The sequence below is a fragment of the Vulpes vulpes genome, chromosome 14, assembly GCF_048418805.1.
Source record: "Vulpes vulpes isolate BD-2025 chromosome 14, VulVul3, whole genome shotgun sequence".
NCBI classification, from domain to species: domain Eukaryota; kingdom Metazoa; phylum Chordata; class Mammalia; order Carnivora; family Canidae; genus Vulpes; species Vulpes vulpes.
Genome location: NC_132793.1, coordinates 61,718,842 through 62,872,274, shown reverse-complemented (window position 1 = coordinate 62,872,274; position 1,153,433 = coordinate 61,718,842). Strand labels below are relative to the sequence as shown.

General features: G+C 37.7%; 11 protein-coding genes, 2 long non-coding RNA genes, 1 other non-coding gene and 5 pseudogenes across 55 annotated transcripts in view; 9 read left to right on the top strand and 10 right to left on the bottom strand.

Annotated features, from left to right (window-relative positions):
- KIAA0825 (KIAA0825 ortholog) overlaps positions 1–94,999 on the bottom strand; it is a 388,584-nt gene extending 293,585 nt beyond the window's left edge. For 2 of the 10 annotated variants that reach the window (XM_072736775.1, XM_072736778.1), the window contains exons 1-6: positions 94,846–94,999; positions 70,089–70,236; positions 45,662–45,793; positions 34,080–34,242; positions 30,414–31,083; positions 29,348–29,395 (exon numbers count right to left, since the gene is read on the bottom strand). In XM_072736775.1, the coding sequence (XP_072592876.1) occupies positions 29,348–29,395; positions 30,414–31,083; positions 34,080–34,242; positions 45,662–45,792 (1,012 nt within the window). In that variant the 5' untranslated portion in view covers position 45,793; positions 70,089–70,236; positions 94,846–94,999. Of the gene's footprint in view, positions 1–29,347; positions 29,396–30,413; positions 31,084–34,079; positions 34,243–45,661; positions 45,794–70,088; positions 70,237–89,493; positions 89,674–91,014; positions 91,095–94,845 lie in introns of those variants that run through there. The other 8 variants (XM_025992891.2, XM_072736779.1, XM_072736776.1 and 5 more) reach the window with 7 other exon arrangements.
- Positions 79,724–80,540, top strand: LOC140595266 (MARCKS-related protein-like; annotated as a pseudogene).
- SLF1 (SMC5-SMC6 complex localization factor 1) lies at positions 86,776–170,594 on the top strand. Of its 3 annotated transcripts, XM_025992894.2 has the most exons (22): positions 86,776–86,935; positions 92,176–92,232; positions 107,006–107,119; positions 107,274–107,349; positions 108,471–108,711; positions 113,782–113,944; positions 120,405–120,548; positions 122,722–122,868; positions 123,733–123,879; positions 125,596–125,718; positions 127,380–127,433; positions 128,488–128,646; positions 130,182–130,345; positions 138,715–138,846; positions 139,468–139,633; positions 145,196–145,343; positions 161,355–161,500; positions 162,853–163,016; positions 163,794–163,927; positions 165,855–165,947; positions 166,356–166,538; positions 169,598–170,594. In XM_025992894.2, exons 2-22 carry the CDS (start codon positions 92,197–92,199, stop codon positions 170,077–170,079), a joined length of 3,216 nt encoding a protein of 1,071 aa, XP_025848679.2. In that variant the 5' UTR covers positions 86,776–86,935; positions 92,176–92,196; the 3' UTR covers positions 170,080–170,594. The 3 variants fall into 3 exon arrangements, with proteins under 3 accessions (XP_025848679.2, XP_025848680.1, XP_072592884.1); XM_025992895.2 differs by lacking the exons at positions 86,776–86,935; positions 92,176–92,232 and adding an exon at positions 94,984–95,118; XM_072736783.1 differs by lacking the exons at positions 86,776–86,935; positions 92,176–92,232 and adding an exon at positions 106,796–106,814.
- A 10,028-nt stretch (positions 170,595–180,622) lies between these two features.
- Positions 180,623–712,236, bottom strand: MCTP1 (multiple C2 and transmembrane domain containing 1). Of its 21 annotated transcripts, none has more exons than XM_072736754.1 (24): positions 711,066–712,236; positions 474,155–474,269; positions 426,478–426,620; positions 417,114–417,193; positions 413,632–413,743; positions 408,258–408,305; positions 404,177–404,215; positions 395,373–395,432; positions 389,933–390,010; positions 384,822–384,992; positions 381,772–381,902; positions 365,801–365,987; positions 360,975–361,068; positions 342,017–342,119; positions 340,162–340,264; positions 339,729–339,830; positions 339,273–339,347; positions 337,103–337,222; positions 279,027–279,146; positions 257,508–257,561; positions 199,073–199,182; positions 194,915–195,024; positions 183,650–183,747; positions 180,623–182,681 (listed from the first exon to the last, which is right to left on the bottom strand). In XM_072736754.1, the coding sequence occupies exons 1-24, from the start codon at positions 711,672–711,674 to the stop codon at positions 182,610–182,612; spliced, it is 2,934 nt and encodes a 977-aa protein (XP_072592855.1). In that variant the 5' UTR covers positions 711,675–712,236; the 3' UTR covers positions 180,623–182,609. The 21 variants fall into 21 exon arrangements, with proteins under 21 accessions (XP_072592855.1, XP_072592865.1, XP_072592856.1 ...); XM_072736764.1 differs by lacking the exon at positions 711,066–712,236 and adding an exon at positions 530,421–530,643; XM_072736755.1 differs by lacking the exon at positions 408,258–408,305 and having other exon boundaries at positions 711,066–711,806.
- LOC112915486 (U1 small nuclear ribonucleoprotein C-like) lies at positions 372,531–373,009 on the bottom strand. The gene has a single exon (XM_072736774.1). It carries the CDS (start codon positions 373,007–373,009, stop codon positions 372,587–372,589), a length of 423 nt encoding a protein of 140 aa, XP_072592875.1. The 3' UTR covers positions 372,531–372,586.
- LOC112915485 (developmental pluripotency-associated protein 4 pseudogene) lies at positions 497,489–498,407 on the bottom strand (annotated as a pseudogene).
- Positions 692,202–692,489, bottom strand: LOC112915545 (small nuclear ribonucleoprotein E-like; annotated as a pseudogene).
- Positions 712,237–798,332: 86,096 nt separating the features above from the next.
- Positions 798,333–849,074, top strand: FAM81B (family with sequence similarity 81 member B). Of its 2 annotated transcripts, XM_025993024.2 has the most exons (8): positions 798,333–798,391; positions 811,476–811,719; positions 817,552–817,670; positions 825,410–825,539; positions 837,150–837,256; positions 844,968–845,103; positions 846,910–847,105; positions 848,758–849,074. In XM_025993024.2, the coding sequence occupies exons 1-8, from the start codon at positions 798,348–798,350 to the stop codon at positions 848,889–848,891; spliced, it is 1,110 nt and encodes a 369-aa protein (XP_025848809.2). In that variant the 5' UTR covers positions 798,333–798,347; the 3' UTR covers positions 848,892–849,074. The 2 variants fall into 2 exon arrangements, with proteins under 2 accessions (XP_025848809.2, XP_072591311.1); XM_072735210.1 differs by lacking the exon at positions 846,910–847,105 and having other exon boundaries at positions 848,758–848,952.
- Positions 849,075–858,439: 9,365 nt separating this feature from the next.
- On the bottom strand, positions 858,440–938,980 carry SKIC3 (SKI3 subunit of superkiller complex). 2 transcript variants are annotated; one of them, XM_025992885.2, is made up of 44 exons: positions 938,809–938,980; positions 932,262–932,327; positions 931,532–931,575; positions 930,232–930,391; positions 928,517–928,607; positions 924,696–924,839; positions 923,326–923,417; positions 922,818–922,893; positions 922,133–922,273; positions 919,858–919,956; positions 919,647–919,755; positions 912,877–913,017; positions 910,972–911,073; positions 909,051–909,190; positions 907,047–907,133; positions 906,690–906,793; positions 906,109–906,235; positions 904,638–904,817; positions 904,200–904,324; positions 902,089–902,342; positions 900,812–900,914; positions 898,507–898,683; positions 898,236–898,380; positions 897,987–898,065; positions 897,826–897,887; positions 897,659–897,715; positions 896,111–896,179; positions 893,942–894,016; positions 893,188–893,329; positions 890,268–890,361; positions 887,826–887,903; positions 884,694–884,818; positions 883,781–883,904; positions 882,787–883,008; positions 881,721–881,793; positions 880,294–880,347; positions 879,999–880,110; positions 878,494–878,622; positions 875,269–875,390; positions 873,369–873,527; positions 868,321–868,473; positions 866,915–867,045; positions 865,081–865,204; positions 858,440–862,758 (listed from the first exon to the last, which is right to left on the bottom strand). In XM_025992885.2, the coding sequence occupies exons 5-44, from the start codon at positions 928,604–928,606 to the stop codon at positions 862,684–862,686; spliced, it is 4,695 nt and encodes a 1,564-aa protein (XP_025848670.1). In that variant the 5' UTR covers position 928,607; positions 930,232–930,391; positions 931,532–931,575; positions 932,262–932,327; positions 938,809–938,980; the 3' UTR covers positions 858,440–862,683. The 2 variants fall into 2 exon arrangements, with proteins under 2 accessions (XP_025848670.1, XP_072592854.1); XM_072736753.1 differs by lacking the exon at positions 938,809–938,980 and adding an exon at positions 933,453–933,759.
- Positions 909,999–910,834, bottom strand: LOC112915482 (proteasome subunit alpha type-3 pseudogene; annotated as a pseudogene).
- Positions 926,524–927,006, top strand: LOC112915483 (peptidyl-prolyl cis-trans isomerase FKBP1A pseudogene; annotated as a pseudogene).
- LOC140595434 (uncharacterized) lies at positions 927,192–927,674 on the bottom strand. Its single transcript, XR_011997028.1, has 2 exons — positions 927,598–927,674; positions 927,192–927,396 (listed from the first exon to the last, which is right to left on the bottom strand). It is a non-coding gene; the product is annotated as an uncharacterized lncRNA (long non-coding RNA).
- Positions 938,981–938,998: 18 nt separating the features above from the next.
- Positions 938,999–974,978, top strand: ARSK (arylsulfatase family member K). Its single transcript, XM_025992883.2, has 8 exons — positions 938,999–939,281; positions 942,554–942,683; positions 947,483–947,642; positions 955,869–956,151; positions 958,938–959,109; positions 962,062–962,286; positions 970,407–970,631; positions 973,013–974,978. Exons 1-8 carry the CDS (start codon positions 939,144–939,146, stop codon positions 973,285–973,287), a joined length of 1,608 nt encoding a protein of 535 aa, XP_025848668.1. The 5' UTR covers positions 938,999–939,143; the 3' UTR covers positions 973,288–974,978.
- Positions 974,979–983,167: 8,189 nt separating this feature from the next.
- On the top strand, positions 983,168–984,600 carry GPR150 (G protein-coupled receptor 150). The gene has a single exon (XM_072736750.1). The coding sequence runs from the start codon at positions 983,303–983,305 to the stop codon at positions 984,452–984,454; it is 1,152 nt and encodes a 383-aa protein (XP_072592851.1). The 5' UTR covers positions 983,168–983,302; the 3' UTR covers positions 984,455–984,600.
- Positions 984,601–989,002: 4,402 nt separating this feature from the next.
- On the bottom strand, positions 989,003–1,005,225 carry LOC140595433 (uncharacterized). 2 transcript variants are annotated; one of them, XR_011997027.1, is made up of 3 exons: positions 1,005,100–1,005,217; positions 997,605–997,699; positions 989,003–989,085 (listed from the first exon to the last, which is right to left on the bottom strand). It is a non-coding gene; the product is annotated as an uncharacterized lncRNA (long non-coding RNA). The 2 variants fall into 2 exon arrangements; XR_011997026.1 differs by lacking the exons at positions 989,003–989,085; positions 997,605–997,699 and adding an exon at positions 1,004,713–1,004,875 and having other exon boundaries at positions 1,005,100–1,005,225.
- RFESD (Rieske Fe-S domain containing) lies at positions 1,005,226–1,020,353 on the top strand. Of its 3 annotated transcripts, XM_072736752.1 has the most exons (5): positions 1,005,226–1,005,302; positions 1,006,926–1,007,072; positions 1,014,948–1,015,132; positions 1,015,255–1,015,289; positions 1,017,022–1,020,353. In XM_072736752.1, the coding sequence occupies exons 3-5, from the start codon at positions 1,014,958–1,014,960 to the stop codon at positions 1,017,286–1,017,288; spliced, it is 477 nt and encodes a 158-aa protein (XP_072592853.1). In that variant the 5' UTR covers positions 1,005,226–1,005,302; positions 1,006,926–1,007,072; positions 1,014,948–1,014,957; the 3' UTR covers positions 1,017,289–1,020,353. The 3 variants fall into 3 exon arrangements, with proteins under 3 accessions (XP_072592853.1, XP_025848665.1, XP_025848666.1); XM_025992880.2 differs by lacking the exon at positions 1,006,926–1,007,072 and having other exon boundaries at positions 1,005,234–1,005,302; XM_025992881.2 differs by lacking the exon at positions 1,005,226–1,005,302 and having other exon boundaries at positions 1,006,511–1,007,072; positions 1,017,022–1,020,295.
- On the bottom strand, positions 1,006,412–1,069,902 carry SPATA9 (spermatogenesis associated 9). Of its 6 annotated transcripts, XM_072736751.1 has the most exons (6): positions 1,069,654–1,069,902; positions 1,056,707–1,056,796; positions 1,051,664–1,051,747; positions 1,036,349–1,036,576; positions 1,026,234–1,026,329; positions 1,016,442–1,020,268 (listed from the first exon to the last, which is right to left on the bottom strand). In XM_072736751.1, exons 4-6 carry the CDS (start codon positions 1,036,562–1,036,564, stop codon positions 1,019,981–1,019,983), a joined length of 600 nt encoding a protein of 199 aa, XP_072592852.1. In that variant the 5' UTR covers positions 1,036,565–1,036,576; positions 1,051,664–1,051,747; positions 1,056,707–1,056,796; positions 1,069,654–1,069,902; the 3' UTR covers positions 1,016,442–1,019,980. The 6 variants fall into 6 exon arrangements, 2 of the variants coding, with proteins under 2 accessions (XP_072592852.1, XP_025848667.1); XR_011997022.1 differs by lacking the exons at positions 1,016,442–1,020,268; positions 1,036,349–1,036,576 and adding an exon at positions 1,024,427–1,024,558; XM_025992882.2 differs by lacking the exons at positions 1,051,664–1,051,747; positions 1,056,707–1,056,796; positions 1,069,654–1,069,902 and adding an exon at positions 1,044,551–1,044,636 and having other exon boundaries at positions 1,019,981–1,020,268.
- An 18,966-nt stretch (positions 1,069,903–1,088,868) lies between these two features.
- On the top strand, positions 1,088,869–1,143,599 carry RHOBTB3 (Rho related BTB domain containing 3). Its single transcript, XM_072736748.1, has 12 exons — positions 1,088,869–1,089,156; positions 1,089,875–1,090,100; positions 1,094,924–1,095,110; positions 1,104,458–1,104,612; positions 1,108,162–1,108,273; positions 1,110,691–1,111,056; positions 1,119,529–1,119,641; positions 1,122,717–1,122,837; positions 1,127,494–1,127,667; positions 1,130,003–1,130,169; positions 1,135,084–1,135,180; positions 1,140,664–1,143,599. Coding segments are annotated over exons 1-12 (1,836 nt in total). The 5' UTR covers positions 1,088,869–1,089,154; the 3' UTR covers positions 1,140,780–1,143,599.
- LOC112915654 (small nucleolar RNA SNORA62/SNORA6 family) lies at positions 1,131,478–1,131,630 on the top strand. The gene has a single exon (XR_003234135.1). It is a non-coding gene; the product is annotated as a small nucleolar RNA SNORA62/SNORA6 family (small nucleolar RNA).
- Positions 1,143,600–1,153,433: the final 9,834 nt, after the last annotated feature.

Genomic DNA, 1,153,433 nt, shown 5'->3' with positions numbered 1-1,153,433 from the left:
ATCTTGACACTACTTCCTACCAGCAATGTGACTTTGGACAGTTACTTAGTCTATGACTCAATAGTGCATGAGGTTTTACTGAGTTAACATAGTAGAGCAGTAACTGAGAGGGAATAAGTGCTGTAAAAATGTTGGATATTATTACCATCTCCTCTGAGAAGCCTGCCCTTGGATCCTAGGCCAACTTAGCTTCCTCTTCGACATGCTCCTTCCTATTTCACCTCACATATAGCTTCATTTTAGCACTTACTGTGTAATTATAAGTTTAAACTGGGAGATGTGTCTGTGAATCTCCTAAAGGTTGAGAATCTTTCTCCCCATTACTGCATTCCCACTACTCATCAGAGTGTCTATATGAATGAATGATTTCAAAAAGATACATAATGTTGAATGTCAGAGACAAAACCAACTGCTTTTAACTCATTTTATTTGGCTTTATCTCCCTTTCCTAAACATGTTTCTTTAGTAAATTACTAATGTTAAAAGAGTTTAACATTAATTACTATATGCCAATGGGAACAGGAAATATTTTGGGGAGAAAGAACAATAAGCATATCAAGAGATCTTGTTTTACTATAAACCACTTTAAATATTTTTAAATATTTTATTTTAAATATTACTATTTTAAATATTGTTTAATGGACTCAACCATCTCTAAGCTTAAACACTCACAAAGTTGTGTGATAGACCACTCCAAGACCTGCCACTGCTCCTTTGCTCCATGTTCACAGAAACAATGTTTTGAATATAGCTCTGGGAGATTTCCAGATCCTTTGAGGCCTTAGGGTTCTACTGATCAGATTGAGGCCCTCTGCCTTGGTCTGTTTGACTTCATGAGAAGTAGGTCCATAGGTCTCCTTTCCACTATAGAGACCCACAACCCCTAGTAATTCTACTTCCCTTTGCAAGCAGGACAAGTCTAGTCCAGCTTCTACCTTATAATCTCCTCTTCAAACTGGCTATATGATAAAATAAAAGGTCTCCACATTAACACAGATGACTAACTCTCTCGCCTGCTACAACACAGGCTCTGGGTAAGTTGGGGAGATAAGCTGAAGAATAACTACCACCCCATCCTCTCAGGAACTTAAAAAAAACACACAGATCAGTACTAACGGAGCACTGTGTTGACAGTCATATATGACAACCAAAACATTCTGTTATAAAAGACTGAGTCTCATATACTTCATCAGCATTTTTTAAAAGATTTTTATTTATTTACTTTTTTGAGACAGAGAGACACAGAGAGAGACAGAGAGAGAGAGCACAAGCAGGGGACTCAAGGGGCAGAGGGAGAGGGAGTAGCAGACTCCTGGCTGAGCAGGGAGCCCAACCCAGGGCTCAATCCCAGGACTCTGGGATTATGACCTCCACTTAATCGAACGAGCCACAGAGGTGCCCCCTTCTGCATTTTAAAAATCTTTCTTTGATTGTTTTAGGCCAAGATAGTTGTCATACTTAATTTTGCCTCCATTGACAGGATCAGTATTCCTGATCTAAAGGTAAGTAGACAGGGGCGCCCGGGCGGTATAGTGGGTTAAGCATCTGACTCTTGGTTTCAGCTCAGGTTAATGATCTTAGGGTCATGAGATTGAGTGCTGTATTGGGCTCTGAGTTCAGTGTGGAGTCTGCTTGAGATTCTCTCCCTCTCCATCTGCTCCTTCTGCTCTCTCATGCTCTCTCTTAAATAAATAAATAAATAAATAAATAAATAAATAAATAAATAAATAAATAAATAAATAATAAAGGCAGATAGACATATGGACAGAGAGATTTGCTGCATCTGAAATAAATCTTATGACCCAGCAAGAGCCTCCACATGACAGGGAGGCTTGCTGTTCCCTTTGGAGGGGCCCACACAACAAATATCTCCTTGCTTCATGTAGAAAGAAAAACCTAACTGACACAAGAGGATGGAGTCACATTAAACCTATTCTTCTGGGTCAATGAGAAAAACTGAAAAGAAACTGCTTCTATGATTACCCTTTACAATTCCCAGGCCAACACTGGCTCCACTGGATGTTACCGAAACGTACTGCTAAATGATAACAAATTCTCCCACACTCCATTCCATCTTCTCTGGCAAAAGCTGGCAGTATTACATTAACGAGGGATCGGACTTCTTGCTCATTTGCCAAGGGTATAATGCTTGTAGCCCTCTCCGATTTTCTACCTTTCTTATTTTGTTTTTTTGACTGAGAACATGAGAGAGAATATCCAACTCTTGATGTGGCCACTATTAGTTAAAGATGCTAATCAAAGAATGGCTTACATTTGAATCCAGCCAAAATTGAGAACTGTACCCAGTGCAAATTTCTGAATATTTTCTCAGCTGACTTCTGTTTTATGCTGGTTAAACTCCCAGTTATACTTAGATAATGCTGACTCTTTCAGGGAACATCTTAATAAAAAGACATTTCTAGTGTAATGAAATGAGGTTTAAATTCTAAGGACTGTATGCTCAACGGCACATTATTAATGAAGTATCTTCCTAATATCCCTTTCTTAGCCTGAAATTTTGCTGAAGTTCAGTTAATTATATCTCTTATCATATGTGTTACTTTCTATTATCATGGCCAAAAATTAACCAATAGAAAAAACTTAAACTAAATTAATAATTCATTTTTACTATAGTCTAAGGTTGTATCTGAGAATTGATATTTCATTTTTAAAGGAATATACCATGACAGAGATGTTACATTATTGGCTCTTAATATAACATGTTAGAAATTAATTTTAAAAATTTAACACTGGAATAAAAATAATGCCATCATCAAAAAGATGGATTTAAGTTAAGACACCTGCTGAGCATGTGTGCTTCCTAATATATTTTCTAATTAAATCCTAACCTTTCAAAAGAGATTGAACGTTTTCCCTCTTTTATACTAAAAAATAAAGAGTAAGATTTTCTTCACACTTTCTGTCAGGTAGGCAAATTATAATGCCTATGAATGTATGTTAAAATTAATATGAAAAGAGATAGCCATGGTGATAAGAGCAATCTCTCATACCAACCCCAGGAAGTTGTAGTCATGAGCTCATTATTCTCACAGAGTAGGGCAGGCCTTAGACTTTGGGAAGCCATTTCCCAGGCATGACAGCACCTCATACAGCAAATTTTATGGTTAATTTTACCTTTTTAGCTGCCTTCCTCACTGAAGAAATAGTTATTCAGACATAAAGGCAAAGTCCTATTTCTTTCAAACTTCCAATTGGACTTTGGAGAATCTTGGTGGCAGATACCACTTTTTAGTCTTCCCTCAAGACCTATGAACTACAAAAGCCATGTTTAAGTGGGTTTCACTTGCTAATTTGACCAAATATTTGCCTTGTGCCTACAATGCTCAAGGCACTATGTAGGGCAGCCCGGGTGGTGCAGTGATTTAACGCTGCCTTTGGCCCAGGCGTCCTGGAGACCCAGGATGGAGTCCACATCGGGCCCTTTGCATGGAGCCTGCTTCTCCCTCTGCCTGTCTCTGCCTCTCCCTCTCTCTCTCTCTCTCTCTATCTCTCTCTCTCTCCTGTATATTCTCATGAATAAATAAATAAAAATCTTAAAAAAAAAAAAGGCACTATGTAACTCACGACTTGTGGTGACTAATACCACAGGAACAGAGGGAGGTCCAAAAGCAAGATGGGGGTGACTAACATGGGTCATGCCTCACACTGTCACCATCAGCTCCTGTGCCCCCCACCCCTGTCTCTCCAGAGTGAACTCATTTCCCTTTATTTAAATTCAGGCATGAAGAAAAGCATTAGGTTTAATATATAAGAAAAAGAGCTAAGAAAAATCCATGGATAAAAAACTCATTGAAGAAATGATCAGGAGTTGATGATCATCCTGTTTTGATCTAGATGGTTAATACTGGGCTCAGTTGTTCTGTTAGGATTTGTTTCATGGGAATATTTTTTAATTGAAAAAAAAAACATGAAAATTACACAACTAGATTGTTTTCTTGAATATACAAACAGATCTTAAATGTATTTGATTTTGACATTTAAAACATAAAATTGTTCAATAAACACAATATTGTAGAATTAAATTTTGGGTCCAGGTTTACTGGCGGCTGAGTTGTGATGAAGGAAGGCAGACAAGAGTATTTGGAAAGAAAGAAAGGCAGTAAGATACTGGCAGGTGCAGTGCCCTCCAACAGTGGCTGGTGCATTACAGTCTGTAAACTAATTTGGCCCTTAGCCTATCTTGGTATGGTCTGTGAGCTTAGCTGGCTTTTTCTTTTAAAATGGATGAGGGAAAAGTCAAAAGGAGAGTATTTAATGATATGTGAAAATTATATGAAATTCAACTTTCAGTATACACAAAGTTTTGTTGGAACAAGGCCATGCTGATTCATTTATTGTCTATGTCTTCCTGTGCTATAACACCGAGCTGAGTAGTGAAGACACAGACTGTACGGCTTGCAAAGCCTAAAATATTAATTCTTTATCCCTCACAGAAAGGGATGACCTCAGCTCTAAAGAAGTAGAAAGAATGTGAAAGAGTTATGGTCACAGACAAGCTGGCACACAAAGGTAGAAACCATGGTTAGAAAGGAACAGGCAAGATGAAAATGGTCTTCTAGGTGGTTTCTTTATACCCTTCTCCCTATTCAGGTAATCTTAACCTAATACTCAACAAGGTCTATTTCTTCAGCGCTTTCCTCAAGTTACTTTTCTGCTCTAAAACCTTTTTTTAAAAAAAGATTTTATTTATTCATTCATGAGAGACAGGGGGGGGGGGGAGGGAGAGGCAGAGACACAGAGAGAGAAGCAGGCTCCATGCCAGAAGCCCAATGCGGGACTTGATCCCAAGTCTCCAGGATCACGCCTTGGGCGGAAGGCAGGCGCTAACCACTGAGAAACCCAGGGATCCCTCTGCTCTAAAGCCTTTAACAAAAACCATATATAATTTAAATACCAATGACTGTTTTTCAAGACTCTGTAGCCTGTTATCATGCTACATATCTCATCATCCATTCATTCATTCAGTCCACCATTTATTTGGCATCTTAATTTTCATCTGCTCAGCATTCTTTCCCCCCTTTTTAACAAGCTGATGATTCCTTGGCCAATCAGAGGTTTTCCCTGAGACTTTTTGAACTGAAGCACCATGGAAACTTTTAGGATGTAAGCAAGAAGTTCCTAGGGTGCACTTTAATGACTGGAGACACTGGGCTGAAAACAAAGTCACCATGTGGGGGAGAAACCAAGACAATAGATGATGAAATATGCTAGAAAGCTAAATTCCAGCTGCCCCAGTTTCCAGAAATCCTCCAATTCCTATCTTTCCAAAGTTTTACCTCTCTCTTCTCTTGTGTGAACTATCACATTCTTTTCAAATAAATTCTTCTTCTTCTTCTTTTTTTTTTTTTTTTTTTGCATAAGAAACAGAGATGAGGGGGTGCCTGGGCAGCACAGTTGGCTGTCTGACTCTTGGTTTTGGCTCGGGTCACCATCTCAGGATTGAGAGATGGATCCCCTCATTGGGCTCCCTGCTCAGTGGGGAGTCTACTTAAGACTCTCCTCCCTCTGCCCTACCATTCCCCATCTCTCAAATAAATAATTAAATCTTAAAAATAAAAAAGCAGCAGAGATGAGGACTGGAAGCACAAAGCTGTCACCTGCAAGTTCAGAGTCCTGGCTAATGCCTTCATCAATTATATATAGAATATCTCCTATGTGCCAGTTTCAGTTCTCTTCACTGTCTCCAACAGTAACCTGTACTGTACTGTCTTTTTCTCTTTGTCTGCCCTATACAAGGTCTACTCATTCTTCAAGGCCAAATTCAATTCCATATTCTTCATGAAGTTTTTCTAGCTTGCTCTCCCTTACAGTAAAACGTCCCTTTCATGAATTCCTAATGTACTTAAAGACTTCGACAAATTAGTTGGTAATTAATTTAATTTGGTATTACATGCTTTTTTTCTCTCATATGGCTTTGTGGGTTAGTCTTTTTCAGCCCTAGATTTGAAAGTACTTGAAGACACCAAATAAAATTAGACTTTAAATTGATTTCAAACATCAGAAAAATTTGCCTCAAGGAAAGTAGTTATTCTCCAGAGAAATATTATTAGTTGCTTGAGAGTTGAGCTGGGGGTGTGAGTGGGTGGTAGAGAATAAGGCATCTTATCGGAACTCTTGGGATTGAGTGATAAGATGGGAGAAGCCATAAGACCCGAGAAACCAGGTCCAGATTTCCCTACTGTTGTGCATTCCAAAAAGCCCCTCTACTCTATATATAAACCCTAATGTGCATTATAGGAAAGCACCAGAAAATGAACTCTGTTAACTCTTCCTGCTTCTCCAGATCCTGTCAACCTTGCAACCAACACAGTTCCATTTCATCTTCATCACCCTGGACAGCAGAAGGGACCCCTTCCTGCTGGAATCGCTTCCTCAGAACTCGGCAACTGTTTGTCTGCATACTTCTCACAGCAGCTTCTCACATATTCATATTTTATTTCTCAATCTAGATAGGAAGTACGGGTCTTATGCTTTTTGGAATCCCCATTAATCCTAGCACAATATTTAAAAAATATTGTAGGGGCTCAATTAATAAGTTGATAAGTTGGCTACTACATTATACCTCCAAATGCTGATTTATTTCAAGAAAACGATGCAGTAAAAAAATATTCATTGAACTCCTATTGTGTATTAGGCAATAGACTGGGTGTTAGGGAAAATAAATAATACTTGCCCTTGAGGTGCTCAGAGTCCATATGGGGAGACAGACCCCTAATTAGATATTTTAATAGAATATGCTAAGAGCTTTGAGAAAAGCATACGGAGATGCTGTGGGAGCATGGATTAGGGGATCTAGCTCACAGAAAGCATCCCAGAAGAAATGACACATGAGCTGTCATAAAGGATCGATGGGAATTAGGCAAAGAAGGGAGGAAGAGAGTAAGGAGGTGAGAGCCATCACAGCACGAGCAAGGGCTTCAGTCAGTTCCACATTACTAGAGAGTGAAAAATATGTGTGCAGAGGCATGAGACGAGGCTCTTCTTAGGCAGGTCCTAGGTCAGGGAAGGCTTTTCTAATACTGAGTGTAGCTGGGGCTTTATGCAGTAATGAGAAGCCCCTGAATAGCCTTAAACAGGAGAGTGGCATGTGCTTGTTAGGTGTTCTAGAAGAATACATAAGTAAGGGTAAGGAATTCAATAATAATAATAATAATAATAAATAATAAACTATTATACAAATCCAAATGAAAGATGATAAAGACCTATCTTAGGCCTTGATGGCAAGAAGGGAGAGGAAATAGACTTGAAAACATTTAGGTGGTGTGGCAAAATAAACAATCTTGGTGATTCTTTGGATGAAAGGGAGGTAAGCAGAAGGGGAAAATGAGTAACAGTTTCTGATTGAGCAATTATTAGTGACATTAACTTGGGTTGAGGGGAGAGGTTCAGGGATCAGGGCAATGAAGAGGAGTTCTGTTTTATCCATGCTGTGTTTGGAGTGTCTGTGGAATGTCCCAGGGACCAGATGAGCAGGCATTTAGCTCCAGAAATGCACAAGCTCCAGGGTGGGATCAGTGTAGACCCACATCAGGTAGTCATTCAAACAGTGACAGCTGGAGTCAAAAGGATAAACAGTGCAGTGAAACGCCGGGACACCTGCACCCCGATGTTTATAGCAGCAATGTCCACTATAGCCAAACTGTGGGAGGAGCCTCGGTGTCCATCGAAAGATGAATGGATAAAGAAGATGTGGTCTATGTATCCAATGGAATATTCCTCAGCCATTAGAAACGACAAATACCCACCATTTGCTTCAATGTGGATGGAACTGGAGGGTATTATGCTGAGTGAAATAAGTCAATTGAAAAAGGACAAACATTATATGGTCTTATTCATTTGGGGAATATAAAAATTAGTGAAAGGGAATAAAGGGAAAAGAGAGAAAATGAGTGAAAATATCAGTGAGGGTAACAAAACATGAGAGACACCTAACTCTGAGAAATGAACAAGGGGTAGTGGAAAGGGAGGTGGGCGGGGGGTTGCGGTGACTGGGTGATGGGCACTGAGGGGGGCACTTGGCGGGATGAGCACTGGGTGTTACACTAAATGTTGGCAAATTGAACTCCAATAAAAAATTTAAAAAAAAAATAATAAACAAGAGAGAAGCAACATGCACCTATTATTTTGTCTTATTTCATTATTGTTTATTATGAAATTGAAAAAAGTTAATATAGCACTTCCAGAGAATATCATATGAAAGATTCTAAAGATAAAATATTCAATGAGAAATTGACAAAAACAACAAATAAGCAGTTCTTTGTCATACACAGGTATTTAGAAACACCATATTAATGTAGGACAAGTCTTCTCTTCAGTTTAATGCAATGTATGCACATATGTATATGTTTTAAATAATGGTAACAAAGTGCTTAGTTTTGCCAAACACTATGCATGATATCTATATTAATACTTAGATACTATAAGTTTTTTAAATAAGATTTTATTTATTTGAGAGACAGCACAAGCAGGGGGAAGGATAGAGGGAGAGGGAGGAGCAGGCTCCCCACTGAGCAAGGAGCCTGTGGGGGTGGGGGTGGGGCTCCATCCCATGACCGTGGGATCATGACCTGAGCTGAAGATAAATGCTCAACTGACTGAACCACCAAGGCACCCGAGAGGTCTTATTATCATCTTCATCTTAAAGATTAAATGACCGACACTCATAGAAGATAAGCCACATAGCTGCCAGGTGGCAAAGCTGGAATGCAAAGCCAAGTCTATCCAGATGCAAAGCTCCTACAAGACCTCAAGCATTGTGATACCTGGGTAGCTCAGTCAGTTAAGCTTCAAGTCATGATCCCAGGGTCCTGGGATGGAGCCCCACATTGGGCTCCTTGCTCAGTGGGAGTCTGCTTCTCTTTCTCCCTCCACCCCTCCCCTGCTTGTGCCTGCATGGGTTCTCTCCCCCAAATAAATAAGTAAAATCTTAAAAAGAAAAAAAAAAAAAGGACCTTGAGCAGTAAGTGTCCCTCCCTAACCCTCATCCCTTTGTGGAGGATCTTTTTTGGCAGCAGAGGGATAAAACAGCAATAGCCTTGATAATCCAGAAGGAGGCAGGCAAGCACAGGAATTTTAACACTTGAAAAAAAAATTGATAATGAATTGATGTTTAAATGAATTCATGCATCAAACTAGATATTCATGCTTCTAAACAGATTCAGTTAAAACCCAGTAAGTATATTGATTTTGGAGGGCTTTTTGAGTTCACATATCAAAATTTTATTAGCTTATTCTTTGGCCCAGGGATCTATCTCTTCTAGGAATAGAAATTTTTAAAAGGTACTACATGAGCATACAAAGAAACAGAACTTGGAAAATCCTAGTATCTATCAACAGGAGCTAGTTAATTAAATAATTAAATAATGACCTAATCCTACCACATAGTAGGTTGCAGCCCATGTGTAAATATGTAACACATATTTATATAGAAGTAGGCATGTTGCTTCTGGGAAGAAAAAAATTAAGATTTTCTAAACCCAGTGAGTCAACAACCTGATAAGATCAATTTAAATTTAGCCACATGCAAATGAATTACACTACATCTCTATTATGGAGTATCATAGAGCTGCTGAAAAGAATGTCAGACCAGATTGCACTGACGTGGGAGGTCATGAAATATTAATTGAAAAAAGCACATTGCAGAACAATATGTCTAGTTTGATTTCATTTTGAAAAATACAAATTTGTATATTAATTTTTAGTAGTGCATAAGAAAAATTCTACAGTATTCAACAATGTGGGAATAAGAGTGGTAATCTGGAGATTAGGGCTGGAGGGAAGAAAATGCAAGGATATTGACTTTCTTAATTTTATGTTTTAATTTTTATAATGAAAATTCATTACTGATAATTTTTTTAAGTACTAAGAATATTCCTAACAAAATGCAGCTTTAGCATGGATCAGTGGATCGCTTTATTTACACTTTATTTCAGATCTTAAATATTTGATATCACAACATGCACAACTGTACCCTAGAAAAAATTTTGGATCTATGTTTATGAAATATGTAATTTAGTGTAGCTTTTCATGTTTAAGAGTGCACTAAAGACTGAACAAAATGTAAGAATACTTTAATGTATTTTCAAAATCTCAGTTTCTCTTTTCATGCCCATTCTCAATATAAATCTAGGCCAGTAATGTTCCTGGTGTACATTCTGGATGTTGAGCTACCTTCCCTCTGGTCCCATCCTCTTTCTGAAAACATAGAACCAACTGGGAAGACCCTTACTGAGACCCCACTGCCCATAAGTCAGGATGCATGTCCTTTTCTCACCTCTGTTCTACCTTTTCCCGTAGCAATCACACTACTCCATTATCTGACAGTCTCATTCCTGATTCCAAGCTCTTGCTTATGCCTCAAGCATTCTTCTTCTTGGTTGCCTTTAGAGAAGACCAATTCAAGAAACTAATAAAGAGGCAGCTTCTGCTAATTTCTCTTAAAGGTTCAGAAAGAAAGTCCTGCCACCTGAGAAGCAAAAATGTGTATCTTCCTAATGAGGAATCATCTACTCTGCTTTTTCCAACCTTTGATATCTTCCAGGGAGGCAGATATCTCGGAGCCAGACTTCATCACTTTTAGAACAAAGTGGCAGGGTACTGCAAGGGCATGATGTGGAAGCCGCCTAGGATTCCTGTGTACTAGGGATTATGATATGAGCATGTATACCTGAAATTCAAAGGGACTAAGGAATAAAGACCTTTAATCAGATCAGTTTATGAACCTGCTTTTAACAAATAACAAAGAGAATATTATCAGAGTCCTTTAGATATCTTACACAAGGCATCTGTTGATAAGATTGCATTTCTCCAATGTTTTTGGTTACAAGTAACAGAAAAGTAAGTTTGAACAAGAAATGAGAATTCCTTGTAAGCTCAGGGCTGTCCTGTGGTCTTTGTCTCAGATGGATAGAGAGATAATGGACAATCAGCTGGAGGGAAAGTTGTAAAGTCCCTCTCTTAATCTTCAGCTGAGTTTGCTTTCACTCATGCCAAGCAAGAGGATCGGATGGCAGCCATTTACAGTTGTGGGGAGAGCCAAGATTTCCAGTTTGCCAAAGTGAGACTTATATGCTTGGAATTCACTTGGAGGCTACAAGACTCCAAAAGGCTTGTGATAAATTGGGGAAGCAGCTGTGCCCCTTTGTTTTTATCACAAAGTGGCATGAGTGATTCCAAAGTGATATTAGATGAACAATCTTATTTTTGTGAGTGATTCAACATGGAGATCAGATTTTATCTTAGTGTGTGTAAACTCTAACTATTGAAAAAAATACAAATCTGTTCTTTCTGAGAAATCAAAATCTATATTAGCAGAAGCTGCCTCTTTATAATTCACTTATATTTATTACAAATCAAATTAGCATTTAGAATTATGTCTACCTGATATTTAAAACTTAATCTCAGTATTCAGATCATTATTTTGTGTAGACATCAACTTAAAATATCTTAAATGCTAATTTTCAAGATCAAATCTAAATTACAGCATAATAACTAAGAGCATAAAATATGTCAGTTCCATTACATCGCCAATAGATTAGATGCTTCAAATTGTGAAAACATAAATAACTTAGCAATTCTCATTTGATGACTATGAAAGCTAATATCCTTCAAATTGTATGAAAACTAATATAAAGAGGATGACATGTATCTTTTTTCAAAGACTTTCTTTAAATAAATAAGAGGAAATAAAACTATAACTGAATAGAGACTTCAAGATCTTGCAGGAAGAGGCCTAATTAATGATAAACATACTACATGTAGATAAATAATCATGCAGAGGAAAAACCCTAAAGTAACAATAATTTAGTAGAAAATTCAAATTTTGTTACAAGATTTCAATACAGAAACTTTGTTATGGAGTTGAGTAACCTCCTGACATTTAATATTACTTTGTGGGATTTGAGAAATACAATTAGTTATCAGCAATCAATTTGTTGACTTGATTGTCCCCAGATAGCATTTGTTACCAGTGGGAAAATACTGCTTATGCTCTAAGGACCATTGCACACTTCATAACCTACTAATTAGCACTTCATTTTCCCTTTGCTTAGGGAATAATGATTATTGCTTTCACCTAATACAACAAGGGTTACCTTTAACAATCCATTTTTTAAAATTAGCTAATGATCCATAGACAATACCCATCCCCCAATGAGTGCCTTATACATTACATCAGGAGAGAACCACTATAATTTTTCAAGCTCTGCAAAGAGATAGCTAACTTTAATGCTAATATAGATGCAGAATAGTTGCTTTGATTACTTTAGGAGCAATAAACCTTTGAACATCTTGACTTTTGGTATGAAAATTTCAATCATAAGTTTTAAACTTGCATACTAAATGAGTAGGGTGTGATTTAAAATATTTAACATGAGACGGCAAGAGACATTAATGCCTGTCAAATAGAGGTTAAAAAGGCAAAGCACAAATGAAGTGGAAGTCTTTCACTCTTACGCTATATAAATTTGTAGGGATATTTGGGAATGTGACTTTGATAAAGGAAGTAATTATGAAAGGTGAAAACTGACTTCTAAAAGATGTCTATGGTTCTTAATGGCAGATTCTAATATGGAGACAAAATTTTCTACTGAAAGACATTTTTTCTTTATAGATCAAACCATGTAATAGTGTTCAATGTTATTTTATTTTTACTGAATCATATAAATGATTCAGTATAAATGTCATGATTTATATGATTTACTGAATCATATAAATGATTCATATAAATGTCATAATGAAACAGATGAATAAAGTTAAGAAGTTCTCTACCTCTGGACAGAATATATACTTAAAAAAGCCATATACACTTCAAAAACACCTCTCTAGTTTCGAAGCCCCAAAACATGCTGTACTATCAATCAAATAAGTGACTTCGAAGTGCAAATTTATGAAATCCAAATTGTAATTGTGATGTATGAAACTATCAAAATCTAGATATTCCAAGTGATAACAATGAATTTACAATGTACACATAACTTGTGGTTTTATCGGTATTACTATATATTTAATTAATATCACACACAGGGACAGAAAGCAAAATAAATGAATATGCAATCAAGAAAATGAGTTCAAGACACTTTTTGTATCAATAGAACTACGAAAGATATTATAATCCAAATTTCCAAATTCTTAATTCTAACTGTATCTATTTAATAAAAAATATGACATTTAAAAAAATGTTGGCCAAAGTAATTTAGGCAAGTGAAATAGCAACACGATTGCCAAAAAAAATGGAAAAATTCACACCAAAGTCTTAAAACATATGAAATAAAAAAAAGACAAGACAATGTAAATCTTGATTAAGTGACCTGATCAAATATTTCCCAGATTTTATTTGTGGTATATAGTAAACCAGTGAAAGAGTCAAAGAAGTCACACATTTGACAAAAATTAATGGAGAAGCCCAAGATTTAATACTTAGTATATAAATAAAAATAGAAGAAAACAAAATTAGGTTTGGGTTAAGTCAGATATGAAGTAATTTAATAAAGTAAAAACAAGGCAACTTAGCAATTGTGTAGGCGGCAATTTTAAGGAGTAAATTTTTGAAGTAGTGCATGGGGAGATCCATGCATAAATCCCATTAGTAATAATGTGTTCCTCTGATCTTGGTGATATTCACTTTTAAGTGATGCCATAACTATTGTAACAATCCTGCATTTATGACAACATTCATCTACTCAGTCCCTGAAGGCAGTGAACTTAAAGATACTTATTCTTTCTTTTGCATTTACTAACAATATATTTAATTTTATAGGCACTAGTCACAGATCGGCCCTTCTTTATGTCTCACTGTGGTATGTAATTTTTTAATAACTGTATGTTTAAAATAATTAGTACTGCTGGATATAATCACTAATTTCCTAAAACTGCAAAAGGCAACTTAATATTTCTGCATAGCAGCTGTAATACACAATATTGCACAGAACTAAATTATTACAAACAGTGCCAGCAGTTTTCTATACACAGGACTTAAGATAATTATAAAAAATCATCTTCATTACTGCTTGCTAGCATTTTTTTAACAGTTTAATTTGGATAGGTTACAAAATACATTCAAATCACACAGATATAATTACTGTAAACCCAAGAAGCTATAAAATGTTCCCAACCAAATCCCTTTGACCCTGTTAATGTCTGTTCCTTGTTAATCTAAGGCAAACATTGTTTGTAGTGTGCATTTGTTATAGAATATAAAAAAAAGAAGGGGGGGCGCCTAGGAAATCCCTTAACAGTTGTTATTGATTCCAGCATTTACCGACTGAGAGTTAAGTGCTGTTTACAAAACAGAACAGATGCAGATGCTGACAAAAAGGTAAACAATTGTTGCATGGCTTCCTGCCAGATTGTGAACCGATATATTAAACTCCAAGTGAAGCACATTTCCCCTATGGGTTGCACTTATTGCCACTTCATTTCCTTTGTGCTCCATCTCTCTCTGGCCGTGCCTGGCACTAAGCTATTTCCAGTTCTTTGCTGACCCCTGAGGCCTGGTGCTACCACACACAGCCATTAGAGAAGGGAATTGCATGTGTCTGACACGGCCTGAAACCAATTATTTGATATTTTCTTCAGAATGATGCCTAACTCTGTTGGGAATGAGCAATCATGAAATAATTTACCTCCTGATTTAATTTTTTCCTGCACAAATTAGTTGTAGACTGAGCTGGCTATACACAGATGCCTGTGACATGGCTGTCTTATCAAGATGATACTTGAAATGAAGCAGGGGGGTCTGAACTGAATAGGTTGGGGAATCCTGCTTTAAAGAGGCATTGACAAGTTTATCAGATATACTGATCACATGTACTATCTGTTGATTGAAAATGACAGAACCTTAAAGAACTATCAGGATAGCAGAGAAAACCACAAGGATGCAAACCTTATCAGGGTATTTAATGCTTTTAAACAGCTGATTTCTGGTTTCCTTTTTGTGTCCCAGAAACCTTGGCACATGATCAAAATTTCAAAAAACAAAACCAAAAACTCGCTTTGGTTCATGACTGAGTGATCTTAACCAAATCCAGTACTGATTCTTTTTTTAGATAGAGCCATAATGTCAAAAAAGTATGTATTTTTCTGTAACTCAAATCCCTACAAGTGCCTTTCATAAAAATATAAAGGATGTATGCTTTATATTTTGTTGTATGTCACAGAAACAAGGCCAAACATGAGATTACTTATCAATAAACATAGAAAGCTTGTATAAATTAACGAAGGTTTAATCTGAATAATGAGATATTAAGACCAACTGCTCAATCTTAATAAAGACAACACAAGTCTCTTTATAGAGGGACTCATTGAACATAAAGCTTCAAACCAAATCTGTGCAGTAATAGCTTGTCTACACAGTCGGGCAAGGATTTTTCTCATTTTTACATACTGGTTCCACATTAGATTTTGGTCATTAAGTCTTAAAGGGATTGTCATTGCTGCATCTTTCTATTTCTCTTCAGGGTCCGGGCTCTACTAAGTAGATTCACATACCAACAACTGTGAAATTTATGGCTTTTGTAATCCTGACCAAGAAAAATTATAAGAAAAATGTCCATTAAAAGTATACCTTCTTCAGGAGCACCTGGGTGGCTCAGTCAGTTAAGCATCTGCCTTTGGCTTAGGTCATGATGCCAGAGTCCTGGGATCCAGCCCCTCCATCAGGCTCCCTGCTCAGTGGGGGAGTCTGCTTCTCTCTCTGCTCCTCCCTCCCCTCTCCATCCTTTCTTTCCCCTCAACTCATGCTTTCTTTCTCTCTCAAATAAATATAATCTTTTGGGAAAAAGTATACCTTCTTCAAATAGCTGAAGGATCACTGTTTTATTTGCTACAAAAAGAATATTAACAAAGATGATTATAAGAGATTTCAGTACAGTTCAGAAAAAAGATATAGAAAGGCACTACAAAACAATTTTACAATATAACTTTCTCTGACAATGATCATTACAAAATATAGAAGCAATCTCTCTTTTCAGGATAGACTATTTCACAAACCTGGGTATCCAATCCAATAATTACTACAAGAATTAGTATTGTGCCCCTTTTGCCAATGGAAATGCTAATACTGAATTTTAAACTTACTTTCCACCTTGGAGGACAAACAATATAATGCCAGTTACTCTAAAATCAATTCAGTATGATCTTGTTATAGAGATCTAAAATATTTAAACTTCAAGATAGGGCAGCCCAGGTGGCTCAGCGGTTTAGTGCTGCCTTCAGCCCAGGGTATGATCCTGGAGACCCGGGATCGAGTCCCACCGTCAGGCTCCCTGCATGGAGCCTGCTTCTCCCTCTGCCTGTGTCTCTGCCTCTCTCTCTGTGTCTCTCATGAATAAATAAAATTGAAAAAAAAAACCCACTTCATAATATTTAGCCTTTTATATTTCACTGGCATCATAATTTTAAAGGCCAAGAGCATTGGGGCATCTGGCTGGCTCAGTCAGTAGGGCATGCAACACTTGATGGGTTGTTAAGTTCAAGCACCATATTGGGTATAGAGATTACTCCAAAAAATGAAATCTTTTTTGGGGGAAGATTTTATTTATTTATTCATGAGAGACACACAGAGAAGCACAGACATAGGGAGAGGCAGGCTCCCTATAGGGAGCCTGATGCAGGATTCAATCCTGGGACCCGAGGATCATGACCTGAGCCTCTGGACTGAAGGCAGATGCTCACCCACTGAGCCAACCAGGCACCCCAAAAATAAAATCTTTAAAACAAACAAACATCTTATTACCTTTATTTATTTATTTTTTTTTTTAATTTTTATTTATTTATGATAGGCACACAGTGAGAGAGAGAGAGGCAGAGACACAGGCAGAGGGAGAAGCAGGCTCCATGCACCGGGAGCCCGACGTGGGACTCGATCCCGGATCTCCAGGATCGCGCCCTGGGCCAAAGGCAGGCGCCAAACCGCTGCGCCACCCAGGGATCCCACATCTTATTACCTTTAAAAAAAAAAAACCCATATACAGAAAAGCCAAGAGAATCATCTCTCACTAGCATTTATCTGTTAACTTGGTACTTTCTACTGCTCTATTATGGACAAGATTAAACTAGCAATATGATAAAATAGGAAACAAATTTTCTAAATAGACAAGGGTTTTTACTCAAGGTTCAAAAGAAGTTACAAAAACAAACACTGAAAGATTTTGCTTTTGAGGCAAAATATTGTACTTCATTTTAAATAACTTTTCATTTCCTTACACGAACAATTTCAGATCTCCATTTAGATACCCAACCATCAAAGTTCTTATGAATGCTTTGGTAACAGTAGAAGCAATTTAAAAATATATGTATAAACAAAGGAATAGAAATTCAATTTTAAGAATGACGGAGGCAAATGAATTTCTGACTGGAAATTCATTAGGACCTTAAACATTTTACCGAAAGCTAAGGATTGTTTTTTCATTTCCACAATGGGGGATTAATTGGTCTAACTCTCAAAGCTACTAGAAGTTTCTTCTGTATAAATCCCTCAGCAGAGACCAGCCCACACTCAGAAAATGCTACTTCAGACAAAGAATTTTAACAGTCCCAGGTGTAAAAGATTTCTCCTGAGTTTAAATTAAAAAAAAAAAAAAGGTGGAGATGTTAAATAACAACTGCCTGAGGCAGAAGATAGTTTATGTCAAACACCTGACTTCACAGATGTGACACTGTTGGTCAAAGATTTTCATACATACATGTATAAATAATGACAATGAAAATGTTATATCATAATGCACATTTTCCAAGTTGATTTACATAATAAAGAATGTTATGCTAAAATAATCACCATTGAAATTTTCAGTTGTTAAAATGATTACATCTTAAAGGAATCCTATCAATGTTTGTTTGCTTATTAAACACTACTTCTTGAACATTTATGAAAAAAATGTGTTGGGTACTAATGACTATTAATAGTATAATAACCGGAAGTCACCTATTACATTTTAAGAGAACCTGAGAAGGAAAAATGTTAATTAAGCAATATTCAACATTATAATAGTCCACTGGAAAATGATTATCTGTTTAAAATTTAGAGATTTCAGTTTAGTCATAACACCTATAAAATGTAAAATCCCATAAATGCTTTTATATAAAACAACACAACTAAGCACTCACATTTACTATGTTCATAAAACAAAATAGAGAATAACAATTTTAGCAGGGGAAAGTAGAAGTTACAAAAGTTTTCGAAAGGTTGCGAAGTCATTTAGCAACTCACTTTCTATAGAATATGAATTCCTGCCTTGCCACAACTTCATGTATATTACTTTTATATTACTCCAATTTCTTTGCTCAATACAAAATAGTTGCAAAATAAGTTTGTTCATTTTTACAATAATTTTGTTCTAAACTTAGCAGTGATTTTTTTCAATTATTTTCAAATTCTTTTTTTTTTTTAAGATTTTATTTATTTATTCATAGAGACACAGAGAGAGAGAGAGAGGCAGAGACAAAGACAGAGGGAGAAGCAGGCTCCATGCAGGGAGCCAGATGTAGGACTGGATCCTGGGTCTCCAGGATCACGCCCGGGCTGCAGGTGGCGCTAAACCGCTGTGCCACCGGGGCTGCCCTCAACTTCTTATATTTTTAATTAGGTAATTCCTTTTTCCAAGTTAAAAAAATGTGTTAAAAATCTCAGTATTTTAATCTTTGTTTCTTTTTCAGTTTTTAAAAATGTTATTGAATGGTTCATAAGGCATATAAATCTCAAACTAACCTATAACCCTTCATAAGAACTGAGTAAATCATTTCATCTTTCATCCTTAGTATTTGAATGTCATAATTAGAGGGTGTAGCAAGAGAAATATTCTTTCCATCCTTTGAAAAAACACACCAGTGTTCTAAGGAGTAGGGAGTCAATCATTGAGCACAACTTAGCAGTTGCTAATTATTGCTGTATGAAAGCAAAATTACCAAAACTAAATCACACCCATTTCTCTCTTATGGAATATACTTTCCATCTCTGTTACCCTACTCTCTTTAGAACAAACACTCAGAAGTCTTAAAACATTTAATAGTGAATAATGGGGAAAATAGAGTCTATGCAGTAGAAAACATGGTTTAAGGAAAATTAAGATAAGCATGCCCATGCATAATCCCACACATCTAACCCAACCACATAACACATACCCTTCTCTCATACATCTACACATTCGGTCATTTTTCTCATAGCTTTTAATAAAAATCCTTTAGTAGGAAGAACTTGAAATAAAATACCATCAATTCCTCAGAGAAGATACATTCTAGTGTCAGGAGGGCCTGCCTTCCTTCCTCCCTTCTTTCCTTCCTCCCTCCCTTCCTTTCTCTCCTTTTTAAAGACTTTATTTACTTATTCATGAGAGACACAGAGAGAGGCAGAGACATAGGCAGAGGGAGAAGCAGGCTCCCCATGAGGAGCCCAATGCAGGACTCAATCTCAGGACCCTGGGATCACACCTGAGCCAAAGGCAGACAGATGTTCAACCACTGAGCCACCCAGGTGCTCCTAGTGTCAGGCTTTTCATTTATCTTCTTAATGAGGCATTGAGATACAATGGGAAGATTCTTCTAATCTTACTTGTGTCTCAGAATTGATTTGCTAACCAGCCAAAATGATTTACATTTTCACCCAAAACACAAGAACTGAAAATACTGCACTAATTTCAGGGTGGTGAGAAATGGCAAAGATAACTCATAGAAAACAAAACAAAACTGTGGAAGTATCTTGCAAACATAATACTAACAGTATTATTATTAATTAATCAAAAAAGAATCTCAAACCTGGTAATGATTGTTTCGACTATTTCTATAACTTAGTTACTTTTAGCTTAACTTTGGCAAAAAGCTTAAATGTGAGCAGCTTAATTGGATCTCTACAAATGAGTCTCCTTTTATCTAGATACATGTTTAAAAATATGAAGTAAAAAAATCACTATTTTCCTTTTCATGTGTTATTATGTAAAGTCTTGGGTATTTTCTTTTTCTTTCCAAATCTTTCCCAAAGAGAAAATCCAGTTCTGTAGCTTTGTACTCTACTACTTTGTTCCTTCCAAAATTCAAGTTTGTCTAATTTTACACGTAGAGAAAAAAAAACATGTATTGCAATTTCAGAAAGTTTAGAACAGAAATCAGAATTGTTGTTAAAATGAGAAGGAATTACTCTTCAAATTACATGTAAAAGGGTTATTTATCTTACAAGAAAATTCATTTAGCAAAAGACAGAAATTAAAGTAGTTAAAAGAGAATTAGTTTAGTCATGATTCGGAAATGGACTTGAATACCAGATGAAATACTTCCTAGAGCAGGACTTTGGACAAGCTACTTAACTTGTCCAAACTCTGTTTCTCTATCTATAAAATAGAGATAATCAATTTTTCAGAGATGTTGTATAATGGTATACCAGTATATAATGGACTTAGCACAGTACATGATAAACTAAAAGTACTTATAACTGACTTTATGTATTTGCAAACAGGTAACAAGGAAAAATTAAAATGATCAATGGGGAAATACTAATGAAAATTAATGCTGAATTCATGTTCTGAGCAGCATCCTTTGTAAAGTATATACTTTACTGAAGTATTTCCCACAAAATAGATCCTAAGTGATATGTGCCTTATCAAAACTCAAGAATTAGAACAGCTGGGAATGACTTAAATACACAAAACACAATCTTAAATGGCTTGAAGCATTTGTCCTGTTCTGCCTCATACACAAAGGACGAAATAAAAATGAATAGTTCTAGTTTTCACCCTCACCCTCATGGATCATCTTGTATAATTCTACTAGGTAAAGATCAAAGTACAGAAAGAAATTCGATTCAATGGAGAGCAATGGTGCCCTGGCTCAGAAAAAGAGAAGACAAGCCCCCTTTTCTCTGCTGATGGCATGGCTGCTCTAGCATATTCTAGAAGCCTCAAGAAGGCACTGAATATGCCACATAACAGAATTGCCTACAGGAAAGGCTTTAGGATCAATGATGCCAAAACCCAAATAATCACTTCTGACATTCTTTACATGTGAAAAAAAAATACTAACATTACTTCAAAAGTTTAACATGGGTAATTGTTTCATTTTAATATGGTTCGTGAAATTTTTACCCACAGACTTTTAGGACAAGATCATTCTCCTAGGATTTCTCAGCTTAATTCTGAAGCTTTTGTTTTACTTATACAGGAATTTGCATGGAAACAGAGAGGTTTTTATAGGAAAAGTATTGTCCATGCCTACTGTCTATAGCCTTGCAGAAATGAGGTGGTTCTTCCCAGGATAAAACACAAGTCATTATTAAATCCCTGCCTTGTCTGCTTTAAAAACATGCCAGAGAAAAGGCATATTGATTTCTTTTTAATCGACAGTACAGAATAATAATTGCATTTCTAGTTCTTGCCTGTGATCTTAATTTTCAATTATCTGATTATAATTGCTCCTGCAATAAATAAATATAGAAACTAAAAATACAACAAAAAAAACACTTGGTTGTGGGATCAAAGGGGAAACCCAAAAAATAATAAATAAATAGCTTCAGATGTTAGCTGAAAGAAGAGACTCTACTTCGAGTTTTTGCTTATTCACCTACTCCCTTCTTCATCATTCCAGCCAGACCAAAAAAAAAGCAACCACAGGTGGGCAGTTTTTCTATTATTTTCAAGTTTCACTTGGGGAAGAAAAATCATGCAGATAAAGATCTAAAAGAGGTTTCTGCATCTGATTCTGTGGAGAACAAAACCATATCCTTAGCCAGTTATCACATCTGTATTGTCAGCAGAGAATATAAATGTGGCAGATTCCAAATTGTAGGTATAAAATCTGGAATGATTTCCACGACAGTCAGAGAAAGTGTAGAGCTTAGATATCATCTAATATAACCCTCAAATTTTATCTATTACAACAATCTGAGGGGGTTAAATGACTTACCTAAGGTCACAAAACAAGGTGGTGGGAGATGCAGAACCAGCACCCTTGACTCCCAGTAACTGCGCTTTTCACCTTCTGAGAGCCAAGTTCATTGTTAATAAGGAATGCACCAGTATTTCATTAAAAAATGGCAATTATGATAAAGCAGAGGAGAAAAAAAACTGAGCAACACTATCATTTTTTAGAATTTAACAATGCTACAGAACCTGAAGCTACATTATTAAAGGAATTTGTAATAACTGAATAAAGGCATTACTTTCTTTTATGAATTCTTTTCCCCCATTACTATTTAGTATTATTTGAAATTTCAGCTTCTACTAGTGTGGGATTATAAAGCATAATTGTCATCAGAGATTTAACAAAGCTCTTCACTTCTGTCCCTGGAGCACATGACAGGGTGAAAAGATGTGGTGTCCTTTAAAGAGGCTTGGAATCTGTAACAATACTCATACAAATGCTTTTTGTACATATTTTGCATGTTAACTTCAAGATGCTTAATCTTTCCTGAGTGATCTTCATCACTCAAATAGAGCTACTAGAGGAGCAGGAGAGAACCTGGGGTGACTTTAAGACTGGCCTACTTTCCAATTGTTATCTGAGCCTCCCTAGTCAAGAATTCTACCCTTATTTTTGTTTCAAGGTCTTTACTCTGAAGGATCTTTTCAGCCCTTGAAGGATTCTGTTTTCCCCACTCTCTATCTTCCTTAAACAAAATAGAAAGGGACTGTGAATGCGAAGGGGCTTTAGATGCCGGTTTAGTTTCAACTTCATACCCACTGTAGATCTTTAGAAACCATCCAAACATTCAAAGGCATGTATTATTCTCTGAAGTCTTTCTTTTTCAAGCTAACCATAATCCCCCCCAAAATTCGGAGTAAGACGTACAGGAACCAGGAAGTTTATCCTATGAATAAAATCTCCTAATTGCATCATTTCCTAATAGAGGACTGATATACCTGAAATTTACTACATATAAACAAATCCTCTCTTTTTCAGACATTGAGAAAAATGGCAATAACTTTCCTTAAATCCAAAAAAATACAATTTTAAAAAACAAAACAAATTTGATCAATTAACCACTCCAAATGTAGATATAAAAAATGTTTCAATATAAGGAGGGCACTATTTTGAAATGTGGATGACACCTGTGCATGTGTAAATATGGACCTGACTTCCCAGATAATGAGCTGTTAGGTTATAATCAAAATACTAAAGGTAAATTTCTAGCTTTATGAAAGTTGTTTATTTTGACTTCAAATAAAAAATTAAAGCCTTATAAATAAAATGAAAAAACACTGTATTGTAGCATAAACTGTTATAAAATAATTTATAATTTCTCCAAAAATTATGAGAGGAACTATGAGAACACAGAAGAACAAAACCAGAATTATTGAGGAAATCCTGGTTTCTAAATCACTCTTGAAACTTTGTAAAAGTATCTGCATAAATAATATGGTTCTTTTCTAGGACAGATCACCAATCACAAAGATTCTATACTATTTATATTAATATTATTTCATCATTTTCTACAAATTGCAAAACAAACTACAAACAAGCTATGTACTTCTAAATGTATTATAATACTAAAATAACACAAGGTTCAAAGAAATTAAAATTACAAAATCATATGAATATCAAAGAGAAAAAAAGGTTACCATACAATGCCAAGATGTGGAATTCAAATCAACAGATTAATTTACATAAAATAAATTTAGTATCTGCCTGTTACTTTCTCCTTGGGAAGTGGTTAGATTGTCACCACAGTTTAAATACATGCACTGGAGAGCTTGAATCAATCAATAAATACCCAGCTGCATGGTTGCAGGTGGAACTCACTATGGAGTGCTCAGGTGACCACCATACCACCAGAAAGACCAGCTGGCAAAATCAAATAAAATAGCATAAAAATTGCCTCTAGTCACTTTCTGAGTTAATAAGCACAAGCAAATCATGAGTCAGTTATGAATCACTATTAATTAAAAAAGAAAAGCAAAACTTTTGAGCATAGAACACAGGAATGTTAAAATCAAAAAGAAAATATGAAAGTGCCTGGTAAATTATTTTTATGCTAATTATCACAGTGCCTTGCAGTTTTTACCATGGAATTTAGCAGCATATCAAAATAATATACCAAATAACTGCAAACAATGAAATTCCCTTTCTGTGGATTATTAGAAAATAATTATGTGCGCCTTGGAAAATATGCACCTTTACAAGTCTCCGTTTTCTCACATTTACAATATGAATAATAAGGGTTGTTCAAAGATTCACATATGTAAAACCTTATACATAATAAAAAGTTGTAATTATTTTTGATACTCAAGTAATGTTATCTCTCTATATTTTTCTATATTACAAATATAGATATAAATATACACAGGTTTATTTATAGATTAAAAAAAAAATCAATCTACCTAGAAAAATCAAAGGCAATTAAGGATTCAATAGGTCCAAACTGTCTTAGTTTATCAAGATGGGACATCAGTTGATTAATTAGTTTATTAAAAACTAAAGAGGAGGAGTACTCCCAAGCACAACTAACCAAGCTAGGCATTACACAGATAGGAAAGCCAGATAAGGACACTACATAAAAATAAAAGTACAGGCCAGTATTCCTGGTAAATATAAATGCAAAAATTCTAAACAAAATATTAGCAAACCGAATTTAACACCACATTAAAAGGATCCTAGAGAATGATCAAGTGGGATTTATCTGTAGGATGCAAGGGTGGTTTAACATATGCAATCAATGTGATACACCATATTAATAAAAGATTAAAATCATATGATCATCTTTATAGAAAAAGAATTTGGCAAAATATGACATCCTTTCATGATAAAAACTCTCAGTGAATTTGGTATAGAGGGGTCATGGTTCAACATAGAAAAGATCCTATGTGACAAGCCCACAGCTCTCATCATACTTAAAGGTAAAAGGTTGAAAGATTTTCTTCTAAGATCAGCAATAAGACAAGGATGCCCATTCTCACCAATCTTATCAATATAATACTAGAAGTCCTAGTCAGGACAATCAGGCAAAGGAAAAGAAATAAAAGGCATTCAAATCAGGAAAAAAAAAAGAGAGAGAATGAAATTGTCTTTGAAGATGATACAATCTTATACAGAAAATTATAAAGACTCCACTAAAAATTGTTAGACTTCATCAATGAACTCAGTAGCTTCAGGATATAAAATCAACATAGAAAGCACCTACATTTCTATACACTAACAATGAAATATAGGAAGGGGCACCTGGTGGCTCAGTGGTTAAGTGTTTGCCTTCGGCTCAGGTCATGATCCTGGGTCCTGGGATCGAGTCCCATATCGGGGTCCCCACAGGGAACCTGCTTCTCCCTCTGCCTATGTCTGCCTCTCTCTCTCTCTCTGTCTCTCATGAATAAATAAAATTAAAAAATATATATATATAGGAAAAAAGAAAAACCCATTCACAGCAGCACCAAAAACAATAAAATATTGAGCAATATATAAACCAAGAGAGTTAAAGATCTGTATACTGAAAACTATAAGACTTTGAAGAAAGAAATTGAAGAAGATATAAATAAATGGAAAAATACTGGATGTTCATGGATTGAAAGAATTAAAACTTAAAAATCCAAACTACCCAAAGCCATCTGTAGATTCAATGTAATCTCTGTGAGAATTTCAATGCAGGGATATCTAGCTGCTCAACCAATGGAGTGTGCAAACCTTGATCTTGGGGTTATGAGTTTCAGCCCCATAATGGGTGTAGATATTATTTAAAAAAATAAATTTCAATGTGATTATTCATAGAAATAGAAAAAATAATCCTAAAATTTGTATGGAACTACAAAAACTTCAAATAGCCAAAGCAATGCTGAGAAAGAACAACAAAGCTGGACATATCATACTTCCTGATTTCAAGCTATACCATGAGCCTATAAATCAAAACAGTGTGGTACTGGCACAAAAACAGACATTAGACCAAAGAACAGAATACAGAACTCAGAAATAAACCCTCATGTATATGGTCAACTACTATTTGACAAGGGAACCAAAAATACTCAATGGGGAAAGGATTAAATAAATGCTGCTGGGTAAACTAGATAGTCACATGCAGGAGAATGAAACTGGACCTATCTTACTACACTCATAAAAATTAATTCAGTGTGGATTAAAGACTTAAATTTAAGCTCTGAAACTGTAAACTTTCTCCTAGAAGAAAGCATTGACATTGGTCTTGGCAATGATTTTCTGGATGTGATAACAGAAGCACAAGCAACTAAAGCAAAAATTACATGGGACTACAGTCAACTATAAAGCTTCTCCAGAGCACAAGAAATAATCAACAAAGTGAAAGGCAATCTACAGCAGAGAGAAAATATTTGCAAACCATGTATCTAATAGTGAATTAGTATCCAAAATATATAAAGAACTCATACAACTCACTAACAACAACAAAATCTAAAAATGACCAGCATGGGGCAAGTGGGTGGCATAATTGGTTAGGCATCGGACTCTTTGTTTTGGCTCAGGTTGTGATCTCAGGCTTGTGGAATTGAGCCCAAGCTCAGGGCAGAGTCCACTTGTGATTCTCACTCCCTCTGTCCCCCTGTCTCTCTTCCCACCCATGCATGCATGCTCTCCAATAAAAAAAAAATTTTTTTAAATGTCTAGCAGACTTAAATAGCCATTTTTCCAAAGAAGATATACAAATGGCCAATACCTAATTGAAAAGATGGCAAACATTGCTAATCAACAGAAAATTCAGATCAAAAGTGCAATGAGATACCACCTCCCAACTAAGGTCCTGGTTATCATAAAAAAAAAAAAAAGACATAACAATTATTGATGAGAAAAGGAAGAAAAGGGGACCCATGTGCACTGCTGATAGGAATGTAAATTGGTACCACCAAAGTGAAAAATAGTATGGAGGTTCTTAAAAAGCAATATAAAAATATAACTACCATCAGCAATCTCACTTCTGGGAATATATCCAAAGGAAATGAAAACAGGATATTGAATAGATATCTATGCTCCCATGTTTACTGCATAATCACAATAATCAAGATATGGAAACAACCCAAGTGTCCATCTATGGATAATAGATAAAGAGGATGTGATGGAATATTATTCAGCCACAAGAAAGAAGGAAATCCTGCAATTTGCAACAACATGGATGGACCTTGAAGGCATAATGCTAAGTGAAATAAGTCAGAGAGAGAAAAGACAAATACTATACAATGACACTTACGTGAGAAATCTAAAAAAAGAAAAAATAAAAATTCAAAGAAACAAAGTATTATGGTTACCAGGGACAGGGAAAGGGGGAAATGAAAAGATATTGATCAAATGGTACTAATTTCTAGTTAAATTAATCATTTCTAAGGATCCAGTGTACGGTATTGTGAATATACTTAACAATAATGTATTATATACTTGAAAGTTGTTAAGAGTAAATCTTAAATGTTCATCACAGGAAAGTAATGATAATTATGTGACATGATGAAGATATTATTAGCTAATGCTGTGGTGGTAATTTTATAAAAATATATGTATATCCAATCAACACGTTGTATATTTTATTTTTCTATTTATTTTTAAAGATTTTATTTATTTACTCATGAGAGACACAGAGAGAGAGGCAGAGACATAGGCAGAGGGAGAAGCAGACTCCATGCAGGGAGGCCAACATGGGACTCGATCCCGGGACTCCAGGATCAGGCCCTGGGCTGAAGGCAGGCTAAACCGCTGAGCCACCCAGGGATCTCCCATGTTGTATTTTAAATTTACATTGTTATATATCAGTTATAGCTCAATAAACCTGGAAGAAAAAAGACTAGTACACATACACTGCCAAAGATACATCAGCAGGTTACAAAACAAGAATTATAAGCAGAACTCTCAAGTTGGTGTTATATGGTCATCAGATGGGAAGAGGATGGGGTAGTTTTGAAAAAAAGTAAAACAATGGGGGTGCTTGAATGGCTAAGTCGGTTATGGTTACGTGGCTGCCTTGGCTTAGGTCAAGATCTCAGGGTCCTGGGATTAGGCCCCACGTTGAGCTCCCTGCTCAGCAGGGAATCTATTTCCTCTCTCTTCCTCTGCCCCTCCTCCTGTTTGTGCTCTTTCTCTCTCAAATAAATAATAAAACCTTAAAAAAAGAAAAGTAAAACAATGACTACACTAGAGTTAACAATATAGAGGATTCAGAGCAGTGTTTTTAATAGAACGAGCTATTTATATCCTATTCCGTCAGGCAATAGAGCACAGCGATAGAGTAGAGGATCTGCAGTTAGACAAAATTAAGTTTGAATCCTGGCTTCACTCCGTAACCTTGACCAAATTACTATCTCTATGCCTTAGTTTCCTCACTGTATAATAGAGATAACATATAATGGCACCTACCTTGTTGGATGGTTAGAAGGATTAAGTGAGATAATGCACATTAACGTTTAGTGCAATAAATGTGAGCTATTGTTACCTAATGAAAATCTTTTCTATAGTTTCAGGCAAAATATTGAAAACTTGATGAGCATTAAAAAAATACACACACACACACACACACACACACACACACACCATTCAAGTCAATGTAGATTTTATTCTAATAGGAATATAAATTAAAACTCTATTAATACTATTTTATTATTTCGCTAATCTCAAATTGCATTTCCTTAATAAATAAAATTTGGTCACTGAGTCAAATATTAGTGGAAAATACAGTTGATCCATTAAAAGTTAGTTTAGCAGTTCTTAAAAACATTAGCAGCAGCTACTCATTTAGTTTTCTTTCCCTTACTGTGTCTAGCTTCGAACCTTCAATGCAGTAGCTGTTACATGCCTTGCCTACGGTAGGTGCTCAATGGAGCCAAAGTGAATTGATTTTCTGGTAGCTCACCTGAAAAGTGCTGTTTGAAATTTCTTTTGCAAGTGACAAAAGGTCCAAAAGCATGATGGTAAAATTCATTGGTCTTAGAGACATAAAGCTTCTTTCTTTGTTTATGAAATTAGGGCAATAAGGAAAAGAATGTATATGGCACAGTGCCTGGCATATGGAAAGCATTCATTTAACAAGTGATTCATACCAACATTTAGATAAATGAGCTTGAGAAAGATCAGTGCACCTAGACTTGTAGAAAATGTTTCAAATTCTGGTGTTAAAGCCTACACACATAGTTTTCTCTCACAAATGAGAAAACACCTCAATATCAGCCCTAAAGACTCCATAGCAACTTACACATATTTTCAACCATATGGATCTTTTCTTCTGTTATAAACTATATTTAGCATATATAAAACTTTCATGTTGAAACACTTTACAAGTAAGCAGGAATTCTTTTAGAGACTATAAAATTTTTTAGAAAAATAAGTACACTCACAAAATTCATTTAAAAGTTATGTAACAATTAAAATGAAAATCCATTTGCTTTGAGTAAAACTGTAATGTTTCTAAATTATTTACCATTACTTAAACTTGGCTGATGCATGTCTGTTCCGTGATGTGATACAGCTTCCAGAGGAAAACAAAAAATATAAGAGAAAATATTATACTATTTGAAAATTCATATATCACAGTATTTTGGTATTCTGGCATTTTATTAAGGAAGGTATATAAAACTATGGTGAGCTATGGAAGTGTTTATAAAGTGATCATAAATTCAATGACAGGAGTTCACCAAATGACAACTTTCACACTTAAAAAATATAGTTTATGCGTCTATTTAGAAATATACCTCACAGTTTCTACATAAAAGCATGACTAATAATTTTCAAAAATAATATTTTTTATCGTGATTTTTTTCTCCACGAGTAGGAAATTAAAATGGTGACAGGGAAAAGTTTATTATATCACAATAGTTTCTTTCTTTTCTCCTTTATCTTTTAAATAAAATTAGGAATTTTCAAATCACCTTTTCTTTGTGTATATTCTTACAGAAATAATACTAGAGGAAAAGTTCCTCTAAAATCAGCTATAGTTAAAATGCTATGCCTCTGTGACCAATTTTAATATAGAATTTTCTAGTTCATAATAGCTCTTTATTAGAACTGGCTGACTAAAAGAATACAATTCTCAACCTCCAATTTTAGTTCATGAAAATTTCAACACATTTTTAACAATTATTTTCTAATGTTTCAGCTTTGGAAGTTACAACTAATTAAAAATTATATTTTTCTGTTACGTATATGTTAATATTGTGTGTATGTATATTTTATATATGTATTTATATATACACACAATTTCATTCAGTAATTTATGCAATCAAAAAACCAAAACTCTTATTGGCAACGTTTTTGGCTTACATTTTTCAATATCTTTAATAATTCAAATAACAGGAAAAAGGCACTTCTATTACTGTACTTACAGAAAAAGAAATGCATAAGAGAAATGTGCACTACAAAATTTCATAACGTTTATTTTCTGATTTAGTTTCAAATTTGCAATTAAGTTTAACCAAATAAAAAAAGTTAGAGAATTAAAGATATCAAAAGGCTCATATTAAACCAAATGAATTTAAAAACTCACTAACCCAAAGCATGCACTGCTCCTCTATGCCTGCTGGAGCTCTTGCTTGTTTTAATCACACGGACAGCACTTTCTTGGAACTGCAGCTCACAAAAATTTTCAAGAAATTTTGCCGTTTCTTCTGTAACAGTATCCAGGTAAGTTTCTTTAATGAATTTCACTGTTGAGGATGGAGCTAAAATTTCACGTAGTATGTTAAAATCCTCTTTTATCATTGAGTATAACTTATGCATTGTACTTTCATATCCACGAACCATTATGTCTAAATTTGAATCTCTGCTGTAAGAAGGAAAACAGTTCTGCAGAAGTTTAGCCAACAGTTTATTCTGTATGCTTTGGTATTTGACTATAACTTCTGATTCTGGATAAAGAAACAAGAGTTGTTGTATGCACTGATTTTTCAACCAAATCTTGTGCTGTGAATTGCTTATTTCATTATGGCTTTGTAATTTGCTCACTAAGAAGCGTCGAAGATGCAGTCTTATATTATCCCATATGGACTTTACATCCATAGAAGAATAATCTTCAACCGAATGAAGAGAAGTCCTAGAGAGGAAATGGAAAGATGCTCCACTTAGCATTGATGGGAACAAACTGCTGCTGTGGCTGGAGAGGTCCCAAAGTAAATCCAGTATCATTTCTTCTTGATTTAGTTCATTCTTCAACAAATCTTGCTAATAAAAGTAAATTATAACATTAGAAATGAGATTCACTGTAAGAGTAAGGAAAAATGACTTCTACAGTCATACAACTTCAAAATAATTCATTTCAATTTAGAATCAATACTCCAATGCTCTTCAAGTTTTGTTTTGGTTTGTTTTTTTTTTGCATTTGGAATATAATCGATTCAGTTATTTTAGAAGGTTAGTTTTATGATCTGTTAAATTTTGTAAACCCAGGTGATGATCTATATTTTCAGTTAGCTTTCCAAACATAATACAGTTTTCAGGCCTCATTGTTATCCATCTCCAATATAACCTGAGCTGCAGCTTAAAAATTTCTAAATAAAAACGTGTACCAAACATCGATTGAAATGTATTCCTCAGACAAAATAAATTCAAGATCATGCCCTTAAGTAATTCCTGGCAGAAAATTTTCATGCCCGAATGAGTACATCTATTCTTATAAAATCCCAAATAAACATACAAAATAGAGACCTTTAAATATAGTATGTGCCTGGAGGTTACTAATAGCTGCCATCCTAAGAACTAAAATTTAATATATTAAAAGAGTTGAACTTTCATTTAAGTTCCTTTTTGAGAGTCATGTTAAGAAAGATTTTACTTTGGAAATTAATCTGAGAATATTTCAGCTCTCTCCAAAAAGATCACTAACTCAATATGGGAAAAAAATACTCTAAGAATCATTCCCCAAAAGATGATATAAAATTATTCCTTTATTCTTTCCGTGCTGACAGAAAACAATGGTAGGTATAATTACAAATAGTAAAGGTACAAAAAGTTACTTTCTTTTTGGAGTTTGTATTACATGCACACATTCTCCATATATGCTGACTTTCCTAATTATCTCTTTCAGCTAATACTGAAATTAGTTCATATTCTCTGAGTAGCAACAAGCTGATTGTAAGAAAACTGGAAGCAAAATTCAAGTGGCATAAAATCATGATGGCTTTGAAATTTCTTATTGACAAAGATAGCAGAGGTATTATCTGTGTTTCAGAATTATGAACTCCTAGGCAAATTTCAGAAATTTACTCTAAAGCAATTCTAAGCATTGTTGTGTCCAATTTAATGTTCTATCTATAATGAGTATCCAATATCTCTATAGTATTTTATTATACAAAAAGCACTTTCCTATCAAGCCTCTGGCTTATTCATAATAAAAACTCTGTGACATAGATATTTAAAAACCCAATTTACAGATAAGGACACTAACGTGCAATATGTTTAAGTTACCTTCCAAATGTCACGTACAATAAAGCACAAAACAGAATGAATCCCTGGCTTCATTCTTCTCATCCACGTTCTTTCTACTAGACTCCAGAGAGCCGCAAAGTGCACTGATCTTTCTGAAGTTTCTCTTTCCCTCTCTCATCCCACTTTACCCTCTATTTAGCTCTGTTGATACTTCTAGAAAAGAAATGTCCTTGGATAGAGTTCAGAACAACAGCATTATGGTAAAATCTAAGAAACAACCAAGTCATATTAGTGTCTCTATCTTAAGTTTCTTTTAATCAGTCTAAAACTATAAATATTTGATCAAGCAACATTTAGAGAATAATAGTTTATGCGAGGTTTAAGACACATGTTTTGTATGACTACTTAAATTTAAGAATAATTTTGGTATAACTGCAATGAGGACCTCTGTTTCTTATTTAAGTACTTAGATAATTAATAAATAAAAATTTTTCTATTAAAAAAAGAGCTATAAAAAATGGCTGTCAAGATTGACACTTTTAGCATGTAAAAACTTGATAATAAGGTTGTTTTAATCTGAATCTGTTTTAATAATGTGGTTCTTTCCTCAAAATAACACGATCAATTATGTAAGAAAACCTAGGTCTGGAACAACCCTATCAGTCTAATGAATTTGAGCAAAACTAAAACGGCCTTTGCCCTGCAGTGAATAGAGAATGACTTATGTGTGACAGATTAAAAGATAATTAAAAGCCTTTGCTTTTAATTAAGTGAGAAAGCATTATTACATCAATATTAATGAAATTCAATACACATGGCTCTTAATAGAAATTAAAGGAATAACTATATCCATATTTATTCTTCAGGGCTGCACCTTCAAGAGATAATGGGTGAGAGGATTTTCTTAAAAGAATAAGGCTTCAGGGCACACAGTCTTCCTTTCTCTTCCTTTTATTAACTCTGCAAACATTAAAGAGACATCTGCAATAATAACAATAGCCAAGAACTTTCCATCTGATTCTGTCATCCTCAGCCATCTACAACTCAAGATATTTTCCACATCTGCCTTAGTCAATGTTTGATGTTTAGACAAAAATAGTGCCTTTTTTCCCCCTAAATTAAATTAAAACCATAGCTACAGACCTACTGCTTTCTAACAATTGTGCCATTTTTCTGGGAAACTGTTGTTGCAAGCTAGCTACCCCTAGTACCTGCAGGTGTAATAAAGGAAGTGTTTTCACTGAAGGCTACAAATACATTCCTCACATAGAGGGTGGGCAGTATCAAAGAATGACCTATGTAATAATTCTCCATCAATTAAGAGTAGTCTTGTAGAAATTACTGCCTTGATTGAAAGAAAACTGGGTATGCCTGCAGGGAATGATAGACAAGGATACTTAAAAGATACAATCAATGGTGATCTTATTATGCCTAACAATAAGCGCAGAGAAAAAGAGTAGTTGTGAGGGACAGAAAATATAATAAATATGAACTTTTCTGGTAGACAGTGTGTGTGCTACACACCAATCAACACATTCTGGAATTATAAATTTTAATCTCCATTTCTATAAAGCTACATTTTATTGATACAACTCTTTGTAAAAGGTAAAAACAATAGCTTACTGGATTCCACTGGGGATATAGAAACAAAGCAAAAGAACAACCCCTAGATATGGCAGGTTAACATGCTCACTAAAATATATATTTACATATAGAAACTGAATGAACTGTATTCCTGTTCACCACGCCACTTCAGTATAAAACAAAAAATTATTATTATTATTTTTTTTTACCAGTGTTTTGAGGAATTTTATCAAATCTCCATGGGGAATGGATGGTGACTTGGTTGGATTATAATTATCTAGCAGTTCAAAACAGTCAGTTGTTGTTCTCAGCTGCACATCTGGACACTGTTTGTTAACTTCAGACTGTATTTCTTTAATGCAATGTTCTATACTAAAAAAAGAAAAGAAAAAATTATTTTGGTAGGAAATAGGTAATGGTTCCATCTCATAATATTACATGCCCTGAGAAGTTTATATGTGCTAGGTGCACACAATTTACAATATTATAAAACATTCTTATGATATGACAACAGTAACAGACTACATACTTTCATTCATAATTGGAAATGGAATGCTCAGATTTCCCAGCAGTTTCCTTTCAAATACAAAGGAGAAAATATAAGGTATCTAGCTACTCTGAGATCATTTTGTATTAAAACAAAAATCGAGCATGGATACAACGAAATAACGGTCTTTTTGATAGGCAGTAGAAGGAAGGCAGATAAAAAATACTCTTAAAAAATACTCTTGATGACTGATGATCATAAACACAGCCTACTAATAGGTAAATGGCTATATAAATTATGGAAAACTTCAATCAGTGGAGTATAAAATGTCACAGTTACAAAAACATCGTAATTTCAAAAATTGTAAAAGATAGATGCTGTATACACACTGTTATTATAGCCAAGTATCTTTTCTTGCTATAGAACTCCACTTTAAAAAACAAAACCATACTAAACACTGCATTAAAAAAAAAAAAAAAAAAAGACTGCAAAGAAAGAAACAAAAGGTTAATAGAAATTATCTTTGGGAAGTAAATGAAATATGATGTTTCAAATTTTACTTTTCTATAATTTTCCAGGTTTTTAGAGGGCATATAATAATCTTCATTTACAAATAAATAAATAAATAAATAAATAAGTAGACAGGAAAAAACTGCCCAATTGAATCTTCTGATACATATTTGTTTCAAAAATTATACCCAAAGTATCCTTAGTTCTGATAATAAATGGATATAGTGTTATTTTTATTTTCATATAAAACTCTATGGATTCATGATTGTAAATCTTTGTGGGATAAACTGGTGACCTTAAGCAACCTGTCATCTATGGAGCCACATGGATATGACATATTACTACCACCTGATGGCAGCATATCTAAACTGCAAGAAAGCTTATAAACAGGAAAATTCTTTTGAAGCTGAATGCCTTCACCCAAAATTGACAGCTATGTATTTGTCCCTTAATAGTATTAAGAAAGATCTGTTGCTAAAAAGGTTACTACTGTTTTTGAAAATATTAATGCTATTAATATTATATTCCATATGACAGAATTATTTAAGCTTTGGAAACCAAGCTCTGATTATTAAAACTGATGTCAAATGAATGAATGACTCTTTAAAATTTATCAGGTGTAAGTTGCCTATAAAACATACACTGCAAACTTTAAGGAAAGCTTGTCAGGAGATTTCTGAGCATGAGTGAATTTAAACTGAATTACCTTGAAACAAATACATTCTGAGAATCAAAGAGTCTTTTCATGAAAACAAAGAACTTATAAGAAAAATAATACCTCCTTAGGCCACAGGCCACGCAATTTCCTGATGAGACAGTCTTATTCAGGAATACCAGTTCTAATCCTGACTTGAGGTCGGCATATATTTTTTTTAACTTTTGTGAGTACATCTATGGACTGAGAAACACGATAGCTGAAGCATACACCTAGACTCTAGGGACCCCTTATCAAAGGTTTTTATTACAGCATCCTCATGTGGCTCATTCAATGAAACCTAATAGATTACAGCAATGTGAATTGGAAAGGCTCAGTGCTGAATCTACCTAAATCTGTTTCAATCAGGACTCAGCTTTTAGGCTAATCTCTAACATCTGAATCTGGGTGGAGGCCAATAACTACAACTTATAAATACGGTAAAGCCTTCAGAAGGCTAGATATTTTTAGTAATTTGTCCAAACACTGATAAAGAGACTGAGCAGTTGCATTTCAGACGACCTCCCTCATTGACACAAACAAGTTGAGCTGGCTTTTAAAATCACTGATTTTTGTCAAAAAATTTTAAACGTCAGAACTTCTGATTTTGCTTTTAGTTGGCTGAATATCATTCTGCCATTCAACACTGTCTATACATCTTGTTTTAAAAGATCAATATTTTGAAGTTTAAAGATTTATTGCCCTATTACTACACAAAGGTAGTATTTTCAAAATTTAAGATGAAAGTCAGTTTGCTATGTAATCTGACAATTTATCTTTCTTAATTGAGGTCAAAATTAGTTTTCAACTTCCAAAAGGTAACATTATTTTCATGTATGTGTAGTGGTAATATTGCTGATGGGCAATAGTAATCTTGGGTGGAAGAAGGTCTATGTAACTTTAGATGTAGATGTTACAAGATCCTAGGCAAGGTTTTCTGAAATAACATGGTACTTGTCCTTATTCTGGTTTAAGTGTCTTCTGATTAACTGTATGATGCTTCAAATTTTCTTTAGCAAGGTCAGTCATGGAAAATAACCAAGATAATTCAACAAATAGAAATCCAAGTAATACATTTATTGTTAGATCCCAAACATTAGACCAAAAATGTAAACAGCCTAAAAATAGATGTAGAATCTCTTCCTTCAATAGTCTGAATTCCCTAATCCACACCATTAGTTGGCTTTGCAAAAACTTTTCAAAGCATCTTGTTAGCTTTATCCACTGAATATATCTAACATGTCCATCAACATGAAAATTATTAAATAGTTAATTCATTTAGTGGAACAGAGCCATGAAAATGAAGGAGAAATTGAGTTATCAACATGGAAGAATCTAACTGTTGAGGGGAAAAGGTACAAATGATACACACAGTATGATACTATCTCTGTAATACTTTGAAAATATGCAATACAACGGTACATATTGGGATGCCTGAGTGGCTCAGCGGTTGAGCATCTGCCTTTGGCTCAGGGCGTGATCCTGGAATGCCTGGACAGAATCCCACATCAGGTTCCCTGCATGGAGCCTGCTTCTCCCTCTGCCTATGTCTCTGCCTCTCTCTCTTTCTGTGCCTCTCATGAATAAATACACAAAATCTTAAAAGAAAAAAAAAAGGACAACAGTATATATTTGTTCAGGAGTACATACATAGGTAATAAAAGTGTAAGGAAATGCACTGGAATGATATCATCAGACCAAGGGTGGAGATGAAAGAGTTGAGATTGGAAATAGGCACATAGTTAGCCTTAGCAGTACTGGTATTCTTTTATTCCTTCAACTAAATGGTGGGTGCATGAATGTTTATCATAATACTCTTTATACCTTTTCATATGTCTCAACATTTCTTAATAAATTTGAACCCAATGTGCTTAATTATAATGACTCTGAATTATCCAAGTTAATGATGTGTGCAAGTCGATGCATTACTGACAGGCTGTGTGTAAATCAATTTATAAAAACCATTTTTAAAATGCAATATGCAGTATGCTTTTTTAAAGGATATCTGTGGCAATTTTCTCATTCAACATTCACTCCTGGGTACTTCAGTGTAAAAACGACTTACTGAATGAAGACATGTTCGATAAGCATTAACTGAATGCTGAATATGTGGCAGGTACTGTGATATATACTAAGGATCCAAATGTGAAGAAGACATGGTCCTATCCCTAAAGGAATTCTAATGAGAGATAGACTTGTAAATAAACAACTATGTTACATTAAGACTTGGTAAGAGATGTATACAGTGCTAAGGGAGTACATAGGAGGGATCTGCTAAATGTGCCTATGGAAGGTACAGAAAACTTGTAGAATAGGAGATTATAGGCAAGGATATTGATGCTAAGAAAATTAATGGGATCACGTCCTTAAAATTCCCTGACACCTGATCTGTGAGAATTTAGTGATTACCTAATCTTACTGCCACATCACTTTAAAATAGTATTTATTTGGATAATAAAGAATAGTTTATCTTTACAGTCATAAGTATATTTAAGCATGTATGTAGGCCTATTAGAATCAGGCTGGTGTAGCTGAGCATAGAGAGAGGAACTAAGAAAAAAGAGAAGAAAATAAAATCTAAAGACAAGAGAAGACATAAAAATCTAAAAACTTTATTGTAAAAAGTAAAGTCCTTCAAGATTTAAAATATACAATCTTTATTATTCAACCGCAAAATAGTTCAAAGGAAAAAAAGTATGTTCACCACGGGAAATCACAAGAACTTTTTGATGTGAAGACTGTAGAAAACACTTATGTATGTTCTCATGAAAAGTCAGAATTTCTATTTTTATTTTTAAAATCAGGATAGAGGTGTCAAGGTAGAGACTATTTTTATAGTATGGGAAATTGAAATATTAAGAAAAAATTTAATTTTCTATTTTTTGATCCTCCTGTTTATACTGTTTACCCACAACATAAATTCAGTGTAAGGAAAAGGCTTTTGCAATCTACTATCACATTTTTTTTTAAAGATTTTATTTATTTATTCATGAGAGACACAGAAAGACAGAGAGAGAGGCAGAGACACAGGCAGAGGGAGAAGCAGGCTCCATGCAGAAAGCCTGGCGTGGGACTCGATCCCAAGTCTCCAGGATCAGGCCCTGGGCTGAAGGCAGTGCTAAACCGTTGAGCCACCAGGGCTGCCCTACTATCACATGTTTAAAAGCACAAAGAAATAGTTGTGAGATATATAGTTTACCAGTTTTTACCTAAGTCCAGATTATCTAACCAGATTACTAAAATTCCTTGGAATTAACAGGTAATAAACAGAGATGAGAGGGCTACTGTATAAAAATTAGTGTGTAATTAAAGTATAAGTCAGCCAAGAAAGAAAAACTTATTTTCCTGAGACAAACATATTTTTGGATAGTGTTTTTTAAAAGATTGGGAAAAAGATTCATAAAACAAACTACTTTGATGGCTAAAAAGTATAGCAAGAAATTAAACATTTATGCCAAATTGCCTTTTATTTCAAGAGTTTTTAGTCCTTAAGTATACTTTCAAGGAAAAACATCCTCAACACCCAAACCTGTTAACACTATCTCTTTAAATCTTTCCATTCCTATTGTGGAAGACTGGGTTCAGGTTCTTCTTATCTTTCATATGAAATATATTAATAGCCCCCCAAGACTCCTATCTATTGTTAATCTACTTTTTGTTCAGTTTTTCTACAAGGATGATAGTAAGAAAGAAACTTTTGAGTTAGGACCCTCTTATTTGTTGCTTTATATTACCAATCCTGAGAACAACAGTTTTGACAGGATCTTGAGTGGTGCAGACTGCTTCAAGAAAGTTCAGATCCAGTGTAGAGGGTATGCCAACCTACAAGTCTACAGTGCTTTAGAAAAATTTCAGTTGTGAAATACTCCCCCAACTTCCAAGCCAGACAATAGGTTTAACTAAACGTTACAAATTGAGGGTTTTAATAACATCAATGGTCATATTGTGAAGAGGCAGGCCAGATAGAATGCCTTCTCATATCCTGCCTACGGGACAGAAGACAGGTTTAGCATTGCTAGAGAACAATTTTGCAACAGCTAAGTTTATAGCTTCTAAGAAAGTATCTCATAGATAAATTCTCATAAGGAAAAAAAAATTCTCATAAGGAAGGAAAGATACACATATGCCTGTATGTGTCAAATAATGCCAGGAAGGCTGCAAATAATGTAATAATTGTTGCACCCCAAACAAGTGAAATCTAAAAGATGAGATTTAATTTTAGAGAGATTTTAAAGATATATTAAGTAAAAAAATCTAATTGCAGCACATCATTTAGCTGCAACATGCAGCACATGTTCTCATTTGTATAAAAAAGGTAATATATTTTTGGGTGCATGCATACATATCGAGAGACTATTTCTGGATAGTTACGCAATACTTTATGAATATAGGTTACTTCTGAAAATAAAACTAGAAGGGTCAGAGGAGAACTTGTTCCTCATCTCTGCTCTTCTGTACTGAACTTTTCCTCATATATGCATTTCTCTACTGTCAGAAATTTTCCATTAGTATGCATTACTTTTATAAAGAATTTTTTTTTTAATTTTTATTTATTTATGATAGTCACAGAGAGAGAGAGAGAGAGGCAGAGACACAGGCAGAGGGAGAAGCAGGCTCCATGCACCGGGAGCCTGACGTGGGATTCGATCCCGGGTCTCCAGGATCGCGCCCTGGGCCAAAGGCAGGCGCCAAACCGCTGCGCCACCCAGGGATCCCTGCATTACTTTTATAATGTAAAAATACTCAATGGAAAAGAAATTTGGCATTTAATTACAGCCTCATCTATCACATTCTACTCATCTAACTTCTCACTAGCTAAAGATAAGGCAAACACAACAGAAGCCTAACAACCATGCCTAATGTACATTTATTGACTATCTTCTAACCTACTTTGTGCCAGGACTGTTTAGGCAGTGTTGGACAATTGAAGGCTTTAAAGTAGACATGAAGGAAGTAATAATCCCCACTTTAGAATCCCCTCTACCTGCCCCTCAGCTCCCACACCATCTCATAGAAAGATATTCTTAGTCATGACATTCTGGTACTAGGACTGTGATTAGCAAAGGTATCAACTATCTGACAGGAAAGATGAGCCAGCCACTGAATGCACATCTCATTGCTATCAGTCAGTTCTCCTTTAGTATCTCCTTCCCTTCTTGCCCTCAGAGTTGGGCCAGGTCTTCACCAAGTATCCTTGGTTTTTTACCTCAGAAGTGAGGGCTTACTTTCCAGGGGCCAAGTAACTACTATCCTCCTTGGGAAATAGTGGCCTAACTATTGTTGGATCAATCTTATTGGGTGTGGAATTCTAGTATACTATTATTTACATTTTTATTATCATAACAACTTATAAATAGGCAGAGACTTGCTTCCCTTTATTTCCCATGAACAGATAATTATAAATATAATTTATATTCTTTAAAAATATCCTCAAATAAAAATTTGTTTTTGCCTTATAGATAATTTGAGCAAGAACAGGTGAAGCTAACACATATAAAAATAAAAATTGTACTTTGAAAAAATGTCAGACACTTACAATGCAAATATTGCTTGAAAGAATCATTTAATAATCATCTAATGGAGATACTGGTCCCACAATTTACACTACTACTCCTCAGGCTCCTAAAGCGGATATCTAAGGGCAACATTGAGGACAGACAACATAGGAACACCACAGACATTCAAACAGTGGAGCTGATAGCAACAGAAAATGGTGACAAGAAAGTGACTCCATAGGCCACCATGAAATGGAGTGGCTTGTCACCTTCTCCCTTACACCTCCATTCCCACCTGCATGCATCCGTGGACTTCAGGTTGAAAGTTTCACTGGGAGGATTGCATAAGTTTAAAAAGTGGAAAATGTAAATGGGGTCAGGCAAAGTTTAGGCTGCTGAGCTATTGAGGCCCAGGAAGCTATCTGCCCAGAAGCATTATCAATTCTGAGGAAGACAAAAGGAGTGGGGTATGGAAGGAAATACTCAATACCAGGAGGGTTTGGAGAGGGGAAACTGGAAAGCACATACTTAAGTCTTAATCTGGGTTCAAGGACAGATGAGGAAACCTTTCAGGTTTCTTTCCAGGTAGCCTTGTCTTATTCAGTAATTTAGAACAGGTAGGAATTTGGTGAGAGGAAATACACAAGCATAAAGAAACACAAAAGTACAAACACTGAAGTTAAAAAAGAAGTTATTAACTTGCATCCTCTTGTTATTACTAAATAAGTGCCAACACATTGCCAGAAATAATAACACTCAGTACAGTCTCTGAAATCACTAATTTTCATTTTATATAATTTGTTATGGCCGTATAATACATTAATGTGAAGGTGTGTGCCCACTGGCAGATATGTGGTTCTACCATGACAAGCCCTAAATTGATAGCTTATTTGAAGATTTCTTTTGGTTACTTCTTTCAATAGCTTTAGGCCATCATGTGGAATATTCCTCCCCCAAATTTCATATATAAACACACACAAAAAATAAGCATTATGTGAAAAGTAAATGTAATCTATGGAATATCCTCTGTAGATAAGCATGGTTGAATTTATAGAAACCATGTATCCAACATTCTATGACAATTTAAAATTAATGCCTCCCACCCTTGCTCCCATCTCCTGGATTGAGACACATGTAATCCATGGTAACACTTCTTGTTCTTTCTTTAGGTTAAAAAAAAAGTAGTAATCCTGTACCAGTACCAGCAAAACTTAGGTCCTGAGAGACACCCAAAGACTGTCTGTATTTAGAGAACAGAAAGGTAAAATAAACTTTTAATTATACAGTTGTATCCATCCAACTGAACATTAAGAAAATCATTCTATGTCATATTTTGATCCCAATAAAACTTGTACACCTCAGTATCTAGTTCAACTATTAAGTTCCATTTAGCTCAAAAAATATTTCAATGCCCTATGCAGTTTTCAGTTACTGAACTAAGTTGAGTTTGTGGCTACAACATACACAGTATTCCTCTTTGGCAGGTTATTTACCTTCTGGTTACCAATTCTGGTATGTATTAAAAGTAAATGATTTGCCATCACTGAGTTCCACGGTCAGACCTAAGAGTCACCTAGCTCTGACTTGAATGGAAATGACGATGTAAAAGGGAAAATGGTCTGAGAGAAGGACAGCCTCTCTTGAAGGGCAGGAGAAGGTTCACTGACCTCTGGGCACTCTACTCCATTCTGGTGAATCACTGCTGCTTTGGGGAAGCAAAAGACCCTGTGGCTCATAAAACTTGATGATATTAAGAAGAGGGAAGGAATATACACTTAGAATCCAGGGTCACTGCTAGAAACACAACTTTAAAAATTCAAGGGTAAGGAAAAATACCATATTTAAAAATGAATCAGTAATGTTTTTTCCTTTAAAAAGTATCTGGTAAACCCATATCATACAGATGTTCATTACTTATTCAATGTACACCATTGAGAGATAAATAGAACTGTTAGAATACAAAAATGCCAAGGGTAATTCAGCTACTGCAGTGTAAGTGTGGCATAACTGATTCGTCATGACATACAATTTTCTAAAAGCTATTCTGTTAGAAGGCAATAAATGAGTACATAAATGATTTACATTCTTCTGAACCATGGTTATTATTCAGTATTTTATTCTTAAAAATATATACACCCTCTACTATTATGTTTATTCTCTAGAGTATAATAAAAACATAATTGAATTTGATGAAAAATAGACTTTATTCTAAATGTAGCGTACAGCACATACTGCTACTCCCTTATTTTATCCCTCGTGAAGATCAATGGTCACTTGAGGTGGTTCTGTTCTAGCTTTGTTTTAATATATGGGCAATAAAATATTTTTAATTTAAAAATTATATTCTTATATTCCATGTCATATTTTCTTTTTAATAACATCTGAGTTTTGACCTAAATAACAACTTATGAATGCAAAGTACAATATTTTAATCATTGTTTTACTTCTAAGCATGATTTCTTATTGACCAGGTAGGGTAGGATATTAACTACAGATGGTTTAGCAAATAAAAACGAAGTAGTCTATAACAAAAGCATCAGGGTTCAATGATTTGTTTTGTTTTGAAAAAGCCTAAATGTGATTATGAAGACAGGTTACCTCTCAAAAATTATTTAAAATTTGTTTTAATATAACCATCTCTGGAATTTAGATAAATGACTTATAAATATATTTAAGCTGATATTATTTTCATTTATAAGTTTCTTTGGGTTAAAGATTGTGCCATAAAATATATTAATATATAATATATAAATTATGTAAATATGCAGTTATACTAAAGTTTAATATGGTTATTTTATATTATATATAAATTATAACTCATAGTCTTCAGTACGGTTAAATCATATATATATTATCTTTAAAAATACATAAACATACATAACGTATATGTAGGTGCATGTGTGTGTATGTGCATACTATATATATATATATATATATATATATATATATATATATAATGAAAATTAAAAATAAGAGCCTTAATTCTCCCTGTTGAAAATAAGGGGACAAAAAAAAAAAAAAAAGAAGGGAACAGATTTCCCTCTCTTCCTTTTTCTTAACGTATCGTAGAAATTAATAATTTTAAGAATTTTTTCATTTCTATGAAATGTATCCCTTAAAAGACAAGATAGACCTTTTGTCAGCATTTTCACCCAGGACTATCTTTCTCAAGAACCTGAAAGCCATCTTTTCGAAATGCAAACAACCAAGGGAGATGGTTCCCTGGCTTGAAGTTCTGCCCAAGAGTAGGAGGCTAACTTCAGTGCATGCTTTGTTCCAATCTCCAAAATCACATCTTGTCATAAAGATATGAGAAATGTGTTTCTCCTCAAGATAACACAGGTATCCTTTAATACAGGTAAAGTTATGATGAACTATATGTGAAAAATGTGCTACTAAATCCTCTACTTGAGGACTAGCTATCACTTATCTTGAAAAAAGCTTGTAGCAGGTTGTTTCTACTCCGTTATATAAAAGGATGAGATTCCTAGCTCCATCTTTACAATCTCTTAGCAGAATGCCTGTGATATGCATTGCATTCTGGTTTAATGTCTGTTGAATAATAGAATTGGTTTTGTTCTCTTCTGCCTTCGTGGAGAGAATGGGGTGAGAAATTTTGTTTTAATTTTAATTCCCCAACATCATGCTTTCATTTGAATTTAAGTTATTTATTTATTAAAAAAAATGACTGCATTCTTATATAAAACGTGAGGGGGAAAAAAAAACCCATAGGAACACTTCACTTGCTTGGTTTGGTTTCTTTAACAATTCAATATAACTATACCCTAAATTTTAAAAAGGAAATACTACATATACTACATTAGAAGTCTTTACTGTAGTTTGCATATTTAAAATCGACCTGAGGTAAAATATTGGAACCTTTGATTAAATGGATAAAAATAAGTGAAATGATGGACCCTAGGACTGGCAAACACATATAAAGACAAAGTCCTTTCTATCAAAAAACATGTATTAATAAATGGCAAGCTACTTAGCTGTTCTTGCCACTCTTCATGTTTGGTAGCATAGCTTTTGGAGTAGGTAATGAAGACCAACTTTGCATAGCAACTCTCTATGGAGTCTCTAGCCTTACAAGTAAGGAGACTTATAATGACAAACATTACATAAAAAAATATATTTTTCATGATCTCTTTTCGGCAACTCAAGCAATCCGTGGCCTTATACTATACCACTTTATTTTAATACCTTAATTTCAAATTTTTAATTTCTATGCTTATCTGTCAAGAGGATATGTAATGCTAAACATATGAAAATCCAAGCCATCAATGTTGGCAACTCTAAGAAATTAATAGTAATTCAATAAGCTTTATTTTATCTATTTGAAGACAGAGCCTCTATTTTCAAGTGTCATTTAAAGTACTAATCAGATAAAGAAAAACATGTTAAATTCTAAGAGGGAGGATCTGATCAATTTTTTTCAGGAGAATTAATGATACTAAACCTAAAAAAAAAAAAAAGTAAAAAAAAAAAAATGATACTAAGCCTAAAATGATCTAGGAGTAGGAAATACTAAAACTAGACCAGGTAAAGTATGTGTAAATGAAATATGAAACCAACTTGTTTTAAATAATTACCAATATTTACCTTGCAGCATTTTGTTCTATCTGTTCATCAATGTCACTGAAGATCTGCTTAAATTCCAATTCTCCAGGAAATGAATTTAACAGACAATGTAGGTCAAAAGAATTATGGGAATATTCATCTCCACAATCCATTCTGAGGAATAAGAATAAAAAACATGTCAGTTCCTCAAAAATAAAGAAAAAAAAAACCCCTCAAGTTGTGATACTAAACCAAAAATAGTAATTCTCACTTATAGGTAAAAAGAAATACAGCAGTAGGAAAACTAGGGTATTATTAAACTAGACAGAGTGTTTTGTGATTTAATTTTCATGAGGTGTGGCCTAATTTTCACACTTCTCTATGGTTTGAAACCTGAACAAAACAGCACCCCTCAGAGAGTACTTAAACATCCTGCTGCTTCTCACTGTAACCAAGAGCTGAAAAGGAAATCACAAAGCCTCCTAGACCACTGTGAACAAGGGTGGTGGCAGCAACAATTCAACACCTTCCTTTCATTCCTGTCAACATACTCACCTGGAAATCCTAACCTCTTAATTTTAAATGTCATCCCCTAGCCCTATTTATATGTGAAAAAGGCAAAATTTTCCTTGAGTTCCTCTATCACCCGTCAACCTAAGTACCCATAACAGACTAAATATTAGATATGCTACTCTTCCTAGAAAGATACACATTTTCCCACTATCACATCATTCATTCAGTCAGTCCGTATATATTCTTGAATGTCTGATACATAAGTGGCACTGCTGCAGAAGCTGGGGATGTAGTTGCAACAAGCCAAAGTCCCTGCCTTCATGGAGTTCTTATCTGTTTTAAGAACACATGAGCAGGTATACTTTATAAAAGATCACATGGTGAGAAGTGCCATGAGCAAAAAAAGTAAAGCAGGGCAACAGGATAGACTAAAAATGATGGAGATGGGCAGAATGTGAACTGTTTTAATTAAAGGTATGTTATTTTTGGACATAAAATAGTGCTTATAAAATATATAATGACTAACAGTATAAATGAATGAGAACTTTAAATATATTATAAAAAATATACATGGAATAAATATTAATAAGAAAAAGGCTTGTGGGGAATGTGGTTTTAGTCTGGATAAATACAAAGTATTTAAAAAACTGTCTAAAAAGTTTTGTAGAGTAGGAACGCCTAGGTGGCTGAGCGGTTGACCATCTGCCTTTGGCTCAGGGCATATCCTGGGTCTGGGGATTGAGTCCCACATCAAGCTCCCTGCATGGAGCCTGCTTCTCCCTCTGCCTGTGTCTCTGCCACTCTCTTTGTGTCTCCCATGAATAAATAAATAAAATCTTAAAAAAAAAAAAAAGTTCTGTAGAGGCTGAACACTAATGGATTTCCTCATCTTCAATTATTTAATTATAAGAAATTCAGCTTATTGTGCTATAATGAAAGAGCTGAACATTTCTTGTAGGCATTGTCTGGAACTTCAATGAAGTAGTCTTGGGAGAAAGCTTTTATTTTTCTCTCAGAGATTTTATTTTAAAAAGGAACACCCAACTAAACACTTTAACATAAAAGTCTATGGCATCACAAGGTTTGTCATTTATAAAGTAATTAGTTCCCAATACAGAATAATCACAAACATCATTTTAAAATATCACAATCTTCATACTCGTAGATCGTCCTTCAAAATATTTTGCAGTAAAAGGTATAATTTCTCATTTGTGAACAAATAGTGACTTATATCATAATAAATACTAATTTGAAAGTTATACATCCTTAGGGCACCAAAACTTTAAGATTTCCATATAACCAGTGAGTCTGAGATCCTCTTATCTCCCTAGGAGCTCAACTAGTTACAGCTATTATCAGAACAGTCATTTCTAAACCCAAAGGCCAATAATACTAATAATGAATTCAGCTTCTGTATTTCCATGTTTTTAAATAATTTTGCGTAGTTCAACTCTTCAGATCATAAGCCACTCAGAAATTGTTGCAAGAAGATAAAATTTCATTTTTGTAATGAAAAAACTGATTAGTTGAGGATTTTATAGAAAGCTCAAACTTTTTTTAAAAAAGACTTATTTATTTATTTATTTGAGAGAGAGACAGAGACAGCGACAGAGATAGTGTGAGAGAGCAGGAGTGGGGAGCAGAGGGAGAAGCAGGCTCTCCACTGAGCAGGGAAACTGTTGCAGGGCTCTATCCCAAGCCCTGGGATCATGACCTGAGCTGAAGGTAGATGCTTAACCAACTGAGCCACCCAGGCACTCTTAGAAATCCTAACCTCTGAATTACATAAGGATTTATTGGTAAATACTCTGTAGTTAGCCTCTCTAATTACTCTCAAATTACTTGGTAAATACTTTGTAGTTAGCTTCTCTAATAAAAGCAGTTATATATCAATACTCTTGTTCAGACTTCTCTTAATTTGTCAATACTATAAAGCCTCAATGGTTCAGATACTACATATTCAAAACATAATAGGTACAGAACTCAGCTTAAACAACAATATGATTTGTTATGTATCTACTATGTACAAACTACTTTAATATAATCTTCCTTAATCCTCATAACTCTATGAAATAGTTATTATCCTCATTTATAGGGAAAGGAATGTGGGCCCAGAGAGATTAACTAACATCCACATGTTACAGAGCAGTCATCTAGTGTTAGGAGTAGAATTTGAACTGGATCTATTTGGTTCTAAAATTTAAGGGTATCTGGTCTCTTGAGAAATGAATCACTGCATACAAAACATAGTTTTGTGGAAATATTAACCAAAATGTTAAAATGGGTATCCCTAGATATTTAGACTACAGTTAATATTTTCTTCCTAATACTTAGTGTTTTCCTATATTTTGGCAGTTAGTACTTATTTTATACATGTTAAAAAAGCAAAATTCAACCAAATGAATTTGAAGATCTAACTGGCTTTGCCAAACTATTTATGAATCAGCAGCACTTCATCTAGCAAATAGAGAAGCACTGTCAGGAGCTCTACAAAATGGAAGGATATTACTGAACAGCGTGGGGGCACAAGAGTTATTAGTAAGAGAAAAGGAATATTCCAGAGGAGGTTGTTTCCTAGGAGAAATAGCTAGGGGTCTTATGAAAATTACCTCATCTTTCGTTAGGGGATGGAGAGGACCCAGGTGATAGGGCTTCTTGGCATTGAGGAAAAGAAAAATTTCCTGACCAGTTAAGGCCACATTTCTGGTGGAATTTGAAATTGCAATTAGATTGGGTGTTAAACCCAGTTTGGAAACTTGGTCTGAGTGACACCTTTTTGGGCCTGTGGTGCTTTGTTTTGTTTTAACTATGTATTTAGGAAAAATACTTTAAAAAAATTATGCCTGCTCTCAAGGGTTTTTTTTTTTTTTTCTCAAGGGGTTTTTAATCTTTTATTTTACACTATCTGTCTTCATTTGAAACATTTTCCAATCCTAACACTTCTCTTGTCAATTCATGTTTATCACTCCTCTCAAAATCTAACTCAAAACTTATGTTAATTCTTAGAGATCTCTTGACTGTGAACACTTCACCAAAGTTTTTGTATTATTTTGTGGTATTTGTGCTTGCAAATGCTGTTAAAAGAAAATCTGTTGTTCTGTGTTATTTTGGTATAAGATGTGCGTCATATCTTTCACTGAAATGAGTTCTGGAATAAAATAATGGACTGAAACACGTTGAGCATTCAGATGGGGTTCGGTACATGATTTGAAGGGTACTCAATACGTATAGTTGCATGATTTTCTCTATCTAACCTCAGTAGAGAAGTTAATCAATAAATACAAAGAATACATTAAGGCAATGCCATTTGATAACAACAGGGTACGAAAATGGTGATCATTCAGAGCTTTCATGTGACCAGCATAGATCTGTGATGCTTCTGTAAGACATGGTTCCAAGGTGATGAAGGACAATAGAAGCAAAAGTCAGATGTAAGCGAAGGGGTAAACAGGCAGCAAGTTTAAGATGCTGTGTGATAGGATAAAAGAAAACTTCATGGGCACAATAGAATTAATAAAATGAGGAAATTATAAATTAATCTCTCTTCAGAGATTCATAGGACCAACATGAGAAATAAATTAAAAGGAGAGAGTAGATTGTGGTAAGTGATGCTCAAGTCTGAATATAAACTTTTCTCAATAGGATGGCAGTGATCCTGCAGGACTGTGGTGACAAAGCAGCACACACCAAATGGGTATGAGTACAGGCACTAATCCTCTAACTTCCTTCCATGCACTCCATGGGCCTACAGCTGACCCTGTACCTGGACACTGTGGGAGAGGGGGAGGAGACGAAGAAGGTGATTGGACAGTCTCTCCTCTAAAGGAGGAGACACTAAAGGAGACAGTAAAAAAATAAGACGATAAGCGAAGAGCACTGTAATTCTCTAAGTAAAAATAGCTATGACCTTAAGAACAAAAAAGTGAATTATTAAGGTACTAATGTAACTTGCCAAACACCTCAGTGGCATTTCAGAAACCTAGAACAATCTTTAAAAAATTTAGGGGAAAAAAGGAAGTGGCAGTGAAGCTGTGGGTCACGACAGAGCTTCACATTCTGTTTATGTTTCTGTACTTCCAACTAGTAAACTGTTGTTACCAGGGAGGTAATCATCATTTGACATAATGAATGAAGTCTCTTATCCTATTCCATGATCAGCCAAAATTGAGAGTTGAAAATTTTTAAAGGATAGTAACTTTGTTTTTGAAATTGTCATTCCACAGGACTTTTTAAAAAATATTCATTCTCCTGTAATGTTTCTGATCATTTTTGGTATAAGATTAAAAAAAACAGTGCTTAATATTTCAAACAAGTATTAACAGCCAATCTAATATTAATTATTGCCTTTTAAAAATGAGTCATGTTTGAAGAGTTATATCTAAGCCAAACATCTGTAGATCAAGTTTCAGCCACAGGCAAATTTTAACAGTTGAGTTATAAATTCCTAAGAACAGTGACTATAATAAAATATGTACATATTATAAGCATGGCCAGAAAACATTAAAATGAAGCGATAAAAAAAAAAGTCTAAATCTCATGTGATCAAAAGAAAGCCCATAAAAGTAATTTTGGAATTTCACTTGTCTTTTAACATATTTTATTTTTTTATTTTTATTTTATTTTATTTTTTTATTTTTTTTAACATATTTTAAAATGATGCCTTTCTAACTTAAGGCCTCCTTTTCATTATTTAAACACATATAATAAAAATAAATAAATAAATAAAATAAAATAAACACATATAATGATTAGAAACCTCATTTAATCTTTTTTTCCATGTTTTTTCAATAATAAAAATCCAAAGTGCCATTTTTCTTTAAACCAACCAAAGACATGCTTTCTCATAATCAACTATACATTTTTAAAAAGTGAAAAAAAGACAGAAAGACCAACCAATGGGAAGAAATCTACACTGCAAATGAGTTAGTAAAGGGGAAACATTAGGACCATGTGACTTCTCCCCTGTGGAAAAGCCCAGTGAGGAAGGTCAAATGCCTTTTCAGACTTACAAACTGTGGACTTAATGCGTCCCCCAGCTCTAGTTTACCTGTAGTCCTATTGTCTAGCCTAAAATAAATACTTCTAATGAGCATGGTAATGAAATGTTCTGATTAATCAAAAAATTCATGTTCCACATTTAACTAAACAGGTTTCAAAATGTTATACTATACTAAATCGCATTTAACTCTAAATATCGTTGAATGAAGAATCAACAAATCTGAGTTCTGATCCTAGTTCTGTTAATGTGACTTTGAGTATGTCATTTGATCTTTCAAGAGGGACAGAGCTCATATTCCTCATTTATAAAATGAGATAGATGGATTTATTAGGCTCTGAGGTTTCTTCTAGCTATAAATTTGCTGTGTTCTATAAGGAATGGTTGGAGGAGGGCATATCTCGGAAACTCTCCCTCCAAATTAACTCTTTCAATGGACTATTTCACTCATTAATACCATCATTTTTCCTGTATCATGCACTCAGAGCCATTTTAAATTATTTCCTTTTCCCTCCCCCAGGACTGTTACATGAAAAGTTATATGTAATCCATAGCTTAGCAAGAAATAATACGTGACAAGAGGAAATGTGAGGCTGCAAGACATTCTTTTATGGTAATAGGTAGATGCCTAGTACTGATTTTTCACCCCCAACCCCTCAGCTTCCTAAAATATTCTAAGAAGCAGCTAGTGTACATTCCTTGGCTCCTCAGGCTTGGCATACTCAGCACTCAACAAAAGATGTATGAGAACAACTGATTGGGGGCATTATGCCTCCACAAGGAACAGCAGGTGACATTGGAGAACCATACCTTCACAGACATCATGTATCCCTGACCTATCATTCTTTGTATCCTTTATATTCTTTGCATTATTTGTTATATTGCTGGTTTGGTGTGAGTAGCTGGATTGGGGTGGGGGGCGGCGGGGAGCAGAGTGAAAATTTTTTTCCAGCATTTCTTTCCAGTCTGGCACATTTCTACTTTTCTAATCATATCTAGTCACAAAGTAGTTCTCCTGGATCATTCACAAAGTCCTATCAATATCATAAATACCATAACTTTACTAAATATCAATATCATAACTTTCCTGAAATTTTGAAAATTTTATGTAGTTCACTGTATTCCTTTATTAAGACATAGATTCAAGGTATGGTGGCTAAACAGTAATTTTAATGATAATTACAACTAACTTTTATATAGCATTTTTATGGGCTATGGATTGTTCTAACGATTTTATATGTATGAACTCATTTAATTCTTACCATAATCCTATGGGATAGGTACTATTATAGTCTCCATATTAAAGATGTAGAAACTGAGACACAGAGAGGTTTCTTTGAGTTGACCAAGATCACTTATATAGAAGTGGGAAAGCTGGGATTCAGATTGCTTCAAAGGCTGTCCTTAATCCCAATGCTATAAACTGCCTCCCTGTATGGACTTGTACTTAAAAAAAAAAAAAAAATCATTATTTTACATCTTATATGTATTGACTTATTTACTGCCATAAGTATTTGATAGCTTTCCCTAGAACCATTATAAATTTCCTTCATTATGAAACCAATTTACAAAAATACATTTTATTAAGGCTAGATCTTCCCCCTGTGATATTTCAAAGTCACCAAAAATTTATTTCTTTTCATCAAGTACTAGAAGTTAAAATTTTAATGTTTTGGCCTCTCCAAAGACTGAGAAACAACTCAAATGGATCTCAATTTCTTGATAATCATTTAAAATGCCTTTTTCACTAAAGTCCTATGTTAGGAAATAAAGAACCTGATATTCTATTCTTTATCTTCTCAACTCTCATCTAGGTATTAGGACTTCTACCAAAGAATGGTATGCTTTCTATTAATAATTGTGAAAACTCTGATCATTATAGTTATATGAGTGGGAATATTAATATACATCCCGTAAGAATGCACATTACCATGTTATGGCTATTAAAATCCCCTTTGTAACTCCTCTATTAGGAATTTAAATATGTGCATGTGTGAGGGAGAAATTGACAGGATCAGTCAGACTGCACTATGGTAGCTTGACAAGCAAACAGAATTAATTGTCATATGTTTTACCCACCAAACTTGACACTGCTTTCTTTATTTTTCAATGCACTGCTCTTTCTAGAAAATATTTTTATTTTAATGACGCCCTAATCTTCAATATGCAATCCTCGCCATCTCTTGCTTTGATACAACAGTGAAACCAAGATAATGTGAACACAAATTTTAATTTCCACATTCTTTTATAACTTAGCATTCACACATCTCACATGATTTAAAAGTCATAAAATCATTATATATTTTTAGATTAGACCTAAAGATAGTCACAAATCATGGGGTTAAGGATTAACTAATGACTTTTCAAGCACAGTAAAAAAAAGCCTTATTAATCTGGAAAATAGTACATCTGCATTAGTAGAAAGTTTAAGTTACCAAGTACTTTCAAAAAGGCAATTGTATTGTGTATATCAACCAGGAATAATAACAAACACAGCTTATAAGATGTGTCGATTATATTTTTAAGGAATTTTCTTCTAATAACTAGGTAAGAATGATTTAAACTTAGTATGTACTTTGTATCTAAATTGGTGCTTCTAAAAAGTGTAGGTCCTAAAGTATGTTCCAAGGATTTAAGACTTTCTCCTAAAATGCTGTTAATAGCATATTATCACTAACTAGTCCTAGGTCATCAAGATCCCTTTTCAGCTGACTGTAAACATGTTCACTTCTTGCTTTTTAGAAACCAAAAAACTCTTCCTAGAACCTCCTTCTATTCACAGCCCAACATCTTCAAACAGTAGTCCTTATTTCCTCATCTTTTATCTCCTCTCTCATTCACATCTCAACTCAGAGCAGTCTGGTTTCTGCTTCTATCCTTGCATTGAAAGTGACAAAATATTTTTCAATTCCTACTATACTTAATCTCTGCACTATTTGATACTGACAGATACTCCTTCCTTGACGTTTCCTCTCTTGCCAAGCTTCCTAAGTATGATGGCTTCCTAGTTCCTTTCTTGTCCCTTAGACATCTATTTACAGGTTTGTGGTAGGAGTTCCCAATTTAGGTAGCTGTCTGGCTCAAATTTCTTTTTTAATCTGATAAACAATGTAGGGATATACAATGGTGGTCAAGTTCTATGGCAAAGGAACCAGCTTTCCTGTCATAACTAATTACCCAAGATACAGACATCTGACCCAAACCAAACTATCCTAAATTTGGAATAAAGGATAGAACAGGGAACCAGTTGATGGTATATCAAGTTAAATTCAGCCTCCCAAGAGAAGGTGCATGGATTTTTTGCTGAGGCCCTGTAATTGCCCAGTTCCTTTCCTTCTGAGACTCAAAGTTCATATAGTTGTTTTGGGGGTTTGTTTTGGTCTGGTTCTATCAGAAATACACAATAAATCTTCTCTCTGTTCCACTGAGCAAGAGCCATTGTTTTAGTCTTTGCTTAATCGAACTAGTTTTTATTAAATTAATAAACATCCTCTCTCATCTCTGTCATTAAACACTGATATTCACACAGAGTTCTCACTAGACCTGCTTCTCATTTTTATTACTTTCCCTAAACATTCTTCATTCAAAGCTACAGCTTATTTTTATGTAATTTTACCAGAGTAGATTTTTTTCTAAAAGCATTTCAATTTTTAGAAATTCTGTTTTACTTTTTTTCATTTGGATTTCATCCTCCTCAGATCTCAAAAAATCTATTCCTATTAGTTCTCAGGTTGTATCTTCCTAAATATCCTTATTCCCCTTGCCTGACTTGGGAAAGGAAATACAGAAAATTTTCCTTTTTCTTGCAGTCTATTTCATGCTGGAATTCTTGGTCTTATTTTTTTTTCTTGGTCTTCTTCTTATTCTACAGGCTTTTCACTGAGTAACTTCATCCATGTATTATTTCTAAGCTGCAAAATTCAAAGTCTGTATCTTAAACCTAGTTCTTCCTCCAAAACCTTAACACATAATTCCAAACATTTACTATGCATTTCAACATTGCTGGTTCAAAAGTCCCTTGAACTCAACATGTCCAAAATTTAACTCAATTTTTCCTTAAAGTAGATTCCTACATTACAGGGTCACCACCTGGGTACTCTCTCTCCTCTTCCCTATTCTACTAACTTAAATCAGTTGTCAGTCACCATAGCAAAGTCTACTTTTCCTATGGCCAGCAAACCAAGAATGGTCTTTACATTTCTAAAGAGTTGTAAAAATAAAAAGAAACAAAAAGAATATGCTATGGCCATATGTAGTCCATAAATCCTAAAAGATTTACTATTTGGCCCTTAATAGAAAAAGTTTGCTGACCTCTGTCTTAAATTATCACCAAATTCCCTTCCCTAATATAGTAAGTAGTAATCAAATGCTCTCAAATTTGATCTCTCCCTCTCTGTGCTTCCAGTGTCCTAAATCTGACATTATTTCTTGCTGAAAAAAAGGGAAAAACCTCCTATTTGGTCTCCAAGACTCAAACTTTTGGCTTAATAAGAAATACATATTTGGTTATTGCTCCTTGTCTCCCCCTACCTCCCTCCTTACTTTGTCCTTTGCGCCTCTTCCATTTGGCCATTCCTGAGAGGTATCCTTTCCAAAAATACTGTAACCAGAACTACAGCATTTGCCAAAGTTTCTTTGAGTCTTTCTAATAACTTATTCAACCCAGCCTGGGGCTATGGAAATCCTCAAATCTGTAGTCAGCTAGGCAGAAGTAGACATCCCCTGGAGATGCCACTTGAGGCTGTTATCTAATGTGGAGGAATATCTTGTGGGACTGAGCCATGAATTTGTGGGGGTCTGTGTTAACTACAGTACTGTCAGAATTGAACTAAATGGAAATGTAGGACACCAAGTTTGTACCAAACTTGTATACTGGTATTAAACTTCTCGTTTTATAAACCAAATCAGATCATTTGCTACCCTGCTTAAATACCACTGAAGATTTTCCACAATGCATAAAACAACTCCAGGCTTTTTACTTTGTTCTATATATAGTTCTTTATATTTAATTATATTTTTCTACTATAACCATCCTTGATGAATAATTTGAAATAGCATCCTAGCTGTAATTCCCTCTATTAAGGATGTTTTCAGTAGAAAATCATATTTATAGAAGGCATTTACTTCATCAGTGTACACAGTACTCTTTATAGGCCACATACAATTATAATCTGTTTATTATCTTGAAACAAAAAAGTTATCTACAATTGTGACTTAAATAATTTTTAATGCTTTTTAACAACTCAAACCATTTTTTTAAAAGACTGAAGAAAATCTACTTGAGAAAAATCAAAAATTAATATTTAAGCTATCAAATAAATTTAAATGTGATACTTTAAAACTCTTTCCAGTTTCCATTTGCAAAAAAAGGAAATTAGATAAAAATTATCTTTAAGGACCCGTCTAACTTTAAAATTCTATTATTTTAATCACGCGATCCATTTCTCTAATATTTAATCTTCTGTTTTACTGCTTTTGCAATATACCTTTTAATTCCACAGTTTAATAGAAGGATAATTTTTTGCTGGTTAAACCGAATTCATGTGAAATGACCTGAAAATCTACTTAAAAAGCAATCAGCAAAAATAAATCTAGGATTTCCTCATGTTAAATCTGAAAATCTATCCCTATACTTGCTTTTTACTTTATTTGCTGCTTAACGTATCTCAACAGTGAATCTATCATATCAACATAGTCATCATGATCCAAGCTGCAAATAATAGAGAGTGTCAGTGTCAATTTTGCTTCCTCACACTTGCTTCCCTTCACTTCATCTGATTTTAATAATCCCTGTCAAACCACAAACAGTCCAAATTACCTTCATGACACAGAAGCTTTCAAAGAGAAGACAGAGTCTCAACTTTCATTTAGCAACTACAAAAGAAAGCTGTCCAGCTGGACAAATATTATTTCCACACTTGACAATCTCTACAGTTGAGCACGCATTTTAATTTTAACTAAACCTGCCAGGAGTTTGATATGAGTTTCTTGTTTTGTGTAGATTGACTCACAGGATTATCAGACCAATGACTGTAATTGTGATGAAAGAACCCAGCATTTTTCTACTAAAGGATAAATCATATACCAAAGCCGAGGGATCAAAACGAACATGTAAGACATAATGTGAAGGCATACATTATAGGAGGAAAATCACTTAAATTAGGTGGTTTAATTACTAAATAAAGTCTAAACATACAGAATGCATTCTTTTTTTCTTTTTTTTTTTTAAGTAAGCTTCATACCCAGTGTGAGGAGGCTTGAACTCACAACTGTGAAATCAAGCATCATGTGCTCCACTGACTGAGCCAGTCAGGTGCTCCCAGAATAAGTTCTTGATATAATTTTGAAAAGGAAAAGCTAGAACATAAAAATAAAATGTAAGAAAGTTAAAATTTTATCTGTGGATACCAATGAGAAACAGATTCTAAGAATGAAAAAAAAAGGAATTTTTAAATTGTTTTGGGCTGACTCAATGTATAGTCAAATTTCTAGAATAGGGTCTATGTAACAAATTATGTAATAAAACTGACATTCTTGACAAGACATTAAAAAGTGCCACTCTATATTAATCAACATACCCTTGTATAAAGTAAAACTTCAAAAAAAGCCATAGTAAAAAGAAATGATGATCTTAAGTCTGTAGAAAAAGTATTAGAATAAGAGCTACAGTATAAAACTAAAGACTATAATATCTTAGAAGTTTATTAAATTTAAATATAAAAGTTTCAATCTAAACTATTTCTGGGAACACATCCTATCTTAGCAAGGCCTAAATTTCTCTGATAGTTATTAGAACCTCATAATTGCCAAATGTTATATCTTCCTTCTTAATTGTTACACTTGACACTAATCCTGGGCTCTCCCTTCTCCAAAGGTCAGTCCATTGTCTATTAGAGCACTGTTTCTCCCCCAACTCTATCTTGGACACCACAGCTGTTTCCTTTACCAGCTCCTTCTCTTTCTCTTCCTCTAGGTCTTTGCACTGAACAGATTAACCCATATTCAGTATTCTGCTACAACCTGTGTATTGGAGCACCTGTTCTAACTATCCAACTCCATACTGAATAACTCCCAAGGATGTCCCATAGGCACCTCAAACTCAACATGTCCCCAGGTAATCTTATCAGCTTCTCTCCATAACTTCATTCTTCTCTTGAGGTCTCTATTATAGTTAATAATAGCACGGCTACCACCTCAGGTACTCATGTCACTCAATGGGAATCACCTTCCACATTTTAACACTCTTTACTAATCTCATAGCCAAATGATCAGTCCTTTTCTGGTATCTCTCATATCCATCCATTTCCTATTGCTCTTGTGGAAGGTTAAAATTCCATCATCTACTAATTCATTCCCTATCCTAACACCAGAATGATCTTTGTTAAAATGGAGACAGGAATCAGTGTTTATAGCAAGATATTACATCTACATGACTGGGAGAAAAGTCATACTCTTAAGAGAAAGAAAAATCAGATGATTTGTAGATGGAAATTTGGCAGGGAGGGGATCACCCAAACCAGGGCATTTTTTAGAATAAAAAAGGTAGAGAGGGCAGCCTGGGTGGCTCAGTGGTTTAGGGCCGCCTTCAGCCCAGAGTGTGATCCTGAAAACCCAGGATCGAGTCCCACGTCGGGCTTCCTGGAGCCTGCTTCTCCCTCTTCCTATGTCTCTGCCTCTCTCTCTCTCCCTTTCTGTGGCTCTCATGATTAAATAAAATCTTTTTTAAACAATTAAAATTAAAAAGATAGTGAAAGTAACTAAAATTATATCATTTTCAAATTTTATTAATCAATTAAATGGTTTTATCTGTGGACCTACATAGTAATTATATTCAAGAACAGTTTTCAAATATATATATATACATATATATATTCATATTTATACTTTCTGATAAGTATATCTCCTTTTAGATTGGTAGATTTTGTCAATTTTTGTGTATAACAGAATTATCAAGTCATCACAATATATTTCAAGTATAATTCTCTTCATAGGTTCTATTTAAAAATTTTATGATGTTATTATATTCCATCACAACATATTTTTACTATCACCAAGACAAAAAAAACTTCTATCATGTTGCAGTTTGAAATTCAATTTATAATAGTACTCACAATAATGGCAAGTATTTCACCTTTTACAGAATGAACTTCCAAATGCTTTACTTTGGTTCCATGAATTAAACATGAAACTTGAACCATTATTGAACTTAATTCATTTTTTTATTAGAAGTATACAATGATACTCATGTAAAACTAGCATTATGTAGCTGTTGATAAAGTTCTATTAAGGAGCCAATACATTAACAGCTATTGATTCACCTTCATATATGAAAACTCGTAACTGCAATGAGAGAAATTAATTTACAACAGCTGCCTGATCTAAGTGAAAAGGAAAGTTTCACAGGTACACAAATGTACCTTCTGCACTTAAGTATTAAGTGTAGCATTTTGGGACACCTGGGTGGCTCAGCAGTTTAGCGTCTGCCTTCAGCTTAGGGCGTGAACCCGGAGTCCGGAGACCGAGTCCCGCGTTGGGCTCCTTGCAGGGAGCCTGCTTCTACCTCTGCCTGTGTCTCTGCTTCTATGTGTCTCTCATGAATAAATAAATAAAATCTATAAATAAATAAATAAATAAATAAATAAATAAATAAATAAATAAATAAATAAATAAATGTAGCATTTTCAGGTACAATTTTAAAATGACTGTGCAAGAGATGCTGATGATTCTTCAGCAGGTAGATGTCTTCTTATTTTCATGTGATCAGTGAGGTCATTATAGTCCCCATCGTGTGAGTTACACATTGATTCACTTCAGCAAGTCTAAGGAGAGTCAGTGCTCTGTGTGTGTGTGTGTGTATGTGTGTGTTTCCCAACAATAAGCAAATAGCTGTGGATTTACTATACATGATGAAAATCTTGTAGTAATAGAGTTCAGACTGCATTCACTCTGTGGCAAGACTGAACAAAAGGCTAGGAAATATGCAGTCCACAGGCAGGGGCATCCGGGAAATGGGCACAGCACAAGTGGCTGACACATCAAGTGGTGAGCAGAGGTAGCAGCATCAAATACTTCTGCAACCACAATCACCCAAGATCTGAAAAAGTTAGCTGTACCTAACTGCTCATGCCAGAGCGCCTTTACTTTATCAGCAAGTACCCGCACATTGCCCTTGAAAAAGATGTTAGCTATTATTACTTCCGGAAAGGATCTGGAAAAGGGAAATGGGCTACTGCCAACTTAACCATATGCTACAGTGAGAATTCTGTTTACTACACTGGCATCTCACATATGACATTATGTCAGAATGTAGAAGTACAAAATGTAGGTCTTCCTAAACCTAAGCTGGTTTAATGACATGCAACTATTAAGTAGTATGTTCATTCCAAAATGAAAAACCTGAGACAAATGCTAAGTCAGATGAAATACTGGGACAAAAGACACAAAAGGAGATGATGATCTTGGGCAAACTGGATATATGACATAATATCAATATATGTGATATTTTATTTTTTTAAAAGATTTTATTTATTTATTCATAGAAATGCAGAGAGAGAGAGAGAGAGAGAGAGAGAGGCAGAGACACAGGCAGAGGGAGAAGCAGGCTCCATGCAGAGAACCCGACAGGGGATTCGATCCAGGGTCTCCAGGATCACGCCCTGGGCTGCAGGCGGCGCTAAACCGCTGCGCCACGGGGGCTGCCCAATATATGTGATATTTTAAATGAAAAATGTAATATCAATAAAATGGAAGTTAGGTATAAACAAAAATGATAATTTAGCTCTGTATGGCATGACATGAAAAGATTTCCAGAAAGCTGTATTATTTCATTAAAAAAAAATAAGTTTTAGAACTATATATACATCATGATACAGTAAAATACTTTCAAAACAAACCATCCCAAAATATCAGGAAGGAAACTCAACAAATTATTAGTGCTAATTTATGGGCAGTGGAACTAAAATGGGACAGGAAAAAAGGAAATTTTTACTCTTAATAAGCTCCTATATTTATTTGAACTTACTATTATAAGCATGTCTTAATTTTTACACAAAAAGCAAAAACAAATTTAAAAAATACAAAAAATGTTACAAGACATTAGGTAATTTAGTGTCAGCTGAGTGGTACAAGTAACAAATGAACTGGAATCCTGCAGTGGGAGGTTCCTTCAAGGCAGATGGAGACACAGAAGTCAAGTCACCCAGAAAAAGGAAGATAAAGGCATTCCTAAAGGTAGGAGCCCAGTGATCTTCCAAAATCCATAGCCTCACAGGCCCCACATGAAGTGAAGACACTTCATCTCTCACTATATGTAGGTTCAAGCCCTCTCCTATTCTGGGAATAATCCAAAAATTTGTGAAGAAAAGACATGAGAAGCCTCAGCCAGACAGTAACTTGAGAAGAAATAATGAGTTCAACTCCTGCTTATTTCGATCTTCTTCCACAACCTACCCGGGTTCTTACTAACTTGCTTATCACCAGAGTATAATAATTAGGTCCCCATCTTGAGATTTCTTTGTACATCCTGGGATCCCACTCCTAAATCCCAGCCACAGCTACATGCTTCAGGTTCATGAACCACCATGGTAATTAAAATGATGAGAACATCCGGAGAACATAAATGGGCCTGCTAAGGGAGCCAGAACAGAAAACTCATTGATAAAATAGTGAAAGATAAAACTGATGAGGTATGAGGCAATTGGCTAGCTCAGTCAGTAGAGCATGCAACTCTTGATCTCAAGGTTGTGAGTTTAAGCGCAATGTTGGGCCTGGGGCTTACTTCAAACAAACTGAAGAGGTATGTTATGGCCAGATAGGTATACTAAGGCCTCTCTTCCCCTAGAAACAAAATATTTGGATTTTATCTTCTACAAAACAGTGAGTCAGGGCTTTCTGTTTTTGTTTTACTAAGGCAATATCTAACTAATGTTGTATAATTGTTTTTCAAACAGAGTGTTAAGAAGGTTTGGTGTGGGATGAGATAACAGAGGTAGGAAGATCAATCAGGACAGTGAATTAATCCACATGAAGGTAATGAAGACTGGGAAGACGATGAGCCACAAGAAAAGGAAAGATGACTTTTCCAGAGTATGCACAGCTTGGGATTACTGAATGAAGCAAGCAATTATAGCTGAGAAAACCAGGCAGGTGTCACACACCAGGCATAAACAAGCTTAGATTTTAGACTCAAGTCATCAGAGAAAGCAAACAAGACAACAGGAAAATTATAGTCACCATAAGAGATAGGCAACTTGTGGATGTGTCATTAGAAGGTACAAAGAATAGGGATCCCTGGGTGGCGCAGCGGTTTAGCGCCTGCCTTTGGCCCAGGGCGCGATCCTGGAGACTCGGGATCGAATCCCACGTCAGGCTCCCGGTGCATGGAGCCTGCTTCTCCCTCTGCCTGTGTCTCTGCCTCTCTCTCTCTCTCTCACTGTGTGCCTATCATAAATAAATAAAATTAAATTAAATTTAAAAAAAAAAAAAAGAAGGTACAAAGAATAAAAGCCAAAATGTAGGCCTTCCTGGGCAATATAACTCAGTATAGGAAAAGACCAATTATCACAGTGGGTAAGAAAAGAGATGGGCATCATATAAAGCTATGTATGCTTGCTGTCAGAGGCTCCAAGAGTCTTGCTGAATGAAGGCTGTTATAGACATCATCTAGTGCATGTCCATGGTAGCCTTTGAGAAGCTAGCTGAGTGGAATACCTGGGTGCCTCAGTGGTTGAGTGCTTCCCTTCGGCCCAGGGAGCAATCCTGGAGTCCCGGGATCGAGTCCTACATCGGGCTTCCTACATGGAGCCTGCCTCTCTCTCTGCCTGTGTCACTGCCTCTCTCTGTGACTCTCATGAATAAATAAATAAAATCTTAAAAGAGAGAGAGAGAGAGAGAGAGAGAGGCTAGTTGAGGAGTGGGTCACTAGTATGGTCACCCATAAAGTTTTTTGCTGGTTAAGGCCTAAGGACAGATCAGGGTAGTGAGATGAAGCTTAACCAGTTTATGTAGAAAGAGCTAAATTATTAGAAAGGAAATTCTGAACTTTAATTCGGATGATGGTTATGAATAGATTTTTTTAAGATATAGGAAGTAAATGGTGATAAAAAGGCACAGCAAATGCAGTTTTACACGGATGATTTTGAGTGTATTAAACAAATGGAAATGTCAGAATAGAGATGGAGGCAATATATAAGGGAAATGCATGAAAAAATATATTGCTCATAATGTTAGACTGAAGTTTGAAAGACCAAGACTCAGAGAGTGTCTTTCAAAATTTTTGGATTATGATCCACAGGTTAAAAACTGCCTTGTAATCTCATGTGTATGTGTGCGCACATTTATCCTAAACAAAAGTTTCATGAAATATTATTTACCCTTAATACTTTCTTTGATATTTCCTATTCTACTCTATTCCTTTTTTTTTTTAACTTTAATGTACTCACAGCCTCTAAATTGATATAAGCATCTGCATTTTGGCTTAAAGATTTTTAGATTAAAAAGAGATCCCTGTGATCATTACGTAGAACTATCTGTAAAGACATGACTAATTAATCTGGAAGAGACGGTGTTTGCAAAAGTGTAAAAAAAGAAAATTAAGAACCAGCATGAGACCACTAATAGGGGGTAGGGAAAAAGACCAAAGATAAAGAAAAAGGAAAAAAAAATAGCATCAAATTCATCTTTGCCTCTACTGCAGTGTTTCTCAAAGTCTAGTCCAAGACTCATTGGAACAGAATTACCCCACCCACTGTTAAAATTCAAATACCTGGGCCTCATCCCAGACCTACTGAAGTGAACTCTCTATGTGTGGGTCTTGGAATTGGCAATTTAAAAAGTTTCCCAGGGCATTCTTTTCACCAACTAATTTTATCGCAGTGTCTTTCACAAATCAGCTTTCAAAATGGTACTTTCCAGGAACATGCAATCTCACTTCACATATTAGATATATTCTTGAAAAGTTGTTAAGTGAATACTTGTACACCATAGCATTATTCCCCTAAAGATTGTAATGATGAACTCAAAGAGTTATGTTCACCCAGAAGGAAACAAAAGAAGCTTCTGGAGCATTTAGTCTTTTAACAAACGTTCTTTATCCACTTGATTTTTCTGTATTACTTATGTATTTTTCTGTATTACTTTTTCTGTATTACTTATAGCCAAATGGGCTTATAATCCTCTTTATCTTTTTTCAATTTAAAAGCACATATATTAAAAAAATAAATAAAAGCACATATATTTAAAAATTCAATATATTAACACATTTCATTTTGATTTTTTTTAAAAGATTTTATTTATTTATTCATGAGAGACACAGAAAAAGGCAGAGACATAGGCAGAGAGAGAAGCAGGCTCCATGCAGGGAGCCCAAAGTGGGACTCGATCCTGTGACTCCAGGATCACACCCTGGGCAGAAGGCAGAGCCACCCAGGTGTCCCTCATTTTGATTTTGAACTGATTTGATTTTTAACTGGTTAAGTACCACAATCAAGTGCATTTAGCAGAACTCACAGGTAGGAAATGCCTCAGTGAGACATTTTTCAGAAAAATACAAATACTGAAGTTTATGGCTTGGACTCTAATAGCAAAGATATCCCTTTAGGTGGTGAGCTCTGTTAACAAAAATATTTGTCAATTTACTACCAATTGATAAACAACAAGTATGAGATATGAATCTACTCTATTCTAAGATGGAAATCATAGTTAACAACTATAATAAACTAATAAACTATAGAAGCTAACATTTATTCCCTTGCCTCATATCAGGCTCTGTTCTAATCTTTTGCAGGGCTTACTCATTTCATCTTTACATAATCCTGTAAAGCAAGTACCATAGTAGACCTCATTTCACCAATGACAAAGCTGAGGTACAGAGAGCTGTTTAACTTTCCTGAGATTCCACAAAACTAGAAACAGAAGCTGAAATTGGCAGCCAGTCTCTAGAGTTTGTCCTCAGTGTGCTACACTGTGATTACAAGAAAGTCTTGAAAAGCCTTGAAGAAGTTAGCTACTTTGTAGAGAGAAAGACTTCTTTCTGGTTACACTCTGGGATGTTGCCTACCCTGTTCTTTGTTCTTTCTTTCTTCCTTTTTTTTTTTTTTTTTTCAGAGAGAGAGAGAGAGGGAAATGTGGGGGAGGGGCTGTAGAGAAGAAGGTGAGGGAGGGGCACAGAGAGAGGGACTCTTAAGCAGGTTCCACATCCAACAGAGCCCCGACGTGGGTCTAGATGTCATAACCATGAGTTCATGACATGAATCAAAATCAAGTCAGATGCTTAACCGACTGAGCCACCTAGGCACTCCTCCCCCTGTTCTTTACACAATTGATTCCAAGATAACCTGGGTCTACATTGGATCCCTGCTCATGTTTGCTTTTTGGATTTCATTGTAATACACTTTATATATGATAAGAATACCCAAAATAGAATAAAGATGAGAATTCGGTATTATACTGCAAATTTAAAAAAAAAATCAGTTTAAAAAAAGTTATTCTGTATATAAAGGCAGGAGGTCCTAGTGGTTTAGAACTGTGCTAACTACTGCTGGCTCAGGGACCACATTCTGAGTAGTGAGGGTTTGGAATGCAGTCTTTGGAGTTCCACTGCTGGTGTGTGATCTCCTGGTATGTAATCTCCAGCTCCATTGCTTACTGGTTTTGCAACCTTCTTGTGAGCCTCTACCACAGCTGTAAAATAGTGAGATCATGAAAGTGTTGTTATGAGGATTACATGAAATAATCTACAGATACTATGTAGAATAGTTGCTGGCACGTAGAAACCACCCAATAAATATTAACACTTAATATTACAGAAAACTATTAAAAGCATATATTGTAACCCATTAGAAAGTCATTTATAGGATTGACTGATACAGCAGAAACACTAAATAAAATTTCATCATTCTTTCCCTGGCAGTCACTAGAACATCACTGTACATTGAAGGACATTAAATACATAAGTTAGATCCACTACCCAGGTTTATTAAATACATAAATCTGAAATTGCTCTAAATGAATTTGCATGAAGCTGGCCTGGCCCATAATATTTAAATAGCTTGTTTCTCTGCCAGAAAACTTTATGTTGCAGGTATACAGTGAGTTCCGACTCATTTATTTGAATAGCTTCCTCTGTAGTTAGAAACAGCCATTTTTGTTTAGAACTTTTCATTTTTATCAAATAGAAATCAGAACTAATATTCATATGAATAATAATCATTTTAAAATTTTGTTCAGGGACGGATGGCTGGCTCAGTTGGTGGAACACACAACTCTTGATCTTGGGGTTGTGAGACTGAGATCTAGACTGGGTGTAGAGATTATTTAAAAATATAATCTTAATACATTTATGAAGGCAAGGGAAACAAAAGCAAAAATAAACTATTGGGAGTTCATCAAGATAAAAAGCTTCTGCACAGCAAAAGAAACAATCAAAACTAAAAGACAACCTACAGAATGGGAGAAGATATTTGCAAATGACCTATCAGATAAAGGGCTAGTATCCAAGATCTATAAAGAACTTATTAAACTCAACACCCAAGAAACAAACAATCCAATCATGAAATGGGCAAAAGACATGAACAGAAATTTCACCAAAGAAGACATAGACATGGCCAACAAGCACATGAGAAAATGCTCCGCATCATGTGCCATCAGGGAAATACAAATCCAAACCACAATGAGATACCACCTCACACCAGTGAGAATGGGGAAAATTAACAAGACAGGAAACAACAAATGTTGGAGAGGATGTGGATAAAGGGGAACCCTCTTACACTGTTGGTGGGAATGTGAACTGGTGCAGCCACTCTGGAAAACTGTGTGGAGGTTCCTCAAAGAGTTAAAAATAGACCTGCCCTATGACTCTGCAATTGCCCTGCTGGGGATTTACCCCAAAGATACAGATGCAGTGAAATGCCGGGACACCTGCACCCCGATGTTTATAGCAGCAATGTCCACAATAGCCAAACTGTGGAAGGAGCCTCGGTGTCCATCGAAAGATGAATGGATAAAGAAGATGTGGTCTATGTATACAAAGGAATATTCCTCAGCCATTAGAAATGACGAATATCCACCATTTGCTTCGACGTGGATGGAACTGGAGGGTATTATGCTGAGTGAAGTAAGTCAATCGGAGAAAGACAAACGTTATATGGTTTCACTCATGGGGAATATAAAAAACAGTGAAAGGGATTAAAGGGGAAAGGAGAGAAAATGAGTGGGAATTATCAGAGAGGGAGACAGAACATGAGAGTCTCCTAACTGTAGGAAATGAATAAGGGGTAGTGGAAGGGGAGGTGGGCAGGTGGGCGGGGTGACGGGGTGACTGGGTGACGGGCACTAAGGGGGGCACTTGACGGGATGAGCACAGGGTGTTATGCTATATGTTGGCAAATTGAACTCCAATAAAAAATATTTATATATAATCTTTAAAATTTTTAAAAAGGCCATTTGTTATTCTGGAGAAAAAAAAAAAAAGGGTGTCCTAAGGCACTGGTATAGTTTAAATTAGTTTAAAAGGATTTAGCCCAAAACTTCACTGACAAATGTACACATTTTCAAACCACTACACAATGCTGCTTAATTCCCACTTACTGTTGAAGATGGGCTTAAAAAGAATATTACTTGTCAAAATTATGATGATTTAATATGATGTGATATGGGAGGGTCCAATGGGTAGAAAAAGTAAAGTTAGGACTAGAAGTGAAGATAAAATTTCATAGCATCATCCCAAATGAAAACTATTAAAAATTTCTAAAATTCAACACTGCATGAAAAACAACCGATAGAGGGAATGAAGTAGAATACACCAGAAAAGAAACATTAATGTTTGCTTAGTCATTAATAAAAACCAGGAAGGGTAAAACCTGGTGGTTTAATCAAGGAGAAGATGAGAATTACATGGTATTTTAGGTTGGTCAGTATCTTTCCGTCAGCAAGAAAAGATCAATAGGTGACTTGTTTCTCTTTCAATCTTTTGTATCTCTAACATAGGTGATGAAAAAGACAACTATGGGACAGATTCTAATATGTTTATTTTCCTAAGTTAAAACTAGATTCAGCATAGACATTGCAGACCTGAGCTCTGAAATCATGACAGTTAAGAATCCAAGAAAAGAGGAGTGTCCTGGGTGGCTCAGTCAGATAAGCATCTGCCCTCAGCTCAGGTCATGATCCCAGGGGCCTGGGATGAAGCCCCACATCAGGCTCCCTGCTTAGTGGGGGGAGTCTGCTTCTCCCTTTCTTTCTCCCTCTGCCTCTCCCCGTGCTAGTGCTTGCTCTCTGAAAAATAAATAAAACTTAAAAAAAAAAGAATCCAGGAAAAAAGAGGAATGTGGTTGAATAGATTACTCTTTCCCTCCTCTTTCTCCTTTTGCTCCTTCACTGCAGAATGCTCCTGGTTGCTACTTTAATGTCCAGTGGGGTACTAGAAAATTTTTTAATGCACAATACATCAGATTTTACTTTATATTTTACTTTCTGTAACAAGTTTACTTTAAAAAAACAAGATTTTTCCCTCCCTGAAAATCTGCACAGAAGTGTTTTATATAAAACCTGCCACATGAAGGTTTAAGGCAGATTTTACATACACTCAAGTATACTGAATAAGTATTGTTCAAATGAAATAACCATCAGGCTTATCTTGCACTTGTAGTGAAAAAGATACCAAGCATGGGAATTGTGATTTTCAACATCTAGAGAGGTGATAAATAACAAGATCCAATGGTTAGGATGAGAGGTACAAGAAGACTAGATTATGAACAGAATTATATCAACATCTCATGTCTTGTTACTTAGGTCTCTACTGGTCTGAATCAAATTCCTGGAAAAACAGAAATTTACTAAAATGCCTGAGCTAACTTTTCCACCTGTCTTTCGACAGCAGAGAAGCAAGGAATTTCACAACAGTGTGACCTATTTCTGCCTCTTAGATTTATCATATGCATTTTTTAATGACCCCAAACCAAAGGAAATGTAGAAACCTATTTGAAAAGCTGACATTAAGGTTGTGACACCAACCAAAACAACAAGAGAATTTAAAGTTAAATTGACACACAATCCCCAAATGAGTCTGTTTGCACTCCTAATTTAAAAAACAGTTTCTATATGAATATAGTGACGGCATGTCAGTGTCTGCTTTGAAACTCCTGAATTTTGTCATATGGTGTTTGTGTCACAACCTTAATATTATTTAAATATACTTTTTAATATCTATTATTTAAAAAATATCTTTGAATTGAAGATACTCCTAAAGCTTTGAAGAAGCCAACCTCAAAGCACTGCATTCCTAGCATGCCACTTTTATTAGAAGTGGTGCATAAAACATTTGCTGTTGACAAATCTAATTCATTAAAAGGTGAGATGGATGCATTTTAAAATAACTGGCTGGCATCATTATCCGCAGCACCTTTTATAAATTATTCCTCTTCTCCCTTTTGACTGAACTTGTCACAGTTCCCTTTCAGAGTCTGAACATTATGCCTTATAGTCAATGCTTTCAACATGTTTAGACAAGTCATAAGTTAAACAAGCAGTGGTACTTTATTTTCCAGAAATGAGAAAGAGTAGCAGAAATACTTACAGATGATTTCGTTCGATTCATTGATTTTTAACTAAAGACAAGATAAAGTCAGTTAGTGGTGGTTTTATCTCACACAAAGGATTTAACAATGAAACTATGCTGTTTGGGGAGAAAGCTGAATTTCAAAGCAAGGTGCATAAAAAAGAGATGCTGGCAGCCCTGCTGCACTGTTGTGCAGAAGACTTAGTTTAAAATTGAATTGTGCTTCCCCTGACACACAGGATCAGGTCCATCATTCGGCTGACAGCTGGCGGGCACACTAACCTCCTCAAGGAAAATGCTAACTGTATTTCTCTTAGAGGCCAAAGGAAGAGAATTATAGAAGCCTCCAAGGAGGCGCAGCAGGGAGAGAACAAATTATTCAAAATATGAAGAAAAACACTTCTTACCTAATTTTATTTCAGAAGATTCTAAGAATGAGCTGGTCTTCCAATCCCAAGGAAGGGGGAAATTATTTCCTTCCAAGTCGTCAGTAGAAGAGCTGCCGTTCCTTTATTACTTTCGGCGGAGATTTTTCCCAATGTATACAAAATATACCTATAAAATAATTAGATAAAACTTTACCACTCACAGAGGAGGGGGTATAGTCACAATGTCTGTTCTACATTGGTAGTGACAGTACTGTCATTAAGTTCTGACATACAGGCATGAGCTAGGAGTTGCTGGAAATATATAAAGACACACTAAAGTTGGGGTACCTAAGAAAAGCTTATTAGTAAGATGATCCATAGATTATAGGCACATGAATAACCATAGACTAGATTCTGGGTGCCATAGATTAGAGGTAGGAAAATGTACATTTAGAACATTCTTTTCATTTTCATTCCTTTTTCAAATGTTCCTAAATAAATGTAGATTATACAGAGTAAAGGATGGATGCACCACATAAAACAAGCAGTCTTTCAATAAATTCCTTTTTTCCTGTTTAGTTACCAGTTTAGTTTCCAGAACAGTTTTAAAACCATTTTTTTTCTCACTCTTGTGGATTATCTTCTTAAAATAGATTCTGATTCAGTTGATCAGTGTTTGGAGCCTGGCATTCTGTATTTCTAAGAAGCTTTTAGGTAATGCCACCAATGCTGTGGAGCCATGGACCACACTTCACCAGTTCATTTGTCTTTCCCTCCATCAAAGTACATTGTTGCTATTTTTGAATGGCTCTTTGTCTTGCCATATAATTTTAGAATCTATTGCCACATACTCCTCCTTCCCCACCAAAACAAGACAAGAATTGGAGACTGTTTTGACGAAGCTGAGCACCTGTAAAACATTGAGTTTCCCAAGCTATATGTATAGTATACCATTTTACTTACTAAGCTTTTATTGTTAAACAGTAATGCTTTACTATGTTCCCCTTGGGAATTTTGTATAGCTATGGTTGTATGTATTCCTAGGGACTTCGTATTTTCAATATCAGTGTAAATACTATCTCTTTGCGAAAACTTCATCTTCTGTTTAAGTATGTATATGTATAATTTTTGTATACTGATGTTCTTATCCAGTATATTTGCCAAACTCTTATATTCTTTCTTCAGTTTTTCATCATGCACAAATAGGGTTTTACCTTTGTTCCAAAACCTATGCTTTTTACTCTTTATGTTGCTTAAGTAAAAGAAAAAAGTTGAACAATAAATGTATTATTTAATAGAAAAGACTATTTCATTATTGTTAATCAGCAAAACCAACTTCTTGGTTACGCCTTCGTCGACTAGAAAACTGCTATGAAGGAGCTTCCAAATGCTTCCTTTGACATTTATTGATTGTCCTCATACTTCTTTCCTTTCTCTGGTGGCTATATGCAAGCGGCTAATACTAACATCCACTATACCAAACTGACTTCTGGTTGTTATTTCATCAGAAACAAACATCCCAATAGTCAACTTGGCCACTCTGGTAACTGAATTTGAACAAAAGGGAAAAAAAGAATTATAAAGAGAAATGGTTCAGTTCCATCTAAGAACTAAGATGAAGATGCCAAAGCTAGAATACCATTACAGAGAAACAACACATCATCTACACTCAATAGCTGAAATCACAAGACTTCTTAGAAAACCCATAAGTAACTGAAATCGCCTTCTTGATGACAATATCACCCAGCTCCAGAGCAAATCGCCCTTCTTTATAGCTTTCAGCCAATCAGCTTGACCAAAGGGAAAAAAAATTAAGATTTACTGCTTTACAAACTGTCAATGTTGTTACCATTGGTTACTTGAGGAAAGGTAAATGTGCATGATGGTGGGAGGGAGAAAAGGGCAAAGAAAGAGGTGGTAGTAACTAATATATAATAACCACTGTAATAATTAAAATACAACAAACTGCTTCTTTTAAAATGTGTTTAAAAATAAAAACAGATAAATAAAAATATGTTCATATACCACTACAAACAATAATTTAAAAGACCTATAGCAATGTAGAAAATGCTTAAATGGTGAAGTGAAAACAGTATCCAAGAGAGCATGTACACATTCTATTGCAACTGTTTAAAAATATGTGGACAAGGGGATCCCTGGGTGGCTCAGTGGTTCGTCGCCTGCCTTTGGCCTGGGGCGCGATCCTGTAGTCCCCGGATCGAGTCTCACATCGGGCTCCCGGCATGGGGCCTGTTTCTCCCTCTGCCTGTGTCTCTGCCTCTCTATCTGTGTCTATCATAAATAAATAAATCTTTAAAAAAAAATATGTGGACAAGGGGTGCCCAGCTGGCTCCACTGGTGAAGCATGTGACTCTTGATCTTGGGGTCCTGAGTTTGAGCTCCATGTTGGGGTAGAGTTAACTTAAAAATTTTTTTAAAATATGTGGACAATATTTTTGGTTAGGAAGATCAATCCACATGCATTTCCCCTGCCCTTCCCTCAGAGGCCCCCTTAAAAGATAATAAAGGTATGTGTAGCTGGTTGGGGGAGAGAATTTAAACCATAACAATGAAGAGAATGAGAAAGTTATCACTACAAATTTATACAGAGGGAAGAGCATTCATGGTAGAAACAGTAAGAAGTCAAACTCTAGAATCAGTGCAGAGAGTGCTGCAATTAAAACAACAACCTGATATCCCTGACAGAAGTATAGAGTAAGAATTGAAGCTAAAATATACCAAATCTCCCTCCCCTACCTTTTTGTACAAGCAACTATGTATTTTGTCTTTTACTTGTTCATTAAATATCTGACTGTAATAAAAAAACAAGTAGATGGAAGAAGTGTTGTGTTTGAAGAAATGAATCTGGGAAAGACAGTATGGGTATGGATGGCCCCAAAGAAAAGTCAGCATCATTGAGGCCCTTAGCTGACTTTAAGCATACTTAAATTTCTGTTTTCTAGTATGAATGCACAGCCAAGAACCACTGGGCATTTGAAGAAAAAAAAAATTTCATATTTGAGATCCAATATAAAACATAAATTTACTCCAAGAAAAACAGAGACAAAATAATTAATAGAACATGTAAATTTTCCATCACTGTAAGAGAGTAAAGAAAAAAAAGATGTATACATAATACAAAACCAGAAGTCAGACTCTCAGCTATGGCTGAGCGCAATCAGCAAATATTCTTCCAAAAGGAAACTAAAGAGCCGGGATCCCTGGGTGGCGCAGCGGTTTGGCGCCTGCCTTTGGCCCAGGGCGCGATTCTGGAGACCCGGGATCGAATCCCACATCGGGCTCCCGGTGCATGGAGCCTGCTTCTCCCTCTGCCTGTGTCTCTGCCTCTCTCTCTCTCTCTCTCTCTCTCTATCATAAATAAATAAAAATTAAAAAAATATATATTTAAAAAAAATTTAAAAAAAAAGAAACTAAAGAGCCATACAAAATTGACAAATACGATAATTTCAGTGCTCTAGAAATTCACCAAAAGGATGTAACAACTTAAGAAGCATGTTTATTTGAAAGACTGCTAATCTTTAAATAAAAACACTAGGACCCTATGACATTCTGGTCTGGCCTCTTATCATGATCAATAACAACTCAGTCAATAAAGGGGTTCTTCCAGGGTGGGGAAGATCATTAGGACTAGAAATATCTCTATTTTAGTCAAACCGGGGTAACTTGAACTTTGTGGCAGGTTATGCCCACATCCAGCAGTGTTTCAGTGGAAGTGATGATCTTAGAAATAAGCAAGCAGGAAGAGTAAACAATTCCATTAGTCCAAGGTCATGGTCATAACTGGGGCAGACATATTCTTGGCTAAGGTTGGCAGAATGTGCAATGGAGACCAGAGAGGAACATAGGGAGTCACACATTCCTGAGGCCAATCACATATATAGAGCAAATGTGAAAGATCTCCACAGTAAGTGAAAGCTATAACACACCTGAAAACAGTGTAAATTGTAAATGAATTCCTCCATCACTACAGAAATCCATCAGTAGATGACAGAAGACTTACTGACTTCATGTGTTTAAACACAAGCAGTGTCCAACAATTAGCTTATAATTTAAGACACAAAGACACAGGAGCAAGTCCTAGAAAGCCAAATGCAGACCCAAAACAAAAATATTAAGAAACAAAAACAAAAGAAAAACCCAACAGATTTATCAGTGCCACATATTACAAGGGAGTCACTGTACTTAGTTTAGGCAAATTACTAAACCAAGAAACAAGCAAATGAACAAAGCAACAGCAACTATCAGAAAGAAAATCATAATCTAGAGTTGCTACAATAGCTAATCTAAAATATCCAGTTTTCAACAGGAAATTATGAAACATGCAAAGAAATAGGAGAAACCATCTGAATGTCCATAAATATTAGATCTAAAGAAAGACTTCAAAGCAGCTATTACCAATATGTTCAAAGAACCAAAGGAGACCTTAATTTAAAGAATGAAGGAAAATAAGACAACAATGAATAAAAAATAGAGATTTTCAACAATGAAACAAATTTTTTAAAAATGGAATTTTTTTAAGATAGAAAGTATAATAAGAAAATTCACTAGAGATGGAGGACCTTTAATGATTCCAACAATTAAGCATCCAACTCTTGATTTCAGCTCAGATCGTGGTCTCAGGGCGGTGGGATTAAACCCCATGTTCATCAGGCTCCAAGCTCAGTGGGGAGTCTGCTTGAAATTCTTTCCTTCTCCCACTGTCCCTGCCCCAGCTCACCTGCTCTCTCTCAAATAAATAAATCTTTTAAAACAAGAAAATTTATTAGGGGGAATTCGCAGCAGATTCAACATAACCTGATGAAAGAATCAGTGAATTTAAGATAGATGAAGAGAGATTACCTGATACAAAGAAAAACTTAAATTTTTTTTAACAGAGATATTTGGGACAATCAAAACTATATCAAGAAACATGTAATGAGTATCCCAGGAGTGAAGACAGATGAAGGGATAGAAAAACTACATGAAAAAATAACAGACAAAAGCATACCAATTTGATGAAAAACATTAATCTACTTATCAAAGATTTTCAACAGACCCAAAGTAGGACATATATAAAGAATCAATATCTAGACAAAGCATAAACAAACTGAATTACAAAGACAAACAGAAAATCTTAGAAGCAACAAGACAAAACTAACTCATCACATACAAGCATTGATGAAAACAATGGAGGCCAGAAGTCAGTCACTGAAAAATTCAAAGGGCCAAAAAAATTTGCCCAGTATAGATTCTATATCAAGCATAAATATCTTTAAAAAGAAAAAGAAAGAAAGAATAAGTATCTTTTCAATTAAAGGCAAAATACAGCTATTACTTTTAAAACTGAAGATAAAATAGAAACTGAGACCTTGTGGCTAGCAGACCTGTCTTAAAGGAAATACTAAAGGAAATCTTTCAGCTGAAAGAAAATGACACCATGTGTTAATTTAAGTCCAGAGTTGGAAATAGAGTGGTCCAGAAATGGCAAATATATGGTTAATTTTTTTTTAATTTTTTTATTTATTTATGATAGTCACAGAGAGAGAGAGAGGCAGAGACACAGGCAGAGGGAGAAGTAGGCCCCATGCACTGGGAGCCCAACGTGGGATTCGATCCCGGGTCTCCAGGATCGCACCCTGGGCCAAAGGCAGGTGCCAAACCGCTGTGCCACCCAGGGATCCCCGCAAATATATGGTTAATATAAAAGACTACCTAGAAGGCTCAGTTGGTAGAGCACGTGACTCTTGATCTCAGGGTTATAATTTGAGCCCCATGCTGGGCATAGTACTTCCAAAAAAAAAAAAAAAAGACCCTAAATTAAAAATATTATATTTGTTTTCATTGATGGCATAAAGAAATAATTATAACATATTGTTTAGTTTATAACATGTAATATGTTAATACATAGGACAGTAACAGCAGAAAAGAGTAAGACATTATATCAGAACAAAGTTTTTATATTTTACCAAAATTAAGTTGTATGAACTGGCTGGTATTAAGTTGGTTCTGGTAAATTAAGATGTAGATTATATTGTCTAGAGTAAACACGAAGAAATTAACTGTTTAAAATGTAAAGTGACACTAAAAATAAAAATGTGCATACATTAAAAATATTTATTTAATACAAAAGAAGGCAGTCAAGGTGGAAGAAAGAAGTCACTACCAAAAACCTACTAGAAGTAATAAATGAATTTGGTAAAGTTGCAGGTTACAAAATTAATACCCAGAAATCAGCTGCATTTCTATACACTAACAATGAAGTAGCCAGAAAGAAAAATTAAGATGACAATTCCATTTACAATTGCACCAAAAATTCAAAAACAAAACAAAAATCCAAATAAACCAAAATCTAGGAATAAACTTAACCAAGGAGGTGAAAGACCTGTACTCTAAAAATTGTAAAACACTGATGAAAAAAGAAATTGAAGAATGACACAAATAAATAAAACAAATAAAAAGATATACCATGCTCATGGATTGGAAGAACAAAACTGAATTATCTCACAATTTCAGATTTCAAGATATACTACAAAGGCATAATCAAAACAGTACGGTACTAGCACAGAAACAGACACATAGATCAATAGAACAGAATAGAGAGCCCAGAAATATATCCACAATTATATGGTCAATTAATCTATGGCAAAGGAAGCAAGAATATACAATGGAGAAAAGACAGTCTCTTCAACAAATGGTGCTGGAAAACTGGACAGCTACATGCAAAAGAATGAAAGTGGACCACTCTCTGACACCATAGACAAAAATAAACTCCAAATGGATTAAAGATCTAAGTGTGAAATCTGAAATGAACCATAAAGCTTCTTAAAGAAAACAAAGGCAGTAATTTGACACTGGCCATAGCAACATTTTTCTGGATATATCTCCTAAAGCAAGAGAAACAAAAGCAAAATTAAACTCTTGGGACTATATCAAAATAAGAAGCTTTACACAGTGAAGGAAAACATCAAGAAAACAAAAAGGCAACCTACTGGATGAGAGAAGATATTTGCAAATGATATATCTGATGAAGGGTTAATATCCAAAATATGTAAAGAATTCATACAACTCAGCACCAAAAAAACCCAAATAATCCAATTAAAACTAGGCAGAAGTTCTGAAAAGATATTTTTCCAAAGAAGACATGAAGATGGCCAACAGACACATTCAAAGATACTCAATGTTACTCATCATCAAGGACATGCAAATCAAAAACCACAAAATCACAATGAGATATCACTGTACACCTGTCAGAATGGTGAAAATCAAAAAGGCAAGAAATAACAAAGATTGGTAAAGATGTGGAGAAAAAGGAATCTTGCACATTGTCAGTAGGAATGTGAATTAATACAACCACTGTGGAAAACAGTATGGAGGTTCCACAAAAAACTTAAAACAGAAATACCATTTGATCCAATAGTTCTACTCCTGGATATTTACCCAAAGAAAATGAAAACACTAATTTGAAAAGATATGTGCCCCCTGTTTACTGCATCATTATTTCTAATAGCCAAGATATGGAAGCAGCCCAAGTATCCACTGATAGATGAATGGATAGAGGTGGTATGAGTGTATATATAAATGTGTATATATAAATACACATACACACACACGTACACACATGTGCACACACACACATACTGGAATATCACTTAGTCATAAAAAGGATGAGACCTTGCTTTTTGTGACATCAATAGACCTATTATACTAAGTGAAATAAGTCAGAGAAAAACAAATACCATACGATTTCAGTTATACATGCAATCTATAAAACCAAACGAATGAGTAAACAACCAAACAAAAAAAGTGAATACACAATCAGACCTATAAATACAGAGAACAGAATGATGTCTGCCAGAAGTGAGGGGCCTGGAAGGATGGGCAAAATAGGTCCAGGGGAGTGGGACATAAGGCTTCCAGTTATGGGATAAGTCAAGGGAATAAAAGGTACAGCATAGCAATATAGTTAATGGTATTACAACAGCACTGTAGAGTGACAGATGGTAGCTACACTTACAGTGAGCATAACATAATGTATAGACTTGTTGCATCACTATGTTGTACACCTACCACTAGCACTGTGTGTCAATTATACTCAAATTCAAAATAAAATAAAACAAGCTACAAGGTGCCTGTGTGGCACAGTCAATTGAGCACTCGACTCTTGGTTTCAGCTCAGGTCATGATCTCAAGATCCTGAGATTGAGCCCTGGATCCAGTTCTGCTCTCAGCACAGTCTTCTTAGGATTCTCTCTCCTTTTCTCCCTGCCCCTTTCTCCAGCACTAGCACATTTGCTCTCATGCTCTCTCTCTAAAATAAATAAATAAACAATAAAATAAGCATCAAAGAAAAAAAGGTACGAATCATATTAAAGATATGGCAAAATGGAAAATGTAAGCCCAACCATATTAATAAGTACATGAAAAATGAATGATTTAAATACTTCAATCAAAAGGCAGAAATTTTCAAAGTAAGGGATACCTGGCTGGTTCAGTCAGCAGAGCATTCGACTCTTGATCTCAGGGTTGTGAGTTTAAGCCCCACATTGGATGAAGACATTACTTACGAATAAAAATCTTTTAAAAATTTAAAATGAAAAAGAAATTCCCTTAAGTAGATAAAAAAGATCCTATCATGTGTCATCTAAAAGATGTATCTTACATTCAAAGATAAAAAATAAATTAAAAGTAGAAGAATCAAAAAAAATATGCCATCAAATAGTAACCATAATATAGCTGGAGTTACTACACTAATATTAAACAAAATATGCTTTAAGAAATAGTATTTGGGAGCACCTGGCTGGCTCAGTCAGTAGAACATGCAACTCTTGATCTCAGGGACATGAATTTGAGCCCCACATTGGGCCTGGAGCCTACTTAAGAAGAATATATAAATTTTAAAAAAATAGTATTTGAGAAAAAGGGGATATTTCAACATGATCAAAAGGTCAGTACATCAGAAAAAAATAATGCTTATAAATGTATATGCACATAAAACAAAGCACCAAAATCAGCAGAGCAAAAAATGACAGAACTGAAAAAAGAAACAGACCATTTAACAAGTATAGTTGGATACTTGAATACTCTCCTATCAAAAACTAATAGAACATAAAATCAGAAGAGTATTAGAAAATATTGTTCACCTACCAAAGTAACTCTCGTATAAACTAGCGTATAAACTATACTATAAACTAGTATAAACACTCGATGGCATAGTACAGATTTTTTTTTCAAATGCCAAAAAATATTTTCTAAAGTAGCCCATATACCAGGTTATAAAACAAGTCTCAATAAATTTTAAATAAGATCATAAAAAGTATCTTCTATGTAGAACAGAATTAGAAATTGATAAAATATATCTTGGAAAATCCTCAATGTTTGGAAGTTAAAGAATGTACTTTTAAGTAATTCAAAAGAAGAAATCACAAGGGATTTGAAAAAAATTTTTGCTGAATGATAGTGAAAACACAACATGTCGCATTTTATGGGATACATGGAAAGCAGCGTAGAGGGCATTCAGGCGCAGAAAAGAGCAGTTGGGCCTGGGGGCCTGCAGCTCAGTTCACCCCTCCGTCCCGACCAAAACTCGTTTCCCAGCCAGGCCAACCTGGCCAAACTCTCCTGTGGTACAAACCCAAGGTGGCCCCAGGACACCCCCGCAGCTGACTACCCCCATCATGGGCAGCCAGAGCTCCAAGGCTCCCAGGGTGACATGACCACTGAGGAGGCAGCAAGCATTTCCTCCACTAAGGCCAAAGACAGGAGAATGAGCACATGAAAAGCAATGGAGACTTATCTCCCAAGGGTGAAGGGGAGTCACCCCCAGTGAACAGAACAGAGGAGGCAACCACCCCAGCGATACCATCAAGCCAGTGAGGGTACTGAAGTTGAGGGGGATGGCCCAGGCAGGGAGACCCTCAAGAAGAAGAAATTATCTTTCAAGAAGTCTTTCAGGGTGCCTGGATGGTTCAGTTGGTTAAGCATCTGCATTCGACTCAGGTCATGATCCCAGGGTCCTGATACTGAGCCCTGCTCAGCAGGGAGTCTGCTTCTCCCTCTGCTCCTTCCCTCACTTGCTCTTTCTGTCAAATAAATAAATAAAAATCTTATTAAAAAAAAAGAGGGCTTTCAAATTGAGTAGTCTGTCCTTCAAGAGAAATCAGAAGGAGGGTAGGAATGGTTCTTCAGCCTTCTTGTCCACAAAGCAGGAGCAGGGGGAGATCAGAGCCTGGGGCGAAAGCACAGCCCAGGAAGGAAAGGCTGTTGCCACCCCTTGTTGGCCAGGAGCCCCAGACCAAGGAGGTCTAGTGCTGCCACCAAGGGAGGAGACATAGAAGAGGCAGGGCCCTCAAGAGGCAGGGCCCTAGGCTACAGAGACCTCTACTCCATCAGGAGAGTGGTCCTACATCTGCCAGCAAGCAGAATGAGTACCTGGGTGGGGGGAGGTGGGTGATCACTAAGCTGCAAAAGCTAAAAACTGTGCTCTCCTTGTGAGGTTGCTGCCTGGACCTGGTACCCTGGCTGCCTTCCTGTGCCCAGAAAGGAAGGTGCTGTTGCCCCCTCACAGTCACATTCCCTCTCCTTTTTTTCTCCTGTGGATTCTCCTATCATCCAACTAGCCTTCCTCTTCAGGATAGTTGAAGATGGTCCCTTGTAGTTCCCCAGGTTAGATTAGTGACGTGAAATGCTCCTGTCTGTGGCCCTACCTCTCCTGTTCCTACCACTGCAGAAGGCAATTACTTGTTTTCTTCCCCAATTCTTTTCCAAGTAGGTTTTGTTTACTCTAGTCCCCAAATCCGAGCCAGATGTGGGATGTCTATACTCCCAAACCCTGAGTGTTCAGCCTTCCCCCCTCATTGAATTTTTAATCTTTTGTGCTGTGCCGAGTACCACCTGGGCTGGGGAGGACCTTGCCCCTGTCTAGGTTTTTCTTTTTCTTTTTTTTAATTTATTTATTCATGAGAGACACAGACGTGGGGCTCCTTTTGGAGTTTCCAGGATCACACCTGGGCTGAAGGCAGCGCTAAACTGCTGGGCCACCGGGGCTGCCCTTTATATTACTTCTTAAGTCAGTTTTGGTCATTTATGTCTTTCTAAAAATGTGTCTATTTCATCTGTGTGTCTAGTTTGTTAGCATAAAGTTATTCACTGTGTTGTCTTATATTTCTTTTGATTTCTGTGTGGTCAGTAGTGACATCATTTTCATTCATTATTTGGTAATTTGTGTCTCTTTTTTTAAAAAAAAGATTTATTTATTTTAGAGAGAGAGAGCCTACATGAGTGGGGGCAGGGGCAGAGGAAGAGGGAGAGAATCTTCAAGCAGACTCTCCATCACCAAGTGTGGAGCTTGCACTGGGCTTGATCTCACAACTCTGAGATCATGACCTGAGCCCATATTAACAGTTGGATACTTAGCCAACTGAGCCATACAGGCATCCCCGTTTTTTGTTTCTTAATTCTTGATCAGTCTTGTGTGACAACAGTTGGCAGTTTTGTTGATCTTTTCAAAGAACAAACTTTTGACTTTATTTTCTCTATTGCTTTTCTCTCTTCTATTTCATTTATTTGTATTGTTATCTTTGCTGCCTTTTTACTGCTTTATTTTTGTTTTGCTTTTTTTGGAGGTTTGAACTTGAGTAAGACAGTCTTTTGTTGTTGTTTGAGAGTGAGGGGGACATGGGGCTTGATCCCAGGACCCCCAGGATCATGACCCGAGCCAAGGGCAGATGCTTACCCAACTGAGCCACCCAAGTGCCCCCTGAGTAAGACATTTATAAAAACTTAGACTGGCACAGGGTAGCCAGGGTGGTTTGGTGGTTTAGTGCCGCCTTCAGCCCAGGGCCTGATCCTGGAAACCTGGGATCGAGTCCCACATCGGGGTCCCTGCATGGAGCCTGCTTCTCCCTCTGCCTGTGTCTCTGCCTCTCTCTCTCTCTCTCTCTGACATGAATAAATAAATAAAGTCTTAAAAAAAATAATATGAAAACTGAATAGACCTAAAACAAGTAAAGACATTCAGTTAATCACCTAAAATCCCCCCACAAGGAAAAGCAAAGTCCCAAAGGCTTCAATGATAAATTCTATAAAATAAAAAAATGAAATAATACCAACATTTCACAAATTCAGAAAACAAAGGAAAGAAATCTTTCTCATTCTATAATGGTAATATTATCCTAACAGAGACAAACAGATACATAACGAGAAAATAAAACTGCAGACTAAAAACCTCTATTTAAAAAAAAGATCTACCCCGAATAGCCAGAGAAATATTGAAAAAGAAAACCAATGCCAGGGGCATCACAATACTGGATTTCAAGCTGTATTACAAAGTTGTTATCATCCAGACAGTGCAGTACTGGCACAAAGAGATAGATCAATGGAACAGAATAGAGAACCTAGAAATGGGCCCTCAACTCTATAGTCAACTAATATTCAACAAAGCAGGAAAGAATACCCACTGGAAAAATGACAGTCTCTTCAATTAATGGTGTTGGGAAAATTGGAGAGCCACATGCATAAGAATGAAACTGGACCATTCTCTTACACCAGACACAAAGATAAACTCAAAATGGTTGAAAGATCTAAATGTAAGACAAGAATCCATTAAAATCCTAGAGGAGAACACAGACAACAACCTTTTTGAACTTGGCCACAGCAACTTCTTGCAAGATACATTTATGAAGGAAAGGGAAACAAATGCAAAAATGAACTATTGGGACTTGGTCAAGATAAAAAGCTTCTGTACAGCAAGGGAAACAGTCAACAAAACTAAAAGACAACCTACAGAATGGGAGAAGATATTTGCAAATGACCTATCAGATAAAGGGCTAGTATCCAAGGTCTATGAAAAACTTGTCAGGCTCAACACCCAAGAAACAAAGAACCCAATCACTGAAATAGGCAAAAGACATAAACAGAAATTTCTCCAAAGAAGATCTACACATGGCCAAAAAGCACATGAGAAAATACTCCACATCACTTGCCATCAGGGAAATACAAATCCAAACCACAATGAGATACCAGCTCACACCAGTAAGAATGGCTAAAATTAACAAGAAAGGAAACAACAAACGTTGGTGAGGATGTGGAGAAAGGGGAACCCTCTTGCACTATTGGTGGAAATGCAAGCTGGTGAAGCCGCCCTGGAAAACTGTGTGGAGGGTCCTCAAAGAGTTAAAAATAGAGCTACTCTATGAGCCAGCAATGGCACTACTGGGTGTTCGCCCCAAAGATACTGATGTAGTGAAACGCCGGGACACCTGCACCCCACTGTAGCAGCAATGTTCACAATAGCCAAACTGTGGAAGGAGCCTCTGTGCCCATCGAAAGATGAATAGATAAAGAAGATGTGGTCTATACACACAATGGAATATTACTCAGCCATCAGAAAGGACGAATAGCCACCATTTGCTTCAACGTAGATGGAACTGGAAGGTATTATGCTGAGTGAAATAAATCAATTGGAGAAGGACAATCATCACATGGTTTCACTCATACGGGGAATATAAAAAATAGTGAAAGGGATTATACGGGAAAGGAAGGGAACTGAGTGGGAAAAATCAGAAAGGGTGATAAACCATGAGAGACTCCTAATTCTGAGAAACAAACAAAGGGTAGTGAAGGGGAGGCAGGCAGGGGGATTGGGGTAACTGGGTGATGGGCACTGAGGAGGGTGCTTGATGGGATGAGCACTGGGTGTTATATGTTGGCAAATTGAATTTAAATTTAGGGCAGCCCCAGCGGCTCAGCGGTTTAGCACCGCCTACAGCTCAGGGCATGATCCTGGAGCCCCGGGATCGAGTCCTACGTCTGGCTCCCTGCGTGGAGCCTGCTTCTCCCTCTGCCTGTGTCTCTGCCTCTCTCTCTCTCTCTCTCTCCTCTCTGTGTATTCTCATGAATAAATAAATATTTTTTTAAAAATGAAATTAAATCTAAAAAATGTAAAAAACAAAAACAAAATAAAACAAAAAAAGATCTAAAATCGATACCCTAACCCTCAACCTTTGGAAAATAGAAAAAGTAAACTAAATCCAAAGTAGCAGAAGGAAACAATACAGATTAAAATCGAAGTAAACAAAAAGAGAAGAGAAAAACAACAGAGAAAAATCAATGAAACGAAGCTGAGTCTTTGAAAAGGTGAACAAAGTTGACAAACCTATAGCTAACTGATACCCCATTCCAAAAAGAGAGAAGACTCAAATTATTAAAATTATGGATGAAAGTGGGAACATTACTGACCTTAGAGAAATAGATTATAAGAGGATACTATAAATAACTGTATATTATTAAATTATATAATCCAGAACTAACAAACTCCTAGAAAGATACCAAGTAATGAAATGACTGAAAATATATTAAAAATTATATATATGTTATAGACCTATAATGAACAGACTGAAATTAATCATCAGAAACCACAAAAAGAAATCCAGGGCCAGGTGGCTTCATTGGTGAATCCTACCACGTATTTAAAGAAGAATTTATACAAATCCTTCACAAATCCTCCTAAAAAATAGAAGAGAGGACACTTCCCAACTCATTCTCCCCGGCCATTATTTCCCTAATACCAAAACCAGATAAAAATATTACAAGAAAATAAAAGTATAAACCAATAGCCCTTATGAATAGAAAGGCAAAAATACTCAACAAATAGAACTGAATCCAGCAACATGTGAAAAGAATTATACACCATGACTAAGTAGGATTTATCACAGGAATGTAAAGTTGAATCAATGCAAGAAAATGAATCAATGTAATACACTTTATTAATAGATTAAAGAACAAAAACTACATCATGCTCTGAATAGATGCAGAGAAGAATGTGTTGAAATCCGACACCATTTCATGATGAAAAACCCTCAACAAACTAGGAATAGAACCCACAGATGACCTCGTACTTAATGGTAAAAGGCTGAAAGCTTTGCCCTTAACCTCAGGAACAAGACAAGAAGGTCCATTTTTAACTCTTCTATTCAACACTGTACTGAAGTTCTAGTCAAGGCAATTAGGTAAGAAAAATAAATAAAAGACATCTAGATTTGAAGGAAAGGACTAAAACTATCTTCACTTATAGATGACATGATCTCCTATGTTGAAAACTCTAAAGGAATTCTACAACGAAAAATCCAAACTAAGGAGTTAATAAATACCTTCAACAAAGTTTGTAAGATATCAGACCAAAATATAAAAAACAATTTTATTTCTATATGTTAGCACTGAAGTGAAATGAATTTGAAAAAGAAGTTAGGAAAAATTCCATTTACAATAGCATAAAAGAATAAAATACTTAGGAAAAACTTAAAAGAGGTGTAAAGGCATTCACTGCAAATTGCAAAACCTCCTTCCAGAAAACTGACTTAGACCTAAATAAATGAAAAGTCCATGTCTTATGGGCTGAATGATATATTAATGTTAAAAGTGGCAATACCTCCCAAATTAATGCACAGGTTGGATGCAATCCCTATCAAAATCTTAGCTACTTATTTTGCAGAAATTAACAAACTGATCTTAAAATTTATATGGAAATGCAGGGATCCAGAAATTAGTAAAAAAAAAAAAAAAACAATTTTGAAAAAGAAAACTCACATTTCCCATTTTTTCAAGCTTACTACAGAGCTTCAGTAATCAAGACTGTGTGATAGGATTGGCTTAACGATAGACATATAATCAATGGAATAGAATTTATAGTCCAGTAATAAACCCATACATGTCCAACTGATTTTTTATGAGAATTTCAAGAAAATTCAATAGGGAAAGATAAGTCTTTTTAAGAAATGTTGGTCAGACAATGGGATGCCAACATGCAAAGAACTGTCAGACTACTCTATCACAAGATATACAAAAATTAACTCAAAATGGATCAAACACCTAAATATAAGCACTAAAGCATATAAAATTTTTTAAGAAGATAAAAAAAATCCTCTTGATCTTAGGTAGGGCAGTGGTCTCTTTATTTCACCTAAGATACGAGTTAGGGCACCAGTCATTCTGTGCTATCTGTAATTACTGATTTGCTTACAACTCTCAACCCACTAAACTGAATCTTTTTTTTTAAGGTTTTATTTGTTTGAGAGAGACAGAGAATGAGTGTGCACCTGAGCATGTGGGTGAGTGGGGGGAGGGAGACAGAAAATCTTTAAGGAGACTCCCCAAGGAGCAGGGATGAGCAGCTGGATGATCCCATGACCTGACCAGAAGCCCAAGAGTCAGATGCTTCAACAACTGAGCCACCTAGGACCCCTGAAACTGAATCTTCCTAAGATCAGGCTGTGCCTTCTGAATTTTTACATCTTAGTACCTAATTAAGTGGTTGACACAGAGGAAGCACAAAAGTTAAAAGAGAGCACAAAGTGTGATGCACAGATTTTTGACGGAATCCTAGTATACTTTCGTAGGGTTCAAAAGTTCAAAACTATTTTCATGATAATAAGTCATATGCCATTCACTAGGTTGACATTTGTACTAATAGTGCAAAAGCAACGATGCCCAAGCCCAGCCTAAAGTCTCCGAACTGTGTTAGTTATATCAGTTTTCTATCGATGCTCTAATTCCCCTTATGTGCCATAAGATCACAGAAATATATTATCTTACAGTTCTCTAAGTTAGCAGTCTTAAAATGGGTCTCACCAGGCTAAAAGGAAATGGTCAGGAGAGTTGCATTCCTTTCTGGAAGCTCTGAAGAGGATGCATTGTTTCCTTGCATTTTGTAGCTGCTCTCATTCCTTGGCTCATGGCCCACTTCCTTCATTTTCTATTTAGCTCTGTGGGTTGAGTCCTTTTCATATTGGATTACTCTGAATTCCTCTTCAGCCTCCTTCTTCCACTTTTGAGAAACACTGTGATTACACTGGACCAATTTGGATAATCCAGGATAATCTCACTATTTTAAGGTAAACTGATTAGCAACTTTAATTCCTCTTTGCCCTATAACCTAACATATTCACAGGTCCCAGAAAACAGGATGCAGGCTTCTGGGGGAGGGGGGACATTATCCTGTTTACCACTGTAGTCATATTTTTGTAATATAGAATGGAATAAGAAGAAAAACCAGGTTTACTTAACAGTGTCTTCGATGAGGCAGTAAAAATTAGTAATGTTATTAACTCAACCTTTGAGTGCACCACACATTTTTTCAAAATTAACCAAACTGAGCTCTCACTTCAAGGAAAACTTTAGACAGCATTTGTTGCCAATGATAAAATTAGAGTTTTCAAAGCAAAAATAAGAATTTAGGAAAATTCACATATTGTCAAATGGATAGTTTCCCAATATTTTTAAAATTTTCCTGATGAGACTGCTGGTAATGTTAACAAATAATACTTTTTGATACATATAATAAAATGTGTTAATATTTGGAAGATCAGCTTACCTCAATGAATCAGTATTTTCCACATAGCCAACACATTATGCAACAAAATCATGATTGTAAGAGTCATTCAAAGTGCAAGATGGACCAAGGACATTTTAAAGTTACAGATTACAAAAAGTTCACTGACAGGGTTTCAGATATCACATCGCAATTAAACTTAAACACCACTTAGTAAGTTTGGGTATAGGATCAAAGAAAAACATTCACAATTATCTGAAAAGACCACTAAAATACTCCTCTCTTTTCCAACTATATGTCTGTCTGTATGAGGTTGGATTTTGCTCACTTATTTCAACCAAAACATATCACAACAGTCTGAATAGAGAAGCAGATCTGAGAATTCAGTTTTCTTCATTAAGCCAGACATTAAAGACATTGCAAAAACTAGAAATGATGTCACTCTTCCAGTAAAACTTTCTTTGGGAAAACATAACCATTAAAAAAACAAAAAACAAAAAAACAACAAAAAACTCTATATGTTAACATGTAAGCCTTTATTATTGAATTAACTACTTTTTAAACATTTAGTTTTAAATTAAAATATAAAGAATGGAAGAAGGGGTCCATTTATAAAGAGCCCCAGTCCCAAATTCTTTTGCCAGTCAAATCTGTGATTAGCAGACAGAGCTCCTCCTTTAGGAGGTAAATATCCCACAGGCATTTTTGAGGGCAGTTATGAATATATGCTGAAAAAGGAAAGAATTGATGTTTTTTGAAGTTGTAAAGGAATAAATTATTATGTGGATTATATACCAAACTTGCATTTTAAAAACATTTAGTGAGCTGAAGTCTAAAAAAGCAAGGAATATGGATAAAGTACGTCATGACAACAAAGTGCAGAATAATACTGGCTGGTATTAGTAAAAATTAAGACTTCATCAGTAGAATGCTCCTCAAAAAGAGGTCCTATCACTCCTCAGTTTACATTAGGTAAACTCCAGATTTACACTGTTGGATTAGATGTGTTCCTCAAAGGGAAAATGGAAAGTGAATTCAGGTGACGTGGCATGGCTGCTAACTGCTAGAAACAACTTCTTCAGCTGTACCACCTCTCTGACACTGAATGGTCAGGAAAGACCTTTCCAGTCAATCTAAGCAAACACATAATGAAAGTGACAGAAAAGGGCGGCCATGGTAACCAACTAGAAAATAGAGTAATTATGTCCCCTAAACAGAGCAAACAAAAAGTCTTTTCTTGGAAGGATGATAAAAAAAAAAAAAAAGAACCCTAAATTTAGATCCTTAAGACCTAACTTTTGGCTCAAGTCACATGTTTCCTGAGCTATCTAGGCAAGTTAAACTACCTCTTTAGTCTTCATTTCCTTATGTAAGATAAGAAAATTACTCTAAATATCTTGCTTTAAAATTCGACTGTAATTCACAGTAACACGTTTTATATCCAAATCTTAACATCACATACATCTAAATTAAAAAGGCAGGTTAGTACTCACCAAATTGATGGATTATAATCTGCCATTTGAAAAGCATTGAACTGATTGGTGTTTACAATTGCTTACTGAAAACAACAAAAGTGGGAGGGGTGACCTTCAAAAGTATACTATGATTTTTTTAACCACAGAGGTCTCTTAGGGAGGAAGAAAAATGGATATTCATGTTTGGGCTAATATTCAAACTATGGATATTAACATTACTCAGGTCTTTGGAATTGTCGTATTTATTGGCTACCTGAATTTAGAAATTTAAACAGCATATTGCTTACCCAATGTCAAAAAATCAGTTGCTTAGCTAATGTTTATATTTCCAACTGTTATTTGGAACTTTTGATTCCTTAACTGTTCTCTGGCTAACAAAACTGTACTATAAAATATAAGAAGTTGGGATCCCTGGGTGGCGCAGCAGTTTGGCGCCTGCCTTTGGCCCAGGGAGCGATCCTGGAGACCCAGGATCGAATCCCACATCGGGCTCTTGGTGTATGGAGCCTGTTCTCCCTCTGCCTGTGTCTCTGCCTCTCTCTCTCTCTCTCTCTCTCTCTCTCTGTGTGACTATCATAAAAAATAAAAAAAAAATTTAAAATAAATAAAATAAAATAAAAGAAGTTGTTCATCTAAGAACATATACCTTAAATGTTAATAATGTCACTATCTTGGGATCCCTGGGTGGCGCAGCGGTTTGGCGCCTGCCTTTGGCCCGGGGCGCGATCCTGGAGACCCGGGATCGAATCCCACGTTGGGCTCCTGGTGCATGGAGCCTGCTTCTCCCTCTGCCTATGTCTCTGCTTCTCTCTCTCTCACTGTGTGCCTATCATAAATAAATAAAATTAAAAAAAAAAAATAATGTCACTATCTGGCAAGGATTGTACTTTTCTTAGAGGTTGGGGCAGGCTGTCAGTCAAGAGTTGAAATTTAAACACACTTGTAAATTAAAGCATGTGACAACTATCAATTATTTTTACCAATAGCTAACATATTTAACACTGTGGCAACGTAAGATTCCTCTAACAGATGACTTTGGAACACATATCCCCCCCAATGGGCTTTTAAAGCCTTCTTAGAAAGTGCAGCAGTTTGACATTCTTCTCCACTCTTTCTTCCCCTCTCCCTTTCTCCTTTCCTTCTCTCCTTCCCAGGTTGCCTGACTTGCAGTGAGTGAGGCCTGAAGGCACTTCCCTCTTACTCTTGCTCCCTCTCCTTTATCCTTCGCAGGCCTTTTCTCCAATAAACCTCTAGCACATCTACTCTCCTCTTAGCATCTGCTTCTCTGGGAATTTGAACAAAGAAACCGAGTGCTTGCTTATAAGTCCAGCCACCATCTATGCATCACTATTTAATCTTTACACAAGGCTTACGAACACATTACTATTTCCATTTTACAAATAAGGAAACAAACATTAAGAGCAGAAAAGTCACTTTCCCAGAGTCACACAACTAGAGACAGACATGCGATTTGAACTGTTTGACTTCACAAGAGCCCCGGACCATATTTTCTTAAATAGGCTCCACACTGGGTGTGGAGCCCAATTCAGGGCTTACACTCAACGACCCCAAGATCAAGTCCTGAGCTGAGATCAAGAGTCAGATGCTTAATTCACAGAGCCATCCAGGTGCCCCCCATCCCAGTTATTGGAAAGCAATTAGATTACATTAAGCCTCAGCAAAACTAGACAAATCCCTAGTAACATTTTTCCTGATGCCTATGTGCTTTCACACACTATTACACTTCATCCTAACAAATTTATAAAGCTGATATGCCACTTGACAGATGAACAAATTGGGGCTCAAAGAATGTAATTAACTCCTTCCAGATCATATGTAAGCTCATGACTTTGAGCTCAATACCAGGTTTTCTTTGAATTCAGCTGTTTTACATTATACTGCTTTGCCTAATTAATCAAAATGACAATGTCTTTTGTCTGTTTAGTTTTAGCTAATTTTCTTGAGAATACTGAGCAAAGAATCCACCAAATGATTTATTTTTTTCCAAATGATTTAAAGAGCTATATATGTTTCATATACATATACAGTATAGATACTCCACTAGCAAATTATTTCCTGACCACTTATCTCAGCTACTTGTACTTTAACCAAAGTTTACAGGAAACTAGTTGAAGCTCATTTCAAAAACCTATCTCCAATAACATACCAGTGGTTGAGGCTGGGAGGCAGTGTTCTCTTCACAGCTGACTCAACTGCAATCTTTTGAGTGCAGCATTTTCCTGAACCAGAGTCACCTGATGAAGGGAGTCAGAAGTCTGCTGAATCACTTCTAATGATTAACCCCTGGTTGTTTTCCAGCCTCTAAAAGGGCACAGCCTAGCAGTTATGCACAGTAGGTCAGTCAGAGCCCGATGTCAAAGTAACTCAGTAGTGTATTCAAATATTGGAAGGCGGGTGATATGGGAGTATTTTGGTGTTGTTTTTGCTGTTTGTTGTTTTTCTGCAGGTGGAGCATGTGGTAGATTTTTCAGAAAGGGCAATACTAGGGATCTGGGCGCAAGCAGGTCAGGAAGAGAAGACCCAAGAATAACACCACCATCGTGGAGGTCCTGGAGCCAGTTGTGGGAGGAGAGAGCTAAGGGGCCCCTACCTGATCCACGGGGTGACTTTAGATGGGAAAACTGAGGCCCACAGAGGGCCAGGTGCTTGATTAGAGTCACAGGGAGGGGCAAGGGCCATGGAGACAACAAGAGGTAGAAGACTCCACAGCCTGAGAGAATCCCCACCCCCCAAGCCAGAGCCTCCAATGCCATGCCAGCGAGGTGTAGGGACTAACTGGCAGGTGCTGGGCTGTGGCTGGAGTAGAATCATGGGCAATTTTTCATTTCTTTTTCCTCTTAGCTTTGTATAGTCTCATTTTTAACCTATAACACCTGGGAGTTGGATTAACTGATCTATAAGGTCCTTTCCGGCTATAAAATCCGAACTTTAGCTAACTTCTAAGTATTAATCTGAATATTTGAGAAATGATCCTCTGAGAAATCAATTTCCCTGAGTATACACCTAGTTAGTAGATGAACCAGGATTAAAATCCAATTGGAGGCAGTATAGCAAAGTGGCTATGATAATGGGTCTGAAGTGAGCCATCACAACTCTGGCACTTAAGGACTATGGTAACATAGGACAATTTACAAAGCTCATCTTGGCTTCAGTTTTCTCATCTGTAAAACAAGGATAATAATACTTATCCTATAATTCTGTGAGAGTAAATGTAACACTGCATGGCAAAGAGTAAGCCATGGCAAAGACTAAGATAAATACTAGGTATTCTCTTATCTCCTATCTCATTGTCCAGTCTTCTTTGCAGGTGACCACACAGACTTTATGGATGAATGTGGAATGGACATTAAATTTTGCCATTAAAGTGAGTAAAAGTATACATTTATATGGTAAGATGCTTTATAAAAACGCATGTACAAATACTTCTCTACGGATAAATAACGTTTTAAGAAGGAATCAGTCTTTCAATAAATGTTTATTGAGCCTCTACTGTATGCCAGATACAGACACAGTGCTAAATGCAGGGTATGAGATAATGAACAAAAGAGATACAATCTCAATCTTCATAAGCATTGAAATTTGATTGAAAACAAAATATCCCTGTGAGATCTACCTGTGGGATATGCAAAGCAAATTATATTTGACATGATGGTGACAAATGTAAAAAAATGCACATTAGTATGAGACTAGCTGTACATCTATATTTGTTTCTATACAAGATATTTTTTATAATTAAGTTCTATGTTATTTATAATGGTCACTTCAATGAGATTCTTAATTCTCTGACAATTAGGGAAATTAGGCTATTTCTATTTCTCTACATAAAGTAGAACACTGGAATAGATATGTTTAATTAAGGATACTCCCTTAAAATGTGTGATAAGCACCATCTGTCAGAGGGTTACATGAATGAAATATTACTGTTTTGCTAATAACCAGTAAATAACAATTCCTTAGAGGGCATCATGAAGTTCAGCTTTAGTAAGTTTGTGCTCATTCACTCATTTCTTTTTCCTCCATACACATCATACGCATGTGTATGTGTGCTCGCATGCGTGCAAAGCTGACTAAAGAGACGTCGGTATTCTAGACTTAAGAGTCACCTATATACTGATGGTCTTGAGATTATTTATATTTGAGTGAGGATGATAAAATTGGCCAAGAATCAATCTAGAAAAGAAACTGAATTATTCGTATGTCAAAGTTACTCTATGGCGATGCCTTGAATACTTAATAGATTCCTTAATGCTCGATACATTGACCTAAGGAATCCCCTAATCCATTAACACATCCCTAAAAATCTCTTTAAAGTCAGGTTTGCTATCATTTGACTTTGAATATGACCTATTACCTAGCCGAGTTTACTTGAGTAAAAAGAATAATTCATGTTAGGGTTAGTTAGGAGTATAAAGCACAGTAAAAAGGGCGAAAGTTTGGAGTCCAGTCAACTGTGTTCAAATCTCAATTGTGTCATTTAATTAAATGATTTGTGAAGAGGTCTTTCAGTCTCAGTCACAATGTCTTTGAGTCTCAGCATAAAATGTTTACAAACTAGGAGTAATAGGATTTTTCTTGTAGGACAGTAGTAACTTTAATATAAAAGTGCCTGGCAAACTGTATCTATTTGCTATTTGTGGTATGAGTGGTTGGCTGTATTAACATGAGCACAAATCGAGAGCAAGAATACAAAAAAAACAAAAAACAAAAAAACCCACAAAACCCTGCCTCTCTAAAAAGCTAGCTGCAATACTGAAACAGGCAACTTCCCTTAAGTTACTTACGAGTCCTTTCAACTGGAGAAATAACAAAAGATCAAATAAATCTGGCAAAACTGGGACTGAATGAGAAGATCATAAAGTTGGATGAACTATTAACCAGCAAGATTAGAATATCAATGTGCTGTCCTAAATATGGTTGCATTGATCAAAGGGGAACAAGGAAATTTGGCTGGTGCATCAGGGGCTTTCAACTGAACACATTCCATTTCCCTTTATGGTAGAGTAATTCTGAGAACTCTTTTGGGGGGAACTGGATGTTTCGGGGATCAAAATTAGCTGCCTTTTAGGGGGAGGAGTGATTTAAATACAAGGTGGTGAGGGAAACTGCACCTTACTACTTAACCGAGGAAACTGCATTACACAAGAGAGAAGTAGCCATGGTTCCCTACATCAGTGTTCAAATCTTCAGTGGAAGGAACACCTTCTTTTTTCTCACGTCATCCGTCCGGAGGAAGTAATTTATCTCTTTAAAACTATTGTGGTTACCTCTGACCTCCCAAATTCTCCTGAATCCTTCATTATGTAGGAAACCTAGAGCAGAGGATGAGCACCCGTCCTGAAAGCACATCTACTTCTGGGAGCACAGGTTTCCAAAAGCTACTACGTGGATGGCAAGCGCCCCTCAGCCCGTGGTGGTCAGGGAAACAAAGCCCCCTTCTTACCCAATTCAAACAGCGGCGGGAACGTTTAATTTCTAAACCTGAACGACGCCCTCACCCCCACGTCTAAAACGTTAAGAAGTGCAACCTCGGGCAATGGAAACGGTACCCAGGACAAGGATGGGAAAGTAGCTCTCGGGAATCAAGGGGGACTCAGTCCTGCCAATAGGACGGTAACGACACTTCTTGAATGTTGGGGGGGGGGGGCGGGGGGGTTCGGTGCTACAAGCCGCGGTATATATACATCGTCTTCGGCCTCGCTTGCAGACCCGAGGTCGAGCTCCGAGTTGGGGAGCGATCCTGCGGGGGTAGGAGGAGGAGATAAGCCAGGATCCCAGGGCCTTTTGCAGCAGCAGCAGCAGCAGCAGCAGCAGCAGCAGCAGCAGCAGGGGCCAAGCGCCCCAGGGCTCGATGCAGACTCCTCCCGCTCACTTCTGGGTCCCGCCAAGATGCTACACGGCGCCCCGACCGGCCAGAAACATCAAGCCCAGGAGGCAACGTTGAAATAAAAAAATAAAAAATAAATAAAAAATCGCTTACCGGTGTCCCACGTCTGGCGCCGAAGTAGCAGGAACCCGGGCCCTCCCGCCACAGCGCTGCCAGGCACCCGCTCAGACCACCCTGACGACGGCTCGGGAGCGTCACTGACAACCACCCGGAAGTGCTACCTCCGCTTCCGGGGCAGCCAAGCGCGCGGCGGGAAATTATTTCCCAGAGCCCGGATTAGTGAGGCGGCGAGCGCTGCGGCGGCAGTCGTCTCCCCGGTCCCCACGGCCACCCGAGGGAAGCACCCCAGGCTCGCCGGCAGGGAAGGTAAAGGGCCGCAGCTCGGAAGACGCAGTGTCCCCTGGCGCCCTGGGGAGGTCTCTCCCCGCCCCCTCCACCCCGTGCCCCCAAAGTTTCTGCGGCTCCCTGCTGTGAGGTTGGGAGGGGGCCGGGGTTGAGCGCCCGCGGTGCCCGCTTCTCCTGCGTCCTTCCGCGGCCACCGGCCGGGCCCCGCCGAGCCGTGCGGCCGCAGCCCCCGCACCGCTGCGCCCTGGCCGCCGCCGGCACCGCCGCCGAGCGCGGCTGCAGCGCGGGCTGCGGCGGCTGCCCCCGCCTCCCGTTGGCGCAGCTCGGCGGCTCGGTCCCCCGCCAGGAAGGCGCTAGGCCGCCCGCGTCTCCCGTTTCCATAGAACCCGCTGGGACGCCTCTCGCGGGAGTCTCTTGGCTGCTTGACATGATGGAGCGTCGGTGCAGGTGGCCGGGATCCCCCCCCACACCCGCCGCAGGCCCACCTACCAGTGACGGGGGGAAATGGGGTCAGTCTCGTCTCCCCGGCAGCATCTGTTAACAGACCCGAGCGGTCCGGATCCCTGCTCTGCGGCGGCTGCATGCCTTTAAACCTACACACACACACTCTTCCCCTAAAAGAAGGATGGACGCGCCTGGGGGTTGTACTGTCTCAGCTGCCTGAAGGCTGGGAACGAGCCTAGAGGATTATCCTGAGATCTCTCCCACTTCCAAAGTCTCTGGTTAATACTGAAAAACAGAATTGATTTGTCACGGATGCTCCCTATCAGGATTTGACCTCGCAATTAGATGGAGCTTGTTTTTGGAAGCGACAAGCCCCCCCCTCCCCTTTTTTTATGATTCTATCCCCCCACTCCTTTTTTTTTTCTTTTTTCTTTTTTTTTTTTTCCTTCCCCGTTGAGACCTTAGGAATGGATTTAAATTGACGGTGTACGGATGACGGAGTGCCTTGTGAACTTTTCGGTTTCTGTGGTTAAGTTATGCCTCAGTTCCTAGAAGTATGTGACGATGTGCAAGACGTTCCCGTTTCAGGGACGTTTTGCTTGTATCGCAGGTGTTCAGCACGTACATTGAATGCCAGCGGTGGGTTTTTATATACGGGGGTTAATCTGATTATGTCCAACTTAAAAGGGTTATTCTTGATTTAAATGGACTAGGATGTTTTAAATACTTGAATGTGGAAGTTATTGTGAAGACAATTAGCCTTCGATAAATACAAATCCGCCCCTTTTTATATCTGTTTTCTAAATCCAGATCTCTCCCCCAGCACCCCCCCACCTTACTGACTTAGGTTCAATTGGAGGATTGACTGTTTTCCTGCTTCCTTAAAGCAGAAAGCATAAGTCAGGTGAAAGCCTTTGAAACAGTGGTGAAATGTGGTTACCTTTCATAATCGAAATTCAAACGTTTTGTGATTTGAGATGAGTATCCTCAGTTTTCACTAATGTCCAAAAGCAGTTGGGTTCTTTGGAAAACCAATCGTGTGACATTATTAATCAGACAGTGTTTTTCTGATTCATTATTCTAAGATAGGCTTTTCACTGCTTAAACAATTTTCAAAATGAACTGTTGCATGTAGACTGAATAATAAAACCTGAAGAAGGTGAGGAACCTGTTTCTCAGTAATACAACTATAATGGAATATTATGTAACCCTTGTAATCGACTCTCCATAAATATGCTAATGGAAGTGGTATGCTGCCCAATTTCTAACTTTCTAAGGACGTCTTACTGCCTAAAAGTAAAATATTCCTGAAACTTTTAAGTTGACTTAGTTTTTACTTTCTTTATATTAAAATTATGTTTATGTAGGCTGTTTTGTTTATTCTTGGTGAAGCTCATTTGAATTAGTCTGGTGATTAATTCATACACGATCCGTTTGGAGAGGAAAATGATGAAAATTTCCTTTTCCATAAGGAAAACAAAATGGCACTCTTTAGTTCTTAAAAATGTTTTGAAACTTTAGAACTTGGTCTTATTTTTATAATTGTGCTTAAATATTTTCAGTAATACTCATCGTCTAAATATCTCCTCAGCCTCCTAGTAGATTTCCTTTATAGCAGTGTATTTTTTTCTTGCTCAAAGGAGATTACTTTGTAAAATTATAATGTGGTTAAAAGTATTAGACTAAATTCTGAAATTTAAGTCAAAGTGGTATCGTAGAAAAGGCATATAACTTTTGCAGAAACAGGCAGATCTTTGCACTGAACCTTGATTTGGCCATTTTGCCAGCTGTGTATCCACGAGCTAGTTTCTTAAATGCTAAGATTCCCCAGTATCCTCGTCTGTGTAGGAAGGGTAAACAACACTTACACTGTCCATGAGGAAATGAACTAACATGCAGTGGGTGGGCCATAATAGGCCCTCAATAAAAGTGAACTGCTTGTTCACCTTACATACCATGCTCCTACTAAGTAATTAAAGCGGGTTTGACTTTCATCCCCTATGACTAACCAGCATAGACCATTCTTTGTTCCCTGAGCATTGTCTCTCTTGTCCATTTTGTTCCCTTAAGGGCCCCTTTATCCATAAAAGTAGTATCTCCAGTTCAGCCTGTTCCTTGTATGGTACTGGATGGATTGAACATCTCCAGAAGCCCTCTTAATCTGTCATTTCTTCTTCACCGCAGTCACTTGGCTGCAACTTCATTTCCTCCCTCTCTTCAGTCACCCTGAGCATAACTGCTTCTTTCCCAAATCATGCCAATAAAGTAAAAGTGTCCCTCAGGTCTCACTACTGGGGATCTCAGTCACATAACTATACACATATGCACACACACATAAACACACCTACTCCGTATCTGTAAAGGAGGAATCAGGAAATGGACACTACATCTTTAAGAAAAATTCCAAAGGCCAGCTGAATGAAATTAAGCCAAAGGCCTAATTTGGCTCCTAGGCCGAGAGGGTACAGAATTCCTAAACTCCACTTGATGTTCTAGCGTTCAGAGCCAAACGATAGTTTACTCAATATGAATACAGTGATTTGTATCACTGTATGTATGTATTTTGCAATATTGGTTAAAACAGAGATCCAGTGCTTTGACCTTTTTCACTTATTTACTTACCAGTTAAATGCTTTTAGATAAGAGAAACCGTGAAAATCTTAAAATTATTAAAGCAGCAATATTGATTATATTCAAGTGTTGATATATCCTTTTGAGAATAGGGAATTTTCAAAGATTTTCTTTAGATTTAAAATCAGAATAGAAGTAGATTTAAAACCAAAATGTCTCACTAGAACAACATTAGAAGCCATTAGTTTTCAACCTGGTGGCCTTGAAATGCGTATTCACCGGAATGGAAGAATGATCACAATATAATTTTAAATAAAAATTTAGATACAGAACTACATAGTAATCTCAATTTTGTTTTATATATGTATTTTTTTCACACATACATAAAACATTGAAGTCATACCTCTTTCCCTGCCCCCAGATGTTAACAGTGGATTACTGGGAGCAGGGATTAGAGGTGACTTTAATCTTCCTATATGCTTTGTAGTATTTTTTAAATTTTCTATAATCATGGATTAATTAAAGTTAACTAGAAATTTTTTCGGGTAATCTTTAATTCTTAAATGCAAATAAACTGTTTAGTTTAATCCTTTGTCTTAGTTATTAGCATACTAATAGAGTGCATTATATTTTCCAAATTCTGATATCCTATGGCTGATCATAAAATCATTTGTAATGCGGAGTAGCATTTCCTGTCACAAACCTTGTTAAGTATCCTTGCCTCTGTTTTTTGGGGTCACTCTCTTCTTTTAGTGAACTGTTAGACCCTGTTTTTTTATTCTCTGTCCCGAACCAGACCTTTGCATTCATCTATATTCCTGCCTCTACTTTTCCCGGACTTCTCTTTTCAACATACTGTGTGTGTCCTATTCAAATATGTTCTAGCTGCATATTATATTGTAAAGAATTCATAGGACCTAAAAAACTGGTACATAATAAAACGTTCTTAATTATGATGAGTGCTATAGGTTTATTTGCATTTCTAACTAGCACCAACTGCAGAGGAATTTCAGGCATCAGGGATAGGCCCATGTGGGAGATATTTTGGGAAAGTCCACACCACAGAGACAGTTGCTTTCTCTGCATAAATGCCAGCTCTGTTCACAGTCATTATCTCCTTAGTTGTGTGTATTATATGGTTCAAGGTAAGTAACTGGATATTTTTTTAATTACTACAACATTTAAAAAATTACTGCAAAAGCATTTTTTTATAACTGAGAATTTAGTATATAATTTTTCACTTTTTGACAGTAAAGATAAAACCTTTAAATAAATGCTTTTTTGTTGTTGTTGTTGGGTTAGGATAGTATGTTCTGATAAATGCCTGAAGGACCACCCCCTACAAGTTCTAGAAAAAGATATAATTTCCCTAGAAATACCAATGATAGAATTATATTGTAGTGCGTTGATTTACTTTCTTGTGCTAGAAGACGTCTAGCAATTAACCCTTGATCCCTGTACCCCAGAACATATCACCCACACAAAACTTGGCCCTATTTATAAGGACTTTGAATGATTTGAGTCATTGGTAGGTGTTAAGCTGATATTATATAGGCTTTCCTTGGATTCATTGACATATCAGGCTATTGTTTCTTATTTTCTTAATTCTGCAGGGTTATAGGAACAACTATTACACTGCCAATTCTACCCATATATCTCTATGCGGCTATTTCTGTATATACAGCTATCAATTTTTTGTGTATCTGTGGGGGTTCTATCTCTGATCCTGCCTGTAAATTTGTCATAGGATATGGTATTAAAAAGCTTTGCTAAATGTATTGTAAACTGTTCTCTCCAGTAGATCATTTGATTATAGGATGCTCTTCAATTATGTTCTTAGAATTTGTTTTTAAGAAATTGTGCTAGTTACTGTGCTATCACTAGGATTCACAGTTCTATGAAAGATTAGCCAATAGCCCAGGTTTTCTGATAAACTTGTGAGTAAATGCCATGTGTTCTGATTTTTAAAAAAGATTGCTTGGTTGATTTGAGAGTGAGAAAGAGTACAGCAGGGAGAGGAGCAGAAGGAGTGGGAGAGAATCCCAAGCAGACTCCTCCCAGAAGAGCTCCAACATGGGGCTCAATCCCAAGACCCGACATGGTGTCCTGAGCCAAAACAAGGGTCAGCCACTTAACCAAGTGAGCCACCCAGGTACCCCGAATTGTTTTTTTGTTTTTGTTTTTGTTTTTTTTTAAGATTTTATTTATTTATTCCTGAGAATACAAGGAGAGAGAGAGGGGCAGAGACACACACAGGCAGTGGGAGAAGCAGGCTCCATGCAGGGAGCTGGACGTGGGACCAGATCCGGGTGCTCCAAGATCATGCCTGGGGCTGAAGGTGGTGCTAAACTGTTGAGCCACCTGGGCTGCCCCGTGATTGATTTCTTTCTTTTTCTTTCTTTCTTTCTTTCTTTCTTTCTTTCTTTCTTTCTTTCTTTCTTTCTTTCTATTTATTTTGCACGATTTCTTTTTTAATATTTGTATTTGCAGAATGTTTGAATCAGGACATCCTCTTATTTCACCTGTATTTCTTCCTTTTCCTTTTGCTTGTTTAGTTTCAGTTTCATATTTTAATTGTTTCTCAGAGGAAATAAATTGCATTAAAAAAACTTTCCTGAATTCTACCCTTAAGCACAGTTGGTTCGCTTTAATTTTACTGTGGACTCTTGCTTTAACAGAAAATGCTGTTAAATATACAAAGTGGGTGTATTTGTTCCATTAAAAAGACAGTATGAGGGACGCCTGGATGGCTCAGCGGTCGAGCGTCAGCCTTCCGTCAGCCTTCGGCTGAGGTCCTAATTCCAGGATCCGGGATCAGGTCCCACATCGGGCTCCCTGCGTGGAGTCTACTTCTGTCTCTGCCTATGTCTCTGCCTCTCTGTGTCTCTCATGAATAAGTAAATAAAATCTTTAAGAAAAAAATTTAAAAATGAAAAGAATATAATTAAGATAAAAGTTTGCATGATACACATCCAAATCATTTAGTAATTTATGTATCAAAGTGTGTTAAAGTGTCAATTATAATAAACATTCAAATTGTGAAATAGCAGTTAATTAACTTAATCTAAAAGAAGAATATGATAATTTTTTCCCTTATAGTTCTATATAACATACATTTAGTTCTCAGGAAGCAGAAGAATAAAATTTAAAGGCCAATCTTTAAAACTTTCTGGATGATAGTATTACGGTGATCTTTTTTTAATTGCTTTCGGTATGTATATTCCAATTATTTAACAGTAGTTTCTGTATGTTAGTATTTTGGGATAGCCAGACAGGCAGATTTTACCTTTTTTTTTTTTTTTTTTAAGATTTTATTTATTTATTTGAGAGAGAGCACATTTGGAAGAAAGGCAGAGGGAGAGAAGGAGAATCCCAAGCAGGCTCCAAGCTCAGCACAAAGCCAGACTCCGGGCTTGATCTCAGGGCACTGAGATCAAGAGTTGGACACTTAACTGATGGACTCAGGTGCCGCAAGATTTTAGGTTTTTAAAGCTAATCAAACTTTCATTTTTTGGCAACATTTCTTGATATAGCTTATGAAATAGCTTTTTGAAACTTTAAAATGTATACGTAAGTGTAGTAGGTAATACAAATATGGTAAAAACACTTGTGTTCCTCTGATAAAAGTGGCTTTCAAGAAATATAAAACCAATTAGATTGCCTTTCCATTAGAATACCAAAATGATATTAAGATATGTTGAATTTCACTTACCTAGTATTTAACCTGTCATTTTCTTTTTTATTTTTAAATTATTTTTTAATGCTTTTATTTAAATTCCAGTTAACTTACAGTGTAATATTGGCTTCAGGTGTACAGTATAGTGATTCAGTACTTCATACCTCATCTGGTGCTCTTCACAAGTGCACTTCTTAATCCCCAGTATCTATCTAACTCCTCTCCCTCTAGTAACCAGCAGTTCTCTAAGAGTCTTTTTCTTGGTTTGCCTCTGTTTTTCCTCCCCCATTGGTTTGGTTTGTTTCTTAAATTCCGCATGAGTGAAATCATAGAGTATTTGTCTTTATCTGACTGACCTTCTTTCAGATAATACTGTCTAGCTCCATTCAAGTCGTTGCCAACAGCAAGATTTCCTTCTTTTTGATGGTTGAGTCCATTGTATCTAGGTCTATAGGTAAAGATATCTCACATCTTTATCCATTCATCAGTCAGTGGACACTTAAGCTGTTTCCATGATTTTCCTGTTGTAGACAGTGCTGCTAAAAACATCAGGGTGTATATATCCCTTTGAATTAGTATTTTTTTTTTATTCTTTAGGTAAATGCCTAATAATGCAAATCCTGGATCATAGGGTAGTTCTGTTTTTACTTCATGAGGAATCTCTACGGTTTTCCAGAGTGGTTTCTCCCACTTGCATTCCCATCAACAGTGCAGAAGGGTTCCCCTTTCTTTGCTTCCTCACCAACACCTGTTGTTTCTTATGTTGATTTTAGTCATTCTGATGGGGATGACATGATACCTCCTTATAGTTTTGATTTGTATTTTCCTGGTGACCAATGATGTTGAGCATCTTTTCATGTGTCAATTGGCCATCTGGATGTCTTTTTTGGAAAAATAGCTATTTGTGTCTTCTGCCCATTTTTAAATGGATTATTTGGGTTTTGGGTATAGAATTTGGTAAGGTATTTATATATTTTAGATGCTAATATCCAAATCTTTGGATACCCTTTATCAGATAAATATCATTTGCAAATGTCTTCTCCCCTTCCTAGATTGCCTTTTAGTTTTACTGATTTTTTTTTTTTCTAGCTGTGCAGAAGCTTTTTATTTTGATGAAATACCAGTAGTTTCTTTTTGGTTTTGTTTCCCTTGCCTGACGTGACCCATCTAGAAAGAAGTTATTGCCTGTGTCCTCCTCTAGGACTTTTATGGCTTCAGGTCTCACATTACGGTCTTTAATCCATTTTGAATTTATTTTTGTGTATTATATCAAAAAGTGATCCAGTATCATTCTTTCACATGTTGGTATCCAGTTTTCCAACATTATTTGTCAAAGATACCTTCTTTTTCTCATTGGATATTCTTTCCTGCTTTGTCAAAAATGATGTGACTGTATAGTTGTGGGTTCATTTCTGGGTTTTCTATTCTGTTCCACTGATCTACGTGTCTCTCCTTGTGCCAGTACCATACTGTTTTGGTCACTAAACTTTTATAATAGAACTTGAATTCTGAAATTGTGATGCCTCAAGCTTTGCTTTGCTTTTTCAAGGAGGACCTACCATTTTCTTTCTTTCTTTCTTTTTTTAATTATTTGTTCATGAGAGAGACAGAGAGTCAGAGACATAGGCAGAGGTAGAAGCAGGCTTCCCTCAGGAAGCCTGATGGGGGACTATATCTCAGGACCGTAGGGATCATGCCCTGAGCCAAAGGCAAACAAGTGCTCAACCACTGAGCCACCCAGGTGTCCCAGGACCTATCATTTTCTAAAGGAAACTTGCTTAAAGGGTTTATTTACTTCCCTAGAATTAATAGAATTTCTCCCTCGTATGGTCATCTGCCTTATAATCCACTTGCGGCTTTATTGTATATGTGTTAATATATGTTCTGCATCAGACTAAATCATTATTTTGAGCAACAGAGCGTATTCTTTGTAAAGATTTTATATGTTACCAGTCTGTACTAATGGATAGTATCATTCAGGAGCTACGTCCTATTTCCCATAAAATTGGTTTAAAAATTGGTGATTAATACAGGAAGATTTCCTTCTGCAAGACGCCATTTACATTTTATTTACTGATGATGATATGACACATGAATGGTTTTTCATAAGACACCAAGTTCTATTATGTACATCGTATGTATAGTTTTGTATCAGAGCCTTTAAACTTTTATTTTTTATTTTATTTTTATTTTTTTTAAGATTTTATTTGAGAGGGAGAGGTAGAAGCACAATCCCTGGGAGTCTGACATGGGGCTTGATCCCAGGACCCTGGGATCATGACCTGAGCTGGAGTTACACAATTAACTGAGCCACCTACACACCTATATTTTTATTCTAATATTTATTTGATCATTTATTTTAGAGAAAGAGTGCTTTGGGAGCAGAGGTAAGAGCAGAAGGAGAGGGAGAGAGAAAATACTCAAGCAGCTCCCCGATGAGTCGTGGAGCCCAACACAGGGCTCAATCCCAAGACCCTGAGATCATGACCTGAGCTGAAATCAAGAGTTGGCTGATAAGCCAATTGAGCCACCTAAGCACCCCAGAACCTTTTAACTTTAAAAAATGTGTCATTGAAGGGCCTTATCCTTAAGATACTTTATGTTCTCTATCTTTAATTTTAGGATTTTTGAGGATCAGTGCATTTTATCCCTTTGTCTCCTTTGGAGCCAATAGAGAAATAAGAAAGTGATATTTTGGGGTCAAAATAACAGCTTTTTTTTTTACTGAATAAAAGTTGGTCTGGAGGAGGTAGTTTTTTCATGTTTTGTTTTTGAAGATTTTAATTTATTTAGAGTGCCCTAGCACAGAGGGAGGGGAGAGGGAGAAGCAGACCTCCTGCTGAGCAGGGAGCCCTACACAGGACTCAATTCCAGATCCCAGGATCATGACCCAGGCCAAAGGCAGATGCGTAACCAACTGAGTGGCTCAGGTACCCTGGAGGAGGTAGCTTTGTACAACTCTAGTGTGCTGCCTTTTTTTTTTTTTTTCCATTTCCCCTAGTGTGCTACTTAATACATAATCTCTGAGATTCATTTACTCATGAGGCTTTAAGACTACTACTGGCAGCTTCTTAGGACAGGTCAAAAAGCATTAATAGGAACTATCTTTGCAAGTATGCAGGTATGTCTAGCAAAGCATATCCATTTAGTTCTCTCAAGCAACTTTTCCCAAAACAAGGAGTGATGATGAGTAGAGGTGTACTTACTATTAGCTGACATCACTCAAAGGAAAGGAAGGTTCACTCTTAACCCTGAGTAATGCCTTAAATTGTTCATAGTGAGACTTTTTTTGACATTTTACTCAAAAATGAATTTCACCTTTTACATAAACACATATATGTATGTACTTCCTATGTTTTTAGTATCTATATATATTTAGTCTTTTTTTTTTTTTTTTTTTTTTTTAAGATTTTATTTACCCATGAGAGAGAGAGAGAGAGAGGCAGGCAGAGACACAGGCAGAGGGAGAAGCAGGCTCCATGTAGGGAGCCCGACGTGGGACTCGATCCTGGGACTCCAGGATCAGGCCTTGGGCCAAAGGCAGCGCTAAACCGCTGAGCCACCCAGGATGCCCCTATATTTAGTCTTTGACAATAGAATTTCTATAAAGAACTCTGTTCTTTATACACTTGTCTTTTCTATGTAACACTTGTTACCAGTTGTTTCTTACTATTCATGGGCTCAAACAAGTATAATTTTTTAGTTTCCTTTTAATTGTCTGTAAAGAGTTCAACTGTTTTTGCTCTATGGCATTAATTAAACACTAATCTACAGCTATAGTGACAAAATTGTTAGAGAAGTGGAAAATTACCAATTTCTATAGTCCCTGTTTTCCTCATCTATAAAAAGAAACTAAATTTTGTCTAAGATGCTATCAGTTCTGAAGTTCTAATGTCATTAAAACAAAATCCTATATTCTCATTAAAAATACTGTGAGGTATTGTCTTTCTTGCTTAAGAAATGTGCCATTTCAGGGGCAGCCCCGGTGTCTCAGCAGTTTAGCACCACCTTCTGCCCAGGGCCTGATCCTGGAGACCCAGGATCGAGTCCCACGTCGGGCTCCCTGCATGGAGCCTGCTTCTCCATCTGCCTGTGTCTCTGCTTCTCTCTCTCTCTTTCTGTGTCTCTCATGAATAAATAAATAAAAACTTTAAAAAAAAATGTGCCACTTCAAATACAAGTGCTTCATGAACTACAGTTATATGGGTATTAAGGTCTACATAAATTTGAAAACTATGATTTTTTTTCAGTCTACTTTCCAGGTAATGAAATTAACATATAGCAGAGTTACAAAATGTAGATTGGGAATAGAATCCAGGGTCATTGTATGTACTTATTATCCTAACATAGTTGGTGTAAATGCATGAGTTCTATCAACTTCTGTAACAGAAGTTTATGTACTTTGCACTATTTGTCCAGAAATATTTTAAAAATTGTTATAAAATTTGATCAGATTTCATTGTGCACAGGGTACTTGTTTCAGAAGTTCTTAGCAAAAACAGTGCTTTTAAAATGAAGCTAGTATCACTATACTAACATTTATGTAGGTAACTCTTTCTGAAGAATTTTATTCATTCTTCACTGTGTTTTAGTGTCAATGTAGGAATGCAGACTTTTTTTTTTTTTTTTGGAATGCAAACTTCTGACGTTCAGACAGCAAAACATATTTATTTACCGTCACATTTATTTGGATGCCTTAGTGTCTTGGTGGTTGCCTTTGGCCCAGGGCATGGTCCCGGAGTCCCCAGATGGAGTCCCACATCAGGCTTCCCTCAAGGAGCCTGCTTCTCCCTCTTCCTATGTCTCTGCCTCTGTGTGTCTCTTGAATAACTATTTATTTATGTTAGAAAAAGAGAGTATGTGAGTGGGGCAAGGGGCAGAAGGAGAGGGAGAGAGAGAATCCTCAAGTGGACTTTGTGCTTAACACGGAGCTGGACATGGGGCTCAATCCCAGGACCCTGAGATCATGACCTGAGCTAAAATCAAGAGTCGGCCATTTAACTGACAGAACTACCCAGGCACCCTGGTAAGATAAGTTCATAAACCAATTTCTCTTGCACATAAGCAGTCTTAACGTTTGTATTTACAATAAAGCCTTATATGTTTCATTCATTATATGTTTTTTTTATCACTCATTGTTAAGAAAAAATAATTATGTTAATCCTGTGAATAATTATCTTTAACATATGTTATCTTCTTTCTGTGTATATATGTTAGATGGAAGTTGGTGCCCCAAAGCATATCATCCAAATGACAGGATTTAAGATGGAAGAAAAGGAAGCTCTAGGCAAATTGCTTTTAAAACTAGATTGCACTTTTATTAAGAGTGAGGTGAGTACAGAAACTTATAAAATATTTAAGAGAGACTTGAAAAATAATACTGGCCTAAGAATGATAAAGTGCCCTATTGATATTATAAGAATAAAGTGAATGTGCTATAAAAGACCTCTTACTAACATTTTTTCATTTGCATTTTTCCTTCCAGAAATACAAAAATTGTACACATCTTATAGCTGAACGCCTGTGTAAAAGTGAAAAGTTTTTAGCAGCTTGTGCAGCAGGTAAATTAACTACTATTGTCCCTTGAAAAAATCTTCATGTTAAAAAAATGGACCTTATTCTCTGTAAGATAGTATGGTTATATCAAACATAAATCTGGTTTTATCTGAATATTTTTCTGAAATATTTATTAAAATATTTTTTCTTATTTTTCTAAGTAGAACTTTGTAAAACATGAAAATGTAACAGAGGCAAGAATACTTATTTTACCAAAGATTTATTGTGTTTTATGTCAGAAAAAAAAATTTTAACAAAAACATTGGGCACAACAATAACCCTCTTCCCCCCCCCCCCATAAAATCTGCTTTTGTCAGTCTCAGCTGTTTTCAGTCAAGTTTGTCTTCTTTATATGTCATTGGAAAGAATTTTTGTTCTCCTTCTGCCTCCCCTCCCATCCATGCTATCAAGCAATGATCTATTTTTTACTGAGATTTTAAATTCCATAAACTCAGCTTAGGAGTTAGTGTCATCCTCTCTCTGTCACCCTTGATGTTCCTTTATAGTTTCCTATACTGTGATTGAGCTAGCATATTGTTAGTCCACTGATCATCCAAGAAAAAAAAAAAAGTATATTTAACTCACTGAATTTACTATTTTTTAGAGTAATTTACCAGAAAGATATTTGGATTTATTATCTCCACAAGAAAAAAAAAACATATTTTCCCTGCTATTGAGAAAAATTACCAATACCAAGATAAAAGAACTACAGAATATTATTACTTTGAAAAATTCTGTCAATAAATTTGTTTTTTAAAGTGTAATATTGCTGTAAACATGATTAAAGAAGTTTTTAGCATAGGAAGAGTGATGTAAATTTCAGCCAAAACGGTGAATAATACTAACATAGTTTAATACCATGTTTATCTTATTATTAAGTCTTAGGGTTGTATTTAGTAACATTTAGACTTAGAATTATGGGAAAGGCTACATACAATGTTCAGTGATGTAGGACTCTACCAAAAATTTGGGACAACAAACATAATTCAAAGATAATTTTGGCATTGTAGTGTGGCCTTAGTCTCATGATGAACAAGGTCAAATTTTATTTGATATTTGGTCTTTATTCTTGACCATTCATTAGAAACAAAATTCTTGTGTGACTGAGAGTTTATTTGTTTTCTAGGAAAGTGGGTACTAACTAAGGACTACATAATTCATAGTGCCAAAAGTGGCAGATGGCTTGATGAAACAACTTATGAATGGGGCTACAAAATTGAAAAAGACTCCCATTATTCACCTCAAATGCAATCTGCACCTAAAAGATGGCGTGAAGAACTGAAACGCAGTGGTGCTCCAGGAGCCTTCCACAGATGGAAAGTTGTCCTCCTTGTTAGAGCTGATAAACGAAGTGATTCTCTTGTAAGGTAAGATGAGATCTCAAAAGCTAAAGCAGTGGATGAAAAAACAGTTTTGGTTTGCTTGAATACCTTTTTTGTATTTCTTTGAAATTATTGATTTCATCTAAATGGGCTATGGTGATTTGCCCTGTAATCTCCAAGTTAAGCCGTTCTGTACTTAATTAAGTATATGTGTCCAACAGAATAAAATCTATAGTATTGCTTTAAATTTTTCTTGGGTTTCTGTTTAACTTCCCATGTTATTTCTTTTGACTAACTCAAGCAAAATTAGAAAAAAAAAAAACTTGGAAGATTTTTGAAATAATTTTCAATTTTTACAAAAGCTTTTTTCTGGGTTTATATAGTACAGTCTTCATGGTTAATGCTGTTTCCTTCATTATTTCATTTCTTTCTAACTTTTCCATTCTATTTTTTAAATAGTTACTGGATATTCTGAGACTACAATGACTTGTAGGGAGATGCAAAAGTCCTTTTTCCCCTTTACAGAAGTATAATTTATAGGCAAATAAAATGCACACATTTTAAGTATACATTTCGATAAATTTGGACAAATTTATACACCCTTATTATCCCCCCAACTATAGTCAAGATCTGCAATATTTACATAGTCTTAACAATGTTTCTGTCATTACACATTTAATTCTGCTTACAAATAGAGGACAACCATTGATTTCCTTTGTGTCACCATACATTAGATTTGTCTTTTTTTTTAAGTTCATGTAAATGGAATTATTTTGTATATACTCCGTTGATGTAGTTTCATTTACTTAATTCATTGTTTTTGAGATACATCCAGGTTATTGTGTGTACTAGGCATTCATTCCTTTTTGTTGCTGAGTAGTATTCCACTTTGTGGATGTATCACTGTCTGTTTATTCACCCATTGATAGACATTTGTTTTTTGGTTTGGGTTTGGGTTTTTTTTTTTTTTTTCACTTGTACTAATATAAATAAAGCTGTTATGAACATTTGAGTAAAAGCCTTCATGTACATTTTTTTTTTCTCTTGGGTAAATACCAAGAATGAAATTTCTGGCTCAGATGGTAGTTGTGTACTTAACATTATAAGAAAATGCCAAACTGTTTTCTGAAGTAGTTGTTCTATTCTACATTTTCTCCTAGCAATTTGCAAGGTTTCAATTGCTCTGCACTTACTTTGGCACTATTGTCCAAAAACCACTTGACTATATTTGTGTGATCTATTTCTGGGCTTCTTACTCCATTGGTATCTGTGTCTACCTTATACTAAAAGCACACTTTTGGTTACTGTAGCTTTATAATGAGTCTTGAAATCAGGCTGGTGAGCCTCCCAACTTCGTCCTATTAGAAATTTTGATGATTCTGGAGTTTTTATATTTCCATATACATTTTCGAACCACCATGTTAATTTCTACAAAAAAGCAAGCTGGGATTTCAATTTGGATTCTACTGAATCTATGGGTCCAATTGGGAAGAATTGAGATCTTAACAATATTGAGTTGTCCTATTTATAAACTGCATCTCTCTCCAGGTCTTTGGTTTCTGCTTTTAGTGTATTATAGTTTTCACTGTATAGATCTTGCACATATTTTGCTAAGTTTAATCCTAGGTACTTCATGTTTTGGGAACCTATTATAAATGGATTGATTGCTCTGAAAGTTTTTATGTACATCTCTTGAGATAATTGGCTCTCTCCTTTATTCTATTAATATGGTAAATTTTTCTGATGAATTTTAAATGTTAAACCAAACTTGTATTCCTGGGGTAAACTGTATTTTATCATAAAGTATTATCCACTTTTTAATAATTGCAGTTTCTGTCAGGTATTTTGTTAAGAATGTTTTTATTTTCAACCTGAGCAACTGAAAAATGTAAAAATATACAAATTTAATATCATGGATTTTTTCTTCTGTAATTAGGAATTAAATGGTTGTTCACTCTGATCATTTCTTCTTTAAAAAAATATTTATTTATCTGAAAGAGAGAGAGAGCACAAAGGGAGAGAGAGAGGCCAACTCCATGCTGAGCAGAGAGCCTGATGCAAGGCTTGATCCCAGGTCCCTGAGATCATGACCTGAGCCAATAGCAGATAAGTGACCCAGGCTCCCTTTTTTTTTTTTTTTTTTTTTTTTTTTTTTAAAGAAAGACCAAGAGCTCCTGAGATGGGGGAGGGAAATAGGGGGAAAGGATGGGGGGTGAAAGAGGGAGAGGCTTCACGCCCAGTTCAGAGCCTGACAGGAGGCTCAATCTCAAGACGCTGATGAGATCATGACCTGAGCCAAAATCAAGAGTTGGACACTTAACCAACTAAGCCACCCAAGTGCCCAGACTCTGACCTTTTCTATTCAGTATTTTATTAGAGATCTGGACAGTACAATAAGGCAAAGACAAGAGAGTTAGATAGAAAGAAATAAAAATAATTGTCTTTATTTCTAAAAGATATGGACATATACTAAGTAATTTATCCAGAAAAGCTATTAGAAGTAATTCTTGAATTCAAGATGACAGGATAATAAGTCATTAATAAAAATTAATGGTGTTTTTATATACTAGAAATGAACAATTGGAAATTAAAATTTTAAAAGCAACATATTACCTGTGGTTTTTAGCAATTTGATAATGTGTCCAGATGTGTATGTGTGTTGATTTTGTCTATTATTTATTTGTTCATGTTATTTGCATGGAGTTCTTTGAACTGCTTGGACTTGTGGGTTTTTAATTTTTATTAATTATGGAAAATTATCAGCCATTAAGTTTTAAATTCTGTTGTGTTCTTTCCCTTGTGCTCTATTACTTGTATTTTAGACCATTTAATTCTTTTCCACCTTTTTTTATGTTGTTTTGTTTTTAACTTTCCCATTTTTGTGTTTCAATTGGATAATTTCTTTTGACCGATCAAGTTCATTGATTCCATCCACAGTTGCATGCAGTCTGTTCATAAGCCTGTAAAAGACATTATTCTTTAATATAGTAACTTTTATTTCTACCATTTTAATGTACTCAGTGCTCAGTTCCTGATCTCTTAGTGCAGTTTGTTCAATTTTTCCTTTGTATCCTCAAACATTTCAGTAATTGTTAAAGTCCCTTTCTGATAATTTCAACAAATGGATCATCTCTCTGTGCTTTATATTCCTTTTTCTCTTGACAGTGGTTTGATTTTCTTTTTGTGTATGTCTTTTATATTCTTTATTGCATGTATAGATATTGCATATACAGCAGTAGAGGCTGTAATAAGTATTTATAACCAAAAATGGGCTTTTGGGTAGTTGAATTAATCTTGTAAATTTTTGAGCAGGTTTGAGGTTTTGTTAATCCTGTAGTTACCTTCACTGCATCCTTTCTGGTTACTTCTGCAGTGGAGTACAGTTTCTTTACAGTTGACCTGGGTTCTGGGGTGCTGGAGGGTTTCTGATTGATGTTTTTGCTTCGCTCTCAGCTTTCAGTAGTCCTTGCACTGCTAGGTCACAGAAGGACTCTGGTCATTCTTTTCCTCTCTTGCTTGTTATTCCTCTCTAGGTTGGGGGTAAGAATAAGATGTGTTTTTGGTTCTGCTAGATAGATAGACTTCGGTCCTAAGCATTCTTTGTGTTCTTGTTCTCTGGGGTTAGGACTTTCTCAGTATTTGTGTCTCAGTCCCCCATTGCAGCCAAATTCTGCTTTGTATGTATGAGTAGGGTTTTGACAAGAGAGAATTTCTAGCCTCTGCCCCACTATTAGATTTCTGTTTTGTATTAATGAAGGAACCTGTGTATGAGTGGCATTTCTTCTGCCCTTTGTCCAGGGACAGATGGCTTTTGCTTCTATCCCTTGTCCAGAAACAATGGATCCATTTTGAGGCTACACAGCAGGACGTTTTCCTGCCCTTTTCTCGAGGCACGTGGATTTTACTTATATTCTCCCAATAGAAGCAGTGCATCTTTTCCTGGATTCTGAAAGTATAAGACTTTCTTACCTTACCCGAATGACTTGGACATTTGCTTCATATGACAGAAGGATCCAGGGAAGTGGACTTGGTTTTAGGTCTATCTCTTGATGGCCCACTTGTGCTACCTGGTAGGGAATCTGTTATCTGCTATTAATCTTTGTGGCTAAGAGCTTGCAAGTGAGGGTAGACTTTCCTGGAGTCATTGACTCTCAGATACTGTAAATTGTCATAGTACTTGCACTTGGCTCTTAAATTTGTTAGAGTTTTACCTTATTTTAACCTATTTTTATGACCACTACTTCTCTCCTGCATCCTGGCAAAATGATAGAGTTTTGAGTCTCCAGTCTCTTCACAAAGGGGCTTATCTTTATCACTCTTAGGGAAATTAAGTTTCTTGATGGGTTGTTACCTCAGTCCTCTGATGGACTTCTGGAAAGTTAAGTTTTTAGAGATTATTTGTTTTTTCTTACTGTTAGGTGATAACATTGTTCTCTTGTGACTTTAAAAATCCTAAGCACAACTAGAACTTGCATGAAACTCTTGGGATGTTTAAAGTTAATTAATTGAGGGACACCTGGATGGCTCAGCGGTTTAGCACCTGCCTTCAGCTCAGGTCGTGATCTTGGAGTCCTGGGATCGAGTCCCACACTGGGCTCACTGCATGGAGCCTGCTTCTCCCTCTGCCTATGTCTCTGTCTATGTCTCTCTCTCTCTGAGTTTCTCATGAATAAATAAATAAAATCTTAAATAAATAAATAAAGTTAATTAATCGAAGACTAATTTTTTTTAAAGAATGCTGGCAACTGTAGTACTTTTTTGTGGTTTAGAATGATTTCCTTGGAGGTATGTTGCCTTCTGAGGTAGCTGCTTACCTAAACTTCTCTCATTATTCTTTTGGTTTATGGAGGTCACTTTTCCTTAGGAAATAAATTCAGTATTCTTGATTCTTAAAAGTCTTCCCTGTATCAGGAAGTGGACAAGTAGAAAGAAGAGCATGATTTCTTTAACATCTTCTTATAATTTAAGAAATCACTACAGTAGTTATTCTCCATGGCACTCAAATAATTCTTTCAGAAAGTTCTACTCCTACTCCTAGAAAGTAATTGATTTAGATAATTTAACTGACTATACTAAAAAAAAAAAAAATGCTTTCTATACTATTTACATTTTTAGAGTTCTGGAGGCTGGAAAAGCAAATGTTATTTTACCAAAAAGCTCACAGAGTGGAATAACTCATGTGATTGCCAGTAATGCAAGAATCAAGGCTGAGCAAGAAAAAGACCATTTTAAGGCTCCATTTTATCCAATTCAGTATCTAGGGGATTTTCTTTTAGAGGTAAGTAAAATAAACAATAAACATTTTTGAGTGTTTATTTTATAAAAATACTGATATTGTGAAATATGTTAAAAATTAAAATACGTTCTGAAAAAAAGTAAAATATGTTCTGAATTTTAAAAATGCAATGATTAGAAGTACAGTTCCATAGATCCACTTAAAAACAGATTTTTTTTTTTGTAATTCAGTATAGTACTATATATGTGTTTTCTCTTCAGGGTTTTCTTAATAATATTTTTTTCCTAGCTTACCTTATTATAAAAATAGAAAACATAATACATGTAGTATATAGAATATATGTTAATCAGCTGTGGAGGGTGTTGGTGCCCCTAATCCCCACATTGTTCAAGGTCAGCTATAATTAAAGTGACGTATTTTTAAAGGCAGTTGCTCTCAATTATATAAATATTTGAGAATATTTTTGATAAACGTGAAAAAAGTTTGCTTGTTGAATTTAAAATTTGTCTTTGAGTCTCTAGTTGTCTGTCCTTTAGTGATATTTACTACAAACTAATTTTAACGTTTTAATGTCAGTATAAATAAAATAGCAATGGATCATAGTATATAGTATTGTTTAATAATTTGTGGGTAATTTTCCCATAAAAAAAAATAAGCAGCTCTTTTTAAGGATTTAGAAATATTTTTCTGTTCTATTCCTCTACCTCCTTCTTCCTACTTAGCCCAAATACCACTTCTTAAGTTGTTTGAATGAGAACAGCCCTAGAAGAACTTCTCTGGATGTAAGAATTTTTAAGAAGGTAGAAAAACCTCAGTATGTCTAAAAACTTATTCTTCAAGGAAATACAGCCTCCTTAAATGTTTCCATCTCAATAGATGCTCTAATCTTTTATCTAATAATTTATGTTAGAGACCTGGATATCACCCTTGAAACCTTCCTTTCCCGTCCCCCCGCCCCCCGCATCTTGTCAATCAACAAATCCTATTGATTTTATTACCTTAAATAACACTTGAATCACAGTGCTTCTGTCTTCCTATATTAACATCATACTAAGTTTTCCTCTTTCCCCTGCCTTCCTGGAATACACTCTTAATTATTCTCTACCTTTTAACTCTTGGTAATATACTGATTACTGTTACCTTTTTCTTCTCTAGTCCATACTGCTTCATTCAGAAGGAGCAGAAAATGCTCTGTGTAAAACAGTTCTAATCTTGTCACTGTCCTACTTAAACCCTCCAGTGGCTTCCCATTGCCTTTAGGATAAAATCCTAAACTTCTAACGTGGCATAAAAGCTACCCACAGAATTCTTGTCAGTCCTGCTTTTCAGATGTGTCCTGCTCAGTTTTTTTCAGTGCTTGACTATACTATAACAAAATTGCCTTCTCCCATTTTCTTAAATAGGCTAAGCTACTTCCTGCCTCAGTCTTCTTAAAAGCTACATTTTCTGTCTTAAAAGATTCTCCTCGGTCCTCTCACTCTCTGTGCCTGCCAGCCTTCTGTTCATTATTCAAATTCCAGTTATAATGATGTCTTCAAGGAATCAACTGGCTGATTACTTAGTTAATGTCTATTTTCCCCATCTAAACCTAAGGACCATGTCATCAAGATGATATCTGTCTTTTTTTTTTTTTTTTGATATCTGTCTTTTCTATAGTTATATCTGAATCATCTTGCATAAAGCCTGGCACATACATGAGTTCTCATTTTTTGTTAAATGGAGAAATTATGAAGTATATCTTAGTCTTCCAAGAGTAGACATAATATATCATTCTGTAATTACCTTTCCCTACTGAGTAGCAGCAATGTAGATTGGAAATTTGACCTTATTTCAAGAGATGGATCTGCTTGGACCACAGATCTCATTGCCCTTGACAATGTTTGGTCTTGGAATGGGCATATGAAATGGTTCTGATCTGTTAGACATGAAGAGTAATATGTGAGAGCTTCTGGGAAGTTTCTTTTTCCTTCTGAAGAAAGCCACTGGCAGCTTGGCTCCTGCTAGATGTGAACATGGAAGAATATAATCTAAATTATTAGTAGCAGCCAGATTTTGACCATGAAGAGAAGTAGCCTTAAGATGAAACCAACCCTGTAGATAGCAAAGTGTAGAGACAGAATGTGGATCCTTGCAGAGATACTGAAGTTGGTGGATTAGCCAATCCTGAAACCTGTCTCAGCGCTGGACCACATCACCATGTTGTGAGATAATACACATCCATAGTATTTACATTACTTTGAGTTGGTTTTCTATTACTTGCAACCAAAAAGCATCCTCTCTGATCTACCTATCTGAACAGTTTAATTGTTAATAGAGTAAAAGCCATTCTTAACTAGATTAGTAAAAGTACCTGAATTTTCTTTTTTCTATGGAAGGAAATGAATAAAGTGTAAAATATGAAATGCTTTATCCATAGTCTTATTTTACTGCAATAATTGGACAGCATTCAGATTCATTTACTAAAATATTGGAAGGGAGCAATAGTATATCAAGTAAAAGTAGCAGGTACTCCGTAACTTAACATTTGTTTTTAGAATACATTGTTTTAAAAGATCTGGATTAGACAGCTGGGAGTTCGTGACTATTTATTCCATATAAAGAAGGCATTTTGTGATCACTTCTGAGAAGAAAATAGCTTCATCGTATAATGTCTTTCTTTTCTTCTACCACTTTGGCATACAGTATATCAGTCCTCATTAGATGGATTCTGTAGTATCCCGACAGTTGCCATGTAAAATGACAGAGTTAAAATAAGAAGCAATTGTTTAAAAAAAGTTTTCTTTAACCTGCTTTTACTTTTTTGGAAAGCTACTAAGTAAAAGATTTGGTAATCTATTTTAGTTCAGGTTTATAGATCTTTATTGAAAACTTTTGATGTACTAGGTACTATGCTGTGCACTAGGCAAAATAAATAGACCACATGTCAGACTTCAAGGTGCTTAGTATTTAGTGGTGAAAACAGAACACAGAAACTATTACCCTTTAGTGTGTATTGTACATTGGCAAAATCAAGCAAGGTAAAAGAATTAAGAGGAACAAATGACTAATGTATCTCAATTGTTGGTCCACAGAAGGCCTCACAAAAAGATGATACTGGGAACCCTGGGAGGCGCAGTGGTTTGGCGCCTGCCTTTGGCCCAGGGCGCGATCCTGGAGACCCAGGATTGAATCCCACGTCAGGCTCCCGGTGCATGGAGCCTGCTTCTCCCTCTGCCTGTGTCTCTGCCTCTCTCTCTCTCTCTCTCTGTGACTATCATAAATAAATAAATAAATAAATAAATAAATAAATAAATAAATAAATAAATAAAAAAGATGATACTTAGGAATGCTTAAAACTTCTTTTGACTCATCCATAAGAAAGTAAAAGTAAACCACAGAAAAGTCTTACAGAAATACAGTAGGAATAATAGGAAAAAAACATAAATTTTTTTTGTGGCAGATCAACTGATCTATGACCCAGATTTATAATAAATAAGATTATAATAAGATTATAATAAATAATTTATGACTAGTAAGTTTTAAGAGTCCTTTAATGAGACTGAATTTCTTCTTTTGTAACATAGATGCTAATACTATCTTACTGTGGCTGTTTTGAGAACTACTACAACTGTTATTATGGACTAATATTTATTGAGAAATTACTGTGTGTCAAGCCCTCCGCTAAGCATTATATACCCTTAATCAATCTATTTATCTTTCTTTTCCTTTTTCCTTTCCTTTCCTTTCCATCCCTCCATCCTTCCTTTCTTTCTCCACCCAACACGGGGCTTGAACTCATAAACCCAAGATCAAGAGTTGCATACTGTCCTGACAGAGCCAGCCAGGCACTCCTAAATACCCTTAACCTCTGATGGTTCAACCAGGAATCATATCTTTGTATTTAGCTTTTAAAAAATTAAAAGGAACTCTCTAGCACAAGGGGAAAAAAAGTACCCTTAACCTTATTTTAAACATCATGTTCTTATGTCTGTGTATTATAGCCTCATTTTATAGTTGACAAAATGGGGTACAGTCAGGTTAAATAATTTGCCCATGCTCCTACAACTGCCATGTGTCAGACCAAAAATTTAAGGTCAAGCACTCAGTAACATTGACGACTTCACTAATCGAACCCCCTTTCCTGTACTCTCTTTTGTCATTATTAGGTATCTTTTATATTCACCTGGTCTATTTCTGGGTAGTTAAAAATACCTAGTGCTGTAAGCAGTACTGTAACTAGTACTCAGTCATAAGACCTTGAGATACCATTTAAGAATTAGGGTATAGATACTAGTTAGAAACCATGTAAAACACTCTTGACCTCTCTGATTATGCATCCTGTGTCATGAATTAATTCAAGTTGTATGGAAAATGCCTTGGCTGATTCAAGGAATAAGATCTAGAGACTAGAGTCTATCTATACCTAGTACAAAATAGTAAACTCTATCACATAGCTGAATCAGAGGCCACACCAACTATCATTGCCACACTCTGCTGCTCTACTCCTAAACAGTAGAATAATTTACTGTATAAGTAGGCGTTTGATCATATATTTGGAACACAGCATTACACTATATAATGTATTATTAGGAGGCAGACAAGGCCCTTTTTTCATAGGTCGTGTAGGAGACAAACAACCCAATGCCTATACACAGTTGTCACTAAAGAAGTATTTATAAAATAAGGAATAAGAAATGAATATTTACAGATAAATAAAATAATTTCTATATATTTCATTATAATTAGTCAATTACTTGGGTGATTTGGAAAAAATAGACAATGATCATTTAACTATAAAAAGTAGGTTATTTTATAAAGCTTCTAAGTGTCATAGTTTGGGCAGTCCAGGTGGCTCAGCAGTTTAGCGCCGCCTTCAGCCCAGGGCGTGATCCTGGAGACCTGGGATTGAATCCCACGTCAGACTCCTTGCATGGAGCCTGCTTCTCCCTCTGCCTGTGTCTCTGCCTCTGTCTCTGTGGCTCTCATGAAAAAATAAAATCTTTAAAAAAATAAATAAATGTCATAGGTTATAGTTTTTAATTAGTTAATTTATGTAGGGTGTTTGCATAATACATCTCTAAGTCACAGGTCAATATCTACATCTGCAATGTATACGTAAGTTAATATATTCAGGATTAGAAAACAATATGTTCTGGGATCCCTGGGTGGCGCAGCGGTTTGGCGCCTGCCTTTGGCCCAGGGCACAATCCTGGAGACCCGGGATCGAATCCCACGTCGGGCTCCCGATGCATGGAGCCTGCTTCTCCTTCTGCCTATGTCTCTGCCTCTCTCTCTCTCTCTCTCTCTCTCTCTCTCTCTCTCTGTGTGACTATCATAAATAAATAAAAATTTAAAAAAAGAAAAAGAAAACAATATGTTCTTACCCAGTTGTTACTGATAATAGCATGCCCTTTTGTGTATTCTGTGTTACTGGAATCTATATGGGATTAACTCATTCTGTATTTTAGACCTTGATGATCTGGGTTTTTAAGGATTTTATCCTCTCATTGTCAACCAGGTTTAAATTTAAAGCCAGATATTCAATTATATCCCACTTCAAGTTGTCCTTAACAAAAATTGTTTGTACATTCATAGTATTTCTTTGATCCCTGGAATAGGAAGGAAGAAAAGTCTTCATTTTTCTTAGTTTTCAGTTTTACTTTCTTGAGTAGCTGAAGAAAGTCAGGTACTCGCAGGAATTATTCTTTGATTGGAAGATTGCAGCCTGCTCCAAGATCCTCATATCTACATAGGGAACCAAAGATGATACCATAGGCCTTATGTATTTCAGCTTATATCATCATTGTTCCCTTAAAAGAACAGTGGTTCTCTGCTGTCTGTATAAAGGTAGTGAGTCTCTGAATACCCTTCTTTAAGTACATTGTGGGATACATCATGAACTCCTCTTTACTTCCATCTCTTTATCTTACTGAACTTATAGAATTCTTTGTATAGGTACATACGCAAGTGTCTTTAACATCATTAGTAGGTGGTTTATGAATTCAGTTTGGATTTCTTGGCAAGAGAAATTTAAATATTTGAGATAGAGATAGGTGAAAATAATTGTTCATTGCTATTCAAGTAAAATAAGAGCTGTGAATTCATCTCTCAAGCCTCTTTTCCTCTATGTGTGTAGAAGACTTGCAGACAAGAAGTTTTATCAGTAAAAAGCTGAAAAATAACCAGAAGTAATCTATAATCTGAAACCTTTTTTTTAGTCTGTATTGTACCTTTAACTCTGACAGGAACTGGATAAAATAATTCCATTCATGATTATTCACGAAAAGAACTGATTGTTACTAGACCAGTAAAGCATTTTTTTTTTGAGGATACACAGAAATCACTTTATTATTTAGGACCTTTGTTTTGAATTATTTTTCTGAAAGAATTTACTTCTGTCTAAATAGCTTTTGATTTAGAAGAGGGGATTTTTACTTTTGCAGTTAGGTGAAGTTGCATAACAAAAAGTACATGTTGAAATCATGCTTAATTGATTGTCTGAACCATTTATATATATGTACAGAAAGAAATTCAGAATGATGAAGATTCCCAGAGCAATTCTGTTTGGCATAAACATGGCAATCAGGAAAAAAACAAAGATTTCTGGAAAGATACGGGATTTCTTGAAATGAAAGGTGCCTTAAAAGAGACCATGTGTAGAACCCAGGTAAAACTTTTTATGGGCCAAAAAATGTACATTTCTGGTTCTTACATAATTGAGAGGAAATATATGGAAGAAATGAGACGAATTTTGAAATTAGAGCTAGTATTTGAACCCAGTTCTCTGTTTTATCATCTATGATTTGAGCTTATTCAAGATACTGCCCTATGTCTCTATTTTTGAGACTCTTACTGAAATAATGCATATAGAAACACACAGTTCCTAATATGTAGTGTGTTTTCAACACGAGGATTACTTAAAATTCCTCTGAATGTTTAATATAAATCTGTTTCTTATAAAGAATTCTTCTCTGTCAGCAATATGTATGTTCATGATTCCTGATCTAAAGTTTAGTATTTTGCTGCATATAAAACAAAATTTTTTTGAATGACACAAATGAATTCTATTTTGATTTTTTGATTTAATAAGAAAAACAAACAAGAAAGACTGAACTTGGAGCAATGGAAAGTAGAATAAGAAAGCATATATGTGGCTTTCATGTAAAATTTACCAAATAGCAACCAAAAAAAGGCTAGAATAGCTAATGTTTAATTATACTGAATTTCCTACTGTGTTTTATACAATAGACTCTTCGAGTGCGTGAGTGGCTCAGTTGGTTAAGCATCTGCCTTCTGCTGAGGTCATGATCCCGGGGCCCTGGTATCGAGCCCCTCATTGGGCTCCCTGCTCAGCAGAGAGCCTGCTTCTCCTCCCTCTGCTGCTTCCCCTGCTTGTGCACTCTCTCTCTCTGTCAAATAAATAAATAAATCTTAACAAATCAGACTCTTTAGTAAATCAACTATTACCTATTATTATTACGCTAAACTAAATTTTTAAAAATTTATTTATTTATGTGTGAGAGAGGGCGCACTAGGTGGGCAGGGACAGAGGGAAAGGGAAACTAGCAGATTCCCCACTTGAGTGGAGCCCCACGAGGAGCTCAGTCTCCCGACCCTAAGATCACGACCAGAACCAAAACTGAGAGTGGTTGCTCAACTGACTGCACCACCTAGGTGCCCCTAAACTAAAATATTTTCAAATGTGAATAGAAAGAAATTAAAAATTCTGCTTATAGTGTACCTGTCAAAAATTTTACAAAGAGAATTTGAAGAACTGTTTGGAACTTCATAAACTCAACAGTGCTTTAAATTATATATGGAGAAATTAGGTAACACTTTATAATAGATTAAAATATTAATGGAATTTTTTCTGGCCTTTCCAAAGTACAGTTGATATTTATGTGACTTATAAGACTGCTTTCTATGATGAACTACATGTATGTGTATGTGGTCTTTATATGAGGCTTTTTGAGCTAATTTGAGAAAAATGAATCGTAAGCCACATATAAGAATTCAGAAAGGAATGTTAAATGATGGAGTTGCTAAAATAAACTTAGGGTTTTTTAACATGGAAAAAAAAAAGAATCAAATAGAGATTACATTAAAGATGTGGAAATTATGAAAATACATCGATTTATATTGTAGAACAATGAAATTGAGGTAGAAATTTCTGTTTTTTAAAACAAGTTTCATTGTACCAAAAAAGGCTCCAGAACCTAGAGAACTGATGGTCACCAGAGGGGAGGTGGGAGGAGGTAGATGAGATAGGTAAAGGGGATTAAGAGCACACTTACTATGATGAGACTGAGTAATGCATAGAATTATTGAATCACTATACTGTATGCCTGTAACTAATAAAAATGAATATATATAACAATGCATATATAAGTATATAATGAATAAACAATATGGTTTTAATACTCGTTACTCCGTTTTTTATTATACCTATATGTTCTGTAAAATGATATTTTGAGGTGTTTTTATTTGATGTACCTAACACGGCAAGACTCTATTTGATCTACAATCTAAAATTATTTTTAGAAATATTTGGAAAAATAAAATGAAGATAACCAAATTCTGTTAATGAAAGTACCTACATGAAATGTGTATGTGAACGTAATATAAACCTTTCTGAACTAAAAATGTACATTTCTCAGCTTCATTTTAGTGTAACTAAGATGTAATACAACTTAAAGGGCTCTTTGCTATATGGTTAATTTTGTATATATGTTTTAGAAAACCTACCTTCCTGAGTGGGTTTTTCTATTGTGACTTGCACTGGTTGTGTTAAGGCTGTGTTTCATCCACAGTCTAACGTAAGTATTCTTACATGTGTGTAGAAAGAAATCCAAAATCACAATGAAGATGTTAATGTTAGTTCTCTTTTGACTGAACATCACAAAAAAGAAAAACTCAGAGATTCCAGGAGAGGTTTAAAATTTGTTAAAATGAGAGATGCCTTAAGAAGACACACATGTGGAACTCAGGTAAGACCTAAGTGAAAAATAATTTATATTTTAAAACTTTTCTAAATTTATCAATTGGAATGATATTCATAAAATTGTTCCTTCTGAATTACATGTTCAAAAATGTTTATAAGGTGTTCGTGCACAGTGTGAAAGAGAATACAAAAGAGTGCTATGTATGCACCAGCTAGGTTAAGAAACAGCATGACCAGTTTAAGATCCCACTGTGTCATTTCCAAACTATCCTCTTTTCCTCGCTCTTACCCGTGGGTGCCCTCTATCTTGGCATTTGTGTTGTTTTCTTGCTTTTCGTTATAGTTTTGCCAGCTATGGACTTATCTCTAGCAATATATTGTTTAAATTTGTTAACGAACTTTTTCTAGTTTGTGGTGTTGATAGTGTTCTGTGACTTGCTTTCTTTTTTTTTTTTTTTTACCAGTATGTATATAATGTTTAATTGATCCATTGAGTTACAGCTATATCTTAACCATTTTACTTAACTGATATAAGTAAATTTGGGATTCATTTTCTTGGTTTGTGTTTGATTGCTCGGTTTTTGCAGTACGAACATTGTGCCATGAACATTTTCTTCCTTCACTCTTGGTGCACATGTTCAAAAGTTGCTCTAGTGTCTATTCCTTGGGGTGGATTTGCTGGGTCATAATAAGGATTGTGCACGTTTAACTGAAATAGGTGATTGCCCAGCTGTTTTCCAGAATGTTTTATTAATGTATACTTGCTTTAACAATGAATGAAATTTCCTCTTACGTGAAACTATTATTTTTTTAATGTGGTATACTTACGTTGTAAGTCAGACTCTTGTGTTTTATTTGGATTTTGTAACCTGTCATTCATGTTGAGATTTAATTGTCTAAATACTTGTAGAAGGAAATTAAGAAAAAGGATGAAGATATACAAAGGAGCTATACTTTGAGGAAAAAACGCAAAAAAGAAAATGAAAGAGATTCCAGGAAAGACATCGAACATAACAAAATTAGAAGTACCTCAAGAAAGCACATATACAGAGATCAGGTAAAATTTTATAACCTAAGCTAAACAGGTCATTTTCTTTGGCTTCCATATTATAGACATAATCTTATTTTCATAATTTATGCTTAATGTGTCAAATATAACCTATTTTCAATTGATCTGTTATATTCATGACTAATGTTATAACTAACTTTGGCTTATAAGGACAGTATTTTTAACATGCATACATGAGGAAATTTGAATTAATAATCAGGATATTCAAATATCTTATGTTTTGCCTGAATGTCACAAAAAAGAAGAAACAGAGAAGCTAAAATTTCTAAAATAAAAAATACCTTAGGACTACATGTGTATATGATTTGGGTAATGTATTCTAATCTAAATTTTAGTTTTTATCTTGCTCTTTCCTGGTATAATACAGATCATTTTTAATAGCTTGTCTTTTGAATCAAGAGGTCCTTCTTGAGTTAATTATTCTAGAGTATAACTTCATTTTATCTAAACTACAGCATGTTCATATACATATATTCAGAAGGATCTTCAGGAGAAAAAGATAAAGATAAATAATGAATTGTGTTATATGTGACTATGGCAACAAAGGGGTTGGGGAATACTTCCTTCCCACCAAAGATTGGGAACAGGTTAAAAGGAAAACTACCCAGGTAAAACTGCAAATTAAAATGTTTACCTTTTTTTAAAACTTTTTATTTCATTGTGTAATTTTTTTTAATTTTTTTTTATTGGAGTTCAATTTGCCAACATTTAGCATAACACCCAGTGCTCATCCTGCCAAGTGCCCCCTCAGTGCCCATCACCCAGTCACTCCAACCCCCCGCTCACCTCCCCTTCAACCACCTCTTGTTCATTTCCCAGAGTTAGGTGTCTCTCATGTTTTGTCACCCTCACTGATATTTTCACTCATTTTCTCTCCTTTCCCCTTTTTTCCCCCTTTCACTAATTTTTATATACCCCAAATGAATGAGACCATATAATGTTTGTCCTTCTCCGATTGATTTATTTCACTCAGCGTCATACCCTCCAGTTCCATCCACGTCAAAGCAAATGGTATTTCTCGTTTCTAATGGCTGAGTAATATTCCATTGTATACATAAACCACATCTTCTTTATCCATTCATCTTCCGTTGGACACCGAGGCTCCTTCCACAGTTTGGCTATTGTGGACATAGCTGCTATAAACATCAAGGTGCGGGTGTCCCGGCATTTCACTGCATCTGTATCTTTGGGGTAAATCCCCAGCAGGGCAATTGCAGAGTCGTAGGACAGGTCTGTTTTTAACTCTTTGAGGAACCTCCACACAGTTTTCCAGAGTGGCTGTACCAGTTCACATTCCCACCAGCAGTGCAAGAGGGTTCCCCCTTCTCCACATCCTCTCCAACAGTTGTTGTTTTCTGTCTTGTTAATTTTCCCATTCTCACTAGTGTGAGGTGGTTTTGATTTGTATTTCCCTGATGGCAGGCGATGCAGAGCATTTTCTCATGTGCTTGTTGGCCATGTGTATGTCTTCTTTAGTGAAAATTTCTGTTCATATCTTTTGCCCATTTCATGATTGGATTGTTTGTTTCTTTGCTGTTGAGTTTAATACATTGTGTAATTTTTATAAAATATGATTGTAAGGATCTTTGTTGTTGACAATGCTGCATGAATGTGTTCTTCTTGTATTCTCTTGTTTTTTATGGTACTTAACCTTTGTGATGATGTCTTTAATGCACTGTCTAAAGTACTTTCACATGTATGCAGAAAGAAATGAAGAATTCTGTTTTTGCTGATCGTGCCAAAGAATCAAAAACCAAGGATGTCGAGACAGATGTGGATATTGCTGAAATAAAAAATGACTTAAGGAAGCACATATACAGAGCTCAGGTAGAGCGTGGCATACTAAAATTTTCTATAGTTTCCTATCCTTCTCTAATAGAACCAAAATACAATAATAATAGTTATGACTCATTATCTTTAATGTGTCTTAACATTTTCTCAGTTTATTAATTTGTTATGAACAGTAATGTATTTGTACCATTTAATAAATATGCTGAATTCTCTGCCATTTATAGCTCAGCGAAGCTATGGATAAATTAGATGTTTATAGACCGTGATGATCTTTGGGTTCTGAGATCTAGCCCAATGTCCAGCCCCATGTTCAATGGAGCCTGCTTAAGATTTTTCTGTTTACCTTGCCCCCTTTTCTCTCTTTCTCTGTCTTCCTCTCTAAAAAATGAATAAAAAATTAAAAAGTAAAATGCTTGCTAGCCTGATAAGAGAATGAGGCCCTTTTCTGTTTTCCTGGCTCAGCCTTAGTATTAAGCAACCCTTCAGAGTTGGAGGATCTTCTCGGTGATCTTTCCTGCCCCCAGTGGTAGAGAATTGCTAATGATCTGGGACCATGATCTTTTCTTTCTCCAGTGATAAAGATTTTGTTTTCCTGTTCCCTTACTCAGGGGGTTATGGGTGTTCACTTCTACATTCTAGGTGGACGCCAAAGCTTTATCATTGTTCTAATTTGTGTTTCTTTGGCAGTAGCAAGTTTGAGCATATTTTATACCTTTACTTGCCATTTGTGTATATCTGTCTTTGTCACCTGCTTACTTATATTCTTTTTCAGTTTTCGTTAGGTTATTTTATATCATTGTATCTAGAACTCCATATATAATGAGAACAATATCTCTTTTTATGTTGGTTACAAGTATTTCTCCAGTATAATCCTCTAAACAAATATATAATTCCAGGTGTATTAAGATGATACAGGAATGGGCAGCCCTGGTGCCTCAGCGGTTTAGCACCGCCTTCAGCCCAGGGCGTGATCCTGGAGACCCCGGATTGAATCCCACATCAGGCTCCCTGCATGGAGCCTGCTTCTTCCTCTGCCTGTGTCTCTGCCTCTCTCTCTCTCTCTCTGTGTGTGTGTGTGTGTCTCTCATGAATAAATAAATAAAATCTTTTTTTAAAAAATGATACAGGAAGACTACATATGCATATTACTATATAGGAAACATGACTACATTTTTTTTCTTCTGTGGACTTTTATACAAAATATTCTCATTTATATTTCTAATTATTAAAATACTAAGGACAGTGGACCTCTTCAGGTCTTCAAAGTGAATATGACTGCATTTTTTAGAAAGAATAGAGAATGTTCACTCATGAGACTGCTATTTTAAATGATGGAAGAGGGGGATCCCTGGGTGGCTCAGGGGTATGTCTCCTGCCTTCAGCCCAGGGCATGATCCTGGAGTCCCGAGATCGAGTCCCACGTCGGGCTCCTTATAATGGAGCCTGCTTCTCCCTCTGCCTATGTCTCTACCTCTCTTTCTCTCTATCTCATGAATAAATGAATAAAATATTTTTTAAAAAATGATGGAAGATACTAGTCTGAGTAAATGTGTATCAGTATCAGATCAATTACAGCTATTAAAGTGCTCCTGAATCTATTGTGTAAGTTTGCCCACGGTTTTATTTTTTATATACTAAAATGTGTTTTTCTATCTAAAAAGATGCTTAATTTTGGTAATATGGTTGCTGTTTTGTAGGCTATCAGATACAGCTGCATTAGAATAGATAAACAACCTGTGTACAACATCGAGGTAAGAGGCTTGGAGTAGGGTGGTGATGGAGTCAAAAAATAAGCTTTGTGTTTTGACGTTTTTAGTTACTTTGATATAAAGGAATATATAGCTTTGTCTGTATAACAAAAAATAAGCTTTGTGTTTTGATGTTTTTAGTTACTTTGATATAAAGGAATATATAGCTTTGTATAACAAAGTCTTCCTATCAAATTTGAAATGCACTTTCTCTAATCAGAAATGAAAAAGAAAACTATTCTGTCAAAGCTCCAGAAAAATTATATATGGTAGTGCAAACTGATAAGAATTAAAAACTTGTGCTCATCGTGGAGGAGTTACGTACCACTGTTATCACATTCCATGGCTTTCACAATTACTTCTGGATTAAATTTTCAATATAATATTTTAAGAGTATATTATTTCCTTTATATCATTATTCATTTCTTTAGAATTTATTTCATGTAGTCTTCAGAGTATTTTTGATTCTAAACTAATTCAGTTTAGTTATTTTTACTGTTCAAAACATTTTGACCAAGGGGAATGTATTTCATGAGTTATATTAATGTGCATCCTCAGAGTGATTCTGTGACACTATAGCAGTTGTAACCTTTTGCAAATACTGTGCTTGATAATATCTTAATATATTTAGTATAGTATATCTTAATGGATATAGTTTGCTTTTAAGTTTAAAAGAAAAAAAAAAAGACTAAAACATAATTTTGCCCCTAAAGAACTATGTGTAGGTATAGATCTCCCTGAAGTTTCCTCATGATCAGCTATACTTTGCAAATGTCTTTTAAAGTTTTCTTTTAGTGATATTTCCCCTTACTATTTAAGGCAACAGAGAATAATAAATCAACTAATAATGTATATTTTGTAGCACCTTATAGTTACAGAACAGTAATGTAAGATAATCTTTTTGTTAACCACGTAACAATTGTGAAGTTGTGAAGACAGGAATTATCTTCATTTTACAGATAAGAAAATTTTAAGAGTCCTTATTAATTCAAGATTTGCTCCCAGAATTTTTTCTTCTTTGAGCCATAGAATCTTTTATTTATTTATTTTTTTTTAGGTTAAAAATGCTGAATTTCCCAGGGGTGTATTAAATTTAATTGAAAGTCTCATAGAAGGACAGTTTTTTAAAGAAGCAATTGAAGAACTTTCCTCTTTACAAGCACATTATATACCTCCTGTATGCCTTCTTCATGCTCTACTAGAGAACATTCTACAGGTGAGAACAGACTTAAGGGTTTATAATTCTTGAGAGAATGTTAAAATGTGAACATTCTCATTTTTTGTGTATTTACAGCTTATTTTCTCTTTTCAGTATTTTTCCGTCATTTTAATAGAAACACAGTATCCATTTATTACAGTTTATTTCTTTTATTTATTTATTTATGGTATATTTTGTATTTGGAGTTACTATAAAACATTTACTAAAAAATCACACTTTATTAGATACCGGTCATATAGAACTGACCTCATAATGAGAGTCAAAACGGAATCTTAATGGAGTTACAGAAATTTTAAGTTAAACAGCAAGGACTGGTTGTCACAAAAGAAAGCGTTGAGTGCTGTAGGGTCATCTCACAAGGGTTATTTGCCTTGGGTGAGTTCATAGAGATCTAGTCTGATCTTGGTTATGTCCCAGAATTCATCCAAATTGAGGAGGTGAAATTATGCCGATTATATATTATAAGACTTAAAAAAACACAATTATCTGGGACAGGATGTCAGAAAAAGCAGGGCAGTACTGTCGGTGATCTTCCTTATCATCACCAAGTGAACTATTTTATAAATGCACCAAAGAAATTGAGTCATTCTGCAATCCCTCAGACCCTGGATTAGAGTCGAGAAGTATATTCTACTATTCTGGAGGAGGAAGGTACAGCTTCAGGGCAGTTGATGCAGAAGAAGGTGCAGAGGGCAGAAGAGTCTATCTCCATTGGGTGTTCATTCTGAATAACCCCATCATGGACCTAAGAGATTGCACTTTTGTGAAGGCCTGTTTTCCTGTGTGTATCCAGGTAGGACTGTGGATCTCCCCCCATAAGGATTATAGGACTGGACATCAACTCTCTTTGGTGGGTCCCAGTGAGGGCACCTGAGAGGCCCATTCCTATTTTTAAACTATTTTCTAGGTACTACTCTGAGTGATTTAATTTATTTTCTTAGAATCTCCAAGATAATTTTATCTTGGGGAAAAATTTATCTGAATTTTTTCTGTGGCAGTGAAGTATCTAACATAAAAATCTGGTAACAGTGATCTAGAAAGCCATTTATACAGTGATAATAATCATTTTTGTTCACAGTACACAAAGATAATAAACATATTCCTTAAACTGTGAAAACTGAGAACAGCTTTTCAAAGGTAGCTTTCTAATTATGTTCTTCATCACAGTGCCAATTTGAAGAAATAACAGGTGTAAGCTGTGTCAGACTAATGTTGGTGATAACATGAAGAGCTTCATACCTTTAATTCCTTTCAGATCACATCTGGGAACTCTTAATCTCACTATAATCATGGAAAGTAAAATGAACATTTCTTAGTAGTCTCAATAGCTAGGATTACCCAATGTCTTTAGAATGTGCCTTTCTCAGTTGTAGTATTTCACTAGCCAAATATTATAACTTCCAATTGATTTCTTTTGTCCAAACACATATAGTTGGCAAGAAAGGTAGGTCAGAGTTATTATAGTTTTAGTCTGAATTAACTGGTGAAAGTGTACTTTTAGTTATAATTATTTATTTATTTTTAAATAATAGGATAACATAGATACATTTTCTGGCCGATACTTTCATATATTGTCAGCTCTCCTTCACCTACATCCTCCTTGGAAGTCTCCAGCCATGTCGCGATATTACCTAGAGCTGTTTCAGTGTCCAACTTGTATGAAAGGAGCATGGTCTCTAATAGAAGTGCTTATCAGGTAAGGAATTTGACATGTGAGGATACTAAATTTTATCTCATAATTGTGCTGTGTTATGTTTTAGATACAAATGAAATAAGTAAATTTTACTTTTGAAAAAAGTGTTTATGTTTGTGTATTATATTTATTGTAAACCTCTTACAAAAGGGCCAAATCTAGGGTCACCTGGGTGGCTCAGTCAGTTAAGCATCTGACTTTCAATTTCACCTTGGATCATGATCTCAGGGTCATGAGATTGAACCCCATGTTGGGTGCCATGCTGGGCATGGAGCCAGCTTGGGATTCACACTCTCCCTCTCTCTACTTGTGCATTATCTCTCCCCCCCCCCAAAAAAATAGAATATGAAAATAAAAAAATAAAAAATGAAAGGACTAAGTCTAGATTGGTCATGTTTGTCATTTAGTTTATTTTGCAAAAAAAAAAATTTTTTTTTAATTAATGAATACATGAAACAGGAAAGCCAAATCATTGTTTTCATTTCTTATTGTTTTTATTTAACAATATGTGTACATATTATTGTAAAATCTAATTAAAATTTATTGAATATGATTATCAAATTTTGATAATCAAAGTATAAACACTTGTATACATTATCTCTTCTGGTGTTTTTTGTTACATTTTTTTCAGCTAGAAATCTGAATTTTGAAGCTATTTCCTAGTCATCCCTTTCATGTCTCTGCATGTCATCTTCCTAGATTTTTCCTTTGTCTTGAAAATGTTTCTCTGGAAATCCTTTTATTTCTCTTCTACCAAAATCACAAATTGTTTTTCTTCTCCGATAGCTGCATGTATCTGATTCAGCCTGCCTTTGTCTAGAAAGTACTTTGTTTTTATCCAAGTGTTCAGTTTTAGGGCTCCATAGTAGTGAGAGAAAGGATATTTGACTAGGAAAAGGCTTGAACTCTGCTTATCTCTTTGAGATGATAAAGATTCATTTTCTGTCTTGGTTGTGATATATTTGAAGTGAGATAATCATCTGGGTAGCGTGCATTTATTCATTCTTTCAACAAATGTTTATTGAGTACTTATTGGGAGCCAGGCACTATGCTACACTCTGGGGATAAAAAGATAAATAAAAAACATTTCCTTCACTTTTGAAGGTGACTGAGATATAAACACAATTTCTAAAACAACAGTACTAGCCCAGCACTGGTATCAAATGTGAGGATATATGGGGTATGGGGCTGATGTGCTTCCTAATTTCCAAATCTGTTTCTTTTCTTTACTATCATCACCATTATTTAAAAGCCCTCATTGCTTCTTATTAAACTATTGCAATACCTGCTTTATTGATCTTGATTCTACTTTTTTTCCCTTTATCTTCCAAAGTACCTCAGGATACTCTTTCCAAAGTGATGTGTCATTTTCCAGATGACCGTTTTCAGTTAACTTACATATCATGTATAAGTGACCCTTGAAACTCCTTTTAGCAAAACATGTAAGACCTTTCGTGATTTACATGCTGTGTCTCCTTCCCATCTTCATTATTTTCCCAAAAGGCCCCGGTGACTGAACTCTTTTTCATTTCCTATTTCTTTGCTCTTATGTTTTCTCTGCCTAAATATACCTCCATTCTGCACCCCACGAATATTTGGCCAACTCCTAATTAACTTGTAACTTATGCCAGTACAAAAATTTTGCCCTTTCCTTTCAGTTAAGTTTGTCACTCACATCAACTTCTTACTTTCTCAAAAGTGCTCAATTTTTTAAAGTTTTTAAAATTTTGATTAACATACAAGGTTCTGCTAGTTTCAGATATAACAATATAAAGATTCAGCAGTTCTTCATAGTACTCATTGTTCATCATGATGAGTGTACGCATTAATTCCCATTATCAATTATTGCCATCCACCCATCTTCCTCCCCTCTGGCAATGACCAGTTTGTTCTCTATATTTAGGAGTTTGGTTTCTTTTATTTGTATCTTTTTTTCTTTGTTAGTTTATATGTGCTATTTGGCTTTCTCTGACTGATTTATTTCACTTAGCATTATACCCTCTAGGTTCATCCATATTGTTGCAAATGGCAAGATTTTATGTTTTTTTATGGCTGAGTAATATTCCTTTATATCTACCACATCTTTATTCATTCATGTCTAAATGCGTACTTGGGTTGCTTCCATACCATGGCTATTATAAATAATGCTGCAGCAAACACAGTGCATATATCTTTTCCAGTTAGTGTTTTCATTTCCCTTGGGCAAATGCCCAGTAGCAGACTACTGGATCATAATTTTTAATTTTTAAAATTTTTTGAAGAGCCTCCCTACTATTTTCCACAGTGGCTGTACCAGCTTGCATTACCACCAGTTGCACGAGGGTTCCTTTTTCTCTGTGTTCGTGCCAAACTTGATTCATGTGTTTCTGATTTTGACCATTCTGTTAGATGTGAAATGATAATCTCATTGTAGTTTTGATTTGCATTTCTCTGATGATTAGTGATGTTGAGCATCTTTTCATACATCTCTGGCCATCTGCATGTCCTCTTTGGAGAAATGTCTTTTCATATCATCTGCCCTTTTTTTTTTTTTTTCTTGTTCATTTGAGAGAGAGCACATTAGAGAAAGCAAGCATGAGTGGGTAACGAGGGGGTGGGGGGGGAGCTGAGCAGGGAGCCCAATGTGAGGCTCAATCCCAGAACCCGGAGATCATGGCTTGAGCCACCCAGGCACTCCATTTTCTGCCCATTTTTAATTGGATTATTTGGTTTTTGGGTGGTGTTCCATAAATTCTTGATCTACTTGGGCAGCCCTGGTGGCTCAGCGGTTTAGCGCCATCTTCAGCCCAGGGCGTGATCCTGGAGACCTGGGATCGAGTCCCATGTCAGGCTCCCTGCATGGAGCCTGTTTCTTCCTCTGCCTGTGTCTCTGCCTCTCTCTCTGTCTCTCATGAATAAATAAATAAAGTCTTAAAAAAAAATCTTAATATACTTTGGATATTTACCTCTTATTATATACATCATTTTCATGTATCTTCTCCCATTGTTTGTCTTTTCATTTATTTTGATGCAGTTCCCATAGTTTAATTTTGTTTTTTGTTTTGCTTACCTTAGGAGACATACCTAGAAAAATGTTTCTGCAGCTGATGTTAGAGATTACTGCCTGTGTTTTCTTCTAGGAATTTTACGGTTTCAGGTCTTACATTTAGCCCATTTTGGTTTTTTTGTGTGTGTATGGTGTAAGAAAGTGGTCCTGTTTCATTCTTTTGCATATAGCTGTCCACTTTTCCCAGCACGGTTTGTTGAAGAGATTGTCTTCTCATATATTCTTGCCTTCTTTGCAGTGGATTAAGTGACTTTGTAATTATGGGTTTATTTCTGAGCTTTCTACTCTGTTCCATTGACCTATGTGTCTTTGTATCCATACTATTTTGATTACTACAACTTTATAATAAACCTTGAAATCTAGTACTGAGATACCTCCAGGGTTGTTGTTGTTTTTTTTTTTTTTTTTAAAGATTTTACTTATTTAGAGAAAGAGCATGCAAGTGGGGGCGGGGGGGTGGTTAGGGAAGGGGGAGAATCTCAAGCAGCTCTGTGCTGAGTGAGCATGGAGCCCAGTGCAGGGGTTAATCTCGTAACCTGGAGATCATGACCTGATCAAAACCAAGAGCTGGACACTTGACTGATTGGGCCACTAAGGCGTCCCGTGAAACCTCCAGTTTTATTCTTCTTATGCTATGTCTATTTGAGGTCTTCTGTTTCTGTATAAATTTCAGCATTATTTTTTTTCTAGTTTTAGGAAAACTTTATATTCTCCTAGGGATTGTGTTAAATCTGTAGATTGCTTTGAATAGTATGGATATTTTAACAATACTGGTTCTCCCAATGCATGAGCATGGAATATCTTTCCATTTCTTTGTGTCTTCTTCAGTATCTTTCATCAATGTCTTAAAGTTTTTGAAGTACAGGTCTTTCACTTCCTTAGTTAAATGTATTCCTGTAATTTTATTCTTTTTGGTGCATTTTTAAATGGAATTGTTTTCTTAATGTATAGAAATAAAACATCTTTGTATATTGATTTTGTATCCTGGGATTTGACTGAATTCATTCATCAGTTCTAGTAGTTTTTTGGTGTAGCTTTTCTATATATATACAATATCATGTTATCTATAAACAGTGAAAGTTTTACTTTTGCCTTTCAAATTTGGATGCCTTTTAGTTCTTTTTATCTTGAGTACAGTGACTGGGACTTACAGTACTATGTTGTATAAAAGTGGTGAGAGAGGACATCCTTGTTCTTGATCATAGAGGTAAAGCTGTCCGTTTTTTACGATTAAGGACGATGTTAGCTCTGGGTTTTTCATAAATGGCCTTTATTATGTTAAGGTATGCTCCCTCTAAATCTATTTTGTTGAGAGGTTTTTTCATGAATAGATATTGTAATCTGTGAAATGCTTTTTCTGCATCTATTGAAATAATCTGATTTTTATCCTTTCTCTTATTGATGTGATGTATCATGTTGATTGATTTGTGAAAATTGAACCACTCTTGCATCCTGGAAATAAATCCCACTTGATCATGGCGAATTGTTTTTTTAATATTGTTAGATTTGGTTTGCTCATATTTGGAGAATTTTTGCATCTATATTCATCACTTATTGACCTGTAGTTTTCTTTTTTGTGTATGACGTCTTAATCCAGTTTTGGTATCAAGGTGATGCTGGCCTCACAATGAATTTGGTAGCCTTCCTTCCTCTTCTAATTTTTGGAATAGTTTGAGAAGAGGAAGTTTTGAATCCTCTTTAAAAGTTTGGTAGAATTCACTTGGGAAATCATCTGGTCCTGGACTTGTTTGTTGGGAGATTTTTTAATACTGCTTCAACTTCACTGCTAGAAATCATTCTGTTCAGATTTTCTAGTTCTTTCTGATTCAGTTTTTACAAGGTTGTGTGTTTTAGGAATTTATCCATTTCTTTTAGGTTGTCCAATTTGTTGGCATATAATTTTTCATATTTCCTTATAATCTGTTTCTGTACTGTCAATTATTATTTCTTCTCTCTTTCATTTCTGAAATTAAGTCCTCTCAATTTTATTTACTTGTTTGTTTATTTATTTATTTATTTATTTATTTTCTCTCAATTTTAACTGAATCTAGCTAAAGGTTTTTCCAGTTTTGTTCATCTTTTCAAAGAACCATCTCCTGGTTTCATTTAACTGTTCTATTGGATTTTTAGTCTCTATTTCATTTATTTCTGCTCTAATCTTTATTATTTCCTTCCTTCTGCTGGTTTTAGGCTTTGTTTGTTCTTTTTCTAGCTCCTTAGGTGTAAGGTTAAGCTGTTTACTTGAGATCTCTCTTTGAGACTTTATTGCTATAATCTCAGAACAGCTTTTGCTATCTCCCAAAGATTTTGGACCATTGTATTTTCATTTTCATTTGTCTCCATGTATTTTTTTGTTTCCCCTTTAGTTTTTTGGTTGACCTATTCGTTGTTCAGTGGCATGTTATTTAACCTACATGTATTTGTGTTGTTTCCAGATTTCTTTTTGTGGTTAATTTCTAGATTCCTACTGTGTGGTTGGAAAAGATATGTGATAACACTTCAGTCTTTTTGAATTTGTTGAGACTTGTTCTCTAGCCTTATATGTGATCTGTTCTGCAGAATTTCTATGTACATTTGAGAAGAAGGGATATTTCACTGGTTTTGGATGGAGTGTTCTGAATGTATCTGTTAGATCCATCTGAGCCAATGTGTCATTCAGTGACATTCAATGACACTATTTCCTTGCTGATTTTCTGTCTCATCTATCCAGTGCTCTAAGTGAGATGTTAAAGTCCCCTATGATTACTGTATTACTCTGAATTTCTTGCTTTATGTCTGTTTAATAGTTGCTTAATGTATTTGGGGGCTCCCATTTTGGGTGCATAAATAATTCTAATTGTTAAATATTTTTCTTGGATTATCTCCTTTGTGATTATATCTTTTGTCTCTTGTTATATAGTCTTTGTTTTAAAGTCTGTTTTGTCTAAGTTTTACTACCCCAGCTTTCTTTTCACTTCTTTTGTATGATAAATGTTTTTCCATCTCTTCACTTAGATGCTCAGTTTTAAATATCTCTGTCCTTAATGCTTAATATAATATCTGGAATGTAATAAATGCTTAATAAATGTTTGGATGAATTCATTGATGCAACAGGAGGTAGAATTAAAAGTAGACTTTTTAATAAACAGAAATACGCAGATTTCATTTCAAAAAAATTGGTTTCACTGGGAGTCAGGTGTTAAGGGAAGTGGTGGGCATATAGATGAGATGGATAATATTAGTCTACTATTAAACATATACATATATTTTTAAGATTTTTTCTATTTGGGAGACAGAGAGTCTGCACAAGCAGGGAGAAGAGTAGAGGGAGAAGGAAAAGCAGACTCTCAGCTGAGCAGGGAGCCCCACATGGGGCCAGTCTCAGTACCCTGAGGTCATGACCCAAACTGAAGGCAGTTGCTTAACCAACTGAGCTACCCAGGTGAACTGTTACAAAAGTGTTTAAAAAGAAAAAATGAAAGATAATATGGTATCTGTCTCTGGCAGTTTTCAGATAGACTAACTATATAGATGTGGAGAATCTTCTAGGAGAGATTTGAGTATTAAATATTGTTAAATGGGATCCCTGGGTGGCGCAGCGGTTTGGCGCCTGCCTTTGGCCCAGGGTGCGATCCTGGAGACGCGGGATCGAATCCCACATCGGGCTCCCGGTGCATGGAGCCTGCTTCTCCCTCTGCCTGTGTCTCTGCCTCTCTCTCTCTCTCTCTCTCTCTCTCTCTCTCTCTGTGTGTGTGTGTGTGTGTGTGTGTGTGTGTGTGACTATCATAAATAAAAAAAATTTTAAAAATTTAAAAATAAATAAACAAGTAAATAAATAAGTAAATAAATAAATAAATATTGTTAAATATAATAGTCATTAAGAACCTTCCTCACCAAACAATATGGTATTCAAAAAGAAGGTGGGAAAGGTGGAGACAGAGGTAGAAAGTTACAAGTACATTGTTTATATAATTGATAATAAAGTTGGAAGATTACTATAGTAAGTATCGTTACCTAGAATTTCTTTTTTAGTCCGATTTCTGAGTAATTGTATGTTCTCTTTATTTATTTATTTTTTTAAGATTTTATTTATTCATGAGAGACACAGAGAGAGAGGCAGAGACACAGGCAGAGGGAGAAACAGGCTCCATGCAGGAAGCCTGATGTGGGACTCAATCCCGGGTCTCCAGGATCACACCCTGGGCTGAAGGTGGCGCTAAACCATGAGCCACCTGGGCTGCCCTGTATGTTCTCTTTTAAAAAACAAAACAAAACACAGTTTTGCTCTCCAGCCCAGTAGCCAGTAGCCACATGTGACTACGTTTAAATTTAAGATTAAAAAATTAAAAATTCAAATCCTCAGTTGCACAGTCCACATTTCACATGTTCAGTAGAACATATCCATTATCACCAAAAGTTCTTTTGGAGGACTGCTATAATAGATAGAAAATAAATATTTTTAAACTATTAGAAAACAGCCCTAATTGGGGGGGCCTGGGTGGCTCATTCAGTTAAGCATCCAACTCTTGATTTAGGCTCCGGTCAAGGTCTCTGTCATGAGATAGAGCCCCACATCGGGCTCTCTGCTGGGTGTGGAGCCTGTTTGGAATTCTCTCTCCCTTTCCCTCTGTCCCCACCCCACAGTGCTTGCTCTCCCTCCCCCCCCCTCTCTCTCACACACACACACACACACACAGACACACACACACAGCCCTAAATGACTTTCATTTTACTAAATAATAATAACAAAACCTCTTGCATAAGAAGAGGACTGTAAAAAGTATTTATAAAATGAGAGTGTAGGTGGTCATCTGAATTGAAAGCATTTAATGTAATACATAATTTTTTGTTCTTTGTCAGTAAAATAAAGAATGAAGAGAGTAACATTAGGTTATTAATCTTTACAATCAGTGAAGAATAGAGAAATTAGATCTGTTTTTTTTTTTTAATTTTTATTTATTTATGATAGTCACACAGAGAGAGAAAGAGAGAGAGGCAGAGACATAGGCAGAGGGAGAAGCAGGCTCCATGCACTGGGAGCCCGACGTGGGATTCGATCCCGGGTCTCCAGGATCGTGCCCTGGGCCAAAGGCAGGCGCTAAACTGCTGCGCCACCCAGGGATCCCAATTAGATCTGTATTACTAAAGACTAAATGTCCTGAGATATTTGACATGGGTTACTTTTTAAAGGAAGAGAAACATATTGATATTGATAAAATTTTGATTAACTTTATATTTTGTTGAAGGAAATTTCATTTGGATTCTATACAAAAAAAGAACTACTTTGTCCACAGAGTATTCGTTGAATTGCTTGTATGTCACAAATTACTGGGTGTATGTTTTTCAGGTCTTGTCTTTACAATGAAAGTTTTTGCCATCAAATTTCAAAAAATATTATTGGTACGAAGGTGCTCTACCTGACCCTGCTCAAATTTTTCTTTAATTTGGTGGAAAGTGAAGTGCGACATCTGAGCCAAAAGTAAGTTTAATCACAAAGAAAAATTTTTTTATGTTTATATTGTTTTATATACCATTTTTCTAATTCATGTACATACTTTTAAAGAGTCACTTTGTTTTCTAGTTTAGATTGTTTTTAAAACACAGTTGCATGCATAGTTCTTCGGTAGCAGTAATGGTTTTTTTGTTTTTTAGCAGTAAAGTTTTTTATGTTCTTTCTCTTTAGTTCACATATTTGTTTTTCACTAACTTAGACATTTAGATAAGTAGGATTTTGTTCTATTTTTCTGGGTTTATGTTTTTTCTTCATTCTTAAGTAATTGAATCCTCAATTAAAAGTTCCATCAGGTTTGTTGTTTTTTTCTACTAGGTTTTTAAACATTGAATCTGTAATATCCATAAGTTTTGTGTATGCTCTAAAACATAGTTAGATTACTGTTTGTATTTATTGGTCATTATATTGAATTGTGGCCATTGTTTATATTTTCTTTTTTTAACTGTAACTTTTAATCTTTATATATGATGCCTTTTCTATATCTAGAAACCACTGGATCTTTTTGTATTATGGCAAGAGATATTATGCCTAACAACAATAGTGACCAAGTTGGCATTAAAGATATACTTTGATTCATATTTTCATTAGGTTGTATGACTGGTCAGATTCTCAGAGTCTGAAAATAACAGGAAAGGCAATTCTTCTTGAAATCTTTTGGTCAGGAAATGAGGCCTCTGGGCTTTTGACCAAACCAGTAAATATGCTTTTGGAGTGGACTATATATTCTCACAAGGAAAAATGCAAGTCTAATGATGTAAGTAGAATTGATTTGTAAACGAATAATGGCCTGTTCTGCCTCTTTTGTCTTTATTCTTTGAACAATTTGAATAAAACTAAAATCTAACCAAATGTATCGTTGTTTTCTATTTAGTTTATTTAGTTTTATTGTAAAAAATGCTTAGAGGCTGGTTTCTTCATCATCACACATTTCAGTATAGTAGCTGGGGACAGTTATTTGATCATTAGGGCTAAGAAATCTGTATTCACTTATTCTAGATTTTTATTTTAATTTTGTGTGTTTCAATTCTTAAGGAACCTATTTTAAAAGGTTTTTAAAACTGATTTTTAAAACTGAATATATGCAGGATTTTTTGTGTACAAAGTTCTACTTGTTTTTAAAAATATCTTATGGAAATACAAGGCTATAAATGCATGTATTTTTATATCGCTTACTAGGCCTTGGGCTATAACATTTATACTCATTTTCCTCTAGGCTCCAAAAACCATGCTTCTGTATCTCAACTCTTTCTTTGGGGTCAGCAGATGTCCATAGGGCAAAGTCCACTAGTTTTGAGTGCCTGTTTGGCTTTTTACCTTCTTCCTAGATCTTGATTTAGCAATTCTTTATAACTTTCCAGAAGTTGTGTTTTACATAACAAGTTATCTTTGGGAAGATGTTTTACATATTTTATTCAACATTTTCAGTTTTCTTCTATAAGGTCGTTGATTTGAATTACTTAGGCCTCCATTACCAGAAACAGAAGTCCTTAATGGTTTTTAAAAATTCTGTTAGAGGGATGTCTGAGTCTTATAAAAAGAAACTTCTTTTTAGGGCCCTAAGTTTTCTTTAATTGGGCATTAAAAAAGGAGAATTATTTCTGTGTATAGCTACTCTTTGTGATCAAGTAGTTGAATTAGTGGCAGGAACCAAGTGAGTAGCCATTTTCTCATACATGTGTCTTGTTGAAAAAGAAATAAGGTTATACACATAGAAATCGAAAATATTCAACATAAATAGAACTATCTATACTTCCTTGCCAGTTGAGTTTAATACTTGTGTAATACTTCTAAGATAAAACTGATAACATTCTCATTAATTAACATCTGTCTTTGTATATACTTTTTAAAAAATATTTTATTTATTTATTCATGAGAGACAGAGGCAGGCAGATACATAGGCAGAGGAAGAAGCAGGCTTCATGCAGGGAGCCCGATGTGGGACTTGATCCTGGGTCTCCAGGATCACGCCCTGGGCCGAAGGCAGGCGCTCAACTGCTGAGCCACCCAGGCGTCCCTGTATATACTTTATAGACCATAGAATCATTGGGGATAGAAAATATGTTCTCATTATGGGGCATTTGTTTTTTATCCATTTGATTATATAAATTAAATTGCTTATTTGTAGCTGAAAACATTCACAAAACTGGTATCTTCACCGTTGTACTAAATCACCAAAGGACTATCAAAAATAAGAATTTACTCAGGATATACTGATGTTTATAAAAACAGATTTATCCATGTTTAACTCGAAGACTTTTGTTCAAATTTATAAATATATTTGGTGAATCAGTCTGCAATAAATTATAGCATCAGTCGAAATATTAGAACCAGCTTTAAACTTATCAAATCATGTTTTATTTAACATTTGAATTGTGTAAATTCATAAAAATTGTTTTGTGTGTGTTACCTTATCTGCTAGAATTATTCTTGTACCTAATTAAATCTTTTTGGCAGTTTCCAATTTCAAGAATTCCATGCATGTTCACAGACATCATTTTCTGTACTGTAAAGCATTTGTTTCTTGATTTGCTGAGTTGAAGCATTCAATTTAAGTCATTAGCTAAACAGAAGTCCTCAGTTTATGCTAATATTGTTTTGTCATAATGTCAATCAGCAAGCGTTGCAGAGTGACACAAAGGCAGTGAATTTCATTGTCATTAATCTGAGAGAGCTTTGGGCTTTCCTTGGCAAAGAGCAGAGGTGAGCTGTGTCAAGGTTACGAAGGAGGTACAAATTTTGCAAAGCTTGGTGGTTAGTGCTATTTAATGATAACCCTACAATTGTAGGTAGAAATGGAAGCTACTTTGTATTTAAAGACAGGGAAATTGAGGCTAAAGAGTGTAACTAACTTGTTCAAGGTGTCACAGCCTGTTAGGGTAAAGCACTGCCTAGAGGCCATCTCAACTGCAGTTTACTTTTTCTTGTTTCAAACGCCAGTGTTTTAAACTGCTAGAGCACATTATGTGTATTATGTTTGCATCTTTCTGACATTGCATAAAGCCCTAACCTGAGAATCAGAAGGCCAAGATGGTAGTTTGTTCTTGATTATATACTAGTCAATTTTTTGGAAGATCGCCACATTTATTAAATGGAGGTTATTTGTATTGGCAGATAATAGAGAACTCTATGAACAGAATGTCTGATAATAGAATTTAACACAGTAGGAAGGTGTTCTTACGTAAATATGTGTCATGTGCAACTCATGTCTTTCATTTCTTTGTTAATTCTCAAGGTTTTCTGTTCTTTCCACTTGAGCAAACTTCTCAGTATTCCAGAAAGCTTTCCTCTCTTTATGGTTTTTCTGCCATATTCTCACTAATCTAATTCTAAATTGTATATCTCCACTATGCTAGAAATAGTAGCATTATTTATACACTGTTAAAGTTGCAGTAAGTACAGTCCATAGCGCGATGTCTTGGCCCTGTGGTTATAGTGAGTGTCATAGAGAAGAATATATTATAAAAGGATCTAAGAACCTGATTTGAAAGTATCTTTTTTTTTTTAAGATTTTATTTATTAATTTGACAGCACAAGCAGGGCCAGTGGCAGAGGGAGAGGGAGAAACAGGCTCTCTGCCGAGCAGGGAGCCCGATGTGAGTCTTGATCCCAGGACCCTGGGATCATGACCTGAGCTGATGGCAGATTTTTAACTAACTGAGTCACCGAGTTGCCCTTGAAAAGTGTCTTTTTATATAACAATTTACTTTTCTGAATATGTGGTAGTATGGATATTTAGCTAATGTCACACAGATAAGAATAATTTTGACAGTTCCTTTTCATGTTAAAGAAACTATAGTCCCTCCTTGCAAATACTGCAAGGACCACCTATCCTGTTTAATAGCAGTAATAAGGTAAATTGAGTAATAGGCAATATTGATACTAATTTGTAGTATCGCAGGTATGTATACATATATTTGTGTGTAAGGAAAGAGAAAGATGCCAACTGGTTGTTTTGTAGTTTGGTTTTGCTTTTTTAGTTGATGAGTGTTGGACTATGGTTTATATGAGGCTTAGCTCTATGGGCTAAGCTCCTTTTTCCCTATCCAGAGTCTTAGGACCACGGATCTGAAGTGATCCTGATTTACTCTACTCTTGGAATGGGGAATATTTCAAGAAATCAAAATTTACCAGTCTCTTGCTTCCTTCCTGGGTAGGATCATTGCTGATATTCAGATATACATGTTGTTGCAAAGAGCATTCTGTGACATGGATCTTGATAGGATTTATTTTTAGTTTAAATGTAGATTTTCACTCTCCTGTTTTAATTCTCTTGATGAATTTTGAACCATGAGAAATAAAACTTGGTCGAGTGACTATCTCCGTGTTGGCTTTACAAAGTAAGAACTTGGCTCCCTGCAAACCACTTTGATAACTGGCTAAGATTCCATGCATAAGGGAGTGAGTTCTGGTCAGTTTATGGCTTAGACCCTATCTGGGTACTAGGGGGAGGAGTTGGTACCTTCCCAGCCAGCTGATAGAGCCAGTCCTTCTGGCTGCTGGTGCTTCCCAAGTCATACAGCTGCATCTGTAAGACTTAAGCCCACCTATTTAATCAAGGTGGGAGAGAGGGTGGTGCTGACACCCATTTATGAATCCTGACCTGGAAGATTCAGGCTGTGGTCAAGGTTCTGTATCTTGGCTCCTGGTGATATTAGAGGAAAGGCAGTGCTTCCCTAATCATGCAGCTTAAAATCTCCTCAGCCCCATTCTTCATAGTCCCTCTTTCAAAATCTAGTATCCAGCCTGGCTTAATGCAGTGAATTCCACACAGTGTGATAGAGCAGCAGGGAACTTGCACACCTACCTAAGCATCTTGCCTCTGGGTTTTTCCTTGGTAAAAACTACTTCAGCAAGCCTAATCCATGGGCTGCTTAACCATTTACCCTTGTTTGGACAGCAAGCCAGGACTAGAACTTAAGTTTTGAAATCACTTAACTAGGGGATCCCTGGGTGGCTCAGTGGTTTGGCACCTACCTTTGGCCCAGGGCCGTGATCTTGGAATCCTGGGATCAAGTCCCACGTCGGGCTCCCTGCATGGAGCCTGCTTCTGCCTTTCCCTGTGTCTCTGTCTCTCTGTCTCTCTCTCTCTCTCTCTGTCTCTCATGAATAAATAAATAAAATCTTAAAAAAAAAAAAAAAGAAATCACTTAACTAATAACTTCTTATAATGAATCCATGATGCCCTTATGAAATATTGTATAACATAAGAACCTTGTCTGCTGAGGGCAGGAGAAATAAATCCAGTAGTAACTAATGGGTAGAGATTTCTCTGTCCCTAATCCTACATTAGGCATAATATAGTTGCAGACTTAGCACTCAGAATCTATTCAGATGCAATATTTATTAAAACCTTTTCGCATGTTTTCTAACTGTTAATTTGATGATTTTTTTCACACAGAACAAATAACCAAAAATAAAGGAATTTCAACTACTTTTAATGTCTTTGTGAAAAAGTGTTAATATTTAAATCAAAGGTGTCTAAAAATTATTTTTGTACCTCTTCACCTTCATAGTTTATGGATTAGAAAGATATTTTTCCATATTAGGGTAAGGCACACTTACTGTAATTAAAAATTTGTATGCTTCCCATATTTTTTATAGGAATTTAATAATGCTTATTATAGAGTGATGATAGAGAACAGTATTCATTCTTTAAAATACATCTTTATACATTTCTAAGGTAATGACATTTGATACAATTTAATTGGAATTTGATCCAATCTGTTTCTGCCTTTATAACAGAAAGGACAATCATATTTGTGAAAGTTTTTATTCATTGTGTTTTTTAAGTCTTTTTCTGGAAAATGCCATTCGGATAAACATAAAGTCAATTATATATATATATATATATTTATTAATCTATTTTATATATATATATAACCACCAGGAGTGGCTAAGTCTATCTTTTTTTATAATCCTATATTCCTGTTAACAGAAATCCACAGACACCAACAGACGCCAGATACTTCTTCATCGTTCTGTTGGAATTATTGCCATACTAAAGCACTTGACACTATTGAATGTTATTTAGAAGTTTATTGTAAGCTATCTGTATATAAGTCCTGGAGATTTTGTTTTATAAACTGTTTATGTCTTGTGTCTATAAGGATGTAGATATGGATAGGAGGAGGAAGGAGAAGAAAGAGAAGCAGAGAATGAAGAGAGCTTGCCAGGGTTTCAGGAATACTTTTTAGTATGAACATACCCTGTATTTTTAAATAGCTAAGTTTTGCCTCACAAGTATTCAAAATAAACACTGATAAAGAAATACATATTTTAATATGTTTCACTAATATTTTTCCCATCATAATATTAGGTCTTCAAACATGAATTAGCTTATTTACTCACTGGAATTCTTGGAGCAGCAATAGATTATTGGATCTTCCTTGGTCTTAAGAAGGGTAAAAATGTGATGCGACATATGTCTGATGACTTGGGAAGTTATGTTTCCCTTTCGTGTGATGGTAAGTGTATCTGTATTATGTTTCTCTTAGACCTATTGTGTGATTTTCCTTTAAGCAGTCTGTAATATTTAACATATATCCGTATGAAACGTTTGAAAAAAAATTCCATATACACTCAAATGTGTAGGTATATATATACACACAGACACACTTAACTTTTTCATCTTTTTCTTTTAGTAATTTCTAAGTATTTTTACATAGTCGAACTCATGTCATTTGTATTCTTGTTTTCCTCTGTTACATGAGCCTTCACCCCCCCATACACATCATTTATTATTCAAAATATTATTTTGATGATTTCATAAAATTTGAATGTTAAAGTATAGAAAATTGTACCTGGAAATAAATTATTGTATATATACATATAATATTATTGTTTTCCTTAATCATATAACTAAAAATTATAAGTAAACTACCCTGTGCAAGTAAACATATGTCTATTTTGTTTTGTTTTTTTTTCCATTAACTAGACAAATTTAAATCATTTTAATTTTATTCTCTTTTCATTGAAGAAATAGGGATTTTTATGTATGGTGTTTTGGGATTTTACATGGTAACTATTTTTAGTCCCTTTAATATTTCTAATGGTTCAAGTTAAGTAGAAAGCATTATCTTATTATATGTGCTATATGAACAGTTCTCAGGTCTCTTCCTGCATAAATACTTAAAATGAAATTCATTGACTCAGAATACTATGTTATAAAGCCACTTGCATTACTTTGGGTTATATCGCTACTTAAAACACTTGCCCTGTATACCTGTTGCTGTATAATTTTTCTTCTTATAAAAAGCTGCTACTGATTCTTTCCCACTGAGTCTGGTGATCTAGCAAATGAACATGAATGAAGCAAAAAGAAATAACTTACATAAAATTTTCTCACTCTTTCTTTTTCCCCCATCATCTATTCTGATTTTAAATTTTTCTCTAAAATAAGTGGGATGAGGAATATCACTTAAGCGATGTGATAACAGAACTCATTTTCACATGCTCACCTTATATAAAAGGTTCTACTGAACTCTTGGTTTCCAGAGTGAAGGAGGCTTCCAAAAGAACTGAGGTACATTCCTGAACTTTAAAGTCAGTTTAGAGAATTTTGAATCTTTTTCTCTTTCTCTTTTGTACCCTAACTTCCTAAAGTGAACATATTGTTTAAAACAAGTGAGTTTTTTGTGGCCCTCCAATAAAAAAGTTCATTTTTATATTCTTTAAAAATTTTAGACTGCCAAATACTCCTTTTTGTTACACATGTGTTTCAGTGCATTAGGTTTTATGTAAAAGAAAAAGTTCTTGAATATACTGTCAATCACTTTAATACTTTAAAGAGAGATTCTAGAATAGGAATCCAGGATTAAAACTGGGTTCAGGATTTATTCGATGATGCCCTCGGCAAAGAGATCTCTTTTTATACTACTGAAGTTAGAAGATTTTTATCTAAAGCATTTTAACTTTTTTTTTTTTTTCTCATTGAGCTGAGGGGTGATTACTGTTCCTTTTGTGGAGTAGCTGTCCTTTGTTGGATGACTCTTTAACATTTCTTAGCTCAAATTCAATTTTCCTTTAGAATCTTTCATTATTTCTTTCACACCATTCATACTAGGTAGTTCTTTTGTTGTTTTAGAAAAAGCAAATTTCTGTCATCATTTGCTAGCATCAGAATTAAACATTCAGCTGAAAGGATCCCCCTGTTTTTATCCCATAATGAAACTTCTTTGAGTTAGGGGACCCAAGACAGGATTAGCAGTGGCTTTAGAGACTTTAATGACTTTAGAGTCAGTATAGTTATATGTGTTGTTTCTGGTATGTGTTGGTTGCCTTTGGGAAATACAATTTATCTTATTGTTTAGCCAAACGTAGAAAATAAGAGCCTGTACTAATAGGTTTTCACTGTATATGAAACATCAGCTTCAATGGTTGCTTCTCTTGTATTCTGAATTTCCCATTATTAAAGAAAGGTACTGTTATCCACCTTGCAAATGACATATAAGATAAAGGGTTAGTATCCAAGATCTATAAAGAACTTATTAAACTCAACACCCAAAAAACAAACAATCCAATCATGAAATGGGCAAAAGACATGAACAGAAATTTCACCAAAGAAGACATACACATGACCAACAAGCAAATGAGAAAATATTCTTCATCACTTGCCATCAGGGAAATACAAATCAAAACCACAATGAGATACCACCTCTCACCAGTGAGAAGGGTGAAAATTAACAAGATAGGAAACAACAAATGTTGGAGAGAATGTGGAGAAGAGGGAACCCTCTTGCACTATTGGTGGGAATGCAAACTGGTACAGCCACTCTGGAAAACAGTGTGGAGGTTCCTCAAGAAGTTAAAAATAGAGCTACCCTGGGATCGCTGGGTGGCTCAGTCGTTTAGCGCCTGCCTTTGGCCCAGGGCATGATCCTGTAGTCCCAGGATCGAGTCCTGCATCAGGCTCCCTGTATGGAGGCTGCTACTCCCTCTGCATGTATCTCTGCCTCTCTCTCTCTCTCTGTGTCTCTCATGAATATACAAATAAAATCTTAAAAAAAAAAAAGAGCTATCCTATGACCAAGCAATTGAATTACTTGCCCCAAAGATACTGATGTAGTAAAATTCCAGGACATCTGTGCCCCAATGTTTATAGCAGCAGTGTCCACAACAGCCAAACTCTGGAAGGAGCCACGATGTCCTGCAACAGATGAATGGATAAAGAAGATGTAGTCTATATATACAATGGAATATTACTCAACCATAACAAAGGACAATTACCCACCATTTGCTTTGACATGGATAGAACTGGGGGGTATTATGCTGAGTGAAGTGAGTCAGTCGGAGAAGGACAGTCACCTTATGGTTTCACTCATATGTGGAATGTAAAAAATAGTGAAAAGGATTATAAGGGAAAGGAGGGGAAATGAGTGGGAAAAATTAGAGAGGGTGACAAAACATGAGAGACTCCTAACCCTGGGTAATGAACAAAGGGTAGTGGAAGGGGGAGGTGGACAAGGGTTTGGAGTAACTGGGTGATGGGCACTTGAGGGCACTTGATGGGATGAGCACTGGGTGTTACACTGTATGTTGGCAAATTGAACTTCAATTTTAAAAAAAATTTATTTCTAAAGTGGTTCGAGTTCCTATCTTCATAGTTTTTTTGTTAGTATGTCTTGATTTTTTTTACCTTTGTCAAGAAACAAATTAGGTGAAGTTTATATTTAAGGGATCAGTAGCTTTTCTACAGCTATTATGCAGGATTAAAGTGTTTATTATGGACTTTGTAGAATAATACTTTTATTTGTCAAATGGACAAGGTGTTCTAATATTGTCCTTTTTGTCAGTATGTTGATACTTTGATGAAGAACCATTTCTTTTTCTCTGTAGATAACCTCCCCCCCCCATTCCATCTCTCCCCTTTTTTTCTTTCAGTTGTTTTTTTCTTTTAGATTTATTATTTATTTAAGAGAGACAGCGAGAAGAAGGGGAGAGGCAGACAGAGAGGGAAAGAGAGTCTCAAACAGACTCTGCCCCTAGGTGGGTGGCCCAACATGGGGCTCAATCCTACAACCATGAGATGAGGACCTGAGCTGAAATCAAGAGTTGGTAACTTAACGCACTGAGCCATCCAGGCACCCTTCTTTGCACTATTCTTTAGCTCACTTAGTATCTTTTGCTTTTCCTAAGTAACTAGTAAAGATGTTGTAGCTTGGCTGTTATATGACATCCAGTTGAAGGTCCATCTTTCTCGTTTTTGGCCAACAGTACATTTTTGTTTTTTCTTAGTGCAAAAATACAAAATTCATATTGTGATACTACTCAGATCTATTAATTTTAGTTTAGTAAAACTGTTGTTAGTTTTTGTTTTGTAGAAAATTAAAGAAGATATTTCAGTAGGTAAGTAAAATCCTTTCTCCTTTCTGTCAGATCTCCTGTCCATCAACCAACAGAAATGTCATCCTCTTATTTCTGAACACTTTGAACAGAAAGTTTTCTTACCTCTCTTCCTATATTTTAAGATCAAGCAATCTAAAAGGGTTTGAGGTTCTTTTTTTTTTTATGCCTAATTGAAATTCCTGGTAAATTGGCTTGAAGTAGGGGTTGGCAAATTTTTGTGTGTTTGTGGTACCACATAGTAAGTATTGTTGGCTCTACAGGCTCACAGTCTGTCCCAGCAACTCAGCTCTGCATTTGTAGGAAGAGCAGCCATACACAATACATAAATGGACATGGCTGTGTTCCAGTGAAACTTTATTTATAAAGATAGACAGCAAGACAATGTTTCCTAATTTCTAACTTAAATTTCTCCTGTTTTTAGTGGGAAGAAAATATCTCATCACAATCTATTGTTTTTTTGATATCTTCAGAGAACCTTAATAAAACTTCCTTTGCCCTTCTCAGGCTACATCTTTATTTTTTCCTGATAGTTTTTCCAAACCTTTATTCACTTTTGTTTTTTAAATCTTTAATCCCTCTGCATGCTTTAGACCTCTTCCATCAATATATTTTCATAATTTTACTAAGTATCTCATCAAAATGTTTCCATTCTCTTCACATATTCATCAGTTTTTTATTGCCACTCTACCATGCATTGATCTAAATGCCATGTATAGTGGAGGGTGGAAACAAAACATGGTCCTTAATTTTTTGGAGCTTTTGGTGAAAGAAACAGACTACAATTAGATTAATATAAATACATCATTTAAAAATGCTAAGTGCTTCAAATAAGAAAAACTAGCTGTTGAGAGAAGTGAACTTACCCCTCACATCAGATATTCATGGAAAGCAGTACCTAAAGGATAAGTAGGGGTTTTACGGAATCAGGGAATTGTCTCCCATTAGAAAATAAATACAACATTTATACTAAAACCGAGATAGGAAGAAGTGAAGCCTGTTTGAAATTTTTTTTAAAGATTTTATTTATTTATTTATTTATTTATTTATTTATTTATTTATGACACACAGAGAGGCAGAGACACAGGCAGAGGGAGAAGCATGGTAGCTGGCTGCTGACAAGATGCAAGAAGAGTGAATAAAGGCAAAGAAAGTGGAGATCAAAGCCATGTTGAAGAGTCTGAAGCTATTTTATTTAATAAGAGAGTGGCATGACGTGATAAACTTTTTGAAAAAGATGATCTAGGCTTAGTGCTCTAGAGTTACTGCTATCTACCAGTCATTCATTCACACTCATTTATCTTTCAAATACTGTTTGTTCTCTGTAAGTCAGTGTGACCTATAACCTGTGAGGGACACAAAAATGATCTTGCCCTTAAAAGTCTTACGGTCCAGTGGCTTAGTTTCTTGTGTTCTGTTGTTCATGTCTTTATTTATCATTCCCTTTAAATGTGTTACTAATCATGTGAAGATCTCTTCTAGTTAGTGTTTTTTATCTTTTTCAAAGCTATCCAGTGCACTTTCTGGATGAATAAAATTTGGATCATCTCTTTTGAACTGTACAGTGCAGTTATTTCTGCTTTGTTTTTGCCTCTGCTTAGAAGTGATACGTTAAGAGATCAATTGGTTGTAGTAAATCCTGTGATGATAAGCTTTTTTTTAAAATCTGTAACTAGAGATTTAATATTCGAAAGAATTCTTTCAGAATAGAAAAATGTTTTGCAAACCATGTTATCAGATGAGGGGTTAATATTCAAAATATATAAGGAACTAACAAAACCTTTAATGGCAGACAAGCAATCTATTAAAATTTGGGCAGAAGAACTAAAGAGACATTTTTCCAGAAAAGACCTAAAAATGGCCAACAGATGTGTGAAAAGATGCTCGGTATCACTAATCAAGAGATGCAAATCAAATCAAAATTGAGATAGCACCTTACGCCAGTTAGAATGGATATCATCATCATCAAGAAGACAAGTGCTGCCAAGAACGTGTTTAAAAAAAAAAAAAAAAAAGGAAACCTTTATATACTGTTAGTGGGAGTGTAGAGTAATCCCAATATCATGGACAATAATATGGAGGTTCTTCAAATTAAAACTGATCTACTACACAATTCAGCAGCGTCTTTGGGTTCATACCTAAAGAAAATGAAAACAGGATTTCGATGAGGTTACGCATGCCCATGTTTGTCATAGCGTTATTCACAACAGCCAAGATAGGGAAGAACGCAAATACCCATGATTAGATGAATGGATGAAAAAGATGTGGTGTACATATATATACTGTGGAGTATTATTTAGCCATGATAAAGGATACCCTGCCATTCAAAGCAACATGGCTGGACCTTGAGTGCATTACATTAAGCGAGAAGTCACACAGAGAAAGACAAGTACTATATGGTATTACTTGTGGAATCTTAAAAAATCAAATCTGTAAAAACCATAAAACCCAGTAAAATTGATGTGATCTAACATTGGGGTCCTGGACCAAACAATCAAGAAAGAATTCTTGAGACCTCTTTGGTGCAAAAAAAGGTAGTTTTATTAAAGCACAGGGTCAGTACCTGTGGGCAGAAAAAGCTGCCCTGGGATTGTGAGAAGTAACTGATCATATACTTTTAAGTTGGGGGGGCGAGGTGTAAGTCTCTAAGGAATTTGGAAGCAAGGTTGGTAGGATATTGAGGGACTAGCTGGTTTTAAATAAAGGTGATTTACTACAGTCTAGTAAAACCTTAGGAGACCCATCAGATGTTTATCTGTGGGCCATATGTTTAGAGGATCATTGTTACAGTAGTATAATGATGCTATATAGTATTACTTCAGTGGTAATCACGTTACAATATATAAATGTATCAAAGTGACAGGCTGTACACCTTAAATTTATAAAATATAATGTTGATTAAAATCTTATGATCATTCTTCAGTTTACTGCTTGCACAGTTTCAATAATACTTACAGTCTATAGGTTGTGAGTAGTCAGTTGTAACAAAAGGTTGTAAATAACTCCTATATTCTAGTTGTTATAAATTGCATCGCAGTTGAGGCCATTTTGGAAAGGTTTTTAATTCATCAGCCTCCTGTATGTATGGGGCTAGGTGGATCTACTTAACATCTTTGTGTAGCCATTTGCCTATATAGCAAAATGTGCCTCAGGGCAAGAACTTCAGGTCTTTTAGCAAGGCAGAGTTTCTAGCTTAGCCTGGGCACTTTTTATATTTTGGGCTGAATAATTCTTTGTTGTTGGGGACTGTCTCCGTGAACTGTGAACTGTGAATTGTAGGGCGTTAAGTAGTTAGTATCTGTGGCTTTTGACCACTGGATGCCAATAATGCTTCCCACTGTAGTTGTGACAACCAAATATTGCCAAATGTTCCCTGGGGGAAAATTCTCTAACCACTTAGTCATTCTTTATCACTCCCCATCCCCCCTTTACCACCCTCCCCTAACTGAACAAATCAGTTAAGAACTGCAGGAATACCATCGCTTAGCTTTTTGGTAAGACATCTGAGCAAGAAAGGACTTTAATTGGTTGCCTGGAATCTTTTCACCCTAAAGAAATTCAGCCCCTGAGTACAGAGGTCAAGTTTTATACTTTATATTAATACTTAGTTTATCATTCTGTTCAATTTTTAAAATGCATTTAACACGTTATGTTTGTTTTGCTAATTTTGCTGATTTTTTCTAGTTATTTTTCCAGTGTTAGTAGTGAAGGGAAACAAAATGTGCCACCTTAGATTATTGGTGCATGTGGATTGAATCCGTGTGGATTATTTTGAGCTAAAGACAGTTGAGGACCAACAGGCTTTAGGGAAGAGCTTTTTACCTTAACTTCCTATAGAATTTAAGTAACTCCTTCCTGGACCAGGCCTTCTATACAAAGAGTATAGGCTAGGAGTAGTAAACCGGGACTAGCTTGGCAGTGCCTATTTGTTGAGATTTCTCTATGTGTCTCATTGTTTTTGCATAGCATGACAAACATTTGTTTACCAAACATTTGCTTTTCCCATCTTCCTGTGACATGGCTTCTTTATCTTTGAATCTCCACTCACTACTCAGTTTCCTTAGCTCAGGATACCATAAAAGCCTCAGTTGAGCCTCAACCGCTTCAGTGTCTTTGAACCTTTTCTGAGGCTCCTATATGCAAGGAATTTAACTTGTTTTTCTCCTGTTAATCTTTCTCATGTCAATTTAATTAATAGACCAGCCAACAGAATCTAGAAGGGTTAACGGAAAATTTTTCCTCCCCTACAGTTGATCACAGAGAGTAATTTTACTGCTCTCTCTGTGGCTCCTCTGTCTGAGAGATCCTGGGACCATTGACAGAAAGCCAGCAGAAGATCATTCTTACCATGTCAGTGTCCCAGATCTCTGCCTACAGGATCCAGTGGAAGCAAGAATGTTGGAGTTCTCTTTTTCTTTTTCTAAATTTATATTAGCAGGAGAAAATATTTGTGAAACTAGTTCTTCGCATATAGTGACTCTGTTAACGGTCTGTTATGAGTAGTCTTGGTTTTTACTGATCATTTTCCTCCCAGAGATGGTCACTTTTTCTTTGTCTCTCTGTTGTGTTGCTGTAAGTAGGAAAACCATAGGGTATAACACAGGCATAAGCCCTCTAAACCTGCTGTTTTGAGCCGCTGGCTTCACAGACTGGTGAGTTCATGGTTCTCATCAAATAGGTGTCTGTTTTAGACAAACTTTGTTGTGGGTTAACATGCACATAAGGTAAAGGCTTTTGGAAGCCAAACCTGCAGATTTGGTGGGGATGGGTCAAGCATTTAAAGACTATTAGACTACAATTAGACTATTAGGCTACTGCTCACTACCTAATTCAGTGACTCCTATGTTAGGATAAGTTGGTCCCAGAACAGGTTGGATTGACACTAAGTCATGCACCAATCTCAAGACAATTTCTATGCAATGAGATACTTTGTAAAAACAAAACAAAACCTTGCAATCCCCAACTGAGCCGCACATCCCTATTAAGTAATCTCTGGCTCTGAGAGACCCAAGGCTCAGTTAGTGTATAACTGAGAAAAACTAGATGAAGTTTTCCTTTTGTCTTATTCTGTGTCTTGAGAGCTTGGCTTTGTGACCAGTGAGAATATTCTCCCATCGTTTCTGCCAGCTGGTAGGTGTGCATACCAGCATGCATCTTGGTGGCCAGTTGAATAGACTGGGGTTCTGAGACATGAGGTCATAAGCAGCACTCTCTTTGTCTGACTGTGCAAGCTGTGAGGGGAGTTTGTCATGAGAGGTCCAGTCCATAAGGGGCTTTAGTCATCTCAACCTTTGTTGTTTTGTTACTGCTAGAAAAGTCCCATTCCAGTAGTGTCTGCCCATTGTGACAGATTAGCATGTCTGTGACCAGAGACACTATTTTCACTATACCATTTTTACTGTAACAACCTTTGTAGACTCTCTGAGTGATCTTGGATCACAGCAGCTGCATCTTCTGTACCCACTTGTAACAGGGATGTCTCTTGTGTCCATGGTGAAGATGGATTCTAAGTATAGAAAGTTTCCTCTGGGTCTTTCCACAAAAAGACTTACTGGTTTGAGTATAAGATCCCTCTTGTCAATGGCAGGACAATAGATCGTACAGTGCACATCCCATGTAAATAGTGCACATCCCATATAAATTTCCCATCTTAAATTTCAGCCCCATTTCCTCAGCAAATTCCCTTAACTCCCCAAATTCCTGGGTTCCCCCCAAATTCCTTAAACACCCAGCTACCTGTATTAACTTTCCTTTTCCTAAAAATCTTTTCCTAAAGATTGACCTAGAGCTTTCCAGCCTGATCTGTAAGCCTAGAGTGTTTTGGTTACTAGTGTAAATGCTGAAGGCAAGGAAGTAAATTTAAATAGAAGTGCCTGTGATGGGCAGTGGGATTCCCTTGGCTATTTCTTAAAGTTCCTCCTACTTCACAGGGCTCTGTAATCAGGCCCTGCCAGCTTCTAGCCTTCCTATACAGTGTCCCTTGAAGATATGTACTGGACCCCTACTGCAAAGAATTCGTAACCCATGAACACCAGCAAATCTTTTACGTGATAAAGCCCTCTTATGTCTACTTTCAGAAGACTTACAAATTTAGAGAGCAGAAAGATGAGTGGCCATTTACAACCCCACTACAGAGGACCTTGATTAGCTGCAAAAGGGTGTTTTCTCCTTCCATAGTTGTACTGTAGTTAACTGACAAGCCAGGTGGATCTTTGATGAAAAATATACCTCTCTGAGGAGACAGATGACCAGAGTATCTCTTAGACCCTCCTACAAAAGATCAGCAGATGGCCTGAAGGCTGATGTTCAGGGTCTCATAGAAGCAATAATAGAGACTTTTTCTCCTAAGATGAATTGGTGGAAGGTTGAATTGTGCAATCAGAAAGAAGCCCTTTACGTTTTAAAATGCGTTACAGAAGCTTTACAGACGTGTATTGCACTAAACCCTGAATTTGTAGATCTAGAAATCTTTAGGTTTCTATCTTAGTTGGAAATCTTTTCCATCATATAAGTCCTTATCTTACAGGTCTTTGCCAAACCAGAAATGAAGCCCTAGAAACAATTACCATCCCCAGATCTTCTATATAAGTCTTAAAATACTTGTAGGTATTATAAGAGATTGGGACATTGAAAATAGAAAAAGAAAAATTTAAATAGCAACCACCCTACATCTCTGCTAATAGGCAAATATGCCCCAAAAGCTCCATCTTTGGAGAAAACTTGGATACTTGCTTCTCTGATGTAAATTTTCTACACCCATATATTCTAAGACCCAAGAGCCATTCTTTGAAATGCAAACTTTTGGGAGAAGTTTTTTGTTTTTTTGTGTTTTTGTTTTTATCAGAAGTAGTCCACAAAGGAACTGTTTGGAAATAAAGCTAATAAAAAAATCTTAAATGTCATTTCCATAAATACTGAAGAGCTTTAGCCATCTGAGCAGGTGAACTTATTCCACTTGTCAAAACAAAATTTGGATCTAACTGCTCTTTTATAAACTAGCGAGTTTTACATTATACCCATCTCCTGGCTAAAATTTTAAAACATAAACTGTTAAGGGTGTTTGCAGGTGTGTGTGTGTGTGTGTGTGTGTGTGTGTGTGTGTGTGTGTGTATGTGGCAGATGTATAACATTGTTCTATCTCCGGATAGTATTGCTAAAATTTTAAAAGAAGTCTACTTAATTGGCTTAAAAGCACAGTCCATATAAATGGACTTTGTCTAATGTCTTATGACGGTTTTCATAGGTAATCTAAATATAATTGTTGAGATTAAGTGCTTTAGGTAGATGTAAGTAGGATAGAGTTTTTAGGTGAGTTTTTTTCTACATAATTATGTTTTATGGCATATGTACTTAAATAGCTTTCCAAATCTCTTTCTTAACTTCTTAAACCCTACAGAGTTTTTCCTCAATCAAGTTAAATGATGGAAATTCATTAAATACCTAGATCATTTCTAAATTGATAAAGTACATTACTATATAAAGGTTTATCTACTTCTGGTTTCCTTTTACAGAGGAACTAAAGATACTTGGTGTGTTGGTAAACTTGTCTTTTGTCACTTTTGTAAGTTTAGTATGAGGAACAATACACTTTGGAGATTGTAGAATATATTCAAAATTTACTGGTAATAGCACAATTGTCTACTTTTTAATTTTCACTGGAAATTAAATTTTCTAAGGGTTAAGAATTTTAATTAATGTATGTAATTAAGACTACTGGAAATAATAGGAAAAATAACTGCACATGCAAGCCAAAATTTGAGTTTTTGGCTAAGAAAAGGTACAAGGTATGGAGATGTGTTTTTGATAAGGGAGAAATAAATAATTTAGTCTTGATTGTTTGATAATGTGAAAGAGAATTTTACCTTGTGTGGTCAAGTTGGCTAGAATTAAATGAGTTTATTATATTTTTTTAAAGAATAACCTTTGATATCAGTAATGTACTCATGTTTAAGTAAAACAAAAAGTATTTTTTCATCTGCTAAAGTTTTCTTAGAAGATGTGTTTGCTTTTGATAATGTAAAAAAAGGTATTTCTTCACCTTTTAAATAATCAGCCTAGAAAACAAAGATTCTCTGTGTTATCAAAATAATTTCCTTTGTTGTCTTTGTCAAGTCTTTGATTACCTAAGAAAACAGGCTTCTCTATTAAAAGAGCGAAGATTTTGTTTTGTTTTTTTCCCAACTAAATTTCTATATTTGAGTGCAGTCTTTGTCACTTTTGTTAAATTGTTTCACAGTGGCTTATGATCCTGTTTGACCAAGGGTTGTAAAATCTTTTGATATTCTTGACAAACTTCCCAAAATTAAATTCTAAATGAACTCTTTTTTGACTTTTAATTAAATTTGGGATTTTGCAGATGTCTGGAATATTGTAAAAGAATGTTCTCTCTCCTTGTCATATGAGTGATTCTAAACTAATTAGGTTTAAATCATATGGGAAACACTGTCAAATAAGAAGTAATACTTAAGGCTTCTTTATGTTGTATTTGTATAGGTGTAATGAATGAAGTGTTCCAAAAATAATAGAAAATTCCCAGAAATCTGATATGTCCTGGTATAATGTTATCACTTGTAATTCTAGCTATTGTCTTAAGATGTGTGCCATAGAAATGACTGAATTTTCTTGTTAATTACATTGTAATGAACTCTTAGCAGACCCTTAAGCACAGCCATTTTTAAGTCTGTTATTTATAGAGATTTATTCTACTCTGTTGCCTTTATGAATACATTTCATACTTCAAATTCATGGAAAGGACTGTGACAAATACTCTAGAATATGTTTCTGATCATTTTAAGATTTTAACATTTACCTGGATATGGATTTGCAGAGCTCTGATGGAGAAACATGGCTTCATAAAACTGCAAACTTAAGATCAAGAATGAATTTTATGGGACTGAATAAACTAATGAGACCGATTATGATTTTTATGAGTTTTTGTTTGAAACATTGCTGGGTCTTTAATGTTACATTTTTCACTTTCAAGGAAACTTTACAAGTGGGTGAAGTACACCTTTGTAAACAAAGATGAGACTCATACTTTTTCTCCCTACCTGATCTCTCTGGAAGTGAGAAGCTTCTTATTATTCTTATTTTCATGACAGTGTAGTTATTTGCATAAGTTGAATAAGAAACTGTTCTCCTTTAACAGGACACAATTGGAATCATTGGTTGTGTTGCCAAAACTTTGGCTGGAATGTCATATTTGAGAATGTGCATAGAATCAGATATGACCAGACAGCTTTAAGGAACTAAGCCTGATTTCATGGAGCCATTAAATCCCCTTGGAAAAACAGCCTGGTACCTTGCTTTCAGGGTTCCCAGCAGCCTTACCAGGTAAACAAGGTCACTTCCTGGCAGGCTCAGAAACCTGGATGTTTTAGAGACCTCGAGGAAAGAAGAATTTACCCACATCAATAACATGTATAGGTATAAAGCCTGATGGCAGGACCTTGGCTTGGCTTCCTAGTCTTAAAATCTTCTAAAAGTTCAATCTGAGATGTGCCTGTCTGGCTCACTTGGAAGATTATGCAACTCTTGATCTCAGGTCATGAGTTCAGGCCCCACGTTGGGTGTAGAGATTATAAAGAAAGATAAACAAAATGCAAAAAATAATAATAATAATGAAAGTTCAATCAGAGATTCCTTATGAAAAGTTCCAAAAAAGCAAATCTCGAAGAGCCTGTATGGTCATTAACTATTCTGGCTGCACTTACGTAAATAATCAGGCCACATTTACTAAAACAAGACTTGATTTTCGAATGACATAGTCTTATTGTGGTTATAGTTGATTAAATGGAGGTGACTGTAGAGAGAAAAATTGTTTTAGTAATACATGTTTATGGATATCAAATTCTGTTGCAGCTGTTGTCTTTGAGGTCTTGTTTTTTGCCCGTAAACTGGACTAGATCCTAAATTCATCTAGGTCCCTCCAGTATTTGGCTGTAACTGTCCAAACTGACCTTTCTAAATTTTCTCCCACCTCTCTGACTTGGAAACTTTGAGAACTGAAACTGCACTTTTCTTGAAGCTGTGGAGGCAAAAGCTAGACAACTTGATATAAACTTTAGAGAAACGATCACAGCAGCTCATGCATGGACAGTTTTCATGCTTATTGCTGTGTGGCCACTCAGAAAACTCACCAAAGACCCTGAAACTGCAAACCATGAAAATCTTTCAGTTTGCTACTGCCTGCCCTCATTACATCTGAAGATGTTTTGAGTCAGGCATCTAGAAATCTTGACTGACTGCCTTCACAACTTAGTGATTTAGATTATACTCTACCGCAGCTCTTAATATTTGCTATTCTTTTGCTTCCATACAAATAACAGTAAATTCCTGATATTTTGTACAGTGTAGACCTTATTTGGGAGCCCACCATCATCCCTCCCTCCTGAAATGAGTCACAACTTTTCTAATTAAACTGATCACTTCTCAGGGCTAAGATACTGGGTCAGTGGGATGGTGCAGTCTACCAACTCAACTTTTAGAATGTGAGGTAGAACTAAAGGGGAACAGAATATGCTACCCTAGAATCTGCCACTTTGGTATGTGGGTTAGTTTGAGCTGAAGCCAATCAAGAATCAAGAGACTCAGGAAGAACTTTTCATTACTCCCTTAACTGCCTAAAAGAATTTAGATATAGGGACTGGTCCAGAAAGAGCTATCACCAGGGATAACTACAAAGCATATAAGATATAAACTAGGGCAAGTTTGGCAAAGCTTGTTTGTTTAGGTTCCTCTCTGTGTTCCATTGTCTCTTCACTGCATGTCATATTTGTTTACCAAACATTTGCTTTTCCCATCTTTCTAAAAATTGTCTTCCTGGGAATCCCTGGGTGTCTCAGCAGTTTAGCGTCTGCCTTCAGCCCAGGGCATGGTCCTGGAGTTCTGGGATTGAGTCCCACGTCAGGTTCCCTGCATGGAGTCTGCTTCTACCTCTGCCTGTGTCTCTGCCTGCCTCTCTCTCTCTCTCTCTCTGTCATGAATAAATAAGTAAAATATTTAAAATAAATAAATAAATAAATAAATAAATAAATAAATGTCTTTCTTTCCTTTGAAGCCCCAGACCCCACCCCCATTCTCCTTAACTCAGTATGGCTTATAAGCCTCAATTACCTATCTTGAACCTCTCACCTCTATGAAGCTCCCATATGAAAATAATCAAATTTTTCTCCCATTAATCTGTCTTAATTTAATTAGCAGACCAGCCAAAAGAACTTAGAAGGCTAAGTGAAAAATTTTTTCTCCCCTACAGTAGTAAATCTGCTGTATTGTATAATACAACTTTTTTCTCCTGTTTTAATTTTAGCTCCTAAATTGTTCTTATTCTTTATATTCCACATTATCATCCATCCTGTTACTTATGCAGAGTATCAATGGAGAATTCATAACATCAAATAGATTATTTTACATGGGAAATAGTTGTTTTCATTACTTTCAGTTCTTTTGTATATTTTTGCAATTCCATATTGTTGGAAAATGAGGTTTTTGGAAGTAGAGATTGGAGGCTGTTGGTGTTTTTTTTGGTTCCTCATTTAAAATTATAGTTCCCTCCCCCCATATCCTATAATGGAGTGGGTGCAAACTTCTAAGGAAGTCCTTGTATGTTCTCTTGTCTTACATTTTCCTTTTCTTTACATTTATTTCTCTGGAGTGATAGGATTCATGGATGTTGTCAAGGGAAGGGGTCTAATGTCTTTCTTCCTGTCAGCTCAAATTAAATAACATTCATGTCCATTAAAAAAAAAAAACAGGTACTGGTTTGCCAAAGGCACAACCCTCATATAGGAAAAGATCCTTAACATTAATCAGAAAAGATAGTGATAAAACCCCATACCTATCTATTTATATATCATCTCACTATTCATCTGTGTATATACCTAATTTCAAGATCTTTATTTAAAATAATAAAAAGTAATGATAGTTTCAAATATGAGAATATATGCCATAAAAAAAATTTCTTGAAAGGCAAGGAGTAGTATTTGGTTTTTGTGGTTTAAAATTATATGGATAACTCTTACTCTGGTATAGGAATCATCATTAGAATGAATAAAAACCCATGCAGAAAATGTTCTATAGACAGAACTTTTATAGGGTATAGCAATAACTAGACTTACTTCTCTTGTTTTGTACAGACTTTACTTCACAGGAATTAGAGATTTTCATTTGTTCCTTTTCCTCCTCCTGGCTTCAAATGTTTGTTGCAGAGGCCGTCTTTAAAAAGTTGTGTTTACAGAGTTCCATCAGTATTTCTTCTGAGCCACTCTCTCTTCAGAAAATGGTAAGACCACTCTGTCCTAGTTCTTCCTTTTTTTTTTTTTTTTTAATTTTTATTTATTTATGATAGATAGAGGGAGAGAGAGAGAGAGGCAGGCTCCATGCACTGGGAGCCCGACTTGGGATTTGATCCCAGGTCTCCAGGATCGCGCCCTGGGCCAAAGGCAGGCACCAAACTGCTGCGCCACCCAGGGATCCCCTGTCCTAGTTCTTCTAACTGCCAAGAAGTAAGTTCATAAATTCCATTTTATTTTTTTTATAAGTTCCATTTTAAATTGTCTTTTGTTATTTCTAATAGTTGGACGGAACTTGTTAATCTTAAATCTTTCAAATTTACTTAAATCTATGTAAACTTTCAAATCTATTTAAGAGTGGGTATTTTTCAGCCTCAAAAATGAAGTGTGATGAGTGATAGAAATTTTAATTACTTGAGAGTAATTAAAGGTTGATGACAGAAAAATAATACAAAAACCTTTGTTTCTTTATCATTTGTTCCAGCGCATAAGATAATTATTTTGGAAAAACCTCGATCCAAAAGAATTTTGTGTAGTATTTAAAAAAGCAAAATTTGTCAATGATGCCAAAGGTTGTTCCTTTTTATTTTATATATACACCTATATAAGCTGCATTTGATTCAAGGTTTTCCAGTTTTGTCTTGGTTTTTTCTTTCTTTTTTTTTAAGATTTTATTTATTTATTCACGTATGACACAGGGAGAGGCAGACATAAGCAGAGGGAGGAGCAGGCTCCCTGCGGGGGAGTCCTACTGGGGTCACTCCCAGAGCCAAAGGCAGAACCTCAGTCACCCAGTCGACCCTATCTTGGCTATCTTTAGTTAATATCTACTGTCGTCAGTATTTCTTCAACAAATAAGAAATATGCTAGTTTATTGGTCAGATTGGACAAATACTGTTTTGCAGTAATCCTTATCCTTAACGACTTTTGCTCTTCTTATTCCACTTATTCCAGACTTGTTGTCTGTCAAAGGAAGGCATTACCAAAATGGAAATGACAAAATACCGTTTGTACATAAACCATAAATATTTAAAATATGCAAATGAACCATAACAACTTGGGCATTAGACTAATCCAAATGAGAACTTTGTTAAAAGAGTATCAACAGTGAATTTGAAAAAATAATTATTTCAAGAAGATATTTTTCGTTTTGCGTCTGTCATGTTAATGACGTAGAACTAGAAGCTTTCTTTAGCATGTTCAAATGAGAAAGGATAGCAGCCATAGTGATAAAACCAAGATCATATAACTAAACGTAATGGTAAATGAATTTGGTAATTTCTTTTGACTGCTTTCCAGGTCTTTATAGTTGAGAAAGCAATATAATATTATTTTGCAACAGGTATATTCCTATTTGCCAGCTCTGGGGAAGACTGGTGTGCATGGGACTGGAAAGATGCAGATACCAAAGAAAACAGGACAGCGGCCTTGCCTTGAATCTCAGAGAGCCTTATTAATGCTAAATGGTACAAAACAGAAACAAGTTGAAGGGCTGCCAGAGTTACCGTAAGTGATGCTTATATAGCAACTTTTTTTTTTTTTTAATATAGCCCTTTTTCGGACAAATTCCTTAAACTTTATCCTTACCTATAATGTTGTCTGAATATATAATTCAAACTGAAAAGTGAGTTTGAGATGTATAGATACATACATATGATCAACACCATTGCTTTCTTTAATTCAAGGTACATATTTCTTTGGATTAAGATCAAGTGCTTTTCAAAAGAAAATGCAACTTTTTTCAAAATCTTTAATACTATTTTTGCCTGTTTTTAAAATTATTATTTGTATATACTAAAGATTGGATTTCAAAATCCATAGGCACGTAAGATACTCTGAATTGTTACAGTAGCTTCCCCCACATGCGAAACCTTTTCTAAAAGTATGCTCTAAAAAATTCATAAAACCTTAAAATGTTTTTAGGAAGAATTGGATCAGAATATGAAAATAAGAATGGGGAGCAGGAGCCTGCATTTGGATCTTAGCATTTTGCTGTTTTCTCTTTGCCAAATGTAGTTTACTTGGTCTCTTCCTCTACATGACATTCCATATTCATAAACTTTTCAGTGGGCAGTTGGGGGTATGAGGTTAATAAAAATGAATGCATAAAAATTTGTTACTGCACATTCAAAATAAATATAAAAACAAGCAGTAAAGATTTGAATGAATAAGGGGGTTTAAATGAACAGGAGGCTAGATTTTTAAAAGTACTCACTATGTAATGTACACTGCCATGCCTTGGTGAAAAACAAGCTTTCATTTTTTTTTTTACTTTATTTTCAGAGAGCTGAACCTTGCTAAATGTTCCTCATCGTTAAAAAGATTGAAAAAGAAGTCAGAAGGAGAATTATCATGTTCCAAGGAGAATTGCCCCTCTTTAGTTACAAAGATGAATTTTCACAAGACTAATCTAAAAGGTATTCCAAGTATCTAAATTAATTCATGCTAGGAACTTCTCATGATTGTTGTCCGTATTTGCAAATTGTATACACTGGCCCCGATGAATCCTTGAACTTGACTACGTCCAGAAAATACCTTCTTGGATAGCATATTATTTTTTGAATGGTCATGTGTGCAAAGAAAGTGATTGTTTAATACCCAGTATAATAGAATATTCCTCCCCTTCTTTTCTCCCCCTCCTCTTCAGATATTAGTTCATATTGAGCTCATTCCAGACTTGCCCGCCTTACTTTTCTATTCCACCTCAACCTGTGCAGCTTGGGATTAGAGTCTTTTGATTTGAAAGTATAATTCAGTCTTCATCTCTTTCAGTCCTAGACATTTTGTGAACAAAGAATGAGGAGTAGGCTATGTTACATAGCTGTGTTAAGCATATGGACTCTTTTCTCCCAGGCATTGAGCCCAGACTATGAAATGTGTTTGGCTTTTGGTTCTAACTATACTGGAACCTAAGTACCTAAAGGATGGAGTAGCAAGAATAGTGCTGTAATAATTCACTTCTGCACCTCTTTTACTTAGTGACCTCTTAACTCACAAATATAAGTTAACCTTCCAAGAGTCTATACCTGGCTATAAGAAAATTGCTGAGTCTCTTGTTAATGAGCTGTATTGTGCTTTTAATACAAAAATTATCATTAGGACACTAATGTAAGTAGTAAGAGTGAAGCTCTTAAAATCTTTCAACATGATAAAACTTCATAATTGCATTTGATAAATTCAAAATAGCTGCCCATTTTGCTCAAAATGTGAAAAATGTATTAAAGTAGAACTCTGATATTAACCACACAATGTCCTTTTTCTTTGTTTATTGTGTCAGAAAGTAAAATGAATATGAATGACTTTAGTCTGAACAGCAGAGGGAACTGGGAGGGAGGAAGAGAACTGAGAAATAGTAGAGGAAAAAACTTCAAAAGCTTTTCCTTGCATGTAAAAGAAATGTTTTGGTAGAAGTTACAGAGATAATCTATAAAATTGAACGCTGTAAAAATGTGCTACTTAGTATTTTATAGCAAGAAAGTTTGATTCAGTATTTCATTTGTTTTCTAAGCAATTGCTTATTATAAGTTTTTTTTTAAATTCCCTTTACATCAAATTATCACTTACATCTTATTAATCTTGGTTACAACAGAGATAGATATAAACCCTTTTAGCCAGCAGGCACTAATTGCATCCCTCCTAGAAAAACTTTACCATTTCATTTGTCACTCTTATTCAGCTTTAAATGGTACTAGGGTTTTTTTTTTTCCCTGCGTGTGTGTGTGTGTGTGTGTGTGTGTGTGTTTATATTAAGATTCCCCCATTTCTCCTTCTCTGTGCTGCTGTAGCCAAGCCAGACAGCCTATTGAGAAGCAGCAAACCATCTGTTAATGGATTTGAAGTTCTGAATTATACTTGAGTGTGTAGAGGCACTCGTGCTTAGCCAGAAACATTCATTTGAATTAAGCTATAAATGCTGTATAAAAAAGAGCCATACATTTAACGTAGGTTCATGAATAAATTTAAGAGAGGGCAATTGCACTCTAAACTTTTATTGCTGCAAAACCCAGTATTTTTGGTGTTCTCTGATCATTTGGGGCTTTTATAGCAGGGTTGAAGCTTTAAACCTTGAACTAGGGGGAGACAATGCCTGTATTAAACCTTTTGCAGTAGAATTTTCATTGCTGAATTGCTGATAGAACAGAAGCTCTATGGATTGGTGGGTATCCCTCCCCCCCCCCCCCCGCCCTTTTTTTTAAATGCAAGAGGTGTTTAAACCAGTCAAAAGGAAAACTCAATAAATAATTTTCTGGCATGTGGCCAGATCTCCTAGTTCATGCCCTTTGATTATTTTCTTTAGTTGATATCTTGTCTTCTCTGGAATAATCTATTAATTTTTTATGGCAGGAGAAACAGCCCTCCATAGAGCTTGCATAAATAACCAAGTGGAGAAATTGATTCTTCTTCTCTCTTTGCCAGGAATAGACATCAATGTTAAAGGTAAGTTCTACATTTTTGTAGTCTGATCCAGTGTCTTAATATTTGTGGCATTAAATAGTTTTGTGTCAACATTAAGAAAAATCATTTAAGTATATTTATCTAGCATAGCTTTCAAATATTACCAGTCGCAAAACCAAGAAATTCATCATATATTGATTTATAACTAATAGTGCAGAAACACTTTTGTCCATATTTTGATAGATCTCAAAATCAATATTTTTCAGCTGTTTTAATTTATTTTTCTTACAATTAGAAATAAGACTGTGCCTTAGGCATTTTTATCAAGATACGCTATTTCTATATGAAGCACCTAGAAAGTCACACTGTTAAAGGAAGCAGAATATTGATACTTTACTACCAAAAGTCCTACTTTTGCTGTTTTAAAACTTGCCTTGATTTCTAATTTAGACAATGCTGGCTGGACGCCTTTGCATGAAGCCTGTAACTATGGCAACACAGTGTGTGTCCAGGAAATTTTGCAACGTTGTCCAGAGGTAGATCTGCTCACTCAAGTGGACGGGGTGACTCCTTTGCATGATGCACTGTCAAACGGACATGTAGAAATTGGCAAGCTGCTACTACAGCATGGGGGTGAGTGCATTTATGCTAAACGGGATTTGATAAATTATCCAGCTTTTTGATGAATTCCCTCAAAGGTAGATAGCATTTTTTGTTTAAGATCTGTGAGGAAAAATGCCTTTATTTCATATTAGTGAAAAAGATAAAAAGTCTCCTAGAATGAAAGCACCTTTTATTTAATAGGGATACCTTTTCATAATATGTAAATATTTATTTTTATTAATTATAAAGCCTATTTAGGTTTGTGTATGAGAGTGTATTTTGGATTGAGTGTGTTACGGTTTTAAATATTAGTCCTTTTACTTAAAATGTGTAATGTCTTTGTGAACCAGCCATTTCTGAAAGCTTATTAATAAATGAATGTAAGTGTTCCATTGTGGTTATTTGGGTTTTCCATTCTTGTTTCATTTCTTGTGTATAACAGCTATATTGTGTATAACTCAATTAATCTTTTTTTTAATAAATTATTTCTTTACAGACTATGAAAAAAAAAAGATATCCTGGAATACCTTTTCTTCATTCACATTTTATAGTCAATTAAGTTACAGTGGGAAGAATTTTTTCAAATGGTGATAACTATTATGCAGAGATTTTGAGATGGAGATAACTTTAGCTTAATATTCATCTGATGTTTTTTTGATTTTTGATCTCTGCATTTCAGAAAGCACCCCCGCCCCCCTCTTCAGTGACATTTTTCTTATATGTAAACTGAACAATATAAATGTTATGTTAAATTTTTCTGGTAAACTGATTTGTGTTTTTAAAAGAGAAACAAAGGAAAAGTGATGAGTAGCTTATAATGCAGAAATAAAAATTTGTGGAAATTTCCTGTTACTTTTATTTGTGCTGATTTTAACTTGAAATTTAAAATTATTTTTTTCTATAATTAAAGCTGTTTCATTCTGCATAAAAATAAAATGCATATTTTCTTTAGATGTTCCCCCTCCCTCTCCTGTGTGTATGTATATATACATACATATACATATATACATATGTGTGTGTGTGTGTGTGTGTGTCTGTGTATGTGGTTGTATAGCTTGGAAGTTTAAGCAATTTGGTTATTTATAGTCTTCTCCTGCCCCCTAAAGGCCTTAGTGTGTCTGTTTTACTGACATCATTTCATAATCAGTATATTTTTCAGTTCTTCCACTTTTTGAATATTATATGTTTACTAAACCATGATGTTCTGTCTCCTAAGTGTTTTATTTTTCTGCTCAATCATGTATGTGACGTTCGAAGCCCATATTTGGCCTTACTTCAAATGATCTAAGCGATATAAGAGCCATTATTGTATTAAGTCCAACTCTTTAGAAAGAGAATGGGATTATATTGATCAAAGTGAACTTTTCTATGGCTCTTGGTGAAGAATAGTATATGTATGAGTTCATTGCATTAGAGAAGAAACATCTACCTGTAGTTGATTTTATTGAGGTCCCTTGGCAGTTGTGCAGACTTACCTTTGACTTACTCATATTCTGAGTTTGGACCTGTCAAATGGTTTAATACCATCATTATAGTAACTATATCATCCCTTCTTTGTGAATTAGTCTTGAAACAAGTAATTTCAGAAGTTTATTTATGTCTCTAGAACCTTTGCTTACTTTTGGTATCTTGTCCATAATTTTGTTCTTGGTTTTTAAGAAGGGTCACTTGGCGCAATTTTTTGAAATGTAATGAAAAGAGGGCAGCCCAGTGGCTCAGCGGTTGAGCGCCGCCTTTGGCCCAGGGCATGATCCTGGAGACCCAGGATCAAGTCCCATGTTGGGCTCCCTGCATGGAGCCTGCTTCTCCTTCTGCCTGTGTTTCTGCCTCTCTCTCTCTCTGTCTCTCATGAATAAATAAATAAATAAAATCTTTTAAAAAAAATACAATGAAAAGAGAGCATTAATTTTTGTTTAGAATTTTCTTTTTTCCATAAAATTAAATAACATATTATTAGTGGTTGATCATTTATATTAAATACAAATTATAAACTAGGCCATTATGTATATTTCATCAGATATATCATTAGGAATTTTTAACTATGATGTGTTCTCTGACAGTATGCTCTTATGTTGTATGTAGGTTCTTATTACTTCTTTGAGTTGTAAAATCTTACATCTCTGATGTTTTTATGGCAGAGTGCATAAATAATAACAGTACTTGGCAGACAGAGGGACACAAAGTACTCAGTGCTGTGTGACCAAATACTGAGTCATTGTTGTTCCCCTCTCCACCTCCCATATTATCCTTGATTGCCTAGGGGGATAAACTCTTCAGTGTTTGCTAAGTAGATTTATAGGTCTAGGTAGGACAGAAAGATGAAATCTGACTTTTGACTCAAAGTAGTTAACACTTAATTTTTTGTGAATCAGTTACCTATACTAAAAATTGAACATAAGCAAGGATAATTGAATAGTGTGATCTGTGTCTGTGCAAGGTTTTTACGGTCTTTGCTCTGTGCAGTCACCTATTAGCAGTGGAAGGAAGTAGTACTTTTTTCCTCTTGGTGAAATAACAAAATAACTTTAGAATCTTACACAGATTGAAGAAGAACATATTTTGTTAATATCTTCTGTGAACACTGAAATTCTCATTTCAAGATGACAACTTTTGAAGTTTTATATTCTTTTTAAAAATCCGTAATTAGGGGTGCCTGGGTGGCTCAGTGGTTGAGCATCTGCCTTCAGCTCAGGGCGTGCTCCCGAAGTCCTGGGATTGAGTCCCGCATCGGGCTCCCTGCATGGAGCCTGCTTCTCCTTCTGCCTGTGTCTCTGCCTCTCTCTCTCTCTCTGTGTCTCTCATGAATAATAAAATCTTTAATATTAATTAAATTTGTAATTATATGTATTCTTTATTGAACTAAGGCATGTGCTTTAGGCAAACCTAACTAGACATTGACTAGAATTTGGGGGGTTTTTAATGTTTTTATTAGACAGTCAATATGTATGACCAGTTAATTTTGTCAACGTGAATTAGTACAAAACGTGATTGTAAACAGAATCCTGGATGCTTTGGGAAAATGCAGAGAAAACAACTGTAAGCTACCAAAATAAAAATGTTTTTAACATTGTGCATTTTCTTTTTCACAGGCCCAGTGCTTTTACAGCAGAGGAACTCTAAGGGAGAATTGCCCTTGGATTATGTGGTATCATCTCAAATCAAGGAAGAACTATTTGCTATTACAAAAATAGAAGATACAGTGGAGAACTTTCATGCCCAAGCAGAGAAACATTTTTACCACCAGCAACTTGAATTCGGCTCATTTTTACTTAGTAGGATGTTGCTAAATTTTTGTTCAATTTTTGATTTATCTTCAGAGTTCCTCTTAGCTTTCAAAGGGTTAACTCACCTAAATGAGCTGCTTGTGGCTTGTAAGAATTATAAGGAAACTACCAGTGCTCATGCTGACTGGTTATTGGATCTCTATGCTAGAAATATAAAGACATTGCAGACGCTTCCAAATATTCTTAAGGAACTGCCTGAGAATTTAAAAGTGTGCCCTGGAGTGCACACTGAGGCCTTATTGGTGACATTGGAAATGATGTGTCGTTCAGTCACAGAGTTTTCATGATGATTCCAAAAAATAAGAGTCAACTTTCTAAACATACTTCTGGCTTGCTTTGTCATTTCTTATGGACTTCATAGTTTATTGATAAATATTTGATTTATTTATTGACAGAATTTGCAGCTTTGCTAAATTTCAAAAGCACTTAAAGAACTTCTGAAAACCCATAATGTATAGGCATTATCTTTTTCCTTGTTGTAGAATTTGATTCAAAAAGAGTTTCATTTGGTATACACTACTTTCATTAATCTTTATTATTTCTTGATCTGAAAGTGGTATTTATTTATATTGTACATGTAAAACATTTTAATTTAAATGTTTTTTTTTGTTTGTTTTTTTTTTCAAATCAAAATGTTCTCTCCTCTATTCCAGGGATTTTAGGTCTTAGAATCATGGCAAGGATATTCATGCAAATGTGCACCTATAAGCATGTAGCTCCCTGTTTATTCTCTGTAGGCTCTTGGACTAAAATACTCAATTTTAGTTTTGTGTGTTTGTAAAATAAACATTTCTAAAATTTACAATAATACTCTCTTGGTTTTTAAATGAAGTGAATGTGCCAAGTTTGACAGTTTGATCCCTTGATCTACTTTCACAGTTTGTGTACAAAGTTTATTTCTACTCCATGTAACCACTGTTCTGTAAGTGAAAACATACTGGTGCATAGTAAGTCTTGCCAAATATTAAGATTATAAGCGGTAACTAAGTAATAGATTTGAGATTATCTAAAATCTTAATGTGTAGTATGAATTTACGTTTCAATTTGCAGTTTTTTTCCTAACATCAATTTATCGTAAAACTAAAAGAAAGGGTGTGGATAATAACCACTTTTGAAATTGGAGTTGCTTTCCTAGTGGGAATAAGTTACATTGTGGTACAGCTGGAAAAGAAACATTAAAACTTCCATTTAGCTTTTATGTAACTAAAGTGATGATCTCACAGCAATTAATCTGCTAAAGAAGCACACTTTAGTTTTATCTTGGAAATAGATCTTTTAACAAGATACAAATTCTGAGTGTTTTATTACTGGGTTTATAATCTAAACTGAAAACTGTTACATTAGTATATTAGTTCTGAATAAAAATCAAGGGTTTTTTTCCTATATTTTTAAGTCAGTAATTTTTTACACATACTATAAGAAATATTAGTTGTTTCTAGTTAGCCTTCAAATGTGAAATCCTATAAAGTCTCATTAATATTTACTCAATCTAAAAAAATATATATATATATTTACTCAATCTGCCAGACTATAAGAGAAGCCGTGACATAGCAGAGACTAAGGAACATTAAAATGCTCAGATTTAGTAAAGTGTTTCCTAACATGATAAGAACATTTTTATTCCAAATAGCCACTTTATTACTTCACTTGTGAAAGCATCTGGAATAATGTTTACTTGGTAAACTAACACAAACTTAACATAGTTTTGACATTTAGCAGGCATAGTTACAAATGCCTGTCTAATTTATTATCTACATTATAAGGCAGGTTCCTTTTTTCGAGCTTTTGCTTTCTCACCTGTCAAGTGCAAATAACACCAGGTATTATCTGTGTCATGATAGAATTGTTAGCCTATCACCTTATATGCTACTTAATAATTGCTGCTGCTTTTCTAATTCTTACCTCCTCTTTATAGTTACTACAAATTACCTAAGCAAGTTAATAATTGCTCAAGTTGGTAACAGTTCTAAGTTAATAAGGTAACCAACATCATGAATTAGGGTTTTGTAGTGCTAAGAAAAAGTGATTTTCTAAATTAAATGTTCTTAAGAAATATTTATTTAGTTGCAAGTAGAATTAATGTTTCATATCTTCTATCAGCCAACTTCTACAACTCATGATAATATGATGTTTTAAACACTAAAACTTATGCAAAAGGACCACTTGGCAAACAGATTACTATGTTCTATGTCCTAGTTAACAATACCAATATATTTATGTGAATTTAAACAAACGTATATGAATTTAAGCCTTCCATGAGAAACTTCTAATATTATTGCTTAACTTTTATTTTAGAAAATATAATTGCTTCAGCTAGAGGAAAGAGAAATATTAATAAATAAAATCCATAGGCTTTTCGAGTCCTGGCTTTTAGTTGTAAATGGCTCAGAGGTCCAGCAACCTAAGGCAAGGCTGTGAGGTATGCTATTCTTGTACTTTGCTAGATTTCACATAGTCCAATAAATTTGTTTAAAAAATATATATCAAGGCCCTTATTTCAAATGTAAATAAACCCTGGAATAAGATTTCTGAGCTGTTATGATGCAGCTTTCCCTATATGTAATCCCTACAAAATATTTGGAATATGAAAGAGTTTAGAATGTTTACTGGCAGCTCCTTAGAAAGGGTCTTTATGAAGTTAGAATTTTCTACCTTGTTATTAGTTGCCCTATGCAGAATAAAGTGGTCCACTTATATACATTTTTCTGTCATTTCCTTAACTCTAGGATGACTAGGAAAACATTTATCCTCGTATAAATCAAATGTGAAACCAGTGTTTTTGTTTTTGTTTTGTTTTGTTTTTTGTTTTTTTCCAGTCTTTGTTGCTTCTTGAACACCTACTATATTCCACACAATCTGCTTAACAGGGGCTGACTACAATAAAAGAAAAAGCTAAAAAAAAAAAAAAAGAAAAAGCTTACAGTCTAGGAGGTAAATTAGGTTGAAATATTGTTACTTTTATTGCGTTCTATATAGGCTGTTGAAAAAATTTTCAGTTTTGTGTGTTTCTAAAGTTAATAGTAATAATTGGTTTTCTGTTTTAGTTTTTAAATGTGAATTACACAGATCTGATAGTTAAGTCCTTTGATCATTATGATTTTAGCAATTCTCTTAGAGTGAGTAGAATGTGGGGGGGGGGGTGCTTTTGCAATCTTAGCGAACTAATACACATTCCCAGGTAAATACAAATGCATTAATGCTAGGATACTTTATATAAATGCCAGGAAACATTTGCCATTTTTGTCTATGCTGTTACAGAAAGTTAAATGAATACCTTCACATGAAACACCATTGCTGGAATGTGCAATCCATATGCCTTTTACACACCTTTCCAGTTAAGTTATGAACTTGATGAGAACCTGTCACTGTTGCTCCTGAAGCAGTAGGAAAGGGTCATCTTTGAGTGACATGAGGCACTCTTTCCCTCAGGCATTTTTCACGTAGCTTCCACGCCAATCGCACCTCCTGCTGACGTGGAGCTTGCAAAGTTCTGAATGATAATTGTTTTTATAACAAATGTGGATTGAATTAGAAAGGTCAGTTATGGCATTATTGGAATTAGGCTGTGCCTGGTGTTGTCAAAACTGCAGACATCAGTTCCATGGAAACACAGAATAGTTAACTCTTTCTTGTAAATCAAATTATGTTATCAAAAAATTCACTTTGTGGGTTGAAATGAATTGTGGTGGGAGGATATACTCTGACAATTGTTTGCTCTGGTACAGAATTAGAAACTATTAGACCAAATATAGAGAGAAAAGGGTGTGGTATTGTTTTTGCTTGGTTCCAAAACCAAGCATCCATCTTTCAAAGTATTGCAAATTTTACTAAAAGAAGAACTTTTCAGATGAAACCAGCAAAAGATAATTTTAACATTATTGATCGCTAGATTTTTTTTTTCCTCTAGTAAATGCTAGTCTTCAAATTGTGCTTTCCAGTTTATGAAAGCCTCAGGCAACAAAGACTTATAAACATGAATCTATGTGAATTGTTAGGGGGTAAAAATATGTTAAATTACTTGAAAAAGAGGCTTCTTAACATTTTCCAATCACAAATCCAAATGATTAGCTTTTTATCACAGGGGAGTCTGCTATTTGGGAGTACTTTTCATGTTAAAAGCAAAATTATAATTTGAGGTACGAATATTTTCCAATATCTTATATATTTGTAAGATATTACATGTTTGTAAGATATACATAATTATTATAGGCCTTTTTTGTAAGTGTAGATGTAGTTTTGTTACGAATACACTTAAACTATGTTAAAAAAACTAAACTATAACTCTTAGTACTAAGTGCAAATGATTTTTTTATAATGTTTTTGTACTGTTGAATATACATCTACTTTTTTCTTTTTTAAAACAAATATAATAAACTTTTCTGGGTTTTTTAACTACTTGCTAAATTAAGATCCAACAGTATTAAATCAGCAAAGTAACCAGTAATTAGTAGTTACAAAAACAATACTTCTCATAAGTATATATTATTATTTATATATGTAATTTGTAATATGTAACATTACCCTTAACACAGACCAAAAATATAAAAGTTCCTTATTCAAATATAATTAGCTGTCTCTAATAGAATTGAAACAAACATTTCCTTCAATTTCTTTTTATTATGGCCCCCAAATCTTTTTTGAATGGTAAATCCAGATTTGGTAAATCTAATCTCCTTCCTCTCAAAAGCATCTGAATTGGAGTAAATGAACATTTATGCATAATGGGTGTTAAACATTAATAGAGAATGGCTAACTGCTCTTTGGAACATAGGATTTAGTTCTAGAGAAGAAAGGTAGTTTTTTAAAAATTTGCTTAGCAATTCCAGCAAGTAAATTGCACTGAACATAAAATCTGGAATCCAGCTTTGAATTTACACCTATTACACTATCATTTATCTTACTAGTAGATGAACTAAAATTTCCAAGGATTTTCCATTTTTCTGTCCTCGAAATAAATAGTCATGTTGAAAAAATCATTAATCTTAAAGTGGTGACAGATAAAAAGAACTTAGTTTGTTGTCAGGACTTCTCAACTTAAAGGTTAGGTCAGCAATGGTTTATGTCATGACACTGATAAATTTTTCTAATGACCAGAATGGTTTGATTTATAATAGTTTTTTTGTTTTTGTTTTAACAAATATGTATCCTTGGTATCTGACCTCATCCTAAAGATGCATTTCTGTTTTGCATTGTTTCCTTTTTTACTACATAGAGATGAAATTACAGAGCAGTAATACTCGGTAAAATTAAAATAAGGAATTTAAAGAGCTCTTCGTGAAAGCATACAAGCAGAATTGTAAAGATTAAAACTGGGCAAATGATTGAGAGGGGAAATGGTTAGGAGTCATTCTGGTTTAAAGAATCAAGAGGGTAATTAATAGATTGAAAAATTAATAAAGGTATAAAATCAGACAATAGGGATATAGGCAGATTTCCTAATCTTAGGAATAAACTAATCTGTCTTTGAAAATTTTAGGGACGCCTGGGTGGCTCAGCGGTTGAGCATCTACATTTGGCCCAGGACATGATCATGGGGTCCTGGGATCAAGTCTGGCATCAGACTCCCCACATGGAGCCTGCTTCACCCTCTGCCTGTGTCTCTGCCTCTCTCCCTCGTTCTCTCTTTGTCTCTCTCTTTTTCTCGGCGTCTCTCATGAGTAAATAAATGAAATCTTAATTTTATTTTATCTTAATTATATTTTAATTTTCTTAAATGAAGAAAAATTTTAAATAATGTTCAGTAAACCAAAGGGTTGAGATAATTGTTTTAGGGAAGGTTGTTTTAGTTGAAACTCAGTCAAAAATAAAGGAGAAATATGCCAGTTTTACTGGTATTAGCAGAAATATAGACTATGGGACAAGTAATATTCAGCCCTTTCCTCAAGGTTAGGCAAATCTACTTTCTTTCCCTGTGACTTAATTCCCTTCTCCTCTCAAACTACATTTAAGTTCAAAGTCATGTTATTGAAGGAAATGGGCTCAGGGAGAGTTTGAGAGCCATTTAGAAAAGTTGTCAGACTGGTTTTCTCAAAGCCATTTTTCTTGACTAATTCTAGTTCTTTTTAAAAAATAAGATGTCCTTAAAAATTTAGGTAAGATTACATAAGGGGAAAGATTATAAGCAAATATGTTGCTAATAGTGGTTATATTTATGATAGAATTTCGAATATTTTCTGTACTTCAAGTTTCTCTGTAACATGATTTATATTTAAAATGCCAATAACTCATTTATTTTTGAAGATTTTTGAAAGTAATGACCCTAATGTAAATAAGAATGAAGTCTTGAAATTTTTCTAAAGCTCTTATTTTTTAAATGTAAAGTACATTTTTTAAAAAATGCCATTTCTCTTCAAGGAACAATATAATTAAACATAGCACCATCTAACGTGGATCTCAAAAATATATATACCCGCACTATATGCCCATCCTTTGAGAGTGCATCTGGCTCATCATTTTACTGGCAGGCTTCATCAGTCTTTTTTTTAAGTGGCTTCCAGGTAGTGTGTCACCCTGTTTGTTGGCATCATTAATCTAATCTAGGAAGATTCTTAAATTCTTAATTCTTAAATTAAACTTTCTCATGTAATTACCATGTGGAGTCATGAGAGCATAGCGTTACTATTGGCCTTTTCTGATTTTAGAAGTATTCTTTAAGAAAAAAAAAAAAAAAAAACCTTGAAGAATCTGGTGAGTTGTTTGGGGTTTTTTGTTGTTGTGTTTTTTGTTTTGTTTTTTTTTCCAGATTTAACACCAAAAAAGCAGAGAGAATGCTCAAATTGAATGAAAGCAACATTTATCTATTATTTGAAGGGAGGTTATACTGTGTTACTGAGAATTTTTTCTTGTATCATCACAGACCTTGAAAAAATTCACTTTTTACTATCAGTTTTATTATTTACAATAATAATGCAGATACTGGCAGCCAGCCACTGAGAGAATTCTGATTGAAAGTGTCTTGTCACTGTTCTCCATGGCATATTATTTTGCACCTCTTGTGTGAAAGCGAGGAAAATGGTTTCTTGTAAGGTACTGTTTTAAGTAGTAAAATTCAAAATAGACTATTTTAATTATTTTATTATTTTATATCAACTCATTGGATACCTGTAACGTAACCTACCGTGCACTGGGGAATACCACATTAATGTGTTTTGGGTGGGGACCTACTTGTCAGAGTTGTCACAGTCACGGGGGATCATGGGTTCTGTGTATTAACATCATAGAGCAAGCGACAAGAATGGTATGTACCTACTGTCCCACCCCACAAGAGTTAGTGTGCCTGACTTTGGTTATCAAATGCTAGATGTTTTGTGATAACAGCCCCCCAAAAAAAGTTTTTCTGTTTTACCTAAAAATGCATTTTTTAACATTTTTTTAATGTTCAACTTCAAACTAATAAAATGGACCGCCACATTGATCTATTTTAAAGCCACTTCTTCATACATACAAAGTATTTGACTTTTCCCAGTGGGTTCCCTTGTGCTTCAAAGACCCTGTTGTAGTTTGCTGGTTCTCTGTATTAACAGAATTTGCTGTGTAAGAGTTCCAGATCTAAGGTAAGGGGTCAGAATACCATTGTGTAAGATTGGGTCAGATTTTGGGGTAGTTACCTCCCATGTTATACAACAAAGTCAACAAAAACACAAACGTTTATCCCTCTCTGTATAATAGAAAATAGACACTTAAGTCTTGATGAAAATTTTTAAGAGTTTATTAATTCTCGACAGCAATAAACTGTTTTCCATGACTTCAGTATTATAGGTTACACACAGATTTTGGCTTGTAATTGTCATAATCACTGCTGTACAAAGGGAAGAATGTTTTGAGGGAATGATTTAGAGTATAGTTGTATGGTTTCCAGTTCCCTGGATGGCTTTATTAAAAGATTTCTGAACTTGGGACAAATGATGGTTATTTCCTTCCTCTCAGCTCCCTTACGTAGTCCAGCTGTCTCTGTAATTACTCTTGACTGTTGTCTCAGGTGGGTCTCCTGTAATCAAGAGGCACTGAAGAGTGGTTGGGACTGGGTCTGCATCTTTCTGTGTGCAGTGTTTCCCCTAAACTTGTTACTATTTGAATTCTAGCAAAATAAAATGTTGCCTCAAGTTGCCTTATGCCATTGCTAAGATTCTCTTTGACAGGAAGTGGAACTGAGCCTATAGTACCATCTTGCCATGGCAGCAACAAGCCAGATCCCAGGATCTCTGATACATTCTTCCTGAGAAAATAAGAGGTGATTTGCAGATTACTTCTTTGACTCAGGTTGGTCACTCCTTTTCTCGAAGGAACACTGAAAAATCTGCAGCAGGGGAGAATTAGGCTGCATTTTTACTTTTGCTACAAACTGAGAAAACTTTGGCATAGCTACTCACCTATTTCTATTCTTAATACAAATAAAGCTTTCAGCTTAATATAGTAATGCTATTAATTGCAAAGAGCAGAACAGCAGTGCTGTTACTTTTTTTTTTAAATGAAGTTGTATAATTGTTCAGTCACGTGGAGATACAGCCATCATACAAATAAAAAACGTGTCTGCAAAAATACAGCTTGTGCATTTGAGGGACCACTTTGTTATTAATTTAAAATGTGAAGAAAGGACTATCTCATAAAATTGAAACTCATTTGAGACCATTTATGTGTTTAATTGTTGCAATTTTTTTGGTTCTCGGCACAAATGCCCTTGGGAAAGTTCGTATATAATCATTAACTTCCAGCAAACACTGGTGTTAGTTCCTGCAGCATGTGACCACTTTGGACATTTAATGTTTTGAGGGGGGGGGGGGGGGGTTGCACAGTATTCTTACATAATTAGACATTTTCTTTGGTGTTTCTTAAAATCTCAAAGACTCAGCTGATACAGCTTTCACAATGTGACTGCCACTGTACAAATGTAGAAACTGAGGCATTAGAGCTAATATCTTCACTACACAAAAGAAGGTCTTATGTTTTTTCTCTCAATGAGTTACACCAGTCATCCCAGGAAAGAGAAGTATAATTGAAAGGAATGACACTATTCTAAGTATTCATTACATTTTTTTTTTAAGATTTTATTTATTTATCATGGTGGGTGCACAGAGACACAAGCAGGCTCCATGCAGGGAACCCAATATGGGACTCAATCCCGGGTCTCCAGGATCAGGCCCTGGGCCGAAGGTGGCACTAAACCACTGAGCCACCCCAGCTGCCCGTATTCATTACATTTTTTTATGTGGTTTTAATTCATACTTGACTGAACAATTAGAAAAGCCTGATTCTAGATACTGTAATCAAACAAATGAATTGGCATCTATACACATACAGATACTCACACTTGACATTTAAAGCCCCAGAATTTAAATCATTACTTTAATAATACCTGAAACTTCTGTAAGTAGTGTAATGGTGGATCTCTTTACTTGTATTTCTGGAACATCAACTGCCTAATATGCATTTTTTTATTTGTTTTTAATGCTGAGACCCAAACTCAGAAATAAATGTTGGGGTACATTTAACAAGTGTATAAACCAAGGCCTCTGATTATGACTAGTTAAATTTTTTTTTTTTAAAAAAGATTGTATTTGTTCATGAGAGACCCAGAGAAAGGCAGAGACACAAGCAGAGGGAGAAGCAGGCTCCATGCAGGGAGCCCAACATGGGACTCGATCCTGGGTCTCCAGGATTATACCCTGGGCTGAAGGCGGCACTAGACCGCTGAGTCCCCCAAGCTGCCCTGAGTATGACTAGTTAATACAAAATTAGATCATTGACAGCATTATAGACATTTGGATATTAAGATCAAAATGGAAAAATAAGTTGCCTATTCCTTGGATAAGAGACAGATTACAGAATTTTCTTCACTTTTAAATATAGAATAAAATTCTATAAAAGATACTTTCAGAAACCTATCAATTAATTTTGTTTTTGGTCTCCTTTAGCTCCAGATTTGATTTGCATATACTGTCACTGGTTGTTGGATCATTGCCTCTGACAGAGCAAGTCAAAATAGTAATAGGTATTCAATAAATGTATCACAAAGGAAAGTCATTTTTTTTTTAATTGTTCAATTTGGGGTCCTGGCTGGTTCATTTGATGGAGCATGAGACTCGTGATCTCAGGGTTGTGAGTTCAAGCCCCACTTTGGGTGTGGAGATTACTTAAAATCCTGGAAAAAAAATATTCAGATTATCCTAGTATATAGTATGGTTCAAATATAATCTGGAATCCCTATAGCATCTGTCAGTTTGAATCTGTGGAACAGTACCAAAATGAGCAAGTATTCTTGCTCTAAATGAAAAAAAAAAGTTTAACATACATTTCTTAGGAATTACCACAATTAATAGCAATAATAGTACTTTGCCATGTGAATGACCTTTAGTGAATTTACTCACCAAAAAACACTGAGGAATATATTTAATAGTTGACAAGATTCCTGGATTTAGCAGTCTCACCCCTATTGGGAGTGACATTCGAGATACATGGAAACCTCAAAACTAAATCAAGTTAAACAGCTTTCAAAAGGCAAAACTGTACCTATGTGAGAGGGGGAAAGAAATAGTTAAAATTTTATTAGACACAGTTTTTCAGTCTGTGAATGTGGTGGTCTTGAAAGCAATGAAGATGCCTCTGAATATCATTTCATGCCTCAAGATAGTTCTTACTCTTATGTCAACTTCATTGCATGCTCACTCCTTCGAAGGTGGGTAGTGAGTTTCATACAATGGTCAAGGTTTTAGGGAAGGCCTTATTTGCCCAAACCAAACTAAGTTTCATTTATAAGAATATGCAAACAATCCTCCAGCACTCACAACCAACCACCAAAAAGAGAGAGAGAAGCAAAGAAAAAGGAGTACTGAGTATACTTAGAAAAGATTTTTTTTTATTTAATGCAGTGAATGTATAGTCAACATTACCACTGAACTTAACATCTGAAAGTTGGTAGAATGAAACAAAAATTAGGCATCTGTTAATGGTTACTATGCACTAGGTACATCTGAAATTGTACAATATCAGGCTTGTAGACATTTGAGTAGACACTGTCAGCACGAAACATAAATCTCACACAAGGTATAATCAAAAGGTATTTCAAACAAATTATCCCATCAATAAACTTTCTGTGGCAACATCAGCTTTATGGAGTATTATGTCCAAGCAACAAACAGTGATGGTATGCGGATATAAGCATGTCATTATAAACATGGTGAGCTAAATAGAGCATATTGAGGTCAAAGCCTTTCTGTAGAAAGGGAATTTAATTGACATTCTCTTTCAAGCATAGTGTATAAACAGATCAAAATAGTTCTATAATAAGAAATAGTATTTAACAACGTCGCTTTAAAATAAAAATACTTTAAAAATTAGCTTCGATGAGATTAAATTTATCTTTAAAGAATCTTAGAGTGAAATATATATTTCTGGCTTCTGGTTTTTCTGTGTTTTTCCATCATAACCCTCCCCCCCTTCACCCTATCCCACTCTATTAATAAAGTAGTGCAAAACATTGTCTACAGCATTTTCAGCCAAGCTTAATCCCCTACCCAGTCAGGGAAGTAAAACATTCTCACCAAATTATTTCTCTCTCCAGAGGTATACTCCCGTGATTTATCAGGGAGTTAGGTACAAAAACTATCATAAGTCTTGGGAATGCAATTTTTAAGTATAGATTCTATGGTAAGTAGTGAAACAGTTTTTTAAAGGCAAACTCCCCCTTCCCCATAAGCAGTTGTGGTTTGTTTTTTGTTTTATGTTTTTTACAAAATAGGTTTCATGCATTCGTATTATCAAGAATGATTAGTTTTTTTAGAAATGAATGTAATGAAACAACTGGCATATCACTTAGCACACTAGCATTCTTTACATTAAAATTCACACTAATAACAAAAATCATACTCTGCATTAAAGCATTTCAGTAATTTAATGAGAAAGCAGATACTTTCTGTGTGTGTGAGAATACTTTTGAGTATTAAATATTTTTAGATGCACAGAGACACCAAAAGCAATACGGATTTAGTTTGCTACTATTTTTGATAACTGAACTGGGTGACTAGCTTGCTAACTCGGTACAAATTAAAGTAGTGGTAGGTATAAAAATTCAAATAGGCAATCATGTATAAACCTGGCAGTATTTATGTGTAGTCCTGTAGAGATTTTGAGGTTTCAGATGGAATGATAAAAGGTTTGGAAGTTTTCTTTGTAGAGTGTGGAAGAATTATCTTGACGGAGTGACTGTACCTTTGCTCATTAGTGTAAAATAAGCCGAGTCATAGCTCAATAATTTGCACAGGAATGAAAGTCAGGATCTGAAGTCAGAATCTATGTTAAATTGAAATGCATCTGTTCCATAAGTCAGATTTTGGGATTTCCCCCCTTCCCTTTTGAAATGTATAAAACATAGAAAACTGTAATGGATTACTTTTCAGATAAAAAATAGTCACATTAAAAAAAAAAACCTTAAAAATCAAATTGACATTTACATTTTATGTAGATTTAATCAGAGCACAGCTGAGCATTTAATGTAATACTCTGGTTCTTCCACTTGTAATTAGAGAAGTGTATATCTCCCAACGTTACCATTCTTGTATTTGTTGTTTCAGTGTGTTATATTATTATCCACAGCCAACAAGGCTTTCACACAGCAACAGCTAACCCTTTATCAAATGGAGTCTGTACAATGGAAGTATATTTTCAAAGACATATGCCTTTGTACACTATTTACAAATTCTCTCGATCATGATAAAAAGGCAAAATAAATAAAAAGCAGGAAGAAAGGAAATGCTGCTGAGGCTGAAGGCTTTTTCTTTTATCTTCCCAAACAGATGCTGGTCTCCTCAGTGCTGGGAGCTGGCTAGCCAAGATTGTTTTTCTTCCTTTTACACGGGCTATGGGAAGGATCTGGTTTCAGTTCTTGGTATTGCACCTGTTTAAACAGAGTTCAGAGAAAGACTGGTCAGGTGGTCACTTTCTGGCAAAGGCAGGCAAAGCAGAGGAATGAGAGACTGCTTGGAGGCAGGGGTGGGAAGAGTGCTCACCCTGGAAGCTCTAGGAGAGCTGCAGCTGGGATGCAGAAAACAATAGAATGATAGAGCAAGAATCAGGAGGGAAATCCTGCCAGAAATTACGTGAGAGCGGTGATGTGAACTTTGGTAATAGGCGCCTCTTCACTGTCAATAACAGAGGACTTTAAAGCAAAAACCATCTTTCTCTTAATTTTGAAAGGCTGGATAATGGTTCCTTGCAATTTACTGTTTGTTTAATTTAGGCTTAATCTCTCTCCAGGCCACTCTCCTGTCAGATACTAAATCAAAAACTCAACTGAAACAAAGGAAGAAAGGTATTGCCGGAACATAGCTTCCAGATTTTGATAAAAACGTTTTTCATTTATTCTGAAAATAATTGATAATTAATGGGCATTAGCCTCCAAGGATTTTAAAGGATGGAGGTGTGCCCCAGTCTTGAAAAAGCAGTTACTCCCCACCCCACCTCACCCACCAAGGTCTCCAAAATGTACATTTTTAACACTTAATTCCTCCAAATTATGCAAAGAAGTGTTTTTCCAATGTTCTCTGGCAGATTTTGCTTTCATCATCTATATTCCTGTTTCCTCCCTTCAGGTAATGGGGACTTCCCTTCACAAACTCTAAGTGAACCTTCTTTGGAGGAAAATTGCTCCTACAAGCCCTGGTAGGTTCTTGATGCAACCCTCTCTCATTCAACATTACCCATTCTCTATAAAGTTCTTCTTGCATAACACCCCGAGTGGGCTAAACTGCCAAGGGCCTTTTTAACTTTAAGTGGTTCTTCTAAAACCTTTGAAATTAAATGGATGAAAAGCAAAAACCCAGTGCCATCCTACATTAAATAGCAGGCATAGTGAAACATACATACCACTTGTACATCTGAAGGGACTCTGGAAAGGAAGTCAAGTAGTTCATTGTTATCAATTGCATATGGACTCCGAAGCTTTTTTGTGAATTTATTGATGCCTGAAAAAGTGACAGGTTAAACATGAGTGAAATCTCCAAATGTAGGAATCAGAGAAATCACATACTTTTCCATATGCTGCAGTGATTTGAAGATCTAGATTAAGCTGCTCTTCAGTCTTGACTGAACCAATACACCCTGTTTTCTCCTCCGGTCTTCCCTTCCTCCCTCCCTTCTTCCAGTTTTCTTTCTTTCTCTCCTTTCCTTTGTCCCCTTCCTAGCTCCATCCCAACTCAATGGCTGCTCCGGTTTTCTCTTTTATTTTGTGGCTTCTTCCCAGCAGGAAAGGCTTTTTATTTGGGAAACAAAAGGCATCTGGCAAGAATGAGCAGTGCTGTATCTTGCTTTGCCACTCAGGGTCACATTACTTAGAAGCCTTGCTTTAGTGTTCCATCTATGGTGAAACTTTGCAAGGCAAAAGAAGTCTGATTTACTGGTTTTCCCTTTTTTCAAAAGATAAACCTTGACTGGGTTTTGTTTTGTTTTAATGGGAAGAGGTGTTAATGTTATACGAACTAAATGTTTCGAAGACAGTTGTCCTTTTTGCTTTTTCTCAGAATGATCTGAAATGAGAGAGTTTACCACTGGCTTTAAAAAGATAGATAGATAGATAGATAGATAGATAGATAGATAGATAGCTAGCTAGCTTTAAAGATGATGAAGCAAGAGGACCCTAAACTCTCTTCCTACATTTCTGGTGCTGAGAGAAGACTCACTTTGAAGCAGGTAGGAGAGGCCTGGACATAATTTCATGATGAACCTTACCCTCAGTGTGGCAACCTGCTGTCAGGAAGTAACTTAAAAGCTGTAGTAGTTTCTTCTTGAGGAGTGAAAGGTTTGAACCCCACATCAGGCACCCCCCAGCTTTTAACACACGCACCTATGAGATGATGACCCTCCAAAACCTCTACCTTTGAAAACCAATGGGGCTCACTTCTACTACGAGACCAACAAGGCTATAGTGATCTGAGGAAATAGCCCTTAAAGGGCTGGCATGCTTGGAGTCACCTCAGGGCCCCACGTGGAAGCAGGTAATTGAGGGGTGCCTGGACTTTGGGAGAGGCTGGTTTACTTGTGTTGGAGCATCAGTCCAAGGGGTAGGCATCTGAGGAGACACACATTCAAAGGACGGCTGTGGTGCTCTCTGGAGCCAGAGACTGGAGGTCCCATCTTTGCACTTTCCCTCTGCCTTGCTCCAGCTTTTGGATGCTATATCCACACACTCCCTTTGCCTCACTCCACAGAGTGTCAGTATCTCCGCTACGGAAGCTTTTACACATGTATGGTGCCCAGTTTTACGTCTGGTTTTACATCTAGGAGGTGGCTCAATATGGCAATGTAGGAAGATCTTGAACTCCCCTCCTCCTATGAACATACCAAATCTACAGCTACATATGGAACAGTTCCCTCTGAGAAAGACATGAAAACTAGCTGAGCAACTTCTTCACATTGGGTAAAGGAGAAAAACGCCAAATGGAAGTGGGGAGGAGAAGCTGAGACAAAATCTCATTGTAAACCCTAGCCCAGCAAGGCAACCAACAATCATGACATAACTCACAAACATGGAGCTTCTCTCTGAGGAGCAACGGGTTGTACCCTATATCAGGCACCCCAGTTTTTAAGTCCTGTACCTGAGAGATGAGCCCCCAACACATCTGGCTTTGAAAACCATGAGATATAAGGAACTGTAGTGAACTGAGAAATGGCTCAAAAGGCTCCTGTGCAGATTCACTTGCCCCAGGGTGCAGCATAGAGGCAGCCTTTAGAAAAGCACCCAGACTTTAAGCAAATAAATCTCTTTCACATAACTTTAAAACTTCAGCTGGAGGGTCAGGGGCCTGCTGGGATACTTTCTTACTGGTGGGTGACATATTTGTATCCTGTTTGCCTTGTAGAGCTGATGGGTGCCATTTTTACCCACCCACCCCTGACTGGGAGTCATCATCCTCACATTCTCTCTCTGCCATGCTTCAGAGCACCAACATTTCCTGGAGAGGAGTTTTTACATACATCTGGTGCCTTGGTTTATGTGGCTGCCAGTAAGGGGAACACCTCTTGATTGTTGGGCTCAGTAGGCCAGTGTTGCTTCCATTACTGAATTATATGGGATGCTAACAATCAGAAAGACCATTCTTGGCAGACCACCGTCCCCAGTACACTGTATCAGACAGCAGACTGAAAGAGACCCCCAGTCTTTCTGAGAAGAAACCTATTTATTTATAGAGGAGCTTTGGGCTGCTGTGCAACCCTCTGCTGGCCCACTTCTGAGAGTTTATGGAGTTCTCGTGGAACAGAGTCCAATGGATGCACTCTACACTCTCTGCCTCACTATAGCTTATATATTGCATCTCCCAGGAAGGAGCTTCTATTCTTGTTTGACACCCTTGACTTTTGTAGCAGGACACTGTATCACCTGACTGTGATGGCCCATGGGGCTCATGCTCACAGGACTATAAGCAAAGAAAACAGAGTTCTCAAACAGCTACCACCCTGAGGACATAGCTAGAGGCAACAGACTCAGATGTTCAGTCTTGGTCACAGACAAAGCTTATCATCATAGTTGCTGCCTGAGGGGTGGGCTTCTAATTAAACATATAAGGGATGACTGTAAACTCCAGAAACCTTGGAGAGTAGACACTGTGCCATGCTTCAGAGCAGCAGTATCTCTCAGAGGGGAGGTTTTATGTATATCTGGTGCCCTGGTTTTTACAGCTGCCACTGAGGGAATACCCTTTGATCTCCCAGCACTGGTAGGCACGAGGCTTGTATTTCTGGATCCCACAGGACTGTAACCATTAGAGAGGCAGTCTACCACCCCCCAAGGCAGTGCACAGACATCCAGCTAAAATACATCCATAGTCTATCAGTGAAAGAGACCTATTTGATTGTCCTAGAGCTTCAGGCCTGCACAGCATACTTCAAGTTGGAAATATATCTAGAGGCTTAGAAAAGTGCTCTGAGGACATGTACGCTGCAGGAAGCCATCTTTGTGTTATTGCTACAGTACACTGGCATCTCCTTGAAAGGAATTTACTTACATACTCTCATCTGGAGCCCCAATTTTAGCTACTGTCTCCCAGAGTCTAGTGACCAGTGGGGCTTACACTTGTAGTCCTATAGGACTATATATATTTGCATTCTTTAGGAGCTGCTGTCTATGGGTTTGGTTTTATCCAGCCTAAACCTAGGTACTGACTGGTCTTGGCACACCATCAACTATTGGGAGCTATTAAAATAGGTTATTCAGACAATCACACAGGTTAGACAACCAAGAGCTAAGGCAGGGTTGAACAATAATGTTCACCTCCTAAGCAAAGCCAGGTCTTCAAAAATGGGAGAAGGGTTATTTCATCTAATGCATAGAAACCAACACAGACTTGAGGCAAATGAAGAAACAGAGGAATATGTTCCAGAAGGAAGAAAAAGAAAATCTCTGGAAAAAACCTTAATGAAATAGGTAACTAATTTACCTGGTAAAGAGTTCAAAGTGTGGTCATATTGATGCTTACCAAACTCAGAAGAACAGACCACAGTGAGAGCTTCAACAGAGAGATGGAAAATCTAAGGAAGTACCAAATAAAAGTCACAGAGCTGAAGAATCCAGTCATTGAACTGAAAAATATGTTAGAAGGGTTCAACAACAGACTAGATGAAACAGGACTATTGAACTCAAAGATCTGGCAGTGGAATTCAACCAAGCAGAACAGCAGAAAGGAAAAAAAAAAATGAAACTAAAGACTACTTAAGGGACATGGGGCAAAACTAACCATACTAACATTCACATTATAGGGGTCCCAGAAAGAGGTGAAAAAGGGGACTGAAAACCTTCCTAACCTGTGGAAGGAAATACATGCAAAGCCAGGAAGACCAGAAAGTTCCAAAAAAGGAGGTAAAAAGACCCACACCAAGACACATTATAGTTAAAAAATCAAAAGGGGAAAGATGACCCCCCCCCAAAAAATCTTAAAAATAGCAAAACAACTAGGTAAGTACAAGGGAACCCCCATAATGCCATAAGCACATTTTTCAACAAAAACTGCAAGCCAGAAAGAGTGGCACAAAAGTTAAAGGAGTTCATCACCATGAAACTGGCCTTACAAGAAATGTTAAAGAAGGGACTACATTAAGCTGAAAAAGGGAGGATGCTAATTATAATTAGTTAAGAAAACATTATAGATCTCATTGGTAATGGTAAATATATAGCAAAGGTAGTAGATTAATCACCTATAAAGTTAGCATGAAGGTTAAAAGACAAACGTTACAAAAATGTAACTATAATAATTAGTTAAGGAATATACAAGATTAAAAGATGTTAAATGTAACATCAGAAACAGAACATGTGGGTGGAGAGTTAAAATATAGAGCTTAAAAATGCATCCAACCTTCCACTGTTGCCAACAAAATAGACTGTTGTAAGTTGTAATATGTAAGCCTCATGATAACTATAAGGCAAAAACCTAAAACTAGATACACAAAAGATAATAAAGCAATCAAAGCATACTACCAAGGAAAGCCATCAAATCACAAAGGAAGACAGCAAAAGAAAAAAAAGAACAGAGGGACTACAAGACAGAAAACAACACAATGCCAATAGGTACATACCTATGCAGTAATTAACTGCAAATGAGATAAATTCTCCAGTCAAAACATATCAAATGGCTGAATGGATAAAAAGCAAGACCCATTTATATGTATGCTGCCTAGAAGAGATGCACTTCAGATATAAAGACACAGACTGTGAAAGTGAAGGAATGGAAAAAACATATTCCATGCAAATGAAAACCAAAAGAAAGCTGGGGTAGCTATGCTTACATCAGACAAAACATTTTAAAACAATAATAAGAGATTACGAAGGATATTACATAATGAAAAAGGGGTTAACCCAACAAGAGGATATAACATTTTAAAATATTTATACAGTCAATATAGGAGCTCCTGAACTTATAAAGCAAATATTGACAGATATAAAAGAAGAAATAGCAATATAGTATTAGAGTACTTTTTTTTTAATCTTTTTTTTTAAGATTTTATTTATTCATGAGAGACACAGAGAAAAAGAGAGAGAGGCAGAGACACAGGCAGAGGGAGAAGTAGGCTCCATGCAGGGAGCCCGCTGGGGAACTCGATCCCAGGTCTCCAGGATCACACCCTGGGCCGAAGGCAGGTGCTAAACTGCTGAGCCACCCAGGAATCCCCACTAGAGTACTTTACTACCTCACATCAACACCTAGATCATCCAGGCAGAAAACCAATAAGGAAACATCAGCCTTAAATTACATGTTTGACCACATGAACCTAACGGACATCAATAAAACATCCCGTACAAAAGCAGAAGAATACACATTCTTCCCAAGTGCACATGGAACATTCTCTAGGACAGCTCATGTGTTAAGCCACAAAACAGGTCTTAATAAAGAAGACTGAAATCATATCATGCATCTTTTTCAACCACCATGGTATGAATACAGAAATCAATTACATGGGGAGGTGGGCAGGGGGATCGGGTGACTGGGTGCCAGGCACTGAAAGGGGTACTTGACGGGATGAGCATTGGATGTTATACTATATGTTGGCAAATCAAACTCCAATAAAAAAGTATACAAAAATCAATTACAAGAAGAAAATTGGAAAATTCACTAGTATGGGGAGATCAAATAACATGCTACTGAACCAATGAATCAATGAAGAAATAAAAGAATGCCTTGAGGAAAATGAAAACAGAAATACAACATACCAAAATGTATGGGGATACAACCAAAGCAATTCTATGAGGGAAGTTCATAGCAATAAATGCCTACCTCAATAAAAAAAGAAAAATCTCAACCTAACTTTATATCTCACGGACCAACAAACAAAACCCAAAGTTAAAGAAGGAAGCTGGTTCTCTGAAAAAATGAGTAAAATGGCAAGCCTTTAGCTAGACTTGCCAAGAAAAAAAAAGAAGAACCATATAAAATCAGAACTGAAAGAGGCTATGTTAAACCTGAAACCACAGAAGTATAAAAGATCATAAGACTACACACTAGATACATATAATCTTCTAAGACTGAATCATGAAGAAACAAAATTTCTATTCAGACTGATTACTGGGAAGGCAGCTGAATCAGTAATCAAAAACCTTCCCACAAACAGGACCAGTTTCACTGTTGAATTCTACCAAACATTCAAAGAATAGAATATTTCTTACTTAATCTTCCAAAAACTAGAAGAGAACCCCCCCACACACACACAAAAAGAAAATACAGCCCAATATTCCTGATGAACAGAGATGGAAAAAAATCAACAAAATATTAGCAATCTGCATTGAACAATTAAAAGTCTTATTTACCACAATTAATTTGGATTTATTCCAGGGATACAAGGATAGTACAACATCTGAAAACCAATCAGTGTCATACACTATGTTAAGAAAATGAAGGATAAAAACCAGATGATCATCTCAATAGATACAGAACAGCATTTGACAAAATTCAACATCCATTGATGATAAAAACTTTCCACAAAGTGGATACAGAGGAAACGTACATCAATATAACAAAGGGCCATATATGACAATCCATAGCTAACATAGTGATGAAAAACTAAAAGCTTTTTCCCCTAAGTTCAGAAACAAGATAAAGCCCACTTTCATCACTTTTATTCAACAGACTAGTGGGAGTCCTAGCCAGAGTAATCAGCCAAGAAAAAGAAATAAAAATACCCGAATTGCAAAGAAAAACTCAGTATGTGCAAATGACATCATGATATATATAGAAGACTAAAGATTCCACCAAAAAACAAAACAAAAACAAAACCTAATAAGTGAATTCAATGAAGCTGCAGGATTATGGGGAAGATATAATGGAGAGGATATGACTTACGGTTGACTTGGTTGCTGAACTCACAATTAGAGGTTCCTCACCCACTTTGGTTTTTGAAATGTACATTCTACATTTCAATGAAATGTACTCACAGTGGGAACTGCTCCAAAGACGTAGCCTTGATAAAGTAAGGTGTTACTGAGACCATGTGGACTGTATATGAGACTGAGCCCAGCTAATTCCTGTATGTAAAATTTTAAGATTCTAGTGAGCAAGGTGGAGATTTACTTGCCTGTGGCCAATCCAGAGAAGCCTCATAAGTCAGTTCCCTTGTATATAAAATATACCACCTACCACTCCGAGATGGTCTGCCTCTTTCTTCAGTCTATGCATTCTGTGTATGGGAACCAACTTGCAAACCCAGGATACAAAAATCAGTTAAAAATCTGTTGTGTTTCTATACACTAACAAAGAACTACCAGAAAGAGAAATTAAGAATAATCCCATTCACAGTTGTATCAGAAAGAATAAAATACCCATGAATAAATTTAATGAACTGAAAGACTTGTATACTGAAAACTATAAGACATTAATGAAAGAAATTGAAGACAACATACATAAATGGAAAGATAGTCCATGTTCATGGATTGGAAGAACAGTGTTAAAATGTTGAGACTACCCAAAAGTAATGTACAGATTCAATGCAATCCTTATCAAAATTTCAATGGCATTTTTCACAGAAGTAGAACAAACCTAAAATTGGTATGGAACCACAAAAGACCCCAAATAGCCAAAGCAATCTTGAGAAACAACAACAAAGCTGGAGGCATCATGCTCTCTGATTACAAAGCCATAGTAGTCAAAACAGTATGATATTGGCATAAAAACAAATGGATCAATGGAACAGAATAGAAAGTGCAGAAATAAAACCACACATACGTGATCAAGAAATTTATGACAGAGTAGGCAAGAATACACAGTGGAGGAAGGACAGTCTCATAAATGGTGTTAGAAAACTGGACAACCACATGCAAAAGAATGAAACCAGACTACTATCTTATGTGCAAAAATTAACTCAAAATGGGTTAGAGATTTGTATTTAAGACTGGAAGCCATGAAACTCCGAGAAGAAAATAAAAGCAGTAAACTCCTTGACATCAGTCTTGGAAACACTTCAGATTTGACCCCAAGAAGCAAAATCAACAAAAGTAAAAATAAATCAGACTATATCCTACTAAAAAGCTTCTGCACAGCAAAGGAAACTACCAATAAAACGAAAAGGCAACCTATCGCATGGGAGAAGACATTTGTAAATCTTAACTCTGCTATGGAGCTAATAGCTAAAATATATCAAGAACTAATACAACTCAGTAGCAAAAACAAAAACACAATCCAATTAAAAAAATAGGCAAAGGAGAGGATCTAAATTGACATTTTTCCAAGTAAGACCTACAGATAGCCAACTAGTATGTGAAAAGATGCTCAATATCACTATCAGGGAAATGCAATTCAAAAACACCTTGAGATATCACCTCACAACTGTTAGAATGGCTATTACCAAAAAGACAAGGAATAACAAGTGTTGGCAGGCATTTCTCCACAAGTGTGGAGAAACAGAAACCCTCATTCACTGTTGGTGGAAGTGTAAACTGCTGCGCCACGGAATACAGTATGTATAGTCCTGAAAGAAAGAAAAGTGGTACTGCCCTACATTCCTGCAATTCCACTTCTGGACATTTATCCAAAGAAAACAAAAACACTAACTCAAGAAGATAAATACACCCTCCTGGCACATGTTCACTGCAGCCCTGTTTATATAATAGCCAAGACACGGAAACAACCTAAGTGTCCACTGACAGATGAATGGATAAAGGAAATATTGTCTATGTATATACAGTGGACTATTAACCATAAAAATCAAGGAAATTTTGCCATTTGCAACAATGGAGGTGGGCCTTGAAAGCATTATGCTAAGTGAAATGAGTCAAATAAATAAATAAGCCAAGCTCATAGATCCAGACTTCGCACATTTTGTGTATGTTTAGTTACCCGAGGCAGCAAGTGGGAGGATGGGTGAAATGGGTGAAGGGGTACAAATTTTCAGTTACTAAATAAGTGACAGGGATGTAATTTATAGCATGAGGACTACAGTTAACAATACTGTATTGCATATCTGAAAGTTGCTAAGAGAGTAGATCTTAAAAGTTCTCACCATGGGGGAAGAAAATGTTTCCGTTTCTACATCTCTGGCACTGAGATTTTCAGGAAGCAATTTTCCTTTTAAATTACACAAAATTTAAATTTAATGCTTGCAAAAGATGCTGTGATTGACTTACTTGGATCACTTTTGGAATAGAACAGCCAAGAACCATTACAGATGAGCCATATCTACTCATACTAAATTATTCAACAGTTAATCCTCTGCACTACCTGAAGAGCAAATGTGACTGAGGGGTACATATAGATGAAATTGGAGCTATTATAGAAACAAAAACTTTAATGAGATAGAGGTGTTGAAACAATATATAAAACCAGAAGTATCTATTCTACACATTGTAGGATATAAGGTAGGATTTCAATGGGATAAGTCTACTCTTTGAAATTTATATTGCACTTAATATATGACCAAGCATATTCACATATGAAAAAATAAATTAACAGCTTTATATGAAGTCAACAGGCTTGTAAAGACTGGACCATAAGTTAGAACATCTTGGCTCTTCTTCAGGAAGCTCAGCAGAATAAACATTTTTATGTTTATTGTATGTCTTTTGCATTCTTGATTTTGGTCCGTCTCCCCATGTGAGACCCATGTCTTAAATTTCTAGTTAATATTTCAGCAATCACATAGCACTGAAGAAATACTGTTCTTGTTTTATTTCTTTTGGTGAAACAAGAGGCCCGAGCACATTCTCTAAGAATTACGTTTAAGACAGAGCCAGTGAGGCCACCCCAGGTTACAGAGCCAGATGTCTGCCATGGGTTCCAGTTTCTGAGAACGCTGGGGGAAAAAACCCCAGAAATTCATCAACTATCACAATGGAGACAGCAGATCTGACCCTAGGAAGGTTAGAGATAATAAAGTGGCACACCTATTGCCTTACCCCGAATTCCTTCAATAAAACAGCATCTGTTTTATACATCAAAAGAAGGAATGAAAGTTGAGGGTTTGAATACACCGAGGGAAGAAATGCCTCCGTCCTTGTTTAACTAAACAAGTGAAAGTACTATCTTATTTGAAACTGTTCAAATTATAAGAAGGGAAAAAATAATCATTATTCCTCCCTCCCCAAGCTATAAAGGTAAGGGGAGTGATGATAAAGGGTAAGAGGGCTTACTAAGGACATGACAAGATAGGCCAAAAAGAACAGAGAAATAGGAATCTTAAAACTGGAGGGTGTGGGGACCTCAGACCCCTCCGTCACTTTATTCACACATCTCTCTTAAAGTCTTAAAATAATAAAACATTCCTTTTGACCTTTTTGCTTTTAGTGTAAACATGTATTTTCTGGAATTAACACCCAGTTTGGTTCTTTGCATTTTGTGTATGTTTAGCAATCTTATGTGTGTGCAGGCCAGTGGTTAAGTAAAGAATCCTACTTCTAGCTGGTCTTGTATATATATGTATATCATTAATGTAGTTTTATAAGTTAGTCCATCGTAGACACTGACCATTTTCTTCCAAGCACAAATTTTCTCAGATAAGGAAGAGGAACCTGAAAACAATGCAGAATGCTGAAACTATCACCTAAGTGGAATCTAGGGCCACGGGAACTGTTGGCATTGCAGCATTACTGCATTAAAAATTAGGACTGGAAAAATATCACCTTTAAAGTGGGTTTTTGCAGAAGCACTTTTGTTTAGTACACATAAAGCAGATTTCTTATTCCTAAGCAACCTGTCAGTGCCAAGGACCCTCTTCCTGCATCCTAAAGGTGACCTCTTAAATAGGCGGCCATATATAGTCCCATGTTTATGGACGCTTCTACAAGATAAAGTACCACAGCACAAAAGCATATTGTCCTAAATGCACCATACGGATCGAAATGCCTCTGTTTACGTATAAGTGGTAAAAATAAATCAGAATGATATCTAGACAAAGCTACACTTTGATATATGAAGAATCTGCACAACTACATGTTTACAGTATGATGGAGCCTATGGTGCCAGATAAGAAAAATGCATTTTGTAGGTAGACCTAAATCTTTATACTGTTGTGATTTTTAACTGACCTGTCTCTTTTCATCATGGAGTAGCTTCATGATCATAAATATAGGGAACTACTGACAGTATAACTCATCCCTTAAAAATAGTTCGTTCCTAGTATCTAAGACAGTTAAAAAAAAAAAAAAAAAAAGGCTTTACTTACCCCAGACAAGGACAATGTATCTCAGTGGAATGAAGTACAGGATGACTGTGAACACACAGAGGGCTACAATGGCCAGCCAGCTTAAGAATGGGACTGTCCAGTTGAAAGTACTGAATGAGAAAGTAACACGTCAGCAATCTGAGCACTTCATATACTCTTTTCAAACAAAGATTAAAATAAAGTGATTCTGACTCAGACTCTAGACGAGGGATCTAGTAAGACTGCATTTCTCTCTGGAATAGAAGGCAATTGTAGTAGCCTGTCAGAGGACACAGGTTAGTCACAGTGTGCCATTTCATGAAAGCAGGGCCCATGAGAACAGGTCTGACTGCCAACCCTTCCAGATTGTCCCAGGGGACTTTACGGTCTGAAGTTGCACTGGTTGGGTGACTCCTTATGTGGCTCAAAAAAAAAATTTTTTTTTTTTTAAATGTGTTTTTCTACCTCTTTGTGTGTATGTGTGTTTTTCTACTTCTAAAACTAGTAGCCAATCTTGTTTTCTCCAGATTTTCATAGAGGAGAATGCCCCTGGGCCTACCATTCATTCTTTTTTCAACTCACACTGGATTGCAGACACTGGAAATAAAATGTCAGCAATTGTCTGTAGAGTTAACGCTCACACTGTTGTGTAAATCCTCTCAGGTTTAGAATTCCTTTGAGGAATACTCACTTTTCACTTCAGTTATGTTTCAATGGATCTAGAAGTCAGGAAGGGGAACAGGGTAGTTAGCCTTGTAAAAATTCACCTGCCATCATTGCCTTTCCCAGAAATACAGAGATAATTAAGAAATAGAGTCAGTATTGACTACTATTCTCCCTGGGTTATTTCTGGCAAAGGAGAGCACGCGCAGTACATATGTTGGAAAGACTGTGAAAATGGAGTGTAAGCTGGCACAACGGGTCATAGCAGGGCCTGGCTGATGGGTCTGCAGTGTTCCCATACTGCTGATGATGGATAATGTAGAGGGTTGGGGAAGGCTGCAAGACTACGTGTTGACAGTGAGAAAACATCAGAACAAAGAGCCAAAAAAAGGGATCAATGAACAAAAATGGGGGACGGGGTTACCAAAAAGACAGTACTAAGAAGATGGGAAGGAATGTAGTGGAACAACAACAAAAAAAGACAGAAAATGTAAAAATAGGTGCCAAAAATCAGGGAAATGGGACATGGAAAGACTGTAATGATTTAGCAGCTTTTGTGTAGATAATCTGTAGTGAATCTTATAGTTTTTAAGAGAGAGAGAGAGAGAGTAGCAAAATAATAAAACAGAACCACTGCATGGAGTCATCAGTGTCAGGTATATAACCATGTCACCATGTGCGGGCGTACAGTTGGCTCAACAACCAGCCTCTCAGGAGCATCTAACACATACCACTGGGGGACCCTTCATCGTTTAATGAAAAAAGAGCAGAGGAAGTATGTGATCTGCATTCAAAGCCTAGATTCTCCTCTGTGACTTAAGATGAGTCAACTTTTCTATGCCTCAACTTCCCACTTGAAAAGTGAGGACAACTTCTATTGTAACAAGGGGGACTGGTAGTGATGTTTATTGGACCAAAATGATGTTTTCAGAGCTAATCAACTCTAGGAGTCTATTGCAGTGACAAGGGCCACAAAGACACTTCAAGAAAATATGAAATTCCATGTGATATGGATATATGACTATTTTTAATGTTCTTTCATTTCCTGGTAACATGTTATTTACACCTGGGCGGGGGGCGGGGGGGGGGGGGGGAGTTATCCAGGGCAGATTTTGATCCACTAAAGGATGATTAAGGGGTCTTCTTCCTATATTTTACTTCAGCATAACACTTAGGAGTGAATCTTTAGCTCTGTGGGCCAATAGCTTGCCTTTTGTGTCCATTTAAGGTCCAGTGTTTTCTTAACATGTGTTTTCTAGTAAAAGAGTCAAAATTAGATCAGTCTCGTCTTGTTTTCAGTAACTCTTGGGGTCTGGCTTTCCTCTTTGTCTTTTTCCTCCCATGGCCAGAGTGAGCGCCCTGTTTAACTGTCACCTGTAAAGGATCATGCCTTCCTTCCCTCACTGACACCTGTGCTTCCCTTGCTTCTGCCCATTTGTGGAGAGAACAGAAGGCTGAGGGTCTGCTTGCTTTCCTGGGGCTCAGCTCAGAGCCATCCATCAACACTCCTCAGTGTGCAAGGGCACTGGCTCTTCAGTCAGAAAACCCTTTTTCTGGGCAGCTTCCCTGAAGGGCTCCCTGTGTTCTTCTTTCTCGTCTTGGAAGGATAAATGGCAAGGAATCCTTACCAGTGTAGCTAATGTCAGAAAAAAAAAAAAAAAGACTGCCCTTTTCTATTTCCACAGTGCATCATGAAAACTAAATCTAGACTATGATCTTCCCCCAAAAAAGATGCAATTCAAGAAAGTTCTGGAATGATTATTTAGTAACAAGATGTGGTAATTATAGAGGCTTTTCACTTGGTACTTAATGATTGCTTCTGAATCTGCTTTCTGGGTAGATGCATTTTATCTCATGTGACCCCAGGGGACTTTCTCCTTTTTAATATTCAAAAAAATTGTGCAGAAAAGATGGCTCATTTAAGACTCACTGGATCCTATGCAAGTTCTATACATCACCCTATACCTATACCTTTGTCTGTACCTGTTCTACAAAACTCAGTTCTTCCCAAGGCTGGTCCACAGCCAGGATCTGATCAGATCCTTCAACTGGCTATGATGTTCTCCAGGCAAGCACCTGAAGCCCCCTACCACCCGGAGTTAAAAAGAAGCCTCTTCCCGGCAGGCATCAATTTGCCTGACCTCAGAGCTGACCCAGCACTTATGGTATAAATGGGATACTTCCATCAGGTATCAACACACAGCGTACCTCAGAGACAGGACAATACTCAAAAGGGAAATGCCCTATTTAGGACGTACACTATGCTCTAGTGGGCAGGGTGTGTGGAACAAAGGAACATTCTTAGAAATGGAAATAACATGGAAAGGAAGAATAAAAGAGATGTAGAAATCAGTCTTCCGAAGTCAGACACTGAAGCCTGCTATACACTTGGAGTGAGAGGGAGGCTGTTCTAACATGATATAAAAAAGTGGAAACTCAGCACCAATGCATATGTGGAAATGTATTAAAAAAGTATACAAAGTAAAATGCATTATTCCCTGAAACATGAAAAGCACTAGGTGAATGTCTCACACCTTTCGTTTTAATAATTTACTCCTTTCAAATGTGTATATTCAAGGATTCAAATCTGCAGAACACTTTTGTGAATAATAATATAAATAAACAACAATGAGTTGATACGTGAAGCAAGGAATGTAGGCTTAACTGGATCTACAACACCCCTTCTTGAATGGACTGTAGGAATCATTATGCAGGCCAATGTTCACACTTTAGTAGTATGGGGCCATCATATATCTTTTTTTTTTTGCCATCATATATCTTAACTGATCATCAATCCTTATAAAACCACTTTATTGAATTTATAGAGAGTTGTTTTTAAAAGTTCACTAGTAAATAAAATTCAAGTAAAATGCAAATAACCTAAAATTAAGACTATATTCTTATATTAGGAACATTCTTACAGTCTTAATTTTACATTGGCTTTCAACAAAACTATTTTAGATTAGGAAAGGGAATGATTTTTTTAATTTTTAAAAGTGCATTAGTTTATTTCATCTGTAACTATGATCTCAACTATTTAAATACATAAATTTGAAAATATTTTTGCAGGGAGCTATATAAAATACTATTTAAAAAAATTTTCAGAGTTCCTTGACAGTATAAGTCAACCAATAATAAAATGAAGATGTGTCTTGGTTACCTGAAATTCTCATCTAGCTTGGTTTATTTTTTTCCTATCACGATTTCATACTCCATTTAAGAACAAAGTCTTTCACTTGAAAATGTGCTAAAATTTAGGACGGTGTTATTTCTTCAAAGCTACAAGTAGGACTTCTTTCCAACCAATATGTTCTAAATTTCAGGAAGGAAATTGACAGAACTTTCATAAAACCAAAGACTGGCAGAAACAAAGTAAATAATGAAGAAACTGAGCAACAGATCACCCAGAAGGAGTATCCCCTGCCAAAAAGAATGTGGCATTTCACCCTCTGAAAAACAAACGGACACTCTGTCCCACAGAAGGCCAGGGCTCACATGTCAGCATCACTCACTCACTTCTTTATCCTTTCGCCAAAGGAAGCCACTTCATCTAGGATGTTCTGGACACTGATACAGACCTCCTGGATGGCATAGATTTTATTTATAAATCCTTTTTTTTCACTGTCCTAAAATACAATTAAGAAAAAAAGAGAGATTCTGTGTGAGTAAAGATATTCTTCAGTGCTTGAATTCTTTGAATTGTCCCTGTCACATTTTTAAACTTAAATAAACTTCACCTCTATAGTTACATACAAATGGATGATTAGAACCCATGAAAATTTCAGAATATAAAGGGAGATGGAGGAGGAAAGGCCCCCAGCATCGTGGACCTACGTCAAAATAAAGGTGGTTGCAAAGCAGGAGACTCAGATTCTGTTGACCTTGCCCTGATGAACAGAAACGTTTTAGCCAGCGTTGGGGCACGGGGAAGGATGTAAAGGTGTTAGGAAGAGGGCAAATCTCTGAATGACCTAATCTGGAAGACCTGTGAGCAATTAAAATGGGGCGAGGGGGCCGGTAGGAAAACAAGGTCAACTGACACTCATTAAGTAGACACTTCCTAAATAGTGGCTTAGGAAGACCAGATCCAAGGTAAGCCTCGCCCACCTCCTAAGTGTAATAGTCACATACTTGACACAATAGCATACACTATTTTCAGGTTCTAACTAAACATTTTTCTCTCTTGGTAGTTAGTTCTTCATTTTAAAACTTGTCCTGGATTTTAAGCAAAGCTGGTGTGCTCCAGGGAATGGGTGGGTGGGATGGAGTATAAAGCACCCAGAGAATGGTGTGAGCCTGGGGGAAATGTGCACATTTTGTAATTTTAGACCTAGAGGAAGAAATAGTGGTGGCCTTTCACGATTGAAATTTCTGCTTAGTAGCCTGGCACCACAGGCACTTGCCTAGGCTGTTTGGTGGAGACCATCCAACCCTGATTCCATGACTCCATTCCTCCATGCCAGCTTGAATATCTATGGAAATGTAGATCCAATTTCATTACTTTAACTTCTTTTGAACACTTCCGCACTGTGCCAGAACACTTGAGACCTCATGTGGCAGTCAGTGCTTGCTGAAAGCAGCCAGAAAGCTAGAATAATAATGTCGTCATGTTGCACATTTACATACTGACTTCCACTTCAGAAAAGTCTAAAGCACTTTGCACTGTGAACATGGCTGGGCCTGGCATCCTGCCACTTGAGAAACTGAGGCCGAGTGAATGACAGGTGTATATGCAGCCTCCAAGAACACCAGTGGGACTGAAGACATGGAGGCCAGTTTTAAACACAATCTTTAGGTAGAAGTCACTCAGAGTCTTCATTTTAAATAGAAGTCCCATGGGAGATACTTGTCTACATTATTCATCTTGCTCATGCCAAGTTGGACCGTCAGACAATGAGGTAGATGAGAGCATAAAGCTCAAAGTATACAGAACAGTTCCGTACTCTCAGGGTCCCCATTAGCTCCAAAAGTCACCCTTCACTTGTCATTATAGACATGGATGCATCAATTTCTTGTCTTTTTTCCCCTCCCCAGCAATAAAACAAAGTGCATTAATTTCACCTATGCAATCGTACACTTTAGGGGAAAAAAAAAAGGGATATCCAGTGGCTGCTTCTGTTCTTTCCTAATTACAAAGCTGGTCTGTTCTAATAATCTCATGGCCTTCAGTGTTTTCTCTCTCAAGCACAGGTTAAATTCATTTACGTCTATGAAGGAAAGTACTCTTAACAAATATTTTTTTCTACATACAGAATAAATCAAGCTGGAGTCGAAAACGGCTGGTTACACAATCAAAATTCATTGAAAATAATGCCTTATCAGTTTGAAAGGATGACGTGAAAAAATATTTTCATAATAGCAATAACACCTATAATCACTTAGGCATAACCATAGTAAGAAATGTACATAATCAACATTAAGAAAATAGAGATATGGTGTTTCTGCACCAGAATGCTGATTATTAAAAGGATGTATTCTTTTCTTCTGGTGAACATACAGGCTTAGTGCATTTTCAAGCAAATCCTAATTTGTTTGGAGTGAAGTGAAATGGGGAGAATTTGATAAATTTGTTTGGAAGAATAAATTGAGTGCCATAGCCAAGAAATTTTTGCAAAAGAGAAATAATGAGAAGGCATTTATTGTACCAGATATTTAAGTAATTAAAATACAAAAGAGGAACATTGAAAAAGAGATTGTTTATGATAAAGCACCATCACAAATCCACCATAGAGATGAAAATAGTATGATACTGGGTACTTGTATTAACTATTTGCAGAAAATTATGTTAAATCCTACCTTAATAGGTTCTCAAATCTACTTGACATAACCCAATTCTACCTCAGATCTACCTCACATAGATAGCCCCAAAACATTCTAGACTTATTAAAGAGCAAAAAGCTAAAGGTGAATTATAAAAATAGAAGAAAATTTAGGTAGGTTATTTAGTGATCTTGGAATAGGAAATAACTTTTAAACATACAAGCAGTGAAGGAAGTCACGAAGGAAAAAAAACGGATAGCAGGAGTTACATAAAATAAAAAACTCATGATGTCAAAAATCCTCATTTAAATTTATTTTTTTCCTCATTTAAATTTAAATTTAAAAGGGTGAGTGGGGAAAAAATCTGTAACAAATACGACAAATCAAGGGATGGGATTTCTGACATATTCAATGAATATCCGAAAGAACATCTCTGCAGTTTTGTTTATAATAACAAAAAAAAAAAATCACTGACATGTTGTGTGGAATTATGGTACATACAATGATAGACTATTATGAAATTGCAAAATATTATTTAAAGAGAGTAATAACAACAAAAATACTTATGATCTAACAAAAAACTGGGATGGGGACAGGAGGCAGGGGGAAAACGTAAATGTGAGATAGAATATAATCCAAACGTTTTTTTGAACTGGGTAGGCTAGAGAAAAGATGAAGTGAAGGTGTCAAAATATTAAAGGTAATGAAAGTTTATTTTCTTCTTCATACCTTCCTATAATATTAATAATTCTTTGCAGTTAACATGTTTTACTTTTGTAACCAGACTATTTTCCTGAATTTCTCCAATATCATCAACTGAAGGAACATGAGTAGAAGAAATTAAGGAATTGGCACTCGTTGATCATATTAGGTGGTTTGTCGGTTTTTTTCTTAATGTATTTTTTGTATTTTTATACCTATCTAAATTTTTTTTCAGGAAGTAGCAGAATATAAACAGATACACATTGAGCATTATAACATGTGTTTCACATGCTCTTTTGGTCTTCACAATCATCCTACAACATAGTTATTTTTTTGCACTCTACAGAAGAAGAAACGGAGGATCCGAGAAAAGTGACAGTTTAGATTAGGACTATGACAGGCCAACTCCAGACCCTATTCTCTCCATAATATACCATGTTGCCTTATCATCCTACCCAGGAAGCTTTTCATTCCCACCCAGAATCCCTGTGTGATCAACAAAAATAAAAGACTTGAAAACATTCAGAAACTTACATTGTAGCCACCACAATCAGCAAGATAATAAAATTTGAAAACTTGATTCAACAGGAGGAAGTGAAAGATGTGTTAGAAACCACCAGATGTAATGTCAATAATACAGTGTGCAAATATTAAATACAGGATCTTAAGATGTGTCACTGATGGCATCTACAAAAACTATTTTTAGTAGAGACTTTACAATGTGCTGATGTAGGATTACCAGCTGAGGAGTTTTTAAAATTTGCTAACTCCTAATTTTCTATTTCTTTTGTATTCCCACTCCATTACCCAGCCCCTCACCCCCAAACACCAAAAACCAAAATAAGATGGTCTGTAATGTTGACAAAGTTTTGAAAAGCAAATGCGTGGGGATAAAATTTTTATTTTAAAATCTCTTTCATCAAATCCTATATTCCTCCACTGTGGTCCCCAACCAATGAAGTAATTACTCTTTATATACAGTATACGACCCAAAACTGCAATGGGTAATGGAATTGCTCTGTGTTGCATTCCAATATTTCACACTTTTTTCACTAATGTTCAATACTTTATTAGTAGAGAATAAATTGGTACATTTCTTTTATTGTCGTTTTTGCTTTCCTTTATAAACCAGCTTGGATGAAAGAAATATCATAGGGTAGTTAATCATCCAAAGGCTTGGTAGTGACACTGGTTGGTTGTTTTTTTTTTTTTTTTAATGCATTATTAAGGTTTCTTTTGAAGATGTAAAAAAAAAAAATTTACCCATAAAAAAGAGCTATAACTGTAAATCTAAGAACATGTGAGATTTATATCTTACAACTTTTTCTAATGGCTCTAACATAATTTTTAAAAATCTTATTATATTTTAAATAGTCCACAAAACATCAATAACTGCAAACTTGAAATACAGTGATTCTTTCCTATTCACCTATTTTACGATCACATATCACAACAGAAAATTAACTAGATTTTTCCAAAGAAGTATCTACTTCCTAGCTTTGATATATTTAGGAAAATCTAAAGATCTAAAGAATCAATAGGAGTACCTTACATATTTAGAGCATCCTGTCCATTGACTGTCAAACCAAAATGACAAGTGCCCTATTCATTGGACCTGTTCTGAATGGGAACAAAAACCCAAAGTGATAGGTGTCAGGGGGTGCGTATTGTGTGGCTGGGTTCCTCATGCATCCAGCTGCATCCCGCCCTGGTCTGTGAATGGTATTAGGGGCCCTGCCAAAGTAGTCACTGTCGGCCCCATTCACATGATAGAAAACGGATCTGTTGGATACCTATATTGTTTTGATCACAACAAATATGTAATATATGTTCCTTCCAAATATTTGTTCTAAAATTAATATTATTTCAGTTACTTTCTACAGTGAGAGAATGTCTTAAGAGTGCAAGGAAGCAAAAAGAAAGAAAGAAAGAAAGAAAGAAAGAAAGAAAGAAAGAAAGAAAGAAAGAAAGAAAGAAAAGAATGGAAGAAAGAAAAGAATTGCAAGGAAGCAGCTGTTGACTCTTATGCCAGGAGAAGCATAAAATGGAAGTGACCAAGCAAACCAGGGCATATGATCACCTTACCTATTATTTCCTAGAGGAAGCATTCAGGTTTTCCACCCCAAAGAGCTAATCTTGATTACAATTTTGCTTTTCCTTTAAGGTCTTGATATGTAACCTCTGGCAAAGTGTAAGCACTAAGATTGATACTTGCTATGAGACATAATTGTTATAGTTTACTATTGACTATAGCTCTTCTGTGAGCAAATATAGTCTCACATAGCACAGTGTACAATTGTGTTTGGAATATGTCTAGGTTGCCTGTGATTTATTTTTTATGCTAAAGATGGCTTTGGTGCACAACTTGCTTGGTTCATTCACTAAAATGCCCTGCAAAATGAACTCCTCTCAGAGCTATACTTCTAACCTAGGGAAAATATATTCAATATGAGCTAGAGATTGAATAAAGGCACACAAAGTGGCAAAATATTTTCCTGTGTCAGGATTCCTTTATTTTTTTCAGACAGAGAAAAACTACATTTCAGCCCCAAATCTAGAATACTGAAATTCTCACAGCACCTTGGCAATCACAGAGACCCTTGACCACTGAATCGTATTTCCGGGTCTTACTCGGTTCTTGTTCTATCAGATTTTACCCAGGTTACTTAAGGCCTTGGTTCTTCTCATATTACCCTTAATAATAAGAACCCTCCATTGAGACATTAAAGGATTCTGAGAGAGAAAAATAAATAAATAAATAAATAAAATAAATAAAAATAAAAAATAAAGGATTCTGAGATAATACTTAAGGTTAAGGGGACAGATGTATACCAGTTAAGACAGAGTATTTTTCTCTTAAAAAGTAAAACAGTTCTCTAAAACATTTACGTTTCAGAGTTATAAAGAGGTCTAAATTAAATAAGACCCATAGAGCTCTTAGTACAATGCCTGGTACAAAGAAACTGTCTATAATTATTAGTGGTGATAATGGTAATAATAAAATTATGGGCACAGTTTCTTATTTAAGAGGATTCACGTTATTTTTATCTATTTTTGCTTCTATTAAAAACAAAACTTTGAAATATTAGAATTCTCCCCAATATGCAGCCCTTTTATGCATGTTTAGTTTTGCCCCAGACGACTTAGTGTTAACTTGTCAAATTTCATTTTTGAAAACGATCGGAGATTCTTTATAATGTTATACTGAGACGATCTTTCTCCCCCACCCCCTCCTTCTGCTGACTCGGCACATGTTTTTCTGCAGAATGAGCATTTACCTGGTCTTGATTTTTTTTGCTTCCTCTCTTGCAAGGTAGTCCTGTGCTTTTCAGGATTCGTTTTCTACAGTGCAATTTTTAATCGCATTTAGTTGTGCCTTGCCGTGGTAGCTTAATGTTATGCATTTTGCATGAAACTGTAAAAGTGACTGCAAAGTAACAGACATTTGGAGAGAAATGGCCTCCAGGCTAGGCAATGTCAACAACAGGCATTTTAAAAATGGCTACTGGCACTCCTAGGAATTCTGATGAAAGCCAGGAAGGAAAGGAAAAAGAGGGAAGAAAGAGACAAGATAGGGGGGAAAAATAATGGAAGAAAAAGGAGAGAGAGACAGGAGGAGATTGAGGGCAAGAGAACGAAGAGGAGCGACTCAGAGATACTCTGAAACCAGAAGGCAGCTGGAGCAAGGGGAACAATAGCTCCTGGGGGTGGGGGTGGGGGGATTGGGGGGATATGAAGAAAGGAAGGGAAAGGTCTCTGATCGCAAACACAAATGACACAAAACCCAAGCACATACACAACTGTTGGCCGTCTTAACTCCCAATTATTCAAAAATAATCATTTGTAGACGCCTGTGCAGAAATGTTTCAATTCCATTCAATGCGAATGTAAATAAACCTTACAGAAAGCCCCAGGGCAGGTGTGGGCAGGTGTACTAGGGTACCTGTGGTCAGGAGGGGCAGCTGCCTGGAGCCAACCCCACATCAGTAGGCCCTAAGGGCCCTGCAAATCTCCCTCTTCCTAATGATTTAAGAAAATTCCTTATAACTGTCCTGCTAGTGCTTGAAAGCTCTTAAAAGATTAGGACTATATATCAGTATCAAAACCTTTGGCTTAATCTCCTTGCCAGCAGGCAGGAAGTGCACTTTCCAGAGAGTGGCTTTATAGATTATCCCATCTCAGGCTTTGGTCCCGTGGGAAGTTCTGCTTTCAGATGGCTTCCCAAGCGAAAAGGGCCAGAAGGCCTGGCTCCAGGCTAACCTCGATAGAAGCCACATCAGAGGCAGCGAGGTTGCTGTTCAACGGGGAAAACAGGTGACAAAGGATACTTTCACCCGGGACAGTACAACACAAGTTTCGAGATAAAAATTTGTAGGCCTCACAGGGTTTTCTGTAAAGTCAAAACCAACAGATTGTGGAAAGGTCTTGAAACTGTGACCACATGCTCAGGATTACAGCGGACCAAGCTCTGTCCTTAGACCTCATGAGAAACAAAAACATCAAACAAAAAACCCCCAGAAAAGATGGTCAAATAAAATGTGTCCTAAAATCACCTCTAGTTCAGAACTAGCCATTTTTATAGAGAGGATAAGGAATGTGAAATAGCTTCTGCCCCTCGGAGCCATTTGAAAGCTGATGCGAAGGCCTGGCTGGTGGATGGCACTGCTGCTCTTTCACTGGTTCATGGTTGGAGCTTAAGTGGCAACAGGGAACAGAAGCACCCTGCTTGCTTCTGAATCCAAACAGCAAATGCTAGGCTAGTTTGTCTTGACCCTCACTTGTTTTGAAAAAGTTGGGTATATGTGTGTGTGTTTTAAAAAAAATCTCTTTTCAAATCGCTTATTTTCAAATGTGCGCTTAAATACGGTTGGAATTCAAATGCAGAGATGAGAGGGCTGCTGAGAATTTAGAGAAGGCTGTGAGCTCTCTTTCGTTCTACGTGCCCCTAATCTGATTTAGAAGATCAGACTTCTGACTGACTGGCTCCACTGCTAAGCCTGGTTCAAATCTGCCTCCAGTATTTCCTTAGCTCTGTGGTTCTGAGCAATTTCCTTACCTTCATCTGTAAAATGGGGGTAATGATGGAACCTACTGTCGTGATCGTTGTAGAATTAAATGAATTTAATCCATTTAAAGCACTACTAATATCTGGAACATAGGAAGTGCCCAATACATATTAGTCATTAACTTGTTAACAATTTGAGGGGCATGTGGGTGGCTCAGTTGGTTAAAGCATCTGCCTTCAGCTCAGGTCCTGATCTCAGGGTCCTGGGAGAGAGCCCTACATCTGATTCCTTGTTCAGCGGGGAGTCTGCTTCTGCCCCCTTTCCCTCCTCCCCACTTGTGCGTGCTCTCTCGCTCTCTCTCTCAAATAAATAGAAATCTTAAAAAAAAAAAAAAAAGTGTGAAGATTCTGACAAAATACTGTAAGACTAAAAAAAAAAAAATACTGTAAGACTTTCAAATGTTAAATTGTATTAAATCTTAATAAGGATGGGGACGCCTGGGTGGCTCAGTGGTTGAGCATCTACCTTCGGCCCAGGGCATGATCCCGGGGCTCCGGGATCGAGTCCTGCATTGGGCTCCCTGCATGGAGCCTGCTTCTCCCTCTGCCTGTGTCTCTGCCTCTTTCTCTCTCTGTGTCTCTCATGAATAAATAAAGAAAATCTTTAAAAAAAAATCTTAATAAAGATGAATCTTCTCCCTTCTTATTTATATTTCCTGTGTTTGTACAAATCACCTAATATAACCATAGATTATCTTAAATGTCTCACCCTGCAGTGTCCTCATGACAGTCACCAGAGGATGATGGGTACTACTGTTCTCATTCCCTCTGTCAGGAAATCTAAAGCCAGTTGCCTAACATCCCAGCTCAAACCTCTATCTGAATCTGTGCTCACTTTCCTCTGGGACCCCCAAGCCATATCTGTTCTCATCAAAGATACTGGATTTTTTTTCTTATTTATTCATGAGAGACACACACACAGAGAGAGAGAGAGAGACAGAGACAGAGACAGAGACAGAGAGAGGCAGAGAGAGGCAGAGACACAGGCAGAGGGAGAAGCAGGCTCCATTCAGGGAGCCCGATGTGGGACTCGATCCTGAGCCCCCAGGATCTCACCCCTGGCTGAAGGCAGCCCTAAACTGCTGAGCCACCCAGGCTGCCCAAAGATACTGGATTTGAAAAATTAGCAGAAAGTTAAGCAGTTTCCTGTATTTCTCACCCACTGAAAGCTGTGTATTCTCTGAAGGCCAAAGCTAGTCATAGTCAGGCAGGGCACGCGTGATTCTTATCTGTCCATGTTTATGCAGGTAAGACTTTCCTTAGAACCAGTGACTGGTTCTTCAACAAACCTCATGGCTCAATCAGGGTCAGAATTTATTACTTCATCTTCAATAGCACAAGCATTCGTTGCTCATCTACCTACTACTACAGTTCTTAATAATAATTTAAAAATTCCTTTTATTATATATACAAAAAGGCATATACATCAAAGTGTGGAAATCACAAAGATTTTTTTTCTGGAATAGATTTTTCCTTAAAGTATTTTTTTTAAAGAATTATTTATTTATTTATGATAGACATAGAGTGAGAGAGAGAGAGGCAGAGTGTGTCACAGGCAGAGGGAAAAGCAGGCTCCATGCCGGGAGCCCAATGTGGGACTCAATCCCGGGACTCCAGGATCGCACCCTGGGCCAAAGGCAGGCGCTAAACCACTGAGCCACCCAGGGATCCCCTTAAAGTATTTTTTTAAAAGATTTTTATTTATTTATTTGAGAGCGAGAGAGCAAGAGATACAAGCAGGGGGCAGCTGCTGCAGAGGAAGAGTGATAAGCAGGGAGCCCAACAAGGGGCTTGATCCCAGGACTCTGGGATCATGACCCAAGCCAAAGGCAGATGCTTAACGGACTGAGCCACCCAGGCACGTCTCTTGAATAGATGTGTTATGAAAATACTCCTTTACCTTTATGTAGGACTTTATGGTTTACTACGCATTTTAAATTAATCTTCTCACTTGGATGGCAGGGGCAAGTGAATCCCCCATTTTACAGATAAGCAAACTGAGGCTTGGAGAAGTCAAGATCTCATAACTAGTTAAAAAGAGTTCCTAGGACTTTAACCCATGCCTCCTGACTGAAATTGGGCTCTTTTCAGGTCACTGTCAAGCAGCCATCAAGTCACATATGGTATTTCTTCACTACACTGTTTTAGATATTTAAACTTGGCTCTTCCCAAAAACTAATCTTGACTTATAATCAAATTGTGTGAGAAAAGAATTATATTAGTATTATAAAAACAATGCTCTTTGTGACATCTCCAAAACCAAGTAAGGATTACTTTGTGAAATCCGGAGGCTATTTTTCTTTACAAATATTTTACAAGACAAACTTGTACCTTTCTAAAAAAGCACATCTGTTGTAAATTACACCCTTACAGAAAGAGAGAGAATCGCCATCCTTTCTTTCCCATCTGAGCTTAAAAGAGATTTGTTGACATACTCGAAGGCCAGCATAGACAAAACAGCACAGGAAAGAGGAGGCGGTCAGCAGGACCAGGGCTCGGCTTTGCTTAAACTAATTCCACATGCCCCATGAACCATTAGCTGTTTTTTATTTCCTGCTCTAAAGATCTGTAGTGAAAATAATCTGGGGTAGGGAAAAGCTGCACTTATTATTTTTTTTCCCCCAACAAGATGCTGTGTTAGCAAATAGAACATATGAGCCACCTTCAGCAAACCAAGGTCTTTAATAATCCATTTTTCAAACACTACTGGTATTTCCTTTCCAAACAAAGATAGACTGTAACTGGAATCAATTTCATTATTTGTATGGTATAATTGCCAAGTTTCTGTAAATAATAGCCATTTAAATACTAGATAATATTTTTTATATGAACCCGACAACAGTTTTATTGCTATTTAATTTCCATGATTTGTTTGTTTGCTGTAAGTTATCAGTGTTCTGAGAGCACGATGTTTGGGGATAAGGAGAAGTCTTAAGAACGGCTCAGGGAAAAAGTAATTGTCAGAGTCCTGTTCAAATACTTGGTTCAACCAAACAAGGGAAATTCAAATTAGGAAAAAACAATTTTCTCTACCACTTGGGGCTTATCTCCCTCAGTTTCCCTATAAAGTGCATAGTATAACATCGCCCACCATTTTCAGACCTTGGGATAATATAGGACATCAAGGACAAGACTGAGAAGCAATTCACTCGTCCCAACTAGGAAGATAACGGGACTCTTCAATGAAATTCGATGAAACAGAGGTGCTGGTACAAATAAAGGCCTGGTGGATTTGAAGGGAACTGGGCCATCTTTCTCTATTGATGCCATATGTAGCACATACCTGAATAACAACTTCATGCTCTATGGGATGCTGCTGATATATGGGGTGGGCCTATCCCCTAAGCCCCTTCTTTCCTACAGACTAAATCAATAAAACAGGCTTATTCTGAGGTCAACTTGGAAGAAAATACCAAACGGCCACTTTATTGGGCTGATAGCAATATTTTTATTTACTTACTTGTGTAGATCATGGTGTGCCTTTCGATTCATTTAGGGAGGAGGGGAAGGGAGTAGGAAAGGCAAGAAAAACTTGGAAATCAATTTGAAAAAAATCTTCCAAATTCTTTCACCGGGACGGCCATGGGTTTAATTGAATAAAATAAGCGCTTCAGAAATAGTTTACATATCTGCATTTACATCTTGTGCATTTATGGGCATGGCTGAAGCTCTGGGCAGGGATTGAAGCTATGATGTACTTTCCTGGGCTGGGCCTAATCAGACAGATTGGAGGCTTGATCCTATTGTACCTTTTACAGCCTTATGATTTTGTATAAATTAACCTCTCAGACACTTAGTTTTCCCAACAGTGAAATGGAGATACTGTCTCTCCCCAGTACGGTGATGTCGGAACAAAATGTCGCAACTGGCAAATTAGTAGGCATTAAAAAAAAATGTATGTTTTCTTTTCCCTAATAATTGTATAGTAATTGTAATTGTCTCTCTTGCCAAAGGGTAACGCTTTCCTTTTTTTGCCTAATATTTTTTCTCTTTTACTTATATTCCTTTCTTTTTCGTGGATTTTGTATTTAGAAGTCTGATTATCATTCATTCGCATCACCTCGCCATTTGAGCAAGGCTCAGCTTAGCCAAATCTCAGTCCATTCTTTTTATTAATTTTTACAATAAATGCTCACAGAAGGCCACCTACATATCAGACACTACTCCAGTCTTGGGGGACAACACGACACAAATAAGTAAACAAAAAAGTAGCAGAAAATGAGAAGTGCGATGAAGAGTCTCAGAAGAGGTGTGTGGGCCAGAGAGTGACCTGATGGTCAGGGAGGGGCTCTCTGAGGTTGAACCTAGGGGCTGAGAACTGAAAACAGAAACTACCGGAGACCTTTCACACAAACGAATGTATTGGAAGAAGTAAGAATCAAACAGTGACAGACATTAACAATGCAGGAAGCCACCACCAGAGGAGGGGATGTTACTGGGGCCCAGATGCTAGACCACACAGACTGCTGGTGGCAGGAGCTGGAGCCATAGACAGGGCTTCTTGGCAGTATTTGTGACTATGGAGCAGAGGCTGCCTCTGTCCAGTGGGGCACTGAACCACTGAGGGGAGCTAGCACCCAGTTACCAGAATAAAGAGTGGGAATTTTTTTTTTAAATTTTTTGAGTGGGAATTTTATTTTAAGTGTGATAGGGGAATAACATGCTCTAACTGACATTTTTAAAAGACCACTGAAGCAAAAGATATTGTAGAAGAAAAGAGAAGATTATTGTAGTAACCGACAAGAGATGATAGCTTAGCCCACACCAGACATAGGCAGAATGTTTTCTGAGGAAATTCACCATAGACAAGTGACCTTGTCCTTACCTCCCAGACACAAAGAACTGCCTCCATTTTTGGCTTGAATGACTGGGTAAACGATTGCTGGTTTCACTGAGCTACAGAAGAGCAGAGGACGAACAAGTGTGGGCAAAGAGTAGATGAAGAGCTGCATTAGGGTCATGAAAAAGTATGAGCTGCCTACTGGACATCCAGGAGGTAACATCAGTCGGTGGGTGGATTGATGAGTCAGGGCTGGAGATACAGATGTGAAAGCCCCCAGCACTTAGAAGGTCCTCCAAGGCACGCGATTGGAAGGGATCACCTGGGGTAGGACCATGGGCGAGAGGAGGCCAGAGCAGAGCACAAAACTTAGCAGTGGAGTGGATGAGGGGGAGCCAGCTAAGGATGCTGGAGAAGACAGAGGTGAAAGAAAAATGAGGAAGAGGCACCGCAGACGTCAAAAGAAAAGTGTCTTAAGGAGGAGGGAGGGTAGCCTCTCTGAAATTCTGCTGTGAGGTCAAGTCGTGCCAGTGGGCTTGCGGAGTGCTGCTCACGGACAAGGGCATTGCAGGGCCCTGGTGGGGACAGAAACTGTGGACGTGCGAGCAGACAACTTCAGGGCCCACTGGATGCGCTGCCTGCAGCCCCCCTCACAGAGCATAGCTGTAAAGGATGCGGAAAATGGGAAGGGTGGAGATCAGGAGAGGGGACTGTTGAGTCAACCGTGGAAAATGCAGCCTGACTCCTCCAGAACGATCTGCAGTTTAGCCAGATCCCCAGGCGTATGCGTGATGAAGCTGGAGAAGGGCCACATCCAGTGTGTCCACTTGCTCTTGGAATGATCTAGGGCGGAGGAGAAAGGGATGGGGCCGGCAGGGGCACTGACCCACAGGGACCATGTGTTGGGGGGGGGGGGCATGAGCTGGAGTCTGGGAAGTGGAGGGAAAAGCAGGGCACCTCCTCCATCCCCCCTTCCCCACCCCCCCTCAGGGACCTCAGGGAAGGCAGCAGAGCAGAGCAGAGGAAGGAGGCCTTAGCTGGGGCAGCAGGAAGGCAGAGGGTGGGCAAGGGCCTGACGGCCTGTCTTCTCGATTGTTCACTGCGAGCGAGCAGGGGCTGGGGCTGATGGAGGCAAAGCAGGTGTGAAACTGTCTTAGCCCTGGAAACATGCCGTCCAAGTTCCTGGGGCTGTTCACAGGCCTGCGACGGTGATTTATAGGAGCTCTGCACTGTCCTACTTGCTATTGATTTTGCATTTCATTCTCTTTCTCCTTAATAAAATTAAGAATTTTCCCAGCTTGCCTAGCCAGTCTTTTATTTAGCCCCTTTTTATAAAGCTTAAAAGGATGTCACATAACTTACTGCTAACATGTCTTAGCCAGAATTGTGTTTAACAGGCATGAGGTGCTCCTCAGGAAAAAGAGAGAGAGAGAGAGAGAGAGAGAGAGAGACACCCTTCTTTTGGACAAAGACCACCTCTCCTGGCCCTGCTCCAGCAGACCCAGGGACCCAGCCTGCACCTGAGCCAAAAGCTGGCACCTGAGAGCAAGAGCATATTGTGGTTTCTTTCTCACCCGTTCCTGCTTCTTATTCCAGGCTCCTTTGATTTCTAAGGGAGACCAAAGATGGTTCTTGGCTAAGTAACTGGATAAGCAATCTAGAAACAAAATAGAGCGTAGCCAGGTCACAGGTAATTGAGGTTTGTTTCATTATGCAGGAATGGTGCAGGAAACAAAATTTTTTTTTAAGATTTTAAAAATTTATTTATTCATAGAGAGGGAGAGAGAGAGGTAGAGACCCAGGCAGAGGGAGAAGCAGGCTCCATGCAGGGAGCCCGACGCAGGACTCGATCCCAGGTCTTTAGGATCAGGCCCTGGGCTGAAGGAAGCACTAAATTGAGCTACTGGGGTTGCCCTGGAAATTAGTTTCTTATACTGTCTGTTATATGGTCTGTCGGTCTGTCGGGGAGAAGTGTTTGCTGTTACCTGAGGGCTCTTTGTTGACCTCTAGGATCTATTTGCATCCAATTGTTCATAGTAAAGAAAAACAAACCAACAACAACAAAAACAACAAAAACAATTACTATCATCCCACCACAAGATGCTGGAGTTTTCGGAAAGTGTGCTTGCTATCCCTGTCCTGGCTTTTTTTTTTTTTTTTTAAAGATTTTAAAAATTTATTTATTCATGAGACACACACAGAGAGAGGCAGAGACATAGGCAGAGGGAGAAGCAGGCTCCCCACAAGCAGCCCCATGTGGAACTCGATCCCGGGACTCCGAGGATCACGCCCTGAGCTGAAGGCAGGTACTCAGCCACTGAGCCACCCAGGTGTCCCTCCTCATCCTGGCCCTTTAACCAAACATCCCTCGAGTCAAAATTCTGAGTGAACCTTTCATCCCAGTCTCGTCTGGGCCAGAGTTTCCAGCATCAAGCAAGGAGGAATTCCTTTGGCTGGAAGCTGGAAAGAGCTGGTGGCCGAGAAGGGCTTGCACTTGGTGGTGACCCAGAGGCAAGTTTCCAAGCCATACCCTGTGGGAGGAGGAGCTCCCTGGGCCTGTCACAATCGTGCTCCTGCCAGCTGCCCTTAAGCACTGCTCCTGTCATGTAGTGACACCTGTTCTTCCCAGCGAACCCCCCATTCCCAAAAGATCCAGAAGAGAAGTAGAGATAGATGCTCATCCTACCCTGGGAATCTGTGCAACACAGTCAGCGATGCTGAGTCCTGGGGCGCCTGGGTGGCTCGGCGGGTGAGTGCCTGCCTTTGGCCCAGGGCATGATCCTGGGGACCCGGGATCGAGTCCCACACTGGGCTCCCTGCAGGGAGCCTGCTTCTCCCTCTGCCTGTGTCTCTGCCTCTATGTCTCATGAATAGATAAAATCTTAAAAAAAAAAAAAAAAGGCTGAGTCCTGGACTACGGCTACAGGTAGCGATTCCAGCCAAACCTACACAGCTAAGTGTAGGAGAACTTGGCCAACATAACGTCAGGGACCTGTGTCCCACCTGTAAGAAGACCTCCAACAGGAAGGTCGGGAAATAGGGACCCGGCACCAGGTAGTGATCTGACTCCAGGCCTGTTCACCGAGTACACATTCCAGGAGGACAAAGAACATTATTTTTGGTATGTTTTCTTGGAAAGCTTAATAAATGTCTACATACTTAGATGGATTTAAAATTATTCTGACTCTAATACAGAAAATTAATCCTGAATTTGCAAAGCATTTTGCCCACTGCTTGGTATATGGTGAGTTCTCAAAACCTCAAAATGTGACTTATTTATCACTTTATTTGTTTGTTTATTTATTAAGATTTTATTTATTTGTTCATGAGAGACACACACAGAGAGAGGCAGAGACACAGACAGAGGGAGAAGCAGGCTCCATGCAGGGAGCCCGATGCAGGACTCGATCCCTTGTCTCCAGGATCAGGCCCTGGGCTGAAGGCAGGCGCCCAAGCGCTGAGCCACCCAGGCGTCCCTTATTTATTTTTTTTTAAATTTTATTACTTATTTATGAAAGACACAGAGAAAGAGGCGGAGACACAGGCAGAGGGAGAAGCAGGCTCCATGCAAGGAGCCTGATGTGGGACTCGATCCCAGGACCCTGGGATCATGACCTGGGCCGAAGGTAGGCGCTCGACCCCTGAGCCACCCAGGCGTCCCCTTATTTATCATTTTAATATTATTACTTCTATTTTTGTTCCTCTCACTGAGTGGTAGAAGATAGATGATATATGTTGAGTGTTCCTACCTGATTTTTCATGTTTTTAGGATAACAGATATACACAAACATTTAAATGCCTCTGTTTATGAATGTGTTCTAATTGTAAGCACGAGAGTTACAACAATCTGCTCTTCCTCCAACACACTATGCAGAGTTGATAGAAATTATTTTTAACCTTCTGGTTTGTGTGACTTTTTGGCACATCTACCAGTATTATGAATTAGAAATTTCATCGGAGCCAAACTGCTGCTATGCAGAAATACAAATAGAAGGAGCATTCTCCAGCCAGAGAGAGAGCTGGGGGTGGGGGGTTGGTGGTGGTGGAGGGGGAGGAGACAGTAAACATGAGTAATTAATTGATTTTTAAAAGAATTATTATTCACCTGGTTGGTCCAAACGCTGAAGTTTTCCTCCTAATTTCTGCATTCTTGTTTTTCTATTTGGGAGAATCTTTAAAACACCTTTTTAAAAGTAAGTGGGCATTTATTTCTTTTAACTTAGCAGAGATAACCAACAATACCAGTTAAAAATATAAGGTTAGTGATGCCCGGCAGCAATGGAAAGTCCTTTCTTGGAAGAGCCCCCTAGTGGCAACCATCCCGAGCTGCCCCAGGGCCGGGGAGGAGTGAGTACTCAGGGACCACATTCGAGAAACAAGGTTTTAAGAAATAGTAAAAGGTACCATTATCATATTACAGCAAGGATTTGTTGACAGAATATTGTTTTACATTGCCAATGGCTATGATTTTTTTTCCTCCCAGTATAAAATGTTCATCCATCTGCAAGTTTGTATATTTCTCCTTGGTACACCACTAGCTGGATTAAGAAAGTGAATCAACGTTAAAAATTAGATCATCCAGGTATAGTTTACATAATGGTTTTTATACATTAACGTTTTATACCTAAAACATTGACATTTAAAGTTGACTTTTGCATAATTACTTATAATTTTTTTCTAGTCTGTCTATGAAATTTTAATCATTCCCATCTACTTTGTTATTTAAGCAAGTGCACTGTTAGAGGGTGTTAAAATTATTTGTGTGAAACACACAATGAAAAACTGTTTTGTGAAATTAGTATTTCAAAAAAAATTTTCTAAGGCAACTGAAGTCGGAGAGCAAGAAGGAGCAGAGAATTTTCCATTAAAAATCCTGCTTTATCTTATTTGCAGGAATCATATGGGTGATGAGGAATTTCTCAGGGCTAGAAGGTGGACATCAAAAGGTTTGTGGCTTTAGGCAAACATCCAAAACCCATACTAATGTAATAAGTTCTCCAGTGTCCTCAGGCACAGCAATACGATCAATAGAGGATTTCCATCTTCTTTCCTTAGAACAAATTCTAGAGGTCATAGAAAAACTCTGTGTATATTGTGTATCAGCATATCATAGGTGCTAATCATTAGGATCTTAGGATGGTCACAGCTTCCCTGGCAATACTCCCTCATGAGGGAAATGGGATGATTCTTATCTTTTTTTAAAAAATTTTTATTTATTTATGATAGTCAGAGAGAGAGAGAGAGAGAGAGAGAGAGAGAGAGAGAGAGGCAGAGACATAGGTAGAGGGAGAAGCAGGCTCCATGCACCGGGAGCCCGACATGGGATTCGATCCCGGGTCTCTAGGATCACACCCTGGGCCAAAGGCAGGCACCAAACCACTGCGCCACCCAGGGATCCTGGATGATTCTTATCTTAAAGGAGCAATGGTAGGATTATGTAAAATGTTTGCTTAAAAATTTAGTACCTTCCTCATTTCTAAGCCAACTTTTTAAAAAATTTTTTAAAGATTTTATTTATTTATTCATGAGAGACACACAGAGAGAGATGCAGAGACACAGGCAGAGGGAGAAGCAGGCTCCATGCAGGGAGCCCAACACGGGACTGGATCCCGGGTCCCCAGGATTACACACCAGGCCTAAGGCAGGCGCTAAACCACTGACCCACCCGGGCTGCCCTCTAAGCCAACTTTTTGTTCTCCACTCAGGCACACACACACTGACAATGTGGGAGAAGCAAAAAGTGGAGGGAGGCAGCCAGAGAGCCTAACTGAGCTAACCTCCTCAATTGCATTAAGAACGCACTTCATGAGCAACCCTGCAAAGACCATGCTCTTAGCCTCAGCTTGCAGATGGAGATAGATAATCATAGAAAGATCACAGAATGTGTAAGTGGCTGAGTGGGAACCAGAACCTCGATTTGCCTGTAGTCAAAAAAACAGGGAAAAAACAAAAATCAGGTCTAACGTTAAGAAGAGATCTTTTTTTTTTTTTCAGAAGAGATCTTAATGCGTATATAACTCTGTTCAAATAACTCCAGCCCCAGTTCCGTGATCCCTCCTAAATGCAGAGTGATATTGTAATTAGCATTCAAATTATCCCCTCATGTACCTCCAATACTCACTAAATGTACCAGCTGCCACTTACACACCACTACCATCCTTTCCAGAATTTCTGTAAGCACTGCTGAGCAAATGCAAACACTCACTAGTACTCATTTAAATAGCTGTTCGTTCCTCCATTGATAGACATGACACCAAAAATATGAATTTCTTTGTGGCATGCAGTCTTATGACACTCATTGTACTTCTTTCCAATCATAAAAATGGTACATGTTCGTAGCAGAAAATTTGGAAAAGAAAAATCATAGAAGAAAATGAAAATCTCCTGTAAACATTGTTAACATCTAAGAATATATCCTGCCAGGAGTATCCTGGGTGGCTCAGCGGTTTTAGCGCCACCTTCAGCCCAGGTCAATCAATCAATCAATCAATCAATAATTACTTTTTATTTTTTATTATTTTTTATTAAAAAAAATGTTTTTAAAGTATATATCCTGCCATTTTTTTCTATTACTTTTTCTATAATTATTCATCACATGATTATGTGTCAAGCATTGTGTCAGATGTTGTGGATCTGATGAACAAGACAGATTGCTCTTAATCCATGATAATGAGCATACAGTTTGTTGCATTTTACATAGGAGGTGTATAGTGTGCACACTTATGCATTTATTTGTTTTATTTTTTATTTTATGTTTAAAGATTTCATTTATTTATTCATAGAGACACAGAGAGAGAGAAAGAGGCAGAGACACAGGCAGAGGGGGAAGCAGGCTCCATGCAGGGAGCCCGACGTGGGACTGGATCCCATGTCTCCAGGATCACACCCTGGGGTGAAGGCAGTGGTAAAATGCTGCACCACCAGGGCTGTCCTATTTCTTGTTTTAAATTTCCAAGTGCTAATAACTATTTTATTTAATCCTCTCTCTATATTTTACCATTATAAATAATGATGCAAAGAACATCTTTGGACATAAATCTTTGGTATCTCTTTTACAGTATCCTCATGCTAAAGTCCTAGAACTTGAAATGCAGTATTTAAAGATAGACGTGTGGGATCCCTGGGTGGCGCAGTGGTTTAGCGCCTGCCTTTGGCCCAGGGCGCGATCCTGGAGACCCGGGGATGGAATCCCACGTTGGGCTCCCGGTGCATGGAGCCTGCTTCTCCCTCTGCCTAAGTCTCTGCCTCTCTCTCTCTCTCTCTCTCTCTCTCTCTCTGTGACTATCATAAATAAATAAAAATTAAAAAAAATAAAGATAGACATGTTATTTTAAAGGTTTTAGAATTAAAATATAAGGTTCTTTTTTATTTTTTAATTTTTTATAAGGTTCTTTTTTAAAGAAGATTTTATTTATTTATTCATCAGAGACACACACAGAGAGAAAGAGACACAGGCAGAGGGAGAAGCAGGCTCCCCTCAAGGAACCAGATGTAGGACTTCATCCCAGACCCCAGGATCATGCCCTGAGCCAAAGGCAGACACTTAACCGCTGAGCCACCCAGGTGTCCCTAAATATAAGGTTCTTTAAAGATAGAAAATACATGTTCAAACATATGGAAAGCCCTCTTTTACCCCCTGGCTCCCAGCTAGTTTGCTCCCTTCCCTGGACATTTACCAATGTCACTAATTTCTTGTATATTCCTCTAGAGATTATATCCATAGTCAAGAAAATATAGTCATGAATAGGTGTATGCATTATTTCTTCCTCTTTTTTTAAAGATTCTATTTCTAAGTAATCTACACCCAATATGGGGCTTGAACTTTTAACTTTGAGATCAAGAGTCATCCACTCTACTGACTGAGCCAGCCAGGCACCTCAACTTCCCTTTTTTCTTAAGACACAAACAGTACCATCTTATAACATTGCCATGCCCTTTCTTTCTACTTAAGGGAAATATATATATGTATATACATAAATATATACAAATATATATATAAATATATATAAGTATATAAATAATATATATAAATATATAAGTATATATGTATATATACTTACATACATATATACATATGTATATATACACATAATTGTTTCATATCAGTGCTAAAAAACCTTCCTCATTCTTACAGCTGCACAATAGTCCAACATATCGATGTACTATATAACCTATTTGATCAGGTTTTTATAGTTTTTTTTAAAGATTTTATTTATTTATTCATGAGAAACAGAGAAAGAGAGAGAGAGGCAGAGACACAGGCAGAGGGAAAAGCAGGCTCCATACAGGGAGCCCGACGTGGGACCCGATCCCAGGTCTCCAGGATCACACCCTGGGCTGCAGGCGGCTCTAAACTGCTGCGCCACCAGGGCTGCCCAAGTTTTTCTTAAAAAAAAAAAAATTATTTATTTATTCATGAGAGACACAGAAAGAGGCAGAGACACAAGCAGAGGGAGAAGCAGGCTCTGTGCAGGGACCCCAATGTGGGACTTGATTCTGGGACTCCAGGATCACGCCCTGGGCCAAGGGCAGTCGCTTAACCGCTGAGCCACCCAGGAGTCTCTTGATCAGTTTTTCTTTAATGAACGTTTAGGTTCTTTTTCTTCAAATTGAATTATAATTAACATATAATGTTATACTAGTTCCAGGTGTACAATATAATGATTCAGTGATTCCATACACGATGCTTAGGTCTTTTATCAATATTTTGCTATTACGAAGAAGTAAAAGCAAAGAATACCTTGTGTATATGATAATTATACACATGTGTAAGTGTATCCGTAGGAAAAACTTCTAAAAGTGGAATTGTTTGGGCACAGGATTTGTGTTTTTGTCATTTTGATACCTACTGCCAAACTGCCTTCCAAAAGAGATTGTACGGTTTCCACTCCCACCAGGAAGACATAGACATGCCCGATTCCTTGCCAGGCTGTGTCAAAGATGTGCTTCCTTCCTCCATGTGTTTCCAAGACTATCTGGAGACCCAGACTAGTTGCTGTGGGGGCCTCAGAGTGTCAGCTTTTTACATTTTTAACCAAGTATTTGCCTAAATTATGTTTTTAATTAAGTGATAATCATGTTGATTTACAGGAGTATTGCATATATTTCCTGTGGCTACACAAATGGCCAGACCAGTTGAATATTTTACAGTAGAAGAGGGTCAGGAGTAATTTTCAAACTACTAGTCAATACAATTTTTCTTGTTAATGGCAATTTCCACCAAATTGATGACCTGAGATTTTAATATTATTCACATATTGTATCCAATGTATTTAACCCCATAAGTATGTTTGAATAAATATGTTTCTTTTTAACTGCTTTGGATGGGTTTTCAACCAGGAAAATTCAACATAGTAGTAGAGACAGGAAGCAGACAGCATCCTGGTGAAGGATATAGGCTATGCTGCCAAATAGCTCCAGGGCTGGACTCTGCCCTGCTATCTATGCATCCTGTGTATCTGATTTATACCATCTGAGCTTCAGCTACTTTAGCTATAAAATATGGCACATAATACTTGGTTATTGCAAATGTTAAATGACATATGCTAAATACTTAATAAAGAGCTACTACTACTACTTGATATACTGCTGTGGAAGCACAGTCCCAAATCCAAAGATTCTATCCCATTGTGAATGTGTTCCTGCATTTACAAAGATAAATATAAGCGATAGAAGTACAGGTTACCCTGAGAATTAAGCATACCAAAAGCCTAATCTTGTTGGGCTAATCTGTTAATCTAGAAAGATTAATGCCAAAGTGCCAGGACTCTTAAACACACTACAAGTATGTGTATCCACATAAGTATTTGAAATGAGGGCAGTCCCAGTGGTTCAGCAGTTTAGCGCCGCCTTTTGGCCCAGGGCGTGATCCTGGAGACCTGGGATCGAGTCCCGCGTCGGGCTCCCTGCATGGAGCCTGCTTCTCCCTCTGCCTGTGTCTCTGCCCCTCTCTCTCTCTCTCTCTCTCTCTGTCTTAAATAAATAAATAAATAAATAAATAAATAAATAAATATCTTTGGGAAAAAAAAGTATTTGAAATGAAATACTCCAAGAAACAAAGAATATCGGACAATCTTTCTGTGAACTTCTTCTGAATCCTTCTTGGAAAATATGGGAGGTAAGCTCTGATTGCCTCATTGGCAAAAATACACTATGCAGTGGTATTTGACTTACTGAGATCAAGGGGAAAGGCCACTGCATTGTTTTCTCCACTAGCAGAAAAAGGTTCATTAACTCACTGAGGATCTATACTGTGTGGCACACCATGTGGGCACTGGGATGGGTGGTAAGGCCAAAAAACATGGACACCTTTCCCCCCCTCCCTTGTCCTGATGCTTATAGTCAGCAAGATATCCTGAGGGACACAGGAGAAGTGAGCTACATCCTCACCGAGCTTCCTGGTGTAGCAGAAGCACCGCCAGATAAGGGCACATGTAACCCTAAGTAGAAGGAATAGGTGATAACCCAGGGCAGTCAGCTCAGATATTAGAATGTAGAATGATTTCCAAATCTCTAAACACCCAAATAGTTTGATGTCTTTCATTACCAAAGATAACTTGCTGCTATTTGAATACTAAATGAAGAAGTTTCCCGAGTGGGCAACTAATAAGAAAAATTAAAACAAGATGGGGAATCCTGTAGGAGTTTTATTCAGATAGCTCTGATTTTGTACACAGGTCCTTACATGTTTGAAATAACTACCACTGAGTAATATTTCAGTTTCCTCTATTGGCTAATAACTAGTTAGAGAAGTTATATTTCACTAAGAGAAATCTAATTGGATTCAATTAGAACTTGAATTCTCAAAATTAGCTAAGCCCCTTCCAGCAGAAGGGAAGCCAATGGCTAATCCAAAGTCACGAATAATGCACGTTCACCACCTAGCGGCGCCGTTAGCAAACTGCAGGCACCTTACGCTTAAAAGAGTCTATTCTGCTAATGTAACTCAGGAATAACAGCAGGAACTTTCCAGATAACTTCCATTTTCCAGATCATTTATGATGTTTCAGCCTCCAGCAACCGGGCAGGGTATCTTCTCTTCTGACTCTCAATCTCCACTGCACGGTCTAGACTGGCCAACACCTTATCTTGGCATTGTTCTAGTAGCCACCTGACTAAATGCTCCAACTCCCTTAAAATACTGCCCTTTACAGCATTCCTCTGCTTAAAAAATATGAACAAATTCCTCTGTAACACATCCATTAGAAGCACCCAGGCCTGATACAAACACAGTGAACTTGCTCAGCAAGGGGAATTCCAGCAAGCGACTCGAGTGTGACTGCTCTGTGAGCTCCCTTGCTTCGCCGCCTGTCCCCTTCCTGAACTCAACGACCTGAGGCCTCCTTCCACCCTTCCCTCTACCTGGAGAATCCCTCCCCATTCTTTCAAGGTTTAGCTCAAAGACCAACGCCTGCAAAAAAGCTTTCATGATGACTGCAGTCCGTTCATCTCTCCCCATGATGAATTTTAAAAATGACTGTGGCTTGAGATTTACCTTTGATTGGTTTTTGCTGCCCTCTTACTAGTGTCCATTGTATCTGTGGACTAGTAGACAGTTTCTCTACTGATCTGGGAAACATCTTGCGAGCAGAGATTGGTCTTTTGTGATTTTAAATGCCCCTGTCTCCACTGCACCCACCTCAGGGAAGAACACAAAGCTCAATAAATACAGTTGCATCCACCAATCCTTACTAGCATTGCATTATTCTGATCTGTTAGCCTACAGATGACTCCCAGGTGTGGCTGCTGATCACCCTGTCATCTTTCGCTAGTTACAACACATGTGATCTTTTCAACAGCCGAGGTACCTTCATGTCAGCATATCTGCATATTCAGGGACGAGGAGAACTGGCGTGATGTTTCCTAGTAATTTAGGCCAAGAGAACAACTCTTCTTTGATTATGTGGGTATTTAAGGTAAAGTTAGGGCTCATATCGGCAAGGATTTGTCTCATTTATTCATTTCACTTTGTATTCGCAGGTCAGTTGTAAGTGATTTATGAATACCTTTCAAAGGTCACTATCCATCTTTAAGATACATCAATCTTAAATAGCAACTTTCCACTTTGAAGAAAGAAACTTACTGTTTTACCAACACGTTAGACAAGAATGTGGTCTGATCAACAGGGCACAGGATTCATGAAATCAACATTTATTCACATGACATCACCTGAGGCAGCCAGGACTTCTGGTTCTGATTAAACCCACTGCAAAAACAACTGGATCTAGGAGAACACTTTGTTCTTAAATGAATTTAAATATATCCTGGAATAACAAAAGGTATTGCACTTTGCCACATGTGCCCCCAATGACATGGCATTCTAATCGGAAGGCTTGTTGGTCTTAATCAAACGGATAATCCAGGGAGTGCACAGCCAGCCCGCCGGCACCTCTAACCTTCAACTTAACCCTGTAGTCATAAGCGTACAACAGGACCTTAATATCCTTTAATTTAGAGTAAGGTTTAAGACGGTTTTAAATATTTTTATAAGGCTCAAATCTCTTCATAGCATAAAATGCTACAGCAATTACTTGCCAGACACAATATTTTCTTGAATCACACACATATTGAAAATATATGTATATATACATTACAAAAAATAAAATTCATGTTGACTTATCATTCCTAAAATAACTCTCTCTACTCATATCCATTTATCTCTAGACAAACAGTCATTGAAAATATGATTTGCCAAGGATTTGAATTTGTGTATCTACAGGCTGCATATTCTTATAATGAAAAAGTAGGAAAATCTACTTCCATGCCTTCAGTTATCTTTGTTGAATTTGATTTTTTAGATATAAATAACCAAACTCTCTCAATGTAAGCCTGACACTGATAATGAATATATTTCAGATGGCAACAGGAAAACATACTACTGCCGCAATTAAATGCAAATGTTTTGAGTGCAGGCAGTTTTAAAGTCAAGTTTAAGCCACTGAATGAGGAAATTCAAAAGTTAAGTGGTTCAAAAGGAATAATTTAAACCTGCTGAGTCAGGTTTTCCCAGTGAACAAGCTGCCCTTTGGGAGCATATCTGGCGTGCCTGTATGCGGTAGAAATTCTGTTGGATTCCATAGTTTTAATATAAATGAAGAGGTTATCCCTGATATGTTGGCAAATTTTATGCAAAGTCCATAGGGCTTCAGTCTGAGAGAGGCCTTGCCTCTGTTTATCAGTCAACCCATATTTCCTGAGTATCCATCGTGTGTACAGTGTCACAAACCCAGCATTAAAATAGATACTGGGCTTTTTTGCCTTTGGAGGAGCTGAACAGCCTGTGCATGAAAATGCCTTCAAATACTTGAGAAGGGGATCCCTGGGTAGCTCAGCGGTTAAGCATCTGCCTTTGGCTCAGGACGTGATCCTGGAGTCCCGGGATCAAGTCCCACATTGGGCTCCCTGCATGGAGCCTGCTTCTCCCTCTGCCTGTGTTCTCTGCCTCTCTCTCTCTTTGTCTCTCTGTTTCTCTCTCTCTCTCTCTCTCTGTGCCTCTCATGAATGAATAAATAAATTAAATCTTAAAAAAAATGCTTGAGAAGATCGACTCCATTAACTCTAGGGACAGTGATTCATCATCACATAGGATTAATCAAAGGAGACTTCTAGGAGGAGGTGAGAACACAGGATGTGCAAACATACAAGTAACTGTATGATGACAAGGAGAGGACAATGGTCTGAATTAAAGCTAAGCATCTCCATCAAGGAGAACTGAAGTTCGAAGAAGGTGGTGGGGAAGCTGCCGAGGGCACCTGTTCAGCCATCTTGGTACCATCTCCTTCCTCCCTGAAGTGAGAGATGTTCGCTATTAATCTCTGATCTGTGCATAAAGTGAGAGAATCCTGATAAATATATTAATTATAGTCTTAAAAAATAATTATTGTCTTATTTGTAACTCTATTGCCCTAACTTCAAGTTTCAAAGAAAATACTTGGCTTCTGGAGACACTCTCACATAACACCCTTGTAAATAAAATTATTAAATTAAAAATAGGAAATAATGAGTCTCAGAATAGGAGTATAAAAATTGGACCCTGGGTTATGCATTTCTAATTGTACTTTCCTTCTTAAGCCAAAGTACAGAAGAAAACATTATGAGACAATCTGGTTTCCAACATTCAAATATTTGCATCTGTTTTTGGTAAATAAAATCACTTTACTCTCTTCTCGTATTAATAGTTATAAATTCAAGATGGAGTCCAATACAAAAGCAAACCTAGATGATACAAAGGAAATAATGCAAGTTTGAAGACTTTGCTAATGCTACTACTCTGTGCCTTATTTAAAAATGAACTTGGGTCTAGCTTCCTCTCAGTTGCTACACTAAGAGTTGAGTAATAGCAGCCCATGCCACCCAATTAGGAACTTCCTCTAGTGAGGAAGCATTTTCTGGATGGGGAATTTCTGCAAAGCTGCCTGTGAGGAAAGAATGCTGGGAGAGCAGAGGGGCAAATGCTTCCATGGCTTGAAGTGGAATTCCACTCTGTGGTTTTACCAGGTGAGACTATGTCTGAGTTCTTTACCCGTCTCAACGTCAGTTTCCTCAAATTTAAGACCCAGGGTAATAGGATTACCTAATCCTTTGGGTTCTTATAAGGATCAGATATAATGATCCAGTTGGGATGCTGGTCCCAAGGCGTGGCCCACAGCAATATTCCATAAATGTTAACCCTTATTTTATTGCCAGAATGTTTAAATGACGTCATGTAAGCTGCGGAGCTTAAGGCAAAATCTTGAGTGTCATTAAGGCAATAAAATATTAGAGTGAAACCCCTGGAAGTGGAAAACTATGACTCTGAAACACTTCTACTACAGCCCAGAGCAGAAAAGTGAAGAGAAAGTATGTCTTTTTTTTTTATTAGTAAGCGTCAAATATTTCTACTGGTTTTTAATTTCTTGGGCCTGGTGATATTAAGAAAATAGAGTACCATGGCTGTCATTTGCTTTGGTCAATGAAGTCAGAGCTGGGCCTGGAACCGTAGCTGCTGACAGATCAAACACACAGGCCCTCCATGGGGTCTCAGGGCGGGCCCCGGAAGGCCATGGTAAAGAGAAGCGCAGACTGATGAACCCAATTACTGCCTGTTAAAACTGCTTCAAAAGAAGAAAGAATGAGCAATTTCTGAAGCCTTTTGATTTTACCAAGAACTCCACAACAAAATATCCCTTTGGTGTTTAGGAATTTCGTGTTAAGATTTTTAACTGGAAGGAAGTATAAAGGAAAATACTATATTAAATTATCAATACCATTGATTAACTCGAGGAGGTAGTGTCAATGTCTCTTCATGTTAGACTTAGAAAACTTCAATTGAGATCATCTACCCATTGTGCATGTACTTCAGGCAATAATTCAGTCAATGAAACCGTATTGAACACCTATTACATGCCAGGCAGTATGCTGAGTACGAGAGGTACGAAGATGAATAATACTCAGTCCCTGCCAGTAAGACAACAGGCTAGTAAACAAATGCTTAGGATTCTGAGAAATTCTACACAAGAGGCATAGTAAGGTGAGGACATGGCTAACTGGTGGAGGCATGGATGACTTCATAGGGAAAGCAAAAAGATTTCATCATCTACCAATGAGCACAATCAGAAGCAAAGATCCAATGAGAATCTAAAAAAAAAAACTCAAAGTAATCCAATGTAATAAACAAATGAACAAACTTCAGAGATTATTCAGTGGTTTTTCAACTCCTACTATGTTTTCTACGAATGGGACTAAGTGAGAGTCGGGTATACAGAAATTAACCCAAAGGCTGTATTTAGGGAAGTATTCACTGTTGGGCTTATTAGCAAACCCGCAAACTTATGCATATTCAATTTAACAAAAAGACAATTGGGGGTCCCCAACATGCCAAGCACTAAATTCATGCTAGGAAAAGAAAACACAGAGTAAAGAAGACAGGAATAGAGGGGAAAGCTTGCAGCCTCGGAAAAGTGGAATGAGATAAAGGAGCGTTTGAAAAATGCTGTATGACAGGTGCCAGCAAGGTGCTGTCAGGGACACAAACTCAAATGCCTGCCTTGGCCAGACTGGGGGAGAGTACAAGTCCCATGTGGAGGGGCATGTATGACCCAGCTCCCCAGGATCATGGCCATGTGGGAACCCATACCCAGTGTTACCAGAATTTCTTATTTTTTCAAGAGAAGCTCAAAATCAAACTTTTCTGATCTCCTAATTTTTGAAGATGGTTTTAAGATCCTGTCCATAACTGGCTTCAACTCTTTGGCTGCCAGTTTGTAGCTCCTGTACTTCCAAAATGCACAAGGAACAATTACGGTGGATAATGGAACGATTGCAGGCGGGGTGAAGGCAGAGGCTTTAACACTGGATTCAAATCCTACCTTGCCTGTGCTGTGCAAACTCAGGCAAATCCTTAAAATGGCTCTGAGTTTCAGTGTCGCTATCTTTAAACTGGGGATAAATACATCTGCCTCATAGGGTTTTTGTGAGAAGGAAATGTGAGCTAGCACATAGTAAGCTCTCCAAAAAACTGACATGTTTATTATTATTTTTAGAAAAGCCTTCACGGGAAAGTTCTCAAGGGAGAGGTGGGATTTAGGACTTGGATTGGCAGGGATGGCCCACAGGGCTTTTCAGGTATTCCAGGGAGAGGGAGGAAAGACTCAGAAATTAAAAGGAGGCAAAAAGATCCTATCTTGGAAAAGTCACGTCACCTGGTTTGGATTCAACAGAGAGTAGATGATAGAATGTAGAGGAATAAATACAAGGTTGTCTGACTGCGGCCCAAGTAGTTCTGGAGCTCCTGAACGCCACCCTCTGGGGGGCCCAACCTGATATCATGGGAAATGAGGAGACATTAAGGTTTCAGCAGGGGATCAAAATCAGATCAGGGTGGGGCGCTTGGGTGGCTAAGTGGGTTAAGCATCTGCTTTTACCGTAGGTCATGATCCCAGATTCCTGGTATCAAGCCCCAGAGCCCAGCAAGGAGCCCAACTCTGCCTCACCCTCTGCCTGCTGCTCCCTCTGCTTGTTCTCTCCCTGGGTCAAATAAATAAAATATTGAAAAAAATCAGATCAGGGTTTTTCTGTATGATGCATTCATCCAACCAATATTTGCTGAGAGTTAACTATATGCTAAGCACTGTATTCTGTCCAAGGAATGAAGTGGTGAGCAAGAAAAACAAACAAGGTCCCTGCTCCATGGAACGTACACACGAGAGACCACTGGAAGCTGATGTGGGTTGGATTCAAGAGACTGGGGTTGAGGAGTCTAGTTGGTAGGCCACTCTTGCTAGTTCCAGCAAGAGGTAATGATGGCCTGATTTAAGGCAGTGGCAGTGAAGTGAGCCAGGAGGAGTGGAGTCGAGAGACAGCAGGGAGAAGGAAGGAACAGATGTTGTTGGTGGGACTCAGGTGCTTGAGCTCGGTGACGGGGCATTTATAGTGGCATTAGCAGAAATGAGGAAGGCGAGAGGAGACACAGGTTTGTTGGCAAGAACAATGAGTTGAGTTAATCCTAGCAGAGTTTTGGTAAATCGCACACTGGTCTGTGACTGGCCTTATCCCTACAGCATCTTAGCCACATGATCCTTTCTGAAGCAGTTGGGTTTTCTTACCAAAAGCTGATTCTTGATTGGATTATATTCAGAGATTTGATACCATTTGATACTATGTTCAGCTCATTTCCCTAAATACGGTTTCAAAAGGAGAGACTGAACCCAAAGCATTTCCCATCAGATAACCTTTGCTTTTAAGATGGTGAAAAACGAGACAAGAAGGAAGACTCCAGAGCATTCCTGTGATTTACTCCCACCTTTGTAGAATAAAAATGTTCTCCAGCCACGTCTCATTTCTTTTTGCACATGCCCGAGCAAGGCAAGGCTCAAGAAGGAGTTTAGGGACTTGGATTTGAGGACTCACTTAATGAAAATCTTTCTTTCTGGGAGCAGTACACCCACATGTGACCGAGCTTTTCCCAAATGGGTCTGTTACAATGTTCTAGATGAAGAACCCATAGCCATGCTAGAGCTCAGAGAGTGCTCTTTCGGCCAAGATATGATGGAGAATAAAGGAGTTGTCATGGCTTTTTGACCTCTTCTTACAGAGTAGTCATTTCTTTCCATTTCTTCTGAGGGAATGGGGACAAGTCATGTGTAATATACACATAAATATATTCCTCTGACCTCATTTTCACTTTGTACCTTTTTGTTTCTTTTGCAAGGTAAAGACAGTGGTTCAAGAGATACGAAAGACAGAGATGTAGAGCAAAGAGGCCTTCTATTGTTCTCTGAGTATCTTCAATAGAATGACCAGGTATTCTTATTTTATTTATTTTATTTTATTTTATTTTATTTTATTTTATTTTATTTTATTTATTTTATTTTTTATGACCAGGTACTCTTCCATGGGAGAATTAAGGGTAGATTCACTATATTTGTAATCGCAGTCTCTATCACAGTGCCTTGACACATAGAAGGTGCTTAAAAATACTTGTTGAAGAAATATAAAAGTTGGTTAAATAAATAAATATTTGTAGAAGTGAATAAACACATAATCAACTTTCCTCAATGAATTTCCTAGGGTTCAGTTGTCTGCAACAGAACATTCAACGAACAGTAGTTTAAGGTCATAGAACTAATTTTCCTCCTATAACAGGAACTGTAGATGTCAGTCAGCAGTCACAAATGTTGTTCCAGATGTTCAATGATATCACTGAGGCCCCAAGAACTTTCTATCTTTTCATTCCATCATCCTCTTATTGTCTCATGGTGGTAGGATGGCTGTCCTAGCCCTAGCATTGCATCCACATTCAAGACTAGATGTAAAGAGGAAGAATGGAGCCAGCAATATCTGTCCTCTTTTATCAAGACAGTAGAAAGTCTTCCTAGAAATCTCCAGAAAAGTTCTCTTCCAGATCTTTGGCCAGAACGGTATTATAGAAAGCCATTCCTAGCTGCAATGAAACCTTAGAAAATGAATATTCAGCCATATTCTTTGTTGTGATATATAAAAAAATCAATAATCTATTAGGGGAAAGAGGGGAAATGGATATTGGGTACACAATACTGTCTACAACACTTTTAGAACCCTTCCTGCTCCCTTGCTCCTTCTGAATACTCAAATTTCTTATGGCATTGTATTATTTTCTTTATGTCACTTATTTCCCTCCTAGATTGAAGACAGAACCTGTGTTTTACTCATTTCCCCCTATCTTTTATTTTTTTATTTATTTATTTTTTTTAAAGAATTTTATTTTATTTATGATAGTCACAGAGAGAGAGAGAGAGGCAGAGACACAGGCAGAGGGAGGAGAAGCAGGCTCCATGCACCGGGAGCCCGACGTGGGATTCGATCCTGGGTCTCCAGGATCACGCCCTGGGCCAAAGGCAGGCACCAAACCGCTGCGCCACCCAGGGATCCCTCCCCCTATCTTTTAAACAGTAGGCCCTTAGTATGTATTGTTGAATAAATTGAAAACATTATACATGTTTTTTTGAAGTACTTGCAAGATAATGCTTTTTAAGTAGCATTTTTAAAGAAAAAATATGAATTCATTTTTACATTTGTGCATTAAGCTACAACTCCATTTTAAACACACTACGTAAAGTGGGCTTAAGTGAAGTTTCAGAAAAGGAATATGAGAACAGAAACAAACATAAAACGTTCTTATAATTATAACAACAATGCAGACAAAACTGAAATTTATTGTTATAAGATGAAGTTAATTTCCTATTTCTTTGTCCTCTGATGCATTCTATACCATAAAGATACATTATTCTAGAAATATCAGGTTCAGAGACCTTCAGTGGATCTCAATACACCTAAAAAGAACTTTCCACATTCCTTGCTCTAGTGCTCAAAACTCTACAACCTGGCCCCAACCAACTTTCCTAGCTCTGTCACTCAAAATTCTTGTATCAGAGTATTTTGTTCCAACCAAATTTTTCTACTTGCTGCTCCCCATGCCTCTTGGGCATTCCACTTCCCTTGACCTTGAATACCTTCAACTCCTCCCTCTTAATCATAGCCTTCCAAGGTTGGCTTAAGTACCAAGTAGACATTTACATAATTTGTGTTTCTAGTACTCTTCAGGATAGAAATATAAGCTTGTCTATGGCCTATCTTTTGACTATGTTGGGTTTTGTTACTCCAGCTGTCCAAGTGTCACATGTGTCAACTGCCATTCTTTCATTTCCTTGAAGTATCTGTCTCAGCAAAGCACTGCAGCAGCAACTATTTCTTCTGTAATGGGAAACTGCTAGAACTCTGATAGTGATTATACCCACCACTTAATTAGCAATGATACAATTATGTTAATGAACATTTACTAAAAAGAAACTGTATTAAAAACTATCATTTGAGTCTTATAATCTTATGAGGTACTATTTTTATTTCTACTTTGCAGACGAGGAAAGAGAGGATATAGATAGCTTCCAACCTAGGAGCTAGTAAATTTTTCTGTAAAGGGCTGTATAGTAAATATTTTCAGCTTTACAGGCCATATGGTCTCTGCTGTTAACTACTTAACTCTGCTGCTGTAGCATGAAAATAGTCATAGATACTAAATAAATGAATTGATTTAGCTGTGTTCCAATAAAACTTTATTTACAAAAACAGGCAGTAGGCTAGATTTGGCCCATGGACTGTTATTTGCTAACCTCTGCTCTAATTCAAATAATCCGTTTTATATATTAGGCCAAGAGAGGTAAATCCACTTGCTCAAGATAGCATTAGAGACAGATCCAGAACCCAAGTCTTCTGATTGATTGTTTAGTAGTCTTTGATATTCAGTGAATTGGATTATTTCATAATAAATCAAGCTTTTGAAGTTATAAAGCAGATCTGATACTATTGAAAAACGAGATAATTTTAACCCAGGTGATTAGATTCATATAGCTGATGTGGAATTTATTCTATTTTCTGGTTCTCCTAAAGGTATATGAACTGTTAAACCCAGTTTCCTTGTTTATCTTGCAGAAGAAAGCATTTTCCAGACCAGCTAAACCCATGACATAATTGCTTGTATAGTTAGGGCTTAGTGCTTATTGAAGAGCAGGGTTTGGTGGGTTTGAAACTACTGAAACATTGTCAAGACAGAAGTCTTTTGACAAGATTCCTCAGAGTGGTTTTGAATTTATATGGCTCCCTGCCAACTTTTTAATTTGGTTTCCTATTTTTGCCAGGGGACATTCTGACATGGTTAGAAGGCGTAGGAATATCCTTTGTGGCTACAGGACAAAACCCATGACTGTCTGACCTCCTTAGCCCCGTGCCCTAAGAAATTTAGTTCTGCATTGTTGATTCAAATCTTTGATGGGAAATAAAATTTATGTGGGGCAAGCTGTTATTCTGTGACTTTTATTCCCTCTATTAATAGCCTTGTAATACCACGGAAAATATAGTTAACATCCCCTTGCACATCCACTTCTTGAGCCCTGATATCAGCAAAGTAAATTTAAGATGGGATGCTGTTACCTTGACTGTTCACAGTAGACTAACCATTAGCAGACTGGCCAGCCTATTCAGTAGCAGTCAACATGATCTGAAGGCTTCAAGATGAGCTGACTCCACGAGGTCAAGAAGTACATGAAGTTTATCCTTCATGCTTCTGCTATAATTGTGGCCTCACAGCGTTCTTGTCCTTGACTTATGTCATGACCTAGGGTTATGTTTTGATTCTGAACATCTGTGTCTTATTAGGTTATGCGCATCATATTTAAATACTTAGATCAACCTTGAAAGAAGGTATCCTTCTTCAGTATCCTCACCAGCCTCTATAATTTTTTTTTGCTAGTACAAATTATCACCAAGGTGACTAAAGGAAAAAATTCTTTGAGTAGACAGAAGTATTTACTGTGGCTCACTCATCAAAAGATACCCACAGGGGTGTCTTATTTGTTGGCACCTCCTAGCTCTTCAGATACATGCAGCCCTGTACCTTGAAACCTGCTTTTAAAGAATGAGGAATATGGAAAATATTTTATCAAAGCAGTGGAAAAAGAGTTAGTTTCATCAAATTTCAGAATCTTTAAGTATTGTATTAAGATAAACATAAAAATTGTAAGTGATCTCCTGTTCAGGATAATATTTATGGAACCCTGGGCCAAGAGCTATAAATGTATTTCATCCATGCTATGAAGTAAACACTATTATTATATCCATTATGCCAGTGAAGAAACTGAGGCCATCATGGAGAGGTTAAACAGTTTATCCAAGGTCTTTTTTTTTTTAATGTATTTTTATAATCTTTCCTTTTTAAGTAATCTCTACACCCAATGTGGGGCTCAAACTCACAATCTCAAGATCAAGGTTTGCATGCTCTACCAACTGAACTAGCCAGGCAAGTTCAGCTGGTAAATGATGGGGCTGGGATCCAGACTGAGGAAGTCTGACTCCAGGGCCTGAATAAACCGTTACTCTAATGGCACCGTCACCTGGTAAAATCTAGATCCTTCTGTGGAGACTTGCTGAATGAGAGAAGAGCAGAAGAGTAGAAAGAGAGGACCACCTATTCCAGTCACCTTGTTCCCCAGATCATTGCTGAGGTATTGATCTATTTCCCAGTAGTTACCAAGGTCTGCACCTTGCTTTTGTAATGTTATTGAGGTGCAAGGGGAAGCAGCAAGTTCTTTATGGCTCAACTTATGTATGTTGTGGTAGACAAACTTCTCTATGGTCATTCTCTTTCTTTGTTATTTTAGGCTCATGAACCTACTAGATGCTTGTAGCAATCATTAAGGCCATGCACAAGTATTCTGGCTCTCTCTTTTGGACCTGCACTTTTCCAGCTACTCGAAGTGATTTGCTTTGGCCAATGAAAGGCCAACACAAGTGGTCTGTGTTGCTTCCAGGAGGAAACTTTGAGAGTCAATGCGTGCTTTGCCATCTTTCTTCTTCAGAGAACTGGTAACTGGCAATATTCCACATAGCAGTTGTTCTGTCAGCCTAGGCCCCAAGGTGAGGATGACAGCAGAGCTGTGCAGCAAAGCTCCTCGTGGGCCATAGTGGATAATGATTATAAACAAGAAATAAAGCACTGTGGTTTTAAGCTACCGAGATTTGCATTCCTTGCTGCAGCAAAACTTAGGCTATCCTGATTGGTCCATTTTTACAGAAAATATTAATGCCTATTTTAAAACAGCAACATAGAAAATATAGTGGAAGAAGAGGATCAGGCTTCGGGCTGCCACAAAAACCCCTGATGTTGCCACTAACAGGCAATATCCAGGCATTTCCACAAGGACTAGAGATAGCAGTACAGAAAGAAAAGGTCCTCATCATCCAGGACTGAAACCTGGCCAGGGTTTCTTGGGATGTAGAAATATGGGAGTCTCCAATTCCTGCAACTGACCCAAACTGTCAGGAGCACCCAAGGAGCCCCACATCTTCCCCATGGGCCCTTATGCATGAACAAGCATACCGTGAAAGCAAGGTGGAGTTTTTAACTAAAAACTGGCTGGGCTGAGGTAACCACTTGGAAGCATGCTATTTTAACTTTCCTGACAGATATGATCAGTCAGTAGTGCAACGAAGGGCTTTTCTCTCTCCTTTTCTCCTTTTCAGTAATAATCGAAAAGAGCGATGCTGTGAGTTAGAGGTTTAAACAGAAAGAAATTGAAATCCATGACAGTGATGACTTAATAATATTGCAAATTATAGTTTTTAGTTCAGGTAATTTAGCATACCAAATCACAGTTTAATTTCCTTCTACGGAGCCCAGGCATGCAAGATAGTGTATGGGAGAAGGTGCAAGGTGGGGTGGAGGGAGGGGGCAAAGATGAGAGTGACGAAAATAATTTTTGAGACTCCTCGAATGCAAGTGCCCTTGAGAGACTAATAAAAGTGACCCGGAGAATGTAAGTGGCAGTTGGTTAGTAAGTGTGAGGCCCCCAGCCCTGATCTTGGGGAGGCCAAGAGTCCCTGCTTCCTTTTGTTTGCCTGCTTGTCCTGCCTGGTGGAATGTGAGCATCAAGTGCCCAGAAGGAATGCATAACGTGTGCAGAGCCCTGACAGCTGCGGAAGGAAAGAATGACTTTGAGAGTGTCAGCAAAGCAGAGCCACTGCTGAATGGCATGTGTCCTTGACTGCGCACAGCACAATGCCTGGTGAAGGAACGGAGGCGGGGGGCTGCTCACTTCATGATTTCTCTTTTGTTCTAGGAACCACCTTCCAGAAACAAACCATGATTCAATCCATACTCACCACTCACCTTGCAAAATATTCAAAATAACTTCCTCAGGGATGTGTATTAGCTCACCTAGCTGAAGCTGTTGCCTGTGCGCTGGGCCAGAGACTCAGGAAAGGGGTCTCCTGATGAAAGTTTCCTCCCCAACCATCACCTGAGTTCCAGGCATGACAAGGTAGTGGGGACAAGCCTTCCACACTAGCTCGGGAGAGAGTGGCTGTTCCAGCCTGTCAGCGTCATCCAGCTGGGCTGCAGCTGGCCAGTTGATCTTACGCTCACCAGAGAGCCTCAGAGTAGTTACACCCCCTTGTGTGCACCCAAGTTCAGAGTGTAGGGGGTCAAATGGCCAGGCTGAGTTTGCTCGTGCTTGACACTAACGTTCTCGAACTCCAGAATGCCTAAGAATCACCTATGTTTAAAAAAAAAAAAAAAAATCCTGGGCAGCCCAGGTGGCTCAGAGGTTTAGTGCCACCTTCAGCCCAGGGTGTGAATCTGGAGACCAGGGATCGAGTCCCGTGTCAGGCTCCTTTCCTGGGGCCTGCTTCTCCCTCTGCCTGTGTCTCTGCCTCTCTCTCTATCTCTATGAATAAATAAATAAAATCTTAAAAAAAACATCCTGTGAACACCCTATCCTTACTGAGCAGGAATTCCTTGAGGTGGAACTGAGGAATCTGTATTTTAATATGGCTCCTGGAGTTTTTGGATGAAAGCTAGGGTCTTTTTTTTTCATCTCCTCAAATTTACCTGAGTAGAAGAAAAAAAGTAACCCCTCATGAACATAAAAAGTACAAACACAAACACATCTAAAAAACTCATGTAAATAGATCATATCCTTTATCATCCAAACCAAGACATTTCTGAAAGCCAAACTGGCAATACCAATAATCACAGCAGGGTAACAGGTGTACACTGGGACTCCACTAGGCCAACGGGGACTCATGGTCACCTGAGTTCTAAGACTAATCCGACAGGAAAGCTGATTAGGATTTAGGCCACCAGCCCAACAGACAGCCCTCATCCAAGCCTTGAAGCTTAACAGTCACAGCAAATATTTTAATAGGGAGAGTTTTATGAGCCCTAAACCTAGAAGATCTGGTTCAGAGGCTTGTATGAGCTTGGACAGGCTGGATGAACCTGCAGGCCCCAATTACGCCGACCAGGAAGGGACCAGTAGGAATCTTGACCTCCCAGTGGAAGAGTGCATACAGCGGGAACATTTATCCACAACAACTTCAGAAGCCAGTCTCATGAAACGTAAAGGATTATTCCTCAGAGGCAAAGAGGAGGAGAAACAAACCAGGCATTATTCTATTTGCTACATTCATCTTCCAGTTTCTAGGAAATACCTTTCCCCCAAGTTTTTAGTTTTACTCTCACGTGGTCAGCACAAACCACCTAACAATTACTGTCACATGGATTTCCTACTGCTTTCTTCCTGGGGGATCTATTGCAATATTCTTGGAGGACAAAGGAAGAATGCATTGTGCAGTTTCATTATTCAATCTGTGCAAAGACATCAGTGTGTAAAGGATGTTCCAGAAGTTCAGAATAGCTAAATGAGAAAGCATTTTTTTTCTAGGAAATCTCATTTATTTCTTTGGTTTTAATAATGATTGTGGTATACAGTGGTTTTGCAAATAACCACCAGGATGTTATTGCATATTTCCTTCCAGATATTCCTTCCATTTTTAATACAAGCTCAAGATACAGTGTTTATTCAATTAGGCATCTCTCAGCAAAAGAAATTCTAAATTCTACTTTTGCTCTATGGGTAAATGCCCCACTATTGGAACTCCTTCTTTAAGATCTTTTGAAAACCAAAGAAACTGTACACGAAGAATCTGGATCTTAAAAGTAACTTCTCTTCTAGAAATTACATGTAGGGTAGGCTATGCCCCTTCCGTGTAGAGTTGCCAGTGCATGCAATGGAAGGAAAGCATAATTGGTGTGCTGGCCCCTGAGAGAAAAGCAGTATCTTAGGAAACATTGAAATAATTACTAAATATGTGTATAAAAGAGGCATGGTGATAGTTACAGGAGAAGGGAAAGAGAAGGAAAGGAGGAGAGAAATCGTTCTTAGATGATTATAAAATATATCTTATTTACCTGAGAGAGTTAAAGTGCATTGGCTATGCTTTTTAAAAACTGGTCTTAATTACCCTTGAGACCAGAATTCCATATGAGGTAAATATGTTTTTAGATAGTTTTCTAAAATATGTATAATTTACTCAAGGAAAAAAGGACTGTGTCCTCTGGAGCCAATCTAGCCTCACAGGTAAATACAAATTTAAGTAGATTCCTAAGAAGTATATTATGTACAGTGGCTGATGGAGTGGAATGTCTATGAAGAAGCTGGGAAGGTCCGTCAGTTAAGTACATAATAAAAATGTATTGGAAAAATACATCATTTTCTCAGTGGACTATAATTGGCTATGCATAGTAAAAAGTCTTATTTTCAAAAATGTATTCTGCATCCACAGAGTTTTAAATCTCAATAACTGCGTTATTTTTAAAACTCGGAATGCTAAGCAATATTAGTGAGAGTGACAGAAGAACTGCATGGTAGATGTCATTCTATAATTTACAACTCTTTTTGACATCTTTTTCCCCCCTTCTTCTTCTTTTCAAGCTGACTTCGTCTAAAGCCAAAGGTGAAAAGTTACAGAAGGTGGAGAATAAAATTCCACTCTCCTTACCAAACAATTTGATTGATGCCTCCAGAAGTGTCCCAGTACATTTACATTAAAAATATGTCCTCTTGTATTATCTTGGAAGAGTTTTCTATTATAAACAAAATAGAAAGAAAGAAAGAAAGAAAGAAAGAAAGAAAGAAAGAAAGAAAGAAAAAGAGACGAAGGGAGGGAATGTAGAGTGTCTACAGTAATGCAACAGTCTAGTTCTGTCACTTACATCTTCATTTGGTGGGCAAGCCTTTCCTATCCTGCTGATTAAGAGGCCTCCTCCCTCTAACATCTCACCTTTCTCCCAGTCCATCAACTCAATTCTAGCTTCACTTGTCACTTTTCTTCGCACCTTGTCCTGTGTCCTTTCTGTGGTATCCTGTTTGTGTACAAATCACAGTTGCTGAGCTGTGAACTGTTGTGCTCTGGTCATTACACATTCATGTTAGGTCACTTAGCCCCAGTTGAGCTTTCAACCATTACTTGACCATCTAGTCACTCTGGCCTTGACTGGCTATCACATTTCTTTCAAGTACTCTTCCCCAACTTCCCCTTTTCTCCAGAGCCTCCCGCCGTAACTCTCACCTCATAACAAGTGACCATTTCTTCCACTCTGCTGAAAGAAAGAAGCCACATGTGCTTCCTCAACACCCACTCTTCCACTCTGCATCTCACCGTGGAATTCCATCCCTTCTCTTGTGCTCTTTCTTTCACTCACCCTAACTCTTTCAAGACCTTCGAGCACTCTTTCAGCTCTGTAAACCCACCTTCCCCCACTTGTTCCTTCTAAAATAGTATGAGCTCCCCATGACAAAAACAAACCCCCAAATCATGCCAACACCCTTCCTCCCCTTCCTTCCAGAGGCAGACCCTTCTGAAGGGCAGTCCTTGCAAGCTGCCTCCGATGTACCCTATGCTTTCTGCTGTCACCACTGTAGGGGAACGACAAGGACCAGGGTCATGACTGATCGAATCATCAATGTTCATGACTTTTTTCCCTCAGTTCTAATCTTCCAAGAGCATTTGCCATATTTATTCTAGTGATACGTTTCTCAAAACTCTTGGTTCCCATAACAGCAACCCTTCTGATTCCCCTCCTACCACTCTTATGATTCCTTCTCAGCCATATGCTCTGTTCTTCATCCTGTCTTGCCCCTTAAATAGAGGCATTCTCCACAGAAGTGTCCTTGGCCCTCTTCCCCGCACTTTCAACAGCCTCTGCTTCAGTAATCAGTTTTATCTCTAATTAGTACTGCTCAAATTTAACTCTCTGGCCATAACCTCTTCTTTGAATTCCAGATTTATATTTCTTGTATCTACTGGAATACCTAATTTGATGGCCTGGTAACACTTCAAACTCAACATGTTAGAACAGAAGCGGTTTCTTCCCCTCTAAGATATAACCCTACTCAGACACTCTGCTCCATTTCATAACATGACAATCTTCCTGGGCGCCCATGACTGAGAGATGCTGCTGTTGCTGCTAACAGTAACGATAATACCATTCTAATAATATTTATGAAATTTGTTCTATGATACAGACCATCATTCTAAGTTTTATACATATTTATTCATATTATTCATTTACTCCATAAAAGGCAAGAACTATCAACACCTCGTTTTACAGATGAGGAAACAGGGGATAGAGGTGAAGTATTTTGCCTAACATCACACAAAGGCCTGGTTCCAGAACCAATACTTTTTTTTAGAACCAATACTCTTAAACATGATGCTATCCTCCCCCAGGAAATCTAAAGGGAATTTTGGAGGCATTCATAAGAATGTGTGACAGCTGAGAGTGGCTGGAAGGTGCTTCATCTGAGGTGCGGGGGACTTGATATCAAGTGGTGGTTTTAGGAGTGGAAAGGAGAGCAACCAATAGGAACTCACTGGGGCTCTGTGATGCTGCTGTCATGGCAGCAACTGCACTCAACTCTGCATCATCTATGGTACCACAGCCAATGACTGGGTCTCAGGGACCGGTGAATGGGGATAGGAATGAATTCTATACATAGGGAGCAGAAAGTTCCTTTTTCTATCATGTTGGCAAGGTAAACCCAATTCTGTTTCCATGTGGAAGGTGTCACTGTTAGACAAGGCATCAGAAAGATACTGGTAAAGCGAAGATGAGATGACAATCACTTTTCTTTTGCTAAGTACTATCCAGTATACAACATGGCTAGTTGGACTGGTTATGGGACTCTGATACCTGAACTGCTGTTTTCCATTCATACACATATAGCTTTCTCTTCACTGAGTATCTGACCAAATACTTACTATTTGTATACCATTGTGCATAATACATGTCATACTTCTCAATTTTCATCACTAGAATTTGTAATGTTATGGTGGAGACAAGTCATATTAAAATTAAGTAAGGTCATGGGTTGATCATTAATATGTAAATGTCATAAGGATGTGGTATAACGGTTTACATCATGGGCTTTGGAGTTTAGATAGAAGTGAGTTCTAGTTTCAGTCCTTACCTGTGACTTTGGACAAGTCATTTAGCCTGGCATAGTAGATGATAGAACCTATTTGATAGTGTTGTCATGAACAAGAAATGAGACGATGCATTTGAGGTGCCCAGCACAAGGTATGTAATTCCCCTCCAAAAGAATTGGGAGGGGAAAAATAGGTGACTATCAACCGAGGAGAAGAAATACGTTATGATGTCTTGAAGTATAGTTCACTATTGGCTGAAGAGTTAATTGGCACGAGGCGGGGAGGGGAATGGATTCCAGCTGCATTTTAAAGGATGAATGGGTCTTAAATAAACAGAAAGGGCATTTCACGTGGATAGCAAGGTGGAGCATATCAAGAATCTAGGAGGAAAGTACAAAGTAAGGAAGAGTATAACTGTCAAACCTATGGAATTTTTATTACACATTAGAGAGAACCACCAAAAAATGGTTTGGGTTTTTGCACCTTCCTGAGTAAAATACTGTGCTACTTGTAGAAATCCATTAGCTACAAAAGGAAGTTATTTTGAGAGGAAGAATACAAGTTCAGATTGAAATATACAGAGTTTGGGCTTGCGCTGAGACAACTTTCAGTGTCCAAAAGGGTGGAAAGACACAACACAGTTGGGACAAGAGGCATCACCAGAAACGTTTAGCTCCTGGAGCACAGGAACTAGGTCTCATTTCTCTTTGTATCCTTCAGAGCACATAGCATGGTGCTTTGAGCATTACAAGCACCTAATACTTATTGCATGGATGAATGAGTGAAAATATAGATTTTGGAGTTACGCTCACTGAAAGGCTAGTTAAAATTGTGGACATAGATTAGTTCTTTAAGAAAGAACAAAATTGGGAGATACCCAAACACTGGCGACAAAAGATGAAAAGTCAAGTGTTAGAGTGAAAAAACCCAAGCGCACGGAGAGAAGGAAGAGGATATTAAATGGTGGTTAAGATAGCATTGAGGTAAATGCACTGAAAAGGTGGGAGACCCAGTGAAGTTATTAATGTCTTCAGGGAAAAAGTTTAGTTCAGTGTTATAAATGGAGATGCAAAGGAAAGAATTAAGAATGAACAAGAGAGGGGAATAAATGGACACAACAGATGTAGAGAATGTCTGAGACTGATGGTGAATGAAGGAAAAGAAATATCACCATTTTCTTAAAATGTGTCCGCATAGGACACAAGAACAGACATTTGTCATAGGTACACAAATATCTATTACATGCATACTTGCATGACTATGTGAATGAATGAATTGAATAAATCATTCATACTAAATATGAGAAAAGTACCATATCTTGTTTCCTCTTTTCTTAATCAGACTATTTCTCCCTTCACTTCTGTGCCACGAATATGTAAATAGATGCAAACATACTTACAGGTGACAAGGCTGGTCAGCCCTTGTAAAAGTAAAACTGATCTCTTTCTAGCATATTACTTTTACTTGTTGTTATGGGAAAGATTCACACAGGAAGTCCTATTGTTAGGATTTACACTGTGGGAAGGGAAATATTTAGAAATAAATACGAGGAATTTTAATTTTCATTTCAATTGTTATAGTAGAAGCTATAACCCTTTCTAGTAGCTCCCATCTGGTTAGTCTCTTGCATTAAAACTAATTGTTTTGGGGGATCCCTGGATGGCTCAGTGGTTGAGCATCTGCCTTCGGCTCAGGGCGTGATCCTGGAGTCTCAGGACCGAGTCCAACATCGGGCTCCCTGTGTGGAGCCTGCTTCTCCCTCTGCCTATGTCTCTGCCTCTCTTTCTCTCTCTCTCTTCTCTCTCTCTGTCTCTCATGAATAAACAAAATCTTAAAAAAAATAAAACTAATTGTTTTGTATGTTTGGAAAATGCACAATTTTATCACCATGGAGAAAAGTCTGTATAATAAAAACAAACATGACTGATGGAAACAAAGAAAAAAACACACCTGAAAACAGTAAGCATCTATTTACTTCATATAAATGAAAAAACAGATATCAAGAAAATATTTTAGCTATGGGTCTGCCTTTTTTTTAACGCTACAAAATTCATGCTGAGTGGAGAAAACTCATGCTTGATACATTCAACTTATAGTACATTTTCAAGGTGAATTACTAAATCCTCAGAACCTGACCTTCTAAGGAAGGCACTGAAGCAAGCACAGAGTTGGTGAAGAAAACCACAAAGATATAAAAATGCATAGATATATGATCAACGAGGGACACATTTTGATGGAATTATCACCAGATCTCTACAGACAAGGTCTATCTATCAAACATGCCTACCATAAGCTTTGATTCCATCAATTTCCTGAGAAAAGACATCAGGTAAAGTTCTGGATACCAGGTGTGTAAACACTAAGAGATCCTGATATTACAGTATCTTTCGTGTAGAAACCCGAACACAACCCAACCAGATGCAGAAGTCAGTTTCCACTGGGAAAGCTACCCACCCTTTTACTACTGGTACCATTATTTAAGCATTTAACTGAAGGCCAAAAAAGAACACGCTTGCACTTAATTTCAAGTGACAGCTAATACAGTGCATTAAAGGTGTAATACTATACACATGGTAGTTATATATAAATAGTAACATTAAAAAGGGGTTACAACATCCCTAAGACATCTTAAGTCTAAAACACTTAAAAAGCACATTTGCAGTACAACTTATCTTAAATTATTTTAATTGGTTTCAAGATGACTTCAGATTAGTGATGGGCTTTGACTTCTGATTATAAAAGAGAAACACAGATGAATGCTTTTTAGGCAGCCTAACATCATTCCCAAGTAGACTACCACCTAACCTGTGTTACTTAAATGCCATTAACTATCGACGAGCGTTATTTTTACATAAGTGTTTTATGTAAATTTTGTTTTCCTAACGTTGTTAGTTCTCTTAATAAGTATAGCTAATGCAAAAAAAAAAAAAAGTTTTTTTTTTTTGTTCTTTCTTGGCATTCATTATCCAGGAACTTTTTCAAAGAAAAACGGGTTGGGGAGGCAGAGTGACAGAGCTGGAATACTTAGCAACCGTTTTACTGTTGAGAGTCTTTTTTTTTTATAGTATGAAAAATAATCCAGTTACATTCTTTAGCTCGATTACTTACAAATAACTTATCTGAAAAAAAATCAAGTAAATCTGTCAGTTGTGGAAGTTTATTTTTCCATGTGTTATCTAGAGATAAGCTAGCCTGTACTATTAGATTTCCACTGACATAATTGTGCATGAATTCTGATCTGATTTGGTATTACATGGTGCAAAAGGTGACACATTTTCTCTAATATAACCCATTAGAAAGGAAAGAAATTGCCAAAGTATGAAATCTGAGGACCTTGATTCAGAAACTATGTGACTTTGAGGTCAGCTCAGTGGAAAAAAAGAACTTGTTCAACTACCCCAGGCACTGAGGGTTGTGACAAGCAAGTCTAATATCCAGGGTAGTTACTCTGTTAGATAATCAATAAAATCTTACATTATCAGACTGCAACAGCTGTATATTCGTTTATTATATTGCCTTGTATGTATCCAAAATATTCTAGTGTGGAATCACAGAGAATACAGATGCTGTCCCCATTCCCAAATCATTGCTGATCAGAATTCACCGTCAAGATACCGGAACCAAGAAATAGCATATGTACGTATAATGTGCTGCATATCGATTTTAATATCCACATAATGCTACCTCACCCCAGCAGAAAAGCATTAGCTCCAGTCATCCTGGAAAGGAGTGTTGACTGAGCTACTTAGTGTTTGTACAACAAAATTTTTTAGAGATATTAGTGATCTCTTAAATCCTCTGAGAAATGACCTTGAACAAATTAGTAAAATACCAGATCTGAACTGTGGGCAATTTCAAAATATATTTTCTGAAAAGGAGAACCCCCCCTATGTTTTAAGAAGGAAGTATTCTTCAATCTCTTTTCCTCACTTGACTTTTGATTATTGGCAGCCAGTGAGAGCAAATAAAGCCTGACTTCCAGGACACAGGACACTGGTGTCTTGTCCTCCTTCATTGGTGGAGGACAATGGATGTCCATTACAATTTGAATAGGAATTTTAAAAGGATTTTTTTTTTTACAACTCTTCCCTACCCACTAACTAGCTTCAATGGCGAGTTCACAGCCAGATGGTGAAATTTCTGGACTGAATCCTGATCAATGGACAAAGCAGAAAAGAGGTTTAGGTAACACTTGGAGATTTTAGTGAAGTAGAGAATGATACTTCAATCAGTCCTTTGTTGTTTCTCAACTGGTAAATAAAAAAAAAAAAAAGAAGGGAAATAAAATTATATGGGTGTTAAGATTTAGATCTACCTGGCAATTTGGAGGCATTATACTTGTTCAATTTTTGGGATAACCTAATTGAGTATTATGTGCTGACAAACTTTAGATGAAGTCTCCTCTTAGGCAACAGGGTTCACATTCCTTAATGCAAAAGGACATCTTTTACAAGCTTTATCTCTTTAGAAAGGGTGGCTGATTTTACTTTCCAAAGATGGCCACATTATATCTCTTATCCCTATGCAATAGGACCTTGACACTCCTGACTAAGAGGGAGAACTGAATTCATCCTCTCCTTGAATCTGGGCTGGCCTTAGTGACTTGCTTGACCAATAGAACAGGACAGAAGGGACATTCTGGGACTTCTGAGTCTATATCATAAGAAGCCTTGCAGCTTCTGCTTGGTCTCTTAAAACACTTTAGGATTGCTTCTCCCTCTTAGAACTGAGATGCCACATTAAAGCAACAACTTCCAGTCATCTGACTGAGCCATTTTGAATGTCCAGTTAGGTTCACCCTTAGAAGACCAAAGCCCCGGACATCTCGCCCTACCCACAAGAGAGATCTGAGTGAGAACTGCCCAGATAAACCCGAGTAAATGGAATAATAAAGAATGGTAACTTAGTGCTTAGGTCACAAAATGGGGTTTTCTTGGGGGGAGGAGGTGCACAGGGAGACTGTTATACCCCAAATGATGGGCTTTGGAGGCTGACTAAAGTTTGGAGTTTAGTTGTTTTGCTTCTTTTGTGACTGTGAATGAATTACATAATTTTACTTTATGTCTCAGAGGTTCTGGTCTTTTCCTTTTAAAAATGGTAACAATAGAAGGGGTTTCTCCACTGACCCATCATCCTCCTGCCTCTTATTTTCCTTAAGACTCTTAGATCAAAGCCAAAATAAATATATGCTATATGCATATATTACTATATGCCTTTCCCTCTGAACCAACTTTTGAGGCATCAAAAATATTTTGACTCCTTTTACATGGATACTTCTTGCTTCCACTTTGGATCTGTGCTTACTTAGTGAAAGCACACTGATTGGGGAAAAGGTACTGAATCTGGACCTGTTGCCATCATTTTTCCAAACACTCTCTCTTGAGACCTAATACCCAGGGAAAAGAGGGCTGGGCAGGCACAGAAGACACTCTCAGTCCATACCGACTAGAACACGCAATGCTATGCAAAATTGCATCTCAAATGACGTTAAGTGTCATCTCTAGGTGGGTCAATGAACTTTGCTGCGACATGACCAGGAAGGAAAGTTAATTAGAGGGTTTGACTTCTGATCTCAGTTTCTCCATCATCAGGCAAGTCCCCTAATTCCTAGACTTAGCTTCTTCTTAGATAAGCTGACTGGCTTTTAGGCTCAATTACTTTTCTATTTTAGTCACATTACCTGGTTGCTAACCCTAACTACTTCCCCACTAGCCAAGTTAATATTCCTGATACTGAAGCATGGGAACGATATGTGATAAGCCAATACGCAGAATTATTGTGGACATTAAATTAAGGTAAGGAAGGGGAGGTACTTTGAGACATATGAAGTGCTACACAAATGTAAGGATACCTCTGTCAGGTATCATAATTTCCTTTATTCTATACAACATAAATTGTTTCAATAATCTTATTACATTTATTATTAAAAATATCTTCAAATTTGTTTGTTTCTTATTATTATGATTGCTATTTTAGTACAGGCTGCCATCATTTCTTGCTGGGGCCCCCTGGCACCTCCTAGCATATTTCTCTACTTTAAGTCTTATTTCCTCCTTATTCCATCACCTGCCCATTGCCAGAGTTTTCTTCTAAAAGCACAAATATCATCATGACAATTCCCTATTTTAGAACTGCCTCTGATTCCTCATTGCTTGAAGATAATTCAAATTCCTTAGATGGTGGCTAAAGCCTTCACAATCTTAATTTTACATTTCCCAGTGTCATTTTCCTCCACTTATACACCTACTGCACCACATTCTCCCTGACTTTACATACCACATTTTCTTGTACATTTTCATTCATCCTTCATTCATCAACATTTCAATGAAATGCCACCTCCTCTGTGCAAAATTTGTTGCCAATTCTATGAAGACAGTCACCTTCCTGTTTTCCTGAAACTCTTTATAACTTTATTTTATTTTTATTTTTTTTATTTTTTAATTTTTATTTATTTATGATAGTCACAGAGAGAGAGAGAGAGAGAGAGGCAGAGACACAGGCAGAGGGAGAAGCAGGCTCCATGCACCGGGAGCCCGATGTGGGATTCGATCCCGGGTCTCCAGGGTCGCGCCCTGGGCCAAAGACAGGCGCCAAACCGCTGCGCCACCCAGGGATCCCTTTATAACTTTATTATAACATTTTTTCTCAACATATTCTAATTATTAGTTTACATAATCAAGGGTGCCATCAGACAGTGACTTCTGAAACGCCCATATCCTGCCATATTTATCTTTGTCTACCCAGTGTCTTGTCCTTGCTATCAGCTTATGGGAAAAAGAAGTCATTTTTCAAGTAGAGAGACATAACAGCAAAAAGGTTCAACCTGTATCTGAGATTGGGCCTCAAGGATTACAATTGAATCTGTGAATTTAGGAAGAAAAAAGTATTTTAAATTTTCCTTTCTGAGATCCTGATTAGTTTTATTGAAAAATTCATGTTTTACTTCAAATTATAATATTAACACATTGATTCACACAGAATAACACGGGATGAATGCTGTACCCATAAGCCTAGACTAAATTATGTTACAGCAACAAAGACCTCAAGTTCATAAAGGCTTATAAAAACAGGGTTAGGTTTATTTTTTTGTTCATACTCGATGTAATACGGGTTGGCTCCACATCATCTTTGTTCTAGAACTCAAGCTAAAGAAGGATCTCCTATGTGGACAGTTCCAGCTATGCTTCAGAAGGAAACGAGAGATGCAAGAGCGACGAAAGCTCTTGAGCCTTTAGCTGGGAAGTGACATGGGTCAGCTTGTTAGTTACATGGCCAAGCCTGAGATCAGTAGGCAGCGATGAATATTGTGAACAACCTCTGCTATTGAGGACAAACAGGTCATATTGTCACTAACAAGTTAAGACTTCTGGAATAGTTTGCTTTTGATAAGAATCTGAGAAAACACACCCTGCTAACATGACTGCAGCCATACAGCTTTGTTTGAGTCAAGCTTAAGTTGGAAAATTTCAGAGGAAAAAATAGTACCATGAGGTTTTTATATCTATTGATTTTCTATTAATTCTGGAGTGTGATGGAACACAGAAAGTGCAGAATTCTGGCTAATGGAAGCATGTAACCAATAAAATTAAAGAGAATAGCTCAGGCTACCTACTATGAAAATCTATTAGACATTACGGATTTTTTTAAAAGAAATTATTTATTTATTCACGAGAAACACACACAGAGAGAGGCAGAGACACAGGCAGAGAGAGAAGCAGGCACCATGCAGGGAGCCCAATGTGGGACTCGATCCCAGGTCTCCAGGATCACACCCTGAGCTGAAGGCAGACACTCAACTGCTGAGTCACCCAGGTGTCCCAGATTTTTTTTTTTTTTAAATATATAAAGATGGGACTTTACCTGCTTTAGATTTGCCCTAAGGAAAAAAAGACTTGCACTAAAGTATTTTTTGTGTTCATCATACCACCAAGCAAAATAACCCACGTCACTGGAAATATTTTGGTGAAGCTACACATTTCTTCAGGTTGTATTCTCATCAAATGATGTCAACACTACAGAGCTTCTGACATTTTTTTAAAGATCTCCCCTTTGCGTGTAACAATACAAATCAGTACCTCAATTTGCATAGCCAACTCCTGTCCGCAAGTTCTTACCATCAAAGAAGAATTCCTACTTTGTGAACTTCTTTTAGAATCTGCAGAGTCAATGTCTTTAACATGGTGAAGAATTTCTTTGCCAAACGAATTTTCAGGCAGAATAAAAATCTTGGCACTCTGGGCTCAGATAGAGCATCTGTGATGCTTGGCAACACATCTGGTTCTGCTGCTTTGGTGAAGAAACATTCTCCTCATCTCAACATGCAGTGGTGTCAGCCAGTGTCAACGATCCTGCCAGGGTTCCCGAAAAAAATTGTGTCTATTTCTACGAATGCTGTCAACCCCCTTGAGAGCCAGGCCCGACACACTATTTCAAGAGGTTTTGTCAAGAAATGGGAGTATAAGGGTAAGTTCATTGCTGCAATATAGACGTTAACTAGCTTTCCAGAGGATCTGTCTTGAAACATGATTGACTTTCAAATACAAGTTCTGCTTTTTTGAGGCAAAGAAAATCCAATGATTGGAATAAACCAACAGGAAATAGTCCATTCATAGTTTGCTTTACTTGATGGTTATTCTTACTAAATGATCCAAGTAAATCTTCCTATTTCAATTCTTTTTTGCTCCACTGCCACGCTGGGAGGGCATCTTGGGGCATTTACCTACACATTCCAAGGCTGAAGAAGTGCTTCTGAAAACTGGAACAAGGAGTGACAAAGCTTTCCAATTTGTTTATAGGTAGAAATCCACAGACATTTGGAATCGTTAGATAACTCTTTAAAGGCTAATTCTGTCTCCAATAACCTCACAGAATTGTGAACATCTAATCTTTTTTTTTTTAAATGATGAGGCATTAATGATGCAAATATGTTAAAAGATTAGCTTCTCAGCACAAGAGAATAGGAATTCAACAAGGACTTTGGAGAGCTCGAGGAATTCCTCTGTGCTTAACCCTCATCTAATAAAGCCATGGCAGTTCCCATTCTGTTTGCTACTGTTTTCTCTTGCCAAGTCAGTGTTTTAAGCACGTATTGCCATGCAACTGAAAAGTCATAGTCAAACAGATGTCAAAAATAACAAGCCTCTTGCTGTGTCAAAAACCACTCCATAATTTCAATATCAAAGCCGAACATCAGCCTTCTTGTAGAAGCTTACTTTTGAGCTGAACTAAACTTTATTTTTACTTGGAAAATTTGCATTTATCTCAGGTATTTGAGGAAACTAGGCATTAATGTGAAGAGGAAGGTAGTAAAAGCCACAGAGATACGACTTTATAAAAAATATTTTATAGTTTCTGTAAAATAATTCAATTTCCATTGCAATAAAAGAAAGAGACATGAAAAAGTTTTTTTTTGTGTACGTGTTTATGTTTGTTTGCTTTTTTATCTAGGGAAAAAAATCTAAAGCTTTCTTCAGATTTTGAAAGGGTTTGTGACCTGAGTGGGGCTAATACTCTTTGCCCTCATGCTTTATAAAGTGAAATTTTTTTTTTTTTATAAAGTGAAATGTTTTGAGGAATAGAATGAATATTGAGGATTATTCCAGAAGTGAAATTCTTCTGTGGATACAACATCAAGTTAATGATGACTTGATCCTGCACTCACCAATGAATAATACAGGCTCCTAAACAGGAAATAACCAAGTGCATAGACATGGGGTGCAAAACCACTCTCATTTTTGGACAAGCTTTTCTGAATAAAAACTAAGGCAATCTGGATAAAAACATTGGCTTTGTTATACTGTTCCTCATTTCCATATTGAATGAAGAACTGTGTAGCCATATTTACATAGAAAAGTAGGATTAAGTTATAAGGAAAAATTAGGAGCACAGATCTAGTGCTTTAACATGTAATATTATTTTAGAAGTGTGGAAAATACAGTGGGAACACACCTGTATTAGTTCCACTGCTGCCATAACGGATAAACCCAGTGGCTTAAACAACACAAATGTATTATCTTACAGTTCTGTAGTCCAGAAGTCAGAAATGAGTCTCACTGGGCTAAAATCAAGATGTGGGAAGGACTGTATTTCTTTCTGGAGACTCTAGGGGAGAATCCATCTCCTTGCCCTCTCTGGCTTCTAAAGGCTGCCCCCATTTCTGGGTTGGTGGCCAACTTCTTCCATCTTCAAAGCCTGTATAGCAGCTCAGTCCTCTAATCCCACCCTGCTCCCCATCAGTTTGGCTTATTAATGCCAGTGCTCTGGCCTTGACTCTATCCTCCCCCACAATGGGTGCTGTACACCGGCTCCTTCTTCTGCAGCTTCTCTTTGTGCTTGTTGAGCCTACAGTACAGGGTGCATCCTTTCTTGGACTGCAGAACTCCCTGATGTTCTCTTTCTGAATCTGGTAAATGATGGTGAGAACAGAGTGATGGGCTTGCAGACAGCTCAGATCTTGGAGACCTTGGACCCTGCACTGTCCATCATGCTGGTGACTTGCAGCTGGAGGACTCTACCTTCGGGTCCTTCAGATGTGTCAGCAGTTCTCCCTTCTTGCCAGGCAGGTTCCGAGCGCTGGTTTGGGCCATAGCTGTGCAAGGAGTGGCCACGATGATGGCCTCTTTGACTTTTTTTTTTCAGATTTTATTTATTTATTCATGAGAGACATAGAGGGAAGCAGAGACATAGGGAGAGGGAGAAGCAGGCTCCCTGAAGTGAGCCTGATGTGGCACTCGATCCCAGGACCCCGAGAATCATGACCTGAGCCCAAGGCAGACACTCGACCACTGAGCCACCCAGATGCCCCAGCCTCTTAGACTTTTAAGGACACTTATTATTATTTTGGGCCCACTCAGATAATCAAGCATAATCCTCCCATTGTAAGGTCAGCTCATTAACAACCTTTCCCTAATGTGCCACCTCAGGACCTCTTTGTGACACAGGTTCCAGGGATTAGGACGAGAACATCTTTGGGGGGTTATTATTTTGCCCACTATACCAACTGCTTAGCAGGAGTAGTGAGAAAGGGTGAAAACACAGAAAAAAAGTGTAAAGAACTGGAACTTAGAACTAAAGAGCTCCTAGCTTGGATAGATGGTGTACTCCCTGATTATGCCACTAGAATACCTGAAAATCACGTCTAAGGTCATTTGCACCTGTTCTTTGATTTTTATTCTCCTGGAAAACTTAGTTTTAAGGAGCAGTAAAGATGCCAAACTTGGAGAACCTGAGGGTCAGCCATGGATCTGCCACTTATTGTCTATATCACCTTTGGCAGCACACCTATGTTTGGCTGAAGTATAATTTCCTCATTTTAAAATGAATTTAAACTAGTGGGTCTAGATGATTGTGGTGGGCAAAATTCTAAGATGACTGCCAAGACTCCCACTTCCTGGTGCCTATGTCCTGTATAATCCCCTCCCCTTGTATGTGAAGGGAATTAGGAATACATGGGGCACCTGGGTGGCTCAGTGGTTGAATAAAATCTTTAAAAAAAAAAAGGAATTAGGAATACAATGAAGTGCTCATCCCAAATTTAGGTTATATTACATGGCCCAGTGGACTTGAAGAAAAGATGTTCTTTGGTAGGCCTGATCCAATCAGGCAAACCTTTAAAAGGGATTGGGCTCTTCCTGAAGAAAGAGAGTTGAAAAGTTAGATTTTCCAGAAGGGAGATTCTCCCTGGGTGGATATAAAGATGGAAGGGACCATGGAAAGTGACCACTAGGAGTGAAAAGCCAACAAGGAAGCAAGGGCTTCAGTCCTCCAAATACAAGGAACTGAATTCTACTAACAACCCGAATGAGCTTGCAACTGGATTCTTCTGCAGAGCCTCATATGAGAACTCAGCTGGACTGATACCTTGAGTATTAGACTCTGAGCAGAGAACCCAGTTGAGCCATGCCTACACTTCTGACCTACTGAATCCAGAGCTAATACATGTGGCTTGTTTTAAGCCTCTGAGTCTGTAGTCATTTGTTGTGTAGTGGTAGGAAACTAGTAAACTAATACAATGACATTTCAGTTAAATGTGAGTTAAGATTTCTTTGCAAGCATTTTTTTTCTTGACTCTTCTCTCCCTGCCTTTCTCCAAAGCACTGATCTGCTTCCCCACCATGTAGTTATTTCATTGAATATAACTAGAAAATGCCATTTTGTCAAATTAAAATTTTCTCTCCTATCACAAATCAGAGTTATCTCCTTCCTCCCCCACTCCCCCACCATCCTTAATTTGTGACGCAGAGAATTATGCAGCTTGGGTATATTATATACATTTTAAGGCTAGAGAATCAAACCAGATAACACAGATTTTGAGAATTAAAGCAAACAACCTGTGTATTTTGAAGTAACTCAGACATGTTTCACCCATTGCATCTAGTTATCTTGAAACACAGTAACCTTGACATAATGGCTGAAGAAAAGGGCAAAGCAATGTAAGTATAAATGCCTGAACATTTTAATATCTTTTATCAATAAACATTAGTAGTGTGCCATGAATTTGAATCCATGCTTATCCTGAGGAAAACCTGCATTCTATCTTCCGCTTCCTGAAATTGCATCTGGATCCCATTACAAGGGTAGGACACCATGGGAAGCATGCCTAAACTTTTTAAGCTACAAAACGAAAGCTGATCTTCATTAATTAGATGTCTAGATTATGCAGATTGACAACTGTATTATCATAAATAACATGGTCAAAAACACTATTATATGGTTTATTGATAACTCCACCCAGGTAATTTCACTAAGCCTTATTTACTAAGACATTCTATTAACCACAAAAGCAGGATTTGATGTCAGGTCAAAAATCAGATCAAACTGTGACTTTGTGGTTGATAGCGGAGAGAATGCTCTACAACAAAGGGAATCGAGAACACAGTGTGATGTCTTCCTAACATGCAATTCGGGAGAAATTTCATCCCCAGCATAGCTTCACCTACTACATTAGGCAGATAAGTGAGAATATTAACAAGTCAATGATTCATAATTAAGACCCACCATTTAAAACTCATATTCCCTGCCTCTGTGAAAACCCTGGAATTGGATTAAGAGAGAGAAACCACCTAATTTTAGATTCAAGCAAATGTGGACAACGGATTCTAGAACGAAGGCGAAGTTTGACGATCACAACCCCTCACCTGAATAACGATCAGCTGTTTTAATAAAAAGGGAGAACACAAGGAAAAAAGAAAAAAACATACTCAAAAGGCCATGGTGTGGAAAGGCTTCAAGATCTGGGGATTCAGGTGAATCATGACTTAGCTTTTACCAACTTTAACCAAAGTCTTCCCAGGTGCTGAAGTTAGCACTAAAGGAAAACTCTCACAAAACTCTTACGTGAAGTAATTATAATCTTTGTCTGCTTCACCTTTTTGTACCCGTGTCTTTGCCATCCATATAATTATGTTGAGGGAAAACACTTCGAGCCAAAATGAAATAAACGACTTCGGTTTATGCCCACACGGACCTTGTCAAGTAGCCAATGACTTGCCCTTTCATTGTGAGTGACTAATATCAATGCTGGCTCTAAAGAAAGACACTTTTCATAATCGCCCAACAATCTGCTAAATGAAAACATATGGATGGGCTTAGGCAAAGCCTGCCAGGGGTCTTTGCTGAATGGAAAACAGGTGCTCTCATTCTGTGCCACGTAATACCCCATTTACCCCCAAGTCCAAAGGTTAGAGGACTAATAGCTGCCTTGTGGTAATCAGGGAAAGCCAAGAAACCAGCCCTGGTGAAACATCTGGGACATATTTTACATACTTGCAACATATGCTTCAGGTTCAATTAAAGTGAGGCTTTGGCACATTTATTAATCTTTTTTACTTTTATCCTATAAGAGGACTCACTGACCTGACCCCACTATTATACCAGATGAGAAAACAGAGAAATAATGAGAGCTAGAGGTCAGTACCTGCTCATATGGCAAAAAACACATTTGTTTTCTCCTGAAATTCCATTACGCATGACTCTATACACAAACTTTAAACAGAGGAACCAATGAATTTTTTAAAGTAGGAAATTACCCTTCTCTCACTCAGACACACTGATAGCCCAGACTTACAACCTTTATCACTCTGACAGCCAGTCAAGAGACGGAAGCCGGTAAATGGAAACTCGAAGGATCCCTTCCTATTTCCATTGCTTATAGTAAAAACTTCATATTTTAACGCATCCACTCTAGGATTCTCCCATTATGCAAGCCCCTAAAAGTATTTTGTAAATTATTAGACTTGAGATTTTCTTTTTGTTCAGATATGATTTTTAGGCTATCAATTGCATTATGTGTAGAGAAGAAAAGCCTCCTTACATATCACCTGAATAAAGGGTTGGATTTATGAAAATCAGCTCACAATCTTTTCATATGGAAAATACACTGTTTGTCAGCATCCTGCGCACAAGAATACAGTTGAATTCACACAGTAATTTAAGCACTCACTTTCAATCAACTTTGGTAACTAGATCTCAAAATGTGTTAGAACCAGGGTGTCAGTTTCAGCCACCTAAACCCTAGATTACGATAGATGCCACTCCAGCGGCTTGGTGCTGTTTCCACCTGGCGTGTTCCACTTGACATCTAGCTTTTGGTGAGCTGGCTAACCAGGTGTGTTATTTGTTTCCCACTCCTAACATCCTCTCTATTAAAAAAATGACCATCGAGGGGAGAAGAGTGGCTTGGAGTATCAACAAACTGGCTAAAAAAAAAAAAAAAGAAAAAATACAGGTTGACTTCAAGCAGGGACACTGAAGTACTAGACTTCACTAAGGGTTTCCATTTATTAACGTTTCAGAGGGAACGCCTGCTGCTGGAATGAATCTTTATGGTGGCTTTAATAATAAAGCAGCAACAAGCAAGGGAAAATGGCCATAAATGGATGGCAGCTCCGTGTTTATCAGCAGAGAAATGATGATTCAGAGCTGGCATGTTGAGTTAAAATACAAGCTCTCTACAGCTCTACAACTGACCTTAACAATAAATCATATCATTTATTGCCAGAAGTGTATGTTCATGTTATTTAACATTAAAAACAAGCACATACGTGTTTGTGTAGAAAGGAGATTTTGTTAGTGTCTCTTTGGTGATGTCGCTAATGACTGAATGATGTGCAGAAGAAAAATTTCACCTAAGAGCTCTACCAATTTCAAAATGTTTGGAAGAGCATGAGAAGGGATAAAGAGTGTGTGTGTGTGTGTGTGTGTGTGTGTGTGTGTGTGTGTCCATGTTTTCATTTTCTTTCTAGCACTGAATATTAGTCAAGAGAAAATCATTTGGGAGTTTGACTAATCACTGTGTACGGGTTTTTTTTTTTTTTTTTTTACATTCCTAATGCTTGCTTCCAGCATGCAAATTCTTATACCAGGATATAACTGTACATCTTTACTAGAATCAAAGGTCAAGGGCATAAATTAAGATACGGTGTTGTTCTCTTTAATTAAAAAAAAATTCACTGCTTTACTATAATAGCAATCATTCCAGTGAAGGTCAAAATCTGGTTTTAGGTGCCAAACAATTTGGAAATAATGAATGATATTCTCTCTTCCCTCCCAATCTCACTCTAGGACTTTTTAGATTTTTGATCTAGAGATGCCCAAGGATTTTGATAAACCAGCATTGCTATCCTCCTTGCCATCAAAAGCCTTTCTTCTGACCCCAGACACGGTTACAGTGGTGAAAGGTCATTTCTGATTCATCTCTCCAGTTGTCCCTTCTCCCCAGGGGACAACCAATCCAAGCAATCCCAGAAACAATTTTTTTTTTTTTTTACTGTGATCACCATTCTCATGCCAACCAGCAATCAGAAAATAACCTCTCAACAGGCTTTCCTGACCAAGGAGCCACAGAGCCATTCCAAGTCAAGCCTAGGCAAGGGCCGTGAGCACTGGGATTATTTAAATACCCTCCGGAGCCCTCCATGCACATGTGTTCTTTTGCTGAGCAATTCCTCGAAAATTACAGATGACAATATCCATGTTCGACTTAAGCAGGCTGCTATTTTTTCCCTTCTTTCTTCCTCTGAAGTGTAGCCCGATTTGTAATACTCAAGATAGGACAAATTTTTGCCCTTCAAAAACAGTTGTCACTGCCGTTATCTTCACGAGAGCTATCAAGTTCCAGACAAGCTGAATTATTTTTTTTTTTTGTTCCTGGCGGAAAAATATTTGACCCAGCTCTGGACAAAAGCGAAGAGGATTTATAGCCCTCTCTCCTTCTTTGCAACATGCAGTGGCATTGTTAGGATGATAAACAGCACTGTCCAATTTTCTGGACTTGAACACTTCAACTCCTTTTTTAACTGTCTGTGAAAACAGTGTCATGTCTACATTTCCCCATCCCCTGGTACCCAAGTGCTGGGAAAGATAATTACCTTGTCATCTTTGTCATCTTCTTCTTCCTCGTCCTCCAGCATGTCCTCCACTACCTGCAGACAGAAACAGAAGTCATTTTCATGCTCTTAAAGGAGAGAATTTTGTTCTGTCATTTTGAACCTTTTGGAAATGAAAACTTTATGAACATTTGAAACAGATGCACAGAGAGGGAACATTTGATCTAGAAACAGGGATTAGGAAAATGCTATGCCTTTAATTGATTGGAACCAGGGAACTGAATCCCAGTCAGGGGAACCCTATTTGTGGGAAATGTTCTGTGACAACTTAAAAAATCTGAAATCTGCGTAAGGTGAGCTAATATTAATTTGAGAGGTGCTTCCAAAAGGAGATTTCCTTTTACCTGCTCCACTGTCTGTATTAATCAGACACTCTAAGTCTGGAACCAGATAACCAAGCAGAAAGCAGCTCTGCTATTTCTAATTTACTTTTCACCAAACTCTAAGGTAAAGGATCCTATCTGTTCATTGATTTATGCTGGTGATCTATGGCATAAAGCTGACAGCTTTCATGACTCAAATTTTACTTATTTTTAATTTTATTGAACAAATTTGATTTGTAACATTGCGTAAGTTTAAAGTATGCCACGTGCTAATTGGATCCATTTATATATTGTAATGTGGCAATATTTACCATCTTGCGTAATTAGAGCACATTTTTAATGTCTTTGTTCATTGTACTGTGTGTTAGATCTCTATGGCTTATCTGCTACTTGTCATGTGTTTGTACCCCTAAACACTGTCACTGCTTTCCCTGCCCCCATCCCCCGGTAACCATCATTTTGCTAGCTTCTTTTCATAGGTTTAGCTTTTTTAGATTCCACACATAAGTGTTATCTTATCATATCATATTACCCTTTCTTTTACTTATCTTGCTTTAATGTTCCCAAGGTGCACCCATGTTGTCACAAAAGGGATGCTATCCTTCCTTTCTTGTAACTAACATTCCCCTGTGTATATGTACCACGTTTACCCATTCCCCCACCAATGGGCATTTGGGTGGTTTCTGTATATTGGCTTTTGTGAATAATGCTGTGGCAAACATGGCAGTGCACATAACTTTTCGATATCCTGTTTTCATTTCCTTTGGGTATATGCCCAGAAGTATAATTGTTGGATCATATGGTAGGCCTGTTTTTATTTTTTTTGAGGAAACTCCATGTTGTTTCCACAGCATTTGGACCAATTTACGGCCCCACTAACAATCTACATGGGTTCTCTCCTCACCACAAACTCAACAGCATCTATTGTCTCTTCCTGATGATAGCCATTCTAACAGATGTTAGCTAACTCAGTGGTACATTGACACAGAGGTCATATTGCGGTTTTGACTTGCATTTCCTTGATATTAGTGATGCTAAGCATCATTTCATCTACCTGGTGGCCATTTCGATGTCCTCTTTAGAAAACTGTCTGTTTAGTTCTTCTGTCTATTTTCGAATTGGATTGCTTTTTTTGTTATGGAGTTGACCGAATTCTTTAGGTATTTTGGATATTAACCCCATATCTGATATATGGTTTGCAGAAATTTTTTCCCATTCTGTAGGTTATCTTTTTATTTTGTTGGTTGTTTTGCTGGGCAGAAGCTTTTAAGTTTGACGTAGTCCCATTTGTTAATTTTTTCTTTTGTCATTTGTCGTTTGCAGTTTTGGTGTCACCAAGGCTCAAAGTTTAATTCTTGTGTATAAATGTCAACTTTTGACTATCTCTGTGTTACTTTTTGATTTTGTGGATTATCAGAAACTCTAATTCTCTGATTTTATACAAGGGTTACATTAGGAGAATGGACATTGAAATAAAATTAGAAATGTATCCAATAGTCAAATGTATATAATACATATATATAACCCATGTAGGTGGGTATGAATGTACTTTTTAATGACTCCTAGTTTACTTAGCACAATGGGCTGGTCATTTTGGATTTGCTCAATATTTACCCTTTTCTTGATTAATGTGTAACTGTGGCATTACAAATGGGACTTCACTGTTTCAGGTATTTTATTATGGTTTTATATGCCTACGGTTTCTCTCTCTCTCTCTCTCCAGGGAAACCAAAAACTTAAAAAAACTTTGGGGAGGGTTGCTATTCAGTTAAGTGCCAACCTCTAATTACATTCATGCCATTTCATATAATTTCTAATTCTTATGGTGTTTTTTTATCCAGTCTGTATCTCTATTTCTGAATAAACTTGATAGAATCACGGTTATTAAATATTTTTAAATCTTTCTTTCAAAGCTCATAACTTTAAAAGATAGAGACAGCTCGTGCTTCTTTCATGTGGCTTATGATACAGGCAGGAATATGTTATGAGTGAAAACTTCAATAGCTAAGACTGTATTATGCAAAGAGCTACACAAACTGAGATAACATGTTGGGACTCTCAGTGATCTAATAATTGTTCTCAAGTATTCTAAAAGCATTAGCTGATTTAAAAGAATAGCCCAAATGCAAGCCTCCATTTCTTACAAACCAGTATATTACCAAAGCATCTGACAACCTGTGAGGTTGTTCCTAATTTAATGTCATACTTCAAATCTTCTATTATATGGAGGAATTTTGTGGTCTTTCCTTTGGACTTTCAGCATTTCAGAAGAAACATAGCAGCACAATGTGCTGGTTCCAATACCTGGTGAGAGTTTACACTTGTTTTGGAGACATATAAAGCAATTCAGCCTCAACTAGAAAGGAGAACTCTTAACATTCACTCTAACTGTATTCAGCAACTCCATAGGCATTTATTGCAAAGCCCCTTGGCCAAGAAACACACTGCTAGGTACTATGAGGATGCAAAGATGACTAACTCAGATTTTTCATCTATACTCATGTCAGCCCTCAAGAGGTTTATAATTCAGTAGAATTTAAATGGAGACTATAAGCTAATCTTTCACATTGGCTTTTATTTCCTGAGATTTTAAGTATTCAGAAGTATGTAGACAATAATAGTAACAATGTACAATCAAGGTGCTATATGCCAGGCAATTCCAAATTGGTCTATTTTTGATGAGGGTTTAAGCGGGAGAAATAGCCACGCTATTTCAGCACATTGTATTTCTTCAAAAGAACTTACCTAACACAGCAAACAGCTGAAACAGAACTCAAACCCAGACAGTGGGACAACACAGAGCCAGTTCCACCCATTGCCCAGTTCTTGAGGGGGCGGGGAGAGAAGGAATTCACCTATCAACTCTCCTAAGTTTTGTTTAAATGACTATAATTTTGTATCTCTAATAAAATGATTGATTTAGATTAAGTAATTTTTCACATTGGTCATTATGATCCATTTTATTTTTCAGTAAAAGTTGTATGTATTTGAGGTATAAAACAGGATGATTTAGTTAAGCAATATTTTACTAAAATTACCCACACAGTCATTTATCAAATATGTCAAGGGAAAAGAAATGAACACTACAGCATACTTTTACTCCTATGCATAAACTCTATATTTTTGCTAGTTATTATTAAAAATGTAATACATGCCCCTCCTCTTCAGTACTTATGATCATACTGCAGGTGCTAGGAAGTAAGAATGGTGGTGGATTTTGCAGATTGCAAGGTGCATAATAGATGTTCAAGAAATATTTGTTGATAGAATGAACAGATGAAAGTGTCACCCATTCTTCATAGCTTTCAACCACTTTTACGTAAAAGAACTGGGCTAGCTTATCTGGAAAGACGTATACCTAATCAGTAATGCTGATTAATGAAAGCAACTATTCAAAATGTCTTCAAATATTTGCATGGAAACAAGAACCATAAATATTTAACCTTTAAGATATGTAGATTCCACTACCTTCAAGTTAATCTTCAAAAATTCAAAATATCATCGTAACATAAAACAAGCCAATAGCTTAATTTACACATTTTCCAAGTCGGCTGCGAATCTTATGTTCAAGAACGACTCAAAGAGGTCTACGGAATCAGGCTCTTCATTTGCAAAACCCAAACTGTTCTTACCCTGCACAAGTGGGTAATTGGCTACGCACAATTGCTCTACAAATGTGCAGCCAGAACCACCCAATACAACCATTTGCTTTTACATTTGGCAGAAAAGTGTTGTGTTAGAGAGAGGCCTTTGTGTTGTGTTTTAGCGCTCTAGCGAGGGCTTTTCCCCTCCTCCAGTGCCTTTTTAATGTTATATCATAAACATCTACAAGTGAGGATTTATAATACAGATGCTTTCTACGGATGCCTTTAAGCTGCTTCAGAATGTATCCCACTATTGCTTTTTGCTCAGGTGAAGTCTAAGGTGCCTTGGAAACTGGAGATAATGGCACCTATCCCACAGTGTTGATTAAGGATCCAATGAAATAATGCACGTAAAGTACTTAGCACAGTTCCTGAATCAAAAGAAGTGTTCAAAAAGGTTAGCTATTAGTGAAAAGAAAAATAACATGAGCTTAGTGATATTTTAAACAATTTTTAAAAATTCGATTATGTCTTTTTTTTGTTCTGGGCAAAATATTCGGTATTCTTTATGACATACAAAATTCCGATTCATGTTTTGCAGACACTAAGAAACACATAAAGGGACACAGGTAGAGGCGTTGATAAAGACTCCCACTTATGGGCAGCCCAGGTGGCTCAGCGGTTTAGTGGCGCTTGCAGCCCAGGGCGTGATCCTGGAGACCCAGGATCGAGTCCCACGTCGGGCTCCCTGCATGGAGCCTGCTTCTCCCTCTGCCTGTGTCTTTGCCACTCTCTCTGTGTCTCATGAATGAATAAATAAAATCTTAAAAAAAAAAGACTCCCACTTAAAATGATAATGTGTTTACTAATTTTCAGGCTTTAACAGACCAATAAAATGGATGGTTATGAATGCAAGAATGTCTCAGAAGTAGGGCTGTGCTTGAAGACATGAGCCCTGGTCAAATGCAATGAATATAGAAACTGCAAACTGGGGTTTTTACAAACGAACTGCATGTATCACTGAAGTGCATTTAATGACTGCACAGAACTGCAACATTTTGCCCGAGAACTCAAGTAACACCTACCATTCAGAGAGTGGTGGAGTTTAACACTTAACAAAAGAAAACAAATAAAATAAACGAGTCCTCATCTCAAATTCCAGCTCTTCCCTCTTCAAATAAAACCACATAAGGACTACATAGTTTTGTTTTCAAGTATATGAAGTCCAGTTGCCCAAACATTTGTCAACAATAATTTAATAACACATATATGTAGGAATTCCTTGAGAAAAAAAAAAAGTGTTAAAAAAAATGCGTGTTAGAAAAGATACATTTTTCCAAAGTTTTTTTTTTTTTTCTTTCCCTATTCTTGAAGGAGGCTATCTCAGTTAGGCTCTAGAATTCTCTTTCCAAATTACGCTTTCTGATACCTTGCTTGAAAGCAAGTACTATTAATCAAACAAAGGAAGGGCACGAGGGAAATCAGAAAGATGTAATGCAAGCAGTTAAAAGTGACATGACCTTCTGTAATGTCGCTCGTCACAGACTTATATGCCACACACTGGAGGAAGGTCTTGAAAGAAACTGATTCTTGGTACTATTCCTTGAATGTAATACTAATAAAGATGACATTTTTAAAAACACACGTAGACCTCCCCAAATGCAGCATGCCAGCTACATTACAGCCAAAGAATAAGCAGATAACATTATCTTTAAAAGCATAATATTTCTTCTTTCATATTCTATATTTGCTGAGCATTTGTCATTAACATATAAAATATAATATGTAGCTGTACTTCTTAAAAATCCATTTCCAAATGGAGCAAAATTGCATCTGTAGAATATGTATATTATACAGTTACACAGGAGCTCTTTTCATATTATGACTTTTAATTATAATTCAACACAACTTAAATGCTTTATGACTTGCAAGGAAATAAAATTTTATTTGGCTGAAAATATTAATAATGGTGTTGGTAATCTGAATAAAAGTATGACATGTTTAATATTACTGCCCCAGACAATGATGTATAAGGGAGGGGACCAGAGGATGCAGAATAGGAAGACCAAGACAGTGAAGGGATGAGATGAAGTAGATTCAGGTAACTTTATTGTTAAAGTCATCACAGGGCAGCAAATACTAATTATTGCTTTTTAATGCCAATATTAGGTGTGTATTTTAAAACAAAAGTGACCAAAAGGTGTTAAAAGGCTCACCAATAATTCTTAAAATACTTTCTATTGTGATTTGTCCAGGAATAAAGTCCTCCACTTCTTTATAGCTCTTCAAAGAAAAAGGAACCAAAAGAATCTTGGTTATGTCACCCTTGTAAGATAAGTATTGAGTACCACAAAGCCTAAAACCCTCAAAGCCAAAGCTGACACAAACCAGTTTCTTTCATATGTTTACTTTTTTCCTTGGAAATAATCTTTGAATTAAATAGATGTTTTGCTATGTTCAGAATGAATAGTTGCACAATTCAAATTGCTTTACTCAAACACGGTCTATAAAAAAGCAACACATTTAAATTAAAGAAGAAATCACTGCTGTCCAGATGTGCAACTGCATGTTAAAAAATTAAAGAAAGAAAATTGTCACAAAAGAAAGAAGTTTCATATTTAATTTCATATTCATAGAACATCCAAATGTGTACAGATGCTTATATTTGGACACATTACAAACTAAATGCCTATTTCCACCCTAGAGATACAGAGGAATTTGGAGAGAGCAGTATTCTTCAACATGGTCTGGAGTTCATTTATACCATTTTGTGTGTGCATAAACCAAGCAGAGCATGCATCTGTGTGCCAATGAATTTATTACATGTGTAAATATCATATGAAATTATTGGATGTCTACGGATTGAGAAGATGCATATAAACCCTCAGATTATCTCAAATACTGAAAAGTATGAGAGTTGACCTCTGGTCAACCAAAGTTAGCTAAAGACTTTTGTGGTCAGTAAGATCATTATAGGTACACTCGTGCTGTCATTTTTGCAACAGCACATCTGCTTCTCAAGAAATTTTTGAGAAGGAACTTTTGCAAAATGAATGGCACAATTAAGCCGTACATATAATTTACTCCACGTTTGGAAGAATAATAAGACTCATAAACAGGTCTAGGATATACTGTTTCATCTAGTAGATCTCAAAAGCAACTGGATGTATGATGGCTGCTTAGTTTGATTCACGCTATTAAAGATTTGACCTTGGAGTATTTCAGCTACAGTAGTCATCAAGATAACTGAACCACTAGATGTAATAATAATTAGTGTGATAGGCTTGCCAGTGAGGTTGAATATATTGCAATACAAAAGAAGGCAGACTAAAAAGAAAAGCATTATTACTTACTGCTAAAAGACTTCCTGATTTTTACAGAGACACTCAAATACAATTATTTCTTCTTGCAGAATGCATTTCCTTGGCTCATTCTGGGAAGTGCCATGTTGTAATTTAGTCTGATTCTTAATAGGAAATGTGGCTTTAATGTGGCTATCAGATGACTTTTGATGCATGCCACTGATTACATATAGCCTGTATGCTGCATCATCAACAACAACATTCTTATTTGCAGTATAATATGCTTTGCTGTAAGGTGCAAGGGCAGTAAATTTCTTTACTGGCCAAGAATATGTAACCTTTTAATTTTTTAAGTGTCAGCTTAATATGCAGAAAACCTCTTCCATTATGAAAGACTAAATATAATATAAATTCTATAATCAGTATAAGCATCTTAAATGAATTTCTTTTCCTATTTCCTTCTCAGTATTCTTAAATGTTCATTCTTACACTTACACAAAGCAGTGTGAACAGAATTCTAGTGTTTATTTGAACTATGTCTCCATCTAAAGGCTTCACAATGTATTGTATTTTGGCTGGCAGGGAAAATCCTAGCTTGGTGTCTTTTAGGATATTGCATATTAATTTGACTGAGCAGGGAAAAAAAGGTCAACTATTAACCTACAATGTGCTTTTTAAATAATAATGCTTTTCTGAAACTATTTTATTGTCAGGTTAGAGGAAAAAAAAGTATACAAAAGCCTAAAAAAAAAACAAAAAAAACCAAAAACCCAAACGGAGTTGTTTAATGTGCTTTGCAAAGTGAAAAGATAACTAGACTTACCACTAATGTATTATGTAAAATTTAGTATTTTCAAAGGAAAATATTTTTGTCCATTAACAGTAAACTGATTTTGAAAAAAAAAAAAAAGAAAAAGTTATGTACTCAGGCCTCTCTACATAAAATCAGATTTCCATTCCAGAACCATAAATTTGTTATTAAAAAAAAAAAAAGGTAGAGTTTTAAATGTTTAAAGTTCTAAAACAACCTTAGGAATTTTTATTCTTTAAGTATCTCATGAAGAGTCCATGTTATCTATTTAAAACATGTTCCGCAAAGCAAGAGGAGGAAGAGGTGTGACCTCTGTGCAAGTACCATTCCTCCAATCTTCTTAGAATCGTGCATTGCTCTAACCCCTGCAGATATGCTTGGGAGCAATAAAGCTGCAATAGTCAGGAAGTTCCTTTCAGGCAAATGTATAGTTTAGCACACGAAAGAGGGGAAAATGCTATACTTTTGGAAGAATAGTATCTGAAAACAAAACAAAAAATCATTTATATTGGAGATTAACATTAGCAAACTCTGGACTATACTGTTCTGATAGGTTCAATTGACTTTTTACAGAAATTCACAGCTACTCCCTATGTTAAGCAGTATGCTGGGGATAATGGAAGGGTGAGGGGAATAGGTGGACGCTTGTAGAGAAAAATATTCTGACACTAATTTGATTTTCTCTTTCTTTTGTTCTTCTTGTGCCTAGAATATTTTGAGGCCTGAGAGTATTACGTGAGAAAAATTTAAAAATAGACTGAATTTTGAATGTCAAAAAATCATATAGTCAGAAAACTTTAGTTTTTTTCTTTATAGCCCTTTGCTATAAATAATAATGATAAAATATATTTTATCTCTTTTTTTGTAAAGAATAATCACCTCACAAAAGAAAGCCCATGTGGGTTAGACCTACATTTGAACTGGAAAGAATGTCTATGGTGAATGGTGAATTGTAGCATAAAAGCCTGAATGAAAAGAATGTTCACGAAACCTCACACAAAACCTCCGTAACCGTTTTATCACAAGCTTCCCATAATATAACACAGCTCTATATTCTAGGAAAAGCTTGCCCGGTCCACTTATCATTTCTGCTTTATGTAGTGTACTGTATGATTGCTAAATTAGTGCATAATGCATTTATAATATTTATAGTACCAACATTTAGTTAAATAACCTTTATGTAAGATTTATGTTGATTTTTTTTATTTCTCATTTAATGGCAAATTATGAAGAGCATGTTTCATAAAGATAATTCTCCATTTAAATTCATCAGTCCATTAAATATTAAAATTATGTTTCTGATGCAATCGAGAACAAATTTGTCCAGCTTCAGTGATTATTTGCACTCATAAAAATTAGGCTTGATTAATAAAATTTAAATGCTTGATTAAGTTGACATTTTCATGTTCTATTCTGATTTATTAAAATTAGTCCCTGTGCCCAGGCTTGGTATGCTAGTGTAGGTTTACCTTTCCCCTTCTCTTAGTCGACATCCAGAGAGAAGCTGTCAGGAAGGAGTGTTGTGTTTTGGACTCAAAGACAGTTTCAGGAAAATGCCCTATTCTTTGCTCAGAGTGCTGTCGGCCTTTGTCTTTATGCACTGTGCATGGTGGAGGTTTGTATTACTATAAACAAGAAAAATGTTTCTTTCAAATATCTATTGATATGATCTGGAAAACGGCATTTATTTATGCTATTTCTGTAAAATTCAGTTACCAAGCAGCTTTCATCTGTAGAGGACTGGTCAAATTTCTTCATCTGTTTTTTTTTTTTTTTTTTTGCTGATAAAAATATGGTTTTTATTTTTGTGGGACTTCCATACACATAGCAGGGGGGCATTATAGACACAGGAAATCTTTCTGCCGCAATGCTACTGTCTTTATCTACAAGCCTAAAACCAAGACTGATGGTCATGGAAAACCATCCTATTCAAGAGCACTTCCAAGGGAACTTTTCAAGAAAGGAAGTGACATACAATGTCTAAGCCCTCATTATACCCACACTGGTTTATCCTATTTTCTACATGGGCAGGTGCCTCGCTGTCATTTACTGAGCCCTCAATATGTGCTTAGCACAGTATGTTATCTCTTTAATATCTCTTTAATCGTCACCAAACCTCAACAAGGTGGCTATTATCCCTGACTTATTGGTGAGGAAACTGAGGTTCAGAAGAATGAATAAATTTGCATGGCTAACAAGGAGAATGTTTGGAATTAAATCCCAGGTCTTCCTAATTTCAAAGTTTGGGCTTTTAACCTCTACCAGCTAGAAATGAGTAATGATAAGAGTTTTTGAGGCTGCCGGTGGTGGGGGGGGGGTGTCACTCACTTGGAAACTTCGTTTAGATGAACGGACTTTCTCTCATTTAAGCATGCTACCAAAATATTGGGTTATTTAAAAAAATAAATGATATGGTATGATAGTTATTTTTTTCTTGCATGATGGAATAAATTCAAATGGCAGGAAATGCCCTTGAAGGCCTGTTTTAGTTTGGTTGCCTACATGTACCATTAGAGTTCCACATACAAGATGGTGGAAAGACTTTACAGTTGCATGCTCTTGATAAATGCATGTCATTTAACACTAAAAAAAAAAAAACAAAAAACAAAAAAACCTCTCAGAGTTATTGGACCCCTATCAGAGTTCTAATTTTTTTAAAAAAATTTTTTTTTATTAATTTTTATTTATTTATGATAGTCACAGAGGGAGAGAGAGAGAGAGGCAGAGACACAGGCAGAGGGGGAAGCAGGCTCCATGCACCGGGAGCCCGACGTGGGATTCGATCCCGGGTCTCCAAGATCGTGCCCTGGGCCAAAGGCAGGCGCCAAACCGCTGCGCCACCCAGGGATCCCCAGAGTTCTAATTTACAAACATTTTCCACAAGCTGATAAAGACATACCATTTGGTTTCCACTTTTAGTTTGTTAATGGAGGTCTTGCACTTTCTTATCACCTTTCTGAACCAGGGTCAATAAATCTCCACAAATATTATAGGAAACCCAGTGCCAACACCACTCACTACAAGAGGCATAATGCTCAGGACTAATAATGCACACTAGTCATGGGGTCATGAGTCAGCCACAAAGTGCTACTGTTGGCCCTATATCCTACCCTACCCTCACCATCAAGTTCGAACAAGTTTTGGCTAGCTACAAGGAGAATGCAAAATCATTCAGAAAGAACAAACAGGCTATTACTAAAAAGAGTAAGAACAACACATCCACCCTGAGAACTGAGACCAAAACTATGAGCATCCTTTTTTCTCCTCTTCTCCATCTCCCTCTTCAATTACAGAAATGACAAAATTGTGTGTATGTGTGGGGGCAGATCTTTCAGAAGAACAGAGATAATAAAATCACTTGGTTGACTGACATACAGGTAAATGCTTGGGTTGGACACTTTGGAGAATCATCTAGGCAATGAATTCTTTGGATCCAAGGGAGGCTTTGAAGGGAATTTAGAGGTTTCAAGGAGTTTCTGGGGCTCCAGGGATCATCTGGGGCCCAAATAAGAGAAAGTAAGTAATTTGGGGGGTGGGCATGATCTTCAGGTTTCTTTCAAGGTTGCCAAAACAATTCATTTAGTAGAAAAGGAGCTAGATTTCAGGGTAGAAATCCTCTAGAAAAATGAAGCTCACCTCTTTACCTTGTTACATTCTCAGATGCTTTGGAGAATCTGAGCAAGTTGGGAAGGATTCAGGCCAAAAACAAACAAACAAACAAACAAACAAACAAAAAAACAAGAATAACTGGTAAGCATCCCCTATGCTGGCTACTGCTAACTTTAAATTCTGTCTTCCTTTGGAGTCTTCATAGATCCAAAGCAAGAAGGATGCCTTCCAGTGAGGAGGATCTTCAGTAAATTGACTTTTAAAAATAGAAATGTTTTCCTTTACATCTTTCTCTGCATGAGCTGACATGTCACGTACAGGTAACACTCATCTTTTACTGTTCTATACTTTTACCTTGCCAATTTGAAGTTTAGCTGCAGTCTGAGAATAGAGTAAAAGGATAGCCAATAAACTGAAGAAGTATTAAAGGCAAACATGGAGTTACTGAATGAAAGGCACAGACTGAAGAGTGGCTGCGGTAAGAGTTGTGGTCACAGAGAAACAGACCCCTTTTCTTTACATATACAGCACATGCATATACATCTGGGGTGATCTAATATCTCTTGGTTGCTCACCCAGCTTTCATATACACACCTCCATAACCACACCAATTATATTCATGCCCTTGAGTTAGTTGTTTGTTTCCCTCATTAGGCCATAAACTGTCCTGGGCAAGGACCCTGTATTAATCACCTTTGAACAACAGTGCTGTGCCTGTAGACATTCAAAAAACTTTTGTTGAATGGAAATATTTATGCACAAACATTGGACAATTTTTTAACCCAGAAGGATTAGACTAAAATATTTATTCACTGGGTGTCTGGGTGGCTCAGCGGTTGAGCATCTGCCTTCAGCTCAGGGCATGATCCCGGGGTCCTGGGATGGAGTCCCACATCCGGCTCCCTGAGAGGAGCCTGCTGCTCCCTCTGCCTCTCGTGAATAAATAAAATCTTTAAAAAATAAATAAAATATTTATTCACTCATCACACATTTTTTGAGCAACTACTACACTGCTATGTCTGAGACATCTGGCTGAGATTAAGTACACAAATGTAAGATACAACGAGAACAATTTTAGGCTAGTAAGGAAGACCCACAGTGAGGTGACTATTACAATACAGGGAGAAGGACATGGGGTCTTAGAGGAGTGAGTTTATTTACCCTCTGAGGGTGTGTCAGCAGGGGGAGGCAGGTGGGAGGCAGGTAGGAGGAGTCAAGAGTGGGAGGGAAGTTGGGGATGGCTCTCCAGAGAAAATGATAAAAATGCTAGGTGGTTACCCAGGAACATATACATAAATGATTAAAATCATACCGGGTGGCAAATTAGTATTAATTACCAAAAATATTCAAAACGCACACAAATTTGACCCAGAAATTCTCTTACAGTGATTGCCCCAAAGGCTGTTACCAGAGACCTGACTGAAGATTTGGTTAGTATTTTATCTATAGTGTTATTTGGGATGGCAAAAATCTTTGAAATATTTCTTTTTAAAGATTTTATTTATTTATTTATTTATTTATTTATTTACTTATTTATTTATTTGATATATGGAAAGAACAAGCAGGGGGAACAGCAGGCAGATGGAGAGGCTTGATCCCAGAACCCTGGGATCATGACCTGAGCAGAAGACAGATGCTTAACTAACTGAGCCACCCAGATGCCCCTCTTTGAAACATTTATAATATGAGTGTTCAAGAAAAAAACTAATCATCTACATGGTGAAAACAATGCAGCCACTAAAAATCATGTGGTTTTCCAGTGATTTAAGGAATATTTCTAAATAGGCTGCTGATATAAAAAGTAGATGTACTAACAGTACATTTAATGTGATCCAATTTTTGTAAAAAAAAAAAATATGCCTGATAAAAAAATACACATTTACTTCAGTAAACTTATTTTTTTTAAGGAAAGATAAAGCAGAGAGAGATTGTTATCATTCTTTGGGAACCCAGTCTGCACCAGATAGTGCTGTTCCCAGTGCAGCTACTATCCTGGCCATCCCCCATCCCCTCTCTCCTACATCCATCACCCCTCAAAACTTCCCTTTTCTCCAAGGTGGAAGGGGAATTGGGGGATGGGGAGGGTGGTGGTGACGCCTTGACCTCCATGGCCAGGCCACCGCCTACTCATCAATGCCAACAAGGTTCCCAACAAGTCATGGTGCAGCTTAAGGAGGAGCCTTGGAGGCCACCCCAGAATGAGGCACCTGAGCGAGCCGGTCTTGGTGGCTGCAGAGCCACCATATATCACACCTGGACCTCCAGGCCTCTATGGGCAGCTCCTTGAGCAGGTACCTCAGGAGCTCCAGCCACCTGTCACATAATTGCATCACACACTGTGAAAACCTGCACGTCCCCTCCCCATCCCCCAGAAGTGCATGTGCTTTTCAGGACAACTCGGGGCTGGCATGGCACAGGTGCTTCCATGAGGCTGGAGACCTGGCCTGTGCTGCCCCTCCCTGGGCCACCACGTCTGTCTCTCACAAATTTACTGGCTCTGCAGAGGTTACCAACTTATCCTGGGCCTCAGTTTCCACATCTTTATGATAAAAGCATCATTCCTTCCTTCCTGCTTCTGTGTTCTATGGACCAAGTCTTTGGTCTCTTGGGCCCTGCTGAATGGGAGCCTGTGGAATTGGAGGAGAGAAAGCCAGCCTGGGAACCACTTAGAACTGGGTTCTGGTCCAGCATTGCTGGACGAGCCTTTGCAAGTGGCATAACCTTGGGTTCCTGTTCTCCCAAGAGGTGAAGAGTTGTTTTGCAGGTAAAGAGATGACAAAACTAGCAGAGGCACCATCTGGTACATTTTTGTGACTCCCCCCTTCCACCCAGGACTCTCATTTATTGTTCAATAAACATTCTGCACTTGAAAACAATTCTGCTAGAATACAGGGGAGGTAAAGCTGAAGCTATGGTTTGGGTGGGGCCTGCTCACAAGGCAGTCTTCCATACATGCTTGGAGATGCTGGAAAAAGACCAAAATAGCCAACCAGAATTTTATTTCAGAACAGATCACCTTCCTAAAGTTCTTTTTTTTTTTTTAAAGATGTTATTTTATTTAATCATGAGAGATACAGAGCAGGAGAGAGAGAGGCAGAGACACAGGCAGAGGGAGCCCTGTGTGGGACTCCATGCAGGGAGCCCCATGTGGAACTCGATCCCGGATCTCCAGGATCACACCCTGGGCTGCAGGCGGCGCTAAACTGTTGCGCCACCCGGGGTGCCCCTTCCTAAAGTTCTTGAGGTAAAAATCCAAGGTGCAGTTGGGATACAGTCACCAAATAAATACAGACCATCTAGTTACATTGGAATTTCAGATAAATAATGATTATTGTTTTAGGTAAACATCTTTTTTACCTGAAATTCCAATTTAACTGGGCATCTGTATATTTACTTGCTAAATCTGGCAACCCTAAATAAATTGGGGGTGAATTCAGAGAGCTTCAGGGGCTAGAGATGGAGAGAAATCTGCAGGGTAGAAAGCATTGTCATCTACCGAGACTGAGAGGATAGTAAATAGCAGGGTGGTCAGACGGGACATTTGAGCGGTGTGGAAAAATTGTGGAAATCTGTTGGTCAATGTCCAGAGCCTGACGAGGTGATGATCATTGATGTCTGGGGACACCAATCTGTACAGTGAGTGATTATCTGGCACAGCTAAGCAGTTGGTGAACAGCTTTGAGAGGAGTCATAGGGGATAAACTTTTCTATTGACATCTGATTGGCTGTTTTTTTTTTTTTTTTTAATGCTAGTGACTGTTGGAAAATGAAAGGTCTTTTTTTTTTTTTTCATGGTCTTCCTCAAATTTTTGCAAGCTGGTGACCTTCTGAAAAAATTGAGAAAATTGCTGTTGAAATAAGCAGGAAGAAGAAAAAAGTGATCATCCATTTTTAGATGTGTTTACAGGCTGTATGACTCAGTGCTGCTTCTGTTAAGAGCAAGTATGTGGTCTTTTTTGGTACTGAGATGCAAACAGAGGAGGCTTGTGGTCTATGCTACTTTCCGTGAATGATCAAGTATTGAAGTAGAGAAGATCTAACTGTACATTCAAAGTGCTTTGCTTATGGAGTCTCTCTTCTCCACTCCACTTTGGCCAGCCACTAGGTTCTATTAGGAATATTTCACTTGTTCAGTATTCTACTTATCCAAATATTGCACCATGGGCTTCTTTGAAGCCAGCTGAGAAAAAAATAAATCTATTTGATTCACAGGAACTCTGGTCAAACAAGCAGATGTTTCTTTGCTGGCTTGTACTTGGTGGGCCATCCCAAATTGTCCCATCACCAGCATTTCTAGCAGCAAATAAAATTCCCTCCTCGTGAGCTTTATTCCTAGAAATAAGTGCCCTGGACCCAACTGGAACAGATACAACAAGAAATAATATTCAGTACTATTCTAAACAGGAAAAGCAGAATTGAGGGCTTTGCCATTTGAGGAAGCTAAGGAAATATTTTGCTATTTACTGAAGTATTTTAGCAAGGCAGACTTTGGCTCAATTTGTGTCACAGTCAGATCATGAATCAGAGAATGATTTCATTGATTTACCCTACTCTTCAGCCTTTTAATGTCTCCATTGATTAGGCAACTGAGATTGCTATGTGGGAGGAATATCATGACAGTAAAATTGAATGTTCTTTTAAAGTGTAATTAGAAAACACCTCTTGAAGAATTTTTGTATGTCAAAAATATTCAAGGACTTTCTTCACTAATATGAAGGCTTTTCAGCTTTGGTTTACTCTTCCCATCCATGCTCACCTGGGTTGACTGAAGGTAGTTCTACAGGTCATGAACAATTTTGAAATTAATGGGGTCACCTGGGATTAAACAGGTGACCAATGCCAATTCTTGACAGGTCACTGGGAACCTCATAAGGATATTGGGGTTACCTGGGATTCCATAGGAGGCTCTCGACATTTAGAAAGTAAGCCCTTGGGAAAGGCATGCCCCAGAACAGACCATGAAAACAGCCTGCAGAACAAGGAAAAGCTGAGTTCATATCCCACTTCCTCTGTGGAGCTCATTATTTGTTTTCTTTGGTTTTGAAATTTCCTTATTGGGAAAAGGATAAAACCATTTAGAATAATCTACTTGGTAAAGTGATTGTAAAGAATTAAAATAGATAGTGTATTTAAAAAAGGCTTAGCAGGATACCGGATACACGAAAGTTGCTTAATATCTGTCCCATTTCCCTGAAGGCAAGGAGGATGTGGAGAATGGTAGAATGGAGACACTGAGGGTTTTCCATCAATCTGTGTGCTTGAAGGTGAAGAAGGTAAGGCTATTGGCTCTTCTAAAACTCAAGGAGAAGCTTGCTCTAAAGGTGACCAGGGTGGCTCAGCTCAGTGGTTGAGCATCTGCCTTTTTCTTGGGTCCTGATCTGGGGTTCTTGGGATGGAGTCTCAGGTCAGGCTCCTTGCATGGAGCCTGCTTCTTCCTCTGCCTATGTCTCTGCCTCTCTGTCTGTGTCTCTCATGAATAAATAAAATTTTAAAGGTGACCAGGGAGACATGGGATATATCAAAATATAGTCTCAAGTATAATGTACTTGACCCGTGGTTAGGAGTACACACTTCAGACAGATTGACAGACTCTAATACCCATTCTGCTACTTTCTAACTGTGTGCCTTTGGATAAGCTATTAAACTCCTCTGGCTGGTTTCCCTATTTGTAAAGTAGTAATAATGATACCTGTCTCTGTCTCCTAGGGGGTGCAAGAGACCCCTGGTTTTCTTGGCCAACCCAGCTCTTTCCTCCTGAGACTTGATTCCCTCTTCTCAAGGAAGTGGTCTTGTGGCCATGCTTATTCCACCCAAGCATGTTCCCTTGAGACTGGGCAGCACTTGATTTAGGAAGACCCAACCCACTGGCTGGGCTGATAGAACTAGCTTTTCTCTCCTTGGGGCAAGATGAAGGTCATGACAAAAAGTAAGTGCCTAACATGGTGCCCAGAATGTAATGAGGATTCAGTAGGTTTTAAATCCAGAGCAGAGGCAACTTTGTGGTATCTATACTTTAACTTACAAAATTTCAGTCCACAGCAGCTATAATGTAGATACTTGGTACAAGCCTAATGGGCATTACGGGGGAAGGGGAAATTTTCCTTAGGTTTTGGAGTGACAGCTCAAACCAAGACAAGCATGATATTCTTGTCTTTATAACCCCTTCATGACAGAGACATTTCTGAATGAAGCATGCATTTATTAATGTTTTCTTTCCCCCACAAAAGCCTAACAATTCCCATGCCAGAAATTTTAATGTCATGATGTGAGTGTAGGTAGTAGATTCAGATGTAGGAGTGCTTATTTTTAACAAGTCCAATTGGGAAACAGCAGAGGTGAGATACCATTTCTAACCACGCCTCTTTCTCATGCACACCTCTCAGTCTATAGCATTAGCCTCAGGACTAGCTGTTTCCTCACCCCAATCTCAAAAGGTTCAGCTCATTAAATGCAGCAAAACTTACTCGGCAAGGACTACACCTCATTTTTCTCATTAAACCAGAACAGGCACCATGGTTAGGAAAAGATAGGGGTCTTAGCTCCTATGATCATAAGTAGGAAGGGTCTCCATTCCTCATCTCCAAGAAAAGAAATGGTCTCCAAAATAAACAAATACAAAGAAATCCTTTCCTATTTTAATGTTAATGTCAACCATCAACCCATATGGTGAAGACAGAATTTTTACCCATCTATGCATTTTTTATCTTTCATAGTACTTTCTCTTTTATTTCAACTTCTTATGTCATGGACATGTTATTTCCTTTTTTCTCTTGCTATTCAAAACTCAAGGTCAATTTGTTTTTCTTTTATAATTTTTATCCTAATTGAATGTTCTCAGCCAAATGTACCAATGATTTGATTTTTTTTTCATGAGAAAATTTGCCTGCCCGCCCACCCTCCCTCCTTCTCTCTCTTTTAAAACAGGAAACTTTCTGGAATCACACAGTGGTGTGATTAATGCACTTCAGAGATAACCTAAAGTTTCCACACATGCTGAAAGATTCTGCATGCTTTGGGGGATAGCAATAAGGACTTAGGGCAAAATACCACTTCTCCAGGGCTGTGCACTATGGAGTAGAGTCAATTAGACACAGCATGGCAGTCTCTGTAAACACTTTCCCTTGAGTTACATATATATGTATGTATGTGTGTATAAATGTATAGGTATATGTATAGATGTGTGTGTGTGTGTGTGTGTGTGTGTGTGTGTGTGTATAATAATCTGTAACCAGCAAGGTATAATTCAGGCTTGTTTTCAAAGGGAGCAACAAGTCCAAATATATAGCTAGGTGTGGCAAAAGACATATAATTAGGCAAAATGGATTTAGGAGTTACATAAAGTCTCAACTGAGCCACTGTGTAAAAAACTAAATGAAGTATTGTGATTGCTGCTCTGGTGTCTAGGAAGAACAGAATATGTGGATAGTGTGTTCTGGGCAAATAAAAGGTAGTTGTTGACAGTTATGGAGTATAGCTGGCATTCCGTGAGACTTGGACTATGGACTGTTTCACAGTGGGCTGTGCTGAGGAATAAAATGTCAGTGGCTAGAGTGGATGGAGCTCTGTTAGAGATGCGCCCAAAAGAAACGATTTGGTAAATACTATTTTGGAATTATATTTTGAGGAAAAGAAGCGCAGTAGAGAAATTCATATAGTCTGTAACTTTTCAATAGTCATAAAAATTCTCAAAGAATTATAAACACAAGAGGATACATTATATATTACTATTTTCCCTCTACAAGTGGACCTTTCCAGTCAAGGCAGGTATATTCTGGAGAAGATAACAAGCAAAGTCTATAGTTTACAGAATTTTTCACTAAGAATACTCAAACCAATGACTAAATATTGACGATAAGCCCCCTCATAGGATTAAGAAGCTGAAACTAAATTACCACTTTTTCCTATTTGCAAATAATCTTATTTGCAAATTTGTCTCAAGGCAACTGAATGAAAAGTAGATATTCTTCTCTCTCGACAATCTCCCTGAAATAAATGGGACAAAAAAGCAATTGTCTGAGAGAGTTCCATTTTCTTAAAGAAAACATCCTGGATTAATTGACAAAAGTACCGATTAGTCCCCATGACACCAATGCTTATGGCATCTGGGGTTTGTCTCTCAGTGTGCAATTTAAATATGTATCCATAAAATCCTTGCCAATAATAACTTCTTGTTTATTGATACTGCTTAGCTATTAAAATCTCTATTAACAATCTCAAGTTGGGTTTGATAAACCTTACAGAATATGTTTTCAACACTTCAGACTTACAAGATACTTGCTAGGTAAAGTGGCAAGGACAACAATGAATAGAGTCCCCACCCTTAAACTTACAATCATACAATCACATGACAGAAACAAATATATACCAATAAAATAGGAAAATAAACATGGTTGTTTTGTTGGCAACTTTGCATGTACTTGGTGACTATGCATCAGGATTTTTCCTTTATTTTGATGATAAAACTATTCTGAAGAAGTATATTCAGATTGTGTTACCATTTTGAAGTGTATTTGGCTTGAATTATGTATTTTTAATTAAAGATTTTATTTATTTGTTTCTTTCTTTAGAGACCATGCGTGTGCATGTGGGTGGGGATAGGGGCAGAGGGGGTGAGGTAGGGAAAGAATCTCCAGCAGGCTGAGAGCTGTGCCTGGAGCCCAATGCTGGGCTTGATCTCACGACCCTGAGACCATGACGTGAGCCAAAATCAAGAGCTGGATGCCTAACTGACTGAACCACCCAGGCACCTCTACTTGAGTTATTTGAAAGGGAAAATGTTTTATGGCACAGGTATGCCTGTGCAGCTATTAAGATGCTATTATAATGAAGTATTATATAATACTATTAAGCTGATGATCAGATAACTTTGGTTTCTATACCATTACAGGCATGGGACACAGGAGAAACTCCTGATTATAAGTCAAATGTAGACCCTTAATGTCTCCCCTCCAAAAATCTATGTAATCTGAAGAAGATGAACAGCTACCAAATAGATTCTCACATTTGACAAACCTTTAAATTCTTCTCAGTAGCTATCTATGAAGTTATCAAATTGCAAATGTCCTGTCTAGAGAAGACACCTCCCTCCCATTTATTTATATATATTGGAAAGCTTTTTGAAGTTGTATGTTCACTAAGGGTGTGGTGACTGAGATAATCTAAGGGGAATGAAAACTTGCAGGAGAACAGATATGATTATAATGTGGCTAGCTTCCGCTTCCCACTCTAAAACTCTTTTTGAGAAAGAAGTTGTTTCACAGATTCTAAAAACTTTCAAAAATGCCAGAGAGGGCAGGTGGGTTCAGTATAACTTTCCCTAGGTTAAATGAAAGCTCTTTATCCTCGAGCTGGTAATCCTAATACACCCCTGACACAAGACAGATATTCGCTGTTGTTCAGTGAATATTTATTGAATTAAGGTACTTTATGCACTTTTCTAGGTCAACAAACCATTCCTCTTTCCTTCCTTCCAATGGCAGACTACAGAGAAATGTCTTAAATAAAATACATTCATTTGATCTTATCATAAATAATTTTATGACATTATGTCTTAACTCAAGATTAAGACATAAAAACAAACAAGGAGAGTAAAAAATACTCATTTGAAATAACCCATTTATAATTAAAAGTCAGAGCTCATTCTATGGCATGCTCTTGATTTTAGTTCCTACCAAGATGAGACATGTTAGAAAGAGGTTAGTACTTTCTATTACGTTAGGACCAGAGTTATTAGTTTTGAACTGATTAAAACTTTCCTCCAAACTCGAGTATTTATAAACAGAAGTTCTAGTTTGTAAAAATAAATCAATGTTGATCTTGTCAAAGGGGCTAGGAATAAGAACAAACACGCAATCAAATAAGTAGAAACTTACTGTATCACGTTGCCTGTTATCTTTCCCTGATATTATCAAGAAGTAGTTCCATGTCAATAGTAACAACAAAACCAGTGGTATCATGTAGAGCTCAAAGTTCCAGACAACAAAGAGAAAGAGCTGGAGGAGGAGAAGAGAAAAAAAGATGAGTCAACTCTGACTTTCATTAAATGGACGCTCTTATTCATACTCCACTTGAAATACACAAAACTAAATGCTCAGAATGGAAAGATTTATCTTGAAAACAAAGCCTTGAGAACCTGTGAGGCATTTTTCTAAAAGCACAACTGACCCCTGGCAAGTTACTGTTAAGATTTTTACCTTAATTTCTGTGAAGGAAAACTGACATCATTACACTGCCAATGAGGCACTTTTAATTTTTCTCATCTAGTGAAATTATTGTGAGATTGGACAAAATAAAGTTAAGGGAAAAAAAAACGGCTGCCAAATAAGCTTCACTACATTGTCAGACATAGCTGATCTATCTGCCTTAATGATAAAGAATGAATCACTGTTTAATATCATGGACTTTTTTTTTTTAATCTCACAATGTAACATGCATAATAGGCAGATGAAAATACCAAGTTTGTACCAGAGAGTCAAACATCTCACACGATGAATAAAAGCACTGCTACCAATAAGTGTAAAAATAGATTGGCTTAATGTTTAGCATTACCAGAGAAATCAAATAGCTATTTAAAAAATAGAATAACTTTGTCAAAGGAAATTTTTAAATGTCTATGTCTATTATCCTTGAAAACTACTGAAGTATATACATTATTTTTTAAATGTAAGACAAATATTACATTAAGAGCTCACCTAGCCTGGCAGGAGGAGCCATTCTAAGAGCATCTGCATTGTAAAGTAAGCAGCATAGTGTACAAAGTGTGACTTGCCCTCACCACCACCCACCCCACCACCACTATTCTCTTACAATCCTGAAGAGATCATCTAAATTCTCTGGATCTGTGGCTCCAGCTGCCAAATGAAGCAACGTTAAGTCAAGTGATTTCGTGAGGGTAGTGAAGAGCAGGATTCTACTCCTAATGCTGACTAGTCCTATAACTTCTGGCACCATCCTCCCCTAAGTTTCTGCCTCTGAAAAACGGAGTGATGTGTATCCACCTGACAGGTTATGAAAATTAAATAGCTGAAATGTGTTAAGATGTCAACACACTGCTTGGTACCCAGTAAGTGCCCCACAAATATTTGTATTATTGTGCAAATGCTTATCAATACCTTACAAAACTCAGATTGTTAACTAATATCAACTAAGGTCCTCAGGTAATACTTATTCTATTACTGAAAAGTGGAAAGTCATCTGCCTGCCAAGATTTAGGCGAGCCATAGTATAAGTGGGAATTTGATCCAGCTGGTTGGGGTAACATAGATATCATGCATTTGACAGGCCAGGAGGGTTAAGAGCAATGCCCTGAGAACATTCACGTCAGGCACGGCAGCATGGACCATTTGCAGCCTTCTTAATACACTTCAGCCAAGTCTACAGCCTAATAGGATGGCAGAGAAAAGGAACCTTTATCAAGTGGTAGAGAAACCCACGGCCCAAAGGCCAGCAGACAGATTCCAGGCCTCAGAAAGTCATTCTTCCTCAGTGTTTTCACTTCTAAACACAGGTCTGTAGACCCAATAACCTTTATCATCCCTTCCCTAATATTTAAAACAGATTTATGGCATTACTGTGCCATCTTTTTTTAAAAAAAATGTGACATTAAATCCTGATTCTTGGGATATTCATAACCCAGATACATACCAACAAATAATGATTTAGTCGCCCAAGAAATGACTTTTGGACAGAATTACACGGTAACTACAGATTCAAGTTCCTGAATAAGAAAAATTTCAAATATATCAATGAATGAGACATGAACCTCATCTTTCCTTTCACAAGTAGAAGGATTTCCAGAAAAATAAAATATTTCTATTTAATTTTTTGAAATTTATGCGATATGTATAAAGAGGATACAATTATAATGGATGGTTATGATTATTCTATTAAAATATAGTTTTAAAAAGATAATTCTTTATTCAGGAAATGAATTAAGGCAAATTTGACAGACATGAACACATGTAAAAGGGAAAATTATTTTTGGTTAGAGTCCATATTAATTCTTTACACATTTATTTGTAAAATTTAGGCAGTTACTAGAATATAAGCTCTTTAAGGATAAGGACTTTTTCTTTTTGATCACGATTCTATCCCAGAGTCCAGAACAGTGCTTGGAAATAAAAGGTGTTCAATAAATACTTGCCACATTAATGAATAGGTACTAGGTTCCCAAGTCTTTTTTTTTTTTTTTTTTAAAGATTTTATTTATTTATTCATGAGAGACACAGGCAGAGGGAGAAGCAGGCTCCATTTAGGGAGCCCGATGTGGGACTCGATCCTGGGACTCCAAAATCATGCCCTGGGCTGAAGGGAGGCTCTTAAGCCACCCAGGTGTCCCCCAAGTCTTTTAACATAAATCTACCTAATTGTCTTAGTAAAAGTACTATATATTCACTATATAACATCAGGTAACTTTGTGAAAATATATTCAGAATTACAACCTGGGATGCCACTGACCAATTTCTCCCTGAGGCACATAAAGTTTCTCTTTCCATTCTGGCCACACACTCATAATCTGTCTTGTGTATTGTGTTTTGACCACCATCTTTCCTTTTGGACTTTGCTATATGTTTGCCTCTTCTGAGGATGTTCACTTGACTTGGTGTGTTCTGGACTCATGGATGGACTCAGATGATTCTAAAGCTAAGTATCACCAACTGTATTTATTTTAAATCTATATTCCATTCTGTAATGTCCACCCACTGGTGTCAGAGTTCTGATGTCACCCAAAATAAAGTTACTTGGAATGTCTATGTGTTGGAGTTAGTTGGAGGATAGGTATGGCATAGAATAAACTTTCTAGATGATAACTAAGTAATCAAGACACCTATCATGCTTTTTTCTTCTCTAGATACAACATCACTAGTCGCTTAAAGAACCAGTCCACAAGGTATGGTTTCTGGGCACATCTCTATTGCGGACATCATCCTCTCACCATATCCAAATCCATACAGTAATAGCTTTCTTAAAATACAGCACTCAGAACTGACACAACACATCTAATTGATACCTGTGTATTTATATGGCTTAACAACATGGGCACCAGAATACAGGATGAGGAGAAATATAGAAAAGAGGGGAAAAAAGGGTAGAATTATATTAGTTTCATGGATCCTGGCAGTGGAAAAATAATCTTCCCTATTTTGTGTTAACAATCTAGTATTTGGGTAACTAAGTATGGAACCTCTGCTGTTGAGAATATCATTTTTTTTTTAAAGGAAGAGAGCTTTGAATAAATTCTAAATACAAAAGCACTCATTTTTTTCTTCCTCAATATCTAACTGGAGATTTTAAAAGATCAAATTAAAAAAGAACAAACACCGATTAACAATAAAATATACTTACTGAACATTTACTATGTACTATATGCTACATAATAGTTGATGTTCAAAATTAGGATATGACATGGTCTCTTCGGATTGCTAGGAATCACTAAGGAAAAAAAGCAACGATTCACTATAGTATTATAGTGATGATTATACTTGTTAGCAGGAGAGGATCCTCTAATAAAGAGTGCCCTCAGAGGAGGAAGAGGGTCTTCTAGCTTTTAGCCAAAACAATATAGGATCTATCCTTGGTCCTGACTCCACTTATTCCTAAATTTGAGAGAAAAAACTCAGATATAACAGGCTAAAATGGGGTGGGAAAAGAAATCAAGGAATAATTTAAAAAAGAACCCCTGACACATTCACAGAATATAAATACAAACCATAAAAGTCTTAGTATTTATCCTGACCCATACTGCCAGAACCCAAACTGAACCTGGTCCAAGTTTCTGACCCACAGAGTCATCACTCAATAAATGGTAGTTGCCTTAAGCTAACTAATTATGGAGTGGTTTGTTATACAGCAAAAGTTAACTGACACATAATCTTTTTCCAAGAAGACAATAGTGTAGAATAAATATGGTCTGGACCAGAAGACTGAAAAGTGGTTTTAGTTCAATTTCTATTCGATCATCACAGGACCATGAGCACCTCAGTCATCCTTTTTTATTTGAGTCTATTATTTTTCAAATGGAAATGGTAACACCTGCCTTTATCACAAGTTTGGCTATGGGGAACAACTCCTGTAATGTATATGAAAGCACTTTATCACAAAGTGCTCAGTAAGTCTAAGTATTATCAATTTAATGCTTTTCATATTTAAAATTGTTTCTGAAAAATTAAAAAACATATAAACTAATACTCCAGGAATGGTCAATACCATAATTCCCCTTTAAGCAGTTATAGAAGACGGATGGTGTTTCTTTGAGGGATTTGTATGTGAAAGGGGTTTGTTGGAAAGAAATCATAAGTGTTAAATAGAAGGATTGCTGTTATAATTTTTGCTAATAGTTGAAACAAGAAAAATCCAGGTCCTTACATAAACTCATTATTTCTAGTAAGTAGCATTAACACACATTGCAGATTTTGGCAACTCCAGACTTAAATTAGGTTTTTGAATGTTAACCATTTTTAATGACCTCATACCCCAGATATAAAAGAATCTCGTTCTGAACTAGCAAGTTTTGGATTATCAATTCCTGTATATATTTTTAAAATTTTAAATCCAAATACCTTTTATCTAAATCAATGTTACCTCGCCTAGGATATTAGCATCAATATTGCAGAATGCAATTATTTGGTGTCTATTTGGGCTAGACTTGAAAAGCAATCTAAATTTTAATCATGACTATTCAGAGTGGCTTTTTTGACAATCTATAATTTACCGAAAGGTAAATAATGTAATTCATCCTAACAAATGCCATATATCACATTATATAAAATGAACTTTAGAGGAAAAGTCCTGAGAGGCAGGCTGAGAAGGCAGAGACTACTGTGTTTATTTTGCAAATGGGTAAACTGAGGCTCAAGTTTGAGACTTGCCTACAGGCACCTGCTACTGAGTAGCAGAGTCAAGTCTTCTGATCCCTAATCCAGGATATTTTTCCACCAGTACTTCACTGCCTCTAAGGTGAAGGATTTTATGGTGAATATTGATGCTCTAAAGTTATCAGTTATTTACAGACTGCTCATTCAATTTTTAGATTTTCTGTATGTCTATTTCTTTCCTTCCTCTTGCTCTGGGATTACTACTTTTACATCAGTGCAAAGAAATGGAATACCACTTCTTAGGTGTCTGGTAAAGGTTTCACATGGCACAGAGGTCAACAACTAATGGTCAAAATGAGGTTTGCAGAGCCCAATTTCATTCTTCTCCTTTCTCACTATCTCGCATGGTTCTGAATAATCAAAAGTTGGCTATTCACAGGGTTTCTATCAAATGGGGTTTTCTTCTGTCCAAACTGTTTAGAAAAGGTTAGCAAGGTGCCTGTAAAGCCAGAGATTAGAAAATGAATGAGCCAATTACATTTTTACAGAAAAAAAAAACACCTTACTTTTTCACCCAAAGGTTAAACAAACAAACAAAAACCCCATTTCCCTTAGAAGTTAAGTGAAGGTGGGCTAACTAAGGCTTCTCACTTGTATTTAAGCAAGGCAAATTATATAAAGTAGAGTGAATGATTCAAAATATTAAGATATTAGAGTAACATTATTTCTTTTTTTTTTTTTTTAATTTTTTTATTTTTATTTATTTATGATAGGCACACAGTGAGAGAGAGAGAGAGGCAGAGACATAGGCAGAGGGAGAAGCAGGCTCCATGCACCGGGAGCCTGATGTGGGATTCGATCCCGAGTCTCCAGGATCGCGCCCTGGGCCAAAGGCAGGCGCCAAACCGCTGCGCCACCCAGGGATCCCCAGAGTAACATTATTTCTTAGGAGGTGTAAGACATGCATATTTTTCTTTCTTTGAGCCTGGGGTCTTAAGAGTCCCAGGCAGGACAGGGCCATTCACATCATCCCATCAATTGATGCTCTCATTGAAGTGCAGTGGAAGATGCCTGCATTCAATGATCATTCAGTGCAACACATGACAGTGTCCCTGGGGGAGCACACTTCAAAAAAATCATTTAAGTTGGAATATTGAATATCCTATTCTTTTGCAAACTACAGTATATTTTAAAAAGAAATCTCATCCAAAATGATTAACACTTCCTACTGTTCAGGAAAAAAGCCTGCCCTTTCAGACTAACAGCTGTGGATCATTAGCTCTCCAGTGATGAGATGTGTTTGATGAGTATTTTTCTTTCTAATTAAGAGATGAGATTCTCTATTTGACTGTCTCTTCAGAAAGAAGTGAAGAAAAAATTCTCTGCCTACATGGAAAGGCCCTCTCCTACAAAACAATTAATTATTTCACGGCCTTTTTAGAAAATCCTTTTCCTCCCTAATTTCAATTCATTTTTTTTCTTAAACTTAACACATTCACATTCAGGCCTTCACAGTATTAACCCATTTTTCACCCAGCATTCCCTCTCAGATGTTTTCTTATTTGTTTCATCGTCCAATAATATCTATTTTAGGTAAGAGAGAATGAGGAAATGTATCCAAAGTACATATATGCTTAACCTAACTGAGAATATCTGATATGGGAATATTCTCTGACATGAGAGAGGCCTCAAATTAGAAGGATAATAAATACATAACATTTGTCTGTTGGACTAGGCAGTACTTTAATATAAACCAAAACAACAATAATAAAAAACAACTTTAAGGTGCTTAGAAGTATATTAAAAACTGCTTATGGTAATTAATCCTTCAAAGGAAACTATTTCAATTCTACAAATAAGACTGGCCTTAAAAGAAAGCTAGGGAAGGTAAAGTGGGACCTACAAATACAGCTTTTCTTTTTGAAAAGCCATCAGCAAGGTTATAAAAATTTTGAATTAAAAATATGATTCAAGAGCATAGAAAGTGTCCTTGGCAAATAATCACATCAAACACTTTGTTAAATCCTTGTAGGTACAGGGAGAGAAAGGAGGCAAGGAAGGGAAGAGGGTCATTCCTCCCCCCTGGTTCATTTGGAAATACTTGGGGATATTTTTCACTGCCCAGTGGAGTGGGAGAGGGGGGAATATTGGCATTTAGTGGGTAGAGCCAGGGTGTGAACCGCCCCCCAACTATGTAGAAGAATCTTGCCCCGTGAAAAATTTTCCTGACCCCAATGCTACCAGCACTCCTCTTTGAGAAACATTGCCAATTCTCTCGCATAGCCAATAGACCATCCTCAACTTAGCAAAGAAGAAATGGTATGCACATAAACAAATATTTACAGAATGGGGCACCTGGGTAGCTCAGTTGGTTTAGCACCCTACTCTTGGTTTTGGCTCAGGTCATGATCTCAGGGCTGTGGGACTGAGAACCATGTCAGGCTCTGCACTTGGCAAGGGGTCTGCTTGGGATTCTTTCTCCCTCTGTCCTTCCCTCAGCTCTAAGTAAATGAATAAATAATCAAATAAAGTCTTTAAAAAAAAGTGTACAGAAGAAGGGTAGATCTATTTCCCATGGCATGAATTCTGACTTAAGGATGTAGGGTGAGACAGTAGTATTAGAAAAAAACTTCACTCAATCATTACTGTTTGCTCTAGACTTTTTCTCACCATCTATTAACATTTAACTTTTCTTAAAAACATGAAGAAGACCTGGCTGTTAACCCACTCTGCTCATTTATTCTGACTTGGATTAAGTCAGACTCTACACATCATCATTCTTCAGAACTTCATCTTCTGGGAAGGGGGTGGTTTTGCCTTGATTTAAATAGCCAGATGGCATCACCACCTGCTCTAAGGTCTTTATATCTGGTTGGTTCCACTGAAGCCTTTTGTACCGCCTCCAATGAAAAGAGAAGATACACAAAATGAACCTGATTAATCCCCAGCATATTGACAGCTTTTCAAGGTGGTTTTAAAGAGATGTTGCTCTTTTGAAGAGAGTTTTTGCTTCATTCGGACTGTTTTCTAAAATAAACAGCAGGGAAATGGTGACAACCTTAGACCCACTGGATTGCTCTAACTTCTTTTGCTGTTTTCTGGGATCACTACACAACAATAAAGGAGCCTTACCATGTTCAAAAGAGCCTCATACAGATACTCATATACAGGGGCTTCTCTTTCCTTCTCTCAACTAGAATGAAAAGCTGAGACACTGGCACCCCAGTGCTTATAGCAGCAATATCCACAATAGCCAAACTGTGGAAGGAGCCTCGGTGTCCATAGACAGATGAATGGGTAAAGAAGATGTGGTTTATGTATACAACGGAATGTTACTCAGCCGTTAGAAACGACGAATACCCACCATTTGCTTCAATGTGGATGGAACTGGAGGGTATTAGGTTGAGTGAAGTAAGTCAATCGAAGAACAACAATCATTATATGGTTTCACTCATATGGGGAATATAAGAAATAGTAAAAGGGATTATAGGTGAAAGGAGAGAAAATGAGTGGGAGAAATTAGAGAGGGTGACAAAACATGAGAGACTCCTAACCCTGGGAAATGAACAAGGGGGAGTGGAAGGGGAGCAGGCAGGTGATGGGGTGACTGGGTGATGGGCACTGAGGGAGGCACTTGATGGGATGAGACCTGGGTGTTATACTCTATGTTGGCAAATCGAACTCCAATAAAAAATACATATATATATATAAAATAGAATTAGAATCGAGAAGACTCCTTCTACCACTTTCTTTTTGAGTAGTTTCAACCAGACACCAAACTGACAAGACTGTTGATTTGCTGTGTTTTGTTGTGCTGTGTGTGTGTGTGTGAGTGGTTTGTGTGTTTAGAGCAAAAAAAATCAAAACTCACTTTCTACAAAATGATCCCTTATATTGATTAGGCAAAATAGATCAAGAAAAACATCTATCTCTTTTCTGATGACAGGAGGAATATATGGTTAGGAGTAGGAAAAAAAAAAAAGATTGGTTGGTGTGTTGGTAGAATTTTGAGTTGAATGTATATATAATGTAACTTAGGTTGTTATTTGCTAATAGTGTTGAAAAGGTATTGTTTCTCCAGATTTCTATAGACTACTTATAAATACAAATCAGAAATACAAATCAGTAACTTATAATTATTTTGTGAAATTGTACAATAGGCTTTTGAAGTTGCTTCCTGAAACTTAAAGTCCACAATCTCAGTACAACCTATGATGCCTTTTTGAAAAGCACAGCTTGACTCCATCTATTAAAGCACATGTGACAACTAGATCGAACTCATTCGAAGATGTCTTACATACGATTCACAGAAACACCTACTGAAGAATCTCCACAACAAAATGGACCCAAACAAGCTCAAAGACGGTGCCATCAACCAATCATAGCATAATGCACACTACTTCCCCTGATGGAGATATTATATCAATAGAACCTGCCAGCCAGGAGGCTTGGGAAGTTATTTATTTAGATTTTTTTTTCTCTTTCAGCTTACAACTTGTACTGATATTTCATGTCATTTTTATCAAAGTCAGAGATGAAAGGCTCTGGCTTTGCTTTGAGAACACTGACAACTCCAAAATGTAAAGCCCAGAGTATGTCCAACTGGAGCATCACATCAACCGCAGATGAATAACTGATAAGAAATCCCTGCAATGTTGTTGAGTCTAATGTTAGTAAAAGTTGGGATGTAGAATGAAAGTGACAAATGCTTATAGATGCCTGGAGAATGTTGATTCTCTGGGGTCTCTTTCATTAGAAATTAGTACATTCCCCAGGAATTTGTAATGCCTGCCATAGTACCAAATATACTTATGTTTTTAGTTTAATAGCCTTATTAATCACAGAAGTTCTGCTCATTCGAAATCAGGTGGCATGCAAAGTCATTCTTGCAGATTACATATCAACACATATTTACTGTATTGTTTAAAATGACCAAATATGAATAATAAAGAGGAATTTATACTATCTGGTCCACGAAGAGGTTGTTGAAATCAAGTTAAGAATACTTTAAAAAAAAAATACTGAAGGACCATTCCAAAGAAACATAGAAGAATATGTTAAGGGTGTTAGGCTCGTTGAAGCTTGTCTTTCTCTAGTGTCCCATTTCTCTAGGCTGCAGCTGGATCTAAAAGGACTTGTGACTGTCCCATTCGTAGAGGTAAAGAACGTTCCGTGCTTTAGCTTAAAAAGAAGTGCTAATGCCCCCAGTGCCAATGAAAAGGTATCTTTTATTTTTGTGATGTTCAAGTCATTATATAATATTCCAATAGCTCTCTCACTTCTTAAGTAATTATTTAACAAATTAAAGGACTAAGTAGGTAAATAATATCATTTGGGGATAAGGTCATACAAATGTGCAATTTTTATATATTTCTATGTATTTTATAAATATTATTTGGAGACACTGTCATACACATATGCCATTTCTATATGTTTTCTAGGCTTTTGAAGTGCTGTAAAGGTTAATTAAGGCTTATTAAAGACAGTCACTTTATTTTTATATATTTTTTATATAAAAATATATTTCTTTTTAAAGATTTTTAAATGCTTATTAAAGACAGTCACCTTATATATTTATATATATTTATGTGTATATATAAATATATAAAAATATATATTTATTTTTAAAGATTTTGAGAGAGAGAGCATGCATGCATGAGTGGGGGGGACAAGCAGACTCCCTGCTAGGTGAGGAGCCTGATGTAGGCCTTTATCTCACAATCCTGAGATCATGACCTGAGCCAAAATCAAGAGACCAACGCGTGACTGACTGAGCCACCCAGGTGCCCCATCTCTTACATTTTTAGATAAATGAATCTGTTACCATTACTATTTTTGAAGTACATTCTTGATCAACTCCCTTCTTTGTGTGTGTAAATGCTATAACTAGACTTACGAATCTGATACCAATGTTTGCTGATGTACAAAATGTAAAATTTTCCTTAAGCTCGAAATCTGGCTTTAAAGCTATCTCCGTCATGAACAGGTACAATATTTAGGGCAACAGCTGGCACTTCAGTTGCTCATGGGGGGAAACTCCCTCTGTTCTACATACTGTGCCAGAAAATAGGATACCCAGCCAAACACATGTTAGTAAAGTCTGTGATACAAGTTACTTTAAAAATTAGTACTGTAGTCTTTATACTCCCCATTCTATGTCACTGAACAGGAATGCCTTTAAAAAAGCAGATGATCAATTACGGTGACTGCTTTTTTATACAGCAGCTGATGTGCAGAGGGTTGTTCTCTGCCAAATTTGGGGATGTCTGGGACCATTATGATTCATTTCCGCTCAAATTATCTCACTCAGACTTATTCAACTTATCATGAATATCTTCCCTGGGCTACTGATTTCTGATCTTTCTTTTTTATCCTTCACAATATAACCTAGCGGTTACCGTTGGTGATTTCTTTGTCCAGATTTAATATCTTCACTTGAATCTTAAAATCACAGAGCCAAAATCAGAAGGCGCATTTTAAAATATTCACCTTTATAAATATATTTAAGACCTAATAATATCATATATTTTAGCTTTTTTAGCAGCTTCTGAAACTTCATCTCCCATTCTGTCTTCTAATTTTCTAATTTTCTCCTTCACTGGTCTCATTCCCCCCAATCCCTCTGTTCTGGAAAAACTTCAAGAGTTATGTTTAGCAGCTCTAGCTATGTCTGAACATTTCTCTTTGCAATTCAAATAATCATCTTAGGCTGATTTTAACAGCCTCTTTACTCCATTCCATCTTTTACCCTTGCTGTGTAATGTTTACTGATGAATGCCTTTCTCCCATTTCTTAACAGATCTAAGTGGTGTAGTTACCGCACGGGAAGCCTAGAGGTTTGAGCGCTAAGTAGACATTTCTCTTGGCTATTTTCCACACCTCCAAACATTCTCTTAAATGCAACAGGGCTTGTGTTTCAGTGGTAACAGAAGTTATCAGAGAACACTAGTTTAGACAGCAAGCAAGCTGAACTCCAACTGTTCCAACAGCCTGACTTTTACAGTAAAAGGAAAGGCCCTGGGCCAAGACCACTGAGATGAGCAGGTATTTTTAGTTCACTTGTAGGCCAGCTCTAATGTAATTCTGAAATGTTTTCTTCAAACCAAACCCAACTTTTTCAGGGCTGTCCAAATCTGTTTTCTTTTATAGCAAGTACAAATTCTTGGAGCAAGGGAAGCATGCGTATCATTTGCAATGCTGCTGCATGTCTATGGTGTTGATGCCCGATGGCTCAAATTAGTCCGCCAAGCAGATGAGCGCATTGTAATTAGCTCTTGTCAAACTGTTAGAGATACAAAAACCATTTCCACTGTAATAAAATTTATGAAAAAGAAAAATCTCTCCTATCATTTTCAGCCAAAATAGTTCCTGAAATGTCTGGTAGTTTAGGATTCCAGAGTTCTAAAAGAAGGCCATTTCATTTTCAGAAAAGCTTTCACTTCATTGACACAGAGATGCTGACATGTATTATCTTTCAGGCATTTTTTGTTGCTGTATTTGATTGCCTGTAAAACCTCATTTCTAAAAATAACCTGTTGGGAGTGGACACGTTTTGTTGAGCCACATGGTACTGATGTATGATTCTCAACAAACATTTATACTTCAAGTATTTTTTGAATCAAAACTTTCTGGCTTTTTCTATCAGTGTATTATTACTACCAGTTTTGCTGAATAACTAAATATTGTATTCTCTTAAGAGGATGCTAAGGAGGCATAATCATAGGTTCAGATGGGATAACTCTGAGGTTAAGCTCTTGTGTGATGATCATCAGTTTCTTCCGGACAATCTATTTGGATATTCATTATTGGGATAGTGACTCAAAGACTACTTTGCTCAGTATTTATACACAAGCTTCAGGAGGGTTCTTGAGCTCTCTGGAATTTAATGTCCTCTCAAAGAAAAATATAGGTGACTACTTTAAAAAGTAAATTTAAATACTAACCAAAAGATAAATCAGTTTGGATTTAGGTCAGATAGACCAAAAAACTGCCCCTTTCTACTTGCCTTCAGAATCTTCCCAGAAATATCTTTAAGTATACACGTGGAAATTAGCAGGGTGCTATAAATGAATCTATCTTTAAAAGTAATAAAATTACCATATACAAAACTTAATACAAAATTGATCATGGAGCTAAAACTATAAAACTCCTTCTAGAAGAAAACAAGGAGAAAATAGTTTGGCCTTGGGCTAGGCAAAGAATTCACAGAAACAGCACCAAAACACGATTTAAATATGCATTTAAAAATTAGACTTCATTAGAGTTAAAAACTTCTGTGATTCAAAAGATGCTATTAAGAAAATGGAAAGACAAGCCACATGCTGGGGGAAAAATAATTGCAAATCATATATCCGATGTAGGTAGGACTTGTATCCAGTGTATATAAAGAACACTTAAAAATAATACAAAGATAAAACCCAAATTAAAAAATGGGCAAAAGATTTGAACAGACATTTTACCAAAGAAAACATATTAATGGCTAATAAGCATATAAAAAGATGCTCAACATCATTAGTCACTAGAGAAACATAAATTAAACTGCAAGGCCACACTGCTTGATTACATGGATATAATCAAAGCAGAAAATACTGAATGGTCAAGAATTACAGAAACTGGAACTCTCATAAAATGCTGATGGGGGTATAAAACGGTGTAGTCACTTTGGAAAAACAGTTTGGTGGTTTCTTAAAAAGGTAAACAAATCTAAACTTAACATAGGAATCAACACTTCTAGTTATCACCGAAAAGAAAACATACGCCCACATAAAGCCTTGTACATGAATGTTTATTTATAGCAGCATTATTCACGATACCTCCCAAATGAAAACAACCCAGCTTATAACCCGGTGAGTGGAAAACGAAAATGTGCCGTATCCACACACTGGAATGCTACAATAATAAAAAGACGACACTTCTGACACATTCTGTGTCATGGTCTCAGAATCATTACACTAAATGAAACAAGTCAGATGTACAAGGACTACTTTTACACCATTCTATTTATGAATTCTGGACATTATGAAGTGTCCAGAAAAAGCAAATCACTAGAGGTAGAAAACGGACTAGTGGTTGCTAAAGGCTGGAGGTGGGAGTGAATGTAATTGGCATGAGTGATCTTTTTGGGATGATGGTTGTACAACACTGTAAATTTACTAAAAATCTGTAAATTATACATTTAAATTGGTGAATTTATGGTATATAAATTAAAAAATATATAAAAATATATATAAAATAAATATATATATAAATATAAATAAAAAATATATAAATATATATAAAATAAAAATAGTTTAATTTCTGTGGAGGTAAATTCCAAAACACAGAACTGAGAACTAGTAGGCTTAGGCAATGAATGATCATAGATCTTAGATGTACCTTGCTCATACTCTTGAAATGTTTAAAATGCTAGTGAATGAGACTATCTATATGACGATTCTTTGGACAACTGTTGCTCCTTTGAGTTCAGAGAAATTTTGCAAAGACTTAAAAAATGGTTAAAGAAAACATCAATCTCATTGTTAATTATAATGGGCAAAGCAAGGTCCCAGAGGCAGGCAATGAAGATAGTAATAAAATACCACCACCCTAAGGTGAGACTATTATGCAGCAATTGTAAATTCCCATGAGTAATACAATCAATTTAGGAAAAGAAAATGTTCAGTTCCTTATCCTATGACTAGGAGGTAGCTGACAGGATGAGAAAAAGATTCCAAGGAGTCTTCTCCAAGAAAGTCTAACGAAAACTTGAAGATATGAAAAAAAATAGAAAAGGAAGGAAGGATAGCAGAGAGCAACAGGCTGAAAAAAGTTAAATAGGGCAAAACAGAAGCAAAACTTAGTGCAGGACGATGAGGACAGGGCAGGCAAGGGCAACCTCCCTGGTCAGAAGAAAGCACTACTGGATAAGTCCAACAATGTTTTCTACTTGGTAATTGTGCTGGGGAGCCCTTTTACTTTGGGCTCAGAGTCTTTGGTTTTCATGTGGATTCCTTAGTGATGGCTACTGCCAAGTTACCTACAGTACCACCTATTAGGAAATGAAACTTCTCACTGCCCCCACTGCTCCCACATCCACCAATATGGCAGGAAAATGTTAAGAGGCATTTGTTTTATTCTTTTGGTCAGCAATAGTCAGCAGCTCCCTTTGGTTGGTTGGGTTTGTTTTTCTCAGTATATTACATCAAGAAAATAGAAATGAAAACTGCTGAACACAGCAGGAAAAGTGAAATAAATCTGAAAACTGCTTCCAACTGTTTTTACTTGAGCACTTCTAAAACTCTAAGAAAATCCTCTATCTTCCTAAACTACTGCACACTTTTCTTAAAAAAATTTTTTTTCCAGAGTAAAGCTTAATCCACATGTTTGCAAGTTAAATAACTTCTATCAAGCATGGCAAAGCAGGTGAGCCCTGGCAGATTTCCCATTGTTTTTACAGCCATGTTCTCCATCTATCAATTGCTGCAATCTAAACTGGCTCCCTGTTCCGCTGTCATTGCCGCAGAGCGACTCTATCTCCCAGGACGACAGGTATGGCTTTGTCCTCTAAGTGAACGACACTGGGTTGAATCCAGCTCACCTTTCAGAGGTTCACTGTTGTGGCAACATTGCCTTTCTTTCATTCATGTGGTTGCCTTTCAGACATGTTTGACCACACTTCTGTCCAGAAGTGTTTGTCACATTTCTTGCTCTAATAAAGTAATTGACTCAGACGCAACTCTGGACTCAGTGTTTACTGGTGTCATAAAGATGGACGACATGTGTCTCTTTCCTAGCGATAGCTTGATCTGGAGGAGGCAGGTGGAGGTGTATGGCTTCTAACTATCAACCAGAAAAGGGCACCTCGTTGCAAGTCAGAGCAAAAGTAAAAGGGATGGGGCTGGTGTCAAAGAGAGGGCAATATACTCACTGAAAACAAAATACATATCACACCAACTATCATGGATCCTCTGGATTGTTTATAACTATGTGTCTCTCTTCTTTATCCCTAGTCTATGCAAAATAAAGGCTAACTGGCATACAGATAGAGAGGCAGAGCCTAAAAAAAGGAACACAGTGAAAGATTGAAAAGGGCCGAAAATGTGTTCTAAGATTTCTCTTATACAACAATTTAGTCTTTTTTTTCTATTGAGAAACTTTATGGATAATGAGAGCCCCAAAACAGCTGCAACATTTTAGTACTCAGAATAAAATAGTTTATGTATAAATAAATTTACCAAGTGTGTGTCTGGATATAACAGAAGACATGTGTATATAAATTTATATTGTATCTATAGCTATCCATACTTTTCTTTATTCATCCCATGGGAAGTGTGTATCCATTAACTATAAAGTGATTATTTATGGACCCTTCCCCCTCAACTGTAGAATGGAAATATCAATTATAATATGAAAGTTCATTAAATGCTCTTAATGATATAGTTTATCTCACTTCTTAGGAAATAATTTAACATGGGATTAATATCATGCTATTAATATATTTAAGAAATTTTATTATTCTGAAACCTCAATAGGAACTGAAAAGGAAGGCAGCTTTAAATAATGTTAATTAAATAAAATTATCACCACAGAAGAGTAATTATATCTACTTCTATGTCCCAAGAGACCATTTAACTTTTTTCACCTTCATAATTTTTAATTATTTTTTATTCCCATACTGCAGATAGGAAAATTAAGTTGAGGGTAAAGCAAGCATTTTCTGACATAATTTTAAAACTCTACTTCATGATCTTATTTCCAGAAACAAGATGGTAAAGTTTGACAGGGTTTTAAGACAATTTTTGTAGCCTCTCTTCCAGATCATTTGAAAAGATGTATTTTTAAAGCTTGTTAAATGTAAAAGAGTATTCCAGTATTATGTGACTTAAATGCATCATTTTATTAATCTGCCTTAAGAAGTTCTCCTTCCCCATTTTAAGATCCATCTTAAAGACTGTGTTAAAGATAAAAGGTGTCAAAGATAAGAAATGTAGTTGATAACTGGTACTGAAAACCTGTAACAGAGAAATCTTATACCTTGCTGAAAACCTCTTATCTTCTCACACCTTCAAGACTCACCCAGTACCTTGGCACAGCTAAAATGTATCTCGCCTACTATACAGAAGTAGTTGAAATCTGCTACTATCATAACCTTTCAATTCCACCATCTTTTTGACCATTACAAGGGTATTAGTGTCCTGATGCACTGGTTATCTAAAAAAGTATAGTGATGATCCCTTTTCTGGGGGGGTAGAGGGACTTGCTTTCATTGTTGATTCTTATACTGCTTCCGCAATCTTAGGCAAGTTCTAGTGGGAGGAGTCTGACTTGATCCGCAACACCCGCCAGTGAGTAGGGAGAGGAAGGGTGAGAAGGCTCCACTCCCCCCACAAAGATCAGCTAACCAGTTTATTTTTTTTATGTGTGGTAATTCTTCTTCTCATTAGTGATTCAATTATATGATGATTACTGGCTTTATTAATAACTGTTGGCCCATTCACCATCAATGCACAATTGACATCCCTTGTCTCTTTATTTAGCACTCTGAACTTCCTTGTGGAAGTTCACCACCACCACCAGTTGATGGTTTCTGATGGAGTAGATTCGGCCACTGGCTGCAGATGGATGGACATTTGATCTGGGCTGGGTCAATGAGAGCATTACCAGCTCCTGGTGATAGCAGCAAGCTCAAGGATAGGTCAATTAGAACAAATGAGATTCAACTCTGGGTCTTTGGACCTCCTGAAAAAGAGAATCTCTTTTCTCCTGACCAAAAGCTAAAAGACTGTAAGCCTGGGGGGTGTTGACTGCCACCTAGGGGATATCTTGCTTGGGGATCAATGTTGGCACAAATGAAAACCAAGGTAACAAACGGCAAGAAACTGAGTTCTGATTCAATCACCTGAGTCCCCAGATCCAGACAGGTCTGAAACTATAATTTGGCTTTCTATACATACACATATAAAAGAAGGTAAGAAGGACAATTCAAACCCTTCACTGTAATTCTTACAACTTCTAAAAAATTTAGAATTTGTCCACCACTGCTGGCACCTACCAGACTAACTCAGTGGGGCAGTGGGGCCCTGAAATCCATAATTTTAATTATTAATAATTAAATAATTATTAATTATTATCCTCAGCATTTCTATTGATCAGCTAATTTAGGGAACCATTATGGGCATCCATCAGAGGTTCTCAGTCTTTCTAACACCATCAACCCACCAGGTGAAATTCACATAATGCCCCAGAGGCTTCCCAGAAAACAGGCTATAAAATGTTTAGAGAGAGAGAGAGAGAGAGAGAGAGAGAGAGAGAAGTGCATGCACACGCACCAGTGGAGGAGGAGAAGGAGAGGGAGAGAATCTCAAACACTCCTCACCTGATCACAGAGCCCAACAGGGGTTCCTGCTCACAACCTTGAGATCAAGACCTGAGCCGAAACCAAGAGTCAGATGCTTAACCTATTGAGCCACCCAGGTGCCCCATGCAGGAGAGACTTAAATAGAAACAGGTCTCCTTTCTTCCTTCCCAATAGCCCCCTGGTAAATTAAAACAGTCTCTAATCCCTCTGTGTTCTGGAAGATGTGGGGCTTACTTTCTTGGTAATTGTTTCATTAGGAAAGCAGGATAAGCAGACAAAATGTAATTTGAAATTCAACACCCAAATTCAATTTTTCTCATTGTCTTAGTAAATCAAGGTAACCCACACTGAAGGAACTAAGTTTTTCTATTAGGTCTCAAAATTCAGGACAAGGAATCATTTTGGGACATAATTTCCTGACCTGTAAATGGAGGGAGATCTCAGTTGCTATGCTTTATAAAACAGGGGAAAAGAAGCCTAGCCTGGGAAATTCTTCCAAATTTACTGTGTTTCCAATTGGCTTCCAACAACACCCTTCACACAGTGTAGTTGTTTAGAAAAGTAGAGATACAGAGGATTTTTTGCCCTCAGATCTGCTTAAAGGTGGTTTCCAGCCTTGTATGTTTGTTCACCTATGTCAATTCTAGCAGTAGGTGACAGGTCTAGTGTGGCCAACCCTTATATTATGAGATATTGTGGGCTAGTTTTCCCCTTAATAATTTGCAATTCAAACTTCTCAGACCAAAATTTTACCTAAGGAACAGGTATGTTCTATGCATGGCATTGTACCACTGATCCTTTCAGGGAATTGGCCTCAAACTGTATGTTTTCAGATAGTTCATTCTGAGACCTCTCACAATGGACAAGAATTCACTATGAATAAGCTGCATGGGGTTCTCTGGGTCTCCAGCCACTAATGATCCTACAAAACCTCGTTCCTTTCTGTCATCTTGAGTTGGGTCTTGTGGGCAAGTTGTCTTGATGGATAGGAATTCTTCTGAGATCATGGGAATTCTTTCCACCTTTGTACCAACATGCATCTCCTTTTAAAATTGTATATTAATGACCTGTTATCGTTTTCGACTGAGCTGTACACAGAGCAACAGAAAAGAGAAAAAGGATTCCCTAATGTACTGATGTCATAGCTTTATCGTGACAAGATAGATGTGAGTTTAAGAAAGACACAACCTACTATTAGTATTAAAAAAATAGTGTTAGTTTCGAGCACCTTAAAACCCAAATCATTGTTTTTGGCAGATGCTCTGTTACAATTTACTTGCTTATGAAGCTAACCCCTGAGTAGGATTTTGTCACGTAAGGGCAGCAGGTTTTGTTGGAGGACTTGCACGAAGTTAGAAGGTTAGCCATGCTGTAAGTGCTCCAGTGGGACCTTCCTTATGCCTCAGGCAGTGGGCGTTTCACAGCACTCTAACATTTTTGCAGGCTAAAATAATCACAGTCATGCTCTTTGGCATAGAATTTTGAGGTTTGTGAGAAAAATCTTGTCCCATTCTCAGCCCATGTCCATGTGGAGGCGAGGTGGCATTTTACAGACGTATGTTTTGGTTAGGCTTCTCAACTTTTAAAAGAGTTGTCAACTATATTCCCATCTCAGCTGAGGCTTAAAGCATGGTCTGTCCCTAATTGGCAACAGAATATTTGCACTCCAAGTACTTGTCAAAAGAGGATAACGCTGAATGCTCGCTGCCCAGTGCCTATCAAAAATCAGTCATGAGAAATTGTATTTATGGAAGGTTGCCTGAAGGACAAGCATTCCCGTTTAGATCTTCTCAATTTTATTTTTGGATTTAGCCAAACCATTTGAGAGTAACATACTTAAACCCCATGGCTATGCTACCTCAAAATAATAGTTATTGTCTGTGGTCATGTGCCTAGTCCCGAGTTAGGTACTTTTTATACAATAATCTTCAGGATAATTATGCAAAGTTGGGGTTAATAGCTGTTTTCCAGGGGGAGGAAACAACCTAAGCACCATCCAATTGCTTGCTCGGGACCACCCACCAAGTCAATGGCAGAGTCACAATCCAAGTCTGTCTGGCTCCAAATTTCATACCCTGTAGAGCCAGAGTCGCTTTTACTGAATTGCATTTTGGTGTTATAGCAGCCTCTATTGAGGGAAATTAGAAGAGAGAATTCTGTGAAGCACAGAATAGTATTTAACTCTAGAGATTTTGTTCAACTTCACGGAGGCTCTCGAGTAAGAATTTCTGTGATCTTAATACTGGCTGTTAATTGGGCTTTCACTGAGCAACAATAGGCTTAATAGAAAAATATTAAGAAGATTATGAATAATGATAGCATTTCCCTTCATCTACTTGCTGGGAAGCCCAGATCCCAAGTTTTGATCTTCCTCTGTTTCATTCTTAAGCTCTGTGCTTTATGTAGCACATTCACCACTAGTACCTGATTTACCCTCCTCCTCTCTGGCCACTAGTATGATTCCTTTACTTACATAGTCACTTGTTACACTGCATGTATTGTCATCTACTTCCATTATTTTTCTGGAAGGAGATAGGATATATTAAAACCCAAACAAAAGGTCTGTACTTATTAAGCATTTAGTTTCAGGGCCTGGGCTAGATGTCATTACATACCATTTTATTTTGTAATGCTACAGTAATATTATTAGCCCCATTTTACAGATGAGAAAAGTGAGACTCAGGGTGAATAAAATGCCCAAGGTCATACACGAGAGCCAGATTTCTGGCCGACTCCAGGACTTGAACTCCTGACCACTATGCATGTGTCTCTACAGCTCCACATCATGGTGAGTTAATGGAAACAGATGGATGTAAGAGGATAGCAATAAAAGGAGACATAGGCAAAAGGAAAAATAGAAAGGTAGGAAAAAGATTCCCTAAAAGGAAGAAGAGGAACAAGTTAAGATAGAGGAGAGAAAAGGTAAAGGAAAGAAAGCACAGGATAGAGATGGAGTATGTTCACAACTCTGCCTGAGAAGTGTGTAACTGTCTCAACTCTCAGAAGGATTTTTTCATTGAGCCCTGAGTATTAGCCAAAACACAAACACCAACTCTTCACTAGAAGCTTCTGTACCTCTTCTTGTTTGAGCCACTCCTTTCCACACAGGATCTGCTATTCTATCTCTTTGGTCTTTGGTCTCTGCTCTCAACCAAATAGACTATACCTGGGGATGGGGAGTGGGGTCACCCTCTTTATAGCATGGGATGTGGTGCTCCTGAGGTTTCACGGGGTTCCTTTCCAGGAAAGAGCCTGGTGTTTTTTTCACTCCAAATCAACTCCTCTCTATTATCATCCATAGACGTAAACAAAAAGAAGACTTAAGCACACAAATGGAATCAAATTCCTTTGTTTTTCTGACCCTAGGCCAAGAAATCATTATGTTTTGGTTTCCTCCCACAGCAGAGGACATGAAAGGTGAATGTGAAAACAACAACACTCCTGAGAAGCAGGCTCCATGCAGAGAGCCTGCTGCGGGACTGGATTCCAGGATCCCGGGATCACAACCTGAGCCAAAGGCAGATGCTCAACCCCTGAGCCACCCAGGTGCCCCAATTTACATGGACTTCTATATATCACAGTAAGTTATCCCCAGAATTTGTATTTATAGTTAAGTATCCAAAAAACACTTTAGAAGTAGCCCTTGCTATATTAGAAAAGAGTTTACTTCCCTGCTTTTACTTTGAAATTAAAAAAATCAATCTTAAGGATATTTAAATTGTATTTACATTTTTAAATTTTTTTTGAGAGAGAGTGAGCACGTGTTAGAGCGAAAGAGAGAGCTCGCACAAGATGGGGGAGAGGTAGAGGGTGAAGCAGACTCCCCATAGAGTGAGGAGAACAATATGGGGCACAGGATCCCACAGGATCATGACCTACGCTGAAGGCAGATGCTTAACTGACTGAGCCACCTGAGATTTTTCTATGAGAAAGGGAGAGAGAGAAAGAGTGAGAACACAAGCAGGGGACCAGAAGGACAAGCAGACTCTGTGCTAAGCCTGATATGGGGCTTGATCTCAGGATCCTGAGATCATGACCTGAGCTGAAATCGAGTCAGAAGCTCAACTGACTGAGCTACCTATATGCCCCTTAACATTTATTTTTTAGGGATCCCTGGGTGGCTCAGCAGTTTAGCACCTGCCTTCTGCCCAGGGCGTGACCCCGGAGACCCGGGATTCAATCCCATATCAGGCTCCCTGCATGGAGCCTGCTTCTCCCCCTGCCTGTATCTCTGCCCACCAGCCTCCCCCATCTCTCTCATGAATAAATAAAATCCTTAAAAAAATTTATTTGTAAAATGAAGGGATTATTTTTCCCATGAAATTTTAAAGGATCTGCTATAGATTAAGAAATGATAGGAGTTTTTAAAGTTTCTATTGGAACAGGTTAGATGTCTGATTTACCAGCTGGAAAGATCTTTTAAATTTATTATTTGTTATAACAATCATCTCGGAGAGACTTAGGCTACATACCTGTTGGTTTCTGTAGGTCCACTTTGGAAGTCAACATTCCAAATAGGAGAATTTGATTTTATTGTCTAGATCAAAGCTAGTGTTTAATAAAGATCGTTCCTCATGGAGGAAATAGATGTTTGGGGGCATGAACATTCTTTGTGTTTCCACATGGAAACACTACTTCAGGGTAACACTATGGGCATCTTTCCCTAGTGTTTCCTCCTTTCGTGGCAGAAGATTTCTAAATACAGAGCAGTTGAGTCTTTTTTAAAGTTGCCTTGACTCTTCTTAAACTCAGAGGAGCTATAAACTGGCGAGGCAAATACTGCTTTTGCTCCCAGGTTTAGCCCTAAATCCAACACCTACGACAGGGGCCACTGTAGGTACACTATGGCACAACTCAGCAGGCAAGATTGTTTTGAAGCTAATGTATGTGAATGCGCTTTGTAAATGGTAAAACATTAACAAATTAAGGATAATTAGATCCAGATCCGCATCTAGCTATAAATAAAGACTCTAGATTTCCATTCTGCTGCTGCCAATTAGCTAACACTTATTGAGCGTTGTTAGATTAAGCCACAACACACAGTGCTGTGGATTTATCCTTTCAAGAGGAGGCTACTGAGGTGCAGTGTCACATTAAGAGTTCAACACCAGTACTAGTACAACAGCATTGCCCCCAGACTAGAGACAGAATTAGGCTGACAAATGGGAATGCCAAGAAAAATTCTATGCTACTGGATGATTATAGGATAACGTAGCTCAGAGTTGATGACATTAAGTCAAGGATATTCCTCAACAGGGCAAAATGGGCCTATGTATTATTTTCCAGCTCATTCAATTTTCTATCACTAGGTATCCAGTCAGAGCCTCCAAACCACTGCTCTGTGCTTCCAAAAGATCTTAAAACATTTGTCTTTTATAACCATACGCAAAAAATATGCTTGCAAAGAATTTTTCTGAGATCCTTGTTTAGTTTCTAAGCTCCCAAATTTAATGCCAGCAGTAATCTTTCTTTAAACGTCCTTTATCGATACATTTAAAATTTTCTTCACAGCTAATAGACACTGGACATTTTAGCCACTGAGCATGGTGTTCCATCTTGTCTATAGGATTTGGCTTTTTTAGGAATCAAAGGTGCTTAAAATAAGAATCCTTTGTATAACGTAATTAGCCTAAGCTTTAATAAGTTTTCTTTTACATGCTCTTTTCAAATTATCCTGAAAATATTTAAGAGTATAAATGTCCACAAGGATATCATGGGAAGGATATGTTTTCTGGTGGCAAATATATATTATTTCAAATAAAAAAGATGAGAAGAGCTTTGTTAATGTCAGTATTTAGGCTAGAGAGAAGGGAAAAAGTTTCAAAGAACTCCTACTTCCTTGGAATTTTTTTACTGTTTCAGTAGCAACCTAGGACAGTTTCTTTAATGAACCTACTAAAAACTGATTAGCGTATTAAAAGATCTCTAAAAGCTAGGGCAATCCCAAGCTTTCAGCAGTTTCCACTTTGAGTTCATGATTCAACAAGTACTTTAGGGAAACAAAGTCTCCGTCTCTTTACACAAATGTTTGGGAGTTATTTTATAATATGGTCCCCCCTGGCATAAGCTATTTGTTCTAAACTAGACTAAGAGGAGATACAACGAAAAGCTACTTACATGGCTAAAGGAGTGAGAAAAGTTGTCCAGTTCTACCTCTGCTTTCTTCAGTGTAAGAGAACAAAGTGTGCAAGTAATCACCACACTCTCAGAGCCATTTCTTCCCCAGCTTTCAAAGCTTAATTTCTACCTAAGGTGATTCTTCACTGGGGAAATATACCAGTGATTTCTTTGATCGACAGCTAAAACATTTAGATCTCCCTCTATAAAATGCCTTGAAAAAGTGCATTTGTCTTCTTTGACTCACAGTCCACGATTTATCCCTTGACTTCTTCCCTCAGTTATTTTGACAACAGGTTCTCCTCTCTTGCTTTGGGCTATCAGCACATGCGTGGGCGCATGCACACACATGCACACATATGCACACACACACTCACGTGTGCACGCACACCCCTTCAGAATGACTTTTTGACAAGTGGTCTGATTCTGAACACTACCTTAAATTTCAGCTGCCCTGTTGGCTCCTGTACTTACAAAGTCTGAATTTACTGTGGGCCCTTGTAGTGCTATTTTTGACACATCATTAAGCTCCCTTTTCATTGGGAGCCTAAGGGCATATTCAGGCTCACTGCGAAGAGCTAGCCTAAATAACGGTTAAAACACGTGTCACGAGCTGCAAGGGGCTTGTTTGCCAGCAGGGCCAACAGTTCAGTGCAGCTCAAGCAATACCCTACAACAGGGTGGGTAGAGATAATGAGATAACCACACACCACAAGTGAGTTGTTCATCTTTGTCTTCAAGCATCTAAGAACACAGTTATCTCAGTAGGCTGGTGCACCCCGGGGAGTTATAAATATCTTTCAGAAGGTAAAGAAAAACTGTCAAAGAAAACACACCCGAAAAATACAAGCAAAAGAAGAGTGGTGAACAATTTTTTAAAGCAAAATTGTAGCTATGTGAGAACTTACTGAATCAGGCCAATTAGTCCTCTGCGCTTTTTTCTTTTAGCAGTGTTTTATTTTAATTGTATGCAGATTTATTCTAATGTTATGATGCTAATCAACCTTTGTAGCTATAATAAAATAAAGGCAATGTCAACACCTCATCAACTAATCACACTGCTTCTTTTATCCCAGAGACTGTATCCTCCCTACACAACACCTAAGTACTATAAAAATTATTTATACAAATAAACTATTATCTAAAGACTGAAAAGGCGTAATAAATTATGCGTAATATGGCCCAATTATGTGGTAATTTCTTTGTTTTAATTATTTGTATAGTTTTAATGAAGGGGTTGCTAGAAGGTGGAACCATTTTTATATTTAATGGAAAAAACAAATTTGTTTTAAAGAATGAAAACAAAGATAATTGGCTTTTAAATTAGAGGCATACTAATATATGCATGTTCCTAAATTATTACCAGTATTATTACTTTGTTTGTGCTATCAAAACTTTTTTCTCTGGAGCTCTGATGTTGGCTATTCAAGTTATTTTTCCCATTTCTGTTAAATGTATTAATATCTTGCTGTTCATCAAGTGCCAAAATAAAGGTTAAAAAAGTTCCCTAGATTATCTACAGAAGAAAAATTGGGGAGGGTGATGACAACTATGATCTTTCAAGATGCAGTTTACGAATGCATAATAACCTAAGAAAGTGAGAAAAAAAATAGATTTATCAAGAAAAGAGAGAACTATCCTAAATTCAACACAGCAAATCAGCAAATTTCTTCAGGGAAAGACATCAAATTTGAAAGGCATCAATACTTTTCTGCTGTCACCAAACTGTTATTTATGCTCATGTGCCAGCTGGATTTGTGTATGTGCGTGCATAATCTTTTTCTCACCACTGATGTCATCATTAAAGCTGTGCAAGAATTTTGATTTTCGCTTTGCACAATCTTCAGGAGAGACTTGGACATTATGGTGAAAGTTTGTGACAAGTTTGTAAAAGTAAGAAATGTGGGCTTTATGGCAGTGAAATTTCACCACTGCAGAAGAGAGGAAGCTCGCCTGTGTACACTTTTGCCTGTCCAGATGGTATTGAAGAAACCACACAGAGCAATTCTAGAGAAATAGGTAGCTAACCATTCTGGGAAAAGAAAAAAGACATTTAGTATTATCCACATAGCACTCTCCAGAAAGAGCTGTCCTTTTCGAGTTTTCAAGCATATTCTAGAATTATTTCAAGGCTACTGATTTTACAACATGCAGAAAGATACCAACCATTGGGCATCCATCTCTCAAGGCAGAGACCAGTACTGCTTTTTATTGCTGTAAACCTCATCTCTGAAATTTATAAAGGCTTTGAGATACGAAGGCTTTTAAGTATTTGCATTTATGAAACCTCAAAGCTGTGATGAATTAATTTTCAGAGCAGGAGGCAATAACCAAGAACAAAGAGACCTCATACAGCAGTCCAGAGGCAGCTGAGTGCAGAGGTCTCGGGTTGCACAGGAGACAAGCTACAGAGGCCAGAGGGTGGAACCTATAAAAGGGGCCTCTTCCCATAGCAGGAACATGATTTTACTCGATACTCTATTTCTCACCTACCCGACAGTTCCTTAGGTCAGGAAACTTGTCCCTCTAACTCTTTTGGTGAGGTTTCAGTTTTTCCAGAAACAATCTAACCCAAAATAACTTCGTGCAAACAAAACTTCATTGGGACACCTCCCAACTGGATTAGATGATTGTGTGCTATTACTGTACATGATCTCTCTTAGTTTAATTGGTAGTTTACAAATGTAGAGATTTGAGGGTTTGGGTGCTGGCGTTTTGAAAGGGAAGGTAAATGGACTGTTATCTAGCCTCTCTTATGAGAGTGGCTCAGTGAATACACCCTTTCTTTTATTTTACTTTATTCTCACAGAACCCAACCAGCTAGATAGGAGTTTCCCTCTTCCGATGAAGGTGCTAACTCAAGGTCAAAGAGGTTAGATAAGTTGTCCAAGGCAAGAAATGTAACAGAGAAAAGGGAGTTACAAGGGCCTGGGTAGGAACCCTGGGTGTGCTCTACTAGCTCTACAGCAATGGGCAAGAAGACTTCCTGTCTCTGGGCTTTATGTCCTCATCTATAGAGTGGTTGTCAAAAGCAGAGATGCTATCTACACATGGCAACTCAATGGCTGCCCAACCCACCATTAGCAGCCACTGAAAACCTTGCTTCAGCCCATGCTGTGATCCCGCGGACTTCTCATAACTATGGCAGAGTCATAACCTGCCTCCAAAGGCAGGTCTTACTGTCTTACTTCAAAGCTCTTACCCTTTCCTCAGTATAGCTCTTCAAACTGGATTCTGGGAAGAAATGAATGAAATATCACACCCATCTGTATTGTTTGCATGGTGTCACTGAGAGGTGCCAAAGGTATATAAATGCCAGCCCTCGAGGGCTTACTATCCAGCAGGGAAGAGGAAAAGCACACAGAGGACCAATTTAATACATAAAACATGATATTGTGTTGTTAAGCAACAGAATGACTGTCAAGACAGAAAGCACTTTAGGAGTTGAGGGGTTTTCATTACTGAGTCTCTTCACCTCCCCAGTCTCCTGTGCTTTTCTGGTTACCATGGTGGCTAGAATCAACTGAGATTCTTTATAAAGACACTCAGGGTTGGGACTTATTGCTGGAAGTTTTATACTCTGAAATTCCCTTTCCCCAATGGTTTTAGAATTTCACAGCCTGAGCCTGTGTCTTTGGAATAGACTTCAAAGACCCACCTGATTGCTCATGATTTTGTCCTAAGCAGCAGCCCTAGTTTCTTCTGTAAACTGAAGCTGATCAAGTTTGCCATTTCCTATTTAGAACATCTTTGCTTCTTTGAGACAAAAGGACAAGATAAGCAAGGTAATTATTGGATCCTGCTCTGTCGTTTAAAAGATTATGGACTTAAAAAATTATGGGGCCATTTCCATGCCAGGAAGCAGAGAGGTTTGGATTAAGAATATTCTCTCTAAAGCCATTAACAATGTGTAGGAGTGCCTCTTCCCTAAAAGCAAAGCTTGTTGAAAATCTGACTTTTCATCTCTTTCCAGGAAGATTCTATGGTTTTGACACAGAAATGAGTTGCATGATCCCTGGAGAGGTATCAGAGCACAGTGGTTAGGAACAGGGCCGGGAGCTAGTCTGTTTGGGTAGGAGATCCACCATTTAGCAGCTACGGGTCCCTGAGCAAATTACTTGACTTCTCTGCCTGGCTCTCACTCTCTTCTTCTATTTAGAGTAAGAATAATAGGAGTAACCAACTTATGAGATTGTTAGGAGGGTTAGATGAGTTACTATTTATAAAGCCCTTAGACTAAAGCCTGGCACATGGTAATCACAATGAGAGTGCAGGTTAAATGGGACAAGAGAGTTGAGCTTGCTTGCACATTATAAGATTCTCTCAGGTTAGAGGGATGAGAAAGTATCTGAGATAGGAAGCCCAGGGGTTCGAGGGTGCAGATGGGGCACTGGTTAATTGGTCATCCTCATGTACAATGACTCTTAATAAGGGCCCCAAATCAGATTAATACTTTACTCTTACTGGAGCATGAAGAGTAATCTATGTACTTAACATCATTTTACGCTCACAAGGAGTCAGAAAGGCAGATATCCTGAGGCACAGCTTTTGGACGGGACTTTTGGCAATGGTATTTAAACATTCCTTTACATACCACTATTTGATTTAAGGCAGTGATTTGTTAACTGGGTCATCTGTAACACAGATCCTTTCCTTTTTTTGGAAATACACCTGTTTCTGGGATTTGATTTGGCTCCTAATTCAAACAGACCTCCAAGGCTCTGAAACAAAATCAACCTAAAATTACACACTTATCTAGAGTTACATTTAGGCCATATGGTTTAAGTTGTCCAAATGTCACAGAAGCAACAGCAGCAGCCATCATCATACTTTGCACTTACCCAGCATCTTTCCTGCCAGAATATTATGTAAGTTATAAAAGTTTCATTAAGACAGAGGTGTTAACCCTAATTCCAAAAGGACAGTCACTTAACTGCTGTGTTTTGTTTTGGCTCCATTTCCTGGTGAATTGCTACATAGGAGTTTCTTCAAGTCTGTAATGGTTTCATGATGGCATTCTTATAACTGATAATGTCTCCACTGTGAACTCCTAGGATATGGAAGACAGATGGGAGGCATGTAGGACAAAGACCTTTTTCCTGGCTCCAAGTTATTAGACTCACTGCCTTACAGTCAGAGGACAATGGCTAGAATGTCCCAACCAGAAACTCCTGTAAAATACACTGGAAAAGTCTGGGCAGTGAAGAGTACTCAGTGCATCACCTTAAGTCTTTACTCACCTGAACTTGAAATTCTTGGTCAGATTAGAAGACCTACTCCTTAGCATCCACCATCATGCATATATATGGTAGGAGGTCGATAAATTAACATTGAGTAAATAAATGTATTAAATGCATAATTAGCTTACTGCAACCACAACAATGATAGAGTTTCATAGTATGTACCTGCAGTCGATGTGATGGATACAGACAGAGAAAAGACAGTAAGAGGATCCTGAACAAGAAAGAAGATGTCAGGGTTGGCTGGGGGACACATCAACTGGTTGAACTGAAAGGATCCTCAGAGTTGTTCACATTCACTTCTCTAAGTAATGTAATGTGGCTCAGGACAAAACTCCATCATCATTCTGTCTAGAATTAGTCCTATGGTATTGAACACCTCTGGAATTACCTAGGTTGGAAGACCATGGAGAGCTCTGCTTGCCTCATCATTAACCAAATAAATCTTCTAACAAACTGACCAGCCAAGCCATGTGCTAGGTTCTGGGACACAGACACGAATACTTCTCAGAGAGGCCATCTCTGTAGTCAGAAACCTTACAGTGAAATTCAAGAGGTCAAAAATTCAGTCTTTAAGATATATCCAGCTCTCACCTAGTTCTAGTATCTGGATATCACCTTCACACTGAAGTCATCACACCTAAATATTTTTTTTTAATTAATTTTTATTGGTGTTCAATTTACCAACATACAGAAAAACACCCAGTGCTCATCCCGTCAAGTGTCCACCTCAGTGCCCGTCACCCATTCCCCTCCAACACCCGCCCTCCTCCCCCCTTCCACCACCCCTAGTTCGTTTCCCCGAGTTAGGAGTCTTTATGTTCTGTCTCCCTTCCTGATATTTCCCAACATTTCTTCTCCCTTCCTTTATATTCCCTTTCACTATTATTTATATTCCCCAAATGAATGAGAACATACACTGCTTGTCCTTCTCCGATTGACTTATTTCACTCAGCATAATACCCTCCAGTTCCATCCACGTTGAAGCAAATATCACACCTAAATATTCAGAAAGTTTTATCATCAACTATAACCGTGCCTCTGGACAAATATCTCACTACCACCAGAATCTGCTTTTCATTGCTAATCAAGAATAGGCATTAAGCCAACATGTAGGATCTTCCTCGTGATTGAATTTTTACCTCTCGCCATACTAAGAAATCCTAAGGTTTATTCAGCAGTTTCCTGAGGGCAGGTAAAGAAGACTCAAGATAGGAAATGTTTTGGTTTGGTATTCACTGTAAGAAGTATAAAATAAGCACGGGTAGGTTTCAGAATAGAAAGGCTAAGTCATATGCATTTAAAAATAGAAGAGGGGGTGCTGGGTGGCTCAGTCGGTTAAGCATCTGCCTTGAAGCCTGGTCATGATCTCAAGGTCCTGGGACTGAGCCCCATGTTGGGTTCCCTGTTCAATGGGGAGTCTGCTTCTCCCTCCAGCTCTGGGCTCTCTTTCACTCTCAAGTAAATAAATGAACAAGTAAAAAAAAAAAAAAAATAGAACTTCAAAAACTTTCTTGCCTACCACAGTCTCTCTCAGGCTAGGAGACCCAGGACTCATTGGGATCGATTTTCACTCTACTGTTAACTGCTGATGACGCAGCCAGGAAGTACTGAGGCACAAACCCTAACCATGGGTTTCAATCCTGGCTCTAGCACTTTCTAACTCTATGATCTCAGACAAATTTCTCTTTCAGAGCTTTGATTCCCTCTTCCATGAAATGCTAAAATAATAGCACCTTCCTTAAAAGATGATTATAAAGATCACATGATGACATTTGCACATTGCCAGGCATATAATATATGCTCAATAAATATTCATTCTCCTTAATTGAAAGAAACTAATTCACACATCAAATTCTAGGACTTTATACACCCTCAGTTTAGTATTTAATTATGTCCTCTGGTAATAATTAGAGATCTAGAGTAATGACCTCAGGCTAAGCACTAGAAATATGGCTGCATCTGACCACCACAGGGGATACAAAGCCAAGTCCTTTGAATCAACCCTTATCACCATGAATGAATCCCATATGCTAAAATTGGGTTTGGTTTAAAGCAACACCCATCTTAAAATCAAATAATATAGCTAGGGGGGAAAAAACCCATTCCCCAACCCTCAGGGGGATACTTGAAGCTCTCTAAATTACTCACAGTAGAAAAAACAATTAAGCGAGAACTTCCTTCAAGATTACAAATTAATAGGAAAACAGGATAAAACTGCAAAGCCTGGGGTCTATGGAGAGGAACAGAGATGAGAAAGAACATTCTCCTCTCTCCTTTCTCACCTCTTAGTTGGAACAGGAAGGGCCTGGAAAGATGAGTGTGAGAGGAATTTTGCTTGGATCTTCTTAGAGAAGAACTTTCACAGTGTGAGAAGAGGTTTTAACCCTACTAGAAACAGGTGAATGAGGCTTTTGGTTTCCTGGGATGCTCTGGATCTCTTATGGCTCTCATCCTTTCTCTTTAACCTCTTTGTTTCCTCTGTATTTCTTATTTTGGGCTGGGGGAGGTCAACACCTGGGGTGGGCTGGGCTTACTAGCCATGTGCTACTGAGCAAATGATATCACCTCCCTGGGCTCAGTTTCCATTTTTGAAATAAAGGATGTATTACAAGAGTTAAGCATTCTTGTAAAAACAGAAGTCTAATATTTGTAAAAATAATCTAGATAGCTATGCCTCCTGATTTCTAGAAAGGCAGTATTGCTATGTGAAAGGTGACTAGACTGGCTTTGTAATTGAATTTGAATATTAAATAAACTGCCTTACAGAACACCTATGTCAATCTGAGGTGGATTTCTATGTATGTGTGTGGTGTGTGGAGGTGGGGGGGGGAGTGTTATGGAGAGTACTACCCTTAGGTGTGGCCATTTCAGATAAGACATCTAAGTACTTGGCACACAGTAGGTGCTGAATATGGGAAGCATCCCTGGTATGTGAGTACCACAGTGGACAGAAAAGCATGGAGCTGGCTATTGGGCATGTATCCTACACTTCAAGGAGAGAAGCAGATGGGTCCTTTCCCTCATCCCTGGGTTGCCAGCCCAGCTCACCAGGAAACAAAGACAGGCGCTCAAGGACCCATCCCTGGGCTAGAAAGTACCACTGAAAAGGAAACAATGGGCTTCCCAAAAACATACTTAATAGGTTGGCCAGCACAGATAAAACAGTGGCAAAAGGTAACCGAAGTCATAAATCTACGGTCAATCACAAAGACTGGCCCTCTTAAGATTAGAAACACTCTTAGGATGTAACTTTTCCCATTCAAAATAGCTGGAAAACAAGGCTGATTTTCTATGCTGTTGCTACTCACCATTTCACAGTGGCACAACTCCCACTCCAAATGTTGTGGAATTACATTCAGTATAGATTTGTTTATCAGTTCTTCTATGCTATCCATTTTTCAGCAGCTGATTAGTCTCCCTGGGATGTAGACACATCTCTGATCAAGAGCTGCTTGACTCTTTCCCAGCCTCACGCATGCATCCCAATATCCACATTACGTATAATAAATGTGCTTATATGTACATATATAAACACATTTGTATGCATATATGTTCCCAACGCTGTATTCAAAGACACATTCCGAATGGATGTATATATGCAACTCATATACATATAGGAATCCAACTGGATTCCCAGAGGGAAATGTGGAACACATTGTTAAAATGTCTGTCATCCATGTAAGAGAAACAGAAATGAGCTGGGCATTAAATTTGCATACAGCCCCGAGCACAGAGGTTCCTGTATGTGTACCGTTCTCCTGTTCTTGATGATGGGCATATCTGACAGAAAGATTGTCAGGATTAGCTCAGGAAAAACACCCCCAAGGAGATAATTTGAAGACATACTGAGAATTTGCCTCAATACATGAAAATAAACATGAAATCCTCAGCACTCTCTGCACATTGAGAAGTTCCCACCAACACCCTGCTGCACACCGGGGGATAATCTACTGGAGCTAATTAACACACAGTCATACACGACGCTGTTAGAAGTGGTTGCCACTTAGGATTGATTTAGTTGCTGCAATGCTTAAAAGAGACTTGAGAAGGTTTTTGTGTAAATGTGGGAGGAAAGGAGAGGAAATAAAAGTGCAAAAACAGCTGCAAAATTAAAAGGTGCTAGGGTCTTGCTTTTCCCCCCTGAAGACATTAAGGAAACTTATTGAGAAACTATTAGTATTCCAGTAAATCTTGGTACTTGATTGTAGGTTTCCTTCCACCTCAAAATTACACACACACACACTCTCTCTCTCTCTCTCTCTCTCTCTCTCTCTAAGTACAGTCTGTAGATTGTGGCTATGAAAAAGGGCATGTTTTACTTTATAAGCAAACAAGTTCTTCATTAAATGCGAACATATGGATTGTGTCATCTAAAAAAACAGGCATTTCTATTTCTCTCCATGTCTACTTCTCACTTTATCTTTCTGATTTATGGAGATTTGTCCACTTTATTAATTAGTAATAGGTCTTGGGAAAAGTCATCAAGGAATAAAGGGCCACAAACAACTTTTTCTTTACCACAGGAAAAAGAACAAATCTAACTAAAATGTTCTTCCTCAAAGTCCAGTTTATGAAGGCTAGCTTATGAATCCAAAACATCTCTAATAATCATAAGAGTGAACTATCACAACTGAGTAAATAATGAGGTTTTACTAATCTGCTTTGTATTACTGAAACATAATAGAATCTAGAAAAAGGCCATTAGTGTAAATCCCAGGTCAGGCTTTATGAAAATTTAGAGAGTTGCAACTTGATTTTTTGCCCTGACTTATCAGGTTTACAAAAGAAAATTACAACAACATAAAAAGGATTTCAGCAGGGAGTGTGTTTACCCTGGGGTTGAAGAAAATCTACTTTTCATTTAGTTGTATCATTTGTATCCAAAATACCTAGAACGATTATTCTTGACTCAGACTAATTCTTTTTGGCTATAGTTTGCTTTCCTTTAGTTGAGATACAGTTTATTATGATAATAAGAACTTTGACCAAAAATTCTGTAAATATGTCTTTTCATTAGGTTAGACTAGCCTACAAAGTGAAAAATCAACAATGTTCAGACACCGACTATCTACTATGTACAAAGCCCTTTACCACATCTGGAGTAGAACAGAGGAAGAAATGCAATCTCTCCTCCATCCTTTAGAAGCTTAGTGCCAAGAGGGAAGGCAGACACAATCAGACTTAGCAATGGGAAATAACTGGCGATGGCCAAGTGGAGTGTTTCGTTGAGATAGTATGGGTGCTTGCACCCGTGCTGTGATCAGTTGGCAATGCCTGCCAAGGGAAATGGCAACAGAGGTCATAGAATGTACACAATGGCACTGCCAGCTTTGGCCTAAAGGTGATATGGGAGGGTGGGATGGGACTTTACAGAAGAAATGAGGTTAGAATGGTTAGTGAGGTTTTATTTTCACTATCTTTCAAAAAACCCAACCAATTTTTTTTAAAGATTTAATTCATTTGTTAGAGAGAAAAAAGTGGGGGGTGGGGGGGTGGGTGGAGGGAGAGGGAGAGGGAAAAGCGGGCTCCCCACTGAGCGGGGAGCCCAATATGGGGCTCGATCCCAGGACCCCGAGATCATGATCTGAGCTCAAGGCAGATGCTTTACAGACTGAGCTAGCCAGGTGCTCCAAAACCAACCAATTATTTTTTTTTAAAAAAAATGTATTTATTTATTCATGAGACAGATCGAGAGAGAGGCAGAGACCTAGGCACAGAGAGAAGCAGGGTCCATGCAAGGAGCCCAATGTGGGACTTGATCCCAGGACCCTGAGATCACGACCTGAGCCAAAGGCATATTCTCAACCACTGAGCCACTCAGGTGTTCCAAAACCAACCAATTATTAACAATGGTTTTGAGATCATTGATTGTACCTCATATGAATTTTGGAGAGGTTTATGTAGAAAATAAAATCATTAACAAAATATTCAATACTAAAGCTGAAGATACACAAGTTTCCAAGTGTCCTGTAAATGGGGGTGCCTGGCTGGCTCAGTTGGAGAAATAGGGGACTCTTGATTTTTAGGTTGTGGCTTTAAACCTCACCTTAGGTGTAGAGATTACCTAAAAATAAAATCTTAAAAACAAGTGCTCTGTAAATGCAAGTAAGAGACTGCTTTGAACTGGACAAAATACTAGAGGAAAATTCATGATTTCTGGGAATTTGCAGTATGGGACCAATCCATCTGAATGAAGCAAACAGACTGATTATTACGTAAAAAGGTTGTGTCCTTGCAAAAGGAAAGAGGTTTTTTTGTTATGTCTCCAAATGTTAGACAAAAAATATTAGCTGAAGGCAGCTGTTCCATCTACTCTAAATAGAACAGATCTTAAGTACCAGAAAGGACCATGAGAGATCACCCTTCTAGATTTCCCCCTCATCCTTCCTGGATGGTCCCCCATTAACACTAACACCAAATTATCTTGCCAACAGACAAGGTTTTTGTTCATCGTTCTTTAAAAGAGTTGGAAAAATAAGAAACTTTTGAAAGTATTTTGGGCAAATGTGTGGACATTTCGTGTTTATGCATTTCATTAATTTACTCCTACAGCTACACTGATCTACTCCAAGAGGACCAGACACCTACAGATGCTACTTCAAGAGCCTGCTTTTCCTTCTGGATTTAGGAGGACAGAGAAGCACGCAGGAGGCATGCATGGAAAGAGAAAGATGGATTGAAAAGTGTCAGGATGTCAGTCTCAATGCAATCCTGGCAGCTCCCCAACTGCCAGTTGTAGGAGCATTTTTATGAATCTCCTTCACTCACAAGTTTTACTTTATATTGATTAAAAAAAAAAGAAGAAGAATCTTTAATCTTTACCATTTGTCTCTCCTCCTCTGGCAAGTTCTGGTTTCTTTCTTCAAGTCTTCCGAAACACCCTTTCCTTCCCCCCTACCCCCCTGACCCCCTGACCCCCTGACCCAGTCCTTCCTTTCCCAAAGTATTATGTATCCATTCATGGAACGAACACAGTTGGATTTTATATCCTGACTTCACATTAAAATAACCTGAGGGGTGTTGCATTTTACTCATCATACCTGGCCCTTACCCGGGACCAGTTAAATCATAATCATTGAAAGGAAGAAACTGGTGTGTGCATGCACATTCCATGGCATCCCTGGTGATTTTAACAAGCATCCAGTAGAATGGATTGCAGATGATTGGTTCACCAAGTGTGGACCCTGGACCAGCATGACTGGCATCACCCATGAACTTGTTAAAATGCAAATAATCTGGACCTGATCTTACTCTAATATGTCAGAAACCTTGGGATCTGGGCTCAGATTACTGCATTTCTAAGAACCTTCCAAGTGATTTTGAAACATCCTAAAATTTAGAAACCTACGTGCTAGATTACTGACATTTTAATGGCCTCAGTTAAGACCGTCAGCAAAATCTTATTTCAAGTGTGGTCTCTGACCAGCTGCATCAGGATCACTGATGTTGAGAGCTCTACCCTTGGCTTACTGAAGTTTTTAATAAGATCCCCAGGTGACATGTATGTAGATCAAAGGCTGAGAAGCACTGTTCTGAGAACTTACTCACAATTTCGTGGACTCTCCCAAATAGCTGGTTGTTATGATCTTAGTAATACATGTAATAATTATTCATTTCTCAAAGAATGTAACCCATTTATTCTTCAGCTATTAAAACACAAAGTTGTTTTTCCTAGGTGGTGCCAGGTCTAAGTTCCTTTCTATACTTCTGTTTCTGTTCTAGGGGTATTTTCACATCTGAGAAAATGAAGAAATAAAAGGTCAAAATTCCTGATGTTTTCCTTAGTTCTGAGATGTATCCATTTTATTCCTCTGGAAATGGGATCTGAGCTTTGACAGAGAACAAAGATAGATTACACAGGAAGGGATCTCTGGGGGTAAAAAAAAAGAAAAAAAACCCAACTTTATTGACCGTATTAAGAGGCAGCAATGTGTGTGTTTGTATACATATTTATTGGACTGGGCAAATTAGAGGGAGATGGAAATGTCATCTCCAGCAAGTCAAGTTCATCACCCCTAAGGGTCAAGCCCTGGTGTGAGGATGCCCCAGATTTCTCTATAACAGAGGGAGCTCTGTTGCTTCTTGTGATTATTCTAAAACATTACTTTGTGAGAACCGAAGTAATGGCAAAAGGTCACAAACCCACCTGCTCAAGCACCTGTTTTTCCACTCTTCTTTCATGTGCAACTTCAGCCTCATTTAGCTCAGATAAGAACTGATCCCTTGAAACTGCAGGTCCTTCCCTGTTTGGTATCCTAGCCTAAGCCTTGATTTGGAAGGGGTGGTGAGCGGGTGGAGAAAAGGGCTGTCAGATATTTGTAGCTAGTATAAAGAACATTTTCAGAGTTGAAGAGAGCATACTAAAAAATAACAATTTTAAACTATGCCCAAATCTGTTTAAAGCCAACATGTAAATCACCTACAACCAATAAAGGAGTATGTCATTGGATCTTCTAATCAGAAAGTCTTGAAAAACAACTAAGAAAGATTCAAAATCAAATGTGCAACATTAAGAAATGAAGAAGCTTCCCTACGCCATTAACATTAGTTGTCTCCAGTTTGACCAGTCGGTTCAGAACTTCTTAGTCAAGTTACTTCATTCTGAGCTTCCCTCGCCCCCCAGCCCTGGAGGTCACCCTGTGAGAAAATGACTTCTCTATCTAACCACTTAAGATGTGAATATTTGTCGTGAACCAGCTGCAGCTCTAATAACCACTGATCCATGGAATCAAAGGCTACTCCTCACAAACAATAAGCTCTTCTTGTTCTTGAAACTGCACTCTGTAACCTTTGCAAGTATTATAAAAAGTAGGAGTGATGGATCCCAGTGCAATTACAGCCATGAGTTTCTTATGATTGGATTAATTTCAAACTTCAGAAAAGTACTTGAAGTTTTATCAACAAAGGTGGGAACTGATGACACAACTGCTAAGATGATGGGAATTTTTTTGCAAAATAAGATGCCAGTTTGGTCAACAGCTGAAACTGAAAATGCTTACAGTTTGAGATACGTTGACATAACAGTGACAATCAAAGGTTCATTTCTCTCCCACCTAAGTATAATTTTCTATATTAAGAAATACAATAGGGATGCCTGGGTGGCTCAGTGATTGAGCATCTGCCTTTGGCTCCGGTCATGATCCGGGGGTCCTGGGATCGAGCCCCAAATCAGGCTCCCCCCAGGGAGCCTGCCTCTCCCTCTGCCTGTGTCTCCGCCTCTCTTTCTCTGTGTCTCTCATGAATAAATAAATAAAATCTTAAAAAAAGGAAAAATACAATAATTCAGAAACCACATGTTCAAAGGATCCTTGAAATAAATAAACCAAGCTCCATTCTCTAAAATCCAGTAAGTTTCTTGGTAGAGGGACACAGAAATGAGGGTGTATACTTTTTTTTGAATACCACTAAAACATCATGGAATTAGACATTCGCTGGTGTGACAGATTACCTAAAAGTAAAATATATTAATAAGATCTTAGTGTAATTAAAAAATCCACTTCGCTCCTCAGTGAAGTAAGATTTTAATAAAATGTAAATGTTTCCCATTGGCTCCTAACCACTTGGACCTCCCGAACTAGAACAGAACCTGGACACTCACTCGGCACTCAGCCAGTATGAGGAAGGAAGGAATGAAAAAAGCACATCAAAATTGGACAAATAAAATACCCCTGCTGGGAGAAGAGAATTATCTTTCTGAAATAAATCAAAAGTTCTACTTCTAAAAATATCATGTACTATTTTCAACCCATGAATTAGAAATAAAGGTGCATTTTGGTATGAAACACATGCTCTGCAACTGTTTGAATTAAAACACTGCTGTCAATTATTCCAAAAAAACAGCTGAGAAGGAAGGCGGTGATCTTCATTTTCACTTAAGAAATATATACGCAATGGCACTCTGTAGTATTAGTTTAAAAATAAAAAATCACAATAAGAATGATCCTCCTGGCATTCTTTGAACTATTCTTAACAGAAATAAGATTAAACAGGTCTAAATTGGTAAAGGTTCTGAGATGCTAATAGTAATTGCCTCCTTGCTTGTGAGAGTGCCTGACTTCCAGAAGCACTTCTTTGTAATATTTGTTACATAGTCCTAAAATATTATTCTATATTTTAGAAGACCTGTGTATTTCTTTTTTATCTGAAGGGCTGTATGAGAAACAAAGCATTATGTTTCAGACAAGAGGCCTCATGATTTTCAAGATTCCAGGTTATGCACTTAACCATTCAGCTGTCTCCCACCTACATGGGGTCACAATGCAAAGAAAGGTCACCTCTGAGCAAAATCGTGAACTTCAAGGCCAAACAACTGCATAAATAATCTGTAGGCCACAGACCATCATCAAAGTCTGGAATTTATGCAAATAACACTGCTTACATTTAACAGATCTGTAACGGTGTAAGCTTTTCCAGCCTAAATAAATGAGAAAGTGGAGAGCTTTTACAGTGCAAGATTGCTACCTACAGGCCAAACTGAAGAATGACATACAAGACAATTAGGGTGGAGGGGGAAAAAAAGAGGCAAATAGTTTTTTAACACAGCGATGTAAGTTATATACTGATCAGTAGACAAATCCAGGAGCATGTAAAGATTGCATAATACACACTGAGATGTATATTGACAGTTTCTGTTCTAAAACTACAATCTACTTTTAGCGTTTTCTGTTATTTCCCCCTTTTTTTTTCTTTTGGAGGGTTCATTATCTTCTGAAAATGTAAATTGTTTTTCTAAAGAGCATAAAGGTCTGTCTCAATAATGTATTCTGATACATCTGCATGTATATCGAAGATAGATGATAGATAGATTCTATGTAAAATCTATATTGATAATTTTCATTGTTTTTGGTAGAGCAATCAATTACAAAATTTGGAGTAAGTTTCTATCGTTCAAGCGAATCTCGTAAGACAGCAGTGGTTGGAGCAGCGAAGAGTTTATGTGACTTTCTCCTGGACTCTATATAGCTTTTAAAATTCATTTGTTTAAAACTATCTATTTTCAATATTTAGAGTAATTGAAAGATTATGTGTATTTTAAACTGTACTTCTTAGAGAAAATATCAAATTCTTCGGTTATGAAGCTCAGATGGTAGTTCATCTTACAATAAAGGAATCTGATTTTCACTGACAAAAAATATGATTAACACTGAATTCTCAGTAATTCATATAACAGCCACATTTTCTGAAATACAGAAGGTGATTTCTAAAACACAGATCTTTGAAGCTATAAGACGAGTTATTAGAAATGCATTTTTCCCTCAACTATAAAGAAATTCCAACTCTAGAGAGAGTAGGTTTCAAAACGGAATAATATATTATGGTTAAAACACATCAACAATCTGTCACACCATATGTACAAATAAACATATCCCACCATCACTGCAAATGCCATAAATGAGGCCAATGAAACATCTGAAAAGGTAGAGCAAATTCTTTCTCATACTGTTATAGACGCTAAATAACATTGTCAACATTTTCCAAGATACGCATACAGGAAAGTTATCATTCTATAATATGGCTATTTATATAGTTCAAACATTCGGCTTGCCCATCTGATGAAGATGTTCCCCACACTTTTAATTTTAAACACAATTTAGAACACATTCAGTTTGAGGGAGGAAAGGATATTCTTTATAACTGGATTTTGGTTTTGAATAATAAAATATTAACCAATATATATATCTTTGAAACATTTAGAATAATCTTAGGTGAAATTCAATTAATTAAGGAGAGAAAATAGAATAATCAAGGAAAAAGCATTGTACTAGTAATAAATATACTAGTTTATTCTGATTGTAGCCAACTGTATATTGTTCAGCATCTCCCCCCAACTAAAGTGTGAATTTTAAGCTATTAGATGATGTAACAAATATCTGTAATAGAATTTATAACTTTAGAAGTAGAAGTGCTGAACACATTAACCTGCAGGTGTTTTTTTTTTCTTCCTCTACTATTAGTGTCTCTTGAAGAGCAAATGTTTTATATATGGTATTTAATTGTATATAATCATAATATAATTATACAATGATTAAATGATCTCAATTTTATTTTAATTAAGTAGATAATATTTTTATTAGAGTTTTCTATAATTAAATTATTCAGGAGAAATTTTAATAAAGATTGAGGACAAACCATATAATTTCTAAAATCAAATTCATAATGAATTTTCTGTGAAATTAATATTTAATCTACCTAACGGTATTTTTCCTCATATAGTTCTCCACAAATTGGGTTGTTACTTTTCCAACTGATTTATACTTTGTCAGTCAGTATAACTGTGAACGGAATTAGTGAAAGTGTTCAGGATATGTGAGAAAATTATTAACTAACGGTAAGAAAAAGTTTTTAATTCTGCTCTCTTAGGCAAAATAGATTTTCGAGTCCTTATTATTATTTACCTGAGGCAAATTTATAATGTAGAGCTCTAATTCTATCATAACATAATTACAAACCATAATAAAGGGTAAAAATTTCCCTGTTGCCTTTTAGAAGCCTTTAGGAACAAAATGTAAAGCTAAATCATAAAAATTATATTATGGTTGGTAGATACTTATCCTAACGCTATTTATCAAAATCAACCAAAATTATTGATCATAAGAACTAGAGTCCTTATTCTGTTGGTATAATTGTAATGCTCATAACAAGGTAGCATACTGTGTCTGTGTCGTTTTAATGTGGATTGTGTACAGAAATATTGTCCATACATGCAGCAAAACCATTTTTCCTCAGTTTAAAGGACAATATTCGACACTGTTTTCATATTTGTGTATTTTCATTGTTCTCATGCTTAACATGAATGAATTCTAAAACTAAATTCATGAATCTTGCACCTATCAGGTCTCTTTCTAGCAGGGGTTCTTACTTTTATCTTTGTTACATTCTCTGCAAAACTTATTGGTAACATACTTTCAGAAATGCCAGCCAATAAACGACACTAAAATAATTTTCTTTATAAAAGCACAGTGATCTTTGGCATCGTTCACTATTTTCAAGGCCATAAAAGAACAGATAACAAATATATGACTCACAAATTATCAATTATGAAAAATAATCTGGTTCAGAAAGCTGCACTAATGTAAAAAGATGGATCACTTGTCACAAACCAATAAAGGCTATTGTTTGTGAATCCAATATTTGATTTTATCGTTTATGTTAGGCAACTTAAAATGATTTTTAAACCACATTACTTTGTGGAAAAAAAATGTTATAAAGGTGAACACAGGGGTTGGGGGAGGGGGAGAAGAAACCAGATGTGCAATCTGTCATCCTCGAAACAATTTATACTCTTACATTGAATCCAGCCTGCAAATCTAAATCACAAAGACCTGGTCAGCAAGGATATATGTATTAGAAAGGACCTTACCATGTTCCAGAGGATGGACAGTAGCAGGAACGTTGGCACGACTTTGATTGTATTTTTACTTTTCATGAGCCATTCTGAAGGCAAAAACTTTGCAATTATGATGCTTCGTAATGCAGGGAAGTTGGAATCCTGTGTTTTTAAAGCTAAATGTGGTTATACTTCTGAGGTAAAGTGCTTTTGCTTCTTTTGTAATACACAGAGAAAAGCCTGATGAGGCCACCAAGCTCAGAAAACCTTTATGATCAATTCTCTTCCAGATTTTTCATATTTATGATTTCATAATGAAGAAGGAGGTACAATTCTCACCAACCAAGAAGAGCATTCACGTGAGCGGCTGAGGTCAGAAATTTCCTACATGGCGTTATGGGAGGACCACTTCAATACCCTAACCTGCTCTCTGATACCCCAGCTACAACCTTTATAACATGCTTGTAAATAAGGACTTGGATGTCTAAGAAAATCAGAATATTTTGTCCACAAGGGCAGTAATAAAATGTGCATAGATGGGAAGGTGGCTCATTCCCACCCCTAGATAACAGATTTGATCATCAGATAATACAGGGCACAGGCGAGATTCCGTGACATAAAAAATAACTGACACGGGCAGAGGGTAGCAGGGGGGCATACTGCAGATAATGGGGAGTAATCCCAGGATAATGACATGCTCAGATGGGTATCTGGTGGGAAGGCTGAAAAATGGTAGAGGAAGGGATGTGTTTAAGGTTAGAAAGGGGTTCACATTCTAGAGACGTTACTGCACAATGGGCTTTTACCATAGACACCTTCCCATTCCTTACTCTGAGAAGAAATACTAGAAATCCTGATGTAGGGATCCCTGGGTGGTGCAGCGGTTTGGCGTCTGCCTTTGGCCCGGGGCGCGATCCTGGGGACCCGGGATCGAGTCCCACGTCGGGCTCCCGGTGCATGGAGCCTGTTTCTCCCTCTGCCTGTGTCTCTCTCTCTCTCATTCTCTCTCTCTCTCTCTCTCTCTCTCTGTGTGTGACTATCATAAATTAAAAAAAAAAAAAAAAAAGAAGTCCTGATGTAAACAGAAAAAGGAAGAGACCAAGGGCCTGGTTCTATGTGCCAACACACAGTAAGAAAAATCAGGTTTTAAACTCTGGATCAACCTCTAACAGCTTGTTTGAGGTGAAGGTCATGAATTTTGCTTGAAGTGAGGCACCTGAACGTTCTTGGATATATTCCTACTTGGACTCTGTAAAGAAGTGAAAATGAGGTTGGGGGATGGACATAATTAAGTAACTATTCAATTATGGCAACTGCTAGCTAATGAAGACCTATTACAACCAAGTTTTTAATAGAAAATGTGCTAATTGACTAGGTTGGAGCTCAGAACAAGCATATGGCTAAGATGTTTGATTACCTAGTCTGGTTCCATGTCAGTGATCAACTATAACACTGTAAAAATGGGTGTTTCTATGACAACTACTGAGCTTGCTGACTAAGGAGTGGGTGACCAACTTGAGGGATGAGTTTCTCCAAATAATATATGATCCATTAGTTCCCCACACTATGTAACCTGGAGGCTCATCAGCTGAAGCACGCTTTTTCTTGTCCCCTTCTCACAACATTCATCTTGCTCTCAGCCCTGGCAAAGCTTAAATCAGAGTCTTACGTGAAGAATATTGCATAGGATTTCTTTTTTTAATTGGCAAGGGTCTTTAAAGCTGTAAATCTAATCTTTTCATAAAGGTGAAACAAGTCAACACCCTCCGACTAGGTTTGAGTCTGAAACTCAACCTCAGGAGGAGTGATTATAATAATTCTGGAAATTTCTGGAGAGGGCCAGTCTCTGGGTCAAAGACAGCCAGTACAGCAACCTGCAGGAGATGGGTTATTTCATCACCCACAGCTTTAGACAAGAACTTTTTTTTCCAGTGTCATTCTAAACTAAAATTCCAAACAGGTGTTTGATGCTAAGGCTGTAACCAAATTATTCCCCCTTATAACCTGCAACTCTGATAAGACTTCCCTCGGAAATATAATGGTTACATAGCCCTTGTATGGCTTTAACAAACCCCTATTTTCTTCTTTCTGCACCATACAATGTGCAGTCTATTTGTACCCATTCAGGACTAAATTACAGATAAAGTTACAGCAAATTTGTTTTCTCAAAAAAGCAGTCAGCCCTAATATCCCTTGAGTAATAAAAGCCTTGTCTTTCATTCAGAACTAGAACTGGCATAATTTTCTCCAAGAAACAAACTCTACTTCCTGCGACAATGGGCCTGTTCTTGAAATTCTGAATGGGGTACAGCTCAATTTGCAGGTGTTCGGGTATAAAGGTAAAAGGGCATTTGACCCCCCAACTGGCAATTGTTGCTGTGGTAGGTAACTTCAGTCTCCGAGTTATATCATTCTAGTAGATAAGCTGCCAGAGTTTTCAGCTCTGAATTACAGAGGTAGGCTCAAGTGAATCAATAATTTATACAGATATATCTCATTCGTTCTGATGGTATAAAGATACATACTAACAGCCTGCTGCAGCCACAGAACAAAGCCGGAGAGACATTATTTAAAAGGAAAGACAGAAAAAGAAACCCATTTATCTATGGGAGCAAAAACATTACGTAATAATGACCTCATGGCTTATTAATTTTATTTTTCAACTGTTTAAACAAATGCTGGGATGAGATAAATAAGCTCCATATGAATCTCAAATAAGGTGAATGTTAAGCTAACACTTAAAACTTTCAGATTGACTTTAAAATAGAGGGATATTTTACACAGCAGTATGATACAAATCTTTCGAAAGATTCATGCACCTGAGAAGTTTACATTCAGTAGCTTAGCTAAATCCCTCAAATATTTTATTACTGAATTTCAGTATAAAATTACTTTCTAAAAGACGAGGATCAAATACATTTAGGGACTGTACACTAAGAGTATTGTTAATATAGCCTTATGCTGTTAATCATTACCTGGGGAAAATTATATAGTGTTTTATTCGCTAATACTCTGACATTTTTATTAACTCATAATCCCTGTGCTAACAGTGGTGCATTAAACAAGTTATATTAAGAGGGCAGCAAATATTAAAAATGCCTATTTAAAATTCTTCAATCATGTTAAAGGGAATCCTCTCACACATGAGCTTCTCTAAAGGAATGCGGCACCCCAAACATTGGATTACAATATAAATTAATAATCAATAGTCCGGATAGCTTAAACAATATTTCCATCAGGTCCTGCTCTCTTGTCCTTAAGGATGAAGGGAATCTGTGAGCTAAAAACATGATAAAAATCTGTCCTAGCAACTTCAATTATAAATAGTGACTGTTTCTTGACAGATCTGAAAATTTATGTGAGGATAAGATGCATTAGAAGTTGGTCCCCTGCCCATTTTACCTCGCTCCGTTCAAGGCCGGACATATCGTCTGGCTCGGACATAGGAGCCAACTGCATTCAGAACCGGTTTAAGAAGACTGGGTGCAAAATTAATTAAGGCCATAGATCCAACGAGAAGGGACAGAGCAATTAGAGGTAGTACTCAGGTACCCTATCTTCCTCCACACAGAGAAATTATCTTTTCCTTCCTTTTCCGAGCAAACGCCTTGGGAAATAGGGCAGATGATAAAAACCTGAAAGAAAATAAAAGCACAGGCAGGTGAAAAAGCACCAGCAGGAGCATGAGGGAGACTACTGCTGTGGTCTCTACCTAGAGTCCTTAAGCCTTTACAGGCGATATTCTGGGGCTGCCTGCTGTAACCAGTTAACATTTCCGGCCTTCCAAGAAAATATAACTAGTCCCTTCAAGTCGAGAGAGGAAGAAGAAATAATGGAGTGTCCCATCTCTGACAGTCAAGAGCGAAAGGAGAGAAATGTTCCCACACTGATCTCATTAAGATGACGAGAATAATGAGTGTGAATCTTATGTATGAATCTCCTAGTAGATAGAGGAGGGCATAAATGTATCCCACATTCACTCTTTTATGATGCCTGATATACTACATTTATTCTCAGCTTCATCTGATACTACTGTTGGGGGCTTCTGTTACAATATTACAGCTTTAACTTCAAGTTTTGCCTGCTGAAGTCATCTGAGTCAGTGATTCAACACAGCTTTATTGAGTGTGCATGAAAACGGGGAAGATCTGTTAATGGCAACTGAAATGCATCTCAAGCAGAACAGCCTGGATTTATTTCCTGTCACTGGTTCTAGTAATGGATTAAAAATACTGACAAATGGCATTTTTCAGTTTATAATCTATTTTATTTCCTAGTTCCTTAAACTTAGGTTAAACATTCTACTCAATTAGAAATAGAACCGCGGCATTACTAAAAATGTCTAAATATTATTAAATATTTTGGGGAGGAGAGTCATGCGTTTTCAGCAAACACTGGTGAGACATTTTTTTCTTGTGATTTATTTCTCTCTCTTAGATCCAATATAGGATATTTTCAAATAATAATTTTAAGTTGTATCAGTTTTCAAGATGGATACAAATTCTGAAAGACGATATAGCTCCCAGAAACAAGAAACTGTGTTATGGCTGTGTGCATCACTCAAGCCTAAATGATCCGCAGGCCCTGTACTTCAGGACTTCAAAGTATTTCATATAGGTGACTTAATTTGGCTTTCTTCACTCCAGTAACTTTAACAGTAATAAATTCGTGCACCTAGCTTACAGCACATAATTTATATAATGAAGGTGGCAACACCCTACAAAATCTAATAGTATTTCAAAATATGCCCAAATTATTATTTTAGTACTTCTACTACTTTGTAAAGAGACATACTATTCTATAATATTGCTTAATTATAGCAAGAAAAATTTCAATCTACAGAATTTTGAAGGACATTTAGGATGAGAGCAATACAACGAAGCTGGATCACCAATTTTCCCAAATAATTCAAAATACATACACTTTTTTTCCTGGCATTTATTTAGTCTAATGAATGTTTAAGCCATGGGCAGCTTCATCTTAGCTACCATTAAATCAATATGAATCAATATAGATGGTTTAAGCTGTTAAGTAACTCAGTGAAAATACAAGTTTGAAAACTGGAAAATATATTCTTAATGAGTCTACATGTACTTTTGGGAGTAAGTAAATTATACTACTTGGAGGCCTAATGACATTACTTGTCTAAAAGGTGCCTCACTTTGACACACAGTGAACCCTTTAAGAGTATTACTCTAAGTGTATTACTGTACACTCATCTCTGCAGTCGGTTGGGGAGCTATAGTGTGATGTGACCTCAACTAATAAAAAAGTTGATTAAAACATGAGATACACACTTATTAACCTCAGGAAGAACACTAAGTAAAGTGAACACAAGTTTACTGTTTCTGGTAGACAATGCCAGCCAACAAAATGCTTAACAGGAAATACCAAACATGGGAGTCCAGTTTTATACTCTTAGAATTCTATAGGACAATGTCAGACACTTGGCTTTCTTTAATTAAGGACAATGTGACACATTAACTTCAGGATAGAGAGGTGGATCTTTCTATCTTCCTCTCTCTCTCTGCCTCTCTTATTCTTTCAGTGCTGCTGTCTTTGAAGCATCCACTCCCAGCAATTGGTGGAGGAGAGTTAGTATCTCAGTAACTCCCTTTACATGACAGTCCTTTAATCTCCTCTACTGTATAATGGTCTCTGAACTCCCTTCCAACTGTAACATTCTATGACTTCATCTGGATCCTTCAAAGTCCATACAATCTCCACCTTTGTGGGACCCTTGCCTTTGCCATGAGGCAGGTGCTCCACGCTGAAGGTAGGATTGGGATAGGTGTGTTGCTGGCATCCTGAGCACCAAGCCATGATTGTACTGAATCTACTTCCTACATGCAATGTTTCCACTCTACAGCTAGTACTCTATCAAGGAATTGATAGGTTTTGTATATGATAGGCTCTATGTCATTGTTTAGGACATTGCTACTTTGGGGAAATGTGTTCCAAAGTCTAAGCAACTGTCTTACAAAACAGACTTTTACATCCTATTTGGAGGTTGGGACCTTATTTGAAGAATATTTAGTTTGAACTACACATCAACCGAGGTTTAGGACTTAGAAATTGTGACAGGAGTCTCATATTCTAAGAATATAAAAAAAAAAAAAAAAAAAAACAAAGATAGAAAGAAATAGTACACAGCCAGAGTAGCTAGTAAAACCTAGGTTAAAGGTCTCTTTTACAGACAATAAATACCAGCCTCCCTGCTGAGGCATGCAAGAGGCTCTTGCAATAGAAGAACCAAACTCTAAATAATTTTTTTAAAAACCTGAAAGATTTTCAATATTGCCACCTAGTCAAAAAAGTAAACTCTAGTATCTGAACTTTTATATTTATAAGTTAATTTTCTCTGAGTAGCAGCCATCACTTTACTAATATTGCTTCAAAATGTAACACCTTCTTTATACAACCCCAGGATACTAAGTTGTGGATAATTAATGGACTACCTTTAACGTTGGCAATCTATTATTTTATTTATTTATTTATTTATTTATTTATTTATTTATTTATTTACTTATTCAATCTATTATTTTAAATTAGAAGATTCTGTAATTGACTAAGGAAAATAATATTTACTTCACCAACATTTTATGACAAAACTGAGTGATAAATTCTTTTGGCCTGAAGTCTGCTTGGCAAGAAAGGCATAGGATGCTAACAATGGAAAACACCCTAGAATTATTTGTGTAGAGCTAAGTGGGATATAAAATATCATATATCTACGTATTATTGATAAATTGCAAGAGTAAAAATTTTTTGATTCCTATGGGGAATTAGACAACTTGACATGCAGAATAGTCAGGAAAACATGTATTTTTCACTGTTTTAAATGACTCCTATTCCACAACCTTTTTCCTTCCCTTCCAATGAAGATCTAATAGGTAATCAAGCCTAATGAAGTATGCTTTTATATCTCTGACATAATGATATTCATTTAAGAATATAAAGATTATCTACTAGTCATAAATACAGCACAATGTATAGACAAAACCCATCAAACCCTCATAATGATGGAAGTTATATTACTTAGGCCAGAATTAATGTTCACCCCACTTCTCCATTTCAGTGAAGTGCAACAATGCACTTGGTATGGAGAAGAAAACTCTTATATGGGTTTTTGTAAGGGGAAGATTCAATTTGTTAATCTCTATGAAGCCAAACAAAATCCTTTCTTTAATTCTCTAATGTAGTCAATAATTTTGTATAGAGATCACAAATTATCTTTCCCCAGACTGATTACCTATGGGAATAATTTTTATTTTATTTATTTATTTTTTTAGAGTATTTATTTATTTATTTATTTATTTATTTGAGAGAGAACATAAGAGAGAGAGAGAATGAGTCGGGCAGAGGTAGAGGAAGAAGCAGGCTCCCTGCTGAGCAGGGACCCACCCCCACCCCCGACACAGGACTTGATCCCAGGACCCCAAGATCACAACGCAAGCTGAAGGCAGACGCTTAATCAATTAAGACACCCAGGCACCCCAGGAATAATTTTTATTGTATGCAAACTACAGGAAATCCAAAAGCAGGAAAATAAACATAGTTACTCTCATTTATAGCATGTATTCTCTTTGGGGGGGCAATATGGTACCCAAGGGGACAAAAATTTAAGTTTAAAAGAAAACTTAGATATTACAATGATTTGTGACCTTCCAAAACCCAACATTCCCTGAGAAAATCTTATTCCTTGGCATTTATTTTCTCTCATTTAACGAAAATTTTCTTCTTAGGGGGCTGAATATGAAAAAAAAACAAAACAAAAAACAACTCCACTGAGAAACCCTGGTTTAAGATAAAATGAAAACCAAGTTTTATCTCTAAGATCTCTTTTTCTATTCTTAAAATCAAGGATGCCTTTCATTTTCACCCAAATATCTACTGACATTCTAATATAATTTCCATCTTTTCTTGCTTGTTAGCTTTTCTCTTCATTACATCCCTTTGAGTCAATAGCTGATGACTGGTGTGAACGTGAGAAATGGTTACTCCTTCATCTTTCTTCTCTTACTGATCTCTAATGTTACTACTTGCTGAGTGTTGGGCCTCTGTCCATCACAGAAAAGGAGAAGGCACAAGGTGGAGTCATTACTCCCAGACCTACTGGCTGTAGGGTAAGACTGGCTACAGGGTCTATAGCCAATTCTGACTGTAATGGTCAATGTAAAATGAGGGTAAGGGAAAGAGCAACAAAAACCAGAAACAACATTTCAGGTCGGCTTCTCACTTGGTAAATTAACTCTAATACGCTTATAATTCTAAGGTATATCTTCATGACTGGTCAAAATAGAAAAATGGGATGAAAGAAAGCATTGTACTCCTATTCCTTATATTTACCTGATACAAAGGGGCATGAAAATATGTGCAGAGTAAACTTATCGATTGAAGTATTTTAATGACTGCATTTCTGTTATAATTTACAATCGTTCAGAAGAGTATTAGTCTTTCATGAACTTTTCATGAAATAAATTATATAATTATCTCATTAATTTAAATGTTTTTCTTTGCAAAACACTTTTACATAATAGTATTTCACAGTAGAGTGTGGCTTTCTCTTTTGTCCCAACAATTTAAATTGAAGACGGAAGGTAGAAAATTCTTCAAAGGACAAGAACATTAGTTTAGGAATCTGAGGACAGACAGTGATTTCATTATTTTATAATTTTTTATCCTTAGTCAACTCAGTTATAAAATCTGGACGAAGCAACATATTTTTAAAGGGTCTCATAAAGATCTTGAGGCTGAAACTACCTGATAAATAAATGCTTGAAGTGAAATGGGGCAGCAGTCATACAGCCAGAAGGAGACCACACTGAAGCAACAATGTCCCCTACTGCCCCAGCTTTCATTACACAAACCATGAAGATTCACGAGAAGGCTAATTCCTGAATTCAATAAGGTATCACAGTTATGTTCGTGATATTTGCAATTTATGTTTAATTATAACATAGTGTAATAGCACTATACCTGAGAAAAAGTGAAAAAGTTTTATTTTCCCCAAATCCATCCATAGAAGAATGTGACCCAGATTATAGCCTTTTACTGCTTCCTACTTTACAGGACAAAAGAGGGGAGTAGAGATCATGGGAAATGTGTCTGTGACGTGCTATAAGAATTAAATTCTTCTTATAAATACACAATAAAATTTCAGAGGAATAAGCTTTTCAGAGTAGTAGACTCTGTGTCTTAGGTGATTATCTCCCTCCAAAGGGTGGGAGGCCATTTTGCTGCCACCTATTAAAAGAGATGACAAAGGGTGTTGGCACTGTTTAAAGAGAACTATGCACTGATTGAAGAAGTACTGCCTTGTAGAGATAACAGGTAAAAAACAAAACAAAAAGACTGTGCATTTAAACAGATCTATAAACTGAGCTAGAGTATCACTCCTCAAGAAGGATGTGAGAAATCTAGCCAAAATGCTTTGTTCCATTAGTATCTGATTTGCTATATTTCCTAAGATCCACCTTTAATTTTAGCTTGTTGTGACCAATCCTAAAACTCACTTCTAAATTGTGGTCTTTGAGAACTTATATGCAATGCTCTGTGAAAGGCACCTCTTAAGAGAACCTAATTTTTTATAGGCCAATGTTTGAAAATGTTTTTATTCCTTGGAATTTAGACAAATTTGGGAGAAAAAGGTAGAGTCTGAGTATCAACTTAAAGTGTCGGTGTGTCCATATGAGTTGGACACACAGTCTATTTACTGAAAAGGTAATTGTAGTACTGGAATCTTCTATAGTCAATAGTCTTTGACTTTGTACAAGGGATTTTAGTTCATTTTGGAGGTATACAGTCTTCTAAATAAACAAAATTCTATATAGGATTTCTTCCGTTCTCACACATTTGTGAAGGAAATGTTTAATGTGCCTTAAAATTTGTATCAATTAGACTGGAAGTATTGTTTAGTAAACTTAAAAAGTGTTTATGTCAAAGAAGAGCATAAATGAAGAAGAGTGGACAAAAGGGCTTCAAAATTTCATTTTATATAATTTTAGGAAAATGAGAGAATCTAAGGATAGGCCCATGAGTTATACAGATCATTTTGCTTTAGTACTTGTTTCTTTGATTTTGGAGGGTCCTTCTGTTTTGTCGTCGCAGGGAAAATAACAACAATTACATCTGGAACATTTCCAATTTTTCTGCTTAGCACTAAAAAAATAATTGTAGCAACAACAACAACAACAACAACAAAAGCTTCTATAAAAATCATTTGAAAACTGCCACAGACTTGAAGCATAATCTTGTTGGTGTGGTATTACTGACATCTCTTACATGTTTAAAATAGAAATTTCTGTTGGATTCTAAAGTTACCTTTCCTATGTCCAGTACCATCCCCCTGCATCGCTCACTAACATGAATGCTAAGACCTGAACTACAGGTGATGTAGATATCCCTTTGTTTTCACATTGATATTTCTTCTTAAGCAACGCCCCTCTCTTAGTCCTCAAACATGAAGGCCACTTAAAATGTCCTTATTGTTTGTAATAACTTTTAGAAAAATCCATACGCTGTTTAATAGCAGCAGGCTTTCTATACAGAAAACACTCGATATGGCATCCTTGCAAGCCTATTGTCTTCAGATCGTTGTATTATATTCCCATCACCTCTGCAAGTTCATTTCTTCCTCCCTTGCTTGTGCTCCCTCCATTTTTTTTAACCCATTTGGCTACACAGAGCTCCCTCATGTCATTCTTTGCATACATCATCCCTGTTTTTTCTCTTTTCCTGCATAATGGCCCAGCTTCTCTGAGAGTAGCTGTTGTCCCGAGTGTGATCCTTTACTAAACTGGGGATTGAATGAAGGTGGAGTACAGATTCTCTGGAAGCAAAGGAAAACCAGGCATTTGAAAAGGACCCAGAAAGGAACGAGTAATGAACCAGACTGGCCTGGATGAATTGCTGTAGAGGGAATTCTCAGTCTTGACACAAAAGGAACACATGGGTACCAAGGAAAACCTGGCTGGCGTGGGGGCAAGAATCTCAGTAGGAAGCCTGCCTCTTGGGCTGGTCAGTACAGAGAGTTGAAGCCAGTAGCCTTCCAGAAATGAACAGAAACAAATGTATTTTATGAGTAACAGTTAGGCATTCAAACATGCCCGTTCTGGAACACAAGGTACTTTGAGGGGTTGACATCCCTTCATAATTCATGTTCATTGTTCCTCTAAGTAAAATATGTGTCTCCCTGTAGTTATTCTGTTAGGAATTGTACTTTAAAGGCAAGAGGACATTTTTGATAATGCACATCTTAAACTTTTCATTAAGCTACCAAATTTAAATTCTACCTTTTTGTGCACTCTGACATTTTTGTCTGGCATTTTCATTAATTTTGCGACATACATAAATGTAGCTGAAATGTTAACTGATCAATACTTTGTCTCTCTCATGTAGCACTCGCGCTCCACTCCCTAAGGACCACACAGCAGAACAGAAATTAAATGTGTAAAATATCAAATGTTAATGTTAAACACAGCAGCACTTACTGTATAACGACAGAAAGGGCTAAAACAATTCCAAATGGACAGATGGTACCACAAATTATCTACAATCACATTTAAAGATTAAAGTTTGTCCTGTAAAATAATTCTTTGACGCACACTGAAGTGTGTCCTTTCACTGATAGCTCGGTTGTCCAATTATTTTTGTGCTCATTACAGTGAGAAATGACAGTACTGAAGAGAAAGAGAGTGTGCACTCTGGTTTTTTTTTCCACGTTGCACCCACTGACATCCACAAGAACACAAATGTCTGGTCAAGAGCCTGATGAAAATTAGGCCCAATTTATGAGACATTTCCACGTCTACGAAAGATGATTCCCAAAGACAAGCAGCGCCTTCTGTGCCACATACGTCTGTGTTTCCTCTTAGGCATACAATATTCATAGTAAAATTTAAAAACCTGATTCGCAGCACACAAAAACAAGGACATTCCCAGGAACATGCTCGCCTGTATTTTATCCCTCACCTCCCAGGCCGACTGCAGCTTCTGATCTCGTCAGCCGGCTCTGCGTCTTCCCCAGAACACATAGGTAGTGCCAAAGAGGCTGGAGCAGCCCTAACCCTGCGTTTCTTAAGCTTTCGCTTTAATTGACATGGGGACCAAAAAAAAAAAAAAATCATTGTTTTTCCATTTTGATTTCATTATTCTGCATTTATTTTTGGATAGAAAATTAGAAAAGAAAAATAAAACGAAATAGAAAAAAAAGGCACTTAAACGTTATAAAGTTTACTGATCTGGGCCTAAAACCAAGCCACATAATGGTACAAATGCATGTGCTCCGTGAAGCAGCTGCATTTATGAAAAAGTGGGCCAAGTGGAACCAATATTATAATAATAGACCCGAGATCCATCAACAGGGAATGATGGGAACAATATGTTTGTAACAATGGGGTGCTGCTCATACTCTTCTCCTAATGGAAAGCAGTTCTTTTCAATAAACTGGCCTAAAAAGGCTCTGGTTATGCAATGAGATCTTTGAAACATTTCACTTTTAAAAACATCATTTAATATCTGTAAGATGAATAAAAATCCTACAATGTTTTTTTTTTTTCTGAATTGTTATGATACTTAGATTACAAGGTCCATATTTTAAAAGCTCTTTTAGAAAGAAAATAATACCTGTTGTGCACTTGTGGTAAGGTTCTTTTCTGTGCCTCAGTTTTTTCCTCTGTATATCGGGAAAATAATAGTAGCTACCTTATAATTAGGTTGTTGGAAATGTTAAATTTATTTATGCATGAAAAGCACTTTCATGCCTTAGTGCCTGTAGAACAGTTTCCTGGCACATAAATGTTCAGAAAGTTTTAGTTGTTGTTATTATCAGATAGTGGATTATTATATTATTATTTAGAGGATTATGAAATAGTTTAAAACTTAGATAAGGGTCTAGGGAAAATTGCTGCCGAGCATTAAGCTATGTCTATCATCATTTAATAACCAGCTTTACTAGAGCAAAGCCTTTTTTATCTGGCATCATTCAAGAAGACTTTCTCCACTTTAGAAAAATTTTCAGACTGATTGGTTTATAGGCTGGTCTATTGATTTAGATAGCCATTTTAATTGGGAACCTCCCACGTGCTGGATACTCTGCAGGTGATGCTGGAATACCAGGGTGAAAAAGGCAGGGGTCCCCCACCCTTCTGATGGAATGCCCAGCTCAGGTCTAGATAAATGAAGTTCAGTTTTGTTATTATTTTAATTACATTTAGTAGAGTGTGACTCAGTGCTTCTATTCAGTGAAATGGTTAATATGATCATTTCTTCTCAAAAGTACTCTTACTGCACAGTCACATTGCAGCTTGGGAGGCCTCTTTTCTCACCATCACTGTTTGCAGTCTCTTTTCCTACCTCTTTTTAGCAAGCATCTTGCATTCAATTTGTTTTTTTGTACAACCAAGGCTGTTGGAAACTGGCTACAAGCTAAGAGAGATATTATTATCTTTCCTCCCCAGTGAACTTTGATTCCCTTACAGTGAAAACACTCAAGTAGTATCATATGAATGTACCAAAGTTTGTCGGACTTTCAGTGCCTGATTTTTGTTTTTAATCAGAAGAATATTGTGAAAAAAGTCTGCCATCTTGAATGCATTTTACACGAGTGACCTCGAGAAGCCAGGGGGAGTTTATGAAGACTTCTTACACAATACATTGTAATGTTAAAGCATTCAAAATGAATGTTCCTGAACAAATGATATAACTATATAGATTTCTGTTTTCAAATTTTGCAAATAGTTATGGGGAATGACTTTGGAAAGAGACAATCAAAGATGGCATCATGGCATTTTCAGGAGAATATTTCTGTGTCTGCTATAAGGCCCCATGGAACCTGGAAGTAATGGCATAAAATATACACAGAAACTCAGCATCATTTTTTCCTCATTAACATCAAAGTGCTTCTATGATAGTGAAAAATCATAACAAGGTTTGTTTACCAGTACCCCGACATATTTATCAGGTGAAAGAGCTAAATAAAAGAATATTGAAAGAGGCATATTTTCCTTTCTGAAACTTAATGATGATGGCAATCGCTTTCTTTAAAGAGACAACAACATGTCTATGGGAGGCAGGCTGCCTAACTTTCTGGTAACTTACAACACAAAGGGACATACACACTCTTTGTTCCATGTGCTCAGACATTAATGAAAGTCCCATACAAGGCCTGAGAGGAGGACAGAGCTCAAATTGCTAAACAGATGTGCATACACTCATTTGAATGGTAATACTAAAATGTTGATTTGTTACTATAATTAAGGATTTTCTTTTAAGCCCCCATGATAAAGTCATATTCTGCTAACCTGGAAACTATAAGGAAGCATAAGGTACTCATATTCTAACAAATACGACAATAAAATAAAGGATTTCAAAAGAAGGACTTCACTTAAACTTCAAACTGAAATCCTGAATAAGCAAAACTAATGTGAGAGCAGAAAATCCCAGCTAAAGCTCAGAGGAAAGTGTTCTCTCAGATTTTCTAGCTCTGCAAGTTGGTCTCATCAGCAGTTTTTAAATAACCAAAGTAAAAGGCCACAAGATGAACATTGTTAGAGGACTATTTGGATCTATCAAATTCACACTTGTGCCTTTTTAAAAACTGAAAATCTCAGAAACAATAAAACATCTCTTAAATAGGTCACATCCACATCCAATGGATTCACATATTCAAATCTTCCCAACTGGCATCCTACTGCCAATGATTTTCATGTTTTGAAAAAAAAAATCTATGGAACAATAAAATTAAGATGAGGATGGTCAAGATTATTAGTTGTTTTGTTTTTAACACTAAGACTTTTCTTGGCTCTGTTATTGGGATTTGGAATTATGCAATATGTAAAATTTTACTTTTTAACTATCATGGAGAAAATTATATATTGGCTGAGCTATCTCGCTTTCCGGAAATCTTGGGGGGGGGGCGCGAAGTATTCTTGGACTCGGACCTTGAACGATCCATCAGGTTCCTGCCCACGGCAAATCTGTCCAGTCAAGTCTTAAAATAGGAGTTTTAAAATGGTCACATCAACATAACTGTTACTATAGCCACAGAAACAGGCAGCTATGATTACTGAATTTAATGAATAACAATGTAAGTAATAAAGAATTATCATACCACAAAAGCAGCGAGGCTCCTTGGGGGTGAATCCCAATCAAAGCAACTATTAACGTAGTATGCAGCATTTACGAGCACCATGACACAACGCTTCATTCTGATAAAGTTTCTTAGTAGCAGCTGTAAGGAAGATGAAAATATTATCAGAATTTGCAAGACTAAAAAACCATCAGATAGGGTACAAAATTCTTCAAGCTTAGTGTGATTTAAAAAGGATTCAGAAAGTTAATAAAGTTGTAAGAATATACCAAGCAATTTGGCTCACGAGTTAAAGGAAGAGAAGTATCTCTGGAGAGAGTAGAGAGGACTGAATTATAAGAGCAATTTCTTAGCTAAATTTATTTTCTTAAATAATATCATTATGTGGGTTGGGCTACCTTTGTTCCAAAGGAAAAAAAAATCTCAGATTAAAAACATTTACATACTGTGAATTTAAATATACTTTTTGACTCTTAAATCTCATTGTGGTTTTAAGAGTCTTTAAATGCATTAATTTCAAGATATTTCCAAGTGAAATGGATAACTTGGAATGCTGTGATTTCACGTCTTGGAGAAAAACCTGTCAAGTGTTGCTTTGTTACAGAGAACAAAATTTTCATCATTTTTGTAGGATTGTCTCTTGTTTACTACCAATTTTTCAGTCTCTCTCAGTCTCTCTCTCAGACTCTCTCTCTCCCGTTCTCTCTCTAATTTTCTCTCTTTTCCACAATAAATTTAACCTGTATTTTCTCATTGCTTTTTCATAATTTTGGAGTTAGGAAAAAATTCATGGTAAACCAAATGCTTTACAAAATCTTTCATTTAAAAGGTACATGAGAATGGATATAATTTAAATCTAACATTTAAAACAAGGCATGACCACAGCTATGAAAAGAAGAGCCCATATACTAGATGATGGTAGAAAAAATGATCTATAGCTGTGTTAATAATTAGAATACTATGTCTGCAGGTTAATATTTTTCTAATGCCAAATATACTTTAATATTGACCTGATATTTTAAAGAAGTACTTGTGTAAACCTTCCTGAGGTCATATGGAAAAATATGTATATTGTGTGTGTGTATAAATAGAGATGCATGTACATGCATACCAGTTTAACAAGTTGTTAAAATTGAAATTCTTTCAGGAAAAGAGTCACCCTATTTGTTTCCTTCTTTCCTTCCTCCCCGATCACCTTCCCTTTAGAGCTCCTTTTATTACTTTTATCTATAATTGTGAAAAAAAATGTAATCTGTATCTCTGTTTAGATAGGTATTGCATTTGTAATTCATGCACAGTGTCTTTAAACAACCAAAGATCCCACTGTTTATGGTGAACTGATTGGATTAAAAACAAAAGTACTTTTAGTCTTCTAATAGCACAGAAAATTTGTTAAATATTTTAACACACACGAATAAGTTCTGTAAACTCTATAGCCATAGCAAAAACATTTTATTTTATCTGTGTTAATTGGAAGTAAACATTTTTTTAAAGAGGTAGCTTAGCATCCTTTCTTCACTTGATATCAAACCTAATTTAAATCTATGTCTAATTACAAGGTATCAAACCTTATTTAAAATTTCTTTGTGACAGAAAAATCAGATGTGCTGACTTTCTATTTTCTTAGCTCAAAGTGCCAATAAAAGTTCACTTCTAAAAGACCATAGTCAAAATCTAATTAACAGGAAGGTTTCCCTTAAAAGATGGAGCCCCCCTCTTATGGATTACAGGGAAGAGCTTTACGCAGGGCTCGCTTTACACACACCTGCATCATACCTGTGGGTGGTCTGGACGTATATTTGAACCTCAGCCTTTGGTGTTCTCATTTACACATTCCATGGCAATCAGACAGTATTTTATGTTCAAAACGATCATTCTTTTGCTAATGCATGAATACATATCCATCCTACGCAGCCCCTACAGTATCCCCTTTCCATTCTGACCACCCCCATCCAATGTATTAGTTTGGTATTGCCCTTGTTTGATCTTTTAAGGAAAGGAAGGGAAGAGAGAGAAAGAAAGAAGAAAAGAAAGAGCCATTTCACATAAGTAGATGACCAAAAATTCCATAGTCTTCCCCCCCTCCGTACTTCCAAAGTTTATTTGAATTTACCTAGATGTTTTACAGATATAATCAGGTCTTCCCAGAGGGATTAATCTTTCCTTGCCTTTTTTTTTTTTTTTTTTTTACCTGTTTAGAGAGTCTGTTTTCCTCTTCAATGTACTTCTGTTCTTTGGGTATTAATGTTCGTAAGCTGGCTTTCACCTATACATCAACATATGTGTCTGTTATGGATTAATAGATTAACAAACGTTTACAAGTTTTTCACGCAGTTCAATTTGCCATAATTCCTAAAGTTTCAAGGTCCTGGCTGCTGTGCTCATAAAATATAAATGTATACAGTTGCACATGCATGTGCTTCCATTTCTTACGCCGGCAGGCAGCGGCCAGAGCACAGCGGCAGTGGCAGCCGCCAACTAGAACAGAAAGTGTGGGTGTGCCAGGCAGTGGCAGAAGCGTATTCTCCAGGATACATCAAGGTTTAGAGAAAATGAGGAATGACAGAAATTCTCTACAAATCAGGAACAAAAGCTTTCATGAAACTGAACTCTTTAGCAGTACAAAAAAGCCAAAGTTAAGACTTACAGCATTAAAAATCACATCTATTTCAAGATAGATGACCCCCTTTGTTGGCCCTGTCAGCTGCTTGTTTTTCAAGACGTAGGCTTTCTGTTCACCATTTTGAATCTGCGGGAAAAGGACATGACAGCCGTCTGTCTCGCGGTCTCCACTGAATACACTCCCTTGGTGACCTTTGACCCCCAGCTGCTGAAACTGACAGAGAACCCAAAACAACTGTGGCAATTCTGACAAGTACCTGTTCATTACCAGGATCAAGTCTGTCAGGAAAAATTAACTATCATGGGATTCAACATGGCCGTGAATTGAGTATGTTAAAATTTTTAGTGTTCTTATTACAGACCTTGGTTGAGAAATGACAGATACAGAGCTGAGGGTTTTTTTTTTTTTCCTTGAGCAAAAGCAACACAGAGCAGTGTGTCAGGTGAATAAAACTTACAGACAGCAATGGTATAGCAACTTTGCCCAGAAAGTCAGCACTTCGATCCCGATCTTCATCATAAACTGTCACTTCAAGAACTGAATGGATATCTTTAATGTTGCTGCATAATAAATATACGTAAGAAGAAAAGACTTCATCAGTGGGGAACAAGAACAAAAATGCTTTTGAAAATTTAGATGGCTCCAGCTGATTTTGGGGTGGCTGTATTATTCTGGATGCTATTTGCATATCCACATATACAAGGTAGCTTGGTTTTCTGACAGAATTTCCCATAATGCACCTTAGTCGACTACAGTGATGGTTCTATTATCTGAAACTTTGAACACCATCGTAATTTCAAGTTATAATTTTTTAATGAAATACAATTTTCCATCTGGATGGGTGCAGAGTAAGTTATTATAAAAAAAACATCAGTAAGTGGTACTGATGTTTTCGAGACTTTCTCCTCTTACTATTATCACAATAATTCCTACCTTCCTATTAACCCCGTGTAAAACTCCACTAAATTTGACATCAGCGAGAGTCAAAGTATATTTCATAAAATTTTTCTTTTTTTGTGAGAGTAGGACCTACCTCTCCTTTGTTTACAGTTCTTAGCAAAACATTGATTTATTTCTGGTAGGTTTATACTAAAAATTAACCGGCACAGAAAACAGGATGGAGAAAATGTAACATTGATAGCTACTGTACCACCCCAGGATTTAGAAATTAAACAGTGTTCCATTCTGTTCCAAAGACAACGTATGTTAATAAACAACCGTGCGAGCTCTTCATTTTTGTTTCTGGAAAAATAAACCCCAATTGCTGACAGCATTTATTCTTTGATCAAACTGTTTACCAAGAAAACATGAATTAAGAGAAAACAAAAAAAATGAATATATTCATTACTGAAAGACTGCAGCCACATGTAAGAAGAGGCTTTATCAGGGCACAATCAATTAATGGCTTTGATAATAATCAAACCTATTCATTCAATTATGCATTCGAGAGAAAAACACTCTCAACAACCTTCTTAGGAGTGCAAGTCTCCTGACCAGGCTTTCATCTCTTATAAAAATGTGGAATTCCTTAAAGATAAATTGGTCAGATAATTAAATCTGATTAGTTACTGGCTCTTAAGCAGAGACATTATAAGAAATTAATGGGGAATTTAGCAGTTTTCATATACAAAAAAAATAAAACTATGTTAGAAAACTTTTAAGAAGTACTCTGGAGAGTTTTCCTTTGTTCAGAGTTCATTTGTAAAGCCCAGTTTAAAACACACACACACACACACACACACACACGGAATTTAGGAGATACTATGGTGCAGATTGGCAGCTTTTATAGTGTGTGCTCAAAAGATTTATGAACTTTTTTAAAACAAAAGGAAAAATAACCTGAATGGTGTTCTGATAACCAGGACAATACTTAATATTCATATTGTACTAAAATGCAACAAAGCAAAACTAAAGCATCTCTGAATTTGAGACTGGATTGTTTGCTGATTTGAGCAATGGAACAAATAGAGCTTTGTCCTCCCTGTTGTCAATGCAGTTGGGGAGAATTTCAATAGAAATTATAAAAGGAAGAAGCAGTATGACAATTCAGTTAATGGGAGCAAAATCCTTAGTCGAACCATAAAAATCACAGCTTAAAAAATATCTGTGAAAACAAAGAAAAATGGCATACTCTTTCCCCAGGTTTTGCTGTCAGAAAGGTAATACAATTATGATATTCACTGTTGATAGCAGAGACAGTCCAGACGCAGAGTCGCTCATCAGTTAAGAATAAACACACACACACGAATATCTCAAAAATAAATATTATTAGCTCCATTATTTGAAATGAGCTCGAGGTAATGATTACTTACAACGTGAAGATTTTGTTCCACTCGGGATTGAGATTTTTGTAGACAGTGTGTGTCAGCAGCCTATCATTGTTCAGTTCAACTACACAAAATGGGTCACTTTTACCTACAAGAGATTGGGGGGGAACAATTTTAGTATAAACAGCATCCACATTTTGCAGCATCATGATCATGGCCCCATCGCCTGTCTAAAAAATGTTATGAAAAACAGAAAGTAACATATGGTTTAAAAAATTTAAACACAACATCAGAATAGAATTAGATGTAACTGGAGAGTGTTAATCATTTTTGTGATTCATAGCAAATTGGAATTTTTTACTTTTAGTACAAATTATTAGTAAAAAATTTACTTTTTAACCTATTACATAGCTGGTATTTCAATTTGCACTTTTTTTTTTACAGAAATAGCAATAATTATTATGAGAGAAAATGTGATGCATGTTCATCCCCTATAATGATCATTTGAAAGGCTCAACATCTTCACTTTTACGCCTATATTTTCCAACACTTCTGACTCATTAGTAACTTATAACAGAAATTTCTAAACAAGTTTATTTTGGGAAAACTGCTAATTACAGAATTACACCATTTTAATGTGACTTTAGATTCCCTCCTGAAATATCTCTGGCATCACAAGAAGGTAAATTAGACCCTCAGAGGCAGGAAAAAATTCCACCACTTGAAACTTAACCTCAACAACCAATCTGCATGTTAAAGAGCAGTATTTTTTTCTGTCCACTGAGAGTAAAGAATTTGGAAGCTATCATCTGTTTACAGCGACTCTGTTCTGCCATAATCAAATCTTGTCCATTTGGCAATTATATTTTGTGATATCCTCAATATTTTGTAATGTCATGTCCTGTATTATAAGAACCCCATAAAGTCAGAGGCTCTATGGGGGCAGCATTAATGATATTAGTGCAGCATGTAATTTGTTTGATACCTTATACAAATGACAATGAAATCAATATTTAGACAAAGCTGTCCAGAGGTCATATCTTTTAAACTACAATATTGATTTAGACTACATAAGAGGTTAATGTGCATATTATTAACTTTAATGATAAAGAATAATTGTTTTAAATGCATTGTGAATTGTAGTCACAGTAGTTTACACTTCTGTGAAAGCTTAAATATCATTGAAGATTTTCAATTAAATTTTAATAGGAAGGAATTCATTAGCTATCAGTGACAGATAAGCCATGTATTCCCACACAGCCGTGTATTTACTTTCCATATTATAATTCTTAAAACGAGCCGTACAAACTTTGACTCACCTTTAGTTTAATTTTTTAGTTATATAATAAAAAAAGAGTAAATATATGTGTGTTAGTTTAGTGGCCTCATATACCCCAGGATGTTTGCAAAATTTAGTAGTATGGTAGGCTTTTCAATTTTTGGTCTTGGAAACAATTTTGAATAAAGAATAGAGAATGAAAAGTCTTAGATGTCTGGTGAAAATTTTATTTCTGCTTTAGGATCTGTATTTTTCCTTTTTTGTTTTTCTTTTTATCATACACACATATACACCGTGGAAGACAGAATTAAAAAAAGAACAGTTTGTTCATTAATACACAGTGCAATAGGTTTTATTTGCCACATCAACAATTTTCTTTACTTCCATAGAATTCGGGTACAAGCATAAAAAGTGGGTTCAAACAATTTCCAACACCTTACTCATTCTTAAGGCTCATATTAAGTCTTTTCACCCTATTTTGTGCTGAGTCATATGCATACCATAGAAAGAGGACACTAACTACCACCTCACATCGTTTACAAAAGAACTGAAAAGATAAAACATATCTACCTGTAATGATCAGGGAGAAAATTAAAGCCGTATTTAATAGAATTCCGTGTCAAAAGAGTTACAATTCCACCATCACTTTGGACAGAACTTTAGATTAAGTGATTAGTGCTGGAAACTTTCACTTAAAAGACAAGTGGAGCGCTCATACTCTTCCTGGGACCTCCTTTTAACTTTTCTCATATATGAGATTGTAAAACTCAATTTAGTTAAAAAAAAAAAAGACTATACAAAAATAGCACTACTGGGCATTTGTTTCCTCATTTTCACTTGCTTGACTTCAATGACTATTATATTTCAGTTGGCTTGGTTTTACTTGCCCTCAAGTGATCACCATGTGTAACAGATTCAGTCAAAACTGTACCACTTCTTCAATAGCAAGACACAAGAACAGACCCCAGAGACCAGTATCTTTGGGAAAAAAATTTATTCTATCTTATTTTGTTATTATTTCCCAGGATGGAGCCCAATACGGGAGTCAAACTCATGACTCTGAGATCGAGACCTGAGCTGAGATCAAGAGCTGGATACTTAGCCGACTGAGCCACCCAGGTGCCCTGAAAAAATAAATTTACTTTAAAATTCTACCAGCAGAGGATGAAAATCTTTACTTGATTTTTTTTCCCACAGGATTTACATTCAATTGTGTTAAAGACTTTCAACCATGTGGAAAGTCTCTTAAATTATCACCTTCTCTGTTACTTTATCTGTATTTGCTGACAAAAGACAGGGAGTCTTAAAGACACAAAACCTGTTTTTAATGATTAACACTTTCCATATCTTGTTAAGTAACGAATCCATTTATCAAACTCTATGCCCACAAGGCAGTGGTTATCCATATTTTCTCACCATGCAGTTGATTAGATTTCAAGATCATTCCTGGGGGAAAACCAGTATCTGCCATCTACCACTGTAGATGCCACCACGTTACTTATTGTCTCTCTCTTTTCCATTAGAATGAAGATATTAAAGCCTCACCCACCAAAAACAGTGTGGGTACCTCCTGAAGCCACTTCTCAGTCATTTTGCTAAATTCCAGTGGCATTCCACCATTGGCAAAAATATTCTCTTATATGTACCAGCTTATAACTTGAAATTACCTGCTAAGCAAGGTAATTTTTAAGAGAGCATATTAGACACTGTGCCAAATGTAGTGGTGCTTACATTAAAAAAAAAGAAAAAGACACTTGTACTTTAGATCAAGCTACTATTTAACAGAGTTTTTATTAAGTATATTTACATGTGGGGTGCCTAGGTGGCTCAGGCGGTTAAGTGTCCTACTCTTGATTTTGGCTCAGGTCATGATTTCCACCACCACGTTACTTATTGTCTCTCTCTTTTCCATTAGAATGAAGATATTAAAGCCTCACCCACCAAAAACAGTGTGGGTACCTCCTGAAGCCACTTCTCAGTCATTTTGCTAAATTCCAGTGGCATTCCACCATTGGCAAAAATATTCTCTTATATGTACCAGCTTATAACTTGAAATTACCTGCTAAGCAAGGTAATTTTTAAGAGAGCATATTAGACACTGTGCCAAATGTAGTGGTGCTTACATTAAAAAAAAAGAAAAAGACACTTGTACTTTAGATCAAGCTACTATTTAACAGAGTTTTTATTAAGTATATTTACATGTGGGGTGCCTAGGTGGCTCAGGCGGTTAAGTGTCCTACTCTTGATTTTGGCTCAGGTCATGATTTCAGGGTCATGAGATTGAGCCCCACATTGGGCTCAGCACTCAGCTTGGAATCTGCTTGAGATTCTCTCTGTCTCACCCCCACTCTGCCCCTCCCTGTGTGCTCTCTCTCTGTCTGAATAAATAAATAAAATCTGTAAAAAAAAAAATATATATATATATAGATAGATATATATATTTAAATACAAGGCACCAGGCAAGCAAGCCCTCTCCCAATAACTGTGCCATATCTTAGTCGTTAGTAGGCCACACACATGGGAAGAGCTGGCTGTTGTTTTCACTACAGATTCATTCACTCAACAAGTAATTATTACTTACTGTGTACCAGACAGTGTTCTACGAGTTGAGGTGCTAGAAGTGCATAAAACAATAATAATAATAAGCCTGATCTTGTGGTGTTTACATTGAGGAAAAAGACAACAAACACATACATTTTATGGTATTTTTAGTGATAAGTACTACAGAAAAATATAGGAAGGGCAATGAGGAGTGCTGATACGTATGTGTAGCTTTTAAAAAGACTGTCAGAGAAGATCTCCCTGAGAAAGTACTATAAGGGCAAGGAAACAAGGAAATGAAAAAAAGCAGGGGATGCTCTGGGCTACCTAGAACAACAGATTGTGGGAAGATCAGAGAAATGGCTGTGCATGGCATTTCCAAGAAACCAGCGTGACTGAACGAATGAACTGGGTGTAGGGGAAGAGTCCTGGGTAAGGTATGGGGAAGGTGGCAGGTGTCTGTAGTATATGGCTTTCTCTGGAAGAGCTAGAAGAAACTTTTGGATGTATTTGAGCTGAGGTGTGACATGATCCGACAGCTGCTATTTGGAGAATCAGGTGGAGAGAAGCCAGTGGAGGAGGTAATGAGAAGAGTTAGGAGGATGTTATAACAATCCAGGTGATGGAAAGTGCTTGGATTCTGAATATACTTTAAAGGTAGAACCAATAGGGTCTAAAGATGCCAGTAGTGAACAACCTTTTATGCCTGATACTGTTATTTGCTGATTGAAAACAAGTACTGAGCTTAGCCAAGTCAGTCTTTTTTTCCCCCCAAGGACAAGAAGCATTCAACACAGTACTTAGGGTAGCTTTTCTAGAATCTGGCAAAGAGGAAAATTTACGCAAGGAGAAAGCGGCCAATTTTATATTTAATTTCTATTCATCTTTTCCTTCTAAAAAGTTATGTTTTTACAGTTATCAGTAATGGATGCCAACATCAGGTCTTTATACACTATGTTATTTTCAACTAATTTAGAAAGTATCCTTCTGCCACTGCATGATTCAAGGGTAATTAAAAATTAACAGTGATTTCAACCAAAATAATAGTAAACGTACAATATCAAATTCTATAAACTTACCACTAAAAAGCATTCACCATAGTTTTATTTTAAAGAAGTGGCTACACATAGTTAATGTGCTTATCTGGCTTGCTAAATGATGCTTTAAATGACTGGCTTTTCAGTTCCTAAATTTTGCAGCCTTGATTATGTGCCACTTAAACAACTGAAAACAATCACAGAAATACCAGTGATGGACCTAACCATTAATTATCTCCTTAATTATTCCTGCCTTTCATCCTTTTATCGTTCTAGTTAGACCTCGTGATATGCTGCTGTGCTTGCCGAGAGTATCTCAGGAGTGGGATTGACTGCAGAATCAGTGTTGACGTCTATAAAGCACACTGTATTCGGCAAAGCTCTAAAGAGTGATGCAGAGCTGCTCCTTGTGATGATTTTACTCAATACTGTATGGCTAGCAGTGCAAGGAATTAAGGCAGCATCCAGAGTTGAAATGCATTTTGTTTCTGATTATCTCTGGCTATTTAAACAGCCTAAATGTATGGAAACAGATTATATAACCTTTCATCTTCCTCTTAGCCATTCTTGTCATAAGACTAAAGCTAACTTGTGGGTACCACCGGGCTTTTCCTTAACTTTCACCATTATGGCTAAAAAGTGCCTATCTCTCTTTCGCAATGCAGAAAAATGAAGGTTTGGGTTTGGATACAAGATAGAAATTGCAGCAGTGCTGGTGAGGATTGGAGGAGTGAGGCTGATTGCATTAACCACCATGACAGCTAAAAGAGAGTCAGCCTTGCTTAAGAACATTGCAATTTTCCATGTTGACAATTTTCTGGAGAGAAATAGGAATACCTTTTGAAGCATTCATTACTTATTGAATGCCTGCTCTTCTCACCCCAGAATTATAAGTATGATTAAGACATAGTCCAGCTCTCAAGGCACGCACAATTTAGTGGGCATGATAGGCATGTAAATACACAATTATAATGCAGGACTGTAAGTGCTGTAATAAAGGTAAGTGAAGGGTGCAATGGGAGCAATGAGAAAGAAGCATATCATTCTCTAACTCTAGAACAGGAAGGGAAAAGGAGGCGAAGGCTGTTCTCCTCAGTGGATGTGATGACCCTGGTGATCTATGGTGATTACACATCTCTGTTGCCAACAATTTTAGAAGAGAAGGACAATTACCTAAAAAGAAGACTTGAACAATTTATGATAAGGAATATTTAGCTAAATTTATTTCTTTATCCCTTTGACAGGGACTCGATAACATAGAAACTTAGATATATGTTATGTAGTGACTGTAAGATAGATACTTAAAAATATCAGGTTAGGACTAACGCCTTTATGCATAATCTAGTTAAATACTAGGGGCTATTTTTTCCCCTATGAATTTTTATAGGGGAAAAAAATCTCCCAAGGGAATTAAAATTAGAGATCCCTCTATCTTAACTTAAAAGTAACTCTATAACAAAATTTAAAGCCTATACTCTAATACTTAAATTCTTATGGCGAAAAGCCATTCCTACAACAGTAAAAACAGATGTCAGGATTGTCTCCAGTGGGCATCTTTTCTGGCAGTCTTCAAAACAACACTGAGGAATGAATAGGATGCACTGACTGGCTAATTCTCTCTCACTCTTAGCCCTTGCTCTTTGAGGTCACAACGCTGACGTGTTTATAAAGAACTGTGGGAAAGTCTGCACCACCCTGCTTGCTTGTTACCTGTTATGTGAGCAAGTGGACGACTTCAGTTTGTGGAAACTACTGGTTTGAGCATTAAAGTCACTCAAAAGATACTGAATGATATTCTTGCTCCCAGAATAGAAAGTTAATCCTGATCCATCAGTGGTGGGCTTTGTCCGGGGTCATTTTGCTGCTGACAAGTAGCACAGTTTGCTGGATGTGATGTGTTATAGAAATGTGTGTGTGTGTGGGGGGGGTACCCAGTGACCACCTCTTTGTTGTCCTGTCTCTGAAAACACAGAAGGCTTTCAATAGCATGGAAAGCAATTCATATCCATTGGGGCCTTTTATTTGGGGCCTACCTTGCACAAATTAAGCTCCTTGGTTTAATTTCCTCAGGTGTCAGAGTCTGAAATGACTATACTTTAATCTTTTTTTTTTAAATTATAATCAAGATTGCCATCTGTCCTTTCCACAAACTGGAATTTCAATCATAACATATAACAATGTTGTACGTAGATGAGGGAATTCCACAGGGTCCACCAAAACAAAAAGCAATGTACGTTGGATATATCTTCCAATCCTTCCCTTATCACTGGAGATGGGGTTTTGACCTTTGCTTTTTTCATCAACTGACCTAAACATATTTTAAACATCTGATTGGTAGAAATACATTAACTGACACTCCTCACTAGGTTCCCACTGGGTCTGATTCTGGGACTGAGCAATAATAACTGGGCTTCCCATTTTTCACTAAGTCATGCATTAGGTTTCCTTGTGGCAGGAAAATCGACCCCCTAGATTGTGGTTCTCAGCCCATTAGACCTAATACATCTTTTTTCATATGGGAGATTTTGTTATGTCCTCCTTACTATTTTGAAATAAAACTGAATCATGATTTCAAAATTTCATATAATGCCTTAATGCCATAATAAGGGGGACTAAATAGAAGGTCATTTATAATAAAATCATATATTTCTTTATTCAACAAATATTTATTGAGTGCCCACTGTATGCCAGGTCACATAAACAAAACAAAACAGGAAAAGTCCCTGCTCTCTTGGATTCTATTTGTAGTGGGGAGGGAGGAAAATTAGACTAGATATTGGACACAATTAACAAGTACATTATAGTGTATGCTGGGGAGTGATACATGTTAAAAAGTAGGGGGGTAAAAGCACAGAATAAGGGGTTTAAAGAACGTGGGGGAGGGGCATAGTTTGTAAATTTAATTAGTATGGTTGGAGTAGACCTCACTGAGAAGACAAAATGTGAGCAAAGACCTGAAGGAATTGAAGAAGTAATCAAATAGATATCTAGAGAAAAGTATCCCATGCAGAGGCAAGAGCTAGAGCAAAGGCCCGGTGTGCTCAGAGGACCCTGATAGTGGGGCACAGTGAGGAATGGGAACAATAGTGGAACATGTCAGAAAAGTAGTGGGGAACCAGATCATGAAGTGTGCTGTGGAGGCAATCCTAAGGTCTTTGGTGTTTACTGCGTAAAATGACAGCCATTTGCAAGACTTGAGTAAATAATATGTATTTCAGAATGCAATCTAGGCTCAGATCATCACTAAATAGATTTAAAACCTATATCAATGTCTATATATATATATTTTTCAATGTCTATATTTAATCCTGTAGGACACGGTTCAATTTTCACTATTTAAGGTTGTCTGGTAGGATATTTAGCATCCTCAACCCACTCCCATCAAATTCCAATAGCGCTCCCCAAACACTGTGGCAACTGAATGCTCCCACAAGGCTCTAAAAATGCTCAAGATGGCAATACTGCCTCCTCCAAATGAGGATCATTGTCCTACAGCAACAGTTCTTAACCATGTTGCTCTTTAGGAACTCTTAAAAATTTCTGAGGACACCAAAAAGCTTTTGTCTATATAAGTTATATGAATTAGTTTACCATTTTAGAAATGCATTAGTTTACCATTTTAGAAATTAAAAATGAGAACATGTAAAACTATCATTCATTTGAAAATGACATCATAAATCCATGATATGTTAACATCAGAACAATCAAATATATAGCCCTTGAAAAATTTCACTGTACATTGAAGAGAGAATGAGAGTGAGAACGGCAAAGAACATCTTTGTATTGTTATGAAAATAGTTTTGACTTTAAAAGATCCTTGAAAGGGTCTTGGGGATCCCTGGAAGCTTCTGGACCACACTTTGAGAACCATGATTAAGAGCAATGGGAATAAAGCACAACGGAAATATGAACTTATTTCCCTTGGGATCTAGAACTAGATGCAAAAGAATATTTATAGTATTGTGTGTAACAAGATGTATTCTTGAGTCCTAAAACTGAACCATCTTCGTATACGAAAGCTTGAAATTTATGACAGAAGAACAAGACATAAAATGAGACAGATGAGAAACTGGAATAGAAAGAAAAGGGAGACTATGGATCTATAAAATGAGAAGAAGCTATGAAAAATTATGTCCAAGCTTTTAAGAGTTTAGATAAATTATGGTAAAAACATTTAAGGATTTTATTTCAACTAATATTTGATATAATATATCAAAGTATAAATATTTATTATACACTCCTTTGTTTTCTGAAAGTTCTTAAAGATACCTTAGGACCTACAGTAAATATATATTCAATTAGACCCCCACAGAAAAGCAGGAGGCTTCAGATAAACTTCCTTATAAGTGAACTAATTAGCTGGAGGGATCCTCTGCAGTAGAATAAAATTTTTTAGACTGAAAAATAATGAGTACTCTATTAGGTGATTCAACTTCCTCAAAATATGTATTTTAGGTAATAAAATTGAAAATTGTCATCTGTCAAGCCTTTGTCTTTAAAATGATATCTTTGTCTTTTTTATTTCTCTTCTACAAAGTATCTACTCATTCAAGAGTCTGTTATTTGCCTGGGTACCTACCGTGGGATCTCTGATTCTGAGGGCTGGGAGCAAAGCCTCAGAGGCCAAGTTCAAAAGCCGATTTAGAGATGGAATCCTCTCTGCCACTGGGTGGTTGTGCAGGCTCTGGCTTAACAGTGTGAGAGTTGGGGAAGTCACCATCTCCACAGGTCTATTCTGATAATAATTTTTTGGCAATTACAATTTTTGGGAAGTGCTTCTTTTTTTTTTTTTAAGACTTTTATTTATTTATTCATGAAAGACACAGAGAGAGAGAGAGGCAGAGAGAGAAGCAGAGAGAGAAGCAGGCTCCATGCAGGGAGCTCGACATGGGACTCGATCCCAGGACTCCAGGATCACCCTTGGGCCGAAGGCAGGCGCTACACCGCTGAGCCACCCAGGGATCCCCGGGAAGTGCTTCTTTACACTGCACACAAAATTACGTGTCTGTAACTTTCACCTATTTTATGATTTGCCCTCTGTAGTGATTTTTACCTTTAAATGAATTAATGAGTGCAAAGTGAGGACACAGCATCTGTCACTTAGTGTATCTGATTAATGTTCGTTACCTGTCCTCCTGCCCTAGATAATGTGAATGCCTTGCTGAGCCTGTACTCTAACTCCTGGTGTCTCTTCCTGAATGAGAGGCTGCAAAGGCCAAAGTGACATTTTTAGACTATCTTGCAGCTAGGGTTGCAGATGTGAATTTGGACGCACCCACTAGGTGTACTTACTTATGATTTGATATCAGTGTTTAGTTACCTGAGAGCCTGTGGAGTCCATTTTGCTGTTGCTGACTGCCAACAATAGTGTAGGTAGTTCTCACAATGTCTTTTCAACATGCTAATGTGGGCTGTTGATTAATTAACCTCTCCACATCTCAGTATTCTCACTTGTGAAGTGGGGATAGGGGCACCTAGGTGGCTCAATGGTTGAGCATATGCCTTTGGCTCAGGTTGTGATCCTGAGGTCCTGGGATCGAGTCCCTCATCAGGCTCCCCGCAGGGAGCCTGCCTGCTTCTCCCTCTGTCTATGTCTCTGCCTCTCTCTCTCTGTGTCTCTCATGCATAAATAAATAAAATCTTTAAAGGAAAAAAGTGGGGATGACCATGGTAACTAGGTTGTTGTGAGATTGCGATAGTCCTTGTTCCAAGCTCAGGGTAGTGTCTGACATCTGATGAGCTCTCAGTAAATGTTAGTTGCCACTATTATTATTATTATTATTATCATTTTCCTTGAACTGTTCTCAATTGACTTGATTTTATAACATCAGATATTCCAATTGAGAATTTTGCTTGTTTTTCTTTTTTTCTTTTTTTTTTTTGCTTGTTTTTCAATGTCCTTGTTTATTTTTTTATTTTTTTTTTTAAAGAGAAAGTATCTCTCAATTCTTTTTTTTTTTTTTTTTAATTTTTTTTTATTTATTTATGATAGGAACACAGTGAGAGAGAGAGAGGCAGAGACACAGGCAGAGGGAGAAGCAGGCTCCATGCACCGGGAGCCTGACGTGGGATTCGATCCCGGATCTCCAGGATCGCGCCCTGGGCCAAAGGCAGGCGCCAAACCGCTGCGCCACCCAGGGATCCCTCAATGTCCTTGTTTAAAGAACAGCTTCCCGTACTGAGTCCAGAGGTGAGTAACATTCTCAATATTTCCCTTTTATTCAATGTAACCAATCTGTAATTTGTATGCTGCAAAACAATGTAACAAAACTGATAGGTGTATAATTCACTCTCACAAAGCTTAAACTCAATTAAAACCCTAAACTTTTTTCTATATTTCCTATACTTAAAGCAGGACATTACACTTTTGTATCTTGGTAAGGCTTTTTATGTATACTCTTTAATGTCCACCTTGTCAAACTAACCCTATTATTTCAATCTGAATTACATCTACTATACACATATGTGGATATGGAGATATATATGTGTGTGTATGTGTATGTATATATAATGTATAAGTAATGTAATGCTATATAAATATTTTAAAATGTAAATATATAATATATACATGTAGTATACACATAGATGTAATATATGCACATATGGATAGTTAACTATCCCTATAAAAGCAAATTTGATAAGGAAGCCATCAGTTATCTCCTCAAAGTTACTAGTAAGTAGATGGAACAGGCTAGACCAAGGACAGAGCCCAGTATTCCTCCACTTGGCATTTCCATCGATGTCAATCCTTTACATCACTCTTGGGGCTTGGCCATCCAGTCACTTATGCACCTAACTATACTGTCATATAACCCAAATATTCCTGTCCTATGATTTTTTTTAAAAAAAGTCTGGTTAAATCCAGATGCTCTGTTTGTACCAGTTCCCTCTTCCACCATTCTAGGAAATTTACACAACTATATCTTGACAAAAAATAAGGAAGAGTTTACTTTTAAACAATTCTAGCATCTGAAAGCATTTCTTTAAGCACTGAGTAGAATCGTGGACCTAGCCCTCCAAGCCAGATCAGCAATTCTCTATTTCTTTACTCAAAGGATCATTTTATAATCTGACTTCCAAAGAACTCAATTAATTACTTTATAGCATTTCTCTTCCCCCCATTTCCCATTGACAGTGGGACCACCATTTTCTCAACCCATAGTCCTTCACCTCCAGCACACATCAAACCCCATTATTAATCTCTTTTGTCATCCCACCTATTCTTCCAGAGTAGTCTCTTCTAGCCACGTGACCTGCATATGAATCACACATGACTTCTGTCGTTCCATATAAAACACTAGTTCAGACTCAGCCTCATGAGCCCTTGAGTTAAATGATCATTTTCATTCCTATTTTCACAAATATTTAATATCGATTGTTGCATCTTAGAAAAAACACTTTCACATTTCTCAAATTAGAATATGATTTAGTTTTGCAAAGATGCAAGCACGAAAAGGAAGCAACTTTTATTTCTATGTGAACCATGTTACATAAAGAATGAAGACCAAAAAAAAAAGGGGGAACGGAGAGCCATGATTTGCTTTCTCTCATTTGTTTAGTCTCATTCTTAAGGAAGGTATTTATATAGTGTTAAGATATTAAACATGTTATGGGTGGAATGTTGTTTTCTAAACTAGGCATGTTACAATGATAAGAATATGTCAGGTGTTGGGTATTTTTGATGCATTAAAAACCGGATGAAATTTCTTCTCAAACTATACCATCTGCTTAATAATCTATTAGCTTAATTGTTAAAAAGCAAAAATGGACATCATTGGTTTATATAATGGAAATGAAGCATACTTTGCTTGGGAAATTTCCAATTGTGTAAAACTTAGGTATTTTTTTCAAGCAATGTAATTTTAAGATTTAAGGATAGCAAAAGTTAAAAAAAGTTAAGAATGACATCCATGCATAACCCCCTTTTATTTGGTAAACTATTTTACTCTTGATAATTCACAAATATGAAGGATTTCCACCACATTTTACATATAACGCCATCAAGAACAATGTAGAGTTTAAAGGCTATGTATTTTCTCATCTTCCACCGTGGGTTTTCAGTAATGATCATAAGATTGAAGGCTGTACTTATCAGGTACCATCAATACTATTAAACATGATGATATAATTAAAGGCACATGCTATCAAAAATCCAAACTGCTACAGTTCTATAAAAGAAGCAACGTGCCCACTTTTTCCAGTAGAGCTCTTCTATTCTGAGGGCCACTCAAGCAACAATCGCATGTATCTTATGCAGTTTGCTTGGGTAACCCACGAAAAGTTAATTTTTTTAAAGGACAATATCTTATCTATGCCATATATATGTGCTTGGCATTTCTCCAACTGTATATAAAACTTTCAAAGAACAGACTCGCCTTTTTTCTGTGCAGCCACCTTTTCATTTTCTTTCTCTGAATAGACCCATAATGTTCAGGGAAAATACCAAGAATAATAAATCCACATCTCTGTATAAAATACACCTTCATGACATACTCAAGCTGGAAATCACAGGAACCAATAAAAATGCAGGCAGCCTACTGATAATGAGGTCAGAAATACAAATAAATTTACTTTTAATGAAGACTGGAAGCGCAGTAATCAAAGTGTTAAAATTCATTTCATGCATATCTCATTTGCTTCTTAGCTGATATTTACCACGCAATTCTGTGAGAAAGTAGAGGCCTAAGATGCTCCAGATAAATGGCTCAATTAATTGTACAGAGGTAGACCTCTTTGAGCTGAGCCGGAGCTGTGAGCTCTTTATTAAAAGCACTATTCTGTAGCCCATAACCTTGTTCCTTGACTCCTCTCTGGTTTCCAATTTAAACAAGTCCCCATGCGGCCTGCTCTAAAGGGCTTTGTCTCCCTGTCATTGTTAAGAGAGCTGAGGCATCCTGGAAGTGTGAAATCAGACCTCATGAGTTGAACGGTTCCCCAGGGAACGCCGGACTGCGCAGAAGGTCAAAGTCATGGGCCGGACCGTCTAAAAGTGTCTGATCGCCGGTCTGTGACACAGCAAGGTTGGGAGGGGGCGCGGTGCTAGACTGGAGAGGACTGAAATTGAACACATCTTAATTAAAGCCCACAGACAGCAAAACAAAATGTTTTCTAGGCAGCCTGTCAAATGGGGCTTAAATTTAGCTCTGCTAATGAATCTGAGCTGCTAACTGTTATTTCTTAAGATAATAAGACTCTCACGGAAGCTGATAAACACACACACACACACACACACACACACACCAAAACTGTAGCATGTCTTTTTCTGCTGTTTTGTTACTTAAATATTTTCCAACAATGAAGACAGTTTTCCTAAAGAAAAACATGGGAGAAGTCTATGCAAATAAAGGGGTAGTAAACATCTCCCTTAATAACTAGTAGGTTTCCAGACTAGGGGGCTGGTGAGTCATGGGTCTCTATGCGTAGCCTTGTGTTAGAAAAAGATATGCTCACTTTGTGGGACTGTTTCGGTGACAGACTGTGTTAATTGTAAAATTCTCTCCCTCGTCCTTTTGCTCTCCTTCTCCCTCTATTGTTTCCTGAAAGAGATGGTGCATTAATTTGAGAGATCAATTCACCTGGCGCGGAGAAGTTTTATATTAGTGTTCCCTTTAATGCAGTGAAAAGGTAGGGCATCTTTTGAAAGGGTTTCACAGTTCTCCTATATCACCGTTTCTGAACCTGAGTGGCTGGAATCCCTGGGGAGGCTGTGACCTCTTCCTCGGGAACTCAAAAAAAAAAAAAAAAAAAAAAAAAAAAAACCAACCCAGGGGAAAACACAGGGGAGGGGCTGAAGAGAAGAACCCTTTTCTCTTTCTTCTCTTAGAACTTGAAAGAACCAATAGGCCAGGTCTAAATACTCTGCCAAGAAAGCCTCCCTCGATATAGAAGACTTGAAATGTTCTGTTGAAAGCAGAAATTAGGCCCCATCCAAGGAAGAGGATAATTAGAAGCTAGAAAAGACAAATTCCAACATGAACTGTTTCCCACCACCTTAAAAAAAAAATTTAAAGACACCCTCCCTCCCCCAAGGGTCTTTTTCTCCTCACACACTGTCCAGTTGTAAGGAATGACTTGATTTAGTGGTAGAGAGAATTTTCCCCAGTGATCGCAGGGCCAGGCGGTCTCTGGGTTTTGCTTTGATGGTACAGAGAGACATTCACCTTTTCATTGCCTAGCTGAAAGGTAAGTCAGTTGTACTGCAAAATATTTTTCACTTCATCAAACTTTCTTCCTCACCAAGATTTTAGCTGATCATCTTTGCAAACCAGAGTGCCACTTTCTCAGGCTGTGAAAGGCTGCCCCCAATTTGACTGAAATTTCAATCCACTCTTGTGCCTTGCTCAATGCATGTGTATGTGTGGGAGTTGTAAATTGAGGCCTTAACCACCAGAGTTAATCTCTTTTTTAAATCTGTATTAACCTTAATGATTTGAAGTGCACTGTCCAACACTGGGCTATTGAGACCGAAGAAAAAACTGCCCTCAACTATCAACAGTTTATTAGGGGCTTAGCTGAAGTGACCTACTGTAGTAGTGTTCAGCTGAACAAGGCTATAGGCTTTTTGTGGAAAGGGAAAGAATTGAGGGTTTCATTAAAAAGTAATTTGTGCTTTGTACTCACTCATTCAAAGAGAGTCTCAATTGCTCTTTATTCACACAGAGTTAATACAGTATCACAATGTTTCTCAATGAATGTGTTGTAACAAAAGAAAAATTTTACATTTTGAAAGGAAAAAAATTCTTTGTAGCTGCAGTAAGATTGATGGCTACTTAAAAGATTATAGAATCTCTCTTTTTTTTCCTGTGCTCATGTTAAATGATGGAATATCGTAATTTAAAAATTTTTTGCTTAAACTACGGAAGTTGGACTTTGTGTTCTGATCATTAAAAATATTGTAAAAATGGAGCAAAGTTGGTCAGATATAAGTTTGTCTCATTAGACTTTGTCTAGAAAAAAGTGTTCTGATGTCAACTAAGTATCTTATAGTCTCATCTATACCAGGTCAGAAAATACTCTGCTTAGCTCCAAGAGCTATCAGTGATTTAAAATCCCCCCTCTCCATCCACAACACTTCTAAATGGATGCTAATTTGAGGATTTGAAGACAGCACCATCGACTCAATTTCCGTTTTTCGAACTGCTGCTGAGTATCTTGTAGAGCCCGACTATGATCACCCTCTGAGATGGACAGCATATTATTTAAGTTCTTCTTTGAACAAGTAAAGAAGAAAGTATATAAAGGGCTTATTTGTGCTCCACATTTAATGGTTGAGACCAAGAGGGATCGGTTTACACATAAATATTTATCCTTTTCAGAAGTACAGATTATTTAAAAAAACTGATGGCATATTCGGACATTTCTCACTTAAATATATGGTCCTCAGCTTCTGCCACCATCACAAATGTCATAAAGACCACAAAAGGTCCAAGAGGGAGCAAGGTCAAAGACTGAATTATCCTCTTGCCCCTGAATAGTTCAACATCTCTCTTGTTCAATTCAGAGCACATTAGATTATAAGGTCAGTGTGGAATGAGGAATCATTAGATTTATATCCCTAAAACTGGAGGGGAAAAAAATGGAGAATCTGTTATTTAGTATTCCCCAAATTAAAGTTCATTGGATCAGATCAAAATTATGTCTCAGTGAATCCCTAGGGAAAAGACTATTGTTATTCACATTAATTTACATAGAACCATCAGGAAAGAAATATATCTATTTTTTACAGCTTTGAAAGAACATGTACTTTAACTTCCATAGTGGCATATAGGCCAAGTAGGTTAACATAGTTTGCATATTCATGAAGTTTTAAAAGCAATGACAGTTTCTCTCCAAGAGAAACAAACTTATATAATTGCATTCAACTTGTGTAATGGGCAGGCATCTAAGCTTTTGAAGTAAATGGGACTTGAATATTTTCATAAGAAATTATTGTGCCCCTATAAATGTTCAGTAATAATTCTTAGCACTGAGGTGCCCCCTGAGATACTGATTATTTTTAGGCCCTTCTCCCTATCTTCAGAGGTCTTCAGCTCAACACTGGGGGCTCCCCTCCCCTATAGAAAATCCTGAAGACAACTGAAGGTGCCTCCAATGATGGTGAATGTCACATCTGAATTTACCTGCTGTGGGGAATCAGAGGCTAGGTAGAACCTTTGTATGTGAAAGCAATACTGAGTTCCTATTCCAGGCTTTAAGTTAATGTTCACAGTGAACAGGGACACCTAGGTGGCTCAGTGGTTGAGCATCTGCCTTTGGCTCAGGTCTCGATCCCGGGGTCCTGGGATCAAGTCCCCCATCAGGCTCCCTATGGGGAGCCTGCTTCTCCCTCTGCCTGTGTTTCTGCCTCTCTCTGTGTGTCTCTCATGAATAAATAAATAGAATCTTTAAAAAAAATGACCACAGCGAACAAAAAAAGAGCAGTTACGGGCCGCTAAGTGGCACAGTTGGTTAAACATCTGACTTGGTTTTGTCTCAGGTTGTGATCTCAGGGTCACAAGATTGACCCCCAAATGGGTCTCCTCGCTCAGTGTGGAGTCTGCTTGAATTTCCCTCTTCCTCTGCTCCTCCCTCCCCCAATCTCTCTCTCTCTAAAATAAATAAATAAATCTTAAAAAAAAGAGCAGTTATTCATTGTTGACTGTTGGTTCTCATATTAAATACAACATAATAAAAGAAAAAAAAGGAAATCATTATGTCCAGATTAATTTGAGTATAACCACATCAGAGGTAAAAAAGAAAATGAATAAACTTAAATTTGTTAAGTACAAGAAACCAAGTCAGCAAATGTGCAAAAAGATTACAAACTACCTTCTCTCCCATTATTTTGAAGTATGCCTATTTTGAAAGAATATTTGACAGTTGTTACTATCTTCATGGTTACAAATGGGCTGATAATCACCTGTTCAAAGAAACTGTTAACTCTCAACATTTTTATCACACAATCAACAGTCACTTGATACTAGACAAATATTAAAAATTTTAAAAATATTATCATTCTGGAGCAGACATCTGCTATTTTAGTTCTAATGCATTTGGTTTTGATTCTGTTCTGTTTAGATTTGATAAGTTAAAGAAGGGCACCAACCGTCATGCAATGGGTTTACAAGCTCTTAGATGGTAAGAAAGATGCATTTCATCCCTTCAGATAAGCCCACTACCTTATTGGGATCAACCTACTGAACATTCACAGTGATAAGCATATTTCTACAAATAATAAGTGCATGCTTTCTTTCAGGATAAGCAAAATTCATTCAAAAATTGTCCAAGTCAGCCAATTTGTTATCCATGTTGAGAAAGTCAACTTAAGGCATGGTATAAGTACCCTCCCAAACCTATGGAATTAAGGAGTAAATGAGTGGTCCCATGATTGCAAATTCAAAACAATGATTTCATTCTGGAAATTTATGAGATAATTATCATTAGTCAATTAATACATCATAGAAACAGCAATATCCAAATCAGGAAGCTTTAAGAGATAAGACTGATTCCAGTGTTTTTACAGGCTCATTTCTTGGTTAAAAAAAATTTCGAACAATGTGGATGCTTAGTTTAGATCCAGAATTATCTCTGGGATGTGCTAAAGAATTTTAACAACAACAACAAAAAAATGAGTCAGCAACCCAGATACTGGAGTTCATACCACATAATTGAGTATTTTGCATCTAAATTTTTCAGTGGACTAAGGAACAGATTTTATGTGTGTTGGACTTGTAAGTGATGATGTTATGATATCATCTGAGGGAAGCTGATACTGTCTGAGAGAAGACATATTACTTCAAAATGCCAAAGTGATGAAACCTAGAAGAAATATTCCCACTATGTTAGCCAAACTTTGGAAAAGGCAACAGTTCAAATGTTATTTAACTTTTTTATTGTTTATTTTTAATACATCACCCTTCTTTTAAAAAGCAGAAACAGTACAAAAATTGGGTGGTTGGCAACTCTTGTAAGATCAAACCTGAATCTTTATATTTATATTATTAACTTTGATGATCCAGTTAGGTGAAATGAAGAGTTTAGTCATTAAATGGTATGGACCCTGCATGCTGTTCAATATGTATGTATCATACATAATAAATATTATAAATATATATTATAAATAATATGTATAAATAAATATGGATGACAGAATTGCCTTATTCCTTACCTGTGACATCAGCGACCATCAGCCCTTCTGCTCTGATTACTTTCACCTGGAGAAATCCCACATCTTTCAGGTTGTGAAATATCCGCAATGGGCTCTGAAAGACCCCAATATCAGTGTTAGAAAAGAAAGGTCCTAGAGGGTCTCAAAGAGTGTGTAAGAAAACACCAAGCTTTATGGTAGGTCTCAGGATGCTGCTTAAGTGATTCAAAGGGATATTTGTGTTTCTTCAATAGAGTACCCCTCCGCCATCATTAACGTCTGCATACACGTAGGCACATACATACGTATTGATGTAGATAATTGTTGCTATACAGGACTTTTTGAAAGAATAAAAATTACCACATTTCTTCCCCATGAATAATTATCAGTAGATGGTGAACTATAAATTATGGAGTAGGCTATGCCTACTTTTTTCCTTCAATCTCCTTTACCGAAGCAATCCAAGAAATCTGTCATCTATGGGCACGATGGTTTGGAAACTAATGATTGTAGATACTGAGTCTTAGCTTGTTAGCCATGTGACACACTTCAGCCTTTAGGATTAAGAAAGTCAATATTAATTTTTTTTTTACTCTTTTCTTCTTGGTGAGTTTTGGAAATTATATGTGCTAGATGAGGGTTAAATTACTGAAATACTGTTTTCTAATATTTGATTCAAAAGATTTACATAGTATGAACCTTTTAGAAAAAAGTCTTATATGACTTTTAAAATAAGTTAAATTGATCACTAAAAGTAAATGCAAAAATGATGAACAATTTTCCTTAAGTTTGCAATTTTATTTGCCACTGTAGTATGTATAGAAGCAGGGATATTTCAATAGAAGAATCAGATCCAAAGGATAAAAACCTATTTAATTTTATAAATTAATAATGGTGGTGTTTGGGGAAGTATAGTACCTGAAGGCATTAAAAGAGGGATACCAATGTAATAATTCAGAACTCTAATTAATGGACATAAATACTTAAAGAGTTAAGTCCTGATAGAGAACACTGATATGTATTTGCTTATTTACACTTCCTGGTATTTTTCATATGACAAGACAGGCATTTCTGGCATTTCTACCCAGTAAACCAAAGGTACTTCTGGATTATAATCTTTAAAATGCTTTAAGTCCAGGGAGCATAACATAACAAAGTTATCAAACTGTTACTAAAGAATATTCCCATCTTTGTATTAAGGATGTGAAAATACTGACGAGCAGAAGCTTACTGAGATATTAACTTTATCAGTCCTGTAGGACTAGCTGTTGTGTAAACTGGAACTATTACTTGGGATATTGAGAGGAGGAAATGCAGATCTATGGGTAATCTCAGAGCCTCACTTTTAAGAGTGTTGAGCACAGGCTTAGCTCTTAATTTTTTATGGTTTTTTAAACAGCTGTTTATCACCTCAAATCTATTGAACCTACCCAGATGGCAGGGTTCAGGACAAATGCACCTCTCTCTCCATTTAAAGTCCTGTAAGTTAAAGGTTTAGCAGTGGGAACGTTGGACAGCAGGATTCTAATTCAGAGGTTTGTAGGCGTGTTGTCTTCCTGATGGAGTAACATCAGGTTTGAGAAGTTTCTCCTTATCTCAGAGCTTCCTGAGTGTTATAAACCAGGTAAGCCTCCTATCCTAATGATAGAGGAGAGTTTTATCAAAAGGCTTCTGTCCTTTAATTTTGGGGAGCAATTTAAACCAAGTTTCACCATGTTTAAAACAAATCTCATCAGTCCTCGGGCTGAGAATTGTTTCACAGTAGTAACCTCACTGCACAGACATACAGCTTCTGACGCTTCAGCTCCGATGTTCTGCTTCTCATTTGGAGGGGTAATTATTGTTTGAAGGGTTTCTTTCCTCCAGTCAGCTGACACTCAGGATTTATTGCAAACTTCAACTATTTAGGCCAGTGACAGATCGCTTATAATAAGAATTCAAAAAAAAAAAAAAAAAGGCAAAAAACCTTAAATATTTCAGTTTAAAAATATACCTCTCAGTAATGCTTCATCAAGAGGTATTCCTGCCTTGTTATTTATGGTTATTTTAGAAGGCCTCAAAACCTGCATGGCTTCTGAAGCCAGAAATTTCCATAGCAGAGGAATCTATGATTTGCTGTGAATCCTTTCAGCCCTCAATAGATGGGAAAAGATTGAAATGCTCTGGAGAGGAGTCCTCTTTATTTTTTTAATGAAAGGCTGTATAATATATTTTCTCTATGGCTGCAGCAGCTGTCAGGGAGAGCATCTCAGTTCAGCTCTATTACGGGAGAGGCAATACCCCATCCTATGGCATCGAGATGCTCTGAGGGGCCAGAGCTGATTGACAGCTTGTCACCGTGACGTCTTATTCCATCTCTGTTATGGAGAAAATTAATGTCACACCACCAGCCTTATGACTCGCTGTCATCTTAGAACCGCTCACCTTTTATCAATGCTCTAAATAACATTTCAAGCCCATCGTCTCACGGTGGACAATCCGGTCAAGGGACATTAAATCAGATGACTGTGAAATGTCATAATAAAAATGGAATGCTAACAACTTCTTCTCTAAACTAGCTCCTCTGGTTTTTAAACTGTGACAAGGGGGAGCAAGGGTTCAGCATACCCGTTCTGAAAAGGTCATACAATCGCTCTTGGTCTACTACCCATTACTACCCGCCCCCTATTGACCTTCGCTGCTTTCCTCCCCCCCAAAAGAAAAAAAAAAGAAAGAAAAATGGAATTAGCCATCTTTTCAGAATGAGGTGATCAAATAATGGCTCACACGGTAATGTCTGTTTAATTTGTGGGGCTTCAATGCTTCACAATGAACAACCGAATGACAGAAATAGACAGCTTTTCCAGGGGCAATTCATTTACTTTTCTCACTCTGGCCAGTGCCAAATTAAATTCTTAAGTTTCACCTAAAATTTAAAAAAATACACATGTTCTCCCAGGAAAACATATAAATAATTCTCCAAATAACCTCCTCTATATGTTTCTCTGAAACAAGTGTTGTTTCAGACATGATACGGCATTCATTCATCTCATAATCTGTATAATAAAAAGGAAATGCACTGAAACCATACTTGTATTGCTATTGCAATTATAACACATGTGCTATACCGCATATACAGTAGATTTGTAGCAACTATGTCTCTAGAGGGACATACAGGCCTATGCTTGAAATGCAGGGCTAAAAAAAGAGACATATTTAGAGATGGTTCACTTTTTAATATGTTGAGCAGCATATATTGGAGAATTAGCCCAGGCATCCACATAGTATTTTACATTTTATTCAAACAATAACTAACATTTGAAAGAAGGTGCGAAAACAAATATTCAAATTCTGAATGGAAATGGCTGATTTAAGGAAGCTCATCCAGCAAAAAGAAAAAAAAAAGAATCAATAAAAGTTGGATTATTTCTAATTACCTAGCCTGCAGTATCATTCTAATATATGGGATAATATCAAATATTAATCCATAAAATACAGTATCATAATACCTAGACTTTTTATATTAATATACCAATTAATTCCTTTAAAATGGTTTCAATTCACAAGGCTCACTTCTGGCAACAGGAGAACATGTTTTTGTAGGTACCAAAATGTGAAATCATTCTCATAATTGCAATTACATATTAGAAGATGCCCAACAATATGTTGGGCTCTTAGTGGTTTAAAAATATATACTATTTAGCCTTGCTAAGTCACCTCTATTAAACTGTTTATGATAACACCATTGGTGGATGAGTTGTACAAGCATTAGCAGACAGCTGATTCAGTGGAGATAGCCAGAATAAATTTGCTGAAGCGCACATCCTGCTAATCTGTTTGAAGAATATTGTAGAGCATTAGTACCAGCACTTCATGTTATCTGCACAGCCTGATAAGGTACATCTTTATTAAATTCAGTTATTGGAAGGATGTCAGTCAGCAAATAGGAATATTTTAGAATCTAAAAAAAAAAAAAATTAAGCGCCTCTTTGTTAGTCAGAGCTTGGTTTCATGGCTGAGTGTCTAGAGGAGCCTTCTAAACACCTGGCAGCATTGTACAATACAAGCTTTGTAATTTTAAGTGGAAAAGCTTTTTTCCCAGCTTCTTGGGTACCGAAGCATTCACTTTTTCGAGGCTCCATTGAGACAGAATGGTGGAGTAAGAGCTCCCCTCTCTGTTGATTCACGAAAACTGCATGGTGGAAAATGTACGATGTGAGGATGCTGGGAAATAGGTAGATTTGGTTGTATTTTGCTTTGGTGAAATTTGAGAAAGGTACTTACTATAGTGACTCCCTATTCCACTCTATCACTCCACAAATGATCAAAAGGTAAGGAGGCTTCCTTTTAATTATATTTCACATTCAATTAAAATAAGATAAAGGAATGAAGTGAGGCTCTTCTAAGCAGTTGAAATAAAAATTCTTTCTGTGAATATCCCCTCGTTACCAAGCTACTAATTAATGTAGGTGTCATTAATTCCATTTCAAACTTGGAAAGACAAAGAACTCTTAATTTGCAATTACAAAGGGTCAATGAATTAATTTTGAGGTAATGTTCTGTATACTTGACTTTCCTTTATGAGAAGTTGCCTTGCAGGAGAGTTGTGCATGACAAAATCACTGTGGAGAGGCTCAGAATCCAGAATTTGGTTTGGAAGAGATTCTAGAGAAGAGCAGGTGTGCAGACCTCAGGTAACACAAGGGCTTGTGCAAAGATAGGCATGGCACATGCATTTGGCCAGCTGTCTGTTTCTACTGATTTGTCTGTTACACAGCCTTCCAGATGTACTTCTGTCACTCCAGGTCAATTATTTATCACCTCAACTAGTCACACATGACCCTGAAGGAGGAGGGTTACATACGTACATATCTCCTTAAGATTTCCTCCCGTTCTTTCTGGTCCTCCAGGGAGTTGACGGAGAGGTCAGAGATGCTGACTGTGGCCGAAGCTGTCAGGGTGACCAGCAGCACCAGGTGTCCCTCACCCTCTTCCAGCTGCAACTCCAATTTGTGTGTCTGTTCCCTACTGAGGGCCGACAGGTCCACCTGGCATCTAGAAACAAATGTTTTGAATTAGCAAATGGCTTTTCTTTTTTCTTTTTCTTTTCCTTTTCTCTTTTCTTTCTTCCTTCCTTTTTTTTTTCTTTCTTTCTTTTTTTTTTTTTTTTTTTGTTACATCAAACAGTGAAAGTGCAGGCTGCTCAGAGCTATGTGAAAAATAAAATCAAATCAGTAGAAATACTATTTGAACCACTGGAATAATACATCTTTCTTTCAGCACACTTTCTTCACAAAATTCAGATGCTGATTATTTTTAGTGTCTAACTTTTTATTTCTGTAAGATACAAAAAACATGCTTATTTGATTCTATTCCTACCCGTTGTTACCATATTCATAAATTGATAGGGACTTTCAAACCCTGGATGGCCTAGTTTAGTGGGGCTTTGCCTACCAAAAGATTAACATGAGCTGTCTGGAGAGGCAAACCACCAAGAATCTGAATTCTTGTGTAGGTTTTAAACCGATGGGTGTTCTACCTTCATTCATAAATATTATTTAGCAACGAAAAAAACATGTACTTTGATGATGTCATAAGTTTCACATGTTTAAAATCATGCCAATTTATTCACAGAACACCATGCATAAATCTAAATAAAAATAAATCCCCCCAAAACATTATAGCTCAAGGGTTATGTAGCAGCGTTTTTCTAACAGAGGTTTCATTACATGGCAGCCCATGCTTGATAACCTATTCTCTCAGAGCTAAACACCTTGAAATGTCTTTTCACAAAAATGTCAATTGACTTGGAAGAAAAAGATACTGAGGTGATCACAAAGCCAATAAACTGAGAGAAAGGGGACAGACATGAACGAAAGGCATTTAAGACAGAAAATAGCCAATTATAAGAATAAAAGCCAATTATAAGAATAAATATGATAACCTATCGTAAACAGGGGAGTCAGATATCAGGGACCGATTAAATTTTCACTCTTTCTTGTTCTTTACTTCATTGTCTATTGTTTTGCTTTTAAATGAAATATCTATGAATAGGGCCTCAATGCTTATAGTCAGGTTCAAACATCTCTTTAGTATGAGTAAATTTAGAAATTGAACCAAAGCCTGACATTTTGTTTTTATTTGTGCCAATCAAAATGACAAGGGAGATAGCTGGGACGAGAAACAACTGAGAGGAAGAGGAGTACAGTGGCAAGAAAGGAAAAGAAAAAGAAGTGCCCTGGTCAGGGACAGAAAGTCCATGTACGTAAATGCTAACTATCCGAGAGAGAGCAGGAAATCAGCATCAGCACCAAGTCTGGAAAACACCTTCCTAAAGTGAAAACATATATCAAATAATTTCATTGTTGCTATGAATACAACATGCATTTCAAAATACTTTCACGCTGTCTCTTTAAACTCCCAAGGCTGAAAAAACATACCTAATCCTTGCCTAATATTCTAATTTTAATTGGAATTAAGTTCTTGTCAATAGTACTTGGAACAAATTGAGTAGAAAGATGCGATGGTGATAAACAAACCATCAAATGCATTCTCTAATAAAAAGAAAAAAGGTCAATGTGATTTTCTGTAGATCTTTTCAGCAACTCGCAGAGTGTCTTGCCTATAGTTTGTTGAATGCGAATGAATCTTTGGATTGGACTGGGAGTACGATACAAGGGAATCAAACATGGGTTACAATTCACACAGTACTTTTGGCTGGATAAAGCTGCGAACAAAAAGGGTCTTTCACTCATTTGGATCCTGTATTTCCCAGTTCTGTCCTTGCCTTACTCTTCCATATGACACTGCATCACTCTTAAAATACACTGAAGTGTTCTGGAAGGTTTCTTTCTATGGCTATTGCCATTTTACATGGGTCATATGGATGCTGGCCTACTACTTATTTACGTTAGAGGCACTGTGTTTGATGCTCTAGTGTTGGGGAAGGTGCTCTAAAGATGATCTAGCCCAAGAATTGCAAATTGGCAACTTTCAGATCACATCTGGTCCATGGATGTGCTGTTTTTGCTTGAAGTGCTAAAAATATATTTTCAATTAAAAACATTTTAAAACAGAGTAAATGATCTCTGACTTAATTACTGTCCCTAAAACTGTCTATTATTTACAGCTGGCCTATTTCAGTTAATTCTGTATCTGATTCAAATAGGCATAGGTATTTGTGATCCTCACAATCTCCTTAATTTAGCAATAAGAAAACTGAAGCCCAGAGAAGTTACATGACCAATGGAGATATAGTTTGTTGTTACAGAGCTAGGACTGAGAACTTGAATGATGGAATCCAAGATCTAGGCTTTTTCCTGGGTTGTCTTCACTAGTGTCTACACTAACTGTGTATACCAGGAGAAAGTGTGTCTGTTTGCAGTGGTTCTTAAACTGGATGAAATCTGGACTTATTTCTGACAGAAAAAAAGTATCTCAGTTTTCAAGCATGGAAATATGTTATATTATACTTTTAAAATATATATAAACTATGGAAGAAGAATGTAGGTTATTGCTCTTAGAAGAAGATAAACTAAAAAAAAGAAAGAAGATAAACTCAGAAAAATTGGATTTTAAAAACTATGAAAATAATAAAACTTAACATTGTAAATTTATAGCGAGGATTATGCTCTTCGGCTACAACTAAAGTTTCAATGTTGGATATTCTTGTAGAAATAGTTTCCAATTTTGTCCTATATTTAATGTTTCAGAATTTTGACTAAATAATTCCAATGTAGAAAATGCCTATTTATATAAATGTTATTAGAACAGAGTGTTAATGACTCCAAAGTTCTTGTAGTTTGGCTTATTCAGCTCTTCTATTCCTCCAAAAACTCTGCTCAGGAGTAATCCTCAGATGCCATTTTAAATGAAATGTCACCTGATAATTGAGTAAAATTGTCTTGTTAACTTGAGAATAAAGTTAGCATTATAGCATGAGTGATATCTGCATTAAATGGGTATTAAATCAAATTATTGTTGGAATTTGGTGGGAAAAAAAGCCTTTGCTACTCCTTTGTTGCTGTTGAATAAATATGTACAAAGATGGAACTCCTGCAGAACAGTCTATTGCAAAGTGAATCCAGTACTTATCGTTATAGGTCAGCGTCATGGTTTGAATGTTTGTCTCCAAAATTCCTATGTTGAAACCTACTGGCCAATGTGATGGCATTAGAAGGTGGGGTCTTTGAAAGGGAATCAGGTCATGAGGGTGGAACCTTCATGAATGAGATTAGTGCCCTCATAAAAGAGGCCCCAGAGCAATCCCTCACCCCTTCGCCACGTAAGGACACAGAGAAAGAAAACACAATAGTCGGTGACCAGGAAACCAGACACAGAATCTGCTGGTACTTTGATCTTGGACTTACCAGCCTCTAGAATTGTGAGAAAAAAATTCTGTGGCTTACAACCACCCAGTCTGTGGTGGTCTGGTATAGCAGCCCAACAGGCAGATTCACCTGTATTTAGCTCACCTGTACGTACTAAACAAAGAAAGAAAGGGTTCACTATAGTTTGGATATAGAAGTCCTTGGTGGTCATCTGGATGGTCAGAACAGGCAGCAATTAATAGTTTCATATGATTATCAAAATTAAAATGCAAAATTTAAAAAGCCCTGAAGCAAATTCATGAACTCCCAAAGTATATACACAGATATGTATACAGGGAAAAGAGCTCAGGATTGGGAGTCAGATTCCCTTGGGTCCAGCCCCGCATCTGTCACTAATTACCTGTATGACCTTTTCCAACTTATCCTCTTGAATTCCAGTTTCTTCATCTGTGATATGAACTAGAGGAACTTACAGATTTCTGGAAACCCCAAATTTCACAATTTGTTACAACGCTACTTATGTTCATACTTGTTTACATCTTCCTGTCTTTGCAATTCCACAAACCAAACAACTAAGAGAACAAATTCATCTTATACGAAATATTATTCCTCAAATGTACTACCCCCCCTAAAAAGTCTTAAAGTTGATTCTAGAAGGCAGATAATGTAATCTATTTTTAAATTGTCTTCAAAGGAATGGGGTGTCTGAGTGGCTCTGCCGGTTAAGCATCTGCCTTCAGCTCAGGTCATGATCTTAGGGTCCTGGGATTGAGCCCCCATTGGGCTCTCTGCTCAGCAGGGAGTCTGCTTTTCCCTCTCTCTCAAATAAATAATAAAATATTTTAAAAAATAAATTGTCTTCCAAGGAACATTAAGGGGTACCTCAAAAATCACCATGGAGAGGAGAAGGGTAAAAAATAGGGTGTGCTCTCATCTCTGGTTCAAAGAACAGCTCCTCTTACATCTGTTTCACATTGGTGTTCCACATGTTGGTTTGAAAATCTATTGGATACATCTATCCAGAGTCTTTTTCTTTTTAAGATTTTCATTTATTTATTCATGAGAGACACACACAGAGGCAGAGACATAGGCAGAGGGAGAAGCAGGCTCCCTGTGGGGAGCCCGATGCAGGACTTGATCCCAGGACCATGCCCTGATCCAAAGGCAGACACTCAACAACTGAGCTGCCCAGGCGTCCCAACCCCTTAGATTCTCCTGGAGCCATAGCCTCTTGGATCCACTGCTGCCTGCTTTGCCACAGCTGTGACTTTGGCTGTGCCTTCCTAAGGGATTGCTTTTCATCCTACCACCATGACCGGTTAACTGTTCTTGGGTCTTCATTGGGCTTTCACCTAGGACTGGCTCAACTTTCACTTGCCAAAATAAACTGAGGGCTCTCCTTGGCTGCCACTGTGCATCTAGGTCTGACTGCAACACGTTCCAAGTTTCTGGCTTCTAAGACCATCTATGCTTGGATGAAAAGCCACACTGTAAGTTGTGGGATCTGGCTCCTTGATCACCTGTCAAAGAAACCAGATGAAACAATGCAGCAATTGTCTTCTTTGGGGTAAACTTAAATGGGTGGAATAGGAAATGGGAATATAACTCCCCATACCTTCCTCCCACTCCCAAAGTGCTTCAAATTATGATTCTCCATATTGCCTCTCCACAAGCGGCCAAATGGGTGCACAGCAACCAGCTATACCTCTAAGATACAGGAAACCATCCCCCCTCACCACCACCCAGAAACAGCTTTGCATTGCCTCCTACTCTTCCCTGCTTTATGCTCTTTCTCTCTCACTGTCAGTGCTGGCTATTGTACCTCCCAATGAAGTATGAGCACTTAATCATTGCCTCAAGCTCTATTCTTAGGGAATCTGGCTGAGGCAAAAACGACTGATACAATTCAATCCCCTCAGTTTCAGATGTCTAAGATACAAACCTGACCATGTTCCTCTCCTAGGTTCCCACTACCTATGAAATCCCCTAAGCAAGGCAATGGTGCCCTTCATGACCTACCACCAGCTGTATGTCACTTGCTGACTCACACTTACTACTGAAGCCATTCCAGACAGCTTGTGATTCTCCCTCTATCCATGCTAGGGTTTACCTGTTTGTGTTTGGACAACCTCTCTGCCTGAGATGATGTGTCTATCTATCTTTGTTTGCCAAATTTTTACTAATTCTCAGTGAAATAACCTGCAGTTGTCTTTCTCTGCCAGTATCTTAAGACATCTGAAAGGCAGGCACCTAGCATAGCACCTGGAACTATAGTTGGTGCTCTGCAAGTACTGAAGTACTTAGGAACAGTATGGAAATTAAGAGAGACTAAAAATTTACCCATGGTGACCGTGGCAGAGCCAGGAATAGTGTGTAATGTGCTCATTCCATCACCTTACATTGTCTTCCTAGAAAGTGATTTGATCTCTTTTAGCACTTGTTTTACTCACTCATTAACTCATTTACTCATTAACTATTTTTTAAGTGCCTTATGTGGCAGACCTCTGTTAGGTTTTAGGGATTCAGTCACTGCTAAGCCTTCTAGTTTCTCATTTCCTTTTTCCCAGAACTACCACAGATTCAGCATGTTGCTTTGAACAAAGTTCAAATGGCTTCAGAGTCCATGGCCAGGGGTTCAGAATGCTGAAGTTTTAATAAAGCTTATTCATTAGCATTCTGATATTATACAAGTCACTTAAAGTTTTTGTGCATTAGCTTTTCTCACTTATCAAATGGGATTTTTTTTAAAATGCCTTCTCTTGGGGTGCCTGGGTGTCTCAGTCAGTTAAACATCTGACTTTTGGTTTCGGCTCAGAGTCCTGAGATCTCGCCCCACATCAGGCTCTGCGCACAGCATAGTCTCTGCTTGAGATTCCCTCTCCTTCTCCCTCCCTCCCTTATCTGCTCCAACACACCACCACTGCTGGCTCTCTCTCATACACACATACATTAAAAAAAATAAATAAATAAAAATAAAATATTTTAAAAAATATTTTTTCTTCACATAGAGTTGTAAGAACATACGGGTGGATGAGGAAGTACTATGAAAAGTTGGAAGTACTATCTTTTTTTTTTTTTAACTGAAACAGTTGACAATTTTATTTTCACATTCCACAATACAAATGAAAATTGCCTTTTTTTTTTTTTTTTGTCCCACTACTCCCCTGAAAAAACTATTCTCTCTTTGATAGGAAGTGGAAGCAGGTCTTCCCTGTCATGCTGTTAGAAAACACCCAGAGTCATAGCACCATGATCTCCTGGTGAAGTAGAACAAGTAATATAAAATGAATATAAAGAGGTTCCTGTCCCTCCTTATCTGTCTGGTCAAGTCATTCCTGGCCGAGTGGGCACCATCACGGGATGGGTAGGAGGTCTCACCATTGGGGGCCCAAGCATCATTGGCATCTGGCCTCCCATAGGTGGCCTCATTCCAGGAGCAGATCCCATTGGCATCATCCCAGGAGGAGGAGGGCCCATCATTGGCATCATGGAAGGGCCCCCCATATGGGGGACTAGCATCATACCAGGGTGAGGAGGACCCAAGATACTGGGGGGAGGTGGGATCATTGCCCCTGCAAAGGAGTATGGAGTATGAGGAGTATGAGGTATCTTTCCTTGTTGAAATGAAGTGATTGTTTTGTCGGTCAGGCTCTGAGCCTGCTCTTCCATCCATTTCTGATAGTAGTCTTTCACATTCTCTCTGTGTTTCCTACCACTGCAGTGTGTCTTTCTCATAGATGGAGTCATGGGTGAGGTATGTGTCGCAGTAGTCACAATAAAACTTAGGCATGAAAAAAAAAAAAACAAAAAACTTAGGCATGTTGCTCTGCAGGCCATTGGCCACTCCATCCCGCCTGGAAGTACTATCTAAATATAATGTGTGATTTTATTGTCACATATGCCTTGGTTTGATACTGGAAAATTTAAAAGCTTACTACCCTGCCGAACACAACTCATCAATCAATCAATCAATAGAAGAATCAAAACAGATTCAAAACTGAAGATTTCAGAGCTACTTTCTCTCAATCCATAAATGGGGAAACTGAGACTCAGAGAAATTAATGATGGCAAGAACTGGAACATTCCTGACTTCCATACAAAGGCTTTAACTTCTTTGTGCTTTCTAAAAACTGTATGCATTCATTTAGCCACATTGAAAGAAACATTTCACATTTACTTGGTGACACTGGAGTTCAAAGAATAGAATTTCAGTGTTCTTACCACAATTATTCTCCCTTAGCTCTCCATCTGCCATTTCTGAACCAGTGACCAATGGTATTTCTCCCTAATGAAATAGTCTTGTGCTTAGCACCCTGGCTGGGGTGCAGGAGGCAAATGTTAGGACTATTTCGATTTTTTTGTAATTTATAAAAAGGACAGGAATCAAGCTTTATAAATATCGAAGGTGTGCATTTACACAGGTGGCCCATGCATCAGATATGTCACTCATGGCCTGCAAGTATTTAAGAAAACAGTTGGAGCTGCATAACACGGAGGGGGTGACAGGGGCCCCCTTACTTGCTGACTTGCTTTCACTGAATTGCACTTCATATATGCCTTGTTAAGTGGATTTACGGATTATATAATCTAGTTTTAACTGAACTAATCCTCACAAAATGGACAATTGGCTTTAAAAGATCCCAGTAAAGAAACTGTGGATTGAAGATAATGCTAATTGAACAAGCACAAGTGAGCAGAATGATAAACAAGAATATGCAGAGCTCCACGTCAGCTACATTCTGATTTATGAACCAATGACAGTAGTATCAGATTTAGCAAGAATGTAGCCAAAACAACCCCAAATTATAAGGAGTAATATTTGCAATAGAAATTTACATCTACTTTAACAATAAACTTACAAGTGTGTGCTGTGATTTCAAGCATTAGCTAATGATACTATGAAGCCACCGTGATTAGCAAGACATTTAAAAACAAAGCCTTTGGAAAAGGAAGACAAGCCTCTACAAAATTTCTTGGGTGTGGGGGGGAAATTTTAAAAAACATATATTTTACATATTTTTGACCAAAGTTAACAATAAAATTCTGAAGCTTTTTGAGATTTCGTAATATATTTTACATTGGTAAAACTTGTATGATTCCATATTCACTGACTCAAAGGTCAGTGGTAAATGATTTAATATGCACATGGTGGTGCATGAAAACTCTTTGGAAACTCTGCCCACTGTATAAGCAACACTGCATTGAGTATAAATTGTCGCAAGAAATCTTCAGAAAAAAAGAATAGCAACCCATGAAAGAAAATAGATTGAAATCTTAATATATTTGGCTTGGGTTGATTTTTATGAAAAACCAAGATGAGAATCAATGACACATTCCATTCTCTCCTTAAATATTGTCGATCTCCCTAATGAAATATTTCACTCAATCCTTAGTAAGAAAAATGGTGAAATATAATGATTTCATGAAAAAACTCTCTTCAGTTTAGAATTTTCTGACTAGCTGTCTTCGTGCTTTCAAATTCCTAATGCAGGAGGATTGTTTCCATTCTATGCAGGAAGTAAGAGTCATTGGAGAATTGGTATCACAAATAAGAAATGTTGCAAATCAGGACTGCAGAGTGTTCAATGCAATGACCTTCAACCTTCAGAGAACATTAATTTGGTTACTATCCAAAGTCAAAGGTTGTTTTCCCCATTTGCCAAACTACATGTACACATCCCACATTCTCTTTCCAGCGGCATTACACAGAGTCACAGATTTATTTTTATGGTTGTAGAATTTGGAAGCATTTGTTCTTTATCCAGAACTTGCCCATTTGGAATAAGTTTTTCTAATCAAACATCACTAACAAAAATTTTGTTGAAATAGAGCTCTCCAGCGATGCTTACATCTGTAGCACTTTGTTGTCATGGGCAGAACCAATGCCTCAGCCCTCATAACAAGACAACAAATAAAGTCGGTAGCAATTCACCAACCTAAAATATATGTACCCCAAATCAATGCCACTTTAAAGATAAACAAGCATTTTGCACACTAATAAATAATGTTATAAATCTTGCTATATTGGATTGCAAATAACTCCAACTGAATAAAATTGCTTGACACAGGATTTACTCATTCTGCACGTTCATAAAAACAACTTGTTCTCTGACAGCACTCATTCTTGGCAATTTACCGCAGCTGTCAGCAGCCAATTTGTTCAGATTACTGCTCTGCATAAAAGTGTAACAATCATGAGGATTTATTAGCTGATTATCGTAAAGGTGGCAGTCCGTCTTGCCTGCCAAAATGCAGGTGATCAGAAAGTTAAATAATTACATGCAGATTAACATTATTTCACCTTCACTTGATAGTTTATAGTTCAGCGGCAGGTAAAATTTGTTGCTCAAACTTGCACTATTGTGTGTACCACCTAAGTCGGTTTACTGATTCTTTGGCATTTTATTGGGCACTTAATGACTTCAGAGCATTTTGAATACAAGACCAAAGTAAAAGGCATGTGGACTTTAGAGTCTGGAGTTCTGGATTTGAATCTCACTCAATCACCCTCAGATTCATTCTAGCTGAGCAACCTCTATTTCTCCTTCCTCCTCACTTTTTGCATCTGCAAAGTTGACATAATATGACCCACTCTTGTTATCCCCTCATATTGAGCTAATATAATAGTGCCTTATTCATCATAGGACATTGATATTATTGTTTCTTTTCCTTTTTTTTTACTTATTCATGAGAGACAGAGGCAGATACATAGGCAGAGGGAGTAGCAGCCTCCCTACTGGGAGCCTGATGTGGGACTTGATCCCAGGACCCCAGGGTCATAACTGAAAGGCAGACACTCAACCACTGAGCCACTCAGGTATCCCCATATCATTATTTCTTTCTACTCATTGGAAAATTATTTTTGTGTAAAATTTACCAGAGGGCATTAACTCCATGGCTATTATAATGGTGAAGTTATAAGTATCTTGGTAAATGTATAGGCTTTTTAAAGAAAATGCAATAATTGAGTATTTTTTAAAGTATTACTCAGATACTTTCACACTCTAACTCATTAATTCTCCCTTTATGAGTTATATAGAAATACGCTGACATTTTGTACCTGCCACTAAGTCGTGTTGTTCTAATTGCCTTTGCATTAACACCTATTGTCAAATTATATATTTACAGTGCACCCTTGAACAATATAGTGGCGGGGGGAACCAACCCTCTGCACAATTGAACTTCTGTGTATAGTTTTTGACTCCCCCCAAATTTAACTACTGTTAGCCTACTGTTGACCAGAAGCCGTACTGATCACATGAATAGATGATTAACACATATTTTGTATGTAATATATATTATATGTTACATTCTTACAGTAAAGAAGGCTAGAGAAAGGAAAATGTCATTAAGGAAATCATAAGAGAAAATACATTTCCAGTACTGTATTTACTGAAAAAAACCTGTGTATAAAGGATGTGTGCAGTTCAAGCCCACATCAATCAAGGGTCAACTAAGAGAAGGAAGAGCCACAATTTCCAGGATTAAATCAAACTTCAGGTCTTTAAGTTAAAATCTGGCAAATATTTACTAAACACCTCTCATATGCCATATAGTTTTCTAAGCATTGGGGTGGGACAGTAAACAAAAACAAAACACTCAAAAATCTCTGCCCTCATGAAGATTACATTCCAGTGGTGGGAAACAAATGATAAGTAAGTGAAATGCGTACATGCCAAATGGTGATTACTTCTATGGAGAAAAGCAGAGCAGGATAGGGGAAAGGGAATGTCAAAGAAAGGGGATTTGGATTTAAAATAGGGTCGGTATGGATGCCCCCCACCCTGATGTGACATTTGAACACAGACCTAAAGAAAGTAAAGAAGCAGGCCAGGCGGCTACCTAAGAGAGAGCGCTACAGATGGAGGGGAAGGTCATGAGGTAGGGGGGTGTCTGGTGTGCCTGAGGAAGAGCAAAGAGGCTGGAACAGAGGCAGAGGGAGGGAGGGACAAAGCAGCAGAAGGTCAAGGCAGAGTGGTAACAGGGCTAGATCACGAGAGGCACTATAGGCCACTCTAAGGACTTACCCAGGTTTTGCCCAGAGTAAGATGGGAAGAAACTGAAGGGTTTTGAGCAGAGGAGTTAAATTATTTTGTTATGTGCAAGGAAGAACAGGAGGCTATGGCTATTGTCCACATGAGAGCTAAGGCTGGCTTCAATCAGAATTATAAAGATCAAGATACTGACTGGAGTGGATTCTGAGTATATTTTGAAGGAAAAAATTGGTAGGTTGCTGATGGATTTGATAAGAGTCCGAGAAAGAAAGGAAGCAAATGAGACTCCATGGTTTTTTGGCATTATCAACAAATAAGGGAGAATTTGAAAGGAAGAGCAGATTTGGGGATATAGAGGGTCAGAAATTTGGCTTTGGACCTGCTAAACTGGAGAAGTCTATCAGACATTCTAGTGGAGATATCTAGCAGGCAGATGGCCTGGAATCTGGAGCTCAGAGAAGGGTTAGGAAGTGGAGCTGTTTGTCATTATCAATCTCAGACAGTATGGAAAGTAGAAAAGTAGATGGAAACAGTACAGGAGCAGGTGTAGATGGAGAAGATGCCCAAGGAGTGGGCCCTGAGGCTCTCCAGAGCTAAAACAGGAGGGAGATGAGGAAAAGTCTGTGAATGAGACCATGAAGAAAGAGGTGATGAGGTAAAAGAAAAACAAAGAATCTGGTGTTCTTGAAGCCAAGTGACAAACGTGTTTTAAGGTAAGGAAGCAATCAGCCAAGCCCAGTACTGCTGCTGAGTCAGGTAAGATGAAGATTGAAAATTAGCTGTTGTATTTAACAACTTGGTGGTCACAGGTGACCTTGACAAGAACAGTTCAGGTGGATTGTTGGGGGCATAAGCCTGACTGCGTGGGTTCAAATGAGAATGGCAGCGGGTAGTGTTCAGTATAAAATATTTTTCACTTGATATCAACACTTCAAATTTGCAAGTGGCCTTTCCTTCACAGCCTTGTCTTTTTTTTTTTTAGCCTTGTCTTTATAATGAAAAAAAACAAAACAAAACAAAAACAAAAACATAAAACCCTGTTATTGAGCATACTTTTACAAAATACATTTTCAAAAATCATTATATGGAACCCAAACTGGAAAATAAAGTGGGACAATAACAAAACTCTAACACAACAGGCTAGTCTATGTAGATAATCCAATCCATACAAGCATTCTCATATTTAGGATTGAATTTAGATAGTATCCTTAAAAAAAGTAATTAGCTATTGAAGGGACAGCATTATCCTTCATGGCCAACTTTAAATTTACTCACCAACTACAGGCCAACTCCCAGAATAGTTTCTAATTTTTAAGTTAACAAAGACAGATCTTAATTATTCTCATCACAAAAAAGAATTATGGGATGTGATAGAGGTGCTTACTAGAGCTTCAATGACAATCATATCAGCATATATAAATGTATCGAATCAACTACTGTACACCTTAAATTTACATTAGTTACATGTAAAAAATATCTCTAAACAAATAAAAAGTTAATAGGACATGTAATGGTGCAATGATAGCTTGCAAAACAAGGCAGAGGACCACAATGAGCTTACTCTTGCTACTTTACTCCTAGAACTCTCACTTAATGGAATTGAAGTCAATTCTCATCTACGCTGCTCTAGGAACCCAAGGAATTCTATTACAATCTACATTATTTCCACCATTACCACCCAACCTTCACAGAAACACTTTACTCTGCCTACCCCCTTAGATGCAATAATACCTTGCTTTTCAGTGGTAGGATGTGTTTAAAGTACAATTTAATAGGCACAAAGTTAGGAATCTAGCATTTCTAGTGATATCTGGACACTGAATAGATTTGAAATTATTTACCATAGTCATTTCCTTGTTCTGCAACAGGCATCTTGGTTAAATTAGCAGTTAGTGTACAAAAAGGTTTTACTGAACATTTGTTATTACTTCAAAATTTTATAGTAACTCCCTTTATTATATAAAGGGGCTTTAACTGATAGTCCAAAGCTGTCCTAGGAGTCATCTTATCTACACCTGTACTCTTGTGTATCTTAAGGGTTTTTTTGGCTCAAATTGCTTTTATAAGCCATTATGTTTGGTCATATGACCAAAAAAGGACTTTTCAAAAAGTGAGGTTGATGCCAGGTAAGTTTTTATTATATTTAGAGAAAAATGTAACTTGAAATAAAAGTCAGTCATTCAAAATGAAGGAGTTTAAAAAACCCCTATTAACTCTTTAGTGGTAGCATTTGAACTCATCACCCAAGTCAGTTTTAATACAACCAAGATACTGGAAAGCAGAGCATAAAGTTGTACCCATCAGCATAATGCAGGTGATAGGGCCCAGGGCTCCTTGATTCTGCTTGCTGGGTTCTCCTGTGTAATAACCATGAATATAAACAACTTGTCTAACAATCCAGGCAAAGCCCAGAAACTATATGTAGGAGTAACACCTCCAACATCTAGAAAAAATAAAAAGGGAGAATACACATCCAACCACATTACTAGTTTATTATAAAGGGAGATAATTCGGGAACAGCCAGATGGAAGAGATACCCAGGCAAGGTATGGGGAAAGGGCACAAAGCTTCCATTCCCACTCAGGCACGCCACTTGCCTAGCACCTCCACATGCTCACCAACTCCAAAGTTCCAAAAATGGTTTTCTTCTCTCTCAAATTTTGTAAGACTTCCTTAGCTCCCTCAGTTGTCTAGAACAGCCCCTATTTTCTTCAGATCAGCCAGCTGTTACTGCTCTCTCAAAACTTGCTGAACTATGGATAAACCCAGAGAAATAAGGTGAGATGGGATAAACAGGTCCACCTCTCTGTCAACCATTTCCATAACATAATTAGCCATGCCCTTGAAAAATTCATAATATTATCAGGTGAGGAAAAGGGAAAGATCAGTACCAGATGGTCTGAGAAACTGTCATAATTTCCAAATTTGGAAATTATTTTCAAAGAAAAAAATACATAAAAGGACATCTGTTATTATGGGAAAACAATAGGAAAAGGGAGAAGATGTACTTCATGCGATATGGACCCAGAAGTACAGGAAGGCAGCACATTGTAGCAATTATTTCCTTATCTTACTAATATAAGAAAAATGAATGTAAAGTAAGGAGACTGAGGTAGCAAGTTACACCTGACAGTCCTTCTGATTCTCTTATGGTTACCAAATATGGCTAATGTTGCTATAAATTATGAAAACTAATTAATTATTCAAGGAACATCTCGACAGCACCTACTTGAATGAGCTCATAGCATGTTGAGGGAGACAGAAACATAGACATACAAGCATAACGAAATGTATTCAGTGTATTAACAGATGTATACTTAAGCTACTTAAACTGATGATGTATCCCCAGGAGAACAAGATGGAACTTGAAGGAAACTCTGAAAATAGCGTTTTTCTAGAGGGAAAAAATATCCAAAGAAGGCCTGTCCTTTTAAATGGGCTGAAATGTAACACAGTTTTAGGTTACAATAGTTTTTTTTTTCCATTTTGTCTTATAAGTAAAACATCATGGGTTAAAAGAAGCTAATCTTTAACATCTCCCTTTATGATCCTATAAAGAAAACTATTGTTATATATATATATATATATATATATATATATATATATATATATATATATATATATCAGAATAACAACAACAACAAAAAAACAAGGAGATAAACATGTTGGGATGGATTCCTGTTCTTGCTTTTCTAGCATGAAATCCCCTTGATTATTATTAGTATGTATGCATTTCTTCAGGTTGGTTGTTTAGGGACCTGGAATTCATGTGAACTACAGTGAAGTTAAGACTATTCTAAACTAACAAATTATTTTGTACACCATGCTTTACTTTAGTATTGGAGGGGTTCATTGTGTTTTATTACAAAGGCATATACATATCAAAACATAGAAATAGGTTTCAAAGCAAGAAAATAATTCATATAATTCAAGCAGCCACTCAAAATAACCTTGTCTTTGTGGAGAGATGTCATTAAGCCTCAAAATACTCCTTTCTTCCCTGTGTTCTTAGACTGACATGGATCTGCCTCACTTACATGTTTCCATCACTAAAACTTGAGAACTCTACAGATTTATGAACTCCTAAGAGATTATAAAGATTCTCTACCTTGTAGGGAGTTATAGGAAACTGCATTTTATGGTTTCACAATATACTTCGTGAAAACTAATACTATCTCAGCTCCCTTTACAGACAAGGTCTATGCCCTTTGTTTACTTGTTTAAGTATCTTGCATCAAATGAGATTCCTCTTTCTCAATTCCCATAACTTGCACACACAATGTTCTGACATCTGGAGAGAAAATTTTGAGATATCAAATCATATAGCCTGTCCATCAACTGGTCAAAACTGCCACCTACTGGTCAGTCTTCAAATCTTTTTCACTTTACCCAAGCGTTGCTTTACCATGGTCAGATCCCTTCCTTCAAAAGGGTAAAGATCAATGACAATAACCAGATCCTTTTAACAACATTCACCCTCTCTAGAGTGAACCAAAAATACCATATCATACAAACCTGCCGATAAAATCATCCCTTTTCCCAGCGTCTTTGTCCCAAGCAGTGATATCAATGATTCCGCCTCTTTCTTCATAGAGATGAAAATCAAATTGTTCCCTCCACTGAGGATTCAAAGTTTTTGGCATAATCTGGAAAACCAAAAAGTAATTATTGTCTCATTAATATCAGCTATTTAAAAAATTTTAAATTGGGGCCTTAAATAAAAAGTAAGGTACTACCTAGAAAAGCATGTGTGAGATTTGAACAAAAGCTTCCAGAAATGATGGAAATGAGTCATTAAATCTCTAGCATCTTTAATGCCTATCATCTGAAGGAACCCTCAAGGATATGTCCTGAAAACCAAAGGGCACCCCTTCATCATCTTGAATAAGAGATGAGACATATGAATTATACAGAAAAGGCAAATAGTCTATAAGTGAAATAGCTCACTTAGATACTAGCATTTATTTTACATAACCAGTTAATGCACAAAGACATAACTTGCAGTCTGTCATTTCATAATAATGGAAGATGTGGATTTCCAGGGTATTTTCCCCCTTTATTCCCCACACACATGAGAATTCTGAGCCGAATACATGAATAAAAACCACACAATGAAGATCTATGGGAGTAGGAGGAAACAGCAAGTAACTTTGGGTTGGTCAGGCAAACATTTATATTAGAATTATAGCATTGATGTTTCATCCCCATTTTATATCTGGAGAAAATGAGACCTAGAATTTATGTCACTGATGTTACAGTATCTAGATTGTGACTCACGTCTTTGATTAGAGTTTCGGGTCTCTTTCCCCAAAACAGTATGTCAAAATGTTTGTGAATTAATATGAATGTGTGTGTATAATCTCTACGTTGCAAATACAAGATAGATATCAGAAGTGCAATTTTGTAACCGCACATAATCCAGATAAGATATCAATGAATAAAGTGACTCATACTGATGTGCTTTGAAATTTCGTTCACCAGTGGGTTAAACAACATTCATATTTGTTTCCCTAGTCTTTCTTTTTAGCAAGAGGTCAGACAGTGGCCTTTTCTCTTTTGAATGTATAAGAGACCGAGATCTTCAGATGTAAAGACTTTGAAAGCAATGAAGTATGTTATGTGCAAAGGTAATACAAATGAATCACAATTTTTAAAGTTCATAATCTGAAATTAATCAGCAATATATCATGGAAAGAAAGAGCAAAGAGAGACACATGTCCATAGCTGGGTTTCATATTTCATACCTAAAGAGCAGAACTATAAAAATAAGTAATGTTTTAAGCCTACCAGAACAGGGAAATGATGTTAATTGATAAAGGACAAGGTAGAAGTGGTCATAGGTACCTATTTTTGGAATCAGTAGTTTCTTTAAAATATATTATTAAGTGCATAGAAGAAAAAAAAGATGGCACTAGATGGATCCTATGATAATTCAAATCTCTCATTATTGGGCTCAGATACACTTCTATGGTATTTTGGGGGAATGGTCTGTCTTACTTATTTGGCCATTAAGAGTCTAATTTTTCAGTTTCCTTTTTTAGGATTATCTTCCCTACATGATTTCCTTCAGGTCAGAAGTGATGCCTTCCCTCTCCATGTGGGCACTCAATAAGGTAGCCAATCAGCCTGCAAGCAGTTCTCACTGCCTACTAACGAATCAGCTCTGTGATGTTTCTAACTACCTGGTTACTGATGAAAACTTCCAGTGCAAGAAGGAACACAGGTAGGCTATTTATCAAAAGTTCTTGAAAATGATAATGTCAAAGTGAGATATCCCCATCAAAGTAGAATGTGATTTTTAATACAAGACAGATATGATGACTTGTTCCAAGTGATGACTACCATACAGCAAAGCTGGCCATTAAAGAGGTTGTACTTGTTTTTTTTTTTTTTAAAGTTTTTATTTATTTATTTAAGTAACCTCTACACCCAATGTGGGGCTCAAACTCACCACCGCAGATTGAGAGTTGTGTGCTCTTCTGACTGAGCCAGACACGTGCCCCAAAAAGGTTATATTTAGATAACCCAATATATTGTGCCCCCAATATAGCTATGATCACTATGACCTTTACTATCATTACTTCTATCAATAATGATAATAGGATTATTTAATATATTATTTCTAATATAATTGTTATTACACAATATACTTATTATTACTGCTGCCACTCTTTCGGCTACTACCATTTATTGAGTATTTATTATGGACAAGGCAGTGCAAAACAAGCCCTCGATGTGGATGACATGTATTTATTCAATCTTCTCAATAACTTTATTATTTTCAGTAGTTATTATTTTTTTAATTTATTATTTTTATTTATTTATGATAGACACAGAGAGAGAGAGAGAGGCAGAGACACAGACAGAGGAGAGGGAGAAGCAGGCTCCATGCTGGGAGCCCAACGCGGGACCCGATCTTGGGACTCCAGGATCGTGCCCTGGGCCAAAGGCAGGCGCGAAACTGCTGAGCCACCCAGGGATCCCCCCAGTAGTTATTATTTTAATTCTCGTATTTACAGATGGGGAAATTAGGGCATGGAGTAACCTGCCCCATGGCACACTGCTAGTATGGTCAGCAGGAATTTGGCCCTTTGTTTTCTAAATAAATAAGAGAGAAAAATCTTGCAATCTGCATTGGTGCAAGTCTGTTGGAAGAAAAAGTTTTAGAGTAATGTATAAAGATTTTTACGGGAGGTTAAATAATGCTATTTGCAGAACTGATACCAATACTAATTGTAATAATAATAGTAACCAACACTCTTGAGCACTTTATGTGCAGGCATCAACATAGGTTTGTTCCAGCTTTTTTTTTTTTTAAGAGATACTTTCAACTATTGTGCTATAGATAAAGAAATTGAGACAGGAAGTAGTTTATGCAAGGTCACAGAGCACATTAAGTAAGAAATGCAATAGTTCAGTTATTGGTCTGCTTTGCTGACATGATGTTCAAAAGAAGTTCTGTTAAGCATTTAAAAAAGCATCTAGTGTTTTCCTCTCCAAAGCATGTCTATTAACCAACCACTGCCTTCCAAATACTGAGAGGAACACAAAAGAGATGTGGTTACCTTGCTCTTGTACTTCTGGTGCCCAAGCCGGAACTTCACGTAGGGGTCACTCAACCCATTTGAATCCATTGCCTTGAGGTCTCGTCCCTCAATCAATGTGATGCTGACTATTCCTCTCCAAAGCTGCGATTTTCTGTGTACATCTGATAGACGTAAACTTTGGGTCTGAAACTTTTGGTAAAGGAAAACAGAGTTAGCCTATTGAATTTTAAACCAAATGCCTCATTTGGCAGTACCCTTTCTTCTGTGAAAAAATTTTAAAAATAAAAAAGCAGGTAGTTACAATTTTAAAAAGATAAAAATAATTTACAGATCATTATTTAAATTATAAAACCATTTATAAATGTGAAATTATCATCTCATAAATTTAAGGTGTAGAAGAGGTGAAGAGTCAAAGCAAAGTCTAGTTTTCCGACTCTTAAAATCATAATATGTAGATACTTCAAGAATATCAAAGAATATTTGCCTATGGTCAAATATGCCAGTGTCAAATATATGAAAAATAATTATTATAAACACCAAAGGCATTTATATCATCTGCACTGTTATATTTAGTTTTTAATTAGTAATGGTTTTTAAAAAAATCCTTTTCATGTTATAAGTTGGTTTTACTAGTGGGTTTTAGTTGTGAGATTAGTAACGAGTTCTGTTCAGACAATTAAAAAACTTCTTTATTGCTATCTTAGGAGACAATGGAGTTTCAGCCCACTAGACAAGGTACTGTAGAACAGAAAATGAAATCAATACGCCCATATGAGGTGTCTCGCTTATGCTGAAACTTGCATCACAAATTTTTAAAATTACACATGTGATTTATATTGGCAGGTATGTTTCTGAAATTACTTCTCATTCTAGTACTTGAACATTCTCCTTAATAATTTTTATTATGCTCAATTCTAAATCGCAACGTTCAAGCCAGGGAATGAAGTCACAATTTTTGAAAATTAGGAAGCCTCCCAGAAATGGTTACATGATCTCTTTGAGCTAAACAGCACACACAACAAATCAAAGTAGCTAAAATGTTAAATTTTTTTCAATTTGGATTCAGAACCAAGCAGTCCTATAAAGACCGCTGTTTCTTTCATATTGTCAAGCATGTTTTCTTCACTTACAATCATTTCATGAAGGAATTCAACATGTCTTTCCACCTCAGAGTACTCCATTTCTAAATTATAGATTAACTCCACTTTCAGCCCAATTCCTTCTACATTAGCATTATAAAGTTATAGCCTATTTTGTAGACCTCCCTTTCTCACTTTCAATTCCTGGGTTTTTTTTTCATTTCACACCAATGCTATAGCCATTTTTATCTATCATTATCAAAAGTAATGCATTTCAGGTTGCTTTTATTAGAAGAATGAGAACTACATTTTTCAAAAGACAATACTTTTTATATTTGAACATTTTAATGGAAATCTTTCTAAATCACACTGCCTATTCCCTTGCCTTAAAGATCAGCAAATTTGGAACAACATTGCCTGGTGGCTCTGCGTTATCATCATCAACACAGGACTGTGCCTATACACCCCTCATCTCTGTGAGCAACAAGAACAGTATTCAAGTGTGTCCTGGGTGCAATGGACTTTCACAGAGCATCTGCAACTTCCACAGGTTCCAAGGCCCCCGTCAGCTGGAGTCCCTCTGCTATCATCTGTTTTACACATTGAGTTTCTACATTGGATTTTATTTGAATCAAGGACTTCTCAGATTAAAAAAGTTTATTGCACTAAGTGACCTTGAAGGGGTTCTAAGATTTCAAGCTACTTATTAATATACAATGCAATAGATAACTGTATTTTTTATCTATCTATCTATCTATCTATCTATCTATCTATCTATCTAATCTATCTATCTATCTATCTATCTATCATCTATCTCTCTATCTCTTACTCTATTTATCTATTTCTCTATCTTTCTATCTGACCACTTCTGCTGCTCTGGAGATTGCCTCCAACTACAGACTCCAGAGAAACAGATTCTAAACTTTGGGTCTGAGGGTTTTGTTAAGGAATATGAGTGGTAAAGGAGGAAAGAAAAAAGTGAATTTTTGGTAAGTAAGAAGAAATAATTATCTTAGCAAAGGCCAAGGACTTAATAACCACCCATTTACATAGAGCTGTAGAATTCAAAGTGTGTATGTGTGCATTATATCACTTGATTTCCACTAAAACTCTCTGAAGTAGGAAGACAAGGCCTGCTATTTCCATTTTAATGATGAGGAATTTGAGACTCAGTGTGGTTGGGGCTAATAGGTGTTGGATTTGTGCCTAGAACCCTGTATTTCTGATCTTTATCCTTGAACTTCTCCCAATATTGCTCTTTGGGGTAGAGACTCTCTCCTAGGTTTAAAAGTAATCATGATTTAAGTATAATGTTCCTAAGGTTCCTATAATATTCCAGGTAAGTGAGTTGTTATATTTGAAACTAGTTTAGATTTTCCCGCATGGTTAATACATGAAATCACCTTCTACTTTTCTATTATACAAGCACATGTATTCATACTTACAATATTTCAGCTTGCTGCTGGGTAGACTTAATAACATTTTCTAGGTACTCTAGATGTAGAAGTCATACCTGGCGCACTCGGTCAAATTAGATGTGGGTACAATCTAGGCTATGGGGCACTTCCAAGTAGCAATGCTAAGTTAGCTTCTTGGATGGTACCATGCCCCCTCCTTTCATTTCTCACATGAGGACAAGAACTTTACTTACAGGGTGGGAAGGAGAAAGGATGCTTTCCATGGGATCCTCCATGCTTCCACAGAAATACAATGAACTTAATGGAGGCTTTACTTACTGCCATTAGTCACAAAATGCTTTCCTATAGCCTAAAAGAACATTCCTAAAATGGGTTGGAAAGCCAAGGGAGAGGGAGAGAGAGAATATTTCTGTACACATATGGGGTCAATGAATGTGGGAACTAAGGTAATCTGCATAAAAGGTTAAAAGGAAAAGGGGGTTCCCAAAGGCATACTAACCAAATATCATTTTAAAAGGAATTTTTCTGTCTTCAATATTTTTTTTGGTAAAAATGATACTTCTTTAAAAATAAGTGCTCCATCATTCGAGACTTGATTAACTGCATAGTCATGAAATAAATATTTAGTCTAAGTGTGAAGAGTAGGAATTTGAAATAAAATTATAAGGTATAGAGGAGGAAGATATAATCTGACACCACCAGCCCTAGGAGAGACAGTGACTTAACATAAGGACCCACTTGCATCTTTCTAGCAATTGCTATGTGACTTAGGCATGTTGCTCCCTCTCTGGGCCTCATTTCTTACCTATGGTTCCCCAGACTGTGCTCCAGAGCTCCAAATGTAGTAAGAGCACTATTAAGAGTAGTAAGTGTGTGTGGAGGGGAGGGAAGTTAAGGAGGGACCGGGGGTGTCTATGTTCAGGGGGCCTAAATAGAAAATCGTATATTTCATAAACAAAAAAAGATTTAACCTTCTTAAGATAGCCCTTTAGCACTTTTATTAATTTTTTAAATAAAAGTTTCAGGGAGCTCATTGAAGGGATGCTGACAAATGAACTTCCACAACTAAAAAAAAAAAAGAAAGGAAGAAAGAAAAAAGAAACTTTGAAACCCACTAGCGTTAATGCTCTCCAAGGCACTTGCTGAGTCACTTGCTGCTCTGTTTTCAGTTTCCTTCCTCTGTATAGCAGAGTTCTCATGGCGTGGGCCACAGACCATTGGCATCAGCGTCCATCACTCACGAATTGACTAGAAATTCAAATTCCTCAGCCCCACCCCCAACCAACAGAATCAGAAGCTCTGGTTTACTCAGCCCTCACTCAGAGTTCTGATGCATGCTCAAGTGTGGGAAGCCCTGCTTTAAAAGTTCTAAGGGTCATGGGCACTGACCTATGTTCTCAAGATTTTATTTATTTGAGAGAGAGAACACAGGGGCAGGGGAGAGAGGGGAGGGAAAAGGAGAGGGAGAAGCAGATGCCCTGCTGGGCAGGGAGCCCCACTTGGGGCCTGATCCCAGGATCCTGGGATCTGATCCTAGGACCCTGGGATCATGACCTGAGCTGAAGACAGGCACTTAACCGACTGAGCCACCCAAGGCTCTCCTATGTTCTAATTACTGTTATTAGTTACTATAAATGTGAACATTATCCACCCTCTTGCATGGATACTATATATGCTAATTAGAGCCTTCTAGTCCTGTTTCTAAATGTACTGATTAGGAAAGCAGGTTGGTCTGGATATTGGAGAATTTAAAGAGATAAGCAGGAGCCTACTGCACAATTATGTGAGGTTTGTTTATTATTTTCTTCCTTTAATGGTTTTTGTCCACATCAGATATACTTCAATAATACATATCAATTGAAGTATTGATAATTAGTCAATCAAAAATTACTTATTGAGCACCTAAATGGCAAGGAGTATTAAATCCAAGATATCCCTCAATAAATTAACATATCAGAAGTGGATTTAGTTATTTGAGGTAACTAAAGGTATTTGAGTTATTTGAGGTAACATAATTGTTTTCATTTATGCCCTTGTTGAAACAATTCTGTTTGAGGAGGGAAAGAAAGAAGGAAGGAAGAAGTAAAAGGAAAAACAGCCTAGCTTCAAAGCAAAGACCCAATACTGCAAAAGGAAGAAATAATCTTTGAACTTTAAAAGGAGGAATTCCCAAATTTTAGCGGCAATTTGTTGAAATCAGTGGGCCTGACCTCCTGGATGTGATTCAGTTCTTGTGGAGCAGAGCTACTCCCATATATATCTCCAACATGTGCCCCACATGATTCTCACATGAGCTGAAGTTTGAGATCATTCTCATAAGGAATAATCATCTAAGTTCAGACTTAATAAAGAATACCAAGATATTAGGTATCAATACCAACTTCAAATTCCGAGGCAATTAGTTAATGACATATATCCTTAGTAAGATTTTAGAATGGGTGAGTTGGCATTTTAAAGAAAGTATTAGTTTATGTATATTATTCCTTGAAAAGGAATTCAAGATTCAATTCCTCTTCATGTGTATAAATGCGTTTAGGATAAAGAATGGGATTTCAGGACAGTAAATCAGCCATGAGAGTTCACAGCTCATGCAAGCTCAGAAGGAATAAACAAACCAAATGATCGAACTTACTTGTGCATTTTGGTAACAAGTACTCTGAAACTCTGCTTTGCAGAAACCCAGGACAGGAAGAGCAGGCCTGCTGCACGTCTGGATGGGGATGAACGATCAGAGCTGTACAGGAAAGCTTTGTGCCACTAGCAACATCTCATTTCAATCAGCGTTTAGCATTACTTTTCAAAAACACATTGTTTGAAAAAAAAAAAAAACGCCCACACACACACAGGTATTGGCTCCCTAAGTCACCATCAGAAAATGTCTTCTAGCACAATGAAGATAAATGCCAGTGCAATAATATAATCTCCAGCCACCATTTTCTTTAGTGGCATATTGCTAAGTGGTCAAAAAAATAAAGGACAGAGATTGAATGATGATGGACCTTGCCAGAGTGGTTTCAGATTTTTGTTAATGAGTGTGGCAGCGAGAAGAAACAGAGCAAGAGAAATCATGGAAAGAATTATTTCCCCAACACTGCTGCTTCAGGATATTTTGGAGACTGTTTCCAATGTCAAAGAAGTGATAAGGCCCCAGAAGAATACGTGTTCCATGGATAGGCAACAAGTATGATCATGTTAACTGCATCCCATGGGCTAATCTTTTATAATGTTTCAAGCGATATCTCTAAAATAACAGAAATTTTGTCCCATGAAATTTGCCCCATTTTCCCTGTTACCCTTGTGCCCAAGAAAACAACAAAAAATGTTCCTTTGTTACTAAGACCATGAACAGCAAGAGATGGATTCAGAAATACCAGAAGAAATTATCATGATAAGCTACAAGTTTGTATTAAATGACTAGAGCATCTAGACAGTTTCCATACAATGTAGTATTATCATGAGATGAGAACACCAATGGGGAGGGTTAGATGCGGCCAATCTGAAAGATAGTTTAGATCATACACTAAGAAATAAGCATGTATTGAGCAACTACTAGGTGCTAGGGTTTTCATACTCCAGTGTTTTTCATAATAGGCATTTTTAAGGTAAGGAAACTGAGGCACAGAGATGATAAATACCCTACTCAAAGCCAAATGATTAGTGATTGGCAAGGTTGAGATTTGAATCCGTGGTTGCTGATACCTAACTGATGATTTTCCCTGGTATATCTCTTCTTAGGCTTTTGGACAAAGCCTAAAAAGTTCATAATACAAAAACAAAAAAGGGAAATAGCATACAGGATTTGTTGAAATACTTTGGCTCCTATTTAAATAAAATATGTCCACGGGTATAAATTATTGAGAAAATCTATTCAGGGACTCAGAGGAAGCAAAAGTTGGTAGGTGGTAATAACTCTAGCCTATTTTGTTCAGTAAAGCATATGAGAGTTGACTGTGCTCCATAATGAATTATGGTGTAACATTAATAAGGTTGGTGAAGTTGTAGAATCTCATAAGTAAATTGAGAACACATCTAGATTTCAATTCTGGTTATTAAAGTTTATTCAGTTCCTTGAAAAACTGGATCACTAATAGAAGGCAGATCCTATTATTCCAGATCCTGGTTTAAAAAATGGAGCAAAACAAAACAAAAAAAATCTATCTAGATTTAACATGTGGCTAAAAACCACTTGGTCCTATTAATCTTCTCCCTGATATGTGCAAATAATCCTTGGCTTTTGTTACCTTGGAACTTATAACCTGTATACAACCTAATCCTTCCAAATGAGACCCAGACCCTGTGCAACTGGAGTGAAAGACATCACTGTGTCTTTACAATAGCTGTGTGTGGAGTCAGCTCACCTCTATTTTCAGCACAGAGGCGCACATGCTTTTATTTAATCAAATGATCCACGAGACACTACAAAGAAGAGATAATGACAGCCTAGAAGGGCTGTTTTGTGCTGCAAAGCCTGGAGTGTGGAGCAATTATTAGCTCAATCCCAGGCACAGGCATGTTCTATCTTTTCCTTTGCCTGCTGAGTTTATTCTAGTGAATTGCACCTAGGTGATGAAGTCCAACAAGTAGATTTGTTCTACAGTCCTCTCAAAGAAGGATTGCCTTTACAGAAAACCCTCCCAGGCCTTTGTCCAGCCTAGTTTCAAGTGCCTCACATAATAATAAAGCTTCAATCCCCTTTTTCTTAGAAAATGACTCACGGCACTATAATCCTTAGAGAAATTCTCCTGGTTTTTATCCTTAAAGTTTCTTTCTTATTTCTGTTGCTTCTTGAAACAACCTATGGTGTCAGGAAGGTATTTATGTTTACTTCAGATGCTTTAACTACCATCTCTAAACTTAACTGTCGCCAAACAAAAGTTCTTAAGCTTTTACGATGTTTGCTCAAAATATAAAATATTAGAAAATTATCATATATATTGTAATCCTATTGGTTTGCTCAAGTAATATACTGGTTTCCACCAATGATGTAAAGAAAGAATGAGTCCTGGGTTTGACTCATATTTTTTTTTGAGATTTTTATCTAAATGTTACAAATACATTGTTTTTTGAGGGTCTTACTTTCATACCTAAAGATATAAATAACACCTTCACTTTTCTTGGGTGTATGTCATATACGGTTGAGTTGTTCAGAATGTAATCACTGTAATCAGCACAGGATAATATGCTTGTTTGATAGAATGAATACTTCTCCCTAGTCTGCAGGGTCTTTCTTCCTTCAACCTTCCTAAAACTCTGATTTAACCCTACCATGAGATGGTGCTCTGACATAAGTCCTAATTGTTTTGTATTCTGTGCACTCTTTTTGTCCTATTCCATATGATGATCCATTTCTCCATTTTTCTATATGAGGTATCTTGGTATAGCCTAGCCTTCTCCATTTACACAATTTTAACATTTCTCTTAAATTTACTATAGTGTTTCTCATAACAGGGTTGTTCAGTTAACTCTGAGTCATCAAGATCTAAATGTCTGGTCAATGGAGTTAACTGAGAAAAGCTTAAACATACCAAGAACTTGAAGCAATTCTACTAAGTTATCATTCTTTAATGGAAGTTAAAAATTGTCTATGAAATTCTGACTTAGAGCAATCCAAGTGACTTCACATAATGTTTGTTGCTTTCATGAGAAACATGGTAATTGCCATACCCAGTGCTTCATGTTTTGTGTCCTAAGATACCATGTTTTGATGAATTTTAAATGTTATGCCTTTGGAAAAATAGAATATGTCTGTATTCTTCAGTCTTTTCTTTTTATTATTTTGCTCTCAAGAAAATTAAGACCTACCAAGTAGCCCTGACATTTAAGCAAGATCTCACCAGGATTCAGTTTTACTTAGTGTCTCCAAGACACATTTATTGATTCTTATAAGCTGATAAAAACTCACAAAGCACGCATATGCTCCTCATGTAAGATTTTATCTGAACCATTTAGGTTTTCTGCATATCTGAAAATGTCTCCGGAAAACCTCCCTTCATCTATATCTCACCTAAAAGTTAATCACAGTATAAATATTACCCGGGGAAAGAACAATAAGGTTGGTTATTGGAGTGACCTTTGAATGTGAATATGAAAGATCATATTCATGCAAAGTAGACTGGATCACTGATTTTCTGATTCTGTAAGATGGGACCTCAAACATCACAGCCCTTAATCTGTCAGTGGGTTAAGGAGCTGTGGGGCAGAAGGGTTACATAATGCAAGAAGAATCTGAATGGGGCTCAATGAAGATAAACTAAGGGAAGGGCTTTACTTTTACATCACATCTGTATTCATCACTGACCCAAAAAGCAGCTCAGTTGCTTTAAACGATTATATCCACGATATTCATAGAAAGAAAAATACTGGTCCTGATCGTTCATCCCATTTTCAGACACATCAAGTCAATGGTGTTACTTCTCTGGGCCTTAGTTTCCTCAGTGATAAAATAAATGACCTCTATAGGTTCTCTTTTTTATTCACTTTGTTAGTTACTCAACATATGCTCAGAAGAAAAGACCACTGTACCTCAAATAAAAAAAGGTTATATTTTAACTTGGTGTATTTCTTATTCTAAAATGAGACAGTTCAAGACATTGAGAGGGGTTAATAAAGAATATTTAAGGGTTAAAAAAAGAATATTTAAGGATGAACACAACCAAATGGAAAGTACTGGTACATGGGATACTAATTTGGAAGTAGCAAAGTGGAAAGATGTTGGAAGAATCATTGGGAGGGAAACCCTTAAAAATGATTACTTATGTAATTGATCTTGGTAGCAAGGCTTCATTCCTAATGATCAGTTTGTACATTGGCTGCATATAGAACAAATTCAATACAGAACACTCCTGAATTCTGCTCTCTTGGCAAAGAGGTATAGTATATGAATTCACCATATTTGTGGATCTTAAGAAAACAGAGTCTAAATTTTTGCCAAAAACCAAATTCCACTTAAGGTAATGTGACAATTCAAAAGCAGTCACTCTGTGTTCTCACGAATAATGTATGAACATATCAAATAAATTATTATTTTAGCAAAGACAGACTAACATCAGTGAAGGCAGCCATCAGTAGACTGAAAGGAAATGAAGATGTTCTAATAATTAAAATAAGCTCTCACCAATAAAAGGCTGCAAAAAAAAAAAAAAAAGTCTGTGTGAAGGAAGCAAAAGATGAAGAGATGTGGTTTATACTGGCTCAATGCACAACTTAATCTAGTGCCGACCAGTCTGCTTAAAAGACACTACATTCAACACGTCTTAAAATTCTAAAGGGGAAAGGTAGTTTTCAGTCATGAGCAGTTTCAGAGCCAAGAAAAGCAAATGGCAAGGCCCCACGGGTGTAGCACTTTCACTGCAATACCTATTGCTAGGTAATCATGTACCAAGTGTGAATTTTCAAAGAAAGAAGGGAACTACTTGTGCATTGGCAAACTACTAAGTGCATTTGTAATAAATCGTGCTGTGCATAATGCAGAATTAGAGCAGAGCAAAAAAGATGACAGAGCTCATTATGGGGAAGTCATGAAAGAGTAAATAACATTAAATTGCAATGGCATTTAAAACAAAATTCTCTGTAGAATTTTCACTTTTTTCTTTATTTAAATCAAGAGCAGAGTTGCTGTTTTCTAATTCATAAGTTTTTTTTTTCAAAGAAAGAACACTGATTATCTAGTATGTACATAGTATAAGATCACTGTAATGGAAGTAAATTTTTCTCAAACAGATGGAGCAGATTTTACAAGAAGGGAAAAAAAGAAACTGAATGGACCCTTTAGATAGCACCATCATCTTCCTGGAAGGGCTGGGAGCCTCTAGCTGGTGAGAATTTGTGATAAACTTGGTCCCACAAGGAAATGACTTCAATATATATGAAGTATATGAAGCTCTTAGGTTTTACAAATGAAGAAATGAAAGAGTCCCTCAAATGGCTTGGAATAAAAAAATAATAAAGAAGTCAATTGAATACATTTTTCTGAGAGCCTATTTAAAAAGTGAATTTCCTATTTCATATTTAATTTTCAAAATTACTATCCAAAACCAAAATCAAAATATTAATATAAAGGATTTAGACATTACCCTCCAAAAGAAAGACTTCACAGAGAAATAAGATCCAACCACTTCATTTTCTGAGAGATCCTAAAAACAAACAAATATTTAGCTACATTTTGAAGTGTTTTTGAGAATATTTAGCCCAACAAAATAAAAATGAACAAAACCCCAAAGTTAGATATCCTAATGACACTTTCAGTGTTTGTAAACTGTTAGTTTTCTTCCCTGAGTAAATTAAAGATTTTGTCTTATTCATATCCAATTATCAATGGTAGTAAGTTTAGAAAAGATTCTGTTATTTTAAAAGAATCTACTTACCTCTTCATTCTTGAATTATTGATTATTACATCTCAGAGTCTAACTATTTTAGAAAGTAGGACTGTTCAAACATACTTGAAGATTCTGAAGGAAGTCAGATATCTGTTCCTTTTAACAAAACAATGCCATAGCCTTCAGAACATTTTTAAAGAATGACATTGGCAATCTTATTTATAAACACACACTTAGTAAAATTTGGTTTAATCCCTAATTAAAAACTTCCTAGTTTTAAGATATAATACAGAATGTAGATGATATAAATTACTTCGTTAACTTGAGCTCCGCAAAAATAATTTTGACAAGAAATGAATAATAGCAGGGTGGCTATTGGGCCGAAAACAAAGTCACAAATTCATGTTGGATATTTTATTACTTAATCCTCAGACTTTCATAAAGTGAAACCAATTCGACTTTAGGAAATCAAAACCATAGCTGCTCACTTTTAAAGAGAACATTTGCATTACATGCATCCTTCACACTTGAATGTTTTGCATCCTGTCTCTGGGTGTCAGTTATGGTAAAATTATGGGAAACTGAGGACATTTTTGGAGCAGTATTGATTGTTGACACCGTGATGAAGAGGATGAAGTTTTGTAACTTATTTGAATATTCCATGATTTTGTGTTAGCAGCTAAGATAGTGGTCCAGCACCTCACATGATGCCCATTGCACAGTAGGTACTCAATAAATAATTCATTGATTGTTAGTCACTTGGAGTTTCATTTGGTTAGGTGTAGACATTCCTTCCAAACATGATGCCAAAAATCATATCAGAAAATAATAGTCAACTAAAATATTTAGGGTGTGCAGCAAGTTGGATAATTTAAATTTAGCAACAGAAAAAAAATAAATTTAGCAACAGAATTACATCAGGGATCATCTATATCATCTACCTGTTTTGTTTTGTTTTTACAGGAAATCTATTTCTCAACAAAATTATTTTCATTTTCCCAAGCTACCTACATAGAGTTTGGTCAGGTAGCATGCTTAATGTTAGTGGTGACTGGGGAAAAGCCTGGAGTTTAAGACATCATTTTACTGGCACTACAGAGTTATAATTCATTTACCTTTACAGCTCGGGTTCTCATCTGTCACACTTAACTCACTGTCACATCAGTATCTCAAAAAAAACCCAAGCCTCTTAAAAAAAAAGCACATTTACATTTGGACACTGGGGCATGAACCTAAGATGGAATGACTGCAGTCTTTTTTGATGCTGTACATTGTTTAATTTGAAAAAATCTTCTTCTAGCTTTTACAAAAGATGTGTGTTTTTCTCTAGGATTGCCAATTCTCTCCTTACCTTGATCAAGCACATGTCTCAAACACGTGGAGAAATTTTAAAATATCATATTAAAGAAACTGAAGTCTTAAAGTCTCTTTACACAAAATATTTCCCCAGAGCCAATAACACAAATTATGGAACTAACATGAAGTTTTATCTTAATGTAAAATGTATTAAGGCAACTTAAATGGATGTGAAAATATTGGCTTTGGACTCATTACAATTATAACAAATAATATGACCATTAAATATTTAAAAGTCTTGTCAATTCATTTAAAGTTTAGGTGGTCTAAAGTGACTAATATTGAAACTGTACCAGCTCCATACTTCCCATTCTTCCTCAGGTGAATACAGAGGTTAATGACCTAATTATGTGACTAGTGTGCAAAGAGCAAGATGAGACTGATGAATTTTTTGTGTGTGGGGGGAATTTTAATGATCAAGACGTAGAACTTAGGTTTCTCTGTTAAAATTTGAGAAACAAAAATATTAGCCACATTTGGATCCACTGAAGTCCCCGGGCTGTGCTTTTCAAGCCATGTTTAATTACTTCTGTCATTACTCATCAACTAAAATTTATATTTCATTTTACAACCTACATTCTCATGTAAATTTAGGCCTTTATTTCAAATGGAACAACTTAATTTTCCTGTGGACCCTTATGCCATTTATTGCCTTGCTGAATACATAATCCACAGCAGATGAGCCAAGGCTTCCCTTTCATGAGAGTTCCTACTAATAACAACAGCAATAATAAGGCACCTGGCATTGTGATAAAGAGTTCTAAAAAAAAAGTGATTTTATTATGAGGGCAAGAAAAACCAAATGAACTATTCATGAATTTCAGAGAAGACCAGTCTTCAATCATGATTGTAGATATTTCATGATACCTCAGTCTCCATCGAGACACAAGGTTGGTAAGTGAGGAAAAGTACCATTTAAAAAATTCTAAGATGATAAAGTAAGATCAAAAAGAAGCAGAACATAAAAAACAAAGACATCAAATTAACAAAGGAAAATTACTGAAGTTGTCCTGAATAATGAATTGCTGACTATTTCTGCTGAGGCTCTAAATTTATTAAAGTAGCAAGATCCACCGACATATCTTATTTAAACCTAGTTTTTCCTCTAAAACACCTACATACACAAAGAACACCGATCCTCAAAGATCAAAAATCCTACTATGAATCTAAAAAGTAACAAGATTGTAAATCTAAAAATAAAAAAGATATACTTTTTTTTCCCAGTGTAAGAAAACTAAAGGACAGTTCATTTCTTTCCTAACAAAATGAATACAATGAAATTTTTTAGCCTCCTATTTCAATAAATCATAAAATCCTTTAAGGACTTTGTCATCAGATGAACAAGGATTAGCTACTAAACATCAATTAATAGTGATATTTTTTATTAGCCATAATGTGTGCAGGCTTTAAACATTTTGCACATTACTATAATCCAGCAATTCTTAAATAGTCCAACACTCACCACCGATTTGAAGCCTGAGATATAAATGTGAAGGTCAAGCCAGGTAGCACTCATAATGCATAGCATATTTTAATAGGTTGCACAATTTCCTTTTATCAATAACTCTTCAGGCATTTACGAGGTTAAAAATAAATAAATCCATAAGTAAATAATTTTCATAGGCTTTCCTGGTCTGACCGCTATCACTGCTTATCCTTTAAGCTATGGCTCTTAGATGCTCCCATCAAGTTTAAAATGCCTATGGATTGTTATGTAGCTGAAAACAGGGACATGAAGTAAGCAGAATGTACACTGAAATGCTACTTTCCTGTTTTCTTGGTTACTCAAACTGGTGTTCATATCATTTATACTCAAACACAAATATGATTCCCTCTTGCAACTTCACCTGTCCATTTAAATATTTCTGCAAGAGCTAGACAATCCCAGCTCCCCAGAGGACATGCCCTATAACCGAAGGCTGGCTTTGCTTTGTCTTTCATTTTCTTAGAAATGTTAAGTCTTTTATTTGTGTGTTTGTGTATATGTCTAAACACAGGCACATACACGTGTATACTCTTGTCAACTAGGGCTTTGAAAACAGAATCTTCACAAAATTATCATTTATTTTCACTGTGGATATTTAGGTGACTGGAAAACCAATAAACCTCCTCCTGGTCCCATTCAACTGAACACACACATATATATAGCATATTTATACATAGATATATATGTTAGATATATCTGATGTATGTTATATAAACAAATGCCCGTCTTTGAAATAGAAGGCCATATAATTTTGCCAACCAATCCTTTGCTTCATTATCCTGGAGTTCTATTAGTTCTATTAGTTCCCCCCCTTTGATCAGTCCAGAAAGGACCTTGGGAAATTGTCAGCTCACTGGGTAATATATATCAGCAACGTGAAGGCCAATCAATGACCCACAATTCAACATCTTAGAGCTAGCACGCACATGTCATGCTCTGCTTGAGATCACACTTTGTCCTTTCACTTTGTGCCAACTCATCCAGATTTGCACACTCAAGGACCCACATTTTAAAAATTCAACAAAAGTGGTCACATAAATGTAAAGCTGGTGCTACAGCAAATCCCTGTAGTTATGAGTTACGATGTATAAAAATGTATATTTCATACCTATGGGAAAATATTGTCAAAATAGCAAGAAAAAAATCATCTCAACATAAAACTTAACTATGGCTCCCTGTATTTTGTGGCATAATCAAATATGTACTGGCATTATGATATCTCTATCTTAAATAAACTTACTACAAATTTTAGGAGTTTAGTTGAGTGAGGTAAAAATAGAGTCTTTTATGGTAGAAACACTCATGTTATTTGCCTTTTGTTCATTGCTGCATTGTGGAATCTCAGAAGCCTTAATTATGAGGTTGACTTGGGAGCATTCCCAAATAACACAGATTTGGGAGTATAAACAGTGGTAAGGATTTTTAAAAGAATTATATATTTCCTTTGAAAATATGTAAACATCTATTTTTTTCAAAGATATATACATAATAATTTGAAATGAGCCATCAAAGAAAAGCCATTGAGGTGACTCACAGTTGGGAGAGTCAATGACCAAAAAAGTTTGCATGTTTTGCAGGTTTTAAAAAAAAACAGCTATTTATTATCAGGGTATGAGGTCTTTGGAGAAAGAACCTGATAATTGTTAAGTAATGACTTTTTTTCCCTATGTCAGACTGACTGTGAGATACTTAAAAATGCGTTAATCTGTTTCTCTAGCGTTTCTTAAATTAAAGCACTTAGAGGTTTTCACTGATGCATTTTTAATGTGTCATCCAAGGTGTCAGGTTTAACTACGCCCTGCAGACTTAGAGTTGAAAGTGTTCTCTAGTTTAAATTAACAATATCCTTGCCAAAAGTCTTATTAAAAATTGCTTCATTCACCAGTGAATAAAGTGTTTTATAGTTCATTAAAAATATGCTAAGTGATTATAATAAAATCTTTATAAAAAAGATATATTACTAAAAAAATAAGCCATCAAGTAACAGAAGATATGCTAATGAGACATGATCACATAGTCCATATTATATTATTCAAAGGATGAACTCTTCTTAAAACATCTCTAAACTGTTATTGTTGAGAATATGAATTGCAGTGTGTATATCTTTATACCATCACAATGGTTACATCTCATGTAATTAAAGTGATTTATTGAAAGCACATAAGTTTATTACCACACTCACCAATAAACTAATCCTCTACCTTAAAACACATACACACACAATGTAGTGTAAAATCATTTCTGCTTACTGGCTGTCTGATAGAGGTAATTGTTTCATTATTTTTTCTATTTTTTGTCTGACCCCACAAAATTTATTCACAAAACACATATACATCTTCTCTTCTGAGCTCATGAAACTTTCTTGTTGAATAATTTAACCTTAGAATAAATTATCAATGATAAGCTTCTTCTAAAGAATAAAATATTGCAATAATTCAAAGCATTACCATTTCTCTGCCAAAATGCATTTTGTCATGTAAGTATAACTCTTTGACCAGGATAATTATTCAGTTGCCTAAGTTTAGGTAGACATTGATCCCTTTCTTCTTAAAATAACATTTTTCTTTAACAGCTGAGTGTGGGGCAGGATTACAAATATGCAGGATGGAAAGTATGCTTGTGGAAAACCAGAATGAGAATTTTAAAGGATGCTATCCCCAGAAGAGGAAATATGATGGAATTCATAATTATTTACTGGTTAACATACCGTTCAAATATAACATGCATTTTATACATTCTTGCTTCTCAGATGCAAGTTTAGGTGCATTTCTTTTCCTACTTGTTGTTGGATGGTAACACAATTACACTAAATAATATGTAAGTCAGTCTGAACAGCAAAAATAATTCCCTGCCCTCAAGTTGGCTACTCAACTTGTTTTCAGTAGTATATACAACCCCACATTATAAGAGTGCCACAAATCGTGTAATTTCCATTGAAAGAGTCAATTATTGGCAAGATGATGAAAATGATGAGCAGATATTTAAATAATGAGAAATCCCATGAGCTGACTCCCTTGTATACAGGGGAGATGTGCGTATTTTAAGAATACCTATGTCAAATTAGTTTTCTCTCTCCATGGTTAAGTCGCCGTGATAAACAAAAGGAAACAACAAGAAGAAAAACTCTGTACTACAGCAAATATCTAGCAATGTTATCTGGCTATAGTTAACTCTTCGCCACAAAGTTCATAATTCTCAAATTTTGTAATCACCATTGGTACCACAGACAGGCTGCATATCAAAGCCCCGCTACAGAAAAGCAGGAGACCTCATTCTCATAAATCAAGATTCCAAAGATGAAAATGACCTGTTTATATGAAAAACTCCCCTTTGACTTTTGAGGACAGTTGTATCAAATATAAAATGCCTATATGTAAATATAATGCAAATAAATTATAACCTTTTTCCAAAAATGGAAGAGGGAATATTACATAGTATAGTCACTCATCCCTTAGTTTCTTCTGAAGCACAATTTGCGTGAACATCATCCTTCCTCCTTCAAACCCTGGAGGAGGGAACTGGGGAAGCAATTTCAGTGTGTGTGAAGGACGGCGGACTATGTGGTCATGGAAGTCACACACTTTCCCTTGATTTTGAATTTAACACTCTCACCTTGTAACGTTAATACAGATGAACACAGCAAAGTTTTTAGGGGACAGTGAGGATTTGAATGAATTATCAGGTGTTCAGTATGTTCCCATAGAAAAAAACCAAATGAGTGAACTGATTTTCCTTTACTCGGCATTCAATAACCCCACTAAATTTTATAAAACTGAAAATCCTTTAGGCTAAAAACCCAAAAGACATTTTACCACACGAACTAAAAATAATCTGCCAAGTACCCCAGTAAGCGCAGAGCTAGACTCGAAGAATTCTATATCTTCAACGGCGAGCCAGAAAAATGTACCAGTCTGAATGTACAAATGGATCAATAATAAATTAAAACTTCAAGAATTTTAGATGTAAAAATAGTATTGAATAGATGTTTATTATTCATTTTAATTTTTTCTGTCAACCAAAAGAAGTGGATTTATATTTACTTAATTTAGCATTAAAATTACATTTAAATATGAATTAAATAAGTTATTTAAGGAAGAATCTATATATTTAGTCTTTCTTTCATACTACAATAAAATGGATCATTCTCGTGGGCAGCCTGGGTGGCTCAGCAGTTTAGTGCCACCTTCGGCCCAGGGTGTGATCCTGGAATCCCAGGATTGACTCTTACGTCGGGCTCCCTGCATGGAGCCTGTTTCTCCCTCTACCTGTGTCTCTCCCTCCCTCTCTCTCTCTCTCTGTCTTTCATGAATAAATAAATACAATCTTAAAAAAATGGATCATTCTTACTGAACAGTACTAATACTGTATAATATTCTGCTCTAGCCTTATGTCTTAACTACATCTGGAAGAGAAAATATTGATGTATATTAATGAATTATATCATTTTTACACAGGTATGTCATAGTATAGACACAGAATGAGGAAAGCCAAATTACATGACTTTAAATATATATATACTTTTCACATAACACTAATTTTGAAGTAAAATTACAAAGAAAAATGTGTAATACAAACATGAAGAGTACAAACATTTCTTTAAGAACCTTTGAAACTTTATTTTGGTCAATATAAAACACAGTGAATACTAAGTCAGAAGTACTCAGCAACTTTATTTTTTTTTTTTGAGCAACTTTCTTTAATAAATGCCTTTCACTTTATTAAAATATAATGGTGATTTTTAATGTGACCCTGACCTTTTTGTGAGAATTATCTTTCAGTCATTAATACTTAAAGAATTGAGAAGAAACTGTACGGTAAGAAATACTTGTTAAAGCAAATTATGACAATATCATAAATACAAAAACAATTTGATGTACTTTCTTAATTCACAGTAATAAAAATGACAAAATTAAAACAAAATTTAAGTAATAGCATGATTCAATCAGAATGGAAAAAAATTGTCATGTTCCAGGGTCTAAAAAAATTACTACTAAAAATGAATACTGACTTTTTAAATAGAAATTTGAAGAAAGAAGATCTTTATAAATAGCATCCCTTTATCTCGAGGAGTATGCATATAAAAGTCCGTTTCATCTTGATATTTATTTGCGTCCAAGAATGATACTACCACTGAACAAATGAGAAGCTTAGTTTATATCTTATATATTTTACAAGTTATAAGAAGAGTCAGGTCTTTTTAGTTACAGGAACCATAAACTCCTCTCACTCCCAAGAGCCATCTATTTCTTGAAGTGAGAAGACGCCATGATGGAAAACTCTTCTCATTATAGACTCCAAAGATGTAGCACTAGAGGGATTTTGAGTTTAGAAAATCTCGGACCCAATTTTCATGAACAAAGACAGAGAGTTACATGAATTTTCCTTCTCTCTGGAGTGGTCTCTACCCAACCATTTTATTCCTGATCTGGAGCAAAGACATTTTCTAGACCCTGTGGCACACAGAACAGAAACTGGATGCTGCGAATGATGCTGAGAAGGGACCAGGCATTAGCAAGAGGGTGATGTGGATGTGAGTGATCAGTGTGATTTCTAGCTACTTAAGAAGCATTCCATGATTTGCTTAAAGTTGATGGGAAAAAAATAACAAGAGTGGATGAAATCCTGGAGTACAGTGTGAAGAGGTGTGAGAGAGATTTGGAATGCAGCTGATAGTTCTTCTCAACAAGAAAAGCTGAAAGATCACATGCTAAGCCATTACCTTACTTGATCTTTTCCAGCTCTTCCTCATTAGCATTGTCTGTAAACAAAATAAAGCATTTTCATTATCTTATCACTCAAGTACAGGACAGGGCGGCCAGTGGTTTTCTAGAGGTAACTTAACATTTAAACAGCAGTTTCCAACAATGAGTTTACAAGACAAAAATTGTTTATCACATACACACAGCTAGAAGAAGCACCTTTAACATTCAAGCAGTCTTTCTGGTGAGAGTTCATTTGCTTTATTCTTTTGTAGAAAGAAATGAGACAGTATTTTTAAAACGAATGGAAATTTGAGATATCTTAATTATTGGTGGGGGGAAAAAACCTAATTGAGTCTCATGATTGGCAATTGTTCCTTTTGGTGATGGAAGTTGAGTATGTACAGTGACTTTACCAGCTAACTTTTCTCTTCAAACATGTTCCTAAGTTTGTCCCTTTGGTGGCATCTTAGATTTTTGTTTCCAGTTAATCTTTAATTATATTGGTGTCTACAAATACTTTTAGTTCTGAAAAATGCTACATTAGTAGATTTTCCTGCTAAATGTTTAGCCATAACATACCTTTTGCATCGTTTTTTTGGGTTTGATGTTGGTTTTTTGTTTTGTTTTGTTTTGCTTTTGGTCTGTGTGTTTCATAGTAAGTAATTATGGCTACAAGTTTTACTTAAGGTTAATGGAGATATGTAATGAGCGCCCAAGATCAGTGCTCTCTTGCATAAAGATCTTTTATTTACTCTCCAGTTTTAAATTTTCTTCAGTGAACACTGAGGTATTAACTTCTTGATTAACATCTTTACCTTCTCTTATCTTTAAGGCCAATCAAGTGGAGAATAGGGAATATTTGGAGCAAAGAATATAGCTTGTAGAAATGCTTGTCATATTTGTACCTCAAGGAAGCATACTGGTGCTTTTAAGAACTGTATCTCCTTCATCAAAACTCACTATAAAACAGGACCATTTCAGAAACTACTCATAAATTACAAAAAAACAACACAGAAAAGATTTTACTATAAGATTAAGTCATATAGAAGACAACGTTTGGCCTAAACCAAGACAATGGAATTATGTAGAGGTTCTACAGTAGGAAATGAGAAAAATCATAAAATTATCAATGATAAGGATTCATTCCTTTTCTTTGTAGATAGTGGTTTTATAGGTTATATTTTTCCTGTGTTAAATATTGACCAAAATATGGAAGAGTGATAGTTTTCCTAAGGTTACAGTTATTCCTTATTTTTTTAATGGAGCCAGGAAACAGCAAAGCATTGTTATCAAATACTATTTATAGAAATATTTTATATGTTTTCTAAGTACTGATGTGCAACAAAACCCACTACTGGGTTGAGGAGATGGCCATGTAGTGGCCTTATAATAAATGTTGTTGATCTTAAATGAGTTATTGTCATCAGCATCAGCATCACTACCACCACCTCCACCACCACCTTCTCTATTATCTCTGAAAGGCATTTGGAAGCCAAACTGTGTCATGGAATGCCATATTCAGAAAAACTGCCAGTAGGAGTCAGACAATAAATGTTCAACTTTCTCAGAAAGCAGAGTTTCAATGAACAAAGAATGATAATGTTTCGAGTCAAATCAAGTGAGAACAATTAAGATAAATAAACCTAAAAGTAAACTCTTGTAATTCATGGCCACTTATTATCATCATCTACTTTCTAAGAATCTTCCTAAATTCCATTCTGTAAAATATATTATACTATGATAAAGGGGCTCAGAACATGAAGAAGAGTTGAATCTCAGGGCAACACTTCTCAGTATTACACAGATTCACTACTGCCGCTCAAAACCATATCCCCTGACTCAGAGCCACTGCATACAATAAACCTTCAAGACATAAAGCTAACTATAGGGTTGGTATTTTTCCTCTCTCTCAAAATTGGTTTTACAAATCAACTGCATGGTATCATTTCTCAGAACTGAGACATTGACATAAACAAAAAGTCAATCATTTCCCTGAGTATAAATGTGAGAAATTTGGCAGTTATGGGGACAAATTGATTATTTTCCTGATTTGGTTCCTAGAATTCTATTATTGGATCCAGTGACTCTCAAAATGTCCCTAGATTTTTAAAATGATTATTTTATTTTTTTTCATCATGATAAGTGTACTCTGTAATCTCCATCCCCTATTTCACTCATCCCCCTACCCAGCTCCCCTCTGGCAACCATTAGTTTGTTCGCTAGAGTTAAGAGTCTGTTTCTTTATTTGTCTCTCTCTCTCTCTATTTTTTCTTTGCTCATTTGTATTGTTTCTTAAATTCCACATATGAGTGAGATTATATAGTATTTGTCTTTCTCTGACTTATTTTTGTTTAGCATTGTACTCTCTATAGCTCTGTGTTGTTGCAAATGGCAAGATTTCATTTATTTATATGGCTAATATTCCACTGTGTGTGTGTGTGTGTGTGTGTGTATCACATCTTCTTTACCATTCATCAAACAAAAGACATTTGAACTGCTTCCATAGTTCAGCTACTGTAAATAATGCTGCTATAAACAAGGGGTGCATGTATCCCTTTGAATTAGTGTTTTGTATTTGGGGGTAAACATCCAGTAGTTGGATTACTGTATTATACAGTGGTTCTATTTTTAACTTCTTGAGGAACCTCCACACTGTTTTCCAGAGTGGTTGCACCAGTTTGCATTTCCACCATCTGTGCAAGAGGGTTTCTTTTTCTCTACAGCCTTGCGAACACTTCGCTTTTTCTTGTGTTTTTGATTTTAGCCATTCTAACAGGTGTGAAGTGATAACTCATTGTAGTTCTGATTTGCATTTCCTTGATGATGAGTGATGTTGACCATATTTTCATGTGTCCGTTGGCCACCTGGATGTGTTCTTTGAAAAAAATGTCTGTTCATGTCTCTGTCCATTTTTTAAATTAGATTATTTGGTTTTTGGGTGTTGGATTCTTTATATATTTTGGATACTAGCCCTTCAAAGGATATGTCACTTTCAAATATATTTTCCCATTTCATAGGTTGCCTTTTAGTTTTGTTGATTGTTTCCTTCTCTGTACAGAAATTTTTTATTTTGATGTAGTCCCAGTAGTTTAATTTTGCTTTTATTTCCCTTGCCTTAGGAGACATATCTAGAAAAATGTTGCTACAGCTGATGTCAGAGACATCACTGCCTGTGTTCTCTTCAAGGATTTTTATGGTTTCAGGTCTCACAGTTAGGTCTTAAGTCCATCTTGAGTTTATTTTAGTGTATGTGAAAGAAAGTAGTCCCTAGATTTTATAACAAGATTTCTGCTTCATGAGCCAAGCCAACTAGCTAAATACTGGGTTTCAGATCCCACTCCCAAGTTTTCTTTTCTTTTTAGATGGTTGGGTTAAGCTAGATTCAATAAAACTGAAAACGGTAGAAAAGTAAAAAAAAAAAAAAAAAAAAGTGAATTTAATAAACATAGTATTACTACTGTTACCCTTGCTATCTGTGAGATATTACAAAAGAAAGATTGTTTGGGAAATGTTAAAGATAGGTGATTAAGCAAATTATAGAAAAATAAGATTTACATTTTGCTCTAAGATCTTAACTTCAGCTGAGAAACATATGAATTTGTTTTTGAAACCATCATTATCTAATATTATTACAGGACAGTCAAACTTCTTCATTTGCAGCTCAACTTTCTTTGAAGCCAGTGAAAGAAGTAGCAGAAAAATATGGTCTGTGATAAAGCTATAGAATTGATTATATTTTTATGACATTTCACAATCTCATTCAATTTTTTAGCTTTATTTTTTGTTGTAGTATTTTTAAAGGCGATTATATGGCTACTAAAGATATAAAAATAATCACAGAATAGCTAGATATTATAGTATAGACATATTATAAAACATTAAATTTTTATAGATGAATTTTTTTAATGTTAGCTATAAAATAATTGAGAAAAATTTGCAAAATAAATCAACATGAAAAAAGGTATTTTGTAAAATTTGCTAAAGGTCAATTAGGGTCAATTCATATGTTTCTTTCAATCTTCTATTTTTTTAGCTTTAGCCAAGCAATTTGTAGGTCTAGGTTGTATCTAAGAGAGTGTGTAACACAAATTAACTCACTTTTATTTCACAAATTCTCCAATGAAGAAAGCTGTGGATTGAACTCTGCTAGAAAAAGAGCCAGAAAGAACTCAAACACACTATCAGACCAAAATACTATATACAGGACACACATGTATGCACTACACACTTTTGTAGGTTCAAAAACAAGACATGCATTCAAAACAGAAATGACAGCTGTGTCATGCAACTCATTAGCATGCCCCTACCCCCCATGAAGATTGTGGTTTCTCATACACACAATGCTGGAAACTTAAAAAAATACATATCTCTATATAGCTGTTCACATCTGAGATTTTTTTTTAAAGACTCATTGATGAACTCAATGGAGAAGATTTTAGTATAAACAATTTTGAAATACTTTTGCTATTACTCATACTATACTGCTTAAATTGCTGTAATTAGACATTTCATGTTTTAGAGGCTTTAGTAGATTCAGTAGGCTGATAGGATTTTCAACTCATTCTTCAGTTTTACTGATTTCCAGAACTGGCAATCCACACAAGGAGAAATCATCCCAACTGCATTATTCATGGAATATACTGTCAGTATTAAGAGTGTATAAAAAAAAACCTCACAAGATAACTGTTTTAGAAACTTTAGCACTTTGTGATGCTAAGTACTCTGTATTTCCAGTTAATTTATTCCTACTTTTGATAGCATTTTCTTAACATTAATGTTCTATTTCCTATTTGATTGTTAGAATTTGTTACTAGCTCTTGAAACTCATGACTTCCATTCCCTATTTTAACACATATAAAATATTTAGCAAAGTTCTGTAAATACAAGCACAAGTCTAAACACATGGTTCTTGGACTAAAGTCTTAAATCCCAAAAGCTTAAAATAGATTATTTCTGTCCTAATAATCAAAGAGAATAGAACCCTTATAATTTTGCTCGGTGACTATCAATGTAAAAATCATCCTCTATTCCTTTCCTATACATTGTGCTAAATATTAAATGGAATTATGAAGCATTTAGTAACTGATATCTGGCCTGCTGCATTTTGAGTCTGAATTTTTCTAAATAAGATTTGTTCCTGGATAATTTGTGAAAGTTTGGCATATCATTTTCACAGCAGCAATATGTTACATATTTCAGGAATATAAAAATTTAATTTAAAGATACATTGGATTCCTAATTGTTTTTAACTAAAAAACTTCAAATATATTCCAGGGAAACATATGGAGCTAATATTAGACATATTACAAAATGGAGGAAATACAGTGACATGCTTCTAATGCCTTGTCATCATTAAATGTCATCATAGAAAAAATACAGATCAATTTTAAGAAGATTATCATTAATGTACTAATTTTAAGAACTCAAAATGAAATTAAATGATCATTTAATATTGTTTGTGACAACCTCAGGAATTTGAATACTGAAGAAAGAAAAAAAAACCTTAGAATACCTTTCTCTGGATCTTTGAGGTATCCCTTCAAATCCTCAGAGACATTCATCTGCAACTCATTGAACAATGCATTGGTACAGAAAGCTAGACTAGCTTTGAGGGCAGTCATGAAAAGAAAGGTAATTGGAAGCAATAATTTATATATATATATATATTTTTTTTTTACCAGAAGTGATAGGATAGAGGATGGAGATGAGGGGTGAAGTATGTTAGCTAGGACAAGTGACTGCGAAGAAAGCCTGGACTTGAGAGAAGGTGAGCTCTGCTGGAGTTTGTATGGCTGGGGCAGAGGTTAAGGTGAGGGAACATATGGTGCCTATTGGAGAGCTTTAAGGTCTCTCATCAGAGGTTTCCTTTTAATTAGAGAAGTAAACACAGGTCACTGAACACTTAGAAGAAGAATAAAGAGGACATTATAGAACGTGGCACAATGCTTATAGATGATCAATAAAGAGATTTTGATCCTTGACTGGCCAAAAAATGGTCCTCGTTAAGAGTCTCAAAAATCTCATAATTAGTGTTGCCTTAGAGACAGTTTTAGAGACCTTAATAAATCAGCTATAAAACGGCCATCGAGACCAAAGCAAACAAACAAACAAAAAGTAAATTTATGTCTTTGTTAGAAATTATCATCTTGTGAGCATGTGCTTAGAAACCCCAATTCAAATCTAGGACATCAGATTACCAAGGATACTGTAAATGCCACCAGAATTTCCTGTAGGGTATCTTTCATAATTCCTTCTCTGCCCTTGAGTCAGTTCACTTCTCTACAACCAACCCCATGCTCCCAGCTATTGATCACATCCACAAGGACAAGCAAGTGAAACCACAAGGGACACCTTTCTTTCCACTCCCCAGGTGTGACTGAGGTCAGGATGGTCACCAGCCAGAAGCTGGCTCTGGTATAGGCTGAAACTGTTGTCCTTTTCTGAGGCCCTGAGTCCTTGCTAAGCTACTGCTTCTCTGGTGAAGAAGAGAGAAGCTAGGTGAAAGTCAATGCTAGCATGGAAAGGGAGAAGACATCCTTTTTCAATTGCCACAGAAGAGTGAATTCAGTGCTATTTGGGACTCTGATGGTGGGGGACATGAAGTAAGGCAGTGAATGAAAAATACTTGGCAGTAAAGGATTTCTTCCAGAAAGCTAAAGTAGCCAAAGGGATTTGAATCAAGAAAATAGCATGAAGATTTCAGGAAGAACTCTTTGTCTTAAGGGTGAATGGGGCTGGAGAGATACAGTGAGGAAAATAGAAAAGGAAGAAAAGATGAACAATACCAGATTTTTAATGAGCAACTGTTTTTTTTCGTGTAATCCACCTGTTTTCCTCCTATTCATGTTTGATAAATCCCTGATGATCAGCAATCAGGCACTGTAATACTTTTATTAAAGGGTGTTTTTCTAATGAGAAAGACATTGTACTGAAATAATAAATTTGAGCAACTATGGAGATTGAAAGATTTTTACAAGAATTGTTAAATAATGTTGGGAACCATTTTGCCTGTGCTGACACTCATTTCTGTGCAATTTAGAACAACTCAGCAGCTTCACCTTGGTCCTAATTTGATCTCTCAAACCCCAGTTTGATGTTAGAGCATTTAGTAAATATCCCTCTTATGCAAAAATTCAGCAGAACCTCCCATCATCCAAATAACTATACCAGCCGCCATATCCTTCTAATTTCAAGTTGCATTGGCAGTTTGGATGGTTTGGGGTACATAAGACTGAGGGCACTTAGGTATTTTCATTTACAAAGTGCTGTTCTTCATTAAAATAACAAAGAATCTGAAAACAAGATTCTATCATTAAGTTTTGTTGATTTTACCTCTTATCGGTAAACCTGCTGATTTCTTTCCATTTCTACCTCAGGCAATCGTAATTCAAACTTCCATCATCTTCTACTAGGACTTTTGAGATAATTGGTCCTAATTGGTCCCCAAGTATCCATTCTCATCCTTCCATCTATTTTCCACAATGTAGCTACACAGCTATTTTCAAAAGGCAAAAATGATTATGCCACTTCCTATTTCTCTTTCTCAAGACTTCCCCTTGCTCTTTGGAGAATGACGACAAACCTTAACATGGCCAACAGTCCCTACACAGTCTGGGTATCTCCTTTCCACTGCCACCATGTATCACGATCTCCCACATTCTTCTTTATTCCCAGCTTGTTTAAACTCCAGGACTTTTTTCAATTCCTGGAGTGTGCCAGATTCCTTTGGCCATGGGGCTTTTGCACACGCTCTTTCCTCTGCTTGAAATACCTTCTCTCCTCCTGTTTTTTTTTGTCTTATTAACTCCTATTCACAAGTCACACCTCAAGTCCCTTTTGGTTTCCTTTGAGAATTCCTGTCCCCCTAAGTGGAACAAATTCTACTGCACTTGTATTTGCTTTTAACGGCAACATGTACCTCTCTTTCACAGCACTCAAAACAGTCGTCATTTTAAATTTCCTTCAGTAATTACTCGATCCCTGAGTTCTCCACTGAATAGAAGTTCTATAGTATTCTAAGGGTCTTACATAGAAGCTGGCTTACAGTAGGCTTCACTCAATACTAGGATTATTTGGATAAAGCAATAAGCAAACACATAATTTATTCCTATGTATGGATTAGCCAGCTAGTCTATACTCCTTGGCTTATACGGGGTGATGTATTGTACTGTACTGTATACTTGTACTGTATGTATTCGGAATTGGTGACTTCTAAAATGATGGGCTTCTATTTCTAAATATTCTCTGTAAAAAAAATTTCCTCACCTACCCTTCCTTTTGTACACATGGGTCTATGCATATACACACTTACGTGTTTTTTTTTTTTTTTTTTATGGTGCTAAGTAAGTTCTCCCAGTAGGTGTTTGGTAGTACTTGTTAGAAAAGATAAATTTATTCCTCACTGAATTAAGTATGGACAATTGTATCGTACTTAGCAAATACAGCACATGAATATCTGTGCTTGTTGCTTAATTTTTAAAAAGGACAGAGAAAAATATTTGTTGAAAGGTTGATTTTTTCAGTGAGTTTAAAACAGTTCCAAATTTGAAGTTGGGATTCACTATTTTAATCTACAATCTAGGGAAAAATGTCAATAATACCTTTCCAGCAGACAACATGTACCAACTTTAATCATGCATTATTTTAAGACAGCAATACACATATTGCTGAAATCGGGTATTGAGGCTTGCCTAAAAAATTATGTTTACTCTTAAAATGTGTTATAATCAAAACTAGTGAGAGCAGCTCCTAGTACATGAAAGCACCCTGAATCTAATAAATAATCTCTGGTCAATTGTGGCAGAAAGTGCGCTGGCAAGCATACCGATGCAGGTCAAACCTGATATTTTTTAATGTCACTTCAACATGCTGGAGTAATTGGCTCCTCTGTATCCCTTGTCAGTTTCTCACAGCAGCATGGTGTGCAAGGAAGCACAGACAGCCAGTGCTGGAAAATGGGTAACACCGATATGGAAGCCCATCAAGAAGATGAAAAGTACTCACTTATCATTCAGCAAACAAATACCAGAAAGCAGGAACTCAATTATAATTTCACCTCATTTTCTTTGTTATGGTACACCTGACAATACCATCAAAATAGTAGAGTCTGGATACCTCAATGTGGAATTCCAAATATTCCATTCAATAGCAAATGTATTCCCTGAATGAATACTACCATTTGCCTACAACATAACATGTCTGAAAGTGGGAAATGAAATTATAATAAAAGATGCAAATGTGTCCCTTATTTACAACAAGAGGTTCTGATCGGGAGCATAGAACAGGAAATTTGAATTGAAAAAAATATAAAACGCAGGGACTAGTGATACCAGGATACTTACAGAAACAAAGAACAGGCCAGATTTTCATACGCTGCTTCACTTTATTATCACCTCTGGGTTCAAAGAAGGCTCAAGACATTCCACCAAGTGAGAGCAAGAAAGCACTCCTACTAGGCTGTGGGGGAACTTACCACATCCCTGTGTTCTCCTTCTTTAGGGGTAAGGATGACAGAGAGCAAAATGATTCCAAGGTAATGGTCAGGATAATGGGGATCTTTCAGTGTTAGGGTCACATCTGTGGGCCTGCGATATAAAATATTAAGATTGTCAACAGTTGTTAAATGGATAAGCTAAACATATATTTTATGCTGACAATTTATCATTTTTAAGAAAAAAAATCAATTTTGTCTTCTTTTATTTTCCTGGTACAATTTCTGTTGTTATTGAAATATCATTAATGTACTAGGTTATCCAATCAATTATGGACCAACTGGGTGTACTTGGATTCACCACATATGTCTCAACCCTTCCTAGGGAACCAGGAGGCCAAGAAACTATAACAGTATTGGGAAATCTACAAGTCCTTTCTTTATGATCTCAAAACACGCAGAGAGCAAAGCCAGCTATTTTCTACAAATTTGAGACTAACAAGTAAATGAGGGTCATTTACAGACCACTACATGATTTAGAGTAAACAGATGAGTGGGAAAAGAGGAAAAGATAAAATATAATTTGCCTAACATACATCATAGACATAATTTTTTTCATAGACATAATTTTTTAAAAAATATGTTACTATTTTTACAGATTCCATGGTTTAAAGTAATGCTTCTATATGTTTTGGCTGTGTAAACCTATGCCTAAACAAACAATTTTAAGGTCCAGAAACACAAAGGAAATCAATACTTAAAAAAGAGTTGGTGAATACTTAGAAATCTTTAGAATTAAGTTTGAGGAAGAGACTATGAGTTACTCAGTATTACCCAAACACACTTGTACAAATAATACAAAACACACATTCAACTGACAATGCATGGGTAATATCTTATTCCCATATTTCAACTAAACAAACATTTCAACATCAACAAATGCATGTTAAGTTTTGTAGTATATATGCATGTACGATATACACAGATATATTTTTATATATAATTTGATTTGGTTCATTTTGTTGAACAAACAGGGGTTCATGACTTCCATAAACTTAAGGGACTGGGCAATATTCAATACCAAATTTGAATCTCTAAATTTGGCAAATTAGGAATGTTCCCTTACTTGTTCAGGCATTTATTCTTTTCATTCAGAAAACATGTATTAAACACATAAAATACCACGTACTGTGCTAAGTTCCGGGTAAAAAACAGACATCAGTTTCAAAGACAGTATCATTATCTTCCAGGAGCTTAACAATTAGTAAATGATATAGTAGGAATCTAGTATTGGGGAGAGACCTTGGTGGGGAAAGCTTGTTCGAATAAGAATTTTCAATCCTGTCTGCATGTCAGAATCCATTGGGGAGCTTTAAAAAAAGTGCATATTCCCCAATTCTACCCATATGACCTTGGTTCTATAGATCAAGGGTGGGGTGTGGAAATTTATGTTGTTTGTAAAGCTCGTGAGTGATTTTCCCATACAACCAGGATTAAGAACCACAGATACTTTTTATTACTAAGATGTTATAATACTAGAAGACTCTTTCACATGATACTTAATTTACCAAGTCAAGGAATAATGTTTTTTTTCTCAAGGAATAATGTTATGAAAAATGAACAGTTTTCCGACCTCAGACGTTTTAACTAAAACATGGAAAATTAGACGGATTACACACATGTTGTAATAGTTGTGATACAAATTGCTTCACTATCAATTTAGTTACAATTAATCATGGTGGTTTGGCAGTAACAATTTGTTCCTTTTATTTTAAGAAATTCATGTTAAGCTTTATAAAATATATGTATATACTATACATACATACATGTTTTTACGTGGGGTTACAGTTTGATTTGGTTCATTTTCCTGTAATGATTTCATATAAAATTAAAAGAAAAAACTTCATTATATTTTTATAGTGATTACATGATATTTAAGAACATTTGCAATTGCTTTATGACGATTATCTATTATTTTCTTTCAAAGTAAAACTTTAGTGCATTATATAGTAGCCTAAGTATTTATATGGCTACTACTGTTATCCATTTATCTGCAACCAGAGACTATTGATTTATACACAGAATGTAATGGTTTCTACTAGCATGTGATTTTAAAAGTAATAATTTGATGTTTATGTGGTTTCGAGAGGAGAAAATAGTTAAATACATAAAATAAGTAACGTGGCAAAGTAAATACCAAATGCTTGTATATAATCTTTTTTATTTTCGTAATCATATAATATTTTTCCCATTTAAAGTTATTTTTCATCAATGATTTATTTTTAATAGAGAACAAGAGAAATTTATGCTCTGTGATTAAATCCAGCAATTTGCATATCCTTTAGCAGAGGTCTACAGAGAAAATAACTGTGGCCTTTTTAAAAGAACACCACAATCCATTGTACTTGGAGCTCAGTTTTCATGATAATGGACTACATAAAACACCATCTAGGACACATCCTTTTCTGTGGTGAGGTAGGGGAGCCAGCAATCACCTACACTCTAGCATTAGGTCAGCCCATGCCAAGCTCTAGGTTGAAATGGAGACCAATCTTTTGTCCTGTCTATCACAAAGATGACTATTGGAAGACCAACAAGCAGTCATTGCGCTCAAATGTAGCTGACTATAATACATAAGAAGGTTCTACTATTTCTATTTCATTTGCATTTAAAATGGAAAGTAGAAAAAAAATAAAATAGAAAGTAGTGATCTGGCCCATTACTCTGCTTTCTTACTTCCCACTATTATATACATTAGTATATAATCAACTAAAGCATCTTAAAACCATCAAAGATCTCACAGTCCTTTGCAACCTATCCCAGCATTGCCTACCTAGCCCTCTTAAAAAATATTTTCCCTTCTGTAGTATTAATTAATTCTTAGCTCCCAGTTGAAATGCATTTAAAAAAATATAAGCCCATAATTAGGTACCAGGAATGACTAATAGTAGTAGTAATTATATAACTTTACAGTCAAGCAATTATAAACTAATCTGAGAAAATACAACTAATCTTCCTCCATGTTTGAGGCACTCCTTGATAACCTAGCATTACCAGTGGATTTCAAAATTAGATTGTACTTGGGCTCAGGTGATGAGAGAGTAGCTGTTTTTGAAGCAAAGTACACATTTTATTTCCTATACAGTGGCCTGATTCTTAAATTTATAATTTTGATTAACATGGATAATTCACTTTATGTCCCACACCAACCATACCAGCCAAGTGAAAAGTGAGGAATGTGTCTTTTATCTCTAGACTCCTGGTGCTTAACACAGTGCTGGGAGACAAAGCCGGTGTCCAAGAATTTTTCTGCTGAATAGTTGTTGTTGAATGAGATAATCAAGGAAGATGCTATTACTTCCACTAGGGGGATAGAAGGATGTACTTGAAAAAGGCTGGGTAGCATGAAGGTTCACAATAATAGATGAGAGAACAGTAACTAGAACCCAGATCTGCTGACACTTTGTTACACAGGCCCAGCTTCATGACAAGATGTAAGAAAATCATAATGGTTCAAAAGTTACCTGTTTAACTCCAATTGTGTGAGATCCAGAAAGGCCGAGCCCATAAAGTCATCCTGTAGTCCAAAATCATAGTCAAATACCTAAAAAGCCAAAGATCCAAGGCATTATTAGAAATAATTCCAATATTAGCTTTCAATGAAGATATCTTGATTATAAAATATTGGTTGTCTATGTCACCAAAAACAATGAAACTTCTTCATATTTTTAAAAGTTACTTCTTTTGAAATGTTAGGGTCTCACAAAACATGCAAAGGAAATGAACTTTAATTTTGTACTTAAAAATTGCTGTTTTATATCAAGTAGGACTTTCAGGAAGATGAATAACAAAATCAAATAAAGTAAGAGTAAATATTCAAAAATCTGAGGAACATAAGCTTAGAGTACTTGCCCCATATTATTAGCATTACTAGAAGGAAAAGTAAGTTGGTATGAAATTCAACAAATATGTCTTCCATAGTGGGTTACTGGTGATGAGAATATGATTCTAATCTTTTTGCATTTTTCAGGTCATTGAAGATAAGTTCTTTGATATTATGGGAAAACACTGCTTTAAATATACAAATAAGTAAAAATTAAGGTGTTGTTATTAAAGCATTTTGTAAAACCATATTAGGTTGTAAGTAAAATTAAGTTTTTATTATCATAAGCAAGACTAGGAAATAATATTAATTTAACTACCAGCAACAAACAGAAAGGAAAAGAGAGAATATGTCTTCCTTCTGTCAAAATTATTTATCCAGTATCTTCTCTGTGCCTTTCATGGGTCTTATTCATACTATGATGAATAAAAAAGCAATGACCCTGATCTCTTGGAACCTGCATTTAGGAACTGAGAGGGTCCATAAGAACCCAAACAAATATATGCAATTCAGTGGTGAGCGCTGTGGGCACAAAGTCTAAAGGGGGTGTGCTGGGCGCTGCTGTTTTAGGTAGGGAGTCCAGGAAGTCCTCTTGGAAGAAGTATGCACATAGAGACCAGAATAACAAGGATTAAGCCAATTTGGGAAGCTCCCACGCAGAAGAAACGGCAAATGATTAGCATATGCAAGGGACACCCAGAAGTCAGTGTGGTGCAAGCAGACTGAGAAAGATGGAAGTGGGAGAAGGCTGAAGACACACCTGGAGCTAGATCAGTTAGGGTCACGGCCAAAAAACTCGAGGTGAATGGGAGTTGGCTAACTTCCGATCATTTACTAATTTTCTTACTTATTCATCCCCTCTACTAATATTAAGTATTAATTATATACCAGACTATATACTAGGTGTTGTGTAAGCAGTGATGGGCAAAGCTGACACTATCAATGCCTACAGTTTAGCGAGGGAGACAGATATTAAACAAGGAAGTGCACAGGTGATATGTAATTACAAATGTTGATAAGCTGTAAAGAACAGAATATGAAAAGAATAAAAATAACAATAGAGATCTGGGAAAACTTTCTTTTTTTTATTGGAGTTCAATTTGCCAACATAGAGCATAACACCTAGTGCTCATCCCATCAAGTGCCCCCCTCAGTGCCCGTCACCCAGTCACCCCCATCCCCCGCCCACTTCCCTTTTCACCACACCTTGTTCGTTTCTGGGAAAACTTTTAAGTCATAAGAATGAAGATGCTACTAGATACAGTTTGGAGTTATGCTTTCTGACCTTTTCAACTAGGAAATCTTTGTACTGCACTCTGCAGTAAATGAGCCTGAGCAAGCAAGCCAGCTCTTGAGTGGATGAACCAGGCCATTGAATTCTCCAGGACATGAGAATCCATTAGGCTGAGAGAATCCATAGTCTAGCACTCCTGTGCCCAGGTAAGCACACCTGTGCTCAATGGTTGGAAAGCATGAAGAAGAGGGAACAGTATATACAGCAGCCTGAATTACTGGTTTTCCCCTGGAATAAGTATACTTTGATTTAAACAAACTTCTTATCTAAATAAATTGATACTTAAAGGTAAAGATAAATACTTTGCATTACCAAAGTATTCTTAAATTTGAAGAGCCACAAGGGGATTTATTTTAGTGATAAGTTCCCCTCATACCTTCTAAATTATTCAGTTTATAATCATTTGATTTATCTACAACCCTTCAGGAGTACATTTGTTATAGAAAGCACCGAGCTCCTGCAATAAATAATCTCCTTGATCAATCACACTTCTGGGTTCTACTCACCTGTTCAGGGGTGTATCAGAGGAGTACACTGCAACACCTCAGGCAGAGGACATGTCAGTATTTGCAAGTGGCTGCAGTGGGGCAATTTACAACATAAAATTTACACTAACTATTAAACAAATATCTCTTACACAACCTCTTCTCACTGTATCACCCTAAGGCTTAAAATCTTGGGATTCTAGTGATAATCAATGAGGACATGTGGGGTACATAGAGAGATGTGAAGTAGAGAGCTGTGAATCCAGTGAAATGTCAATAAGAGACCACCCAACCGGGTGATGAAGTATTCGAACTTTCTTTATTCTCCTGGTAAAAGTCTTTCCTACGGTCCTAATGCTAGGTGCTTATTTTAGTTCTCTCCTATTACCTAGAAAGGGCATAAACATGGGGAAGCATGGAACCACCAGAATCCATTCATTAATGAGATTATTAGCTATGCTACTTGGTTCCAAGCTCTATAAACTACTTTTCAGAAGGAGCATTGCTGCAGGGGGCAGTTTTAGAGATACAGAGCATAGAGAAAAGATAAAACAGGGTAAGGTACACCCACTGCAGTAAGAACAAGCACAGTTAACGCTGATTAATGTTTATTCAGTATTTACTATCCGTTGGGCACTGTTATCTGTTAAACACATTGAGGAGACTTTTAAATTCATGTCTCACATGACTCCGAGAACAGGATGTTGTGGTGTCCATTTTTCAGATGAGGAATCCAATGCTTAAAATGTTTGTTACTTGCCCCCCAAAACTCAGGGCTTGGAAGAGGTCAGATTCAGATTCTATTGTGCAGGATGCTCTGTTCAGAACAGAATGTATTTCAGTTTAACAAAGACAGCTTGGGCACCCACCGGGAGTGAAGTCCTGCGAAATGATTATGAACCATTTAGATGGGATCCTTGCTTTCACGGAGCCTTCCTGGGAGAAGTGGAAATCTTAGGTAGCATTAGATAAAACTTGCTCCAGCTCTGTAAAACCTTTATTCATTCTCATGTGAGTTTAGAACAACAAATGTTTTATTCTAATCAACGAATTTATTTAACATCTTGATTCAATTGTCTCCCAAGAAAAATTGCATCAGGGAGTACACCAGCTAAAGTGCTTTTGGATATAAGTAACAGAAAACTCAACTCCCAGGAATGGGAATTTGTTAGCTCAAATGACTGAAATGCCTATAGGTGGCTATGACTTCAGGGGAGTTTTCAATTGCCTATTCAAAAGATTCATATATCTATTCATTCAGTTACTTGAGAAATATGTGGTGAGCAACTACCATGTGCCAAATATTATTCTGGAAATAATAATTTCTGGAAATATGGTAGTGAACAGGACAAAGTCTCTGATTTCTTGGGGGTTACACGTGGGGTGGGGTGAATACAGACAATAAACAGATGCATGTTAGGTAGTAATAAGTACCATGGAGAAAAATATCTCAGGGTATGGGAGTGACAGGAACTGATATTTATCTATATAAGATGTTTAGGAGAGCAATCAGAGAGAGTGGCATTTGAATAAAGAGGCTTAATGGGAATAGGATATGAAAAGGGATTCAGATCACATAATGTGACCCAAGATAAAAGATTCTACTCAAATATGTCCATGACTCGTTTTCAGTCCCAGGCAGCTTCGTACAAGAATAATCAAACTCCAAATTATAGGATTGACATTGTAAGACAAAGAAAACCTAACTGTGGCCACTGCAATTGGTCATATTTAGTGGAAAAAAAGAAGTCATGTTGCATAATTGCTGGGTGGACACAGGAAACCCTGAGTCTCTCCAAGTCTCACTCACCTATAAAATGGGGATGAGGATAATTATTTGTCAGGTATTATGTGGATTACATGAGATAAAGTAGGCCTGGCACCTAACATGGTGCTCAAGGAATGGTTGTTATTATGATAAGGATGTGACCACAGATTCCATCTCCAAGACTCAATAACTTCATCTGTTCTTTGCCTCTAAAGCAAAAGCAAGTATGGTCACACTTTTTTTATCTCCTTGTTTTGTTTTTATTGATTTTTGTTGTTGTCTAAAATAGTTGAGGTTCTTAATTTATGCAATTAGGAAATATCACTGAACCATACAAGACATAATGTCTAAGATAATATAAATATCTAACTTTGGAATAATTTGTAGGTTTAGGGCTAGAAACATTTTCAATCCAATTACTCAGCTGTTTGCATTTAAAAGGCTTGGAAAGTGGCTCCCTACTCAAGCAGTGCATCAGAATAACTTAACTGTGTTTTGAAAATACAGATTGGACTCTAACTCAGAGGTCCTGACTCAAAGCCTTTAGGGAAGAGACATTTGAACATCTAGATCCTTAAGACAAGACAAAACAAAACATAAACACAAAGCAAAACCCCCCAAAAAAGCCTTTACAGATAATTCTGATGTACAGCCAGGGTTGATGATCATTGGTATATGACACTCTTTCAGGGTCTTTAAAACCTACTGAGAAATAATTCTGCGTAACACAGCAATATGGTTTTGAACCATGTTTAAGGACATTTTTTTGAAAGAGAGAGGGAGAAACAGAGAGACAGAGAGAGAGAGAGAGAGCATGTGTGAGCACAGGGGTAGCGGGAGAGGGAGAGAGAGAATCTTCGAGCAGACTCCTCATTGAGCAAGGAGCCACGCAAGGCTTGTTCACACCACCCGGAGATCTTGGCCTGAATTGAAATCAAGAGTTGGATGCTTAACCAACTAAGCCATCCAGGTACTCCAAGGACTTTTCAATTTCAAATCTTAAGATTGGATAGATATGAGTTCCTTAAGGAATTGTCAGTTTGGGTAAAATAACAGTCTTAGAAGTTATAATCTGACTCCAAACAGAATCACCTTCCTAATTATCAAAACTTTCTACTATTTAGAAAACCATTCCATCTAATACCCAGATTTCTAGCCTACGAGATTAGGCCAAATAAGTAGTGATTGACAAGAACATTTCCCCTTTCTATTACTTCTCTCTCTTCCACTGTAACTCTGGGTGTTCAGTATTTATGTTGGATAATAGTGTTAGTGAAATGAAAATCAAGAATTTAATTAAATTCAACTGAAATGGATGCTGAATTACCCTATGCTCTAAGTTGTGTGCAGGAACCTCCTGTGGCAGCTTCGGTAGCTCTTGTCTCAGTTAATAGCATTGCATTTAAGGGCACTTGGGTGGCTCAGTTGGTTGAGTGTCTGCCTTCAGCTCGGGTCATGGTCCCAGGGTCCTGGGACCGAGCCCCACTTTGAGCTCCTGCTCAGCGGGGAGCCTGCTTCTCCCTCTCCTCTGCCTGCCACTCCCCCCTGTTTGTACACGCTTGTCTCTGTCAAATAAATAAATAAAAATTTTTAAAAACCCACTGTATTTAAATCTCCAGCCTCCAATTCTACCTTATAAATATATTTCAAGTCCATTCCTATAGACTTGCTTTCACCTGCCCTTACTGCAAAGGCATTTGGAGCTGAAGGAATATTCTCATTAAAATTAAAATCTATTTTAATTCCAGCCAATTGAAAAGTAAGTTATTATTTATTTTGCATCTAGGTTTTTAAGATGATAGTTCCAAGATTTTTTTCAAAAAAAAAAAATCTGTTTTTGCAAGAATTGGTATAAGCACTGCAACTTTCATGCAATTTTATAACCTTGGCTCAGAACTGAATTTTGTTTCCCTTGGTAATCCTTACATTGATAGAAATCAGATTACAAGGTATTCATGGACTTCTTTTTCCTTTAACTGTAGATGGGAGGGTTGTAGACAATATTTTCTAACCACCTAGTACATGGATGCCTTTTCATATCACCTGTCACTACAGAATCAGTTAGTCCTAAGAGATCTTTCAGCCAAGATTAATCTCCCAGCACAGGGGACATGGGCATCGTATCAAAATCAAGTCAGTCAATCACACAAGGCGGTATAGAGACAATGAAAGTAATGCAATGTTCATGAAATTCTAGTAACTTAAAATATTTCCACCAATGTATTTTGTTTAGGCCTCTCTGTGTGCAAGGCTAGGCAAAAAGTAGATAACATAAAAGAATGGAAAAAATGAAGCCAAAAAAAAAAAAGAGATTTTTCTCAAAAGAAGCCCTATGCATTTCTCAGAAAATGCAAATCAAATGAAAAATATGAAAGCATATTTAAAAGCATAAAGTAGTACATAAAATATTGCCATTTTATGTGTGTACATGTAGTATTTGAGAGGCCAGTGTGATTCCTAATTATTTTTCTTATGCAGAAATGTATACAAGTGACAAATATTTTACAATCCACTATGTATTTTTTTCTGTATGATAGAAGCTAAGTTGTGGCTATATGATGTCATATTTTGAAAACTCAAGGTGGTAAACAAACAAAAAAAGAAAAACAACCTTTGGGGTCTCTATCCTAGCTCCTTAGCCTCTAGTGTGGCATTAGCCCAGGCCTTTGGCCTGCATGCAGGATCACGGTCTCCATGACAGTAAAAGTAGATGTGCGTACATATTCTTGCTCTCTCAAACCACAATAAACATTTTTGCCACCATTTTTTTCTGTTTTGTTTGTTTTGAACCTGCTGTGATATTCCTTTTCAAATATGCATTTTGATATGTAAGGGTCTACACAGATGAATACTCATTCTGAAGCACAAGAGAATAGCAAAAGGACCTAACCAACATCTAATGTAATTTTGGGAAATTCATTTTGTAACCCTTTTATCTATTTGTTTATTTATTTTTTTCAAAGGTTTATTTATTTATTCATGAGAGACGCAGTTAGAGAGGCAGAGACACAGGCAGAGGGAGAAGCAGGCTCCATGTAGGGAGCCTGACATGGGACTCCATCCCGGATCCCAGGATCATGACTTGAGCTGATGGCAGGCACCCAACTGCTGAGCCACCCAGGTGTCCCTTTTGTAACACTTTTAAAGACTGGAGGGCAACCCGGGAAGGGGGGGGGGGTGGGCCTCAGCGGTTTAGCACCCCCTTCAGTCCGGGGCCTGATCCTGGAGACCCCGGATCGAGTCCCACATTGGGCTCCCTGTGTGGAGCCTGCTTCTCCCTCTGCCTGTGTTTCTGCCTCTCTCTCTCTTTCTCTCTCTCTCTCTCTGTAAATAAATAAAATCTTTAAAAAATTAAATAAAAAGAAAGACTGGAGAGCCACATGGTTCTGTTGTAGAGTAGTATTCCATTAAAATAACAGATCCACAGTAACAGAACATGAGAGACTCCTAACTCTGGGAAACGAACTAGGGGTGGTGGAAGGGGAGGAGGGCGGCGGGTGGGTGACTGGGTGGCAGGCACTGAGAGGGTGAGCACTGGGTGTTATTCTGTATGTTGGCAAATTGAACACCAATAAAAAATAAATTTATTATTTAAAAAAATAAAAAAAATAAAAAGAACTTTTGGGGGATCTGCCGTGAAACAAAAAAAAGTAATTACAAAGAAATTCTTTTCCTTCCATGATTTTTCTCTTATAGGACTTCAAACAAGATCCAAATGGTCCAGTGCGATCCTTACTAACACCTGCTTTCCTCTCCTGTCCATTGTCCTCATGACTGCCATTGCTCTATATCAAATCGCCCTAGAAATAAAATTTCTTTTGCGTCCCACTTTTTTAAAATTCTTTTTTCATCTTCTATCTCAGTTCTTTATTATGAAGGTATTTCCTCTTTTCTCATGCAGATATTTCTTTCTCTCTGCAAGTGGTGAGCAGGGAAGAAAAAACGTCTCCGACCCCAAAGATCTTCCATTTGGTGGGAGGAGGTTTGGCTATGAATAGCCCCACATTAAAAAAAAAAAGAATATTCCCACATTAATAATTCTTCAGCCATCACAAATTACATATTAAAAGATAGTTCATGGGAAAGAAATAGTTCATGGGGACGCCTGGGTGGCTCAGTGGTTGAGCATCTGCCTTTGGCTCAGGTCATGATCCTGGGTCCTGGATGGAGTCCCACATCGGGCTCCCTGCATGGAGCCTGCTTCTCTCTCTGCCTATGTCTCTGCTTCTCTCTCTCTCTCATAAATAAATAAATAAAATCTTAAAATAAAAGATAGTTTATGAATTTAATCTAATTGATTTTCTTTTTTTTTTCTAATTGATTTTCTTTAGCCAATGTCCACTTGAGACTATTTCTTATGCAAATACCGATCTATTCACAATGACTTCTAGAAATTTATCAACTATGTACTTAGGAAATTCTCTTTCATCAATCTTACAAACTGTTCTGCTATGATTCATTTTAACACTAGTCAAGTGCAGTAGGGAGAAAGAAAGAGTAGAATAACAAGTTTGATCTGTAACTGACTGTGAATGATCCACTGAGATAACTCCCTATCTATGGACCAGCCAGTTCTGCTATGATTTGAATACAATCTTGATTATTTGTTTTTCTTTCTGTGGAAAAGAGAAACTGGAGGCAATATAAATGAAAAGGTGACAGGAGGGAGGATACCTAGAGGCTGCTTAATGAGTCCTTATATGAGATTTTTGGTTCATGTACCAGTTCTGACAATACAGGGAAAAGGAGAGGACATGTGGTTATTATGGTAAAAATAGAAAAAGGTTTGGTAACTAAATGGATAGAACATAGGAGCCACAAACAGTATCTGCAGAGATATGAATTAAATACAGAAAAAAAGTATCGAGAGATATGGATTAAAGGGAAGTTAGGAAAATAAAACAAAGAAAAAAACCCAAAGAATTAGGGTTTCGATGATCTTAGGTTCTTTTTTTTTTTAAACTACATCAAGTGAGAAGACACTTTTTTTTCCCATTTTTGGTAATATAATAGAGACAGGAAATCCACCCTTCCCTTTTTATCTTTACCCTTCTTACCTTCCAAGAAAAATATATTTTTTTGCAGCCACTAACAGTAGATCCCCTGATACAAGTCTTGAACAGAAAGGCTGGGTTCTGTGTAAGCTTTCTTTCTTGCTGGATTTCATGGAGACTTGTTTTATATATTCCCAGAATGCACTAAATCAGTTAACTGCACCAAACAGAAGATGGACTTCATAATCCTCCTAAATGTCTGGCAATAGAACTGTCCTAAAGAAAAATGCTCCGGAGCTTCCCCTCCCCTCGGTCTCCTATCCGTCACACCATCAACAGATTAGAGTTGTGCATAGTATAATTGATCTCTGGTGAAAAATCTCATCAGACAGGGAGACATGATAGAAAACCATTAAACAGGGAGTTTTATGTCATTGCATTAGGGGAAAACATAACTGGCTCACCTTTATATACAAGGGTTCCCTAAGATGTTCAACAAGAATGCAAGCTTTCTCCTCCCACACAGGATTGAGGTTCTTGTGTATTATTTTACTTCTAAAAACTTCTTTTCCTCCAATTTTAAACTTCACGTATGGATCACTTGTCCCTGTTAAAGAGATATAGATTGATTCATGTTAATCACACCATTCGCTGGGAAGCAAGAAAATAGCTCATTGAAACATCAGGAAGTATTTAAAGGAATCAAAGTTAAATAAACCTTATCACAGGGGAAAATAAAAATTAAATATTTTTTCCTAAATTTTTCCTTAACCTTTAAAGTGACAGTAAATAATAATTATTATATAAAGTTATATGTTTTTTATTATATATAAGATAATAATTTTATCTTCTCATCTTAGTATTATACCCCTGTTCTGGTATTTAAAAACCTCTATTGCATGCGGCATATGTAAATTTAATTCATATTATAAATGATAGAGATTAATCTAACATTTCTCTTGGTGTCATCTGGTCAACTATAAAAAAGATGATCCATGATTCTCAACTGGCTTAACTTGTTTTAGACTTACATATGCTGTAATTTTAGACTATGTGTGATGGGCCTAAGGAAAGAGGAGTCTTAAATTCAGCTTAAATTTCATCTGTGGTCGCATATTCTCAGAAGTTGCAATTTTAGAACTTGAGGAAAGGATATGGAGGTCTCAGAGGAAGGCGTGGGGGGAAGGGGACAACTGTTTACTAAGTAATCTGCAAACTGCATGTTATCCCTTCATATCTCCCAAGGTCCCTATGATGATAAAGAAACTTAGAGCTGTCAAGTAAGTTGCTCATGGATACACATCTAGCAGGAGATGCAGTTAAAACTCTAACCAAGCTTGTTTGACTCTAACACCTGTGCTTTTTCTTCTACACCTGTGAGGGGAAGGGCTTTGACTTATTTCCATATATATCGTGCCATTTCTCATTGTGAGCGATGAATAAGGCAAATCGATCTAATGAGTCTATGCTATTATTAAGGATTCCTAGAGAAGGTGAATCAGAGACATTCCCAAGTAAATCATCCCAGTGTGACAATCTTCATTCCCAGGAAACAATTTTTTATACGAGGCCGGAATCTTATAAGATTTTGTTGGGGCGCATGAGTGGCTCAGTCAGTTAAGCATCTGCCTTTGGCTGAGGTCATGGTCCCAGGGTCCTAAGATCGAGCCCCATATTGGGCTTCTGGCTCAGTGGGGAGTCTGCTTGTCCTCTAGGCCCTGCTCATACTCTCTCTCTCTCTGTAAAATAATAAATAAAATCTTAAAAAAAGATTGTGTTTAATTCTTTCTATAAATTGAATAACTCCAGTTTAGACTGTAGTTCATAACTACGGTCTCTATGATTTAAAGAAGAATGTGAGTGGGGGTCTGTAAACTGTAAAGCATGATATAAATGTTAGATATTACAATCATGATGCTGATATCCTGAAGCGTGCTATCTGTATCACAACTCAACTCCACTCACTGCAATGACACATAAATATCAATACTAAATATAAGGACTGCCTTATAGGGTTTGGTTTTCCTTATTTAATCATTTGGGGGCTTTCTTAAAACCCTCCACACTTCTGAAATAAATATAATACCTTGCTTTTTGTACATCTAGACCTGGGTATAGTAAAATAATGATCCCAATTTTTTATTGTGAAACTCCCATTTTGACCATTTGCTTCTATCATAATGGTACAAATTTTAAAAATATTTATAAATATAAATACAGACTATTATATGGTTGCCCATTATAATGCATTCTTTTGGGGAGTCAATGCAACCCAACTGTTTAAAATTGCTATTTTTAACACAGTGGTTCCCAACTATGGGCTGAGGACCCTGGGGATTTGGGAGTTTTACAGTACATACTGGGAAGTTATTAAAATCCACATACCCATTTGAAATTTCTCAGTCATGCCCTAGATCAAGTTATTGTCTTTGATTTTGAAATTCATCTATGTAACTATTACCACCTGCTAAAATAGAATAAGCTCCATAATATCAGAGCCGTTTGGATCACTTCTTTTTTTTTCAAAATCTCCAGCACTTAGTATAGAATCAGAAATATTGTTGGTCCTCAATAAACATGTGGTGAATAACTGAATGAATTAATGTCATGGTTGGTAGACTTCTGTTCCTGGTGACTTTTGCAACCTCCATTTGGATATCTACTAGATCTTCCAATGTCCAAAATGTCCAAAACTTAAGTCTTGATCCTCTCTCCCACTACACCTGCTCCTCCCTCAGGCTTTGTCAGGTCAGTCATCATCTGACAGCTGCTCACACAAGACACCTGGAAATTGTTCTCAGTACCTCCTTCTTCTCCATGCTTTGCATCTAGGACACCACCAAGTCCAATAAATTCCAAAATACACCCTCTCTTTATCTTCTCTGCCTTCAGTCTAGTTAAGTTACCGTAATTTCTTTGTTGTACCACTATAATAATAGCCTCCCAGTTGGGCTCTCCACATCTTCCGTGGCCCCTCCAGGCAGGCAGATTGACCTTTGAAAAATGCAAATTTAACCTTCCCCCTTGGCTTAAAACATCTCAACAGCTTTCAACTACATTTACAATAAAATCCAAAATCTGTAACATGGTCTATAGGACTCTCCATTTCTCAACTCCATTTTTTGGCCCCTTAGTGTGTTCCAGCTATCCTGTTACGGGAAGTTATTTCCTGCTTCCAATCGTTGCATATTCTAGCTGGCTTCTCTGCTTGAAAAGTCCCTCCCACCTATTCTCATCCACGTTTGCCTGGCTGACATCTTATTATCCTCCTGGTCTTAGTTTAAATATAATTTGCTCAGGGATGCCTTTCTCAACCTCTCAATTTAAATGAGGTCTCATTATTATTTTCTCTTGGCATTTGCTCTTTGCTTAGTAGCACTGATCATTATGCTTCTTATAGGTTAATTTGTATGTCCACTTGTTTATTGTGTAAATTTTCCCACTGGCTGTGACCTCTATTAAGGCCAAGGCCCTTCCCCAACAGGTGGCACAGTGTCTGGAGTGGAGGAGGCACTCATCTATTTATTAAATAGATGAGTAAATGAATGACTACAGAGTTTACAGTGTACAGAGTACTAGTAAATGCATCCTTTCAGATGTTAAAAGCATACATGATCAACCTGTATTGAAGATGAGAAAAAAATCTCAGATTCAGTGTAATTTGCCCCAAATCACAGGACAGGTAAGCCAGGAAGTAACAGGACAAAAGGAAACTCAGACTTTCAGACTCCAGACACAATGTTCCTTTTACTTAGCTGTTAGTAAACTCGAACATCCATATTTTCCTGCTTTTACTCTAAGATACCATCAGAGAAGTCACTGTAAAGATGTTGAATAATCAGTAGATACTATAAATAATATTAATAATGACAAGTAGCCTCCTCTGGTCTATAGAACGCTCACATTTATTATTTGTTTAACCTCCCTATGTCTCTGTGAGTCTACTACTGTCTCCATTTTACAGGTGAGAAAACCAGGAAGGTTAAGTGCCTTATTCCAAGTCAGATGAGAATTCCCATCTGGAGACCAGTCTGGTTAGTACTTTTTCTGGCTTATCATCACAAAACACTCATTTAAGGATGTAACAATGCTCTATTTCTTTTGTTTAAAAAGAAAAACTCTTACAAGAAAAGTGATTTCAAGAAACTTGGTCTTGTGTTTCTAAATCGTATCTTGCTCAGGAATGCCTGTCTGGGTGGTTCAGTCAGTTAAGTGTCTGACTTTGACTCAGATCATGATCCCAGGGTCCTGGGATCGAGCCCTGCATCAGGCTCCCTGCTCAGTAGGATGTTTGTTCCTCCCTCTGCCTTTCCCTCCCAGCCCAGCGTGTGCACATGCTCTCTCGCTCTCTCTCTCTCTCTTAAAAAAATAAAATCTTAAAAAAAGCATCTCATTCCATTTATTTTATTTATTTTTTAATAATAAATTTATTTTTATTGGTGTTCAATTTGCCAACATACAGAATAACACCCAGTGCTCATCCCATCAAGTGCCCACCTCAGTGCCCGCCACCCAGTCACCCCCATCCCCCGCCCTCCTCCCCTTCCACCACCCCTAGTTCATTTCCCAGAGTTAGGGGTCTTTATGTTCTGTCTCCCTTTCTGATATTTCCCACTTATTTTTTCTCCTTTCCCCTTTATTCCCTTTCACTATTATTTATATTCCCCAAATGAATGAGACCATATAATGTTTGTCCTTCTCCGATTGACTTATTTCACTCATCCATTTAGTTTAATTATTCTGTTAAAGGACAAAAACTTCTAGTAATTCAGCATAGAAGCCCATACACACAAAAGTAAATCCTCTTGAGAAGCAATCTGTTTCTTGCTCCTTCCCAGAAACATTTTCTTCACCTGATGTATAAGCGAACTGTCAAAATCCCCTCAGAATTAGACAGTTCCTAGAATCCTGCTGGGTGCCCCTAGGGGCTCAATAGTAGAACTTAAATTACAAAAGGAAATCTAGATTGCTCAAGCTAACATGTGCTGAACATTTACTATATCGGATATTACATACCACCTAACAAGCCGGAGAGATGACTTCTGGTACTATCTTGAGGTTACAGCTGAAGAATCTACAGCATGCAACAGGTGGCTAAATTTTCCAAGGTCACACAGTGAGGATGCTGGGGCTTGAATTAATTGCTACACTAGGCCACCTCCAAACACAACATTTTTCATGTATAGTGTCATATCTATGTCACTTGAGGCAGTAAATTTCCAATGGCCTGAGGATGTTAACAATCCAGCTAGGAAGAGTTAGTCTAGAGGTTAAGTTAGGGATTAGGCACAAATATCCACAAGGGTTGGTATAGGAGAGTGAAGCCATTTTTAGGGATACTGGAAATATGTTATGATGGTGAAATATTTCATAAACATGTGGCTTTGACCAGGGTGACCTGGACTGGAGAGAGTAAATATGTTAGCAAATTTCACTGTTGAAAGTACATAAAATGCATACTCATGATGAACCAGTCATCTGACTTTCTTTCTTTCTTTTTTTTTTTGACTCTACAGGGTGAGATTTGTTGCATTTCTCACTTTCTAACCATCACCTAAAGGCCTCTGATGCTACAATTAAAATTTAATATTTTTTAAGAGTCAAGTTTCTTTAAGGAATTCCTTTTTTTTATTTTTTATTTTTAAGTATTTTATTTATTCATTTATGAGAGACACAGAGAGAGAGAGAGAGAGAGTGGCAGAGACACAGGCAGAGGGAGAAGTAGGCTCCATGCAGGGAGCCTGACGTGGGACTCGATTCCAAGTCTCCAGGATCATGCCCTGGACTGAAGGCGGTGCTAAACCGCTGAGCCACTGGGGCTGCCCTCTTTAAGGAATTTCTAATTGTTTTCAAGTTCTTAATTTAGAGGACCTTTGTGACTTAGATAGAGTCCTTAATAGTTCAAGATCTTTACCTTGTGATACCAACACAGGGGACTGGAGATATTGTTTTGTTAATTTAGGTTCAGTAAAAGATTTGTATCTAACACTCTTTCAAAAAATATTAAATAATAAAATTTTAAAAATGTATTGACCATACCTGTAACAGCACACACACACACACACACACACACACACACACACACATATATATATATATATATATATATATATATATATAATTTTACATGAATGGAATACAATATTATTGACTCAAACACACTTTGTACTCAATAATTGGTACATTAATTAACTTCTGAAAAGCCTGGATTTTCATATCAGTTGATTTAAACATACATTACCATAAATAACAGAATATGATCCAATTGGATAAATATATCAACACTAATTTACCTAGAATTATGACTTAATTAAACAGGTCACTTACATTTTACAAGCACAATTAAGGCTGTAATGAGTACCCTTGAGTCTACACCCATCTTTGAAGACTTCCTATTACACCTTCCTGGTAAATTTCTGAAAATAAAACTGTTAGTCAAAAAGTGCTACTTTCCATCTGATACATATTTTCCACTCTCTCCTGGAAAGATGATAACACACTCCAGTCTATTTTGACTTCATTTGATCAGTTTTAATTGTTTCAACATCTCAGAAAAGGAGATTATTTTTCCAAGGCTACCCATTTACACAGTCAATGGGTACGATTTTTAATCCAATTTCACTGAATTTTCCAAGTTTGTTCTCATATCTAACACTCTTATCTTCTATGTCTCAAAGTGTTTTTCTAACTTTATTTTAGCAAGTAATGACTTATTGTTCAATGATATGTATTACATGCTTTTTAAAATGGAATTCTGTGGGGGATCCCTGGGTGGTGCAGCAGTTTGGCGCCTGCCTTTGGCCCAGGGCACGATCCTGGAGACCCGGGATCGAATCCCACGTCGGGCTCCAGGTGCATGGAGCCTGTTTCTCCCTCTGCCTGTGTCTCTGCCTCTCTCTCTCTCTCTCTCTCTCTCTCTGTGACTATCATAAATAAATTTTAAAAAAAACTAAAATGGAATTCTATGGCTGAGAACAGTATGGTACTGGCACAAAAACAGATACATAGATCAATGGAACAGAATAGAGAACCAAGAAATGGACCCTCAACTCTATGGTCAACTAATCTTTGAAAAAGAAGGAAAGAATATCCACTGGAAAAAACACATTCTCTTCAACAAATGGTGTTGGGAAAATTGGACAGCCACATGAAGATAAATGAAATTGGACCACTTTCTTACACCGTACACAAAAATAAACTCAAAATGGATGAAAGACCTAAATGTGATACAGGAATCCATCAAATCCTAGAGAAGAACACAGATAGCAATTTCTGTGACCTCAGCCACAGCAATTTCTTGTTAGACACAACTCCAAAGGCAAGAGAAACAAAAGCAAAAATGAACTACTAGGACTTCATCAAGCTAAAAAGCTTTTGAACAGCAAAGGGAACAATCAACCAAACTAAAAGGCAACCTATGGAATGGGAGCAGATATTTGCAAATGTCTTATTAGAAAAAGGACTAGTATCCCAAGTCTATAAAGAACCTATCAAACACAACCCCCAAAACCCCAAAAAATCTAGTCAAGAAATGGGCAGAAGACATGAACAGACATATCTCCAAAGAAGACATACAAATGGCTAACAGGCACAGGAAAAAATGTTCAACATTACTCCACATCAGGGAAATACAAATCAAAACCACAATGAGACTCCATGCAAGATCAAGTCCCACATCCGGCTCCCTGCATGGAGCCTGCTTCTCCCTCTGCCTGTGTCTCTGCCTCTCTCTCTCTGTGTCATGAATAAATAAATAAAATCTTAAAAATCTAAAAAAAAAAAAAACAAAAAACCTCACACCTGCCAGAATGGCTAAAATGAACAACTCAGGAAGCAACGGATGTTGGTGAGGTTGTGGGCAAAAGGGAACCCTCTTACACTGGGTGAGGTGAATGTAAACCAGTGAAGCCATTCTGGAAAATGGTAGGTTCCTCAAAAAGTTAAAAATAGAGCTACCTGTGACCCAGCAATTGCACTAGTATTTAATCAAAGACCACAAATATAGTGATTCAAAGGGGCACATGCACCCCAATGTTTATAGCAGTGATGTCCACAGTAGCCAAATTATGGAAAGAGCCTAGATGTCCATCCACAGGTGAATGGGTGAAGTGGATGTAGTACGTACACACACACACACACACACACACACACCCCAGAATATTTCTCAACTATCAAAAAAGGATGAAACTTGACATTTGCAATGATGTGAATGGAGCTCATGAAGAGAAACAAGTCAAAAAAAATACAAATACTATATGATTACATTCATTTGTGGAGTTTAAGAAACGAAACAGATGAACATGGGGGAAGGGAAGGAAAAATAAAATAAGATGAAAATAGGGAAGCAAATCATAAGAGATGCTGAACTCTAGGAACAAACTGAGGGTTGCTGGAGGGGAGATTGGTGGGAGGAAGGGGTAACTGGCTGATGGGCATTAAAGAGGGCATTGGATATAATGAGCACTGGATGTTATATGCAACTGAGGAGTCACTGAATTTTACCCCTTAAACTAATAGTACACTGTATGTTAAATAAGTTGAGTTTAAATAAAGAATTTTTTAAAGAGGAATCCTGTGGCCAAGCATATATAGAAAAAGCTGGTTTAGAACAAAATTAGATTCATTCTCTATCACCTTTAAATAAGCGAATGTGCACTATGACTCTCCAAGAAGGGGTATGACATGCAGCATTTTCCAGGCTTCTTTGAGCATGGGGCTTATTTTTCTTGAGTGCATTTTTCTATCCTTTTCTTTTTTCCTAAAGAGAGAGAGAGTGCCTGCATGTGTGCACATGCCCATGAGGGAACCTGGCAGAGAAGGGCAGAGGGAAAGAGAATTTTCAAGTAGACCCGTGGACCCCAAGGTGGGCTAGATCTCAGGATCCAGAGACCATGACCTGAGCCGCAATCAAGAGTGAGATGCTTAACTGACTGAGACACCGAGGCACCCCTCTTGAGTGCATTTTTTAAAAAAGATTTTATTTATTTATTTATGACACACACACACACACACACACAGGGGCAGAGACACAGGCAGAGGGAAAAGCAGGCTCCATGCAGGGAGCCCAACATGGGACTCGATCCCAGGTCTCCAGGATCACACCCCGGGCAGAAGGCAGGGCTAAACCACTGAGCCACCCAGGCTGCCCCGAGTGCATCTTTCAGACTCAGCCTCCCTCATCTCTCTTTGGGAAATGCTACCTTATTATATTTCATAGATAAGGGATTTTCTCACATGTCTTGGAATTTCTTTTATTGTAATATTTTCAGTGAACTAAAATAATTTTATTATAGTAATACCCCCAAGACCCTAACATGTGGTTAATATTTAGAAATACATATATATCTATACATATATATATAAACTTAGTTTATTGGTTCAAAAAAAAACCCACCTCAATTCGTTTAGTGTTGCTTTGCTGCAATATTACATTCAGCCACAAGATGGCACTAACACTTATCAAATTGTTCTGAGGCCTGTGGTTGACTCAAAATTAAGGCCTTTCTACTGCGCACTTTGTGGTTTTCAAGCATTTTCCAGCAACTTGTGCTTTGCTATTATTAGTTGAGCCATGACTCTCATTAAAACACTTTCTATGGAGCTAATGAAAGGAAAACAGGGCAAATAAGTATGGGAGAAGAAACTAGGATGTGTTAGCCCTAAAATAAAACTCAGGTTTTAGTGTTACTAAAGTCATATTCAAAAGCAACCTTCCTGACACATGCCTTTTATTAGACAGCATTAACTTCAGAATTTATTTTTTAACATTAATCCTTTTATTTTATAATTGCAAATTCAATGCTTTAAAAATTCTAGAGTATTCCAGACCTAGGGATTATTATTTCCGAACCTTAGGATCAAACGGATTCAAAAGGAAGAATTAGATGGTATGTAAAAATGTTTTCTCACATGATAAAGGAATACTTTTCCCCAGTGCTATTTTCTTGCTATTTTCTTTCTTTCTTTCTTTCTTTCTTTCTTTCTTTCTTTCTTTCTTTCTTTCTTTCTCTCTCCCTCCCTCCCTCCCTCCCTCCCTCCCTCCCTCCCTCTCTCTCTCTCTCTTTCTTTCTTTCTTTCTTTCTTTCTTTCTTTCTTTCTTTCTTTCTTTCTTTCTTTCTCTTTCTGTATGGAGTCAGGTACCTGATGAACGCTTCACCATTTTCTGTGATTGTTTAGCCTTTTAATGTAATTTAAGTCTAACAGAAAATTTTGAAGGGGTCTACTTTTATGCCAAATAAACACAACATATGCAAGATGGCAGCCTCTCTTCCCTTAAAATAGTATTAAAGATATTTCAATGGAAATACTGATTTTCCTCCTCAGAATAAATGAGCCTCCTGGTTAATGAGTTTAAATCAATTTTACCCCAAACCTACTACCTAAAGAAACAGAAACAGCTGCTCCTGTTCTGGAGACCTATAGTCATTCAATAATGCTAACCCCTAATCATAACTGATGCCAAATGGAAACTCAGTCTCTTACTGGAAGTAGGGAAAGAGAAGGAGGAGGGGGAAAAAGAGAAAGACCAGTGAAAGAAGACAATAGAGCAAGGTAAATATAAATATTGAGTGTGGGTCATTAAAAGCAATTCAAATTTCAGCTGGACTTTCCTGAAGGTACTGGTTTTTCCACAAATACTTAAAGTTAGCTATCTGCTGCCAAATACAACAAAGAAAGTATGTTTGTATAATAATGTCCTTCACACTTGAAAGACACCTGTAAAAGCAATGTTCAAAGCATAATCAGAGCAATAGGTTATGGCTTTATATATATTTACTTTTTACTAATGATTTAAAAATCTTCAAAATAGAGATGTTATTTATATATTAAACTTATTTCCAGGGCACCTGGCTGGCTCAGTGGTTGAGCATCTGCCTTTGGCTCAGGTCATGATCCCAAGTTCCTGGGATGGAGTCCCACAGTGGGGCTCCCCCCAGGGAGCCTGCTTCTCCCTCTGCCACGTCTCTGCCTATCTCTCTGTGAGGTCCCAGATCACTGTGTGGAGGGGAGCCATCTGCCAACCAGAAGCACGTGCCATGGACTATTTGGGCAAGGAATAAGCTTCTATTACATTTGAGCCACTAAATATTTGAAGGGCATGTTTTTAACAGCAGTTCAGCCTATCTTAACCAATACAGATTCCTGCATCTCGTGAATTCCAATGATTACAATTCCACTTAACAACCACAGTGTAGCCTGTCCCACTAATGCTCCTAAGCCCTCCAATTCTAATTCCTAAAATATCTCTTGAAATCATTTCTGCCAGCTATTCCCTATCTAGATTATTCCAAGACCGTTCTGCGTCTCCCTGCTTCCCTTCAAACCTCTTTCCCAAATGCTGCCCCCAGAGTTCTCTCTGTCATACACACATCAGACCACTTGATTCATCTGAGACTACATTGTGCATAAACTGGGTATATTTTTATTATTTTATATTCTTACTGTGGGGCCTTCTGATCCTAATTTGGCTTCCATTTCTTTCATTTTTGTTTTAGTAATGGAGTACAGGTGATCACCTCATTAGAAAATTTCTTATCCTCCAATCAATAGGTGTGGCCACATGGTCAGCCCTTGTTGGTAAATGTGAGCAGAAGTGACATACACAGCTTCTAGATCTTCTGGTAAAAAGTGGAGCAGCTGGGGATCCCTGGGTGGCTCAGCGGTTTGGCGTCTGCCTTTGGCCCAGGGCACGATCCTGGAGTCCCAGGATCGAGTCCCGCGTCGGGCTCCTTGCATGGAGACTGCTTCTCCCTCTGTCTGTGTCTCTGCCTCTCTTTCTCTCTGTGTCTCTCATGAATAAATAAATTAAAAATCTTAAAAAAAAAAAAGTGGAGCAGTTGCTTTGAATCAGAGGAGGAAGCACGAGGTGACGCAGGCATAGCGTCTTCATCAGCCTGTCATCTCTCCTTTTTGGGCACAGTGTAAGACAACACATCTTTTTGAAGCCACTGTACCTACAGTTCTCTTTTTACCAGAAGCTTGGCTTGCACTCTAAGACAACCTTCCAAATAGATTTTGCCTCTAGACTATGTTTCTTATTAGAATGATGTATTTGACTTTACACAGCTCATCGATCTTGTTTGAGTTCCATTCAATCCATTTCATATGATCAGGTGATATGAACTAGCATTTCCCAGAGCTGGGGCATTCCTGAGCATTGGGACTTCTCACTTACAAACTAGAAGATAAAATCCAGTCAAGAAAAGAAAAATGGTAGAAGTGGGAAGGAACTAACTTTCCTGAATACCTACTACGTCCCTGGGGCTTTTCACACATTATTTCATTTAGTTATAACTATGTAACTATATAACATGTAGTTTTAACTATATAATATTTCATTTAGTTAGAACTATAGCCCTGTGAGGTGAGTTAAACCAGCACATAGGAGGCATCCAAAAGATGTTTGCTGAATAAATTAATGAATGATACTCTTAGTATTTGATAGATGAGTAAGCTGGTCCAGAGACATTAGGCTGCTTGACCTGGTTATGGGATCTATTTGATTCTAGATTCCAAATGCACTCCACTACTGCATGATACCTACCTACTGTAAGCTTTTCCAATCAACTGACATGTCCCACCAATTGCAAGCTCAGCCCTCCCATATGGACCCCCATCAGAGACCGGATTCTATACTAGGAAGCCATAGATCTCATGGAACTTGGCAATCTTTAATTCTGAACCATAATCATGGCAGAGTAGTGTTAGACAAGCATGGGTGAATAGGACTGGGGAACTGATTCACTTAGTGTCCTTTGCCTCTGTCTGGCAGAAAATCTCATGAGGACCAGGATTCTTCTGCATCCCAGAACCTACTGTGTGAAGCATGTGCTCATTTGATCAATAAATATTTGTTGATTTGCATGAATAACATACATTACCATTAACATACTGGCTTTGCTAAGCTGGAAAAACTAATTTGGATGCCTACAAGTGGGGTTGCAAAGAAGGAAATTGTTCAATGGTGATCCACAGAAAAATATAATTTAAAAGTATAAAATTATTTAATGTATTTTGAAGGAGATGAAAGTTTATTTTTACTCCATGCACAACAGAGGTGGTTTGGTGCCATGTAGGGTGATGGTGAACAGTTTGATCTCTAAGATAGAAAGCCTGGGTTCTAATGTCAGCTCTAGCACTTCCTAGCTGTGTGAATTGCAAAAAGTCACTTAGATGAAAATGAAGGTGGTATAGAACCTCATGAAGGTCATTGTGAGAGTTTAATTACTTAATTCATGTAAAGTACTTAGCACAGGTACTGGCACAAACTAAATATCCAATAACAATTAGCAATTAATCTTATTCAACATGGAGACAAAGTAATATAATTACATCACAATTTGAAAACTTGAATATAACAAAATTGAAATAAAGAATTACAAACATATCAAAATGGGTATCAAATCTCTGATTTTCCATGTTGAATAATTCCTTTCAGTTGACATAACAGTTACAATTTAGCTACTTTCCTCAATCATTTAAGAATATATAAACACACAGCAGAAAAGTAATGAATATTTTCCAGGGATTTCTTTTTCCGAGTTAAGTTAGAGATAGCAACTCTATTGGATTCATTAAAAATAAAAAATAGCCTAGAAATAATTATAAACATTGCATGAATAAACATAAGTATAAGGAAGTATCATAAAATATGACATTAAAATAATTGGAGCTGGAACACCTGGGTGGCTCAGCGGTTGAGCGTCTGTCTTAGGCTCCGGGCATGATTCCAGAGTCTCAGGATCGAGTCCCACATCAAGTTCCCTGCATGCAGCCTGTTCTCCCTCTGCCTATGTCTCTGCCTCTCTCTGTGTCTCTCATGAATAAATAAATAAAATCTTTAAAATTAAAATAAAATAACTGGATCCCATAGTACATATCCACTAAAAAGAGTTATTACAATGCTAAGAATAAAACAAAATCTTCTTCATCAATCAAAACTATAAGTAATAACAATGAAAATAGTTTTATGACTCTTGTTGATTGATTACCATCATTAACTGAACCAATTTCAAGACGACTATATTGCAATATGATTAAAATGCATCACAGATGCATAGTCATGGAGTTATATGTTCCTTGGCATATTCACAAATTCAATTTGAGAAAAAAGAAAAGTCAGTGGTCTCCTATTTGTCTCCCTGCTTCTCATTGATTTCAGAATACAGTTAAAACTCCTTGGCAGGTCACACAAATGTTCCTCTGCAAATTTCTCCTGTTTTGCCTGATCTCTAGTCTGCAGAACAACTTGCAGCACCTCAAATTCACAGCTTCTTTCCCATGCCCATGCCCCTCCTCATCCCTTTCCCTTTGCTTTGAACTTGACAGTCTCCACCATCCTCAGTCCTCTTCTGGTACCAAATGTGAGTCTCCTTCCTGTGCAGAAATCTTGCCTGCCATCCTACAGACACTATTTGGCTCTTCTTTTATGCTCCCCAATATCCTCTGCCACAGCACTTGTCACAGTGAGGACTTGTTTACTTTTATCACTGGTGTCTGGCACAACTCCTGGGTTATTATATGCGATCAAGAAATGTTGGTTGACTGACAACACTCATGTTTACCTCAATAAAGGAACGTCTGTCCCATGTCAAAATAACACAAAAACTAGTAAGGGAACCAGTATGTAAGTTGTATAACCTGTATTTCCAGGTCTCCCCCTCCCTCCTTGTTCACTAGGATCCTAAAAATCTCACTCGGATTTTATTCTCAAGTAATAAATCAGAACTATGAGAAGTTTAATATCAAAATAGCATCGTACACCTCTTCTACAAGAGCAAGCATTTTGCCATTGCCACTTTTCCCAAACTATGGCAATTGACATTCACTCCAATTCCTAAAAATGGTCAGGCTGTCCTAGTTTTTACACAAGGCTTTTAGACAATATTGTTTTAGCAGCAATCTGCTTAGAGAGTTTATTGATTTGATAGATTGACTGATTTGGATTTATTCAGAAAAATCAACTAGAAATCATACCAGAATAAAGGTGAACGAATATTCTTGTGACACGTCTTCTGTTATTATGTCAAAAGTCCAAAAAATAGATATACTAACCATACAGTAAACAGTGCCACATTTTCATGTGAAATGCTTAGAAGAAAGCTTATTTTTCTGTATACAGAGAAATTATGGCTGACATTGCTACCTTTCACTGACATCTGTGTTTTCCTCTTCTTTACAGGTATGCAGCTAAACTACATTTTCTACTTTTTTTATTTAGGTGGGGCCATGTGACTAAGGACTTGGCTCTAGACAAGGAAATATGAACTGAAGTTGTAGCCTAGCCTATGACATCTTCCCATATGCAATCTTCTCTCTTTTTTCCCAGCACTGAGAGAACAGGACCACAGGAGAGATGGGGGCAGGACCACAGGATAGAAGGAGTCTGGAGTTCCTGAATGAAACAGAAGCACTAACACCAGCTATAATGGACTTTGAAGTGATAAATACATTTTTATTTTGTTAAACCACTGATATTTGGGTGTTCATCTTTTACAGGTCCTAATACTACTTACCTTAACTACTATAAAAATTGATTCCAAGAGTGGATGCTGCCATTTAAAAACAATTCCTAAGATATGTGACATTAACTTAGTGGTTAGGGAGTGGGCCACAAGGTAACACTGAAGAGCTGGAGAGTCTTGTTAGACCACTGTCAACATTTGTTAAAACTGCTCCTGTGATAACCTGCAAGGCAAACTACCTGCTATCAAACCTAAGCTTGAGGAGACATCCTTAGAAAGAGCCAGAATGAAGGTGTCTATTTCCTATAATTGATTGCCTTTAGTAAGTAATCATAAGAGATGAATTCAGATGAAAATAGGCTGATTTCTAAGTAGAAGTGAAAGGAAGTATAGAGAATAATTGAAAAAGCTGTTTTTCGGCCCCTAAATAATAGAAAATAATATTGAAAAAAACAAAAAACCTTTGAACAACAAAAGCTCATTAAGACAGCCTAAAGGCAAATGTCAGATTGGTCTCCCCATGTAAGCACCACAGCTGTTAAAGTCATTATGCTAAAAGGGAGAAGCAAAAATAAATCATGCTCGAGGAGTCTAAGAATGAACACTGGGTATGGTTGTTGGCACCTGGAAGACTCCTAGGTTTCTTTCTTTCTTTCTTTTTTTAAGATTTTATTTATTTATTCATGAGAGACACAGAGAGAGAGAGGCAGAGATACAGGCAGAGGAAAAAGCGGGCCCCATGCAGGGAGCTGATGTGGGACTCAATCCTGGGACCCCAGGATCAGGTCCTGGGCCAAAGGCAGCACTAAACCACTGAGCCACCCGGGCTTGCCCAACTCCTAGGTTTCTGAGAGAAAGAATGCAGCTGGTTGAGATATATGATCTCGTCCCAGCAGGAAGCAGGATATCAATCTACCTCATCCCCATTTCACCATTTCAGATATGGCTATAAAGAACTTCTCAGATTCTGGAGACAGTTGTTACAGAGAAAAATAAATAATAGGATTCTCCCCAGCTAGTAGAATTTGACTCAGGGAATTTCTCTACCCTCCAGCTAAGGGGCCTTTGTAAAGTCTATCGATGGAGATTTCAGAATTGCTATGGACAAGGAACTGCTCTGTGTTCCTCACTGTCTTCATTTTGGTTGTTATCTGTTGGATGTGTATGGTGAAGTGGTAGGCAGATTTATACCTCAAAGGGATACAAGGAACCACATTTGGACCCAATAAAGGATTTCCTTTCATTTGGAGATCCTGGACTTGGAGCTGGATACGGTGACCATATGAGACTCTGGGCTGTCTCTCTTGAGGAAGGGTGAATGTCTTCTATGTGCAGAAGGAAGAGTGACCCAGATATCTAGTGACCAGAAAGGTGGAATGCAGCCAGGACTGCTACTGCTTGGCTATATACCTATTCTTCTTCTGGAGCATAGCTGGCTTATACCTCCCAGCCTCCTGTAAAATTGGGAATGGACAAGTATCTGCATTTTGGTCAATTGAATATAAGCCCAGAAGATGATGTGTCACTTCCAACTCTGGCATATGTAAAAAACTCTCATGTGTAACTCTTATTCTATTTTTTCATCCATAGGCTGAAAAGACTCGAGGATCAAAAGGTGTAATAGGGAGAAAGTTAGTACACCTGACTCCATATTACTTCTATTCCCCTTTATGCTGTGACCTATAACTTAGGAATTTCTGCTCAGCCCTGCATGTAGGCATGTTAACCACCGAGGGAATTTTGCTGATAGCTGAGATTTGCAAAAACCATTCTTTACCCAAAGCCTATCTCACCTATGGAGATAAGGAAGCAGCCAGAATAGTCATTATCTCAATTCCTTTAAGACTGAGGAATGATCATGACTCAGGAGGGATTGAAACTTTGTCCCACAGGTTAATGACATTGAAACTAGCAGAAAAGATGAAGCTTGTATTTCAGAGAACTGTTTCTCCCTAGTCTGCTATTGTGTCTTTTCAGATCCCATTAGCAAACCCACTAGCCATCTCTGCAGAAGCCTGGACTTAAGGTCAACTTGAGTTAATATGATTCCAGCCTGTGAACAAGACAACCCTGGATTCCTTACCTGAGATAATGAGCCTAAGACTCCATCCAGTTTATTGCAGCTCTTGGAGCATGCCCATAGTCCCTTCCCTTGTCCTAAGATATCTGCCTGACATCAGGAGCTGAATTTTTACTCATTCTGATGTTAAGTCTCTACCCTAAAGTGACCGTGGAATATATATTTCCTATACGTTTGCTCAATGAGCATGCTCTATCTGTCCTCATGAAAAGTCATAAGTTTCTCCGTCCGATTTGTCACTATGTATGTAATCTCAACCCCTATGGTTATAAAAATATTGTTCCCTCCCACCTCAGGGAGGTAGATTTGAGTCTTGTCCTCCTGTCTCTTCCTTTGGCTACCTCTAGAATAAACCGTTTCCTTGCTATGTACCTGGAGTCTCAGTTATTGGCTTTGCTATGTATCAGGCAGATGAACTTGGGTTTGGTTACAAGGGAATTAGTGATACAAATGGGAAAAGAAGTTAAGTCCTTTAATGACTGCATGGAGCAGGGTTGGGAGCTCACTCTCCAATGCTGACTCCTATTAGACTATGATGAGAGCAAGATATAAGATTCTATTACGTTACATCACTGCCATTCAGCAGTGTTTTCCCTTCAAAACTGAGTGATGATCATAGTCTTGGAGAAACACAAAGTCTTAGAATTGGAAGGAAACATTGTTCAGTCTGTGCCTGAATGCGAGGATCCCAGCTACAAAACTGACAGGTGACAGATGGTCATGGAATATAGAGGTAGTTAGAATACTTTCAGCTCAGTGCTTCAAAATTAAATTCAGTATTTGCTGAACACAAATACTGCATGATAGAGTATTTCATTTTGGTCAAAATATAAAATATTATAAGATGTATGTTACAGAGCTAACCTGCTTCCTCTGAATCTTTAGAGCTATAAGAAAAGAGCCAGTCCCTGTTTCAGAGATACCTCTTCTAAGCATATGTGGTCCCTAATATTGTTTGTTATTGGCACAGTTATATCTCTAAGATAATTAAAGACACAATAAGGTAATCTTCTCAATTACTTTACAATGAGACAATTTTTAAAGGATAAGCTTCCACAAATAATAAAAACGAAAGACTTTTTTTCTTTTCAAAGTACAAGTTTAAGAGGAATGGTTATAATTACCACAATATCCTTGGATTATCAGTTAAAGGCTTTTCTTCAATTATCGTATCACTTGATATGGTCAATGATTATATAAGTTTTATAAGCAAGTAAAAAAGATAAGCAAAGCAAAATGTTAACACCTACAACATAACTAAAATACTTGAGGAACAATGAAAAAAACCTTCGCCCCTTTTGCTAAAAACAGTAAGTGTTCAGTGTGGCAAGTTACCTCAAAACTTGCAATTATCCTGCTAAAGCATGTGGTCACCAACAGAAGCAAAGATGGCAGATATACGACAGTAGTAGGTGTTTGAATCCTTGCTCCTGGGCAGCCCGGGTGGCTCAGTGGTTTAGCGCCGCCTTCAGCCCAGGGCCTGATCCTGGAGACCCAGGATTGAGTCCCATGTCGGGCTCCCTGCATGAAGCCTGCTTCCTCTGCCTGTGTCTCTGTGTCTCTGCCTCTCTCTGTATCTCTGTGTCTCTCATGAATAAATAAATAAAATCCTAAAAAAAAAAAAATCCTTGTTCCTCTCTTCAACACTATCTTCCCTTCAACTCTCTGTCAGGATGTGGAAAAGCCCATGGCCTCCATTGGCAAGTTTCACAAAAACTATAGAACCGACCTAAGCACTACATTACCCCATGAACCACTCTTCTTTACCTTCAGTCTTTCTGCCAAACTTGCCATTTTTTCCATTTCCATTAATATTCTGTTACTTTTTAAAGGAAGGCAGGGTGTTTTCTTAATAAAAGATTTGTGCTAGTTTGCATGAATGAATTCTCTAGCTGGTATGCTTTGCCTTTTCTGAAATACATTCATGCATTCAACAATATTTCCTGGGTGTCTATTGTGTGCTAGACATTGGGGATTCAGCAGAGCATAAAACCAAGTCCCTACTCCCAAGGAGCTTTCATTCTAGTGGAGGTAAACTAATAAGGTGGTGGTTAATATGTCATGTGGTGATAGGGCCTGAAAAACAATATAAAGCCACGGGTAAAGGGATGGTGATCAGAGGGGTCTACCATTTTAGATAGGGTGCAGACAGAAAACCTGTCCCATAGAGAAATATCTGAAAAGGGGCCCGAAGCAATGAGGCAGCATTTCGGGCAAAGGAAGCAGCAGGTGCAGAGAGGTTCTGAAGAATTCTAGTGTCGATGGAGTGAGTGACCTACAAAGTGAGTGGGAGGAGATAAAATCAGAGCTTGTTGAAACAAAAGATTGTGTAGGACCCTATAGACCCTTGGTAAGGACTTGGGGTTTCTCTTTAGGTGAGTTAAAATAGAAGAGCAATAAATAGAATAATTGAATAATGAATAAATGACTATTTAATGAATAGACTAAAATCGTTTAAGATTGCTTGTCTGATGTCAAAAGATCAGTCTTCGATTAGAGAATACACCAACACCTGAAAAATAGGATGTACTCAAAGGGCCACTTATAAAAGGGCAAGTACATTGTCTTCTTAAATTACTCAAAGTAATTTTTAAATTTAAAACTAGCTGGTCTGAAATATTTTGACAAAGACAACCTAAAGGTTACTAATGCATGGACAAAAAATGTGAATTTTTATACTTTTCAACTTTATGTCTACACTATGTTCTTCAAACTTTAGATTTCTAAACTATATATAATATAACTGAATATAAAGTATATTCAGAACCTTTTATGACTCCTGTTGATGTCAATATTATCTTGATATTAGTATAATAAAAAAATAGATTTGACAACCAACATCCATCACTAGACTATCATATTTAAGACCGTGAGAATTCATTCAATATTAATGGTCTGCTCAGCACATAATGAGAGAATCATTACTGGAAGCAGGTGATAAATCTCCTCCCTGCTGGAGTAGGTAACATTCTGAAATATACCCCCAAGATTTCTCATTTCAATCCCTGGACTGTGAAGTTGATGAGATGTCATATCTGTGATTATGCTGCTTATAAGACAAAAGGGATTTGCAGATGTAATTAAGGTTACTAATCAGTTGACTTTAAGTTCATCAAAAGGGAGGTTTCAGGGTGGGCCTAATCTAATCTAATTTCCTTTAAAAGCATAAGATTTTCTCTACTTGGTAGAAGAAAATCACATTCAAAGCATGAGGTGTATTTGACATGCTATTGCTGGATTGAAGATAGAGGGGGCCACAAGAAAACATCCTGAAACTAGCCTTCTAGGAGGTGAAAGAAACCCCTTGCTGAAAGACAGCAAGAAAGCAGGGGCTTTGGTCCTATATCCACAAAGAAATGAATCCTGCCAATACCAAGAATAAACTTGGAAGTGGACCCTGAGCTCCAGATAAGAGTTCAGCCTAGCTGACACCTTGATTTTGACCTTGTGACTCTGAGCAGAGAACTCAGCCATGCCAAGACCAGATTGCTGACCTACAGAACCTGTATTTTTTTTCATGAGAGACATAGAGAGAGGCAGAGACACAGGCAGAGGGAGAAGCAGGCTCCCTGTGGGGAGCCCGATGGGGGGCTCGATCCCAGGATCCTGGGATCATGCCCTGAGCCAAAGCAGACCACTGGGTGAACCACTGAACCACCGAGGCTCCCCCTGTAAACTATTAAATGGGTATTACTTGGGGGAATCCCTGGGTGGCACAGCGGTTTAGCGCCTGCCTTTGGCCCAGGGTATGATCCTGGAGACCCGGGATTGAGTCCCACATCGGGCTCCCTGCATGGAACCTGCTTCTCCCTTTGCCTGTGTCTCTACCTCTCTCTCTCTGTGTCTCTTGTGAATAAATAAATAAAATCTTTAAATAATAATAATAAATAAGTGGGTATTATTTTAAGCTGCTAAAATTTTGGACGTTAGTTAAAAAATAATGGAAAACTAATGAGTCTACCTTGAAAAATATATTAATGGTAGAGCCAGAGAAATTTATTAAAAGGCCAGAAGGAAACTTATTTGAACATAATAAAAATTCCTTTTTTTAAAGATTTCTTTATATATATAAGATTTTATTTATTTATTTATTCATGAGAGAGAGAGAGAGAGAGAGAGAGAGGCAGAGACACAGGCAGAGAGAAGCAGGCTCCATGCAGGGAGCCCGAAGCGGGACTCGATCCCAGGTCTCCAGGATCAGGCCCTGGGCTGAAGGTGGCACCAAACCACAGAGCCACCAGGGCTGCCCAAGATTTCTTTATATTAAAAAGAGTATCAGTGCATTCGCTCCTAGGCTGTCTAAGATGCCATAACAAAGCAATCAGAAAAATATAGTGGATTAAATTAGAGAGAAATTCACTCTCCTCTTGCACAACCATACAGCAAGAAGTAACTCTAAGCCAGTATAACAATTTTGCCATTCTCAATGTGTGGTTTCTGACCTTTGGTCCAAGACAGCTATTCTTTTTTTTCCCCCCAGTTTTACTGAGATATAATTGTATAAGGGTTTTTGTTTTTAGTTTTTTAGTTTTTTTTTTTAAGATTGATTACTTGATTTGAGAGAGAGAGAGAGAGCGCACACAGAGGGAGAGGGAGAAGGAGACGCTGGCTCTCCACTAAGCAGGGAGCCTGACGTGGGGCTAGATCCCAGGACCCTGGGATCACGACCTGAGCTGAAGGCAGATGCTTAATGGACTGAGCCACCCAGGCGCCCCAATTGTGTAAGTTTCAAGATGTATAACATGGTGTACAATATTTCTCTGTTTTCCATGTTTTGTATCAAAGTATCCACTTCGGTTTGACTTATGGGCACCTTGGCTAAACTTCAGTCCTTTGATCATGATCTGCTTTACTAAGAATATAATACAGAGTTTTTGTTTTTTCTTCCCTAAGGAACTAGTAGTTCACACCTCAAAGCACTGTGCTTAGGCCCATTTGTGATTGTTATTTTTATTTAAAAAGCTAACACATGTTGTATGCTTTCTATGTTCCAGGCATTGTCCTTGTCACTTTATATGTCTCCAACTCACCAAATCCTCAAAATAATTTTATACTATATTTTTTTATTATTTTATACTATATATTCTCTAATTGATAGTTGTACTTATCATTAGCACCACCATCATCTGTATCTTGCTGGCCTGCCACGTTGTGGAGCTCAGTGGATTCCTAGAATTGGCAATGTCTAGGTGTTGCTCTGGTTAGCTGCTCAGTAAATGCTCATGGATGTGAATTCGTAACTCCTGCGCACTTTGTGCTTTTCTGTGCTCCTTTTCATACCTCTGGTATTCTAAGGAGTTCTTCTGACTTTTGTTGAAGATCAATTAGGCAAAAGGCCTTATTTATAGGGTTTCAAAAAGGAGTAAAAATTGAAAATAGAACTGGCCTTAGGTTGGAAGGGGGAATAATATTTCAGGGGGAAAAAAAAAGCACAAAAGGCTTTTAATGATGGAGTAATTCAGGGTATACTTTGGGACTTTCTTGGGTCAGTTACCAGGGCCATCTGCTTAACTTGCACAAATAACTGAATGTGAATACACAGAAAATAATAGCTATACTCCCTTATTTGTGTTTAGGATATAGTGCAGTATTTTTGAGAAGTCAAATGCATGACTCCATAAAAGCCTAAAAGCTTTCACTGTTAAATGTAAGATCGCCTGGCAATGCTGAGTGTGGTTTTAAACAGGGAGTTTTATGGGCTTACTCCCTTTGCTTAAGCCTTTCCCATTTAATTACATTCTCATTATTAAAGTAAGTAAAAACTATAAAATCCAAATAACTTGATTTTCTCTTTGCTACTGTCAGAGACATTGATCCTATTTGATACAGACACTGTATGACATTGTGACTAAGGCTCTGCAGAAGCCAAAGGATTCATTTGAATTCCAGCAGTATTGTCCTCCTAGGCTAGTACTATGGGTTTATTTTTATATTTCTATTTATTTATTTTCTTTAAAGTGGTTTCACTATAAATTTATTAAAGTAGATTCTTCCAAGCTAAGGCAGATGTGCTTTTCATGGATACTAAAAGCATGGAAGGTTTGTATTAATGTTTATTCTTGAGGTAGAGATATAGCTTTTACTTATTTTATTTTTAAAAGATTTTATTTATTATTTATGCATGAGAGACATGGAGAGAGACAGAGACATAGGCAGAGGGAGAGTCAGGCTCCTTGCAGGGAGCCTGATCCAGGACTCCATCCCAGGACCCTGGGATCACATCCTGAGCTGAAGGCAGATGCTCAACAACTGAGGCACCCAGATGCCCCAAGATATAGCTGATAAAAATACCTTAATTTTAACAGATATTGAGGTCTTCTGCTTCTTTGGGGGCTGATTTAGAAGCCTTCACAGAATAGCAAAAATCTTCTGAGTCATTTCAATCTTCTCTAACCTCTTCATTTCCTCTTAGAAATGTGACACTTGATTTCTATTGTATTCAAATGACTGCTATCTCAAGAATTAACGAATATATTTTCCAAATGCTAATGTTTTAGTAAAGTGAAGGTGCTTCTTTAGCAATTTTGTGCATTGAGTATTGTAAAAATGATTTTTGGAAGTAGGTTTTTGTAAACAACTGGGCATCTAGTAATTTCAAATGCTCATTTAATTTAGTTCTCTACCTTCTAACCTCATTAAGGGAAACCATTTAAGATTTGATCAAGTCCATGGCTCAAAGAGTGGTTTTTTTTTTTGTTTTTTTTTGTTTGTTTGTTTGTTTTTTTTTAGTAGTATTTTCCAGGAGAGCTGAAACAGGCTGGACAATTTGGATGGAAAGAAAGATCCCTTTTGTCTCTTTCTAACATAACCAGGTATTAGTTTTCTATTACAGTGTAACAAATTACCAGGAACACGGTGACTTAAATAACACACATTTGTTGTCTCAAGGTTTTTGTAGGTCAGGCTTGGCTTAACTGGAAACTCTGCTCAGGGTCTGAGAAGGCTGCAATCAAAGTGTCAGCTGGGCTGAGCTCTCATCTGGACCTTGGAATCTTAGATTGTTGGTAGAATTCACTTCCTTGCATCTATAAAACCAAAACCCTTGGCTCTTAGAGGTCATTTCTCTCCATTGTTAGTTTACAGGATGGCTGTGTGTTTCTTCAAGGTCAGCCAAAGGACCTCATTATCTCAGGGGGGCGGAGGGGGGGGGGCTCCAGCTCACCTGATTAGGTCAGGCTCACCAAAGATCATATATTCCTTTTTAAAAAATTTTTAAAAATATTATATTTATTTATTCATAATAGACAGAGAGAGATAGATAGAGAGAGAGAGAGAGAGAGAGAGGCAGAGACACAGGCAGGGGAAGAAGCAGGCTCCATGCCGGGAGCCCGACGTGGGACTCGATCCTGGTACTCCAGGATCATGCCCTGGGCCAAAGGCAGGCGCTAAACCACTGAGCCACCCAGGGATCCCCAAGATCATATATTCCTTTGATTAACTTAGTCAATTGCTTGGAAACATTTACTAAATTTGCAAAAATCCCTTCACTTTTGCCCTATAACATAATAGACCATAATCACAGGAGTAATTCCCATCATACTCACAGATTCCACCCATACTAACAGGGGAGAGAATTAAGACAAGGATATGGATCATTAGGGGACAGTTTAATTCTGCTTAACCACATTTTTTTTTTTTTTATGATAGTCACAGAGAGAGAGAGAGGGGCAGAGACATAGGCAGAGGGAGAAGCAGGCTCCATGCACCGGGAGCCCGACGTGGGATTCCATCCTGGGTCTCCAGGATCGCGCCCTGGGCCAAAGGCAGGCGCCAAACCACTGCACCACCCAGGGATCCCCCACATTTTTTTTTAAAGATTTTATTTATTTATTCATGAGAGACAGAGAAAGGGGGGTGGGGCAGAGGAACAGGCAGAGGCAAAAGCAGGCTCCATGCAGGGAGCCTGAGGCAAGACTGGATCCTGGGACTCCAGGACCATGACCTGGGCCAAAGGCAGGGGCTAAACCACTGAGCCACCCAGGGATCCCCACCACATGTCTTAAATCAAATTTTGGACTGGATCAGTTTCTTACATCCTATTTTCCAGACCTCATTACAGGCTCTTCAGGTAGAGGCCCAAGGCACAAATAAATTACAGAATTTTACCAACCTGAGGCCCTCTTTGACATGAAGTTGCTTTCCTCAGAGACTTCCCCTATTACTCTTCATGCCAATTATGCTGGACTTTTTTAAAGCACTGTGTGCAATGCTTTGTCTTCACAAGGCATAAATCAGATCCTGCCATCCACCCAAAAGCATGATACCTAATTATACATCAAAGCATAGGAAGAAATAAGCCTCATAAAAATATCAATGATTTCAACCTAAAGCTTGAAATCTATGCAGTGATATTACATAGGCTATTAAACGGTAAACCTAAATTTTATTTTGCTAACAAAATTTTAAGAACAATTCCAATTTTCTTGTGAAAAACTAACATGTTAACCTGTTCAGCTTTTTCCATTAATGATACTCTACATCAATATATTTCAAGAGTAATAATTATCCATTTGAGACGTGTTGTCCTTTTACTGATTTTTTTGGCACATGTGATGGAGTTAAAAGACAAACCTATCAACTTCCTCTGTGACATCTATTATTCATAACAGTAAGGAACATTTTTGTTTCTCAAGGTTATTGAATCAGGATAGTGAAACTGAAATCAGCAAAAATAAATTTCAAATAATTTTAAATACTCTGTAGTATGAATTGCTTTCGCTAGCTTCATTTTTCTTGCCATCTTGAAAACTGATAATGATTCTTTTCCAGAATTACATTTTAATGATCATCTCCAAGTTCAATTCCAACATGATTAAGGAAATATGAGGATTTAAGAAGAAAATACAAACTCTGTGCTTTTAAAAGTTAGAAAAAAAGTATGAGAAATATCCTCAGCATCATAAAAGCAATTGCCTTTTCCAATGCATAGCTTAGCAAGAACCCTGTTCTTTTTTCCCAGTGAGGCAGAGTGGCTGTTGGCACTGAAATAAATAGTACAAAGACATACGGTGAGCAGACTGTCAACAACCTAAGTTGAATAAAAGAGAAATCCTTAAAAAACAAAACTCTAAAGCTGAATTCCAGACCAATTAGAATATATAATACTACGTAAAATAATGGGGGAGGAAAGTCCTTGTAGCTCTCATTCAGAAATATTCACTAACTTAACCAATAACACTTCAGTTAATATCTTGCTAATAATAATGTTGATGATGGAAATACAGACATATTTTATTGCACTTTGTAGATAGTGTATTTTTTACAAATTGAAGGTCTGGCAACCTTGTCTTCAGCAAGTTTATTGGGGCCATTTTTCTAACAACACAGGCTCATTTCGTGTTTCTATGTCACACCTGGTAGTTTTCACAATGTTTCAAAAGTTTTCATTATTATTATATTTACAGTTATGGTGATCTGTGACCAGTGATCTTTGAATTTATTATTGTATTTGATTTGGGGCACCATGAACTAATGCCTAAAAAGCATAGTGATTTTTTTTAAAGATTTATTTATTTATATATTCATGAGAGACAGAGAGAGAGAGAGAGAGAAAGAGAGAGAGAGAGAGGCAGAGACACAGGCAGAGGGAGAAGCAGGCTCCCTGCCAGGATCCCAGTGTGGGACTCGATCTCAGGACTCTAGGATCATACCCTGAGCTGAAGGCAGACGCTCAACCACTGAGCCACCCAGCCGTCCCTAACATAGTGATTTTAAGTGATAAATATTGTGTGTGCTGATTATTCCACTGACTGGCCATTCCCTTATTTCCCTCCCTCTTCTTTATCTTAGACAACAATATTGAAATTAGGCCAATTAATAACTCTACAATGAGCTCTAAGTGTTCAAATGGAAGGAAAGCCACACGTCTTTTATTTTACATCAAAAGCTAGAAATGATTAAGCTTAGTGAAGAAGCTAAGTTTAAAGGCGACACAGGCCCAAAGCTAGGCTCTTGTCCCAGTCAGCCAAGTTATACTGCAAAGGAAAAGTTCTTGGAAGTTAAAAGTGCTGCTCCAGCAAACACACGAATGATTAAAAAAAAAAAAAAAAAAAAGGAATAGCCTGGTTGGCTCAGTCAGAAGAGCATGTGACTTTTGATCTCAAAGTTAGGAGTTTGTACCCCATGTTGGGTAAAGAGATTACTTAAATAAACTTTTTAAAAAAGTGTCAAAGGACAGGCTGGCTCTTATTAGGGGCCAGTTCTTAATTCTCTTAAGAATTAAGGTAAATCTGGGGATCCCTGGGTGGCGCAGTGGTTTAGCGCCTGCCTTTGGCCTAGGGTGCGATCCTGGAGACCTGGGATCGAATCCCACGTCAGGCTCCCCGTGCATGGAGCCTGCTTCTCCCTCTGCCTATGTCTCTGTCTCTCTCTCTCCTTCTCTCTCTCTGTGTGACTATCATAAATAAAAAAATAAAAATAAAAAATAAAAAAATAAAATAAAAAAACAAAAAAAAAGAATTAAGCTAAATCTACTCTGCTTGTGCTCTATAAGTATAACAATAAAACCTGGATGATAGCATATATGTTTATATAACATAAATGAATATTTTTACTATTCAGACCTACTGCTCAGAAAATAATATTCCTTTCAAACTATTAATGCTCATTGACAAGGCACCTTGTCACTGACAAGTGCCTTGTCACTTAAAAACTCTGATGGAGAGAGAGATACAAGATTAATTTTTTTTCATGACTGCCAACACAATGTCCATTTTGTAACCTGTGGATCAAGCTGTCATTTCGACTTTCAGGCCTTATTATTTAAGAAATATGTTTCGTAAGGCTATAGGTGCCATATATAGTGAATCCTTTCATGGATCTGGGCAAAGTAAATTGAAAACCTTCTGGAAAGGATTCATCATTCTAAATGCTATTAAAATCATCTGTGATTCATGGGAAGGAGCTAAAAGCTCAACATGAATAGGAGTTGAGAGAAATTGACTTCAATACTCCTGGATGACTTTCAAGTGTTCAAGACTTCAATGGAGGAAGTAACTGTAGATGTGGTAAACAGCAAGAGAAGAAGATTTAGAAGTGAAGCCTGGGGGAATGCCTGGGTGGCTCAGTAGTTGAGTGTCTGCCTTTTGGCTCAGGGCGTGATCCTGGGATCCTGGATCAAATCCTGTATCAGGCTCCTCACAGGGAGCTTCTCCCTCTGCCTGTGTCTCTCATGAATTAATAATAAAATCTTAAAAAAAAAAAAAAAAGAAGCTAAAAATCTTAAAAAAAAAAAAAAAAAAGCAGAGCCTGAAGATGTGACCAAACCGTTGCAACCTCATGATAAAACTAATAGACGGCGAGTTGTTTCTTATGGATAAACAATGACAGTGGTTTCTTGAGATGGAATCTGCTCCTGATGAAAATGCTGTGAAGGCTATTGAAATAACAACAAGAGATTTAGAATACGACATAAGTTATTGGTTGATGAAGCAGCTTCAGAGTTTGAGAGAACTGACTCCACAATTTTGAAAGAAGCTCCATTGTGAATAAAATGCTACCAAATAGCATCATGTGGTGCAGAGGAATTGTTTGTGAAAGGAAATGTCGATCGACATGGCAAACTTCCACAAGAAATTACCACAAGTAGGCAGCCCGGGTGGCTCAGTGGTTTAGCTCCACCTTCGGCCCAGAGTGTGATCCTGGAGACCCGGGATCAGGTCCTGCATCAAGCTCCCTGCTTCTTCAGGGACCCTGCTTCTCCCTCTGGCTGTGTCTCTGCCTCTCTCTCTCTCTCTCTGTGTCTCTCATGAATAAATAAATTTAAAATAAAAAAAAAAATTACCACAACTATCCCAATCCTTAGCAACCACCACCCTGATCAGTCAGCAGCCATCAACACGGAGCCAAGAGCCCCCACTAGCAAAAAGATTACAACTAGTTGAAAGCTCAGATGATGGTCAGCATTATTTAGCAATAAACTATTTTCAAATTAAGGTGTGTACATTGTCTGTTTAGACATAAAGCTATTGCACAATTAGTAGACTGCAGTGTGACAAGAAACACAACTTTTATATGCACTGAGAAACCAAAAAATCCCTTTGACTCTATTGCAATTTTCACTTTACTGCAGTGGAACCCAAACCCCCAAAATTTCGGAGTTATACCTTGTAGATGATCAGAGGGCTTACCTTGTGTCTTCCTCTAAAACATTTTGTGTAGAATCCTATTTAACCTTTAGATCAAAACTAGGAGCAGATGCTCTTGTTACCCCATTTTACATATGAGGCTTAGCTTTTCAGCAATCCACTTCTGGTCCTTCTGATGCCCAGTGTATGCTGGGGCAGGGGCTGCCATTGTCCAGCCACATCTGGTCTGCGTTCTCAACTTTCCTAAACACCAAGGACTTTCTAGCTCCATTTCTTCCTCAAGCACCTGTGACTTTCTACAGTCATAGGAGTGTGCGTTAGAGCACACATGGCCCAGGCCATGACGATACACCTTCGGGAATAGGTCTCAGCCGATGGCAAATGGGAACTGTTAAATAAAGAGTCCATCTTCTTGGTTCCTCATCAGGACTTGCTAGGGACATTCTACACCAGGTCTCAGAGGTCCCAGAGGTACTGATTTGTTACTAACCCTGAACTGACCTCCTTGGCTTCCTGTGTTATTCTCATCCCCCACCACTGCCTAATGGGATTATCCCTTAAAGAAGCTCAAATCCATGTCTCAGGGTCTGTTTCTGCATAACCTAACCTAAAAAACATGGTCTTTTTTTCTATGACAGACTGCTAATAAGACATTATTTAACACAACTGACTAAAGTTTGAGAACTTTTAAACTTCAATGTACTTTTTGGAAAAGTAACTTATTCTTACAATATATACTCAAATTTTCTTTAATAAAGAAGAAAGCTTTCTTCATTATTTTCTAAATTTAACTAGGAATTATTCTCTGATAACTTCTTTCAATAGGTAATATGTTCTCAAAACACTAGAAAATTTGGAAATGCTTAAATACACAATTTTGTCTTCAATGTCTCTCGGTGTATTTGTTACAAAACCGTAATCCTTTAAAATTTAAGACCACTCGTCAGCCTACATTTGAAAGATGGTTGTGAGTGACAAATTGGTCATTCATTCATTTCACTTTAGACCATGATAGCATGATAGCAAAGTGTCTACACATACTCACAATGGGCAATATCCACACTTAACAGAAAGATGAGATGAATAAAAGGAGCATAATAATGATAAATGATGAAATACAGTAGAAACTATAAAGATAATATTTCCCCTTTTCTCCAGAGCCACTTTCCTTTCACTCAGTAGGACTTGCTTGATAGGCTTAGAGCCATGAGTTTACATTTCAAACAGTTGTAAAGATCTGGGAGTCTTCCCTTTTCTCAAGAGAGGATTTGTTCACTTCAGAAAGATATGCTCTTTTCCTCTCTTAAGCAGAGAGGAGGGGCTGCTGTGCACTTGTGCTTATAAAATTCCCCAATTGCATAATTTTGGGTCTTCTCCACAGTACAGAGTCCTTGGATACGCAGCTGACATTTGGATTCATGGCATCTCCCTGAAGGTGGAGAGGGAAGCATGGGAAACTGATGCTATAAGGAATGATGTCTGATCTTTGGTCTAGAAACCTTGGGTTTACTCTTAGAAAAAAATAAAGATAGGAATGTCTGGGTGGCTCAGTGGTTTAGCATCTGCCTTCCCCTCAGGTTGTGTTCCTGGGGTCCTGGGATCGAGTCCCACATCAGGCTCTGCAGGGAGCCTGCTTCTCCCTCTGCCTATGTCTCTGCCCCTCTCTGTGTCTCTCATGAATAAATAAAATCTTAAAAAAATAAAATAAACATAGATGCTAAAAACTTGTCAATAAAATGTTCTTAGGAGTGAATCTTTGATATGGCCTAGAGGGAGACTTTTTAATTACAAAAAAAATTATGAGGTATTTCTGATATAACGAAATTGAAATATTTTCTTTCCACAGTTCTTGGAGGACCCACGTGGGGAGACCAGATCTGGTGGGGCCAGCAGTGAGGATGGTGAGAGAATTCACCTTTGGCAGAACAAAGGAGATAGAAATTTATTGAATACACCACAAGGGAGCAGCAGGCAGGACAGCAGAGGAGAGACTATAAGGAGGCCGTGGTGGAGGGCTGTCATTCAGGGGGAAGGTGAAGAGGTATGGGAACATATGGAATTTTTTTCTTCTCTTTCTTCCTCTTCTCTGAAATTTCCTGCTTAGCACTTGATTTTTTTTTTTATGTAGACTATTCTTTTTTTTTTAAATTTAATTCAATTTGCCAACATATAGTTTAACACCCAATGCTCAGCCCGTCAACTGCCCTCCTCAGTGCCTGGTACCCAGCTACCTCATTGTCCCACCCACCTCCCCTTCCACAACCCTTTGTTCCCCAGAGTTAGGAGTCTCTCATGGTTTGTCTCCCTCTCTAATTTTTCCCACTCAGTTCTCCACCTTTCCCTTATAATCCCTGCTCATCACTTGTGTAGCCCTCTGTATGAGAGAAACCCAGCTGTTCCCTTTCCCCCAAAAAAGAGGTCCTGGCTGAAATAATCTTTTCCTTTACTAATGCCTTCTTGCCCCACCCTCCTTCCTATACAAATCTTCTATTTTGTACAACTCCTCAGAACAGCTCTCTACTTGCTAGATAGGATGGTGCCTGATTCATGAATTGTTGAATAAAGCCAGTTAGATCTTCAAATTTACTTGGTTGATGTTGCTTTTTAACATTTGCAATTGGTGGGGTGATTTTCCATGTGTGATTATAAGTGATTGTGTGTGTGTGGCCAGTAAGATTCTTAGGCCAGTTATATGAATGGTTCTAAAACTTTAGCATGCATCAGAATCACCAAGTTTTCTTAAAGCACACAGTAATGGGCTGCATACCCAGAGTTCATGATTCAGTAGGTGTCTGAGGCAGGGGCCCAAGGATCTGCAAGCTCCAAAGTGATACTGATGCTGCTCTTCAGGGGACCAAACTTTGAGAATCACTGCTCCACACTCATTTTTTAAGACTATCTCTAAAAATTAAGGTTGATAGTGCACATTAAAAGGACATGTAGTGGGATCCCTGGGTGGCGCAGCGGTTTGGCGCCTGCCTTTGGCCCGGGGCGCAATCCCGGAGACCCGGGATCGAATCCCATGTCGGGCTCCCAGTGCATGGAGCCTGCTTCTCCCTCTGCCTGTGTCTCTGCCTCTCTCTCTCTCTCTCTCTCTCTTATTTATCATAAATAAATAAAAAAATATATTAAAAAAAATAATATTTAAAAAAAAAAAAAAAGGACATGTAGTTAAATGAATAAATCTACTTAAAAAATGAAAGGAGAAGAGAGAATCTGATTGCTAATTTCACAAGTACTTTCCTTGCAGAGAGTGAACTAAGGAAATAGTTTTAATTTTACTTTATTTTTTATTATTTTTAGTTTAAAGGTTTTATTTATTTTAGAGAGAAAGAGAGCATGAATGAGCAGAAGGGGAGGTAACGAGAATCTGAAGCAGTCTTCCCACTGAGCATGGAGCCTGAAGCAGGACTCAATCCCAGGATTGACCTGAGTTGAAACCAAGAGTCAGCAACTCAACCAACTGAGACACTCAGGCTCCCCAGAAATAGTTCTAATTTTTTTTTAAAAAAAAGAACAAACAATTGAGCAAGATAACTGTATCCCAAGGGCAAAAGAGCTATGCCCTAAACAATGTTAAATACATATATTTTTTTTGACAAGGTACTTTTGCCTGCCTCCAGAAGGAAATCAACAAGATTGTATTGTTAGTATCTCAAATTTAATAGAGCTCATATTTTGATTGGTTTTGAGATTAACAGATGCACATAAATTTAGAATAAGGACTCTCAAAACCTCCCCTGCACATAAATGGAAGAAAAAAAAGTGCTCAAAGGGAACAGTAGAGTTTTAGTACATGGGTGTCTTGGTTACAAGACAAGGTAAAGAACAAAAAAATATGCTAATGGCACAGCCTTAAGAAAACTTTTCATCTCTTAAGATTTTAAACAAGAGTTAAAGATAGTATTAATTGGTAAATAAATATTAAGCAGTTATAAAAAAGTTCTTTACATGGACTTAACTGAGAACTCTTAATTTTCTTGATCACCAAAAATACCTGAATGACTTAAATTGTTTGTTAAATTTGGCTAAAAAGACAGCTAAATGTATTCTCTTTGCCTGTATCAGAGCAAGATATTAACATAACAGTTCATGTAAATCAGAATTATTTTTATAATAGGATGTCTAACTAGAAAATTTGTATACTTGTCTTACAGAACAGGTAAATTATCACTAAAATTTAAGACTGTGAATATAAATATGTATGCAATTAAACTGAATTAGAACAAGTACTATCTTCATTTTTTAAAATATGGGTTTTTTTTGTTCTTGGCATTTTTTTTAAGATTTTATTTATTTATTCATGAGAGACACACAGAGAGAGGCAGAGACACAGGCAGAGGGAGAAGCAGGCTCCATGCAGGGGGCCCAACATGGGACTTGATCCTGGGTCTCCAGGATCATGCCCTGGGCTGAAGCGGCACTAAACGGCTGAGCCACTGGGGCTGCCCTGGCATTTTAAAATTTTCATTTAACCTCTCTGCAAAATTTTAAGGTCTACATTCTGTTTTTTTTTTTTTTTTAATATTTTATTTTTTTTTTTTGAGAGAGAGAGGACACAAACTGGGGAGAAGGACAGAGGGAAAGAAAGAAGCAGACTCCCCTTGAGCAGGGAGCCCTATATGGGCTCCATGTGGGGCTTGATCATGACCTGAGTCAAAGGCAGACACCTAACCAACTGAGCCACTCAGGCACCCCAGATCTACATTCTATTTCCATTCATTTAATAGTTATTCTTGACAAGGTTAACATGCCTCCTTACATCAATAATTCTGAAGCTCATACTTGATCCCCTGCTAAGTAATACAGTCTGTAGAATATTTTTTTCATTTTTAAATTTAAATTAAATTAACATAGAGTGTATTATTAGTTTCAGAGGTAGAGTTCAGTGATTCATCAGTCTTATATAACAGCCAATGCTCATTACATCCCGTTGTAGAATATTTCCAAACCCTCCACTCCTGACTCATAAGTTGTTATCCAGTATTTTAAAATCACACAAATTAGGGGTGCCTGGGTGGCTCTGTCAGTTAAGCATCTGCCTTCAGCTCAGGTCATGATCCCGGGGTCCTGGGATCGAGCCCCATGTAGGGCTCCTCAGCAGGGAGCCTGATTCTCCCTCTCCCTCTGTGTGCTCTCTCTCTCACATAAATAAATACATCTTTTAAAAAATCACACAGATTTGACATTATAACGATTTTACTTCATACAAATAATGCTTATTTAATGTTAACTGTAGGTTTACCAATTCCTTTGCTCACTGTTACCACATTTCACATCTTCATTCTGAGATTCTTCTTTCTGAAGTCATTTTTCAGAAGTTCTTTTGGTGAAGCTCTGTGTGGCAAATTCTCTCAGATACTAATCTCAAAATAGCTCTTATTCTGCCTTCAGTCTTGAAAGATTAATTTGCTAGGTAGATGACTTGAAGTGGACAATTATTTTCTAATCCCAGATTGATAGATTATTCTATCACTTCAAGGAGATTACTGATAAATATGTTTTCTAACCCGAGTCGTTGTTGTGAAACCCGCAAACTGTCATTCATGTATAGATATTTTTTCTCTTAATCTGCTCTTAAAATATTTTCTTCTTTGTGTTCTGGAGTTTTACTATAATGTATCTGGATCTAGATTTCTGATATTTATCAAGCTTGCTACAAGTCATGTTTTGGGTGCCTATGGATTTATGCCCTTTATTAGAATTGAGAAATTCTCCTCCATTAACTCAGCAACTATTTCTTCTCCGCAGTTCTCATGGTAATTTATAAATTAGGTTTATTATTCTTTTCCCATGTCTCTCAATCCCATTTGCAGAATTTCCATCTCCTTGTTTCCTTGTATCACATTTATTTATATATTTATCGAAGTATAATGAACATACTGTGTTATATTGGTTTCAAGTGTACAATCATATTGATTCAACGATTCTGTTGCTCAGTGCTCATCAACCATAAGTGTAGTCACCATCTGTCACCAAACAACGTTATTACAATATTATCGACTAAATACCCTATGCTGTACTTTTCATCTCTATGGCTTGTTTATTTCATAACTGAAGTTGGTACTTTTAATCTCCTTTATTTATAGCACCCATTCTCCCACACACCTCCCGTCTGGCAACCACCAGTTTGTTCTCTCTATTTAAGCGTCTGTTTCTTTGTTTTGTTTTTTAGATTCCATATATAAGTGAAATCAAATGGTATTTGTCTTTGTCTGATTTAGCATAATATCTTCTAGGTCCATTCATATTGTCACATATGACAAGATCTCATTTTTTTAATGGCTAAGTATATTCCATGATCTACTCTATCTATTCATCGCATTTTTATTCATTTATCTATGAACTTCTGCATTACTTCCATATCTTGGTTATTGTAAATAATGTTGCAATAAACAAAGGGAGGGATGCATGTATCTTTTTGAATTAGTGGGTTTTTTTCTTCAAGTAAATATCCAGTAGTGGAATTACTGGATCATATGGTATTTCTGTTTTTCGTTTTTTGAGGAACCTTCATACGATTTTCTACAGTGACTGCACCCATTTACATTCCCACCAACAGTGTGCAAGGGTTCCTTTTTCTCTACATCCTTGTCACCATTTATTTTGTATCTTTTTAAAAAAAGATTTTTAAAATTTATTTGACAGAGAAGGAGAAAAAGCACACAAGTAGGGGGAGCAGCAAGCACAGGGGGAGGGAGAAGCAGGCTCTCCACGGAGTAGGGATCCCGATGTGAGGCTCAATCCCAGGACGCTGGGATCATGACCTGAGCTGAAGGCAGACACTTAACGGACTGAGCCACCGAGTCACCCCTCTTTTCTTTTTGATAGTAGTCATTCCAACAGGTGTAAGGTGACATCTCATTGTGATTTTGATTTGCATTGTGAAGATTAAATTAATAGTGATTAAACTATAGTTGTTTTCAACTTCAGACATGAAGTAGCTGCATGCTACTTCACTTGGATTCTTCCTTGAATACAACTTTAGGGTTCTGTTAACTTTTCAGTATCAATCATAGTTGTATAGTTTTATATACTTAAAACTAAAATGGAGACAGAGCAAAGATACTTGATCTCCACAGAGTAGTGTTTGTTTCAAATAGATTTTGAGTTTTAGAGAAGTTTTAGTTTCACAGCAAAATTGACTAGGAAGTACAGAGAGTTCTTTGTACTCTTTGTACCCCCACATGCATAGCCTCCTTCCCTATCAACATCCTCTTTAACAGTGGTACATTCGTATCAATAAATCTCCACTGACACATCATTGTCACTTAAAGTCCAGAGTTTACATCAGAGTCACTGAGTAGTCTTTACTTACATACTTTGTCAACATGTAAATATATTTGGAATGTAAATAACATTCAAATTACAAGGATAGAATCAATGCAGTAAAAACAGTGCCTTATGCTTTACAAAATTAATTATATTTAATCTCTAAAATGTATCATCTATATTCATATTTGTGTATATATTTAAGATCCATACATATTAAGGAAATTTAAAATTGTTTCTTACAGATACCAGATCAGTTGTTGCTAGAAGTGTAGGGAGAAAATGAACCACAAAAGATCATAAGGGAACTCTCTGAGGTGATGGAAATACTCTATTTCCATGACCTTAGAAATATTCCAACACATTTACTGTTTTGGTGCTAGTTATGACTCTATTTTTTTGTCCAAGCTTCTCAAACTCTAAGTTTTACTCTATGTTAATTATACCTCAATAAAGCATTTGAAAAAAATGTTTTAAATACAATCATTTTAAAAATAAATTTGTGTAATAGAGGACTGGTAATTCAGATGGAAAATTGGTCGCAGATTATAATCTGTTCTCAACACAAGGTAGTAAAAAATTATTGGCTTTCTGCATAGATGAAAGGTTTTGCCTCACCCAAACTGAACACATCCTCTCAGAAAGGGTTGGCTTTTACCTTGTTTTTGAGTATTTTATGACCATGGTCAATTTCTTAAAAAAAAATGAGCAAACTGAAAGAATAGTAAGGGGCTGTCATGTTTAGACAACTTAAAATAGCTAAACAATTTGTTGTTTTACCTTTGTCATGGCTGCTATAAAATGCTGTTACTTTGGTTAGTAACAAAGGCAAGACTGTAGCCACTTCTCAACTTTTCTGAGTACTTGTGTGCCTGTCCAAAATTTCTTTTGATTTTGTTCTTCTTCAGGGTCAGGTCCTAAATTCAGATTAATAAAACTGACAAAGCAGGGGTTTTTTTTTTTTTTTTGTATATTTTTTTATTGAAGTTCGATTTGCCAACATATGGCATAACACCCAGTGCTCATCCCATCAAATGCCCCCCTCAGGGCCTGTCACCCAGTCACCCCAACCCTCTGCCCACTGACAAAGTGTTTTTATATTGACTGGCGCTTCCTAAACAGCTCCTAGGTAACACGAAAGGGCTTGGAATCACCTCACCTCGAAACTCTTCCTGTGGCCTGATACAATTAGGCATAACTGGAATACCCTGTATTTTCTTAATTTTCTCAGTGCTTGTCCCATTGTGGGGAAATCTTATCCCTCTTCTTGAGAATGTGACCTTTAGTTATTCTCTGTTTCTCTGTTAAACTGAATAGATCATATGTCAACTCCGTTGCTAAGCAGCAAATGGTTAAAATGATCCCCTAGTTGGTAAATTTCATCTGGTGTGGGAGAAATAGAAACACGTGAAAGGAAGCTAGATCTTTTGGCTTCCCTGAGTGTAATGATTCTTCTAACTGGGCTTGTACGTAAAAAGTTATGTCTATAAAGTAGTTATAAAAGATACTGGGTCCTGTGAGAAATGAGGCCTTTATACCAGAGAGGTTCTCGCACTCCCTCAGTGTGACCCCGTCTTCTTCCTTCTGCACTGTGTTACCTGCAGAGCCAAGGAAGACAACTCCCAGATGGTTGTGGGGGTTGCTGTGTGGACTGCAACAAGACCTAGCTGATGCTATCCTGCTGTTGAGTTGTGATCCCTGCCCTGTATCTTCCTGAAGAGGTATCAAGCAGGGCCTTGGATAGTCTTGTGAGGCTGACGTTTACTTGAACCTCACAGTCGTATTGGGCATGGGATATTGTTTTTTGGGGAGTAGGGAAAAGTTTCCAAATCAAAAGGAAAAGAAAACTTAACTTACCCAAGGCCAATCTTGTATAGATAAAGTATTATTTTACACTATGCTCTTATATGCCCTGTTGGGGTAAGGGAAAACATGTTCATAGTCATGCACATGACACAATGGATGCCAGTAAATCTACTTCTAGTAAGATTTTATTTGTAGCTTTAAAATACTTTTATCAATTGGAGATGATTTTAGCATACACAGTACTGCACTGATTATAAGGCTTTGGAGATTTGTCAATGGCTTCAATGTCCCGAATACATTTTCCCTCTCAGGGTATCATCATCTAAATTAGCTATTCCCAATTGTTTACGTAATCACTTCCAGTAGGGGATTCTACTGTCCTCCATACTTATGATTGGTTTCTATAATAAACTTACCAGAAGCATTCAGTATGCCATCAACAGGTGGCATCTGCTCTCCCCTCATGCTTGCCTCAAGCTCCATACTGTAAGCTAAAAACTAGACATTGTGTCTTCTGAAGAAATTCTACAGTAAGTCCCAGACCTTCGTAGAAATGACTGTTGAGGCTGCTAAGAATAAGCTCATGGGTGCAGGTTTCTAAACGTAAGCTGAGACTGCCACCACGAGTAAATAAATATCTCATCAACTGTGCCAGGGGACTTAAAAGCTGGGATTTCCAGAACTCTTTTGCTCCAAAGACAGATGATTTAGTGAAAGTAGATTACTAGGCAGGTTGCCAAGATCAACAGCAGAAGAAATAGGACCTTGGTAGAGTGCTTTAAATATTGGTATTCTTTTTATTGGGTTATTTTTATAATAAGCATATGACAAAGCTCCTTTAGTCTGCTCCTCTCAACCGGAAGTTTAGCAGATTAAATTAATGCTAATTAGAATAAATGCTCTCTTTTAAAATAATCCTAATCAATGGGCCTATAACCTTGTTAAGGTTTGGCTATACCAAACGGTTGTACCAAAAAACATAAACTCATTCTTAAGTGGGGTGCTCTGTCAATTTGACATTTCAAAATTTGTGGAAAGGATAATTTTGTATATTTCATATGATCCAATTTCAGGGAATATATAACTAAATTCCTGACAATATTTCTATGGGCACAAGGCATAAAAATGCAGGGACACATAAAATTTCCTTTATGCTTGTATCAAGAAGGAACATAATTGGTAAGAAGTCTAAATATGGAAAACCATGAATATAAGGTAATTAACCTCTGGTGAATTGAGGACAATGTCTAATAAATGGAACTCAGAGATTCATTTTTAAAATGACTTAAGCTTAAAATCATCTATCTATTGTTAACAGATGCTGAATTAAGTTATGCTTATTCTAAATCAAATTCATCTATAGATAATCAAATCACATTTCCAAAAAACCCACCATTGGCAAAGTATGTGCAGATTCTGAAGGAAACATGATGCATATTGATTGACCTTGTCGATAGACTACAGAGAACATCAGGTATTGTACACACTGCCTTTCCTGGGTCCTTTTACTTTTCGTGGCATGCAGTTATTTGCAAAGGTTCAATAAAGGTTGGTCCTTCTTCCTATCTAAATATAATTAAGCAAAGTAAATTGGTAGCCATAAGAATATAAGATATAGCACTTTTTAAAGTATATTATTTAGTAAGGTGTGATATGACTGCATTTTATATATGGAAACATCTTCAGAGTCTCTTCAGGAGATTGGTGTAGTAGTTGCTGTGTGGCTTAAAGAGTTTCAGATTTTCATTTGGTAAAGAATGTCACCTCTTGGCCAACCTTGGGAATTTTGAAGAAAGGAATACCCTAATGTATGTAGTGCTACAGACAGCCTGGAGAAGAACTGAACCCTTTGCTCTGGTTCAGAATAAATGACGGTTAAGACCAGTAGAAAAAGCTTTCTAGGACAATGGTGCAGTCTTGCAGTCACTTACAAAATCTCAACTAGAAGTTCATTTTCAGCGTTTAGTGATTGGCTTTAGTTATGTTAACATTCAGCAAGGGAACATCTTTGTTAACATGCAGCAAGGGAACATCTTTGTATGTCAATGAGTGATGGTTTTTGCACCTGATAGGAAAAACGGAATAGAATATATGTATTTTGCAGAAGCTTATAGCTATATAGTATAATATATATTTATATATGTGCATTTATGTGTGTATGTATGTGTGTATACATATATATATATATATGAAGTTTGACTTCAGATCATAGACTATATGAAGTAGCTATTATTAAAACTCTGAATCACTGTGATTTTTAAAAATTTCCCAATGGTAGGAAACCAGTGAAAAGAATGACATTTAACATGTACATATATGACTGTGTCTGTATTGGGTAAAACAAGCTATACCTGATTCTACCACTTGTAAGAAATGCAAAAAAACCCACAATTGACGGGAAGCCCTGGTGGCTCAGCGGTTTAGCACCTGCCTTCAGCCTAGGGCATGATCCTAGACTCCCGGGATAAAGTCCCACGTCAGGCTCCCTGCATGGAGCCTGCTTCTCCCTCTGCCTGTGTCTCTGCCTCTCTCTCTCTCTTTGTGTCTCTCATGAATAAATAAATAAATAAATAAATAATCAATCAATCAATCTTAAAACACACACACACACACAATTGACTAAAAACATGTCCAATTCACAATCTTAGTACAAAAATTTAACATGACAGACCTTTTCTTGATCAAAATAGCTCATTAAAGACTGCAAACCTAAAGAAGGAACTGCCAAGAAAAGTACCTCAAACCTGTTCAGAGATGAATCTTCCTCTGATGATACAAACTGCATTCTCCTTCTGGGAGAAAAGGAACACTCACAGCACTTAATTTTCTGATCAGCTTTAATGGGACTAGAACTTTTTCTAGGAAGCATCAGTATATTTACTATGTTTCTGAAATGGGGACCCTTTTCAAAGTGAAATGAACCACTATTGACAATTATGCCAGTTAACAGTTAAAAAAAAAAAAACAACGGCTTCCAGGCAAATGAGGCTGTATGGCCAATCTACCATAGAGGAATTTCCTAAGGGTCACAACCAAAGAGGACCCTGAACACCAAAAGGTAAGTGAATGCTTTGGGGTGGCAGCTGTCCTTACAGCCAACCCTGTGAAGATTAGAGGAAATATATGTAAACACCAAACATGTCCCTGATGCATAATTCACACTCAGAGAATAACTCTAAAAATTCTCATAAATTACATCTAACGACAAAATTGCTGGCAGGCCCTCCAACTTGAAAAGGGCTTGTTTATACTTAGAATACAAAATATGTTTCAGTTTTATTTGTTTTGGAAGATAAGTGCTTTCCAATCATTTTCTCAGATCTGGCTGTCTGATTAACTGATAAAAGGTCTCAGTCAGTGAATTTTTGCTAAATTGTGAGAAAAGTGAAGCTTGCAGGGGAAACCTAGATCCTTTCCCATCTCCAGGTTTCTGTAATTCTTACTCCAACCTGAAAACACTGTTCTCAGAGCACTTGGAAACTTTCCTTTGGGGTGACACATCAGACTCTCAGAGTAGTGACTAGAATTCTCTAACTCTACTCAGTGTAGGGGCTTCTAACTTTGTTATAGATAGAGTCTCAGTATATAAATTCAATGGATCATTTTTTTTCTGCAGATGATCTAATGCTTCATTCAAATGTTATATGCCACAGTTTACTTTTGTTCTAAGACCTTCTTTAGATGACATAAAACACGGATCACTTTTTTGATTATTTAAATTTGTTCCTAGTTGAAGAGAGGCAGTTGTTTTCTGTAGTGGAATGACGTGGGTTTTCCCAAAGATAGGTCTGAGTCCTAACACTGTGCCTGTGAATTAGACCTTATTTGGAAATAGGGTCATTTGTAGATGTACTTCAGGTATGAATCCCGAGATGAGATTATACTGGATTTAGGGTGGGCCTTAAATGTATCCAACAACTGTCCTTATGAGAGAAAGTGGGGAGAGATTTGAGACTTGGAGATATGGTGGGAAATGCCATGTGAGGATGGATGCAGAGGTCAGAGTCATGCTGCCACAAGCCAAGGAATGTCTGGAATCAAGTAGAGGCAGGAAAGAATTCTTCCTAAGAGCCTTTGGAGGGAGTGTTGCCCTTGATTGTTTGACTCTTGGACTCTGGAGCTGTGAGATAATAAATTTCTGTTGTTTAAAGCCACAAGTTTGCACTAATTTGTTAAAGTAGTCCCAGAAAATTAATATATCTTCCATGGTACAAATTACAAGAAATCATACTGTAGATAATTGCTATCACTAGACAGAAGTTTACAGATTGCTTTTACTTTTCTAACTATGTAAATAATCATGTCAAGACACTACATTCAAATGTGATAGATTATAATATGGTCCCGAAAAACCCAATCCAATTAAGATATAAATGTTGTTTTTCTAATAGTAACTAGACATGATTTTCACAGGGCTTCCAGATAAAAAAAAGGAACTCAGTTAAATGGAAATTTCCAATAAATAATACATAATATTTTAGTAAAATAGGTCTTAATTATTATATGAAATATATTTATTTGACAAATTTCTATTATTTTTTATTAAATAACTGACATGTAATATTGTGTAAGTTTGAGGAGTTCAGCATGTTACTCTGACAAATTTATAAATTGTCATATGTTGCCATAGTAGCAATACTTACCACATTATATAAATATAATATTATTATCTGTATTCATTATACTGTGGATTAGATGAGTTGTATTAATACTAAAAAATAATGTGTTGTTTATTTGAAATTCAAATTTAATGAGGCATCCTATATTTTTATTTGCTAACTCTGGAACTCTACAATTGCAGCAGAGAGACTGTACATACCACTCCAAATCACATAGCTAATAAAATGTTGAGCTTGGCTTTGAAATTATGTGTGTTAGACTCTTCAAGATCATGTGTTTCTAGTTTATCAGGCTACTAAAAGCAGACACAATGAAACTTAGCAAGAGGTATTGCAAGAAGTTATCTGCTTGCATAAAAAAGGATTAAAAAAAATGGAAGGATGACTGTCAGTTTTGCCTGCTGAGCCCAACTCCATGCCAACTATGTATGAAGGAAGATTCTGGAGATGAAAAGTTCAAATAACATTCTAATGATGGTGGTGATGGACAAGTGTTTTCCCATTCCCCTATTTCGGGCAAGGGTGATATGGGACAGAGGGGGCATAGAAATTTTGGGTTTGCTGGGCAATAGGTGAGGGCATCAATGTAATAAGTGATAAAAGTACATTTTCTGCTAGTTCTAGTAATTATAAAAATATTTTTGATGACATTTACCTTTCTCCAAACTCCACATGGTCACCAGGTACCATGACCCTTCAATCTCAATAGTTCTTTTGAGCTCCCTCACCACCATGGTACCATATGTTCCCCTGAAGTGCTTTTCCCTCTCCATTTCCCCATCCACAATCTCAGTTCAGGCCCTCAGAACTATACTCCCCCATGCCTGCAGTGTTTCCTCGCTTGTTTTCTCACTTTGAACTATTCATCTCCATTTAACTGTCCTGTATGTATATAAATTCACAAGTGTAAAGTCAGCCAAGACAACCTATCCAGTCATATGCTTAACACACCTGTCATTCACAGGTGGGTCTAAGATAAATTTTCATCAATCCGATGTTTAACTCAGGTTGTTACCTTTGTTGAAATATCTCTTCTCAGATCTACTCAATAAAAACCTCCTAAATGCCAGGCTAAGTAATAAGTAAAATAGTAAAGATGGATTGGAGTTCGTATTTTAAACACACCGGGATATTCTTCAATTCCACAAAGTATTTTTTTCCCTATTTTTTTTAAAGAATATGGCCCTCTTGTTCTACCTTCAAGAAATTCCTGTTTTTGGTAGAGACAGCCATAGAGAGTAATTTGCAACCATAGGAAAGACGGTGTGTGTGTCCAGAGCCATCCAGAAGGACAACTGTGGAGATATGGAATGGTGGGACAAGACTGTGTGCCCTCTCCCCACCTGCCCCCCGCCCCCAGGGCAGCTGCTACTCAGTTCAGGTAACTAGTATCCTCTATTGGCAGAGTATGTCTGATGTTTTCTCATGATCCCATTGACTTTACGCATTTTTAGGCAAGACTGTCAGAGAAATGATGTGCCTCATATCAGGAGATCCGTGATATCTGTCTCTCTCATTACTTGGTTAAGGTGGTGTCGTCCAACTTTCTCCACTGGAAAGTTATTATTTCCTCCTTTATAATTCATATGTATATTGTTAGGAAACACTTTGAAATGATGCAAATATTTTATTTCTCATCATAATTTTGCACATATAATTTTAGCATCTATTGATTTTTGCCTGCAACATGTTACTATATTGTTTGTTAGAAGGTGGTTTTCTATTTTTATTTCTCTTCCACATTAGTTTATTGGAATTCTACCAGAAGGAAAGCTGTACCTTCTCTCCCATTTGTTATTTATTCAATTATTTACTTACCATCATGAATTCATATTTATATTATTCTATGGGTTAGAATTCATTATTGCCATCATTTATTTTGTTGCTAAAATTGTCCAAGTTTTGATTATTAGGAGCTCTTGTAAGTTGGCTTCTATGTTGTTTTGACATCCTGCCATCAACTTTTTATTACTTCCTTGCTGTCTGGGACTATAAAATACTCCAGGTTCATCTTGTACTTCCCCTGCCCCAGATCTGCAATCAACCATTTCTCCAGGAGCACTGCTTACTTTTCTTGGGAAAACTGTACTTAGAAACCAAAATCTGGGCCCAATATGTGTGGATTGCTACTCTGTCATTACACAGTTACAACTGTTTCTAGGCCTTGTCAGTGGAGAAATGAAAGAAACATACACACACACACATACACACGTCTCTATCCATTTTAATTTCTATCTGTATCTATATTAATAAGCATGAGTTCATACTGATGCCTCTCTAAAGCCAGAAGGTTCATTGCATCTCTCCCTTGTTCTATTTTTGTAACTTCTTTCTCCAACAGTGGAAAAAAAACTGGCTCTCATTATCTATCTACAATATATTTACTTATTTGTTTGGTCCCAGTATACACATTACAGAGTTCCAGAATTGATAGTTGTGCTCTAGAATACATCCTGTACAATGTTTTTTTTTTTTTTGTCTTGGGTTTTATGGTGTATAATCCAAATACTGTTTTACATGATCACTTTAGAGTAGTTGTTTTAGCCCTCATCCCCCTAAGGTATGGTTGTAGTTACAATTAATTTTGGGTTCCTCCCACATCCTGATTGATATTTACTTGTTTACTTAGTTAGTTGGTTCTGATATATTGCCATAATTAAGGGTTAGAACTATACGAGTTTTAATCAGAAAAATCAATTCCTCCACTCTTTTTACCCTTTCCCATTACTCATTCTTGACACCTGTTCTTACCTATATTATGTATGTTACCAATCTCATTAGTTTCTGGATTTTACTTCTGATATAGTTTTTGAATAAATGAGTAGAAAATGTGTAATTTCTTATACTCCCTTCTTTCTTACATTCTATATGGTCAATAATCTTTTGTACTTTGCCTGTCACTTAATAATATATTCTGTAACTCTTTTATTTTTTTTTTTAAGATTTATTTATTTACTTGAGAGAGACTGCATGCAGGGGTAAGGGGGCAGAGGGAGAGGGAGAGAGAGAATCTCAAGCAGACTCTCTGCCGAGCAAGATCTTGACACAGGGCTGGATCCCACGACCCTGAGATCAGGACCTGAGCTGAAATCAAGAGGCAGATGCTTAACCAACTGAGCCATTCAGGCATCCCTCTGTAACTCTTTTCATATCAATTCCTAAAGATTTTCTTTATTCTTTATTTTATAGCTGCATAATATTTCATCATGTAGATATATCATGCTTTACTTAACCACCTCTCCTATTTATGGGCATTTCATCATTACAAACAATTTGTATTAGATAATTACATACATATGATTTAATATTGTTGTAAAAGCATATCTAGGACTAAAATTTTGATCTTCTAATGGCTGATTCAAATCTGTTTTAAATCAAGTGATGCAACAGAATATAGTTAAGAGTACTCTGAAAACTGAAAAAAGTCATATAAATATATCCAACAAAATAATACTATATTAATAGGGTTATTTTCTTTCTCCAATCTCATTGTAACTGCTTTTCAGACAAGCAGTTCAATTCAATAAAAAGTTGTCCTCAGCTACTTAACCAGATGGCTAATTCTGAAAATTAAATGTTAAAATTCTACATTCCCAATCACACCTTCATTCAATAAGAATGTTCTGATATTTAATGATTTTTAATCAAAAATTAAATCTATTAGTTTTATAGTTTTTAGTCTTTAAAAACCCACTATTATACTAATACTTTCTCTATTTTATTCTTGTAGAGACAGGAGATAGAATTATAAACTGTAGTCCTAATTTGGTTCCTTCCACACCCTAAGTATGGATATCAAAAAAGGTGGGAGGAGAAAAACAAGACTACATGATGTCAGGAGTACCCTTCAGGTTATCTGACACCTATTAGAGGCTTAGGGACTCCTCTCCTTCCTTGTTGGAGCAGTTACACTCAAGGTTAGCTTCCTTTGGAACTGTGGGTCCTCAGGGCCCTCAGGTCTCCATATCCTAAATAGCTGAAATTTTGAACTGTGAAAAGGATAGTCTACATAGGGTCCACCCCCAGTGCTGCCTCGAATGTGGGTTCAAGGAATCCCTAATGCTGCCCAGGCTAATTCACCAGGAGACTACCTCGATATTTGGAATCCAGAAACCAGAGAGTATTTGCCTTGTCTGTTGTTTCATCATGGCCTACCTACCATGAAACCACTGCCAGGTCCAACCAAGCCTCAGAAAATCACTGGTGGGAATCTCCAAAGTTTTGGTGAAATGTTTGTCCTGGATTCTGCAAGTTTTGCAGATTCAACTTTGCAAATCTATGCAGCAACAAGAATTTCAGGTCTGCCAAATGGTATTCTGATATGGCTGCAAATATGTGCCTCATCTACTAGCCAATTATGTCTCTAATAATATATATGGCAGAGTCTAATTTGTCTGCAATTTGGTAGGAACTATACTGTTTGGGTCAGGACCAGCTCAGAGTTTTTTGAATTTGCATCATAACCTCTTCCTCCATGGTCACAGGAGTCAAATAAAGCTTCAAATCATACGTTGAAAATTATAATATTAAAGTCTTTTTTAAAAATTTACTTAAGCAACTATAAGGAAAACAAAATTTGTCAAAAACACATAGAATTGGGACGCCTGAGTGGCTCAGCTGTTGAGTGTCTGCCTTCAGCTAGGGCCTGGATCCTGAATCAAGTCCCTCATCGGGCTCCTTGCAGGAAACCTGCTTCTCCCTCTGCCTCTGTCTCTGCCTCTCTCTCTCTCTGTTTTGAATGAATGAATGAATGAATAAAATCTTTTAAAAAAACAGAGAATGAGTTTCAGGTGATGTTGCTCTTATGTTCTTACCTCCTCGATCTCGGGCAGCTAAACTTTGACCCCTTCTTAATGTGATGTCCAATTGGTACATTCCGGGATCAGCCAAGGGGACATCTGCATTACTGGTTCCAGCGGTATTTATTTTCTGAAAAATAAGAAATATACAAAATATTAAATTTATTGTTTCTTTCCTATTTCTTCCAGTGGGGGACCATATATAGCTTCATTCAACTGGAAGAATTAGTCAATAAAGTGAATCATCCTGTACATTCACATGCCATAACCACCCAGTTCTCTGAAGGTTTTTAAATTCATGAAATTCTTTAGACTCAAAATAAAAACATGGTATTTATGGGAATCCTTATTTTAACTCAGATTCGAGATAACAAATATAATATGAAAAACATTCCCCATGGAGAGCCCCACATAACTCAACTAAGGAAGACTAACATAAGAATAGTGTCTCAGGTAAAAACAAAATCAGTGATGAATGGAGAATAAAGGTATGCAAGAACAGTTGATTTCCATAGAACCGAGCTGAAAATTAAAGTGATTTATTCAGGTAACTGTGTTGGTTCATTTATCTGTACAAAAGGGTCATACTGATGGATTATACTCTTCTATTTCAATCCCAACATAAAATATGATGTAATTATACAGAAATAAATTTACCCAGCATTTTGACAGTATTTGCAAGAAATAAATACTCAGTGGGGCTAAATTTCTAATGCTGCTTTCTGTAGAATAAAAGTGCACAAGCTATTTCTAGAACTAAAGCTACCCCTGTAGAATATCCTTTGTAATAATACACTATTAATTTATAGGCATTAAGTTAAATAAACACTTGCAAGAGGAATAGCTATAATTAAAACAAAAGAAACAGAGTAAAAATTGTATAGGTGATATTTTATACTTTATGCCACATTGAATACAACAGGAAAACTTACCTTTCTTTGCATATTTGAAATGATTTTAAATACCTATAATTTCTCTTCCAATTCAAAAAGAAATATTCTTTTGTTTTGGAATAATAAGCATGGATAAGGTAAAAATTTAGATGCTGGTCTGACTCTTCTAGTTCTACAGTTCATATGAAATACAATTATAAAGCAGTTATTTTTCCATGTTTCAAGACCAAGAAAGAAGCTTTCCTATAGGAGCAATTATCATTTAAAATAAGAAGCAGCACAACTTTGACAGATAACCCACACTCCTCATTTCTCCTCTGGTAACAATAAAAAAAAATTCCAATTCTTTTCCTGGCACCCCTGTTCCTACATGACAGCACTGTTCCCCCAGTGGCTCAGGCTAAAATCAATGACCTTTTCGCTTCCCTCTCCACCACATTCAAAAAGTTGCCAAATCCCATCCACTCCATTTCCACTGCCATCCCAACTCCTGATGGTCTTTCTCTTTTAATTCCTATTACCACTAATTTGGATCAGGCTTTCAAACAATAGAAAAACAAAGGTGAAACGATTGTCTTGCCCTTCCCTCAAATATCAGATTGCCCCACTTCCTTGGGGTTACCAATTATAACAACTTAGCATATATCCTTCCACATGTTTGAAGGCCTTATATAAATACATACATATAGGCTTATTTTTCTTTGGTTGAGTTTTCAGTTTTTTAAAAAAGTATTATATGTTGCCTATTGTTTCATAATTTCTTTAAAAGTGTCATGGGCACTTTGCTAATCAATACATACAGATCTAATCTAGTTATTTTTTTTCAAGGTACATCATTTTCCACAGTGTAGGAGTACTATAATTTCTTCAATTATTTCTCTACTGATGAACATATGAGCTGGTTTTGTACTTGCCACTACAAGGACTTGGGCTTTTATTTCACATATAAGATGAATTTTTCCAAAAAAGTTTAAATAGTTCACAATACTTTTGGAAGTATTTCCCATATTAATGTATTTCCCATATTTTGCTAGTTAGGATAGGATGTTACCAATTTTCAAGTTTGGAGGGCAAAAAATGTTCTCTCCCTCTAATATATATTTCTGGAACTATGGTAGGGTGTCTTGTAACTAGTGTAAATGGCAAGAGTGACAGTTGTTCACTGCACCACACAGAAGATGCCCACTAGGAAAGACAGGAAGCCAATAGTGGTCTTCGAAACAACTTTTCAAAAAACAGTTTGTATGTGGGTCTAGTTAATAAGTAAAATTTAAATTCAAATCTAGCAAGCATCTGTGAAGCACCAAGTATGTTCCAAGCCTTCCATTATGTTCTTGTATATACCTTATTTCAAAATAAGCCCAAGTCATAAATCCTAACTGTAGATAAATTTACCACTTTCTAAAAATGGAATAAAATCTATACGAAAGGAGACATTTCCTACCCTCTTCCCCCCGCATTCTCCTCTAGTACTTTGATAGGAATTTTAAAGAAAAGTTTGAAAGTTCAGATGGCTGCATATTTGATAGTTTTCATTGTTCTACACAGTACCTCTTAAAGTTTAAAGTTAATAATTTATAAGGTACCTGGTACATTTTAAGATGTATTATACTATATGGTCGAGTTGAGGTATTTTCATAGGTAATTTTAACTATATTAGGTTTTTCACTTTTGCTGTTTAGGAATTTAACACTCAGTTAAGAGATAACTTCGCTGGACTTATATATTTACTGGCTTTTAAAGGCCTGAATAATATTCCTCTGTGTGTATGTATCATATTTTCTTTATCCATTCATCCAATGACAAACATTTAGGTTGTTTCTATATTTTGGCTGTTGTGAATAATGCTGTAATGAACTTGAGAACGTAGATCTCTCTCCAAGATACTGGTTTCATTTCCTTTGAATAAATACCTGCCCTCCCCCGTCTTGTTCTCTATGTCTTCCTACCCAGTCTTCAAGGGTCATTTCATTAGCACTTATATCTTTCTTGTCCATTATCAAATTCTATCTAAAATGTCATATTTGACATTTTAGATCGTAAACTTTTAAAATCAGGGAATAGAGTGTTAAAAAATCAACTGAACACAAATTGTGACAGAGGCAATGAAAAGAGGAAGATGTCTTTAAGGACACATGATCTAGCTGAGTAGACACAAACATGGGGGTAAATAACAAAGTTGGGTATTCATAGGTGGTTTTCTCCCTCTCTTTTTCTGTGCCCATGGATGGCATCTGATCTGTTTTGGCATCTTCTGTCATGAGCATCTAAGTATACCCTTATTATCTTTTCTAATATACAGTGCTGTAGGCTGCCATTACCAATTAATCAAAATTGGCACTTATAATGAAACCTTGTCCACTCAAGAGCTGTAATTAAAGACAGACTGTGCCACAATAGAGTTATTAAGTCATTGGGAGAGCAGGAAAGAAAGACCAATTATGTGAGAAGAATCTGGGGTGGCCTCAGAGAGATGTCAATGGAATAGCATGTGAAAATATTGATAGGACTGTGACAAGTGAAGATTCAGAAAACAGAGGATGGGAAAATCAGTGAGAGCCCAATGGTGAGTATGAGTGGTCCTTCACTGGATAGTGTGAGAAATGAGGTAGAAAGGAAGACTCATATGCAGTAACACCAGGCTGAGGAGAGTTTCACCTATGGGCAACACGAAATCATTTCAGCTTTTGAAGAGAGAAGCAATATAACCAGGCCTCTTTCAACAAACATTTAGTGCCTATCTGCTTTGGGCTAAGTGCTTAGATTTCAAAAATAATCAAAACCAGGCCTTTTCTCTCCATCGGATAGAAAAGAGAAAAGAAATCCTGTGCATATAGAAGTTATTTAAAGGGCTTTATAATGCTCAAGTTTAAGTCACAAGGGTCTGATCTGATTAGTGGTAATGGAAATAAAAAGTGAATTTAGAGATATTGAGAAGATTCAATCAACTAAATTTGTCAACTGACAAGATGTGAGAGATGAGGGAAATGGATGGATGAGTCACACGGAAGTCTGAGCTGAGCCCCTGAGAGAATGGTGGTGCCAGCAGTGCGAGAGAAGTAAGCTCCAAGCCATCACAGTGGAAACTTCCAAGGATACCTCCAAATCTCTAAAAGAAGTATGTCAAAAAGTTAAGAAGATCTCAAGAGTTTTCTCTTCTCAGGCTCACTAAAGTGGTTCCAAGAAGGAAATTGGTAGGCTGATTACAGAGATACTAGAAATATAATTTTTTACTGTAAAGTATCTTTCTAAGAATGTTTAGTAAGTCCCCAAATGTTAAGATGTATTAGGAAAGATATATTTGAAGTGCTAGGTATATAAACAGCTTTAAAACAAACTTTGTCATTTTAAACTTTTTTTTTCTTCAAATTTAACATTTATTTAGTGACCATTACAGAAACTTCAAATATATCCTTACCCTTCCTAAACTGTCATGTTCCACACACTTAGTTGCTATGTTTAAACTACTTTATTGAGGTATGATTGATGTGTAAAAGGCTATACATACTTAATATACCATTTGATGAGTTTGAGGATAAACATACATCTGTGAAGCCACCACCACCATCAAGACCACCAACACATCCAGCATCTCCCAAATCTCCCTCCCATCTCTTTTATTATTATCATTTTTTCATTTGTGGTAAGAATAGTTAATGAGACATCTACCCTCTTAGAGAATTTTAAGTATACATTACAGTATTGTTAGCCAAAGGCATTTAGCATATAGCAGATCTCCAGAATTTATTCAACCTGCATAACTGAAACTTTGTACTCTTTTACCATTACCTCCCCTTTTCCCTTCTCCCTTGCCCTGGGCAATCACCATTTTCTGCTTCTATAAGTTTGACTATTTTAGATTCTACGTGTAAATGAGATCACACAGTATTTGTCTTTCTATGTTTGGCTTATTTCACATAGCATAATGTTCTCCAAGTCTATTCATATTTTTGCAAATGGAAAGTTTTCCTTCTTTTTTATTTGAGGTAGAATGTTATTCTATTGGTATGCAAAAAAATAAATTTCCTTTATCTAGTCATCCATCAATAGGCATTTAGCTTGTTTCTAAATCTTGACTATTATGAATATGACAATAAGCATGGGAACGCAAGCTATCTCTTTGAGATCTTGGATTATATTCCTTTGCATAAATTTCAGAAGTGGGATTTCTGGGTCATATGGAACCACAAAACCCTCAAATAACCAACACAATCTTGAGAAAGAACAAATCTGGAGGTATCACACTTTCTGATTTCAAACTATTCTACAAAGCTACAACGATCCAAAGAGTATAGTACTAGCATAAAAAGAGACACATAAACCAATGGAACAAAATAAAAGTCTCAGAAAGAAATCCATACATCAGAGAAGAAATACACAGTCAACTAACCTTCTGTAAAGGCACCAAGAACACAAAGTGGGGAAAGGATGGCCTCTGTAGTATACGGTGTTGTTAAAACTGGATATCCACATGCAAAAGAATGGAATTAGACCTTTATCTTACAACATATGTGAAAATCAACTCAAAATGGATTAAAGACTTAATTATAAGACCAGAAGTCATAAAATTCTCAGAAAAAAAAATACTCTTCAATATGGATCTTGGCAATGAATTTTTGGATATTACACCAAAAGCACAAGTAATAAAAGCAGAAATTGACCAGTGGAAGGACATCAAATTAAAAAGCTTATGTGGAGCAAAAGAAGCAATCGACAAAATGAAGATAATCTACAGATTGGGAAAAAATTTATAAACCATATACCCGATAAGGGGTTACTATCCAGATTTTATGAGGAACTCATACATCTCAATGGCAAAAGACACACAAACTGATTAAAAATTGGGAAAAGTCCTGAATAGACATTCCTCCAAAGAAGACATACAAATGTCCAACAAATAGATGAAAAAGTGCTCAACATCCCTATCAGGGAAAAGCTAATTAAAACCACAGTGAGATATCATATCATAGCTTTTAGGATGGCTACTCTTTTTTAAAAATTTTTTATTTATTTATGATAGTCACAGAGAGAGAGAGAGAGGCAGAGACATAGGCAGAGGGCTATGCACTGGGAGCCTGACGTGGGATTCGATCCCAGGTCTCCAGGATCGCTCCCTGGGCCAAAGGCAGGCGCTAAACCGCTGCGCCACCCAGGGATCCCTAGGATGGCTACTCTTAAAAAAAAAAAAAAAAAAGATAACGAATGCTGGTGAGAATATGAAGTGGGAATCCTCAGGTGGGAATGTAAAATAAATGCCTCACTCAAAGTCTGAAACTCAGAGTTCTAGACACAGAGGATAAAGGAGGTTTCTGTGACAACACTCAAAGTTTTGGGACTGAAGTCGAAAGGCTGATGCAATGTTTGAAGTTGTATAATTTGAGTAAAAGTCAGAACTTTATCAGGTCACTTCTGAGAAAGTCAGAAAAAGAATGTGGAAGAAAGGGACTCTGAGAATTTGAAAGGAAGCATTTATAAGGATTATGTCAGAGCACATACATCTACTCTACCTGCCACTACTTTTGCAGAAATCTTTTCCTCCACATTCCTGGCTGGCTTGAAGCAGGGCTGTTACCATCAATGATGATGTCAAATTTCCTCATAGCCAACCCTTCTTTCCCTCATTTAAACAGATCAGTGGTTCTCAACCTTGAGGCCTTTGACTAGGCACATAGGAGCTCTGCGGGTGGAATCCAGGCAGCAGTATTTCCTCTTACAGGTCCTCGGATGATTTCAGTATGCAGCCTAGCCAGGCCCATTGTGCTAATTATAAAAACACGTCTTTGAGAAGGCTCACATACTAAGAATTTCCAGACTTTTAAAATGTATATCATGAAACATCTGTCTGCAAAATATGTGGAGGAATCAATCTGAGAGTCCCTGTTACTTTTAGCTCTGCTGCTTAGGAGACCTTTTTACCCAGGAAGAAAGCTTCCACCAGGAGATATAATGGTGCTGAGATGGATTAAAAGTTGAGAGTGACACCTTGCCTTTTTGAGATTCTCATTATAGGCAAAAATAGGGTTATTCTATTAGCTGGGGTGGTTGATCATTATCATCAATAGGAAGTGGAGGTATTGTTGTAGTGTACAGGGAGGGAAAAGAGTGTCTATATTGTAGGAGATTTTCTTGAATGTTCCTAGTACTGCCATGGGCAGTGGATTGTAGATTGGCTCATTCCATACATGTTTCATACACTTAGGCCATGCTCAGTGCAGCTATCAACAAAATCCACTTAAAGTTGAAAACTCATGAAAACTCTTACATTTTCAACTTTTCAAATTTAATAAGCTTGTCAAGGAAATCAAGAGGCATCGTTGAGGATTTCTACTTAGTCATTACCAATTTCTACTTAGTCATCTCTCCTAGTTCTTATGACATTGAAAATATCTGCATGGTGCAAATCTCCGTCATATGGAAATCAAAGATCTTTAAAACTGAAGTCTCAAAACCAGAACTCAAAAGCTGCTGAGGCATCCTAAGTTCAATGACACTCCATGATTCACTTACCATGGCAACATTATGATTAGTTGGAAGTCAACTGACTAAATAACTTTAGAAACTGAAACCACACAGAATGGGGAAAATCCATGGTAGCCAATGGGCATGCTCCACTAGGTATGTCAGTCATAGCAAGTGACTCATCCACAGCCTGCCCTGAAAGAATAGCTTATGCTTGATGTGAACTTAACTTCCCTACCCCTTGTTCCTAACTGATTAGACCTGCAGCTGGCTATCTGAACTGCAGCTGGCTATCTGAACTAAGGGCAGACAATGCCAGACTAGTTAGTGATAGGTTGTTATTAAAAAACGTGTTATTGGGCAAAGGTTGTTTGTATTAAGTTCAAAGAGAAGAAAAAAATTACAAGTGGCTGCTAATGCCAAAGGGTCATGATAGAGACTGGAGAGGCCACGATGGCCGACGTATAACCCAAACCAAGAAACCCATGCTATAACTAAGCAGAAGTAGAAAGCAGGATGCCACCGTGTAGCAGGATGTAGCAACAGACCAACTAAGCAAAGTCAAGTATGACGATGAGTGGGAGGAAAGTGATTATCTGCGAGTCACTAGTGTTGAGGCACTGAAGGTGCTCTGCGACTTGAGGGCTGGCTGCTCCAGGCTCTGTGCTCTTGGAGGGCTACGGTCTCTGATCCCCTTCTTACCTCCTTTGACTTTGTTTGAAACAGGTGAAGGAAGTCCTTGGCTCTTACAATGGAACAGGTCAAGAAAAGAAAGGAGCAACAAGAATGAGCAAGAGAAGCATAGAAACAAGAAAGCAGGCAGGTAACATGGGAAATCCATGAGCACTCAGAGCGCAGTACTACAGGAGAAAGTGAGCCACACAGAGAGGCTGCAGGCGAAATTGCCCCATGCCTTGACCTCTCCTTCCCTCTTTCCACGCAGGGTTCACTGAGGTCCACGTACAGATGCCCCTGAGATGCTAGCCCTCCTCCCACAGGTCAAATAAGGTCAGTGCTCTGCAGGAACAAAGTGAAGAAAACTTCATGTTTTTATTAATATTGGCAGCAAGAATTGGGAGAGAAGTCTTACGGTCAGGGTACCATATAATTAATCATTCAAACTGAGAGTCAAAGAGGGTGCTCTTAATAGCTAGAGGCACAACCAGGCATTAAAAAAAAATGGTCTCAGAGAAAATAGAATGCGTGTTATACTATTTAACAAGTTAGCTGTGGGCTAACCAGAAAGATATACTACACTAAGCAGAAAAGTCATCACCTGGTCACATCAAAGCTTTACTACGAAGTTGCTTTTAGGACTGAACTATAACTCTGGGTCGAATTCTGGGAATTTGATTTTGCAGTAGTCCAAACCCAACAAAATGGGCCTATAAATACTCAGGCCCACTAAAGGGCAATATTTAACCACTGCTGAAAAAGTACAAAATTCAGTACTCACAGAATGTCTTTTCTGGGACTCCCACAGCACTGATTACTCACCCTTGACTTGTCTGCTAAATTGACTTTTGTGGAGCCTCACTTCATTATTGCAGATAACTTTTTCCACCCACACATACAGTATGTAAAATAACTTAAGCCAAAGGAAAGCAAATAAAATTCTCTTTTCTTAATCTTTATGTACTTGGACCACTCCTTTTTGGAATCAGACCCTGTACCCAACCTTTGTGGTAACCAGATGCAGACTCTGATGATGAGGTGCAGTGTTGAGGTCAGCTATTTAACTTGAGCCCCAGATACTCATCCCCTCTGCACCTTCATTTTCTCTTTAACAGGCAGTAACACATATCTTACAAAGAACTCTTTTGCTCTCTTTCTCAAATAAATAAATAAAATCTTTAAAAAGAAGAAAGTACATCATTGTTAAGGTGACTCTTCTGCTCTCAGTGCTACTGTATTACTGGATAACTACTACTTCTACTATTTCACCCAAATACTTGTCAGATATGAGAGCATGGTAGATTTTATTTTAACTCTTCTGAACTTTTGTCTCCTGGGGAGTTCCCAAGCACACTTTTCCTTCCCCAAAGAAAATCAAGCTGCATTAAAGCACAGAGTCACCAGCATAGAAACCAACTCCAAGAAGAAAAGATTTGTCAGAAAAAGGCATCATGTACAATAAATAAATTATTGATTTTTTTCTTCCTTGCCATGATACTTTTGCCAATAAATGTTTTAATAAATTAGAACAGTTCTATGATTTCTAAAACTTGAGCAATACCCACAGGAAAACATTTTGTTTCAGAGGACTTGAAATTCTGAGATTCCAACAGAAGCTTTTATGATGAACAAAACTTCTTATAGACTTAAAAGAATATCCCTACTTCTTTTGGAACAATTCTAATAGTTTTCACAGGTGTTTTTTATTTGGGCTTCTTTTTGAGAACTCAACTATTTCTCTCAAAGTTAACTCCAGAAAAAAACAAAGAACCAGAGTAATATTGTACTATTTCTATCAGTATCAATTTTCTGGGAATAGCATATGGATCCTTATAGTAAGATTATATAGGAATCTTTCCAAAAAGTAATAAAAAATAACTCTAGGCAGCATAAACTCAACTTTTTTTTATTTCAACACTCGGTTTTCTTGGGAGAAAAGCATGGAGATGGTAGTTTTTCTGAATGGGAAATTAACAAATTTTAGTAATTAATCTCCAACTGCACACTTCCCCAAACACCCAAAGTTGATTTCATCCTCATTCAGCATTTCCCTTCCTCCCTCACCCATCCCTTCCCTCCCTCTCTCCCTTCCTTCCTTCCTTAACTATTTTTTAATCCCCTCCTGGATGCTCAGCACAGAATTAATGTTATGGAGAACATAGATATTTAATTACAATCTTTGCCTTCAAAGACTACCACTGAAACAGTTTTGCATGTGAAATTTAAATGCCACCGTGGAAAAACAAGACAAAGTATTGCATGACAATAAAAAATCAAGACACTATTTCCTCCTCCAACCTACTTCTTTTCCTTTTTGTTCTGGATGTGGGTTTGAGGCATCATTATGGAATGCCAAGCCATCTAAGCTAGAAGACCTGCACCTATTAGTCCTAGATTCCCAGGGTACAACCATGAAATCCTATGAATTACATCTTAAAAACGCTTCTTTGGTCACCTTTTCCACTACTCCAGTCTATGTCTTATCTACTGCACAGGCCAATTGTCATAGCCTCCTGCCTGCTCTCAGACTCTGATTTCTTCTGTTCATGGAGTCATTAAAAATCATTCTTACAGAGTATTTTTAATCATATGGGCAAATGCTTAGGAAAAAGCGGTAGAAAGTATGACAAAAAAAAAAAAACACCCCTGCATACAGAATGATAATAATTAGGTTAAATATATCTATGCATTGAAAAAGATACGGGAAGAAAATATGACATGTTAATAGGGGTTATTCCTGTGGATAATGAGACTAAGGGTAATTTTGCTATCTTCCCGTTTTTCAAAAGTTCTCGACTTTTCTACAAATGTATAGTATTACTGTAAAAATACAAAGACTTAAAAATAAAACTAATTTCTGCTGTTTCTACCCTTTTACCAAAGTATTAAGGATACTATGGAATAGAGTTTTATAAACTTGCTTTGATTCAATAAATGCCTCTACATGAGGTAAAAGACACCAATGTGCCATTGCCATTTACATTGCAGATGAAACTCATGTATATTTTATTACTTTTAAACAATCTCATGGCGCTAGGTGCACCAGCATGCTTGAAGCAGGATCTCACACACTCAACTGTGCAAACAGCAAGGTATTCCCCACAGATATAACCAAGGTACAAAGGTGGAAGTGTCATGGAGTCCAGCACAAAGTGTGCCTCAGTGAATACTGCGACAATTTCATTATTTTCTACCTTTGCAAACACTGGCAGAAGAAGTTAAGAGTTTTCAAGCAACAAAATACATAACACAGTACTGGATTATAACACCAAGTGTAAAATAAATATCCGTGAGGCCATATTGATATAAACAAATAATTTGAATAAATAATTGAATAAAGAAATAAATGGGAAGGGCTACTTAGGTGGCTCAGTCTTTGCCTTTGGCTCAGGTCATGATCCCAGCGTCCAGAGATCAAGCTCTGCATCCAGCTCTCTGCTCAGTGGGGACCCTGCTTCTCCCTCTTCCTCTGCCCGTCCCCCTATGTGCACTCTCTCAAATAATTAAATAAAATCATTTAAAAAAAGAAAGAGGGCAGCCCCGGGGTGCAGCGGTTTAGCGCTGCCTGCAGCCCGGGGTGTGATCCTGGAGACCCAGGATCGAGTCCCGCGTCAGGCTCCCTGCATGGAGCCTGCTTCTCCCTCTTCTCCCTCTGCCTGTGTCTCTGCCTCTCTCTCTCTCTCTCTCTCTCTGAATAAATACATAAATAAATCTTAAAAAATAAAAATTAAAAAAATAAAGAAATGGGGAGAATAGACAAATCTATGGTGCAGAAAAATTCAAAATTATTTATGGCTCCTCAAGTAGTTTGAGCATAACACTCCAGCTCTTCAATGTAGGCTGCATATAGTGGCTTCCAAAAGAGAATGGGGAGAAACCTAACAAACACTACCTCAACCAGGTGATCAAAGTTAAATACAGAGAAGTCATGCTGATAGCATATTTTCATGGTGAGAATGGCACTTTATCTCTGTGGTCTTTTTCCCTAAACACACAACCTCTGCCTAACCATGAGGAAGACACCAGGCAAACCTAAATGGAAGGATATTCTATATCCTATAAAATATTCTATAAAACGTCTGACCAGTATGACTCAAAACTATCAAGGTCATCAAAAACAAGGAATGTCTAAAAAATGGTCACAGCCATAAGCAGCCTTAGGAAACATGAAAACATAAATGAAATGTGGTAACTTGGATGAGATCCTGGAACAGAATATGGACCTTCAGTGAAAACTGAGGGTCTGAATAAAGTATGGATTTTAGCTTATATTAATATATCAAAATTAGTTCATCTTTTTAGACAGATGTATCATACCACTCAATGTAATATGTAAGCAACAGGGAAAATTGGATATGCGATACATGGAAATAATCTGTTCTATCTTTATAACTATTCTGTAAATCTAAAATACTCTAAAGTATAAAGTTTTTGAAAGTTTCTATACAGCTAGCTCTTCCATGTAAATAACCTAGTCTCTGGTAGGGGGCAACGATTCTTTTTTTTTTTTTTAAGATTTTATTTATTTATTCATGAGAGACACAGAGAGAGGCAGAGACACAGGCAGAGGGAGAAGCAGGCTCCATGCAGGGAGCCCGACGTGGGACTTGATCCCAGAACTCCAGGATCACACCCTGGGCTGAGGGCGGGCTCCAAACCGCTGAGCCACCTGGGGATCCCGGGGGCAACTATTCTAATTTGGTTTTTGCTTAGTAAGTATAATGATACACTTCATAGTAAGCATGTTAGTGATAAATTAACCTAACCTATTTCATAAACAAGAAAACAGAATGATGCATAAAGGATATATATTAATTATGTTTAATCAAAATAATTTTGTAGTATGACTGCTATTACCATTTCAACTGCAGGTAACTGAAAAGAATGCTAACAGTGACCATACACTAGGCTAGAAGTCACAAGATTTGGGTTTTACTTCCAACTCCTCTGTAAAACTAGCTTTACTATCTTAGGCATATAACTACCCTCTCTGACCTTCAATTTCTAACCTGTAAAAAAAGGAGGTTGATCTACTTTACTTCCAAATTTCCTGCTCATTTTCAAAGGAAAGAGAACAGATTATAGTCAGATTTTTTTTCTTTAAATTTTTCCTCCATCATCCAATTGCTTAGGTTCTCATCTTACAAAATTAGGGTAAAAATAGTACCTACCTGCTAGAATTGTTGTGAAAATTAAATGAAGTAACATGTATGAAACAGTATCCTGTGTGAAAAATATAGTATTTAGACCCTGCCTTTGTACTCTTAAGAAGATAGTCTGATTACAGATAAGAATATAAACTAAATGGTATGAAAGCTAGATTAGTATCTAGTTGAGACTTTAAGGCATTCACAAAGGAAGCACTTTAAAGGAGAAGTCTGAGCAGTTGTAGAAAGTCACTTGTCAGGGATAAATATGGACATTTCTCAATTTTCACAGATCTTCAGAATCCTTCATCCATGAATAGAAATGCTCTCATCTGAGCACGATTTTGTGAGGAAAGTGCATCATTTGCAATTATTCTTACAGTGGGTGAGAGAGCTATGAGGAGAGGTATGAATAATAAGAAAGACAAGAAATCAAAAATACAGTTCTATTTCCTTTTGCAACATGCTTTTATACTTGTTTGTGAGATTTCAAATTCTGAAATGTCACCACAGGACTCTTAATTTTATTTACTTAGCACATAGTCTGTCATAGAGAAAGGTATTTTATGAGGGTTTTCCATATGTAAATAAAATCTATTGGATTAATAAATGTTAAAGCAGGATCTGCCATAGATAAATAGTAGACCTAGAAATTTTCAATAGTGGACTGTAGCAGTGAAGTAAATACAATGAAAAGAGATGCTTAAATTATTCAATTAACTGATATTCTCTAAGTGTTCCAAAGACGTTGTTAGAACAAAGTGAATAACAGCTTAAGTGTTCTCAGTCCTAATTGCAAAAAAGACTTCTTCTAAACTGCCAAAACTTGAGTGATGTCATATAAGTAGATAATGATGCTGGGTGTCACTTTGAATTTTTAAAAACTTCCTCAGAGCGTAGCATTAAATTGAAAATCAAAAATGGTCAAATGTTTCTCAGTAATAGGTATTCAGTGCAGGGAGGTTTTGATTTATTACAGAAACATATACTATTCATCTTGGCAAACAGTTGTGTGTGTGTGTATGTGTGTGTTTCCTGAAATCACTCTGCCTCTAATAGAAATTTTAAGAACTTTTTTTTGGTGTAAATGTTCCCTGAGCTCACTAAGGTACACAGATTAACTTCCTGCCTGGGCAGTAGACAACCTGCCCAACAGTGGGTGGTGGTGGGGGCTGGACAACAGTATAATACTACATGTACTGATTACCTTCAAGTGGGCATTTCCACTTTTCTCCTCCCAATATCCCTCACTTTGCTCTTGGTAATCACTGTGGTTGTGGGAAACTAACTTGCTCTTCATCTCAAGAGTGGAGAATGTCACAAAGATTAGGCCAATCCAATGTCCTGACGACAGTGACTGGTTCAGAGTTAGGAATGCGACCAAAGCTCTTCCATCTTCCAGTCAGGGTAAATCTTTGGTCTTTGGTCTTGGTTGAGAATGCTGGAATAGGCTTAGTCATTCCTCCTGGATGAAAATGAGGAAACATGTAGCTGGCCTGGGAGTGTTGGCAATCATGTTGGGTTCACGAGAGGAATTAAACTGGGATAAAGCTGATAAAGCGGACCGGGTGACCGGCTAGGTGGATAGACAGAAATACACTAAATCTCACAACTTGATTAAACCAGTGCATTAATCTCTAGGTCTTCCAGTTATATGAGCCAATAAAATTCCCTTTATAATTATAGTCTGTGTGAGTTGTGCTTTTTGTTACTTGCAATCCAGTGTATTTCAACTGGTGACATAGTTAACATCAATGAAGCACAATCATTGTCTCATTTACTGTGCACAAAAACCTAAGCAATAATTACTCTTATTAGCCTAGTAATATGGACATGGAAACTAAAGATTAGAGAAGTTGAATTACTTGCTTCAGCTAGAAAATGCTAGAAATAGGATTCAAACATTTCCAATACCAAAAGCCAATGCTCTCAGCCAGCACATGAATACTTCCTCCCAGATTAAAAATAAAATAAAATAAAAAATGAACTAGACATCTGAAACTACATGGAAATTTTAACGGCTCAGACCCTAATTATGTAAGTTTCCTTAGCTAAAAGTTCATGTCAAAAGAAAAGGGTGGGTTGTGGTTAAAGAAAAAGTATTTTAAATTTCTAATATCAAAGGTTTCTAAATTAGACTTAGAATCTTTCTCCTGGAAGAGATATTTTTCTCTGCCTTCTACTACTCTAAGTAATTTATAGGGCATTTGTTTGCTAGTTTCTAATCAAATCCCTTTGGTGTCATTAGCTAGACTAAATAGCTGGTTGCTATTTTAGGACAGAGGCTTTAGTCAATGTATATACAACTCAGGTGTTTATAATTCATAAAAAGACAACAACCACACACATTATCTTCATATCAGTTCACGGAGTGTAGAAATCATATATAACTTTCTCCATCTAGAAGGTGCAGAAAAACTATATGGTGTCATTCATGGTCAAAATTCATTTGGTCACATGAAGACATGTGGCTTCATGGGTTGAGATGCAGGGCCTGTTAGGTTTTAAACTGGAAGAGCATTTCAGAAATGACCATTCATTCTACTTAATAAGAAGAAAAAGTCATTCATACTACCAAACGTTTACCCTTCTGAAATAGAAGTGACCTTAACTTCTTTTATATGGTCTCATTCATTTGGGGAATATAAAAAATAGTGAAAGGGAATAAAGGGGAAAGGAGAAAAAATAAGTGGGAAATATCAGGAAGGGAGACAGAACATGAAAGACTCCTAACTCTGGGAAACGAACTAGGGGTGGTGGAAGGGGAGGAGAGCGGGGGTGGGGTGACCGGGTGACAGGTAGTGAGGTGGGCACTTGACGGGATGAGCACTGGGTGTTATGCTATATGTTGGCAAATTGAACACCAATAAAAAATAAATTTATTTAAAAAGTACTGATTTTAAAAACTAATAACTTAAAACTGCCACACACGCACACACAAAAAACAAATGATCCACAAAACATTCTCCTTTCCTTCTGAAGGTTTTACGATGCTTTGTTATCATTAACCAGTCTTTTACCATTAAATTTAAATGGCCAATTGAAAAAAAAAATAGAAGGTGCAGAAAAAAACTTACCCAAGAAAGTAGAATATATAATTATAAAATTATTTTTAGATTCCAGAGATGAAAATGCACCCCTTCATTTTGCAGAAATATGTTGTTCGTTTAAGCTCTTACGTCTCCATGCCTTCAGCTAAATCAGACCCATTTGTCATAATTGAAAAGGCTACCTGTGAGCACAGCATCTCACTTTTTAAAATTTAAATTCAACTAGCCAATATATACTACATCATTAGTTTCAGATGTAGTTTTCAATAATTCATCAGCTGCATATAGCACCCAGAGCTCATCACAACACAAGCCCTTCTTAATGCTCGCTTTCCACAAAAGTGTTAGTTCAAATTGCAAAAGCCTGAAGACCTGAAGTATTAGCAAGGGTTCTGAATCTCACTGCTTCATCAACTGAGTTATTAGACCAGCTACTTTTCTTGGTTCACTGCAAGACTTTGAGAGGTTTCCAGTTATGGATAATTGACATACCTATGCTTATTTTCACAGCCAGGTGCCTGTTTTCCAATGCTACTACTCAGAATGACTTTGTTTATACAATCGAATCAAATAGTTATAAGGTCTATTTACAGAGCCAATAAATGCATCACTAAGTGTATCAGACATGCACTATACAAAGGGATGCAAAGAAAGGCATTTGGCACCTTAAGCTGCTTCATATGAAACTTTCAGTTCTGAAAATAAACAAATAGAAATGATATCACATAGTTAGAAAACAGTGGAAAAATCCAGAAATTTGCTCTCCACTTGGTGTCATGGGTTATGGACAGTGAGAGAGAGGTAAGCAAAAATCAGAGTTAAAAAATAACAGCATCACACACGGGATCCCTGGGTGGCGCAGCGGTTTAGTGCCTGCCTCTGGCCCAGGGCGCGATCCTGGAGACCCGGGATCGAATCCCACATCGGGCTCCCGGTGCATGGAGCCTGCTTCTCCCTCTGCCTCCCTCTCTCTCTCTTTCTCTCTCTCTCTCTCTGTGTGACTATCATAAATAAATAAAAATTAAAAAAAAAAAAAAAACAGCATCACACACCATCCTCTTGGTAAAGACAACCCAGGGCTTACATGTGTAGTTGGAAGCACTGCATGTGGAATTCCCAGGAACATCTCTGTCAGCTGTCATTTCTTTAAAACATATCCACTGACTGTGTACTCCAAATGGAACATAAAAGTAAAAGTAAAAAGTAAAATCTTGCACCTCCCATCCAAACTCTTGCTTCTCCACAATGGTAACCACCATTAATATTTTCTTGAGTATTCTCCAAAAAGAAACATTGGCACATATCTTTAAAAAATACAGATATAAGAATTAATGTATTGTATGATTATGCACTTTTTTCATATACTAACATCTTGACAGTCTTTTGATATCAGAACATTCAGATCAACCTCGTCCTTCATAAGAAACCAACAGAATTCTATACTGTATGCACTAAAATTTATTTAATCAGGTTTTTATTGATGGATCTTTAGGTTTCTCATTTTTTTCCTCTTTTCTATACTATTACAAACAATGCTGCAATGAAGTTCATCTTATGCACATTGGGGGTGTGTGTGCACATTTATGAGTATTTAATGAGTAAATTTCTACCAATGGAATTGCTAGATAAAAGTGTTGTGTTTTTAATTTTGAGAGATGTTGTCAAATCACCAACCCTCCAAAAATAACCCGCCAAAACTTACATTTCCACCAGTAGCAACTGAGTTTCCCAAACATCGACTCCAAAAGAGATACTATCAGATAATTCTAGTAAGTCAATCTCCTACAGAAGATCACATTTTAAAACATACGGTGCAGAAGCTAAACGAGAAATTTCATTATTTGCTTGCATTTCTCAAAAATTTAAAAATTTAACCTAACTTATAATCTATTTTAGCCCTTCTCAAAATTGCCTTCCTCCCCCTCCAAAACTCTCCACCCCACCCCACATGAGACTTATGTCTGTTTCCCATCCCTAACCCTGACTCCCAACCCCTGATCATACACCATTCTACTCAACTCTTTTCCTACTCTGCTCTGCAGTTGTGAAGAGGAAGAAACTGTGTGAAAATGCTGTGAATGCTGGGTGGGAACTCATAAACTCACACCTTCAAGATCGTCTGTTGTACAAATCGTAAAATGTCTGCTGCTCTGACAGGTTAAAAGAGGCACCTCCTTTTGTGTTGCATGCATTTAATTGCTAGTGAGACTGTCTTTCACATCTGTGAGCCATTTATACTTATTTTGGGTGAGCTGTCTGTGCATATCCTGGACACATTTTTATTTTTATGTCGAGCTCTTTTAAATTGGCTGGAATGAACTCTTTGTAAGTGAAGCAAATTAGCAAGGGCCGCATTCTAAAGAACATGGCCTGTGCGCATGGAGCCAGGAACCAAGGAGTAAGTACACCTTTGGAATAATTGACAGAGTATTCTCACCAGCTCTGGTCCTGTCTGCTAAAAACTCTGTATGCCCACGGACTTCCAGCAGAATGTCTTTCTGCCAGAAGCCATTTGTTAGATTTTTCTTGTGCAGTACAACAGAATTTAGTGTTCTGAAGGGGAAAAATATGGTGGAGGAACCTGGATTTTCAGTCCTTCTCTGCATATAGGTGGGATGATTCTGTGTCCCAGAGAGAGGGCAGGATCCATCCAAGTGCTTTGTATCAGTGGTATGAGGGCAAATCATGGAGTGAGGTTCTGGGAGGGCCTGCTCAGGGGGTGAAGTCCAAGTGAGGAAGAAGGGACTCTGGGGAGAGAAGAATGCAAGCAGTGGTATTAATTTCATTCCACCTGTAGAATTCAGCTAGTGTTCTGCTATGTGCAGCCACAGGAAAAAGAGCAGGATAGATAGCCTGGCTATTTCTGCCTTTCCAGCAGGTGACAGAGAAAGAGCAATTGTGTTCAGGAAAACAGAAAGCATTGTCTTCTCTCTGCAAATGGTGGTGTAGGTGCCACAGGTTGCGATTGTCGACATGCTTCACATCGATCTTGGCATTCTGTACCTGAGCCAGTACATGAATTTCTGTTGCTTTAAGTGACACCCCTTCCATGGGGCTCAGACTCTTCTGGGTTTTAAGTCCACATAGCCAATCACTTATGTGACATCTCTACTTGAATGCCTCCTGGGCAACTCACACTTAACTCATCCAAAATTATCTCTTGATTATCCCATTCGACCTGTCCCCATCCTTCAACTCAGGGAAAGCAGTAACCATCCATCCTGTTGCTCACAGCATCCTTTCCTCTCTTTTCTCTTCAACCTTCCATCAGACCCATCAGCAAGTGTCATGAAGTACACTTTCAAGATGTGTCTTAACTCTGTCTTCTTTCCCAAATCCATCACCACCATGCTCCAGTACATGCCCCATCATCCCTAACCTGAATTTACCCCGTAGCCTTCTAGAATGTTGCACTCATGTCTCCCAAAGCAGCTGAAGTGATCACTAAACATAAAAAATGATCATGTTACTCTCCTGCCTAAAACTTTTCAGGGGATTTCCAAACACTGAAAACTCCTTATCGTGGCTTACAAAATCTTGTACAATCTCCATCACTAGTTTCTCCAGTGTCATCTCTGGCCCCTCTCTCCCTTCACTATGTGCTAGCCGCACAACCCTGTGTGAGTTGCTTGCCAGGGCTAAGCTCTTGCCCACTAGGAGATTTACACAGGCTGCTATTTTTCCACTGGAAACCTCTTCTCCAGGCTAATTGCATAACTTCCTCTTTCTCATCCTGGAGGTGTCAGCTCGTGTCATCTCAGAGAAACCTACCCTGACCCACCCAATGAAAAAATTCTCTCTCTGCTATTCTTTTTATTGTTGTTGTTTTTAAGATTTATTTATTTGAGCAAGAGAGCACATGAGTGGGAAGGGCAGAGAGAAAAAATCTCAAGCAGACTCCACACTGAGTGTGAAGTCTGACAGAGAACTTGATCTCAGGACCCAGAGATCATGACCTGAACCAAAACCAAGAGTTGGATGCTTAACCTGCCTAATGCACTGCACCACCCAGGCACCCCTCCATCTGCTATTCTTTACCACAGTAACCTGCTGTGTCTTTTATGAAACTCATCATAATTTAGAAATATTTGTGAATAGATCTGGTTTTAGTGGAATTTATATCTCCGTGAAGTGTACCCTCAGAAGTCTTGCTTTTAGCAGAGTACTTGGCACAGAGATGCTCAATATACTTTTGAGATCTTTTTTTTTTTTTTTATGATAGTCACACAGAGAGAGAGAGAGAGGCAGAGACATAGGCAGAGGGAGAAGCAGGCTCCATGCACCGGGAGCCTGACGTGGGATTCGATCCTGGGTCTCCAGGATCGCGCCCTGGGCCAAAGGCAGGCGCCAAACCACTGCGCCACCCAGGGTTCCCTCAATATACTTTTGATGAATGGATGAATGAATGAAGAACGGTTCCTAGAGGTGGTGAAAGTCACTGGGCTAGCATAGTTTAGAAGGCAACAAGTCTCAGCATTTGATGAAGTGTTTCAGGATTTAGTGAAGTGAGGCTTGAGTCACAGTCAACCAGGAGCATCAAAGAGGCTTGTAGTCAGTGCTTGTATATGAGCCAAAAGGGATTTAAAGGCTATGATGGCCTCATCATCAGATATGGAATTTGTATTTAACATGCAAACACACACCTAACATCTGATATACGGTTCATGGTAATTTTTGATATTTAAAGTTCTCAAAATAATATCATGATAAGAATGCTGATTCTCTAATTTAGAAATAGCATGATATAATGGTTAAGAAGACAACCCTGTGACCTGCTTGCCTTTGCACCCTGGCTCTGATATTTTCTAGCTGTGGGACCTTGGGCAAGTGGCTTAATCCCTTTATATCATCGTTTTCCTTTCTGTGAAATGTAACATAACAGGTCATGCCTCATCAGGTGGTGAGGGTGTAGGGAGTTAATAATTGCACTGTGCTTATGACAGTGTCAGGGTACACAGTAAATACTATAGGAATGTTAGCTATTAGTGTTATATTTCCAGAAACAGCATTAAAGGTTGTATTTGGAGTGGGTGAACTCTGAGAACATGTCTCCCAGCAATACAGTATTCTGTGGATCCAACCACATGCAGCGATTCATGAAAATTTGCACAGATAGAGATGCTATAATTTCATTGCTATTATTACCTTGAAAAGAATTCATTTGAAAGGCTAATTAGCCACAAATGCAATTCTTTAGAAGATGCACAGAAACCTTGTACGAAGCTATGGTCAACTAAATGAATGTGAAATCTCTATCAGCTCTAACAGCTAATTTCACAATTTGACTCCCCCTCAATACCTCCAGAGAGAGAGAACTCTTAAAAATAACTGTGCCTATTTTATTAATTTTTATCTTGGATGTTATTTCATTATGCTAATAGTATCCCTATTGATCAACTCTGTTCTTTTTCTCAAGCCTTGGGAATAAATGTTTAAATATTCAAGGATGAAGAAATGAATAACTAAGAGTACCAGCATCAATACTATATCACTTTTACTTTACCACATCAAATTATGTTTTATTTTATTTTATTTTATTTATTTTATTTTATTTTATTTTATTTTATTTTATTTTATTTTATTTTATTTTATTTGTGTGTGTGTACATGTTTAGTTTTACTGGAACAAGGCAACTTGTGCACTTTTAATTTTTTTAACATTTTTTGAGGATTCTTGCCCAAAACTGCCCATATCCTAATGGTTACAAACTTTCTAACTCTACTACTCCCTCCAGTACATTAGAGGGGGAAAAAAAATCTCATAATCTCCAAATCCCCAACAATAAAACAATGTTGGAAACTGCCATAAAAACACAAGTGAAAAAAATCTTTTCTAAGAACCACAGGACTATAAATTCAGGAAGGACAAAAAATTTTAAATGAATCAAACTCCTCAATTTATATACATTAAATGTATAGCTTTTTTTTTTATTTTTTTTATTTTTTTTTTTAAATGTTACTCTTACTTCATTTGAATGGTTTTAAAAAATAATCATGGCAAAGAAAATCAGGGTTTTTGGCTTAATCCTGAGTTAAGAATATTAAGAATTTTCCCACAATGCATATGGTTTCCTATATACAATAGATGATTTTATATACAATTTAAAATCCAATACATTATGAATTTATGATTCAGAAGTACACTTAAATATTTTTAAGCAGTAGAAACACACATGATAGTTACAGGTGGAAATAATACCCTCAAAGTGTTCTATATTATTATCCCAGAGACATACCATAGAGGTCTCAGATTATTAACAAAACATCAAAAAATGTTTTGTATATTAAAAGTATGTTTTTGGGAGTGGGAAAGAATAACAGCTTTCCCTTTGGTTTAAAATACTCAACAAGTATAGTCATAGGCCTGAAAAGGTAGCAGTCTCTGGAGGAGTTAGAATTGCAGAGAAATCCAGCGTGGAAGCACACCTGTGCTTTCCATTCATTCCCCCGCTTCTCCAAACGCTCTGCCAGGTGAGGCTCAGGTTCCCACTTTATTTATTTATTTATTTAGCAGTTTATTTATTTATTTATTTATTTAAATTTACTTTATAATGGTGTTCAATTTGTCAACATACAGAATAACACCCAGTGCTCATCCCGTCAAGTGCCCACCTCAGTGCCTGCCACCCAGTCACCTCCGCCCCCGTCCACCTCTCCTTCCACCACCCCTAGTTCGTTTCCCAGAGTTAGGAGTCTTTCATGTTCTGTCTCCCTTCCTGATATTTCCCACTTATTTTTTCTCCTTTCCCCTTTATTCCCTTTCACTATTTTTTATATTCCCCAAATGAATGAGACCATATAAAAGAAGTTAAGGTCACTTCTATCTCAGAAAGGTAAACGTTTGGTAGTATGAATGACTTTTTCTTCTTATTAAGTAGAATGAATGGTCATTTCTGAAATGCTCTTCCAGTTTAAAACCTAACAGGCCCTGCATCTCAACCCATGAAGCTACAAGTCCCGGGGGAGATTGGACGGTAACATGTGCAATGCACTAGCCTGTGTCCCTGTAAGCAGGAAGCATGGAGGGTGTGAGCAGTCTGCTTTCCGGCCATCAGTGTCACCACGGAGTTGATTGTAGTTCTCTTTGTTCCATTGATTATAATCACAACTGTGTCCCTTTTGCTATTGAAAGCTCATTGGAGGCTTTTCATTAACACCTTATTCCTGTGAACACATTTGGGGCACAGCATATTGTCCTCCAGCTGTGGGGGTGGAAAGTCACAAGTGGGGAGCAAGAAGAGGGCACATATTCTCTCTGACTTTTCAGGCACCCAGGCTTGTCCTGCATGAAATTGCAGGTGAGCCCAACCTTCTGTGTCTGCAGGCATACTTCTCCCATGGACCACACACCACTTGACACCATGGGCCTCCTGTGGCGATGCCACTGTCTCCATCTTCCCAGCCCTGGCTGAAATTCTGGACCAGGAGGCAAACATGGCATCTGGGGCCCAAGTTGTCACAACAATAGTATTGACCCCCTCCAGGAGAGCATCAGATCCCCTGGGGGGGGGGGCAGCCACTTCAGGAGGGTAGGTTCCATCAGAAGGTATCTTTGTTCCAGGACTTTCCAGAGACATTTCCCTCTTGTCCATCATCAATCTTCTTTGTGTCTGTGTGAGAATCTTGGCCTCCTCTGTGGTGACAGGAATGTTCATCTTTTGATCTGGGTAAGCATATTTGCAGATTCGCTTATATACATCTAATTTCTGGCCTTTGGTGTTCAGCTTGAGTTCTTGGCACCAGGCCCGCAGGATGTCTTGGTGAAGCAAGTTGGCTGGTGGCTGTTTAGAAGGTAATGGAGGAACTGGGATTTTCTTCTGAATTCTTACTCTTGTACTCTTGCCTTGTGCCATCTTTTCTGAACAGGAAGCTTCATCTTCTTTCACAGATCTTTTCCATTTGGTCCTACTTGCTGAGGTTCCCGGTAACTTTGGTTCACCAGAAGCCTTGTTTTCTTAGGTTTCTTCTGATACAGGTTGGGATTGGCCAACCAGATAGTCTTCCCTCGACTTCGTGGAGTTTTTTCTGCCTTTTGCTTTCTCCATATCCAAAGAGAAGTCAAGGTTGACAAAAAGAAAAGTCTTACTCCTGAAATGGCCCCGGGCCCAAAATTGCTCCTTTCTGCACTTTTAACATTTAAAACCAAGCAAAATCTTTCCAGTGAAACAACAACAAATTTTAAGAATAAGCAGGAGCAAAATTACAATAGACAATGTCAATTCCAAATAAAATCCTACAGGCTCTGTTGATTTCCCCCATCAAGTGGCAGTATTCAAGGGAGAGGAGGATTTTAAAGGAATGATTAGGTGTTCAGCAGACAGGGTCACATTGCAGAAGTCCTCCTGACCATCCCTATCCTAACGGCCTCTCTCCTTGATTCCTCCTCTCCCTGAGGAAAGGAGTTTGTTTCCCTCCACTATGTGCAATGTCAATATCTCCCTTTAGTACTCTCTCACTACATTTTAACTCTTGATCACACATATCTATTTACCCCACTAGACTATCAATTTCTAGATACAAGGACCAGGACTGACTTCTCTTTGCAGGTACCTTGATGAAGCTTAATCAGATTGATTTGAATTTCATAAAAGACTATAATCATGTTTAATATTTGACACTAATGCAATATTTCAAATGGCATTCCTGCTGAGAGATAAGCTCTTTGAGGCCAATAATTTCTATCTATTTGGTTCACTCTACTATGTATCTAGAACAGTATATGACATGATGGGCATTCAATATATCTTAAGGGAGGGAAGAGAGGAAATACCTATAACCTAAAGTACTAGGTTTATGGTTCACGGCATACAGTTTCTGTATCAGAATAGGCCTAAGAATTAACCAGAGGCCACAACAACTATATGGAAGTAGGTGATGAGACCATTTGTTTTTCTCGTGCACTAGTCTCCATGTCAATTTGTAGATCATCTGTGAACGTGAATACAGTCCAGCACTGAGATATGCATAGGTTATATAAGAATTCAAATTTACGAAGTGTCTCATTTAATACTCTTTTCATGGGTTAATTTATACAGTGCTTGGTTTATTCCCAAGACTAGTTTGGATTTCCAAGGTCTTAAAAATAAATAAGTACCAGCTTGGCATGAGGCCACCATGATGCTGTCTTTGCAGGTATGTAATTGGCACAGGTTGTCTGAAGTTGTCTAGACTGAAAACTCAGGATGTGCTTATTGAAAGCAGAGATTAACTTGTGCACCATGTTCCATTTGTTGGGGACTCTTCAAAATTTTTACTTTCCTATTGATTGTGTGAAGAGAACTTTAAAAATCAGTATCAATTGGCACCAACTAGAGAGATATTTTAATTCTTTGGAAAGATGCCTCATGTGACTGCAAAGTAACACTTGACCAGTACCACTATGGCCTCTGTGACATCTCTCCTTCCTAGTGCCTCATATACCTCTGGTTAAATGTGCCACGAGGCATTATTATGTGGGGACCATGGTATTATGTGGTTTGTTCTCTACAAACAATGAATGTTTCTCCTTGGCATGGAAAATTTGTCCTTTGAAAGTCAAGTCCTGGGAGGCCATTTGGTTCCCTAAGCACCAAACTGGTAGCATATGATATGTCATAACTGGTTGGCTGCTCTCAAAATATTATGTCACTCTATTAGTAAAAATTAGGAAATTTAGAAATGTTCCCATTTTAATAAAAACTAGTTGTTTTTGATTCAATAATTTAGTGTAAGTTTCAAAGAATAAAGAAAAGGCTACACTGTTGTGTTCTCTCTTCCTATGAAAACACTATACCTCCATAAAATTAACAGTTGTGGTGTTTTAGTAGACTGACATTGAATCAGGGAATTCATATAATTATTTTTGAGGAATAGGACTTCGGAATACCAAACAGCCTGCCCACCCTCTCTTCCTTTTTCTCCCATCTCCTACCTCTCTCTCATAGCCTTGCATCCATCCATCAGGGAGTGAATACACAAAAATAGATTAAGACATGGCTCCCATCCATTAGGAAACACAAATTTAGTGTTACATTTAATGTAATGAGATATTAACCAGAAGGTTATTAAATTACATAATATATTCAAAAGAAGCTTTCTGATAATGTCTGCATATAAAATATGTTAAGTACAGGGAGCTCATCATACGTGTCCTTGAATAACACAAATGGACGAACAAAACTGTAGCATAATTGCTTTTCATCTCTTTCCAACAGAATACAATTTACTGGGTTTTTAAAATTAGATTATTTAGGAGCCAGAGTATGAGTAATTTACTGATGTACTTTTAATCTTTGTCTGCTATTAGTTGTGATTGCTACCATAAAGATGGCAAAGAAGTATAATGTATAGTTTACATAAAACTTTTTACATGAAAAGTACTATTTTGAATGACTTAATATTTACTAGAATTTGCACCCTATCGAAGAAAAGACACAAATCATTATAATGACAAATCCTTTGTCCCTGGGATTAATTTCATAAAGAATTTAAGTTCACTGTTGTCATGCTGAGAACCCCAAGTAATGATGACAAATACTGTTAGAGATTCTAGTCAGAATGTCACTTATCTCCCCTGAGGGAAGATGAGAAGCTACTAAAATAGATAAAACCTTGTCAGAGATAAGAGTTCACCACTGCCCAAAACACATATTAAGGTCTCACTTACTAAGCAACTATGGTAACACCAAAGGAATCCTTAGGAATGATCCAAATACTAGATTCCCTGGTCTGAAGACCTGAAGCACATGAGTGCTCCGTGGCTGCTCACTAAATGACTAGCGGGTCGAATTCAGTTTCCACAGTTGAAAAGATTATTCATTGTAACAGGATATAATAACTAATAGAATTCTGCAATTGGATCCACCATTAGCAAAGGGCAGGAGATGTGGAGAGAGGAAGAGTGACAAAGAATCAACGTTACCATCTTCCTTTCAGAAAAGAAAGAGAAAATCAAATTTTATAGCAAAGAGCTCTTGATGGTGGCTGCTTGAGTCTACTTCCAAAGAACCTCAGTCTCGTCTTCAGAAAAGAGATGTGTATAGCTAGGAAGTTGCACTAATGGAAAATCCTTCCGTGTCTTGGAACAGTGAATTCTAAAAGGCATCAGTGGCAAAGCTTCCTTGTGTTGGCATCAGCCATTTTGTTCTCACAAATCTAAATTCTTTAATGGCATCATCTTTAATTAAACAGTGATGCATCTGAATCCCCAGTCCTATTTTCCTCATCAAACTCAAGTGTGAGGAGTTCACAATGCTGAAGCTGAACATTAGTTCATTTCTCTGCAAAACAACAACAAAATGCCAGCAAGGCACTTCTGAGTTAGCACTTCTCATTAAGTTTCTTAATACTTGCCTCCTATGGAGCAATGCTCAAGGAAAAACAACTTCACAGTTGGATGCCAAAACTCTTTTGAGGAAGTCTGAATTACTGCCCACTGATAAGAACAAAGTTTGTTGAAGCAGAAACCTCAGATGAACGAATCAAAATCTGGGATAGCATAAAGGCTACAAAATTATTCTAAAGTACTTGAAATCAGTGAAATGATACCAAGTGAGAAAGAGAAAGAAGGCATAAAATTGCAGCCAGAGACACAAAAACTAAAAAGGCTGACATGCAGAAGAGCAGTCAGGAAAGTACTGGCCTCGCAGGAAAGTGGCAAGCTCTTCTGCGTAGGGGCTACCCCAAGACAGGCCACTTTGTCATACTGACTATTTTAAATAAAAATTACTTAAAAAAAAAAGTTACTTATGAGATAGCCCATGCAGACAGCCTGAGAACCCCCCCACCCCCAACTTCCTGAAAGCAGGAAAGAAGCCTCCCCTATAAAAGGTACCCTCGAGCTCAAGGTAAAGAAACATCCTTATCACCACAGAATGTAGAGCTGAGGAGGCTATATAAACAAGCCTTGTTCTTTTTTAATAATTTACTACCCCAGCCCAAACTCTGTCTAGAATTCCTTATTAATTAAACCTCCCAAAGTTAAATGTTCTTTGGTCAATCCCTCAAAGATTTATTGTCTTGTTGTCTAAAAAGTATGTATAAAAACTGCCTGCCTTGGTCATTTCCGTAGGTCTCAATTTAATTATTGGGCCCCTGTGTGCCCATAATAAAACTTTGGGGTTTTTTTTCTACCTGCTAATGTGTCTCAGGTAAATCTAATACTTAGTCCAGCTGAAGACCTTGAAGGTTAGAAAAGAATTTTTCCTTCCCTTTACTGTATTTAAATAGTTCCCTTGGTGAAAAGAAATTTCTCACCTCACTTATCATCCCTGTATATTATTTTCAACAATTCATTCGTCATTACCTAATCATGCTGTCCTTTACCAAAATGCACAAAGATGCTATTTTCAAATTAATCAAATAGGCACTAGTGCTAGGACTTGGTAGAGCAAAAGAACCCAGAAGAATAAACCTCCCTTCACTTTATCCCACATGAAAATGGATAAGATAGCTTAGCCATGACTGCCAGGTTAAAAAAAAAACAAACAAACAAAAAAACAAAAACAAAACTCCCTTAGCACCCAATCTTCTCTCTTAGGTCACACAGATCAAAACCCAATTAAATATAGTAGAAAAAGAGAATATTTGAGCTCAAAATAAACATTTGAAAAACATCTTCACTGTTTCTTCTTAAGACTTTCAGAGGGATGGAGGACAGACAGGGGCCTAGAGGACTCTTATCTCCATCCCCACAAAGACGTCAGGCAGCCATCGAGAGGTTGTGGCAGCCCTTATGCCACCGAAGTAACAACTGTTCCATAGCACTAGGATTAAATTCTCCTTTTATAGCTGAAGAAGACATAAGTCATACGACATGAAGGCAAGTGCCAGATTTAGAACAACAGGGTGCCCAACGAAATTGGATTTTCAGATAAATAAATAATTCTCCAGTATAAGCAAATTCTGTGTAACATTTGGAAAACACTTATACTGAAATATAAATATATATATAATTTGTTGTTCATCTGAAATTCTAATTTTATTGGGATTCTTGTGTTTTATCTGACAACCCTACTTCCTGTGGTAGGGTGGACCTCTAATCCAGTATGACCAGTGTCCTTATTAAAAAGGAGAATTTGAATACAGACACATACACACCGGGGGAACACCATGTGCAGATTGGAGATACTCAGTCACAAGCCAAGGAACTATCAGAAGCTATGAGAAAAGCCTAAATAGATCCTTCCCTTGTGCCTACAGAAGGAGCATGGCTCTGCTTAACACCGTGATCTTCAATTTCCAGCCTTTACGCTGTGAGACAATACATTTCTATGATTTAAACCGCTCATTTTGTGGTAAGCTGTTAGGGCAGCCCTTGGAAACTAATATGTACACAAAATCAGCATTCTATTGTTCTTTTTCTTTCTTCCTTTTCTTTTTCCTTGCCTTTCCTCTTTTTCCTTTCCTTTCCTCTCCTTTCCTTTCCTTTCCTTTCCTTTCCTTTCCTTTCCTTTCCTTTCCTTTCCTTTCCTTTCCTTTCCTCTCCTTTCCCTTTTCTTTTCTTTTCTTTTCTTTTCTTTTCCTTTTCTTTCTCTTTGGCTACAGGAACTGTATTCTGGGCTAACTGGTTTGGTCAAAGCATGCCTTATACCCCAGTCCTATCCAAACTCATCCCAGGCCTGAAGCATTGCATATATTCAGTACTTGAGATTCTCAAAAACTGGGGTCCTATAGAATCTCCAATCACTTAGAAAGTACAGACCAGCTCATAAATTTAAATACCCTATATTTATATATTTATATTATGTCAATCCTGTTAACAGTAAATCTCTCCACTTGCTGAGATGACCACTTACTGCCTAACTCAGGACGTCTCTGGAAGCACTTCCTTAATCACCAGAACTTCCTCCTTACTTAGGTTATCAGACATGTGATCTCTCCAGCTCTCTGTTCTTTGAAAGTTCATCTATGAGCTAGTCTCACCTATCTCCTATCCTTGACCAAGTGGCCTGTTACACTTTAAGTAGATATATAATACAATATACATTTGAGAAACATGTTTATACACATATCAAAAGAGCACAAATTGAAAGATAAAGAGGAAACTCCCAAAGAATAACCTAGAAGCAATGCATTTATGTGTAATACTGATTAAGTTTTGTCTGAAAATTTGGCAAAGTCAATATTATGATGTTTTGAAATATAATTCAGCACTTTCTGGGTCAGTCTTAATATCAAGTTAGATTACTTTCAAATATTTTAAATAGGTATTTCTCAAAATGTGGTCCACTAAGCCTCCATTGGCTTGTTACCTTGGCAATGTCCTGGGTTCTACCTTAGAGCTAATGAGTCATTCAGACTCTTAAAGGATGGGACCCAAGGATTTATCCAGAGAAATTTCTATGCATATTAACTGTGAGATTTGAAATAGTTAAAAGTATTTTGGTGGTTGGCTTAAACTCCAAACATTCTGCTATCCCTTCTTTTCTACATTTTTACAAATTGGATTCTTGTTTTCCAGTATTCAATGAAAGAGTTATAATCTTACAATCTAAAGCTGTCATCCTAAAGCTCCTCTAAATGTCCTCTGCTTCCAGTTGCAGCAGGGCATGGGGGGCTCCAGACCCAAGGACTGTGGCTTTCAGGGATCAAGTGAGTAATAAACAAAGAAAGTGCTATTCCATGTGTTTGCTTAGAGGCCCCAGGTTAAATTTATGATACAGAGCTATAAAAGTTTTAATGTGTGATTTCTAAGCACAAAATATTTCACTAAGCTTGTTTTATGAAAGACTGGGTGGCAGTACAGTCGAACCAACTCCACTATTAGGAGAACATCCTGAGTATTTAAAATTCAATTCTGGCCATGCAACATTTAAATAAAAAGAAACTAATGTCTCAACAGGGAAAAGTACTTTACAGCTTTCTTCACCACAGAAAGTTACTACAGAAAGTAAAATGTCACAAAGAAATACCTGCAATCCTAAAATAATTCTACTTATTATTCAAAAAGCAATAGATTTATTTTTAGGCACAAAACAGTGTTTATAAATGCTCTATATTTTTACATGTAAATCAGGGAAATAAAATAATACTTGGGAGAACTGCAGACCAATGTTCAAAATGATGAAATTATTTCCAGATATTAGCAACAGCATATAAAGCATGAGCTCTTTTCATGGGTTTAAAGAAGCCTATCTTCACCCCCCTTTACATCAGAAATGACAAGCTTCTCAGTCCTTATAAAATCACACACTCCAAAGTAGACATTAATTCAAGATGCTGTTGAGCTCATGGTGGGCTGTTCATGTGTGAATATAAACCTATGACTACACATAAATCCAGAGCCTCAGGGCATTTTGGAGTAGGAGTGAGGATTATGAATGTCATCACCTAGTCTCTCCTCTCCTGCTTCTCTGATCCTACTGTGCACTGGAATCGCTGGCGCCTCCTCAAAATGCAGTTGGGGATTCCATGGTTGGAGTTCTCATGACATTTACACTTTGAAAATCAAAGCTCTAACCTGTATTCTTTGTTTCAGAAAGAAAAGGAGGAGCCAACGAACTAAAGGAAACTCAAAAAGAAGGAAAGCGAGTTTGAGATGAGTACCTACTAGTTACTGAACAGAGGGTGGTGGACTTTGATTCAACACAAATCACAACACAATCCTTTCTGGCTGGTGGCATGCCTAAGGGTGGCCCCCACAACTCAACAGACAGGGGAGCACTCAAGGAGATAGTCAACCACTCACAAAGTGTTTGAAGCTGCAAAGCAGGACCTTGAAATGAAGATTGAGGGAAACTACTCCACAGTAATAATAAGATTGAATTTAAGACTGAAAAAGACATTAGACAATGGGTAAAAATCAACTGCCTTCTATGGCCATGATTATATGCTCCAAATCTGCCCTACTGTGAGAATCATCTGGACCCTTTGGTAAAGCTTTCAGGCTCCATGCTGACCTGCTGAATCATCCACAGTTGATTCTGGTCATTCTGCTAATCTCAAAGTCCAGAAAATATGTGGATTTTATTTTGTTTTGCTCTTAGGAAGTTGGAATATTTAAAGCTTAAAGTAATCTTATTCTGCTCCAACATGCACAAGGCATAAGACATAATAGATGAGAACCATAAGTCTCCTAATGCTCCAGGGGCCCGTCCAAGATCACCATTAGTTTTAGTAGAGGGAGGACTTGTTTGCAGGTTTCCAGAAGCCAAACTCAATACATCATAACTATAAAATTAAGTAAAATCATTCTAAAACAGAGAATTGCCATGAGATTGCCATGAGGAAGATTATCTTCCTGGGATTTTTTTTTTTTTTTAAAGAACAAATCATGATTCAATTTAGTAATCATTTATCTCCTTTGTGCAGCAGACAGTGCCAGATCCTGCAGAAGATATAAGGGACAAAACAAAAATCCTTCCAGTTCTTCTTTGCAGCTCTGAGTACTAGGTATCACCCATTTGACAAATGTGAGTCTCTGAGTCTCTCTAGTAAGTCTACGTCTGCATTGTTCATGACACATTGCTTCACATGGCTTCCAATTCCAGCACTGGGGTCTGTATGCTTGCATCTCGCTTTGATGATAATAATTCCTATCTTGGTAGCCTTGCTCTTGTCAGTTCTCTGAGGAAGTACCCCGAATACTGCTTCTCTGCTCTACAGCTTCCATTAAAAGGAGTCAACTCCCTCATCCTTCCTTGCCTCCTTCCAAAGACTGACCTCAAAGACATAACAGTGAGCCTGAAAAACAAGTTACAGGAAAATCTGTAGTATGATGATCTCATTAATACACTAGATTTTACTTATGGACACACATACCTACTTATGTAGAAAGATGAAAAGAGAATTGAAAGAATAGATTCATGGCCACAAGGGGCTTCTAATTTTATCTATAATATTTTACTTCTTGGGGAAAAACAAAACTGGAAATGAATATCACAAAATATTGTTAACATCTGTTAATTACAAAGACTGGAAACATAGATGCTTGTTATTCTCTGTATTTTCTGTACTTTTGAAAATGTCTTTTAAAAAAAAGAATAAAATAACTTCAACAGGTGTTGTTGAAGTTAAAAGATACTCGACTGGGCAGTAAAAACCATTTAAGAAAAGTTCTTTTCTTTTCGAAAACTGATTCTGTGATGTGATGTGAGGGGGGAAATGAATCATTTGGCAACATAGAGGCCAGCAGGAATAACTTAGCTGTTGTGAGTTAGAATTAGTACCTAATGTATTAGATATAATTTACCAAAAAAACTTATCAGATTGCAGGCTATACAAGTCACTTAGAAGTAAGAGAGGCATTGAACAGAAATGTATACAACTAATAAATATATACACTTAGAAACTTGAGACAGTCTCTTAGAAGATAATAACTATTTTGTTTAGCAGATAACTCCCAAACTTTTTGAAAATTTGGGACACAGGCTCAAATTGCAAACATTTCCAAATTTCATCTTCATATATACCTTTAGGTGACCCTTGCTGACCCCATCCCCAAATTTTTCTTGAGAACAGTCAATGCAGTGATGAGTGGCGCTCTCTGGAGCTCTCTCTAGTTCACACTGGGCTTGGTTTTGGTTTCCCTTTCAACTACTGGAGCACCAATGAGCAGCAGAATATCAAAATGAAGAATGGGAAGCAAAGGTAGAGATCATCAAACCTAGATCATCTCCTCTGAATAACATTTATCGTACATCTCTATTTCACAGGACTTAGTTCGATGAGTTGAAGCTTGTTTACAATAAACGAATAACTTTATTTCTGTTAACTGGGTTTGTTTTAATTAAATCACAGGAAAAAAAAAAACAGGCTTCTCAAGATAAATCAGTGTTCAGATAGAAATCATTTTCAACCCAGCAATTTTTACAGCCTTTGGTTTGCTATTCATATTCTAATAGAATAAATTAGCTGAGGCTTCAGCTCTTTTCTTTTATTCTATTAAAGCCCTTCCAAATAATTCAAACACATAAATTATGTATAGCTGATTCTAAGAAAACAGTAGAATTTAATGTAATGTCACAGTGTTAAAGAAGAAATAATGAAGGAGAAATACATTCCTGCTTTATTCTTAACTATGCATAGTTCAGATTTTACTTTTAAGGATTTTTATGAAGCATAAAACACTAAACTTACTGTATTTTCACATTCCTGTAGTTTTGCTAATCTCATGAGTCAAGGCCAATACTAAGAGAAAGAATCGAATGCGAAGGAAAAACAGTGAGCAAATAATTGAATTCTTGGCCTGGATCTGTACCATATACTCTGTGTATGACCTGAGGCAACTCAATCTTTCTGGTCCCTTTTGTCTCTAATAAAATAAGGCTTTTAAGACCTCCTTTGCCTACCTTACAACTGTTATGAGGTTCAAAAGAAATACTATATGGGCAAGTACTTTATTAAGCCTTATGCAGACTTAAAATAAGCTACTCCAACATGAATTTAAATAAAAATAAATGAAAGGGATAAAATATTTCCATGTAGGGAAAATTGTAGGGCTTTTCTCTTCCTTCCTTATGCTGCTTATTGTTGCAGGGTGTCCTGCTACTTGGGACAATTTGTTCCTGTGTGTCTTACCTCAGAGATAAGTCCAAACAGGGTGATCAGGAGACACTTGACTTTCTTTGACACTCTCTTCTGAAAAGGCCCATAGTTCCTTGACCCTGGTGCTGGTCCACTGGACAGTGTCTACAGCTCCCATCCTAGACCCTTGTGTCTCAGTCCACCCTCCTCATTAGGACCCAGGGGCTCAGAAACTGCCCTTCGATTGTGGTAATAGGCATACACATTTGACCACTAAGATTGTTCTCTGAAATCTTGCAGAAATCTCAACTGAATCCAATTTGTACATAGAGTTTTATTACTGGAGCCTTATCCCCAGAAGATCATAGTGAAGACAGAGGAGAGGAGACTAAAGAAGAGGAGATCTACAGTGTGGCTAGAGCAGTTATGGGGGAGGGAGAGGGGGAGGGTAAACATAATAAGGACACTTTCTCATTTCCAGTCAGCTTTCTATTATCACTTGGAATAAAATTTCTCACATTTTTTCAAAAGGCAGGGAGAGGGAACTTGAGAGACTGTCTTATTCTGTGAGGCCAAGACAGAGGGAAACCCTGGTCAGATAAGACAAATTAAGGGCAGTGGAAAAGGAAATAGGTGGCCTAACCGTGGGATCGCAGGTGGGACAGAAAAAAAGGGGTTAGTTTAGAAATAAGGAGCATGTTTTGCAGGTCGCAGGTGCTAAGCCCCTAGCTATTCTCTGCTTATTCTCACCCCACCCTCCAGCTCCATGTTCTCTTTAGCACTCCAGCCTCTAGAGCATCAGTCACACTCCTCTCCCCTGTCTCATCCCTGTCTCTTTGGAATATCTACTTCCAGGCTCCTGAAGGTGGAGGGGCATCTAATCTGCCTGCAACTCAAGGGAAGTGAAGTGAAAATGCCATCCCTGTGTTAGCAGGGCATCTCTGGCATCCTGGATGATTAGTTCCTAAAGAACGGTTAAAACCTCACCAGTTAATTATTGGTGGGTTAAACAGACTTGTGGAAGTTAGTCATTATTCATAAGATTATTTCTGTTGGAATATGAACCCTAACTTCTAATAAACAACCTTACAGAGCATAATTTACTCCTAAACTCAAGAAGGCTAAAAAAGTAAAAAAATTAAAAAATTAAAAAAATAAAAATTAAAAAAAAATGGCCATATCTGCAAGTCTACCAAAGCTTATGAATAAAGAAAGGACCAATATGAATCTTTTTCTTTCTTTGTAATAATTAAAAATCATTGCTCCCTGTTGGTAGTTGATGACCCTATCTAAATTGATTTTGTTCTATGTAGAATTCCAGATGACATATTAAAACAGATTTTAAAGAAGAATCTACTCTTAAATCTATATTTGTTTCCACACTCTTAATTCCCAGCAAAAGGTCATCAGGCTTCTGTTAACCCTTCTCATTGTCTGGCAACTCATTAGGCAAATGGCAGGTACACGCTGGTCATGTAAGATGGTTGACATGGACATAGCCACATTAACTCTGTGCCATCTTTGTCTTTCCCTTTGTGCCAAAGTCAGAAAAAGAAAAGACCAGAAAATCAGGGGCTGAATGCATATAAACAGGGAATAACTATTGAGGGAAGACATAAATCAAGAAAAAAGACAGTAATTGAAAAGAGAAGTTTTTAAAATCGAGGTGGGTTTAAAAAATGATATTGATAAGTGATTCCTCGGGCTCCCTTTCTCCTTCCAATGCATGTCCAAAGTACCTCCATAGCCATTTTCACAAACCCTCTTCAAGGTTGTTTTTAATAACATTTATTGAGGGGCACCTGGATGGCTCAGGGGTTGAGTGTCTGCCTTTGGCTCAGGTCTTGATTCTGAGGTCCTGGGATCAAGTTTCGTATCAGGTCCCCTGCAGGGAGTCTGCTTCTCCCTCTGCCTATGTCTCTGTCTCTCTCTGTGTCTCTCATGAATAAATAAATAAAATCTAAAAAAAAAAATTATTTAGCGCTCTTTTTATTTATTTATTTATGATAGTCACAGAGAGAGAGAGGCAGAGACACAGGTGGAGGAAGAAGCAGGCTCCATGCACCGGGAGCCCGATGTGGGACTCGATCCCGGGTCTCCAGGATCGCGCCCTGGGCCAAAGGCAGGCGCCAAACCGCTGCGCCACCCAGGGATCCCTTTAGTGCTCTTCTTTGTGGAAGACATGATTTGGTGCTTGGCACCCACTGTTTCATCTGAAACACATGACAGCACCAGGAGGCAGTTTTATGGCAATTATCATTTGGCACATAAGGACACTGAGTCACACAGAGGTGAACATGTCTCAGGTTGAACAACTGCAAATGAGGGGCCGCGAGTAGAGCTTCAACGGCAGACAGACTCCAGAGCCTATGTGGTTCCTCAATGCACTAACACTGTTTCCTGAGGAAGAACATGAGATTTACAAGGTTATGTTACTTCCTGCAGCTAGTGGGTAGCCACTTCAGACTAAAAATGGCAAGTAAAGCAATCAGTGGACATGAGACTTGGATTTAAGAATAACTATTTCCCTTAGTTTGATCACTGAATGGGATTTGGTCACAGCATTGATTCAATATTATTTAATTCTTCATAATAATTGACTAATAATTAACTAATTGACTTCATAATTATAGACTAAAACCTCATCCAGCAAGATTTTAGAGAATCCATGCCTTTATGATTTTTATTGAAGAGAATATATTTTGATGAAAAAATCTAGGTACTAGAAAACCCATCATAGTTAATGTCTCGATGTTTTCTAACCAGATAGCTCACCATAAGTAGAAATGATAGTAAAGCAAAACTGATGGCAGTTTGTATAGGAAGAGCTACAAGTGACAGACATAATCAACTAAAAATGACACCATTGTTGTTCTGACTTTCAACTCTTGGTTGGTAGCCATCTCCTGGTTGGTAGTACATTTATCTTTAACCTCAGAGCAGCATCCAGTCCAGCTGAAATCACAAGAAAAAGAGCTTCAGTTTCCCTCCCCCCTTCCCATGCTCAGACTCAGCTTCCTTTACAGAAGGTGAGAAAACCTACAAGCAGTCCGAGATTAAGAGTCTGGTATTTTGATCTCATCCAAGAGTCCCCTCAGCAGAAGATGGGCCAAAAGAACTGAACAGCCCCCACAGATTCTCTGGCATCTGCATTATTTAATTTCAGAAATTACAAATTCCCTCAAAGCCAGAAAAATCCACCCACATGCAAATAATTCCAGTATGCACCGTAAATGATGATGACTGTCAAGACAATGTTATCTTATTATTTCTGGGTCCAGGAATTGATCTTTTAAAAAAGAACTTCCCTTGCATAATTTTAAAACAAGTCTTCCCAACATTTATAAGAAACGAGCTCTCCTGCAGATGAAGAAAGATGTGTGTCAAGATGTGTTATCTTGTGGAATACAACTGCACCGGGAAAGCCAATCCTCTCACCCTCAACGCCAGACATCAGGGATCTTTACAATCCCTTTAAATAGGGGCAGAAATTTAAATTTCTGTCTCTATTCCTACTTCTTTGAACTTGCTCTGCCTGTGAAATCTGTTTTTATTATAGCAAATTCATCAGTAGTGCCGTAATGGCCATTAATTCTTTTAAAGAAAATCTAAGCTGCAGGATTCCCAACTCCTCTGCCCAAATCAAAAGATTATATACATTAGCACAGAAGTTAATTCCAGAAGAAACCTCACTTTTGGAGACAGGACACAAGGAAACATTCATTTAATCTGTATTTTCAAGAGAAGATAAAAAAGAATTTTCTTTGAAAAGCGCTCACTCATAACCACTTCATTTTTTTATCATAGGATGTTACCCCTATAGCCTTCTAAATTGTAATCCACAAAAGGTTGTTATCTTGGCCCAATTATAAAAAGGTAAATGGCTCCAAAGTCAACCTACCCCAGACATTCCCATTTTCCAGGGGAGACAAGGAGTTGGAGGTGCAAAGAAGACTGCTAACCACGAAACATCACAGTAGATCAAACTGTGTGAACATCTACTTTCATAAATGCTTCATATTCAAACCACAACACATGTCTTAAGGTCTAACTTTTGGGAAGTGAGAGACTCCTTTTTTTTTTTTTTTTTTTTCTAACAGCTATTTACACATACATGCATCCTACACACTCCAGGGTCAATAAAATACCACTCTACAAATGGGATTGACAGTGAAGCAAAATTGATTCCAGTTTTTATAAGAATAGCTAGCTGCAACAGCCCAACATAACTAAAAATGACATTAATGATACACTAATATTAATACTTGGGACTTAGAGTGGTTTTATGGGTGAAGCATCTGCCATTGCCTCAGGTCTTGGACCGAGCCCTAGGTAGGGCTCCCTGCTCAGTGAGGAGCCTGCTTCTCCCTCTTCCTCTACTGCTCCCCTTGCTTGTGCACTCTCTCTCCCCAGATCAAGTAAATAAATAAGATCCTTTAAAAAAAAAAAAACAAACAAGAATACTAATACTCATTCCAGAAATCTGTGAAGACTCTATGTATGTACACAGAAGGAGCTACACAATGCTCCCAGTTGTGATGTTAATAGCTGGACTACTTGGGATTATGCTAGTTTTGTATCTTCAGAATCTGGTAACATAATAACACGTTAATTTTATTAACAAATACCAAACTTTGGTTTCCCTTAATAACTCATGTAGTGGGTTACTAGTAAATACCCTATATATATCCAAAAATATGAATGTTACTTGACTCTAAGAATAAAAACAATGGTCTGATATTTTGGATAAGTTCTTTGTCCATGAGGAGAATGTTCAGGGGGTATCAGGGGTTCTTTAGACTCTACTTGGAGAAACTCTGAGGTAGGATCATATACAAAGGCCCATAGGTGTACCAATATGACATATAACAATGAAGAATGGGGGGATCCCTGGGTGGCGCAGCGGTTTGGCGCCTGCCTTTGGCCCAGGGCGCGATCCTGGAGACCCGGGATCGAATCCCACATCAGGCTCCCGGTGCATGGAGCCTGCTTCTCCCTCCGCCTGTGTCTCTGCCTCTCTTTCTCTCTCTGTGACTATCATAAAAAAAAAAAAAAAAAAAAAAAAAAAAAAACAATGAAGAATGGAACCACCCAGGGAACTTCCCTTTAAAATACAACAAGACATTTTAAACCAACAGGCAACCACCTTATAAGAAGATGAAATTTTATAGAGTTAATAAAGTTGAGTGAAAAATTCAATAATTTTATTAATGGGTAGAGATGATGAAGCAGAGTATGACCATTTTAGAAAAGATTTTGACAGTAGCCATTTGAATAGCTGATCAATGAAGAGTTATATTTTCCAATCCTAATCCAACTCATCTTGCATAATGTCTCTAAACACAGTACCATTTTTCTACTCAAAAATCTTTAATACTTCTGCATTGTCTACAAAGTATTGCCAATTCATTTGGAATTTATATAAAATGGACTTAGATCTGGAAATATTATCTATTAAAATGAATTGAAAAAGAACTAGAAAATGTGGACATTACTAAAACTATTTAAGAAATGTTATCAATAATTAAAATCTTCCTATATCTAAGAAATCATTTCAGGGTTATACATTAATCCAGATTATAAGAAAATAATCAGTTATTTATTGGAGGTCAATACGTTAATAACAGAATCTAACAAGAGGATTATAAGAAAGGAAAAAATACTGGTCAATTTCACTCATAAACATCTATGCAAAAATTTCAAACAAGGGGTGCCCGGGTAGCTCAGTTGGTTAAGCATTTTCCTTCACCTCCTGTCATGAACCCAGGACCTGGGATTGAGTCCCACATCAGGCTCCCTGCACAGTGGGGAAACTGCTTCTTCGTCTCCTTCTCCCCTGCTTGTGCTCTCTCTCTCTCTCATATAAATAAATAAAATCCTTAAAAAAATTCCAAACAAAATATTAGCAAACTAAATACAGCAGTATGTATAAAGGATAAAATATTATGATCAATATGGGTTTAGCTCATGAACTTGAAGGTGTATATTGCCATAAGAAAATTACAATATAATTCACTGATTAGTATATTAAAGGCAAAACTCACCCAATCACCTCAAAAGATATAAGAAAAGCATTTGATAAAATTTTATATCTTTTATTTATTTTTGGTGGGGAGGGGCAAAGGGAGAGGAAGAGAGAGAATCTTAAGCAGGCTCCATGCCCAGTACTGAGCCTGATATAGGGCTTGATCTCACAATCCTGAGATCACTACTTGATTCAAAATCAAGAGTCTGATGCTTAACTAACTGAGCCACCCAGGTGCCCCAATACCTATTAATTTTTAAGACAATCATAGCAAGTCAGCAATAGAAGAAAACTCTCAATCTCATAAATAGAAGAAAACTCTCTTAATCTCATAAATCTCATAATTAACAAATATCATTGTACTTCATGGTAAAACATGAAATCTTCCCCTTTGAGATCAAGAAAAAGACAGGATGCTCACTATCATTACTCAACACTTTACTAGAGGGACTAACCAGAGCAGTAAAGGTGAAAACAAAATATAAAATATATGATTTAGAAGGAAGAAATAAACTCCTTGATTGTCTCTATAGTCTATTGTTTCTACAGCAAATTCAAAAGCATGTGCAAATAAATATTAATGATTTGTTGAAAAATAGTTACACAAAAATAAGATATATTTACTATTAAGCTTCAAAATATACTTACATGTATTTTCAAACATTTTACATCTGTGCTTTATTAGAATAAAGTTTAAACAATTTCTTAGCCTCGATTTTAAAAAAATCATCTTTAATTTACTCTTTCAATAAGTTCTTTTATGACAGAGAAGAAGGTAATTACTCTGTTCTATTAATTTTATTACCATTCTATTGAACTCAAATTAAAATGAATTATATGGTCAGCATGAGCAGAAAATGAACTGAGTCACGTTTGAATGTAAGTTTCTCAAAGACAGAGAGAAGGTCTTGGGCAGGTTCACTGTAAGAAAAATCCAATCAGAGAAAATGGATTTAATGTACAGCAAAGAGAAAGAGAGACAGAGAATATGTTGATAGAAGAAGGAAAATACTTCATTCTCAGGGACAGTAAATATAGGAATTAGGTCATGATTATTTTTTAAAAGGAGGTAATAAGAAGAGAAAACAAAACAAAAAACCAGGGGGGCTAGTCTAACATGTCAATAGCCCCGGTGGTAGGTGGTGGCAATTCCACAGGCCCTTGCAGATTTAGGGGGTTAATCTTCTATAGTGTCCAGCACTCTGGGGACACGGGATGAGTGGCAGGTGAGTAGTAAATATTTCAAACCTTCAACTGGTAGATCAGCTGGAAGCTGTTTTTTACTTAGTACACTTCCATTTCCTTGGCTGTTTCCAGCAGCTTTCTGGGTGTAGTTTGCATTACTATGGTTTTCACAACTGGGTCAAAAAATACAGCGTCCATGCCTAATTAAACACCGAGCTACCGTCCTTTGGCAGTCATTCCTATGCAGAAATTTATGTTGACTGTTTTTTGTGTGTCCTGTCCGATCTTACCACGCGGGCTCTGCAACAAGACGTATAAAAATTTTACATAATATTTGCATGTCAGAACATGATTTAATCTCAATAGTAGCATTTTCCAGCTACTAAAGCAAATGAGACTTAGGAGGCCGTGAGAGACTAGCAGAGAACTTTTCTTTTTTCTTTTTTTTTCCCCCGAGAGAAACTGTGAAACAACAGAACAATCTGTGCTACATACATAATTAAAACAGATGTTCTCAATCTTAATTTTCATAGCTAATTTTGACAGCCAAAGAAATGCACTTGTCTTTTGTATAGTCACCTATTTTCTCTCAAATGTGTCCTATTTCATCGCCCACTGGGATTGCTCAGAAAGAGAGGGGTGATGTGATGGAAGGTATTCAGGCAACAGCAAGAGCTCTGCTATATCCTTGATAGGTCAGTGGACGGCAATAGCTATAACAGAAATTGACCATAAAATCATTTAAAGTCCACCGAGTCTGAGCATTTTTATGCACCAACGTTGCAGATCATAGTTTTCACTGGCTTTGCGTTCTATCTTCCATGATAGAACCCCAGAAACCACAAAGACAGAAGAGAACTGTCTTCCAGTTCTTTGTGGTGGCGTTTGTCATTTTCACACCCATGTCAAGACACTGTCTGATTGGCACCTAAATTCTCTTCTTGCACATCTGCCAACACCAGATCCGTGAAAGGTCTACTAGGCTGCAGTCATGAGCCAGCTCTGTGCTCATGACACCCCGAATCCAAGCTCTGCTTCTTCCCTGAGGAGGGGATGGTGCTGGAACAACCCGATGGAGGCACTCCTGCTCGCTGATGCCTCCTGACCACAAAGCCTGCTGTGGTCAGGAGGTCACGCTCTGTGGCGGGTGTACTCCAATCCTACAGCACAGACCAGGGAATACCTACAGGGAGCTCCAAACCCCACAGCATCCACAGTGACTCTGGCACAAGACTCCGGCTATGTTTAAGGCAGGGCCATCAAGAGCATGTGGCTTCACTCAGCATGTGGATTCATGTAACATTAGGTCCCTCCCACCCCCACCCCCATGCAGGAGTGATGCACAAGTACGTACCACAAAGTCTAAGGGGCAAATAAAGCTCATTCTGATCTGAACGATGGACTGCATTGGAGGGGTGCGGCCTGGTTCAGGTGCTTTGAGGGGATGGAGGGGAACATACATCTCTCACTGGGAAGACGGTACTGTCTTGGTTCAGGGAAGTTCCATAGGGTTGGGGTTGCAGGAGATAGGCCCACTTCCAAGGACAGGAGGCAAGGAATCAGAAACAAGTCGAATGGACTGGAACACAGAGTAAGGGAGGGAAGGGTACTCGACTCTGCATAGAAATGTTGAACAAAGCAGGTTTGTGAGGAACTTCACACACACAGAGCATGCCCAGTGAAAGTACAGGCCAGAAAGGCTGTGGGGTCTTGTGGCTCCACAGAAAACCTAAGGTTTACCAACCATTCACCAAACCCAAAGCTGAAGGCAGCAGAGGCAGCCCAGCCCAGGGCTCCACGGCACTGTCTGCTCTGCATTCATAGGTCAGGAAACAGAATGCTGAATCTTCTGAATCATGCTGGAACCAAATACCATGCTGGGTACTTTACAGAGGTTTTCCCTAATCCTCGCAAACTTTCACATGACAGGGAAACCAAAATTAATTCTACATATCACTAGTCTCAGCTTAAAAGTCACTTTCTCAGAGTAGACTTCCCTGAGCCCATTATCTAAATTAACTTTCCCTATTATACTCTCTATTATCTTCTCCTTCATCTAATGTCACTCAGTACAGCTTATAATTTGATATTCATGAGAGTGATTAAAGCTCCTTGTTAGCATACATTGTTTCATTTTATCTGCTAACTGTGTCCCCACAGTTTCTGGCATACGGGCTCTCAGAAAATATTTTTGCACCTCTGAACACATGGAAAGGAATGCACTAAAGCATTCACGAATTGCGTGTGCGCTCCAGAGGCCCTTGTGGGTCCCAAGTCTCACTCTATGGACTTGTGGCCACTGCACAGACTGATGTATCTAAAAGAATAATCAGATCGAAAAATCTAAAATTCATCATCATGTAAATGAGATTGTCCTAAATAAAATTTAAAATTTAAGCAATGACTAGGTTTTTACTAAAAATCTGGCAATGATATGAGAGATGAATTTTAGTATTTTAGTTCTCCACTCTATTTCCAAGAAAAAAGAATAGAAATATGCACGTGTGAAAGTCCGTCTACTTGCACTTGTTTACCCCATTTCTGTTAGGAAAACTGTTAAGAGAGATTTCGATAGGTCCATGAGAAAAATAAGCCTTCCTTTAGAGTAAATGTGTTTAACTGACATTCAGGCTTCTTTATTATTGGATTTTCTCAGAGACACTAATGTGAGACTATTCATCACAGTTCTCTTCTGTGTGTGCGGGTACGGGGGACCCTTGGGGAGGGCTGGCATATTAATATAGCATATGGTTCTCGAGGCACCAAAGGACTCCATTCCCCTCTCCACACATAGAACAGTTTGTCAAGTTGCTCTTGTGTTTGGGTAAAATCAGTATCAAGAAGCATTTGGTCAGTTCTGCAGTACATTAATTCCTACCTTCCTAACCCTAGTTGGATAAATCCTGAACAAAACAAATTATCCAAAGGCTGAGAATATATAAACAAGAGCTTGTGAACAAGAGTCCCATCAATCACTCTACTGTTGAATTTACCCTTCAGGGTATAGGTTTTTTCAATTTTTTTCCCAAGACTGTCTCATATGAACTGATTGCTCCACAGACCACTAGATGAGAATATGCTTGCAGTATAAGAACTTGAAAGGGTCTGGGCACTGATGAGGTGGAAATACTGGCAGCACCAGGGGGTCCACATTTGACTCCACACCTGACCTATGTTAACTAGCTCCAGGGAAGGAGCTAGTTATTTGTCTTTTTAGGAGCATGAGACTGAAGCCCAGAGATGTCAAATAATGTTCTCAAGGTCACATCATATGTGGTGGGGTCTGGATTTGAATCCAGGTCTTCTAGCTCCACCTGTTTTCATGGGTTGTACTGAGAGACTCTTTCTCAAGGCTTGTTCCCCATGCCCTTTCTGCCCCCTCGGAATAGCTTGTCACACTACTCCCCGCCAACCGGGTCACACCACAGCTCACAAAGGCCTTCTCTGATCACATCCAATCCTGCTGTACAGCTGGGCCAACATCCTCTTCAAGGAGTTCCCCAGACCACACACCAGGGGGCCTCTTAATTCTCTCCTAGCCTTGGCAGAGAAGGACCAACCCACACCGTAGAGCTTGCCAAAGTTATTTTTAGGAGTTTTGGTCATTCAGCAGAATCTCAGCTTCCTCACCTCATCCGTTTTCTCTTTATCCAGACTCATGGCTTGACTTTCCTCTGCTGCTCAGGCGTGGTTGAGAGCCTTTGACTCAGGACTAAGGGCCATTCATGGGTGTACTTTGCCATTATTATGCTCTAATACCTCCCAAATGCCCCACCTCCTCAACCTCACCAAGTAGAAAGGGGGGAAGTGGCTAAAGGCAGCCCTGGCTAGATTCACAGTGCACATATTCCGTGAGTTCTCCAACAAATATCCTTCATTCACCTCTGTCTCCCCAAATGATTATTCTACTCAGAAGGTTTCTCCAAGTGGCCTCTTGGTCCTAGGACAGCTCTGCCAGTAGATCAGGGTCTCTCTCTGCTGTTTTCTCAACAGGGAGGTGCTAAGTGGCACAGAACGTCTGATTGCAAAGTTATGGAAGAAGCAGCCAGGGCAGTGAATTGGGAGCACTCTAGACATGATACAAGGTAGCAAAGTGAGAGGCTGAAGAGGAGGAGTAATAAATGAACCAGGGCTCATGTGCACCCCTTCAGTGTTCCCTGCCATGACTTTTGGTCTCATCAAGTCAGAAACCTGGACACTTCTTCTCACTCACCCCTATGGCCAGCCACCAAACACCAGACAGAACAGATCTACACCCAATCTGGGGCACCCATACTCTCTATTCCACTCCCATATTACTGCCTTTGTTTCTCTAGCTGTATTTTGCCCAGACTGATGTAAAAGCCTCCAAATGGGTTTCCCTGACTTTTAAGTCATCCCTCTCAAAACTTCAGGATTCCAATTCCAATTCCCTCAAGATACTTTTTTGGTGCCTCGAGTTTTCTCACCTTGGGGTGAACACTGCAATCACTTGAGTGTTTTTTCCAGATTTACATTCTTAAACTCTACCCATCATTTCATCAATAAGAATCACTTGGGCATAGGACCTGGGTACATACAGTTTTTTTTCAGATTCTTGGCGAATCTGGTGCACCATCCAGTTGAAAAAGAACTGCCCTATAAGCTGAAGGCCAAGCTCTGCAGTGTGGCATTGAAAGACCTTTATGAGCTGACTTGCTTTGACTTGCCTCATCAGCCATTCCCCTCTATCCACCTTAGACTCCAAAAATACTGTTTTTTGTCTTTTTAAACCAGCTTCCTAAATTGGTATGTTGAGCCATGCCTCTGTGCCTGTGCTCTTACCACCTGGAAAATGACAACACATCCTTCTAGATCCAGCTTAAGGAATTGTTCTGTGAAATCTAACCCACCTCCTGCTTCAGAGTTTCATCACTCCCACCTTGAGCTTCCATTGTTTCTTGAAAAAACTAGTTCAGAAATACAGTAGTTTAGATGGTTCTGACATTATTCAATGAAGTAAAAGTCAAATTACTCTTAAAAATTCCTTAAATAACTCATAAAGTAAACAGTTTGCTTTAAAAAACAGTAATATGTGTATAGATGTATACACACATGCAGAGACTATTAATTATGCAGTACTGCTGTTTAAACACTAGTTATACTCAATAGGGAGCTCACATGGATTTGTAGGGACAGAGACCCCAAGGGAACAGTAAATTCATTGTCCCAATCTACCTTCCCTTTAGGACTTTCAGTCACCAAGGGGAATATTTCATCTGTGTTTCTCAAGAGTGTTCCATGATAGGAGTAGGTAATATTTTTGAGAATAGGCTTATTTGAGAAATATCAGGTGAGAGCATATTGAACAAATCCCCCTTTTAAAACTTTTAAAGTGAAAAAAAAAAAAACAAAAAAAAAAACTTTTAAAGTGCCTGTCTTTTGCCTCCAGTGTGAATATGCAAAAGGAGTGCACAATATTTCACATTTCCCAAAGTTATTTGATTACAGACTGTCATTTTCATAGAACTAGCATTCCAAAGAATACTCTGGAAAAAAATCTGCCTTCCTCATTCCTCACTGCAGTTGCAAATGAGAAGCCAAATGAGACATGATTGTTCTGGTTCTTATCCAAAAAGAAGAGGGCAGAGCACATTACCTGGCATGGCCTGCATCTGGGCCATTTCCTAAAGGGGCCTCACACCTGGAGATGTGCCTGCCACCTGAGTGCTGGTGCCTGGGTGTGGCGCTCAGCTCCCCAGCCGCCACCAAGAGAGAGGCAGTGAGGCTGGCACTTCCAGTGCATTACTCACTTTAAGGACAAAAGTGTAGTTACTAGAACAGTTCTTAGTAATTGTGGCCACTTATTTGGTAAAATGATTAAAATAAATATGTTGTTTATGAAAACAATTTGCATTTATGAAGTTGCCAGTTTGATGTAGGCATTCATTTTGAAGATCTGGAACACTGGAGGTGTGTAAAAGTACAACTTAGATGTGCAAAAGTGGTTTCATGTGAACCTATCTCCGTCATTTCAAGTGCATCTGCAGTGTCAAGAGAGTCAAGATAAACTCTCAGGTGTCAGGAAAAGCTTCTATTATAGACTCTGTGGTTAAAATACACCCTTCCAAAAAATATGGCAAAAAAAATTGCTTAATAGTCAAAAAGAAATTAGGCCAAATTTAAATTGATTTATGCTGTGCACAACTAGCATTTTAATTTGAAGTGCAAACCCAATGTACTATTTGAAGACTAAATTCGGGTCGTGATGCTCAAATTGACTCATGCAGTAAAAAGATCGCAGAGTTGCATGTTAGGAACCCCATGCCCAGCTGGGCTCTGTCGGGAGCTGGATGTAGATATAACCTTGGAAAAGTCATTTACTTTGCCTGTGCCATAATATTTTTCATTTGCAAAAAGAGACAGTTGAGCTAGATGATCTCTAAGGCACTTTCAATTACAAAATTTTATGAACATAAATGATGTTTTTGCTCAGATAGAGAGAGAAATCGTGGGAATTTTATAGGTGGTACACTTTGGCTCACTGACCTATACTTTTTGAATAAAACTGATGCTTAGTTTTAATTTTCTCCTTATGTGCTGTTTAAAAATATATAATTAGAATAGTAAAATATAATAGTAATTTTTTATGAAAATATACAAAAATAATAGACACAGTGAGAAAGAGTTCAAGATATGGTGAGGAAAGTATTGTTATGCAGCAGACCTTAGTTGATTCCTGAAAAAAAAAAATAACTTCGTGTCTGATATGTTAAAAAAAAAATCCAAATGGGGACTCTGCCCTTTGTTGTAAAGCACCTGTCACATAAGAGCCAAAGAACAGGACTGCTTTTCCAATAAATTTGTTTCCATTGTCTAAAACTTACATATTCTGACCCTAAAAGTTGTGTATGATCAAGTGTTTGTACAGGAAAATTTTCTGTTCTTTTCTCCTTGGGAAAGTTTGAAACAATGATCACTTTAATACCTTCTCCTAAAAATAACTGTAAGTCATATTCCTGTCGACATCAGTGGCTTCCTGATAATAATCTGCATACTTTTGGGTTGCAATGTACTTTTCAAAAACTTCTGAACATTAATATTTCGTGTAGTTTATCAAATATTTAAAAGAGGTAATAAAGCTACAGTTCTTAAGTCTGCTGTATTCATGATTTTTGTAGCAATATACACACTTTTAGTATACATTTGCCATGAGGCATTAATTCATTCATCTCTCCCCCCACATATCTATTTATAGCATGAATATTTCTCAAACTCTAGGCTTGAATTTAGCAGAAAATTTTCAGCCACTTTGGCTAGATAAACGTGAAAGTAATTGTTTCAGAACTGAGTTGAAAATAAAAAGCAACCACTGATTTGAAAATGAAAAAGAAAGAAAAGAATCCTACCCAAAAATAATTCCCACTCTTTGGGAAACAAGCGAGGCATAGAGGATGAATCCTTTATTTGAGGCATGTTAAAACTAAAGCCCAGACTGTACAGTATAGAATTCAGGTCTGCTGTGGCCAGGGTAATGCTTTCCACTGATTTTTGACTTGAAGCATGCTATTTCCAAGGTAGGAAAATCACCACGAGAAACAGCAACCCATAGGAAACAATTGCACTTCAAATAACACAAGGCACCTGTTCACCAAGGAATAGAATTTCCTCAAATAGTGAACATATGCTGTTGTGTTTAGGACCAGGAAAAAGAAAGGCCAGCCAATTATTTGTGTGTGTGTGTGTGTGTACTAATTGGGATTTTTTCTTTGTGTGTGTGTGCATGTTTCATTTTTAATCATTCCTCTGGGCCAAGGCCAAATGTGCAATTTTCCCAATAGAGTTGCTCCCATTGTCTAAAACTTTATATTTTGTGTTTGATCAAATGTTTTTACAGGATAGTTTTTGCTGTGTTTTTCCCCCTTGGAAAACTTCAAACAATAACCACCTTAATACCCTCTTTTGAAATCTGCAGCATTCCCTAACCTAACCCTTTAGTCACTATCCTCATTTTGGAAACCATCCCTCACAATGACTGGTTGATACCAAATAAATTTTGGTTCCCAGACTTTTTAGTTTGAGCTCTCCAATGAAATTTTGTGGAAAAAAACAAGGCTTCTCTTCTAAGATTGAAAGAAATAGATATTTTTATAAAAAAGCATTTAAAATGATTTTTAAAAATCCCTTTCTCTTTAATTCTGTCTCAACTGTTTGTTTTGCATTTTATTTTTCATAATAAATCCTAAAATAGTCAAACTTTGATAATTCCCGTTCATTTAGGTATTCAAATTATTTTGATCTTTTGATTTTTACCTAATCTCTCTCTGCATATGTATAATGCATATGAATTATATATGTATATCTGCATACATGTAGGTTTTGAATCAAGAGAGTAAAGCAATGATGCTTCCTATGTGTTATTAAAGAAACTCCAATACAAAACAGTGGGAAAGACTTGTGGCAAGAAATGACTTCCGGCTCTATTAGTTTCACACTGAAAATTATCAGATGATGAAATAGGAGATTAATTGAGCTAAACTCTTTCACACCTTATACTTTATTCCTTTGTACCCACATGCTCAGGGAGAGTCTGGTCCCAATCCAGTCTCAGCTACATGAGTCATGACTCAGAGCAGATCTGGAGAAGTCCCAGTACATCCCTACCATCTATCCATCCATCCATCCATCCATCCATCTATCCATCCATCCATTCAACTTGCCAGAAAGCCTTACTGAGAGTCTACCATGTATTAGTCATCATGCTAACACTAAGGGTACACAATTTGTGAAGAAAGTCCTTGTATAGAAAACCTGAAGACACATGAAGGTTTGAAAATTACCCAAGAATTCCAAGCATAACTTGTGGAGTCTGGAGAAAGCAGATCAAAATGTACCCAGTTGTACAATAGACCTAAACTTCTACTATTCATTTAATGTGTTCTTTCCCCAAATAATACCTTTCATAAGGAAATGTTTAGGGAATGTACAGAGAAAAGGAGATAGGATATTAATCTTCCCTCAAAACACAAAAATTTCCACAAGCTTTTCTGGGACTGTATAAGTTGATTGCGTGTACATTGAAAACTGTCTCAAAAGAAGGAAATCTTTTCATATTGCCAAAGACAATGTAGGAGAACTCACCATTATGTTTGCTCATTCCAGACACATTTTGCATTGTTATTAGTCTCATCTTATATGAATTCCTGAGTTAATTTAATATATTTCTAGTTCATAAAGGCCTGGATTTCATTAAGAATGAGAATGTTGGAGTCCTTGAAATAATTAAATGCATTAACATTAAAAAGATTTCTTTGCCTCTCTGTGGCACTTTAAAACTTCCTATCACTGGGATTAAGGGATTCTAACTGGAGGTAGCATAAAATGTAATCATGTGGGCAGCCCGGGTGGCTCAGCGGCTTAGCGTTGCCTTCAGCCCAGGGTGTGATCCTGGAGACCCAGGATTGAGTCCCACGTCGGGCTCCACGCAGGGAGCCTGTGTCTCTGCCTCTCTCTCTCTCTCTGTCTCTCACGAACAAATAAATAAAAATCTTAAAAAAAAAAAAATGTAATCATGTAATGCAGCTCTGAAATCTGACTGCCTTGGTTCAATGCTAGTCATTCTATAACCATTTGTATCATGTCAGGGATGAGTCACTTAATTTCTAAATACTTCAGTTTCTCCATCTATCAAATGAGAATAATAATAGTGCCCAAATTTCATAAGACGGTTTTAAGAAATTAATTTAGTTCATAAAAGGCTATTATATAGTTAAATGTTAAATGTTAGATGTTAAATGTTAAATGTTAGTTTATTAAATAGAGTTAAATGTTAGACATTACTGTTATTTTCATCTTGGACAAAAACATTTGTACAGTGAGGGATCTGGAACTTGATTTGTTACTTTTGGGGATGCTATAAATTGCCATGAATAAATATCACTAATCCCATTCTACTACTGAAATGACTCAAGTAAAGGAAGATCAAGTGACTAGTTTGAGTATCTCTACAAAATTAATATGGAATTAAAACTCAACAAAGAATCTCCAAAGCTTTCTTGGCCTTCTCTCAAGGGAATGTTTTTACAAATCTTGACAGTTATACTAAATGGCACACTGATAGGCTTTTCAAATGAGTTCAAAGTGCTTCACCCACCTTGATGTTCACAGGACCATTAATCAATATTTGCCAAGCACCTATAGGATATGTGGAATGATTGTCTGGCTCTAATGTGAAATTTCCTGAACTTTGTAGACAGAGAAACAAAATCAAAACAAGACTGTTACCTCCAAAACCACAGGAAGGGTCAATATTAACAAAGAAGTATTGATTCCTGCTACTACAAGCCTAGTGCTGAGGCTCTGTTCCTTAAACAGCACATTATCACCTTGCATTTTTAATTTTTAAAGACCCTTACTTCATTATCTCATCTGTTTTTCTTTACCTCCCAATGGTTATATAGCATATTCATACAGTTCTAGGAATCAAAGTAATCAAAAGTAAGCAGTGAGCTTTATTCCAAGCAAGGCTAGGATCTGTTCATAAGATAGCATGATGAAAAATACCACTTACTACTGAAGCTAGAAATTGGAGTATAGGATATACAGGTAGCATATAACTTTCATAAGCGTTACATTTTTTAAAAAGAAATGATGATCATCTTTGATTCTCTGAAGTAAAAAATTACTTTTATTAATACTACCAATGCATTTTTTAATTAACCTGTCTTTTAATCTTAATATTAAGAGGTTAAGAAAAATTTTCTTTATAAGCTCATTGTCTTCATGGGTATAGTAAGATATAGGTCATTAACATTAGTAACTTGAAAAGTCATCTTTCTCTCATGTCATGTCCCTGATAAAGACAAGAGTTTCATAAATATAAAATAGATCAGTTCTAACAAAAATGGTTGCAAGTTTATTGGCTATTTAAATTTCCCTAATCTCTTTTTAAGGGTAAGCATCTGGAGAATATCTTTTTGTCCCTACTCTCAACAAACATGTCAAAATAATCTCCCATACTACCTACAATTTTAAAAGCTGCAAAATCTACCCATATCCATTATGCATATGTACCTTTACAAGTACAAGGTTTGGACACTTTGTGGCAAAAGCTAAGAGATTGCAAGAGTCAGATGTTATGGTCTGATAATCATTCCAAAAATTCATGCTCCATTAAACTAGATCCAACAGAGAATCCTCAGCCCACAAAACCTATACCCAAGGTCATATGTCTTCTGCAAGATATTCTCCAAGGATATAGTTTTCAATAAAGATGTTTATCAATATTAAAAAATACATATTTTTTAAAAAACCCTATTAGTGCAAGTCAAGAAACAGCTAGTCTTCTGATCAATTTCTAGTTAACTAAGCAGATAGAAAGACCCAGGTTTTGGTCCTGGCTCAGATACTAGCTTGAGTGAAGCAAGCCACCTTTTTAACTCTTGTGGATCTTAATTCCCTTCTTGGTGAATTGAGAATTTGTGAGATGACATCAAGTTCTCTTCCAAATACACAATTTTGTATATCTTATGTTGTGATAGTGTTACTTTTAAGCTCTATGGAGTTTACAAGGAATTGCATGCGCACAGTCTCATTTGATCCTCAAAACTGATTTTCAGAAGTAGGCGGAGGAGTTAACATTGCTCTTCTTTTTACCAGCAAGTGGGCTACTTTTGATATCCAATAGAATTTACTAGAGATAGTAGAACCTAAAGCATCTTCCAGAAAGATTTCATTTTCAGTAGTCAGAATGAATACTCCATAAATTTTTTTTTCAAACCTGTCAAAGCCTTACCTAAACAAAAAATCTTTAAAGACAAAGAAAAAATGTCATACTATGTGCTTCTGCTGCTGCAGTCCCCAGCTGAGGACATCACGCTGCTTTTAGGTTGAAAATTAAATTTAGTTGCCACTTGATAAATATCTTTTGAGTGAGGATGAGTTTCCTTGAGGAAATTTTAAAGGAGTACCAGGACTTAGGTAAAATTGGGTTTGGGGGTTTTATTTTTGGAGCTCATTCCTGTAAAACATTTTTATATAAACTGGAAATTAACCAGTAAAATAGTTTACAAAGAGGAGAAAAGGGAGCCTTTTATTACTGAAAAGAAATATTCTGAATCCAGAGTGGAATCCTGAGTAGCTCTGATGCCTTGTCAGCTCCTTTACTATATAGGAAGACAAAGAAAGAAGTTCTCAAAAATATGTCTCACACTTCACAGTTAATAAAATACAGATAAAATTTGATCCTTGCAAGCAATCCTGTAAGGCCAAAAGGGTTTTCTCAACCAAGCTCCCAATTATTCTTCATCTCAGAGGTCAAGGGATTTCCTGAATAACTAAGATCCACAGGTTATTGATAGACTCATTTTAGCTATTCTATTTGACCTCTTTCCTTGTCAAAACCATTTTGATTCAGAGGTGAAAGATAGAAATAGTATACTACATGTTTCTGCTCTCTTTCCTTCTCTCTCCCCATGCTTACCTATACCCTTTCTGGAAGTGTACAGAATATAACCAAAGAATGGGGACTGCAGCAAGGAAGGAGGGGAAACAAGGTGCCTCAATTATCTCACCACATAATTACCAGCTAGCTATCCAATGTCATAAATAATAAAGTCCATATTCGAAACAGAGCAGACTGTAAAGACTTGATTTCACAAAATTTTGTCAGTTTGAGTTTTAATTCATAACAACAGCTCATATGGTTATTGTAATCCATATTTAAGAATCTGAAACAAAGTATAAGAACATATGTTTTTGTCTTGATGTAGATATGTTCTATCCTTTCTATTGACATTTAGTAATTCACATACGATCTAAGGAAAAATTCTCAACGAACTCTTAACGAACCAGAATAGAGCTCCCTTTCTGCCCAGGCAAAAAAGCAGAGTCTGATACACATTTGGCATCAGAATATTCTATTTATAATATCTTGGATTTTAATCTTTTGGGATATGTGCCTTTTCACTATGCAAGTTCCCAAAGGCTCTCACACCGTTAAGTCATTTTCCCGAAAGTTCTTTATTTTCTCAATTTGGAATACTGCCTTCATATATGTTAGGAAGTTGGGCTAATTTTATTTATTTATTTAAGATTATATTTATTTATTTGAAAGAGAGAGAGCATGAGTGAGGGTGGGGAGATTGACAGAGGGAGAGGGAGAAGCAGGCTCCCTGCAAGCAGTGAGCCCCAGGACACAGGGCTCTACCCCAGGACCCCAGGATCATGACCTGAGCTGAAGGCAGACACTTAACCAACTGAGCCACCCAGGCGCCCCTGGAAGTTGAACTAATTTTCATTTCCCCTTCAAACAAGTGGAAAACTACATGCCTTCCAACAGTTGACTGACCCCCTGACCTTTGTGAAAACATGAATTATTCAATATATACCTAATGAAAAGTAATTTCCATGTTGTAGTTAGAATCAAGTGATTTTGTAATGAGTATAATTTTGAATAGAAATGAAACAATCTATAAGCATGACAGTGGGTCAATCAAGAAGAAAGTATTCTAATGCCAAGTGTCACAAAACATACAAAAACCCCTCAATTCATTAATTTTACCAATTCACAGCTACAGCTCTCAAAATCAAATTAACTTTTTCTACCTCAAAAGAATTCATAGTCCTTAAATATGAGTGTCCAAAATTATGTGACACCAGACACCAACATTAGATCTCATTTGATGTCATTTCTCTAATCAATAAAAAAAACCAAGACAGCATTCCTGTTATTCACCCCAACCTGTCAGCAGTAAGCTTAAAGCATGGAAAAACAGATCTCTCATTCACTTTTCTATCCACAGATTTTCCTATCCATACAGTTTATGAGTGTCTCTAAGAACAACTGAGGAAGTGGGTTTGTGATAAACTCATGCACATTTTAAAGATTACAGCAATTAGAAGTTTATGAATATGGTAGCCTTTCACTTATATAGAAAACCAAATATGAAAGAGACTTACGTTGCAACTTGCAACTTCCTAATAATTATTAATACCACTTTTTATTTCAGTGGAGAAATACAGTTGTCAAGCTATGGTTATTTAGAGTAAGATCCAAGCATAATCATATGAATTTTATGGACGTTTCACCTTTAATCAAGATCAAAGAGCAGCAGAAAGGGGGAAAAAAAGAAGCTGGTACTATTTAATTCTTAAAAAGAAAAGAAAAGAAAAACTAAAATGTTATAAAATTACTAGAATGTGTCCGCTTCTCAGGTATTGCATTTTTTTTTTATTAAAAAACTATTATAAAGGAACTATCAATCTATTCAATTAAGTATCTCACAAACGGATTGTACTGTAAGTTTAAAATGACTTGCGTTAGAATCTCAAATGCCACCTTCAAATACCTGTGAGGAGGCATTTTCTGAAGCATAATCATATGAAAACTGCCACGTTCATTCTAGGCTGTGCCAATGCAATGAGCAAACCAAAATATGGAACTTACCTTATTATAAACAAATGGCAAATTGCAGGCACTTTTGAGCTTGCAGGTGTCTAGCATCGTTGATTAGAAATAAACAAAACATCTTTCATCCCAGTGAGCAAACTGCATATTCAGACTTGGCTTTCTTCCCTGAATCCTTTCAAGAGAGGCTGTTCACCTCCAAGGGCTAGTAACAGCCTCTTCACAGAGCACTTGCTGCTCTGAACTGCAGCCACTTAGAATGAAAGTAAGAGGAACCCGTGATGCTTAAATACCGTAGCTTCACATTCACAGGATATGACTCAACTCTCCCTCACACCAGTCAGGGTGTTCCCCCTCCCAAAACTGTTAGATTACATAACAAACATCACATTTGGGGTTCGAACCAGTTTGCAAACTCAAATGTAAACACTGCACCCATTAAAATCAAACGTGTGTTTTTAAAATAATCACCTCTTCCCTGTGGCACAAGCCACAGATGGAAAGGAGAACAAGGTGGCACAGAGAAAACTCTTCTGCTTTCTCTCTGCAGTGAATCAACATCAAGTTATTAAATGTGTGTCAACTTGTTGGCATCGCCCTGAAACAGGCACGCTAAAGTCACTAGCATTCCCTGTGGTTCATCAACACTGCGTAGACCCAAACTCTTATCTCAATGTGCAAGAAATGGCAGTTCTACACAACACAACAGAATCTCCTTCACGAAGTAGGGAATGGAAATAGATCTTTGTGGTTTGCTGTTGCTGATTCCCACAGAAATCCTGTCCCACGCTGTCATTACCTGGCGATGCTTGTTCTGCCTACCTCTCCAACTCAGAGCCCTCCTTTATCTGTTTCGTGAACATTTCTAAAGGAACATGACTAATGACACAACTCCTTTAGTAAATGTGGCAATTTTCTTTGCTTTCTCCGCCACCCACTGCCTCTTAACTCTGAGCTCTGTTAAGCTTGATCACACATTGAATTATTATATTTATACACCTCAGTCAATGAATATTACAGACTTGATCCTCGGAGAAAATCTACTACATAAATTCAATTGCCATCGGCATGATCAAGGACAAAAAGATGAGAAAGCGTATGTCATTCATAGCAAATTGAAACCACATAGACTAGGACTGTTCAATAGACATATAAGGTAAGCCACATGGGTAATTTTAAACTCTTTAATGTGGTCACATTAAAAAAGAGAAATACGCAAAATTAGTTTTAATAATGCTTACCCCAATGTATCTAAAATATTACAATTTCATTGCATAACTGACATAAAAATTATTAATTATCTTATAATTTTTGTACTCTTAGGGATCTGATGTACGCTACTCTTGGGGATCCGATGTATGTTTTACATTTATAGCACATTTTAATTCAAAGTAGCTATCATCGAGTGCTCAATTGCCATATGCGGCTAGTGGCTACTGTATCTGCAGTATAGGTCTGGAGTTTGGGATTCACTTTTCATCCTCAATTTGCAATTCAAACATTTTCTCTTTAGAAAGGTCTTCCCTTACCACCTTAGCTGAGATAACTTTCCCCAATTATTTTCCATCTCATGATCCTTTTCATTTCCTTCATAGTGCATCACAGCCTGGAATTTTCTCTATTATTTGTTCATTTACTTATTTATGGTCTGTGGTCCCTAACAATAATGTAAGAAATCTGAGGGCAGAGATCTTGTAGTCATTATTTTATCCCCAGTCTCTGGCATGGTGCTGAGTATATAGTAGAATTTAATAAACACTATTTAGTAAATAAACAAAATATAGAATTTAGGCTAATATTTGGCAAATAATACAATATTTAAAAAGGTGTTCTAAGACAAGGTATTTATCATAGAAAAGATATAACCTATCATATCACTGAACTTTCACAGCAAATATATTAAGACTTTTCCTGAACTGGAAAAATTACGTCTTTCTCGTAATGTTAATGATCTTCAGTCTATTACATGCTTTATTTTCATATACAATAGTATTTGTTTCATTATTCTAGTAAATATTTGGAAACATACTTATATGAATACTTTGGGTCCTTATAAGATAAACCTGTACACCATTAGGATGCCTATTCATCTCCTACTCATGAAAACATAAAACATTATAAGACATTTGTAGGAGACATTGATATATTTGCCTGACTGGCATATGTGCCTCCTCCTTCTGATGTCATCATTCTGATTTTCATTTGACAAGTCACCCATCCATCCCTCCATCCCAATTGGTACTGTTTGGGTAATGCTGACCAGGCCCCAGAAGTGGGCATGTGACCCAGGCATGACCAACTAGTGTATACTATCTACAGAGTTACAGTGATAGGGTCAAGGATGGGCACATAAGCCAAGCTGCTACAGTGACAGTCAACACTCTACTTTTGCAGATAATATGAAAGAGGTTGTTCAGTTTACAGATCATAAACCTAGAACTGCTGGTTGACATATGTGCTACCACATGAGGTGAGTTGTCTAAAAATGAAGCCAATCAAGAGAAAAACAAAGTCAAAGATGTGAAGGGCAGATTCCCGATGCTATTGTGGTTCCTAGATCTGGCCACTCCATTAAGTCACATTTGCTCTCTGTTATAGTGATGGATGCACTAGAACATTCACTGCAGAATTGTTTTTCATAGTGAAAAGATGGAAACTTTGCAATGGGCCATGAACAGCAGAAGGGTTAAATAAACAATGGGTTCACCATACTAAGGAATATTATGAAGTTATTAAAAAGAACCAGGCTATCTAGATCCACCACCCTGTAAGACTCCCTAAAAAATATTAAATAGAAATGACACATCGCAGAAATGTACATTATCTCAGTTATGGGAATATAGATTTTTACATGCAAATTCACAGAAAGGAATCTGGATGGATTATGCACCAATTTTGGACAAGTCATTATATCTGGGAAGGAGGTTTGAAATAAGGAAGTGATCCAATCTTTTCACTCAGTGTGTTATCCATTTCATAAATCTTACAAAAATAAATTCACATATTCTGTAGAAAATTTGAAAAGAACATGTTATTTTTAAAACAGAATCACAATTTGATATTTTATAAGCCTATATTTTACTATATTATTCTCATTCTAAGTGGACTACCCTATTATTATTTTTAAAACACTGTAGCAAATAGGAAAGTGCTCTTCTCTCCTTCCATCTTTTGATATTTATTACTTTTAAATATATGATTTTTTAAATTTAAAAGTCTACTTTTTTCAGTTATTTATCTCTATTTCTTGGGTCAGAAAAATGGAGACTAGTAAGTGTTCCTTAGTCATTACTCCTGAAGCATTCCCAGCAATAGTATCAGATTGCATATCTAAAGGGGAACTTAGAAGAACTCCTAATTCTAATGGGCACTTCAGTTCAGCATTTATGAAGCATCTGCTGGGTGCCTGTGTTGTGTTAGAAAGCATACACAAGAAGTCCCACATAACCAAGAGATATACAGTCTAAGTGAGAAAAAAACTTGTAAGCAAATGATGATGATGATGATGATGATGATGATGATGAAATGAAGAAGTAACGGTGTTCTGGAAACTGTGCTAATTCATTATTTAATAGTAGTTTAAATAACATGGAGTAAATGTTACTGTAAGAGATATATATATAAGGTCTTTCCAAAGCAGAGAGAAGAGAATATGCTATCACATTGTACCCCAAAGATCAATCAATACATAAAGTGGTCATATTTGAGGTAGTATGGACCTGAGAGATATAGCAAGAACTAGACCTGATATTTCTATTTTCCCAATCAGATCACATGTAAATTAATTCTAATACACTTAGAAGACAAATAGCAATTAAAAGCTGGGCTATTTGTTTGAAAAAGATGCTTCCTTGGAAAATTTCATTTTTACAGTTAGTGATTTGATCACATAATGATACCGCCTCCATTCATTAGAGACAAAGTTAAAAAAAAAACAAAGCCCAATAGTTCTTAGGAATCCTAGGAAGTAGCACATCTATTTGTATCAGATTATTAATAATTTATAACACTAAAGTTAGAAATAAGCTCTTGTTCCTTGAAGAAATCCACTGGTGAACAAATTTTGTTTAGGCATCCAAATGTACTTTGTTTGCAAATACGAATGTTCACATTCTCTTTCCCTCTTTGGAGGTAATATCTATGGCCTTTACAAAAAGTACAGAATATGAGAGTACTTAATATTCTTCACCTAGGAGGAAGAAAAGACCGTTAAGCTAGAAAGACAAAAGGGTGGCCTGCAGCATCCCGTATTTCCTAAGGAATGATTAAGGGTATCCCACTTCCTTGAAGCTATGAGTTTTACATCACTGTAACCCAACAGGGCTTACAAACTAAAATGTGGTTTCAGTACTTGGGAGTGACAGTGAAATGAATCTGGAAATGAGAAAATAAGACTGCTGTCTGAGAATTAAATGAGAAAAGGAAATACAGTAATTCAGAGCATAGCTAAATGAAGGCAACGTTAATAGTCAAAATGAAGCAAATGCATGCCTAGAGGCATGCGTGGAACCAGCAGGTAATGCAGATCAAGGCCAGGGATCTGGGGGGGGGGGGGGGGGGGGTTGCGCACAGTGACTGAATAAAGGGCAGACCTCAAGCCTCGTCCAAAGGGAACAGTTTCCGCTCAGTCTCAGAGGACTGATGTGATGTCCAGGAGGGCCAGGCCTTCTTCCAGAGAGGCTAGAGCTCTGGATGGTTATGTGAATACTCCTGATTTCTAAATCTTACTCTCCATACTATAGAAGAGAAAAACAAAAGCTTGGGAAGACCAGCTGTGCCTCATGGACAGTCAATCTCAGACCCTCAGGCATGGCAATAATCTGAGCATACTAGCTCTATTAACAGAGCCTATTGACAGAGTCCAGACCAAAATATATATATATATATATATATATATATATATATATATATATACGTACAAAGCGGTCTCAGAAGCAAGCACAAGTAATGGCTGTTCAAACACTGGGAAAGGGTGCTCTGGATGGGGGGGGGGTGCATATCCATTCCTCCTGTGGATCTCCCCCTCTAATTCCATGAAATCTGAGTCTAGGAATTAACTGCCCTTATGATTCCATGTTCCTCAAGCTGCTTTCTGAATAGAATGTGGTATCCTGTTGGCATGCCTTCCAGGAGAACTTGCTGGAAACCCGAGGGACTTGAGGGGCAACTCAGTAGCTATGTCCTCATTACAAATTAATAAACTGATAGCCTGGTTAGAGAGGTGGCCTGGCCTGTCTGCAAGCACAAACAGGCTGGGCGGGGGCATGAACTGTCAGGATGAGGAGTTCACTTCTTATAAATGGAAACACTGGCGTTCTGATCCTGTACATTAGTCGTATGAGCTTCGTTAATATGAGCAAAGCTCTGGGGGACAGATGAGCTCTGGAACTGCTGACAAGTGTGGTTTCTAGGCCCACAAGACTTCAGGCCCGACCACGGATAGTCCCTAACACAAGATCCCTAGCACTAGTCCACTTGCAGAGCCTCTGGGGACATTACATAATTTATCTTTCAGCCTCCCTTCCCCTATATTCTGTCCTTGTGGCCATGCCTTTTAAAGGATCCCTATCTGGTTCTCAGAAGATCTAGAAGTAGGGGCACCTGAATGGCTCAGTGGTTGAGTGTCTTCCTTTGGCTCAGGTCGTGATCCCGGGGTCCTGGGATCGAGACTGCATCAGGATCCCCGTAGGGAACCGCTTTTCCCTCTTGCCTATGTCTCTGCCTCTGTGTCTCTCATGAATCAATAAATAAAATCTAAAAAAAAAGAAGATCTAAAACTGACCCAGAAGTGTGAAGAATTAAAGATAAAACCCAATGTACACAAAGGAACAGAAAGTTCATAGGAGAAAAAGGGGGAGGAATGGGGGGAGGGAAAAAATTTTAAATAGAAAGTTTATGGAAATTTAAAGATGTGTTTGCATTCACTGGTGCTAGGAAGCAGACACTGTGCTCTGAGCTTGCCATACACCATCCCATAAAATCCTAAGAAACTGTGAGGCAGGCAGCACTACTTTTGTCAATCCTTCTATTTCACAAAAAGGAAACTGAGGCTTAATGAGGTAAGTCACTTGAGCACACCTACACAGCTGACAAGTAGTGGAGTGGAGGTGAAAACCTGTAGCCTCAAACACTTGTTTATACACTTTATTATACTTGTTTTTAAATACCAAATATGCATTTTGCACTTATTACACACCAGGCACTGTTCTAACTACTTGACCGATTTTGGCTAATTACTTCCTCATAACAAACTTATGAACTGGGCACTAAAACATCCGAATTCTGTAAAGGAAACTTAAACAGAGAGAAGTTAAGTAACTTGCTCAAGATTATCCAGCTGGCAGGTCGGGCTCAGGTGTCCTTGCTCTGTCTCTATGCTACTCCCACCAGATTGCCCCAGAGAAAACTGAAGAAGATTCCAATTTTAAATATTCATTTTAGTGCTATTGTAAGTGCAGTTTTCTGGGAGGATGGACAGAAATACAGGGGAAAGACATCTCTTATGTCTTATCATTTCTCTTTATTATATACCGAAGAGAAAAACTGCAATTCTTCTGTATTTAAAAATTGCAGACCAAGTAAACAGCACAGCATACTTACAGGCCCAGGTCTGATTATTCTTGGGAAATACAGCCAAAAAGGGCAGCAAATTTAATTCTACATCTTTTTTTTCCCTCACTACTATAGAGGGAATAAAAGGATACTTATTTATGAATTTATAAATTGTGGGAGATAAAGGTTGAGAAATCTAAGATGAAGCAAATATTCCAGAATTTAATTTAAAAGACATTTTGTCTTAGAAACAGACCAAGTTTAATATCAGAATAAAAGTTCTTTGAGCATAAAGAAATCGATGTGGACATCTCCTACTTTATTTTTTCTTTTTAAGATTTTATTCATTCATTCATGATAGAGAGAGAGAGAAGGGCAGAGACGCAGGCAGAGGGAGAAGCAGGCTCCATGTCCGGAGCCCGATGCGGGACTCCATCCTGGGATTCCAGGCTCATACCCTGGGCCAAAGGCAGGCGCTAAACTGCTGAGCCACCCAGGGAACCCCTACTTTACTTTTTTTTTTTAACTAATAAAAAAATTTTTTTTAATTTATTTGTTCATGAGAGACACAGAGAGAAAGGCAGAGACATAGGCAGAGGGAGAAGCAGGGTCCTCTCAGGAAGCCAAATGTGGGACTTGATTCCTAGACCTGGGATCACGCCCTGAGCCAACATCAGATGCTCAACCACTGAGTCACCCAGGTGTCCCCTAATGTTTATTTTTGTTAAAAAATACATACTCTGTAAAACCAAAAACTCAATACAATATAGAACAGTATTAAGCACAGTTTCAAAGCCTTCAACCTTGCTTCCCTGTTACCCAAAGCTGACCACTCTAAATTTTGTGATTTCTTCATTTTCCAAGAATATATGATCATATATATGATATAGGTGCATGCTTTTTACACCACAAAAAGGAATATATCCCATATTATTCTACAACACTCTTCTCTCTGACCAAAACTTCTTTTTCATGGCAAGATACACACGTTTACATATATGTTTGTCTATTTACTATTTTTGCCAATTTAACAATTTTATTGATCCATTTTTAATATAAGGCATAGTTGACATATAATAGATCAGTTTCAATATTGGTTTCAGGTGTGTAAGAGACAGTGATTCGATAATTCTATATATCACTTAGTGCTCACCATAAGGCTAATGACATACAATGTCACTTTAACACTATTGACTATATTTCTCACCCTGCACTTTTCATATCCTCATGATTTATTTATTTTATAACTAGAAAGCTGTACCCTTTAATCCCTTCACCTATTTTGTCCATCCCCCCACCCCCTCCCCTCTGGTAATCACCAGTTTATTCTCTATATATATGAGTCTGTTTCCACATTTTTTGTTATGTTACTATTATTTGTTTTTAGATTCCACATGTAAGTGAAATTATATAGTATTGTCTTTCTCTGATTTACTTCACTTAGCACAATATCCTCTAAGTCTGTCTATGTTGTCACAAATGACAAGATTTCAGTCTTTTTTTAAGGCTGAATAATACTTCATTATATATATATATATATATATATATATATATATATATATATAATATATATAACACACACACACACACACACACACACACCCCATATCTCCTTATCCATTCATCCATCAATGGGTACTTAGGTTGATTCCATATCTTGGCTGTTCAAATAATGCTACAGTAAACATAGGAATGTATAAATCTTTTTGAATTGATGTTTCTGTTTTCTTCAGGTAAATACTCAAAAGTCAAATTACTAGATCATAGGGTATTTTCATATTTAATTTTTTGAGGAACATCCATACTATTTTTTATAATAGTTGCACCAACTGACATTCCCACCAACAATGGATGAGGGCTCCCTTTTCTCCACATCCTTGCCAACACTTGTTATTTCTAGATACCTCCTACTTTAAACCAAGCTTTCCATTCAATTTAAAATGGAACTTTCAGATCCATAAATTATAGACTTTTATTAAGAGTAATACTTTGGAATTGATTTGGTAAAAATAACACCTTCTGACTCATATTGTAAATGCAAGGAGAACTTTTCTATTTAAATGAGAAAAGGCCTTCATTGGTTCTATACTAATTAAACAATCCAATTTAGGCCTTCCAAGCCAGGGTCTAAAAAGTTAGCTCCATTCTGAATTTAAATGGTCTCTTTAAGTCCTGGATCTGTTTTACTCCCCTACAAGTCTGTTCGGTTTGATTTAGTTCATAAACTCTTTCAGGGACCACCATCCTGGAGGATAGAGCATACTACTTAACCAGCTCATAAACTGGAACTGAACGAAAAAGAAAAATACCTACAATCTTTTCTTTCTTTCAGTTCTCTCTTCTCCCAAACAATCCAACCTTCTTTGCTTAACACAATTTATATAATCTGGTAAGCAACATCGTTTACTCCCCTACCAATACTCCCTCCTAGTCTTATACCTTACAAAATTCTCAACATAGCCCATACTCAAACTGGGCTTGTTTGAAATTATATTTATGATAAAAATATCATTGCCACCCTAACTCCATACTCTTGTTCCTTTGCTCCTTCCCCACCACAAACCTACTTTCTTTAGTGTCTCCTTCCTTATGTCCTTGGAAGACTGGGTTAAAAATAAAACAAAAATAAAAACACTTGTTTCTTATTCCCAGCCTCTCCAAAGAGTAAACAACTCTCAACTTGAGAAATGGCTTTAAGGCAAAGAACAATCCAGAGCTGAATTATAAAATTCTTTGTTAAGAGTTCAGAAGAATCTAAGGCAGTGTCTCTCAGAACATTTTAGATGCATAAAGGCCATCTAAGAATCTTAAGAGTATGCTTTACAAATCCTCTCCATTAAACAACTGGGCTCCTATGTATCGTAAGGATGTTATGTTGAGGTATCTAAAAGGGATCCAAAAGTAGAGAAAAAGTATACTCGCATTTGTGGACTCATAGGTGACCCACAAAGTTTTGAGAATTGTTCTGGAATAGTAACCATCAACTTGGATTAATGAAAAGTAGACTTTGGACCCCTAGTACTATAGACAATAAACAGGCAGAGAGAGGAAGCTATTTAGTCGCAAATAAAGCTTTATCTTCCTTAATGGAGTATAAAGGCTGGCTCAGAAGGCAGAGCCAAGAGCCTATCTGGTGAAAGCAAGCAAGAAAGGATAATTCCAAGGAGCAGGACTACACCCTAATGAAGAAACTGCCAGCATGAGCCCGGATGGATTCCTTGATTGCTGTGGACCACTGTTGTGTTTTGCCTCCTGCTTCCTCCAGACCACCACCACTTTAAACAGGTAAGTCTATAGCAGTTTACTTGTGTGTCCCATCACTGAAGGTTGGGTGTTGTAGGGAGTGGAGAAGGTGGGGAGATGGTGGTTAAAGAATAGAGTCAGAGTTACGCAGAGTGAGTAAGTTCTGGGGGATCTAATGTGTAGCATGGGGACTTTAGTTCATACTATGTTAATATAGTTGAAATCTGCTGAGAGAGTATATCCTAAATGTTCTCACCGCACACAAAAAGTGATAACGCTGAGGTTAATTAAGTTGGTTGTGGTAATCACTTCACAATGTATACCTACATCAAAGTACCATACTGTACACCATGAATATAATTTCTGTCAATTATACCTCGATAAAACTGGGAAAAAAGTCTTTCCTATTCCACACGCTACTCTTGCAATGCGACTGATATTCCTCCCATCTAGAGATGATGGGGGGTTATTTCTCCTTGAACAGAATTATGATTATAGCAGAAATAATGTTATGTGACTTCTGAAGACAGGCCATCAAAACCGGTTCACAATCTGTCTGTTCTCTTGAGGGCTTGCTCTTAGAATCCAGCCACCACACCATAAGGAAGACCAAGCAGCCCATGGAGAGATGCACATAGAGAAAAACTAGGTCTACTGCTCCAGGTGGGCTCCTTGCCAAAGGGCAGCACCAACTTTATAGGCGTCTGAATAAACCATTTTGAAACTGGATCTTCTAGGCCCCAACTGAGTGATGGTGCAGGGAGCAGGAAAAAAAATCTGTTCTAGCCAAGCCCTGCCCAAATTGCATATTGATGAACAGTATAAATGACTGATGCTGTCTTAAGCCACTAAGCTTAGGACAGTCTGTTTTGCAGCAGTGTATAGCTGGAGCACCTTCATACCCCTTCCTTGCATGCTGTCTTCTATTTATCCTCCTTCCCCATGAATTTTCTAGGAGATAAAGCTGATCAAGTTATGTTCCAGGCCTTTCTTTTTTTTTTCCACATTAAGATTCCTGCCACTAAACTCATCACTCTGAGGTCATGAGTGATTGCTTAACCTTCTAGTAGCACTAAACATTTACTGAATAAATCAGTTATCAAAATTTTTTGTTCCTGCAAGTTAAATAGGATCTAAAATGGAGTCTTGACTCATAACATGTAAATTTTGTAAAACTGAATTACCAAATTAACAATACTGCTGATTTCCCTTTAATGAGTGTAAGGGGGAAAAATTTAAAGAATTCACTTTTGAATGTTAAAATAGTATGTGCTTATAAATCACGAGACATCGCGATGAAAACATCTTATGACTAAGAAGACACAGTGTGAAAAATCCATACATATTTCTTTATAAGCAGAAGATATACTGCTTTGCCTAATCCTTAATAATCTGATTTTGATAAATCCAAAAATAGTTCTGTTTAGCACATAAAAGTACAAAAGAAAAAGCAATTCTTAATATCCCAGGTATATTTATTATTACCATTTCTGAGAATTTCCAAATTTTCTGTTAACATAAAATACTATATATTTTCTTCTGATTCCTTTATTCCTTTGGTCTATACAACCACTTCCAAATTCCCTCTGTAACGAATTCTTGGTATTTGTACTTTTTTCTTTTTTTTTTTTTTTTAATTTTTCTTTATTTATGATAGTCACACAGAGAGAGAGAGAGAGAGAGGCAGAGACATAGGCAGAGGGAGAAGCAGGCTCCATGCACTGGGAGCCCAACGTGGGATTCGATCCCGGGTCTCCAGGATCGCGCCCTGGGCCAAACGCAGGCGCCAAACCGCTGCGCCACCCAGGGATCCCCTTTTTTCTTTTTCTTTTCCTTTTTGCTTCTTAGAGATTACTTCTTCCCAAAGCAGACTGTTTTTTAATTATTTATGTTAAATTGTAAAATCCACTTTCTCCAAGGAGTTTAAGGTGCTTGACATACAGAGGATTTTATTTTTATTTTTATTTTTAATTTTTTTGAACACCTTCCAAGCCTTGAAACAGCAAAGAAAAACAACAGCAAAGCTAAGGGGAAAGACCACAGAGCAGGGGACAGAGCAGCAATATCAGAAGTGAATAGGAAATGGTTTATTCGTAGAATAGTGAGATCTAAGGGATTGCAAAAATAATTAGGTTCAAACCATGGTCAACTTTATACTGCTACCCTTAGGAAAAGAAGGTGTCCTGATCTCTTATTTTTAAGTTGACTGCAAGATTCCTAGTTCCAGGCTACCCTACTTTTGCCAGTCTCTTATATTTGTGTCAAGACAACTGATTAGAAATTGAGTAGTAGTCCTTGTTCTTTGTATATTATGCTGCATTTGGACAAAAGTAAAGATAGAAGTAGCCTGAAGGCAATGGCTTTCTCTATATTTAAATTTATTGAAGAAATTAATTGATGAATGACTTGAAAAGGTGACAGTGAATTTAAAATAAAAAGAGGCACAGGAGACAGTGAAGAGACTTCTGAGTTTCTTGTAACAAGATGTCCAAGAGGAAGGCTGGCATGTCACATCTGTGAAAGTGGGACCTCAGACACTTTTGAATGGGGACTGAGAGTTAGAACTAAGCTGATTTAAGGATAGTGAAGAAAAGTGGTATTTATCACACATGGATACAGTGGGCAAAGACTCCTTCAAAAGTGCCACACCTTCGGCAAAACAAAATTAGAACACTCAGTGTTCCATCTGTGCCACACAAGACTGTTCAATATTTCCATTGTGGAGAGTGTGATTTTTTTTAACATTATTCAAGACTTTTATTTTATTTACTTTTTTAATAAATTAATTTTTATTGGTGTTCAATTTACCAACATACAGAATAACACCCAGTGCTCATCCCATCAAGTGTCCCCCTCAGTGCCCATCACCCACTCACCCCCACCCCCTGCCCTCCTCCCCTTCCACCACCCCTAGTTCATTTCCCAGAGTTAGGAGTCTCTCATGTTCTGTCTCCCTTTCTGATATTTCCCACACATTTCTTCTCCCTTCCCTTATATTCCCTTTCACTATTATCTATATTCCCCAAATGAGTGAGAACATACACTGTTTGTCCTTCTCCAATTGACTTACTTCACTCAGCATAATACCCTCCAGTTCCATCCACGCTGAAGCAAATGGTGGGTATTTGTCGTTTCTAATGGCTGAGTAATATTCCATTGTATACATAAACCACATCTTCTTTATCCATTCATCTTTCGATGGACACCGAGGCTCCTTCCATAGTTTGGCTATTGTGGACATTGCTGCTAGAAACATCGGGGTGCAGGTGTCCCAGCGTTTCATTGCATCTGAATCTTTGGGGTAAATCCCCAACAGTGCAATTGCTGGGTCATAGGGCAGGTCTATTTTTAACTCTTTGAGGAACCTCCACACAGTTTTCCAGAGTGGCTGCACCAGTTCACATTCCCACCAACAGTGTAAGAGGGTTCCCTTTTCTCCGCATCCTCTCCAACATTTGTTGTTTCCTGCCTTGTTAATTTTCCCCATTCTCACTGGTGTGAGGTGGGATCTCATTGTGGTTTTGATTTGTATTTCCCTGATGGCAAGTGATGCGGAGCATTTTCTCATGTGCGTGTTGGCCATGTCTATGTCTTCCTCTGTGAGATTTCTCTTCATGTCTTTTGCCCATTTCATGATTGGATTGTTTGTTTCTTTGGTGTTGAGTTTAATAAGTTCTTTATAGATTTTGGAAACTAGCCCTTTACCTGATACGTCATTTGCAAATACCTTCTCCCATTCTGTAGGTTGTCTTTTAGTTTTGTTGACGGTATCCTTTGCTGTGCAAAAGCTTCTTATCTTGATGAAGTCCCAATAGTTCATTTTTGCTTTTGTTTCTTTTGCCTTTGTGGATGTATCTTGCAAGAAGTTACTGTGGCCAAGTTCAAAAAGGGTGTTGCCTGTGTTCTCCTCTAGGATTTTGATGGAATCTTGTCTCACATTTAGATCTCTCATCCATTTTGAGTTTATCTTTGCGTATGGTGAAAGAGAGTGGTCCAGTTTCATTCTTCTGCATGTGGATGTCCAATTTTCCCAACACCATTTATTGAAGAGACTGTCTTTCTTCCAACGGATAGTCTTTCCTCCTTTATCGAATATTAGTTGACCATAAAGGTCAGGGTCCACTTCTGGGTTCTCTATTCTGTTCCACTGATCTATGTGTCTGTTTTTGTGCCAGTACCACACTGTCTTGATGACCACAGCTTTGTAGTACAACCTGAAATCTGGCATTGTGATGCCCCCAGCTATGGTTTTCTTTTTTAAAATTCCCCTGGCTATTCGGGGTCTTTTCTGATTCCACACAAATCTTAAAATAATTTGTTCTAACTCTCTGAAGAAAGTCCATGGTATTTTGATAGGGATTGCATTAAACGTGTAAATTGCCCTGGGTAACATTGACATTTTCACAATATTAATTCTGCCAATCCATGAGCATGGAATATTTTTCCATCTCTTTGTGTCTTCCTCAATGAGAGTGTGATTTTTAAGAGGAGAAATTTTCGATAGGGAATGACAATGATGATGAAGAGGATGCAAAGTATCTCAATAGCTTCTTTAAGAGGGTATTAATGATCACCTGAGAATTTGTGGGCAAAAGACCAAAGAGTGTTATCATTCTCTGGGATATAGAAAATGAAATTCTTAACTGCATGTTCAGTTTGATACAGTTATACATTTACAAAAAAAAAAAAGAGAGAGAGAGAGAGAGAAAGAAAGAAAGAAACCTCTTAAAACCAATACAGCTTCAGGTGGAAACTTCCAAGGGGGGTGATTATAGGCTACTCAGCTTCTGCTTTCCTGAGAGTCTTAAGAGTAGTGAAGAAAAAGGAAGACAGAGAATACATGTGAAGCAAGAAAAAAAAAAAAGGCAAAAAAGGGAAAAGCAGAGAGTTGTCTCAAAATCTGCTTGAGAAAATGGGTCTGCTTAAAAGAGTTTCCATAAATGGAAGAAGCTTTAATTCCTGCAGTATGCTAAAGCACAAAAGCTTTTAGTGTCTTACAGAGTTACAGGAGATAAATGGAAGCAAAACTTCAAGAACAAAACTGAAATACCATAAAAGTCCTGAAATCTCTTTTCTTAAAGGCAAAATTTTAATTGTACAGTCTTTTCATGAATTCTGAATGGGACAAATAAAGAATCAACTTGAATCTTCAAAATAACTCCCCAGCCCATCAATGAATATTAATTTCATACTGAAATTTTACACACAATATTGTTCTAAATAGCTCTAATGGGAGCTCCTGCTATGTAATTTTGTGTAATTCCATTATGGTTTTGTTTTTATCATGGTGTTCAAATGCATTATGCATTATAATTGTTCAAACACACATATGTGGTAGGATGTAGGGTCTTCTATCATGATGGAGAATCATTATTTATAATAAGTTTTTCTCTGATTATAGTGATAATCAATGTTTATTTTTACATATTAGGAAAATTCTAAAAAGTATAGATAAAAACTGTCTCTAATACCAACTCTTAACAAATAACTGATGTTAACATATTTATGTCCTTAATAAGTTATTTTTTGAGACCTACTCTGTGCCAGGCCCTTGTCTTAGAATAAAGACACAGAATTTCCATCCTTCTAAATGAAAAGAGACAGAAAATAATCCTATAAAGAAATAATATTAAACACTAAAATATAATGTGAGGAAAATAAATTGGGCTAAAGTAGTAGTGAGTAAATGACAGGTAGGAAGAGAGAAGAGCTTTAGCTAACAGGAAAAGGTTGGTCACTTTGACAAGGTAACACTTGTGTGATGATCCGGAAGTGTGGCAAGATCCAGGGGAAGATTGTTTTGGGAATGTGGACTGGCACAATCAAAGTCCTCGGGAGAGAAATTATTTTCTGGTATGGGAGAGACAGAAGACCAGAGTGTAGCGAAAGATGGGCAGAGTTGAGGGAGAGAGTGTTGGAGAGTTGGGTGGGGGCCTAATCCTGTAGAGTCTTGGAAGCAATGGAAAGGAATCTGGACTTGATTTTGGTGTGATTTCCATCATGGGAGTCACATGATTTCTTTAAGAAAGATCACTTCAACTGTTATGTGCAGGTTAGATCCCAGGAAACAAAAAAGTAAACATGGAGGTACCTGTCAGGAGGTTGTTGCAAAACCTCCTTGGATGAAGGTATGCTAAGACTGAGGATGTGTTTTGGGCAAAGGGGATATAAATTGCTCATAGAATAGATAAGGTCTAAAAAGAAGAAAGTGGTAAACACAAAGGGATCAAAGAAAATTCCTAGGCTTCTGGTCTAAGCAATTCGTATAGTGGTTCTATTAACTGAGTAGCGAAATTTCATAGGTAAAGATTTTTTATCACACAGTCAGAAGACATTGTCAAAATTGTTCCCATTTTTTATTAGCTACTAAAAAGCTCAGGAATACAATTAACTTTACTGTAATTAAAATTACAGTAATGGGTATTTGAGATTTCTGACATATTTTTTTTTATCCAACTACATTTCTGATTTCATTGTTTATTTAGGGTCCTATTTTTGAGGTCAAAATAGGGTTTTTTTTTAATAGTGTAATGTTATTATAAATACAAGTTAGTAGGTTTCTAACTAAAAAATATAATCCAGATCCTAACACTGAACAATATTTATACCCATTGGCCACCTTTATTTCTTTTTTTGTTATAGCTGACTTGGCTCCTGAGCCTTTTTAAAAATGTATCTATGTTTTCCCCCACTAATATAAGATCATACTTCTTTTAGATATGGTATATAAACACATGGAATATTACTCAGCCATCAAAAGAATGAAGTCTTCCCATTTAGAACAATGTGGATGGAACTGTGTATTATGCAAGTGAAGTAAGTCAGAGAAAGACAAACACCATATTATTTCATTCACATGTGGAATTTAAGAACCAAAAGAAATGAACATATGGGAAAAAAAGAGAAAAAAGAGAGGGAAACAAACCATGAGAGACTCTTAAAAGGGGAGGCCTGGGTGGCTGTCAGTTAAGCATCTGACTCATGGTTTCCACCTAGGTTATGATTTCAGGGTCATTAGATTGAGTCCTGTGATGGGCTCCATGCTCAGTATGTAATCAGCTGGAGATTCTCTCTCTCCCCCTGCCCTTCCCCTTGCTCTCTCTCTCTAAAATAAAATAAATAAAATCTTAGAGCCTTTTACTATTTTATTATTTTATTAAGATTTTACTTATTTATTCATGAGAGATATAGACAGAAGAGAAGCAGAGACACAGGCAGAGGAAGAAGCAAGCTCCATGCAAGAAGCCGGACACGGGATGCGATCCCAGGACTCCAGGATAACACCCTGGGCCGAAGGCAGGTGCTTAACCTGCTAAGCCACCCTGGTGTTCTGAGAGAGAGTTTTAAAGATAGAGAATAAACTGAGGGGTGATCGAGGGAGGTGGGTGGGGGATGAGCTAGATGGGTGATGGGATTAAGGAGGGCACTTCTGATGAGCACTGGGTGTTGTATGCAAGTGATAAATCACTGAATTCTACTCCTGATGCCACCATCACACTGTATGTTAACTGATTGGAATTTAAATAATGTTTTTTTAAAAATAAGAACAGGCTTTTTTTAAAAATTTTTAAAATTTATTTATGATAGTCACACAGAGAGAGAAAGAGAGGCAAAGACATAGGCAGAGGGAGAAGCAGGCTCCATGCACCGGGAGCCCGACGTGGGATTCGATCCCGGGTCTCCAGGATCGCGCCCTGGGCCAAAGGCAGGCGCCAAACCGCTGCGCCACCCAGGGATCCTGAACATACTTCTTCTTATATTAAGAATAATAATCCTCATTCTGCATGCAATTTTGATTTGTCATTTCCCTTTCCATTTTGTTTTTGGTGTTTTCTTTTACAAGACGTATTTTGTTTTTACACAAATTTATTACTATTTTCTTTCATGATTTTTTGTGACTGTAATACTATACCAGTTCAATATTTACTTTTTGTATTTATCTTTTCAACCTATTTGAGACTAAGTCAATCATTTATGAAATGTGTTTTCATGGGCTTGGTTCTTAGGGACGTGATTGTCTGTTTTCATTAAATAACTGCATCATTCCTAGCACTTCCACTTTTGAGTGCTCTGTCTCACAGGAGGTTCACTGCCAACTTCCTCAATAGGTCATGGCACCTAGCACAAGTGCTGCTGTCACATCATCACTACATATCCCAGAAATAAAATCATCAAATAAATTTAAAACATCAGGGTGCCTGGGTGGTTTAGTAGAGTAAGCATCCCTTTGGCTCAGGTCATGATCCCAGGCTTCTGGGATCAGCCCCAGCATTGGGGCTCCCTGCTGGCACAAGGTGGGGGGAGGTCTGCTTCTCTCTCTCCCTCTGTCCCTCCCTATTGCTCAGACTCTCTCTTTGAAATAAATAAATAAATAAATGTAAAACATCAAATCAATTCATTAGGGGTAAAAGCAAAACAAAACTAACCAAGAATGAAAAAGAGCAATAATTAAAATTAATACACATAGCAATAATTAAAATTAATACACATACACATAATAATACACATTTATTAGGAATCCCTGGTTCCTTTTGGTGGAAATATTTGGAATAAATGCATAGGGCAAACATTTATTCCAAATATTTCCACCAAAAGGAACCAGGGATTCCTAATAAATGACTGACTCCAGGTCTGAAGCAGGGAAAGGACAAGACAATTTGGGACCTTTTATGCCAGAAAACAACCATGTTCATGGTGATGAAAGGTCGCACCATAAGACTAAAACATCCAGCTTGAACAAGCTCTTACTGGAAAGAATTCCCCCTAAAATATGAGTCCATAGTGGTGTTTAAGAAAGAGAAAAGAGGTAAGAGAAAGCTTTTCTTTGCCAAAGAATTTCAGCTAATTAACACACAGGGGGACTTCTGGTTTCTGATCTAGCATCTGAGGAGCTTGGAAGTGATGCCCTTCCAAGTTAAAAACTGAACAAACTGAAAAATCAACAGCTTTTCTAATCTGGCAGAGAAGTGAGGTCATATGGCAAAACACTGACTCAAAAACTGGAGAGATGGACAAAGAAAGAACATCACAACCTATTGGAGCAAACCCCATGAGCAGAAATCTCTGTGGGAACCTGTGTCAGGACAGGAACACCTAAACTAAAACTGATGAATTAGTAGAGGCTCAGTGTGAACTAGTTTTAGAGTTAAAAGTTTCAGAGGTGGCTAGTCATAGAGGGGCTCCACAGTTTTGTGAATTTTACCTTCAATATTTCTTATTGTGAATATTAAAGAAAAATCCCCATGTGCTTCCAGCAGGAGGAGGAAAAAAGGCACCATTTTTGAAGAGGTCAGAGCACTCTGTTCTTAATGAGGCAGCTAGTCAGTCAGAGCCTAAGTAACGTGTGGAAAGGAAAATACCCTGCTCCAGACCACTCTACCCATCCTGTCCATTTCAGGAACTAGGGGAAGACTGAAAAGCACTTGTGAAGTTCACAGTCTAGGGGCACATATTCAGTAGAAGATTGAAAATGAGGGGTCCTTGAGTGGCTGAGTCAGTTAAGTGTCTGACTTTGGCTCAGGTCATGATCTCCTGGGATTGAGCCCTGGGTGATGTTTCACTCCCTGCTCAGCAGGACTACACTTCCTCTCCCTCTGCCCCTCCCTACCCCCTGCTTGTGCCTCTCTATCTCAAATAAATAAAATCTTTTAAAAAAGGATATTGAAACTGAACCATAACACTATATAGAATACTTCCCAGTCCCTCACACCTCACTACCACATCACTGAAGTCTTATTTATTGACGTTCCTTTTATCCAATACTTCATGTCTACATTTTAACAGAAAAATTACAAAGCATACTAAAAGGTGAAAAACAAAGCTTGAAGACACAGAGGATCAGAACCAGACTAAGATATGTCAGGGTTGTTGGAATTATCAGACTGGGAATTTAAACTATGATTCCTATGCTAAGAGGTCTAATGGAAAAGGTAAACAGCATGCAAGAACAGATGGGCAATGTGTGCAATGAGATAGAAATTCTGAAAATAAAAAGAATTGCTAGAGATCAAAAAACTGGAAAACATGAAGACTGCCTGTAACAGGCTCACTAGTAGACTGGACACAGCTGAGGAAAGAATTTCTGAGCTTGAGGCTATGTCAGTAGAAACCTCTAAAACTGAAAAGCAAAGAGAGAAAGACTGAAGAGAAAAAAAAAAAGAAAAGAAACAATATCCAAAAACTGTGGAGCAACTACAAAAAATTATAACCTATATGTGGTGTAAATGGAATATCAAAATGAGAAGAGAAAAAAGAAGAAATTTTTGGAGCAATAATGACAATTTCTCCAAGTTAATGTCAGACACTAAAACACTGATCCAGGAAGCTCAAAGAATACCAAACAGGATAAATGCCAAAAAACACAGAAAGAATAGTAGAATTAGAATTTTTTGTAAAGGACACCTGGGTGGCTCAGTGGTTGGGCATCTGCCTTCCACTCAGGGTGTGATCCTGGAGTCCTGGGATCAAGTCCCACGTCGGGCTCCCTTCATGGAGCCTGCAACTCCCTCTGCTCGTGTTTCTGCCTCTCTCTTTCTCTCATGAATAAAATCTTTTTTAAAAAAAGAGTTTTTGGTAAAGATTCATTTATTTATTTTAAAGAGAGAGAATGCAAGTGTGAATGGAGGAGAGGGGCAGAGGAAGAGAGAGAAGCAGACTTTCCCCCTGAGCTAGGAACTCAATGCAGGGCTCAATCCAGGACCCTGAGATCATGACCTGAGCCAAAATCAAGATTTGGTCACTTAACCAACTGTATCACCCAGGCGCTCAAACTAGAATTTTTTTAAATTAAAATTAAAAAGTCTACACTTGATAATCCTATATTTTGAAAAAAAGATTCTATAATTTGAAACAAAATTATTTTTTTTCAAAACAGCTTTTCCCGTCAAGATATAAAACAGTATGTGTGTGTGCATATTATGTGTGTGTGTGTGTGTGTGTGTGTGTGTATAAAGAGAAAGAGAGAGAGAGGAACATCTTATTTCTTTTTGGTTCAATCCAGTGAAAATCAAGGCACATCGCAGATGCAGAGCCTCCTCCCTTAACTAAAGTAACAATTTTCTTGAATTTGTGTTTTGTGGTCAGTATAACAAATCTAATATGGGTTCTGAGCCAGAACCAGGGGTATGATTGATTCACTGCCCTCCCCACCAAGATGTCATCCATTCACCAGATTGGTCCTGACTATGTGTATGGCAGGTAGTGAGTGTGCCCAGTGCAGGGTGTGGTGGAGCAGAAGTCCACTTGGCAGAGAGAACCTAGAGAGTCGGATCAAAAGTCCACCAGGAGGTGATAACCATTCTTCCAACAGTTTCTGGGTTTCCCACGGGTAATGCCTTCTCCTGGCCACAAGTTTTTTTTTTTTTTTTTTTTTTTTTTAAGGGAGAAAAATAGACTTTATGGCCACAAGTTTTAATGGAGAAAGAGAAAAACTGAATTATGCCTGAGCAGATTAAAGACATAATCTGAGGAACCCCATTGAAAACTAAATAAATGGCCTCAATGGTTTCTAATTTCAGGTGATTGATGGCAAACAGAGCTGCTATGTGTACAAAAAACAATAAATACCAGTATTTTATCCATCAGATTGTAGGCTCTCTCGGACAGAAACTGTGGTGTTTTTCTCACCACAAGTGGTCACTTGCTAACATGGCCATAATCTTTTACTCCTCCTTATATTCACATTTGAAACAATGTGACTTTGCAGCTCACCCTGCTAAGAGGTGGAATGGAAGCTGGCCTTGCAACTTGCTTCCAATGATAAAATGCATCAAAAGCAATGCTGTGCCAGTTCCAAGCACAGGTCTCGAGAGACCTTTCATGCTCTTGCAAACCTGGCAATGTGAATAAGCTCAGGCTAGCTGCCTGGAGCATCCAACCACTTGGACCAGAGGCAAGCAGCTAACGCCATTCTGGTGGAGCTAGCCTCCGCTGACCTAACAGCTAACTACAGATGCATGAATGGGCCAAGGCAACAATCACAAGATAAGTCCAGCTCAGCCCAGTCAAGATCACCACTTGCAGAATGATGATCTAAGTTTAAAAGGCTATTGTTTTAAGCCACAAAGTTTAAGGGTAGTTTACCAGGTAGCAAAAGCCAAGTGATATGCTACCATCCCTAGTGTTTACCACAGTATCAAGCATTTAGAAAGCACATATCAAAAGTTGGATGAATATGTTGTTGAATAAACCCATCTACTGTAATGCCCAATATTGCGCCAAGTGTGAGGTATAGTAAGAATAGACGTTGGTCTCCGTCATCAGGCAGCAGAAGAGATGAACAAGTAGGTGGTATTTATACAAGATACTACAGCAACCCATGCTAGTGGTATGTTCAGGATAACACAGGAGATGGCCAGGCCCCAGGGGAGAGGGAACTCCTTGAGGAGGATACATTAGCTGAGTATTTAAAAAAAAAAAAAGGCAAAGTGACAGGATTAAGTAGTGGCATTGTGCGTACATGCTGTACAAAAAGAGAGAAATGTGTAGAAGACTACAAACTAAACTGATCAAGAAAATGGGACTGCATCAGGGGAGAGGTAAGTGATGAACTTAGTGTGGCTTTGCTGCCAGCTGCATGGACCTCAGCTCTCACTCCAGCCCAGAGTAGCAAAGTAGGACCTGACCTGTGCTTGACACATGGAGGTGTTCTGAGCAATAAATGAGAAAACCTATGTAAAGCACTTGCCCAGTGCCAGCATGTACTAGAAACCTGATCAAGCCTGCCTATTCTTACTGTGTTCAAGGTCTTGTTATTGTAGGCACGTATTTCTTTGGGCTTACATATATTTCAAGAAAGTAGAAAATAAATCTTTGAAAAATGAGGTGATCACTAAATACTACAAATATATATGTTAACCTTAAAAGGTAACAAAATCTTGAGCTGAATCTTTATGTTCTGTGTTTCTGTAATAAATCAATAAAATAAAAAAGGAGAGAAAAGGTTTTCCAGGCAGAAGGGACAGCAACTATAAATTGAGGAGGTTGTGAAACTGTTTGGCACATACAGGGGAAGGCAAATGCCAAATTGGACCAAAGTACGATGTGCCAGGGACATAGGTGGAGAGATGAGGTGAAGCAAATAGCAGGTGCCAGGTCGTGAAGGAAGGACCTCATGTGTAAAGCTGAGTTTGGAGTTCCTGCCACAGGCAATGGGGAGCCATGCTGCCTCTTATTTGGAATGGACGTAAGCAGCAGTCTTCATAGAAACACTCAAGGTATACACTTGTTATTTAAGTAGGATGACACCATTTCACTTATTCAGCTTTACCTAACAGTTTTTGGATGCCCTCTAGAGATCACTACTTCTCTAGTATAGGCAAATCCCCATAATAAGATCCAGATCCTGGATCTTCAGAGGGTTTCCAGCCTGGTAGATAAGATAGCCTCGGAAGCAAAGGCTACAAATCCATACGCTGTGTTGTAAATGGAAAATGGATCATGTTCTATGGAATAATGGGTCAGAACAACTAATTCTGGGAGATGAGGAGGGGCAGGAATGTTAAGGGCAAAGTTTTTGGAAGTAAGAGTTCTGTGGTGTACTGAATGAAAAATGACCCCAGTCTCTGTCCATTCCTGGACTCTCCAGTTTCTCTACAGGCCACCCCTTTCTATGACCCTCTCCATCATATCAGAGTTCCATTTCCAATTCTATGTCAGCTGCCTGTGATTACCAGTACTAATATTTGGGCACCAATTACCAAAAAATAAATGCAATTGTTGTGCCCAAGATTGCGAATCCGAGAAACCACCAAGGAGCCAACACTGCTGCAAGCACACTAGGGTTTATCAGCAAGTTCGAGCTTGGGTCCAAGTATACCCAACACAGCAGAGCAGGGACTTGGACCCCGAGGCTAAGAGGCATAGCAGCTTTATAGGGGCCAGTGGCCAATGGGATTGTAACATACGCAGAAAGTTGCACAGTCATGTCGGTCCACACACAGGTGGCCAATTGAATCACAATTTACCCTATAGTGACCATTTGAAATGGCCTATCACTCTGGTTGGAATTGGCGTGCAGTTTTGGTGGGCACAAGGCGGGGTTACATTTTTATGACCTGATTTCCGGTAAGGGTGTGCTCAGCGGCTTGACTAGGGTGGGGCAATGCCTTAAGCAATAAGCAGGTCATGTGGGGGTCATACAGGAGGTGGCGGGTGCAGCACAAAATGGAGTTAGTCCTGCTCTGCTTGTCCAGGGGTAGGGGATTTTTGTTAAATTTCCTGGGTCCCACACAATCATTTATAATATTGACATAGGAACAAGTTAGGGTCAAACAGGACTAGGCAGGGAAAGGTAAGGGAAAGGCCCTAGAGTAGGCTCCAATGCCTCCCAAGAAAACAGATAAGACAGTAAAAACAGAAAAAATAAACTTGGCTCCCTAGCTGCAAAATGTTAGGGAGTATCCCCCTTTAGTGGCTCCTAAGTAATCACAGAAAGTCACCTGACTACAAAGAAATATGCCATTAAGGTGTTATCAATAGTCCCTGCTCAAACCAAGATGGCACAAGAATCTCAAGGCCATGGGCTACCTGACTAGGTTCACAGAAATCCCAGAGGTAGGGAAATATTATGGAGGAGATATTACCCAGAGAGAAGGGAGCACCTTGTTTGGGCTCATGATATTTACAAGAACATCTTGTTCGTTATTAGGATAGATACCATGTTTGTTCTAAATATAGACATGGTATTTACAAATCCACCCTCATATTAATAGGAAATTTACCAAGTGCCCTGGTCAGTTTCCTATAAAAGGCCATAAAAACCCTCAGTGGTAACTCTGTCCCTAGCCCTCTCACTTTTGAGAGCTTTCTCTGTATCTCTGCTTAATAAACTTCTATTGCTTGGCTCACTCTGTTGTCTGAGAGATTTTCTTCGACTCTGAGACAAGAACCAAGCTCTCCCATATCAGTATGATGTAAATTGGGCCCGAAAGAACTAAATCACAAACACTGTACATTTAGATTTACCCCATTCCCAAGTCCCAGAAGGGAAAGTTAGCAATTTTTCCCTTTTGCTAAGGGGACCCAAACTTTTAACTCTTAAAACTTATATTAACCAACCACACAATTCAGCAAAAATCCAAGTCAATAACTTTGAACACCATGGCTCTCAATTTCATAAATTTGAAATTTTGTTCAATGTTAGATCACACATTAAAAGCCATGTTATGATTTATACCATAAAATTTGAATGTTTGGTAAAACAGAAATCCACAGTGAAAATTTTTAAGAAGCAAAATCCAACATGAAAAACTTTGATTAGGTTTTACTACTAAATGGGTTCTTTAGTCAGTTTAGCAAGAGCAACCAATCCCCAGGCTTAAGCCACCACCAAAGATGGTGGCACACAATGACCTTCCCTTATGTGGGACCCTCACCTACGGATCCATATTGTCAAGCTTTATATCTGTGTTCAGTTTGTGTTCATCTATACCACAATGCATTTTTATTATGTTGATTGTCTTAAATTTAGCTGCTTAGCCAAAATCTACTGCAAGAACAGCTATACATTAAAGAAGAGATACTGTGGGTTTTCTCATAATGCAAGAAAACTTTCTCAGCAGTTACCAAATTTATGATTAGGTTGGGAAACTTAAACCATCACCTTCCACATCTATTGATCCTTTCTTGCTTTTGTATAGCCTCTTGCAACAAGTTGCACATTTAGATAGGTAGGACTATAGATGAGATTAATATAAAATAATGTTCTTTTGGAGGGCTGAAATCCTCTAAGCTCCTATACTATGATCTATCATGAAAACATTTATTTCTACATATTCATGTGCCCCACTGAAAGCTACTTCAAGTGGTACTAAAAACGGTTCCTAAAAATAGACTTGGAACAATCTATTCCAGTATGCTGTATATATTCTGTGTGATTTTCAGACTTGAAGACTCTTAGTGAATGAGAGCCACTTTGGCAGCTCTTGGCCCATGAGTAAGTTACAGAACCAGGATCTGAACCCAGCCAGTCCAGCTCCAGAGTCTGTCCACATTACATGCCTCACTACCATTGAAATTGAGGCTGATATCCTCAACACATGGGAAGCTGTATGTGTTAGCTATTATTATTTTTGTTGGACTTGAGATATACATATGTAATCTATAGATATATGTGTATGTATATACATATACATATACATATATATGTAGGTACATATATGTACATGTATCTGTGATATTTATAAACATCTTTGGTAATTTAAAAAAATTAATAAATGAAAACAATAATAAAAAAGAGACAAAAGACTATAAGTAAATTAAGTAAGTAAAAGATAAAAGCTGTATTTCTGGTGTATGTTTTCTTTGATCTACTATGGCCATTTATCTCGTTTAAGTGAGCAGTTTTGACCCTTGATGAAATAGTACCAAAGTGAGAGTATTCAATCAGATCTTCTACAAAAAAATAAAAGAATATCATGCTGAATGTTAAGATGAAATACTCTGGAGGTTCAAGTAACCTAAAAAAATCTAGGAAACAAAATAATAATAATAATACTGATAATCAAGTAACAGCAAGAATCCCTTATTTCTTAGAAGGCATACCCAGCACTACACATTTAACAACCACATCCTCATATGGGTCTTGATACACCCATGTATGAATTCAAGTGCTATATGAAGACTCACTGTATCAATTTTATGGGAAAAGCTCTGTGTAACATAGAAGGTGTTGGGGCAGCCCCAGTGGCCCAGCGGTTTAGCGCCGCCTTCTGCCTGGGGTATGATCCTGGAGAACCAGGATTGAGTCCTATGTCGGGCTCCCGGCATGGAGCCTGCTTCTTCCTCTGTGTCTCTGCCTCTCTCTGTGTCTGTCATGAATAAATAAATAAAATATTTTTAAAAAAGAAGGTGCTTGACTAGCATGTGAATTCATTTGCTAAAAGCAAACTTTCCTAATGTATTACTGTTTCAATTTGGATATGAATATTTAGAAAGTTAATTTTTAAATAAAAATATAAATAAAAATATTATTTCGTTATAACTGTATATTCCATCACAGCTGGTAAGAGCTTATTTATAGTCAAGTAATAATTGATATGAAATCCATAAAGGTTAATTAATCTTCTCCAATAAATAAAAATATTCATAACCTGAAACAGGAGTAGCAAACTGATAATTTACTCAACATCTCAGTATAATGAAAATATTTTTTTTAATATTCACTGAAATTTTTATTATATTCTGATAGAGTAGAATCTCACTTTCCAATATTCTTAATTAGAATTATTTCTCTAGACATTCATAAAAACACAATATGGGTCAAAGTCACCAGGAAGTAATACCTCAGGAATAACAGAGCCTCAGACAAGCTTGCAAGTCCATCTTGTATTTGTGAACCAAGGGGAGGAAGAAGGTACACTGTAGGATTACAAGAGGTTTGATATGACCAGCAAGCTTCAGTCTCTACTTGGCCTCACCTCATGAACCTACAGCAATACCTGGGAGGAGATTTTAGTAGAGTGTTAACTCAGAAATGGCCTTTCTCGTGAAACTTGGGGTTGTTACAGGGCCTCATTTGTCTCTTGTCTTGGGGAACTTTGGGACTCCCAAATGTTCATGGGAGCCAATTTGAATGGGACTATTAGTAACCCAAAAAAGGACATTTGAAAAGAATACTAGGAACTTTCTCTAAGTGCGTGGAAACTTGGGCTGGGATGTAAGGAAGGCATCTCTACTTTGCACTCCAGGAAAGTCCTTTAGGGAAGAAGGGACATGCAGGGAGCTTCTGCCACCATGACGGATCCTGGGAGCACTGCTAAGAGGGAAGTCCAGGAATTGTCCCCTACAAGAGCTACTTACCATTAGAAGTAGCAGGAACAAATATTACAGTGAACAAAATTTGTGCTTGCAGGTATCTATTCCAGGATGATTCATTTTTTAAAAAGGTTTTTATTTATTCATGAGAAACACAGAGGAGAGAGAGAGAGAGAGAGAGAGAGAGAGAGAGACAGGCAGAGGGAGAAGCAGGCTCCATGCAGGGAGCCCGACGCGGGACTCGATCCCGGGTCTCCAGGATCACGCCCTGGGCTGAAGGCGGCACTAAACTGCTGAGCCACCCAGGCTACCCAGCATGATTCATTTTTAAGAGAAAAACAACTCAGTCACCAATGGCCATAATGTCCAGGACAAATATAATTACACTTTTAATATATACCATATCAAGGAGAGCAAATACATTTTTCCTACAACCACATGTCATAGGTTTAGAGATCCAGAAACTCCAGAAGGCTTAAATCTACTACTGAGTCCCTAAAATACCAACTCTACTAGGAGTACATAGCCTAATGGAAGGAGGTTAATCTTGTTTCAGACGTCTAGTATGTTTTGAATTTGTGATCTGGTGCCAAGTGCTACCATTCCTCATTTCCCTGGGGTGGTGCTCATCTCCTGGCATCTTTGTGGGGAGCCACCACTCCCCATTCTTAGAACAGATGATTTAGGTGGAGCTGACCACTGGTGGGCTGTCCCTGACCCAGATCTGGCCAAAACACACCCTTTTCCCTGCACAGAGTGGTGGATTCAGGGATGATGAGGCCACCTGGGTCAGGCCACTGAGACTCAGGGGTCAGAACCACAACTTAAGTAGAAGATATCTGCAGGAACACTTCTCTTCCTGAGAAGGTGAGCTGTCAGGGCAACATAATTCTGACGCTGCTGGTAATCTCCTTTGCTGGCACATGCAGGGATCCTGCCTATAGAGAGGACAGTAGAGTCTAGAGCAGAAAAAGAAAGGGAAAAGCACAGTGTGTTTGATGACATTTGGGAGACCTTTGGATCCTGCAAGTATGAAGCTATGGTATCCTTGGATATCACAGATATTTGAACCAATAACTTTCTGTCTTATATAGGCTGGTTTGAGCTGGTTTTTCTTCTCTTTTTTTAAGGTATTTATTTATTTATTTATTTATTTATTTATTTATTTATGAGAGAGAGAGAGAGAGAGAGAGAGAGAATGAACATGACCAGGAGGAGGGGGAGAGGGAGAAGCAGATTCCCCACTGAGCAGGGATCTTACATGGGGGCTCAATCCCAGGACCCTGGGATCATGACCTGAGCCGAAGGCAGATGTGCAATCAACTGAGCCACCTAGGTGTCCCTGAGCTGGCTTTTCTTCACTTGAAAACCTGAGAATCTTGACTTACTTGTCTGTATTTACATTTAGTTGGATTCAACAAACATTGTTTGAGGACCTAGTGAGGGCCAGGCACCATGCTATGTGCTTAGGCTACAAATATGAATGACACATAGCTGCCGATCTCATGAGAGTTCTACTGTTGGGCAGTAAACCTAACTTTTAGTGATTCTCTACAGGTTAGCAGGCCACATGCTGTTTTAAAACCACAGGTCCATGGATCTCTGTCCTGACCAGAATAGCCTCACTGCACCAGAAGAGTCATTTTGAAGGACAGGGAAAGGGAATACACTCAACTGGTAAGCTTTTTTAAAAAAAAAAAAAATTAACAATAAAAACAATAACAAAAAACCCCCATAAAACTGGCAGTATATTTTTATAAACTAATAAAGAAAAAATTATCCTTGAGAAGCTATTCATGAGAATCAGAATATCTATCATCTAAAAACAGTGTTCTAGAACATAAGAGTAAATAATAGATTCTCAGCTTACTGTGTCAAAAATAACAATGTAGGAAAATAAACTCCTACTAAATTTAGTTGAGTGTTAACTATGATGGAGATAAAACAAATGAACCCAGAGAGCATGAAACATGGCTACACAATAAGTCAGGAATTCATTTTAATAGCTTTGCATTTAAAATACTTTACCTTTGCTACCATTAATCAATATTCATTTTCAACCCGAAAATACAAGAGGAAAGAGATTACTTTCTCTAATATATTTAATTTTATTTAGAGCATGGTATGATAGCATAGGTATAATAGAGGACAAGGTACTGTACTGCTGCAGGGCATTCACTTTTAACAAGTGAGGAGTCTCATTTCCATTTCCTCATGAGAATACAGCAACACCTTTCATAAAACTAGATGAGAACTTTAAGAGGAGTCAAAAAAGTGACCTTTTCCAAAGATCTCATATTAGTCTCACTCACCGTTTATAAATAAAAGTAACACCTTGTTGTGTTTTAAGTAGGTCATAACAAAAAGATAAAATAGAATTTGCATATAGCTTTTACAGAAATAAATCTGGGAGGAATCTCAAAGCTGTTGTGTAGAGCAAACCCTAAGTAGAGCTAAGAAGTTAGTAAAGTTTGGGCTTCAGCCCTCGGCTTCCTGAGCTCTCAGTTGTGTTACACCTTCCTTCAAGTGTTGTATTCCCCTCACCTCCATGAATCTGGAAGTTCTGCAAATTCTAAAGGTATTTCTCTCCTTTTGTCCAAGTACCAACAGGGAAGAATAACATACTCAGAGCTTGAAAAGCAATTTGCCTTTCTTTTTCTTTATTTTTAAGATTTTATTTAAATGACAGAAAGAGAAAGCACAAGCAGGGGGTGGGGGAGCAGCAGAGAGAGGGTGAACCAGACTCCCTGCTGAGCAGGGAGCCCAACTGGGGGCTCGATCCCAGGACCCTGGGATCATGATCTGAGCTGAAGGCAGATGCTTCATTGATGGAGCCCCACCCCCACCCTAGGTGCCCCTGAAAAGCAATTTTCTTGAGGTGGGACAAGGCAGGAACACTTCAGCCAATTTGTAGCCCATTTAGTCTCTCCATTCAGAGGCAACGTGACAGAGTTGTACTGAACAGGAATTTTGGGGGTAACCTCCCAATGACACAGTGAAATCAGGGTCTAGGAATCAGCCAAGTCAATCTGAGCATGCACTGTCATTAAGGTTAGGAAATCTGTGTTCTGCATTGTTCTTTGCTTTCCTTTCTCCACAGTCTCCAGGAAACATTTTCTTTAAAATACCAAGCCTTACCTGAGCTGCCCTACATGAAAGAGACTTTTTTCACACTCCCTTCAAGTACTCTGTTCCAGGTACAGTTGTGAGAACAGCCAGCCAAACTCCGGACCCCATGTGGAGGACCAGATGGAAACGGTGAACCTTTGCTAAAAGTCAGGACAGGTCCCTCCTGCCAGGCCCCAGGCCTTGACACACCTTATTAACCAGCACACAGCAACCTCAAAAAATAATTCACAGTGAGGTGTTAATGATTAATAACAAGTTTAATGTGTTATGGCCAGTAATACATTTTAAAAGAGCAAAACAAGGGATGGAATAGTACAATTAAATCTCAAATACCCAAACTGTGGAAGGTGCCTTGGTGTCCATTGAAAGATGAGTGGATAAAAATGTGGTCTATATATACAAAGGAATATTAGCCATCAGAAAGGACAAATATACACCATTTGCATTAACGTGGATGGAACTGGAGGGTATTATGCTGAGTGATGTAAGTCAATCAGAAGGACAAACATTATATGGTTTCATTCATATGGGCAATATAAAAAATAGTGAAAGATTAAAGGGAAAAGGAGAGAAAATGAGTAGGAAATATCAAAAAGGGTGACAAAACATGAGAGATTCCTAATTCTGGGAAATGAAAAAGGGGTAGTAGAAGGGGAGGGGGGTGGGGGACGGAGTGCCTGGGTGACAGGCACTGAGGGGGGCACTTGATGGGATGAGCACTGAGTGTTATACTATACGTTGGCAAATTGAACTCCAATAAAAAATATACAAAAAATAAAAATAAAAAAAAATAAATCTCAAATACCTAGACAGCTTATAAAATTCTTAGACCATTAAGATCCTCAAATCAATTGAGTTTCCTAACATTGATTCCATCTGTCATAAATGAAAGATGGCTTTGCCAACAACTGGTAAAATTCCACCCATATCCAGATGTCTTTCCCTATTGTACCACCTAATCCCTTCCCTATGTGTCCACCAATACATATAATAAGGCCCTCTTTACCTAGTGGATGCTAATAAATATTTGTGAAGGGGTCATAGCATGGGGTGAAAAAAATCCAGAATCAAGACAGCTTTGAAAGGATGAAAATCCAGGAAAAAATATTAATAGGTAGAAAAAATAGGTAATTACCTATTGTTCAATACCTACTATATAGCATATGCTACATTTTTTAAAAGAAATTTAAAATAATACTTACCATGTCATTCAAAGAAATCACAGAAAAAAAGTGACATTAAATAGAAGTAAAATTATTTTCATTGTAAAATGAGTCAAAACCTGGCCCATGAGAGTTACCTGATTAGGGTAAGTTCAGCATTATTTATAAGTTTTTCAGGAATCTGAACTAATCAACACACAGCCTGAGATCAACATGTTTCCTCCAGGGGACTGGACCAGTGACATGGACCATTCAGAATTCAGGGATATTCGTGTTCAACAAATTCAATCCTGACCACTTAGGTTTACCTGAAGCGGGCCCCTGTATTTCCCAATATAGAGGACACACTCTTTAAGCAAAAGTGAAGCAGGATATCATTGGAAAGATAAGCATGATACAAGGCTGAGAGATCCAATAAAATTCTCAAAAGTCCCCCAAACTCAGAGATAATTACAAAATCAGATTCATTTAGATTTTAACTATCTTTTTAATCTGAATATAAATTCTCAGAAGATAGGGACTTTTTTGCTCACCAAGTGAAGAACTTGACATGCTAGCAATATTCTCTTTAGTCTTAACTCTTGAGGCCTTTTACCTATAAAATGAACTCTAGAATATGACATCTGTCCTCCTTAGATTCCAGAGTCTTCAAACTATGGATCAAAAAGAGGTTTTAGTGCAGAAAGAGTCAGAGCTGAGTCATCAGATTCAAGTCTAATTTAACAGTTGAGGATGGTGAGGACTGGCCTATGGTCACATGGTCATACCGAGGCAGAAAACGAGAGTAGAAGACAAATCTACTGACCTTAACGAGGGAACTATTTTTTAACACACTCTATGCCTCCGATGCAACAGCTCTTACTCTTTACATTCTGCTGTAGGTTAATACCTTTGGCAAGAGACAATTTCCTTGTATCAATACTTCATCAGCTCAAATATTGGAAGAGAAGCAAAACAAGTCAAAAGTACTTTTGCATAAACTCCCATATCCTTTTAGAAGGGATATGCAAAATTTCAAAAGAAAAGAGTAGGTAGGTTTACTGAATTCACAAAATCACCCAACAGAACCATTCACAGACTATGCCTATAACAAGTAAATCACTAATATGGGTGTGGTGGACTGGTGTTGATTACCACAATAACCTAGATATTGCTTTCAAGGTATTTTGACAAACATTCGGCTGATGGGTGTAAAATACGTTTCCCAAAGAAGCACAGCTTTCAAAACAAATTACAACAGGACTTTTCACAGTATCTTCTTTAATCCAGTATGATCAACTTTGGGCAGACAGACTTACTCTCTAACAAAACTGATGGGCTCCTGCCATTATGCAGATCCTGTAAACCCAGCAAATTAAACCACTCTTTTATCATTTGTTTTTCTGGAAACCAGTTGCCCAGGCAGTGACATTTCCCAGCAACCCTTGCATCTAAATGAGGCCATATGATTGGTTCTCAAGAGTGGAATGTAGATGCAAGAGATCTGTGTCACTTAGTAGCCAAGGTGGAAGAAGGCTGTGTCTTTTCTTCCCCATCCTCTGTCATTCTTCTGAACACAAAGGATTCCAAGGCTCCTAGGAAATAGCACAGTCTCAGTAGGGAAGAAACCTGGGTGCTAGGAGAGCTCAAAAACACATATAGTGGATGTTATAACTTCTAATGTGTTAAGCCCCTGTAATTTTGGAGCTTATTTTTTTTAGCCACTAACAATAACCTAAGTAACACACTGACCTTACTAGATAGATCCATAGGCAAGACAGACATCCAGGTGATAGTAGCTGCCAATAAATGTGGCATAGAATATATAAATTTTATGATTAAAGAGTCATAAAATTGCTCCCAAGATCAGTCACTGGTAGGCTAAGTTCAATCCAAATGTGAAAGTTCTTATGGTCAAGCTGAGCATTTAAAAGAATTTTTTATTCTACCAATACTGGGGGGGCGGTGATAAGATTTACTGTGATAGCCCCTGGCTACAGATTTCTGCTGTCACTTATGTCTCTGTAAGTTTCTGAAACCTAAGGGGACGTGGGACTCTAAGATCTCAGCAAAACAACTCCTCATTTGTAGGCTTCATTTGAGAGGACATATTATTTTAAAGGAGGAGGAAGCATCAATTCCTGGTGCTAAGATACAGGACACTTTTAGAGACACTTGATGGTCTGCAATAACAAAAGGTCCTAAACCTGTTCAGATGTCCAAAGTTCTGACAAAAAAGATATGCCTCTTTCTTAATAAGAAAAAATATATATGAGATATCGATCTCCTGTGGCCAATAAATCTCTGTGCAAATGATGACTTAAATTCCAATGGAAATGTTTACTGTCTATTTTGTACCTGTTTTCATAGCAACTAGTGATGGTGGTGCCTTCTTAAAAGAAAACAAGAACATTAGAGCTACATGTTGATTATGAGCTAAATTAGGGAAATGTGACCATGAAGGTGTGTTCTCTTCAGTGGCAAGCTGAAAAACAAAGGCTTGAACAAATGGGAAGTACAGAGTCCCACAAAGTTGTTATCATATCTTGTGGCAGACATGATGAAATTTGAGATCTTTTATTTCATATGAAGCCAAAATTGTGTTTTCAGTGTAGTTCATGGTTGGTTAATCTCAGACGTTGCTCACATAGCTCACACTACCACACCTTTTAGCAATTTCATACATTTTAACTTGTGTTATATTTGTCAAATAATGAGAATACCCAAAAAGTGTTTTGATTTGGACAAAACTTTTTACTTAAAACTATACATTAAAAAAAATTATTATTGTGGTAAGGGGCCTTTTTAAATGGAGTTGAACATGAAAAATGAAAAATCAATGAAATAGATTTTTCCAATGATTGAGACCAAACAACTGATTTCCTGTGTTAATTTTTAATCAGTTTTATAAGGAATACCTTCTTCATGAAGTTTTCCTTATCTTTCTCTGATGGATATAATATCTTTTTCCATATCTATGTTCCTTTTATGACACTGATTACTCTCTAAGTTATTGTTCTTGCTATTTATGCACTTTACATACTATTTACTTATACTAATAGACTCATACTCTAGGAAGCATCCACATCTGATTTAACTTAATCTTTCCTGTACTTCGGTATCTTCTAGAATGCCAGGCTTGTAGAAAGAATACAACAAATGTTTCAAAAGAGGCACACACACTACAGAACACTATCCATGGACTCCTGGCTATAATATCTTAAGGAAACTAAGCCCATGTCCACATGCCAATACAGGTGGGGATATCATTTCTGTACCTTATATAACAAAGCAGTTACAGTGGAGGTGCTGCTGGACATTTTTCTAATACTTAAACTCTTCTCTGAAAATGTCAAAGCCAGTCCTCAAGTTAACCTCAGTGGAACTGTACCTAGAATAAATGCCCAAACACTAGCATTTTAAAAATATATAGATTTAATCACCTCATTAAACACTGTGCTTAAACTACACCACAGCAGTTCCTCATCTGCATCATGCAATGACATTTGAAAAGTTAGAATGTAGTAATTTTAAAATGCTAGTTCCATCCATCACACCACAGCCTAACGTCTAAATACAATAAATAATTGGGAATAAACTTTAAAATGTTTTAAATTTTCATTTGGAGGTCTAAATAAAAGCCTAACAACCGTTATTTCACTATTTTACCCACCATTATTCCAATTTGTCATTTATTTTTAAAAAAAGCAGATGACAAAAAAAAGCATATTCCATCCAATCTGAGAAACATAATTATTTTGTGTCATACTATTATTTATTGTTCCATTAAGGAATAAAAACATTACCAACTAATTTTAAAATGACAATTACAAGAAACATTTTAATTTCTGGAATGTTAAAATATGAAATAAAAAGTTCATCTTAAAATCAAAGAAAGAGATAATTAGCACAGAACATGTAAGATGTAATAAACATATTATGGAATAAGAACTTCTTTCACCTAAGAAGAGTGAAAGAAGTATTTATTAGAGTATTATATCATGATATAGCACCCACATCAACATAAATAACCCAGAAAATGACCTGAAGACTAGCAAACAGATTCTACATATAGAGAAGAGAATATATCCAAGAAGTTAGGAAGGACAGAATCTTAGTCAGGAACTAAATGGATCTTTGGGACTGCTTGCAGCAGTGAGGGACATAGCAAGCAAGGAAAAGGGAGAGGACAAGATCCTCACATCAAGCGCTCCAGGCACAAGGAATCTGCATGAAAACCAGAGGAGCATAATTTCATGAGTTCTTATAATCAGTGCAGCTTAACACCTGAAACTTCAAAACTCAGCAGGCTTGACTCTAGGAAATCCAGAAGGGCAAGGAGAAACTGAGTCCTGTCCTGTCCTTAAAGAGATAACACAACAAACAGCGCTGTGGGGATATAGCACTGAAGCAGCAGTTTGGAGGCACCTGGGTAGTTCAGTGGTTAGGCATCTGCTTTTGGTTATGGTCATGATCTGAGGGCCCTGGGTTTGAGCTTCACTGTTGGGCTCACTTCTCAGTGGGGAGTCTGCTTCTCCCTCTCCCTCTGCCCCCACCCTCCTGCTCATGCTCTCTCCCTCTTGCTCTGTCTCAAATAAATAAATAAAATCTTAAAAAAAAAAAAGTAGCAGTTTGAAAAATGTCTGAAGTATATGGGAGGGAGATTTGTTTACTAATATCAGAGCATGTGCCGGAGGGCAGAGATCATCAGTAGATTTCTCCTGGAACAAAGGAGCTGGCAGGAGTCATTTTCCTCCCCAACACTCCAGCCTAGACACACAGACACCTGTGGAAACCAGCATAGCACAAATGCTCATTACCTAGCTTGCTAACACCATGCACCCTGATTCAGCATCTTCCTGTAGACCTGGCCCCTCCTATATAACCTCGGCTGGAGCCCATCCAAAGTGGTGTCAGGAGACTGCCAGTGTGAAGCAGGCCCAATAGGGGCCAAGCACTCCAAAGTGACTGCTACTCTGGAAAGAGGGGAAGATAACCATGCATACCAATCCAACTACAGCCCAAGCAGTGGCCTCGGGTCAGACATCTGGTCTGATTGCAGGTACAGCCCACCAACAATAGTTTCTCAGATACTATTATACAAGGAATAATAAATACAAGGAAAGCAACCTGCAGTTTGGAGTTGCTGCATCTCTGGCAAATGCCTAGTCTGACTCAACTCAAGCTCAAGATGGTCGAAGACTAGCCCACTAACAACATTGGGATTAAGCCCTGTCCACAACAGGCAGAGAGACACTGCAGATGACTGGACTGAAGGCAAAAGCGGCTCAGCCACAATAGTAGGGTGCACACAACACGAACAGGAGATATCCTGAAGCTCTGGGTTCTTGTGAACAGGGCACTGCAGAGCACTATAGGATCTCTCCTTCAAAAGGCCACTACTTTTAGAGCAGATGTACCTCACTTTCCTAACCCATGGAAATAGATACAGAGAATTAGACAAAGTGAGGAGATAGAGGAATATGTTCCAAATAAAAAACCAGAACAACAACAAAAATAAATAAAATATATATAAATATATATGAGTTCTTATAATCATAATATATGTATTTAGATATATATAATATTATATATATATAAATATATATTTAGAAGAAAAGAGTGAAGGACCTCTTACAAACAGTAAGAAAAATATTTAAAAGATGAAAAGCTCAATAACTGAAATTAAAAATATGTTAGATGGAACAAATAGAAGATGCATAGTAATTAAAATGGCAAAAAGTTGTGATAAAAAGAGAATATTAAAGGCAGCAAGAGAAAAGAAAATAGTCACATTCAATGGAGAGCCCTGAAGGCTATCAGCTAATTTTTCAGCAGAAACTTTGCAGGCCAGAAGAGAGACGCATGACCTATTTAAAGTGCTGAAAGAAGTAAACCGCAGGCAATAACACTCCAAACACCAGGGACACTAGTCAGAAGAGAAGGAAAGATAGAGTTTCTCAAATAAAAGTCAAAGAAATCCATGACCACTAAACCAGCCCTATAAGAAATGTTAAAAGGAACTCTTTGATTGGAAAGGAAGACCATAAATAAGAGTAAGAAAAGTAGGAAGCACAAATGCAGTAAAATTAAGCATATCTATAAAAATCAGTCAAGGGAGTTATAAAATAAAAGGATTAAGTTAGGATATCATACACCTTAAAGGTAGGGAGGGGAAAGGCATAAAGAATGGGTTCTAACTTAAATGACCATCAACTTAGTAGAGATTATTATATGCATTAGATGTTATATACAAACCTAACAGTAACCACAAATCAAAAACCAGTAAAAGATATGTGAAAAATAGTGAGGAATCTAAGTGTATCACTAAAGAAAACCAGCAAACTGTGAGAGAAAAGAGCAAGAGAAGAAAGGAACAACAGAGAACTACAAAAACAACCACAAGATGAGTAACAAAATGGCAATAAATACACATCTATCAATAATGACTTTGAATGTAAGTGGGCTAAATGCTCCATCAAAAGATATAAGGTGACAGAAGAGATAAAAAGGCAAGACACAGCTATATGTTGCCCACAGGAGACTTATCTCAGACCTAAAGACACACGCAGACTGAGAGCAGAAAAATGGAAAATCATTTATCATGCAAATGGAAGTGAAAAGAAAGCCAAGGCAGCAATACTTCTATTGGACAAAATAGACTCTAAAACAAAGATTGTAACAAGACACAAAGAAGGACACTATAGAGAACAACTGAACAAAAAGATATAACAATTGTAATTATTTATGCACCCAACATGGGAGCACCCAAATACATAAAGCACTTATTAACTAAAGTAATTGATAGTAATACAATAACAGTAGGAGACTTCAACATTTTACTTAAGCAACAGATCATCCAAACAGAAAATCAACAAGGAAACAGTGGCTTTGAATGACACACTGGACACGATGAATCTAACAGACATAATCAGAATATTTCATCCTAAAATAGCAGAATATACATTCTTTTCAAGTGCATATGGAATATTCTACAGAATAGATCACATATTAGGAAACAAAACAAATCTCAACAAATTCAAAAAGAATGAAGTCATACCAGCATCTTTTCTATTCATAACAGTATGAAACTGAAAATTGCCCACAAGAAAAAATCCAGAAAGAACATGAATACATGGAGGGAAAATAGCATGCTACTAAACAATGAATGGATCAACCAAGAAATCAAAGAGAAAATACACAGAGACAAATGAAAATGAAAACACACAGTCCAAACTTTTTGGGATGCAGCATAAAGCTTTCTAAGGGAAGTTTATACTAATACAGACTACCTAAAGAAGTAAGAAAAAATTCAAACAACCTAATCTTATACCTAAAGAAGCTAAAAACCAGTAGAAAAAAGGAAACAACAAAGATTAGAGCAGAAATAAAATAGAAACTTTTTTAAAAAAAGAACAGATCAATGAAACCAGGAGCTAGTTCTTCAAACAGATCAACAAAATTGATAAACCTCAAGCCAGACTCCTTGAAAGAGAGAGAGAGAGAGAGAGAGAGAGAGAGAAAGAGAATTCAAATGAACAAAATTAGAAATGAAAGAAGAAAAATAATAACCAAAACTACAGAAATACAATTATAATACTATGAAAAACTATATGCCAGTAAATTGGAAAACATAGAAGAAATAGATAAATTCCTGGAAATATATAATCTCCCAAAACTGAATCAGGAAGAAATAGAAAATTTGAACAGATCAATTACCAGCAATGAAATTGAATCAGTAATCAAAAAACTCCCAAAAAACAAACATCCAGGACCAAACGTCTTCAGAAGTGAATTCTACCAAACTTTTAAAGAAGGGTTAAGGGGCACCTGGATGGCTCAGTGGTTGAGCATCTATCTGCCTTTGGCTCAGGTTGTGATCCCGAGGTCCTGAGATTGAGTGCTGCATCAGAATTCCCGCAGGGAGCCTGCTTCTCCCTCTGCCTAAGTCTCTGCTTCTCTCTCTGTGTGTGTCTCTCATGAACAGATAAATAAAATCTTAAAAAAAAAAAAAAAAAGAAGGGTCTATCCTTCTTAAACTATTCAAAAAAATAGAAGAGGAAGGAAAACTGCCAAACTCGTTCTATGAGGCCAGCATAACTCTAACTGCAAAACCATATAAAGAAACCACAAAAAAGAGACCTATAGGCTAATAATTCTGAAGAACATAGATGCAAAAATCCTCAACAAAATACTAGCAAATCAAATTCAAGAATACATTAAAAATGTCATTCACCACAATGTCATTCACCACAAGTGGGGTTTATTCCTGGTATGCAAAGATAGTTCAATATTCACAAAACAATCAATGTGGATGCATTACATCAACCAGAGAGAGGATGAAAACCAGATGATCATTTCAATACATACAGAAAAAGCATGACAAAGTTTAACATCCATTCATGAGGAAAACTCTCAACAAAGTAGGGTTAGAGAGAACATACCTCAATGGAATAAAGGCCATATATGAAAAGCCCACTGCTAACATTATATTTAATGGTGAAAAACGGAAAGCTTTTTCCCTAAGGTCAGAAACAAGACAAGGACACCCACTCTCACCACTTTTATTCAACACAGTACTAGAAGTCCTAGCCATAATAATTTGACAAGAAGAAGAAATAAGTGGCATCCAAAATGGTAAGGAAGAAGTAAAACGTTCACTATTTGCAGATAATGTACTTTAGATAGAAAACCCTAAGGACTCTGCCAAAAAAAGAACTACTTACATTGACAAATGAATTCAGTAAGCTCACAAGATATAAAACCAATATGTAAAAATCCATTGCATTTCTATATAGTAATAATGAAGCTGTGGAAAGAGAAATTAAGAAAATAATCTCATTTACAATTGTACCAAAAAGAATGAAATACCTAGAAATGAACTTAATCAAGGAAGTGAACATTCTATATCTATAAACTGCAACACACCGATGAAAGAAATTGAAGATGAACAAACAAATGGAAAGATGTTCTATGCTAATGGATTGGAAGAATAAATATTGTTAAAATGTCCATACTACCTAAAGCTGTCTACAGATTTAATAAAATCCCTATCAAAATACCAACAGCATTTTTCACAAAACTAACAATTCCAAAATTTCTATGGAACCACAAAAGACTCTGAACAGCCAAAGCAATCTTGGGGGAAGGGGGAAACAAAACCCTAAACTGGAAGTATCACAACCCCAAATTTCAAAATATACTATAAACCTATCAAAAGAGTATGGTACTGGTACAAAAATAGACACATAGATCAATAAACAGAATAGAGAGTCCACAAATAAACCCACAATTATGTGGTCAATTAATCTTCAACAAAGGAGGAAAAATACACAATGGAAAAAAGCCTCTTCAATAAATGACGTTGAGAAAATGAGACAGCAATATCCAAAAGAATGAGACTGGACCAGTTTCTTATTGCATACATAAAAATAAACTCAAAATGGATTAAGGATCTAAATTTGAGGCCTTGGAACCATAAAAATCCTAGAAAAGACCACAGGCAGTAATCTCTCTGACATCAGTCATAGCAACATTTTCCTAGATATGATGAAAAGGAAAAATAATCTATTGGGATTACATGAAAACAAAAAGCTTCTGCACAATGAAGGAAATAATCAACAAAACTAAAAGGCAACCTAAGGAATGGGAGAAGATATTTGCAACGGACATGCCCTATGAAGGGTTAGTATTCAAAATACATAAAAAATTTACACAACTCGAGTTGGTGCAGCCAGAGCTGAGTCAGTCTTTGGCAACGCCTATGGATTTACCTGAGGCTCCACTGTAACTCTTTTCACCAGCCCACCTCATTCTGATCCTACCCTAGCAGAGATCAGCACCAATCTGAGCCCTCCCTCAGATCAAGTGTCCACCTACATGGGTACACCATCCTGCTTCTCCCCGGTGGTTCAGCAAGGACCCCAGTCAGGCTTCTTTTGCTTGGTCACCTTGGTGCCCACCATCCAGATCCAGGCACACCACAAGGATGGCCACAGGTAGGTGCCATGCCACCTGGCTGTACTACTTTCCTCTAGATCTATCCAGGTTTCTGCCAGGCAAGGATCCAGTATGGGTGTCTCCCTACAATGTCGCCAGCACCCCCAGATCTTCCTGTGAGGTCAGGGAGCACTCACCTTTGATAGACAGGGTTGGGTTCCTTCAGGGATAATGTGCTGTCCTCTCCTTACTGCCATGGAGTTCAGGGATTAAGCTCTTGGGAGACTATCTAGAAGGGACTGAGCATTTATTAACTCAGGCAGGCATTTGGAGAAACCCTTTGCCAAGAATACATAGTTCTATTAAAGCACTTGACGACATCCTCTAAAAAATATTATACAACTCAACGCCCCAAAAATCACATAATCCAATTTAAAAATGACAGAAGACATTCTCTCTCTCTCTCTCTCTCTGTGACTCTCGTAAGTTAATAATAATAAAAAATTAAAAAAAAAAGGGGGGATCCCTGGGTGGCGCAGCGGTTTGGCGCCTGCCTTTGGCTCAGGGCGCGATCCTGGAGACCTGGGATCGAATCCCACATCGGGCTCCCGGTGCATGGAGCCTGCTTCTCCCTCTGCCTGTGTCTCTGCCTCTCTCTCTCTCTCTCTCTCTCTCTCTCTGTGACTCTCGTAAGTTAATAATAATAAAAAATTTTAAAAAAAAAGGGGGGGATCCCTGGGTGGCGCAGCGGTTTGGCGCCTGCCTTTGGCTCAGGGCGCGATCCTGGAGACCTGGGATCGAATCCCACATCGGGCTCCCGGTGCATGGAGCCTGCTTCTCCCTCTGCCTGTGTCTCTGCCTCTCTCTCTCTCTCTCTCTCTCTCTCTGTGACTCTCGTAAGTTAATAATAATAAAAAATTTTAAAAAAAAATAAAAATGACAGAAGACATGAATAGACATTTCTCCAAAGAAGACATACCAACATACCAATGGCCAACAGGCATAGGAAAAGATACTCAATACCAGTCATTATAAGGGAAATGTGAGTCAAAACCACAAGAGATATCACCTCACACTGCTGGAATGACTAAAATCAAAACACAAGAAATAACAAGTGCTAACAAAGATGTGGAGAAAAAGTAAGCCTCGTGCTCTGTTGGTGGGAATGCAAACTGGTATAGCCAATGTGGAAGACAGTATAGAGGTTCCTCAAAAAATTAGAAGTAGAATTACCACATGATCCAGGGGTGCCTGGGTGGCTCAGTTGGTTAAGTATCCTACTCTTGATTTCAGCTCAGGTCATGAGCTCAAGGTCGTGAGCTTGAGGCCCTGCACTGGGTTCCACACTCAGCATGGAGTCTGCTTGGGATTCTTTCTCTTCCTCACCTTCTGACCCTCATGCATGTGCATGCACACACGTGCGTGCACGCTCTCACGCACATAAGTAAAATCTTAAAAAAAAAAATCTTAAAAAAAATCTTAAAAAAAAGAATTACCACATGATCCAGTATTTACCCAAAGAATAGGAAAACAGCAATTCAAAAAGATATACACACCCTTATATTTATTGTAGCATTATTTACAATAGCCGAATTATGGAAGCAGCCCAAGCATCCATCAATAGATGAATGGATAAAGAAGATATCACACACACACAAATATATATATATAATAGAACATTACTAGCCACAAAAAAATAATGAAATCTTGCCATCTGCAACAACATGAATAGATCTAGAGAGTATAATGGTATGTGAAATAAGTTAAAGACAAATACCAGTAATTTTACTTATATGTGGAATTTAAGAAACAAAACAAAGAAAAAGAGACAAAGCAAAAAACAAACTTAAATACTAACTATACAAACAGAACTGATGGTTACCAGAGGGGAGGTAGGTGGGGCAATGCGTGAAATAGGTGAAGGAGATTAAGAGTACACTTATAATGAACACTTAGTAATGTACAGAATTGTTGAATCAGTATATCATACGCTTGAAACTAATATAACATTGTACGCTAACTATACTGCAATTTTAATTTTAAAAATTAGTAAAATCATTAAAATAGGCTTTCCTCTTTTAATACCGGAGGAATAGTATACAACATATAAAGAGGTTGATTTTTTTCTAATTTATAGGTTTAGAAAAAAGCCTAAACAAGATTTATGAGCTTAGACTAACCATAGGCTTTAGCCAAAGTTTTGATATCACTGAGGATCCATAATGTGTATGTCAGAAGAGAAAATACTTTTAAGAGATGACATCTCTTGGGATTTGCAAGGAAACACCCACCTCTTTGCATGTGAAATGTTTGTCACCCCTCTTTCACTATGGACATCATCGAGTTTTTTTTTAAGAGAGACAGAATTTTCCATTCAGGACAAGATCATACTTTTACTTTTCAAGAAAGCATTTGGATTGTAACAAGAGCTCATCTATTTGGGTAAAGACATGAAGCAATGTACAAATTAAGGCATTCTGAGACATTCTTGGATGTCTAAATGCATAGAGGAGAAAATTTTTTAATGGTCATATATACAAATTTAAGAGTTTGTGTGTGTCTATCCTATTTGTGTACCCAAACTGGGGCCTGAGAGATGCCACAAAGGCCCTGGCCTTTATCCATCTAGCAGTTTCCCATAAGGCGCAGCTTAGGATCCCAGATAAATGAAGGTTTATGATGAATTTTTACTTTTGAGTTTTCACCCAACTACCTCTAGCTGACTGGCATTCTCTGCTTCAGAAAGTTTTCGAATTTGAACCATAGGTGGGTGTGGTAGATAAAGATGAGTGCACTGACAGATTTGTGTGGGAAAGCACACACTATCTGTCAGACTGTTTTATAAGATGGAAAAAGGCCCTTTATAAAATGGAAAAATCTGATTCAAAAACGTATGGATTAAACAAAGGATTCAAAATGAGGCTTTAAAACTTTCCTTTTACCTTCAAAACTATTCTCAGCTTTTGATTCCCAGTCTCCTCCTGACAGTTTGCTGTGATGTTGTGATCAAGTATTTATGATGTGTAACTGGCTGGAATGTGTACAACCGAAAGCTAGTTCCCAGGTTACATGCACTAGCTCTCTTACCAGAACACTTCTATAGGCTTTCAGAATCTATCCAAAGATTGACCATGGGAATCCAAAATAGCACTCCAAAGAGAATATGGTTCCATTTTCACTAAATATAGTTGTGTACTTCCCATGGCCTTTCTGTCATTAATTGAGACTTGAAATACTTGTGGGATGGGGGTTTACACAGGAATGGGTAGTGGCAGGACTCAATAGTTCTGTCTTGGCCAATGTTGTTGAATTTCAGATCCCTTACAGAAATCAAAATACAGAGGCTGAGTAGGCTATTGACTCTGGAAGTTTGGAGCTCATGGGAAAAAAAAAAAGCCAGCCTAGAAATGTTTATTTGAAAGTCAGTAGTATAGAGATGGTATTTTATGCTATGAGGCTAAGGTGTGAGTCAAGGAGAGGACTGAGGCCAGAGCCCTAGGGAACTATAACCTCTAAAGCTATAATGGGCTGATGGAGGATGGGGAGCCAGCAAATGAGACTCAGGGAGAATAGCCAAGAAAGCAGGAAATTAAAATTCATTAATTAAAATAAAACTTAAAACTCTGCAGAGCTCACAGAGGCCTAGAGATGAAGTGGTTCATGCAGGGTACTGTTAATCATGTTAAGTGCTGCTGAGGTGAGAAGGAAGATATAGATAAAGAATAGTGTAAGGGTGCAGGGAAGAAATCCTGAACCAGGCTGCTCAGGTTCAAATCCTGGTTTGATCACTTATCAAAAGTGACACTTTTGTCAAGTTATTTAGCCTTCAAGTGTCCTTATTTGTAAAATGTGCGTTCTAATGGTATCTACCTTACACAAGTGGTTATAAGAATTAAACGAGTATCTATTTAGCACTTGGAATAGGGCCTGACACATAGTAAACTTTATAGAGATATTTTATTATTATCACCATCAGCAGCATTACCTCTGGCATTGAGATGATGTTGACTTTGATAGAAGCCATTTTGTGGAGTAGCAATAATGAAACCAACTTAAACTGGATTGAAAAGACATGAGGTGAAGAAAAGCATAAGACAAGAAAAATACACTTTAAGGTGTGAAGGGAATGGGGAAGTACTTGGAGGATGACAAGAGCTGAAGAAAGAGATTTTTGCTTCTTTAATTATAAATGTGTGGCATTAATGCATGTTCACATGCCAAATGAGAACTATCCAGTAAAAAAAAAAAAGAGAGAGAGAGAGGGAAAGAGAGAGAAATACAGAGAAATACAGAAATGGGAGAGAAAAGAAATCAAGACTCAGAGCTGAGTCTCTGAGCTGTGGATGGGAGCCAGGCCCTGATGGCAGATGTGGCCTTAGGTGGAGCAGGCAAATGACAGCCATTCTACATGGCTTCTGGCCAAGGTCAATAGATTTTGGCAGTGTGACAAAGTACAGTTTGCCCGACTCTGTTTATTTTCTCTGTATTTGGAGAAATAATCAACTAAGAGAAGTTGCTGGAGATTTAAGAAGAAAGAGCAAAAATGCTATCTCAGATGAGATAACTTTATCTGAGAGGGAAAGAAGATCACCTGGAAAGACTGAGCATCTATTTCAAATCTGTAGTGAGTCCAGTCTGCGTTATTCCAAATTATCCTTTCAAAAGTACATCCAGTGCTTCATTAAAAGAAAATATATATTCCTCCTGTATTCTTTGTGCATTAGACAGTTACAGTTTTACATAATTTGTTAAAAATTGACTATTTCACTTATATTTTGACTTAAAAATCTGATTATTTCTTTACTGAAAATAAATGTTTTGTTATTCAGTTAGAACATTTATTTATCCTGGAACATGAGATTTCCAAAGATAATGATGATGTTTTAAAATAAATTAACACTAGAGGTATATGCATACTGAGAATGTATGTCAAACCAGCAGTGACTGGATGTCTGTTAGGCATTAGCTTCTGAAAAGCAGTACTCTCCCCTTGTTTAAATTCAAGAGAGCCCAGAACTACATTCTGATGTGCTCTCCCTTTAAAATGACCCTACAATATCTGCAATCTTTGCTCATTCCATCACTATCATTTACAGTACATATGCTGAAGGCATTTTCTTAGTTTTTATAAGAAAGCAAAAGCATAATCTATTTGTAGAACTTACACGCTGCATTATTTCCTTACAAGTTTATGATTCTGCTATCCTGGATTTTGTGATGACTAAACCACTTAGTCAAATTTTTTGGTAAAATCTAAAGAGTTAAGACCGTAAAGGTATTTATCTCAATTTTTTCCATATCTTCTCTCACCTTTTGCATGTCTTTTTGTTTTGTTAAAACTTAAAAGTGCTTCCATATTTATATTAAAGATATCACTTCACCTAGAACAGGTTATAGTTAACTCCTAAGATCTTTCTTGAAATATCTTTCAGTGACCAGCCATCAAGAATCTGAATGCACTGGACTTTCTTTAATCCTTGAAAAGCAAAACGTTTTAAAAGGTTAAGAAATTTTTAACATGGAATGGCATACACATTAAACATTAAAATACGTATGTTTTGTGTGGAAGGGAGGGGAGTAGTGTCCATCAACTATTTAGAAACTATTCTATTGTACAATTTTTGATTTTGTCCCTCCCAATCTAACAACTTACTTAATTGATGTAGTTACCTTTTTTGGGTGTTCAAATGACTCAGGAATTGTTATAGCTGAATTGTGTTCTCCAAAAATTCCTGTGTTTAAGCCATACCTCCAATATGATGGCATTTAGAAATGAAGCCTTTAGGTAGGTAATTAGGGTTAAATGAGGTAAGAAGAGGGACCTAATTCAAAGGAATTGGTGTCCTTATTAGAGGAAGAAGAGACACCAGGGAGCTCTGTCTCACTTTGCATACACAGAGGAAAGACTGTGTGAAGACACAGCAAGGAAACTCTTTCTCAAGTCTGAAAGACAGGTCTCACCAGAAACCAAATGTGTTGGCACCTTCATCTTAGACTTCAGGTCTGCAGAACTATAACAAAATAAATTTCTGTCACTAAAGCTACCCAGTCTGTGGTATTGTGTTATGGCAGCCCAAGCAGACTAATACAGGTATATACGTGTTTACTTCCAGGTAGATCGACCGTCCAGTTTAAGTTCTTTTTTTTTTTTTTTTCAGTTTGAGTTCTTATGAAACAAATTTAAACATATAAATTGCTATATTGAAGACAGAATAATAAAATGATCAAAATCTAACTCTCTGCTATTAGCTAAAATTAACCCCAGCTGGCACCTGAGCGTGCCTTTGCCCTGACAGCCTGGAATTTGATAACTGCGTTTTTTTTGTCTGGCTGTCACTTTGTCTTTTAGATATCAACTCAAAGTTTACCAATTCAACAAGGCTTTTTCTGTTCATCTAAGTTTTCTTTCCCACCATGCAATGACACAATGAAATCAGATTATTCTCCTTTATTTCTCATACTCATTACCACCTGAATGTTTTCCATTTATTTATTATTTTCCTTACTGAAAAGTAAACCCCATGAGGACAGGTATATTATGTTATTGACTGGTGTATCCCCAGGGTTTATGATAGTACTTGCACATAGTAATGTTCAATCAATGCTCAGTGAATGAATGAATGAATGAATGAATGACTAAAATGATATACATATACTAAACTTGCCTTGAAATTAGTGTTCACAGAATATCAGGTCTGGAAAATCTCTTCAGTTCATTCATCCTGCATTCATCTAATCATGCATACGAAATGTCTAATTATCCAAAAATCTTTATCTTCTATGCCAACAAATCCCCTTCAACTACTCTCCCTGTTACTTGAAAACTGTATGTATCCTTCAATTCTTTATTTTAAAGTCAAATTGAACATCCAAAACCCCAGGATAGAAATAACCCAGATTGGGCCTAGAGGCAGTAGACATGTATGATTTAAGTCCAAAGAATGAAGAATGATATTTAAGGGGAACCGGAGCCACCAAGTGCTGCTGGAACCTAAAATGGGAAGCAGAGAGTAGAGCAAGACAAAGCTGGAGAGGTGGACAGTGGGCAGATGGTCGGCGCTCCTAATGACTTTTTATGGAGGGCTTGGGCTTATTCAGGTGATACCAAGAAGGCAGTGGAGGCTTTAAACAGAGAAAACACAATTAGATATGCTTAGTTCACTCTGGAGACTATGGAAGAGTTTGAGGAGGAAAAGGCTGGCCAACTAGGAAAAATTGTGGTTAGCAGTGAGTACCCTGCACTTACCTAAAGCTCCAGGAAGATCACCCACAGCTAGTCATGGTGGTTCAAAGCACAAGAATGGATGAGTGCTGTGGAAAATGTTTTGACAGTTCTTCAAACCATTACTGAAATGTATTACATGTAGACTTACTGTATGACTCAGCAATTCCGCTCCCAGGGATTTCACCCAAGAGGAAGGGAAAACATGTATCCATACAAAAACTGGTACATGAATGTTTACAGCAGCATTATTCATAATAGCCAAGTAGTGGAAACTCAAATGTCCATCAACTAGCAAATGGATGAACTGTGGTATAGCCAAAGAATGGAATATGCTTTAGCAAAGAAAGGAAGTGAAATACTAACACATGTTACACCATGGATGAATCTTGAAAGCATTATGCTAAGTGAAATAAGCCAGTCATGAAGGACTACATATTGCATAATTACATTTATATGAAATATCCAGAGTAGGCAAATCTGCAGAGGCAGAAAGTGGATTAGCAGTTGTGGATGCCATTGTGGGGGGCTTGGGAAAGGGAGAAGTAGGAAAGATGGAGAGACTAGAAGTGATGACTAAGGGGCACAGGATTTCTTTTTGAGTTAATTAAAATGTTCTAAAATTGATTATGTAATGAATATTCTGTGGTTACATTTAAAGCTATTGCATTGTATCCTTTAAATGGATGAATTGTAAGGTATAGGACTTATACCTCAATGCAGCTGTTTAAAAAGAAACAGAGTAAGAGCTTCTACAACAACAAAAACATAGCTACATGGCCTTACAATAGCCACCTGGAAAACATTATCAGAAGTCAAGAGTGAAAGAGGTCTAAAAAAAATGATGCTTCATGTTTATTCCACCGGGATTACAAAATTATATCCACACTTATGAAACACTATACAGAAAATAAAGCATCCAATTTCTTCCAAAAATCAAAGAAATTCTCTTTACTAAACCTCTTTACTAGGCTAATACTAGTTTAGGAACATCTTAGAAGAGAGAGCATGGGACAGAAAGGCCTTGTATTTTTCAGCTCACAACTTCCAAGTTTCATGGTTCTCATCCAGTGCATTACATGCATCTAATTCAATAAACTCCCTAACTGCAATGTGTTGCCCTGAATGGCTCATCACAATTGGCCTCCACCTAGTCTCCAACAGGAACAGTTACCTAATCTTCAAAATAAAAGGCACAAAATATACTGGAGTCGCCAATCTTTTTCTGGGGAAAAGTGTGTTTTCCCCCCAGACACTTTGAGGTAACTGATGTGGGATGGACCCTAAACAAAGTATAGGTGCTTTGTTTCCACCAGGAAGAGACTTTTTGGCTAGGTACCAGGAAATAGAATTTAAGGGTACAAATTATTCATTCAGTAAACTATTAAGGTTAATAATTCGACTCTTGATTTCAGCTCACCTTATTATCTCAGGGTTCTGGGATTGAGCTTCACAGTGGGGAGTCTGCTTGAGATTCTCCCTCTCTCGCTTCTTTTGCCCCTCCCCCCACACTGTCTCAAATAAAATCTTTTTAAAAATTTAAAAAAATAAATTATTATATTATCTTTAAATCTGTTTGAGGAAAATTCTGGGTTTGTCACTCTTGTTGTTACTGTTTTAACTGTAATTAATTCCATTGTTCACTCTATATTCAACTCATCCTGGTAAACTACTGGTGGTCAAAATTGGTGTCAATTATTTCCCTTTCGCCTGCTGAAATGCTCTCATGCTCTCTGGGGATAACAGAGGAACAAATACTGTTGCTTTTCCAGCCCTTGATGTTGTCAGAGTTGCCTCTGAAAATAAGGAAGGAAACCCTGCCCTTCTCATACCACTTCTGCATAACCCTCGGTTCTAGGACACTGTAATCAGGAGAAGAGAGAAAGGCCAAGGCCCAGCATATGAGAGACAGGGTTATAAATAAAGCAGAGTGAGCTCCAGAAAACATGATTTAGGGAATGCGTTTGATTCAATAGATCTGTTTTTATTGTTATGGCTCATTTTTTTGTTTTCTTATGATTTTATTTCTTTGAGAGAGAGGATATAAGAGAGTGCACACAAAGGGGGAAGGGGCAGAGGAAGAAGCAGACTGCATGCTGAGCAGGGAGCCTCCTGACACAGGGTTTCATTTCAGGACTTTGAGATCATGACCTGAGCAGAAGGCAGATACTTAACAGACTGAGCCACCCGGGCACCCTCTTGAAGCTCGATTTTGATGCCGAGGGCTGAAAAGCCCTCACTCACTGGATCATAAAACAGTGATAGATGCTAGTATAACCCCAGAATTTGTGGCCAAGGTTGTGATCATGAAATGGAGTTTAAGGCAAGGATCTCAAGCAGAGTCAGGCTTTTTAATGATAAAGAGAAATTTTAAAAGTAATTTCATTATTTACCTTGATTTAGGTCTCTTTTTCAGTTTTATAATGGTAGGTACATTGGTCTAGGTACATTCCCAACCCCCTTATTCTGCTCTATTTTTTTTTTTTTAGTAATTATCACTTCTAACATATCATACAATTTACTTAATTTATTTTACTTTTGATTATCTATACTACCCTAAAATGTAAATTCCTCTGCCAGAATGCAGAGATCTCTGACTTTTTATTCACTGACATATCATAAGGACCTGGAATAAAACTGGCCCCATACTACACATCCAATAAAGAATGGTTGAGGTGTCTGGGTGGCTCAGCTGCATGAAAGTCCACCTCTTGGTTTGGGCTCAGGTTATGGTTTCAGGGTTGTGAGATCAAAGTCCCATGTTGGCTTTCATGCTCAGTGTGGAGTCTGCTTGAAGATTCTTCCTTTCCCTTTACTTCTGCCCCTCTCACTACTCATGTTCTCTCTCACATAAATACATTAAATCTTTAAAAAAAATGAATGAATATAAACGAATTCATTAAATAAATTGTGTAAACATGCATTCCAGAATTCATAATTTTACACATAAGCATACAGTCTCTTGAAATAGTTACCCTATTGGGGCTCTATCCTCATTCCAGTTATGCCATTAGTCAAAAAACATTTAGAATTTCTTAATCTGTCCTTTATGAGCCACACAAAAAGTTAGTCTTATTACCTTAACATTACATATTATTTTTCAATATAATTATACTTTCAGTGCAATCACCTTTTTTTTAATTAAACCCTGTTCTAAATCACTTAGTTTTTTTTCACTAAGTGAAATTTTACCTGAAAAGATGAAGATTTGTGAAAAATCCATAGAGAATTAACAACAACAACAAAATCTCTTACTGTACAATCAGCAAAATTGAAGAAAGAGAACCCCAGGAACATCCTACCAAGCTATTAATGTCAGTAGATACTACATATAACATTTTGGGCAGGATACATAACTCTTGCTCTTAAGGGGCATTTGGATAATCACATCTAACAGCACATTTGTTCTTTTATACCTATGTGTTTTGCCATCTCTTGCTGATTTAATTAAATCTTTAAATTAACTACAATGAGCTGGGTAGGACATTAAGTACAACAAGAAGCCAAGCCATGAAAAATTAGCAAAGTGATACTTCTTTACAAGATGTTTCATGGGACTCCCTTTTGTAAGCAATTTTTCCCCTAATACAAAAGTATGTGCTCATTGGAGAAAACTCGAAAGACACATTAAAAAAAATTAATAAAAAAATAAAAAAAAATTTTTTGATGGAATTTCTCTGTGCCCAGGAAATAAGTATGAGGAAGGCCTGATGACCACAGACTCAGGCCTCATCTCAGACCACACTCCTGCACTCTGCTCACCAGGCACATTGCCTTCCTTCCTGACTGCTCTGTGTTCTGGCTGTCTTGGCACCTTTGCAAAAGGCTCCCTCTTGTCCCAGGCATGCTCTCTCCCATTGTCCCTTCCTTCATCTGGTGGGAATGCCTGACCAAGTAGATCCCAGTTCTAATATTGCTTTTACAATGGAGCCTTCTGTCACTCCCAGGTACGTTAGGTCCCTTGTATTTTTGGCTTTGAAGCACTGATCTCAGTGGGTGGTTATATACTGGGTGACTTGGATTTACACCTGTCTCCACAGTTACCTAAGTAACATGGGGGGCAGGGGCAGGGCTATTCCGCTCACCCGCTCACTGTAGTCACTCTAGTGCTCCCTGCTGGGCCCAGCACAAGCAGGTGCTCCGTAAATACACTCATGCATTCTGCAAAACTCCTTAAGTGGTGAATGCCTGCCATAAACCACATGAGCTGCTGGGAAAAGTGGACTTAAATATTTCTTGATTCTGACCAAGGATCTGACGTATATGAAAATCATCACACTTAATGACCCTAAGGAGGTCATCAGTTGATTTAAGAGTTGATCATTTGTACTAAGCTTCTTAGAAGAGACAATACAATAAATGTCCATTAGAATATTCCTTTTGTAACTTCCATAAAACAGTAGTCAAAAATCTTCTGCCTGCAACTAAGGTCCATGTACTAAATTTCTCCTAAGAAAGGAAAAACAGGTCTGTTCTTCAGATGAATCTCTGTGCTTCCTACTTGAATAAAAAGAACTGTAAAAACCGAAAATGTTTTACATTTTCTTGGCCACTCAAGGTCAGACTGAAGTTGAGCTCCTGATAATAATAATTTGCGCATTCTTGGTATTTATTTTTCATCTGTTTCTCTTATCTACCTAATTGATTTTCATTCTATTCTTTTTTTTAATTACTTGTGTCTGCATGTTTTAATACTGTAAAATGCTTCCAATCCATTCTGTAAATAGGTGGGATTATGAGTAACAAGTAAATATCTCTTAAGATAATTAGTTTGTCCACTTCAAGTGTTTTAATTATTTTAGCATATGCTTTTTGAAACTATGTTTTTGATATCTTGAGCTATTAAATATTATTCCACTAAAAGCACTTAAAGACTTAGTTTAGATTCATTTCTCTTTTTTAATAAAGATTTTATTTATTTATTCATAAGAGACACAGAGAGAGGCAGAGATACAGGCAGAGAGAGAAGCAGGCTCCTCGAGGGGAGCCCAGTGTGGGACTTGATCCCGGAACTCCAGGACCATGCCCTGAGCTAAAGTCAGACGTTCAACCACTGAGCCACCCAGGTTCATTTCTGAGATCTATCTCTACTCTCATGGTATAAGCGAGTCGCATGCGGAATCTAAATTTTGGGAAACAAGTCTCTCCAACTCTGTAATTTAAAACAACTGTGTTTCTAGCTCAGAACTCAGTGAGTTGGCAATTTAGACTGGGTTCAGCCAGGCAGTTCTTTTGCTGGACTCATTCAAGCAGCTGCACTTATACGCATTGCAGCTGGGACTAGATAGTCCAAGGTGGTCTCACGCATGTACATTGGTGCTGGCTGTTGGCTGGGCCACACAGGTCTCCAGCAGACTAACCAGGGCTTCTTCTCATAGCAGATGTATTCCAACAACAGCAAGAAAAACACAACCCCAAGTGTTTCAAGGCTCCACTAGCAACATTTTGCTAATATCATAGTCATCAAAGAAAAATCACATGGTCAAACTCAAAGTCAGAGTGGGGCATTGATCAAGGGAGGTGTGATTAATTAGAAGCTATTGATGTATCAATTTACTCCAGAATATAATTAATTAAAATAATCTGTTTTCTCAGTGTTCAAATACTATTGCAGCTACTGTCTTTGACTAAATAGCAAGCAATCTCCAAGACAGCCATTGTCATTTATTATAACTTCTTTGTTACATTATTTTTCTGGGATCTTAATTCACTTTTGCCTAATAGCAAAGGAAATATCCTTTTTCTCCCTCAAGTTAGAAAAAAGGTTAGAGTCAGACACTGAGGGATGTGAAAATCAATATTTCATTAGTCAAGCATAGTTCCAATACCAGTGTGGAGAAATAAAACAAAGAAAAAATTATGTTTGCACATCAAATATGAACAATTTCTCTTACTATGAAAAAATATAGTCAATAATAATACATATTCTCAACTTCTCAGTCAGGGGTCATAAATACCAAAAGGTTGCAAAGAAAAAATATATATATTACATTCATAAGCCAAGAATATTAATGACACTTATGACTTACTGTTTATAATTTTGGTTCAAAAAAATCCTGTGAAATCAACAAGTTCTGAAGCCAAATGAAATATCATCGGGTTCAGTGAACATTATAGTATTCTGGTTCAATAAGCTGGGAAAAAATTATAGCCTGGTTTACTGTTTCAATCAGTTTATCAAACGTTTTCTATTTCAGAAAATAAGCACATTAAAAGTCAGGCTTTAGCATATCCACTTGGAACTCTGCAATCATAATGGATTTCGGGGTGGTTGGAGTTTGCTTTAAAAATCTGTCCCTAAACCACTTTACTGTCTTTATGTGCTACATCACACAAAGCCACCCTCCCAGTACACTAAAACACTTCATTCTTTCACGTGTATAGGTATTGATCATTGTGATTTCTATGCCTTGACATCTCTTCCCTCCCTTTTCAATCTCATCCATTCTTTTCTTTCTTATGACCTACAGAAACATCACCTCCTGGGTGTGAATGCTCCCCATCAGAGAGAACTGCCCCCTCCATTTCTGTGTGCTCCCACAGGCCTACAGCTTCTTTGTTTTCCCAGATGGATCTTGTTACCAATTGGGCTGCCCTCCTGGGTGAGTAGCTCTGTCCACTCAGGAAGAGTCCAGCTTATACACCTCAGGTTCATGAAAGGTGTCAGCTATTTGCTCAGTTGAAGATGGGAGGCTGAACTGAAATGAAAGAGGAGAGTGAAGATGGAAATGGGAAGTTAATGAGAGGGAAAGGGTGGAGAGGAAGGAAGTTCGGGAGGAAGATCACGAAGGGGGCGGGGGGGTAGAGGGGAAGGAAGAAAATCTAAGACAAGGAAGTTAGGGAGAAGGAGAAGCGAGAAACAGAAGCAGCCATTAGCTCACAGAAGGCTTACAATGTACTAAGCTGTAGATTTTTACACACATTAGTTTTTCAGTGTTTACAATAATCTCTTATTATCCCTATATTAGGGGTAAAGAAGTTGAGATATTGAGTACCAGAATCTGACCAGAAGAGGCAGGGCAACAGAATTCATAAAGGCCTAGGTCTACCCTCAAGCCAGACCAATCACCACTAAGTCTTCCTGCCTCACTTTGAACTGCCCTAGAATCAACAAAGAGTAACTCCAGACTCGTGCCTGGTGCCTGGACATGTCTCCTGTTCAACTGCATCAAGCCCACGTGGAAAGAGATTACATTTTGCAAAGATTGCTCGTGAAGTACATTCCATCTGTTCCTCAAAACAGCCTAGATTTTAAACCTCAGTTAACAAAACCTTTCTGAGCCAGGGGTTTGACATTCTCAGTTTGCAGCAGAAATCTTTTCTGAATTCCTTCAGCATGATGCACCCCCCCCCCCCCCAGCTTACCTTCAGAGATGTTGTAAGCAATGGCTTTATGAGGTCTAGTGCCGTACTTGTGGCTGGCTTGCTGGTTACGACCTTGCTCCCGGCTAGAGAAGATAGGGAGCACTGCACAGGGGAGGTATAACATAGTGATGACAAAGACAGGCCCCGCGGTCGTCCAGGCCTTACCTCGACTGTTAGGAACCACATGGCATAAAAAGTTGATTGGATTCCCAAAGCCTTGGCATTGTCATCGATAACATGGTAGTCCTTAGCTCATACAGTCATTGTGAAGATGATGGGAGAAAATGCTTGTAAAACACGTAGGATGCCTAGCACAAAGAAAGTGCTCAATAAATGTCATCACCAAATAGTATCCCCCAATTCAAAAGGAGCGTGCAATTTCTTTAAGATGTGGATTCTAGGGAAGGCTTTCCCTCTTCTAAAGAGTCGACACACTTTTCTTTCCATGGACATGGAGCTTCTCTTTTAACTTTGGTCACTACTAAGACAGGAGCTGAAATTTCACCTTAACTTCAGCAGCTCTGTGGAATCCTGTTGCTTACTGATCCCTCATCGAACATGGCTTTCCTCTCCATCTATGTTTTACTTCATCCAAACTGTTTGTTTCTATTGATATGTACATTACTAGAAGCCGCTTCAAATGTTCATGGGGTAAAACAAACCATAAATAAATAATTTTGCTTGTTTGTATGTGTGGTCAACCGCCAAAAAAGACTGTTCCCCTAAAGTGGGTAACATGTCAGTCCCCTCACCAAAAAACTGAACATGATTTATATGCAACAAAATCTTAGAAAATGCTCAATACATAAATATTGAATTATAGGAAATATGATAATGAAAGTCCTATCAAAAACATTAGAACTCCAGTTCTAGAGAACACTCATGCTGGTTTAAATATTGTCGAATTGCTTCAAATTTATTTATTTATTTATTTTTAAAGATTCCATTTATTCATGAGAAACCAAGAGACAGAGAGGCAGAGACACAGGCAGAGGGAGAAGCAGGCTCCATGCAGGGAGCCTGACGCGGAACTCGATCCCAGGTCTCTAGGACCAGGCCCTGGGCTGAAAGCGGCGCTAAACCCCTGAGCCACCCAGGCTGCCCTTCAAATTCATTTTTATTTACTTTTTTTAAAAGATTTATTTATTTATGATAGACACAGAGACAGAGAGAGAGAGAGGCAGAGACACAGGCAGAGGGAGAAGCAGGCTCCATGCCGGGAGCCCGATGTGGGACTCGATCCCGGGACTCCAGGATCGCGCCCTGGGCCAAAGGCAGGCACCAAACTGCTGAGCCACCCAGGGATCCCTCAAATTCATTTTTAAATGAGAAGCATTTTCCCCATTTTTGAAACACCTTTCACAACAATTTCTAATAGTATCCCTTCCTCATTCTCCCAGGAGATCTGTGCTGTGTCTGCTAGTGAGCTCACCACAACTGAGTGATGAGGGCACAGACTTTTCTGTTAGATGCTCGTGACAGTGGGTGATGTTTTGGGGGCTGCAGAGGAATGTAAAGCATTGTAGCCAGCTGTGCTATTTTTTAGACAAGGACCAGGGAGTTTCTATGATATGAGGATAGTAGCAGCAGAGCTGAACAAGAACGTGGGTTCCTCAGTCCCCATCCACTATCTTCTCATTAGACTCACCTGTAACTTTCTAGAAGGGTAAGAATATTATAAGAACACTAGATTAGTTACATAAACAAAGAAAGAATCATCGGTTCTTTCAGTTCAAGTTTCCTTTCTAAAATACCTTATTATACAAACCATTTAAATAGAAATGTCATGGGACTAGTACGTTGGTCTGGAGGGGCCTCTGAAAAATTAAGGAAAAGGCCTCATAATAGAAGGAATAGTCAGCCTTCCCACCTCTCAGTTCACAAGGTAACTATCACCTCTTCATGGAGACCGCCTCTGACAATCCCCATGTCACTCTTCAGAGTCCTCATCACAACACATAATTACCTTCTCTATTTCTCACTTGATTTTTTAGCTGGCATTGCCCCTAGAGTGTGACATTTAGAGCTTGCCTATTATCTGGATGATAATTTTTGACTAGTATCTGTAATATATCTGGACAAAGTAACATAGAATGCATCATGCTACATATACAAAATAATAGAGTATATTTTCTCTAGTATCTTGTAATGACAATCCCACTGTCAGTTATTTTCAGCTAGATCCTTTTCTGGAGTGTTGAATTTGTCAGAGTTTTCATTTACCTCTTCTAGGTGTATATATATTTAAGAACGGTTCGCAGTGTGATCTTAAAATTATAGTTTTAAAAATTTAGTACTTGCTCAAAAACCTCTAGAATTTTCTTTCAGTGTTCATACTATTTTAGTATCAATTAAGAAGTATAATTATGATATAATACATTCACCAAAAAAGGTAGATCTTCATGTCAAAGCCCAAAATATAAATGCCAAGAATAGAAGAATGAAATGTGTGCATGCTAATAGCCAGAAAAATACACTGCTCAAAACAGAACTAAATTATATTATATTATTCTTAACGTCTTGAAAACCTAGGAACCTTTGAGAATATACCCAACATGAAGAAACAGGGTTAGACATTTACAAATATTTGCATGGTGTTCTTTCTAGCAAATGCAAATTTCTTTAAGGAAATAAAAAGATCTAGAAATCGCAGCATGTCAAATGAAAATGAGTGCAGGTGAGAGCAGGATTTGCCTGTCGCCATACCTGTGCCTCTCCTTCTGGGGACAAGAGAGCTTCTTTTTACATTTTTCTCTTTTCTCCCAAATGATTTTAACTCAAAGGAATTCTGAAAGGACTCTCAAAATGAACCTTATTAAAATACAAAAAAGTTAAAAGATATTTTGAGCCTGATAGTAGATAAGAGGAATTCTTACTACTTATTGATTGGTTCCAGATAAAACATTCCTATCTGTAGCTACTTACCCAGGAGCCTAGGCCCAAAACTAAACAGCTACAGATCCACAGAAGCTGTCTCCTTCTGGACAACGCTAAGTGCCCATCAGCCCCACTCCCTACTAACTGTGATCTCCTCAAAAGTGAAATTGTCACTAACTTCTGTATTATTATCTAGTGCATAAGCTGACACATAGTAGGACTTAACAAATCATTATGTTATATACCTGAAAGTAATGTAATGTAAAAAAATAGCTGAATGATAAATGTATAAGAATATTAATCAATGTCCATATCTATAAACCTTGCTTAAAAAACAGATAATCCAGAGAAGAATGGGCACATATTCTAAAATGACAAAATTTAGGTGGCTCAGTGGTTGAGAGTCTGCCTTTGGCTCAGGTTGTGATCCCAGGGTCCTGGAATCAAGTCTCACCTCTGGCTCCTTGTGAGCTCACAAGGAGCCTGCCTCTCCCTCTCCCTGTGTCTCTGTCTCTCTCTCTGTCGCTCATGAATAAATAAAATCTTTAAATAAAATAAAATGACAAAATTGAAAGTGTAAAGGGACCTTCACTGTAAACTGGTCCAGGTTTCTCTTCTATGGTCCCCTCATCAAGAGCTAAATCACCTTTTACTTCAGCCTGGCTTTCTGCTATCTTCCAACCCTCCTGCTCCCAGACGTACCTATGATTTGGGATGGCAAGAAACTGTTTCATGTCTCCAAAGGACAAACAGGCTTTTGCCTTCAGGAGAATAATCGGACATTCCTTTAAAAAAAAAACTGTATTTTGGGCAACCTGTTCCATTGACTCTAGTCCTTTTTTTTCTTTCTTTTTTCTTTTTTTTTTTTTTTCTAGTCCTGTTTTTGAAAGCCCCAGCTATCATTTATATCCTTATCTGCAATCTGGAACTGGCCATGTATACGGAAGGGATTTTAGGCCAATTAGTAACAGGAAAAGAGAAGTGAACACAATTGGCTCATTTATTATTTCTCTATACTCCAAAAGAAACCTTGAGAGGACAAAAGGAATCTTTCATCAAATGGGAAATTATTCTATGTACAAACTTTTGAAACAAACTAGTTGTGAAGATTCGAAAACTTCACAAAGTAAACATTTTTTGGGGGGCGGGGTTAGAATCTGAAAAACAGTTGCCACAATATACCTTTGAACTAGGATTTTACTTTAAGAACAATTTAATGAGAATGTGCTAGAAAAGACTACGGATATCTCCCAAGACTGAAGATTTCAGAATGGAGGTATTTTCCCACAGAGGAAGCATAAGACAAACCCCGAGAGACCTGGGTCATCTCAGCTCATTAAGAAAGTCACTCACTGCCCTTTCACACCGAGGCTGAGCGGTTTACCCAGGCTATTTCTCTTTCCGAAGAACCTTAAAGATGGCATTGTACCAAGTTGAAACTTTTTTCACAGGAAACAGAATCAGGCCTAATAACTAAAAGCAGGCATTTTGACATTTAATAAAATCTCATTAGTTTGATTCCTATAAATTTGGAACGTGTTATTAGAAAGTTAACCTTGGCTTTAATTATGGATATTTAAAAGGATTTGACCAAGCAAATAAAAAGTGTGAGAAGACTGTAATGGATATATATGCTGGTTACTCAAGAGAACAGCCCTTTTTTTCCCCAATACTTCTGAAACACACTAATTATGGAGCCTACTTTGTGGAATGAATCAAGGATACCTGTTTTCCTTGAAAACACCCTCCCCCCACAGTCTAGCACTTATACACATGACTGGGGGACTCTTGGATCCTGGCTCAATTTAGATCACAGCTGGTACTGTGCAAGGACTGAGATTTGGCTTCTTTTTTTTTTAAAAGCAAAGGCCCATACATCTGACTTGTGTTTTGCTCCTTTTGCCATCTGATACCAAATTGTCAAGAGTTTCTTCACCCCCCAGGATCTGGCAATCTTGCTTCTGCTCATCCTCAGTCTTCTTGATTCCCCCTCCCCTCCCTTCTTTCCTTCCTTTATTTTTTTGCGGAGGGGGGGGTGCAGTGGGTGGGGATGAGGCAGGTACCAGTACTGGTTTTACATATTAGAATTTAACTTTTACCTTCATTTAAATCAGTGTTTTGATTAAATCAGATCATATACACTTATGTGAGGCAGTAAGATGCCAGCTAAAAGGTTTTTCTTTTTCTTTTTTAAAAGATTTTATTTATTTGAGACACACACACACACACACACACACACACACACACACACGCACACAAGTGCACAAGTAGGGGGAGCTATAGAGGGAGAATCAGGCTACCTGCCCATGGGGAGCCTGATGCAGTGCTCAATCCCAAGACCCTGGGGTCATGACGAGAGCTGAACTGACTGAGCCACCTAGGTGCCCTTAAAAGGTTTTTCTTTAGAGAAATTATTGGTGGGACACCTAAATGGCTCAGTGTTTGAGCATCTGTTTTAGGCTTATGGTGTGGTCCTGGGGTCCTGGGATCGAGTCCCACATCAGGCTCCCCACAGGGAGCCTGCTTCTCCCTCTGCCTGTGTCTCTGCCTCTCTCTTTTCTGTGTCGCTCATGAATAAATAAATAAAAATATTTTTTAAAAAGGAAAAAGAAAAATTACTGGTGAAGACTGTTAGAAAAACTACCTGAATAAACATAGTAAGACTTCATGTATATTGGTAGTCTCCATTTTCAACACTAATGTTTTTGTATAAGAGCTACTATGAACTAAAGGAACTAAAACTTCATTTCTTTCAAATATATTCAAAATTTCTTTCTTCATCATTGATTGAGAAGGATTTGTCAGGAGAATCATCCACATCCTTTTTTTTTACTATTAAATGACTGTCTAAAAGCTCTAAGGCAGGTCTCATGAAGGCTGTTAACTCTGGTTATTAGGGATTTTCATAACACAGACTTTAGCTTGGTCACTGTCTCCAGAAAGACACCACGTGATGCTCCTAATTGCCAAGTCTTCAGTTAACAAGAATCGTGGCTTATCATGTGTTCCTATTGTTAGTACTAACGTGAACAGGAAAAATAATAACTTTTTAAAATAGAACTTGCGCTTCTAATTAGGAATCAAACATGAGATTTCTGCACAAGGAACAACTCCTCGGAATGCTTGGAAATTTTATTCCAGATCAGACTCTATGTCACATTTCCTTGCAGACATATGAAATCAAAGTCTTCAGTTCCTGGAATACTGAAAATTACCATTGTTTTTTCCATTATTACAGTCACTATGGGTAAAGAGACAAAATAGATACAAGCAGGGACTGTGGGCAAGGACACAGTCACTAAAAGTTGTAAATTTAACTTCTATTTAAGGAAAAACTTAACAAAGGACTGTTTCCTTTTTAAATATATATTATTTAAATTCAAGTGAGATAGCATAGAGTGTATTATTAGGTTCAGGGTAGAGTTTAGTGATTCATCAGTTGCATGTAACACCCAGTGCTCATCACATCAAGGGTCCTTCTTAAAGCCCATCACTCAATTACCCTATTTCCCATCCCCTTCCCTCTAGCAACCTTCAGTTTGCTTCCTAGAGTTAAGAGTCTCCTATGGTTTGCCTCCCTTTCTGTTTTTATCTTATTTTATTTTTCCAAATGACCATTTCGAGTCAAACTTCAGTCTAGTTGCATGGAACCAATGAGAATGAAAAGAATTCTTTGGGTCCTGGTCCAGGATTGCTCTGGACTGCTGGCCTTGGGCTCAGTGTGTATAACATGAAAACCTGAAAATCCATCAACAGGAAATAACATTTTAAAAAGCAAGAAGAGCAATGGTAAAGTAAGTGATAGTAACTATGCTGCTTCAAGTCATGGAATGACCCAAGATCATGAAGAAAAATCTAGTGCTTTAAATGTGACAAAAGATTTGGAATATAAACTACAAACATGGGGATCCCTGGGTGGCGCAGCGGTTTGGCGCCTGCCTTTGGCCCAGGGCGCGATCCTGGAGACCCGGGATCGAATCCCACGTCGGGCTCCCGGTGCATGGAGCCTGCTTCTCCCTCTGCCTGTGTCTCTGCCTCTCTCTCTCTCTCTGTATGACTATCATAAATAAATAATAATAATAATAAATTTTAAACTACAAACATCACTGTGCAAATGAAAGGTAGCCTATTTCCTAATGACAAGAAAATTAAAATTCTAAAAGGAAAGACAAGGATCAATCCCAAAAAGCAACAAAACCATAGGTTGCTGAGAATCTTTCCCCTGCCCACTGTGACTCCCATGTATCAGAGGCAGTCCCTTCTTGTTCAGGATACCTGCCCACTGGACACTCTGTCTCACCCTTGGCAGAAGGCCACACGGAGAAAACAGAGGTAGCTGACAGACTCCATCCTTACCCACAGGCTCATATGTTTTAACAAAAAGATTTCTGCTTGACAGGCCCCAAATTGGCCCAATTCTCTGCAAATAACACATTTTACTATAAATTTCTAGAATGAACTGGTCTATATAAGTAAGAAAAGTTCCAGAAAACAACTAGTTCTAGGATCTCAACTTCTCGGGTCACAAAAGGAGTATTTTCATATTTTAACAACTAACTTTAAGTAAGCTCCACACCCGGCATGGAGCCCAACACGGGGCCTGAATTCACAACCCTGAGATCAAGACCTGAGCTGAGATCAAGAGTTGGACACTTAACCAACTGAGCTACTCAGGTGCCCCTATATTTTAACCACTTTTAATGAAAGCTTCCTAAAAAGGAATATATATCCTTTCTCAATATTTGTTTTCAGTATATAACCTAATGAGGATAATTCAAACTTCTGTTGATGGCTGGAATGTTATAAATATCTTTATTTTCATAACTAATGCAACAACATGTCTCTAATTTCTGCTACCCCACCCCCACCCCCTGGCCTGCCCTCCTTAGGCTACACCTTCTGCCAAGGAGCCAGCCTCTAGCAAGAAGATCTCCCTCTACGCTGCTGGATCCAAACAGCTATGGAAAAAGAGGTCATTAAATTTTATGCTTTGGGTCCCTAAGTAAGAATTCATGAATCATATGTGAGCCCTCAGAGTAGAAACCTTGATTTTACCTGAACAGTTTTTTCTAATCTTATCCAATTATTTTTGGATTAAAACACAGACTTAACAACAACAAAATCCAATATATAAACTGAATATTATTCTCCTAAGAAATAAGATTATATCATTTTCGATTACCACAGAAATATTAGATCTAGCATTTCTTCTAAGAGAATTAAAAAAAAACACTCAAATTACCTGAATTTCTGTTTCATATGTCTAAAGGCGATAGGATCTAAAACTGATGCCATAGAGAAAAATATATAGATATAGATAGATATTTAAATGTAATATTATTGCATTAAGCTTATTATCATGGGATAGCATCTGAAAGGATCATTATTTTACAGCTCCACTAGAGAAGGATCTAATAGTTAAATATAGCCCATTACTGACACCACCTTGGACTCTCTCTAGTGCTGTATTTCCATAATGCTGTCAACCCACTTCCCCGCTTACCTGCCTTCCCTTCTCTCTTTTCTATTTGGATTAGGAGATCCTACCAAAGCTACCTGTTTTAATATTTAGGCAAAATTCTTTCTGCTCACCCAGCAGTGGTTGTGTTTACCTGGCATTTCCTCTCTGCTCTATCCTTTGACTCAATGCCTCCAACCAGAAAGGCCAGCACTCCCAGAACAACAGTCCCTAATCACTTTCTCTCTCTCTCTCTCTCTCTCTTTCTCTCTCTCTCTCTCTCTCACACACACACACACACACACAAACCCTAGCAACATCCCTATGTCACCCTCCCTAGACAACCAGCAATTTCAAATACCAGCAACCTGTTAAGATTTTTACAGATGAATATTCTAGGTTATAGCCAAAGATAATACTTTGCCATTTATCTTTCCTTTAAACAGTCTGGGGGAAAAAAAGCTTTGGAATATGAGTGCAATTTACATCAGTTTTTAAAATCTAAAATCATTTAATATAGTCAAAACAGTAACTAAAGAAAAAAAAAGAAAAAAAAAAGAAAAAAAAAGAAAAAAAAATGAAATCAAGCCTACAAGTAACGTCACTTGCCCTCTACCACCCTAGTGAGATTCAATGGAAATTCAAACATGAGAGATGATTTGGATTTATTCCCCCATTTAAATCTGATCAAAACACCAAGATCATTCCAAATTCTATCCCACAATTTTTGCATCTTCAAATTAGGCATTCAAGGGAAGCATGAGTTTGGGCAGCAAGCCTCAGGCACATCAGACTGAAAGCCAAAAACCAGAGAAATGCCTTCTATACGAAAGGTACCAGATTTCTCGCATATCTTGGGCCTTAACTCTTGGCTATTCTTTTTCGAGGTTCACCACAAGATATATAGATAATATTTAGGATAATTCTCCATTTGGAAGCTGAGAAATGTTGCCAGATATGGGGGAAAATACTAACTTTAGAAAGCAGATAAGTTTGGACCCAGAAAGTGAATCTAGACCTATTCAGCTTTGTTAATGACGACTGCAGTTCAATTCTATTTCTTTGTTTTGTTCCTTTGGCAAATATTCCTGCAGAGCTGGGTAGCAGGGGAAAGATGACTTTCCAATGAGGGGGAAGAAAAGGAAACATAGCCACATCCATTAACATAACAATATGTCATTCTAGTAATCACTGTAAACACACAAGATCAATGAACCCAAGAACTCAAACTGAATCCTGGCCAGTGCAACTTAAACCAGCACAGCAGGCCAAACACACAGTGAACTGTGCCCAAGAGACTAGGCTCAGACACCCTGGTACTGACAGTTCTCCACCGGCCCCCCAGGGACCTGCGAGTGGGCACAAAGAGAGAGACCGAAATGAGAGAAAATCCTCCCAAACATCCAAGTTTGCGCAGAAGTTTGACAAGCTCACTGTAATGTCAACAGATAAACTTCTGAAGCAGTAAAAAATGTGTCTCTAAATCTGCTCTGTGGTTCTCTCTCTGAGGAGTGATCAAGAGGTACTGAGCCAAAATGCTTTCCCATAAAGAGGAAATGGAGCTCTCAGTTGCCAGAACGGTCTTCAGGATTCTGAAGCCTCATTAGGAGCAGTCTTTGTGTTTAAGGATTTTTTTTTTCCTCTCCAAAAAGAATGAGTAATTAAAGGCCTTTGAATTATCCATGCTTGTCTTTCTAAAAAGCAAAGATTTTTATTGTATTTCTAAAAAAATTAAGACACTATATTTTTATCTCTCTTCTCTGAAAATCATGCCTGAAAGAAATACTAAATAATTTTTAATGATGCAAGAAATATCCCTTTGTGATAAAATAACATTTAACATTTTATTCATTTAGAACTGATATCACTAAAAAAAAAATAAGAACTGATATCATAACAATGATGCTGTCAACAGAAACCTTTGAGTTGTTGATGGCTATAGTGCTATTGTTTTTGCTGTACTGATGATGTATTTGTGCACATCTTGTCACACTGTGTTGCTCAGTCACCAACACATATTTTACACACTGTGCCCCCCTCAAAGGTGAGCTAGGAACATGTCCAGGACTCAGTTGTTTCTTGCGAAAAGCTATTCCACAAGCTTCTTTTTTTATGAAGTGAAAAAAATTAGAACACCTCATGAAAATTAGAGTACCTAGAATATTGGAAGAATTAACTTTAACGATGAGGTATCTTTCAGAATAGAAACAAGCTCGCAGGGTTTGACATGATACAATTAGAAGTGCAGCACACTGAAGCAGCGAAATGAAATTTTTACGCCAACAAAAACCTGAGGCCAGGGAACCATTCCCAAGCTTTGAATGCATTTCTTCTAGATGTTAACTCCCTCCATAGTCATTTCTTCATCTGTGAAATAAAGGAATAGAATTAGATGAACTCTAAGTCTTTTTTCAGCTCTGATTCTAACATTCAACACGAAGAATAAGACAGCTGCCACCACATTTACATACTAATTAAGTATATTTTGGCTTATAAAAAATTAACTTCCTCAAAATGAAATTATACCGGATCCAAACTGAAAACCAAAGACTGGGCTGTGTGTAATTATGCCAAATAACTTATTCAATCATGTAACTAAAAGTCTGAGGATGTCCAAAATTCCTAGATGGAGCAATTTTTAAAATAAGTGAAACAACAAAAAAAGATCATGAAAATCAGAACACCTAGTATATTAGAAAAATTCACCATGATATACCTTATATAATAATATTAAATACCAGATTTTTTTAAATGAAAATTGTGACCCTGATGAATAAATTTTATGATAATTCTGTCTTTTCCATAATTTATCACGGGGAACCTTGATGGGGATATCCTACTCAGAGAAGTTTTCCTTTTCAATACATAAAGGAAAGTTGGTTAAACTGTAAATATGATTAGTTGCATGGGATTTAGAGAGAAGATAGAGGTCATCACAGTTTAGGCACTATATTGGGGAGCTGTGTTTGGTAAATAGAAAGTATAGGCTTGCATAATTTTATAGTTAATATACCCAATGAATACGAATGGAAACAAATAGATGGCATTAGGAATATAAACACTCCGTTAATTATTAATGAAATCAAATATTCCTTTTAAGCCTTTGCTACTTAGAGTTCTACTCAAATGTAGTATATATTGAAGAATTATTAGAAGGATACCCAAGGATTGCTGATTTGAACCTAAAGACACAGGTGAGGAGATGCTCAGCTAAAATTAAAGGCCTTCTGCAGAGGTCAATGTTATAAGGAGCGAAAGAATATTTGGAAATATTCCAGGAAAAAGCATATAACTTATGGAAAATCAGGCTTAGTATATTCCTATGTTCTAAGGAAGAGTTTTGGCAAGATTGTTGAACTCTTATTCGCCTAATCACCTTGCACATAAAATTTGCTAAAGTATAAATTTAACTTTTGAAACTATCTGAATGTGTATGATTATGATTGTTTTGCTTGTTAATGGCTAAGAGGGAAAGCTAGGGTATAAATAAATTACGTTTTTTTTTTTTTTTTTTTTTTTGCAAACTGACCCCTTAATCCTTAAAATATTTAACTTTGAGCCCCCTAATGGAGCCTGTAACAAAGACAGAAAGTAAAGACTAGCAATCAAGTTTAGGATTTTAATCATATTCCAACACTGCAACACACAGACAAGATGGGTAGAACCCATTAAACTACACAGACCCCAAAGCCATGGATGGAAACAAAAATTGCCCATTAACTATAGTAGGCAGAATTGTAAGATGGCCCCCCAAATACTTGCCCCCTGGTGCTCATGCCCTACATAATGCCTTTCTCTTGAGAGTGGGAGATTTGTGGCTATAATAGAATAGGGTTGCTCAGATCCCTGGGTGGCTCAGCAGTTTAGTGCCTGCCTTAGGCCTAGGGCGTGATCCTGAAATTCCAGGATCGAGTCCCACATCAGGCTCCCTGCATGGAGCCTGCTTCTCCCTCCCCACCCCACCCCCATGTCTCTCATGAATAAATAAATAAAATCTTTAAAAAAAAAAAAAAGAAAGAAAGAAAAGAATAGGGTTGCTCTTACTTGGTTCCACTATCTGACCAAGAAGTTGGAGATAGTCACTCCCTTGTTTACACTCCCTACACAAGACCGGTAGTAGCAGACTGGAGAAAGTTTTCCCTGGCTAGCTCTGAAGACATAAGCTGCCATACTGGGAGACTGCCACGTGCTAGGCCCTCAAGTGGTCTTGGAAGCTGACAGCAACCACTGAGTGCCGGCCATCAAAACAGCACAGACCTCAGTTCTCCAGTCACAAGGAACCAAATTTTGCCGATAACCTCACTGGCTCTGAAGAAGTACCCCAAGCTCCAGGTGAGAACCACAGTGTAGCTGACGCCTTAATATGGCCTACTGAGATTCTGAGGAGAGGGACATAGAAGAGCTCACTTGACTCCAGACCCATGGAAACTGTGAGATAATAAATTTGTGTTAAGTTGATGATAATTTATTACAGAGCAAAAGAAAACTAATGACCAACACTTTGTCCAAGAGACATTTCAAGGCCAACAAACACAACTCCCAAGAGTAAAGATCTGAAATGTGAAGTGAATTAGAATTTTCTGAATTAAATACCCAAACCATGTTGGAAACCTCTTTTGTGGGTTTTAAATATACTGCATATGTATTTTATAGTAGGATGGATAAGGAAGCTTCAGTTTATCCAATGATTCCTGTTCTCTACCTACCTCAGCTCAAACCAGACTTACTCACAAACACAGACACTACTTTCCTGGCATTGTATATCTTACAGTATTTCCTTAAAATTCTCATCTGCTTTCTTCACAGCCATGCTCATGCGGATTCTGAAGATAAAGAACAAAAAGAGATAGAATAAATGACTCACTAACAAAGACATTCCTAATGAGATTCCAGTTTGAAAAACAAAAAACTTTTGTCACAATCTGTAAACGTCTTTGCCTCCTCCTGTAATTAACTGTTACGGTTTGTGCAAAAAATATGAAGCTTTTTATATCCATGTCACTGGTTAGCTAAAGCCACAAAATCAAATATTTCAGCATACTGATTTGGCAATAAAATACAATGTCACCAATATCTGATATACAGATGAAACATAAATAATCTATATATTCTCATGCATTCATCACTGGTCCTTTATTAGCTCATATTTTCTCATGTATCCTACCTTACCAGAGCAGCCTAGTTCTCTGGGAGGTTTGATTTGAGGAGTGACTAAATGCTTAGGAAAAATAGCATGAAAAAAAGTTTAAGATTTCTAGTTATGGTAAGTAAGCAATGCATAAGCAAAGCCACTGCAACCACAGTCTATCCTAGCTTTTCATTTTTGGAATCAAAAATAGGATTATGTAGAACAGGAATCAGTAAACTATGGCTCATGGCCAATTCAGCCAGCTGCGTGTTTTTGAGAATAAAAACGTATTGAAACTTGGCCATGCCCTTTCCTTTATGGATTGCTTGTGGCTGCTTTCCTGCAACAATGATAAAATTGAGAAGTCATGGCAGAGACTGCATGGTCTACAGACACTAAAATATTTACTATCCAACCATTGGTTAAGTAAATAAGTGGAACTGACAGTAAGTGCAGAAAATTAAAATATATATTGAGCCTAGCCGTTGATTCCACAAAGACCCAGACATCTGAACTGTGACATCTTGCTCTTTTTTCTGTAAGCATTTCTAAAGCACTAAACACATCCCATTGGGATTTTTGGTCATTACATATCATTTATTTATTGCAAATCTCATCTTGAGATTTTAGTCACGAGACATTTATTTTAATGGATTTCAGTTTTCCACACACCTCTGTGTAATAGAACTCTGTATAAAAATTTTATAACCCCCTGTGTACAAATTAATTCTAGAATCTGGCTGAGAAGAAAAAACAGAATGAAAATGGAAATTTAAAAAGGCCATGATAGCTTTTGACATTATAGGATATGTTTTTGCAATAAGTATTAAACCTAGTATGTTCTAAGGACACTACTGTCAAGGATCCAGAAAAAAAATTATGGCAAACCTATTCCCAGCATTTTCCAAAAGGCATATAATTTAAAAAGCACATTTTAATTTTAGACAAATAGTTAAACTCAAAAGCAAATAATTAAAATTCAAATAAATCTTTTTTCTTCATAATGTAGAATTTTTGAGTTTCTCATAAGTATTTATCCATATCCTTAAGATGATTATTTTTTGAAAAAGTATTTGATGTTACCTGTAGGCAACCATCCCAATCTACAACCATGTGAAAGTAGAATGACACCATGTCTAGAGAAGAATTCAAGTCAGAGTACCTGATTTTTATGACAGGTTGTCAATTTTATAAAAGAAACTGTTCATCAAGTGTAAAAAATTTCAAACCACAGTACCATGTCTCCAAATATGCCTTCAGAGATATCAACCATTACTTCAAATCTCAACTATTCAAAAGTTCAGATAACATATCTAACATTTGCAATATTTGAGAGATTCAATGGGCTATGATAACAGTTTCTCTAGCTTCTCTGAACTTTTTTGATTCATTCACTCATTCATTCAATCATTCATGTGGCCAAACATCACACACTTGCTGATGACCTAGTTTGTGTCAGATATGTGAGCTACTCTATCACTATGTACGCTAGCACAACAGAACAGAACATCATATTTTATTTCCAATAAGCATTTAAGTACCATAATACTTCTTTATGTGATATGCAAGATTCTAAAGATAAAAGTAATGAGTAAAACAGAAGGATGGTCTAAAGCACTGGTGTGCACAGATACATCTGGAAATTTCATAAACAAAGAGAGGCTTGTCTCCAACTTGATCCACTGGATCAGAATCTCTGACCATAGGACCCATGACTTGGAATTTTTGCAAGTTCTAGTTGTGATTCTTAGGTACAATAAAGAATTTTTTGAGAGTCATTTGTCTGGAAGATGCACCCTAGAGTAAAGAAATAAGGAAAGTACCAAGAATGAAATGGAAAATCAAGGAAAGCAACAGAGTCTCCCTGAAGAGATCAGAGAGCTCTTCTGTAAAGTAGCTTTGAAGCTAAGTTTTAATAAATGAGAAATGCACCAAGCAGATAAGCAGGCAGACATAGCTCATGTGCAAAGGAGACAATCCATGTGGAAATAAATGAAGGCATGACAACAACATGGTATGTTTCAGGAATTGGAAATAGCTAAGTCTGGATGGAGGGCATGCATGGGAAAAGCCCAGGAGAAGAAATTAGGAAAGCAAGCAGAAGAAGCCAGACTATGAAGGACCTTGTAAGCACTGCTAAAATTTTTATTTAGTCTTGTGGGCTGTAATGGAGTTACTGAAGCTTTGTAATTAAAGAAGTGACATTATTAGACAAATTGCAAGTAGTAATGGAAAATTCTACGGAAGCAGGGAGTTAGGTTATTCTAGGTGAGAATTGAGTGAGTACCTTAACTAAAAGTGGTGTTAGGAGGGAAAGAAAGGATAGATAAAATAGACTTTCAGGGAGCAGTAATGATGTATCCAGATGATAAAATAAATTGTGAAGAGAGAAAGAAGAAAATTGCTAGTTTCTAATTTGAGAGATTGACTAGATATGCATGTAGTGGAAACAGTAATAAAAGCTAACATTTAGAGAACATAAGCTGAGTTCTAGGGCTGCTGAGAGACTGTTCTTTCAAGGCTCATTCAACCCCAAGAGATAGGTATTTTACCTGTTTTGAAGATCAGAAAAGTGAAGACAGAAAAGCTGAATAACTTGCCCAAGGTCTCCAACTAGAAAGTGACAAAGTCAAGATTTGAAGCCAGACAATCTGATTTCATGGCCTATGCTCTTAATTATTCTGCTGTACTCCCATATAAAGATAATCTAGAGAAGCACAGGAGAATTTAGGAATTAGTTTTGTAGGAAAGGTGCTGTAGTCCATTTGGGACACCTGTTGAGATGTCCCAAATGGGGCAGTTGAGAATGTACACCTGGATGTCAGTAGAACAGTGGGTTCCAGGCATTTAGAATTAGAAATCATTTAGTATGTAGGCAGTTTGACACTACTGGTGTAAAGAAGGTGCCAAAGAAGAACATGTGACACAAGAAGAGAAGTAGCCTAGGAATAGCATCAATAATATTGCTGGGGAAGATAAACCCATGATGTTTCTAATACAGGATATTTAGATATAGATCTGCTTCTCTACATATTTTATCATAAACAGAATTTCATTTCTTGGAAAAGGTTGCTCTTCATTTATTAAGATAATAAAAATTCTGTTTTTGGAAAAGAAATGAAACAATTACTGGATAGTGTTTTTCAACACTTAAGTGTTGGCTTAGAATTATTACAGGGGAGAGAAGCCATGAGGGGAAAGAGATGGGTAAGTGAAAACAAAGCTATATGACAACTTCCTTCAGATCAATTATGGGCTACGAGGGAAACAGATTACCACACATGGTGCTAAATTGACAGACTACTATGTCAGCAAGATTTTATCAAACTATTTTTAAAGGATTGTTTTTAAAAAGCTTATTATATAGCTATGAGACACTTCAGCCAAAATATTAAAGGAATGCCACAATCCAATCAGAAACTGTGAAAGCTGCACATACATCGTTTTGGTGGCAAGAAAAATTTTAGATTACTTTCATTTCTCTCAAATTCAATAATAATTTACTTCTTCCTGTAACAATGAGATTGTCACTATTACTACTTATCTGTCAAGTATGAACATTACTCAACTTCATGCTTTTCCCTATGGATTTACATATAGACCTAACAGCAACAGCTGGGACCATTTTCTGGCTCCACTCAGTAAAAGCACAGTACGAGCAGAAAGGAGAGCTAAATTTTAAGTTACATCTTAAAAATGGCCGAAACTAGAAAGCAACATCAGAAATACCATTCTTACTTGAACAAGTCTATGTTCTCCAGACTTTCAGAATTTTAATTTTATTGACTAATAAAAAATACTTGAGTTTTAAAAAATGTAGACATCAAAATTTGTTTTCTCTGAATATAAATCTACCCGAAGTACACTTTTCTAATCACAATTTTACCCAAAATATCTTAATTCTGTGTTTATTTTTAAGGAGTTAAAGATTTAGGATAGCAAAATGGAAAGAATCAGAAAAGCCCATATTTGTGCCAGCCTGGCACGGCATCTATCACCCAGTTGATGATCAATAACTATTGAACGAACATGGCCTCCGTTGCCAATGTGACAGATACATCATGACCTTTTAGGTTAGATAGATAATGGGTTAACTGTGCTGTAGTTCCAATATATACGCCATGTATTAGTGTTTCTTAGTTGGCATTAGCTTAACAGTAAAAATCCATCCTTTATTATGGAAGTATCCTAAATGTTCTTTTGGCTCACTCTTGCAGAGAAAATCCCTTCACTCTTTGAAATGAATGGAAAAAAAGTGACATATAAAATGTTACCACAATATAGAGTAGGAGTACTGCTTAACAGGTGTTGAGCAATATTGTGTATTCAGTAGTGTACAAACCTTGTCTTGACATTTAAATATTCAGAATTTGTATGATTTGCTACCCTTCCAGGAGAAATGTGTCATATGACAGAGATGTACTTTTGTGTTATATTGCAATTAAATGTAGATATTGTCCTCTTAATGATGAAATTAAATTTTGATGAAACAGAATTTGGTCTTTTTTCTCAGTTTGCTTCCATTGCAGCAATTTCTCTGTGTGAAAAAGAGATGAATGTAAGAAAAAAAGCACATGGCTGGGTTTTGTAGCACTAATTAGCTGTGTGTCTTGAGACATATTCATAATTTTTTGGGCCGCAGCTCTCTCTCTGTAAAAAAAAAAATGGGGGGGGGGGGATTTAATTAAATGATAGTAGAGAATCACTCATTTCCCCCTAATTTAATCTGTCACATTATCTCCTGCTTTTATTTTGAAAAGGCACTTTTCTTAACAGCTTTTTTAATTTATGTTAGGAAGTTTTAAGATACTATAAAGTCAATCAATTTTTATTTTCTTTAATTGGTAATTCTTTGAAATTCTTTGTATCTATGATTTATTACTTCTGCATGTAAGTTCATATATTCTACTTTCCAGGACCTCATAGTGAGACAGAAAAGGAACCAGCCCACCATGCAGTGACAGTATTCCTGAGCTCTCCGTAATTTTCTTTGAAAATACAGTGAACTTTTTTCCTTTATCCCCTTCATAAGAGTATGAAATTAAAGGGTAGAATTATTGGTCTCCACCAAAAAAAAAATAATCTACTTGTGTAAAACATTTAACTCATGTTTAGTTTCTGCTTTATTTTTAACACTTTCCTTTATTATTCATCTTCCGGACAGGTTTACAAGCAGCCCCTTAGCAAATTCTCACTTTATACACTTTATCTACAAAGTAAATGTCGTAGGGTTTTAAACTCTGAAATCCACTATAGAGGGTAGGATTAAAGAAAACATTTGCTAATAAACAAATCTCTCCCAAAATAAAATGTTCCATACAACAAAGTCATAGTTAATGTCCTAAACACAATTATGTCACCAACTCTTCAATCTGCTTACTCATAATTCTATGGTTATCAGATAAAATACAAGATGTCTAGCTAAATTTGGATTTCAAATGAACAGTGAATAAGGTTTAGTATAATATGCATGCAACTTTGACCATATACTTATATGAAAATATATTCTTATAAATGATTACTATATTAAAGATATTGCTATTTATCTAAAATCTAAATTTAACTGTCAGATGATTTTTTTATTTGTGTTTTTTTAGGGCATTTATGATACTACCATAGTGGTAGGCAAATATCATTATATAATTATAATGAATAGAATGTACAACACCAAGAGTGAACCCTAATTAAAACCATGGACTTAATATGGTATGTGCATGTATGTTCATTATTTGTAACAAACGTGTCACTGTGATATGGGATGTTTATAGTAGAGTTTCTGGGAAGGCGGTTGCGGGGAAAGGCAGGGAGTATATAGAACTCTGTACTTTCACCTCAATTTTGCTTTGAGCCTAAAATAAAATAAATAAAGTTTTCAGTTAAAATTGGAAAAAAAAGAATCTGTTGAGAAACATATTTAAGGATCAGGAGTATTTAAATGAATACACAATAGGCAAAAAAACTATTCCACTGGGGAGAAGAAAAGCCAATTGAATCGCTATTGGATAGAAAAAATTTGCTTGTCTGTGGTTATTTTGCACTGCTATCAGTTATCTGTAATGTACAGAGTTCTAACTGGGCTTCATAGAATTAGAATCAAATGACCTTGAAAGATATCCTCTAGAATTTAAAAAAAATGCTTTTGAAATACAAATATTGCCCTATCCTGGTTCCTTGTTTCCTTTTATAGTTTCTATAGAGCTAATTCCAGGAGGGGAAACCAGTAAGTGGCTCATGTTGATTCACCCTTTCCTGAGAGTCAGAATTAGATGTGAACCCAACCTGCTTCAATACGTTTTGCAAATTAATCATTATTTTTTTTCTACTCTTAATACTCTTTCTTGTTTTCCAGCTAGACTATTGAATTTGAATTTTAAAAAAATACAAAAATTATAGCAATATTTTTCTATTCTTCTAAGGGATTAGGAATTCATGTTCCATAAACCATGTTTAAAATAATTAATCAAGTATTTGTTTTTTAAAATTTTTCACCTTTTAAAAAATGGCACACAATTATAAATATACCTTTTTTGACATAATCTAATAATTTTGGATTTCCTTTTTTAAAAATACTGTTATGCATTAAGATATAAAGACCTGCATTCTTAACTTTAAATTTACATTGATAACAGCTAGATATTGTTTTAAAATTGAGGATATTTTACCTAAATAAGAATGGTTTTACAGTTTCTAAATATATATGTTAAAAAAAAACCCATATATATATATAGAGAGAGAGAGAGAGAGAATGAGAATGCTAATTGTCTTCACTTGTTCACGCCTATGGCTTTCGTCACTTAATGTCCTATACTTTTATGTACTGAATCTGGCAACCCATAATTCCCATTTGTAAAAGGATGTACGTAGTCAGGGTCATGAGAAATGCTGAACATAAACCCCAAGTGGCCTAACTCAATATAAATCTGTTTCTCGCTCTGGTTTTTTTTTTTTTTTTAAGGTTTTATTTATTTATTTGACAGAGAGATAGTGAGAGCACAAGCAGAGGAAGTAGCAGGCAGAGGGAGAGAGAGAGAGACAGACTCCCACTGAGTAGAGAGCCTGACATGGGGCTCTGATCCCAGGACCCTGAAATCATGACCCGAGCCAAAGGCAGGTGTTTAACGGTTTAAAGACTGAGCCACCCACACACTCATTTCGCACTTTCTAATGTGAATGTTCTTTATTGATAGGTGGCTTTCTCTAGGTGGTCATTCAAGGACCCAAGCTCCTCCTCCCATGTAGTGGCCCTGCCATCCCAAAGGCTTAGAGGGAATCCCTTGTATCCAGCTGACAGAAAGATGGGAGAAGGATGGGTAAGACACCCCCACTCCTGACCTGTCTTGACCCAGAAGTGACATAGTTCCTACTCGTGAGTCATTGGTGGGAGGCAGTCATATGGCCCCACCTAGACTAAACAAAAACTGAGAAATACAATTCCTTGCTGAGTAGTGACTTCCCAGAGACAGTTCCACAGAATGAAATAGGGGTGGCATTTTGGTGAAAAGTTAGTCATTTGTGCCTCAGTTTGAAACCAAAGGAAATAAACACAATAATCATCCTAGACCATCCCACCTTAGAGCATCCCCAGCATATTTGGAGGCTTCCCTCTTTGCATAAGTGGCACAGAATCTGTACTATTTAATATAGAGTAGAAATGAAGCTGGTCAAGTTGATGGTTTTGTGTGCAATTGTTTCTACTGAAACTAAAAAAAAAAAAAAATCACGATTAGGTATATACACCAGTGTGTGTCAAAGATCATGAGAATCAGCAAGATAATAGGTGTGAATTGCTTTGAGAAATTCAAATGCCATTCACACATAAAATCAAAACACAACTTAAAACTGCAGACTTCTCAGAGGATCTAGCTGTCTGTCGCAAAGACCACCAGCCACCAAATTCTCCCTCACTGGCTTGTGACACACCTGTTAGCCCTTGAAGGCGTCTAGAAACTCAGCCATAGGATTAACCATGGCCTTTGCATCCTAACCTGTGAGTCTCTGTGATTCCACCTCTGAGGACTCAGTTACTTACCTGCTTGTTCATGCCTGGTCTGAACTGAAATGAAGACATAGTTTTGCACTTGCTGATTGTGTCTGGATACTTCCTATGTCCCTATGTCTTTACCCATGTTAGATTTCTACCCACTGCCTCTAACCTCCCCATTTGGTCCTGAATTTTGCATTTGACCTGCCTCATCTTCAGGACATGTAAGGACCACAATAACACCCCTTTCCTTGTAACCTGGTTCCTGGTCAAAGTTTCCATAACCCCACTCTTACCATTTCTCTTGAAAGCTTCAGTCCTCGCTGATATTAAATCTATAGCCACTGTTGATAAACTGTATTCCCTGAATTAAGTCTTCATAAAAGCATTCTCCCGACATATGTGAAATGACAGAGGGTCACCTCTTGCTCTCCACACCACTAACAATGAGCTCCAGTCTTATGTGGAAGTGAAAATTGCTCAGACTGCTCGAGATCTGGCTTTCTACACTTTTTCCCCCAAGGAGAAAATGGCATCAGTGTGTTTACTTTTCTCTATGCCACTCGGAGGAATTCCTTGTTCATTTTTCCTCTTTCATAAGAGCCTTAAGTGCTCCAAAGAGGTGAGGCCGCTCTATAAGCATTCATCTCTTTAGATCAAAACATTCCTCCCAATAGTAATATAATCAAAATGCAAGTAAGTGTGTTTTTCATGAAAACACTTAAAAATTAGATTCCTGCAACATTCCACTGTCCCTTGGCTAGATTCCTACCTCTCTTGTCAAAAGCAGCTCATAATTCTCATTACTTTTAAAATTCTTTGCTGTGTTAGTAGCTTCACTGAGGATTTTCTTCTATTGAACTGCCAGCGTGCTAGAAAGCCCTCCCTGACCTTCTTCAAAGGCATAGGTGAATTACCATTCTCCATCAGCCAACAGTTTTCTGGTGCCTGTATGATGTCTGGCACTACAGGAGGCACAGCAGAGATTTACCAATATGGAAAATTTGCCTTTTGTTGGTGATATCTGATCCATAATCTACACAAAACACCTATATGCTGAATGAATAATGAAGTGAATGAAGAGAAGTATGGGACCTTCTGGGCTGCTGTGTGCTCTCTCCTTGCATTGAGGCCTAGGACCTCACTGTTTAACTTATTGCCCCATTGGTTGGGGCAGTATTACCAGAGGGCAAAGCTCCAAAAGTTCATGAGTACAAAGGGCTCCGAGAGAACACAATAATCAGCCTCAGAGCCTAACAATAAAAAAGTATACATATTCACTGAACAGGAACTTTGTTTCTACTTTGTTTACACCAAGTGATTTACACAAGGTGTATACCACATACTAAACCATTTTTCAGCTATTTTTCTTAAGGAAAAGAAACTGTCTTGTGGTGTTTGGTCTATTGAGCTGAATACTATTGGGTTTTTTTGCCTGGAATTATAATTGACCCTTGAACAATACAGGGTTAAACTGCACAGTCTCTTTACACATGGATTATTTTTCTATATGTACAGTATTATAAATATATTTTTCTTTCTTATGATTTTCTTAATAACATTTTCTTTCCTCTCGTTTATTTTATTAGAATACAGCACATAATACATCTATCATACAAAATATAAGTATTAATCAACTATTTCTTATCGGTAAGCCTTCCACCCAATAGTAGACTATCCGTAGTTAACTTTTTGGGAGTCAGAAATTATATGTGGACTTTTGACTGTGCAGGGGGTTGGCACTTCTAACCCCCATGTTGTACAAGACTCAATTGTACTTTGAACAAATAAAAGTTATTATGTACCATGGAACAAAGACTGACAATGCTACTTTTTTTAAATTAGTTACTGAAACATGTACCCAGAAAATACTCACCATTAAGTGACTAACACTGGAGTCAATGAGGCTGTAATTGATTTCAGTGAATTAGAACTCAGATCTTCCCTAGACAGCAACAGTATAACTGGGTAGAGTAGTAATTTGGTATTGTACTCAAAAGCAAGAACTAATTACAATATATAAAGCAATTTAAAGCAATGATTCATATTTAGTCGCTAATATTAAACGATTATCCTAGCTAGGGAGAAATGTTTATGAGACAATGGAACTAAGGCAGGAAATTTGCATCTAAAGAGAGTAACTGCAAGGGCGTCTGGGTTAAGTTTAAGCGTGGGACTCTTGATTTCAGCTCAGGTCACCATCTTAGGGTTTTGAGCTCAAGCTTTGCAATAGGTTCCACACTCACAGCAGAGTCTGCTTGGGACTCTCTCTCTCTCTCTCTTTCTTCCTCTGCCCCTCTCCCCACTTGTGCAGACACACTCTCTCTTTATCTCTCTCTCATAAATAAAGAAATACAATCTTTAAAAGGAGCAACTGCAAAAGACTCACCTGACATATGAACATCATTGAGATTATCAGCATTTATAGAATAAAGCTTAAATTGCTTATCTAGGTACACAGACACGCTACACTGATCCCAGCACTCCTGTCCTGCCTCAGTTCCACTTTCTCTCCTCTTTTGCCTCCTGGGACACGATTGTTTAACAGACTATAAACTCACACAGATAGGCAGAGTATCTAATTAGCCTTTTAGTGCTTAACTCTTAAATACTAACACATATAGACAAGGATCATCACACCTTCAGGGAAAGCCACTAACACGAAAGAGACTCAAATAAATAAACCACAAAAGCAATTTAGAGTAAATAGAAACCATGCAGATAGATAACAGAAGACTACTTCTAAAAAATAATTTTTGTTTTAGTTAATTTCCTCAGAGACAGAGAAGAAAAACAAAAACCACAGGATACTATAAAAAAGAAGCAATCAGAGAGTAAGAAGGAACAACTGGAAAAAAATAAAAGAATTGAAATGAAAAATTAATCAGTTAGGAGATCTGGAAGACAAAGCAATGGACATCTTTCAGAAAACAGAGCAAAGTAGATGAACTGAAGGAGGAATACAATAAAAAGAAAATTAAAGGCTCAGTTGAGAAGGCCCAATGTCTGACTAACTTGCTCAGTGAGAACAATGCTTTCACTGTTGCCACCTCCAGCACAGCATCCCAATGCCTGGCACAGAGAAGGTGCTTAACTATATTTGTTGAACAAATAAGTGAATGTTCCAAAGGGAACAGAGAGCTAGCAATAGAAGCAAAAGAAGAGCGGAACATTTCCAAAGATGAAGAGCATCCATCATGTGAAATGGCCCACAAACCAATGAGCCCAACTATGAAAAATCTTCACACCGATGCCCATTATCATGAAATTTCAGAATCAGAGATAAAGTAAAAATCCTAAACCAAGAGCAAAATCAGGTCAAGTACAGAGAATCAGAAACCAAAATGGCTTGAATTTCTCAAAGAAATACTAGGAGCTAGAAGTCAAAAGAATCACGTCTTCAAATTTTAAGAGAAAACTATTCCTTGGACCAGAACTATTAACCATGCAATAGCTGAGACATTTTTGTATGTGAAAAGTAAGAGAAAAATGGTCTCAAATATCTTTTCTCAGAAAACTCCTAGAGGATATGTTCCACCAAATCAAAGAGGTAAAACCAGGAAAAGATTTACAAGGATGCTGAGGTGGGATCCAACCTAAATGAGATATAACAAGAAGTCCAGACTGACAAAGGAGTCCCCGGATGACAGAGGTTCAGTTAGCCTAGAGAGCAACTGGTCCAGGTGGGAACCAGGGTTGGAGAATTCTAGCAAGAATATCTCCAAGAGGGATCCCTGGGTGGCGCAGTGGTTTGGCACCTGCCTTTGGCCCAGGGCGCAATCCTGGAGACCCGGGATCGAATCCCACATCAGGCTCCCGGCGCATGGAGCCTGCTTCTCCCTCCGCCTGTGTCTCTGCCTCTCTCTCTCTCTCTCTGTGACTATCATAAAAAAAAAAATAAATAAAAATAAAGAATATCTCCAAGAAAAAAAAAAAAAAGCAGTAGATTTGACAAGTTTGACTACATGGAAAATTACAGTTACTGGAGAATGTGGAAAGACATAATATTAATTCAAAGAAAACTAAACAAAAAAATTAGGAAAGTAAATTACGCGTGAAGGAAATTAATTATGACTTAACTGTAGAATACATATTCATAGCCATAATACTAAAAACATTGATATCACATTTCATGAAAATTCAACCAAAGTCTACTAGGAGAATGTGTAGAGGAAATGAGAGAACTAAAATCCTTGTTTTAGGACTAAAGTGCGGGGAGGGAGAGCTGCAGGGTATGTCAAGAAAATTAGGGAGAGAGCGACAGCTTTTCATTTTAAGCCGAGGATCATTACGTGACCTTTTAAACTATAATGGATTATTCTGATCATAATGTTTAAAGCTAAGTAAACACTTTTTAAAAAAAAATTGGTATAAGGTAATTAAAACACTGGCAATCTACACACTAATATTTTAAAAACCTATTTAATCACTGAATTTGGTATACGTTGGGCTTAGAAATTAGAAGGCTCATTAAATTTAGTCAGAAATGGCTTAGTTGAGCAATTTTGAAATAGTTGTTTGTTTCCACATACAGCCATCTGAAAAAGTACCAATGTGATAAGCAACAACAACACAAGCCATTGTGGAGGCCGAGAAAATTAAGGCCATTCCACCTCAAGTTTAGCATTAGCACAAGTACAGCCATTTTAGGCCCCTGTGAATAAGAGCTGAACTTTACAGGAAAAACTGCAGAATGTCCTCAGCAGGGAATCCCATATCAGATCTTAAGAAACTCCCCCACCCCTTTCTCCCATATTGGAATGGAAAAAAATTCCTCCACCCCTTCTGAAAATCCCCTAGACCAGCCCATAAAAAACCCAGCTGTAACCCACCTCGGGATCCAAGTCCCTGCTCTGCTGTGTCGGGTACACTTGGACCCAAGCTCAAGCTTGCAAATAACCCCTCGTGTGGTTGCATCAGTGTTGGCTCCTTGGTGGTTTCTCGGATTTGCAGTCTTGGGCACAACACCATGTCTGTCTGGCACAATGCAAGGGAGCTGGGCAGCCTTCCACCACTTATTTACAAACATGGTGGCCTTAGGTAAGTGCTTCATCTCTCCAGTCACCTTCAATTCCTATGCAAAATGGGGACAGTTCCAGTGGACCTCAAGGTTGTTGTGTGGATTCTGAGAGGTTTTTTTCATGGAGAACAGAACCAGATGTAAAGTAAGCATTCAATAAACTGTCAGTTACCATTTTTAATTAATCTAAAATACAAAAAAAAATGTCTACAAACCAACAGTATTATTTACTAAGTTCATGTACACATTTTACTTAGTTATTAGAAAGCCATTTGTATTTTTCTACCTCTATTGCGTTAGCTATACATTGGATTCTTTCTTTTTTTCCTATTCTGTCCCCCTGTCTTTCTTACCTCTAGCACTTATTATATTATTGGGACAAATGTTAAGTTTTGGGTGAGGAGAAAATGGCTATACTTAAGTCAAGATCCATGCTTAAATAAATAAGCATAATAAGCAAATATTACTTAAGCGAGTGATAAACAACTTTAGTACCATTGAAGAAAAGAATACACTAAACACTTGGGGTTTTTTTCATATACAATGGGAACAAAATAGAATTAAGCTCATGTTGTGCTTTTAGACCAATTTTTTTAAGTTAAAAATTACAAGTGAACATCATCCTTGTGAGATTGCAATTCATTCATCAATGTTGAAATATCAGCCCTTGACACCTCTCCAGCTCTTCACAGCATCCTGAACTGACGTGCTTCATTATGGTCAGGCGAGTTTTAAACTAAGGGGAATAGTTTTAAATATTTGCTGCTCTTTAGCACAGCAAACATGCAGGAAATGGCACACTAAGCTTTAAACCAAGCTCTTGATATTAGACTCTGGTTTTCTTTTGGGGTGGCTGACAGTACCTATTCAACAGATATTGGTACCTTCCCCTCTCTTTTTCACAAAGCTATATATTCAGTTGGGGAGAAAATAGAACATTTTGGACTGGGGGCACATGGAAGAAACTAGAATTTCCCAAGCAAAATCCTCCTCCTACTGATGAGGGAACAGAAGGCTAGCTGAGGACAAAGCAGAAGGTGGGGTATGTGTGACATTCCTCAGGCACTCCTGGCTGCCCCCAGCATTTTAATCAATAACCTAGCTTCTAGAAGAAAATGTAGATACAATTAACCCACTGACAGATACTTGAGACAAGCAGAATGTAATGTTCCTTCAGGAAACTGCCAACTAGTTTAATGTTAATGCCTTGCTAGAAGGAAAAACAGCCTTAACTTGACTAGGACAAGGCCTCCAGTATCCCAAGTCTTGTTTAGCATATGAAAATCTTTTTGAAACCTCCCTTTTCCTGACCTCTCCCAACTTTCAAGTATATAATCAGCCAACCCTCACAACCCTGGGGCAGCAGCTCTTTCTGCCCTTGGGTCCCATCTGTGTGCTTTAAGTATTTTGCACCAAAGTTGTCTCAAGAATTCTTTCATTAGCTCCAGACCTCACCCCACCAAACCTCACCTATATTCCAAAACTACATCACCACCATGCCAAAAAAAATCCCAAACAAAAACTCTCAACTCCTGTACTATGAAAAATTCCACTTTTAAATAAAATTCAAAAGCATTTTAAAGGGGGCACCTGGGTGGCTTGGTGGTTGAGCATCTGCCTTCAGCTCAGGTCATGACTCGGGGGTCATGAGATCACATCCTGCATCAGGCTCCCTGCACCTGGGTCTCAGCCTCTCTCTGTGTCTCTCACGAATAAATAAATAAAATCTTTTTTAAAAAATAAAGCATTTTAAAGGATAACTTTTGGTAAATATTGCTTGAAATTGCTTCTGGGGAAATCCAGATTTGCAGCATTACTGCATTTTAAGTGTAAGGGAAAATGCCTTTCTGCAGCCTCATTTCCTCTACATAATCGGGGTGCCCTCAGGACAGTGACTCCTACCTGAGGGATGGTGCTGGTGTGGACCAGTAACAACCCTATCCAACACACAATATACCTGGCAAATTCAGTTTGGCCCAAGAGAAACAAAAATTAAAAGAAGTTCTTTTCAAACGTAAAACTGTAACAGGAAAAACTGACGTTTATATTGCCCTTGTCTTCCAAGAATGTTATCAGGACATAATGCACATAACACAGATTAAGAGGCAAGAAACCTAGTTCCAACACCAAAAATCTGATTTAAACTTTCCAGGACCATGTTTATTCTCTGTAAAGTAGTGGTAGTTACTATTTACACACCTTACTGCATCTTGGACAAAAACAAACAAGTTAATTGACGTGAAAGGACTCAGAAACTGCCTTTCTTATTGCAACTGATAGAATTTTTGCTTTTAAACAAATATTTCTTGGTGTGCCCACTTCTGTTCTAGGTCTGGGGCACATAACAATGAGCATAGAATTGTTCTCAATTGTCTCCAAAGAACTTACTAAAAACAAAACAAAACAAACAAAAAAATATATATATAATATATACACACACAGACACAGACATATAAATCATATATATACACATATATACAAATACATACTTATATATTATATGTACTTATACATAATATATATGTATATATACAGATATATATATATCTGTTTTCCAGAGAAACACAACCAACTAGATGTATGTGTGTCTGTGTGTCTGTGTCTGTGGACAGAGAGAAAGATTTATTCTAATGAATTAGCTCATGTGGTTATGGAGGCTTGGCAAGTCCAAAATCTAACAAAGTAGACTACCAGGCTGAAGACTCAAGGCAGACTGCAGTACAAACCCAAAAGCAGTCTGCAGGTGGAATTCCTTCTGGCTAGGGGGAGGTCAGTCTGTTCCACTAAGGCTTTCAACTGATTAGATGAGGTCTACCACAGTTTGAAAGGTAATCTGCTTCACTCAAGTTTCAGTGGTTTAGGTGTCAGTCTAGAAAGAAACATCCAGAACACTGACCAAATATCTGGGCACTATGGCCCAGTCATATTGACACATAAAATTAACCATCGGATTATATAAATATATGCAGTCTTTGCTTGGCATAGGTACTGTTGGGCGATGAAAAGGACTAAGCAAGTTGCAACCATACCAAACTATCTTAATAACCAACAGGAAAAATTACAATTCTCCACGACTTAAAAAAAATTTTTTTTTTTTTAATTTATTTATGATAGTCACAGAGAGAGAGAGAGAGGGGCAGAGACACAGGCAGAGGGAGAAGCAGGCTCCATGCACCGGGAGCCCGATATGGGATTCGATCCCGGGTCTCCAGGATCGCGCCCCGGGCCAAAGGCAGGCGCCAAACCGCTGCGCCACCCAGGGATCCCTTAAAAATTTTTTTAATCAAAACGTTAAAAAAAACCTCTCCTATTATCAGTTATAAATGTATAGGGAAATGAAAAAAATAGTAAAATTAATTTTTATTTAGTATACTCTAGTTTTTTTTTAAGATTTTATTTATTTATTCTTGAGAGACAGAGAGAGAGAGAGAAGCAGAGACACAGGCAGAGGGAGAAGCAGGCCCCATGCATGGAGCCCAACGTGGGACTTGATCCTGGGTCTCCAGGATCACACCCTGGGCCGAAGGCAGCACTAAACCACTGAGCCACCCAGGCTGCCCAGTATACTCTAGTTTAAAACATTAAAAATATTGAGAATTTCAAATGCTTTATTTCTCTGTAAAAAAAATTAGCAAGAGTAATTAGAACTATATTTTAAACTTGCCTCCTTCTTATTGTACAACTTAGAATACAGCTTTTCTGTGCTTTGGCGAATTGCCATACTTGTTTCTAAGTTTGAATCAGTCTCTAAAAATTCTTTTAGCCTCCACTGAGTAAGGGACAGGTGAGGCTAGGGAGGGAGAGAGAGGTCAGGGGCTAAAGGATCAGGCTCACAGAGATCCCCAAAATGCTGAGGTGTAATGATACCAGAGATAAGGGGAAAAAAACAGACCACTCTGCCCTAGGTGTGGGCAGGGAGGGTGTCTGTTTTATGACAGTCATCTGTGACCAACAACAAATAACCAGACCCAAAAAAGAAGCAATTAAAGATGTTATCACCAGTCCTTACTCAAACCAAAACATCACAAGAATGATAAGGTCGCAAACTCCCTGTCAGTTCTAAATAAAAGACTTTCAGTGGAGGCCCACATTGGCAACCCAGTAGGGATCTCTCTTACTCCTGAGAACTTTTTCTGTATCCTCAGTTAATAAATTTCTATTGCTTTACTCACTTTCCTTTGTCCTCGAGTCATTCTTCGACTCCATGAGACAAGAACTTACTCTCCCACTTCACCAACATCTTATCCATTGCATTTTCAACAGTCATGAAATGCACATCCTACCCCCCACCCTGCCCCAGAGTTCCTTCAATGTAGTTTTTTTGCCAGCATCACTTTCTATGGGATATCTTCATTCATGACAGCCACTTTTCTCATCTGTGTGGATAAGTTTGCATTCACTAAATGGTTACACATCTGGAGTCCCTAAAATCTAAATAGTGCTGACGCTTACAAGCAGTGCTAACATTTCCAAGTCAGTGCTTTCTTCTGTAACTCCATTTACATTTAACTCAAATACTGTAAAGTTATTTGTAAAGTAAGTTAAAAGATTTTGCCAAACTGCCTGCATATTATTCACTGCTACTTTCTCCTGTGATGCTTGAATATTTTCAATTGTATGCATTGTCTTATTTTTTCTAAAACTCGGTTAAAAAAAAAGTGTGATCTTAATTCAATACCCTGTCTGAAAGTCCATTTAAGATAAGATGTTTTGAAGACTGAAATAATACTGTGGTCCACTGGCCAAATTAATGAAGTGCTTGACGGTAAGAAGCAGATTTTCACATTTTATTCAAGTCCCACAAGAGGATCAAGGTCATCTGGAGCATTATTCATCAGAATAGTGCTTTTAAAACCCAAGTATCCGGGTATATCACTGAGAAATAAGCAACACCTCTATGCTTTGAAGACTGTGTGTGAGCTGTATAACAGATTCACAGTCACTACTACACTTTAAGTGATAGGACTGTCACTGCTCATAGGTTAATTACATCACAATTTGTGTACTGAAGGGGCAGCAGCAAAGTTAATACTTCAGTCACAGTTAATATACTGATATTTGAATAGTGTTGGTGAGGATTTGGTGTTACTTAATTAACCTGTGGTCACTAAATTTATGCATACAAACATTCTGAAAGAGAAAAAATATGTTTATTATAAATACCTATATATATATATATATTTATACATTTACATATATTTTTTCCCTCCTTACACCTAATACCTTGCTCCAGATAGTATCTTTTTCTTTCTTCCCCATGATAACAAACCTCTTTAAAGAGGTGGCCAATATGTGCTCTCTCCATTTTCTCACAACCTGGACTGTCTTCAGACATTCCAGAACTCTATTACTCTTCCACAACATCTCCTGTAAATACTACCAAGTTAATTAGCCCACATTACCTAACCTTTTCAGAGCATTTTGACAAAACTGTTAACTTCTCCCTTCTGGAAACACTATCAACATTTGGTTTCTGAGCACTGTGCCTTGGTTTTCCCACAGCCTCACTGACTCTTTTTTTGGGATCTCCTTTGCCGGATTTTTCCTTTCTATCTTACCTATGCAGTTGGTTGCCACAGAGTACAGTCCTTAACCATCTCTTATTCCTAGTCACTCCCTATATGGTTCTCATCCAGCTCTGAGTTCGAAGTAACATCTCTATGCCAAAGAGCCTCCATGATTGTACCTCTAGCTCACATCCCTTCCCTGCCCTATAAATAGGTGATGACAGGCATTTCAACTTACCATGTCTAAGAGGAAATGTATCTTCCATTTCCATCTGTTTTTTTCCCCATTTCCATACATGATGCTATCATACTTTCAGGGGCCCTAGCCAAAAACTAGGAATGATCTTTAATCTCTGTCTTTTCCTCATAGCTCACACCCAAACTGGTAACACGTCTGCTCAGTTCTGCCTTGTGGATATGCATAGCCTGGAATTGGCCTCTTCTCTCCTCTCTTTTGATAAAACTCTGACCAAAACCATCATTTTCCCTCACCTGAACCGTTCCAAATGGCTCCCAACTGGTTTTCTTGCATCCACTATAGCTGCCCCATAGCCAATCCTTATAGTGTGGCTGTCAGAATGATCTAAGAATGCACATAAAATTTTATCACTCCTCTGCTTAAAACCCTCTGGTGGATTCCCATCACAGAAAGTATAAAATCCAAACTTCTTACTATGGCCTATGCGGCCTTGCATGATCTGTCCTCTGAGTACCTCTCCAAGGCAATCTGATTCCTCTCCTCTCTCTCACGCTAGCTGCACTGGCTGACTTTCTATTCGCTGAACACTCCAAGTTCATTCCTGCCTCTGGGCTTGGCTTTTGCTATTGCTTCCACATACCATTTTCATCACTCTGATCTTAGCAATGCTCTATTATCTTCACTTCATTTGGATGTCTTTAATCAAATGTTAGCTTATCAAGAGGACTTCCATAATCATATAAAATAGCACTTACACACACACACCCAGTATCCCAATTCCTTCTTCATTTTACTTTATAGCAATTATCACACATCTGGGCATTGTATTACACACACACACACACACACACACACAGTCCTCACTTCGCACACTTCCAAAACGCATGTGGTTCAGTCACCACGATTGATTTAGTTACAAACACCAGTCCCTCCACAACATAGTTCAAATTTTAGTTACCATAATAGATTAACTGTAAGTAATTGCATAAAGTAAAAGTTTGCTGTTGGCCCTTCAGTCCACAAATCACCATATAAAAAACAGATGCAGGGGTGCCTGGGTGGTTCAGTCCATTAAGCATCTGCCTTTAGCTCAGGTCATGATCCCAGAGTGCTGGGATTGAGCCCCATGTTGGGCTCCTGTTCAGCATAGAGCCTGCTTCTCCCTCTGCTTCTCAACCCACTCATGCTCTTTCTCTCTCTCTCTCTCTCTCTCCCTCTCATTCTCTCAAATAAATAAATAAATAACAAGATATTTAAATAAAAACAGATATAGATGATAATTAGTAACTGATCACATCACTTCTTTTTAAATCTGTCAGTGACTGATCATGGTATATCTGGTATCCAGCTCATTCACAGAAGCAAAACCTATACTTTTGAAGTTTCCTTGTCTCTCACTAATAAACACATGAGATATTTTACAAAAGTGGATAACTGAAAGAGAAAATTGGCCAAGAAAAACGAAAATGTATTAAAGATAAAAAAATGACAACAATGGAAGTGAAACTGAATTAACCGTAAATAAGGTTATAGGAGAAATATGTAATGGTGGGAATGTTGACACTGTCACCATTCAACAAACTAGATAAGTGTGTAGAGGAACTTTGGACATAAATGAGAAAAGTGGTTCTGATGGAAAAGGTCCCAGACGTCCACCCTTGCCAAAAACTCCCTCTTAAAATTACTCTCAGAGATGTTTTATGACATTAAAGGCACACAGGAAAAAATATTGGAAGCTGATCCAAACTTAGAAAGGAGTATGACAATTTGTCAATATATAAGTTGCTCACTCTGTGTCATAAGTTATACAATGAGAAGAAGACAAGCACTGTACCAAAGACTTCTGATATATTTTTTTCAGAATATAATACATCGGTCTGTATGTTTCTAATGCTTGCATGGTTGTAAGATACAAGACCAACTCACAAATAACCGTCACATTCTTAAAAATGAATCTGTAGAAACTGAAATTAAAACATAACAGTATTTAGGATCACTTTCAATAAAATTAAATACTTATGTATAAAATTAACAAACGTGTATGGGATCTCATTCTAACAGTTGCAAAATACAGGATGCCTAGTGGTTCGGTCAGTTAAGGGTCCAACTCCTGGTTTCAGTTCAAGTCATAATCTCAGGGTCATGAGATCAAACCCTTCATCGTGTTCCATACTGGGCATGCAGCTTGCTTAAGAGTCTTTCTCTCCCTCTCCCTCTCCTCCTCCCCACACAGGCTTTCTCTCTCACGAAAAAAAAAAAAAATTAATTGCAAATCCTGATGAAATAAACAACATAAATAAATAGAGAGATATACTTTGCTTATTGATTGGAAAACTGAACAGACTAAAGGTTTTAATTGTCTCCAAATTGGTATACATTGTTAATATAATTCCTATCAAAATTTCATCTTTGGAGACATTGACAATCTTACTCTAAAATTTATATGAGAAACGATAGCCCCTAGAATAACTAAAATAGTCTTGATACTCCTAACTCGGGGAAACGAACTAGGGGTGGTGGAAGGGGAGGAGGGTGGGGGGTGGGGGTGAATGGGTGACGGGCACTGAGGGGGGCACTTGACGGGATGAGCACTGGGTGTTATTCTGTATGTCGGTAAATTGAACACCAATAAATAATAAATTTATTAAAAAAACAAACCAAAAAATAAATAAATAAAATAAAATAGTCTTGATAAAGAAGAATAAAAAGTGAGGATAAAAATCACTCTGATAATAAGGCTTACTGTATACGTATAATAATCAAGTCAGTGTGATATTGGTGGAGGTATAGACAAGATATCATGGCAGAAAATAGAGAACCCAAAAACAAACACACAAAATATGCTAACCAACTTCTGATAAAGAGGCAAATGAAATTCAGCAGAAGAGGGAGAGTCATTTCAAACAACACAAAAAACCAATGCTGGAACAATTGAACATCTTTAGTTGAAAAAGAAAAATGAGCTGTGACTAAGGTTCACATACCTCTTTATATAAAAATTGACTCAGGATGGATCACAGACTTAAATATGAAATGTAAAATATAAAGCCTTTAGAAAAAAACCCCCACATTTTAGAAAGAAACATTGGAGAAAGTCTTGGAGATCTAGAGCAAGCAAATAGTCTCCTGACACCAAACACATGATCCACAAAAGGAAAGACTGATAAAATGAACTTGTTTAAAATTAAAAATGTTTGCTCTGTGAAAGAGCCTCATAAGAGGATAAAAAGACAAACTATACATGGGAGAAAGTATTCAATAAAAGACTCGTCTCTAGATCTATGAAGAATTCTCGAAAGTAAACAGGAAAGAAACAAAAAAGTCCACACAGAAGAAGGGTAATATGTAGAGACATGAAGAGATCACTCACCAAAAGAGATAAACAAATGGCCAACAAGCACATGAAAAAATATATATCATTAGCCATTAAAGACACAAATTAAATCCCTATGAGGTATCACACTAAATAAAGGATGGCTAGAAATAAAAAGTGATAACATCAAATGCTATTGAGGATGCCAAAGATTTGCATCATTCATACTCAGCTGCTGGAAATGCAAAATGGTACATACACTCTAGAAAACAGGTTAGCAGTTTCTTTAAATGAAACTTACTACTACCACATGACCCAGCATTTATGCCAGAGAAATGAAAACTTATGTTCACACAAAAGCTGCTCCACTAATGTTCATGACAGCTTTACTTATAATAGCCCCAATTCAAAAACAACCTCCAACAGGAAGCAACAACCAGTGGTAGAGGTAGAAGTTAGATAAATCTCAAGCGAATTATGTTGAGTAAAAAACTCCAATCTCAAAAGTTATATGCTGTGTGATTTCATTTATATGATGTTCTTGAAGTCACTAAATTATGAAGATGGAGAGCAGATTAGTGGTTTCTGGGAGTTAGGGATTCGGGAGATGCCTGTGGTTATAAAAAGGCAGTATGAGAGATCTCCATGGTAATAGAACAGTTCTGTATCTGACTGCAGCAGTAAATATACAAAACCACACGTGGGATAAAATGGCCTAGAAATAAAGGCACACACATATGTGCACACACACACAAAAAGTAGAACTGGGAAATCTGAATGAGGATCCGTGAATTATATCAATGCCAATTTCCTAGTTGTAATAACATACCATAATTTCACAGGATGTTACCACTGGAGAAAACTAAATATACAGTAAGTGAACTCTCTCCATATTACTTCTTAAAATTACATGTAAATCTAAAATTATCTCAAAATAAAAGGTTTCATTAAAACAAAAAGAGTTGTACATATGATTTCATATAACATTGTTTATAGGAGTCCCAAACTGGGAATAAGTGTCCATCAACGGGTGAATGGAAGAACAACTTATGGTACAGTGATATGATGAAATCTCACTCAGAAATAGAAATGAAGAAATTGTTTATACATGCAACACCATAGGTAATCTCACAAACATTATTTTGAATGAAAGAAGTCAATATTTCATTTATATAAAGTTCTAGAACAAACAGAACTAATCTCTTACGCTCAAAATCACATTGGTGGATGCCCGAATGAAAGAGAGGGATAAACATCATTGCAAAGGGACAGGAGGGAGTGTTCTGGGATGATGGATATACTTTGCATCTTGATCAGTGTGCGGGTTACATGGTATACACATCTGTCAAAACCACAAAACTGGTCTCTTAAGGTCTCAGCTTTGTACTGTATGCAAGTTATACCTCAACAAGTTACTTTAAAAACTATCCACATTTTTGTAGGACAGACAGAAAAAAAGGTTAGGAACTTGAGAATAGAAGCAACCAAGTATTTGGGGAGGTTGTGGTGCAGGCATCTTATATGCTGGTTAGATGGCCTTAAAGGGAAGCTACACCAGTCAGCAAAAGAGAGAACATGCATTGCTTATAATTGCCAAGATTTGGAATAAGCTCAATGTCCATCAATGGATGAACGGATAAAGAAAAGTTACACACACACAGACACACACACACATTATTCAGCCATAAAAAAGAAAGCAATCTTGCCATTTATGACATGGATAGATGTTGAGGGCATTATGCTAAATGAAATATATGAGACTGGGAAAGGATAATACCAGATGACTTCACTTAAATGTGTAATCTAAAAATATCAAACTCATAGAAACATAAAGTAGAATGGTAGCTGGTTGCCAGGGGCTGAGGGCTTGGAGAAATGGGGAGATGTTGATCAAAGGGTACAAACTTTTAGTTATAAAATGCGTAAGTTCCAGGGATCTAATGTGCAGCATAGTGACCATAGTTAACAATACCTGAAAGCTGCTATGAGAATAGAGCTTTAACGTTTTCACTGCCATAGCAACAAAATGCTAATCTTGTAAGGTTTTAAAGGACGCATTAACTAATCTTATTGTGGTAAACATTTTGTAATAAATATTGGGCATCACATTGCACATCTTGATTTTACACAATGTTGTATCTCAATTATATCTCAATCAAGCTGGAGGAAAAAAACAAGCCAAAAAAGGAGTGAGAAAATCTCTGTTACCTTTCTACAACATAGAGTGTGTGGGGAAATGGAAATCCTAAAGCCTACACTTCAGTGAGACACTGTGGATGACGACATAATTTGCACAGGCTATAATTTGCATTTTTCCACCTTTGCTTAATCAGTGTTATGTTTAAGGTTTAAATAAACAAATGAATTTGTCAGTTCAGGAACTCATCAAACTAATACACCCTCCCTTGACTATGCACTTTTGATTACCAAGGACTTTCAGAGAATCAGCAAATAGACTGGGAGATTAAATGGCATGGAAAATAATGATTGGTGGCTCTGATACCACACTCGGCAGGAGTGGCACATATGCAAACATACTGAAGTAGACACTAGAGAAAAGTAAGTTGAAAGATGATGCTATTAGCCTTTTATTAGTGGCCTTCAACTGCCTCAATTTCTGCTGTGTTTTTAAAGCAATAGAATGTGTTTCCAACACACATACTCCAGCAGCACACCACAGCCTGGAAGAGAGACCTGGTAAGGATACAAACAGCTCTCTACTATTTACGTCTTCTGGAACTGGCACTGAATTCTGAATTCCCAGATATTTGGCATCTCCAATGAGCCTGCAAGGAAGTCAATTCTACGAAATAGCAACATCATGCTAATTTTTTAAAAAAATTTAGACATGGGAAAAAGATGTCTGAGATGTTGAGTATAAAGGCAGCATTCAGCTATTCTGGAGTTGGTTATTTAGATGATCAGTTATTCACCATAAAAGCAATACACCATGGGACGCCTGGGTGGTTCACTGTTGAGCATCTGCCTTCAGCTAAGGTTGTGATCCTGGGGTCCTGGGATCAGTCCCGCATCAGGTTCCTGCAGGGAGCCTGCTTCTCCCTCTGCCTATGTCTTTGTCTCTTGAATGAATGACTGAATGAATGAAGCTTAAAAAAAAAAAAAAGCAATACACCAAGCTCTTTTTGTATTTTTTTTTCCTGCTAAACCTCTTATTTTAGACATTTATATTCTACAGATACTGATTTTCTAATCTCTTCCCATTCAAAATTGGGAGGAAATCTACTAAGGGCATTCCATATGGAACCCAGGAAAGACTGGAGCTATTGAAACCTGAAATATTGGGATCCCTGGGTGGCTCAGCAGTTTAACGCCTGCCTTCAGCCCAAGGCATGATCCTGGATTCCCAGGATCGAGTCCCATGTCGGGCTCCCTGCATGGATCCTGCTTCTCCTTCTGCCTGTATCTTTACCGCCACCCCCCCCCCCATGAATAAATAAAATCTTTAAAAAAAAAAAAAGAAATCTGAAATACATGACACCAGCTCTCTGCTTCCTAGTTCCCTTACTGAAAAACAGAGCTAAAAATAATGACCTCCCTATTTTGCAGACAAGACTGGAGGATCAAACAAATGAATGAACATATCTAAAATGCAAAATATATTCTATGTATTAAGTATTGTATGCATGCTATTTGATGCATATTTGGGGAAAGACTTGATAGAAAGACAGATTTACTATATGGATACTTGATAAAGTTTGAGAATTAACTTTTGTTTTGACAACATGAAACCAAAAAGAAATAAAACTTCCAGGGACTAAAATTCGGAAATCTTAAAAATTCCAGTGTTGAAAATAAACTTATATATTTGGTTTTATGGTATGAGACCAGCATGAAACACAAAGTCTTGTACTTAAATAGCTTTAACTAGGGGATCCCTGGATGGCTCAGCAGTTTGGTGCCTGCCTTCAGCCCAGGGTTTGGCCCTGGAGACTTGGGATCGAGTCTCACGTTGGGCTCCCTGCATGGAGCCTGCTTCTCCCTCTGCCTGTGTCTCTGCCTCTCTCTCTCTCTCTGAATGAATAAATAAAATCTTTTTTTAAAAAATAGTTTTAACTAAATAGTTAAATAGCACATAGCTAGTTCACTAATCTCCAAAACTTTATTACAAGTTATTTGATTCTGAAGATCAAAGTACATAATAGACTGAAATAAATGTAAATTGTTAAGTAAATATTCTCTATTCTTTCCATTTTATTTTTTATAATGAAAACATAAAATCTACTCATCATTAAAATATACCAGGGAATGTTATTTAAATATCAGTACCAAAGGGCTCACATTAAAAACATCTGTGTTCAGACTAAAACTTAATGTAAGCAGAATAAAACTTTTCTAAAACTTCTAAATGCCCCTAAGTTTCAAAAAGAAGTTTCAATAATGATGACAAAAATACAACAATATATACCAATCTATACACTACTTTCTATTCTACTTATGAATGTGCAAAGGAGGCCATTAATCTAAGAAGCCATCTGCCGGAGTCTTTATCCTTTTACCCAGAGGAGAAATTTGTTTTTATTTTCTATGCCTACACCTTCTCAGCCAACCCATGGCTCTCAGTTATGAGTCCCTTTGAGTTGCTTTCCTTTGCTTTATTTTTTTCAAGAAAGTTAAAAATAAGTATATTGGTTTGCTTGAAAATATTTTCTCTACTATCCTCTTTCAAATGGTCACTAGTATGTCACTAACAACCAAGAAGAATGAATATATGCTTCCAGAACCAACCCCAACCCCTGTTACAAGTTACATTACTACAGTTGAGCAACCATTGTCTTTCCCTCCTATTGCTTAAAAAAATCTTCCTAGGCTAAGATTTTTAAAGGGATTTGTGCTTTGGGAATCAAACTCCAAGTAGCTATAGTAAAAATAAAACGTTCATTTCCTAGGCAAGTTCCAAACTTTGAAATGAAATTTAATTTAACTTTACTTCCCAATTATTGAAATAGTTACTGTCCAACAAGTCAGAATCCTAATTATACAGTCAGTATTCTAAAACTTGGATATACTCAAAATTTTCACTTTTTCTCTACAGCAACATCTTCCCAATCACCCATACTCTGTTACCCAAAACTGTGTATGCAAGGAATGAAAAAAGTTTTTATGTCAACCTAAGTAATTAAACATATAAATAGTAAAAGAGACATATTTTGTGTTGGCAAGCCTTTTCCACATGTGGTGAATCGTGCATGTAAAGCCACATGCATAATACAGTACTAAGAATTTAACATGTTTTTTTTCCTTTATGATACTGAGACTATATATTTCAACCTATTTCCATGTTCTCCCCTGGCTTCCATGAAGATTAAAGGCACATAAATCAGCTACTCATTACATAATTGTATTAGCCTCTTGAACAAATCTACTTCCTTTTCTTTCCCAAGTTCTAGAATAAATTCTATTAAGATTCATTTGCTTTACTTTGTCTATGTTATAGATCATATTCTTTTGCAAATCTCTTTTAGGGAGCTGGTAGGATACAGAGCAAGTACATATATATGTACACACATGTTAAAATCAAGGAAGCTAAAAAAATCAAGGAAGTTCTAATTTTAGTAATTATTAATAAAAGTTGACAAACATTCTTCTATGTTTTGAAAAAGCATTTGAAACCACATTCCATAAAATAGTACATTATTTTAACTTACATATTTGCCATTTTCAGGCCTTCTGGAAGGCTGAAGGCTTTAACTAAAGAATATCAGAGGACATAAGAGCACAAAGGCTATCTATATCAATATTGAAACCAAGACTTACAAAAGTCTATTATGGTTCCAATGACATTTCTTTCCTATTTTTTCCACATCAGCAGGAATATTTTGAGTGAGTGAACTGCTATTTGCTGGTGAGATCTTCTGACAGTGAAGGTAGGCTAGGTGAGAAACTACAAACAGAAAATAAAGAATTATCAAATATAAAGCATGTAATATTTCACCTGTCATGTAAGTGGATTTACCTTGAGTCTGAGAAGAAGGTCATTGTTTTTCCTCAAAACTATACAAAGTTATACCCTAATCAAGGTAAGTGGGCAACAAAATTATGCTCTAGTAATTTCAATATATTAAAAGATCATGTTAAGCATGATTAAAGTTTAATAAATAGCTAAAGAAAAATAAATAAATAAATAGCTAAAGACAGTTAACAAGGAAATAAGTAATTGTGGTCCTTGATCGCCAATTTAGAGGCAAGCATCTCATACACATTTTATCATCTTCAAGGCTTTTTTGACTATATGAATCTAACCGCTAGTGCCTTATTTCACCTGAAGATGACTCATTATTTTTTGAATCCATAAAACTACTTACTATTAATATATTTTACATTTGCATATCATTTTTCTGTTTACAAAGAATTTTCATTCATAGATGACCTCACTCAAGCCTCACCATTCTGAGAGAACAGATTACATTTACATAAAAAGCAGAGGATGAAGTTCACAAAGAGATCAAATACATACGCAGTTACGCAGTTATATCAGGCTGATTAAGACTCTAGAATTTAAATATTTTGAAAGCTTTGCAAACCCAACACTTTATCAAGTTCACTGAAAACCTTTTATTAAGTAATATTTGCATGGAGCGCTGTGCTCTAAGATAAACTTAAAGACATTAACATGGACAAACATCTAGGAGAATACAGACAGAGAATAAAGACATGATAAATGTGCATAACTTCAGGGAAAAAAAATTTAGTCTTTCATCAGTTCAAGCTCATATGAATATGGTAAGCAGAATTTATCACCTAGTTTCTTGGTTCAGGATGATAATAAGATAGACTTTAACTTAATGTAATCCTTTTAGAGCCCAATGAGGGAAGCACTATTATTATGTCCATGTAATGGAAACTATGGAATGGAGATTAAGAAACATTGGTCAAGATCACACACTTAAAAGGTGGCCAGGATGAGACTCAAATCCAGGTAGTCTGGCTCCCTAAATTTGCCCCTAACCTCACTCTTCTGCCATGAGAATTTGTCTGTTACTATGAAGAGGAACTTGAAACTGTGAAGGAAAATGAAGGGCAGAGCTTATCTTATGATCAAATGGTATCCAGAGGCATGATTTAAGAAAAAGAAAAGAAAGACACCTCCTGAAAATATTCACCTCATTTACTTTCAATCATTAGAAGTTTCCTTCTTAGGATCTGTTTTCAAAAATCCTCTACTTGATCCAACATGTTAACTTTCAACTAATATCATGGAGACAATAATGACTCTATGACACCCACATGAAAACAAAAAACAACCCATGTCCATGGTCACATCTAGACCTGAACCCATCAAGGGAGAAAAAGTAACCAAAATAGCCCATTCTACATTTGGGCTGGGAACCAGGGCAGAAAGTGGATGGCATGGAGAGGAACCTTCAAAACATGGAGACTAGCACCCACAGAAATGGGATCCTGGACACAGGGATGGCCATTGATCAAATGAGGCCAGAGGCATACAAGGGAAAACACAGGTTGTAAGGTTTTAAAACTGGGGACAGAGACCTTGGCAATAAGAAACTGCTGGATATCTTTCAGAGAAGGTTCAAAATAGAAAGGCAGATTGGTTAATTTGGCAAGAGCAGAAGTACAAAGTGGAGTCTAGCCAAGCCTAAAAGACCTTGAATCCGGAGACTAAAAAGATGGCAGACAACCAAAGTGCAGGAGGAACATCCTTATTGATAGCACATTCTAGAACACACTCCAGGGATTCAGAAGGACAGATGACAGAGAAGCTCTTGCTTATGATGTTTCCAGGAAAGATCTGGGACACTGTAGCCTCACAGTCTTGAGTTTTGGCAGCTGGCTGGAGGAGACAATTTCAATATACACTATCTACCTTCCATTTACCACCACCCATGGAAGCTCAGGGGAGATTCGGAAATAAAAACCATTATTATTATTTTTTTTAAGTAAGCTCCATGCCCTCCACACCTCCCCCCTCCACCGTGGAGCTGACACAAGACTTGAACTCATGACCCTGACATCAAGACCTAACCTGAGGTCAAGAGTCAGACATTTAACTGACTGAGCCACTCAGGTGCCCAATAAAAATTCCCTCTTAAAAAAAGAATGAAATAATATTTCATATCTATTTCTAATAGAAGAGAGAGAAAGAGAAACTACTGTGACTGAAGACAAAAGAAAATAAAAAGTAGATGTTCAGCAATGGTGGGGAGCAAAGGAAATGGAGCTCCCAGGTCAGCATGATCATAGAAAGACCCTCCCTACTAGTGACCTGTATTTTTCCAAAAGGAAAGAGAGAATTAAAGGATGCACATACAATCAGAAAAGAAGAGGAAAAAGGGGTTCAGGAGCAGACAATATAGTAAGTACCAATTTGACAGGCAGACACTATACAGAGTACAGGTTTGAATCCAAATGTGCAGTTACTAGAGCACTGGGGCTTTCTGAAATAACTGACACAGGGAAGAGTGGGCATAAAACGATGACACTCAGAAGTAAATAATAATTCCTAGACCCAGATTTCAATGGTAGCAGTATGGCTCATACATATAAAAGTTATTTTATGCATATAAAAGTTAGAGGGATATATGAGTGAGTACCCAAAGGGAGATTAAAGGATGTGGGAAGATGAGAATGCCAGCCATGAGACCATATTCTGAAAACGTTCAGTTCTTTCCTTTATATGTGATCCCTCATCTTTTTGAAATCTGCATTGGGCCAGAGAGGTTGAGCTCAGTGTGCTGGCTCACTCCTCAGGTATTTTCATCACTCTTAAGAGTAAGTGCTGTGCCCTCTATCAAATTTTAATAGGGACTGATTAAACATAAACATTAAACTGATAAACATTAAACCAAGATATCTTGGTAACCTGACCATATTTTAAAGATTTGTATTTATTTCTTTGAGAGAGAAAGAACACAAGCAGAGAGAGGGGCAGAGGGAGAGAGAGAAGCAGTCTCTCCACTAAGCAGGGAGCCTGACTTGGGGCTCGATCTCAGGACCCTGAGATCAGGAACTGAGATGAAGGCAGACATGTAACCAACTGAGCCGCCCAGGCACCCCTTGACCATATTTTATATTGTGCTCTCCGAGTCTGTGCTGAATAGAGGTAGAGAGATACAGCTTATATGAGACGAAAACAGAAGTAACTCACATCTAGTCCCTATATCAGAAAATAAAAAACACTGGGAAATTTGGGCTAAATGTTTGGGTAAATGTAAATTACCCTTCTTTTATTTAGTCATAAGAGTTTTTCTCACATGTTTCTTCTAACCATATTTCAACAACAATAATCATAATAATAGCAGTTATCATTTCACCATTTATACTGTGCTAAGAATAAAAATATTAAAATAATTCCTCTTCAAGGAGCCTTTAAGATAGATAGCCCCAATTTACAGATAAGGAAACTGGAGCATAGGTGTCTTGAACAAAAAGGGCTATGGAGACCTAGGGGTGGAAGTATGCAGCCAGGAGAGTCAATTATCAGCTGACTAAATTCATTCATCCCTGGAATGCATCATTGGATAGTACCACCAATGAGGAAGATCCTAGTTTGAGTGGGAACTTTTTTTTTTTTTTGAGTGGGAACTTTTTAAAAACAGCCCAAGACCCCCCCCCCCCATTATTCTCAAATTATGCTCAGTTTTATTAAGTCTTCTTTTTATTCAATTCACTTTTTTAAAAACCTTAGAGTATCAAACCAGAGGAACTTCCCAAAACACCCCTCTGGTTGATTAATTTATTGATTACCGGTTTTGGGTTTTGGCACCACAGCTAATTGAATAGCTGATCAATGTATATTTCAGAACAGTTTCACCATGTTCACTACGTGATAAAACTATGTAATTCCAATCCAAAGCTTCATTTCCAATGTATTGCTTTTCTTTCTTCCCCCTTATCTACAGGGTTATAGTTTGCTACTGAGCAGGAAGGAGTTGTTTTTCACAAGGTCCACTTTTAAGATTTAATACTTTGTAATATCAATGATTAGATCTGCACAAGCAAATTAATTTAGCAATTTAGAAAAGTCTACTAAAACATAAAAGGTGTAGAACCTATAATAGAGCAATCTCTGTTATACTCTACACCCTACAGAAATCTCCACATCAGTGAGCACAATGAAACATGCCTCAAAAGGTTCAACGCAGACTACAGGTGTAAGAGCAAAAGCTGGAAGCAAAATAAATGATTGTCCATCAGACAGTAGTTAAATAGGGATCTGGTGCAGCAGTTAAAAACAATGAGGTAAATCTTTAAGGACTAATATACCAAGATCTCTAACACATATTAATGAAAAGAACCAAGTTGTGCAATATGTGTAGTAAGACATCAATTATGTAGAAATATCACACACTCACATGCAGCCACAAATGCACTTATGTAGAGATCTCTCTGTCACTATGTATATTACATATACATAATACATATATATGCATATGTCACGCACAGAGATTGGGACTAGGGAAGAATTCAAAGGAACCTTTAGCTGTCACGCACAGAGATTGGGACTAGGGAAGAATTCAAAGGAACCTTTAGCTGTCCCATTTACTTATTTCTACAAAAATAATGAATTTATACATTACTTGTATAGTTAAAAAGAAAACAGGATGTTTTAACAATTTTACACAAAAAAATAAAATGTAGCTTCAACTTGTCATAAATTAATGTATTCCATTTCATTTTTAACCAACGTATTAAAGTTAACTAGCCTGCAATTTTTTTATTTTTAGTTTTTTTTTAAAATATTTTATTTATTTATTCCTGAGACAGAGAGAGAGGCAAAGACATAGGCAGAGGGAGAAGCAGGCTCCTTGTGGGGAGCCCAAAGTAGGCTTCGATCCAGGGACCAAAGGCAGACACTCAACTACTGAGCCACTCAGGTGTCCTGAGTTTTAGATTTTGAGAAGTGGAGAGTGAGAAGCTCTATATAGATGGGGTAGGAAGTATACTGGAAATCTCTGTACTTTCCTCTCAATTTTGCTGTAAACCTAAAACTGCTCTTAATGACAATAACAACAACAACAAAATATGAAACAGCATAAAATGAAAAGTCTTCCTCTCCACCAGCTACTAGTTTCCTTTTCCAGAAATTGTGAATAGGAAGTTTCTTTCTTATTGTTATTACTTTGTTGTTCCCTAACTTTTCTGATCGTTAATGGAAAATACTGCTATTTTGAGTTCTATCATCCTATATTAGGATGAAAAATCTGATTCATATTTCTAATATTCCTTGGTAGGTAAACCACTTATTTTCACTGGAAGATTTTCAGATTTTCCCTTATTCTCAGAGTTGGGGAATTTCTCTTAGAAAATTCAAAATTAATTCCAAATTAATTTTTCCTAGGTGTTTTGTTTTTCTTTTCCATTTATCTTGGTTGACCTTTACTGAACTCCTTCAAAATTTAGAATTAACCTTTCTTAAGTCTCAAGATATTTTCTTCTGCTAGTTCTTTAATTATTTCCTCTTGTCTCTGCTTCTCTCTGTGTGTCTCTCATGAATAAATAAAATCTTAAAAAATTCTGACTGGAGAGCTTCCATTTTGATCAATTTATGGCTATGCCACACCATGGGTTAAATATTTTGGATGGTAATTTCGACTGGATTTATTCTTTTGTTCCTTAAAGACTTCTGATCTCATATTTTCCATTTCTGTCATATGTTTCTGTAGTAGATGAGAAGATAAGTTCACCTGGAACCTCAGAATATAACCTTATTTTGAAAAAGGTCTTTCAAGATGTAATTAAGGGAAATATGAGGCTAATCTGGATTAGTACGGACCCTGAATTCAACGGCAAATCCTTAGAAAAGAGAAACACATATACAGGCACATAGGGGGAGGACATGTTAATACAGAGGCAGAGGTTGGTATGATGGATCTACAAGCCATGGCACACCAAGAATTGCCAGCATCCACCAGAAGCTAGCAGAGACACATGGAAGCCTCCAGAAAGAACCAATCCTGCTGGTACCTAGACTTCACTCCTGGTTTCCAAAACTGTGAAGGAACAAAATGCTGTAGTTTTAGCATTGACTTTGTAGTAATTTATTCTTAGGAAATTTATATAGTTTCCTTGGCTTTATCTTTCAGATCTTACTTCATTTTTAACTATAAGCAACTTGTGATTTACTCAATTCAAATTTTATTGTAATTTATTTCTATATATTTAAATTTCCAGGTTATTTTCTTAATTTTATAATATCACATTTGCTTTACTTAATGGATACAAAAAACATTAGAAGATATTAATCGAATTTTCTTATTTTCTATTCTGTAACTTATCTTTTTTGGTCTGGAATCATTTCTACTAATTCATCTTTCATTTTGATGGTTTTTCAAGCATACACTAATATTTTGTGTCCATATGAATCACAGAATCTACCAGTTGGCATAAGGAAACAAACTTAAATTTATTCTATCTTGTATCTGTTTTCCCAGCTTGTCTCTTCTTTGTGCTGACTTGTGCATATTTGTGTGTCTGTGTTATGTGTGTATGTTGGGGCAAAGGGAAGCTGACACATGTACTATTGAACTGGAAGTCCATATTATGTTATTTTAATTTCTCTAATAAATTATAAATTTCTGCAGAATAAGGATTTGTTTTTATTTACATCTCCTGTAGAAATTAGTATAAAGGCACACTTTAAAAATTAATTTAATAAATGAATTGCTGCATAAGCGAATGAGTGAGTTAAAGAACACCAGTAAACAATGTTAAAAGCTAACTTGCCCAAGTGAAGGAAAAATTCAATACTTTGATTATTTGAGAAGAAAAGTGGCAGAAGTGAATTGTGACTTAATATACAGGCAAGTAAAAATCATTAATCTTAAGCTTTCAATTAATACGCCATCTTACTAAAAATTAATTTCACTGGATCAGATAACTCAATCTCTTTTCTACTGAAGGATATTTAATATATTTATCATTTTAGATCTTGTATGTTCAGGACACATTTTTATTAGATTTTTGCAAATGCATTGATTACTAAGTACAGATATGCATCAGATGTACATCAATTTGTCCTATGCCAATGAGTTTCTGCTTATGCAAATTCACTGAGTTTTGCACCTGAAAATCACATGACAGGTTAAATGGAATTATCTGTGAGGGCTCTGTGATCTTCAAGCCTTGAATTCAAAATTGGATATTTTCCAAATTGAAGACTGTCTTTTAAAAAGGGACTCTTAAGTCAATTCCTTCCATTTCTTTATGACTTATAACCCTACAGGCCAGAAGAAAAAAAAGGAGATTAGCTTTATGGAATGGAGACATTAAAGCTGGTCTTAGAGAATTTGAGAAAATTCAGTCCATAGAAGAGAGAAAAAGAGTACTCTTAGCAATATGATGAAATGCAACAGAACTGAGAGTCTAGAGATAAACCCTCACATTTAATTTTCAACAGAGGGAAAAATAGTCTGCTTAACAAATGATGCAGGAGCAACCAGATACCTATAGACAAAAGGATACAATTGTACCTCTACCTCACATTATATAACAAAATTAATTCAAAATGGATCACATACCTAAAGGTAAGAGCTAGAACTATAAAACTCTTTGAAGAAAGCCCAGGTATAGATCATCATGACCTTAGATTTCTTAGGTTTCTTAGATAGGACATCAAAAGTACAAGCAACAGAAGAAAAATAAGGTACTTCATCAAACTTAAAATCTTTTGTTGACTTTCAAAAGATCCCATCAAGAAAGTGAAAAGATAACCCACAGAACAAGACAAGATATTTATAGATCTTGTTCGGTAAGGAACTTGTTCCTAAGATATATTAAAAAAAACTTTATAACTCAATAATAAAAACCAAATAATAGAAAGATAATGAGCCAAGTAAAAATAGGCAAAGGATCTGAATAGACATTTCTCTAAGAAGATATACAAGGGGCATCTGGCTGGCTCAGTCAGCAGAGCATGCAGCTCTACCTCAGGGTTGTAAGTGTAAGCCTGGGTGGAAAGATTACTTAGAAATAAAATATTTTAAAAAGAAATAAAAAGAAAGAAATACAAGTGGTCAGTCAGCACAGGAAAAGATGCACAGTACCGTTATCCATGAGAGAAATGCGAATCAAAACCACGAGATGCTATTTCAAACCAAGATAGTTATAATCAAGAAGACAGATAATAACAAATATTGGTGATGATATGGAGAAAGTAGAATCTTCATATACTCCTGGTAGGAATGTCAAGTGATGCATCATTTTGGGAAACTGGGAATTTTAAGTTTACATATGGAGATACCATATGACTCAGAAATTCTACCCCTAGTTATACACCCTAGAGAATGAAAACATGTGTACAAGTGAACACAAATGTTCAGAGCAACATTATTCATAATAGCCAAATAGTGAAGCAATCCAAATGCTCATCAATTAGTGAATGGATAAATAAAATGTGATATACCTGTACAATGGAGTGTTATTTGGCAATAAAAATTAATACTGATATATGCTACAACATGGATAAATCTTGAAAACATTATGCTAAATGAGAGATGCAAGACACAAAAGACAACATATTGTATAATTCCATTTATAGGAAAGTTCAGAATAGGAAAATCTATACTAACAGAATGTAGATTAGTGGTTGCCTAGGGGTCAGGAGGTTGGAATGAAATGGAGAATGAGCGATAATGGGTATGGGATTTCTTTGGGGGATGATAAAAATGTTCCCAAATTATGATTGTTTGACAATTCTGTCAGTATATTAAAACCACTGCTATCAGTATATTAAAACCACTGAATTCTACACTTAAAATGAATTGTATGATATGTGAATTATATCTCAATAAAGCTATTATATGAAAAAAACATCAGAAGAATCCCTAAGTACCAGGTATCATAGAATTACAGAGATAAAAGGACATTTATATCCTTCATTTTACAGATTATTTTTAAAAAGACACTTGAAGGGTTTTGCATGAGGTCAGAGAGCTTGAATTGTATCTACATTTACAATTTATTTAATATATTAAATGTCAATTCATTGTGATTTCAGGAATCTGTTCATTACATACATCAAATTACATATACACATCATTTTATCTCTATCCAATAGACGAATCAGTCTCAGCCTTTTTTCTTTGACTAATTCTAAAACACTGAAGAATTTGGCCAATTTCCATCAGAAACATTCCTCAATACAGGGCAATGAGGGTGGGTAGAGGAGACTGCTTCTGGAGTAAGGGCGAGAGATAAAAGTTTGACAACTTCCAGGCTGAAATACGTATTTTGAAAGTTTTCTCCTCCCCTCAATCTCTGACAAACACAAATAGGGAGTTGTGTGTATCCTTACCTATGAACATCACTGTAGAGGTGACATTAAAAAGTTTCTGCACATTCTTCAGAATGCTAAATATCTCTGCTAATTCTAATTAACCAGAGTTTAGACAAAATGAAGTGGATCAGGAATAGTCAACGTGAAGTATACTGAGGTCTACAATATGAATAACAAGCTTCGTTAGAGTGAGAGAGAGTAATTGAGAGGGGTAAATGCAGAGTCTCCTAAGACTACCTGGTAAACAAACATAAATACAAAGACTGCAGACTAGCTATATGCTCAGATTCCCAAAAGAATTCCTAGCATTTAGCAGATGCTCAACAAATATAGGGACACCTATAGTGGCTTAGCAGTTGAGCACCTGCTTTCGGCTCAGGGAGTGCTCCCTGGTCCGGGGATGGAGTCCCACATGGGGCTCCCCACATGGAGTCTACTTCTCCCCCTGCCTATGTCTCTGCCTCTCTCTCTCTCTGTTCTCTCATGAATAAATAAAATCTCTAAAAATTTACCGATTAATAAAAATCTGATTGAAGAGGAAAAGAGAAGGTGAAAGAGAAAAATAAGAATGAAAGTAAAGGAAGAGAAAGAACAGAATTTAATGATTAGAAAACCTGGGGAGATGGCTGAGACCAGAAACACAACCTCATGTAAGACATGGAATCGCTTTCTAACACATCCAAAAGTAGGAAAAAGAAGAATCACTCCTTGAAACAGTAACAAGAAAAAGATTAATAGTTGTTCATTCTGTATCCACCACTTCAGTAAAAGTCAATACAGACACTGTAACAGCAACATTTGTATAGGACTCACTTAACAATTCATAAAATGCTTTCACATGCATTAGTCATTCCCAATATTCTCTGAGGTAGACATTACGTTATTTCCACTAAGCAGATAAAGAAACTTAGGCTTTGAGAATTTAAACAATATGAACAGGAGTATACAAGTAGAGGAACTGGAACTTCAGCCTAAACCCATGCATCTATAACGGATGTCGGGGTGAAAAGAACCACAGAAAGATACGTGGAGTAGGTACTAAATCTTTCCATCTTGAAACTTTCCTAAGTAAGTAAATAAATCTAAAAAGCACTTATTGTCTGTTTTGGCTTATCTTAAAATTACTTTTTTATAAGGCACTGATGATATATTATTCAGAAAAGTCAATGAGTTCTCAAGTTTCAATCCACTTTTCCAATTAATAGCATGTGTCATTGTGAACTGTTCCTTCTTTGTTTTCATGACCCTGTTCTCCGTCATCTTTTTGTCTTCATTTTGCTATAATTGTTCCCTTTATATATGTTTTCTCCAATGTTAGGAAGACATTTAACATATCTAGACCTTTATCAATGTAACTTTTATCACAATGCATGACTGCTCCACAGGACATACCACTAATTCCCATGTACAATAGGATCGAGCTGGAATTTTTTATTCACCTGCTGTCTTCCAAAATTCCTACCTTTAGCTAAGAGCATCACCATTCCAGGGACAAAGTCAAAATGCTAAGAAGAAAATGTTCAACTCCTCTCTTTTCCTCTTTACTCCTTCTCTTTGATGTCCAATCAGCCATCAAACCCCAGCTATGTTACTCAGATACCCATTATTATCATGAACTTCTCATTTTAATCCACTGTTTCTCTCTGAACTACCTGTAGCCTTCCAAGAAATATCTCTGCGTGACTGGGCCCCTCTTCCTTCCTCCTCTCTCGTTCTCACCTATATCTTTCCTATTGTCATCAGTTACTGTCTTTATAGGTTATTTCTCTATTCAAAAGCCTTCAGAGAATCCCCAATATTCACAAAATAAAGTCCAGATTCCTCAGCACAGCCTTCAACCCTTTGCATAGTCTGGCATCAATTTACCAAAATATGGATTATTTGATGTTTCTGAATATACCTGAGATTCACCAATAGCTACACCTTAATTCATGTTAGGCAACTTCACACCAACCCATACCTGGAACATTCCCACCCTATCCTATTTATCTTTCAAGGTCCTGTTTAAACAACCATTCCCTTGGGAAGCTCCTTTTAATGTCACTCCTACTCCAAAACCTCAGTCAAAATTAATACTGTATTTCTTTAACTAGTCTATTTTGTTTACCTCTCTTACCCATTTTACCCATACTTTTCCATAATACAGTCACCAAATATAGGCATTTCCCCTAATTTACAATCTCCCCCTTTTTAAAAAAATTCTACATAGCTCTTAGCATATAAATGCTGCACAAATGTTCACTGAATTGTGGCACCAGCAAGTGAAAAGCACTTACATTAAAAATAAACAATAAACTGACAGCTTATGATATTATACAACACTGAATTGACTCCCGGCAAAAATAAAATTTATTGCTAGATAAAATGCCTATTGCAGTAGAAATTATAAGGAAATAAACATTTTCAGAGAAATTCTTTTTTTTTAATTTTTTATTTATTTATGATAGTCACAGAGAGAGAGAGAGAGAGAGAGAGAGAGAGAGAGAGAGGCAGAGACATAGGCAGAGGGAGAAGCAGGCTCCATGCACTGGGAGCCCAACGTGGGATTCGATCCCGGGTCTCCAGGATCGCGCCCTGGGCCAAAGGCAGGCGCCAAACTGCTGCGCTACCCAGGGATCCCCTTTCAGAGAAATTCTTAGAGTTAAATTATAGTTAATAAGACAATAAAATTGTTCCATATCTTTTTTTTAATTATAGTACCAAAAAAAAAAAGTAGCCATCTTTGTTCTACTTGTGGATCCTTTGTATAATCAGAATGAGCTCTGTAAGGAGTACACGAGATTGAGGGGATAAAAGAAGACCAGTTATGATGCTGTTTCTATTAAAAGTTTCTAGCCATAATGCTCAGCTACAATCAATAGTACATCCTAGAAGCTTGACTCCCCTGCTCAATTTCCCTCAATGACCTGCACCTTCTGACTTGGGTGCTCAGGGATGTTTTTTAGACCTGCTACACACCCTATAAATGTGAATTAAGATCCTTCTATTTTTGCCACTTTGGTGCTGCATAAGACTGAGTTTTTAAAAGAACAAAATGAGGTCAGGAAAAAAAAAATAGTTGTGCTATGCTAACTTCTCCCTTTGCCAAAGAGCACAAGAAAATATCTTAGCAGTGCATGAAAATGAGAAAGCATAAAATATCAAACAGGAACATTCTGTCCTGTACATGTCTGATTCTCAAATGTAAATAAATTTAGTTGGTACCAGTTTGAAGGGGAGAAAGACTAATTGCAAGCCCTAACTGCCATTGGTTTGTGTTCATTTGGAGAACTGAAAACCTCTGCTATAACAAATGATATTATAAGGTACTACTACACAAAACGTGAATAAAGTCTCACCAAAGTGTGTTAATTTTCTCATCAAGAAATATACATTTATGAATTTCTAAGATATTATTGGCATAAATTCCATAAATTTCCTATTAATCATTCACCATTTGGATTATCTCTACTAATAACTCACCACTAGAGAAAAATTAACACTCCAATGAAGTAAAGTAACTCATGTTAAATTTTATCTATCGTAAATTAATACCATAGCAGATTTTTCTTTGAATTACAAATTAATTGGTTTGAGATTATGTTAAGTGTTTTTGTTAGAGAGATAATGTTATTTACCTATTTGTCCACTTTCCAAATAACATATGATTTCTTAAAGTATCAAACCATATTGTTACATAATTTTATGCATAAAAAATTTTAAGTCTTCGCAAGGAAAATCAAACCTATTTTCCTATTAAAAAGAAATTTAAACATGCCTAACCTTATCATTCATAAATTTCTCTGAATGTAAAATACATAACTAGAGTATCTGTTCTCTAATATAAAAATAGATTTTCTTGGGTGCTTAATTAATTCTTTCAACAATCACATTAATTTTTTAAGGTCTCTTTCAGAACACTCAACAAAATAAAATAAAAACCACAAATGAAACTAAGTAAAGAGCTAACTTAGGTAATACTCTCTTTCATGTATTACTTCTAAGAGAGATAATCATCACACAATAATCTATGCATAATAAATTTTAATTTTAATAAAAATCCTAAAACTCTCTAGTAAAGTTCTTTCAAGTTCTACAAGCACACTGTAATACAAATGGGTACTCAATATATCAGTTATCTTTAAAGAAAAGATTATAATAATATAGACTACAGGTGAAAGCTGACCCCTCCCAAGAGAAGATGACCATCCCCTCTTCTTCCAGCAAAGGGAAGAATTGCTAACTCCTACAAATAACCCACTTGTACTGCATGCAGAGGAACACCGCACGTATAGTTTGATGCAAAGTTAGAACTCCTATAGCATAAAACTAACTATCAGCACCTCAGCCCCCTAGGAGGCAGAAGATAGATCAGATTCATGTATAAAATGCTAGAGTTACAACCCGAGAAGCACTTATAATATACAATTGATGATTCTTATAAAGCCACCAAATTTGATGCTTGTTAGTGTTCACTAGTGAAAAAAAATTTCAAGGAATCAGGTTTTCAGAAATTCATTCTCTCTCTTTTGAAAAAATTATTTGGAAAAACCAAAAAATAAATTCAGTATGAACTATCAAAAATAAATATGCCCAGCCACAGAAAATAACTTATTTTTAAGATTTTATTTATTTGAGCATGAGAGAGAGAAGAGACACACACACACATGAGAGAGAGAGAGAGAGAGAGAGAGAGGAGCTGGGGGAAGGGCAGAGGAAGAGAGGGAGGCAGACTCCCCACAGAGCAGGGAGCTTGACAATGTAGGGCTGGAGACCATGACCTGAGCCAAAGGCAGATGCTTAACCGACTGAGTCACCCGGATGCCCCTAACAACTTTTCTACTTGTTATTTCTAAGTCCTTCTAGGGGAATATTAATTTTCTGATTCAACAATCACAGGGGCTACTTTTTACCAATGATCGATAGTTTATACTAGTTAGATCACCACAGACAACCTTGCTGTGTGGAGTCATCTAAGTTTTCCCAAGATTGTTGATGGACTGGCTAGAAGTTGGACACGGAAGAGCCTAAAGCAAAGCCTGGGCTGTAGCAAGTGCTCAATACACAACGATTCTTCATCTCTCTTTAGGAAAACAAACAGAACACAGTGGCGGGGGTGGGGGTCAGGGGAGGGATTGAGGATAAAAGGATTTTGTGAGAAAGAAGAATTTCATCTTGTCCCTTAAATTCTCATCTCCTCAATACATCTCAACCCTCACATATTTCCCATCCCCTTGAGTTGTGGCCTCCAGATGCTCTTTGTCCAATGCAAGGGCAGTACTGGGTCTTTTCATTATCCTGCCTCATTTCTTTTCTCTCATTTTTTCTCCCCCCAAAATAATCTCCACTAATGTGTTCAGGGGCAGAAAACTGGAGGCTTCCATCCACTCACCCTCCTTCTTAAAACCTCACCCTTCCAAGGAGCTATGACTCAGACCTATAACCTATAGGTAACCTATAGGTTACCACAGACAATATTCAAATCGTCCAGTGGAGGACTCCACAAATTAATAAGAATTGAAAAAGCCTCTTTTCATCCAAATGTTTGTATTGCTATTACAGAGAGGACCTCCCTAAAGCAAAGCTACATCACATCAAACCAAGTTATATGACCCTGATGATGGCAGTTCTTTTGACCTTCATTCTTCCTCTCAGCTGCTTAAACTGAGCAGTGAGAGCAACACCTTCTCTTGTAATTAGTGCTTGCTTTGCAGCATCCCTGGATTCATGCTGATGAACTACTCAAGGTCAAGTTTGGCGCATGACACAATTCTCATCCAACAGCCCAAGGAGATGATTGTGATTACTGCAGTAAGACCAAAAGTCTCAGAACAATAGAGAAGGTAGCCCATAACCATGGTTTTGTGTTCTTTTACTAAATGTACTTCTGATTGGTCCCTATAGAACATTCTAACTTTCCCCCCAAAAATGTGGAAAATCCACTTATACCCTCCCTATCCTATGTTATTAGAGCTTCCAAGATTGGATGAATTGTGATAATTAATTGGACTAATATGTAAATAATAGTACATTAAGACAATCTGCATGAACTTCAGAGATGACACAGACTTCTTTTTTAAAAAGACTTCACTGGGCCAGCCTGGGTGGCTCAGCGGTTTAGCACCTGCCTTCGGCCCAGTGTGTGATCCTGGAGTCCCAGGATCGAGTCCCACGTCGGGCTCCCTGCATGGAGCCTGCTTCTCCCTCTGCCTGTGTCTCTGCCCCTCTCTCTCTCTCTCTCTCTCTGTGTGTCTCTCATGAATAAATAAAATCTTTTTTAAAAAAATAAATAAAATAAAAAGACTTCACTACCAATCCTGCAATTTTTAAACAGGAATAATCCTGCAATTTTTAAACAGGAATCTTGCTTACCATGCAAGAATAAGATGATTGGAGGAATGTGGTTGCACTGATTTTAAACTGCCACTTAAAAAGATATAATAAATCAATAGTACCTCTTCTTTTTAATGTAATCTCATCCCTCTAATAGGCATATAGAGAAATATCATTTAAATATATTTCTGTCATTGTCAAGTATAACTGATAGCAAGAAAGAGAAACCCATGCTCTAAGAAACTAAGAAAACTTAATGAAGGGACACTAGATTTTCACTGCAGGAAAAGTAAAGTCAAGCCAAACCTCTAAGAAATGGAAACTTTGATGTCTTCAGCATAAACCTTCCTATTTGCTTCTCTTTGCACTTTTTCTCCATGCTCAACGGCTTCCTCTGCTTGGATTTATATCCTCCTCTCTCTCTTGGATCTCCTGGTCAGTGACCTTATTTCCAGGTAGGTAGTTCTGTTACTGAGAGTAAAACTATGAAGACTCTCAGAAACCCTCATGTACTCAAGAGAAAATTTATTTGGTTCACATCGTCTACTGTGAATGAGCTTCCTCTGACTCAGGTGGTCTATGAGACATAGACAGACACATGAAAAAGACACATGTCTTTTTTCTTCCTATGTTCTAGGAAATGAAATATACATTACCCTAAAAACTTAGAAAATTCAAAACAGCCTGAAAGATAATGAGTATAGAAATGGGAAATGCCTATTAAGTAGCTGTCGATGGAGGCTTCATTGAGTGATGAGTTTCCTTTTTTTTTTTTTAAAGATTTATTTAATTTATTTATTTATTTATTTATTTATTTATTTATTTATTTATGATAGACATAGAGACAGAGAGAGAGAGGCAGAGACACAGGAGGAGGCAGAAGCAGGCTCCATGCCGGGAGCCCGATGCAGGACTTGATCCTGGGACTCAAGGATCGCATCCTGGGCCAAAGACAGGCGCTAAACCGCTGAGCCACCCAGGGATCCCCCTTCTTTCTTTTTCAGATATTAAGAATTAGAGCTTCTCTTAGAGTATAATTTGGATTCCTTCATGCTTCTCCATAATGCTATATAAAAGTCAGATCTGAGTATCTGACACAGTTCTCTCCATCCATTCTACTTTTTAAAGAAATACCTCTAAGATTTTTCTAAACATCTCAGCTCATGCGACTCTGATCTCCTAATTGTCTCTTTGCCCATAACCAGAATCATACTCGTATGTGTGATGATCATTTCCATTCTGGGGCTTTAATTCCCTCTTTTCTTCTTGCTTAGAACTCCTACCCCACTTTCTTCTCCAAAGGATAACTAACCTTCAAAACTCATCTTCCAGTCCCACATCCTCATGATATACTCCCTGATCAATCAAATTAACTGATATCTTCTTTTCTCTAATTTACTAAATATAGTAACAGGGGAATAAAGAAATATGAATAGATTTGAGAATTATTTGACATAACATTAATGATAGGATTTTTATGACAGACTAATTTCCTACCATTTCCATTTTCCTTTCTAAGAGAATGTCAATTTGGCGAGTGAGGAATAGTAATGTTCTCATCCAGAAAACAACAACCAGCTTCTCTGGCAGGCAGAAAATGTCCTGCAACACAATTCTGGCCAATGAGATATAGGTAGATTGAGGAGTTTCTCAAAAAGGGAGTAAACTCATGCTAATTCATGAATTCTTTTACTTTTTTTTTTTTTTTTTTTTTTTTTACTTTTTTTCCTCCCATTCTTTCTGCCTGGAATATGGATGTGATGTTAGAGATGGAGCAGCTATCTCCTAACCATGAGACCACAATGAAAAGGGCAAGAAATGTGCACAACCTAGACTCTAGAATCCTTGAGCCAGTAACTACCTACCTCCCAGCTTTTAGTTTGGTGAGAAAAATGAAATTTCTATAATACTATAGTATTTATAGAAATAGTGGAGGAATCTGTTATATGAAGAACACAATTCCTTTTTTTTATAAATTTATTTTTTATTGGTGTTCAATTTGCCAACATATAGAATAACACCCAGTGCTCATCCCGTCAAGTGCCCACCTCAGTGCCGGTCACCCAGTCACCCCCACTCCCCACCCTCCTCCCCTTCCACCACCCCTAGTTCATTTCCCAGAGTTAGGAGTCTTTCATAAGAACACAATTCCTAACTTCTTCATGGCTCCTCTTATATATATCCCTACTGGAAAAGAGCAGACCCAAGTCAGCACAAAACACCTGGATCGTGAAGTATTTTGTGGAGCTATTCACTCAACTTAGTGGAGCTATTCTTTATTTATTTTCAGAGTTATCTATTATTTAGAGAGTTGAGAAAGGGCAACTCAGATGCTAATTAGCTTCTCCACAATCTTCACCTCAGACTTGTCCTAGAGTAGGATTTCTACCTTGGAATTCAAAGTCAAGCTCAGTCATACCTTAGTTGTCTTATTTACCTTTCCAGGAATACCGGGTATTATCAAGAAAAATTGGAAAGTAAGGCTTCAAATCCAATACAATGGAATAGTCTTTGGCAATAAGAATTAAAATTACCCAAGACGGCACTTATTTCTCCCATTCTTCAACCAATCCTTTCACTGGTGGTGATTTTTCAAGGAAAACTGAAGGATTCTTTGAAAAATGTTTAAGGCAAACAGCAGTGATAATACACTGTTAATTTGCTGCCAAGGCCTCTCCTGAACCTCACTTTCTGGGCATATTAGCCCCAAATGCATTCAGTCAACAACTACCACCTTCAACACCCCAAATTTAAATTCTTACATGCTCATATTTATTTTTAAATAAAGAGGAGTATATACACTGAGAACTCTCCCATACCTTAACTAATATTAGCCTGTGCATACCTAAAGAATTGGGGCAGCCACAGTGGCCCAGCGGTTTGGCACTGCCTTTGGCCCGGGGTGTGATCCTGGAGACCCGGGATCGAGTCCCGTATCGGGCTCCCTGCATGGAGCCTGCTTCTCTCCCTCTCCCTCTGCCTGTGTCTCTGCCTCTCTTTCTATGTCTGTCATGAATAAATAAATAAAATCTTAAAAGAAATACCTAAAGAATTAAAAAGCAAAAACAAAAAGCACAAAAACTTTTACACTACCTGAAGGGATAACATTATTGGAACAATTCAATATTTTCTTGATGTCTTTGAAATTAAATATTTCCAATAACTTTCAGATTAATATATTTAACATACTAGTTTATTAATATAATTAAAATAATATGCCTCTCAATTTGATAAACCAAGAATCTACCTTCTTTGATTTGAATGGAAACAAGTCACCAATAGGTTAGCTCTTTGATCTTTGTTTGGCATTTGTTGTTAACATGTTTTTCCTAGTAGTCTAAGGAAGCCTATGGTAAATAGAGACTCCTTTTCCAGTGAGAAAATGTATACACTAAATGTTATCTAAAAATATTCATGACTTTGTCAATGCCCTATGTCAATGTCCTTTCTATTCATAGATGTCTGTAAGTGTATGCTGGCATAATTGGAGATCCCGCTACACTGCCAGGAATTCTTGCTATGGCATGTCCATAGGAAGCCTGGGCTTTAGTCCAGAGAACTAGTGCTGGGAAAATCATCCCTTGCCTTTCCAGAGAATTGTAAGAACTACTCCATCTTACAGCCTGTCCTTTTTCCACAGCTACCCAAAGCGAGACTATTTTCTTGGCATTATGTGTTCTACTGGCATTTTTCCAGCTCAAAAGAGCGTGAGGCTCCCAAGGCTGACAGGTACCTGCTGGGATGCCCCAACAGAAATGTCTACATGAGTTTCTCTCGAGGTGTTCAGAGGAAATTCCACCAGATGTCAAAGCCCCTCCATCTACCACAACACTCCGAAGCGGCCATTACAAGAGACGTGGGTCACACATGCTGAGGAGTGAGATGGAGAATTATAAATTCTTGCTATCAACACACTGTTAGAGCAAAGTGAGAAATTGCAGAGCTGCATTAAGTGGATGGATAATCTGGCAGCAAACAAACACATACTTATTGTCTCTCCAATCTAAGCTGTGCAACTGTTCCCTGCTGTCTTGCATGCCAAGCTTTTCAAAGACGTCATCTCCAAATTACTATCATTAATAAAGTACAAGAGGGCAGCCAGAATTATTTCTCCTGAAGCTATCTCTGGAAGAAAAAACCCAAAATACAAACAAATCAACTCTTTTCAGTTAGCATTTTTATTGACTACCCCAAGGGGTACATGACTCTAGCAGATGTATATGGTTATGCACAGCCCTGGTGGTGTTCACAATTGGAGGCACACACGGTAAAGCTCTCAAAGAGCAACAAGACAGATTCGCTTTCAGTAAGACCACAGATGTACGCTCACTGATACCACTCCAAACTTTAAAAAATATGTATTACTCATGCATTCTAGCACATTCATATTTCCTAGTATTGTTTCCAAATATTCCTAGCATACACTGTAAATAGCTTTTCTTTCCTGGAATTTACCATTGCCATTACTTATTAAATTTGCTCATGGGTTTGCTTTCATCAGAGTTTTGAAGATTTTTCTTCCCCTGGAGGATGTCAAAATTTATTATCTCTAAATTTAGAAGGATAATGGAATAGGTGTACCCCTTTCTGAAAGCACTTTATATAATTACACTGAAGCTTAGTCAGGACAACAAGTGGAATTTGGAGGTTCCACATTCTAACTATAGACAATACTTAATATTTGTTCCAAGAAAGATGAGGGAGGCCTAGTAACACAGCTGGTCTTGGCTATAACTGCTTTCCTCTGTCAAATGGAAAATTAAGCCATAATCTTTGTTATTAAATTCTCATGACACAAGATAGTCTACGTTGAGATTAATTTCTATGGAGAAAATGGAGAGTTAACTGGGGAGATCACAGGTATTGCCTCTGAAGATGTTCTCAGGCTTAGTAATAACACTGAAGGAAAGATTTTACATGGAAACCTAGAAAAGTACTTACTAGTACACTAAACCATATTAATAAAAATATATGTCTTTTATATTAGCCACTTTCAGGGAAATAATTTTACCAGGCAATATTTAGATAATTGATGTGACCACATTGCTTAGTCTAGGCCCCAGAGCACATTTTGGGATTAAAACCAACTCACTACCAAAGGATAGCACAAACAGAAAGAATGACCAGGACCCTGGACACATCATAATATTAGATGTCTCCTGGCTTTTGCACTCTTCTGATCCTATAGGAATTCCAGGAATAGCATAAGAAACTTGAAATATTATTAAATATTTAGTTTAATAGAGGTTTGGAGAAGCTCTGGCTGTGGACAAGACCAAGGTGCATTCCAAAGCTGAGCCTTGGACAAAAGGAGTAGACTGACATCTAGTCCCTACAGTAAAATTACACGGGACTCAGGTAATAAGCAAGAAGAGCTGGGACAGAAAAAAAGGTTGTCTTAGTGGTGGGCAGGGGGTAGAGTGGATAATACTATGCATGACAAAAGGGGTTAAAAGGAAAGTTCTATACTCCATGGAAATCCATGTAGGCAAGGATTTGTGTGCTATGGTCAAAATAGCATACTCAGTTTGGAGGCACATTAAGTTCAATGAATAAATGAATTACTGACTTGATTGGGCTTTTTTAGATCCATGTTCTTTGATTTTTTTAATCCTCTATTTCCTAAACCATGGTCTAGGCTATCATTTTAGGTGGTAACAGTATATTAAAAACTCTGACTTGAAGATTAACAAAGTTTAAGATCAAGGAGAAAAACCTCAGTTTTGGTGCTAGCAGGCTTTTAACATCTCTCCATTCTTGTCTTAACAGAAAAAAGATGTTCTCAGGCACTGAACCTCCAAGTAACATCATCTAGCTAGAACTATATACCTTTTTTCTGGTTTTTGGTCTTTTTATTTTTATAGATATTCTATTTTCAAAGAAGACTTTTCTGACTTGTGGTAGTAATATATAAAATTTCCTTTCAAACCCAAATTGTGTGAATTTACAGGAGAATCTGTAGGTAATAATGAAGGTTGTGAACACATATGGCAAAAATGAAATGACAATACTCAAATGAATTAAATTTGGGAGGCTCTATTCTAATTGCCTTGGGCCTCATGTAGGCCTTAGGTCTCACTGCTGTTCTAAAAACAAAAACTGAATATCAGCTTTAGATGGCCCTCATAAAACCCTCTCTCAGTGCACTGGACTAGCTATAGGTCCAAAAGCCACTGCCTCACCCAGCAGACACAGTAAATTGAAAAAAAGTCCATCAAACAAATCCACATGTATTCTTCAAGTCTCCTGGGGAGCAACTTAAATGAGAATATAGGAACTCTACTTTCCAAAATTTGCCATAAATTTTATATTTGTATTGAAAGAGATGCCTGTAGCTATATCTCTGCCCTCTCATTTTTATTCCTTTGATTCTCCACTATAAAGCCCATTTATAAATAAACCCTAACTGAAATAATTAATGAACTTAAGAAACAAGAGAAAATATAAATTTCAAAGTCAAATATCACCCGGAATTTTGTTAAACACCATACACTGTTTTGGATGATCCTAACTTTAATTCCATAATAAGTACCTGATAGATCTCAAGCTCAATTCAGCAACAGCCTGCATCATCTAAATCAGGAGCCCAAAGTTCCTGAACTAACTTGCAGAGGTGGTATGAGTTGCTAACAGATGACATTTCATTTCTGACATTCAAATCTCAGGATAAAAAAAGGGATAACCCAGAACTGAGGTTCCTTATACACCTGCTAATGGCCTACGCCACTGGGTAGTCAGTAGAAGTACTGAGGAGCTACAGAAGAGACTGCTTTCTGTGCTAAGCACAATCAGACTGCCACAATACAACACTACTTTCAAATAAAATAAAATACACATATTCATAATGCAACTGGATTCTCATTTTCACAAAGAATTCCTTGGTCTGCAGGCCTCTCGAAGCACGTCTGAACATTAAAGATGTCATAATTTAAAAGGAAGAGAGACAATATGATGAAACTATTTATCATCCTTAATAATTAATTTTACCTGATTCTTTTGTTTCTCCCTCTTCCTCTAGTATTATTGGCTTTTTGCCACTTCACAATAATTAAGACTTGGATTTCCCCAAAGGGGGACTGGAAAAAAAAAGTAAAACTCATTCATCAATTTAATATAATCACTCCTACCTCTCATGTCATTACACAACCTACCAGAAGCACTGCAACAGCTTCCTTATGGCTCAAAGCAACAAGAATACCTAATAACATACTTAGACTCTACTATACCTGAAATATTTCCTTCTATTTTAAATAAGTCATACTGGTATTGAAATACTCTGTAACTATAAAATTCTTTACCTCACATGGGTGCCATTGTTTAATACAATAACTTTATAAATATACTCTGAGTTTCCTGGGAAAGTGACATGTAAATAAAGCATTATTGCCATAACATCTCCCTTAATGATCTAAAAGAGGCAGTAAATAGCAAGCTGATGGATTCACAGATGGTACTAAATTGAGAAGTGTTGCAAACATCAGTAAAGGCAGGAAAAATTATGCAAAAAAAACCCTAACATGCTTTAAATAAAAGCAAAACATTTTTAACTTTATGGGGGAAAGAAAGTAACATTCTTTTAGAGAGCCCAAAAATACATTGTCCAGCATAGTGCTACAACCAGCATGTAAAAACATAGCAGTCAGAAGCATTTTCAACTCTTCAAAATCAGCTAACATGCCAATATGCTTTGAAAGGGGACTGGCAGTCACATAAATACAAAGCTTATAATAAACGGGGGGGGGGGGGGGGGACTATGATTTCATTAGAAAGTGCCAATGAGAAGTTTGGGTTTATATGTTTATAATTTTGAAAGAATACAAGATTCCATTTAGGAAGTAAATCTTTATCCAAAGTATTTTTATAAGACTAAATTTGTCTCCCATTTAGACAAAGCCATCTGTCTGGACAGATTTTGCATATGGACCAAAACAGAAATAATGCTTCTTGAGAGCTGTGTGTAGGGGTGCAGGTGGCTTTGAGTTTGTCCTCTACTCCCCATGGTGACCAATGGGGTACATCTGAGATATGCATCTGAGATGCCATCTGTAATAGTGGTGACGGACTAAAGCAAACATCAAAGGTGTTGACACCACCACCAGCAGCAGCACACTTCTGTCTTCTATGTTCTGACCTGTGCCTTTTAGAAAATTTAGATACATTTTTAAGATGGAAATATATTTTTTAAAGATTTTATTTATTTATTCATGAGAGACACAGAGAGAGAGAGAGGCATAGACACAGGCAGAGGGCGAAGAGGCCACATGCAGAAGCCTGATGTGGGACTCAATCCCGGGACTCCAGGACCAGGTCCTGGGCTGAACACAGGCACTAAACCGCTGAGCCATCCAGGCATCCTCTGGAAATATTTTAACACCAAAATATATTCATACACGTGTTGGTTGTTTCATTTGTTCAGGTGACAGACAATAGTTGCTGAATATAAAGTCTTGATGAGTTTGGTGTAGGTTCACCTGTCTTAGCCATCTGAGTTCTCTGATCATTGAGGTCTGACACAGGAGGTCTTGTAAACCAGGCCTTCAAAGCTGTTGTTGATCTGAGAACGTGACACCGAATTTTATTAATCTGAGGTAAGATCTATTTGCACAGAAAATCATCCCATAAGTGACCAAAAGAAGAAGAATTTGATGTGTCTTCCAAAGTTAACTTCAGTAAGCTTGGACTCTAAAAAGGGATCTCACCAGTACCTGAAAATGAGTTGGTTCAACACAATAGTTTATTTCTACTGAAAGAAGAAAAGACCAGAGGTGTGACCATCAGGAAGGGTCTGGTACGGCATTCCATGTTGCCAGGCACCCAGTTTCTGGCTACTTTGCTGTTGTGCCATCTTCAGCATGCACTCCTCCTTCACAGTCCAAGGCTGTTTGTGTCCTGTCATGTCCAAACAGGACTTTGTCATGTGGACACAGCTTGCTGTGAGCTGATGGTAAAATAAGGCCTTTATTCCTAGCACCCAGGTACCATGTAGAAATTGGGGGCCCTTGTACATCTCTTACTGAGTAAGAAAGAACAGATTCTGGACAATAACTAGCTTGAATTAAGAATCATATTTTAACATTCAAAGCTTGCTAATGCTAAAGATTCACTTAACATTAGTCCTTGGTTAACAAAATAAGCGTTGATTCTCAACTCTTAATTCAACACTGTTTCTTTGAGTTTAGTAAAGGAACAAACTTTCTTATTTTTCCAAAACTGTTAAAGAATTCTGCTGCATGGTTTTACAGTTGTTGTACTGCAGTGATGTCTTCATTTATATTCTCACAAAATGCAAGGGGAAATGAAAAGTGTCTATTAAATGATAAAAGGTAAACTTGATGTTTTCCCTTTTTCTGCCCTGGCTTTTACCTTTTTTTAAAGGTAGGATTTTAGGACGAGTTAAGATAATCATTTTACTTAGGTCCATTTTATATCTTTAAATTATATAACAGTTTTATGTATATCTCCTTACATTTATAAGTATACAATTAATATATATTCATTGTGCTTTTATATATAGCACAACACATTATATGAACAATTATTCATTGAAGCCCCCTTTAAGGGGGAGTAAACCGAGCACTTTTGCTTAACCAGTAGCTCATTGTTGGTTATGACTCGTTAATCAGGGGCATTAATAAATTGTATTAGTTATCATTTAATAGTTATTGATTCTACAAGCCTTCCTTGCATATTTCTCGAAACTGAAAAAAATGACTGCAGTAATAGTCTAAATTCAGAAATATTCACTAGGGAATCAGAAGGATGTAACAGCTCCTCTTTCGAGTTAGCTTGAGTCTAAGTCTAAAATTCATTTCTAAAGTCTCTAAGTCATTCCCCATACTCTGCCTAAAAACTGTTCATCTACGTGTTTTTAAAGATCATACCAAATGGTTTATGATCAGCTTGAACAGAAATGTTTTTCTGTTTTTCTAGGTCTTTTTCATAATAAACAATGAGGCTATTTGAAAACATTTCTAAGAAATGTATCTAAATAGCAGGAAATCATGTGTAAACTCTGGGAAACACAGCACAAATAAAGGAAATTCTGATTTTTAGCAACACGAGAAACGCAATGTGTCTGGTGAAGTAAGCGTCAGCCACTGTAAAGAGCATGTTCTGAAATTTTATTCTCCAGTGGAACCAAGTTACTGTAGACCTGAACACAAGTGAGCCTTTGCTGCCTGGAATAAGGTTTCTATGTGCACAGCATCCCTTCAAATCCTGCAGGGATGGGAATTAGTTTTGTAGACATCTTCCTAATAAAACCAAAAGAATTTTCAAGACTCACTCTTGCCTTATCAACTCCTAAGGGGATATTTAGATTTGGCTATTAGTAAATAATGCACAGCACTCAGGCATCCAAAGAATCGGTCCACAGTCCACTTTCTCTGCAGTTAAACAACTGTCTAAACCAACCAAGGAAGTTGAGGACCCTAAGTCAGCACAATTTCAGGTGTGCATGGATTGGTCTAAAGGAAGGCATAAATAAATAAATAAATAAATAAATAAATAAATACATACATACATACATACACACACACACACACACACACACACACACACACACACAAATTTTATGCTGCCTCCAACAAAGTAAAAGGACATAAGTGAATTTTTTCTTAATCCTTTACCCAGTTAGTATTTCTCATGTCCCAAAAATATGCCTCCTTTAAATTGAAAAGTGGTTTCTGTATGCTAATACCCCAATGAACAAAAAGGCAGACAATCTCCAAGTGATGCTCTACAACTTATCATGGTGGTTTTCACTGCTCAGAGGAATAATATTTATGAACAACTATCAATCATGCTAATGACTGTTGGGTATCAAGCTTTAACTTCTCCAAACTTCCATTTCTTTTCTTTTAAAATTAGAGTAATGCCCAATTCACATGCATGTGATAAGGACTAAATGAAATACACTTTCTGGAGCCTAGCACACAGTATCCTGCACATGAATTGGGATAACTTTCCACTCTTCACTTGTGAAGCAAGATTTTCGGCATCACTGTAAACTCTGGGGTGAAACTTCCTGCACATGTGCAGAGAGAGTAAGCAGTCAAATTAAACAATGTTTAAGTCAAACTATAACATCCACCCGGGCTCAGCAGTTGAGTGCTGCTTTCAGCCCAGAGCGTGATCCTGGAGACCTGGGATCGAGTCCCATGTCGGGCTCCCTGCATGGAGCCTGCTTCTCCCTCTGCCTGTGTCTCTGCCTCTCTCTCCGTGTGTCTCTCATGAGTAAATAAATAAAATCTTTTAAAAAAATAAAAAATAACATGCTATCATCTGTTCTTTTCATGTCTTTTTTCAGGATCCATTTGTTTTTTGTTTTATTTATTTATTTTTACATATTTTTAATTGGAGTTCAATTTGCCAACATATAGCATAACACCCAGTGCTCATCCCATCAAGTGCCCCCCTCAGTGCCAGTCATCCAGTCACCTCCACCCCCTGCCCACCTCCCTTTCCACCACCTCTTGTTCATTTCCCAGAGTTAGGAGTCTCTAATGCTCTGTCTCCCTTTCTGATATTTCCCACTCATTTTTTCTCCTTTCCCCTTTATTCTTCAGGATCCATTTGAAAAGCAAACCATGCAGGCATTTCGGAAGTGACCAGCACTTAATGAAGCAAAATGAAAGATGTCAACTCACTCAATATAAATATGGAAACCTAACACACCTGGTATGGCCTCGAACAACAGAATCTAGTATCTTCACTACCCAAATAAAAATTCTTCTGCTAGGGGATCTCTGGGTGGTGCAGTGATTTGGCGCCTGCCTTTGGCCCAGGGCGTGATCCTGGAGACCTGGGATCGAATCCCATGTCGGGCTCCTGGTGCATGGAGCCTGCTTCTCCCTCTGCCTGTGTCTCTGCCTCTCTTTCTCTCTGTGTGTGACTATCATTAAAAAAAAAAAATTCTTCTACTGAAAAAGAAAAAAAAAATTCTTCTGCTGACGCCCCATAGGGCAGATAAAAGTGCCTGGGAAGTCACGTCTCCACAGAAGCATCACTTAACCAATGCCCAAAGGATGGAAAAGTACAATCACACCAGCTCCTTTGTTCTGATAGGAACCCCTCGGGTGTGGCCTGTTGTGTCTCCAGGGCCCCCTGTACCACTGAGCCAGCTCTGCCTCCTGGGACTGATCAATATTGCTGGGCCTTCTTCTTGTCCGATCCTGCCTTCCTAACACCCTACCAGCCTTTCTGAGCAAACTTCCTAATAAATAATGTTCACAGAAACAAATCTTGTCAAGGTCAGCTTCTAGGGAATACAGCCTAAGATAGGCATCCAGTCTGGATAGAAACAAGGACTGTGCCTATGCACTCAATGATATGCGGATAATTTTCCAGAGACAGATACAATCCATAGATAGGTAAGTGAGAGGTCACTGCCCTCCCTCATACACGTGTGATTAGAATCATAACTGACCTACGCCTGCATATGCTCCATGCTTTATCCACATTAACCCATGTAATCCCCGTAACAACTTCATAAGAGGTGGATATTGTGTCTGTTTTGTAAGCCAAAGAAGCAATTCGTCCAAGTTCAACCTGCTAATAAGCCATGGGCACACTTTTAACCTCCCTGCCATAGAGCCTCTATAGATGGTTAAGTACACTAACTGGGGTTGGCCAGAAGATGAAAAATAGACATTTAATGGTTTGTCACATGATCCATAGTATTTCAAAAGTGAAAAACTTCTTAACAGGAATATTTAAACTATAGTTTTAATATGACAGCTTTGGGATCCCTGGGTGGCGCAGCGGTTTGGCGCCTGCCTTTGGCCCAGGGCGCGATCCTGGAGACCCGGGATCGAATCCCACGTCGGGCTCCCGGTGCATGGAGCCTGCTTCTCCCTCTGCCTGTGTCTCTGCCTCTCTCTCTCTCTCTGTGACTATCATAAATAAATAAAGATTTAAAAAAAAATATTAAAAAATAATAATAATATGACAGCTTTATAAATTTACATCCTAAAATTAATTATACACCCATGAGTATAATTTCCTTTTTCTTTCATTGTATGGCTCTAATTTTTCTTTTTTAAGATTTTATTTATTTATTCATGAGAGACACACACAGAGAGAGAGAGAGAGAGAGAGAGAGACAGGCAGAGGGAGAGAAACAGGCTCCATGCAGGGAGCCCAATGTGAGACTTGATCCCGGGTCTCCAGGATCACACCCTGGGCTGAAGGCAGGGGCTAAACCGCTGAGCCACCCAGGGATCCCCTGGCTCTAATTTTTCAACTCAACTTTTATTTTTTGTTTATCAAGTACATATCTGCTCCCTAATTTCCTACTAGATTAGAGGAGTCAAGCTACCTTAACTTGATTTTTTCCATTTATTCTTGAAAGCATCAACCCAAATTTAATTTCCCAGTGAAACACTATAACTTCATATATACGCCGGACAAGACTTCTGACATTCTAGGTCAGATTTCACCTCAGGGACCCCTAGGTGGCTCAGTGGTTTGGCATCTGCCTTTGGCTCAGGGCGTGATCCTGGGGTTCCAGGATCGAGTCCCACCTCAGGCTCCCTGCGAGGAGTCTGGTTCTCCCTCTGCCTATGTCTCTGCCTCTCTCTCTGTGTCTCTCATGAATAAATAAGTAATTTTTTAAAGGAGAATTCACTTGAATAAATACCACAATGACGTTGCCTTGTCTTAAACATATCTATGAAGAGGTTTTGTATTCTGTTAATCAGTGACATGTTAGAAAAAAATTTAACTTTTTTTTCTCCTGAAAATGTATTGGTAATTAAATGCCAGGAGGTAAAGAATCTAGATACACCATAAATATCCTGTCATTACAAATGTTTGCACTGACATAATTTAATACTGCCTCAGAAGAAACTGACAATTTCATGATACAGAAGTGCATGGATTTGGCCTAAATAGCATATAAAGGGTGTTTATCAGGTTAGTCTAATCTACGTCCAGAATCCCACAGCTGAAATAATTCTGAAGTAGACTGCATAAATTTAGATGTTCCTATTCTTATGCTCATTTTCTAGGAATTACAAGGAAACATAATGATACAAATGACTACAGAAATAAGAAAAATGCCAAAGACAAAAGCAACAAGGAAAGCAGAGTTGTGTGAAATGCTACTTTATTACAATGCTTCCAAATTTAAGGAAGGTAGCATCGCCCCCTAGGGTACATTTGGAAGCAACAGGACAGTTGCGATTAAGTATTCAGATTTATATATATTTTTTACTACAAATGGCTTTTCTCTTATTTCTCCTTTATAATAGACTATATTAATCTCTTGCAAGTGTACATTTTAACATATTAGATGAGTCACTACAAATTACTTGTTATAAAAAAGAGGGCATTTTCTGCTAGAATTGAGAATCACTGCTTTATAGTAATCACAAATACAGAAAAGACACCATCAAAAGGACGATTTGTACAAACGGACCCTCAAAATTGGGCAGGATCTTAGTGGCATCATCAGAGGACATCTGTGTAGCATGTGAATTGCCTCTGTACTGTCCCTAAGTCAAGCGTCCTCTTTCTGATCAGCTCCTCTATTCAAACATTTGAAGAGAAAAACATAGGTCTTTAACTTTTCAATGGAGAAGATATGCAATTACTTCTTTCAACTTCATCTTTGCCACGTATAAATGAGAACATGCATCAGAACATGCTCCTGAACAGCACTGTACATATTGAAAGGCTTCAGCTGGAAAGAGAACGTAAATTAAAATCTGAAAACTAAACCAGTCAACTACAGAGTTTTTTTAGCCTACAAATAGAACTTTTTCCTCGTTTCTCAGATAAATGTGCCAAAACAGCTCATGGCGGCTCATACCAGTAGACCAATGCAGCTCTTACGTTGTAATGTTTCCTCTGCCTCCCCTATGAACTCAGCCTTCTCACTATTCATTAAACACCTGTTGGCCTATTTATTTGCTACTATTTTAAAAAGACCAGGGGCACCTGGGTGGCTCAGTCAGTTAAGTGCCTGACTCTTGATTCTTGATCTCAGCTTAGGTCTCGATCTCAGGGTTGTGAGTTCCGAGCTTCAGGCTGAGTGTGGAGTCTACTTTTAAAAAAAATTAATAAAAAAATAAAAAGGCCCACAAAAACATGGCAGTTAAAAGGACAGGTTATTCACTATCTGATATAAGTGTCAGTACTATAGGGATTCGAGATGTTGGAATATTTCAACTGACTTCCCTCTGAACAAAAATTCTGACAACATATTGAGTGACCACATAAGGGGGTGATGGCTTCTGACTGGGGATATGAGAGCATGCGAGGAATTTTAAGGTACCAGCTCCAAAAGAGACTAGCTGACAACAGGCATGCATGAACTTCAACACCCTAAGAGCATATATATATTAATTTATAGGATAAATATATTGTATATATCTATTATATATACACACACTATAAATATATATAAATTAATAATAAATATATATGTATATATACATTTGTCCTACACTATTAAACAGCTCTTATTTCCAAGAGTGGTAAATACTCCAAGCTCAAGCGAGAAAGAACGCTTTAGCCTTTCACTTCCACCTTAGATTCTATTTAGACTCCACAGTGCTAGCTGCTGTCTTCTCTTCTTTCCTCAGGGTTCCCTCTCTCTTCCCTAAATCTGCCTTGTTCTGTTCCTAAGGTTTTGTTTTGTTTTTCTCTGTGTCTATGGGTCTTTTCCTCCCCAACTTGTCTTCTCTCCATCTTCCCTTCCCTCTTCTCTCTACCACTGTTACTGGGTCATCCCCTGGATCTGAGACATATTTATTATTAATATGTTTGCTCTTAAATTTTGCCTTTAGGAAAGTATGTTCTATATATTTGAGTAGAGTATCACTGCTATATCATTTTTTATAGTTATTTAATTGGAAGAGGACCTTTACCACCTCCTGCCTTATTAAACAAATATTCCAGTCCACCAAAGCAACACCAACAAATATTCTGCAGGCTGTCAAATAAGCACAAAAAGCTTGAGAATTTCTGTGTGACATATGCAGGCCTTTTCTTGCTTGGAGTGGATTTCAGTCAGTGGCCCATATGTCCATAATAAATACCTTCCATAGTTATTCCTTCTGTTAACTAATCCCTCCCTTACCATTTGCCACACCCTCAAAACTCTTCTTTTTTAAAACTCAACATGTATTGAGGTCTCCCTCCCCTACTTTCCATGAGAGAATTTTGTTAAGTTTTGTAAATTTGGGATTTTTTTTTACTTGTGAAAATATTTATTGTTGAGAAAAAATGCAACTTTTCAAAAAAATTTCCAAATATCTACCAAAATCTAATAACTTGCTTTTAAAGTACAATCTCATTTTAAACTCTACTAGTTTTAAGATGAATGTGAAGCAAAGAAAAAAAATTAATTTGAGGTCATTTTCCATATGAGGTCATCAAGAAAGAATATTTTCTGAGGTAATTTACAAAATGCAAGTCCAGACAGATGCTGGGTTATAAAATACAATAGGATTTTAAGCTATTCAAAAAAGAAGAAATTAGATAACTATAAAGAAAGAGGCTCTGAATTAAAGGTCTCTTAAAACCCCTTCCAGTCTTCTGCCTCCAGACAAATAGACTCAGACAAGCCCACTAAGCCTCACAGACCACAAGGGAAAGATCTGATGCATTTCTTTTAGAAAAAAATTAGAAACTGACAGTTTGGATCCTGGTGAAACTGGTAAATTCAAGCTTAGATTTGAGTGTGCCCATATTTCATGTGAATAGCCTATGATTTTACTGTGGCACCACTATATTTTTCTTTTCTCTTTAGCTCTTTTCTTTCTTCCTCACTCCCAACCTGTAAGAGGTAAAAAGCAGAGTAGAGATCGTGGCTTTCTTGTAATACACAAACCCCTAAAAGTTATTGCTGAGTGATGGTTAATATTAGTAAAGGAAAAGCATGTTTTGCATACAGATGTTCTAGCCAGGTATACTCTGAAGGCTTAAAGCATTTTTCTATGAGCACTGAGAGAACCACTCATCACCTTTTCTTAGATGGAACCAAGGACAAAATTGAGAACCTTAACAGCTTCCAGGATTCAGAAAAGAAGAAAATGAGAACAGCCAGAGAGAGATCAGACTCCAATCAGAGACAGACTTTGTACCAGCTAAAAGGCAACTTGATGGGAAGCATAAAAAATAGTCTATACCATCTTCCAGAATTTGTGTGAATGTCAAGGAGGAACATTATTTTCTTTCTGATGATGCACTATGTCTCTATACCCTTCCAAAGACAGAGGACTCAGTGGAAGGATAGCATTTTATAATACATGTTACACTATTTTTTCATCACCAAATCATTCTCTTACTCTAATATTATCAATCAATTAAGTCTTTGCTTCAAAAAAAGTATACAAAGGGTTTATCAAAAAAATACAAAAAAGTATAAGGCATGCCTCTAACCTCAAGAAGCTTCTGATCTAGTTGGGTAGCTCAGTGTATATCAACCAAAACAGTTCAGACAATGAACAGTTAAAGAGCTCAAAAGAAGGCAAAATCATATTGTTATTCATTAAAATACTTGCTTAAAATATATTATATATAAGACACCACAACAAGTACTTTTTCAATTGTGCCTGTTTTAAAAAAGCTTATGATCTAGTGAGATGGAAAAGTCATACACACAGATAACACTAAGTAGATTCTAAGAAATTACTAGAGTAGTTCAATCGAAAAGCATAAACATTGAGATATTTCCTTCCCTCCTGTTTCCAAGGAGAAAATTCAGTTTCTCTTTCTCTTTCAGGAGGGTAAACTTCAACCTTTACATACATTCTGAAATTCGTATTCTTGCAGTTCCTTACCTTCAGTTCAAACTCCAGTATATGTTGGGTGACTTTCCCAAGAAAAAGTAAATGTTAAGGACAGGGGAACCATGTAGTTATTGCTGTAAATAATAAGCTTTCTGTCCTTGTCTCAGAAAGTTTATGTCTACTTTCAGGATAATATGAGTAAACATAGATATTTAAAACCTATCAGTGACATAATTGCAACTTCTACAAATACCGAAAGGATAATGAGCGAATGTTGTGAATAACAATCCCAATCAAAACTGACAATTTACACAAATTTTTAAAATTTTTTTAAAAGACACAAACTATCAAAGCTGACTCAAGAAGAAATAGATAACCAGACTAGCCTTAAAACTAGTAAAAACATTCAATTTGAAAAAAAACAAAAACAAAACCTTAGAAACAAAGAAAACTGATGCTTAGATGGCTTCACTGGTGAATTTTAGCAAACATTAAAGAAGAAATAATATAAATTCTACACAAATTATTCCCAAAAATACCGAGGAAGTATTTCCTAACTAATTCTAGAGGCTCGCATTTCTCTGATACCAAATCAGACAAAAACATAAAAAGAAAATAAAACTACAATGTAATGAGCATAGATAAAAAAATTTAAAATAAAATTTTAGCATGTCCAACCCAATATTATATAAAAATCAATATATCAAGCGGAGTTTTCCCCAGGAATGCAAGGTCAATTTAACATTTTTAAAAGCAATCAAAGTAGTCACTATAGTGACAAACTCAAAAAGAAAGCCCAGTTGATCATTTCAATAGATGCAAAAATAGCAACTGATAAAAATCCAACATTTATTCCTGAGAAAAACTCACCAAACTAACAATAAAAAAAAATTCTCTGGGGTACTTGGGTAGTTCAATCCATTAAGTATCTGCTGTTTGGCTCCGGTCATGATCCTAGAGTCCTGGGATCAAGCCCACTTTTAGACTCACACAGGTTCTCTGCTTCCTGAGGAGCCTGCTCCTCCCTCTCCCTCTGCCTGCAGCTCCCCCTGCTTGTGCTCTCTCTCTCTCTCTCTGCTAAATAAATAAAATCTTTTAAAAAGAAAAGAAATTCTCTCAACTTACTAAAGGACATTTCCCCCAAAAACAAAACAACTAAAAATCCTTATAGCTAACATCATAATGATGAAACACTAAATAAATGCTTTCCTCCTAAAGATCATAAATAAAACAAGGATGATGGTCACTCTCATCACTTTTAGTTAACATTTTGCTGGAAGCACAAACTAGCATAATAAACCCCCCCCCAAAAAAAAAGGACATCTAGAAGGTAGAAGTAAAATTGTCCTTATTCATAGATAACATAATCATCTATGTTAAAAAAAAAGCCAATGAATCTATAAAAAAAAGCTACTAGACAGAGTATGAAGAGCTTAGCAAGGTTTCAGGATACAGCATCAATATACACAAATCTCTTGTGATCTTCATATTCTAGCAACAAACAACAGGAAATTGAAATTTTAAGAGAATACAATAAATAGCCTCAAATATATGAAATATTTAGATATAAATCTGGCAAAAGATGAGCAGAACCTTAATACTGAAAGCTGTAAACCACTGCTAAGAGAAATTAAAAATCTGAATAAATAGCAAACTGTGTTCATGTGTGGGAAGACAATGTTGATAAGCCAATTCTCTCTAAATTGGTCTGGAGATTCAACACAACCCAATCAAAATCTCAGCAGGAAATTTTTTGTATAACTTGATAAACTGAATCTAAAATTCATAACAAAATGCAAATGACCTAGAATATCCAAAACAACCGGGAAAAAGAAAAAAAGTTAAAGGACTAATACTGTTTGATTTCAAGATTTCCATAAATCTATGGTACTCATGACAGTATAGTACCGATATAAAAACAGAGAACAAGATCAATGGATTGAAATAGAAAGTCCAGAAATAGGCCACAATTACAAGGAAAACTAATATTCCAGGTGGAAAGGTAATTAAATCAGTGAAGAAAGCATAATCTTTCAATAAATGGTACTACAACAATTGGATACCCACATGCAAAACAGTTGAGTTTCAATCCATGCCTTGCACAACATGCAAAAATTAACAATAAATAGATCATAGGCCTAAATGTAAAATCTAAAACTATAAAACTTCCAGAAGAAAACACAGGATAAAACCTTTGTGACAACTTCTTAGATGCAAAAATAAAGATATCATACATAACTTTTTAAAAAAGATTTTATTTACTTATTCATGAGAGACACAGAGAGAGAGGCAGAGACACAGGCAGAGGGAGAAGCAGGCTCCCCACAAGGAGCCGGATGCAGGACTCATCCTGGATCCCCATCCTGGGGATCATGCCCTGAGCTGAAGCCAGGCACTCAACCACTGAGCCACCCAGGCATCCCCATAACATTTAAATTGATAAATTGGACCACATCAAAATTAAAACTCCTATTCTTTGAAAGACATGGTTTCAAGAATGAAAAAAAAAGAAAAAGAAAAAAGAAAACAATCACCAGGGGAAATATTTGCAAATCATACGTGTGATCAAGGACTCGAATCTAAAACACAGAAAGAACCCTCAAAACTCAATAATAATTTCTTTAATATTGTACTTTAAAAGTGGGCAAGCCAGACACTTTAGCAAAACTTTACATACATAAAGATGCTCAACATGATTAGTCTTTAGAGAAATGCACTTTAAAAACCACCAGATACCACTACATACATATTAGAGTAGCTCAAATTTATTACTTTTTTAAAAGATTTTATTTATTCATGAGAATACACAGAGAGGAGAGAGAGAGAGGTAGAAACACAGGCAGAAGGAGAAGCAGGCTCCATGCAGGGAGCCCAATGTAGGACTCGATCCCGGGTCTCCAGGATCATGCCCTGGGCTGAAGGCAGCGCTAAACCGCTGAGCCACTCAGGGCCGCCTGAGTAGCTCAAATTTAAGACTGACCATATGAACTGTTGAGGATATAGAGGAGCTGGCACTGTCATGCATTTTCATGCTGTTGGGAGTGTAAAATGTGAAACCACTTTGGAAAACAGTTTTATAGTCTATTTAACTATACAGCTACCATATGACCTAGTCATTCTACTCCTAAGTATCTAGCCAAGAGAAGTGAAAGCCTATCTCCATATAATGGTGAGTATCTGACCGCTCACAGTAGCTTTATTTACAATCTGGACACTGACCAAGTGTCCATCAACAAGTGAATGAATAAAAACATTGCTGTATATCCATACAATAGAATACTAGTTGCAATAAAAAGAAATGAACTACTGATACGTGCAACAGGAATGAATCTCAAATCATCATGTTGAGTGAAAGAAGCCAGAACAAAAGCAAAAAAATGAGAAAAAGAAAAGAAAAAGTAGCCTCTTTGCAGTGAAGAAGGGAAACAGTTATTAGGTAAAATCCCAGAGTGTTTGCTATAAATTCAAACACGTCCACCACACACACTGTGTTTATTTCATATAAACGTGCCAAATAAACCAGTCAATTTTCTAACAACACCGTCCTGACCTGCAGAGGGAAAAAAAAAAGAGTAAAAATAGAACACGATTCCTCATAGATAGAAAGCAGTCCAGAGTCCAGAGTTAAAAATATATAGTTTCTAACCAAGTGACTGACCCACTACTACCTTCTCCAGAGCCTAGAAATGTAAGTGACAAATCTCAATTTCACAGAAAATTGCATCAACACATTAATTTTGTTTCTACACATTTTTTGCCTCCCTTTCTAAGATTTCTCATTCCAAGGGGTTTGATTAATCCCCAAAAATAGCTGCGACTGTGTTTCAGCAAGAGTACTTGACTCAGTTTGTGAGCTGCCTCAGAATCTTGCGAGGAGTCTGCTAATTGTGGATACAGGAGTCCCACACCAGACACACCGTGGCACGGAGAACTCTCAGATGTCCCCAGTGGTACCCATCCCCTGGTGTCACTCAATGATATTATGTTACACGACAAAAGGGATTTTACACATGTAATTAAAGTCACTATTCAGTTAACTTAAACCAGAGAGATTAACCAGGTGAGCTTAACCTAACCATAGAGGCCCTTTAAAAGCAGGTTTTGGGCACCTGGGTGGCTCAGTCAGTTAAGCATCTGCCTTTGGCTCAGGTCATGATCCCAGGATCCTATGATCGAGTCCTGCATTGGGCTCCATGCTCCACGGCAAGCCTGGTTCTTTCCTCCCTTTTTGTTGCTCCCTCTGCTTGTGCTCTCTCTCTGCCAAATAAATAAAATCTTTAAAAAATAAATAAGTAAAAACTGAGTTTTTTCTAGCCAATTGCAGAAGGGAAAGTCACAGAGATAGAAATGAGAGGGATGGGAGAGGAGAGCAGCTAGCTCTCTGCCAGTGAGATGGGAGGGGGCTGTGTGGCAAGGATTGAGAGCAGCCTTTCAGGCTGAGAGGGGTCTTTGGTCAACAGCAGGTGAGACAAAGGGGTCTCAGCCCTACAACCACAAGGAAGTCCATTCTACCAACAACAGGAGGGAAGCTGAAAGTAGACAGCCAGAGCCTTCAGTTAAGAGCCCAACCCAGCTGACACCTTGATTTCAACCTTGTGATACCTAAAGTGGAAAACACACAGGAACCCATGAGAACCACTCCTGACTACAGAACTGCAAAACAGTAAGGAGGAACTATTTGATGTCCCTGAGTTTGATCACTGGTTGTGCAGCAATAGATAATTACTACACTCTCTGAATCAACATCTCTGAGAAGTGGTGCCCAAGAATTTATGCCCTTAACCAGCTCCCAATTTATTTATGTGCACAGTAAAGTATCAGACCAACTGGACCAGAAGAACATGATCACAGAAATGAAACAGATTATACTTCTGAATTTGTTTCTCAAAGCCTGAGAAACAAACCCACTTAGGGGCCAAACCCACTTAGGATTTGAAGACAGCTCTGACTTAATTCCTTTTTGAGGACATTTTTCCTTATCAACATGATGAAAACTCTTAAGGTCACTTAATTCATCTTCCAGCCTCCAAGGCCAAATTATGTTCTAGTCAAAATCCACTAATTTGATTTTCAGAAAACCTTTAGTGATAAATATGCTCACTGTCAATAATATGGTCCAGAGCACAATACCACTTTCTTGGCTGCATGTTCTTGCTTTAGCGGCGTCCTAAATTCTCTTTAATGTCTTTTAAGTCAATTCTCTCTTTTCTGATCTTGGAAAAGATAGTTAACAGCTGGCTATCTTCCTCTTATGTTATGTCCTTTATTTCCTATGAGATTGGTGAGTAGCAATATGCCTATTCATAGGAGACCAACTGGGTGAAAGGTGGGCATGCAATCCTGTTCTGACCAAAAGGCCTACAAAAGCAGCCTGCTGGATCACAGGAAAGATTTTCCTCCCTGGCAAAAAAAAAAGCAGGGAAACACCACTTCTCCCTCCTAAAAATAACCAAAACAAACAAAAACGTATGCTGATGCCAAACTGACTCCTTTGCTCAGCACATGCCACACATCAGCCTCACAGAGGTTAGACCATATCTGCATATATCACATCTAGAAACATGAGAGAAGTGAAACCACTGGAGTCATCCTAGGATATGAGAGGAGACTTCAGTGACATGTTGATGATCCAGAACGGCAGTAGGAAGAGCGCCTTCACTCGAAGACTCTGATGAGCTGCCAAACTGACCCTGGAACCTCAAAATTCCCCATTAAGTGAGATTTGAAATGGTCTTCTTATTGAAGCCATTTTTTGCTGGGTATTCTGATGCTTCTTTACAATCCATGTAATCTAAGACACTTTCATATCAGCTTACATCCCCAGAAAGTACCTAGGAATGCTTATTGTGTAGTAATTATCCATAGTCCCTCTTCTGGGCATGTTCCAGAAATCCCAAAGATCCTCGAAGGATTGGAAAGGTGGCACTCTGTCAAGCATGGTACCCATACACAGGCAGTCTAGAGGAAATGCTGGCTGCCACCTCTCTGCCCCTTAAACTCTCCCCAGAACCAGTGGGCATCACTGCTGAGCCCACACTGAAGTTCCCAGAAACACCTCCTGAGGTGGCTTCATAATAGGCCGTTAGGGATACAGTGAGTTGGAGCACCACCCAGAAGAGAAGACCTCTGGTAGGATGGACCCAAAATCTGTGAGTAAAGGAACTGTTTCAGCTCCTCTAGGCATGACCAAGGTAGGAGGCCTGATAGCTAAGTCCCTTGTTGGCTGTTCTCTGCTTACATAATTCAGCTTCTACTACAAGTTGTGGCTGCTGTTTCACAGGGAGGAAAAAAAAAAAAGCAGGCTTCCAAGGAGGAGATATTCCACTTTATTTTCTTGGCAAAACCCCAGTGGAATACAAGGGTGAAAAACACACAATGTTAAGCACATAGTAAATGCTCCCTCTTTAAGAATTTTTATAATTACAATGCTCAGTATTTCCTTTTTAAAACTAGTTTCTTCTGGTCTCGGCCTTTGCTTCTGATTTACTCTGTGAAATATTTAGTGAGATGTAGAAACTGGAAGGAAAGTGGACTGTGAGAGGCATCACCGTGACAGGCCCATGGGAGAGCTGCAAATACCCTAAGAAAGTGCTGTAAACCTTGGTGAACCTCCCATGGCCCAGAGCCTTGTTCTCACCTCTGCTGGCCCAGAACCTGATTGTCTCCACACACCACACATGTGGCTGCTGAGCTGCTGGGAAAGCATACCTGACACAGGGATCTGACCAGTACATTCTCTGCAACAGGTGAAGCAATACAAGGCTAGATCACAGGGGCTCCTGGGTAGCTCAATGGTTGAGCATCTGTCTTTGGCTCAGGGCATGATCCCAGGGTCCTGGGATCAAGTCCCACATCAGGCTCACCACAGGAAGCCTGCTTCTCCCCCTGCCTATACCTCTCTCTCTGTGTGTCTCTCTCATGAATAAATAAAATCTTAAAAAAGAAAAAAAAAGGCCAAATCATAGACCAAATGTAGTCAAATAAGCATGAAATCAAAACAAAGAAAATTCATTGAAAATTCAGAATCACAGGGGTACAAGCATTGATCACCATGGTGGGGGTGTCAAGAGGACTGAAGCTGCCATGCCAGCCTTCATGAGCAGTTCTTAGCCAGGCTCCTCCAGTTCCTCTTTCAGACTCTCCTCTAATCCCATGTAGGTGGCAGTCTGAGAAGTCATCTCCCTTCCAACTGGCACATTATTTCTTTAAATATTATGTTAATTTTTCAATTAGCTTGTAGTTAAGTCTTACCAAGCCTGGGAGAGCCATTCTGATATTTCCATCTCTGTGCTTTGTGTTCATTTTATATTTTCACTTGAGGGCCAACACTGTCTCTAGGTTATTTGCATAATGCCTCATTGTCACTTAGAGTGCCTCCAAAATACTGCAAAAAAATTGTGCAGATGCCAAACTGATGTAGCACTTACATCAGAATTCTTTTGCTCAATCCGTGCTCCCGCATCAGCCTCAGAGAAGCTGGACCACATATGCATGTAACACATGCAGGAAAGAACTGCAGTCACAGTCTTTACAACAAAAATACCAACAAGCCCTGGAACTATCCATGAGCACTACTTTCCCACCCACCCCTATATCCTTTCAATTAGTCCTTAAAAATATTCCCATTCCTGCCCCAACTACATTAGTCATGTAATTCCTGGATGCGCAGAGCTCTCAGACTCCTCCTCCATCCCTCCTTCACCCCTTCTCCACCCCACCACCAGCAGGTGCACACAAGTGTACCACCAGGGCACACGCATACACTGAAAGTCTTGCTTGATACAATCCCGATTCCCTTGTAGTCTTTGGGATAGAAGTTAGTGCAGCCTATTTGATTTCAGTTTACATACAGCAATGGCAGGACTTTCCATCTTTGAGGGCAGTTATGAAAACATTTTGCCCGAAATGACACATACACTTAGATACTGAAATGTAGACCCTCTCCAAACAAAAACAAAAACAAAAACAAAACAAAAAACCACCAAACAGATTTTCTCAAAAGAGGGAGAAAAATTTTTATCTCTTAAGTCTTACTGTTGCACAAATGTAAAATTTGGTCTCTTAAAAGAGACATTAAAAAGGCCATTGAGCCCTCCAGTGGTAAAATTATGAAAATGATACAAGGCACATGCAAGCACCCTAAAGAACTCTACAAAGATAGGTGGAAACAGAATAGGCAAAATTAGATCAATTTAGGGTTTTTAGGATTTCAGAAGGCCTGTCAAACTTACTTACTGTGCTGTGAGGTTTATTTATTTTCACTGTTGTAGGTTTTAATAAAGAGTTTAATTAAAGGTGTGTTATAAGATATGTCTGGCAAGTCTTGTCCCGGGTTTGAATTACAATACTAGTGAAAATCAAACATAAAATGCAAACAGAAGTCACTCATAGAGGTCTGTAATCAACTGTTTCAACTCACAGAACGTCTGGCTTAAAGATATTCAATGAATTTGCTGATTTTTTCCTCTTGTGATAGGCATTCTCCTGCACTGAGTTACAGACTGTTGTGTACATGTTTACAACTCTCTGCTCTGCTTTTCTAGTTTCTAAAGGACTAAGGGAATAGAGAGAGGCAAAGGGCACGTGCTTTTGATGGCCAGTTAGAGGCTTTCAGTCTTCCTTCCATCTCATTATTTCATTCATTCAATCATGCATTTATTCATTCACAACTTATCCAACAAATATTTATTGAGTGCCCTAAGTTTCTATCCTCATAAAGTGTACACTTTTCATGGAGGGAAGACTCCAAGGAATGTAGACTTATTTAATCACATACTTAGATCCTAGAGGGAAAATCACCAAGAGCCTTGAGAATATATAACAATGGGAACTTAATGTAGTCACATGGTCTTCACATGGTCCTTGACACATGGTCAGGGAAGACCTCTTTTTTGAGTGAGTGGTATTTAAAAGTTATCTCAAAGAGCAGATGGAAAGAAAGTTAGGCAAAGATGAACAGCAAGGAGAAGGATAGTGCATAAGAAGATTTGCAGGAGCAAAGGTCCTGAGGTGAGACAGAGGCACATATGCAATGAACCTGGGGTTTAGCAGGAGATAAGGCTAGAAGCTCCTGGGTGGCTGTATCAGCCTCCTTATGGTTTTTGCTTACGCTGTTGTCTCTATCCCCAGTCTATTCCCAGCCCAGCAGCCAAAAAGATTCCTTTAAAATCTAAGGCAAGTCATGTCTTTACTTTGCTCAAACCCTGCAACACTTCATGCACCCTTCCCAACAACCCTGGTCTCCTCCATGTTCCTACCAGACTGTAGACATGCTCCCAAGTCAGAGCTTTGGCTCTGACTGTCCCCTCTGGCCTCCAAGACTCTTCTCATGGACTTGTGAGTGGCTGACTCCCTCACAGCCTTCAAATCTGTTCTTCAATCTCTCCTTCCCAATTAAACCCACCCTGTCTACCCATTTTAAACATCAAACCCTTTCCCTCAGCTCCAGCCCTCTTCATTCTCCTGACCATGTTCTGATTTTCTTTTTACCATGGCATTTATCACCTTCTAACACTCTGCAGCTCTCCTCAAGTGATCCCACCCTTTTCCATCATTTTATCTACCCACCCCCTTGTGGATGAGTCTCAAATCTATAACTCCTTCAGTGTGTGCTAAATTCTTAGGAGCTTTAGATGCATGCATCCAGATTTCTGCTGGCTTCCATTGGAGAACTCACTGACACAAAGCTCAATATTACACATTCCCTTACCATAGACTTAAACTCCCTCTGCATTCACATCTCTACACCTACCACAGTTCAGTTGGCTACTCCACTACATAGCTGAGGCAGTTTCTTAGAACCTCCTCAAGCTTCCCCAAATCAATAAGGGTCAGATTTACTGATTTTACATCTGAAACATTTCTCAATCCTGCCAATGTCTCATTTGGGTTCCCCTTACCTTGTCCCTTCACTATTCCAGTAGCTTCCTAAACTCTGTCAAATCCAACCTCACGTTGTTGCCACTCAGGTCATCATTGAGCAAGTCATCGAGGGGTCAAAATTGAGCAAGTACTCCTCTCTGTAAGGATTTTCAGAAGAGAAAGCCTAAACCATCAAGCCTGGCAGAGAAATTCTGCATGACCCAGTTCCTCCCTAGTCTCAACAGCCACAACCCCAGCCTTACGCTCTGCCTCAGTAATGCTAAACATCTGGGGCTCCATTCTCTTCCCTTGTAGTCACCACACCCCTTCTTTAACTCATGAACTCCCACTCATCTTTTGAGATAAGTCAGGAAAACCACCTTGACCCAAACTGAGTAAAAGATATTCCTTTCATATTCTGATACCTGTGTGTACCTCCGTCCAATGGAGGCTGAGTCCTAAAATCTACATTTAGCCAGAGCTGAGGCTGAAGTCTATTTCACCATAACACATGTTTATAGACAGTAAGAATGACTGTGAAACTTTATAAGATATGTTAATTAGTATTACAATTATCATAATTTCATGTAAAAATTATTTTCACAGTTTTTTTCTCGGTCCCACCAGTCCTTAGATTGCCCCTATAGTTATCACACTACACATCTGCTTTACTACATAGATGCTTGCTTTCAGTTGAGATCCTGAGGTACTCCTTCCATGACTTTTTATTTCATACTTAGTATGTTATTATGTCTTATTAAAGATTTCTTATAGATGTTGTTACACATTCTTGTAGAACTTTTCCTCCTTGTGAAGTTTTGAGTCCTAAAGTTTTCTACAAATATTATGGTTCTCTGAAGATTAGAAATATAATGTGATTTAACCTGCATTCTTCTTTCATATATTCTTATTTAAATTTCTGCAATGTACATATTTATATAGAAACTATATTTTATAGATATTTGTTTATTGAAAATATATAATATTCTTCACAAAGTCATCTAGATAACACAGTATATCGGTATTTGTGCTATTTGTCCAACTATTTTTCTATTTATTTACTGGAAATTTAACATTCAACATAAAAAGCATGTGAGGATATTTTCATTTAAATTATATGTACAACATTTATCTGTATTTAAGAGTTAACATTCAGACATTAACCTTAAGAGTGATGTTATACCTGGCATACTTAAGAGATACTTTTCTGTAGATTAGATATGATGCTAACTTGGGATTCATGCACAAGTTCAGGGATGACAGACACTTTAAGGGTGGGTATTTCCTCTTGAGCTGTACAAAGGCTCAGACCTGACAGCAGGTTCAGACTGAATAGTGAGGCCAAGGCTGAATGTTGATGCATTCCTAAACTCCAGATTGTAATTTTTGGTCTGCTTCTCTATCTCTCCCAGCACAACGTGAACCCTTTGAAGGCAGATGCTCTACCTCAGTCACCTAGGAAACTGACAGACAGTGAATATTCAAAACACTTTTTGAATATTTGATAAACTGACCTATCAAATACACGCAGGCTTATTTTCCTAAGATCTTTGTTAGCTGCATATAACTTGGTCATGTGCACTGAAGTCCTGCCAATGTACCATTTTAACATTTAATCAAAACAATTCTCTACCTCTACATTTAGATTAGATTCTCTAACTTTAGAATCTCTGATCATCAAAAGAAAACATTTCTTTTCATGCTTATAGCTTATTTTCTGACCAGTTAAGTATATTTTTCTTTGTTGTCTATTAACACACACTCTGTCTTCTTCCTTCAGGTTGATTAATGCTAGAAAATATCCTACTAGGATATTTTATCTTCTAAGTATTATTTATTTTACTTGATTCCAAATCAACCAGATATTCCATTTTTTAATTTTTTTGGCATTTCATTCTTAAATACAGATTCTTGATCAAGTTTCACAAATCCAAGGAGATGCTATAATACTGCAGCTTTTAAATGATCGAATAAAAACATTACAAATTAAAAAATCAAAATCGTTACATTTATTTCTAGCAATTGCAAAGTCTAAAACATAGTTTCACAAAAAACCTCAAAGAACAATTTTAAATTTTACTGCATACATCTTTCAGTTTTTAATTTACCCGTTTTCATGAAACTTTATTAACTACATATTATACATAATGTGCTGTCCTAGGCACTGTCATAAATTAAGAAAACATGTAATTAGCCAGATATCTACTACATATAATTGCTCTTCATATTTCATAAACCCTACCCATGTGGGAATTGTGCCTAAAAAGCACTTACAACAGCCTTTCCACGTGGGTAAAGACCTTTCTCATGTTTCAGTATGGTAGCTGTTTCGCAGGACAATGTAGTATTTGCAACTCAATTTCTTATGGTCTGTAAAATGAGGACAATGCCATTATTTTTAGGACATTAAGAAGTCTGCAAAGGAAGATAACTATACAACCTACTTCCTCATTTCTTATTCCACGGCAGTCTGAAGAACACAGACTTGGAAATTTCTGTGAATTCTCAACAGTCAGAAATTTTACAAAGTGATCTGGGTTGATCTGACATATCAGGCCCATAATACACCTGGGATATCATCTGCTCAAACCTCCACAGTCCCCAGACAATGTTTTAGGGGGCAAGACATCTTAAAGAACATGACATTATCTTTCATTAGGCCACAGGCAATTTCTTAACATTCACACCACTTTTTAGTTTGCCCAAAGAACATCAAGCCCTTACCAACATCTAAAGTTACTTTCCCTCAATTTAAATTCCTAAGAAAATTTAAATCCTTCAGATTTTAGTAGCTGTAAAACTCCATTTACACTGGCATTACAGTCTATTTCTACCTGGCAGCAACATTCATCAAACACCTACATGCTACTGTATAGAAATGAGTCATTTCCTCTTCTGGAGGAGATTTAAAGCACAACTACGTGAAGCAAAATAGGCTGAAGAGCTAGAAAGTTACATATTTGCCAAAAAAGGGAACACTGAACCACAGTCTCTCAGGGAGTGAAAATAGGTAGAGACAATAAAAATATAAATCAACTATAAGGTTTAATGAACATCAACACCTTTATGAATCAAAATGCCTATGTAAAAGGCTTAGTGAGCAAAGGCAGTCCTCAGAAGAATACTTTAAATCATCTCATTCAAATGATGTGACCCTTATTCATTTAAAACACAACCCTGGGGCTATTTTTGACTAAGAAATGAATAGGTTCATCTTTAACCAACAGAACTAGATTTTTCTAAATTATTATATCACTCTTTCTCTCTCTCTCTCTCTCTCTCTCTCTCACTTGTTTCCCACTTATTTCCGGGGAGGCATTAATGAAAAAAAAAAAAAAAGAAAGAAAGAAAAAAGAAAAGCAAAGCAAAGAGGAAATGTGCTATGCAAACTCAGTCATTTGGAGATCTAATTGGGATTCTGAAAATTTTCTAATGATTGGCATCTTTATTTTTTTCAGTTCCTCTCGGTTAATTGTTACAGCAGAAGTTGCGGGACACAGGAGGGTACCCTCCACCATGACACAGTATGGTCAGAGCCCCAAGATAGCTCTTCCCACCCCTATACTAAGCCCCCCAGAGCCCTGCCCAAGCTTAGCTCTCTCCCCATCCCATTCCAGACACATACTGTCTAAACAGCTACCAAAGTTAGTGCAGCCAATGGCCCCAGCTCCAGTCCTTCCCTCATACATGTTCATTGTTCAACACCTCCAAGTTCCATTTTACACACTGGATGTTGCTATCCCATCCTGAGGACCACTAACCCTCCAACAAGCCTCCCCTGGCATTTTCATTTAGGCTCAAACCCTTCAGAGATGTGAAGGATTAATGAGAGGCCATATTAACTTTGGTAAAGGGAGTCCCATCCCCAAGCCCCCTACCCTTGCAATGGGATAAGCACAGTCTGGGGGAAGCACCATAGGGCAACTACAACAACCTCTTATCCCTTATCTACGGACCCCTGGATTAGGGAGAAGGGATACATGCCCTCTCAGCCTTTACACCAAAATGAGGGAGAGGGATAATTTAGGGGCATGAGTCCTTAAGAAATATTAGGATATCTCTCCTAGGAGCTAAGGGCAATCACAAGTCAGAGGCCAAGGTTAGGATAGCAATCAAAATTCAAAGTCCTCTCCAAACATGATCTGCCCATTTCCCTTACTCTAGCCCAATACTCTATGTACCTCCCAGGTTAGTGCGGGGAGAGAGGAGGGCTGGGTCCTACCCAGGGCAATAAGGGTCATTCAACAGGAAACCTCTGTGGTATGCCCCAGGGGTCCTGAAGGGGGAGAGTCCCAGACTTGCTGCTCCGGGCCAGGGTGTGCCAATGTGATCTATCACCATCCAATAGTGTGCAATAGAGACAGCTGAGTCACATGGGATGAGGCCATGCAGCCCTGCCTTGCAAGAGGTACTAGAAGGCCTTGATCAGCTTGGGTCAGCTTGGCCTTTTAAAAGCCAGTTTCAAAAATAAAATAAAAAATAAAATAAAATAATAAAAGCCAGTTTTTTAAAATAAGAGTCCCTAAATGACTGAACCGTGAGAAGCAATTATAGACTCTTCTACTGGAAGCAATAATACACTTTACATTTCTAGCCTTATTTGTAATAACCTCAAAGTGGAAATAACCCAAATGTTCACTGACAGATGGACATGACAAAGTGAAGTAGATCCATACAATCAATAATAACAAAGAATTAACCACTAATGCCTGAAACAACATTAATAGATCTCAGAATTATACTGAGTGAAAAAAATCCAGGCCTCTTCAAAATGCATAGTATAGGATCTCCCTTACATAAAATTCTAGAAAATGCAAGTTAAAGCTATAATTACATTAATCAGATCAGCGGTAGCCTAGGCAAGGGGATGGAGGAAAGGAAGGATTAAAAAGTGGCATAAGGGATTCATGTTCAGGGTCCATAGAAAAGTTTTTTATCTTGATTACAATGAAGATTTTACGATGTATACATATTTCAAAACTCATCAAGCTGTATTCTTTTAACATGTGAAATTTATTATATGACAATTATGCTGCAATAAATTATGCTGCAATTATGTTGCAATTATGCTGCAAAAAACTATCTGTTATAAAAAGCCATTCCCATAAAGAAGTCATTGAAGTTCCTGTCAAAATTAGAATTTCCAGTGGCTCCAGTTCAAAATGGCAATGGAAGAGGATCCTGAACTCACCTGCTTTCCACTACCAACAAATACACAGAATCTATAGCTACATACAGAACAACGTCCTCCGGGGGGAAAAAAACAGAATTGGCTGAGCAATTCCTATGTGTTGGATGAGGCAGAGAAAGCACACAACAAAACAGTCGGAAATGGTGGGACACAATCTCTCCATAAACCTCACCTCTGGTGCAGTGAGCCATAATCCAGAGGGAACTCAAAACCCCAGGCTTTTCCCTAAGGAGCAAAGAGTTTGAACCCCACCTTGGGTGCCGCAATTTTTAAGGCCTGCACCCAAGAAATGAGCCTCCAAAACATCTATCTTTGAAAACCAACAGGGCTCATATCTACCAGATGCAAACTGAGCAATGGCTCTTATGAGGACCCTGATTCCCCTAACAAGGGAAATTTCATTTTATTAAACATGTTCCTCTTGATGATGTAGTAATGAGGGACTGTGAAAGCAATAGATAAATGAAACTCTTGGAAAATCTCTTATGATAAGAAAAGATGGGACTGGTTTAAAGCAGAAAAGGAGGGACAGCTATAAAATGGGAAAATATAAGACGGCATTGTTTTTGAACCGAAAAGAACAAGTAGCATACAACTATGCTTCTAGAAAGAAGAGAAACTTAACTTAGTCCAGGATTGACCTTTACTGGGACAGGACAGGAAAACACATACCAAGTGGAGCAGAGATCTCAGTATGCCAATAAGGCCGGGAGAATAGAATGCCAAGTTTCAGGGGGTGGGAAGAGAGCAAACTGGAAATCATTAAGGGGATTTATAATGAGTCCTTGGTACAAATAAGAAGGCCTAGCACACATCATCTGATACGAAGGTGAGAGCTAAACAAGGTTCTACAAAGGTGCATGAGGCTGGAAGATGGAGTTCAGGTGCAACCAGAATGAAGAGATATTGCTGAAAACTTTAGGCATTCAGTTGAGATCCCATGCTTTAGGATTAAAAAGCATGCTCCAGAATAGTAAAAGAGATCATTCACACTGAGTAAGTATGGAACCTGGAGACAGAGCATAGTTTGACTAAAAAAGTATTGAGAGATGAGATTTGTGGGACTCACACCACAAAGGGCCTAATATTTCTTATTAAGAACACTTGTGAAAAGCAATAGAAAACAGAAACAAAAAAAGTTCATCTTCTATGTCATAAGTCATTAAGTCCTTTGGCTCTGCCCCAGGGTTCTAATGTCTTCTGTCAGTATCCATGAAACTACGGCAACTAACTTGCTAACTTGCAAGAACAGTAAAATCTCAGACACTTCAAAGTTTTTGATGGAGGAGAGGGTTTTCATTTTTAGTGAAATGGAAAGGAAACAGGGTCCCTGGGTGGCTCAGTTGGTTAAGCATCTGCCGTCAGTTCAGGCCATGATCCCAGGGTCCTGGAATGGAGCTCCATGTTGGTCTCTCTGCTCAGCAGGGAGTCTGCTTCTCCCCTTGCTCCTGACTCTCTGCTTGTGCTCTCTCAAATAAATAAATGAATTTTTTTTAAACAGAAAGAAAATAATATTTTGAGTCTGACCAATACAAGTTTGAATTTTGACCCATCTATTCACAATTACTTAACTTCTTAAGGCCTTTTCTTCTTCTATAAAAATGTAACAACACATAAATGTGAAATTTTGTGCTAGCATATGCTTACCACACAGATCTTTCCTTTTTATATTTTCATTTCCCACTTTTTCCTTATAGGTGTATAGTTCAATGGTTTTATTTTTAAAGTTCTATGATACACATCTTAATGTCACCAATAAATAGTGAAAATTGCATGGACAATGTTGAATCTCCCTCAGTATGTAGTGGATGAGGTTCTCAACAAATATCTGTTAAATCAGTGAAGGATCAGTTGATAAGGATAGTTTATTTTATTAATCCACTAATTCATTCAATACTTACTGAGACATTACTATGTTCAAGGCATTGTACTATTCAGCAAATAAGGCTCCTGTTCTCAGGAAGCTTACATATTCATAATCACAGATTTAGCAAATACAGGAAAGAATTTCAGATAGTGACGATTGCTATAAAACAAAACAGGGTCAAGTGAGAAAATAATAAGAAGGAGCCAGCAATGCAAAAATGTGAAAGAAGAGCTTTCCAAACACAGGAAAGAGCAAGTGCAAAGACCCTGAGGTGAGAACAGATTTGGCTGTTAGAGGAAACTAAAGAATGTCAGTATGATTACTTTCTAGTTACCAAGGGAAAGAATGGTAGGAGGCTCAGGTTGAAGAAGTGGACAAAGGTCAAGCAAGCCTTTGTGGTAAAGATTTTGAGTCCATGACATATCACTAGAAGAGTAATATTTTACAGATTTTTCAAATTCAGGAACAATTTCCATGTGGGTGGTGAAATTTGGGATGAGACTTTTAAGTCTTACTGTGAATTTCTTAGTTTAATGGACTTTTCATTGAAATTCTTCTGGAAATACACTGTATTGAATAGGAACCAGAATTTAGTAAAGCCAAAACTTCTTTTTAAAATAACATTAGTGAGCATTTAAATTTCTACTTAGAGTAATAACAATAATTAATACTCATACAGTACCTACTACTACTGGCTCTGTTCTAACTACTTTACATATATTTAGTCATTTTATATTTAATTTTACAACATGCCTAATAAAAACAGTAGTAACAAATACTACTATTATCTACAATTAACAGATAAGAAAAGTATAGGAAATAGATAAGATACATGGAGATTCAGAAACTTGCTTCAAATCACATATCTAGTAAGTGCTGGGGAAATGCAATTCACAACAAAATCTCCTGCCAACATAGAAAAACCTCTCCACAAAGGATGAAGGGAAAGAGAAAAAATATTATTCTAAATTATTACTGAAGAAGCATCAAACCAGAATGTTATGTGTGCCACAATCATTTCCCTAAGAGATTGCAAAGACAGGAAGAAATCCCACCTTTGTATCTAGCAAAGCAGATACAACCCATGACGAACTGGTCCTCAGGCTAGAGAACTTTTTTTTTTTTTAAGATTTTATTTATGTATTCATGAGAGAGAGAGAGAGACGGAGAGAGAGAGAGAGAGAGAGAGAGGCAGAGACACAGGCAAAGAGAGAAGCAGGCTCCATGCAGGGAGCCCAATGAGGGACTCAATCCTGTGACTCCAGGATTATGCCCTGGGCGGAAGGCAAGTGCTCAACCGCTGAGCCACCCAGGCGTCCCAAGGTTAGAGAATTTGATGCACTACCATTTGTCACTTGACATTCATCCTAAACTCACCTAGTAATTCAAGTATCAGCTGTGCTAATTGGCTTTATCCAAAGGAAGAATATACTCACATCTTTATGACAGAAGATAGATAACTAGACACCTACCAAAGTTAGGCTCCTCTTCTCCCACAGAAACTGGGAGATGAGGGTGCTATCCTCCCTGAAATTTACATTTCAAAGATGATTCACAGGTCCTTGAGAAAGATATACCTGGGTCTTCAAGGGAGCAGAAGTTTTACCTGGCATTTTAAAAGATTTGCACACATTTCAAAGGGACAGAGAACTTAAAATTTTAAGTTTTCTAAACTAAATACTCTAAGAAAAGGCAGGAGCTTGAAGTCTCATCTCTTACTTTAAAGGATAATTAAGACTCTAATTTATCATTTGCATTTGCCCTTTCACAAATATTGTAACTGGGACCTGAACCTACATAATCTGGGACTAGGATCTGCACTTCTGTATTTTTATTTTGTAGGAACCCCATTCCTATTTTTCCCACATATATAATCACAGTCCTAATCCTCACTTTTTTCTGCCTTTAGTTTGACAGATAATAGACATGAGGAACAACTAAAATAATATTGGACCCCATACTGTCAGTAGGATTAATTCTCAAAGATTAAACACTGCAGCAAATGCAGTTCAAGTCTATCAATAACTTGGCAATCTGCCCATTTAATAATGCATTAACAACCTTGGCAGAACAGAAAAATAGGTCATTTTATGTATCTTCTAGATGACTGTTGCAAAAAATACCAATAGTTTTTTATCAAGTACCAATAAGGTATAAATCATTCAAGTCATTTAAGGAAAGAATATTTGGTATGTTTGGAAAATGAAAATCACCAGCTAATACAATAGATATGGCAGGTTATAAGGCAACTAGAAGAATATACAAGAGATGAAGGGGTGAGAACACATGAGATGATTTTTTAAATTTCATCTATAAATTCTATAAATTTAAAATTTCATCTATAAAATTCCACCTATAAAATTTTTAAAATTTTATCCATACAAAAATCACTGTCTTTTTGAGAAATAAAGGCTTATTTCTAAAATACCCATTTTGTATTCATATACTTTACAGGAATTTTTATGTGCAAGTATAAGGACATTGCCAGAGGATGGGATAAGTGCTCCCCTGGCATAATTTAAGAAGTTCCCACTGACCACAGTAAGTTTAACACCATTCAAAATAAGAAGAAGGGATAGTGTATGACACGCACTAATTCAAATTTAATAGAAAATGAACCAAGGTGCAATTAAACAATGTACTCCAAACACAGATGATATATTAAGTACCCACCTCGTATTAACTTTCCACAGGGAATCTCTGTCTTTGCTTTTTCCCCAATGAAAATTCATGAAAAGAATTACTAAAGAATAGGCCAAATGGACATATATCCTTTTATAATCACAGGACACATTACTAGAATAAAATAAAGGTACAAGTACTAAGAAAATAAGTGTGTAAATCCAAACTAACATGCAAAGACAGGACTATTAAAGGCTCTGAAAAGAAGACATTTCATTTCATTGCATACGAAACACTGTGGTGGGGACTGAATTGTAAATTTGCTCATTTGAAAGCATAATCTAATATCCTAAGAGCAAACAGTCTATTGTTTAGTTTGCAATTTTCATGATTGCTAAACATACTTGTAGTCTGGGCCATAAAATATCTATTATTATATTAACTTTTTATTGCATCAGCAATAAATTCCTAGATTTTTTTTAACTCACTAGACAAGTTTATTACACCTGCTAAAAATTCAGTCAATAAAAATGTGAATAACTTGTCTCCCAAACCATAAACTATTGAAGCATTTCATTCATAACCACACAGTTAGTAAATGGTGAAGCCAGATTTCCAACCCACAAAGACTAGCTCCAGAGCTTATATTTTAACTTCAAGTTTAATTGTTAATAAAGCCTGTTGTCCTTTCTGATCATCTACAATAATGTCTTTCCATATCTAATCTCAAATAAAATTAACATGGACTCTTCTAGATGAGTTATGGTGAGTCACGTGGGGCTATAATGAAATACAGGCATGGAAACTATTGAGATGCTTAAAATGTAGTAAGAAAAAAACAAAGTAATAATTTAAAAAATAATTTAAAAAATAATTTTAAAAAATTTAATTATACAATAGAAAAATATGTTTCAAAGGCCAGTGCATATATTAATTGCCAAATTAATTATCTATATAAGTGCTATTCAAATTTAGAGGCAGGAGAGAAAACTCCAGAATGTGTGCTCTCAGCTCTGATTTAGCCAAGCCAATAAGTCATCTTCTGAGAGCACTGTTACACTAATTTGTACAACAATTCCAAATTATATTGATATCAGTCTTTTCCAAATTGTAGGTCACAACTCATCAGTGAGTCATGAAATCAATAAAATGGCCAAACCCGACAAATCTATTTTTAAAAATAGATTGGAATGGAAAGTATCAGAGGTTGTCTTGCTAAGTTTCTTGAATTTTAAACTATGCATGCATACATGGGTGTGTGTACAGAGTCTGCTGTAAAATCTATTTCTTAATATAGGCAAAATCATGAAAATTTGAAGCCAATGTTATATGCCAAACCTGTACAGGTTGCAGGAGATTACAGGAGTTAAACATTTTTGTTCCTAATAAGAGCTTTCCAAAGGTGAGCAAATAACTTTATATGCTGTCAACTCCAGAGTGGTAACCATGTCTGACTCCACTGTCTGGATTTCCAGCACTAGCACAGTGCCTGGCAAACAGCCAGTCTTCGACTAATGATGGAGAGCTACACGGTTAAATGGAAATAGCCAGTGACATTTTAGGATATTAGAAGTTCCCTCAATTTTAAAGAATTGATAGGATTTAGATAACTTAAAGAATAGAGTAGTGGTCCTTGTTACTTTTCATTCTTTCATTTCATGACCATATACTAGGGCTGGGAAGGAAATAAAAACTAAAAGCTTTCTACTCAGAGCAGAGAGATAATAACTGAGCGACACTGCCAAGCCAGGATGGTTCCTGCCCACTCACTGATCCCACGCCCAGCCCTGTGAATAATGGGAAAGTTATAGGTCCTGGAGCTCCAGGCTAGAAAATTACACTAAGGATACTAAGAAGAGCTAGTGTTAACCCTTTTCCCAGAAAAGATAAATTTAGAGGGGTGTGATTCATGGTTCCTATTTTAAACAGAAGCACAGAGAAAAAGGTTAAATATTACATATAAAGCAGAGGGTCGGAGAACCAGGAATTAAAGATAGGCTAATTCCCTTAGCATCCAAATGCAGCCTGCCTCTAAGGACCAGGCTCCAGAACTTCTCAACAGTTCTTCCCCCAGTATCAGTGAGTCACTGCCCTTCCTAGGCAATGTGTGTGTGCATCCTGGCACTGAAGCAGGAGGAAGTTTAGCTATAATCCAGTACAAGGGAAGGTGGTTCATCTGTAGCTCAGGGCATCAATGGCTAATCAGGAGCATCATACACTCTTAAATAAAGGGCTAAATACTGTACTCATAGAATTCTTTTAGTAAAAATCCACATCATGGTATTTAAATGGGCATAAGTCTAGATTGAGTTGCTTTACATCTAAAATATCTCTCAAAAAAGAAGGATGAGGGACACCTGTGTGGCTCAGTGGTTGCGCATCTGCCTTCGGCCCAGGGTGTGATCCTGGGGTCCCGGGATCGAGTTCCACATCGGGCTCTTTGCATGAAGCCTGCTTCTCCTTCTGCCTGTGTCTCTGCCTGTGTGTGTGTGTGTGTGTGTGTGTGTGTCTCATGAATAAATAAAATCTTAAAAAAGAAAGAAGGATGAAAGAGAGGAAGGAAGGAAAGAATAGAAAGAAGAAATGAAGAAATAGAGAAGGAAAATAAATGAAGGTTGATTTTGAAAAATAATAAATGAGAGAGCAAAGTGTCAGGAAACTATCCTGGAGTGCACCCAGCAATAGGACATGACACCACATCTGGGCTGGTCTAGGGCCCATCTGCCAGTAGACCATTCCCAGCACAACCATACTGGTCTACGTATTAGGCTGTGGGCCATACTGACTCGTGATTTGATAGTGAAAGAGGGTGAAAGACTGTTTCAAAGGAATTTATTTATGTATTTATTTTACTAAAGAAATCACTTTATTACAATCATAGTTAGTGGGGTACAGGCTTGTGTGTTTCTTCCTTCTCTTTTTAGCCCGATTTCTTAAGAGTTATGTTAGTCAGGGTCCAGTAAGGAAAATACACACCACTCTTGAGTATTTGAAGCAAAGGGAGTATAATGTGGGAGCAGGCTGCACAGATGGTGGAAGAGCTAAGAAGCCAGAGGACCACAAGCCATCCCAAGTTTGGCAAGAGCAGGCAGTTACTGTCACCCTCAGGAGGGACGGGCAAAAGGAGGAGACTGGGGCCCAACCGTCCCCAGTGAAGCAGGTACCACACTGGAAGGAGTTGGGAATGGGGGGCCTGGAGGCATAGAAGATATAATACCCTGGCCAGAGCCTCCAAGAGAGGCATAGAGGTGTCAGGAGAAATACTCTGGCTTCTCTCTTCCAAGCCACCTCCCATTGCTATACCCAGTTGGATGCCAGCTGTCAAACAGCCAGCAGGAGTCTGAGATGAGTAGTGAGAAGGACAAGGCTTGAACCTCAAAATCTGTCTCAGGGGCACAAAAAGCTAGTTGGTGTTTATTCCCTATCCCCCATTATTAGTCAAATCCAACATGACCTGTGGAAAAAAACAAATTAAGAAGAGAGAAAAAAAAATACTACACTCACAGGAATATTTGGAATTCACTAATCATGTCAAACACCTAGGGAATGTTATATTTATTCATTTATTCATACATTTCAGTATTTAATGAGTTTCTGTTATAGGCCAGGCACTATCCAGTGTGCTTGGATTACAACAGTGTGTCCAGATTCATACCCTCACGGAGGAAATTAAAAAGATAGACACTCAAATGAACTCACTATTATAACATCCCCACTAGGAACAGTGCTACAAAGCAGAGTCTGTAAAGGAAAGAACTATACCTGGGGATTTGATTGAGTCAGGAAGACAGAGAACCGCTTCCCTGAGGAGGAGCTGATCCCTAGCAAATGAGCAGACATGAACTAAATGTTCCAGGAAAAGAAACAGCATAACGGGGAGGGAGGAAGGTTGGGATCAATAAAAGGCTCTAAATGAAGATGAGTGTGACTGAGTTGGAGGGAGTGAGAAAAAGCAAGATGAGGTGCTGAAGTAGGGGCCAAGACCATGAAGAACTTTTCGGCCGTGTTTTTACGTGCTGACTTTACATCAGCACATTCTTCACTATTTTTAACTTCAGGAACATTGTTATGTTCTGATGTATTTTGTGTTCTGTTCATGTTCTATTCAAGATAGGAGATTTTTACTTTTTGGTAGTGAAAAAAATTTTAAGGATATCTAGAGTTTAAAAAGAATCAACTTAGGGAAAATGATTGAATACATTTTGTACAGGTAGTGGGTAGGTATGGGGGGAACTATGAACTACGGAAGTTTAAGAAACCCTGGCGTAAGAAAAACATTCATGAGTCATTTTATTACTGGCAACCACACTCTGGTTGCTGGGAAATTTCCCTCGTTACGTTAACTGTCCTCAAATTCTCCTCAAAACAGATATTGATAACAGCTTCTGGTTCAATTCATGGTATACACCTTGAGAATGTTGCTTAATGATTAGTAAAAATACAGTCTGAGGAGATGTGCAACATTAAAAAGATCTGCCTCATTTTGCTATTTATTTATTTGAGAAAGAGAGAGAGAGAGAGAGATGGAGAGAGAGAGAGAAAACAAGAATTTTAAACAGGGTCCACGCTCAGTGTGAAGCCAGATGTGTGTGGGGCTCGATCTCACAACCCTGAGATCATGACTTAAGCCAAAACCAAGAGACAGATGCCTAACTGACTGAGCCACTCAGGTGCCCTGTGTCTCATTTTACTTTAAAAAAATAATTTTAATGTTAAGAAAAAAACACTAGCTGCGGTTTCTTTCTTGTAATTGCCAGATATGATTCATGATCCAGAACTGGGATGAGGAAGGGGGAAGAAAAGTATAAAAATATTATAATCTTTTGATAATGAATTGTGGCTATATTGGTATTTTTACTTTTCTACAAACTTGTATTTATAGCTTATACATATACACAATTGATATCACTGCTTATTCAACTTTATGTGTTTTTAACATTTCAGATTATAATAAACACTGTCCTTTGCCATTAAAGATGCTTCTAAATAGCAATGAGAACATTTTGTATCCCGATCTTGGTTTCTAATAGCATTCTCCAATAAAAGGAACTACAGATTCTTCAGGAAATGGTTAATTCTAGGACTAGGGCAGGAAACAGAACAGATGAGCCTTGAGTGTCTTATAGTAAGAAAGAAAGGAAATACTGAAGAAAATAAATACACATACAAAGATGGAAGTAAGCCAAAGGGACACAAGGTCCAACTGAAAGAGCTCTCAACAGCCAAAGCTAGAACAATCTGAGCAAAAAAAAAAGTAAATAAATTAGTGTTGGTTATAACTCAGACTATAAAATGAATATCCATGAGTCCATACTGTTATAAATCAATGATTTAATAAATAAATAATGAGGAGACTAAAAAAATCTCTTCTGCTGTATTTCAACAATTTATATCAATACTTCAGCATCCCATAAATGGAACATAACTTCCCACTCCCTAAGTGTAAGCTGTGTATAGTGACTTCCTTCCAAGGAATACAGTATGGGAAGTGCGTAGTAGGGAGGAATAACTTAACAGAAGTTAAGCACTACCTCAGACAAGCAATCAAGGTTCACAATGACCATAATAAGTCAAGTGGATAGTACGCATCCTGGATAAGATTTGATGAGAATGTCACTCTACTTCTGTGGTCTTTCTTCCCAAACTCCATAACCCCAGTCTAATAATGAGAAAAACATCAGACAAATCCCAATTGAGAAATATTCTACAAGGTATCTGACCATACTCAAGCCTATCAAGGTCATCAAAAATAAGGAATATCTGAAAAACTGTCATAGCCAATAGGAGTTTAAGGAAACATGACAAAATATAATTGGTATATTGGATGGGATCCTGGAACAGACAAATGACATTAGGTAAAATCTAAGGTGATCTGAATGAAGTATGGACTTTAAGTTAAAAATAATGTCAATTCATTAACTGCAACAAATGTACCATTAGTAATGATGAATGTTAATAATAGGGGAAACTGAGTACTGAATATATGGGAATTTGCTGTACCATAGTTGTAATTTTTCAGTAATTACAAAATTGTTCTAAAAATAAAGTTTAAGATGCATATCAATAAATATTTCTGAAAATATTTTAAAATATCACATAAAAAGCTGGAGAGTTTATTAAATTCTTTAAGCATTTCCCTATTATTGAATATTTGCGACATTTCCAATTTAAAAGTAACAGAGTGATGTTAAAAGTAACAGAGTGATGAACAAATACCTACATGGATATTTGGCTCAAACCTTTGTTTATGTCCTAGCAACAGATTCCTAGAAGTTCATTCTATGTTTTTAAAAAGTCAAAATGGCACATTTATGTAAATGTGATAATAACCAAAAGTACTGAAAGTCCTATTAGATTGTGCAACTTTTCTGATGTAAGTTCCATTCCTCTTAACAGTAAAAATAAACAAATAAATAAATAATCCTGAATTTGCATTCAACTCCCAGCCTTATCCACTGATTCTTGCATTCATTCAATAAACACTTGTGTAGCTGCTCTCCCTCCAGGCAAGTATACTATTAGGAAAGACGTTTAACCCTCTTAAGACCTTATATCCTGACAAATAATAAAAGAATACCTAATTTACAGAATTCTTCATTTGACAGCTGAAGATCATTTCCTGATCTTTGCAGTGAGATAGTATATGAATAGTAAGTGGTAGGCGCTTTTAAACTAATTTTTCGCAACATTTGAATCTCCAGGCCATAATGTGATTCTGTAGCTAAAAAAGATTCCTCCCACATTAGCATTTGGGGATATTTTTATAAATACTTATTTAAAAACTTAAAATTTTTACTCTATAATAAATGATTTCTTATAGTATTTTTATATCTCCTTTTAACTTCACTGCCCTCTGGTGCCACCTAATGCCCGTGCCTTCTGGCGCTTCTTTGTTTCTTCACCTCCCGTAAATGTTATTTTAAGTTTGGGTGTAACCACATCAGCAAAACTTCCCCTGATTGTCTTCAAAATGTCCATGTATCACCAAACTCTTCAAAACCATTGCCACTGTTTCCATGACATCTGATTGTTTCCTCCTAAAACTTAAGAGACTTCAAGAAATTCAACAATGGTGTCTGTTAGAATGAATTTCTTAGAACTGTTCTCGGTGATGAAGAGCTGCACACAAATGGTTTTTGGAAGTAAACATGGTGCCCCCAAACTGCACTTGTAAAGACTTGAGAGGGGCAGGGTTGGGAAGGAGAAGGAGACCTACAAAGTGGTTTCAATGGAGTTGAAACAGATCCCACAGGGAGCCTGGAGCCTGGACTGCAGAGATGCCCCAATGAAGGCAAGATGTGGGCCTTTATAACTTCTCATCAAGCAGGCATTGGCTTTGAGCAGCCCCTTGATGGATACCAAACTTGGGAGAGGTGGTTTCCCATAGCCAAGGGCAATGCCCAGGGAGGGGCTCAGCTGTGAGACCATCATAGCCTAGAGCACAGGGTTGGGAGGAAGGGCACATCACTACAGGAAGGGGTCTGTTGGGAGCACCGAAGTTTCCAGGATGCCTCTGTTCTCACTTAGGCTTCACCTGCTCATTTACTCTTGCCAGTAGATCTTAAGAGGACCAACCTCTTGAAAAAGAAATCAACAGACCACCACAGGCATTTTTTAAATCAAGGAGACATCTGAGAGCTTGTAGTTCATTTCTGTTGTGAGATGGTGAAGGAAAATGGGCACTCCTACATACTGCTCTCCTCCCAGCACAGCATCTGGGTAGGAACTCTGAAAATACCTTCAGAGGATACCAAAATCACCACAATTCTTAGGCATTACACCCACTTTTAGGAAGAGAAAGGAAATGACACACAAAAATAAAAATATAAATAATATGAAAGGACCAACAATGAGATGAAGGTGCCTAAATCGGTTCTCAGCAAAAGACCCAAGGGAGGACTATGAGCAAAGAAAGTATTAGGAATCACATTCTAAATCTGTATTTGAGAAATTGATTATTTCTGCCTACAAAACCTTGAAAAATAAATCCCTGTAATAGTTGTAGCAATGTGGGATATTCTCAGGAGAGTAAGAGGTAGCCTGACTCAAAAAACTTACGGTTTTGTAAACAAAAGTTTGCATTTAACTTTCTTTGTTTTTTATGATTTTATTAATTTGAGAGAGTTGGTCAAAAAGAAAGAAGGAGCAGAGGGAGAGGGAGAAGCAGACTCCCCTGCTTAGCAGGGAGCCCAATGAGGGACTCGATCCCAGGACTTTGGGATCACAACCGGAGCCAAGGCGGAGGCTTAATGGACTGAGCCACCCAGGCACCCTGCATTTAACTCTTATGTTGGGTTCATCTGTTTTTTTCAGACTTTATGTAATTGTTCTGAGTCTGACAATTTAAAACATGTTAACTAAATCCTTTCTTTAAAAACAGGGCTTAGGGGATCCCTGGGTGGCTCAGTGGTTTTGCACATGCCTTTGGCCCAGGGCGCGATCCTGGAGTCCCGGGATCGAGTACCGTGTCGGGCTCCCAGCATGGAGCCTGCTTCTCCCTCTGCCTGTGTCTCTGCCTCTCTCTCTATGTCTATCATAAATAAATAAAAATAAATCTTTAAAAATAAATAAAATAAAATAAAATAAAATAAAATAAAATAAAATAAAATAAATAAAATAAAATAAAATAAAATAAAATAAATAAAAAAATAAAATAAAAACAGGGCTTTGGGGCAGCCCAGGTGGCTCAGCGGTTTAGCGCCGCCTTCAGCCCAGAGCCTGATCCTGGAGACCCGGGATCGAGTCCCACTTCGGGCTTCATACATGGAGCCTGCTTCTCCCTCTGCCTGTGTCTTTGCCTCTTTCTCTGTGAGTCTCTTGTGAATAAATAAATAAAATCTTTAAAAAAAAAAACAGGGCTTTGGACTTATGAAATATTGTATTTGAAAAAGTTCACTGTGGCACAAATACTAAGATATTGATAAAGATGGGTTACATGATTTTTTAAAAACTTACATCTAAACAGCTCCTTGAGATATTCTTTTAATAAACGACCAAAGCTATTCAATAAATATCAGAAAACTGAAAGATAAAAAGTTCATTTATGTCATACCATAACATCTATCCCTAATCATTCCTGGTAATTCAAAAATTAAAAGTTTTTTTTTCAATTAATAGTAAAATTATTTACTAATTATGCAATTTGATTTCACACTGGTGGGGTATCTACTATGTACAAGGCATATATTATGCAGAGGAAGTCACTAAAAGTGACCCTTTCGGAGACACTCCACTTGGGCTGTGGTGAAGAAAAGCGTTCAAGTGTAGGAAGGCTAATCATTACAAAAATATTATCTATAAAGTGCAGGCAGCCCCTGGTTTCCTGAATTGGTGAGCTTCCAGAAAGCTGTTTACAGACTTCATTTGCCCAGGGAAGCAATGTCACAAACGGGGCTGGTTTCCAGATGAGACCTCCTGACACAGTACTAGCAGCTCCAGCCCAAGGTCTGGGGGCAAGAAGTTACGAGCGACAGGAAGGAGAGCATGGTACTGTCTCCCTCCTTTGCCAGATCCAGAGTCCTGCTGCAGCCAAGTTTTGGACCAAAGAGAGCCTTCGGAGAGCATTCTCCTTTCCCCACACACCCCTTCTCAAAGCTCTACCATATTCCAGCCTCCTAGCATGCCCGCCAACTACTAAGTCCTGCAGCGCCCCCTCAGGCCCAGGTCACTGCCACAAATTCTACAGCTCATTCATTCCCATCCAGTCAACTTGACCCATCCCTTCAAAATTTAGTTTTTTTATCCAGGAATTAGGAGGAAAGAATCTAACTGAATGAATTCATGCTCAAGTATGAATGATGAGTCCTTAAAGCTCTAAAAGACAAGGGTGTAACTTTTAGAGAAAACACTTGTTAAGCCAAGGGTTGAGAATAACAGCCCATTAACAGTGATGTTGTGGGGGGTGGGGGGCATCATAGGAGAATAATGAATATGTATTGAGTATTGAACACATGCCAGAAACTCACGCTGCTTCACTAGACCCTCTTAAGAACACGTTCGGGTAAGTGTGCTATTCCCCTAGTTTTACAAAAGACAACCGTGGGGTTTGGAGAGACTAGCATCTTAGTGAGCACTAGAAGACGGTCGGCCTCATCCTGTCTCCACCATGCCAAAGTCAACCAGTCGTCACCTGGGGGAGGGCAGTTCGCCTAGGCCAGTCTTCCTTTGCACTTCCTTCTCTTCCTTTTACTGAAACCAGAGATCCTCTAAAGGCAAATTTTTTTCCAGAGTGTGACAGTAGGGACAACAGAGAAACTGAGGCAGCAATGGATGGATACTACTATAGCATATTTATATAAATGCAACTGAGTGGGGTGTGAATCAGGACCTGCTGGTACACTAGACCCTCTAAAAGGAGAAGACAGAATCTTAACTTCTTCAGTGTATTTATCCCCCATGCATCAGCATCTACCTATGTAAAGTATCGTTTATAGGTTCTTTTCCAACATTTTAGGCCTCAATTAATGAGAGTCTTTAAGTTAATGCAAGTGTTATCATCTGTACCAAAACTGACTTTAAACCCATTCATCTCATTACTACAGCTTTCCAACAGTATAGCAAGGCATTAAAAAAGGAATCTGATGGGGGATCCCTGGGTGGCTCAGTGGTTTAGAGCCTGCCTTCAACCCGGGCCGTGATCCTGGAGCCCCAGGATCGAGTCCCACATTGGGTTCCCTGCATGGAGCCTGCTTCTCCCTCTGCCTGTGTCTCTGCCTCTTTCTCTGTGTCTTTCATGAATAAATAAATTTAAAAAAAAAGAATCTGATGTACTTTTTAATGTAAAATGAGCACAGTGTATAGAATAAAAAACACAGGAGAAAGTCTCCCGCTGCAGGGCTGGTGTGAGCCCTGTGCCCCAGGCCAGTAGTTAGGTCCAGCAGCTCACAGATCAATGTTCCAGACACCTGATCATTCATCTTCCCAACTGCTGATTATTGACAGAAGCCCAAGTGTACATGGGAAATCTTTGCCTGTCCATAGCAATATCTTTTTTAATAAAAACAATCCCGCAGCATTTATTGTCATCTGGTAATAACATAAAGGTAATCAAAACAATATGAACAAATGTTTTAGAAGTACACTCCCAAACAAAGGACATCTAAAAAAACAAACTACATGGCTTTCTCAAGAATTTCTCACTTCATGGATCACTTCTGGTCGGAGACACTTTGGAGCAAGGCAATATTCTCTCTTTTCAGCAATGACCTGACCCAGGTGCTTTCTTGACTTTGTCTTAGAATGACTCCCTTCCGTGTTATTTAATATAAGGTTCACATACTCTTATCAAAACCAATGACACGGCCCTCCAACTGCATGTTCACTTGCTCATAAAGCCACACCTGAATCCGAGATCTATTTTGCAAGTATCTGAAGATGAGGCTGATGGGCTGTGCCATCACCTTCTGCAATTTCTGCCTCTGGCCACCGCATGCCATGGTGGAAGCTGACAAAGGCCACATGCCACCTCAGAAAGTGCCCAGAGCAATCTGATCAGCCTTTAAGGACCTGCGTCTCTCCCACCCTCAGTCTCCATGGTGCAGGTTGGATTCCCCTCACTCCAGGGCTTTGTGCTACACACATGACCTGACTAAGCACCTCATCTCCTGGCCACAGTGTGTAGAGCAAGAGCCCAATCATTCCAGTGAGACTCACTCCAAAGAACTGTGTATAAAGGGCTGTTGGAGGCCAATAGGTAGAAAGAAACTACCTGAGAGGGAAGAAGCCCAGAGCCAAGCAATTCTGAGGAAAGGTAAGAAGGAGGAGAGGGGCAGAGACCAAGAGACCTGATGGCATCGTTTGAAGCTCTGCATCCAGCCTGCAGCCAGTATACTCTCTGTTGAAGCCACAGCCGGAAAGAGTTGAGCTCCCGTCACTTACAAGGGAAGAGTCCTGAATGAGACATCTCTGTGCCTGAGCTCTACTCATCTCATTAGACATCTGCATTCCTGCCCACTTCTCCCCAAATGTTCCATTATGATGGGAACTGTGTGTTCCTGAGCCTAGCGCCCCTGGAAGAACCACAGGCCCATCCTCAGGAGCAGGTGCATCTCCTGGCTCCTGGCACATCAGGCACGCATCTCCCCACCCCGCCCCCAGGCCCCTGCACCCTCCTTCTCATAGGCTGCTGCCCTAAGCAGAGAGTCAGGCTTCCAGGCTCAGAGCTCCAGGTTAGGTCTACGGCTGGTTTCTTCTAAAGGGAGTTAAGAGTGCTTCTGCCTTTAACTTAAAGCTCTTTCTTCAAAATGACTCCAGAGTGTGGGCTTTTACATTTTCTAGCAAATCTATTTGTCAAATATGGCCATGGGATCACGGAGAGAAAATGAGAGAGCTGAGGACAAAAGTCCATTCACACTAGTGCTGCTCCAAACTAGGCCAACAGCAGTTACCATTAGGTAACTGAGCCTCCGTATCTCCTATGAAAAGGAATCCCCATGGTTTTATTTACTTAAAAGTGGGGTGTCTACACTACTTGATAGTGACATTAATCTTTTGTGTATATTTAATATTTTCCCTACTAAGAGGACAAATCTCTGGAGGGCAGGAGCCTTAGATCCACAGAAGCTAGAACAGAGACATGTGAGTAAAGCCCAAGGGCAGCAAACGTTGACCCCTGAGAGGGATATCTAAGAGGATCTAAGAGGATTCCAAATCACATCCTAAACTGTGATGTGTTTATTCGGGGAAATCCACCACAACTCTTACACAATCCTCCACAGAAGAGTTTTTATTCCCGTGGAGAAATGCCCACAGCACATAGTGGAGTACAAATGTCAGTTACAAAACATGCTCAGTGATTCTATTTTCATTTTTAAAAAATGATATATACACTGTCGAGACACATAGGGAATGATACTAGTTATGTCCAGGTGGTGCTATTGTGGCTGATTTTTTTCTTCCTTTTGCTTACCTCTGTTTTCTGAAAATCTGGCAATGAATTTACACTACTTACAGAATAAGTAGCTCATAACTCTGTGTAATCTAAATAAAACTCAGTCTTAGGAAGTAATCATAAATGTTCCTAAAGCTTTAAAAAAAAAAAAAGAGGGATATCTAAGAGGATTCCAAATCACATCCTATAGGAAAGAAATCTCACTTCTCAGTGGTTTGGTCCCAAAGAAGTCTCTCTACGAGGGAGCAGAAATAAACTTCCAGGAAACAGAATCCCATATTAACAATAAACTCCAGTTGTGACCAAATTAGGGTTCCAATTATATATTGGTCTCAGTAAATGCTGCAGGCCATAGCTGGCTTTTTTATTTCTGGGCACATCTGCTCTTCTTTCTAGGAACCCAGTCTATAGTTCTTTCCTTCTAAGAATGAATCCATGTCCCCTGCAAGTTTCTGGGATAAATAAACATAAGTGGTCATGGTTGAAAATTCAAAGACTCAAGTTTTGGGATGCCTGGGTGGCTTAGCAGTTGGGCGTCTGCCTTTGGCTCAGGGCATGATCCTGGAGTCCTGGGATCGAGTCCCACATCGGGCTCCCTGCATGGAGCCTGCTTCTTCCTCTGCCTATATCTCTGCCTCATGCTCTCTCTCTCTGTGTCTATCATGAAGAAATTAATGAAACCTTTAATAAAAAAAAAGACCCAAGTTTTTATTTATTTTTTTTTTTTTTGTAGTGCTAATAGAGCCATTTTACTTCATAAGAGCCATCACTGAGGCTTCCTTCCAACCCAAGGGTACTAACTGAGGGTTTTGGAATCCATGGGTTGGAAGTCATCGAATTCTTTGCTTGAAGGTGAATGAACAATACTGGATTTATGTACATTTGCATTTCTCTATGAAGAGAATGTCACAACTTTCATTGGTTTCTGGAAAGGGTCTACGATCCTTAAAATAAAAATTACTGTTAAATTTCTTTCCCAGTAAAACAGTATAGTGTTTGTTTGGTTATGGCTCTAGTAAAATGCTACATAAAGAACAAAAAAAGGAAGGGGGGAGTACATTACATTTTTCCATTATTGCAGATGCAAAATATGTAGGTTCTCAATAACTCTTTTGACTTAGGCATGGCATATGTCACTGAGAGTTTTTACTAGAAGCTATTTCCTACTCCAGATGGCAGTAATGCTTGGGTGTTTAGTGCAGCCCACGTTGCTTGGGTGCAAGTCATCACCATGGTTGGCTGGGAAGAGCAAAGCTTGAGTGGCAGGCCTGACTTGGGCAGGTCTTGGTATGATTTCTCAGCCCTCACTTGCTGGACATGCTAGAATCCATACCCTGAGCTTTCATAAAGTAGCAAATAGGCCACTAATACCACTACTTCAGGTTTTATTGATGGACTAGAGTCGCAACGAGGAGTTTTCGTATTTCCTTTTTTTTCTTACTACAATACTGTATAATCAACATCACGGTGGTTTTATACTCTTTAAGCTTTCCTTCTTGTTTAGGCACTATGGCCAATCTGTTTCACAAATGTGAATATTGGCTATACATGAAAATAAAAAAGCTTAGTTTTTATATCTAGGAAAATATAAAGGAAATATAAAACTTCAATCTCCCTCACCATGCTTCAGATCTGTTCAACAAGCAGTCTTCCTAATTACCCATGATTACATTAACACAAGATACAGATTTAACTGTATACCTCCTCACAGAATCCCTTCCCAAGGTTCTTCTTCTTCTTTTTTTTTTTTTTTTTCCCCATCCTAACTTCAGGAAAGAAATTGTTAGCTCACAAAATATAGGTCTTCCATAATTTACTGCTGTAACATTCAAATCACCCACTGGGCTTTATCTCATTTTCATCTCTACTTAGGCTCAGAAATGTGTTGTCTCTGAGAATCTTCCCCCTGAGTACCAACAAGGGGAGATTAGATCTCATTTCCTGCCTTCATTTACCTTCCAACAGTGCTCAATAAAAAGGCAATAGGAAGAATGAAATGGCTTGTTTTTCCAGGGGGAAAGATATTTTCATCCACTAGGTATTTCTGTTTCTTACAGACATTTTTAAAATACAACATCTCAGAAGAGGCAAGTAGCCTCAACCAACATTTCTACCTCTTTACAAACCAACTCTGTGAGCACAATGTGGTAGCAAAGAATAGCTCCAGTTGTGACCAAATTAAGGTTCCAATTATATATTGGTCATGTAGTGTAGCAGCAAAGAACAGTTATTTGCAGATCAAAGTCATGAACTTCCTGAAGATGGTTCTCCTCTTCACAGAGGAGCACCTGAGCTCTCGAAACAGCTTCAGAATTTGTTGAAGTCCACAATCTCCCCATGGCCCATGAAGTCCTGCATGACCTAGCCCCTGTCAACCATTCCAGACTGATCCCCCATACTTTCCTTCTTACCAAACTCCAGCTGCCCTGGTAAACTTTCTCTAAGTGCCCTGGTAAACTTCTCAAATTGCTGTAATGCCCTCTGCCCAGAACTACCTGCTACATCCTTTACTTCCTTCTGCTCCCCCAAATCTGGCCAACTCCTGTTATTTTTTTGCATTTCATCCTAAATGTCATTTCCTCAAGAAAGCCTTCCCTGCCCCTCTCCTTCCCACAAATTTAAGTTAGGACCACTTACAATTTATTCCTGTAGTTCTCTGTAATACTCTGAATCAGTTATTATAATTATAATTGATCATGATTAGTGTATTTTAGAAAATGTAATGGAAGGGTGGCTCAGTTGGTTGAGCATCTGCCTTCACCTCAGGTTATGATCTTGGGGTCCTGAGATCAAACCCCACGTCTGGCTCCCTGATCAGCAGGAAGTCTACTTCTCCCTCTATCCTTCTTCCCTCCCTGCCACCTGTCCTGCCCCACTCATGCTCTCTCTCCAATGAATACATAAAATCTTTTTTAAGAATGTAATGGAAGTTTCTCCTACTCACATAAACTCTGTGAGAGCAGGAATTAATAAGTCTTGTTCATCAAGGTGTTACCAAGACACCATGTCTACCACAGGGTAAATACTTAATAAATATGTGAGGAAGGGAGAGAGAAAGGAAGAAAGATATATTACCAGAATTGTTGGTACTGTAGCAAAAAGAGATCTTCCAGCTACCTGTACACATCTGGGGCTGGTTCATTATATAGAGCATTTAACCAAATCTTTTTACCATTCCAAGACATCTAGAAATGCCAGCGCTCATGAGCAGATGTAGCAGCTCTTCAGTGTGGCGGAGAGCCACGTACCACAGCAGTTAGACTCATAAGTTTTCGAGTCAGCCACTTACTTAGATACAAAAATCCCAGCTCCACCACTTACCGGCTAGGTGACCTGAGCAATTTTCTCACCCTTCCTGAACCTCCACTGATTCATCTATAAAATGAGGCTAAGAATTCTAGCCCCTTTAAGAGTTGTCTCAAAGGCTAGAAGAAGTACTGTCTGTGAAGCCCTTATGACCAAGATTTTAGTGCTATTACCATTATTACCAAGAAACATGAGAAACTGTACCAAATTCAGAAGATACTATCTTACATAGTGCCTTTTCCTTGTTAAAGGAATATAACCCGAACAGGAATATTCACAAACAAGCTGTTTTCTTGTCCAGAGATCCTAACACCTAGACTAACTGCAGAATGTATAGCTTTATTTTTCACAGGCATTGAACAACGTGATAATAGCCAGATACACGTACAGAATTCACAGATACACGTACAGAATTCACAAGAAATGATCTGAAAAGTATTCACTTATGAGCTTTCAGAACTGAACATGCAAAGAAACAAACTAATGTATTCACACTCACTATATCCTTCTGGATACTTTCCTCCAACGACTAACAGCACATTCTTCCAGTTGTCTCTCCAAAACAAAGCTGAGACTCAGATCCTTTAGTAAGACTGGTGTTAAAAGAGCGCCAGAACCAACCACGAATCAGTGGTTTGGGTGCCAGTCTGTACCTGGCACTGGTGCGCTGATGCGGCCCTGCTAACCAGTAGAGTGGTGGGTTTCAGGAAACTCTGGCCCCAGCAGGAATCAGATGTCTGCTACCCAAGCTCTGCCACTTACTGGCTATGGACAGAAGCTGGACTGCATACAAGCTAGTCAGCCTAATCATTTCCCAGATATAAAACACATTAGTAATACCTATCTGTTAAAACTGCTGTGAGCTCCTCAGTGGGATAACGCACATAATCTATAACGACTATTTGAGATACTATGTGGTGACTGCTTAGCAAATACATCTATTTCATTTCATATCTTTTCCTATTACCATGCTTTTCATAGACCAAGATGGTATTCATGACAGAAGCCAGGCAAGGCTGTAATATCTAGATAATATATAATTACAAGGGTCTCATAACTTACAAAATGTTCCTAATGACAATATCAATAATAGAAACAGCGATGATGATCCAGCAGGGTACCTGATAAGGAAGAATTTTTTTAAGTAAGACTGACATTTAAAAGTTGCTAGAAGTGATGCCTGGATGGCTCAGTGGATGAGCATCTGCCTTCGGCTCAGGTCGTGATCCTGGAGTCCTGGGATCGAGTCCCATACTGGGCTCCTTGCAGGGAGCCTGCTTCTCCCTCGGCCTATGTCTCTGCCTCTCTCTCTGTGTGTTTCAGATGAAAAAAATAAACAAAATATTTTTCTAAATAAACAAAATCTTTCAAAAAATAATAAAAAAATAAAAGTTACTAGCAATATCTTTATCTAGCAGCCAAAGAGAGCTAAGAGGACTTATTGCCAGTAAGAAGTAAGCAGGAGAGCTAGGATTACGCCTAATACCAAAATCTGTAACATTAAGTCTGTCTTTATTAAATTTACTTGTAATGCCATAACCTTCAGATAAAAAAGATGGGAAGGAAATGAGAGAAGAGGTGTAATGTTAATACTGGGGTGGGGAAAAAGAAAAGGCTTTAAATCCTCATTCCAAACTTCCACCTGGAGTTCCATTTCCCTAGGCCAGGCTCCTAGCGCACAACCTACTTCAGACAGCCTTCCTTTGTAGGATCCAAATTATACTGATATGGGACTCTGGACCAGTCCCTTAAACTCCTACAACTCAGTTTCCTTATCTGGAAAATGCAAAAGACGATGAACCTATGTCAGAAAGTAATGTAGTAAATGAATGAGCTAATAGATATAAAGCATCTAGAATAGTGCCAATGCATAATAAATACTGCGAAGGGTTAGTGATTAGTAATAGCAGGTATAACGTGTTATTTTAAAATGGCTCAGGGTGGGGGGTGGGGGGTGGATGCCTGGGTGGCTCAGTCAGTTATGCAGCTGCCTTTGGCTCAGGTCATGATCTCAGGGTCCTGGGATGAGCCCTGACATCAGGCTCCCTGCTCAGCAGGGAGTCTGCTTCTCCCTCTCCCTCTGTCCCCTCCCCCCTTGCTCATGGTCTATTTCTGTCTCTGTCTCTCTCTCTCAAATAAATAAATAAAATCTTTAAAAATAAAATGGACCCAAGGTGAGAGGCCTGGCATGTTGGTGGGCCATACATCGGAGGTGAGAGGACACAACTGCAAAGAGAGCCCAGCCCAGAGGACAACAATCAGCATGTCCCTACCTCACGTAATCTAACTTCAGAAGATGGAACATGTACTGCGATTTTACAAAAGTCAATCCAAATGCAGGGTAGTAGAACCAAGCCCTATCACTATAAAGAAGTTCACGGGCACTTAAGCAAAATTAGTTTGCACAACAAATTTCTAGCACCAAATGCAAACAAAATTTGTGTAGCTGCTTAAAACTCACATTAGATTTATATTCCTAGAAGAAAAAAAATAGAATTTAAAATACAAAATGGGCACAAATAAATAGATCACTCAGGATGCTATCCAGATATAATTAAGGATATGAATAAAGTAACGAAGTGGTATAAGAACATATTTTCAAAAACAGTCAGTGAGGATTAATAATAACACAAATAGAAAACAGAACATTCTTTAAGCAGCCAACAAAGGCAAAGGCCTAACTCAGTGATTCTCTGACTCGTCTTTTGAGGCGATTTCACAAAATGAGCTTCCTTGTGAGTACCAAGAGTATCCTCAGATGAGAATATATCTTTACAATCCTCAAGCTATCACTTTCTCTCTAATGAAAACATGAACTATAAAAAAAAAAAAGAGCTCACCAAAACACTTCCCTATTTTTAAAGGGAAGGATCTCTTTGTGAGGGCAAAGCCAGGACACACTTGAAAATACTAATGATAGATATTGGTTATTGTGACTTCTAGGTTTCAGAAGATTAGGGCATAATTCTTTTCCCTTTTACAGTGGTGGCTGTAAATAAGATGGCTACTTATGAAAGAACCATTTGGCTGAAGAAAAGGCCTTCCTTATACATTAGTTTAAATTCAAAATAAAAATCGTCATTACTCATTCCCTTTGCAGAGCACACCCCAGAGTAAACCATGAAAACTGCCGATTGGTTTTTTCTTCTCTCTCTGGGGCCGAGCTGTTTTTTTTATACAACATTACACAACTGCTCAGACCACATACACTTAAACCAGTTGTAAAGATGAAGTTATCACTGAAATTTAGTACTATCACATTACATTTTAGAAGTGAAAAAATATTGGGGTGCCTGGCTGGCTCATTCGGTAGAGTATGTGACTCTTAATCTCAGGGTTGTCAGTTCAAGTCCCATGTTGGACATGGAGCCTACTTAAAATAAAATTAAATTAATAAAGAAGTAGAAGAATATTGGTCTTGTTGTGGTCATCTTTGACCCCGGGGGAGAAAATAGTATGTGTGTGAAAGAATATGTATAAAACACACCTGGTGAAGACACAATTATGTGTATGTGTGTTACGTCAAAGCAACACAAACTGTCAAAATATCACAGGAGCTAGTTATTTAAAGTGCACCATGAAAAAAATAATTCTAAAAGCTTCTATTAAAAAAAAAAAAAAAAAAAAAAAGCACCTGACTTTCCTTTTTTATTTTCCCTGCCCATGTTCCCAGAAAGAAAAAGAAGTTAAAATAGCTGAATGGCAGGGAGCAGCAGGGCAGAGAATGAAGAGCCAAAACTCATATAATACACCACCCGGAGAGTCCCGTGAGAGGTAAACAGACTAAGCACGGTTGATAATCCAAAATACACAGAAATCCCCCCACAGCAAGTTCCATTTAGTTCTTCCTCATGCTCTGGCATATGCCCGGGGAGAAAAAACAGTTCAAGTCAGAAAAAGTGAAAGTGTCAGGCAGAAAGGAATAAATATAAGATCATTTTACAAAGGTTCACCTTCCTTGAAAAGAGGCAGAGGCCAGGGGGCCTGGGAGAGTGGACAATGCAGGCTTCCCTCCATCTCTGCCTGGCCCCCCGTCCTACTCAGCTGGTCCCCACAGGGCCGGCCTGAGAGTCACAAGGGCCCCAGCTGGGTCTAGAGGACACAAAGGCTGCCTAGGGTGCCCATGGGAGCAGAGAAGGGGTGAGGGGTAACAACCAAAATGGTTAGGTAAATGGTTTCTTGGAACTGTTGAGTTGAATTGGCATGTATGCAAGGCCAGGTCACAATCACAGCTGAACCTCACCCCGGCCCCTCAGCTCCAGTTGCTCTTTAAAAGCAGAAGGAAGAAAAAAAAAGAAAGAAAGAAAGAAAGAAAGAAAAAAAAAAAAGAAGGGGAAGGTGCAGTCCACCCTGACTCTCAGCCGGGAGACAGCAGGGCCCATGCTGATTCAGGGTTTCCCACCTCGGGGGAGCACGAGGCTTGGCGACGGCTCTGTAGTGACAGAGAACTTCTCTCCAAAATCTATTCCAATCTCAAAAGATACTTTAGGAAAACACTCAGACTTCTAATTTAGTGTGGTGAAAATACTATTTAAAAGCAACTATAGAAACGCTGAATTTTTCTGTTATGAAAAGCTACTTTACACTTCAATAAAAGAACAGGAGTCAAAAACGGCTTAAGGGCCTACATAGAATATGCTTTCTATTTTGAGAAAATACCTATTTGCAATTTTCAGAAATTGGTCATTCGCCATACACAGGTCAATCTTTCCTCTGAGAAGGAAAGCATATCTTAATATTTTTGTAGCACAACGCCCCAAGAATGAAAATTTCCAACAGAGCCCAAGGATTTTAAAACTTTCTGTCCTAACTATTCTTCCCAATACTTAACCTCTCTGACATCAGGTCCATATGAATCCATGAAACAGAGTCATGTGGGAGGTTTCCCTGGTTTCCCTGATTTTCTTTAACAAACATGTTTTGCCCTTTCTTTTACTCTACTTTCAGTGCCTCGTGCTGCAGAGAAATGGAAAACTATCTTATTCAGGAAAAATTCAAAATAACTAAAGAATATGAGCTATTCCGGTAAACAGGTGACAATCTGGCACTCAGGAGCCTGGAACCCTCAACCATGAATGCAAATTCCAACCTCAACCTTCCCTCTCCCTTCCCAAGAAAAAGACTCTTCAATAAAAGCTTTTTTTAAAAAAAACAAAACAAAGAAAAACCACAGACATACGCAAAGGGGAAAAATATGGTGCAATTAACTTCCTTCCACTCTCCCATTCCGTGAAGGTTTGGCCAAACCCCTGGCCTTTCAAATCTTTCTGTCTTCCCATCCCCAGGGTCAGGTCTCTGTCTAGCTGCATGCTCCCACTGGGATCCTGTGCCCCTGCTGCTAAGGACTCCCCTCCGCTCCTCACTTGACTCAGTCTCCCAGGCCCAGCTGCCTCCAGGTTCCCAATCGCTGGGCCGGATGCACTGCTCAGCTGCACAGTCTGGGCACAGCTTCAGCTTCACCTCTACTTTCCAGGACCCACTCCTGATTCCCAGGTTCTGAGTACACAGCACACTTATCTGTGGCAGTACTGTGCCCCCACCCCCGTGGGCAAATCCTAACCACACTCCAAAACAAGGCAGAAGCCACCAGGTGGGCACACTCTTCAACTGCTGACCCTAAGCCTACTGCTTACCTGCATCTGGGCCCACAGTGTCTCCTTCCATTTGCAATGGAAGAGGAACCTTTCTTCTGGCTGAAGCTACCACTTTCCCTAGGCTTCGGGGCCCACTCGGACCCATGCCCTTTGGTACCTCCCCCCCTTCACTTATCCTTCTGTTCTCCTTAAATGTCAACCTCTCCCTCTCTAATGGCTCCTCCTTTTCAACCCACACAGGTGATACTCATTTAAAAAAAAAAAAAAAACAGCTCTTCCAAACATCCTATCCTGACATTGTTCTCACTCTCCTACTACCTACTACTACTTTCTTTCATCCCCTAAAGAGCCAAACCAATTGGCTTCTTTCCCCGTCCTCAGCATCTCTGTCCACACCTCCCTCTGCCCTCTGTATCCTGGCTTCCGTGCCACCACTCCTGATTCCGTTATTTTGTATAATGTACTGACACCTACTATGTCCCAGATAACATGGGCCTGGCACAGGGAGAGGACAGGACAAATTGGACATGAGCTCTGATAGCTGCATTCAGCCCAGAAATAGATTGTATTTGGACTACAACTTAAAATATTTTTTTCAAATAATTGCCCAAAATTCAAGAGCCTGGAGATCTCACATGAAAATCCAGACTTTTGGCATGAATTAAAGAATCCAAGAACTCTGGCAGCAACGCTTCTTTCGCTATCTGACAATAACCAGTTGAAGCTGAAAAGCAGCCGCCCCTTAAATCAGGCAAGGGCTCGCTGGTTCACCACGGGCCCATCAAACCCTCTAAGCTCATTTTCTTTTCTCTGATGGCCCCTGTGTGCAACGAAGTTTGAATCCCTGTTCTAGATCAGTGCTGCCCACTAGACATCAAAATGTGACCAACATACATAATTTTAAATATTCTAGTAGCCATACCTTTAAAAAATAGGAAAGGAACATGTAAAATTAACTTTAATAATTATTTAATCCAACACATCCAAAATATTATTTCAATGTATAAGCACCATAAAAATTAATGAGATATTTTACCTTCTTTTCTCTGTGCTAAGCCTTCCCAATCCAGTGTGCATCTTATACTTGCAGCACATCTCAGTTGGAATCTGCCATATATCTAACATTGAAGAGCCATGTGTGGCTAGTGGCTCCATCTGAAGCAGCACAGTTCCAGATGCTTAATGATTCACTACAAAAACCATCTTACAAGTAGAGAGAGGGAGAGAAAATTAAGGGTAAAGAAGAAAGCAGGCAGGACCGAGGAAAAGGGTGATGTTAGAGAGGAGGCACGCTGAGGACTTCAAATTCAGTAGGAGGAATGCAGGATCACAGAGATAATGAAGAGTGCTCCCCAAAAACATAAGCTATGACAGTCCAAACCTGCAGGTATAAAAACACCTTTTATAGGCAAATGCAATTAATTGGCAATGCAGATTTTCTGGAGGGAGGCTTTAGTGTTTCATAAACATGTAGTCATTGTGCAAGGCAACCGACCAAATGTCTGAACCACAATTCACACACTTGACATTCAAGAGGCCACAGAATGGACCAGGCTACTGAGGACAGGATTCTTGCTCGAGACTGGGATTTTGATCTTGCTCAAGGGGATGGGTTTGAGGAGAAGTGGCAGTGATGCAGACAGAAAATTATCTTGAGATAAGATCCAAGCAGAGATCAATACTTAGAGATCATAAATGAGTGAGACTATGACAGCAAGGTGTTAGAAATCCAGATATGGGGGTGTAACATCAGAGGTCAGAAAAGGAGACGTGGGTGCAAAAAAAAGGATACCCAGGGTCAGAGACTGGCACCCAGAAATGCATCCCTGAGCCAGAGACCTCAGAAGTAGAAATCACTCCTCCATCTTCCATGAGAATACAATATGGTGGCCAGGGAGTTGGTGTCATGTCCTCCCTTCACATCCACAGACATGAACAAGAATTAAAGTACAAGCTGAGAAAAGCCAAGCCACTGGCTAGGGAAGAGGAGAAGGTCATATACATCTGCCAGACTTAAAAGGACTTGGAAGCAAGAAGGCAGGAACATCATTATGTAACTAAAAGTGCTTTTGAAACTTTTCCAGAACTTCTTCTGAATAGCTCTAGCCCATCCATTCATCCCTTCACTCAGCAACCACTTATTGAGTAGTCTTCCCTCTACAATGCTGATTAGACAGGTCGATCGTACTAAGGCTTGCCAAATCCTACTCTAGTAGTGCTGGTGAAAGTAGCTCAGGCTTAAGATAGGGTGAGTTGCTCATATTGATGGGGCCTCACTGAATAAAAACTATGGGATTAGGAGGGCGCATTGATCACAACGCATTCAGAGGTCCATTTGTCTATCATGTGTTGTAGTTTTTCCTAAAAGTATGAGACGATGAGAAATAAAGCTGGTATAAGATATCTCAAGAGACTTCACAGGAATATTGTTCTCTCAAGAAGGCAGTGTGCATGACTTTTAAATCTCTTATATTGAAAATACAGGTTTTTTGCATTGTTTGCATTCAAATTAATGTTAAATACACATATTTGGAGACATGAGGAAAATCATGGCCTGTAACCTGCTGAAAAAAAACTCTAATGTAAGAAACTGGTATACATTGGAGGGGGAAACCATTTGCATAAAATCTTCGATTGTTGAGGGATAGTAATCACTTTCCATATCTGACGTATAAAAAGCACTGTAAGTTAGAAAAAATGGTCGAGAGTGACAAAAAAAAAAAGCAAGTGTCACATAAAGTTAATCATGCAGGGGAAATAAACGCACAATTGTCAAGGATTCCAACAAATTCAAAATCACAAACAAAAACAATAGAGATTTGGCAGCAGAAAAAATGACACAAAGGGTACCTCACACGTTTCAATAATTAACTATATAGAAAGATAAATTTGTCCTAAATACATATGCTTCATACCATAATTTTATGAAAAACAAGTTTATCTAAAGCAAATTCTAGTACAACTAGAATATTTACCTCATTCACATTAAACAAACAAACAAAAAAGTCAATATTCAAAGAGTAAACCTCAGTTACCAAGAAAAGGTTTTAATTAAGATTCTTGGCTGATTGAGGCAAGGAAATGCCTAATGTTTAGTAAGTTTTCCAGTAAAAAAAAAAAAAAATTCAGATTTCAAAAAATTTCTGCTTATCTAAAGCATACGACTATGCACTGCAATTAGCTATAATTAATAAAAAGTACATGACCCAAACTTCTGAATATGCAGATTTTGTCAATGCTTACAGTATTACCTAAACATACTATTTACTTTTCATCACTCTTGAGTTGACATTTTGATAATCATGAGTCAAGAAACCACACTACATATTTCTGAGTTACAAAAAATACATTAACCTTTAATTTTGTGAAATCATCCCTTATTTCCAAATGACAGAGCAAAAGAAAAACGGGAGAGTGCTTGTCCTATGATCTTTATGAGTCTATTAATCCTATTTTATCTAAGTATTTATTTTTGCTTTTCCAGGACAATGTGCAAATACTTGCCAAAGGTAGTATAAGATTTTTTCATTACTTTGTGAAATTGTGATGTCACCAGTACTGTCTCAGTTAACTTGAGGCTACTTTTGCCATCAATGCAAGTAAAGTAATTTACATCTTAAGTGAGAAGGACCAACAAATTTCCCTGTTAATTTTTTTCAGCTACCCACTTATTTGTAATGGTGGCAGTGGCAAAACTTCAATATACTGTTATACTATAAAACATTAGCAATTACTAGTGTTTACTGAGCTCACATAATATTTACTTGATAATATTTCCATATATACAAGATTCATAGCTGTAGTCAGATCTTCCAGATCCACAGCATAGAACATAAAAGTCATAGGAAAATAATTCCACTCCAAAGTAAACCTGTCACTGTTTACTCTCTTTCTCTGCAATAAATTGATGCTCCAGTGATCTTTTTGGAAAGCTATCACACATCAAACTTCATGACCTGTTCCAAAGTTCCTAAGATCTCATCCTTTCTCTCTCACTTTGAAAAAGCTATTAACATTGCTTTTAGGGCTTGTTTTGGGGAGTACTGGTTTTTTGGTGATTTTATGTCATTTACATTAGAAATTACATTTCTTCAAATTTGTGTCTTCCCCAAGATTAAGTTACAGTCTATGAAGTAATATTAGAGACACCTGAAAAATAGCAAAAATTAACCCAAATCACACTTTTAAATCATTTTTTAAAATATATGCTTTCTCTAAAAGGTCAGATAGTTAATGAGCCAAGATACACTTCATGTATAGACTTAATCTTAGAAAATCTTTTTATACTTTTTGTGGGAGCTTACAGATGTATTTTAGGAATTTTTTCCCAATGAATGAATATTCCTCTATGTTTTGAAACATTTCTGTCATACCCTGAATAGCCACTTTTTTGACAAAAACTTTTTTGCTTCTCTACAGAAGCAATTTTAACAAAATGAATTTAAAAGAAAAAAACAATAAAAGTTTAGCATTCATAAACTTCATGCTTTTGTTAAAGCCCTAAAAAACTGTGACATATTCATTCTTCACTCTTTATCTTAAAATACTGGCTTCCTGATTCTAGCAAAATATAATTTTAGTAACTCATCAAGACAGAATACATAAAATTGGCATATTTTTGATATGCACACAAATTGAGAAAGCATCTTTCCCAACTGTGTTGCAGAAAATGAAATGCATCTGGTATGACAATATGGCCAAGCACGTGAACTAGAATCAGTGGGAAGAAATGTTTTTTTTTTTCTTTTTCTCAAAGCAGAACATTTTAAATAACGTACATGCCCCAACATGTACATTAAAGTGTCTTCCAAAGGTGTATTTGGCTAAAGAACACAGAGTAGCAAGGGGGCTGGTAAGGGCATGGGAGGTTTGCTCAGTTTTAATCATTGTACATCAGTGATTTCCAAATCTCTTTCCCCCATCAGTTCAAACTGATGTAGTTGTTTTTATTTTTTACTCTTTTTTATTTTCTTGCTTTTGCTTTTGCTTAACACCTCCACCCAGAGTCAGAGTTTATGCACATATGTTGTTGTGGCCTCATGCTGAGCTGGAGGGGGAAGTGGAGAGGTAGGGAGGTGTTGGAGAACATGGCTAATGCCAGGATCAAGCAGCGAAAAATTGAGACATTTGGGTTATTTTTGCAATGAATTTTCTTTCTTCTTTGAAAGAAAGTTCTTTTTATCTAGGCAATCTGAAGATGTTTTTAACGCTTTTATTACCTTTCCTATCATGTGCCCCTATCTGTTGTTGAACAACACAGGAATCTGCCTACGCTAGGCACTCCCTTCCCCAGCCCAAGTGTGTTCTGAGGCCAGGGGCTGGGAGAGCAAGGAAAGATCTCGGAGCCATGCAGGAAGCTTGCAGGGTGCTGCACAGCTCAACCTACTCCTGGACACCGTCCTCAGAAGGGGGTCCTCTTCTACTTGCAGCATCCAATTCTATTTCTTTCTCTTCCTCATCACAAGGTAAGCCAGCCTGACTCTCAGATTTGGGCAGAGGGTCCGTGAAAGGACTTAGAAATCCTGCTTCTGCATTGGTGAGACAATGCTGCTGAAAGCCAGATCTGTGGCTTCTAACAGAAAAAGCTGTCTACTTCTCAAGGAGCCGACTCCATGAGCTGCAGGTGTAGGGAAGCAACAATGGTGCCCCTTCCTGGGACTGGGTGTGGCCTTAAACTAGCCCCTTGGGGCTACTGTTCTGGCCACACCCCACCTTTCATCTATTCTGTGAAACGTATTTTAGCTTTGTTACTCTTTTTACGTCTTCCTTGAGATGCCGGCTCCTTATAACGAAAGCTTCTTTAGAAGATAGAAGGTATCCTCAATAATGTCACTTGTAAGTGTGATGTAATAAAAGATGAAATAATGTATCACAGAGAAAAGAACAACTTAATATAGCTAATACATCACAGAACTGATTCCAGGGAGTGGGGAAAACCCTCCAAATGTAGTAAACTTGCAAGCATTAGTCATAGGACTGAAGTCATCTTGGAAACAAAATAAGCTCTAAAAGTGGTCAAAGGCAGTTATAGTAATGTAAAAAGATTCAGGAGAGTTTTAGCACAGAACCTCCGTCATTTATTAACGATGTGACCCTAGAAAGGTTATTTAATGTCTTTGAACATCAGTTTCCTAATCCATAAAAAGGCAACAAGAACTTCCATCATGTAGGGCTGCTGGGAGGATCAAATCCAGTAAGGCTATAAAGTGCCCAGCATACCATGAGGGCACACACAATGCTAGTTTAGTATGCTCTCCAAAACAGACTTAGGTCTTTGGTGTACAAAATTCATAATTACATAGAAATATTTTTTAAAAAACAGTGTCAGAAAACTGGTAAAAACTAATATAAAGATTAATTCAGAACTGTCTGTTTTTATCGGAGAAGGACAAACATTATATGGTCTCATTCATTTGGGGAATATTAAAAATAGTGAAAGGGAATAAAGGGGAAAGGAGAAAAAATGAGTGGGAAATATCAGAAAGGGAGACAGAACATGAGAGACTCCTAACTCTGGGAAACGAACTAGGGGTGGTGGAAGGAGAGGTAGACGGGGGGTGGGGGTGACTGGGTGACGGGCACTGAGGGGGGCACTTGATGGGATGAGCACTGGGTGTTATTCCATATGTTGGCAAATTGAACACCAATAAAAATAAATTTATATATAAAAAAAGAATTGTCCGCTTTTGCTTTCAGAATCTTGGTTCAATGCCTGCAAAGTAATTTAGTGAATCAAATAATCTACCTTCAAAATAATTCAGTTATTTGTTGTTGCATTACTTTTGTCCATAAAAGTGAATAAAAACCACTGCAAACAGTATCCCAACTCTAAAGTTCTTATGCCTCAGGATTACGTGCACACTCAAAAGTAAATTCTTCTAAAATATACAGCATTCATCTATACTGAATTTAAAACATCCTTTTAAGACCACTTTTTACTCTAGTTTTGAAGCCAGACACACGAGTTCTATTCAATTATCTTTCAAGATAAAAGGGAAGGTAGAGCTATTTAGACTCTTTGTCAGGGCTCTCTCTACTTACTCTCCCCAGAATAATTAAAAACTTTTTCTAGAACATTAGTAAAATCAGGTTATCCACCTGTATCCCAGCTTGCTTTCTGAAACTACACTAAGCAGCTGATAAACCATAAGAACTTTCAACTGATGGCCCATCTCATTCCTGCATCACGCTGTTTGAAACGCGGCCTTAGGTTTTCTGGAGCCCGGCTTTTAACCTACTTAAAAAGATTAACCTTTAAATGAGTTCAAGAGTAATTAATCAGAGTCAAAATAATGAGAATTTAAATAAGCCAAGACGTACTGGAAGAAAAAAAAGTTCTTCAGGCCACCGAGAGACCGAAACTTTCAAAATGCCCTGCTAGCAGGTACACACTTTGTAGGTCTTAACAAAAGGGGCGCATCGCCTCTGCAAAACCGAGGGAATAAAAAGCAGCTGCTCAGGGGAACGCCTTAAGAATCCTGCTCGTTCATTTTCACTTGACTCTTAATGGGACCAAACTTAACTCCTGCCTGACCAACGAGGCTACACGATGCCTAGAGAACAGACTTAACACGCAACTGCTTCCGAGGACCGCTGACGCGCGGGGAAGGCCCGGGCAGCTGGTCTACCTCAGCCCACACGCTCCCGCCGCGCACCTGTTGGGCCCGGATCTACTCGCGCCCCGGGACTTCTAGGAAGGGCGCGCGGCAGCACGAGCAGCCTTTGGCTCTTAGGGTTTCCCCCGAACACGGACCTCACCGTCTCCAATAATCCACCTCTCCGCACCACCGTTCCTTCCCGCAAGCCACTGGTTTCCAAAGGTGGCCCCTCCGCACCTGCAACCGTGGTTGCAAATTTTCTAAGTTGCTCGATCTTTCTTTGGAGAAGGCGAGAGACTTCGCTAACACAGTCCTTCCAGGGGACCTCCCCCCGAAAGTGCCCATCTGATGTCTGGCGTTAGCCCTCTCCTCCCTGGCTCCTACCTGTGGTCTTCACCGGCGGCTCCTAAAGCTGCCCCCAATGGCCTCCGGCCGCAGGTGTGATTTCTACCAAAAGTACGGTCAGGGCAAGTCAGAACTGTAACCCACACACACACCCCCGAGCAGGCCCGGAGGGGTCCTTGCCACGACCTGATTTCCCGGGTGGCACCCCCGCTGCCCCGCGCCTCCTGGGGGAGGCGTCTCCCCGGGGCCGGGGGCGTGGCCCGCGCACCTGTGCCTCACCTGGCTGCTGCCCGGCTCCTCGCGCGTCTCGGGGCTGCGGGCGGGCTCCGCGGGGGGCGGCGGCGGCGGCGGCGGCGGCTGCAGCAGCTGCTCCAGGCAGGCAGTGCCCGGCAGGGACGAGCTCTTCTGATGGCACAAGCGCGCCTCGGGGCCCCGACGCCGTGCGCCCTCATCTGGGGCGCGGGCCCCCCTCGCGGGCGGCTGGGGCGAGGAGGACAGGGAGGACGAGGCGGAGGACGAGGAGGGCGCCGAGTCCGCGCCCGGCCCCTTGCCCGCGGGCAGCAAATGCTCGCGGATCCGGCGGCGCAGGGTGGCCCCGCGCTCGCCTCGGCCGCCCCCGCCGGGCTCCAGAGGCTCCGGCGACGAGCAGCACAGGTTGGGCTGCGAGGAGGAGAAGACGCGGTCCAGCACCTGCTTGCGCTTCTTGAAGCCGCTCCACCTGCCGCCCCCCGGGGGTGGCGGGGACGGCGACGGGGTGTCCGCAGTGCGGCGCTCGGGGCCCCCCGCGCGCGCGCCCCCGCCGCCCTTGCCCTTGCCCACCCCCAGCTGCAGGTTCTTCCAAAGCCGGGCCTGGAAGGAGGAGGACGCGGCGGCCTCCCGGGGCTCCATCCTGCGCCCCCGGCTCCCCCTCTCCACGCCGCCTCCTCCTCCGCCTCCTCCGCCGCCGCCTCCGCGCTCTCCGGCTGCACCTCCTCCCCGGGCCCCGCGGCGGCGGCGGGTGCAGCAGCAGAAGCCGGGAGCGCCCGGCGGCTTCAGGACAGCGAGGGGGGCGCTGGCCCGGCTCCCGCGCCGCTTCTTCCTCCCGCACCTGCCGGGGCGGGGGTCCGCAAAGTTTGGAGCTCCGCGCCCCGCAGCTCCAGGCCCCCGGGGCCCCCCAGGCCGCGCCCCGGCTCCCTCTGGCTGCAGAGGCTCCCGGCGCCCGAGCGTGCGCGGCCAGCGGCGCCCGGGACCGCACCCCGCGCCCTCGGGGCAGCACCTGGCGGCGGGGCGGCAGCGGGGCGTCAGCGGGGCGTCAGCGGGGCGCGCGCACCCCCCACGGCAGGCGCACGGCGCTGAGACCAGCGCGACCTGCAGCCCCGCGGGAGCGCCCGGGACCCGGCTCCGGCTCGCGGGGGTGGGGGCGGGGGCCGGCTGCGCCCCGCGAGCTGCCCGCAGCCCCCCACGTGGCCCTCGTGGGTCCCGCGGGGCTCAGGACGCCCACAGCGACCCGCGAGCCTGCCCGCAGCCCGGCGCCCCACACGGCTGCTCCCGCCCGGCCGCGCGGAGACCTGGAGCTCTCCCGTCCTGACTTCATCCCCTCCGCCCTCCTTTTGCTCTTTCTTGGCACGGACTGGGGCGGTCTCCTCTGTGCCCGGGTCTACGGGGTCCCGGAGGCTGCCCCGGGACCTGGCCCGCCCTAGAGGTGCGGGGGTCCAGGGCGCACGGCGGCGAGCAGGACGCCCACTGCCCCTCGCGCCGCTCCACGCGCGGGGAATCTTGTTTTCTTTCGCCTGCGTTCACTCCGTTTGCTTCGCGGAAAGGCAGTTGGGTTTGTTCAGCTCGTTCAGACCTTGCTTCTCCCTAAATCTACTGATCGAAAGGTCTTTGGGTTCTACTAAGTGAGCTTCTTGAAAAGCAGGTGATACCCGTCTGCACCCTCCTCCACTACCCTCCACCCCATTAAGGCTGGAAAACAGAAGAGTTCCCTGAGTCCTGGCACCATGCTGTCTGATTCCAGTCTCCCAGCTAGCAGTATGCTCTAAGTTAGGAGGTCTTACCATCCTAACTTTTTAGTCTTTTTTTTCCCCTTTATGACAATTACTTAAAAATATTTATTGAGCACCTACTATGTGCCAGGCAATATGATAGGCTCTGAGGATGAAGCTGTGAACAAGCCAGACAGGGCCCCCCTGCTCTCATGGAGCCCTTCTTCAATGAGGGTCCAACAGTAAACAGAATTTCTTTCTTTCTTTCTTCCTTTCTTTCTTTCTTTGTTTCTTTTTTCTTTTCTTTCTTTTCTTTTCTTTTCTTTTCTTTCTTTTAATTTATGATAGAGAAAGAGAGAGGCAGAGACACAGGCAGAGGGAGAAGCAGGCTCCATGCAGGGAGCCTGACGGGATTCGATCCCCGGACTCCAGGATCACGCCCTGGGCAGAAGGCAAGGCGCTAAACCCCTGAGCCACCCAGGGATCCCCAGTAAACAGAATTTCATTTCATTTCATTTTCTTTTATTTATTTTATTTCATTTATTTATTTTATTTTATTTATTTATTTTATTATTTAATTTTATTATTTTATTTTATTCTTTTGTAAACAGAATTTCTAATAGGAAAAGTCCCATGGAGAAAAATAAAACGGCACCGTAACAGAGTGGCTGTGGAGGTAGAGAGGTAGGGTTGCCAGATAAACTGCAGGACATCCAGTTACATTTAAATTGCAGATAATTTTTGAGTATAGGTACATCCCAAATATCATACACGCATACTAAAATATTATTTGTTGCTTATCTGAAATTCAAGTTTATTTTTATTTATTTAATATTAAGATTTTTATTTATTCATGATAGACATTGAGACAGAGAGGCAGCGGCATAGGCAGAAAGAGAAGCAGGCTTCATGCAGGGAGCTAGACGTGGGACTCGATCCCGGATCTCCAGGATCAGGCCCTGAGCTAAAGGCATAACTAAACCCCTGAGCCACCCAGGCTGCCCCAAAATTCAAGTTTCACTGGGTGTTTTGTATTCTTTATTTGTTGAATCTTACAACCCCATACAAAGGGGTTTGGGTTGTTGTTTCTTAAACCAAAAGTCTATTGAGAAACTAAAACTTGAGTTGAAACTTAATGAGACAAAGAGATAGTCATTGAAAGATCTATTACAGAATTCCAGGCAGAAGGAACAGTAGGTGCAAGGGCCCTAAGGCAGGAAGCAGCTTGGTTAGGCATGTCCAAGGGCATATAGAGGGGAGGGAGGTGAAAGACTTGGTAAGACAGTAGAAGAAATGGACAAGGTCCTGGTGGGGTGGGTCCCACAGCCCCAGTAAGATTTGAGGTTCCTCTAAGTGAAATGGGGAGCCATTAGAGAGTTTTTAAACATGAGAGTAACGTGATGTGATTAACTAATCACCTACCTGCCCCATAGGGCTGTTATAAGAATTAAGTGAAAAAGGACTTAGCTCAGTGCCTGAGATTTTCTACAATCAAGTTTAAAGTACCACAACCACAAAAAAATGACCTCAGTTTGGAACCACCATGATAGTCCAAAAAGAACTGCAATATACAGGTCTTTTTTTCTATAACACAGGAAAATTATTTTGTCACTAATAGTTCTAAGACATGGTCAACAAAAGCAGAGAGAAAATAAATACAGAATGACTATAAAGAAGAAATGACCACTCCTTCTTACCAAAACTCTATAAATAATGTCAATTTTTCATACTTATATGACAGATCTGTAGACCCATGGAGATAACTCCATACAATTCAGACTTATATTCATATAATCTTTTAATGATGTATTTAATTGAATTTTGTAGTTTAATATTTTCATTTTTATCCTCCACCTAACTTTGCCTTGAAAATACTAACTCTGAGATTTTGGGTTCTGGGATCTGGGATCCATCCCAAGTGACACTTACCCATCAATGTGAATTCAATTAAACAAATATGTATGTATATGTAACTTACATATGTAACTTATCCTAAATAGTTAAAATGGATTCTAAAATGAGAGGTTGTCCTACAAATTTTGTATTATATAAAGTTGTACACAATATGTCCAATGTCTTATTATACTTAAACACTACAACACAAGGGAAAAGGGAATGGTACAAATTGATCCCTGAGAACTGAAGAATCACTTCTGGCCTGACTGATTAAGGAAGATTTCTTGCTGGAGGCATCATCTGAGCCAAGATCTATTGCAGGCGACAGAGCATACCAGGAAGATAGATTGCCACCCACCAGGGAAAGCAAAATTCATGGCACATAGCAAAACTCCAATAAATGTTAGCTGTTCTTTTTATTATAATTTGCTAACCATCTTAAATATTGATGGAGCATCTGTTGGTTGAATTAATAGGAAATTAATAGATGTATCACACACTGATAGACAGGAAGTTGGGAAGAGGATGGGTAGGTAACAGCAACAAACCCAAAGGAAGTGAGGGAGTGAACCAAGTAGTGAATCTGAAGGAAAATTTTTCCAGGAAGAGGGAACATTAAATATGAAGAGGCCGAGGCACGAACTTACCCAGACTGAGATATGGCAAAGAAGACAAAGTAGCCTGAACAGAGAAAGCAAGAGGAGCAGGGAAGGGGAAGAAATTGCAGATGCGGCTAAGGCCCAGGTCCTGTAGGATTCTGGAGGCAACAGGGAGGACTTTGGATTTGGGTGGGTGGAAAACCACTAGGGGGCTTTGAGGAGCTTTTCCTTTTTATCTAATTTGCATTTCAAAAGATTCCTCTGGTCTTCTTGTTGACAATTCAGTGGAGATGGATGGAAACAGAGTTTAGATAGGAGCTGTCACTCATTAAAATACCCTAAGGACAAGGGTGGCTTTGAGCTTTAGCTGAGGAGCAATGAAGAGTAGTTCAATTCTAGACCCAAGATGTTTGGAGGATGGAAGCAACAGGACTAGCCATTGTCTAGATATGGAGTACTCAAGCACTGAGCTACATGGTTTGCATCATTTACTACGTGTAATCCTCACAGCAACCCTATTTTACAGATGAGGGAACCAATTCTGAGGCATGTGACAGGATCTTGCAAGGTCACTCATTGAGTGGTGGTTAGCAGGTCCCAGGTCTAGGGATTCTGAAGCCACAAACCTTCTTTAATTTCAAAGTGTATGCATAAATAGAATAAAATAACTGAAAGAGGCCTCAAAAGATGCACTGATTCATGTCCTTGCCCTGTGAGCGACAAGACTGTCTTGGACAGAACCACAACTTCCACTTGATGAGATCAAGGCCATAAATGCCAGTATAAAAACAACATTTGGGAGACTAATTGAGTTAAAGGCCAACTAAATGGCACTTAAGGAGCCCTCTTGTCAGTGGAGCTCTGGCTGCTGTCCCAGCTTGCTCCCAGCACTGGGCCAGACGCCTTCGTGCCCTCATTTCCTCCATCAGTCTCGAAAATGGGGATAATAATGCCTATTGGCCTGACCCACCTCACAAGGATCCAATTGTAGGCAGCGTTTTTGACGAGTAAAGCCTGTCTACTAGAGAGACGTTATCATCACTGTGGAATCAAAAATAACAAAAACTACCAGACTGACTTGTTCCAGCTTACATGGAAAAACCCTGCCTGTGTGGAGAGAAAGCACTGGGTACCCTTTAAAACCAAGAACCCGGTCATGTGTTGAGAGGGCTGCCGACTATGCAGTCAGCTCAACAGAATAAACCCCTATTCTGGTGTAAACTAGGTTTTGCCTTTCTTTTGCCTGCAAGTTTTCTCAACAGTACTCAAATGTAGTTTAATGTTTAAGTAACTTCAGAGAAGCTATTTCTGCTAACTTTATTTAACCTAAGCCACCTCCTATTTGCATCTTAACCAGAGAGGTAAAAAATTCTGGGGTCCTAGACCAAGACATGCTCTGGAATTTGTATGTTGGAAAGGCAGAGGACCATGGTGTAGCTTGAATGGGGGAGGGGGAAGGCTGAAGCTGCCTTGGCACATCTTTTTTTTTTTTTTTTTTTAATGTCCTTATAAAGGAAGAGAAGAAGGAGTTAAGTGGAGATTTGGAGAGATAAAAGCCTTCTGCTGCCCACCTCTCAATGCCAGTTCTATGTTGCACAAAGTCAGAAGACATGGGCATTTGCCTTGTGTTGCACTTAAGTGCTCTGTTACCACAGGTCATAGAGCCTTAGTTTTTCTATAGTAAAATGAAGAAATAAAGCTCATTTTCCTCCAAGGTCCCTTTCAAATTATGCAAGCTTCTGAAACGATTCTCCAGTGTAGGATATAATCCATCTACTCATTCCTGGTCTGATGTCCTACTTTCACTGGTATATGCAAAGGCATGTACTACTGGATGGCCATGTAAATGACCCCTTTGTATATATGCCACATCACAGAAGCTCCTGGGGCCCTACTCCTGTCCCTCAGGCCTCAGCACAGGGTGGGTATCTGTTCTCTCTACTACACCTTCCCCAAGTGCCTGGAATAGTTCTACACCAATGAGTTCCAGGAGATGATGTCTAGATGTTCAGGGCTCCCTCAGAGTTGGGGTGGGGTAGGATAACCCAGAGGGATTCTATCTTTTTCCTAATTCCCATGCCCTTGGTCCCATTTGGGTTGATAACACAACCTTCTGGTCTCACATGCCTCCTCCCCTAACACTGCATCCTGCACCTCACAAATAAACTACTTGTATTTGAGTCCTTGTCGCTAAGTTGGCTTCTGGGGGACCCCAAACTAAAACCCATACTATGAACATTTCAATCATCAGCTGAGGTCCCAGATTTGACCATTCAATGAGAATAAAAGTAATGTTCTCCAGCAAGATTCCTTTGGGCCGTACAATTCTCTTAGAGGACTATAGAGACAAAGTTTATTTCCAGCCTACAATCTGTCCCCCAAAAGTGAGATCCCTTGAGAATCAGAATTTTCATCTATGATTTACCTCCTAGAATAGATAGGTAATAGGTAGGTATGGACTCCCCAGCATCCATTATATCCTGGGAGATTAATCTCAACTGATCATGGTCATTTCATCCCTTTTGTCAGATCTGTAACCCATCCAGAAACTTGAAGGATATATTATTCTTGGGACTGGATTCCACTACAAGTAACACATAACCCTTCAACATGTTCAAGAAGTCTGTCTTAGCTGTAGAGAACAAACTGATGGGTACCAGAAGGGGGTCTGGGGGGTTAAGTAGGTAATGGGGATTAAGGAGGGCCTTGTGATGAGCACCGGCCATTGTATGAAGCGTTGAATCACTAAATTCTACCCCAAGACTAATAATACAGTTAGTATGTTAACTAGCTAGAATTTAAATAAAGGTTTAGAAGAAAAAAAAATGTTCAAGAAGTCTGAAGGTTGTCACTCAGACTGAGTATGGCACTCCTATTTGTTGCTCCACCACGTAGGCCCACCATTCTCAAAGTCACTCATGCCTTAATCAATGGAGCTCCAGTCATTATATTCACCTTCTAGCAAACAGGAGAAAAGGGTAAAGAAGAGTTGTCCCCACCTTTAAAGTTCCTTCCCCAGTCTTCTTATATCCCAGGGCTTAGGCCTCAGGTCCGTGGCCATCTCATAAAATCTTTATTCTGGGCAGTCACATGTCCAGCTAAGAAATCTGAGGTTTCATTATTGAGGAAGAAGGGGGAGATGGATATTGGGGGACAATGAGCAGACTCTGACACAGAGGAGTAGTTGTTTGAGAGGCTTCTTCACTCATAAAGAAAAGGCACAAAATAAATGATAAATGATCTCTCTTCTTTATCCATACATATTGATGTTTAGTGCCATCTCCTTCTGGACCTGAGGATGAGGTGGACAGCAACATTGGCAGAGAAGAGAGAAACCACTTCAGTTCTGGATGTCATTGTGCTACGCAATCAGCCCCCCTTGATGCCTTCCTTAAGTCTGATCCTATCCTCATGTAGTTATCTATGTATTAATTATTGAGTAGGAAACTAATTTATCTAGATTTTTAGCCAGTTTTAGCTGAGTTTTAGGTTTTTTTTATTGCTCATAACAAATTAACTGCTTAAAACACTCACTCATTTCTTATTTCGCACTGTCTGCGGTTCAGACATCTGAGCACAGTATGGTTCCTCTGCTTCAGGTCTCACAAAACTGAAATCAAAGTGTTGGCAGGGCTGTGCTCCTTTCTGAAGGCTCCGGAAAAGCATTTGTTTCTAAGCTCATGCAGACTGTTGGCCAAATTAAGTTCAGTGTCCTAGTAGAGCCGAGATCCCTATTTCCTTGTCAGCTGTCCACAAGAACAAAGCCAAGGAGTCATACTTAACTTTTATTTAATTATTTATTAAATTCATTCATTCATTCATTCGTTTATTCATTTATTCATTCATACTTAACTTTTAAAGACTGCCTGCATTCCTTGGCTCCTGGCCCTCTTCCTCAACTCCAAAGCCAATAATGGCAGACTGGATCCTTCTCACATTTGAGAGCTCAACCACCTTCCCTTCTGCCTCATATCTCTTACTGACTCTTCTGTTGGCTTCTAATTTGAAGAGCTTGTGTGATCACACTGGAAAACTTAATTATACCTACAAAGTCCCTTCACATGTATACCTATACTAGCATCTGATTATATAGCCAGATGTCCTTCGCAGTGACATCTTTAGAATTTTAGTTGCCACAAGTGTCCCAGAACCCAGTGTGTCCTAATGGGCACATCCTCATTGCAGACCAGAAGAAAAATTATATCTCTGATTGCCTCATTCACAGTAGAGGGTTAGAGGAACTGGCTCCATTATAAAAAATAACAGAATTAAGATACATTGATATTCACTAATGATAAGAGCACCGAGAGACCCCTAAACAGGGCAGATCTTTCCCCTCTCCTGTGCTATTTCAAATCTGGCTATTTTGCTAATTAGAATCAACTTGCTCCCCTATTTTTGCCGAATATGGTGCTTTCCCAGGTAGCAATCAGTTTTGGGTTTATTTCAAATCCAATCTCCTAACTCACAAAGTTTTCTCTGACCTAAAATGGTTATTTAAAAAATACACATTACTGATTTCAAACCAGTGCCTAAAAAATTGAGCTGCTTTTCTGGCAAGCTCTGTTTTAAAAGTGCCTGCCTAGGGAATTCATGAGCAAGAACTAGTTAGAAAAAACTTTTGTAGAGTTTTATTCTGAGATGATCTTCTGTCTGAATCCCACAGGGAAAGTAGGAAAAGGAAGGAAAGATGGGGTGTGTATAATCATCCTTGGAAAAAATAATATCAAGTATAATGTTTTTTGTGAGAAAAACCACATTGAATGAAACTACGTTGGCTAAAATAGCTTTCCCAGGCCCTGATTTGTAGCCTGTTGGTCTGTCCCTTCAGTTTGATTTTGATCTTGACCTCTGCCACCATTCACAGTTAAAGCTCTAAATTCTGGCCATATAATTACATAGTTAGTACAGGTATTGTTTTCCCCCTTTGACAGAACACTTAAGAAACCAAGGTATGAAGGGACTTGGTCCAGGTCTCATATAAATTCAGCAGTGAGATTAGTGAGGTAATTATAGGTTGCAGCATGTTTTAGAGTTTGGGCCATCCTCACTCCCCACCACTCCCAGTGTATGTGGGTATATATCTCATTCAATTCCAAGATTCAGCAGATTGGATCTAAGCATAATTTAACCAGTCCAAGATCAAGAATTGTTTGTCTCTGTCTGGATACTCAGACAATAGCCTGAACTCCAAAGACATCAGGTCTGGCATTGCAAAGTCTTGGCTCAAGCCAGATGGCAGCACCTGGGAACTCTGCACATTTCCCCTAGCCTTGGGTTAAGAAATGAATTTGAGGCAGAAAAATTGCTGCCATAAATAAACAAAACAGCATTCACCATTTATAGGGGCTGTCATCTATAAATAAAACCTCTGAGCACTAATGAGATTGGATACATGGCAAGAGGGCTAGCACTGTAGGGAGAGTTTGACATTGCAAATAGTGGTGTATTGGAATTAAAAAAAAAAGAACGGTTCACTTTTGTGCAGAGGGACAGAAAAATACAGTTCCTTTATGTTTTCTGTAACGAATATGGTTTTCCTTTGGAGTAATGCTACTCCACCAGAAGTTAATGGAGAAAAAAGAATGAAATATCCAACCCAACTTCAACAATCACCAAGATTTAACCATTTTGACTGTCCTCTTAGGAAATGCCTACAGTCTGCTTGGGACAAAATGTTTGTGTCTCAGGTAGGCTTCTCTTGTTACTCTCCCTAAGAAGGTATCTGAGTAACTGGGGAAAGGATGTGTTTCTCACAACTTCATGAAAGCAGGAAACATTCTGGAAACAGTATTGTCTACCTCTTTTGCTCCGGGAGAGATGTCCCTTGTCCACCTGTTTTGCTTGCTAGCATTCATGAGCAGGTCTGTGCTCACTCGACCTTGTGTTTCCTACCCTAATCAGAGTCCAAAAAAGCTCCCAGATGACTCAACATTTCCTTGGCTTTCACTGGCTGGGGCCTCTGACACCTATCTGTCATTTCTCTTATTCACCCTGGGCCCAATTATTCATATTAAGCTTCTACTGTGAGGTCTCCTAGGCCCATTGGCATTTAACTAGGTATCCACAACACAAGAAAGGAGTCAGGCTCAGAGCTCAATGTCCGGGTCTTCTGCCAGCCCTAGAGGGCCACCTAGTCTTTGTTAGTATGGCTGCACTCTAAATGGGTTTGTTTGTGACAGCTTTGTCCCCTGGGAGAAAAGAGAACTTGCTCTTCTCTCTCTATATCTCTTTCCCTCTTTCTCCTTCTCTATTCAAATCCCTATCTCTATCCCTATCCCTAATTACCCTGTCTTCCCTCCATCCCCTTGGACTGTCCTTTGGTATCCACACAGGATAGGTTTATCATTTAGGGTTACAGCAGGAAATAGATAACACACAAAAACAAGGAGATTTGGATATAAATTTTTACAGTATAATTATTTTCAAAGGTTTTAAAGATTTCTTCATATAGCTCTTGGGTTTACAGCAGTGGCTCTCAGAATCTGATCTGGAGACCTGAGATCCTTTCAAGCCAGAGCTGTTTTCCTGCTAATTCTAAGATGTCATGTGTTTTTCATAGTCTCCCACAAGTGGCCAGAGAGTTTTCCAAATGCTATAAAGCATGAATTGTTTACAAGAAAGGACATCATAAACAAAGTAAAATACAAAAAACAAAATGGGGAAGGGGCAATAACTGCAAAATATATAACAGGCAAGAGATTAAAATACAGAGGTTATAAGGAACTCTTCGAATTGATACAAAAAATACAAGCTACCCAATAGAAAAATAGGCGAAGAACATGAATTGGAAATTCACAAAATAGCAAAAAGGAAAAATGTAAACTGTAACTCTAGGAAGATACTTTTAAAAAATTGATTACAGAGACTAGTAAAGTATAAAATTGTTTGAGGGTATCAGCTTTGGGGAATAGATATCACAGTCATTACCAATGACAATGTGAATTGGTATAGCCATTTAAGAGATCAATTTGACAATATCTATTTAAATGCACATAATTTATGACTCAGGAATTCCACTTCTAGGCATCTCCCCCACCTACACCACCAAACTCTGCACAATAGATTAGGATATATGTGTAAGGATCTAATTACAGCATTGTTAGAAAGAGCAATAATAGTAATAACCAAAAAAAAACAAAACAAAACAAAACAAAAAGGAAAAATTTGAATGTCCTTTCACACAGGAGTGACTACATAAATTGTGATTTATCCATGCTATGAAATTTTATGCAACAGACAAAAAGAAAAGGGTAGATCTATATGTATACATAAAAAAGACCACCAGAACATTGCTGAGTCAAAAAAAAGGAAGTTGTAAATAAATATTTATGTTATAATAGCATATTTTCATTAATTAATTCACAAACAGAAATCAATAGTTCATTAAAAAATAATACACCATGACATAGTTAGATTTATCTCCACAGTGGAATAATAATAGTTTAACATTAGGGAATTTACTAAAATAGTATGCCCTATTAATTGGTCAAATGAGATCAAATAACACAAAGCATGTAAAAAAATCTGGCATCCTTTACTAATCTAAAAATCCTAGGGAAATAGGAAGGGATGGAGGAGCACTTGGATAGCTCAATCCATTAAGTCACCAACTCTTGGTTTCACTGAAGTCCCGATCTCATTGGTCATGGGATCTAGCCTTGAGTAGGGCTCCACACTCAGCAGGGAGGCTGCTTGAGATTCTTTCCCTCTGCCCCTCCCCCTGCTCACATGTGCTCTCTCTCTCAAAAAAAAAATATTTTTTTTAAAAAAGGGATGGATAATTACTTAATATGATACAATAATAAATGCATAAACCCAAAACAATAATAGTCATAGCAAAGCAGTAATAAAGGCAATTCTGTATAAGTCAAGACCTAGGCAAGGATTCCAAATAATGGCACGGAAAACTTATATGTTCTGCAAGAGTAAGCCAATGCATTTAAAGAAGAAAATAAAATAAGGTATAAACATTGGAAAGAATGAAGCAAATTTTTCATTATTTATAAATGATAATCATTGTGTAGTTAAAGAACTAAAGAAAAAACACAAAAACAAAAAAATGTGTAAAGGGGTAAGTTACAAAATTAGTTTACAAAAATCAATAGTTCTTTCTATAGAGGTTATAAAATAAAATGGAAAAATATTATTGTTAAAAATAATAAGCAAAATTTAAAAAAAAAAACAAGTGAACAACAGATGATAAACCCAAAAGCTATCTGAGGAAATCTTTAAAACCTAATTATGAGACATGAAAGAAGACTAATAAATGAAAAACACCTGGGTGAGGAGATTCACTCTTGAATCCAATAAGTGGATTCAACAAAATTACTTAAATGAATCCATAAAGTCAATGTGATCCAATCACAATACCAAGAATTTTTAAAACATGACAAAATAGTTATAAAATTCATTTGGAAGACTACGTATGTTGTAAGAGTCAGAAAAATAAGTATGTAAAAGAAGAGTTTCAAAGGGAAATCAGTTCCTTCAGAAATCAAGATTCACTATAACTACAGTAATTTTAAAATTATACTTTTAAATTATAATACTGGTTCTGAAACAGACACAATGGATCAATGTTCAGAATGAAGTTTAGGGCAGCCCAGGTGGTACAGCGGTTTAGCGCCTGCCTTCAGGCCAGGGTGTTATCCTGGAGACCCAGGATCAAGTCCCATATTGGGTTTCCTGCATGGAGCCTGCTTCTCCTTCTGCCTGTGTCTCTGCCTCTCTGCCTCTCTCTCTCTCTCTCTCTCTCTCTCTCTGTCTCATGAATAAATAAATAAAATCTTTAAAAAAAAATGGAGTTTAGAAATAAACCAAGTACTTACAGTTATCCAGTTTTCCATAAGGGTGCTACTTGAAAACCAACAGTGAAAGGTAAGATATTTAGTTGAGATAAATAGCTAATCCTATAAAGAAAAACAAAAATGTATCCCTACTTCATTCCTGTTAAAGTAAATTTCATATACCTAAACTACTAATCAAATGCTAAAATAATTAACAGTATCATAGCAAATTAATTGAGTATATTAAAAGAACATCTAATGGATCAAACAGTATTTCATGAATGCAGACATTTTTGTCTGTTTTATTCACTAACATAAGATGCCTGACACACAGCTAGTATACAATATTTGCTTGATAAATGCATGAATCACAGACCAAAACATTAATAAAGATAAAAACTACAGAAGAAAATATAAATGATCTTTTAAAAATCTTTGAATTAGAAGGGCATCTGTGTAGCGCAGTCAGTTAAGCATCAGACTCTTGCTTTCAGCTCAGGTCATGATCTCAGGATGGCGAGATCGAGCCCCATGTGGGGCCCCGTGCTATGCGGAGAGGGTCTGCTTAAGATTCCCTCCCTCTGCCCCTACCACTTCCCTCAAAAGAATAAATCTTTTATTTTTTTTAATGTTTCAATTAAGGTCTTTTTCATGGTAATAGGAAATCCAGAAACCACTGGGGGGAGTAAAGATTGAGAATCCTGGTCAAATGAAAACTAAACTTATCTATTCAATCAAATTCTCACGTATAAATAGCATACGTGAGTGGCAAAAGACAAACCTTTGTAACATTCAAAATGAATTTACTAATCAAATACTAAAACAACAACCCAATAGGAAACCTAGCAGAAATTAGCGGATAGAGAATAAGCTATCCACAGAGAAAGGAAAGAGATGGTCAACAATAATTTTGTTAAGTAACTAAATATACATTTTTAAAAAAGATTTTATTTATTTATTCATGGGAGACACAGAGAGAGAGAGAGGCAGAGACACAGGCAGAGGGAGAAGCAGGCTCCATGCAGAGAGCCCAACGTGGGACTCTATCCTGGAAATCCAGGATCACGTCCTGGGCTGAAGGCAGGTGCTAAACCGCTGAGCAACCTGGGCTGCCCTCAAAATACATTTTTAAATGCCATATTTTCTAACCAATAATATCAGAAAAGATAAATTAAATGGATTATACCCAGTGTTCCATTTGTTACTATTTTTAAAAAGGAGTTCTCATGCACTATATTTTATAGTGGAACTATAAAATGGAACACATTTGTTAAGGTAATTTGGCAATATACATCAAAATGCTGACAATGTTTACCATTTGACTCAGTAAGTATTGAGGAGTGTTTGACTCCTGGTCAAATATCCAAGTATTTGACTCCACTATCTTGGGGAGTTTCCTGGATGAAATTTATTATTCAAATTTTTTATTATTTATAGATAATATCAAATCTGCCCCCCCCCCCAAGTTTCAATAAGCAAAGGAACTTATGACTCTAGTCTTAAATGCCCATGATACTAATCAAGCTCCATACCAACCCACCAGAATCTTAAAAATTTATATAGCTGCCTTAACTGGGTTCAGTCACATATTCAGTGCACCTGGTCTTACACAACACCTGACCCTCTCACGGCTGCATTCTGGAAACAGCTGCTAGTGCGGGGAATAGTAGACAGAAGGCACATGTTAGGGACAAGGAAGCCATCATACTATAGTAGGTAGAACATACATGCTAAGGACAGACCAGCTCTCTGGTCAACCAGCAGTCACACCCTCTCTATGATCTCCTCCAACAGTTAGTTTTTCTAATAATTTCTCAGACCAACATACCGTCACAAATGTCTCAAAGATGTGTATTCATTACAGCATGTTTATAATAGTGAAATTTTAAAACAATCTAAATATTCACCAATAGGGATCTGGTTAAAAAAAAAAACAAGGGAATACCACAGAGTCACTAAAATAAACGGCAAGATATGAAAAATAGCTATAACATATATTTAAATTTAAAAGAAAAATCACAGAACAGGAAAGTGCCATATTTTATCTTTAAAGTGTATAAGTAGGTAAATATATACCCTATGTGTGCACTTAGCACATCTGAAAGGACATATGCCTAATTCTTCTTTTTTTTTTTTTTAAAGGTAAGCTCCATGCTCCAAAGAGTGGAGCCCAACACAGGGCTTGAACTCATGACCCTGAGATCAAGACTTGAGCTGAGATTAGGAGTCAAATGCTCACCCAGTTGAGCCACCCAGGCACCCTGGAAATATGCCTAACTCTAAATAGTGGTTACTTCTAGTATGGGACACAGAGTATTTCTCACATCACACAATTTTGAGCTATGAGATCTTTACAACCATTTGTCAGCTTTATAATAAAAACTGTATAGTAACTGACTAAGCTTTTTTTTAAGATTTTATTTATTTATTCATGAGAGACACACACAGAGAGAGAGAGAGAGAGAGAGAGAGACAGGCAGAGAGAGAAGCAGGCTCCATGCAGGGAACCTGACATGGGACTCGATCTGGGGTCTCCAGGATCACGCCCTGGGCTGAAGGCAGCACTAAACTGCTGAGTCACCTGGGCTGCCCTGGGTAAGCTTTTAAAACAATATAGGAAAGCCTTAATATTTCTAAAATAAAGAATGAATTTAATATAGGACACAATATATTAACATTAGTTAATTAATATCACATTAATTAATATCAACTATATTAACATAGGACATAATATACTGGGCATTTGAAGGCTTGGAATTAGAAGATCTGTGTTTGAATTCAGCTTTCTGTCTTACTTTCAATAATTTATCAAACCTGTATTTACTGAGATACTAGTACCTTTGTGCTAACTACTAGAATTCTAGCAACTAATGAGACAGAACTGACCTTTCCTTTATGGAGGCAACAATTACTAGTTATATCACTTATCCTATCTGGAGTACAGTTTTCCCATCTGTAAAATGGGAGTAGCAATGCCCACTTCCCAGATTATGCTGACAATTAAATGAGTTAATTCATGTGAAAGTATCCAGCTAGGGCCTGCAGCATAACAACCACTCAGGAAATACCTGCTGAATGTGAAGAGTGTGTCATCACAGTTGACTTCACTAGCCTGAGTTTTTAGTGAAAATAGGAAAGACAACAAAAGTACCTTTGTTTGGAAAGCAAATGATAGATACAGTCTTACTTTAGGCTGCTTTAACAAAATACCACAGACTGGGTAGGTTAAGAAACAGACATTTATTTCTCATAGCTTGGAAGCTGGGAAGCCTGACCTGAGGTCAAGGTGCCTGCAGATTCTTTTTCTGACAAGAATTCTCTTCCTATTTTGCACATGGTCACCTTCTTACTGTCCCCCACAAGGTGGAGAAGGAGCTCTGGTCTCCTTTCTAATAAGGACACTGATCCCACCATGAGGACCTCACATTCAAGGCTTCATCCAAACCTAATCACCTTACAAAAGGTCCACCCCTAAGTATCATTACAGTAGGAGTCACAGTTTCAATGTAGACATTTGGGGAAGGACACAAATACTCAGTCCATAACTGATATCAATACTTATATATTTATTGCATGAGAGCATATTGTTCCCTCCTCAGAATCAGCTAAGATAGGTAAATATTTCATTTTAGTAAATTTGTTAGTGGTCCTGTGAACAAACAGTAGTTTTGATATGTCAGACTAGTATATGTCATCACAGAAGAAGTTCTTGGGATATGTTTGGATTTGCTAGTTATTGCCAGACTCACATCCTGGCATTCCCAGCTTGAATCTGCAAATAAAGGATGATGGAATTGGTATTACATAATTTCACTCAAAGATTGACTAATCTGACTTTGGTTTTAAAATATTAATTTTAGATGTATTTTAACAATTTTTGTTTACGATGCAATTGCAAAAGAATTTTGGAGCAACTATTTTTCTATTGGTTTGTTCAACTCCAGTAAGTTGGCAGTGAAAAGAGATGAAATCAATGATAAGGAGGTAAAGGGTAAGAGAGAATAGATAATACCTATGTTGAACCCACTGAGAACAATAAAAACATACTACTTTTCTGTCAATATAACTTTTATAATGATTGAAAAGGCATTTCAACTTCAAAACCACTTGGTCAACTTGAATTAGAGTTGACTCTGCTATTTTACCATAGTAGACTTGAAGGGAATTGCATTCATTTCAGGGGAGGCATTTTTGTTTTTTACAGTTTTGGATTATTCTTGGGATTTATTCTCACTGGTAGTAAAATGAACAGCTAAGAAGATCAAATAACATAGGTAACTCTTAAGAAAATAATTTCCATTTTAAAGCCAAACTGCAATAAAAGGACCCAATAATTCAATTCAACATACACATTATGAGTACTTCCAAAGGACAGAGTCTGTCCTAAGTGCTAACTGAACACAAAGATGAATCATGCCTGGTCTTTGTCCTTGCAGAGCATACATTCTACAAAGGGAGCTTTGACACATTCATAAATGATTATTAAACAGAAAGAGATGATTTGTGTCCTTTAAAAGAAATAAAAGATGCTTTAGGGATAGAAAAAGGAGAGAAAGATTTTTTTTTTTGGTTGGGAGATGGGGTAGGTGAAGTGGATCAGAGAGTTTCCGTGACCAGCATGGCATTTGAGCTAAGCCTTGAAAGATGGATAAGGTTTTGTTTGACAAGTGGATATGAGAAGCAGGAGTACCACATGGAAGGAAGGGCATAAGCAAAAGCACAATGTAAGATCATGCACAAGAATCAGCAAATGGTCTAATTTGCCCAGCTTGCTCTGGCAAATTCTGGGGCGGGGTGGTGGGAGCTCTACATATTACACAGGAGCAAAAGATTGCCGTTGTTTTTATAGTATGTTGGACTTTATTCTAAGTAATGGAGAGTCACTAAAAAAATCTTTTTTACTTGTAGAAGTGACATGGTTTTGAGCTGTGGTTTAGGGAGATTAGGCTGGCAGTGTATTGGACAAGGACAAAATGGGAAGCTGGAGGAAATATTATAGATTGTGTTGACAAAAGGACAAGTAATAATGGCCTTGGCGTCTTAGGCTTAGGTTGTGGTAGAAAGGAAGAGATCTTAAAACACTTCGAGTGACACACAGGAGGGAAACAACACATTTTGTTCTATATGCTTTATATATGAGCATATATATATTATTATTCTACGTATGTATATATATATATATGCATATATATGATCACCACAAGGATTCTAGATGATAAATAATATCATCCTCCTTAACTGAGGCTAAGAGATCAAATAACTTCCTAACTAGGTATGTCTGATTTTAAAGTGCATATTCTTTCCTAGTGTACTTTTCTGTAAGATTTACTTGTTAGTTGATTAATGTGGGGGGATACGAGAGAGAGAAATAAATGAGTAAAAGATGACTCTTTGGTTTTGACGAATGATTGAAAGGATGCAGGTGCCATCAATAAAAATAAAACACCCTAGGGAAAGAATAAAGAGGAGGATAATACTCAAGTTTTAGACATGTTGAGTTTGAGTCAATTTAAGGTGTTATCAATATGTATTGTTTCATGTCACCCCACTACATGTTCACTCACTCACAGCAGGCTTTCATCTCTACTACTTTATCAAAATTATTCATGTGAGGGTCACCAATGACCACCTCACTGTTAAATCCAATGGTCAATTCCCTACTATCATCTTAAATTAACAGCATTTGATGCAAACATGCTCTCTCTCTCCTCCCTGATAATTTTTCTTCACTTTCTCTTAAAGACTTTGCGCCCTCTTGCTTTTTCTCTTACCTCACAAATAAACTTGTTAGTCTACTTTCTTTGACTCTTCCTCTTCTCCTCAAACCTATAATGTTGTAGTGCCTTGGGGATCAGTCCTTGATCCTTTTGTCTTCTCATCCATGCTCATTCTCATGGTGGTCTCATCCAGTCATGACTTTAAATACCATCTACATGGCACAATAGTCATGTTCATATTTCCAGCCCAGTATCACTCCAGAATCCCAGAATCTTATCCAGCATCACCACTTGAACATCAAATAGCTGTCTCAGATTTATCATGTCCAAATGTGATCTCCTGATCCTCCCCTAGCAATCTAGTTTTATCTGCAACCTTTCCAATCTCCATTGACAGTAACTCCATTCTTCCAGTTATTCAGGCTAAACACATCTAACGGCTCTACATACAAAATACATCCACAATTTACCTGTTTCCCATCAACTCTACTCCTGCCTTTCTGGTCCACTATCACACTTTGCCCAGATTAGAAAATAGATTTGCAGTTGTTCTCTCAGAGCTATCCTTACTACCTATATATTCAAACTGCAAGAGTTTGATCAGAAAGTGAACAATTAACACTACTGATCATTTTATCAGTTTGAAATAGGACTAGATACTTGAACATTGAGAACACATTAATATAATGGGATATGGAAGAGTTTTATACCAAAATGTCAGCTTTTCCCATCCTTGACGCCAAAATCACTAGGCTTGAACACTCATGATCATTGTGAAAACAACTTAATAATTCTCTCTTCTGGCCAGATCTCTCTGTGACTGCACCTCAGCCTTTTGATTCATAGGATGCAAACACTTCAATCTGAAAGGAGCTTAGCCATCCTCATCCTTCACTGATTTCATACAGCTGAGACTTTATGTGGCAATAATTGCTGTTTTCCTATAAAAATCTCCTTTCTGCCATAAGGTTTATCATTTGTTGAAATGTAGCACAGTACTTTTCCCACAATGAATCTGGAATAATATTATAGTTCTAAATAGCAACACAAAGATAATGTTGACGGTTGCTAAAATAAAAACAATTAATGAAATAAATCTATGTGCAGTTAAAAAGTCCCTACTCCCTTGCATTAAAATATTTCCCAGAGATAAAAACAAAAAGCTTCTCTACAGCAAAGAAACAATCAACAAAACTAAAAGGCAACCTATGAATGGGAGGAGATATTTGCAAATGACATATCTGATAAGGGTTAGTATCCAAAATACATAAAGAACTGATAAAACTCAACACACCAAAAAATTAATAATCCAATTAAAAAACAAGCAGAAGAAATGAATAGACATGTTTCCAAAAAGACATACAGATGACCAACAGACACATGAAAAGATGCTGAACATCACTCATTATCAGGGAACTACAAATAAAAACCATAATGAGATATCACCTCACATCTGTCAGAATGGCTAAAATCAACAACACAAGAAACAACAGGTGTTGACGAGGATGTGGAGAAAGGGGAGCCCTCTTGCGCTGTTGGTAGGAAGGCAAAATGGTGCAACCACTCTAGAAAACAGTATGGAGGTTCCTCAGAAAGTTAAAAATGGTACTACCCTATGATCCAGCAATTACCCTACTAGGTATTTATTTAAAGGATACAAGAACACAATTCAAAGGGATACGTGCACCCTAATGTTTATAGCAGCATTATCTAGAATAGCCGAAGTATGGAAGTAGCCAAGGGTCCATCAATAGATGAATGGATAAAGAAGAGGTGATATATACATATATATGCACTTGGGCACTTGTGATGAGCACCATGTGTCATATGGGGGTGTTGAGCTGCTGTGTTGTACACTTGAAATTAATGTTGCACTGGATGTTAACTAGCTGACATTTAAATAAAAACCTTAAACATTTTTTTTCAAATAATTTTCATCTCCTTGAAAATACTTCCTGTGTTTAGTTATCCATAGATCATCAAGAAATTTGAATGCATTTCAGGGAAGATAAACAAATCATCTCTCTCTCAAGAGTGCATGCATTCCACAAACTCACTCAAAAACGTTCAGGTTCCCTGGTTCAGCTTGAAAAGTGTCTGTAGTTTCCTCTTGAGAAATAGTCCCAAGAGTCTTATTTTACTTTTATCTTTCACTTCTTTTTTCTGCAATACTATGATGCCACTTCATGTCCAAGTTTTATAATTTGAAACAGGACCATTCCTACCTGCAGGAGCACATGCAAGCATGCTATTTTCCCTTGCTGAAGATCTATATGTGATGGCTTTGCTTCTAAGACATCGTGAAAAAAAATATTCAAGCACATAATTCAAGATTAAATGTGCCAGATAATAACGGTATTAATTATTCTTCTCGTGAAATAGCTGTGCTTTCACATGGGACGATGGAATATGGTTAAACAAATTATGATACATCAGCCAGTGAAATAGTTTTTTCAATAAAATTACAAATATGTAAACTATAATAACAAGTGGTGTTCATTTTAAAACTAACTACAAAATATAGTGCATATACTGTTTGAACTTATTATAGTTTATTTATTTAAATTCTGCCTTCAAAAAAATATTTGGTCACTTTGAAGGCTATAGAGCACATAACAAGATGGTATAAATTAGAAGAAACTTTAAAAGTAAAGAAATAAAGTACAACTATGTAAACATTTATGTCTAAATTGACAAACTACAGAAGTTAATTTCGTGAAATATAAAGTTTTATGTTCCATGAGTTGTTCTTTCTGTAAATTTAAGTACATAATAAAATGTTTTCAGCTATAGTAAATGCCCAAAATAGTTTCATGAAGGAAGTTGTCTTACTGAGACAGAAGATGGGTTCTGAGCTCTTCAGACCAATGTTTCTAGGATATGATATTTGAACATCAGAAGACTAAGGACATTGGTCTACGTGTAATTCTTTGGCTTCTCGTTGTTCCTTCTTTTGGAATGTAAATTCCACCAATCTAAATTAACAAACATGAGAACCCATTATATATAAAACACTTTCAATTTCCCTCTCTACAAAAAATGTCCCTAATAATGATTAGTGTCTGCTTCATGCTTTGGGGATAATTATTTCCCCTTTGCTGAAACAAGCTTTTCCTGATTCCAACAAAACACGACACATTTAGAGGTAAATTACAATTGCCTGAGCAGATCAGATTGAGAGCTAAATTTATCTGAAAAATCGAAAACAACTAAGGGGAAATAAATGTTTCTAACTCTTAAGAACTAGGATTCTCAATACCTCAGCAAAGAATTTTAACACAATGAAAGGGTCCGAGAGAAGTGAGACCAAAACATGTATCACCACAATTTTGGCATTCATTCTATACTAACTGCATTTTCATCAAATTAAGTATGAGAAGAAAATGACTCAATGCTTCTAATATATTTAACTGGGTACAAGATCACTAAGTCCCCCGGGTTTGCTTCTTGCCTTTAATAAATTAGTATCATTTTCCTTTGAGGAAGCCAGTCTGGCATCCTGAGAGGAGGAAAAGGTCCTGGGGAAAAGTTCAGCATCATACCGTATTTGTCCTTCTAACCCCAAAGGAAGCAACAGAAAAAGAACAGTGGTGGCTGAGGGTCAGAACAAGGACTTCAGAGAGGAATCCAGTAGGAGAGACAATGGGCAGGTTTGGTTGCCTTCAGCCAGAGGTCAAGTGGCCTCACTCAACATGGTCCAATTCACCTGACAACAGAATCCTGGGCAGCATCCCTTGCAATTCATTTCTGGATCACCCAAACCCTGCAGGAAAACTATTGTGCCCATACCCGTCTCAGGCACCTCCCTGAATACCAACGTGTTCACTGGTTACATCTGCTTGAGTGCTCTAAACTCTTTCAGTTGCAGACTATTCCTGTTTCCTTTTTCTTTTTCCTTGTCTTTTGAATGGTTTTGTTTTTCCTCTCTACCAGGGTTAACATTCATCCCTTCCATGAAATTTAAAACCCACACTTTCCACTATACTTAATGTGAAAAATGTTTGTTGAGAGATCTATGATTTAATTTCTAGCCTGTTTTAAAGGGCAGGTCTCATTCAGGATTATTGCTTTAAATTTTATAATAAAAAAAAAAGCTGCTAGACATTAAGTCTAGGAGGACAGGGACCATGGTAGAAGCATCAGAGTGTTGATAGAACAGTGGCTCAACATATAGATTCTTGAGTAAGCCTGCCTGGGTCAAATACTAACTTTATGAGCTATGTAATTTCTGGACAAGTTAGGGAAGTTTACTTGGGATTAGTTACCTCATCAACAAAATTGGAATAATAATAATAATATCTTTCTCAAGGAACCATATCGAGTGTATTGAATGGAATAATCTGTACAAAACATTTATCACAATGCCTGTGCCAACTATATATAACAAATGTTTAATAAAGATGATAAATACTCATTATAAATTGCCTATTGACTAAGTATTTTAAAGGGTCTAAATAGGGCTACTTGATCTTCTTTGTTGCAAATAAACTAGGTTGACATTGTTGATATACCTCAAAGTACACTAATTGATTTATTGTATTTTTAAGTCGGCTTCCTATTGAGTTTTGGTACATATGGTTCAATTCTCTTTTCATTTATCTTCTTAAATTGAGGAATACAAAACACTGACCTGAGCGACTCTTCCCTGGTTACTGTTTCACTATTTTTTATAGTTGCATAATGCCTGATGTGTCAGGAAGATAAGATTTATACTCAAGACACTGATTCATGAGTTCTTATTTTTACTTTGAGTAATTTTCTATTTCTTTTGGACTATTTTATGTATTTAGCCTGTTAAAATTGCCTTTCTCCTCTTGAGTAAAAGAGTATTTTTATATTTTAAAATATTATATCTTACGGTTTTCTTTCCTTTTCTGCCCCCCCCCCTTTTTTTTTGTTTAATTCACTTCTGTGAGAACCTATCTTATAGGTGGTGGTGAAAGGGTCATCATTCTTTAGACGTTTCCTTACTAGATTTGGTCTAAGGGCTGGTTTTCTTGTCCTCATGCTCACATGATCTTAGCCCTTTTTTTTTTTTTTTTTTTTTTTTTTTTAGCTATTTTCTGATTTCTTAAAAATGTTTTCTGAGTTGCTCCAACATATGTAGTAATAAAACTAATTTTAACCATTTCCTCTACATTTGAAAAATTAAAATATTTTTACAAGAGGAATAACAAATTTGTTTATACTGTTGCCTGCAACCAAGATTCTTGGTTCTCCGAGATTTTCACTATCTTTCATGTTATTATTTCTCTTGTTTTTATACTCTTCCCTATATCATATTTTACACAGAATTTAGTGAAGTTGGGTTAAATTTAAATAAATTTTTATTTCTAATCTTTTGGGGAAAAATGATAGGAATAAAAGGGACTCTAATAAGTCCACCTACACTGAAATCTAGTAATGTCTTGTTTGGATGTCATAGTCCTAGTGTGGACTCAAGCTCTGGCTTGCTGTTTCCAAGGTTGAACACATAAATCTCAACATTCCTGGGCCTTGGCTTTCTTTATTTTGTTTTGTTTTGTTTCTGTAAGAAGAGGTTGAATGAATGAGCTGTAAATTTGCCTGCAGATACAAAATTTGTCTTCAGATAAATATATCCTAAAAAATACTACCATTTATATTGCTGTGGCACTTATAAGAAATTATAAGCAACAGCATAGAATAATACAACAACAAATATACCTTAGCCAGTGATCTTTCTGTTGGAAAAAAAAAGCCAACTGAAAAATGCACTTCCTTTTTTTAAAAAAAGATTTTATTTATTTATTTTGAGAGAGAGAGAGAACACGAGCGGGGGGGAGGAGGAAGCAGAGGGAGAAGCAGGTGGGGAACCCAGCAAGGCGGCAGGAGGCTCCATTCCAGAACCCCGAGATCATGACCCAAGCCAAAGTCAGATGCTTAACCTACTGAGCCACCCAGGTGCCACTGAGAAATGTACTTCCATGAAAGAAACGTTATTTTCCCTCAATATTATATGATTATTTAAACATATTTTTAGATTATTGTTATTTTAAGACTTAATGAAGTATGAGCACTTTAGCAAAAGCAACACTTCTTGTCCATTAATGAGGGTTCAAATTTTATAATACATTAAACTTCATCCCAATATCTGTATTTTCTCAGAAGACAAAATAGAAAATTTTGCTATATAAAACTGCACCTTGGGGGTGCCTGAGTGGCTCAGTCAGTTAAGCGCCTGCCTTCTGCTCAGGTCATGATCCCAGCATCATGGGATTGAGCCCCGCATTGGGCTCCCTGTTTAGGAGGGAGTCTGCTTCTCCCTCTCCCTCTTCCTGCTGCTCCCCCTGCTTGTGTGCACTCTCTCTGTGCCAAATAAATAAAATATTAGAAAAAAATCTGCACCTTGGGTAGGTTTTGTTATCATCCTTGCTCCTGGTTCTCTTTTTTCCATTTGTATGGAGTTTGGTACCTCCTATGGGGAGCAGAAATACCCAAAGTGACTACTCTTTCGAGAAGTAGTTGCCCTTCCTTCTAGACCCAGGAGGAGCTGGAGTAACCAAGATATACAGCTAATTGATATCAGTATTGCCAAGTACCAAACCATCCTGCTCTCAGCATTGACTGAAATGGACAGTCTCCTATTTCACTGAAGTAGGAGGAAGTTGCTCATTCATTTGAAAAAAAAAAGAAAGCATTGACAAAAATAGTATGTCTGTTATTTTAAAGGGAGATGTAAATGTATGCATAAATAAACCGTATTGTTTCACTTGAACACGAAGATCTATTAAACTACAGAGTGTATTCGGTAAAACAACAGCTGGGTTGTTTGTTTTTTTTTAAATGAGATTCTATGTCATGGTTTCTACATTTTTATCATTCCAAAAGAGGCTTCAGAAAAATATTCTCATATCTTCATTTATAAAAGCAGTCCCCACAATTTCCACTTTCAATATTTTACTCCTCATTTTAAGGTCTAAACCAAACTTGAGAAAATTATGAAATGATCCCTACCCCTTCTTTGAGTATACAAGTAAGAGCAAAAGGAGAGGAAATTTTATCAGAAAATCTGGGTCTTCATCTTAATTCTATGTGTTAACCAATTGTGTGTTCACGGGCAAGTTACTTGACCTTCCCATGCCTCAGTTTCTACCTCTGCAAAATGAAAGCACTAGACTTGATCCTTAAGTGCCATAAAAATCCAGCGTAGCTATAAAAATCCAAAGCTCTAAAACAAACAATTTTTGATAGTCAACTGGAAACAACTCCATTTACGGATTCAATCTAGTCAATCTCTGGTTTCGATATTTGGAAGACTTCACCCGGTCATCTTGGGAGGACTATAAGATTAGAGACCTGAGAAAAAAGAATTCAGTGAATAAGTTGACTTGCAAGAAAGCATATTAATATTGGGATCTAGAACAAACTGAGATTGGCAAGCTGCCCTCATTAGTGGTCCTTCTCTTTCACTGACACTGGGTTTGAATGTTGGGACACTGGCCAAGTCTAGATCCCATCACTGGCCCCATGATGCTTTATGTAGATTAGAAGGTTAGGCTTAAAGCTTCATTCTAGGAGCCCCCAGTTACCGCATTACTTCCTGAGTCTTGCAACTATTTGACTCACTGAACAACACTGACATGTTATTTCAACAACTTAATACAATATTTTCTGTCCAAATCCAAACATCTGAAGGTAAGACGATATTCAGTTTTTTCCTCACTGTATGTGAATTTTTAGACCCTTTCCCCAGATAACATTTTGATGAGCAAAGAGGAAAAAAAGAGAAAATACTGGCCCATCAGGGGTTAAAAAGTGAGTAACCAAGAAGGTGGAATGCAAAGGCAAATTGGCTGGGAACCCGGACTTTCAGCTAGAAACAGATGTGCCCCAGTGCCACGGTAGTCTCTGGGTCCTATTCAGCAAAGAATAAGAAGAGCTTAAAACCCAGCTTGGAGAATGATGACAATCCACCTTTAACCAAAGAAAGTTGGTAATGGGTCTGAGCAAGAAAAGTATTGACAAATTAAAATCTCATTATCTGTCATCTCAAGGAATAAGGGATGAGAATTTAACAACTCCCATATAAATTCCAACATATCTTGATTTTAACAAGTTTGAAATATTTCCAAGCTATTAACTATAGTAACTATATAATTTATCAACTAAATGGAGATACTTTCAAGAATAAAGGAAATACTATTTGTAACAGCACTAGACAATATATTTATACCAGCACTATCCCAGGAAAACCAGATGTATGGTCACACTTGGTAACTCTCCTATCTTCTTGGGTGAGGTGTTCTACATGAAGAAACTTTTTCACTAGGATCCAAGTCATCATCACTCATTTTACCATGCTGAAACACAGTGATGCTCTCTGGATTTAGAGGACCTAACCACCAGGGGACCTCACACTACAGTGGGCACCAGAATCACTGGAGGGTTTGTTAGATGGTCCCGCTCCACCCTTGGAGTTTCTGACTGAGTAGTTCTGGGGTGGGGCCTGAGTATTTGCATTCCTAAATTTCCAAGTGATTCTGATGCTGGTCCAGGGACCGTACTTTGAGAAACATGGCCTGTACTTCATGGTGAACTCAAAGAGTGGTGCCTTTCTTTGTTTTTATGTCCTCATGCTGTAGTCCTTTGGTACCAGAACTCAGTTGTCCCTCCCTCTACTTTTCTTTTCTTTTTTTGGTCAGCTCTCAATATACCTGTCCCTCACAGTCTTCTAATTCCTTTCTTTCCTTCTAAACTGCTTCTTCTCATTTCCTGCTGACTAGGAAATCAATCTACAAGTTTATTACAATTCTCCTTAAACTAAATGCATATATAGGGTTATTAATATACTTTTTCACTGAGCAACATGTATTTATGTTCTCCTCTGGATCATCACTCTGGGGAAAGGACTGAGTTGTATAGACTTAGGCTGCTGTTTAGGCCTTGCTTCCTTTATTTTTCTGTGTCCTACCTGAGCTTCAAAAAAGTATATTTCCCATATAAATGTGGAATAAGTGAGGGATAACTGCAGTAGCTACTTGGAGAACATGTAATATAAAAGATATTTATTAAATTTTTGAAAGGGCATTATTATAGAGACATTGCTACATAATATTCATTTATAGAGAGAATGACTAATTTTTTACCAAGATTTTTTGGTAAAATCTTTATAAAAATATGCCATTATTTCATAATATCCACCTCATATTTATTTTTTTTATTAATGATTTTATTTATTTATTTATTCATGACAGACACAGAGAGAGAGGCAGAGACACAGGCAGAGGGGGAAGCAGGCTCCATGCAGGGAGCCTGACGTGGGACTCTATCCCTGGTCTCTAGGATCACACCCTGGCCTGAAGGCGGCACTAAACTGCTGGGCCATGGGGGCTGCCCTCCACCTCATATTTATATTAAATCCTACTCTTAGGAAATTATCTGTTATCCTTATAATATGTCACTAAGTTGTCCTTATGCTCTTGGCCCACCCATGCATCCTGCAGTGTCACTTCATGCTTAACTGAGATACATGGATTCTGCTAGAAATATAATGGAACAAACTCAGCCTTAAAGGAAGTCTTTCTTAAAGTAAATCCTCATTTAGCAAAAAAATCTACTCTAGCTACTGAGAACTTTGTGGCTGTTAAACTTACAAGGATTTAAATACCCAATGAAACCAAAGTTGGTCTATAGATAATCTGCAAATCATTTATACTGACAGATGAGTTAATGTCAGTTAATGTCCATGAAATGAGTTAATGTCAATGAAAAAGAAGCCAAATTTAAGGTGACTACCAGGGGTTGGACTTGAATCAGTTTCCACTAGCCTACTTCTTGTTCCTAGGTTATCCTCACATCAAGCTTATGAGTATTTCTTCACTTTTTCGGTACCCTCCAACAGACACTCCTTGACATCAGAAAGTTGTTCTTTTTTTTTTTTTTTTTTTTTTTTTTTAGAAAGTTGTTCTAATTAAAATTGACTGGGTGAAAAAGCAACTTTCACAAGCCGAGAGGGGAAGGAGAAGCCCCAGTGTTGGGTCCACTTGAGCCTGGACACCAAGAAAAAGGATGAGACTGTACATTTGAATCACCTGCCTTTCATCCTGTGCTAATGCTGTCAGCACCGGGCAAGGGCAGTGAGCAACTAGGAAGGAACTGGACTTTAGGGCCAAGCATATCTGGCCTCAAGATTCTTCTCTGTCACCGGTAATAAGATCAAAGAGCCCCAAGACTCTTAAGTTTTTTTTTTTTTTTAATTTTTATTTATTTATGATAGTCACACAGAGAGAGAGAGAGAGAGGCAGAGACACAGGCAGAGGGAGAAGCAGGCTCCATGCACCGGGAGCCCGACGTGGGATTCGATCCCGGGTCTCCAGGATCGCGCCCTGGGCCAAAGGCAGGCGCCAAACCGCTGCGCCACCCAGGGATCCCCAAGACTCTTAAGTTTTAAGATTCTCCTTTCTTTTATTATCTAAATAAAATGATTCACACCCTTGAGAGAAGTTCAGCACCTCCCCAGTATTTCTGAAGATGGTAGGAGGAGGGACTTTTATGTTTCTATTCCTTCTGGCTCCAAGTTTGATTCTCAATCCCTACTCATATTTTTCTGTACCTGTACTTGCTTTCTTTTCTCTTCTTCACTTCACTCTAAACATGGGCCATACAATCAAAATGCTATCAATGCAAGACTCCTAATGGTAACAAGGTTTCTACTAAGCTTTGACTACAATGGAGAGTAATCACATATCATGCAAAAAACAGGGATGACTGGATGTCTGGATGGCTCCGTGGTTTGGCGCCTGCCTTTGGCCCAGGGCATGATCCTGGAGACCGGGGATCAAGTCCCACGTCGGGTTCCCTGCATGGAGCCTCCTTCTCTCCCTCTGCCTCTTTCTCTGTATCTCTCATTAATAAATAAATAAAATCTTAAAAAAAAAAAACAGCTTTGAATTCAAAGCAGATCGGACTGCCCCCCAAAATGCATCCACCATTTCCAGTCAGATGGCCTTTTTCTGACTTGCTAATGTCAGAGTGCTAATGCACTCTCCATTCTGTTCATTCCTCTGTCTTCCAGAAATCCTGTCCTCCTCTCAGATCACTGACATTTAGTCTAAAAACTTCTGTCCCTTATTATGCAGAGCTGTTCAGTTTCTCAAACTCCATTCTAGACTGGTTGTTGGTTCCTTCACATAATCCAAAATAAGCTCTCTTTCCCTGAAATTATTTTATGCTATCTTAGAATGGTAATCAAAATCAATGACTCTAGTCATCTTTCTGAATTACATCTTTCCTGTTCATGATATTGGCTGCATGAATGCATAAGCCAACTAACTGGTTTATCTGAGCCTCAGTTTAATCATCTACTTCATGTGGTTATTATCAAGATTAAATGTGAAAGCCCAGCATAACACTTGACAAAAGGTAACTGATAACCATGAGAAATTTCCACTGGAAAGGATAATTAATAATGGCATCACTTGGGTGTATTAGCCAACACCCACAGCCAGTAGCTGATAAGCCAGACTCAAGCTGAGGGTACCACACTCTGGCACCAGCGACTGCCTTTCCTGATGCCCTGGATGCTACATTTTCTGGCAAATAGATAGTTAGAAATATTAGGCAAATCATCACATTCAAGAGCTAAATATATCACCACTACCCCCAACAGCAAGGGATGGTGTTCTATCTTGCTTATGTTGTTTACTTCTATCTCTCAGGGAGGAGAACAGAGCTGGACAGAGGCCCAGCGATGTGCCACACGCTTCTGCAATCCATTGCCTGCCATCATATATCTGCTCTGAGAATAAACTGCAGTCACACTTTTACAAGGATTTAATTTCCCAATGAAACCAAAGTCGGTCTATAGATAATCTGCAAATCATTATACTGACAGATGAGTTAATGTCAGTTAATGTCAATGAAATGAGTTAATGTCAATGAAAAAGAAGCCAAATTTAAGGTGACTACCAGGGGTTGGACTTGAATCAGGTCCCACCAGCCTACTCCTTGTTCCCATGTTATCCTCACATCAAAGTGACCCAAGGCCTTCTCTGAGGAAAGAGACCTCACCCCTTGTCTCTCTTCCTTTTTACATTCACAAGATGACTCCTACTCCAACAGACCTTTCCCAGGACCGTAACTCAAGCACTCATCTAAAAAGGAGGTGTGGTCTAAGTATGTTTGGCTTTTTGTGGTACACGTACTATGTACCAGCTATGTGCCAGGCTCTCTGCTATGTGCTTTACATGTATAATCACTTTATGTAAATGATTTCAATGATCTTCCCAGAAACACAATGAGATAGATATTATACCCATTTTATTATTTTTTAAGATTTTATTTATTTATTTGAGAGAGAGCACTAGAGAAACAAAGCAACCATGAGTGGGGAGGGCAGAGGGAGAAGTGGCCTCCACTTCTGAGTGTGGAGCCTGATGCCAAACTTGATCCCAGGACCCTAGGATCATGACCTGAGCCAAAGGCAGATGCTTAACCAACTGAGTCATCCAGGTGCCCCATATACATTTTAAAGACAGAAAACTCATACTCCAAGAAGGTAAATTACTTGAGCATGGTCACAGGATCAGTAAGTGAATAAACAAGATTCAAATCTAGGTCTATCAAATGTCAAGTCTCAAGCTTTTCACCACAAAATTCTCTTTGGTGAGACCATCACCTCAAAGAAGATTTCTTCTTAGACTCAAAGAATTCTAGAATTCTTAGTCTGAAACTACTCACAGCCTAAAATATTTCCAAATACATTTATCTCTACCCAACTGGGAACAGTGTGGCATTCCTGTGGAGTGCATGATTAGTCCACCATTTTTGGCTAATGTGATAAAGTATATGGTGCTATCTCATAATACATGAATGATTGAATGATTAATATATTTAGAGCCCTAGGACCATTTCAACAAGGCTAGGACCAAACCTTTGTGTTTGTGGAGTCTTATGACTCATCTTGGCATTTTCAGTGCCTTGCTTTAATGGAGTACTCACTCCCGCTCTTTGTTCTTCCCAGTTCACCCTATGTCATGGTACCCTCTACTGTCCTAATTCTCAACTCCCATTACGGCATTTCTTTCCTTGCAACTATCTTTCACTCTGATATGCTTCTGCTTAGCGTTAAAGGCCCCGTTCTTCCCAGCTCTAATGTAATGTTTAGCTTCATCTTTCATTGGCCCTCACACTTAGATGTCAAGTGAAACCACTCAAGGTCCAGCTCACATGCCCTGACCCTTTGCTCTATAGTGTAAAATGTAAAATTTTACAGTGTAAAATGCCCTAGTTTAGGGTGGAAGTTGAGAGTAAATTTTCTGCAATAGGAAGTAACAGAAACTTACCACAATGAGATACCCTTCCATACCTACTATGAGATTGGCTATATTATAGGATAGCTATAATGAAAAAAAGTGGGAAATAGCAAGTGTTGATGAGGAAATGGAGAAATTGGAACCCTCATGCACTGCTAGGGAATTTAAAATGGTACAACCACCATAGAAACAGTTCAGTGGTTTTTGAAACAGACATCGAGGAAATTCCAAGCAAATATATACATATCAAAAAATTGAAAGGAGGGACTCAAACATATTATGTGTATAACAATATTCATATCAGCATCACTCACAAGAGCCAAAAGGTGGAAACAATGTAAATGTTCATCAGTACATGAATGGATAAACAAAATGTGCTATATACATACAATGGAGTATTATTCAGCATTAAGAAGGAATAAAATTTTGATATATGCTACATCATGGACAGACTTTGAGAACATTATGTTCAGTGAAGTAAACCAGATATAAAGGCTACATATTGTATGATTTCAGCATTATGTAATATCCAGAATGGGTGAATCCACAAATAGGGAATTAGTAGTTCTCAAGGGTTGGGATGTGGGGAAATGGAGAGTGACTGCCTAATGGGGATGGAGTTTCCTTTTGGGGTTATGATAATGCTCTGGAACTAGATAATGCTGATGGTTCCACACTATAAATGTACTAAATGCCACTGAATTTTATACTTTAAAATAGTTAAAATGCTAAATTTTGTTATGTGCATTTTATCACAATAAAAAATAGACTACAGAAATGACAAAAACTGCTCTGTCATACTTATTCAATAACTCATTTATCCAATGATGCTTGTTTTGAGGACAAATGAGATTCCAATTCTAACGCAATAAATGTTTATTTCAAATTGTTAAAGACAAAGAAGTACCCTCACAGATGTCAAAGTGAAAGAACTCGGTACCCTTTTTTAAAAAAAGAAAATTCTAGCCATAATTATGACATAATATGTGGTTATGTATTGGGTAGTATTAATATTTTGAGAAATTTATCAAATTGGTTAAGATGTCCTAGATTCAAGTCAATTCAGTAAATAATTATCCCTGAGCAATAGCAAAGGGATTTTTAAATGTTTACATCTATATTCCTGAGAAGCTTCATGACTGAGAATCTGGAGCACAATCCCCCCTAAAAGTTGCATTTCAGACATTCATCTGTGGGCATCAATTATCTATTAATCTATTAATTAGTGGTGAAGAGTGAAAAACACTTTGCAATCTTTGTAAGCCCAAAGGGAAGGGCAGCTTTGGTAAATCCTCACCTTTCAGGACTGGTAACCAAGGAGAAAAATTGTTCAGTATATAAAACCTAATACAGTAATTTAGTTTCTATAAAAACAGGTATTATTTCCAGACAACTTAAATGGACAAATACAATTGAAAGAGAAAATGTGCATCTCCATCTGGGGTGATGATCTACATAAAATTTGCAGTGACTTCAGCTTCAGCCATTTATTGGGAAATATGATCTTATTCCTGGAGTCATTACAGACAATCAGTTGGAACAGAATTGCCAGGAAAAAAAAAAACATTGTACAATTTAATGTTTGGCACTCTTCCATTTTTTTCTTATAGCTATTGCTTTTAGAATAGCAGTTCTAACTCCAAGATCTTTCAAATTTATTTCTCCATACTTTATCATCTGAAGTCCTGGTCCTAGTCAAGATGGAGCATATATCTCATGGTAGAGGTAGCAGTGACTATTGAAGCTAGAAGATTCAGATTAAAATCTCTTCTTTACTTCTTTCTAGTCAGAAAAAATGAGTCCCTTAAATTTGGTCCCTCTTGATCCTCATCTGTAAAATAGGAATGATAAAATAATCGGTCCTACCGACTTCACGGGGTTGCTCTGAAGATTAAACTGAGATGCTGATTGTGAAAGTAAATTGTAAGGGGTGATGCTGAAAACAGTGATGATGAAAATTAGCAATCATAACTCTTTACTACCTGGTCCTTACATACAACTAATCCAACCACTTGTGCTCTTTGTACCCTCTTCCCTTATCCTTGTTGAATTGACTTTCCTGGGAAATCATTAAAGAAAAACTAGACAAGATGAGCAGAGTTGTTTTTATTGTGATACTCTTCCCAGCAATAGGGGAGAAGATAAAGACCAAGTCTAGACACCTAGGTCCACAGAGAAAAGAGCTAGAGAGGCTTAAATGTAAGAGCATGGTGGGGGTGGGTTGGTGGGTCGGAGGCCCCCTGTGTGCTAATTGGCCTCACTCAAAGGAAATAAACTTTCTCATATCTTCACAACAAAAGTAGTTTTACAATTTGAAGCAAGGAGGCTGAGTAAGTGAGGCTCCTCCACCCCCATGAGACTGGGAGAGAGAGGCCCTATAATTTGCACTTCAAAGGGTGGCTTTTAGGTCCTTGAGAAAGAAGACATTTCTGGGTTGGAAAACTGGCAAGATTTACGTCTCAAAGGGGCAGAGTAAAGGACAGACAATAACAAATTTTCAAAAACAAATGCTCTAGGAAAAAGGAAGTCAGGGGGATACAGGAAGAAGCCTGTGTAATGTCAGTCAAGCTAAAGGATACTTTAAAACCATCTTAGTCCAGACCTGTGGGAAAATGGCAGCCAACTGATTTTATACGATTCACAAAACAGGAGCCAAAGTGTTCTAGTTTCACTGGATTTCCTCATAAGAGTGATAAAACCCAATTTTATTTATTCAGGAAAAAAACTGTGAATCAAGTTAACCTTATGTCCAGCAGCAGAACTTACATTCCCCTGGGTGATGCCCCCACACCTAGCCCCAGTCTTGGAACACAGTGAGATCTATACTGAGTAGACCATGTAATCTCTCATCCTATATGATCTTCCACAGAAATGACCCATGAGCTCAAACCATGGCTGCTCTAACCTGAATATAACAATCTTTGGATGTGATCAACAGAGAGGAAAGATTCTATAATGGAAATCAAAGTGCTTTCACTGCAGCCTTTTAGAAGCTCCTTCAAGGGGGAAGCCAATAAAATGTAAAAGCCATATCAAAAAGGAAATAAAGATAAGAAGTTCAAGAAAAGTCTCACTCTTCTCTCAAGCTACCAATCCATTCCTGGGATTCCTTCCCTCCCTACCAGCCCCTTGGTCAATCAACTCAGTAACATCTACCAGCTTCTTTCATTCACTCACCTTCTTGGCCTTATACCTTAATCCGACCCTACCAATCCCTAAATTGTATCAGTTCAACAATTTACTTTTCTCTACCATAGCTGTTAGCAAGTACTATTGGAGAAGTTTCAAAACTTTATCTACTGGCAGTAGTATATAGGTGAAGTTTCTGTAGATGGAATAAAGGCTTCCACAAAGATGCTCATGTTCCTCCCCGTCAGAATCCAGAAATATGCAACCTTACATGGAAAAAGGAACTTTGCAGATGTGATTAAGTTAAGGATCTTGATATTGGGAGATTATCCTGGATTATCTAAGTGAGCCCAAGGGTCAATATCAGAGGAAAAGGGGTGAACAAGAGACCTAGAGAGAAGGAGTGATGAGCTTTGAAGTTGGAGGAAGAGGCCATGAAACCAAAGAATACAGGTGTCCCCTAAAAGCTGGAAAAGGCAGGGATACAAACCCTCCCCTGAATCCTCCAGAAGAAACACAGCTCTGCAGACAGCTTATTCCAGTCCCACAAGACTCATTTTAGATTTCTGAAATCAAAACCATGAGATAGTAAACATGTGGTTTTCCCAGGTAGCTGTCAACAATGACAGGGGCAGATCCTAGTGTTTGGCGGCCAATGCCATCTCCTGGCCACTCAGCAGACACTGTGACCAAGGAGGTACTGTTGGGTGGAAGGTTGTATTCCTACACTGCGAGGGCACCAATATTTCAGGTAATCCCTACAGAAACAAGGGCAGACCAGTTGAGGTGTGCTGCCCCATAAGACCAGTTGAAGCCCACACTGCCCTGGACCACTTCTAGGTGTTTGATGGGTTCCTGTCACCTTATGACAAGTAAGAGTGGGTGGTAGTTCCTGCTGCTTTTGGTCTTGTGCCTCTGAAGTCTATGTGAAAGTAAGCCTACCTGTATGGTGCCAGGTGATTGGCTGGGTGTACCAGGTGGTGACAGCCACCCTGGAAGAGGTGAGGAAGGAGAAAGCCAAGGTCCATTACTAGGAGTAAAGAAAAAAAAAAAAAAAAACACCAGCCAGCTCATGAAGCTCTGATAAGAAGACAAAAACAAAGCATGAGGAAGAAAACTGGTAACCACACTGAGGTATTTATTAAGACCCATGGACTCCTGGCCTGACATGATAAAGACTGTTTATTCTTCAAGCTTGGCCCTGGCCTGCCCTTTTCCATCACTGCCCTGGATGTGAGGGGATCCAGGGGCAGCCATCCCGGTGCCAAGGCAGCTTGGGCCTTAGCTGAGGCACAGACGGGGCCTTGACCACTGCTCCTGTTTAAAAAAGAACTGTCTTCTACAAACGAACTTTAAACGGCTCTAACAGGTGTACAGACAAAATCTGCCTATGATCTACTAGTGCATGAGAGTTTTAGAAACTCGAGGGTAGGAACCACCAGTTACTTTAGTTCTGATATTTGCACAAGTGAGCTGGAAAGTGAACCGCAACGAGGCATCTGTTCTGTGCTCTGCAGCCGCCTGTGAGACTGCAGGTGGGGCAGGGTGAGCCCGGGGTGACCCAAAGACATTCCCAGCCCTAGCCTGGGAAGTCACCAAGGGCAAAGGCATCACCCCTGCTGCTCCCTTCCCTATACTTCATGATCAGAAATGAATACATTATTTCAAAATAAATAAACAGTGTTGTGGTAAGCCAACTTAGTTTGTGGCCATAGGTTCTGGAGGCAGTAGAAAAAGGATAGTTTCCAACCTCAGGTGAGTCCTCAAACCCTGAGAAATTGTGCTGGAGAGCCTTCAAAGATGACTGCTTTCGGTTCCTTCCCTCCCAGCATGTGTGTGCTGCTCGGGACTTCAACAGGTGCGATCTCTTCGCCTTCCCCCTGAAGTCTGGGCTGGCTTCATCACTTGCTTTGACCAACAGATCAACATGGAAGCAACACTGCGCCAGTTCTGGGCCTGTCCTTTCAGCAGCTCTTTGCTTTCCCCCTCTTGGTGGCCAGCCCCCGTGCAGGGAGTCTGACTGTCCCAAGACCCTTATGCCATGAGGGAGCCCACACTGTCCCGGGCATCCCAGCTGAGGCACCAGATACAGGCCTGCAGAAACCACCTTGGATGGTCCAGTTGACACCATATGAAGAACCGCCCACCTGAGCTTAGCCCAGATTTCAGAATCATAAATCATACATGGCTGGTTCTTAAGCCACCAAGTTTGGGGTGGTTTGTTAATAAGCAATTAGCTGAAACAAAAATAATTTCCCACTTGCCATTAGTCAACGTCTTCTCCTATTCCTTTACCTCTCTGCAGGTGATCTTCCCCATCTAGTCCAGAGAAATTCTGGTCCCTCCAGCATATTTCCATTGGCCTCAACCCTAGTCTTGCCTACCATACCTGTAGCCTCACTGATTTTCTGGTCTTTCTTAGAATTACTCTCCTGATTTAAGCTCGCCCTGCACCTCAAAGTTTCAATCTTTCCACAGACTCCATCACTGTCATTGTCCCCTGGCTCCTTTCTCCAGGTGGTACACATACCCAGGTTGATCCCAATCCCTTTAATTACTTCAAGTTGTTGCCCTATCTCCTTTTATCGTCCAAACGTTTTTTTAAAAGAAGAGTCTCCACATGTCATGTTGGCATTGAATGCTCAGTCAGGTAGTGAGCTAAACAGGCGGAAGGACCTAATAAGAGTTGATCAGAGGCAATAGTATATGTGGGAGTGGAGCGGGGGGGGGGGCGGATTGGGGAAAGAAATCTGTTATTTAAACAGAATCCAGTTACCAACACGAGTAAGTAAAGGTGGGTTTGTGGCGAGTAGTGGCAGAGTCAGGGAGAGACAACTCTGTAGGATTAAATGTACTGAACAGGCTGGGTGCAAGTCCCAGGGAAGACGCAGGGAGGGGACTTGGGCCAGCCAAACCAGGAAAAGGTGCAAGGTAGGAGCCTCAATTATCCAGCTGTGCATGGTTGCTCTTGCTCAGGTGGGCAAACAGGGCCTGCTCCCTCACAGAAGGACATGCCTGCCCCTGCCTTTTCTATTCAGTGGTAAGGACTCCTTCCCTATACTTAATGGACTATACTCAGAAAACAGTTAATGCTTAGCTATCTACCAACAAATCAACATTTCTCAATGAAGTAACATTGAGGTAAAATGACCAAGTCAATTATTTCAGATTTTTTTTCCCTGAAGATACATTCACTTGGGGCTATACACATCTAAAAATCTGCAACCCAGTTTTCCCCAGATAATAAATGACAACACTTTTGCTTTCTACTAGTAAGGTGAAATGTTAAGAGCGTGCTCTTTGGAATCAGACTGTGTGGTATACAGAAGAGTACATACACACACACACACACACACACACACCCCAAAACAGAAGTCTGCGTCTTACTGCTAGATGCTATCTTACATAGCAGGAGGAAGTAAAAGTTGCAGATAGAATTAAGATTGCTAATCAGCTGACCTTAAAATAGGGAGAGTACCCTGGTTTATACAGGGAGGCAATGTTATCACAAGGTCCCTTAAAATTATCTGAGGGAGACCAAGGAGGAGGTAAGAGTGTTGCAGTGTGAGGACTCAACTTGCCTTTGCTGCCTCTGAAGAGGGAGGATGGGGGCCAAGGAAGGCAGGAAGCTTCTAGAAGCTGGAGAAAGCACAGAAACATCCTCCCCTCCAGAAAGTAACTCTGCCCTGCTGACACCCTACTTTTAGTCCAGCAAGAACTTCGTGACCTACAGAAACATAACGTGAGAAACTTGTGTTGCTAGAGCTGCTAAATTTGTGACCGTTTGTTAGCGGCAGCAGTAGAAAACTACCAGGGACTACATAGTTCAAATCCTGACTATCATCCACCACCGGTGGACTTAGGGAACATTACTTAATTTTTCTATTCCTATTTTTTTATCTGAAAAAGGAGACTAATAATACTATCTACTGGAAGATTCAATGAGATAATACATATAATACTTAGAATAAATGCCAGACTCGCAGTGAGTGCTCAATGCTAAGTGTTGCTGTTGTGATTTCATTGTTGTTTTGTATTTACCTTTTCATTTTTGTCACCAGATTTTACTTGAGATTTTACCAGACTCCAAATATGTTTTTCCTGTATCTACTTAAACAGCACAAGGTGAAATGCCTGCTAAAGGATTAATACCCTTGAAGTCCCAAATTGCCTGGAGTACCTTCTTGGAATGTTTTGTTTTTAGCTTTGAACATCTAACTCATCTTGCTTGCTCCTATTTTGCTAGAACAAGCAGTGCTAGCACCATTTTTTAAAAAGAACTTTGCTACCTCTTGAGAACTTAATTACAGTGCTGCTGGTTGATGAGTTTGCATTTTAAACCGAGACCTTGAAATAAACACAGTCATTTCAGTTCTTGATACAACACAGTGAAAGTGCATTCTCTGATTAGCCTGTTGCCTTAGGACTGCACCATGACAATGGGATAAAATTAGCCACACTTGCCAACGACCTGACACCCATTACAGATTTTGGCAGTTTCTGAATTCTTAATTCTTTTTGAGGTATATTGTATTCGATATATTTAGGGTGTTTACAGTACATCCAGCCATTTTATTTGAAAAATGTAATAAGCATTTGCAGTATTTGATTAACTTAAATAATTTACATTTTCACAAGAGAAAAGTGTTGTTACACACATAAAACATAAGATCCTTTCATTTTTCCTAAGTTCTGGGATCCCCTAAGAGAATACTATCTTCAGCAACATCCATCTTCATGCCTACAGAGCATGAAAAAGAGCTTTGCATTAGGATCTTGCATTAGTCTGAAGAGTCCCACCCTCCTACTTTTAATGGCTAACAACAGGAGCCCCTTTAATCAGCACTGACAGAAATATACATAAAAAGTATCAAAGAACATTGTTTGGCCGAAAAGTTTTAGTGATGTACCATGTATTCGGTAATTTCAACAGTTAGTCAAAGAGCATGGATTAAGCCTCCTTGTTTGTCATTAATTCATTCTTTCAACAAATGTTCAAGTGTTTATTAAGTTCACACAATGTCCCAGGAATTAAGAAACTCTCTCAAAAGCTACCTTTTGTATTGTTTAGGAATATACATATATAGGCAGTTCAATGGATTTTAAAACCCACAGAATTTAGGGGCCTTGAGGGGAGGTGGGGAGATGGGAAGGGTGAGGATTATACGGGTGGTCTGGCTGGTGTGGGTGTGTTGGAGTTCTGGAATGGGCAGTGGAGCCTCAGGTGTTCTTTCTATTATTATGTTTTATAACATACACATATTTTACATTCTTTTGATGTATCAAATACTCATTTTTAAAAGGAACAGTCAATTTCTGCTTTAAGGAGCTTCTAGTCTCATATGGTGTCCAGAACTTGACTGTTCCTTATGTCTTACACTGTAACCCTAGCCTGACACCCCCGTCAACTGCATATTTAGGAGTCTGTCACCATTTTTTAGGGGGAGAAACCCAACCTATATGCATCTATATTTTTTTTAAAAAAAATCTTAATTAAAGAGCATTACGAATTCACATGTGCTTCCCTCTGCTGAGTTCAAAGGCCTGAGGATCATCACTGTCTAATAAGAGCGATGGGTGCTCTTGTTTGTTTTCTGCTGTTTCCTGCTACTGGAGCTCAAGGCAGGGTCAGCCCCCATGTACCTTACGTCTAACCTAGTGCTAAACACTCGAGAGGCAAGTTTCTAGGCCCAGTTCCAATACCAGCTCATTGTGTGAACTTATGCAAGTAATTAAACATTTTGTGGGTTTTTAAAAGAATTTATCAGTGTCAAAATGCTCACAGATATAACCTGTCTCCCTGGGCCTATGAAACATAATTACAAATATGAAAGCATTATGAAAAGCTAAGTGCTATATTAAAATTTAATACTATTATAAGTATTCCTATTACAAGTATGCGAATTTAATAAACATTTATAAGAAATGTGTGCCTGTAAAACAAAGAAATATATAACTGTAATTCAAAAAAAATTAAAAGATAAAAGAGCATAGTGGGGTGGAAGGAAGGTAGATTTATAGACAGACAAGCCTGGGTTCAGATCTTGGCTCTGTTATAAGCTGTGTCATCTTTATTATGTACATTTATTCCTTTGAACCTCTGTTTCTTTACCTGTAAAATGGGATAATAATATTAGCCTTATAGGATTGTGGAAAAGACTAAATAAAATATAATAGTAAATCCTACCACTCTGCTTGTGGGAATAGAAACTGGTATACAGCATCTGAGGAGAGATCTGTGGCAACATCCACCATATGTCAAGTTGACATATCCTTTGAACAAGAAATCCCACTTCAACAAGTTTGTCACACAGTCTCACACAATTATGAAATAACAATACACGCATGGTTGCTTATTATAGGATTATAATTACAGAGGTTTGGAGATAATCTAAATACACAAAAATAATGCACATTCATACAATAGAGAATTATAAAACTACAAAAAAGTGAGGAAGTTCTTTGTATATGTATATGGAATAATCTTTTTTTTTTTTTTTTAAGATTTTATTCATGAGAGACACAGAGAGAGAGGCAGAGACACAGGCAGAGGGAGAAGCAGGCTCCCCACAGGGAGCCCAACGCGGGACTCCATCCCAGGACCTCGGGATCATGACCTGAGCTGAAGGCAGACGCTGAACCCCTGAGCCAACCAGGTGCCCCCTGTATTTGGGATAATCTTTTTTTATTTTTTTATTGGACTTCAATTTGCCAATATTTAGCATAACACTCAGTGCTCATCCTGCCAAGTGCCCCCCTCAGTGCCCATCACCCCGTCACCCCCAACCCCCCCGCCCACCTCCCTTTCCACTACCCCTTGTTCATTTCTATTTGGGATAATCTTCAGGGTAACTTGTTCAGTGAAAAATCAAGAGACAAAAGGGAAAGTATGCATTCTACCACAATTTGTGATTTTTTTAAAGAAAAAATATTAGTGTAATATGCATGAAATATTTCCCTAAGGATACAAAATGATCGTAACACTTTGGTAACCTTTGGGAACCCAGGGAAACTGGAGGCCCCAGGTAGGGAAGGAGAAGCACCCTGCATACCCCTATGGACCTTTCAAATTTTGAACCAACTAATATATCGCCTAATTGATAAAGCTGGATGGATGGATGGATGGATGGATGGATGGATGAATCACAATATCTGGCATAAAATAAATGCTCAAAAACTCTTAGCTTTCATTCCCTGCTCCTCTCCACTTAAATTATTTTAAAACTAAATGTATAAAGTTTAGCCCCCTTACTAATTTCATCCAATAACTTCAAAAATTCAATTCTTTAAATAAACAGTAACAGTAACTCTTCCAGTTTAAAAAAAATGTATTTCCCTGTGATGTCAATTACCGAAAATGAAATAGAACATTGTACCTTTCAGCAGATTCTGATGCTTTAAAAAAACCAACCAAACACAAGGGCCCATTGCAAAACCAAAGTGACCCCAAGACTTGAGGACATTAGGAAGGAGAGAACAGGCTCATAAACACCTCTGTACCTCCTTCCCCAAAGGGAACAAGGTGAACTCTCCTCCTGCAGAACCTGAGCCACGTCATCCTTTGAATCCAGCCTCTTCTCCCACCTGACCTTTACAGCCACTTTCAAGCAGCAAAAAGAAATTCCCTGATTGAAGCGCCAATGAGGGAGGAAAGGTTCCAGGAAAGGGAAGAGGCCAACAAAGCTACAAATTCAATAACCCAGATAGTTGGGAGGACAAAGGAATGTGACTTTATTAACCTTTCCATTTTTCCGTATGATTAAAGCAATCTCCCTTTACCTACAACTTGCCATCCCTCACCTCTGTGCTCCTTGGACCATTTTTAGAATCCTTCTGGAGCCCTGAGAATCTAGAATAGATTTGAGCTCAGGTGGTATTTCCCATTTCAATTCTCAGATTACCTTCCTCTTCAGTACCTTCCCACCTTTAAGGGTTGGTTCTTCAGAAAAAAAAAGTAGATTGCAATATCATTGCTTTCATTTACTACATCCATCACGCTTTTGCTGCTCAATAAGTGTCTAATCATGAAAATGTGCATAAGGATTTAAAGATGTACATGACATAGGGCAATGAAAAAGCAAATAATAACCCCAGACAAGAACGCTGAAGGTGAAGCAGTGCTGTCTGCCATAAAAGTCAAAAGAATGAGGAAAACAGTGGGTGCCAAAGGCCCAGAGAGGAGCAAGTCACTGTGGTCTGAAAGGGCTGGAAAGATTTCATAAAGGAAGAGGCACTGCTGGCCACTAGAGGATTTGGATAATGGAATGAAGAGGGGAGTTTCTCCCCAGGTGGGAGAAACTGTGAGTGAAGGTATGGGGAATGGAAAATCTAAACCACATTTTGGAGAAAAAAATTAATTAAAATAAAAATAAACCATATTTGGCCAGCAGTTGTCAGTTTGGGGCAGTATTTCCCAATGTGTGCACTAGGTAGCTAACATTAGAGGTACTAAAAGATTTTAGATGATACAAGAAAAATCATTTTATATTTTAACTTTTTTTTTTTTTTTTTGAGAGGGAAAGACAGAGAGATGGGGAGGGACGGAGGCAGAGGGAGAGAGCCTCTCACGCAGGCTCCATGCTCAGCACAGAGCCTGATGCAGGACTTGATCTCACGCCCCTGAGACTGTGATCTGAGCCAAAACCAAGAGTTGGACGCTCAACCAACTGAGCCACCCTGGCCCCTATACGTGTGTTATTTTGAGCAAGTCAGTTAACCTTCTGCAATTAAGTTTCCTCATTTATAAAGTGAAGAAATTAAACTAGATCAGCATTTACCAATTTGGGGGGCATTCTGTGAACTCCTAAAATTTCAAAGAACAAAAGGAGACGTGAGAGAAGGCTTGAAACTTAATTTTGCCAAATGCAGCAGGGACTGGCTATTTTGTCACTATGTTTCTTCTTCCTCCTATGCACACAGCTAACCTGTATTTCCCAGCATCACTTGCTGAGAAGTTTGGCCACATGGCAAGTTCTGGACAATGAATATGGAATAGAGGTGATGTGCTCCATTTCCAGACATGGCCAGTAAAAACCTCCCTCCTGAAATCCTCCTTCTCTTTCTTCTGGAGAAAGGAGACTTTGGGAATATAAATGAGAGCAGAGCCACAGCTAGGGTCCCTGAGTGAATGTGAGTAATCCTCCCTATATTCAGATTTGACTTGAGGAAGACATAAACTTTATTGGGCTAATCCATTGATACATGTGAATTCTACAGCAGCTGGTGTTACTTACTATAGGTCATATACACCAAGGAAAGACATTTTAAAAATACCATCTCCTCTCACAAAGAAAGAACATTTTAGCCTCAAAATTGTAGGAAGCATACAATCTTAGACACTGGAACAGTCCCTCAGATTGAAAGCTAGCTTCCCGAAAAACTCATTGCCTTGAACCTGCCTTTCCCCATTTCACCACGAACGCACGAAAACTTCATAATAGACAGTCATTGGCCCTTGACCAAACATTGAACACCAAGGATAGATGATTCTCGCAATCGTAACTCAAGTAACAGGCTGAATTCACCTGCTAAAATGAAGTTGTCAAGAAGTAGCCTCTCTCCTCTCATGGCCCTGCCATCCTGTGTTGCTTCATTCCCAACAGGGTAAATTCTCATGGTGGACCTCATTCCTCCAGGCTAACATGAGCATATTTCCAGGTCCAGAAGAAGGAGAAAAGCCTTCTTCCTGTAGATTCTTAAAAAATCCCAGCATCAGTTCTGCTCCGATCAGCATGGGTCATATGCCCACCGCCAACCAAGCACTGCAGACAAGAGCCCAGGATGGGCTACATGGCCATGTCTGGGTCACATTCAGGGTTGCTTCCCCACAGAAAAATGTGTGTGCTATCACCCAAAGAAAAGAGAATAAGCTCTATGAGGCCAAAATCACAGATCCTACAACTCCCTATGCCTCTCCAGCACTGAACTCCTGTTTGCAACTATGGCAGTCTGGTTTAAAGAAGCTTAAAGAATATCATAGTAGCCAATGGTATTCCTCACAGCTGGGCACCATAATGCTTTGGACAACCCTAAGCAAGGATTCTGCTCAGCTTTTCAGTGGGTTTTAAAACAAAGCATGGGAGGGGTGCTGGGGTGGCACAGTTGGTTAGGATCAGACTCTTGGTCTCAGCTCAGATCATGATCTTAGGGTTGTGAGACTGAGCCCCACGAAGCCAGGGACACGGTGTTCAGTGGGGAGTCTGCCTCAGATTTTTCTCTCCCTCCTTCTCCATCTAAAATAAATTAATAAATCTTCTAAAAAGAAAACAGTGTAAGAGAAGAATCAGCGTACAAAGCACTTTGAAGATCAAAGGGAAAATGAATAATAATCAAGTGGGCACGTATTTCCAAAAACATCTTATTATCCATATGAAGATAGATATAGATGCCAAGTTCTTGGGCTTAGGCAGGCTGATTAATTTAAAATATGAGCTTTGTTTTTTATTTGGAGCATAAGAGCAAATGAGATAAATTGGGGATAATTAAAAACTTGGTTTCCCCATCTATTATAATAATTTTAGAGCTATTAGTATCATCTCATCTGTGAGAAAAGACTCAAAGTCATTCAGCACTTAGTATCATCAAGGCCGCATAATTTTTTCCCCTCCTCAATCTAGCACCCCCTCCTTCTTAAACTGGTGATTCTTACTATCATTAAATGTATCATTAAATTCTACATTAATACAAGTATCAGGCTTTCAGTCCAAGTCTTTTGGAGTCTAGTATCTCCAAATCTTTTGAAAGACTTGTGCCATCACTTTGGTTTCTTTTATTCTAATTATACAAGAAGGCTGGATTTATTCTATTTTTCAACAAGCTAGCCTAGTCACATAAAATGTAACCCAGCATATATCCCCAGAAATAATTGGACAACGAAGAATTTTCAAAACTAGTGAAGATAAAAACTGTAATACCACTCTCCTTTCCGTGGAATTTCTTCCATCCCTGCCATCATTAATTCAGTCAAGAGTCCTTCAATGTGAATTCCCCACCACAAAGGATTTATTTCTATTCTTCCTGCCCATGGTTCAACTCTCTCAGGCAGATGTGAAGGCCAGCTTCTGCCTTGATTGCTTCACGGCTCTCTCTACCCTGAATCACCACACAGCACTGCGCTTTCATTTTTTTCCCCCTCAATGAGAAGGAAAAAAATTCATAGTTCCACATATTCACTTGTTATTTTTTTAATATGCTATTTATTTATTCATGAGACAGAGAGAGAGAGAGAAACAGAGACACAAGCAAAGGGAGAAGCTGGCTCCCTGTGGGGAACCCAATATGGGACTCAATCCCAGGACCCCAGGATCACAAGTTGAGCTGAAGGCAGACGCTCAACCACTGAGCCACCCAGGCATCCCTCACTTGCTATTTCTAATGTATCATAACATGTGAGGTCAACTTCTGGTTTTGAAATATTGGAAATTTTTAACATATTCACAATTATTAAGCTGAAAACTAAATGTATGGATAAAATTTAGAGTTTTTTATAAAGAGATCAGATACTTTTAAAGTATTGTCAAATATCAAGGGACAGCCAATCACTCATTCTTTTCACAAATACTTATTTATTCCCTGGATGTGTCAGTCATCATGGTCTGGGAGCTGAGGACACAGCCCTGAATCAAGCACTGTCTCCTGCCCTGAGATTATACCCCAAAGAAGGAGCAGGAGAGAAACACCAACACAATTGTTAGAAAAACTGGGTCAAAAGGTACAAAGTAGCTGATGGAGAACACTGTTGTGGAAGTCCTCTCTCAGGACATAACATCTCAGCTCAGACAAGGGGATGAGAAAAAGGTAGTCATGCTCTGGAGTTGGATGGGGACAGCCTTCCAGGCAGAGGGAACATATATGCAAAAGTCTAGAGGCTGGAAGAGGCTCCCCAAAGTCAGAGGCTAGAATGGAGGCTGACATGGTGAGATCATCATAAATACCCAATTCAGAGACATTATCACTTCTTGTCTTCATTTAATGCACCATTTTAGTTTCGTGGTTAAGTAACTCACTTCTTCACTTTAATTATGACTTATTTGACTTAAGCATTTAGGCCATTGTGAATTCTCTGAACAAGTTAGTCTTTACCCCTAGAGAAGCCTTTGGAGAGACAATGTATTAAAAGCATCAGCTACCACTCCAGTGGTCAGAAAGAATTAATGGACCTCCCCAAATGTACAGTTCACTGCCAAGAAATCCTGTATACCCTGAGAGAATCTGGCTGGGTATTTGTAGCCATCTGGTATTTAAAACACAACCCATTGTGCAGAACTGGCCAGTATTTCAAAAATATAGTACAGCCAGTCTAGGTTTTAAATGCATATACGCAGAGAATCAGGTTATGCTAATCTTTGTCTTTGAGAGCCCTGGTTTTAATAGCATTTCAAACTAACAAAATGTCACGTAAAAAAGACGGAAGGAGCAGGGCTGGATGGTCTCTTCTGAGCTCAGCAGGATCCTGGTGTCTGCACCATCTGCTTCCTGTAAGCACTGGGCCAATCAGGAATCAGCCCTTCTGAAGATGACAAAATGCTGCCGGCTTGCCCCAGCTCTGCTCCAGTTGTCTGGCAAGTGGGAGAAGAGGCTTCCTTGGCAACGAATGGGGTAATCACTGAGAGGCTGGACTATGACGTCAGGAAACCTGGGTGCAAATTCTAGGCTGCTATCCACTGGCATGAAGACCTCAGGCCGGAGGTAACTTACCTGACCTCTCCGAGTTTCACTTTTAGCAACTACAGAAGACGACTAATGCCTACGTATTTGATTTGTTGTGGGAATTAAGTACGAGAATGTATATACAGCATGTGACACATAGCAGGTGTTCAACAGAAGCAGATGTCATTTTATTAGTCTTAACAATAAATTTCATTCTTTGGGTGAGAAACACCTGCTAAGCAATTACCAATCCATAGAGATATGCCAGGTACTGAGGCCGCATAAGGAAAGCGACCTACCAAGGCCTCTTGTAGCAGTTCTAAGCACTGTATCCACCCTGTCCCCTGATCTAAGGCTAGGGACCTCAGCAGGAGCATTGACCTAGGGACCTTCACTGGTAAGGGACCTCCTACTGAGACACGTTAGGTCAATACCTTGCAAGGTGATTCCAAAATGATCCCGTGGCCCAGTGCCTCCTGTCCAAAGGGTCTTTTGGTCTTTTGCAGATTCCCTTGTGGGAAAAAAAAGAGTAATTGATAGAAATTTTCACTTCCCCTACCAATTCTAAGACAGCTCTGTCAAACCTCTGTCTCCTGGGACCTCAAAATTTTAGGGAAATAAAAAATAGCTGCTTCTAACACAGTAAAAAGGTCTAGAATGTCCTGCTCAAGATATAATGAAAAACACTAGAAACGTACAAATGATTTCAGGTACTCATCACTTGATGGCACTATTTGCTATTTGTAACTTAGTAATAGCCAACCAGCTTTACAAATGCCTCTTACTCTTCACATCAAAGTAGACTCTGTTAAAATGCCAGATTTACTACCAAGAAAATAATACAGGGCTTGAAATATTACCTTAAAGCAAGAACATAGGGAAAAAAACAATTCCTAGGCATTTTGAAGGTCCCTCTTCTTGATGGATACACCTTCCTGAACCCCTGATGGAAGCCTCTGGAGGCTCAATCCCAGCAATGGCCCCAGTGACCTCTACCTCTGGATCCAGCTCCCTCTGCCTGGACATGAGAACATCAATGGGAAGCCTCAAGTCGCTGGCTGTCTTCCAACACCCTGTGATCACTTGTTGACCTGTCTCCCAGGGCTTGAGCCCCAGATTGGAGTTGGGTAATCTGAAAAGTACCCCCCCCCCAGTGGTCCCTGGGCCAACGGGAACACTTGTGTTTCTGGCAGTGGCAAAGAGTCTGCTTTCTCAGGTGCCAGATTTTCTGCCTCCCCCTGACCTCACGTCCTGCCACTCTGCTTCTTACTCCTGCTTGGCCTCCTTTCAGTTCTCCTTATACAACATGCTCTTCCCTCCCTCAAATCTGAGCACATGCTGTTCTTTCTAATTGGAATGCTTTGCCCCAGACCAGCTAGCTACACCCTTTCAGGGCCCACTGCTAAATTAAAATGCATGTGTTCTCATTCAAAACTCATTAATAATTTCAAGATGGTGACAGCAGAGCTTTACACCAAGCATGGGACCCGTCTAAGCATGGGGACCTGAGCAAATTACAGGTCTTATACCCACAAAAACTGGCCCCACTTTTCTTCTGTTCTTTACAGAGCTGGCTTATCATCCTTGGGGTCATTATTTCTAGTTAATCTTTTTTTTAAATAAAGATTTTCCCTTTTTATTTTTATGATTTGTATTTATTTATTTGATAGAACAAAAACACAAGTAGGCAGAGCAGCAGGCAGAGGGAAAGGGAGAATCAGGCTGATGCAGGGAGCCTGAGGCAGGGCTCGATCCCAGGACCCCGGGATCATGACCTGTGCCGAAGGCAGACACCTAACTAACTGAGCCACGCAAGCACCCCTCTTTCAGTTTCTTATCATAATTTTACTTTTATTTTATTTAAATTCAATTAGTTAACATATAGGGTATTATTAGTTTCAGAGGTAGAGTTCTGTGATTCATCAGTCTTATAATACTTGGTGCTCATCACATCATGTGCCCTCCTTAATGTCTATCACCCAGTTATCACTGTTTTATTTTATTTTTTTAAAGATTTTATTTATTTATTCATGAGAGACACACACAGAGAGAGGTAGAGACACAGGCAGAGGGAGAAGCAGGCTCCACGCAGGGAGCTAGATGTGGGACTCAATCCCTGGTCTCCAGGATCATGTCCTGGACTGAAGGTGGTGCTAAACCGCTGAGCCACCGGGGCTGCCCCTAAGTTATCACTATTTTAGATGTTAAATAATGAGCTTACTTTTTTGGGTCTAGCTCCTCCCACTCAACCCCTTTTTACACTCTAAGCTGCGTAAGGCAAGAGGCTACATAGCCTTGACCACATGTATCACCAGTGCCTACCGCTGTGTCTGGCATAGTAGATGCTTAATAAATACATATTGAGGGGCACACGGTTGGCTCAGTCAGTTAAGCATCCAACTCCTGACTTTGTCTCAGGTCATGATCTCAGGGTCATGTGATTAAGCCCCACTGTGAGGCTCCACACTCAGTGGCGAGTCTGCTTGAAATTCTCTCCCTTTGCCTCTTCCCCTCCTTGCATGTGCTTGTTCTCTCTCTCTCTCTCTCTCTCTCTCCAAAATCAATGAATAAACTGTTTCATAAATAAATAAATAAATAAATACATGTTGCGTGGTTGGATTAATTTATATTTCTTTGCTTTCAGCTACAAGTTACTTTTAATAATTAAAATCTTTAGTGCATGAGGGGGGCACTTGACGGGATGAGCACTGGGTGTTATTCTGTATGTTGGCAAATTGAACACCAATAAAAAATAAATTTATTATTAAAAAATTTTTAAAAAAATAAAATAATAAAATACAATAAAATCTTTAGTGCATAAAATAGCTTTAGGCTTCTCAGAGAGAAAGCAGGAACCCATAAGGGTAATCAGTGCTTGAGTTGATCAGTGTAATGGTATTTTCTCTCTTCATTGAGAAACTGCCTCGTTTCCCCAGAGATGGCTTGATTTCTAGAATCATTTCATTGCTTTTGTGATTTCTGATCTATCTATATATCTAATTTTCATATTTTGCTTGTATAAAGGAAACATCCCAGTCATTCTATGAGGTATATTTAGAAACGAAAAAGATGGATGTGATGGTGTCTCTGTGGGAGAAGTAAATGAGGAATTATTCTGACACCAACTGGGGGACTGTGGACTGTGGACTGTGGTACAATTCTGACACTGACCACCCAGAGTTAGCACAGACCCCACAGGTTAAAGAGCCCAGTACCCTATAAGACTCTTCACGCACCTGCATTAAGTGGAGTCCCCAGGCCACCCACATTTCTGACCAACTGGCTATACACTTGAGTTCTCTGGAGGAAGAGGACAGGCCTCTCAGGCAGGTTTGAAGTGGCTTGGGAGAGCAAAGAAAGGAGACTGGCATGGGTTTTTACAGCAGTGAATCTCCTGAAAGTACCAATGGAGGGAAGGCTTTCTTATCAGCTGGTGTGGGGCACAGTGGGAAGAGGGAAGCTGACACCCAAAGATTGTTGGCAGTCAAACACCAAAATACAGAGTCAGACTCGTCATTACACATACTAAAGAAGACAGAATGTACTACACTTCCCCATTCACACATCACATAGCTTCAAAAATTATTGTGCAATTTTTTCTTTCTTCTAAACTTCATCTAACTTCTCTCCCCTCATCAGATTATCTTGAGGTAAATCCTAAGTGTCAGATAATTTTATTTATAAATATTTCACTACATATCTCCAAAATACAGACTTTCCTTTTAAGATATAACTATAATTTCATCATTAAACCTAAATAAATTGGGGATCCCTGGGTGGCTCAGCAGTTTGGCGCCTGCCTTTAGCCTAGGGTGCGATCCTCGAGTCCCAGGATCGAGTCCTGCGTCAGGCTCCTGGCATGGAGCCTGCTTCTCCCTCCTCCTGTGTCTCTGCCTCTCTCTCTCTCTATCATAAATAAATAAATATTTAAGAAAAAAAAACTAAATAAGTCCTCAATATTATTCATTCTATGTTCATATTTCTACAACTGGCTTTTATTATTTTTAAAGCTTCTTTTATTGGAATTTGGATCTGAAGAGCACAATTACATTTAGTTAATGTGACTCTTCAGTCTTTAATAATTTATAGGCTCCTACTATATCTAATTATTTTTTCCTTGCAATTTTATTGCTAAAGAAACTAGGTTATTTGTCTTATGGATTTTCCCCCACAGTCTGACTTCTGTTGTTTAGACTCTCAATATGCCTTTCAACATGGTCCTTTGTCTCCTTTAAATTGATGGTTATATATAGAAGCTTGGTCACGTTCAGGTTTGATTTTTTTCCTTTCTTGCAAGACCACCTTACTGGGGTTGCTATAAACTTCTATAAGGAAGTACATGATAACATGATACCTGAGTGCCTTTTTTATGTGATGTTAGAAACCATTGATGGTTGGTTCACAGATCCATTAATTCATTAAGAATTGTAAAATGATGAATTCGTAATTTTATAATTTCTTTTTGATCACTTAAAATACTTACATAAAAAGGAACCTCTGTCAATCACTTGGTTACCTGGAGGTATAGTTCTATAGGAATATTAGAAGAACCAATTGATTCTTTCCCTATATTTATCACTATTTATGAGGTGGTGCCCTTGTGTCCTCAACAGGTAATCTCTGAGTTTGCTGGAGGATTTCTTAATTATATGGTTTTAAATACATAGTTTTAAACATATTTGCTTTTATTATTCTCAAGTTTTATGACCTTAAACTAGTGGGAATCATTTTATGCTGGCTCTTGAGTTCACTTGACATGATCCCAGTAGTCTTCGATAACTCTTGTTTGTTGTGACAAAGCAAATCTTCAAGACGTTCTTGTTCCTTTAGCAGCAAATGAGACTTAGAGATCATTATCTGAGAGTGAAAGTACTCATAGCTATTGGGTTGGTATTGTAGATCTATTTGTGTTCCTGTTTTTGTATTTCCATTCATATTTCAGATTGATTTTTAAAATTATAATCCCACACTCGTTTTTAGTTTTAGATTTACAGTATTTTAATGTTCTTAAAGTGGTTATATTACAGGTTGCAACAGTCATCTTTAACTGACCCTAAGTCTAGAAAAGTACTTTATCTCCTTCCATATAATGCAAGGACCTTAGAATAATTTTATTCCATTCGCTTCTTCTCTTAAAATTGTCTTATATGACTTATATAGCATTACTGTGTATATGCTGTATATATGTGTAATGTATATAGCATTATAGCATACGGTCAATATTTTAGATTTACCCTTTACAGTGCTTGTCATTTCTTCCTGCATCTCTAAGCTTTCATCTGGGATCTTTTTCTATCTGAAAACCTAGTATTTTCTTTCATGCAAATCTTCTGGTTATAAATTTTGCCGGTTTTTATTTGTCTGAAAAAGTCTTTATTTTATCCTCATTGTTTTTAGCCTGGAAATTATTTTTTATCTCAGTAATTTGGAAAATACTACTCCACTGTGTTCTGGAGTCTACCCTTTTTGTAAGTTTTGCCTTTTTACTTTGCTTACTTCGTAAGACATTCTTATTTTTTACATTTCTTTTCAGCAGTTTTAGCACGATCTGTCTAGATGTGATTTTCTTTGCATTTACCTTGCTTGTTTTCCTCTCAAGTCTATGGCCTGAGGTCTTCTATCAGTTGTGGAAAAATCTTCAGCCATTATCTCTTCAAGTATTTCTTCTGCCTCTCTCAATCTTTTTCTTCTGGAACTTCAATGAAACACACACTACTTTTTTCTATGTTTTTGTATCTTTCTCTCTTTTCAGTATTTCCAGCCTCTTATTCCTTCAATCCAGATGTTTTCTCTGACCTCTCACTGTGTTTATTATTTCTCTCTTTAGTAGTATCTGGTCTTCTAAGACCAACTTTGTGTAATTAATTATTTTATACTATATTTCTTATTTCTTTTCACTTTCAGTTCCTTGCAAAAGTTCTTGATCTTGTCTTTTCTCTCTTTATTTCTTTTTAAAGATTTCATTTATTTATCCAACAGAGAAAGAGACAGCACAAAAGCAGGAGGAGCTACTGGTGGAGGGAGAGGGAAGAACAGGGAGCCCGATGTGGGACTCAATGCAGCTTGATTCCAGGACCCTGGGATCATGACCTGAGCCAAAGGCAGATGCTTAACTGACTGAGCCACCCAGGCGCCCCTTACGTCTTGAATCAAATTATACACATGGTTTTGAATTCTATCATCTAGAGTCTCTGTGAATCTGTTTGTAGGTTTTAGTTATATTGCATAGTTTCCTCATATGCCTTTTATTTCTGAGTACCAGATATTAGAAATTAAAAATAATAAATATAACTTGAATCTTATAAGAATCTTATCTTTATCCTAAGAGAATTCACTTTTATTTCTGGTAAGGATCATGAACACTGAAATTTTGGATTTGCTTAATACAAAAAGGGTTCAAAATTATTTAAATTATCTGGAATTAAATTTAATAATTTAAATAAATTATTTAAATTACCTGAGAGCACTGATGTAATCTCTACACCTTTACTTGGGCAATGGATACATTTATGGTGCCATTTTAGTTGTTCTTAATGGGAGCATTATCCAATTACCCTTTCTGTCTTTATTAGAAGCCAAAGGCTGATGTCTATGTTTTTAGACTGCAAGGAGCTAAGGTAAAAGTTAGTTAAAGCTGCTGTGTAAAGTAAAAGAGTATTCAAAAATTTTAAATCTGAAAAACTGGGGGTACATTGAATGATTTGAAGTGACAGACTTTTTTTAACACTTATGTATAGATTGTTACAATTACCTTTTCTTTGTAGAAAGTTTAAAAATGAGCTGATTTAAGGGCACCTGGGTGGCTCAGTTGGCTAAGCGTCTGCCTTCAGCTCAGGTCATGATCTCAGAGTCCTGGGATCAAGCCCCACATTGGGCTCTCTGTTCAGGGAGCCTGCTTCTCCCTCTCCTTTTGCCTGCCATTCTCCCTGCTTGTGCTCTCTCTGTGTGCATCAAAAAAATAAATAACAACTCTCTTAAAAAACAAAATAAAATAAAAATGAGTTGATTTAAGAAGAAACATTAATGAGACAATAGTTGGTGCTTTCATGTCGCAAAAGTCATTGATATCTTTCACAAATAACTGAAGTTTGAAAACCTGAATTTTAAATAAAAGATCATAGGCAAATAGAGAAATGGGGGAGAGACTCCTTTCTTGGCTTTATTCAAAATATATATTAATTATTCATCTTAGTTCCTAGTTTGAGTCGGCTAGCATTTTCAAACTACCTTAAATAAACACATCTGCCAATCATGAATTTACTTATGCAAACCACTTTGCATAGGAAACAAATATTTTTAAGAATAGCTATTTATTTAAATCCATTCGCTGGGGATCTCTGGGTGGCGCAGCGGTTTGGCGCCTGCCTTTGGCCCAGGGCGCGATCCTGGAGACCCGGGATCAAATCCCACGTCGGGCTCCCAGTGCATGGAGCCTGCTTCTCCCTCTGCCTGTGTCTCTGCCTCTCTCTCTCTCTCTCTGTGACTATCATAAATAAATAAAAATTAAAAAAAATTTTTTTAAAAATCCATTTGCTAATAGAGAATTGCCTACAAGGATAGTATGACTGATTCTCTCTTGCAAGGATATATATCATTGATTCCTCCTAAGATGTCCACTAAAATAATACAAACCATTCCAGAAGATCTTCCCTCCTAGGGGGAAGACATGAGAAAAAGATGAGCAAAGACTAGAGAGAAGAAGCTCTTCCTATTAATTTTACTTGCAAAGTTCCCAGTTCCTCCTTCTTCCACTGACTATACTTCTAGAATTCTTTCTCCAACTTACAGATTGCTGAGCATCAAATTTTGCTTGATTCATGTGATATGAAGGTTGTTTTTGTCTTCCAGTGTCCCTCTGGAAAAAATCACTTCTCCCCCACCCTTCACATGCTCCTAGTTGGGCTATCAATCATTATGCTCCTGTAACCCTAGTGGGTTGGGCACAGACTGGGTGTATTAGTTTCCTACTGCTGTTGTAACAAAAGAGTATAAATTTAGTGGCTCGAACAATACAAATGTATTTTCTTACAGGGCTAGAGATCAGAAGTTCTAAAGCCAAGGTGTCACCAGGCTGCATTCCTTCTGGAGGCTGCAAGAGAATGCATTTCCCTACTTTTTCTAGCTTCCAAAGACTGTCTGAACTTATTGCCCATGACCACATCCTCCATATTCAAAGCCAGAAGCATAAACTCTTCCAATATTGCTCTCACTCTGACCTTGACTCCCTTGTCACATCACCTTCTCTCTGACTCTGCCCCTCCTGCTTCCCCCTTTAATGAAACCTGTGACTACATTGGGTCTATCAAAGTAACATAGGTTAATTTCCCCATCACAAAATCCTTTATCACATCTGCAAAGTCCGTTTTGCTTAGTATGGTAACATAGTCTGCAGTTCCAGGACTTCAGCCTCCCACACTGGGTTAGTTGGAATGCCAATAGCCCTGACCACAGAGATTTTTGAAGAAGGAGTACATAACCCAATTAGCGACAAAGAATTTCTTAAGGTTGATATGTGGATGTTGAGAGATTCATCTTTTCCTACCATGGTTTTTTTTTTTTTTTTAATTTTATTTATTTATGATAGTCATACAGAGAGAAAGAGAGAGAGGCAGAGACACAGGCAGAGGGAGAAGCAGGCTCCATGCACCGGGAGCCTGATGTGGGAATCGATCCTGGGTCTCCAGGATCGCGCCCTGGGCCAAAGGCAGGCGCCAAACCGCTGCGCCACCCAGGGATCCCCCTACCATGGTTTTGATCAAAAATGCTATGAATGGCCATCTTGCCTGACACATGGAAAGAGCAAACTTGAGTCTGCCTGGAACAATTAGAAGCAAGGAATGGGCAGGTGTTTGGGAGAAAGTAGGGAAGGCCACATCCCTAGTAATATCCTTAAAGTTCCCTTACCCCTCACCTAGTAGATTCTGAAATAGTCTTTTTCACCCATGAAATCCAATGAACAAGTACCATGGTTCAATTCATTCTCTTATTGATTAAGCTAATTTGAATGGGCTTCCCCACCCCCCACCCCCACCTTACTAATGAAATTGCTTACCTATCAACTGATCTCTGATCTCTAGGTCAGATACCAGGTCAGTATATTCCTCTGGCTTAACTGATTTAAACTAAACATAGAGAAGACCTTATTTTATACTCCAAGCTTTTTGTGGTTAGAATTTCTGCTGCTTTCTCCACACAAGAAAGGGAAAAAGGCTGCATGTAGCATTTCCAATGAAAATATAACAACACCTTTTCTCCTAAACCAAAGTTCTCCTCAGTGGCAGTTTTCTTTACCAAAATACTTTTTTTTTTAGCCTTTTCTTTTTGAAAGGACTTACTTGTTTACTGATCCATTAAGACTCATTTCTGCAAACTGGGTTGGGACACTGGCTACAAGGAGCGTAACTGGTTTCTTAAAAGCTGCATACCTCGTAGAAAACAGAATTCTAAGCAAAATTTAAACATGGATTTTTTTTTTGTAGAGACATCATAATGTCTTTCATCATAAGCTATAACATTCTCTGTCGCCATTTAGGGGTCTTCTTCACAGACCAGTTTACTCCATGGAGAAATAAACGTTCCAGTTTGGATCAGTTAACAGCTACATATCTATGAGCTTCTCCCCACCTCAACACACACACACACACACACACACACACACACACCCTTAGATTTTCAGCATTCTATATTCTTATATTTCTAACTCAGAATTTACTTTTCATTTGTGATTTCTAAGGTTTATTAATATAATCAGCTTAATATATCCACTTCAAAATGTCAGCAACTTGGGATTGCCAAGAGGTCCAGTCAGAGAGCACTCTGTGGTGACCCTGGAAACTGCTCAGCCCAGACAACCAGTCACTGTCACTGATGATTCTGGCTCTATTGCCAGCCTGTTTGCTGTTAGTTGACAACATTTTTATCTGACTTCTGCTAAAATTAACCTCACTTGGAATACAGTCTTTCTGTTTCATCAGTATAATTACTGGCCCTAGAGTGCCTTCCCAAAGCTGTTGTTTATAATGATTCATGTAGCAGAAAATATACAACTTTGTTCTCAAGAGCCAAGCAATGACAATTCAATCCTGTGGCAGAGAAAATGCAAAAAAAACCAATCAGTATAAAAACCCAAAGGTAGGGGATCCCTGGGTGGCTCAGCGGTTTAGCGACTGCTTTGGGCCAGGGGTGCGATCCTGGAGTCCCTGGATCCAGTCTCACATCAGGCTCCTGGCATGGAGCCTGCTTCTCCCTCTGCCTGTGTCTCTGCCTCTCTCTATATATATATGATAAATAAATAAATAAATCTTTAAAAACAAAAACAAAAACAAAGGTAAAGGAGATTTCTTGCTCTTTGAGTGAATCATGTTTTGGTGAAGGAAACACACACACAACATACACACTCACACTCACACAAGCCTATACTTTGAAACATCTCTCATTCTAAAAATCAAGGACTGACATCTGTTTGGTAGCTCATCTCATCCAGATTAATTATAAACTGGCTGGACCATAGGCAAAGGCAAAATGAGGGACTACTTCTGAAGTTTCAGAAGTAATGAAGAGACCCTGATGCTCCTCCAAAAGCTTTCTTTGTCCTGGTAAATAACTGATAGGTCACCATTAGTGCTTCATTCCTTTAGCATAACAGTTGGATGTGGTCAAAATGCAACCCTCTTGAGGCAGGTTAGCATTCAAACTGCACCTTCCTCTGTGTGCAGGATAGACAGGCTCTTCTCAGAATGAAGTTTAGCTTGAAACGGCCACTCTCAACCTTGCTTGTATATCAAATTCACCTAGGAAGCTTTTACAAAACACAACCTGGGGGGGCAGGGGGAGTAGGGATCCCTGAGTGGCTCAGCGGTTTAGTGCCTGCCTTTGGCCCAGGGTGCGATCCTGGAGTCCCAGGTTCGAGTCCGCGTCAGGCTCCCAGCATGGAGCCTGCTTATCCCTCTGCCTATGTCTCTGCGCCTCTCTATCTATCATAAATAAATTTTTAAAAATCTTTACAAAACACAACCGGAAGGGCCCTATTTCAGACGAGTAACAGGGCCCTTCAGACGGGGTGGGGCTTAGGCATTAGTATTTTTTACTTCCCTTGCCTCTGGAGACATGTCTAGTGGTTGAGGTCAAAGAGGTTATTGCCTTGTTCTCCTCTAGGATTTTGATGGATTCCTGTCTCGCATTTAGATCTTTCATCCATTTTGAGTTTCTTTTAGTGTCTGGTGTAGGAAAGTGGTCCAGTTTCATCCTTCTGCATGTGGCTGTCCAGGTTTTCCAACACCATTTGTTGAAGAGACTGTCTTTCTCCCATTGGATATTCTTTCTAGCACCAGTATTTTTTAAAGTTCAAGTGCTCCACGTAACTTCCAATGTGGGGCTACAATTGAGAAGTTAGAGGGTTTAGATATGAGAAAGGAATGGAGAAGATAGGAGCTAGGTGTCCAATGTGAAGGCACAGGGTGTGCATACTGACAAAACCCAAGAAGAAAGGAATAAAAGAGGAACAGACCTGACAAGGCTGTCCACATATGAAGGAGAGCTTGTCTATGCTCAGAACACCCCTTCCACCCCCAAATCTGCATATATGCCCTCTAGGTCTATCTGACAGGTGGGAGTGGTCCTCCATCTGTTGATGGGGAAGGGAGATGTGACCTAGGCCTTGCCAGTTGGAGCACTGAATCCCTCTGAAAAATGATTGGTTTGAGGAACACAAACTGGGCCAGTTCAAACCCCAAATCCTTCAGATATAGAACTTTTACTGGAACTACTAGGAAAGAAGCTCTCTTTCCACTGAGATTGCTAAACTGCCAAGATGAAAGTCTAGACCTGCTAGTGGTAGCTACCAACTGAGGGGAGATCTGCCTGAGAATAAAGGCAACACAAAGGAAGCCCTCCAGGATGAAGAGAGAGAGCCAATCCTATTGGCATTCTACGAACACTGGATCTTACCTCACATATTGCCTAGACTGTGGTGGTGGGAGCTAATAAACTCTTATGCTTCACTCATTTTGAATTGATTTATCTCTAAATTACAGGAGAAATAACTGTGAATAATTGACAAGTGGTGAAGCCCAAATAAGTCAATGAAATCTCTAGGTTTCAGGGTCAGATCTGTCACTGTCTCACTCTTAATCTAGTTGAATCAAAAGTAGTAAAGGTGACTGTAAGCTACAGAAAAGAAATTGAGAACCTCAAAGTGTTTCAAAGTTAATATTTTAGACTTTTCATCTTAGTAGTAAATAAATATTAAAAAGAAGAGTTGTGCCTTTAACTATGTTCCTAATTTAAGAAAATCTACTCAGTCTTTTTTTTTTTTTTTGCTAATTCTATCAATCTGAGCTAGCCCAATTACAGCATCAGTTAATTATTACCAACACTTAACCTACAGCAAATTGACCTCTCACGAAAAACTAGTTTATAACTTTAAGTAAAAAAAAAAAAAGTTTTCTGTAACAAACATTCTAATAAATTGGATTCTATGTACATCATAGTCTAGTCTAGAGCTACAAATCAATAATCCTTGAAACTACTCAAATCAGCATTCTAATATTTTAGGAAAGCCAAATGCCCTTCACAGCAGAGACAAATGTACACTTTTATGATAAGATATAGAATAAGTTTATATTTAATTTACATTTCATAGTCACTGTCTTGAAAATATTTTTCAACTTCACCTAATCCATCTAACATGGATGATTCAGGCCTTGTTGTCTCAAATCTCATGTATCAACAGACTCCCCTTCTTTCCCAGCTCTTTATAAACAATTTCTAGTTGGAATTGGAAGCCCATTAAATTCAGTTATACTTTTTAACTAAACTTCATTAGATATGGGATAATAATATTCTAATTTTACAAATCTATAGTTGAAATGCTCCAATCTTGTGTTTCCCTGGGAAGCAAGCAAATATCCCTTTTGGATAAGATTTCAGAGACAAGACTCCACAGGAGTGGGGGGAATGAGCTTAGGGCCAAATCATGTGAGTCAACAGTCCAACAGGTCTCAGGCACAAGGCTAAACCACAACATGTGGATGTGGGTGTCACAGGTCAAACTAGTCATCTGGCCCCCCTCCTTAAATTTGGTCAACTTTTAGTGATGTGTGATCTACCAGTATGTAGTTTTTGTTTATTGGTTGTTTGATTCCATGTTGTGATTGCTATTGTTTTAATTTTCACTTGAGGTTACTGCTTTCTTTAGCACGAATGGGACTAATGGTTTAGTCATTATGTAAAAGGTTGCATTTGGAAATCTGAAGTTACTGGTTCTGACTTATCTCATTTATCTTAACATATCTTAAAAACTAGTGACCTGACCCACTTTCTGATCCTGCCTTTAGCCTATCATTCCTGGTTTGGAGCAGGCCATTGTGTGGCCTGAATCCTAGTACTGGGGTAGCTGTTGTTTTCTCTGGGATTTCACTCCCTGAGGTATGTGCATTTTGCCTCTAATCCAAAGGGAGGAAGCTCAAGAGCTCTGACTCCAGGTCATCTTCACTCCCTCTCATCCTGAGCTATGCCTTTTATGCATAGGCTTCTTTTCTTAAGAAAATTATTTATTTCCCTTTATTCTATAGGCTCAGTGAGACCATAGCACATAGTGCTGAACTGAACTGAACTGCTATGTTCAGTCTGAACGTTTCCTAGCTAGGAGTCAGATACCAGTCCACTATGTCCTCCTGACTTAAGGCGACATATCAAGTTCTCCAAATTCTTTCTCTTGACTTGGCCTGTAGAGCAAGTACCTACACGCATATAACTATTTTCCCCTGGGGAGCTTGGTCTCTGAGGAAATCCTCCTCACAAATTTTCCTTGATTCTAAACAACCGACTCTTTTTTTTTTTTTTTTCCTTTATCCTGGAGGTGGATGAGATGTAGAATCCTATAACTGATATATACATAACTGATTTTTGGACATTTGGAAATTCCTACAGGATGCTCTGTCTCACAGATCATATTATTACCTATCACCTGAGGGTTCATCCATAACTTCCATTTTAATTTCGTGTTTCAGGTAGGACTAATATAGGTAGCCTACAGCGGTATCAAAACCCCATAAAGTCATCCAGATAAAAAGTTAAAAGTCTTTGCCAAGCATATTTAGAACAACTACCTTTTATCATGTGTCACCTGGAGAACGACCTGGTCACAACCACCCTGTGCTCTATTTCTCATCTCTGAGGTTACATGCCATTTTTAGGAAAACTGGGAAAATAGTGTTACTTTAACTCAAACTAAAGGCAGAACCACCTCAGCTGCCTGAAATAACTCCCCCCTTGATCTAGCCGTAATAGGTGTCACATTCATTCCTTCACTGTACTGCAGACTAAAAAGGCACACGGTTTAGCTCAGCAGGATTTTGAGAGTCAAAACTGCTATAAATAAATCCAAGTCACTTTTCTCCTTTGAGGGTCTGAGAACTTGAGTCAATGCGCCTTTACAATTGTGTCTTCTAAGGACCGACAAATCCAGGGTTGACATTCGAGGAGGCAAAAATCTTCCCAATACTTACAGAGGCAGAACATTTTTTAATTATTTGGGGAGAGCAATTGTAAAAATATTAAGGATATTATTATTTTAATTAATTAATTTATTTATTTATTTATTTATGAGAGACACAGAGAGAGACAGAGGCAGAGACACAGGCAGAGGGAGAAGCAGGCTCCATGCAGGGAGCCCGAGGTGGGACTCGATCCTGGGTCGCCAGGATCAGGCCCTGGCTGACGGCGGCGCTAAACCACTGAGCCACTGAGCTGAATTAATACTATTAATATTATTATTAAGGATTAGCACTGGCCAGAACAAAGAACGGTGTTTTAGAAGTTACTATTTTTGAATTTGGTCTTGTTTTAGTGATCCTTTTATTTAAAGATAAAATTGGGGGGGCACCTGGGTGGCTCAGTGGTTGAGCATCTGCCTTCAGCTCAGGTCGTGATTTCGGGGTCCTGGGATGGAGTTCCGCATCAGGGTCCCCAGGGGCAGTTTGCTTCTTTCTCTCTCTTTCTCTGTGTCTCCTACGAATAAATAAAATCTTTAAAAAATAAAATAAAACTTCATCTGTGAATATCTATGGACCTATTTTCAACAGGAGACATTTGGCAAAGGTCCTGGAGATGCAGAGATTGGCCCCAAGGCCGGCTGTGTACCCAAGGAGTATCCGGTTCCACGGAGGCAGCAGCACAGACCCCACCGCGACGGTAGGAGGCGAGAGGGCGGGCCGAACAGAAACTCGGAGAAGTCGCTCAGTCAGAGGCTTGCCAGGCTCACAGAGTGGTGTGTGCAAAAGACAGAAGTGACCTTTCATGCTCTATTCCTGGAGAACAGCTGGGCCCAAGCAGAGGAGGCGGCCCTGTCTGGGTTTGCTGGAGTCTCATGGCCACCCCTCCGGGCCGCCGTCAGTTTGGTGAGCGGAGTAGCAAGAAAGGGGACCTTGTGAGGGCGCCCCAGGTCCCCAGCACGTAAGGGCGACACGCTGAGGTCGTCTGGGTGTTCAGGTAACCGTGCTGCACACAGAAAGCCCTTCACTTCCTCGTCTAATTCGTCAGAGACACCGTGGGCCTGCTCCGAGCTGCAGCCTCCAGGCCACCTCATCGATCACTGTTCTCTTCCCCACCCCTCCCGTCCATCTCCTCGTTTGCTCCTACCTACAGCATCTGGGGGAATCCTGTTTTCCTTGTTTTAAAAGAAATGTGTTTTAAATTAAAAGATAAATAATAAATAATAAATATTAAATTATATTAAATTAAATTAAAAGTGATTTGAAGGTATCCTCGAGTAACCTTCACATTTGCCCAAGAATTTTGGGAGGGGGTGGGGGGCGAGAAAGAGGTTCAAAACACAGAAATTGGAAAGGCCTTCCTCTAACTGGGAGAGCTTCTTCAGGTAGGTTCCTTCCAGACCACCGGCAGCACCTGGTACTTGCTAGAAACTTGCGGTTTCTCCAGCCCCTCCATGGCGCCACCCAGTTGGAAACCCACGTTGGGGTCTTATGTGATAAGAATGTTCATCGTTTAAATGTATTCCTTGGGATGAATGCACGAGGCCCTTAGAGTGCCCATATCCTCCTCAGGGAGGTCACAGCCACTCACTTACCAGAGAGTCACCTCAGGGGGCATCTTTCTCCACAAAAACTGCTTTTGTTGGTGAGAACACTTGAGGCAGCAGAGGGCCAAGGACTTGTCCCCGGTCAGAGGGCCAATGAGCAGAGGGCAAGGTCTAGTCTTCAGACTCCTTGACACAAAATTCAAGGTCTGTGCCACAGATACTAACATAACTGTGCAAATAAGTTCAGTTTCTCTAGCAAAAACCAGGGATTTAAAAAAAAGAAAAAAAAAGGACCCATGTGAAAATAGTTTTATGATTTCTAAGCATTTTTATTTTTTGTATGAGGAAACTAGGATACATTCATGTAGGGAATTTGGAATTAATACTCATAAAAAGGACAAAAATAAACTATAATTACACCAAGAGAAAAGTGCCATTAATATTTTAGTGTATATGTGCAAATGTATGTGTGAATGTGTGAATAAAGACTATTTTGTAGAACATATATATACATATATATAATCTTTTCATTGTTTTCAAATAAATGTATTTTAAAATTAAAAGAGGAACACCTGGGTGGCTCAGTCAGTTAAGCGTCTGACTTTAGCTCAGGTCATATCAAGCCTAGAAGCCTGTGGAGCAGGGAGCCTGCTTCTCCCTCTCCCTTTGGCCCACCCCTTCCCCCACTTGTGCTTTCTCTCCCTCTCTCTCTCAAATAAATAATCTTTTAAAAAATATAAATAAAATTAAAAGTAACTCAAATATATAAATGGAAAGAGAGAATGTACATGTAGAGAGAATTTATATATAGGGAGTATATAACAGGATTGACATATTTTTTTTGCTTAACATTTCTTTAGTGAACAAAATCACCATTTAAAAAAAATCACCATTTTAATGATGGATTTGTATTTCATCAGAATCCATTTTCTACATTTCCTTACTTTTCATATTTACATTGTTTCCAACATTTTGCTCTAGGAATAGGAAAGAGGTACCAAAGAAGGAACCCTCGCCACATGGGGAACTAAAAGCCCAGGCCCCTGTGGAGATACTAAGATGGGCGAGAGGAATATTCTGGGAGATGTGGAAATCCCCAAGGAAAAAAACTGACCATAATTTTCCCGGGCATGGTACCGTGTACAGACATGGCTACCCCAGAAAGAGCACATAGGTTCACCCAAGGCTAACACATCCAATCACCTCTCTGTGTCTCATAACTAACTCTTAGAAGCTACTTTTCTAGAAGGACTTCAGTCAAGTGGTAACAAACTTCTTCATTGCTTCGTTTATCTTAGAAAGGACAATTCACTCAAAACAAATCTTTATAAGAATTCTTCAAAGATAATGCAATACACTCTTTTTCTAAATATTCTTAATCAATGTTTGTTTCCTCTCATCTGAATAAAATTCCATCTTTTTTTTTTAACTCAGTGCAAAAACAATGTTCTCAAATAATGATGGATGACCTATTTATATCATATGAAAAAGAGTATATTGCTTCTAACCTAAAAGGCTATGTTTAGGTTGCTCAGCTAAAATGTTCTCTAGTTATAAAATATTTATAAAGTAATTTTCCTATGTTTTGCCCTTTCAACAGGTTTGCAATTGTAAGCATAGTATAGTGTGTAAGTAGGAACTACATTTATATCTTACCAGTTTGACCATTTTTCCAAACAGATAGCAATCTTTTCCCAATGGGTCCTTACTCAACATAATAATCTTTATTTTTAGTTCCATCCAAATTTTAGAAAGAATTTCCACACCTGTTTTGAGTAATACATTTTTAATTGAAATATTCTGATCTTCAGATGGCCACTTTAATTTTCACATTTGCTTTTTTAACTCTTGGCAGCATTTCTAAAGATTTGGATTTTAAATGTTCGGAAAGAAGGTTCACAGAGATTCAATCACACAGAGCTCCAATGAAATGAGACAATGCTGCTTTTCTGAAAGGCCAGGTATTCCAACGTCAACTTTGAGTTTTAGTGGAAGAACTGATCTTCTGAGCAGTTTGTACTGACACTGGCCCTGTACCTTAGTTGGGGAAGGGGCTGCACTATGGAAATCCATCAATGAAGATGCCATTTACCTCTAAAAACACTCTAAGGGGGGATCCCTGGGTGGCGCAGCGGTTCGGCGCCTGCCTTTGGCCCAGGGCGCGATCCTGGAGACCCGGGATCGAATCCCACATCGGGCTCCCGGTGCATGGAGCCTGCTTCTCCCTCTGCCTGTGTCTCTGCCTCTCTCTCTCTCTCTCTGTGACTATCATAAATTTTAAAAAAAATTAAAATAAATAAAATAAAATAAAATAAAATAAAATAAAATAAAATAAAATAAAATAAAAACACTCTAAGGAGGGGTGTACTCAGGGGGGTGGTTCAGCCGTTGAGCATCTGCCATTGGCTCAGGTCATGATCCTGGGGTCCTGGGATTGAGTCCTGCATCAGGCTCCCTGCATGGAGCCTGCTTCTCCCTCTGCCTGTGTCTCTGCCTCTCTCTCTGTGTTTCTCAAGGAAATTCCTTTCTGAGCTTTTTACTGGGACTATTCTCAAAAATAAACTTTCTGAGGCAGAATTTCTGAAAGTAGTTCACTCTCACCCTGGGATGATAATAATTGTTTCTCAATTTAAAATAAAATGAGATTACCTAATTATATAACATTTGGAAATGGTTAACATGCTAGAGTATCTACTGAAGAGGGGGCAGGAAGAGAAACAGAGGTTCCCAAGCTTATCCGACCATGAACTCCTTCAAAAAACATAAAACAAAAAACCCAAAAACTATTAAATGTCCCAGTGAAGATTTGAAGCCACCAAGGTCAAAGGTCAATTGTTCCTTCCTATATGTCCTACTCCAACATTACCTCCACAGCTCTTACTGACAATTCTGTAGATATTTCTACCCCTTCAGCTCAATTCTTTATGAATTTACATCGGCAGGTGTTCACCCCATGTGTTGAAAAGCCTTTTCTATAATGAAAGAGTATAACTGCTTTATTTTCTAATTCCTGCAAAAGGACAGGTAGCTGCTTCTGATGTGTTCCATGGCATGACTTTATCTCTTCATACCTTTCCCCAGGTGTCTTTCCCTCATGTACACATACTTTGTGTGGAAATTAGTGGAATTTTTTAACATAATTTGACTGCCTCTCTCATTTATTTTCAAAAAGTGATGGCTTCTTGCATCAGGAACTATAGAATGTGCTTTGCTTCCCATCAGGAGAAAGTAAACAGCCAGCTTCTTGCCATGGAAGGTGGGGGTTAGGAGAAACCTACTCCACTGCAAAGCCACTACTGCCATCCCACTGCACCTCGTATTTCTAATCCCTTTATCCCCAGAACAAGAATTCAGGTCTGTGGCCTCCTGATACCTAAGTGTGATCAAAAACCTTAGTAGTAACAGCTGTATCCTTTCTCTGGATCAAGGGATCCTGGAATCCAATTTGACATGAGAGAAAAATAAATCTCTTATTAAAACATACTTTACAAACTTGCTTCTGTTGCTCCTCCTTTGAACTTTGACCTGCCCTGGTACTAATATTGAGCCCCCCAGAGCACCACTTCCTGCCAGGTCCCTAACCACTAGCCCCACATCAAATTCCAAAGGACTCTAGGGCAACCAACCACTGAGGAGCTTTCCAAATCTCAGGACTTTCAGGACAAAGGCTGGGAAAGTCCTGAACAAACTGGGATTGCTCACTCTGTTCTCAAAGCACCCTTGACAGCAGTCTTGCCTGGCAAGGGCACAGAGTCAGGGTAGCAGAACCTCCTTTCTAGTGATGCCCACTCTTGTCTTTGGGAACTAGTAAGCAGCAACTGGAGCCAGGCCAAGATAAGGACCAGTGGGGAGTCTGGATCCTCCGTCCCCTTCCCCTTCAGCTCCTCCCAACCACCCCCAGAGCAGCCTCTTCCTATCCCTTTGTCCTTCAAGTCTTGGTCACACAATGTCCCATTTCATCATTTCCCTTATCATGCCTTATTATAAGTCATTCTAATAAGGGTAGTCACCTAGAGACTGTGTCTCACTTGAGTCTGGGCATAGAGTCAGCACTACCAGATGGCCCCTGGGGATGAATGTCATAGCCGTTTCCTTGATGAAACACTTAGACGATTTCTATCTAGTTGTTCTTTGCAATGAGTGGGGTTGAAAACACTCTTGGTCTGAAACAGTTCCTACTGTTTGGCTGACTCACAGCTTCCTGACCTAAGATCTAAAGAGTGTCATCTATACACAGAATAGTAATACTCTTTTTATTACTTGTATAAATTAGGATATTTTTACTACAACCCTATTCCAACTGATTTATAAAATAAAGGGATTGTACTGTTTCGCAAAACTGAAAAGTCCAGGAACGTCTGGGTGGCTCAGTGGTTGTGCATCTGCCTTCAGATCCGGGTGTGATCACAGGGTTCAGAGCCCATTGGGCTCCCCGCAGGGAGCCTGCTTCTCCCTCTCCCTGTGTCTCTGCTTCCCTCTGTGTGTCTCTCATGAGTAAATAAATAAAATCTTTAAAAAAGAAAACCTGAAAAGTGTAAAATAGGGAAGTTTTCAAAAGATGTCGGACTTAGTGCTCTGTGAAATCACCCAGGATCCAATGTTTTCATTGTCCACCCTACTTTTCATGGTTTTGCTCCATCATAAGACTGAAGTCATTACCCCCAACAAAGATTTGCTTTTTGCCACAAACTGGATCAAGTGAAATCTACGGGGCTTACTTCTTATGTCTAGCGCCTATATTTGCACCTGAATCTCTATTCCACCACTGTAAACCCGTCACAAAACCCTGACTGTTCATTGGTTTCCAAAAACAAACAAACAAAAATACCATTCTCTCCCAGCATTTAAGGAATCTAGAAAGGGCTAAAGACTTGCAGACAAAGGAGGGGTCACCTCAAGCCCTAAATGCACCTGGGTGCTCTCTCAATCTCCCACACACATCCCAGCAATTTTCCTCCCTTTCCAGAGCAAACCAGCCCTCACTGGATTTTCCCCCTCCAATAAAAAGTGGTCTGCTCCACCTTGAGGCATACTCAACCACACTCAAGTGATAGGAGAAGAGCCCTTGCAGGGTCTTAGGCCTAGCATGGGGCAATATTACCCCTACTCCAAACACCAAATGTGGCAGCAGGTTCCAGGGCCTTCCCCTGCAGTGTGTCACCTGGAGAGATGCTAAGAACAAACTCTTATTGGTCCTTTGGATGCATTTCTGCAGTTTTCATCATTTATTCAGTTCCATTATTACACGTTTCAAGGGCTATGATGTGGATATCTTTTGTTCTCTTTCAACTTGAATACAAGCTACCTTATTGAACATATAGTTTTATTCTATTAAGCATACAGTTTTATTTATAAATTATTCATTTATTACTTACACCAATTAGGCTAACAAAGAATTTTCCAGTGGAATTCCCAAGTACTTTTTGAGGAGATTTTAAAATACATGTATGTATTTTACTTATGTAAATATATACATACATACCAGACATATAAACATAAATCCATTCTTTCTTCAAAGTCGTGAGGTTTTTCCTCATAAGTATTTTCAATCTCACTCTTCAATTTTATTTATACCATTAGCATTATTATCCAGGCTCTTAACCTTTGTAAAAAGAGTTTGCCAAAAAAAGATATCAAAAACTTCAATCCAACCCTCACGAACTATCCCAGATTCTATACAATGAATTTGAATTAGTCAACTTTTACTCGCCGTTATTCACATAAATTCACTTATTCATTGTTTAAAAACTAATATTAGGTTATATTCTCATTGTCTCTTAAAAATTACATTCTTGGGGCAGCCCCGGTGGCGCAGTGGTTTAGTGCCTCCTGCAGCCCAGAGTGTGACCCCGGACACCAGGGATCGAGTCCCACATCGGGCTCCCTGCATGGAACCTACTTCTCCCTCTGCCTGTGTCTCTGCCTCTCTCTCTCTCTCTCTCTGTCTCTGTCTCTCATGAATGAATGAATGAATGAATGAATACATAAATCTTTTTAAAAATTACATTTTTTAAAACAATTTGCTAATATTAAAAAGTAAGCATGAAACATGGTTTAAACCATGTTTCAAGGCTGAGACAGAGGTGACTAAAGACAGTGGGGTGGATAGTGTGCTTTCACACACAGGTCACAGGCTCACGCGCACACTCCCATGCCATCACCTCACCAGGCCAGCCTGCCTCCCCATCAGAGCCTCTCACTGGCACACTTCCACCGCCTTCTGCCTTTCCCAGCCCCACAAAACCCACCACCCCGCCACATTCAACACTACCCTGCACCTCAGCTGGGGCCGAAGCCAGAATGACTAGACCCTCTGAGGGACTTAGTAATACCAGTGAAGAGTGCTCGTGAACACCAGCTTTGTAGCATTTAATAGGCAGCAAGGCACAGATGGAAGGCTGGGTCTCCCTGACAACAGACAACTCCAACAGCAGCGTCCAACATAAGGCCACATGTTGGCGAGGATGGGTCATGAAATAATCTGCTTTGTCCATTTCATATTCTAAATTTTACTCTGTAACCAAGGCTACCTTAGCCATTTCCTGTAGTAGAGTTTATTCATCACTCAGATGAAAATAAACAATAAAATAGAAAGCATAATTAAATTTAGCCCAAAACTGCCTTAAGAAAGACTCAAACAAGCAGCCAGAGAGATGCTTGGCCCAGAAATCATGCTGTTTGTAGTATTAACTCCTACCTATCGCTCTGCGTGACCCATATTTGATACAGTAATGAAACAGAGAGAGGAGACAAAAATACTGAGAGAATTGGACTCTGTCTTCATGACACCAAATCAAGAACTGCCTCCTTCTACATCTTTCACCACTACCTGGGAGACGCTGTTGGCAGAAGATAGAGAGGAGCAGCTCCAGTGGCAGAATGAGGTTGAGATGCAAACAGCTCTGATGACATTGCCTTGAGGGGCGCCCTGTCACTGTGCGAAGCCACTTGTGCTTCTCCATCATGCCCCAGTCCTAAGGGGCCACCTCGAATAAATCATCTGAAACCCACATGTCATCACAGAGGGGGGCGGGTGAGGGCTGTAGTGATAAATGACATTGTCTTTGCAGCAAGTTCTAAGAAAACCACAGTTTAAGTGAATAGAAACACTTTTGCCCAATAAATTTCATTTACCTAGAGTTTACCTACAATAAAATGGACCCATTTCAAATAGTTCAAGAGCGTTTGACGAATGCTACGCATCTATGTAATCACCACCACAGTCAAGATAGAGGACATCCTCATCACTGCAGAAAGTTCCTTGGGCCCTTCCCTGGAAATGACCACAGAAAAAAAATTTTTTTTTAATTTTTTAAAGTAGAGAACATTTATTTGGACATTTAAAAATTGGAGTAGCATAAAAAAGAATCTGTTCACTTGCCAGAAACAACATTTAGATCTTAAATTCTTAACGTAAAATGAGATAATGCTTCTCTCCGTATAGTTTTAGCACAGACTAGCTACTAACAAAAGCCATTGCCATAGCGCCTTCAAACCAGACTGACATTTGACGTAGAACGTTCACCCAAAAATCTGAGTGGGAAAGAGGAGTTTGAACCTCCTTGACATAGTCTGAAATTATAAAGGCCTCCCACTAAGGCTACATGGTAGGTCGATCACATGGGTGAGAGGGTTGGGAGAGGGAGGAATCAGAAAGAGAAAGAAAAAAGACTCCACTTAAAATACCTATCATTTATATATTTATGTAAAATTATATATGTATGTATATGGAAATTGAATTTAAATTTAAATACAAAAAGACTGCAGAGGTACCTCAATTCTTGCAAAAGTTGTAAAAGTTTCCTAGTGAATTCCTCTCAAAACATTTGTTTTATGCCACATCAAACAGTTTTCTCATTCTCTTAAAAAAAATTAAGAAACTACAATCTAGAACAGGTTATTGACTGGTGGAAATAGAATCTACAATTGGAGTGAAAAGTGCTTTCTCAGCCTGGAGCTAAACATTCTGCTCCGAAAGTGCTTCCCTCCCTACTTCTCCACAAATCAATAATAGATCAGACAAGAACTTTCTCTGCTGCTACTTTCTAAGAGATGCTGAGAACTGGGCAAGTCAGGAACCCGACGAGAATTCCTGATCCTAAACCTCATATCCATCACTGTCAGTCCAGCCTGTGAAAGCATTCTGCAATGAGCAGGCTCTTTCAGCCCGCTTGTTTCAAAGCAGGCTGCAGCTAGTGATTTCTAGTATCTTCTTACGAAAGTGTTAAAATTGATGCACACCATGAAAATGAAATTATGGCTAAAATTTTAGCTAAAAGCTAACATTGGTGAGGAAATCCAGGAGGAAAAAAAGCCACAGTTGTACAACTAAAGACTTGTCTTAGTCACTTTTTAAAATATAAAAACAATTCATGCTAATAAAAATATGGTAAACTAGAAAGAAGAAAAAAATTACCCATAATTCTACCTCCCAAAAGGTTTTGTTAACATTTCTTTTGGAATTTTTCTTAACACAATTGAAGTCAAACTGTATATAACATTCTGTATCCCAATTTCCCACTTAACAATTATAATGTGTACATTTTACATATCATAATTTCCCCAGCATTGAACAATTAAGCTGGTTCCAATTTTTTGCTAACACTGTGGTTAATATGTTTGTATGTAAGTCTTTTTCTGTATTTTGGGATATTTCCCTAGAATATATTTTAAGATGTGCAGTCTCTGCATTTGTGTATAAAAGTTTTACATCTCTTGTGACATATTTTTCAATTCGCTTTACAAAAATCTAATAGTCTCTTTTTAGGGCAATTTGGCAGTGTGTATCAAGATCCTCACAAATATTCCAACACTTTTTTCCATTATTTTCTTAGGGAACAACCAGAGATACATAAAACAGTTCTGTTTAAAATATTATTGCAGTATTATTTCCACTACCAAAAAAGTTGGTCACAACCTAAATATGCAAAACTAAAAAAGTAGTTAGAATAAAATTATGATATCTGGAGAATATGCTTATACAACAATAAAATCCTATTTTCAAAAAATATGTAGAAACATATGAAATGTCAAAATACACATATAATTGAGATTAAATTAAAAAGTATATAAAATTACATCTATAATATGTCAATTATATACCTCAGCATATATGTATGTGTTCACAGAAAAAAGTCTAGAAAGAAACACATCAGAATGTGTATGATGATTTTTTTTCAATGATTATTTCTTAAGGGATGTTCCTTGCTGTATACCTTGGTATTTTTTTTAATATATCAGAATATTAATCCTTCATTGTATTTGTGTGACCTATTACATTTATGTAAAAGTATATATGTACATATGTCCAGATTGAGTAGAACATTTAAAACATAAAAATAGAGACCCTCCAATTCTTACAAAACAATTTTTCAGGGCTTATATTTTGTCTACAGTGTTTGAACAGAAAAATTGACTAATTTTTCAGGCTGGGTTTTAACATTTGAACACATCCACAGGACTCAGGGAATATGTGACCACTCAGCTCTCCATCACCTACAGGGTACACTCCAAACTCCTCAGATGCCCACAAAGATACAAGATCCCTCAGAATCTGGCTTCTACTCACCTATAAAGCCTCAGCTGTGATCATCATCCCTCCCTGTTCCCTCCACTCTGCCCTCCCGGCCATGGGGATGAGGAATCACTGGGCAGAGACATACTTCATCCACTCAATGGGCACTTCCTGCAGGGCCACAGGACTCTCCTTAGGTGTCACTTCTTCCAAGAAGTCTTCTGTTTCCTTTTTCCCTGCAGGATGCTGCATGTTCTGCCTCTGGGCTGCCACCGTGCCTTTCTTTGCTTTTGCTGTTCTTGATAATTTATACTCATCACACTTCATCTTGAATGCCTGTGTATTTATTGTACATTCCCTTTCAGAATGTCAGTGAGGGCAGACTATTTTTTTGCTGTATGCCCGGTGTCCAGAAAAGTATTAGAGGTACACAATCAATGTTCAAATGTTTATGTGACTGATAATATACATGAGTGCATGAATGATTGAATGGATTCAGCAGAAAACCGGAGTATCTAAAACACAAGGTGTCTGGCAAGGGGCAGAAGGAAAGTCAAAAAAGGGGCAGAAAAAGATGAAGCTATTGAAAGTCCTCAAAGATAAGTAGCTTGGCAAGGTGGAAAGAGCATAGACTTTATTTTTTTAATTTATTTATTTTTATTGGTGTTCAATTTGCCAACATATAGCATAAGACCCAGTGTTCATCCCATCAAGTGCCCCGCTCAGTGCCCGTCACCGAGTCACCCCCACTCCCCTACCCATCTCCCTTTCTACCACCATTTGTTCATTTCCCAGAGTTAGGAGTCTCTCATGTTCTGTCTCCCTCTCGGATATTTCCCACTCATTATCTCTCCTTTCCCCTTTATTCCCTTTCACTATTATTTATATTCCCCAAATGAATGAGACCATATAATGTTTGTCCTTCTCCGATTGACTTATTTCACTAAGCGTAATACCCTCCAGGTCCACCCACGTCGAAGCAAATGGTGGGTATTTGTCGTTTCTAATGGCTGAGGAATATTCCATTGTATACATAGACCACATCTTCTTTATCCATTCATCTCTCAATGGACACCAAGGCTCCTCCCACAGTTTGGCTATTGTGGACATTGCTGCTATAAACATTGGGGTGCAGGTGTCCCGGCGTTTCATTGCATCTGAATCTTTGGGGTAAATCCCCAACAGTGCAATTGCTGGGTCGTAGGGCAGATCTATTTTTAACTCTTTGAGGAACCTGCACACAGTTTTCCAGAGTGGCTGCACCAGTTCACATTCCCACCAACAGTGCAAGAGGGTTCCCTTTTCTCCGCATCCTCTCCAACATTTGTTGTTTCCTGTCTTGTTAATTTTCCCCATTCTCACTGGTGTGAGGTGGTATCTCATTGTGGTTTTGATTTGAATTTCCCTGATGGCACGTGATGCGGAGCATTTTCTCATGTAAGAGCATAGATGTTGGTCAGAAACACTGCTATATGACTTTGAGAAAGCTCCTCAATTTGCATCTGTAAAATGGGATATTATACTCCTTTGGTTGTTGTGAGAATTAACCGATCTCTATATACAGATGCACACACACAGAGCCTTGCACATAGTCAGCATCCAGTCAACGTTTGACGTTTTTCCTATCCCCTTACATTATAGTTTGGTCTAGTTATTTCTATACCTATGAAAAACTGATCGCACATTTCTAGGAAAACATGCAGTGGAAAAAATTATTTTTACTATAAATTTTTCAAAGATAAACCATTCTAGAGGAAGGGCAAAGGGAAGATGGCCAAACTCTTACAAGGTTAGGCATCGTAACCACAAGGAGATGGGCATATGTAACCCATACAGAAGGTGGGGATCCCAGAGGTTACTCAGGGGTGAGCTTTGTAAAATACATCAGAACACAATCTGATGTATTTTAGTGATGGGGCAACGAAGTAGTCCCAAAGCACAAGAAAACTCTCTTCTGGGTTTCATTACCCTTTCTATTGATGAGACAAACACATACAATATTAAATTCTGTCCTACAGCCATTTGGCTAAAAGTGTGGATGTCTAGGGCCAAAAATATATTCATTGATTTTGGAATTAGACTCTATTAATATGCTTTTCAAAGAGATATTTCTGTTCACCTTGAAGCACTGGAGCTCATGTTCGGCTGGATGGTTGGGAACACTGGTCTTACTCTACAACAAAAATAAGCTGCTCGAGATCATTGGGTCCGCGAATGGGATGGCTATCCACTAAAGCCCATTCCTGGTAAGCTGACACTGTCAGGGATGTTGAGTAGAGTTTTCTAGAGCAGACTGATGCATCCACGGAGCTCACTCGGGGCCCCCCTGGCAGAGTGAGAAACGTCCCCACAGCAAAAGAAATTTCTGCTGACAAATAAGGAAAACAAACCATGGGATTAGAGTACCAAGAATAAATATTCTGCAGCCAGTATCATAAAGATTTTTTTAATTTGACAATGAGCACAAGCTTTCATTGCTTGCACAAAAATTCATGGTTCCTCTATCTGGTAGCAACACAATAAATTGTCACTCAGGTTGTCATTGTCTTGCAATTAGTAGCTTACCTACTTAGGTACTGCATCATCAGCCACTTAGGATTTTGTTAGTATTTGTAGTTGTGTTTTTTTCTTTTTCTTTTTCTTTTTTTTTTTTTTTTTTTTTTTTTGGTTTGGGACACTGGTTACATGTGTGACTACATGTGATAGGCTGATGCAAATATGAATCCACTGCCCTGAGTGTGTCTGTCCACTTGGCATGTCATTGCAATCATCAAAGTTCCTATATTTTAAGGTATTGAACTTCTTAATTTGGTTAGTCAACCTATCAGCCAAAGCCAGATACAGGGCAGTAAGAATTGCAGGCAGGAAACAGAGCTAAGGGGAGATGGGAATTCACCATAGTAGCCTGGCTATGATTAGGTGTCTGGGGAGCAGCTGTTTGTTCAGAAGTAGGGGAGCCAGAAGGGGTAACAGGAAAGCAAAGAATGGGAAGGGAGCCTCACAGGCAAGTGGAAGGAGGAGGAATAGACATATACAAACACAAGGTAGGAATGAGAGCGTATTCCTGTTGGGCACCAAGGGAAGACTTCCTGGTAGGATGTGGTTGGGCTGGGGGGAGGTGCAGATGGTAATTAGGACCTGAGACAGTTGTTTCCAGAGGGGAAAGCTCCCCGTCCACCCAACCTCCCCCACCCCCACCCCGCACTGCTACAGTGTAGGAAAATTCACACCGACCTAAGATTTAAGGCAAAGACGGAAGGACAGGGTGGACTGTGTGGATGGGTGCTGGGGCAGACGAAAAGGAAAACAGCAGCAATGTTTAGGAACATCAAAGGGGTCCACTGACCAAAATCATGTTCTCTTATAGGACTTCGGGATGCCAGCATTAGAATTCTTTCCTGTTGAGTTTTTCATTGTGGGCTGCTTGGATCTCTGGATCAAAATAAGTTTGTTTAGGGACACCTGGGTGGCTCAGCAGGTGAGCATCTGCCTTTGGCTCAGGGCATGATCCCAGGGTCCTGGGATCGAGTCCTGCACCAGGATGCCCGCATGGAGCCTGCTTCTCCCTCTGCCTGTGTCTCTGCCTCTCTGTGTGTCTCTCATGAATAAATAAATAAAATCTTTAAAAAAAAATGAGCTTGTTTAGAAACTAGGTGGGGTTGGGCCTAGGAACCCACGGTTCAAGAAGCTCTTCAGGTGAGTTTTATACACACCAGTGTTTGAAATTCCTGAACTAAAGAATCATCCCTCGCCCAGTGTAAAGTCCATACTGGATTAATCCCAATCCTTCCTATTTTTTTAAAAAAATATTTGATTTCTTTATTTGATAGAGAAAATGAGCAATGGGGAAGGAAAGAGTGGGAGTGGGAGGGGGAGAGGGAGAGAGAGAGAAATAGGGAGCCCAATGTAGGGCTCGATCCCAGGACACTGAGATCATGACCTGAGCCAAAGACAGATGCTTCACCGACTGAGCTCCCCAGGTACCCCTAATCAGTTCCTAACAGACACTGGTGGGAAGTCAGACAGCAGGAGAAGAGGGCTGGAAATATTTGGTGGTGGAGAGAGAAGACTTTCCAGGTGCCAGTACAGGCCCCAGGCAGGAAGAGCCGCTGGAAGTGTTCTGAGGGTTGTTAAGGCAGCAAAGAGTCAAACCGCAGGGAGTGCCTCTCAGGCCTTAGGAACTACCAGTCATGCATTTTTTTAAGGCTCAGGTAAAAGCCTGGCTCCTTCAACAATTTGTGCCACATTCATTACCTAAACCCAGAGGGAAGCCCTCTGTACTTCTGGATTCCTCTGTAGAATGTTGTCTATACATCCTGATGGCCTTCACTCGTTCATTCATTTAGCAAATATTTACTGAGCACTTGCCATGTGCCAGACACCACTCTAGGCATTGAGGCAGAGCGGTACACAAAAGGGGCAAATTTTTCTGCCCTTGCGGGCAGAAGATTCTAATAAGGAAAACAAGGAGAAAAGTAAAATGTAGATGATATAGATAAATACCAAGGGGGAAATACAGCAGGAAATAGTAATACAAAGTGTATAGTTGTGTTTTTTTAAGATTTTATTTATTTATTTGAGAGAGAGATAGAGAGAAAGAGTACAAGTGAGGTGGAGCAGAGGAAGAAGCAGACTCCCCTTAGAGCAGGGAGCCCAACGCAGGGTTCCATCCCAGGACCCTGGGATCATCACCTGAGCCGAAGGCAGATGCTTAACCAACTGAGCCACCCAGGTGCTCCAGAAATAGATAGTTTTAGACAGCCAGGGAAGCCTCTCTGAGAAAATGTCATTTGAATAAACATCAGAAGAAAGCAAGGGATGAGCAGAGGGACTATCCAGGGAAAGTGTTTTTTTTTTTTTTGTCACTCATAGAAACATCCTTTTATTTTATTTTTTTGAAGTTTCTATTTAAATTCCAGTTAGTTAACATAGTGTGTAATATTAGTTTCAGGTACAACATAGGGAGGTATTCAACACTGCCACACGACACCCAGTGCTCATCACTAGTGCACTCCTTAATTTCCATCACCTATTTCCCTCCATCTCCCCATTTATCTCCTCTCTGGTAACCATCAGTTTGTTCTCTATAGTTAAAAGTCTATTTCTTGGTTTATCTCTTTTTTCCCCCTTTTATCATACATTTTGTTTCTTAAATTTTACATATGAGTAAGATCATATGAGATTTCTGACATATTAGCATAATATTTTCTAGTTCCATCCATGCCATTGCTAATGGCAAGATTTCATCCTTTTGATGGCTGAGTAATATTCCATTGTATATATACACCACGTCTTTATCATCAATGAACACTTGGACTGTTTCCATAATTCAGCTATTGTAGGTAATGCCGCTATAAATATCATGGTGCACGTATCCCTCTGAATTGGTATTTTTGTATTCTTTGGATAAATACCTAGTGTAATTGCTGGATCATTAGGGTAGTACTATTTTTAACTTTGTGAGGAACCTCCATACTGTTTTCCAGAGTGGCTGCACCATTTTGCATTCCCATTAACAGTGTAAGAGGGCTCCCCTTTTTCCACATCCTCGTCAACACCTGTTGTTTCTTGTGTCCATTCTATCATCCCCAATGGGGAAAAATGGAGAGCTTTTCCTCTGGGGTCAGGAATAAGACAGTGATGTCCACTCTCACCACTGTTATTTAACATAGTACTAGAAGTCCCAGCTTCAGCAATCAGAAGTAAAGCATCTATATTTGCAAGGAAGAAGTAAAGCTTGCACTATTTGCAGGTGACTTGATACTCTATATAGAAAACCTGAAAGGCTCCACTGAAAAATTGCTAGAACTGATACACGAATTCAGTAAAGTTGCAGGATACAAGATCAACATTCAGAAATCTGTTGCATTTCTATATACCACTAATGAAGCAGTAGAAAGAGAAATCAAGGAATTAATCCTACTTACAACCACACCAAAAACCGTAAGATACCTAGGAGTGAATCTAACCAGAGGTGGAAGACCTCTGCTCTGAAAATTATAAAACACTGATGAAAGAAATTGAAGAGAACACAGAGAAATGGAAAGATGTTCCATGCCCATGGATTGGAAGAACCAACATTGTTAAAATGTCTATAGTACCCAAAGCAATCTACACATTTAATTTGACCCCTATCAAAATACCACCAGCACTTTTCACAGGTCATTTAAGCAGAGGCAGCAGTAAGATCTAAAGTTCTGAGACAAGAGCCTGTCCACATGTTCAAGGTGGCCTCTGTGGATGGAGGAGAGTAAGCAAGAAAAAGAGATGTAGGACACGAGGTCAGATGGCTATAGGAGGGCTCTATCACATAGGGCTCAAAAAGATTTTGTAAAAAATATGAAGGTTTCATCTTTTACAAGATGGAAAGTGATCAAAGGATTTTTAGCAGACAAGTTTCATGATCGCTTTTTGACCATATCATCAGCTATTTCATTGAGAATAATTTAGGGGTGGCAAGTTCAGTAGAAGGGAGATTGGTTTTAGAAAGCCAATAGTCCAAGGGAGAAACAAGGGTACTTTAGACCAGTGTGACAGCACAGAAAGCAATGAGAAGTGACCCATTCTGGATATTTTTTGAAGGTGGGGCAAATACTGGGTTTGAAAGAAAGAGAAGCGAAGGAGAATTCCAAGGCTTGGGGCCTGAGCTACTGGAAAAAGGCTGTCACCACTTACTGTGGTAGGGAAGGCTGTATGGGCAGCAGCTTTGAGAGAAAGGAGCTCTGAGGGATCACCAGCTCATAGCCATGAGTTTGGGTGAGCTTATCAAGGTGGTGAGTATAGAAGTGCAAGAGCTGAGCTCAGGGGCTGAGGATTCCCAGGACATGGGACCTTCAGGAAAACTCTGAGAAAACTGAAATCATCAATCCCCTGCTCAGAGGTCAGGGAGATGAATGAGAAACCCATGAGAAGGAATAGCAGAGCTGTGGGAGACACGTGGCTTTGGGGGCCAAGTAAGGAACGAGCTTGAAGGAAAAGATAGCCCTCAACTTGGTCAAATGCTGCTGATGGGGCAAGTGACTTGAAGATGGAGAGCTGGCCCCTGGACACACAACAGAGAAGTCACAGGGGACTTTGACAAGGGCAGTTTTAAGGGAAGGTGCCTGGGACAGAAAACTAGATCCTGGTGTTTCAAGACAATCCTAGTCTGCCCAGGTTGCTCTAGCAAAATATCATAGTCTCTGCAGCATAAATGACAGAAATTAATTTCTCACAGATCTGGAAGCTGGTAAGTCCAAGATCAAAGTGCTGACAGATTGGGCTCCTGGTGAGGCCCCTCCACCTGGCTTCTCATCATGTCCTCACCTACGTGTGTGTGTGTGCAGAGGTGGAGAGCGATTGAGATTCTTTTTCTTTTTTTTAATATTTTATTTATTCATTTATTTGAGAGAGAGAGAGAGCCAAGGGAGCAGCAGGTTCCCCGCTGAGGAGGGAGCCTGGCATGGGGCTTGATCACAGAACCCTGGGATCACTACCTGAGCCAAAGGTTGATGCTTAACTGACTTAGCAACCCACGTGCCCCTCCTTTCTCTTTCTCTACGACCATCAGTCCTATCCAGTTAGGACATCACCCTGATGGGAATGCTCTAGCAAAGAGGGAAGAGGGGTCCTTGGATAGTTGAGAGGGGATGGGACTTAAGGACAACTGGGGGATGAGCCTAAGGAGCACAGATGGTTCATTTGTTGAAGCAGGATCGGAGACAAAAATTTAGGGAGAAACACATAGATCTATAGACGTAGCATGTAGGCTCACCAAAATTCTCTTCTGATGATTTCAGTTTTCTTGGTTAAACAGAAAGGAAAGGTCATGAGCTGAGAGTGAGCATGGGAGTAGCTTCTGGCAGTGTGGGGGCTGAGGGAAAGTGGGAGAGTCATCTAGGAGAGCAGCAGAGTCCTGTAGAAAGGCAATGTAATATAATTGCGGGGAGCATTCGGGACTCACTTTGAGTTGAGCACTCCTTCAGAATGGAAGTCAAACACTGGACCCTTAGCAGAACTCAGTAGGATCATCCCAGGAGGGCTGGGACACTGCTGAGTGTGAGCAGACTTGGGGACTAGTCAGTCAGGGTTTCACCATTCACCTAAGTGCCTCACTTAATCTCTCTGAACCTTCTTATATTTTTATCTGTAACACTGGGATATTTGTGTCTACACTGCCTTCCTCAGAAGATTCATGAGCTGGACACTGAGGAACATTAGCTAAAGTGTTGACTGATAAACACATCAGAGATGACTAAAAGACTGAAGCAGGTAAAACTGGAATAGCAAGATGAAAGGTCCTCTGGTCCAAATGAAGTCTTTCCAGGAAGGATGGCCTAAGGACCCTCGGGAGAACAGGTCGGAGGTGACGTATAGGAAAAGGAAGTTGAACAGGACACACTCTGCCAACGACTACTGGTCGCTGTGGCCTAGGGCTGGTTGAAGCTCGTTAGCTGAGGTCATGGCACTTGCCAGACACCCCGGATCTGGGCTGCCCCTGACCCATATACACTTTTTGTGGTGAGTTAGAAATAGGCATCCTCTCACTTGGGTGGCTTGATCAGTTAAGTGGCCCACTCTGGATTTTGGCTCAGGTCATGATGTCGGGGTCATGGGAGTGAGCCCCAAGTCGGGCTCTGCACTGAGCACAGTCTGTTGTCCCTCTCCCTCTGCTTCCCCCCACCCCGACTCTCTCTTGTGCATGCTCTCCTGTGTGCTCACTCTCTCTCTCAAATGAACACGTGCATACATACATATTAAAAAAAGAATAGGTGCCCCTTCCTTAAGACCCTTTACTTCTACATATCAGAAAACTGTCCTGATATACTTAGCTTGTTAGAATAAGGTATGTTCTTGACATAAAGCTGGAAAGCTCGGCATAAATATGAAAATCTACAGGGCTGTTATGTGAAAAGCACCCCCTGGGGTTGTGTAGCACACCACACACAGCAATGGTCTCAACTGACCCTAAACACTCACCAAAGCCCTTCAATGACCACCACCTCACGATTATCTCCTTAAGCCTATATTTAAAGTAATATCAGAATATAATTTCATTTTTAAGATTGAAATAAACATTGGCCTTTTGCTTTAAGCTCTACTCTTGGTAGGTCCGGATTAGAAGAGGTCTTGGAAGATTACCGACTTCCAGGAAGGATTTTACATACACACTCAGCAGGTAGGAACCCACTGGTACAAATAAACTGTGTGCACTGTTCTGCTGATAACCAAGCAACCACTTAGAGAACAAGTTCGATTCTCATTTCACTGGGAGTCCATTTCTCTAGCTAAATGCTATGGACTAGAAGCTGAATTTAAGGAGAGAATCACAAAATTTTTCTTAGCAAGGTCAGATCCAGTTTTCCTTTCTCACACAGACCGTGTAGCCATTTCTTGGGTAATGGCCACCTTGTGAAATAATCCCTGATAATAGTTACCTTCTAGTGGATTCCCGGCCTGGCACTCAGCTGAGCACTTTAAGGGTATCATTGCATTTAATCCTCTCAACGATCTCAGGAGATCAGTATTATTTGTTCACTTTACAGATGAGAAAACTGAATCTTGGAGTGAGATAAGTGCCCTAAGTAAACAACTAGTTGGTTGACGAGTCAGGGTTCTAACCCACTCTCTTGGTATCCATAGCCACTTGCTGTCACTCATGGTGTGCCAGGCTCCCTCTGTGCTTGATTAAATGGTCATCAGGTTGGTGTAATGAGCCTTTCTGGATAGCTTACAAACCAAGAAATACCAAGTCTGAAGAGCTTAGCTTATCACTAGAAGTCATACTGCTGAAGCAAAAAATCACGGACGGTATTTTTCTGTGGCATCTAAGTTTGTCATTTGGAATCCTGAACATTACGTGTCCCCAGAGCAAGGCAAATCTGGCACCATGATTTGAAAAAGAACCAATAATAAAATGTCTATATATGAGGGCCAAGTAGTATTACCAAAATATGCAGATTCCAATTTGAGAACTCAGGAAAATATTTCAGAGCTGAAACAATCAACATCTTTTTGACCATATAACCAAAGTTTTCTCTACAAAGCCCAAGTTCAGTATTTTAGTTCATTCAAAGCCAGGACCCACCACACCTGTCGCTGTGGCTGCATTCTTTGCGAGACTCCCCCTAGTGGCCCACAGGAGTTAGCTTCCTGAACGAGCTCAGTGGGAGGAAGATTGGGGAGTTCATTGCCGTTCACTCTCTTTATCTAATTTGATGGAAACTGGTCTCCTATCAAATGTGAAGGCAAAATCAGGGGAAGGGTGTGAAATGTCAGTCTAGCCGCCCCCACCCACCCAGCGGGACCAGGAGGTGAAGGACCTAGTGATTTATTGAGCACTAAGAAAAACTCTTAAAGCTCTGAAATCCCAGGGACTTGACCTAAAATGTGAGGGCCAACCTCATTGACATCACAGATCCTTCCTACAGTCACAATGCTACTGAGCCACCCTGGGAAGATGACCCAGAAACATAAAGACTTTAGTCAGATTGCAACCAAATTTCCTCAGAGCTTTGGCTTTCTGGAAGACAAAATAATAATTTAAAAAAACCCTCTGCTCCCTTTCAAAAAAATCAGATCAACAAAAAATAAAGCCAGGAAATCAAGCGTCATGAACTCAGGTATTTATCTCATGGATTACCCAAGGTCTCTAGATTCTCATCCTTTACAGGCTTATTTAGATTTCTTATTACATATAAACTAGGTAATAAATCCCAAAGAAGATCCTTGGATGACTTGGGCACAATAGAGTGAGAAATCATTTCCTATTATTTTATAACAATTTGATCTAAATGTGCATCTCAACAAAGTTTCCTAAATTCTTAATGGACAATTAATTCTTCTGGGACAATAAATCCTTCTAGCTGACTGTGGGTGTGATGGGGGCCTGGTGAAGAACTGAGGTAGGGGAGAGAAAAAGAGAGAAGTGTAAAATAAATTAAAAGCCTCCCTTAACCTTCACTATATGTACGGAAAATGCCATTAAAAAAAAAAATTAACCACCACTGCAAAAATTCACCTGCCTTAGTTCCTGATCTGATTCAGCATTCTGGTTGCCTAGATACAAATGTAAACAAAAGTGCCTCCCGGACTCCAGAGGAACAGCCGAAGGAACCTGATGGCCCCCTTCCTGGCTCAGTCAATGACCAAGAAAAGAAAGCAAGTACTTTTAGACATTCATAGCAAAAGTAGAATATTTTGTTCAGCTTCTTTAAAGCTTAGCATTGTTCAGAGAATTCTAAGGAGTCCTAGAAGAGTTGTTTTTCTTTTCACTCTACCTACATTTCTTGTTTGCTCTGCTTTGACAAAGTGACTGATGACCACGTGAGCTGAAAAGAGAAAGGGTCTCAATTTGTGAATACATTCGTTGGACTGACAATCTGCAGGGCTAAGTAGGAACAAAAAATTGATAAATATTTTCTATAAAGATGCAAAAGAAACTAAGATAAATTCAAGATAGAGGCTTTATCTGTCAAATGGAAAAGAGAACAGCTAAAGAGGTTTCTTTTATTGGTACTTGTCATTAATGAAAAAGAACATTCAAAGCAGCAGTTTTTTTAGACCTCACCAGGGATGCAGCCTCTGGTGATAAAAAGAGAACTGGAAAGCTAGCCCAGTATCCAGCACTGATTTTTGCTCTCTGTTGGCTGTAGCACACACTGGCTGTGCAACTTCCAGCAATTACTTAACCTCTCCGTTTCCTCTTCTATGAAATGGGCTAATTAGGCCAATCATACAAAGATGCAAGGTTTGAATGAACCACTAAGATAAAGGTTATGGCAAGTAAAAGGGACTCAGTCAATCACTATCATCATCATCTAGATGATCTGAGTAAGTCTGCTACTTCTCTAATCCTCAGAGTCCTCACCTTTAAAAATAATCCTCTTAAATTCTTTCTGCACTAAAGTAGCATTTCAGTCAAGACAATGATTTCCACCTTATAGAAGGTCATATATGTCAAAGTATTTTATAGGCCTTAATTAAGCCATAAAGGAACACAACATTTTAAAGTATTATTATAAAACAGGTGAAAACTGACATATGTAAAAAGTCGGTGTTCATAGCCACCGATTTGTTTGTGAGAATTGTTATATAATTACATTCTAGCTTGAAGGAATAGGGATGAAACATAGCTGCTTCCTATAGTCAATTAGTGAAGATATAAAACTTCACATACTCTCTTAGACACATCAATAACTGCATAGAAGAAAGAGAAAACAAGTTGGCCTCAGTGTTAACAGCTTTTACTCTCTCTAGACAGTACGATTGCAAGAAGAATTTTCTTTTTTCTGTATCTTTTCTGTGTTTTTCCAAATTTTCCTCCATTATCAGGTTTAACATTTGTTACTTTAAGAGTATGCAAGTTGTAGCTGTGCTTTTTTTTAGAGGACTATTTACAGTCTTCAAAATAAGATTTAAAAATAATATAAAAGTAAAAGATATATACATCCAACTGCTTCACTTGAGAAGGGGGAAGGAGACAATAATCCAGTAATTTAATGTCCTTTGACACAATATTCAGTCTTTTATTCCAAAGGGGGAATAAAAGGGCTACTAGGTGTCAAACATGTGAGGCCAGGGAGCAGCCAGTTGCTTGAAGGAATACCACAGACAGACTCAGGCCAGGGTCGCCATGGAGGGGTGAGAAGGGAAGAGCTGGCATTGAGTAGGCCAGCATTCCAGGACCCAGTTCTTTTCCAGCTCTAGACTGGAGTCAAAACACAAACCAGGGTAGAAGGCCCAGTCATGCTCTCTAGATAGTTAGGATTGTTTCCATAACATGGACCCCTGGGTGCTCAGTGGATCAGTGTATCCATCACTAGAGGAAGACCTCACTTCAGAGCATCAGACCCATTGCAGACCCCACTTAGCAATGGGGAGAGAGGGCCTAAAGCATTATCATGGCAGTCACTGGCTCCATTTTGAGCAGCCTCAAGCCTGTCCTGGTTGCCCACCACCAAGCAGGCAGGATCAGAGAGCCTACCTATTGTCATGGGTTATTTATTAGCTCCTTATTAATAGACTTACTTTTTTTTTAAAGTTTTATTGGAGGAGAGAGCTTTCCAAGTAAGTCTCTTGGGTGTTAAATTAAGAAGTAAGGAGTGGTAGTTTCTTAGGCATTTGCAAAAGGAATGATTTCTGTATGTGGATCTTAACTACTCTACTAAACCAAGAAAAAATGTCCCAGGAAACTATTTTGTTCAAGTTTTAAACTGAGGAGGAGTACCACTCATTCTCCCCCTAACTGAATCCAGTTCAGTGATGGGATATTAAAAAGAACATAAATCTGTGTCTGGCTTTTGATCTTAAAAATAAAGAACATTAGAGTTTAGAACAGTTTTAGCATATGCCAAACAGTGAGTGCATTTGGTGGTCTCTTTCCCCCTGGAAATGCTGGGAAATTATGAACTTTGATGCAAGGGGAACTTTCTAGTAGTACCATGTTACTGAATTAGTTAAGTGTTCATATGGCCAGCTATGTTAAATACTAGTAAGTTATGTACACAGCTGTGCTCTACTTTCATTTCTCATTGACTATAATAATCTGATATCCAGGCTTCTTAGAAAATAAAATTACCTGGGTAGACTAGCTTTCTAGTTTTGGACTTTGTTTTTGAAAAGTAATTGATTCCCCTCAGAAATTAACATATTGGAGTAAATTCACTCTGTGAAAACTTCTTTAGTAACTCAGCCGATAATCATTGGATATTCCACTTAAAATTGTTCTAAGAACAATCCATGGCTTTGACTTGTCCAGAAAGTTTTTCCTGACTGTGATACTAATCTATGAAATGAAACTCTCTATTATCTTTCTAGAGCTTGATTTTGGTTTTAGTTTCTAGAAATACAGATGGGGCATTGCAAGTTTGACTGGGATGATGGTCTACAGCATATATTTTGTTTAAAATTATTCATATAAAAATAAGATGGATAAGACTTACCTATAAAGTAAGCTAATGATACATTTTAAACCCATGACCTTTGTTTTAGGTAAGATTATCTCCCGCCACAATGTCAACGAAGAATTCTACAGATCTAGTTGAATACGTTGACAAGTAAGTCTGTAAATTGCAACTGGTTTTAAGTATTTACTACATTTAATGATTCAGCTAGAGATTAAAGTGCCTGAGATCTTTGAGTTCATCTAAACTGGTTCTCTGCTTTCAGAAGAGACTGCATTAAGCAACTTCAGAAGGTGAACCTCTCTGTGTTAGGCCTTTCTCATTGACAAAACAAGCCAATTTTACAGCCTCCTCTTTAAGTAATTTCCATAGGTTCCTATAGATTATGCATCATAGAATGACACATGAAAAGATCAGAGTTAACTTTGACTTTCAAAATACACTGAATACATCTATTAACATTTCATTATAAAAACTCAGAAAATTTTAAGCATATTAAATTAATCATCAGAAAATTTTGTTTATAGTGCCACACCTGGAACTCATCCAGGGAAGGTCCACAGAAGAGGGACAACTCTAGAGACTTAGAAATTTGTCATCGTATTGATACATGTACAATGTCCAAAAGGTCCTCAAATACCAGTTTGTAAAGTGGGATCACAGAGGCAATGCATAGTCTATTGAGTTGTTTTCTGTTTTGTATGTCAAAGGAGGATTTCATCTGTGGCAATAATTAACGTTTTTAGGGCACCTACAATTTCGTCTCAGGGCTTCCACTAATTGTCTGTATAGCCTCAGTCAGTCCCTTAATGTCTCTTGTCTTTGGGTCTTTCATTTGCCAAATGAAAAGGCTAGATTAGAAGCTCTCCCAGACTTCACTGTAGCTTTAAAATAATTCTGATCCTAAAATATACATTATGACTACAAAAGAAAAATTACAAGCAAATGAAATGAGTCAATGAGAAGAGAAAAATCCAAATACTGGATTTTCATTTTTTAAATATTACCTTTAACAATGAAGATGATAACAATTTTAAATTCACGAGTTTTGATCACAATCTGTTCACAAGAGCTTCCCTGATCCTTAGCCAATTGAAGTAACACGCCACAAAAACTTCAACCACAGAATTTTAGTCCCTCTTTTCATGCTGCCCATAACTTGTATTTGCTTATGTGATAATAAGGCCATAATTTAGGGAAAATGAAACCAAACAAGGGAAGATGATTTCTTTTATGTTTGAAAATACAATATTTGGATAGGTGACATTTTTTCTGAGTAAAGGACAATGAATGTGGTAATACACAGAAATAATCATTTCACATGGATATGCTAGCTAACTTTGCCATCCAAGGAGGGAAGGGAGACTTGTTCCTACCTGAATCTACACAGGACATAATGGAAAATAGAAATCATTCTTCAGATCTGTCAAATTCCAGGATGAACCCAAGTGGGTTTCTTTAGCTCAGGCTGCTGACCTACATCCCAGGAGACAACAGAACAAGTTCCTGGAAGACAGTGACGAACTTAAAAAGATATCCCCGGAAATTTTTGCCATTTCTTGGATTCCAGAGAAACTGAAATTAAGACAACAGAGATTCTATAATTCAAAACAAAAGTATAATGAGGATAATCTAGTCCCAACGTTCATTTCTACCTTGCTCTCCCCCGAAAGCCCTCTCTTGCAGTCTAAGCCATATGTCTAGAGCTTCTATGTTCCAGCTGAGATGGTTAGTTTGTTTTGTTTTAGTTTGGTTTTGATATTTCCCCTGTAATCTCCCAGAGCAGGCTGCAAGCTCCCAAAAGGCAGGGATTATAACCTTATGCTTTCTGATACCCCTACTTATCACAGTGCATTGAATTTTTAAAAAAAAAATTTTTTTAATTTTTATTTATTTATGATAGTCACACAGAGAGAGAGAAAGGCAGAGACATAAGCAAGCTCCATGCACCAGGAGCCCGATGTGGGATTCGATCCCCGGTCTCCAGGATCACACCCTGGGCCAAAGGCAGGCATTAAACCACTGCGCCACCCAGGGTTCCTGGAATATTGATTCCTGTGGAACCATAGTTGATAGGCTTCATGGAGAGCCAGGGGGGAGCAACTGAATCTGTAAGAGTCTGCTCGGTGCAGTGGACTCCTGGGTGGCTGATTAACTGGAAAAGCAAAATGGCACTCAGGCATTTCAATCATCAGTGTAGATACTTCCAACTGACATGTTGAATCCAATACAATAAACATAAAAAACAATTTTTAAAATGGCTGAATCCTTCAAGGCACAGCAGTCATTGAGCAGCAACAGATTTATTGATATACGAACAGGGTACTTACGCAAGCAAAGGTCATGATCAACTCATTGAACTGCCTGAAATATATATTACATATTTTCAGAGGCTCTGCTTTGTAAATCTGTAAGGGAATATTGATAGGAAATCCTAAAAAATGAACACCAACCACAACCAAAAAGGGTAAAAATCCAGCAACAAAAGCATAATACATACCCTGTGAAAAAGGTTTGGTGAGAGACATGCATCAAAAAGACTGGCAGACCAAGTGCTTTTCAGGGCTCTGCTCAGCCTCCGGCAGTTGGAGCAACACCCACACATTATTAGTACTTGTTAAATGTTAGGTCATATTAATAATCCATGGAGCAGGGGAAGGCGGAAAGCTTGCAATCAATTCTAGGACAATTATGGTGACACTCTAATAAAGGCAGTAAATAATTCTGATTGCCACATGTGTTCGTTGATTCACAAGGACGATGTGGCCAATGCTCATTTAAGCTTGATGGAATAGGAAAGTCCAAAGCCTTTTTTTTTTTCTTCTTCTTCTCCTTTTTCTGCTGTTGGAAGGAGCACTACACAGAGGCCAGGCACCTTGGGTCCACTCTTTTTTTTAAATTTTTTAAAATTTATTCATGAGACACAGGCAGAGGGAGAAGCAGGCTCCATGCAGGGAGCCCAATGTGGGACTCGATCCCAGGTCTCCAAGATCACACCCTGGGCTGAAGGCAGGCGCCAAACCACTGAGCCCCCCGGGCTGCCCTCCACTCTTGAATCCACCTCTGATTAGCTATAGGACCTTGAGAAAAAGAGAATATCTTTTCTTTGTGGGCAGTCTCTGTCTCTGCTATAAAAGGGTGGGTGGGGGCGGAGGCTTAGGTGCAGATGAGCAGCCCAAGTCTCAAGGGCTGTCTGTATTCACAGATCCAGATTTCATTTCCAGGATGCAGATTAGAGAGCTGCCTCTGTTTGCCACTTCTCAACTCTGTTCATAATTTCTCATAAACATTGTTTTATGTAATAAAGTGGCTAAAGTTTAAGAAAGCGTATTATTGCCCCCATGGGATTTAATTTTGAATAGAAAACAAATTCTGCTGATAAATCTCTTGATTTTTCTTCAATTGACCCTGCTAAAAAAATTTTTTTAAACCTCTGAATCATATAACTTCTAAGGTTTCTTCCATCCCTAAAATTCTTTGGTCTTCTAAAACTGGTTACTACCTTTTATTCACTTAACAAACACTTATCGAGCATTCACTATGTGCTGAGCAGTGTGCTGGGCACTTAGGGAATCATCAGGGAACAAACACAAAGACCCCTGCCCTCATGGAACTTCCATTCTAGAGCAGGAGGAAGAGACATGCAGGGTTCAAGAGCCTGTCAGGGCAGGGGCAGGCTCCTTGAGAAGTCAGATGTGAGCAAACCCCAGGAGATGAGGGGGTTGGCCATGTGGACCTGTGTGGGAAAAGCAAAGTCTCCAAGGCCAGGATGCTCCTGAGGTGGCTGAAAAGGCAAGGGGACAAAGATGGCTGGAAGGAAAAATGAAAAAGTATACACATAAAGTAGCATGCCCTTGGGCCAAGGAAATGAGGTTGGTTGGTACTGAGGAGTTGTGCAGGCTATTCCAGTACACATCTCAGGGATTTCTCAGGAGAACACTCTCTGGGAAGATAAGGGGTCTGGCTAACAGCCAGAGGATGCTATTGAGAAATTTGGATCCATAAAACTATCAGTAAGTGAAATGGGCAAAATAATACATGATTGATGATGATTTCTCCTTGTGAGTCGAATATAGCATCAGGGTCTGGGAAGTATTTTTTTTTCAAGGTTTTCTCTTACTATCACAGCAGATGTTTTATTGTCTCGTGATGCATTGCTTTTCTTTCTGCATGATGAAGACAGATATTTCACCTCACAGTACATGAGAAAGGAAGACAAAACCCTGGTGGCTGAGCTTTCTATGGGCTGGGTCATGTTGGGTTGGAAATCTTTTGGGTTTTCTTTGGCAATATCGTATCCATTCATGAGGGCAACTAGCTCCCAGGTAAGAAAGCTCCAAATAGTCTGCGCTGCTGCTGAAGGAACAAGCCCTCTGGGTTTGTTAATAAATTTTTTTCTGACATGGCAAAGCCTCTTGCACCCTGCGCAGCATCCTGGTCCCACTAACCATCTTCACTGTTAAAGCTCCCAGCTCTTAGCCCATGGTAATCTTCTCATTTCATCCTCTCAGTGACCCTAACAGGGGCATCATTATCTTGAAGATGAAGACCCTGGGGTTCAAAGGAGTCAAATTATTTGTCCAAGGGCATACAATGCTACGACAGAACCTAGATTCTTTTTTTTTATATAAATTTATTTTTTATTGGTGTTCAGTTTGCCAAGATATAGCATAACACCCAGTGCTCATCCCATCAAGTGCCCACCTCACTACCTGTCACCCAGTCACCCCCACCCCCTGCTCTCCTCCCCTTCCACCACCCCTAGTTCCTTTCCCAGAGTTAGGAGTCTCTTATGTTCTGTCTCCCTCTCTGATACTTCCCACTCATTTTTTCTCCTTTCCCCTTTATTCCCTTTCACTTTTTTTTATATTCCCCAAATGAATGAGACCATATAATGTTTGTCCTTCTCCAATTGACTTACTTCACTCAGCATAATACCCTCCAGTTCCATCCACGTCAAAGCAAATGGTGGGTATTTGTCATTTCTAATGGCTGAGTAATATTCCATTGTTTACATAAACCACATCTTCTTTATCCATTCATCTTTCGATGGACACCGAGGCTCCTTCCACAGTTTGGCTATTGTGGCCATTGCTGCTATAAACATCGGGGTGCAGGTGTGCCGGCGTTTCATTGCATCTGAATCTTTGGGGTAAATTCCCAGCAGTGCAATTGCTGGGTCATAGGGCAGATATATTTTTAACTCTTTGAGGAACCTCCACACAGTTTTCCAGAGTGGCTGTACCAGTTCACATTCCCACCAACAGTGCAGGAGGCAGAACCAAGATCCTAACCCAGAAATCTATGTCTAGTTACTCCAAAGCCTATTGTCTTCACCACTCCTCTATCCACATCGCCTGCCAGCTATCTTCTCAGTGTGTGTGTGTGTGTGTGTGTGTACCTGTGCATGCACACACACGTGTCACCTGCAGGTCATCTCTGGTGCATGGAAGATGTGATGCAACCCTAGATTTCTGATCTTCCTCCCCGTGGGCCCCTGTGTGAAGTGTGGCCAGCCCGGACTCACAGCATCTCAGCTGTGCCCAGGAGGCACTTCCATCAGCCTCAGGGCAGCCTCTTATTCCTCTCTAGCACCTTTTAGATTCCATCTCTAGTCCCCCAGCCTATGATGGGCAAGACCCTGGGTGTGGGTGGACACAGCTATAAGTCCTGGGCATGACCCACAGCACCCCCACACTGGTCAGGCCAGGGGCTGCCCAGATGAAGCTGAGCGCCTCCTACCCAAGGAGGCTGTCTGCATTCTTGCTACACCTAAGAACTTCTGCTCAAGTGAGAGAGCTGTGCTGAGATGAAGATGAGGCCAGACTCAGGTCCTTAGAGCAGAGAGGGAGCTCATTCAGCCTCTGGGCCTCAGAGGGGACCCTGAGAATTCCACAGAGAGATGTAACTGGTAATTACATAACATATCCTGAGAAAACACAATTTAACAGGAAGAGCTACTCGTTAGTCTAAGCACAGTTGCTCTGATGTAGGAAAAAGAGCAAAATACACAGGTTAAAATGTTTCCCAGCTGAGTTATTGCCAGTTTCCAAGCCTCCTTCTCCTTCTGAATTGAGGAAAAAATCTCACCCATGTACTTGTGGGGGATGAAATGAAATAATTTTTATGAAAGTGACAGGTTGACTAAAAGCATCATATGGAAATAAGATTGTGTAATAATAAATTCCTCACAAGAGATATTTATGGCCTCCCAATTGGAGGTTAGAAGTCTGAAATCAAGGTGTCAGCAGGGTTGGTTTCTTCAGAGAGCTCTGAGGAAGAATCTATCCCATTCTTCTCAGCTTCTAGTGACAGCTAGCAATCTCTGGTGTCCCCTGGCTTCTAGATGCATCACTTCAGTCTCTACCACCATTTTTACACGGTATCCTCCTTGTGTCTCCATCTTTACATGGTCATCTTCTTATAAGGGCATCAGTCATACTGGATTATGGACCCACCCTACCCTTTCATCCTAAGTAAATACCTCTGCAATGACCTTATTTCCAAATAAGGTTACATTCTGAGGCACTAGGAGTTAGGACTTCAACATATCTTTTTGTGGGGATACAATTCAGCCTATTAGTCCATCTATTAATTACTAATAATCATAATAAGAACATACATATATGACACCAACAGTACCAAGCACTTCAAGTACATTAAGTAAATTGATGTCTTTCAAGCAGTTGGGTCAGGCAAGAGTCATGACCTCCAGAGGACTCAAAGAGCTCTCTTCTGAACAACTTAAGGAAGGTTAAAGATAGTAAGTGGTGGAGACAGCATTTGAACCCTGGTCTTCAAACTCCAAATGCAGTGTTCTTCACCCTGGAGACTCACATATATAACACGTACATGCCCAATATTAGCAAAGCAATAATGGAAAAGTGTTGCAAAAGCACAAGTGATAAGAACTCCAAATATCCTCAAAACAATTTGTTGCTACGGTTTACACACACTTTGCCTGTAAGTGTAACCCACACAGAGGCTCGGGAACATCCGAATGCCTCTCGCTAGAAAGCCAGTCACAACAAGTGCAGCATTAATTCTGTAGTTTTATTGAAATTTTTACTAACATGAGGTGTTTGCCTCATAAAGTATAGAACTTTTTGCTAGAAACTATCCACAACCAGTCTTCTTCTCCAGTCTCTTCTCAGCTGTGTCCCTATTTAGGGTCCCGTCCTTTCCAGGCTCCTCCATGCAGACCTCCCACTGGCACAACCCCACTGGCTTTGGTCTGCCTCTTCCCAGACTATCCCCATCACTCTGGATTGCCTCCCCTATGGCCCTATAACACTCAGCATCGTGTAAAAGTCAGCAGTGGAGGCTTCTCTAGCTGCCAAAATCCATCTGCCAGGGTGGTTTTCAGACATGAGCAACAGAGAAACTACAGAAAATGTATCTTCAATATCATTGTTCCTCATTGGCTTACAGGTTATTTTTGTGAGGCACCAAAATGTTCTGTAAAATTTCCACTTTATGTGTCTGTGTGTGTGTTCTGCAGGACTCTATGCACCAAGAAGGGAGCTGGTGATAATAGATCTCACAAAAATGAAAATTTTCTCCAGTTATGCTCTTCATTGTTCTAGAGAAGGGCTTCCATTTTCAAATCCTTGCGTCTTGAGTATTACAGGTTGCCAAAATGGTTATCAGAACCTCCCGAGTAAATTTAGTGCTCTATTCACAAGAACAGAACACGCAGAGAAGTGAGAGGCTCTCTGTACCGATGCATCTGCCAGCAACAGCACAGCTGGTGCAAGTCACACCGAATCGCAGAGAAATAGAACTCAGAGTTTGTGGAAAATCTGTTCACATTCAGTTGTCAGCTACATAATCAATGATTTATGTAAAGCCCAAATAGCGCTCTGAAAAGGCCCCTGGGAATTCTTTCTCCTGTGGTTAGTAACTCCATCTGGACTAGTCTGGAATATCCAGTCATTGCTTTCCTGTCACAGTTAAATTTAGATAGAAGGCCCACTGATACAATAGACTAATAAAACAGTGGATTTGGCTTTGTTTCTAACTTACTGAAAGAATCCGAGTGGCCACATCTTGTTATTCAGTTTTTAGGCATTTGGATGATCTGATGCGTTGAACAATGATATCAGGAATCTCTCTTGGAAGATTGAGAATGTTCCTATGTGTGTGTTGCTAGTTGTTGATTTTAGAAATGTCAACTGCAAAACAATGTTACAGTAATGGAAGTGGAAAAAATACACAAGTGCTACATTTATCTTGCAGGAATCATGTAAAAAGAACTAAACGGAGCATTATTTGGGGCTTCATTAAGCATCATTAATAAATAATAAAATTCCCAATTTATAGTAAACCTTAAGCATGAAAAGAAATCTCCAGAAGTAATGCTCTCCACTTAAGTATAAAATAACTTCTAAAGATAAACTTTGAAAGCTAAAAGAAACCATAGAGTCCATCATTTATAGGTCACTTAATGTCCCCATGGTTGCAGGAAAATACATGTGCATAGTATCAGGTGCTGCCCTTCAATGTGCCAAATCGCAACGTCATCAAGGCCAATCATGACAGGCAGGACTACAGATGGGCATCTGAGCAGGGGTGGCAGTCCTGTTCCCCTGGTCCCTCTGCTGGCTTAGATCTGCTTATTCCTCGTGCTCTTTCTGGATACAATCTCACCTCCAGAGAGTGTGTGAACGCGGACTCCTCATAGCCCTGCAGCTCTAGGGCGCTGGTTTCACCACCCCCACCATGTGCCTATTACATGAACCATAAAGAACTTAACAACCATACAGCCAAGTACACCTGTTAGCCCCTTTTAAGATGAATTCATTGAAACACTTGACCCGGGTCACTGATGCACATGACTGGTCTTAAATAAATCAATGATGCTCAATATTCAGGAGACATTTAGAAACACCGAAGTGCTTATTTAAAATATGTATTCTTGCTGTGTCCCTCTCTACCATCAAAATTATGATCTAACAAATCTATGGTAGAGCCAAGGGATCTGCATGGTAACAACTTCCCTCCCTTCTCCACCCCCATGATACTAATTCAAGTTTCTTTTTGAGAAACACAGAATTACACTAAGCTCCTTCAGGAACAGACCATTATATATTATGCATGGACTAGAGTAGACATTTAGTAAATACTGATATATTTTTATTCCAACTGTCATTTTTATTGGTAGATTATTAGACATGGATACAGTGCTTTCAGCGACACATAACACAAAGTCCAACCAAAATGGTTGATTAGCTCACATTTTTAAAAATCTAGGGTTTGGTTCATTTAGAGGCTTAACATCATCAAGCAGGTGTTTTCTATCCTTCCTCCCTGCCATCCGATTCTCCCTCATGATCACAAGATGGCTTCAGCAGTTCCAGACATCACGCACAGACATGACAGCTTCCAGCAAACAAGGGGGAAGTTTCTTCTTATGTATCTCTTCTTGAAAGCGAAGAAACCTTAGCCAGAAATCCCACAAGAGGTTTTTCCCTTTCATCGGACTGGCCAGGGTTGCTTCATATGCCCCTATTTAAACCAGTGGAATCTCAACCTCGAAGAATGAGACCACCATGATTAACTTGCCCCCTGCACCAAGGACATGGGCAATGGGAGGATGAACCAAAGCAGGCAGAAGCAGTGGGGTTGGGAGGGTGGCTATTAGGAGTTAACCACGAATGCCTGCCACGCTGAGAACACTTAAGAGCATACAAATACTAAATTTTGACAGGAACGCAGCATAACTTACAAGTATCTGTATAGAATTGTAGACTAGGGACCAAACACTCTTTCACTGGTACATTCAGGCTGAAGATTGTGCAGAGGTCAGAAAGAAGCCCCCACTCAAGGAAGATAAATCTACAGCCTGCCACTAGGCTATGTGTCACCATCAGCAGGGCCTGACATCCTCTTCCCTTCCGCCTGTGACTCATACTTCCATCCAGGGAAGCACCGTCAGCATGTTGGGGCTTTAGAGGAATGGATTTTAGATATATACGAGGTTCCATTTGCAAATTTTCCAGAACATTTTTGAGCCAAATGAGTGGAAGAGGGAATTTAATGAAAGCCTTAGCAAAGCTTTGTTTCCCAGAGGTGCAAGTGAAAGGAAAGATGAGCCTCACCCAGGCTGAGGCTACTTGGTACTGCTCAAGAGAAGAAACTAAAACCCTTGAGGCTCTCACACCTGTGGCTTTATGGCACCATCCCCCCCCCCCCCAATTTCCAACAATTGAAAAGTCCAGCTAGAAAAACCAGTCAGTCAATAAATACTGACTACCTACTACATGTCAGGCACTCCCCTCAGTGTTGGAGACACCGTGGAAAACAAGTTAGATAAAGCCCCTGCCCACAGGACGCTTTCATTCTAGCGATGGAAGGCAGAAAATAGACACAAGTAAGATAATTTTAGATAATGACAAATGCTGGGGAGAAGATGACATGGGGTGTTATGCTAGACAGTGCTGAGGGGAAGACTTACCTGAGGAAGGGATACTGGATTTGAGACAGACACCATGAGAAAGAGGCGGCAATGAAGTGACTGCAGGGAAGAGCATTCCAAGTGGAACAGCAAGTGCCTGGGCTCTGAGTCAGGAACTAGTTCGGCGAGGACAGACGGAAGATTCATGTGGTTGAATGAGAGAGAATGGATGGATGAGTGGGAAAAGCTGAGGTTGGAAATGAGAGCAAGGATTTTATTCTCAGAGGATGGATAAGCCATTGGAGGGTCTTAGACTTTTAGAAGACCACTCTAGCTGCTGGTGGAGGGTGCACATTTTGCTCAGACACAGAAGTAGAGGAGTTAATAGTGGCCAGGACCAAGAAAGGAAGAAGGAACTCAGGAGGGAGTGGATATGGACCCCAAGGACACCTCCATGTCTCCATGTGTCATTTCTGCTTCCAGGCCATTAGCTTACAGGAGTAGCACTAATCAATGCTTCCCCTGCTTCTGCTTATTATCTCTCGGAATTAGAGGAACATAGAAGGGTTAAGCTTAATATTTAATTCTGGAGCCTCATAAATGAATTTCAAATTTTGACCCCGACATATCTGAATTCTGTGACCATTCCTTCTGTCTGGTAAATTTCCTCATTCCGGCCTCCCAAACCATGAGTTCCTTCCTCAGCCATTTCATCTGTCATATGTATCCCATCTTTTTTTTTTTTTTTTCATTTCAACCATTATAGTTTTTACACCTAATATTTTTTTAAGATTTTATTTATTTATTCATGAGACACAGAGAGAGGGGCGGGGGGTGGGGCAGAAACACAGGCAGAGGGAGAAGCAGGCTCCATGCAGGGAGCCTGACGTGGGCCCTCCATCCTGGGTCTCCAGGATCACGCCCTGGGCTGCAGGCGGCGCTAAACCGCTGCCCCACCAGGGCTGCCCTACACCTAATATTTTTTTACTTGTTTACTTTTCCATGTTTTCCACTTTTAAAAAATTTCGTTCTACTAATATCTTCCCTCCTTTTAATGTTTATTGGCCTTTGAAAAAATGTCTTGTTGCATATAACCTGGTATTTCTCTTATGTAGGAATCTAAAATCTAGCAGATTATTTGTGGGCTAGTTGGTTTTGGAAAACACTGTGCTTCTCAAAGGTCTTGCTGTTTTGGCCAGTGAGTTTGTTTCCTGGGGGTTGTGAGCTCCAGTAAACTCAGGATGCAGGGTTTGGATGAGCACCGGGCACAGGAAAACCAGGATCTGATGGACCACTCCTCATCCTACAAAATCACTTGTCCTCTCAGGTCTTCACCTTTGCTCCTCAGGAAGAAGTAACTTTAGGAGACCAGTTGCTTTCCCTCTTCTGGGGCCTGTGAGTAGGACGGTGTAAAAACAAATGCCCAAGGTCAATTTTTCCTCACGTTTTTTGTTACTGTTGTTTCAGCTTCTTGCCAATGCAGGTCATCTGCCTTGTCTGATATGACTCTTGAGGACACTTAAAACTAGAATCTGAAATTTCACACAAATAGAGCATTTGTCCCAAGGCTCATGAAGGGGAAGAAGCAAAATCAGAGCTACACCAGTCCTTCTTCCCCACTGTATCTCCCACAGGCTTGTTGAGCTATCTCTTGCCCCCAGACCCAAGTAGCCATCTGACTGAGGTTGGGTTGCCCAGGAAACAGAGATTGGTGAACAGAAGGTTCAAATGGAGTGCTCCAGCATCACTACGGGGAAGGGAAGGGGAAAGAATTGGGAAGAAAGTATCATCATACAATTCCACAGGGAGCTCTGAAGCTAGGATGGTCCTTCCAAGTTGCTCTGAGATAGAGCACGTGTGCCAGTCCTTCATACATTGACCAATCACTAATGTCAAGCTGCCCCAAGAAGTGGACATTGCCCTGGACAAGGTGACTCTCTTCACGGAGACAGTACTCCCAACACTTGGGGGAAATGTCTCTCCTCCTTTAAAAGGGAATTAGGGGGCACACCATGGCACCTACTCCACCATCACCCTACACATTCACCGGTTTAAAATGGCCGCAGCTGCCAAGGGTTTTTTGGGGATTTTTTGTTTGTTTTTTCTTTTTACAGTTTTCTAATTTTCCTTTCTAGATTATCCAAGGTTTTAGGAGGAATTGAGGACAAGAAGCCAGCAGTCATACTAGGTCAGCATTTTGGTCAAGACTCAGGAAATTTTACTCCTGAGCTACTGTGTAACTCATTTCCTTTCTTCAGAGATGAGGTCACAAAAACAAGCAAAGTAAATTCAATAAAGAAAAATACAAAACAAAAGTTGCTTGTCCTTCAAGAAGCCTATCTGTGAAGGGAAAGAATAATACATTAATACCAATAGGGGATGTCAGCATCTTGCATGTTTCTTTACCAAAATACTAAAGAGATCTAGCGTCTCCAATTTCTTTTTCTAATTTACTGGGTTTACTTTTTCACTAAACTGATTCTTTTGTAAATCTCTGCCTTTGATCTATTATTTTTTCCAGCTTAGAAGGCAACACTGTCCTCAATGTGGAATTTTCAGGTATTGAATTTATGTAGATCCAGCTTGGCTTGTTAGAATATTGGGTAAAATATAGGAAACATGAACAATGCATAATGTAAGACCAAGGCAGAAGTCAGATCTTTTTCCTGGATGAGACACAAACCAAGATTCTAACCAGGCAGGTGCTTAGAGTCCTTCTAAACTTCCAAACTTCTCCCAGGTGAGACAAGACTGGTGTAGAAGTGAAGATGCAAGTTCTGGGTCTGGCTCCTCCAACTCATTCTTGTAACACTGCTGGTGTTGTTTCCTTTTCCTGACCAGGGGTCATTCTTTTCTTCCTGTGATTCCAAACACCAACAGAAGTCATCTAGAAGACAGACTGAACAACCAGGAGCGTACCATCGCCTTTCTCCTTGAACAAGCCTTCCGCATCAAGGAGGATATCTCTGCTTGTCTTCAGGGAACACATGGCTTTCGAAAAGAGGAGTCGCTTGCCAGGAAGCTCCTGGAAAACCACATTCAGACCATCACCAGCATCGTCAAAAAACTCAGCCAAAATATTGAGGTAGTTCTTTATTTTCTCTATGTTGGCATCATTGCTTGTCAACGATTGTCAACCACCAATACCATCTTTCACCTAGAGAAGTCAATCACTATGGCTTAAGCTTAAATGATTATAATGTGTTGCCCCAGAGGAAAACAGTTCAACTTTTCAACTGCTCATTTATGCCAAAAAGTAGAAGGAAATTCTATTCAAAAAGCATTTAATATCTATTCTGTGACAGCAGAGAGAATTGTTTAACAATATGTCAGACATTGTGCTTAGGTGCTCATTTTAATCTAAATCTCCAAGATTCTTTTCATGTAATCATTTCAAATAGTGGTTTTTATAATGATGGTTCATAGACCCATCACAGTCTGACCCCAGTAATCTGTCTCCCCATCTCCCCCCCCCCCCCCCCCCCGGTCTTTCTTTCACTGCAGCCACACTGGCTCCCAGCTCTTTCTGGAACATACCAAACATGTTCTGGCTTCAGGGCCTTGCCACTTACTACTCACTCTGGCTGAATCATCTTCCGCTAGACATTCCTATGAAATGTTCATTTCCTTCAAGTCTCTGCTCAGCTATCATCCTATCAGAGAGGATTTCCTTGACATTTCTATAAAATAGCACCCTTCCCCACCAGCAGTCATAATCTCCCTTAAACCTTACTTTTTAGATATCCATAGCACCTATCCATCTGATAAGCAAACTACCATAGTCTGTATTTATTAATTGCTTGTTTTCTCCTTCTAATATATAAACTCTGTGAAGGCAAGGATTTTGTTTTCTTCATCACTAAATCCCACACCAGATGGCAACAGAACTTGGTAGGTGGTTAGCACTCTACATATTTCCTGAATGAATGATATTCAAGGCGTTAAAGGAAAAATAGTTTCTGATCAAAGAAGAAATTATCTGGGTTAAACCAAGATAAATAGGTTTTTTACTACAGGTCTTTCAGTATTCTTAAAGTGCCAATGGGCCTGATGAATCTGGGTTAGCAACTTTCAGGTAAGGATCCCAGAGACTGATTACTTTTGAGGAAACTGACTAAAAGTTTGCAGAAGGATCATGAGATTTGATAACAATGTCTTCCCACAATAAATATCTTCTTTTACTATCAGAGAATATAGTGGATTTGACAAACAAACAAAATTCATGCAATTAACTCAAACAATGCCTTCCTTAGCACTATGTTTATAAGGCTAAGGACATCTATAATTTATTTTCCATCTGTTGGGTCTGGCAAACACCATAATGCATTAGAGGGAGTATAGATTAAAAATTAAAATAAGATTTTTAAAAATCTTAGTGAACTTTTAAGAGATATTTTATTGGTATTTAGCACATACTGAACTGACCCCAGTGCTTAAAAAGTCAGTGAACTTCTCAAAGTGGTCAAAGGTGTTTCTAGGCATACTAGTGTTAAGAAAGTGACAAGAGGTTAGTGGCTCAGTGCCTTTAAGATGATGACAAAATCAAGTACAGCGCTAGTGCTAAATTAAGAAACCAATTTCAAAGTCAAAACTTGTTGGTAACTGAAAAGAAAATAGCATTCTCAGAAATATCAAAAATGCTTCTAGGCTTCTAGAATGTTCTATATTTTGATACAGGTGGTTGTTACATGGTTGGTTACATTTGTCAAAATCCATCCACATATACACTTTGATTCTTTTAACACCTATGAATTATACATCAATAAAATACTCTTAACATTAAGGGGGAAACTTTTCCAGATCTCCAAGTCTTGCTAAGAGCTTCTTTTCCTAGAATAATTGATTGTCTTAGATAAGCTCTGAAAAAAGACAAAACATTTTCCAAAAACTCTAAAATCTCAAAATATTTGCCATCCTCTTAAGGGGTTGGTGTATACAGCGAAAATGAGGAGAACTGGTCTGTGTAGGAAATACCTGAAGATAACGTATTTAAAATATTATAAAGAAGAAACTATTAGGCTACTTCCAATAAATAAGACTATAAAATGCCAAGTGCTTTACAGAGAAATAGATGGTGTTCAAGTATTTTTTAAAAACCTAAACTCCTTAGCCAGGTCAGCCCACTGCAGATTGACCAGCAAGATAGGTTCTAGTGAGCTGCAACTTGACTTGGGCCTTTGAAAAGAATTTTAAAAAAAATTGTTTTTATCAACCATAATTGCAAGAGTTAAGCTGCTTGGTCCTTTTTATAATCACTATTTGGCTTGCAAGCTGGTAACTAATTATAAACTTTAAAAGTAATTTAAACTCAAGAAAAGGGAATGTTATGTATAGCATTGCTTTCTTGGATTTTTTTTTTCCCCCCTTCAACTTATAAAAGCAATGCTTTTTCATTAGAATCATTTTGAAAGCTTAAAAAAAAAATGTTAAAACTGGGGCGGGGGAGGTGGTGGACAGGGATTCTCATCATTCCACCAGCAAATGACCATTTCTACAAACACCCAGAGTCATTTCCCTCAAATCCTTCCATTTAGAAAGCTGAGACTACATTTGTAAGCACAATCTTTAATATAAAATTATATCATAAACTCTAACATGTCATTAAAGGTCTTTGCATGGTGCATATACCATGATTTACTAAATCATTATCTTAATATCTTTGTGCATTAATATATGTCTGTATTTGGCTTATTTCCACAGTATATATTCTTAGAAGTGAAACTCCAGGGTGTGAACACTGAAAGCTCTTGATGCGTGCTGCCAAGCTGGTTTCCAGAAAGTTTATGCTTACTTACACTTCCATTAGCGTTACATGAGAATGCTTTTTCACTGCACGCATGGCAGCATTGTGATTTATTATTTTAACTTTGCTAATCTGATGGGATAGAAATGAGATCTTTCTCTTTTTCTCACTTTTTAAAAGTGACTATAACAATTTGCATTTTCTCTGTCAGTCATCCATTAATGTCTTTTACCAATTTATCTTTGGAGATAAATCTTTTACCTTTTAATACTTTTTAATTTTTATCGATTTGATGAAATGTTTTATTAAGGATAATAGCTGGTGGTACCCTGGCAAATGTTTAACAGCCCAGCAATCAAATACCTTCTGGAGAATAAAAACTTGATTTGTAATGTTTGCCTATTTCCATGGTGTTAATGCTTTCATTGGGATTGATTTCAAACACCAAAACACCAAACACAAAGATGGGAAAAGATAGGCATAATTGGCTTTCGCCAAGAAGTGTATGTTGATTGTAGCACAGAACTGAAATCCTGGGCAATAATGTCTGTTATGTTTTTCCAGTTTGTTGTTTATATCTTAGTTATACTTACAATGTATCTATTAAGTTTAAGTTTATAAGGTTAAACATTCCAATATTTTGCTCTGTGATTTCTCTCATTTTTAAGAATTGAAATTTCTTCATTTAGAACTAAAATAATTACCTCTGCTGTTATTTTTATGGCTTAGCTTTTTTTAAGAAAAGTTATTTTTTTATTTATTAACAGTTATTTCGTTCATTAATCCATTCATTTATTTGAGAGAGAGAGAGAGAGAGAAAGCCAGAGAGCATAAGCAAAGGGAATGGCAGAGGGAGAGCGAGAAGCAGGTTCCCCTTAAAGCAGGGAGCCCCGTGCAGGGCTGGATCCCAGACCCCAGGATCATGACCTGAGCCAAAGGCAGACACTTAACCTTCTGAGCCACCCAGCAACCCCATGGTTTAAGTTAATATTTTAAATCTATTTTTCTAAAATCTATATTGATGTGTTATGAGATAAAGATCTAAATTAATTCTGAATAAATAACCAGAGATTCCAACACCATTTGTGAAATTCCTCCCCCACTGCTTTGTGAGCCTCTGGTATAGCATATCTCTTTCTTAGGTTTACCAAGATCTTCACTACATTACATTGATCTATTTAGGTATGCATATTTATTTAGCTACATTGATTCATTTATCCTTATCTCATATATTTTAGTGTTTAGTAGGACAAGTTCCCTCTCATCACAAGTCTTTACCAAAACAAAGCAAAACAACATCTATCACTAGGGTCTACATATCTGTCTCTCCTCTCTCCCCAGTAATTCACGTGTTGAAATCTAACGTCCAATGTGATGGTATTGGGAGGTGGGGTCTCGTGACTAGGACTAGGGCCCTTCTAAAAAAAGACCCCACAGATCTCTCTAACCCCTTCCACCACATGAGAACACAGTAAGAAATAGGCAGTCTGCAACCAGAGAGGGCTCTCACCCAGAACAGGACCATGCTGACATTCTGACCTTGGACTTCAGCCTCCAGAACTGTGAGAAATAAACTTCTGTTCTTTATTAGCTACCCAGTCTATAGTATTTTGTTAGAGCAACCTGAACGGACTGAGAGACCTACATGCAAGCAAAAAACAAATGAAAACAAAACTCTAGCTAGTGTTCTTAATACTTCTATGTTTTCAGTTAAAATTTTATTTGCCTTTGGGTTGTCTCAACCTGCCAGTTTACAAATGAGAAAGAGCCTGTATATGATCTTTAAAATTTCTGTCATTCATTTGCTACAAATACCCCTCTTTTCCTCAAAAAATTCATAAATGTTGATTCCTGGGTGGTTGAGCATCTGCCTTCGACTCAGGGCATGATCCTGGAGTCCCAGTATCGAGTCCTACATCGGGCTCCTTGCATGGAACCTGCTGCCTGCCCCCCCTCTGTGTCTCTCATTAATAAATAAAATCTTAAAAAAAAATTCATGAACGTAATTTAAACATAGTTCAGGCCTTGGTCAAATATAGCAACTAAAATGTTTTCCCAAATCGTGAACTTAACCTTTTCTTTATGAATACATACAAATTATGTCATGTATCTCCACTTTACATTAGAATTTGTTTGAATGTCAAGATAGAATTTTTTTGTATGAACCAGCAGAGTTTTTCTTTTCTTTTTAAATTAATATTACTTATGAGTCTGGAGAAATTTTAAACTACTATTTTTGGAACCACCAGCCTGGTAGTGTATAAGACAGGCTTCTCTATTTCAGAATACCAAGAATTACTGAAGCTATGACTAAGGATACACAGGGGCAAAATGTGAACCCACTTCAGGCCATAAATCCTCTGTGTTCTCTAAAACACTGAGAAAATAAACCTTTTTTCACTCCGAGTGAAACAGTCTGATTCACATTTGCTTTTGTTGGTTGTATTAGCTTCACTGTGCTTCTGAGTCAATCTGTAAAGTCAATCAGGGTCTTGCCTGATACCATATGAAAGATCCCTTTTTCTAAACCTACCACCAATTCTGAAATAGGTTTTTGTGAAAAGCTTTTATATCAGTGATGGCCAAATGGAAACCCATAGCTATAAGAGCACAATAAGTATGTTTTATTTGGCCCATATCACGTTTATAAAAGATTTTGACTAAGATGTCTGTACTTAAAAATTGAAAGATTTAGGGTTGATTGGGTGGCTCAGTCAGTTAAGCTTCCAACTGGGTTTCAGCTCTAGTCATGGTCTTGAGGTTGGGGGATCAGGCCTGCATTGTTCTCCACGCTCAGGGGTAAGTCTGCTTGGGATCTTTTCTCTCCCTCTGCCCCTCCCCTCACTTATGCTTGTGCTTGCTCACTCTCACTCTCTCTGAAATAAACAGATCTTTTTTAAAAATGGAAAGATTTAACATAAAATCTATATTTGGACTGGTGTTGAAACTCTGTTGAGCCATTATTCCTACCTGGCAACCATCTGCTGGAATCAGGCCATCATCGCCTCCCTCAGATAAGGCAGGGACCGCCTCTGCCTGACATAAGACTCTCTCACTCATTTATACTATCAGCCCAATCAGGAAAATCATTTGATTTTGCAACCTCTGCTTTAAACCATATTTTCTTATCATGTGTGATGGGAAATTAATGGGAATTTATACTCAAAATTACAGATTTTGGAAGAACAAATAAGAGCTCGAGACCAGGCAGCCACAGGAACTAATTTTGCAGTACAGGAGCTAAACACCAAACACCTTCAAGGAGTTGGAGATCTTCGAGGAAGAGTAGCAAGGTGAGAAGAAGCATCTAACAGTCAGTTCTTGCCCACTGAATTCTTATTCCCAAATAAGTTCCATACACTAGAAAAGTAGATATTGTTTTTACATTAGGCTAAACTATCAGGTGGTAGTTGAGAAAGTATAGGATAGAATTTGAAAGCCTTATTCCACCTGTGAGACTCAAGGGGTCTTATAAAAGACCCCTTATATACAACATCCAGTTTGGTTCCATCTGAAAGTGACAAGAATCATCTTGTCCATAAAGCCCTCGAGTGTCCAAATGCCAACATCTATACAAAGACATGGCCTCACAGCCACAAACAAAATCCCCAAATGTGTCAAATTCTAACAATTAAAACATTTAAAATATATAAGATTGACATATAAAAGTCTAACAAAAGAAACTTACTTTCAAATGGATAAAATTTTGAGTAACATCTTTCATATGATATTTACAAATCAAAAGAATTAATGCTATGTGGGTTAGCAAAAATCTGTGGGTGTTGACAATGGCAGGACCATTCTAGTAGGCATATCAAAGATCACTTGTGAATCACTGACTTAGACACCTTTACAACTCTACATCTTCCACCAGCACCTCATTCTTCTCTCCTGGAATACCTGACCTTCATCTTGCTAATCTGCTCTGAAATGTTAGTGACCACATAAGAATTAGGTGATAAACTTCTTTTAGACAGTCTACAACAAAAAATGTGTTAAGCTACATGCTGTATGCCATATAACCATATGCCCAGACAGTGTGCTAGAGTTCAGAGATTCAATACATGGTTCCCTTCCAATTTGCCAAAACCCCAGGTTTATGTGTATCTGGGAAAAAAACTCCAAATATAAGAAATTAGATGAACACTACAATGAGAGCCTGTGGTGCCATGGGAACACCCAAATCAGATTGAGGCATAGGGAAGTCTTCCTGGAGGAGGTAACAGTTGAGATGAGTTTTGAAGGATCCATAGCTAGTTAGCTGGACAAGGAAGGATGGAAAATGCACTTCATTTAGGAGGAATAATATGTGCAAAATACATCAGGGATGAATTACTGTGGCATGTTCAAGGGGCTACTCGTGAGAAGGGTGTTTTAATTTTGGTATTTTGGGGTTTGCATTTAGGAAGAGGTGGGAGATGAACCTCACAAATGGTCTAGGTTAGAGGCTGAGGAGTCTTGTGGGCCACAGTAAGAAGTTTGAACTTTAAGTAGAACATTATAAATAACCATGGGAATATTTTAAGTAAGGGGGTGACATATTTAGCAACATTCTCTAGTAGCTGAATTGCTGGGGTGTGGAAAGGAAGGTGAAAATGAAAGGAAGGCTACTGCAGCAATCAAAGTGACAAATGTGAAGGGCTTCAACTAAAGCACTAGCCATGAAAGGGCAGAGCAGGTAACAGATATTAGGAAAACAATCTATAGGAATAGTACCTATGTGTATACACACATGTATGCAATTATATTATTTATAAATATATGTTTATACATCAAAATATACAAAATTCTATATTTCACTATATAGTGTTTGATACACATAAAGGACATTTTATAATATCTGGATAAGTCATGAAGCAAGATAATAAAACAAACACTAGCAAACCCACAATCATACTTAGATGTGCCATGATTTCGCAAAGATAAACGCCAAACTTTTGTTTTGCATAAAACTTGGAATTTGGTTTCATTTGGTGGTATGTTGATGATGCCCCAACTATTTTTTTCTGCGAACTGCTTACAAACCTACTATACTATTTTTGTAAATCTTGCCTTACATATAAGATTTAAATGAAACCAAGACATGAGTGGAATACTATCAAGAACAAGATGCGCAATTCTTTTTGCTCTGCTTCAGTTTTTTTTTGTCTTTCTTAAAAACAAAAATTATATTTGAAGTCTATACATGATGACTTAATAGATACATGTGCATACTAAAATGGTTACTATAGTCAAGCTAATTAATATATCTTCTCCTCACATAGTTAACTATCTTGTGTGTGTGATAAGAACATTTAAAATCTACATCCTTAGCATATTTCCATTCTTCAACACAATATTATTAACTGTAGTCATCTTTAGGTATATTTTTCCTACCTAACTATAACTTTGTACTCGTCAACCGACGTTTCCACATTTCCTCCACCTCTTCACACTGGATAACCACCATTCTACTCTCTGCTTTTATGTATTTGACTTTTTCAGATTCTATTTAAGATCCTGTGGTTTTTGTCTTTCTGCGCCTACCCTAATTAACTTAGCATAATGTCCTCCGGCTTCATTCACGTATTCGCAAATGGCAATATCCCCTTTTCTGAGTCTAAATAATTATTAAAATGTGTGTGTGCTTGTGTGGGTATTTCACAATTTCTTTATCCATTCATCTGTCAACAGACATATTTTGGCTATTGTGAATATTGCTGCAATGAGCGTGGGAGTGCAGATATTTCTTCCAAGTACTGACTTCATTTCCTTTGGATATAGATCCAGAAGAGGGGTTGACGGATGATGTCAGAGTTTTATTTTCAGTTTTCTGAAGAACCTTCATCCTGTTTTCTATAATGGCTCTACCAATCTATATTCTTACCAACACTATACAAGTGTTTCCTTTTCTCCACATACTAGTCACCATTTGTTATCTTTTTATTACTTTGATAATAGCCATCCTAACAGGTGTAAGATGGTATCTCCTTGTGGTTTTGATTTATAGTCTGCTGATGATCAGTGATGTTGGGGACCTCTTCACGTACCTGCTGGTCATTTGTATGTCATCTTTGGATAAATGTCTATTCAGATCCTTTGTCCATTTTTTAATCTTGTGGTGGTTCAAAGCTCCCTCTTTGTGTTTTTTTTTGTTTGTTTGTTTGTTTGTTTGTTTTGGTCCCAAAGGACTTGCAAATGAGCCCATCAGCTCTCAGAGCTGGGTGATTTGGAAGCCAGTCTTTCCAGTGGCAGCTGTAAAAGTTGGGGTGCTAGATATGTGGTCCAAACCCTTCACTCCTCAGGGAGGAGCTGGGATTTCGGGGTCCCCTCCCAATTGTAAGGAAGGCACTGTGCCAAGATGATTTACAGCATAAATGTGTCAGCTTTTCCTATTCACTTCAATTTGGGTATTTTCTTAGTTGCCTGTTATGTAGGAGTCTTTAAATTAGTTTCTGGATTTTTCTCAGAGGAAACTGATCAGTGTATAGCTATTTATTTGGTGCATTCACAGGAGGAGGAGAAACCAAGAGCCTTCTATTCCTCCATTTTATTCTTCAATTGTTTAATTACCTTCCCCTTGAATCCTACATAGTGATTTTCAGACAAGGATCATATTTTTTTTCCTTGGAATGTCTCTGTTTTATGAAAATTTCTTAAATCTATTTGTTAATCTGAGACAGAATCTGGCTAAAAGCCATAAGACTTAAATTCACTTCCTCTCCTGTTTCGTATATTTTTGTCATGTAAGTGACTAATGAACAAGCTGAGACTGAATTAATTACTGTCTTTCCACATATATTGACCTTCATTCCAATTAGTATCTTAGCATAACTGAGATTAAGCTGATTATTTCAACATAATTCCTAACAAACATTTTACAGCAGCATAAATCAAACACAATATCTAATAATGAGAATGTGCTTTGAATTTTGTACTTTATTTCTTACTCCAAAACATTGGCAGTTTAAAAGCAAGTGTTTCCAATGACATGAGGTTCTCAAAGTTGTCTGGCCTGCTTTGATACTCTCTTTTCTATTCAGTAGATCATAGTCTCAAGTGCAAATAAGGAAAAGCAAATATGTAAAGAATACCCACAGGGATGACTATGATTTACAGTCTGCAGCAGCAGCCAAAGGAGGCCAAACTTCTAGCCACATTTGGCTATTTGGGACCCAAAGGAGGATTTGCTTATGAAAAAATAATGAATTGTGTTGATATGTGATTAAAAGCAGAGGCCATATCCTTTGGAGAAACAATAAAGGTACCATGGATATTGTCAACTTCTGAAAAGCTAAGAGTAGGAACTTCTGATTATAATGGTTGAATAAAAATATTTTTACTTCACTTCTCTCACTTGAGACACCTTAAAAGCCAGTTAAAAATAAAAGAAGGGAAACAAAAGCTCCATCTTTAATATAACTTGGAAGTCGCCACAACTGCTAACCACAAACAGAGTACACTTCCCAAGTTCTATGGTGTCTAGTCCTCCTCAGATCTTAAACATAATGGTTTGCTCCAAATCAAGAGTAATAATCCTAAAAGGCATAGGCCAAATAATTTGTATGGAGCAATATTACCTCAGGGCTCATGTGGGTCATGGGAGAGATAAGAATGTCCCTTTAGAGGTTCAGGTCAGTAACACAGAGAGTTGGGGAGTGTATCTGAGGATCCAATCATGTTATTGATCATCTAGGCCCTGGTGCTTGCAAACTGACACCCGAGAGAAATGGGGTGGTGCTATAGGCAGAGGAGGTGGAGGAGGCCTAGAGTGTCACAACAGAGACTGTAGGACTCAATGATTGGCTGTGAAATACAGCAATCTAGTTTTTGAAGAGAAAAATGGGGAAATGGACCCCCCATTTCACCATCATTCAGAGATGTTAAGAGTGATAGTTAGGAAGAATCTAGGCTATGCACAAAAATCACCACCACCACCACCAAGAGACTGACAGAGACAGAAAAACATAAGGCCAATGAACACACCTTAATGAGAGGAATTACCCCAAAAAACACACCAAAATTTCTCCTGGTTTCAAAGAAGAACAAAAGGAAGAGCTAAAAGAAGATTGCTGAGTGAACAGTCACATGTGATTTTGCTCTTTTCTAAAATCCCACTAAATCTAGCAAAAAAAAAAAATCTTTCTCTTGAAAACATATCCACAAAGACAGAGGCTATGAGCGTAAAAATCTTGGAACCTAGAAAATAGACAAGACGTGTGGAAACGGACTTAGCAGGCCTCATAAAACCAATTTTAAACCTGTGGGATAAGCAGGGAATGATCTGGTTTTACACATTCTCCACAGAATTCTCAAAAGGCATAGGAGTTGGCTGCACCAGAAACCTCTGAAACTGGGGGTGAAGATGGGCACTTGTCTGCAGGGAGGCCTGAGAAGAGCACGGAGAGACAGAGCAAGGAGCCATCTTCAGTTTGTTATTAGCCTTTTTTTTAGTTTGTATTGACTTCTAAACTATAGGCATGTTTTAGTTTCATAAAATAAAAACAATTTTTTAAAAAAGGGTTCCCCCAAAAGAGATTATCACCTAAAAAAACAAGATAAACTGGAGTTGCTCAGGAATAAGAGGGGGGGACCCGAAATATTACAGAGATTAAATATGCTTTGGAAGCCCTCCAAATGGAAAAAATACAACTAAAATAAATAATAATTTCTTTTAAAAAAAAAAGAAAGCAAACGTGAGCAAACCATACAAAATGAAGAGAAAACAATTTTCGATATAAAAATGGTCGTAGAAAAATGATACCTACAGCAGACAAGTAAAACTCATTCAACTTAGACCCTATAGGACTCCCACAGCAGGAAAGAGAATGGATTCTTCAGGGAAAAATTATGCATGGGTATAAGAGAAGAAAACTTTCTTGAAACAGAGATTTGAATCCATAAATGAGACTGTGAACCCAGAAACATTGCAATGAGAACAATGGAATCAAGAGATCCTGGTCGAAGGATCATCAGAAATAATTACTAGGCAGCCAGGTAGACGAGACAAGTCAGCCTGCGGCCTTAGGCCGGCGGTGGGGTCTTGCATGGGAAGACAGGAAAGAATAAATGAAGCTGCTGATGCGGTGGGGGTGCTTCCCCAGCACCAGGGACTGGCTACACCCTCTCTAGTCATGACCTCCGTTCATCCTTAAATAACCCCACTCAGCGACATTTTTCAGGATAGCCACTCATGCTTTTGAAGGTTGAGAAGCAACCCTCGAGACACTAGTTATGTCTCTTGTGTCCATGTGTCCATGTGTCTGGCAACCCTGGGCTTGTATGGTAGACAAACTGCAGTGACAGGCAGTGACCTTGGTCTGTCTTTACTCACTTTTCTCAGTTAAGGAAAACTGAAACTCATAGACCTTAAGAAACTTGTCCCAGGAGCGCCTGGGTAGTTCAGTGGTTGAGCGGCTGCTTTTGGCTCAGGTCATGATCCCAGGGTCCTGGGATCAAGTCCCGCATTGGGCTCCCTGGGAGGAGCCTGCTTCTCCCTTTGCCTGTGTCTCTGCCTCTCTCTATGTGTCCCTCATGAATAAATAAGTAAAATCTTTAAAAAAAAAAAAAAAAAAAGAAAAGAAAAGAAAAGAAGGTTTTCACAGCTTGCAAAGCTCAAAAGTGGCAGATTCAACACCAGGTTCCATGTGACACCACAGACCAGTTCTTAACCATTCGTCTACAAGGTGCAGAGCAGCTGTCTCTGAAGGTCGAACAAGGAGGGCATTGGGTGAGAAGTGACAGGGAGCGGTGACAGCAGCAACTGTTTCGATGTAATCTTTAGGGATCTTCACGCAGATCCACGTAACAATATCCTAACTAATGGACAACAGAGCTTGTTTTGACAGCAACAGTTTATACGCACAAAAGTGCTAATGGCTTTTGCCCATGACTTTGGTGCATTCAAGCCAGCTCCCATTTTGATCAGCTTAATTCCAAATTTTTCCTCCCAGCAGTCTCTCCACTCCCACGACTGTCCCCTGGTATCTCTTGAAGGGATTTCTCAGGCAAAACTACCATCTTACTCACTTTTGGCTCAGCTTTGGCACCAAAAATCTGAAAAAACAAATTCATTTCCAGATCCTAAAAAATATTGACAGCTATAAAACAATATTTATAGCACTTAGCATGACAACATGACAATAAGCTTCCTAATAAATATCATTTTAGGACAGTCAAAAGAGTTATTTTATAAAATTACAAACCACAGAGTGATCTCTGATAACTTTGTATAAAGAACAGCATCCTACAACCTATCTTTCATGCGTATAGGACTACATTGAAAGTATAATACCATATGTAACCTGTTGTCTCCCAGGAGAAGCCTTGAGTGGTGATAGTGGGGTGGGGCTCCCTGACAGGCTGGGAAGATGCTTAATCTTCAACTCCAGCCCCATTTCACTAGAATTCCTTCCTTAAGAAAACAAATGCAACTTTATGGGCCAAAACTTCATTCACATGTTAGTGTGAATTGCTTTCATCCTATTATAAGACCATTCTTGACTGAGACCACTCAAGGAGCTGGATTTTTGATTGGGGCTAAGAGGAGGGGAATTGTTTTTTTGAAGATGGGTTGGAAGGTGATGGTGACCTGGGACTCTTTGTAGTCAGAGGAGAAATGACAATCTTGAGATCAATGAAAGAGACTAAATGGGGGAAAGTGATTTCAGAATATAGTATAGAACAGGCAAAAGTTTCAATTTTGCCTACACCACAGGCAGCAGGGAGTATTTCCAACATTAAAATCTACTGGAACTCCTGTGATTGAATAAATATATCAGACTGAAAATCTAAAATCCCTCCCATTTTCTCCCCATGCCTTCATCTACTCCAACCCAGTTCTTTGATGTCAATGTATCATTTTCCAACCTGGTTTCTCTCCCATCAGGAAAAGAAGAGAAAAATGAAGATTTCTGCAGTGGTTCTACATCTACTAACTCATTATTCAAAGAACTTTAGAACTTTTATCATCAGGTGAATGCACACATCCTACTGTAGTATTAAAAGTGTTTGAGCCTATTGATCTCACAACCGATTTTCGTCTTGCTGCTAGATGTGACTCCAGCATTGTGAAACTTTCTGGAGACATTCACTTTATCAGGCACGAGCACCGGAAAATTGAAAAAACAATTCAAGATTTCATGTCTGCCCTAGAAACTGTTTCTAAGAACTTGGATATGAAGGTAACTGAAATTATTTGGAAATTTTTGCTTGTTTTTTGTTTTTTTAAGATTTTATTTATTCATGAGAGACACAGAGAGAGAGACAGAGAGACACAGGCAGAGGGAGAAGCAGGCTCCGCACAGGGAGCCAAATGCAGACCTCGATCCCAGGACCCCAGGATCACGCCCTGAGCCAAAGGTAGATGCTCAACCACTGAGCCACCCAGGCATCCCAATATTGGAACTCTTCCCTTATGTGTTATTGCCAGATCATTATAGCTTATCAAAATGCCTAGTCACATGGTAATCTTTCAAAAGAGCTCTTTTCTTCAAAAGAGTTTAAATATGACACTGTCATATTAAAATGTGCCATTAAATATGGCACTGTCAGTTGAATTAATAAATATTTAATGAGCGCCCCCGCCCCCATGTTCTAACACAGCTACCCACTGTAAGCCTGTGCTACTTGATTCCACTGTTGCTGTTATTCCCTTCCTCTCTGGGTTTTCCTTGGATCGTAGAACCAAGGATTATAAGCAAAGCAATATGTCACGGAAGCTATGATTATTAAAGATGTGAGCTAAATGCGAATTGAGTCTGTTACAGCCCTACAATAGGTTATGTCTCTCACAAAATAACGTACAAATCCATTGGCCTGGTTTTAAAGGCCATCTCTACATGGGCCCCCTGCTTGTCTCTTCAGTTCACCCCATGTTTCCTGGCTTACCCTGCACACCCAGTCATACTAAACAACCTGCAGGTAGGTCCCTACTAACTCTAAGATGTTGTGTGGCCTCCATAATATTTGTGCTCTTTTCTGCCTGAAATCCCTCTCCTTTTTCATCTTCCAGTCAATGGCTTAATTAAAGGAGCTAGTGAGAATTCTTCTGTGTCCTTCTTTGTCACATAATTTTATGCATTTATTTCTTTACTTATTTTAGAGAGAGAGCATGAGCAGGAGGCAGGGGTTGGGGGGAGAGAGAAAGAGAGAGAGAGAGAGAGAGAGAGAGAGAGAGAGAGAGAATCTTAAGCAGGCTTCACACTCCGTTCAGAGTCGAGTGTGGGGTTCAATCTCAAGAGCCTGAGATCATGACCTTGAGCCAAGATCAAGAGTCAGACACTTAACTGACTGAGTCACCCAGGCGCCCCACTTTCTTGCATATCTTATGTAATAACAAGCACATCTCCTCTGAAGTCATTTGGGCAGAACAAAGTGGAAAGAAATCCTTTGGGAATTGGGGGAGATGAAAGTTCAGTGTTTGATTATTTGTTCATAGAGTCAGTTTATCAAAAGCAGAAGCTTCACATAGTTTACTGTAGCACCTATGGACTCACCTTGCCCACACCTACACACCCATCTAACTAAGTCCTAATAGTTTTTTGGTAGATTCTCTTTGTTTTTCAATATATTCAGTCATGGGGCACCTGGGTGGCTCAGATGGTTGAGCATCTGCCTTTGGCTCAGGTCATGATCCCAGGGGGATTGAGCCCCTCCTCAGGCTCCCTGCTCAGTGGAGAGTCTGTTTCTCCCTCTCCCTCTGCCTGCCACTCCCCCTGCTTGTGCTCTCTCCCTCTCTCTCAAATAAGTCTTTTAAAAAATATTCATTCATATCAACAAATCATAACCACTTTATCTGCAGTTTTCTGATTGAAAACCTCAGTACTTTTTTCATAAGGTCATGACCAGAACTTCCAGATCACTGTTAAATAAAATGTGTTGGACTATGAAAAGGTCATAGAGGGCACCTTCTCCAGTTTCTGATTGTACTGGGGACATCTTTGTTGTTTGCTGTTGGCCACTGGCTTGATATTTAACCATGCTAAGGAAGTATCAATTTCTACTTACTTCCATTAGTTTTTATTAGTATTTAGTTTTTATTAGGACTGAATATTTAACTTTATAAATTGCCTTGTAGACATCAACAAATGCCTAAATCATCATATTAGTTGTTTTTTTGGTTTGGGTTTTTATTTATTCACTTGCTTACCTCTTTGGATTTCTAATGTCCTAGGCCAATACATTTCCCAATACTGAAACATTCATGCATTTTCTGCCATATAGTCACTGGGTAATCATTCAGCATTTGACTTTGCATCTAAGTTCAAAAGTGACATTGACTATAGTTCTCCTTAGTTTTTGGGATTTTTTTTTTTTAGGTAATAATATGATATGTATGGCTCACAAACCAAAACTATATAAGAAAATTTGGGTTGCCAGAGTGGCTCAGTTGGTTAAGTGTCCAACTCTTGATTTTGGTTTGAGTCATGATCTCAAGGTCATGATACTGAGCCCCAAGTTGGGCTCCATAGTCACCAGGGAATCTGCTTGAGATTCTCTCCCACTCCCTCTTCCTCCCCCGCCCCCCACTGTGCCATGACTGTCTCTCAAATAAATACATCTTTTAAAAGAAAGAAAATGTACACTGAGAATTTTCATGGCTACCTCTGTCACCAATTATCACATTCTTTGTTTCCCTCATGAAAACCATTTTTATTATTCTGTTCAGGATTCTTTCAGTATGCCCTTATGCAGATACAAGCAAATGCAACTATAATCTTATTTCCTTTTTACAAAAGAGATAGTATTTTATATACTACTATACTGCACCTATTTTATTTTTTTTAATATAAATTTTACTCAGTTAATATGCAGTGCAATATTAGTTTCTGGAGAAGAATTCAGTGATTCATCACGTACATACAACACCCAATGCTTAATACCCTTCACCCATCTATCCTATCCCCCCCACCACCTCCCTCCGTCAACCCTCAGATTGTTCCTTAAGAGTCTTTTATGGTTTATTGCCCTCTCTCCCTCCCTCCCCTGCCCTTCCCATACATTCATCTGTTTGTTTTCTTTCTTAAATTCCACATGAGTTGAACCATATATTTGTCTTTCTCTAACTTATTTCACTTAGCATAACACACTCTAGCTCCATCCATGTTGTTGCAAATGGCAAGATTTCATTCTTTTTTGATGGGTAAGTTCTATACATATATGTGTGTGTGTATATATATATATGTGCGTGTACACACACACACACACACACACATCTTTATTCATTCATCAGTCAATGGACATTTGGGCTCTCTCCGTAGTTTGGCTATTGTTGATAATGCTGCTGTAAACAGGGTGCATGTGCTCCTTCAAATCTGTATTTTGTTTCCTTTGGGTAAATGGCTAATAGTGCAATTGCTGGGTCATAGGGTAGTTCTATTTTTAACTTTCTGAGGAACTTCCATTCTGTTTTCCAGCAGGGTTCCAATTTGCATTCCCACAAACAGTGCAAGAAGGTTCCCCTTTCTCTGCATCCTTGCCAACACCTTTTGTTTCCTGTGTTGCTAATGTTAGCCACTGTGACAGATGTGAGGTGGTATCTCATTGTGGTTTTGAGTTATAGCCCCTGATGAGCAATGTTGAGCATCTTCTCATGTGTCTGTTATTCTTCTGATGTTTTCTTTGGAAAAATGCCTGTTCATGTCTTCTGCCCGTTTCTTAGCTGGATTATTTGGGGTTTTGAGTATTGAGTTCGATAAGCTCTTTATACATTTTTGGATACTAACCCTTTACCTGATATGTCATTTACAAATATATTCTCCCATTCCATATGCTGCCTTGGAGTTTTGTTGATTGTTTTCTTCAATGTGCAGAAGCTTTTTATCTTAATGAAGTCTCAGTACTTTATTCTTGCCTTTGTTCCCTTACTTCTGGTAACGTGTCTAGTAAGAATTTGCTACAGCTGAGGTCAAAGAGGTTGCAGCCTGTATTCTCGAATGGAATTTTGATGGATTCCTGTCTCACATTTAGGTCTCTTTTTTTTCCACTCCTATTTGGAGGTAATATAGGTAATATCTTTTTTTCATCCTTTCACTTTACTTATTTTTTTGTTTATTTTTTATTGGAGTTCAATTTGCCAACATATAGTAAACACCCAGTGCTCATCCTGTCAAGTGCCCCCCTCAGTGCCCGTCACCCAGTCACCCCGTTCCCCCGCCCACCTCCCTTTCCATGACCCCTTGTTCATTTCCCAGAGTTAGGAGTCTCTCATGTTCTGTCTCCCTCACTGATATTTCCCACTCATTTTCTCTCCTTTCCCCTTTATTCCCTTTCACTATTTTTTATATTCCCCAAATGAATGAGAACATACACTGTTTGTCCTTCTCCGATTGACTTACTTCACTCAGCATAATACCCTCCAGTTCCATCCACATCGAAGCAAATGGTAGGTATTCATCCTTTCTAATGGCTGAGTAATATTCCATTGTATACATAAACCACATCTTCTTTATTCATTCATCTGTCGATGGACACTGAGGCTCCTTCCACAGTATAGTTATTGTGGACACTGCTGCTATAAACATTGGGGTGCAGGTGTCTCAGTCTTTCACTGCATCTGTATCTTTGGGGTAAATCCCCAGTAGTGCAATTGCTGGGTACATTTAGGTCTTTATCTTGCTTTTTCTTAACTAAAATATATCCCGGAGATCACCCATATTAGTACATGGAAAGCTTTCTCATTCTTTTTTACAACTGCATACTTTTCCTGTCTACATAATAGCTCATTTTACCAATGTCTCACAGATGGATATTTGGGCTATTTTCAATATTTTTCTCTTTCAAATCAATGCTGCAATGTGTAACCTTGCATTTATGTTTGTGTGTGTGTATGTGTATATAGGTGTGTTTGTAGAATCAACACCCAGATGTGTGATTGCTGGGTCAAAGTACATGTTTATTATTTTGAATGATTTGCACTCTGTGGGGCTTTGACCATATTGCACAGCTCCTGGCAATACGAAAAATGTCCTATATATCCCCATTGCCTCACCAACAGTGTTGACTTTTGAATTTTGTCATTCTTATAGGAAAAAACTATAATCTCTAGGTTTCACTTAGTCTTTCTTAATGTGAGTGAGGTTCATACCTTCAAGAGCCATTTATATTTCTTTTTAACAAGCTATCTGTTCATCTTTTTTATGCATTTCCATATTGTTTTTCTATTTTTCTTTTTTGTCTCAATTTCTAGGAGCTCTTTATATGTAATGGAGACGAGCCTTTCACTATGATAGAGCTGCAAATACATATTCCCAGTTTGTCATCTGTCTTTTGACTTTTGGCATGCTTATATTCTCTCTTTGTAGCTAACTTTATCAGTTTTTTCTTTTGAGGCTTCTTTTAAGTCATACTTAGAAAGAAATTCCACATACAGAGGCCTAAAAGAATTGTTCCTGTTTTCTTCTAGCACTTTCATAGCTTTACCGTTTATATTTAAATTCTTGATCCATTTGGAGTTTTTCCTAATAATATGCCTTGTTATTTTAATCACTGAGGCCTTATAGTATTTTAATTTAAAAAAATATTTATTTTAGAGTGAGAGAGAGAGAGAGCATGCATGAGTGGGGGGAAGGGCAGAGGAGAGAATCTGGAGCAGATGCCCTGCTGAGCATGCAGTCCAAAAGCAGAACTACTTCTCATTACCCATGAGATCATGACCTGAGCAGAAACCAAGAGACGGATTCTTAACTGAATGAGCAACCCAGGCACCCCAGTACTTTTAATACCTGGTACAGTGAGTCCCTTTTGTTGCTTTCTTTTCTCCCTGTTCTTGGTGATAATTGTTAGTTTTTGCATTTGATTTTAAAATCAGTCTGTCTAGTCCCAGCAAACAAATCAACAAACTCAATTTTAATTTGTATTGAAATCATCTTAAGTTTATAAATTTAGAATTGACAGAGTCATAATGCTGAGTCCAAGAACATAGCATGCTTCCTATTTGTGCAGGTTTGCTCTTATTTCGATCAGGAGTAGTTTCAAATTTTCCTCATGTATGCATCATCTTCAGTGTATTTTGGGATTTTGTTATCTTTTTTCTTTTTAGTTTATCATAATGTTTCATTATGTCTTCTCACGAATTGTTAGTTGCATATAATGAACGCCATATTAGTTTTATGGTTTACTAATTTAGCAAATTCTCCTCTTGATTATAGACATTTTTCAGCTTGTTTTTGTTGTTGTTTTCCAAGCACATAATCACATGATTTTTAAATAATAATTTTACTCCTCTTTTCCCATTTCCACATCCATAATTTCTCTCCCTGTTCTAATTGCTTTAATAACTCCACTATGTAATTAAATAAATAGTAGCATAAGGATGGTGGTCATTCTGATCTTGTTCCTGGCATTAACAGAAATGCCCAGTGCTAACAATGAGACTGAAGAAAGAGAAATTAAGGAGTCAATCCCATTCACAATTGCACGCAAAAAGCGTAAGATACCTAGGAATAAACCTAACCAAAGAGGTAAAGGATCTATATCCTAAAAACTATAGAACACTTCTGAAACAAATTGAGGAAGACACAAAGAGATGGAAAAATATTCCATGCTCATGGATTGGCAGAATATTGGGAAAATGTCAATGTTACCCAGGGCAATTTACATATTTAATGCAATCCCTATCAAAATACCATGGACTTTCTTCAGAGAGTTGGAATAAATCATCTTAAGATTTGTGTGGAATGAGAAAAGACCCTGAATAGCCAGGGGAATATTAAAAAAGAAAACCATAGCTGGGGGCATCACAATGCCAGATTTCAGGTTGTACTACAAAGCTGTGGTCATCAAGTTTTTGTTTTTAATCAAGAGTAATTATGGGGATCCCTGGGTGGTGCAGCGGTTTGGCGCCTACCTTTGGCCCAGGGCGCGATCCTGGAGACCCGGGATCGAATCCCACATCAGGCTCCCGGTGCATGGAGCCTGCTTCTCCCTCTGCCTGTGTCTCTGCCTCTCTCTCTCTCTCTCTCTGTGACTATCATAAATAAATAAAAATTAAAAAAAAAGAGTAATTATGAATTTTGTCAAATGCCTTTTCAGCATTTGTTGAGATAATCAGGGGAGTTTTCTCTTAAATATACCAGCATAATTATTTGTATTACTATATTTCTTATTAAGTCTTGTTTAAAAAAATAAATTGCACTTGATTATGACTCTTTTAAGTTGTACTGCTGGATACTGTTTGCTATTTTAAGAAGTTTGCATCCATGTTTATAAACAAGATTAGTCTCTGTGCAAACGTTTTCAAATTTTAGAATCAATGTTTTGCTTACTTCATACAAATAATTTGAAGTTTCCCTTCTTTTTCTATGCTCTGAAACAGTTTAAAGAGCATTGCAATTATTTATACTTTAAAGATTTGGTAGTTTTGCCTCCAAAGCCATCTGGGCCTATTGATTTATGGGAAGGAGAGACCTTTGATATCTCTGCTCAGCTTTTTCTGGGAAATTGTTCTACTTAAAGGTTCTATCTCTTCAAGGGTCAGCTTTAGTAACTTATTTTTCTTTGGAAAAAAGTACCTTTTTCATCCAGATTTTGAAATTAAATTTCATAAAATTGTGCAAAATACTTCTAGTTTTGTTTTTATTCCTTCCTCTTTGTATAGTTTTCCCCCCCTCACCATTTTATTTGTGTTTTTCCCCCCTTTGATTACATGGGTAAGTTTTTCCTTAACAGTATTGGTTGCTCTCCAATGAGCCAGTCGTTTTATGTATTTATAAGTTCTGTTTCTATTTTGTTCTTTCCATATGTTCTTAGCAATTTAAGCTTTTGTATATATTTTTTTCTTTTCCTGTGGTTTGTTTTGCTTCACTTTCTTACTTTTTGAACTCCATATTTGTAATCTTCCTTTGTTTTACTGGTATAAGCATTTTTTACTATGAATTTTCCCTGAGCATTCATTTACTTTCCCTTATCTCCTAGGGTTGATATAATGTTCTCATTATTATTTCCTAGAAATTCTCCAATTGCATATTGTATTTTTCTTTGCCTGAACATCTTAAGAGGGATTGTTGTTTTTTCTGAGTTAAGGACTTTTTGTTGTCCTGGTATTCATTTTTAGTTTTATATCATAATTGAAATTTTTGTTACATATACCAGTTTTTGGAATATTTTAAGGGGTTTTTTGGTGGCTGTATGGTAAATTTTTACATATGTTCTAAAAGAATATATTCTGTATTTTGGCTGCACAACGTTTAGTCAATACCTAAAAAATTGCTTATTGATTGGGTCTTTTGTATCCTTATTTATTCTTTGGTCTATTTTGTCTTGGATTGAGAGAGGTGAATTAAAATCAATAATTATTTGGCTTTCAGATTTGTGAATGTTTTATTTGTGAATTATTTTATTTGTGAGTTATTAATTTGTGAATTATTCCGCTTTCAGATTTGTGAATGTTTTCACTATTATTTGGCTCATACTTATGACTACTCTATCTTTTTTATTCCTAATTTTAATATCTATACATTTTATGTTTAGACTGAGAAAAACTTTATTACCTTCTCAAAGAAATTACCTCTTGGCTTTACATATCAATCCTATAATTTTTTCTTGTTTTTCTTGCTTATTAATTTTTAATATTTATGTATTAGTTTCCTATTGCTGCCATAACAAATTACTACCCACTTAGTGGTTTATAGCAACATAAGTATATCATCTAATAAGTTTCCACAGGTCAAAGCTAGAGCAGATCACCTACTTAATGTCTCACAAGACAGAAATCGAGGTATCAGTAGGGCTGTGTTTCTTTGAGGCAGCTCTGGGAATTAGTCCTCCACCAGACTCATTCAAGTTTTTGGTCAAATTCAGTTTCTTGCAGTTGTGTGACTGTGGTTCTTGCTGGCTGTCAGTTTGAGACTGATGGTCCCCCAGCTGCCAGCTTTCTTTCTCATGTTTTCCATGTGGCCTCTCTCCAGTAACAGGCTAAGTCCATATTATGCTTCAAATCTCTCTGACTCTAGGTGGGAGAGAGTGCTTGGCTTTTAGAGGCCCATGTGATTGAATTGGGCCCAATTGCAAAAACAGGATTTATCTCCCTGTTTCAAGGTCTGTAACCTTAATTAGAGCTGCAAATCCCTTTGGCCCTCTAACATATCATATCCACAGGTCCCAGGGATTAGAGCAATCCACTTCTTTCTTAAAGGAGCAATTCCATTTATCACAATTTGTCAATTTCTTCATTCTGCTTTCCCCTGGTTAGGTTTGTTATTCTTTTTAACCTTGTGAAATGAATGGTTTACATAGCTTTATTCTGTCTTATATAATTATAGAAACATTTAATGCCACAAATTTACCTCTGATTATGGATATGGCTGTGTCCTATTGATATACAATGTTCTTACTATCCTTTCCTAAGTAAATTGTAATTGCAGAGTTGAGTCATTCTTTGACACTTGTATTAATCCTTTGAGAAGCAAATTCCATAAAGGAATTGATGTGCAGGAGATTAACTGGGTGTGTGCGGGCAGGGGAAGGGGGGGATGCGGGAGGGCTGCCTGGATGACTCAGTGGGTTAGGTGTCCAACTCTGGATTTTGGCTCAGGTCATGATTTCATGGGTCATGGGATCAAGCACCACAGAGGTCTCTGTACTCAATGGGGAGTCTGCTTGAAGATTCTTTCTCTCTCTGCCCCTCCTCCCACTCTTTCTCTCTCTCTCTAAAGTAAATTAATTTTTTTAAGGAAGAAATTAATTGAGGGAAAAAAATGTGAAGGAAAATGGGGAGGTTCTTGGAGGAGATGGAGAAAGCCTTCAGATTATAAAATAGGCCTGACTCCTGTGGAGAGACAGAAGAGTAAAGTCTGAGCCAGCCATTCTATCAGTTTCACCAAATTTTTTGAACCAAAGTCACTCATCAAATAAATACTATTCAGATGCTGGCTGGGAGCAACTAATGGGAACATGGTACCCACACATGGTGATACATCTTAAACACAGTGGTAAGGGCTCTTCGCCAATGATGTTCCTCTAAGTAGGAGACCTGAGAGGCACATTTCCATGTAAAACACTGGAATTAACAGAATTAAAGGAGGTTACTTTACTCAAATGGTTAGAATTTTTTGTTTCTTTGTACTTTTCCTATTTTTAGTTTTCATTCAGTGTGGTTAGAGTCATAATCTGTGCTTTTCCTGCTTTGTGGAATAATCTGAATTTTTGGTTTGTTTTTTAGGGGTGGGGGGCAGGGCCAGAGGAAGAGAGAGAGGGAGCCCACTGGGCTTGATCTCACAACCCTGAGATCATGACCTGATCTGAAATCAAGAGTCTGACATTTAACCAACTGAGCCACCCATGTGCCCTTAATCTGAGTTCTTTATAGTCTTATGTCTGCTTGGTCGTTGCAAATGCTCACTAGGCTCTGGGAAAGAATGAGTGTTTCTTGCTGTTTGCAAGTTAGATTGTTTGGTGTATAAATCTACTAAATAAACTATATTTTTTTCATTTCTTCCTATACCTTTGTTTATATTTTACTTATTTGACCTGTTACTTTTTAGTTCAATATATAATGTAAATAAAGGTTCAAAACTCTTTTCACTGTGGATGCTAGTCTTCCTCTGTAAAAATGACCATCTTTGTCCCATTTAACATAATTTGCCTCAAATAACATTTTATCTAACAATATTATACTACCAGCTTTCTTTTCCTTTGCTTTTGCCAGGGATATATTTGCCTATTACTTGTTAACAATTCTTTGAAGTGTAACTCCTCTAAATAGCCTGTTTTAAGTGTGTCTCCTTTAAATAGCCATTCATGAGCTATTGGTTGTCCACCCAACAGGTACCTATTCAAGCCCTTTTGTTATTCATCTCTTTGAGAACTTAGATTTTGTTGACTTCCCTCTGTCCTCCATGTGACTGTTTCAGCAGTTGAATTCTGTTTGGCCAAAACCTGTCATGTAGTTTCATTCCTCTGGACAGTGATTAGTTTAGGCATGATTATATGCTGCAATTCTGTTTTATTTTCCAATTCAATCCTTTTACCTAAAGGAACTTCCTCAATGTTTCTGGCTTTGTGGAAGGCACTCCTAACTTCCAGAAATGGAACTTGTTTTCTCCTATTTTTATATGCCCTAAAGTCATTTAGCTTGGAATTCACTTGTGCTCATGTCCGACTCTTCTCTGGAAATTCCTGAGGCCTAATCTTAAACCACTCATGTGTTTTCCTCAGAGCCTAATTAATTGTGGTTTAAACATTTTTGTAAATTAAAGATCTTATTTATTCAGGAGAAACAGAGAGAGAAAGGGAGGCAGAGACACAGGCAGAGGGAGAAGCAAGCTCCATACAAGGAGCCCGATGTGGGACTCGATCCCGGGACTCCAGGATCACACCCTGGGCCGAAGGCAGGCGCTCAACCACTGAGCCCCCCAGGGATCCCCCTAAACATTTACTCAATAAACATTTGGTGAATGTTTACCATTGGCCATCCAATGTGCATTAAGCCTATAATGGTAATAGAGGATATATGGTGGTATACCGTATTGGGGGAAAAAATGAAGAAATAATTAAAATTAACAAATTTAGTAAACTAGTATCAATATTATGTTTTTGTTATATCACTAGGTAGCCTATTATCAAAAAGAATATTATAGACAAATAGACAACAGAATGGAACTTCCCTATAATTCTTTCTCTGAAGATGGTTCTGTAACTATTGAATGATTCCTTTAGGAAAAATCATTTTCAAATGCAAATGTGCTTTAGGCTCAAGTTTGTTTCTTGGCTCTTTTAGGAATAGTGTATAATTAATGTAAGTGCTAGTGATTTTCTTCACACACACACAAAAGCTCCCTTTTTACTTTCATTAGGTAATGCAGCTCTTAGGAAAGATTGAGGCTTCCAGTTCTGAGCAAATCTCAAATTTAAAGATGGTCCAGGGAGATTATCGCCATGAAATGAACCTTTTGGAGTTCAAGTAAGTGAATGGAAGCTTTTTAATTCTGTTAAGTACATTCCAAAAGGTTTTCCCTAATGAAAGTATTGGCATTAAATGAAAACCCATCCCAGGAATTTGAAACCGGCCAAGACATAAAGCAACAAACTGATGGAGACACTACTCTACCCTAAAGTAACTTATACAATATTCATAATAAAGGAAATATGAGGGGAAGTGGGTGGGGGGATGGGTAAAATAGGTGATGGCGATGGAGGAGGACACTTGTGATGAGCACCGGGTGATGTATGGAGGTGTTGAATCACCATATTGTACATCTGAAACTACTAGTACACTGTATGTTAACTGGAATTTAAATAAAACCTTTAGAAAAGAAATATGAATATTAATTTTGTCACTGTTTATTGCAAGTGAATTGATATACAGCTTGACATTTTCTATAGAGTAATTTTAACTTATCACCAGTTAATATATTAAAATGCCTCAATGTGATACACTCCACTGAATAAACATTGATTCCATAAGACTATCAAATAATTTTCAAGATAACTTTGATTTACAAGTTTTCCTTTTAAAATTTCCTCTAAGAAAAAGAAATTTCCTCTAAGATTCCCTACTTGCTCCTTTACATTCTCCTTTTCTAAAGACTGGTCTGTGTCACATCGTCACTGAGTTTTCTCCTATGCAACAGAGAAAACAGTAAAGGAGACAAGACTCCACATTCAGATTACTAGCCTATTCCCAAATCTTCCTTTCTTGTTTAAATGACCACCATTTCCTAGAGTTCTGGCACAGGCAGAGGAAAATTCTCACTTGGACAATACTACCTTACTGCCCCTTCTCCTCTTGCTCTTTTTCCTCTCTGTCCCACATCACTTGGGCTTAATGACTTGATCAAGTCCAGTATGCTGAATATACTCTGCTTGCTCCATTTCCCCCATATTTACAGTATCTCATTAAATCTAAGTGCCCCCCATTATAAGACATAGCTTTTTTTCTTTACCTCTAAAACATGATGCTAACAATTAAACCATAGCATACTGTCATTTTCAAGAATCTGATTACGGAGATCTTAAATTGAGAAATAGGTGTGTCCTAGAAATTGGTGAAAAACTGTAGTCATCCATAAAACTGAAAGAAGTAAATGTCTTGAGTAAAGAGAAAATACCCACCCTAAAAAAAGCATGTCTAGGTGCTTAAATTCCAGCACAGTGAAGATGCTCAGTAAATATCTATGTGGTGCTTGATCTAATCCTGTTAGTTTAGAATTAAATTACATGTCCAAAGGAGAAGTAGAAAAGTAGACCGTTTCTAGAAGTGCACTTTAAGATGGGCACTTGATGGGATGAGCACTGGGTGTTATTCTGTATGTTGACAAATTGAACACCAATAAGAAATTTTTAAAAAAAAAAAAGAACTGATTTTCCTTGGAGAGAAAGAGGATTTGTAATCTGGAATGGAATACTGGCTTAAAGGATTGAAGCATATTAACAAACAGCCAATTAAGGAAAAGGAAATTTCGAGAACTATGCCTGCCTTATTGATGACGTGGTGTGCTTTTTCCAGTTGGCTTATAGAGGAGTCATCTAAATAGTTAAATATCAATCTGGACACTTTTGTAATAACCTTTTTTTCCCTCACTTGAAATAATAAAGTCTTACATTTTCATTAGTATTACAGTAATTAACGCTGAAATTATAAACCAAAAATTTCCACAGGCAAATACCTATGAGCTCTAAAATTCATTTAAATACACAACTGACTCTTTATTTAAATCCTCATCAATTTTTTTAATTAAAAAGTAACAAAATTAAACAAAGATGGAAAAAAGGTCTTCATTTCAACTTCCTAATGTAACCCATGGTAACATCAAGGCTATGTCCTTCCCTACTTTCCTCCTTGTTAATATAAACATCTAACAGAAAAAGGATGTTTATATATGTTATATAAGATACATTAGATGTATAGATAGAGCATGGCTTTTAAGAATACATCCTATTCACATTACTCAAAAATTTGCTTTTTTACAATAATCTTAGTTATCTCTCTAGATTGGTGAATACTATCCTAACATTATTTTTAATAGTTGCATAATATTTAAACTTACAGATATTCTATAATTAATTCAATACTTCCACCAGCAATATATGAGGACACCTTTCTCTACATTCTTACCAACACTGGATTTTTTAATAAATATTTTCCAATTAAAGGATGAAGATTGCATCTCGTTTTCATTTGCTTTCCCTTCACCAATGAATTTCCTTTTCTGTGAATTGCCCAGTCTTATCATTTGTCAAATTTTGTATCATGATTTTCATCATTTTCTTATCAATTTGTAGGCTTCTTTCACATTAGGGATATTAACACTTTGAGGTATGTATTGCAAATATATTTTCCTCAAAGAGGATGTAAGGTGAATAGGGCTTTCTTTTTTTCTTTCCCATTCAGAGCATATTTCAAATTAAAGTGAATGGGGTATAGTATTTGCTTCTTTTTTTTTTTTTTAAAGAAACAACTTTCTCTGAATAAAGGAATTAAAATTATTTTAATAACATTCAAAAGTGTGTTTAACTGAACAATTTTACTATTTATAAACTTTAACAATTTCAAGTTTAATGATCAATTAAACATATATCCTATATAGAACTTAAAAGCCCAAAAACTATCTGTGTTTTTTTTAGTGAATTCCCAGGCTTTTGGCACTGATGACTTGAATTGACAAAGGAGATACACACATTCTTTCTTCTGAACCAGTGCATTTAGCCTCCTTTTTCCAGAAGTGTCTTAGTCAGATGTTCAGCTAAGTAATGTCCTAAGCCAACAACTTAGTGCCTATAGACTAAGAGTCTTAGCCATCATAAAATATGCCTGTTTTTTAGCAAGGGTTTGGCTGGGGAAGTACCTACTAGTCACTCCCTAGATAGTTCTTGCTGCTGACAAAGTTTAATTGACAGTGATTTATAAGAAAAGAAAAATTATTCAATCAACGAAGCAAATGCACAGATTCACATCTCCCCACACAGCTTTGAAAATCTCCCCACAGTATTAAGTTACAAACTATTCAAGTCAAAGATGTGTCTCATCCATCTTTGTGTTCTCAGCACCCAGCACATTCAGACATAAATAGAAGCCAATGAATAAATCAATGAATGAATATTTTGAGAACCAAGAATGTTTAAGTTGTGTTTTGGGATATTCAAAGACAAAATCATAGCCACATATAGTTAGCAGGAAAAATACATAAATAGGTAAAAAGCTAAACATAGGTAAAGTAACAAGACAATGTTAAATGAGGTATATCAGTAGGCAGATATAAAAAATATACTAATTGTTATTGATAAATATATAATCACTGAGTGATCGAGATATTCAGGTGCATTCAGCTCTGCAGGGTGGGTCTTATCCCCATTTTAGTGATGAGGAAGCACAGTCAGGGAAACTAAATAATTTGCCCAAAGTCACAGAGTTAGAAAGTGTCTGACTCCAAGTCTCAGATTATGTTATAGATCTATGACACCTCCATCTAACAATTCTAACCATTGATAAACTAATTGTGCTACAGAAATTCAGGGAATGGACATCACATCTGCTTGAAACTATGAAGGTATGAGGCTCTGAAGGTGTTGGGATTTAAGCTCAAGTACAATATGGAATGATAAGAGGCTTCCTAGCAGAATGGAGTTGGAGTTGCTCTTTATCAGCGTCACTAGAAACCACAAGACATGAAGAACTTAGTTTAGGTATAAATTTAGTAGGAAAAAAATGTTTCTTGGAATTAATTTCTTTCCTCTAACATGAAACTTAAAAATCTTAGATTCAGTCTCCAAAGACTGACTTTGTTGAAGCCACTATCTGAATTCTTGACAGCCTGTTAAAAGAGTGTCCAAGAATTCAAACTTTTCATACACTCCAGAAAAGTTCAATCATTTATTGAATGCAAGACAATGACTTTAAGACAGAAGTGAACTGGTTAAAAAAAAGGGGGTAGGGGCCAGAATGGGGCTATATCCTCATTCATGTATGTCTACTATAACCACAGTGGTCACTAGGATGATTGTTGCAAGCCCCACACTCTCCCTCACCATTCACACTCACCACAGCCATCTGCTATGCCTATAGGTCCCCATTAGATTTTATTTTACCCTTTGTAATTTTCTTCCTTATTATTGCCCTTGGCATGAATATTAACTTGATCCTATCAATATAAAATTTATAAAATTTTTATAAAAACTGTATCTCACATTATCCTAGTGAGGTCTCTGGCTATAATTTAAAAGTATGACTTTTGTGTTTTTAGAAAAGGAAAAAAAAACCCTATCCATCCATGCATCTACCTCTTTCCCTCCTCCCTCCCTCACTATCCCTATCTACCTATACCTGATAGAAATACTACCATAACCATTGGAATAGAGGATTTGGGAGCTAAAATGTGAATATCATCCAAGATAAATTCCTCTTGTTGAGATTTTTTAACTGTAGATTCTATAATTCATAGAAAAGTAATTCTTTCCTGGAAAATCACATCCATTGTGTTAGGGGAAAGCCTAAGGAAAAAAAGATTTATATAAACTTTTATTTTAGCTTATCCTTTTTATCTTTCCAGGAGAATGCTTTTTAAAAAATGCTTTTAAAGATTTATTTATTTATTTAATTTATTTATTTATTTATGAGAGAGAGGGGGGGGGGGGGTACAGACACGGGAGGAGGGAGAACCAGGCTCCATGCCGGGAGCCTGATGTGGGACTTGATCCCAGGTCTCCAGGATCACGCCCTGGGCCAAAAGCAGGCGCCAAACTGCTGAGCCACCCAGGGATCCCCAAAAAATGCTTTTAAAATATAAAATTATTTTATATTTTCATAAACTACCCAGAGTCTGACTTTTGGGGGCTACCAGTAAAGTGAGTCTCCAATTGCATGCAAAACCTTGGAGTAAAATGATCATATGTAGTAACTCATTATGACTTTATTTTAATTTCAGAATTCTAATTACTGATATGTGCTTCTAAGATATTACTTGGGCACATTTAATGGTTCCCTGGTGTTCAGAGGGATGTTAATATTGTATCAGTAATGAGAGTAAATGCTCTTATCTACACACACAGTAAAGGTGAACATTGAAGGCTGGATTCCCAACTGCAAAGCTAGCTCTTGATTGTCTGGGGATTTACTGTCCCTCTTAACCATCACTGTTAATTAATATATTTCCACCAGAGATAGGAAAGGGAAAATGAACACTGAAGATCAGATTTCTAAATAGCTCGGCAAGTGTATGATTTGTTATTTGTGAACAGCCCTAGTAAAAGGTATTGAATGAGTAAGAATGAATCATTTATCCATTTATTCAACTATTCATTGCGCACTTTCTATATTCCAGCCATTATTTACCACTGTGAGCCAAGCAAAATACTTTGGTGGAGCTTAGGTTCTAGTGCAGCAGACAGCACCCCAATTATATATATATCACATGGTGATAACCATTTTGGAGAAAAATAAAGTAAAGGAATAGGGAGAGTGTGATGGGGAAAATAAAACCTTTTGGTTTTTTAAGAGTGGTTTTTTAAAAAAAGTCCTCTGTTAAGGTGGTTAAGTGGTGCTTGAATAGAAATCTGAATGAAATGAGGGCAGGGGCCGTTGTGTATCCTAAGGAAGAGTGTTCCAGACATAAGAAACATTTGGCTAAAATGAGGCTGTCCATGTATCAGTTGGGAATGTATTTGTCTGAGATTCATCAGCTGTTAGCTAGAGCACAGGTGTCTGGAAATTGTGGTTATATTAAGAACAGGCAGAGTGGCCAAAGGTAGGCTCTTAATGAAGAGTTAAAGTAGTCACCTGAATCAAGGTATGCTTTCTATGTGAAAAATCTCTCTCCATATTAAAAAAACGTGATAAGTCACAGAGATGAAGATCAGAATTCAGCTATTATTCTACAACTAATATAACTACTGGAAAATTAACTTTTCCCATTCCTTGATTTCACCATCTAAATCCTGGTTTCTCAACATGGGCATTATTGGCATTTGGGCTAGATAATTCTTACTTATAAGGCTGTCCTGTGCATTGTAGGATGTTTAGCAGTATTTCTGGCCTCTACCTTCTACCTGTCACCAACACCTCCAATGTGTGACAACCAAAAATGTCTCTATATTGTTTAATGTCCATTGGTCTAAATAAAAATGGAAATGGCCTCATATAACCTGTCTTTTCCAAATATTAGTTCGAATACTTTTTCAGGGAAGCTAAAGAGGCATATACATACAATATATGTCCAGCATGTCTTAAGCAGTTTCCAATGATAAATAGCACAAATGAAATTATCTGCATATAATTTGTCCTGAAAACATTACAGCGATGATTATGTCAAGCCACCCACTTTTTATAAGGTAATCTGAGTATTTTCAATAACAAACAACATGCGTTGCACCTGCCTAGTACACCGCCTCTTCTAAAAGGGAATTGGAAATTGACATCTTACTACAAGCAAGTCACGTGCAGAAAACGTACAGAGACCACTCAGCAGCCGCCCTCACCCCACCTCTGCTCAGACCCGTATTTCTCAGGGCTGCTAGCTGCGGATGCTCCTTTCTACTCAGCCACTCTACAGTGACTTTTCAAATTGATGATAATATGATTCCAATCCTTTACTCTTTGTAATAACCTCCACTTCCATTTTCAAAAAACCTTCATTCTCTGTTATTTAATATTCCTGTGGTGCATCGCTTTGATGCCAGAAGTTGCTCCTGGCACCTTAGCCAACTGCAACCGTTTCTGCCCCCACGTGAGTCACTCAACAGCTCTTTAAGCCCTCCTTGCACCCCACCCCTCAAAGAATCCACAAACAGAGCCCCACTGGAAGCAATGGCGCCTTGACTGAAGTTTCACCCGAGACAGAAAAGACAACCAAGGACTGTCTCCCATGGACACTCTGCTTTCCTAAAGTCCTGTTGGGCTCTCTTCCAACTCCCTTCCCCACTCCCTATGTGTGACTTTTCTCTGGCCCATCTCCTCCCCCAGCCTGATAGTGACCCTTGGGGTCTTGTGGTCTTGGGATAGTGACCCCAAACTGCCACCCTTCGCCAAATCTGCCACTACTAAGAATGATTTGCACACTTTCCACTATTTTTAAACTAAAAAAATGTCTTATGACATGTGATTATATGCCATTTAAATTTGAGTGTGTATAAAAGATTAGACCACAACCGTGTTCATTATTTGTTTATAAACAAGCCATGTTATTTATATCATACATAGCTGCTTTCCCACTGCAATGACAGCATTGAGTCATTGTACAACCAAGTGGTTGCAACAGAGGCCATATGGCTCACAAAGCCTGAAATATTTACTATCTGACCCTTTATAGAAAGAGTTTGCTGACCCCCATCACAGATATCCCCATCCCAAGTGAGTTACCAGTGTTTCTTCCACCCACACAAGGCATCCTGGGCCCTAAGAGGAAATATGCATGGATGATACACGTGTTTCTGTGTGTCTGTCATTGTGTATATGTGTATTTTAAAGTTTGAGGAGGGGTGTTATGAGCAGCTGAATTGAATGCAAGCTCAGGGCAGGGACCAGAATGTGCTCCCTCACCCCCACCTCCCATGTCAACTCATAAGAACGTGCTAGGCATCTTGAGCCTTATCATCTGAAAAAAACTGCTGAGTTTTTCAATACTAAATTTTGGTTTTATGTTCAAAATTACCTATTAAAGTTGAAATATTTTTCCCCTTAGATTTAATTCACTTTCAAATAATCTATGTGAGGAAATTGAGAACCATCAAAAATGGACAAAAAACCAGTTCATCAACTATGAAAAAGACCACCTTGGCCACATAAATCAATGTCTGAAGCTCCTCCAGGAGAAACTGGTAAGGAGATCTGTTATTCATGAAGTAAACAGCTGCATAGTCGTCTGGATGTTAGTAGCGAGTAGTGTCAGTAGTAAGTAAAGGTCTGGATGTTAGTAGTGAGTAAAGGTCTTGAAAGTTTCATTCTGACATCACAGTAACTTCACTGTGTCAGTAACTTACCTTTTTTGCACCGGCATAGGAATCCAGAGGCCTGCTTTTTGGTCCCGTGTGCTACTCTCCAGCTCCACGAATCCATCATAGAATAACCAAAAGAGAGGAGGTGTTTGTTTTGTTTTGTTTTTAAATGGATTCCTGGTCCCAACTCAGAGCAGCATCAGACCCCTTGAGGCCTCCCCTGGGGATCTGTGCTTCCAGGCAAGCTCCTTGGGTGATGCTTGGGTGCAATAAAGCCTAAAAACTTTGGCCATAGACAAGTCAGTTTACCTCTCCAAAGATCCATTAGTAGGCCAAAGGTTTCCAAAACTCCTTTTCCAGATCCAACCTTGTAGAGAACCCTTCAGCTTTGAGGCAAGACTACAGGATGGAGGAGGAGTCTGTACACTACAGATGCCCTTCCACTCCAGCCATCTCTGCTGGCCCAGCTGCTAGCCCCAACAGGAGAGCAGCACAGAGCCATCTGTGTCACCAGTGGCTTCCAGCCTTGCCAAGGATCCAAATAAGATGTTTCTGGAACTTCGGTAGACGGGCTTTGGGCAGCTGACAGAGATAAGAGTACAAGAGATGGAGATAACCATTATACCTTTATCACTGATAAGATTTTTCAAGTCCATGTGGTCAGGTGTGCAGCCAGGAGGGCCTGCTAGTCCTCCTGGATTTAGATAGATTCATCCACCAGTTCTTGGCAGCACCAGGTGACCACAGGGTCACCTACAGGCAGAAACTTCCTACCACAAGTAAGAGAGAGGCTGGACTCCATCTCCCTGAGGCAGGCAGGGCCAAAGACAGGAGAACCACAGGGGCTAAGTCAGTCTCACCTGGTTCCTGCTTGCAAATTCCCTGTGGGAGGTAAGAAAGCACAGAGAAGCTAATGAACCTGGACCACATGAGTCCCCACCTTGTTGCAATTAGAATCACTTGGAGAGTTTTTAAACTAGATAATTCCTGAGTTCCATTGTAGACCAATTAAATCACAGTATTAGGAGGATGATGTGATGGTCCAGGTGATACTAATAGGCAACAGGAGTTGAGAATCACTATTCTAGTTGAACTGTGTCCACGTGGAGATATGAAGCTTAAGGGAATATGGACACCCTAACAGGAGCATGTCCAAGGACCTTAGGTCAAGCAGTAACTAAAATGCCTTCCTTGGCCACGCTTTTTTTTTTTAATTTTTTTTTAAAGATCTTATGTATTCACGAGAGACACACAGAGAGAGAGGCAGAGACACAGGCAGAGGGAGAAGCAGGCTCCATGCAGGGAGCCAGACATGGGACTCGATCCCAAGACCCCAGGATCACGCCCTGAGCCGAAAGCAGGCAGTAAACCGCCAAGCCACCCAGGCGTTCCCTTCGCCATACTTCTTTAAACACTAGACTATAATTCCAAATCCTCAAGGCATTTCAGCAAGACCACAGCCCTTTCTTTCCCCTATCACATGCAGAATTCTAGAAACTACAAACAAGGCCAAACAGAGATGAACTCTTATCTTTGTGAACACGGTTTTAGATACAAGGGAACTTGGTGGGATTTTTCATGTTTAACATGGAAAAGCAAACTTGTTAAAAACATTCTCTAAGCTGAGAAACAAATCCTCATAAGTTTTGTTTTCTGCAGAGTTTTATCACATGATATCTTATTTTATAGGAAAAGTCCGAAAACAAAATGAAAGAAAAACTATTGCAGCTTTCAAGCAAATTAGAGAATTTCATTAACACAGAGAAACAGGAAGCAGAACTAAGCAAAGTAAAGCATATAGAAAATAAACTGTCCAAAAAGATGCTCCAATTGGAAAAGCACATTTGGGGTGAATTAGAGAAAATGCAGAATGAATATCAATCAGGTGAGCAGACACCTTTGATTAAGAACACCAGTCCTTGCTTATCCAATCCCTCAGGGTTGTCTACTTTGAGCTCATGACCATGGATCAGTCTTGTCATTATCGATATCCTTTTGTATTTCATCTGACTTTTCTAAATATCCCACAAAATGTTAGCATACCATTGGAAGGTGAGTAAACAAGTTCACATTCTTCATTTGGACCTGGCAATGTCACAAGCTGACCAACCCTGTGAGATTTTTTTTTTTTTTTTTTTAACTAAGATCATAGAATCATTGTTATACTTGCAAAGTCTTTGCAATCAAGACTTGACTTGTGGTGTATCATGAAATTAGGACCTGAAATCAAATGTCCCTTATTGAACTGCAGGTAATGAGCCTGGACAGATGTCAGACTGGAGACCTGACCTTTAGAAGTGAGAAAGAGAGATGAATTAACAGAGTCCAGTATAATGACTGCTTTTCTTCTTAAGGAGGCTAATGGCAGCAGTGTCAAGCTGAGCTTACATCAAAGGGGATTAATTTGAAAGGCTCATCTAATTTGTCAAAGGGAAGGACATGGGATAGGTGCTGTGGAGCAACCATCTGCCTCAAGTCACAATCCTGAGGGAATTACCAGGAACCAGAGGTTCCTTTTTAAAGAAAGACTCATTTTCTGTCTTCTAGTTTTAAAAATTGATGTAAATTCTTCCAAATTTTTGTCCTGTACAGAGGTGAGTTGAAGGTGTCTTGGAAAGATATTATGCCCTCATTTTGCCAGATGTTCCTAGCATGTAAGTAAAATTTGCTGCTTGGAAATCTGACCCATACTGCCCCTATCCCCCTATCTCACTGCCAAATCAAAATAATGAATTATCTGGCCAGGAATCATATCCAAAACTTAACTGACCCTTCTTTTAGGGCTCTGCTTTCTACCTTAGGACCAGAGGTATAATTATATTCATTCAGGATGAGTGAAGAACTTAACAATCAATGTTTCTTTATTTTACTAACCTGGAGTTCTAGCAAAGGAGAATTCTAAATTAATGGTGTGCTCCTTTATGCCTTTAATAAAAATGTATTGGGGAATGACTATGTGAAAGGCCCAATGAATAAGAAATGGACTGTACCCTAATGGACTGTCTGGTAGGTCCTGGTCATGAGCGACTAGACTTGCATAAGAGAGAGACAAAGTGCTAGGGGGTGGGTGCAGGGGGAACAGCTGGTGGCCACTCCAGAGGTCCCTCAACAGGTTAGTTTCTGAGAAGTTTTAAAATCTCACTTGTGTTCTTTATCTTCATGTTGGTAACAAGAACTTTAAAAAAAATCATCCAAATTTCTTATCAAAATACACAGGGAGAAGAAAATATTTTAATATCTTTCTTGAAATATAGAATTATTTTGTTATGCAATATATTTGGGCAAGGGGCAGAGGAACTGAATTAAATTTTCACAATGAAGCCAGATACAAGCTGAAACACTATCATTAATGCATCTTTATGACATATAAGAAATGGATTATTGTACATTTTTAGACTGGTCTTACTGGAATTTAATATGCTTTTAATTAAATGATGATCAATTATGGCGAGACTGCTGATTAGCAACTTTTGTTTAAAAAAAGAATTCCAAAGCACTGTTTAATTTAAGCATATCTCTTCTCATATTCTCTTCCAGGATTTAAATCAATTCACGACTCTCTCAACTCCCTCCAACAAATACAGAAAACAAAGATGGATTTAGAGAAATATAAAGTACAAAAAGACCTAAAGAAATTACAGCGTAAGATAGTGGAACTCCAGGAAGTATAAAACTTTTCAGTCATCTTTTTCACCAACCAAAATAGTGGTTTGTTGGTAAAAGCTGGGAAGAAGTTACTATCTCTGGGATGTTTACTGCTTCTTATGTCTCTGTATTTCTTACCACATTTTTAAGGCGATGAATGTGCCAGAAAACCCAATAAAGCAAAGGAGTTTATGATGTCTTCATTAATGTATCAATGAAAAAGACATGGCTTTTTATATTTTTACTTGCCTATAAATAAAAAAGAATAGTGTCTATAAAATGTACATAAATAAGCAAAGAGGGTCATAAAAGTAGTGCAGGAACTGTGGCAAACAGGAGACCACTTACCCTGCCTATCAAAGAATAGCCACCACGTAGTTCTAGTTCACTATTAATATGTATATAATCCATTAGTGCCCATGTTTCATTTTTCAAGAGAAACTAGAAATCAAGTTTTATATGAAACCATTTATAAGCATTAGCAACCGGTTCAAAATACTTACTAGATCTGTTGGGCAGATACAATTAGCAGGCTGTCACACTGCAACTTCTGATCCAGCATTTTTTGTCTTCTGATAATCCTAGTATTTATAGCAAGTCTAACTACTGCCTATCAAAGTATTGATTCATTTGTACCCAGTATGTAGCTGAACTATGAGCAAGTAAGAGCTAACCATGCAAAATAAGAGAATGCACCAGTTTCTATGAAAAACATCCAACATAATTCAATCTAGGTGCCAAATTCAAATTAGTTTCCTACAAAATTAAAATATTCCTAACTTTTCTAGATATAAATGTCAGATGGAGAGCCTGGTATTGGGTAGTAAAATCATTAAAAATAAAAATAAGCCATTTGTGCATACACTATCTGCTAGAACAGAGATAATTTTTAATCACAGAGCTTTTTGTAACCTGGCAAGAGGATCCCTATTTCAGACTTAGTCTCTTGCCTTGGTTTAGGGAAAAATGACAACTTCTCCCCTAATAATAAAGTACAAACTAATAAAGTACAAACTTACCTTCCAAATAAATTTTTGACCACTGTGCACCCAAATTTTTAGTTATATGAAACCTCTCCATTTGTTCTTATTAATTTACATACAGCATCCTGACTATACTGCAAATGATTTTCATATAAGAATTTAAGGGTTTAAAATGCAATATCATTTGGGGAATATAAATAATAGTGAAAGGGAATAGAAGGGAAGGGAGAAGAAATGGGTAGGAAATATCAGCAAGGGAGACAGAACATGAAGACTCCTAACTCTGGGAAACGAACTAGGGGTGGTGGAAGGGGAGGAGAGAGGGGGTGGGGGTGAATGGGTGAGGGCACTGAGGGGGGCACTTGACGGGATGAGCACTGGGTGTTATTCTGTATGTTGGCAAATTGAACACCAATAAAAAATTTATTATTAAAAAATAAAAAATAAATAAAATAAAATGCAATAACAGGTGTCCTTGGCAACAAAGTGTCATACTAAGATGAAGGGCTAGTATCTCAGGTAATCCTAAATAACTCTTATAAGTGAATAAGAAAATAATAATAATGAATAGGCAAGTCATAGAAGAATACAATAGTAAATGAAGATAAGAAAACATCCAACCTATTAAATACAAATTAAAGGAACCCTTAGGTACCATTTTAAGATCACCAAAAATTAGTGATTGACAAGGCTGTTGAGAATTTCTGGTGAGTCTATGAATTGGTACAGAGAGTAAAAGAGCAATTTGGAAACATCTATTAACATTTTAAAATGTATTTATTCTTTGACCCTGGAATTTTACTATTAGAAATTAATATTACAAAAAAAGAAAGAAATTTATATTACAGAAAATAAAACACCTTCCAAAATGTGTAAAGATAAATGACCAAGGATGCTTATTACAGCACCATTTGTTGTAGTAAAAAACAAAATAAAAAACCCTAAAAACCTAAATATTAGGAAGTGACTGATGAAATTAATGATATAACTAGATAAAAATGCTCTTCAACCCTTAAAAATAACGCAAAAAGATATCTAAGATACACTGGTAGGTGAAAAAAGCAAGTTGCAAAGCAATATGGATATGATCCCACTGTGTCAAAAAATGTTTAGAAATACGTTAAACAGAATATGCATACCATATAATGTGCAAAAAAAGTAGGCATTTACAACAGACTTAGCAGTGATTGGATTTTGAAGAATTTTGTTTTCTGCATAAGAATTTATTGTTTTTACATTACAATAATATTTTTGTATCCAGTATAAAATGTATTTTAAAAAACCACCCCCATAGCCAATATATTACTAGGCTGAAAGAACAACTCTTTGTTAAGAACCGAATTAGTGGTTGTAGGATTAAATTAAGAATTCATACGACAAAGAGCCATGTCATCTCACTCACACCCATTTCCTACTCTATAGGTTTTTTTTCCTTGTAAGCAAAAATGCTCTAAATTGTAGTTCAAATAATAGTGTAGGATCAAGCCAAAGGCTTTGCAAAATGGCCCTCTCTCATTGGTGGTGACATGATAGTACCATGTAGAACTGAATGTAATGCCAGAGGGTAGGAGGGGAATCAAAGGATCTTGTCAGTGTTCTTGCTTGGAATCCCAAGTTGGGGTGTTCACAGGTTTGCATAGGCTCTAGAGGGCCTAGAGAGAAGGTGGATCCAGGTTGACCCAGATTGCAGGGTCTAAAGCTTAAACAGGTTTGATTTATTGCTAATGTTCTATCCTGATGAATTGGCACCGAAATCTGTAGGAATATTCTGGAAATCCACAGATACCTCAGGACAGCTGCTATTTTACCTCCATACAGAAGTGACTGTGAACAACAGAAGCATATCCCTCTAACCCAAACATACCCCCAAGACATATTCTCTTTTGCTGGATGCAAAGATGGCCATAGCCACTCCAGGGGTACCTGACATCAACAGAAGGGGGAGTGGAGACAGTGGTCTTAATTGATGGTCTTATTGTAATTAAAATGTCTTACTTCTGCAAATTTTACATCAACCTTGTAAACATGTGGCTAGGGCTCAGTAAGTGAGTGGTCTTATTGTAATTAAATGATGGTCTTATTGTAATTAAAATGTCTTACTTCTGCAAATTTTACATCAACCTTGTAAACATGTGGCTAGGGCTCAGTAAGTGAGTGGTCCTGGCACTGAAGTGCTGTCATTTCACCACAAATTCACCTCTGCTCTGGGCCTTCCTCCCTCTGCATATATTTTGCCATAGATCCAAAAAGATGACAAGGACAAACACTATCCCTAGAGAAGCTCAATATACACGGCACTTTATTCTGTATCAAACACCAACACTTAATCCTTTGGGAAGTGTCAGGCTTGTCTCCCACAAATACAGGAGGATGTTTGAACATCACGGACTCTGCGATGCAGATCTACCCCGTGGACCTGAGGCATATGTTAGATTATCTCTGGGAGTTCTCAGCTGAGGAACCAACACCTATCTGAACAGGTCCGGTTAGTCCAAGGGTCTCCTGCTGCCGCCCAGTGTTTCCTGCCATTTCCTTCCTCTTGTCAAAATCTGCCCTGAGGGATAACAAAACATAGGAAATTATTTACATTGAAGACGAAATGGTAATGTTCAAAGGATTTTGCTTCCTCACTGAAAATGAAGGACAAATTCCTCACCTCACGCTGCAAAGGTTAAGGACCTTCTCAGCCCTGTGTGGGGTGGATATGCTCACCACTGGATAGTCAGGAGAGCAATAAGGTCCAAGCTCAAAGAAAAAGCATCCCCAGAGTTCCCTGGACATTAGCAGCTTTTTCTTCTTCTACAGAAATGTACCAAATGTCTTCTCACTTCTATTGGTATCACCCATGATAGCAGCAAGTAGCACCCAAAAATGCTAGGGGATACTTGATCTATAATATATACTGACACATACATATCTATGCTTTTAACCTTAGGAAGAGGGTCTCCAACTTCTGTGTACTTCTTGGCAGCCTCCATTCATTCAGATCCTAGGCATTGGGAATGCCATACTGAGCAAACTAACTAAACTGCTCTTAGGGAACTTACAGTCTAGTGGAGAAGACCAATAATTAAACTTTCAAATACATGGGCAAAGAGCATGCTGGAGCACCTGAGAGAGGTATTTAGAAAAACATGGGCCATCAGGCAAAGAGGTCTTCCAGAAGTAGGGATATCTAAACTGAGACCTCTGCAATATAAGCAGACATTCTCTAAGGGAAAGGGTCATGGTTGGTAGAGACGGGGCCTCAGGGAGATGGAGCAGCCTGAGCAAAGGCCCAGAGGCCAAGTGAATGGAACACATGCCAGGAACTGCAAGGTATGGTCAGAATCTAAAGTATATGTGGTGGGAGGCAGGAGAGAAGGTTTGAGGAGGTAAATAACAAAAAAGAAGGCTGGAGAGATTAGGAGGAGCAGGGTGTCGGATCAAAAGGGCTTTATAACTCATGTTAAGGAACTCAGGCTTTCTCTTCAAGATGCAGAGGAGCTTTGAAAATTTTTATTTTTAAAAGATTATTTATTCATGAGAGACACAGAGAGACAGAGACACAGGCAGAGGGGAGCCTGATGCAGGACTTGATCCCAGGACCCCAGGATAACGACCTGAGCCCAACCACTGAGCCACCTAGGTGCCTCAACTTTGAAAATTTTTAAATAGGAGAGTGATATGATCAGATTTGCATTTTAGAGAGACCCCTCTGGCTGTAGTGTGGAGAAGAGATTATAGACACAGTGTGGGAAACAAATGTGGATTGTAAAAGAGGGAGTAATGGAGAAGAGTGGAGATAATGAGCTCAGTTTTAAACTAATTGATTTTGAAGTATCTATGGGATGTCCCAAGTGGAGGCAATTCAGTGGTGAGTGGCCAATATGACCTGGAGCATGAGAGAAAGATCTAAACTGAAGATCTAGCTCAGAAACAGTAATTGGACTTATGTATGGGGAAGAGACTACCTGGGATTGGGGGGAGTGGCAGAACCTAGAAGTTTCCAGGTGACCATTTGAGGACAGTAACAGTGAAGTAGAAGAGGAAGAATCATCTTTTGAGGATTTTAGTCTTCCCTGTGATTTCCTGCTAGCAGATGTTGTCAACTTGGAGTTCTTCCAGTAATGCTTTCAGATTCAGCATTATATCCTCACCTATTGAAGAGGACCCTGTCCATAAGTGGGCGTATTACACAATTCAGTAGAATAGTTGTAAGTGCTCTCGTGACTACCCTTCCAGCCATAAGATAAATGTGTTGCATCTTCTCAGATGCAGAGAGGGTGGTGATCCCTCCCAGAGAGAGGCAGGATTGTTGTCCAGAAAAATATTAGATTGTTTTGACCCCTGCCCAATTTGGGATTTCCTTCTCCAGGGGATTAGAGTCACACTCATTTGTCGTAAAGACTTGTTATTTAAGATCTTTCCCTTAATATACAGTCATGAAATTTCCTAACATCATAGACTAAATTTTCCATAAACCCATTCCTTGGCTCGGCTACTTCATTTTCAGGTATTTAGGTGATAAATGTTGTGGGTAAAAAATGACTGATCTGTTCAGCAGTGTGTCAGAAACCAGGCCCTCTTTTACAGACTCAAAAGACACAAACTGAGAAAACAGAAAAATAATGCAACATCTATGCTGAGAAGTCTCGAGTTGTGGGGTCTGACAGGCCTTAGTTTAAAACCAGTGTGCCAGGGATCCCTGGGTGGTGCAGCGGTTTAGCGCCTGCCTTTGGCCCAGGGCACGATCCTAGAAACCCGGGATCGAATCCCACGTCGGGCTCCCGGTGCATGGAGCCTGCTTCTCCCTCTGCCTATGCCTCTGCCTCTCTTTCTGTGTGTGTGTGACTATCATAAATAAAAAAAAAAAAAAAAGAAATTTAAAACCAGTGTGCCACCAGTTAGTATCTGTGTGACTTTTGATATGTTCTCTAACTTTGGAGTCTTAGCTTCCTTAAAGTGGGGATAATAATACACCCACCTTGCAGGTAGATCATTGGAAGAATTAGAAAAACGCTGATTGAGCTATTACCAATTATCAGAGATATCTATAAGTACTTTACCTGGATTAAGTCATTTAATACTTCAAAGAGGTGTCTACTATTAAGGCACAGAGAGATTAGGTGAATTTTGTGAGGTTACACCATTTATCAGAAGTGCAGCCAGAATTTGAACTCTTTAGTCCCAAGAAGAGCTCTTAAATATTCTATTATTTCCCTAAACATATGTAGACCACCTAATGTAGTATCTGGTACACAGTAGGCACTGTGCTTGATAATTGGCACCAATTAATAAACAGAACTTTTGATCTTGATGGGGAAGGCAAGTTCCATCCAGAGTTTCATCCAACTCTGATTCAGATTAGTATCTAAAAATACTTGAGTTTATAAAGGTCCTTTGCACAACATATGAGAAGAAATACCTGGGCTTGCAATAATTCTAGCAATGGACCTACGTAGAAGTACAAAATATAGATTTCTCCTGGAACAAAATTATAATGAGCAAGTATTTCTCTATGTTAAAAGCTTTTCTTTCTCTTGTCTCTGGGGAGGGAGGCTAACATAATGAAGAAACATTACGGACATTGACTGGAGGTGGGCAAAGTGCCTATGCCAGTGTGCAGTGAAGTATATTTCCTCTGTAAGTTCTGGCCATCAAAGCAAACCCAATAGCCATTACTGTCAAGTAAAAGTCATTAGTATCTAACTACCAGATGCTTCTCCAAAAAATAATACACTGCTTTCACAAGGGAGACATTCATAGATGGACTTCAAGTGGGTGGGGCCTTTATGGAGCCATGTGAATGGTGGTGGACAAACCTACTTCTGCAACTCAGAACAACTCCTGTATCTAGGAATCTATCTAGTCCTTATGACTAAATTCCATTGGTTCGCACTTAAAGGCTTTCGAATACTCACAACACCAACATAAAACCCTCAGAGAGGAAAACAAACACACCCAGGAGTTTTATTGACTACCTCCTCTGCAGGGATTAGTTGACAATTCAGTGAAACGAAACTTTAAAAGCCAAGAAAGTGCCAGGTACTTAAGACATGTGGAGGGCCAAAAGACAGTTCGTGGAAGAAAGAAATGCCAAAGAGAAAACCAAGGTTTGGCACTTGTGACGTTACCAAGTGCCAATTAGTTCGCAGTCGGTCTCAGTTTCTATTAAGTTCAAAATCAAACAAGGGTGGACTATTCCTCCTTTTTGCATAGATGTAAATTTGCAAATTAGCTGGGGGCGGGGGATAAATTTTCCAAGTTAGTCTTTTGGAGGCGTTTCCTGCCACCTATGGTTCTTTCTAGGATTCCGATAGTGGCACTAGGTGAATGGCAGTATCAGAATACAACTTGGCAGGATAACGGAGTCAGTCCCAAAGACACATATCTCAAATCATTGATATTTCTTTGAGGTGTCAGTAGTTATTAACGAAATTAGACAAAAGTATAGACAAAAGTATTGGAATTGATCTTGGGGGCCTGATTATATTAAGAATACAGAGAAAAGTAATCTCTCTGAGCTTTGTATATAACGAGGATAGTATCTACTGTAAAAAAAGAATGATGGGAGACTTACATGAGGTAATGGTGTGAAGAGCCTGGCACATAGTAGGCACTCTGTCTATTCCAGCCTGTGTGTGCTTGGTCGCTGAAGCCCTGTTGGGCAATGATTACCACTTCACAGGCACGGAAAGTTCCTCTGCTGAAGCAAACGACAGTGCCAAGATGCTCTGCAATGCTGGATCTCATCTGGCTTTGTTAGAAGCTACTTGATTTGCGTGAAAGCTTATTCCTGCTTAGGTATTTTCCAATGTTCACAAAGTATTCACCACTGCTTATCATAAATCTGGTTCTAGTGAGTTAATAAATCATTCTGAGCCTCGTTCTTGGACAGAGAAGCGGTCCAACTTTGTATAAATAGCACTTGTTCTGAGGTACTATGGGGTTGGCCTCAGGCAACTCAGAAATAAATACCGAAGCTGCTCATGACAATATAAATTTGCCTTCTCAGCAGTATATTTTCCCTCTAATCTCCTCCTTTGCACACGAAAAATCTTCTGCTCCATCTGGCTTTTCTCTTGTGCCCAGAAACACATAACTCAGCCTGCAAAGAGAACCTGTATCTTTTTTTTCCCACACCACCTGACTTTTTAGGCTAATTTCCAAACTTTTGGAGCCAGCAAGTAATCTTTTTGTAAAGACTATTCGTATACTATTTCTTGATCTATTCAATAGAACAGTTAAGATTAGAATCTTAAAACCAGTATATAGTGGTTTTCCCTAAAACAAAACAAAACAAAACAAAACAAAACAAAACAAAAAACCCTTCCGGTTGCCTGATATTAAACCACGTGGCTTATTTTCTCCATAGAAAAAGCAACCACCATAATTCTATATGATCAAAGGGAAGGAAATAGCATTTAAAAAGGCAGGGTCTTAGAAACTCAATATATTTAAGCCACCTGGGAGTCAGATAATCAAACAATGTGCTCATTTTATTTAATGTGAGTGCTCTTTCTATGTGAAGTGTGATGATTTGGCACGCAGGAGGCACACGTAATTTTTTTTAAATTTTTATTTATTTATGATAGTCACAGAGAGAGAGAGAGAGAGAGAGAGAGAGGCAGAGACATAGGCAGAGGGAGAAGCAGGCTCCATACATCGGGAGCCTGATGTGGGATTTGATCCCGGGTCTCCAGGATCACGCCCTGGGCCAAAGGCAAGCGCCAAACCGCTGTGCCATCCAGGGATCCCCCACACGTAATTACATTCAACCATTCATAGATGCTGGCTGCCACTAAAATATTCTCTGAGTGTAGGTTTACTTTCCTTCTCAGAGTCTTAACACCTAGAACTGATTTTTTTCTTTTCTTCTTTTTTTTTTTTAACAGTGGAGGCTTCTTTGGAAAGGGGTTCTATCCTCAGGTTTGTTAGCACAAGAGGGCCTCCCCACTGCTCCCCCTTACCCCTGCCCCTGCTTAGTGGAAACCAGAGTTGCCGCTTCACAGGTGCTGCACCAAGCAGTTCTGGTATTTTGCTTCAGCTCATTTTGGACCTAGAAAACTTTGGTGACCTTAGAATAACAGAACACTGACATTAGAAATCTAGCTCAAGGCCCTGACGTTACAAATGCACATAAAAATTAAAGGCCAAGACAGAAGACTTAGCAGTTACATACCCATTCGACATTGAAACCCAGATTGAAAGACACCACTTAGGTTTTGTGAGTATAATTTAATTATTTAATTATTATTTAATTCTTTTAAAGAGAACGAGAAGAAGTACTTGATCAACTAGGCAATAGTGTACTGTAAGCAGCATGTTAAGTGAGAATACTTCATTCAGATAACGTTACAGAAATAAACAGCCACATATGCTTAAGAGTCAAATACTCATGACATTTATATTTTCACAGTAACTCTTCTGAGTAAGTCATCATCTTTGATGACCCCCTTTCTGGCAACAATTTAAGAGGATAATCCCCAGTTTCAGTGATCTAGTGAAATTCAAATTCAAAGGAAGGTGTATTCATTTTAACAATATACACAATGAGCAATGCATTAATTTTCTCTGCTGCCATAACAAATTACCACAAACTTAGCGGCTTAAAAACAACATAAATTTATTATATTACAGTTCTGTAAGTCAGATGTCTCCGCATGGAGACATGGGTCCAACATGTGTCTCCGCAGGTTACAATCAAGGTGCCAGCAGGGCTGCATCCCTTTCTCGGAACTCTACTGGAAAAAAGTTTCCTTGTTTTTTTCAAGTTTCTAGAGCCTGCCTTTATTCCATGGCTGGAACCACCTTCCTCCATCTTCAAAGTCAGCAATGTTGAACCTCTGACCCTCCACTGTCACTCTCAGAAAGGCTCTCCACTTTTAAGGACTTCTGTGATTAAATTAGGTCCATTCAAATAATCCAGGATAATCTCTTCATGTCAAGGTCTATATTGCATAGCCTCTTTGCCACATATTCACAAGTTCTGATGATAAGGGCATGATACCTTTGGGACCATTATTCTGTCTCCCATATAAGCAAAAATAGTAAGATAAACATTTTTTTATTGCTCAGCCCATCTTCTCTCCAGAAAAACTAATATAATTTAAATGTTTTTGTAATAGGTACTACATACAGGGGAAGTAGTATACAGCCTGAATGAACTTTTATACTGATTCAAACTCAGGAGAGACAATGACATGCAGAGTATTTCAACACTCCAGTGATATAATATGAAACCCAACCTATTCTCTCACTATTCTTCTATTTTCCAAGGGATATTCCAATTGTAATTATCCCTCTCCTGCTATCATATCTTTTCACTAAAACAAATTGGTATTTTCAGTTATAATTTGAAAATATAAGAAAAAAGGATTTCAAATGTTTTATAATAGCTGCTTGTTAAAGAGATCCTATTCTTAAGTTTCCTCAAAACATTTTAAGGTCTAAAGATAATTTAGCATTTATTTTAATAAATTATAGTGTACAAGATATATTTTAAGTACGTAGAATTTAAAACACTGCAATTCAAAAAGTTCCTCTTGTAATCAGCCCCAAAGAGGAAAAATCCATTATTATAGAGCAAAGGGACAGCCAGACACCTTGAGTGGATTTTTCGGTGCCATAGACCTTAAGTGATTCTATTTTCTAAACCAAAAATCAAGTATACCTCTAAATAAGGGAATTTTCTGACGTTTTACCTTCTCTGTATAAAAAAAAAAAATTAAGCGACTTTTGTGACTAGCCTGTGTCTGATTCTCCTGAAATCATGTCCTGGAAACATCCTGACTTACTCCCTCCTCAAGAGCCCTCTAAAAGTATGACTTCTTTTAGCAACTGAGTGTCATTTGGACAAGTGATGAATTCGTCTTGTGATTTCTGATTTCAGCCATGAGTTTTTTATTTTCCTCACTGTCCTTCCCCTTTAAAAAACAAATAAATAAATTTATGATTAGGTATTCTGATTTTTCAGGAAACGGTTTTTATTTTTAGTGACTGGATTTAAAAGTCATGGAGAGATTTTTTTTTCTTTTTTTTAAAAATACATATATGGGAAGATTATTGTATTTGTATCTGATACACAAATATATCTTTTAATGTAAAAAACAAAACAAAAACTCTCTTGCAAATTGACACTTTATAACCAGCAGCTGAGTACTACAAATGGGAGTCTGAGAAGCTTTCTATCCATTAGCAACTAATGTGGAAGAAAGGAAGACCTGTAGAGAGACAAGGGTCAACTATGCCAAAACAAAGTTTCACATTTTTTAAAGTGTGCAAAAAATGAAATAGATCTGCAAGCCCCTCTGACTCATACATGAAATATGCTTCACTTTTGTGTTCCTGTAAAATATCCCCAAAACAAGTATCAAAATTTTCTAAGAGGCAACCAAATATGTATCTTTTCATATTTATATATCACATATTAGTAAATATTTACCTAACTAATGTTTATTTTTTTTAATGCTAGTTTAAGTAACCATATCTTTTAATTCCCTTAATGCAGAACCTGAGTATTTCTGTCCAATCTTGTTCGGTATAGATTCCCAAATGAAAGAAAGTCAACTCCTTTTGTAAACTTAATAAATAGCACAACATTTTAAACTAAAGTGTTTTTTTTTTTTTTTTATTATCCTGACCGTAAATTAATGCAAGGGACATTCGAGAAATATGACAAGTGATCCCAAATAAATAGACTGTGTTCTAAAGGTTTACTCTTAAGCCGAAATATATTTTTCCACAGAAAATGATTATCAGATACTTAGCTGGATTATAAACATCTAATTCATCAATAATAGCCAAACGGTGGATAAAAATGAGCAAAAATGCACTATAATTCTCAAAACAAAACACCTAATATGAATGCCAAATATTGACACTTCTGGGAAAAATTTTTATGTAATATCTCTAAACTTACATATAAAAAGAAGGGAAACTTTAGTTACTTTAAAATTCCTAGAATCTGATAATACGGATCCCTTTTCAGTTTTTCTTTGCTTTAAGCATGCTGTTTAGCACTATTCTCCTTCACTTACTAGGATTAAATGACAATGCTTAAAACACTTAGCATAGGTCTGGCATGAAGTAAGCGCTGTAAAAATCATATATTTATGATCTGAGCCTCAAAGTAACTGGGCAGTAATTTTAAGAGAAAGTAACAAAAAAAGAGAAGACGTGTGTACATCCATCCAAAAAAGAATTATCTGAGATGGTATTAACTATTGTGTTTTTGAACCTTCCTTTCTAGAAAACCTGGGTCTGAGGTCCCCAGAGGCCAGAAATAGGCATCGTAGTCAAAAAGTCAATCCTTGGCTCTGAAGCAAAGGCTAACCAAGTCCACAATGTAGGAGAAAGTAATCTTACAAAGCAAGGAACACCCTAGAAAGCAAATGGGAAACAAGAAGTGATTCATAAGCACTTAAGCAGATAGATCCAGCTCATTCTGGGGTAAAGTCTAAAGTGCTTCTTGGAAGGAGGAGGGCATGGGCACCAGAGAGGCACAGGCAACCTTTTGCAGCTCATCTCTGGCTAAGTATGTGGGCCAGGCTGTTGAAAGCACTGAATCAGTTTGACAATTGTGAGGACAAGGAAGAAATGACCATAGAATGGCAAGTGCTTGATCTTGTTAAAGAAAAAGTAAAAGGAAGAATCATCATTGGATCAATCCAGTGGTTCACCAGCCTGAATGAACATTAGAATCTCTTAGGCATCCCTTATAATGCAGAGTCCTAAGCCCTTATCCTTAAAGATTCTGATTGCATAGGTCTGAATGATGATAATATTCAGCCAAATTTGGGAATTCACTAAATTATAGTTAGTTCAACAGATTAACCTTTGAAGTAAAATTTAATTACAGAATATAATCAACTTATATAATCTCACAAAATAACATCATAGAGCTCATTTAGAAAAATTACATACATAAATTGTACAACCACACATTTTCATACAACAAATAATATATGTAAATATCTGAAAATATTTTTTAAAACCACAAATCCAAAGTAAGCAACATACAGTTTTTTCAGATATATAAAAGGGTTTTTGAAAAACTAAAATAGGTAAATGTGCTTTCAAGTTTTAAAATTTGAACTTAGAAATTATATCTGATATTAATACTACAAAGAAAATAAGACTGTTTTTTCTTATTTCAGAAAGTTCAAGTCTTTTTATCATAATTGAAGAAATTGCATGATAGATTAAACACTGCATTATTTTCCAAAATTTTCCATTCATTTTTTAATGCAGCCATACACCTGAGTGTTTTGAATTCTATAAACATATCCATTAGCAGTCTAAGACTCACAAACATTAACATTATATTTCTTCAACAGAATCTGAGATGAACCACTAGTAAAATAGGCTATGAGATTATTTAGATGTTATGATGAGCTGGTCTGCTAACCTCTAGAATTCAAAGAAGGAATTACATCCTTCAATTTATTTTTTAACAAATAAAATTCTGCAGTGTGCTAATCTGCTTTTGCATATTATTTGGAAAATGGCTATTAAGGCTTTATTGTAAAGGGGTACAAAAATATATTATGCACAATGCAAGATGGAGAAAAGAATGGTTTTACAAATTACTCATGAATATCTAAGGGAATCATGTTGTTTCCTTTCATTATGGACTTCTCAAAATCAAACGTATTTTTCAAATTAAAGTTACATTAAGAGTTTCTGGAAAACTAAATCCCTAGCTTAAGAACTTAAATGTCTATAGATTTAAAATAGGAACGGATGATTATAACTATGATTTTTTAAAATGTTGCCTTGGGGAAAAGCCTTGATTCATTGATTTTTCTCTAATAACTTATTCTCTGCTTGCTTACTATAAAATAATGTACTGTTACTGTGAGGACAATTTCTGATTCAATTCCAATGCTCTTGTATCTCCATGAGTTTTGGCATTGTTTACCAGCACCTATGGGAAATCACATATAGGAATATTAGTATTTTGTTTATTCACGATAACTATTTAAATTCATAGAAGCCAAGTATGCCAAAGACAGCAAGCAATATCAAACAACACAAGAAAAAGTGGCTATGTGCAATCTTTTCAGTCATTTTTTCTGAAATAAATTGTTCAGCCAAAGCCAACATCAAAAATAAGTATAATTTATTCAAATGCTCAATTAGTATAGATGCAACATTTTGACTGTTATCTTCATCAGCACTGTATAAAATTCAGTGGTCACTTTGTTTACAGTACTGTCAAGCCTAAAACCTTACCCAAAAGATCACTTTATATACCGAACTGTGCAAGTGATACTCCTCTCCTTTAAAACTAAAGCTTAGAATTGAAGTTCTAGATTCTAGGCTCTATCAAGAAGCTTTGCAAGGTTTTCACCAATATCACAAACTAAAAGATTGACTGATTGATAAGATTTTATTAATTTATTCATGAGAGACAGAGAAAGAGAGGCAGAGACGTAGACAGAGGGAGAAGCAGGCTCCCTGCAGGGAGCTCGATGTGGGACTCGATCCCTGGACCCTGGGATCGCACCCTGAACCAAAGGCAGACACTCAACTGCTGAGCCACCCAGGCATCCCACAAACCAGAAGATTTAATTTTGGGTGTTCATTCGACTACTAAAACTTTTTGGTTGTTAATTTTCAAACATGTGAAGGGCCTGAGATTTTGCCCTACTTGTAAACTAACAAGTTAGCCTGGACAGTTTCATGGATACTGCCAAAAGACACAGTTCTCCTGGATCAGAGAAAAAGGTCTTTACCACTCATGGTACAACAAACTGCATGAGCATCAAGACATTTATATTTATTCTCCTTGGCCCCTAAGACTCACACGGGTGACATGGATAGAAGTATATGGATTCCCACAACCATACTGGTTTGCATTACAAGGGAAGAACCCTGCGCCTAGGAAATTTTAATCTTTTATAATAGGTCTACCCTTTGCTCTGGAGGGAGACACTTAGGTATGTCTCTCAAAGCTCACTATAATAACATTCTTGAAAAGACAGTCTGGAACAAAGAGCAGTCAGGCCATCTGCTCACAAGATGTTTAGAAATGCAAGAAAAGCATGGAGGACTGTCTCCAATATTCACACAAATTCTATCGTTTTGGTTTGCAATATGTTAATTATAGTGCCTTTCTCCAAGCATTGTTTCTGTTAATATTTCTTTAATATTGTAAGTTTAATTGAAAGGCAAACAGTATTTCAAATGCTTTAGATATTTAAAAAGCTCCTCATTAATATTCATTGTATTTTGTAAATTATAAGCTCAAGTTATGAGAATCTTAAACCAGTATGTGTTTTACATACTAAACCTTTTTAAGAGGGATTTTATTTTATTTTTTTAAAAGATTTTATTTATTTATTCATGAGAGACACAGAGAGAGAGAGAGAGAGAGACAGAGAGACAAACAGGCAGAGACAGATAGGCATAGGGAGAAGCAGGCTCCATGCAGGAAGCTCGATGTGGGACTCAATCCCAGGTCTCCAGGATCAGGCCCTAGGCTGAAGGCGGCACCAAACAACTGAGCCACCCAGGCTGCCCCTAAGAGGGATTTTATACACACACACACACACACACACACACACACATATGTTTATTTGTTTAGATACCAGAACTACCCTGTGAGGAGCAGAAACTGTCACATACATCTTATGGAAAAGACAAAAAGTAAAATAATACTTCCAAAGATAGTATCAAGATCCCATTAAATCCTGCTACTTCCAAATCTATCCTATATATTTGCCTCCAGTGCAAAGGTCATATAAAATACCATAACCAGCACCTAGCACCCTTCTCTACACTTCCTTTTTTTTTTTTTTTTAATTTTTTTTATTTATTTATGATAGGAACACAGTGAGAGAGAGAGGCAGAGACACAGGCAGAGGGAGAAGCAGGCTCCATGCACCGGGAGCCCGACGTGGGACTCGATCCCGGATCTCCAGGACCGCGCCCTGGGCCAAAGGCAGGCGCCAAACCGCTGCGCCACCCAGGGATCCCTACACTTCCTTATTCTACAAGGCACATTCGGAGAATGTATTCCCTACAGGTTAAATAGTGTTTCTCAATGAGGGGGAATTAGTGGTATCATTTGGCACATTTTTGGTTGTCACAGTTGGGTGTAGAGAGGAGGACAGTGCTACTGGTAGCTAGTGTTTAGGGTGGCTAGGAATGCACTAGATATCTTACAATGCACAGGACAGGAACCCTCACCCCTCTTCCAACAAAGCTCCAAAATGAAATATTGTGAATAAAATTAATGCCTTACATCAATGAGCTCGTAGTCATTTTTGGCATGTAAGTGTCTCAGTAGATACCAACGTGCAGTTGATACTATAGACTTGGGATACCCAGGCTGATATACCACTCTTTCCAAAAGTCGCCGGGTCTCTCTGAAAAACATAAGATATTTCATATACTAGTCTCATACACATTATCTTTCTCTTTCTTTTGCACACATGGTGCTGGTTCCTTCATAAAATTTTTTTTAATAGAATAAAGGTAATAAAAAAAGAATAAAGGTAATAATAATGGCTAATATTTACTAAGGGTTTATCATGTGTTGGGTACTATACTAAGTGTTTTATACACATGGTCACATTTAATATTTGCAATCTTAGAAGGCTGGGTTGCTGTTACTATTCTCATTTTGTAAGTAAGTAAATTAAGGTACATTCCAAATAGAAGCGGGGGAAAAGTCCTATTTTATGAGCACTTCTGAGTACTCTACCTCTAATCTTTTTGGAAAACAGACTGAAAACAAATCCATAAATATCAAAGATGGTCTACACCAGAGTGAAAAGTGTATATCAGGCTTTTTATTTTTAGTGCATGCTTTAAAGGATATGTACAATATGGGAACCTATGTAATAACAGGCTGATTTACAGCTGTGTTCTAATTTTTTCTTTCCTTATTTACTAACATCTATGACTCCAGAGACTTTCATCCTTACAGAAACAAAACAAATTATGGTTATTTCAAGAAGTGCTAAACAGGAGGATCGTGTGAGTAGTTTGAAGCAGAAGCTAAAGAACTTGTCTTGAAGATGCTTCTACATACAAATCACGTAGTAAGCACAACGGTTTTTTCTTTGAGTGTCAATTTGGACTGATTTTTGGGGGTGATAAAAATTATGTTAAATGCTAACAGATTACAAGGATGTGGAGGTTAAGGCCCTCTAAGTCACCTACACTGAGATTCAGCAGAAAGAGTTTCCTTAAAAAGTATAAATTATAGCCTAAAACATTTATTGGTGAAATCAGCCACACACAAAAACTGATCAAAAGTAAATAAATAATAAATAGTGCTGGAATTGCTGATTAGCCATAGGTCTTAATTCCTCCTTCACTTAATTTTGGGATGTTGAAGTGATCTTTGCCACATATTTATATGTATTAAGCTTTATGTCTATAATACCAATCCTGTTCTAGTAATGTATGCTCCTAAATAACTATTAAATTACAGTTGCTCTGTACTATGTGTAATATCCATTAAAGCTAGATATAATGCTCAGAATTTAAAAATATTCTTGCTTGTTTTTTCATCCATATGATCGTTAAGTAATTTTTTTCAAATTTATTTCTAACTCGGTCCCCACCCTTAAAAAAAAAATCACTAAAATTTTTATATTTTAATCTCCAAAGCTTTGAGTTTTTCTAGATATAAAAACCACATTAATTATAAACATATTTCTGTCTTTTAAATATTCATTACTTTTTTTCATAGCTTAGTACCTTTCAAACTTCAGTCAATCTAGCCTTGAACTTCAGTCTTTTGGATTTTGTTTCTAGAATCCACATTACACTGTTGGTGCATCCTAACACGGTAAACTTCTAAACCCTTCTTCACTTGAAATGCTGTCATGCCCGATCTCTCATATTCTATATCTGTGTACCAAATTATTTTTTGTAAAACAAATATAAGACTTTATTTTCTTTTTTATTTGGTTACTAGAAAAGCCTTTCCAAAGTAGTAACAGATATATGAATAACACCAAGTTTATTAAACTAACTCTAAATCTTTGTTTCCCAGAGGAACTGAAAATAAAGAAAAAGAAGCATTTCCAAGAAAAAGAAAGGGGGAGGACAAGAATTCTTCATACCTTGCCCCCATTTTGCGGTTGAATTGTAACAAAGCTTGTAAAAAGACAGCCAATGGACAAAAGCAAAGTTTTAAGGCCTCAGTTGTAGCTTCTTGAACCAAAGATGACCAGTGATCATTGGAATTCTTAGCCTGGAAAAATATAAGACACATATTAAATCGAGGCTTTTGACAACTCTCATTTATTAAGTGACTACTTTTCCAAGTCACCATGTAAATGCTACAGGAGCCATGATTCTACAAAATGATTATCTGACTCCTGCCCTTAAAAAGCTACAGAACAGGGCAGACTGGAAAAAAAGGGGAGGTTTCACCCAAATTACCACAAATTTGACAACTATTATTATTATTTATACATTCTCTGAAAAACCATTTATTGTGGAGCTCCTATGAACAAGACAGTGTGGTAAAGCAAGGATGCAAAGATGAACAAAACATGGCCCCTGGCCTAAGGACCTCTTAAATGTACTTTATAGTAATAGCACCAAAGCTGAAAGAATTTCCTAATCAACTTAAGTATCTTTGTCAAAAAGCTTAGTTAAATCAAATAAATAACATTGGGAACAGATTACTATGGCAAAAGCATGAATTAATTCAGGTCTATTTAGGGCAATTTCTTCTAATCATGTAAAACACAGAATGATAGTTTAACTTTTAATTACAGAAGCAACATGCATATGATAAAAAAAAAAAACCTCAAACACTATCAAAGGATATAAAATGAGAACATCTTCTCTATCATCCCATGAAGACCCCCAGTGCTATTCTCCAAAGTAACTGTCATTAAATTTCTTTTTTGTCCATGAACCACAAGCATGTGCACACAAACACGAAACATTTAGACATATATTCTTAAGAGTATATATCACACATACATATACTCAAATAGAATATCATACACTGTTTGGCAGTTTGCTCCCAAAAGCACACATTAAACATTTATCCTAAAGAGTTTTCCAGACTAGTACTGAAGACTTCTAGATTAATATACCTAAGTTTGTATCAAAAAACAGATATCAAATCAAAAATTACTAGAAGTCCTTCCTACAGAATGTAAAATTAAACTGAGAAAATGACTAAAATGTTAAACTTCTGGTACCTTTGTCACAGATGAGTACCTGGGTTAATTCTAACTTTATCAACAGGAAACAAAAATGTATATGCTGTCATAATTCAACTTTCAAATTGTGATCTTTGTTTTTTTTCCCCCCCAAACTATGACAAATAATCTGCTGGAATCTATGGGTTTACATTACTCTTATTTCCATCAAAAACCCAAATATAAAATCTATGAGGAGGCCACACGAAAACGTGATGAAACAACAGAAACTCAACAGAAAGCATTATCATCTTAAAGAAAAATAAAAGAATCAGTTTTTCATGATCATAATTATAACATGATCTTACCATGCAGACTTTTAAAGCAAGCAGAGCTAGTTTCAACAGACTCGACAGCTTCCCGCTCCAATTGCCCTGTTGGGATGCTACTTGTAGACTCTTTCTATAACACATCTCTGCAGCACCCATCATTCCTTGTGACTGATATACGTGTGCCAGCCACTGAGAAACAAGGAGAAAAGAATCAAAAATATTTTAATTTAGTACATAGTCTGTACTAAACAAATTCAATGCACTTTGATGAAGTTAAAATTTTAATTTAATTATTGGTAAATTTGTATCCCCAAAAACTCAAAATTCATAGGTCAAGAAAGGAGTAGCTATCTTGCCCATTCTACCAGCAATAGCTTACTAGCCACACCCCTTGAAAGTCTTAAAGAGTCTTCCAAGATGGCAAGTTAGGAACAAAATAGAAATGGAATGTAAAAACAAATATACCATGTAAATACTAATCAAAAAGAAGTTTGTGTAGCTGTATTAACCTCCAACAAAGTAGACTTTAAGACAAGAAATACTAAGAGATAAAGGGAGCTGTTTCATAAGCATAAGAATCAATTAACTGGAAGATATAATACTCCTATGTTTGTATTCACTTAATATAGACACAGAATTTATGAAGCAAAAGTTGAGAGAAATGAAAACAAAAAAAAACCCAAATGCAGAATCAAAGTTGGAGGTTTAACACCTATTTCAGCAATGGTAAAAGAAACAGACAAAAAATTCAGTAAGGATATATAAGATTTAAACATAATCAACTTGACTTAAATGATAGATTTAGAAGACAATACTTACGGCTGTTTAAGATTCTCTCCCTTCCACCCACTCCCCACATTCACTCTTACTCGCATACTCTCTCATAAAACAAAAACAAAAACACCACCAATAAAACAAAACCAAACAAAAAAACAGAAAAAATCCATATGGATCAAAGAAGAAATCCCAATGGAAATCATAAACATTTTCAAATGAATGACAGTGAAAACACTAAATAAAATCTTAGAGGATGCACATATTGGACAAAGAGAGAAAATCTATAAGTTTCTATTTCAAGAAGCTAAGGGGGGGAAAATCTAAATCTAAAGAAAGTAAAAATAACATACAGAAGGAATCAGTGACATGTAAAGAAAGTATAATGAAGAAAATCAAAACAAAAAGCGGGTTCTTTGGGCAGCCCGGGTGGCTCAGCGGTTTAGCGCCACCTTCAGCCCAAGGCGTGATCCTGGAGACCTGGGATACAGTTCTGCGTCAGGCTTCCTGCATGGAGCCTGCTTCTCCCTCTGCCTGTGTCTCTGCCTCTCTGTGTGTGTGTCTCTCGTGAATAAATAAATAAAATCTTCAAAAAAAAAAAAAAAAAGATGGTTCTTTGAAAAGTTAATAAAACTGCTTATTATCAAGAAAAAATTTAGAAAACACAAATTACCAATATAAGAATGAAAAAGGGAAAAGCATACAGATTTCCCAAACATTACAAAGAAGGTATCACGAACAACTTTATGCTGATAAATCTGAAATTAAGATGTGCTGAATAAACTCCCTGTAGTTCAACAAATGTTAAAGAAACAGGAAATCTTAATAGTCCTATGTCCTAAGAAATTTTACCAGTAATAAATAAAAGAACACCTTTTCCATATAGAACATTCTTGGCCTAAATGGCTTCAATGGTGAATTCTTCTAAATGTTAAAGAAATAAATGTCACTCTCACACAAACTCTATCAGAAAATAAAGAAAAGGAGAATTAACAACATAGATACCAAAACCTCACACAGACCTGATGAGAATGAAAAATTACAAGCCATTCTCTCTCATGAATGAAGGTGTTAAAAATTCTTTAAAAAGTCATTAACAAAGTGACTTCAGCAATATATATAAAAAGGATAATATACATCATAACCAAGTAGGATTTCTTCTAAGAATGCAAGATTAGTGTAGCATTTGAAAATCAATGCTGTCCACCACATTAACAGAATAATTAAAAAAGAGCCATTCTAATAGATGTCCCCCCAAAAGATCTGTTGAAACTGAACATCCATTCATGATAGAAAACAAATTTCTTTTACCAATATAGAATAGAAGAATACTTCCTTTATCTGATATATATATATATATAATCTTCAAAAAACCTACAGCAAACATATTTAATTATGAAATAGTAAATGCTTTCTACATCAGCTTGAGAATAAAATAAGAACATTCACTTATCTACCACTACTTCTATTTAACATTGTATTCAAGGTTCTAAACAGTGCAATATGGCAAGAAAAAAAGTCAATATAGATATACTGGAAGGAAAACGTAAAACTTTATTATTCAGAAATGACAGAATTGTGTATACAAAAAAACCTAAAATCATTTCGAAAAAAATAAGTGAATTCAGCAAGGTTGCTGGGGGTTAACATATAAATATCAACTACATCTCTAAGTGTATGGAGCTAACATATAAGAAAAAAATATCGTTTGTAATAAAACAAAAAATATCAACTATCTACAAATAAACACAAAAATATAAAAGACCTCTACAATGCAAATTGTAAAACATTGCTGAGAGAAATTTAAAACTTAAATAATTTGAGGAAAATACCACATTTATAGAGAAACTCAGTAATATTACTTTATCAATTCTCCCTAAATAAAATTACAGATTCAAGCAATTCCAATCAAGATCCTAGCAGGGCTTTTGTTTGTGGGGGAAGGAGGCAGGGTAATTGACAATTTATGTAACTGCAAAAAATCTAAAATGACTTCAGATACTTGAAGAACAAAAAAAGCCACAAGTCTTAATACTACCTCCACACATCAAAACTAATTATAAAGCTATAGGCAAAAATAAACGGATAAAGGAAAAGAAGAGGGGAGCCCTATAAGACCCACAGATACAGTCATCCGATTTATAACGAAAGCATCACTACAGTTCAATGGGGACAGAATGATCTTTTCAAGGAATGATGCTGGGACAAATGTGATACACATAAGAAAGGAAGGAACCTTGATCTGCAACATAAACAAAAATTAATCCTGGATGGATCATATACCTAACCTGTGAAAGGTAAAACAAACATTTCTAAAGGAAAACAGAAAAGTATCTTCAAGAGCTTAAAGTAAGCAGAGCGTTCTTAAATAGAACATTTCTTTCATCTTTTTTTTTTAAATAGAACATTTCAATAAAGCATTTATCATTTAAAAATGGTAAGTTAGACTTCATTAAAATTAAGAACTATACATCAAAAAATATTAACAGAGTGCAAAGCCAAAGTACAACATGATAAAATATGTGCAATACAAATACTCAAAATATGCTTCAATCCAGAAAATATAATGAATAACAAAAATCAATTTAAAAAACAGCCCATGAAAAATAAGACACTTTATAAAGAGGATATTCCAAGGTTCAATAAGAATATGAAATGTGGCTCAACATCATTAGGAAAATTCAAGTTAAAACTACCACAGAATACTATCACCTACCTATCTACTGAAAAGGAAAATATTAACCACATCTAGCAATATTAGCAATTGGAATGCTCAGAATTTGCTGGTGGGAACATCAAATGGATAACCATGTTAGAAGACTGTTTGACATTTGGCTTATTTCCAGGTTTTAGCTATCATGGGTAATGCTGCTATGTCCGTCCTTACATATGTAAGGGGTTTTCCGGTGGGTGATAAGGGATATGTATGTTTACTGTAGTAGATCGTGTCAAACAATCTTCTAAGATGAAATTTTAAAACTATGACTGCATGAAACTACTAAATGAATCCCACACACATGACACTGATTCAAAGTAACCAGATGCAAAAGAATAGTCTGTTTAAGTGATGTTCAAAAACAGGCGTAAGTCAGAAGTCAGAATAGTGGTTTTCCCTTTTATTTGAAATAGGAGGAAATCAAAAGAGGCATGAGGAGGCAACTAGTTTACTGAAAATGCTCCAAATCTTGGGATAGGTGGCAGCTAAAAAGGTATATACATAAATTAAAAATGTAACGAGTGGTACTTTTAAGATTTTTATACTTTATCCTTTGTGAATTATATCTTAACAGAAACGAAAACAGATGCTATCTCTTAAGACTCTATAATTTATAATTAAAATATATAATTTATATAATTCCTTTATAATTTATCTTTTATAATTCCTTTATAATTTATCTTTTAATTTTTCCCTTTTAGTTTGACAAGGTATTTTTCTTCTTGATGAAGAATATGAAATGATGAGTCTCCATTTGACCTTAAATTATCTTAACTCTCATATGGCAAACTTTAAGGCAGGGGGAAAAAGCACCATCTTTCTTCAATGATCAGAGTAAAAAGCAGGCTTAGCTTGCATAATCCAACTACTTTATGGCATTAGATAATCTTTTTAAGCAGGAACATCAAAAAGTTGTTATAATGAAAGATCAAAATGAAGAACAAATTATAGTAAAATAACCTTCTATAAAATCAGCATCAAAAAGCCCCTTTAATACTCTCTCTGGAGCATAGAGGAAACTACAGTAAACTTAATACAGTAATTACATGTTTTTTTTTGTGTTTCAACATCAATAAGAATAAACTACATATGATCATTATGTGTTTGACATTATAGATAACCAGAGTCAGCTAAAAGGACATTCTGCTGATTCAAGCATTCATAACTATTTCAAAAAGCACTAAATACCCATTAAAATCCTGGATATGGGTTACCTATATGGTAGCTAAAGAAAAACCTCATAAATCCTCTCCAAAAGTAGAGTTAACATCATTATGACAAAATGTTTGAAACACTCCTTTAGTTCTCTTACATCAACCCCATGTAAAAGACAGTATTTTCTACACTATTTTAAATTGAAGGAATTCACAACCAACAATTTAAAAAGCTCTGAAGCAGTATAGCAGCAAATTCTAAATTAGTATTAAACTTCCTTAGTTTCCCTAATCACAATACAACATACTTTAAATTTTGAAAATGAAAGCTATATGGTAAGTTTAAAGGTAAGACATAAAATGGAGCATACCCCCTTGCCTTCCTCTAGTATCACTAAGTATTCTAAATCAGGACTCACGTAGGGAAACAGAGAAATTACCTGCCAAGCTGGAACAGAAGTTGAGTTGGACATGACTGTTTTCTGCAGCTCTTCAAGTACAGCATCTGGGAGAGGTTTTTGCGACTCCAGGAGTGGTTTACACTGAACTTGTCTCAAAAGCAAGATAACAGCTGGCTGATCAGGGTTACTTTTTAAATTCTAAAAATTAAACCCCAAATAGATTCTTGAATATTAAGTGGCAATTAAGGTATTCTTCATGTTAGAAGAAAAATGTGAATTTAACCTTTTCTTATTAAAAAATAAAGAACTGCAAAAGTAAAATAAATAAAACAATGAACATCTTGAGAATATCAAACTCCACACTTAAAATTGATAATACTATTATTATAGTTTATAAGACATTTATTTTAGACTTAGTTTGTCTCTTTGACTTGTACTATTCCCAGGTGATATCCTGAAAAACTTAAGTTCTGAATGTAAATAGGTGAATTAAACAAATAAAATCAACTGTGAAGACTAACACTATTCCTTATTGGAAGAAACTATGTAAGAAGAGCTATAGTTTTTTTCCCTTTTTCAACCTCTTCACAAAGATATTCATTGAGATGTCCTTCTCTAGACACAGACTTCCTAAACACTGTAAGAGAAAAGACCCACTTGCCCATTTCCCTAAACCATTATTTATACACAAACCCCACACACATATAGAATTACATATATGCATATGTATGTCCTTCCATACACACATACACACACACACACACATTTAGGAAATATATATACACACACACATATACACATATTTGGAAGAAGTTTAAGAAAGTTCTCTAAACAAGTCTTCCACTGTTGTTTTAAACATTTCTTTCTTTATTGCTTGTCCCTTGATAACATACTTCTCTATTGTTTATTAAATCGTAGTCTTAAATGTATGTGATTACTTTCTTCTAAGAGGTTGGAACAAAAAAAATGACAAGAAAAGAATCATAAAAGTATCCCTTATTCTGTTAGAGACAGCACACCAACTGTCAGTTGCTTACTAAACACTCAGAGTAATACTAATCTGTCCTGAATTTAGATGGAATTTCTTAAATAATAGAGAAAATTACTCTGCTCTTCAGAGAATTCAAACACTAAAGGGATCCTCAAAGATCTATTCTTCCTTCTCTATGAAATTCATCTTTAAAAAAAAAAATTCTAGAAAGAAAATTCAATCTCCCTGGTAAGCTTTTACGAGAAAAGATGCTTTCAAAAAAAGTTATGTTTAAAACTCTCATTATCCATTAAATTATTTCTGATTACGTTTATGAAACTGATTCATTCAATATATATTTATTGAGCCCCTACTAGGTGTTAGGCAAGGCGCTAAAGATTGACATACAGAACCTATAATCCAGGTACGTATAAGGTGTCTACTGAGTAGCTCTAGTCACCCCATTTACATCTCACTGTCTGTGTGGTTCAGAGCTTTGGAAAAATACAGGGATGTTGGTAAATATAGCATTCTGAAGGCATTAACCAGAACTCAAAGGAAAATATGGCCTCTATAATGGTAACCCCCCACACACAAAGAACTATTAAATCCTTGAGTTCTAGAGTCAGACAAATGTGAGTTCAAATGGTAACACTATCATTTTCTAGCTGGGAACTGTTATGCAAATTACTCTCTCTAAGCCTTAGTTTAGTTTATTCATTAATAAAAAGAGGATAATAGTAAATATTTATGTCATATATTCTTGGGAAGTTCAAATACAAACTGCTAAATGTACTGACTGGCTTATAGGAAGTAATAAATGTTGGGTGGTGTCATTATTATCATCATCACTATCCTCACCACTACCACCATATGCCCTTTAAATAACGTGCATTCTATTTTTAATGTTATTTTCCAAGTAGGATAAGAATCATCCATAAAACTCAATGCTCAATTATATAATAATACCTTTGTGCAGAGGGCTTCAGCTTCAGATATTCTTCCTGTGTCTATCAGACCAGTGACAGCTTGGGAGAGAGACCACTTTTCAAGACATTGGTTATAATCTTTAAGGAATTCTTTGTCTTTAACTGTTAACAAAAATGTCAAGGTTACTTTCTTCTGCAACTTATAAAGCATTCTCAGAGGAGTAATTAGTTGCTAAGAAGTATTACAATTTGACTTATCATGCATACACAATTTTTAAAGCTTACCCATACTACAGGAATACCACAGACTATCCTAACTAATATGTACCAGGTTTCTGAAAAGTTTCATGGTAGGAATATTTGTGGTCAAATAACTTAAAACTTTATAGACTCATGATTTACTTTAAAAAATCACTTTATCTACACCAATGCTAAAAATATCTCATTGAAAAAAATATGTACCGCAATATAACTGACATATGATAAATTACACATACCCACATATTCAAACTCTACGCTCAGAAGACTTTTGACATAAGCATACATCTATGAACCGTCACTACCATCAAGATAATGAACATATTCATCATCATAAAGAGGTTCTTCCTATCTCTCTGTAATCACTTCTGTCCTCAACCTACCTCTCCTCTTACTGTCTGACCCCAGGCAACCATAAATTATTTTCAGACATAATGGATGAGTTTGCATTTTCTAAAGTTTCACATAAATGGAATCATGAAATATAGATTACTTGTCTGGCACAACTATAAACATGGTAAAATACATTTCCAGATGTAAAGTGACTTTGCATTCCTAGGATAAGCCCCACTTGATTATGATGTCTTGTTATCTTTTTTATGTGTTGTTGGATTTGAATTGCTACCGTTTGTTAGGAATTTCTGCATTTGTAGTTCCACAGTGTTCTTGTTAAAGTCTTGCCTGCTTTTGGTGACAGGGTAATGTTGGCCTTGTAAAAGAAGAGTTACACCAACTTTTCTATTTTCTGGAAGGGTTTATATACAACTGGCATTATTTCTTAAATATTTGGTAGAATTCATCAATGAAGCATCTGGTCCTGGAGTTTTCTTTGTGGGTAGATTTTTAACTATAAATTCAGTGTCTTTAATAGATACAAAGCTGTTCAGTTTATTTATTTGTTAAATGAGCTTCGTGTCTTTTGTCCTCTTCACGCAAATTGCCAAATTTAATGGTGTAAACTTGTTCATAAAGTCTTCTTATTAGCCTTTAAATAGCTATAATGACATTTCATTCCTGACACTGATACTGGTTTTGTTGAGTTTTTTCCCTTGATGTCTGGCTAAAGGCTTATCAATTCTATTGATCTTCTCAAAGAACTAGTTTTCACTTCTGTTGATCTTCTGTTTTCTCTTTCACTGATACTATTTATTCTTTTCTTCTGCTTACTTTGAGTTTAATTTCCTCTTCCTTTTTCTAGTTCTTTTTTTTTTTTTTTTAATGCAACTGAATGCTAATTATGGCTTGTTTATTTATTTATTTTTTAATTTTTATTTATTTATGACAGTCACACACACACAGAGAGAGAGAGAGAGAGAGAAGCAGAGACACAGGCAGAGGGAGAAGCAGGCTCCATGCACCGGGAGCCCGACATGGGATTCGATCCCGGGTCTCCAGGATCGCGCCCTGGGCCAAAGGCAGGCGCCAAACCGCTGCGCCACCCAGGGTTCCCCCTTTTTCTAGTTCTTAAGGAGAAGCTGAGATCATTTATTTGAAGGCTTTCTTATTTTCTAACGTAGATATTTGATGCTAGAAATTTCCCTGTAAGCAGTGTTTTAATAGCACTGTAGAACTTTTAAATATTTTTTCCTCTTCATTCAATTCAAAATATTATCTAACTTCCCTTATGGTTTATTCTTTGAACTGGTTTATTTATGTTATTTAGTTTCTAAAATTTGAAAATATTCCAGGTATTTTTCTGTTACTGGTTTTTAACTTAATTCCATTGTATTAAGACAAAATGCTTTATACATGATTTGAAGTCTTTTCAATTTATTTAAAACTTTTCATGGCCCATGAGGTATGTGCGTAGATTTTCTGTGTGCACTTGACAATGCTGTTATCAGAAGTATTCCATAAATGCCAACTAGGTCAATTCAGTCGATAGTGTTGTTCAAGTCTTTTTATATCTTTACTGATTTTTTTGTTCAATTGTTTTGTCAATTATCAAAAGAAGAGTACTGAATCTCTAACTATATAATTGTGGATTTGCCTAATCCTCCTTTCAGTTCAGTAAGTTTTTGCTTCATACATTTTTCCACAAGTTTCTTTTATCCCACAAATTCTATGTGAAATACAAGGCAGGTTTCCTGTATTTTGAAGCTCTGTTACTCCGTGCTTAAATGCTTAGCACTGTTATGTCCTCTCAACGAATTGACTCCATTATGAAATGACCTCCCTTATTATTGGCAATATCCTTTGCTCTGAAATCCAATTTGTCTGAAATTAGTATTGCCATTCCAACTGTCTTTTGATTAGTGTTGGCATGGTATATCTTTTTTCCATCTTTTTACTTTTTAGGCTATTTTTGTCTTCAGAGTTAAATAAAAATTTCTATCTCATCTGTGTTTCAAGCAGTAAATAGTTGTTTTCTATTTGTTTTATTTAAGTCTTTGTTCCCTTTTCCTCTTCTTTGAATTATTTTTTTAATCTTCTTTTATCTACTTTGGTGGCTTATTACCTTTAACACTACTTAGTACCTACTTTCAATTTTAAAATATTCACCTTTAACCTGTCATTGTCTACCTTTAAGTAATATTATTATATCACTTCACTTACAATATAAAAATTTTACAAAAGAATATTTCCATTTCCCCTCCTGTTCTTTGTGCTATTGTGGTAGGGGGCTCTTTAAACAGTCAATTACAGTTTAAAGAGATTTCTAGTGTGTCATCTGTGAATCTGTTTCTATTGACTGATTCATCTGATTATGTGTGTTATTTTTCTACCTCTCGGCATGCCTATTAAGTTTTAACTAGATACCAGACAGACATTGTGAATTTTATCTTGCTGAATATTTCTATATTCCTATAATGTTCTTGAGCTTTGTTCTATATGCAGTTAAGTCTCTTGAAAATGATTTCACCTTTTCAAGGCTTGTTTTTAAGCTTTGTCAGAGGAGATCATTCATCCTTTAGTATAGAGCTAATTATGCTCACTACCTTTTGGCAGTATCCTTCTGAATACTTCACCCTGAATTCACCACATGTAAATGCTTTTCTAAACTTACGTGAAGCAGAAACAGCAGATAACAGTGCCAAGTACAAATCCATTCTCTTTGGCTGAGTGTTGTTCACTAGAGCCAGTTTATCATCAGCATGACAGGCTGCCATTAGCCCAGCCCAGACAGCAGGATCACCTAAACATAGGAAGTATAGTCAGAGGCTTGTTAATATCAATATATCAGGGGAAAACTATAAAAAATGAGACTAAGAGTTTATAAATACCAAAAATTAAATTAAAAATAAAATAAATTGTATCTCCAGAAAAATCCACCTTCTTAAAGAAACTAATTTACACTTATTTTCAGAAGACACATTACTATATTCATCCTTTAAGATTTGCCTTTTTTTCAAAATATAGCAGAGGATAAGAAATATCCTATTAAGCTCTTCCATGGGTGGTTAGCTCAGTTGTCTAGAGTATTGTGCTACTGTAGAAAAGTCAATTATGTTCATTTTCATCGGACACAAAGGACAAGTCTCAAAGAGACACTTATGGTCATCATTCAAACCCTGTATTAAAGGTTCAATCAAAGGAAAAGCAAGATAATACTATTTCTCAGTTCTTAAGAAAAGTTTGAGCCAAAGAAAAAGCTCAAGACAACTCCATTTACTTATGTTCTAACAGCCAAGGATGAAAGTTATTTAATCATTCCAAGTGAAGCAATTCTATGATTATATATCCCTTCACTGATTTGATTTTTCCTTCTTTCCTTCACACCTTGACAGCAGCTACAGGGGCAGGGGGAAGCAGTGGACTGAGGTAGTTGTGAAAAGAAGGTAGGAAAGAATTTAGAACTTCGAAGAATTATTTTTTGGTCTTTTGTAAGTCATATTTTACAGGATAATACCTGCATGGTCAATATCTTAGTCCTGCTACCCTTAAAAAAACAAATAATTTTGGGGTCCCTGGATGGCTCAGTAAGTGGACCATGCAACTCTTGATCTCAGGGTTGGGAGTTTGAGCCCCACATTGGGGCAGAGATTACTTAAAAATAAAATCTTCAAACAAACAAAGACAATTTTAAAATCCCACAGGGGTGCTAGTCAACAATATAGTCATTTAAGCAAACATATTAGCTTGACTTTTATATTTTTTCTTATCCAACTGCTCCCTCCGATATATATTCCCTATCAAATGTCTGAAATGCATACCTACCTCACTTATACAGAATCAGTATTACTGCTAATAGTACAGAAATCATAGAAACATTAGGCAGATAAAAAATTTTTACAAAAAAATTAAATGCATATCTCTATATTATAAAATAATTCCTGCTCAAGGCAATGACTACCTTATTTTCAATAAGGTAATAAAGTATCTTTATGCAAATATTCCTTTCAGCCTGCTTCAAGAAATCTCTCTTAATAATAATCAAATAATATGCAGAAGTTTAAAATATTTTCTTAAAATTCCCTTGTTTATTTTAGAAAATACAAACCTTGTACCTGTAAGTCACAAACACATAACCAAAAGAATCTGAATTAATGAAATGGATTATATTATACTCACCTGGAGAAAGAAGAGCTGCTTTCTGAATGGTCTTTAGTGCAAGGTTTTTTTCAGTTTCTGCTGAACTGCTTCCCATGGCTAACTGATTTACTGCAGTGTACAGTAATGCCTTCTGCGTAAGAGAAAAAGAAGAGAGTTAACCACTTTATAGCTCCATGACTTTCAAATTGACTAAAAATAGTACTATATCAGGTATGATGTGACATCTTAAACCTAGGAAGAAAAATTATTTTACGTGTCACAAAAAATATTACTTAACAAGTAGGACATTTCCTTGATACTGGAAAAAACTAACCTTTCCATGATTTGAATCCAAAATATGAGCCACATTTCCTGCTATAGCACCTGCCTATAATAGAAAATAATTATTTAGATGAATGCATAAACTTATATAACAATTAACAATGATAAAAATCTTTCCATTAAGTCATTTGAAAAGTTCAGTTTTATCACATTCACAACTTTTAAACTCCTGAAAGTATCAACTGATCACTGCTTTAAGAGACACATTTAGTATTTTTTTTGAAGTTCAGTGTTTTTATAAAAAATCTTTTCTACTATGATAATTTCAACTCTGCTTCTTTAAACTACTTATTAATGGTGCAAAAGTTACACAATTTTACACAAAACACAAGTAAATATTTTCTAACAATGTAAAAGACTGGAAGAAAGACTGGAGGAGAAACAGAATCCCAAAACTTACTTTAATATGGTTTTACTCCATGAAAATCTAATATTTTAAAAATTTCTGTTAGTTCTTAGTAAAATGAATACCCAAAGTTCAGAGCACCCTGAAGCTAATCACTGCTTCAATAATCAACTCAAAACTAAAAACGAGAAAAATATACACATCATAGTTTTTGTAAAACGAATTATGAAATCCTTAATTTTAAATTCAGTTAGACATTTTATCTGGAAAAGAAAGTGAATTATGAGAATGATTTCATCTTAATTCAAAAGTATACTGTTCTAATTTTATATTGAAATTGTATCAAAATGTTTTGCATATTATATTTAGCATATAAAGAATGCTAAAAATAATCTTTCAAAATATGTCAATATAAAACAAATAGAAGATGGATTAAAAGCGAAACAGAAAACAGCAGAGTAGAAGGAGGATTCAGGAGTTAAATCTGGGATGAGTCATCACCACAAATACTAATGGTGATTTTGCACAAGTTATTTATTCTCTATGTCTGAAATGTCCTCTATAAAATGGACATTAATTGTAGCTATTTCATGTGGTTGTTGGGATTAAATGACAAAATATATAGAATAGTTGGCACATAATAAGTACTTCATTCTAGTAGCTAATAATGATGCTCTTCTAGGTTCTTTGAATTACCATGTGCAAAAACCATTAGGAATAACAAAATCAGACTCACACAGACTTCAGACAGTGGAATTATTAGATGTAGTTAAGTGTTCAAAACATATTAGCTTCCTAAATGGCAACATTATAAACATAACCTAACCACATAGCCATTAACATAATCTGTAAGTATTTAAAAAATGTCCACCTACTCCTTTGTAACTTTCATAATGCCCAAAACAGTACAATAATACATGAAAGAAACTCAATGTACTAAATAAAATGACTAATGGAAAATATGGTTAAGTAACAGAACTCATTTGCTGTATTAATTATTTCTCAGAATGATAATGCTAATACTACATTAAAAGTTATTTTATCTTTTTTTCAGAATTTAGAACATTACTCACCTTTGCACTTTGGTGAGTATACTGAGCAACTACTCGGGACAACAGAGACCAAAGAGCAGGATCAGCTGGGTTACTATAAAGATCATCAAAGTAAAAAGCTTAGAGATGGGAGTCACTTTAAACCACGGAAAGTAAAAGCAACCAACATTTTATTTAGTACTTAAGTTCAAAATCTTGTAGATGCCTAAAACAAGTTCATATGAATTGTCTATGTGTGAATGAAAGTGTCTTAATTTTCAGAAAACATATCTTCCCTATATACCAAGAGTCCTTATGAAAATAAGAAGGAAAAATCAGCAATATGAGGATTACAAAGCCATGACATCTAATTAAGAAAAGCTAAGGAAATTTAATATGTTGTGTTCAAGGAAAACACAGAAATGAAAATTGTGAACAGAAAATAAGCAACATTTAGAACACTTTACTGCTGGGGTGCCTGAATGGCTCAGCAGGTTAAGAGTTTTATTGGTTGGTGATCTCAGGGCCAGGGACCAAGGCCAGCATGGGGATCCATACTCAGCACAGAGTCTGCTTGAGTTTCTCTCCCTCTGACATTCCCCCTACTCACACACATACATGCGCTCTCTCACTAAAATAAGTAAATGTTAAAAAAAAAGAAAGAGACAGAACACTTCTTTGCTGAAAATAAAACAACCACTACTGCTAGTAATATACTCTAAATTTTGAAGACACTAGTGAATGTTTAAGTGGTCAAAAAATTCCTAAAACCATCAAGCTGAATAGTATCAAATAAACGAACAATATTACAAACTTGACCATAAGTAAGGACTTTTGTATTAAATGAGGTTCAGGCCTTAATTTATTGAATAAGTGCAAAATTTCTGTTCTCTTATCTCCTTATCAACTGAATTAAAAAAAAATCTTTATAGATGAAATGATATGTATAGTCAGTTACCTGGTCCTAAGGGCAATTTCATAAAACCACATTCTGGTTTACAAAAACAAAAAATAAGCCTCACTCATTTTATATTCTTAATGAGGTCCAAATGTCAAAGATAAGCTCATCAAGTATAATTATTCCAAGTTCAGGAGCACAAGAACTTACCTATGGACAGCTTTAGATGCTTGTCTCCTCACTGCCACACTGCGGCCTTGCAGTGCATAAATCGCTGAAGTAAGAAGGCACTTTTGATAATTACTGTCTTTCTGTTTGACGTGCTTCAGTAATTCATTAAGTGCTGCTTTTGACAATGTAGCATCCTGCATTGTCAATCCTAGAGCACACAGGGCTTGAAGGCTTTCTATGGTTGGTTCCTTTAAGATAGAGCTGTAAATATTTTTAATTGTCTATTAGCCATAATACAGTAGTCTATAACTATTAAAATATATTTAATATTTAGTAAAAAGGCAATTTACTTAAAGATTCACCAAACTAAGCCCAGCTTTAAGATAAATATGAAACAGATTCCTTGGTTTCTAGGCACAGCAATTTCCTAAATGTAAAGCAGTTAAAAATACCAAGGGCTTTTCTTTTCTGTTCATTATATCTAAGTTCTAGAAACAAGTATATATTTTGGTTGGGGGTCTGGGTTTTAGAAAAATAATACCATATAAATAACCAAGATATCATGGGCTATTATTTTACCAATTTATTCCAAAAATATAGACATAGTTACAAGTTATACTGGTATATTTTTTAAAGCTTTAATTTTAAATGAACTTTATTTTATCAGGTTAATTTGAAAATTAATGAGGGAAAAATCTCCTTGGGGACCAAAAAATATAAGCCAGTTAGAACTCTGTCCATTAAAATCTTAAGATCCTACTAGATCAGGTGATCAATCACTCTTTTAAAAAAATAAATAATACACACAGAATACAGGATGGTTTTGAAGGACTGGATGGATCCAGAGCTAAGAATTAAGCCATGATCTCTACCTCCACCTATGACTGTTAGTTCACAAGTGAGTCAGTCTAATCCCTTCTGTTCTCCAAAAAGTTCCTACAACATTAAAAACTTCATTTTACATTGTTCCAGTTTTTAATCCAATGTTTAAGCATCTTAAGCAATGTTAAGTGTTAATGTCAACTGTACATACCATTTAAATAGCAATGTCTTGGCTACATCCATTTTTCCTTGTTTATACTCTGTTATCGCCAGAGCTGTCAAGATATGGGCTTTGTCCTGCTCTGATTCAACAATAGACAAGGCTCTCTCATAGGCTATTATACAGAGTTGGAAACAAAAACAAAAGAATATAAACATAATACTGATTGACAAACAGTGAAATTTCTCCCTTTCTAATCCTATTTTTTTTTAAGTAGTAACTAAAATTATATCTTGTTTGCTTATTTTCAAGTGGCTGGAAAAAAAAATTTTAAATAATCTAACTTGGTTTAGCTGTTCCAAGGTGATCCTGGGGATATCGTTAGGATTACTGAGACATTCCCTAACGTCCATCTTCAGAATCTATAGGGAAGCCTTTAAGGGATGTGAAGGCCTGCAGATACGGAGATATCACGACAATTTCCATGTGCCTACCAGTAATGCCATCAAGTTGTAGATACAATAAACTGCACACACATAGGTTGGGCCTACCTACATATATGAAATGTACTCAATGAGCATTTCTGAAGAAAATGAAACACACTATTGCCAACAATGGTCAAGGTCTTCATTTATCACAAGTTTACATTTAAGCAAAGACCTGCTTTCAAATACTAAGTCTACCTTCAGTGATCTTGGGCCTCAGTTTCCTTATCTAAATAATTAGGATAATACTCAGCTCATAATACTCTTATAGGGACTATTCACATAGCACTGTACTAAAGGAGGGAACAGACAAAAAGTACCTAACACCATTCCTGAATCCTAGATGGATTTTAATAAACATTGCAACCCCTATTCTCAATTCAGTGTTCCATTTTTCTGGATGTAATCCTGTTGTGATTCAATTCCACTCAGCTCTGGAAAAGTAAGATATGTCCTTTAGCTTCAAGCAACATACTCACCTTTGCTGCTTTCTTTATATAGGCCTTTCATAAATAAAGCCAGTGCAAAACCTATGATGTCTTCTAACTCCTCAAGGGGTGTTGACTTAAAAGCCTGAATGGCTTTATCATATTCACCAATGGAACTAAGAAGCAAAACATAACTTACTTTTAATATTAAACTTAATTTTGGCTTATATCATAAGAATACAGAAAGATTATACACGAAGGTTCTTTCAATACCTTCATATACTTTGTCTATCAGTGTAAAAGCTATAGAAAAGACCTATTAAAACAGAAGACAGATCATTCATTTCAAATAAGATGTACTGGGGCAATTTAACTTCACATTTTGTTTTTTATAATTGTGAAAATGATTAGTTCTGCTAAAATTACAAAGTGTCTTTCTTATTAACAAACTTGAGGGCAGCCCCTGTGGCGCAGCGATTTGGCGCCTCCTGCAGCCTGTGCTGCAGCCTCCAGGTGTGATCCTGGAGACCCGGGATCGAGTCCCACATCGGGTTTCCTGCATGGAGCCTGTTTCTCCCTCTGCCTGTGTCTCTGCCTTTCTCTCTCTCTCTCTCTCTCTCTCTGAATAAATAAAAAAATCTTTAAAAAAAATTAAAAAAAAAAAAACTTGAACTAAAATCCCAAAGTATAAAAATAAAGTTGACTTTTTTTTTAAGATTTTATGTATTTATTCATGAGAGACACAGAGAGAAAGAGAGAGAGAGAGAGAGAGGCAGAGACACAGGCAGAGGGAGAAGCAGGCTCCATGCAGGGAGCCCAACGTGGGACTCAATCCCAGGTCTCCAGGATCAGGCCCTGGGCCAAGGTGGCACTAAACCACTGAGCCACCCAGGCTGTCCTGAAGTTGATTATTATACAGAATTCTTTAAGCTTAATATATTGGTTAAATATTACCCTAAGAGTATGGTTCTAGCATCTCTGACAAGCTTAACAAATCATAAAATACCTGGTCAAAATAAAACCTAGCCTTTGTGTAAATTGTTTACCTGCACATTCTTTTTTTTTTTTCTTGGAGAGCATAAAGATAAACTCGATTCCACAGACAAAACTATAAATTACCTTTTCTGTATTTAATAGGAAGAAAAGTAAAATTTGTTACATATGATACTAAAACACAATACTTTTTTTAAAAAAGTTTCCTTTTTTTTTTTTTTGTAGAAAGTGCAAGACACATGAGCAGAAGGGTCAGATGGAGAGACAGGGAGGCAGAGGGATGGAGAGAACTTGAGCAAGCTCCTTGCTCACTGGAGAGCCCCATGCCAGGCTTAATCTCAGGACCCTGAGATCATGACCTGAGCCAAAATCAAGAGTCAGACACTTAACTGACTGTGCCCCCAGGTGCTCCCAGAGTACAATACTCCTTAATAACAAAAAATAATTGTTTTGCTTATTTAAAAATGAAGAGAAGCTGCCATCACTTGGAAAGGATGCACTATATCTTTGAGATTTTTATTTATGGTATCCATCACTATAAATCAGAAAGTGTTTCTATTTTTAATGTATTATTAGAAATTTTTTTAGAAAATCCTTTTAATCTTGGGGGAGGTGTGTGTGGGATCTAAAAATACAGGCAGTCTTTGATTTTAAAATTAATCTCACAAAGGTGAAAGTTTAAAAATCAAAAAATTTTAGTTTTTAAAGTCAAAAAACTCAAATTTTGATAAATATTTTGGTGAAGGAAAGAAGGCTACCTTAGATTGTTTATGGATACATACATATATTAAAAGTTTTGGGTTTTTTTTCTTTTAATTAACACTACCTTCAAACATGTGATTTCTTTTGTAGAGAATAGAACTAGGAAGGGCACAAGGGGCTTCAATTTTATTTGCAATATTTTCTTTGGAAAAAAGACCCTGAAGACAATGGATAATGTTAAGATCTGTTATGTTTGAGCAGTGACTATTCATTAAATTATGCTGTACACTCCTTACTGCATTTTGCATGTTTACTATATTTTATAAAAAACAAATTAAAAAAGAAATGATCTATTTTCAATAGAAAATACAGATTTTCTTCTAAAGTATTTACATTATATCATGGGGCACCAAGGTAGCACGGTCTTCATTCTGGCTCAGGTCATGATCTCAGGGTTCTGAGATAGAGCCCCACGTTGGGCTCTGTGCTGAGTTGGCAGCCTGCTTAATATTCTCTCTCCTTCTCCCCCTACTTCTGTCCTCCCCCTCCCTTAAAATAAAAATAAAAAAATGAAAATTAAAAAAATATATTTACATTATATGAAACCAGAACTACAGATAGATACTTGTTCTTAAAATTTCTTATAACCTATCTTCTGCTACAACAAAATCTTACAAATGACAAAACTCAACTCCTAAACACAACAGTTTAAAAAAATTGGAGGGAAAAGTAGTCAGAACAATAATATTTTCTTATCTATGAATAGGATTCATTTACTTGGTTATAAAAGAAAAGAACTGGCTACTTCAGGTCTCTACTTTGTACCTTTTTAAAATATATAGGCACTAACCTCAAAATATCAAACTATACTTTTAGCAATATATTGAAGCTAGACCATTCAATTTAGGGGCAGTTCTCAGCTTGAGGAACACCTCCCAAAACACGTCTGTTCTCTGGACCTAATTCTATTCTCTAAAATAACTGGGTTTTAATCTTTTTTTTTTTTTTTTTTTTGAAGCTCTTTTTAAAGTCAAAAGTCTGAGAATCTGAAGAAAGCTACATGGCTCACTCTTCATCCCAAAATGCACATACATCAAAATTTTTGATACGATTTCTAACAGGTTTCTGGATCCCTAGTGGTCATTCCTGGTGTAAGTATAAGCACTAAGCAAATCCAATTCCTCTTTCGATTAACTAGGGTGGTATTATAACAGATAATAACTGCCTCTCTCTTCTCTTGTATAGTCCACAACTGTGAGTTCTAAATCTGCTTCTTACTAAAGCACAGTGGTGTTAGGTATCCATATAGGTGCAGGAAGCTATTAACAAACCCCAGTATTGAGGAAATTATGTATCCTTGGGAGATAATCAGCCCACTAATTTATATATGTCCCACTACTCTGGAAATTCATCACCACCTCACTAGTCCCATAGCTTTCACCAGAAAAATCTAATAAATTCACAATTAATGGGAAGAGATATGCTTACCATAACAATCTGCCATAATTTCTTACTGCAACATTATAAGTATCTTGGTCTTCTGTAGTCTGTAATAATAACATTGCCCTTAAAAATAAAGAACAAGGTATTTTAAGTTACCTATGTGCAATAGCATTCTTTTATTCTTCTTCCTTAGCAGAATCTATAGATTCTTGGTTTCTTCATTCAATTCTAATTCTTTAATGCTTGTCATAACAACTTTTTATATATCAGTTAAGCTGGCACAACAAAAGCAATTAATACTTAGATTTTAGACTATCAGGAAATTAATAAGGTGATCTCTTACTAAATGAAATAATTTATCATACTTGAGTTTTAAATATTCCAAAAAACTTAATATAAATATGAGAAACAACTGTGTTGCAATTTTAAGTTTTGACATTATCTCAAGTGTATAGCAAACAATCTTAAAAATATTCCTATATTAGTAGTTTGAGTCAGGAAATCAGGAAATTTGAGTGCTTTCATGTCATGTGCCCTTACCTGTTACATACCGAAAAATATTTAAGCAATACTTAGTTAAGAAAGAAAAGAATCCTAAGGAGTCCCTAAAGGCCTTATTTTTACCGTCTTGTGTTCAGTCCCTTTTGGACAAGCAGAAAAATGTCTTAACAACTAAGCGGAGTTGGATATATAGTAAGATTTTTGTTTTTAATTTTCTTTTCTGTTTAAAAAGGATTATCTAGGGAGAAATACCTAAGGAGAGCTTTTAATATCTATGACGTTACATGAAAAACAAATATTTGCTAAAGAAGTCTAAAAGTATTATACAGTAAAAACTATAATGGTTAAATTTATACCTAATTTGTCGTTTTAAGCCTCAAATAGTTGTTTAAGGCAGAAAACGAGAGCAGTAATCAGTCAGGGAAGAGTGGTGCATATCCATATGATTGTGGAGCTACTGTTTTAACTTGAATGTATAACTAAGTGTTAGATTCACAGTATTTGTGATTACAGTATGTATAAGTATGTATAGCCAGCCCTCTAAAGCTGTCTAGTTTTCTTTGTTTGCAAATCCTGCTCACTGTTGAATTCCACCATATTTCTAGTTTCTTTACACGTAATCTTTTTGTGACATCAAAAGAAATAGAATTGTGGTTTTTTTATAAACCTCCACATACACCTGGAAAAATACCTTCTTAATTATTTAGCCTCCAGTACCATCTAGTGATGACTCCTTTGAACTACCAAGAGATCCATAAAAGGACATGGCAAAGCATTTGGGGCACATCAATTATTTTTTATCTGACAAGGCTTTCCCTAAGTATCTGTTTTTTAGATTTAGGGCAATGATACGTGCAATTAGGTCTTTTAACTTTTTATCTAGTGTTCATGACATTAATAGTAATTTTCTTGGGAGATCCCTGGGTGGCTCAGTGGTTTGGTGCCTGTCTTTGGCCCAGGGCACGATCCTGAAGTCCTGGGATCAAGTCCCGTGTCGGGCTCCCTGCATGGGGCCTGCTTCTCCCTCTGCCTGTGTCTCTGCCTCTCTCTCTCTCTATGTCTATCATGAATAAATAAAATCTTTAAAAAAAAATAGTAATTTTCTTATTTACCAATCAACTCATTTGCAGAGAATAAACCTTCAACTTGATTTCATTTCCTACCACCCTCCTGGTTGGTCATTTCACTCACGCACACTGTCTTTGTTTGCTCAACGTGCCAAGTCCACTCCTATGTGAGAGTACTTGCTCTTGCGGTTCCCTCTGCCTGGATGCTCCTACTCTCTCAACCAAATGGCTTATAGCCTCACTTCATTCAGGCCAGGCCTCAAGTGCTTCCTTAGTAAACCTATCACAATTAAACCTGTCTCAAATTGACTGCCTACCTTAATATTCCCTGGCCCTTTATCCCATTGTGATTTTCTTTCTTAGCAATTATTACCATCACAGATGTTTATAAGCTGATCATATGCCTCCCGACCACCAGAACAGGAGGTCCATGAGAATGGAGGCCGTGTCTGTTTTATTTCACTGCTAAATTGCCAGTGCCAAGGACAATGCTTGGCACAAGCAGTTAAAAAACTATTGAATGAATAAAACATAGATCTTAAAGTGATTCAAACAAATACACCATAATGTTCACATTTCTTCTGTGAATGAAACTACATATTTTAATAAAACTAGAAAAAGTCTTAAGTGAGAGGTTTTTCTAAAACAAAATCTGATGAGATTTTTTGTTTGTTTGTTTGTTTTTTGTTTTTGTGTTTTTCTCTTCTCTGTCCCTTTCTTGGAATGAGCAACAAAAACCCAAATGTACTGAAAATTTGTAACTGCATTTTTTCATCTTCAAAGATGTAATAATACATAACAAAATCAAGAAAGGAATCAGAACATTTGTCTAGTACCTTCTTCATGAACGGAGACTAAATTTAAAAAAGCCAAATAATATGTAAGGACCACGCCCTTTTAATTAAATGTAAGAGTTTACCTTCGGTATGCATCTGCGGCTTCCTTTTTCAGTTGTAGATGTTCATTTAAGTAACCCAACATTGTGAAAGCTGGAGCATAATTCTGAATTCTTTCTGGAAATTGAAAAATATCTTTTCTTTACATGTGCATGCTAGTGTTTGTAAAATGTTAGTTTTATCTTCAATGTCTTAAATACCAAATTACCTCCTAAGATCACTGCCAGTCTTAAGAACAATCTGATTTTTATCTTGACTACAAAATACCAATAATCATTTTATAACTTCTAAATTATTGAATATCTTATAATTACTTACAGTTTCTAGTTATGCCTTAAAGTCTAAACATTTTTAACCCCAAAGGTTTAATAATTTTAAATTGCAGCTTATGTTAACACTAGTCATAAGATTTATAAGGAAATTCAGTTCTTTGGCTAATCACTTAATCTTTCCTATGATTTACTTGATGGTTCTGTTTCAATTTATGTGTTTAAAAAAAATTAACTCTGTATTATACACTAGAAACACAAAACAACCTGGATACTTTCAGTGCAGTGTTTTGAAATTTTAATGTCAATAAACATCATAATGTATGTAACATACTGAGAAAGAAACACATCTGATTTACTTAAAAGTAGTATTGGGGGGCAGCCCAGGTGGCTCAGCGGTTTAGTGCCGCCTTAAGCCCAGGGTGGAATCCTGGAGACCCAGGATCGAGTGCCCCATCAGGCTCCGGGCATGGAGCCTGCTTCTCCCTCTGCCTGTGTCTCTGCCTCTCTCTCTCTCTCTCTCTCTCTCTCTCTCTTTCTCTCTCTCTCTGTCTCATGAATAAATAAATAAAATCTTTAAAAAATAAATTTATAAAAAAAAAGTAGTATTGGGAAATAACCCTTCAAGTCCCTTAAATTGTTTAACAAAGGACAATACAATCACAATTTATGTGCTGAATAAGCTCGAAGGTTAAAGCATAAAGTGAAAATCACAAAAAGTTATTCTTGAAAAATCCTGAAGTCATGAAAGAGAGGAACACCAAAACTGAGTCAAACTAAGGAAAGATTTATGCCTTCCTAGTATACTCACCCTGAGGCAAACTGTCAGCAAAACAAAAAGACTGCCTGCATTCTTTCTTATTCCCTTCTCTTTTCTGCTCCTTCCTTCCTTTCTCTTTCTTGTTGATTCATTTGTTCATGCATTCATTCATTTATGGCAAAGCCACATATAGTTGAATTTAAATGAATATATGATTATGACCCCACCATAGAGTAAAAAGCTAGGCTATGCCTAACTATCAGGGAATTGTTCTAGGTATCTGAATTTTGTAGAAAGCTAAAGATATACCTCTTTGTGTAAATCCTTTACAAATATTACTCATTCTAATGGAAACTTAACAGTAAAATTTCTGATCCATAGACTCCTCACAGAGGCCCTAGATATTCTTTAGAATCATTTATTTTGCATACTGCGTAACATGTTAGTGCTCAAGTGCTGATGTTTGTAAACTAACTGCCTTCTGCTCAAGTGTCCCAGGATCAATGCAGAAATATTATAGTCCTCTCCATAACCTATAATGAGAAATTTTCTCTTCTGCTTTTCAGTGTATATGATTTTCATAATATTCAACTGTCCATACGTCTGCTTAAACTTCTTGCTTTAGAATTTTGTCAAGGGATAAATAAAAGACTAGTGAAACTAATATTCTTGAGCATCTAGGGTAGGCCTGGTACTCTGAATTACATTTTGTATAAACCATCCCATTTAAACCCTAAGCAGCAGATACTTTCATTCTTGTATTATAGATGAGGAAACTAAAATTCAATCTGGTAATATGGCCAAGGTTTCATTATAGCTACTAAGAGGAAGAGCAGAGATTAAACCATTGGTAGTTTTCCACCCCCACAACCTGTCATCAGTGGACCCCTCAGTCAACATCACCTATCTTACCCATCCCCTTACCACCTCCTCACTGGTAACCATCAGTTTTTTCTCTATGCTTAAGAGTCTGTTTCTTGGTTTGTCACCTCTCTTGTTTTTTTAACTATGTTCATTTGTTTTGTTTCTTAAATTCCACATTTGAGTGAAGTCACATGGTATTTGCTTTTTTCTTGTGACTTATTTGACTCTTTGTCACTATTTGACTTCATTCACTTAGCATTATACTATGAAGATCCAATCATGTTGCTGCAAATAACAAGATTAAACTGGTAAAAATGGGACTCCTGGGTGGTTCAGTGGTTGAGTGTCTGCCTTCAGCTCAAGGTGTGACCCCAGGGTCCTGGGATCAAGTTCCAGATCAGGTTACCTGCAGGGAGTCTGCTTCTCCCTCTACCTTTGTCTCTGACTCTATGTCTCTCATGAATAAATAAAATCTTTAAAAATAAATAAACTGGTAAAACAAAACAAAAAACAAAACAAAACAAAACAGTAGTTTTATAAAGAAAGAAAGGAAATTATTATAATAGATGGTTAATGAAGTTTCACCATTCTGTCCTTTTCCTTAACCTAAACATATTTTACCAATATCTTGAAGAAAAATCAGATGTTAAAGTGGGAGGTGAAGCACACTAGTTTTGGAATTTAAAGCAGATTATGTGTACCACCTAGCTATCATTATCTCTACTTTCCAAGGTTAACAGAAGTTAAGAAAAGTAAAATACTTGGCTTAAGACTACAGAGAAATAAATGGCAGAGACAGAACAGAAGCAACTCAGGCCCAATAGGCTCCAAAATGCTTTCCACTACAACATGGAAATCAGTTTTATTGTAAGCATTAGGTAACAACAATTTTTCTCACTCTTCAAAAGTCAATACTATAATTTGAAAAGGAGACTATTTGGCCATTGGGAGAATAAAAAAAAAACAAATTCTAATACTGATTTTAGAATTATCTAATTTTAAAAATTATTTAAATTGTTTCAATGGTTATTCAAATACCAAATACCTTACCTATGTATTTACTCAAAACAACTTGTGCTGCTGGAATAGCATTCATCTGAACGATGTTGTACCGGTACAGCTCTGTATCTCTGTTGCTTTTATCCTGCAATGTTGTACAGACCCAGTACGCATAACCTATTGCTCCCTCTGTCTATAAAAAAGACAAAGTTAACAAGTAAACATAGGGTAATAAATATATCAATAAAAATTATAAAATAAGAGACTTCAATACGGTAAATATCACATCTTAGTGTTAAGTCAACAGCTAAGTATCTCGAAATGAAGAGTCACTGTGATACAACACAGCTAAGAGCACATTTAAATCACTGGCTCCAACCCTAAGTAAAAGAATAAAATGGAATTAAATAAAGTGCAGAAAATAGCCTCACCCAAAAGGATGACTTCCTTCTCAGCACCATTCTTACAGGTAAAACTAAAATCAAAAGGGTCCTAAAACATTTTATAAATAATCAAGAAATGTCAACCAACTCTAGTTCTTATTTCATGTTGATTTTTTCTAGAGTCTCAGTTTCAATTCTACAGGACTACTGTATTTATTAAATTCCATGTCACTTTTTATCAGCTTTTGAAGGGTAACAGAAGACAAAAACAAGAAGTTCATTAAAGACAGCTTATCTATTTCTAAGAATAAAATGTAAAGATAATTTCTCTTATTAACATCAGATATCACTCTGTATTTATTTCCTCAACAAGCATACTACTTTACTCATTAATGAATCCTCAAGAACGGTCAAATTCTTACATGCATATTGAGTTCCGTAGTGTGCCTAAAAAGATCCATGGTGTCATAACTTCCAACTGTCTCTGCAATAAGAGCCTATAAAAGGAAAAAAGAGGTCCTTAATGTGTTTAAAAGGAATAATAACAATAATAAGTGAAACTACTTAGAAGAACCAAAGGTTTACTAGCTAGGCTTAAAAGCAGAGTTAATTTTGTTTTTAATCTTGGCTACTATATTCCCATGGCTCAGAGGACCAGAATGACTTATTAAATTGGTCCTTTATTGGCAAATGCTTTCAGAATTCTATCTGCAACCACAAAGTGATGGAATCATCCATATAAAATTCCTCAGAACACTGATGAAGCACTACCTTCTCCCTTCCCTCTCACCCTTGGATTCATTCAGACTGGTATTTGTCTGGGGTAGGGTTCTTAATCACAGAATCACTTGAGATTCACTAGGTAAGCTTTTTTTTAAAAAGGAGATCCTTACCCCTATATTTCTAGTTTCCACAGACCTGAGGTAGAGTCTCAACATATTTAAGTGCCTCAGAATTTTAAATAACATTCCTATGCCCTTTATTTTATAGACTACGAGCTAAGTTAAAATTACTTCCAAATTTAACTACCTTTTATAAAAAATTAGAGTTTTTAAGCTATCATATACTACTAATACTATTTTTAAAAATACTAGGTCTCACTTCTACTGTCACCATTTTAATTAAATCTACCAGTTAATGCCACAAATAAATTATTTTTAAGAATAAAAAAACCAGGGGATGCCTGGGTGGCTCAGCAGTTGAGCGTGTGCCTTTGGCTCAGGGTGAGATCCTGGAGTCCCAGGATCGAGTCCCACATTGGGCTCCCTGCATGGAGCCTGCTTCTCCCTCTGCCTATGTCTCTGCCTTGCTCTCTCTCTCTCTGTGTCTCTCATGAATAAATAAATAAAATCTTTAAAAAAAAAGAATAAAAAACCGTAAGACATTCTTAATCATCAGAAACAAACTGGGGGGTCGATGGATGGGAAGGGGTAACGGGGTGATGAACATTAAGGAGGATATGTGATGTATTGAGTACTGGGTATTATATAAGACTGCTGAATCAGTGTCCTCTACCTCTGAAACCAATAATACATTATAGGTTAATTATCTGAATTTAAATAAAATTTTAAAAATTAAAAAATATACATAAAATGAATTATACAATTAAACTTAAATGATAAGTTTTTTTAAAAGAATTGAAAAAACATTTTTTAAATACTTAGGTGGCTCTGATTAGCATCCAAAAGCTCCTGACCTAGAGCAGTGCTACTCAAAAATCAAGTCCCTGGATCTTAGCACCAGCACCTGTGAACAGTTAGAAATGCACATTCTTGGGCCCCTTGAGTGTAATAACTTACACAGAGATTAGTAGTAATGCCACTGCTCCCAGATGCTACCAGAATTCATAGAACCATAGTTCATAGAGTTATCTTTCTAATTCTGCTTGCTTCACCAATTAACTAGAATTTGACCCAAAAGTCAAAAGTAGAATAAAACATATCTAAACTCTGGTTACTGATTTCCTGATATGGGTGATGCTACTGCTGTTCTCTGAACCAAAACAATCAACCACTTACTAATTCATTACAACTTCTCAACTAGATAAGATCTTGGCAGCCACTCAGTCCAAGCCCTTTCAAGTAAGAAAAATGAAATCCAGCAGTGATACGTTAATATGAAACAGTCAGTGACAGACTCACACTTGTAACTGGGTGTCCTGGTTTCTATTTGGCAGTTTTACAAAAATCTAAACTTTGGGGGAGCAAAGGAAGAATGCTCATAAACAACCATCAAATCAAATATAAAGATTTTACAGAAAAATAGGAAAACATAATCAAAATTATCTTTGTCAATGTCCATTTTTCTGGTAAATGTGCATTTAAATAACAGAATTCTGGGGTTTCTTTTAGCATAAAGTTAGACTAATGGGGCTCAAAGTCCCCCAAATCGAAGTTTACTCATTACAAGTTGTATGACCTTGGGCACAATACAAACGATTGATGAAAGATTAACAGAAATAATATATACAAAGAGACTAGCAGAGTGACTGGCACAAAGGAAGTCCTCAAATGTTACCTGTTATCATTATCATCGTTATTTAATAGGTTTATATCCTAGGATTGTTAATAACCATATGTTATATATCTTACTTGTCCAATCCAGCACATTAAATAAGATGGATCGAGAGACTGAGCCATTTTGAAAGCTTCATGAGCTTGCTAGGAAAAAAAGTCAAAAAAATAATATATGTCATTTTAACTTATATTAACTTATATTAAACTGCTAATGTTTAAAAAGCACAAGCACTTATATTAAACTGCTAATGTTTAAAAAGCACAAGCACAAGCACACTGGTCAACATGAACACTTATAACCTAAAACTTCATTGCTTAAACACAACTAGCAATGCTTAAAAGTGTTTTAACTACACAGTCCTAAAAATTCCTGGGTACAACAGATCTCTCTACAGGCTTAGGTGTTCTGTCCCCAGTGAAAGGCATATAGGGATGCATCTCATAATCTGTATAACTTCTAACCAATCACCCATCCATTTGTTAGCCACTGGTTTGACAGAATTATCTATTGCCCTCTTCTGAAACTTAACTGGTAGGATAAGGACTAACAACCAGTGAGGTCTAGGACACATATCTGCTAGTGGGCAAAAAAAAAAAAAAAAATCAACATAAATCTCTGCTAAGCAGTCAGGAAACTTTAAAGATACCTCACTTGGACACAGTAAGTTATGTGCTTATTTTTCTGCTATAAATACTTATTGTTATATGCTGCCCCATACTGTTTTCTCAATAATCTATAATGGATTATTACAGACCATAACAGTAAACGGTCTTATTTTTCTTATGAAAAAACAGTTCATGGACAGCAACTGAGTTGTGCTATCATAAAACTACATTCATAGCTTATTAACTAAGATCTAGCTTTAAATTTTTAAAAAATATTTTCACATATTTTAAGATTCAAATCAATATTCTCCTTCCTTCTATTTAGACTTCTGAAGCAATCTTTGCAGTGACTTAATTTATCCCTGAAAATATTACTGAAGCTACTATTTTAAAAGGATGATATTCAATATAATAGCTGGATCACAAAATAGTACAGATGTGCTATTATCTACAGATTTCTGGAAACTTCTAAACATGATCTACAAACACCTTTCCAATTACTGTATTTCCAATTCTCTAATACATAACTGTTCAAGTATGACAAATCAGATTGTGGTATCTAAAGGAATTAATATTCACTAAAGCCAAATATAAATCACAAGCATTGGTTAAATTTAAGCTGCAAGACAGTACTAATCATTTCCCTTACTTCATCACCCCATCCCTAACAGAGTCTACACCAGACTCCTTTTACATGTGTACACATAAAAAAGAAAAGCACGTGAATAATTCACAACAGAATTGTTCTGATCTTTAAACGAAAAACCAACATAATGATAAAACCAAAATTTCTTCAGTTGTATGGAAAGGAAAATAAATCTTACATTCATTATTCAATATAATAAGCGGAATGCCATCAATTATCTAGCATACAGGAGAGCATGCTCAATCGATAGCAATATTCAAAGTATTTCTCCACAAGAAGCTGAGCGATTACAAAGAGGTCATATATAAAGAACGTTTTTACTTTTTTTTTCATTCTTACTTTTAATATGACAAAACAAACAACACATTTACCTCAATGTTTTCACTTGCAAGGTATAACACTCCCAAATTGGTCCATGCAACAGCATTCTAAAAGACATATAAATACAATTAGGTCCTTGCCTACATGGCAGTCTCAGAAAATTATGAACATTAAACTTTGAAGTTCTTTATCATAGACAGACACAAAGAACACCCACAATTTGTTCCGATTGAATTGACTTGATGAAACAGTGTTGAGCAAGGGCATAATTTCCAATACCTGCAAAATACAGAATTTGATGAAACTGAATTTTATTACCTGAAACAGTATTCTATTCTCTAATATTCTAAAAATATTGAAGTGTTACTCAGTTCTTACCATTGTAACATGAAACCACACCAAGTGCATTCCAGTATAAGTGATTTTTACTGTCAAGTCTCACTGCCTTTTTCAGACACTGAAAAGTAAAATTAGATTAATTTTTATATATCTTGGAATATCAGCATTTATATCAAAATAAATGTGGTTTTATGTGAAAACACGACAGTATCTACTTTATCAAAAACGATCTATCCGAAAAGCACTTAGTTTTTTTAAAAGTTTACAAAAAAATTCTCAAAACCATACATGTAAAGATTTCTCCAACAACTCTTTTAGATCATTTGTATTGTTGCCTGTTTCTGTGAGATTTTGTGCTTGGCGATAATAATTAATTCCAAGGTCACACCAAGTATTAGATGTAGACATCAGTTTTAATGCACGACCATAACACCTGTGGAAATATAAAAATAAATGTTACATTTTGTTAAAATGTTAAAAATGTTCTAATTCAAAGTAAATGTCTTTAAGTAATCTTTGTTAGTTAAAAGGTAGTTAGAAGGTAATCTTTGTAAATTACCTTCCTCCAAGATGGAGGAGCTCATTCTTCTTTAATACTTGTTTTCCTTCTTTCTGACCTAGCAGGACTCCTAAAACCTTAACATTCACTTTAGACGGTGAGACAGCATACAGACTGGTACAAGCATCCCCAACTAGCTTCCAAAGGCAAGACACATCAGCTTGATGCTGCAGAGCCCTAAAAAAATAAAGTGTTATTCTTATAAACTTTCTTCAAAAAATGTGAAATTTATCTCTCATTACAATCTTAATTAAGAATTTACTTCCTTGGTTAAGTGCAGTGAATGCTTTACTAAATTCTTTCCTAATGGATTACATCTTATCACCTCCCTATTGGGAAGAAGAAAGGAAGGGAGGAAAGGAGAAAGAATTGATTATCAAATAAAAAAACTGGCAAATGTATAATATATTAAATATATTTGGTGGTCCAAAGGATTTTTAATCTCTGAGACTAAGATTACCAAAAAGCTAAATATGAAAATGTGAAAACCCATATTTATTGAAGCAAGTAAGACTGAATACATAACCTTAAAAGAGTAAATAAAAATATTAATGATGATGATAAAGGTCACTTCATTTTAGAATGAGAAAAATCTCAGCTATCCATTTCTCTTCAGATTTCTCTTCTCAAGATCTTATAAATAAAACACGACAATTTCACTTAAGCCAAGTCTCAATAATCAGCTATTATAAACAGCTATGTTACTGGCAGATGGACAAGCAGATGGAACATTTCTCATAGCCTTTTCTACTAAAAGAGTCCAGCCAAAAATCATTTTCCAATAACTTCCTGAGAAATAAGATTAATTATGGCAGTCATCACTGAAAGCCCACTGTGAGGATTAGGAGGAAGGACAACACTATTTGTAGTTCCTTGGCCTAAGTATCTTAGCATAATTTCTAAAATCAACAGCATGATAGAGAGTATAATGCTAAGCAAAATAAGTCAGTCAGAGAAAGGCAAATACCGTTATGATCATACTCATATGAGAAATTTAAGAAACAAAACAAACAAGCAAAGAGAAAAAAAAAAAACAGAAGAGGGACAAACCAAGAAATAGAGTACAGAGAACAAACTGATGGCTACCAGAGGGGTGGTGGGTAGGAGGGTGGGGAAATAGGGGATGGGGATTAAAGAGTACACTTGCGGTGAAAAAAAAAAAGTAAAATTAAATTAAAAATACCTAAAAATAAAAAATAAAAGTGACAGCCTGAAAGAAGAAAATAAAGGCAAAAAAAAGAAACAGGCAATTTCAACAACCTAAACTCTTACTTCCTTTTAAGTTTAATAAAAAATGAAATACCTTTGAAGTAAAATAACTTCTATCACCCTTACATAAGAATTGTGGTAATATGAACTTTTACTTCTAAAAGTGAACATAAATCTGGGGATTATCTCTTTAAAAAGTTTTATATACCTCCAAATAATTGACTGTGAATGCTACACACTACCCAGAACAAAACTTCCCGTTGTCGGAAAGGCAGTACCTCAGCATCATCACTCAAAGGTTCACATTTACTCTTAAATACTAGTTGAAACGAAGCATGTTCTCTTCATGATACCCTCTCCTCTTTGGAAAGATCTATATTGTGTGAGACTTGAAAAGTAGCAATAAAAATCTATGGAGAGAGAAGGCTGAAGTTTTCTTTTCACATTTGGTTCATACTCAAAGCAAAGCTATTCTGGAACAACCAAGTCAACAGGAACCAGAAGAGAAGGCAAGTAGGAAAAGAAAGGAAGGGGAGCACAAAAAAAGATGTTTAAGAAAAAAAATTATTCAAACGTATGTGTAACATGAGGCCTTTTAAAAATCATCTACCACAAATAACATTTCATTTAGCTAGTGAATTTACAGTTCTATAAAATACCAGATTTACTCAAATTTTTCTGATTCCCTTAATAATAGACATCGCTTTTCCCCTACACAGATTCTCCCCAGAAACAATCAAATTGCTCATTTCCCCTCACTTTCAGCCCTACAAATATACCTAAAACAGGCTTCTAATATTGAATATAACACTGATATGTGGGAGTACTGCTACTCCTGCTTACAGACTGCTTCTTCCTCCCACCTTTCCCTATGCATCCAGCATGTCAGCTGCTACTAAGAGCAGGAATTTTATCTATTTCCCAATGCAAAATTAATACAGTTTGTATATTACAGAATTCACTGGCTAGTCTCTTATTCTTTATGCTTGATATTCTAAATAATGATTAACAGAATAAACACAGAAAGATTTTCTAACTTTGGCTTTATTATAATTCTAAGAAAATAAGCACAATGAATAATAAGAATAATACCAACCAAGTAAAGTATTCCAGTGCTTTTTCTATGTAGTCTACAGCTTTCCCATCAAGATAATCGACTAGAGCCGCTTTTGCCATCATGAGATGGCATTCGCCCAAACCTAAAATCAGGTTAAGTTTGTAGTTATTAAAACACATACAAAAAAAATTTTAAATTAAAAAAAAAAAAAACACATACAAGAAACACTTTGAATAAATTTCAAAAAAACATAATTGTGTTATATTAAAGCCACTTTTCCAAAAAACAAAACTCAGTAGTATTGTATTAAAAATTAAGTATGGTCTTGCATGCATTTAGTATGGAATTCAAATGGTAGGGTTCTGCTGGAGTAAACATACTAGAAGCGATAAAAATCTATAGAAAAGAATATCCTTGACTTTCGGCAAGTTACTTCACTCTTAAAACCTCAGCTCTGAAAATGCTACTAAATGTTTCTCTCCTTCATATTACTATTCATTAACTATTCTGAAACAAGACTTGATCTTTTTATATTCAAAACTGGATAGCAAATTTCACTGTAAAAGTTAAATGAAATAGTAATTTCCTAAAGTGCCCAGTAAAGATTTAATAAATGTGAATTCTTCTCTTGAGGTAAGTTTTACAAAATTTAGAAAAATCTTTTCAAGACCTAAGTTACATATCACTTACAACATATACTATTTCTGATTTAAACCTCATTGTTCCATTAAAAAAGGAAAAAGAAATGGAGTAAAGGACATATAATGGGCTCCAAGTTTTTTTTAATGGTTAAATATAATCATAAAAAATTTAGGTTATATATGGATGGTGGTGTTTAAATTTGTATTACCAAAAGGCATTTGTTAAGAAGGTATGTATGAAGAAACGGAAATTAATTTAGATAATTAAAAAACAACATAAGTTGCCCCTAAAGTTCAAAAAATGAAAAAAAAAATTCCTATAGGTTAAAGAGTAATTAAAAAGTATTGAGATATTCTAAACACATAGTAGATTAATTATCAAAATATAACAGCAGGGAAACTCTTTTTTTAAGATCTATTTTTAGATCAAATAGCTATCATATTTGATCTTTTAAGTTAAATGTTTATCATATGACTATTTATTTACTGTTACAAAACAAGATTTGATCTTTCTATATTCAAACCTATATAACAAGCCACACCATAAGAGGTCTATGAAAGAAGACATTTGCTGTTGATTAAGGAAGTCCTTTTCAGGTCATGAAATACATTTAGGAAATTTACTCAAAGATTTTATACTTCAGTAATACAAAAGTGGAGCTATTAAAAAATTACCTTTCAAAGCCGGCACATAATCTTCTTTCTTTTTAATGATCAGCTGGTACTGAGCTATCGCCTCCTTATATTTGCCTAGGATTTGCTGTATTGCTGCAACCTTAAACACACTGTATGTGGATTCTGGGTTCAGCTCACTGGCTTTTGTGAAGGATTTCAAAGCTGTGGTATAGCCACCTCTGCTTAAGTAGGCCTCTCCTAATGACTCCCAACAATTGAAGTCCTTTGGGTCTGCCCTTAATGCTGCCTGTAAACTAAAATTTCAGTAAATAGTAAGAGAACTGAAATTAAACTACTTCCCATATTTGAAAAGAAAATATAAGTAATTCAACGGAATCACATATACCCATGGTTTCTTCTATTTATAAAAGTGCTATTTAAAGCAGATATACAGGGCACCTGGGTGGCTCACTTGGTTGAGTGACGCCTCTTGATTTCAGCTCAGGTCATGATCTCGGAGATGTGGGATGGAGCCCCATCTTGGGCTCCACACTCAGCAGGGAGTCTGTGTGAGATTATCTCCCTCTGCCCCACCTTCTCCCATCATGCACTTTCTAATAAATAAATAAATCTTAAAAAAAAATAAAGCAGGAATACCTGTTCCTTTTGTAACTTGAATTTATTTTTTTATAACTTCCATATTAATACTAAGAAATTTTATTCCAAATTTGGAATGAGTAAGAACAAAATACTTTTTTGAACAAGTGCTGACCAGAATTTTTTTTCCTTGACTATTTGGGAGAATCCCAGTTTCCCACCAGAATAGGTATGTATCTCCATATGCCTCATGACAATTAATAACCCCCATACTGATCGTGTCATCAAAACACAAATATTACCAGATTCTAGGAATTTACATAAATCAGAAAATTAATCTCAACCTAAATATATTTATTTGTTAATGTTTATATTTGTTAATGTTTTCACATAAATCAGAATTTCTCTTGATCCAAATATATATATTTATTAATGTTTTCACAAACTAGAAGAAAAAAATAACTATGCTACAACAATTTGTTAGGTTTGGAAAAAAGTACTTTATAATCCTTTCTAAAAAGAAAATATACAAAGCTTATAGTGAATTGTGATCATTCACACTTAAGTATTAACTTTAAGTTTTCAGTGTGATTATAGTAATAAATGAAATTTTTCTCTTATAGTATAACCAAAAAACTCTATATGCAGAATGAGGTCTTATAAACTTAATTAAATTGATAGAGAGATGCTATATTCTCATTGCTAGCTAATGTCAATGCTCTGGTACATTTCGTGGTAAACAGAAAGTCTTTGTTTTTAATTTTTTTGTAATTGAAGTACAGTTGACATACAATATTATATTAGTTTCAAGTGTATAACACACTGATTTGAAATTTACAGACACTATGAAATGTTCACTATGATAAATAGAGTTACCATTTGTCACCATATGAAGTTATTATAATATTATTGACTATATTCTGTATGCTGCACTTTTCATCCCTGTGCTTTATTTTATAATGGGAAATCTGTACCACTTAATCCTCTTTACCTATATATTACTATTATTATATTTTATTACTATTAAATATATTCTATTTATTCCTTTTTTAAAGTAAACTCTATGTCCAATAGAGTTGGGGCTTAAACTGATGACCTTTAGATTGAATAGCATTCTCTACTCACTGAACCAGTGAGGCTCCTCTATTTCATTTGTTCTTAAGTAGTTTATAGTTTATACCAAAAGACTAAAAAAACGAGCCGGTCCATAGGCACTTTAAGCTGTAAAATGCACCTCCTGACCCAAAGCAAAGAATATCAGTGGGAAAACAACAAAGGCATCAGCGTCTGCTTTCTAGCATTTCCTGTTTCCACTGATAACCTATTATAATAGTAGGAAGACCTTACTTCATTAGAACGGCTATCCTTAACAACTGGACATCGTTTAATTCAGTTATGCAATTTCAGTGCCTTGCAGATAATGAGAACCATTCAACTATAAATAAATTTTGCTATTTCTTCTCTCAAAATATAACTGGAATGAGGCAACTTGTAAAATCCACTTGGGGTATAAATAGACTTTAATTTATAAGGAACCAATACGCTGACAGTTTAAATATAATAAAGTGACTTACTCAGCCACAGCTTGAGAATGTTGACCAGCTTTCAAATAGTATAGTCCTCGCCTAAGCCAGGCCCATTTTGCTGTTCCAGCACTTGCCTTCTGAGTTACTGTTGTTAGAATAGCTAAGGCTGTTTCCTGAAATTAGAGTTACCGAAGATCATAAAAATACACAACACCCATGTAAAGTACCCAAACGTATTTTCATTTACCACTTCCAATTTTTTTTAAACTTACACTGGAATATACTGACTACAGTTTCAACAGTAAATGACGAACACCAATGAAACAATTCATCAGTGAAAAGAAAATTTATAAACATTGGTAAAAATATTTCTACTGCATCTACAAAAAAAATAAAAATAATAGCTTTCAAGTACCCACATATAAAAATATTTCTATTTCTATACTCAGGATAAAAAAACAAAAGTGTTTAAGTTATTAGACATACCATCTCTTCAAGTTCCACACTTAAGTCAACTGCTGCAGCTCCAGATTCAGCATCAGTATCATCTAATTCAAAAGCTTTCTTGTAACAGCCACGGGCTCTGTTTTTATCTCCTACCACATCTCTGTAGTAATGACCTAAATAGCAGAAAACTTTGCCCATGTATGTATCCAGCCTGGCAGCCTTTGAAATAAAGATTGATAGCAACACAGTATTAAGGTTTGCCTGGGTGGTTCTTTTTAAGAACACAAAAAATAAATACACAGATTAAAAGAAAAATGGGATACTGTAATTAAACATACCAAATTATACCAACACATTCTTTAAATTTTTTTTAAATTTTTATTTATTTATGATAGTCACAGAGAGAGAGAGAGAGAGAGAGAGAGAGAGGCAGAGACACAGGCAGAGGGAGAAGCAGGCTCCATGCACCAGGAGCCCGATGTGGGATTCGATCCTGGGTCTCCAGGATTGCGCCCTGGGCCAAAGGCAGGCGCCAAACCGCTGCGCCACCCAGAGATCCCCCAACACATTCTTTAATGTAAGATTTAAAGCAACAGGAAAGCTGGTTATCATTGCTTATAGAATGCAAACAAATGTAAAAATATTGTATCTTTGTTAAAAAGAAATGTGAAGTTAGAGTTACTATTACATTAATCTTCTTTGGTGAATCAAGATAAGAATGTAAGACTTTTAGATCTTTAATATCTAAAATATAAGAAATTAAACATCTGGGGCACCTGGGTGGCTCAGTCAGTTAAGCATCTGCCTTCAGCTCAGGTCATGATCTCAGGGTCCCGGGATCAAGCCCCAAATCAGACTCCCTGCTCAGAGAGGAGCATGTTTCTCCCTCTCCCACTCCCCCTGTTTGTGTGTGCTCTCTTTCTCTCTCTGTGTCAAATAAATAAATAAATAATCATTTAAAAAAAAAAAAAGAAATTAAACATCTAAAAGTATATATGCCCATACTATTACAGTGGAAATTACCTAAAAACAATATTCTTTTCTAGAGATAATTATGTCTCATTTTCTATGTGTTTTTTAATAAGTAGCTTTTACATTTTTATTTTCTCCTTAAAAACCCATATAACATTTTTCACAAAACTTTATATGTGAGAGATCAAATATCAAAAACAGTCTAGTTAAAAAAAAAAAAAAATCAGTTCAGAGGCACCTGGGTGATGCCATCAGGTAAATATGTGGCTCCTGATTCTGAATCTGGTCATGATCTCATGGTTGCTAGATCAAACCCCAAGTCGGGCTCCAGGCTCAGCATGGAGGCTGCTTGAGGTTCTCTCTCTTCCCCTTTCTACTTGTGTGCACATATGCATACTCTCTTTCTCTCAAATAAATCTTTCTTAAAAAATTAAAAAGATTTCAGAGAATAGTAATTTTAAGTGCATAACTTGTATGATTATTACTTATGGTTTTCTAATCCATTTCAGCTAAGAATTGAATAGAAGCACTATTTTACCTTTAGAAAGTGGGTAAGAGCCTTAGTTTTATCTTTTCTTGTCTCTTCATCCATGAACCAATATGTTAACCCAAGTTGATAATGATATTCAGCAACTTCAGCATCTTTCTCAAGAGCTCTCTGAAAGCTAAGTCACCAAAGGGAAGTAAGAAGACACATACACACACACACACATGCACACAAAACTAGTTGGGACAAAGTCTGAGTGATTCTAAGATGCTATATCAGAAAAAAGTTATTACTTTAGAATTTAGATTATAATGAGAAAAAATATTATTTGAAGAGGAGCTTATAAAAGCACAATGGCCTTTTAGCTTTACCAGTGTGCCAAGTGTATAGGAGGACATATCAAACATTATATCTGCTCACTGACACTATGATCAATTAAATTTCATACGCTTTATGGAGTTTTCTTACAGGTACTGTGCTACATATTAAATACATTTTTAGAAATACTAACGCTTACACTGATCAAATTTATACAAAACGGATCTTTATCAAACGTACTTATTTTAAATTTTTAAGAAATAGAGTAAATTAAGATATGACTAGATCTATGAGTAGTCTAAATCTATCCTTACCATTTCTCTGCTTGTAGATAGTCTTTTTTGGTAAAATGAATCAAAGCCTCCAGGGCATGAACTTCAGCTAGGTCAGGGTAAGAAGAAAGAAGGTCTTCCATAATCTATAAAGTAGATATCTGTCAATTCGTCACCAAAATAAAGTCACTTGTGGCTTTAAGATATTCCCATTTTGGGGTGCCTGGGTGCTCAATTGGTTAAGCATCTGACTCTTGATTTTGGCCCATGTCATGATCTCAAGTTGTGAGATCAAGCCCCACATCAGGCTCTGCAATGGGCATGGGCCTGCTTGAGATTCTCTCTTTCCCTCTCCCCTCCCCACTCAAAAATTCCCAGTTTGAATGAAAAAAACCCAACCTTTGAAGCTTCATCTAACGAGCCTTTGTTCAGATAGGCCAAGCTTTTAAGAACCAAAAGTCCTGGGATATTATTTGCATCAGAAACCTAGAAAATAAATGTAAAGAACTGCTGTAAGTCTCTTTCAATACAGAGTAGCAATGTTTACTTTAATTAAAGAATGACCAAGGAGCATAGAATAAAGACATACAGTTCTTGATTTTTATCACTATGAACACATTCATTCTTTGTAACCTTTTTATTAGAGAAAATTTCAAACACATTTCAAAAAACTAGAGAATAGTATAATAATCCCATATGCACTCATTATCCAGCTTCAAAATTATTAACTCAAAGCCAATCTTTTCTCATACATACCTCCACCCATTTCACTACCCTCCTGCTTACATTACCTCAGATATCTTTAATTTATAGGGCTTTAATTTATAGGGCTCCCTTCCATTCTTTTTTACTCCCTTACAATTAAATTGTTGAAAAATAAGGGGCACTTGTTACAATTTCTCACAGCCCGGATTTTACTGAATGGAGTCTCATGGTCCTGACATGTCCTTTGGTCCCCTATATCTTCTGTAATTAGTAGTTAGGCCTAAACACTTAATATGAATCAGGCTTGATGCTTTGACAGGAATACCTCATGCATACATGCACCTGGTTATGTATGGTTCTTTCTTTTGATGATGTTAGCAACCATTAATCCTCAATAATACCTAGATCTATTAATTCATTACAGATAACAAAATGGTGATTTTCTAATTCTATATTCCTTCTTTCCTTATCGATAGAATATTTCAACAACAAAAAAATTTCCCTCCTCTTATTATCTATTTGATTATTCTGAGGAACAGTTCATAAAGGAAAGGCAGGACAAACACTTTGATTCTTTCCAAATGGTTCCTTGGCATCCTCCAAAGAATTTATTGAGGATGTTTTGTTGACTTTTTTGCATCATTTTGAATACATGAATTTAAACATGCTTGATATCTTTCATCTGCTATAGCTACTGGTGCTCAAACTTCCCTTTAGCCAATGATAATCAATCCATAGTAGTTCCTAAGTTGTTCTAACATTATTCTAGTAGGTTTTTATAGTTTCCTTGCTTTCTAGCATTCTAAGATATCCTGGGCTCATCCTATACATTTTCTGTTTTAGACCTGGACTTCACTAGCTATCCAAGAAACTTTATTTTTCCACAAAAGAAAAAAAAAAAAAAAAAAAACAAGATTAGAAAGATTTCCTCAAAGCATTCACACAAAATTCATTTTCATTATTGGCAGAGGCAAGTAGAAAATAAGAAATTAAGATATTAGTTCTTGAAGGATGCTGGCAACTGTTCTAATTTTAATGAAACATTATGAAATGCAAAAGCCCTTTGAAACATACTAAACAATGATATTTTAAAAATTCAAAACCCCAAAATAAACTGAGTGATATAATTTAATTTTAGATAAAAAATAGCCTCTGTCTGACAAAAATCTTTAAAAGCACCATATTCTTATAATTCATAATTTACCAGTTAGTTTTTTGTAAGGGATTTTCAAGTTGTTTGAACCAAAACATTAAGACAGGGTTCCTCCTTAAACATCAATCTCCTTATGTTCTCTTAAATTGAAAAAATAAATAAACAATACTGTCTACCACAAAGTTACTGTGTCCTTCATTGTTCTTATGAATAATCTTTGAAATCTTTTCTGGAGGAAAAACTGTAGGATCCCAAATTAATAATAACCAAGTAGTAATAATGTAAGAGGGCAAAAGAGAAAAAGACAGGAAGAACAATACGAAAGAAATAAATTGCATCATATGAAGAACATTGTAAGTACTTAACCATGAGGCAAATAACTTTAGCAGTTTCCAAGTGTGTGAATGATTTAGAAAATGCAGATGTGATGAATTCATACCTCTAACACAAAATTTGTTTAAAAATAAATACTTGTAAAGGGAGAGCGGTTGATGCCTGGTTGACTGGAAAAAATAAAGTTGAAAAGAAAAACCTGGTAAAACTACCTGATCAAGAGTACAAATTGCTTCCACTGAAGATTCATAATTTGAGAGTTTAATCAAAGCCTCTGCTTTCAAACGGAGACAAAGATTCTTCTGATGAAGACTGCCACCAGACACACCAAGATTATCTATATTCTTCAGAGCTGACAAAAATTAAGGAGATCTGAATGAAGACAATCATATTACTTCACTTTTTTCTTCTTATTAAGAGTGATAAATAATAAAATGGAGCTACAATACGAATAAATTGCCAAAACAATATCCATGAAGAATAATTCAGAGCTAAATATAAATTCTTCCCTGAATTCTTTATGGGAGTATCTGAATTTAAAACAGAACAGATCTAAATTTAAAATCTATCTTTACATAACATATAACATGAACATCCTGAAATACAATGGCTATCTATATCTGCTCCATAACAAAGGTTAGCCAAAGCATCAGTAACAACTTAGCAAATTAGGGATATTGAGGGAAAGCAGCTGAATTCAAAAGGACCAGGGTGAATTGCTTCCTCTATTTCAGAGGCAAGGCCACCAGCTAGGTCAAAAGTAGTGAACCACTTGATAGGATTTCCTAACCCCTCACCTGACCCATCTGAACACATTCAAATAGGCTCCAGGTGCCTAAGACTTCTCTTATTTACATCAAGGGAATCAAAAACTCCCAAAGTCCTGGATGAACCAGAAACTTTCTTGTTAAAGAAGAGTACCTCCACAGAAGCCTACACTGTCAAAATCCAAGTGCAAGGATCTTTGAAAAATACTCATTGTTAGTTTAGAAGAAAACATACTATATGCATCCACACTTGGCATTATTTAACCATAATGAAATGTATTTATTTATTTATTTGTTTGTTTGTTTATTTGAACACAAAAGTTTAATGAAAACTGGTCACTGGGTAGGTAAGACTCCATAGGGCTAAAGAGTTACATGGGACTATAATAGAAATTTAAAATAGATGCTGAAGTAAATGTTACATATTATCATCATCTGATTCATCTTCTTCCTTTAAAGATTCCTTAGCATATTTCTCTGCCTCTTCCCTTATATCTTTTGGAAAAATTTCATGTCTTCCCTTTAGTTATTTCACCAACGCAGCTGAGCTCTAGTTCAAAAGCTTTATCCTTAACTTCATCATGTACTATGTAAATTATTTTTGCAACTTCTTTAACATCACGGCAGGTCATTTCTTTCATCTGAAGTTTTTCAATTTCTGTCTTTGCAGCTTGGCAGGCTTTGCCAATAGCACAACCCCAATAACCATATGAAATTCCTGATGGGTCAATCATGTAGAGCTGTGCACCGTCATTCACGCTGTAAGACCCTAACATGAAACTGCAGCCAAAAGGTCTAACAGCACTGTAAAGTGTATATGCGTGTGCATACATGGCCACTTTGTCTGCAAGATGTTTTAATGGAATGTTATAGCCAAAATTAGATATAAAGTTGGAAGCTTCTTCTCTTGCAATGTCTGCTAAAGAACGAGCATCAGCCAACAAACCCGCTACTGCCATTCCAACATGCCGATCAACATTAAAAAGTCGTTTGTTGGAACCTTCTTCATAAAGTTTAGAAAGGACTAACTTTTCTACTGCAAAGACAACACCATCTTTACATCTGATTCCAATAGCTGTACTACTGTTTTCCACAGCCTTCATAGCATATTCAACTTGAAAAACTCTCCCATCAGGAGAGAATGTAGAGGCTGACAGGTCATAACCAGTACCGATAGAGCTCATGGTGCAGAAACCTCCCGGACACCACCACCGCCTTCCAGTGCCTAAGGGACCCCCCCCACATCAATGAAATTTAAATTAGTAATTTAAAATACAAAATAAAGCATGTAAGTTTTGTTACGCCACTATCTTTCTCTTTTAATATGAAAAGAAACAGGGTTGGCCACCCTTATAGATGCCAATACCTTGATTGCATGAAAGAACAGCTTCCTTAGGTCTATGCATTTTAATTTGGGCTTCTGCCAGATGATACCATCCAGTTGTGCAAAGAGGGCTTTCCTTTAAACCTAAAAAGATAAAAGCAATCACAAAATCCAAGCTTTCTACATCTACAGAGACGGATGGCACCACCATCTACTCCCCAAGTCTGGCCCCTCCTCTCCCTTACCTTTCATATATAATCATTCGTAACCCTGATTCCATGCCCCAATCCATTTGTCTACCACCTTTATCTCCACCATCTTTATCCCAGATCACAGCAAGTGCTTGTCACCCACTCCAATTCATTCTCTACACTGTAGCCAGAATATCTCCACAAATACTAACAGAATTATGAAATTCCCCTGCTTAAGACCGGCTGCCCTTAGGATAACATGCAATCTCCTTCCCGGCTGCCCTTAGGATAACATGCAATCTCCTTCCCAAAGTGTGCAAGGCCCCTCTCCAGTCTCCTTTCTTGACTCTTCCTAATCCCATCCATCATTCTCACATCTTGCTGAACTACCCTGAATTTCAGTTGTGATCTTGGTCTCAGGCTATTTCAGCTCTTGGATGGAAATGGTCCTCCCACTCTAAGCTTGTATTTGCTATTCACATTTCTATTTGAACGTAAATTCATCCAGAAACATTATACCACAAATTAAGTTAAAGATTCCTAAGGACGAGGGAAAAAAATGTATGTGTGTATATATGTATATATAATATGTATTTATTTATATTAGTATAACACACATAAATAAAATTATCCTTATTTTACAAATGAAAACACTGAGACAAGGGACGCCTGGGTAAGCATCTGCCTTCAGCTCAGGTCGAGATCCCAGGATCCTGGGATCGAGTCCCCGCATCGGGCTCCCTGCAGGGAGCCTCCTTCCCTCTGCCTATGTCTCTGCCTCTCTGTGTCTCTCTCATGAATAAATAAATAAAATCTTAAAAAAAAAAAATACAGAGATTTTAATTAGCTTTCTCAGTCTTGAAATTAGTGAGGGGAAGAGTTGTATTCAGACCTAAGGAGACTCCAGAGTATTTTTCTCACTTCTATCTTCAATATATATTCCTCAAAGAAAGGCCCAAAGATATCTGCCTACTGACTACGTTATGTAGGATATAAGAGGAAATTACTCAGATCAGAGGGCTGAAAGGCATCAGAACGGAGGAGGAAAAGGGACAAAAACAGGGAAAGAAGGTGTTTTGTTTAACAGAATAGCAGTCCCTACCCAGGGGCTTACTAGGTATTTCACCTGATAGCCTCTTGCATGGGCCAGTTTGAGCTGCTTTGATGCTGAGAGCCTGCACCAAAGCCCACCTGAATGATCCTGAAATTACCTTTAACTCATTACAACACTAAGATTTTTTCCTATGGATGGGGTTTTTGGCCATTTTTGGAACATACAATGTATGCACTAGCATGCTGACATGCTAATTAAGCATGAGGAGCTCAACCAAAGTTCTAATTAACAGCATATGAATTCATTATATTTGAAAAAGAAGTATGGGAGCAAAAAAAGGCAAGAAATCAGACTCGAGAGAGTTGCAAACCTTGTGAAGGAGTTTGCATGTTATCCTAAGGGCAGCTGGAAACCTGTGGAAGGTCTTAAGCAGGGGAAGAGAATATCTATATATTATATTTCTTAATGTATAAACCAGCTATCTATCCCTACCTATATTAGGATACATTAAATAAAAACTTCCTGTACTAATCCCACAGGGAGACACTGCCTTGAGGGCTATTTCCCCATCTTACCTGTGACAAGTGTTGCTTTCAACCCTTCCTTGGGTTGTGTTTTATTTAACGCACCCCAAGCAGTGATACCCTTGAGTGTGGTTACAACTATATACCTCATGTTACATACTCTACACTGTATACTTACCTTCTGTTAGGTTTTTAACAGCATCTTCATACTTCTTGTCTTGTAATGCTTTAATGCCTAAACCAATGAAGCCTGGGCCACTTTTGGAATCCATTTCTACTAATCTGCAACAATACTGCTGCCCTTCATCAGTAAGACTGCCTAGAATTGAAAAGAAAAGTTACTAGCATACATACTCCAAATTTCCAATTGCCAAAGTATAAATACTTAAATCCCAAATGCTGTCTTACGCATCTCCCACCATATCCTGATTCCAGGAATTCAAAACTTAAATAGACCAACAAATAATAAAAAAAATATTAACATATATTTTTCAAGTTATGTTTTTAAAAAAAATAAATTAAAAATTATGTTTTTTCATCTTCTAAAATATCAGAAGTAGAAATCACTCTATACACTGCATCCATAGGCAAACTGAACCTGAAGTCATATTCAAGGGTTTCAAATAAGAAACCTACGGCTACTCGCCACTACTCTAAGACACACAGCTTCCTACTTGCCAGCTCTTCTTTTCCTATTTGGCAGTAATTTCGCCAGTCTCTCTCCCTGGGCAACCATGTGCTAATCTAGTGGATTCTTTCAGAATCCTATGATCAAAAGACGGGCTATGTGTCAAGATACTGTACAAAAACTTAGTCACATTTTTCTTAAGTTTGTAAGTTTGGTAGTACATTTCTGCATTCTTTCAAAAACTTTCTTTTCCTTATAAGCTAACAGCTAAGCCTATGTAATAATCGTGCAATGCCTATATTTGTTTCAAATGTATTTTGGTAAAATAATTTAGCTTAGAAAACACTATTTACTTTGTTACATTTCCATTTTCTCCAAACTCAATCTCAGGATTTCAATTCCCAGAAAAGCATAAAAACAAGTTGAAAATATGATTTCTGCTTTGAGAATAGACTGAAGAGTACTCAGCACTTTAATAAATTGCTTAATCACACAGAAAAATTCTTAAAAACTAATTGAGACAAACTAGAACTTGAAGCAATAAATATGGGGAACAAATACAAATTTGTTTGAAAAAGCCACTTGATACTTTATTGTCTAGATAAAACATGTATCCCCAGGCCACATGTGGAGCCACTCTTTCAGTCACAGATATCAAAGATAAATTTCTTGCATGTTACCATTTAGGTTATATATTTCAAATTTTTCAAAACTAGATACACACTAATGCATAATCCATGATATTATAAATTGATTCAGAAGTTCAAGTTAGTACCAAAAATCCAAAGAATTCTTAATGACTAAAGAATTAAAACTTCAATACTATTTGGTGAGATAAGAAAACAAAGTGAAAGAAATGCTACTTTTTTTAATTAGCCAACAAAAAAGACCTGAGCCCACTATTATACTTCTAGACATGAATTTCCTCTGTCAACATGTTTTCACTTTGGCCTCCACAAATGTAATTTCCAAAAGCAGAAATGCCTAATTCCATACACCCTATTCCTCCCAAGCAAACTAATGGGGTTTTTTTCCTCCCCTTTCAACCAGTAGTATTGTCTAAACTAAACATCAGAATTACCTGGAGAATGCTAAGCCCCATTCTCAAAGTTTCTAATTTCAGTGTTAGACATGAAAGTCAGCACTCGTAACAAGTTCTCGGAAGATACTGATGCCACAGGTTCAAAGATCATACTTTAAGAACCAAAGCCCCATAGTATTTACCAACACCATATGCCATCCTTATTACTAGTCTTATAATATATACCCTTCATTTGCTACCTCTGTAGATAAACAGTAACTTCTGGAGGGTAGGGATTAGCATGGTATTTTATACACAGCAGACATTCATTAAATACTGCAATGATCCTTTAAAAGAATACAATTATGAACTGACATACCAAAAGGCTTAGTCTGTTAATAAGTAATGACTGAGAATTACTATGAAAAATGTAAAATCTTCACCATTCTAAAAAAGAAAATGAAACTGCTATTAAAATTTTACCTTTAATTTCTAGCCATCTGAGTCAAAACTATCTTACTCCATAGAAACATAATTCATGAGAGTTAACTTGGCTACATAAACTGCCCTTATAATAGAAAACACACCTGTGATAGAAATAAAAGTCAATCATGCATCATTCCAATGATCATCCATATGCATGGTACCCAAAAACTTACATAGGTAAACAAAATGTGGGTAGGTAGATGAAGATAGTTTCCAAAAGGCTTAGAAGAACACAAAGAACTTCTAAAACAAGATAAATTTTCCTTAACATCTGGGAACACAATTACAGAAACCAAAAGAGATTTGAGGAGACAAAGTCTTAATCTTTGGGAAACATACTCTATGTATGACAAAGACCAAGTAACACTTAGAGGAATTTTCTCTAGAGTTCCAAAAAATTATCAATAGTAGTAACAACATCATCACTGATCCTTTGTAGAGACAAGGAATAGTAAAGCTTTAATTCTCAATCCTCTTCTCCATACTAACTCTTGCTGAGAATACTAGCTAAATAATATGTAGAGGATAGAAACAGAGAAGAAATACACATGATTTCTTTTTTAATAGAAAATCATTTAACTTATCTGCTCTTTTTAATATCTAAAAGATTCTAAGATTCCAGACTTAATAATTTTAAAACAAGTTTGACAATATTATTTTGTCAATAAGGTAAGCTAGATTTGGGGCTGATGAATGCTAAATCCCCAAGAATAAAAGGTGTTCTGAAGAGATTCAAGGTAGATGACAAGTCATACCTGTGAGAATCGTTTCCTAAAGTTTACCACACACACACAAAAAAGGTGATTTTTGGGACACCTAAATTGCTTAGTGGTTGACTGTCTGCCTTTGGCTCAGGTCGTGATCCCGAGGTCCTGGGATCAAGTCCTGCATCAGACTCCACACAGGAAGCCTGCTTCTCCCTCTATGTCTCTGCCTCTTTCTGTCTCTCATGAATAAATAAAAAATCTTAAAAAAAAAAAAGGTGATTTTTAAAAATAATTAATTGTTGAGATCACAAAGAAACTGACCACCACTATAGAATTATTCTTTTAAATAAACCTAGCTTGGGGGAAAAAAAAAAAGCATATACTCATTTCTTTATTTTCAGCTGGATTTTCTAATATTTCCACAGCACAAAATCTTAAGTTCTCTCATATTTGTATTTGAAGAACCAAGCTTTCTTATCCTCCCCCATTTCAACTATAAAGCAAAATAAAATAAATTGAAAAGGTCATTTAACATGAAATAACATTTCATCAGCTGACAACTGTGAAAGCTATTCACTACTTGTTATGTGAAGCTTTATAAACGAGACATTTTGAAAATGAATCTCAAGTCTCAACATGCAATGGAGGACAAAAGAGAATGAAATACATCTGTCCCCAGTGGAAGAGAACCCAGTGATTAACTGCTGTGAAGTAGCAAATCCTGCATATACTAAAGCATGCTGTGGGAGGATAGGTCAGCCTTTAAACACCTTACAGAGTTTCACAAGTTCTTCATACACAGAAAGTTTGATGTAGAGGAGGAACGAAAAGAAAACAAGAAACCATTAAGTACAGCTTCCTACTGTCTGGCATTAACTGTTAAATTTCTATCCCCAGAATAATGCTTTACCTTAGAAAGTACCTAAGCTTGAATACCTCCACCCCACAGATTCTTACAACCAATGATTCTACAGAGAAAAAAAACTCTCCCTTGGTGTACCACATGTATAAATATTCACCTATCTACTCCCCTTTGCCAGGTTATAAACCTTTCTATCTTTCAATTCTGCAAAATACCATCTCCAAGAATGATTTTTTTCATATATACCAAGACACTCTCTAATCCTTCAGTATAACCCATTTGCTATATATCTCTTTATTAGAACACTTTGTCAAATATGGAATTCATGTGCAAAATTCTACAGACTTTTTTGATTTAATTTCTTCTATAGTTTTGTATTTTTTTGGGATCCCTGGGTGGCGCAGCGGTTTGGCGCCTGCCTTTGGCCCAGGGCGCGATCCTGGAGACCCGGGATCGAGTCCCACATCGGGCTCCCGGTGCATGGAGCCTGCTTCTCCCTCTGCCTCTCTCTCTCTCTCTGTGACTATCATAAATAAATTAAAAAAATATATTTAAAAAAATATATTAAAAAAAAAAAAAGTTTTGTATTTTTTTTTAACATAGGAGTCACGCTTATTCAACAAATCCATGTTATAGGCATATGTGTGTTTATTGAGAAAGCATTCAACCAATCCTCAAAAAGAAATTTCAAGTATCCTCTTGTGTCTTTTGGCATGTGACCACGTAAAGAATGAGAGAACAGTACAAACCATTAATAGCCGAAAGAAAATAGAGGAAAAAAGGGTAAACACCAGTCTTTAGTTTCTCAATAGCACTTGGAATAGCAGAAAAAGGGGGAGGAATAGATACCAGAGACCAATTATGAAAATCAGCCCATTTATCTTGGGAGTGTTTGGGTCTCATGCTAAAATTTGAAGAAACTAGGTGAATTTTGGAACTGTTCCCTGTCGGAAAAAAAAAAAAACAACAACAACAACAAAAAAAAACTCACAAAAATTCACAAGCATGCTCCTCATACTTAAAGTCTCTTACTATGTCTCATCCTCCTTGACCTCAATGCAAAGGTCATAATGTTAACTAGCCCTCTCTTTTTGAATCTCTCCTCCCAGGCAACACTAATGCAAAGCTTCTACTCCTCTAAACTACCAATACCTCTGCATGCTTCCTCCTGCTCTCCCTTGAATGCAGTCAGCCAAATCCCCGGGTTAACTTCTTTTAATACCTACTAACCACGTCTTCCTATTCTTTTCCTGTCATTAAAATCTAAGTTCCGATTCAATCACTTTGGTTAGAAAAGATAACCCTAAATAAAAACTTCCTAATCATAAAGTTTGTTGCCCAATCTGTCAATACAGTTCTCCTTTCTGAAATGTTTTCTTTGTCTCCTCTGTATTGCTTCACATCCACAACCTTCCCATCAGATCTTTCTGCTTCTTTGTTTTCTAATGTTCTCCTTCCCTCCCTTTCCCTTCAACTAGCCAGCACACCCTAGACACAGTTTTCAGCTTTTTGTTCTTTAGTCACCCTCTAAAGTCATCCACTCCACTTCACTGACCTACATGCAAGGGATTTCCAAACCTTATGTCTACCTTTAGTACTGATCTCTCATGTGCAAGCCAGATGGGCATATCCCTTTGAATGTCCTCTAACCTCTCCTCTCCACAACTCAACTTTCTTAGGGACGATCATTCCACATTAGGCCAACTTTTCAAGAAAGGTAAAATTAAAATTATTTTCTCCTTCCCTTTATCTCTTAACAAATCTCTTGGGTTTTTTTTTTTTCCAATTCTTCTCTTACTTTCACTTTCTATTGCCACTATCAAAGTCCCAGTTCATTCATTCCCAAGATCATTTAGTCTACTGAATCTTAGTCTATTTTCTATATAATCTATCTTGCATACCATATTAATTTGACTTTATACTTCACAAACTGATTCACTATAACATTTAGTATTTCTTCTCTCACATCAGTGAAAAGTGCTCTTGCAAGTCTATCTCTGACTCAGTTAAAGTAAAGGGGATCTACTTACTTCTTACTTGGGGGGAAGGAGAGAGAAAAAAAAATTCAATATTTAAGGTAACAGTTCTGAATTTTAATTCAGACACCAGAGGGTAGGAAAGTAGTAGAAGGAAGAGAAAGTTAAAGTGAGGAGGGCCAATACAGATGGCAATACTTTCCCAACAGGCATTTTCCCTCAGTTACCTCTAGCATAAGTTTTCAATAATTTTTCTATTATGAAACCTGTGATGGTACTTCACATACAAAGCATTCCCATGTGCATACTCAATTAGCAACAAAATGAAAACAACTAAAATAGTAAAGCTCTGCAAACTTTATAATCCCTAACACATTGGTGCTGGCACTGTTATTTCTATTTCAGTGACTCATTTCTGTAAACTGTGTTCATCAGCTGAATACACGCATGGATAGGAGTGATGGTCAAATTATGCAAAAATCTATTCAGCACAGATACTGACAAAAAAAGGACAGAGGCTGGTGTGAAAACCAATTGGGTCAACCTGCTGTAAACTGACTCAACACCAGCCCTGGGCACAAGACATCCGCAGGCACAGGTTCTGGCAACTCCCAGCAAGCTGGGTGTCATTAGTTCTCTCTCCTCCCACAAGAAAGGACACAAAGAAGAGCACGAGGCATAAGCTAAGAAATACTCTTTAACTTGAATCTCCTCTATTTCATTAAAAAAGGAGATCATCACAAACTTCATTACTTTACAGTAATATAGCATCTATAACCATGCACTTGTGACACGCTGACCATGACATCAACGCTGAGAACATACAACATTCATAGCCCTGTGCAATATAGTCCAACCTACTTAATCAAAATCTATCTTATTCTTTCCACTAGAACAAATAAAACTATTTTACTGCTCCTAAAACTTGCAACCCAGCCCCTATATCTGTTCATGCCATCTAGCGTACCTTTCACTTCCTCCCATTTACTTATTTCTATGGAAAATTTAAGACTCTCTTCAATTCCCACCTTCCAAAAGACTTCATTGAATTCAATAATTCATAACTCCTCTGTATCACTATACTTTCCTACATGTGTTGGGCTCTTCACATGCACAAAGATAATACACTAAACTTCCTTTTATGTCCAGAAATATTCAAACAATACCTTACACAGGGTAAGCTCTGAAATAATTTTTGATTGATAGCAACATCACTCCCATATGTTCATACATTTCTAAAACACACAATATAATAGGGAAGAAATTACCTGATTCAATTAAATGCAAACAAAGCACTTCTAATGGATATTGTACAGTGGGATAGATGTTTATCATTCCTTCACAGGCCTTCTTCAACCTAGCAGTCTCATGAGGAAACTTGAAAATATAAAAGTAAAATAAACTAAGTAAAATACACTTGTGAACACTTTCCTAATTAGAATATAAAAGTCACATTAGAGATATTTTAAATCAACTTACTTTGGATAAACAGTGAATAAAATGTCTATAAAGTACTTGGTGATCTTCACTAGGAATCTTATCTGATAAGCCCAGTGCATTCTCAAAAGCTGTTAAAAGCTGAAACAAACAAAAAAGATATCATCTGTAGCATACTGAAAATGACAAATGTAATAAATAGTTGAACTATAAGACTTAGAATATACCACCTCAACTAACTAACTACAAATGTATTTATTTTATTGTCTCATATTTTACTATACTATATATTATCTGGCCTTGACAATTTCAAAGAGGAAAAAAATGTCTATGCAAGTTTTGGAATAATCTAACTCCAACTGGCTAGGAGACTGAACTGAACTAAAGAGAAATAACTATAAATTAGCATCTTGAAGTTAAGAAAATATTTTTGTAAGTCAACTGGAGAGATACAGTCTTACTTATATATCAGTGTGACTACTACTCCTCAGATCATTTTTAAAACACCTCTATTGAAATCACCAGCATGTTCTTTGGAACATTTTCAATGGTAGCAAATCTTCAATCTTAAAAAAATAAATTTGTTAAGTTATACTTTTATCAAAAGAAAACCAGAAATATGACTAAAGTATAATAAAATCACTTCTTATCCAGTATTACTAAATGACATTGAAGAAAATTCCAAAAGAAGCTTCCTAATTATGTTTTGAACAAGAACAGCAATACTAGAACCCAGTCCAAGCACTTTAAAAGATACCATTTATTTAGTTACTTAAGTTCTACCTTTTTTTAAAACAAATTTCCATGACATTATTATTTTTTTTTTAAGTTGGCTGGAACACCCAATGGGACTTGAACTCATGATCCTGATGTCAAGACCTTAGCTGGGATCATAAAGCCCTACATTTAAATTCCTGGGTCATCCAGGGGCTCCATGACTTTAAAATGAAAACTCATAATACAGTTCACTATCTCCAAATTTCTTTGTGAAATATGGTAGAAAGTCTACATAAATAAGAAAAATTTAACTCCTCTGATAAAGCCAGATTTTGCAAAAAAGGAAGCCTAAAACGCAGTTTATCATAAGAGGTTTCAAAAAATAGTAATGAAATTAACCCATCTAGAAAACAGGTGATATTTTTTTCTGAACACAAAGAAAGCAAAATTATCATTAGAATTCAAGATGAAAATAATCCCACCCCCAATATCCTCTTATCCTATTTTTAACAGTTAAAAATAAATTCTTAAAATGACAAGCATAATTAGTTCTCTTACATGAAGGAGATAGTACACATAATTTTTTTCAAATTTGACTTATTTTGGTATTTGGTATATGTTTGATATTCTGGTAACCCATACTTTTTCAAGGAAAATAATGAACTCATAATATGAAGATATGACTTAAGAGAAGTTTGCAAATCACCTAATTTTGCCACTACTCAATTTTTTTCTCACAACTAAATCTATACACAGATAAACCAACACAAAAACAAATGCAAATCATATTCTTCTACTTTTATCTCCAGCATTTAGGACACTGCTTGACATATATAGGAGATTCTATAAAATAAATATTTTCTGAAAAAAGGAATTGAGTGAATGAATGAACATATGAAGAAACAAACTTCCCATCCTATATACAGTCTATAATTGCTTACATTTAAAAAGTCCATTCAATTTTAAAAGTGTACGCTGAAAGGCCATTTACTATATAATAAGAAATTAAGTTTACTTTTAAACTTACAAATATAAAAGTAGAATGGAGATATTTTTCAGTTATAGTTCAAAATCAATGGATTATTTTAGGCTTTTTAAAAATTATTTTTAATTACCTAAAAATCTATACACTAAAATGGAATATTTCTAGATATAAGTACCCTAAGTAAATATTTTAAACAAAATACTTTGAATTGCTAAACCTCAAAGTAATTTAGTACTCTTACTTCATAAAGAAAAATGCCTTTTAAGTAAGTATAACTTTTTAGAAATTACAGCAGTTTTGTAAAAAAACAATTTCAGTTTCTTTTTCATAGTGATTAAATAATTGATTTACTGTGGATTCTTATGAACAGAAGGAAGTAAGTTGTGATACTCTGAATACCAATTCCACTCTGTCCAGATTTAGCATCAGACCATAGGCCAATAATTCTGACTGAATCAGCAAGAAACCCTATGAATTTAAAATTGAACACTTATAAAATATCAATTTTGACATAACAGTACTTTTCTATATTACACCATTATGTTTCCATTTGCTAAATTCAATTAAATGATCAAATTCCATGATATAAACTGTAGGGAATAAACAAGTCAATACCAATTGCTGGGTCTCATTATTCTGATCCTCAGTACTCTCAGCCAGCAACTGAGTCAATTTCCTCCATAGCTGCTGAAGCTCTTGGTTGTCTGCACCTTCCTCCTGCCGTGTCTTTATCAATTTGTGCCATGTTCGGGCCACCTATCAAGGAGAAGAACCATCTTAATGATTTTTTTATCTTAAATATCAAAAATGCCAATTAAAAAAATAGAATCTACAAATAAAATATTTTTCATCTGCTAATACATAAAAAATAGCAACAGCATAAAACTTCTTCTGTTATGAACTCCACAGGAAATGAAGTGACTGGGCAAATCCACACACCTCTAATATTAGAAGTACAACAAAGATATCAGAGTGGAAACAGGAATAATGACTATATGCCCCAATCCTCATAACTTACAGCATCAGCTACAGATGCACCACAAATGTGCCACTAAGTTCTACAGATGATGCTTTTACTTCTTTATTTATCCCTGCCCAGTTTCAAAAGGTTTGGAAATTAGAATAACTAAAACTCAAATTTTAATTTAGTTTCAAAACAGTATAATTTATAATATCTCTCTAGATTCTTTTAATATCATACTACATATTAGTTTTTAAAATTTTTCCTAAAGCTGAAAGTTTTTTTCTAATAACGGTTTTATTAAAAGAAGTCTACTAACCCACCAAATCATTAACCAACCTCTACATGTTTCTTTTCTTGGTAATATAGGTCCACAAGTTTCTTACAGACATCGCACCACTTCTGTTTGTCAACACTTAGAATAAAAAATTAAAAAAAAAAAAAAAAAAAAGGATTTTGAATCTGATTAATGAAAACAACCAAGGGCTTAAGATACTAAAATTAAAATATCCCAATAATACTACTGTCAGGTACTACTTTAAATTAGAACATATCCTCTTTCATACCACAGGAAAATTTTATAAAATGAGCCTCTCATTAAAAAAGAAAAGTTTTAAGAAATAATATCTTCCATTATCTTAACTGAAAATTATATCAAAGTTCCCAAATTAGTCAATCATCTAATAGTGTTTTGATTCTGTTTCAATCACAATCAAAAGATTCTATAACAGTATAAAAATGCTTCTCAATTCCCAGTAAATGTTTGGAGTACTTCTATGTAAGTTTTAATCAGTTTATTCTAATTAAAGCTTTTAAAGACACTTGCCCTTCCCCCCAAAATGATTACCTTTCATAAAGATCCAAGAGCTTCTGGTAAACACCAGGTAAGTCATCCTTAGCATTTATGTGATTACATTTCTCATACAAGCTTGCTAACCCCTAAAATAGGAAACAGTAGAGATTATTCTTTCAAAACGTCTAATGCTCTCACATTCATTTTGCTAAATACAGTGATGATCTATAAAGGTTATTTATGATAAAGAAAATTATAATTTACAAATAAAATATGGGATTCACCTCCAAGTAATTAGGGGTCGGAGAAAGTAGATGACAGTATAGATGAAAAAATACTGGCCACGTATTTGACACGTGTGGATTTTTATGGAAGCTAGGTAACAGCCAGAGGAGCTCATTATACTATTCTCTTTATTTCTGAAAATATATTTGAAATGGGGCATCTAGGTGGCTCAGTCACTTAAGTGTCCGACTTTTGATTTCAGCTCAGGGCATTGGGATTGGGCACTGTGTCAGGCTCCGGGCTCAGCAGGGAGTCTGCTTGAGGATTCTCTCTTCTCCCCAAGTCCCTCCTCTGCTTATGCATGCATACCTATACTCTCTGTCTCAGATAAATAAATCTTTTTAAAAAGCTTTGAAAATATATTTGAAGTGTTTCACAACAAAAAATATTTTGTAATGATCACATAATCTTAACTCTTAAGACATTACTATATGACACTACTTTTATACAGTCAAGAAAAAAAAAACAAGTAATTTGTGGAAACTGTCATCGTTGCTTCAAAGAAAGATCAGGTATCTTCAATCAATCAATACATAAAAAAAGCAGGCATCTAAGTGTGTGACCAGATACCCCCACTCATGTCCCTGTTCACATAAATGTGAGATAAACAGGTTCATGTTCTCCCCAGCCTAATACCTGTTAATCAGTTTCTAAAATATGACTGAGATATTAAACAATCTTATTAAATATGAAAACACTGGAGAACCAACGAAAAACATGAAGACCATTAAATAAGAAAGAAGTATTTTACTTGTACTCAAATATACAGAATTGCAAATTTTTTATATTTAACTTCTAGAAAACATATTAATATACATTTCTTTTCCTGAAACAAGCATAATATTCTTGACATATCTTTCATATGTACACATTAAATTAGAGATTTATATAATCATATTTCAATTCCAATCCTCACTTTTGGAAATAATCCATTGGGTTGGATGTCAAAATAATGTTAAATAGCATCTTTGGCATCCTTTTTGTTTTAATGTTCAGGTTTAGAAGACCAATAGATTTAAAATTTTTTTCTTCTGTGGGATAAATAACGGTTTAAATGTTTTTTTAAAGCTGTTACCTATATTTTTAAAAACGGGATGAAAAATTCTTTACCATAACATAGCAAAAAAAAATCTACATACCTGCCAAGCCAGTAATTGGTCTGGCTCTAGTTCAGCAGCTTTCTTATAGGCACCCTGGGCCTGATCAGGTTGTTCTAACTCGGCTGCAGCAACACCAATAAAAACCCAGGCATTATAGTTATTTTTCTCTTGTTTTAACACGGTCTGATTAAGAAAAATTAAAAGAGCAGATCATTAAATTTTAGAAGCTAATGGACAAACAATAACTAAAAGATTGCCTACTTGAATGTCAGGAAAACTGGGTCTGCCACTACTTGGGCAATCTTAAGAACGCCACTTAACCTCTCTGGTCTTCAGTTTTTTCAAGGAGAGAAGGAGTTGGGACCGGCTCAGTAATTGTAAGGAGTCTAAAATATGCAACATATTTTTAAAAGCTGCCCAGGTAATCTTGATGCCTCCATCAAATGCCTCCCCATGCTTCTTGAAAATATGATGTATAAAAAGAAGACTAAGACTTTTTTTTTTTTAAGATTATTCATACTACCCATTCATCCTGCCTGCCTCCACTCCACACTGCCACTGGTCAAGTCATAAAACTGATTTCCATATTGCTTCACCCTAACCAACTCTCACATTTTCCTTCACTATGATAACATTTCCCACTATTTGAGAGACTTCAGCGAAATAATAAGGTAGGAAAGTACACTGACCCCAATGTGACTATACCAAATATGCTTGAAATAAACAGTGGCAAAGAATGTTTAAATACCACCTGTCAACGAGAATAAAAATTATATGTAGAGCTACAGCTTTCAGAAATAGCTTTCAGCTATTTGCTAAGGTAAGAGTTTGAAACAGAAAACAAAGATGTTCTAGTGACAGAAAACAAAACTAGGAGCTAAAATGAAATTAGCTCTTAAGATTTTACATATTCTAGGGAAAATAAGAATATTTCCATCAGTTGAGAGTCAGATTATTATATTTCCTTCTATGCATCCACATGATTCTTCTAGCAATCTGTCACCAACCTATAGCACAAAAACTAACAATGAGGTAACCACCAAAGCTGACAATTCTTTAACCTCTAATATGTCCAATTAGTTGACCCTTCTTATTCCATTATCACCTCACTTCTCAATTCTCATTCCTCTTTTCCCAACTTAGTGTCCACTGACCCAACAGTTGTCATCCCTCCCTTGCAAACATCCTCAATTCCTTGGACTATATTCCCCATCATCTTTCTCAACATCCATACTTGAACCCCAGCACACTCATTTCTAAGCTTGAGAAGCTGAACATGAAGGGGGAAACAATGTAACTCAGTTCAGTGATTACACTTCAATAACATGGAACTTCAAATGGACATTCATTAGGGCTTGACAATCCTTTCAATCCTTACTAGTAAGTTTGTTTTCCCAATAAATAACTACCTCATACCTTCTTTCATCTCAAACCTCCTATACAAGTCTTCTTCCACTCTCAGCTTATACTTCACTAAGAAAATAGAAGATATCAGAGAGGGACATTCATCTCTTCCTACCCTCAAATTTACAAATCTGACAGTACATAGATTTACATCTATCATCCCCTCTGCTAAGATGGAAAAAGTATCAAAGATCTCCCTCTCAAGCTCAGGATCCCATCCTCTCTCATCTTCTCCAGGACTTCACTCCTACCATTTCCCTCTCTCTTCTGCACATTCAATCTCTTTCTCTGGACAAGTACATTCCCCCCAGCACCATACAGAGGAGCTTTAGAATCCTAAGTCTCCCATTCACAAAAAAACAGAATTACAGGCAGGCGAGGCGAGGCGCCGAGGGCCAAGGCAGAGCCCAGGCCGCGCCACCAGGTCTGCCCTCAGTCCACACCGCCCGCCACCCGCCCACCGCCGCCGCCGGCGCCGCCATGGGAGTGCAGGTGGAGACCATCTCCCCCGGAGACAGACGCACCTTCCCGAAGCGCAGTCAGACCTGCATGGTGCACTACACAGGGATGCTTGAAGATGGAAAGAAATTTGATTCCTCCTGGGACAGAAACAAGCCCTTTAAGTTTATGCTAGGCAAGCAGGAGGTGATCTGAGGCTGGGAAGAAGTGGTTGCCCAGATGAGTGTGGGTCAGAGAGCCAAACTATCTCCCCAGACTACGCCTATGGTGCTACTGGGCACCCAGGCATCATCCCACCAAATGCCACTCTCGTCTTTGACGTGGAGCTTCTGAAACTGGAATGACAGGAATGGCTTCCTCCCTGAGCTCCCCATTCTTGGATGTGCCATGGAGGGATGTGGCGCCTCCAGACGCACACACGCAAGTCCATATGGAGCTTTTCCTGATGTTCCACTACACTCTTTGTATAAACATTGACCCCGACTGAATGTGTTCTGTCACCCAGCTTTGCTCTTTCCCTTTCTCCTCGTGTGTGTGTTGACCTAAACTATATGCCATAAACCTCATGTTATTCATTTGATTTCGTTTTCATTTTGGGGTGAAGGTTCAGTTTCAGTCTTTTGGATCTAGGTTTCCACTTAAGTATTAGTCAAATATTAACAGCACAAGTCATGGGTTAACTTTAGAATAGGAATTGATGTTGGGGGGGGGGGGGGATTACAAGAATCTTTATTTTTTTTCGGGTGAAATGTTTATCTATTATATATTAAACATTCTTGCTGCTGCGCTGCAAAGCCATAGCAGATTTGAGGCACTGTTGAGGGCCAAAGTAACTCTCCCAGTTGAGAGATGTCCTTGGGTTGAATTAAAGCCCTACCTGAGGGATGCCTGGGTGGCTCAGAGGTTAAGCATCTGCCTTCAGCTCAGGTCATGATCTTGGGATCCTGGGATCAAGTCCCACATTAGGTTCCCCACACGGAGCCTGCTTCTCCCTCAGCCTGTGTCTCTACCTCTCTCTCTGTGTCTCTCATGAATAAATAAATAAAATCTTTAAAAAAATAAAAAAATAAAGCCCTACCTGAAACTGAAGTGGGGAGGGGGAGAGCCTCTGCCTCCACTACCCCTCCCCTGCTCCCCCCACCCCCCATAAACACCTCTGCCTTTTGGAAGCAGATTGTTCTCACTGCGATATTGGACACTACAGGTATCTGTCCCGAGGCCAGCAGGGACTTCTGAAGCCTTCTTCATGGCCTGGCTCTTTGTTTTGTTTTGTTTTGTTTTGTTTTTTTTCCATCCTGTGGTTTTTCTAACGGATATTCAGGACTTTTGTAATCTCATAGCTATTTGAGCTCCACTTTCCAAATTTTAAGAACTTTAATTGAAAGTTTAAATTGAAGGTGCTGTTTGTAGACACATAACACCCGATGAAAGCCCAGCCATCATGACAAACCCCTGAGTGTTGTCTTGAGAAAATGATGCTGGTCATCACAGCTTCAGCATCTCCTGGTTTTTGATGTTCGGCTCCCCCGGCTGATCTCAGAGTTTCCTGGCTCCCCTCTCACCCCTTTGCTGTCCTGTGTAGTGATTCGGTGAGAGAAATTATTGCTGCCTACCCCTCACCCCCACCTGCCCGCACTACGTATGAGTTTCAAGTTATATTTTTGCAATAAAAGTGCTTTATGCTGGCTTTTCTCAAAAAAAAAAAAATAGAATTACAGTATCAACATGCCATTAAAGAATGAAAACTTTATGATACAGCAATGTTCCATATTAACCCGTCAAAACATACCTATGAGATACTCTGGTTTTAAGAATGTGACTTTGAGCATGGTCAAAGTAATTTATCTTAGCACACCACTCTAATGGTCTACTAAACAATCTAACCAGTTTTGCTATGTTTAGGAAATAAATAATACACATATTACAAATCCATAATGCTTATAAATGGGTAACATACTTCTACCATGGAATAAAAAAAAAAGAAATATGTCAGTTACCTTACAATGTTTCAAAGCTTCTTTGTATTCTTTGTTTCTGATAGCATCTCTAGCACTTTTCAGAGCAGTCTTTACTTCCTTGCTGGACATTCTGTGGAAATAAAAAGCCTGAGTGAACCTACAATACCTACCTAATTATAAAAGTTTCAACAAACTTAATTAACTAGCTGAAAACACACATGTAATTCCTTCTATCTGGAACATTCTTTCCAATCTAAAGTCCCTATAGCACTGTCCCTCACCTCTTCAGATTTTTACTCAAATGTTACTTGCTCAGTGAAACTTTGGCTGGCTACATTACATAAAATTTCAACTCTTCTTCCCCCTCCACACCCAACTACACAATATTCACTTAACTCCCTCCCTAACATTTAGTGTCTCATACACTACAGATTTTACTTATTTTATTATCTGTTCACTAAACCCACCAAAATGTGTCATGTAGGTGGGGATTTTTGTCTGTGGCTGTTATGTACTGCTGTGTTATCAGCACCTAGTATCTAACAAATTGCATACATTAATAAATATTTGTTGACATTTTAGGTGTATTTCAGTTATACTCATTCTTTATATAGTAGGCTAAAACTAGGATGATCTAATGGCCAGGACCCAAAACACACATCAATCTCAACCTAATTCCACACTAAGATTTAGTAGAAAAAGCCCAAATCACAAAGTAGAAACACTAACACAACTTAATTTCAGTAACTATGATGTAAGAGTGTAAGAAATCATTTTGTTTTATGCTAGTTTCTATAAAATATAAATCCAGATACTTTCTTCCCAGTAAGGTTTACTGTCAAGCTATAGCAATATAATATTCTTTGAAGAGAAATAAATGCAATAGTCACACTTAAATGAAGGTAATGAATATGCTAGAGTATTATGCACTAATTTCAACCATAAAAAGATATTTCAATTGGGAGACAAAGTATTTCTTCAATATATAAGCTACGTTAATTTAATTTTAAATAAACTAACATATCTTAAGATTTTACAACTTATTCTGATTTACCAGTAGAAAAGTCAAATTCAATCACAACTCAATGTTGAAAAAAAGAAATTTATATTTTTTGACAACTCCACTGAACTCTAATCTCATCAGGAAACAAAGCTGGGTAAATATTAATCCATTACAGACTGCAGATGTTCACAGCAGCAAAATGAACCAAGAAGGTAGCTTGCTGACATGGTATACTGACATCCTTTACACCCAGAGAGGCTGAGGTACAAGTGCAGATCAAGGAAGTTTAAGAAAGAATGAAATTAAAACCAAAACAAACAAAAACCCCAAGCCTTTGGACTTTTTTTTTTTAATATTTTTTTAAAATTTTTTATTTATTTATGATAGTCACAGAGAGAGAGAGAGGCAGAGTCATAAGCAGAGGGAGAAGCAGGCTCCATGCACCGGGAGCCCGACGTTGGATTCGATCCCGGGTCTCCAGGATTGCGCCCTGGGCCAAAGGCAGGCGCCAAACCGCTGCGCCACCCAGGGATCCCAAGCCTTTGGACTTAAACAATGTTAGATTCAAAATAATACAAAAATTTAAAAAAATAATAATAATAATACAAAAATTAACATATAAAATAAATTTATCTGCAGCTATACCAGATTCCTTAAATAGGCAGAAAAATAACTTTTTGCCTATTTACATTAGTTATGCAATTAAAGCTGCATAGTTCATATGCTCTTATTTTAGAAACTGTTCTCTTACCTGAAATTATCTTGGTAAAAATTATAGGTACCAACTTCAGGATTTTTTTGGTATTTTTTGAAGCCTACAAACTTTGACTGGAACAGGCAACAAATTTCAATGCTGATTTCACATTAAATCTTCTCACATCAAAGTTATCTTGGGCAGATAAATCCACAGACTAAAAAGAAGAGCAATCAATGATGATAATTACTAATTTGGACCAATAGAAAAGGTTAAGAAAAGACATCCAAGGGGAAAAAATTAAGTCAAAAAAAGAACAAAAACAGTATCAAGATAAAACCACGCAAAAACAAACAGAAAAAAATTAATTTTGTGAGGAGAAAGATCACCACCTCTTCTATCACCCAGCATTTAAGTGGAAGCACATTCAAACAAGCCAGATCAGCCACCACTAACCCTACATGCAACCCCAAGCCATGCACTACATACGACACAATAGAAATAGGAAATGCTCCTGCTCTGAAGAATATAACCTAAACCAAACCTAAGACATAGGAGTCATTAGAGAATCGCACACTGAACTAAGGATGAGTACAACTGCAAGAGGAGTTCAAAGAAGGAAAGAAGTGTGGTGTGAATGAAGGGACACCAGAAGAAGATAGGATTTTAAGAATGGAGGGAAGAAGAAAAATTGTGCCAGTCAGAAGCAATTGCATTGGCAAAGTCAGAGAAATAGGAATGAACGTGGCATGTGTAGGACACAATGAAAAACTGGGCTCCGTGGAGCAGATGGGACTTGCTGAAGAACAGAAGAAAATGAGGCTCAATGGATAAAGTAGAACACTAGACTACAAAACGCTTTAAAAGTCAGACAGATGGACAAGTGTAGACTTATATACAGCAGCAAAAACAGAGCTGTTAAATGTCTCTACATGAGGCATTTTTAAAGACCACAATAGACAAACTCTGCTATTCCCTTGGTAACCAACTAACGTTCAACACCTTTCCATATCCCTATGTCTCTGTATGTAATGATGATTACCCTTGCTGCAGTGGGATCTTCTATTCTTCTCTTCCTATCCCTTCTTCTTTTGATTTGGCATTTAGCATAATATGCTAGCACTGAGGCCCTCTCTCTTCACCTAACATTTGTATAAAGAGAAATATACAGATACAGATATAGACAATATAGATATATAGATACAGATCAGTATTAAGGGATTGACTAATTTTTGAAAAGACAAAATAATCTGTCCCTTTCTAGCCCTAAAAACTTCTTCCAATTTTTGGGAGATGAAGTGGAGAAAAAAGAGGCTCATTCATTCATTTTCTAAACAAAACTTTCTTAAGTACTCACCCACAAGGTATTGTCAAACTCCCCTCCTTTCACAAAGCAAAAACCTATGAACAAAAATGATATACCTTTATTTGGGACACTTCCCTCCATGGCAAGCATTTTCAACATTTCAAAGAAAAATCTAGCTCTTTTACAAGTGTCTTTAATGTTCTTCCACAGCCCCACCCACTTTCCCCTGATAATCTCTGTTTTTTTCTCCTCAATTTCAAGTCATTCTTTTTCAACAAGAGCATTCATTTTGCACATTCTCAACTCAGTGAAAGGGTTTGCTACTATCAAATTAAAAGGGTTATTATTCAACATATATCCAGCATAAAAAGTAGCAACAACTGCACTGAAAAAAGTGACAAACATGCCGAAATGATAAATCTCAAAAATAAATATGTAGGTGAATGAATTACTATGTCCTACACACCCCAGGTAAAGCCACAGAACCTTAAGCTACATTCCATAGTGCAGATACAGACTCCACAAAGCAAAAATAATAATAATAAAAATAGTAACAATAATGACAATGGAAGTTAATTACAGAAAAGCAAAAACATGTACTTTTAAATCTAATAACAAAGTCTAAAGGCGGTTTAGACAAAAGTCTAAACTTTTTATGACCTATAGTCTGGACATAACAACCTACATCATAATACTCTTTTTCTGAAATGAATTGGTTAAAAACAATTACTATGTAAAAACAGACTCCAATTACCTCTTATTTAGCATTCTAGTCACTTACCTTTACCAATTACCTTCTATCTTCTTTTTGGATTGAATTTCAGATTGTTCCTTAACCATTATCCATCTAAATTAAGCAAAATATGAGACAGGCACATAAAAAGCATGATACAAAGCTCAAGACTGAATTTTTTAACACATCAGATTCAGATTTAATTTTCCCAATTCATAATTCAAAGCACAAGTAATAATTAGGTACGATTTCTCATCTTTTTTCTTTCCCAAAATTTTTTAATTGGTCTGTGTTTCCACAGCTTCAGGTGGTAAAAGGAACTTCCATAAACAATCAGAAAAATTTTCAAAAAAATTCCAGAAACTCAAAATACATGAACTTCAATTAAAAAAATCAGCCAAAAAAGAGAATCAACTATTCCTATGCTACTTTATTTTGAATTGAGGACAATCAACAGTACGCATTTACTCCCTATTTGCGGCCTCACTACACTAAAGTGAACCTGATTTAAGCCATAAAAAGAATTATAAATATGTAAAATGTTGCCCACATCATGTAACTACTTAATTTATAATCTAATGAAAACAGAGACTTTCAAAAACCCAGCTAAATAATCATCTGAAATATTAACACAAATTCAACATGATATAATCCTAAGTATCCCATCTTTTGATGGGACCTCTGGAATAAATTCTGTCAAACAAAATTATCTACAATGTTTCATGGAGAGAATGGAAGTGGTTTCAAAAACTGAATAAAAAAATAGCAATGCTACGTTAAACTAGGAAATGAACAAAATTTAATTTTTTTTAAGATTTTATTTATCTATTCATAAGAGACACGGAGAGTAGCAGAGACACAGATGGAGAAGGAGGCTCCCCATGGGGAGCTTGATGTGGGACTGGATCCCAGGACTCCAGGATCACAACCTGAGCCAAAGGCAGATGCTCAACCACTGAGCCACCCATGTGCCCCAGAAATGAACGAAATTTAGCTGAAGAAGGATGAGCAAAAAAGAGAAAGTTAGCTGACTGAACCAAAAACACGTACTGGCAGTTCACTTCAATAGAACTGTTAGTTCTATAAAAAAGGGTTTTACTGTTACTGTTAAGAAAAAAAGTACTATGGCCTCCTTCCACCATCTTTCCATGCTGCTACAATGGTGCACCTGAATGTCGGGGCAGATGTTCTCGAAAGCATTAACAATGCCAAAAAGAGGCACAAACACCAGAGTCTTACCAGGCCATGCTCCAAAGTCAACTTCTAACTGCGATGATGAAGCATGGTTATGTTGGCAAATTTGAAATCACTGATGATCAAAGAGCTGGAAAAACTGTTGTGAACCTCATGGGCAGGTTAAACAAGTGTGGAATGATCAGATCAGCCCCAGACTTGACGTACAACTCAAAAATCTGGAAGAACGGCAGAATAATCTGCTCCCATCCTGCCAGATCGGTTTCACTGCGCTGACAACCTCAGTTAGCATCATGGACTGTGAAGAAGCAAGATGAAAATACACAGGAGGGAAAATCCTGGGATTCTTTTTCTAGGGATGTAATACATACGTGCAAATTAAAATGTCTCAACGGGAGAAAAAAAAAAAGTAGTGTGATCCAAACAATGTTTACGAAAGTAAAATAAAAGTTAAAACAAGAAGGGTAAGGAGGGGGGTAAAATAAAAGTAAAAACCTGACTCTATCCATTATACCAATTTCTTTAAGCCCCAAATCAACCTGATTATAACTATGCAGTCACTTCATCAAATCGTCTTTACAAAACACCTGAGGTTTTGTCAGCCCCTTCACTCTGCCCTACTCACCCACCAAGCCAAGACTTAACCTTGTTCAGAATGTGCTTGGGAATCAGATACATCTGGGTTCAAGTACAATCTGAACTTGGACGTCTTAATTCACTACTTGAAGCCTATTTCCTCATTGATAAAGTAAGGATTATATCATTACTCGATATCTATGTAAATGGGAGTGCCTGAACATAAACACCACCGGCTTAAGATCCACTTACACATGGACTTTTTTCAACAAATATATCTTCTGTACAATAAATGCACTGTAAGTGTATTTTCTCTTCCTTAGGATTTTCTTAATAATCTTTTCTTCTCTCTAGCTTACTTTATTGTAAAAAATACAGCACATAATGCATATAACATACAAAATAATGTGTTAACTTTATGTTATCTGTAAAGCATCTGGTCAATAGCGGGCTATTAGTAGTTAACTCTTTAAGGAGTAAAAGTCACACGTGGATTTTTGACTGCGTGGAGGGTCAGCATCCCTCAGTCCCACGTTATTCAAGGGTCACCTGTAGATTAGTACTCTTCTCCTTATTTACTGCTACCTTCTCAATCGACCACTTTTTTTCTATGCCTTATCCACATGGTTACTACAAACTTTCTCATTTACGCATTTTCACATTTAAAATCCCCAATCTTGGGATGTCTGGGTGGCTCAGTGGTTGAGCGTCTGCCTTTGGTGCAGGTTGTGATCCCAGAGTCCTGGGATCGAGTTCCCACAACTGGCTCACCATAGGGAGCCTGTTTTTCCCTCTGCCTGTGTCTCTGCATCTCTCTGTGTCTCTCATGAATAAATAAATAAAATCTTTAAAAAAATAAAATAAAATAAAATCCCCAATCCCTCCTTCCTTCATTTCTCAAGAAGTAACCTTCTTGCCAGTGTTCAAAAGAAGGCTATCATCAAACACACATATCCTCTTTGAATTATATGAATACTACTAGTCCAGAGTAAATCCTGCAAAAGACATCACTCCATCCCCTGAACCACTGAAACATTTATTAGTTGAGCCATTCAATTCAAACGTAACCAATATTTTTTTTACTATGCTATATTGACGTGCCCTGTCTCCCAGGTCAATAAAACCCCAAACAAAAGTATTATATCTTGGGAGTTCCTTACATATTCAACATCCATTGAGTACTATGTACTCAATAAATGGCTGTTGGTCCAGCTCCCAAAGCTTACTCTAAACATTTAGTTTCCCCACTGCCAAAAGGCGGTAATCCTCAATTTGCTAAAATGGGAAAGGAAGAATCTTTTTTCAGTATCAGCTCACATAACTGTTTTTCACTATCCCCCAATACTTTCCACTTTTACATCTTTGCTTCTCTCATTCAGCCTGTTCACACTGCTTCTATCTACACAAACGGTACATGTAATTGAAGGCCAAAATCAATCATTAAGCATAAAACCTTCTCAGATGATCTTACTAGTCTGAACTTCTAACATTTTTCATCTAAACCAACATTTCCAAAAAGTAGTCCAAGGAATAGTAACATGCTTAAAGGTATTAACATACCATCTAGTAATTTTGTGAATGCTACAAATTATATATTTCACTCTCTTTAAAAGTCATTCTAAAATTATGTATTTCACTCTCTTTTAAAGACATTCTAAATGTACATTAGCAATCTACAGTAAAATAAATAATAAATTAGCAATGTATGAAAAGTCCTATAGACCCAAAGATAGTTTTTCTAAAAACTAGCATTTCTAAAACTTATTGTTACCATTGAACATTTATTTTAATGAAGAGCAATTAACATCTGGAAGCATATCAGCATTATCCAAAGTATGATTTGGGATATTCTGGGTTTTGTTTTTGTATGTTTAGCGGTTAACTATTTTTTGATGCCTTTTATACTGTCATTAAATTTATAGGGGTGTGAGTTGGTTTGCTTCCCACAACTAAACTGGAAGTTCCTTAGGAGGAAAGACTACTTTTATTATTCTCTTTTATTTCCTACAGTGTCTAGTACATTGTACATAATCAACAAATATTTACAGAATCAGAGCTGGTGAAGGCAGCTATTCCACATAGTCACTACCTTCACACTTAACCTCCTTTTCCTTTTTTTTTTAAGATTTTATTTATTTATTCATGATAGAGAGAGAGACAGAAACACAGGCAGAGGGGGAAGCAGGCTCCATGCCGGGAGCCCGATGCAGGACTCGACCCCGGAACTCGATCCCGGGACTCCAGGACCACGCCCTGGGCCAAAGACAGGTGCTAAACCGCTGAGCCACCCAGGGATCCCCAACCTCCTTTTCCTTAAGGCAGAAAGTGCTGTGAGTATACTGGATGTTAAAGGAACTATAAAGAATGAAAATCCATACCAAGACCTTTCAGCTGAAGTTCTTTCCAAACTGGAGTTAAGTATTACACAAAAGCAAGCAATCTCTAACATACAAATCTTTAACTGGTTATTTAAATGTACACATAACAGAGTGTCTACTCTCACTGCAACACACATATAGGCATGCACACACATAAAGATGGGCACAAACACCTCTCAAAAGTACCTTTTCAGATAGTTACTGACTAGCAAAACGGCTGTATGTCCAGAAAGAGTGATCAAAATATTGAAGAAACTTACAATTATGTAACTAGCTGAAGGAAATGGGGAAGGCCTAGGCAAAAAAAAAAAAAAAAAAATTGGTGGAGAAACGTGAAAAGGGTTGCTGAAAGGGAGAGATTACTGTGGGACACCTGGGTGGCTCAGAAGTTGAGTGTCTGCCTTCGGCTCAGGGTGTGACCCCGGGGTCCTGGGATCGAGTCCCACATCGGGCTCCTTGCATGGAGCCTGCCTCTCCCTCTGCCTGTGTCTCTCACAAATAATTAAATAAAAGCTTAAGAAAAAAGAAAAGGAGAGATTATTTATATAAAAATGAAGAGAAATGGACCAATGAATGATTAAAAGTAGAGGGAAATTGACTTCTGCTCAAAATAAGAGCTTTTAATAATTAGACATGGAAAATGTGGAATGGACTGCTCAAAGAAAGTGCATTCCTATCACTAGATACAAAAGAACAGACTGGACAATTCCTGGCAGGAATGTTGCAGGACAAACTGAATGTTAGATGCTAAGTAGGACTGGAAGCTTCTTGGGTTCTTCCATTGCCATGTCCCTGGGGCCCTAAAATCCGTCTTGCTCCAACTCACTGCAGCACCTGCTCCCACTGACACTGCCAAGGGGAAAGAGAGGGGGGGAAAAAAGATGTGCTCCTGTCATTCTGCCTGGGAACTCAGAATACATGTCCTGTGAGAACAAGGCCAAAGAGGGTGAATATGGTTCACAGAAACAGTACCACACCACAGATAAAGCTGAATATACTTTTTACGAATCTATAATGCAGTCAACAACATTTCTATGGCACAATGCTTTTCGCACTCCACATTAACCCAAAATTTTTGAGACATACCCTGATCATGAGGTGGCCTACCTGTATTATCTCCTGTGCTGTTAAGACTAGAATTCGTTTTGTTTCCTTAGAGTTTAAGTTCCTTGTGGACAGGATCTATTTTCTAAAAAAAGATTTTATTTATTTATTCATGAGAGACACAGGCAGAGGGAGAAGCAGGCTTCACGCAGGGAGCCCGATGTGGGACTCGATCCCCGGTCTCCAGGATCACGCCCCGGGCTGAAGGCAGCGCTAAACCGCTGAGCCACCAGGGATCCGCTGCATGCTTCTTTATCAAGAATTTGTCTACAATGGGGATCCCTGGGTGGCTCAGCGATTTAGCGCCTGCCTTCAGCCCAGGGCGTGGTCCTGGAGACCCGGGATCGAGTCCCACATCGGGCTCCCTGCGTGAAGCCTGCTTCTCCCTCTGTGTCTCTGCCTCTCTCTGTGACTCTCATGAATAAATAAATAAAATCTTAAAAAAAAAAAAAAGAATTTGTCTACACTAATAGAGTTTAAGCTCATCAGAAGGTCGTGAAATGTCATAATTCAACCAGGGACAGAGAAATGTAGTTGCGTTAGGGCACAGACCACTAAACTTCAAGTCCTGCTCACACTTAACCGTGTCATCTCGGGCAAATCGCTTAACCCGCCCGCGCCTCAGTTTTCCTATCTGTAAAATGGTGAAGGCGAGGAGGACAGAGAATATTAGAGTCGCGTTCGTGCCCCGTCAGGTACTTCAACTCCTCCTCTTCCTGTCAGAAATACTAATACGACTCACGCGACGCGCAAATTCTATACCTGACAAGTGGGATAGATAAATCAGAATTTGGCCCTGGGACAGAACTCGACTTCTGCCAGAATTCTCAAAGTTGGTTCCACAGTCAAGTGGGGCCAGTGACCATTCCGCAGCGGGACAGGGATGGTCGTGACGTACGGCAGTCGGTGGGACTCGTCGCCCGGCTCAGGATTTCTTCCCTAGCGAGGCCGTTGGGCTTCTCTCGTCCGCGCTCTGCAGGCCAGATGCACCTGGGCTGTCCCCCCTCAGACTAGGCCCCACGCCTTCCGCCCCCGGGGCATGACGAGCGCCCCCTGCACGGCAGTAAGATGAGGCAGGCTAGAAACGTCTGTGGGGTAACGTGCGGGCGGCGCCCCGCGACCCCACAGCTCACCTGAGGCGGCCCAGCCACAGGCCCCACAGAACCGCGCCATCGAACTTAAGTGACAGACGCGCTGCCACCTCATCATCGCCCATTCACCGTCCCGACAGCCACGCTTGCGCGGCACAAAATGACCCGCCCCTGCTCTTTTCCGTCTCTAGTTCCCATTTCAACTACACATTGGCTCCAACTTCTGCAAAAGCCACAGCGACCCTAACCCACCTGGGCCAGACAGATGCTTCTCCTCCAAACACCGAGGCTGGACTCCGGGCGCATGCGTAGTCCCCAGGCATCGTTCACGTGACTGGAAGTGGCTGACTGTTTAGTCCGCTCGGTATTTGGTTACAAGTCCTTAACGTGAATGAGGGAGGGGAATTTTTTCTTCCTCCCCTTTGCGCATGCGCGCACGCTCAGCCTGCTGGGAGTTGTAGTTCTGCGGGTAAAGAGCCGGGAGGAAACCGAGCTGCGGACGGTGGGATCCCCGCCCCGTTTGCAGAGGCGGTTCCCGGAGGGAGGCGGCGGGCCCGGCGCCCGGCGTTTCTAAACCGCTCCCTGCAATGCTGCTGCTGTGGCTGTCGGTGTTCGCAGCCTCGGCGCTGGCGGCACCAGACCGCGGGGCAGGTGGGCGGAGGCGAGGAGCTGCAGGGGGTTGGCCCGGTGCACCCAACGTGGTGCTAGTCGTGAGCGACTCCTTCGTAAGTACCGAGAGGCTGGGGAGTGGGCATCGCGCCCCCGACCAGCGACCAGCCACAGCTCTTCCTGTGCAGCAGGCCTCGGGGAGCAGAATCTGAGGCTGCCACGTATTTGACCCCGATGCAGAATAAGGAATGCATTTTATTTTGAGGCCCCGTATACATATGTATACCCCGTACAATACTCTAGTAAATAAAAATGCATCTGATGGCACCTTTGCAATTTGTTCTTTTTTTTTAATTTATTTATTCATGAAAGAGGCAGAGACACAGGCAGAGGGAGAAGCAGGCTCCATGCAGGGAGCCCGATGCGGGACTCGATCCGGGGTCCCCGAGGTCACGCCCTGGGCTGAAGGCAGACGCTCAACCGCTGAGCCACCCAGGGATCCCCCTTTTTGTTTTTGTTTTTTTGGAGTTTTTTTAATGATAGCCACGACCCACTAAATTATTTTACCACTACTAATGCACTTTCAGTCCGGTCCCTCCCCCCATCTGAGTCTTACTGTGGGGAGAAATAACGTTCTGCATCTCCACAAAAGCGTGTTAGCTTTCCCATCCGGGCTTTCCCACTTCCAAGTTTGCAGGAATTCATGTTTGGGCGAGCAAATGCAGAAAGTTCACATTTTTATTGCCCAGATATCTGATAATCCTGTTAGTGCTGATCTAAGCCCATCAGTTGATGTTATTTGAACCACTGCCCCATGTTCTAAGGAAATTGTGTGGGTGTGTTATTGCTGTTTCCCAAGCCATCATCCAAAAGAACACTACTACCAACATTACCCGGAACTTTTACTATCATCAGTTATTTAGAAACTACTGCTTAGACAAATGTTTGGTTATGATACTAGCTCATTATCCCTGGCTGTTAACTGTGGTCACACAGATTGTTGGTGTCCAGCAGGTCTACACCAAAGAGCGCTTTTAATCATTATGTTCTATTGTCTTTCTCATTGGTTAACCTATGATGGTTAAAATTACATACTCTAGATGTGCCCATTGGACTTGTTGAGAAAGTCATTCAAAGTAATCTTCTGATTATCTCAATTTAGGGAACAGGCAGTATTGGAGATTAACATGAAGGAGATTTCTTAGAGAGTGCTCCTGACATCAAAGGGAAAGGAAGAAAGCAGGACTATGCAGGGAGAAGTTGAGTTTGGCTGCTATCTCAGTAGAAGCCTCAGCTTTCTTTATGCTTGGTTCTCAGACTAGTAGGATGCTTCAGAATGGTTGCTATTTGGGGTGAGTTGTGTACTGCTGCCAGAAAGGGGCATGAGGTGGGCACGGCAACTCTCTTTGGCAGAGGCAGTCTCTCGTTCCTAAAAGGAACTAGGGTATTGCATCACAGCATCCTAGAAACTTCCAAAGATGACTGAAATATTTTAGGTTGGTTTTCTTTTTTTTCAGTATAGTGTGAATACATAGGTTTTTTATATTTGTGTTCAAATACTTGGCCTTGCATTCATTATACTTACTGATTTTCAAAATGTCCCATCTTTGGTTTGTGAAAGACCCTTCAGGTCGTTTGTGAGTCTTTTTGACCCATTCTTAATCATCTCCAGCAGCTTACTTTGATAGTCTTCCATGGCCAACATGTGTATTTCCTGTCCTGTCTTGTGTTTAGACTATAATCTAGGTGTTCTGGTTTTTCATTGCTTTTAGACCTTTCCAATGAACAGATCTAGAAAGTACATATACTAGAAAAATCATGAAATCATGCTGATAGTTTAAACTCAAATTTAAGACTATAAAGTTATTAATTCTTTGACTTTTTGCACTTGTTATCTCTTTTATACCAAATATTTTGGTACCTACATACATTAGTATGATTGGTGTGTGTGCACACACATACACACACATACCTGGATAAATATATATAGTATATAACTATAGTGTACATAAACATATATAAATATATATATAATTAATATATAAACATATATATATATATAAATAAATAAATTTAGGGCCCCAAATCACCCTTGCCCTAGCTCACTAATAAGAGAAAGGTTCAATGCCAGGAAAGACAAAACACCAGACAAGCTTCTGCAAAGCAAGCAGAAGGAAGGAAACAATAATGGTTAAAGCAGAAATTAATACCAATACCAATGTGTGTTTTCTAACCTTTTCATAGGTAGCCTCTCAACACAGCTGACATTACCTCTTTCTTGACAGTTTTTTCTCGCTATTCAGGGGGCTCGATCTCATATCATCTTCCTCCCTTGCTGGCCATTCTGTCGTAGTTTCCCATGACACTTTCTCCTCTTGTTGGGGACTCCTCAGAATTCCTTTTTTTTCCTCCTTTTTCACTCTCTGCTGTAAAGGTTTCTTTCAGTATCATAATTTTCCATGTTTCCAGAGTTTTCCATGTTTCCATAGTTTACCATGAATATGCTAAGGACCTCCGTGTTTATTTTACCCGGGTAGAGCTCCAGATTCCTGTCTGAAATCAGCAGCCTACTCTATATATCCATTTGGAAATCTCAGACATATCAAGGGTTTAACTCATTTTTAAAACTGTTTTTGTTTATAATTATATTGAAAATGTAGAATAGAGATAACTCCTGGCCTAAAATATTCTCTTTTCTGTCTTTGCTCTTTACCAAGAAGAGTTCTTCAGTTCCAAAATGCATATCTCCGGTCCAAACATCTCTTCTCATCTTCAGGCTCATTTATCCAGCAGCCACTAACATCTTCACTTGAGTCTAGCTTAAAGAACTGCTGGATCTTTCTCATCCTTTAGGTCTCATTCTTCCCAGAGGTTTCCCTGTTCATTCTATGTAAAGTATGTCTCCCTTGTTATTCTGCATCTAAGGGTTTTTTTCAAAGCACATATCACAATTTTTAGTTATTGATGCTTTATTTACTGGTATATTTTTGCCTCTCCCACTAACCTGTAAGCCTCAAGGGGCCAGGGACTCTGTTTTTTCACCATTGAATTTCCAGATCTTTCACAGTACCTGGCACATGGTAATGCTTAATAAATATTTGTTCCATCAGTCCATCATGCCCCAAAAGAACTTTCCTTTCCAGGAAATCCTTTATTTACTATATCCAAATGAATCTAAGTGCAACACTAAAAATATTATGAACCAGATATAGGTGACACTCTATACTTGTTTGATCTTTTTTTTTTTTTTTTACTTGTTTGATCTTTTGAGGATCCTCAGGATAATATTAAAGTCTTTCACTACTTGTCAATTTTATGGTTAAAATTAAAGGAAATAATTTTCTTCTTTTCTAATGCAATCAGTGTTAATTAAATTTCTTTATTCCAGGATGGAAGGCTAACATTTTATCCAGGAAGTCAGGCAGTGAAGCTTCCTTTTATCAACTTCATGAAAGCACATGGCACTTCCTTTCTGAATGCCTACACAAACTCTCCAATCTGTTGCCCATCACGCGCAGGTATGAACATGCTTAATATTAAGAAGTGGCCACACACATAAAAATTTTCTCACAGTTTAAAAGATTCTATTCAAAATAGAATAGTAAATTATATATGTCATATGATAAAAAAAATTTTACTATAAGTGATACATATTTAAAGGAATATATTGGGGTTATTGGGATTTCTGTTTTATTTTTAAGAGTAAGAATTTTTATCATCCAAAGCAGTGTTTAACACACATGCATGTGCGTACAACTACACACACCTATATATTTTGTTTACTGTTTATATAAGCCAGTAAAATATAGATCTGTGAGGACAGGGAAATTTTTATCTACTTTGTTACTTCTGTATTCCCAGTACTTAGAACAATGTATTTCAACTAATGGGTTATCAAAATGCTTGATGTATGAATCTTATGAGAATTTTCATGAGGTTTGCTATAACACTTTTCTATTGCTTTGTATATGAGAATTTTTAATAAGGAAAATTTGAATTTGAAAAAAAAAGCAGGGTTTAGTTCATGTGTCACTGTTTCACTTCCTTATAATTGGTGACCAAGAATCTTTTGTTTATCCAAGCAAATGAGGAAATAATCATATATCCTAGAACAGTTGTATTTTCAAGGACAGTTGAATTTTCAAGAAAATTTCAAGGAAATTTTCAGTATGAGTAGAAGAGATTGGGAGGGAATTTCAGAGCATAGCACAATGTAGTTAGAATTTTCATACATAAGGTTTCTCTGAAATTTTCCATATTATTTTAGATTATAGACTTTTTTCTCTTCAGTCTCCATTCACTTCTATCCCAAATGTGTTTACTTTTATTAGAATAATTTAACAAATAGGCATATTTTTTTAAGATTTTATTTTATTTATTCATGACAGACACAGAGAGAGCGAGGCAGAGACATAGGCAGAGGGAGAAGCAGGCTCCATGCAGGGAGTCCGATGTGGGACTCGATCCCAGGAGCCGAAGGCAGATGCTCAACTGCTGAGCCACCCAGACATCCCAAATAGTCATACTTTTAATGGCAAAATGCCAGCAGTATTAATCCATGAATAACTGAGAAGACAAAAGGCCATTTTTTAAAAATAAACTGTCTATTCTCTGACAGAGTTGTTTCCTTCTCCCTTTCTAATGTTTGATTGCTCTGAGATGTGTCAAAAGCACATCTGTCAGGCCTTCCTGACATGATCTTCTCTGTGATTTGAGTCAATCCCTTCACCACCAGCACAAAGACTGATGTAATCACCAATGATTAAAGGAAACTCAGTACTCTAAATGATATGTCAGTGATGAAGGCCCAAGGGTATTAACAGTTTTGTTAGTTTTTTATTTCCTATTGAGCAAGTGGAATGAGCAATGGACAAGGGTGAGATGTTGTCCTAGATTCTAATCCTCAATGGGCCAAACAAGTCACTTGGTTTCCTAATCTACAGGGTTAGATATCTTACTGTTGATTATCTATCTATCTATCTATCTATCTATCTATCTATCTATCTATCTATCATCTATCTATTCCTTATCTATCTCACAGGGTTGCTCCCAGCATCAAATGAAATAATTAATTAAAAGGTGATTAATGAACTCAAAAGGTTTCCAAAACGTTAGGTGATACTTAAGATTTCCAAAATGTAACAACAGTAATACAGGCTAACATTTGTTACATTCTTTTTTTCTTTTTTTTTTTTTTTTTTCATTTGTTACATTCTTAACCCTGTGCCTGGCAATATTCTAAGTGGCTTTCATGTCTTAATTTATAAAATAACATTTCCATAAAGTGGATATTGTTACTACCTCCATTTTGCATGTGAAAACAAAAGATTTTATTTGTTTATTCATGAGAGACACAGAAAGAGAGAAGCAGAGACACAGGCAGAGGGAGCCAGGCTCCATGCAGGCAAGCCTGAGGTGGGACGTGATCCTGGAACTCCAGGCAGACAGATGCTCAACCACTGAGCCACCCAGGTGTCCCTCCCAACACCAGTTATTGAAGAGCATGTCCTTTCCCCATTATCTATATATTCTTGGCTCCTTTGTTTTAAAGTGACCATATTTGCTCAGGCTTATTTCTAGGCTCTCTATTCCATTTCATTGAAATAATGTGTCATTTTTTAGGCCAATACTGTGCTGTCTTGGTAGTTATAGTTTTGTAATGTAGTTTGAGATCAAGAAGTATGATGCCTCCAGTTTTGTTCTTCTTTCTCAAGAATGCTTTGGCTATTTGGGGTCGTGTGTGGTTCTATACAATTTTTAGGATTGTTTGTTCTATCTGGGAACATGCCATTGGAATTTTCTCTAGGATTGCACTAAATCTATCGGTTGCTTTGAATGGTATGGACATTTTAACAATATCAGTTCTTCTGATCCATGAGCACAGAACATCTTTCCATTTATTTGTGTCATCTTCAGTTTCTTTCATCAGTGTCTTACAGTTTTTAGTTTACAACTCTTTAACCCTCCTTGGTTTAATTTTTTCTAGGTAATTTATTCATTTTGATGCAATCGTAAATGGGATTATGTTCTTAATTTCTGATAGTTTGTCATTACTATATAGAAATGCAACTGATTTTTATATATTGATTTTATATCCTGCAACTTTAAACTTTACTAAATGCAATGATTAGTTCTAACAGTTTTTTGTGAAATCTTTAGGGTTTTCTATATATGTTGTCTGCAAATAGAGACAGTTTTACTTCTTTCTTTCTAATTTGGATGCCTTTTATTTCTTCTTGCCTAATTGCCCTACCCAGGACTTGTACTACTGTGTTGAGTAAGAATTCTGAGAGTGGGCACCCTTGTCTTGTTCCAGATCTTGGAGGAAGAGCTTTCAGCTTTTCACCACTGAATATGTTAGCTGTTGCTTATCACATATGGTTTTTATTATGTTGAGCTATGCTCCTTCTATACCCAGTTTGTTGAGAGTTTTTACCATGAATGGATATTCAATTTCATCAAATGTTTTCTCTATTACAATTAGCATATGATTTTTATCCTTCATTTAGTTAACATGGTATATCAAGTTGATTGCTTTGCAGATATTGAATCATCTTTGTATCCTTGGGAATAAGTTCCAGTTGATCATGGTGTATGACCTTTTTAACGTATTCTTGAAATCAGGTTGCTAATATTTTGTTGATGATTTTACACTATGTTCATCAGGGATATTGGCCTATCATTTTCTTCTCCTGAGGTGTCCACTTCTGGTTTTGGTATTAGAGTAATATTGGCCTCATAAAATTAGTGTGAAAGTATTTCCTCCTCTTCTATTTTTTTAGAAGAGTTTGGAGAGACAGATTGATATTAATTCTTCTATAAATGTTTGGTAGAATTCACCAATAAAGCTTTCTGGTCTGGTATTTTTCTTTCTTGGGAGGTATTTGATTACTGATTCAATCTCCTTATTCATAATTGGTGTGTTGGATTTTCCATTTCTTAATGATTCAGTCTCGGTAGGTTGTATACTTCTAGGAATATATCCACTTCTAGGTCTTCCAATTTGTTGGCATATATTGTTCATAGTAGTCTTACAACTCTTTCTTTGTATTTCTGTTATAAGTTGTAACTTCTCTTTCATTTCTGATTTTTGAATCATCTTTTTTCTTGGTAAGTCTAGCTAAATGTCTTTATCTTTTTAAGAAAACAGCTCTTGGTTTTATTGATCTTTTCTATTTTCTTTCTTAGTCTCTATCTTCACTCTAATCTTTGTTTTTTCCTTTCTTCTACTAACTCTGGGCTTAGTTCTTTTTCTAGTTCTTAAAGTTGTAAAGTTAGGTTGTTTATTTGAGCTCTTTTTTCTTGATGTAGGCATTTAACTCTCTGAACTTACCCCTTAGAACTGTGTACCATTAGTTTTTGGTATGTTAAACTTCCATTTTCATTTGTCTCAAGATATTTTTTTAATTTCTATTTTGATTTCTGCTTTGACCCTTTGGTGTTCAGGACCATGTTGTTTAATCTCCACATAATTGTGAATTTTCCAGTTTTCTCCTTGTAAATGACTCCCAATTTCATACCTTTGTGGTCAGAAAAGATCCCTGATATTTCAACTTCTTAAATTTATTACGATTTATTTTGTGGCCTATCATATGATCTCTCCCATGTCCTAGAAAATGTTCCATATACACTTAAGAAGAGTGTATATTCTGTTGCTTTTAGATGGAATGTTCTGTAAATGTCTGTTAATTCCATCTGGTCTAACATGTAATTTCTAAGTCCAGTGTTACTTTATTGATTTTCTGTCTGGATGATCTATTCGCTGTTGAATCTAGGGTACTGAAGTCCCCTACTTTTATAGTATTACTGTCTATTTATCCCTTTAAGGCTGTTAATACATGAAGAAAGACTTACTGGATACAATCATACTTGTAGAAAATAACAGCAAAGATGTAGTACACTTAATTTTTTGTGGAAAGCCAGTACATCCTTAAGGATGTTGGGAAAAGATCTATACTTCAATGGACTGACTTGTAAAATAAATAAGTACTTAGTGATTATTTTTATGATTGAAAGAAGACCTAGATAGAGTCCAACAGGCTTTGTACATAATTCCAGCTATATTTACCCTTAAACATCTTAACCAATAAGCCTTAAAGACTCAACTGTAAAATGGAAACTTCTTGCAGAGTTTTCCCCTTGATAACACAATGTAACAATCAGAAATGTTAGCTGAAGGACCTAATGCACGTTATGTCTTACCCCAGAGCATGAGCTCTAAGCTAATAGATTTTTTCTCTTGCTGTAATTGTCTTAATAGTTAAAATACATCAACAAGCTTAACATTAATCCCAGTCTCTCGCCTTACTACCCCCAGCAATGTGGAGTGGCCTCTTCACTCACTTAACAGAATCTTGGAATAACTTTAAGGGCCTAGATCCAAATTATACAACATGGATGGATATCATGGAGAAGCATGGCTACCGAACACAAAAATTTGGCAAACTGGACTACACTTCAGGACATCACTCCATTAGGTAAAAAAGAAAAAAAAATAATGCTAATATGCTATCCTCTGCTATAGCACATACATGTACCCTTTTTGACTTTTATTATTTCTCCACAAAGGTGAAAGTAAATCTCTTAATCCCTTGATTGTGTTAATTTGGCTAACACTTTGCCTTTCTTTAATCTTCTTAAAATATTAAAATTGCTAATACGCTGGTAATTTTTATTTTTCTTAAGCATTAAAGGTCTGTAAAATTTATTTTTGAGTTTTGTTATACAATGTCTACTATGTACTGAATACAATTTATAATCTTTTTTAAAGACTCTAATCTTGCTACTTGCTTTTGTCAGTTATCTCCTGTCGATCTATTATAACTTTTTTTTTTTCATTTTACTATGTCCTCAAAAACAAGGCAGGCAAGCATAGTGAGTAAGAGCAGAAATCTGGAATCAGAATGCCTCCTTGTGAGCTTTAGTTTCTCTGTTTACTACTGACCTCTAATTTCTTTGTTGTGAGGATTAAATGGAATGAGGTCTGCAGGAAAAAAACTAAACACAGCAGGTCTGTGATGGCCATCCTTAGAATGGCCCGCTTTCAAGACTGGCCCTTGGTTTATATCCAGTAACTTGAATATCGGGAGTGTTCCATGTATTCCCTGATGAAAATGACTTATTCTGTACCTAGGATGTACAATGTGGTTTATGCTCAACACTTGCTTTCCCTCTGAGAGTCTGGGAGGCAGAGGGTATCTGCATGATCAGCCCCCAGTAACAACTTGGGTACTAATGAGATTCCCTAATAGACAATTCTTCACACATATGGTCATGTTTGATACTGGATGAATACAGTGTGCCCTTTGTGACTCCACCTGGAAACTTGAAACTGGTTTGCTATCAATTTACCCTAAATACTGTTTCCTTTGCTGATTTTGCTTTGTGTCCTTTCACTATAATCATGGCCATGTGTACAACTAAATGCTGCGTCCTATGAATTCTTCTGGTGAACTTGGGTATGATCTTCGAAGTCTCCCAACACTTGTGATTCCTGGCATAGAGAATATTAAAGCCTTAGAGCAGTACCTCTTGCCTAACAGGCACTAATTAAGGGTTATGGCAATGGTGGTAGTGAATGATTATGATGCTATTAATTATGGCAAGAACCAGAAAAATAAATTGAATAAAAGTAACGGTGAAGATAGTGAGATGAATAGTGTTCCCCAAAACTTCATGTCTAACTGGAACTACAGAATGTGACCTAATTTGGAAATAGATCCTTTTTACAAATGTAATTAGTTAGGGTTCAAAATGAAGTTATCCTGAATTTAGATGACTCGTGTTCTCATTAGAAAAGAAAAAGACATAGACACACAAAGAAGGCATTGTGAAGACAGAGCAGAGACTGGAATGATCACAGCTACAGTCTTAATATAACACCCATTGCTCATTACATCACATGCCCTCCTTAATGCCCATCACCCAGTTACCCCATCCCATTCCCCCACCCTCCTCAGATGTATATTTTGAATGCCGGAAACAAGGAAAAAGGAAGAATTCTTCCCATGCTCCCGCAGAAGGAACACTGGCCAGCCAATACCTTGATTTCTAATTTCTGGCTTCTAGAACCATGAGATAATTAATTTCTGTTGTTTTAAACCACGCAAACAGCATGGTTTGCAGTAATTTGTTACTGCAGCCCCTGGAAACTTACAGAATGAGTTTTGGGTGAATAGATACTAAAATAATCTAGAATAATTGGAGTATTAGTCTTGCATTTCTGGATAATGTTAAATGTCTTTCCTTTTCTGTCTTCCAAAATCTAAAAGATATCAATCCTGCAAACCCAGGAGGGACCCTCACATCTCCTCCCCACCTCTGCATTCTAATCCATCCCCAGATGTTGTCAGTTCTACTTCTAAAATCTCTCTCCAGTTTATTCACTTACCATCTCCACCAAGCCACTAGCCTCTCCTGCATAAAATATTGAGGTGGCCCTCTAAATTTTCTTCTATCTGATCCATTCTCTATAAGCAGACAGAGTGATCTTTTAAAAATATACATCTGAGGAGGGTGGGGGAATGGGGTAATTGGGTGATGGGCATTAAGGAGGGCATGTGATATAATGAGCACTGGGTGTTATAATAAGACTGATGAATCACTGACCTCTACTTCTGAAACTAATAATACACTCTATGTTAATTAACTGAATTTAAATAAAAACAAATAAATTAATTAAGTCACGGAACAGGATGCCTGTGTGGCTCAGCTGATTAAAAAAATTGATAGGGACACCTGGGTGGCTCAGCAGTTTAGCGCCACCTTCTGGAGTTTAGCGCCTGATCCTGGAGACCCAGGATCAAGTCCCACATCAGGCTCCCTGCATGGAGCCTGCTTCTCTCTCTGCCTATGTCTCTGCCTCTCTCTCTCTCTCTCTCTCTCTGTCTCTCATGAATAAATACATAAAATCTTTTAATTAATAAACAAATAAATCTATCTTTAAAAAATTAATAATAAAATAAAATAAACATCTGATCAAGTGTCTTACCCAATTAAAATCTTTCTGTGGATTCTTTTTCCTCTGTAGGTAGGCTAAAATTCCAAATCTACAAAATGGTTTATAAGACCCTGTATTATCTAGTCCCTGCATACCTCTGGTCTCATTTCATACCACTGTCTCTCTCTCCCTCAGTATGCACCTGGTCTTTCATTTCTTTCACATGCTTTTCACTAGCTCTGGATCACTGCACAAGCTAGTTTTGTGCAAAAAGCTCTCCCCCAACTCTGCCAGTAATGCAGGAGGGAAAAAAAAAGGGTGGAAGCAGAAGTAGAAGGAGCATAGGCTTTGAGTCCATCAGAACTGTTAAATGCCCAGCTTCCCTGCTTACCATCCTTGTGACCTTGGGCAAGTTACTTGACTTCTCTAAGTGTCAGTGTTCTTACCTGAAAACTGGAATTAATAACACCCACCGTGAGGTGCCTGGTTGCTTCGGTCAGTGGAACAATGACTCCTGATCTTGGGGTTATGAGTTTGAGCCCCACGTTGGGTATAGAAATTACTTAAAAATAAAAAAAATCTTTAAAAAATAATACCCACCTCATTGGATGATTAGGAGTTTTAAATCAGTTAATATCAGAAATTATGTAAAAAGATTAAATAAGGTAATATGAAGTACTTAACCAATGCCAGGTGCAGAATAAGCATTCAATCAAGGGGGGAAAATTATTATAAAAATGGCTTAATCAGAATATAGTTTAATGTTTACATAAACCTTTCATTTTCTTTCTTTTTTTTCTTTTCTTAGCAGGGGAAAGGACAGAGGGAAAGGGAGAGAGAGAATCTTAAGCAGATTCTGTGCTCAGGGTGGAGCCTGACACAGGGCTTGACCTCATGACCCTGAGATTATGACCTGAGCCAAAATCAAGAGTCAGATGCTTAATGGATTGAGCCACTCAGGTGCCCAAAACCCTTTATTTTTCTAAAGTGTGTTGCACTGGTAATTATTTCATGTAGTTTCACAAGTTTCTCTTTAAAATTCTACTTTTTAGAAAGTAAGCTTAATCCAAAGTAAAATTTATTCTTATTATCCTATCCCATACTATTACCCAGTCTTGTGTTATTTTCTATTGTTTTCTGTTTTCTCAGGCAATCCAGTAATAAAAGGAATCTAAGGTTGAACAGCTTATACTCCCTGTAACTATCATGCTGTGTATGATATGGTTAAATTTTATCTGGATTTTATTCGTCAGAAATAAGAACTCTTGTTTCTCTTTTTCATGCATATTCCCACTGCCAAAATCATGCTGGTGCATTGTGTAAATTAAGTGTTTGAATGAATGAATAAGACAATGACATTGATCTAGCTACTTATGATTTGATAAACATTAATGCTCTGTTTAACCTATGGTTTAAAATCAGTAAAAGGAAAAGAGCTACTTAATGTGGATATCTGGGACATCAGAGATGGTTTTCAGTATAATAATTTCTTAGCTAATTTTTGTAACTCACCAGAGTTTATAAAATTGAAAAAAAGCTCTCAGAACTGTCTGTATTAGTTCTGTATGAACCCACATAGTTATTTAGCTGACAAATAGGTCAAGGATGCTACTAGTAGCATATCTGCAAAGGTTATATGAATTATAGCACATTGTATTTTAGATTTTTCTGTGCAATTTAAAAAATAGATCTCAGAAAAAAATGTCTCTCAATATCAAACTTAATAGGGGTATTCAGTATTTTGAGAGACTGACTCTCAAAGTCAATAGTTGTTTTTATAACTCTTTGTGCTATCTTTTCCACTGAAATTGGTTGTTTTTGAACCTCCTTGTATTTTCAGCCAGAATTACAAGTTTCTTCAGTTTATTACTATAATACTCTGTCTTTTTACTATCAGATTAAACTCTCTTGCCAATATATTCTCAAAATAAAAAACAATGGTTCTCAAACCAGGGCAATTTTGACAAGCCTCCCCACCGCCCCACCGCCCCACCACCCCAAGACATTTAATAAGGACTGGGGGAATGCTGCTGATATCTAGACGGAACAACCCACCTACCATCTGCCCCCACCCTGCCTCCAGCCCAAAAGCAAAGAATTATCAAGCCCAAGATGTCAATAGTGTAAAGATTGAGAAAACATAATGTAAAGCTAAATATTTCTAAATCCACAAAACCAAAGAGCATGTTAATTTGGAAGTGTGAAGAATTTGGAGGTATTTTATATAGACATTTTAAAAACTAGATTTCTAAGATCAATACAATTTAATAATAAAATTGAGTATTAAGTAATAGTCCTTAAAATACTAAAAGATGATCCTTATTTAAGTTACAAAAGTATAGTCCAATGTATTTTATTCAGCCAGCACTTAATTGAGCCAACTATTACGTACCAGACACTATTTTTTAAAGGATAGGAATACAGTAGTGATCAAAACACAAAAATCTCTAAACTCAGGGAACTTACATTCTAATGACATCAGAAGTCAAGTTAAATAAGCTGCTGTCTTCTCTTTCCTAGCTAAAAATTTGAAAGTTTAAAATCTACAATCAAATCCTCTGTCATCCTACTTCCACTGAAATTAATCTGTTCTCAATCCATGTCACTTCATCATGTTTTCCTGAAGCCGAGTCATACCAGGCAATTTTCACTCCTCTGAAACAAATGAAAAATAAAGGCCTACTTCCAAAATGAGAGAATTGCTTTGGGAAATTCTTAAGCTTGAACCTTTTGGCAAACAGGAAAGTGAAGCAAACTATGAGCTGCTTATACCAGTCGTCCTGTCCCTGTCAGGCCTCCAGACTAGAAGCACAGGCTTTCTCAATAGAATCACAGTGACTCTTGGTATATATCTCATCTATATCTACTATTGTTTTATGATCTAAGATCATATATACCTTTATATTGTTTTTATCCATACCAAAGAGGAGTTTCTTTTCCTTATAATAAAGAAAGGCATCCATTCCTTTGGTCATTTTATTTTTTTAAATTAAAAAAAAAATTTTTTTTAAGATTTTGTTTAGTTATTCATGACAGAGAGAGGCAGAGGGAGAAGTAGGCTCCGTGCAGGAAGCCCGACACGGGACTCGATTCCAGGTCCCCAGGGTCATGCCCTGGGCTGAAGGCAGTGCCAAACTGCTGGGCCACCCGGGCTGCCCCCTTTGGTCATTTCAGAAGCTTTTGTAGAACCCACACCACTACCACCATTCTATTATCACTAATGAAATTCAGTATCTAGAACAGTTTGCATTATTCTTGGTGCATTCTCAGATAATTGAAGATAATGAAAGAGTCTGCTGCTGTTTTAATTATTCCGGTACTCTCATTTCTGATGATTAGCAAATTCTTGGCTGAAGCAGCCCCTGGGGCTACCTGCAGAATGCTGTCTACCATAATTCCTAGATCAGTTTCTTGAGACCTTAGTGGATAGCTCTGAGCCTACAATCTCATTACTATTCTTGGATTTTTTTTCCCCATTTAATTACTAAACTTTAATATATTATGTTTAGCTGCCTATAATGAAGTTTATAACTCCTACTTTGGCCAGTGTTAGCCATTTGTGGAAATTTGTCTCAATCTATTTGAGAAGAGCCTGGAGCTATCCAATAATAGGGAAATTTAACTTTTCAATTTAACATTAGCATTAGCCAGATATGAGCTAGCTAAAGAGACTTGTGGTTTTAAAAAGGAGGTTAAAAAAAGTCTAGATAACTATGGTACAGGGCAAAATATATTGCATTCTGTTTAAAAGAGGAAATGATCACATCCAGATTTTTTTTTTCAGGGGATGGGAGTAAAGGCTGTAAAGTACTATATTTAATTTATTCTAAGGTGGTACCTTTTCCTTTTTCACAATTTAAGGTATCTCTGAAATTGCAATGCATCTTACCTAGTGACATTACAAAGTTCTGTTTAGTGTAATTGGCAGTATTTTTCTTAATAGTATATGTATATATTTTAAATAGTATATATAGTTTTAATAGCATTTAGATTTGATGAGCTTTCATAGAGTAGAACATTACTAAGCTAAAATGGACAGGAAGGAGAAATTTCCAAACAAAGGTATCCAAGCAGGAAAGTACAAACCTTTTGGAGAACATTGGATAAACCAGAATTACTGTAGGGAAGATGAAAGGTAAAGCTTTCAAATGTGAGAAGGACTTCAATAACAGGTTCAAGCAGCTGGAATAAAATAACCTGCATGTTTCATCTGGTAAGCTGAATTTGAGAATCTCCACAAATTTTTTGTTCTGTAAAAAAAGACAAAAACAAAATAGTAATAACAACTTTGGAATGGCTCTGTTTTATTCTTTTCATCCTTGACTATATGTTTTGGTCTCTGGTGAAGTCCCATGATTATTCTACATGAATTTTTTGAGTTCATGTAATTTCTTGATTGATCCAATTTGTCATCCATTCAGTCTCCCTGTGTTCCTCTAAATATTTCCAGCCTTCCAGGTGGCTCTTCTAATACCTACATTCTATTGTAGTTAGCCAGGAAAAATGGAGAACTTATTTTTACTATGTTTTTAATATTATTACATACAAAACATATTTATAATAAAAACTATTAAATATTTAAAATACAAAGTATAGGGATCCCTGGGTGGCGCAGGGGTTTGGCACCTGCCTTTGGCCCAGGGCGCGATCCTGGAGACCCGGGATCGAATCCCACGTGGGGCTCCCGGTGCATGGAGCCTGCTTCTCCCTCCGCCTGTGTCTCTGCCCCTCTCTCTCTCTGTGACTATCATAAATAAATTAAAAAAAATACAAAGTATATTAATATTAATATTTTATATTACATATAATAGGTACTACTACTAATAATAAATTATATCAGTGGCAAAAAAATCCATGATTTTCATCTTATGTACAAATGTATCTATGAATTAAAAAAAGATTCTCTTACTTCTAACCTGAATTTGCTAGAGTTTATTCATTCCACTAAAATAGACTTTTTTGAGTGTTCATGTATGTGAGAAAGATAGATGACAGCCTTTAAAAAATAGTTTGTGTATTTCTCACAACACTGAGAGAAGAACATTTAATGGAAAGGAGTATGGATTTCTTTCTCCTTTTATAGAATACATTAGGCTGATACTGAAACTTGCAAGGTCATTATCCAGAATTGTAATGTTTTCATTCAGGAGACTTACCTGAGACACCTCTAGCTGTTTAAATCCCATCAGAAACAATAATTGTGTATGCGTGTGAGAGAGAGAGAGAAAATCTTAACTATAGAGAATAAACTAATGGTTACAAGGGGGGGTGTTGAGTGAGATAGGTGAAGAGGATTTTAAGAGCACTGAGTAATATATGGAATTTTTAAATCACTATGTTGTACCCGTGAAACAAATATAACATTGTATATTAACTATACTGGAATAAAAATTAAAATCTATCTTTCTTCTGACAGAAAAAAAAGACAAATTGCTAGAAAATTTAGGAGAAATACTAGGAACTTGAAACATTTTTTATTTTATTAAATATCTTGCTAATAAGAAAAAATAACCCTTAAAAATAATCAATCTTAGTTTTAAAGAACACATAGGTGACTATTTGATTCTTGTCATTTTTTTCTCCCTGGTTTTTGTGTTTGCAAGTCTCAGTAACTCTTTTAATGAGATCTAGTGTAGTGAGCCTGAACATTTACATGATTGAGTCTAAAAATCGTTTTCCATATTGCTTTCTTATATTTATGTTTAGTCAGTTTTTAAAATCTTTTTTAGTACCTTATAATACACCTGTCTTTTTGCTTCCTCAGCAACCGTGTTGAAGCATGGACAAGAGATGTTGCTTTCTTACTCAGACAAGAAGGTAGACCTATGATTAATCTTATCCCTAAAAAGACTAAAGTAAGAGTAATGGAAGGAGATTGGAAGAATACAGACAGAGCAGTAAATTGGCTAAGAAAGGAAGCAAGTAATTCCACTCAGCCATTTGTTCTGTACTTGGGATTAAATTTACCACATCCATATCCTTCCCCATCTTCAGGAGAAAATTTTGGATCTTCAACATTTCACACATCTCTTTATTGGCTCAAAAAGGTAAGTATGTTATTGTGTGCTCAAAAGTACAAGTTAACATTAAAGCTGTATGTTGTTGGTACTTGCCCACTGCTTCTTTTATTATCACTTTTAAAGAAAAATTTGAAAATTCCATATGTTAGCAAATCAAATGTGACCAATAACTGATTGGCAAAAAACAAAGGGGGCAATTTTACAAAGATAAAATAAATACTAAAACTGAGCAATCTACTTATGAGTTGAACACATTTGCATATAAATGTGTCTATTAAAAAAAAGAAAGAAACTCGGGTACCTGGGTGGCTCAGTTGGTTGAATATCCAACTCTTGGTTTCAGCTTAGGTCATGGTCCCAGGGTCCTGATATCAAGCCACGGGTGGGGTTTTGCACTCAGTGCAGAGTCTGCTCAGGATGCTCTCTCTGTCCCTTTGCCCGCCCCCCCCCCCCCCCCCCAGCTTGTGAGCTCTCTCTCTCTTAAATAAATAAAACCTTGGGAGAAAAAAAGAAACAAACAAAAAGACAATTCTCTTAAGAATGCAGGCAGTCTCCACTTGGCACAGTTCCAGGGTGGCAAAAGTGACTATACAAGCTGAAACTGTACAAAGAGATCTCAATAATCAATTGAGAAAATGACCATTTTTCTAGGACTCTTAAAACCATTTGTCAAAACATTAAATTGCTCTTATTTTTGGGTTATAAATGTGTAGGGAAATAGAAAAAAACATTTATGTTTAAACATAAAAACATCTTTTATGTTTTTATGTTTATAAAATGTTTAATACACTGTAACTGAAAACACTAGAAATATTAAGAATTAAACTGTTTGGCATTTTTGTAAAAAATCAAGAATTTGAACAGTGCTTGCCTTCTCAATGTGTAACAAGATTTGGGGCAAACATCTTCTCTGAGTCTTGGCAGACTGTCCTGTCCCTTTCTAAATGTGGTTCACCTTCCAATATTTTACCCTTTGTACTTCCAATGTCATGATATACCTCTCTGAGTTCCTAGTATTTTTTCCAGTGTCACTTTCTCTAGGATATCTTCATCCTATTGTTTTGCAACGACCTTCCCATTTTTATCAGTGAGTGTGTCTCACTAAGTTCCTCTGGCTGCATAACTAGAGTGTATCAAATGATGGCAGTGTCAACATTCCCAGGTTGGCAGTTTTTTCTGTAAGTCTAGTTAATGTTTGATTCATATTCTATGTACAGTGTTATTACTTTTTTATTTCTTTACTGTACATTCATCTTTTTGTTAAGATTTATTTATTGATTCATGAAAGACACAAAGAGAGAAGTAAAGACACAGGCAGAGGGAAAAGGAGGCTCCCCACAGGGAGCCCAATGCAGGACTGGATCACAGATCCCAGGATCAAGCACTAAGACAAAAGCAGACGCTCAACCACTGAGCCACCCAGGCGTCCCTGTACATTCATCTTTTTTGACCGGTCCCCTCTTTTGATTATCCATTTTTGTAAAATGTCACATGGAGTTATCGCTGGGAGACAAGGAGATAGCAGAACTCCACACGTAGCTATATGTATGCATACTGAATAAAAGATATGCAGTGACCAATCACTGACAGACTTTGAAAAAAATGACATGATTAATCCCTGATTGGGATACATATCTGTAATATACAAGGATTTGTAGTCTAAAGACCTAGCAGTATTTGAATGTGAAAGTTTGTACTTTATGCGGTAACTCACAGTTAATATACTTTGGTAATTAAAATTTGTGTTGTTGGGGGACTGGTGTTATTTAATTAAACTGTGGTAAATGAAATCCGTGCACATCTGAACCATGCAAATGAAGAGTACGTGTGTTTTGAAAGGTATCAACTTAAACTGAATTTAAGTTGCTTTAAAAACTCTTAATCAGAGGGATGCCTGGGTGGCTCAGCAGTTGAGCATCTGCCTTTGGTTCAGGGCGTGATCCCGGGGTCTGGGGATCAAGTCCCAAATCGGGCTCCCTGCATGGAGCCTGCTTCTCCCTCTGCCTGTGTCTCTGCCTCTCTCTGTCTCATTAATAAATAAGTGAAATCTTAAAAAAAAAAAAAAAAAAAAAACCTCTAATCAGAAATGCTGTTTAGTGAATCCTAATTCAAAGGAAATAATATCAAAATTGTAGATACTTCATGTCTTCTAAAAGGTTGTAACTGAAAAAAATAAAAAATAAATAAATAAAAAATAAATAAAAAGTTGTAACTGGTTCTATCTTGAAAGATTAGTACTAGCCTAATGAACTGAAGCAGATAACTTACAAATAAACAGTAAGTAGATACCTGAGTTTTTTTAGTTACATGACTAAAAAAAGTATATGACTTAAGCTTAGTGTTGTTTTCACCAAGACTATAAGCATTCATGTGTTTTCAAAAGTTGTACTGTTCTTAGCAAACATTTGGCTGTCTCACTAGATATTGGCAATTTTACAGGCGAACTATTGGGAACGGAAATCTCAGGCTGTTGAGTTTGGAATTTTGAGTCGGTCACACACTATATTAAAAAGCTTGGATACTTTTTGTGGACTAGAATACTGTCTAATATACCTCATGTTTTTCACTGTCATGTAAATTTATAAAAATAATTTTCACAACTGTGTCACTATGTCTACAGATATTAATATACACCTTTCATTGTTACTGGGAATAGCAGTTTGTTCCTAACCATGTATTTGATTTCCTATTTTCTTTACATAACTCGTAACTATTTTCTTCTATAATCCTAAGTAATTAAGCATTGTCTAGTTCACCATACATACTTGTTGGAAGAAAAGAATATTACTACCTTGTTTTTCTCTCCTTTTTAGGTTTCTTATGATGCCATCAAAATTCCAAAGTGGTCCCCTCTGTCAGAAATGCACCCTGTAGATTATTACTCTTCTTACACAAAAAACTGCACTGGAAAGTTTACAAAAAAGGAAATTAAAAATATTAGAGCCTTTTATTATGCTATGTGTGCTGAGACAGATGCCATGCTTGGTAGGTGGTATATTTAATATAATAATAAGCGATTAAATGAAAAAAAGGTATAATATTTTTCCAACAAACTGGTTGGTGACTTGTATGAACTGCTTCAGATAATGTTTTGTAACAGTTGCTTGATGCTAAAGGCTTGGAATAATCAAAATCCTGACATATAAAAATTGGATAATTTGTACTATTAATTGTGGAATAAAAAGCTTTTTCGATCTTAATAATTCATAAATGCTCAGATCTTTTCATAGATAAAGACAGGATCGTAGAAGGCTATTACCTGCTTGACACAAAACTTTTTACCTGCTTTAAACAGGAATCAGTATTTAACCAAACACAGATATATATGTAACACATGAGAATTTTGTGATTTTTCCCAGACTTGAAATAATTAGATAACAAAACCATTCTTCCCAGGCCCTTTAGAGCAGGGTTTAACTAAACCTAACATCAGTTTCCCCATGTGTATTCTGGTCCAGAATCATATTGAATTTCCTTCCCTAGTTTAGCTCAAAACCCTATGTGCTCCCAGAAGAGGATGGTCAAGAAAGTGTTTTTCCTATTCACTTGTAGAGTTAATGGCAGTTTCCAGTTTAGATTGGAAGACCCCCTGTTTTTAAAAAAATCCATTTTTCTAACAAGTTGTTTTCATATTTTGCTATAATTTGGAACAAATTGCATTAGTGAAGTATGGAAAGTACCTCTTCTATACAAAGTAAATTTTGAGAGTGAACAAGTGATGGGCTATTTCTTAAAAAGCATTCATTGGGCAAAAATAGAAAAGTATAAAGCAGAAAGCAAAAAATATATATGGATAAATTATTTTACCAAATATAATATGAATTAAAAGTCCTAAGGAGGGCCACCTGGGTGGCTCAATCCTTTAAGCACCTCCCTTTGGCTGGCTCACGTCGTGATCTCAGGGTCCTGGGACCAAGCCCCACGTTGGACTCCCTACTCAGCAGGGAGCCTGCTTCTCCCTCTTCCTCTGCTTGCTCCTCCCCCTGCTTGTGCTGTCTGTCTCTATCAAATAAATCAACAAAATCTTTAAAAAAAAAAAAAAAAGCCCTAAGGATTTTCCAAGTACTCAATCTTAAATGCAAATGAGATTTTAAAGTAAATTTCTTTAATCCTAAATCCACACAAAGGTTGAACTGCTTTTCATATTTTCTGATGTTGGTGAATATTCACCCACTTGCACTCTGGAAATTACTTTGAAAGTTTGCAGCTACCATTCATCTGTATCTACTAAGGTGAAATACTATATATACATAATGTTGCTTCAAGAGCGTGGGAATACCTCTTAAAGTTTCTTAGAGAAAATATGCAGCAGATCACTTCAACTTACAAAGTTTATGAAATATGTCATATCTTGTCATAGCCACACTAGTCTGGTCACCAAATCGTGTATTTTTACTGTTCACTGTGTTTGCGCAACAAATATTGAACGCCTACTAGCTAGCGATCAGGCATTATTTGGGGCTCTGGTGATGCTAATTGAATATTATGAAGAAATCACACTTTAATTAAAAACACTAAGCTCTTGTTGCTCCACCTCAGAGCCTTTATATTTGCTTTTCCCTCTGCCTGGGATGCTCTTCCCTTTGCTTTTTTACATTATTTTGTCTATTTACTTGTTTACTGTCTGCTTCCCTTGAATGAGGGGAGCCTTGTGAGGGCAGGGACTTTGGTCTTATTCAAGATAGCATCTTAAGTACCTAGCTTTGCATCCATGGTGCCTAGAACACAGTATGCATTCAGCAAACATGTACTGAATGAGTATAAACACCAGTCCTTTTAACACGTTGTTGGAATTCCAGCAGAACACAAGTTGTAGAGGCCTTAAAGGACAGCCATTCAGTCCACCTGGAGGAGCAGGCAATGTTTCACCAGGGAAATAATGCCTGAGCCAGGTCATAAAAGAAGAACGGGAATCTGTCACATAGAAGGTGGGGGAAAAGGCATTCAACACCAAAGAAAGAAGAGAATGTACAGAGGCAAGAAAGTCTAACCTAATTATTACTAGTTCAGGGAGTCTAAGTAGTTTAGGACTATGGAAGATAAAGGTCTAGGGGGCAGTTGAGGCTGCTGAGCTTGCTAAAGAATTAGACAATGGGAAGTTTTGAAAAAGTTCTAAGCTGGGATATGACATGATCAGATATTTTAGAAAGACAGCCCCCCAAGTGGTATCAGAGTTAGGGAAGCGGTATGGACGGGGGCAAGAAGACCAATTAGGAAGCTGTTAGAGTTGCCCAGTTGAAAGATCCTGATGGTCTATACTCTGTAAATAACTCCATAGAACCATGGGTCTCAGTGACTGGACCTCAGAATCAGCTGTGGGTTTTGTTTTTAATAATATAGTCCCCTGTAGGCCAGATTCAGGAACTGCCAAAAGGGATGACTCTTCTCTGTAGACTGTGCCTTACTGATTCCATGAAGAGGATACTAAGAGACAGGAACTAGTCAGAGAAATATTACTGTCCAGGTATGCCCTACCCAAGAATATGGTAAATCTAATCTGTCAGTTGGGGATTTGGAAGAAAGAGGAGCAGGGAGGAAGAGTTCTGACCCCCATGGAGCAGAAACTGTGGGTTGGTGGCAACATCAGTCCCTTCTTTGTCTGAGACAGTGCAGTGCTGACATCTAGAGTTGTCTTTCTTTTTTCATTTAAATCACCACGGGGGGAAAAAAGTTTTCCCCCAAGCTCTGAGAGGAACACAGAAACCAAGCCAGCATGATCTCCAAATAAAGAAACTTATCCTCTCAGTACTGTATTTTCTTCTTCCTCTCCTGTCAGATGAGGAGCAGACACATGAAACTTGGCCTAATGTACTTGAGAACACTAGATAACATTCAGATGTTAAGAAGCATCCTCTTGCAAAGTAGGGTTGTTACAAGCTTACTGTGATAGAACACAAACTAAAAGCTAATTAAGATTTGTCTTGATTTGTATCTTAGGAGAAATTATTTTAGCTCTTCGCCAGTTAGATCTTCTTCAGAATACTATTGTCATATACACCTCAGACCATGGAGAGCTAGCCATGGAACATCGTCAGTTTTATAAAATGAGTATGTATGAAGCTAGCGCCCACATTCCACTCCTGATGATGGGACCAGGAATTAAGGCCAACCTACAAGTATCAAATGTGGTTTCTCTTGTGGATATTTACCCTACCATGCTTGGTAAGTAACACAATTCAGTAAATACTTATTTGTAATAATGTTGGAAAATGAATAAGCAAAGTAGTCAGAGATTTGCCAACTTGTTCATAACCTTGAACAATTCTTTTAACTATGAGTCAAATCTACATCTGAAAAATGAGGCTAATACTCCTCAAGTTCTGTAGCCTTCATATACTAGTCATTTTTCCCTTCAAAATATTCACAACTAAGGACATGACTGTATACAGTAAGCCACTGAAAATACTCAGGTTCGTAACTTCATAGATTTGTGTATCACGTGATTCTCTACTACCATCTCTCAAAAGTGTAATTTCCTTTTGGATTATTCCATCCATTTTGCAACTAATCATCTAAAACTACAGTTTTAGAAAAGTATGAACATGTTTCTCCTCAGAGTCTTTAGATTGTTCTGTGCTAAGTACTTTACTAGCTTCTTAATGTCTATATGCATAACCATAGGTCTAGGACAGCAATATTTGGGTAGGGGTAGTTAACAGTTTTTGTTGCAGGTAATAGAATCACACCATCAGCAAATTCAGATGAAATTACATAGAAATATTAGTCTCTATCTAATTTAGCAGACTACTTTAAATTCAATAACATTTAACTACTGAAATTCTTCTAAGGCACCCCCAGGTGCAAAAAGTACCACCTATTTATAAATAGATTTTGCTGAAAGAAAAAGATAGTGCAACATAAGATATGGATATTTAATATATGTATACCGAAGAGTGAAAGAAACATGTATTTGAAAACCAAAGAGGTAAGAAAGTTCCTTTTTATCTCCTTCCTTCTGCTACAAGGACTTTCCTTCATTTAACTAAAGACTATTCCAGGGTCTTAAAATTCTTTATGGTTAATTTTTTTCAGTGCCTTTTCCCTTTCTCTTTTATTTTACATCACCTCTTGTATATTTGATCACACTTCTTTGTCATTCTTTTGCCTGATGATATTTTTAACCTCTTCAGTTTCCTCATTCTCATTTGCTGGTTCCCCTATATCCCAAAGCAATTATCACACTTAGCTGTATCTCTGACACTTTCAGGCTCCATCAATTTTCAGGCAATTCCTATTACTTCCTCATTTCTGTGTTGATAAGAAGGGTATGCATGATTATGTGGGTTTGTGTCTCTCTTATTATCACCTTTATAATCTTAGAATAGGTGCTTCCGGACAGTGGCATCTCTTTACAGTTTCCTCTCCAAGTTTTTCCTCCTGTAGAAGTCTTCCCACTCCATTGCCAAGTTTGCTGAACTTTTTTTTTTTTTAGCCCTGTTCTGTTTTCTTGAAGGAGAGTGACCAAAACTGCAAACGATCATCAAAGGTTGGGATGATTCTTTTTCAGTATTCCCTCAATATATTTCATAGTGATATTTGCCATTTTGTCTTTCTGACTATAGCAGCTCAATTGACCATTATGTACAATGATAGAGTGAGTCCTACTCTATCTATGCTTAGTTGGCCTATCACCTAATATGATTAACATGTACTGTTTGAGTCATTTTTTTAAAGGATTTTATTTATTTATGAGAGACACAGAGAGAGAGGCAGAGACAGAGGCAGAGAGAGAAGCAGGCTCCCCACAAGGACCCCAATGTGGGACTCAATCCCAGATCCCGGGATCACACCCTGAGCCAAAAGCAGACGCTCAACCATTGAGCCGCCCAGGTATCCTAAGTCATTTTTTTTAAACACTATTTTATATTTGCCAACAATGCAGATTTTCTACTCTATAATTTTGATTCACCATTAACACTACTTGCCATTTTATACATCATAAAAGCTAAAAGGCATCTGCAAGACTTTACAATGAAAAGTTTCACAATGTATTTAGCTAATAGATTATATAAGAAAATACTAAAGTTGGTTAGAATGAGGGAATTTATTACCCATCTAGGGGAACACCTACCTATCCTATGCCTACTTTGTTATATGACAATTAAGCATTTCATTTGCCAAAATTAAGCATTCCCAGAAACTCCTCCCATTCTTTCTCTACTCTTCTGGAAATTATGTAGCTTCTCTCCAAATTCTTTTCTCTGCAATTTGTTAATTATTACAATTTCCTAAAACTCACAGTTCTATGTAGATTTTTGCATTTCTTTATCTTTCACTGATTCTTCATAATAGATTCCTTCTGAGTCATATTTCCCTACAGGATACATTAACAACATTTAGGTCATGTGTTGATTAGACCTTCCTAACTACAGTAAAGGAAATTAAGCCAAAATTCAGTGTCTCTCTAATTCTGAACTGGAAATTAGCATCTTCAGGCTTTGCACAGTTTGTAGTATGTTTGATTGGAAATATTTTTATCACCAAAAGGGAAGAATTACATTTATGGGGTTGGGGCAGAAAAGAGAATATCTGTGCATGGGTCCTTTTATATAAAACACTGAAACATTCTACTGACCAGATGTTAACCAGAGATAGGGTAGAAAGAGAATGATGGAGGGGTGCAGCAAGAATCTTATTTTGGAGCCAGGAAACAACACAGCAACATTATCATTCATCTAAAATTAATCATTTTGCAAATAATAAAGGCTTACTGTTAATAGAGCTCTTACAAATCCATATAAAAAAGAGAAATACCCTAAAAAAATGACTGAAAGATATAAACAAATAATTCACAAGAGAAGATACACAAATGGCCAAGATATTTTAAAGATTCAAACTCAGTAGTCAGAAAAATATTCAACAAAAGATACTAATTTTCTTTCACATATAGAGTTTGCAAAGATTAAAAAGAATTATGAAAGCTTATATTGGAAATAGGCCTTTTCTTATTCTGCTTCTAGGAGTATAAACTGGCACAGATTTTCGGGATGCAATGTAACATTATGTTCCAAATCACTCAGAAATACGTACACTTTTTGAACTAGAAATTCTAACTTTAGAAAATAACCTATAGATATATATAAAGATTAATCTCCATGGATATTTATTATAGTATTATATTAAGTTAAAGAATTAAAAAAAAGAAAAAAAAAGAATTAGAAACAGTACGAATGCTAAGTAGTAACAGAATGGATAAAAAATACTCAATTTTGAATGGCGAAATGATCTGTGAAAATGGCCCCCCTAAATTATTGAAAAGAAAATGTAGGTTTTAAACTGTATAAATGGGGGGGGGGGGTTATTTACTGAGATAGGGTGTATGGAATTTATTGTCCAAATCAGCACATTTTTTAGACTGTTAACAATTATACCAGGATTAAAGGCATAAACAGTCTACTGCCTCGTTGAACACTCTCACCAGCCAACAAGGCAACATTGTTCTCATAGACTATGTGTTATCTGATGTTTCATTCAACCTTTTAAAATGAAATTGTTCAGTACTGAAGAGTTTAAAGCTACTTCAGTGAAGATTAACTCAAAAATTAGACCTGTAGGACAGTACATTCTATTTCACCTCTGCTTAATAAATAATACATACAGATTATAACATATCTACAACGGACTTTTTATTTTGTGATTCTTCTAACCAATTAGGAGTTTATAACAGATATAAAGCATAATCTATTCTTAGATTCTAAAGGCCTTTTCTTTATTAGCTTAGCCATTGATGTATTATTTTGTATGAATCTAAATTACACACCAAGTATGGGATTAAATGTCTTAGATCAAAGCCTCAAGTCAGACCTCCTCTTCTCTTAAGTCCTATGGATCTCATAAATATATAAAAGATGGTGATTGAAAACACCTCAAATAAAAGGACATTAAATAGGAAATACCAATTGGGATTCCTGCTTTAATAAATCTACCTTACTATGAAGTGCCCATTCAAATTTAAGAGGCTACAATGCTTTTAATAAAAAGTCTGAATTTACAAATAGTTTTTAAAAGGTATTTTAACTATACCTAAAACATATTTCATAGTATGTTAACTAGCTGGAATTAAAATAAAAACTTGGGGAAAAAATGTAAAAGGTATTCTAAGAGTTTTTTCCCTTCCTATAAAATGATATTTTATGATAAAGTAGAAAGGGTTATTCTTAGTCTGTTTATCTTAGCAGGTACTTTATGGTATACTATCACATAAACATTTTCTTTCTTTCTTTTTTTTTTTTTTTTACATTACCATTTTCTAATGCAGAAAAGTACCATTTTTGTGAACTGGAATTCTTTACCATTAAAGTTGATATCATTGTAGAGATTATTCTTTAAAAATTACTCCCCCATATATTTTCTTTTCTAATAACCTATTATTAGCATCTTTTGGCTCAGGTAGAAATAAAGGTAGTCTCACTTTAAAATTGTTTTGATTTTCTCATTTAAATTATTTTCATGTGAATTTTTTCTTTTAATAGTTGATCTTTTTTGTAAGACACCGCCTTCCTCTAATATAAAAAATAAATCCATATTTTTTGCATTGTGAAAATGTAATTATATAAAAATGCAGTTGTGTTTAAAAGAACACTTAATTGTGAAGGATTCACGTTGCAAAACCCTTCCTGTCACAAGATCTTAGTGGAGGGTTGGGAAAAGCATTCTACACAGATGATTTTGTTTTTATTATTTAAAAAATACTGCGAATTTGAGTAACGATAGTAAAGCAAGACTTGTGTTGGGAGTACTGAAGAATCCAGAGATCTTGGAGCCAGACTGCCTAAATTCAAATCCCTCCTTCAGTTTTGGCCTCGGGCGAGTTACTTAAAATCTCTGGCCTTCTTTTTTTTTTTTTAATCAAGAACATGTAAATAATAGTGGATATTGCAAAGCTTAGAACAAAAACTGGGACATGGCAAACAATTAAATGTTAGGCATTATCATCATCATTTTTATTCTTTAGAATGCCCTAAAACATCTACATAGTTTGCATCACTGCCATACCAGTGTAATCTTTTATCCACTTGTATGGTCAGGAAGAAATATAGTCTTCTCTCTCTTCAAGAAACCATCATATATATCCAGGCCTGCCCTTTTCCCCATTTGTTTTAAATTCAAGACACTTTTATTAAGAATACTGCAGTTACTTTTAATCTTTGCCTCTACTACCAAGAAAGACGAAACTTACTTAAAACAGAATTTATAATGACAGATGTGCCAGAATAAAAAACATAACGAAAAATGGTTTTAAACAAAGATCAAAGAGCTTTTTGAAATGCAGTTTAAGCTAAGGGGCTTTTTAGGAAATCACTGATAAACATATGAGAAGTGAATACCCAGTTTCCTGAGGCACAGAAAGTTAATAAATATGTATTTACTAAATACTGTGGATATTTGACATGGGTTTTATTCTTCATCAGTTTACAAAGGTATATTATACAGCTACTATGAGACTGGAAACAGGCCCCGGTTCTCTCCTGCCTGGCCCTGGTACAGCACCTTCCCGGCACCGAGCTGCTGCTCAGACCACTTTGGGTCAGTTCACTCTGTGGTAGTTAGCACCAGTCCTGCTCCACCTCACAGTCCTCTACTGGTTTCCCTCTCACAAAGAGTAAAATTCAAAATCTCTCTTTGGACCTGGGGTTCCAGCATGATCTTTAAGTCCTCTTTAACAGTTTCCCCCCTCACCTACTCAGCTCCAGCCAATCAGGGATCCTTGGTGTCCGGGGAACATACTAAGCAGGTTCCTGCCTCAGGGTCTGCACGCTTGCTATTCCCTGGGAGGGGGGATGCCCTTCCCCCAGATACCTACAGGATTCACCCTAGCCCTTCCTTGGGTTTGTTTTTTTTTTTTTTTTAAGATTTTATTTATTTATTCATGAGAGACACAGAGAAAGAAAGAGAGAGAGGCAGAGACACAGGCAGAGAGAGAACCAAACCACGCTCCATGCAGGGAGCCTGATGCGGGACTCGATCCCGTGACTGCAGGATCACGCCCTGGGGTAAAGGCAGGTGTCAAACCGCTGGGCCACCCAGGGATCCCCTCCCTGGGGGTTTAAATGTCACCTCCTCAGAGAGGCCCTCCCTGAATACACTATATAAAACAGCAGCACCTGGACACATACTCACCATCATTCTCTGTCCCCCTTACCCTGCTTTATTTTTCTTCATTGCACTTAGCACCATCTGACATGTCTGTCTGTCTATCTCCCCACATTAGAATGTAAGCTCTAGGAGAGCTTATCTGCCTTGTCCACGTTGTTTCCTCACACCTGGAACAGCACCTAGGTTGTTGAATTAAAATTTAAAAATACTTAAATGTACTCTTAGCCCAGTTTATTGCTGACTTCCCATATAAACACAGAACCATGTAAATTTCCTTAGCGTTCCAAACTTCTTTAAGAAAATTAGGCTAAGAATAGATCTAAAATAAGGTATTTCTAAATATCAAAAGTTATTAAAATGCTGACTATAGGAACTTCCCAGTCCTGGGTATATGCCCGTTGGTCCCTGATTTTCCAGTCATCGCTGAAGGCCTCCTCTCTCCCTTCCTGAGCCTAGCTAGTGGTGCCACCTGACGGCTGCCAGGCAGCCCGGCCTGACCAGGCCTGTTCCCCTGCTACCTGCATTCCTTAGGGTAGACCTCACTAGTAGCCTAAGGTCTTGTGGCTCACGTGAGCTTTATCTCAGGCAGTCCCTTTCTCTCAGGCTCCTCCTCTTTAATGTCCTTCCTACTTTTTGTTTTTAACCAGTTTGCTTGCTCACTTGTTTTCTTTTCTTCTTTCTCCAAAAAAGGTCTGTGATTATGATTGGTTAGCAAAAGATTAGCACTATACAGATTTTTAAATTACATGTGAAACATGTACCTTCAGAAGATTTATAGAGGTCTTTGTCTACTTTTTATTCTCCTTTAATTAGCCTATTTTTCTTCAGATACTTACAGCCAAGTTAATTTTCCTGTTCAATTTTGTTTAACTCCTAGCTAGCATTGCTGATATATTACTTCCTATTTTTTACTGGAAATACTTAGTTGTACCTATAAAACATGGAACATGGAAACCAGAAAAGAGGTGGAAAGGCAACTGCCGGCTCATTTTGGAACTAGCCCAAGTACAATATAGGAAGGATACAGATATTCCTATCTACAGGAAGAAGATTGAGTTCCAAATACCTTAAAAGCAATTTTTTAAAAATACCTCTTTTTAAGTTAGACATTCCTCATGCTATTGTTTTATAAGTTTATATTTGATAAGGGGAAAATAAATTATTTTCCCTAAATTGGTATAAGCCAAGATTTCCAACATATGTTCTGCAAAATACTAGCCCCTCAAGATGCTACTTGAGGGTAAAAATGTTATGTCATCAAATAACTTTGGAACACATAGCATATCACACTTAAAGGTTTATAGTATACATCAGCAATAAATTTACGTCTACAATAAATTTACCTACTTAATTTTAATCATTGTTTGCAAACATAGAGGACTATTAAACCCTTTATTTTTTTTAAGATTTTATTTATTTATTCATGAGAGACACAGAGAGAGAGAGAGAGAGAGGCAGAGACACAGGCAGAGGGAGAAGCAGGCTCCATTCAGGGAGCCTGATGGGGGACTTGATCCTAGGTCTCCAGGATCAGGCCCCAGGCTGAAGGCGGCGCTAAACCGCTGGGCCACTGGGGCTGCCCTAAACCCTTTTTTAATATAGATCTTACATCTTAATATCTGGCAGAACTGATGTGAGAACCAACGGTAATTATTTATCATTCAGAAATAAAAGACTGATCAGTAGCTGTTAAGGATTTCCTGTCAGGCACTGGTCTCAGAATTTTACATAAATTATACTTAAACCTTAAATAAGCCTATGAAGTACAGGTATGATTATTATTCACCCTTTGTAGATGAGGAGCCTGAGGTTCAGAGAGGTTAATATCATGCCCAAGGTCACAAGGCTGGTGCAGTAAGCATTTGGTTTTTTGTTTGTTTTTTTAAAAATATTATTTATTTATTCATGAGAAACATAGGCAGAGGGAGAAGCAGGCTCCATGGAGGGAGCCCTATGTGGGACTCAATCCCAGAATTCCAGAATATGACCTAAGCCGTACACAGATGCTTAACCGCTGAGCCACCCAGGCGTCCCATGGTGCAGTAAGCATCTGGATGTAGGCAGGTCTACTTACAAAATCTGTATGTGGTCTTTGGTCTCCACAACCTCTAAGGATGTCATTTATGAGTGTTTCAATTAATGAAAGAATAAGTTATTTAAAAATATTGTGTTATTTTGTCACATAGATATTGCTGGAGCTCCTCTGCCTCAGAACCTGAGTGGATACTCTTTGTTGCCATTATCATCAGAAATGTTTGGGAACGAACATAAATTAAAAAACCTACATCCACCCTGGATTCTGAGTGAATTCCATGGATGCAACGTGAATGCTTCTACCTACATGCTTCGGACTAACCAATGGAAATATATAGCCTACTCTGATGGTACTTCGGTGTTGCCTCAACTCTTTGGTAAATCTGTTGACATATTTTTTAAGTGCAGTATTATATGTAATGAGCTGACCTCCATAGTGTTGCTCAAGAGATCCAGTCATCATTAGCTAAATAATACCTGCTGCTTCTCCTGCCAGGACATCTACAAAAGGTTTTCCACATGAGGTGCAGCTTCTTTGCAAATCATCTGAATTCCAGAGCAAGTGCCCTAAGGCTTTTGATCAGGGTCTCAAGACTGAAACCAAGGTTTTCTTTGATCCAAGGTGTCCTCTAATATTCATGGTTATCTTTCCCAAACAGTAGTCAACACCCTCTCTTTATACCTTGGTTTCAGCTGTTCTGGAGATTAATCTCTTTATCTTGTAAAGCCTGACATTTGACATATATTATTTAAGAGGACACCATTATCCTCATTTTATAGAGATTAGGGGTCAAAGGGATTCAAATACCTGTGCAAGATCTCATAGTAAGTGGCAGAACTGGTCTAACTTCAGGTCTCACTTCAAAGTCCATGTTCCTTCCACTCCACAAAGATGCCCGCTAGCTAAACTTCTCTTTGAATTAATTTTTTTAAATTTTTAAATTTTTATTTATTTATTTTGGAGAGACTTATGCATGCACAGTGGGGAGGGGCAGAGGGAGAGAGAGAATCTCAAGCAGACTCCCCACTGAGTGCAAAGCCCAACCCGGGCTGGATCGCAGGACCTTAAGATAACCTGAGACAAAATCAAGAGTCAGATGCTTAACCAACTAAGCCACTCAAGCACCTCTCTATGAGTTAATTTCATTTATTTTTTTAAAGATTTTATTTATTTATTTGAGAAAGAGTGAGTGAAAGACAGAGCATGAGCGGGGAGGAGGCAGCAGAAAGAGAGGGAGTAGCAGGCTCCTCACCAATAAGGGAGCCCAATGTGGGGCTTGATCCCAAGACTCCAGAATCATGACCTGAGCCAGAGGCAGATGCTTAAGAGACTGAGCCACCCAGGCACCCTTATGAGTTAATTTTAAAGCAACATTATTAAATTCAGGTTTTACTTATCCTTTGCTCTAATCTCCACATAAAATATGCCCTTGTTAACATTGATTTCTCCCTAGGTTTCCTCTCTAGTTAGAAATGTCAAAATTATTAACTCTAAATAATTCTTTAGGGACTAAGCTGATTGACCTTGACACCCCATCCCCCTTAATTCTAAGAGCAGGAAATTCTTGGCTTCAAAAGGAAGTCCTTAAATTTTCATCCTGATGTGTAATGGGCATCTCTTGGTCATTCATTGCACATGTTCTACAAAACAGATGTGACTGTCAAAGGATCAGTGGATGAGCCTGTCTTTCCTGTATTCTCTGGGGTTTATCCACGGACTGCCCTTTCCTCCAAGAGGTGACTTCCCCATGTGAAGTCCTCTAACAAAGTCATAAATGTCTTCAGGGCTCTTCTGGCAAATGCACTACATAGGCCCACAGAGGTTTTTCCCTCAACATGTAATATGAATTTATTATCTTAAGTAAATTGTCATAAGGTCTTTGATTTGCTATTTTTCCAATTAGATTGACATGCAATTATATTTTGTCTTCCTTTTACCTAGGTAAAAAGGGTGTTTATATTTTGAAGTATTTATCATTATTTTCTTGGTGGTAGCAATTGAGATACATTCTTATTTCCATGGCTGTTTGCTCAAATGGACAGTGTTGATGAATTGAACTTTCAAAAATCCAAGACAAGATACTAAAATATATAGAAAACTATGAGTAGGTAAAGTTGCAAGAATATGACTTGACTATGTAAAGAATTATTGCAACTGGAAAAGTTTGGGGCTGTTGAAATGGGACAATATGAGCATTACTATTTTTTTTCTCTGTATGTCAAAGTAAGCAGAGCATCAAAGCCAGGAAGGATTAGGACTAAGCCAGCTCACTAGTGATAAGAATCCATGTATTTCTGTCGTCTAGAAATGGATAAGAAAAAAAAATGAGATAGCAGGATGATGGTAGGAAGGTAATTTGGACATACATGTAGAGAAGTGTTTATTTTTTTATTTTTTAAAATATATTTATTTATTCATGAGAGACACACACACAGAGAGAGAGAGAGAGAGAGAGAGAGGCAGAGACACAGGGAGAGGGAGAAGCAGGCTCCATGCAGGGAGCCCGATGTGGGACTTGATCCTGGGTCTCCAGAATCACCCTGGACTGAAACGATTGAGCCACCCGGGCTGCCCTAGAGGAGTGTTTAACCTTTGGTATAATATTTTACCATTTATACTGTCCTTCATCTTATTATGCTAATAGGAACTAAAAATGAAAATAAGCTCAAATATATTATGTCACAGAGTAATGACATTCTAAAAAATGTTTCTGTATCAGATAAATATTTTGACAGCTATTTAATTTTTTTCTTGCAGATCTTTCCTCAGATCCAGATGAACTAACAAATATTGCTACAGAGTTTCCACAAGTCACATATTCTTTAGATCAGAAGCTTCGTTCCATTATAAACTACCCTAAGGTTTCTGCTTCTGTCCACCAATACAATAAAGAGCAGTTTATCAAGTGGAAACAAAGCGTAGGGCAAAACTACTCAAATGTTATAGCAAACCTCAGGTGGCATCAGGACTGGTTGAAAGAACCAAGGAAGTATGAAAGTGCAATTAATCAGTGGCTTAAAACCCCTCTCTAATCCTAAAAAAATCTGAACAGAAGTTAGAAAATAATGTCCTAGAGCAACATATAGAGATATATGCTAAGAGATCATGATTAGCTTTTATATGTGTTTTAATAATTACTGATTTTTACTTATTTTTAAAGAATGTATTCTATTTCAAAATTAAGTAATCATTACAAAATTACATATTTTCAAAAATGATTATTCTCAAGACCTCATTCTTGCTAACTTTTAACAACTTAATGGAAGTAATAAAAGGATGGAAGCAAATAGTATAAAGTTATGTTCCTCTGAATAATATGGAATATAGACAATTTTAACAATTATCATATGATTTATGAACTGTAAAATAGTTACTTGTATTTGATGGTGTGATGAGTTATTTGCATCTGATGGGACATAAATCATTTGGATGTATTTGATGGGAGTATTTAGAGTATTTGATGGGACACAGATTCTGGATATGGCTGACGTTATTACTGTTTTTTTTTTAAAATAGGTAATATATGCACAAGGTACAAGTTTCAAAAGGTACAAAAGAGTTAATAATGATCATGAAGTCTCCCTACTTTCCCAGTTCCCCTTCCTGGGGCAACTGTAACCACCTTCCTAAGGATCCCTTTAGAGACACACTTGTGTACTAACAAACTTTGTATGTTTCCTCACACACAGAACAGAGCTTACTATACAAAATGTTCTGCATCTTGATCCTTTTTTCTCCCACTTAAAAAGACCTAGAAGTGAAATTGCTGGATTAAGACTGGGTCTAGCAAAATTACACCAAATTACCTCCAACGAAGTTATACCAATTAAAATTCTCACCCAGTGATGCACTTCTTTACATCCTTTGTCAACCTAATAAATAAAAAATAGATTATTTTTAATTTTTTAAATTATGAGTAAGATAATATTTTCCTATTTTTCTTAAGATTTTATTTATTTATTCATGAAAGACACAGAGAGGCAGAGGGAGAAGCAAGCTCCCTGCAGGGAGCCTGATGCAAGACTCAATCCCAGGACCACGACCTAAGCAGAAGGCAAACATTCACCCACTGAGCTAGAGCTACCCAGGTGCCCTGATAGATCATATTTTCATATATTTAATGGCTATTTGAATTTCCTTCACTGTGACCTTACCTATTTTATTCTTTGACTATTTTTCTGTTGCTCGTCTTTTTTAATTACAGGCATGCTTTTGGATATTATCTGTAATAGAAACTGCACTTTTTTTTTCCATCTTGGAATTTGTCTTTTGACTTTGTTCTGGTGGGGGTTTCTTGTTTTTTTGTTTTGCTAATTTTTTTTTTGTTCTGGTGTTTTTAACCTGTGCAAATTGGTATTTTCATGCTATCAGATTTATGAATTTTTGCTTATATGGCATTGGGATTTTGTTTCATACATCTTCAGAATGGCATTTCCCACTTAACTTCGTTTAGAGTTTTCTTTTTTGCCCCATCTGGAATGTATACCCATATTAGAAATCCGACTTTAGTTTGTTATTTTAAGAGGGCTAACCAAATGACCTTTTATTGAGTAAACTAACATTTGTCCATTGGTTAGAAAATGCCACTTTATTATTTAACACCTTTTATTGAGTAAATCATTTTTCTCTAATTTGAAATGTTGTTTTATCATATACCAAAGTCTTATTTACATTTCTATCTTTTCAGAACATTTTTTATCTGAAAATAAAGTGGACCAATCTACTTTGTTTACTGATGCAGTGGTCAATATCTGGTCAGACTAGTTCCTTTCCAACACTTTCTTTTTTCAGAGTTGTCCCAGCTACTCTTGCTAACTTAGTTTTTCCACACAGATTAAGTCTGTCTAGCTCAAAAATGGAAAATCTTTTTAGTCTTTTTATGAAATCATCTTAAATTTATAGCCTATTTTAGGGAGAATTGAACTCTTTATGATCTTCTATTGTTCTAAAGAATATAATACAGCACACTTTTCCCTTTCTTCAAGGTTTCTTTGATCTGTCTTAGCAGTATTCCAAGTTTTCTTCATATGGATCGGTTTTTTCAGAGATTTCTGGAAAAGTAAGGACCTTTAAAAAAAAATACTGCCTAGGCCCCACCCCATACCAATGAGATTAGAATTCTAGGGATGGCACCTAGAATGAAAATATACTCTAAACCCAATACGTTCTAGCAAAAGCCTGCACAGGAGAGTTGAGGGGGGACACTATTCTTCTTTGTCTTTTTCTGTGAACATCCCTGGCACTGTTCTTTCTTACTGTTCCATTAAGCTCTCCTAGCTGATGATCTTGAAGTGTAGGCAGAGATGAGTTTATTCCTAGTTGTTTTATTATTTGTTGGTGGCATGCTATTTTAAGTGGATCTTTCTTCCATTATATGTTCTAACTGGTTGTTCTTATATGCAGACTCTATTTCTACATATTAATTTTGTGCCAATAATATAACATTTTTTGGTACCAATAGTTTTTCAATTGGTATCTTCTATTTTCAGGTAAAAAGCTGGTCTGTAAATAATAATTTTACCTAACTTTTCCTTCAAACTGTCTTTGAAGTTTTCTTGATGAGCCACTTCATCTCCTTTGTTTACTCTTCTTCAGTGAATTTGTCTGAGCTTATCTGCAGTTATATATGAGTTTCAGAGAAATAAATTTCACTTCAGATACATTCTGAAGTAAAACCCTTAAGGAAAAGATCTCAATATTAGACTACTACAATTAAAATGAAAATATACAAATCTACCTCCCATCTCCTAGTTAAACCTAAAGAAGATGACATAGCTAATGTGTGGGTATATATGCTAATTACAGGGAAAAAATAAAGCAATGATAATAGAAATGTGGTTCTGAAACATCGGCATGTGAAGATAAATATACTCCATCTTGTTCTACCCAAGCCCTTCAAGATGCATTCATTGTTAGAATTTACCAAGCATCCACAATGTTTTAAGCATCTTGGAAATGGGACCATACTTAGGTACAACTGAGTTTTTAGGACAAAATCTAATTCAAACTAGTATCTAACAACCATGAAAGCAGAAAATGGAGAAAAAGTTGGAAAACTAAGACAAATTAATGCCAGAATCTGAGAGAAATTGACACTAATTATAAACTAAATTGAGGACAGTCTTTGGGATTCATTTTTATTACCTTCACTGCTCCACTCTGCTCCAGTCTACCATTATCTCCTGTTTGGAATTTTCCAACAGCCTCCTTGAGCCTGTCCTTGGCTTTCTTCAATCCATTCTCAACACAGCAGCCAATGTGATTCTGTTAAGATATATCACATCACTTCACTGGGCACTCAAAACCTTCCACTGGTTTCCCATCTGACTCTGTAAAAGCCAGGAACATGACAAAGGCCTACAGAACTCTGAACCATCTAGTTGCATGTTATCTCACAGGCCTCTCCCCCCTCATTCCACTTTGTTCATTCTTTCGGCCACACTGGCATCCCTGGGTTTTTTTGTTGTTGTTGTTGTTTTTTCTAGCACACCAGGCATGCACCACCTCAAGACCTTTGTGCCTGACAGTGCTTTCTGCTTGGAATACTGTTCGTTCCTGAGATTTCTACATTGCTCACTTGGCTACATCCTTCAAACTATTGCCACAATGCTACCTTCTCACAAGGACTTCCCTGGTTTATTTTTTCCCCATAGTAATCACAACCATCTGACTCAGCGTATATTTTACATACTTAACTCGTTTATACTGCCCCCCACCCCTCCTACCCTACCAGGATAAAAGTACCCTGCACAAGCATGGCTTTTTGTCATTTTTGTTTCCTAAACTGTCCCAAGTGCCTGCCAGGCAGAAGATTACTAAATACTTGAATTGATTTGCTGGGAGTAACCTCAATAAAGCAGAGCCTTCTAAAACCAGTATGTTCTAGCAAAAAGCCTGCACGGGAGAGTTGATGAGGACACTATTCTTTCTCTTTTTCTGTGAAAAAGGCCAGATGCCGAATATTTTAGGCTTTGTGAACCAGATGGTCTTTTTCACAACTATTCAATACTACCCCAGTAGCATGAAAACAGCAACAATATGTAAACAGATGAGCGTGGCTACTTTCCAGGGAAACTTCGTTTACAAAAACAGGATTTGACCTGTGGGCCACAGTTTGCTAACCTCTAGTCTAGAACAATGGTTCACAACTTTGCTGCAAACTGGAATTACCACAGGCTGTTTAAAAACTATTAATGCCTGGCTCCTATCCCCAAGCACTGAGAGTTTTGAAAGCTTCCCAGATGATTGTAAGGTGCAGCAACATCTGGAAACCAAGGTTCTGGAACCTTGTTATCCCAACTATGGTCTTTAAACCAAAAGCATCCAAATCAACTAGAAGCCTTACATGTTTTTATTTGTCTCTGTTAAAAAATAAAATGATGGATTATGTATTTATCCTTTACTCTTCATGTTTTCCATCTCATTAAACCTAGGGCATCCTAATAAAAACTACTAGAACTGATCAAATTTGTTAAATAGCTACATATACAAAAATAAATATACATCTATAAGATTAGGTAAAAAATGGAAATTAGGAAAAATATCTCACATTATGACAGTCAGTAAAATAAATTTAAGCAAGAGGCTCAAACCTAGATGAAAAAATTATAAAGCTCTACGAAGTGTGCAAACAAGGTAGGAACATGAAATGACAGCAAGTTCTTGTATGGGAGGATTTTATATTAAAATGTCACTTCTTCATAATTACTGTATAGATTTTGCACAATCCTTGTTTTAATCCGAATAGGGTTTTATTTGTTTTCTTAATCGAACTAAATCTTAAAGTTTTTATGGGGAAAAAAGTCTAAAATACCTATTAAAACTATGGAAAAAGAATACTAAAGTGAGACTATTCTCACTGGCTATTAAATCATACTAGAAATCACCAAATCAAACTAAGAACTTGTCACTGAGAGGCCATGAAAAATAAAGATATATCTCAACACAAACTAAGTGGAAGAAAATCAGTGTGGAACACAGACAAGATATAGACTCGTCCTAGAACCATTCCCTTGTACACAGCTCATATATTGTGGATATGTGTGTGTGTTTATAATTATGCATATTAAGCTCTCAGATAAGATTTTAGCTCTTTTAAAACACAATTTAAAGTTATAAAGCAGAATCTTAAATAATTCTTGGGTCAAAAAATTACAGTTCTATGCTATTTTTAAAATAAAGAAAACGAAAAAACTAAGAACATATGACACAACCAGAACTATACTCAGAATATTTTTAGCCTTAAACTTTTTATTATTAAGATGAAATAAAAATAAACAGTTCAAGAAGTTAAGACAATAAATTAAGCATCAAATTTTGTGATATTTATAGTAAAGGATTGGTTTCCTTAAATAGTGTTTTGCGAGTTCTGCTTTCACATAGAATAGGGAAAGTTCCAAGGGAATATTCCTCCCATATTAACAAAAATCAAGAAAAAAGAGACCCCTGGGTGGCTCAGTGGTTGAGCGTCTGTCTTGGACTCCGAGCGTGATCTGGGATCCTGGGATCAAGTGCCACATCAGGCTCCCTGCGGGGAGCCTGCTTCTCCCTCTGCCTGTGTCTCTGCCTCTCTCTGTCTCACAAATAGAATCTTTTTTAAAAATCAAGAAAAAAAAAAAAAGCTAGATAATCAGCTTTTTTTTTTCTTTTGAGCCTATCAGGTGCCTGCAGCTGCAAGGCAGCAGGTAAACTGAATTCAAAAGGGTGGCAAGCTCCCCCAAGAAGGGGAGAGCCATTCAAACTGGTTCACCTTTGGAAGAACATTGAGGGGGGGTAGGAACTAGCAGCCAAAGGAATGGGTAAGAAGGCTACTGGGACAAATCCTTAAAAGTCCAATGTGTGTGAAAGTAACAACAGAAACTCTGGGAGCCCCCACACAGAAAGGAAACCACCTCCACTAATGAATTTTTTCATGGACCTCAACCAACACCCAAGTGAAAGACTGGGGGCAGGGCTAGAGATCTAGGAGCCCCTTCAGTGGGCCAGGTGTACAATGGGCCAGGGAGTGGCTACCTCTGGAGGATAAGCACAGAACCCAAAACCTTATGTTTGAAAAACATAGGTCAGGCTTCGCATCACCAGTATTGAGACAAACCAGCACTGTATGTCCCTGAAACGATGCACCAAGAACACAGTGTTACCCGTGTAGTATTTCAGCCCAAGAACTCTAATCCAAATTCAATTGGATCTAATCCAAATTCTAATCCAAACAGTTGTAGAAACAAATACAACTTGAGAGATTTTCTATCAAATGTGTCATAGACCCTTCAGACCTGTCAGAGTCAAAAAGAAAAAGACCTGGGAAACTGTTCTAGATTAACTGTTCTAGACTAGAGAAAGAATGCAATTAAATACAACCCATGCAGTGGATCCAAATAAACATATCTTAGTGAAATTTGTCAGGGACAAGAGAAGAAGCAATAAACTTCTAGAATGGAAAAAACAATGATCAAATTTACACGCATCAGGAACCAGCATGGTTTTAAGCTTCTCAAGACACTCAGAAGCCAGAAGGCAATGGAGCAATGCCATCAAAAGTCAGAAGGAAAACATTTCCAGTGTAGAATTTTAACCCGAGCCAAGTCATCAGTTAAGCATGATGGTAAAATAAAGACATTTTCAGACATGCAAGATCCCCAAAATTCATCCTTTCTCAGGAAGCCACTGAAGGATGCTTTCTACCCAAGCAGGAAAATAGACCAAGAAGAAAACAAACAAGCATGGAATTAGAAAGTGGGAGACCCAGCATGAGATAATGAAAGGAGCCTCTAGGATAACGGTAAAGGGAGACACCTGGGGAACAGCTGTCCTGGCAGGCAGTGTGGCGGAGTCTACGTGACTCAAGTAGCAGGCACAACGAAACTCCCACAGCTATGGCCTCAGCCTCTGCACAGTACTTTTAACCTCACGACGTGTTGGATGAAGTGTTCTACCAGAAGGGAAAGAAACCAAGATAAAAAGAGCAGGGATCCGAGAAACAAGGATTTTGACCCAAGAGAAAGGAAGCATTTCAGTGATGACAACAGTTGTGTAGAAGGCCTAGAGAGGGGGATCCCTGGGTGGTGCAGCGGTTTAGCGCCTGCCTTTGGCCCAGGGCGCGATCCTGGAGACCCGGGATCGAATCCCACGTCGGGCTCCCGGTGCATGGAGCCTGCTTCTCCCTCCGCCTGTGTCTCTGCCTCTCTCTCTCTCTCTGTGACTATCATAAATAAATTTAAAAAAAAAAAAAATAAGGCCTAGAGAGAAACCAGCCCACCCACATAGGAGGCAAAAGGAGGTCTCTGGTAAGAAAGTTTCCAAGAGGGATTCCTGGGTGGCTCAGCGGTTTAGCAACTCTTTGGGCCCAGGGCATGATCCTGGAGTCCTGGGATTAAGACCCACATGAGGCTCCCTGCATGGAGCCTGCTTCTCCCTCTGCCTTTGTCTCTGCCTTACTCTCTCTCTCTCTCTCTCTCTCTCTGTGTGTGTCTCTCATGAATTAATAAATTAAAAAAAAATCTTAAAAAAAAAAGTTTCCAAGAAAAATAAACTGGAACTGCTACCTTATGTTACAAAACCCACCTTATGGAAACTGCCCAGAGGGACTCTTTAGAGGCATAGGAAGAATTAGCTAGGTAACAATAAAAATTAAGGCAATTATTAACTTCAAGAAAATGATATTCATAATATACTATGACATTTGGCTGAGAATATTTTCCTTTCATAATAATGCAAACACTAAATATAAATCTAACCCAAAATTATAATATTACTGTATTAAATATGGGAAAGGAGAAATTATCTAATGAGAAGCCAATAGATAGTGTCTAAATTCACCGAATCAATAAGTAGCACTACACATTTGCTACTTAGAATTCTGGAATTAAGTAAATGCCAGAAGAAACAGTAAATAGATTCTAAATTGGTTCCCTCTAGAAAAGGGGAAGAAGGAGTGAGGAGGTGTGGACCGGAAACAACGTTGTTGTCAACCCTCTAGTTCCATTGGACTTTCCAAACTATGCGCATGTGTTATTTTGAGAATTACTTTTTTAAAATCAATGATTTATCAGGTCTTAGCAAAGTGAAGTTCTGTGAAATGTAATTTCACGGGTAGAGTCTTGTTTTGTTATATGACAGCATTTCAACAAATTTGAGACAAATTATAGAATTATCTTGAGAAATATTAAACTGATATTGGCTAGAGGAATCATTGAATTACCGGTATTGCTCAGAGAGAGCTCCCTGGAAGAAGCAGATCATAAGCTGGGATGATGTATGTTACAAACCCTCTGAGGGGAGAATGTGAAAATTAAACCAGGAGTTTGATTTCCCAAGGCTATCGGTCTACCTCTTTTTTAAGTGTTCCTCCAAGAATGGCTATTTCTTCATCTCCCCAGAGCTTCCTTGGGCTCCTCTGGATGATACTGGCATAGGTATGAAAGGCATTTTTTTTCCTTAGGTTGATGGATTTATCATCAAAGTGGGAACATCTCCAAGTTCTCTGAAATGCACTATATACCCATTAGTCCAGCAATTCACAATATATTTACTGATATCTAGTCTGTGTCAGGCCCAGTGCCAGGCACCAGGGAGAGGCTAATAAAAATGACAAAGTTCTCTGGCCAAAGGACGACAGTTTGAGAATTAGGATTCCTCAAGGCCACCAAGAGGACTGGCATCTGCATCCACCGAACCGTCCTATCCAGAGCATCTTAAAGTACCAAAGGCATCCTCCGCCTGGGAAAGTGAATCCCAGCAGATGCCCAGACCGGGAAGCGCAGGGAAGCGCAGGAAATCTACTTGCACGGTGATAATGTGGAGGGTGCATAAAACACACCTGACTGATGCTTCCAACAGGAAAACTAAAATTTGTTTGTGGGGAGACAGCGCTAAAATAAAAGAGACAGCATTTAATCTCAACCATTTCCTGTGACTTGGATTTCTTTTTAAAAAATTGGCCGCCTTATCATTTTCTTAGTCACCTTTTTCTCTAGGCTTGTTGGGGGCGTTGTCTCTCCCAGCAACCTCCATCTGCTTGGAAAACAGAATCAAGAGAATGAAGAGCCATGATGACACATCCGTCAGTGGATGAAAATATTAGGAGAAAATCAATACATGTACTACCAGCGGCATAAAACCTAGTGATGCCCTCCCCAACCTAGTAACGCGGCGAGTTTCTACCTCGCCGAGAGCAGCTGGGAGCCACTGCTTCTGCTAACGAGGAGCATTTGAAAAGCCTGCAAATCACTGCTCCTAATTGCCGAGCCCTACGGTTATCTCAGTTATCTGACGGCAAATACCGATCGTCTCCAGGGCAGCCCGGGCGGCTCAGCGTTTAGCGCGGCCTGCGGCCCCGGGCGTGATCCTGGAGACCCGGGATCGAGTCCCGCGTGGGGCTCCCTGCATGGAGCCTGCTTCTCCCTCTGCCTTCCTCTCTGTGTCTCTCATGATTAAATAAATAAAATCTTTAAAAAAAATTCATCTCTTGGGGTCCTCTTTGCCCCAAACGCTGTCGGGTGACTTGTGTTCCTGTTGTTCCCACGCTAGTACATGCAGATCCAATGACATCTCCGAATTCTTTTTTTTAAATCAAAACTAGTGTTTGTGTCGTGTCCCCCCCCCCCCCCCCCCACTGGCCATCCGGAATCCTGAGACCGCCGCGCCCGTGGGTGGGGACCCTGCTCTCCCGGAGGTCGCCCCGGTTAGCGCGCGCTGTTGCAAAGGCCGGGCCCAGCGACCTTGGGTCGGGCCGCGTGGGCCCCGGAGACCCCCCCACCCCCACCCCCACCCCCGGGGGAGGGGGGAGCCCGGGCGGGAGCCGCGGCAGGGGCTGGCGGGGAGGAGAGCCGCGGAGAAGGTGGGGAATCAGAGTCCCGCGTGTTCCTCGAGGGTGCAACCCCCGTTTGAGTGACAAATGACGAGGACGACCCGTAGGAACAACTTGAGCGCGAGTCTCCCCGGATCCGTCTCCGTCTGTGGGCGCGCCTCCGACTCACCTCGCCCCCACGCGGGCTTCCCGCGCCCCTGCCGGGACCAGCCTCCGGACCCCTTCCCCGCCGCGGGCCGCGGATGGAGCACCCCTTCGGCCCCTCCACCCTCCCGCCGGCGCCCAACGTCTCCGCACCCGGCTCCCCGGGCTGGGGCGCCAACCTCACGTCCGGACACGGGGCGCCGCCGCCCGGAGCGCCCGGCCGCCGCGTCCGCCTGGCGCTGCTGGGGGCCGTCGTGCTGGTGGCGGCGGCGGCCAACGCCGCGGTGCTGTGCCGCCTGCGCGGCGGGGGCGGGCCCGGGGCGGGCCCCAAGCGCCCGCGGATGGACCTCCTGCTGGCGCACCTGGCGGCCGCCGACCTGCTCGCGGCGGGGGGCGGCGCGCTGGCGCAGCTGGTCCGGGAGCTGCGGGCCGGGCCGCCGGGGGACCTGTCGGGCCGCCTCGCGCGCCTGCTGCGGGCGTCGGGCCGCGGCGCCTCGGCGCACCTCGTGGTGCTCGTGGCCCTGGAGCGCCAACGCGCCGTGCGCCGCCCGCAGGCCCGGCCGCTGCCCGCGCGCGCCCTCGCCGCCCTGGGCTGGCTGCTGGCGCTGCTGCTGGCGCTGCCCGCCGCCCTGGTGGCGCCCCCGCCGCGCTGGCCCCGGCGGCTCTACGCGCTCTACGAGGCGGTGGCGGGCTTCGCGGCGCCGGCCGCCGTGCTGGGCGTGGCGTGCAGCCGCCTGCTGTGCGCCTGGCGGCGGCGCCTGCCCCGGGCCCCCGCGGCCCCCGCGGCCCCCGCGCCCCCCGCGCTGCCCCGCGCGAAGCTGCAGAGTCTCAAGATGAGCTTGGCGCTGGCGCTGCTGTTCGTGGGCTGCGAGCTGCCCCACTGCGCCGCGGGGCTGGCGGCCGCGTGGGCGTCCGGGCGGGCGGGGGCCCGGGACGCCGAGGGCCCGGCGGCCGCGCTGCAGCTCGTGGCGGTGGCCCGGGGCGCCCTGGACCCCTTCGTCTACCTCCTCTTCCAGGCGGACGCGCGCCCGCGGCTGCGGCGGCTGCTGCGCGGGCGGCTGGGCGCCGTCTGCGGCTCGCGGGGCGCGGCGGAGGGCGCGGGGGAGCACCGGGCGCTGCACCGCCACCGCTGGCCGCGGCCCCACTACCACCACGCCAGGCGGGGGCCGCCGGAGCTGGGCTGCGCGCGCCCCCCGCCGCCGCCGCCGCGGCCGCTGCCCTGCTCCTGCTCCTGCGACAGCGCCTTCTAGCCGCGCCCGGGCCTCCGCCGGGGCCTCTGGCGCCGCCACGCGGCCTCCGCGCAGCACGAGGCCGCCGGGGTCCCTGCAGGTCACCGCGCCCGGCGCTGCAGCCCAGGCTGCCCCCGTGCCACGCCCCCTGTCCTGCCGAGGATGACCTTTCCTACACTCTCCCCGTTCTCCCTCTCCCTCTCCCTCGCCCCCCCCCCCGCCCCCCAGCTTGGAGACGCGGGGACCCCGGCAGGAACACTCGAAGGCACCGACTTCTTTTTGCGGCTCTGTCTCCCGCTCCCGTCGTGCTCTGCATAAGCTCGTGGGGTTTGGCTAAATTTGTCGGGCTTTCGTTACGTGCCGTGTTGCCGTCTGTTTTTACTTCTTTGGAATCGTGTTTAAAGCAAGTGTACCTTCGAGGCCAGAGGAGAATCTGCCGTCACCTCCAGGAGGAGCGTCCCCACACTGGCCTCCCGGAGGGGCCTGCAAGTTGTACCAGCGATGCTGCTGTCGGAAATGCAGCCAGGCCGTCACTGCAGAGCCACAGAGTGTCTGTAAAATAAAAGCATTACCAACAGAGCAAGTAGTACTTCTTTTATTAAGAAAAAAAGGGGGGGAGGGGCAGCCCGGGTGGCTCAGCGGTTTAGCGCCACCTTCAGCCCAGGGCCTGATCCTGGAGACGCGGGGTCCAGTCCCACGTCGGGCTCCCTGCATGGAGCCTGTTTCTCCCTCTGCCTGTGTGTGTGTGTGTGTGTGTGTGTGTGTGTTGAACATGGTAATGTGTTTTCTCAGAAGAAAATCAGCGTGGCCTTTATTTCCAGTCTTCAATAGGAAGTCCTTGTAGGAAGGACACATAAAAGCTTCCTTTAGCCCCTTTCAAATACGCACGGTTTCTGTAGGTGATTGTGTCTGTGCCCAAACCAGCTTCCTCGGCTAAGGTTCTGAGCGTCTCCGACAGAGTCCCCAGCAAACTAGAAAAACCAAACAGCCAAGTGGTGCCTTTGGGCCAGGCTCACTGTCCCAGACGGAGCCTCCTGGAGATCTGAAGGAAGAAAGCTGAAGCCCCCCACAGTGTTGCATGTATATATTAAAAAAGAAAACCCTTTTAACAAACCGAAGGCAATGCCTATTGGTGTAGATTGCTGAGAAAAAAGTCAAGAAGCAGGTTTAATCAGTGACCTCCTCCTCTTCAGTGTCCTTGGTTCTAGAAAGAAGTGGTAACACTTATATCCACGTGTTTACCAGGGTCTTTCATCTGAGAATCTGCGAGCTTTGTGTGACAGTGCTTCCTGCTCATGCACAAATGCCAAACTAAGCTGGAGAAGGGGGAAATGTTTGCTAGAGTTCACTTGAAGAGCCAATGCTCTTTGAGGGCTTTGTTTACTTCACTGATGTATCCCAAACTCTTAAACAATGTACTATGCACTCAACACCTATTTGTTGAATGATTCATCATATGAGTCAGGCAAAGATAGACTAGATACAAGAGTTACAAAAATCTCCACTAAGCTTGATTTACCTTTTCCCAAAACTCTGTCAAAAATGTTATAGGTTTTCCTTCATTTTTTTAATCTTCCCCACCCTGCTTAGGATACTATGTGTATAATACACGAAGAATAAGTCAGCCAAAGAGAGAACACAGCTGTCTTCATGACATTATTTTTGTTCACTAATAAACATTAATTCCTTATTTTGTGCTAAGCAATGTGTTAGGCATTGGAAATACTAAGATGAATAACACACATTTTTCCCTCAAAGACCTTATAATCATATGTAGGAGACTCTAACAGTTACCTGCACAGTATCACATATGCTTTAATAAGGGTTCAAGTCTGGGTGTCAGGTCACTGAAAAAGAAAATCTACAACCTCGGGAGACTGAAGTGGTTATCCCATGATGGTATGAAGGGCCAACTAATGGGAAGGGGGTAATGGGCAAAGGCAGGGATGAAGGCAGAAGCACAAAGAGACTCAAAATAGGACCTACTGTATTACTTTGAAGGCTCCCAACTGAGATAATTTAAGCCAGTTGAGTTGCTTGTTTCTGTTATCTGCAATTGAGAGCACCCTAACAGAACAATGAGTTTAAATTTATCTTCTCACATAACAAGGAGTCCAGTGGTAGGGCTGCTCCAAAGTTGGTTAATTGAGTAGCTTCATAAGTTCATCATCAACGACCTAGATCCTTTTCTTTCTTTCTTTCTTTCTTTCTGATAGTCACAGAGAGAGAGAGAGGCAGAGACACAGGCGGAGGGAGAAGCAGGCTCCATGCACCGGGAGCCCGATGTGGGATTCGATCCCGGGTCTCCAGGATCGCGCCCTGGGCCAAAGGCAGGCGCCAAACCGCTGCGCCACCCAGGGATCCCTAGATCCTTTTCATCTTTCTCTTTGGCCATCCTGAACTGGTGGACTTGACAATAAGGTCTGAAGCCCTGAGGTCACAAAATGGCTACTATAGTTCCAGGCATCACGTTCAAATATGACAATATCCAGAAAAGGAAGAATTTCTTTCTTTGTACAGAACTATATCATATACCCATATGTAGACCATTGCAAGAGCAATGGGGCCACCATGCTGGCTTAGATATGAGCTGATGATATGAACTGCACAGTTAAGAGGTGAAAAAAAATGAGACTTCCATTTTTTCTTTTAAGAAAAGAAGGGAAAAAGTGCTTATATGAGGACAAGACTAAACTTTTATACAACTGCCAAATTGTTAGATTGATTTCTAGGATCTATTAGAGATTTTCCTCTGTGCTGTCTAAAAATTATAAGAAAACTCCATCTGGGTCAAAAATACAGAGTATATATTTATGTAGTTATTTTGAAATTAAGCTGTATTATCCCAAGATTTGTGAAGATTTGGTTAATCTCAATTCATACTGAAATACTTTTATGGCTAAGGAACTTTCTCTAATCTTAACTAAATCTGAGCCTTGAATGTAGATCTAGGTGACTTGCTTCTCATCTTTAGAGTCATTTGTGAGTTAAGAAATTTGGAGCATCCCCTCAGAATGATCAGCATTGATCCCAGGAACCTGCATTGCTATAGACAGCTCAGAGATTCAGTTCTGTCTCCATCAAGGAACACCACAAAGTTATTTTACATTTAGACTCTTACTTGACTGGGACATACCGTTCAAACTTCACAGCAAAGGTATGTGAACAGTTGACCCTGAACTTGATCTCTTTTCTAGGTATCACCCAAATAGGATATGACTAGAGGAGACCAGACCATACTTGGAGTTTGGGAGGAATCAAATAACACACTCTTACCCACTGCACATTTTCCCTTGGAGTTAGATCTTCAGTAGGCTGCCACACACAGGCCTAGACTGCAGGACTCCAGAAGGCACTATTCACATAGATGGCAGTGTAAATGTCACCACCAGGACTTTAAAGCCTAAATACAAAGAATTCTATATATTTTTTAAAAAATAATTGGCTGCATGGTAACAAACAGCTAAAATAAGTAAACATGACCTATTACATAATTTGAATCAGAGAGTATGTAGAAAACAGACAAGAGTGTAACTAAAACCACAATTAGTGACTAGCTATAACTCATTTACTAAAAATAGAATAGTTGAGCTGATTTATGAAAGAGAAGATAGATTTTCTCTAAGCTTCCTAGGAAGCTTCCTGAGAAACACAAAAGAAAGAAAATTAAAGGAGTTTCCCTCCCATTCCTAAAAGGTTTTGACTTGATCAAAGAGAAGACATTATAATGAAAATGAATACATTAATTTTATTTATTAACTAATTAAACAGATGTTTTGCTGATTTGTGAGGCAGTATAATGAAAAGAGTGGTCTTTAGAGCTATGGATCTGGACTTGAATTTCATCACTACCACTTAGTCACTGTGTGATTTTAGGCTGTTTGCTGAATCTTTCTGAGTCTTGATTTTCTTTTCCTAATTTTTTTTTTTAGGTCTTGATTTACTTTTCTTATCAGTAAATATGGGATTTTTATTATCTACTTCATAGGGTTGATATATGTAAAATACCTGATGGGAAGGGAGGGGAGTCCTGTCAACAGTCTCTTCAGAGTCATCCTAGTACTCAATATATGACTGTTACTATTTTCTAACACTGGGTTGTGAGGGATAAAATCCAGTTGAGTAATATTACATGAAGGGAAGCAAGGGATCTTGGGGAATCAACCTATAGAAGATTAATGCAGCAATGGTGGCACATAGTGATAAGGAAGTTAGACCTTACAGAATGTATACTTTGCACAGTAATTGTCGACTGCCTTCCTGGCATCCATTTCTCCTTTTCTACCAGGACTCCGATTCTTGCACCTAACGCCTCTAAGGACGAGCCAAGTGCTTTGAGGGAAGCTGAACCCTTTCCCCCTCTAAGACTGGACCTTAATTAGTCTAAGCATATCAAAGTAATTTCGCTCCCCTTACCTCCATGGCCTGCTCAGGAGTGGTCATGTGATCCAGTTAAGATCAATGAGACGTGTTGCAGTGGAAGGAGAGTTGCTGGGGCTTCTAGGAAGGAGGAAGCTCTCTTCTGAGAGAGCCATAAGAGCCAGTATGCTCTCTCCATCTCTCCCTGAATGAAGGTAAACAGGTAGTGCTGCTGGCCTGCTGGAAGCCCACCACTGACCATCAGAGGTACCAGCCAGAAGATGAGTCCAACACTGTGGATATGGCAGAGAGGAGAGATGAAAAGAACTTAGGTCCCTAATGACCTCACTGAGCTGTCAGGTAAACACCAGAGGCATGCCTATTGGATGTCCTGTTAAATGAGATATATTTTCTTATTTTTTGAAGCAGTTGAGCTGGGTTTTCTGTTGTTTGTGGCAGCCAGAATCCTTTAATTGGAGGAGTTTGGCAAGAAAGAGTCTCATTTTAGCTTATTGCATGTTCTTCATCAAAGAAATAAGACCATTCCAAGTGTACTTTTATTTAGTTCATCAGCCAGTATATATTGAAGAACTTTATTGGACACTATGCTGAGCATAGTGGGGGCAAAGGGATAAAAATCAAATATGTAACTCTTGTATTTAAAAAATGTGTATCTTATGGAGAACTATCACTTTCGTGGTAAGGACTTTGTTGAGAAATCTCAGCCTACAATTATTAATGTTATGGGACATTATTTGCAAATTCTTACCATCGGTGATATGACTGATTCATTCATTCATTCATTCATTTGTTCATTGAGTATTTATTAAAGATCCATCATGTGCAAAGTATATGTGAACTTTTATATATATAGATATATATCATTTATCATAGACATACATTCCACTTAAAATTTAGCTTTCGGATGGGAACTTAGGACCAACTATTACTGGTTGACCAAACCGGGAATTGACAACCACAAAATGGGTTGGCATAATTATATAATGGCTTCCAGTGAATCACTCTTCTCAATACCCACCCCTTGTGTAATCTTTTCCCACAGAGTCTGGGCTTGATCATGGGACCTACATTGGCAGTGGATATCAGAAGTTTATTCACAAGCAGGGTCTTGAAAAGCATATACACATGGGGCTTGCCCCTGATGCCTAACATCACTATGGCATGAAGAAGCCAGCAATGAAAGATCATATGGAGAAGGAGGCCCAGCTACTTAGCCATCACAGCTGAGCGCAGTTCCCAACTGACCCTCCAGCTAAATGCAGCCACAGGAGTGAGCCCACGCTAGACAAACAGAACTGCTGAGCTAACCCCCAGATCTGTAGAAATAAGAAATAACAGCAATTAAGTTTGGGTGTTAGTTTGTTTTGCAGCAATAGATAACTAAATCATGTCAGGGTAGTAAAATGGTATTGGATACAGTAAAAATGGAAGTCAAATGACCCAGATATCAGAACATATGGGTTTTAACCTTCTACCAAATGTCAAATTGGGATATTTAACTGCTTACCATGTAATCTGATGAGACTTCACACCAACCTGAAATGCAGACAACCCTAAGGGGAATATCAGGCTCAAGGGAAAGAGTTAACCCTTTTTCCATGTGGTGAAATCTATTACCAAACCCTGGCAGTTCTGGGTATCATTTTATTTAAGCAAGGTACTATTGTGTGTCTTACAAAATACCTGTAAGATAAATAATGAGAACCATAATAATGACAGCTAAAATTTATTAAATAATATTTATGAGCAGTAGATAGCAAAACAAAGTTTATTGAGCAAGAGAAATTGAGCAATGGTACAAAGCTCCTGAAGAGGAAGGGGACCCAAGAAGGCTGCTCTAAATAATTTCTATGAAGCTTGACATTGTACAAGCACCAATTCAAATTAATCCTCACAACAACTAAAGTGAGAGGGCGGCCTGGGTGGCTCAGCGGTTTAAGCATCTGCCTTCAGCCCAGGGTGTGATCCTGGAGTCCCGGGATCAAGTCCCATGTCAGGCTCCTTGTAGGGAGCCTGCTTCTCCCTCTGCCTCTGTGTGTGTGTGTGTGTGTCTATCATGAATAAATAAATGCAATTAAAAAAAAAAACTAAAGTGATATATCATAATCTCCATCTTATAGATAAGAAAACTGGAGCTAAGGATAACTTGCCCATGGTCAAACATCTAGTAAATAGCAGAGGTAAAGTTGTGTGTGTGTGTTGGGGGGGGGGGGTGGGAGGGTCTTCATTGTTGTTGGTGTTTTGTCATGTGAACAAGTAATAGCCGAGAAGTTCAGCTAAGCCTAAGACACAGGTCTTGCTCTTTGTAAGATGTGTCTGTTAGAGCCCCAGCCTGGAAACACAAGTGTGAGGTAGGAGAGAACATGTTAGATAAAAAATGGCTACCTGAAGAATGAAATGTATTTTAGAAAAAGTATACATTATATCAGAGAGTTTCATCACTTTAGCCTCCAAACTATCCAAGAAAAGAACTAACTTGCTAGGAATGGAGGAGACTGCCAACTACTCACCAAAATCCATTTTCCCCTTTACTTATGTGGCTGCTCAGCCAGAGACTACATTTCCCAGCCTCCTTTGCATCTAGCTAGAGCCACTTAACTATGTTCTTAGCAATGGAATGTGAGCAAAAGACACATGTGGCTTCCAGGCGTGGGTCTTAAAATGTAGACCATGTGATCTTCCATGTGTTCTTTCCCCTTCCTATTGGCTGAAAAATATAATGTGATAATCACACAATGTAACAATGATCAGATTTAGCCACACAGATGAGGACAACATCCTAGAGGGTGGGTGGCAGAGCAAGACCATGAAAGGAATCTGGGTCCTTTCAGGATCTTGCAGGACATAGCCTACACTGGACAGAAGATTATGTAACAGGGAAATGAATTTCTGTTGTCTTTAAGCCACTGAGTTTTGGGAATATTGTTATTACAGCTAGCTTTTACTTCAATTTATATATTGAAGTTCTATTAGATTAGACTAAGGGATGGCTTTGCTTCTCATTTTTTGTTCCACAGAGCTTCCAGTATTTCCAGGGGAGCTTGGTGTGAATTTAAGTGGACCAAGTCTAGAATGTGAAACTCCTTAGAGGCTTGAGAAGGGACCCGGGGTCCAGAACGTCTGAACCAAATCATGCCTATGGGATGTCTTTTATTTGCCCCAAAGGACATCACTTAACCTTAGGAAACACTTTCCATTTTGAAAAAAATCTACAAATTGAGTATGTTGGAGAAGCCTGATGTCCATGATTATCAGCACAAAAGCAGGCATAAAAAATGGAGCAAGCTTTGTGGTTACCCACAATAACATCGATTATTCTCTTGCCTTCCTAAAAGAATCTTAATTTTGTTCAGGACTAACATGTTCTAACTATTGTTATGCAACAACCTATCCCAAATCTTGTGGTGTAAAATTACCACTATTTAATTATACTTACGGATTTTGTGGGTCAGGATTTGGGCTGGCTTATCTTTCTACTATGAGACCTGGGGCCTTACTGGGGGAAGACTCAAATAGCTGGAGTCTACAATCACCTGGGAGCTTCTTTACTCATATGTCTGCTCCCTTGACTGGAATATTCAAATGCTGAGCTCATCAGGAACTACTGACTAGAGTGCCTAATGATGGCCTTCCATGTGGCTTTGACTTTCTTACTGAATGGCAGCCTTAGAGCCTTCTCCTAAGGCAGCTCAAGTTTTCTTTTCTTTTTTTCTTTTTTCTTTTTTTTCATCTCAAGTTTTCAAGAGCAAGTGTTCTAGTGAGCGAAGGGGAAACCACATGGCTTTGTATGGCCTTGTCTCAGAAGTCACACAAATTCCTCTGTACTCTACTGGTTGAAGCAGTCAAAAACCTGCCCAGATTCAAAGACATAAACCCTACCTTCTAATGGAAGAAGTGTCAAAGAATTTGGTGTCATATTTCACAACTGCCACTCTACCTATCAAGGAAGATAACCCTCCTCCAGCTCTGGGATATATCTAAGTCAACCATCGTCAATCCATTCTGCCTGAGGGTCGATTGGTTCTGGACAACGAAACTAGAGGTAAGGGCTTCTGGCAAAGGTTTCCTAACCTTAAATAGGAGATATTAGTAGAGGCAGTTCTTTCTCTTCTTCCAGATGGTGTAGGTTATAGATGTGACCTAAAGCTTTCACAGCCATCTTAAAACCCAAAGAGGGGAGATCACCTTAAGAGAAAGCCAGCATCATACAGCTCAGAGTGGAAGTAAAACCCCAAGTCTTTGATTATGTAGTTCAGTAGCTGAATTAACCAAAATTTGAGCTGTCCAACCTCAGATTGTCTTATGTGAAATAGTAAATTTCCTCATTGTTTAGACGTGCTGTCTTCTCTAAAGTCATCCAAGTGGATATAAGGAATTAGTATTTGTCAAGGTTTTCCAGAGAAACAGAAACAACAGTGTGTGTGTATACATATATATTTATTATAAGGAATTGGCTCAAGCAATTAGAGAGGCTAAGAAGTCCCACCGTTTGCAATCTATGAGCTGGAGACCCAGAAATGCTGGTGGCGTAGTTCCAGTTAGAGAGCAGGAAAGCTATGTTCCAGCACAGTCAGACAGAGTGAATTTTCCCTTTATCCAGCTTTGGGTTCTATTGTTCTTTTGTTCTATGAAGCCCTCAATGGATTAGACGATGCCCAGCCATATGGGGGAAGGCAATTTGCATTAGTCAGTCTACCAATTCAAATGCTAATCTCATCCAGAAACACCTTACAGACACACCCCAATATAATGTTTAACCAAATATCTCGGCATTCCTTGGCCTAGTTAAGTGGATACCTCAATTAGCCATCACAAGAAACTATGGGTTTCTTTAAAACTTCATCCCAGATAGGGGGATTTTCTCTCTCTTCCTGAATGTGCTCTAAGCAATCTATCATTTTGCCTAATTCTTTTAAGTACAGAAGGATACAGCTGATTGAAAATTTAGACTGGATCATCATCCAGAAGGTTATACTAAAACAAATTATGTGGATAACGCAATCGCAAACATTTAAGAACCACTCTACAAGCTGTGAACTTCATCCCTCTGGCCAATGAAGTCACACCACTGTGTTAAAGGAGTCTTAGAACTGCTGCATTGTAAATAAGGCAGCAAACATGTAGCAAACATTTCCTCAGCTAGCTGGTTGGAGTTTTTTAAGGGCCTTCTGAATTTTTAAAAAGGATTTATATTCTTCACTGAGCATTTATCATTATTGCATATTTTTTTAAATGTAGCCATTGAAAGCCTGACCTAGGCCAACATGTTCCAGAGTATACTTTGTGAAGTAACAGATGCTTCCATATTAATATATCATAAAGGGAAAAAAAAAAGAGTTTCAAAGTTAACTGTTTAGAACACTAGGTTAAATAGGTCTCTCTTTTTAGTTTTTTATTATGAAATACACAGAAAAGTTGAAGAATAATACAAAAGAACACCCACATATTCACCATTGAGATTCCACAATTGTTAACATTTTGCCATCTTTGCTTTTACATATCTATATATATTTTGTTGTTTTCGAATAATTTGGAAATTAGTTGCCAACACCATATCATTACATTTCATCTCTGAACACTAAGACATTCTTGCATAACCACAAGAGCATTACCACACTTAAGTTAACAATTCCCTAAGATTACCTAATACTCACCATATTCAAGTTATCCCTTTTGTCCTCAACATAACTTGAATAGATTTTTTTTTTCCGTTTGAACCTAAATCTAATTACAGTGTACACTCTGGCTTGTTATGTCTCTTTAGTTTCTTCTATTGTAAAACAACCTCCCTGACCTTTATTTATTTATTTATTTTTAGATTTTATTTATTTATTCATGAGAATACACAGAGAAGAGAGAGAGGCAGAGACATAGGTAGAGGGAGAGGGAGAAGCAGGCTCCATGCAGGGAGCCCAACATGGAAGACATGGGACTCCATCCCGGGTGGATCCTGGGTCTCCAGGATCATGCCCTGGGCTGAAGGCGACGCTAAACTGCTGAGCCACCTAGGGATCCCCCACCACCCAGTTTATTTAAAGCAGTACCTCTCAGAACCTTCAATAATGCTAAGTACAAAACAATGCTCCAAGTGAACACCTTTTAGGAACCTCTGCCTTCTTCGAAATAAAACTTCTTTGGGAATTGTCCCCACTTCCAACACACACACACACACACACACACACACACACACACAGGGCTTCCAGCAGTCACATATGGACTTTGTAGCCTGATCTCTAGGGCTAGTCCATCAGAACCATGTCCTGAAGACTAATGCAGATTTAAGGGAAAAGAAGACTAGAATAATTAGGATAAAATACTCAGGATAAAATACTTTTATTTGAGTTCAAAAGTGATACCAAGGGGATCCTTGGGTGGCTCAGTGGTTTAGCACCTGCCTTCAGCCCAGGGTGTGATCCTGGAGTCCCGGGATCGAGTCCCACATTGGGCTCTCTGCATGGAGCCTGCTTCTCCCTCTGCTTCTCCCTCTGCCTGTGTCTCTGCCTCTCTCTCTCTCTCATGAATAAATAAACAAAATCTTAAAAAAAAAAAAGTGATACCAAAAGTAGGATATTGATAATGCCTATACTTTGAAGGAATAGGCAGTAGAAATACGGTGAGTTAGGGTCATGGAAAAGGACGACCAAGATGACACATACTAAGATAGAGCCAGCTTGGACAATCCCAGAGCAAGCATGATCTTAGATGTTGATCTGATGGAAGGTTATCTTCTCTTGGGGATTATCCAAGTAAAGGAAAATTTGTTTTTGTATAAAGCCTTTTCTGGGAAGATCCAGAGGGAAAATGTCTAGGCTAGAAAGCAAGGAGAAAGTAAAAGGAGGGAAAGAAGGCACTCAATTTGGCAAACAGTGCACACACCAGATAAAGAGACCAACCTAAGAAGCAAATTAACCCATCAGAAACTCATCCAAGCCTTTCTAGAAGGAACAGGGGCACAGTGGAAGGGACTAAAGCATTGAAGATACATTCGGCTATATGCAGGCAAAACCTGGAACATTTCAGAGTTGAGGTAAGGCAATGGTTTTGAAGAGCATGTGGCAGAGGTGTTCTTCCTCCCAAGACCTCAGGAAACTAGATTCAGAAGCATTAATAGCATTGTCAGAACTGTGCCATAAGTTGATACCCCAGGTGGAGCAAAGGTGAATAATACTAGGGAATCATCCTTGGCACCATTCTGCATGAGCCTCATCAATTCTATAACAAGATGGAGAGAAGTCAGACACTATGTCAAGACTTCAAGTGCTGCTCTCAAGAGATGTGGAGACCCTGACACTAGACAGATCCACCTTTAATGCTGCACACTCATGCCAGAAAACACTGGGCTCAGCAGAGTGTTAGATAGCACCACACAGCCTTAACCCTTGGCCTCATGTGAAGGGATTTCAATTGGACCAGCATTCCTGGACTCTCTCCACTGTTGGAGCTATGGGGGCCAAATTAAAAACAAACAATAACAATCAGAACCCAAACATCCTCCCTTTTGGGGTTCTAAACCAAATTCTAGGGAGAAACCGAGGTTCAGAGATTAAATCCTCTTATAGGGTAAAGCCGAAAGATAACAAAATCCAAAGAACCATAGTTCAAAAATCAAAATTTCCTATCTTATATGAAATAATTAAAGACCTCCTTGAGTGCCAATTCCACGTAGCCTCTGCTGGAGAGTTCCCTGAAGCATGGGGGATTTGTGGATCCTTCCTTTGGCAGTGGAAGCTGCAGACTGCTCTCCCTCAAATGGGGTATTCCTTTAGGACCTCTGAGGTTCTCTTTGTTCAATTCCCATCTTATGATGAGCCTCACTCTTTCAAAGAGTTCAAAGTCTTAACAGGAAGCAGAACCTTATTGCAGTTTCTCACCCCCTACTCCTAGAACAAAGGTCAAGCAAAACGGTACTCTGACAACCCAGTACTTGATGTCACCAAAGACTCTCTGGAATAGGCTCAGGATATGAGATAAGAAACACGCTTGGTGGGATGCCTGGGTAACTCAGCAATTAAGCACCTCCCTTCAGCCTAGGGCATGATCCTGGGGTCCCAGGATTGAGTCCCACATCGGGCTTCCTGCATGGACCCTGCTTCTCCCTCTGCCTGTGTCTCTGCTTCTCTCTGTGTGTGTCTCTCATGAATAAATAAATAAAATCTTAAAAAAAAAAAAAAAAAGAAAGAAACACGCTTGGTCTTGGCTTCCCCAGGGTGGATGCCAGTTAGTAGATGTAGGTTGTCCAAACCTATAACCTGTGAAGTAAACTGGGAGAAATCTGCTCATAAAAGATTAATTTAGCATCACGTTAACAACTCTGGGATGGGGAGAAGATCTATCCATGCATTTACCTGACACAGAGGCAACTGAAACTGCTTTCTTACAAGATCAAAAGTTTGTAAAGGTGGAGGCCCCTGCATTTCCAGGTGTCTTTCTCTTCTTACAGATCAAAAATCTCTTCATTGTCATTTCCATTCTGAGTTCTCCTACTTAATTGAGCAGGGCCTCTATGCCATGCCATGGAGCTCTCTTGGAGCATATATTTTCAGCCCTGTGCCTCGGTGACTATTTGCCGTGACTTTGGCTAAGCAATCTGCCTCTAGGTACACTTTCTCCAGCACCATCTGGACTCAAAGAGACGGTGTGGAGTGACTTTGAGCATGTGACATCTACACGAATCCAAGGCTAGTCCTGCCATGCTTCCCCTTCTGGACCAGAACGCAGATGGAATTTGGAGCAGCCCAGGCAGTGCTGCCTACCCACGCTGTCATTGGACAATTTCCAGTTAGATACTCACTAGCGCTCTGTAGCGGGCACAGAGCTCAGCCGCCTTGCAGTTTAGATGCAGCTCAGGGTAGATCCAGGTTTCAGTGGGCGGGAGGGGGAGGCTCTCTTTAAGAAAAAGAATACAGAATAATAAGTTTTTAAAAAAATTAGATATGAAAGTGAATATTCAGAATGGGCAAATAATCATGAAAAATACAAATATTAAAAACCAAACATGAGAGCAAACCATTTACTAATTGCTAGACACACCACTATCACACTTTTTGCCTATAGCTTTTGTCTCCCTACTCTTTACTCATTCCTTCACATAATAACCATTTACAAATATCTTACATACAGAGAATAGAAAGATAACTGGATCTTTCCTAAAGCATAATCTTTTTTTAATCAAAAGAAAGCATAAAACAAATAGTAGTCTTAGTGTAGGTTTGTGTACTTATAGACACAGGAATTATGATAAATTCTGTTTCATATTTCCATCAAGAAAGATACATGAATTTATAGTTTATAGGCTGTCTTATTGAGCACATCCCACGTGTACTGTTTATGAGAATAGAATCCTGTGTTTACATTTTTACCAAAAGTCTAATGATAAGATAGGATTTTCCATAGAATAGTTTCTGGCTCTATCTGTTCAAATCTTATTTCTCTTCCAAGACTTTCATATTCCCTGCTGCAGACACCACAGCCGTTACATTTTGGTAGAACACTGGCCTGCACGCGAGCTTATAAGAAGAGCTAACACTGGGATTATTTTTAGAGGCCGTTTTTACACTGGGAAGGCCAGCAAAACCTTTACTATGCACCACAATTGACTGCCAACCATATAAATATATCCCATCAAACACAAACTAAATGCATTTCCAACTCAAACTGCCTCCTAGCCAAATCCCAAAAATGCCTGTGCGATGGAAGGAAGAGACAATGGCCTTCATCCCTGAAGTTAGATCATCCTACTTTTGCACATTTTTTACAATATTTATGACAACTATTCCGTTCTCTCTTCTCTTTTCTTCACAAACAATTCAGTCCTAAACCAGTAGGGAAGACAGAGCAGGGTGGACACCTATGCTGGCTATGGGGTTGGGGGAACATACAGTGGCTTAGAGAGGAGTGACAGCCAGTGGGGTGGATGGCCACATGGTAGTGTAGTGAGTTTGGTTCAAGTTGAGTGAGAAGGGAATAGAAGTGCAGCCCTGCCAGGGCTCAGAATCCAATCTACGTGAAATTCCTGCCAAAGATTCATAATCTGAATCCCCTAAGGACATGTCAGACAAACTGCAGTTGGGGGACATTCTATAAAATACATGGCCTATGACCTTTAAAAATGTGAATGTCATGAAGGTTAGTGAAAGCCTGAGAAACTGTCCCAGACAAGGAAGCCAAACAGATATGACAACTAAATTATTCTGAACTGGATTTGAAGATTAAATGTCAATGTTAACTTTCTGATTTTGACAGCTGAATTGTGGTTATGTAGAATGTTCTTATTTGCAGGAAATTTATATACTAGAGCTTTAGGGGCTGATGTGGCATCAGACTGGCAACATACTTTTAAATGGCTGTTGGGGTAGAGTTCTCTGTACTACTTTTCTATAATTTTGTGTGCTTCCAGATTATATTAAAAGGATATAAAGGATGACTGTGGGAATACATTACTAGAGTTGCTCAGGACCTTGGAAAGGGCTCAAACATGTGAGGGGACCTGAGCTAGCTTATGTTTCATTAACTTCACTATCTCTAACTGCAGTAAACATTATTCTACGTATGTACCCAAAGGCATTTTTTCCTGTAATTTAATCCTGGCCTTAGCTATGTCTTTCTTTTCTTTTGTTTTTATTTAAGTTCGATTTGCCAACATATAACACCCAGTGCTCATCCCATCAAATGCCCTCCTCAGTGCCCATCACCCAGTCAACCCTCCACCCACCTCCCCTTTTGCAACCTTTTATTTGTTTCCCAGAGTTAGGAGTCTCTCATGTTTTGTCTCCCTCTCAAATATTTCCCACTCAGTTCCCCTCCTTTCCCTTATAATCCCTTTCACTATTTCTTATATTCTTAGTATGAGTGAAACCATATGATGATTGTCCTTCTCCGATTGACTTATTTCACTCAGCATAATACCCTCCACAGTTCCATCCATGCTGAAGCAAATGGTGGGTATTCGTCCTTTCTGATGGCTGAGTAATACTCCGTTGTATACATAGACCACACCTTCTTTATCCATTCAACTGTCAATGGACACCGAGGCTCCTTCCACAGTTCGGTTATTGTGGACATTGCTGCTATAAACATCGGGGTGCAGGTGTCTCGGCGTTTCACTGCATCTGTATCTTTGGGGTAAATCTCCAGCAGTGCAATTGCTGGGTCGTAGGACCCTGTTCTACCAACAGTGCAAGAGGGTTCCCCTTTCTCCACATCCTCTCCAACATCTGTTGTTTCCTGTCTTGTTAATTTTTGCCATTCTCTCTGGTGTGAGGTGGTATCTCAATGTGGCTTGGATTTGTATTTCCCTGATGGCAAGTGGTGCAGAGCATTCATGAACAGAAATATCACCAAAGAAGACACACATGACCAACAAGCACATGAGAAAATGCTATGCCTGCTTTCTGACGTCTTTTTGGCCTTCCTACCTTTGCTGAGACCGAATGTGGTAGAATGACTATGTTCTCAACATGCTTTAAGGTCAAGGAGCAGCAACCTGCACCCTGCGACCCTCCCCCTCTCACCTAAGGCTCTTTGCTGGGCCCACATAGCTCTGTGCCTATTTACTTAGCCTGGCTTAGTACTAATGGCCAGTGTTTTGCTTGAGGCTCACTACAGACAACCTGGTGTTCACTGATCACACTCTCTTCTCCACTGCCTACTTACAGCCAGCATGTGTATTATTTGCTTACCGCCCAGGACTGGGAGTTCCATTTGGAAGATAAAATTCAAAGTGAGTTAGCAAGAAATCTTAAAATCTCTGACCTTTACTCTCTTGTTTTGTATGCTCAGCCACTCCTTTCTCCTTTCTACAAAACTGTCTGTCTAAAGAGAGTATAATCTAGTTTATAAAAAAAAATCTGGTTCATCCTCTCAAGATGGGACAGCTCTAAGGTAGAGGGCAGCAATTTGGGCATATACATTTAATTCTGGAGATATTAGCAAATCCATTTGGCTGCACATTTAAGCTACTCCAATCCAGTATTTTGTTATTAAATAAAGTTTACACTTCGGTCTCTTACTATCTCTTTCAGTTGGTTCCAAACTCAGGCAGGGGGGAAAAAGGTTTTGTTTTTTTTTTATTTTTGTTTTTGTTTTTATTGGGTCCTCTAAAGTCCAATACAAATAAAAGATGATGGCATCTTCCAGAGCGGTGACAACACATAAAGAAAAGCAGCACCATCATTTGAAATATATTTTAGGATGTAGAACTGACATGGCCCAGTCCTGGATGAAATATGGGGGGGATACCATGAGGGCCCCTAGGACCGTATTATGTTTGGGAATTCACTAGAATGACTCATGGAATTCATCAGATAGTTCTTCTCATGCTAAAATTATTATAATGATATTATAAGAATACACAGCTATATTATAAGAGAAAAAGGACATGGGGAAAAATGGAGGAATTCAGGTGCAGGCTTCCTTATGTTCTCTCCCTCTCTGGAGGCATAACACAAAGCTGATTCTTTTGCCAGTAATAAAAATACAGAAAAGGAGCGTGCAACATTTTTGCCCAGGGAAGCTCGTTAAAGATTCAGCACCCAAAGGGTTTTATTGGGGTCCAGCCATGTAGGCAGCTCTGCCTAGCATGTACCAAAGTTCCAGATTCCCAGAAGGAAAGCAGGTCATGGTCAGCATCAACCATGTTGTTTGTATGAACAGTTTATTTTTTAAAAAGATTTTATTTATTTATTCATGAGAGACAGAGAGAGAGAGAGGCAGAGACACAGGCAGAGGGAAAAGCAGACTCCATGCAGGGAGCCCGACACGGGACTCAATCCCAGGTCTCCAGGATCATGCCCTGGGCTGAAGGCAGCGCTAAACTGCTGAGCCACCCAGGCTGCCTTTTTTTTTTTTTTTTTTTAAAGATTTTATTTATGTATGGACAGTTTAGTCACAGTGAGACATCCTTATTATTTAGGGAAAATCTTTTATCAATATAGGGAGCTATTTGCCAGCCAAATTCACAGACACCAGCCAGGAGCCAGCCTTACAAGCAGAGCTTTCCAAGGATAGCAGTCTTAGGTCAGTTATGCCAATTCTTTTCCACACTGGAGGAGTGAGAAAAGGGGAGATGTGAGTATGGCATCTAGGTTTCTACCTTAAGCATGTAGATGAACAGGGCTGTCACTTATAGAGATAGAGGGAACAAAGGAAGTACAGGTTTACAGGAGAAAATTAATATTTCAATCTTGAACACATAAAACTGAAGATAGCAAAGAGATATCAGGTTAAGTTATGCTTTAGTATAATCATAAACAACCTTAGAACTTTGCTGGCTTAACACAACAACTGTTTATTTCTCACTTCAGTTACATATCTTTCATGGCCTCCTGGAAGGTAGTGACTGGGGGTTGGTGGGTGGTCTCTGTTCCACATGGTCACTCAGGGACCCAGGCTAGTAGAGGTCCACAATCTAGGATGTCTGTGCTCATGACCAAAAATAAAAAAATAAAAAAGAGAGAGGGAGACCAGGGAGGTGGAATAGGAGCTCTTCTATGCTTCAATCTAAGAGTGACACACTGCATATTCACTCACTGCCCATTGGCCAAAAGTAGTCACATAGCCTCACCAATTGTAAATAGGGTGGGAAATGTGGGATAGTAGGGATGTTTGGTGAACACTACTGTTTCTCTCATGGTATCTAAGTAAGAATGTCACACGGGTAATCCACAACAAATGAATACTGTGGAGACTTTCAGATAGGAGTCATAAGAAGATAGTTTGTATTTAAAGCCACCCTCACTTTCTCATTATCTGAATCCCAATAGCCTAATAAGGGCAATGTGATCGCCCTTTTCTTGTTTAAAAGAATAGGAAATCCAGAGTGGTTGATACTCTTCAAACCTCACTGTAGTGAAACTATCAGCACACCAACATCTTCATTAGCTCACAAAACAGATTATTGTTTAGAATTGAAGGCAGGTTTTGAACTTCTCTAAGAAGAAGGGCTTGGTTCCAAAAACGCCTGCCTAGAAACAGCCTGATGCTCAGAGCACAGGAGAGAGGCTCACAAAGGTGAGAAGGGACATTTAAAACTATTTTTAGACAAAGGCACTGAAGAGCAAGTTCACAGAAGAAAAGTTATTTTCCACAGTAGGTAAGAAAATGCACGCCAGGGCTACCACTAGGTGTCAACAGTAGGAAAGAAAAGACAAAAGAACAACTGGAGTAAGGTTCTAGAGGAAGATGTAGATTGGTTCCAAGGAGAGAGAAGATAGAAAGTGTCCCCCCATTCCCAGTAGTTTTCCAGGCATTCCATATTATTACATGATTAATTCCACTGATACTGTAGTTAGAGATAAAAGAAAGTTTCCATTTCTCTCTCTCCCTCCTTTGTATATATGGATGAGTAACTGAGGCCTTCAGTTTATTAGAAATCAGATTTAAGGTCAATGAATCTAAGATGTGTCTTATTTTAATGTTCAGATTATGTCAAGGCAAGAAGGACTTTTCATTAGAAACAGCAAACTTGGGATCCCTGAGTGGCTGAGCGGTTTGGCACCTGCCTTCAGCCCGAGCGTGATCCTGGGGTCCCAGGATTGAGTCCTGTGTCAGGCTCCCTGCATGGAGCCTGCTTCTCCCTCTGCCTGTGTCTCTGCCTCTCTCTCTCTGTCTCTCATGAATAAATAAAATCTTAAAAAAAAGAAACCACAAACTTTATTTAGTCCTTCCACGACACAAGCTAAAGAATGCTAATACCCTCTGTGTGCCTTAAAATAATTTAGATGGCTAACTGATTAATATAAATTATAATAAATTCAAATATATTTTATTACTTTGGTAAAGCAGTTCATCAAAACTAGATGGTTAATTTTTGTTTGGATCAGTGAAATAAATGGTCAAAAGGGAAATTATCGCATAAAATATTATCACCCTAAAAGTATACTGAACCGAACAAAAATCAAAAGAAACAAGCATTGGAGGCAGATCCATCATTCTAGGTTTCTAAAACTCTTATATGTTGAGGCTCATAGGAAAAATGGTATTTGCATGGCACGCTGAGATAAATGAACAAGGCCTCTGGGTTTCAACCGCCTGAGACCCACTGGACCACTCTAGGATCTGAGATCAGTACTCAGGGTATTAAATATAGCTTGTGGTTTTCAACCTTGAGTTCACATTGGAGTCACTTGGGAAGTCAGAAAAACTGACCCCTCTTGCCCTCCGTCCCCCAGGTGTCACTGGTCTGGGCATCATGACTGCCTAAAACTCCCAGGTGATTCTAAGGCATAGCTGGAATCACCAAGTACAGCGTCAGAAAACAGCCAGGGACACTTTAAAAAACACTCTGGACTTGAGCAGCCCCGGTGGCTCAGCAGTTTAGCGCGGCCTTCAGCCCAGGATGTGACCCTGGAGACCCAGGATCGAGTCCCACGTCGGGCTTCTCTCTCTGCCTCTATAAAATCTTAAAAAAAAAAAAACACACACACACACACAACAACAACAACATTCTGGACTCAACTAGCTTGCAGCCTTGAACACAAGGAGGAAGTGGGGAGGTTTTTGTTTGTTTTTTAACTCAGAAAGTATAAGGAGGAAAAAGTTGCAACGGTCAAAATAGTAAAGTGAAAACCAACCACCAACTCCAATGCAAGCACCATTAAGTTTTTAAAAAGACTTTTTTTTTTTTTTTTTAATAAAAAGCTCATGTACAGACGTATCTATTTGTATCTTGAGAGATCATGTTTACTTTCACTGAAGAATTGTGTATTGCGTGCCTTCCTTTCAAACACTCACCGCTTTCATGGAATCTGGTCGTGAGTAAACGGCTACAAAATAATTCACATGTCTACACTGTATTTTATTGAACCATCATTCATTCCCTTCTTGCTGAGGACTTCAGCTATTCTTATTCGTTCCCTGCAATAAGCATCCTTATGCTTATTGATTATTTGCACCGTGAGGAATTTCTGTAAATATTTTTATTAGGTCAATTCCTGAGAGCTGGAGCACTTGAAAGGTGTGGGGGGCGCCTGGGGGGCTCGGCGGTTGATCGAGTCCCACGAGGGGCTCCCTGCATGGAGCCTGCTTCTCCTTCTGCCTGTGTCTCTGCCTCTCTCTCTGTCTCTCCTGAATAAATGAATAAAATCTTTAAAAAAAATGTAAAAAAAAAAAAGTAAAAAAAAAATGTGCACATGGGGCGCTGGGCTGGCACACTAGAAAGAGCCCGCGACTCTCGGTCTCCAGCCCCGCGCTGGGGGGGGGGAGCGGCTGTTTAAATAAGCAAATAAAATAAAACGTGGATGAACGCAGCGAGACCGACCAACACCCAGAAACAAACAGAAGCCACCTACGTTCGCACTCTTCCACGACCGTCAGCCCCGAGGTCCCGGCGGGGCGCGGGCGTCACGTGGGGCGGGGACCACGAGTCACGTGGGCGACTTCGCCCCGCCCCCCCGGCCCCGCGCCGCGGCCGCAGTCCGGGCTTGCGCAGTAGCGTCACGCGGCCTGGGCGGCCGGCCGGCCCTGCGGAGGCGGAGCGAGGAGCTCCGGGAAGGTGAGTTGCGTCCTCGCGGCGGCTTGGGCGGGGCTGGCGAGAGGCGCCTGCTTCCGGCTGGGCGGCGGGCCTGAGCCCGGGCTTCCGGCGGCGGCGCGGCCCGAGGTCAGGGTGTTGTTGGCCTTGCTGGCGGCCCTTCTCCGCAAGAGCTCGCGTTCGTTAGCCGTTAGCCTCCGGCCGGGCTTCCGCGCAGTCACGGCGAGACCCGCCGAGCTTGTTCCCCTTAGCGTGCGGGGCCCGCCCCCCGGATGGGGCAGGCGGGGCGTTTTCCACTAGCTTCCCCGGCGTCTGTGCACGCTGAACCCGCTCCGGGGTTTCTGCAGCCCCGGCGTCTGTGCACGCTGAACCCGCTCCGGGGTTTCTGCAGCCCCGGCGTCTGTGCACGCTGAACCCGCTCCGCGGTTTGTGCAGACCCGGCGTCTGTGCACCCTAAACCTGCCCCGGGGTTTGTGCAGACCCGGCGTCCGTGCACCCTAAACCTGCCCCGGGGTTTGTGCAGCCCCGGCGTCTGTGCACGCAGAACCGGCCCGGGTTTCTGCAGCCCCGGCGTCTGTGCACGCCCAACCCGCTCCGGGGTTTGTGCAGCCCCGGCGTCCTTGCACGCTGAACCTGCCCCGGGGTTTGTGCAGCCCCGGCGTCCGTGCACGCTGAACCCGCTCCGCGGTTTGTGCAGCCCCGGCGTCCGTGCACGCTGAACCTGCCCCGGGGTTTGTGCAGCCCCGGCCTTTGTGCACGCTGAACCCGCCCCGGGGTTTCTGCAGCCCCAGCATCTGTGCACGCTGAACCTGCTCCGGGACTGGTTCCTGAGCGCCTCTCCGTCTTGACTAAAATGTTAAATACAGCTTGAACTCGGGTATTGGTGCCTGTCAGAGCTGGAAGGACCTTAGCGAGGACAGCCAACATGATTGGAGCGCTTCCCGCGGGCGGGACCCGCTCCGAAGCACTTGAGAGTGAAGCATTCACTTCTCAGCACAACCTTATGTGGCAGGCCTTTCGTACAGCTGTGCAAACTGCAGCACACCAAAATTCAGTGATGTGCCCCAAATCACACAGAGCCGGGGTTCAAACCCGGATGAGCTCACCTGGTGATCGAGGATCTCTGGCAGGGACGATGGTAGCGGATCCCAGAGCAGCCAGGCGATTTCATTAAATGATTAGGGAACTGTCCAGTTTTAAACCTCTGTTGACGCAACTCTTGAACATTAACATTCCTAAATTAAAAAAAAAGAAAAATTCAGAACCATGTTTGGTGATACACATACATGCATTTATACATATATACATACATGCACAGGTCTCTATTTTGCTGAAAGGTTTTGTGCCTTTTAGGACCGTTTACTTGCTGGCCACGTGTTTGTTATAAACTCGTGGATGCTGTTAGATGCAATGTTAAGATTTATATTACCAGTGTTCACTGAGTTTAGACTCAGAAGGTAGAAGTTTGAATCTTGACTGCTACTTTGTGGTCTTAGGAAACCTTTCCTAAGGTTAAAGAGGATCCTTTACTGTCAGTGTCCTTATCTGGAAAATAGACACACTATTTCCCCTAATGAACTCAGGGTTGCAGTCAAAGAAGTTGGCACTCACGGAGGGATAACTGGCTTTATTATTCTGCCTCCAAAGAGAGAACCAAGCTGCTATCTAAGGCATTTCTCTTCTCTGAACCGAAAAGCAAGGGTGTCACCCTGGAGTCCTGCATTCTGATAACGTGCAGATCAAGTTCCCAGACTTAGTAAAAGCACCTCTGTCAGAGCTCCAGAGGAGTAACAAGTAAGTTCCTTTAATTTCATGTCTCTTTTGTCTACATTATCTCAGGGAAACTTACTAGATTTTTAAAGTCAACCTATGCTGGAAATGACAGAGATAATCTGATAGAGACTGATGATCCATATAGTCTATCAGTAATTTTATATGGTGTTAGTGCCTTTAGAAACCTATTTGAGGTACCAGCCAAAAACACAGATAAGAAGAAAGTGGAACAAAATGACCAAATTTTTCAGAAGTAACTTTTCATCTGGCCCCCAAACTGCATAGACCAGTTAATTTTTCACTTTCTTTTTTGTTTAGTTAAGATCCTGCTATCTTAAAGTCTACTTAAAATAGAAGAAATGTGTGGGAGCATATGAATAGTGCATCAAAGTCATAGTCATTAAGGTGAACACATGGACTCTTGTGATTGTCTGAATGGACCGTGATAGTCACAATATTTAGTTAAGAATAATGAGAATAATGTGGGTGTTAATTATAAATATTACCAGATATCGTAAGTAAATATGACCATTATTTGAGAGATACGATAATACTTTCCTAAGCAAAATGCAAGACTGTAATCATAGTTCTCTGAAACCTTTATCGTTGAGCCCAGAGTTCTCTGCACGTTTCTTATCAGGTCCTGCAAAGTTCACTGCAGTTTTCCTTGGTTGGGGTGCAAACCCGCCTAAAACTCTATGTTTCAAGAGACTGAAACTTGAGGAAGCATTGTACTTCATTCACATTTATTTGGAAGTCAGAGAGCTTAATTAACGTTTGATGCTACTCTACATCTCATGTATTTTGTTAATGTCTTGATACTAGTATTTCATTTCTAATTTTTTGCCTGGAAAAAGAAAAGTAAATATTCCTTTAATTCCTCTTCTAGTGCTGAGTGTTTAAATAAGCCGAACAAAGTTCTCAAACAGTCCATTCGTGATCTGTATGCACAGGCGCATTTTCTGAGGATACAAAGTGCCACTTTATCCCTTTTCTTGGTTTTTGGATCATTTGGTACAGAAATATAAAGTAGGATACAACTTATATGTTAGAAGAGTAATTTTAAATAGAAGACTAAGTGTAATATTTTGAGACATTTAAGAAATTTTGTTTAGTATCCTTTTGCTTTTCTTAATAAATTTACCCTATCTTCATGTACCCATTAATAATACTTTTTTTTTCTTTTACCTGTTTTTGCATTTGGTAAAAATATAAGCATATTCTGAATTCTTGAAACAAATTTTTTTCTTCAAAGTTATATTTTGGGGCAGCCCGGATGGCTCAGTGGTTTAGCGAGGGTGTGATCAGCCCAGGGTGTGATCCTGGAGACCCGGGATCAAGTCCCAGGTTGGGCTCCCGGCATGGAGCCCTCTGCCTGTGTCTCTGCCTCTCTCTCTCTGTGTCTCATGAACAAATAAATAAAAAATTTTTAAATGTTATATTTTGAAATTAATAGTTGATGTAACCAGACATTTTTCACTGCTACTCAGCATTCCATTTCATGAACAAAAATTCTTCATTCTATGGTTGATGTGTTATGAGTTTTTTTCTTGTCTTGTGCTTGTTTCCTGGTGTACCTGTGCATGTTTCTCTGAAATGTACTGAAAGGGGGATTAATGGGTCACAGATACGTTCAAGTTTACTAAATAATGCCAAATTGTGCTATTGCTAACTGATGTCATTACCATCAGTTTTTCCATATCCTCACCAACCTGGTGTAATTTTTGCCAATTGATTGGATAGAAAATCGTATCCCATTTGTCACTATCCTTTACCTTTCTTTTATTTTTTCCTATTGATCGATGAGGTTGAGCATCTTTACATGTGCTCACTGGCCATGCAGACTTCTTCATCTATGAAATGTTTGTGTCTTTGCCCATTTTTCTATATTTTTTTGCACTTTCTTACTGGTTTATAGAAGTTCTTCATGTATTCTGAATCCTAATCCTTTGTTGGTTATATGTGTTGCAAGTTCTGTATTTTTTCTTCAGCCTAGTTTGGTTCATCTGTTCTTAGTTTTTTTTTGTTTTTTTTTTTTTTTACTGCCCCTCTGTCTGTCCTGTCACAAAATCTGATAAAGCCTGCACGCTGGATGCTGTGGAAGTAAATACTACCACCTGAGCAATGTGTATACTTTGGGTACTTGCCAATACCAAGCAAAACAAGATAACTGAGAGTTGTAGTAATCCAGCCTTCTGTCAGCTATAGCATAGCTAATCCAGAAAATCATGGCATGGCCCTCATTGGCTTTTCTTAAAAATACTGTATTTTTGCTTTTTATTGTGAAATATTGTTTAACTTTTTGGAGTATAGTTACCACACAATATTACACTAGTTTCAGATGTACAACATAGTGATTCACCTTCTCTATATGATAGACTATGCTCAACACAAGTGTAGCTACCATCTGTTACCATATAACACTATCACAGTATTACTGACTGTATTCCCTGTGCTGTGCCTTTTATTCTCATGACTTACTCATGCCTTAACTGGAAGCCTTTCCTCCCACTCCTCTTTCTGATTTGCTATTTCCCCCTACCCCCTTCCCTCTGGCAACCATCAGTTCTCTCTATTTATAGGTCAGATTCTACTTTTTGTTTCTTTGTTTATTCATTCGAATGAAATCACATGTTTTTTTGTCTCAGTTTGACTTCCTTATTGTGAAATAGTTTTTCAAAATAGCATATGTTCTTTTTTCCATTATTTAAAAAGTAACTAGGTTAGTTGGAGTAAGAGTTAACAGTGTAAACTTCAGAGTACAAATTTGACATCTCTGTAATTTCCTAAGCCTGATTCCTGTAATGCTTTCCTTTATACTTTGAATTCAAAGTTCCTTCCTGCCTCTCCCCACCAACACACATGCACACATGCACATTCCACTTACGACACCTCGATTTACGTAATATCTAGTATCTTTCTTCTTTATGGCTCAGAATTACCCTTCTCAAAATAGTAGCCTATAAATTCCTTCTAAAGCTTGCTCCTAACACATTCACCTAGAGATTTTTAATTCTAAATCATAACTTCTGTTTTACAAACTTACTTTTTAAATGACCCATGCTCTTTTCCTCCCAACATTCCTAGACTTCCAAACAGTCATACAAGATTAAATAAGTATTTAGAGGAGCCATCAGAAGGCTGGGAGACTCTTGGTGCTGCCCTGTAACAAATTTTCCCTCTGGGGGTGGAGGATGGGGTTTATAATTTATGACCATTCATCAAGATCCAAGTGCCCTCCTTTTTTTTTTTTTTTAAATTTAATTTACTTATCTACAAGAAACACACAGAGAGAGGCAGAGACACAGGCAGAGGGAGAAGCAGGCCCCATGCAGGGAGCCTGACGTGGGACCTGATCCCGGGTCTTCAGGATCATGCCCTGGGCTGAAGGCAGTGCTAAACCGCTGAGCCACCCAGGCTGCCCCCAAGTGCCCTTCTTAAAGAAGTTGCCTATATGTGTTTGTATGTTAAGTGTTAAACTAAGACTTGAATGAAATCAAAATGGCACTTTCCGGTTACCAAGGAAAGGTACATCATTCTGTACAATATCCTATGAATATGACAATATTACTGTATGTGAAGAGGATGTGGATTTGGAAGGGTCATCTTTCTAAAATTAGAATATTTGAGGTTGACATGTGATTTATAATTTTGTTAAACACCTTAAGTTATAGGCAGTTGTGTTCTGTTTAATATCATGAGCATTCCATGGCAACCTTCCTAATATTTAACACCATCTGGGTCTCTACAACTAACATGGACCATCACTTTGATTCACTTCCCTTTTTTTTTTCTCCTTTTCCTTTTCTATGTGTAATTCTTTTTTTTTTTTTAAGATTTTTATTTATTTATTCATAGAGACAGAGAGAGAGAGAGGCAGAGACACAGGCAGAGGGAGAAGCAGGCATCATACAGAGAGACTGACATGGGACTCGATCCAGGGTCTCCAGGATCACACCCTGGGCTGCAGGCGGTGCTAAACCGCTGCGCCACCAGGGCTGCCCTCTATGTGTAATTCTTTATCTTATATAAAGCAGAGTTGGATACTTCTCAAATTATCTGGAACTTTCTCTAGTTTTTCAATCTGGTGAAATACATAAAATAATGAAATTGTTAAAATGGAACTGAAATTGAAAATGTGGAGTAAAACCTAGCCTTGCCACAACCTTTAGAATGGTTGTTACATTTTGTTTTGGAAGGCTTGTGTCAACATAAACATGTGTTGAGACTTTATGACAGAAGAGTTGTTTTGGATTGAAAATGAACATATATGCCATTTTTAAGGCTGTGTGCTTAATTTTGAAAGTCAAATAATGGCTCTTAAATGTTATACAGTGATGTATATAATTATTATTTTGATTCAAGGACTGGATCAGGGGTACCTGGGTGGCTCAGTTGGTTAAGCGTCTGACTTTTGATTTCAGCTCATGTCATAATCTCAGGGTCCTGAGATTGAGCCCCACATCAGACTTCATGCTCAGCGGGGAGTCTGCTTGAGATTCTCTCTTTCTACCCCTCTCCCCACCACTCCTGTTCTTTCTATCTCTCTATAAAACAAATAAAATCTTTAAAAAAGAAAAATACTGGATCAGACCTATACAGAGTTGACCCTTGAGCCAGTCTCAATGAACAATATTGAAATATTTCTTAGATTTTATTTTTCTCACCTTTCCCTTTCTATTTTTAACCAAAAGAGTATTTAAGGGTCTGATAGGAGGCAAAATTTAAACATTCTGGGAAAAGAGTAATAATAATAATTCTGGATATAAACCATTACTTGGATGTTAACCAGTATTTGATTTCTAGGAGAGTGGGAGGTTAAGGGAATAAATGAAATTACAAGGAGAAAGGGGCATAGTGTAGGTCCAACTCTTCATGAAAGAACTTATTTTTGGGTACAGTTTCCTAGGAAGCCCACATTTTGTTCATGTATTATTCATTTTGTAATACGTAAAAGAGGTGGCCAGCATTCAAATGGACCTTACCTCATTTCCTGCCCTTTTTTGCTGGCTTACAACTTACCATTTGAGGAGAATGTAGGATAGGGAAGTGGTCAGTGAATGAATTTCATTCAATTAGCAATAGATTGGACACTCTACTGGTCTCGCTTCTCTTCCACCTGACCGTAACTTGACAACTCCCAAATTTATCTCTCTAGTGATTCTCAACTGTAGTTTCATATATCTGACTGTAGTCTTGATATCACTATCTGGATGTCTCTTAGGTACCCCAAACTATGTGCAAAATGTAGCTGATTCTTGATTTTCCATTTCTGAAAATACCATTCCTTTTTTGGGCTTTCCTATCACAGTCACAACCTACCTGGTTGCACAAAACTAAAACCTAGGAGCCACTCAAATTTTTCTGTAATTCCTTTATTCTAGTCCATGAGCCCAACCTCTCTGGACCAATTTACTCACTGTACAATTAAAATAATATCTTTTTGTAGTAATGTGCTGGGAGATTAAATGACTTAAATAAATGTAAAGTCTCTACACAATGCCTGGCATGGAGTTAGCATAGTGTGATTATAGCTACTGCTATTGTTGTTGTTGTTGTTAATTACTTTTTCTCCCCCAACAGAGTCAACACCCTAGTCCAAACCACCATATTCTCTCCCATGGACCACTGCAATAGCTTTTTTTTTTTTTTTTTCTGTGCTTCCTCTTGTTTTGATACAATCTATTCTCCACACAGCCAGAGCATTCTTTTAAAAATAGATCATGTCACCCTTCCCAGCTTCACACCCTGCAGTGGCTTCCCATTGCTCTTAGAATAAAATTCACACACAGTGCTGCACGGCCTGGCTCCTGTCTGTCTCACCAAGCTCATTCACTCTGCTCCAGTGTCCTATCTGTTCCTCAAATTAACCAAGCCTCCTCCCTCCACCCTGCTTTCCCCAGGCTTTCATATTTGTTGTTCCTTCAGCCTGGAATGCTCTTCCTTCAGCTCTTAAAATATCTAGTTCATTTGCATTTTTCAGATTCCAGCTCAACTATTATTATTCAGTCACCTTCCCAGCCTATTTGCAAAATGGCCTCCTCTTTCTCTCTCATATTACCCACTTTATTTTCTTCATGGCTGTTACAGTAGTACGCAATTATCTCATTCGTGTATTTGTTAACTGGTGTTTGTTGTTGATCTCACCAACTAAAATATAATATCTACAGTGCCGGTCACACAGTATGTGTGTTCAGAAAATATTTATCAAATGAATGATAATCTCTGACAAGGAAAGAGAACTTTGCAAAAGGAGAATCTCAAGATCCACTGTTGAAATTTTCCTTTTGAAGTATTGTGATTCTGTGCTAAAGATTATTGTCAATAATCAGTTCTTGAGAATTGAGCTTGCTTGCTTTTTCAGACATATATTCCTCCCTAAACAGATTACACAGAAACTTACCCATCAGTGACCCAAAGAAAAGAGTAGATTGTGATTAGATGTTACCATGAACTTTTAATTTCTTTCATATAATAAAGGGGTTGAAGTAGCCTTGCTCCAAGATAATGGTCGAGGTACATATAAAATCTCATGCCTGAATGCTGTAAGCAGCCTCTTTCCTTTTCACCAACTTCGGGGAGTAAGCCTGCTTTATGCCAGTTTGTGGAGCTGGATGTTGTCCAGATGGTTGAAGATTCCCATTCTCCAGCAGAGGGCAGAAACCATGCAAGGATATCCGAAAATGTAATTATTTAAGAAATAAAAAGTAAAGTACCTAGAGTGGTCTCAGTTTGTGTGTTGTGATTTTTACTTCATTACCTGCAAAAATTCAAAATATGTTCTTGCCTAGGGAAGAAAGTTCTTTGTCATCCCTGAGATGTCATACGTGGTTCTTTACACTTTGTGAAAATCAAAGACCACCACAATCTCTATCCTGAGATAGGGAGGAAAAACAGGAATGTTTCCAGAAAATTTGGGATAACAACTCTAATGGAAAGAGGGTGGGGTAAGAAAAAAGATTTGGGGTTAGGAGTGGACGAAGAAAAAATATAGCAATTCTTGGCAAAACAGGATATGTAGTTTAGTTTTATTCAGAAACAGTCATAGAATAAAACTTAAATACCCTGACATGGGAGGCCCTCTGGAAAATCTTCTGCAAGGACAGTCCTGACGCTGATGTATCTTGATGCGTCTTTCTCACCTAGAATTAACAGACGATGACTATATTCTTAAAGGTCCCTTTGAAAGGGTTGCTTTCAAAAAAGTAGCCTGAATATCTGTGCTGAGAGAAAATATATTGAGAGTGCCTGAAAATTCTCTACTAAAATTTCTTTGTTTAGAAATACAGGTTTATATACTTATATAAATTAATTATTGAGAAATTCATCTCTTTGAATTCCCAAATAAGGCAGAAGAAAGTAATGTCAATTTTTGAGTTAAGAAAATGCAATGTGCCCATTCATACCTATCTCCTCGTGCTAGAATAGTTTTCTGGTTGATTTTTAAGACTGGCTGTCTATTCCAGGCGAAATCAAGTAAATCACTTCAACCAAGAGATCTGAGACTATTCAGACTATCAAAGAATCCTACCTTTAGGGGAAGGCTGAAAACAACACTGATAATTGGGTATTGTTTAGCATTGAAATGATAATAAAAGAAAAGTGAAAGTCAAGCTCTGGGTCTTGGGACTTCTGAAATATCCATCTAACACGTTGAAATGAATCCAATATGAGTCCAGCCTCAAAGTGAAGACTACTCCCTAATTTTGGCAAACCTTATGCAACTCTACCTCAAAATCATGACTATTACCCAGTATTTGTGAATGTTTTATTTTTATATAGCTATTTTAAAAAGCCTCCATCAGTCTTAAAGGAATTAAACATTTCTTATAATATGGTTAAGGTAAGTTGTAGCCAAACTTGTGAAGATTGCTTTTTTTTTTTTTTTTTTTTTAGTTCAATTAGCATGGATCTTGATGGCTCTGAACAAGATCCTGAAGTGAAGGAACATTCTCCTGTCTATGTTGGCAGAGAAGAGGACATTAAAAAATCTGAAAGAATGACAGCTGTTGTCCATGATAGAGAAGTAGTCATTTTCTACCACAAAGGAGAATATCATGCTATGGATATTCGCTGTTACCGTAAGAGTTTATTTTCCATTGTAAACCTTGTATTTGTTTCCTAAACACAAAACTATCAAAATTTCAGGCTTTCTTTTTTTTTTTTTTTTAGTGACTAGATGTAATATTCAATTTCTTTTCAGACTCAGGAGGACCTTTACATTTGGGAGAAATAGAGGTATGTAAAGTTAAATCTATCCTCTACAAATTCATGTTTCTTATTTATATTCATTTCATGCTGTATGCAAAAAATAATTTATTTCTGCATTTGAACTGTTATTTTAATGCTTTAAGTATAATTGCCAATATTCCAGGAATTCATAGTCCTACAATGTAAAGAAAACTATTTCACAGATAAATAGGGGACCTAGCAATTATATTCTGAGATATCTACCTACAGATATCATTGCACAAATGTTTAAGTATATATATGGGAGAATTTTACTGTGGCATTATTTGTTGTAATGAGAAATTGAAGGCAACCTAAATGTTTTAACAATAGGACACAGTTTAAACAAACTATGAATAGCCGTGCTATGGAAAACTATGCAACCACTGCCTCATTAACTTACGAGACAGATCTGTATGTATTGGTATGGAGGGATGTCAGCAGTATATTTTTGAGTGAAAAAAGCAAGTCCTAGAATGAAGGGTCTAGTGTGATTCCATTTTTTAAATAAAAGGTAATAGTCACTTTGCACTTTATACACTTCTACACAGTTTGAATTTTTCAGTATGTATTACCTGTACAATGTAAAAATATAAATATGTATATTTTTAAAAGGAAACCACACACTGAAGGCTTATCTGAGGAAGGAATGGGGAAACTGTCTTACTTTCTTGCATTCCCAAACTCGCTGGCTGCATAACTTCTTATTTTCTACTTCATAAAATTGATCTCTCTCCATCCTTCCCCTTCCCGCCACCTCCCACTCGTACAAAATACAAGCTGAAACTTGGCATTCCACTCTATACTTCATATCTACTTACTTCTATACCTATTCTTATGTTAGAAGGACATATGTGTGTTTAAATCATGAACATGAATTTATGAATATGAAAATATGAATGCTTGTTGACTGTTTTGGGGACACAATATCAGTATTACTGAACTCCTTGTATAGAGAAACAAATGTAAGCATCTGGTAGTGATAATGTGAAATAAAATCCTTCTGTTTTGGACCATAACAAGACCTGTAAGACTTTGCTACTTAAAGTTTGTTCCATAAACCAGCAACCTTGGTGTCACTTGGGAGCTTCTTGGAGCTACAGAATCTTGCACCCTATCCTAGGACTACTGAATTTTTTTTTTTTTTTAAGGACTACTGAATTTTTTTTTAACAGGATCTGCATTTAGACAAGATCCAGGTGATTCCCATGCTCTTTAAAATTTGAGAAGCACTGATTCAAAACAGTTAAAAAGTTGAGAATTGACTACTTTGGATCACAAATTGCTCTTCAGTCAACATATACACTCAGGCCTTTAGTAACCTCTCAAATTTATATTTGAAGCTTACCATTCTTCCAGCAGCTAGTGAAAATTCCTTTAGAAGCACTTAATGCCCTTGCCCCATTTCTGTCAAGGAAATGACATTTTAACATCTAATAGATAACATCATAGCTTCAGTCACATGGTAGAGTTGCTTAAGCTCATAGAGTTCTGATATACTAGAGTATATCAGATAGGGTTCTAATATACTAGGTTTCTAATAAAATGCAAAAGGGACTTGATGACTGCTGAGATTAGGTTTTGCATTATGCAGAATAATTTGTAAATGGAAGGGAAAGAAGAGAGGGTGGCCTGTTCCTTAACCTGTTTTTTCTGCAGTAGATCTTATGCTGAGTTGGAGATTTATTGTGAATGTTGGAAATGTCAGGCTATTAAATCATTTATTTATTTCCCTCCCCAGGATTTTGATGGACGACCATGTATAGTTTGTCCCTGGCATAAATACAAAATTACTTTGGCAACAGGAGAAGGACTGTATCAGTCTATCAACCCTAGAGATCCATCAGCAAAATCCAAGTGGTGCTCCAAAGGAGTAAAGCAAAGGATTCATAAAGTGACAGTGGACAATGGGAGTATTTATGTGACTCTTTCTAATGAACCTTTTAAGTGTGACTCTGATTTTTATGCCACTGGAGACTTTAAAGTAATTCGGAGTCCTTTCAGATAAAACTATATGGCAATGAAAAATGTTGTGTATATTTAAAAAATATTTTTTAGAATAACTGTGCTGCAATACTAAAGAGGATTAATTTTTCCAACATGGGCACATTTATTACTAATCCTTAAAAATCATATAAATCTGAGCAGTTCAAAAGTACATGTGCTTATTATGATGGAGGGAATATCGTCAGGATCTATAGAACACATTTAATCCAGTCCTCTGAACTGATTAGTACCTGAAGGTCCTAGGTTTGTAATATGCATTTTGAGAAGGGTGAAAATAATCTGCAGTAACCACAATGAAGAAAAGGTAAAAAGTAAGATCTAATAAATATGGAGGGTTGGTAATTCCTATTTTGATGTAGCAGACTTTATCATGGAAAAGTTGTAATATATACAAACTAAACAGAGTAGCATAATAAACTCTCATCACCCAACTTCAGTATTATCATTCTTCTATTCCTCTATTCTTGTATTCTTGTTTCACTGATACCTCAACACACTCTCCACCTCCCCTATTTGGTTGCTATTTTTACCTTTTTGAAGTAAAATTTAAATACATTGAAATGCTTAAATCTCAACTATTTGATTTTTCCAAATATATAGCAGACTTTTTACATTTCAAAAATGCCTCCAAAATTGGATGAATTTACATGCTTAATTTAGAAATAAGAAACATATTCAACACTTCATACAACACCCGGTGCTCACCACTAGTGCACTCTTTCATCCCCATGTACTGCACATTGAAACCAAACAGATCTTGGCTCAGTTTCTCTCTGGTCAAAGCAAACACTCTCAAAGTAAAGAAGAAACACAGGCATGAGAGATGTGAAGTCTCTTATTCAGTAAGCCAAAGTACTTTGAATGTCCTATATAAAATCTTCAAATAGAAGTTTGTTTTTGCTTTGTTTTTGAGAATTTTGTGATTATTTAGAACTAAGTGCTTCATGTAAATGTTAGAAGAGATAGAGGGTGTTGTTCCTCAGAGTCCCTGCTGCTAAGTTCCCAGACAGGGCTGACGTTCAGTTGGTCCACCCTGCTTTCACATACCAGTTATTTATGGCTAGCAGTATTCTGTTGCCTGGTGCCCACGCTGTGGTGTAGTACTCTGGGTGTTTATCATCTAAAACTCAGCAGCAAATAGTAGAATATAAGAATAAGTAGAATCAGAACCAGGATGATCACATTATGAATTCAGAGTGTGAAAAGCTGTTTGTCAAAATTGGAATCTTGTCTCTAAGCACAGTAATCTTCTTAGTGGCCTAGGATTGAATTACGGCTTCAAACCTAATACTGAACATTGTAGGGGGGCCACCTGGACTCTTTCCCTTGGTATGGTAAAAATAGTAAGTGAATTAAGTACCTATCATTAAGGGTGTGCTTACAGAGCCCTTTGCTACATAGTATCACATTTCTTTTTCTGATGGAATATGGGTAATATGAGGTAATACAACCCTTGTCACTCATTTTTCAGACTATTAAAAAGCCAGGGTTGGGCTTTTTATAAGTCCTTTTATGGCAGTAGCTGTTTACCAGGTACAGGAAATGTACCATCACTTGATGGTACATCCTAGCCTATTATATCAGGTGCTAATCCTCCAATGACCAGTCAGGTCTTAACACATGTCTAGAATTTAAGACATGGAAGAAACCAAAGTGCTTTCTGCAGGCAAAACAGTGACCCTCATTTGCAGGGCCAGTTACAGAAGCGTTTTTCTTTCATGACCCAGTGGCAACAATGAGTAATAGGGACTTAATTTCTGGTTCTAAATATGTTCCTCCAAATCTGGAAATAAAAAATGTCATGTCCTATCCTATCCTCACATATATAAATCTTCTGTAAGATTTGTAAATAATATTTTGTTTTATAAATATATTATATCTGTGAATCATAAGTTCTCTGTAACTTTATAGATGAGGTATAAAAGGCTCGATAATAGGCAGATTCAAACTATACAGCCTATAAATAGAAAATAAATATCCTTTTGTGATCTCTGAAAAAGATGTAGCATTTTGATATGTAGGGTATTTTTCCTCCAGATGAATACAGTTGACCCCTGAACAATGCAGAGGTTTGGAGTACCAAACCCATGCACAGTTGAAAATCCACATTTAACTTTGAACTCCCCCAGAACTTAACTACTAATAGTCTACTATTGACTGGAAGCCTGACTGATCACATACACACTTGATTAACACATATTTTTAATGTCCTATGTATTATATAATGTATTCTTAAGGTAAGCTACAGAAAGTGTTAAGAAAATCATAAGGAAGAGAATATACATTTACTATAATATATTTATCAAAAAATATCTGCATATAAGTGGATCTGCACAGTTCAAACCCATGTTCAAGGGCCAACTGTAATTGGAAAGATACTTAAAACAGGTCTTTAATAAAATATAACTATAATATAAATATACCCATGTTATAAATGATAGCATAAAGTCTAACCCTCCAAGGGGTACACTTTCTTGTTCATTAAAATATCATTGTCATACTTCTACATCAAGATTCATTTTATTTTCTCTATCATATAAATAGTTGAGAATGACATTTTAGTAGTTCTCCAACCCTTTTCTTAAAGCAGAGCACTCAATATATGAAAACTAGTTTCCTGGTTTTATCAGATGAAATGTGATTAGATAGATAACTCTTAAGCTCCACTTGGTAATATTCATGTTCCAATTTGCTTATTCATTCATTTCAGCTGATTGGTCAAACACAGAATGTAAAACTTGGATCTTATTACTCAACTTATTAGCAGGACGTTTGGGGCTATCCGAAATACTGTCTGGTTTCTCTGGTAATGACCTGTAAGGTTTTGCTTTGATTTCACCTTCAGGAAATGTAGGCTCAGAAAGCACAGGCTCAGAAAAGGCTTTTCTAAGATTTTCATTCTCTTTTCTGTTTTGCCTTATGGTTTCTTCTTCTTGGAAAATTTTCTTTATCTTCTCCAGCACAGCATTAACACAGACTGTCTAATAATAAAAAAAATTTTTTTGAAAGGTAAAGTTTCTTTTTAAGCTACTGAACTTCCAGTAATAATAAAATGTGTAACATAAAGTCATTAATCTTATTCTTTAATAAAGAAGCACTTCCTGGGGGATCCCTGGGTGGCGCAGCAGATTAGCGCCTGCCTTTGGCCCAGGGCGCGATCCTGGAGACCCGGGATCGAATCCCACATCAGGCTCCCGGTGCATGGAGCCTGCTTCTCCCTCTGCCTATGTCTCTGCCTCTCTCTCTCTCTCTCTCTCTCTCTCTCTCTGTGTGACTATCATAAATAAATAAAAAATAAAAAAAATGTATTAGAAATGTCTCTAGAATTTGGTATCTTTAAAAAAAAAAAAGAAGCACTTCCTTTCCTAAGCACATGATAAACATCAGGAGATTGATTCTTTGTTCTAAATATATTACACTATCATCTAGAAAGAAAATTAAAGCATAGTATGCTTCAATAAAGACATGCTTTACTTCTCCCCCCCATTCATTAAGTGCTTTACATCTTTACTCTGATTTAATTAAATGAGACTCCTTTCTTCTCCTGAACTAAATGAAACATTTTCTGAGAGATGGGATTTGTCCCCAAACATGTTAATATCTCAAAATAGATTTTTTTTTGTTTTATTTTCTCCCTCTACACTTTGCTTATACCTATGTGTGCAATTGGAAGGCCATAAACACATTAGTTAGAATTTAGTAAACTAGCAGATCAATGATTTCTAAGCAAACACATAATCCATTTTCCCTCAAAAGAATGCCATTCAGTATTTTAAGAATGTCAAAACAAAACACAGAGTAATGGAGCTTTGAAAATTGGAAACTTACAGAGTAAGTTTACTAATGATGAAAAAGATGATGATGATAAGAGCTTAAGGCAAGCAACAAGAATAATAAAATCCATAAAATGTAAGAAGACCTAAACTAGCTTATTTTACCAAAGCGATGCCTAAAGCTGACATAATTGGCTATTAACTCTTAGAGGGTTTTCCTAAAGAAGGTAATAGAGTATTGAGGGCCTTGGCTTGACCAACTTCAATTTCCTTCTCATCTGCCTCTTGCCTTCTCCTCTCTTGGCCTGCATCCCACTGTAGAATGAGGGAATACCAGATGCTTCCCTTCACTTCCCTGCTGTTAGGATGTGGTCACATGACCTTGTTCTAGCCAACAAAATAAAATATGAGCATGAGGCAGCAAACATAAGGACCAAAAACAACAAACAAGAAAGCATAAAATAAAGATGGAAAGGCCCTGGGTTCAGATGACATTGTAGATCCACTGTACAAACCTGGGAACCACCTAACTTGAGACTTCTAATTAACTGAGATATTTAAATGTCTTCAGCAATTAAGGTACTGCCAGGTATTTTTTGTATATCCCATATCCAAGTATATCCCAACCTAGAGCTATAAGCCTTGAGGTCCATCACTTCCAGCTGCAAACAGCTTCATCCATTTATCCCCATGTAGGATAATTTTCCATGTATGCCATGCTGTGAAAAAAGATTGGGGGAGGGAGTGGGTCTGGGTGGCTCTGTCCATTAAGCATCCATCTCTTAATTTTGGGTTAGGTCATGATCTCAGGGTCATGAGATTGAGCATCTTGTTTGACTCCATGCTGGGCATGGAGCCTGCTTAAAATGCTCTCTCCCTCTGCCCCTCCCCCTGTTCATCTGCTCAAGAGCATGCTCTCTCTCTCCCTTCCAAAACAGATTAGGAAGCCCTGTCTTATTCAATATATTTCTTCTTTCCCCACCAACAAAATTTTATCTGTGCCCATTCTAACCACTTCTACCCCAGTCACAGAAAATGAAGGGTCTTGATCAAGGTCAGTACCTCTCTTGTGTTTACTTTTAGTCTACCCTACCTCTTTCCTATCAATTATTCCATGCCTTTTCAGCCTCTCCTTTTTGACTGCCTCTTGCCCTGTAACTTCCAATGTGCTCAAGTATCTAACATCTTAAAATTAAAATAAAAATCCTTGGCACCCTGTTTTCCTCTTCACTGCTATATATGGTTGCTTTTCTTGATCAAATCAGCATCTATATTCATGAATTCATGATTTGGTTTTATCATCTCCTCTTCATTGAAACCTGCTTATTTCTGTCTTACTTATCCTATCACACCACTGGAATAGTTTTAAGATGGTTGGCTCCAATATCTTTACTACTAGATCTAATGAACACTTTTCAAATCTTTATTTTACTTGATGCTTTCTGTTGGTATTTGATACTTAACTGCTCACAACTAAGTCTCTATTTCCTTGACACTTTGTCTCCTGATTCTCTTCTTACTTTTCTGATTATTGCTTTGTCTCCTTCATGGATTTCTTCTTAGCTCACCTTGAATGTTGCTATTTTTAAAATTTCTGTTGACTTTCTACTCTTTTCACTTCCAGACTTTTCACTCTTTCCACAGTGGTTCCACTCACAGGGCATTAACTTACAACATATAATTATTTGCTTTCAAAAGCATAATTCTAGCCCTGACCTCTCCTAGACTTTGGGCACATACATGACCAATTAATCAGGTCACCAAAAAGTTGTTTCTAATACCTACTTAGAAAGTTTATAGCATGACAAGTCATGCGGGATGATTTCAAAAGCCTTCAAGAAATTAGAATTTAATTTTGTCTTTAGTCTAATTTATTTCAGTTTCATTGCAGCTACTTCATCTCACCCATTTTTTTGCAGCATATTTCCATCCCAGCTCAGTTGGATGTCATTTTTGTATGAGATTCACATTTAAGATACTGAGCACTTCTCAAAAATTTATTTTTTATTCATTATTTTTTAAAGACGTTATTTATTTATTCATGAAAGACATATACAGTGAGGCAGAGACATAGGCAGAGAGAGAAGCAGGCTTCCTGCAGAAGCCAAATGTGGGATTCACCCCGGGACTCTGGGATCACACCCTGAGCCAAAGGTAGATGCTCAACCATGGAGCCATCCAGGTGTTCTACTTCTCAAAAATTTAAACACCTGAAAAATATTTATAAGTTCAGTTATTTTTAAAAACCATGAATATGTTTATGAAAGTAAGTTCTTTTACTATTTTTTCAAGGATGACTTGGCTATTCTTGACCTTTTTCATTTCCTTATAAATCTTAGTCAACTTGCGCTCCTGCTCACATTTTAGTTGGGACCACAATCAATCTATAGGTTATGGGGGAAACTGAATCTTTACTATTGTGTGTTTCAATATGATCAACAAATATGAACAAAAATGTGTAAGACCTCTAACAAAAAAAGCTATGAGAATTATTAAGAAAAATTAAAGAAGACCCAATAAATAGAAGGATATACCATGCTCATGGATAGAAGGGAGGACTTATTCTACTAGTTATGACTTATAAAGCTCTTGTAAATAATACAATGTTGAATTAGTATATAATTATTAGTAAATAATACAATGCTGAATCAGTGTAAGAACAGAAAAATAGATCAATGGATAGAACAAAGAGTCTATAAACAGACACTTGATTTACGACAAAAGAAATGTTCTGGGGCAATAGGAAAAGTTTTTCCCCCTAGCAGATTGAGTTGGATCAACTGGATACCTGTGAAGGAAAAATTTGTCCCTTACCTCATACCAATTCCAAATGGATTATAAATCTAAAAGTAAAAGATAGGGCACCTCGGGTGGCTCAGTGGTTTAGCACCACCTTCAGCCCAGGGCCTGATCCTGGAGTCCCGGGATTGAGTCCCACATCAGACTCCTGGCATGGAGCCTGCTTCTTCCTCTGCCTGTATCTCTGCCTCTCTCTCTCTCTCTCTGTCTGTCTCTCGTGAATAAATAAATAAAATTTTTAAAAATAAATAAATAAAAGTAAAAGATAAAATAATGAGCCTTGTACAATATATCAGAGGGAACAGTTTCATGACCTTGGATGTAGGTCAATATCCCCTAATTAGGCCATAAAAAGCACTTAACATAAAGAAAAGATTAATACACTGGACTACATTAAAATTAAAAATTTGTTTCAAAGACACTGCTAAAAGGGTGAAAGGAAGTCACAGAATAAAAGAAATCACCAAAATAGATTTAGCCCTAGAATTTTTTATTTTTTATTTTTTTTTATTTTTATTTATTTATGATAGTCACACACAGAGAGAGAGAGAGAGAGAGAGAGGCAGAGACACAGGCAGAAGGAGAAGCAGGCTCCATGCACCGGGAGCCCGATGTGGGATTCGATCCCGGGTCTCCAGGATCGCGCCCTGGGCCAAAGGCAGGCGCCAAACTGCTGCACCACCCAAGGATCCCATAGCCCTAGAATTTTTTAAAAATACAAATCAATAATGAAAAAGATAGAATAGAAAAACAGAAGAGACTTTTACAGAAATTCACAAAAGAAGATATCCCAATGTCCACTTAATGCATAAAAAGGAACTCAATCTCATTAATAACAAAGGAAATACAAATTAAAGCACAAGGTGATAATACTACATATCCACAAGAATGGCTAAAATGGAAAAGACTGACCATAGCAACTGTTGGGCATTATCTACTAGAGATGAACAACTGCATATTCTGTGATCCAGAAATTTTACCAAAATGTATGTACAAGGACATTCATGGAAACCATATTCACAATTGCCAAAGTTGTATATAATAAAAAATTTCCACCATAGAGTGAATAGTGACATATATATAGAATATATATATTGAATATATTTACAATCAATGAAATGCTACTCAGCAATGAAAACCAACAAACTATTGCTATAGGTAATTAATGAATCTACTAATGATAACTGAGCAAAAAAGACATATAAAATAATATATAGTATATGACTTTATTTAAATACAATTTAAACAAGACTGTCTTATGGTATTAGAAATCAAAATAGTGGTTACCCTCTGTAGAAGAGGTTAGTGATTATGAAGTTAGTAGTTTTAGTTTTGAGGGGAGTGAGAAAGAGGCTTCTAGAATGAGGGTTATACTCTGTTTCTTGATTTTGTGATAATCATCAAGCTGTGTATGATAATAATTCATCATACTTTTCTCTGTGTATTATACTTTATACTTTTTTTAAATTTAGTAGTATCACTGGCAATGGATTAAAAGAAAATAAACCTTTATAGTTTATAAAATCCTTTATATTTTTGTCACACTTTATTTTTATTTTATTTTATTTTTAGAGAGAGAACTCCTTGCCTGTGACTAGAAGGGGAGGGGAAGAGGGAGAGTGAGAGAGAGAGTGCAGGGCTCGATCTCACAACCCTGAGATCATGACCTGAGCTAAATAAAATTAAGAGTTGGATGCTTAACCAACCAAGCAACCCAGGTGCCTCTTTTTTCACACTTTTTAATGAACATTTTTGAATTACAGCACTTGTAATTCAAAATACAGTAATACTTGTGTTCCCCAATATCATAGACTTAAATGATGGAATGCTGAACTTTAGCAAACCATGGCACAATGGCTGAAACAAAACAACCATAGCTAAGTGAAAGTAAAACCAAAATGTCTTGACTAAGTAATAATAAACTTTATAAACATAATTTTAGTTATTCAAGCAAATTTGTTTTTGGTGGATTGACTTGCCTCAGAAATGAATTGACTTTATCTCAGAAAAGTAATTTTTTTTTAGAAAAGTAAATGTTTAATGTAAAATTATTTTGTGTAACAAGAGGATAGTACCTTGGCTTATAAATTTATAATATATCTATATATATTTTTTTAAATATTTTTTTAAATTTTTTTATTTATTTATGATAGTCACAGAGAGAGAGAGAGGCAGAGACACAGGCAGAGGAAGAAGCAGGCTCCATGCACCGGGAGCCCGACGTGGGATTCGATCCCGGGTCTCCAGGATCGCGCCCTGGGCCAAAGGCAGGCGCCAAACCGCTGCACCACCCAGGGATCCCTATATCTATATATTTAAGAGTACATGAGATAAGTATATTTATATCTATATTCTAATAATTTTCTTAACTTACCAAATAAATGAGTGCTGCATATGAAGCATACATTATGCTAATTAAAGCAGTCTTTGCTGGAAAAGAAATGATTTCAAACAAAGAACCCCTTCTGACCTGCAAAACAGAAAAAAACTTTTCTTACTACAATATAAGTTTTCAATGTTACAGTGTTAAATTTTACAATGTTACTGTGAAATGAGAATTTAAATATTTCTAAAGAAAGTTATCTACTGAGCCTATTTGGGGTTTTTTCACATTCCAAAAATATATATTTCTCTCTCTCTCTCTTTTTTATAAAAAAGGTACTCTCTTTTTATTTTATTTATTTATTCACAAGAGACACACAGAGAGAGGCAGAGACATAGACAGAGGGAGAAGTAGGTTCCATGCAGAAAGCCCAGTGCGGCGACTCAATCCCAGGACTCTGGAATCACGATCTAAACCAAAGGCAGACGCTCAACCACTGAGCCACCCAGGTGTCCCTCAAAAAGGTGCTCTCTTTTGCTATGGCAGATCTATAAAAACCTATGAAAGATCTATTTTTTGTTGTTGTTGTTGTTTTAAAGATTTTATTCATTTATGAGAGACAGAGAGGCAGAGACACAGGCTCCCCTGCAGGGAGCCCGACATGGGACTCGATCCCTGGTCTCCAGGATCACGCCCTGGGCCGAAGGCGCTAGGTGCTAAACCGCTGAGCCACCCAGGCTGCCCCAAAACCTATGGAAGATCTATAATCTTGCATTTCCAAAATCTAAAATTACTTGAACTTTTTTACATTTAACAAGTGTGCTCACTAGGGGGTGCCACTGTGCATGTTAGAAAAACAGTCTTTTCTTTGTTCAAATTCATGTAATCATCCTTTACTAAATTATTCACCTCTTCATTAAGCAAACAGCAATCAAAATACTAAGCATTTCCTGCAGATTAATGACCTGATTGGAAATGTTAATCATGAGACTGCTGAAGGCCAGCATTAACCTTAGATGATCATTAAGCTTTAGGAAATGCTCTTTGTTCACATCCAGCATGCTTTTTTTTTTTCTGACACAGAGAAGGTTTACACCAATAATGAATTTGCCTCTCAAAGGTTTCTAGCTTCTGGTCATAGGTGTCTCTGCCTCAAACATAACAGAATATATTTAATTTTTTTTCAGAATATATTTAATTTAAGGGAATTATACTCTCTTCTAGTTCACCTATCTTGCCTTGAGTAGGATATGAAATGAGGGCATTAGGAAAAACATTCCCTCCCATTCAGCAGTGAAGTGGCAGTTAGCCATGCTCCTCTGAAGTAAGCGCCAAGACACTCAATGGCTTCAATAACTCCCCAAAGGTACAGGCTGCAGCTAATAAAATCATGCAAATGCACAGTAAAGAGGCATACAAACTAGAAAGAACAGTATGTATGTGTACATTAAAGTTATTTATGACACTGAACAATTGTAACAATTGATAGCAGAATGGTCAGGTAAGTTAAGCTATATTCACTCAATGGCATATTGCAGCCTTTTAAAAAGTGCTTCTGAAGAATACATAATGACATTCTATTGAACAAACATTTGTATGGCAGTGTTCTAAGTGCCTGTTGCAGTGTATTCAGTTTTTGCTTACTGCTGCCACTGCTGAATGAAGAACAAAATTGCCCATCACAATTTACCTCCTTCTCCCTAAAGTGACTAATGGAATGCGGAAGCCAAGAATACTATCTAGCCTGCCAGCTAAGGGATGGAGGTGGTGGGAGGTGCAGTGGAAGGGGGCATTCCTTCTTACTTGTCTTTCAGGCCATACTAACTCCTAGATATGGGAATAGGGAGGGGCAGTTTTAGCCTACTCTCGCCATAAGTTAGTTTGGAGAACTGGAAAATTTCCCAGAGTTCCTGGCTTCTGGAAAGAGTTTCCAGGAAATGAGGCAGCTGCTGCTCTTTCCCTCTTGCTAGAAGAATCAAATTGATAGCGTGCTTTTGAATCCCACTATTAGGCTACAGGGAGACAGACAAGTAGAGAGCAGACGTCAGGAAAGAGAGCAGATATACTCCAACAAAATGCCTCCTAGCAGAGTAAGTTTCACGAGTTTGTCAACATGTGAACGTATGGTGGGAGGTCCATACTCGGTAACTGGTAGGCCACATACAATGAAAATAAATGTGGTGTCTGCACACATGAGAAATTACTCTCTTCCTGTTTTACTGCAACTTCTTTTTCAGATTTTGTTCTTCACCTAAAGTAATTAAAACTGATTTCTTTTCAAAGTTTCAAAATAAATTATCTGATACATGTTATGCTTCTGAATGATGAATCTGTATATTGCCTCAGGGTCACTTTTTCACCATTTTAATGCTTTTAATAAACACTTGCCATTCCTTTAATGAGTCAGTCCTGTAGAAAATATATTTCCTCCAAAATTTATGTGGCTACTGGCAAGTAGCCATTTTTCAATTTTATGACCTACTTCCAATACATATTTTTCATATTATAAACCACCCTGTTTCATTTTTTGGCTTGCTAGAAGCAAGGATAGTGTATGTTAAAACAGATAAATAAATCAAAGGTTTTATTTAGCTACCTCAGCCAATTTTAAAAATGTTATCTTAACTTCTTATATTAATTTTATTTGCCTATTTAAGTGAAAAGACTCTTGATATCAATATAATGCCCATATTTCTTTGAATTTTTAACATTAATATTAACATATAAGATACATGGATATGTAAGATATATGGATATGTTATATGGTCATGCTAATAACATCTCAGACACATAGATATTTCAACAGTAAAAACATTTCAATCTCTAACAAAATTTCTTTCACGTAATTTTGAGTTCCACTCCTGCCACATAATTTTGGCCACCTCAAGTCATAAAAGAAGTATCTGTGTTTATCTTATTTTCACTAAAATTTAGATAAATCACAAAAGAGCAAACCATTAGCAATTTAGAAAATAATAAAGACCCGCTCATAGATGACCTGAAGGTTAAAAACCACCAGCCCAACTTAGTTTATGTTGTTCAAAACCACTTTGACAAAGGATACCAGGATAGTAGTAATAGGGGAAACTTTAACTCAGTAATTCACAAGTAAGCATTGCAAGCAGCACTGACTGGGTAACAGGTCCAGAAAAAAAAGATTTCCTATAGGCTTGGAAAAGCTACATAACCATGAGCAACCCCAAGTACTCATGAGCACAGGAGGGCTCCTAGCAGTCCACAGTACAGAAAACTATTGGACTTTGTTTATCCTGGTATTACTATCCTGTGGAACACTCTTATTGAATAAACTCTTACATGGTCCTATACAAGCTCCAATGCCCCAACCTCTTGGCCAGCTTGGAGAGGTCATGTCTTCACGATTCCAGGGATTCTTTCTAGGAATTGTCCTTTTTCCCCAGGTCTTGAATTATACCACCCAAGATAACCTCTCGTGGCAAGCCCATCAAGGACCCCTAGAAGTTCTTGATATTTTTGAGGTTTACATATTTTTCCACAGAATATGTGAGATTTGAGTTTATTTTTTTCAAGATTTTATTTATTTATTCATGAGAGACACACAGAGAGAGGTAGAGACATAGGCAGAGGGAGAAGCAGGCCCCCTCTGGGGGGCCTGGTGTGGGACTTGATCCCAGGACCCCAGGATCATGACCTGAGCCAAAGGCAGACGCTCAACCACTGAGCCACTCAGGTGCCCCTGAAGTTTGAGTTTAAACCCCAAACTGGAATCTACATTGGAGGGTTGCAGCTAGGAAGAAACTATACTTAGAAAAGTATCTGGTCTTCATCCTAAAAAAGGAAGCACAAGTTCAATAGGGTTCACGTAAGTCACAGACATTTTAGATGGTGAGGGTTTTCTTTACTTTTGCCCATATCTGGCTTCCCCTACTCCACAGTGCCTGTCCAAAGGAGAAACAGTCATCTCTAATGCCACTATAAGGAAAATTGGGGCATATATAAGGAAGATTCGATCATAGCAAGAGCTCCTGGTCCTATGGCCCTGCATTGCCCTGCCAAAGTCAACAACTATGTCTGGGAGCTGACGTGTCTTGGCTGAAGTCAGCATTCAAGCTGATTATCTAGGTCACTGCAGCCTAGAGCAGCTGCAAGCTTTACTCATCCAGAACAGCTTATAAGGCTAGGCAGATGCTCCACTCTGTAAGTATCGATGCTAGGGATGTTGAAAACCACCAAGAAATTACTTAACCAGAGCTTTCCATTCCTGAGGCCCTTTCAGAACCAGCAGATAACTTGCTATAATCTCATGCCTGCATAACCTGGCAGGGTTTGAGGAGCAACTTGACTCAGTACCCATAAAGACAGGTACGAAGGAAGGCTCCTTTAAAAAAAAGCTGGAGAGGATTGACTCCAACTATGTGCTCATGTTACAACAGGCCATCAGGGTCTCTTCAGGTCACTTGTATCAGTTGGGTCTTTGGATATTTCATATTGGGCTCAGTATCTCTGAAGATGCTAACGCACATAGGACATGCGCTAGGGCTGAGCATTGTATACAACCAGAAAGGCCTGAAGATATTGTCACGGAGCTCCTGTAACAATGTTCATCCTCTAATCATCTTGAGACAATTACTGCATGTTCTTGAGGGAGAAATTACAGAGCATCCCCAGCTCCATAATAGCCAACAGAGTTCTGGTAGAACCATTTAAGGTGCTCTATGCACAAAAATATCTTTCTATCATTAATTATCCTCAGATCAGTGATAAGACAGACATATGAAGAGGATCTTTAACACCTCCAGACAGGTTAACTGGGCTGCTCACCTTCCTACATAAGGTGACATCCTCCATGAACCTACAAAACATACCCCCTTGCATGGCAATTCCAGATTGCATTCCTTTTACTTCTGCACAAGAGAAAGTTCTACTTTGACACAGGCAGCCTGGCAATCCTTGAAGGAATTCATGCTGCAATTCATCCTGGGTAAGCTAAACTCTGTTACTATAGAAAGACAACCAAGCAATGTATGTACCAGGGCTGGCGTCACTCTCTCGTGCTGTGCCACTTAGCTCTCTGGTACACTGGTACCGTGGGTACACTCCATTCACAGACCAATCCATTGACCTTCAACGCACCTCTTATATTAGTCTTTTGTTCCTTTGATTCTCCAGGCCATTATCTTCACTATTTATACTTCTAATCCTTCTTCACTGAGACTTTTATATTTGAGGTATATTGTTTTCTTCCTTGCTACAACGTAATTCCTCTCAGTGGCAATTCTGATTCTCCACCCTAGCTAATACATATTATCCAAATAAAGCTAATTCTGCATTCCTAACCCAAAAGGACCCTGGAATCTCTGATTTGACACTGTTCCCACTTGTCTTGCTCTAGTCACATGAAACTGCTTACATTTCCTAAATAAGTCATGCTCTCTCTGACCTCAGCATCTTAACATACAGTGTTCACTTCCGGGAATAAGTCTCCTACTTCTTCACTTTGCTAATATCTCCTCTGTTCAAGATCCAGTATTATCTTCTAGGAAGGCTACACTGACCACTCTTTGGAATTATATGCCCCTTGTTGATGCTTCCATAGTACATTTTGCACATTCTGATCATGCACTTGCTATACTCCACCGACACTGCTTACTTGCCTCTCATCCACAGAATCCATATAGGACAAGAGCAAGACATCTGATATCTAACCTAGTGATTTTACATTTCAATGTGCAATAAATATATGCTGAATAAATGAAAAAGCAGAATACTTCATTTACTTCCAGAAAGAAATGCAACCATCTTGTATTAAAATTTATAAAACATACTAAGTAAAGTTGAAGGACATCTGGTTTCAGTAGTAGGGCAGGCTGAGCTACTGTGGGACCCTTACACACATAGAAATGCCCCCACAAACTCTCTATAAAATCAAATGCTGAATTTAATCAAGACTGAGTTTACAAAAAAGAAAGGAAAAAGAAGTAAGGGAGGGAGGGAGGAAAGAGGAGGAAAGAGGAAGGAAGGAAGGAAGGAAGGAAGGAAGGAAGGAAGGAAGGAAGGAAAGAAGGAAGGGTTTCCCTGTGCCAGGAACTAAAAGGTGGAGCAGTAAGTTTGTGAGTATATGTTCCAGGAAGTATCAAAAAGAGATAACTAAAGGGAAAATATGAGGAAGGTTAATAGATATAAAGAATAAAATGGGGGCAGCCCGGGTGGCTCAGTGGTTTAGCGCTGCCTTCAGTCCAGGGCCTGGTCCTGGAGACCCAGGATCGAGTCCCGCGTCAGGCTCCCTGCATGGACCCTGCATGGAGTCCTGCGTCAGGCTCCCTGCATGAAGCCTGCTTCTCCCTGTGTCTCTGCCTCTCTCTCTCTCTCTCTCTCTCTGTGTGTGTGTCTTTCATGAATAAATAAATAAAATCTTAAAAAAAAAAAAGAATAAAATGAAAAGGTCCAAAGTATGTTTAATAGATACTCCAGAAAAAGAGATTAGAGAAAATGAGAAAGAGGTAATATTTGAACAAACTATGGCTAAGAATTTTTTGAAACTGAAGAAATTATCCTCAGATTCAAGAATCACTATGATTCACAAGAAAGTGAAATGCATATTGACAACAGCTAATAAAATTGAAGATGTGCATCCCTCATGACCCAGTAATCCCTCTTCTAGATAGATACCTGAAGAATGTCTCACACACAGAGATAAGGAGTCATTTATAAGAGTGTTCAATGAAATATTGTTTGTAATACAAAAAAAAAGGAAACTAAATTGCCCATCTGTCCAACAATAAACTGTGGATTATTTTTTCTTACAATGGGATACCACAAACAATATAAAATAATAAACCATAGCTACAGATTTCAAAAACATTGAGTGAAAAAACAAAGCTTCAGAAGGATGAGTACAGTATTATATCATTTATATAAATTTTAAATATATGTAGAAAAATAGATGTATACAAATGTAGTGAAATATAAAAGTATGCATAGAAATGCTAACATCAACCCAAGGATAATAATTACCTTTGGTAGAGAAAAAAATGTGGAATGGATTAGAACATGGTTAATTATATATATAAAACATATATATAAATATATTTTTAAGATTTATTTGAGAGAGGGCAGCCCCGGTGGCTCAGCGGTTTAGTGCTGCCTTCAGCCCAGAGCCTGATCCTGGAGATCCGGGATCGAGTCCCGTGTCGGGCTTCCTGCATGGAGCCTGCTTCTCCCTCTGCCTGTGTCTGCCTCTCTCTCTCTCTCTTGCTCATTCTCTCTCTCTCTGTGTGTCTCTCATGAATAAATAAATAAAATCTTTAAAAAAAAAGGTTTATTTGACAGAGAGAGAGAGAGAGACAGCAACAGAGATAGTGAGAGAGAGCATAAGCAGGGAGGAGAAGGAGAATCCTCCCCATGCGGGCCTCAATCCCAGGACCCAGGATCACGACCTGAACTGAAGGCAGACACTGAACCAACTGAGCCACTTGGGTGCCCAATTATATTTCTTTTTATAAAGGAAGTATCTGAAGGTTATACTGTAAAATATTACTACCAATTTACATTTGGGTGGAACTTCTGATAAACTACATTATATATATTTTGAAATATTGTGTTGACAAGAATTTTAAAAATTAAAGTTAGACTCTAAGACAATTAGAACAACAGCAAAGGAGGAGAAATTTCATAGGTGTTGATTTTGAGTTGATGTCAAAGAGACAGTCACAGCATATGGACCTTGAACAGGTCACTTATTCCCTCAACCTGCTTCTTTCACCTCAGGTCCCTGGAATGCAGTATCACAATTAAGCTCTCAATTTACCTGTGACACTCACTGTCAGTTAGGGCAAAGAGACAAATCCGTTGTGTTTTTTAGCTCTCAATATTGGATATAAGGAAACACAAATTCAACTGGAAAGATAATTTTCCTGCCACTGAATTTTCATGAGTATCGGGAGGCAGTTCTCTGTGGCTGTCTCTCATTCCTGTATAGACTGGGCCTTCTGAGCAAAGGACATGGTGAATAGCAAACAGCTTTAGAAGCAGGAGAAAGTATATTCCTCTGGAGAGATCTGGAGATGTATCTCCCAAGACATGTCACAGGGCACTAAAGATAAAGCCTTCGCCTTAAACCCTCTAGAAACATTTACTTCTCGTTCCCCACCCCCAATTCCCTCTCTCTTTTTCTCCCTTTGTTTCTCTCTGTGTCTCTCTGTCTCTGTCTCTGTCTCTCAGGCTGGGCAGATGAGCCAGCACTCCTATAAAAGCTGAGTCTCCTAATTTCAGGCTCCTCTCCTATGATGCAACTTATTACACGCCTAGGTAACATGTGCTCTGTGGGAAGTCAGGGGTTAGGGAAATGACACAAGCTATGGCTCTGGCTGCTGTGCAGTAAATAATAAACAACCTCTGTCTCTGACTCAAGGGAGTCTTGTGTCTGTTATCAGTGTATGTGTTTGAACACCGGTGGCAGGCTAACTTATTAGCTTGTAAATAGTATAAAATCTGAGATTCTCCAGTTCTGACTTAGCAAAGAGGAGAAAAAAGAAAGACTGAATAACAGAGTGGACAGTGTCTTTAAATGTGATTTCATAACACATACAGAAATATGTTTCAAAGGACATTTCTTATATCAAACCTCTATAAAAACTATGGATTAACAATGGAAGGAAAGAAACATCATGGCAAACTATTCATTTTAGGAATGTGTTTCAGTTGGAATTATACAGCTCAGCTGTATTTCTTCTTGACAACCTAAAGATAGAGGAATAAGGGTCATAGTGCTTAGAGAATCCAGTAGTTAACAAACACAAAGTATTTTTTTACTTTCTCAAACATCAAGTATTATAATGGAGGCTTTTGTAGTTGCTATCTCAGGCAATTCATAGTTGAACTATCTGATGATTTCTAGATACGTTAAAATCTTTGCTTAAGGAGAGATTCCTATGTAATGGATATTTTGTTGATTTCAGCCATCCATCAGCCATTTTCTCATCTTTTCAAAATAACTCAAATTTTGTTTGAGGATTCATCCTCTCCCCATTCTCTGGTCATGCAGTCAGGATGGAACTCCAACCTCTGCTGGAGGGGTAAAGGGAAAGAGCAGGCCATCAATCCTAGACCAATCAGTGCATCCCATTTCCCTGGTTTAGAGGCCGTTCTGTAAGAGAGAACTACGGGACTTGGCCAGGAATGCTAGCTCAAGCACTTTCATTTTTTGCTGCTATAATTGAACCTGGAAGGATGGAGTCCTGGAAACAGCTTCATATCATCTTGTAACCCTGAAGGGCAAGTCAGTCTGTGAATGGAGTTAACACAGAGGAAGCAGAGCCAGGAGATGGGGAGAAAGAGAGAAATGGGACCCTGCAGGCATCATTTGAGTACCTATACATTGAAGCCTTCTCAATTCCAGATTGTTCAACTACATGAACTAATACATATTTTTGGCTTAAGTCTTTTTGAGCTAGGGTTCTTCTGCTTTCAACGACAGAGTCCAAATGATTTGCTCTGAGGTTTATTTAGGTGCCAGACTTGCAGGATTCCCAATCTCTTTTAAGAAACATTTAGAATGCTTTGAGTAATGCCCAAATGGAAAAACAGAGTTCTATGCCATAAAGTTTAGAAAAAACAAACTGGTCCTGAAAAAGTTTTAAGAGCTGTTGTCCTTAACAAAATATAACAGAGCCTCGGTAAAACAATGTAGAATCAGTACATACATTCTCAGTAAAAGAGGGTATAATTTGAAATAGATGATGTTGGTGGGCCTGTCAAAATGAGTTTATAGTTGAATATACTCCAGTGTGTAAAGTCAAACAAAGATTATCTTGGAAACATAGAAAGGTTATGGGGAAAAAAGGAATTAAAACAGTCATTTTTAAGGCTTGTTGTGGGATTCCTTTTAGGTTTGACGTAAGTGATAATCTGTATGCTGATATTTAGGTTTAACCATTTGAAATTTATAGTTTCATATAGTTCAATCAAATAACTGATTAGGAAAAAAGTCCACATTACTTCCTCTTTCAGATTTATTTAAACCAGAATATATACTATATTGAAAAAAGACCAAATCATTAATTTCTTATACAACTATTCTTGTTTTATATGTATGACAATCAAATGTGCTACATTTTCAAATCTTGCAATTTGAAAATATTTTCTAAAAAAAGAGCTCATATCTTGTGCAAATGTTAATATTCACTCACCTGCATATTATATAGGGGTTGCTTTGGTGCATTAACTTCCCTCAGCAAACGATGAGATATGCCCCTTAGCTCTAGAAGTCTACAAGCAAGCTGAGGCTGCAGAAGTTTGGCCACTGATTTGGAAGATCTAGATATGCTGTTTAATCCTTGAATTAATGTTCCTCGGTTGATCTTCGCTAAGGCGACAGCCATTTTGATTTTGGATGTTTTTTGCATGGGTTCTCTTTTCTGGAAAATAAGCCTCTAAAAAGTGACTGATGTGTGATTCTTCCATGAATTATTACAATCTACTTCAGACCAAGACCAAGTATCACATAATGGCACATAGTTATGCATGATCTTATGTATATATTCAATGTCCAATATTTATATCCAACCCACCTTGGACTTAAATCTTTGAATAAATGATTTTTGCCTTAGCATAAATATCCAGAATTTAAGTTACTAGCCAAAAATCTAAATTTTTCATTTTCCTCTCTGGGTTTATTTATTTTTGCATTGATTTTTTAAAGAGTGCTTTCAAAAGTAAGCAGTTCTGGGATCCCTGGGTGGCGCAGCGGTTTGGCGCCTGCCTTTGGCCCAGGGCGCGATCCTGGAGACCCGGGATCGAATCCCATGTCGGGCTCCCGGTGCATGGAGCCTGCTTCTCCTCCCTCTGCCTGTGTCTCTGCCTCTCTCTCTCTCTCTGTGACTATCATAAATAAAATAAAATTAAAAAAAAAAAAGTAAGCAGTTCTTATTCAAATATTACTCAATGTTTGAATTATGTAAATAAGAATTCTTGTTCAAAACTGTTATATTTTCCTAGTTTATTTTAAAAATTTAAGTGATAAAGCATACATACATAATGCATAGTATAGTTTAAAAAATAAAGCAAATATATATTAATTAACAAGCTTAAGAAACTTTAACTTCTAAACACTTCAAAACTTGTATGAGCGTTCTGACTGAAACAATCTGTGGCATTAGCAAAACATATGACATGTAGACCTTTCCCTGCTGTACCAGAAACTAAACCACAGAGAAATTACTTACAATGTGGTTAGACAGCATTCCAGGCAACAGCAAGTATAGTTGCCATTATTCATTTAAGTAATTTTATGGGCTATTCTGACTCTTTCCACATGACTTGGGGGGAAACTAATGGTTTATAACACAAATAAGCAACTTTGAATCTCTTTTGTTGAGTCCAAATATGTAAGTACAAAACATTTTAGATGGATTGTTTTGGTCTACAATGAGCAACAAATATTTGCTTAAGAGCTAATGTATTGTATATTTACTTTAAATGCCTCAACTGTTATCCTGAAGAAATAATTTTATTATCGCTGTTTGTCAATTTTTTTCAATGCTTCCCTTACTGTTTGGCATTTGTCATTGGAGATAACCAAAACTAGCCTGTCAACGAGGATGTGTATCTGCAGCATGGTGGTTTAATATGTTAACTTTACTGAAAAAGTCCCATCAGCCTCCCTTTGGTCTCAAACCTCCTAGCCAACACTAATAGTAGAGAAGGCAATCTGAGTTGTGGGCTGCTAGAACTGCCGCAATTCCAAGTCAATTTAGAGCAGAGCAACCCCTAAAGGCATTTGTATGGTGCATAAAACAAGCAAAATGGGGGATCCCTGGGTAGCTCAGCGGCTTAGCGCCTGCCTTCGGCCCGGGGCGCGATCCTGGAGTCCCGGGATCGAGTCCCACATCAGGCTCCCGGCATGGAGCCTGCTTCTCCCTCTGCCTGTGTCTCTGCCTCTCTCTCTCTCTCTCTCTCTCTCTCTCTCTCTGTCTATCATAAATAAATAAATAAATAAATAAATCTTTAAAAAATAAAAATAAAACAAGCAAAATAAGACATAGGTGCAGTCACATGATACTATAGCTTGGTTTCCAGCACACTGGGGGAAGAAACCACAATTATCTACAATAGTCTAAGCTCCTACACACACAGATTCAATTTCTCTTGTGATCTTATTCTTTGCTTCACTGATTCTTCCAACTCCTCCCGAAGTTGGAGCAGCTAGAATGTTTGGTTTTACATCTCATAACATTTACTGTGCTTTCTCTCATAATTTGTAATCATAAGGTGAGGGCCATATTGCCAGGGCGAACAAGAGTAAGATATGCGCACTTCCACCTATGCTGAAGTTTCGTCTACATAGTCATTCAGTGTTTTAAGGACTCTTCATTTTTATAGATACAAAACATTATCAAGGTTACTTTCTCCTTATTTTGTCTTTACATAATCTTTGTACTGTTGGATCTGTACTTGTTGGCCTGAGTCACTGACTTTACTCAGCTATTTTTATTAACTAATCTTGATTCATTCCCCCAAACACCAGGCTAGATAACCGTCCCTTCTTTTACAAAATTGTCTTTCTAAATATTTACCTCTGTAGAGAAAGAAGCCTATTTGTCATTGATAATCATAAATCAAAACTCTCCTGTAGGATCATATCCTTTGTGTTGACTAAAATATAGCATTTATGACAAACAATATTTTTAAAAATTCAAGTGTGCTTTACAATTATGCTTCAGTGCACTCTGTATTATGTTTCTCATTTTAGTGTTGTCATAAATTCATAGCTTTTTCCAACAGATTCAGCTTGTTCCTGATTAATCTCATCTTTGTTTCCCTTTAATGCTGAAATTGTTGCAATTTGATGACCATGCTTCCCTTCGTTTTTTTTAAATTTATTTTTATTTTTATTTTTTTAATTTATGATAGTCACAGAGAGAGAGAGAGAGAGAGAGAGAGAGAGGCAGAGACACAGGCAGAGGGAGATGCAGGCTCCATGCACCGGGAGCCCGATGTGGGATTTGATCCCGGGTCTCCAGAATCGCGCCCTGGGCCAAAGGCAGGCGCCAAACCACTGCGCCACCCAGGGATCCCCCTTCATGTTTTTTTAAAATATTTTATTTATTTATTCATAGAGACACAGAGAGAGAGAGAGAGGCAGAAATACAGGCAGAGGGAGAAGCAGGCTCCATGCAGGGAGCCCGACGTGGGACTCGATCCTGGGTCTCCAGGATCACACCCTGGGTTGCAGGCGGCGCTAAACCGCTGCGCCACAGGGACTGCCCCCCTTCATGGTTTTTAAAATGCTTTCCTTTTTCCATACTTTGACAGGTATCTCTGAAAGAAATATTACCTCTAGAAACAAAATGTTTCTGACCACCTTAATTTTCCCTGACATAAAACATACAATCAACTTGTTCCCAAGAGGACTATTACTGCTTTTTGGAATAGTATTAGAAACCAAATCTGGACACTGGGATGTGTGTAAAGTGGTTTTTTTGTGGCTATCAGAATAGGAAGGAAACAACAGAGGAGAGACTACTTATAGTCCTGGACAGGCAGAAAGAGATGTTTCTCTTAAAAAAAAAAAAATAGTCACCAGTTTATGGTGATGATTCCAATTCACTCTTACCTTCAGTGAATTTTTAAAAATAGGCTCTAGTAGAAAAATTTTTAAATAAAAGTTTTTTTTCTTTCTTTTTTTGGAGCTACGAGCTTTTCCTTTTGTCTGTCATCTATGCTATATGTTTTCCTACCAAACCATGTGGGTAAATGTAAACACTGACCCCAAATTAAGAAGTGCTCATTTCTTTTCCCTGGTTTGTTTCGTTTTGTTTGACTCTTGTCCTAAGCTCCTGGAATTGGTTGCAAAATGTGCAAGTTTACACGATTCTTTCTGTCATCATTATCATCTGAGCATGTTATCAAATGTGAGAAAAGACATTCCAACTCCCCTCCCCACCACCACCTTAGAGACAGACACACAAAGGTAATGATCACTTACCACAAGAAAACCTAGTATCAATTAATCAGATTGTTTCAAGAATCCTGCTCCAGATTTCACTATTTGAGCCCCCTTCTTTGAATATATCCTGCTTTCCTGATTTCTTTTTTTCCTAGAGTCTTACTCATCTCTCTATCATCAGCAGTTTTAATGCTGAACTCCAATTTCTATTACATCAGCTTTTTACTACTCTACATCCAAAAAACCAGCCTGTCAGCAAGTCTTATTCAATTCTTTCTCTGAATAGTCCTAGAGTTTGATCACTTCTCATTACCCTCAGTGCCAATACTCAGTCCATTATATTTATACCCCATCTCCTGTCCAGACTAGTAAATTAGCCTCTTCAAATGGTCTCTCTGCTTCCATCCTTGTCTATTTTCATTCTATTCTTCAATACCTCACCCAAAGAGATACAATTAAAACTTAGATCCTACCTTGCTTTTCTGCTCAGCTACTTGAGTGGCTCCCTTGTGCACCCAATGTCAAAGCCAAATTGCAAACAGTGGTCTACAAAGCCCTACAAAGGTTGTCTTTTCTTTACCTTCCTAACATCCTTGTCTTTTTCTCCTCCTTTCCTCATCATTTGTTGACCTTGTTAGATATACTCCTGCCTCAGGAACTTAGCCCCAGCTATGCCGTTTGATTCTTCAAAGACATCAAGGTTTGCTCCCTTGCTTCCCTCAAATCTTAATTCAAGAATCACTTTCTTGGGGCACCTGGGTGAATCAGTGGTTGAGCATCTGCCTTTGGCTCTGGGCATGATCCTGGGGTCCTGGGGGTCTCACGCTGGGCTCCCTGAGGGGAGCCTGCTTCTCCCTCTCCCTGTGTCTCTGTGTCTCTCATGAATAAATAAAATCTTTAAAAAAAAAATCACTTTCTCACTAAGTCCCTGTTAGTCACCTGACCTTAACAGTCAATTGTTCTCCCTGTCCCTACCCCTATTTCATATCTCTGCCATATTGCTTCTTAAGATCTATCTTTAACATAATATAGACTTTATTTTCCTTGTTTTTGTTTTTCCACTTTACTAGGATGTAAAGTCCATGACAGCAGTGTTGTTTTATATCCATATGAGTCACTGCTCTTTTCCCAGTACCTAGAATAGTGTCTGGCACGTAGTAGGGTACTCTATAAACGCTGGATGAAATAATGAATGAATGAATGAATGAAGAATGTTAGGAAATATAACAAATTAACATAGAAAAATAGAGAAATATACCAAGTATTAAATTAGAAACCACCCAAAAGGTTATAGTGTATATAACATGCTCTGTAACATTCACAAGTATGATCATATCTCACTAGAAACAACACACCGAAGACAAAAATATAACTGAATTTAGAACACTCCATTCATTACAGTCCTACTCTCATGAGATTTAGAAATTCTAACACCAAAAAAAAAAAAAAAAAAAAAAAAAAAAAAAAAACCCAAACCAAACCAAACAAAAAAACAATTCTAATACCAATGAAACTAATTTCCAGACATCACTGGTGCAAACCCAAGAGTTTTGTCATACATGTTTAAAAAAGAAGAAGAAGAAGGAGAAGAAGAAGCAGCAGCAGCAGCAGCCAAGAGAACTCAGAAGAGTACATCTACAACTATAAAAATCCAAAGTTTTGTATGGATTCTAATATGTTCTGTTTACTACTCCCAATTTTATAGTATAAGGTTAAGAGCAAGATAACTACAGAATTAAACACATATTTACCTTTCATAATTAAAAGCACAAAAATTGACCCTATTTTCCACAAAAGTGTTCTCTCATTCAAGTAAAGATCATCTGAATTAAAATTTTTTAGTTCCCTAATTGTAAAATACATTTTTCATTTGCTTGAATGTGAAAGTTTAATATTTTTAAATCCTCATATGGAAATCATTTGCAATTTGGAAACACAAACCTTTAAATATTACTTTTAACTAAGGGAAGTGGATACTCAAAGTACTGGGGTCTGTGCTGGACTGGAGAGTATATGACATCAGAAGCCATGACCTCAAGCCAAGATTCTAAAATTAACATCCCTCAGCCCCAGGAAGAAGATTTCCTTCAAAATCATTAGTCATAAATAACTATTTAAAAATCACTATTCTAAAAAAAAAAAAAATCACTATTCTGCATATATCTCTAAAAATCCCATTATAATTCCCACCAAATCTTTTGTTTGTTTCAGGCCAACATGATGGCCTTTTCCTAAACAATGAATGGCTAAGGTTAAAAAAAAAAAAAAGATTTAATACTAATCATGAAATTTAGAGGTTTAGAATCCAACCCAATTAATAAAAGCCCTCTAAGTATTCTTAAAACCACTTCTTTCAGTATGTTTGAGAATTATGGATCATCTCCAAAATAATAAAATTTGCATTTACAATCTGACTTTTAAAAAATAATTTAGTTATCTAAGTATTAGCATTGTTTCTGAATAGTTTATTTTTGAAGTACAAGTAACTTCAATCTGTTACAGTATCTCCTAAGAACTTGGGTTTCTCACCAATCTCAGCAACACATCCTTCAAAGTAAATGGTAGAAAAAGAACAATATAAGTGTTTTGAAATGAGAACTGAAGTAACTATGTTTACATTCTTCTGTGAATGAGGTAAAGTTCTTATAAGTAAATGACTTCAATGAGTTGGAAATGGGAACTTAGAGTTCTTTCTCTGGGATCAGAATAGCAATCTATTTCACTGTTAAACCAAATTTATGGCTCTAGTGAGAATGAGGCTATTTAAAGGGTAGGAAGGGATGAAGGGAGTTGTATAGAAAGTTGCGATTTGTTAGATTATTGAATCCAGCTTCTTTAATGTTGTCAGTGGTGAGAGAATCATAACCTGGAAGGGGCAACAGGGCTTTCCAGACTGTGCCTATTTTACATCCTAGACCAAGCATGGTCACTTGCCTTCCTTCCCTAATACTCCAGAGCATACTCAAGAAAAATCTCCAACATTTAAAAAGACTTTATACTAAAACTAGGGGAATGAAAAGGGGAAGCAACTAGACACTTAGTCTAAGATATAGATTTATAAAATCTGGTTTGCCATCTGGAGCTTTTAAGCCTTATCCCATCCTACTTAGTGGATCACCATCTGGATATCATCTTAGCACTATGTATCCAGATACCTACATTTCAGTATTACCCCCCGCCAAGTCTAAACCCAAGATCCATGCCATTGGTTCATATTTACTTGATATTCTGGGAACATGCTATGCTGTTTCATACTTTTTGTCCTGACACTGTTTCCTCTGCTCCTATCTACTTACCCTATCCTCTTCTTCACTTTGAAAATTCGTATTCGACCTCTGCAAAAGGATTTTAGCATCCTTCCTCCATAAAGCCTTCTCTGACCATCCTAGGTAAAGCCATTCATATTCCTCTAAGTTGGATTTACTTTTTACCATATTCCAAAAACAATTACTTGTTTACAATCCTGTCTCCATTAGATTAAGCTCATTGACTGAAAGAATCCTGTTTTATGTCTGTATTTCCTATTCCCAGTCCCAGCCAATAGGAAAGTACTTAGTAGTGTCTGATGCCTGGTGGTGGATGAATCGTCAAAAGTGGCTCTAATATCTTGCCTTTGGAATGAAATATATAGACTTTGTGATTGCTACGTTACTCAGAGAACTTTTTTGTCTACTTCCAAGTTTTGCCTATGTTCCTCATGTCTGACATTGCCAAAACTCTTGATATCCAGATGAGGAGATTATCATTGTACCATGTAACTTACAACATATTCTTTTCCAGCTGTGGTCTAGATGACTAAAATACACTTCCACTAAGGGCTGTGCACTTTTAAGTAAATTAGGCTATAAAAGATTACTTTTTCCTGATCAGATGTCTTTTCATAATTCTCTACCTATTCCTTCTTCCACTCCCAATATTTTATGTCTCAAATCCTTTGGGGAACAGAGGTTATAGAAAACACATGCACGTGTGCTTTGTTTAAATCGATATCACTATTTTCTTTCCACATTAAAACATATACCCATATAATATTTATCTTCCTGTTTTTATAATGTATGTTGGTTATTTTTTTCCACTGATTTAATTGACATTGATTTTAGTTAAAACATACCTAGGTATTTTCCTAATATTAAGCAAATCTTAAGCAAGTGTAGCAAACTATACACACTGCAATTGTGGCTATGAGAGAGTTCCACATTTCCAACCTAACAGCACAGTGATTTTTTTTAAACTTAATTTATCAATCTCACTTCTTTGTCCACCATCTTCCTGATTTCCATTGACCCACCCAATGAGTAAGATTCAAGATTTGTTTTTTCTGAGGCAAAATTAACTTCTACCTAAGCTTCGGGTACTGATTTCAAAGTCAAGCATTAAATAATTGGTAAATTAAAAATACAATATACTTTTTGTAATCCTTTTCAAAGTTATGAAATCACATTACCTGATTAGACTGTGATAATCTTAGGATGGTAGGGAATTCATCTTTAAACTCATCTATAAGGTCCATGATTACTTTCTGGATCCCCTCGACTGAGACAAAAAGAAATTAGGGGATAAGAGAGCTCAACTAAAAACATCACCTAACCACAATCCAAAAGGACATGGACACTGGGTCCACTTTGTTAGTGACTAGGGAAAGCAGATAAACCCTAGGGGACTTTATTCCCAGTTGTTTCCCACACCCATATCCCCTTTACAACAAGATTGCATATACTTCTTCCAGAAAAGTTCTTCAACACCTGCCCACATATCCACCCAACAGGTTTGATTGGCATGACGAGTTCCTTCTTGGGTTCCTAGTGCTTGGCAAGCTTGCAAGCTTGCAATGCTTGTCCTACTCTGCCATTAGTGAGGGATGAGGGCACCCTTCCACTCAGGAAAGGAGGCAAGGACAGAACCTACAGCTCCTTGCCAGAATTCTTTGTTACTGCACAATGGGTCTCTGAGAACTTGTTACAGAATCTTCTGAAATCACTCTGGCAGTGAAAAGAGGGAGAATGTGTTTGAAGGCATAAAGGGGAGGAGAAAGGAGAAGGAAAAACAAACTATGCTAAGGAGTTCTGCATTATGTGGAATTTTGACCCAATTTCTACAGTGATACCTCAATTAATGGATCGTCTGAGAACAAAGCTCCATTTGAAAAGAGTTGGCATGTGCTTTAAAAGAAATGCCTCACATATGATGCCAAGTGGAAAAGAAACACCAGCAGTTAATTCAGAAAGACTACTGAACAGATTGTCTTTCTTTCACTCAAAGATCACCAGGTCAAACACAGACAAAATTATAAAATCTATGGTTTCTCTTAAAATTCCTTTCTTTCTCCTCCTCCTTCCCTTCTCTCCCCTCTTCCTCTTCTTCTTCTTCCTCTTTTACCTCCACCCTTTTCCCTCCTGGTTCTCTCCCACTTCATTATTTTCCATTTATCAAATCTAGGAAGAACTTCCTATCATGTGGATTTGACTGAATATCTAGTAATAGTTTGGTGTAGATGAATTCAGAGTTGATTAACACAAATCCCATTTTAATTTGAAGCCTCTACGTTTAATTTTATCTAGGCCATTGTCCTTAGCAAGCATAAGCTGTGGGTGCTAGAGGTCTGTTCATCCGAGCTGTCCAGAAAAGAGAAAAATGTTCATCAGAGGATTCTTCTATTGTGTGAAGCCTGCCAGATCCCCACCTTCCATTTGTCTTTAGTCCTAATCTGTTTGAGACTACTCTGTACCACACCACAAACACTTCTCTTAACCTTAGAAGAACATGCTTCCCTCCACCATGACCCTAATGCTTAAGATAATTATGCCTGCAATATGTGGAAACTGCAATCTGTCACCAGAAAAATACTATTAGACAATGATGAACATACAAGAAAGTCTGTAAGAAATGTAAACCTTTATTTGTCCTATTAAAATATGTGCCTATCAGAATTTACCCCAGAACAGTTGGCAGTACCTTCTCTCTTTGGTCTTCTCTGTTCTCCACTCTCCTTAACCCCCTAATTTATTTTTCCCCCCTAATTTATTTTCATCCACCTGCCCACCTTCTGATGTCTCTCCTAGCTCCTGATTGGTTTCATCCAGGTTCCCCCCCCCCCTTTTATCAGTTCTCACCCTCCTAAGCAGCTTATGAAATTAACAAATCTACAAGAAAAATAGTTCTCATGTTAATATTGCCCACATTTAGAGGATAACTAGACTCTGTGTTATGCTAACAAAGTTCTTTTTGTCTTTGCTTTTTTAATGACTTGGGAGAGGGATGGTGAAAAAAAAAAAAGAGGGTAATGAGATTTTTAAAAATCCCACCATGCCACACTGATTTTATATCTATCACCAAATCTGATCATATTTTGGGTTTTGCTTAATTTTAATTTTTACCTATATCTTTATGTGTCCTATGTCATTTCAGGTAATAAAGTTAGACAAAATAAATAATGTTAATGGTGAATATCTTTAGCTATAATGTTATTCTTTACAGCTCATAATACAGACCTCCATACTTACAAAAATTATATAACAGCCCTGGAAATTTACTTATATTTAAAAGGCTTTAATGTAGAAAAAAAAGAGAATCTTTGATTTGCACAAAGCTTGGAAGAAAAAGAACATTTTACACACTGTAAGTGAAGGCAGTATAAGCTTAATTAGAAAATAAAGAGCTTTGGGATTCAGTCAGAATTCCACTTTGAATTCCAGCTCTATCACCTCCCTACCTACTGGCCTGTGTAATTGGGCAAATTATATTTTCTAAGTCTACATTTTACCTTTCAAAAGGTGACAGGACTTATTTAATGGACCAGATATGTTCAATAAATGGCAGCCCATTGTTAAACACACAATGGCTACTTTGTTTTGGGAAAGTTTCAAAATTTGGGTGAAAAGTCAGTATTGAGTTCGCCCTGTTCACATGGGTTTCAGCCTATTTTGATTTTGCACACAACTGGCTGGAACCTCGATAACCAACCTAACTAGATCCTTCTCTCAAACCTCTTTCAAACTCAAATGATATGAACCTATACTCTCGACTTCAAGTATTACCTGTCGAGTCTCGAGAACAACTTCTTTGAGAATCATCCTTGGCCCAGTTAAGGATGTGGACGGCCAACCTCACAAGTGGATTAGTTCTGTTGGTCCCAGGGGCTATGTTCCTCCAGGCCATAGCATGCGTTGAGACTATGTACATCTCAGTTAATGGTAAATGCTTAATAATGTCAACATAATTTTATTTTTTTAAAAGATTGATTTGAGAGAGAGAGAGAGAGATCCCCAGCAGGGGGAGGGGGAGAGGGACAGAGAGAATTCACAAGCTGACTCCCCACTGAACTTGATGCCAGACAAGATCCCAGGACCCTGAGATCAAGACTGGAGGGGAAACAAAGAGCTTCCACTGAGTGTCTGCCTTTGGCTCAGGTCATGATCCCAGGGTCCTGGGATGGACTCCTGCATCAGGCTCCCTGGAGGGAGCCTGCTTCTCTCTCTGCCTATGTCTCTGCCTCTCTCTGAGTGTCTCTCAGGAATAAACAAATACAATTTTTAAAAATATCATGGTCTGAAAGAAGGGTACTGACACTTACTGAAGGCCAAATACATACTAGTAACTGTTGTTAAAGGATAAACTGAGAGACATTAAAATTTTTAAGAGATGGGACGCCTGGCTGGCTCAGTGGTTAAGCATCTGCCTTCGGTTCAGGGAGTAATCCTGGAGTCCCGGGATCTAGTCCCACATCTGGTTCCCTGCATGGAGCCTGCTTCTCCCTCTGCCTGTGTCTCTGCCTCTCTGTCTGTGTGTCTCTCATAAATAAATAAATAAACTTAAAAAAAAATTTTTAAGTGAGTTTATTTGAACAAAAATTCATTCAAAGGCTCTTGGGTGGCTCTGCCGCTTAAGCGTCTGCCTTCAGCTCAGGTCATGGTCCCAGGATCCTGGAATTGAGCCCTACATCAGGCTCTCCCTGTTCAGCAGGGAGTCTGCTTCTCTCTCTCCCTCTGCCCCTCCCTGCTGCTTGTGCTCTCTCTTGCACTCTCTTTCTCTCAAATAAATAAATAAAATCTTTTATTTTAAAAAAAAGTGGTTTTTTTTTTTTTTTTGGTTTGTTTGTTTTTTTTCACATCAGGAATCACCAATTAGAAGCACTCCACAGCACTCCCCTTGCTAGGGGCAAGGCTTTTATAGAAAAGACATGGAAGCAAAGCAACGAAATTATTTGGGTAAAGCTCAAGGGCTTGCATTCTTTTACATTTGTTTTTATTTAAGTTCCATTTGCCAACATATAGTATAACACCCAGTGCTCATCCCATCAAGTGCCCTCCAAGGGCTTGCATTCTTTATGAAAGCCTAGTTGGCTGTTTGTGATTGGTCGTCCTTTGGTTTAGACTACAGAATCTTGAAGCATTTTATAGGCTTAGGTTTGGGTTTGCTTGCAGGCTGCTAAAGCATGAGAGCAACCTTGGTCTAATGACCTCCATGCTTAATTTAACACTGTGCTATGAGCTAGGTTATACCACTTATCTCTTAATTCTCATAATAACTCTCAGAGGTAGGAATGTTTTGAAAGCAATCTGAAAATATCAAACAATACCAAAACATTAATATTACCAATAGCAACTATCATCCTGGGAATATATCCCAATTAAAAAAATCCTGGATAAGACTTTGTATAAAGATAGTTAATGCAAGGCTATTCAGGATGACATAAATTGGAAGTAATTCAAATATAGGCTCCCCCTGCTATCAGAAAGAGCTTTTCTAATCCTATGAAACATTTTATAGGGCAAAATGGAGTAAGCGAAGAAGCAATTATTAATTTATACAGAAAGCTTTTTGACTATTTCCAAACCAAAAAGTAACCTCTCTTAGGCTTTTCTGATACCCCAGGACACAACTGGCTAAGGGATATACAAAATAAATTGAGGTAAAGTACAGGTGCTCACAGACATGGTTCAAAGCTATCACAGCTTGATACTGAGTGGACTTCTGGTTTAGGAGTTTGGCGGGGCCACTCTTGCTGCTCCCATACTCACTAGCCTCTCTAATGGCTTGCTGCAACACATACACTGAATGCTATTTTCATTTTTTTTTTCATAAAAGTGACAATTCTCTTTGGATTTCTTTTAGATGGTGAAAACAGGTACCATTGCCAAGTCCTCCCCCCCCTCTCCCCTCCCCTCGATTTTATTTATTGGGCAGCCCTGGTGGCTCAGCGGTTTAGTGCTACCTTCAGCCCAGGGTATGATCCTGGAGACCCGGGATTGAGTCCCACGTCGGGCTCCCTGCATGGAGCCTACTTCCCCCTCTGCCTCTCTCTCTCTCTGTCTCTCATGAATAAATAAATAAAAAATCTTTAAAAAAAGAGAATTTATTTATTTATTTATTTATTTATTTATTTATTTATTTATGAGAGACACAGAGAGAGAGAGAGAGAGAGGCAGAGACACAGGCAGAGGGAGAAGCAGGCTCCCTGCAGGGAGCCCAACGTGGGACTCAATCCTGGAATCCCAGGGCCAGGGGTTTTTTGGGGTTTTTTTTTTTTTGGAAACTAAGAATGTAATTGTTGGAATTTAGAAATCCATTTACATTTTGAATTTTAGATGGGAGCTAACAGAAGTGAATAAATGAGCTGTAAAAATAGGCCGGGAGGCAGTGTAAACAGTAAAACACACGAGAGGGAGATGAGACACATATGTTCACTGAGGCTCCGAGGGCGAAGATGGAGACAGTGCAGGGAAGTCGGTACGTGAAGGAGTAAGTCCCGAGAACCTCCCAACAATGAGGACACGTCGGCCCTCAGCGCCCATCAGATATGGAGCAGCATCAATCAGGGAAACACACCGCGGACAGAAGAAATCTTTAAAGCTGTCCGGACGAGCAGCAGGTGCTGTGTGGCCGGGCTGGGTCACTGTGTTGTACACCTGACGCCCATAAAACACTGTATGCCGCATGCTGTGGGGTACGGTTTCTCCCCAAGGTGGGCCGGCCGCGCTCGCTGTCAATCCGTCATTGTCCGCCCGCCTGTTCCCACGGCGGCGGCCACGGCCTCCTAACCATGCTGCCGGCCTTTGCTGCCTGGCTGTCTGCAGCAGAGACGCTCGGCTCCCGCCTCCATGGCCATTTTGATTCGGGGCCGAGGGCCGAAAGCCCACAGGCTGCCTTTGCCATCGCATCCTGAGCACCCCCAAATCTGAACCGGTGAGAACATCCTTGCGGCCCTCACTACGCCGTCCCGAGGCCCCTCTAGTAATTCCGGGTGTTCCTGGAGCCTGAGGGGGCCTCACCTGGAGCCTCTTTTTTTTTTTTTTTTTCAGTAACACATCTAAGGAAACAATTCTTCCATTTAAATCCATGTATCTTGGGGATCCCTGGGTGGCTCAGCGGTTTGGCCCCTGCCTTCCACCCAGGGTGCAATCCTGGAGTCCCAGGATGGAGTCCCACATCAGGCTCCCTGCATGGAGCCTGCTTCTCCCTCTGCCTGTGTCTCTGCCCCCCTCTCTCTCTCTTTCTCTCTCTCTCTCTCTCTCTCTCTGTGTGTCTCTCATGAATAAATTAAGTCTTAAAAAAAAAAATCCATGTATCTTTGTAAGCCTTTTCAGAGAAACTTTAAATAAACTGAATGTCAAAGAAGACATCTGGGGGCATCTGCACGTCTCAGTTGGTTAAGTGTCTGACTCTTGGTTTCTGCTCAGGTCATTATCTCCGGGTCCTGGGTTGAACCCCAAGTCAGGCTCCATGCTTAGCTTGAAGTTGGCTTCAGGATTCTCTCTCTCCCACTCCCTCTGCTCTCCCTCAGCTTGCCTGTGCTTGCTCTCTCTCTTTCAAATAAATTAATGAATCTTTTAAAAAAAAGCAGACATCTGTGTAAGCTGTATCACAAAGCATAAAACCAATATTTAAAAAATACCAAGCACATTTTATTACTGTTCTCTCTAAAACGCTTTAACAGTAACATTTTAGAGTAAATGTATTTTGTATTATTAATATAGTTTAAAATTATTTAAATTATGATTTGTATCATCTTTATCTCATCGAAATTTTTCTGTTTCAGTATGTTATATTGTATCCTTAATGTATTAACAGGAATATATGCGTGTAATTTATGAAGATATTGAGAATGTATTAAAAATACTTTCTTATAAAGTCCTCCAGTCAAAAAAAGTTTGGAGACTATGAATCTGGCACTAAGGCTGTGCTCTAGAGAGCAAGCTTAAGAAAACACTGAGTGGAGTCCTGTGCCAGGATACAAAATAGGGCATCAGGGTTGGCTAGTGGGGTGAGGGAGGCTGGGACAGAGGAAGGAAAGAGGAGATAGGAGAAGGCAACATAGATAAACTAAAGACCTACGGGCCTAGAAACCAGCCTGGTGAAAATGTGTTTGTATTGTTAATACAATCTAGTGGGAGATAAAGCTTGCAAATTTACACAAAAATCATGAAGTTCAGGATTAGCTTTTTTTTTTTTTAACAAGAGCCTGCATGTACTTCACACAGAGTAACGTAAGCAAAAATCAACCAGGGTCAGTAACAATACAGTCGGTCGTAAGAAAAGTTGACTTTATTAATTTTATTACCTGGGTAATTCTTCCCAGAGAAGTAGCTGACAGACTTCCTCTCGTGTATCTCCTCTAAACAGCAAGGCTGCAGTATTGTCAGTTCTGTTTGGAGAAGCCAAGTTAAAATCAGAATGATATCTATATGCCAAATCTAACTACCCTAAACTCTTTCAGAAAAGGTCTAAAATGTTCAAATGTTTGTTTGGATAAACATTATCCACCCACCTCTATCATTGTGCCCAATAGTGTTTTTCAAATAACTGTTCTGCTTTCCAGTTAAAATATTACTTAAAAATACCAGTTCCTTTGAACCAGGACTGCTTGTTTCTATCAGCATTTTTCAAAGGATTGAACTTCAAAGAAATCTGGTTGTTCAGCCTTTAAAATGCCTGCTTTGTTATTTAGTCCTTGAAAAATATATATTCAAGTATCATTATCAAGCATTACTGAGGGTATTATTTATCTATGCATAATATTTGTAGAATATTTCCATTTGTAGCCAGAGAAATATAGAATAGTAGATTTAAATTGTGTAACACTTTGCTGATAGACCTTTTTGAAGATCTCTAATACATTTAAAAATAGGGTTTTTTTTCGATATTACTATAATCTGGCTCTAGTGTTAACTGTTCTCAAAGTTACGCCATTTACAATGGTAAATTGCTCTTAAGTCTTCATTTCTTACTCCTTCTCTGCTCTGCATCCCTGTTCTGCATCTCTGCTATAACCATCCACAGGGCATTATCCCAACTGAGCATTTCACAAGGCTGCTTTGAAATGTTCTCCTTTTTCATTCAATGGCTTAGACAAACCAATTCACTTGACTTCTGCTCTCATACAATACTTCTTTTTTCTTTCTTTCTTTCTTTTTTTTTAAGATTTTATTTATTCATGAGAGGCAGAGGGGAAAGTAGGCTCCATGCTGGGAGCCTGACATGGGACTCAATCCTGGGTCTCCAGGATCATACCCTAAGCCAAAGGCGGCACCAAACCGCTGAGCCACCCAGGCTGCCCTCATACAATACTTCTGATGCTTATTTTTCTCACCTTCCTTTTTACTTTTCACTCCCAAGTCTATAATCCTGTCTGCATTAAAAACTCTATTTTAAGGGCCTCTGGGTGGTTCAGTTGGTTAAGCATCTGACTTTAGCTCAGGTCATGATCTCAGGGTTCTGGGATCAAGCCCTGAGTTGGGCTTCCTGCTCAGTGGGGAGTCTGCTGTCCCTCTGCCTCCCCCCCCCCACTTGTGCACTCTCTTCCTCTCTCCCTCTCTCCTCTCAAATAAATAATTTAAAAAAAAAAACTCTATTTTACAGTGAACAAATAAAGTTTTCTTAGAGGTTTTTTTTTTTTTCCCTAAGAAGAACCCAGTTTATACCATCACATATTAAGTTAACAGCTTGTATTCTTGGTAAATAGTCTTTTTGGCATTCTAACATCACCTAGCGAGGCATTTAAAATTTTCAGCTTAAGGACATTTTTTTCTCTTCCTTTTGTCTCGATTCTCACCTTTTCCAGAGATCCTCTGGGCATATTTTTACTGACAGTAACTTCCATGCTCCTCTTTAGAGCCCAATGTTTTACATCTTAATCTGGGACTTCAGTATTATTTTTGATTGATATTCTCTCTTCTCATCTTCAAATTAAAATATCTGGACTTGCATAGTTATTATCATCTTTCCAGTTATATTACCAGTTTTTTTTCCTACTGTAGCCAGATCCAAACCTCTCTCCCAATCAGTAACTGCCCCCATTTCTACAGGGCCAATACTATTTCCACTAATGAAGGGGTGTGTCCATTGTTCTTCCTCAAGATGGTCTAGTGTTACAAACTCCTTCCAGTTTTAGTACCAGAGTGGGACAAGGGCAATTTAATGTACATTGAAAAATTCAGTATTTTCATTCAAAAGTATCTAGATCTTTCCCAGGGAAATAGGAGAAACAAAGCAAAGATGTTTCTGGACTAATCCCAGTGGCAAGCAGGGCTTCTCAGAGTTTCCACTGACATATCCCCCAAAAGAGAAGAACCTAAACAGCCTCCCCACCCCCCAACACCCTTGCCCCAAATATCCCTACCTAAACTCGCATCCTTCTCCACTGCAAACACAGGGCTTTGTTTAAATTCTCACATTTTGCTTTTAAGCCATAGTATATCCTTGATGATTTAACATAAAAATAAGGATTAAATTACTTATCAGCAGGTAAAATTAAAGGATGTGCATGTTTATACTGTGCCTCCCCCCCAACACACACACACCAAATTAGCAATCATTAGGAGAACTTACAAAATTCTGAGGGGCAAGAAAACTCCTTTCTTCTAGTGAAAAATCTAGCAAGAAATGACATTTTGTTGAACTGGTTAGTTAGTTATCTTTTTTATAGGTGAAGAGAAACAAAAGAATTATCAGTAATTGTTATTGGAATGGTTGCCATATTGAAAAAAATCCTGTTTTTACTGGTCATTACGTCCAACTCTTCAGAGTTGTGGGAAAAGTTTATGATTCTATGAACAAGAAGAATGAGACACTCAGAAATGTGCAACTCTAGCATAACACAAGAAGCAATGAAGTATAATACAAACAAAACAAACCAGACAAAAAAGCAGAGTTTGCTTTGTTTTGTTACAAGCATTTTAGTACTCACTAGCAGTAGCCTTAAAATGGAACAGTCTGTTACTAGGTCACTACCCATGAACAGTCACAAATTATATACACTGTTAATAACTCCCCACCCTAGACTCTAGAATTAGGAGACATTTTCAGCTACTCTGTTTTATTAACTCACTATGATTTCTAATAAATGACTTAGTCCTCTTACATTAGCTGAGATTACAGCAATGTTTTGCTAACAACTCCATCATGGTCTCAAAGATTTTAATTGCAGGAGGTAAAAATGATTTCAATAGAGCTGCTGTTCTAAACAACCAAGTTAGAAGTGTCATAGGGAGAGGCCAGCTGGGCCCCGCAGGCTGGCCTCAGGATGATATTGCCTCAGTCAAGTCACATTTTCCAGGGCTCATTCCTCAGTTTTGCAAGTCCAGAAACTTAATTTTGTCAGGGTGCCCAGAGTTGATCATACTCGAGGGATGAAGTTCGTGCTAACTCAATGCACAGGAGGCCAGTGTATAAACTAGAACACCAATTTGCTCATTCATAATGAGAAGAGTAACTATCAAAGGGCCTAGAAACCTATGATATGCAGCCAACATGTTCTTTTCCCTGTAGGAAAGTCTACATGGGAAGCCAGCTCTTATCCCTTCAGTTCAGCAAACATTTATTAAGCACCTAAGATACACGTCATTTTGATCCCCAGGAAGTTTTGTATATATAAACAAACATTTTAATTGGAATCATGCCAGCACTGAATTGTTTTTTTTTTTTAAGTTATTTATTTATTTATTTATTTATTTATTTTAATTTTTTTTTTAAATTTATTTATGATAGTCACAGAGAGAGAAAGAGAGAGAGGCAGAGACACAGGCAGAGGGAGAAGCAGGCTCCATGCACCGGGAGCCCGATGTGGGATTCGATCCCAGGTCTCCAGGATCGCGCCCTGGGCCAAAGGCAGGCGCCAAACCGCTGCGCCACCCAGGGATCCCAAGCACTGAATTGTTAAAGAGACATTATTTTCCAGAGAAAACTGGAAATTTGTGTCAAATTATAACTTGATCAATTTTCTAAATCTTTTTTTATTTACTTATGATAGTCACAGAGAGAGATAGAGAGGCAGAGTCATAGGCAGAGGGAGAAGCAGGCTCCATGCACCGGGAGCCCGACGTGGGATTCGATCCCGGGTCTCCAGGATCGCGCCCTGGGCCAAAGGCAGGCGCCAAACCACTGCGCCACCCAGGGATCCCCTTGATCAATTTTCTAAAGTTTTCTCTTCTGATTGGCAATTGCAGCCTAAGGAGAGACTAGTATCTATCTACATGATGGAATTAGCCACAAAGATCTAATAGCCATATGTACAAAGCCATCTTCTAAATATGGTTCTTAACCTAGAGCTTCAAAGAACTCTGATAACCCTCTGAACTAGTATGCAAACAATTGTATTTAATGTACATGTGTTCTTTACTACTAGGTTCTCATATCAGGGAGTGATCTAAAAACTTGGAATCTTCCAGAGCCAACCTGGGCAATCTGGGATACCAATACCACCCACTACTCAAAATCAGGGCATTTCTAGAGTGAATTCTTCTTGAAAACTTTATAGCCAGTTTAACCTAATATGCCCCATTTCCTGATATCCTTATTATAGGCTTAACTATAACTTATCCTGGTCATCTAGGTTTGCCCACGCATTTTTTCCGGCAACACTTTTCTAGTTTATGTTCTGGAATCCCAATTGAGGTAGAGGGGAGAACCGGACCATTATTCCTCTAGCCTCTGAAGAACTCTTCTTCTGACCCTTAGAGCCACAGTTCTTAGAGCCACAGCTTCTGTGGCTTCCTTCTACCTCCCGGTGCTGTCATTTAGCAACCTCCCAGTCAACACCCCCCACCCCTGACCTCCTAAACTGTGCACTGTTTTTCTACTGCAAATATATCTATGATCCTCCATGATGTCAGTGTCCACATGAACTACTCTTTCAACTGCTTAGCCTCTTCATTTTTGATGACCTTCACCTCCACTCTACTTCATCATTCCTTTCCCATGGCCAGTCCCTAGGTATTATCACTACCTGCAACTGTTTCACATTCAGATATTCTACAACCTATACACACTCCCATCTTTCCATTTTCATCATTCAATTGCTCCCTATTCATGCTCTCATATAACATCCAAACCCTTGACCCTTCTGTGTTCTTCTCTGCTCACCCTCTTCTGTCTTCATTTCTCTGCCCCATCCATTTGAGATCCCCTGGTGTGTCTCTTTGTCCTTAGCCTCAGACTCCTTTCTATTGTCCTTCAGTCCCAAACCCCAACCATGGATCAATCCAGGTGTCTAGTTTTTCTCCATCCATATGTGGGGTGCTAAATACTGAAGTCATCATACAGATTGATAGTGCTACAAATTCACAGTCTCCAACTTCTATTAGGTATTTGGTACTTCTTGGCAAACCTGGTTATTGCTCTTGTTCTCCAAAGTAGTTCAAACCTTCTCCCTGTCTTCTGTCTCAGATTTGACTTCTCTTCCCTCTTGTTTTCTGTCCTAGAAAAAAAGGAAGCATCAGATGGGGGACTCCCCTTAGCTTCCCACTACTAAGCCGACAAATTTATATGCAGCTACATACATCTTTCTTTTTTTCCTTCAGTCACAGTGCAATAAATGTCCCTCATCTTATTTAAGGCTAATCCCTTTGGTAGTGCTATTTGTGTTTCTCCTTTCGACACTGGAGGAACTGCACTCCGTCTGTTTCCCCTTTCTTCTCTGGTGTCTTCAACATTTACCTTTCTACTATTCATTACCGTCAGTATTTAAACACGTCCAAGTCTCTAGCTACTATTTTTTCTTCCCTATTTGGCTCGAAGCAACTTTTTTTTGAAAGAAAATATCTTTTAGTCCTGAGTTATTTAATTCTTTCACTTGTCAGAACTTGTATGCTTGTTTGTAACAAATTTTTAGTGTTTTAAACAGACTATTTTAAGTGCTACAAACTTACTCACCTGGAAAATTATGACTTTCAGAACTCAAATATCATACAAGTTCTTATTGTTCAGTATTGTTCTCTTCTTTAACTTTTAAACAATGAAATATACAAAAAATACAAAACATAAATGCATGATTTAATTAATAATTATAAAACAAACACTCATTTAACCATCATTCAGATAAGAAAATACACCAACCCTTGTATCCCTTCTAGATAGTTCCCTTCTCACTCTCCTAGAGGTAACCACCATTCTGAATTTTTTGGCAATAATTTCCCACCTTTTCTTTGTAACATTTTAGCTTTCTTTGCCTCCCTAGGCCCACTCTTCTCTCTTCTCTACTCTGCTCTATACACTGGGAAGCTAGCTTGTATGAACTATATCAATGGGTTCCTTTGACCTCCAGCTTCTACTTGCATTTATCAACAGGAGATCAGAGGAAGTGGAATGAAACAGGATATTTTCCTTCCCTGCCTCCTTCCCCTAGAGAGTCTCTCCAGGGCTAGCTGGGTTGGTTTTATTACCAACTGTATTATTGGGGTTAGACAGAGAAACATAATCAATAGGGTGTGTGTGTGCGCACATGTGTGTCTACACATGTGTTTATATATATAATACTGTTGTATATACTGAACTGAGATATGTATATCTCATATATATATATATATATATATGAGACATACATATGATAGAGAAGGAGAGAGATTTATTTTAAAGAAACGGCTCATGCAATTATGGAGGTTTGGTAAATCCAAAATCTGCATGGTAGGCCAGCAGGCTGGAGATCTGGAGAAGAGCTGCAATTCAAGTCCAAAGATTGTCTGCTACCACAATTCCTTCTTGATTGGGGGTGGTTAGTCTGTTCTATTAAGGCCTTCAATTGACTGGGTGAGGCCCACCCGTATTATGGAGGATAAACTGCTTTACTCAAAATCCACTGATTTAAATGGTGATCTAGAATGAATAAGTCACAGGAATAAAAGGCACAGCATAGGGAATATAGTCAATGATACTGTAATAGTGTGTATGGTGACAGGTGGTAACTACCCTGGTAATGAGCATAGTATAAGGTATAGAGAAGTTGAATCACTATGTTATTTTTTTTTTAAATCACTATGTTATACACCTGAAACTAAATTAACATGGTGTGTCAATTCTACTCAAAAATATTTTAATAAATGTTAATTTCATATTTGAAAAACATCTTCACAGAAATCCAGACTAAGTCTGACACATACACGGGCACCATGGCTCAGTCAAGTCCATATACAAAATTAACCATCACAACAAAGGCTACTATTCCTAGGAGACTTAACTATTCATGCAATTCTCTCCCTCTGGGTTCTCTCTGCTTACCCCTTCTGACCTAAGAATAGTTATGACCCCAGCTGTTATCAGCACTAGGACTCTGAACCGCTCCTTACAGCTTTTCCCAAACCCTGCCCATACCTTTTATTAAACAATCTTCAATTACCTAGCTTGAAAATATCAATACACTATGCAAGTGTGCAATCCTAGAGAAGAGAGTTGCCTGTTTTAGAACTTGATGTAAGTAAAGTCATGGTGTATGCTCCATTGTGTCATGCTTCCTTTGTTCAGTGCTATTTACATAAGTTGCACCCCACTCATTCATTCATTTTCAGTGCTGTATAAAATTCGAATACATGAAAGTACCATTATTTATATATCCATTATAGGGCTGATGAATATATGTGTTGTTTCCAGTTTGGGGCTATCATAAATAATACTGCTATGAATATTCTTTACATGTACCTATGTACGCAGTTTTATCTATAATATATACATGGGACTGGGATTACACATAATAAAATATGTACATATTTAATATTATGAGATAATGCCAATTTCCCAAAGTGGTAATTCCAATTTACATACACACATAGTATATGAGTGATTCTGTTTCTCTATATTGTCAGTAAAGTAACCATCTTGTTATTTTCATACCTTTGAATTTTTGTCACTTATGGTGGGAAGTCATTGTGATTTTAATTTGCATTTCTCTAACAATAAGATTGATTTTGCTGTGCATTTGGATTTCTTCTTTTATAGGTATCTCTTAAAGTTTTTTTGTCCATTTTTTACATTGAGTAGTCTTTTCCCCTTGATCTGAATTATTTCTTTATGCTAGATTATAATCCTTTGTTGGCTATCTCTGCTACAAATATGTCTTCCCATCCTGTGGCTTATCTTTTCTTTATTTTTCTGAAGTCCTTCAATTTCATGATGTCAAATTTCCTTTATAGCTCGAACTTTTTTTGTCTTGTTTAAGAAATTCCTCTCTAACCCGAAATCATAATTTTTTTCTACATTATTTTTGTAGGTTTTATATTTTGCCTTTCACATGTAGGTCTTCAATATATCTGGAAATGACTTGTATATGATGAAAAGTGGTGTACAATTTTACTTTTCTCCATATGGATATCCAACTGTTCAAACGTCATTTATTTAAAAAAGTATTCTTTCCCCACTGTTCTGTGGCACTACCTATTTCATATAGTAAGTGTCCATAAATGCATGAGTCTATGCTTTTCCATTGGTTTATTTATCCTGCCACTATAACGCTGTTTTAAATATTATGGTGTTAGAAAAAAATAATGATATGATAACTACTTCTGCTCAATTATACTTCTTCAAGTGTCTCTTGCCTTGGCTCTTTACAATCCTCTGTAAATTTTAGAAACATACTGTCACATTCCACAAAAAAAATCAGTTGAGATTTTAATTGGGATCCTATTAAATCTATGTTTAGGATTTAGTGTTCTGATTTATGAACATAGTATATATTTCTTTTTTTTATTTTTTTTTTATTTTTTATTTATTTATGATAGTCACAGAGAGAGAGAGAGAGAGAGAGAGGCAGAGACACAGGCAGAGGGAGCAGCAGGCTCCATGCACCGGAGCCCGACGTGGGACTCCATCCCGGGTCTCCAGGATCGCGCCCTGGGCCAAAGGCAGGCGCTAAACCGCTGCGCCACCCAGGGTTCCCTATATTTCTTTATATATATTTCCTTTGATGCTTTTCTATAAGAGTTTTACAATTTTCTCTGTTATACATTTGTTTTTTTGATTTTTGGTTTTTTGATTTATTCCAGGTACTTGATATTTTTAGATGTTATTATAAGAGGATTTTTCCTTTTCATCTTCTACCTATTTGTTGTTGATATATAAACATACTTCATATTGGTTTTGCCCTCAACAGCAACTTTGATAAATCTATAATTCTAACGATTAAGCTGAACTTTCTCAAAGAATTGTTTATAAACAAGTCTCTCTTTCCTCATATGGGACTCATTTCTCAACTCACTATATTCTCATTTTCACCCTTTCCACACCAAACTACTGTTTTCAATATCATCAATAGCCCCTCCATATTGTCCAATCCAAAAGACTCTCCTCGGGTTCCTCAAGACCTTGCAGATAGGTTCCACAAGACCTTGTTTCTCCTCTTTCTGATATGCCATCTTTTTTTCTTCTATTACAAAGCACTCTCCTCTTCTCCTACTTCTCTGCTGGTCACTTTGCAGTTACCTTATTCTGCCACTCTTCTACATCCTGGAGTTCCTTGGGATTCCATCCTAGACCTTTTCTCTTCTCATGCTTTATACTGTTCCTCCTGGAGCTCTTCCATCTATTCTTATGTCTTCTACAATTGTGTACACAATGATGATTCTCACATTTCAAACTCTTAGCCCATATTACTCTCTTGAGCATCAGGCCTGACTACCCAATTTCCCAGACATCTCCATTTGGTTCGTGCCTTAGGAAACATACTTAAAAGTCTGATAACTTTAACTATCTAAAAATAATAAATTTTTACAAACTCAGCCTGCATAAAACTTAACTTACTGAAAACAAATAGAAATGAAAAATAACATAGAAACATTAAAAAATTGAAAAAAGGATAAAATAATCATTTTCAGACACTATGGTTATATGCCTAGAAATCCTAAGAGAATCAATATAAAAACTACTGAAATAATAAAATTAAGTAAAATGGCTGGGAACAAATAAATTCAAGATATATATGTATATACCATCTAACTAGAAAATATAGTATTTCTATAATTCTGTTAGTGGCATGTCAATGAGTATTTTAAAAAATATTTTAATGATTTAGTAACAATGAAAAGTTCTCTGATACTTAGTATTTTTAGTTTTACAACTATGTATAGAGGTAATGACTAAAATATTCTGTAAAAGTTTGGGGTGCCTGGGTGGCTCAGTAGAGTCTGTTTGAGGATTCTCTCTCTCCCTCTCACTCTGCCCCTCCCCCAGCTTGCTTGCTCTCTCTCCCTCCCTCTCTCTAAGAAAAATCAAAAATAAAATTAAAGAATAAAAATAAATTTAAAAAAATATATTTAGGTCTCTGCCAAACTTTTTAACTTATACCAAAGTAAGTTTTGGAGTGCCTGGCTGGCTCAGTCAATACAGCATGTGATTTGATCTATGTGTTGTGAGTTCAAGCCCTACATTGGGTGTAGAGATTACTTAAAAATAAAAAATCTTTAAAGATAAAGCAAAAAGGGGGCAGCCCAGGTGGCTCAGCAATTTAGCGCCGCCTTTAGCCCAGGGCGTGATCCTGAAGACCTGGGATCCAGTCCCGTGTCGGGCTCCCTGCATGGAGCCTGCTTCTCCCTCTGCCTGTGTCTCTGCCTCTCTGTGTCTCTGCCTCTTTCTCTCTCTGTGAGTCTCTCATAGATGAATAAATAAAATCTTTAAAAAAAAAAAAGCAAAAAGTTTTAATAAGACTCTGAATCTCTTTGTTGCTGTGATATGTTTATGTGCCTCTACTGTGTGAGAGACTGTCTTGTGTCCATGTATTTGTTTCTGAGAGCATGCCTGTCTGTGAGTGTTTGTGTATCTGCTGTATCTTAAGGGCAGTATCCAGGAGGTTGGTTGTAATGGTATAAAAGAAAAGAAGGATTCCATTTCTGCTGGAATCCATCCTCCATTGAATAAGTAAAGAAAATTGTATTTTTATTGCCAAAAAAACCCTTGACAATAGGTGAAATAATTGAATAACTTTATGTCTCTAAGTTTTAAACATTTTAATAAAACTTCATTACAAAAGAAATGCATGTTCATTATTGTGTAAGTTTCAAATAAATCTGACCACCCACTGATAACCATTTTTATTTTATTTTATTTTATTTTATTTTATTTTATTTTATTTTATTTTATTTTATTTATTTTATTTTTTTAAAGATTTTATTTATTTATTCATGAGAGACACAGAGAGAGGCAGAGAGAGAGGCAGAGACACAGGCAGAGGGAGAAGCGGGCTCCATGCAGGGAGCCCGATGTGGGACTCGATCTTGGGTCTCGGGATCATGCCCTGGACTGAAGGTGGCGCTAAACCGCTGAACCACCCAGGCTGCCCTGATAACCATTTTATATCCTCCCAGGTATTTTTATGTATATCTACATAAGTATTTTTGCAAAATGGAATTATTCTAAATAAATCACTTTTTTAGCAATATGTCATGAAGTCAATAAATACTTGTCCATTCTATTCCTAACACATAGCAGAGTGTACACTGAAAGCATTAAGAAAATATCTTTTAAATAGATGAGGAATCCTTTATGATTGTTTTTTGGTAATATTTTATATAAAATGTTTATATATTTATTTATGAATTCCTTGTGAAGTGAGAATTTTAGCCCTTTGTTATTTATGTTACAAATGTTGTTTTCCCCTATGTATACATAATTTTAATTTTCCTTTTCCAAAATAAAATATTTGAACATAGAGCTTAATTTCATTGAATAAAAAAAAGTCACCTGATTTAATACAAATGGTACTTTATTGCAACTTTAAAAGAAATAAATGAAGTAAATGCAATATATAAGAGCAAAGTGCTGATGGCTCCTCACTAGAGGTTCTGCCTCTGCCGTGCCTCTGCCTCTCTTGTGTGCGCTCTGTATCTCTCATGAATAAATAAATAAAATCTTTTAAAAAAATAAAAAAACTTATGGGAATTATTTGTAGATACTAGTGCAGAAAGAACAGTAAATTTTTGAGTCAGAAAGACTCCATTCTTTTTTTTTCTTTTTTAAGATTTTATTTATTTAATCATGAGAGAGAGAGACAGAGAGGAAAGAGAGAGGCACAGGCACAGGCAGAAGGAGAAGCAGGTTCCATGCAGGGAGCCGAAGCAGGACTCGATCCCAGGTCCCCAGGATCATGCCCCGGGCTGAGGGCGGCACTAAACTGCTGAGCCACCAGGGTTGCCCAAGACTCTGTTCTTATCCCATTTCTGCCCCTCAGCAGCTGGGTGATAAGAGAAAAATCACTTAATTCTTCTACGCATCTGTAAGCAAATGGGCTCCATGTAGTATTCCATCATTTAGTAAATATTTCCAAAATGAATACTTAGAAAACAAATTAAATCTAGAGCTCCAAATCAGGCTCAGGTTCTCTGCCAAAAATTTGAAAAGAACATGAGAAAAAAATTTATATATGTTTTATATATTCTATTTTTGGTTTTGCCAGAATTATTTTTAAACACTTGGGTTTAATACTTCCTGCAGAGAAGCTGGTTTTGGGTTGTTGATTTGTTTTGGCTTTTTTTTGGCTTTTTTCGCTAACAACTCTGTCGACTAAAAACAAGTACTTTGTGTTCTTAAATTTTCCCTTGAGAAAATCTTGGTATCATGAAATGGAACTACGAGTATAGTCGTAAATGGAGTGAGCTACTGAACAATCTTTTAAGGATTTAAATATACTCTGTTAACTTTAGTTCAGTAAAACTAATGCCATGAAGTATTTTAGTCCACTGCTTTGGGGGTATATTTACTAGACTATTACTGAGTTAGAAATCTAGCTTTACTAGTGCTATGTGTTGCCACCAATATGTAAAACTGTCACGCATTCTAATAGGACTACTGTACAAAGTCTACATCTCACAGCCACCTGTACAAAGTGGTATTTACTCAGCCTGCAAATATTTACTTCATTGCTGATCTTACTTACACAGATCTTCTACTAACACTTTTGTCCAAACATAAAAGCTTTAACTATTTTCATAAAATTAATTACAAATCTTTTTGGTGGGGAGGGGGTAAATTTAGTTCATAAGTATTCTTGGCAACTGGCCTAATACTATTTTCTTCCTAAAAGCAGAAGCCTCCTCCCTGTCTAGCCCAGGTCAGAGTATCACAAATTTTTATTTGATTAAGTAAGAATAAAGTTCAATGCTGATATGCTGTTTATTGTCAGAATAGAAGTGGTTCATGATGTTTTAGCTGAATTGTTATTAAAAATAATGGGGTAACAGATATTTTCATTCAAAAAATGCAAGTTATTTTTGTTAAAACAATTATTAGTTTATTTTCCCATTACCTAAATATGTGAGCCCTTTCAGAGGAAGCAGCCACTTGGAGGAGGTATGTTAGAATCTTTGCAGCTGACAGGGTATTATTTCTTACAATTAGAGAGTTATTAACTGTGCTGCCCTGGCCACTGGCCTAATAAGGTAAGAGACTGACCCTAACTCAAAAAGAATTAAGACATTAAACCACAAGTTTATGCTTCAGATCAAGAGACCAAGTGAACTAGGAATTAGAATTCTAAAATTGTAGATTTGGAGGGTTTTAGAAATCATAACTCATGTTTTACTGATAAAGAACTTAGGGAACAGTGAATGACTGGCTAAAGTTCTCAGAAGAATCTGACTCGATATATTCAGCAGTATAAAAAATGTATAAATACCTTGTTAACTGGATATTTAAAAAATCTATACGATTTTTGCTGTATTTGCTGTTTGAACATTAAAGAGTTATCAATAAGCTAAAAAAAATACTTTAACAAAGTCCTATGGTATGAACTCTTCATATCACATAATTGAAGGAAAAAGAAAAGTTAACTCTTAATAGAGTTTCATCCTTAATGATGAAAGATTATATGAATCCATACATATGATAGCATGGCATAAAATTATACACACACATACACAAATGAGTACATGTAAAACTGGTGATATCTGAATAATGTCAGTGGATTATACCAATGTAACTTTTCTTGTTTTCACATTGCACTATAGATATGTAAAATGTAGTCGTTGGGGGACACTGGGAGAAGGGTAAATGAGACTTCTCTACTATTTTTGCAACTTCCTGTGAATCTTTATTCCAAAATAAAAAGTTTTAAAAATATGAACACCAACTATACAAATGCTTTTTTATAATTAAATATTTAGAAATGATACATGACTGGCATTTAATATAAAAATAATTATGTTCCTGGTTTAGTTCTCACCTGTTTATCCATTTCTTAATTGGGAATATTATGTCTCCTTAAGTGGGAATATTCCTAGAAATTGTGTCTTTTTGACACTATTTGGAAACTGATTAATATTCATGATTTCACAGGCCAGCTCTATGTTAGAGACCCCTAAATCTTCCTACCAGCCCTGATGTCCCATTTAAACTCCAATTCTACTAACTTTTCTCACTAGAGCCTCACATGGTGTCTGACACCAAGTTGGCATTCAAGAAATATTAGATAAATGAATAAATAATTTTCCAAGTATCTATAGGATGTTTGCCCATGGAAGTTCCATCATCATCTAAATTTGAAATGTAGCAAAACAAAACCAGTATTTTCTTCCCACCACTCTTATCCACCCAAGCTGCTCATTCTGCTAATGTATTTCAAACCCTTTTCTACAATGTTCTCATCCAAACAATTTAAACAGGCTTTGACTCTTCCTTCTCCTTTATTTACCCTATTATATCTCAGCAGTTACCTCTTCTGCTCATTTTCTTCTCAAATATTCCTTATATTTGACCTCCATTTCATCCCTATAGCTACAATACAGCCTCATTTTATTATTCAATGATTCTATGTTTTGTACCTGCTCCTAGTCTTGATTTACCTTCCATCTATGTTCCATGCTAATGGCTGGTAAATTTTTCTCAACTACTATTTTCATCAGGTCATTATACCAACTAAGATGCTGGTAATCATAATCATTGCTACCGTTTATTGAATGCCCCACTATTTACTCTTTACAACAATGCTGTGAAGTAGGCATTTTTTACCTCCATTTCATAGATGAGGGAACAGAGTCCAGGAGATTAACAATGTGTCTGTTACATTTTTTAAGTAGCAGAGCTGGGACATGAACCCAGGTTAGCCTGGTTCAATCACTCTGAAAACACCATTTTCTCTCTCTCTCTCTCCAAACACACACATCTTGTCCATTCATCAAAACATCCCTCTCTATATATCCATCTATATATAGAGATATTTATCTATCTCTCTCTCTCTCTCTACACACACACACACAATCTTGTCCATTCATCAAAAATCCCTCTCTATATTTCCATCTATCTATATCTTTCTCTACACACACACACACACACACACACACACACACACGTCCATTCATCAAAACATCCCTAGCTGAATCTTGGCCTGGCAAAAATAAATGCTCAGTAGTTACTACAACCACTTTATTAAAGGACTAGAACTCAGGTGCAAGCTGAAAAGTATTGATCTCTTTTTCTCCCACTGTCCCTCAAACTTGAACTGCCACTTTGTTCCAACTCATGGTGCTTTACCTTCACTACCTTGAAATCTCCAGTAGATCTTTTAAGTTTTGTGCTTGTGCTCATGTAATAAATGAAGTTTTAGTACTTAGAGTCCAGTCCAGTGTAATAATCACACATCCAATCTTGTTCCACTTAAAACTTCCCTTTCCTGGGATCCCTGGGTGGCGCAGTGGTTTGGCGCCTGCCTTTGGCCCAGGGCGCGATCCTGGAGACCCGGGATCGAATCCCACGTCGGGTTCCCGGTGCATGGAGCCTGCTTCTCCCTCTGCCTGTGTCTCTGCCTCTCTCCCTCTCTCTCTGTGTGACTATCATAAATAAAGAAAAATTAAAAAAAAAAAAACTTCCCTTTCCCGGTTGAGTTTTGCTGTGGTGGGGGGCAAGGGTGGGTAGTGATTGGGGGAGCTCTTACTTAACTGTGTGGTTGTGACTAGCATTGGTGCCCTCAGGAGCAACAAATAGTCAAAGGTGACTGCTTCATATGGAAGCCTGTTGGGAGCCTTCTATTCCATTTCTAGCTAGATTATCATCCTGAGAAGCCCCTGGGTGTCTAGCAGCCTCCTCCCCTCACACTGTCCATTCAGGTGGGCTCTATTTTGTGAAGATATCAGTCTGGGTCCCTCCACAGGTACCCAGATCTAGTCTACAGTTTGTTCCCAAACAGCCTTCCCTTGCTCTCCTCTTGAATGTAAACACTCATTTCATTCCAGCCCCATTGGATTTGCTTATTTACCTCTCCCACCTTTCCTGTTCTTGCCAGTTGAAATGTAATTCCCAGCTAATCTCAACACACACCTTTCCCCATGAAGCTTTTCCTGATTTGTCTCTTCCTATAATGATTTTCCCAGTCTAAAGTCCTGAGCACTATATCTGTTCTCCATCCTGCACCCAAATTCAGCTTTGCCTAGGAATATCCTGGATGAAGCAATAAAAATTATTAATCTTATTAGATTAATTAGATATATATCATATATGTATATGATTATATATATATCATTTCAATGTTGTATATGAGTTAATAGGAAGTATGCATAAAGCCCTTCTGCTGCATACTGAAATACATAATTGTCTCAAAGTAAAAGCAATAGTATACTTGTCCTGATCTGTGACATGAATTAGTGTTTTTTTTTTTCATGGAATATCATTTTCACTTGAAAGAACAACTGAGAGAAACTGGTTATACAGAGTTGAGTGTTAGGCAAGATATTTTCTCAAAAGTGAAAGAAATAAGGCTGTCATTTCAAGAAAAACAAGTGACAGTGTTTATGCCAATGATAAATTTAAAATAAAAATAAAAATTTGGGAAAACTTGCATCTGGCACCATGAGTTGCCAACTTGTGGTGGTTATGTAGCTATGTCCCCATAGCTTTGATATAGTTCTCCTCAAGGAGTCATGCTTAGTTTCCCACCCCTTGATTGTGGGCTGGACCATTTCTACTGAACAGAATATGGCTGAAGTGATGAGCTATCCTATTGTGATTAGGTTATAAAATGACTATGCTTCTATCTTAGGTGAGCTCTTCTATATTTATATTCTCTCTCTCTCTCTCTCTCTCTCATCACTCATCTGGGACAAGCTGCCAGGATATGAGGTAGCCCTGACAGAGGAAAGCCAACTGCTACATGTTGAGAACACTTGAGCAGCCTATGGAAAGGTTCACTTGGCAAGGAACCCAGGCTTACAAGCAACCATGTGAGTAAACTTGGAAGTAAAACTTCTGAAGCCTGCCAAATGCACATGAGTGAGTTTGGAAGTAGACTGTCTCTCAATTGTGCCTTAAAATGACTGCAGCCCAGCCAACAGCTTGACTGCAACCTCTTGAAAGACCCTGACCCTGAGTCACCCGGCCAAGCCACTCTGGATTCCTGACCTACAGAAACTATAAAACAGTATAAACTTGTTGTTCTAAGTTTCTAAATTTGGGTAATTTTCTATGCAATAATAGGTAATATTATAGCTTCCGCAAACTTAAAGACTTTTTTCTGATAAGAGCAGTAGTAGTAATATTAACAGTTTTTTGAGGGGTGGAGGAGTCGGGGAGGACAGGGAGGTTGTTGCATGATGAAACATGTCAACGGAAGATTTATAAAAATCAAAGGTCCAATATTATCCAAATGATCAGTGTATGATGTCTACAGAATCATGCATTAGTAGAAGATCCAGTCAAAGTACAAGACAGGGGATGCCTGAGTGGCTCAGTGGTTGAGCGTCTGCCTTTGGCTCAGGATATGATCCCAGGGTCCTGGGATTGAATCCCATACCAGGATCCCTCAGGGAGCCTGCTTCTCCCTCTGCGTTACTCTGTTCCTTTGTGTCTCTCATGAATAAATAAAATCTTAAAAAAAAAAAGACCAATAAATTTTAATGCAACAGAGTATGATTTCTATATTGCAACTGACATTTGGGAAACTACCACTTACTGAAAGCTGGTATAGGATCAAAGAAGATTATCCACACTCACCAGGAAAGTATTACATAGTATATGTGCTGCCGAAGGGAGCACACTAGGAAAGAGTATTAAAATATTCCTTACTTTTACAAACTATGTATCTATGTCTAAAGCTGGATTTTCTTCATATATTTCAACCAAAATGATGGACTGCAACAGATTAAATTCAGAAGCAGATATGAGAAACCAGATGTTTTCTATGAAACTAAACATTAGAGAGATGTGCAAAAATGAAAACAGTATCACTCATCGCACTACTCGTTTTAGTTTGAAAAATAGTTATTTTTCATAGAAAAGATTGTTACTATTTTTAAATGAGTTGTATTAGCTGTATATTGTGTCACCAGTTATGCCAAAATTTAGCGGCTTAACAGTATTTATTTATTATCTCACCATGTCTGTGGGTCGGGAATCCAGATGTAGGTTCTTCAGGTTCCTCTGTGTCAGGATCTCTCACAAAGCTATATTCAAGGTGTGTGCAGAGTTGCAGGCATCTTAAGGCTTGACTGGGGTAGGACTGGCTTCTCAGCACACATACATGGCTGTCAACAGGACCCAGTTCTACAATGCTATTGGCCAGAGACATCAGTTCCTTGCCATTTGGGTCTCTCCATAGAAAGTCACAACATGGCAGCTGGCTTCCTTCAGAGAAAGAAACAGAGAGAGAGGACAATCAAGACAGAAGCCACAGTCTTTCTGTAACCTAATCTTCAAAGTGGCATCCCATTATATTAGCTGTGTTCTTTGTTAAAAAAAAAAAAGTCCATTCGTCCAGCCCACACTCAAAGGAAGGGAATTACACAAGGGCAGGAACACCACAAGATAGGAATTACTAGGGGCCATCTTAAAGATTGCCTACCATATGGATTAATGAAGATCTTATAAGCTTCTAAGTATTAATTTCTACTAAGTTATTATCAATAGATACAAATCACACAAACAAAAGTATTTGAGATCTTCAAAAATTAGTAAGAGTAAAAACAGGTCTTGGGACCAAAAACTTTGAGAACTGCTATTCTAATAATACAAGTATTGGCTTTCCACATGGTAGAGATGCAGAGCATTATTCAAGACTTGATAATTCATGTCTTACTTTATTATCATTCATAACTATGAACTCCTTTCCCCAAAATGATAGTATTCATAATAGCATTAAAAGATACACAAATGCATAGTGAATATAGTAGCCTCTGACACAAGTGCATATACAGTGTGTATCAAGACTTAGTACTATATGTACTGTATATTTATCATGTATCTGAGAATACTTCATTAAAAATTCTTAATGATACCTATTCAGTATATTAAGTGCTTAGATTAGCAGCACTCAATAATTGGTGATTTTATATTATTATCATTTTGTTCAGCAGGTATTTGGGAAATTGTGGACAAAGAACAGTATCAGAGTTGGAAATTTATAAAGTTTCTGGCCAATAATAATTATTTAAGCCAATATTCAGATGTGATTGCCATGACAGAATTTAACAATAAAATGAATAAAGTACAAGACTTGGGGATGTGGGGGAAGGATAGAAGGAAGGAATAGAAGATAAAGAGAATAGCCAGAAATAAAATACAAAATTATCTTGTAAGAAAATGAAGGCTATGTTAAGAAGCATGGGCTATTAACAGCATCAGATACTCTAAAACTCAAAAAGAATGAAAACTGAAAAAGATTTGGTAATGGAGACTTTAAAGAAAATCCCCCAGAGGGCCAGCATGCAAATCTAAGTAGGAAGTGAGAAAGAGGAGACAACATAGGGAAAAGAAAACTTTGGCCTATAGCAAAAGAAGGTTGCAAAATCCGAGGACCAGCAGATCTAAATATGTGTCTTCCTACTGTTCACCACAATCAGCATTGAAGAATTTTATGGAGAAACTGCATTCTTTATGCAAACCAAGAAGGGCCAATTTTGAATCATATTTATTTGTTATATTTTTATTTATTTATTTAAAGATTTTTTTAAAAATTTATTTATTCATGAGAGACAGAGAGAGAAAGGCAGAGACATAAGCAGAGGGAGAAGCAGGCTCCATGCAGGGAGCCGGAAGGGGGACTCGATCCCAGGTCTCCAGGGTCAGGCCTTGGGCTGAAGGCAGTGCTAAACCGCTGAGCCACCCAGGATGCCCTATTTGTTATATTTTTAAAACCAAATGGCTTAATAAACTAAATTTTAGAGATTTTTGCTTTAACTAATAATTTTTCTTTCTTTTCTTTTTTTTTCTTGCCAATATGCTATAGGTATATCCTTGATCCCCCCCCCCGCCCCCCCGGGGGACTAAGTGCCCCTAATATCTGGTTTGCTCCTGGAGAAACCACAGTTACAAAAAACATACAATGGCTATCTGTAATAACGTTGGACAATTGCTAAGGTCAAATAAAATTCCGGAGTTCTCGGTTTCAATTCCTTTACTTTACTGATTGATACATTTGAACCAAGGGACTGTAGCTCCTACAGGCAGCCAGATCAAGCCTGGCATTAAAATCCCAAGATCTGGGATCCCTGGGTGGTGCAGCGGTTTGGCGCCTGCCTTTGGCCCAGGGCGCGATCCTGGAGACCCGGAATCGAGTCCCACGTCGGGCTCCCGGTGCATGGAGCCTGCTTCTCCCTCTGCCTGTGTCTCTGCCTCTCTCTCCCTCCCTCTGTGACTATCATAAATAAATAAAAATTTAAAATCCCAAGATCTCTCCAACTCCAATCCTGGGGCACCTTATTAACATCACATTATGCTACATTACTTTTGATATCTTTCAAAACTATTACTGGCGTGATTTTTTTTAACAATTAATTTATTTGAAAGAAGGAGAGCACAGGCGTGCTGGTGGGGAGGGGGAGGGGGAGGGGGGCAGAGGGAGATGGGGAAGCTGACTCCGGAGCAGGGAGCTCCACGAGGGGCTGGGATCCTGATCTGAGGGAAGGCAGACTCTTAACCTCGGAGCCACCCAGACGCCCCTACTGCTGTGATTTTTTTTTTTTAAGATTTTATTTATTCATGAGAGAATAAAGAGAGAGAGAGAGAGAGAGAGAAGCAGGCTCCACGCAGGGTCTCGATCCCCGGTTTCCAGGGTCACGCCCTGGGCTGAAGGCGGCGCTAAACCACTGCGCCACCCGGGCTGCCCCCTACTGCTGTGATTTTTAACAGAAACCTGATCCTTCGGAAGAGAGAGCTTGAGGGTGAAGAAACTTTGGAACAGGAAGGGATACGAGCTTGACACAAATTTAAAAAACGTTACCTTTTAGGATCACCTTTTTCTGCTCCCAGGTACTTTTCCTGGGGCTTCCGAAAACCATCATCCCTTATGACGGGACCTTGTCTCACGGGCCTTCCTTTTCATCACCAATAAGTCGGCCACTTTCTGCACCATTTGCTCTTCTCCACGGGCAAAAATCCCAAACCGCCAGGGCCAGAGCATCTCCAATCCGATGCAGGAGTGCAGCTCGCCGGCTGACAGTAGCGTCTCGGGGCCCAGCGTTCTCAGCGCGGCCGAGGCTGCGGCGGGAGCTGGAGTTGATGCCAAGTCTGCCCCTCGGGGCCCGCCCCCCACCCGGGGCCTTGGACACGTCCTCACCACCGCAGTACCGGCCACGCCGCCCAGGGGCTCCCTAGGGGCGCCCGCAGCCTCACCTCAGCCCCCGGGCGGCCACTGGCGGAACTCAGCCTCGCGCATGACGTGCCAACGTCACACCTCATGCCACGTGCCGCGGCGTCTGCGAGGACTAGCGCAGAGGCTCATGGGTACGAGAGTCAGAAGGAAGTGATAGCGGTGGGCCCTTGGGCTGCGGGGCTTTCACTTCCGGGGCGGGGAGGCTGCAGGGGGGTGGGGAGGCGGAGGCCGAGGCCCAGAAGGCCGGGAGCGCGGAGGGCGTGGGTGGCGATGCCCGCGGCGTGGACCCCGCACCCGCACCGGCACCCGCACCCACACCTGCACCAGCGCGGACTGCGCTGCACCTTCCTTGCCCCGGACGGTGCGCTTCCGGGTGACGACAGCCCTCGGCCCTCAGAGTCTCGCAGCTATCGGCCCAGGCCAGCCTCTGCTGACAGCCCCTCTTGCTCATTGTAAGGAAAAGGGTTTTTATTTATTTATTTATTTATTTATTTATTTATTTATTTATTTATTTATTTATGATCTTATTTATTTATTCATGAGAGACTCACAGAGAGAGAGGCAGATACACAGAGGGAGAAGCAGGCTCTATGCAGGGAGCCCGACGTGGGACTCCACCCCGGGGTCATGACCTGGGCTGAAGGCGGCGCTAACCCGGGCTGCCCTCGTCTTTATTTATTTATTTTTTTTCGTCTTTATTTTTTTAAACCGGGGAAGGATGAAACTTGAATCAGGAAATTTTGAGTTTTGGAGAAATTACACCATTACCTTGAAAGTAAATGTTGTGTAGAATAGAAAGGTGCTCAGGGTTTGTGTGTGTGTGTGTGTGTGTGTGTGCGTTTAGATTTTCTTTCTTTATTTGAGAGAGACAAAACGAGCAGGGGGCGAAGGGGGAGGGAGAAGCAGACTCACTGATGAACAGGGAGCCCCATGAGGGGCTCAATCCCAGGACCCCGATATCGTGACCTGAGCCAAAGGCGTCGGCTTGACGGACTGAGCCACCCAGGGCCCCCTAAAGGTGCTTAGTTTTAAAGAATGTACTAATTTTGCCCCCCAAAGACTAAGCAGTAACTATTGGCAGTGCTGTACACCCGTGACGTCTCCTGTCCTCATTTTCTCATGGAGTTCTTCCTTGGACTTTTCAGTGTACCAGTCACCCAATCTTCTCTGTATATTTGTTTCATTCCCAGCAAAGCACTTATTAGTACATGTGATGACCTCATTTATTTGCTTGTTTGTTGATAGTGTCTTTTTAAGGCAAGGTGAAGGAGACCTTTGATCTGGTCTGTTTTATTTATCATCTTCAGCCTGATGTCTGTTGATTACATGAAATCCTTTTTTTTTTTTTAAGATTTTTTTTTGTAATTTATTCATAGAGACACAAGACACAGGCAGAGGAAGAAGCAGGCGCCACACAGAAAGCCCGATGCAGGACTCGATCAGGGACTCCAGGATCACGCCCTGAGTCAAAGGCAGATGCTCAACCACTGAGCCACCCAGGCGTCCTGAGACACAGAGAGAGAGAGGGAGAGACACAGGCAGAGGGAGAGGAGAAGCAGGCTCCATGCAGGGAGCCTGAAGTGGGACTCAATCCCGGGTCTCCAGGGTCATGCCCCCGCTGAAGGCGGTGCTAAACCGCTGAGCCACCCAGGCTGCCCCAGATGAAATCTTTTATGACTCTTTGGCCACTCAAAGCTGCTGCCCTTCTTCTTCCTTGCATAGGTAACAACATCCCATGTCTGTCCATGTTCTTGCATTTATAATATTTTATTGTAATTGTCCCTGATTATGTCTCTGTTATACTGTGTGCTGCTTTATTTAGAACAGGGACCTTTATTGTTCATTTTTGTTTCCCATGTGCCTGGGATGCAGTGGACACTCAGAGTTTGATTGAAAAGGTGAAAGCTATCCATAATAGAATTCTGATAATCTGTGTCTTTTCTAAACTTCTTAGACTATCTTAGAGTATTTCTCCTCTTGATGGTACTTTTTTTTCCCCTAATACTGAAAGCCACTCACTCCAACTAAAAGAGGTAATAGGTGTGGTGAAAAGAATGCAAAATTTGGAAAAGTGAATCTAGATAAGAGCCTTCGTTCTCCCAGTTGTTGGTTTAGGGACAGTCTCTAAACTTTTCAGGACCTAGCTTGTTATTTGTAGACAGATATAGTAATATTTCTATATGGTTTATGTAGCCATTATGTTTCTTTATATAGAATCCAAAAAGTAATCTGGCTTTAATACAACCCTTTAAAAGAAAAAGAGTTCACTTTCCATCCTCTGCCTATATAACACAGACATATTTAGTTTTGAGTTTTATTGAAACTTGTTCATATAAAAAAATGAGTAAAAACTACAAACTAGGCAGGTGCAATTTAAATCATTGGTCAGGAAGACTTTATTTTAAATAAAGGACATTATCTATATAAATGTTATAAATATCTTCATAATTTAGTACTAGAGGCAATTTATTAGTCTTTTCACATGTAAGAATTATTTGTGTATAAAATAGCTTAGAAATACCTAAGAGGGGGATCCCTGGGTGGCGCAGCTGTTTGGCGCCTGCCTTTGGCCCAGGGCGCAATCCTGGAGACCCAGGATCGAATCCCACATCAGGCTTCCGGTGCATGGAGCCTGCTTCTCCCTCTGCCTATGTCTCTGCCTCTCTCTCTCTCTCTCTGTGACTATCATAAAATAAAAAAAATAAAATAAAATAAAAATACCTAAGAGGATGGGCAGCCCAGGTGGCTCAGTGGTTTAGTGCTGCCTTTGGCCCAGAGTGTGATTCTGGGGACCCGGGATCGAGTCCCACATCAGGCTCACTGCATGGAGCCTGCTTCTTCCTCTGTCTGTGTCTCTGCCTCTCTCTCTCTCTGTCTCTCATGAATAAATAAATAAAATCTTAAAAAAAAAAAAAAAGAAATACCTAAGAGGATTGGTTGGTACTGGCTGAAAATAAATGTAGTCTCGTGATGAGTTTAGATAAATTCACACGTGATGAATTGAGTCTTGTCTGGACTCCACTTAAAAGAGGTGTCATCAACTTGCTGTTAAAGTGTTAGGTCAAATTAGGCATGAGATGCATCATTTACTGTATTCTTTTTTGGCACTGTTGAATGAACACAAATTTCTTTTTTGTAATTATGTAGAATTACATGGAATAACAAATTATCTTTTCATTATGCTTGAACATTATTGGTTTCACTAGAGAGATTGTCCGTAAGTATCCGTACATTCTATGACCCTAAGTGAAGAGACCAAAATAGCGCAGCCCAGGTGGCTCAGAGGTTTAGCACCACCTTCAGCCCAGGGTGTGATCCTGGAGTCCCACGTCAGGCTCCCTGAATGGAGCCTACTTCTCCCTCTGCCTGTGTCTCTGCCTCTCTCTCTCTGTGTCTCTCATGAATAAATAAATAAAAATCTAAGAAAAAAAAGGAGAGACCAAAATACACAATCCGTATTGGTCCCTGCAAGGGTTACTGCAGAAGTAGATAAATCTAAGACTTCTAACCAAAAGCCATAAAAAATATGGATTGTGAATACTTAAATGTATTTAATATGTATTTATTGGCTTTTCTTGACAAGCTGCAATTAAGATTGGCCGTTTCCAAGATGAAAGAATCTATTAGAAGATATGCAGCTGCTCAAAAACCCTTACTGGACGTGATGACTACAAACTTGATGAGGGATATGTAAGAAAAGAATGATTTTAGTTAAAAACATTTATAACAGAATTTTCGAAGGCTAAGATAAGATCTACTTTTTAATCAGAGGAATGATATACATAAGATTTTTAATTGTTATAGAGAATGTCACTGTGAAACATTCACCTTAAAATCTGAGCAAGTTACTAGCGAAAGAGATGGCTTTTCTTGCTTCATAGAAAATAGCAGTAGGTAGTTTGATTCTGGCAGGCTCCAACAAAGTAAGACTTTTTGTCTGTTTTGTTCACCCAGTGCTGAACAGTGATAGCACATAGTAGGTGCTCAATAAATAGTGAATGAGTGAAAGAACCCCCTCCTTACTATTATTGCTGGAATAGCCATTAATGATAATTTTTCACAAAAGTTGTAACAGCAATTTGCTCATCAGGTTTTTTTATTGTTTTTATTGAGTATTGAGAAATCACATATATTTATGAATTGTAAGATATAAATAATAAAGTAAATTGATATTTGTACACATGATTAAGTTTTAGAAAAAGTACATTACTGTTACCTTTGAAATTGTCATGTGCCTTTGGTCCAATGCTATGTCTGCATCCCACCCTATCCTGAATTTTATGTTTTTGTTCCATGTCTTTTTCTTTATAGTTTTACCAATATAAACACATATACGTGCCCCTAATATATTGCTTAGTTTTGAATATTTTTGAACGTTACATGAATGAAATCTTGCTGTTTATTCGTGTCTTTTCGTTATTCAAAATTCTTACATTCCTAAGATTTATTCATGATGTTGCATGTAGCTATAATTTATTCCTTTTTACTGCTGTATAGAAACTATTATGGCTATATTATAATTAACTTATTAACTTTGTGATTAATAGATGTTTGGCTTGCTTACACTTTCTTCATACTACAGTTAGTGCAGTAGTGAACATTCTAGTACATGTTGTTCCTGGTGCTAGTGGGAATATTGATGCGACAATTGGAATTGATGTTCACAGCTATGCATATCTTTAGTTGTAAATAATAATAGTGTTTTTCAAAGTAGGCATGCCAATTTACATTCTTATTACCACTATATAAGAATTTCTGAGCTCCACATCCTTGCTGGCACTTGATACAATATGAAAAGAATGAGAAATGCAAGGCAAACTTGACAAGAATACTATTTGTGGAAGATTTTAATATTTGTTTTTTAGTAACAGAGCCAATAGGCAAAAACTAGTAGGCTAGTGAATAATAGTAGGCTTATGAATAATATAATCAATAAACTCAGATTTTTTGTAATGTAAATGTATTTTTACATTTTTTGATTACAGAATATATGTTTCCTTTGTATGATTTAGGACACTTATTAAAAATTGGTTATGTAGTTGGTCACAAAAGAAACTTTAAAGTCAGGAAAGTAGAGATTTTATAGACCATATTCTCTGATCTAAAAGCCAATCAAGTAGAAACAAGTAATAATAGAGTGTCAAATCTTAATTACTAGGGGGCGCCTGGGTGACTCAGTTGGTTAAGTGTCTGATTTTTTATCTCAGCTCAAGTCTTGATCTCAGGGTCATGAGTTCAAGCCCTATTTTGAACTCCACACTGGGCATGGAGCCTACTTTAAAAAAAAAACTTAATTAACTGGAAATTATAAAACATAATTAAGATTGTTCTTGGAGCAAAGAGGAGATCAAAGAAAGTTGAAAACTCTTCTTTCAAAAATTTGGGGCAAAGTAAAAGATTTATTCAGAGTACTTTCATTATTGAAGAAGAAAGACTAAACACAGAAATTTTGTACTTAAATTCTCATAGTGTGAATTAAAAAAGAGAAAGAAAAATATACAAGATTAGAAAAATATAGATACAGAAGATTAAAATAATTACATGCAGCTCTGTGACAGCATATTTGAAAATCTTGTATAAGAGGATTTCCTAATGAAAAAAAATTATTAAAACTGCCCAAGAAAAAGGCAATTTTAATATACAAATGAACATATATGAAATTTAACAGGTGGTAAAACAAATTTTTAAAAAATAATCAAGACCATATAGTTCCACAACTGAGTTCTAGCTAGCTTAAAAAGGTGGGGGGCGGGGGGAAATGTTACTATATGTAAATTATACCTCTGTTTTAAAAAAGGAAAAAGAAAGAAAAAGGAATACCAAATAAAACTGCTGTTATTGTTCCAGATACTCTCAATTCATAGTCATAAATTTAGTATTAACCTGTTAAGTACAGAAAAGAAAGCCATGGACAAATCTCACTGAGGAATATAGTTGTAAAAATTGTAAATGAAATACTAGCAAATGAATCTAGCAGAATATCAAAGTAATAATATGCTATTGAAAAAGTGCACATTCTTTTCCAGGAAAGTAAAGATGATTCCAATATCAAGCTAAAACAGAATTTCTTTTATCAACACATTGAGGGAGGAAAAAAGGGATCATAACCATAGATTATGAAATAGAAGTTGATAAAATTCAACAATCATTCCCAAAAAGAAAGAACAAAACCAGAATGGGCATAGAAATATGATAAAAATTGTTTAGAATAACATTTGCTCTTGATTTTTCAGTAGGCAGTAAAATATTGAAGATGTTTTCATTGAAAACAGGAACAGATAGGTGTTCCTTCCGTAATCATTATTACTCAATGTCGTTTTTGAAAATCCTAGTGAATGCAATTAAAGAAGATAATAAAATAATTGGTATAGACATGGAAAAATAAAGATGAAATGATTTTCCCTATCTTTACATTAGTCGTTAGTTTTTCCATTCGTGAATACATAGAAAACTAAGAGATTAGTGGAAAAACAGAGCTGGGAGTAGGGACAAAGAGCACCACTACAAATAATAGAATGAAAAAGAAGAGTAACAGAGAATTTCCTTAACAGAAAATAAGACATACTATAAAGTCACTGTAGTCAAATTAGTATTATACTATAGAAATAGATCAGGGGATCAGAATAAAAGTTCAGAAGTAGTTCCCAATATATGTGTGTGTGGTAATAGTGGTATTTCATATATGTGAGAACAGTAGTTTATTTACTCAGTAGTACTAAAACAACTGGTTTATTCAGATGGAAGGAAATAACAGCCTATTAAAAATGAAGCATAGATGGATTTAAATTTTTTTAATTATAAATTAACTTTTAGAGAAATAAAACTGAAGAAAATTTAGGAGACTATATGTCTAACTTAGGGCCTGGAAAAATTTCATTAACAGGAAAACTGAAAGTTTTATAAAGAAAGATAGTGGGGATCCCTGGGTGGCGCAGCGGTTTAGCGCCTGTCTTTGGCCCAGGGCGCGATCCTGGAGACCCGGGATTGAATCCCACATTGGGCTCCCGGTGCATGGAGCCTGCTTCTCCCTCTGCCTGTGTCTCTGCCTCTCTCTCTCTCTGTGACTATCACAAATAAATAAAAATTAAAAAAAAAAAAGAAAGTTATATTTGACTATATGAATATTTAAAAATTAAAAATGCCTTTTTTGAATATAAATTTTATTTTTTAAGATAATGTACTTTTAATTTATAAGGGTATTGGATTTTCACTACAGTTCAAGAACCACTGATTTAGGTTGTGGATTACTTGTATTTCTGAGAAACTAGAAGATAGACTCAAAGTTAGATTAAGTTGAACATTTTTGGCTACAGTATATCATACTTTATATGAAACTAGGAGACACATAATGTCTGTTCATCCCATAAATAATAGTATGATGACTGATCCTTCCATGAGGCCAGTAGGAGTCTCTTTAAGCTGGCTTCTGTGTTCTTTTAATAGGATCCCATTAATCTTCAAAAACCCCCTTCGTTTCTGGTTTTAGATCTCCCTAGTTCACCTTGTATTTCTCCTGCCCCAGACCTGATAACAGCCGTTTCTTCAAGGAGGCCAATTCATTGAAGTGAAGAATGATATTAAAGCCCAGATTCTAGGTACTAGGAATGTTCTTTTGTACTGGGTTGGCAATGTTTCTAGCCATTCCAGTCTATACACCTAGACAAAAATGCATTTTTAAAAATAATTTTCAATTTTATTTAATATTACAGTTTTATTTTGTTCTTTGATTTCCTAATTAGATCTTTTTTTCTTATATTGAAATTCTTGATTCTTAATGTTATTAATTCAAAAATGTGTTTGTAAAAAAAAATGTGTTTGTCCTACATTATAAGGAAAATAATTTCAAATAAAACCAATAATAATACTGCCAATAATGTGACTGAATGAAGTTGAAAAAGTCCTTTTAGTTCTTTTTGTTGTTGCAGTGTTCTGAACTGTGTCCTAAAGTCACTGGAGGGACGCCTGGGTAGCTCAGTGGTTTAGCGCCTCCCTTCAGCCCAGGGCATAATCCTGGAGTCCCAGGATTGAGTCCCACATCGGACTCCCTGCATGGAGCCTGCTTTCTTTCTGCCTGTGTCTCTGTCTCTCTATGTCTCTCATGAATAAATAAATAAAATATTTTTTAAAAAAATAAATAAAGTCACTGGAAATAAATCATTTCTAGGTGTTGTACAAAAATTTGATATCCAGCTATTTTTTCAATTTTTTTCAGTTTTAGGGATTAGTTTTTAAAAATAAATATTTTGAGTTTTACACGTATATTCTTTTGATCTTTACAGCATTACGTATTTCCACTTTACTCACATACTTATCAGTATGACACCCATTAATGTGCTACACTTTCATTTTCTATTCTTAGATATACAGTATAATAGACTGTCTGCATTATTTACTAAAAAAAAAAAAAGAGCAGAAAGGGAAGTCAAAGACAAATGTTCTAGTCCTGTTGGTTTTGTATTTCTTAGTGATTAAACTCATATTGAATTAACTATTTCAATTAATTGTCACATGGGCTAGTATTTAATATGACAAGTAAAATAACTAAAAATGCAGTGCTTTGTATGTGGGGAGAAGAGTTTTCTTTCCATAATGTATGATAAACATTGTGTGTGTGTATGTATGTATGTATATAATGTGTCTTATGTGTCCTGTATTTATATATCAGTTAGTGGACTCCATGAAGAATTTGTTAATGATAAAATTTTTCATACTACCTGAGACATAAATAATTCATTCAGGAAATATTCATTGTAATATTGTAAAATTATAAAAGTACAAAGAAGTTCTATCCAGCCTTGAACTAACCAATGACCCTGAACTCATGGAGCTTCTATTGTGATGGGGGAAACAGACTACAAGTAAGTCTGACCTTCTCAGCTTCCTGCCATCTAACCAACCTCAGCAATTCACACAATGGTGTAGCAATGCTAAGGTTGCAAATTCTGTCTCCTATATAGCCTGCCACTTTACTATAACTATTTGAAGAGTTCATTGGGCTTGCCAAGGCGACTCAATATTAGTGGTACCCAACTGGAATTTTAGAATATAATTATTAAAGAATTTTTAAGAACAAATGTTATAAATATGCCTGTTTTGAAACATTTTTGAAAAATCTGTATTTAAAAGATAAATAGGATGTATTTACCTTTGGTATTAAAACGATGATTATTTACCCTACAGAAGAATTTTATCTAGGATTACTTTCATTTATTTTTATTTTTATTTTTTAAAGATTTTATTTATTTATTCATGAGAGACAGAGAGAAAGGCAGAGACACAGGCAGAGGGAGAAGCAGACTCCATGCAGGGAGCCCGATGTGGGACTTGATCCCGGGACTCCAGGATTGCACCCTGGGCGGAAGGCAGGGGCCAAACCACTGAGCCACCCAGGGATCCCCAAGATACATGGATTTAAATGGAAGAATTGTTTCCTTAGATGCGTTACTAACTTACAATAATTTTTCAGTCCCACTTGTTATGCAAAGATTTTGGTTAATATCTAATGAATACATTTCCAATTTGCTTGTTACTCATTTGTTTCTATACTCCAATGAGAAGCTATTGTAAATGTTCATATTTTTAACAAATGGCTTCAAACTGAGTGGAAATTTTATTTGGAAAATGTTTAACTGGGTTAAAAAAATTCTATGAGTTTTATAGGTTACATGCAATCTTCTATCACAAAAATTACATAATGAAGGAAATATTTTCAAACATCGACATAGTACAGTGGGTAAGAGCATAGACTCTGGAGCCAGTCTACTAAATTGGAATCCCAACTCCTCTATTCATTGCTTGTGTAACCATGGGCAAGTTACTTAGCCTCCCTGTGCCTCAATTTTCTCTCCCATAAATTAGGATGGTAATAGAACCTACTCAACAAGGTCATTATGAAAACTAAATAGTAAATTAGTAAAGTACTTAATATAATATCTAGCATATAGTGAATATACTTACATATGTAAAGGATTAAGGGAAGAGGAGTTATGCCCTGCTGTTAGGGGAGTGTAGTAATTGCAATTACTTTTAAAGTCAGTTGGGTATTATCTACCAAAGTTGGACATACACATACCCTGTGACCTAGCATACCCCAAGTATGATATATTTGATGAGAATGGTCCTCGAGGCTTTGTTTGTAATAGGCTAAGCTACAAATAATCTACATGTGCATCTATAATTAGATGGATAAGTAAATGGTTTTGTATATATCCACTGAATGCTATTCAGCAATAAAAACAAAAAAGAGGAACCAACCACGGCTACATTCACATGAATATGACAAATGATGATGACCATAAGAACCAATACACGAAAGAGTATATATAGTGTGATGCCATTTATAAAAAGTTCACAAGAAGCAAAACAAAAATGTTTGCTTAGGAATGCACAGATAGTACAATCATATAGAAAAAGAAATAGTCATCAAAGTCAGGCTCATGATTATCTCTAAGAAAAAAAGAGGACTGTAACTGAGGACAGGCACCCGGGGTGTGTGTGCATGTGTGTGTGTGTGTGAGCACGCGCCTACACCCTTGCATGAATGCTGAAAATACCCTCTTTTCTGATTCGGGGGATGTTTAGGAATGTTTATTTTATAATTATTAACTTGGGTTTTAGGCACTTCTCTGTGTATGTGTGTTATATTTCACAATGAAGAAATTTTTTAAAAACTCTACACAAGTCTTTTTTGCACTGAATTAACTGCATTGTTAACATCTTATAGTGCTATGTCTTTGGCCCCAACTTCTCTGCTAGAATAACTGCCTGTAAGATGTACCATGAACGAATTTCATGTGGCTGCTCTCAACTGTAATCTTAGCTTGGAATCTTCCCTTTTATTTACTTTTTCTTTATAAAAAAAGTTTTTAGTCAAAACAACTAGTCCATCAGTGATTACACTTACATAAGTTTTGCACAACTAGGCTTTATTTTTAAAAATTCAATTATTACTTAAAATACCATTTAAGGAAGTAGCAGAGAATGCTTTCTTCTCTACTATAGCTTTCCTTTAGTGGCTTACAAAAAATGTCATTTTAAAATGCATTTCATTATTGAAACATAGTCTAGTAAATACCACACTGAACTAGAATCTATCTAATGTAACAGAATCTACCTACCATAACGTGAGATGTATTAAAAACGTCTGTGCATTCCATTTAACTTTATGGTAAACTTAGTACTTGTGTCTTAGGGTCTTTAGCAGTGTTTTACAAGCGTATTCTCAAGGTAGTCACTGTCAGAGGAGTGCAGTTTTTTTCCATTTGTGTTCCATGTTTAATTTCTGACATTTTCATCTTGGCAAGAAGGAAACTATATTCCTAATCGTATGTTGCTTTTTTTTTTAAGATTTTATTTATTTAGTCATGAAAGACACAGAGAGAGAGAGAGAGAGAGAGAGAGAGAGAGAGGCAGGGAGAGGGAGAAGCAGGCTCCATGCAGGGAGCCCGACGTGGGACTCGATCCTGGGTCTCCAGGATCATGCCCTAGGCCGAAGACAGGCACCAAACCGCTGAACCACCGGGGCTGCCCACGTATGTTGTTTTTTTGACTTTCATTGTTAGAAAACTCAGAAGAGGCTTTTTAGCATTTATAATATATGAATTTTCTTTAAAGTACTGACTTAAATAATACATTACTAAACATACTGGGGGTATTGTGGAGTTTTGCCTTCATGTTTGGATGCCTACTTCTTAAAAGGCTAGCTAATTTTAATCAGTTCAGAACATCATCACCTATTAACTATGATACACAGGGTAAAGCAAAAGTAGATGTAAATTCATATTTAAAGCAATATTCTTTCTAATTTCAATGATTATGGCCATCTTGTCAGATCTGATTAGTCATTAGTTTTTTACTTTGCAGTGTAGCTTCCAAAGGGCATTAGAAATGTCAGCTCAGCCAATTGTGTTTGCCTGTTCTTGCATTATGATCACTATCTCCATTGGTTCATGCTGTAACAGTTAGTTTTCTTAAACATCATACACAAATTCACTTAGATACAGAAATTGCACCATGTGGCAATATATTGAAAGTGAACAAAGGAGAATGCCTTCCCTCCCCTATCATGTGCTGCTGTGCTCCCACCCTTTTCTAGGTGCTTGCCCACTTATGGAGTAAGTGGGGATGCTGGCACCAGTCCTCACATTCAATATGAGTAAAGCTTAATTTCTTTCCCTCTTTTTTGGTAAAAAAATATGTGTGTTTGTACATAGAAATGCAAATACTTTATTCTAAAATTTCAAGGGTTGCTTTCAGCACCCCATTTTGGAGATCCTTGCTCTAGATAAAGGTCTTAAAATGTTGGTCTTTAAATTTTATAAATCCTCTCTTTTTACTGAAAATAACTTGAAAGTCTAATATTAGATGCTAATAACATAGGTCTGATTGACTTTGAGATGGGAAGAGGTGATGTTTAGACCTCTCTAGGCATCTTTCTCCCCAACCTCCTCAGGTTGGAAAAAATCTTATGCCAACCCAAGTTCTTCAGACCTACCTTTAGTACTAACATTTGCTTCTTCTCTAGTCATTAAGGAATCAGCATATTTTTCAAAGGCTGGTATATTAATATTCGTGATCTGGGGATCAGTAATAACTCACTGAATTACCTCACACACACCTTATGCTCATATGTGGCTACATTTTATCTGGGAATGAGAACATCTGTTAGAATGAATATAAAATGGTGGCATTTCAGCTGTGAAAATAGGAAAATACATTGTTTGGGCTGGAGGTGCTTGATTGTGTGTTCCTCAGTGACTTTGAGATTGGAAGACATAATTTGTGTAATTTGTTACACCCTGGTAAAAGTAAATTTTTAAATAAATGCTACTGAGGGGAACTACAAATATATAAACCAGGAAACATTGTCAATAAAAGGAAAATAACCATAAAAAGTAGTCATAAGATAATTCTGGAGAGAATCTTTAAGATATCGGGAAGTGGACCATCTGTGATTTTGTATTAGCCAAGATAAGTAACACTAGCTGCTGTAATAACTGACCAACCAAAATGTCTGGCTTAACTCAATGAGGATCTATTTTCTCACTCATGTCTCAGTACAATGCCTGCTGTGAGGCAGCTCTGCTATAACCACTCATTCGGGGACCCAAGCTTCCTCCATGCAGCAGACCAACAATTTGCTTCAACATTGACCTCGCTTCATCCAATGAGTAGAGAGAGGGATAAAAGAGAAGTAAAAGGCCTTCTCCTTTGTTCACTTTCAATTTATTGTCACATGGTGCAATTTCTGTATCTAAGTGGATTTGTGTATGAAAAAAGGCATACTTTTCTTAACTGCCTATCAGGGATTATATTCTACTGCCCAAACCTAATCATAAGGCCTTACCTACATGTAAACACTTTGCAAAATGTAGTTTAGCCCCAGGTCCTGGAAGAGATGGGTTTGGTGAGCATCTAGCTGAGCTCTGTTGTATATACAGAGGGATTCCTGACCCATAATTGAGAAGCATCAGGCCTAACTTTGGAAATCTTCTCTTTGGAACTCACTCTCTTTTTTGCTTGCTGTGGTAAAGGAATTTGCACACCAATAATTTAGCTCTTGCTGTTCCCTAAACAAGCCATGATCTTTCATGTCTCTATACCTTCACATGTGATTTGCATAGGATGTCTGTCCATTCTTTTTAAAACTCTTTCCCTTTACCTCCTTTCTCTTCTTCCATATCTAGCAATTCCTCCCCATCCTTAAGACCCAAGAAGATGTTTACTTCTTCTATGAACTTCTCTCTGATGGCACACAGGCACGGATCTTTTCTTAATGTTCACTGAACTTTATCCTTGTACTTTGTACCTACCTCTGTTACTGAATGTGTGAGCCTGTAATATCATTATTTAAGGAACCAGTATGTTTTCAAAGGATTGGGTGGTTAATATTCGCAATATAGTGACCATTAATTATAGACTTAGTTTCTCAAGGGTAACACTTGAATCTTACCTTAGTATCTCCCATGCCTGCCTAGCACAGCCTGGCTCACTTACTCAATATCAGAGGAGAGAATGAATACTGTCTCTCTTCCTGCCAGTTGCCAGTCCCCCTCCCCCCTTTTCATATGGTTGTAAAAACATAGAACATAAAATTTGCCATCTTCACCATTTTTAAGCATACATTACCATAGTGTTTACTATATGCATCTTATCTCTAGAACTTCTTCATCTTGCAAAACTGAAACTCCACTCCTTGAACAACTCTCTATTTCCTCCTACCCCCAGCCCTTGGAAACCACTTACCATTCTTTCTGTTTCTAAGAGTTTGACTACCTGATGTGAGTAGAATAATGCAGTATTTGTCTTTTTGTGACTGACCTGTTTCACTTTAGCATAATGCCCTCAAGATTCATTCATGTTGTAACATATGACAGGATTTCCTTTTTTAAGTCCAAATGTTTCTTTTTTTTTTAAGGTCCAAATATTTCATTGTAGGTACATACCACATTTTCTTTATCCATTCATCCATTCTGGTGTCTTTGTTTTTGACCTATGGTTACTCGAGGGGACTGACAAGAAAATACATTTTCTGTTGACCCAAGAGAAAGGGTGATCCTATACTCTTAAATATTTCAGGATGGCTTATATTGTAGAGACTAAAAGAGAAATTATACTTAGAGTGAGGAAAATTAGATTTAAAAAAAAATCAGTGACTACAGAAAGAATGCCTCTTGCTGTACGCTATGAGCATGAGAAACTGTATTATACTGCTTCCAACTGAGCAACTAGGGCCCATAATAAAAAGCTGTTCACATTCCAAAGGCCTCTTACCCTAGTCTTTTCACTGCCCTAGTCAGTACCTCAATACTTCTTCAGTACCTCATATCCTCAAAATAGCTCTTTTGAGAAAAGAAATTTTAAAGTAGGCCAAAAATAAATAAGGAAAGGGATAAATAACTCAACACAGAGCACTTGTGAGAATTTTCATGTTTATGGAGAAGCTGAGTCCCACAGTAACCTCTGGCCCTTCTTCTCGGTATTAGTGAATTCCAGTGTTCATTTGCATTAAGTTAGTTTGGCCCTTTAGTGACATTCATAACCTTTACTTCAGTGCGTTATCATGAAAGAATCTAAAGTATCCTTGCATTAAGCATGATCGTTATTTTTTCAGTTGGTCTAAGGATCTATTAATTAAATATGTAGCTTTAACGTGTACTGAAAACCTCCAAGTAAGCTAGCATTCATCTTGTAAACAAGTTAAACACCCCACACATAACTTCTTTTTAAAACCATCGCAGTAAGAACCCCAGCACTTAAAAAAAAAAAAAAAAAAAAAAAAGGAGGAAAGAAAAGAAAAAAACCTAACCCTGCAGTTTTGGTAAAATATGCCAAATATAGCCTGAAATAGTAAATAATCCCTCAAAAGCGATATTAGCAAATTAATTGGTGTGTGAACAAAGACCCCTTTCTACACTAGCATGAATGTTGCCTTTATTATTTTTTTTCTCACAAGTATGATTTTAGAAAACAGCTGTAGTGCATGTTGACAAATGACAAAGCGGCAGACGTGGTAAAACATTTTCCGTCAAGGCCAGGGGCGGGGGTGGGGGGGTGGGGGGGTGGAATGATGGGGCTGCCGGAGCGGCCAACGGGCTTGAACGCCTAGCTTCCCTAACCTCTTCCCCCAGGCTTTAGGGAGCGGGGGCCTCAGCGCCCCACCCCCTTCCCCGGGCTCCGGTTACAGCCTCTCGAGTTGAGCAAACTTGCTGCAGGCGGATCGGCGATCAGGCGCTCTCCGGCTTGGGCGCTGCATTTATTAATTTATATCGCGCGGGGCCCTGCGCGGGCTGCTCCTTTGTACCCGGCGCTGCCTGGGCCGGGGAGGGGGGAGCGCGCCCGACCCCCGAGGCCAGCACGTGCTGCGCCCGCCCGCCAGGCCCGCCGAGGGGGCGGAGGCCCCGGCTTCTCTCCCGAGCCGCTCTCCGCCAGGAGGAGGGGCGGCGGCGGCGGCGGCGGGAGGCGACAGCTGCCCGGCCCAGGGAGCGCGGCGGGACAGGCGGCCGCGGCGCCCGGCCACACGGGGCGGCGGGAGGCGGGAGGCGGGAGCGGCGGGCCGCGCGGGATGGCCCCGGGCCCTTCCTGACTGGCTGGCGGCGCGCACACGGCCCGGCCCGCACGTCCCCGCCCGCGGGGGCCCGCTCTGCGTCGGCCGCGCCGCGGTGGAGGCGCGCGAGGGGGACGCGGCCGGGGATGAGCTGACTGCGGGGAAACAGCCGCCGCCGGGCCCCGAGAGGCCGCCGGAGCCGCTCGCCTCCGGGTCGCCGCCCTGCCTTTGCATCCGAGATCATGTACGTACGCGCCGCGGTCCTGCCATTGTCTGCGCCCCGCCGCGCGCCGTGCGCCCCGGCCCGAGGGGCCCCCGCTGCCCCCCCGCCCGAGGGGCCCCCGCTGCTCCCCGCCGCGCTCCTGCTGCCCCCCCAGCCCGAGGGTCCCCGCTGCTCCCCGCCGCGCGCCTGCTGCCCCCCCCGGCCCGAGGGTCCCCGCTGCTCCCCGCCGCGCTCCTGCTGCCCCCCCCAGCCCGAGGGTCCCCGCTGCTCCCCGCCGCGCTCCTGCTGCCCCCCCAGCCCGAGGGTCCCCGCTGCTCCCCGCCGCGCTCCTGCTGCCCCCCCCAGCCCGAGGGTCCCCGCTGCTCCCCGCCGCGCTCCTGCTGCCCCCCCAGCCCGAGGGTCCCCGCTGCTCCCCGCCGCGCGCCTGCTGCCCCCCCAGCCCGAGGGCCCCCGCTGCTCCCCGCCGCGCTCCTGCTGCCCCCCCAGCCCGAGGGTCCCCGCTGCTCCCCGCCGCGCTCCTGCTGCCCCCCCCCCCCCCGGCTCGAGGGTCCCCGCTGCTCCCCGCCGCGCGCCTGCTGCCCCCCCAGCCCGAGGGTCCCCGCTGCTCCCCGCCGCGCGCCTGCTGCCCCCCCAGCCCGAGGGTCCCCCGCTGCCCCCCCGCCGCGCGCCTGCTGCCCACCCCGCCCGCCTGCCCCGCTCGGACCGCGCCTGCTGCCCTCGCCCCCTCTCTGCCGTGCAGGTCCATCCACATCGTGGCGCTGGGGAACGAGGGCGACGCGTTTCACCAGGACAGCCGGCCGTCGGGGCTCATCCGCACTTACCTGGGGAGAAGCCCGCTGGTCTCGGGGGACGAGAGCAGCTTGTTGCTGAGCGCGACCAGCACGGTGGCGCGGCCGGTGTTCACCGAGTATCAGGCCAGCGCGTTCGGGAATGTCAAGCTGGTGGTCCACGACTGCCCGGTCTGGGTAAGCGGCGGCAGCTGCTCCGTGCTTCACCCCCACCCCCACCTCCTCCTCCTCTCTCCTCTCCTCTTTCGTGGATGTGGACCGGCTGGGTCACCTGGGTAGAGTTTTTAGACATTTGGGGGGAAATCTTTGTCTTCCTTTGTTTCCCCAGGCAGGGGGCAGCCCTGGGGGAGAACAGTCGTGGAAGGTGAAAAAAGCCCCAGTGGCAACATGGAGCACTTACTCCGTGCTTCGCCACCGTAGGCTGTCCCTTGGTAGCTGGCAGTTGACTGTGACAACCCCCAGGGACAGGGTCACTAAGCTTCACCAGCAGAGAGCAATGTTTTTTCATGCCTACTCCGTGGGTGATAGTGTAATATTAGTGCTCTAAAAATAAAGTCCTCTGAAAGCTTAACTCAAGCAAAAATAAATTTCACTGGGACAGTTCAGGACTAGGACCCCTGGAAAGGAGAGGAAGACACAGGAGCTGAGAATGGATTTTAAACCACTCCCTTATAAAGCTATCCCCCTTTGGACATTTTAATTAGCGTTTTTAATTTTAATAATGCGGATACTCCTGAGATATTAGCTTATTTGTTTTCAGTGACTCATAAATCAGAAATAAGAACACTGGTTGGAATTTTCAGAAAGCTTTATAAAATTTGCAATAATTAAAAGAAGTTGTATAAAATTCTAGTCTGATTCTTAAGTGCTTCATAAAAGGAGAAAATATATTCTGAAGTCGATAAAATTCTACTCTGATTCTTGAGTGCTTCATAAAAGGAGAAAGGAATATGCTGTTTGACACAAATATTTTCAGTAGGCAGTATAATAATACACAGTAACGGTAATTATTTAAATGTTTTCACTTAATCTTATTTGAAAATTTCTGATTCTTTACTGCTTTTGGAGTTATAACTAAAGCTGAAGATTGTATTTTATTTTTTTTTTTGAAGGTTGTATTTTATAACAGAAGAAAGCTTAGTGTCTGAAAAAGAGTGTAAATTATCTTTATGTGAGATTTTACATTTTTTTAAAAAGACTTTATTTATTCATGAGAGACACACAGAGAGAGGCAGAGACACAGGCAGAGGGAGAAGCAGGCTTCATGCAGGAAGCCTGATGTGGGACTTGATCCCAGGTCTCCAGGATCAGGCCCTGGGCGGAAGGCAGACGCTAAACTGCTGAGCCACCCAAGGATCCCCAAGATTTTACATTTAAACAGCAATTTTAAAAAGCTGAATTATGTGCTATAGGGAACTAATACACGTTTCTAAAGGAATGTGTGGAATGTAAGTAGAAAAATTACTTATGCAAATTACAGGAAGAAAAGATCTCTACCTCAAATGATCAGTTAAAGGATATTTCTGTTAATGGGCTGAAATAAATGAAAAACAGGTTTGTTTGTTTGTTTTCAATAAGTGGGATGGCATTAAACTCCCTTTTATGACAGTGATGATGCCAATCTTAAGCATTGGTAAGGAACTTACTGGCTGGATTCCATGCAAGCAAATGAAACACCTCTTTTATTTTGGCCATTTCATTGTGAAAAATCATACAGTCTAAAAACTTACTGGTTTTACATGCAGTTGAACAAATGATGTGAATGAGTGAATAGAGTAAATAAGTAAATTGGAACAAATGAGTGAATAAAGTAAATAAATGTAGAGAAAATAAACTGAATTAGGATGTTAGGATTACCTTTCCTGTTTTTTTTTCCTTTGAGCTGTTAACTCTTTCCTGTTTATGTTGTTAATTTAGCAAAAAACAGTACTTGTAATCCCATGTATTGTAGTAAATGAAATCTTCCAAATGGATTAAAATAAGCCTCTGTAGTCTAGATTTTTGCCTTATACTCAGTGTTGTGTTTTATCTTGCTTATCAACTTTTATGTGTTTAGACTCTGGTCCTGTTTAAGGCATTAAGTTTGGGTACATGTTTTTGGGTTATAAAGATCTTCAAGCATTAGGGAACATACTTATAGAGCTTCTCTTTATAAGGTGCTTCTCTTTTCTTAGTGGTAAGTAAAAGTCCATCAGAGATATTCAAGTTGACTGTATTTATCAGCTGATACTTGATGTGTACAGAAACAGTATATTCAGTATAGCAAAACAGCACAGGTTTGGATATTTCAGATCCCCACATTGCTACTTAGTGGCTTTCCTTGGTGAGTCAACTATCTTCACCTACCCTATTTTTCCTATGTATAAGATGAAAAGACTCCCTGCCTCCTAGAGCAATGCTGAAGAGTAGATGAGATAAATGAGATAGTATATGTAAAGTTTTTAGGCTAGAAACTGACATGTAGTAAGTATTCAGTAGTGGTAGCTCCTATAATAACAACAATGTGTTTATTACAATGTTAGTATAGTCATGTATCACTTATACTAAGCAAAAATAAAGTTTCCTGCACATCATTCAACATTTACACAAATACAATCTACCGAGCCAGCAGTGTTATTACTTGGTACATGCTGTATCTGCAGCCCCACAGTGAAGTAGAATAAAATTTCATTTTGCTGTAAAAAAATTAGATTATTATTTTTTAAATGATGGGTTCCATTCGCCCAATGTGGCTCCAAGCTTCGTGTTGCATAACCTCCTAGAGGAAATCCTGGAACTGATTTACAAGGGGTGGGAGAATTTGATTTCCTTCGCATTTCTAGAAACCAGGGGAACATTTTCTCTTTGACATAGTTTGGTTAAAGATGTGGTGGTGTTTCCCTGAGATTGGAATGAGATAGCTTGTGCTTCTCTTTTCTAGTTTCTTCTGTAGATCCGTAACCTCACTCTGGATTCTTGCCGTATATACTTGGCACATTTAACATAGATGTACTTTGGATTCATTTTATGTAGTTCATTATTTAGTATGTCTCTCTCAAACCTACCCTCCTCTTTCTGTGCAGTTATTTTATTTCTAGATCTTTTCCTGTTTACCAGAAATATTCCACAAAAAGCAGTGAGGTCATTTTCTTGGGCAGGGTTTGAAACTGATTTGTGTTAAAAATAAAATTATTTATAATCTTTATATCCTTGTGATAATGATCCCAAAACACATTTTCTCATGACATTTTCCTCTGAATGTCTCCTTTTTTCCCAGTATACCTCTCCAGTAACTCTGGAATTTTAAGCTATTTGGAATGGAAAGAGCAGTTACTTTTGATTTGTTCTCTCAGAGTTAAATGGCTATTTAATGTTGGTCCTACTCCTGTTTCGTTTTTGTTGTTTTTTATTCCATTCATCTGACTGTGTTTCTCTTTCTTTGTTATACTTGTTACCCTGTTATGCCTGTATACTTTGAACTTGGATACTATAACAGATACAGTTGGAACTGAATGGGTTTGTGGTTTGGGATTTGGAAATTAGCGTAGAGCTCTGCTGGGAAGCTTTCACATTTTCTTGATCCGTGTCCCACTTCACTTCTCCCCTCTCTTGGTTCAAGTTTAAGACTTTGTCTTTGGTATTTATATTCCCATAATTTGCCTGGTTTTCTTTTTTGGTCCTTTTAAATCTTCCCTTTTAAATGCTCCTGTTTTCAATAAGGTATTTGTATCTAAAAATTCTGCAGTTGTTTTTACTCTGAATGTACTTGTAGGAAGTGGGTGGGTTGGGGTGGCTATAGGGATTTGGGAGAGGCTTTGCTGGAGACCGTGGAGGAACTGGTGAGAAGCAGCTCTCTTCGCAAAAGGGCATTACTATGCAACATTTCTCCTGAATCTTCTGTCATAGGGTAAAAGCTCTGTCACATGGATCTTGATTGACTGATTCTAGCATTATTACCCTGTTTTGGTCTCATATTTCAAAGTGCAAACTTTCATAGCCCAACAGTTTTTGGACATTTTAGCCACATCCAACTGTTTTCTTAATCTAGCCTTATTATATCCTGGAAGTACACACCGAAGGCCACATGAAAGGACAAATATGATTAATAGTTAACTAGAATATGAGAAGAAACCTTCTAATGCATATTAAGCAGTGGCATTAAGATGTTTATTTTTCTTATGCTCCTATTCACATAAAATCTTTGAAAAAAATGCTTCTAAAACATCAAAGCTTTTAAGGAATAGTCTTCATAAAAATTAGTTTTGGCCCAAATACTAAATGTAAATATTATTAACTGTAGCCCACAAGTAAAAATTTCAAAACTGGTAGGATTATCTTGAATTTTTAACTTACATAAGGTAAATATATGAATTGAAAATCTGTTCCTTCCCGTGTTGACACCTTATAATACATAGTAGCTTTTTATGAAACGTATGTCCCTGTACATACACATATACTATACATATACAGTACTGTCCAAAGGATGGATAAAACTGAAAAGTATACATAAATTTTGAAAATATATGTAAAATATATGGAACTCCACAGAATTCACTATGTATTGCAGTTTAAAACACCAAACAATCCTTCTGTGTCTAATTGGGTCACAGAAAATCCTTTGAAGCTTCCTTACTCATACTGATGCTCTGGCATTGAAAGCTGTAGTGTTAACATTTTCAAAATTATTAGGTGATAAAAACATGGCATAATTTTAAAACAAAGTGCTTATTTTTTAAGTACAAATATTGAAAGAGGCTGCTTATTTCATCAGACTCTCAGTAATTGTCTAGCTCTGTTTTACAGTACAACTACACTGTTGTCTAGGCTAAATGAATACATGAGAATAGAAGAGTTGGTCGGCTTCAAACATTTTTAATTCTATACAATTACTTATTTAAAAATAAGTTCTTTTTATGAATTCCAAAAATTAAACTATAGCAAAAATTTTTGTATGTTCCATTTTATTTCATGATGATTTGAAGACAAGTAGACTAAAGAATCCTCTTTGCATTTTTGTTTAGGACATTTTTGACAGTGATTGGTATACTTCTAGAAACCTCATCGGGAGCGCCGACATCATTGTGATCAAATACAATGTAAATGACAAGTTCTCGTTCCATGAAGTAAAGGATAATTATATTCCAGTGATAAAAAGGGCATTAAATTCAGTTCCAGTAATCATTGCTGCTGTTGGTACCAGACAAAATGGTAAGTATTTTTTTTTTATGATAAGAGTACAGGTGCCATGTTATTAAATAGTGCTAAGTTCATTAATGGTTAATATGGGGGGCGGTTTGTGTGTGGAAAAAATGACTGTCTTCAAATGCCAGCTGTTATCTCTTCATCACTAGATATGATAGTGAGACATCAAAGGAAAGTGTCACAAACTACTGCTGTGATTCTGATGGGTACAAATTTGTCTTCTAAATTGCTCTTCTACAGTAGTGAAGGAAGTCGGTAACTATATTCTTCTGATACAGGAGAGGTCTTGGGCTGGCGCTGAGCTCTGCAAGTCTTTTTCTGACATTGTGAAGGTCTGTCCAGTGGGAAGAATAGCCCAATTCTGCATGAGGAGTTGGGCTTATGAGCAGGATTTTTACATAGCTAGGAATGAGAGCCCAGAAGAGGCTGATTGCACTGCCTGAGAGAGAGGATCATTTACATCATGGTTGATGGATTCATTTAGTTCAGTCAGTTCCAAAAGTTACAGTTAGATGTCCTAGAGCCAACTCAGAATTCACTTTGATTTGGTGGTAGTTTGATAGTTCTTTTTAGTGGTATTTCCTCAGTAAAGCTGTCTATAAAATTTGATTCATTTTTTTTCCTTTCATTAGGGTACAGCAAAGTAAAGGACACACAAAGTTCACTAGGTACCATGAGGGCAGCTTAACGCATTTTTACATATATATGCATCCATGCATCCATCTCACAGGTCAAGATATAGAACATTTGCCTCACTGTGGAAGGCTGTCTCATGCCTCTTCTCAGTTAACAGCCCTCCTCCCCAGAAATGACTGCTGTTGTGACTTCTAACAGTATAGATTAGTTTTGCTTATTCTAAACTTCATACACATGGAGTTATACCATACGTAGTATCTTGTGTCTAATTTCAATTAACGTAATACTGATATCTGTCCATGTTGCACTTATCTACAATTTGTTATTTTGCTGTGTATTTTTAAGTTGTGTGAATGTGCTGTAATATATTTATTCATTCTCCTTTTCATGATGCTCAAGTTGTTTCCTAGGAGTAGGATTTTGGGTCATAGTAATAGGGTAGGTATATGTCTAGCATTAGAAGACACAAATGAAGCAGGCTTGACCGTTCCTTAACCCCACATCCCCTCTACTTCCCTGTTTCTTTTTATTGCTGGCCTCTATTCTTGAAAGAGTCATCCACACTTCCTGAGTCCACTTCCTGACTTCCCATTTATTCTTCAGTCCACTACAGTCTGACTTTGACTTTAATTTCATAATTACATTGGGTTTGCTCTTACTCAGGGTTACCAGTTAAATGCTTATTGCCAAATTTGATTTCCATTTAATTTATACTTTAATTTATATTTTAATAACAATTTACCTTTTGAGGTTATTCAAACACATCTGTCCTTCCAGTTAAAAAAGCTACTCTTTCTTTCTTGTTTGTTTCAATTCTATGTCTTCTTACTGGTCAACACCCCCCTGTACCCCACCCCCATGTATTGAACCAACACATCCTTAGTTGTTACCAGGGCTCCATCCTATGGCTTCACCTCTTCTTGCTGTTTACTCTGACCTTGAATCTGTTAATCTGTTGCTCTACCTTCTCCTGTATACACATTGATGAATACCCAGTCTGTTTCTCTGGCTCTAGTTTCTCTTCCTACCAATATCACCACAGAATCTTCCTGTTTTCTGCTGAATTCCCTGTCTTGCAGAATGATGCCAAGCCTATCCATTCACCCAAACTAGGTTCATCCAACCGAACTTTCTTCCCATTCCCCATATCCAGTGGACTAAGAAGCTCTTTTGGTTTCACATTTCAGATAAACCCCAAATTCATTGCTTTCTCTGTACCTTCATTGGATTTCAGATCCTAGTCCTTTAATTATCTGTCATAGTGGCCTTCTTTTGGCCTAAAGGGGCAGCTCCTGATCTTGTAGGACCTGCAACTACACACACACACACACACACACACACACACACAAACTTAGAATGAGAAAAGGAAGCATGACAAGTTGCAAATCTAAAGAGCTGTCAAATACTACAAACATCTAAAAAATATTTCTATTATTTAGCAGCTTGACATTTCTTTAATTTTTCTTATATTTGTTTGCTGCATAGTCTTCGATTACTTCTTCATATTATAACCACTTTTGGTATTTTATATATAGAGAAGAAAATTATACTTAGTTTTTCTTCCAGTGTATGTCTTCATTCTTCACATCTTTTTGGTGCTGGGCACTATAGTTTGTGTTGTGTTCCTCTTTCAGCTTGGCATCTTTTTATTTTAAGAAGATTTTATTCATTTATTTGACAGAGAGAGAGAGAGAGAGAGAGAGAGCACAGGCAGGGGAGTGGCAGGCAGAGAGAGAGAAGCAGGCGTCCTGTGGAGCAGGAGCCTGACTTGGAGCTCCATCCCCGAGGACTCTGGAATCATGACCTGAGCTGAAGACAGACACTTAATCCACTGAGCCACCCAGGTGCCCCTAGCTTGGCATCGTTGTCTCAAACACCAAGTGAGTCTACACAGTCGGTAGCAGAAGCATTGCTGTCCTGTGTATCAGGACAGTTGTCAAACATTTAACTGTACAAGGAAGTGACTGCAAACCACAGATAATATCTCACTAAACCTAAATTTAAATTCCCATTAGTAGGATCCCCAAAATGCCTGTCATCACTCCCAAGCTGCCTGACATAAAAGTGAGTTGGAGTGGAAAGAGACAATGGCCTTAAGTATAGTTAGAACCTCTTATTTTGCAAATTTTACAAAAGTATATAACTATGTGAAAGAATATTGCTCAAGTTTCTCCCACAGCTTTGGAAAGGAGCCATGAGACAGGGGCCCTGACACTTAAGGTTCATCAGCTTTATGGTAAATTGACCCTCTCACCTATTCCTGCTTTGCCACTTTCTGAAATAAATCCTCTCACAATAATAATCCTAGAGTATAAGTCAGATCATGGTAGTCAACACTTTAAATTATTTAGAAACTTTCTTCTTTTTCCCTTTTATTTGCTAAATTTCAAACCCAAGAAAATTGACCAGAATAGAACAGTGAACCCTAGTGATCTCTCTCATTCTCTCTCTCTCTCTCTCATACACACACACTTTCTCTCTCTCTCTCTCTCTCTCTTTTTCATTTGGGAGTATTCTAAAATTAATGGGATTTCTTATGTCCTAATTACTTAAGCATGTATTGTCTAAGAGCCATTTTCCTTCAACCATAATGCAATTACCATTTAAGAAATGTGACATACTATTATCTATTATACTATTATATATATATTTTTAAAGATTTTATTTATTTATTCATGAGAGACACAGAAAGAGAGGCAGAGACATAGGTAGAGGGAGAAGCAAGCTCCCTGTGGGGAGCCCACTGGGGGACTCAATCCCAGGACCCAGGGATCACAACCTGAGCTGGGATTACAACCTGAGCTGAAGGCAGACCTCAACCACTATTATACTATTTTTTAAAAAAATTTTATTTATTTATTCATAAAGACACAGAGATAGAGAAAGAGAGGCAGAGACACAGGCAGAGGGAGAAGCAGGCTCCATGCAGGGAGCCCGATGTGGGACTTGATCCCGGGTCTCCAGGATCACACCCCAGGCTGCAGGCAGCACTAAACCACTGTGCCACCGGGGCTGCCCACTATTATACTATTATACTATTATTTTAAGTATAATCCACATTCACATTTTCCCAATTGTTCCAAAGCTGTTTTTTCCTAAATCCAGGATGAAATTAAGGACTATATATTGCATTTAATTGTTATGTCTCTCTAGTCTCTTAATCCACAGCAGTTCCCCAGCTTCTTTTTGGCCTTTTGTGATATTGACATTTTTAAGGAATTTAAGCCCATTATTTTGTATAATCCTTTAGTTGTGATAACTGTAGTTGCAAAATAGTGATTTTCTATCATTCCACCTATACTTATTAGTTTTTATTCTTCTGTAAATAGAGCTTTCCCTTCTCTCTGCTCCCACATCTTTCTTTTAGAATCATGATTCATGGATTTTTTTTTTAAGATTTATTTATTTATTCATGAGAGAGAGAGAGAGAGAGAGAGAGAGAGAGACAGGAGGAGGGAGAAGCAGGTTCCATGCCGGGACCCCGACGCGGGACTCAATCCCAGGACTCCAGGATCGCTCCCTGGGCCAAAGGCAGGCGCTAAACCACTGAGCCACCCAGGGATCCCCCATGGATTTGTTTTTTATATTCAGTATTTTATAATCTGTTCTTCTCATTATTCTTTTTATTGCTCATATTATCCCAAATTTGCATGGAGGGAGTCTTTCCAACCTAGTTCCAATTAATTTTTGAGTGCTTCCTTATTTTCTGGCGTAAGATGTTCCAGGCTCACCTTATATTGCTTGCCCCACCCTGGAATCAGTCAGGGAACCCTGGTTCCATTTAGTGAACAATGATGTTTAGAAACCAAGATCTGGGCTTTCGGGGTGCTCATAAGTTTAAATGTCATTGCTTCAAGGCCCTTTCACTGGATAATCATATATATATATATATATATATATATATATATATATATATATATATATTTTTTTTTTTTAATCATGAGTTCCCATTGATATTTTTTCCAATCCAGTATCTGCATCTCATTTCAGTAATTTTCTCTTGTGAAGTCTTACCTAAAATACAAGATCCTTCATTATCTAGCTCCTGATTCCTTCTGGAACCTTGTAGGCATGATCTTTTGTGTCTTATGTACAGACATACTGAACTACTTGAACTTAATGTCTTTCTTTAGATCTGAGAAAGTCTCAACTTCATGATTTCTTCAGATATCACCTTCCCTCCCATTTTCTCTATTCTGTCCTTTTTGGATGCTTATTAGACTGATATTGAAACTTCTGGATGTCTCCTCTGTTTCTCCTATCTTTTATATTTCCTAACCTTTATTTCTCGGTGTTATATTATAGGAGAGTTCTTTGGTCTTTTTTCCCCAGCTCGCAAATTACTTCTGCTATATCTTTCCTGCTCTTTTGCATTATTACATTTTGAAAAATTTCCACATCTTTTCATATCCAAAATCTCTAATTGATTGTTTTTCACAATTTCTTCTTCCTGTTTTAAGAATGTAAATACTTTAAAAATAAAACCTGTCTCAATTAATTATACTTAAGATTCTGTTTTGAATATTTTATTAAGTTTTGTCTTGAGGAGGGCATTCTAAGTCTTTTCATTTGATGAAATTTTATTACATAGTATGGATACTTCCTAATGTTGGATAGTTCTTAATTTGCCTAGTTTTGCAGTATAGATTCTCAGTTGGATTAACACCTTTTTCCTCCTCTGCCCAACTGCTCTTTGAGGTCGGGGTGGGAGTTAGAGCTTATATCAGATCTTCAGGCATAGCTGCTTCCATTGGGGTCTCCAACTGATGTCCATTGAGTTGTCCATGGGCCTCCATGTTGCTCCCTCGTCTTTGAGCATTGAGTGTTCTTGATGTTGCCTGGTGTGTGACTTCCTACCTGTCCTTTGAGCTTCAGCTTTCTGTCTTTGGTCTTTTGCTATCTGCCTTCGGCCTTTTATACACTCCTAGTTTCTCTCCTCTTAATTTTTGAGTATGTATGTGTGTATCTCCCTTCCTCCTTCCCCCACCCCTCCCTTTTCTTCCTTTCTTCCATTTCTCTCTCACTTCTTCCCTCTCCTCCCCTATTAATCATTTCTGTGATTTGGCAGGTAGAGGAGTTGCAGTGTGGGCTTAGCTTGCCATTTTGAAACTGGAAGTTAATGTGTTGTTTTTTTCTTATACCCAGACCTCTGCATATGTTGTACCCTCTGGTGGGAGTGCCCTTCTGCACAACTCCTGTTATATCTGCATGACAAATTCATACTTATCCAATAAATCAGTGCCTCTTTGTGAAGACTTCCATAATGCCCAGGCAGAGTTAATTTCTTCTCTTCTGTTCCCATAGCGATTTTGCATACCTCATTTTAGTATTTATTATATTCATTATATTATGATTTGTAGTCATGCCTGTGTTGGCTCAGTTGACTGTGGGTTTTTATCTGTGTTTATTTCTTGTTTGATATATGGTAGGTACTCAGTAAACATTTGTTCAATTAGTGGATGATTGGTTTTAAACAAGGTGAAATTAATTTCACATGTAGATGTGATTGCAAAGTAATTACCAAGCTAAATCTGATATTCAACCTGAGGACTCTTATTGCTTCCCTCCCCCAGTCCCTTGCAATACACGAAGCTGTGCTGGGTATTCTCCTGGTAATTCCTCTCTTGAGTTCTTGAGAATTAGTTCAGCAAACACAGTCAGTCTCATCGTTTTCCTTTGTTACACATGTTTTGACAAGCTTGACTTGTATGTCGTCTTCATCACATTTGGCTTTGAACAAATTTTTGGCTTTTACTAAATATTCTCTTTAAAAGAGAATTTTTTTTTTCTGAACATGCCTAGGGGTATCCATAGCCTTAAGCTCCCCAAAATGAACATCCCATCTTCTTTTCTTTTTGAAGTCCTGATGGAGTTGAGTAGATTGCTAGGCTAGAATTCTTAAAAGGATTTCTAAAACTTTCTTGCAGTTGACAACATTGTAAGAATCACCCTGCAGATCCTGAAAGCCACTGCTTTCAAAGAGATGCCATTCATTTTAATTTCAGATTTATAGTCTGTTTGCTTTAAAAAAAATAGGTATTTGTGATAATACTTTAAGAGATGTCACATAAGAGAAGGAAAAAAAGACTACAATGTTAACGAGAAGTGTAACACTGATGCCTAGAGTCCCTGTGACCCTGACGTAGGCTCACAGGAGTGATCTCCTGTAGAAGGCACCACAATTTAAATTGTTTTGGCTCCTCTGATGGTTCCTGATGAAATGTATGATGTAGGTTTATTTATTCTATAAATGTTTTGTTGGTTTTCATGCTGTCCCCGCCACATGATCACAAGATTTTTTTTTTCCTTTTGGGCACCTGTGAACAAAAAGCAATGTCTTCTGTGCCACAGAGGAGATGTGCAGACTAGATGTGAAGAGGAATTTTCTAGGACTGTGTGTCAGTAGGGGTCATTGGCTATACACAACGGAAAACCCTGCTCAGCTGAGTTAAACCTGAAATTAGTTGGATTTTCTTTCAAATCCAGATTTTTTGTTAAAAATTATTTTGTATTATGTTCACTTAATTTTTCACTTGAAACACTTTGCTTTATTTTTGTTTAGAATACAGTCTAATAAGATGGACTGCCTACTCACCCCATTCCATCAACATAAGGAGAGCTTTGTAGATATAAGAAGGCCTCTGTCTTCAGAAAATCAAAGGCACTGTTTATGAATCTTTGTAAAGAATGTGAAATACCAATGTGTTATTTTTCAAGATAGGCTAAATTCTGTATAAAAACTTTATGTGCTCCGAACCCAAAATGATCTTGGAAAAAGTAAAAGCAAAAACTTAGAATTCATGGCTTAATTTTGAGAACCCATGCTTAACTTTGAAATCACCGTGTCTTTACTCAGACTAAATTTTTATCTTACCTTTTGATATCATTTTGCTTATCAGATAGAGCAAGTAACAGTTTTATCATTGTTTTTCCATCTCTGACACACAAAGAAACTTGAACAAGTCACTTATCTTCCCTGAGCCCCAGTTTCCTCCTCTGCAAAAGGAGGATGTAAATTTCTGAGCTCTAAAGTGCTTTCAATGAAGCTGAAATTATTGACATAGTTACATACATAGCACACACATGCACTAAATATCCTTTGTGTACATATACATGCTCCATCTATATGCACTTCATTGGTAAGGAATTTGTTGTGGGAAGTTGCCCAAATGTCCTTTTAAAAAAAATTTTTTTTTAGATTTTATTTATTTTAGAGTGTGCGCAGGCATCCAGTGGAAAGAGCAGAGGGAGAGGGAGAGCGAGGAGGAAAGAATCCCAAGCAGACTCCATGCTGAGTGAGGAGCCCCATATGAGGCCTGATCTCATGACCTCCAGATCATGACCTGAGGCAAAATCAAGAGTCAGGCGCTCATCCGACTGAGCCACACAGGTGCCCCCCACATGCCTTTTGAGGGCCACTGTGCTTGCTCTGTTACCAGATTGTTGGCTGCTGCTGGCGCACAACTGAGTACCTTTTCCAGCATTACCTTGTGCTGATAGAAGCTGCTGGCTTACTCAAGGTTCTTCTGCCCTTTCTCTGGTAGCCCTCATCTAATCACTGATTATCTTGATTGATTTAGGGACACAAAGGTCCAGCTGCCTTTCCCCAAATGGAGAACCATTCCAAAGGGCCATCTAAGCCCCAGCTCCCCTCCCCAGTAGGATCCACTGAGATCTTTGTTGTAGCTATAATGCAGTTCGAATTTTTTCTCTGCCCAGTCCCACTTCCCTCACCCCTGATAACATTTGTTCCCAGGATCATCCCCCTAATAAACCTCTTGCACACCAATCTCCATCTCAGAGTCTGCTTCCCAGGGAAATGAATCTATAATAACATGCATTTCTAGGAATGGATTTATCCTCCTCTGACTTGGCTGACATTTAAACAATGGTATACATGATGTGTCATGAAACAAAACAAAGCTTGCTGATGAATTCAGAGTTGAACATACATTTTTAGCTTTTTTAAGGAGTGTCCTAAATAGATATGTTGATCTACCACCTGCCCAGCCATACATCTGTACGTGGTACAACCATGATGTTTAGGATGGTTCACATTTTGAATAAATACTTTTTATTCCTTTAGTTTATGATTTTTTTAACCTTGAAGAGAAAGATAAAGTAATTGAATTTGATTTCTGCAGTCAAGTACTTTAGGGTCTAATAATTGAAATGTCTGGATTAAGAAGAATGTACTTTAAATGAAACCTACAAAATTTTGCAGTCTTGAGGATTCAGATCTAATCAACTCAGTGAATGTATTTCAAGTTTATCACAAAAAAAAAGGAAAGAAAGGAAAAGAAAAGAAAAAAGAGCTAACCGGCTGTTTTCCATGGTTTCGGTGGGCAACTAAAATTGTTAATTTGTATTGATACTCAGCATGTCACGGTTGTATAAAAGGAAACATGTTCTCCATTCCTAGCTGATTGGTTTAATGGCTATAAAAGCCTTGATAATACATACTCACTTATTTTTAAGTTCTTCTGTTTTCTAAAATACTGTTTATTCTTCTTGCACTTAAAGCTTGTTTACTTTAGGGACGTTTCTATTAACACTGATGCTTTTTATTTAGAGTCTAGTGGATAGTGGAGTACCAAATGCCCCTGAACTATGGTTCTGTTATGAGCTGTTGATTTGTTGAAGGTTCAGGTTGCCTGTGCATATTTCTTTTCATGTTTAATTTCAAAGCTCTTTGTTCCTCATATTTACTTTCTCAGAAGAATTACCTTGTACATGCCCGCTGTGTACCTCAGACAGAGGGAGCTGTGTCAGTACAAGTGAAGGGATCCAACTTGCTAAAGAACTAGGAGCAACCTATCTTGAGCTACACAGCCTTGATGACTTCTACATAGGAAAGTATTTTGGAGGAGTGGTAAGTGATAATCCCTGTTACATAAATTAAAGTCATTTGTCAGGTTGGCTGTGAAGCTATTTTCTAGAACCTCAGTTAGAACTTTAGTTTTAATGTTTTTTTTTAAATTTTTATTTATTTATGTTAGTCACACAGAGAGAGAGAGAGAGAGAGAGAGGCAGAGACACAGGCAGAGGGAGAAGCAGGCTCCATGCACCGGGAGCCTGACGTGGGATTCGATCCCGGGTCTCCAGGATCGTGCCCTGGGCTAAAGGCAGGCGCTAAACCGCTGCACCACCCAGGGATCCCAGAACTTTAGTTTTAAAAGCATGATTGGTTTTAGCTTTGAGAAATAAAATGAGAGTAGAAGTGAGATTTCGTCAGAGTAAAATTATTTTATTTTTCCCTGCAAATGAAGCATTTTCTATTGTCTAATAGGATTTTTTGAATTTTCTACTTGGTGACAACGTTGTTTTTTGGTGTACATATCAAAAGCATATTTACTTACACAAACCTGTGATTCAGTTTTATTCATAATCTTCATATGTTCAGTGAGCCTCGCTACCCGAACCATTGGGCCTGTGAAGATCTCCTTCATGTCTGTCTACTATTTGAAAAGAATGATTTTTCTTTCTCTGTGTGCTTTGGAAAGATTTTGTATATTCCTAAAGAATTCAGCTCAAAAATATCCATAGAAACTACTTATACAAACAGCTTGTTGGGGCGCCTACATGGCACAGTTGGTTTAAGTGTCTGACTCTTGATTTCTGCTCAGATCATGATCTCAGGGTTGTGAGATGGAGCCCTCATGTCAGGCTCTGAGCCCAGTGGGGAGTCTGCTTTTCTCCCTCTCCCTCTGCCTCTTTCCCTGCTTGCGTTTACAAGCCATGTCTCTCTCTCTCAAATAAATAAATATTTAAAAACATAGCTGGTTGTTGGATATTTGAGAAACTGGGATTTGCTCTCTCTATAGCTACAGCATTTACTGGGTCCTGTAGACATTTTGGAGGCCTGTCTTAGCACACAGCACCTTCCCTACAATATTAGGACTTCATGGTGCTTGGAGAATACTGTGGAGTGGTATCATGTAACTATTAACTGACTTTGGAACTATCTTTTCAATCCTCTAAGAAGTGACTCCACTCAACAGAAATGGTAAATATGAAGAGGTCTAAACCAAAGTAAACCCCCCATTGGGCAGGAACACTTCAGACTTTTTCATTAGTTCCCTGGCTCTTCATCAAGTACTCTTTCCAGTATACCAGAATATTCATTATATAGATTCATGCAAACTATTGAGGTCTCCATAGATGACTGTAGAAATTTAAGTTACCAGGCTCCAAATAAGAAACAAAGATAAAATAGAACCAAACATAAATGGTTCTGATTTCTGTCATGTATAAGTGGCTATTATTTAGCCCACTAATGTAAAGAAATATTAATGATACAGCATTAAGGAAGATAGACTCACAATATTGATATTACAATGACTATGAGAAACTTCCGTCTTATTTATTTACAGTGACAAGTAAAAAGTAGAAAGGTTAGAAAGGTAGAGAGGACTGACATCTAATTTTCCTATCAAAGATATTATATTGTAGTGGATTAAAAACAATCTGAATTTAGTCTAAGAATCTTGCATTTCCCAGAAATACCTAGGGAACTGGGGGGAAATGCCAGTTCGGTTTCATTGTGGAGAGGAGAGGGGGCTGGTTCTCTTGGAGTGTGTAGGTTTCCTTGTTCCCGGCTCCACTTCCTGAACCCGACATCCCAGGGTCACTCTTCCCACCTGCCAACTCCCACTTGCCTCTGCTTGCTTCTGCTTCCTCCTCCTTGTTTCTCTTTGCTCCTAACGCCTGGTGTTGCAGTTACGGTTGGAGGCATGATAAGAACTGAAGATGTGGTCAGGGTTGGAAGAAAGACATGGCAGTTTCTTTTATCCTTAAGACTTGGTGAGAATATAGAAATAAGATCAGAATGATCCCTTTTGAGATTGTTGAATAGTAAAATACAGCTTAGATCTTGACTGTAAGAAATGGTGGTATTTGCAGGAGTATAGATGGAGGCGATAATGTCAAAGTGAAAGGAACATTTAAAATCTCGTATTTAAGAATCAAGGATGAAGACCTGGGCAAGAGGAGTGTGTGCCCTTTATCTTTCAAGAGCCCCATCTGGCACTCCCTCCAGTTGCACCACCATGTCACAAGTTGATAGAGCCAAGGGGTATGCCCTCCTGGAGCTAGTAGCCCTTCTAGGCCTGCATCATTGGGTTAGGGTAGCCATTACCATAAATATAGCTATTTATATTTAAATTAACTGAAGAAAATTTAGTTCCTCAGAGGCACTACTCACATTCAGGTGCTTAATAGCTACATGTGCCTTGTGGCTACTGTATTCGATAGCACAGATATTACAGAACATTTCCATTAATGCAGAAAAGAAAGTTCTGTTGTTACAGTGCTACAACCATGTTCCAAATGCAGGACCCCAGAGTTCTCTGACCAGCAGTCTGTTTCTCAGGCCTGCGCAGGCCTTTTTCCTGGGTTGATCCTCCTGCAGGTGGACTGCATTACTAGTGTGTGTGTCCCCAAGTCTGAAAGGTGGCCATAGGATGATGGCATAGGAGGTTTTGGATATGCAGGCCTGGATGTCTGCTCGTATGCAAAAAGCTCCTTGAGGCTTGGGATGGAGCAGGGGTGAGACAAGAAGGGGAGGTCTTGGGATCTGGAATTAAGGCCAGCTTTCCCTGTCCTACCTGAAGTTCTGAGAAGTCTGAGAATTTAAATACAAACCTGGCCTTCTAGGCTTTTATGATGTTATATCTGTCAAAGTAAGAGGATATAACGTCTTTTACAGATTAGTTTGTTTTCTTGATTTACAGAGTTTAAATATTAGTGTATGTGGTACGTGGACCTCTATCTGTACCTTTGCCCCAAGCCTTACAGCATAAGGCATATAGGCCTTGTGCTGTGCAAGTGAGTGTGGTTAGGATTTTATTTTTAAGATTTTATTTTTTAGTAATCTCTACACCTAATAAATGGATCTCGGATTGAAAATCTCAAGATCAAGAGTTGCATGCTCTGCTGACGTAACCAGCCAGGCACCCCAGGATTTTTAATTTATAACATAAAGGATGTATTTCAGTGTAATTTATTTAAGAAAAAATAGAGTATATGTAAACATCCCTCGTTGATCTGAGCATCTGTGACATAGAGCCAGATCTGTCCAGCCTTGAATTTCTCTAGTATTGACTGCTGCAGTTGCCCACGAGATGATTATTGACAGTCACACAGTTGTACTGCTGGACTTTCTTGATTATTCAAGAGAATAAACAGTTCCTTCTTGAATAGATAGTTTATTTATGCTTGGACAAGCACAGTCTGTTCAACTTGATACATTTTTTAAAAAAGAAAAACAAATTGTTTAAGTGTTTGCTAAAGCATACATGTAGATGGTACTGGAATTAAAAACATTTGGCAAATGTGATTTGGGGTACAAATAATTACGTCAGATACATAATTTTTTTGAAGATTTAGTTTTAATTTAATTAAAATTTGATTCCTGTTTTAGTTGGAGTATTTTATGATTCAAGCCTTAAATCAGAAGACAAGTGAAAAAATGAAGAAAAGAAAAATGAGCAACTCATTTCATGGAATTAGACCACCTCAGCTTGAACAACCAGGTGCATTTACTAACCAATGTCTAGACATTCAGTTGATATTTATTATAGATCACTTCCCAAGTGTTAGAGCAGTTGTTCCCAAATTTGGAATCTGCTTTTAAAATAAGTTTCCAAAAAAATAAAATAAAATAAAATAAAATAAAATAAAATAAGTTTCCAGGTGATTCTGAAGTAGCTGGTACTTTGGACCCATTTTGTACTGTCTTAAACTTGAGTCTACAAGCTTCTTTTAAAAATAGTGTATGTGGTGAAGAGCTATTTTAGATTAAAGTCTAAGAGAAATGATAAGCAAATGCAGTGCATGAACCTTGATTGGATACTGGTTCAATAAAAACATCTCAAAGACTTTCCTCAGGACAGTTGGGTAAAATTTTAATATGGACTGGAAATTAGGTGACATGAGGGAATTGTTAATTTTTGGATGTATGGTAGTGGTTCTGTCATTAATGGAAGAATGTCCTTATTTTTTGGAAATGAGTATTAAAGTATTTATAGCTGAAATATCTTGATGATTGCAACTCTACTTTTACATGATTCAGGAATATGAGTCGGTGCGTAAGTGTGTATCTACCTAGAGATATGGCAAACATGACAAAAAGTTAATTACAGAATCCAAGTGAAGGATATATGTGTGCTTATTGTATCATTCATTGAACTTTTTCAAATGTTTGAAAATTTTCATAACCCAAGGTTAGAGGAAAATAAAAATAAATATACACAATTTTTATAAAAATTAATTTTCATCAAAAATTTTTAATAACTCTGTCATAGAGATAGAGTAATAGTACTCATGCAGACCAATTTGCTGTGGATATTGTTTTATAGTGTAGGTACTTGATAAGTACTTGTTAAATAAATCAACATAAATTAAAAATCAAGAAAACATAAATTAGTATGGGAAATTTTTTTTTTTTTAATGCAGATCTATAGATCCTAAGTAATACACAGGTTGGCTTTGAATTTTCCAGTGTGCAAAGTGAGAGGGGAGACTTGGCTGGTTACATAGCAAACCTACTGCTTTAAATACTTTTTGGATAAGAAGATGGGTGGGGAATAGCCAAATAAACAATGGAGACAGATAATTTCTTGGTTCTTATTATTGAAGAAGAGAAAACACAACAGTTGATCTGAGAAAGCAAAGCAATTCATGCCATTTAGCACTAGAAGAAATTTCTCAACGTGGGTCTCCACTTGGGGCACTGGGTCACCTAGTGAACAGGGCTTTCAGAAGTGTCTGGTCAGCAAATGCAGTCTCAGTTCTCACAGGTGGTTCTTCGTGCCCTTCTGTTAGGTATCCCACTGAACATCGTTCTGGTGCTTACTTGTTCTAAGAATGGAACCGGGGCTCCCGGACGTGTGGCTTTCAGGTTGTTCTTAGCCATCCAGGGTCTGGGAGGCAGCAGAGGGAAGCAAGAGTGGGGTATAGGTCAGGAAAAGCCTAGCCACCAAAGTACCATGTTATTATCTATTTTAGAGACTGAAGGTTTGCTTTAGAGTAAAGAATTTTTCTTCCTAAAGAAGTTTGAATTCTACTGGTTTAGTAGATACATATCTTTGCAGCAACCCTTTACCGATAACCCTTTCCTCGGCTCAGCTTCGGATAAAAGCTAGACAGCAGATATTTTATCGTTAGGGTCTGTGATGAGGGCCTAGGGATGTTCTCAATTGCCTGAAGGCTAATCTCTCTTTGTTAGTGATCAAACTAGGAAATGGAAGGTTACATACTTTTTTTTTTTTTTTTGGAAATTAGGGAGTCTCGCCAGCACTCTACTTGAGGTGTGCCGAGGGGGAAATGCTGGTTCTCGTTTTACTAGGAGGAAAAAAATATTAATTTTAGAATCAAAATAAAATGGTCAAGATGGTTTCAAACAACGGAGTTTAAGACTCTGAGCCCTGGCTTTGGAAGGTTGCAGTTTTAACAATTTAATTTTGACAGTTTTTTCCCGCACCAGCATTTCCAAACCCAGGAGGAAGACGACTTCAAATGTGAGGTTGGATTCTTCAGAACTTGTTCAGTAATTTGAATTTTTTTATCAGGTGAAAGTAAGGACTGATAACCACCAACATACTGAAATTCAGTATTTGGAGAGAGATTTTATTTGGGGACATACAAATAGTGAAAAGCACTATTTTTATTGCTCTTAATGGGAATTAGTACAATTTTCATTTGTACTATAAAAAATACAGTATTTCTGTGACTGTTATCTCAGGATAACCAATTTATATGTGTTTACAATTAGATTGTTATACAAAATTGCTGTCTTTGGTAGGTCACAAATGGCCAAGTATTGGCAATTTCATATGGCTCAACTCAACAATATTAAGAAAATATTATTTTGTCATGCTTAAAAGAAACCTGAAATGATTGTGTAGACCTAAAGAATAACTTATCACTTTTATTTTGTTTTTTGAAACAGAAAAAATGCCTGTCTTAAAGGCTGAAGCATCGCATTATAACTCTGATTTAAATAACTTGCTGTTCTGCTGCCAGTGTGTGGATGTGGTATTTTACAACCCAGATTTAAAGGAAGTTGCTGAGGCCCACAAGATTGTTCTGTGTGCCGTAAGCCATGTTTTCATGCTACTTTTCAACGTGAAGAGTCCCGCTGACATTCAGGATTCCAGTATCATCCGGACAACCCAGGACCTCTTCAGTATAAACAGAGACACTGCATTTCCAGGTGCTAGCCAGGATTCTCCAGGCAACCCGCCCTTACGTGTCATTGTTAAAGACGCTCTCTTCTGTTCCTGTTTATCAGACATTCTGCGCTTCATTTATTCAGGTATCCTGTTAAATGGTTCTGGTACATTCTCTTAAGTTTTTGAAAGGAACCATGTCTCTGGTCCTCAGGAGTATTGGTTAGTGTCACATTTATCTTCTTTCTATCATCTGAGGTAAGGATTATGATCCTAACATGAAATAGTCTTTGTGGTATATATATATAAATTGTTCAAGCTTTCCATCTTCCTTGTAAGTTTATTTGCCTTGGTTTTACATCTACTTGTGAAAATAACTTCTTTTCCTCCTGAGCAGATATGTTAGTATTTTAAATATCCAAAATGTGAAAATATAAGAATTTATCGTCTAGTCTAACTCTAAAGAAACAAAATTTTCAAAGTGTGAATGAAAATAAGTATCTACATCTTTTAAAAATATTTATTTATTTTAGAGAGAGACAGCAAGAGAGAGAGAGAGGGTGTGCAGAAGCATGCACAAGAGAGAGCATGAGCGAAGGAAGGGGCAGAGGGAGAGAGGAAGCCAACTCCCCAATGAGCGAGGAGCCCAATGTGGGGCTTGGTCTCAGAACCCTGAGATTATGACCCTGAGATCATGACCTGAGCCAAAACCAAGAGTCAGATGCTTAACCGACTGAGTCACCTACATGCCTCAGTATCTGCATCTTAAAAGCTGGCTATTTATTCACTTTTCTGTTTTACTTTTAGATTTTGGATATAATTGAGAGAATTTAGCAAAGTACCTGCATGCAGTTTAGGAACTGGAAATAATACCTAAAGTTAGTTTAAGGCTGAGATCTGATCAACCTTGGCTGTTTTATTTTATTTAATTAGTTTGCTTATTTTGAAGATTTTATTTTTAGGTAATCTTGACCCCAAGCGTGGGGCTTGAACCCACAACCCCAAGATCAAGAGTCACACACTCTACCAACTGAGTCAACCAAGCACCCCAACTTTGACTAGTTTATATTTTACTTTTTTTTCTTACTGTCTGCTTATCTTTTTAAGATAGGGCTTATCAATTATTTTTCCTCTTGTCTTATTTATTTATTTATTTATTTATTTATTTATTTATTTATTTGAGATTTTATTTATTTATTCATGATAGACAGAGACAGAGAGAGGCAGAGACACAGGCAGAGGGAGAGGCAGGCTCCATGCAGGGAGCCCGATATGGGACTCGATCCCGGAACTCCAGGATCACGCCCTGGGCCAAAGGCAGGCACTGAACTGCTGAGCCACCCAGGGATCTCCTCTCTTGTCCTTTTAAATACTTGTACCTGCTATATTTTAAAAAATAGAAGTTTTATCTGAGTCATTTTTGCCAGTGCATTGAAGGTATCACATCCAAGTGTCCCATTTAAGAATGGAAAATAATTGATATAAAATGATTTTTAAAGAAAGCATCTAAATAGAAAATTTCTGAGACCTTTCTTTAATTTTTCACTTGGAATCATGTACTGATGAAATATTAAGTTAAGGTCACTCCTCTGGAATGTGGATGGAGAAACATTTATAATCTATTTTTAGACTTTAGAATGGGGGACAGATAAGTTTATAAAGGTTTGCAAATAAAGTGCTGTTTCATATTTGTAAGAAACTTTTGGGTAGTCTTCATTTGAAATAATTGATGTTAAAATAATATTTTTTTCATTTGGGCTTTTGTTACATAGTTTTATTATAAGTTAAAATAAAAATTAATGGTTTTAAAAAGTACAGTATGAAGTATGTTGATTTCATATTGCAGTATGAAGATTTAAGTGGATTTAAATATATATATATATGAGGGTGCCTGGCTGGCTCAGTCAGTAGCTAGAGCATACACCTCTTGATGTTGGGGTCTTGAGTTCAAGCCCCACATTGGGTGGAGAGATTACTTAAAGATAAGTTTAAAAAAAACCTCTCTGTATATACCTGTACCTATATAGGGGTAGAATGGTGGTGGTAGGTCTTAAACCCATTATTCAGTGAGTACTGGCTTAGAAGAGGCATAAATAACCACTCCTACAGAGCACACCAACACAGTGCCTTCAACATCGCAGGTTTTGTGTTGGTTGAATTAATGAGTAGACTCTAGTAGCTGTGAATCATTGCACGAATAAAACAGACTAGTGAAACACTTCATTTAGTACTACAGATTTCCATGTTTAAACTTTGAGTCTCACAGCTTAGAATCTAAGGCCAATTCTGAAAAACAAAAAATGTTTCTATTTTAAAAGTAAAAATGTCTTTAATGATGTTTAGAGAACTATGAAGTGTTTGACTTTTCAGTGAGGTTACTGTTGAAATTATGAGTTACTCAGCAAGTTTACTACAGTATCTATTGAATACCTTCAAAGGCACATGAACACTTTGAAGTCAGTTATATCCTCTTTAACAAGGTAGCAATAAAAGTTAGTTGTATCTCCAGTGACAGACCTGCTTGTCTATTTTGCAGAGAGTGATTTCTTTTTAAGTTGCAAAATTAATACATGTAGATGGAAGAAAAGGGGAAGGAAAACGAGTTCTTTCCTCAGCCCCCTTTTGGGAAACATGCATTAAGGAAAATGTAATCTTTAGTAACTGCTGTTTTCCAGGAACCACACAGTTTGCCATGGCTGGAGCATAGCGGGAGGTGAAGGCTTGCAGGCGACGAGGCTGGCAAGCTGACTGGAAGCTGTTCATAGAAGCTGTTCTAGAATTCTAAGCATGATCAGACTGGGCTTTGGCAAGCTCATCTCTGATGACAGTAGGAGGACAGAGTAGAGCAGGCAAGACAGGAGTTTAATAAGGAAGTGCCGTTACTCTGGAGATCAACCTCAGGAAGCCCATTATTCTGACAACAGGTGTAGGTGCTACCGCTTGTCTGTCATTTGGACCAGTGCTTTTCAAATTGATATGCATGCAAGTGAGCTAGGGATCTTGTTCATGTGCAGATTCTTTTTTTTTTTTTTTTTTTTTAAGATTTTATTTATTTACTAGAGAGAGAAGAGAGCATGAGCAGGGAGAGAGGCAAAGAGAAGAGGAAGCAGACTCCCCACTGACCAGGAAGCCCAACATGGGGCTCGATCCCAGGACCCTGGGATCATGACCTCAGCCGAAGGGAGGTCTGAGTTGAGGCAGACACTTAACCAACTGAGCCCCCCAGGCGCCCCTCAGGTGCAGATTCTGAGTCAGTAGGCCCACGGGTGGGGCATGAGGTTCTGCATTTAGCAGTCTCCCAGGTAATGCTGATGCTTTGGACTACATGCTCTGGGAAGAACTGGGTGCCAGGCACAGCCAAGGAAATAAGAGCCTGGCATTTAGTCTAGAGGCCCAGCAGAGGGACCCAGATATCAGTCTCAGGGCACAAAATCAGAATGGGGTCAGCTGCAAGACTGACTCATGGGAGTTCTTGGGAACTGGAACCCCTGCCTGCCTGAGTGTGGGGCAGGTGGGTGCTTTGTGAACAAGTGAAAACTAAATGAGCCTGGGAATAGCAGTTAGAGGCAGAGGTGCATCATTATGGTAAGGAAAGCTTGCTACGGCCCTTGACCACTTCAGAGCCCAGGCTTCCCAACCTGACACGGAGCTGTTGCATTTCTGCTCTGTTTGTTCTCTCCTTGTATGTCAAGACCCAGAGAAGAGGTGGTGTCAGGTAAGAGCTGGGCCACAGACCATTGACCTGAGGCTTCAGGGAGACCCCGATGCTTTGAGGAGCAGGGAAAATAAATGCTTTAGCAGGTACTTACTACTTATACTGTATTTATGGAGTATAACCTCAGACTCAAACAAAAGTGATGTTTAAATTATGTCTTTTTTTTAAATTATGTTTAAAAAGATACTAAAGTTGTATTTGTATGGTAAAGACAAGTTTAAAAATGGAGAAAATTTGTTAAGAAAAAAAATCACAATTCCTACTCTTCAGATGTCTAAACACGTATTATTTTGTTTTATCCTCTAGTCTTTGTGCATAGATTACCGTTTATTTAGGAAATATTTTTTTATCAGGGGCACCTGGATGGCTCAGTCCGTTAAGTCTCTGCCTTCGGCTCAGGTCATGATCTCAGGGTCATGGGATCGAGCCCCACATTGGGCTCCCAGCTCAGTGAGGAGTCTGCTTCCCCTTCTCTGTCTGCCCCTCCCCCTGCTTATGTTCTCTCTCTTGCATGCTCACTCTCGAATAAATAAAATCTTTAGGAAAAAAAATATTTTTTATCAAATCAAAGGAAAATTTTAAGCACACACACACACACACACACACATATATATATATATATATATTTTTTTTTTAGAGACTTTAATAAAGAGGCCAGGCTTATGAAATTTTTTGTTTTGCTTGTTTTTCTTGCTGCTGCTGTTGGTCATTTTAAAACTTTTGAACCGAGCACAAGTTTTAAGACCAGTTATGCAGTGGTTTCCTCATAGAAGCCCTGGCCTACCCACAAGTTATGTTAGGGGGGCAGTGAAGACAGGGGCTGTCTGTACTCATGTCTGTAGGGTTGGTAATGCCAAGGTGAACTCCATAACACAGCATGGCTTGCTCAGGAATATTTGCCCTGAGCAAACATGGACTGAAAAACCATCTTCAATCTATCACTTACTTTTTTTTTTAAACCAAATTACAAAGAATGTCTTAATTTCCTCTAAATAAGATACTTCTTTTTAATCTTCAGGAATTTGACATTTTCTATATATGTCACTATGGATGTTTGGGTCCTGTATTTAGGAAAGGTCAGTTAAATGGTCTGGTTAACATAAGGCTCCAGTGTATTCTCCTTTTCAGGTTTCTAAATAAATAGACACAGTAAAAGTATGTGATTTGTGTATGTTAATTTTCCATTAGATAACAGCTCACACTGTATACTATATAAGGGCCGAAAGACTATTACTCAGAGAGAAAGAGTGAGGCCAGCAGTTTGCGGGTCTTCATCTAGTCATCCTTTATTGGCATATGGTGTGACATTCTTGCAATACTTGATAGTCACTATGCTTGCAAATTCCTGACTCACACAATTTCAGATGGTTAGGAATTGAAATGTATGTAAGAGCCTCAGGAATTTTGCTTTGAGCTCTTCATACCACAGATGGCCCTTAGAATTTCACATCTTGTTGAAATGCCACCAGAGTAAATGAACATGTGGAAATGAGTTTTCATCTTCAGCTTGCCTAGTATCTTCCAACTCTTGAAATTATTCTGCGGTATGCTCTTTTCTGCACTGCCTAAAAATGCAGCTTGCATGCATGAGTATACCATGCTCCCTAAGAACCACAGTCAGTCAGTGCTCTGAGAAGTTAACTAAATAGAAAATCCCAGTCAGTTATGCAAGATGAGTGAGTTCTAGAGATCTGTACAACATCATGGCTATTGTTAACAATACTGTATTGTACACTTAAAATTCTGTCAAAAAGATCACATGTTAGAGGTTCTTTTTAAAGATTTACTTATTTTAGTGGGGGAGAGAGAGCTGGAGGAGGGGCAAATGGAGAGAGAGAATCCTCTAGCAGACTTCTTGCTAGCCATGGAGCCTGATGGGGGCTCAATCCCAAGTCCCCAAGATCATGACCTGAGCCAAAATCAAGTGTCAGACACTTAGCTGACTGAGCCATCTGTAGGCACCCCACGTGGTAAACTTTTTTACCACGATTTAAAAAAAGAAAAGAAAATCTTTAAGGATTATTGCTTAATTTGGACCAAAGCATGTCAAAGATGACTCCGTAGCATTTCTAATTATAAGAACAGCCCAATCCTTAGAGTGCCCTATGAACTTGTCTTACTTTCATTTTTAGTTACTGAATCTTTTTATGTCTATTCTCAGATAAATGAATGGCAGAGATAGAACTCCATGACATTTACCTGCTGTTAATTTAGGGATTTACCTGCTGTTAATCCCATGTATTTTGACTTAATTCTTGCTTTCTCTCAAATAATATTCTGAAAGGAGATACTGTGTAGGTATTTGTTAGTACAATTTATTTTTTTAGGAGATAATATCTGTTGTCTCCCTTAGCATGTGTGAGTGTAAACTATCAAAAATACCTACTGTTTGCCACATACTGCTGATCCTGGTTTTTGATCATGGGAGAAATGTCTGAAGAAGAACAGTGATCATTAGCACTCTGTGCACCTTAAAGTCATCTATGAGCCTTTTAAAATGATGTCTGGGGGATCTCTGGGTGGCGCAGCGGTTTGGCGCCTGCCTTTGACCCAGGGCGCGATCCTGGAGACCCAAGATTGAATCCCACGTCGGGCTTCCGGTGCATGGAGCCTGCTTCTCCCTCTGCCTATGTCTCTGCCTCTCTCTCTCTCCCTGTGTGACTATCATAAATAAATAAAAAATTTAAAAAAATTTTTAAAAAAAGACACAATCTTGTTAGAGATTTAAAAAAATTAAAATAAAATAAAATAAAATAATAAAATCAAATTAAATAAATAAAATAAAATAAAATAAAATAAAATAAAATGATGTCTGGGCTCCAGCCCCAGAAATTCTAGTTTAATTGGTCTGAGAATGATATCTCCTTGATGGTATTTTATGAAAGATCTTGGGTAAATGTAAGGCACAACTATAGCTGAGAATCACTGGCATACAGTAAATTCTTTTGATCTGGGTTCTGTTGGATTCTCAGGAGTTCTTTAACTTCTGACATTTTAATATAGACTGTAATGTTTATGTGCGTATGGGAAATTTTCTGGAGACACAGTGCAAAGAGTTTAGCAGATTGCAAAAGGAGTATGCGAATTTAAAGTTAAAAATCCTTAGTGCAGAAAAATGAAAACAAAAAACACGGACATTGGGATCCCTGGGTGGCGCAGCGGTTTGGCGCCTGCCTTTGGCCCAGGGCGCGATCCTGGAGACCCGGGATCGAATCCCACGTCAGGCTCCCGGTGCATGGAGCCTGCTTCTCCCTCTGCCTGTGTCTCTGCCTCTCTCTCTCTCTCTGTGTGACTATCATAAATAAATAAAAATTAAAAAAAAAAAAAAAAAACACGGACATTTCTAGATTGCAAACCTTTGGGAATTTGAGGAGGAAGGGGAGATGACAGTGAAGTCAGAAAAAGAGCATCAAAGGTAAGAAGAAGCAGTGGTGTGCTGGAGCTGGCTGGCACTGGCCTGTGAAAGCTGATTGTGTTTATCTCTTCCCAACTCTGCTCTGTAAGTTCATGTTGGTGGCATGAATTTGGCCATGGTGGGAATATTTGTCCCACAGAGGTTGCAAATAGCCTAGATCAGGGCTCTCTTTCCCTCTCCCACTCTCTAGAAAATATGCAGGTTAAGTAAGAAGTTTAAAGATACTCTAGAGTGCCAAGTGCTACAGGGCTCGACTGTAATGACACCTAAGAGCCACTGGACTATCACTTGACTCTTCAAAGTAGCTTTGAATCAGTTGGCTGAGTCTGGCTGCAATTGCCTAATCTCATTGGTTCAGTAAATCTTTATTATGTGCTCTCTCCACCCCTAATGTCCATGAAGACATCTGGCAAAGTTCTGGATACAGAAAAGGGGACATCAGAAGAAATAGATTGAGAGATCAAAAAGGATCATGAGTTACAGAGGTGAAATGACTTGCTGAAAGTCACACCAGTAATGAATGGCAGAGATAGAACTAGAGCCTGGGTCTTCCAATTATGCCCGCCCACCCTACCCCTTGGTTAATTATGTTTTTAGGAGCTAGGACTTCCTGTAAGCCATGAGATAGATAGGAGTCATCTCTTCACATATTGTCATCTGAACCATACTTTTGGAAACTTATCAGCATTAAGTACTGGGATTGATTCAGTGAGGAGAAGGCCACGGAGGAGCAGATAGGCTTTTTAGGAAGCTGCTGTAAGCCAAGTGAGAGAAGTGCTTAGAGAAAGGAGAACTTTTGTTGACCATCAAATAGTTTTATAAGACACAGAAGAGGGACTGACAGTGTGGGACAGATGTGAAATGAGCCTAGTAAGAGATAGTTTGGAAGTGGGTTGGGGTGAGGACAAGGGCAGGGAGGGACCAGAGGCAGTGATTTGCTCCAGTGCCATGGTCATGTAGCTCAGCAAGACATTATCTGCCTCCCTTCTTCAGGTTGGTTCTGTAGAGATGGCTATTGAACATCCTGATCTGACCCTGACAATGTGCAAGACCTTCTGAATGTATTTTGTCCCTACTGCTTCTTCCTCTACGTCATGGTAGTCACCGTCCTCCATGATTAGTATGATTTAATTCAGTTTGGAAAAAAAAACCACATCGACCTTCTTACTTAGAGCAACTAAATAGTTTGAGTGTAGGAAGGACTACTTGTGATGGCAACTAATATTCTGGCCATTGCTATCATTTTTAGGTGACCATCTCCTGTAAAGAGGTGGCAGCTGTCCAGGGGAGGCAGGCTTTAGGTTTTGAGAAATACATTAGGGGAAGGCAAACTGATTTTTTATAAAAATGTGAGAATTGTTTAAATGTTTTAGTGTAATTACAAGGATATGTAAAAAAATACTAAAAGAAGGAACAGTGATATCTAATGAGAAAGCTTCATTTGTATTTACTGTTTTAACATAAAAATCCAACATATATTGTTTGCAGGTGCTTTTCAGTGGGAAGAATTGGAAGACGATATCAGGAAGAAAGTGAAAGATTCTGGGGATGTTTCAAGTGTAATTGAGAAAGTTAAATGCATTTTAAAAACACCAGGAAAGGTAAATTACTTTATTGAAAATCAATTTACCTGGATGTTCTCTGAATTTTAACAAATATACTATGATAAATTAATAATACTGAGTCATGAGAAGAGTCAACAGGGTATAAATAGGTTTTTCCTGAGTCTGTTTTTGCCATTTAAATATTTTAAACACAAATATGTTCTCACTACTTCAGATTTTAATTCATCCTAAGAATTAAAATATGTGTGAGTTATTGTCTTTAAAATGTTGATTTGTGAATTCCATCTTCTGAAATATTCCCCTAGAGCTCCAAGAATATGCAATCTATGTCAAGAATGAAGGGCTGTTGAATTTGTCCAGCTCCAGTTAAGCTTTCTCACTTCTCAGAATTCAAGTCCCAGTAGTTTTCAGGAGCAAGGCAGTTTCTTTGTGTGCCCTTTTCAGGAATTCTGAGAAATGTTTAATCAGGTAGGCAGTTAAGGATTTGTTTCTCATCTTGTATAGGTTAAAAATTATAAATTAGGTCAAAGGTTATAAAATACAGACTTTGTGTACAGTCCTAAATGTGTACATGTTTAAACTGCAGTCACTTAGGCTGTACAATCTGTAAGGGCTTTAAAAATAAATGTGTTAATTTTAGAGACAACTACATAATACAATTTAGCCAGTGTATTCTTATTTCAGATTCTGTGATAAACAAATTGGCTACAATAGATTAAAAGGTAAGTTATGTGCAGTGCCTACCAGAATATAGGCTTCTATTAAATGTAAGAAAAATTATTATTTCTTCAGTTTTTTATACAGATGGCTTTGTCGATTCTACAACCTAAGTTAATGACATTTTAAATTAATATTTTTTAAGTTAAAGCTTTGAAATTGTACTAGCTTTTAATGAAGATTCCTGACTTATTTGTTAAAAAAAAATTAAAGTGATGTGGAATTAAAGGGAAAGGCTTTTCTTATAAGCAGGTATACAGAAACTTCCAGTTTTACAGGGGTATGGTAGGGTGGTAGCTCTCTTGCAATGTAATTCAACTAAGTAATGCATTTGTAGAAACGTGCACATAAACCTCCATTCTGTTTTTCAGAAGTTCTCTAGATTACTTGTTTATTGACTAGTGAAAAGGTATATACCATATATATCAGTGTTCTGTCCAAACTACTATCTTCCTTTTTTTCCTTCAAATTCAAGGCCTAGATGACAAAGGAATCTGTTTACACAGATTCATGATTGATCTATCCATACATAATATATGTCTACATAGTATTCATGATACACAGATTGATAAACTTTATATGAATGATGAGGACAAAAGTGTTCTAAACCTGAGCCTTTCCTTGAGTGTGATTTTAAACGGTCATTCCTTTGTGTACTGAGAAAAATAATGAATTCCTGTTGAGGAAGAGGAGGCTGGGGGCTATATGATTCTGTGATATTGAACTAAATTCCCTCTTTTATACAGAAGGAGAGATGAGTTCCGTGCTTTCTTCTTATGCTTCCCTAGGGTAAAGATCTCTCTCATTTACCGAGTACAACACAGAGACATAACCTTGAGTTAGGAATCAGGAAATATACATTTAAATTGTGAATTGGTGGGAAGCCCCGGTGGCTCAGCAGTTTAGCGCCGCCTGCAGCCTGGGGTGTGATCCTGGAGACCCAGGATGGAGTCTCACATCAGGCTTCCTGCATGGAGCCTGCTTCTTCCTCTTCCTATGTCTCTGACTCTCTCTCGCTCTCTCTGAATGGATGAATAGATAAATCTTAAAAATAAAATAAAATAAAATAAATTGTGAATTGGCCATGAATTAATTATTCCTGGCTTTGAGCAAGTCTCCTCAGGACTTTCTGTAAAATGAGGAATAAATGATGATTTCTAAAGCCCTTGCTGGTTCTCAAGTTCTGTGATGCTTTTTGATTTGCTCTGCTTTGTGTGTGGCATTCACCTGAATCCTCTCTACCAATTCCTTTGATATGTAGGTTATGTACGGAATCTGAGAATGTGTTTTATAGGACCAGGATTTGTATGATCCTTTTTTGCTTCTTTACCTTGCTCATAGAAATCATTCTGGAGTGTGTTTCTTTCCTCCTTGTGAGGAAGGAAAATAATTCTGTTTTCCTTTTACCAAATATTCTAACTTCCCACCATAGTGGATTAATCCAGAGTGGAGAGTAGGTGCCATTTTCTTATTGCTACAGTTGTATGCTGGATTATTTCTTAGGAATGAAGCTTTTCATATTCCCTGGATGGCCAAGCAGAGGTCAGAGTTCTGACCCTGGCAGAGGTCCTAATACTCAGCTTGGGAAGTGGGTGGAGGGTGAGGGAAGAGGGGTTGGCCCTCGAATTCTGGGGCTAGAACAAAGGAATGTCTGAAAGATTACTGGGAGGATAAATGAAGCACCAAATCCTGAGTGGGGTGGAGTGGGGGGCTGGAGACCACTCAGTCAGACAGAGGCACTATTACTGGAAGCCACCACCTAGAGCGAGCAGGTATGGGAGCGCAGGAAGGTGTAGTCATGGAAGAAGATCTCCAGAACTCCAGATTGGAGGTCCAGGCAACCTTTTAGAGATGCAGGAATCCCAGCTGTGGGTAGAAAGACATTTAGGATTATAAGATTGTACATTGAGATGGAGATGAATCCGTTCATCACTCTCAGATATTTTAATGTTGATCTAGTACGTAGTAAGACATGATGTGATGGAGGAAATACATATTTCTAAAAATTACAAAATAAATTTTTCTGTGTGTCCTTTTTTAGTTAGTGAACATATGAACAGGTTGTATATGTAAACCTGTTTTGCTAGGCATTCTATGAGGTTGACTGTTGTCTGTTTCCCAGCTAACAGGGACGTGCGTGAACTCAGGACCCCCATTTCTCTGAGTTTTCCCTTAGCCAGTTCACTCTGTGCTGAGAATGTTAAACAGTGCAGTGTTGCTCGTTCTCAGGTAGCACATGTAATTCTTGACAGCTATGATCAAAGGTGCCAAGGAGGTAATCAGTATTTCTTTAGACATTTAGTACAGTTTTCTAAATTCTCTAACCAACCTATGTATTTATTACTAGAGCGTATTTTACAACATTTCCTTTTGTATTTTTGTTTTCCCTTATAGATTAATTGTCTAAGGAATTGTAAAACTTACCAAGCCAGAAAACCCCTGTGGTTTTATAACACTTCCCTCAAGTTCTTCCTTAATAAACCAATGCTTGCTGATGTTGTCTTCGAAATACAAGGTACGGTTCAATTTTTACGAAGTTCAGTACTCATTTTTTACTTCTTATATTCTTACCTAACTTTCTATTTTAGCTTTGAATATTTTGGGTGGAGAAATGGCTATTCTCTAATGCAGGCTATAGATTAATACTGGCTGAATTTCAGCAAAATCTGGGGAAATGAAGTATTTTGTTAAAACAAGGAAAGAAATTTATATTTTCCTAGGTCTTTGGGGTTTTTTTTGTTTTGTTTTGTTTTGTTTTGTTTGCCCTTACCATATGCTTCATTAACTTTTAGAGACCAGTGTGCAATGGAGATCTGTAATTCCCTCATTGTATATTTTTGTCCCATGTATTTCTTTAAGATACTAGTTATTGAATCATCTGAAACAGCTCCCTTAACCTTATATTACCTGAAACTTATTTACTTCTCTTCCTTTTTATTTGAGCAAAAGGAACTAACCATGCGGTGAGGGTCATGCCTGGCTTACATTAGGCATGGGTAGATATTGCTACATTTATTCCTCGCAGCACTCTGAGAATTATCACCAAAGCAACTGAGAGCTGCTTTTTATCTCTGTAGGAAAGTAATGCTCCCTAATTTTAATAATGACAAGCTGTTGTAATGCCCATTATTGATTATTCACTTGGATAATTTTGCCACTTCAGTAGATTAAAAGCATAATCTTAAAAATGAATTGTTAGGTACTTTCCCCTATGCAAGAAGGTAGGAGTCGTTTTCAAATGTAATAAGTATTATCTAGAAGTAAGATATAATTCTAATTTTATGAGAGAAATGTATGGCAATTAACAGCCATTTGCTTTTTAAATTTTTCCTCGGAAAGATTCATTTTAACATCTGGCCACTTGCCAAGACAAACAGTGAATTGGAAACTTTCCCAGGTGCCTTCTGATAAGCTACAGTCAGCTCTGTTTGAAATGTGAGCAGGAGACACTGAGAATGGGACAATAAGAGTGACCTTGAAATAAATAAAACATTTTATGGGGGGAAAAAAGCTAGTAAGAGACTGTATTTGCTTATAAATTGCATAGGAGGCCTTCACACCAAACATCATATTAATGTAACCTACTGAAAAGCTTTTCAAAAGGAATATGCAACATAGGAAAATATATGTTAAGAGAAAAATAGTGATGTGGAGAATTCTTTCTCCTTATAATCTCTTGCTTTCTTTCACAATTCCACCTCCCGACACTGTTGCAGGTACCTCCCCGCACCCCGTAGCCATGCAGAGGCTGGCTGTGGGAGGGCTAGTTGTGGGCCTTTGCTGATGTTCTTTGAAGCCTCGCAGCTCAGAAACCAAGGCCTCCCGAGGTCGGGAGGTGGGACAAGCAGGCATTGGTGGAAGCAGGGTCTAGCACCAGCTTCTCCGCCATCTGTGGGAGGAGAAGGAAGCCTAGCTTCTGAAGAGTTTGAGGAGAGAGCTCTAGTGTGCAGAAAGGAACACTATTTCTCCTCTAGAGGCAGGTTGTGCCTACTGTTTGCAACTCTAGCTTCAGCCTTGGCTTTGCATTCCAACCGGCATGTGTCCTTAGGCTGGTCACTTAATGTGTTTTGCTTTATTAAATCTCATTTCCAGAGTGAAGAGGGTGAACCAGATAGCTTCTAAAAGGTCATTGTTAGTGTTAAGTTTGTTGAGGTGGTAGTGACCGGGACTATAAAGTCCTGGTTGGGATCTTGTGTGGGTACATAATTTCGTATTGCTGTGCCTGTGCTACTTTATTACATTTCTGATCCTTTTTTGTTTCCTTGCCTATAAAATGGGGATACTAATTTCTACCTGGAAGAGTGCTCATGAGAATTGAGATATGGTGCATATTAAGGTATATATAAAGGCCTAATGGTACATATTTTGAATCTCTCTCGAACTAGGCAAATTTCCTGTTTTCAGAGTAAAAATTCTAAAAATTTCATTTTTCAGACTTGGGAAGTAATGCAAAGAAGGTATGACAAATGTAGGATTTTATTTTCATGTATAATAAAAACAAAGGACTTTGATAATTTATGTTAAGTTTATTAGAAAACTTTGGAATTTCATTTTACTCTTTGGGCTTTGGAATTTCATTTTACTCTTAAGCACTTTTCCTTAAAAACAAAAGCTTCTAAAACTGTAACAGTAATTGAATACTACAAAGGAAAGATACTTTAGGCCTTGACATTTTCAAGGAATATATTTATCTTTTAACTAGAAAATTGATGCTCCCCCCCCCCCTTTAATGCTTCAGCCTTATTGTATTGCTGGTTCGTGTAAGAACCCTGGATTGTGTTCATTGGGCATTTGATACAGTGTTTATGTATTTATACAGTTTATATACTATGTTGATAATGTGACTATTCTGAGGTATTGCATTATAGCTTCATAATAGAACAGTTTACAGTATCAAACAGTAGGTGGAAAAGGTGAGAAACAGAAGTGATGATTTTCTGAACTGGAGGTATAATGGTTTTCCAAACCAAATTCAAAGCTTGAAATGGGCTTGACATGCTTTAAGGTACTGGGTATTTTCTTGCTAGTCTTGTAACTCTGTTTTAACTGCATTATTAATGGAAAGTTTCTGTTAAAATTCCAAGGTTACTTATCAAATTCCTTCCCCACCTACTCTCCATTTGGTATCTTTGGTCAATCTGAAATCCCTCTGCTTAACCCAAATGAAAGGCTGTCTAGTTTGTTAAGCCATGCTTCTCCTTTTCTTTTTTCCAATAGAGTCCTGCTTCAGATTTTCAAACCTTAGAATCACAAGCCCAATTTTATTACCTGTTTGGATTCTTTGTGAATTGCTGTGTACAAGGATAACCATTAAATCATGTTTAACCATGGAAACTGGTCATCCCCATCAGTGGACACTGTTCCATTGAGAGCAGGTGGCCTCATGGCAAAAGGGGAGGGAGGGGAAAGAGCCGAGAGGGGATGATGCCTGCTAGCAGGTGTGTGATGAGCTGGTAGCAATGTTCACTGTATGTAGCCTCTTTCCCTGCTCTTCTGAGAATGGCAGTTGTACCAATGATAGCTCTAAGCATTGAGCTCAGAACTGTCAATGTTGGGCATTGTTTGTGAATCCTAAGGGATTATTGGTTTTGGGGAAAGTCACTGGGCTTAGGTGAATCTATTCTTTTCTGAATCAGGAAATGTTTTGCTTGGATTTAAAGAAGCTGAAGAATCCAATTACTCTAAATTTTTTAAAAAAATTTTTAAAAGATGTGTTGATTTATTTGAGAGAGAGAGAGAGACAGAAAGATTTAAGCAGATCCTTTGCTGAGCACAGCGCCCGATGCAGGGCTCGATCTCCTGCCACTGAGCTCACCACCTGAGCTGAAACCGGGAGTCGGAGGCTTACCTGACTGTGCCACCCAGGTGCCCCTAATTGTAAAATATATGAGAATATTTTGCATAGCATGGAACATATGCCCCTGAGAGGTGTGAGATTTTAAGAGTGTGTAGGTGAAGACTTGAGCAGAACAGAGTGGTTTGGCTCCTAGAGTTACTTTTTGGAAGGCTTTGTCATTCCTATTGGTTCTGGCGTCTTCCACCAAACTAAAAGCTTGAGTGCTCCAAAGCAGGGTAGTTTTGTCCTTTTCATCTTTTTAATCTTTAATACTTAACATGGCGATTAGCACATGGTGGGTGCTTAGTAATGATGTGTCAAATTGATCTAGACTGAACTGAAGGTTCTGAAGGCTCGCTGTGGATTCATGGTTTCCTGAGGTGCTGAGAGTGATGAGAACTGCTTTTCCACCGAGTGCCATCTGGTGATGCCTCAGTGTGATGGCACCGTAGCTGGACAGCTTAGCAGGCTTTCACTAGAAGTCAGATTAGTTTAATGAGCTTCAGAGAAGGGTATGAGCTGAGGAGCCTTTAAAATGTAAAGTAGGTCTGGCTCTCCCAGAAGCTGCACTGTTCCCTGAGGAGGTAGTACACTAGAGGGACATGTGGGGACCAGGTCGTCCCTTCCAGATTTTCCATAATGTCTGAAATGCTCCCGTCGGCTCCACAAAAGAGCCTCTTGCCGTACTTGCTGTAGCAAACGGACTGCTTAGGCCAAGGGATGGTTCCCTTTCTACAGTTTCCTCTTTCTGATTGAGTGTGTCCAAGAAGGATACTAGCAGTGTTTTCTTAGGAGGCACATGGGTAAGAATGAATGATGATATTTCAAGCCAATTGGAAAAGATACATGTTTCATAATAAAAACAAGAAGCAAGGGGATCCCTGGGTGGTTCAGCGGTTTAGCACCTGCCTTTGACCCAGGGCATGATCCTGGGGTCCCGGGATCGAGTCCCACATCGGGCTCCCTGCGTGGAGCCTGCTTCTCCCTCTGCCTGTGTCTCTGCCTCTCTCTCTGTGTGTCTCTCATGAATAAATACATTTTTTAAATCTAAAAAAAAAAAAGCAAAATATATCATTTTGGTGTTTCCATCTTCAGAAAATGCAAACTAAGTAACAAATAATTGCCTCTTTTATAAATTGTTAATTTCAAAATCAACTTTTGAACTCTGTTTTTCAACTAAAAACTAAAGAGTTTTGGGTATCTCCCCAAACTTTGCTTTCTAACATCAGCTTAGCTGCCCCTAATGCGATACCACTCTAATTAAAAGGGAAATTGCTAGAATAACAACTCTGCAAGGTTATGTAACTTAGCTTTATTTCCTTTTGAACCGTGCAGGTACAACAGTGCCAGCCCACAGGGCCATCCTGGTGGCCCGTTGTGAAGTGATGGCAGCCATGTTTAATGGGAATTACATGGAAGCAAAGAGTGTTCTGATTCCAGTTTATGGTGTTTCCAAAGAGACTTTCTTGTCATTCTTAGAATACTTATACACAGACTCCTGTTGCCCAGGTGAGCAGTATAAATATTAAATAATATTTCACAATTTTTTGTTTCTTTGTAACTCATTTTGATAAATTGCTCTCTGTGAATTTTGTTTTGCTTAAGATTTATCAGAGCTGACATCATGGAATGTGCTAGTCAGGTAGAGGTGATTGGGTCAACAATGGACCAACAATCGACTTTCAGTCACTTCTACATCCCAGTCAGCCCCAACAGTGTGATGATTATGTGGACAGCCTAGAAATAGAGTTGCTTTGTGATACCCAGGGACTAATCCTACAGATTGGGAGAGAGAGCTTCTTGGAGCACCATCCCTTCCATAAAGAGAAGAGATTTGGGCAGCTGTTTTTATGGTTCTCGCTTGTGCTTGAGGTACTTTTAAGGACTTTGAAAATTCTGAGACCCCTTGGTCATCTCTGTGGCTCAGAGAATGTGGAGTTTTTAAAAGACTTTACTTGTTCTAAAGTCATACTTTCCTTAAGGTAACTTCTCGAAAGACTTTTCCTAAGATGTTTTAGGATGCCCAGTGGACTGCATGATTTATTTCCCTATTTACTGACTTAGGACTATCTTTGACTAAAAACTAGTCCTCTTTGGCAGCTATCGGTTGGAACAAATCTTGCAGGTTTTTTCTAGCTGGAGTCTCCTTGGAGAAATTGCAAAATCCTTTCAACAGCCCCAGAGCCTTGGGGTGCCAGCATGGAAGCACCATTAATTCATCCTCAGCCACTAGATGGCTCCCGCCACAAGCACAACTTGTTCTAGCCTTGGTGGTTTCCTTATTCAAGGAACCCAAGAGCTGAATTAGGGAACCTGGTCAGCTACTACAGCAAATATAAAAAGAAAACACATTTCAGACCATTTCTCTCTTCAGAGTTATTGCTTTCACTTTTAGATTAGGAAGATTTCCAACATTTGTTGTTAAAATCTCTTAAATTTTAAACAAGTCATGAGGACTCTAGTGAAAGGTTTTAGAAGTTAAAAAAAAAATCCTTTTTTTACTAAATTCTGTCTGGCAGCCAGCTGTAGAGTACTTGGAATCAGTTATAGCTGATACTGTCAGTATTATTATTTTTGCTTAATAAAACTGAAAGTATCGATTCTCATCAGAATGCATGTTCTTGTTTATTTTATCATAATACTGGCAAATTTGCATATTAAATGAAAATTTTGACCCAGATTTATTTTTTTTATTTTTTATTTAAAAAAATTTTTTTTGACCCAGATTTAAAATGATAAAATTTAGCTTCTCAGTCTTCTTCCCACTAGAGTAATTGAAGCTTCAAATTTTGAGTCTTCTCTTGCTAGTTAGAAAAATTACTCAGAGAAGCACTAATAACTATAGGACAAAACACTTTAAAACTTGGTAAAAGGTGTGAGGAGAAAATGAGTCAAAATGAATAATCAGAAAGTAGATCAGTACTACAATGTTTGCATTGGGAAATGGCAGAAAGAAAGGTAATCTTTTCATTGTGTTAAGTATTGATCATACAGTGTTCTTGGTTCCTAGATACAAAACACTGCAAATAATTTAGGAGAGATTAGAAAGAGAATTGCCTGGAAAATCATTTATAGGAAAGTTAAAAAAAAACAAAAACATAAACAACCTGAGCGATTCCAGGGGTTAAGGGAAGGGGAAAATGGGGAGTTATTGCTTAATGGGTACAGTTTCAGTTTGGGAAGAAGAAAAAAATTCTGGAGATGGATTATGGTGATGGTTGCACAACAATGTGAATGTACTTTAATGCCATTCAGCCGTACACTTTAAAATGGTTAATGATAAATTTTATGTTATGTTTATTTTACCACAATAAAAACAACAAACCAGGGACTAAAGCCAGGAGAAGAAAGATTGCAAGGATTTCGTTGAGCTAGCCGAAAGAATTACATAATAGGCTCGGAATTGATTATTAAGGGCAATTGTAGAATCACCTCTGAAGAACTAAAAAAACAACAAAAAGATTCTCTTTGGAATATGAAGACTTAAATAATTAATTCTTTTTAAAATAGCATAATAGGAAGTACCTATGGTAGAGGCTCAGTTAATGGAGTGTGTGACTCGATCTCGGAGTTATGAGTTCATACCACGCATTGGGTGTAGAGATCAGTTAAAAACCAAATCTTTAAAAATAAATAAGTAAGTAAGATGACATAATAGTGTAGAATGCAGACTCACTCCTTCAAGGCTTTTTCTGTGCATTCTGTTGCACATTGGATATACATTGTTGTGTAGCATGTTGTAGCATTGTTGTGTTGTTATTGGTTTGCTTTTTGTTGTTTTGTTTTAGGTCATAAAAGAAATGGCTTTATTGACCATTTTCTCTTATTTCCCTTCCTGCATCAGCTGGCATTTTCCAGGCTATGTGTCTTCTGATCTGTGCTGAGATGTATCAGGTGTCCCGACTGCAGCACATCTGTGAGCTCTTCATCATCACACAGCTGCAGAGCATGCCGAGCAGGGAGCTGGCATCCATGAACCTGGATATAGTTGACCTGCTCAAAAAAGCCAAGGTAATTGCCCCCATGTATCTGGTTGTTCGACTTTTGTTTTTTAGTCTTCTAAAAATTAAACTACTTTTTTAAAATTTCTGCTTGTTGAGAGATACATTAGTGTTTGTCTCAGTTTGGAAGTTTGGCCAAATGAGGTTAAAGTGCCCTCACAACAATTTCTGTGACTAGATAATTTCAAAGCATTGGATTTTTGAGTAGTTTTTTTCTAAGAAGGAAGGGTTTGCTGATAGGAAATTTTTCGACTGAATAGTGGCCTGTGTAAGAGTCATTTGAGTATGGTGCTTTATTGTGCCATATGGGCATTATAGGACATAGAACTTAGTTTGAATTTCCCCAGAGCAGTCACATCTTAGGGTTCATGAAAGAAAAATGACAGAATTGGTCATTCATACTGATAGAGATGGTTGGGCTAAACTCATTTATTTGTTCATTTATTCATTCTTTCACTTTCTGGACTTGTTTTGAAGTTCTCAGTTGTTTGTAGGAGGTATTGGTGGACTTCATAAATCCTTTCAAAATGCCTTTTGTTCATATCTCTCATGGTATCATGAATACATTCAGTAAAAATGTTTGTGTTGAGAATCACTATAGTGCACCATACTTTCTGGCTTCTTCTACGCTTAGGACATTTTTAAGAATTATATTGCTATACATTCTAGGAAACAGAGTTTACACAGTTAAGCGAATTGTGAGTAACTGCGGTTACAAAGACCCTGGAATATGAATCTGACAAAGGACTGGGCCCATCTATAGGTAAACTAGGTTTGTGATTTTGAAATCTGGAACCTGCTGCAGATGTTGTGCCACATAGAGATCTATTATCTCCTCATTCTCACTAAAGGCGAAGCAGGAAGTTTATCCAGATGCATTGTCCTACCCTTGGTTATTCTACTATTCCATCCCCTGCCCTATGACAGTTTTAGGGCTTGCAGCAGTCATGGAATATAAAGTTGTATATTGAACTTGCAGTAGGCTGAACCTTCTAGGTCTTTTTTATAGGAATATATTTGATCCATCATTGGTGACAGGACTTTGTAAAATATTATTGGCTATCCCTATCAATTTTGACATCCAGTATTAGAAAAATATGACAACTTTGACTGACCACCAAAAGCTTGCCTCCAGATTGAGATGAATACATTAAGCAACGTGTATTTCTGGGCATAGAAGGGAATTCATTTAAAGCATCTAGGTCTTCTCCTACTGTCTCCTTAACTGTTTTGGAGTTCATTTCTTTCATAATCAAGTCTTAAGACCTTGTATATTTAATTTTAAGGATTAAAAACAAATTTAAAAACCGAGTAACCTTCTGCACAGTGTTGGATCTTGGAGCTGAGGCCGCTGGCTGGCCGTTGAGCTCAAAAGTGTAGGTAGTGTGCAGACAAGGGCCATGTTTCCTGCTAACACCACAAGTGTCTCTGGGCCAATGAGTGGAGTGTAATAGTAATTTTTTTTTAAAGATTTTATTTATTTATTCTTGAGAGAGAGAAAGGCAGAGACATAGGCAGAGGGAGAAGCAGGCCCCATGCAAGGAGCCCGACATGGGACTCCATCCCAGGTCTCAGGGATTACGCCCTGGGCTGAAGGCGGCGCCAAACCGCTGAGCCACCCAGGCAGCCCTGTGATAGTAATTCTTGCTACAAGTAAAACAACTCCTCCTCCCCAAACTGAGTAAGCTTGATCTCTTTTTGTAATGTATTCACATTGAGCTTGGGATAAATAACTAACCTCTAGAGTTTAGAATTTCTTTTTCATTCTTCCTGGTATTCTTTACAACCTCAGTTCATTTTTGACATATCATTTTCCTACTGTTCTACCAAGTCTGGCTTACTTAAAAAAAAAAATGATCACAAGTTTCTCTTGCCTTGTCGTGTCCTTCTGGTTCACTCATAAGAGAGCTTCTTGGGTGGTTGCATTGACGCTTCAGCTTGCATGCTTGCACGTATGCACACGTTTCTTCACCAATGTCATTTATGATTGCGTTGTCAGCGGTTCTTCCTGACGCGTTTTCCCTGACTTGGTGGTTTCTGATTATGTAATTATCCTTATTTGTTTCTCTTGGTTTGTAAAGTTTAAGATACCAGCCCTTTTTGAATTTTACTTTTGTTTCTGAAAACTTGTCTGTTTTCTAGGAATAAGTCTCCATTTGCCAGTTTTCCTTTATTCTGTTCCTGGCAGTCCCTCATTTGACAGTTACACATCCAAGATAACAGGATCGTTTTCTTCCCCTGTTCTCTTTGAAGTTCCCAGTTTGAGGCTTTAGTTCACCAGTCACTTCATATTGTTGGTCAGAGTTTAGTTAACTTTTCTTGCACTGTTTCTCTGACTTCTGGGAGGTGAAAGCATCTTTCAGCAGAATTAGACTTTGCATAGCTTTCTGAATAATCAAAATTCCCAAACACTCCATTGTCATCTCTGCTAGTTCTGCACAGATTATCGGGAAAGCATCCTTCATACCTTTGATATAGTTGAGCAGTCTTACTTCTGCTTCCCTTCCCCCTAACGTCTCCCAATTCTTTACCATGACTCTACCTTCAAGTTCATCTGTTTCCATGAAGTTGAACTCTTAACATGTAAGACAAGCTTCTTTCCCTTAATCAGATTGATTCCTTGGAAATCAGGTAGACATCTCCTTATCTCTGCTCCCTTTTAAGCGTGGACTAGCACAACTTCAGTGATTCTTGTGAAGTCCTGTTAACCGGATTAAAGTTTTAATCTCAGTATTTTACTTCTAATCTGCATGTTAATGCTTGGTGCCTCAGGCCCCCACTTTTGTTTCTGATCTTTTCCTTGTGAGTTTCTGGGTATTTTCTCCACCATTATTCTTCTTCACAGAGCTATTAAATGTTATAGCATTTGGTATATAGTATTTTTGAAGCTTTTCTTTTTTATTCTGTTGTTTATTTCAGTTTAAACCTGGTTTGTCAGGGGCGCCTGGGTGGCAAGGTCAGTTAAACCTCAAGCTCTTGGATTCCTCTCAGGTTGTGAGATCCCTGAGTCAGGCTCTGTACTCAGTGGAGAGTCTGCTGGAGGTTCTCTCCCTCAGCCACTCACACTCGTGTGTGTGCACTTTCTCTCCCAAATAATTAAATTGTAAAAAAAGGGAAAAAAGAAAAAAAGAAACCTGCTTTCTCAGGTTTGGACATTTTCTTCCAAAAAAGTAGTTATTACAGTGAACTGGTTTCTGTCTCTTGCTAAGAGCCTACAATTATATCTTAAGTCTTGATCAAAAATAAAACTCTGCATTTTAACCATGTTTTTGTGGCCAGCTATTCATTTCTGTGAACTTCCTTCTCTTTCAAGTCACAGCCTTTAGGCAATGTTCTGAACTTTTGTTTGTAGGTTATCTGCTTTGGGTTAATCATCTGATAGTGCTGGTGGCCTCTGTTAAAATAGGTACACATTTTGGTTCTATCTCTATGAGATCACTCACATTTATCTGCTAAAAGTTAAGGTGAATAAAAATTGTTAAGATGCGATGTGGAATTTGGTGAACCATTCAATGTCTTGCAATTCAAAAATTCTGTTATTGTATAATTAAAATTAGGGGAACCTATGTATTCACATGTGAAAATATTCCCACATTATAACTTTTTAAAAGAGCCTCTTTTTTGAGTTTCTTCCTTAAGATTTGAGATTATAAATCTTTCTTCGGTTAGCATTCCTTATTGCTTATAAAATATTTTTGAGTTTCCCTAAAAGAGCAATATTTAGCTTAAAGGTAGAAATAACCTAAATGTCCATCAACAGATGAATTAATAAATGAAATGTGGTATATACTTATGGTGGAATATTACTCAGTCCTAAAAAGGAATGACATTTTAATGCATGCTGCAGCATGGATGAAACTTGAGGACATTTTACTAAACAATAAACCAGACAAAGAAAGCATAACTATTGTATAATTCAGTGTTTATGAGATACTCAGAATAGTCAAATTCTTAGAGAAAAACAGAATAGTGGTTACCAGGGACTAGAGGTAACTCGGGTAAAAGGGGAATTATTTGATGAGTATAGAGTTTCAGTTTGGGATGATAAAAACATTCTGGAAATAGTGATGATGGATGTATAATAATGTGAATGTACTTAATGCCACTGGTACCCTTAGAGAAGTTTAAAATGGCAAATTTTATGTTATGTATATTTTGCCACAATAATAATAAAAAGAACTATACTCATGTATCAAAGTGGCCTGCCAGCAAGTTACTGTAATCTGATTTGAGTTGTTAAATGGATCAGTGAGTATCACTGGACTGGCACCAAGGTGATGATGTCATGGCCGTGTTGCCCTGAGTTTCCCTTCCATTAGGTGTTGAAATCCAGAATGAGAAATGTGCTGGAAATCCAGCTCACTGTTACAGGACATCCTAGTTAAAAGCAACTCTTCAAACATAACCTTCTCATAAAGCTGTGTCCACACTGAAATCCATACCCTTAGGTTGATGACATTTCCTCCACAAAATATTTTTTGGTTTGCTCCTCAGGTAAACTTGTTTAGATAACAGCCAACCGTGTACCTTTGCTAACCATAATCTTATTTCTGCTGCACAGATATAAGTGCAATTAGTGAAGGCCATGACCTTAGATTAAAAGCTTAAATGAAATGCTTAAGAACCTCAAATAGTCTCTGTTAACCACTGATCCAGCGTGCCTCTGCTTCAAGACATTTAGCTGCTCCAGCACCAGTGGCTTGATATTCATTTGATTTGGTTTCTTCACTGATGTAATTTGATTATTACATGTAAATAATTCTCCCTCTTACTTTCTGCTCTCAGAGTAGGCAGGAGGCTGTATGGTGTATGGACACAGGCAGCATGGAGGCTGGCTCTCCACTACTTCTCACAGACCATTCTCTCCACCTGTTCATCACCTCGATGGTTATTATGTACAACATTGTTTCCATTTTTCTTGCAGTTTCACCACTCTGATTGCCTTTCAACCTGGCTACTTCATTTCATTGCCACTAACTACCTCATCTTCAGCCAAAAGCCTGAATTTCAGGATCTTTCAGGTAGATTGCTAATTTACTATTTTGAAAAAAAAAAACAAAAAAACAAAAACAAAAAACTTTGTCCTTTGTTCTTAGGTTTGAGACATAGCTTGTAGGAATAGTAATTGTTAAAAAAAAAAAAAGTCAAAGAAAAAAGTCAGTGTAATACATTCCTCCTAAGTACACAGTGTGGTAATTGAGGATATGTTAACTTACAGTCATCTGGTTATAAAAGTAGTTTGACTTGTGTTACACAAGAAGCTTCCTAATGATTGTTTTATAGCTCACATCCATTTTTAAGTGTATCTTTTTCCTGAAGTAGACAGATAAGGTGGCCTCAGGTGGCATTTCATTGTGATAAGTGATATCTTGGCTTTAACCATGAGAGTCAGAAGCAAAATTTAAACAGTACAGATTTAAAACTTTTTTCTTATGAAGGAGTTGTAACTATCATTTATTATTTATAATATGTAGTTCTATTGTTCTGCTATCTATGTTTATTTAAGTATATCTGTATAGGGATCCATCATATTATTTGGAAACAACAGTTTTTATATTGATCAAAGAATGTTGCAAAACTTACTGACCAGAGAGTATACATCATGTGATCTTTTAGGTAAATTGTAAAGATTAAAACCAATCAAGCTTCATCTTATTGTGCTACATGAGACAAAAGAAAATGAGAACAGAATAGTCATCAGAGGAGACAGTTTTGGACACGATGATTTGCTCATGTTACTTAGAATAGGCTCAAGAAATAATCAAGTTAAAAGGCAAAAAAGATAGCCTAATTAAATAGTTTTTTTTTTTAAGATGTTATTCATTTATTCATGAGAGACACAAGGAGAGAGAGAGGCAGAGACACAGGCAGAGGGAGAAGCAGGCTCCATGCAGGAAGCCTGATGTGGGACTCAATCCCTGGTCTCCAGGATCAGACCCTGGGCTGAAGGCAGGCGCCAAACTGCTGAGCCACCCAGGGATCCCCAGTTAAGTAGTTTCAAACTCTATAAACAGGGAAGTATCCTCAGAGATACCTGCAGGCTCTTTGAGGTCGGGGCAGCAAATGGAGAGTGACTGAGGGAAGAGGGGGAGAAGGAAACAGAGAACTTGAAATTTGTAATTCTTGGACTCCCTGGCCCTTCAACTAAGGTAGTTCCACTTTTAACTTTTATATCTTAGAGTTCTGCATAAAATTTTACTTATAAAAGATAACCTGCTGCTAAAATGTTTGAAAATCTCTGGCTTTTTTCAACTTCTTGCACAGTTAAGGAAACCAGGAAACAGTCTATTTTTGGCAGATATATTCAGTTAGTTGACAAACATCATATGCCTATTGGGAGGCTTCTTATAAAATGTAACTATTAGTGCAACAGAGCAACATAGTAAAGCAGAATATAGATATTTACTAACCATCTACTTTGTGTAAGAAAGAAACAAGTTCTATTCCTAGAGAGAAAACATTGCTGCTAGTAGGGGCATTCTTATTAAGTCATTCTTTAAGAAATCAATTCACAATGAAACGAGTGAACATTGTAATTTTTAGAACCACCTTTGTTTTGCTGCCTTAGGTCCCCTTCATTCATAAGAGAAGAGTAAGATTATTTTCCATTTACTGTCTTGTGTAGGTGAATGCCACACTCTTACAGCCTATAAATCCTTTGAGTTATAAATTTTTGTTTTATTTTATTATTTATACAATTGACTATAAAGGGTGGTATGACCACCTGGCATAGTGTGGACCACACACTCCAGGGTGTGATCCGGGAAGGTAGGGTAAGAAAAAGAGGCTGTGTCCTTGATTGTCTTATGTTCCTTTGATGGGAATTTAAAAAGGCATCATGAATGCTCTGATTCAGTGGTACCTGTTTATATTCAGGACCTGCTGTGATGTGTCCTTGTGGGGCAGAGAAAAAAGCCCCTGGTGGTTAAGGGAGAATTAGTCTAATTTAGAGGTGGCACACTGGTAATCTGTGGATCAAAAGTAGCTGATTATAGTCTGCCAACGGGTTTTATTTGGACCACATGATATTACTTTTCTTTTTTTAGTGTCACCATTTAAAGAGAATAACATGTCACATCTTAAAAATCCAAATTTCTGGCTTCTTTTGAAAAGTTGGAAGATCTGATTACTTGGACCCATCTTCCCACATGGCAGCAAACTGGAACTTAGCTATGCATTTAAAGGAGCATGTCTCCTCCAGAATGTTCTAGTTGCCCTTCCTCTGTGTTGTCTTACATTTGAACTGCTTCACATGGTCACTTGAAGTTAGAAGGGTTCTTGGTACAATTTATAGCTCCCTTAAATACTATCCCATTTCCAGTTTCAAAAATCATCACGTTTTTATTGGAATTCTGTGAACTGTTTTCTCCTGCTTGAGAATTCTTCTTTAGAGGTGGTTAGCAATTGAAAAGTGAGACTAAACAAGATGTCATGTTAATGCTGGTATTGATACATCAGAACTCAGTTAAATAGTTCATTAAATATTGGATGTATTTTATGTGTTGGACTCTTAAAAACAAAGAGCAATGCATAGGAATATAAGTTACCCTTAGCATTTATGGATTCATTATTCTCACAGTTTAATTTAGCTCAAAATTATGTAACATATTATATAATATGGAATTTTTTTGGTTCTGATTTGGTTTTTGCTGGCTGCCAGAGCTTATCTGTGGTAATTTTTCTCTCTCTCTTTCTAAATCTCAACCAAGGGAGTAGTCTTATGTCACCTTTGCTTACTAGTGAAACCTACATCTAACTTCCCTGAGCTGCTAGGAAGTTTCTTTTTGTCCAGGTTTCTTTTTGTAGCCTGGATCATGACCTCATTAATCTGAATCATAGTATATGAGGTCACAAAGTAGGTGGAGAAGTGGGAACTGATTCAGTAGAAGGAAACTTAAGTACTCACAGAAGGGAATACTGATGAGAAGCAAGCTGATTCACCCAGCAGAATACCAAAAAGCCTTAGAAATCTGAGAGACCAGGTATTCCAGAAAGTAGAATGAGGCTTGGGGCCGACAGCCATAGAATTAGTTGAAGGTTAAGAAGAAGGGGGCACCTGGGTGGCTCAGTCAGCTGAGTGTCTGACTCTAGGTTTTGGCTTGTGTCATCGTCTTAGGGTTGTGGGGTAAGCCCCATGTCGGGCTCTGCTCAGCATGGGGTCTGCTTGAGATTCTCTCTCTCTTCCTCCCCCCTTCCCCCTGCTCACATGTGTGCTACCTCTTTAAAAGATATAAATAAGTAAAACCTTTTTATTGATTTTTTTTAATTTATGAGAGACATGGAAAGAGAGAGAGAGAGAGACATAGGCAGAAGGAGAAGCAGGCTCCGTGAAGGGAACCCGATGTGGGACTCGATCCTGGGATCCAGGATCAGACCCCAAGCCGGAGGCAGACACTAGGCCACCCAGGCACCCTAAAACCTTTTTAAAAAAAGTTATGAAAAAGCTTTTACTGCACTCCATCCCACACAGGCAGGCAACTCCTTCTCTTTCATCTTCCTAGGAGACAGGAGGTTTATTCTTGGAGATATTAAACCAAAAAAGTTATAGAATCACAAATTCCAGGTATAGCTGAGATTGGGTTAAGGAGCTGAATTGAGAACATAGGGCTCATGTGAACGTACACATTGTATATCAAGCCACCAGCCTCCTTCCTGTGTCCAGGTTCTAGAATGCTGGCACTGGGTGAAATTGAAGTGTCTTTGGCCTTGGAGAAAAAATATATAGATGCAATCATTTGTAACTTCCGTCAGTGAACCCAAAAGTATCTGCTCTGTTATTCTACCAATGAGTAAGTTCTACCCATGACCACAAGATATCCAAACAGGCATCTATCTATCCAATCAGCTCACTCTTAAATGTAAGAATATAACTGAGGATCTTTAGGTATTTTAGGAAATATCTAACATGAAAGATACCAAAACCAAAAGAAAATTAATAAAAACAAAAGAGAAAGAATTTAGAGGAACAAAGAATAGAAAAACAGCCTTTAAAAATCCTAAAATTAATGTCCTCAGAGAATAAGAGATACAAATCTACAAAGCAGGATAGAATGTTATTTATAAAGAAACAATATTCAGAGAGACAGAAAGTAGAATGGTGGTTGCCAGGCCTGGGGAGAAGGGGAAATGGGGTGTTGTTTAATGAGTATAGAGTTTTAGTTTTGCAAGATGAAAAGAGCTCTGGAGATTGATTGCATAACAATGTGAATGTACATAACAATACTGCATATATACATAAAAGTCATTGAAATAGTAAATTTTATGTTATATATGCTTTATCATTGTTTAACAATACAAAAACAAGAAATTGTTCTTGGAAATTACAAACATGATACCGAAAACAAAACTAAACAAAAAAGCATCTAAATAAATAAGAGTTGAAACAACTACATGTGAGTTGAAAGATAAAGATGAGGACATCTCCCAAAAAGTAGGACAAAAAGAGAGGAGAGAAACTTTTTTTAAAACTTTGATCTCAATCCAAGAGATGAAGTATCTGATTAAAAGAAGTTAATACAGAATAAAATAGTGGAGAGGAAATTATCAAAGAAATAATACAAGAAATTATCGTAGTCCTGAAGGACCCAAGTCTTCAGAGTGAAAGGATCTGCTAAAAGCTCAGCTTTATGAGTGAACAAAGTCCATCACCGGAACATGCAAGAACACCAGCTATAAATAGAAAAACATAAAAGTTTTATTTATTTTTTATTTTTTATTTTTTTTTACATAAAAGTTTTAAAAGAACACAGATGACTTGCCAAGAGCTATAAATCTGAATGGTAGTCAAGTACTTAATGACCTTAGAAACTAGAAAGCAGTGGAATTCTGTTGTCAACATTCTGAGGGAAGTTGTCCACCTAGAATTCTGTACCAAACCAAATTACCAATTGTGTGTGAAGAGGATAAAGATGTTTCACCACAAGCAAGGTCTCAAAAATATTTCATATGTAACCCCTTTTTCAGGGAGCTAATAAAGGTTATGATGCTTCACCAAAAATGGAAAATAAACTGAGTCAAGGGCCTGGAGTCCAAGAGCGGAGGGATCCAACCTGGAAGCATGAAGCAGGCCTAGAAAGCAGGGCAGTGCAGGGCTCTGGTGAGGGTGCAGAGCTTGTTTGGTGACTGGCTGGGGAGAGAATAGAATCGAGAGGGCCTCAAAAAGTTTGGAAGGGTGAGGCAGCTACCAAGAAAACAATGAAAAACAAGTCTGTTGCCATCTCCAAGAAAAATACATCTCTCTTAGAAAAACAAAAGACTATAAATACTACTTGATGAAGCAGTGGATCAGATGTATATTGTTGCAAATCACATAATAATATAAATCCTGATGACTGATTTCACCAAAGCTGTGTTAAACAATTGTGGAAACCTTGAGTTCGGAAAGGTAGGGGATATGTAGCCAAGCTCAGAGCTCATCTGTTAAATAGGAAATCGATAGTTAATATCTAAACTTGATCTAAAATAAAAGTATATGCAATTAACATTCTTTTTCTAAAAATTTTAGTGGAAGAACGCAGCTTTGTTGAAAAGCACAGATGGCCATCGAATATGTACTTGAAGCAGCTTGCGGAATACAGGAAGTATATTCACTCTCGGAAATGTCGTTGCTTAGTAATGTAACCCAGAGCTTTTATATACATTTGCTTATTATTATTATTATTATTGTTATTATGAAGAAGAAGAAGAAGAAGAATGGGATACCTCTGTGTTCCATCAAGATTATGTGACTGAAGGCAATGTGGGCGTTAAAAGAATTAGCGTACAGCTTAATGTGTTTGTTAGTTCTCTGAAAAAAATTACTATTGTGGTCTTAAAAGGGAACAAAATATACCATAGGCTAAAACTATGGCTTCACTATCCTAGTATATAAAGCTGTCCTACAGCTATTTCCTTTTAAGATGCCCTGTTGCTTTAGTGATATTGATACCCCTCCCAGTTAAGAAATGTTTAAATTTAAAAAAAAAAATCATGTAGGATTAATTTAAATTTTTCATCATGTCTGATTAATTGCTCTATTAAAATAAGGGCATTTTAAAGACCTAGTATGACTATTTCAATAATGAAGAATCCAGAGTAAAGCTGATCAATCTGAAATTTTAGGAATAGAAATTTGCATGGGATTTTGAAAATGAAATGCCACGTGGTTTCAAATGAGTGACAGTGTTTGAACCATCATGAAAAGAATTTGTTTTTTATGTGGACAACCTAGCTGAGCCACCTGTCTCTTCCATGGGCAGGGAACCTAAACAGGGCTGGCTTTACGGCCATGTAACCTCTAGTGACACTGGGGCCCCATGCTTGGTTCGATGCTCTGCTGTTGCCATTTTGAAATTCTTAATAATGTTTAAAGAAAGGCCTTGCATTTTTGCTTTGTACTGGGCCCCCCAAATTATGTGTATCTCCTAGCAGGATATGTACTGTATTTTCTTGCTCAAACATCATTCTCTCTGAAACCAAAAAAAAAGAGGCACGACATGGAGGGAAGAGCTCATATAGGGTTTCCCATCCTTGGGGAAGTCTGTACCATCCAGGGCCTCTGCTCCACCTCGGCGGGCCAGAGAGACGTGCTTTGTGTTTTCTCAGCTTTCAAACACTCGCGGTTCTGGATCTGTCACAGTTGAACAAATGCATTCTTCCTCCTTCTCAGACTGGGATGTTGATAAAAGCAACTGATCAGTGTGAATTTAAAACAGTTATAAAGGTCCTCGTAGGAAGAGATGCTTTCTAGAGAACTTGCAGTCAATGGCTTAAGAGTTTTTGGTTTTGTGTACTTATAAGCTTAAGGAGGTCAGCAGCTCTAATTGTTTGAATTCTTTCTGAGGACTGCAAGGTTATTTAATGAGGAGCAGCACGAACCTTGTCCTTCAAGATAAGTCAGTAAGTTAAAAAGTCATAAATCAAAGGCTCAGTACATAGAAAATGGTACTAGGATAGAAGTATAGTTTCCCTTGTATTACACAATCAACAGAAATAATTACATTGGAAGCTCACAAGCTGAGAGATGGAAAACCAGATTACTAGTTATTAACATCATTTTCATCCGTAATTCAGTATTGGGATGTATTTTTTTTTTTTTTTACATTTCTAATGACTTTCAAGGACACTGAGTGTTTCCAACTATTCAAACATTTGATGAAACAGTTTTATACCATAGTATTAGATATAATACGATACAGTTAGTCCTTGGATGGCTATCAACACTGTCAGAGTAGAACAGTAAAAATGCCCTATATATATCTTCCAAGAAACCTGATTTTAATTAGATTGTATTGGTGAAGATTACTGGAATGCATTTTATGTTTTTGTATTTTAATCACTTGAGTTAATCAACTCTTGGCAAATCCCATTTGATAAGGATAAGCATTGTAAACAATAAATGTGATAGTAGATTTCTAGAAATTCATCACATTTACAGTCTTTTAAACCACAGTGATAGCCTTATGACCTTATTTCATAAGCGTAGTCTTTGCTCTATGTGAATGACAGCACTTAAAATTCTAAATCAATAACCTTTGAGGTGGAAATGGAAAAGAATATTAAGTTTTAAAGCAAAATAAAGTATTTTCTTGGTAATACTATTTAACATTTACATAGACCATAGGTACTTTTTAAGTTGTTTGACCTGAATGGAAGTTGAGTTTGGAAGCTGGTGCTCTGTAGGTATTGGTTCAGATTGTCGATTTTATTATGAAAGTTCTTTACCACCTGTGTGAGAGACTCAAACACACTGATGTCGTGGCTCCTCAGAGATAGTCAGAACAGTAATCAAATAGTTTTTAAATCTAGACTCTTCAGTACCTTTGAATTAACTCAATTTAAAATAACAAGAAATTTAAGAGTACTTATAAACTATCTTGGAGAAATGAGTGCTCCTTTTGAGTTTGTTTTGTTTTTAATTGAAAGAGTATTTCTAGATGAATGTACGCTTTGTGTTCATCTCTGCTTCAATATATTCACCAATCATTTTAATTAGAGAAGATACTGAGTGATAGAACTAAGGCCTCTTCTTTCTGGGCCAGGTTTTCACCTTAAATAACCCTTTATATACTTCTGACTACTCTCTGTTCCTATTACAAAAGAGTAGGTTAAAAAATAGAAGTTTCAGTAACATAACTGAAATTCACCCGTCCAGGCCAGAATGGTGGCCTCCTATTGGACAGTGGCAGAAAACCGAACAATTGGATAAATTTAACTTCCAAGACAGCTAAACTTTTCAATTGTAATTTTAAAAACTACACTACACTGATGTACTTACTTAGGAAAAAAAATTTCCTCAAGAGTACTTTATTTTATTTAATGCTTCTGTTTAATTCAATCTTTAATAATTTTGCTAAGAAGGGTATGTGTGTATTTTAATATAGCCTGACCTGAATTTATATGTTTTTAGTTTTAGTATTTAACATTTTGTAACAAATAAACCTTTTTTTAAAACAAGTTTAACACGGTGTCCTACAGTTCTTTAATCTCGGATGTTGAAATGCTGGATGGAATAAATTTGGGAATACTGTCCGTTTCTCAAGCATAATTATGTTTCATGGATAATCTCCATTACGTGTAAGATACATAGAATATTGCTGATGTTGTAGATGCCTGTGATGAGATAAAGAAATTTATATTACCTATAGCAGCTTGTACCAGAATTTCTCTTAACAAAATAATTGCCTTTATGCAGAAAAATGCATTGATAATTATTTATCATGGAAGTGAGCCCTATGGGCTTGAGTACTGGTTGGGGCCAAGACTTTTGAGAAGTAGAGAAGCCACTCTGCATAATTAAGGGTTAAGAAGTTGGAATTTCCCAACCCAATGAAAAGGCATGCTACTGAAGGGAAGAAAATACTTGCAAACATTTATCTTATAAGAATATCTAAAAAGTATAAAGAATTCATACATCTCAAAAGTAAAGCAAAAAAAACAATGTGATTGAAACATGGGCAGAGAATCTGAACAGAGATTTTTTTCCTAAAGAAGACATAGAGAAGGGCACCTGGGTGGCCCAGTGGTTGAGCTTGAGCCTCTGCCTTGATCCTGGGATGAGTCCCATATCAGGGTCCCCTCAGGGAGCCTGTTTCTCTCCCTCTGCCTATGTCCCTGCCTCTCTGTGTATCTCTCATGAATAAAGAAATTTAAAAGAAAAAAAAATTTTAAAAAGAAGACAGAGGTGGTCAACAGGCACCTGAAAAAATGGTTCAGTGGAGAAATGCAAATCAAAACCACAAGGAAGTATCCCCTCACACCTGTTAAAATGGCTATTATCAAAAAAGATGAGATAACATGTTGGGTAGGATGTGGGGAAAAGGGAACTGTCATACAGTGCTCGTGGATATGTAGATTGGTGCAGCCACTATGGAAAACAGTGTAGAGGTTCCTCAAAAAATTAAAAATATAACTACCATATGATCTAGCAATTCTACATTTGGGTATTTATCTGAAAAAAAAATGAAAATACTAACTTGAGGCGATCTCTGCATGTCCATGTTCATTGCAGTGTTATTTACAATAGCCAAGACATGGACACAACCTAAGTGTCCATCAGGGATGAAGGGATAAGGAAAGTGTGGTGTATACGTACAATGGAATTTATTCACATATTAAAAAAGTATGAAATCTTTCCATTTGTGACAATGTGGATGAACCTTGAGGGGGGTTACGTTAAGTGAAATAAGTTAGACTGAGAAGAACAAATACCATGTGATCTCACTTATATGTGGAATCTGAACACAACAGACTAACTGTGGTGATCATTTTGCAGTATATACAGATAGTGAATGGTTATTTGTACACCTGAGACTAATACAATGTTACATGTCAGCTATATCTTAGTAAAAAAAAAAAAGAAGAAGAAGAAGAATGTGGGACTTGCCAGGCCTGAGGAGGCCAGACAGGAAAGGAAGAAAGACAAGACGAAAGACAAGACGATCATAACATGAAAATGGTTTGTGCACTATAATCTCTCCCCAGGTTAGCATATTGCTAGTAAAGTCTGCTAAACCCATAAAGGCCTCCGCTGTTCCCCTGGAATTATGTTGCAAACACAAATCTGCCCTGGCAACACGCTCTTCTAGAGGAACCCCATGCCTGTAGAAGAACCTCCACAGCCCTCACTGCCATCGCAGGCTTTCATAACTAGCCTCGACTGTTTTAAAAGCCTTGACATGGGGATCCCTGGGTGGCTCAGCAGTTTAGCGCCTGCCTTTGGCCCAGGGCGTGATCCTGGAGTCCCGAGATCGAGTCCCGCGTCAGGCTCCCGGTATGGAGCCTGCTTCTCCCTCCTCCTGTGTCTCTGCCTCTCTCTCTCTCTGTCTATCATAAATAAATAAATAAATCTTAAAAAAAAAAAAAAAAAAAAAAAAACCTTGACATGTGGAAGACTGACTCTTCCATGGCTTGGGTTGGGTTGCCATTCCCTGGGTACTTGCAAACTCGTGCATATCCTGTAAAACCCCACTTAAACATCCTATCTCTTTTGCTCTCTACGAGTTAAGAATTGCTTCTGTGTGTGAATAAGAATGAATTGCTTCTACAGGTGTCTTTCCTTAGCTCCTTATTCATACCTTTTTATGGCACTGAATGCATTTTAGGTATTTATGGAGGGTGGTGAATAGTCAGCTGTAACTTGAGGGCAGGGGGACAGTGTCTTGATTTATCTTTGTGACCTCTCCGTAACCCTCCTACAAGTGTGAGATTGACATAGACCCTGTGTAATAAATGGCCCTGAAAAGGCCAGGTTGCTTCCATTGGAACAATAATCAAAAACTTGTTAATTCCAGGAAGTAGTATGCTCACTCTTGAAGCTTTGTTTGCTCTGCGTCAGGATTGGCCTGAGTCAGCTGGCACGTGGGACATGGAGTGACCATGGTGGCTGGTTCTCTGGGGACTCAATGAACAGAATGGAAGAGCGGTAAGTTCTGCACCATTGAGGGGGGTGCAGATCATGTACAAAGTGACCTGCCTGGGAGTCGCCATGGAAGATCAGCAGGAAGATGAGCTGGGGGGACAGAAGTTTCTGTTGTGAATAAGGAAGGGGAAGCAGCTCCCAGAGTTACACACAGTGTTTGCATGCAAATGAGCCTGTAACTGCCCTGAGCGACTTCCTTGGCACTCGAAGCTAGTTCTCAAATTCTTAGTTGTCCTGCTGGACTGTCAGAGCTTAATGCTCTTGAAGGCTGGGCTCAGCTCCTCATCTATGACTTAGTGCCCGTCTTGTTTTGTTCACAGGAATGAGTGTCCTTTAATTTATTCCTTCTTCCTCTAGCAGCTACATCACTGCTGGAATGTTTTTCTCTTAATACTTAAACCTTCTCTGACTCCACAAAGTTGCCAGAGGTTTAGTCTCTGCTGTGTTCAAGCAGAGCAATTCGACAGCCAAAAGATATTAAAAAGGTTTCTCATTCTTTTTATTTTGTAGTGTTACCATTTTCTAATAGGTAATATGTTTGTGAGGCTGAAAGCTCAAAACAATACAAAAAGTATACTTTGGGAAAGGAGTCCTTGCTCCCATGTGTTTCCCTTCACCCCGTTTCCCACATTCCCCATAGTAATCACTTGCATCTGTTTCTTAGGCATCATTACAGTGTTTACTAACATGAATATGAGCACTGAAAATGCGTATTTTCATCTTCCTCCTGTGGTAGACAGAACAATAGCCCCCCCGCCCCACCGCAAAATATCCACATTCTAATCCCCAGAACCTGTGAATGTTACTTTTCAGGGCAAAAGGGATTTTTGCAGGTTTGATTAAGTTTAGGATTTTGAGATTGTTCTAAATGGGTCTCTCATAACCCCAAGTGCCCTTAGGAGAGGGAAGAAGTGCAGTAAGAGTACAGGAGGCAATGTGGGGAGGAGGGGTTTGAAAATGAGACAGGGGTTCATGAGCCAAGGAAGAAAGGGAGTCCCCAGAAGCTGAAAAAGGCAAGGGCCTTTAGCCCTGGCAGCATTAGCCCCTGCAGACCGATTCTGGACTTCTGACTTCCAGATCTATAAGAAAACAGATTTATGTTGCTCTAGGCCTCTCGGTTGTGATCATTTGTTACAGCAGCAACAGGAAACTAATATACCCTTTTCCTTCACACAGAGGCGACATGAATGACGTCCTTTGTCCTCAGTACCATGTAAGGGGGGCAAGTGGGGTCTCAGTACCTTTAACTCGGTAATTTATTAAGCCAGCTCTTCTCAAACTGTAGTCGTCATCAGAATTACCTGAAGGGCTTTTAAAAAAGCAGAATGCTGGGCCCCAGCCCTGAAGTTCTGACTTTGCGGGTCTTGGCTAGTGCCCAGGAATTAGCATCTGAAACAAGTTCCCAGGTGAGGCCCATGCCACTTCCACAGAACCCGCATAGACAACACTTCCATGTCTCTTGGGTCTGAAGCACGCACCTGCCCTACTTCAGGGCCTCCTCCTTCCCCGTCCTCTATCAGTTTGAACTTTGACCTCTAGACCCAAGGCCCATCTCTGCGTCCTTGATAGTGTTTCTAGCTCTGTTACGCTGCTCTCCTTTTTCTGATTCTGCTTCTTAAAGAGTTTAAGCAAAAGCCAACAGTTTCCCCCGAGACCTCGGCCTGTGCAGCAGCCAGGCAAAACCCAGCTTCCCAGAATGATTCCTCTTTATTGGTGGGGGTGAGGGTGGTGAGTGGGGGAGAGTCAGACACTCAAGGTCATACATTAAGCCTCCTACCAGACTCACCTCACATTACCGTTGACCTTCAGTCTCCTCTCAAGCTCAAGGTTTCTCTGGGCTTATGCTGTGTGTTGGGTCTTTGACCCTCTTGCCAAGGAGGTGATGCAGGGCTCCGAATTCTCCGTGAATGAAAATAAAACAACTTCCAGAAGGCCTTAGGCCCAGTCCTATGTATGTGCTCTTGAAAGGTTTAAAGAGGAAATGTGAGTCCCTAAATCTTTTTTGTTTACAATGACAGATTTTGCTACTGTTTCCCCAGTATACATTTTTTTTCCTGAAAATTGTCTACCTCTTTGTTACCTAATTCTCTGATTTAAAAAAAAACAAAAATCAAGCTGCTGTAAGAATTGGAAGCAACACTGGAGCATAATCATAAATAATCTTTTTTTTAATGAAGGTCCTAGAAGGTCAAAGCATGGTTAAACCAGTTTTGTGGGTCCCAGGAATGCTTCCCACAGGTGTCAGGGAGTTCCTAATAGCCCCTGTTCCCTTTACACAGGCTTGCTTCACTCCTCTGAATGTTTTGCCCTTCCTCCTGGTTGGAAGTCTTGCTTTTTGGCCTTTGCTTTAATATGTTTAAAGCTGGAGAAAAATAACTACAGTTTCCTCAGTTTCACCTTTCATAAAATTTACGCAGACCACTTTTATTTTCCTAGAAATCTCTAATTCTCGCCCCATGGTCCCCATGGTAACTGGACACATCATTGTTCTTGGATCTTACATCCCCTTTGTTGGAAGAAGAGTAGAGTCGGTTTTCTAAGTTTATACTGACTTCCTCTGAGGAATGAATTGTCTCAGAGCAAACTGGGACATTTTGATATAGAGTTACCTACCAGAACGCCTGAGAGGCCACAGATGGAACCCCTGGTAATGGGTAGTAGGAAGGCAGACTAGAGTGTAGCAGTGCCCAGGTGAGGTTTGAATGATGTTCTTGAATAGATGGGAAGCAAAAGTGAAGGCATTTCCTTGGCAAGAATCCAAATAGAAAGCAGATCCTTTGGATAAAGTAAATTGGGATTTATCGTAAAGAATTGCCTGGATATTTTCCTAAGCTGCATGCCACCAAGAAGACTTTCTCTTTCTAACCCTCATTTCTTTGGATATGTTAAGAAAAGCTGATCTTGTATGGGACCTTAGTATTAGTAGGCACCAGGGGTCCCCAGACTGCTATAGGGTACCAGGGCAGACATACTGATTGCTTGTTTCTTTCTTCATATATTTATGTCTCAGAACAGGAGTCCCTATCAGGTAGGGTTTGTGATACAAGAGGATATTTGGTTTAATCTTCCAAACCCACCTAGCATTGCCCGTGGTCGAGAGAGGTGACGATCACGTGCCTGATTTAACCCTTGGACTGGACTTTAACATAAAAATTTCCCAAATAGGGGTCCTCAGCTTTTAGCACCATTTTAGAAGCATAATAGCTGCTTAAGAAACATCTGTTGAATGTGAGAGGACACAGTTGCTGGAGAGCCCAGCAGACATACTAGGTCTGAGGCAACCACGTTGACTGTTATGGCCCAGATGTCCCATCTCTGCTTAGGGACCAGGGGCCTTGGCCCTGGGGAGGGGCACAGGAGACACAATAGAAGCAGGGTGAGGCCCCACCTTACTGGCAGGGCCTTCGGTGAGTAGAAAGTGCTGGAGGCCAGGAGACACCCAGGAATAACTTTGGGAGACTCGGGAAGGGGGGGGGGCCTATGTCATACAGTCAAGAGTATAATTGAGTGAAATTTCTGTTACACTCTGAATGAATGAATTCATTGGAATTCCATAGGCTGGAATGAATTCCATAGGCTGATGGGGCCTGGGCAAATTGAAGTATCATTTATTATGTCACCATTACCACTTACTGCACGTCTACTAAGCATTTTGTCAGGCATTTTGCATGCATTCTTTCCTGTGGAAGAGACACTGGAGCATAGGAAGGTAGTCTGATGGGCCGACTGATGAAGCCAGACTGCCTAGGTTGATTCAGATCCCAGCTCTACCTCTCGCTAAGTGACCTCAGACATGCAAAATGGCTTCTCCTGGACAATGTGCATTGATGAAATAGAGCTGATGGATGTAGCAACTTCCTAGTTTCATGGGGAGAGTCAGTAAGGTCATATGTGTAAAATGCTGAAGCCAGTGTCTGGCACAGAGTTAGCACTCTTAAAAGTTTTAACTGTTATTATCATCTTATCATCCCAGCAATGCGGTGGGCCAGGTGCTGTCAGTATGTCTGCTTTAAAGTGAGCACAATGAGTAATAGCCTAAGGTCACATTGTTAATAGCCAGCACAATGGAAAGAACGAGAGCTTATTCCAAAGCCCACATGCTCTACTGAGTAGCAAACAGCGTCCCCACCCTTCTCCCAGGAAAGTATTCATTCCAAGGTCTACTCTGACCATGATTCTTCAAGTGCTATGACTGGTTAACATAGCTACCTGGTGGTTAATATTTGAAGTAAATAACCCGGACTGAAGCCTGGAAAACAATCAGCATATCCTGGCAGGAAGTGATCAGAGCAAAAGGTATGTGGTTGGTTGTAAGACACATTCAGCCCCAACAGAGAGTGAAGTTTCCCTGTTAATCCTCTTGCATCTTAATTAATTTTAATTAGTTAATTTTAATTCTCATAAGAGCCCAAACTGAAGAGATTTCCTTAGCCACAGGCATACAGCTAGGACATAGCCTAACCAGAATTTGAATTCGGTCCATATTGCTCCTAAACCATATATATATATATGGATATGTGTATATATATATATGGATGTGTGTATATATATGGATATATACACACACCCATATATATATATATGGATATATGTATATATATCTGTCCTTGGAATAGCAATCAGGTCTTAGGCCAGTTCCGACTGGAGCTTTACAACTTTGATGAATGTGGTTTCATTGAACTGTACATGGGTGGGTACAGTTACATGAGCTACAAAACATGCCTAAATAAAGTTAATTTTTAAAAAAAGGAAGAAGGAAATGAAAAGGCAGAAATGTAGTTAGTGGGGGAGCAAGAGAAGGGGGGAAGAAGGAAGGAAGGAAAGAAAATAAAACATAAGTAGCTAGAAAAATGTTTTCTAACTGGTCTAATAACCGCTGTAAACCTATGGCTCAGTGAAGACCAGCAAAACTGGATAAAAATTTTATTTCTGGATAAATGGATTTAGAGCACGATTGATCCTACCTGTTATGACCCTAAGTCACCTCCTCCCATATCATCCCTCCAGGCTGGAGATACCTCTCAGGGAGCCGTTTCCCCACCGTTCAGCCATTGTTGTCTTCTTCTTGTATCTCAGCGAAAGGAGAGAGGTTGTAAGTTTGTTTGTATTTGGGGTTTGGTGAGGCTAAGAGCAGAAAGTTTTTTTATTTTTTGTTTTTAATAAACTTTATTTTATTTTTTAATATTTTATTTATTGATTAATGAGAGACAGAGAGAGAGAAAGAGGCAGAAACACCAGCAAAGGGAGAAGCAGGCTCCTCACAGGCAGCCCGATGTGGGACTTGATCCTGGGACCCCAGGATCACACCCTGGGCCGAAGGCAGGTGCTAAAGCGCTGAGCCACCCAGGGATCCCCTAATAAACTTTGTTTTTTAAAAGTAGTTTTCGAACCTACTCAATAAAACTGAGCAGAAGGTACAGATATTTCCCATATACCCCTGCTTCTGCACATGCGTAGCTTCCCCATTATCCACATCCCCCACCAGAATGGTGCAGTTGTTACAATTGGTAGACTTACACTGATACATGGTCTATTTCTGGACTCTGTTATGTTCCATTTATCTATTTGTCTATTCTTATAGACACTTAATACCACAACATCTTGATTACTAGAGCTTTTTTTTCTTAAAGATTTCATTTATTTATTCCTGAGAGACACACAGAGAGAGAGAGAGAGGGGCAGAGATACAGGCAGAGGGAGAAGCAGGCTCCATGCAGGAAGCCCGATGTGGGACTCGATCCCCCGTCTCCAGGATCAGGCCCTGGGCCGAAGGTGGTGCCAAACCGCGGAGCCACCTGGGCTGCCCAGATTACTAGAGGTTTTTATAATTAAATCTTGAAGTCAGGTGGTGAAGTCCTTGACATCCTCCAGCTTTATTCTTCTTCAATATTGTATTCAGTATTCTGAGTCTTTTACCTCTCTGTATAAACTTTAGAATGAGTTTATCAACATCCAAGAATACAGTCTCTGGGATTTTAACTGGGATTGTATTGAGTCTATATATCAAATTGGAAAGACCTGACATCTTGACAATATTGACTTTATCTATCCATGAACATAGAATATCCTTCCACTTGTTTAGTTCTTGGATTTTGTTTTTAATCAGACTTTTGTAGTTTTCCTCGTATAGATTTTTACATATTTTGTTAGACTTATACATAAGTATTTCTTTTGGAGGGGGTGCTAATATTGTGTCTCTAATTTCAAATTCCTTTTGTTGCTTCTATATAGGAAAGTGACTGATTTTTGTATATTACTCTTCTATTCTGCAACTTTGCTATAATTGCTTACTAGTTTCAGGAGTTTTTTGGCAAGTTTTTTAGATTTTCTACTTAGATGATTATGTCATCTATGAACAAAGACAGTCATATATCTTCCCAATCCGTATACCTTTTATTGCCTTTTCTTGTCTTATTGAATCAGCTGGAATTTCCAGGAAGATGTTGAAGAGGGGTAGTGAGAGGGGACATTCCTGCCTCATACTGGATCTTGCTGGGGAAGTTTCAAGTTTGTCACCATTAAGTATAATGTTAGCTGTGGGCTTTTTGTGGATATTCTTTATCAAGTTGAGGAAGTCTCCCTCTATTCTGTTTACTGAGAGTTTTTAATCATAAATTGGTGCTAGATTTTGTCAAATGCTTTTTCTGAATTTATTGATAGAATCATGTGATTTCTCTTGTTTTAGCCTGTAAGTTTAAAATATTAGCCTGCTCAGTGGGGAGCCTGCTTCTCACTCTGTGCCCTTCCCTTCTTCTCATGCACGTGCACGCATGCTCTCTCTCTCTCTTAAATAAATAAAATCCTTTTTAAAAAAGTACTGTTCTTAAAAAAAAAAAAGTAAATTGCCTAATTTGACTATTGACGTTCAGTGATTACTGATACACTTGGATTAATATCTGTCCTATTTGTTACCACTTTTTATTTTTTGCCCTATTCTTTGTTCCTATTTTTGTCTTTGATTCTTTTTCTGCCTCTCATAGTTTTAACTGAGCATTTTATATAAGACTTAGTTTTCTCTTCTTTCATTGTATATCAGTTCTTTTTTTTCTTACTTTTTTTAGTCGTTGCATTAGTTTAAAATCTACATTTACAAGTAATCCAAGTCAAATAACACTGTACTGCTTCACAGGTAACTAACAAACTAATCCTAATATCACCCTCCCACCCCTTGTATCATTGCTGTTACTTATTTTACTTATACATAAGCATACATATGTCCATATATGTACCTGAGCATATGAAATTAAATATATTGTTACTATTATTATTTTGAGTAAACTGCTATCTTTTGGATCAATTATGAAGACTGCATAGATAGTCTTTATTTTTCTTGCAGTGTTTTTGATCTCTAGCATTCCATTTCTTGGCATTTCCAA

Coding starts and splice junctions, on each gene's coding strand:
- SLF1 (XM_025992894.2), top strand. CDS start 92,197: ATGAATGTGGAATGGACATTAAATTTTGCCATTAAA. Junction 92,233..107,005: donor CATTAAATTTTGCCATTAAA/GTGAGTAAAAGT, acceptor TATATATGTTAG/ATGGAAGTTGGTGCCCCAAA. Junction 113,945..120,404: donor TAGGGGATTTTCTTTTAGAG/GTAAGTAAAATA, acceptor ATATATGTACAG/AAAGAAATTCAGAATGATGA.
- LOC112915486 (XM_072736774.1), bottom strand. CDS start 373,009: ATGACTCCATCTATGAGAAAGACACACTGCAGTGGTAGGAAACACAGA.
- MCTP1 (XM_072736754.1), bottom strand. CDS start 711,674: ATGGAGCCCCGGGAGGCCGCCGCGTCCTCCTCCTTCCAGGCCCGGCTT. Junction 384,993..389,932: donor CTTGTTACCAAAATGCACAA/GTAAGTTCGATC, acceptor CTTTACCAAAAG/TTTCAGACCCAAAGTTTACG. Junction 195,025..199,072: donor TTTGGCGAAAGGATAAAGAA/GTGAGTGAGTGA, acceptor TTTCTCATTCAG/TACTTTCAACTGGACAGTCC.
- FAM81B (XM_025993024.2), top strand. CDS start 798,348: ATGTCAACGAAGAATTCTACAGATCTAGTTGAATACGTTGACAA. Junction 825,540..837,149: donor CTAAGAACTTGGATATGAAG/GTAACTGAAATT, acceptor TACTTTCATTAG/GTAATGCAGCTCTTAGGAAA. Junction 845,104..846,909: donor AGCTCCTCCAGGAGAAACTG/GTAAGGAGATCT, acceptor CTTATTTTATAG/GAAAAGTCCGAAAACAAAAT.
- SKIC3 (XM_025992885.2), bottom strand. CDS start 928,606: ATGTCCAGCAAGGAAGTAAAGACTGCTCTGAAAAGTGCTAGAGATGCT. Junction 898,381..898,506: donor CTCCTCCATCTTGGAGGAAG/GTAATTTACAAA, acceptor ATATTTCCACAG/GTGTTATGGTCGTGCATTAA. Junction 862,759..865,080: donor ATGACTACGAGCTCATTGAT/GTAAGGCATTAA, acceptor GATTTCCCATAG/GTGCTGGTAAACAATGCCAA.
- ARSK (XM_025992883.2), top strand. CDS start 939,144: ATGCTGCTGCTGTGGCTGTCGGTGTTCGCAGCCTCGGCGCTGGCGGCA. Junction 956,152..958,937: donor CTCTTTATTGGCTCAAAAAG/GTAAGTATGTTA, acceptor TCTCCTTTTTAG/GTTTCTTATGATGCCATCAA. Junction 959,110..962,061: donor TGAGACAGATGCCATGCTTG/GTAGGTGGTATA, acceptor TTTGTATCTTAG/GAGAAATTATTTTAGCTCTT.
- GPR150 (XM_072736750.1), top strand. CDS start 983,303: ATGGAGCACCCCTTCGGCCCCTCCACCCTCCCGCCGGCGCCCAACGTC.
- RFESD (XM_072736752.1), top strand. CDS start 1,014,958: ATGGATCTTGATGGCTCTGAACAAGATCCTGAAGTGAAGGAACATTCT. Junction 1,015,133..1,015,254: donor TATGGATATTCGCTGTTACC/GTAAGAGTTTAT, acceptor ATTTCTTTTCAG/ACTCAGGAGGACCTTTACAT. Junction 1,015,290..1,017,021: donor TACATTTGGGAGAAATAGAG/GTATGTAAAGTT, acceptor TTCCCTCCCCAG/GATTTTGATGGACGACCATG.
- SPATA9 (XM_025992882.2), bottom strand. CDS start 1,044,616: ATGGACCTTATAGATGAGTTTAAAGATGAATTCCCTACCATCCTAAGA. Junction 1,026,330..1,036,348: donor AACCCCTATATAATATGCAG/GTGAGTGAATAT, acceptor TCTGTTTTGCAG/GTCAGAAGGGGTTCTTTGTT. Junction 1,020,269..1,026,233: donor ATGCAGCACTCATTTATTTG/GTAAGTTAAGAA, acceptor TTTTATTATTAG/ACAGTCTGTGTTAATGCTGT.
- RHOBTB3 (XM_072736748.1), top strand. Junction 1,090,101..1,094,923: donor TCCACGACTGCCCGGTCTGG/GTAAGCGGCGGC, acceptor ATTTTTGTTTAG/GACATTTTTGACAGTGATTG. Junction 1,104,613..1,108,161: donor GAAAGTATTTTGGAGGAGTG/GTAAGTGATAAT, acceptor TTCCTGTTTTAG/TTGGAGTATTTTATGATTCA.